This window comes from Pseudorca crassidens, chromosome 11 (assembly GCF_039906515.1).
Source record: "Pseudorca crassidens isolate mPseCra1 chromosome 11, mPseCra1.hap1, whole genome shotgun sequence".
NCBI classification, from domain to species: domain Eukaryota; kingdom Metazoa; phylum Chordata; class Mammalia; order Artiodactyla; family Delphinidae; genus Pseudorca; species Pseudorca crassidens.
The window spans coordinates 68,755,574-69,835,960 of NC_090306.1; the positions used below are offsets into that span (position 1 = coordinate 68,755,574).

A 1,080,387-nucleotide genomic window follows, 5' to 3' on the forward strand; every position below is an offset into this window, starting at 1 on the left:
ACGTAGCTCAGATCATAAATCATTTATTTACCTAGAAATATTTCCTTGTTAAATGTGTGTACATACATGTATTAAACTCTGATGCTTGGTCATTCAAATAGTTAAATTAAAGCATTGTACAAAATCAGAAAGAACTCTATTATTTTACTAGCTATTTTGATCACATTTTTCTTGTATCTAAATAAAGAGAAACTTATCTATTGCCAAAACTAACCAGTCTGGCTAGATTTACTTTTACTTTTTATTAATAAAAGGTAGAAAATAGTCATTTCATAAGATGAAATAAGAGGAGGATTAAATAATTAAATATTTCACAATATGACTTGATAAAATAGGTTTTAACTACTTTGTTGAATAATACATACCAAATCTGAAAGAAAGCATAAAAAATTTGCCTATGGGTTTTATCAAGTGTATCTTGAAGATCTCAGTAATCTCAAAAAATATTCCAATTACGTTAAAAGGATCTACTTCACTAACCTATACTGCTTCAACTCTTCAAAGTTTTTCTTTTTAGCTAATGACAGGTCCCAAGGATGAATCTTGAGAATAGCTTAAAAGAACTACTTATAATTAAATACATGAAAAAAGCTATTTTCGATATTTAACATTTCTTACCTACGTGTTATTTGCTTTGCTCTTATGGAGCTCCCTGAAAATTGATACATTCTTTGACAATGTGAAAAGCTGGAAGAGGTGAGATCTTTAAATAACAATTATCAATACCAATCCATTTTAAATGCCAGTTTTTCACTTTTAACAGAAATACCTGTAAGACGGAAAAAGACCCAAGTCCTGAGATGGTTTATATTTCCTTGGTTATCCATTGACACTGATTTGTTTTCTTAAGCCAATATTTTGAAGTCACTTTGACGTCCAGAGAGATTTTTGAGATGTGTGCCTTTCTTCTGCGAAGCAGGATAGAAGAGATAGGGAGAGGAAGGTAGAAGGGAGGAACCTGCTTTGAAGTCCCTTCTACAGATTTATTCTCAGCTAGATCCCTCTCAGGAAAGGACACATCCTTGCTCCATTATTCCTTTTAAATTCTTGGTGTTATATTGCTTTGCATACCGAGGTTTAGAAACTGCTCCAAAGAGTATTGTAAAGGCAGTAATTAAAGAAAACTAAAACTCTCTATTTATACCTAACCAAGTCCATACTCTTCAATACCTGAAAAACTAGATGGACAGATAGATAGATTTGCATGTATGTATACACATGTTTTAGATCATCTGATAGATTCTTTTATCATCATGCAACTGCGTTGTATTTTCTATGTAAATTTGTGTTTATGGTTTTATTAGACCAAGATATTACATAATGAAGTTTATGTGTGCTGAGTAGTAATTTTAAATGTGTTTAATATTTAATTATAGTATTTCTCAATCTAGGGTATATAGACCCTTAGGGATCCACAGATACATTCTCAACAGTCTGCATGATCTCAGGTCTGAGAAATTCTGGTTAATGGACTTAGTCATTAAGAGCTCAGGCCATAGAGCCAATCTCATCTGGTTCAAATTGCAGCACCCTCACTTACCAGCTGTGGATCCTTGGGGAAGTTACCTTCCTTCTCTGAATCTCAGTTTTCTCACCTATAAAATGACAGATATAATGCAATGTAAAATGCTCACTTCCTCTTAGGTTGAATTAATTAAGAGAAACATTTCATCCATCCATAAAATCAGTAAGTCAAAAATGTTATTTCAGAATAACAGAGACTCATTATTCTGATGTTTGGATTCTGGATATAATCAAGTGAAAATAGTGTACCCTACTTCAGAAATACTTGTACTACTTTTGTTAGCCATCATGATCAAACTTTTTCTGTGCATTTAAAGAATGAGAAACTTTATATTGCTAAAAATTAATCAATCTGGTAGCTAGCATACAATTTTGGTTTACTAATAGAAAATACATTCATCTTATAAGTTCAAATAACTTGAGGATTAACTCTAATTGGAATGAGCATTTCATTATATGATTTGATGAGTTTGAACTACCAATATAGCTTTTCATTATATCAGACTCCCTAGAATCCCAAATTGTTCTTTTTCCACTGATAGGAAATTGTCTAATAGAAATATCTTAGCAGAAAATATGACCCTTGTGGGAGAGGAAAATATCAGTAATCATTAACAAAATCATTTCAGTGTTTTATGGGACAAGGGAGAATATTTTGGCCCTATGGCAAGCACTGTATACTTCTAATTTAGACCCGTATTTCTTATTGTAGGAATGCTGGAAACAACTGATAGATTTTCTAGCAATATCCAGATCAAAGCCACCTTTATTTAGACCAATGGGTACATAATTAATGATACTTTAATATACAGCAAGGTTGAGGATGCTGAGAGGAAAGCATGAGACAAGGTTGGGGTTTTCCTCACACCCTCTGTATTATTCATGTTAGGCTACCTACTGTAACAGACTGTCCCTAAATCTCAACGGCTTAACACAATAGGGGTTTATTTTTCACTCACATTCCATCTCACCTAGGAAGTGACAGGGACATAGACTGTTCTTTATGATTTGTCAGGGACATAGATTCCTGTCAGGTAGTTCCACCATTTTCTAAGGTCTTGGAGTCTTCCACAGGGTTTTCTGCAGCCAGGCAGCAGAGAGGTAGGAAAAAGTACCTGGAGTATCTCATCCAAGGTTTGGGGCCCAGCTCAGACATTATACATCATTCAAAAACAAGACGAGAACATAGGTATTAGTCCCAACTGGCTGGGGTCTGGTAATCCTCTATAGAAATTCAGGATACTTGGTTTAAGTTCACAGATTCTTTTTTTTTTTTTTTTAATTTTATTTATTATTTATTTTTGTCTGTGTTGGGTCTTCGTTTCTGTGCGAGGGCTTTCTCTAGTTGCGGCAAGCAGGGACCACTCTTCATCGCGATGCGCGGGCCTCTCACTATCGCGGCCTCTCTTGTTGTGGAGCACAGGCTCCAGACATGCAGGCTCAGTAGTTGTGGCTCACGGGCCTAGTTGCTCTGCGGCATGTGGGATCTTCACAGACCAGTGTTTGAACCCGTGTCCCCTGCATTTGCAGGCAGATTCTCAACCACTGCGCCACCAGGGAAACCCAAAGTTCACAGATTCTTGCTGATATTGTAATGATATTATTTTTTACAGATGTTTCTGTTATATTCATACACTATTTTTATTTAATCATAAGTGATATTAATTCATTCATTTCTAATTCTGTGAGACTCTGAACAATCTTGTGTACATACTGACTTAATTCTATTGTAAAGAAATTGTGTCAGTGATAACAAGATCAATTAAGTAATTGCCAGCAGCTTAAATATGAACGATTTAAAATCTAATTTCCTAAAAAAAAAATCCACAAAGATTAAGTACAATTTTCCATAACACCCAAGTAAACAAGCATCAAAAGCTCAAGGTTAATAATAAAAATAACAATCATAAAACTAAAATCTCATAGATCTTCTTGCAAATAAATTACTACATTTATGGGTGATAGGATATAAATCTTATGATAGTAAGATCTAACAAGAAAGGAGCATCACCCAAACCTTGCTAATGTTATATTTTAGTGTCTTGATAGGTGACTGACTTATAAATATTCTTCAAACTTCTATTCTACTATTTACTTGATGTTAAAGCCTGGCCAATTGCTTTGTATTTTCAAAATACTCATATCAGGAACTTTAAGTTTCTTATTCTCTCAATATTCTAGTTATTCAAGCTTGGGGGTGTCATTTATAATTTATTTTAATTAATGTGCATTAAAGGTATTTGAGATTTAGATTTTTTTAAATTTCCACTCCTAATAATACGTTTACTCTGAGAAAAATTGTGCAAATGCTGCTGGTCAAAATGCTGATATTTGTTAATCAGCAGATCTAGGATATCTGGAGCTGGATTTCCAGCTCTCAGCTTTTGCATCGTGAATAAATCATGACCACATGACCCAAGAAGAAAAGTACATGCTTTACCCAAGATTCAAATACTAGTTAGACCACAATACTTTTACCCACATATTTTGAAGTTTTAAAAAAGTACAATTATTATATCATGTCCATAAAACTGTGGAACATCAAAGTTTATACTGGCATCAAAGGTGACCATATTTGTTTCACTGTAAATATCAATACAAGTGAGTCTACCCAGTAATCTATCTTTTTCTACAACTCCATAAAAATATTTTTGTGTTTACACTTTACTCTCTAACTCAAAATCTTACTATATCTAATTTTATTCTATTCCAAGCTCTTCTACATACTATCAGTTTAGTCTTCAGCAAGGCATTAATTTTTCTGAGGCTTAAATTCGATGGGCATTTAGGTTGCTTCCACGACCTGGCTACTGTAAATAGTGCCGCAATGAACATTGAGGTGCATGTGTCCTTTTGAATTATGGTTTTCTCTGGGTATATGCCCAGTGGCGGGATTGCTGGGTCATATGGTAGTTCTATTTTTAGTTTTTTAAGGAACCTCCATACTGTTCTCCATAGTGGCTATATCATTCCCACCAACGCTGCAAGAGGGTTCCTTTTTCTCCACACACTCTCCAGCATTTGTTGTTTGTAGATTTTCTGATGAGGCCCATTCTACGTAGTGTGAGGTGATACCACATTGTAGTTTTGATTTGCATTTCTCTAATAATTAGTGATGTTGAGCAGCTTTTCATGTGCCTCTTGACCATCTGTATGTCTTCTTTGGAGAAATGTCTATTTAGGTCTTCTGCCCATTTTTTGACTGGGTTCTTTGATTTTTTATTATTGAGCTGCATGAGCTGTTTATGTATTTTGGAGATTAATCCTTTGTCTGTTGATTCATTTGCAAATATTTTCTCCCATTCTGAGGGTTGTCTTTTTGTCTCGTTTATAGTTTTCTTTGCTGTGCAAAATCTTTGAAGTTTCATTAGGTCCCATTTGTATTTTTGTTGTTATTTCCATTACTCTAGGAGGTGGGTCAAAAAAGATCTTGCTGTGATTTATGTAAAAGAGTGTTCTTCCTATGTCTTCCTCTAAGAGTTTTATAGAGTCTGGCTTTACATTTAGGTTTTTAATGCATTTTGAGTTTATTTTTGTGTATGGTATTAAGGAGTGTTCTAATTTCATTCTTTTACATGTAGCTGTCCAGTTTTCCCAGCACCACTTATTGAAGAGACTGCCTTTTCTCCATTGTATATCCTTGCCTTCTTTGTCATAGATTAGTTGACGATAGGTGCATGGGTTTATCTCTGGGCTTTCTATCCTGTTCCATTGATCTATATTTCTGTTTTTGTGCCAGTACCATATTGTCTTAATTACTGTAGCTTTGTAGTATAGTCTGAAGTCAGGGAGTCTGATTCCTCCAGCTCTGCTTTTTTCCCTCAAGATTGCTTTGGTTATTCGAGGTCTTTTTTGTCTCCATACAAATTTTAATATTTTTTGTTCTAGTTCTGTAAAAAAATGCCATTGGTAATTTCATAGGGATTGCATTAAATCTGTAGATTGCTTTGAGTAGTATAGTCATTTTCACAATATTGATTCTTCCAATCCAATAACATAGTATATCTCTCCATCTGTTTGTGTCAGCTTTGATTTCTTTCATCTGTGTCTTACAGTTTTCTGAGTACAGGTCTTTTACCTCCTTAGGTAGGTTTATTCCTAGGTATTTTATTCTTCTGGTTGCAATGGTGAATGGGATTGTTTCCTTAATTTCTCTTTCTGATCTTTTGTTGTTAGTGTATAGGAATGCAAGAGATTTCTGTGCGTTAATTTCATATCCTGCAACTTTACCAAAATCATTGATTAGCTCTAGTAGTTTTCTGTTGGCATGTTTAGGATTATCTATGTCTAATATCATGTCATCTGCAAACAGTGACAGTTTTACTTCTTCTATTCCAATTTGGATTCCTTTTATTTCTTTTTCTTCTCTGATTGCCGTGGCTAGGACTTCCAAAACTATGTTGAATAACAATGGTGAGATGGACATCCTTGTCTTGTTCCTGATCTTAGAGGAAATGCATTCAGTTTTTCACCATTGAGAATGATGTTTGCTGTGGGCTTGTCATATATGGTCTTTACTATGTTGAGGTAGGTTCCCTCTATGCCCACTTTCTGGAGAGTGTTTATCATAAATCGGTGTTGAATTTTGTCAAAAGCTTTTTCTGCATCTATTGAGATGATCATATGGTTTTTATTCTTCAGTTTGTTAATATGGTGTATCACATTGATTGAATTGTGTATATTGAAGAATCCTTGCACCCCTGAGATAAATCCAACTTGATCATGGTGCATGATCCTTTTAATGTATTGTTGGATTCTGTTTGCTAATATTTTGTTGAGGATTTCTGCATCATATTCACCAATGATACTGGTCTGCAATTTTCTTTTTTTGTAGTATCTTTGGTTTTGGTATCAGGGTGACGGTGGCCTCGTAGAATGAGTTTGGGAGTGTTCCTTCCTCTGCAATTTTTTGGAAGAGTTTGAGGATGGGTATTAGCTCTTCTCTAAACATTTGATAAAATTCACCTGTGAAGCCATCTACAGGACCAGGACTTTTGTTTGTTGGAAGACTTTTAACCACAGTTTCAATTTCATTATTTGTGATTGGTCTGTTCATATGTTCTATTTCTTCCTGGTTCAGTCTTGGAAGGTTATACCTTCCAAGCATTTGTCCATTTCTTGCAGGCTACATTTTAATGGCATAGAATTGCTTGCAGTAGTCTCTTAGGATGCTTTGTATTCCTGTGGTGTCTGTTGTAAATTCTCTTTTTCATTTCTAGTTTTATTGATTTGAGTCCTCTCCCTCTTTTTCTTGATGAGTCTGGGTAAAGGTTTACCAATTTTGTTTATCTTCTCAAAGAACCAGCTTTTAGTTTTATTGATCTTTGCTATTACTTTGCTTGCTTCTATTTATTTCTGCTATGATCTTTATGATTTCTTTTCTTCTACTAAGTTTGGTTTTGTTTCTTCTTCTTTCGCTAGTTCCATTAGGTGTAAGGTTAGATTGTGTATGTGAGATTTTTCTTGTTTCTTAAGGTAGGATTGTATTGCTATAAACTTCTCTCTTACAACTGCTTTTTCTGCTTCCCATAGGTTTTGGATCATCGTGTTTTCATTGTCATTTGTCTCTAGGTAATTTTTGATTCCCTCTTTAATTTCTTCAGTTATCTCTTGGTTATTTAGTAATGTATTGTTTAGCCTCCATGCATTTGTACTTTTTACAATTTTTTCCCTGTAATTGATTTCTAATCTCATAGCACTGTGGTCACAAAAGATGCTTGATATGATTTCAATTTTCTTAAATTTACCAAGGCTTGATTTGTGACCCAAGATGTGATCTATCCTGGAGGATGTTCCATGTGCACTTGAGAAGACAGTGCAATCTGCTGTTTTTTGGATGGAATGTTCTATAAATATCAATTAAATCTATCTGGTATATTGTGTCATTTAAAACTTGTGTTTCCTTATTACTTTTCTGTCTGCATTACCTGTCCATTGTTGTAATTGAATCGTTAAAGTTCCCCACTATTATTGTGTAACTGTAGATTTCCTCTTTTATAGATGTTAGCATTTGTGTTATGTATTGATGTGCTCCTATGCCGGGTGCATATGTATTTATAATTGTTATATCTTCTGCTTGGATTGATCCCTTGATCATTATGTAGTGTCCTTCCTTGTCTCTTGAAACATTATTATAATGTCTATTTTATCTGAGTATTACTAGTCCAGCTTTCTGTTTTCCATTTGCATGGAATATCTTTTTCAATCCCCTCACTTTCACTCTGTATGCGTCCCTAGGTCTGAAGTGGGTCTCTTGTAGACAGCATATAGATGGGTCTTGTTTTTTATCCATTCAGTGAGCCTGTGTCTTTTGGTTGGAGCATTTAATTCATTCAGATTTAAGGTAATTATCAATATGTATGCTCCTATTACCATTTTCTTAATTGTTTTGGGTTTGTTTTTGTAGGTATTTTCTTCACTTGTGTTTCCCACTTAGAGAAGTTCTTTTAGCATTTGCTATAAAGCTGGTTCGGTGGTGCTGAATTCTCTTAGCTTTTTTTTTTTTTAAACATGTTTATTGGAGTATAACTGCTTTACAATGGTGTGACAGTTTCTGCTGTATAACAAAGTGAATCAGCTATACATATACATATATCCCCATATCTCCTCCCTCTTGCATCTCCTTGCCACCCTCCCTATCCCACCCCTCTAGGTGGTCACAAAGCACTGAGCTGATCTCCCTGTACTATGGGGCTGCTTGCCACTAGCTATCTATTTTACATTTGGTAGTGCATATATGTCCATGCCATTCTCTCAGTTCATCCCAGCTTACCCCTCCCCCTCCCTGTGTCCTCAAGTTTATTCTCTATGTCTGCGTTTTTATTCCTGTCCTGCCCATAGGTTCTTCAGAATCATTTAATTTAATAAATGTTTTTTAGATTCCATATATATGTGTTAGCGTACAGTATTTCTTTTTCTCTTTCCGACTTACTTCATTCTGTATGAGAGACTCTAGGTCCACCCACCTCACTACAAATAACTCAATTTCCTTTCTTTTTATGTCTGAGTAATATTCCATTGTATGTATGTGCCACATCTTTATCCATTCATCTGTCGATGGACATTTAGGTTGCTTCCACATCCTGGCTATTGTAAATAGAGCCGCAATGAACATTGTGATATATGACTCTTTTTGAATTATGGTTTTCTCAGGGTATATGCCCAGGAGTGGGATTGCTGGGTTGTATGGCAGTTCTATTTTTAGTTTTTTAAGGAACCTCCATACTGTTCTCCATAGTGACTATATCAATTTACATTTCCACCAACAGTGCAAGAGGGTTCCCTTTTCTCCACACCCTCTCCAGTATTTATTCTTTGTAGATTTTTTGATGGTGGCCATTCTGACTGGTGTGAGGTGATACCTCATTGTAGTTTTGATTTGCATTTCTCTAATGATTAATGATGTTGAGCATTCTTTCATGTGTTTGTTGGCAATCTGTATATCTTCTTTGGAGACATGTCTATTTAGGTCTTCTGCCCATTTTTGAATTGGGTTGTTTGTTATTTTGATATTGAGATGCATGAGCTGCCTGTAAATTTTGGGGAATAATCCTTTGTCATATGCTTCATTTGCAAATATTTTCTCTTATTCTGAGGGTTGTCTTTTTGTCTTGTTTATGGTTTCCTTCGCTGTGCAAAAGCTTTTAAGTTTCATTAGGTCCCATTTGTTTATTTTTGTTTTTATTTCCATTTCTCTAGGTAGTGGTTCAAAAAGGATCCTGCTGTGATTTATGTCATGGAGTGTTCTGCCTATGCTTTCCTCTAAGAGTTTTATAGTGTCTGGCCTTACATTTAGGTCTTTAATCTATTTTGAGTTGATTTTTGTGTATGGTGTTAGGGAGTGTTCTAATTTCATTCTTTTACATGTAGCTGTCTAGTTTTCCCAGCACCATTTATTGAAGAGGCAGTCTTTTCTCCATTGTATATTCTTGCCTCCTTTATCAAAGATAAGGTGACCATATGTATGTGGGTTTACCTCTGGGCTTTGTATTCTGTTCCACTGATCTATATTTCTGTTTTTGTGCCACCATACTGTCTTGATTACTGTAGCTTTGTAGCATAGTCTGAAGTCAGGGAGCCTGATTCCTCCAGCTGTTTTTCTTTCTCAGGATTGCTTTGGCTATTCGGAGTCTTTTGTGTTTCTGTACAAATTGTGAAATTTTTTGCTCTAGTTCTGTGAAAAATGCCATTGGTAGTTTGATAGGGATTGTACTGAATCTATAGATTGCTGTGGGTAGTATAGTCATTTTCATAATGTTGATTCTTCCAATCCAAGAACATGATACAAACATCTGTATCACTTTTAATTTCTTTCATCAGTGTCTTATAGTGTTCTCCATACAGGTCTTTTGCCTCCTTCCGTAGGTTTATTCCTAGCTATTTTACTCTTTTTGTTGCCATGGTAAGTGGGTGTGTTTCCTTAATTTCTCTTTCAGATTTTTCATCATTTGTGTATAGGAATGCAAGAGATTTCTGTGCATTAATTTTGAATCCTGCTACTTTACCAATTTCATTGATTAGCTCTAGTAGTTTTCTGGTAGCATCTTTAGGATTCTCTATGTATAGTATCGTGTCATCTGCAAAAAGTGACAATTTTACTTCTTCTTTTCTGGTTTGGATTCCTTTTATTTCTTTTTCTTCTCTGATTGCTGTGACTAAAACTTGCAAAACTACGTTGAATAATAGTGGTGAGAGTGGGAAACCTTGTCTTCTTCCTGATCTTACAGGAAATGATTTCAGTTTTTCACCATTGAGAATGATGTTTGCTATGGGTTTGTCATATATGGCCTTTAGTATGTTGAGGTTAGCTTCCCTCTATGCCTACTTTTTGGATGGTTTTTATCCTAACTGGGTGTTGAACTTTGTCAAAAGTTTTTCTGCATCTACTGAGATGATCATATGCTTTTTCTCCTGCAGTCTGTGAGTATCGTTTATCCCATTGACTGATTTGCGTATATTGAAGAATCCTTGCATTCCTGGGATAAACCCCACTAGATCATGGTGTATGATCCTTTTAATGTGCTGTTGGATTCTGTTTGTTAGTATTTTGTTGAGGATTTTTGCATCTATGTTCATCAGTGATATTGATCTGTAGTTTTCTTTTTTTGTGGCATCTTATTCTGGTTTTGGTATCAGGGTGATGGTGGCATCATAGAATGAGTTTGGGAGTCTTCCTCCCTCTGCTATACTTTGGAAGAGTTTGAGAAGGATAGGTGTTAGCTCTTCTCTAAATGTTTGATAGAATTTGCCTGTGAAGTCTTCTGGTCCTGGGCTTTTGTTTGTTGGAAGATTTTTAATCTCTCTCTCAATTTCAGTGCTTGTGTGTGGTCTGTTTATATTTTCTATTTCTTCCTAGTTCAGTCTCAGAACGTGGTGTTTTTCTAAAAATTTGTCCATTTCTTCCAGGTTGTTCATTTTATTGACATATAGTTGCTTGTAGTAATCTCTCATGATCTTTTGTATTTCTGCAGTGTCAGTTATTACTTCTCCTTTTTCATTTCTATTGATCTGAATCTTCACCCTGTTTTTCTTGATGAGTCTAGCTAATGGTTTATCAATTTTAACTATCTTCTCAGAGAACCAGCTTTTAGTTTTATTGATCTTTACCATCATTTTCTTCATTTCTTTTTATTTCTGATCTGTTCTTTATGATTTCTTTCCTTCTGCTAACTTTGGGGTTTTTTTGTTCTTCCTTCTCTAATTGCTTTAGGTGTAAGGTTAGGTTGTTTATTTGCGATGTTTTTTGTTTCTTGACGTAGGATTGTATTGCTATAAATTTCCCTCTTAGAACTGCTTTTGCTGCATCCCATAGGTTTTGTGTCGTCGTGTTTTCATTTTTTTCTAGGTATTTTCTGATTTCCTCTTTGATTTCTTCAGTGATATCTTGGTTATTTAGTAGTGTATTTAGTAGCCTCCTTGTGTTTGTATTTTCTACAGGTTTTTCCTGTAACTGATATAGTCTCACAGCATTGTGGTTGGAAAAGATACTTGATACAATTTCAATTTTCTTAAATTTACCAAGGCTTGATTTGTGACCCAAGATATGATCTATCCTGGAGAATGTTCCATGAGCACTTGAGAAGAAAGTGTAATCTGCTGTTTTGGGATGGAATGTCCTATAAATATCAATCAAGTCCATCTTGTTTATTGTATCATTGAAAGTTAGTGTTTATTTATTTATTTTCATTTTGGATGATCTGTCCATTGGTGAAAGAGGGGTGTTAAAGTCCCCTACTATGATTTTGTTACTGTCGATTTACCCTTTATGGCTGTTAGCATTTGCCTTATGTATTGAGGTGCTCCTATGTGTGGTGCATGAATATTTACAATTGTTATATCTTCTTCTTGGATTGATCCCTTGATCATTATGTAGTGTCCTTCTTTGTCTCTCGTAACACTCTTTATTTTAAAGTCTATTTTGTCTGATATAAGAATTGCTACTCCACCTTTCTTTTGATTTCCATTTGCATGGAATAACTTTTTCCATCCCCTCACTTTCAGTCTGTATGTGTCCCTAGGTCTGAAGTGGGTCTCTTGTAGACAGCATATATATGGGTCCTGTTTTTGTATCCACTCAGCATTCAGCCAGTCTATGTCTTTTGGTTGGAGCATTTAATCCATTTACGTTTAAGGTAGTTATCGATATGTATGTTCCTATTACCATTTTCTTAATTGTTTTGGGTTTGTTTTTATAGGTCTTTTTCTTCTCTTGTGTTGCCCACTTAGAGAAGTTCCTTTAGCATTTGCTATAGAGCTGGTTGGTGGTGCTGAATTCTCTTAGCTTTTGCTTGTCTGTAAAGCTCTTGATTTCTCCATCGAATCTGAATGAGATCCTTGCAGCGTAGAGTAATCTTGGTTGTAGGTTCTTCCCTTTCATCACTTTAAATACATCATGCCACTCCCTTCTGGTAGAAGTTTTGCTGAGAAATCAGCTGTTAACCTTATGGGAGTTCCCTTGTATGTTATTTGTCGTTTTTCCCTTGTTCCTTTTAATAATTTTTCTTTGTCTTTAATTTTTGTCAATTTGATTCCTATGTGTCTCAGCATGTTTCTCCTTGGGTTTATCGTGCCTGGCACTCTCTGCACTTCCTGGACTTGGGTGGCTATTTCCTTTCCCATGTTAGGGAAGTTTTCGACTATAACCTCTTCAAATATTTTCTCGGGTCCTTTCTCTCTCTCCTCTGCTGGGACCCCTATAATGCGAATGTTGGTGCGTTTAATGTTGTCCCAGAGTTCTCTTAGGCTGTCTTCATTTCTTTTCATTCTTTTTTCTTTATTCTTTCCGTGGCAGTGAATTCCATCATTCTGTCTTCCAGGTCACTTATCCGTTTTCTGTTTCAGTTATTCTTCTATAGATTCCTTGTAGCGTATTTTTCATTTCAGTTATTGTATTGTTCATCTCTGTTTGTTTGTTCCCTAATTCTTCTAGGTGTTTCTTTTTTACTTCTTATAGGTCTTTGTTAAACATTTCTTGCATCTTCTCGATCTTTGCCTCCATTATTTTTCCAAGGTCCTGGATCATCTTCACTATCATTATTCTGAATTCTTTTTCTGGGAGTTTGCCTATCTCCACTTCATTTCATTGTTTTTCTGGGGTTTTATCTTGTTCCTTCAACTGGGACATAGCCCTCGGTCTTTTCATTATGTCTCTCCTTCTGTGAATGTGTTTTTCGTTCCACAGGCTGCAGGACTGTAGTTATTCTTGCTTCTGCTGTCTGCCCTCTGGTGGATGAGGCTATTTAAGAGGCTTGTGCAAGCTTCCTGATGGGAGGGACTGTGTGTGTGTCTTTTATTACCTTATTCATTCACTCAATCTTTAAGTCAATTGGTCAATCAGATACAGTCTCCAGAAGACACCTATTAAATATCTACCATGTAACATTACCATGCTAGATATCAAGGATACCAAGATAAGCCTGATCCTTACCCTCAGAAGTTAGAGTTTACTGTGGCAGAGAGTGGATTGTGATAAGTGCTAAGACAGTGGAAACAGAGGCACCTACTATACTTAGAAAAGTCTTCCTGGAAGAGGCAATGTACAAGGAGGGATCTTCAGGCTGAGGAGGAATTATCTTAGGAAAAAAGAAAAGAATGGTCTAGCAAAATAAAACAATGTGTATTAGCAGAGGAGAGTGAGAACCAGTAATAAAGCAACTTAGAGACCTGGTAAGAGATGAGGAAGGGGAGGGAAAGAGAGGATAGTTCATGGAGGGCATTGTAAGTTAGGTTGAAGAATTTGGAGTTTATCTGGAGTACACTAGGCAAATCAAATTATTCCCCAGTTTCTCTTCTGTCTCTGACCTGAATGGCCCATTTCTTGGGTCATAATTTGGCATAAAGTCTTCTGTGAGTTTTCTCAGTGTACCGTCATGCTTCTGTTGTCATCACTGCCATTACTAAGTATTTTGAACTATATATTCTGCACATTTAAACATTTATATTCTGCTGGGTACAGTTTTCCTTTGTGATTTATATATCAAATAGTCTAGTATTTCAAGGTCCCTTGTAAAATATCTTCTGTTAATTTCTTTGAGTCCTTATGCCTCAGTTTTTTTTTTTTTTGAATAATAAATTGTCTGTGATTGTAAAAAAAAAAAAAAAGTCTAGGGCTTCCCTGGTGGTGCAGTGGTTGAGAGTCCGCCTGCCGATGCAGGGGACACAGGTTTGTGCCCCGGTCCGGGAAGATCCCACATGCCGCGGAGTGGCTGGGTCCGTGAGCCATGGCTGCTGAGCCTGCGCGTCCGGAGCCTGTGCTCCACAACGGGAGAGGCCACAACAGTCAGAGGCCCACATACCGCAAAAAAAAAAAAAAAAAGTCTAGTATCATGGCAGATACTGTTTGTATATTGACCATGAAACTATCTGAAACTTAAATTAATGCTATTACTTGATGCTTCTGGACTATTCCATGTACGGCCCTCTTTTCTCGGCAGCCCACAAAGATCCATTTCTCCTTTCTCCAAGGTAACTTGATGCTGCCCTAGTAAAATGCAATGGGGACTACAACCCTCCAGGAAACAACACTGTCTGATACCCACACCCACACACACTCATGTGCATGTACTTAAAAGCCTCCAATTTTCTGTGACCCTGAAGATAAATTCCATATTATTTTATGTGGCTTAAAAAGCACTAAGACGACATTACAAGTCCTGGCCATGTCTTCACTTGACCGTTAGTAACGGCTGTGTCTGGGTGAGGTGAGATGGGGCAGGGAGAATACAAAGAGGCTCAAGTGTGCTCCAGACAGAGGTTACAGCATGGCCAGAGATGAAGATGAGAAAGGCATATGTCTATCTGAACCTCTGAAAAAATTATAGCTATTTTCATAAGCTTTTTCCTCTGCTTGGAACACTCTTGTACTTGTTTCTTGCTCAACCCCTGTCTATTATTGCATTTCCACATTTAAAAATCATGTCCTTCAAGCAGCCTTCTCTGGCTTACCTCCTTCCCCCACTTTTTTCAAGAATGATCATGTACTCCCATACTCCCACAGCACTTTTCTTGTAATTGATTATTTAAGTTTCTTTCCTAACTAAACTATAAATTTGATGACAACAGAATTTTGCTCCTGTTATATTCCAATTAGCCAACAGAATGCTTGGCATATACCTGATGCCTAATAAATACATGCTGAATCAATGAATGGAAATAACCATTTGTTTAGTACCAATTATGAATTAGGCACTGCACCAAGTGCTTTATATGCATTATCTCACTTAAGCTCACCAGTATTATTCCCATTTTACACACGAGGAAACTGAGTCTTAGAATAAGAGACTTGCTCCAAATCACACAGCTAATAAGTGATAGAGCAAGGACTGAAAGCAAGGACTGTCTGATTCAGGAGCCTGAACTCCTAACCTCTCTATTATAACAATTTCTCCCTGGTTCTCCCTATTATATTTACTCATTTGCTTTTGTTGAACTGGGATTTACAACTTGTTTGGCCTATATCAAAGGTTATTTGAGTGAGTGGAAAAAAATCATAGTTTTTAAATGTTCTTAAGTTTCTCCATGTCTCTCTCCTCTTGCATAAATGTTAGCTACACATGTTCATTATCAATGCTTCCACTTGTATTTTGACCTGATGTATTTTCAAAGTGTACACCTCAAATTTTGTTAATTTGCCTCTACCATATGGTTAGACATCTTGGTTCTTTTTGTTAATAAGAGGGGAGGTTACAGGTAAGTTTAAAGTAGAGTTAAAATAGTTATGCTCTTTTGTTCTTAATAAATCTGTTTTGATTGCATGCCAATGGTATTACTGTTATTTAAAAAAATTTTTTTAACCTACGTTCCATTTCCAAAGAGAAATTTGAAGTGGGTTGTGTTTTTTCCTTGGGAAGCTTTCTGATTGTCATCTTTCTAACCTAAGCTGATTAAGTGTAGTTGTGAGAGACAGAGGAAGAATACTGCCTACAAACCCCAAATCTCTTAGATCTAGATCTTGCACAAAAACCTTGATCAAATTACCAAAAGTAAAATTGCAGCAGCTCAGTTAAACATTCACAGGATTATTTATTTTGAATTGATTTAAATGTATACTGCAATAAATCACTTAAATGTTATTTTCTAATACTATTTGTGGAGAAACAAGTCAACTCTGGGGTTATCATAACAATCACAAAAAAATCTGATTACCATTCAGTTATATACAACATAACTAAATCCCTAGTATAGATTTAATTTAGTTTTTACAGTAAAAGTCTTTGCTTTGCTCTACGTATTTTGTCTTTCATAGAAATTTAAGAATTTTGTTACATATCTTTTTTTTTTGTTACATATGTTAATTACAACTTAATTATAATAGTTTGGTCTTTTTAATTACCACAATGCATTTACAGTGTTGAGATTCAAATTTATTTGCCTTCTGTAGAGTCTTACAGAGTGCTACTACATGCAGCATTGTCAAAATCAACAGGCATTGCACATGAGGTAAGCAACACAGGAGTACACAGGGCAAAAGTCAGTCACTTTTCTATTATTGCTTATCTAATCCTGAAAAGAATAAATGTTCATGCTTAAGGAAACTGTGTGTTTTTTTAAGTTACATTTTTTGTGTGTGTGTGTGGTACGCGGGCCTCTCCCTGCTGTGGCCTCTCCCGTTGTGGAGCACAGGCTCCGGACATGCAGGCTCAGCGGCCATGGCTCACGGGCCTAGCCACTCCGCGGCATGTGGGATCTTCCCAGACCAGGACACGAATCCATGTCCCCTGCATCGGCAGGCAGACTCTCAACCACTGCGCCACCAGGGAAGCCCTTTAAGTTACATTTTTAATTCAAATATTGATTGTGGTCTAAGTGTCATTCAAAACAGTGTTGTTCAAAGACAAAATATTTAGTTCACTTCCTAAAGCATCTGATCCCAGGAAGACAAATTATAAATTACAAAGGAGGCGTCTACTTAACTGAGCTTCTGCCTCCTCTGTACTTGTTTATACCAAGTGACTCTTGCTTGTTTTTAATGTTTTCCCATCACAGAGAACATACATGGGAAAAGCATGGTCTTGATGATGTCAAGGAGAATGTTTTTGAGGAAAGGGGTGAGGAATATCTTTAAAATGACTGATCTTCTAAGGTTAGTAGGTTAAGAACTTTATTAAGCAGACTGGATGTTCTGGGTCTAGAATAGCCATTGAGTGTACTCTAATTTGGAAAATTACTATCAGTTATGACAGCGAATGAATAAGGGTATTTGGCACTATTTGGCAGTATTAAAATTGTATTTTTGGGGGGGGCGCTAATGCACTCAACTTTTCTTGAGTCTTATGAAGTCCAGAAGGGGATTTAAGATGTTGACGTTTGGGGGTTTTGTTTGGTTGGTTGTTTAGGTTTTGTTCTGTTAGTTTGTTGGTTGGTTGGTTGTTTGCAAGGGGAGAGGGTGAAATTTCCTTATAGCTCTCTAATACGGACCTGACAAGAGAATTAGCAAAGGCTAAGAATGATTGAAGAATTAAGTGCCTGTCTACATGACAGGTAAAACTGGAATACAGAATCTAGGAGAAAGGGCTTCCTGAACTTGAGTCAAGGTGGGATTCAGTATTAAAGTTCCATAAAATATAAACATCGTAGAAAAAAGGGACAGTGTGTCATTAGCAATCCCAAAGCCACCTCTTTGAAGGCCTTTTGTTACAGATGTCAGATTCAGGAGCTAATGGTTATGGTAAGGACCAGAATAGGAGGCTCAAAACCCCCAAACTCTATAAGCATAAATCAGATACACTTCTGTTTTTGAAATCCATCCAATAGCTCTCAACTGCATTTAGAGTAAAATCTAAATTCCTTTCTGTAGTCTATAAGATCCTTCAGGATCTAGCTCTTCCTGTCTCTAATACAGCAACTCTCAACCTTTAAACATGCTCCAACATCACCTGTTAACTTTCTAACTCCCATACCTATCAAGCTTGTTCCATCCACAGAGACCTTAAAAGTGTTCCGTCTGTCCCTCTCTCTAAAGTTCTCTTCCCCCATATATTCCCATTGGCAGTTCCTTCCTATAGATCAGGTCTTAGTTTAATATCACTTCCTAAGGGAATTTGCTCACTTGCCCTTTACTTTGTTTTATTTTTATCATAGCCCACATCCTTATCTCAAATATAGTTATATGTTGTGTTATAGTGTGCTAAGTTATTATTTTCTGTATCTGACTACTAGAACATATACATCATGCGATCTAACAAAAAGCATCTGTCTTCTTGGCCTCTGTATCCATGTATGCCTGACATATAGTTGATATTCAATAGCTCTTTGCTGAAAGGGCTACCTGAACAAATGAGCATACATCGAACTAGTCATGTCTCCAAGCAGAATAACAGAGGAGTTTTGGAGCAGGTGAAGGTCCAGGAAGTCACTCAACACCTGGAAGGTTTGGCAGAAGTCTGTCAGGGCACAATCATGACTGGGAGGCCGAATCTTTCATAAATACAAATTCATGAAACTGGACAATTCTGGAATCCAGCTCTAGGAGCAAAACTCCAAGCCCTAAGAGGCTCCCAAATTATTCCTAAACAGCATAGGTGCTTCAGTTAATAAACTACTCCTTAGGTAAATGCATTTGGATATTGCATTAGCTCTTTTAGAATAGTAAGCGTCAGTCTTCATAGCTTTAGATTTCTCTTGCCCATAACTTGGCTCATCTAATGCTTGTAATAACTCTCTTAGGATAGTAACCTTTTGTCCTATTACTGCAGATTCATTTTAATAAAGTCTATAGGCTGTAACACAGCACATTTAGAATTTATATTAACTCTTTGAGTTCAACAGTTAAACATCATTAAATGCACCGAAGCAGGATTATTCTTTCTTGATTTAGAGAGGATCTTAAACTCTTAAACATTTTCTGAAAAATAAGTGTATTAATCAGGTAGTGCCCCCTAAAATTTATAGACATGATCTATGAAAATATAACTTTCGGTTATCCTTTTGGCAAAGATATAAAACGTTTATTTCAAAAATAGATTATGGGATGTGAAGGCAAATTTGTACTTTAACGGGAAACAAATGGAACCAAGCAGTGTCTGGATTGAAACAGAGCAGATCAGTTGTTCTCAGGCTTTTACACTCTGCAATTCTCTCTTAAGTGGCACAATGCCAGTACACACAGGTACACAAACACAGACAACATGCCACTAATTTGGTCATTCATTCAACTAACTTGTATTAAGAAGTGTTTGCTGTGTGTGGGAACTGTGTAAGGTATGGGGACACTGAGGTTAAACTAACATTATAACACATATTTCTGCAGGGGCTCACAGTCTTCCAGGGGAGAAGGGTTGGTAAAGGTAATTACAGTAGTGTATGCTATAACAAATATATGAATAGGGCAGAGAAAAGCAAGGGCTCATCTGCTTAATGTGATCAGGGAATGCATCCAGAAGATGAAGAGATTTGTACTAAATCCTAAAGAGAGAGTTGGAAGCATTGCCAAGGTGAAGAAGGCACTGCAGTCAGAAGGAAGATTTCTGGAAGGTGAAGGACTAGGATTTTATAGGGAACTGTGAGAAGCCAGGTATGAATAGAGCCAGGTGTGTGCATGTAGGAAAAGGCAGTATATACAAAGTGTAGAAGAACTATTTGGCAACACTCTTGGCAGTTTGGTAAGGGGCTATAATTCTTTCCTGTACAAGATTTTAGTATCCTTGGTCTTTGCCCATGTTAATAAGTAAACTCCAGTCACTACGACAAAGCAAAAGTATTCTTACTTTTGGCAGCCAGCCTCCAAGATGGTCCCCAATCATCCAGACTCTTCCTATTCACACCCTTGTATAGTCTCCTCCCACATTGTACCGAAGTTTGTCTGTGTGACCAATAGCATAAAGGAGAAGTGATAAATTGCCCTTCTGAGATGAGATTGGGTCATAAAAGATTGTGGAGTCTGTCTTGGTCTCTCTCTCTCTCTCTCTCTCTCTCTCTCTCTCTCACACACACACACACACACACACACACATATATCACATCACTTAATCAATCCATCACTCAATCACTCATCTTGCTCAGGGGAAAGCCAGCTGCCATGTCCTCTGAACAGTCCCTTGAACTGAAGCTTCCTGCCAACAGCCACGTAAGTGAGCATGAACTCGATACCCCTGCCCATTGGCATGATCATAGTTCTGACCAACAGACCACCTGGCTACCACCTGATTAGAGCCAGAACCACTTAGCTAACTAACTCATTCTGATTCCAGATCCAGAGAAGCTCATATGAGATAATAAATATCTGTTGTTTTAAGCTGCTCAGTTAGGGAATAATTTATTAGACAGCAATAGATAATAGTACACTACTCATTTCCAAATGCCCTCTAGGGGAGCAGAATAGATCCCAAGTGAAACCGGCAGGTCTATGCCAAAGACTTTGGGCTTTGGACTTCTCACCATAGGCAGGTGGGAAGCCACTGACAGATTTTAGGCAAGATGGTGATACAACTGATTTATGTTTTAGAGTGATTACTTTAATCCTAGGGTCTTCCATTCCATTTTTGGGTCCTCCACTATTGCTTTTTCATCTGCCTCTAAAGGGCCTAACAAACCATATGGCACTTGCTGACGTGTTTTCTTCCTGACTAGACTGTGAGCTACTTAGGAACAGAGATGGATTTATTAGTACCTCTTAGTCATTTATAAACAATTCTTTGTGTTCCGAGAATCCTGCTGAGCATGGGGAGGGAGAGGCACTCAGTAAAGCCCTATGAATTAATTGAGTGATAGGAGATAGTTGAACCTGCAGAAAGGGAGTTGGGCTAGCAGGGTACTAGATTAGCTCACTGAAGGAGTGATGAAGGAATGGACTTTAGAAATGTCAAAGGAGAAGAAAGCAGAAATTAGTCATTTCACACACACATACATTTTTAGTTAGTTTTGCAGGTGCAATCGTCTATCAAAAAACCTAAATCTTTGTACTGTCTCCTGGGGTTGTCACAGCAGAGATGAAAGGGGGAGATTCCCAGAAACATTACTTGAAGTTCGTAGGTATGAAACAATGTTACTAAAAAAATGATAAAAAACAAAAAAAAATAACAGTTTTCTTACTCTTTCAAAACTGATAAGTTGGTTTATACTAGGCTAATAAAAGTTTCAGTGGGAAGAAGCAATATAATGTTATAGAGAAACTCTATATCCACATACAGTTATAAGTATATAGATATAAAGAGGCAAACTTTATATTCATACCAAGTTATAAGAGTATCTGGATTAAGCAAAAAAAAAAAAAAAGCAAGTGTAAGCAAATAACAAAGAGAAGTCCATTGAAATCCTTTTTATACACAAAATATCTCCACTGGGAATTCTGAACACACTCTAGAACTCTAAATATTCAGGTGTTCAATTCTAAAAACAGGTAGGGATTTGTATTAACAGGTAAAACAGAAAAGTATCACAAGAGTCATCTGAAGTCTCATCATTCAGAATGATGGTTGGAAAAAGTGTCCAAATACTTTATAATTTTCTTATGCATGTAAATGAGATATCTTTTTTCACTATCTACTTAAAGTAAGCAATTTCTTTGCCTCCATATTTTCTTCAATTTTAAAATAGCTTCATTTGAAAGACTCGTGTTGTCTTTAAAACCCCCAAATGATTACCCACTTCCTTGTTACATAAGAGTAGCTCTTGTTTTGGTTAACTGGACTTGTTTTTCATTTTCTAGTTTAATTTTATATCTTCTTAACACACACACACACACACACACACACATTGGTAACCCAAAGTAATGTTAGGTAATCAACTACACTTTATGAACTATTTTATTATAAAGGATATTTTTCCTTTTCATCATTTGTTCCCTGAAAATGAGATCATTTCTTATATATTTAAAGTATTATTACAAAAAATTGAGTAACAAGCAGTGGCTTTGGTTTAAGAATATAAAACAGAAACAGAATACTTTCTTAGGAATAATCTGTGAAGAAGAATTAAAATGACCTCTCAAGGATTTCGGTGATCTGATTAAAATATTAGCCATTTTTACTGGATTTTCCATCACAACTGCATTGATGAGATTTCCCCCCCTCAACTGGAAATTGCTATACAGATAAAAACAAAAACAAACAAAAAAATGAAAAAAATAAAAACCCTAAGAACTTGAAAAATATGATTGGAAATATTTGCCTAGGTCGTTCCTTTTCCAGTTTTTCTCAGATAAAGACAGCTACATTTTTATTACCTTTTACTAATTAACACTAAATTTTAGGATCTTTTTAAGAAATAAAAATAAGGCTGGTGGATGAATCCCATACCTTGTATTTGGTTGCTAGAATGAACTGAAGTTGTAGAGTTCTTCCCATCCACTGGAATGTTATTTGTTTTAAAACAATTCTTTCATCCGCCTTTTTCTCCTTGCCTTTATTGTAATTACTATGTGGGCAAAAAGAAGAAAGTTTCAAAATAGGAGTCTATAATTACATTACTATGAGTCATTTCACTTTAGAAGTTTTAAAAATATTTACTAAGCCATGAAAGTCAGCATATTTTCCAGAAATTCTCTGCTAAATCAGAATAAATTTGCAGTGTTTCTGCAGGCTCAAATTTCAGCTCAGCATGTACCTGCTGCAGAGATAAAGTAATTTTTGCAAATGATTCCATGTGTACTTGCCAAGTTTTCATTTCCAGGAAATTCAATATATGACATTTTTGCTTTTGTCATAAGTGAAAATCTTAGTAGTTCTAATACTTACCCAAAGTTAGACATTTAACTCTTAACAAATTTATGCAAAAAGTTGAATTGTGTGGTCAGCAGAATACATGACCAGGGTAGTCTACACTTACTTTTCAATTGTGTACTCTTTAATCCCTTTTACTCTCTGCGAAAAAAGTTAGTCTGTACTAAGAATGACTGATCCTAGGCAGAAATTGTAATCCTAAGAAAAATTAAGTTGTAGGATTCCTGTAGCTTTTTTCTCTTTTAATGCTAATTCCACTCTGCTCTTCTAATTTTCAGCAACGTTTTCTTAGGCATTAAGTATTTCAATTCCAATTTCCTCCCTTCCGCTCTTTCCTTCTTGAGCAGTCTTTCACACTTTTTGATTCTCTTCACTCTTTCCTTCATTATTATGCTTTTCCCATTTACTAGAAAGTTTCTCTCGGATAATCTGATCAATTAATCTTTGTTTAAGATTTCTTTAAAATGTCATCTTGAATAGCATATTAAATATACCGTTTATTGCCATACAATGAAATAAATATTGTACTTATAAAAAGCTGGAATTTTAGAGGGCTTGAACACTGAAAAGATTGCAACTACCTTGTCTCCAAATTAGTCAAAAATCTTATTTTATTTTTTGAAGCAGTATGGAATGTACATGCATGTTTCAATCAAAATAATTTCTTGCAAAAATTTCTAACTGTAAAATTTCAAGGGTGTTAATGAAGCTGGAGGTTTGGGGGTTGATTTTTTGGAGTGGCTGTTTGTTCACAGGCTTTAAATTACCTTCGTTTGCTACTGCCTTGGTGCTAAGCAATTTACACATATTTAAACCTTGCAACAATCCTGTGAGGTAAGGATCATCAGCCTCAAAATACAGATACTGAAATTACAGTGTAGGGAAATTAGCTCATTTTCCTAGTTTTCCCACCTAATTACAGGCAGTACTAGGATTCAAACTGGGTCTCAACGGCTAATGATTTTAAGCTTTTCACATGCTTGGCGATAGTCAACAGGTTTTTAGTGTCAAAGGTGAATGGTCTCAAACTCAGGTCCTGGCCTGCATTTGACGCTATTTTGCAGCTCTGCATCTGGCTCACGTTTCTAGTCTTACTGCCCACTCCTGTTCTGCCTCTCCACTACACTCCTCCTGTGCTGTACTGTATGCTCTTCCCTTGGCTTGAAATGGAACTTACATTCACAATCTGTTTCGTAAAATTACTTAAAACATGACAATGTACTGCAGGGTCCAGAGAAAATGGTTCCACCCAGCAGCGTGTGTGGGGGGGTTTAATTTCATCTCACACAATCTTTTAATTAGGCCTTTGGTTTTTAAGCCCTTAACCTTCATTCTGAACCTCCAGGGGAACCCAGGGCCTCCAAATCCTGAGGCATTTCAGGTGTGTGATGAGGAAATCCATTTTCTCCATTCACCTCCCCCTGCCCCCACCCCAGTCACATAACATGAATTCATTTTCTTTCCATTCTCTCACTTGTTTTCTTGTCCTCTCCTGTTCTCTTTGTTCTTCTGGGTGTTTACCATCACCACCACCGCCACCACCACCGTACTTTCTTTTTCAGTGAGGTTTCTAGAAGAAGAGGAATGGATGTGGGTATTCACCTTGTCATATTTTATTGGAAGTCTAAAATCTTTCTTCTTTTTAATAATCATCCTGGTATGAAAATTATGGACTTTGGAGTCAGATTCTCCACCTTTTTCAAGTCGGGGCACAGAGAGAAAATGGTCTTTGTATAGTATGCTGGGGTGGGTGGCAGGACTAACCTAAGGAGCCTGTGCACCTTGAATTACTGGTGTGCCAGGATATCCGTCACACAGCCTCAAGGTGGTAAACACTGGGATTATACTTCCCGTTTCTTAGTACTTGGGAAATACAGGAGCTAACATATTTGAAAGTGCCAGCACAATGTGGATACACAGTAAGAGCCAGTAGAGATCTGCCTGCTTCCTTCATATCCCCCACCCCCGCAACAAGTCACAACTTACACAATGCAGGGGCTCACATATCTGTTAAGCAAACGACTAAGATGGATGGACATCACTGTAATACAATAGGGGATGATTTGGAGTCAGAGGATCTTGTAGACCAGACAGCAGCATTAGACGGCTGGGCAGAGGAAAGAAGGAGGACAGGAGGTTATCGGGCTTCCTAACTCTCTCTGCATTCAAATAGTGACAAGTGCCTTTTGCTATTGGAAATCATTTGCTGTGAGGCCTTTGGTAGAGAGGTAGGCTGCAGGTGTTAGGGAAAAGTCTAGCGCCTTCTTAGTTGAAAGGGAATAGCTGAGGTGATTATTTAAAGAAATGTTCTTTGTTTTGCATTAGATTTATCTCTGTTCTGTTTAACCTTTATCTTCACATTATTCTTTTCCTGCAGAAAAAAAAAAATCTGTTTACAATCTTCCTAGGGTCGGGGCATTCATTATTTCCCACTTCAGATTTGGGAATACACATCTTTACATTTAAAACTGCAAACACCGTCACACCAAACAGCATATGTTTGGCGTAACAAAGGCAAACGCGACCGCATCTGTGATTCACTAACAGGTAGAAAAAACAGTGAAGGAATCTGAAGAATGTTAAACCCAGACGGTAATCTATACCGCCTTTCTCTTTTAATTTTCCTCAGCTTCCTCTTTTTCTCTTTAGATTCATCTTGACTTTGCTCTTCGTTTGGGCTTAAATTTTTTTTTGGGTGGGGGGAGCGTGGGGTCTCATCCAAAAAAAAGGGCAAAGAAACTCCAAAGAGGCAAATGGGCAGGGAGGAAAATCAACAAGTCACCCTGCTTTCTGCCTAGATCCTGCGGGGAGTCCAGTTGGCAAGTGAATCCCCATTCCAACGGCGTAACCTTCCCCAGCGGCAGTCACCCCCAAAGCACTTCCCAACTCGGTTGGGCAACCTCCCTCCACTTCTCCTCCTCTCACAGCTGTCGGGAAATCCTGGAGCAGCCCTTACCCAGGAGCCGCTTGTTTTCTAAATAGCCGAGGTTGGAGCTTGTTTTAAAGAGAAAGAAACAAAACTCGACGCTTCAGGGGCTGGGCCGCAGAGCCCAGCTTGGCGGATTCCCGCTGCGGGCCGAGGCGCGGCCGCTCCACCGGCTGGCTCTCCAGAGACCAACCCCGAGAAGCTGCGCACTGCTTGTTTGCTGGAAAACAATGAATTGGGTCCGTCGGCCTCACCTTAGGGGTACCTGTGCGTCGGAGAAGGGAGGCCGCTCTGCAGCCTGAGGGCGGTTTTCCAGGCGAAGTCGCGGAGCTGGAGACGCGCAGAGGCGTCGGGTTTCGCGCGGCGCCGCTCTCGCCCGGCGCGGGGACGCTGTGCGCCCCCCTCCGCGCCCCCGCTGCAGCCTGTGGCTTCCCCCGCCGCTCCAGGTCGGTTTTTCCCGGCGACTCCAGTGTGACTTCCAAACTCCCGGGCTCTGGGCACACCTCGGAATTTGCCCCCGCCTCCTGCCTGCTCCCCTCGGGCTCCAGGAAGTCGCGAGCGCCCCAGGGGTCGCCCGAGGAGTGGGCTCGGGACCGCGGGCAGCGCAGCCTGCAGGGGGGCGCCAACGGCAGCGATGAAGCCATCTTGGCTGCAGTGTCGCAAAGTCACCGGCGCCGGGGGACTCGGGGGGTCCCTGCCCGCGTCCTCTCCCGCCCGGGGAGCCGGCCCGGCCCGCAGGGCGTACGTGGCCCCCGGCCAACGGGGCGCTCTCGGGGGCCGGGGTTGCCGGGCGCTGTCCTCGGGCGGCTGCGAGTACAAGACCCACTTCGCGGCCTCGGTGGCCGACCCCGAGAGGTTCTGGGGCAAAGCCGCGGAGCAGATCAGCTGGTACAAGCCCTGGACCAAAACGCTGGAGAACAGACATTCGCCTTCCACCAGTTGGTAAGTGACGCCTTCGCCCACCCCCCTCTCTCTTGGGTGCCAAGGCTTGGCGTCCCCTGCACCGGAACCTGGAGTTCTTTTGGGAAAGACAATGCGACTGGAGATATGCTCAGACCTTTTAATTTGTGTTTAATTTCAATTTCGTAGTCAGCTCTTTTGCCTTGTCCTGAAGGATTAGGTTACCTATTGTGAGCCCCGCTTCCTATAGACCAGAAATTTACCTGTATGGCAGGGCTCTGCTTAGTTGAGCAAGAGCCAGCCCCCAGGGACAGCACAGTCTAGTATGGGAAGCAGCCACGGGGAAACAAGTGCAAGAAGAGGGATAAACTAGGGGAGTGTTACTAAGTATCCACACACTCGGAGGAAGAACGACTTCAATAAGATTACACCTAAGTAGGGTTTGGAAGGGTGGATATGTCTTCTCAAAGTCCACAAGGTCCTAATTATTAAAGTCCACGAGGTGGAACACAGGTTGAAATTTGACTGTTGATATAGTTGCAACTAATTGTGTTGGCTGGAGAGGTGGGAAAGGGGGCTGGTGAGTCAGGGGTTGGTTTGGGAAGGGATTTAGGTATCATGCCAAGTAGCTCGGATTAGGTCCACAGCCCTGTCCTGTATATGAAGCTGCAGTACCGGGTACCCAGAAAGAATTTGCATACAGGTAGGTGGTGCTAGAAATCATGGTAGGAATGAAGTTTTTTGTTTTTCGTTTTCCTCCTAGAGTTGCAGTTATAAGTAGTTATAAACATTGTTTTTATATTGTAACAAACAGATACATTTGTAGAATAAATCTCAAACTTGCCCGAGTATTAAGGGTGAGTCACACAGTCAGAACTCAAGAGTTGTGGCTGTTCTTTGGGCCATGGGCCTTAACAGTGTGGTTGCTTTCATCAGCAAGCCATTAGGGACAGATGTTTCCTGTAAAAGTTTGCAAAACACTGCAGTGGGGTTTCCCACTACCATTTCCAAGTTCCCAGCAGTGAGATGGGGGAATGACATGGTCAGGTTTGCATTTGACAAATGCCTTCTTTTTTTTTTTTAACATCTTTATTGGAGTATAATTGCTTTACAGTGGTGTGTTAAGTTTCTGCTTTATAACAAAGTGAATCAGCTATACATATATCCCCATATCTCCTCCCTCTTGTGTCTCCCTCCCATCCTCCCTATCCCACCCTTCTAGGTGGTCACAAAGCTCCCAGTTGATCTCCCTGTGCTATGCGGCTGCTTCCCACTAGCTATCTATTTTACATTTGGTGGTATAGGTAAGTCCATGCCACTCTCTCACTTCGTCCCAGCTTACCCTTCCCCCTCCCCATGTCCTCAAGTCCATTCTCTAGTAGGTCTGCGTCTTTATTCCTGTCCTGCCCCTAGGTTCTTCAGAACCATTTAGTTTTTTTGTTTGTTTTTTTTAGATTCCATATATATGTGTTAGCATACGGTATTTGTTTTTCTCTTTCTGACTTACTTCATTCTGTATGACAGACTCTAGGTCCATGCACCACACTACAAATAACTCAATTTCATTTCTTTTTATGGCTGAGTAATATTCCATTGTATATATGTGCCACATCTTCTTTATCCATTTATCTGTCAGTGGACACTTATGTTGCTTCCATGTCCAGGCTATTGTAAATAGAGCTGCAATGAACATTGTGGTACATGACTCTTTTTGAATTATGGTTTTCTCAGGGTATATGCCCAGTAGTGGGATTGCTGGGTCACCTGGTAGTTCTGTTTTTAGTTTTTTAAGGAACCTCCATACTGTTCTCCATAGTGGCTGTATCAATTTACGTTCCCACCAACAGCGCAAAAGGGTTCCCTTTTCTCCACACCCTCTCCAGCATTTATTGTTTGTAGATTTTTTGATGATGGTGACAAATGCCTTCTTGTTGAAAGTAGGAACCTGAAATGGAGAAAGACATCTTGACCAGAGACTGTTCTCTGTCACCACCATGCTCTGTCCTCTGTCGATTATTTGGAGCTGTTAAGGTGGTTTTATCTTTAGAATATGAGCATATTTCCCCAACCAGTCATTTTTTTTAGTAGTGTTTCAGAGGATTTTTCAGATCCTCTCTTATGTGCTGGACAGTGGCCCAATCACTCGGTATGCATGCGGCAAAGCGGTAGGGGTAGGAGTCATGATGGTCAACAGCATGGTATCTGGTGCTGGAATTTTGAGTTTGAGTTCTGGCCCTTACAGTTACTGGCTGTGTGTTCATAGGCAAGTTGCTTAATGTCTCTGTGCTTCAGTTTTCTCATATATAAATGTAGAACTAGTAAGAAGATTAATTTATTAAAGGGTTAAGACCAAGTCTTAATGAAATAGACCCTATAAATGTTAGAGGAAGAATAGTTGTCTTTGTACTTTCATACCACAATTATTTAAGAACAGGAAATCCTAGTGTTTCTCAGATCAAAACACAGAATTATTGTCTCGCCTAAGAATGTGTTCTCAAAAAGTTCTGTGTCCGTATATATGTCATAAAGTATGGAACTGAGATTATTTACGTGAGCATCCTTCGCATAAAACTGTGTGCAGAGAACCCAATTAAGAAGTCACTGGGATATTCCAAGTAAAAACCAATGAGGGCCAGACCTAAGGCAGTGGTCAGACCATTGCCAATGGTGGCAATGGAAAGGAAAGGACAGGTTTCTAGAGGATTAGTTGAAGTTGGTGAGGGCTCAAGGGAGTGCAGAGAATGTGGAAATCAAAGTGTCCATTAGATAGACATTTAAGATCTGGAGATTTTCTCTCTGATGTTTCTTTCTCTTTTTAATTTCTGGTTGCTTGCCTAAATTTTAAAAAATTGTATGCAGGCTTCCCTGGTGGTGCAGTGGTTGGGAGTCTGCCTGCCAATGAGGGGGACGTGGGTTTGGGCCCTGGTCTGGGGGGATACCACATGCCACGGAGCAACTGGGCCCCGTGTGCCACAACTACTGAGCCTGTGCTGTAGAGAGCCCATGAGCCACAGCTACTGAGGCTGCGTGCCACAACTGCTGGGGTCTGTGCGCCTGGAGCCTGTGCTCCACGATGGGAGAGGCCACAGCAGTGAGAAGCCCACGCACAGCAGCACCGAGTGGCCCCCCTCTAGCTGCAACTAGAGAAAGCCCGCATGCAGTGACAAAGACCCAACACAGCCCAAAATAAAAACAAATAAATTAATTTAAAAAATGTGTATGCCTAAAATGTTCCTTTTTTTTTTTTGCGGTACGCGGGCCTCTCACCGTTGTGGCCTCTCCTGCTGTGGAGCAGAGGCTCCAGACGCGCAGGCTCAGCGGCCATGGCTTACGGGCCCAGCCGCTCCGCGGCATGTGGGATCCTCCCGGACCGGGGCACGAACCCGTGTCCCGTGCATCGGCAGGCGGACTCTCAACCACTGAGCCACCAGGGAGACCCCCAAATGTTCCTTTTTTAATGAGGATTTTTGTCAAAGGGTCCTTGTAGGTATTTTCAAACATTCAGTACATTGTAGATCACTGATATTTGACAATATTGTATCTGAATTCTGTCTTTGTACTCTTGGAATCACGTGGCTGTACCTGTTTTATAGCAGCCCAACAGATCAAAGTGAATAACAGATAAGTCTTTGGGTCTGCATTTATTTTAGCAGTGTGATTCCGTCTTACTAAGGAGTTTGGTTGGCAGAGCAGAGTTGGGGAGGCAAGTAGACACAGCAGACCATACATCTAATCTGAAACTTCATTCAATATGTGGTTTCAATCTGAATCCTATTTGCAGATATTTCTCATTGGTTAACACTTTTCTGCAAAGGTAAACTCAAGGGCAGGACAAATGTCTTTCTTTTTTTTTTTAATTTATGTCCATAGATTCTAGGACAGAACAGACATATGAGTTTGAAAAGTGATAGTCAGATAACAGGATACATAGACCTGATGATTTTTGATTCTGTATGTCTTGGGAGGTGGTAAGTGGATGCAGGCACAATTTGATGTGAAGGTGCTTTGCTTACTTGTTTTTGAAGCTGGGATGGGGGAAGGGAGATGTTGACTGCCAAGTTCTTAAGTAAAATGAGGAGGGGTCGCTACAGCTAATTGTTCTCTTCTAGGTGGAGCTGGCATAGGTGTAGTCAAGATCTCTGATGCCCTTTGGCTTCCAAGAGGCAAGAGGGATTCTCTTTCCTCATTATAAGCTTGTCTGTTCATTTTTCATGAAAGTAAACGCCCCTCCGAATCTACAGGCCTACCAAAAGCCCCAATGCATAAATAGTAATGCATATTAGCTTTCATAATGGCGTACACTACCCAATAGTAGTTTACGAATGCAGTAGTGTGAGCATGGAATAGAAATCTTTAAGGGTGATATACTAGGGACTTTCTATTGTAGGCAATAGCCCTGTAAAATACATTTCTGGGACTGTAATCGCTGAGATCTTTGAAAGACAAATTACATGTAGGTGCTTTAGGAACATGTGAAGAACCACCTTTCCTCACAGTTTGTTGGTTAATTCACATTGTTGACACCTAGCTTTGGGCAGACTAAATTCTCTATTATAGAGACTTCAGTAGAGAACTGCAATATAAGGTGAAGCAATTAGAACTCCTAGTAATTTCTCTAATCCTGGAACAACAGAATGGATGTTTTGGTTATTTTCTCCTGATGAATTAGACATCCTGCTGCCTTTCCTGAAAATGAAATCCAGCTGCCACTCTGAAAAATTAGGCAATTCACTTTTGCGTGCATTGTGGTTAACTCTTCAGTCTGCGTCATCCCTTATCCCTTTCTTTGGAAGCGTTGCAATTCTATTTTTTTTAAATAACATTTTCTATTTATTTAAACAACATTCAATGATCAGACTCTCACATACTGTTTGGTTTAGAATTTAATATGCATTAACAATGACTATAACCTGAAAAGGAAAAGTCTCTGACTAAATGCAGATTATTAGAAAATGATTTCTGCTTGGTTAACATCTCTATGATGGAAATTGTTTAGGTTAACATGCAAGATCTCAGTTTCTTACTAGCTATGAGATAAAGGTTGTTTAATCCCTCTAGGTCTTAAAATGGCTCATAAGTGATAAAGACACCAATCATTCACTCACTGTGTGTATAGTACAGAGAAAATGATGAAAGAGATAGTGGAGAAACTCACTACACAGCGGTAGGGGAGACATACATTAAATTATTACAAACCTATTTATTTAGAGTTGCAGTAGATGCTATGAAATAATAGGGGGATTTAAAATAATCTTTTCTGGAAGGATCATGGTAGGAGTCTTGAAGAAATGATGGTTAAACTGAGATCACAATGAGTAGAGATTAGAATCAGAAGGAGAGAGGAACATTGCAGACAAAGAAAACAGCACATGCAAAGTCTGTGAGGTGTGAAGTAGCTCAGTAAATTCTAGAAACTGAAAGAAGGCTAATGAGGCAGGGAAATTATCAAGAAATAATAGAAGAAGAAGAGAGCCATATTGTAAATGGTCTGGTGAGTCTCGTTAAGCATTTGAAAATTTCCTGGCACAAAACACATGTCACATAGTAGATGATCAAAACTTGAATTTACTACTCTTCTTTCTGCACTGGAACAAGAAATGTTTGTGTTCAACCCCAGGTCCGCCGCTTGCTTTGGACAGGCTTCATTATCCTTATTGAGTAAGAATAAAATAAGAATGATGATAGTATCAATTTCTTAGGATTATAGTGGTGGTGGGGAGCATGTAAAACGTCTAGGACTGTGCCTGACACACAGTCCTAGGTACTAATGTCTTTGGAATATATAAGCTACTATGGTCCAGGAAGTTTTCAGGGAAATGATAGCATTTAAACTCAATCTTAAAGTAGGACTTAGAAAGAAAAACACTTCTGTATGCAGAACAAACATGACAGAGGGATAGCGGTGAGAAAGAACCAAATACACTTGTAGGATAGAATGAACAGTAGACCAGTTGGCTTCTCGTGGTTATTTTGAGTTACTGGTACTCGAATTCAGAAGGTAGTTTCAGGCTGGTTTTGGAAGGCTTGGAATAGAAGCTAAGGCATTTGCCTTCACTTCTTAGGCTGTAAGTCACAACCTGATTGTAATCCTGCAGATAGGTTTTGTGTGACCCAGGTGCTTTTTGTTTGTTTGCTTTTTAAAGTAGTTGTCAGTATTTAAACATTGGAAGATTTCATCTAAAATCTAAATTTCCTTTAATGATTCAGTTTTTGGGGGCTTCTCTTAAAAAAAAAAGCAGAATATCTGTCAGCAGTGAGTCAGCATTCCTGCATTGCAACACTTGGCCAGAACTGAGTGACTGCTGTTCCAAGCTAAATTAGACATAGTGACTTCCTGGCAGTGAGGTGTAGGGAAGTAAAGAAGTTATGGTGAACGTGACAATTTGACTCAGATATCCAAGTGGAGGAATTGATTGTGAAATTAAAGATAATGAGTTGAAAACTTGGCGAGGACTTGTATAATTATAGATTTGACTGAAATTTGTAAAGAGGTGAGAGCTGAAGCTTGGTGAATGCCAAGTGGGGAGAGAGGGAGAAAGAGGAGAGGGAGAGAGAGAGAAAAAAAATACTAAAAACTGAACTTGGAAGACAAGTGGAAGGGGAAAAAAAAAAAAACCTATGAGAGTGAATGAGACTTGTTCAAAGAAGTAGGAGAAGGAACAGCAGGATGTTTTTGTGCCATGGAGTAAGAGGGAGAGAAGAAATAAAAATAGGGCAAATCAATAGCGGTAAAGGGCTCCAGAGATGTTTTGAGGCTATTGAGGATTGAAAGACAGCAGTTTTGACTCAGGGATCCTCAGTGACTTTTTTTTTTTTTTTTTTTTTGCGGTACGCGGGCCCCGGATGCGCAGGCTCAGCGGCCATGGCTCACGGGCCCAGCCGCTCTGCGGCATGTGGGATCCTCCCGGACCGGGGCACGAACCCGCGTCCCCTGCATTGGCAGGCAGACTCTCAACCACTGCGCCACCAGGGAAGCCCTCCTCAGTGACTTTTAATAATGCGATGTCAATGGAGAGATGAAAGCCAAAGCCAGAATCCTGCATTACAGGGTGAACTGATGGTAGGGAAAAAGAGTCCATGGAGATGTTTGACAGTGACAGGAAGGGGAGACAAGATGATAGCATGTGGAGGTGTCTGGGTTACCAGAAAAATAGTTTCCTCACTATCTTTACTTTCCCCTCCTCCCCCTGTAGGAGAATCCTTTGTTTAAAGGCAGAAGTGAAGAAACCTGTGAAATAGGAATCAAGGGAATTTTGCTTATTTTGAAACCTGTTCCCCATCAACAGGACTCCGTGTTTTTACAAGTTGAACTTTGTGTGGTTTCTTTCTTTCTTTTTTTTTTCTTTAGATACCACAAGTTCATGGAAGGAACAAAATGGAAAAGTCTAAAAGATGGAGTAAAAAGCTACTCAGCAGATCTATATGTTCTTGTTGTATATTGCAGAGATTCTAGTGAGCTAGATATCTAAGCATTTGATTGTAAGTTTGACAGAGAAGATAAGGAGACAGTTAAAAAAGGTGAAAGATCTAAGATTTGTTGATTTGTTAAATTATTCTGGGGTTTCAGACATCATGTCAATAAGTGGTTCAGAGGGAAGGAAGTTCTTTATCTTGTACTTGCAACTTTTCTGAGTTTGACATTCTTTCAAAAGAAAACAAATAAGGAAAATATAATGCGGATTTTATATAACCAGAAAGTAATTTAATTCCTCTACTGAATTTTGATTCTTTGGCAAACAATTAGTCAGCCACGTTAAGCTGTTTCAGAAATTCAATCTCTCTCTCTTTCTTTCCTGTAAAATTTCCTTCGTATTTATCAGGTATTATTAAAATTATACTTAATTCTGGTTTGAAGGTGAGAGTTTTATCTAGAGATGAAAAATGTGTCCCCTTTTGACAAACACTAAATGAAATGTATTTATTCATAATATTGTACACAGTACAGGTATATTTAAAATTTAAATTATCATTTTTTATAAATAAAAAATATTTTATGAAGGTATCTGGTCAGCATGAAAAATGGCCTGTTAGAAATACTGTCCCTCAGATAACCTCATCAACAAAGACCAATTTCAAAAGATCGGCCTTATTTTATATTCTAAAGGTCAGCGGCTTGGTGCTGTTCTGTGTGTAATTTTCTCTGTCATGCTGCTGAACGTTCAGGACAGAACAGAGTGAACTACTGGAATGCTATGATTACATAAGCAAGGATGGATTGCCTGACAAATGGCACAATCAATGAACAATGGAAATTCAATCAGCTGTGACCAAGTGTGGGAGAAAGTCCAAACTCTTATCACCTCCTGGAAGGTGGCTTACTTTTCCTTTGTTCATGCTATATACTGTTAGTTGAGAAAAAAAAATCCAGTGGTTGAAATTATTTGTTTCTCCTTCTCCTCCTGCTTCTTCTTTTCCTTTTCTTTCTTCTTCCTTTTTTTTTTTTTTTTTTTAAAGAATTTCTGCTTAAGCAGCAACTCCATGAGGGAGATCATTGCTTTCCATTGTGGTGTGACATTTGTGAGAGAAATGTGTGGGAGGCTAATGAATCTTTGTGATAATATATATGAGTGTAATAACTTCTTTAAATTACAGTTTTAGGAAGCACATCTGAATGTAGAAATTATTTAAACCATGTGGTTAGAGAACTTGTAAAAAGTATGAATTATATAAACTTTTGCTGATATTATGACCAAATGAGGTAAGTGACAGTGCATAGAAAGGAGAAGTATTATTCTTATACTATCTAGGAAAATTGAAGTTTAAGAGTTTCCAGTATGAAATAGTCCAATTGAAAATCTTAGAAAAGCTGAAAACAGGTTTTTCAAATACATTGTTTGGATAGCGTTTGATTTATAACTTGTAGGTAAGTAGTGAATTTTACTGATTTAACATATAAGTTGCTCTCAGTGGAAGAAAGGCATCTGAAGTCTGTAGGTCTTTGATTTAAGAGATAAGTCTGGACAATAGGAATATGTTCTCCTTAGGTTTTGATGTTAGAATAACAACATTTCCCAAGTATAATTTTTAAGATGTCTCCCAAGAGACATCAGTTAAGTAAAAGAAATTTGGGAAGATTAAGGGAAAAGAAAGAATACTCAGTATCTGCTGTAGACATAATCAATGTAGATATTTGTGCCAAAAAAAAATTAGTACAATAAAGTGGTAAAAAAATTTAGTAGTCGAAGGGACGTAAAATCATTATTATTGACTGTTTGCTAAAATAACCATAGGCAAATGCAACGGAGCTTAGAAAAATCTACTTTTGCACTAATCTCACTTTGCTTTCTCTCCACACTTTTTTAAAGTTTTTGTAGAGTTTCATCAATTCTCAGTTGAGAATTTAGCGCTTTTCTAAACCACAAATGCCCTGACATTGCCTTCTTCCCAACTCTCCCTGCTTAATCAAGGCCGAATGAAGTTTGTCACTGTTACTAATGGGAATTTGTACGATAAGCCAGCGGTCCCCAACCTTCTGGCACCAGGGACCAGTTTTGTGGAAGACAGTTTTTCCACAGACGGTGAGGGCTGTGGGGGGATGGTTCCGGCGGTAACGCAAGCAATGGGGAGCGGCGGGGAGCGGCAGATGAGGCTGAGCTCACTAGCCCACTGCTCACCTCCTGCTCTGTGGCCCGGTTCCCAACAGGCAGTGGACCGCTACTGGTCCTTGGCCTGGGGCTTAGGGACCCCTGCGATAAGCTATCTTGGTGGGTAGGAGAAAAAAACTATTGAGGATCATTACTTTATTTTATTTTTTTTGGCGGTACGCGGACCTCTCACTGTTGTGGCCTCTTCCGTTGTGGAGCACAGGCTCCGGACGCTCAGGCTTAGCGGCCATGGCCATGGCTCACGGGCCCAGGCGCTCCGTGGCATGTGGGATCTTCCCGGACCAGGGCACGAACCTGCATCCCCTGCATCGGCAGGTGGACTCTCAACCACTGCGCCACCAGGGAAGCCCCGAGGATCATTATTAGTGGAGAAAAACAAACTGATCTGGGTTAAAACTTAGGCCCCACTCTTTGAACAATACATTGTCCCAAATAATTATAAAATGGGGACTGTGATGGGTATTATTGTTCAGCAATGTCTGTTCTCTACTTTTGAGCACACAGGAGGATTGGATTTCCCCACCCAGGCGTGGTTATGTGATTAGCTTTGGCTAATGCTACCAGACTGAGGCGTGTCACTTCCTGGTGAAACATTTAGTGGCCAGTGCTTCAATCCTTAGTCCCCTCTGGTCTGTCAGATCCATCGTGGAAGCACCTGTAGCCTGGATTGCTGAGCAAAAATGCATAGATAACAATGCTTCCAGGAGTCCACTTGAAGCCTGAGTAAAGTTGCATGAGTGAGAAGTAAATGTTTTTTCAAGTTGAGAGTTTGCCGTTGTTACTGTGTGTAATCCAGCCTATCTTTATTGATTGTGAAATCAACAATATATATATAATCTATAATAATTACTTCTAGGACTGTTAGAATGAGTAAGTTTGCTCATGTACATAAATAGTGAGTGTCCAGCATATAGTGAGAACAGCTAAGCTTTATGGTATCCACGCTATGAGCCAGGTACAATACTAAGTACTTAAATTTATTTAAGTGTTTGAATTTATTTAATATTTCTAACAACCCTGTGACGTAGGGTACCTTTTATTCTCGTTTAGTGGGTATGGAAATGGAGATACAGAGAGTTTAAGAAACTTGCCTAAACATATAAAACTAGTAAATAGCAGATCTAGGATTTGAACCCAGGCAGTCTGAATTTAGTGTCTGTACTCTATCTAAATATATACTACATTATATCGTTTCTATAATAATTGTCTTAGTTAATTTAAGGTTTTTTTTTTTTTTTTTTTTTTCTTTTCTTACCCCTTCTCCACTGAAACCACTAAAAGTAATTTAAAAAATCTGGATCGGGCTTCCCTGGTGGCGCAGTGGTTGAGAGTCCGCCTGCCGATGCAGGGGACACGGGTTCGTGCCCCGGTCCGGGAGGATCCCACATGCCGCGGAGCGGCTGGGCCCGTGAGCCATGGCCGCTGGGCCTGCGCGTCCGGAGCCTGTGCTCCGCAGTGGGAGAGGCCACAACAGTGAGAGGCCCATGTAACGCAAAAAAAAAAAAAAAAAAAAAAATCTGGATCTACATGTCAGAAACATTTGGAAAATATCCCTATTATATCTGGAATAATAGATTGATGTTCTTTGAAAAAATAAACTGTTTTTTTAATATAAAATATTTAAAATGTGTACAACAGTCCCAAAAGTGGTGGGAGAGGGGCTTTATATTAATTGTTACCTACTTTAGAAATGTTTCCTGGACAGTAGAAAACAATATTAAGCCCTTCTCTTAAAAATGCTGTGTTGGTTTTCTGGCTTAAGGAAAATCTATAATGACCACATTACTCATTGCTTGTAGTATGCTTTAACATTATTTTTATGAGAACATGGTAATAAGTAGCCTAATTAATCCATATAATTATGAATATTTGAAAATTTTCCTTTCCTCCAACTTCTCAGTAAAAGAAAATACTAGGACTTGTTGTATGTTTGTAATTATGGAAGTTGTTGATTTTGATTACTTTTTTAATGCATTCAAGTATAGTATTCTTTGCTGTTTTGCTTTCATTGCTTTTCATCTTGATCCTAGTGCAGGTGGACAGGCCTTGATAAATGGCGTATGTTAAGTGCAGAGATGAGTTTTTTTAGGAATCATATTGCATCTGTCTCTCTTGGTTCTAATATGAATATCTTATTTTTGAAATCCAGTACAAGGACCATGAGTTGTGGACTGTCTCACTTACCTGTGTTATACCATAGGTGTTGCAAAACTTTGGGGAACAAATGATCTAAAAATGTTAAATTTTCCTTTGAATGTTTAGGGGTGAAACACAATAATATTTGGAGAGTCTGTAATAGATTGAGAAGGAAACTCACATGTGATTATTCTCTAGCTCATGACTGAGCTATTCATTCCTTTCTTTAAAACTGAGGCATGCCTCTCAATAATGATAATAATAACAACAGTAATAACACCCATGGCAATACAACAGCCGTCACTAATTATGGGGCACTTGCTCTGGGTCAGATGCTATGCTAAGACTATGTATTTTTTGAATCCTTCTGACGCCTTGTGAGATAGGTTTAGTTATAATGCATTTTTATGACTGTGTAAACTAAAGGACAGAGAGATCAAGTGACTTGTAATATAGCGGTAGACTTAATTTTTCACACCCATTGGGTCACATGGTAAAAACCTAATTTTGGTAATGAGTTGTGACTACACTCTTTAACTTCTTCTGTCTGGCTGTCATATGACTGTACCTAGAAAGTACAAAGGAATGAAAACAGTGTTAAATTTTTTTTAAAAATTTAATCAGAGATGCAACTTCCTTTCTCCCATTTGTCTCCTAGGTTTCTATGTGTCTTCCACTCTCCTCTCATTTTAGTGGAATGTAAATCTTCACTGTTTTCCCAGAGTCAGCTTGCACATGTCTTCTTGACAAATGGTTCTTTCCTAAAAAGCCCATCACCTTGAATCTTATTTCCCTTTAAGCTAGTTTGGCAAAGAATGCTCAATTCCCATCTCCATTTAGTCACTATACACCCACTATATAAGCTCATACTCCACTGATACTTTTCTCTTACCAGTAATTAAAAAAATCACAACTAGGTGATGGAAGGGCAGGGGTCAGATCTCAGTCACCTTTGTTGTTATCTCTGCAGTGGAATGCACATAACCTTGTATATATCCATCAAACTGATTTTAAAACTTCACCACATAGAGATTAACCTTCTTAATCCATCTTCTAAATCTAGGTTCTTATATAAATTACAGGTAGATATTACCTGAATCATCCATCCCACCAAGACCCAAAGTGATCCATGAATCTTCTTTCTACCTAGGCATCAGAGGGTCTAAAATTTTCTTGTCTTCATGAGTTTAAGTTTTACTATGAGGCAGTTGGCTCCTTTTGCTTCTCTTCAACATATTCATCGAGTCCTCAAGCCAAAGACACACATACTGCAAGGAGGGAAATACTTTACTTTTATGGTACAGACCAAGTTCCCATGTGAGTATGGACTGGGAAAGTTGTCTCGGCACATATCAGGTTCCAAGAATTTCAGATTTAAGAGTTGTATCAGTATCATGTTACCAGATTATCATTTTTTAGTCTTTTTTTTTTTTTTAGTAAATATCTTAACCAGATAAACCAAATTTTATTTAACAAAGAAAGCCCACTGGTTAAAAGTAATAAAAGACAAATATTATATGATTTCACTTATATGTGGATTCTAAAAACCAAAACAAATAACAAAACAAAAGAAAAACTGAGCTCATAGATGCAGAGAACAGACTGGTGGTTGCCAAAGGGGAGGGGGTTGGGGGTAGGTGAAATGAGTGAAGGTGGTCAAAAGGTACAGACCTCCAGTTGCAAGATGAATAAGTCCTGGAATGTAATGGGCAGCGTGGTGACTACAGTTAATAACGCTGAATTGCATACTTGAAAGTTGCTAAGAGAGTAAATTTTAAAAGTCCTCATCATAAGAAAAAAGAAAAAAAATTTGTATACCGTGTACTCAAATATCGAATCATTATGTTATATACTGAAATTAATATAATGTTATATATGGATTATACCTCCATTTAAAAAACAAAACGAAAGAAAGAAAAAAAGTGACAGTTATGAGATAACATAAAAGTATTATTTCTCTAGGATACATTTATGGTATTGCCACAAATGATAAAAATGTTAATATTTACATTGTTGGGAATAAAAGCTGATCTCAATCTGATAAAAGCTTGAATTTTAGAAAAATGCAAAACTGATTTTATTATTATTTTAAAATGTTGAGTTCTGACTGCTCAAGATCTTCGACATATATCTACTCTAAACATCTCATTTCACCTGAATATTTCAAGAACTGTTTGAAATGTAATTTGTTGTTACAGCCTTAGATCTTACAGCCTAAGATCCAACTTAATGAAATTTCCTTTCCTTAGTTTAATTTATAAAAGGATTAATTTTAAAATTAGAAAAAAAAAATTTTAACATCTTTATTGGGGTATAATTGCTTTACAATGGTGTGTTAGTTTCTGCTTTATAACAAAGTGAATCAGTTATACATATACATATGTTCCCATATCTCTTCCCTCTTGTGTCTCCCTCCCTCCCACCCTCCGTATCCCACCCTCCCTATCCCACCCCTCCAGGCGGTCACAAAGCACCGAGCCGATATCCCTGTGCCATGCGGCTGCTTCCCACTAGCTATCTACCTTACGTTTGTTAGTGTATATATGTCCATGAGAAAAAATTTTTAATTAGGAAGATTTTCATTTTCTTATTAAATATCTAGTTATTTCAAATATTGTATTTGATGGAAATGATAATACTCAAATCAAAATCTCTTAAATCCTAAAAGATGATTTTACTCTGTACATGTGTACTTGTATGAGTGTGTGTGCATGCACATATGTGAGTGTGTTTGTGTGTGTTGAAGTGTTACACAATACAAAATATATTATCACAGTAAGAATAGCACCAGTAATACTCCTTACCATAGTTTTTTTAACTTCTCAAGAGAATACATTCTTAAAGAAGAATTTAGGGAAAGTTAAGTAACTAGCTCATGTTCACTTAGAATGCAGGTGGAAGATCTTGGATGAAAAACCAAATCTGTTAGACTTTAGAGTGTATCAGCTTCTCATTGTGTCATATTTCCTCTCCAGTTAGTCCTGTTTTATCCTCATACTACTGGTGTTAACAGATTTAAAAGCAAGTCAGATGCCCACACACAGACACACACACACACACACACACACACACACACGTTTGTTGACCTGTTAAAAGTGGAGTTTTTTGGTTCTAGAACTTATCCATTCCTAACTCAATTGTTCCTTCATTTATTCTCTCATTCTTTCTCTTGTTCACTCATCAAATGTTTGAATGCCTTCTACATGCCAGGCACTATTCCAGGTGCTGAATGAGAGTCCAGGTAAAGTATAACTTTGAGGTATGATTTCATACATCAAAGAAAAAAAGTGTTTTTGCTTGTAATGAGATAGCTTTCATTTTCCTGTTTAATAAAAGGAGAGTAATCATGAGTGATATTTAGTTATTATTTTCTGAAAATATGGGTAATAAAATTTGCTTTTATTTGACAATCTACTCTGAATTACCTTTGACTGTTGAGGTGTGAGTAACTAGAACACTCAGGCTCACATTTTGATGAACAGTGGTCATTTTGTAACCACTGAATCCTTTAATAGATAAAAGAGTCAACCAATTTTAATTTTATCCCTTTGTGCAGCCTCTCATTTTCTGCTAGAGGGGCTAACACACAGGAAGGTGAAGAAAAGACAAGTAACAAAAAAGAGAATAAAGAGACATAATGGGCTTGGTTAGCACCAGCTGGATAGTGAACTCTTGGATAATTGAGCAGGCTGCACTGTGTCCAAGTTTCAAATTATCGAAATGTGAGTGGAAAATGTTTTATCTATGATATGATATGTAGATAGTGGCAGAATTGGCAAGGATAGAGCAAAGATGTAGTTTGTGACCTTGTTCTTAGATTTTTTGATGATAAAACTAGGGAAAAAAGACAAAAAATGTGTCTACTTTTCTTTTTTTATTAGTTTTTATTGGAGTATAGCTGCTTTACAGTGTTGTGTTAATTTCTACTGTACAGCAAAGTGAATCAGCTATACGTATACATATATCCCCTCTTTTTTGAATTTCCTTCCCATTTAGGTCACCACAGAGCACTGAGTAGAGTTCCCTGTGCTACACAGTAGGTTACTTTTCTTAATGTTTTAACTTACACTCAGTGGTATCTGGTTAGTTAAGTTGGATTTAGTTTCTGTCTATGTGTAAAGTTGTTTTGGTGAGAGTGAAGGTGGGAAATTGGAGGGGATATAATCTGGCTTAAGTAAAGGAGCAGCGGTTTTATAATCATAAAGCCTAGGTTTGAGATCTAAGTTTTGAATTACTTTTCATTGACATTTGTTATTCAAAAGTAATTCTGATTGAAATTTAGGTTTATGCTTTTCCCCCACAAAGGTGCAGTATTACTTTAAGTTTTAATTAGATGAACTCAGGAAAGCCAAAATAGGTGGAATATCAATTATAGTTCAATATGTAAATAATTCTTAGTATATATCTTGGTATAGTCGGTATATTTCCCTTCAGTCTTTTATTTTCTTTTTAAATTTTTATTTTGGAATTATTGTAGACTCATAAGAAGTTGCAAAAATAGTAGAAAGAGGTCATTTGTACCCATCACTCAGCTTTCCCCAATGGTAACATCTTACATGGCTATAGTACATTATCAAAACCAAAACTGACATTTGTACGATAGTTAGTTAGATGGCAAACCTTATTCAGATTCACCACCAGTTTTTGTACACACACATTTTTGTATGTGTATGTGTTGTGCCTTTTAAAAATCTATTATATCTGTCTGTTTGTCAGTCTGTTTGACTCTCTGGGTCTCTATTTTTGTTCTTACAGAAAAATAGAATTATACTGTTCTTATTGTTTGATAACTCATTTTCCCACTTGGAATAAGTTGTGATGTTTCCATTCCTCTATTCTTCTATTTCATGATTTTTAGTGTATGCAGAATATTTAAACATATTGGGTGAATGTAAGATTATTTATTTCACAATCCCTTCCTGTTGATTTTTGGGTGGTTTCTCTTTACTTGCAGAAATACTTGCTTTTCTGGACGCAGCGTTCCAAAGATTTCTCTGTCCCTGTGTCTGACTGTCCATCTGTTTCTCTCTGTTTCTTTCTTTCCTTCCTTCTTGCTGATGAATTCTTAGAAGATTTCTGGGTCAAAGAGAAATTATACACTTTCTGATGTATATTGTCAAAATATTGACTCCACAGTCTTTTTCCTTATGAAACATTTAGAGAATAAATAAAGGTAATAATTTAGTGGACCCTGAACATTGGGCGTTGTAAACTCTTAACATTGTGCGTTGTAAACTCTTAACATTGTGTCACATTTGCTTCAGATCGTTTAATTTAAGCAATAAAACAAACAAAATTGATGCTCCCTGTGTATCTCCCTCAATTACATAGTCTTTGTAGAAACAATCTCAGAATAATTTACAAGGCTCAATGGGAAGAAAAAGTTCTTTTTAGACCTTCTAAAATGATTGATTGTATCCTTCCACTTTAATAAGAGCTTGTATAGGACATCTCTCTGTGGACATGAGCTAAGTGTGCAGAATGAGTTAATGAATGTGGTGTCTGCCTTCTGGGAGCATCAGCTGTAGAGGACAGTTTCATCAGAACATTGCAGCGTATCATTCTGCCTGAGTTATAGCCTTAAAGAGAGAGAAATGGATAGTTAAGATGAAGATGTAATATGAACACAGAAAAAATATGCAGTCCTAAAGTCCTAAGGTTTAGAGCACATTAGTTTCAATCCTTACCTATTTCTCCCCTTTCTTCCCATTCCTCCTTAACCAGAGCAAGATGACACTGTCAACAAATTGGCTTTCTCCTGCCCTGCATGGTGCTGGGGCTGCTCTCTCTTCTTTCTCCCTCTCCCCCTTTCCTTTTTGTTCCTTCTTCATCACGTTGTCATGGCTATCATTAGGATTAAATGCTAAAAGGCATCTTCTCTCCCTTCCAACAAATATCGGTTCACATTGGAGAGTGTACCTCCTCTTCTGCCCCCTCCTGATTCCCTGGATGGTTCTGAGGTTTCAGGGTTACCTGCTTAGGGTCCCCGTGGGCATCCTGGTCTCTGTCTGGTTTTCTAGGAACCTGCTCTGATTTGGAGTTTGGTTCCTTATGAGCTCATCATGACCTGTTTCCGAGTCGGCTGGTTGAGAACCACTGCTCCAAAGAGTGTCCTAAGTAGCTGTCTTGAATAGGGCTGACTGATGAAGTTTACTTTCCTTTCGAATGTACTTTTAAACATATATTTATTGGGGATTATATTTAAATTTTAATAAATTTATGCTTTGAAATTTAAACATGTCTATCTTCACTTTTACATTTGACCTTTAGTTTTAATTATAATTTTATCTTTTCCTCATTTGAATTGAGCTGAATCCCATTTCCTTTTGCTTCAATTCTTTGTTTTTCCTGCATTTCCTCTAGAATAAAAATAAAACAAGTGTCCTCATCTTCTGCTTTGAATTTAGCTGCCAAGCATGACTCACAACCTGGGGATCTTTAGGATCATTCATTCATGCCTTCTCTCTCTGTTGACAGTGGATCCAGTTCAGATAACAGGTATTGATTTCTTGAAAGCCTTTCTTTTTATTCTTTTTCCTGTTGGCTGCATTTCTCACTGGCAATTCACTCAGTTTTAATCCGAGATGATCTGGCAGAGGTGTAGATGCCTGGGCTGTCCTTTCATGCTGAGATGAGGGCAATCTGTGGCGAAAGCTAGTGGGATGGGGCCAGGTTCTGAGTGTACTCATGTGGAAAGTATCAGTAGGGCTAAAGAACAGATTTCTCTTTGCGTTATGTTTCCCTGTTAAAATATTGTCCTATAGAGAGATGTGCTTTCCAACTACTTTTACAAAAACAATATCCTAGTGGTTCAATTAACATGAGGTTATTATGCTGCCCCAAGTAAGCAGTTACCCAATTTGGAGGGTTTCCCGGAACAGTCAGTTCATACTGCCCAAGGCCAAGTACCTGTAATTTAGATGGGATGTCACAGTGTGAACAAAGCAATATGATGCTCTCTTAAAAATGCTTAAAGCCTTCTCTGTTCGTGTGCAATAGTAGTCTTTTGAGCGCGTCATTGTTTTTGCTGAGCAGTTACCTCATGAGACTCTTTTACTTATTTGTGTTAATGTGTCAGAAGAGTACTACTTCAATTCACATTCATTCACACTTGTAACATATATTTAAAAATAATTATTGAGGGACTTCCCTGGTGGCACAGTGGTTACGAATCCGCTGCCAATGCAGGGGACACAGGTTCGAGCCCTGGTCCAGGAGGATCCCACGTGCCGTGGAGCAACTAAGCCCGCGAGCCACAACTACTGAGCCCGCATGCCACAACTACTGAAGCCCGCGTGCGTAGGGCCCATGCTCTGCAACGAGAAGTCACTGCAATGAGAAACCCATACACCACAACGAAGAGTAGCCCCTGCTCACTGTAACTAGAGAAAGCCCACGTGCAGCAACGAAGACCCAACACAGCCAAAAATAAAATTAATTAATTAAAAAATGTTAAAAAAGATAAAAATAATTATTGAGAATTTGCTGTGTGCCATTAATGAGCTAGCACATGGTCTTTGCCCACAGGAAACAGTGTCTAGTGAGGATATAAGAATTACTCAAATTAGCACACAGACATGGAAAATTGGAAATTCATCATATTTTCCCTGGAGTGGGAAAGCACTGGGTTCCAGTGTGCCATGTGTTAGTTTGATAATTCTGGGAAGTTATTTGACCTCTCTAAGCCTCATTTCTCGTCTGTAAAATAGGAATAACACTGTCTTCCTGAAGGGGTAGTGCGTGGATTAAATGATTTACCAAACTCAGAACCTGGCACATTATCGGTAATTAACAAAATGTTACTCCCTCTCTTACTTCAAAATTATGTATTTTTCTTTCTTATTTCAGGTGTCCCTTAAAGAGAACATAAACCTGATACACAGAGATGATGTGACCTCAGTTTTCTTTGATGCACCCTTCTTCCTACTTCTAGCTCCTTTGATTTGTTTCTATACCTCCCCCACATTTTTTTTTTAATCCTGTTACTTTCTAGGCTAGTCAGTAGATCCTCACTGATTCTGTTTCCTCGTTTGCCTCCCAAGAGTGACCTGAAATCCCTTTCTGAAGAGGGCATTCCCCTTTAATGGCCTCCCCTTTCTTAACGAGGTATTCAGGGCTTTTAAGGTAAGGTTTGCAGGGCTCTTTCTTGCCTTAGCTCTTGTTATGCTCCCACCCCAAAACACACATCTCTTCTTTCAGTGGCACTGATGCACTTGGACTTCCAAAACAGAACCTGAACTTTGCCCTGTTTTTTACTTTCCCATTTGCCAATGCCATTAAAAAACAAACAGTATTTCCATTAGTTTTCAGTCCCTGTTCCCTCAGCTACCTTCATGTTTCACCCTTCTCTTTTAATAAAATTCAGTTGAAAGATTTGTACAAGATAAGAGGAGCTAGAACATTCCCCTTCTCTTTACATGCTAACTTCTTGGCCATGTTGTCTATTCTCCAGGTCCTCCTCTCCCTTACACTCTTGCATCCACTGAAAGGTGGCCTCAGGCCTTGTCACTCTACCCGAATTACTCTCCCAAAGTTCATCAGTGCCTATTTGTTGCTTAATTCTATGGACTGATTTGAAGTCCTTACCTTGCTTGGCCTCTCTGTAGTATTTAACTCTGGGGACCACATCTACCTCTTTGAAATTCCCCACAACTGTGTTGTTCAATATAGTAGTCAGTAAGCCATCTGTGGTTATTTAAATTTAAGTTTAATTTAATTAAAATTAAATAAAATTTAATTTATGTTAGCTAATGATGCTATTGAGTATTTGAAAGGTGGCTAGTGCAATTGAAGAACTAAATTTTAAATTTTATTTACTTTTAATTAGTTTGAATTTAAATTTAGCCAGCCACTTGTGGCTAGTGGCTACCCTGTTGAGCAGTGGAGATATGAAACACTTCCATCATCACAGAAATTTCTGTTGGACAGGGCTTCTCTGGAGCAAGGATTGGCAGAGTTTTTCTTTAAGGTGCAAAATGGTAAATATGTTTGGCTATGCAGGCCAGATAGCTTCCATTGCAACCGCTCTGTTCTGCTGTTGTCAAGCAAAAGCAGCCACAGAGAATATATAAACAACTGAGTGTGGCTGTGTTTCAATAAAACTTTATTTACACAAACAGGTGGTGGTCCAGATTTGGCGTGAGGCTAGGGTTGCTGACCCTTCTAGAGTCCCGGTTTCTTTGATAGATACTTTTTTCATTCTCTTCCTGTTTTTACTCTAAAAATTTTCTTTTCATTCTTCTGTATTTCTCAGATCTCTCCCTCATTTCCATCTTTATCATCACACTTGATTATTGCAAAATATCTCTATCAGTCCTCTCTCCTCTTGTCCTGCTCCAGCTCATTGTATCCATTGCCACAAAAGTGTTCTTTCATAATTCATCTAAGCCAGATGCTCGTTTGTAGATGTATGTAGTGATAGTAATCACCTCATAGCATTACTGAAAGGAGTCAATGAAATGTGTATAAAATTGTGCTCATGGTGGGTGTAGAGTTCTCTCACATTAACTCATCCACACAGAATAGTGGTTGTGACTCAGAGCCTGACAGCCTGACATCCAGTCCCAGCTTGTCACGCTCCAGTGTGGACCTCAGATAGGCCACTTAACTTCTCTATACCTCAGTTTCCTCATCTGTAAAATGAGGGTGATATTAGTATACACACAGAGTTGTTAAGAGAATTAAATGAATTAATTTGTATTAAATGCTCGTAGTATTGTCTTGGTAAGTGCTATGTAGTTGGTTTTTATTTTATTTTCCTAGTTTCACAGATGAGGGAAGAAAGGCCTAGACATGTTAATTTGCCTACAGTCATACAGCTAGTAAACAACATGTCTGAGATTTGAACTCTGGCCTTTTGACTTGAAAGCCCAAGCTGTTAGCTATTGATGCATTACTTACAACATCCAGCTCTCTCCTTACCACATATCTGCAGTTGGAATTAAACTCTTTTTTATTGCGCTTTCATCATACTTAGTTTGTACTTCTGTCAGGAAATTTGCCACGTTTTGCTTCTTCTTATAGTTATTGCAAATTAGTCTGCCTTTCAGAGTGGAGAACATGTACCCAGTTATATTTTTTCCCCTTCCTTCACAGTCTCAGTTCTAATCGACAACAAATTATTTACTGTTAAATTTGTTGAACAGAAAAATGTTTTAAAAGGGTTATTGACAGTTAATACTGGGGGTTATAATCTGCCATAGTCTTCTTATAAAATAATGAATTATCAATTATAAAGATTATATGTTCATCACTATTTTAGTATATAGATTTAGTGTTTTAGTATACAAATAACCAAATGTATTCATCATCTTTGAATTGTTCTCAGTATGTTGGCTTCAGGTTTATTTAACTTTTGAAAAAGAGCTTGGAGTTTGTTTTTGTTTTTTTCTGAAACTGTGATGAAATGAAGACCCACATAGGTCATCAAGGAAGGAAATTATAATCTGATCTGAAGGAAGTAAACTCATATCAGAAGGTAAATTATAAGTTAGACTTTCCAGTTATTTAATAATGAAAATTTGCAGAGTACAGAGCAGCTGAGAGTACAGAGAGGGTTACAACATTGTCACCACTAAATATGGTTGTGCTGGAGGAAGCTTTCAACAGTTATTTTATGCAAGTCAAAATATGACAGTTTGTGAAAGAGTTTCATAGGCTACACTGTTGAAAGTATATTAAATCAATTTTATTCTTGGCAAAGGAGGCAGTGGTGGAATTGAGAGGAACATTTTAGACTTTACCAATTTAACTTTACATTGCTGGGTAATCAAATCCACAGAGTAAATGCTATCAATTTTCCCCTCTGACACGAGGATTATTTATTTTTTTTGAGTGTCAGCATTTTATTTCCTTTTGTAATGTTTGAAAACTGACAATAAATACATGCTTAAAAAAGAAAATTTAGCCCTCAACAGAGGGGAAGTTGATGGTTATAGGAATTGATGGGAACAGAAGAATCATGTGAAAATTTGCCAGTAGCTTTTTCTGGCATCCAGAGATCAAGACCATGGCGCTTGTCAGGCTCCCTACCTCTTAAAAATCTTTTAGACATCCACCCACATTCACTGACTTAGCCCAATGTGTGGGTCAAGTACACACTCCAGTCTAACTCATTTGATGAAGAAAGCCAAAGTCAAATGCAGGGTAGGCTAGAATCAAATATTAGGAAAGACAGAGAAGACTTAGGTCAGCTAAAGTGAAGAACAGAAGAAATACAACTCGGCAGATTTTTTCCAAAGAGCTGAGTCCAAGGTTTTATGCTAGATGTAAGCTAGCAGGGCTTGATGAGAAAAAGGCAAAGGAAAATAGAAAATTATGTTCAGGACATCTAGAACGAATTTCAGAACCTTTCTTTTTTTTCTGAGCCCTTTCTGCATACCCTCAAGCCCCGCCTCTGTGAACTCAGACACTGATGATGATGGCTTGTCTCTGACTCCTTTTCAAGGAATCTAACATTACTGTAGTGACTATAGAATTACACTAGCTGAGATTCCTCCTGTTTCGTTTGTCCTGGAATGCATCCCTTTGCCTTTTAAATTATGAAATATGACAATTTTAAAGCTTGTTTGAATTTGTGAAAATTTATGGATCTTAAGACTTTTGTATCAGGATAGATTAAGTTATACTGTAGGAATAAACAACCCTCAAATCTCCCCGTTTTAAAATAGCCCAGGAGTATCTCACTTATACTACAGGTTTATCTTGGGTTACCCAAGAGATTTGCTCCATGTCATCCATCCTCACTCAAGGATATAAGCTAATAGTGCAGTTGCCATTTGGAGTATCCTTGTGGCAGGGAGAAGGAGAAGTTGTCAGCATGCATTTGCTCTTGAAGACTCCTTGCATTCCTTCTGTTGCCATTGCACGGGCCAGAGCAAGCCACATGGCCACACCTCATTTCAAGTGTATATGAAAGTGCAGTCTTACAAGTGCCTGGAATGAGGACAACCAAAATGATATGGACAGCAGGAATGATGACCACAGATTTATGACAGATCTCTCTATGTGATTTGAAGATTCTATCTAGCTATTTATTATTGACTGTTCAGCTGCTGCTTGAAGTTAATACCGGTGAGAACAATAAAAAGAAGGAAGTTTTTATGGTCCAAATTTTAGTTCTTAAAACTGAGTTTAGATGTTATCATAAGTGTAAGAAATGCTTCTTTTTACCAGAAGAATATTCAAGAAGGTGTTTTTATTAAATTAGAATGTTTTTCATTAATGGTAGTTATACTGATTATAGAGTTGATGATTGAGTCACATCAGGAGACAAGCCATCTAGACTGTTAAAGCTTTTAATGTTATTTAAATATATTTAAATCATGTATTCAATATATAAATACATGCTCATAAAAATTAAATAACAGAGGAAGTACGTGTCATATAAAAATATAGACCATCCCTTCTCCATACTGTCCCCTAACTTTCTCTTACCCAGAGTTTACTGTTAATATTTTCTTGTCCATTTTTCTAGACTCCTTCTTGTGCTTTTATGCAACAGAGATGAACATGTAAGCAACTTGCTTTGGTTAAGTTAAAAGTACATTTTGGAGATAAGTATATATATCCACTCCTAAATTGCTGAACTAATTTATTTGCTTACCAACTTTACTTGAGAATGCCAGTTTCTCTTTTCTTTCACCAACAGTGTGTATTATATTTTTATACCAATCCAGTTTAGAAAAATGGCATCTCATTATTGTTTTAATGTTCATTTTCCTGGTGTTTGTAAGACTGAGCACTGTTTTTATGTTTATTGGCCATTATCATTTTTTTTCTCTATGGGTAGTGTGCTGAAATTCTTTGCCTATTGGATTTAAATTTTTTTTCTTATTGACTTGTAGGAACACTTTAAATATTATTGAAGTTGCAAATATACCTTTCCCCTTGTTATTTATATTAAGAGTATGCCCTCCCCACACCTCAGCTTTATTTTGTCTTCTAACTCATATACACACACATAAATGCACACACATACACACACACACACACATATGCTCATCTGAGTGTCAAGATTCAGCAGGTAGCTGAGTACATTTCAAAACCCAAGTAAGGATCCTTGTTCACTTGTCAATGAATACAGGTTTTGATTGCTAGAGTCATTCTTCCTATAATTGTTTGAGGGAGAAGAGGGGATTTCCATGTGGCAACCGTATGTAGAGTTTCTAGGCCTCTTAGAAGTTGTACAGAGCCTTGTTCCTATTTTACAGGTCCTGAATCTTTGGGACGATCATCCATGCAGAAATTATACTTAGTTTAGAAAGACTTTAGACAGGTTAAGTATTGTATGATGTGTGTGTGTTTGATTATGTCTTAATTTTCCATCTAAACATCAATGCCCATTCTTTATTCCTACCTCCCTCTGATCTGGGAGTTATTTCAGAGTTTTATTGAGAGAGGTTTTTTTTTTTTTTTCCGGTACGCTGGCCTCTCACTGTTGTGGCCTCTGCCGTTGCGGAGCACAGGCTCCGGACGCGCAGGCTCAGCGGCCATGGCTCACGGACCCAGCCGCTCCGCGGCATGTGGGATCTTCCCGGACCGGGGCACGAACCCGTGTCCCCTGCATTGGCAGGTGGACTCTCAACCACTGTGCCACCAGGGAAGCCCGAGAGAGGTTTTTTGGTGAGCCTTTGTATTTCCTTCTTAGGGTTTATAGGTTCCTCATGAATGTAGAGTATTCTGTGGTATGGCTCTATAAATTTTTCTACACCTTCCTTTTCTTCCTTTTAACTTAGCAGTATATAAAATGTCACGGAAATCTTTCAGTATCATACCCTTGGATCTGTCATGTTTCTCATGATTTCTGGATTAAGCAGTCACTTTGCTCCTATCTGTTTTATATGTTAAAATTTTTTTCCACTGTTCTGATCTGGGGCTAGCACCATTGCTAGTGGCTCCATATTGCTTTCAATTTTATTTCAGGTTTATATTTTTTTCTGTTATTCAAGTAGGTTATGGGTTACATTCAGGTTGCTTCCAGTTTTCTGCAGAAGGAATTCAGGGCAGGGGTTGGGTAGGATAAAGAGTATGAAATTTTTCCTTTCTGCAACAGAATTAAATCTGACTGAGTTTAAAAAGAGAGCTAGTCAAAGACTCTATTGGTAGAATATTCCAGTAGTTCTATCTAGTAGCTATATAGCCCTGACAAAGTTGCTGATATATGTATATGTGTGTGTGTGTGTGTGTGTGTGTATGTGTGTGTGTGTATATATAAAATACTAATACGTATGGGAAGAATGCAGCATCACAGATGAATGAGGACAGTAAGGATTAGTCAAAAAATGATGCTTGGCAAATTGACTACTGATAAATAAATATAATTGTACTGCCACATCATAATATATATATATCTATATATAATATATATACACACATATCATAGTACATGTGTATAATATATAACAGATTTTACATACAGATTATATGCATATATGAATAAATTAATGGTACATTTAAGGTATCAATATAAAAAATTAAATCAGAAGAGAGTAGTATGAATTATCTTAGAGGGAAAAATTGTGAAGGAAAATTATGAGTTTATTTGACTACATACAAACTTAAAATATCTTTATATCAGGAAACACTATGAATTAAAATTAGTGAATAAACTGAGAATATAACTTGTAACAATGTCAGACTTAATTCAATGTCCTATATAAAGAACTTTTAAAAATTGGTAAGACAGGGCTTCCCTGGTGGTGCAGTGGTTGAGAGTCCGCCTGCCGATGCAGGGGACACGGGTTCGTGTCCCGGTCCAGGAAGATCCCACATGCCGTGGAACGGCTGGACCCGTGAGCCATGGCCGCTGAGCCTGTGCGTCCGGAGCCTGTGCTCCGCAACGGGAGAAGCCACAACAGTGAGAGGCCCACGTACAAAAAAAAAAAAATTGGTAAGACGTGTTTAATACTAGTAATCACATAAACCAAAATTAAAACTTCTAAAACTGCTGCTAAAATTGCAGAAGATTGAGAAGAATCTGTGTTTAGAGGAGTGTGATAAAATGAACTTTCAGGTAATGATGACGGTAATATAAATTGATTCAATATTTCCGGAAAGCAGTTTGGTTGTTTGATGTGTGAAAGTGTGTGTGTGCTTGATTGTAGGAATCTTGCTGGCATATGTAATAAAAAGCAGTGTGACCAATATTTCTCTACAAGAAACATCATCCTGGGATCATTTTAAATTACGAAAATATTGTGAAAAGGAATTTGCAACAATGCAGGGTAACTTTGTGCTTAAATAGTGCTGCGGAGGCTGTTACTGAACAGCAGTTGAATGGAATATTATGCCTTCATTAAACGCATTCTGAGAGTTGTTCAGATCATTGGAAAAAACCCATAATGTACTATTAAACATAGAGACAGAATATTTACATATAGAAAATATAAAATACTCCAAAGTATATTTTCTCAGTTTTCTGCAGTGAGCATTAGTTATTTTAATAATCTGGGGAGACAAACCATTTAAAACCTTCTCATAAATTTAGAAGGGGTACTGAAGAGACAGCACATAGAAGGCATTCAGTTGACATTTACTGAAATGATTTGATTTTAACTGAAATAAGAATCTTCTCACAGTAGAAAAATCAAATCTTTGAGCCAGGAGGCCCTTTGCAGGTCACTTGGTCCAGTCATCCGCAGTAAACCAGTCCTTAAATTTAGCCAGTTTATAGTGGTATATTCATTACCTATAACCATTTCTGGAGCCATGCCAATGTGTTACTTCCTCCAACAGTTCTTGCTTAACACTGCTTGCAGGCCTTTCCCTCTGCTTGAATTTCCTTCCTGTCTGTCCCAAAGGGTACCCTTAAAATTCTTTAAGTTTCTTTAACGGCATCCTTCAAAAAGAAAATGCTAGGGTACAAGTAATTTAAATATTAAACCACCCAAAATTTGCAAATAATTGGAAAGAAAATCTGAAGTTCTTTGAGTATTGCCTGTAGAGTTACTGCTGTTTGATGTTCATGGGGTTGGTTCCGTAAAAGCTGCCTTTAGCAAGTTGCTGTCAGATGAGTTTCCTCATACATAAAATGGGGTTTACAATAGTACCTACCTCATAGGGTAGGTTTTTTTTAAAGTTGAAGTACAGTTGATGTACAATATTGTGTCATTTTTCAGCTGTACAACAGAGTGATCTGACAATAAAATACATTATGAAATGATCATCATGATAAGTTTAGTAACTGTCTAGCTCCATACAAAGTTACTGCAGTATTATTGACTATATTACATCCTTATGTAGTATACTACATCCCTGTGACTTATTTATTCTATAACTGGAAGTTTGTATCTCTTAATTCCCCTTCACATATTTTGCCCAAACCCCTATCCACCTCCCCTCTGGCAGCTACCGATTTGTTCCCTGTATCTGTATGTCTGTTTCTCTTTTGTTTTGTTTGTTAATTTGTTTTGTTTTTTTATATTCCATATATAAGTGAGAATATATGGTATTTGTCTTTCTTTGATGTATTTCACTTAGCATAGTACCCTCTACGTCCAATAGCACAATTTCATTCTTTTTTATGGTTGAGTAATATTCCTGTGTGTGTGTGTGTGTGTGTGTGTGTGTGTATGTATGTATGTATATCTTCTTGATCAACTCAACACATCTATTGATGGACATTTAGGTCGCTTCTGCATTTTGACTATTGTAAATAGTTATAAGGGTGCATATATCATTTTGAATTAATGTTTTTATTTTCTTCAGGTAAACACCCAGAAATGGAATTGCTGGATTTTATGGTAGTTCTGTTTTTAAGTTTTTGAGGAACCTCCATACTGTTTTCCATAGTGGCTGCACCAATTTACATTCCCATCAACAGTGCACAAGGGTCCCTAGGGTTGTTTTTTGATTAGATGATTTCATACACATGAAATATTGATCTAGAATAAGGGATCAATAAATATTACTTAGAAACTTTCGGGACAAGTTGGACAAAATGCACTTTTTCCTATTCATCCTGTTAAATATAGCTAAAAACATAGGACATTATATATAAAATACACATAAGAAGACTCTGAAAGGAGGAGAGAAGAAACCAAATCAGCTAGGAACTTTGGGACATGAGAAATGACATGGCACTGCGTTCCTTGGGTTTTCTTTCTTGTCTTATATATCCTATACTGAGTGCTGGAGAAGGTGGCAACCTAGAAACACCAATGGGTGCAGAAAAAAAGTTCCAACAAAAACGTCTTTGGACCTTCCCCCTCAAAGATAAAAGGGGTGGAGAGGGACAGCCTGCCAAGACGACATTTTTGGCCAGTAACTTCCCTAATACAGTCAAACACTATGGAAGGCTCTGTGGCTCCCATCCCATCTTCACCAGTGAAAAGGTGATAGAGAACCTAGACTTCTACTCTTACCAGGCTGTGACAAGGTGTCCTAAACATCGCCACCTCCCCTGGTGGTGTTAGAGAAAGTTATATCAGGAATTGGAACTTTCATTATGGCTAAGATAAAGAGGTAAGAAGGATCTTGCCCCTGGCATTGTCAGTGGAGTCCATGTGGGGAGGCGAAATGAGGTGCCATTCCCCACTATCAGCCAGGATGATGTAATGGAAGCCTAGTGGGATCCTGAACTTTTACCCTAGCTCAGCAGTAATGAGGTACCCCTTACTCTCATGAGTGTCAGTGGAGGCCTAATGGGGGGCTGGAACTTACACCTGAACCTGGTGGTAATGAGTTGTCTCCCTCCCCCACTGACACAATATCAGAGGAGGCCTGATAAAACAGAAGATTTAAATACGATCTTTAAATAAGCTCCAGAATCTCCTAATAAAATACCTATAATGTCCAGGATACAAACAAAAATCACTTGTCATACCAAGAACCAGGAAAATATCAACTTGAATGAGAAAAGCAATCAGTAGATGCTAACACTGAGGTGACAGAGACTGGAATTATTGGACAAGGATTTTTAAAGCAGCCATCATAAAAAAATGCTTAAACGAGCAACTACGAACACATTGGAAACATTTTTTAAAAAGCCTCAATTAAATAGAAAAACTCAGCGAAGAAATAAAAGATGTAAAGAAAAAAACAAATGGAAATTTTAGAACTGAAAAATATGATAATGAAAATAAAAACTCACTGAATTGGTTCGACAGCAGAATGAAAACCACAAAGGAAAGGATCAGTGAACTCAAGGATAGAAAAAATATATATTTTTAAATGAATGAATTAATAGGATATTGTGGACTAGGACACCAGTCAGGATGTCCAGAGACTTGAGTTGCAGGTATGGCTTTTTCCAATTCTTAGCCAAATGTCCTGTGCATTATTCTTTTTAAGACTCCATTCACTCAACTTTAAAATAAAGTAGTAAAAACTACCCTGGCTACTGTACATGGATCCTAAATCCAAAGTGTCTTGAAGGTTTACTAATATTTTCATTCTTCATTTATCAAATATTTATTGGGTGCCTAATATATAGATCCTCAGACTATAAGGAAAATATAGTCTCTGCTGTCAGGTTATAGTAAAATGAGGGAAACATTTAAGTAAGTGGACTAATTGTTAATGTAATATGATAAGTAGTATTGTAGAGATATGTGCACAGGTCTTTGGAACTACCTGGGAGAGGGCGGTGGTAAAGGAGAAGGACAGCCACAGAAAGAACAGCCACAGAAATTCTTTGAATAATGTGAACTCTAGGAATTGCACATTTTGTAATTCAATATAGCTGGAGCATGGGAAGTTGCATGAGGGGAAATGAAGCTGAGTAGATGAAGGGTCTTTTATATCATCTAAAGATATATACTTTTTATCCTGAGCTTTATGGAAAGGTATTAAATGAGTTTGAGTGCCATTTGATGTGATAATATTTAATTTGAGGAAAGACATTCTAGTAGCAAAGGAAGATGACTTGAGAGGATGGGGTAAGACCTAGGGCAAGGAGATTAACTAAGAGAAAGGAATTGTAACCCAGGTTATCAATGAGAGAACTGAACAATTGCAAAGACAGATGTGACAGTACATACAATCGATAGAATGTGGAGAATGAGGGATCAAATTTAACTTTTGAGTTTCTATACCTTGCAGTGGGTGCAAGGTGGTTCCTTGAAATATGGAAAACAGGAGGAACAAGTTTGCAGTTGAGATGGGCTGTGAGTTGGAGGTGGGGTGAAAATGATTATCGTTTTGGACGTATTATTATTTCCAAGGAGAGATGTCCAGCAGGCTGTCGGCTATAAGGGAATGGAGTTCAGAAAGGGGATCAGAGCTGGAGCTAAAGATGGAAGTTGAAACCATAAAAGTATAGAGATCACCCAAGGAATGTACGTAGAGTGAGCAAAGGGATGGATACAGAATGTTAGAAATTTCTGTCAATTAAAGATTTGGCAAAGGAAGGAGATTTCATGAAAAATATTGTTGGTTCGCAAACTGGCCCCCATTCATGGAGGGCAAGGAGAGCCCAAAGAAAGGGGCAGGCCCCTCCAGAATGGTAGGTGGGTGGCAGATTTAATAAGCAAGGAAACTTGCATCTGAGGCGTGTCGTGGGTGGCCAGGAGATCAGTAGATCTCCGCACCCACCCACAAGAATCTTGAAAATAATGTCCTTATCTGGGTTCAGACACATATTCAGTCCAGATGGACTCAACAACACATTGCTTTCTCAAGACTATGTCCTTGAAACAGCTACTAGTATGGGAATAGTAGGTGGCACACATATTCCAAGGATGGGGGGGATCCTCTGATTGCCTGGGTCCAGCTGACAGGTCAACCTGGGGTCACATACTCTCTGTGAACTCCTTCAACAGAAATCTAGAAGGAACAAGTAAGAAGTAGATAAGGCAAATGACAAAGTGAGTCCTCCATGAATCTTTGGAATCGAGTGGGCTCCTTGTTTTGTGAAATGTTATGGGCATAATTCAATATTGAGCACAAAGAGTGGTAGAGTAGAAGTGGTAGATAGAGGATAATGACATCATCAAGAAGTGTTCCAGTGAGTCTGTCTTTCATGTGTCTGAAATGTATTCTTTTCAGAAATAAAAGCAGAAACACAAAAATATGAATAAGTATTTTGTGGGAAAATTCTATAAACTATCTTTCCTTATTTCTGCCAAAATATTGAGTAAATATTTTTTACTTTTTCTTGGTGCGTTAGTTAATTATAGCCACAGTTATGCTGCATATCACCATAAAAATCTCTGAGCCATAAGGTATTTATTCATCAGTTAATTTGTAGGTTGTCATGGGATCAACACAACTGGAAATGTTATTTTAAGACAGGGGTCCTCAACTCCTGGGCTGCGGACCAGTACCGGTCTGTGGCCTGTTAGGAACCGGGCCACACAGCAGGAGGTGAGCGGCGGGCAAGTGAGCGAAGCTTCATCTGCCGCTCCCCATCGCTCCCCATCACTCACATTACTGCCTGAACCATCCCCCCTGCACCCCCGCTCCCCCGGGTCCGTGGAAAAATTGTCTTCCATGAAACCGGTCCCTGGTGCTGAAAAGGTTGGGGGCCGCTGTTCTAAGACATGTGTCTGGCTGGGTTGGGCTCCTTGCTTCTTTTGGGCTCTGCTCCCATCTGCAAATACTCATTCTTGGCACCAGGCTGAGGAGGAGGCAGCAGTAATACCTGGAGGCTCTTCTCCTGGAGAGGGTGTAGGTGCAGGAGAGCAAGCCGTCGTGTCAGGCGCTTTCAAGCAAGTGCATGCTTCATGACTGCTTATTAGCCAGAGCTGACATCACATGGATGACCCCAAAGTCAAGGGAAGTTCTCTCCACTGATGAAGATGGAGGCAAGAGGAAGAGACAAAATATTTTTAATAGAAGTAAGGGTGAGGAGAAGAGACAATGTTTTTGAGCAAACATCAAATCTATTACACTTGGCAATTCAGAATCATTGTATTAATTACTCATTGTGCTGTACTGTAAGGTCATCATATTCACCATTACTGATGTATACAGGGTCACTTGATGCTGATTAAATGATTCCTCCTCCTACTGCCTTCTGTATCTGTTATTTCTTATTGCTGCCACTGTATCTATAGGCATTCTTAATTCCCTGCTTCATTTCACACAGGGCTCTTTGAGTGAAGACCTGACAGTGATACTCAGCTATTTAATGGGACTTTTTCTTGTTGCTTCAATATTTTCCTCTTGTTATTTTGCATTTTTATAATATTTGCTAGTCTGACATTGGAACAAATGGACCATTACTATACTTGTATTTTGTATCTAATACTCTCCTTCTAAAAAAGTGGCAAATTCCATGCTCAGGAAAATGAGCTATATTTTCTTAAAAATTTTCTCCATCTATCTACATTATGTCTTTATTTTCAAAGGAACGCACTCAGCAATTGAGATAAAGAGTGGTGAATTGAAAAGTTTTCAAAAAGCTATTAATGTTTTATGTGCATTTTGATTGTTTATTCAGATTATGAAGCATTTCACACATGCAGAAAAGAACTAACCTATTGTTTGTGAAATTGGGGGTATTGCATTTAATTGAAACAAACAAATATGTGTGTGTGTATATATACGCGCACACACACACACACACACATATATATATATATATATATACATCTTTCAAAGAAGAATTGATTTTTCCAGTAAGTCTGTCTTTTTACAGCAGGTACCCAAACTTCAGTCATGCATCTACTATTTGCCCTCTCAGCTTAATGCATCTGTGCTGCACTTATATACAATTCATTTCATCCATGTAAAGTAGATTATTTTGGTGCTGTGTACTCTAGTTTCATCCTAAGCAATAAAATCCACAAAATTGTCACCTTGAAGTGCGAGGTATATTTTCTTCTTGTGCACATGAAAATAAATACATATTTATTAAAAGTGTCACTTCTGTACCATCTTAAATAGTTTACAGCCATCATTACCTGACATAACATGCATGGGGAAACACTTTTAAGGGCAGCTCTGCCAAACTAGGACTATAGAAACCTAGTTAAGTAACAATATATATTTTGAAGTCATTCACTTTTACTTTCCAATTATTTTTCAGGTTTGTGGAAGGGATGCTTAACATTTGTTACAATGCCATCGATCGTCATATTGAAAATGGTAAAGGAGATAAGATTGCTATCATTTATGACAGTCCTGTTACAAATACTAAAGCCACTATTACCTATAAAGAAGTCCTGGAGCAGGTAATATTAAAAACTTTCTGTACATGTTATTTGGAAATCATACAGAAATTATTTAAATAGCATACATTCTCATTGCATAACTTTAATTCATTGACATGTTACTGTACTTTTGGTGCACACTGGAAATAGAGGTGTGTTAATGCATTTAAAGTATTTTTATTTAATTATACTTTAATTATACTTTACAGTACGGGAAGATACTTATTTTAAAGGAAGAGGTTAACAAATCTCTAAGAACATGCTTATAATCTCTCTGGCCTTCGTTTTCCATCCACATTGCCATCACCTTTGCTCAGCTGTTCTCTTCAGCTCTTGTACTATTGAAGTAGTCTCCTAACCTACTAACTTCTCTACTACCAGGCTCGGCTCCTGTCAGACTGTCACCTAAAGTGACACTAGGATTTTCTTCCTAAGAAACAACATATTTCTCTACCCCACTTAAAAATCTTTTCTTTAAAAATTATCATTATTCAGAGAGCAAAATCGGGACTTCTGTGATGTACAAGACACTTTGGAGTCTGATCACATCATCCCTCCAAGCTTCATTTCCCAACGTTCTTGGCCATGAACGCAACCGTTTTTCAACCCATATTTCCTGCCACTCCCTCAGGCTTCCTGGCCCTTTAAAGCTCTTTGCACATACTCATTACTTTCCCTTATTTGCTCTTTCTTTAGTTTTTTTCCCATTTGGGTAGTTCTCAGATGGATCATGATATTGACAGATAAGTTATGAGATTTTTTTTTTCTTTTAATATTGGGGTAGAAATGGGATTGAGTAAGTAATTATAAAAGTATTTGGGTATTATGAATTGTGGGAGAGTTATTCTAGCTTCTGGGGGAGGGCATTTATTTATTTATGATTTGAAGGGAGGTAGAGTGGAGGGCAGGGTTTCTCAGCCTTGACACTATTGACATTTTAGGCCAGATAATTCTTTATTGTGGGGAGCTGTTATGTACACTGTAGGATTTTTAGCAGCATTCCTGGTCTCCCCGTTAGATGCACCCCTTCCCCAGTTGTGATAACCAAAAATGTCTACAAACATTGCTGAAATGTCCCTGGAGTGGCACAATCACCACTAGTTGAGAACTTCTGGTTGAGCAGAGTCTGTCATGCTAGGTTTTGGAGGCCTTTGCTTTTTTTTTTGTGGTACGCGGGCCTTTCACTGTTGTGGCCTTTCCCATTGCGGAGCACAGGCTCCGGACGTACAGGCCCAGCGTCCACGGCTCATGGGCCCAGCCGCTCCGCGGCATGTGGGATCCTCGCAGACCGGTGCACGAACCCACGTCCCCCGCATCGGCAGGCGGACTCTCAACCACGGCGCCACCAGGGAAGCCCAGACTTTGCTTTTTTAATGGAAGCTTTTTGAATCACATTCTCTTACTTTGCCTTTTTTTTTTTTTTTAAGCCTCATTTAGAACTTTCATGCAATTTTTAGAGTATTCAGTCAACTCCCCCTGGCTCTCTGAAATAATATCCTTTTGCATCAGCAATATTTGTGTTTGGTTTTCTAAGAGATTTCAAGAAAGGCAACTGAGACAAAACAATTACTGCCCCAATCCTGAGTTGCTACAAACAATAAAGAGAGAAAAGGTGGTTTTGCACAGGCTAGGTATCAGCCTGGCTGCAGCAACAAATTCTACCTTCAGCTGATTTGAACATAAGAGGAATTTATGAAAAGTGAGGACTTAAGAACTAGGCTCAGAAAAATGGCACACCCCAAGGCAGAAGGGGCAGCAGTGAAAAGTTAAGAATCCACAAATTGTCTAGTAAGTAGACTTGCTGACCTGACTTCTAGATTGACAGAGTAGGTACATCTAGTTGGCCAAATTTAGGTTACATGCCCAAAGTCCTAGGCAGTTGGGAGGAACTGTCTTGTTGTCTTTTTATTTCTTAGTAGGAATGGGGCCCTGCCTCTCTCTAGAACTCATACTAGGGGAATTCCAATCTAATAAGAAGGGAGTTCAAATACTGGGCAACTGAATACAGAACAGAAGGAAATAATGCTGCAAATATACTGTTGGATATATTTCATTGGTCTGTAAGTGGGAACTGTGTATTTTCAGAATGAAGTGTACAGAGACAGAGCTCATGCTGGGGCTGAGGAGTTAAGGCATTCTGTTACCAAATGACCTTGTTTTTCATCTGAGGCTGTGTTTTATTATGAGATAACAGAAATTTCCTGATAACCTGTTATATTCTGTTTTATTTTAGGTTTGCATTTTCAGCTTTTAGATAAAGTTTAGTCTATGTTTAAAAACTTAATTCTGTGATTTGGGCATATTGCCATAGTCTCATTTTATTAAGACTTAGGTTAATATTAAGATACTGGTTAATCTTAATTGCTATACTGATTAGGAAACTTATTTATACATTATAAGTATATTATCTGTATCAGTATATTGAATTTGACACATGACCAAGCATCAAAGAAAAACTTTAGAAACATAAAATTGGAAGAGTTAAATAATGGTTATTTCTATTCGCATTTTCTGTTGTTTTCTTTTTAATCAATAAGTGTATATGATAAGTATACACACACATTTTGCTTAGAAGCCATTCTGTTAACTCATCTTGATTTTCTAATATTGAGTCTAGACTCTTAGACCCTTTTGAGATTTGTACTGGTTCATTGGTTTCAGTTTAGCCTGACATCAGAGTACTTAAAAGGCCTGTTTCTCTCACCTGCTGACAGCTTCTGATTCCCCAGGCTTTTCTTCTCTAAAGTACTAAAGGAAGGACTGTTAGGAAAGACGGAGGCATTGTGCTCCACTTTGATTACCTGTTCCTGGTTCTCTGTGGCTTTTATTTTATTAAGTAGAGAAGTTATTAAGTTCATGAATAGAACATTCAATAGTTCTACTTTCATTCAAAAAGTAAAAAAAAAAAAACTTTAATTCTTGTCTAAGAGAAATGATTATTTCCAACAATATCACTTGTCTCTTCCACACCGTAATTTTTTTTTACATTGGGAAATTTTAATTTTTTAATAGGATAAAAATCTTCTTTATTTAAATACATTGCCTGGCTGTGAAGGTTTATATCTTTCTGCATCCAAAGCTCTGCTTAAAACATTTACCTTACTTGGCCATTTTGGAAACCTGGAAGTCTGGTCTGTAGTAGTTTTTATTCTTACATTTGCTTAATGAATTTATTTATCATTCATTAGTAGGTTCTTATTAGATGAGTTGTCTTATCTTCAGGGTGGTTAAACTCTGACCTGTTTGAAAGTAAACTCAATAAAATCAGTAGGCAGTCTGCTTTGAATTTATTTTCTTGGATTGGAATGGTGATGGAGCCAAATTTATTTATTTATTCAAAACATACTTTTAGAAAACCTAATATATTTTTGGCACTTCTGTGGACACCGTGTATTACAGTAGTGAAAGATAAGTCTTTATCTACAGGAAAATTGCATTCTAATTGGGGAGATATGTTATGAATAAAAAGATAATACAATATAAGTGAAAAGATAGCACGATATAAGGGAAGAAAAGTATAAGGCTAGAGAGTAACTTGGGCTGCCCTTTTATATAGATTTGTCAGAGAAAACTACGTATCATTGAGGAGATGCCCCAGTGACATAGACTCAAATAAAGGCTGGGAGAAACCATGTGAACATTTGGAGGAAATTATATCAGGCAAAGACTTGAAGTAAGAATAGACTTGGAGAGCCAGAAGGCTGGTGATGAGAGGAGAGTGGTTGAAAGTGAGGATGGGGGAGAATCTAGGAGTCAGGGCATGTAGGACCTCGCAGGCCACGGTAAAGACTATATTTTATTCTGAGTATGACAGGAAGCTCCATATTGTTAAAGGAATCACTTTGGCATCTCTGAAGAAGCAGAGAACATAGTGGGCAAGATTGGAAACCAGGAGATGACAAATGATCCAGGAAAGAAATGAATGGACACCACTTGGGCTTAAATCCCCTTAACAATAGCAACATGTGCTTGCATGTGGGCAGTTAAAGAATAGGATATGGTTTGTGCCATGGGATTCTGGAAGCTGTTCCACATATGTATCTTATCTTGGATCTCTGGTTTCATCTAATGGGTTTGCAAAAAGTCTCATTAAATCTATTATAGGGCAGCCACCTATAGATGCCCTGCGGCTCTCCATCTTTTGAGGTGTTTTTGTGTAATGCCCCAAGGGAAAGTTCCTGTATAGTTTTCAAGCAGAATCCTAGGAAAAGAAGACTATTAGTTAGAAGCGCTTTAGTTTTCTTTCTTTCTGTTATATATATATATAATTTTTTTTTTAATGAGAGTCCTTTTTTAAAAAATTTTATTTATTTTTGGCAGTGTTGGGTCTTCGTTGCTGCACACGAGCTTTCTCTAGTTGCGGCGAGCGGGGGCTACTTCTCATTGCGGTGCGCAGGCTTCTCATTGTGGTGGCTTCTCTTGTTGCAGAGCACGAGCTTTAGGCATGCGGGCTTCAGTAGTTGCAGCATACAGGCTTAGTAGTTGCGGCACATGGGCTTAGTTGCTCTGCCACATGTGGGATCTTCCTGGACCAGGAATCGAACCCGTGTCCCCTGCATTGGCAGGCGAATTCTTAACTACTGTGCCACCAGGGAAGTCCCTCTTTCGGTTATATTACACAAAAAACTATTTGGATAATTACCATCATTAAAAATTTGCCTAATAATTGAGATAATGTTAAACAAAAGCTTTAAAATTTTAGGTTAAAGGTTAAGCTGCTAAAACAAATGTGCCAAATAATATAGTGACTTAAAATTTTTAAAATGCATTTCTTGTCAGATGATGAGGTTCAGTTTGGCATGACCCAGATTAAATCTTACTGTACCTTCATCCCCTAGTTCCTTGTTTTCATCTGCATCATTGAAGCTGAGGCAAAGGCATATGTGTCCCAACTCTCGGGATGGTGGAAGAGGATGTAGAGGATCAGACATGCTGTGTTTTAAACCCATAACCAGAAATGTCATAAATGACCTTCCTGTACATCTTATTTGGTGATCAGCTTCTAGGAAGGCTGGAAAATGTAGTGTAGCTGGATGGATTTTGATGGGCAATTAGGAGTTTGTTTTTGTTTTTGTTTTTTACCACAAATACTTTTCATTCCATAGGCAAATACCAGATTTTATATGTAAATAATTGTAACTTGTTAATGTTATAATTGACATTTTATTTGATAATAAAAAATTTTTCAGGGAGGTAAATAATAGCTGAAAATAAAGTCTCATAGGTGGTGTGCTGGAGGTAGAGAAGGAAAACATCTTCAGTGATGTTTTCCTCAGCATATAGAATGCTAATTGTATTAGGCAGTGGGCTCAGAAAGATGAATGGTTCCTGCCCTCAAGTTCTTAGTTTGCCTGGTGAGAAAAACACAAAAGCAACTGTGTGTAATATAACAATAACATTTTTAGCACAGAGGAAAAAGGGACCAGTCTGGTCCCAGTAGCTGAGAGAAGCCTTTGGCGTGGAAGTGATGCATTAATTGAGTCATGAAAGAAAGATAGAAATATGTGCCCCATACACAGGTGGCCTCCCTATAGGTGTCCCTGGTCTGCAGCAGATTTATCCAAGAGTTGGACCTGACATAGTTAATGATGAAGGTGTGCACTGTGAAGACAAAAAATGGTTGTCTTTGCTGGCCTAAATTAGGCCCACAAGATGAATTAAATGGGAAACCAAATAGAAAGATTGTTGAAGAATAAAGGAAGGAGACAGACAGTTACTAAAGTCAAGAAGGGGCAGAGGAGAAAAAGAAAAAAATATGTTCCTACGGGTGGAAGTGCAAGGAATTGGTAACAATTATTCGTTTTCTGTTGACAAGCACCTATACCTGTTGTATAGTCACCATCTTTAGGACAGCTGGGTACATCATCACCTTTCAGTTTCTGAGCTTTAGTAATAAATGTATGAAACTATGAAATTATTTGACCTGACATAATTTTCATAGCAAGCAGAGGATAAAGCTAATTAACATAAATTGAAGACACTGATTGTCTTAGTGATGCAAATAAAGATATGAGGATAGAATCATATTTCAAGTATATGAAGTGAAATATTTTCATATAAGACTTTTCAAAATCAATAAATATCTACACATGGGAAGTGATGCTGTTAACATTATTAATTCATTTGACAGTTTTATGCTAATATTTTTGCCATTTGTACTAGTTAAATAAGTGTTAGTAAACCAAAGCATATTGCATTCGGCAGAATTATTGTGAAGATTGGAGCTCTTGGGGAAATTGATTGTTCATTTTCTCATACCGTACTTGATTTAAGATCATTTTGTTTCTGTTATAAAGCTGAATTATGTTAGCGTTATCATATATGGTTTTTATGGGAAGTTTGATCTATTTATGGATATTTATGATATATTCTTGGCATGTGTGATGATCTATGTTGCTTTGTTTATTAGTTACTAGGGTATGCATTATATTTGTGAATTTTTCATTTTTTGAAGATATGTGTGCCTCCTTTTGATCTTAATGCTGTTGAGAACAGACCCAGCTATTGGAATGATCTCATGTCCTTGTACCACTCCTGGGATATTTAGCAACTTCTCAATATAAATTGAGCCAGTTATATATGTTGATTGACTTTTAGGATGTGTTGACCAACAAAACCATTAAAGGTTAACAGGAACACAGGCAAATACTGGGAAGTGTGGTTGGTGTACCCAGACTAGTTGTGCTGTTTTATGTACTGTTTGTAAAAATTCTGGGGGTGTTTGTTCAATTAAAGATTTGATTAAATAATCAGTGCAGAATTGTTCTAAATGATTCAAGGTTCCTGTTGACATCTCTTGCTTCTTTTATATTTGTCTTTCTTTATGAGAAGAAAAATCAAAGAAACCATTTTTCCCCCTCTCAAAATTGAGACATACAAACAGTTCATAAAGAAAAAACATTCTTACATACTTTTTGTATTGACTTAATTATTTTTAATGTGCAATTAAAACTAGGTTTTAATATCCTTTATTTATAGCTCAATACATATATAAAGCCATGTCTGATTTATAAGCAGGATAAAAACAAATGTACAAAGTCAGTCAATCTCAAATTGACAGTATTAATTTCATATAGTGAATGATATTGAGCTAGAATGGAATGACTGATTGCAAGGTGCTTGTGGTTTGGGTGCTGTGGCCCTGGGTCCTTTGAGTTTGGCAACACATTCCCTATGATGCCTTAATTCTCTTGTCACATAGTAGTACTTGAACTTTCATAAAGCCTTTTATTATACAATTTTATTATAAAAAAACGTGATATCATTTGGCTTTTAATTAATATACATGAGATTATAAAAAACAAATACAAATAAATACAGTGAAATTGCATGAGTGCTCATATAATCCAGAATATGCTTTGCCTTATTTTTAAAAATTGTCATCAAAAGTAAAACACAAAATTAAAAAATTCTCATAGAAGACTCATGGACAACTGTGAAAATATCTCCACAGAGAATATCTCCCAGGTTGAGAAACACAACATTAAACAATTTATTAGACCAAGAGAAAGGAATCTGGTTTTAATTCACTTCCTGCTACTTAAAAAGGTATTCTCCATTAGCCTTTTAATGTGGTGTTTATAGCAGCCACACTGTAACTGTTTTAAAATATTAACTTTGTTTTACATTTTGCATGCTTATTACTATATATACAAATATGTAGAGCAATAATTATTATCATGGCTTTTATGTTCATTGAAGAATATAGCCATATCTAGATGACTTACGTAAATTTGTATTGAATTGAATGTTCTTTATTAATAAAACACAGTAGATTCTGTACCTTTTTAAACATAAATTTGGAAAAATGTATATTTTAACCACACTTTTTTAGATTTTTTTAGAATGTCTATGTAAAGATATGTGAGTGTAAAATTGTGAAAAATGACTTCTCTAGTAGTTGAAATTTGTTTCATTTCAGTCCAGGTGGGTTATATTTTAAAAAATGTAATAAAACTTGCTTCAGGACTTGGAATATTTTCTTTAGAAATGCTCTAGGAAACATACAGAAAGTAATCAACTTTGACTTCAGCTATGCTTTAAAAATTCATTTGAGAACTCTTTAATTGGAATTTGTATGATATTTCTCCATATATCTCTGAATGGTACTTTTCTGAGTGGTGCTTGGGTTCCAATGTAGCTACCAAACTGCTTAACACATAATATAGCTGAAATACAGTGCATTAGCAGTGACAAATAATAAAGTCAATATTCTTGCAATATTCATAATTCAAGGGATTAAGGGAGGGAAATAAAATGAATACAAATGAAAAATTATTGGAAATATTGGTGCTAGAGAAAAGCAGGTTCAATTAGAGGAAAGTGTAGAGATAGATAGAGACCAGTGAGTTAGTTTTGAGAGGGCTTTCTGAGCATTTTAAAGAGCTACAGAGGTTGATGTAGTAAATGGAGGGATCTGTGAGAAGGAGATTTACCTGAGGTGGGATAAGCTGAGGGATGGGGTGAACAGTGGAGGGAAAGGGGGACGTCGTAGATGTCCCAAGGACAAAAGGAGGACTTGGCAAGGATCAGCTGGAAACAGATGCATGAGGCAACCCTAGAGTTTGGCTTTTTTGGTGGATAGAAGGTGGGAAAAGGGTCAAGATCATATGTAACTTGGGGCTTATAATTTTCAGAGTGTCTGTTTTAAACCTCTGGTATACAATGCAGCAAAACCACATTTTCAGACAGTCTGCATTTTTAGACACAATATCATTTGAATATCGTAGTTTTAAATGGTTCTGACTGTGTGTAGTCACTACCTAAGTTCTTCTGTTTCTATCTCTCAGCTATCCTGGTTAGCTTTAACAACACAGCTCTCTTGCTAATATGCTCACCTGTCTTACCTGTTGTTGTTCTACCTCACCTCTGTGGTGGAACTCCAGACCTGGATCAACCCAATTCTTTATTTTAAAAAATTTGTTTTTATTTTGCCTACTGTGTTTCCTTTTTTTTTTAAACATCTTTATTGGAGTATAATTGCTTTAAATTGTTGTGTTAGTTGCTGCTGTATAACAAAGTCAATCAGCTATACATATACGTATGTCCCCATATCCCCTCCCTCTTGCATCTCCCTCCCACCCTCCCTACCCCACCCCTCTAGGTGGACACAAAGCACCGAGCTGATCTCCCTGTGCTATGCGGCTGCTTCCCACTAGCTATCTAGTTTACATTTTGGATCAACCCAGTCCTTTGTTATCTTCATTCCTGTATCTTAATATGTTGAATCCTGTTGGAGGAAAATTAACTCACTAAAAATACGGGTTTACTACAAATTCATGGTCCCTGGTATCCACTGGGGCTTCAGTGCTGTATTTTTTTCTCCTTTAGCATTCCCTTAATAAGTTTTGTCTTCTGCCCTCCAAAGGCCATTTTTAAACTTTTGACCTTCCCATCTCCATGTCTCAAGCTTAACAGGGAACATTGATTCAAACCCAGGAACCAACTTCGTGAACAACATCACTTTCCAACCAGTTGCTAAAACCAAAAATCTGGGCCCATTTCATCCCTTCCTCCCATTATTCCCTGTATCCATCAATCATCAGTCCCTGTACAGTCTACATGAAGTATTTCTCAAATCATATTATTTATTTTTATCCCCAGTGTCACAACCCTAGATCTTGCAATAATCATTGCATTGCAAGAATAAGGAAAATGCCTACTTCTGCAGAGGATTTAACACTTTTGAATTATTACACATTGAACTTAGGATAAATCTAAACTTAACAGAGCTTAACAAGGCTCTAAAAGATACAGTATACGACACTATACCTTTCCAGGCCATCTCACAACCTTCTTCACCCTGAATTCTTGCTCTATCCATTCTGAACTGCCTTTACTTTCTCAGACAAATTCCTGATCCAAATAGCAAATTCCATGAGGATTAGTAAAATCAGGAGGAAGTCATTATTACTCGACCATTAACGCCTAGAATGGAAAGATGTTAAAATGGGAAAAAGTGGAGGCAATAATTAATTATTTCTTTTCTATATAATTCCTTTCCTTTTTATTACACATTCTGTAGTCATGTCATGAATAAATGGTGGGCATCAATTACATTTTCTGTTCTTTTAGACCTTGGACTTCTCCTTGATGTAAGATTATTTTCTCTGTCAACAATGGCCTGAATGTTACATAGAGGTACTATTTTAAAATGAACAAAGTGTCCTTTATAAGATGTGATAAATTTTGATGATGTACTTGTAAATCACAACATATGAATATTAAACAAACGGAAGAACATATTCCTTATCAAGTCTATGAGCACATATGCATAGAGAAATGTAGGATTGAACTAATTTTCTGTGAAATATAGTCTGAAATCACATTACTCTTGAAAGCTCACAGATTATTGAAATTGTGGTTAATTTGAGCCTGAACTAAATGGATTAAACAATCCTCCAGTTCATTCTGCTTGCAAATGTACAGTGTTAAGATGATGAAATATTGATTGAAACCCACTTGTGAAGAAAATGGGAATGAGAAAAATGATTATTCTGTGTAATGATATTTATTCCTTCATTTGGAGAAAATTATTTGAAAGGAAATGTGTTAGTAAATGTTTTCTAGCTCACTGTCAGATAACTGTTTTGAAAATTAGATACTACTTTATACTTTTTTAAAATAGAATTCTGTTTTAAAATATGAAATATATTCTGTTTTAGATAGTAATAATACATTTTACTCTTGAATATAAATGGTATACTTTTATCTTTTGAGGAAAGATTTCTCTTCTTTTAATAACATCACATCACCTCCACTTTCCTGCTATTGAAAGGAATATCTCACAATTGAATGGACTTAATACAGCATCATATTTAAATGAGAATTCTCTCAATTTCATCTCCAATAAATAGTCACTGTCTTAAAAAGTTACATTTCTGGAAGCTTCTTATGTTCGATGAAAATATTTTGCATTCCTGCAAGATTTCCTTTCAGAAAGATGGTTTTAGTATTATTTCAGATCTTAAGCAGCTTTAGTATAACTGATTCTTTTCACAGGTATTTATTTACCTGGATGCATGGCTGCTGCATGGCCAAAAGAAGAAACAATTCATTAGAGATAAAGTTTTACCTTTTCGGTGGCTCTCTCTGTGTGTTCAAGAAAAACCAAAAACGTGTGTATGATGTCTGTGTATGTACAAAATGTGTGATTAACTTACATGTTTAAAAGTAAAATGCAGGTATTTTAGGTGATTATCTCTTTCTGTGGGCAATTCTATATATTCTGAAGAACAGGTCATTCATCCCCAATTTTAGTAAACTGTTTCCTCAGATATTATAATTGATTTTTAAAGTGGTTACATTTTCTGATATTGATTCGACCAGGGTTTGCAGAGTAATATCATCGCCGCTGAAAAGCATGCTTTCTCTTGTCTTCTCTTCCATGTAATTTTCTTTGACATGGCCCTGAGGTTGCCTCTGATTGTTGTTTTTACTGTGATTTGGACACCAACGCTGTCTTTGTCATACAAACCTGATTTTCTTTAGATGGACACACTGGCAGTTTGTGAAGCAAGTGCTAATTTACTCTATAGAACATAGTCTTTGATCAGTTTTGACTAATGTTTATTTTTGTGTCATGGACTTTTGGTCATGAAATTCTACTAAGTCGCAGACCAATTTTTTTCCAATATGGTTTATTACAGGATATTGAATATAGTTCCCTGTGCTATACGATAGGACCTTGTTGTTTAAACATCCTATATATAATAGTTTGTATCTGCTAGTCGCAAACTCCCCATCCATCCCTCCCCCGCCTCCCCCCATGGTCTGTTTTCTATGTCAGTGAGTCTGTTTCCATTTCATAGATAGGTTCATTTATGTCATATTGTAGATTCCACATATAAGTGACATCATATGGTATTTGTCTTTCTTCACAGACTGCTTTGGAATGAAGATTTTCCAGAATGAGTACATAAAACTTTTACTGAAGTTATTTTCATTATTTATGCTTACATGTTTTTATTTTACCATTCTAAAATTTAAAGTTTTTATTTGCATCTAAACCAAATATATGTGTGTTATATATAAACCAAATATATGTGTATACCATCTTATATTACATAAATATTTTTTGTATTTTCTTATTTTATCATTACTATTTATGTATGATATTTTTTCCTGGACTGTGAATTTCTTTGCCTTAAGGAACATATCTTCCTCATTTTTGCACCTGCCGACCTGACCTCAGTATAGGACACATAGCAGATACTATATAACTTGAATCAATGGCAGGATACTTAGATATTAAAATAACTTTAAATTAGTACCAAAATAATAATTAGTTCATGTAATACATAACTAGTGGGAAAAAGCAAACACTGTTGTTCTAAATGAATATGTATATATACATTTGTTTCATTTCTTCAGGCTTCGTCCCCAGCTCAGTTATCCTCATGTTAGAGGAGTATCATGGCCTGACCATGATTGTATGGGTTATGTATTGTGCTTGATGTCAGAAAGAAAACCAATTTTAGTGATTTGTGCCTGTGTAAGACTATTAAATAGTTGATAAAATAGTTCTAAGAAGGTGCAAAGATTAATATGGATTGGGTGAGTGGCACATGATTTAATTTTTTCTTCAGTTGAAAAACTGTAGGTTATATGAAATACATGTTAAAATTTTTTCCTTTTGGATAATAATAAAAATTATAAATCTACACTCAGACACCTATGGTAGAATAAGAATATAACGTTGAATAAAAATAATATCTACCGTTTGATAATTTTCCATCAAAAAGCCAATGAAAACAAGGTGAACCCTGAAATAGCAATAATCAGATTGTCCTTTGTGTTGGTTTCATAGAACTTTATTTGAGTGATTATGAACTCTTAGGTGACTGAGATTTCTAGATATTTCCTCCAATTGCTCGCTGTTGCTTACACTTATCTTCAAAATGATTACTTTTGCATCTGAGTAAGACTATTAAGTATTCTGTTCTGGGGTTTCCAAATTAACCAACATGAGGTATAATATATTTTTTTAATAAATTTATTTATTTTTATTTTTGGCTGCATTGGGTCTTTGTTGCTGTATGCGGGCTTTCTCTAGTTGCGGCGAGCAGGGGCTACTCTTTGTTGTGGTGTGTGGGCTTCTCATTGCGGTGGCTTCTATTGTTGCGGAGCACAGGGTCTAGGCACACGGGCTTCAGTAGTTGTGGCATGTGGGCTCAGTAGTTGTGGCTCGTGGGCTCTAGAGCGCAATCTCAGTAGTTGTGGCACACGGGCTTAGTTGCTCCGCGGCATGTGGGATCTTCCCGGACCAGGGCTTGAACTCATGTCCCTGCATTGGCAGGGGTATTTTTAACCTCTGCACCACCAGGGAAGTCCCAACACTAGATATAATATTAATGAGGAATATTTTTTAATGAAACATTCTCAAATATTTTCATATTAAATCAATCCCATCTTTTGCTATGAGCTAAAATTTCATTTTTCATTCGCTTATTTGTTAGAAGTCTTACCTGAAACTTATTTACCCATTCATTTTCATATTTATAAAAATAAATATATATATTTTAAAATTTAGAAGTAACAATGGAAAATTTTACTGGAGTGACATTTAGCACCAGAAACTACTAAAAAAGATATTTTTCTCTATTGCTCATATAAAACTTTTGTCTTCAGAGCAACTTTGGTGTGGTTAGTATCGTATCTAAACATTGAGGAGTAGCTCCAAGAAGGGAGGTTAGCAAGGCCAAATGGGCACCATCTATTGGTGATATAGACACAGTACAGCTTAATTTGACTGAAGATTGTCTTCAAGGCAGTGGTTAACAGCTCAGATGCCTGCAGGAACCAGGCAGATAATATAAGTGGGAGACATGGATGAGAGAAAAATCAATTATCTGTATATATCACATCTCTGTGGTTATGGAACTATGGTGTAAGCACATGACAAAATAAACAGGATGTAGAAGAATATATTTTAAACCCAGAAGGAAAGAAAAATGCAAGCTCTGTTATAAATAGCCCTAGGGAATAGCAACTTCACGGCAAACCCAGCAGCTGATCATGGGGTTCAGTTGATTGTTGTCATTCAAGAACACAGACCCACTGTGGCTAGACCTTCCAGTTTTTCAAGAGAACCTGGAAATCTGAATTTGCATATGAAACCTTCTAAGTTTAATATGTTGGCTCATTTCTTTTTCTTTTAGGTGTGACATGACCCCACCTTAAATACATCTTGGGGCTACATTTAGCCATTGTGAGATCCTTCTTTTAAAGAAAGTCTTGAATTTATTGATTTCATTTCTTTCAGAGGACAGAAACATTTTGGACATCTTCCAGCAACGTTGTGAAGTAAGACAGGATTATAAAGTTACTGAATCATTGCTAGATTGGGTTTTGGTTGAAAATTCTTTTTATTCAGCACTATTTAAGATGCCAAGGCTATAGCTGTAAATAGGACAAACTCTTCTCGTTGGTCTCTCCCAGTGCTGTACCTTAAACAGGACACCAGTAATGCGATCCCAGAGCATGGCCACTTTCTGCAGGGTTTACACTGAGATATTTGGATATGACGTTCAGTGTTTGTCTTGGTTCTTGAGCTCCATATAATAGAATTTAAGTTCACGATTGATATTACTTTGATTTATCTTTCTTGTAACTTTCTACTGGGCAACTTGGGGCTCTTCAAAAGTTGCACTAAATTAGAGTTTGCAATATAGGGCAGGATAAAACACTGAGAGAGTTGTTTGTTACTGTCTGTCTTTCCCCAGAGCCCTTAACCTTGACCACATCTTTCCCCATCTGCACAGAGGAAGGGAATAGAGAGAAAAAGGAAGAATGATCAGGATTCAGAATCCTTTGAACTTGTTCAAAAAGTAGGAGAGGCAGAGTGAAAGGAAAGGAACCTCAAATAGCAGTGTGGCCTAATTCCTTCTCTCAGGCCTCCTCTGTTTACTAGCTTGAACAGTCACATTCAAAGCCAAGCCATAGTCCTCCCATTTGCCTGGTGGATCCCTACTGACCCTTTAGCTCTCTGACCTGATCTATGACCACTTTCTCACTTGCTCTTTCTGTTTCAGCTCCCCTGGTCTCCTCTACGTTCCTCAGTCACATCACCTATGATCCCCCTTACGTCACTGTACTGGTGCCCTTTCTGCCTGAAATAGTATGCTCACAGATATCCACTTAGTCTCAACCTCTTATGTGTCATTGCTAAAATGTCACTTTCTTAGGTCTGTCTTTTTTTGGGGGGGCTGTGCTGCGGCATGCGGGATCTTAGTTCCCCAACCAGGGATTGAATCCATGCCCCCTGCAGTGGACGTCATTGTGGAGTCTTAACCACTGGACCACCAGGGAATCCCTTTTGGGACTATTCTGATCGTCCCATTGAGAATTACATCCCCTGCACTCCCAATCCCCTCTATTTTGCTCTATTCCCCCATCAAATAGCACTCAATACCTTTTAACATAATACATAATTATTACATTTATTGCATATCCTCTGCTAAAACATAAGTACTCTGATAGAGATCTTTGTCTTGTTTGTTTACTGATGTATCGGAACACAGGGTGTGTGATGTATAGGAACTCAATATATATTTTTTAAATAAAAGAATGTTGAACTTCTTAGATCCTCACTTAGATCTGGCATACTTCCTACAGCTACTTGTAATTGCCCATGAAAAGGTTTCTTGCAACAAATTTTATCATGTGTAGGCTTTTGATCTTAACTGTTTCCTTCAACAGTTAACCTAACATATAACTAAATTTGTAATTATTTTATTTTTCTGCTCACTTGACAGATTCTCCCTTTAGCATAAAAGCTCCACAGGGACAAGTCTTTGTCTTTGTTTTTCAGTGTTGTGTTCCCAACCCTAAACACAATGTCTGGCGCATGATAGTTTCTTAGTAAAAATGTTGTTGAATGAGTAATTAAGCAAATTTAAGCCATGAAATTCATATGGGATAATAATAGTAAGTTGGTTTGTAGTCAGTTATTATAATCCAGATGTCTGTTATTATTGTCACCATCTAAACTTTTACCACCATCATCAAATATGTATTTCTCAGACTTCTATAATCCACTACAGGCGGGGGGGTGGGGGGTGCAGTGATCATCTTCTTGCATTACTGTCGTAACTGAGAAGTTCAGTGAATTACCACAGAGAACACGTTGCTGATCTGATGATGTTGTTATAGGTCTCTAAGCTGGCTGGTGTTTTGGTCAAGCATGATGTCAAGAAGGGTGACACCGTGGTTATCTACATGCCCATGATCCCCCAGGCGATATACACCATGCTGGCGTGTGCTAGGATAGGAGCCATCCATAGTCTCATATTTGGGGGATTTGCATCCAGAGAACTCAGCAGTCGCATTGATCATGCAAAGGTAAGTGCTTTATTTGGAGGAATCAAGTCGTAGCTGCATATAGTACAGCTGTATTTATCTGTGGAGGAACCATCGAAGAGTGATCTGTACTTATCAGATCCTCCTATCAACTGAGGTAAAGTTTACTTTTTATTTGGCATACACTATTAACCAAAATTTTATTTTCGAGTCAGTCCTATGTGGTAGACATCTTTCTAGATACTGTGAAGAATATAACATATAAGGTGCAAGCCTTTCAAGTTAACTTGTCATGTATTTGTGTAAGACATTTAAGAAAAATAATAACTAATTTACTCATTCCACATGTATTTATTAAGCTTCCACGCTATGCCTGGTACTGTCCTTGGAACTGGTTAAGAAATGATACTTATCAAATGGATGGGACATATGACTAGTTTTATAATCTATATATTTCCAGGAATGGTGATATAGCACAGTGGTTAAGAGGGTGTGTTAGGGACAGGTGAAGTAACACGTTTAGGTGGGGTACTAAGATCACAAACTTGAAAGGCTGTTGTGAAATATCGTTGAGATACTGAGTTTAAAGCACTAACACAGTGCCTGGCATATAATACTCATTTATAAAAAACAGGTTAGCTGTTATGATTCTATGAATTTAGAGCAGGAATCAGCAAACTTTTTTCTGTAAGTTACCAGATAGTAAATATTTTAGGCATTTCGGGTTACATGGTTTCTGTTGCAACTACTCAGCTGTGCTGTTGTAGCACAAAAACAGCCTTAGACACTGCAGGAACTAAGGGCAAAGCAGTGTTCCAACAACACTTTACAGAATGTAATTTGGGCAGAGTTTGGCTCTGAATCATAGTTTGCAGATCCCTGATTTAGAGGCAGGAATGATATCTTTTAGTTGGGGTGGCTGAAGGCAGCTTCCTGAAGGAGGTGAGATTTGAGTTACATCTAAGATTCAGCTAGTTGAAGAGAATGACAGTGGGATCCAAAAGGCTAGAAAAAGAATAAGAGTCTAGCATGGGAGGCAGGAAAGGGTAAAAATTCATTTAAAGGACAGCAAATAGACCAATGTGATTGGAGAGGGAGAGAAGGTGAGCTTGAAAAGGCAGTTATTGTCTGAATTGCATCCTGTAGACGCTGACCGGTCAAATTTTTGAGCAGGTGACTGTCATGTTTTAAGCAATGTTAAGAGGAGGTAAGTCTTGCAATATGATGTGAGTGGGAGAGAGGATAGAACGAGAACCTTTGGTAGGTGGTCTCTTTGTGAATCAGTGGCTAGTGGGCAATGTGCAGGAGAAGAACAGCAGTGGGAAGATTAAAGAAGGAAGGTCATTATGGGAGTAGGAGATGACTGACCTTTATAGAGTTTTATAAGGCCAGGATGAGAAACATTCTTAACAAAAAAAGGGAACTAATATATATTGAGGGTCCCCAGAGTACTAGGCATGAGGTGAGGTTTTACATATCTGACTTCATCTGGTAATAGATCAGTTATTAGAACTAGGAAGCTGGTTTGCACACTAACTGGCTGGATTCTCTTTTCTCTATCTTTTTAAAAACATGTTGAGTTAGTGCTTATGAAGGGAAATCTAGGGGGAAATATCAGTCACTGATCTGCAAATCAGTGGGCGGTTGGAGACTTCCCTGAGGAAGCTATAGACTCTGGCTTTTCAGCTACAGAAATCTTAAACACCATTTGGGGAAAGGTATGAGATATATTGTTTCTTTTTTAAAAGATTTTATACGATGTGGGAAAATTTATATCTATATCTATATCTATATATATAATAAGAATTTATAAAACTCATGCTGTATCACTGGAGGAGTTTTCATCCATAAGACACACACACATAGACACCTCCCCCACCCCCAAACTTGTTAAGGAGTTTAGGCAGTAAGTGCATATTCTTATGGGCGGGACCATTGAGCAAGTCAAATTAATGGCGAGGAGATGGAGGTAGAGATACATACCGTAGATATTTGGATGATAATTGAAACCAGGGATGATTTTGATGTCGTAATTTTCAACTAATTAGGCCGAAGAAAAAGTTTTATTTTAACAGATGAAGATGGGAAGAATGTAGTCCACTTGAGATGGAATAAAACCTCCAATAAAAGGCTCTTAATAGAAATGTGAAAGGGATTGTTTTCTAGAGGAAGAATCTAATTTTGACTTTAAATTATTCAATAATTATTTATAATATTAATATTATAAATATAAATTATTTATAAATTATTAATATAAATTATCAATAATTATTAAATTATTCAACTTTTGATATATTCTATATATGTTTTTAATTTGATGTGTAACTTTCATTTATTCAGAATTTAAAATTCTAACCTTAGGGAATGTTATCTGGAGTTATTTTTGTACATATTTCAGATATTAAAATGTGAATTATATTCAAATGTCTGACCTTTAAAAAAGGATACAAGATTTACTCTTTCATTTCTTTCCTTTTAAAAGGCAGCTTGAAATAGTGGAAAGAGGAAGATTCTGAAATCAGTCAGTACTGGCCCTCTTTCTGATTCTAACACTTCTAACCTGGAGCAAGCTATGCAACTGCACTGAGCCTCAGCTCCATGAATATTAAATGACATTAAAAACCAGAAAGTGCTATATATGCATATATTTGACATTATATAAACCTTCCCTAGATGAAATGTATTGTAACCAGAAATCAAAATTCAGGAATAGGTGCACTATGTTGGACTGATTATCTTTCTCCTGAGTAATTTATTATCTGTTTCCTTTGCTTTGGATTTCTTCGTGAAGAAACAGTGTACTTAAAAGAATAAAGATATGTTTGTTTTGCAGATTAACGAGAATTTTGGTTCAGTGCCACAAATATTTGTTGAGAGCTTATGGTATGGCAAGCATTGTAACAGGCATAGGAGACAGGGAGGTAACAGGGTCCAAATTTGGCCTGGGAGAGCTTCCTGTGCAGAGGTGGGGACAAAGGAACACTTTGACTATAGTTGGATATCTGAGGCCTGCTCAGAATCTACCAGGGAAGGAAGATTGATCCTAAGCCTTTTAGCTACACCTCTGCATATCTTGAAGCATGGCTAGCAAGTTGTCAGGTAAAGAAGAGTGCCAAGTGTGTCTTAATGACGGGGGCATGTTCAGGTTTTGTGGGGCTTGAAACTTAAATGAGGGCCCTTTTAAGAAAAATATGACAAAATGACAATATAAAATTTGGTGAAAAAGAGTATGTATTTGGAATGAGAAAAGAATCATAAAATAATTATTGGAGACTCAGGTCTCTTCCTTCTGAGTTCTCTCTAGGTGTTCAAGCAGAGATGCTTACATAAAAAACCTTAGAAATGCTTCCTAATAGCAGTCAGGCTGGGTCTTCCCCCGCTAAGAAATGCTACAACTTCAGCAACAACCAGCTGTTATGCAGGCCTCTGCAAGTGAGGGGGCCCTAGGCTTCCGTTTCACTGGTTCATGGCAAATTTACATCTACCTGATTTAATGAATTCTTTCGAAAGTATTTTTTAAAAGCTCATGTTTATTAGCCAGAAGCATCATTAAGTGTGGAATTCTGAACAGGTAAGTGAGATTTATGTGGAAGTGGTTAGGGCTATAACATTTAAAAATAGCTTATTGGTTTTCAGGCCTTTTATTTAATAGAGAACAGAATCATTCAAACGTTTCTTAAGAAATGTTGAATTGTCAGCCTGCATCTGAAATATTGTGGTTACCTTAATCAGGATGGTTAAGCTTTCTCATGTATTTATTTACTTATTTTTCATTGTAGCCCAAGGTCGTTGTTACAGCATCATTTGGCATTGAACCTGGAAGGAAGGTAGAATACATACCACTTCTAGAAGAAGCTCTGAGAATAGGACAACACAAGCCAGATAAAGTTCTCATTTATAATCGTCCAAATATGGTAATCTGAATATTGAATTTGGTCCTTGCTTATGGTGATGTGCTAAGGATGACTCTTTTTGACCATTTGAAAGGAACACTTGATCTATAAACTGTTGAATATACAATACTTCAGGAATGTCACTATTTTTGGCAAAAAAGAATGATATTTTCTGTCATTATAAAAAATGAGCTTAAAACAAAAAGAGTGGAACATAGGAGTATCTGTAATATTAATGAATTAGAATGAATGTATAGTCTATTGTGGTATCCTTTATTAATTTACATTATAACTATAATAATAATACAGTTGACCCAATGCGGGGGTTAGGGACGGTGGCCCACTGGGCAGTTGAAAATCTGCTTATAACTTTTGACTCCCCCATAAACTTACCTAATAGCCTATTGTTGACTGGAAGCCTTACCAATAACATAACCAGTTGATTAGCACGTTATATGTATTATATACTATATTCTCTTACAATAAAGTAAGCTAGAGAAAAGAAAATGTTATTAAAAAAATCATAAGGAAGAGAAAGTAGATTTATAACTATATTTACTCATACCATAAGTTTATGTCATCTGTTTACAAGCTGAATTGTCTATCAGTACCTGCATCAATATTGGCTTATATGATACAAAACACTGTAGATGTTCTATGTATTACAACACTAAACATCAAAAATGAAAAGATAATGTGAAAAAGAAATTCACAGAAAAGATAATGTGAAAAAGAAATATTTAGGTGTAATGATTCATGCATTGATAAAGAAGAGGCAGCAATATGATTGCTTCATGGTAGCCCAGCCTACACACTAATGAGTGAATAATTATACAGTTTTTATGGCATATGGCATTACAGTAATATTCATACTACAGTATTAGTGGTGGTAAACTTACTTTCACTGAGGAACTTACTTTCACAAGTCTTGCCTTGTGCCTACTAACAAGTTCGCCAACTGTAAACTTCCTGATGTGTCATCTTGAGCTTAGTCAGCATTTCATAAAATAACTAGATATGTACTGGATCATAACTAGAATTAAATAGCTATAACTCCCCACTAGAGTAATTTTTCCATAAGCCACTTCTTTTTTCTTCATCTATCTGGCTTATTTCATTGGCACCATTTTTAAAGAGGTCTGTCTAACTTAAGATTTGTCTGTCTAATTCATGGCTCTATTATTATAAAGTTTATAACACTAGAGCTTGGTTCTAGGAACATAAAAGAAAACAAACATTTCTACCATATTAGTCAATAACGTAGATGGAGGAAAACTTGGATAGCTTTTTGTGTATGTCTCATACTCTCATTAACTTCAAAACTGATTTTTGTTCTTGAAAAAGCAGAAGTAGATTACTCCTCCACCCCTGAAAGTTATTTAATATTCTCTCATTTGGAAAAATGGCCGCAGTATTACTCTTAAATGGCCCTGTATAAAGAGAAATTTTATTGGGTTAGTTGAGATTTCATTGTGAAGACAGTAGTTCCAAAGTAAAAGAAATAAGTTGTGAAAAATAGAAGTTAGGTCCATCCACGTCTCTACAAATGACCCAATTTCTTTCCTTTTTATGTCTGAGTAATATTCCATTGTATATATGTACCACATCTTCTTTATCCATTCATCTGTCAATGGACATTTAGGTTGCTTCCATGTCCTGGCTATTGTAAATAGTGCTTCAGTGAATATTGGGGTGCATGGATGGACCTAAAGTCTGTCATACAGAGTAAGTCAGAAAGAGAAAAATATTGTATATCAACACATATATGTGCAATCTAGAAAAATGGTACAGATGAACCTATTTGCAGGGCAGGAATAGAGACACAGAGGTAGAGAATGGACATGTGGACACGGGGCGGGGGAAGGGGGAGTGAGATGAATTGGGAGATTGGGAATGACATATATACACTAACATGTATAAAACAGATAGCTAGTGAGAACCTGCTGTATAGTGCAGGGAGCTCAGCTTGGTGCTCTGTGGTGACCTAGATGGGTGGGATGGGGGGATGGATTGGAGGGAGGTCCAAGAGGGAGGGGATATATATATATACATATAGCTGAGTCACTTCTTTGTACAGCAGAAACTAACACAACATTGTAAAGCAACTATACCCCAATTAAGAAAAATAAAGTGTGTGTTTCAGGTCAAAAAGAAAATAGAAGTTAGCTTATAAAGGTGTTAGTGTACATGCATTTATAGAAGCATGAACCTCTGTTAGTTAAGCTCTGACTGTTGATGAAATCATGCCTGCATCATATTGAATTTCTTAAGGATATCTCTAGGTTTGAATAAAACATTTTCTGTTGTAAGTTTAGTTGAAGCCAACATCAAACTGTTGGATTTTGTTATGAACATTTATCTTAACTCGTGACCCTGAAATACTGAGTCATAAATCTGATATTTAGTGCTCTATAGGCCTGGATTTCAGTCAGATGCTCAGACTAATGTAGATTAAGCTACTCTCCAGTGTTCTCCTGATATAATCTCCTTTGTTCAGTGCATATTCCTATATTTTTGCTTTGTAGGAGCCGGTTCCTTTGGCGCCAGGTCGTGACCTTGATTGGGATGAAGAGATGGCAAAAGCACAGTCACATGACTGTGTTCCTGTCCTTTCCGAACATCCGCTGTATATTCTTTACACATCTGGAACAACGGGGTTGCCAAAGGTATGCACTATCTTAGGGATAATTATAGTGGCAGATTGTTTTGCACTGGGAATATTTGACTACTGACTGAAAGTACTTTGTATCTTAAAGACATATTGTGTCTAAATATATAAAAATATTCATTATGTTTAATGTCAGATGCTTTGTCCTTATTTCTTTCAGAATCTTCACAATTATCAGCAATATTCAATTGCTTTAGTAAGCTGTTAAAATTAATATATATTTGATTGAATATCAGTTGGTTTAATAAAATTTGATAAAATATATCTTAAATGAAATATTTTTATTTTTTAACTTGAGGCATAACCTTCATACAGTATGAAAACTGATTTTTGATTTAGAGGAATTCAATTTATCGTTAAAAATGCAACTTTGAGAATTGGCCTAGACAGTCTGAACAACAGGGAATTTATCCAGGGGATTGAACTATTTGATTTGCAGCACTGAAGACGCTCAGGGGTTTTTTAAGTCTTTTACCCTGAAAGGTGTTTTCACAAAACAAAGTCAAAAGTGTCAATAATCCTGAATGTGTCAGATACCAAACAAATACCACTTTTGCCTAGTATCTCTAAATAATACTGTTTTTTCATATAAATTCATAAAGACTTGTGATATCATCTTCCTATTAATCTTTATTAAGGAGTTCAATATTCATTGAATCATAGCAGGCAAAGGGACTTTTACAATCACTTGAATCCTATAGGGCATTGGCCTCTTTATTGATATCGGACCTCTGTAGCATCAGAATTCTGAAAAATTACCTGCTAACACTCTTAAACTAGTGATTATGTTAGTTTAGATGTAAATAAAGGAAAATTAAGACTTAAGACGTTTTATATAAAATTCACTTGCTTGTGAAAAAGAGAACGTTTGGTAGAGGGATATATTTTCCCGGAGTACAGAGACCATGTTTTATTACATTTTGTTCTACCATCGTGTTTTATATGTAGTTGGTACTCAAATTTTTGTTGAGTGCATAAATAAATTAATGCATATACCTGAAGATATTTGTGTTGTTGTAAAATCAAAGCCCTATGATTATTTTAAGAACTCTGGTCATCTGAAAAATAAATATTTCTTATATTGCAGACTCTAAGATATGTTTGTATAAGCAGTCCAAAGGATCTGCTGGATGCAATCCTTACCCTTCACTTTTTGCAATCCTGCATTATGCACATAGAGTCCAAATGAACGTTTGGCTGTAAAATAAAAGGGGACTCAGCAAGTTATAATCTAATATAAAAGTATCAGCATGAGATGAAACCACTGACCCTGAAAACATAGTATAACCTAACCAAATAAAAAAAATCAATTTAGCTCCTTAAAAGCCGGAAGGAATCTTATAAAAACTTTTCTGCCACCTCAAGACTGAAACTCACTGTGGCCTGGATGGGGATCCTTATGAGAGGGCCGAAGAAGAGCTTGTCATCAACTCAAAGCTGACTCAGCTAGTGTAGTAGAAATAAAATAAAAGTAATATACAGGGCATTAACTCTGAAAAGTGGTGGTTCCAGATAAGGAAGAAACCTAGCTATTCCAGGTTTTCTCTGGGTCAAGGAGTTCTTTGTGGGATTCCTAGATGCCCAAACTGAAGATTGTTTGATGTTTTAATCATCCTCATTTTCCTTGTAATGTAGTCCCATCCTGAAGATAATCTATTTCTATAGATTGGAGAAGGATTTAATTGTTCGGAGATTTCTGTTCACATTGAATTTAGCTCAATTCAGTATGCATTATTGACTGTTCATTAGGTGCTAAAAGAGATAAAAATATGAGTAAACCACAGCCCCTTCAGCATAGTGGGATTTTAATATATATCAACACAGATAAGGTAAGATAGTCTGTGATCCTTGCCCTAAGAGGGCAACCCTACTTCTTGCTTTCTTGAAGAAAAGATGAGATTGGATGGTGTCTGAAGGATTAAATTCCATTAATGCAACAAAGATTACTGAGCACCCAAATATATATCTATCTTTTAGAAGTTTACATTCTATGGCTAGACACAGGAAGTAAACAAAGAACTATACAATCTGTGATGTGTTATGAAGAAAAATAAAGCAGGGTAAGGGTGATAGAAAGAGTGGGAGTGCTGTTTTATCAGGGAGATGTCAGGGAAAGCACTTGACAGGGTGACTTTTTTTTTTTTTTTTTTTTTGCGGTACGTGGGCCTCTCACTGTTGTGGCCTCTCCCGTTGCGGAGCACAGGCTCTGGACGCGCAGGCTCAGCGGCCATGGCTCACGGGCCCAGCCGCTCCGCGGCATGTGGGATTTTCCCGGACCGGGGCACGAACCCGTGTCACCTGCATCGGCAGGCGGACTCTCAACCACTGTGCCACCAGGGAAACCCGACAGGGTGACATTTGAAAGATGAATAGAACTTCTTCATCAGGTGACATAATAGGGAGGAGGGCATGCGAGGTAGATTGGGTCGACATAAGCAAAGGCAGGAGCGTGTAAGGAAGGTTCCAGGATGGCTAGTGCATTTGGTGCAGATAAAGAAGAGAAATGGCCAGATATATAGGCAGGGGCCAATTGCTTAAAACTGAGCCAAGAAATTTAGTTTATATACTGTATGTAAGGAATGGAGAGCACTAATGCTTCTTAAGAAAAAATATGAAGGAAGGTAACCCTTGCAACATTTTGTTGAGAAGATAGGCAAATACACATAATGGAAACTAGGAGATTGGTTTTCCAGGCTGTGTTTAGTTTAGGACCTTACTTAGGACAGCAAACTTATTAGGGAACAATCAGATTTGGTTCAAGGATAAGAGTAAGGCAGAGGAGGAGTCCAAGACCTTGAACCTGAGAACATAGAAGAGTGGTTTCGAACATTTACTAAAGTAGAAACAAAGGAAAATGGTTTGCGGCTGAGAAAACTGGGAGGTTTTGGACATATTGAGTATGATGTATCCTTGGGACATTAACATGGAGATGCCCAGCCAGTAGCTGGAAGTGAAAGTCTGGGTCCAAGAATACATCTGGATTTGCAGATAGACCCTTGGAACGTCATTGGTTGTAGAGGAATGGTGTTTAAATCATGGGAACGGGTAGGTTTTAACAGAGTAGGACATGCAGAATGGCAAGACAAAGTAGTCGTTTCTCAAGGTCTTTCAGAAACATTTCCTTTAACCCTCCAGTGGACTTTAGAATTTCAATTGCATTGAAATTATATGTTGCCAACAAATATTTATGCCACTTATTTTATTCTACTTTTTAATATATTACTTTTTATTTACTTATTTTCATAACATTGCATGTTCTCTGAGGTCTTAGAATATATTTCATACATCTTTGAATCCACTCTGGCACTAACCTTAGAATGGGGCCATGGTAGATCATCAGAATATTTGTTAAATAATCTCCTACTTTTCCAGTTAGCTCCCAGATGCCTTTTTTTTAAATTAAAATATAGCTGATTTACAATATTGTATTAGTTTCAGGTGTACAGCAAAGTGTTTCAGCTTTATATATATATATATATATATATGTATATATTCAGTTATGTAGATATATATTCTTTTTTTAGATTCTTTTCCATTATAGGTTATTACAAGATATTGAGTATCCAGATGCCTCTTTATTCATAAGATTCTCACTTCATTTTTGGTAGACATAATCAGAATTAATAGGATCTGAATTTTTAATATTGCGATTCCCAGAATAGAAGTACAGGAAAGATGAGCACGCAAGCATTTAAATATAAATTTCATGTCATCATATAATTTGTTTTCTTGATCTTTGATCTTCATGAGGAAAAATAATGTTGTGAGCCCATAAAAATATGCTGCTTAAAAATGCTCATTTCTAAAAAAAAAAAAAAGCTCATTTCTCATAGGCACATATAAGACACACACAATGCAGTCTGTTTTTTGGTTAGAATTTTCAGATATATCTAGGGCATATTTGCGTCTCTGCATCTGCCAACCCTGGATTTGTCAGGTTGTTATATGACAGGTTAATCTGTTAGCTGCTGCACATATTCTAGCAACCACAGCTGAGCTGCTTTGCATACATTTCTGTCCTGTTGTACACTTTTATCCTGTTTGGTTTAGGTACCTATATTCAAGTTACTTCAAGGAACTACACAATAGAAGAATCCCTCATCTGGATGGGGTGTCGTTTTGGGAGTGGGAGATTTAGTGATGGTCATATTTATCTTCTTCCGGCTTGCTGTCATGGAGGTATGGAGATAACCAAAAAAAAAAAAAAAAAAAAAATTAGTGCCAAAGGAGCACAGGGGAAAAGAAACCAAAAGCAAAGAATTAGAAAAGAAGGCATGACAGGAAAGTGGTAGATAAGTCCTTTGTCCTGATGTGAATTTATATAATTTATGTTAACTTTTATTCCTACGTGTTAGGTGACTTATTCATATTCTATACTGTAGAAAAAAGTAAGAGAAAGTCAAATAAAAAAACCTGTGAACTTTTTTTTTTTAATCTGTGGTACAATTCTTGCAGTTAAAATGCTGAATTTCCTACACCTTTGCCCCTTATCTCACAGTTGCTCAGACCAATAAAAAATTATACTGCTGCTAAAGTATCCTCCATAGAGGCAGCTTCAGAGTCATTGTCTTGTCTACAGCAAGAGATTTTATGTTTGACAAAATATACCAAATGGAATCATTCCATTTCTACTAATATGATTCATTAAATTCTGAAGGTTTCAAGGGTTTCTCTTGAACAAAGAAGAATGTTTTTTAAAAATTATAGTTTTCGTACATGTGCTTATTCATTTAACTGTTAACTCTTTTAATCAGTCAGAAAATGTATTAACTGCCTATTCTATGCTGAAGACACAAAAGCATTCTTAACTGCCCAGAGTGGTGGAGGAGACTTAGCAGTATGTGCATGTTGTTAGTGCTTAGAGGCTTAGAGAAGTTTGCAGGTCTTGGGGCCATGAAAGAGGAGAGAGAGGCTTTTAACACAAACCTAGTGGGTTTGGATGGCTTCCAGAAGAGGTGACACTTTCACAGTGTTGTTAAGTACTTGTGTGATCAAGTAGGAGCTAACCAGGTTCAGAAAAGGGGTGAGGGTGCATTCTAGGAAGAGGGGATATCACCTGTAAAACCACTATGAGAGCAAGAGTATTGTTGGTTTGTTGGAGTTTTTAAGTAAGCAGAACCATACCTCATACTTTTCAACTCACTGACTCCAACTGTTCTTTGGTGATAGATTTCTTTTCTTCAGGTAATATTTTTGTTTCCTCTTTCTTCTTGTTTTGTTTTTACTTAATTTGCCAGACTGAATTGAAATGTATATATCAACATACATACAAAGCATAGGCATATACACGTGTACATATAGACATATATGCATATGTATTTACATATGTATGTGTGAATGAATATCCATTTTATGTATGTAAATATGTATATTTGTCTTGTACAAGTCTTTACTACAGAGTAGGGTGATAGAGGGGCTCAACTTAGGAAGTATGAGGTTTTGTCGGTTACTCTATCTAGACTTCTCTTACCTGAATAGTTTGAGATTTGCCATTCAGATTTTTATAGATCTATTAAAAAACATTTTAAAGACTCGCAAACTCTTAATCTTACCACACATCTCAAACTTCCTTTCTCTTCTACTACAACTGATGTTATTTCAACTGTATTTTTTTTTTTAATTTTGGCAACCAAACAGTACACATTTGATACAGACATGTTTTCTGTTTTATGTTAATGGCCCCATTTATAATATTTTGTGGCTTTCCTTGTCTTCAAAGGCAGCTCATTAAACTGGAAATCATAAAGAACCATCTGTGATAACTGCCGTCCCATTCCTGGATGATGAATAATCAGCCTTTAGTTTCACTCATATGGACTGAATTTTTAAAATACCCATACATTAAAAGTGTTTTGTTTAAAGAGCACCTATCTATTCTGAGATAGAATTCACTTTCATGTCTTTATTAGGGACATGGAGTGTTAGTCCCACCTGGATGTTTTTCAGGTTCTCCAGAAGACTTGAAGTATTATGGCTGATCCTACAAAAACTAGAACAGTGTATTGGCAGGTTGCGGGGACTTTTCTGAAAATATATTAGATCATCTATCTTTATTTTGAAGGTAGATAGGGTATAAATACATAAAGTAACATATTCAAAAGAGTGAAATGCAGCATGCTTGTGTTTTAGGGGTAAGCACTGATGTTGAATATTTATATCTCATACTCAAGATTTCAAATATACTTTAAAATACCATTTTTTGTTTCTGATTAATTTTGCATACTAGAGTATAATAATTTGTAGGTTTTTCTGAGCATGGTTTATGTATTTTCGGAGGCTGAACAGTGTTTATCTTTTGCATTTTAATTATCATTACCTGGAAAATATGGTTACAAACAAGAAATGCTTTATCATCTTAATGTTAGTCACATATTAATATTATAATAAAGAAACTCTCTTTTTAAAACTAATCTTTCAGTTTTTTTACTCTTGAACTTCTTATAAAAGATCTACATGGAGAATATGAAATGATGCAGTTTTATTTTCTACGCCATACCAAATACCCAGTAAATTGAAAACTGTCATCTGATATTTCATATCGATAATCTATATTAATGAATAAAAAAAGACGTCTGAAGAAAATTTTTATACTAATTTTTTAAAAAAATAAAAATAAGTGGATATCAAAGACCAATTATAAACAGACATGACTTTTCTGTCTCCTGTAGCTCCACTTTAGTTGTTTTTAAGGAGAATGTTCAATGATAACCTCTAAATTTTTAACATTTCTGCCTTTTGTGTGGTATTAGCATAGGGAAAACTTTAAAAAAAAAAAACAGTAATTGCTAGAATTAAGGAAATAATTTTGTTAGGAGGACAGTAAATTCTAACCTGTATAATTTTATATACTTTTTCATGCATGGTCTCATTTTTAAGTCTAACTTTTTGGGGTCAAATGGATTTAGGTAGCCACCATTTTACAGACAAAGCAACATTGGTAAATAACCTTTAAAGAAGGGTTCACTTGAGAGGCAAACAGAAATTTGATAACCTATCCTTTAAAATATCTTCTGAGTTTTACAAATGAATTACTACTCATTTATTTTCTCCTTAGCCTTTTATTCCTTTCTGTAACTTCCAGTTGATTAATCTTACCCTCATTTAATATAAAAATTTACCCATTTATAATGATATTTAGAATTATTTATAAATATGACCTCTAAATGCAGGGACAGGCAGGTGAAGAGAAATTCTAAAACATCTTAAGTGAAATCATGACTGACATTAATTATCAAAGAATATGGATAGCATATTGTCTATGAAAAAACTTCACATTTTATCCTCTACCAAACGAATAAAAAGTTTTAGAAAAGAGTGTTTGCAAGTTGATTAATATCAAATTCATCAAGGTATTGAACTATAGGAAAAGACCTTCTCAATAGGACAAACAAATTAGCAAAATGCGTGGAAGACCATACAGCATATACTCGGTAAAGAGCTGCTCAGTTTATGTGGGAAAATGCATGTGTGAAATTTACTGGCAGGGGCTTAGGATTTCTAATACTCCCAAGGTGATCAAGAGAGCCAACTGCATGCTAACCATGTCATACAACCTAGAAAGTACCCATCAAATGCCAACAAAGTTGCCTGTGATGTTTGCCAAGAGACGAGATAAAATGTATTCCACAGCTTGGTACCTATGTTTTATTAGTGGTACCTGAGGAGAGCAGCAATTTTAGTAACAAACAGAAAGTCAATTTCTTTTTCATTTCCTGATTCATGTATGTGTGTTACAGTTACAGAACTGTGCCAAAAAATGTTCAACTAGTAGCACGTTCGTTAATTAGGACCATGTGTGCCCTTTCAGGTAAAATAATTATCTTCTTCACAAAGCAATTCTAGTTGCTCTACTGAGAGGTGCTTGAAAATACTTGTGAGTGAAATATAACATATTTCTTAGCAAGCATTCACCTTCTTGCTCTGAATATTCACATCATTAAGTCTTTTTGAGCCAATGATGATTAATGTTTATAGTGAAGCAATAAATGAAATTAATTATTAAATTTACTATCAGTTATTATTTATGATAACTCTTGTGCTCAGTTTTCAAAAATTAATCTTGTATTAACATTGAATATGTTCACTGTCAAGGATAGCTGCTAGAAACTATAGTACCGTGGTGTAACAATCCCTACTTTTGCCCAAATGTAATGTAAGGAAAATCTGTCAGCCTTAGATCCAACTCATCAGGATTGATTCCTCAGAGTTTGAGAATTCATCACTAAAGAACTGCTCAGCTCTGATACTGTGGTAGTGTGACCACAAGGGTAGCATTGTATGAAGGATCCAGTTAGAATATGACTCTTTCCTCTAAGCATCCTGTTATTATTTAATAATATTAAGGAATAAATATCCTTATAGTAGTCTGTTTCTTAGGCATACAGCTACCTTTGACATTTCTGTGCACTTAATTTTGAGAGTTTCCATTTTTGTTCCGGAAATATGTGTGAAAATGTAATTGTTGAAAATTTCATGCTAAGTCTTTGATTTTTTTTTTTTTTTTTGGCCGTGCACAGCGTGCAGGGTCTTAGTTCCCCGACCAGGGATCGAACCCATGCCCCCCACGGTGGAAGTGCAGAGTCCTAACCACTGGACTGCCAGGGAATTCCCTGTAATGTTGATAATTTATGTTACCACTGTAAATTTTTTTTATTGCATGTGATTCCATGAAATCATGTTTTCTTTAGAAGGTTCAGAATGGTCTGTGAGAATGGATTCTGCAAATGGACTAATATGGACAAATTATTCTGTTTTTATTATTGGAGGAGCCAAAGAAATAGTGATTCAGATACAATTATATGAAAGCCAGAGTTATTTATAGCTTATAGAATATGAAATACTCTAAACAGGAACTTTTTTTAAGTGGACAGTATGAAGAGAGAGAATCTTTTAACACACTATTGATTTTAATTTCACCTTTTCTCTTTAGGGTGTGGTGAGGCCCACTGGAGGATACGCTGTAATGCTTAACTGGTCAATGTCTTCTATATATGGACTTAAACCTGGAGAGGTAATCATGGTTTTAAATTCACATTACATGACATTTCTCTGGTTAAGATATATGTATTTTATTATCTTCTTTTTGTTTAGGTGTGGTGGGCAGCTTCTGACTTAGGCTGGGTTGTCGGACATTCCTATATCTGTTATGGACCTCTTCTACACGGAAACACAACAGTTTTATATGAGGTAATAAAATAAAATTAGTACTACATATACATAATATTAATTTTACTAAAAGTTTTAGAGAAGTAGTCCTAAGTAGGAAAAGAAAATTGAATGGGGGCAGGGGGCGTTTTTATATCTTCTTCCAGTTATTTCATAAGAGAAAGAAATATATATTTAGAAAAAAATAAACAACTATTTAAATTGTGTTGAACAAAGACATAAAAATTATATTCTGAAAAATATACACTCACAAGCTTGATGTCTATCACTTTCTAGAAAATATTACTAGACTGATACTGATTTAGAATCTTAGAAAACAGCCATCATAAAACAAGCAACAGAGATTCACCTCTTTGTGTTCTTGTAGGATTAATGGATTTCAAATACGTGGTTTCTTGATTTTAGCTAGACATTTTTGGTAGTTTCTGATGATCGCTATATGTATAAGGGAGAGAGTCATAGACTGATCAGATTCATAGCTGAATAAATGACTGCTTTAGATTCTGTTGCATGGACTAATGTTACCTAGGAATAATATTTTTGTGTGTATATTAGAAAATTCTGCTCTTATGCCTATTCTATTTAATTTTAGAAAATGCCTTATACAAATATTTAAAACACATACGTATCAGATATGTAGGAGATCAAAATTTGAGAGGGACAGCAAAATGGTGGTTTGCTAGATCAGTATACAAATGATCTTGGACTTTTGGGACAAAAAACACAAGATGGGAAAATATGGAAATCTTTACAATCTTATATTTATATTAAAAATAATTGCAAAAATGAAGTAAGGGAAACTTGAGTTGGTTGCAGTTTATGTGGTTAAATCCCTGTGTATTATGAGTTCAAACATGAGCGGTTGATAGGATTGTTTTAAAAAAATACTCACCATGTGCAATGTTATAATCTTATTTTTTCACACTTGGAAAACTGTGTTCAGTTTAATGAGGAGGAGAAAAAAATCATTAACTTATTAGAAAGAATTTGGATGAAAGGGACCAGGGTGAAAATGTCATACAAGAAAGAGATGAAGGAATTGTGAATGGTTAGTCTGATAAAAATAATATATTTAGTGTGCATATATGTTAAGTATCTTTTGACATTTAAAGAGTTGCCACATATAAAGGAAGTAGTGTAGTAATTGTAGTAATGTGGAGTTCCAGAGACCTATCTTTTGGAATAATCAGAGAAAATTTAACTGTCCGTTAATAGAATAGGGAAGTTCTCAAATAGGAGGCTCTCTTTCACTTAAAGTCTGTAACATCAAGAAAGAAATTTGAAGACGGGAATTTTATATGCAAGGTGTGGATAATAGTATTAGATGATGTCAAAGTTCTTTACAATCTTAAAATTCTTTAACTCAATGATTCTGAAAAAATTAGAGACTATTCTTGATCTTCATGGAAGTCTTCTAGTCCCAGTCACCATTTAAAGACATGAGTGTTTCTTCATTTTCAGCTGGCTGGTTTTCTGTCTCTGAATGCTCAGAGATACTAAGGCAGACTTTGACACAAGTATTAAACCATCATGCACTTCTCCACATATTTTATACTATGCCTTTGTCCTTTGTAGATTTAACATGCACTGTGGTGTTTGTAATAATTAAAACATAAAATAATCTTGACACATCTGTCCCATACCAAAATCCTTACAATAGAATAAATGTTTATTAAAATAATAATTCCCCTTGAAGTAAACAAAATAAGCCTCAACACTGAATACTTATAATGAATTATGAAATTGCTAACATAAAGTGACAAAGCCAAAGGTGCCATTATATTGAAAAGTATTTATATTTATAAGTATTAACCTGCCTTTAGAACTGAAGTACATGTAATTTTTGTGCATTTACCATTGGCCTTTTTTTATTTCTCAAGTTTATTTGAAACATGACTTTAACACCATGCAAGGGGCTCCGTTGTTTGTCTTTATCTTGGAATGATGTGCTTAAGAACATTGCAGATGCTCTAAAAGTATTTGTCGTACAAAAGAGTGATCCTTTTTTTAACCTTTTAAACCTTATCTCTGCACTCTGGTTTCTTTCCTGCGACTTGTAAACATCTTCAATTCTCTCTGATCACAAAACAAAGCCTTTTAGACTTTTGCACATTTCTAGCTATCCCATCTTTATATTCTTCTCCACTAAGTTCCTTGAAAAAATACACTTCCCATACTGTGTGAACTTTATATGCTTCCAATTATTGTTCATCTCACTGAAGTCTGGTTTCTCTCCACATTGCTTTATAAAGCTGCTGTATCAGAGGTCAACAGTGACTTCATAAATGACAAAGTCAAAGGGCCCCCTTCACTTTGATTTTTATTTTTTCTCTCAGTGGCATCAACCCTGCTGACTGAAGGTAATTCTCTCTGTTTTCTTGAGCCCCCTGCCCTTTTGCTATTGTCCAGGCTGTTTCTTTTGCCTGGCATGACTTTCCCTCTGTCTTTGCTTGTTTGGTTAATTCTACCTATCCTTGTAGACTCTGATTAGATGTAATCATCTCTTGGAAAATTTCCTCATAGTCTTTGGCTGTGCTCGGTTCCCCTTTTGTGGTTCCGTTGCCCCCCTGAGCATATGTCTGTTAGTGAGCTGACCACACTGTCCTGAATTTATACCTAGTAAAGTGTGGGGACCTCAAAAGCCAGTCTCAGCATAGTGCAGAGTACACAGTAAACACTTAACAAATGCTTATAGAACTAAATTGTATGCTACTCCTCTGTTCTCTTTCTACCTCTCTGACAGCTTGTCCTCCTTTTCCTTTCTTGGTTTCTTTTACTTTGATGCTAAACATTGGGGATTAATAGGGTCTTGTTCTTAGCCCTCTTTTCCCATTCTGCTTATATTTCCTGGATAATCCCCATGCAGTTGGATTTGAGTATTACTAATTAAACCAAGGCTCCCAACTCCTCCTTTCTATATCTGACCTTTCTGCTAAGCATCAGCTTATTATTCGGCACCTTCAGACGGCCCAGTCATCCCTTATGCTCAAGACAATGTGAAATGAACTCACTATCTCCTCTCTTCCCTGCAAAGACATTGCTTTCCATATACTCTACAGTGTTGTTAATGTTACCTGCATTCACTCAGTCATCCAAACTAAGAATCAAGAAGTGATTCTAACTTCATTCTCCTTACATATCATAACCTATTGCTCATTACATTCTACTGAATTTACATTTTAGTACCTATCAAAAGTGTCTTCTTGTTTCCATGTCTCCTGCCATATGTTCAAGGCTGATAATTTAGCTAGTATGTTGTTGACTGGTGTGTATTCTATGGTTGGCTTCTGATCTCACTTGTGTGGTGCCTATCCTTTCCAGTTGTATATTTCAGATAGCCACTCTAGAGAATGTTCTAACAAATACTTCTGCCTTCAGACGTCCTCCAGGCCATCTCTACCCAAACTTCAATTTCTGAGCTCTCCTCACTTACAGTTATCTATCTAAAATGCAAAGGCCAAGATTTTTCAAAGGGTTGAGTTCTGCCTCCAGGAAGATAGAGATGATATACTTTTCTCTATTCCTCCCGCTAAGTAGAACTAAACATTTTAGGTGTTATGTCTAAAACAAACATAAGACTGAAAGGTGGAGAGAAGACGGAAAACTGTCTTTAGGGACCTTGGGACTCAAAAAATAACATAATGATGAGAACTTGGGTTTTACTTTTCCTTCATGTGTCTTACATTTGTGTCTGAAGAAGCTGGCAATCCAGAAATGCCAACAACTGCAGACCAAAAAACAAAAAAAAAACCTCCAAGAAGAAAAAAATAAAGCCTGATCTCTCAAGCCAAAGAATTAGGAAGGAGCAGCCTAAGCAAGACTTAAAACTTTTAGATGGCTCTACTCCAGATAAACGCCACAGAAAAATCCATAATCCCACCCCCACCACCAAACAGCAAAGGCTAAGTGGGAAGCTTAGACTTCCAAAATTGTCAGGCTTTAAGGAGGAGCCGTAACCCTCCCTCTTCCCACAGGGTGGTGTCAAAGGAGTTTGACTAGGGAGCCAAGATTTTCATCCCTGTTAGGTTATAATGAGGACCCCTTGAACTTGCAATGACAGTAGAGACCAAATAAGGAGGCTGGACTTATCCCCCTCACCTATCAGTAATGAGGTACCCCTTCCATTCTCCATTGGGATGGATGGGGTCAGTGGAGGCCTAGTAGAAAGTCAGGACTTTCACCAGCAATAATAAGACCACTTGTCTCTTCCCTGTGGTGTCAGTGGACACCACGTTGGGAGCAGTAACAGGGAACTCTCACCTTGTCCAGCCAGGGAGGTGCCATTGGAAGCCTACCGTTAGAACTAGAAGCAACCCAGCAGTAATGAAGTGCATCTTCCCAATTGGGTATCAATGGAGGCCAAATGAGGGACCTGGATTTCTACCCTTACCTCTTCCTTCTTTGCTGGAGTGAAATCTAAGTAAGCCACTTTAAACAAGATTTAAATATGAGTCAGTCTCATAATATAGTACAAAAAAATGTCCAGGATTTGATGAAAAGATCGTTCCTCATACCAAGAACTAAAACGATCGCAAGCTGAATATGAAAAGACAGTTGATAGATACCAATACTGAGATGACGGAGATGTTAGAATTATCTGACAGAGATTTTAAAGCAGCTGTGGTAAAAATGCTTCAACAATTGATGATGGACATTCTTGAAACAATTGAAAAAATAGACAGTCACAGTAAAGAAATAAAAAGTTCCAGCAAAGATATAGATGCTATAACGAACAACCATATGGAAATTTTAGAACTGAAAAATACAATAACCAAGATAAAAACTCAATAGATGGGCTCAGTACCAGCATGGAAGGGACAGAGGAAACAATTAATGAACTGGAAGAAGGAACAATAGAAATTACCCAATCTAAACAACAGAAAGAAAATAGACTGAAAAGAAAAAACTAACAGAGCCTCAGGGATATGTGGAATGATGACAAAAGATCTAGCACTTGTGACTTCAGTCATGGAAGGAAAGGAGAAAGAGAGTGGGCCTGAAAAAAGTACTCAAAAAAATAATGGAAAACTTCTGAAAACTTCTCAACTTCTCAAATTTGGCCAAAGATATACATCTATAGATTTAAGAAACTGAGCAAACCCCCAAACAAGATTACTCTAAAGAAATCCACATTCACACAAAAAACACTTAACTTTCTGAAAATTGAAGGCAAAAGAAATAATCTTGAAAGTAGTGAAAGAGAAAGGATACCTTATCTGTAGGGGTAAAACCGTTTGAATGACAGGATTTTTTCAAATACTAGGGAAGTCAGAGGGAAGTGACAATGTTTTTCAAGTGTGGAAAGAAAAGAACTGTCAATCCAGAATTCTATATTCATCCAAAATATACTTTGAGAATAAAGGAGAAATAAAGACATTCTCAAGATGAAGAAAAATTTAGAGAATTTGTCACCACTAGGCCTCCCCAGAAAGGACAGCCAGTGGCCAGTAGTTAATGATAAAAGACTAAGTACTTCCCCTGATGTCTGAGAACAAAGCAAGGATGTCCACTCTTACCACTCTATTCAATATACTCCTGGAAGTTCTAGCCAATTTGATAAGGCAATATATGGAAACAAAAAGAGAAACATATCAGAAAGGAAGAAATCAAATTGTCTTTATTTGCAGATGGCATGATTGTCTATGTAGGAAATTATAAAACATGTTTTAAAACCCTAAATTAATAAGTGAGTTCAACCAGGTCTCAGGAGACAAGGTAAGCATACAAACATCAATTGTTTTTCTCCATAATAAACACCTTTGGCTACCAAAGAGCAACATGAGGAGTCCTTGTAGAGATGGAACTGTCCTTTATCTTGATTATATCAATATCCTGATTGTGATATTAAACGATAGTTTTGCAAGATGTTACTGATAGGGAAAATTGTATTAAGGGTGCACGACATATCTCTGTATTATCTCTTACAATTCCATGTGGATCTACAATTATCTCATATAAAAAATGTAACTAAAAAGTACAAAAAAGGCTTCAGGGAACTCCTGTCAAAGAACGTAATTCAAACTCATTTGCACGATACAAATGATCCATGGTCATCTGCCCTTTGCCTGCCTCTAAGGTCTGTCTCTTGTTTCCGGCCTCTAATTCAGCTTCCCACCCAACAATCCACTCCTACTGGCACGTACATGAACAGAACTGCCAGTGACTAAGTTGTTTCCTCTACTAAAATTCCACTTTTGTTCTGATCACGTAGCGGAGTGGTTCTTTTTCTTAAGGGATCAACTTAAATTACATCTTCTCTCTGATATTTTCTTTGCCTTCCTCAGGTGGATTGAAGTTCTTTATACTTCTGTTATACCATCTAGATTCCTTTGATCTTGTAAATACGGTGCTGTAATACTGTAAACTCCTTGAGGGCAGGGAATGTTTGTCATTTATGTACCCCCAAGGTCCAGCACAGTGCCTTTCAGGAAGTAGATAAAATTCGTTGTGAATGAACCATTTCTAAGCAGATTAATTGACAACTTGAACATGCAAAATGCTGGGAAAAAACTTACTTTCTTGATTAATTAACACCAAACAAAGGTATAGAAGAGTCCTGACTTGTCACTAGGCCAGCAAGTGAAAAAAATCTTTATTAACCTCCACCAAATAATAGTCCCACATGTGTCCCAATTTTAGTTGGATTACCAAATTAATATTAATATGATTTTATTTTAGTATTATTAGTATTTTTTATTTAGGAAACTAAAATCTCCCATTAAATAATAAAAATACATTCTTTACATAGTAAACAGAATAGTTTAGTAGATCATTCATATCTTCATAGGATTACCTTTTCTAAAGAGAAATAAAAGCATACAGTTGACCACAGTTTTATTTTCATTCTTAATGAATTATAGTATTTCAAAGCTATAAATGAGGTAGACAGTGAATTGGTATCTGTGATAATATTTTTCCTTAATGATATATTTTAATTTAACAAAAATTGATATTCTGAAGTATTAAGAGATTTGCAGTTCATTATGTGCCCAAATCATCTACAATACAGCAACCAGTTCATAAAACATTTCTCTTTTTATTAAATGCAAATGGTTCATGATATCTTATGAATAAATGATGAATGAATCCTTTTTTTCTCAGCAAAGTTAAAAAAGTTATATTCTGGATTTTAATACAAATCTATATTTACAGTGGCCGAAAGAAAATTGAAAATGGTTATAACTAAGTTGGATATTCAGTTTAACTTCTTTTTTTTGCGGTACGCGGGCCTCTCACTGTTCTGGCCTCTCCCGTTGCGGAGCACAGGCTCCGGATGTGCAGGCTCAGCGGCCATGGCTCACAGGCCCAGCCGCTCCACGGCATGTGGGATCTTCCCGGACCGGGGGATGAACCCGTGTCCCCTGCATCGGCAGGCGGACTCTCAACCACTGCGCCATCAGGGAAGCCCCAGTTTAACTTCGAAGTACATAAGAGTTACCCACTTGAAACAATCTGTTTCACCATAAAAGTTTACAGTGGATATTTAAATAAGATTTTCTTTTTTGCCATAGAGGACATATAGCCCAACATCTGCAGGTTAAAAACATGTTGGAAATCCTGGTTGTCTTCTTTGGTTTTAGCTTCCTGATAACTACCAAATTTTCAACACATCCCTGTTTCTCTCATTAAAGCAAACAAACAGCAACCAAAAACCCCACAAAAATCTTTGATTCTCTATCCCCTTGCAGTTACAATACTCTCTCTTCATCTTTAAAGGCTTGCCTATACCCAATAGCTTCATTTTCTAACCTAGAACTTAACTCTGCAATCCTCTCCAATTGGCCTCTGTCATCATCATTTCATAATAACAGCTTTTTGATAATTTCCTAGTGATCTTTATTTTTTCAGATGCCAATGGACATTTTCAGTCCTCTTCATACTTGACTTTTCAACATTTGAAAGGGTTGGCTTTCACTCTATCTTAGTCACTTTCTTCCCTTCTAAGGCACAACATGCTCCTATTTTTTTGAAGTTATTCTTATGCTCATTTCTGCTACAGTACTTTTCCTACTTGTTGCCTGAAATATATTCCTCTTATACTTTAGAGCACAGCCAGGTGTTACTTCCTGAGGGAAGCCCCCCTTGACCTCTCTGACTAGGTCAAATCTTTGTAGTCTCTCTTAAGCACCTTGAGTTTTTCCTTCCTGACTTGTGTCACAGTTGCCATTTCACATTAGTTTATAGGCTCCTTTGATTTATTTGCCCCTCTCTGTTCTGAACTCTGAGAGGGAAGGTTTCATTTTAGTGTTTGCTCCCCATCAAGTCTCAACTTTTAGCCTTGTTTTTGACACATTCTGAGTTCTCAATAAATATTTGTTAAATAAATGGCTGAATGAATATATCAGAAAAAGAAACACAACAACTTCATTTGTAAGTAAGGACTTTTTTCCCTGACAGAGGAAAAAGTAATTCTAATATTCTCTTTACTAGAGAACTTCATGAGCAACTTAAGTAATCTGTTATATTTTTTAATAAGCAAAGAGTTAATTTTGTTCATTGACCTGGACATATTTAATGTATGCAATTCTGGAAGCCATATTGGACTGACCAATTAAAATATGTAAAGCAATGTTGAATAATTCAGTCCTTGTTTTTGAGAGGAAGAAAACAAACAGTACCTTTCTATAAATTTATTTTATTAATGCATGCTGATTGAAACAGACCTATCCCCAGCAACATATGGACGAGGACGTACTTGGTACAGAGGTTTTGTCAAAGAGGAAGAATGTAACAAACAGTACTCTAATATAGAAACTTTCATATATAAACAAATTTAGCAACCTGCTGTGTGTATGTGTGTGTGTGTGTGTGTGTGTGTGTGTTTGTAAATGGTGTTTATACTCATATGTTTTCTGGCCTCTCTCTTCTATTTCCTATTTGCCCCCTTTTTCAAAAGGCCTGGCATCTGCTAAATCAAAACCCAACCCATCTTCTCAAGGGCAAGCAAATTCTCCTTGGTCCTGTCTTTCTCCTTATCTTTGCTTGGGTGTTAATGGACAAATATGTATCTTGTACACACATTTCAATTGCCTAGTACAATGGAACTCAGGCTTTCCACATGGTAGTGGTGGCTGAACAAGAAACCAGCTTAGCTGACAAACATCTCATAGTAGTCCCTTACGATTCTTTTAATATCTGAGGCATCCGTTATATTGTCTCCTCTTTCATTTCTGATTTTATTTATTTGGGTCTTTTCTCTTTTTTTCCTAGTTAGTCTAGCTAAGGGTTTGTCAATTTTATCTTCTAAAAAAGATCAACTTGTAATTTTAGTTTTTTCTATTGTTTTTCCATTCTCTGATTTATTTCTACTCTAGTCTTTACTATTTCCTTCCTTCTGCTAACTTTAGGCTTAATTATTATTCTTTTTCTAGCTCCTTGAGGTATAAAGTTATTTTATCTGAAACCTTTCTTTTTTTTATTGACAGCGTTTATCACTATAAATTTACCTCTTAGTATTGCTTTTGTTGTATCCCACGAGTTTGGTATGTTGTGTATTTCTTTTTGTATGTATTTCTTTTTATCTCAAGATACTTTTAAAACTCTCTTTTGACTTCCTTATGGACCCAGTGGTAGTTCAAGAGTGTGTTGTTTATTTTCCATGTATTTGTGAATTTTACTATTTTCTTACTGTTTTTGATTTCTAGTTTCATTCCACTGTGGTCAGAAAAGATACTTGGAATGATTTCTGTTTTCTTAAATTTGTAAAGGCTGTTTTGTGACCTAACATATGATCTATCCTAGAGAATGTTTTGTATGTACTTGGGAAGAACGTATATTTTTCTGCTATTGGGTAGAAAGATGTTGGGCAAGGGATACAAAGTTTTAGTTATTCATGATGATTAAGTTCTGGAGATCTAATGTACAGCAATGTGACTATAGTTAACAACACAGTTTTGCATACTTGAAATTTGCTAAGAGGGTAGATCATAAGTGTTCTTACCACACACACAAAGAAAAGAAAGAAAAAAGAAAATGGTAACTATGTGAGGTGATGAATATATTAATTAGTTTGTGGTGATTATTTGTTGATGTATACATGTATCAAAATATCAAGTTATACACCTTAAATACATATAAATTTTGTTAATTACACCTCAACAAAGGTGTAAATGGAGAAAAATGATAGTAAACTGCTTGTATATAAAAATAACACAAAATAAAATAGGTTGTACTTTAAATAAAAAAGAAGAAGAAATCAATTTGGATAAGTTATTACCTAGAGTGGATTATTAGTTATTAGTCACCATAAATCTATCTTGGCATTAAATTATAAACCAGTTGGTATAATTGACCTTGATGTGGCAATTGTCATTTTTATGTAATAACAGTCTCTTTGGAATCAAGGAATGAAAGCTTGCTTTCATTTTATATTTGTTTGCATTTCACAAATTGTCTATTTCATAGCAGCAAGCCATTTCAATAAACTCTTTAGTATCCTCACTAGATTAACCAGGGCAGATGGTTGTCTGTTAATAATTCAACAGTTATCTTTGAAGATACGTACTACATTCTGCCTTCTCAGGCAATACATTAGTTAGAAGAAGTAGAGGATTTAAGATTCTGAGTTGTGTTGTAGTAGCATGATCACAGGACTGGAAATATGAATATCCATGTTATTTATCTTGGTCTGCCTTCATCTACCTATATGACCCTGGACAAATGAATTCACCCTCTTTGGTAATTCTTCATCATTAAAGCTGGAGAATTGACACGTATTCTCCCAGCTCTGCACTTCTGTGAATCTTCTCCAAGTCAGTTGGTTGTTCTTTTTTTCCCTAGTATAAATATATTGTTTGATAACATTTTAATTTTTTAACTCTGGAATTAATTCCAATTTCTTTTCATAGTGAGTGATGCTCACCTTCCAAACGCATTTACTGAAGAAAGGTTTCATTCTAAAATAATGAAAATTTTTAATGTTCGAGAGGAGGCATGGAAGTTCAGACTTCCATAGCATGATTCCTGAAACTTCTACATATTAATTATTTGACCTCAGACAAGTTACTTAACTGTTCCTAGCCTCAGTTTTCTCATCTATAAATATCACTATTGGGCTTCCCTGGTGGCGCAGTGGTAGAGAGTCCGCCTGCCAATGCAGGGGACACGGGTTCGTGTCCCGGTCCGGGAAGATCCCACATGCCGCGGAGCGGCTGGGCCCGTGAGCCATGGCCGCTGAGCCTGCGCGTCCGGAGCCTGTGCTCCGCAACAGGAGAGGCCACAACAGTGAGAGGCCCGCGTACCGCAAAAAATAAATAAATAAATAAATAAATAAATAAATAAATATCACTATTAATAGTACCTTTCTTACATGGCATTACATTGATTAATCCATTGAAATCCCTTAGGAGAGTTACCAGGATATAATTGTACAATAAATATTAGATATTATAAGCTACTATTATTATTCAAAACTATGAATTTTTTCTTTCCCAGAATAAAATTCTATAATATAAACACTAACCATTCATTCCCATGGAATCCGGCCATTGTAATGCTTGAATTTTCAGGTACTCACATTTCTTCTTTCAAACTGTGTTTGTCCTCACAACTGTGAAGCGACCATCAGAACACTAGAGGCTACTCCCTTTGGAGCCCATTAGTTCCCTTCTAAGCACCAGGCAAAGGAATCAGCACACAGAGATGTGTTGATCCTGGTCCTACCAACTTTGAAGAATGAGCAGCAGTTGTGGAAAATAACCCAGGGGTCTCTCCCCTCAAGGATCTGTCCTTTCAGAGTAGAACTTGTGAATGAAATGAGAGTGGCCTGGAAGTCTTTAATCTGCAAATAATATAACACATTTCATGGTTCGTTATTATCCGAACATTTATAACCCTTCACTTCTATTTTTGATGGGCTTTATCATTACTGGCTTTTAAACTGCCTATATGTCTTTGAAAACTTCAGAGTATTCAACTTGATAATCTCTTACTGAATGTTCTTTTCCTGAATTCATAGGAGGATGGAAGAGTTTAGATACCGCTAGTTTTTTCTTTCTTTATAGAATGATTAGTGTAGAAATGAGCTCTTTACTTTCCTTTATTTGTATAAAAATCAAATAAGACTATGTGAAATTAGTTTGAAAGCTCCAAAGAAATATGATTGTATGTATTTGTATGTATAAAATGTATACAAAATATGACGGTATGTACAATATAAATTTGTGTAAAATGTGAGACATTATTATCACTGTATATACATGGATCAAAATGTTAAGCCATTTTCCAGTATGAAAGTCTCGTGTTTGAGAATATTGAGGATAATTCTTTGAACTACTTTCAAATTATTTTTGTATTGAACACTCTTGTTAAATCATCCCCAGTGTTTCTTCAATGTTATGTTGTCTGCTCTGTGCTGCACTGGATCTGTAACCTCCATGAAGACATCCTATGATGTATTTTTCCACACATGGATGTTCTGAATTCTTAGCCCCTCCCAGGCTTCTTTTCAACAATGTAACTGTCACTTGCATATATAGAGTTATCTTCTCTTTGCAAGAAATTTGTACTTCCACCTATATTAACGTGTTTTCTTTATTGATGATCCCCTTTTCAAGGACAGAGATTTGCTTCTTTCCAGCATAGAGTATGTTACTTCTTTAATACTAGTAGCCACAACTGTTGCTAACTAGTACACTCAATAGGCACACATCAGAGACTTTTCCCTTATTCCTCATATAATAGAAAATTATTTATTTCCTTTAAATCTAGTATAATGGCAATGAGCTTTTATGTATGTACAGAATGAGAAAAATGATGACTCAGTTATTACTTTGATCCCAGCTATATAATTTCATCATCTCAATTGGAAAAGATTGTAAAGCTGATGCCAGCATCTTTTAGGTTTCTCACATGACTAGTTGTTCAAAGATTTTTATTTCTGAGTGTATTTTTCTCTGTGTGTGCCTGTGTTTTACGTGAGAACAAGCAAGCGCAGCTATTGTCATAGCTCCATCAACAATATTTATTGGTGCCTATTGTGAGCTCTACATTTTGCTAGGGTTGATAGGGAAGCAGAGTGTATCAGATACACTCCTTGCACTGAAAGCACTGACAGTATAGTCAAATAATTAAGATTAAAGGACAGAAAGCAAACCAATTGAAGAGACACTACCTAAGAAATTTCTTACAGTGTATAGAAGATGTGAAAAAATTTCCAGAAACTATTACATTGAACCATTAATACGCTACAATAAATTCTTGAACCTGTTTTGATACAATTTTCTGATGATGGAACTAAATAAGGCTCAAAAAAATTAAATAAGTTGCCTTAGGTCACATAGCTTGTAAATGGCAGTGTTTGGATTCCACCTTGGCTCAAAAATCTGTCTACTAGTCCCTTAAGAGAAGTTTAGGACTAGAGTAGACAGGAAAAGCTTTGTGGATGAGACAGTACAAGTAATAATAATAGCTACTATGGATTGAGTGTTGGATGATAGGAACTCCTCTAAGAAGTTTACATGGTTTTAATTAATTCTGTCTCCAAACCATGGGGTAAATTTTTTGCATCCTGATTTACAGCTGTAGAAACTGAATAACTTTATCAGTGGCACAAGAGTGATGGAGCTGGGATTTGAAACAAGGTTTTCTGGCTCCAAAGGCAGTGTTCTCTAGTCATAATCTTAAGATGAACAATTGGGAAACTTGAGTATTGCAAACTAGATGGCCAGAGCCAGGGTGTCAGTGATCTGAACATTAAGGCAAAGGCAGGATGTTAGAGTGTCAAGTGGATATTGTAAGACAGAGGTAAAAAAGGAAGTTGAGAATAGTTTTGATGTCTTCAGCTAGGACAACTGATTAATGGCAGTTATCAACTGAAGTACGATAGTGTGGGAGCAACAGTTCTTGTGGAGGAGTTTTGGCAATGTAGAGTTTAAAGGGGCTGTGCAGACATTTGTATGATATTGGGAAGTCAGATTTGAAACTCAGAAGAACTTTCTGAATTAGAGATGTAGAAGAGTTAATAATTTAAGTCCCTAAGATGATCAAGATATGCAGAGAGGTGAAGACTGAGAAAAGAAAGCAATATAACTTAAGAGTGAGAAATTGGAGAGGTGATGGAAGAATCAGAAAAGTGTCCTGAAGACCAGTGGAGGGGAGGTTTTCCAGAAGATGGGGGATCAGCAGTGCCAAGTGCTACAGAGAGAGGTCTGGTAGGACAAATATTGAAGAGAGCTTTGGCAATTTGGATATGGTTAGTCACCCTGATCAGAGCAGTTTCGTGAGAAAATTTGTGTGTTCATTTTTTTTTTTAACGTGGGGAAATAGGAGCATGTTGAAGGTTGTACTGGTAAATTATTGGATGTACGGAGGAGTCAGGCTTTGTACAGCCTCAGGTTGAATAGCAGTATACATACGGAATAGCCACACTTTACTTTCTGGGCAGAAATCTGTTAGGGTGATAATGCAAGAAGCCATCTAATTTCTCTGCTTACAGCAAAGTCTCTCACTACTCACTGTGAGTAAAGAAAACCTGAATTTGTACCTCTAGTACAGGATAGCAGAGTGATTGCTCATCAGCCTGGAGGAATTCAGAGGTGAAAGCAGTCCTGCTAGAAGCCTTGAACTACCAGCTATCCTAGTGATAAATGCTCTCTGACTGCTGAGAACGGTAAATATGTCAGAGTCCCTAATTAGCTCAGCACTGGGTCTGCAGAATTACCAGTTCCATTGCTCTGCTTCATTTACTTGCCATTAATACTTTTGGGGGTAAGCATCTTTTTAGTATTTTTATGACCAAGGTGGAAGCAGTGGTTTATTCATTGGGGGTAGGATCTCCACAAGGCCCAGTATGGTCAACTCTAGAGATGGGAGAAGGCAGGGGAAGAACCAAACCAAAAGCAATAGATCTATTTTGATTTTTTCAACTCTACTGAGGTATAATTGACAAGTAAAATTGTAGGATAGTTGATATATGTGCACATTATGAAAGGATTCCTCCCATCTACTTAATTAAAACATCCATCACCTCCCATATTAATTTTTTTTTCTGTTGAGAATGTTTAAGGTCTACTCTCTTAGCAAATTTCAATTATATAATACAGTGTTATCAACTGTAGTTACTATGTTATACATTAGATTCTCAGACCTTATTCATCTTACAGGTGAAGGTTTGTACAAAAGGGATAGATCTAGATGGAGTTACAGATAAACATACACATCCTTAATATAGTCATGGAGAAGTCTTACTTTTTCAGGCTGGAAGCTAGAGCATGTCCTTCTTAACTGAAGAAAGGCAAGGACTCAAGCCTGAGGAATTGCATCCCTGTGGTATCTACCACAGGAGATAGTAAAGAGGGATTGTCAAAATAACAAGTTTAGGGGCTTCCCTGGTGGCGCAGTGGTTGAGAGTCCACCTGCCGATGCAGGGGACACGGGTACGTGCCCCGGCCTGGGAAGATCCCACATGCCGCGGAGCAGCTAGGACCGTGAGCCATGGCCGCTGAGCCTGCGCGTCCGGAGCCTGTGCTCCGCAACGGGAGGGGCCACAACAGTGAGAGGCCCATGTATCGCAAAAAAAATAAATAAATAACAAGTTTATAGAAAGCATTAATTTGAACCAGGTGAAATTGCTGATATTCGACTGGTTTTGACTTACACAAATGGCAAATTTTTATAATCAAAATAATAGGAGGGAAAAGAAGACAGGTGGACCTCAGGTAGACGACTAAGTTTGGTTTTTGAGACTATTCGTAGCCCTTTGATAAAAGTGGATTAAAAGGGTAGGACTAGGGAAACTTATTTACCCTGTGGAGAAGAAAGTGAACAAATGTTATGATATCTACCTGTTCATCTGCCCTCTCGCTTCATCCAAGCTGTTTCTCAGAGCAAAACAAAATCTTTGAAGAGATTTTGCCTAGAAACCTAGGGATATATGTAGAAACCTTTTGGTTATGGAAGGGATTTCAGAATCTGATAAAAGCAGTTGACTTCCCTCCCTAGGAAAATGAACATATACACATTAAAAAAAAAAAAAGAATATTTATGAACCCCCTGAAATTCAGGTGAGAAACCCCTCATTTAAAAGATAAAGATATATTGATCTCAAGCAGTGATACAACCAAAGTAAAATCCCAAACTAAGACTTAATTTTCAAAGGTCTCTGGAAAGCACGAAAGAGCAGCTGGGGTTAATCATTCCACCTTTGGAGATAAGGCATTTGTACTCAGCATGCTAAGTCTTACAAATCATATATATATATCTCCAGTCTGGAGTCTGGTTTATACATCAAGGCATAAAGAATTTGGAGCAATGAGGCATTTCTCTCCAATTATTTTCTCAGTAGATGGCTTCCTATTATCAGATTTCAGTTATCAGTATATTCTTCTACCAATACTTTGATTGGCTTATTTATTAATAACATATGGAAAAAAGCAGCAAAGGTTAGTGTTAAATTCTAGGCTCATCCAGTAGGGTAACCAGGCAGGTGGATATTGGAAGATAGCCTAGCCTTGGGTAATGCTTAATATCTAAGGACTAGGCGTTGGTTCTTAATCCTGGCTGTGGATTATAATTATTTTGTGAACACATAAAACATAACACTGTCCAGCCCCATCTCAGGGCAGATTAGATCATAATCTCAGGGAGTGGGGACCAGGCACTGGTACCTTTTAAAAGCATTCCAAGAAGTTCTAATGTACATTTAGGGTTGACAATCACTGGTTTAGAGTAAAATTAGATGGTGGTATGGATACGATGAAAGAAAGCAAGATAAAAGTATATTCTCATAGGTGAGGCCCATGGAATGATGGGAAATCTCTAGTAAATAATGAGTTAGTCAATATAAATTTTTAGTTATTAATTTGTATTTATAGGTAAGTTTTTACTGGAAACTAACACAGCATTGCGAGGCAATTATACTCCAATAAAGATCTACTTAAAAAAAAAAAAAAAAACTCCTTATAGAAGCTCTTTACCACTGGTTGTCAGTAGGGGGTAGTTGGCCTTTGGATAGGAGTCTGCCCTTCCCCCTCCCCCGTGGTTGCCAGCAGCCAAAATAAAGCAAACTTTCCTTTTCACAAAACAAAACAAAACAAAACAAACAAACAAAAAAACCAACAAAAAACAATACAAACGAACAAAAAGGAGTCTGCTATAGTAACATAGACTCTTAGGGCTGAGGGTCTTAAGGCATAGGGCAATTATCCCATCTGGCTTTAAAGCAACAGTAATATTTTCAAAATTGGCACAAGATAATGTGAGTTATCAAGAGAGGAACTTCAGGAAAGAAAAAGCCCATCTTTACAAAAGGTTATGCAGGCACTTGGTGCATATTTCAAAACTCACAAAAGGGTAAAGAGTGCAAATCTCATTGCCCTCTGTTCCCAGCTGTCCAATTTCTCTCACTTGGAAGCAATCAATCTCTTGTTTACAATAGTTCATTCATATATAAGCAGTGTCTTTTCTTTTTGTATACAAACAGCACTGTACAAATGGTATGCACACTATTCTACATTTTACTTTTTTCACTAAATAATATACCCTGGAAAATTGCTTATGTTTTAACAAGTCTCAGGTTTAGATGTTGCATGTCCAAACTTGCATCCCTTGATACCAGGCATGTAGTAGGAATTCAACAAATGCTATTGTCAATTTCATCACTCTTCCTAAATAAATAAACTGACACTGCTGCACCTGTATGCTGAAATGAAATTCAGAACTAGTCCATAAGGGATTTTTGCTGTCTTCACCTTAAAACTATAGTAAAAGCGTGCCTTCCATGACATTCTCAGAAGTAGTGTTCAAAAAGAGACCAAATATATTTCAAATCCTGCCACAAAAAGAGGCAAAAACTGTAGTTGACTCAAAAATTTTATGTCAAAATCTGAGAAATCACAAGTACCGTTGACCCCCAAGCCTTGAATAAACTGAAATCATAGGATTAATAATAAAGCCAATTTTTTTTTACTCAAAAATTTAATTCTGATGTTTACATATACCTTTGTTTTAAGTTGTATTTCACTACTTTCCTGTGTTGACAACTTAACCTCACTGGAACTTGTGTGGGAAGTCTAGGCATTACCTGGTTTTCTAACTCTGAACTTACATCTGTGGTCCATTAACATTAACACATTGAAGCAGTAAGTGGCAGACAATTACAAGTGAAGGTTAATTTTACGATATTTGGTATCTGAAGAGAACTGTCATGTTCTCTGTGCTTTGTACCTATGCTAAACCACAATATAAATATAAGCAGTTGATATTTTATAGATCTCTGATGTTAAAAAGTCATGATTTATAACAGCTGAAAGCTCATAATCTCTGCTTTGCCATTTAGGGATTGCTTTCTGCCTTTGTTTTCTGGGCAGCAATCAACACTGTAGACTTTAGTTTAGAGGCAGGGAATCAAAGCAACTGGTAATGACATCGATTGAGTTTTAAAGAGATGTTAAGTTACCTGCATTACTGCTTTGGGTGTATATGTTGTTTGTTAAAAATCCCTATAATCTTAGAATCTTCTTATTTTAAAATTGAATAGATTTGGGGCTATTGCCCCTTACTGAATATGCAAGTTCTGGAGTCAGTGTCATTTTTTCCAAGCAGCTCAGCATACTTAGTGTGTTACTGGTTACTTTTAAAAAGCATTATAAAGGAGTCATATTGCTTATGTGTGCATGCATGTCTGTGTGTGCACATGAGCCTATGATGTGCAGGAGGGCAGGAGAGAAGAGTGTTCGATCAAATCAATAAGGCATTGCGTCATCTGCATTTAGAGTTCATAATGAAAGAGGCTTACTGGCGTTGCTTCAGTTTTCTGAAGCTGCTAGTGGTGATAGATGCTGAGAACATATGGGTCCTACGTTTATCACTGTAGTCTCTCCCTTTATTAGACACAAAATAGTTTATAGCACCTGTTATGTAATTTTTAATAATATTACTACACACACACACACCCAATTACTAAAGTGTAAGTTCCCTTAGAGCAGGACCTTACCTGGCTTGTTCAAATAATTATTCCCAGAATTTAGAAAAGTGTCTAGACCATAGTAGATGACCAATAAGTATTTATTAAATTAATGAATATATTAGCACTGTTTAATGTATTATGATTGCATGCAAGCAATCATTTCTGATGAAAGATCTTATTCTGTGCTGTATTATACTTGCTGAGATGTTTATATCATTCAGAGCCTAATGTATGTGTTAATCAGCAGACTGTTTTGGGGAACAATAATTTCTTTGATGTATCATAACTTATATTTTAATCAAAATTTGAGATCAAATAGAAGTTTTAAGAAAATAAAAAATAAAATATATAAATATTAACGTAATTCCAAAATAAGGAAATATCACTCATTGCCTCAAATGGTCTTCTGGGGCATGGACAATAAAAGACAAAACAATTGAACCTTTCTTAATTCAACTGACTTACAAAAAACATTGTGAGCTTTTATGCATCACTTCCGTTAGTATCCTAATTGTAATGACATGTTATTTTGATTTTTTATGTTCAATAAATGTAATATTGCTGGAAATTTGGTGCAGGGTCAGAATTGCAACAGTAACAATTTTATATTATCTATAAAAAGTATAGTACAGTTGTTAACTATTATTTCTAATTAACTATTGTTTAATTATCATTAGATACAATTAATTTGAAGGCACTATAACATACATCAAATTGTGTCCTCCATGTAGGTAGTCATTATGGTATAGCATTTTCATTATGACACTAATAGCATTCTTTAGTGAGTATATTATCATTGTCCCATGACACTGGCATTGCAGTGGAATTCAACTCTATTTGGCTATAAAATATCTTTCTTCAGTAGAGGTCAAACCATCTTAAAATATTACCTCAGTGCTTTTAGCTTATCGGAATCATATTGGAAAAGTGATTTATTCTTATTTAGCAGTCAAGAAAATGGCAGCATTGACAGGGCAAGTCAATTGCGTAAGGTCAGTTGACAAATCATTTTTACGTGGGTGAGGTCAAGTTTCCAAAGACACAGTCTACTGCACAGGGTGATCAGTGCCTAAGACAGATTTGAAGAAATAAAAGTCAAATGTTTACCTCCCTTAGTTAGAAATAATACAGTTAGTGCTGGTATGCTCAAGGCTTCAAAATTTGTGCATTAAATTATATACATGAAAAAAAAAATTATATACATGAGTTGCCATACTGTATCTGGCAGCTTTTTATACTATGCCAATGTGTTGACCTGTATGGGATAGTAATGAAATAAATTGAAATCAAGTGTTTTGGGATAGTTGTGATAATAAAAATGAATTTCTAGTTGAAACAAATATCTTCTTTGGTATTAAAAGAGCATGAGAAGAAGCAACAGAATATAACAAAGAGGTAGTAAAAAAAGGAAAATATAACTACATTAAAGAATATTAAGGGTAACTATTAAAAAAATAAATGTAAAAACTAAATAGTTCTCTAGCAAAGATCCAATTAGAAGTGGATAGTGAATCAAAATTATTAAATGGCTATGGTTGGCCTCATATTGTCATCCACTCCTTTATTATTCTTTATTTGGGGAGACCTCTGAGTTGACTTCTAGCAAATTTTTTCTTTCCTGCCTTCTTCCCTCCCCTCCCCTCCCCTCCCCTCTCCCCTGACCCTCCCCTCTCCCCTCCCTGCCCCTGCCCTCCCCTCTCCCCTCCCCTCTCCCCTCCCTGCCCCTCCCCTCTCCCCTCCCCTCTCCCCTCCCCTCTCCCCTCCCCTCTCCCCTCCCCTCTCCCCTCCCCTCTCCCCTCCCTGCCCCTCCCCTCCCCTCCCCTCCCCTCCCCTCCCCTCTCCCCTCCCCTCCCCTCTCCCCTCCCCTCCCCTCTCCCCTCCCCTCCCCTCTCCCCTCCCCTCCCCTCCCCTCCCCTCTCCCCTCCCCTCCCCCTCCCCTCCCCCTCCCCTCCCCTCCCCTCCCCCCTCCCCTCCCCTCCCCTCCCCTCCCCTCTCCCCTCCCCTCCCCTCCCCTCCCCTCCCCCCTCCCCTCCCCTCCCCTCCCCTCCCCTCTCCCCTCCCCTCCCCTCCCCTCTCCCCTCCCCTCCCCTCCCCTCTCCCCTCCCCTCCTCTCTCCTCTCCCCTCCCCTCCCCTCTCCCCTCTCCCCTCCCCTCCCCTCTCCCCTCCCCTCCCCTCTCCCCTCTCCCCTCCCCTCCCCTCCCCTCTCCCCTCCCCTCCCCTCCCCTCTCCTCTCCTCTCTTCTCCCCTCCCCTTTCCTTTTGTTAGCATAGTTCAGTGTTTCCCAAGTGTGTTTTCCAGAATACAAGGTCCATGGGATGCTCAGATGGGGGATGTGGACAAAGTTTAGGAAATATTACATAGAGTCACTCATCTCTTAGAATTTCCTGATGTACTTTAACACTTTTTAGTCTCAAGAAATGGTCCAAAATAGGAAACCTGTTTACCCCAACCCCTTCCAAAATGATTTGACTGTGAAATATATATTTTATATATATATATATTAACATTCCAGACACCTGACTTTAGAAACAAAGGGAGAAGTACCAGTGATGAGAATGTATTGAGGAACGAGGGGATATGGTTGGGCCAACATAGATTTTATGGGACACTTTGCGTTTTTGCAGAATTACTGATTTATTTATGCCATGCTCATTATCCACTTTGCAGGAACATCAGTTAAAAAATGCTTTGTGTCATTTTGAACTGTATAGTCTATAAAAATTGTTAAATTTTTATGAATGGAACATACATAATGTCATTTTGAGGCTGTGGAAAACCTACATATTTTGAGATACCTTATTGGATTTTTTAAAAAATTCTTAGAAATTGCTTTTCTTGGAGTGAGACATTTAATTGAAAAGGTCATTGCTCAGAAATCACTGTGATTCCAGATTTTTCTGTCTTCTCATATATTTTGAGAATTGCTATTTTCACTTTTAATAGCTATCATGAAAAAGTTTAATATTAGAAATTCATAGCAACTACATTTCTCATATAATCTGCCAGACAAAACAATGTATTTAATTGCTTGGAAAATACAAGACTGTTTTATGTTATTAATTTGAATGTGATATATATATATATATATATATATATTTCCAGTCCTTTATCTTTCAAAACTTATGAAAGGAAAAGTGCAATTTGAAAAGCTTTTAGGATGCAGTATTGGAGCAAATGGGCTCTCTGATGCCTGGGCATTTGGTTTGTTTTATTTATGATAGAACATGGGAATATTTTAAAACTAAGATAAATAGCTTCAATGTTGAGAACCCCATTTTGTTAATATTGCTGTGTTAAATGTGTAGGTACTGAACAGTCAATGAAATATGAGACATTTTACCCAGTGACATTTTAAATGCATCTCCTTGTAGGGGAAGCCTGTGGGAACACCAGATGCTGGCGCTTACTTCCGTGTGCTCGCGGAGCATGGAGTAGCTGCCTTGTTTACAGCGCCAACTGCCATTAGAGCAATCCGTCAACAGGACCCTGGGGCAGCCTTGGGGAAGCAGTACTCTCTGACAAGGTGAACTCGGGATGCACAGGGCAAATTACATTAAAAACTGCAATCAGAATGAATAACTGAACATCCTATATATTTTTTCTATCACTGCAGTACCACTATGGAAAGAGCCAAAGGTTCTGAATGTTAAGAATGACTGTTCTAAACATATCTTTGAAATAGTTGGAAATTTAACTATACTGTGAATATTTTTTAATACCATATCATGTTTATTTCTGTTCAAATTTTATCAAAATAGTTCTTTTTTAAACTACTCAGCTTATATATTTTCCTTAAAATAAAATGCTAAGTGTAACTTAAAATGAGTATGTATATATATATACATACACATATATGTGTATGTATATATATACACACATATATATATAACATCTGTCTTTTGAAAATAGACTAATAGTCTAAATAGAGGGAAATATTATTTGATTTCACTTATAGAGATAAAACGTGGAAACTATAGTCCAAATTACTTATGTTGAAAGAGTGAAGGAAATTATTTTTCTATTGTTTTGTAATAATGTGCTCTGAATAGTTTAGGTATTTTTGTGCTGGTGTATTGCCATTCATTTTAGTTTAATGATATGTATCTTCAAAGGTAATTATAGCAATTTGTGTCTTCAAGGCAGTTTCCAACATCGAATCTTATTGAACCTTTTTGAAATAGGTCACTGCTATCATGAACTAAAAGTATTTTGTAGTTTCTTCAAGTCAAAAGTGGGTTTGAATTAAGTCAGTTTGAATATTTTAAATTAAATGCCAGATGTTATGAATTTTATGCTGCTATGGCCCAAGAAGGGGTTAAAACAGGTATCATACAGCAATTGCAGATATAATTAAGAAGATTTCAATTTGGGCAGGGTCAGTGGTTTTGTTTATTTTTCCTCTGTTTTTTTTTTTTTTTGTTTTATGAAAAAATGGATCCAGATTTACGTAAAATGTTCATAAAATGAGCATACAGTGTGTTCATAAAATGAGCATACAATGTGTTCATAAAATGAGCATACAATGTGTTCATAAAATGAATCTTCTATTATATTTCTATTCATTCTCTCTTTGTTCCTTTATTCACTACATTTCAACTTAGTTTTCTCCATTTCAGTCAAAAGCATAGAAACATAAATTTTGGTAAAAACATCTGAGGTTATGTATCGTCTCCACGTCTTAAGACAATTCAGGGGTTTTGAAGAAACAGTGACTGTTGTTCTTGCAGTGTCTCTTTTCTGACAAATGCATTCTGATTACAGGGCGTGTAGATGTGTGAGCAGCAAGCTAAGGTGTCTTGTTTGCTGCATCATCTTTTCCCATTTATACATGGGTTTTAGATGATAACCTTTACTGTAAAGGCAAGAACCATTTCTAATTTGCCTGAAATATAAAGCATCAAACAATACCGAATGAATACCTTTTTTTTTTGAATACCTATTAAAACATCACTCTTTCAAACTAATAGGTATAGACATGGAGTATGAGATTTTAGGGTAAGAGAAATTGCAATAAGTTCCCCCAATCATGCCCCTTTGTCTTTAGGCATCTAAGTTTTTCATGATGATGTGAACCTATGTTTTTAATAGATATTTAGGAATGCAGACTCTATAAACAGCCTCAATTATTCAAATGACTACTGTTAATAAATGCAGACACTTGCTGATCACCTACTATGTGCTAGGCATAGCAGTTAAAGTTTGTTATCTCATTTGGTTATAACAATAAATAGGAATTGTGATTATTCTCATTTTACAGATGGGTGAAGTTAGGGCCAGAGAGTTTAAGTAACTCTTTAGAAAGAAAGTAACTCGGGCGATCTGACTAGAGCCCACACTCCTAACTAAATTCCATGGACATACTCTTCCTATGAAAGGTAAATTAGGAAACTAACTTGACCCAGGGATTCTTGTCATTCATGGCATAAGTGTAGCTTTTCCTTTTCATATATTTGTAGTCTGTACAAATAATACCTTCACTGATCTACTTTGATAGATTCTCACTTGTGGACTAAAGAGAATGTTAGAAACAGAAGGGACCTCCAAAATCCAACTATCTCACTAGGCAACCAAGGCCCAAGAAAAGTTGTTTGGGTTAGAGACAAGAGAGAACCCAAGTTAGAGAACCCAAGTCTTCTCATACAGCTATACTTTTAAGTTTATATTTACGTTCAAGACATTTCATACTAACTTACTGAATGGATGTTCTCTTGATATTGTAATTGCAGGCTCATGATTGATTTGCAGTTTGCTTATCTCTCCTTCTATAGAACATTTTAAGTGATGAAGTTTTCTTTTTAAAATGTTACATAGCTCATTAAAGACTGTTTTAAAATAAATTTAAAGATGTTCCCCCCAATTTAAGAGGGTACTCTGAAATAGGTAACTAACCAGAACTGTAAGTTCATTTTATCAGACAACTAGAGTTTGGAAAAATAGATGAGAAATCATCTAGTGTAATGATTTCATTTCACAGTAGAGAAAACTTTGGTACAAAGAGGTGAAATAACATTCCCAGGATTACAAAGCTACTCTGGGGCAAAGCTGGGACTAGGCAGTATGGTATGGTAATTTAGATTCTGACTCTGGAGTTAGACTCCCTGGGTTCAAAACCTACCATTTACTGGCTGTGTGACCTTGAGAAAGTTATATAGCCTCTCTGTTCTTTTCTTTCTTTCTTTCTTTCTTTTTGTGGACTATAAGAGCAGTAATAGTACAAGAATATAATGAAAATAAAAGCTACATAATCCATGCAAAGCACTTGGAACTGTTCATAACATAGACTGCCTTAGCAGTTATTATCATCTTCTGCTTTCTAATTCACTGCTCTTTTTTGTCACATCATAGTGATTTATTTTCCCACGATCTTCTAGTTCAATTTTAGTAAAGTTAGAAAAAATTCTGTGCTGGGATTTCCACTCAAGATAACAGTACCTTGTACTTTGATGCAGCCTTTCTTTCCCCATTACACAGCAATGAGAGATAAGAAGCAGAGCATCAGAGCTGAGCTGAAAAATAAACTTTTCTGTGGACTGGAAATGGATTAGGTTTGCACAGCGGTAAGGGTGGCTGACGCCAGAGGCTTGCTAGGTGTACAAGCATGCATTGGCAGAGTAAAGGGACTCAGTGTTACCCTGCTTAGGTCATGGAGTCAGAGCTTGCTCAGTGATTGAGGATGGGCTGGGGTGTTCCTCCCCACTCAGGAAAGGAGGCTGATAATAATGACTGTCAGTTGTTTTCTGGGACTATGACATATAGCAAGCTTTGGTCTAGGGATCTGATTGAGACAAAGCAACCAGAGACTGAACCAAACTACCCATCTGTCATCCTAGAATAGGATCTGTGATATCCTGAGTATCACTGTGGATTAATAATTCTGAATCATCATTATGGCATTGGACCTCTAGAGGATAGTTATATCACTCACAAACCTATTGAACAGAGAAGGTGAGCGTAGGAGAGAGAGAAGGAGAAAAAAACAAAGACAAAGAACTTCTATTTTGAAAGAGTTTGGGAAATAAAATTCCAAACACACAAAGAACTCTAATGCTAATAAAATCAACAGAACATGGATTCATTCCAATTGAGATTATTTTTGTAATATAGCCAAATCAAACGTGAAAATAAGTATGTTAAGGATAATGAGAGTCATAAACTAATAACTCTTATGTAAAATTATTAAACTTGGGTATGAAAAAATTGAAAAGTACAATGGATAGTGTAAACTAAATAAATGAAACAAATATATGGGCACAAGGAAAGACTGTTAAAAATTACAGGATATTATTGAGGAAACTACCCAGCATGTAAAACAGAGAGACAAAGTAATAAATCTGAAAGAACTGTTAAAGAGACTTGGAGGGAAGAATAGGAAACTACAAATGTATCTAGTAAGAATTTCAGAAGAAAATGGAAGAATCGTTAAAAAAAATGAAAGTTGAAGAGCCAATAATTGAATATGTTACTGAATTGAAGAAAGATGTGGATCCTAGTTGGAAAGTGCCATCCAAGTACTAAGAAGGTTAAATATAAGTAAATTCTCATTGGACAGGTCATTTGAAAATTGCAAAACGTGAACTGAGGCTATAGATAAAATCCAAAAAACTACCAGAGGAATCAACAGAGCACCAAAGAGGAAAATCCAAACTGATGCCAATAGATGCTAGATGACAATAGTGAAAGATCTGCAAAGTTCTGAGGGAGAATTGTTAAACAAAAAACTTTTATTGAAGACTGAGGGCAAAATAGAAAAATGTGCATATGGACAAAGCTAAGAGAACTTAAAACCCAGAGACTTTCTTGACAGGAAAAATGCACACAGGGAAATGGTATGGGATATGAAAAAGCAGCAGCAAAAACTGATGAAATATGTTGTTGAATTTATATAGTTGTTACTGTACTAATTATAATTGGATATTATGTTTAAACAGAAGCCAAAATAAATGCAATAAATAACTGTAACAAAACGGTGGAGAGTTTTTTCAAAAGGTAATTTGAATTTTCTAGTGGAGAGTAATAGAAGAAAACAGAATGAAGGAAAGATGGAAATAACCACAGGGACGCTGATGGAAAAAAATAATGATGTTCTGTTGTGTGAACTAGAGTTGATGAGGCATCACTGAAATAATCTATTTTTATTTAACTTCTGTTGGCACAAGTGAAGAGTAATATTCTCTTGTTTGGTAGTTTATGGACCTTGAAAGAAATATTCATTTTAGTTTTCTTCTGCCCTAACTTTATTACCTCAGAATTCTTCACCATAATCTATCTTTGGCTTTTTATCCATTACTATGCAGCTTCCTGTGTATTTTGGAATAAAATTAATTTAACAACATAACCATTTTTCTGTTTCCCTTTTTGCTTAATTTTCAACTTAATTTGAGTCTTGAATTATACTCAATTTTATATAGAATTGAGGAAAGAGGTATAGGTCTCATTCACATTAATCTCTCTCCCCCTTTTTTCTACTCTGGGTATTGTATATTATCATTTTGTTTATCCTTTTAGTATTATTCATCTGGAAGTAGATTCATTTTTCCATGTGTTACCATTATCAGAGCATCTCCCATATATTGAATTAGTATATAACAATCTAGGGAAGCATTATCCAATAAAACTGATGTCTACAATATAGTAGGTACCAACCACATGTCACTACTGAACTCTTGACAAAAGGTTAATACTATGAAGAAATTGATATTTTTAATTTTTTTCAATTTTAACTAATTTAAATTTTAAATAGCCAGAGGTGGCTGGAAGCTACCATATTGTACAGTGCAGAGACAGGACATATATAATTAATATGGGTAAATTTACTCTCCGGAGAATCCAAATTACTGTGAAAAATGGCAAATTTTCACTTAAAACAATTTTTTTTAATTGTGGTAAAAGTCACATAATCTAAAACATACTATTTAAACCATATTTAACTGTACAGTTCAGTGACACTAAGTACATTCACACTGTTGTGCAACTCTCACCATCATCCATCTCCCAAATATTTCACCTTCTAAACTGAAACTCTGTCCGCATTAAACACTAGCTCCCCATTCACTTTTATGAAATGAATTTGTAAACAAAAATATATTTTTGAATTTTTTAATATGGAGCATTTATCTGTTTGTAGTATTAATAAAATAATGGCAAGGTCATTAATGAGAAATTTCACTGTTGAAAAATGTTTCAGTTCCTTTTTTGCAAGTCTAAAGGACCAAATGTTCTTTACAAAATAAGAATATAACTCTTGCTCTTAGGCATGAGTTTATCTTTAAACTATTTTATAATTTATCTTTCAATTATAGATTTATACTAAGAGTTTTTAAGTAATCATTTGGTTATAAAAATATAAAATTACATATCATGGTTTTGTTTGTTGTGAGGAATTAGGTGTTAAGTAATATTGGATTAAATATTTATTAGAAGATTTTAAATTGTCAGTCATGTCTTATTCCTGAATTTTATCTTTGTTTATAATGTATTTATACTCATTAATATTATACAATTTGAAGTCTGTAATTGAGAAAAATAATAACTTTGGGGCAGTTTTAGGAACTTTAATACAAAAGTAGAGTGATAGTTTCTAGTGTATTTAGGGAAAGGGGATCATCTATACTATTTGATGTTTTTCTAAATTACCAATGAGCCCCAGAATTTTCCTCTGCTTTTGGTAAATAGTAAAGTGATTTTAATGGAAATGGAGGGATTTTTTCTGACTTGCAGAGAAGGCAGACACCACTTTTACTATTCTTTATTGAATATCACACCTTTCTATTTTGCTTATTAGCGCCATTATGAAGATTGCTATCATGATGATACTAATGTAATTAAAAGATAAGAAGAAAGGCAATAGAAATGTAATGCAAAACAATAATAATACTACGTTTAAAGATATATAATGCTGAAATTTATCATGAAATAAGGAATCAGTGCTATGCATGGTTTTTCATTATTACAATCAATTATTTAAATTAATAGTTTACTTGGCTAGGGAAAAAAAGCCCAAAAATTAATTAAAACTTGTAAAAATGCTGGTAATATCAGGTATGAATTATCCCTGGATTAGCCAAATATTATTTTATATGGTGTGCTAACATTTTTTAAGTGACAATATTTTGCATTACATTTTCATTAATAAATATTTTTGAAATTCTAGGTATTAAGTTTCATATATAAACTAATCACATGACTCTATGGATCGTCCAGAGCTCTTTCAAGTAATCTGTGGCTTGGCAGATGATGGAAATGTGACCTCTGATATCCACAAAACTCTTCCTTTTGGTTGTTCTTTGCCTGTACTGTTAGAATCAGCCAAACCTAGCATTTTACAAATTTTAATACAAATCATCCAAATGCACAATATTCTTTTTTTTTCAGACAGCAAACTATTGGAAATTTACTTCTGCCCTTAAAGAAAAATTTGGGACTAATAAATTCTGTTATACATGTGCTATTACAAAGAAAGAAGGTGGAAAAGGTACAATATGCTCCAGAAAATGATTACACCTTCAATGAAATACAAAGAATAGCTCCTCTGTTGGTTAGTAAGAAAACCATGCTTGAAACCCCTTGTAGTCATAAATGGCAAAAATACAACAAAAATCCCAATATGTACATATAGGTGTGTGTGTTCTTTCTGTTCTTCAAATTTCCTGTGATATTATACAACAGCAATACGGTATTTTAAAGTTAATCTATTGATAAAGTGTGAAGCATGTATCAATGATCAGTCGTTAAAGGTATCTGTTTAGTACAGTTTGAGGCAGCACAAAAGCAAGCAATAGTGGACATTTTCAGTCTTTTTTGCTTCTACAATTTGTCATGGATAGCCGTGTTTTCCTCCTAATCATGTTTTCTTTAATGTTACTTTTATTTAGGGTCAGGTATTTGAGAGTTTGGGTTTTTGGCTTATTTATGTGTTGGTTTTTCTTCTTCCAGTGACATACAACATATTCCTAAAAGGCTTTTCAAGGAAACGGGAACTGTCAGTGGTAACAAGTCCCGTTGCTCAGACCTCCTAGATTATCCCCTGTCTCCACCTCCACTTTTTTTCCCCGGAGGTCCCCGGGGGCTGCCTGGGTTCAAGTCTCACCATCTCTGTGATGGCAGCAGCCTCCCAAAGCCAGGGCCCCTGTGCTCCTGTCCTGACCTTCCTTCTGTCCTCCCCACTACTGCCAGTGGCGTCTCCCTAAGGCAAAAATCTCACTGTGCCACTCTCCTGCTTAAAATCTTTAATTAGCTTTTTTTTTTTAACATCTTTATTGGAGTATAATTACTTTACAATGGTGTGTTAGTTTCTGCTTTATAACAAAGTGAATCAGTTATACATATACATGTGTTCCCATATCTCTTCCCTCTTGCGTCTCCCTCCCTCCCACCCTCCCTATCCTACCCCTCTAGGTGGTCACAAACCACCCAGCTGATCTCCCTGTGCTATGCGACTGCTTCCCACTAGCTATCTATTTTACATTTGGTAGTGTATGTATGTCCATGCCACTTTGTCACAGCTTACCCTTCCCCCTCCCCATATCCTCAGTCCATTCTCTAGTAGGTCTGTGTCTTTATTCCCATCTTACCCCTAGGTTCTTCATGACCTTTTTTTTTCCTTAGATTCCATATATATGTGTTAGCATACTCAGCCATAAAAAGAAATGAAATTGAGTTATTTGTAGTGAGGTGGATGGACCTAGAGTCTGTCATACAGAGTGAAGTAAGTCAGAAAGAGAAAAACAAATACCGTATGCTTTAATTGGCTTTAATTAGCTTCTCACCACCTTCATGGAGAAATCCAAATTCCTTAGAAAACTCTATAAGCTCCTTCATGACAAGGCCCAGGCCTGCGTCTCCAAATGGCATCACTTGTTCCTCATTTACCCTAGAAATGCATAATATTCTTAATCACAGAAGTTTAAAAAAAATCAGGAAGCTAATAGTTTGAATAAGATACAATTAAAATATGTTTATATTTTTCAGTCATAAGATTATCAACAATATGGCGTTTATATTTTTATTTTGTCTTGTTTTTATATAGCATCTAAAATCATAGATGTATCAACATCATTTTTTTTTTTTTTTTTGCTGTACGTGGGCCTCTCACTGTTGTGGCCTCTCCCGTTGCGGAGCACAGGCTCCGGACGCACAGGCCCAGCGGCCATGGCTCACGGGCCCAGCTGCTCCACGGTATGTGGGACCCTCCCAGACCGGGGCACGGACCCGTGTCCCCTGCATCGGCAGGCGGACTCTCAACCACTGCGCCACCAGGGAAGCCCTATCGACATCATTTTAAACTTTAAAACTTTACACTAGTTTTTCTTATACTTTAACTTACTTTTAATAGCTTAATGTGTTACTATTTATTTCATCCTGCTGTAACATTTCTGTCTGATGAGGTCATAATTGATAATCCAAATTTTAATTTCAAGCAAGTTATAAATGAATACATATTTGATTACCTGAATTTTAGCTTGAATTGCAAATATATATGTAGTTTGCTTAAAGTTTAAGTACCTAAAAATCCCAGGTATTTTGATTGCTATCGAAGTCATAAAGATGAACGATCCTAAGGGGCTCACTGTGCACTGTGAGAAATAGGCAAGAAGCAAACAACTATAGAAGGAGATATATGTTTGTAGCAGAGGCAGGAAATGCATGTTGTTGGAGCACAGAGTGAGAATATTTGAATCTTCATCAGATCATCATGAAATGATGTAAGTTAAGGGAAGGGTAAAAAATCTTCTGTGGCTATACTACATTGTTCAGGATGGGTAGGCAGGTTTTTATTTGATTAGTTTTTATTTATTTTTTTATTTTTTTGGTTTTTATTTTGATGATAATGAATTAACTCTTATACACACATTCTTTGTTTTTTTGTTTTGTTTTGAACATCTTTATTGGAGTATAATTGCTTTACATTGTTGTGTTAATTGCTGCTGTATAACGAAGTGAATCAGCTATACGTATACATGTATCTCCATATCCCCTCCCTTTTGTGTCTCCCTCCCTCACCGCTCTAGGTGGACACAAAGCACGGAGCTGATCTCCCTGTGCTATGCGGCTGCTTCCCACTAGCTATCTGTTTTACATTTGATAGTGTATATATGTCCATGCCAGTCTCTCACTTCATCTCAGTTTACCCTTTCCCCCTCCCCGTGTCAGCAGGTCCATTCTCTACACCTGCGTCTTTATTCCTGTCCTGCCCCTAGGTTCTTCAGACCCTATTTTTTCTTTAGATTCCATATGTATGTGTTAGCATATGGTATTTGTTTTCCTCTTTCTGACTTCACTCTGTATAACAGACTTTGACAGACAGGCCATGGGGGCATTGAGAATAGAAGAAAAAAATAGTCATTCTCTCAATGAACCACCAATAGTGTCAACTCAATTCTATTTTTCCTGTTTCATCCTTTCTACACTGTGGCATGATGTTCCCTGCAAAGGATTCTTCGTCTCTTAGTAATCATACATTCCTTTTGATAGGAGGCTTTTTAACCTAGAAGGCCACAATGGCATTTCTTTTTAAATCACTAATCTTTCTTAAATATGTCCTTGGCATAGGGGAAATATGTGTTGAAATCGTAATAATCTTTACCAAAGTAACTCATGAGAAGGAGCAAGTGCATCATATTTATGAGCATATTTGTTGCCTTAGCTGTTACTCCAGAGTGTATTTTTGTGTATAGACTTAAGTAGAATACAGCAATCACATTTGGAGCTAAAATTAGCAGAGATAATGTCAAGGAGGAAAAAGGTTTTTCATTTTTGATTATTAGGTGACTATGACATATATTACAAAGATCAACTCAGTTGCTCTTCTCAGAACTGAGAAGCTGTAGCTGTGAATTCTGCTTTTGAAGCATCTCTCTCCAGTGCTGTGCTATGCATTTAGTTATACCGCGTCCAAACAAATGATGCCTCTAACCATTCTGCAACCATTCTACAGTGTTTTCCTCGGACAGAATTAATGTGATTGGATTCTACAATGTTTAAAAGAAGGTAGATGAAATTGCTTCAGTTTATTTTCAAGGAATAATTTGAATTCACTCTCTCTCTAATATTCAGGTTCAAAACATTATTTGTGGCTGGAGAACGATGTGACGTGGAGACCCTGGAATGGTCCAAAAAGGTCTTCAGAGTACCTGTCCTAGACCATTGGTGGCAAACTGGTGAGCATTTTCCAAACACGTACCTAAATATTGCAGACATGCTCAGAGGCACTGCAAGGATAGGAGGAAATTCTGAATTATGACCATCAGGCACAAACTCAGAAATCAGGTGGTTCTGGTTTCGATAGAAATAAGCAATTCTTTGATTACCTTTTTGTTAAAAAGTCTCCTTAAATGACATTGATGCTACCATTCTCTTGGTCCCCGGGTATAAAGCCCTGAAGACCACTTTTGCTTCTCATCGTCTTTGCTTCATATATCCAGTGAGTCACTAAATCTCAGATTTCCCTTTGGATTCATCCCATCTTCAGTACTCCCATTGCCTCTAGCTGCAGCAGCCACACTGTCATCTACCCTGATTTAAATGATCCTCATCACTCTGTGCTCCCTGCTTTCCTATAAGCCTGCACACTGCTGCAGGAGTACTTCTTTAAAGCACTGTTTCTTTTATAGGATTTCCTGTGGTTCTCTGGCTCTTTTCTTATGATCAATCAAATCAAATCTCTTCTGCCTAGCACTCAACAGACAAATGTATTTTTCACCAAAACGCTTATCATTATATCTGTAATTTATTTATTTACTTATTTATTCTCTATTTTCCTCCCACTAATTGATCCTTGGGAAACAGCTTGTCATATTAAGTGGATAGAATAAAACTTTGGTGCAGATAAAAAAAGACTTTCTGCTGCTTCTTTTGAGGAATGATTGTGTACATATGTAATAGTAAGAAGTTTACCTGGAATCTGTTTTCCTTGTCACCGAATGTAGTGATTTTGTTGGCTTTTCCATTTGGCCCACTGAAAGGAGCTGTGAGTTATCAGAGCCTTTACAGACTTCCTATGTGTATATTTCAGTTCAGTCCTACTCAGTTCAACTACTTAGATCAACACTTGTATATTAGTATTTTCAGAATTTCCATCTTCTGAGCATTTTGGGCAGGGCATCAAATTTGGATTAAAAAATTAATAAAATTTCTAGCAAAAATTAGGTCTGATTTTAAAAATTCTAGCAAAAATTAGGTCTAATTTTAAGATCTAGAAGATCAAGTGAGAGACTAAAACTGAAGTTCAGTGTTTAATATTTTAGAACTCTTTGATTCTGATAAATTATACTTTTATATTTTCTTGGATATTGCTCTTTTGGAAAATGTGTTTTCTATATTCATTATAATATGAAACATAAAATGAATGATCAGAGCAGAATACATGTTCTTTAAATAAGATGCAAATCAGAAAGAAAGTTTCTGTTGTCTGTAATTTGATTTGCTAAGGGAGAAATTTCTTATCTAAATTCAGATTTGTAACTATTCGGGAAACAAAAAAAGGTAAGATTCAATTTGGAGAAAGAGCAGTGCTATGCGTAAAATACATAAAAAACAAGCGAAGAATTATTGCCTCTGCAAGGAAGAGTGTTTATAGACTTGATGAATTCCCTATTCATCCAGAAAGTTCTAACATTATTTTTCTGGGCGTAAGGAGGAAAATATTTTATCACCTTTAAGATGGTTTTCTAAGGTGGTTTTCCTTTCCTGGTCAACATACAACTTGTTTCCAATACACAGTGACCTCACACAAGTGCTTGCAGAAGAGTTCTGTTCCCCACCCCTGGCTCCCTTAAAGGTGACTATGCTAAAGCTTGTTGAAGGCAACCAACACATTAATAAATAAAATTATGATTTCTTTACTTTTGCTTATTGATATCGTTGCACATAATAGCCTGTGCAGATGTATGTAGTTAGTGCATCCAGCCTTACAAAAAAGCTCACTGAATCCTGAGAAACAAGCATAAGAGGTCTCTGGTGGGTACTGAGTTCCACATGAATTTGCAATTTTTCTTTGACGTATTGTTCAGAAGGAATTAGTAGACACATTATGTCAGTGTGCTTTGAATGGCTGCTCATTACTGTGGAAAACAGTGTATTTCTACTAATAATGACGGATTCTTTCCATCCCCCACATTTAATTTTACAGCATTTGATATTGTGTCCAACTAAAGTACACAAATACATACATAGGGATAGGTATGCAGGTAGGTAGGTAGCTAGCTAGCTAGGTTAGTGGTTTTGTCCTTTATAAAAGAAATTTATCCTACGTGGTGCAGGTGTCTGCTACTAACAGAAAATTTAGTTAGAATCTTTATTTATTTGCATAGAAGAAATCAGTTCAGTATTTTCAAAGTTGTATGTTGTGGTAAATAATTGCAAAGTGACACTGAAGTTTAATACTTGCAGCTGTTCACCTTTCTTAAGGTGATATCAGATTAATGGGGGAAAGGCAAGCACTTTATGGGTTATTATTAACTCTTAGAAAAAAGAAAGAAAAATTTGATATTTCTAGCACGTTTATGAATTTCCTAATATTTTACGTATCAAATAGATGGTCATGCACTTCCTCAAGAGGTAGATCAGCAAAAACCTGATCACATTTGAAGGAAGATTAAGCTTTGCCCAAAGGAATATTTTTCTTTATTTAAAATTTCAAGTCTTCTACAAGGTTGCTGTTCCTTGTTATTGACTTAGAAATTGATATTATTTTATACAATCACACACTTTTATGAGCCTTCCATGCAATGCATAATTTATGAATTTGCTCTCTGATTACATTAATATATGTGTACAAATGAGTTGTTAAGAAACTGTGATGTGTAATTTGGAATTAGTCAGGGGTATGTTAAGTGACTAAAATGTATGAGTGAAAATTGATTAGTTCCTGTGACTTGGGCTATAAGAAGGCACTCTGCAGTCATTCCATTTATATTACAATGTTGTTTTTGTTACGCAAGTGAAATTTGTATTAGCAACAGCAGATTTCTAGTGACTAACATCCTCTTTTGATCTGTTAATATCAACACTCTTTGATGTCTGATTTAAATAATACCTAAGATTCTAAATTGAGAACTAATCTGTGGAAAATCCGAGAACAGATCAACTCCTCGTAGGGGCATTTTAATAAAGAATTGTCTCTGTTCAACACCACTGAAGCATTAACCCCTTGTTTTGGATTGTAATAATGTAAACATTTAATGCTCTCATGAAGGAAATTGGTCTTGCTAAGTTTATATAGGAGAGTTGTATATATTTGATTCATAATTCTGGGTAATAGACAAATTGTCATTTACTCAGATGCTTTATCTTCATAGTAATTTATCCATAAGATGATTGGAAGCATCTGGATTATTGACTGAATTTTTCATTTTTTTAAATAGGGGTTAAGAAATAGAGGTGCTACAATCATAATTTGAAAAGGGGAAATTAAGAGAATTGATAATTGTTCCCTTAAGATATGATAATTTGTGTACAAAGAAATAAACAGCCAGAACTTCATTACCCTCAGTTGTACAATCACCAGATAAAACACTGCACTGCTATAGATCATTTTTAGTACTAAGATGAGCTTTTCCAGAAATCAAACAGCACAAAGAAAGAACTGTCAGTGCAGTGCATTGTGTCCTTTGCGAGAATTTTTTTTTCTTATTTAAGATGCCTATGAAGGAACTGTTTTCCTTTTGAGTGAATCACCTAGTACAAAAAATAAATAAATAAATAAACAACTAAGTACTAAAACCCAAAACATAGTAGACCTTATCCCTTTTTGAAGTTTCCTCCTTCCTTTTTCCCTTCCTTCTTTCCTTCCTGGCTTCCGGCCTTCCCTTCTCTTCCCTTTCTTTTTCCTTCCTTCTTTCTCTCTTTCCTTCCTGTTTACTATAAGATATGGCACTAGTTTAGAAATGACTGCAGCAAACGTTATTAACATTAATGTAAAATTAATGTTATTTAATTTTACGTAGAAAACCTTTATTCTTTTACTTGCTATCAGTCACTTAAATAAAGATAACCACTGCAAAGTTAGAACACTCAAGTTCCACAGTAGCTTTTATAAGGGACAACTTGGTGAAGGGTTTAGATCGAAAGAATCAATGATTCTTTCCACCTGCTAGCAGAACAAATCTGTGTGGTTTCCATCAGAAGATACATAGAAACCTTATGTTAAAGTGTTTTAAGTGATGCCCCCCTCCCCGTAGTGATGAAGTAATTGAAATGAGGTAATGACCACCAACTTGAGTAGCACTGGGTGATTTTGTTGTTTGTGTTGTTTCCATCACTTTAATGGAGGAGTAAAATTCTTCGTAGAGTTTTTATAACCCCTAGGAGGGATTTCAGTGAGAAAATGGTAATCTAATGGATTGAGACATTGGTGGCCATTGATCTTACTTTATCTGCCTTGAGCCACCTTTGCTGAGTTCTTATATCTTGAAGTAATCACAACATTTCTCTCCTGTTTGATTGAACTGCTGCAGTTTTAGTTGCAATTGCTAGTTCTGAAGTAACTATATTCTATATATAGCCTAAATGCTCCTCCTTTGAGGAAGAATCTGATAATTCTGGATTTTACTAAAATGGACCCACAGGCTCCAGCAAACTTCAGTCATACTGATTCTTAAATCAAAATCATTGATCCTAAAGGCACACACATCCTAATACCATATTATTAAAATGTGTCAAGGCTACTTGACCTGATAATCCTTATTTTTGCGCTGTTTGGTAGGATATACTTCCTGAGGATAGGTAACTGGGACAAGAGTTTTAACCCACAAAAATTGGTTAAGCTGACCAAATTCAGTCCTTATCCTTAGGTGTATCTGGAGAAGATCCATTAGCCCAGGATTTTTTAAAGGCAGCAATATCTTTTATTTACAAGAATCAAACCCACAAAATGGAATAATTCATTATAGTTTAATAACAGTTATCCTAACCAGAGATCTCTATGAGAAGTGATACAGGCTCAAATATAGTACTGTCTCATTCCTCCTGGGTAGACTAAATGTGATTTAAGACTTGATAGGTAGAGTGTCAAAATTTAAGCCACATTTTTTTCTGGATCGTCCTCTTCCTTGGTTACCCTTGCATTTTCACACTTTCCACTTTCAGGCATCTGAACTGATATACTTACTGAAGAGGAATTTCCATCTGTCAGTGTGTAGTTCTGAGTTTAGTCTGTGACAGGGTATTCTCTTCATCCCTGGAATTCCACATTGGGAGTTTTATGACTCTTGTTATTTCTGCCTTTCTTTAAACCTTGTTACACCCATGTGCTAGTGTGTGACTTTCTTCCATCTTAAACATACCTAGCTTGTGCCCCATGCAAAATCCTGTATGTTTTCCTGCAAAATGGCTTCCTAGGGCTAAGGGATAAGAAGCTCTGTATGGCTGACAATACAGCGAGGAAAGTATCTTCTTGGTGACTATCTTGATGACTCTATCTTTAATTATTCAAAAATCTGTTCTCTGTGGTTTGGGTCCCAATAGCCACTAGCATACATTCCTTTGGTTGCAGATCTTGAAGTAAAATATTTCTATGTACAACCAAATGCTGCCTTTCTAGGTTTTACTTTTCAACTGTCATTCCCTGCTTTCTGGGTTTTACTTAATATTTTCTGAGCCCATCAAATTCGGGCTGTGGTGGTAGGGTTTGGTTAAAGTATAGGCCTGCATTTTCAAAGACGGTGGATTGAAGTAGACTTTTGAAATACACACTGTGGAACTCAGGGTTAGACTGGATAGGCAGTGCCATTGCCCCATGAACTGGCTTGTCCAGAATATACCCTATGATGCGTTCAAATAGCAGAATGTAAAGAGTCTTTAGAAATATGAATGAATCACTATTGTCTGATGAATTTTGTTTTTCCCAGCAGAGTGGTCAAAAATAAATTCATCTCTCTTTTTCATTCACGGGAAAGAAATTGTGGATAGTTTGGCATGAGAAGTTGTGATTGGGAAAAGCAGTCATATAGACACAGTGTCATGTCAGCAGTGTTCAGCTAGTAAGACTGTGAAAGTATTCATCTGGTGAGGGAGGAAAAATGTCTTGATGTCATCTTTGTTGCCTGGCAACAGCATTTTTTTTTCTCATTTAGAGCAAGTCTTCGTTAGTTTAAAGTAGGTAATTGTTGCTGACAATTTGAGAAGCAGGAGCTTAGAGGTAAGCTGTGTGAGTTTGGTTTGTGGAAGGAATAATCTTTTGTCAAATGTTAGGCTTGGTGAGGCTTTCTCTTTTGAAGTGAATAACTGTTTACAAATTATTAATCCATCTGAAAATGAATATCCCAAGTCACATAGCAGCCACTGAATCAGACATTTTCATCTTTACAGCATTATAATGTGGGAAGAACACCAAGTTGGTGTTGTTTTCATATATGATTACTATACATGAAGTAGTTCAGATATGTATAATTGCTTTTTAGAAGCCCTGTTTATACTCATTATTATATTAGTGATAATTTTTGACAAGAAACTAAACACTAAGAAATTGATTAATAATATGAGGTTGGTTTGGTCTTTGAAATATCATTTATTTTAATTGTCCTACCCTTGCCAAGAATCTCATTTAATACACTCTAGAAAGGTGGAAATATGTCATGTTTTTGTAGATCTTTACGAGACGAAGAGTTCCTAAACCCTCCCTTAACAAACCTTATTGTCTGGAAATTTGATTTTCCCTTGTTGCATGTAATTCTCTGCACTGTGGGCCCTTTGGCCCCATGAAGTAGTAGTTGCCAATTCCTCTTTTGCTGTCCGTTCTAATTAGAAAACAACAGGTGACTATTCTCCTTGGAAAAGAAATGTGGGTAGTAAAAAGTGATACTGAATCCCAATAAGACTGTTTAAATCCTGGTTTAGCCACTTACTCTGTAGCCGCTGGCAAGTCTCTAATCTAGTGCACGTGTGTTTGCTGACAGGCTTGTAGGAAGCTTGAAATGAAGTGAAATGTATATGAACAATGCAGCAAGTTCCTGGCCTATAGTAACATTCAATAAACATTTTTCTTTTCCTTTCCTTTCCTTTCTGTGAATAATCTTTCATGAATATAAAGGCCATTTTTAGCATCCTGGTCTGTAGATAGTCCAGACTCAAGAAAACTTAGAACATAAGACTCAATTTATAAATGAAAATATTAATCATAGAGAATTTAATTTCCCAGTGTCAACTAGCTAGTTAACATTAGAACCAGAACTCTCATTGTTCTGTGTTGATCAGAGCCCTTTCTTCTTATGTTTTATCTTATGCTTTCATTAATACAGCATTTTTTATCTAATTCAACTACAGGTTATTTATGAGTTTCTCTTAAGGTTAGACGCAGTGTGCTGGTGAGAGAGTAGGATAAGACCAGTGTCTCTCAGGTTGAATTAATGGTTTGCTTCCAGTACCAAAAGGTAGGCTGCGTTGAATCAAGCATTTTAAAATGTAATTGTACCATCTCGTGAACACAAAAGATTAAATTGATTTTCCTTCACTGTTGTACATCTCACTGTTTCTACTTTCTTTCTGCTACCACCATGCAAGGTATTTATAGCACACAGTATAGATTTAGAGGTGTAGAGAATGGTTTCTTTACAAATTGCTTCTGTGCCCATCATGATGCTGTGATTAATATGACTCAAGGGCCCTGTGCCACTGAATCGATTTATTTCCAGGACTTCAGCTCTCTGCATGGGCCACCAACTTCTAAAATCCATACTGCTTAAATGTAGTGTTTCTAGAACCGCAGTGGGAGCACAATGGCAGATTTCCAGATGCAGCAGGAGCACCTATTTATAGAGCTGAACCTGCCATAATGTTCTTCCTCTTAGCCCTCACTCACATCTACTCCTCTTTCTGTGTTGTCTTTCATCTATAAGCCAAAACCCTGGGGGTTGTCCTGGATTTCTCCCTCTTGCCCTGTCCCTATATCCAAACCATCAGCAAGGCCTTTTGATTCTGAGTGTAACTCCAACTTGGTCTCATCTTCCACTGCCACTCACCTGCATCAGACCACCAACATCTAACTGATTTCTTGCTCTGGGTTGGGATTCTCAGTTTAGTGCCACAGTTTGCAACTGAAGAGCTTTTTCTAAAGTGCAAATCTGAACAAATCTCCTCTGCTACAACTCCCCGAGTCCCCCAGTGTTCCCGGAATAATATCCAAATTTCTTAACACTTCGCGATCTGCCTTTGCTCCCCCCTCTCATTTTGTTCCTTATTTCTCTTCTTTCACCCCTCGCCCATCCCCCACCCCAGCAGCCCTGCAAGCTTTGCTCTGGTAAATAACTTGCAGTCAGTCCTTGGTGGTCTAATGTCTCAACTTTGCACATAACTTCTATTTCTGTTAGGCGTGTCTTTCCATCTTTAACACTCTCTTCTCCCCAAAAGAAATGCATTACGTAGGTTGGATATGTTCAATAAATATTTGTTGAAGGACTGACCTTTGAATATCATTCTTGGAATAAGAAAAAGATTGTAACAGACTTGCAACAGTAACATACAGTTTTTTTCTCTTTCCTGAGTCCTCTATTTCTCTTGTTCTCTTGTTCATTTTGGGATTGCATTGTGTGATTTGCTACTTATTTTTTAAGAACACGGATCTTAATAATGGGAGTCAGAGCCTAAAATTATGTAAGTATGTGTTTACTAGTCAGAAAACATTTCCTGAGCACAAAATGTCAGGGAATAGGCTTTGGTCCTGCTGATACAAATGGTTCTCAAAGCACACAAGAAGAACCTGATTTCAACTGCAGGCTAGGAGAGTGTTTTCATATAATTACATGCACAATTCTTTTTTGAAAGATTTTGTAATATTCTTAATGTCAAGTGTTCCAAGTATCTGTTGCTATGTAAAAAATATTTACCCTAAAACCTAGTGGCTAAAAATAACCACCATATCTCATGATTTTATGGATCAAAGATATGAGTAGAGATCAGCTAGGGATTTTGTGCTCCAAGTACTGTTGATTGAGACAACACAGCGAGAATCGTGCGGTGAATGAGCTGCTCTGGAGGCTCCAAAGTGGCTTCACTCTCATGCCTGGGACTGCTGGAAGACTGGACTCAGCTAGGACTGTTGTCCAGAACGCGTGCAAGTGGCATTTTTAGCTTGGCGGACTCAGAGTAGTGGACCACCTTACGTGGCCCCTCACGGGTTCCTGAGACAGTGTTCTGAATCTCTTAAGGCCTGTGCCTATAAACTGACAAAACATCACTTTCACTCTTTTCTGTTACTCAAAGCCATCACAAGACAGTAGAAGAAGTATTAAACAAGTTGCACCCGCCTGTAATCCACGACTGTGGAGAGATTTCAAGGTTGTGGGTGTAGCCTTTGGACTCTTCAATGTAATTTCTCCTTTGCTCACCATTCAGAAATGGTGTTAAGAAATTCTGTTAATATTTTAATGTGTATCTTGCCAAGATGTATATTTTTGCCCAATGTATATTATTTATTAAAAAATTATATCACATTGTGCATTTTACAACATTTATCTAAACAATATTTTGTGAGAATTATTTCCTATCACTAGACATTTTCCTATGGTGTTTGGTTTTGCATTACTCCTTAATATGGAATAATTCCTATTTTTTTGGACAACCTTTTAAACTCTAGTATAAACAATACTGTGGTAAACATCCTTGATGCTTAATATTTGTGAGCTCTTACAAATATTTCCTTGTGTATATCCCTTAAAGTGGAACAACTGAGTTAGAGGCTATGCTCAACCTTTAAGAGTTTTTAGAAAAATTGCCATTTTTAAGGCTTTTTATAAGAATTGCCAACTCGCCTTTCAGAAATGCTGTATTGATTTGTAGAAACACTAACACTTATATAACAAAAGTGATTGTCTTTGGCTTGTGCGGGCAATCTGTCTCCCATCTACCACCTAACTGAGCTCTAGTCTTTCTGTCAATCTAGTGAATTGATTCTTGCTGTTCAGAAAGCCACAGGAATCTCTGTCGTTAACCAGCCATCCTAAAACAGCTCCCATCTGTCCATCATTTTCTCCCACGTCTCTCTCAAAGCCCCAAATTAAATAAACCTGATCATAAAACCTACATGGTGCTCAAATATTTAAGTAGATTCTATTTGCATTGTTGCGATTGGTTAACTTCTTTGTTTAAAGGTCCACGCTAGCTCACAACATCACTCAGACTAAAAACTTAAGGTTTTAAGAGGACTTTGAAGTAGTTTTACGTGAGCTGTCTCCTCACTACGTCTCTGACTTTATTTCCTGTTAATACTTTCCTCATTTGTTCTGCTTCAGTCCCAGTGGCTGCCTCACTGTTCCTCAAATACTCTAGGAATAAACCTACCTCGGTACCTTTGCACTTGCGGTTCCTTTCTCCTGGATTCTTTGTCCCTAGATATGTATAAGGCACACGTCCTCACTTCTTTCAAGTCTTTACTCAAATGTCACTTCTCAGGGAGTTTTTATCTGGCTACCCAGTTTAAAATTGCAATCCCTTCCCATCGCTTCTCATATCCTAGTCTCATATCCTATCTGTGCTTTCTTTATGTTCTTAGTGGTTATCACTCTTTGACATGCTGTATGTTAGACTTTTGAATGTTATTATTGTTTGTTTCCCCAATTAAAATGTGAGCTCCACAAAGGCAGGGATTTTGGTCACTTTTGTTTATTGCTCTATCCCCAGTTCTAATGACAGCACCTAGCACATAATAGCTGCTCAATAAATGTTTGCTAATAAGTGGTACGTACCACCATTACTTCCATTTGCAAGTATGAGAGACTGGACTCACTCCGTGTCACAAAGGTTTTTCTTCCTCTGCTGGGATGCAGTCTGGGTGAGCTCTATTTTCTTCTCTCCTCTGTATTCTACACGGGAACCTCATGAGTGGCACACTTATCTATGCCATTCTTCTGCTCTGAAAGAACTATGCGAACCAGGGCAAATGGTTTAAATTTTCTATGTTAGGCCTTAGTACTTTTCATCTGTTAAAATAATATTTCCTTTTCTCCCTATCAGCTTATAGTTGGATTAAATGCAATAATATAAACAAAAAGCACTTAGCACATGGTACATGGCATAACTCATGTTTGAAAAAATTATGTTTATTAGTTCTCTCTCCTTTTCTTCCTTTAGAATTTTTAAGGAAAATTCATTTAGGTAACAGCTCACTAATGCAATAAGGTGGAATGCGGCAGTAAAAACACTAAAATAATAATGAAATATCTGTATTAGCTTCTCATGCAGTGTGAATATAAAACATACCAAGGTAACTTTTTCTTCACAGCCTTCAATTTCCTGCCATCTTCTTCCTGGTTGTCTCTTATCTAAGGAAATTATGCTGGTGAATTGCTGAGCATTGTCTTTCTAAGGTTGGACCTCTTTGGAAAGATTTCTCCAAATGAAGTGTCCAATTCTTTTCTTCAAAGAGAATGTTCTGGTTTGTTCAATGTAGCCCTTTCCCAGTCAAAATGTGACATCTGGATTTCCTGTCTGCTTAGATAACTGCTAGCCAGTTAATTATAGCCTGGGCGGTGTGAAGCAGATGTTTTTAGAACGTCTTTGAAATGGGGCTTTGGGAGTCCTTTGGAGCTTGATTAAGGACTGCAGCGTGCCTGGGGTTTTCCCTAACTGGAAGCCTGTTCTGCACGTGGACCTGCTGGGAAGCCAGGGTGGTTATACAGTCTGTGTGCATGAATGTGTGAGCATGCATCTGTGTGCCTGCGGTGCACATTGATCAGTTCTTGGGTCTTGGGACGTTCAGGGGTATAAAGAGAGAAAACCAAAGTCTCTGTAACAACCATTATGGTCTTTCTCAACCCACTTTTGTCCTAACTGTGGCTGCTTATTATACTTAGATTCCTAGGAACTGTCATTTTGTCTGACTGTATCCTTTGCATGTCACTACCAACAGTTCATTTTTAATGCTCTAAATGAATATCAAAATAAAGTCAATAAGTGCTCACTTTGGCAGCACATATACTAAAATTGGAACGATATAGAGAAGATGAGCATGGCCCCTGCACAAAATAAAGACAACAAGATGCTCAGATTATTAATGTTCAAAGTATAAACTTACATTATCTTCTTGAAGTAACTGAATGAATAATACTTTTCATTGCCCTTAAAATTCAGTCAAAATAATCATATAGAAAAATATGCTTTTCATAGTTCCTTTACAATCATAAACTACAACAAAACAGCTGAAGGTTAAAGGTTATGAGTATGTAATCACTATGAAAAGATGCTTAAGAATCTCAGGAAGGATGTATAGTGTCAACTTAGGCAGTAGATATTGACAGCACTTGAGTTTCTTGTGTCTTTATTTAAGAGTAGGTTTTATTCTCCCTTCCTTTTCCCACACTCCCTTCCTCCCCGTTTTCAGAAGAACAGAGTGCCCATGTCTTTTATAAGAATCCACACTGAGATGAGATGAAGCAGGGTGCAGTTACAGTTTCATTGTTGCAGGGTTTTTTTTTTCTTTTAAGCAGCAGATACTAGAACCATTGATAGGTATTAGAGCCACTGGAAGGTACATTTGTACGTTCTAGAGCTATGTGGTGACAAGGGCTGAGAGGCCTTATGGTGTTGAGAAGTGTCAAGAGTTTGTACTTCAGGTGATCGGAGTGCCCCTACTGAGCACCTGAACTTGACAAGATATGCTTTAAAAATAGAAGATTGACTTCAGAAGCTGCTTCTCACCACGGTGGGAGGCAGAGCGGCAGCATCTTGAAGGGGACATCTCTTTTCCTAATGTGTCTTAGTACCTTCTGTTCTTCTTGTCACCTTGTTATGTCTGAGTACCTTCCTTTAAGCACCTCACTCTGCAGGGTTGCTTCCTGTCATCACCACTGCTCTCATCTCACTGCTCTTGCAGGGTAGCTGAGATAAATACTCAGACGTTTTCCAAAAGGCAAAGGGAAAAATGCTGCTAAATTTCCAAACCTGTGGATTTCCTCCCATGCTTTGATTGTGCTGTAGGGAGAATGCTCATAGCTGATAGAATGCCATGGTCATAAAATGCCTCCCGATTTTTTGTCATGATATGAAAGTGTTTGAGAATTCTTTGTCAAACACCAGCAATGTCTTCTCCGGTTACTCGCTGCTTCTCCTCAGCGGTGACCATCTGGCTTAGCACCTTAAGCACTGGACTGTCACTCAGGAACTGGGTTTTAAAGTTCGAGAGTTTATCTTCTGTTATTGATACCAGCTGAGCCGCCATCAAAACGTGAATAATAAACTGAACTACTCTGGAAGGTAAAGAACAGTAATAAATTCTTCCCATCATTCTAAAGTGATATAAACACATGATAAATCATGGTGGAAACCAGAATGGAAGAAATACATTCTGAGTCCTTAGGAAGATAGATGTTTTTAATATCTTGGATTACTTTGGATCTGAATGGCTTGGCAGTTAATCCCTTGGGTGTATGTAGGTGTACATTTATGTGTATAATATTAAGCCAGTAGTTCTGAAATTTTTACAGTCAATACCCTCTTATCTTACCCTCCATAGAGACAAATCTCATATTCAAAATATTCTGGTGACTCCAAACTTGTATTTGCCAATAATAACGAATGCATCCTTTTATAAAAAATTATCAGTTTCAGAACTTATGATTATTATGTAATAGCTGCTGTTATTCTGACTGTTACAACTTGAGACAGAGAAGACAAATTTAACATTTCTGTTAATCAATGAAGGCTAATTGTGAATAAGTCTCTGGTCTTGAGGAAATAATCAGCATAAGATAAATAGCTTCCTTCCTAGGTTTTGGGCCTTCAGAAGTCCAGGAGCAACAGATTTAAGAGAAATTTGATAAAGCATTGGTAAATTCAGTTTTAGATGCAAATGTAGTTCTTAAAAAATTAGAATATGATACTGTTCATATATTTTAAAAAATCTTCGTGTTACCTGTTCCAGAGACTAAACTATAAATAACAGAAATATTTTGCTCATTGCTGTTATTTACCCTGATAAAATAGCTTTAGGTGAGTTAAAAGAAAGCATCTTTTCTAGAGATTTTTCAGTTTTTAACATGTTTTGTAAAACTATCACAGTCGTGTAATTCTCCATCCTTCATCCTGCTGATCCACAACTGAAAACACTAAGAGAGGCCTTTCTTTTCTTTAAAAGAAGCACTACTATATATATTATTCTAAATTTGTGTCCTTAAATTTTTAAAATGTCAATGTCATATCAATTACTGGATCTGTTTCATTTTTAAATAGTTCATTTGGACCATTTATCTATTCCTCATGCAGTGAAATTCTGTGGAGGGAGGGGGCAGTGCAGGCACTGAAGAAACATCATGATCTCAAGTTGAAATATTAAATTATAAATAATATTTATTTCTCCAGAGACTGGTTCCCCAATTACAGCATCATGCATTGGATTAGGTAATTCTAAAACACCTCCTCCAGGGCAAGCAGGAAAAAGTGTTCCAGGATACAATGGTGAGAAATTACCCTGATTACTTGAAATATGTAATGTTAATAAATTTGGTATTTTTCTGTATTTAGTGTGAATCATATTGCTTGAAACATACTAGGTGCTTAATAAGTATTTGAGTGAATGCCTTGTATTAAAAATGTCTAACTTTTTGTGATAACTTTTGTTATCAGCCAATTTGATCAAAAGTAAGATTGTAGACTTCTAAGGACATATTCTAAATGACTGTCATAATATAAGGCAAGTTAAGCATATGTACGCGAGATTAACACTTATGGAATACATGCTAGGTGCCAAGTACTTTGCATACATCTTTTCAACAAATGCTGAGGTATATTTAATTTACCGATATTATTCACATTTTAGAGATGAGTTAGCTGGTGCCCAGAGACACTAAATAACTTTCCTAAGGTAACACATCTCATTAAGTCCTGAAGACAGTGCAAACCATTATGTTTTATTTTGTTTGTTTGTTTCTGTTACAATAGCTGCAGTTTTTCCCATTATATATGCTATCTTTTAATTTAGAAGTGATGATAAAGCTTTTGAATCTTGTTGGCTAAAAAAAATGAATATAAAGAGTAAGGATTCTAAAAAGAAAAATAATTTCATCCTTGCTGGCAGTATGTGACAATGAGAAACACTATCTTTTCCATATTTGTTTTTAACTTATTGGTAGTGATTATAATAGTTCAATAATCCCCTGGATTTCACCTCCTAGTTAGTTGTATGTCTTATACAAGGTGCCTTGTTTAAGTTATACATTGTTACACAAGTCAAACATTCAACTTCCTTATTTCTAAATGGGAATAATAGTGCTATATGCTTCATAGGGTTGCTGATGGAACACAATGAAGCACTAACATAGCACCTGCTGGTAGAAAGACTGAACTGAATCTTAGCTAGTAGTGTCATTAATATTTCAGAGAAGCCAGAGGGGCTGACTTGATTTAGTCTTACACATTCATTTTACAGACAAGGAAAATGAGGTATAGAAGTTACGTTGTTTGCGTAAAGTTGCACAATTTAGCTTAAACCCAGCATCTAGGAACAGAATATAATTCCTGCATACAGTTTGTATCTGCATGTAAATTACAAAATTTAGAGATGTGTTTTTGCTTCTCTAATGTAAAAATATTACATTTTCCTTCTAGGACAATGACTGGTTAAGGATCATTTGGTTTAACCTAGCAGATATATTTATAAAAAGACTTGTAAGATTTTTTTTTAAAGGCAAAAATAGATACTCTGTGAAGTCAGTGACTTCTCCAGGCATGGAAGGGTGAATGCAGCTTTATGAAATCTTCCCTTTGAACAGTTCTGTCATCCCTACTCCTTTTATTAGAAAAATTGCTTTTGTGTTGAACCATTTTTAGGGGCTGATGACTGTGGGAGATGTTAACTACGTTCCCTTTCAGTGTTTCAGTACCATTTTCATATCCAGCTGTAAGAAAGAGTTAAAGCTTTGATGCCTCATGGAATTTCAGTACAGATGTTTCTCATTGTCTGAAAGCCGTTGGCTTACAGACAGCACAGCTTAAACGCTACAACTAAAGTATAACCAAGGAAATAATGACCTTATGACGCATGATTTTTATGGTTATTCAGAGATTCAAAAGTATAATGTAACATTTAATATTATAATGTTAAAAAGCCATATCCTTTTGGGAAAGGAAAGAAAATCATTTTTGTGTGAAAAACATTCAACATAATGTAATACTTAATTTCACATTCATTGAGTATCTTATGCAAGGTTATCACTATATTTTTTTTCAAGTAATTATTGTACAACCCTATGAGAAGGGAATTTTTTCCACTTTTTAGATAGGGAAATGGGAGGGGTAATAGAGCAAGAATGTGTTCCAGGGCACATAGTAAATTGGCCACTGTACTGGGATTTGGGGAGACAAAGATGAATTATCATGGCTTCACCCTTAATGAGCTCACATCTAGTGAGGGACAGATACCTACACCGCTAATTATTGTCAGAATAGAATTTTGAAACAAAGTGCTCTGGGAACACACAGGAGCAATTAACTTTTTCTGGGGATAATGTTCTTCTTTTCTTATAGCATTTTTCAGTAGAGTAACCTGGATGGATGAAGCCACATAAAGGATCTATTAAAGCTTAAAACATGATGATATATCCTTACTCTAGTTTGTACTGAAGATTACTGCATGTGGATACAAGCTTTGGTCTCTTGAAATCCTTCAGGATTTTTACAGTGTAGCATAGAACACATTGGGATAATATTTGGGAAGGTTAAATTGACCTTAAAGCTCATAAGTGGATATTAAGCCTTAAATCAGAAAAAGGAGTTTGCCAGGCTTTTGAATTCTTTATTTTTATTGCTTGAAATATGTTTTGTCTGTGTTTTAACACTTTGTATCCTTTAATTTTTGAAAAGCCAAACATATTTTTAATATTTTTGACAGAATGGAGGGGTATTTTTGAATGGATATAAACATAGATTTAAAAATTACCAGTGTATTTACTATGTCTTTATTTAAGGGTGATTCTGAGCAAAAATTCATTATCTAATTAAAAATTAAAAACATATACACTTAAAATTTTCATTTTAGCTTATTTATGTATGCTTGTGGTCTCACAGGAATTAAAGGATGCCTTTTTAAAGCTAGAGTTTTGGGAAGCTGAATATAGAAATATTCGGAAACATTTAAGCCTTAAGTTTATGTGTTTTTATTCTATTATTTACTTATTTATTTTTAATATTTTACTTTCCAGTTATGATTTTGGATGACAATATGCAAAAACTGAAGGCTCGGTGTTTAGGAAACATTGTGGTAAAGTAAGCAAAATTTGCAGTGCTACTATTTAAAAGAGCAAGAATTGGTATGTAAAATTAAGAAAAAATAGAGTTGTTGCAATGATATTACTAGTGAAGATGTTCCAGAAAAAACTTGTAAATTGTTTGAGAATACTCAATGCCAGCTGTTGTAGTTTTAACATGGAAGCCCCATAAAGTGGAACCAATTTAGATAGGACTTGTAAAAACATAAATCTTGCATCTTTTAAAAAATATTTCTGATTATATGAGTAATGCATAGATGATAAAAGTAACTTAAGTACCAAAAATATAAAGAAGTAAATAAAGTTTCTGTACTCTGACCCTTCAGTAATACAGTGTTAATTTTGTAATATATATGACCTTCCACTTTTTGAAATGCGTTTTAGGTTGTTGGAACAACTTGGTTTATTCTCATGTATTCCTGTTTTTCCTTAACCCTGTCTCACAAGCATTTTAAATTTTACTCTGCCTTTTAAAAATGTTTATTCCCTTTCTAGGCCTCTTAGTCTTTTTTGAATATTTATGATTATAAATAATGCAGTATTGAACATCCTTTTTGTATTGTCTATTCTTCTTTTCTGATAATGACAATAGTATGAATAAATTTCTAAAAGTGTAATTACTGGGTTAGATAATAGTACAATATATAATCCCTGACTCATCAAGTACCACAATTTCCTGCTAGCAGTTTTTATCATTGTTCATTTGATAGACAAAGTGCTAAAATTTGTAGTAAAAATATTCAAACGTACTTTCATTAAATCAGTACTTTAAAATTGTTAAGCTAGCAGAAGCTGAATTGGAAGTTGATTAAGTTGGAGACACACAGTATGTGACATTTTAATAATTGATACAGGTAGCTTTATTGCTTCTGATTAGCATGATATTGGCATCTCTACTGATATGCCTTAAGTAGTAGAATTTGCCAGAATGAGCTCTTATGAATAAAGAACGTTGCATGTGGTTTTAAAAAAGTTTTATTTTCCTATTTATTTAAAAGAATTCTTATTACTTGGCATTCTCAGATTGGTATAAGATTTTTCTCAGATTAATGAAACATTTTAAGTTCTTTGAAAATTAAATGAAAAATAGTTATTTTAAAAAGAATGTATTTTTTCAAGTAGGGATACTTTAACCTTATAAAAGGCTAATAGAGGAGATGCACTATATGTATATTTCTTCTCAGATTTTTTATTGTTATCAGTAAACATGTGAACACTTTATTACTCTTTTTAATTTAAATTTTAAGACGTTGCTGGAAAATGGAAAAATGAATACTGAATATGCCATTTCTATTCATATTTTTCTGAATCAGAATCCATATTAACATAGAGCTGATTGAAATCTTCCCTGTGAGGGGGAAAACTGTTGGGGACAAGAGGAAGTCTTGCTAAATGATTAATCTGAACAAGATTGTGGATGGATGCTTGACTAGCTTAGGGAAGCACATGGTTTGTGAGAGCTTTTAAAAGCACTCTAGCAGCTTACATTTTTACATAACCCCTAACTCTAAGTGAGTCATCTATTTCATAAAGCAATGTTCGCAAGATCCCAAAGGTGGCGTTTGATGCCAGTAGTGTTTTAAACCCGTCATGCATCCTGTCACTCTAATTATCAGTGGCCTCACCCCACATCCATTCAGAAATAATAAAGCACATAAACTATAATTTTTTTTCTCATAGCCATTAGTGTTACTTCAAGTACTTGAAAATAACAGAACTGTTTATTGCCTTAAAACATTCTGTGCTTTAGGTTGTCACCAATTCAGAAAGATTTTCTTCCCTCTCTATTCCTAAACAGGGAATGTTATTGTACAGATTTCGGATTCTGAGATTTCATTATAAATTATTCGATGATACAATATATTATGACATGCAGTGGTCTTTGATTCATCCCTTAAGTTAATAGTGAAACTAGGTATTTGAAAATATTATATATATATAATTATATTCAAAAAGTAAGGTAGAAATAATGAGAAAAAAAGTTACCACCAAGATCTCTCTTTTTGTAATAGAACAGTCTTGAAACCTTATTTCGGGAACTCATTTTTATCTGTGAGAGTAAGGATTTCCTTTTGAAACCCTCATCTCCAGTAGCCATTCCAGTCTAACTCATTGACCTGAAAATTTTTCATGCGTCCCAATAGCTGCTTGCAGTATGCATAGGATGTTTTTGTATTTAATCAAGAAGACTTGCTTGTATCCATCTATAGCTATTCTGTATGCTTTGAAGGGACACACATCATTCATCCAGAATGGAAAATGGCTGATGAATGCTTTTTAAGAGTACATAATAGATATATGTTTAATTGAATTAAGGGAAGGGAAAAAGCACACCTTCTTGCCTTAATAAAAATTACCGTGGTTTAAAAAAGCAGTGTGTAATTTGAGAAGAGAATAATTTTTTCCATGTAGACCATATTCTAAAGGTCTGTGATCTGAAAAGCAGGGTACTTTCCAGGGACCAGCTACCTGAGTCCCCAGAACCACTTGGTGGACTTTTAAAGGTGTTTGATGAGAGATTATATATGGTTTCCAGGGTTCACAAAATATCTGAAATTCTAATGTTTAAGAAACTTGAAAAATTTATAATCAAAATGAATATATATTTAATTGAAAATCTATAAACTTTAACATCATAACAACTTCATTGTCAATTTAGTCTTCATAAATTTTTCATTTTATTTGCAAACAATTTTTAGGTTGTATTTTCTTACTTCCCATGATTCCTGAGTATGTACAGTGATTGCTAAGAAATAATAACCAGTGGTAAACTACAGGTGTGGCTTCTTGCCGTATGATTTCAAAAGCAAAAATATAACCTTTTCTTTTTCAGAAAAAGTTCTAGTTTATATGGTGTATTGCTATATTATACTATCTTTGCATGGATATGAGGTGAGGCCATCAATAATAAGAATGTCTCTGTCCCGGGCTTCCCTGGTGGCGCAGTGGTTGAGAGTCCGCCTGCCGATGCAGGGGACACAGGTTCGTGCCCCGGTCTGGAAAGATCCCACATGCCGCGGAGCGGCTGGGCCCATGAGCCATGGCCTCTGACCCTGTGCGCCCGGAGCCTGTGCTCCGCAATGGGAGAGACCACAACAGTGAGAGGCCCGCGTACCACAAAAAAAAAAAAAAAAAAAAAAAAAGACTCTGTCCCTAAGAGGCTTAAAACAGATATGGCATTAAAAGCTACTGTGGGGAGAGACCGCCAGCCAGAGATAGATGTCCATTCTTCTCCATTATTCATGCCCATGCTTTTCTTTATTACTTGTATAATAATTAAGTGGAATATTCTTTGAAAGAAAAATATTCCCTAATGCTACTTATGTTCACTAATTATACCTGTAGTGATTAGAAAGAATAGAGAGAAAAAGCTGCATAGAATATTTGAAATGTATGGGGTTCAAACTACATTAAAGTAAGTCAGTAAAAAATTACATCTCACTGTTTTAATCCCAAATTTTTATTTATTTATTTATATATTTTTTGCGGTACGCGGGCCTCTCACTGTTCTGGCCTCTCCCTTTGCGGGGCACAGGCTCCGGACGCGCAGGCCCAGCGGCCATAGCTCACGGGCGCAGCCGCTCCGCGGAATGTGGGATCTTCCCGGACCGGGGCACAAACCCGTGTCCCCTGCATCGGCAGGTGGACTCTCAACCACTGCGCCACCAGGGAAGCCCCCAAATTTATTTTTTGTAAATACAGTTATAGCTTCTTGTTTCACTGTAAAATCTGTTATAAATAGTGTATCATTTGAAATTATCTTTCTCTGGCAGTTTCTTTAAAATCTGAAGCTATAATCATATTTCTAAGTTTTGCAAGGTACTAAGCATAATGACTCATTTTATCATATTAAGATGACTCATCCCCAAACCAGAAATAATGATATGTGGTAATTTTGAAAAAACCTCTTGATCCATTTCAGCTCTTTTAACTCCTTTGTTAAGGCTTTCTAGAAATCTCTGTTTTGCTCCTCTGGGGATCCCTAAACTAGAAGGTAGACATTTAAGTGATTCCTAAACTACTGTAGACCCTAGGATGTAATAAACATGAATCTTGCAGTTCTTGTAGATTACTTGCTTTCAAAGGATTTATCTTTCTAGTACAAGAGCAAACTATATGCCTGCATGGTAGAAAATTCTTCTGATTTTGAAACTTAACTCCAGGCACTTAATTTTGTGGGAAAGTTATGATACCTGAATTGCTATGAATACAAAATGTTCATGAATTTTAGAAGGTGCTTCTGTAATTGCAACCAGAGCTTCAAAGTGCAGAAATATGAGTCAGTGATTTCCAGGCAACACCGTGCAGGGCATGAGAGAAAAGGTTAACTGCAATGCCTTCCTCAGTACCACAGTGCTCACTGTTATTAAAGCCATAGGTCTCTGACTCTTCCTGATTCGTGGGTACACATTTTTCTCTGACCAGACACGGTTGTTGCTATTGGAAGTGCAGCTTGTCTGCCTCCTGCTCTGTCCCACTGGCCTGTGCCCTGCAGGCAGTGATGGGATGCCAGGGAGCTGGATGGCCTTGTCTAAGTGGCTTTTACTCTGGTGCCTGCCGATTTCTCGGCCTCCAGATATTGAACACTTGGTCCTTAATGATGTTTGTTCACATCCTTATAGTTTTGCAGGAGTGATTTGGTCACTTACTGTGCTGCTGTTTGGGAGAGGATCAGTACGGCTTTCCTTCACCAGTGTATCCTTTGAATAAACCAAGGATGTCGTGTAATTGTAATCCCATTCCTTTCTAAATCTCCTCTGCAGATTTTAGTATGATCTTTTATTAGTCTTACAACAACACTGTGCGGTAGGCAGTGGGACAGATATTATCTCATTTTCGACATGGGAATCTGAACATCATTAGCAGTTACACAGCTAGAACTCAGATTTCTAACCCAGTTGTTTGTCTGCCCAGAGAGAAAGAAATTATGGCCTAATCAGTCTCTTCTGGGGAGATGAAAAGCAGCTTCATAGGAAAATCACAAGTAAAGCCTAAAGACCCTGTAGGAAATACTGGGAGTGCAAAGTTGGGGTCTAACTCCAGAATTCTCTAGGGAACAGGAGTTTTGTCTTCAATTTACAGTATTTGTGTTGCAAATGGCTATTCCTGATGGAGCAGTGAGTACAGACTGTCCTTTATCTGGGATTGGAGGCATCTAGGAGTTTTATTTATTTCAGATTGGTCAGGGATGTTTACCTTCTACAGTGATGGACATTCTCTTCCTTCATTAGCTATTTAAGGATTTCTCTATGATACCTCCCCCTCAACACACACACACACACACACACACACACACACATTACTGCTGCCTCAGTTATTTCTCTTACAGCTTAAGAATGTTCTCTTTGGAAAGGGTTTTCTCTAAGAGGAACTCCTCATTCACAATTGGATAGTTTGTAACAAAACTCACCTTTTCACTCTGGGAAGAGTTAGGAAAGGTATCACAGGGTGGTAACATTTGATCTTGCATTTGAAGGATGAGGATAGGCATTTCCCGACATATTTCTTAGTATTTTCAGAAAATTTCCTTCCTTCTGCCAGTCCAATTTTTATGTTATTTATGTTTTATGTGAATTTTTATGTTATTGTAACTACAGAAAAAAAAGTATTTTTTTCTAGAACTTTAGAAATAGAGCCCCAATGCACTCGCTATTCCAGAAGGAAAACCTGCATTTAATGTTGAATAATCATTATCATTAGGTTAGCAACAAGAAAAGCATTAATTTCAAATACTGCAAAAAAATTCTGCTCTATTTCATATACACTTAACTTCTTTCTGGAGATTATTGCTTCTCTTCTCACATGTTTTACTTCATATATATATGAAGTACATATGTGTGTGTGTGTGTGTGTGTATGTGTGTGTGTGTGTGTATATATATATATATATATAAAGCAATTATATATGTACACACTTCCAATTCTGGAACTCCGTTTTCTTTTCTGCTTTTCTTCAGGACCAATAAATGGCATTTTCCAAGGTACCTTCTTTAGAGTCTCTTTTCAATTTTGAAATAACATCTGAATTTTTAGACACCGGGCTTTATTAGTGAAGAATGGATAGCGTTCTCTTATTTTATACTACTAATTACCAATCGTAATTTCATATCTTGCTTTCCAGCCTGTTCCTCAGTTAGACTTGGGGATAATGAAGAAGTTTTCTAGGGGCATCTCTAAAATGACTTGGGACCAGACACATATGCCATTTGCAGCAGGTCCATACCTTGGCTGGTGATAAAAACTTCCCTTCCAAGAGTTCCTGTCAGTATAGGATTTAACCATCTGCTGTAAAACTTGCCTGACAAATATCTTAAATGTTTACATTTTGATGTTATGTCATTAATTTAATGGAATAGACATCATTCATTACAGTCTTTCTCCCTATATGTATTCTAAAAATTACTAAATTTCTTGTAAATACACAATATTCCAGGATCTCCACGCATCTCAGATAATAGTTTATATATTCTTTCCATTAATGTCTAACACAGTGATTTAGGAATACCAAGCACTCAACAAATACTTGACTGAATAAAGAAAATGCATGAGTTAATGCATGCATACATGAATGAATAAATAAATTAGATGATCAAATAATTCTTCTGGTGTTTTCTTCTCTAACTCTCAAATCTCCACCCTCTCTCCATTGGCTACTCTGCCCAACTTTTCCCCATCCTGAATCAGCCTGCCTCTCTGCATTAAACCCTGACTTACATCTCTCCTTCCAGTCACCTGCAAACTTTTAAAAAGTATAGTCTAACCTTACTGCCTGCACTTACTTTCCTGCTTACTCCTTGATCACTCCAGTTCTTTCAGCTCCACTCTGCAGAAATGGCGATCCTGGGGGAGATTCACAGCATCTCAGTCACTAAGTTCCATGACCTCTGTTGAATCCACTTTCAAACAGAATTTGCACTTCACTTCACCTTGTTGAACGCTCAGTCATTATTAAAACTCTGCTCTGGAGGCCCCTCACATACTATCCTGGTTCTCGTACAGTTGTGATTTGGTTATTTTTGTTCATGGTCTTTTTTTCCTTGGTCCCTCTTTAATACTGTGTTTGGCCTTGGATTTCTCCTTCCTATTCTGTAATCTCTTCCTGGATATATGCTTGCTATGTTATACTTAATTCCCAAGGTCTATAGGTATATCCAAACTTATGAAGACCTTTCTCACACATGATATAAATATCCCTACGGTCCCTGTTCTTCAGAAGATTTATGCAAATATTTAAAGTTTTGTGCAACAGCTGAGAAAGCTGGTATCCTTAAAGCTTATTATTTATTTGTTTATTTATTTTGGAGGATGGCTACCTCTACTTGTAATCCTCTAGGCTTTAATGAATTACAAGAATAGAATCTATATGTTACTAATTGCTAGTACCAAATTTTTTTCAGGAAGAGAAAACACAGGTTATCAGGCCATCTTCTTTTAAGAATGGAGATTGCAAACTTAACCAACTTCTGGGAAGTGTAAGATTTCCTTTTCTCTCCAGTAACACCCTTACCGGAAAATGCTAAACTCTTGGTCTCACGTGCACACACTGAATTAGATACATTCTAGGCCACCAGGAAACTCAGCTCACATTCAATACACTAAGTACTAACTCATTTGGATTATTATTGCAAACACCCAGAAGTCTCTGCTGTGAAGAGGCGGTACGTGGTTGCCGGTGAACCAAAGTCTTAGCTTTGGGGTAGATAAAACGGATGAGACACTGCTTTAACAATATGCCCTTCTATGTGCATTGTTCTTCGTATGGGCAGTGTTTTGTGTTTACGGATTTGGATCAGGATATCTGTGTGTTTGTGTATCTGTGGAGCTAAGGAACAACTGCTGCCACTCGACCTGGTGTGTACATTCAAACTTACCTCAGACCGCACCACTCTCTGTTGTCCCCAGTACAGCCTGAATGTTAGTTGCCATTTATTATCACAGTTGCCTTTTTATTCTCATTGTAGGGAGGTATTTTCTTATACCCAAGCGTCTGTTAAAAGAATATCCCCATGAAACACAGAAAGTACTATATATTGTGGTACATTTTTGGGGAACAACTGAAAATTATTTCTTACTTAATATGCAAGCGGAATGCATCTCTGTCAGGTTTATTGTTCTAGTTGTATATTTTGAGTATAGTAGGCTTCACTCATTAATGTTTCCTCTTGTGGCCCATGTTGGCTTTTGAGTTGTCATTTCTTCTTAACGTCCTCTTCATTTGTTTACCCTCAGCATCCTGTAAATGCTGCTAAATAAATGATTTTTAGTGGTTGCCATATTCACATTGTATTTCAATGTGTAATGATGATTTTTACACTTGTTATAAAAATATTAACAATTAAACAGGTAAAGTGAAATTATATACAAGGTTCATTCGAAAGGTTAACATAGAAAAATCAGGTAGAAGGACCTGAAGGGATCATCTGCTTCAGCTTGCTGCCTTCCTGCAGGTTTAGTGATGAACAGTAACAGTAACAACAGCAACAGCAACAATATAGCAGCATCTCTGTAGTTTTGGGGTTTTTTTTCAGGTTACAAAATGCTTTCGCATGCATTTTATGAAATTACGGGAGGTCCAGAAACGCTGATGTAGCCTTTTTTCCTCCATCTTAAAATATTACAAAAAGAAGACCTAGCAAGGGAGGACCTATGGGTAGGCCAGACATAGAGGCAATGGGCAATCCCAGCTGGGCAGCTGATCCCACTGGTAACAGCATTTTCTGCCTGACAGAATGTGAGAATACAGTTCAGTGTCTCAGAAGTCTAATGTTGGGGTAGAAGGCGTGTGATGTTGCCTCATGTTGGCAGTAACCATGTCTACTTCATTTTCCATTTTCTCACATCTGCACTGTGAAGTCACCACTTCACTTGGTGTTTTTTGTGAGTACAGGAGGGTAGGGTTTTGAAAATCTTTAAGTTTTACAGTATCTAAATTTCCAAACTATAAAGCATCTAAAAAGTTTCCTGAAAATACACTGAGCGGTTATTTTCGTTAGGTAATACTTCCTACAGGGAACCGATATGAGAATTCATTTGTTTACATAAAGATAGACAGACAGGGCTTCCCTGGTGGCGCAGTGGTTGAGAGTCCGCCTGCCGATGCATGGGACGCGGGTTCATGCCCCGGTCCGGGAAGATCCCACATGCCGCGGAGCGGCTGCGCCTGTGAGCCATGGCCGCTGAGCCTGCACGTCCGGAGCCTGTGCTCCGCGACGGGAGAGGCCACAGCGGTGAGAGGCCCGCATACCGCAAAAAAAAAAAAAAAAAAAAAAAAATAGACAGACAGATGGGTGATAGATAAAGATTAAGCCCTTATTGTGTGTATAACACCTGTTTCATACTATGGAGGAATGAAAGAAATATAAGAGGAAATTGATTGAAAAGAACAGATATACGCTACCTTCTACTTTATATGCTCACCTATCTTCATGTGTTCATAGGTGTGAGAAATCTCATAGGTCTGGATGCTCATGAAAAGAAAGAACAGAAGAGAGAAGAGTGAGAGGGAATTCTCAGAGTGGGGAGGCACATTGATTGTGAAGATAAAGACTGTTTGTGGGATGTTTAATTGGAATATCTTATCACAAAGAGACTGGCAAAGGTGGCAGTTAGCACCTTGATACTTCAAAAAAATAGATTTATTTGCCTATGGTGGAAGGATATTTCTCTCAAAAAGTAATGCATTCAGTGATGCATTTTTGGTTCCTTTTTGCAGATGTTATGCTTCTTACTGAAACAATGATTGATGCTAATAACTATTTGAATGCCAGATGTGTGTGCCTTTTGTGCCCTTCCCAGGAACCACAGTCATCCCTTCGTGACTTTGCTATGTCATGGTCAACCACTTCAGCCTCAGTTAGACATGATCTGTCCAGTGGATTTAGGGGTTACAATTCAATGTGGGATTTGAATTGTAATTGTCCATCACAGTGAAAAACTGTTAGTTCTAATCAATCTGTCTTTATTACCATTTTCATCATAATTCTCACTGCTCTGTTTTTATATAAGGTTGCCATTACCACCTGGAGCTTTTTCAGGACTCTGGAAGAATCAGGAGGCATTCAAGCATTTATACTTTGAAAAATTTCCTGTAAGAACTTTATTGTACTTTTTTTAAAAAATCATCTTACACACTTCTCTATAGTTCTTGCCTATTAAATTGAGTGGCTGGCTTTTAGAATCATGGATCACAAAGCAACTTTTAAAGGTTATTTGGACCAGTTTCCAGATCTCAGGGATAAGAATGCCCAAACCTCAAATGTCTAAATAAGTCATTTTAATATTTTTTATCAATCTCTGGACGTAGAAATTTCTCTGTTTCTCTTAGCAGCTTTTTCTGAAACGTAACAGCCTTTCATATCAAGAAAGGTTTTGTTAAATTAAAACTTCTGGGGACTTTCTGTATGATTTCTCACATTGGATTCCTCTGCACAGACTGAGAACATCTGATCAGAACTGGACACTGTCGTTAGAACCTCTTTACCTCCTCTCCCCCGGTTATGTGAGCAAAATTTGTTCTGTTTGCCAGAAGTTGTATTTTTTTAAATCCCTTTAGCTATTACTGACATTCTTTCCCGAGTGTCCTCTGAGTTCTTTATTTTATAATACAGATACAGGATAGAGACAGTGTTCTCAACGCCTAACCGCCAGTGCTCTGGATAACAAACAGTATCTTTCTGTGTTCTGTTTTATCATTTACCTATTACTCTGTGGTTTGTGTTTATAACAGCACATAATTGATAATACGCGAAAGGGTCCCACTATCATCTTTCTGCTGTTTCTTCGCTTCTATTTCTTTCCCTGAGAGAGATACCTGGTCCTCATTTTACACTGGGTAAAAAAGAATGAATGATTAGAATTTCATTTTTAAAAAAGGTGAGTCTATTTAGCATTCTATCTTTATTATTTGTGAAGGACAGCTAACCTAATCAACTAGACAAATGACAAGAATTAAAAAGCTTCCTTTAGAAAGACATCTCAGGGTTAAATGACCTCAGTAGCCAAGATTAAACATGCCCCAAGGGACTGTGGCAGAGAAGATTTGTCAGTAGAGTTGACTCCAATCAGCCCAATCTATCTGCCTGATGGGCCGCAGTCAAATCACCAGAGTACTGATGTGATTAATTACAACCTGAAAGTGGTTCATAATATGTGCATGTGGTTTTCAGCATGACCACCTTTAACACTGAAAGCTCCTTCAAAGCCCCATAAACCATAGTTTATGGTTAAACTATATGTAGTGAATCTATACTCTGTCTTGTTACCCTGACCTCAACCCTTTCATCTAAGGACTTAATAACAGCACAGAAGGGTTCTATAACTTGCTCCCAGTTTAGAAGTAACAGAGCTGACATTGGACCCATATATTCTGGCTCCAGAGCCCATGTCTTTACTTTACTCTCTGATAGTAATTGCAGTAAGAGCTGCCAGTTATTCAGGGCTCATGATGTGCCAGGGTCTGCCCTCCTTAGATGCCCCATCTCATGTATGCTTCTCACAGCCTTATAAGGTATGGTCCATTACCCTGTTTAATAGATGAGCATACTGAGTCTTAGGAAGATTTAGAAACACAAATAGTGACTCACCTGGATTTGTCCTGAAGCCCATGCTTGTAATACAGGTATTAATGTAACTCAGAAGCATTAGGGAAAATAATATTTATTTCTTTCTACTTCTTATTCTTCTTGATTTTTCATTCTATTGTGATATCTGGACCAGTGAAGATGTACTGCTACTCTTGAGTCGATAAAAAAAATAATAAATTTTATACTTACTATTTAACTATATTTCACTGGAGCTTCAGTGCAATCCAAATCTATGTTAACAAACTAGTGGTCTATTTTGTAATTATTCATAGAGAGCTTTAATGCTTTTAAAAATTAACACAATTCAAGAAGAAATCTATCAAAGAACTACTTTGCAATACCAAAGTATACTGGAAATATTGAGTTATTATTTCTCCATTAAAAGGAAGAAATTGGGTTCATGAGCTCTACAACTCTCAGTTCAAACACTTAACGTGAACATATATAAGAACACTTTTATTCCTGGCTGTTAGGGGAGCAGAGAGATTCTAGTAGGCTTTCAAAATCAAAAATAATTTAATTCCATAGGCTAGTTATGAAAATAATTCAAATGATTACAGTAAACCTATTTCTATCACATTTTATATTTTACCAAGCTTAAAAATGATTACATTACCTAATACTATATGCTAATCAGACATTATTTATTCTTATTTTCAGGGATACTATGACACCATGGATGCTGGTTACATGGATGAAGAAGGTTATATATATGTTATGTCTCGAGTTGATGACGTGATAAATGTTGCAGGTCACAGGATTTCTGCAGGTGCCATTGAAGAGGTATTGATGACTATTGGTCTTTTATTCCAGGTGGTGTTTAGGGACAGAACTGAGCTGAAGTCAATACTGAGGTTGTCCATATTGAGGTTAAGTCATTCCACTTGGAAAATTTCCAGACCCTTCCTTTGAAGCATAGGCTCGGTTGGTCACTCTGGTATTTCTCTCACCTCACTTTCTCTCCTGTGGATTTTCCTGTTCTCCAAATTCCCCTGATTCCTGCCTGAGTGGTAGAGAGGAATTTTAAGCACTTACATATATTTGTAATTTATGGGAGAGTCTATATACATTTGGTTCTTGATCCTTGCTACCTGATTGCTTCTAGCTTCTTGATTTGCGCCTGTTGATAACCAGGTTTACATATAGTCTTTACTGGGTGTGTGATTTAAACATTTTATCATACTCTTAAATCCTGAGAATTTTCTTCCAATGTAAATTACACAAAGTCCCCAGAAGAGTATTTTAAAATGTTTTCAATTTTTTTTACCTTAAAATAGAATAAAATCCTCCTTTTTATTGTATAATACTATGAGTTTTTTACTTATAGTATAGATTCTTGTAGCCATCACCAACAACCAGGATACAGAAAAATTTCAACACTGCCCAAGAATTTCCCCATAATGTCACCTTTTTATTCTGACCTTCCCCACTCCTAACCCCTGGGAACCACTAATTTTTTTTTTGTTCCTATGTTTTTTTGTTCCTATGTTCTAGAATCTCATATAAATGGAGTAATACAGTATGTAACCTTTGGAGACTGGGCTATTTCATTTAGGAAAGTGCGTTTGAGATCCATTCAAGTTGTGTGTATGTCGATTATTTGTCCTTTTATGTTGCTGTGCGGCATTCCACTGTGTGGATGTACTAACCCATTTATGTTTCCTTTACCCATTAGAGGATATTTTAAGTGCTTCTAGTTTGAGGCAGTTATAAATAATGCTGCCATATACATTCAAGTTCAGGTTTTTGTGCAAATGTTAGTTTTCATTTCTCTAGGATAAATGCCTGTAGTGAGTCTGCTGGGTTACATGTTAAGTGTATGTTTAGGCTTATAAGAAACTATCAAACTGTTCTCTAGAGCGGCTGTGCCATTTTATATTCCCACCCATAGTGTATGAGGGGGTCTGTTTCTTCCCATCTTCATTAGTACTCAGAATTGCCATTGTTCTTTATTTAAATCATTCTAATAGATGTGTAAAGGTATCTCATTGTGCTTTGAATTTGATTGTCTGTAATGACTAAAATGTTGGAAACCTTTTCTTGTGTTTATTTGCCATCAATGTTCTTCTCTGTCATTAAAATCTTCTGCCCATCTTTTTAAAAATTGGGTTGTTTTTCTTATTGTTCAGTTTTGAGAGTTTTTAAGGTATTCTGGACACAAGTCCTTTGTTTGATATGCAGTTTGAAGATATGTATTTTTTTCCTGTCTGTGACTGGTCTTTCTATGCTCTTAAAAGTGCTCTTAATAGAGCAAAAGTGTGTTTCATATTGATGAAGTCTAATTCAGCATTTTTTTCTTTTATAGATGATGATGTTTATCGAAGAACTCTTTCCTAACCCAAGGTCATACTTTCTTCTTTGTTTTCACCTAAAATTTTATAGTTTTACATTTTATATCAATTTACATTTACATTTTGAGGGTTTTTTTTGTATATAGTGCAAGATATAGGTTGAGGATTTTTTTTTTAATGTGTATGCCAATTCTTCCATGTGTTATATGTTGCAAAGACTGGACTTTCTCCATTGAATTGCCTTTGCACCTTTGTAAAAAATTAGCTGACAGTATTTGAGTGGGTCTATTTCTAGAGTATCTCTTGTTTTATTGATCTGTGTGTTTACCTTTTCACCAATACTATTCTGTCTTGATACTTTATAGAATGTCTTAGAGTTGAATAGTGTCCACTATTTTCGAAATCGCTCCACTTTTCAAAAATCGTTTGGGTATTCTGTTCCTTTACTTTTCCATGTATATTTTAGAATGAGCTTTTCTATAGTTAAAATAAATCCTGCATGGATTCTGACTGGGATTGTGTTAAATCTATAGATGGATTTGAGAAAAATTGATATCTGGACTCTACTGAATTGTCCAATTCATGAACTTTGTATGTCTTTCCATTTATTTAGGTCTTTTTTGATATGTTTCACTGACATTTTATACTTTTTAGTATGCAGATTCTGAACATATTTTCTTTTTTTTTAATTTATTTTTTTATACAGCAGGTTCTTATTAGTTATCCATTTTATACATATTAGTATATACATGTCAATCCCCATCTCCCAATTCATCTCACCACCACCACCCCACCCCACCCCCGCCGCCACTTTCCCCCCTTGGTGTCCATACGTTTGTTCTCTACATCTGTGTCTCTATTTCTGCTCTGCAAACCGGTTCATCTGTACCATTTTTCTAGGTTCCACATATATGAGTCAATATACGATATTTGTTTTTCTGTTTCTGACTTACTTCACTCTGTATGACAGTCTCTAGATTCATCCACGTCTCTACAAATGATCCAATTTTGAACATATTTTCTTAATTTATACCTAAGTATTTAGTTTTCTGAGCTATTGTAAGTAGAATTTTTTTTAGTTTTGGTTTCCAAATTTTCATTGCTAGTGGATATAGAACTGCTATTGACTTTTATGAACTGATATGTATCTTATGATCTTGTTAAATTCATTTATTAGTTCTAAGAGTTGTGTGTATATGTGTGTGTATGTGTGTGTTTGTATTTCTTGGGATTTCCTATGTGGACAATCGTGCTGTCTGTGAATAGAGGTAGTTTTATTGCTTGCTTTCCAATCTGAATATTTTTTATTTCTTTCTCTTGCCTTTTTGAACTGGTCAGAACCTCCACTATGATACTGAGTAAGAGTGATGAGAGCAGTTACCCTCGTCTTGTTCCTGATCTTAGGGTAAAAGCATTCAGTATCTTACCATTAAGAATGACGTTACCTGTAGATGTTTCTGTAGATGGCCTTTATCAGATGAGGAAGTTTCCTTCTATTACTAATTTGCTGGGGTTTTTTCTTTTTTTTTTTTTATCTTGAAAGAATGTTAAATTTTATCAAATGCTTTTTCTGCTTCTATTGATATGATTGTGTGGGTTTTCTTTTTAAGCCTGTTAATATGGTGAATCACATTAATTAATTTTCAACTGTTGAACCAGCTTTGCATTGCTTGGGATATACCTCACTTAGTTGCAATGTATTATTGTTTAATATATTGATTTTTTTTTTAATTTATAGTAATTTTTGCTGATCGGAAGTTGGCTTTGTGTGGTAATCATGTTTTTAATAGTGTTTGTATCATTTATCTTTTTTCATCCTTTCCTTTTTAATATATCTAGATCATTATGTTTCCTGTGGCCTTTTTGTAGATAACATAGTTGGGTCTTGTTCTTATTTTAATCCAGTTTTACAATTTCTATCTTTTAACTGGTGTTTTTAAGACCATTAACATTTAACTTAAGTATTGATATATTTATGTCTCCAAGTTTACTATTGGTTTCCTTCTTGCCTTTTCTCTTTTTTATTTCCCTCATGTTACATTTTCTCCCTTCTTTTAAGTCATTTGGTTCTTTTTTTGTAGCTTCTATTTCTTTGCTGAGAACTTCTCCATTCATTCCAAGGGTGCTTGCCCATACTTTCTGGGCCACAGTTACTGTGGAGTTGTTAATATTTATCTTTGTTAATTTTATCCTAAATGTGCAAATGAGGCATTCTTTGTCAAAGACAGATTTCTTAATAATAAGTGTGTCATTGCTTTCTTACTCCCGGTCTTATCCCTAGGGGACCCAACAAGAGCCGATGGGAAATTTCCCTACATAAGTAGCCAGCCACACCATAGATGAGATAAGGAAAATTATTTTTCTCTGCTTATAAAGAGGAAGGAGGCAGCTATCTTTCCCCCTCCTAAAGAGGTCTCCTTGGACACATAATAGCCTGAATCCAAACTCCAGTTCTTTGATATGTACATAACATCTCTTCAGGAGGCAGATAGCCCTGTGTGTCTCAACTTTTACAACCTAGAAATGTTTCCAACTTCTAAGCCTTCATCTTTTTGACATGTAAATACCAAGGAAGATAGTGAGTGGGCCAGTCTCCCCAGCACCTTATGAGTTTAACCTAGGGATCTAGTCTAGGATGTAAGCATTTTGCCCAGCAGGGAAATTAGAAAATTTTATTATCCTTTCATATCAGAGCAATTGACTAAACAAACAGCTATAGATCAAATTCTCAAGGTATTTGAAGAGCCTCAGGAGGCTAGGGTTTTTTATAGGGCCAATGAGGAAATCTGGAAAAGTTTTATTCCCCTACAGATAAAATAGCTACATTAAAATCTTTATCTGATATTTTTAATATTTGGATTGGGGTTTGGCATTTGTTGATTATCTTTTTTAAAGGAGTGTTTAGGTTTTCCTGATTCTTTTCATGTCCAGTAATTTTGCATTTTATATTTTGACTATTACTTTATGAGATTTTGGATCCTTTGAAAATCGTCTGGATTTTTGTTCTTGTGATTGTTTATTTTAGCAGATGGTCAAGCCATTTAAGATCATACCACACGTCCTTACCCACTTTCTGTGGATTGTGGTTCCAATGTCAATTTTGTTTTCAAAGCCTTTACAGTGCTATTCTAGTACATCTCACTGTGTCTCTCTCCCAGAGGCCAATCTGAAACTCAAGTTAAGTGCTCAAAATCTGTGCTATGCTGATTCTGGTTGGATTCATGCATATACAACTTTACAGTAGGCTCAGGACATCATACTCAGATTTAAAATATCCCTTTTTCTAGCTCCTTTCTCTCCACGAGCTACTCTTCACTTTTTGATTCCCAGGGCTCCCCCTTACTGCTCTTCTCGGTATGAAGTCAGGGCTTCAGCCTCCCCGTACTCCTGCTGGGGTTCAGTCCTGCAAGGTCTACCTACATAGCGTCCCTGGGGAGAGGAAGGGACTCTGTCTCTTTGTTAGCACTTGCCTGGTATAGGGCAGAGCTAGTCAACAGGGATCAACTCTCAGGAACTGGATGGCTGCTGGTGGGGAGGACAAGTGGTACTGAATCTTTCCTGGCTCTCTTGGTGTAAGATGGGGGAGTCCCCAGTGCTCCATCCCCAGGATCTGCTGCGCAGTGATAGTGGAGAAGGGAGAGGACACAGCTTTTTGGCTGCATTCACCTGGTGAAAGGTGTGAAGAGTCAACAAGGTGGTTACAGCTCTGTAGGAAGGAAGAGAGACACTGCTTCTTCATTGGTGTCCATCTGGAGTAGGGACAATAAAATCAAAATGATTCTGTTTCCCAGCTCCTCTGCTCCTTTTCCTGGACCTCTAGGTGGACACAGCAGGCATTTCTTAGGGCTTTTTCTGTCTGTACTTATTGACAGTTCCACATTTTTGACTGATATAGAACCCAGGCCAGAATATATAGGAGGCAAAATCATCAAACCAACAAACCATAACAACAATGAAAACCAAAAACTTCTAAACAAGCAAAAAACAAGGGACTCACCATCAGGTTGTCTCTCAAGTTCTGATAGAGTCTTCTGGTATGAATTTTTTTTTTTTTTTTTTTTTTGCGGTACGTGGGCCTCTCACTGTTGTGGCCTCTCCCGTTGCGGAGCACAGGCTCCGGACGCGCAGGCTCAGCGGCCATGGCTCACGGGCCCAGCCGCTCCATGGCACGTGGGATCTTCCCGGACCGGGGCACGAATCCATGTCCCCTGCATCGGCAGGCAGACTCTCAACCACTGCACCACCAGGGAAGCCCTTCTGGTATGAATTTTAGCCCAAAGTATTCCATCACAATTAGTGGAAGTGATAAGATGGAATGTATTTACTCCATCTTTTCCAGAACCAAACCCAGAATAGTTTTCGAATGGAATGGGGCAAACTGCAGTTTAAATTAAAGAAAATGCTTAAAGCAGTATGACTGATAATGCAGTAGGATGAGAGTATGCAGAATCATAGTTCCCCTTTCTCTAATTAAAAAAATGGTCACTTTCTCAAAAGGTTGTACTTAACTTCAGCCCAAAATTAACACTTAACACTTCTTGTCATGTAGGCTTTTCTTTCTTAGTGACAGTCAATGTGATATTATTTGAGTAAAAGGAAATAATTTTATAAAATATTTGGAACATGTGACTTTTATCTGCTGTTATAATGTTGTTTTTAACTGACTGTGAATTTTGTGATAACCTGAAATTGAAATTTATGCTTCATGTATTTTGGTGTGTTGACAAAAGATGGTTCTGGCTTCAGGAACTTTTAATTTCTTGCTTATAGGAGATTACGTCCATTTCTGGCAGACTCAGCTAATCAAAATACAGAGATTACATATGCATAGCTCTTATTATCAGTCAAAATTCTTAGTGCTCTCTTTTATTTTTAGAATGAAGAGTGCCAACCTATTCAAATATATATTGTGCTTTAATGTTTCTACTGACATGCTTCTCACTATATGTAACAGCAGAGCGAGGCAGGCAGAAGATAGGCAGTTAAAACAGAATCCACAGGGCTTCCCTGGTGGCGCAGTGGTTGAGAGTCCGCCTGCCGATGCAGGGGACACGGGTTCGTGCCCCGGTCCGGGAAGATCCCATATGCCGCGGAGCGGCTGGGCCTGTGAGCCATGGCCGCTGAGCCTGCGCGTCCGGAGCCTGTGCTCCGCAACGGGAGAGGCCACAACAGTGAAAGGCCCGCGTACCGCTAAGAAAGAAAGAAAAAAAAAAAAAAAAGAAAACAGAATCCATGACATCTAACAGGAATTTTGTCCCTGGGTCTTAGAGTGCTCATAGCATGTAACAGGACACCTCTCAGCCTTAAGCCTTCTTGAAGTGAATGTCTCCCTTTATATGAATTAAATGATTAACTCTTTATTGTATTTTTATGTCTAATAAGGAAATTAATATCTCAATTCTGGGTTGTCTTCTCCATGTTAGAATCTATTAGAGGGTTGAAAACCAACATTTTTACCGGCTTTTTCCCAGCTCCTTAGTAAAGTTGTTTAACAAATTGATAATATGTACATGAAATGTTCATATTAATGACAGCTTTTACTAAAGTGCCCAAACCTTATTTTATATTTAAATGCTTTTCTGGGAGTCTTAATAATGAATGCTGGATTCCACTTTGATTTTTTGAAATAGGACTTGAGGGTCTTAAATCCATTGGGAATATTATTTATAGAAAATAAAAATAGACTGAATGTCTGTTTATATACAGTGAAAATATCTGAGCTTTTTCAGTTTCCCAAAGTAACATTTGACAAATTTATCACCTTACATAAGACTAAATCAAACAGAAATTCTACTAAAATGACTACATCACAAACATTTCAGGAAACGCTATGTTCTTTTCTGTTCTCGACATAAGAAAATAGAGTCCTACAATGGCTTTTAGAAATTTAAGAGGACATTATCCTTGCATATCCCAATGCATGTGAGGGCCTTCTATAAATATAAAGTAATAACCAAATCTATTTGAACAGCTGATTAATCTTTGAAAGCCTACCGTCTAGCTGGACAATTGGGACACTTAGGTGGAAGTTCAAGGTATTCTTAAGAAAAATTTGTCCTAAATCTGCTAGTTCAGGTCATGCGAGCTCAAGTTACTAGGAGTCAATGTGGTCCTTCTGCTTAGTTCTCTTTCACTGTTGTGGGCAGATCTTTTCATGCAGAGACATCTCCAGGGAACAAATTGGGCTCCCTGATTTCATTCTTTCACTTGTAGCTTAAGATTTAGTTTGTTAAATAATCCTACGAGTATCCTTGGAAACTTGGAAACCTGGTGTTAAAATACTACATTTAAAGCCTAGGGCAGTGTTCGCATACAGTTTTCCCTTTCGAAGGTTATTCTGACCAAAGCATCACTGTTTGTTTTTCAAGCTAGCTATTTTGTTCACTATTTTAGGAATAATTTCTTCAAGATTGAATATATTTCCATAAAGTGCATATTCAACAAAGATGCCGTGCAATTTCATTTCTACCCAACATTAAATGACTACTGGATGTAAATAGTTGTAAAATTGCTGAATATTTTCCTGGGCACTGATATGAATATTGATGAAGATGTGGAATCTGGCAGTTTCCTAGGTGACTCCATTGTCAGAGGAGGTAAAACAATATTCCTCCTCTTCCCATAGCAAAGACAATCTCCCTCTGCAGAGTGTATTGTACGAGGGTGCTTGATTTAAACTAATTTTTTCTAAAATTAAAATACTTAAAACATAATTAAGAAACCTGTATAATTTAGCCCACTAAAACCAGAAAACCATTTAAATCAAATAAAATTTACACAAAAATGGCAGTACTGCAGAAACCAAGAATGACAGTTACTTGCCAGGCCTGTTACCATAACATTTATATGCTCACTTTGGGTGAAACAATTACCTTTTAAGTTGTGTCACTTTTTTTGGTACTTGAATGCCAGTTAACCACAGATACTTCATGAATTTTATATGGAGGGAATATACGAGTGGCTTTTGATTTCCGCCCCCCCATAGGACATTTGGTGGGCTTCTGTCCCAATATGTTGCCAAGATATATTTTGATGCTTTCCCTTTTCACAATTCGGTTGTTGAAATCATTATTTGGCATGCAAATACTGTTTGTGGAGCCAACACAGAAAGCTGGCTCTCTTCCTTTATGGCATCTTTTTAACACTGATAGAATAATATAATGTTTTATCCACTATAATGAACTTCATTTACAGATGGCACGGAATTCTGGAGAATGACATGTTTCTCACAGATTTTTAAGAATCGTATCTTCAGTTGGCAAAAAATGGGAAACTTTGATATTATAGGGAATTGTGTTATATCTTACTTCTGATTTTAAAATACTCTCTCTGCCCTTATAGAAAACCAGTCAGCGTTTTCCCATCCACTTCTAAAAACACTGAGACCAAGGATGGAAGTTAAAATAGCAAGGTGAAATCATGGCAGACTAGAAGTTTTGTTGTTCAATTTAGTTAAAATTATAGTCATACTGGTTAGGTGCAAAATATCTAGATGTATGATTTTTTTTTTTTTACAGTGATTTAAACTGTAAAACTTCAAAAACTCAGGTATAGAAGCACCAGTGAACACTTTAATAAATGGGCTTTTGACCATTAAAACTCTGGTTAGCCAGGTAGAAGTATTTTTCTCTATTCATTAAGGGAATACTAAATAGGATTTAAAGGACTGAACCTACCAAGTCTGTGTCCTACCTGCTCTAGAGAAGTTATTCTCTTCCACGGGCTGGTGACTGTCAAGACTAACTGCCCAAACAAAGCTCTGACAATAAAATGTGTCTCTACTCTCAACATACAGACTGAAAAGAAAATAAGAACTTAACAAATGGGAAACATTTTGAGAGTTCACACTGAAGCAGTGAGAGAAGGTGGTATTGTATGGTCTGTGTAGTATGTGTTTTGCAGAAGCTTTTGAGTCAGGACCAACTAAAGGAAAGAGGGCATAGACACCTTTACCTCAGCAATGAAGTTAATAAAACATATAGTACAAAAATCATTTATTTATCACGTACCATCCTGAGCACTGCAGGAGTCAAAAGCTATGTCGATGGCAGCCCTCACAACTGAATACTTCAAGGCTGATGCTAGGATAGGATACGGGGCAATGTTGATTTGCATGCTTAATTAGGGGCAGTGTGAGTTAGTCCACTGGCTTTGTACCAAACATTCTAGCAGTTCATTGAGTCTTCTAGGAGTTCAGAGAAGAGAAAGCTCATTTTCAGCTTGAATTACTTTTTTTTTCCATAGAAAGTTTGGGATTTTTAGTGGCATGTCCCAGATTTTGTTGGTTTTTCTCTTCCCTCTGACTGTACCTTTACAGTGCAGTTTGTCAGCTTTTCCTTTTTCATATGGTCCTTAGATGTTAAGAGTTCTTTAAGGCTTTCACCTTTTCTCCTCACTGCTTTCTCCCCAGATAATCTCATCCATGTGCATAGCTTTCATTGTCATCTATACATTAATGGCATTCAAATACACATTTTCAGATTAAGATTCTCCTCAGATCCAATTGCCTTGCCTTGGATGTCTGAAAGGTACTTCAAATGGAATATCTCCAAGATTTAATACATGATGTTTCCTCCCAAGCCTAGCCCTCACCAGCATTTTCTGGCTTAGAAAATGACACCACTATCCAACCAGCTACTCAAGCCAAAAACCACAGAATCATCTTTAACCCCTTTGACTTCTTACTTCATATCCTATTTATCATCAAATTCTGTCCATTTTACCTCTAAAAACTCTGGAATCTTTTTATACCCACTACTATAACTTTAGTCTACTATTGTAGCCTCTCTGGGTGTTTCCCTGGGTAAACTATGACACCCACCTTCAACAATCCTCTATTTATTCTTCACAATGAACCAAAGTAAGTTTTTGTTTTTCAAAATCCACTCTGAAGTGAAAGTAGCCAATCTGTAAAGGCTACATATGTAGGATTCCAACTATATTAACATTCTGGAAAAGAACTGTGGAGACAGTAAAAAAGATCCGTGGCTGCCAGGAGTTATTGGAAGGTGAGGGATGAATAGGCAGAGCACAGTGGATTTTTAGGGCAGTGAATCTACTCTGTAAAATACTGTAATCATGGATCCGTGCTGTAAAACCCATAGAGTGTACAACACCAAGAGTGAAGTCTAACGTGAACTGTGGAGTGGGGTGAGAGTGATGTGTCAGTGTTGGCTCAGCAGTTGTAACTCTGCTGCTCTGGTGAGGGATTTTGATGGTGCGGAGGCTGTGTGTGAATGGGAGCAGGGGTTATATGGGAACAACGTACTTTCTGCTGCTCCATTTTGCTGTGAATCTAAAACTATTCTGAAAAAATAAAGTCTGTTAAAAAACCCATTTTGATCTTGCATCGCCTCCTTACCTCCTGAAAGTGCTTTATTACCTTCCAATGCTACTAAAATAGTTGGAAGCCCTTCGCATTCACAGCCCTTGTCTATCTCTGTAGCTTCATTTCCTCTTACACCATTCTCACTTTTGCTCTCTGCTTTCCAGCCACGTTGGTCCCTTTTAGATTTGAATGGTACAAGCCCCGTGCTTCCACAGGGCTTTTGCCCCGCCCCTGTATGCAAGGGTCCTTGCATACAGACCCTTTAGACCTGAGCTCTTCCTGAGTCACTTCCTAAGGGGAGTCTTCTCTGAGATCCATATTCTTCTGCCACATTGGTTGCTTTGGTTCTATCTCTCATTTAGAAATCCATGTTATTTCCCCAAAGATTGTACCACTTTACATCTAGACATTCATAGTAATTAAATATTCATGATTATTTATTAACATCACCCTTTGCTACTAGACTGTAAGCACCATGAGACAGTACCCAGCTTATTTTTGCTCACCACCAAGTCTACTGCAATATAGGAGGTTGGAGGATAGGAGGTATTAGTAAATGTTTGTTGACTGAATGCATGGAGGAAAGAATGAGGACTGCCAAACTAGCCCTTGGTTACAAGTTTGCTCACTGTTTTCTCCAGCCATAGGGGTTTGGAGTCACTTGAAATATATATTAATCTCTCAGAAAAGAACTTTTTGAACATTCATTTTTAAAAGTCCCATCACAGCAGAATTTTTTTTTTTCTTAATCCTAAGCTTCTGTATTTCATGTGGTTACTCTATTCTCTGAGTTCTTGTGATTCCAGATAGAAATTTGCTTTGCTCTTTAAGGCATTTAGAGCTTAGGGTGAACAATATGAAAATGGTTGGTCAACAGTGGTGATTATCTGATGTCAGGGCTTCACTCCATGTCCAGCCTTTTCTCCACATCTTGGAAAATCCTCTCTGGATGGGTGGTCACTCAAGAAGAGAAGTGTGCTCTGTTCATTGCTCAGCAACAGAGGTGGAAATAAAATCACCATTTATTTTTTGTAATTTTATTTTATTTACTTATTGGCTGTGCCACGCGGCATGTGGGATCTTAGTTCCCCAACCAGGGATCACATCGGTGCCTCCTGCAGCGGAAGTGCAGAGTCTTAACCACTGGACCGCCAGGAAAGTCCCAAATCACTGTTTATTGATGGGGCTGCCTTGGGTTCCTCTGGAAGGTGTCCTCATGGTAGCCAGCACTGAAGCCAGAACACCATGAGGCCATCTGTTTTCCGAGGCTCATTGCAATTTGTTCCCAAGTGGTATCACTGCATAGTTTCCCAGACTTCATTAATAAACAATTGAGATGAAGAAATCATTCCCTTACTTTCCAGGTAAGCTAAGCAGTTTGTCTTAATTGCTTAGTCAGCTTTTACTGAGAGACTACCTGGGGATCCTAACCAGTCACCTCAGTACTAGTGATGTGAATGGTGAATTGGTAGTAATTTTCACAGAGGTAGCTATGGGTTTTTAAGTTATCTGATGTGTACTATTTTCCCCAATTGAAATTATAAATATTGCATATATATGTGTATAGATATTCTAAATGAATGCTTGTTTTAAATTACAGTCTGTCCTTTCCCATGGCACTGTGGCCGACTGCGCTGTTGTTGGCAAGGAAGACCCTTTGAAGGGTCATGTCCCGTTAGCTCTCTGCGTGCTGAAGAAAGGTGAGAGGTCTTTCTCCTCCCCGACTGCTGGGGCCCTGAATGATTAAAGTTAATTCAGAGCTTACCATCTGAACTTTCTCCCTAGATATAAATACAACAGAGGAACAAGTCTTAGAAGAAATTGTGAAACATGTTAGACAGAGCATTGGCCCCGTGGCTGCTTTTCGAAAAGCGGTGTTTGTGAAACAGTTACCCAAAACCAGATCTGGCAAAATTCCCCGCTCAGCTCTGTCTGCCCTTGTCAATGGCAAGCCATATAAGGTAAATTATCAAGGATGTTGAGTGCTTGGTTTTGAAATGTTTTCCCCCACTTCTTTGGTGTCAACTAAGATCTTTCAGTGGTTCTCAAGCATGAATTATATCCCTAGAAAACACGTAACAGTACTTTTTTTTTTAATATTATGGGGGAAAAATTGCATAGCCATTCTCTCTGTAGGAATGAGGGTTTTGGAGAGAAACACAGATTAATTAAGACCATATACTTTTGATTATAAGAACCAGTATGTGAAAATATTTTACTGTTAGTAAATATGTCAAATTCAAACTTGTGGAAACTCAATCTTATTAAATTAAGGATAAATTTTCCTTCATTGCCGTCATTAGTGACTAATAGTGAGTGAGAGGCTGGCTATAGATATTTTGAAAATTCTAATTGATATGTATGCTCATTATTTTTCCTGTTTTGAGTGAAAATTATTTTAGGTAATTTAGGCTGATTCAAGCATATGCATTCTTTTAATTTTGTGCATATTATACATGCACAAATATATGTATTTTTAATCATCAAGATCTAATAAAAAGTGATGCAACAGTAAGGAGTGGTTGTATGGGCAAATGCCAAAAAAAAAAATTCTTTCTATAGATGCTCATTGAAAGGCCCATAAAAGAAAGTACCATCTAGGACCAATAGTTTTGCTAACTGAACAGTTTATTTTACTATAGATGCATTTTAAAATATTGAGTTCAAAGTTCCCTGTTTTTGAACCTTTCCATATGAGTATGATAAGATAATGGGGAATACAAGATTGCATATAATTGTTTAATTGTATAGAATGGAAGGGTTCAATGAAGCACGTTCATCTGGCTCTAATTTTCTTTCCAGGTATCTCCTACAATTGAAGACCCCAGCATTTTTGGGCACATAGAAGAAATGCTGAAGCAGGCATTATGACTTTTTTTTTTCTTTTTTTGTCACTTTTCTAATTGGAGTTAGATTTTGGAATTATTTCCCAGAAATAAATATTTAAATAGAAATTACATGCAAACTGAAATGTAAATTGTAGAGCTTGGTCTAAAAACAATGTACGTGAAAACTAGTAAAAGGTCTTCTGTTTGATTAGCCCAATTAGCACTGTTACTGGTTACCTGTAACATTGCTCATTATAGATTTTCCAGAACTTTGATTTAAGAAAAATATATCTGACATACGATTTATAAAAATTGTATCCCCAAAAAAAACATTTTAATTGAAAGTGACACTAATATTGAGCCACTTGCTGAAATTAGGACTCTGCAGCTTTGACCCAAGACCTAAAACTCAAGTGAAGTCAGAAAACAATTATAATTTTCTTATAGAAATTCTGAATATTTTCTAATATTCTTGAGATGCCCACATGCATGGTTATTTTAAATGAAATGGATGAAATGGGAAGTTTTAGGTAATCATCTAGACATGATTTTCTAAGTAGGAGAATCTGTCTAGTCACATATTTCCTGAGGGAAGGCTGGGTACCAACCAAGGTACAGCTCTTTTCAATCCTTTGTTACTTAGTCAAGGGGAATCACAGGCTGGCAGAGAGCATAGAGGTCAATTAATCCAATCTCTTTGTCATGGAGATGAGGGCTCTTTAGCTGACTGTATACTCTTAATACTCTTTAGCTGACTGTATACTCTTAATGTAACTGGCAAGGAAAGCTCTTAAGGAAGAAATGTAAAAGTTTTTACATTAGCTAAAAACTGGGAGGAGTTTTAAGAGAAACCAAAAATCCAGATTTTATGTGAAATCTCTAATTTTTAAATAACTCACTAAAAAAAAAAAAATTGTCATATCCAAAGCACATCTTTCCATTTAAACTTCTGTAAAACTATTGAGCATTAAAAAAATAACTGAAAATTAGTCTTTGTTAATAAGCATATGATAATGTGCCAATTATCCAGAGTAGGTAGATATAGATAATTACTTATTTGGTTTACTTAGGGCTCTACATGAGATCAGTTATCAAAGAATATATTTAAACTCAAAAAATACCATACCCATGTCTTGACGGTTCTTAAAGTATTCCTCAGTCTTTCAGTCCATCAGGAACATTATTTTTAAGAGCAACTGTCTTAACATATAGTCTGGTAACATATCACAAAATATATATGAGATAATAGATAAGAGCTTATTGTTTGTTTCATAAAAATTGCTTACAACTTGTATAAAGACATTCTGAAAATGTTAGGATTTTTTGGACTGTAGCCTATAAGATAAATGGCTTCTCAAAGTAAATTGTTATTTGCTAAAATTGGCTTTTTGATTGTTACACCTGAAAAAATACATTCATCTAACTGTTCCTTTTAATTATTTTAGTAGACTGAGTTAAACTAATTAGATAGATATTCAACTTATAATTTGAAGTTGTTGGGTTCCTTAAACTGTCTCTTCTCTTGAGTACATTTTATCTTATCACAACTGTAATCTCACACTTTTTAATGTCTTAGAATTAAGATGTATTACCTTCTTTTTTCATATAAAATTCAGTTAATTTGAAATGGCAAATTCTTTAGCCGATTGTGTATCATAGTTCATCTGCAAGGTATAAACCCAGGCATATACAAGAATTGTGTTAACGATTACATCTTTGATCCTCTTGCACATTTTTCGTGGTAATCAATCTGAGAGACACTTCAGCAAGCGGGCTTGGGTTATTTTCCTGTTGAGTGGGATTGGAAAACAGTGCACAAGACCGGGGAAGTGGTGTTTTCTTGTATCTGGTTAAAGAAAGTGATCTCCTTTGCAGGGTCAGAGAAAGTACTGTTCCTCTCACAAGACTGAATGTGGGGCAAGAAAGATACAGTCATCAGATTGCTTAAATTTTGGAAGAAAAAAAAAAGGAATTTTCTATTTTAATACTTACCATAAGGTACTTTCACTCAATAGTACTTAAAATATTTTGAATTAAATGTCTTTAAAAATAACAATATAATGTTACTAAAAAATGTAATTTGCTGAAATAAATTCTGCATGATCTTCTTTTGGTAGTTGCATAGAATTTTTTTACTGTAAAGTATTAAAATTAAAATGTAAATATTTTATTTTAAAATCTATAGAAAAGTGCCAATTAATTGATCTATTTTGCCTGTGAAAATGTACTAAGTGTATACAAATGAGAACTGCTTTACATTTAAAATTAGTTTTATTTATAGAAAATTATATTTGTAAAGGTTCTGATTATTAAAAATATGAAAATTCATAACGTTGATAGTTAAAAGGAAGAAAACCAAGGTTCTAAGCTTAATCCATGAAATGGGTTTTAGAATCTGGCAAAATGATCTTATACATCGAAGAATATTTTATGGTTTTTGAGGCAAGTAACTGGATCTTTTATATCCCTGTATGTTAGTCTATTTTAAATGGTTAATGTCTCTTATTAGGTGATATCTTAAAGGGGAAGAACTGTTTATGCAATTAAGTTGTGCAGAACAGTAGATACAAATCTAGTTTGTATTATTATGATACCATAGTTTCTATATTATATTTCATTTCTGTAAGTCAAGATCCCCATATTCAGACGAACTTAAAAAGCTCTTTCCCATTGTTTCTAATCAGGCAACATTTTTAGAAAATTTAAAATCACTTTCATAAGCAAGTTTAGTGCTCCCTCTTGTGGCAGACTCACTTTTGAAGCTAAAAGATTGATCACTAAAAAGAATGATTTTCATTATAGTTTAAGTAAAATTTTAAACTATATGTGACTAGAAAACAAAGCTTAAACAGAGAACTGGAAGTATTTTTGTTTATTGACAATGGAGAGGGTTTCTGTTACCATTACCTTTTGAGTGAATCTGTTAAACAAAAATTGACATCAAAACAAATGTAATGTACGTGCAAACATAGCAAATTAAATACAAAAAAGGAATTACTAATGACAGGTCTTGCTGTTAATAAGATCAAGCAGCAGAAAATCAGCAGTTAGATAAATGGTATTCTTAAATAGATTTACTTTGAAATCTCCCATATAAACAAAGAATAAACAACAGTAACACCACCAAATAAAGCCACAGGGAAGAGAGAGATTATTCTTCTATACTTTTATACACTATATATGTTAATCATTCTGTCTTATTTCCTCTGATAAGACTGACTTCAGGGAAGTCGCAACAAGGCCTTCTCGGCTAAGAGCATATAACGTTAGTTAGACATGAGTCTGGCTAATGCCCTATTACATTGACAAAAGGGAAAGGTTTCTGGGGTTTTGCTTTTTCCAGTGGAAATGACCTCAGACTCTGCAGTGGTTGACATTCATTCACTGAACAGGGCTGGCTGGAGGTTCAAGGTATTTGGATGAACATGTGGTTCTTAGTAAAGAAGATTTTTTTTTTTTTTCCCTTGGTCCACAGGTAATAAGAAGAGATTTTTTTTTTCTTTATAAATTTTTTTAAATAATTGCTTTTGACTCTTGTAAACAGTTTGGCTTTGTTTTGTATTGAAAAGGAGATCGAGCCATCACAGTGCTATTTCTAAAGATATAGGACATCCCTGATTTCCTTTAAAGGTCTATTTTTGGCTCCAGTTCCAGGTTAAATCATTCTTTTTTACATGATCAGAGGCAGGTTTTCAGCTTTAAGGATTGACAGACTTGAAGGAGAAACATGTGGAAGCATGAAACATGCTTCCAGGAAACATATCAATTTGTTACAATGCAAAAACTGTAGAAATGGTGGAATGGTAAAATACAAACAGTACTTGGAATTGTCAAATGTTTGCACTCAAGACTCCATGAACCATATATTTTATTTTTAAAAAAATCATATTTATATCCATTTACATAAGACTTACACATTTAAAAAGAAATGCATACACAGTAATACATAAATGCCAAGTATATTACAATAAGACATGAAAAAACAAGTGGCTCTATTTCATAAAAGCATCTGTTGTACAGAATTTATGATGTGGATGATGCTTATTATTCAAATGACTTAAGCATTTTCTTACAATTGTAGTAAACTAATCAAACGTAATATCTGACTCCCCCCAAAATCACATTTTCAGCTTAATAAACCATTAGTTGTGATTATTTCCTTAGAATTCAGTCTTCACAAAGGTTTTCACTGCTTATCTTCTTAGATGGTAGTGCACTTTAGGTAGAGTAGACTGAAAAGACGACATCTAAAATATGTAATGGACAGCATTAGTTTACTGAAAGATCCCAGACTGGAAAATCTCCCTCTGCGACTCTTGGTGCACCTCCATGCATCCTGCCCACTTTTGTCGTAAGGGTAGGATATCATCTCAGGTCTAACCAATGGCTGTATGTAATTAATATTTGCTCCTCTCTAATTTTGTGCAGGCGAGGTTCATAGATAAGATTTGCTCAACTTTGTAGAAAGTATGGCAGTAATATAAACAGAGGTAGTCACAGAAAACCTCAGCAGTCCTTTTGAAAAGCGTACAGCTTGCTCATTAATAAATTGAGTTGAGTTGACCTATTCCATGGAATAGATCTGTATTCTAACTCATATATTTTAGAGCTCTTTAAAAGAGACCTTTGTTTAATTGTGACAAAAACATAATGATAATCAGTAACATATAAAGAATCTGGGTTAGTGATGTGGCATCACTGATTCTTTCCGGTCATAATATACTTAGGAAAAGATCACAATTACTATCCCGACACAAGAGATAAATGATATGTTCTGAATTGTGTTAATAACAAAAATGCTAATGTTTCCTCACAATAGAAATTGGTTGCCCCAGATTAACTTATTGGAAATAAATACCTTTATTCCATTTAATGGTAAAAACTAGGAAATATGAACGAGAATGCCAAGCACAAAATACAGATTATAAATAGTTAAAGAGTAATTCTACCCATCAGTCAAGAGCTAAGAAGCAAGCACTACTCAACATATTAAGTAATCATTTGTAAATTAGTGAAGTATTCTAATCCTAGTTCCTGGTAAATTATCATGTTATGTGTAGAAACTATTACAAACAGTATTTTGGAAAGCCTCTTATTTAACCAAATTATTACAAATTTTAGATCATGCCTAATAAGATGCCAAATTGTATACCATAATTAAAATTTTAATGTTAGGGTTTTACATTCTGAAATTAGATCTCTTATCTGAAAGCTTTTTGTTTTATCATCGGCAGCTTCAAATAGTGACCCAAATAAGGCAGCATATCAGCTCCTATATTAGGCCCCAAAGACCATCAGTAAATTGTGTGGAGCTTTTAGTTCAAGGCAATGAATAAACAGCACAAGATGAGCTGTTCCCCTCCCCAACCCTGTGCACATACTTGGTTCTAAATATTGCTCTAAAAAGTGTTTCTCCAAAATTTTAATTCATCGTAAATGGTAGAATATTTTGGTAAAGCACAGTTGTAGATTAAAAAATGTTTATGAGTTCTTGACATTTATTTTCTATGAAAACAGTTTTACTAAGACCGGTTTCCAATAAAATTCCATTTTCATATGGATTTGGAATTAGATTCCATCAACTAGTATTTCTCAAAGTACAAATGCCTTATAGCTTATGATTTTATAGGATGGTTTTCTGTCCTGTCCGCCATTGTTATAATGTTATTTCACTTGGTTTCTATCTGCTGTAAACCCCAGATACTTAAAATTCCTATACATTTTCAACAAGTATTAATCAGATTGATGAAAAACAACATACCAGAAGTTCAGATTTTTCAGTTATACTTTTGTTTTTAATGTGAAATCACCTCCAAATCATTTTCCTGATTCTGCCACTATTTGACTCTGGGTACTTACTAAAATACTATTTGCCTATTTCAACTTCCCCTATATAAAATACTCACTTAAAAGTGTGTTATTCTGTAAGTGCCAAACTCTCATCAGTAAAATGCTATATGCATCAATATAAAGTGCTACGAAAAAGTAGAAACCAGTGTAGTAGCAACCCATTGATGTGTAATAAGATAGTGACAGGCCTCCAACAGGTGGGCCTTAAACCATAGCAGACAGATGGTGATAGGAAATCCTAGATTAAGAGTTACAATATAAAGAACTTTCCACTCTCTAGCAATTCAAAGGGGTTCTCTCACTTCTCTCACTCTTCGCCACAACGAAGAGTATTGTGTATATTTACTAGTCTATGTAGGTTACATTTTTTTTGGCGGTTTGTTTTTTGTCAGCCAAGGAAAACTACTCACAGCAAGTCAGTGCTGCCTCCTTTGAGTGGCTTGTCAACATGAGTATGTGCGAACAGTGGAGTTGTCTAACCTCTGCAGTCTTGATGAAGGAACTGCAAATGGAGAAAAGGGCTTTAGAGGGACTTGGATGATTGAGTACAAAATTTCAGATGAGAAAGATTCATTTTCCCTGCATAAAGGGATCTGAACATATTAATAGACCTTCTTTCTCTCAGATAGAAGCCACTCATATTCCTTTTCTCAAGACAAGCTACTAAAGAAAATTTATTCCAGTGTGATTCACCTGAGCTTTCAAGTTGTGTATTCCTCCTTAGATGAAGTCTGTTAACAAGAACAGTTCCCCTGGGTGCTCCTGTTTTTGAAGCAAAGATTGCTCTTGGAGAATTCAGTATGATGGACTGTCTTCCCCTCCAATACTGAAAAGCTTCTATACTCATTTTAATCATGTTAAATTGCTCGTGAATTTTGCTAATGTGTTCCATAATAGTAACAACTTAGAAGAAATATAGATCAAAGATCATGGAATATAGATCAAAGATCATGGTTTATACTGGAACTTATTTTAAGGGCCATGATAACTATCACCTTGACAAGAAATAATAATTCTAGGTGATTGTCTCAATAAAGAGAGTGGGGCTTTTTTGTTTAATGCTTACCAGACAGACATAACTTTGTGACTACAACTTCAAATTTGTCTCTCCTCCAGAATGGCTGTTTTCCTTTGTGAAGTATATAACACAAGTCTAATGTCCACAGAAGGAAATACTAATTGGGAAATTACTGTCGGTTTTGTGTTTGTTTAATTCTCTTCTCATGGTTGTGCTTGTTTATTTAAGGCCTTCTGCCTTGGTCATAGGTGAGAATATCTGATGAGTCTGAGTTTTTAAGATGAAATAGAAAACTTGCAATATTCAAGCATGTAGGGTGACAGTGGAGTTAATTTCTGTTTATTAAGGACCTTTAGTCCAAATCCATCCTCTAAACAAATTATTTACTTGGTGAATAGAAGAGTAAAGAAACACAAATCATGCAGATGTTTTTCTTCCTAGATGTGGACATTAGCCAAAATAGTCCTTTTTAGGATATTTTAAATTATTTTTAAAATATGAATAAAGTGCCATGAGTTCATGCATTAGCAGCTTACAAAAGAGTATGGTCTGATGAAAGCAAAGTAAACGTCAAGCAGAGCAAACCAACTTAAGAAAAGAATCAATTCCAGAAAGCTGTGCAAGATCAGAGAATGACGGCATTTGCTAAACAAGCTTTTTACTTTATAAGCAGAAATGCAAAACTACTGTACCATCCGTTGTCATTTTCCTTGACTGCCCCGATGTTGTGGTTAACCTAAATCCAGCCGGTAACGTTTCTGAGGACCCAGGCATCATGCTGATTCCGTGTACTTCACGGGGAGGAAACTGCCTTCTCCAGGTCGACCCACGCCTGAAATTCTTGTCATCACTCTGCCAGTACAGAGATACAATTTTATGTAATGAAAACAAGTAAACTAGTCCAGGTGCTTAAAACATGTAACTCTGATTATTTACATTCAGTCTGTAAAGTATACATATGGAATACTATATTTCAAGGGTTATATTGATTCCAAAATGAGAATGCAGGATATGTGAAATAGAAATGTTTTTATTAAAAAGTTCATATGATTTCGAATCTAAAACATATATGAAAGTAAAATCTTTGAAAATTTAAAATAAAACCCCAAAGTTTTTCCAAAAAGAATTTTGGGTATACTTTGTTGCACTTCATGCCAACTGTTTTTATGTTATGAGATGATATACTTAGTTGAATAAGTATTGGGTAAACACTATTTGATTCACACACTTGATTATTTCATGGATTTTGCTTTTATGTATACAAGATATATGTTATGGGAAATCTATATTTGATACAGCCTGGCTCATATGGGATACGATAATTTATATTCTGTGTAAGAAACTAAATTTGTCATTTGCTAGATTTCAGCTGATACAGAATTAACTTGTAGTTTGTTGAAAAACCTATGCAAATGGTCACCTTCCTTTTAATAAATACATGTGCTCATTAGATGCCACTAAAAGCATAATGTAACTCTGGCTGCTGTTTTACAATGTAATTCTTGTTGCTGATTCTATTATATCTTAATTGCATAAAATCTTCCCTCTCTGTGCATACACATTGTACCTGCAGACAAACCATTATTTTCTCTGAATTGGTAAGCAACAATATGTAATTTACCATTTGACTGATTATATTCTTTGTTTCTAATGTAAGGAAAATATTAATCATTCTACACAGATCTTATCTTCTTATATCACTAAGTTTTTCATCTAAGGAAGGACTGTCTACTCCCTAAAATTATAGTTAAATATGTGTGGTTGACTCTGCTAGCTCAGGTGACTTCATTTGGGCATAGAGAATATAGATAGATATTCAACCTAAATTATTGTTATAAATAAGAAACACTATAAAGTATTCTTCATCATAGACTACTAATTTAAGTAGCATACAAGGTTAATCTGGGAAAAATAAAATCATTTATGTAATTACATTTATCCATTTTTCTTTTAGAATCCTTATTATTAATATATAAATTTTGTTTAGATTTGATAGCCATTTTACACTTTAAGAGATTTCTGCTACTCTTCTCAACTGCTGTATTTGACTTTGCCTTAGACTCCAAATGTTTGTTTATAAATGGAAAAAAGAAGCAGAATTTCACAGTTGTGGCCTCTCTGACTTCTTGTATCTTGGAGAAGTTGTTGCATGAACATAAATTTTCTTCAGTTCTATAAAACATTACATTACATTGTAGGAATGTACAGCTCCTATAATGTTTGAGATAAGGGCTCAAAAATATGCCAGTAAGTTGAGAATTTAAATCATGATTCCTTAACTTCTGTTCTTTCAACATAGTGTTACTGCAGAAAGTTAATGGGAACTATAAGCAACAACATCACAGGAAAAGGTTTCCATGAGAGGAGACTGAAAGATATGCTCTCAGCTGAGGATATCCTCTGTCTGTAGCAGCACATGAACACTTCTCAAATCATTTCAGTGGAATCTGAATGCGATCAGCCCCAGAAACAAGTCTATTCTGGCTCCAGCTAAGTTGTTTAGATATTTTTGTTCACACTCAAAAAACAAAACCAAAATCAAAGAAACAAACAAAAAACTGAGACAAAAGCGACTAGAGGGTTTGAATGATAAAATCATGTGCTTTTTTAGTAATAAAAAGAGGTAGCATATTTTAAAGGCAGATAATAACGTTCCATATAGGCCTTTCAACTTGTTCATTACTTTTAAGAAGCAACACTAGAACCCACATTGACTTGTGTCTCTGACTGGACCTCTACTTCAGCTCAGTCTGCATTTTAGAATCGTTATGATATGACAGATCTTTAATAATTTTTATTAAAATTATTTTTCCAACTTTTAAGTAAGGATAATAATTGTACTTAAAAGTGTGTATGGGGCTTCCTTGGTGGCGCAGTGATTGAGAGTCTGCCTGCCGATGCAGGGGACACGGGTTTGTGCCCCGGTCCGGGAAGATCCCACATGCCGCGGAGCGGCTGGGCCTGTGAGCCACGGCCGCTGAGCCTGCGCGTCCGGAGCCTGTGCTCCGCAATGGGAGAGGCCACAGCAGTGAGAGGCCCGCGTACCGCAAAAAAAAAAAAAAAAAAAAAAGTGTGTATGTGTTTATGCAGACTATCTTTTTGATTCAACAATTAAGAATAAGGATTAAAAGCAGATACAAACTACTATATGTAAAATACATAAACAACAAGGCCCTACTGTACAACACAGGAACCTATATTCAATATCCTGTAATAAACCATAACGGACATAAAAAGAAACGAAGTTGAGTTATTTGTAGGGCGGTGGATGGACCTAGAGTCTGTCATACAGAGTGAGGTAGGTCAGAAAGAGAAAAACAAATACTGTATGCTAAAACATATATGGAACCTAAAGAAAAAAAATGGTCATGAAGAACCTAGGGGCAAGGAGGGAATAAAGACACAGACCTACTAGACAATGGACTTGAGGATACGGGGAGGGGGAAGGGTAAGCCTGGACAAGGAGAGAGTGGCATGGACATATATATACTACCAAATGTAAAACAGATAGATAGTGTGAAGCAGCCACACAGCACAGGGAGATCAGCTCGGTGCTTTGTGACCACTTAGAGGGGTGGGATAGGGAGGGTGGGAGGGAGGGAGATGAAAGAGGGAAGAGATATGGGGATATGTGTATATGTATAACTGATTTACTTTCTTATAAAGCAGAAACTAACACACCATTGTAAAGCAATTATACTCCAATAAAGATGTTAAAAGAAAAAAGGAAATGGGCTTCCCTGGTGGCGCAGTGGTTGAGAGTCCGCCTGCCGATGCAGTGGACACGGGTTCGTGCCCCAGTCCGGGCGGATCCCACATGCCGCAGAGCGGCTGGGCCCGTGAGCCATGGCCGCTGAGCCTGCGCGTCCGGAGCCTGTGCTCCGCAACGGGAGAGGCCACAACAGTGAGAGGCCCACGTACCGCAAAGAAAAACAAAAAAAGACTCATCAAATAGAGGATATCAATAGAGAGACAGAAATTATATATGATATGTATTATATATATGATATATATATTATATATATACAGAGAGAGAGAGAGAATCTAATGGAAATTCTGGAATTGAAAAGTGAAACAACTGAAATTAAAAATTCACTAGACGGGGCTTCCCTGGTGGCGCAGTGGTCGAGAATCTGCCTGCCAATGCAGGGGACACGGGTTTGAGCCCTGGTCTGGGAAGATCCCACATGCTGCGAAGCAACTAGGCCCGTGAGCCACAACTACTGAGCCTGTGCATCTGGAGCCCGTGCTCCGCAACAAGAGAGGCCGCGATAGTGAGAAGCCCGCGCACTGGATGAAGAGCGGCCCCCACTCACCGCAACTAGAGAAAGCCCTCGCACAGAAACGAAGACCCAACACAGCCAAAAATAAATAAATAAAAGCCATTTCTAAAAAAAAATTCACTAGAGAGGTTCAGTAGCATCTTTGAACTGGAAGAATAAAGAATCAGCAAACTTGAAGATACAGCAATTGAGATTATTCAGTCTAAAGAACAAAGAAAAAAAGAATGAAGAAAAATGAACAGAGCCTCAGATACCCATGGAACACACAATATACACTTAATGGGAATTCCAGAAGAGGAGCGAATTAGGCAGAAAAACATATTTGAAGAAATAATAGTCCAAAAATTTGATGAAAAATATTAATCTACACATCCAAAGTCCAAGTAGACATCATAGTAAAACTGTTAAAAGGCAGCGAAAATCTCGAACACAAGAGAGAAACTGATGTATCATACAAGGGAACCACAATAAAATTAACAGCTAATTTTTTATCAGAAACAATGGAGGCCAGAAGGAATGAGATGGCATATTCAAAGTGCTGAAAGAAAAAAATCCTGTCAATCAAGAAGTCTTTGTCCAATAAAAGTATCCTTCAACAATGAAGGTGAAATAAAGACACTCCCAGACAAAGAATGAGAATTTGTTGCTAGCAGGCCTGCCTTATAAAAAATACTAAAGGAAGTCCTTCAGGGTAAAAGGAAATGACACCTGACAGTAAACTGAATCCACATGAATAAATAAAGAGCAAAAGGCAATTATATAGGTAAATACAAAGACACTACAAACATATTTTTCTCTTTTATTCCCTTAACTGAGTTAAAAAACAATTGTTGGGTTTATAACATAAAGAGGGAATAGAGTTATATTGGAGAAAGGAAAGGACACCAGACAGTAGCTTGAATCCACAGAAGAAAATGAAAAGAACCATAAATGATAAATATGTGGTTTAATATAAAAAAATTCTATAAATACATTTTTTCTCCTTTCCGCTCTTAAATTTTTAAAAAGACATATAAAGCAACTATTTATAACACTATTATTGGATTTATAACACATGGATGTAATATATATGACAATAATGGCACAAAGGGTAAGGAGGGAATTGAGCTATATTGGAGCAAAGTTTTGATAATTTATTAGAATTGAGTTAGTAGTAATCTGAAGTATATTGTGATAAATTACATATTATAATCTCTAGAACAAACTGAGACTAGTAACTCAAAAATATAATAAAGAAACCACAAAGGAATTAAAATGTACATTAGAAAAGTATTTAACACAAAAGAAGACAGTAAAGGAAGAACAGAAGCACAGCAAGAACAAAAGAAGACATGAAGCATATAGAAAAAAATAAAATTGCAGAGAGAAATCCAACCGTATCAATAATTACTCTAAATATAAATAACTTAAACATTCAGACTAAATGTGAATGACTTAAACATTATCAAACCAGATTAAAAAAACAAGATTCAATTATACACTCCCTACAAGAGACATTTTAGATGCATAGACACAAATAGGTTGAAAGCAAAAGAATGAAAAAATATACACCATGCAAACAGTAACCACAAGTGAGGTAAAATGTCTATACCAATATTAGATAAAATAGACTTTAAGACCAAGATATATACTAAAGACAGAGATACTTTATAATGATAAAAGGGTCAATTCATCAAAATGATATAATTATGTGCACCTAACAACAGAGTCCCAAAATACATGAAACAACGCCTGACAGAACTGAAGGGAGAAATAGAGCATTCCACAATAGTAGCTAGAAAGACAACATACTGAACAGGAGAAAACATTTGCAAATGATATGACTGATAAGGGGTTAATATCCAAAATATATAACTAGCTCATATAACTCGACAACAAAAAGAAACAACCCAATTAAAAAATGGGCAGAAGATGTGAATAGACATTTTCCCAAAGAGGACATTCAGATGGCCAGCAGACACATGAAAAGATGCTCAACATCATTAATCATCAGAGAAATGCAAATTAATACCAAAATGTGATATCACTTCACACCTGTCAGAATGGCTGTCATCAAAAAGAACACAAATAAGAAATGCTGGAGGGGATGTGGCAAAAAGGGAACCCTTGTACACTGCTGGTGGGAACGTAAATTGCTGCAGCCATTGTGGAAATCAGTATGGAGGTTTCTCAAAAAACTAAAAGTAGAACTACCACGTGACCCAGCAATTCCACTCCTGGGTATATATCTGAAAAAAATGAAAACACTAATTCGAAAAGATACATGCACCCCAATGTTCATAGCAGCATTATTTACAATTGCCAAGATATGGAAGCAACCTAAGTGTTCATCAGTAGATGAATGGATAAAAAAGATGTTGCATGTATATATACTATGGAATACTACTCAGCCATAAAAAAGAATGAAATTTTGCCATTTGCAGCAACATGGATGGACTCGGAGGGTATAAGTGAAATAAGTCAGACAGAGAAAGACAAATACTATATGATATCACTTATATGTGAAATCTAAAAAATAAAGCAAACTAGTGAATATAACAAAAAAAGAAACAGATTCACAGATATAGTGAACAAACTAGTGGTTACCAGTGGGGAGAGAGAAGGGCGGAGGGGTAAAATAGGGTTGGGGCTTAAGAGGTACAAACTATAATGTATAAAATAAGCTACAAGGATATGTTGTACAACACAGGGAATATAGCCAATATTTTATAATAATTATAAATGGAGTATAACCCTTAAAAATTGAGAATCACTATGTTGTACACCATAACATATAATATTGTACATCAACTATACTTCAATAACAAAATTTTAAAATTAAAAAAAAAATTAAATGGCTAAATAAAAACCAAAAGAAAAATTAAAAAAAATACAAACCATAATGGAAAAGAATGTGACAAAGAATATATATGTATATATACACACATATATATACATATATATATACATATATATATATATAGAGAGAGAGAGAACTGAATCACTTTGCTGTACGCAAGAAACTACCACAACATTGTAAATTAACTATACTTCAATAACAAATTTTAAAAAAAGAATAAGGATTGAAAAGATCATCAAAGTTATAAAATTAAAATCAGTTAAATATTAACTGTTTTTAAAATATATTAATAATTATCCTGATTGGACAGGAGTATGAATTTACAGGAAGTTAGCTGAGGTCAAGACTGTAGAGCTTATCTAACTTCCTCTGAAAAGGACAGCTTGGGTTTTATAAAACCAAGATCACCTGCCCTGCCCATTTGAATGTGGAATTATTGTCTCATTTTAGGAATTGCTGTGTTCATTCACAAAACTATTTTAATCAGCTTTTCTTTACAGCCAAGAAACACCTGCATTTTGCAACACAGAATCATGCATCACTGTATTTTCCACTTCATACTCAGGTTTCCTCCCCATTTCTTCCAGAAAGATCCTTGAAAACCTCAGAAGGAATATTAAAATGCATAGTTTATCAATGCACAGAGTGTGCTAATGTCCCTTGTATTCCTTCATCTTGGGAGACTACTTACATGTTTACTATTTTCCAAATCATTTAAACATGCATTTACTATGTGTAGAGATTCTTACACTCAATATAACCTTCAATTCCTGACTGTTAAAATGTTACTCATATATTTTTAAGGAAAACACAATATTGATATCTAAAATAATCAAAAACTTCCCATTTATTGAAAGCAAGTTTTTTCTTCCTTTTAATATCCTAAAATTTCCTGTGAAGATATACTGATATTTAAGAAATAAGCACATCCCTTATTAAAGAGCTGAATTTATTAGGGCTAGTGTTGCCATTACTTACAATTTAAAAAAATTTTTGCTCAACATTATTTTGCTGTCATAGCTCATGAAAAATGTCTGAATTTGAAATACTTCTTAGTGTTTCTAACTGCTGATATGATAATATATATGAATTTATAATGTTCTTTCCAAATCAAATTAGTAAAATTAAATATTTAAGAATAATAGTGGGGAAAATTCTAGATTCTATCCATAGAACAAGCATCTGATTAATTTTGAGCACTAGTCCTTGAAAGCCATTTTACTTGTACTGTCCCAGGTCCCTTTTGAATGACAATGACAGACAAAGACTTACTTCATCCAGTCGCCGTTCAGTTCCCAGAGCCAGGAGGTTATTGTATTCCCTTTCGAGAATCTGCCTTGCCTGTCGAGATCAGATTAGAGTTAACATCATTGAAGTCACCTTTTATTTGAAAAATCATAGTGATTATATTTACCTGAGAAAACATTCCAATACCCTGTTTTATTTACAGGGGTCTCATTTTTTTCATCCTCTATATCTATAAGCCATTGTAAATTTAAACTATAAACACAAGGAAGGGCAATTTTCTTCAGTCTGTGGACAGTAGAGACAGCCTCACATAAACGTCTGAGGTCAAAGGGTTTGACCTCACTTTGTTACTTTATTCCAATTGAATATTTTATGTAAACTTTGAAATATACAAAAATGAAATAAAAAGTAAAGTTAGACTGCCACATTTTTATCAAGTCTATGCAGGTAGTTCTGAAACCTGGCCAATCATCATCATTTGGGGAAACTTTAAATGATTAGGGTTCCTGTGCCCTATCTCTTGATATCTGATTTCTTAGGCTTGTGATGTAGATTGCACGTTTTATTTTAAGTTTTTAAGGAACTCCAGCAATTCAAATAATTATCCAGACTTGGGAAACAATGGCACACCCAGAGCTGAGTGTCTGTATAATTCAGAGATGTAAATAGAAATGACTGCCCCTCAGAGGGGCAGAGACTAAAGGCCATCTGTCAGGGATATTGATTGGGGGAATCTGGCATTCAGGTGGGAGGTTGGACCACATAACTTCTAAATCCCTTTCAACTTAATTTTATGATATTGTTTTGGCTAGAAATCCAGTAGCTTGAAATTAAAGTCCCAGTGACATATATCAAACGTTGAACTAACTCCCATTAGGAATCATGAATATACAGCCGACTTTTTTTTCCTAAAAGTTTACTTTGTCCTTACATAAACCAGGACACAGTGCAACTACAGCACAAAGGGGCTTGCCTGGGTGTTCTGTGTTGGAATCTGTAGTAATAAAGCTAAGCTGCTGTAGTCAAAGTTCTCATCCAGGGCTATAAGTGAGCCATGCACACCACTTTCAAGAATATTATTTGCATATTCTCGAAGTCCAATTGCTTGTATCCAGCGAATAACTCGATCATTGCTCCACACCAACACATCTAGAAAAAGAGGTGCATCATTTTAGGCTGCAGTATTTTGCATAGTAAATAAAAACTGCTGGCTGAAATGAGCCACAGGCGTCTGGCCAAGTTAGCATTTATGCTGGCTTCTTTATCCACTCCCTAGTGCAGCTGGCTCCTTGTGTTACATGTATTTACCTTTCTAATAACTAACCCTTTCTACTTTTAGCCCAGAAAAAAAATTGTGATTTTAAGAGTGTTTATTATCACTGAAATGAGAGCATTTCCATCACATGGAACATAATGTCTCAGAGTGTTTCTTGTTTTCATTCTGGAGCTCTAGGGGTCTGTCTGAAGTTCAATGCTTTTACCACCAGATGGGGACGTTTCTTATTTGTGTCCATATACAGCTCTTCAGTCAAGAGAGCAAGATGACAATCTAAAATGGTTCTTCATCAGAGTATTTTTAAACTACTACCTAACTATTGTGTATAGGCTAGAAGAAACTTTTTTTTTTCCCATCTGAAGCAATAAGTCAGAGAACAGAATAGTAAGAGAACAGGCACTCAATAGTTTGATACTTACCCTACTATTTTGTCAATCCATTATTTCTCAATCACATACTAATCCAAAAATCAACCACTCTCAAGTCATAAGTTGTTTTTCCTTTTAGGTTGAAACGCAATATTTTACTAAGGTACAAAACACTTTGAATTTTATTTTCTAAAACTAAAACCTTTAGAGAAAAATGTCATATATACCTTTTTAGAGCATAACATATCAAAGTATATTTTATCCTTTTTCCATTCCTTCTCATTATGAGTGGACATAATACTACATAATAGCCAGCAAAACAGTCAGAAGGACAAGAATGTTCCATTGAAAAGAAAGAATTTTGAGGAACTTAAGGGGAAATGAGAAAATAATTAAAACTTTTTTTCTAAAAAAAGAATCAAAACTTTTTTTCATTTCTAGAAAGGGAAATGAAACCCATAATTTACTAGTACAGTAAAAGTAAGTTTTCCTATTAATTTTTTTTTCTTTCAGAATGAAATATATACCTTATCCGGAAAAAGTATAAAGAATACTTTGGGAACTATTCTTCAACTTCAACTGTTCATTTCCCCAATTTAACTTATCTGCAAAAATCTTATTAGTATTTTCTTCTTTGTGTGTGTGTGTGGGGGGGGAGAGTATTTATATATTAAGTTTTTCAAAAGCATTACTAATTTGTCCTAATGCATTAATTTATAACCAATTCAGATTTTCTTGTGTATAACATCAAAGCAATAAAGTGATACTTCAGCACCACAGAGGTCCCCTCATATCCTTTCTCAATTATCCTCACCTCAACAATAACCAATATTCTGACTATGCTCACGCCAGATTAATTTTGCCTGATTTTTTAGTTTTTTATAAATGCTGTCGTACAATATGTATCTTCACTCAGTATAGGGTTCACCCATGCTATGACAAATAGCAGTAGCTTGTTTGTTTAGTATTCCATTGTATGATTATGTCACAATTTATCCCTTCTACTGTTGATGGAAATTTGGGTGGATTCTACTGTGGTTATTAAGAATAGTGCTGCTTTGGGGCTTCCCTGGTGGCACAGTGGTTGGGGGTCCGCCTGCTAATGCAGGGGATGCGGGTTCGTGCCCCGGTCTGGGAGGATCCCACATGCCGCGGAGCAGCTGGGCCCATGAGCCATGGCCGCTGAGCCTGCGCATCCGGAGCCTGTGCTCCGCAACAGGAGAGGCCACAACAGTGAGAGGCCCGCGTACCGCTAAAATATATATATATATATATATATATATATATATATATATATATATATCCACCAGTATCTTTTCAACTATTGCTTCTTCCTCATTCTCTCTTAACCTCTCTTTCTGGGATTCCAATTACACCTATACTAGACTCCTCCCTGTGTCCAGTGTCTCTAATGATCTGTTTTGTATCACTCATCCTTTTGTTTCTTTTCACGTTTCAGGCCAGATATTTTCAACTGATATATCTTTTATTTCATTATTAGTTTCAGTTTAAACTTTCTGCTTCTTAAAATTTCCATTTAATCATTTCTTAACATATTGATTCTAGCTCTTTATTAAAAATTTTCCATTTTGTCACCTATTTTCTTAACACATTAATCACAATTGTTTTAAAGTCCATGTCTGAAAAAAAATCATCCAGGGTCACTTGTGGATATATTTATATTTTCTGTTTTATTCCTTTTGGTTTTCCTCATTTTGCCCCATTATTTGACATGTTTTATATATATATACACATATATATATATGTATATATGTGTGTGTGTGTGTGTGTGTATATATATATATATATATATATATAAATCCCTGACTTTATGACTGAAAAATGCCTCAAGAGGAACTTTGCATAAAGTGTCAGGCTTACTTATTTCTTGTTTCTCCAGGTTCTTGGTTCCTCAAGACCTGGCAGCTTTGTCACCTCTAAATTACAATGTTCCCTCCCCTGTTCTGTAAGACAGGGAAAAGCAGCAGAGAATGAACAGGCTTACCTCTCAACACATTCCTCTTTTTCTCAAGATCATGGCCTCTCAAGGCTCGGGTGTCTTAATTGCTTTCTGCTGCCTTCAAACAGCTGTTTATTGATTGATCTAGTTTTTCTACTTGTTCTTGGTTGATTTAACGTATTCCATTATAGTCAGAAATGGAGATTCCTGAGATTAATTTGTACTCTTTTTGTCTCTACCAATCCATGGTGGTGGTAAAGCATTTGCATATGAATCTGGAAGGTATATATACCTCACATACCTCTACTTAACTCTTTTTGTGGCTTGAACAATTTTATTTCAAAAGAAAGGCCCTAAGTCTCTCTTTGGATTTGGTTTAATGAGAAACATGTGAGGAAAGACTCAAAATGCCCACTTTCCACAATCGCACTACTATATCCTGCTCCAGCCAAAGAATGAATTTCTTCAGGAAGTAGGATGTTTATCGTCTCCCTCTGAGTTTCAGCTCTTTCTTTCCCCATGTCTTCAGCAAAGCAAAGGACTTTGGTAATAATCCTTACTATCTATGGAAATTTTATATTATATATATATTCACTGGGTCTCCCTGGTCAGTCCTAAAGTATATGTTTTCCTCTGAGCATTCATTAGTTTTTCCATTGAGGCATTAGACCTCAGAAAACAGGATGTAAGTTGGTTGGCATTATATTTTGGTTACATTAGTCAGCTGCTGTTGATAGCAACCAATTAGTTCTAACTACTGGTTATACCACACTTGCACTTCAAAAGTTGGGTAGGTATGTATGGTATGTATGGCTGGCAGTATCAGTTCTCCAATTATTTTTACTAAATGCAACATTTAAAAAACTAATGGGGGCTTCCCTGGTGGCGCAGTGGTTGAGAATCTGCCTGCTAATGCAGGGGACACGAGTTCGAGCCCTGGTCTGGGAAGATCCCACATGCCACGGAGCAACTAGCCCCGTGAGCCACAACTACTGAGACTGCGCGTCTGGAGCCTGTGCTCCGCAACAAGAGAGGCCGCAATAGTGAGAGGCCCGCGCACTGCGATGAAGAGTGGCCCCCGCTTGCCACAACTAGAGAAAGCCCTCGCACAGAAATGAAGACCCAACACAGCCAAAAGTAAATAAGTAAATAAATAAATAAAAAGCCAAGCATTTGAAGCCCTTAAAAAAAAAAATAAAAAAAATAAAAAAATAATGGGACAATAGTTCAACAAAAATGTAGAGTTTTCTTTACACTAAATGGATTTGCAAATAGGAAGTATTTGTTCTTTTCTGGAGCTGGATTTGTATTTTGATAGCCTATGACATATTTTGTAGTTACCATATTTCTGTAAATATATGTCTACCAAAAATTCCATTGCCATATCTGTAGTTATTCATGAAATAATAAGTATAAAATAATCCATTTATTTACAGGGTAAAGGTAAATAAGACACTAATACCAAATTCTCTTCTTCAGAACAACACAGTTTTGTTTTTCTTTTCATTTTGTAAATCAGATCCCTTTCTATAAATCTGTTTCCAAGCAAATTTTATGCTCTGACTTTAAAGCTTTGTAAGGATCCTCTTGACCTAAACAATAAATGTCTAGAGATCAGTGTTGATTGTTTCCTAGCAACAAATTAAATGCTTATAGATTTTGATATTCACATGGTCTCTTCACTTCAGAAAGCTGTTTATTAAGGTCAAGGTTAATTAACACTTCAGATAACAACAGAGACCCCTAGGCACAGTCAAGAGTTATTCTTGTAAATGTCGTCAGATCAGTTACAGGAAATGGGCTATTTATGATCTCACTCACAGCTACATCACACATGGAGTTGCCTGTGTATAATCATAGTGAATCCTGGCAGCTTTTCTCAGAGCTACACTCTAACTAGCAATTGCCAAATACTAATATAATATTTGATATAGTGCCAAATCATCTGTCTACATAAGAAGCATTTCATGTGATGAGACCAAGCATAATAAAATCTAATTGGAAAAAATGCTTCAAAAAAGAAAACCAGAAACAGGTATCCCACGGGTAAAATCTATTTGTGTGCTAAAACATCTCTGTTAGGTCAAGCACAGACTTCCTTTTGCTGTCTTTATTTGGCCAATTAGTTCCCAAATTTCAATTCAACTGAACAGCAGTGCTCTAAAAACAACTTGCAATTTCCTGGGTCCCCAAAATAAAGTGAAATCAAATAACCCAATTTTGATAATGGAAGAACACTTTCTTGCTCCTAGGTAATGAGTCAAATGAAGTGTTACAAGAAATCCGTTGTGTGTCTGTCTACTCTCCAATGAACCATATATAGAAAAATACTTTTAATCAATCACCTTCACAGGCATTCAAACCCATTCCACTCTAACTAATGTACTGTCCAAGAACTGCCAAAGATAAAAGTGATTTCTGACAATATTTATCACAAATGAAAATTACAGAAGTCTAAGATAGGTGATCTGAAAGAATAAAACAGTGCTAAACTTTAATATGGGAAGGAAGGGTAACATGTAATATATACTATTTTCATGTCTAAGGTAAGCCCTAAAGGCAGTGAAGATGACAATAAACAGACTCGTGCCTAACTTTGAACAATTAATGTACAAACACTTATTGAATTTGATGAAATGCTTCCATGTATCAACTCCTGGGTAATGGTAAACAGAAATATAAGGAGTTTATTTTGCTTCTACTCAAAATTTTCTTCAAAAAATTTGAGACTTTTTTCCATTAAAAAGTATAAATAGACATAAAAGGGCTTATGATTTTTGCCCATAAAAGTCCCATAGATATTTATATCTTATACCTAATCATTAAATTTTCCTTCAACAACAACAATAATAAAAATAAAGTGGTCTCTAACAAGTATAAAGTCTAACATGTTGTTCTTTTTAAACAATTATTTCCCCTGTATATTAAGGTACTGCTCAACATTTAAAGAGTTAATTACTAAATACAGTACTTTTCTAAAGTCTGTTATAGGAAGTGTCTTATTGGTTTGTACAAACAATAGTTGCAGCAGTTAGTAATGTTTCTAAAATCATTCCTAGCTAAAATTATTAATGGACTAGTCTCATTTATAGGGGAAAATTCCCTCTGTAACTTCTATATAAAAATCCCTGTATAATTTCAACAACTATATTACAAAAATAAAATATCTGGTCACTGAAATAGAATTCAAATGATGCAAACCTGGGATAAACTGCTATAAATAAATTATATACCATGTTTCTCTGAATCATAATGAGAATGTTCTATTAAAAGTCTGACAAAACTATCTATGTGGAGGCATGTTTACAATAAACAGAATATGTAAGTAATAGGTTCAGAGGAATAAATCTCAATTCAGAAAATCAAGAATATTCCCCAAGTGGGATATCTATCTTATAAAGTGATGATATCCTTTTCTGAGTTTTAATCAGAAAAGTAATGAAAAAGAAATAATGATGACACTCTTCTAGCTGAATACTTACGGTACTTAATGACAATTGTAATGCATACAGCATTTTAGGTTCATAAAAGTGAAAGCTAAAAATCCCAGAAAAAAAAAGGCATTTGATATGAAAGAAAGACATATTACCTTTTATTTCATGTTGGCTTGCTTCTCGTCTTCTTTCTAGTTCTTTTCGGTCATAATTCAACCTCTTTAAGCACATAATTCCATATTGTAAACTTGTTCTGTTATTTTTTTTTAAAGGAGAAAACACATTTAGTTTACTCACTAGATGATTAAGCATAGTCAACACTATGCACTACTTCTTCAGGCAACAGGTTAATAAATTCCATTTGTAATTAAATCCTTTAGAATTGGAGGGAATTAAAATTATAGTTATTCTAAGCACACAGTGTTTCTAAGGGGTAAAAAAAAAATATTTTCAAAATAAAATAACCATAGTCTTAAAATTAATCTTGGATTATGCTGTTCATCCACATGTCTTTGTTTTCCATTAGGCTATTTCAACATTGTTTGAAGACAAAGGAACATTTTACTCCTTTGAAAAGAGTCACTATTATGGAGACAAGAAGGAAATTATAAGAAAGGGATACTCTTCTTTTTAGCTGATGAGAAAAATAATATAAAAACATGAATGAGGGCTTCTCTGGTGGCACAGTGGTTAAGAATGACACAGGTTTGAGTCCTGGTCCGGGAAGATCGCACATGCCACGGAACAACTAAGCCCATGCACCACAACTACTGAGCCTGCGCTCTAGAGCCTATGAGCCACAACTACTGAACCCACGTGCCACAACTAGAGCCCGCACACCTAGAGCCCGTGCTCTGCAATGAGAGAAGCCACCACAATAAGAAGCCCGCACACCGCAACAAAGAATAGCCCCCGCTCGTCACAACTAGAGAAAGCCTGAGCACAGCAACGAAGACACAACGCAGCCAAAAATAATAAATAAATAAATAAATTTATAAATAATTAATAAAAAGATGAATGAGTTAAGTGATAACATACAGAATCAAATATCAAAATGAATAGCCACCAACTCTAAGTGATACAGAAATATGTGAAAGGAACAAGTCAGCAGATATTGAAACTCTATGTGGAAAGGCTATTGTGGAAGAGCAGAAAACTGACTGATCCTTAAAGGATCAGGCAAAGGGAGGGTTAGTAAAGGATATGGAAAACCATGAACACAGGATGGCTGATGAAATGTTAAATGTGTGGTGATAGATCCTCTGTCCACAGTGAAGATCTATGCCAGGAAGTTAGGAGGAATAAGATTTTATATGGAGAATGGGGTTACATTAAGGAAAGTTTGCATTCAGAGTAAGTGTAGAACACATCAAGGTGATAAAAATTATTGGACAATTTTCACAGGAGGATAAAAATGACAATAAAAGGTTTTGGTTTAAGAGAGAATAATCTGGAAGTAACACAAGAGTTGGGGAAAATAGGTAATTCTAGGGGACAGGGAAATTAGTTGAAGAAGAAATGCTGTCAAAATAAAGGTCCCACTAAGGACAAAGAAAAGCATGAAAAGAAAATCTAGAAACCAGAGATGTTCAGAGAGAAGAAAGAAGACTTACTGATATTATATATAAAGGATGTGGAAGAGTATAATAGGTAAAAAAGAACCTCTAGGCCTCAAGAACAAACAGCACTGAATATTAGTGATTTCTTAAATGTTTAGAATTATAGACAAATTTAGACATACACATTGGCCAGGCTACTCTTAAGTGCTGGATTCATTTCTAAGCCCTGCATTTTAATAAGAACAATGCTGAGTTCAAATATTTCAGAATCAGAGGAAAATGGAAAGAAATCTGCATTAATTGCTGTTATGGGATAAACTGTGTTTCCCCAAATTCTTACAACGAAGCCCTAATGCCCAATACTTCAGAATGTGACTGTGATGGGAGACTGGGTCTTAAAAGAGGTAATTAAGTTAAAATCAGATCATCAGGGTATGCCTTAATCCAGTATGACTGGTGTCCTTATAAGAGGAAATTTGGACACACAGAGAAACCTGGGAAGTACACACACACAGGAAAGACGATGTGAGGACACAGTGAGAAGGCAGCTATCTGCAAGCCAAGGAGAAGAAACCAATAATGCTGACACCTTGATCTTTGTTTTCTAGATTCCAGAACTTTGAGAAAATAAATTTCTGTTGTTTAAGCCACCCATCTATGTTATTTTGTCATGCTAGCCCAAGCAAACTAATTCAGTGGAATACCAGATAATACTGATGTAAAAACCATCATAGACATTAGCCAGCTTGAGGTTAAACCACTGGGTCTTGCCTAACTTCTGCCCAATTTTTGTATGTAATGTAAAATTGTGCTATAAAAAGGATATATGTTGTTACAACAATGTCTTGTCAGATGGAAAACTGGGCTGTAAAGACAATGGGATGCCATATGCAGTAAAGTATTACTTGCTTTAAGTCAGAGCTAAGCATAGCATAAAGATGAAGCTTGTGTATTTCCCAGAACAAACAAGAACCCTGCCATTTGAGTAATTTTTATTTTTTAAAAAAGAAAACTTGATCTCTGGATGAATCATTTCTACTATAATAATAAAGCAATTAAAAGTTGATCCAGTGAAGAATAGAAAACAGGCACAAGTGTGTCATCAAAAATTCTAATATTTAAAAGTCTATTGCAACCACACAAAATTTGAGGCCCTAAATGTTCAGTGACAGGGAACTCACTACCTCACAACGTGTGTACTATAGAGCAATTGAGAGTGATACAAAGTTGTATTTTCTGTTGAACATAAATCACTCACCCTATTATCTATACCTATTTGTACTAGAAAAGCACATGTTCAAGACAGCAAATATTACTCTATCACATAATATTAAAACATAAGAAAACTTATCTAAAGTCTTCCCTCATCCAAGCTAAATTTCTTTAATTCCTTCCTTTCCCCCAGATTTTTACCACTTTATCAAAAACAATTTAATGTCCATAAATTAATACAGTTTCTTATTGTTATCTCACCACATGATAGGACTTTTATTGTGCCTGCCAATAAACACAGTCTAAATATGCCCTGTCAAGCCATTAACCAGAACTGAGATTTTTGTGTCAGCTATAAATCACATCTTTTTCACTTGAACTGCTTTTAAATCATGAATTCCCCATCCAGCATTTTAATGGTTTTTAAAAAGGATGTTATATTTATCTCTACTAAATTTAATCCAACAGTGTAAACAACTGTGTTAAGATTCAAAACATTTTGATAAATTTGACTGAAGAATCTCAATTATTATCTCTTTATCCTAACTTTAGTCATTAACCTATATGATTTTTATACCATTTTAATTTCCATCACTAATTAAATGTTGGACAGGATGTGAACACAGTTTCCCAAATTGTCTAGATTTATATTTATTAATTTATTATAATAACTAACTGTATATAAAATAATCATAATACAGATTCTGCAGATAACCTACAAAGAGATCAGGCTACAACATAACATTTATGACATGGCATTATAACAACCATTTTTTTACTCCCTAGATGATAAGCAACTTGAAAAACTAATTTTCATTTGCCTTTCATTTATCTGTGCTCTTACCAATGTCTCATAACCCATTCAGTATTTTTTTTCCTGAAAATTAATGTACAAATAAGCAAAAGCACTAAAAGGTTTACACAAAAACAAAAATTTTCTTCAGAAGGGAATTCCTTCTCAAATTTTTTTTCTAGTATATCCCTAAGTTATATAATTTATAACTCCATATATAGTTGAGACTGATGATTTTATTCTTAATAAATAATTTTCTAATATTAAAACATATATAGATACAAATCACAAACATGAAATTTCCTACAGATACAGGGGAAAAAAAGATCTATGCTGTATGAGAATTTTGTACTCTCCAGTTCCATAAACTTTGGGCATGTAATTTGCACCCAGCTCTACATTAGATAGTCCCTGCAATTTGTTGCATAAAGATACTTTGCCAAGTTGATGTACACAGATGTTTCAAAGAGCACATATTCTATATTTCTTAAATATCTTTATGTTCTAGTAATATACACAGTTATTTATTTTTCACTTTAATTACTTTTTGGAAAAAACGTACCGATGGAAACTATCCACCATTTTTAAATGGACACGGAGATCTTTTTTTGTTAGGTGATCTAACATTCTTGCATCTACCAAGCATTCCATAAAATAACTTCTGTATTGAGGTAATCCCAGGCTGGGAAGCCATTCGTTTCCAATCCACTCGTGGTTCATATCTCCATATGCCAGGGTCTGTAGGAAAACCGGACACTAGAATTGTTTTATAGCAGTCAAGTTTCTTAGCCAATAAAATGAGACGGTAATTGGAGGGTATGGGCTATCATTATAATTGATATTTAATTCCTATGGTATATTGAAACAAAGTAGAAATAATATTTAGCCTCTAAATATTTGATTTATTTTGGTACAAAGTGGAACTCTGGGTACATGTATCAAGGTCCTTGCCTAAAGAGAATGATTAGTTTCACTTTGTTTTGCTCAAAAGGAATTACATTTTATACAAATATGCATTTTAATTCAAAAGCTAAAATGAATGATATAATACAAATGCTGAGCTTAAAGATCCTTTCTTTGTATTGATAGATTTATTTAATTCAACTTATTTTATTTTTATCTGTTAGCCAATACGCCACCATTTCCTTCTCTTCAATGCTACTATTACCATTGCCATGGTGTAATGGCAAATCATGATGTCAAAATAGAAACCTCAGTAAATGAATAGAGAAAGGAGGCACAAGGCTAGAGAGATAGAATGCTGAAGCTTTATGTGGCCATTGTTGTTACCTAGGGAGGCATGCAGCCCGTATTCTATAAAAATTGATGCAGTCAGTCTTTCATAGATATCAATCAATACAGACTCTGCACTTAAAGAAGCAGAGCATGATCAAACTCTAAGACAATCTAATTCTTTAATATAACAATATGAACTGATCTTACCACTGTTCTTAAAAGCCAAAATGAAAACCAAAATCAACCATCATCTCTAAAGCAATTTTAAAAAAAAACTATTAATCTCTATTAATTTGACAATGTCTTCTATTTAGTTCCTTATCAAACAACAAATTCACAATTATAACATGTATTTCTAATGAAAATCTAGGTGTTCCCTTTATTTTGTGTGTTCTTAAAAAATGAAATTCTCACTAAAATAAAAACCTAATGCAACCCTAATTTACTCAATGTTTAAATGTAGGTCCTAGTAATAACTACAAAAATTTTTCTTACAGTCAAAGTTTGAATCACATTACCTATAACACACATTAATTCTTTTAGTAATAAACATGCAGAAATGTTGAAAAAGGAACAGCTTCCTTGCAAGCATATATGTTTGTTCAAAGTACAGATGCTTAGCTCATATGCCATCTCAATAAATGGGAGTGACTTCTGACGTGTAGTCGCAAGGCTAACACATGTCCCTCCAACTCCATTTCTCACACACTTTCCATTATACTTTAAAGAATAGGTGATTCCAAATAAGTTTTTTGAAATCTCCCCTCCCCGCTTACAACCAACATAAATGATTCCTGATTAAATATATTCAGGGGTGATTTCCAAGAAATTTAAGTTATAGTTCATTCTTTTAAAGGAGAAATGAAATTTTCCTTTCAAAAGAGGCCAGGTATAAAATGATGATCATCTTCTTTGCAAAATATGGTGATTTTAAAAGACCTTATAATATTCAACATAATAAAGTCAAATACATGATTAGCCTAATTTTAAGCTAAGTGAAGACTTATAATATTATGACATACAATTTTCTTACTTTATATCCTTATAGCCTACTAAATGATATTGTTTTAAAGCACATGAATTTCCTACCTGGGCCCAGCTTCCTTCCTCAGATTCTTTCTGTGTTAGCAGCAGGAAATGATTAATAAAGCAGATAAAGATAAATTAATCTCAAATTAATACAGTGAATTTTTTCTAGTAGAAGCAAAATTGCTTTGTTATTAAAAATGTTAATTAAGACACAGACAAATAAGTACACAGATCCTTATTCAGATCCACAGTAATCAATAGAGCAGTTCAAGGGCAACTAAAAAGGCACCTACACAGTTTCTAATTTATTCTAATTAAATGCACACACATACAACATATGGAATTTTCATGATACATTTGATCTGGTCATTCCAAACCTTTTCTAATTCTTGAAAGTGTGGAATTTTACAAATGTAATAAGTTATGACAAAAATTTCTGATTATATACATACAAATATACGATACATAAATGTGTATACATACATATGATGGATAAATCTTATATAAAGTAAATTAATGGAGTGGACAAAGTAACTGCATCCTTCTAACAAAACTTTGTGGTAATCGAATGGGTTTCAGTAAGAATCAACAACAAACAAAGCTAAACAAGAAAAGACCAAGCACAACAAACTAAAAATGTAATTAGCACACAACATTGGCATTTTTATTCATCAGAAACTAGATAATCAATTTTTCAAAGAGGAATAAAATTAAAAGGACATTAAATTAAAAATAAGTTGCTCATAATAAAATGCATGGCATGCCCAACTTTGTTACTTTAAATGAGAAATGATTATATGTAATATATTTTTAAAAGCTGACAATTACAATGAGTCACGATGAATTTTTTAAGTCTGTGCTTTTAATACTAAATGAACACTTTGCATGCGGGTGGGAGGAGGAAGCTCTGTATTTCAGAATGGTAAAGTACAAGAAACTAAATAATTATATTTAAAATGAGTATTCAATCTACACATTCTATTACAAATTTAATTGGGCTTGGTAACATGCATTACCTGTGAATATGTTCAATTTTAAGTGATATTTGTTATCAAAACTTTCCAATGTTGCAAAATGTATAAATAAGTGTCATTAAATTCTTGATTATTGTTTGCATGTTACAAACTCTTATATTAACCACATTATGCCAATCTAGTACGGCTTCATTTAAAAATGTCTAGGGTCAGTGAAATAAAACCATAATGAAAAATGTTAGTTATCATTGCATATTACTATGTAAACATACCCCATTTACTCTGATCTACACAAACAAAATAGCTTTTCCATCCAAATAGCAGCAAAATAACTTTCTTCATATTCAACAAAGCTGTAAAGACTAACCGTTTTTGCTGGAGCTGCAAGATTTTCCATTTCTTCATGGGTCACCCAAACGTTGCCTGAAGGCTAGTGAGGAGGCCCAGAGGGAAGCAGTGGGATCCATGGGAGGGAAGCAGTGGTAAAGAAGAAACGCAGCACCACTGTAAGTTAATGGTACCACAGTAACATGACCATGCTCTTGCTTCTATAGCATGCACAAGAGACAGCATTGCTAGTTTCTCATAGCTGTCTTTTTCTTCTACTTCAAAAGATTAAATAGAAAGAGGCATGCTGTGAAGCTCACATGTGATAGATTTAAAATGATACTTCTGTAATTATTAATCAGGAAAAAGGCTTAATCAAAATTTGCATTTCAGTGGTATGCAGCTATTGGATCCACTTTTTGTAATCATGGAGAACTGAATAAATTTGATCTGTAGAAGAATATTTTTATTTTTTTCTTCAGTAAACAAAGGCACATGTATTTTGTTGTGTTATTACCTATATTTTGTTCACAAAGTTTTAATTCTTCAAAGTCCTTGGAAAGAGAAAACTGGTTGTAAATACAAAGCTGAAAGCTCTATCATAAACTGTGTGGAAACCAATATCAGCTTTTCCCAAATGACCGCTTCCTTTTACAGTTCAGTAAATATGTTGTTTTCCTATATTCTTATAGAGAAAAAAGAAGAGAAATGCTATTTTGGAGTTAATAATAGGTATTTTTCCATTAAATATTGTCAGAAGTCACAAAACCTAGGTTTCCTAATTTTTTAGCAGTATCCTTCACTATTATAGATGTAAAAGGAAATTTTCCCTCTAGCAGGCATTATTCTATTATGAAGTCTCATGTGCCTTCTAAATAAAACAACCCATGATGTTTGTTTTATACACTGAAGTATTAATACATACAATTTCTAGACTAAAGTCCACTTAGTAACATACAGATCACTGGGAACCACCTCCCATCAAATTCCACCATTTTACTGGGAAATATTTATGAACATTTCAATGTTGTCCAAGCACATCAATTCTATAGTTACAGTGGAATTTAATCTTATGTATTGCTTGTTACTTGTTTTGGAAGGGGTCTAGTTTCAAAGAATTGGAAGTAGCAAAGTTGATACCCCGACGTAAGTCATCACCATAATTCTCTCTTGCCTTTTCTACCAACACATAGTACCATGTTGACTTATTTTCTATCATAAATAATGTAATTTAATATAATTTTTAAAATAACTACATATAAACTAAATTGATGAATATAATTTGACATAAGATAAATCTCATGTATAAGAGAGTTACTCATATATATAGTTGTGTAACAAAACAGATTTGAGTAGTAAATATTTATAATAAATCATATGGGCATAAAATCTCAAAGGATAAGCATCATATATATGTAAAGAATTCTCATTCTCCTACCATTTTGGAATTTTGAGCATATATGAATTTTTTCCTAAAAGATAAAACCATGCACATCTGTAAAATATACTGAGAATACAGCAGCCATCCATGTCATTAAATGCCCCTCCCTTCTATCCCTAGGTTCCAGGAATGGTGCTCATTATAAAGAGAAAGTTGTGTATGAATATATGAATCATTAAATCATTTGGCAGAAATTGCTTTTACTGAATTTTTGAGCCGTGTACTATGCTAAAAATAATTTTGCAATCATCTGTCACATTCCCTTTACACCCAGTGACAACAGTGTTTTGCCTGAGTGGCTATACTGTTTAACGTGAGCTTCAGTGATGGTTACCTGAGAGGAAATTCATTTAAGCCAGATTGTTTTACAATGATTTCTAAGGATTCGACCTTGATTGTGAATCCAAACAATGAAGATCTCCCTCCTTCTATAAGAAACTTGACCAGTATTATTTCATACTAGAATACATACATGTATAATCTCTTTCACAGGTTAAAGTCTATATTTGCCAGTCTATCACCATATTCTGGGGTGAGTAGGACTCTGCAAGCTATGGCTTTATCTGTATCTTTACATGCAACATGAGTATATATCCAGGGCAATTTTCTAAAATATGGTTACGAAACTTTCTGAAGTTGTAAGTTAGCTGTTCACTTATGCTCTGCAGTTTTACTTCTGAGAAGCACTGCCTGCTCTAGAGTCTTGTAAAGTAATCCATAAAATGACTTCTAAACAACCCAATCAGTTAGGCATTAGTTGAGGTTTTAACAAGTTTATTTTATAAGCAAACCCATGTGTAGTAAGTCAATTATTCAGATTTATTTCTTTTTACCACCAGTTTAAAAGATGGAACTTTCAACAGGGTAAGTCATAAAAGGGTGCTTTAGAGCATGAGTGTTTCAGAGCATGTGTGTGTCTGAGCACATCTTAGAGAATAGCTAGAGTGGGACGCTTTGAGCAACCAAGGGACTCTGGTGCCTTGGGTCCAAGGATAAAGACAATGCAAAAAGTAGCTTGGAAAAGCATAAAGGACAAGTATCATATAATTTGGTTGTGGTTTTCTGAGAGCCGCTGAAAATCATTTACATCAGTCCACGCTGCAACCCCCAGTATCTGAGCTGGAGAATGCAAACCAGTAGACTTTTTTTCTTCTTCTTCTCTTCTTTTTTTTTTGTGGCGAATACCATTTGAGTCTAGCAAGTGATTTCTAAAATTTTAACTATCTGGAAATTTACCAAATTATAATCAAGAGGCTTGAGTTCTAGCAGTGCCACTTCTCAGTAACTACCCAGGACATTTCCTAAACCTCTCTAAATTTTAGAATCTACATCCATTAAGTAGACTAAAAGTGCATACTCATACTAGAAAAAATACAAATAATTTAAAATTATGATGTAATATATTCTGATACAGGGCTGGGACTAGGATGAGGTAGGTGAGGTGTCAAGGGGGCTACATTTAAAGAAGCACTCACTTTCAGGATCATGCAAGTGCAAGGTCGGTACTGACAGTGAGTGCCTCATTCAATTTTATTTGAGGTGCCTTGCTGGCCTCACTTTAGTCCAGATGGAGTAGAGTATTCAGATAGTATTATCAAATGAGATCTAGTAGGAAAATTCCTAAAGGATGTTGAGAATTAAAGCACTTAACTAATTAAATCATTTAGGACAGAATTATGATATAAAAATTAATATTAAAATGAGTTTAAGGAAAAAATGAGTTTAAGGGATAACTCATGAAAATTAATTGGAGGAAAATAATTCTCTTGCTGTCAGAAATACAAAATAAGTAAACCAGCCAGACCTCAGAATAATCCTAAACTTTATCTAGCTAGAAGTAACTTCTGTTACTACATAAGTCATTTTGAAGAATTTTTTATTTTATAATTGAATTACAAACTAAATTAATTTGAAATTTACTTTTCACTTTCAAAATGGCCTAGATTCACATTTTTCCCTTATCTGAATTGATATGTCTCACCATAAGAAGAGAAATATTTCTCATTATAATAAGACTAGTTTTACACAATTATATTTCATCTTATTTATATTAAAGGTTGAGGCTTAGGAGGTTAGTAATAATGAAAAGTGGAACCAAAGTAGACTGGAAGAATGTTGCAAAGAAGAAGGAAAACTGGTAGAGTTCAAGAAGCAGGAGAGTACACTTGTTAGGAGCATAGACTATGGGGCAAAACAACCTGGGGTGTGACCTTAGACAAGTCATTTAACCTCTCTGTTCATCAGTTTTTCCCATTTGTAAAATAGATGTCAAAAAAGTACCCATCTCATAGCATTGTCCTGAGGCTCAAATGAGTTATTGCATGTAGAACACTTAGAACAGGGACTGACACTTAGTAAGTACTCCACTGATGTTGGCTGTTACTACAATTTCACTAGAATTTTCATTAAACAATCTCTACCCAAGTAAATCTTTAGTTTAATAAATGCTATTTTCCCCGTACATTGTGCTGAAGCCTATCTTATGCCTTACGTGTCTGCTCAAATTTGCTGAATTCTATGTTTACTAAAGATCATTTATATTTGTTCCCAAACCTGTCTACTTCCACTGCACTTTTTAAAAAATTAGGCAATTTAAATAAATATTACATAGAGCCAAAATTAAATAAACTTGGCTCATGTATGAACACTAAGTTGAATTATTTGGAAAGACCAGATAAAGGTAAATCTTAAAGCACATTGTCAGTGAGATACAACTTCAGCAAAGTCTGGGGAAGAATTTGTAAATTTCCAGGAGAATTCTGTGCTCACATAGCTTTTCAAGTATCTTCAAGTTATCACTTTAAAAAGAAACTCAAATTTTAAAAATTGAAGATGTTTAATGGATGAAGTTATCAAATAAACATAATGTGAAACTCCAGGCATTGGAATTATACTCAAAGAAAAGTCCTAGGGTTTCATCTAAATTTGCAAATGCCTGAACATTTATATATTTTTACTTAAGATAAAATATTTAAAGTATTTATTTATTCTTTATGACACACCTCTTTAACCAAATATTTCAATTACCTGATAGATATCTCCATCTCTATTCTATTTTGTAAGAGGCCTTCTACAGTAACTGTAGCTTAGGAAGAGGAAACAGAAAGCTGGAAGATTAGGGCTGGCCCAAAGATATAATAAATGTAAATAATATAATAATAATAAATGTAAACATTAGAATTTTCTAATGTTAGCCCATTTCGTCTAGACAGAAAAGGAGGGAGAGTTCTGTTCAGTTTAAAAAGAAAAAATCTAAGTATCTTGTTTTTTCCTCTTAGAACTTGAGTGAATGAACAATGATACATCTTTCTTAGAAACCAAACCCAAACCTAAACACATGGAAAATCTTGTAGGATCAGAACTATGTGCAGTGTTCTAGAAGACATGATAACATTTCTTAAAAAAAACAAAAAATAAAAAAAAACAAACCAACTCCTTTTGAATTTTCAAAGTGTGAATCCTAGTATATAATTTTAGGTGAAGACTTTAAAATGTTTTCAGCTTCACTTTATGCAGTGGATTAATTCCTAGAAATTCACATGTAGTTTTTTTGCAAAGCAAATCATATTTGAACTATATTAGAAACAAGTAAATGCTTCCATGTAGATGAAATAAAAGAAATAAAAAGCACTCAGTAGATTATTTTTAAAGCAAATAGAGACAACTTATCTCTTATGAAACTTGCATCAATATTTAGCAAAGGGCATATGTCTTCTGTGAATAAAGAGCTTTTACACATTAGTAAAAAAATGAATATTCCTATAATCCTATAGAAAAATGAAAAAGGTTATGAATAGGTAATTTATTTAAATGCTAAAATAAATAAGCATATGAAAAAATTTAACTTTACTAGTAATTTCTAAAATGTAAATTTAAGCAATGTAATCATTAACATTGACAAAGGAAAAAAAGGACTATACAATACAATTTGACAATTAAGGTTCAAAAGTAATAAGAATATAAATGCCCTGTATACAAATATTGCTATGGAAATTACTACAGTTCAGTTAATGCAATAATATAACTACTTGCTTATCCACTATGGTACTAAAAATACAAAGAAAATTGTTAAGTAAGCAAAACGTCCAATATTAGGGACTTGGTTAAATAAATTACAGCATTTCCATTAAGGAGCTATGCTGCAATTAAAAATATTACAATTGCATACTTAATAAAATGGAGGAAATATTCCTGCTATATTACTAAGTTTTAAAAGTACAAAATAAAATGTTATGTGAAAATAATTCAATTTTATAAAATGAGAAAGAAATAGAATGAAAAGGTCTCTATCAAAAAGTTAATAGTGAAAGTATTAATAATTTTAATAATTAATTAACAATATATTACCTGTCTTTCAAATGTTAATTCCTCTTTGAAGCCTTATTCAACCAGAAGTGATTTCTCCTTCCTTTGAATTCCACGGCACTCTGCTTCTATCTCACATTAAGGAATTAAACTATGTCATCTTCTACTAAACCTGCTGGTGAACATATCTTCCTTTTCTTAGTTTGATTGCCCTCTCTGTAATCAGGGCATACATATCTCATATCCTCTATAATGGTGAGTAGAGTGACTTGTACAATCATCATTTTAAGATGCATATTTACTGACTATTTACAATTTGCCAGGCACTGAGTGAAGGCCTGGGGACTATGGAAAACCTGATAATATACTTGCTTGGCCTAGTGTGGGATGAATCAAGAAGAGAAAATTATAAAATAGCTTTTATAAGTATACGGAGTAGTAACTCAGGAAGGGAAGAAAACACAGACTTTGGGGCTTAGTGAAAACTCTTTAGAGGAAGAACATGCAGGAATCATTAGATGAAGGATGAGTTGGAGAAGAATGGTGATCTTGGTCAAATGGTGATTGGTCAAATGGTGATTTGACCTTGTATTTCTAGCATTGGAATCTAGTGCACTGGGAAGGAATACAAGAATATATGTAATAAAAAGGGGGGGCTTCCCTGGTGGCGCAGTGGTTGAGAGTCCGCCTGCCGATGCAGGGGACACGGGTTCGTGCCCCAGTCTGGGAAGATCCCACATGCCGCGGAGCGGCTGGGCCCGTGAGCCATGGCCGCTGAGCCTGGGCGTCCGGAGCCTGTGCTCCGCAAAGGGAGAGGCCACAACAATGAGAGGCCCGCATACCGCAAAAAAAAAAAAAAAAATGAAGCAAATTTCTCTAATTTATGGTCTGTGTTTAAGACCATGTGTAAAAATTTATACTCAAGTTAGCTTTGTGCCTGAAAACTGAAATAAAGTAATATCACTTTTCTATCTTTTGCCCACTATTCAAACTTACCTCATTCTTCCATATTTTATTATTTTGCATAAGACATGGGACCAGAAAAATCCATTTAACAACAGAAACCATATCCTTTATCAGCAAAAGATATAATTTGGGAAAGGACTAAAGAAAGAATGAATATTATTTGGGAGTTTTTCCTCTGTTTGAATTTGTCATCTGGCATGCCTTTTTTTAGATATTTTGTTCTTTCCTAATATTAAGATAGGGATGAAATTATGAGAGAAATAGGGATTTATAAATAAAAGGCAAACAGGTTTTGAAGGAAGATAATCCACTTGATATTTATAAAACATTAAATACTAAGGTAATTTCATAATTATGAAAACTGCTTAAGAAGTAGTGAGTCTAGCATTACATCTTCAAAAAGTACTAATGCCCTATTGCTCATCTCCTGAGATGCTGGATTACATTAAAAAGAAAAATTCTGAAAAAGAGTAAACTCTTGGTCTTGTTGCTTGGGAGAAAAATCTAAACTTTAGTCTAGAGGCTAGCTCAAAAGTCTATCTTGGTTGCAGGCTTCAAGTCTGATAGGAATCACAGCTCCTCAGTTGAAAACCTATTAAAAGTAGCAGCAAGGTTAATGGAGAGCAAGCTAAATCTCCTCAGAATAATTCATGCTGACATTGAAATGTGTGCTGCCACAGTTTTGCTCTGTGGACTTGGAGGTGCTGCTATTCACCCAGCACTGGGAGAGGGAAGGAGCACAAATGGACTCACAGTTCTGGATGTTGGAGGAGCTGAAGGACTGGTTAGGGAAACCATCTCCTGGATTGCTAATCGGAGCTTTAAGCGATGCAGAGGATTGCTGATTCCAATTTCTCTCTGGATCTCAGTGTCTGATAAAGCAGACATAATGGCACCGCTCTTCACATTGGCTCGGCAGGCTGCCACATACCAAGCAGGCATTCCCAACCAGAGCTGTTAGATAGGGAAAAATACATACCCAGGTTATAATAATAGCTAACCATTAACAATGTCTATGCGCTAGACATTATTTTAAGTATCTTACTTGTATGAACTCATTTATTACCACACCCCATGAAAGAGATGCTATTATTTTTTCCCCAGAAGAGACAGATGCACAAAGACATTAAATAATTTATTCAAAAAAACCAGTTAGGCAGTAATGGAAACAAAGGTTGGAAATGTAGACTTCAGGGTCTGCAATTTAACAACTAATTTATATTATTAGGGATACATATAATGGCTGCACCTCACCAAATCTCCTCTTGAGTTTAAGGACAAGAACAGCTACAAGCTGCGTTTGGTAAAGGCTCAATTAACATTTGTTTAATAAACGACTTCAGTTTATAACTCTCCTTTGGAATTCTGAGTGCCTTTGATCAAAGGCTTTAATGTGGCTAATCCACATTTCCAATCTCTCTACCTATAGGTGTATGAACGCAATTAGATGCTAAATATGAAAATACTTTTTGGAGAATGAAATGCTGGGCTAATGGAAGAGGCTAACATTATAAACATCTGGAAAACATTAGCTAAAGAGAGTTACAAAATGAATATTGCTTTAGAAATTAGGGATTGTGATTCTTCAGCTTTGCTGTGAGGCTCTGGAAAGACAATTGAATTGGTAGTGCAATGAGCACAGCATAATGCCTGGCATATTATCTGCAGCACAGGGTGAATGCACTGTGTTGTAGCATCTGAATTACATACACTTAAATAAGGAATATTCTTTCCAATCCTGCCCACCCCTCCTCCATCATTAGCTATGAGTAAGAAACAGGCACATGCAAATGAGCAGTTTAAATCTTGGTTTTAAACAGCCAAAATACTGATTTTTTTTGTTGTTGTTGTTGATTTTATTTGTTGATATGAACAGATTGAGTAAAAGGAGAGAGCATGAGAGTGAGAAAAAGTGAGAGAGTAAGAGAAGAAAACCTATAAATCATCAGTATACAATGCCAAGAGCTCTGGATCAAGAATCAGAAGGCTTGGGCTCTCATTCCTTCCTTGTCATTGGCAAGTCAAGTCCTCTAAACCTCAGCCTTATTTTCCCCACTTGTAAAATGGAAGGGATTCGGCTTTATTATTTCTAAGGCTTGGTGTTACGCAGCTTCTAAGATGGCTCCCAATGATCTCACTTCCTGACATTCCTGCCCTTGTCCTCTTCCTCTGAGTTTGGGCTGGACCTCGTGACTTACTGTAATGAAAAGACTATGATAAAAGTGATGGGATCTGACTTTCCAGATTAGGTTATGAAAAGACTGTGGCTTCATTCCTGCCAGTCCTCTCCCCCTCTGTCTTCTCCGAGCTCTCGCTCTGGGGAAAGCCAGCTGCAGGGCTGTGAGTTGTCCTTTGAGATGCCCACATGGAAAGGAACAGATGTCTCTGGCCAACAGCTAGCAAGGAACTGAGTCAGCTTGGAATTGGATTTCCCCAAGTCAAGCCTTGAGATGACTGCTGTCCTGGCTGACACCTTGCTTGCAGCCTTGTGAGAGACTTTGAACAGAGGCGGTAGCTAAACCATGTCCAGATTCCTGACCTACAGAAGCCAGGAGGAAAATAAATGCTAAGTGTTGGGATAATTTGTTACATGATAATAGGTAACACTGATTTTTTTTTTTAATTAAAAAATTTTGCCATATTAAAGGGTTGCTTGCCTCTGTAGAGGAAACACAAAAAGTCAAATCTTTCAGTCAATGTGGCCTGACTGAGATAAGAGAAGGAGAGAGGGGATATAGGTACAGTGCATGACTGAATATAGTATCTCCTACAGGTTAGGCAAAGGAATTGACCTTGCCTTGACAGACATGATTAGCTATGACAGAAGATGGGACTTGACTTCATAGTTTGTAAACTCAAGTTGTTCAAAATAACTAAACATCTAAATATACCTTCACTGGACCCTAAAGATTGTCACCTCTTTTCATCTCCTCTATGCTAAGATATTTGGATTTCCACACTGGTTAACATTACCCAAATGCTTGCCAATACATGGTTACCAAGGTCATCCCTGATTAGACTTCTACAAAGTTTTTGGTGTCGATAAATGGTGTGTGAAGCATCAGACTTATTTGTTCACATCACTCTTAGCGGGCTGTGCACTGAAGGAGATACTAAAGGAGGTGAAAGTTAAGAGCCCTCATTCACTGGATCACCCACCTCATTCATCTTGTTTATTCCATTGTATAATTTCACTTATTATGCAACACTGGTTTCCTTGTTGTTCCCTGGAAACAGCCCAGGCCTTTTTCTGCCTCAGGACCTTTGCATCTGCTGCTCCCTCTATTTGAATGCTTGTCCCCTCTATCTTCACATGCCTTACTCTCTCACATACTTTAAATCTTTACTCAAATGTCTCCTTCCCTCTGAATGTCTCTTCCCCTCCTTCCCAGAACAGCAAGCAGACATTCTTTATCCCCATTCCTTGCCTTATTTTTTTTTCCATGGCACTTAGCTTCTAACATACAGTGTCATTTACTCCTCAATCTGTCATCGCATGAAAGAAAATAAGCTCAAGGAGGACCAATGTTTCATATACATACTCTGTTCAGAGGTGCATTTGAAGCATCTAGAACAAAGTCAGGTGCCAAAGAGGTGCTCTGTAAATAGTTGTGAAGTCACTGCATAAAGTCATTTTATAAAGTCACTTTACGGAGCACATTATGAGCAATTTCTGCATGCTCAGGATAGTTCTAATTAGCACAAACTTCACTGCCTGTCATTTCCTAGCCCCTTAATGTCAGTAAATCTGTTTTGTTTTTTTTTTTTTAATATATAAAGGATTTGTTCATCACTTGCCAAAACAGCAGTTAACTCTCTGTCAAACTGCAGCTCATTTTACTGGAGTGAAACTGAACAAAGAATTGCTCTCAGTTTTTTTTTTTTTTTTTTGCTCTCAGTTTTGAGGTGGGCTTTCTTAAGCATTTTGTCTTATAATTGACTTTTAAAATATAGTAAGTTGAAAGAAATATTTGGAAGAAGCAGCTCTGATCACTAATAAGCTAAAAATTCCCTGACTGATATAAAAGAATAAAATAAAGCAAGACACAGCCTTCTTTCACTCAGTCCAAGAAAAAAATGCAGCATGTTGTTATATTTATCTGTATATTATTATTTTTTACACTCAAGTGAGTTTTGATTGTTCCTTATTGATTAATTCATTAGCTCTGGATGTGATATGATAATGAAGGTGGACAACTTTATAATCCCAAACCTTTTAAAACAATGGGTTTTAATTGCCTCTGCCAAGCAAGAAAAGTTCATACAGTCAGTCCCTTGGTACCCTCAGGAAATTGGCTCCAGGACACCCCATACCAAAATCCGCAGATGCTCAAGTCCCTTACTGTTGGGCCTCGGTATACACAGGCTCATCATCCTCGGATTCTGTCTCGGATTGAACGTGTTTGGTTGAATCCATGATGGGGTACCCATGGATAGGGAGGGCTGACTGTATTCTTCTTTGCCTTGACATCAGCATATCCTAGCAGCTACCAACAGCCCGCACTAGAGAACTGAATGGAAGGGGCAGTGAAAACTATTGATAAGTGGTATGAAGGGGCCCTTCGTGGTCAAATATGTACTTCGTTCACTGTCCTGGTCTGCTCCTGCTGCCTCCAAGCTGATCAAGTATGAACTCACTTTTCCAGACCCTTGTGTTATGCAGGAAATGCTGAATGTAATTTTTGTTTCATTAAAACATTCAGTCTAGACACAGAAGGGAATAAGGGAATGCATCTTCTTCTGCATAGCTCCAAATGTCTAAATCTAGCTGGCCCCTAGTCTTAAAGAACTAGGTTCAGGAATTATACTACAAGCAAATGAACGGCAGCAATATCTTGGATAAGACAGAGTGTTAAATATATGGAGATGCCTCTTCTCTGTTAACCTGCTGATGAGGAAGGGCTCTGGACTGATGTACTGGGACACATGTTTTCTTGCAACAACAGAAGTATCACTCAAAAACCGTTTCTTGATTTACTCTAGATATGAAGAAGATAGAATTTACCAAAACTTTCTTTTATCTCACAGCCTGCTTCCTTCTGCCACAATCGCAAGAAAACATCAGAGTAAAATCACAAGAATGCCCATGGGTCCCTAGATGAAGCAAATATTCTCTTTATAAGTTATTCAAGACTATTGGAAAACTAGGATGTCAGGAACCGGTCTTTACTTGTCTCTAAAAATACTATCAAGTTAGCAGTGATTGGATTAAGAGCCTTCTGGTTTAACTCTCTTACCTCTAACCACGCGACTACAGTGGGCCCATCCCACTGCGCAAAAGGTAATCCCTTTCTCCGAGCTTCTTCTAGAAGTTCATGCCTGAAGTATACAGCAAAGATTATTAGTCAGGTAATATGGGAAAAGACGGCTGTGATTATTTTTAATCACAATACTTTTTAAAAACCCAATAGTCCTTTATAAGCTTTTTATGAGTTAATACAGAAATAACAGAAATCCTTCTTCCTTTGAATAACACATGCAAATCATCCATTGATTTTATTAGAAATGAAACACTGACATCTAAAAATAATTTTCCCCAACACTTATTCACTAAAATTCAAACATTAAATGTTAATGGACTAAGAAGCTGAATTTTATTATCAGCAAATATCATATTCCTTAAACAAGAAACTGGCCCACATATGCGTGTTCTGGCATGCACTACAGGATCTAAATGAGTTTTCTTCCACCTGTCTTGCCTGTTTCCCTTATTATTTCAGTAGTAGATAAATGCCTGTTTATAGAGGCAGAAGATCAAGTTGGTCATTTTAGCCCCATTCAAGTGAGATGCTTGATTTTAGTATGCTCTCTGGGTCCAGGTGGCTATCTTAGGAGTCAGCTTCTTGTATAGACTACAGAATTACTTCTCATTTGAAGAGAACTCCGAGGTAAATTGACTTCCATCACTACAAAGCAATGTAAGGTGTAAAATTCAATAGTACACTTGTTTCCATGTATAATCACTACTGGTTTTAATGAAAGCAAAACATCTCAATGACAACAAATGGTTGTTTCTGATAACAAAAAGTTGTAAAGAACCTTGACAAATGCATCTTCAATCACTATTTCTACTACTGACCCTTGACATCCATCTACAAAACCAATTTCAGATCGCTCATGATTGAAATAGCAAGTTTCTGTTTTCTTTGAAACTCAAATTGATATATACCTGGCCAGGACTAGATTGGAAAATATATTCTCTATTACTTAGATGCACTGATCCTACACACACATTTTTACACATATTGCTTTATGTTGACTGTGTGTCTTTCATGCTTAGGAACTCCAAAATGAAGCATTTAATTATTTCCTACTACCAACTGATTAATTGTTTATTGTGGTGGACTATAATATGTTAAAATATATGATAAAAATGTCTTTTAACACAAAAGCTTTCCGTGTCTGTGATGGATGCTACCAAAAAAAAATGCAGTGTGACAAAGAAACAGGGAGGCAAAACAAAAATTAAAGTTATAGTAGATGAAGAGACACATAAATCAACTGCTCTTTCATTTCATGGGATAGCAAAGAAGCATGTGTAAGCTATTCAGCACCTGGGAAAGGGAACAGCAACACTGGTGCCATGAATCCAAGGTGAAACTAGAGGGACTCCCTCACCTGGCTTGCTCTACCCTCACCCATTCCCTCAGGCTTCCCAGTGACATTCCTTCATTGAATACCAGATTTGAATAGCATAGTCTCACTGTGACAGATATATTGACAGAAATGGGTTGAAGGGTTAAACAACCAACCATCAGTTACTTATTGAGCACCTATTGTGAGCTTAGACCTGTGGAAATACAGACATGCACCCAGTTTTCCAGGAGATCCCTGGTTACATAGAAAAAGCAAACACATGAAATTGTTTAAAAACGTAGTACAATGCACAATTACATGCCAAAACTCAGTGAGGCATATTCTGAGGGTGAGGGTTTTGGAGAAGGGGTTAGTAGCAATGGAAATGATCAGTGAAGGCTTTATAGCAACTGAACTGACTTCGAAGGGCTGGTGGGAAGGAGTTACAGATGATGTTCCAATCTGGATGAGCAGTAAGGGTGGATGGGCAGAGGCAGGACTGAACACAGAATACGTGCAAGAAAATTTAGAGTAGGCTTCCACAGAGCCAAGAGCATTATTGAGAGTTGTAATATTATATCCATTAGGGAAAAAAATACTTCCAGTTATGTGACAGGTGAGTGGCATTAAAGGGGAAGAAACAAGTACACATTTACAACTGTTTTTTGCTACATTTAGCAAAAAAGCAAGTCAATATGCACTCAACACCTAGAAAGCACATAACATTTTCACAAGTGAATTACATGAACTGTACATATGCCATTTTTGAAAACTAGAACATTTTAATTCTGACTAGTTCCTTAATAAAAAAAATGTACCACATGAGCTGGAGTGATCCTATTAAAAGTTAAATTGGATAATGTAACTTCTCTGCTCATAACTTTCCAGTTACTACCTGTCTCACTGAGAATAAAAGCTCATGCAGCTGATAGGATCCACCCTACCCTCTTCATCTTTCTGACTCAATTCCCATCTCACTCCGCAACACCAGTTTCCTTGTTGCTCCCTGGAAACAGCCCAGGCCTTTTTCTGCCTCAGGACCTTTGCATCTGCTGTTCCCTCTATTTGAATGCTTGTCCCCTCTATCTTCACATGCCTTACTCCCTCACATACTTTAAATCTTTACTCAAATGTCTCCTTCTCTCTGAATATCTCTTCCCCTCCTTCCCATAACAGCAAACAGACATTCTTTATCCCCATTCCTTGTCTTATTTTTTTTCCATGGCACTTAGCTTCTAACATACAGTGTCATTTACTCCTCAATCTGTCATCGCATGAAAGAAAATAAGCTCAAGGAGGACCAATGTCTCATATACATACTCTGTTCAGAAGTGCATTTGAAGCATCTAGAACAAAGTCAGGCACCAAAGAGGTGCTCTGTAAATAGTTGTGAATGTTGAACATGTCAGCCAGTATTTACATTTAGCTGCTTCTTGTTTCAGCAACTTGCATCCCATAACGTATTTTTTAGTCCATTTTTTTAGCCACTTTGTCAGCATAGCACCCATTCCACACGATTCTAAGAGTCTGATCTGGTTTGCGACCCCTGATAGGAATCTGGTTGAGGTAATCCAGTGTGTTCAAATAATCCTATTCTCTTTTTGAACAGAAATTTATCATACAATTGTTTGAGAAGTCATTGGACAATGTAAACCTTGGAAAAGTTTTCCTTTTTTTTGCTTTGTTTATTGTGTTTAAATCACAAACTCTCATAGCACAATAACTTTAGTAAGAGTTTACAAAGATAATGAAATAAGGGGGCTCAAGTCCAGTGGATTCTGCCCTTTGGTCCTCAGCTTGCAGGGCTGAATCCCAAGTAGAGGCCTTTGAAATGACACACTTGAAACTGTGAGAAACAGGCCAGATTGGAGTGGATGGCTGGATTTTACTCTAGGACTGTGTGCTACATGATGTTAACTCCAGACCTGCTTTTCCTTAACCCAAGGGCAGTTTTTATTATGTAAAGAAATGCATTGAAATTCTCAAAGCAATATTACATTTAATTCTTCTCTATTATAAAAAAAAAGTCTGCATTATACAGAATTTATAAGAGACATATATCTGGGCATATTGGCTTGAGAGAGAGGCACTGTTAGAAAAATAAAGCAATATGGGTAATGCTCTAATTGTTGGAAATCACTGAGTTTAATACATGATGATTTCATAACATTATTAAGGGCATGTATAGCATTAATTTCATGGGGCCATGCTTGTTGTCATTAGATATTTTGAAGTCACTGTCAGAAAAATATTAGAAATACTAAATATAAAGCTGATTTGGCCCAAACAGGCATTTTGTATATACTGGTGTTCTCTGTTCGTCCAGTGCATGTGTAGAAATTTATGCATTCTCTCTGTAACCCAGATTCAACCTTTTCAAAGGTTCAGTGACAGTTCTTCCAGAGCGATGTCATGATCACATTCCCCAGTACACATCTGCGTCTGAAATTACTGTCTTTCTATTCAGGCCTGAAGAAACATTTTTGCCTCCCTTCCTTCCTTCCCTCCATCCTTCCTTCATCCCTTCTTTCCTTCTTTCTTCCCTCCCTTCTTTCCTTCCCTCCCTTTTTTCCTTTCTCCCTCCCTCCCTCCTCTCTTTCCTTCCTTCCTTTCTTTTAGACAATCTAATATTTAACCATCCTTTCCCCTCAAATCACTTATACATTACTATAGTTAAGGGCACCCATTTTTGTTTTAAGTTTTAGACCAGATTCAGTAGCACTTCCTTCTAGAGGAAGTTTCAGGTACAGGATTGTCATTTCCTGTGTGGAAACAAAAAAAGAAAAGTACTAATTGTAAGGGAAGGTCATTTTGAATCAGAAAAACTTGTGAGTCACTGAGTATTTTCAGGGAACACATTCTTGTCTGCAATAAAGAATACCATTAGATTCCCTCCAAAGGCCTCAGACTCTCTTGATAAGGGTGTCAGTGAGTTACTGTAAATGGAATGTGACACATTAAGAAGGCCCAGCATTTGGGGAATGCTCAGGTGTGTGAGTAATTGGCCAGTTCATACAGAAATGTGCAGAGGGCAGCCTGCACTTGCCTGTGCCTGCTCTGAAGACAGGAACGAAGTGTGGGCAGCCTAGTAATGTCTACACCCAAGGATTTCTAGATAAAGGATTGAGAATGTCTAAAAATGTAAATAAATGAAGGGTATTTTCCAGGCTTGTAGCTCCTAAATACTAATCCAGACTAATTTAAGCAAGTATGATTTTGCTTAAATGATTCCATCCAAATAGAAATGTCTGGCTCCTCCTTTTCAGGTTTTATGTCTTTCTCCAATTATTTCAGTCTTGACCTCATAGGTAGAGTATGCTTACATTTCTAAGCTCTGTTTCCTTCACACTAAACAACATCCACATACCTTCCTGTCTTGTCTTCCCACTCACTTTATCTTGATTTTCGAGACACAACAAAAATACTTCCTCTCAGAAGCCATCCTACCCTGGACCCAGGGGCAATATTTACTACTTATTTTTATAGGCCCCTTAGTACTAAACAATTTTCCCTAGAATATCTTTAACATTTTATTGAGTCAGAGATTTAGCCAGTTTTATTTTTTGTTTTGAGGACAAAAAACAGATACATGGTAGGTCTACAAAAATCTAATGACTGACTGCCAAACCTAGTCCGGGGGCATACAAAGTCCCTGTTCTTGTACCCTTACAGTTTGGGAGAACAACTTGTAAATCAACAAATTCAATAAGATGATAAAACTCTGAGAAATGAAATTCATTAGTTACTCAAAAATTCATAAACTATGGGGGCAGGAAAGTCTCCTTTTCCATATTTTTCCCAATGTGGGTGGTTCATTGCTGTCAGTGAAAAGAGACTTTATTGTCAGACCACTTAGCCTAGGATGCTATTTTGGGACTGCCAATTTTCAACATGACTGTCTAAATACCATACGGTACCATTTCCTTTGTCACTCAGACTGGTCATTTCAGTCACCCTCCATTTAATGCCTGTCAATTTCCCATTCATACTTTGCATTTTATCTTTTTTCACTTTCTATTTTCACTGCCATTATTCTTTTTTTCTGTCTTTTAACTGGCCCCACTCTCCAAGCTTCTTACCCTTGCAATTCACTGCCATGAAAAAAATCTGCTGTCATGGCAAAGTAGGTAATGCAGTGGGCTCTGAAGTGGGAATGCTTGGGCTGGATTCCTGGTGCCCTCCCTTCTTAGCTGTGCATCCAAAGACAAGTCACTTTACCTTTTTGTGCCTCAGTTTCCTCATCTGTAAAATGAAGTTGATAACAGTACCTACCTCAGAGGGTTGGTATGAGAGTTGAATAAGAAAATATATGTAATGTGATGACAACAGTGACTTGTACAAAGGAAATAGCCAATACGTGAGCTATTTATCATTGCACTATCCTCTGAAAACCCTTCAATGGTTCCTCGAATGCCTAAAGCATAATCCTTCACCTGGATTACAAAGACTGAAATCGGTTTAGTCTTGATTTTCCTTTCTAATCATCTTTCCTTATTTTTCACTAGAACTGAAAACCTACTTTGGCAAATAATACGAATAATTCCGTCTTTGCAAGTACCATTTTCCAGAGTTGGTAAGTTCTTTCTCTTCTTCCTCCACTATCAAAATCTTACTGTTTGCCTGAATCATGAAACTTCCTTTTATTTTTGATCATCCCAGATCCCACAATGACTTTTTTATCTTTCAAAATCTGGAAACTCATAGTGTCAGCATTGCTCATAAAGACTGTTGATGAGCAGCACACACATGGGCCTCATCTCCCACCCAAGACTAAAGTCCTGGAGATGAGAGTTTGCTCTTCTACTGTACCATGCATTTTTCTTTGCAGGATCTAGCCAAGAATATCTTTTGCAAGATTGCTATTTTGTAATCCATGAACTCTCAGTGCTGACAACCATCCAGGATCCTTGATCAAAGGGCAGCTTTTAAGTATTCTATGTCCTTGTTAATATCCAACTACTTATTACATCTTAAAAAGAAGTAAGAATTTTGCTTACCTGTTACACAGATTGGCTGCAGGAAGAAATAAAAGTGCCCTCTCTAACATTAAATATGACATTTTGTAAATTGATCAACTATTACCAAAGCTTTTGTTCAAATTCTCATTTGTAGATCATGGAAATGAACTCCCAGAGTCTGCCTCTCCTTTGGTATTCCCTACCTCATCCTTGTTCCAACTTCCAGAAAGACCTTTCTAAACACAAATATTTTTGTTAGAGTTGCCTGCTTAAAAATCTCCCCCTTGAGGTTTTTAAGCAGGCAACTGAAAATATAGGTCAAATATCTTAGTTCCACTAAAAAGACCCTTGGTGATCTGGCCCTTGGCTATCTCCCAGCTTCTTCTGCTCAAGCAATACTGAAATACTTGCCATTTTCCAAATACCTCATTCTGTTTTACCCTCTATGACTTTGTATATGCCTTCTTCTTCTGCCTAGAGCATCCTTCTTCGCATCATAATTGTGACAAACTCACACTTACCTTTCTGACAAAATTTATGCTTTATCCTTCCTGTTAAGATGCCAAGACCTTTCACAGGGAGAATTAATTTTCTCTTCTACAAAAATATTATAACTTGTATATACTCTAGTTATTGCACTTACTATACTTCTCATTTAAAATTGTATTTAAATGTAATTAAATAAGTTGTATTACAATTGAATACAGTGAGTACTATAATAGAACTTTATCTAATATGCTCTCTTATTCATATGAACCACCTCATATCTTTCTAAGATATAATATCATGGTTTGAAAGACCAAAGTTTCTATATGCAGGCAAATTAGGGTTTAGATCTCAGATAATAACAGCTAACATGCATATATCACTTACTATGTGTGAAGCACTATCCTCAGTGCTTTATATGTGTAAGTCATTTAATCTTCACAACAATCCAATAAGATACATATTGATACACATTTGCAGATGAGGACACTGAAGAAAAGAGGCCGCTTGGAGCACAGAGTCGGTGAGTGCAGAGCCAGAATTTGAGTGCCAGTCACCTGGTCACACAGTCAGCCTAACACCCCACACTATCCTTTAGCTAATTAACCTCTCTGAACTTTTCATAACCGTAAAAGGAAGAGAGTAACAACCACCTCTTTTTTAGAATTAAAGACAATGATAGTTTCCCACCTTTATTTCTCTCCTTTTTTTCATTCATATTTAGGCATACATTTATGTGACTTCCTGGCTAATATAGATAGTCTTTACCCCCTCACTATCACACATTTCAGTCCTCAACCCTGTAAGAGAAAAAAAGAGCTATGACTTTTCTTTTCTTGCTGTTCCCTACTACAAACAGGCTCTGAATCTTGGCCAGAGGAAGGAGGTTAGCCCCGTTTATACAATCAGGATGGAAAAGCTGAATTTGTTGTAATTTGTTTCAGTTCAATTAATTTTGTATTATTGTAATACAAAGTAATTCTCTGGTTGAATAATTTATCTTTAGGGCTTATTTACTTACTGAGGCACACAACAAGTACTCACTTACTGATACAACCGGGAGAAATAAGTATGTGGCTCGATAAGAACCAAGAATGAAATATAAGTCAAAATAATTTGACAATTGAATCTACTTCTTAAAAGTGTAGCACAGAGAATAAATCTTCCCTACATAATATAACATTAAATTTCATAGACTTCACACCATTATTAATTACAAAATGTATCTTATTCCAATAAACGTCAAGAGGGTAAATAGAACATGATCTCCTCAAATTTCAACCAGACAATGAGCTATAATCTCATCATTCAGAAATCTCTATCTGTTGATGAATTCCATGAAAATTAAAATTACATATTTGAGAAACTGTTTGAAATTCTGGTCAGCAAATATGAAGGAAATATGGTGCCACTTCAAATTTTTTAAATTCTGTAAGCTGAAAATGTATATATTAATTAACATAATTATCCTAAACAGAAATATATTACAAATCCCAATCAGCTGCTTCAGACATTGATTACCTAAGTAAACACAGTTAGCTCCATAAAATTAAGAGTTTCAGATCCGACATTAACAAGGTTGACTTGATTTTGAAAGCACCGCATGCTGCGATTTTGTATGTGTGTAAGTGCAAGTGTGTGTGTTTGTGTATCCTGTTATGGCACATTTTACATTTAAGTAGTGTTTTATTTAGGTTCTCAGAATACATGCTAGGTTGCTTGAAATTATTTAATTACATAAAACCAAAGTTCATTCATGTTGAAACCTTTTTTTCCCCTGCAAGCTACTTGAAATGGAGGGCACAGTCTCAGGAAAGAAATTTAATTTATTTGTGAATTTGAGTAGGGGTTTACATAATTTCACTCCTCATTTTATTTTGAATTTAATCACTTTCAAAACCATTGAAAAGGTATAAAAACACACATGCACGCACAAATGTGATGGAGCAATACGGTTACTCATGCTGTTATTAAAAACTAGAGGGGCTTGTATTACTTTCCAGTAAACAATTTCACTTTTGCAAGACACTGTGGTTTGTTCTTCCCAGTCCCTTCCTGACTGCAAATTGGGGACTTACTGGAGGAACATTGGTAATTTTTCAGGTTTATATGGATGCCATTTAGACTAGATGGCTTTAGTGCTTCATCTAATTTTGAGCCCTCTTTAACTCAGATTTGAAGTTTATAGTTTCTATGCTTCTGAGATTATTCATATCTTCTCATACTATTGTGAGTATTGGGAAGTTGACAGTAATTTTAGAAAGTACACAGAATATGAGTCAGTCACTCGAAAGTATGCAACAAACACATGGGAAAGTTGGGGCTTAAAGTCTTGTCTTCTGATTCCTAATTCAATATTCTTTCCACTTCAAATCTTCCCACGTCTTTACTATGTTTGTACTATCTTCTCCTGACATTTAACCTCCTAAGCTTTCTTTTAGCAACTGTACTAAGGGAATGATTTTGAGGTCTTAAAATGTTTAAATTCCAGGAGCATGTGCAAGACAAGAAATTGAATTTTCCAATTAAGGTAATTATATCAGTTTCTTAAAGTCCATAAATATTGATGCATTATGAATCTATTATTTTTCAATATTTCATTCAAAAAGGGATGGGGGAATGAAGTTCATTATTTCAATTTCCTCATGAAACTTAAAATCATTAGGCCAATAATTCATGATAACATGAAAATAATGCTTTAAAAATCCAATGTCAGAATATCGATTGTTTTTAAAAAGTAAGATCTTACAACTTGCATTTGGCCAGCATAGTTGAATAGTATTCTAATCACAGCTTACCTTGCATTTGCAAGAACACTTCCTAGAATTTAATATCATAAATTATCCTTACTTAAGTAAACATTGCATTGTTAAATAATTAGTAATAGTAACTATAACTTAAAATTAGAGTAGGAAAAATATAACAAATATAAACCATATTAATGAACAAAGCACATGACCTTTATTGGTATATAAAATATCCATATTGCCAATTAGTGACACTCTCCACAATTCCTGAATAATTGCATCTTACTGGAGCCATTTTACTTGTCCCCTCAAAATGTTTTGCTTTAAATGTAAAAGCAAAACCTCTTTCTATCTAAAGTGTTTTGTAGCTCACCATGTTACCAATGCAGACATTTACACGAAGGTAATATTTTATAATATTATGCATAATTTGTTTTACTTTGAAGCCCAGTTGGTTTTAGAAATAAGTAACAAATTCTAAGTTTAGTTCAAAAAGCAGGATTTGAAATTTGAAACAGTAATCTTAGTACTATACCTTTTCAAAGCTTTAAAAATTAACTAGTAGTATAGGAAACAAAAGAATACACAAAACCAAAGGGTTCAGCCAAAACCAAGGATTACTTTGGAATCTAAGTGTAAAAGTTCTTCCGGGGAAGAGCCAGCATTTAACCTTCTTCATGTACGTGTAGTTCTAGTAATCAACAAATAAACTTATCTCTTGAATATAATGCTGGTGGAAAACCACAAAGCACTAGGAAAAACACAGGCAGTCTCAGCCTTGCAGCACAGTCAAAAGTACTCAAGCGGCCTGCAGCTATTACTTAAGCCTCACTGAATGTCACACTAACTCCTAGAGAGTGACTTGAGAAACAGGGGAAATGTCATCTGGATTGCCTTTTGATATATGTGTAATAGAACCGAAGAAATTGAAGTGCCTGAAAGGACAACATGATTAATCTGAATGTGAACAACATTTCTCTGAACCAATGATTCCTTTTATGGTAAGGAAATGAATACACTTCACAACTTTCATTTTAGGTCAGAGGCAGTGCAGCTTGTGTTACAACTGAAAAGAGAAATACTAAAGATAAAAGAAAAAGAGGATGGTGCTGAAAATAAACATGTTCAGCAGCCATTGTGATTCAACTTACCCTGACGTGCTTTTCATGAGATGAAGAAGGACGGATGGAAAAGAAAAGCACACAAATGTTAATGGATACATTTCAATCCAAAGAAAGCCATGGAATAAAACAAGAGCATCATTTCAGATGTGTGGAAGCTCAGATACGAGAAAGACATGGTATTTTTTTTTTTTCACCATGACACACATACTCACTGCGTCCAAAAGCATAATCAGGCTGAGGGCAGTTCTAATAGTTGACCAGTAAGTCTGTCTCTTGAAAATGAGCCACTCTGAAACATGCATGACCACATTTTCCCAGCCTCTAGTAAACCCCTGGAGGAAGTCAGGCAGCTTGTTAAAGAATTTTTTTTGCCTCAGGCTACTGTTTACAAATAGAAGCAGTAACTTACTAAGTGGTGCTCAGATTCTCATACAGATTTATAAGCTTACTGTTAGAGCTTAAGAAAAATACAGCAGACTTTTGGAAAGGCAGCAACTTGAAGAAAGCAGTGGTTTGAGGGTCAGAGTGTCTGGATTCCAGTTCACATACATGGTTTGGTCAAAATCACTAGTAGGTTCTGATGTTCAATCTCCTGAACTTAATTTGAGGCAAGAAGAAATTTGTACATTCCAGATCCATAATTTTATAATTCTAACAAGTGCTGTAACAATAATAATTATGTGCCAGTAATCAGATCATGAGAAAGTATAAAAAAATTCTATCACTCTTCTTCCCCTGCCACATGGAATTCTGCCTCCTCTATTTGAACTGCCAAAATAAATGTTGAGCTGTGCTAACTGGGTGTCTTTCAGTAGAAGCATTTATTTATCTGGACAGATGTTCATAAATGTTGCTCTGAGGGAGAAAATGAACTAGATTGGTTCACCAATGCTACGAAAAATCCTCACAAAAACGTAGATTTAAATGTAGTGGTTGAAGTAGCCCACTTGTTCCCTGGATAGAATAGAGGCACTGGGAAAATATGGAATTTAAATAATCCAACAAAAGGCCATGAGAATATTATTTAAAATTTTCTGAGCAAGCATAATAGATTAATTCTTAGAAAAATAAAACTTACTATAGCTCATAAAATAGAGTCAATATAACAAAATATGAAGCAGAGATTCCTATCTAAGAAATGAGGCAAGTTAGAGAGCTCCCTTTTTTATTGCACAATCATTATAAAGAAAAGCTGGACGTGTGATGCCACACCCTGCACATGCCTCCTCCAAACACATTCATTCAGAGAAACTGTGTATTCTTTCATTAAATGTGCATTTTAGAGAAATGCATGTTCTTTGACCTTAGCTGCAGAACAGCTGTGGCAAGCTCTTTAAATTTTCACATAAACGAAAACATAATTGTCCATACAAATTGGCATCACAATGGCCTAAGAAATTTAAGGCATATTTCTTACATCATAAAGAAAATTAAGACCCAAAAGAGATACATTCCAGGCGGTTAAAGTGGTTTTCCTGTCAACATACCTGTGAACATTTTGATGAGTTCTGAGAAAAGGGCAATTTCTGTGCTCTTCATGAAAATTGCCAAAGTATTTGGGGCCAGTTATTACCATGGACAAAATAATCTTCCTCAGTCTACTAGCTACCTAGGAATTGCTCTCCAATAAAACAAGTTGAACAAATCTGCACACAGTGGAATATTAATATTTCTCACATATTTATCATTTTTAAAATAGGAAACTTGTACCTATAGAAATACCCTGAATATAAAACATAAGAGAAATGATGAAAATAAACAGGAAACACAAATATAAAGGCATCACTCAAGAAGTATTGCTTAAAGTTCTAATATATATATCGATGTATATAAGTTATCTGACTTTTCATAGTTTTTATGAACTTTCTTCTCCTCTATAGTCAATTAGTTTAAGAGCAATACTGAGCAGCTATTTCAATTTAGTAAGTATTTCAGCTCACGACCTTCAAAAAAATATGTTCTGCAAAGAATCGTAAATGACTCTAAGAGAGTTTGTGATAATATATTATAAATTCATATCAGAGGTAATATATATTTGCATAATTTTTTTGGTCTGGATAAACTGATTTTTCTTATAAAAATTGATATTCTTTTTTACATGCAGTTATTTACAGGAACATATAACCTCTTATTCTTTTTCTTTCTACTCCAGATTGTCAAGGTTACGAGACTAGCAAGAGAGATTCTGGTCAAGAATTAACATTTTTCAGTTAAAGACCACTGCAAGTAATAGGCAAATAACAATTTTTCATTGACCTAGAAAACAGGTTTTAAGGTACCCACTAATGAATAAGATCAATCCAGTTACTGGCACAATATTTTCCTTGGGAACATCAGCATACATCCAGACACAAACAAAAAGACATTATCAACTAACGTATATCTTATATTCCAAAACAGGATTCTTAAATGTTTAAGTTTCCTCACTTTAATCTTCTAGATCTCTTACTGAATGAATGGGCCTTCGGTTTATAAACTAGCTAACTTTGAATGTACAACTCCATATTAGAAATAATTTACTAAATGAACTCCATATGTGGAATATAGTTGCCTCTTGCTTCTTAAGGTTCAAGTTGGTGACTCAGAAATTTTAAAAATCAATTATTAACACCAGATTGGGAAGTGAACAGGTAGTAACTGAAGTGGAAAAGTGGAATGAAGAAAGGATTTCTTTCAATAGGTGAAACTTGATAATGTTTTAATGCTGATGGCCGCAACACCGAAGAGAGCAGAATTTGAACGTATAAGTACAAGTGGGAAACTGGCACAACGTGACAGACAAAATGGGAAAGGATGCTCTTAAGTAAGAAGAGATTAACCTAGTTTCTGTAATAAAGCAGGATGGGGGCAAGTGTTAGTGTGGATTTGGCAGCAAATAATTCAGAGGACTCAGATTGGTCTCTTTTTTTCTCTCCCTCTGAAGTAGAATGTGAACGCACCTGCAGAAGATGTGGGTTTGAGGACAGTGGAGGTCTCCAACAGAAGTTGCAGAGAGTAGAAAGAAGATTGGTGAGAGAAAAGTACTGGGATTACCTGGCAGTGTTGAATTCCCAAATGAAGCTGGTCCAAATTTCCCTGCATTAATTTTCTCCTGCAGCACAGAGGTGCCCTAATGTAGCCACGGAGAAAGAATATTCATTGGTGGCTGTAGTTATGAATGTGGATGTCAACAAATGAAAGAGGAGTGATGGGCTTTAGGAAGTTTTGAGTGTGGTGAAATTATGGACATAGAATTTAAGCTAAACAGGGAGAGAGAAGAGGACCAAATGGGGCTGATGCACTGGGAAAGGATAGAAGTTTTTAAAAAGACGATAGTAGAAGTTGATAAAGGGAGCTGAAGGGAGGAGATAGGAAGGAATGATATGCTTGAATTAGTAATTTTCAAACAGGAATGATTTGGGGATGATGACAAGACTCAGAATACAGCATGAGAGGTGTCTGACTTGGAGTAGAGAATGACATTGGAAGTAATGAAGCTGTGAACTTAAAGGTTAAGTTGTGAATGGTTGTTCTATGTGGATACAAGAGCACCCCGGGGTGATGGCAGAAATTGCTTTACATATAAAGACAGATGATGGGATACAGATAAAAATAAATAGCGAAGCACATTTCTAGTGATCCTTACAAATGAAAGAAAATGGTTCAAAAGTTTTAAGTATGGTTCATCATCATACTTCTTCAGAAATAATTTTTCTTTAAAGTTAATATTGATTCAAAATAGCTAAAATATTTGAGACTCTTTAAAAGAGGTTAAAAAATCTTTATTCTTCCAAGAATTTTTGTTATTCACTTGCCTAGCAATCATACCACAGTCAAGCCCCAAATTAAAATATTAAGTATATAAACTCTGAAATAAAGACATTTAATTGTATGTTCATATATATATATATGCATAAAATATAACATATATACACATACAGATTTTTGAATGAAAAGTCTTTTGTTATAGAACTATGTTTTATAAAATCCTAGCAATAGGATGTAATCAGTGGCCTTCTTAGAAATGTGGAAACAAGGTAGAGAAGCTTGCTTCCTGAAAGGCTAATTTTAAATAACTATGGGAAAAAAGCACATCTTCAAAGTCCTTATAAAAATTACCATACAGAGCTAATATAAGAGCCTAAATTTGTGGAAATATAGAGAATACTCTCCCAATTAAGATGTCAGTCAGCATTATATTTAAATTTACCTTAATTAGTCACTTTTTTTCTTTTAATAAAGGAACTTAATTATCCTTGCTATTAGGCACTAACTTTGAACGTTTTACTGGGATGAATAACATTAGATTGAGTCAAGCACACATTTAAATTTCTTACATAGCTTATTTATTAGTGATCATTACTATTTTTTTAACATCTTTATTGGAGTATAATTGCTTTACAATGTTGTGTTAGTTTCTGCTGTATAACAAAGTGAATCAGCTATATGCATACATATATCCCCATATCCCCTCTCTCTTGCGTCTCCCTCCCACCCTCCCTATCCCGCCCTTCTAGGTGGTCACAAAGCACGGAGCTGATCTCCCTGTGCTGTGCGGCTGCTTCCCACTAGCTATCTATTTTACATGTGGTAGTGCATATATGTCAGTTACTCTCTCACTTCGTCCCAGCTTATCCTTCCCCCTCCCCATGTCCTCAAGTCCATTCTTTATGTCTGCTTCTTTATTCCTGCCCTGACCCTAGGTTCATCAGAACCATTTTTATTTTCTTTTAGATTCCATATATATGTGTTAGCATACGATATTTGTTTTTCTCTTTCTGACTTACTTCACTCTGTATGACAGACTCTAGGTCCATCCACCTCACTACAACTAACTCAATTTCCTTTCTTTTTATGGCTGAGTAATATTCCATTGTATATATGTGCCACATCTTCTTTATCCATTCATCTGTCGATGGACACTTAGGTTGCTTCCATGTCCTGGCTATTATAAATAGTGCTGCAATGAACATTGTGGTACATGATTCTTTTTGAATTATGGTTTTCTCGGGTTATATGTCCAGCATTACTATTCTTATATCAAACTTTGGGATAATATGTGTGGCTAATTATATCAGAAAAAAATCAACTTTATAAAGCAACTACACCACTTTGAAATTACCTCCATTTCTCATTCTTAAAAAAAGGTGTTTAATTTGAATACATTTGTTGCTCATTTTGAAGGATGGGATGGGGTCAAATAAGAAACTAAATATTCTCTATGAAAAAAATTATGTTACTCTTTTCAGAGTATAAAGAGATAGATTTTTTTTGACTCCTCATGGAGACTATTTAAAATTAGATAGGGTACTCAAGGTCCAGCTGAAAGACTGGACTCCATACTCTTTAAATTGTGGTCTTATCCCGAATCCTAAATAATTCAGAGAAAACAGGGCTCAGGAAACCTGCACTTTTATATACCACAGTGCTTGGAAAGCTATGTTTCTTCATGTGTGGAGGAAATAGCAGTTTCTACCTCAAAATCTTTGTGAAAACTTAAAGAGAAAATACATGTAAAATGTGTAGAACAGTGCCTAGCATACTGCAACTACTCAGTATGATTATTAAATATTTATTACATATAAAGTAGATCATTATTACCATTACTACACAAAGGATGAGGATGAAGATGGAACAGGATATATGCACACAAGGAGACAGAAGAAGTTATAAACAAGAAATAGATATTAAGTATCCTAAGAACATAACATGTAAGATGGGAAGTAGAGACAGATAAAGCTGGTGAGATAAACAGGAACCAGATAATATAGGGATTTAGGGGCTATATCAAAGCATTTGGAATTTATCCTAGGGATGCTAGGAAATGATTGAGGGATTTTAGGCAAGTTCAGAAATATGATTTAGATAGATCTCTTTAGCTGAAGTGTGAAGAATGGATTAGAAGAAGGCAAGGCTGGAAGTATAGACATTGTTTTAGTATGATGGCCTGAGAAAGAAAAGAAGAAAATCAACATGCTTGAGAGATTTTAAAGACCTAGTATCTGGATTAATAGTACAGGGAGGCGACAGTGATCATGTATGCAGGTGCCTAGAGGAAGGGTAAGGACAAAGCAGAACAAGGGGTAAAGGCAAAGCCCAGATTTCTGGTTTGGTCATCTGGGTGAAAGTCACTGCCCTAGTTCCTGTACCATATTCTTAGTTTTTCGTCTTCTTTTTCCACCCAGCTTCTAGTCCTGTGTTCATTTATTCTGAACATATGTTTTGAGTACCTACACTATGCCAAGCATTGCAAATGTTTAAAAAAAGTGGAGATTCTCTGCATCTAGTTCTTTGAATTGTGTAGAGAATCACAGAATCCCAAGACAGGTGCAATTTAAAGAGCATGTAATCCAATCTCTCAGCTGAAATTTGAATCCCTCATTTAATAATTTTGCCACATCCATATGCTTGGCAGGTCTATGTTGGACATAATCATGAGGAACAACTCTCTTTCTAAGCGGTCAATTCTTCTCAGATCTGTGACTGTTAACAATTCTTAGACGCAGCTCAAATTTATTTGTAACAATCTCTCACTTTTGGCCCAAGATCCTATCGTGCAGTCGAAAGAATACACCTGATTGCTCTTTTTCTTCGCAGCATCTGGATCCTTGTTGTCTACACTCCACATGTCCCTAATTATTTCTAACACTGCTTGAAGACATGGTTTGGTGTCATCTTGTTATGCTGGTCAAGTTCCTCTGAATATATGTCTGAATACATCTACTTCAAGCCTATTTCCCAGAAATAACCGAATATCCAGCTATGATCTGGTCAGTGCATAGAGTTTTGGCCTTATCAATTGCTTTTGGATATTGGAAATCAATATCTTTATCAGGCATTGCTAATTTGTCTTTTTTTGGTAGAAACATTTTTCTTAGGAGCTGCAGTTAAATGATATATATCCCCCTATACACAAGTAATCAATATGTATGGTCATGAAGTTGGATGCAGATTTATGTAAATGACCCTATTAAATTTCATCTTGTTAGATTTGCATCTCTCTTTAAAGGTCTTCCTTAAACAAAATTATTTATCTAAAACTTAACTATGTCCTTTAGCTTCATGCTTTCACAAATCTCATATTCGTATTTAAATCAAATATGAAAAGGCTGAGTCCACCACCTTCTGTTTCACTCAGTCATCATCAATTCACTTATTCAGTCCCTGTGATTACAACGGTCCCACCAGTTATATTTCCATGTTGTTAGTCTCATTTCAATCTTATGTTCATTTAGAAAGTAATTGAAATACCTTGCTAAACGCAATATGTGGTATTTCAACAGCATTTTTCCTCATCTACATGTCTGGAAAATGTTTGAAAAGTTTAAGGACACAGCTTATTCTTAAGGAACTCCATTTACTCCTGGTGATCAATAATCCCCTTTCTTATTGTTCAAAAATAACCTAAGAGATGTTTCACATTTATTTTGGGAACTAACAGTGAGGTGACCAGTCTTTAGCTCAGAGAACATCCGTTAAATAAGAACATTAGGTGGCTTTAGGCTTATGACACTTTTCTCATTCTATTCAAAGACCAGAGAATTAGAGAAGGGATCATGGCCACTGAAATTCTTAAGTGCAATAATTTATTTTCATGACTGTGTCTCTATAAGCTCTTTGAAGAGTGGAACTGTATAATTCAAATATCAGTAGTTTCTAACACAGTTCTTGGGACATAATAGGCACTAAGTGAATGAGTGAAAAGTTATCATTTGCATGTTCCATTAATCCAGGATTTACTTCAATCAAGACAAACAATATGGATTTTAGTTTTTAGAAAAGGAGGTCATTCTTCTGGTACATGTAACTATCTTGAGTTTTCATTTACTATTATTAATTCTTATTTTATTCTTTTCATTTTCATGGACAGCAAATATGGAGACTATACAGGGCTTCTGGTTCTACGTACTCTGTAATCTATTAACATTGCACTGTAGGTTCATAAGAGCAGCCCTATTTCCTCCATGTTTTCTTCCTTCCTCCATATGTGTGTGTGTATATATATATATATATATATATAAAAAGAGCACATTGGTTTTCCTCAGATTCATTTTTCCTAACAAATTTCAATGGATTTTGGCCTTTAGCCTTTGGCTATTAGTATTTTTTAGGTTCAAGAAATTCTTAGAATTGTCCATGGCTGGAGCTTGGCGGGGCTATCCATGATCAGATGGCAATGATAGCTCTAGCTCCTCAGCAGAGCGGACAAACTTCTGGAATTCCAAGTAGGAAACTGACACATTTTCCCAGATAAATATTGAGAACATTGGGTTTAGGTTCTGAAATATTCTACTTTTATTAGAGCTTTTTGAGTTGGTTGCCCAAGAGTGTTCCCCTGTAACCATGTCTGTGCTAAATGAACTCCTGACTATAACTAATTGATCCAAGTACAAATATCTCTTCTACATTAGGCCAATCAGATTCTTTCACCTAAGAACTTAAAAATGTGAAATAGAAAAGATGAGTTCTTGACAACACTCTAGAGAAGTATTTCATAATCTGTCATAGTTGAAATTTTAGAGTTGTCCTGGCACTGTTGCTTCTGCAATCTCTGAGATACTCTAATATCCTACCAGTGAATTCCCCTTTTTGTTTTATTTAGCCAAATTTAGTGCCTATAACATTCTTACAAAATATATTTTTGTGGGGGAAGCAAAGACATTTACCTTCCATATATATGACCTTACTTACATGGGAAAATGTATTCAAAGCTTCTAACACATGTCTTACAAATTAACCTCTGGAATACGACTCATTTATAAGTTTAACTTGGCACATAGGCACTTAATAAATATTTATTGAATGAAAGAATGTTGTGGAGTTTCTGTGATACCTTTAATTATGAATCTTTTCAGTGACATTTATTTTGCTTAGAGATATGCAAACTCTGAAACTTACAAATGCCAAAGATTAAAAGTGCCAAGTCTCAAAACACATTGATGTCTATGCACTGAAGAAGACCCTTAGGATTGCAATGGAAATAAATTAACTAAATCTATAGAGCTTCACTTTTATGTCTTTGAAGTTCTAACATAAAGATTCATCGGTAGTGATTAACTGTGACTGTTATGCTCCAAGGATAAAACTACTTCTCTGGAGGATGCTGCCGATAGCTGAGTTGGAATGTTAATTTCATTTTAATGATGTTGAAAAATTGATTTCAAATACGAACTCCATATTCACTTAGCAGTGATATCCATTCAGGAGAACATAGCAAATCTAACATATAATAATATATTACCTATATTATAACTAAAGATTGAAAATGATATATTACTCAGTATATTAATATTCATATGGTATCTTTCAATTTAGTCTCAAGATACAGAAGATTTCAACATGCATATATGTTTTAATAAAAAATTACACAGTGTGAAAATGCAGGAGAAAAACATTAGCAGATAAAAAATGACACAGATATTTCAGGATTTGTATTTCTGGAGCGAAGTAACCATTCACTGGGTATTCTGTCGATTTTAATACATTTACTGCCTATCAAGGACTGTCGTGAGAGTTAGACAGGTGTATTACTACTGAAACAGACAACTTCATCTTTAATCTCATAAGTCTCTAAAAATAAGCTTCTTAGAATCAAAGTTAAGTCTAGAAATAAAAACCTTTTAAGTCAATACATGTAACACAGACTAGTCTAACAAGTCTTTAGATTGAAAGTATGAAATAGAAAAATGAAACATAAAAATCATTTGAATATAAACATACTTATGACATTTTTGAACCTCAAAGATAAAGGGAGAACTCAAACTTTCAGGAGAGAGAGAGAGAGAAAGGAAAAAGAAATCCTATATGTTACACATAAAAGAATGACAATCAATTGACATTAGACATAACTGGAAGCCAGAAGAGCACTATGTTTAAAGTTTTGAGGAAAAATTATTTTAAACCAATACTTTTACAATTTTCAATTCATTTTATGTATAAAATATATTTACAGATCTTAAGAAGTTTGTCATAAACCTTATCAACACACTTCCAGAGATGGTGATATGGGAAATTGGCAGCTAAATATGTTCCAGGAGAAAAAATAAGGTAAGAAATCTGAAGAGATATTAATACAAATATATTGATACTTCTAAAACTTTTTTAGGCAAAGATGCTAATGACATAAAATTTCATTTTCTTCCTTGTGAGTTCATAGTTATTGATTCTAGAGTAACATATTTATGGAACCATAATATTGTAGATGCTATTTTTAAGGAGAGATGGGGCTTATACTTTCACATCTTGGAAACCTATGACTACCCAGCTCTTTCTGTGTCAGGTAACTTTATCTAACTTGGGGGTTCAGTTTTAGGAACCTCCCTTTTTCCCATATACCTAAATCATGTTCTATCAGCTGTGTCAGTGATAAAGCTGACATTTTGATCTCTTATTGTCTGACTCCTTTGTCTATTACCAAATAAATTCTAAACTTTGGCAAAGAACACAGTTTCTATTTACTGGGTATTAAAATACCCACACCTAGATTCTAAGTGAAGTTCGGGGAGTTAGGGAGTTAAAGAACATTCATAAATTGAGGTTCTTGGTGGGCCAGACCATGTACTATTTTGACCTTGCAGTAGCTTCTATTATGCTGTGCAGTTATTTTTTGGAGTTGTGTGGTTGATTTTCATTGGCCATCCTGAGCAAGTAGCTTTAGGTCTTAGTGTAAAACATTTGCTGGAGAGCTAAGAAAGGGAAATAAGTTCTTGAAGATCAGGATGATAAGTGTGAAAGAGAAGAAGTGAAGTTCTCAGGTTTAGTCTTAGAAATGAGGAAGATACTCAGTTTGTGTTAAATCAGAAAAGATGCTTGCCATCCAATGAAATCAAACAAGGGATGATGGAAAAGATCTCAGAGAGTAGTGACACATTGAGAAAACTGTGGAGAATCATAAATTTAATACGGAGACACATATTGCAAATAATAAGTGACTCAATTCTTAAAGATTAGGAGAACTATACAACAAGACTGCAGAAAAACTGGTCCAATTTTAAAGGGGAAGGCTAGACAAATTAATATGAAGTACTCGAAGGATTACAAGATGAGTTTCAGTTTGATGCAATTATTGTAGGTATTGACTGTACTCTATATAAGCCTGGTGAAGAAATTTATGGAATTAAAGCTTTAAAGTAAAGTACAACAAAGATAAGATGTAGTAAAAATGAACCAGGTAGAACAACAATAGATTGACTTTAGACCCTAAGAGTAGATGTTGTTCTGATGGAAGAATAGCACCTGAGTGATAATACACAACTCAGGAAGATAATACTCAACTCAAGAAATTTTAGAACAGTAGGTGCTTTAACAGATCCAGTATTGTTGATTTCCTATTTATCATTATAGGACAGTAGCTAGAAATATAAGAAAAACAAATTTCTGCACCAGAAAGCAAAGTAGAAGTAGAACAAAGTAGGAACACAGACCAAGTAAAATGCTTTAATCTACACGTGGTTTAATTTGCTGGATGGTAAATGCACCTCAAATTAGACCTTTGTTTGGGACTGCTAACATTGTAATTTCTGAACTTTGCAAGAATTTGGAATGTCTTGAATGCTGCTTTCTGAAAGTATGTCCCCCATATGGTTTTTTAAAATGTGTCATAAGTAACTTATTTAAAGATTTCTTCCAATTAAATTTAAATTCACAGATTGTCAACTGTAGATACCTGATATCCTAGTAAAGTTAAAAAGAAGACTTTTTTCCAGCTCTGCTATTCCCAGAGGTAGACTAATGAATCTCTGATATGAACTTTGGTACAGTGATCATAGGTCTAAGTACTATGTCCTGGACACATCATTTGGCTTGGTCATTAGATAAAATGTAGAAAAACAACTGTTAAGAAACTATAGTCATTGCAACCATGCATGTACAGTCTATAGTGTTCAACATTTTGAAATAGTTTGCTCCATTTTTTTGTGTATTTTTTCAAAAAAAGTACTTGAATTTTTTTCTATCTTGAAAGTAGACAAGTACACATGAAATTTGAACACAGAAAAGAGTATGATTCCTTGAAGCACACTTAAAGAGGATATGGCGTCTTTTAAAAAAAGAATATTGGAATTGTTTAAATAAAATTGTAAATGCTTTAGAAAATTTGAGAACATGATCAATATTTAATCATAATTAATAATATATTTGATAGAAGTAAATTTTGAAACTATGTCATTTAAAAATAATTTACCTTTGCTTATCTTGTAAAACCCATTACATGAAGGCACTTCACTCTTTGGTAACCCAGAAACCCAGGCTTGGTGCCATGGAAGTCCTGAATAAGTGTTAGCACTTCCTTATATGTCTTACAAATACAGGTTGCATATTTGTGCTCATAGGGCTTTGCTATGAGATGATCAACAATAAGAGAGATATTTCTGTCCTTTCATTGATTAACAATGCTAGCCTTGTTGGATCCATTTTAACCCAAATATTATTCTATAGGAAATAGTTGTGCTAAGGAATGTTAACCTTTGTTGTATTATAGTTTGTTTTTAATATTCTTCTTAATATTCAAGACTAGTATTCTATTTACTACATTTAAAAATTATATTTTGCCAAAACATATTGCAAAATGAAACAATAAAGTCAAGCATAGTAAGATCTCAAACCAAGTCCAGAACTAAAATCATTTTCTGACTATGAGAATACTTAGGATTCAAGAAATAATTCCATAATTAATATCAAATCAATCCAACAGTGTGTAAACTTAACAATTGCTAAACTTTAATTCTAAATTTATGATATTGTCAAGTCATTGTATAATTGGAGTTTTTTAACTTTAGTAGCTGTTAAAATGGACACTTAACTTGGTCCATAAACAACAAATGAACTATGTGAGGCACTGCCTTATATGCAATATGAAAACTGGCCAGATTGCCATTATTTGTAAATATTCCATTGTGGGAAAAATGAGAATTAACTTTTAAGGGAAATAAACCATGTCCATTAGTCAGGCTAGGTTTTGATTATTCTTATTCATTTAGATTTAAAGCAATCTTAAATAAATACATTCAAAATCTTTAGACATCAAATAAATTTTAGAGTCAATCAAAGGAGAAAATTTTTTTTCTCAGTAAATAACCATAAAATGTAACACTTATTGATAGGAACAGATTGTGATAATATTTAAATACGCTTTTGAGTAATCAGTAATGAAAGAGGAAATACTTATTAGTGTGGAATGTGACTGAGCATTTAATTGTCTTCAAGAAATAATGCTCCCACGGTCACTTCTTTTTTCTGAACAGTATTTCTACTAAATTTAGGTATATAACTAATTTTAGTAAGTAGAAAATTAATGACACAATTAGACTAGTGGACTTTTCTACAACTTGTAACTACGTATTTCTTCATTATTAGCAAACATCTGCAAAGCAAGTGAGAAGGCAAAATATGAAATAAATTAATTAGCCTGACTAGTATAACCACGTGCACATTAGCATGACTAATATAACCATGTTACAATAATGATGCCTAAAGCAATGAACATTCTTTCATAGTAAAGAAGGTTAATATGAAAACTATAAACATAATGTAATATTTGAGAGGGAAGAAAAGAAGTAACCAACCAAACGACTCTGGAATATAGAGAAATTCTTTGGATTTTAAAGAACATGGTCTAAAGGTCCTATTTCATCAGTGAAAATGTTACTAAGCTTTTAAAAAATATGTTATATATGGACCCACTTGCTTTCTAACAGCTGCTGAGACTCCAAAATTGCCAGTTTTGCAAGTCATTTAAAGGTTCCATATTATACATGAATGAAAAAAATACACTATCAGTTTCCTGACAGATGCAAAACAATCTGCTGTGAGTCTAAAATAAGTTTATGTTCAGTCAGTCAGAGAAACATTCTCCTTTTAAATACTCCATTTTAAGAGGAGGGCCTTTAATTGTTGTGAGAGGAACACAAAGTTGGATACTCTCATTTTATCATACCAATTCAGTAGAATTTAACATCAAATGGAATATTACATTATTTGTAAGGCTACATTTAAATATTTTAAATATATTTGAGTTTTGAAATAAATGATCTCTAGAAAAAAACTTTACTTCTACTATGGGCCAAAGATTTTTATTTTAATAGTTAGCCCATTATAACCATGAAACTGGTGCACCAAATAGTTTTAGGGAAGACCAGGACACTACTGGCCTCTGTCTATTGCTTTGTTTCCAATTACTCTCTTTTCAATTCCCCACAAACAATGACACAAAGTAAGTAAAAGTTAGAAAAAAAAAAAATCTCCAAACCTACTTTTTCTTCAGTCTTCTATCCTTCTCAGCTTGAGTTCCAAGTTTGCCTAACCCCAGGGACTCCTGAGCTGCAGCTTCAGTCTCCATAAAGCCTCCTGTGAAGAAGTAACTATTCATATTAGGTTGGATATATCGTGTCAATTCTGAAATTAAATTTTTAAAAGTTTATTTGAGCAATTGTTTAGTATTACATTTATTTTTTTTGGCCTGCCTTTGTATTTCTAACACAATATGCATTCAATGGCATGGGTACATACATAAACATACGCTGAGACGATGAAAAAAATAAAAGGTACCTCCTGGTAGACCATTCAATTGCACCTAGTAGCAACATAATACATGTAGCCTGTACACTGACAAACACCTGAATATATAGTTTGAAAGCTATGAGGTCTACTTTTCCTTACGAAAAATGAAAAAACTGTGCAGTGTGTGAGGTTTTTTTCGATGTTTGAAACGTGTGAAATTTTTCATATATAATGAAATAAATGATAGCCCAATGAGCAGAAACTCAGGTGTATGTCTTCAATTCCAAGTTGAGAGAATGGAGAAACATTTGCTGAGTTACCAAAACTTTCTGTATCTTGTCCTGGAACCCTCTTCTGCTCACCTGGATGACTCCTATATCCTTCGGTACCAACGTAACTTCCAGAACTTCCTATGTTCTAGCAGGCTTTGTTTTGTTTTGTAATTTCTATAATAATACCTGAAAAAATTCGAAATCTTTCTTCAAAAGATCCTGGTAAGACTTGTTTTTACCTAGCGGGTCACAAATTATTTGATGTAGTGTCAGTTTTATTGGCTTTGGAATATATCCTATATATATATATATATATATATATATATATATATATAACCTTGGAATAAGAGAAGGAAGAAAGGAAAGTATGTTGGGCATCAAACAATTTTACAAAGCAATTATTTAGTATCTTTAAACATATCATTGTTCATAAATTATCTGTTGTAATTGAAAAATGAGAACTTAATCCTGGGCTCTGTTTTCTCTTTGCTATTTACTATGTGAAAAACATGAAGTCAAGGTAAATGAAAAATGCTCATTATTTTTAAGTCATTTTAATTGGAAGAGATTTAAATTTCCATTTAAGCTCAAGATTAAGTAGAAAGATTTAAGCTAATACTAATTCTTAAAAGTCTACACAAAAACATTCACCAATATATCAGTAAATAAGTACTATTAAGGATAATTTTGTTGTAATTATTTTTCATAATTCATTTAACAAATAATTTAAATACTCAGTATTATTAATTCTGGATCATTGATATAAATAAGTTAATCTCATAGCCTACTAACTCTGTTACTGAACTGGATAATTATAAGAAAGTCCTCTTTAATTGAAAACACATTGATTGCTGTCTAGATCTTATTCAGGGATTCAGAGTTTGAGGACTGAAATTTATTCAATTATGCACGTATGCAATTAATACTTAAAGAACTTTTTATTGTGAATGATTTTCGTTGATGGTATCATTAGGAAAGTCATCCACTAGTTGACTAAAGTACTCTTGGGAAACTTTTTTTTGCTGTACGCGGGCCTCTCACTGTTGTGGCCTCTCCTGTCGCGGAGCACAGGCTCCGGATGCGCAGGCTCAGCGGCCATGGCTCACGGGCCCAGCTGCTCCGCGGCATGTGGTATCCTCCCGGATCGGGGCACGAACCCATGTCCCCTGCATCGGCAGGCGGACTCTCAACCACTGCACCACCAGGGAAGCCCAGGAAACATTTTTAAATGTGGGAATTTCCATTATGCACAGTGAGTGAATATTTTCATTTTATTTCTCTCATTGGTATACTTGCCCTACTGTATGTCCATAAATTACTATTCACAATCTGCAATTAACAATAAAATTGTTCTCTTGAAACATAAATGGACATGAATATTGATTCACTTAAAAGTTTAAAATTCTTAAAAAAAAAAAAAAAAGTTAAAAATTCTTGATCAGTCCAGATGGGGACACAGAGATTGATGAGTAGACCCATTCTATAAACAATGAGACATTTTCAACCACTACACGGTTGAATGAACCAGGCTTTTTGCCCTTCTGAGCAAAGAACATATAAATTATGATTTAAATTTTTTTCAAGAACCCAACATTTTAATTAGAGAAAAGAACAGTTTTTTAAAAAATTAACACTCTGGAGGAGAAACAAAGAGAGCTCTAGAGGAATTTTGTGAGTCAAAACTAGACCCAGAAAAAGTAGATATTAGACTTTTCTTCTCATAAATAAAATTATAAAAATAATAAGCATGAGGAGCTTGGAAATACTCTGAGCACTTCAAAATCTAATATCCTTTGAAGAGAATTTAATAAAGAATTGTCGACACATCCTGTTTGAAAATGCCAATAGAAAATGACACTTAAGGCCAAAGTAGGCAAAATTATTTTTAAGCAGCATATGTAGAACCGTACCCTTAAGCAGGAGCAAAAGTCTAATTATGTGCATTTTTTAAGCCTAAATAAAACATTTCTAGATGAGAAAAACATTCTTTCATAGAACTGATCCATCTGCCCCATAAATCCCAGGTTTGTCTCTCCAACCACCTGACCAGCTAACTGGTAGGATGAGCTCAGTCAAACCAGCTTATGAACTCTTTTACTCTGTGGATGATTATCTAAATCTGGTGAGAGTCTGCTTCAGTTTTTCCTAGGCATCAGTGGGATCCCATGGCTGTGTGGACTTTAGGAATATCTACTCATCTAGACCAATGTATTCATTAATCACATATGGCATTGAGTACTTGAAATGTGGCTGGTCCAAATTAAGCGCTCTGAGTATAAAATATGCAAAAGATTTTGAAAACTTAGTACCCCAAAAAAAGAAAATAAGATATCTAATTAATAATTTTATATTGATTACATGTTGAAATAATAATTTTTTCTGTATTGGTTTAAATAAAATACATTATTAAAATTAATCGCCCGTCTCTTTTTACGTATCTTAATATGGCTACTAGAAAATTAAAAATTACATATGTAACTTATATTTGCGGCTTGCATTATATTCCTGTTCAGCAGTGCTATATAGTAGTGGTTCTATACTGGACACAGTAGCAGTTTCCAGAGGGAATGTAAATATTTGCATATGCTGATGGAGGAAGAGGGCCACATTTTTAGATGTCACAACGACTGCAAAGTGCAACCGATATATATTAGATAGGAGACAAGAAATCTAAACTTCCTTCAATGAGTAGAAAATTCTTTAGTTTGCCCATCTTGAAATGGCAAGAGAGTCCCCAGTGAGAAACACTGGCTGGTGGACGCTAAGGGTTACCTATTCTCCAGGAGACCCCTTAGGAATATGGAGAGAGCATCATTAACTCCATCCATCTCATGGCATAAAGTGCTCAGGCATAGAAGGCTCGAGTCCCATGAGCCAGTGTACATTCAGATAATAAATTGCTTATCACCTTGTCAGTGGCCCCCTAGTGCTTGCATATGCAAAAGCCCAAGCCAAACTCCATGTCCTCAGTGAAGTTCTCTGGGCACTCTATCACTCAGGCACACTCTCTTTTGTGAGGTTGTCAAGGACTTGGAAGTGTTTGAGACAGAATAACTTTCAGGGTGTGAGGGGCCTAGTCAAATATTTTTCCAACCCCTTTCTATACAAACATTTTGAGTAACCCAAAATTAGTGGGATGACAACCTAGTGTGGTCCAATCTCATATGATACCATTCTAACAGCAGGAGTGAGTGATTAAATTGTTAGACCATCCTTCTGAACCAGGCTCAGGCCACTGGTCCAGAACAACCCCATAGGCAAGTCTCTGGGCTTCCCAAGGCATCTGGTCAACCCCAGATACGAGGTAGGGAGTTAGGGAGAAACAGGGACACAGGTGCACATGGTTTGGTTGGATTAGGCACCCTGCCCAGATGGCACTGCCTTCCTGGCTAGTTACAGGGTCTGAAAGGTAAAAAAAAAAATTGAATGCTTCTAGAGACTCGACCTACACAGGTCCAGGTCTTGGGTGAGGGTGTTCTGCCCGGATGGCATTGCCAGCCCCAACCTCTCCCAGGCACCAGAAGGAAGGTTTTAGAGAATTTCAAGAGAGGTGCTACAGACTGTGAGGTTACCTAAGACCCAGGCTGAGGAATTTGAGGAAGGACCTTCATATGCCCAGATCTTTGGATGGTACTCGTTGGAGATATCTGTTCGTTTGGATTGTGAAGGCAAATATCTCTATGATGCCTGGGCCTCAGACTCCAATCAGAATAATATATTTCATGTTGACCCTTGAGGTACAAGTCTGTAGGAATTTCTGGCCAAAACCCACATTGCAAAAGCTCTGTATCTCCATTTTTCCCGCAGAGTTCCCTGTTATCGTATTAAAAAGGGAACTCTAATTCCAGGGAGATTAAGACTATAATCTGCTGCTGATCAGTAGTTTCATCTTTCTTCTACTTGACCTCACTTCGGTATTAATCCATACCACTCATTTTGATTTTAAATGCACTTGAATTTATAAGTGATTACTTAATTGTTTCATGACTCTTAGTCTGTTAGTTCTCTGGAGGATGCACCTAGGCACTGTGCCTGGCTCATAAATGGTATGTAATAAATGGATTCACAATTGAAGCTAAAAAATGCTTTCTTCAAAAGAAGACCTTTTCACTATGCAGAGCATGGCTCATCTCTAACTGATACTTCGGGAAATTATATTGTATTTTCTAGTTCCATAACATCCAGGAACAATCTGAATTTCGGGGTAAAGGCCAGCACAGGCACCCAAATTTTACATGTAGAAAGGTGCTTGCTAACTAATGCTGGTGCAATGTTGATGTTGTTTCTCTCAGTGTGAAATTATTTTCTTCATTATGCTGATTATAGCAAATCAAAGAATTCAGACCATAATTACATAATCTGACAGATGACAATAAAGGAAAGAAAACTGCAATTTATCAGGCAAAAAAGTCTCTTTGAAATATATTGCTTCTCATATACACTTAAAGAAAATTTGCAAGGGTAGTTTTTATTTTTTTTACTCAACAACATATGCATTTTATACATCTGTAATCAGAGATACTACCTGTATAATTTACATACATTTTTATGCTTTTACCATTTTTCCATAGCTTTGCTATATTTTGATCAATTCTCCATTCTTGAAAATCTCTGTCTTTGATTTCTGTTTCCTTCTTGTAATGCCTCTTTTCTTTATGCTTACCATTCACTGTTGACATCTGCTAGGGTAGTCACGTGTGATCTGTTCTTTTTTCTTTACAGTCATTATTATTAGGACTCTCTGAAGGCCTGGGAGGGCTGGTGTTTCCTAGGCAGTAAATGTGTTAAAATCATATGGAACAGATGACTCCCCCAGAAGTAGCAAATGTTTTTAACATCACTACCTCTTCACTCTCTATTACCGTTTTCCTAAGCTGGTAAACTGCCTCTAAAGCGTGGTACTTGATTGCTCTGACTCCTAACTCTCACTTCTGCTTGGATACTTGACCCTGGAACCTAGATCATTTCCTGTGTTGTGTCTGCTTCAATTTGCTGTCTCCTAATCTCTGCATTTCCAATCTCTCCACAGCTTGGTAACTTGACCCTCAATTTTCATCATTTCTTTAGCTTGATATTAATAATTTGGTTTTACACGCTGGACCCCAGACTGTACCCACTTCCCAACTAACCATAAAAAGAGCCAGGTTCCTTTCCATCATGTTTCCCTTGGAATTTGTCCTTTCATGTGGCTTCAGCACACTTTTTTTCAGAGATAGGTCCTATTTGAAACTCAAGCTTTAACCTTTTCAATTCTGAAGGAAAACGGCACTTAGATGTTCCTAGTAGAATCAAACATATCCAGGGAGAGAAAAACTAATAATCGGAACTCTTTACTGACATTATGTCTATATGTTTTATAAGAAAATTTATAATATATTCTGTGATCTTTTTTATTATTGCCTTGAATTATTCTTTATTTTTTATGCATTTGTGTGTAATATCCTCAAGAAGTTATAAACTTTCTGAAAAAAATAATCATGTCTTTAATTTCATTAAGTTCCCAAACATGCTCCACAGGACTAGGAGCTCAGTGAGGTAATTTTTGATGGAAACAGTCCCACGAGTATATTGTCTGGAGCACTAGACCAGGAAGTGACATCTGGGAACCACTGCTAATTCTCCTACCAAGCAGCTGCTTTGCCATGATGATTGTTAAAATCATCTCAGTTTCTGTATAATATAGAATGTGGCTCACTACATGATCTTTAGATATCTTCTAATTCTGAAAGTCTGTAATTTTAAAAATAATATGCATTTTCATAGTAAATAACTCATGGTATATATTTTGTAGAAGGAAGAGTTGCTGGGTCTAAGGCTTAAATGTTAGAGCTTCATAGATTCAGGATTACTGGGGTTGAAATAGATCTTAAAGACCATCCAGTCCAACTGCTTTCTAATTCTTGGACCCCTTCCACAACAGTTCTTACTCGTATTTACCTAGCTTCTGCTTGACCATCTCCAGTGACAAATAAGTCATTTTTTGACAAGCTAGCTTGTTTGTATACAATTATGACTCACCAGTGTTCTCTTTCTTACACTGAGATGAGGTTAATCTTTCTACAACTTTAACACTTTGGCTACAGTTTTGTACCCTCACTCAACAACAAAAAGACCAAAGATTCCGCCACATAACAGCTTTTCAGATATTCTTAATCAGCCATCCAGACAGGTCAGCAAGGAGAATAAACATACCCCTGTACTTAGCTACTCCTCACATAATTTCAATCCTCATCAGCTTAATCCTCTCCTCCAACCTTTTTCCGAGGTTATGATATGCCTCCGAAAGTGTAGTAAACAGAAATGGATACTATTCCTTGGCTCTTGTTTTACAACAGCAGAACAGAATGGAAAAGTCTTCTTTTATCGCAATGCTGTACATCTATTAACGTGGACTAAATTTACTGACTTATATATTGACTTTAGAGTTACCTGAAAATTCTAAATTTTTCTTGTAAAAAATGCTCCTGAGAGTTATACTTTTAAAGTGGGATATTTTTGGACCTTCCAAATCTCAGTTTTTTGAGGTAGTCTTTAAGGAAGAACACTGATTCTTTTTTTTTTCATTTGTGATTTCTTTCCCTATCAGTGATCCAAAAAATCAGATTACTGGGCTGTCGAAATATTCATGTCCAAGTGATTGGGGGATGTGAGGATCAAGAACAGGGTGAATCCTAATCTTGCCACTAGAAACCTGGATCCAAGGTGGCATCACTCCACTTATCATCACTAAAAAGGAGGCCTATGCAACCAGTAATAAATCTCACCAAAGTGTTCCATCACCCAGGCCCCATTCTGACATCTTGTCTACAGGGCTGTCATGAGTTACAGCTCACCCAAATGCCTTTCCTGTTCTGTTACCAAGTAACTTTGTCAAAGAAACAAACAAGCTTCATCTGATATGCCTATTTTAAACACAATTTAATTTGCTTTGTTTCAAAACAGGTTGATGCCTTCAGATAAAATTAAAAGTCAAGCCAGTCAAGATTCCAATTACTGATGCCTAATCATGGATCTCGAGGTTCAGAACTCCTGTTTGTGGTTGTCTTGACAGGACAGACAATGTAGCAGGTAAAAGTTTTCTGGGCCAGAAACATATTCAAGTTTTTGATTTGTTTTAAATGAATGGTTGTCCATGTTTATGTACTATCTGTCTCACTAAATTGAATGTTCTTTGATGCCAATGCCATGCTTTAACCATTTTCCTAAAGTACATGGTTGGTACTCTATACTTCACATTGGCTCAACATATGCTATTCACTCAAAGTAGGAATAAATAAATGACTTTGGATTATCAGCATTCCCCCTGTCCCACCCCTCAAGATATCAACTCTCTTGGGCTTCGGTGTCCTGTTGTTAGTGCCTCTTTTCTGGATGAAGTTTTGCTTTTCAAGTAAGCAGATAGAGGCAAAAATGTGAGTTTTGGAATAGGTCCACTTATTTGTATATCTTGTTCACATAAGGTACACCTTCAGTTTATTCATTTTCTTTAAACTTTAAAATTACTAAACAAAAATAATAAAAATAAGAATTTTATAATTCCCCTTTTGGTCTGGGCAGTTTTTCCAATAATCAGTTTATTTTGGTTGGTGGCTTTTTTGACATTGTTCTTACATGTCTATGCCATTCACTTATATCTATTATTTGTTAGATAACAGCTTTTGTACCAAAATTTTTTAGAATCTGTTTTTAGGAAGAGGTCACCTATTTCAGATCTACTACTTAAGTTTACATTATCATAAATATAGCTGTGAGTTTGTTACCATCCTCAAATTGCTTTGATACTATCTAGCCTTTCCTTCCATATTGGTTAAAACTGAACTTGTTTCTAGAATTTTATGTATGGAAGTCAGGATATGGAAAGTTGTAAAGTGATTGACAGATGAGGAAGTAAAAATAGCAGTTGTGGACAACTCACTTAAGCTTGGATTATAAGGGCAGGGAAAAGATAAGTCAATATTTTGGGAAGATGGCAGGATTAATGATGACTTTTAAAATATAGATTAGACATGAGCATGTTTAAAGATTAATGGAGGGCTTCCCTGGTGGCGCAGTGGTTGAGAGTCCGCCTGCCAATGCAGGGGACATGGGTTCGTGCCCCAGTCCGGGAAGATCCCACATGCCGCGGAGCGGCTGGGCCCGTGAGCCATGGCCGCTGAGCCTGCGCGTCCGGAGCCTGTGCTCCGCAACGGGAGAGACCACAACAGTGAGAGGCCCGTGTACCGCAAAAAAAAAAAAAAAAAAGGTTAATGGAAATATCAGAGATGCATTGCATCTGGATGCATTACTCAGGGGGGAAAAGTTGTGGTTATTCAGCTGCTAAGTCTTTAAAGGGTGTTATTGCATCCTGTATCTATTGTATGCTCTAGGAAGTAAGCAGAGGTATTTACTGGCCGTGCTGTCTCCGTGTCCCTCAATGCTCAATGAGATTGTTGAACCTGTTTTTGCATCTTTTCATATTGGTGCTTGTAATATATAAAGAAAATGAAAGAAGAAAGAAGAGAGAAAGAGAAACTAAAACCAGATCCCCAAGTCTGCTAGAAGGAATATTTCCTCTGCCAGGACACTCTCCCCAAATTCAACTGTGACTTTCAAGGAGGCATGGTTCATATATATGTTTTATCTTTTTAAATACTTTATCTTTAAAGTATTTTTAGCTTTATTCAAATGCTTTTCAATGTGTTGCTTCCTTTGACTTTTGGAGTTTCCACATTTATATTGCCTCTGCTATAACACATTTGTAAAAATAGATTATATGTATATTGAATTTGATTCTACATGGTTAGTGGTTATCAATGCAGTCACATTGACTGACTCATCATAACTGAAGTTCACTTTATTACCCTAGCTTTTCAGATTGTTATATAAGGAAAATAATGTCCCCTTTATAATTATTCTTCTCTGTGAATTACTAAGAATTCCTCCCTTTCTGTTTGTCATTCCTGATGGAATTGAGTGAACATTTTCATAGTTCTATTTAGAAAGTTTTCCTCTTCCACACCTCATTTCATTTAAAGGCATCTAGCACAGCTACTCTCAGGTTAACTTATGTTTCTTTGCATTTATGAGCTAAACTCTTTAAGAGTTCTAAATATTGGGACATGGTCCAAAATTTCAAATTTGGTTCTTTGACACCATCATCATTCTACCATGTTACTTTCCATGCCATCATTTCCTATCTTGTATTTCTATTTTCATTGGTAGAGGAAAGAACATTGACAGTGCTCCCATGTCAGAATTTTCTAGATCACGATATTAAAATCATGATCAGTAGAGATGTTTCCCTAATTTCTTCTGATGTGTGAATCAGCAGCATTAAGTGGTAGCCCCTGGGTTTGGTAAGTTTTCATGGTCCTCTCCTCACAACCTGGATGTACATCTTTCAGGACACAAGTAAACATGAGTCCATATCCCTCAACCAAAGCACTAGTGGTACCATGTACTATTTCTTCTGGAAAAAAATATGAATTCCTGAAACCTACTTGTGTCTGTGTTTTCTTCTTATTTTCTCAAGTATTATTTTCAATAAAGACCTTTATTTTTGGTTTCTCCAGGAGCTTTGATTCACCCTCAGTGTAGCTTCTGTATAGCTCCAGAGGTATAGATTTTTGTCTTTGTCTTCCTCATCAGCATTGTAGTCCTTACTATGCTGCTGACACTGGCTTTGTTTATACTCGGTTGTTCTATGGAGTAAAATAAAGTTGCTCAGAGCTCAGAAATCTTCTCAGGACTATAATGTGATCTTGAATAGCTATTGCTATTTTCTGACTTGGATGGAGTTGATAAGAACCTAATTGTAACTGATTCCCTTCTCATCTGTTCTGACATAGAGACACACAGTCATTGAAAATGGGTAAAAAGGCTAAGTTTCTAGAAGGTTCTATATTTTTCTAGACTTTAAATTATATCCTGGATACCTTGATTTTGACTATGAATAGTTGTCAAATAAAATAAAACAAATTTTATAACAATGTCTTGGCATGTACATTTTGTATCCCCCAAGTAATCACCTTTTCTTTTCTTTCCTTATGCAATAATACTTTTCTTTTTTTATATCCTAAGGGGTTCCTATCCTGAGAAAGAGAAACCCAAAGAGGCTTTAATTCTCCTGATGGTAACGCTCAATCACACAACTGGCTGCTCTTGTGTTATAAACATCGGTTTCCTATGGTTTCTGATGTTTTGTGTGGGTTTCATGCTGTGGAAGTGGGGAAAGATATTTTTGAATAATATCACGGTTGTAAATCTGCAAAAATGAATATTATTCTCAGAAATTCTTGCGGTGCCAGGGCAGGAAACTAAGTCTAGGGGTTGGGACATTACTTGTGAATAATAATTCCTTTATTTCAGAATCCAAAGGGAGTGCTAAGAACTTTGTATCATTCTGTTCATCACTTACTATTAGAGGTAGGAGTTAAATCCTTTTCCCTGTAACTTAACTCTAGTTCTAAATTAAATAGAAGGAGAAGAGCAGGGAAAAAGAAGAGGCAATCATAAATAACCAAGATGATGAAAAGAGATTTCAGAAAAAAAGTAAATATGTAGAAAGACACCAAAGAAAAAAAAGATCAAGTGTATATATCATCATTTTAGAAAATACATCTCACATATTCTTTTTGTTTCAGACTCTCCATCTATCCATCTATCTATCTATCCATCCATCTATTAACAAGGTATCTATGTATTTATATATTTACCTAAGGTCATTTCAAATGTACTGATCTATTTTATTCAATTAGTCACCAACAATAATTAATTCTAACACAATCTTTATTGCCAGATTCTTCCCTCTGTCTCTCCACCTACATGTTGTTGAGTTTGTTAGTGGAAAGTTGTGACAGTTTAAAACAAAGAAACCTTGTCTTTTTTTACATTTTATGCCCTTTATAATGTATTCTGACCTAAAAAGAATTCTTTTGGATTTTTTGTAGGCTTCTTAATTTTTTCAACAGAAAAGCTTTTAAATTCTCACAGCTAAGCTCTTATACACATCTATGCAGTATACTCAATGGTTTTAAGCTGGTTTTGAAACATGGCCCTAGGACAACTATCTCAGTTCTGCAAATTACTAATACGTTGTTTACTCATCAATAAATAAGGATGACAGTAATATCACTTGCCTCAGAGGGTCCTTGTGTCTATCACAGTGTTAACATTACATAAATTCTAGGTATTGTTATTAACAGAGAAATCAAAAGGACTGAAAGTTTTACAATATTCTTCCTTTGAAACTTTTGTCAAGCTTGATTCAGCTGTATTGGATTAAATACAGCTGATTAAAACAGAAAGTTTGTCAGGCAGGAAAAGAATAAAAATATGAGAAATGGAACGAAAGACAGATGGATGCTAAGAAGTGAGGAAAATGAGTGGCAGTGGAAAGTCAAACATGCGTACTTACGGAGCTGCCCAAGTCGAGCTTTTTCTTTTTTACCAAACAAACGACCTATTGAAGACTTGATTCCTTTCTTCTTGGGGGCTTTGTGAAGAGAGTCTTGGCTGCTGTTGGCACTGCCAAGCCCAAGGCTTTCAGCCTCGAGGGAGGCAGTTAAACTACTGTAAAACACGAAAGAGGACAAACTGCTTGCTTTGGTGTAGCATCCACAAGGTACACAAATTAAATTCCTTGATAAAAGTACGAAAGGAGGAACAAGTACACTGAATGTTATTTTCTCCTTTTTTCCCATGTTTTTTCTTAAGCATATTAAAGTGTGATTTCCTCAGGCTTAGGGCCCTGAGCCTCCAGGTTTTCTCTAGAAAAATTTCTTTTTCTCTCAAATATATTTTCCTTATTTTTCATACAATATCAAACTAATCAATGAACATAGGTTGGTTTATTAACTTATAAATTCTATAAATTGCCCTTGACTCTTTACCTATTTCCTTCTTGCAGAGTTTGATTTTTAGATCTTAAACATAATGACCTATGACAAGAAATTTAAATATAATAAAGTTTATGCTCTATTCTAGCCCATGGTTTTACTGGATTTTCCTCTAGCTATCTTTCTCTCTCTCAGTTTTGGAGACTAATTCATTGAATTTTAAATCACCTGTGAGATTTTGAAGTAACAAATCATATACCCGAGTGATCACTGTATATTTTTTCTTACAGTTCTCAGGTATTCTTTTAGGTACATGATAAACTGAAATTATTTCCAAGCAAGCTGATCTAGGTTCCATTCCTGGTCAATGTATTTGACACTGTATTAATAGGATAGGTTCAATGATACTGTTATCCTTCTTTACAGCTGTTAATTTGACAATATTGTGATGAGTTATTTAACTTTATTCATCCAAATTAATCTGGGTTCATATTCTCTAAACTCCAAAAGCTACTGCTTTTCATATGTTACAATATATTTCACTCTTTTTTTTTGAGAGTAAAGTAAGTATAAATTTTGAATCTGGAATAACTTTTTTCACATTAGAAATTAAAAATAAACAAAACGGAAAAAAAAAGTCGGCTGGCACAGAAAGCTCTGTTTTCAAAACCGTTTATTGTAAAACACATACTATTTAGAAGACAGATTCTTAAAGTATTAATCGTTAAGTCACTACATTCGGTTATATCAGTTAAGTGTTCAGAGATGCTGTAATTGATGACAGTGAAAGAACATACATTTAAGATGTAAATTGCATGCTTAGACTTATTTATGGCATTAATAGAGATCTGCTTCAGTTTTTTAGGCAGATGGAAAGGACAGTATGAAGAGTTGCTATGACAAATGGGGTATTTCCCCATGTAAACTTTTCTTTTAATATTTCGGCAAATGTGTTTTTTTTTCTCTTCTCTAAGGAGGAGCTGTTATAGCTGGCACTTGCAGCACCAATAGGGTGATTTACATACCTGTCTGTTAAAAGTAATTGGGGTACAAGCATGGACTTTTCAGACCTTAATTATCCTTATACTAGAAGCCAGATTTATAGTCTTGTATTAGAATCCTTTAGTTTTCTGTAACTATTCTAATAAGTCCTTCCTGTAGTCTGACTCTGTTTTAATAGGAAATATCCACTAAAAGTAGAAAATCTATTCTCATAAATATTGGCTAGTAATAAGACCATAAATATACAGTTAAATTTAAAACTGAAAATTTGATCTCAGAATGAAAATTTGTGTTTTTCACAAGTGACATTGTGGACAGGGAGCAGAATTATAGCTTAAATCAAAAATTTTATATAAATTTTTAAGTAGTCTGTTTGATACTGAAAGAAGGAGGAATATTTTTGGAAAGAGAACATATAATGTGCAGTGTGCTGGGAGAGTCATACCTTCGGGCATCATTGTGGTAGGAAGAAGGGAGGGTGTGAGTCATCCTGACGGCTCTAGGGGTAGGGGGAGGAGAAGTTTCACATTTAATTGTTGCTTTATCCTCCCGACCATCTTCTTCTACCACTGCAATCTAGAAGCAAAAATGATACATCAGATGAACTTTTTCTAAATTTCAACTGAAACTGATGAAAACGGAGAATCAATAAAGCAAGGCTATTTGAGTAATTCTGCAAAATATAACTGTATCAGATAAAGTGTTTTAAATTGGGCTATTTAAATGTGTTCCCAGATGTTTAAAAAAAGAGCTGCAGTTTATAAGAAAAAAGCTTTCTTTTTAAAGTGAGAATAATAAAAGGTAAGAACAGAATTTCTGCAAATTTTTTCATTTCATTACCTCTCATGGGAAAATTGACAAAGGCATACAGAGCACCATAAGCAGATGGGATGGAAGGGATTTCTTTAAAGAATTTAGTTCAGAGTCCAGAACAATTCAGGATACCATAAATTTTGTCAGAGATAGATATATAGAACTGTAAGAGTTTTCAAAAATCAACTTAATTGTACAATAAAGATATTTTTAAAAACAATGCTGCATTTTGTCATAGCACCATTGTGCATTAAAACATATATATATATAGAGAGAGAGAGACAGACAGACAGAGAGAGAGAGAGAGACAGAGAGACAGACAGAGAGAGAGAGAGAGAAGGATTGTAGAAAGCATAGCTAAAAGATATATGGTTCTAGAAGTTCTGACAAAGAAATTTCTCAATATGGCTATAACAAAATGTTTAAGCTGTGTTCTCATCTTTTGTCTATACCATGTCTTGCTATTTTCTACATTAAGCTATTATGCATAAGTGTGTTATATATGATAAAGACGTTATGTGTTGGAGAAACGTAATGAAATTTTTTGTCTGGGCTCTTGTCATTTAAGCCTAGGTTACTTTTAACAGCTTAGGCAGTCATCTTAATAAGATCTCCTCTCTCCATTTCAACGAGCACAGTGCCACCAGAAGAACTGTTTTCAGGAACTGCTTTCAGCATGATGTCAACACTATGGAAAACCCTTTCTAAACTCACATCTCATCTAAACTCATAAAGCATATTTCTAAACTCTTCCTAATACGTACTTAAGTTTTCACAATTCCATTATCTAACCATGATTGTTTTCCACAATTGTTTCTGTGAAGCCTGATTACTTCTGTTTCAGATGTTTTCCTGAAACACACTCATAAAATGCCCTCCTCTCTCCACATGGCGGGCCAAACTAGGCCAACTTTACCAAAATATCAGCTCTTAAAAACATCATACACAAACCATTTCTCTGAATAACACTTAGAGCTCACACTATATAAACAAAGTGGAGGAGAAAAGCTTCATAATCAGAGATGGATTTGAATCTTGGTTTCTCTTATTTGTTGAACGACATGTGCTAATTACTTCTCTACTCTAAGACTAAATTTCCTCATCAATAAAATAGAACTGATAATACTTAGTTTAATTTGTCCTTTTGATGTACAAATTAAATCATGCATATAACTCCTTACCCTGATATATATATATATATATATATATATATATATATATATATATATAAAAAACAAATTTTAACTTGTGGTTTTCTTTCTTATGACCTACCTTTCTTACCAATCATCTCTTTACTCCCTGAATTCCCTGAGGCTATATTTCTGCATGGGACCTTCCTTTATGATCTTTTTTTCCTTATACACACTGAAATTCTTTTACATCATCTGCTCAGATTTCTTCCTTTATTCCCAGTATAATCCTTTTAAGTGGTGGAAGAGGTCAAAGAAAAATAGTAATAACATTATGCATGGTAAATTTGACAGCTGAGAACTAACTGGTAGTGTCCAGGAGAAGATGCTAAAAGAAGATAGAAAATGGAAAATAAAAAGAAATTCAATCAATCTAAGGCCATGTAAGCATAGTATGGATTCCCTTAATTGAAAAAAAGTTCCCTGGTTCCAGAATTATTTGGGCATAGGCTGACCACCACATCTTGAAGATGCTGAAAATAGACTGATGTACTGGATAGTAGGTTGAACCTTTGAAATTTGTCCCATCTGATATCCTGTGAGTCTGAGCTCTGCCGTTCTCAGTCATCTAACAAGTTGTCATTTTGTGAATCAGAACTGTAGTGCATTTTGTTTCCTATACCCAATATTTATTCTCTTGACTTCATTCCAAGCAGTAAAGTAGTATATTAATTCTATTTTTATATTTTCTGTATTTGTGATGCTCTAGTATCTGAGACCATGCTGAGAATGCCCATCCCAGGGCTAGCTAATTCCTAGAGATAGGTAACCATGTTCCTGGAGTGTGTCTTCCATATGCAAACAAATCATCTTCATCAGTACCTCAGATCCTCTTCTCTATCTGGCTCTTACATTCCAGGAGGCACTATTCCTCTGTCTTAATCATCCCTGGCCAGGTATCTGACAACTAGAGAGAGCCCCTAGACCCTACAGCCCACTGAAATTGTTCAAACTAGCCAATCTTAAACCTGCTTACCCTGCCTTTCCATTCCTACAAAAACCACAATAAACATTCCTTCCCATGCTTTCCTCTCACTTTCTGACTGCTGACCTGGTGCTTCCCATTGACCCGGCATAGTGAAGCAGGTCCCTTGCTCTTGGGAAGTAGAAGCAAGAAGCTATCACTTATTGGCAATTGTTTCTTGATTTGTTGGTCTTATATATCTGAATAATGGTAAAACCTATATTTTAAAACAAGCATCATTGTTGTTCTACATATCGACAGTAAACTATCTAATTCTACCAAGAGAGATCTAAAAATTCTGTGGGAAATTGGGATATTTTAGTCCCCACAGTCTAATCATTACCCTAGAAAGCATAAACAATTTTATTTTGAGACATTTGCTCTTATGATCATATTTAAACAATTCAAAAACACTTAAATACTTTTAATATTTTTTATAAAATGCTTCAGTTAGAAGAAATATAATTTTAAATCTCAGAAAAAACAATGTTCAGTTAGTAATCAGATCAAAGAAATGTACAGTACCTTTCTCCGATGTTTCCTCAGATCACTTGGCTGTGATTGGCAGTAATAAAAGCGACATAAAACAGAACCAATTAATGATTACCATTTGACCATGTCACAAGTTAAATAGTATCTATAATTTAACTACCTTTTTTTTGTTTTCATTCCATTCTTTTCAAAATAAATGTCTTTTAACCATTATAAAAGCATTCCTCCAGGGAACTATTTTAGAGAGGAAACTTCCTATGTGGCATGTTGCAGGGGACAGGTCTTCATGATGGGATCATGTGTATATACGTAAAACATGAGACATGAGACATGGACCTTAGGGAATATGAAGCACATATGGAGTGAGCTAGCCAGAAGTAAATATGAGACTATATCCTCCCGAGAAAATATAGATGGGAGTGAAGAAGACTATGTGTAAATGAAGATCCAATGCACATATATGTAGTTTATAAACACTCCCTTTTGTCTCATCTACACAGGGCTTTGGACCTTCTCAGGGCGGATATGCTGTTCCTACGTGATCTCAAACTTCCTGGCATCCTAACAAACTCTCCATCTCCAAATACCAAAAGCTCTGGCCTCAGTATATCATATTTCTGGGGCTGCTGTTTTCTTGTCAGTGCTCTTTTAGAGAATTTTTAAAAAATAGTTATTTATTTATGATCCTAGATAAAACTTATTCACTTAATATTTGTTAAATTTTCTTATGTAAGTAAAACATTTTACTAAACTATTCCATTATACTTTACATTTTTGTTGCTATTGAAAAATGGGTTGATTTACCTCATTCAATATTCAAATTAGATATCGCTAACATGTTATTTATGCCTATGGATTTGTGGTGAGGTAAAAGTAAATACAAATAGGCTTTATTATCAGGACAAATAATAATGTTTGCAAAACATATAAACATATACAATATGAATGAATACAATGTCTTTTCAATCTCTGTCCCTAAAATTTCAAATTTTGCTCTGAATATTCAAACATGAATTATATGCAACAAAATTATTTTTTCTCCAATATTTTCTACAGGTAAAAGAAAACCTTCCCGTCTTTCACTATAACAATAATGAAATGACGACAAAGTTTTGTTAGGTGATAAAGACTTTCTGGGTTTTATTTTTTGTTTTTCTGAGTCAGATATTAAACATTTAAAATATTTTTTTTTACCCTCAGGAAATGCTCTAAATATCTGGTTTTTTTTTGAACTAGGTGTCTCTTATTTATTTATTTATTTATTTGGTTGCACCGTGTCTCTTAGTTGTGGCAGGCAGTCTCCTTAGTTGTGGGAGGCGGGCTCCCTAGTTGTGGCATGTGAACTCTTAGCTGCGGCATGCATGTGGGATCTAGTTCCCTGAGCAGGGATCGAACCCGGGGCCCCCTGCATTGGGAGCGTGGAGTCTTAACCACTGCACCACCAGGGAAGTCCCTCTAAATATTTTTTAAGTACTCTAATTATAGTATAATAATGCTGATTTACCACTGATTTATTTATAACTAACTGCTCAAGAAAATGCATGAAAGCAGTGGCAACCTATTCATACATACATAAACTTTATGTCTAAATGGCTATGAATATATTATTTTATTATTATAAAAATAATAACACTGTCAAGGGTTATAATGCTAATATATAATGAAAATATTTAAAAGGGCAAAATACTAGGTTGCAAAAATGTAAGGAAATAATAGCAATACAGAAATAACCAAAGTTTTCTTAATTTGAATGCCAACTAAATTATGCTCTGTGGGCCAATATTCTTACCGTAGCTTTGATAATAAATAGGTCATCAATTACATATGGATAAACTAAGCCAGAGACAATATCATTTTTAGTTAATAAAATCAGATGGACGGTTCCTAGATTTCTAAAATAAGCAGATCATAATGTAGATCAGTATATTGGGTTAGTTTATCTTAGTACCTTGGCTAAAAGTTTGTGCTGTATCTAGCTGGGATCAGCTCTGATTAGCTGGCCTTTGTTTGGACTTGCCATTGTCTGTGCTATCTACTTTAAAATATCTTTAATATCAAGTCCGGAAATAAGCAAAGAATAGTAAACTCAATGGCCTAAGGAGGTAAGTATTTCCTTTCAAAAATTTTTTTTTCATCATTTCTCGTTTATACAGATTTACTTGCAAGTTCCATATTTGTAAAGAGTTTGGATATGGGAAATATTGCCTCACCATATAAACAGTTTTCTGTATCAATTCTCAGTCACAAGGTTAAAGAAAAAGATATCTAAACTGACAGACATAATAGAAATTTTATGAAGATAAAATTTTAAAACTTATTTACTTATAAGGTAGTTTTCCCCTTGGGGTGAGAGTATCATATATATACATACACACATACATATGCACATATGTGTGCATTTATATAAATTAATTCTAATGAAAATAATCTTTACAGGTTTTTTTTTTTGCCACAATACACATTATTGCAACATAGTTATTTAAAGATACCACTTAGAAATTGAGTTAAACTTCTTTGTTCAGATATTATACACACCCATATACACAGAGAGATGCAGGCATTGTGACACTTTTTATAGAAGTTTCACAGCCTTCTGACCAGAAACACTATATACACTTAATATTCTTCTGTCATATTATTAATTTCTCCTCCATTTGTTACATTTGTGCTAGATTTTTGCAGTATACAAACTATTATTTGACCTATTTGCATTTTACTTAATCTCTATCCCCAAACTTTATTTATTTATTTTATTTTTTTATTTTAAGTTTTTTTTTTTTTGCGGTACGCGGGCCTCTCACTGTTGTGGCCTCTCCCGTTGCGGAGCACAGGCTCTGGACACACAAGCTCAGTGGCCATGGCTCACGGGCTTAGCTGCTCCGCGGCATGTGGGATCTTCCCGGACCAGGGCATGAACCCGTGTCCGCTGCATTGGCAGGCGGACTCTCAACCACTGCGCCACCAGGGAAGCCCCAAACTTTTATTTTTAATTGGAATTTTATTGTTTTAATAACACAGTTTTAATATTCATTATACAAAACATAGAATTTTACCTCCATAAAGAGTTCAGAATATTTAAATCTTCATTATTGTTGTCATTTCAACATATTCCCAGGTAATCACAGAAAAAAAAAAAAAAAAAGAAGAGTATATGCTTTTGAGTTAGCAAATCTGAAAAAAAATCCAGCCCCTCTTTACAAGCTGTGTTGAACAAGGACAATTTACCCATACTCTCAACATTTCAGTTACTTTCGCTCAAGATAATAACATTTTCAAATGTTATCACGAGAATCAAGTGACTAAACATCATGACATTCAGTAGTCATTCCACCTAACATTATTTTTAGCAAGGAGTACTTTGATTTTTTTCTCTCTTATGTGAAGGGTACTTCCTAATTTAGGTTTCCAACTTTTAATCCCAAAAGAAGATACATGAAATAAAGAATTAAAGAATAAAGAAGGGTGAAAATGTTGACATGAATTATAAAACTCAATTGGGAAATTGCTGCTATTGTTGATGGCTCTTCTTTTAAAATTATATTATGTATATTATAAAATTATAACATTCTATGTTGGTGTTTTGAAGTGATTATAATAAATAATTTTTGAAACTTATTGTGTTAAAAATAACCCACCCAGGTCTTCCCTGGTGGCACAGTGGTTGAGAGTCCGCCTGCCGATTCAGGGGACACGGGTTCGTGCCCCGGTCCGGGAGGATCCCACATGCCGCGGAGCGGCTGGGCCCGTGAGCCATGGCCGCTGAGCCTGCACGTCCGGAGCCTGTGCTCCGCAACAGGAGAGGCCACAACAGTGAGAGGCCCGTGTACCGCAAAAACAAAACAAAACAAAACAAAAAACCCACCCAGTCTCAATCATCAAGGTATCATCAGTAAAAATGAATTTAATGGTTTAAGTCATTCAGATTTCTGATGTGATATTTAGATTACTGCTCTTCCATTTACTTATTATGTGACCTTGGGAAAGTTACACCTGTGTAGGCGTGGTTTCCTCACTTCATAGTGGGATTAATATTTGTATCTACCACATAGGTTTGTTGAGAAAAAAAATAAAACACACAGAAAGTCTTTAGACTAGAATAGATTTCAGCTAATGCATCAGTAATTCTAATGGAAGCAAAGGTTCTCTGGACACATCATACCAGTGTCATGACTCCCATCCGATCCATTTCCCTGGCAGGACTTCGAGGGGTGAGCTTTGGTGTTGAGTGTCCACTGGGGGGAGATGAACTGGCCAGCGAAGAAGCTGTAACCGAGGCAGTGATGGAGGTACCTGCGTGGACCCTTGCTAAATTCAGGCCTTCCAGACTCACACTAGCCACTCTATTCTCAATTTCTTCAGCACGTAACTCTGTAGATTCTTTCTCTTCCTGAATTAGTCTGAAAGATACAGTTTATTTTTGATACATTTTATGCTGTTATAATGTTAATCGGAATTCACTAAATAAATAAATACTTCGTGAACATTTTATATCAAATCTAATATTTTCTTTTTTCCCTAGGCAATATAACTTTCAATAAATTCCAGAGATTTCCTGGCTGAAAATTAGAAAATCTTTCTTTTCAAATGATACATAATTCCTCCCAACTTTCATTTTGACCCCATTTCTATACTACCACCTGTTAAAACTCTTTTAAAACCTTGAGTGCCTAGTTAATTTCTGCCACTAATCCTAATCTTACATTTGTACTCAGGAACGAATATATGAGACTTTTAGAAACCCAAATCTCAACAAAGTCATTGAGTCTTACCTCCTATCCAATGAAAAAGTATAACTGATAGAATTCTCAATAAATGGTCATTCATAATTATAATTTGGCCAAATAAAACCCTGACTCAGCCAAGTTGCCTTTACATAAGCACCAAGCAATTTAATAATGTAGATATGAGAGACAGATAGTGAAAATTTTTTAAAAAAATACTGTTGCTATAAATGCTTTTGAGAAGACAAAACACTATTACTCTTTCTTTAAATAGGGAGAAGCTTCAAGAATATACATACGTTATTTATTACAAAGACACAAAGAATAAAGAACTTTAGCTGGGTTGCTTCAAGATCCTATTTAAGTTGAATCTACACACATTTTGCATATTGATATAATAAAACTGGGTACCAGTATAGTTTGTTTGAAAAATGGAGTTAGAAACCACCTCTCCTGAGATATTTTCCTCTTAACTACAAATGGCTTATTGTGATTTCCTATGATATAACCGTTAACTTCAAGGTTATGATCACTGCAAAGTTTTCTTTTTACGTATTTACTTTGGAAAAGTTTGGCAGTTTCTTACGAAACGTAACATACTTTTACCGTATAAGCCAGTAACTGTGTTCCTTCATGTTTACCCAAAGGATTTCAAAGCTTATGTCCACACAAAACCCTGCACACAGATGTTTAGAACTTTATCCATAACTGTCCAAACTTGGAATCAACGAAGATATCCTTCAGTAGGTGAATGGATAAATAAATTGGTACATATATACAGTGGAACAATATTCAGTGCTAAAATGCAATGAGCTAACAAGCCATGAAAAAACATGGAGGAACAATAAATGCATGTGACTAAATGAAATAAACCAATCTGAAGAGGCTACATATTGTATGATTCCAAATATATGACACTCTGGAAAAGGCAACTATGGAGACAGTAAAAAGATCAGTGTTTTCCGGGGGTTGGGTCGGGGAGAGGGATGAATAGGCAGAGCACAGCGAATTTTGGGGACAGTGAAAATACTATGTCTGTATGATATCATAACGATGGATACACATTATTATACATTTTCCGAACAACTAAGAGTGAACCACAATGTAAACTATGTATTTGAATAATATGATGTGTCAATGTAAGTTCATCAGTTGTAACAAATGTACCACTCTGGTTAAGGATGTTGATAATGGGGGAGGCTATGCATGTGTGAGGCTGGGGGTATATGGGAAACCATTGTACTTTTCCCTTGATTTTGCTGTGAATCTTAAACTTCTCTAAAAAATAAATCAATACAAATACTGAGGCAAATTTACTCTTAATTTTAATTTTTCACTTACACAAAGAATATGAATTCTGTTACTTTGAAGTTTATTTTCATGGTGCATGTTTTTTTAACATCTTTATTGGAGTATAATTGCTTTACAATGTTGTGTTAATTTCTGCTGTATAAGAAAGTGAATTCATGGTGCATTTTAACTTCACCCAAAGATCAGAATCCGAAAGGAAGGTTTAATCAAGTAACACAGTACATTATTAATGTTCAAACACATTCCAATGGAAAAACTGCCTCTTCTTCAAAAAAGAAAAAGAAAAAGAAATTTAGTACTTTCAAATGATTGGTGGTAAATGATTCCAGAAAAACCTTCTGGTGAGAGGCAATATGGTTCTGCTATACAAAAAATTGTAGTTTTAAACTCTAGGTATTCTATTAATTGTAAAGGAGAGTAAAACTTAGAGGAACTAGTTGAGTAAGAGATAGATTGTAGTTTAATCAAACAAAAAATCCAATGCTACCCAGATTTTCAGTTTATTTGGAAAACTCATCAAAGATTTCACCTTTACCTAATTCTTTTATATTGCTCTAATATCATCATTAATCTGTATATTTTTCATATATGTTTCTTACAAAAGCTGTCCTAATTTTATTCCGGGAATTTGTGAAAATGCACATTCTTATTCAGTAGGTGTGAAGCGAGGTCTGAGATACTGCAGTTCTAATAAGCTTTATTGGTGATGCCAATGTTTCTGATCTGATGATCACATTTTTAGAATCAAGGTCTTCTAATCACTTGAGACCATCAAAAATCATTGAACTCACCTGATTTCTTTGTTGATAGCATCCAATTGTTCCTGAAGCATCATGGCTAGGGTCTGGGCATCAGAATGACCACTTGGAGAGAGAAGATCCATTGAGCTAAAAATCGTTTCTCTATCATCATCATCAATGTCAGACATTTCTGTGTCACTTTCAAAAGGGTGGCTGCTTAGCACTCCAATTTGTTGAGTTCTATTCCATTCATGATCCCCAAGAGATTTCACCTAGATGGTAAAGGAACAATTACAGTATTTATCATGCTGCTCATTTTCAAAGCATTATTCTGAAAATAAAAACTAAAAACATACACGCTTTTATAGCTTACTTGACAAAGGTAGAACTGATTATTAATATTTTAATTTATCATTTCAATAAAATAGTTCCTTGGTACTTAAATAATGGTAGGTACTAATTTTCAGCATAAATATCAATATTTTAATAGGAATAAAAATGATAAACTTCTGCATGATTTTTAGTTCAACCCCAATTCAAGGCAGCAATTACTTTAAAGCATCTATGTTGGCAACATTTTAACTTGTTTTCAAATATAACAATCTCTATTCACTTGTACTTTAGCATTTTCTTCTCTTATACTAATTAGGCTGAGGGTACGAATATTACCACTCAATAAATTACACAAGAATTCTCTCTCCAACATTCTAAGAAAGTATTAATAAAAATATTGTGCAGAGGTTTAATTTCATCTACAGTGCTCTGGTCACTTAAATGCCTCACTGATTTTTTTAAACCCAAGGCATACTACAATAATTTACATGACTACGTTTTTAAAATGAATATAATAAATCCTCCATGTGAACAAAAGTCTTGAGTAACCAACAGACCAGTGCTTTTCAAGCTGTGGTCTGAAGGTAGGAGATGGTTGAAAGTAAGAGAGCAGTCCTAGATTTTCTGCTGTAAAAAAAATTGTTTTTCATTTTTGTGATGATGTAAAATGACTTCTGGGGGGACCACAAGATACTGCCCTGAGTAGTTACTTCAGATTTGAGGACCTGAGTAAGTACTTGTGTTACAAATTGTTTTGGTACCAAGTAGCACTAATTTATTTACCACATAAAACTGAGATGGATTTATTTATTCTTCGTTTGTTCATTTATTTATTTATCCATTCATTAGATATTGAATGCCTACTACAAGGGACTAACTTATACATGACATGTAGTTGCCAGCTAAAAAATCAAAGGATGTCAAGAGCCTTGTATAAATAAGGACAAGTAGGTTATATAGTATTTTGGACACATAAAAGAGGTTGAGGAAAACAAATTATACTTAGGGCACACAGGAACTATATATTACTTCTCTATAAAATGCAACTATATACTTACTCAACATATACAGCCTACAGATTTTAAGTTATTGACTGAATGAAAGACTGGCACTGCAGCTTATAATGAACAGTTTTCTATAAACACTTTCAATAGTGTGTGTACATTTTCCTCAAAGTGTTATTAAAACAGTAATTATTATTAAAATATGTAATTTTAATTAACAATATGAGTGCCATTGCTTAAATGCCCAAGCAAACTAAAAGCCCATTTGTTTGGCAATATGGCATAATAGATAAAAGTGTGGAATTTGAAATCACACGAATACAGGCTCAAGTTTTGACTCTATCACTTTAATGGCTGTGTAAGTCTGAACGCTTAAAATTTCTCAGCTTCAATATTTTCACATCTGAAATTAGTATAAAATAGTACTCAATTTACAATGTTATGTGGATAAATACTTGGGACATACTTGGTTCAACTTTTGGTACGTAGTAGGGGTTATACGTTAGTTATAGTTTTAAAAATATGTTATATATCACACCTGAAATTAATAACAATGAATTCTCTCAGTATTAAAATACTATCCAAAGTGGAAGAGTGCATTTACTTAAACCATCAAAGACTTGAAATAAAAAGTTTAACCTTTGGCTCATCTCTCCTCACACCCATGCGGCCTCTCCTTGGTCTTCTTATTACTTTAGTTGTTCTGTAATCAGACTGGCTGTCCACTAGGGATCCAACAGAATACCGCAGCTCAGCTGAGGTGTCTAGATGAGTTCTGGAAACAAGGAAAACATAAAATATGCTCAATCTCAAAACTTAAACTTTACCAGCAAATCACTATCCACTGCTTAATTGGCAGTAAAGCACAAATCCTCAAAGGAAGAAAAAAAAAACTTCAAGGAAGAAAATAAGTGTTGAAGTGTTGTAACTCTCAGAGGTCTCTTCGGAGGCTTATGTCAGAAACCCCAGTCTCAGTTTCATTCTGAAGGTCAAGTTCATTTTCTCTTTTTGGAATATTAAAAAACCTTTCTGTTTATTAATCATTATTTTCAAAAGCAGTAGTCCAATGGAACATGTTAAGATTGACAACCAAAATCCATTGGCTTACATTCCGACAACTCTTAGTTTGAGCTATTTAGTGGATATCCCAGTACATGCTATTTATCACTGTATTTGTTTTAAACATTCCTCATTAAGCTAAGAGAAAAATGTGTAAACTTTTGGGTCACAAAATTATCTATTTTCCAAAGTTTTATTTTTCAATTTAGAAAATCAACAAAATACTCAAAATCAGATTGGCCCAAGGTTAATAATCTTATTTTTTTAATAAAATAGGATATTTCACCAGAAGAGTTTTTCAGCTTTTGATAAGACATTGTTCCAAAAAGATTAAGAAAAATCTTCTAATAAGCACATTTAATTCTGAAATCTGCTTAGAGACGAAACAGTTGGAAAATTCTAACTGGAAAATATCGTCAGACTGGTTTTCAAAAAACATGATAATAAAGTACACTGTAATCAAAGTGCACTAAAGGTTTCTCCAAATATATTATTTATATAGAGATTTACAGCAAATTCAGTTTACTGCTACGATGATGATGATAATTACAAAGCAACATGCTGTCCTATAAAATGATCCATCATCGTTAGGAAATATGCTTAAAGCCGTGTTTTCTCATGAACCTGGGGCTCCTGCTGATCTACTATGCTTTCACTCTTAGCTCTCTTTGTGAACAAAGACAAACATCCCCAAATATTCGGCAAGATTATAAAAGGTTAGGTGAGGTCTGGGTTTTTGAAAAAGTAGAAGACACTGACCTAACTGATGCATGTCTTTGTTTTGCCAAATTGGACATTAAAGCAAATGAACTAAAGAATCATCCCCCAAATAGATGACAGCTATTGTTTTTATAGAAGTGAACTTGAGACTTAATCAAGCAAAATGGCTTTATTACGAATTAGTCATATATTAAAAACTAACCAACCAGGCCATAGTCATTAAGTGGAACAACTCTCAGTCTTTATTTATAGCAGAGGGTGTAAGTTTCATGAAGGCAAAGTTCAGAGTTTAGTCACTATTGTATGCTCAAGGAGGTATCCCTAGAATACAATAAGAACTTAATAAATATCTGGTAGGACAATGAATGGATGCAACTGATTATAATACAGTCCTAACTGTCTAGGTCAGAATATCCTAGCGACCTTTAGTCTGTGGCTGCTTAGGGTAATGTCTCTGTGGGTATCAGAGTAGAATTTCTAAAATTTTAACACCTCACACTAGGAGTATTGTTTTCTTGTTTTTTTTTTTTTTTCTTGTTGTTTTATCTCTCAACTCCAAGTCATTTATAAAAACATGAAACAAAACACAGATCTGGTCCCATCAAAGCCCTGCTCAAAACTCTTCAGTGTCTTACAAGGTCCTCTACCTGGGCCCCTCCTACTTTCCAGCTTCACTGCTAGTTACTCTCTGCCTTCTCTCTTCGTCTAGCTGTGCTGTCTGTCATTTTCCTCAAACTTATACTTTCTTTTGCTTCGAGCCTTTGAACATGCTATTCTTTCTGCCTGAAATCGTCTCTTCAAACATTTATGTGGTTACTATTCTTAAGGTCTCAGCTTAAAAGTCCCATCCTCATATACTATTCTAGCTCCTGGTATTCCCTCTATTATAACAGTCCTCAAATTCATATTCCTGCATTTTCCATCTGGAACATGTATTCTTCACTACCATCATCACTGTATCTCCAATGTCACAGGCTCACAAGTAGAAAGTACTTAATTGATCTTGAGAGAACAAAGATCTGAACCAACAACAATTGTAGAAGAGCCATTGCTTATACTTCATCTAAAGCAGTTACCCCTCACCTCTCTCTTTTTATTCAACTCTGTGATCTGTCAGAGGCAGTATATCCATATATCTCAGTTTTAAAATTATTCTTGGTGTACAATATTTTGAGAGGCACTTGCAGATGTAAGTTACAATACAGTCACTGGTTCCTTTAAACAAGGAACCAGGTAGTTTTCCCTCCTGAATCTCCTGTGACTCTTGAATATAATCTCACAAAGGAGCTTCAATAGATAAATCAAGCACGAATTTTCTTAGAGAAAAGCTGTTACCCATTTCTCTGCTTCCTGGGATGTCCTTCATTGTCCTTTCCAATTATCCAGATCCTACCCTTTCCCTTGAGTTGAGCCAAATCAGGCTTTCTCGGCCACTCTGGAACTCATTTTACTTTCATTTCAGATTCTAGTAGAGGATATTAGTCACTGATACTTTAGCTCAACTCTTCTTACCTCCCCACCTGTAAGATCAAAAACTAGTAGATGAAGTTCTCATGCACTTTCTGTCTTCTTTATTGTTTTTCTTTTCAATTATGTGCACTCAGAAATATGAATGTTCAAGAAATAATTGCTCTTTAATAAATATTCAGTTATCTCATTATAAATTAGCTATCTTAATAATTCCTATAATACTTTATATTTGTGAGTTGATTTACTGTTTACAAAACACTTTTCTCACTTGTCTCCTTTATCTGCAAAGTAATCTTGTGAGATAGTCATAAAATATTATTTTATAAAAAATATTTTTATATAATTCATGTAAATATACATATATATTTTATAAAAATTATTTTATATAATTATGTAAATATACATATATATATATTTGAACTTATTAAGGAAAAATGGGTTTTCCAAAATCAAACTGCTAGTTATTGTATGTTTAAGACCTAGGAATGTCAATTTTCTTATTTTTGGTCTAGTGTTGTTTCTATTACAATCCATTGTATCAAAGAATAGTTGCTCTGTATGTAGTTCCCAAGTTTCCCTGATGATCCTTCATTGTGGATTAATGTCACATTGCTAGGCTGCCAAGATGACTCACTAAGGTGATGAACTTTTAGACAACACTTCTAGAACTCTGTATTTCTGAGACTGAAGGTCAAAAAGACAATGAAATGGCCATTTGGTCTTATTAAAATATGTTTCATTTGTTGACTGAATAATGCTAGTTCTATGTATTTACTCTGTTGGTATTTTATCAGCTCTTTCTTTCTCCTTTACCGTCATCATCATCATCACCATGTATAAGACTGAATTAATAGCCTCAGATATATAAACCGTAATAAAACATTAGAAAAATAAACATTATTTTCAAAATTAAAGACCTACCTATTTAAAAGTTCCTTGGGTGTATTTATGCCTGCAGAACTGTGTTTCTTATACTAAACTGAATTCAAAATACTGAATTTTGTTCTTATTAATACTCACATTGAAGAGAATGTAAGCACCCTTAGGATTTTTTTTAATTTGGATTTTTCACCTGAATGTCCAAAAAATGCTTTACTAGATATTCATTTATTCAACAATATCTATTGAGAGTATACAATATACAAGGTTTCTTTTTTTAGGTGCTGAGATTATGGTACTCAAAACAGACAAAATATCCAACCTTTGTAGAGCTAACATTCTTAGGATAAGCATAAGACCAAGAAAAATGGACTTTTAGAAGTCTGTGGTGGTCAAAAGTTTCAAATAGCTGATACTGTGTTATCTATCAAATAAATGCTCAAATGGGTGAATCCCTCTATGGTTTTTTTTTATCAACTTTAAATAAAAGGCTCTAAGCACAAAGGCAAATTATACGTGAATTATTGAGCTTGATCTGCCTATCTAGAGAGTAAACAAGGATCTCTTTGCTTTTTTTTTTTTAAGATTAGGTATTGAGTCAAAGTAGATGAGTACAAACAAGTTTACTTGAAGTTTTTTTTTTTTTTTTAAACACATTTAATTTCTCCTTCCCTCTTTATTGTAATTAGTTTAACAAAATAGGCAGACACTAAGTGATCATACCAATGATGCTTCTTCAGCAAAATTAAACACTGAAAACATTTCTGCATGTAGAGAAAATGACTTTTCCTGGAAAGAGATGTAATTTCTGTATATATGGTTCCACTTCTTCATTTATAATTTATAATATATAAGAAGACATAGCTCTATATATATTTGATACAGAATACAAAAGGTAATAATTTATATTTTTATTGAATATTTAAGGGAAGAATTACTGAATTAGAGAATTATTTTTGAGTGTAGAAACTGTAAATCAGTAAGGGATCAAAATAGGGCAATGCCTGCTGAGAAACAGGAGGTACTTATTTATTTTACTTGAGGAGATATGAAACCATAAGGAAATTCATAATGATTATTGGTGAAAAAGCTTTTTATTTAATGTTACCTTGATATTGTGGGTTCAATTAAAGAGCCAGTTCTCATTTTCAACTGGTCAAGTTCAGATCTCAGCTTTTCAATTTCTTCTGCTAATCTTTCCTAAAAGTCAAAGAGGCGTTACTCAGATGATATGCATATGCCAATAGTACCAACACTCAACTATGATAAACCAAACAACGAAGCTTAATGACTTTTTAAAAATGGAAAAAATGATTAACATATTTTTATTATATATTGTTAGACATGACAGCAAAAAATGCCTGATTTTCTCCTTGAAATGAAAATATGACAGCAGAAATCAATAAAATTTTATCTACATTCCCTAACATTCACTAATGCTAAGTTTTTCTAAATATATGGGAAAACTAAGGTCATGACCAGCTATGTATACATCACTTCAAAATCTGAGTAGAACGTATAGCAGTTTAAAAAATAAAGAAAAGGTCTTATTTCTACAGTAAGTAAAGGATTTCAACCATCCTATAATGGTCGAAGGACACATGGGTGAAAGAGAAGGAAGATTAAATTAAAAGGATGAGAAAAAAATTATCACTTGATATGAGTTAAAATTATTAGCTCTATATTGGTACAATAATTTATGCATCTGATAATTTTCTCAGATTGGCATTAACAGTTTCAGTCTGCAAATTTATGAAGATGAGGGTGATCTTATAGCCCTTAATTAAATATTCATGTAAGGACTTAATTTTGTTTTTGTAATTATAAATTTTATAACATTATAAATGTGTCCTTCCAGATTTTCTATTGCTGTTATTTTTCCCCCTTTATGTGGCCAATGCTGGACATTTTACTTGACTCATACTTCTTTTCTCACCACAATTTTTTGTCAATGTGCCCTTTGCAATGTTTCTCTTATCTGATCTTTTAAAAATTCTTTCTACCACCATCTTACATTACACACGTTTTTACCTTTTTCCTGAATTATTTTACCAGCTTCCACGATGTATTGCTACCTTCAATCTCTTTCCCACACATTCCTCTGCTAGATGTATCATTTTATTTTATTTTATTTATTTATTTATTTTTTGCAGTACGCGGGCCTCTCACTGTTGTGGCCTCTCCCGTTGCGGAGCACAGGCTCCGGATGCGCAGGCTCAGCGGCCATGGCTCACGGGCCCAGCCGCTCTGCGGCATGTGGGATCTTCCTGGACCGGGGCACGAACCCGCGTCCCCTGCATCGGCAGGCGGACTCTCAACCACTGCGCCACCAGGGAAGCCCTACAAATTACTTTTAAAGCGTTTGACTTTTACTCTGAGTGAGACAGGAAATGATTGGAGGATTTCTGAGCAGAGAAGTGACCTGATCATTCTGATGGCTGTGAAATGGACTGATGAATGGGATTAGGAAGTAGAGAAGATAAAAAATTATTATGTTCTTCCAAAAACAGGCAAGAGAATTATGGCTTGGACAACAATAGTGTTAGAAAGAGAATGGCAAGGATATTGGTTGTATTTTGAAGATAGAATTAAGAGAATTTGCTTTTGGACTGGCTATGGGGTGTGTGATAAAGAAAGAGGTCAAGAACAGCTCCAAAGTTTTTAGCCTGCGTAGTTAAGAAAAAGAAGTTGTGATTTACTGACAAGACTGCTGCTGGTGGTGATTAGGTTAGGTGGTGGTGGTGTTTGGGGGGTTGGGGGATTACTTGTTAAGACTGAGATGACCATGTGTCCAAATAGAGATACTGGGTTGACTCTCGAATATATGTACTCCCTCAGGGAAGAGGAAGTATAGTAGGTGATCTAAATTTGCAAATTCTTAATTTACAGATGGTATTTAAATCCATGAACTCACCAGGGACCGAACATAGAGAAGAAATCCAAGGACAGTCCTAGGAACTTCAAATTTTAGAGATCAAAATAATGAAGAGAAACATGAAAAGAAGAGGTTGAGTATATGAAGGATATTTACTAATAATGGACTGTGAGTTAAATATAATCGAGTGAAAATTTGAGGAGTTATAGGAGATGTGGTTAGATGAGGAAATGTGCTCAGCTGTATGGAATGATATTCAGAAATGAGGTATGACCTGGGATTTGCTGCCTCTAGTGATTGACATGAAAAGGAATGCAAAGCATGGAATGATTAGTACTGCGGGTTGCCTGGGCAGACTTTTGGAGCTACAGGCTTGGGTAGGAGGTTGGGGACTGGGTTCTGGGGATCTTGCCAGAAGCACACAGAGCTTTGGATAACATAACATTCCATAACAGGATTAAGTCCCGAATTCACAATCTGTTTACACCCTAGTTCTTTAAACATAACCAGTCACAGCAAACTTCTGGTGATTCAGCAAATCAACCATCTTTGTTTTCTCTGTGCTATTGCATAGTTATCATCTTCTTCCCTACCATTCTTTATTTGTTAAGATCAAATGTGCCTTCAAGAGCCTGATGAAATGTTATCTTCTTCACTGTAGACTTTCTGAACTACTTTAGAAAGAATTAGATGCTATCTTCTAGGCACCATATTGTATTGCTCTAATACACCTATATTTTCTGGGTTTAAGGGTGTGTACATCCTGACCGTGGGACTAAATAGTTATTTTCTAAATTAACATCATAATATGTAGTATTCAATTCAGTTAAATGTACAATTGTTCTTTCTTATCTTTATTCTCTCATCTTTTCCAATACCTTCCAAATGACATACCGTTGCCAGATCTCCTTCCCTTTCCTCCTTCCTTCCCTCCCTTCCTCCCTCTCTTCCTCCCTTCCTTCCTTCCTTCTATTACTCCCTCTCTCCCTCCTTTCTCTGTTTCCATTCCTTCCATCTTTTGTTTAATATACATCTATAAGTCACTTCTTAAGTTAGTGATTTTATATTATTTCATTTACTGATGCTGAACAAAATGAAATAAGACAAAATTGCTAACAAGAATTTTACATGTTAAGGAAGGAGGAAAACACATTGGCAATTACCGCTTTTAACATTTTATAATCTGGTCCTTATCTGCCTAGTCTGTCACATATCCTACAATAAGAATAACTGATTCCAGCCAAACGGTTATGTCCATTATTATTTAAGATATCAAAGTCACTACTTACCTCCTCCCCACTCTAAGTACTTGCAATCATGGCACAGGCACTGTATTTGAAAGCCTTGCAAAACAGTCCTATCTTAAAGCATTCTGAAGCCTTCTTTATAGCAGCAATGTATATTGATCTATCCTACCTGTAGTTCTTACTATCTTTCATTCATTTGACACTTGGCATCTGTGACTCTAGAACTCATTGTTTTGTGTTTTCTCTCCTCAATTAGACTTTTCAGGTACTTTAGAACTAAGTTCATGTTTGCAAATATAACAGCACAATTTTATGCACAGTAGGTATTTAATACATTTCTGCTAAAATAATATCTCAAACTAGACACAAATCAGTGCATACATTTTTATCCCATTTATATAAAGCATGAAAAAAGTCAAAACCATTTTTTTTCTGTTAGAAGTTAAGCTAGTGATTATCCTTTAGGATAAGAGTAGTGATTATATGCTAAGTGGGGCTTCCAGGATGTTGACTTTCAGTGTGTTTGGTTTGTAAAAATTCATCAAGCTCTCCCTATATATGTACACTTTTCTGTATGTATAATATAAAAGTTAAAATATTTTTAAAAGATAACATCCTAAAATTATTTATTATCAAATTTATTTTATAACAAAATATTCACCAATGTGAAATAGAAAACTGGGCAAAATGTAAGCTTCCATAATACCTTGTCATGCAAAGATTCTTCCAGATTCTTTCTGAAAGTTTCTGATTCTTGAATTAAAACATTCTACAGAAAAGAAAAAAAAAACAGATAAATAATAAAACAGAAAATAATTAAATATGTAGATTAATTTTTTATCACTCAAGAATCTTCTTTGATTCCTTCCTTGGTGCATCTATTTTTTTGTTTCCATGGAAACCAAGTTTCAATGGAATCTTTAAACAAGACACCTTAACATTTTTAGAAATACATAATTTAAATAGGAAATGTCATTTTGTAACACTTGGATTGACAAATAAGATAAATAGTAACTTTTAAGCTATTTCTGACTGCCTCTTCCCAGTCTTTTTAAAATTTGAAATAATTAGGTTACTTTTCAAATGAGAAAAAGTGAATAAAAAGTAAAATATTAGCCAAAGCTATCATAGAGAAGAATTCAGATAAACTCATTTTTACTACCCGAAGAAAGAAGAAATTGTAAGATCAGATTTTTTTAAAAGTTCAATTTCTGGATCTTTATTTCAAATACATAATTAACAATTTCTAATAATGTTTAAATTATTAGATAAATAAAAACAAAATATTAGCTTTTTTAAAAACTAATGTTACATATCATGATGTGGAAATAACTTGCATCATAGATTTGAAAAAAATCCTTGCCATAAAAGTATTACTGTTGTAAAAGCTTTATGCTTTTCTTATAGTATTACAAAGCATGATTTAAAATAATGTATTCTTTTCACATTTATAGAGTTAAATTAAAACACGAGTGTGGTTATTGGCATGCATTTGGTGCTGAATGGGAAGAAGGCATGCCTTATGACTTCTTAATGGGTAAATTAATCAAACTACTTTAACATTTCATTGAAACATTTTTCCTATTTTGGTTTATTGTATGGAGCAGGGGAAAATGTCTAGCTTAGGTAGCGATTGGCATTCCATCTAAATTTCCAAAATGATTTCTCCACCTAGGTTTTAGTCCCTACCTTTTTTTATACTCTGGAATTGGCAACCAGCTCACTAGCTCTTGCTGGTCAGGTAGTCACCAACTATTAATCGGACATATTAACTGTGAATGAAGTTGTAGATTGTACAGAAACACTTTTTTGGAAACAATGCAGCTGAAAGTTTTGCATTTCTAAACTCTGTGGTGGGACTGACACTAGTGCTATTGGTGATATAAACTCACTCACATTTTGGCTTTTAGACTAGCAGTAGATTCAGTTACTTGAAACATTTGTATGGTTCAAAGCAAGCCTCCCCACACACTCCAAAATACTAATTTTTGTCTTACTCTTCGTCTTTGCATACCACATGAAAGACAAATGAAATATTTTCATCACAAAAGTGCAATATGTTTTAATACCTTTGTCTTATATGATCATGCTAATATGTAATATTTATATACCATGTAACATTTTTTATTCATTTAAAAATTGATCTTACATATTTTTACAGAAACTATTTGTTCACTTTTAAGAATATATCAGGCTTTTTTTAAATTAAGGAAAGTAAATGGATCATCTGAACAATGCAATGGTTGTAGCAGAGTGTAATACAAACATGATCGTAAGAACATAGCTGATAATCATGTGATTCTACTGGTCCTTTTACCTTCTCTTCTAGAGCAGCCATTCGTTCCTTTAAGTGTAGCTGTAAGCGTTCATTGGATTCAGTCAGAAGTCTATCCACAGTATCGGATAATCTTTTGTTGTGCTCCTCATTCATTTTCTCTCTTTGCCTAGCCTTACATTCAAAAAATAAATAAATAAATTTAACATAAAAATCACTTAAAAATATTTGGGTTTGTTTTTTCTAGTTTTAAAACTGGATTTAATTTTATGTCTGTTTTGATTAAATTGGCAGAAACTTCTTTTAATGCACAGGGCATATCCATATCATTTTAAATATAACCTATAATCAAGAAAGACATTCAGTTCTTATATGTAGAATATAAATCCATAAACTGATGCTTGAGAGGGATGGTCTTAAAATACATACTCTTTGAAGTTCTTGATTTTTCTCTTCAAGTTGACCTTCTAGATGCCTCATACGTTCTTCAATGTTTCCATGTCTTTCTTCAGCCTGTTAAGAAATATGAAGAATGCACCTGACATGTAAGATATGGTTAACACTTTTCCTCTAAATAAACTGAAATAAAATGTAAAGCAAGCTACTACCAACCGCAAATGTAGTTTTCAAAAAATAAACTTTTTTTAAACAGGCAGCTGAACAGCATTGCTTGAAATGTGTCAGCTACAAAGGCCTGTTACATCCAAGCATCAGCAAAACATCGGAGTTATTTATGAGCAATGAAATCAGCCAAATGTAACATGCAGACTGTGCATGGTTTGAACACAAACCTGCCATTGTCCAATCTTAAGCTCCTGAAGCACTGAACTGCACAGATGGTCGATTATCAATAAATAAAAGTAACATAATTTTTACAAATGAAAAGAAAAACTTAGATGAATTCTATTTAGCAATAGAAAGTAAAGTCCAGTAGGACTACCTTCCTACGTATGGAGATCATTTCTTGTAGCTTAGCTTCCATAACATATTGATAATCATCAGATGAGGTAGAAGAGGTTGGATCAGACTAACGAGTCAAGGAAAAGGAGAGGGACAAAATTGAAAAATCAGAACTAAAGGCACTGACACTGAACAGAACATAGCACAGAATGCTTAAAAGAAAAATGTGACAGCAAATTTAATACTTTAATAGAATTTTACGTGGAAAGAACTACACTGATATCTGGTGAACATGATGAAGTTGATGGTTATAAGTGAAAAATAATGATATGCTCAAATAAAAAGCTACCAACCTAAGGTATGGAAGGTTAGTGATGGCTGGCAATGAAAGACCACTACAGAATGAACTAAAGCAACTCTGAAAGAGTCATGTAATAATTGGAATTATGGGAAACCAAACACTAGAATATGTCTCTGATAGATTGTTAAAAGTTTTATATTTTGGGTTGTTTGTTTGTTTATCATATTACTTAAAAATAATGGAAACAAAGTACCTCAATATTGAGGAGTAGGCCAAGCCAATGACTCAGGTAAAATAAATTTGGAACAAAATTTATTATAAACCCAGCTCTGTAGAAATCAGAGAAAAAGCTAAGCCACGGGGTTAATTATTATGAGTATTCTCCAATTCAAGCAGGATTGTTTCCTCAGCAGCACTGGCAAACTTACAAAATGACTTCTGGTCTCTGAATACAAACTATGGCTGTAGGTGTAGAACCTCAGCGCCTATTCTTAGACATAGCCTTAATTCAACATTTTAAATGAAAATGATTAGAAGTCCTCAAATAAAGTGAAAATAATGCTGTGAGGACAAGAAAACTTATTGTGAATTCTCCTGAATGATACTAGGGACCACTCTAAAACTGATTCTGCATTGGTTTGTTGCTATGGAAACAAAATAGTGCCCTAAAGTGAATAGGCAGCACAGTGCCTTTTGTGAGCTAATGTTTGCCCAGTGCCAAGGTTAGTTACATGTCTTGGAGGTGAATGTCAGGTTACCACAGATGCAGAGTGTTCAACACATGTGACATTGCTGATAGCTGAATTGTATTAGTATGTTATGCACAGATTACATGTAAAGTTACATCAACATTTTAATCATAATTACAAGTTAAATAATCACAACAGCCAAAGTACCCTATGTCAGGATAACAAAATTTAACTCCAGAGCATATTCTATTACATTTTATAAGTTTATTCTAAAACAGTGAAATGTACTTTATGCAAATATAGGACTATATATAAATATATCATGCAGTACCTGAAAAGAAATAGTAACCTATTCATGTATTGCTTCATATACATATGTACTATTTTATGCAAGAAATTCCAACTTAATCTATAAAATAAACATTTAACGGCTGTGCTTATGCAAATAACTCAACGTTTACATTTTGAAAGATTTTCCTTCTGATATTCTTATTTCATAAATCAGGAAAATAATGAAGAAATAACAAATAACCAATTTCTCTCCTCAACCAGAAGCAACACAGAATGCTACCATAGTCTTCAAATGCCACAAAATGATTTTATAATATTTTTTAAAATTTATAATTCAATTAAGAATATAGTAAATGGTTCAAAATGTTGCTGAAATTATGTATTTTAAATTCTTAAAAATATCTGTAATCTCTCAAAAGTACATTTTAACAAGCAGTTAATGTTATGACAATTAATCTGGTGACTGACTCAAGGTAGTCAAGGTATGAACATTTCAATTTCCAAAACTGTTTATTCAAATATACAAGTAAGTCAGTAGGTCCTTAAAACTTCTAGCTGTTTCCATGTTAACTACTGAAAACACACCAAACATTGTGAAAATTCACTTCAGAGATTAAACGAGAATTCTGTCATGTTTAAATCACTGTTATTGTTGATACTTTTTATTGGTACTAAAAATGAATGAAATACCTTATGGGATTCAAGATGAATTATGTCCTTGCTGAGGAATATGCATTTTAATTAAAGAAGTAAACATCATAAATCATAAGAGTGGGATCCCAAAATGTTATTATTTAATTGTATATACACTCACCAAAGCCAAATTTTAAATTTTATCCCTAGCCATTATTCAATACCTCTTACTTTCTAAAAGCCTTAAATGAGCTTTAGCTACCTATTTTTACACACACACACCCCACACTGGCAAAAAAAAAGATATTCTTATCAACCAAAGAATAAATTCAGACATCATCTCTAAACAAACACTGGATCAATTTGCAACCACTATTGATTTATGTTCACCTTAACCTTATGAAGCCTGCAATTTAAGCAACTGGTGTAAATACTATAGTCACATAAGAACAATCTTCTATATTTTGACTCCTTGATGGGATAGAGGGCTTATCTTGGTTTCACTCTTTAATGTGACAAGGCAATTTCCAAACGAGCTAAAGTTTTAGAAGAAAACTTTACAGTTTTCTTTTATAGGCAGAAATAGTTTTGAGAAGAATGTGAATATATCTGGAAATGGAGAAGCAATCAAATTTAAAGAGAGGAGGGCCAAAGAGAAGAAAACAATAGTGGCAGATAATAAAAGCAGAAAAAATACTTATAGGCCAATTAAAATATATGAAGGATTGTTAACAATATCATTCAAAATATGGGAGAGGGAGCCTAAACTAAGCATAAATCATAAATTAGTGAGAAGTCAAAAACATTATGACGTAGAAAAGACTATGGAGATCAATAATAAGACATTGAAAACAAATTGGAATTGAAGTAATGAATAACTAAAACCGGTTTTAGAGACAGTCCCTAAAGGTCTTGAGAACAGAGATAAGAAAATGGTCAAAAATCTTTTTAGCCATAAAGCTTGGGAGAGCAAATGAAGACTGATCTTCAAATGTTATAAAAGGGTTACAAGCAGAGGGAGTACACTGAAACTAAAATCTCAGCACCAGAGGCGTGTGAATAATGAATTAAATATGGCGATAATCTACAAACTGTATATCTGAAATAATGTTGATACACAGCCAGTCAGGAGAGAAAGCAGTAAAAAGGACAAGGAGAGTGAATTCTAACATTTTCAGACTTTTTAAGAGAGGTAAAACTCCTGAAAAGTGAGGAAATCAAAGGGGTCTATTCCCTTTTAATTCCCTTTCTATTCTCTTTTAATTCCAGATGAAGTAGAATTTTAGCAATATATTATCAGGTAGGAGTGAACTGAGGAAGTTACTTTGGGTGCATAAGTGAATATATGTATCAAATATGACCTCAGTAAAATAAAATAGAGGGAAAAACAGACGAGACATCTATTTTAAGTTGTTTTGTTTTACATTCTAAATTAAGGATTCTTAGGAATTTTTAAAGCCTCATATGCCAAGTATTATATTTTAAATTATGTTTTATTCTCAATCCATCAGAGGTTAATTTGGGGCAATTTTTTGCTGAATTTTAAATTGTGTTTTTGGAGGAGAGATTCCAGACTTTCTTGTAGTTTACTTATGATACTATTGATTATTTTACACTAAAATATTACAAAAGTTACTTTTATTATTTAGCCTCTTGCCTAACTCCCCCTAAAATAGTTCAGTTCAATAAGATAACTCTTTATAAAATTTCTTTATATTCCTCAAATGAAAAGCCTAAGTATACATATCTTAATCCATATTATAGTAATTTTAAATGTGTTTGCAAGAAAAAATAGCATATTACTACTACTATGTTTGCACTTTTTATATAATTTCAATAATATTTCTAAAATTAAATAAGTTTATATTTATTTTAGAAATCACACATCTCTGAAATTTCCAGAGTGGTTTATGGCATGGTCTGTGACTATGGAAGGATCCAGATTGTATCACCCTAATCAGACTAAAGTTTCATTCAGCTAGTTAGTCCAATACTCTACAACAAACTATACCAATACTTTCTGCTTTGTCAACTGTTTGTCTTTTCACTACCTGTTTAACTACCCTATTTTAACTAATAGGCAACAGTTTACTATTCCTCTTTAATTATTTACTTTTCCAAAAGTAACTATATGTGGCTACTTTTATTTTGTTGCATCAATTGTTTTGGATAATCCCTAATGCCAGAATTTATAACTTGCAGTTCATGTATCTATCTGACCCGTTTACTGCAGTGGTGTGGAAAACAGCACATGGTAATGACTATGTGAACATCTAAAATGTGTGTAAATTTTTGAATTGATATTAAAAGTCAAACATGCTTTTAGTGACAAAATCTGTACTTTTATTCTAGTGACATGTGACTTTCAAGCAATGCCATTCCATTTGACTGTGAAAGGTAAGAATAATCGTTTTAGCATTATAATCGTTGCTAAGTTCTAAAATATGCATATAATTGCAGAATCTAATGTCCATAACAGTTAATTTTGAACATTCTTCAGAATATTATTGATTTTAATTGGTTCAGAAGAAATTACAACTATTAAAATCACTTTCTGACTATTTAATGGCTTTAGACTTCTACAAATCTAATGTCTAACTTCTAACAAAATTTTTTCATACCATAGTCAGAAAGGAATCAACTGCTTATGATATCTCCTACATTTCTAATACTGTACAATTTATGTTGAGCTTACTAAATTATTATGTCTCACGTATATCCATATGTGCAAATATAACCATGGAAAATTAACTCTACGGATGTGATATTTTGTTCGTTTTTGTTAATGTTTAAATAGGCAAAGGAATCATCATATCATATATATCAGTCATTCATTTCAACATAAATATGTGTAACATAAAAATTCATCTAAATAACAGACCAATAGAGTAAAGATTAAATAAACTTAATCTTCATAAAGCCTAAAGAAAATCTTCATATATTCCATTTTGATTACTAGTCATTTCTATAAGTATATCTAAGTTGACCAACTGTTTTATTGCAGTACCTTTGTCAGGGCTGCAATTCTCTGAGCCAGTTCAGCCTCTACTTCAGGTAAGGTCTCAGCTTTTCTCATAGTTTGCTGCAACTTTTGCTCAGCTAGCTCAAGACGCTCTTGTAACTGTCTATTCTTCTCTTCCATCTGAAATAGGGACGAAAAAAGAGACACTTAAATTGTCACAGTTAGGATAGCAAACACCAGTCACCAGGGGCTGTGGGCTTCAAGTCACTCTTCTAGAGTTAAAATAAGCTACTACTACCATACCTACTGTGCAAAGAGATTATTGTTCTCATGTTTTCATATATTACTTATCCATAATCCTTAATAAATTCAGCACATTAAAAAAAGAAAACCTTTTACTGACGGCAGCAAAAAGAAAAGAAGTTAATAGTGAGTATTAACCTGGACAAATGGAATACAACTTAGTACTAAGACTTCAGATACACCGTAATAGCAACATACTGAAAATCGTAACATTAGCTGGAGTAGGAGAGGGAATGTAGCATAATGATTGAGAGTCCAGGCTCTAGAGATGAAGTTGGAAGACTTTTCCTGTGAAGGCCAGATGGTAATTATTTTAGGCTTTGTGTATCATAAAGTCTCTGTTCCAACTATTCAATTTTACTGTTGTAGCACAAAAGCAGTCATAGACAATGATTAAATGAATGGGTATGTCTATGTTTCAATAAACCTTTATTTATAAAACAGAGCCATAGTTTTGGCACATGGGCCATAGTTTGCCCACTCCTTCTCTAGAGCCGAATAGACCTAGGTTTCCATTATTGACTCTGCAATTACCATATGTGTGACCTTAGGAGAGGATTCATGTCTCTGAACCTTAGTTTCCTCGGTATAATAATTGGACTTACTTTACTCCTCAGTATAATAATTGTATAATAATTATTTTACTTTACAGTATAATAATTGTACTTACAGGTGGTGGTTGGATTTAAGTGAGGTAATACATGTAAACTGTTTAGCACAGTTTCTGGTTCATGTCTAGATCCAAAGTAAATATTAGTCATTATTTTTATTATTATTAAGATAGATTTCTAGATTACACACTGAAAATCGCATCTGTTTAGTTAGCTTGGTTATAAATTTTAGAGAATGATTGATTACCAAAGAATACCATATTTTATTTACTCTATGTTTTGTGAGAATGGTGAGAACACACAGACCAGAACAAAACCAAGATAGAGATACTGAACCTGCCGTAGGATGGCCTCTTTATTTGCTAACTCATTTTCTAGTTTGTCATTCATGTCATGTATGGAGGTAGATTCTCTCTGAGCACTGAGGTAACGCTTCTCAAGGGTCGTGATTCTTTCTTCCATATCTTCCTTCTGTGCCATGGCCTACAATTAAAATAATTTAAAAAATCAGATTCTTAGTTTATATATTGTCTTATTATTTAAGTTGAATAGTGAGCTATAAAAGAAACTATTGCTTTCTTGAGGTAAATATTCATTCCTTTCTTTTCATTAAGGGGATGCAAGATTTCATGTGAGTTTTCTCAACTTATTTGTCAGAATTCTTCTTCCATCTTGGGTTAGCAAAAAGCTTTCTCTATCTGAGAATGCAATGGAGCACATTTTAAAACTCCTTACTGTAGACTTGGTATTCTTAGAAAAGAAGTGGCAGAAAAATTAGTTCATTACACAGTAGAAATAAGTATAATTATGGGTAGAGTTGCAAACCATAAAATTGGTAAAATGGTGGCTATAGTTCCAAATTGCAAAGGGTTTTTCAAAGAAGGATAATAAATATCATCAGTATCCTTATTGTCATGTATAAGTAAGAATAGCTCAGTGGTTAAAAGAGAAGGCAAAAATGAAAAAAAAAAGTAAATTTGAATCACACTCACAAATGAATTGACAAATTTACTTTGGAACTTAACCATTTCCCTTGTTTAATTGGAATATGATATATTCCAATGAAAAAGAATTTATAGAACTCAATGAATACAAATCTCTAGGGGAAAATCAGTTATTGGTGCAAATGAAGTGATAATTTTAAATACTATATTATTAATATAATATTAACTACATTAAGCAATAATTTTAAACCATATAATTCATAGATAACATGGAAATGATTTTATCTTCCTAATAGCTTACATGGGAATTTATTAGTAGGTAGATAACCTACTTTTTTGAGATATTGGGAAAAATCAGCTGCAGAAGTGAGCATCTTGGGCCTGGTGTGGTTTTCTGATAATTTGGGAAGCTCCTTTGCATAAGGAGCCTGACATTGAGGAGATGGTGGTGTTTTCCATTTATTACCATCCAGGTTTCTTTGACCACTTGTTCCTAAGCAGTCTCTTTGTTACTCTCCTACAAGATCCAGAGTCAATCCTGCCACATGCACAGAACAGATAAATTCCATTCTAATTTTCCAACAGAAATAGAAGCCCTTAAATGGACAGTCCTTCAGCTTCCTGATCTTCCCTAACCACCATCTGGAAATTTAACTACATCCACATAAATCCTTAACCTCTATCTTTTAGTTTAGAACAGGTGTCCCACCTTCCCTCAAAGTTCAGTCATTATCTGTATTCTGGGTTTTATGCCTTTTCTTTTCTTTTTTTTTTTTTTTTTTGCGGTACACGGGCCTCTCACTACTGTGGCCTCTCCCGTTGAGGAGCACAGGCTCCAGACGAGCAGGCTCAGTGGCCATGGCTCACGTGCCCAGCCACTCCGCGGCATGTGGGATCTTCCCGGACCGGGGCACGAACCCGTGTCCCTGGCATTGGCAGGCAGACTCTCAACCACTGCGCCACCAGGGAAACCCTATGCCTTTTCTAATTCAGGGATTTGGTCACTTTTTCTCCTGAATTTTCAAGGTGCTAGTAGAGGTAAATCCCATAACAATAGCAAGAAGAATGAAACAGGCTTATAAAAAATTTGGTACAGATCAGAGGTGGAGAGCAGAGGAAACAGAGATGATTCAAAGAAAATAAGAATGAGAATTCTTATTCTCATTCTTAAAAATAAGAAAGATAAATTATCCGATAAATTATGGACCATTGTCCATAATCTGAATTGAAATTATGAAACCAAACTGTTGGAGTGGGTGGAAAGACTTACCATAGCTTTAAAAATAAGTAAGCAAATTTATTTACCAGGTAATTAATAAAATCCTAGAAAAATAGAAAGCCATACAAAAGGAAATATTACCATTGAAAATGACTACTTGGATCATTTGTGGAATTATTTACATAGTCATAATAATGGTAACACTGAATGTGATTTTGAGATGATTATAGTGGAAGGATGGGTGTTAAGAGAAAGGAAGGGAAAGAAGAGAGTTAAAATCCTCATATAATATAACAGCAAGACATAGGATAAGTTTAAATAAGAGAAAATACCAGAAGTAATGGCTAAAAGGGTTGAAATTAAGAATTTCAGAGACTCTCCACACCTCTCCTTCCGGGAGCCTGTGCAGCCCGCCACTGCCAGAGTCCCGGGATCCAGGGACAACTTCCCCAGGAGAACGCACCACACGCATTAGGCTGGTGCAACGTCACGCTGGCCTCTGCCGCCGCAGGCTCGCCCCACATACCCTCCCTCCCCCCTGGCCTGAGTGAGCCAGAGCCCCCGAAGCAGCTGCTCCTTTAACCCCGTCCTGTCTGAGCGAAGACCAGATCCCTCAGGAGACCTACACGCAGAGGCGGGGCCAAATCCAAACCTGAACCCCAAGAGCTGTGCTAACAAAGAAGAGAAAGGGAAATTTCTCCCAGCAGCCTCAGGAGCAGCGGACTAAACTTCCACAATCAACTTGATGTACCCTGCATCTGTGGAATACCTGAATAGACAACAAATAATCCCAAATTGAGGAGGTGGACTTTGGGAGCAACTATATATATATATATTTTTTTTCCTTCCCTTTTTCTCTTTTTGTGAGTGTGTATGTGTATGCATCTGTGTGAGATTTTGTCTGTATAGCTTTGCTTTCACTATTTGTCCTGGGATTCTGTCTGTCTGTTCTTTTTTTTCCTTTTTTTTACTTTTTAATTTTTTTTCATAATAGTTATTTTTTATTTTAATGACTTTATTTTATCCTACTTTATTTTATTTTATCCCCTTTCATCCTTCCTTCCTCCCTCCCTCCCTCCCTCTCTCTCTCTCTCTCTCTCTCTTTCTTTCTTTCTTTCTATTTTTTTCTCCCTTTTATTCTGAGCCATGTGGATGAAAGGCTCTTGGTGCTCCAGCCAGGAGTCAGTGCTGTGCCTCTGAGGTGGGAGAGCCAACTTCAGCACACTGGTCCACAAGAGACCTCCCAGCTCCATGTAATATCAAATGGCAAAAGTCTCCCAGAGATCTCCATCTCAACACCAAGACCCAGCTTCACTCAACGACCAGCAAGCTACAGTGCTGGACACCCTATGCCAAACAACTAGCAAGACAGGAACACAGCCCCATCCATTAGCAGAGAGGCTGCCTAAAATCATAATAAGGCCACAGACACCCCCAAACACACCACCAGACATGAACCTGCCCACCAGAAAGACAAGATCCAGCCTCATCCACCAGAACACACACACTAGTCCCCTCCACCAGGAAGCCTACACAAGCCACTGAACTGACTTTAGCCACTGGGGACAGACACCAAAAGCAACGGGAACTATGAACCTGCAGCCTGCGAAAAGGAGACCCCAAACACAGTAAGATAGGCAAAATGAGAAGACAGAGAAACACACAGCAGATGAAGGAGCAAGGTAAACATCCACCAGACCTAACAAATGAAGAGGAAATAGGCAGTCTACCTGAAAAAGAATTCAGAGTAATGATAGTAAAGATGATCCAAAATCTTGGAAATAGAATACACAAAATGCAAGAAACATTTAACAAGGACCTAGAAGAACTAAAGAGGAAACAAGCAATGATGAACAACACAATAAATGAAATTAAAAATTCTCTAGAAGGGATGAATAGCAGAATAACTGAGGCAGAAGAACGGATAAGTGACCTGGAAGATAAAATAGTGGAAATAACTACTGCAGAGCAGAATAAAGAAAAAAGAATGAAAAGAACTGAGGACAGTCTCAGAGACCTCTGGGACAAATTAAATGCACCAACATTCAAATTATAGGGGTCCCAGAAGAAGAAGAGAAAAAGAAAGGGACTGAGAAAATATTTGAAGAGATTATAGTTGAAAACTTCCCTAATATGGGAAAGGAAATAGTTAATCAACTCCAGGAAGCAGAGAGAGTCCCATACAGGATAAATCCAAGGAGAAACATGCCAAGACACATATTAATCAAACTATCAAAAATTAAATGCAAAGAAAACATATTAAATCAGCAAGGGAAAAACAACAAATAATACACAAGGGAATCCCCATAAGGTTAACAGCTGATCTTTCAGCAGAAACTCTGCAAGCCAGAAGGGAGTGTCAGGACATATTTAAAGTGATGAAGGAGAAGAACCTACAACAAAGATTACTCTACCCAGCAAGGATCTCATTCAGATTTGATGGAGAGATTAAAACCTTTACAGACAAGCAAAAGCTGAGAGAGTTCAGCATCACCAAACCAGCTTTACAACAAATGTTAAAGGAACTTCTCTATGTAAGAAACACAAGAGAAGGAAAAGACCTACAATAACAAACCCAAAACAATTAAGAAAATGAGAATAGGAAATTACATATTGATAATTACCTTAAATACAAATGGATTAAATGCTCCCACCAAAAGACACAGACTGGCTGAATGGATACAAAAACAAGACCCGTATATATGCTGTCTACAAGAGACCCACTTCAGACCTAGGAACACATACAGACTGAAAGTGAGGGGATGGAGAAAGATATTCCATGCAAATGGCAATCAAAAGAAAGCTGGAGTAGCAATTCTCATATCAGACAAAATAGACTTTAAAATAGAGACTATTACAAGAGACAAAGAAGGATACTACATAATGATCAAGGGATTGATCCAAGAAGATATAACAATTGTAAATATTTATGCACCCAACATAGGAGCACCTCAATACATAAGGCAAATACTAACAGCCATAAAAGGGGAAATGGACAGTAACACAATCATAGTAGGGGACTTTAACACCCCACTTTCACCAATGGACAGATCATCCAAAATGAAAATAAATAAGGAAACACAAGCTTTAAATGATACATTAAACAAGATGGACTTAATTGATATTTATAGGACATTCCATCCAAAAACAAGAGAATACACATTTTTCTCAAGTGCTCATGGAACATTATCCAGGATAGATAATATCTTGGGTCACAAATCAAGCCTTGGTAAATTTAAGAAAATTGAAATCGTATCAAGTATCTTTTCTGACCACAATGCTATGAGACTAGATATCAATTACAGGAAAAGATCTGTAAAAAATACAAACACATGGAGGCGAAACAATACACTATTTAATAAGCAAGAGATCACTCAAGACATCAAAGAGGAAATCAAAAAATTCCTAGAAACAAAAGACAATGAAAACACGATGACCCAAAACCTATGGGATGCAGCAAAAGCAGTTCTAAGAGGGAAGTTTACAGCAATACAATCCTACCTTAAGAAACAGGAAACATCTCAAATAAACAACCTAACCTTGCACCTAAAGCAATTAGAGAAAGAAGAACAAAAAACCACCAAAGTTAACAGAAGGAAAGAAATCATAAATATCAGATCAGAAATAAATGAAAAAGAAATTAAGGAAACAATAGCAAAGATCAGTAAAACTAAAAGCTGGTTCTTTGAGAAGATAAACAAAATGGATAAACCATTAGCCAGACTCATCAAGGAAAAAAGGGAGAAGAGTCAAATCAATAGAATTAGGGGCTTCCCTGGTGGCACAGTGGTTGAGAGTCCATCTGCCGATACAGGGGACACAGGTTCGTGCCCCAGTCCGGGAAGATCCCACATGCTGCGGAGCGGCTGGGTGTGTGAGCCATGGCTGCTGAGCCTGCGTGTCCGGAGCCTGTGCTCCACAATGGGAGAGGCCACAACAGTGAGAGCAGTGAGAGGCCCGCGTACCGCAAAAAAAAAAAAAAAAAAAAAAAAAAAAAAAATCAATAGAATTAAAAATGAAAACGCAGAAGTAACAACTGACACTGCAGAAATACAAAGGATCATGAGAGATTACTACAAGCAACTCTATGCCAATAAAGTGGACAACCTGGAAGAAATGGACAAATTCTCAGAAATGCACAACCTGCCGAGACTAAACAAAGAAGAAACAGAGAATATGAACAGACCAATCACAAGCACTGAAATTGAAACTGTGATTAAAAATCTTCCAACAAACAAAAGCCCAGGACCAGTTGGCTTCACAGGCGAATTCTTTCAAACGTGTAGAGAAGAGCTAACACCTATCCTTCTCAAACTCTTCCAAAATATAGCAGAGAGAGGAACACTCCCAAACTCATTCTATGAGGCCACAATCACCCTGATATCAAAACCAGACAAAGATGTCACAAAGAAAGAAAACTGCAGGCCAATATCACTGATGAATATAGATGCAAAAATCCTCAACAAAATACTAGCAAACAGAATCCAACAGCACATTAAAAGGATCATACAACATGATCAAGTGGGTTTTTTTCCAGGAATGCAAGGATTCTTCATTATACGCAAATTAAACAGCGTGATTCACCATATTAACCAATTGAAGGAGAAAAACCATATGATCATCTCAATCGATGCAGAGAAAGCTTTTGACAAAATTCAACACCCATTTATGATAAAAAAAAAACCTACAGAAAGTAGGCATAGAGGGAACTTTCCTCAACATAATAAAGGCCATATATGACAAACCCACATCCAACATCGTCCTCAATGGTGAAAAACTGAAACCATTTCCACTAAGATCAGGAACAAGCCAAGGTTGCCCACTCTCACCACTCTTATTCAACATAGTTTTGGAAGTTTTAGCCACAGCAATCAGAGAAGAAAAAGAAATAAAAGGAATGCAAATCGGAAAAGAAGAACTAAAGCTGTCACTGTTTGCAGATGACATGATACTATACATAAAGAATTCTAAAGATGCTACCAGAAAACTGCTAGAGCTAATCAATGAATTTGGTCAAGTAGCAGGATAGAAAATTAATGCACAGAAATCTCTGGCATTCCTATATACTAATGATGAAAAATCTGAAAGTGACATTAAGAAAACACTCCCATTTACCATTGCAACAAAAAGAATAAAATATCTAGGAATAAACCTACCTAAGGAGACAAAAGACCTGTATGCAGAAAATTATAAGATACTGAAGAAAAAAATTAAAGATGATACAAATAGATGGAGAGATATACCATGTTCTTGGATTGGAAAAATCAACATTGTGAAAATGACTCTACTACCCAAAGCAATCTACAGATTCAATGCAATCCCTATCAAACCACAAGTGGCATTTTTCACAGAACTAGAACAAAAATTTTTGCAATTTGTATGGAAACACAAAAGACCCCGAATAGCCAAAGCAATCTTGAGAATGAAAAATGGAGCTAGAGGAATCAGGCTCCCTGACTTCAGACTATACTACAAAGCTTCAGTAATCAAGACAGTATGATACTGGCACAAAAACAGAAATACAGATCAACGGAACAGGATAGAAAGCCCAGAGATAAACCCACGCACAAATGGTCACCTTATTTTTGATAAAGGAGGCAAGAATATACAGTGGAGAAAAGACAACCTCTTCAGTAAGTGGTGTTGGGGAAACTGGACAGGTACATGTAAAAGTATGAAATTAGAACACTCCTTAACACCATACACAAAAATAAACTCAAAATGGATTAAAGACCTAAATGTAAGGCCAGAAACTATCAAACTCTTAGAGGAAAACATAGGCAGAACACTCTATGACATAAATCACAGCAAGATCCTTTTTGATCCACCTCCTAGAGAAATGGAAATAGACACAAAAATAAACAAATGGGACCTAAGAAACTTAAAAGCTTTTCCACAGCAAAGGAAACCATAAACAAGACCAAAAGACATCCCTCAGAATGGGAGAAAATATTTGCAAATGAAGCAACTGACAAAGGATTACTCTCTGATATTTACAAGTAGCTCATGTAGCTCAATAACAAAAAAACAAACAACCCAATCCAAAAATGGGCAGAAGACCTAAATAGACATTTCTCCAAAGAAGATATACAGATTGCCAACAAACACGTGAAAGAATGCTCAACATCATTAATCATTAGCGAAATGCAAATCAAAACTACAATGAGATATCATCTCACACCAGTCAGAATGGCCATCATCAAAAAATCTAGAAACAATAAATGCTGGAGAGGGTGTGGAGAAAAGGGAACACTCTTGCACTGCTGGTGAGAATGTAAATTGATACAGCCACTATGGAGAACAGTATGGAGCTTCCTTAAAAAACTAAAAATAGAATTACCATATGGCCCAGCAATCCCACCACTGGGCATATACCCTGAGAAAACCATAATTCAAAGAGTCATGTACAAAAATGTTCATTGCAACTCTATTTACAATAGCCAGGACATGGAAGCAACCTATGTGTCCATTAGCAGATGAATGGATAAAGAAGATGTGGCACATATATACAATGGAATATTACTCAGCCATAAATAGAAACGAAATTGAGTTATTTGTAGTGAGGTGGTTGGACCTAGAGCCTGTCACACAGAGTGAAGTAAGTCAGAAAGAGAAAAACAAATACCGTATGCTAACACATATATATGAAATCTAAGAAAAAAGAAAAGGTCATGAAGAATCTAGGGGTAAGATGGGAATAAAGACACAGACCTACTAGAGAATGGACTTGAGGATATGGGGAGGGGGAATGGTAAGCTGTGACAAAGCGAGAGAGTGGCATGGACATATATACACTACCAAACGTAAAATAGATAGCTAGTGGGAAGCAGCCTCATAGCACAGGGAGATCAGCTCGGTGCTTTGTGACCGCCTAGAGGGGTGGGATAGGGAGGGTGAGAGGGAGGGAGGGAGACGCAAGAGGGAAGATATATGGGAACATATGTATACGTATAACTGATTCACTTTGTTATAAAGCAGAAACTAACACACCATTGTAAAGCAATTATACTCCAATAAAGATGTTAAAAAAAAAAAAGAAATTTGGACACAGTGGGGGAGAAAAAAAAAGAATTTCAGGGAAGTGAGATGGGAGGTAAGTGGTGGCTTTTTGTATATGTATGTGTTTTGTGCACATGTGTGTTTAGATTTGTACTATCTTGATAGTATTTGACTTTGAAAATTATGTTTATATAAAAAAATTAAAATTAATTAAAAAATCGTATTCTATAAAGAAACTCATCATGTTTTCCTTAGTCTCCCTGCCTCCCCCTACCTAGTATTACTTGACTAGGGAATGACACCGTGCTGCATAGAAATTTAGGATCATCCTTGAAAACTCCTCTACCCTAACTCCCACTTAATAGCCTAATCTGTCATCTTGCCATTAGTCTTTTTTCCTGCTTACTTATTCCCAACCTGCTGACCAACTTGCTTCTTGACAATACCTTTGTATGCTCCCTCCATCTTCAATGTGAAATCTGAGCTACAAAGCCTTGCAAACACATAGCTTAATGTCCTGACACTTTCTTTATGTACAATATCTCTATGTACTGAGAGGAATAGTGAAAAATTCATGTTCACTTAGGACTTGGGAACGTGATATCCTTTGTAAATAAGGTTTTACAGATGTAATCAAGTTAAGATGAGATCATACAGGATAGGGTGGGCCTTAAATCCAGTGACTGGTGTTCTTATAGGGAAAGGAAGATTTGGGGACGAAGATATACAGAGAAAAGTGCAATGTGAAAAAGGAGACAGAGATTGTCTTTATACTGCCACCAGCCAAGAACACCAAGGATTGCTAGCAACCACCAGAAGCTAGAGGATGCAATAAAGAATACTTCACCAGAGCCTTCAGAGGGAATACTGTATGGCTCTGTTGATACCTTGATTTTGGACTTATAGTCTCCAGAACTATGAGAGAATAAATTACTGTTGTTTTAAGCCATCCCTTTTATTGTAATTTGTTATGGCAGCCCTAGGAAACTAACACACTCTGCAACATTTCTATCTGGAATGAGATTTTGTTGCCTTTTTGACTACCTTAGTCTTGCTGAACTTCAAGACCAAACTAAAGACTACTTGGTTAATTATGTTAATATTAATGTTCAAATGTATGCAATAATTAATCCATCAATTTGGCAAAAATTATCCAAGCTAATTTTTTTCAACATTATATATGCATCCCTAGATTTTAGCCATCCAAACAAAAGCTACTATTTAAAAAGCTTTTGCTTAAGATTTTGACTTTTTCTGTTTCCTATATTTTTTAGTCCAATGAGGGTAGAGTTTTCAATCTTAGACTATTCCTTCAAAGTGCTGCTTACAATTATTAATTCTGTATTGTTAATTTCATTTTCACACAGAACTCTAGGAATGTTATGTCAATTTTGTAGCCCAAGAAAAAATTCTAAATTTAGCCTACATATATAAACATCTTACAAAATTATAATAGCCATAAATTCAGTTAAAGGCATACACGTGTTTCTTTAGAACATGAGCACGAAGTAGTACATACTTGCTTTAAATTCTAGTTTTTGATACTTATTAACCCTGTTATGGGTAAACACTGCTTAGCTTTTCTAAACTTAATGTGCTTTCTTTTTTCTTATTTTTTTTTTTTCGGTTTTTGGTTGGGATGTTAATACATGACATTGTTGTGATATATTTTAAGTGCTTTGCATGATGTCTTATGTACAATATACACTCAGTAAATTCTAGCTTCTTTTTTATTACCATGTACAATACACACTAAATAAATAATAGCTTTTTATTATTATTTATGTATTATCTTTTTCTTACTATTATGCCTATAATTAGCTGATCTGACAATGGCGTATATTACATATAGGAGTCATTGGATGTGACTTTGGTATTTCATTTTTAATTCAGTGATTCATATGGGAGATTCAATTTATAACTGCAGGCTGTGTTGCCAAGAATAAATTTTGAATTTACATGTTGGAGAAGTATCTTTTCGCTGTGTGTTACTTGGAAATTTTAAAAAAGAAAGCTTTTTCTAGTTCCTGAAAACTGCTGCCTAAAAAAAGTTGAAAAACTGTATAAAGGATTAATTTTCTCTTAACTTGAAGTTTATGTTAAAACTGGATTTTATTATATCAAATAAATATAATTCTATAGTAACTTAGAGCTAGTAAAGTGAAAAATATAATTCCATGTTTCAGATAATAGAAAAGACAAAATTGATATGTATTCACTCATGTAATCACATAGTGAACGTTCAAAGAACTCTTAATAAGAAGTTGGAGTGATAAGCTGTATTCACAAAACAAAATATAACTGAAATACTTCACAGGAAATTCTAACTCTTTGAATATCAATATATTTAATGAGATATTAGTATCCAAATACCCAATTAGTAGCCTTCTTGATTAGAGTGGAACAAATATCGTATATTAACGCATATATGTGGAATCTAGAAAAATGTTACAGATGAACCTATTTGCAGGGCAGGAATAGAGATGCAGACGTGGAGAACAGACGTGTGGACATGGGGCAGGGGGAAAGGGGGGTCGGATGAATTGGGAGATTGGGATTGATATATATACCCTACCATGTGTAAAACAGACAGCTGGTGGGAACCTGCCATATAGCACAGGGAGCTCAGCTCAGTGCCCTGTGGTTACCTAGAGGGATGGGATGGGGGGGAGGTCCAAGAGGGAGAGGAATATATGTATACATATAGCTGATTCACTTCGTTGTACAGCAGAAACTAACACACCATTGTAAAGCAACTATACCCCAATTAAAAAAAAAAAAAAAAAGAGTGGAGAGGTAAACTAAGCCTCCATATGAGACTGACTATATTTTGTAGTCTGGGTACTGTGCCAAGCTTTAACCCTTACTCCAAGAAGTGACAGTCAATTTAAGGAGCGCTTAAGACAAAACTTCAAACAAAAGTAAACTTTGTAGATATACAAGACATTAAACAGATGTAATCATCACCCTGGCTTAAAAAGAAAAAAAAGAAAAGTAAACTTTACAAAAAGTAAATCTAGTAATCTAGTAAACTAGATTTATTTCTTGACAAAGAATAATTGCAAAAATATATTCTAAAACCATGAATGAAATATATTTACACAATTTGTTTCAGATATATTAGACTATGCACATGCACAGCAAAATGCATTTCAGTTTTTAATTATGTGGTCAGTTTTTTCCTATTCTCTATTCTTTTTCCTAATTAATTCAACAAATAGTTATTGCTTATATCATATATAAATCATACTGGGTTAGCAGTGCTATAGGGGTAGCAAGGAGAATCACCTTGTTTGTCTTTTCTACTTAAAATCATGCAATCTAGTAGACTTTGTTGTGACCACAGCTCAAGAATACATAAAAGCGAAGTATGGAGTTTTCAGTGTTATGTGATACCTTTTTAAAGTATGTGATTTTCACATTTTCTTGCTTATTGAAAAGATCAAAAGATTGATTATTTAGGAAGCAGTTATAGTGCAGCTGCATTTTTTATGATAGTTGCTATCACTGAGTAAATGATTGCATCTTGTTGATTTTGGAAGCTGCTCATAGTGGAAGAAGCACAGATTTTGAAGCTGGGGTAGTCCTCTATTCTTCCTGGTGCTGGGGGGTGGGGAAGGTAGTGTGTTGGGGAGAATAGTGGTTAGGCCTTGGACAAGTTACTTTACATCACCTGAGAAAAATGGCACAATTACAAGTACCTTCCCTAAAGGACAGAAGGAATTAAAGAAATTAAATATAAACCAGGCTCCCATGGCTTGCATCCTGAATCTTATGGGAAATATTTTATTTGGTCTTCACAGTGTGCTTAATACACACACACACACACACACACACACACACACACGTGATGCATCTAGAAAGGCAGACCGAGTATAGGCTCCTTGTTCAGGTCTCATTAACCCTATCACTTCCTACTGTTACACCTGGCACTTCACACATTTATATTGTTTACCTGGCTTTGAAGACATTTGTGTTTGCAAGCCCCCTCAAAGGTGAGTGATGAGAAATACTCCTTTCTTGTGAAACTCTTCTAAGATGTAACTACCCAGAACTCATAGAGCTGATAAGAATAGTTATATTGTAAAAGAGGGGCCTGGTGAGGGCCTGGTGAGGGGCTTCCCTGGTGACCTGGTGAGGGGCTTCCCTGGTGGCACAGTGGTTAAGAATCTGCCTGCCAATGCAGGGGACACAGGTTCCATCCCTGGTCCGGGAAGATCGCACATGCTGTGGAGCAACTAAGCTCATACGCCACAACTACTGAGCCTGTGCTCTAAAGCCCACGAGCCACAACTACTGAGGCTTGCATGCCACAACTACTGAAGCCCGCGTGCCTAGAGCCTGTGCTCCACAATGAGAGAAGCCACCGTAATGAGAAGCCCACGCACCACAACGAAGAGTAGCCCCTGCTCACCGCAACTAGAGAAAGCCCGCACACAGCAATGAAGACCCAACACAGCCAAAAATAAAAACAAATAAATAAATAAATTGAAAAAAACAAAGAATTCCTGGTGAAAGCAGAACACCTTACCTATGAGAAGGTATTCCTAATTATAAAAAAAAATTTGGCATCAGATAGATGATTGACATTTTAAATCTGACTTAGCTTTTTGTCACCTACATCCAAAGACTATTAGAATCAAAGGGTTATTTTTACTTAGATCATAAGAAAGGGAGAGCTGGAGATACTGGGCTCTATCTGCAAATGACACTGGATTAAACAAGCATTAATAGAATAGGTGAGTGTTAAGTGAAAGAAAAACAGCTAAAAACAGCTAAACAGAATGAAGAAATAGGAAATGAGCAAAAGCTCAAGAAATGGCCCTGGTGGTTTACTAGTCAAAAATCTTAGTGTTCCTTAACAGTAATATAGAAGAGGGGTTAAACTGCATGTACTTTATAAATTCTCTGAGTTTGGGTTGTGGGAGGAGTGAAGATGAGAGATGCATTCCCGAACTGTTAACTCATAAAAAGGTGTATCATTATCTGTGCGGTGACAGAACCACTTCATGGATTATCTTACTCTGAGATAGTAGGCATTGTTTGGGGACATAGTCTGATTTCATCCATGCCTTTTGATGTTTACACCTAACACCCATAAATATCCATCCTTTCAACAAGAGCTTTTGAGTGCCTAGTATATACTCAGTAGTTGTGTATGTGATTAAAATAGAGCAATGAACAAAACTAGACAAAACAAAAAACCCCAGCTCTTATGAATCTTTATATACAGTGGAGAGGAAAGCATATGACAAACAAGTAAATCAGCAAAGTACATACTGTGTCAGATGGCAGTAATTCTGTGAGATTTTTAAAAAATGAAAGAAGAAGGAGAGTGTATATGTGTAAATACCACGGTTAGGGAACACTTCACTAAGACATTTGAGTAAAAGGCAGAAGGAAAAGAAAATGCAACAGAATAGATCTGGCTTGCTTAAGAGGCCACAGTAACTGAACTGAGTGGATTAAAGTGAAAGAGTAGTAGGTGAGTTCCCAGAGGTCAGAGGGTGGGAGTAGAGATTGTACAGGGTTGTTGACCACTGCAAGGACTTTGATTTTACTGTAAGTAGAATAGGTAGCCATTGAAGAGTTTTAAGGAGAAAGTGACTTGAGCTGACTTACACTGCAAGAGGTCACTCAGGCTGCTGTGTTGAGTATAGACTATTAGAATAATCCAATGAGAGATGGTGGTTGTGTGAAATAAGGCAGAGCCATGAAGAGTGTGTGAAGAGGTCACAGGACGGATATATTTTGAAGTTGGAAGTAATAAGATTTATGGATGAAGCAAATGCAGTGTGTGAGTGAAAGAGAGGTACCAAGGACAGTTCCAAGGTTTTTGATCTAAGCACCAATAATGGAGTTGCCGTCAGCTGAGATATGTAAGACTGCAAGTAAGTCTGGCTTCTTGGGGGGAATATCAGGAAAACAGTCTTGAGAATGTTAATTTTGAGATACCCGTCAGAGATCTAGATACAGGCATCTGGAAATCAGGAGAGATGGATAATGTGGAGATATAAAGTGGGAATCATAAGACCACGAGTAGTTTTTGGAGCCATGAAACGGCATGAATTTACCAGGGGAGTTAAGGTAAATTGAGGAGGAAAGGCATTCCACGGTTGGGGATGAGAAGTAGAGCCAGTAAAGGAGGCTGAGATGGGGGTAGCAAGTAAAAATGAAGGAAAATCAGGAACAGTGTAGTGTACTATCAGCCAAGTGAAGAAATACACCAGGAAGTGGTAATTAGATCAAGTGCTTCCAAGGACTGAGAAGTGTCTCCTGGATTCAGCAACATGGAGGTCAAACTGGATAAGAACAGTTTTGATGGGACCGTGGAGGCAAAAGTATGATAAAATGGGCTCAAAGGAGAATTGGAAGAAAAGAATTGGATACATAGAGTCAACTCCAATAACAGCTAGTTAATGATGTACAAAAGATAAAAAAATAAAAATATGATTTAAAAGAACATGTAAAAATGGAAAAGGTGAAAAGTCACAAAATAAAATTTTCATAAATATAGATAATTTTCTTTTTAATTAAATAGAGTGATAACAGTGAAAAGATTCTAAACTTTTCACCTCAGCTGGTACGATGATTTGGCAATATCACAAATAAGACATCTCCTTGTAATTTTTGTCGTAACTTTAAAGTACCCACTTTTTCAAATAGATGAAGTGATGTTAAGTTTAGTAAGAACTGAACATATAGAGAAAGAAAGGTTCCCACTTTCACACATGTACTTTCACATTCACAGATAGAAAACCAAAATAAGAGGGATATTTTTAAAGTAATGTCTTTGAGTATTCCCATCTGCTAAGAGTATAGCAATTCATTATTCGTACCCGAATCTAGGGTTATTTAAAATTAACAGCTTAAAACATTTAAAAATTCATTTAAAAACCTGTAGTTTTTATTACTTCTGAGATTTGATACCAACATTTTCTTTCCATACATATTTATGGGGTGGGATAGGGAGGGTGGGAGGGAGGGAAACGCAAGATGGAAGAGATATGGGAACATATGTATATACATAACTGATTCATTTTGTTGTAAAGCAGAAAAAAAATAAAAAAGTAAAAATAAAGGGGTGATGAAGTAAACTATTTTTGCCTTAGTGAACAAGTTTCATAACTAATATAATGCATACTGATTTACGGTCTTTTGAGAAAAGGTAAAGAGTATATGCCATTAGGGGAAATTATGGAAAAAGCATCTCAGAGACAGCATTCAGGAAGCAAAGACTGAAAGTGTTGCGAATCACTTACCTCCCTAATGTCCCTTTGATACTTAGTGTTCATTTCTTCTGTTTTAATGAGATCCTTTCTTGCTGTCTCTGCTTCCTGTTCCACCTCTCCCACTCGGGAAGAAAGGGCTGCTAAACGTTCTTTCATTTGGGCCATTTCATAGTTTTGTTTTTCAAGCAATTCTTGTAGTTCAACTATTTGACTTGTTTCATCAGTTGAATCTATAGAACCATTGGACAAACGCTGCAGGAAAAGAGAAAGAAACTGCACTTAGAGTTTTCTTCATCATTAATTTAAAATTCATGAACTTAAAGATATGAGACTGATAAAGATTTCATACTGAGAAATAAGAACTCTAACAGAACTAGCTTTGGAGGAAAACTAAGTTTCTGAGAAAACTCTTAATTGACATTAAAATATAAAAGTAGATCAGTAATTTTCAAATAGGTTAATACATGCATTTGAACTGGAAACTATTATATATGCTACATTATACACAGTTTAGCACAAAACATGGATATAGCATAAACATTCAATAAGTGGCAGCTATTTTTAATCAATTACATATAAAATTTATTATAAATAAATATTTATGTAACACAGCATGTTATTATTAAATAATAAATAAGGGCACAGAAACTATGTAATATTTTCTATTTTTATTCAAGATCCTTTGTGAATTTGCAAGTCTTATTTTCAACGACTCTCAGTAAAAGAAAACTTACACTTTTCTTTTAAAGAAAGTTATTCCTGCTGTGAATCTGACCTAGCTGGAACAAAGGTATAGCATAGAAAAGTCTTGCTTTCTATATTGCTATCAACATAAAAGTAATGAGTGCACACAATCCACAGGAAAGAGGCTGAAGAGTTTAAATACTTTGAGATTGATTTTTCCTCTTTTTGAAGGGGCTGTCTGGAAACCAGGGTAACTCATGTCTTCAGAAGGATGACCTACAGCCTAGCTGCACTGGAGAAATTTTGTGGTGAAGACAGTGCAGGAACTAGGGAGAAATAAGTGCTAAGAGAAAAAGATCACAATAAACTAGAAATAGGAAAGTATGGAGAAAAAGAAAAAAAAGTACTATCAATTCTGTTAGAATGCTTGTTTGGAAAATATGAATTCATTCTAGCATGACAGATACATTAAGAAACAATTTGAAAAAAAAAAAAAGAAAGAATTTGAACATAATGTAACTTTTGTGTTTTCTTATGTACAATCTCATTCCTGATAATCACTGGCTGAACATAGAAAACCAGACCTAGCTGAATCAATCAGTGTAGGAATATACAAAATGTACACATGCACTTTCCTCAAACATCTAACACCAACCTCACACTTCATCAAGCGCTTTGAGTCAGCCCATCCATATCTGTGTTACACCTGTCTGATTTTAGATACTCCGCCTTCCAACACTTCACAATAGATCACAGCTATAACCCTTCTGACATCCACTGTGATCAGCAAACTTCGGATCTTTTTCAAAGTAAAGAGTTAAATTTATCACAGCAGTTATGCAATCCTTAACCATTTAACATGTGTAAAACTGTGCTACTATTTTTAGTATTAGAAATACTAGAAATAGTATTTAGAAATAGTATTCTATTTATTTTAAAAGTCATTGATAAAGGTTTTAGTGTTGTACTGCAAACCCCTTTCCCCCATAAGCCCTGTGATTTTTATTTTGAAATTTTGCATAACTCATGATATTTTGGAATGCAAATGTCCTATTAGACAAAACTGACTGTAGGATAAAAGGAGGAGTATAGAAAGCATCACAAAAGCAGCGAGAAAGATAAAATAGAGAGAATGGGAAAGCAAACAAATGGCAAGAGGTATTGGTAAGTCCAGTTGCCTAACACGTGGAGAAACAGTTGGACAAATCAATTAAAAGGGCAGAGAAAGATAGAGTCAGTCTTAAGATAGCATCTTAAGATACCAGTTGGATTTGCAGAATTAGTACTTTGAAAATATGACTGAACTTTTGTATTGTAAGTGCCAAACTTTTTCTTATCTAGTGAAAGGTGTAAGAGTGTTGGAAAGGATCAAAGGTCAGTTGACCAGTTGCTCCTTCAGAGTCCTGATTTCCCTAGCTGCTGGGACTGCTTGCTTGCGGAGGGATCAGAGCTGAGAACATGCCTAGCAATTGCTCTTAGTGGAAGGGAACTGCCTTTCCAAAGTTAAACCCCTCCGTTGGGGCGCGCAATACCACATACAATGCAGAGCAGTATTATTGTGAAGCTAATAAAAAAACAACATTTTAGACAGTTTTTATGAACACAAAACCCAAAAACATTGATAGTGACATTTATATAAGATACCATTATCTGTACATTGAACTGGGAAAAGCCTATTTATATTCATTAGACAGCAATTGAGCACTGGTTTAGGGAGAAAGGCTAGAGCGAACTGCCAATCAATTATGTCCAAATTTGGGATAACTGAGGTATGATATTACAGGATTTCTGTAATAACAGCAAATATCTTCGAACTCTGTACACTGCTTACAAGTAATGAGGCAACCTTCAGCTTTAATAGAATTTCTGCCTCCTCACATTGAGAATTTCCTCTAGTCAACTAAAAAATGGCAATTTTTAGAAACTACAAAAGTCATTAGAAAATACATTTTTGCAGTGAAAAATGTTTTTTGTCATTGAAAAATTACATTTAAGATTTGAGTCCTTAAGAACTTTGGAGAAACTGAGACTTATACGAAGTTGATTTGAATTAAAATGCAGAACTTTGAATTCCGAGGTCATTTCATCTACCCTTTACCATATTACTTTTAATCAGAACATAAAAATCAAAACGATAGAATAACACATGCTGGATGGTATTGACAAGTAACAAGAATGTAGTGTGTGTATGTATAGCTATATGAATATACATACAACAGTACACACACACACACACGTGTATAAATTCTACAAATATTTGTTCAGTGCAACTGAATGATGTTAATTTTCTAATTAGAAAAATGATTATTCCAAATCTGTGCACCTGAAGTCCATTAAAATCTTGTCTAAAAGTTGCAAATTTTTTAATGGGCTCAAGGTAAGAGAAATTTAAGTAAATATAAACAGTAATCAGACAACGAAAATAAAACACTTTCAAAACGTTAACCTCTTCAATTCCTTTAAGTAACAGATGTGTACTGCATAGTCTTTATGCTACTTTGGAATTTAGTACTACCCAAGGAAAATTTTTGAACAGTCAATTTTTCTCTGAAGTGCTTATTGACATTATATGTTTAAAAATGTGTGATATTTCATCTGTTCAAATCACCTTAAATATATTTTGTGCTGAGCTTAATATATGTTTTCATAATTTCAGAGTGGAAAGGTCATCTTAAACCTGTGGTGTATACCTTAGAAAAAGAATACACAACTTTGTTCCAAATCATTATTATCTTGGTCTACCTTTAAAATAAATTGTGGCACTTTAACATAAAGGGCAAATGAGAGAATTAAAGGAAAAATCAATGCTTATTTTAAATAGCTTTATCGAGATCTAATTTACATACCATAAAGTTCAACCATTTCAAGTGTAAATGTCAACGGTGTTTAGAATACTTAAAGAGTTGTGCAACTATCGATGTAATCTAATTTGAGAATATTCTCATTACCCCTAACAGAAACCTCATACCCATTAGCAGTCCCCTAAGAGCAGACCCCCACCCCCAGCCCGAGGCAGCCACTAATCTACTTTCTTTCAATACAGATTTGCATATTATGTACCTTTCACATAAATGGAATCACAGAATAGTCTTTTGTGATTGGCTTTATTCACTGAACATAATGTTTCTGAGAGTCATTCATGTTGTGGCATATTATCAGTATTTCATATCTTTTATTGCTGAGTAGTGTTTTACCATGTGAATATTCTACATGTAATTTATATATTCATCAGTTAATAGACATTTCAATGGTTTCCACCTTTTGACTACTGTGAATAATGTACCTGTGAACATTTGTGTACAAGCCTTTGTGTGGACATACGTTTACAGTTCTTGTGGAACTCCTAGGAGATTCCTAGGAGAAGAATTCTTCTCCTAGGAGAAGAATTGCTGGATCATATGATAATTCTATGTTTAACATTTTGAAGAAATATTTCCCAAAGTGGTTGCCTCATTTTACATTCCCACCAGCAATCACGAGAGTTCCAATTCCCCACATCCTCACCAAAACTTGTCTTTTTATTATAGTCATTCTGGTGGGTATGAAGTGGAATCTCCTTGTGGTTTTGATTTGCAATCCCTAATGACTAATTATGTTGAGCATCTTTTCTTATGCCTACTGACGTCTTGTGTATTTACTTTGGGGAAATGTCCATTCAAAGTATTTGCCCATTAACTAATTGGGTTATTTGGCTTTTATTATTGAGTTATAAGAATTGCTTATATATACTTTGGATACAAGTCCTTTGTCAGATATATGACTTATAAATAGTTCTTTCCAGTATTTCGATTATCTTTTTTACTTTCCTGATGGCACAGTTTGAAAGTGTTTTTAATTTTAATGAAGTCCAATTTATCATTTTTCTCCTTTATGTGCTTTTGGTGTTATACCAAGAAGTTATTTCTTAACATAAGTTTATAAAGACTTCAATTTTTTTTCTTTTAAAGTGTAGAAGTATACACTTAAATTACTAGTTTTCAAAGGCAATAAAGGCTCAGATGATAAAATGTTTTAAATATATATTTTGATTCAATCAATAATTATTTATTGAGCACCAACTATGTGCCAAATGGAAGAAATTAGCTTTTAGGATTTTTAAAAAATATGATGATACATTCCTGCCATTAAGGAAATTTTCATCTAGCAGAGAAGTGACACACAAACAAGCAGGTATTAAGTACTGCAATGAAATATTATCATAGAGTTATGTTTTGCTTACATATTTGTGTTATGGGAGCAGAAAGAAGATACCTTTTGTGACACTCTTTGAGTTGGGTTTTTAAAGGTAAGCAATTATATTTCAAGTAAAATAAGGGAGGGGGTAGTTATTCCAGGAAGGGGAAACAACATGAGCAAAGGCAGGGAGGCATTCTCTGCAGAGGGATTATGAGTAGCCCTGTGTGCAGAGCAAAAGATGTGCTGTGGGGAAATGGGAGGATATGAGACCTGAAAGGGAGGGCCAGCATACATTAAGATGTCCTTAGCTTCTCATATGAAATAGCATGAACTTTGGGTACTAAACAGAATGACAGAGAGTCATCAAAGGTTTTTGAACAGGGAAGTTACCTGTAAACATTTGCTGGCAACCTGCTCATCTCATGGTCCTGGTGGTCTGTGTAAAGCCTTTCTTAGCTGCCTGTAGTGGACAATTTTTGCTTGCCTGCTCAGCATCCATTTTTCCTTCCCACTTCCCCACAGTTAGAGTTGCCAGATGAAATACAGGGTACCCAGTTAAACATTTTTTTCCTTTGGAATGTACTTTATTATTTTCTTTTAATTAAAAGAAATTTACCATCATTGTGGTAAAAGTCACATAATATAAAACATACTACTTTAATCATATTTAACTGTACAGTTCAGTGGCACTAAGTATATTCACATTGTTGTGCTGCTCTCACCATCATCCATCTCCCGAATTTTTACCTACCCAGGTAAATTTGAATTTCAGAGAGACAATGAAAAATTATTCAGTATGTCTCATGCAGTATTTGGGTCAAGCATATACTAGGGGAATTGATTATGCAAAGAAAACATTGAGCCAAACCCAGAATGAAAGCATAAATTATGTGTTTACTTGACAAAGGAAACAGGAAAATCAAAAACTGGGAGACACAAGTGGGTATAGGATTTTTAAAGCCACCCGTTGTAGCTAGAATTGAATAGGCTACAGCAAGAAGATGGGAGGGGGTGTAGGTGGAAGGATGATATGAGTTCTTGAGATGATGTGGGTTCTTGAGATCATTGCAGGACTTTGACTTTTACTCTGGGTGAGATGGCGACCCTATGAAGGTGCTGAGCAGAGGAGTGGCATGATCTCACATTTTCAACGCATCCCTCTGCTTTCTTGTAAAAGCCAGACTGTAGGAGTAAAGGATAAAATTAAAGAGATGAATTATAGAGGCTTAAGTAATCCAGGTGGATGATAATGCTGGCTTGCACCAGGGTGTTAGCAGTGAAGGTTGGGAGAATTGGTCATATTCTTTCAATGGATTAGATGTGATATGAGACCAAAAGCATAGACTCAAGCAGGACTTTAAGAATTTTGGTCTTCAATTAGAAGAATGGTGTTGCTATTTATAGAAGAGGGGGAATCTTCAGAAGAAACAGATGTGGGATTAGGATGGGGTAAAATAAAGAACTGGGTTTTGGAAACAAAGTTTGAGGTAACTTGTGAGATGTCGAAGTTAAGTCTCTTAGGCTGCTGCAGGAGCCTGCAGTCAGGAGTAGTCAGTGCATGGATGTCTTCTATGAAAAATTATCACACTGGATGAGATCACCTGTGGAGTCAGAGGGGAGGATCATCAAAGGTGACTAAGAAGGTATCTTTAAAGATCTCTTCACATATCACTTTATCAGAGAGGTCTTTTATTCCTGCTATGTAATATGCATTTTGTTTGTTGTTTGTCTCACTCACTAAAATATATATTCCTAAATTTTCTCTCTATCCCAGGCTTAACCTGTATATTCTTGTATGTTCAACTACTACTCCATTTTCCTGCTTGAATATCAAATAGGCAGTCCAACCAAACTCAGAATGTTCAAAACCAAATTCCTGTGCCTCTTCCCCAAATCTGTTTCACCTTCAACCTTTACCAGCTCAGTTGGTAAAAACTCCATCCTTCCATATGCTTTCACAGGCTGAAAAACTTTGGTGTCACCAAGTCCTCTCTTTTTCTCCCATCTCCTATTGAGTCTATTAGAAAAACATGTTTGCCTTATCTTTGCAATAGAATAAATATGACTCATTTTCATGCTGTCTACTGCTGTCACCTGTTGGGGAAGCAGTCTTCATGCAAACTGCCAACCCTCTCCAGGATTGCCCAGTCAATGTCCTGCATCTGGAATATTCCCCTACATGGAAGCTAGGTGTCAAGCTATAACTTGGCCCCAGATTCTTCTTCCTTATTAGGAGAAACCATTTCCCTGTTCTAGGTATGCAGTGAACTTCCTTGTATTGCATGTGCTATATGTCACCTGGCCAGCCCCACCAGTGTATCTGCCCCTCATGGGAAGAGAATGGGTCTTCTCCTGCAGCATGAGAGGTGTGCGTGCAGTCCATTGTCCTGCCTCTGCTACCAGGAAGGACCAATTCCCTAGCCACGGGAGATTTGTGCAGCCCACAGATGCTGATCTTGCTGCCTCTCTTCACCTTTCTGTGAGTAGTGTTGTTCCAGTTGGAAAGATCAAAGGTTGGGAGACACAAGTGGGTTTAGAATTTTCAAGGGGACCCAGTGTGGCTAGGATGGAATGAACTACAGCAAGAGGATGGGAGTGGATATAAATGGGCAGATGATGTGGGTTCTTGAGATCACCGTAGAACTTTGACTTTTACTCTGGGTGAGATGGGAACTGGAGGAAGATTCTATGAGCAGAGCAGGGGCAATCTATTAGGAAAACATGTTTGCTTTATCTTTGCAGTACATGTGAATCTTCCCCATGTATGCTACCTCCTGTATGTCAAGGAGCTCCTTGTTGTCAGTCCTCTTTGCTGACTCTGAAACCTCAGAAGATGCAATAGGCTGAGATATGTGGGCTCTGACTTTTGGTGGTTGGTACTGTTATAATCTTTGCCATCCTCCATGCAAATCCTCACCTGGGATTGGTAGCTGGTTTTTCCTGCTCAACACCAGCCCTTGTCTGCATCATCTACTCTCACTAGAATCACTGTAATAACCTCCTAACTGGTCTCTTTGCTTCTAACTTTGTCCTTTTATGTTCATTCTTAAAACAACCAGAGTGATCCATGGTGATCTTGTTACATGATAGATAAAGTTATTCCTCTGCTCAAAACACTACAATGGTTTTTCATTCTACTCAGCACAAGAGCGAAAACTTACAGTGAGCAATAACCACTGCCCCATCCCCCTTCCCCTTCCCCACTCCCCTCCCCTTCCCCCATGCCTTTACCTCTCTGAACTCTCTCCTACTGTTCTCCCATTTGCTCTCTTGCTTCAGCCACACTGGCAAACTCATTGTTCCTCTAATAAAGTCAATCACTGTCCCAAGTTACAGTCTTTGCTTAGTTCTTCCTTCTGCTTGGCATGCTCTTCCCCTAGTAACCCACATGACTAAAAACCTCAACAATTTCAAGGACGCCAATCTTGACCACCTTATTTAAAAGTGCAAACTGTCTCCATCCCTATGTCTCCCTAGGACTCTTGATCCTTCTGTGTTTCTCTAATTTTTTTTTCTTCAATAGCATTTATCATCTTCTAACATGACAAATGATTTACTTATTTATATTTATTGTTTATTTTCTGCTAACCTCCTCCAACTTGCTGGATTATAAGCTTCAGGAGGTAAAGAGCCTTCATATGTTTACTCTTTGGTGTATCACAAGTGTCTAGAAAGATGCCTGGCACATGATGCAATAGACTTTTGTTGACTAAATAAATGTTTTGATTCCTTCTATGTCTCTAGTGACCAAAACAGCATCTTCCACAAAAATATATTTGTTGGATGAATGAATGAATGTTTCCATTAATGAATATGATGAGTTTTAGGAAAAACAGTAAGGATTCAAAAAGAAAAGAAATATAGAGACAATATACTTAGCTTTCATTGTATAAAGTTTATGACAGGGAATTTAGTCTTCTTTTATCCTGTTTTAAAAGCACTATATAGATGAATTATCTATAAGAGTGGAAAAATTTGAAGTAAAATTAGGAAAGCATTGTTATAAATTCACCTTAAAATAAATAATAGGGTCAAAATAGACAGCCTATGTGTAAAACCAAGTGGAATAAATGAAGCCCCAGAGGCCTCATCATGTCACAGTCACAGTGACTTCTCATGAGATGAAGCCAGGAATTTACACATGTTCTTCCATATTATACCAGGTAAAAAATGGAAATGGGTCTCTCTTTGAATTTGATAATCACTGGCAAAATGACCTAACCATTAATATTTTTTTCACTCTACTTCTACCTTTAGCATATATTAAAGAATACTCTATCATGTTTACAAAACAGTGGTACAATTAAATTACTAATGTGACCATTTTAATTCTGCATTTTTTGCTCCTTTAATGTTTATTACTTATTTTGGGCATATATTTGTGGCCATACATTGCTCTCCTGCCAAAGAATAGCAGTTTGTTAAACATAATAATATATAGTTTTTCACAGTGCTTTTAAGTGATGAGAGTGCCTCTTTAGTGTACAGAATAGAGGGCATTTAAATTGCTATATTAACATAACAATAATTGATTTCTCCCTTGGATAGATATTTCTTCACAAGCTATTCCAGAGGATTTAGGAACTATGTTAATTATAAATTTTTAGAGTTTGATGGTGCTGCCCATGCGGAATGAATATTTGGTTGACCTTTTTCATTTTCCTCAGGAGCTATTACACTTGGCAGTAGACAGTTTTTCCCCAGACTTACTGAGATATAGCTGACATATAACATTGTGCAAGTTTAAGGTATATAAAGTGATGATTTGATGTATATATACATTGTGAAATGATGACCACAGTAAGGTTAGTTAACACAGCCATCACCTCACATGGTTACCATTTTTACTTTGTAGTGAGAACATTTGAGATCTACTTTCTTAGCAACTTTCAAATACACAATACAGTATTGTTAACTACAGTCACTATGGCAGCTGATAATTTAAACTTTATTCTGAACATATTTCTGAACTTGACTTGTACATTTTTGACACCTCCCTGCCCATGTTTTTCATGACTAAAACATAAGTCTTGGATTCTCTCCTAATGAATTTCAAAAAGCTCTTTTTTCTTTTATGCATTTTACTTCTCATGGTTTATTAATCTTTCTAGAGAAAATAGAAAAAGATGCTAAAGAGTGGAAATTAGGAATTTATCCTACTATTAATTCAGATATTAGAAGCACAGATATACTTAAAATTCATCAGCATTTAAGGGGTAAACAATACGCAGTTCCATTTCATTTTTGAAAATAGTTCTATAAAATTTTATGGTTAGAGATGAATTATTGATTGTCTGCTCAAAGAAGTTACACTAAGATTTTCAATCATTAACGTAAATATCCAGCACCAATAATTCTTTAGCGGATATGAAGAAATCCTTAAAACAGGAAAGTAATAAAATATATTTCATTCTGTGAGGAAAAGAGAAATGTAGTACAAAAGAAATGTAGAACAAAGAATAAAGAAAAAAAACCCAAATCCATAAAAAGGAAGTGTTCATAGGCATAAAAATAATAAGTAACAAAAATTAGAGCTGATAGTTCATTGTAAATTCCATGCGAGTCATCAATGTATTAGGATGAAAGAAATATACATAACAGAATGAAAGACGGAACCAGTAAGGGATTCCATAGGCTGATAATGAAGTCTGTATGTGGACTATATGAGTAAATCTGAGACCAGGCCTTGACCAAAGAAGGGACTTGGAAGACTTCAGTCAATCTGATACCCTAGCAAATATTTCCTTTTATTCCAAGAGATCGTTGTACTCCCCATTTTACTTCAAATTCTCAAATTTGGATTTGCCTCCAAATCCCCATATAAGACTGTATCTTTCATTAGAATAATGACAAATTATAATAATAGCTAACATTTATTGAGTACTTACCCAAGAACTTATAGCTAAAAATTTTTCTGGCTCTAAGCTTTCATTTGTAACAATTACTCCATTTCCCTAACATTATTAAGTTCTAAGTGTCAGGTACTGCTCCACATGAATTATGTGCATAAACTCTTTAATCCCTGTAACAACCTATTGGATACAGAAATGGAAACTGATGCACAGAATATATTTTGCTTAAGGTCACACTACTAAAAAGTCATAAGATTAAGATTTGAATGAAGGCATTCCAGTTTCATATTCTTAGGAGTCTGTACTTTCTCTCTACCTACCCCTCTCCTTTCTTCCTTCTTTTGTCAATTTTCTCTCTCTTTTTTGTTCATTCTCTCTTGTTCATTTATCATTTCATTTATCCATTCATTAAACCTACTTATTGTTTCATTTATTCATTCAATCACCAAAACTCTGTTTAGCTTCTACCATATGCCAGACACTAGGTTGGGTGCTCAGAATATGAAGACTCCTGCTTAAATGCAGCATAATGTGGGGAAAAAGAATAAACCAAATAAAGCAACAAATTAACCAAATTTATAAGGACCAGATAGCAATTCAGCTCTGGGCATTTCTAATGCTTCAAGGCTATGGCTTTTGGGCATCTGCCTACACTGCTGTTGTTAATCTCCATATTGCTTTTAGCTCTCAAAAATCAGACCTGACTTCAGGTTTCAAATCTTGTCCAACAAATAACAACATTTTGTCTTTGATTTGAAATTCTACAGCACAGAATTCACAGCTGTTACTTCTAATTCCACAATGATTCCTTAAATCTGTTTCATTATATGTAAATCATTTATTTACAATCCCTGCAAACCTAGAGCCTATGACAAAGCAGAACTAATATTTGTATTCCACATCAGTTATTCTCAACCATTAGAATCCTTGGAAGAACTGAATAAAAATATAGAATGGAAACCACTCTAGACCATATCCAAGGGTGGGGTGCAGACATATAATTGTTTTTAAATCTCCCTAAGTAACTGCAATGTTTAGTTGAGGTTAAGAACCACAGATCTATATTATCCAGGTACTTGACTAATAACTGTATGTAATTTATTCATCAAACCTAAAAAACTGGCATAAAGAGGAAAAGCTTCAAAGTAATACAATAATAAAATTGTTGGTGAAATATATGTAATAAAAGATGTGATAATAGACCCAAGAATAGTAGACCCTAGAATCAACTAATTATTTTTTAATGTAATATTTCAAATGGAACGACTTGACTTTATCTCTTAATTCCGAATGATTAGAAGAAACAAACCTCTATAATAGAATTGACTAAATATTGCCCTGCTTGGAAGGTTTCTAGACCAGATGATTTTTTTTTTTTAATAAATGTATTTATTTATTAATTTTTGGCTGCATTGGGTCTTCATTGAGGTGCGCAGGCTTCTCATTGCAGTGGCTTCTCTTTTTGCGGAGCATGGGCCCTAGCCACGCAGGCTTCAGTAGTTGTGGCTCGCAGCCTCTAGAGTGCAGGCTCAGTAGTTGTGGCACACGGGCTTAGTTGCTCTGCAGCATGTGGGATCTTCCCGGATCAGGGCTCGAACCTGTGTCCCCTACATTGGCAGGCAGATTCTTAACCACTGAGCCACCAGGGAAGCCCCCCAGATGATTTCTTATAGTTACTTCTCCATTAATAATTTTACTGTTCAACACTGAGATCTGCAAACTCATTATGATTAAGTAAATTCCTGATAATTTTATTCAATTAAAATATCCAGCAATAGACCTTTGCTTGTCGGTTCTTAGTTTAATGTGATCAATAATGTTTTGTTAATAAGTATAAAACAGATTTATTATCTTTACAGAAATTCTAGGCCACTTTTTAATTTCCACTGAATTTAAGGATCTTTTCATCTGAGGAATCTCTTGTCATTCTGAAGTTCTTATAATGCTTAAACTAGAATACACATCATTCACTAGCTGATGTATGTGGCTTAATAGAAATATACTTCATTTTTATAGTGTCTTAAATCTAAATAAAAGATGAGAAATTTCTAATGTTGCCATGATCAATGTTAATAACACTCATAAATATAAAAAGTAGCTATTTCTCATATTACAACATGAAATAAAAATATTGAATTATTAATGTGGAAAAACACTCATCTGTAAAATTCTTAATCTATATAATTAGAAGATACGAGGAGATGAATTGTACATAAGGAGTTTTTTTGTTTGTTATTGTTTTTTATTTTTGTTTTCAATTGAAAGTCTTCAAATGTTTCTTTGTTCAGCTATAGAATAAAGAAGTAACACTGAAGAGGATCTTTCTAGCTGTAAGAATTACTAAGGAGTCCTTTTAGATATGTAAATATAAGAAAAGTATACACCCTGCCCCAGAGGAAGAATATTTAGTGGAGCCTTGATAAATGATTTCTTCCACAGTGTCTTGATGGGGTGGGGGTGGGGGGTTGCATAATTAGCATGAAACCTCTGGAGGGAGAGGAAAAGAGAGACTTTTTTTTTTTTAAAATCTTTATTGGAGTATAATTGCTTTACAATGGTGTGTTAGTTTCTGCTTTATAACAAAGTGAATCAGTTATACATACACATATATCCCCATATCCCCTCCCTCTTGCTTCTCCCTCCCACCCTCCCTATCCCACCCCTCTAGGTGGTCACAAAGCACCAAGCTGATCTCCCTGTGCTATGCGGCTGCTTCCCACTAGCTAACTCTTTTACGTTTGGTAGTGTATATATGTCCATGCCACTCTCTCACTTAGTCCCAGCTTACCCTTCCCCCTCTCCGTGTCCTCAAGGCCATTCTCTAGTAGGTCTGTGTCTTTATTCCCGTCTTGTCCCTTGGTTCTTCATGACCATTTTTCTTTCTTTTTTTTTTTTTTTAGATTCCATATATATGTGTTAGCATACGGTATTTGTTTTTCTCCTTCTGACTTACTTCACTTTGTATGACAGACTCTAGGTCTATCCACCTCACTACAAATAACTCAATTTCATTTCTTTTTAATAGCTTAGTAATATTCCATTGTATATATGTGCCACATCTTCTTTATCCATTCATCTGTTGATGGACACTTAGGTTGCTTCCACGTCCTGGCTACTGTAAATAGAGCTGCAATGAACATTGTGGTACATGACTCTTTTTGAATTATGGTTTTCTCAGGGTATATGCCCAGTGGTGGGATTGCTGGGTCGTGTGGTAGTTCTATTTTTAGTTTTTTAAGGAACCTCCATACTGTTCTCCATAGTGGCTGTATCAATTTACATTCCCACCAACAGTGCAAGAGTGATCCCTTTTCTCCACACCCTCTTCAGCATTTATTGTTTCTAGATTTTTTGATGATGGCCATTCTGACTGGTGTGAGATGATATATCATTGTAGTTTTGATTTGCATTTCTCTAATGATTCATGATGTTGAGAGACTCAATTGCTCTCCATTTAATTACGAAGTTCAGTGTTATTTCAAATTCTCTCACAGACTAAGACAATTGACTACATCAGAAAGGGCTCCAAGAGTTCACAAGGAGAACTTACCACGAGGGAAGTAAGAGTCTGGACTGAGACCTGAGTTCACTATCCAATGTCAGCAGGTTCCAGCTTGGTGTGTGGCTAAGACTGGAAAAACCTTCCTGGCTCAGTCATCTTGATGCATTTGGGAACTTAAGTGTAAAACTAAGCCTCAGTCTGGTATAACTTGGAGAAAGGAAAACCTCTGAAGAACCACTCAGTTAGGGAATGACACTACTGTTAGTGGAACTTGAAAACCAGGCCAGTGATTGGTATGGAATGGTTTCATTTAGCTCGTATGTCAGTGGGTTATTGCAATAGTACGTGGGTGGCATTTGATTTTGAGGGGCCACCGAATTTGAAGTGATACTTTGAAGACTATAAAGTCAAGCATACCATTCTGACCCATGCTATTCCACACTACACTGAACCAATATGTAAGAAACAAAATCTAACAATCTGCAATACTTCTATGTGAAAAATTAAACAATTTTATAGAAGAACATAAAACAATACATAAATAAATGAAGACTCAAACCATATTACAGATGGCAAGACAATATATCATAGAAGTGACTATTCTCCCCAAATTAATTAATTTATTTAAGCAATTTCAGTGAAAATATCAATAGGGTTTTAAAATGGGAATTTGAAAGCTGATATTATAATTAAACTCTATGGAGTTTATTCTTAGCTGGGGTGACAGACTATAAATTATAGACATTATAAATAAATGAATCATACTTTATATTAGAATGTCAGAATATATTGATGACATTTGAACAAAGGTTTGATGGAAGTGAGGATAGCCACGCAGATATCTGGAAGAAGGGCATTCTAGACAGAAGGAAGAGCAAGTCGGAAGTCAACAGGAGGCCAGTGTGGCTGGGGTGATGGTGGAGATGAAGTCATAGAATGAGGAAAGTCAAATCATGCAGAGCCTGTGTAAATGGGAAACACTCGCAGAGTTTTGAGCATATGATTGACACGTTCAGATTTATGTTTTAAAGCATCACTCTGATTCATGTCATGTTAAAAATAGACAATAAGGGCCCACAAGAGAAGCAGAGAGACTTGGAAGGAGGTGATTACAATAATCCAGGTGAGAGATGATAGTGGTTTAGAGTAGAGTGCTTAGTGGAAGTGGTGAGAAGTGGCAGATTCTGGATATATTTTGAAAGTAGAGCAAATAGAATTTCTTTACAGTTTGATGTGGGGTGTGAGACACAGGGAGGACTTAAGGATAACTCCAAATTCTTTAGATTGAACAACTGGAAAGGTGAGATTCCCATCATTTGAGATGGAGAAGATGCAGGGAATTTTGGAGGGGAATATCAAAAGGTAAGGTTTTTGACATTTTAAGGTTCAGTGACTTTTAGATACACATGTGGAGATGACAGATGTTCAATAGGCAGTTGGATATATATACTTGGTTGTAGGGTCTGTAGAGGTAAAGATTTGTAAGTCATTAGCATATGGACAGCATTTAAGGCTATGAGGCTGATTGAAATCACTGAGAGAAAAGATGGAGAACCGAGCCCTGGGTCACCTCAACATTAAGAATTCAAGAAGAAAACAGGCAATATAGCCAATATTTTATAGTAACTCTAAATGGAGTATAATCTATAAAAATACTGAACTACTATGTTGTACACCTAAAACTAATACAATATTGTAAATCAACTATACTTTAATAAACAAACAAACAAACAAATAAATATTAGAGCAAGGTCTGACCATGAGAATGTAAACTTTCTGGAATTTGAAAAAATCTTGGGAAGTATATAGGAGCTTCCATTGGATGGGGATAGGAGTTTAAAGCAAATTTAATGTAACTCTCAGGATAAAATAAACTCACTGGACATAAAGTACATATCTAGATGCTTAAAAAAAAGAAGTCAGGAAGAAGAATATGGTCCAAGAAAAGAATGAGCCACTGGTGAGGGAAGAGAAAAACAGAGTGAAGTTTCCTATACTGCAAGTGAAAAATAAAGGAGAATCTAATAATAAAAAAAAAAGAAGGTGAACAACTATGACATCAACTCAAGAAGGGCTGAGAATTGGCCACTGTATTTAGCAATATAAAATTAGTGATGATGGTAACAGGAGAGGTTTCTGTGTAGTGGTGGAGCAAAGACCTTCCTGGAATAGGTTTACAAAGAAAGCACAGAAAGCAACTGGGGACAGTGAGTAGATGACCCTTTCGAAGAGCTTTGCTGCACAGGGGAGTAGAAAATAGAGCAATAACTGATGGTATAAGTAGGACCAAAAGAAAATTTCTTTTAAGTTGGAAGAACTTTGTATGCTATAGGAATGGGATGGATGAAGAAAAAAACTGATGGCAAAGGAGAGCACAGTAAGAATTGCTGGAGCAGTACACTTGACTACATGATTGTGGAGACATCACATGGTTTAACTCACGGGTGTCACAAAGTTTTCTTTAAGGTTTTTTTTTTTTTTTTTTTTTTTTGATTTTTTGAAGACTCATGCTCAGCCTAATAAGCTCTTTCATGCTTTTAGACATCTGGACAGATTTAAGGCTTTGCTTAAAGTAAATACTCTTATATTTTGAAATCCATGAAACCAGGTAGTTTATATGCCACCTTTTTCACCCATGTTCACTTTTAATATTTGTATACTTGTTACACTGTTTATCTCGGCTCATCCTGCTCACAAGCTGTGTGACTTTGAGCCAGTAATCTTTGCTCTACAAACATCACAGGGTTATTACAGGAATCCAATGAAACAACTATGTAAAAGTACTTTTGGCAAATGTAAAGGGCTTTGTACAAGTTATTTATCTTGTTCTCATTGGCATGTAGCCCTTTTGTTAATGAGGTTTACAGACAGCTTTGAAGAACAGTCTGCCTGTCTTTGAAAGGCCAGAGCCAGCATTAAGGAATATTTTTCAGAGTACTCATTTTGGCATGTGCAATTCTCCTGCAAATAAAGGGAATTTCTGGTCATACAAGTTTAGGAAACACTGTGTACTATGTTTCCTCTTGGGCAATTTTAATAAATTTTAATAAATACTACAGTAAAGATAACAGTTCAAAATTGTATAGCATTATATATATTAATATTCTTGTCCTGAAAAATCTCTTTTTTTGTGGGAGTGGGTTCTGTAAAACATCCATTAAATTTCTGGGGAACTCGTGCTTCATGAGAAATGTTAAGATGGATAAACTCTACCAAAGTGAAAAATAAAATTAGGCCAATTGCAGAACATCTGAATGATAGACTTAAAAATTCTCCTGGATTGGCTTAAAGACCAGACAAAGCAATGAAGAGGGAAGGAAAGTATTTGTTCTTCTTTATATCCATATAAGAAAGCAGAGTCCCAGTCACAGACTAGACACTCAAATTATGCCAATAGGACAGAGATAAATGAACAAACTTTCTGTCAAACTCTTGTGAATCACTCAGCCTTTTAAAGTCTGAAACTATCCTACTTCAGCAAAAAAATTTTTTCTGCTTCTCTCGAATCTGGGCTAATAATATAAATGATACTAAATTTGTTACTAAAGATAGAGGAGTCAGGGCTTCCCTGGTGGTGCAGTGTTAAGAATCTGCCTGTCAATGCAGGGGACACAGGTTTGAGCCCTGGTTCGGGAAGATCCCACATGCCACGGAGCAACTAAGTCCGTGCGCTACAACTACTGAGCCTGTGCTCTAGAGCCTGCGAGCCACAACTACTGAGCCCATGTGCCACAACTACTGAAGCCCGGGTACCTAGAGCCCATGCTCCACAACAAGAGAAGCCACCACGATGAGAAGCCCGCGCGCCCCTGCTTGCTGAAACTAGAGAAAGCCCGCGCACAGCAACAAAACACCCAACGCAGCCAAAAATAAATTAGAAAAAAAAAAAGATAGAGGAGTCAATTCCACTTTCACTTCCCATCTATTAAAAGAATAGTGAAAGCATAAAAATCCAGTCACTGTATTCAGAGAGAGATTTGTTTTGAACTGAGTAAATTCCCATACAACATTAGAAGATTTTTACTTCTTATTTTTGCCATTGTATATAAAAGATGACTTTTGGTCATAATCTTCCTATCCTATAAAATTGATACTCAACTCCTATAAAATTGATACAGTCTAACTTCCTGTGCATATGGATGAACCATGAAACAGCCTAACCTTGCCTCTTCTGGGCCCTTTTCTAGCCAATCGTAGTCCTCTAGGCCACTCCTGCCTCGTATGTCGAGGGCTATACTTGGACCTTCTTTTTGCTAGGAGGTGTGCCAATCCCAAAATGGCAAATTCATAAACCCCATAGTTCTGTTTGGTTTCATTGCTTGAAAATTCAATTGATGAATTAAAAGAGAAGTATACACTTTATTATCATGTCATTATGAGAAATTAGATCACTATATAGGGGATCAACACACAGAAGAAAATATTCTGTTAGGGTTATTCAGATGTAAAAAAATTCAAATGATAATTGTCTTTGATACAGAGAAGAAATTGAGGCTTAATCAATAATGCATAAAATAAGCCACAATTAACAAAGAACTGAATTTTTGGATGAACAGTTACTGGCAGTAGTTGACGTGGAGTGAAGAAGGCATATAAAAATGGGTAAAATACAGTTAATAACTGGACACATCCCTATGGATGAGGGCTTTCAGCCGGAACATAGCAGAGATCTTGGAAAGAATAGCATTTGTGATAAATGGTATCTTATAGTATTTTTAAATAGATATGTGGTATGTTCATAAGCCAAACATTTAAATATACAGCTAACAGGTCTGTATGAGACTGTGTAGAATCTGTATATTATGGTATTTCATAATATGGCACAAGAGCATAAGGAAATAAAGGTCTTTTGTCATTACTGAGGTGCATATTGCTCACATAGTCATATTAACTTTCTCTAAGTGCCCATTTTTGTCCTTGGTGGTTCAGTCTAAAATAGCCTTGTATCACTAAAAATCCATAAAACCCTTAATTTTGGTAAAGGCACATCCCATGTTTCATCTTTTATAAAACTTCAGCTCAGTGTCCTTCATGCACAGAATGCAACCATTACACAATTACTAGATTTTCTGATCTCAGAATTATTCTTGCTACCGATTCTTCATTTTGTTTTACATGTTTTTGGCCAAGTTCTTCTGCCTATCTGGCATGAATTAAAGAACTGAAAAAATGCAAACAAAAATATATTTCTGATTTTACATTTATTCAGCCTGCACATTTACATATTACCCAATTATTATGTTGCATTTTATTAATTTAAAGAACAGTCACAAATTAACGTCAAATTCTAAGAGGAGAGAATAACGAGAGCAACACTTTTGAAAAGGGAAGCATCAGCTCGGTTCATTCAGAGTAGCTAAGTTCAAAGTGGGGTGACAAGCAGAGAAGCTTGAGAGGTGAGAAGAGGCCAGCCAGTTTGGAAAGGACGTCCCATGACGTGCCAAGGATGTGCTGTTGTGTGATCACTGGAAAGATCAGCCACCCTTAGCTCTGGGAAGAACTATGGTAATTCCTCAGTCACTAATGAACAAAAAATATCAAAATGTATTGCATATAGTAAAGTGTAACTATTCTTTTGTGAAACTTCAGCTTCAGTTTTACACCCTCATGCACACAGAGGTATACATACACGTGCACACATATGTGCGTGTGTGCGTGCGTAGTAAAATGTTGCAACTAAATCCTATTTCTTACAGTGGGTAGCAGACAGGTGGGTCCTTAGTGTTTGTGGAGCCCAAGGCAAACGAGCAAAGAGAGGCATACAAGCCATAACTCCAAATATGTAACAATTATAAATCAAGCTAACAAACTGTCAAATAAAAATATGTCCTACTATCTTCCTTGAAATAATACCTTCACACTGGCTTTTAGGCCAGAATGAGTAATTCTCAGACTCCTTGAAGTTCCACACCAGAACTTAGTTACCCAGATATGGCCCTGGACTGTAGCCTGCTTTCCTTCTCTTCTCAGCCTCAGCTCCTTCCAGAATACCGGTCTATTTTACCTGTATGTATGTGGATACCTAAGTCAGCACTTTCAAACTCCGTGGGACCCAAGAAACAGGTATCCCTTGGTCTCTTCTTAGGTCCAGGGATGGGTGCACTGGAGGGCGGGCAGGGACAGATGTTGCTCCTAGGAACAAGCTCATAAAGGCCCTGAAGGCTAAGGTCTGTTTGGTCAGAAAGTCTGGGCTGCCAGGAGCTTGGCATGTGGTCGCAAAGGGGTGCTGGTGTGGCTCACACCTGTGCAGTTTCCCCTGGTCCCATGGACTCAACATCCTTAGGGAGAGGCACAGAGGGCCAGAGATAGACCTGCTAAATTGTGGACCCCTCTTGCCCAGGTTTAAAAGCCATACTCATACTAGTTAAAATTTTTAAATGCTACTGCCTTGGAGCATCTGTTCAGAGTAAAAAAATATAATAGAGATTTTTGGGAAAAAAAAGTAAGGAATTAAAAAAAAATCATACTCAAGTAGAATAAAATAATCAACTCTAGACAAATAAATATGTGTAATTATGAAAGACTAAAAGATCAGAAAAAAATAAGGTTGAATTAGAATGAATTTTCAAAAATCAATAATAACACCTAGAGAAAGCATCCTGGCATGAAGGAACATGACAGTACAAAGGAGGTGAGAACACCGGGGTTCTCGTCCTGCTCTGGACAAATAAGTCATTTAGTTTTTCTAAGTAGGCATCAATTTCATTGTCTGTAAAATTAAGAAAAGGAAAAAAAGTCTCTAACTGCTTCAGAAGTATTATATGTGAAAAAATGATAAATGGACATAAAGTTGTAGTGCAAGTGATTTTTTTTAAAGTATCTAATCAAGATGCTTCCATGTTTAAAACACTTCTATGTTTTCCCATTGCTCTGAAGATAAAATTGGACTCCTTAATACAGCCGACAAGAACTTAAATGATTTGGTCCCTGCTCAGTGCCCCTGTGTGGCCTGTCTCCTGCTTCTCCCTCTCCTGACAGCTAGACTACATTACCCTGCCATCCTTTCTTCCCAAGAATGTACCAAGAAGCTCTTTCCCACTGTCGGTGCATTTGCACTTAGTGTTTCCTTTGTTTCAAAAACTCTAAGCTTTTCCATTAACTCTCTGTATTCTTTTGGGTTCCGGTTCAAACTCCACCTCCTGAAAAGCTCTTCAGTGCCATGTCTACCTATCCTCCCCACCCACCTCACACCTGCCCCTTGATCACACTCACTCCCTTTTACATGTATGTGCTTATTGTCTGTGCCCTCATCTGCCCTATTCATTAGCGTCCCAACCACCCAGAACAGGACAAATTTCCCAGCACTTCAGTAAGGTCACCGCTAAATATTTATTGAAAAATGAATGACCATGAGAACACAGTATTAATAAATATTATAACCATACTGTTTATTGTTTGTAATCAATGTGTCAAGAATTTTGTCATTCATAGTCAGTGTTTCTATTCTTTACAACGAAGCTACCAGTTAGGCATGACTATTTACCTGTAACTGATACTCAGGGAGGTTACAGAGTAAGGACACCCAGGTAGTTATTGGCAGAGATGGGATTTGAATCCAGGTCTACTGACTTCAAACAAGTCACCGTTCCACACTGTCTCTCTGACACTTCCTGTCACAATTAATGTATCTCTCCTTTAAACTCTAGTATCATTTTTGACACCACTTTATTCATCATGTTTTGCAATATTAATTTGGGCAGATTATTTTCACTGCATATTATTTTCACTCCTGCAAATTTTACAGGGAATGTCTTCTGAATCTCAACCACTGTCTAACATACTACTTACCCACATTACTTAGCAAACATTTGCAGCTGGAAAAAATAACTGGAAGTACAGAATATATGAGCCAGGAGCATTACTATCTCTTTTACAAGAGAAGCATGCTTATTAAAATTTATTTTTCACAAGTTAGCTCCTCTCTGGAAAGCAGCAGGAAGAAAGTTATGGATCCTAGCCCTGAACTTTTAATGAGGTAAAATTTAGTATTCTGAAAAATTTTTTATTATCCCGTGGATAATTACGTTCTTCTAGAACACCTGATTAAATCCATGGCACACAGAAACAAAATTGTTTCAGTTAAGCTTATTTTTTTCTTTTCATTTTTGTTTTCAAAATGTTCATAGTAATTACACAACTTTTCTATGAGTAGTAGGCCTGTTTCAGAGTGTGCTTTTATGAGACTATTTTTATCAACTATTTTGTCAACAGAGTTTTCAAGCCACTGCCATAAAACCTCTCCTGTTGGCTAATAACCCACCCTGACTATGTAATTTAAGTAACTTTACTGCCCTAAACAAAGGGCGATCCTTGTGACTAGGATTTGCAAGTCACTTTCTGACAGCTCCACAGCACCTGACAATAGTTTCATGTTTCCTCCCCAACAACCCCTTTGCAGTTTATACACTAATACTACAGTCATCCTACGCTGATAACCTTCGCTACATAGACACTCCAAAATAATATTCTCTTTTCCTTTGTTTTAATATACCTTTTAAACACTTGTTACTGAAAAATTAAGTGTTAGGATTTAAATTACAATCCTATAACACTTGTTATTCAATGGTATTAACATACCTTAAAGAATCCTGTTAAAGGGGATAATTTCAAAAAGATGATTTATAATGTTCAGGTGCATAATTTAGCAGTATTTATAAAGGCATGATAAAAATAATAATTAGGATATTATTTCAGCTTTTATCAAAAAATGTCAGCAGTTAGAAGATGAATAAATTCTGGGGATCTAATGTACAGCATGGTGACCATAGTTAATATTGTATACTTGAAAGTTGGTAAGAAAGTAAATCTTAAATGTTCTCACCACACACACACACACACACACACACGGTGATGAACTAATCTTATCATCATCATTTTACAATATATACTTATACAAAATCATCACACTGTATACCTTAACTTTACACAATTTGTAGAGCAAACCATCACATTGCACACCTGAAACTTATATAATCTTATATGTCAGTTATATCTCAATAAAGTTGAAAACAAAGGAAATATCAGGCAAAGAAATATGATATAAATAAAACTTTTAAAGTGCTTTCTTGAATCATCTAAGGAGTAATATGAATTAAAGCACAGTTTATTTTTAAAATTAAAAAAAATATATGACATATACTTTAGGATTACATTGCAGGATAGGGGCATGATATTTTAAAAAATACTAGTATATCATTATTTCAAAGCATTTGGAAATCACTCTTCCTACAATTCTGGGAAATTAAAAAAAAGTATGCCGATAATTACAATGTTTAAAAATCTTTAGTTACATCTATAAAAAAGTGTGAGTGAGTTAGCAATGGCACAGAATTTCTCTTCTACACTGGCTGAAATGCCTTCACCGAGAACTGGAAGGCAAAGAAAGTTAAAGACAAGTACTTTAAGTCTTCAAATACTCAGAAACCTCCACGTATATACCACTATCTGTTGAGTCCAATAGAGACAAGCATCATTTATTCACAGGTCCTCATCCTAATACTGTAATCAGTTTCTGAAAAGTAATCTGACATGAATTGTCTTATATTCTATAATGCCTAAATATTTAGGGGTTATATCTTAAAAAAAATAATATTTGAACAAAACTACATGTATGAGTACACCACTCCCCAGAAGTACTAGAGGAATGCTTTAAGCACCAAATGGTTTGTTATCGAATAGACAAGATCTTAAGTTCTTTATGCCTTTGAAAGCATATTTCTTTAATTTTCGTCCAGATAAGCATAATATGGCATCACTATATTTTGAAGACTTCTAAGAAAAAGACTAGATGACCATAAAGTCCATTTTCGTACTCAAATCAATGTCATTCTGTAATTCTCTGAGGAAAGGTATAGCACTGTATTACTGATGACATAATTAAAATGAAACAGTAATAGTAAAATGACATGTTAGTTTCCTAAGCTGAGGATTGTGTGCAAATGCCCTAAAGAGCTTGCTGGTTTATTTACCGAATTAATGCCAGTTTACTTATCTGAAGAAAAGAGAAATAAGTTTTATTCAAATTTGAAATATAGCTCATGAAATCTAGCTGTCAGATTGTAGCTTATTGTTAATACCTACCTTAAGATTTCTATAAAATACATTGATAAAGGCTAAAATAGTAAAGCCTTTAATGAAGAGTTGTTTGCTTCTCAGCCACCAGAATTGATGGCGGTCTCAGGAAATGTCTGGTTTACTTGGCTTCTTTTGCTTTTACAGTTGAAGGAGGAAACATACGAAGCCCCTCCATTTGTTTCAACTGGATGAATGAGGAAGGGCTCAATTTATTATGATAAGAAGTCTAGTGCTATTTGTTTTGTGGTACAGTCACTTGCTTCTTAGTCGCTATGTTTTAAAACCTCCTGATATTCACAATGACACCAATTTAGCTACCTGATTTATGAGATCTTGATGATTAAGGAGCTCAAGCATCCAGGGCTATAACTTGCAAATATCCAGGAGATGGTCTAAGTCTCATGCACAGGATGTGCAAATGCTTATGTAATCTTAATCTGATTCCAGACCTACCAGCAACTGCCCTTCTTTCTCTTGTGCTGGGAACAAGTGGTTCAGCACAGAAAAGCGCCAAACAGACTGTTGGTTTCCTTGGCCTGGGTCTATGCCCCACCCGAAAGGAAAATCAATTTCTTCTAAAAAACAGTAAAAGTCTAATGACTTCAGATATCTTTTAATGTAAATTTTCATCAACTGGAGTACTGCTGTAGTCTTATCAAACACATGGAAAATAAGTCAAATAAGATATTATAAAGAAGTTTTTGCAGTGATAAGCCACAGATTAGTCACGAATTGTACATAATATCACTTATAAATCAAAATTATTGTTACTGTATTTTAAACAGTCCTGGATATAGATTATTAATATATCTATAGAGATATATAGATATATTTAGATATTTATTCAATTTATAATTTATTCAATTATAGATATGTTCAAACAGATATGTAATTAAATTCTTTTTAAGAGAATCAAGTTAATAGCAAGTAATGGGAAATTCAAATATATATATGTGCATAAATCCACACATATATTATTTTTGAGAGAATCAAATTAGGAGCAATTAATGATAAAGGAAATAATAATGCACTTTTGATCAACAAGTCAAAACACAGTAATGTTTATTACACGAATTACACAAATACTTCATACTCCTGTCAAACGATATAGCAAGTAAACACTTCCACGTAAGAGCATGTCATATGTGTCATACCTTTTCATGGACTTTCTGGCCAGGTTCCATCCCTTCAAGATGTTCTGACTCTGTGGATCCCTCACTTGATGCCATTTTTCTTTGTATATGAACATTTTGTTCACGCAAGGCAACAATCTGCAAAATAAAAGCACTATGCCTTTAAAATCTAAAATAGAGCATGAAGTATAAGAAAACTGAGTTTACTTGAATGTGGCTAAGAACTAATGAATACAAACAAATAGTCAGAAAATAAACATTAAATTTTACTCATATTATTAGTTCAACAATATTTCTAAAATTTAAGCTAGCATTTCGAATAATATTTATAATATTTATAGGAACGTGAAATTAAGAAAATATTTTTTAATTGGAAAATGTATCTATCTAGCTTGAGATGTTTTTAAATCAGTGGCATGATCCATGTGTTATTAATTCAGAAATTACTTTTTAATTTAACTTATGAAATGTAGTAAAATTTGTATTAGTCTGAATTTTTAAAGTATGAAAGAAAGATAAATCAGAAAATTGACGACTAAAAACTAATTATGAGCACATTCATCTTCCCTAAGAGACAGCACATCTGCAATTTTAAAACAAGCAAATAAAGAAGCTAGACTTAAACAATTTGTGCTACTATCATGAGCATTTAAAATTAAATTGGTCTCATTGTCATTATTTTAACGGCCATTATTTTAGTACTTCTAGTCCAAATATAGTTAATTTACAGAAAAAAAATTCTCAGAAGGCAATTAATTCTTGCAAAATTTTAGCTCAGATTTATACACATGATACTTTGAACTAAGAAACAGATTCTCAGATAGTTGTAGTTTAAGTAATCTTAATAATATACAGAGTGGAAAATCACATTCTAGCATTTAAAAAATATATTTGCTATCTATACATATTATTTTGAAAATATTTTACATTATATTAATACCATAAATTATTTGTTTCTTGGCAAGTTTTATTATAGTATCAACTCAGATATTGAGTCAGTATTGGTTCTAGGGGAAATCAATGTCCATAGTATTTAGCACATATTAAGCATATAAGTTTAATATGATTCAATATTTATTGAATTTTATATTTATATTGAATATTTATATTAAATAAATATTGAATCATTAAAATTATATGTTGAAATTATGAGACCAACATGTCACACAGACAAAGAATTATCAAGTAAACAAAAGACATCGAGAGATTGGGTATGTGTCCTGCTGCCTGCCATTGCTGCCCACATGTCAATGATATATTCATGAGAAAAAGTGATTTTGCATATGACCTCCAGCAATTCAACACATAACTTATCATTTCTTAAGGGCATATCACCACATAATGAAGAACAACTCTGTAAAAGCCCTTCTCTCCTGTAGTACTGCAATCACCAAACAATTGGTTCCCTTACTCCCATCCTTGCCCATCTACAATTTATCATCCACAAAGCAGCTAGATTCATCTTTTAAACTTAAGTTATATTGTGTCACTCTTCAGCTTTCCAAAGAACCTCTCTGTTTTCCCAACTTGTTTAGCATAATTTTAAACTTCTTAACAAGGTCTGTAACACCCTACATGATCCCTTCTGCCACAATGGCCTCCTTTCTGTCCCTCAAACAGACCTGGCACTTTCTCACCCAGAACTGAGGAACTTGCTGATCTTCTTGCCTGAAGGATTTTTCCCCAGCTCAGACTACAGCTGACACAATCTCAGCTTTCAAAAGGCAGCTGAAAAACCTACTTCTCAGAGAAAGTGTACCTAGCCATTATACTTTTTACAATATATCTGTTTATTTTGGTGTGTATCTTACTCATTAAAAACTAATATTTTACTCCTTTATTTATTTACTCACTTTGCTTGTTTATTTAGCTAGCAGAAGTCCTAATGATATCTCATGGGAAAATAATTTTCAAAGGAATACATTATTGAAAACAACATTTTCATATGAAGCAGCACATCACATTAGTATGTGCAGGGATTTAATATAAATGTTAAATAATAAATGGATATAGAAAAACAAAGAATGTAAACCTAATTCATTCAGAAAAAACAAAAGATAAAGATTTACTGTGCTTGAGAATCATCAGACATTCCTCTCATGTTAGTTAGTGTAGAAATGAATTACATCAAAGGAAAAACAAGAATGAAACAGTCCCTGGATATATCATTTTCATATTACATTCTTAACATCTTTCTCTTGCATAAAGCAATAATATTATAATCAATACATAATAAAACTTTATTATGAATTTTTAAATTAAAGTATTGTATGCTGACATTTCACTAAGATAACATCCATGACTTAAATATGTTAAGACAACAGTAACAATAAATTTTAAAATTCGATGCTTTTTCTTTCATTATTGAATTAGAAGTGAAGAGAGACCTTTTTAAAAAATATTTAAACATCAAACTTAACTCTCAGTTTACAGAATAACTTCAATTTGTTTAGTAGTTCAGACAAATATCAAATACACCATGGTGCCTAAAATAAAGCAGGCCATCTATAAAGATTTACTGAATGACTCAGTGAAATGATAAATTAATGACCTTAATTAGAAAAGTCAAAACACCAAATTCACATGGAAAACCTTATGCAAATATGGTTGTGCCACCATATTAAAAAATTACAAACTTCCAGTTTTTCATAAAATATATACATGACAATTAATTCCAAGACAAACTTTTCAACCACTAACATGCAAACTCTACTTTTTCTAAAAAATCAATCCTGCACATTAGATTTTTGAAACTGGAGAATTGATGCAGGATCCTCTACATTCTCTATCATTCTAATATGATTATATTCTGTTCTATTTTTGCTCACTAACAAATTATCCTGGGTAGTTATGAAAGCAAAGCTTCAGCATCTGATTTTATTGTAGGTGTTAATAAGCTTGATTCTTCTTCCTTTCACACTGGGGAAAGTGAGAGGTTCTCTCCTGCGAATACAACTTTGGGGGTTGGGTCTGCTCTTCTGTGTGTTCAAAAGCACAGTGAAGGTCACCTAGAAATCTGTAGCTGAAGGTAGCACAGGCCTCTTTAGGAAATTCTCCCAGCTGGCTTGACAAAGGAATGCAGTAGGTGGCTTCAGAAGTGGTTTACAAATATAGCAAGCAGAATGAAAGTGGCTGATAGCCTTAAAACATTCTCTGGGCTCTACTGACAGAAAACGCTGTTAAAGGGAGGGCTCAAGTGACTTGTCTAGAATAGTTAAGTAGGACTGGATCCCTCACTGTTAAACAGCATGACCTATTACAAATAGGATGGCGTGGTGGTTAGGACAAATCACTTCTGGGGAGTCTCTGTTGCTTACTCAGTTGTGACATAAATGCAACAATGCACTGGAAACCCACTATGTGCCAAGAACTGTGTTGAACTATTTTAACCTGCAAATTAGGTCTTATGATCCACATTTAACAAGTGATTAAACTGAGATAAAGAGAATTTAATGAGAACTAAGGAATCAAACAAAAGTCCTTATCTTTATACCTTGTACTATGTCACATTGTCTCACATGGCTTTGCATTTGGGCTCTATTAAGTCAGGGGAAGTTAATGGTGGGTGAGGATGGGAAGGAAGCATTTCCTTTCCAAGCACTGCTACCCTCCCACCTTGGAATCCTTTGTACTTCATTGAAGTATGGACCCCTCCCTGGACAGATTCACATATAGGCAGAATTTTGCATGCATTTCCACACATACCAATCCACTGAGGCCCATGGAACACTGGTCAAGAGAAACTTTCTACAGTCATTTTAACTGATCAACCATGATTTGTCAAGTGTTTGTCGACATTTGTTTTAAAATGTCCAGAATTCATTCATATTCCTTTTGGTGACAACATCTTACATTTTCACTGGGGAATTTTCCTTCCCCACTCTAATCTTAGAGAGACTGTCAATCAGGGGGCCAGACTCATGGCCAATGGGTGGGCACATGATCTAAGCCAGGGCAGTTAGAACATTCCTTGAGAGAAATTTCTGGCAGAGATATGGGGGAAGAGTCTCCTTTCTACTATGGAACGTAAGCTGGTGGGATATGATCAGAGTTCTGTTTGCCATCAGTTCCTCCTCATAGAGAAGCAGGTAGAAAAGCTGGAGCCTTGACAAATTACTTCTGCTGCTGATTTTAGCCATAAATCAACTCTATCCCTGGCATTTCAGTAAAATAAGCCCAAAATTTCCCCTCTGTGCTCAAACTTGTTTGGATTCGTTTTCTGTCATTTGCAACTAAAAGTGTCTTTGCACTTATTTGGGAGGTGGAAATGTGCCCTTCTGGCCAACCCGAGCCAGGTACTTCCCAGACACCCCTCCTGATCCTGGAGGTCCATATGTTACAGAGATTTGGGGTGTGTTTATTTAAAAAAAGACACATACAACCCATGGAGGTGGGGTGGAATTTGGGGATCAACCGTTAACAAGTTCACATCTGATATTACTCAGCCATAAAAGAAGAATGAAATAATGCCATTTGCAGCAACATGGATGGACCTAGAGATTGTCATACTGAGTGAAGTTAGTCAGACAGAGAAAGAGAAATATCGTATGATATCGCTTATCTGAGGACTCTAAAAAGAAACGATGCAAATGAATGTATTTACAAAACAGAAACAGACTCACAGATTTAGAGACCGAACTTATGGTTGCCGGGCGTGGGGGGGTGAAGGGTGGAAGGGATAGTTAGGGAGTCTGGGATGGATATGTACACACTACTATATTTAAAAAGGATAACCAAAAGAACCTACTGTATAGCACAGGGACCTCTGCTGAATGTTATGTGGCAGTCTGGATGGGAGGGGAGTCTGGGGGAGAATGGATACATGTATATATATGGCTGAGTAGCTTGGCTGTGCGCCTGAAACTATCAGAACATTGCTTATCGGCTATACTCCAATACAAAGTAAAAAGTTAATTTTTTTTTTTTTAATCTGGGGCAAAAAAAAAAAAAAAAGAGTTCTTTAGAAAAAAAGAATACATGAGGGTGTACCAGTACTCATTCAGGCTAGTCAAGGTGACAAGGAGGAGGAAAAAAAAAAAAGGAAGAAGATAAAAGAATGACAGGTGACTCAAAAAGCTAACGTACTTCAGCTAAAACTCTGGCATCTGTGTGATTCTTGCTCTCTGGCTTATTGCTTTGCCTGGACCCTTCTTCGTGTTTCCTGATAGCTCATTAAGCTTCTGACAGCCTGACTCACTGCTTCTAGGCACTCCCAAACCCATTATATTCCCAAGGCAGCCTTCCAAGTTTTTTTCTTTAAACCTTTGCCTCTGTCAGGTTGTTTTTGGCTCTTATCAATCTCTGACAAGCTCTGAGCTCACACAGTGGACTACTGGTGGTCTTGGTGGCCAGTCTTCTAGTCAGGAAAATTCCCCAGCCGCCATCCCTTTTTCTACCAGACTATTTCAGGGTTCCTAGTATGTCCTGCAACAGACTCTCTTCTATCCTCTTTCTTTGAAAAACAGTTTTCCTTGATGACCTGGAAAGATTCATTCATTTCACATACATTCATTGATATTTCACTGATGATATATCAGGTATTAGGAAAATTAATAGGGGGAAAAGGCAAAGTTCTTTAATTCATTCTTGTTGGGTGAGACAAACTACAAACAAAAATAAGTGGAATACATTTTTAAATGGCGATAATTGCAAAGGGAAAATTAAAGCAAGGGAGGGATGCTATGAGGTGCAGTTTAATTAGGAATTAGGTGATTTCTGAGTATAGACCTGAAGATGAGAGGCAGGAAGCAATGTGGCTATCTGGGAGAAAAACTTTCCAGGCAGAGAGTTCAGAAAATGAAATTCATTATTGAAAACAAAAGTTTGAGATTCATAAAAATGTTTTAGTGAGTTCTTCATATGCTGTAAGATGTCCTCTTCAAAAGACAGCTAAAACATCACTGAAAGTTGACATCTTGGAAACTTCAGGTGTCAGGAAATGCACAGAAACATGTGATTCTTAAGAGAAATGTGATTTGGGAGAAAATAATAGAGTCTATTTCATATCTCTATATTCTCACATTTATCAAGTGTTTAAAATGTATTTTTTTTCATATTTTGTTGCTCCTTGTTTATTCCTAAACTTCCAAGTTTATCTGTGGGGTCATATCCCTTCAGCCTGAAGAACTTCCTTTGACTTTCTTTTACAGCAGGCCCACAGATGATAAATTCTCTTAGCCTTCATTGAGAATGTCTTTATTTTACTTTCATTCCTGAAGGATATTTTTTGCCAGATGTAGAGTTGTTGACAGTTCTTTTCTTGAAGCACTTTATTTTTTTATTATTATTGTTATTTATTTATTTATTTTGGCTGTGTCACGTGGCATGCGGGATCTTAGCTCCCTGACCAGGGATCGAACCCATGCCCTCTGCTGTGGAAGCACAGAGTCCTAACCGCTGGACTGCCAGGGAAGTCCTTTGCAGCACTTTATTTTTTTAAATTAATTAATTAATTAATTTCATTTTTGGCTGCATTGGGTCTTTGTTGCTGAGCGCAGGCTTTCTCTAGTTGTGGCGAGTGGGGGCTACTCTTCATTGTGGTGTGCGGGCTTCTCATTTGGGTGGCTTCTCTTGTCGTGGAGCACGGGCTCTAGGCACGTGGGCTCAGTAGTTGTGGCTTGCAGGCTCTAGAGCACAGGTTCAGTAGTTGTGGTGCACGGGCTTAGTTGCTCCACGGCATGTGGGATCTTCCCGGACCAGGGCTCGAACCCGTGTCCCCTGCGTTGGCAGGCGGATTCTTAACTACTGTGCCACCAGAGAAGTCCCTAAAATGTATTAATCTATTTATTCAACAAATATTCATTGATCATTGTTCTAAATATGAGACACCACTGGGGAAAAAAGCCCTTCTCTCAAAAAGCTTACATTCTAGTAAATGAAGGAAACAAAGAAAGAAGCAGTAAGGCAACAACAACAAAATAACAATCATTTAATGAGCTCTTACAATGTGCCAAAAACTGTGCTCAGCACATTATATAAATTTTTCTTCTTTACATCATTTCATCTATACTATCTTTTCTTCCAAGTTTAAGATTTCTTGAGAGCGGACCCTGAGACAAATAATTTCACACAGTAGTTTATTTGGGAAGGTGATTCCGAGAAGCATAGCATTCTTAAATATTCTTAAAAGGCCTAGGATGAGTCCTGGCCCTTCTAGGTGTTACTGGTTGTATGATTTTATACAAGTTTCTTAACCTCAAGTTCATGTTCCTATGCTATAAAATGAGGGATAATAATACCTATGTTTCAGTGTGTTTGGACTGTAAAATACTTAATTGTATATGATGTACTGTAAGCATTTATAATGTAACAATGATCACCTTTATCTTCTTATTCATACTTCATGTTCTAGCTTATTGAAGGACTTGCAGTTACACACACCCAAAATGCCATCTTGGCTGTGAGTGTTTATATTCATTTGGAATGCTCACGCACAGAGCTCCTAAAACCCTTGTAAATTCCTGACAACAGCACTCAGGGCATCTTTTTTTCTAATGGGGGATTCTGGGTGGGCTCCTGGATGGGGGCTCATCGCCAGAAGGACCAAGCTGTGATTTCAAGCTTGGAATTTTTAGCTCCATCCACCATTCTCCAGAGAGCAAACAGGGGCTGGAAATGAACTTAATGACTGATATGCCTATGTAATGAAGCCTTCATAAAACTCCCAAAAGTACAGGGGTTGGGGAGCTTCCAGGTTGGTGAACATATCCACATACTGGAGAGTGATATATCCCAACTCCACAGGGACAGAAGGTCCTGAACTCGAGACACTCCTAGACCTCACTCTATGTATCTTTTCATCTGGTTGTTCATCTGTATCCTTTATCATACCCTTTAATAAACTGGTAAACGTAGGTTAGGTAAATGTTTTCCTGAGTTCTATGAGCTGCTCTAGCAAATTAATCAAACCCAAGGAGGGGTTAGTGGGAGTCTCTGATTTATACCCATTCAGTCAGAAGCACAGATGACAAATTGGACTTGCAATTGGCATCTGAAGTAGGGTGGGAGTGGGACTGAGCCCTTAACCTGTAGGATCTGGTGCTACCTCCAGGTAGATAGTGTCAGAATTGACAGAACAGGACACTCTGTTGGTGTTGCAGTGAATTGTTTGGTAGGGGAAAAACTCCCGTACAACTGGTGTTGGAAGTGCTGCGAGTGTAGCAGCAGTGTGAGCGGAAAGGAGAATCACAGAAGGTAGGACAGAGTTTTTCCTTACACACCCTTCCTCCTCCTAAACTCTTCTCAGTTATCTTTCAGGTCTTAGCTTATATGTCATGCACTGTGGGATGGGTGGCATCCCAGCGATTTAAGTTACATACTTCCTTAGCATTCTCCAATAACTCATATCATACAAATTATCACTCGTTAGTACAATTGGCTGTTAGTTTTCTGACTGCCCATTTTGACGCTGAGTGCCTTGAGACCAGAAACTATATCTGATTATTTATTCCCAGTTCTTAGTAAACTCTCTGACAAGTAGAAAGCACTCTAGAAATATTTATGGAGTATTGAATGACAGCAGACGGTATGAATGGAAAAGTCCTATAGGGAGCTGGAAAAATTGGATGGAAAAATACTTGAGAATGTATACATGGAGAAGCAAATTAGTTATCCACATAAAAGACCATATGAACTTGAAGTCTTTCCTAAAGTTCATATTACATGATTCAAGGTTAAAAAGGAGCCCTGGGCATGGAAGAGCTCACTGGGGAAATACAGAAAGAAAAGAACAAGAAATATTGACATAGCCTTGTAGGATATTCACAACTCTCAGTGTGAGGAGGTGATGTAGAAGGCACAGACAACTGTAAAGGAGGATAGGGATAGGACCACGGAAGGGCAGCTTAAAGAAAGTCTACAAGAGATACTCTATAAATATAAAGTAATAGGCAATTTCATTGTGTCTTAAAATATTAAAAAAAATTTTTACAAGTGTATTGTAGCCTAGATAATATGATTGAGGTGCACTGAAGTACACACTGTGTTTATATGCTTTAGACTTAGGACAGATTGACATTAGATGGAAAGTGGAATTCCAAGGGTATCCAGAAACTTGTTTCTGCCAACAAAATTCTTAAAGTGGAAACAGAAAAGCAATGTAAATTAATTTAACTTTCACTTTTTTTCCTCTTCCTCATCTTTTTGAAAATGTCAATGTACGAGATATTTCCCTGAAGTTGGATAAGGAAGGAAGACAAATAAGGAATAGGAGTTTAGAAATTAAATGTATAATTAAGAACTGCTAGCAATAATAATAGTTGCTCTATGTTGAACATCAATTATATGCCACATACACGCAAAGCAATTTACATACATTATTTCATTTAATCTTCCCAGTAACCTTATAAACTGGGTATTATTATTTTTATTTTATAAGTAAGGGAACTAACATAAAGGGCATAAATAATATACTTGAGGTCATACAGAAAAAGATACGACAAAGGTTTCCAACCCAGGTATGATACCTTCAAAATGGATGGTTTTTAAGCATTATGCTATAATGCCTTTTGAAAATTAATGAAATGATTCACTGCATACACAATCCAATCCAATATTTATCAGGACTACAGTTCTGTGGTCTGATAGCAGAAGAATTTATCTGCCCTGATTTGGCAAAACAATTTAGACACATAAGATGTCTTCAATTATTTTTAGGAATAGAAATCATGCTGTTTACATTATTTATCATTTTTATTTATAATTCTTTTGTGGCACAGCCATTCCAGTTTACCTTGAAAATTTCCCAGCTACTTTTTAAAATAAATCATGTCTACCATACTCATGCCAATTCTCAGATCTTCATTCTGATGTTTTTAAATTCATAGTTGCCTTTACGTATTTAACAACAACTTCCAGACAGTGCCCACATCTAATTAACAAAGATTCTTTTCATCTATTTTTACCCCAAACTCAATTAACAATTCCAAGAGTGAGACTTACAGAATTCTCACTACACCAACACATAGTTTGCTTCTACACAGATAACTTATTCTAATTTAGCTGAATTCCAGGCTTAGATTACACTGAGGTTGCAACATGATAAAAACAAAGACAAAGCAACTAGTAGAACAGAAAGGATTTACAATTTACACTTAAGCAACTCAACTCTCCAGACACAATAGTTTGGATTTGTGTTGTTATATATTAATTGGGAAACCAAAAAGATTGAGACACTTATTCAAACAGAACTAAGGATACTAAGACAATAGCAATTTCACTTTCCAGCTCTGGCTTTTGGACGTAAGATTTATGAGCATCACTGAAGCATATTAAAGCCAGTGAAAAGCAACTTCATGTATTCCAATGCAGTTTGATCAGCTCATGTGTAACATTAACTTTCATTGTTTTTCAGTGAGAATGGATAGACTGAAAATTTGTGAAACGTAACTGATCCAATAAACAATCAAATTGTCTTGACATGGGAATCAGAGGTTTGTATTGTGAGGATTAACCTCTTGTCAAGTTTAAAAAATAGTTATTTAATTAATGATTTAAAGAATGAATCCATTTATCCAAATGAATGACCAGGTAGCTTGGAGGTGGGAAGTATAGTTTAATTTGGTGGTTGCTTAGAATTTTTACCACTATACTATTCAGTCAATAAATAATTACTGAATTAATTAGAACATACTGCATACTTTTATTTTTAACCTACTCCACTCTGGCTGACCAGCCTTTCCAATTCCCATTAGATGAACTGACTGGATATTAAAATTTAAAAGCACATCACCAGTAAGTTTCTGGTGACACTTTGATGAAAAAGATAGTACACAAACAGTACATGCAATTTGGCTATTTCCAAATTTTACATCTGCTTATATCTAAAAACATAAAGATACCTTGTATGACTACGGAATCTAAGCTTATTTAGTTTTTAATGATGAAAAAATTCTTTTAAGATAATATTAAAGATTTTTAAGACCATTCTTAAAACAGTAACTGTCATGCAAAACTGTTATTTTTAGTTTTAAGTTTAAGACAATGGTTGAAAGAACAATAACATTTCAAATGTTTCCTTAGATTTGTTTTTACAGTGAATGATTAAGATTTCTATTTCCAACGTTAACTATAACATTCAACAATAGCTGTATTTTAGTATAGTTATTGATATGTAATTCTGATCTAAATTACAACTCTCTATCAAACTATCTCTATCCTTTTCATCTAATTGGTATTTCAGTCATTACATTTTTCTGATACTTGGTTACTCTTTATTTTTATTTATTTCCACTATTCAAATAATTCTTTAATATTTAAAACGATAATAAAATCAAATGCTGGCATCATTAGGAGCATATAAATGCATTAGAAGCATATAAACAAAACAACTTAAATTGGACAGTATTAGTGGACTTTGTTAAGGCACAGTACTGCTATTGTAGTAGAGTAGCAGCTAAGAATGACATTAGATGAAAGAATAGTAATAAAAATGGCCAAGGAGGCTGTTAGTGTGGTAAAGTACAGGAATTAATCCAGAGAACAAAAGCAAAAGAGAAGTCTTAAAGAGTTTTCCCAAAGTGTCAATAATAGAAAAACACATACTGAACAAATTTTATTTTTCACTGCAAGAAAGCAAGCCTCAGTTGAAAATATAAATAAGCAAATAAATAAATGAGGAGGGGTGGAAAATATTCATTGATGTAAACAAATGACACTGAGAAGTGCAACACCACATGTAAACAACTGCAATAATTCAGTGTTGAGTGCTGAGAATGGTGGCAGCAATTTAGTTGAAAGTTTTGAATGTCATGGAAAAAGTATATTGCAATCTCCATCACCCTGGAAGATGCCATTGCTAATAACTTCCCTCCCTAAAGAAGACAGCAGAATCCTACTTAAAAAATAGTTTAATTAAAAAAGGAGGCCATTAGATTGCGGTGGCTCTAATGCCAAAGCGACCTACAGAAGCAAACCAAAATCTAAGCCTGTGACGCCTCAAGATTACACAACCAAACACTTAGGATAACCGATCACAAACAGCCAGTTAGGATTTAAGCTACAGCCAATCAAATAATTTCTCTTCTTTGCTCCCGCACTATTTCTGAGGGTTTCCCCATGCCCCTATGGTGGAGCACTCCTGACCACTTCTGGTTTGGCATTGCTCGATTTGATTTTTTTTCCAATAAACTCTTACAAATTTTTAATATGCCTCAGTTTATCTTTTAACACTTGTCTCAGAATGAGAAAAGCAAATAGAACTTACTATAGGTATTGATTATGATAAAGTACTTCTTGACATGGAACAAAGGCTTACTTCTTCGTTTTCCCCATAGTCACTACCACTAGGTCCCTTACTCTCTAAAGTCAGAAGTATCAAAATATGCTAATTTGGTTTGGGCTTCAGCTAAAGGCAGAGGGACAACTGACTACATATATCCCTTCTCCTCCAAATAAACAAAAAAGAAAAGCAAAATGAGGAGACCGAGTTATGCTGAGAAGAGGGTCACAGCAAACTAAATAGTCCATTGAGAACTTACGTTTATAGAGTAGCAGGTACGCTCTGTGACTAAGAGTCTGTCTTCAAAAGTCTCAATATTTACTCTTTTATGAATTATGCTGACATGAATAAAAGTTTCTTCTTTAGTTATTTCATGTATACAAGGTAGTATTAAATTCATCAAGCAAATACTGATTATTAAATTAATAAAGGTAGGTCTAGATAATATTAATCACATCTCTGTCATCTGTTTATTCAACTGCAGTCCATCTGCTGTCAGGAAATTTGGGATGTTTTAGAATGAACCTTCTGTTTTAGTAATCCAAAGGTGCTATATTTCCATCAACATATATTTGAATCCTTTAAAACATCACATTAAAATTCATCTCTGTGATCTGAGTACTAACCAGGCTTGGACCCTGCTTAGCTGCAGAGATCAGAAAAGATATCCGGTGCATTCTGGGGGTTGGGGGCAGGGGAGAATGGGGAGTTGTTGCTCAATGGATATAAAGTTTCAGTTATGCAAGATGAATCAGTTCTAGAGATCTGCTGTACAACATAGTGCCTATAGTTAACAATATGGTATTGTGCACTTTAACATATGTTAGGAGGTGTTGAAATAACTTTCTAGGTCCGAGATGGACCCACATCAGCAAACCAGACCTTAGGTAACTTAGGTAACTCTGTCCTTGTAAATGCTCTTCATGACCAGAAAAGCAGCATATCCAGTCAGTCAACTCCAAACACCAAGCCAACTCTGGGTCTTCCCACCCGTAACAAGGTGGGCCCAGACAATCAGATATTTTCTATTTTTCTCTTCCTTGTTCTTTATTCTCTATCTTATAAAAGCTTCTTGCCCTCCATCCCATTTTGTAGTTTTCTGAAAAGAGACTGTCCACTTCACAACGTGTTAAATAAAGCTGGTTTGTATCACCTAAATTGTTTTCTTTCAATATATATATATATCTTTTTTTTGTGGTACGCGGGCCTCTCACTGTTGTGGCCTCTCCCGTTGTGGAGCACAGGCTCCGGACGCGCAGGCTCAGCGGCCATGGCTCACGGGCCCAGCCACTCCGCAGCATGTGGGATCTTCCCGGACCGGGGCACGAACCCGTGTCCCCTGCATCGGCAGGCGGACTCTCAACCACTGCGCCACCAGGGAAGCCCTCAATAATTTTTTTTTTTTTTTTGCGGTACTCGGGCCTCTCACTGTTGTGGCCTCTCCCGTTGCGGGGCAACAGGCTCCAGACGCGCAGGCTCAGCGGCCATAGCTCACGGGCGCAGCTGCTCCGCGGCATGTGGGATCTTCCCGGACCGGGGCACGAACCCGTGTCCCCTGCATCGGCAGGCGGACTCTCAACCACTGCGCCACCAGGGAAGCCCCCTCAATAATTTTTTAATGGAGGATAGATCTAATCTAAGTGTTCTTATGACAAAAACAAAAACAAAAGCAAAACAAAACCAACAAAAGAACACAAGGACCTTTTTTGGAGGTGATATATGTGTTTATTACTTTGACTGTGGTGATGGCATCATGAATGTATGCATATGTCCAAACTCATCAAAATGTATACTTGTACAAAATGTACATTTTTTGTATATTAATTATACCTCAATAATGCTTAAAAAATCAAAATGGCCAACAAGCCTATGAAAAAAATAAAATAAATCTCTTTGGAGATGGACTATACTATTCTTTCAGCACCATGAAATTTGACCTCCTCAGCCAGGCAGGGCTAATACTGTAAGTACATAGTTGAGGTTTGTTGTTGTTGTTTTCCTCCAATCAGGGCAGAAGTGACAAAATTATAGGCTGTGTCCTGAAACAATTCCTTTTATCTCTGTTATGCTAAGGAAAAGAGTCTTAAGGGAAAGAAAAGCATTTCAAAGTGCTTGAAAGTACTTGAGAAATTGTAGAAGGCAGAAACAATATCCATTAGTCATCCTTGCTTATAAAAAAGCAAGCCAGGGCAATAAAAAGGCTTTATCCATTTAGTTCCTTCCTTAGAAATCACAAAAGCAGCATACTAAACCCATTATTCTGAACAATTCTTTTTAAAGTAATCCATTTGCTTGGGTTCTAAAGGTAGTAATCTTGCGTTATATTCGTTTGCACGCATTTCAATTTTATTTTTATGTGATTTTTAAATGTGTACATATTATAAAATGCCAGAATGGGAAGGGTCCACAGCTTATGTGGTCTTTATACCTTATTTTTATGGGTGAAGAAAATGAAGTTTACAGAGAATGAATGGTAAGCCTCTTCCCATCCCCAGTAAATTGTCACCTGGTCAGTCCCACGGTGGACACACACTCCACCTCTCCAGATCTCAGTTCAATCATCTTATTAAAAAGGAGTCGAACAGTATCATGGCTAAAAAGATCAACGTCAACATCAATAACAATAATATTTACTGAAAGATACTTCGTGCCAAGCACTTTTAAGCACTCTACATGTGTCACCGACAAATTGACACTTGCCATTGACACTTGCCATCTACCTCTACGAAGATTAAATTATGAACCACTGCAGCTGCTGACCTTCAACACCCTGTGAAAGGAGTTCAGGGTGGAGATCAAGAATGAGGCACTCTGTGCTCTGGGAAAAACTGGCAGAACAGGTCTTCAGATCGTTAGATATTTTCAGGAGAAGATTTTATGAGCCCAATTCTTGTACCTCCTCATATTTAGAAAAGCACTAAAATCCTTCATGGTGATATCTACTCCTCGTGACTAGCAGTAACCTTCATGAAACTAGCAGAAAACTTCTGTAAAAAATATGTACTTGATTGCAGGTACTCCCCCTTCACCAAAATCACATATATATTGACCTTCCCGCCTACCTCGTCGGAGCAGTTTCTTAGAGCTATCGAAATGCCATCTCCTGGGCTATAGTCCTCATTTTGCCTCAACTAAAACCTAACTCACAACTCTCACATTGTGCATTTTTTTCAGTCGACAGTGTATTAACTCATTTAACCCTTACAACAACCTGATGAGGTAAATTCTATTAGAGTTGAGGTAATTGACGCAAAGAGGTTATAAGGAAATTGCCTGTAGTCACAGAGCTAGCGAAGAGCAGAACCATTTAGGGGGAAAGTAAATACCCAGGTGCGGTGGTTACAGCTCCTGTTTGGAGTATGCTTACTCCTTTCCTTTCTTGTCATCAGCCAGGGCAGAATATATTCACAGCACCCAACTGAATAGTCTAGATAGAATGATGGTTTTGTACTGGCCACTTTCTCTCCACTTGCCCACACTAACTTCTAACTGCTTCTTACTATCCACTTCTCATAGAACATTTCATATTTTTGTCTCTTTCTTTCTATTGTGATACATATCTCACTGTGTTGTAATCTGCAGTTTACGGATTCTATGTCCTATATTTATGTTATATTTAGATCAAGATACTTATTAGCAGTTCAACATCATCGTGATGCTTCCTTAAAATGCAGATTTCATTAAAATGGAATCTGCATTTTAATATTCTTCCAGGTGACCATTATACACCCTTCAGTTTGAGGACCAACGCATGTGAAGTCTTCAAGTACAGAGAAGTTTTTCTTGCTATTGCTGTATCGCAGGTAGAGGCAGCAGCCCCGTGAAAGGCTGCTGAAGGCTGTGACAGAGTAAGCCTCTAGGACATGACCTAAGTGATCATGTAGTGCAGGGGTGGCCAACTACATCCTCCAGGCTGCCTATTTTTGTCAGGCCCACAAGATAAAAAAGGTTTTCACATTTTGAAAGGTTGAAAAAAATCAAAAGAGGATAATACTTTGTGATACATAAAAGTTAAAAGAAATTCAATTTCCATTGCTCATAAATAGGTTTTTACTGGAACAGGGCCAAGCTCGTTTATTTACATAATTGTCTGATTGCTTTTGCTCTATAATGGTAGAGTAGTTGTGGTAAAGAGCTTCTAGCCCACAGAGCCTAAAGTATTTACTAGCTGGCCCTTTAAAGAAGTCTGCTGATCCCTGGTATAGTGGCCCACGTCCATCTTTTTCTTTATAAACTGTTCAAATGGACTCAGTGAAAGTCAGAATTATAACTCTACTTCCTGATTTTTAGACTTATTCTCTATATTCACTTTCATACATTACTTCCAATTTCACTTAAATAAGTAGAAACATAGAATAAATTATCCCTGAAATGCAATTACCTGATGAAGTGGATACGTTTTTTTCACATGCTCTTTGCTAAACTCATGTCTAAATAAGAATGTTTTAGATGGCATTGGTTAATATTACAAAAGTAAGAACTGAGAGAACACAGAAAAAACCTAAAAATAAGTGTGGATTATATTTGCAGTGCTTTCTATCCATAGCTCTGTGTAATTTGTTTTATAGAATTTTTCTCTACCTAAAATTAATTTTAAATCAAAAATTTCTAACATAAGCTCTTTGAGGGCAGGGAGTTACTTCTTACTTGGTTACTGGTATATCCTCAAGACCCAAAAAGTAGTTGGTACATGTCCAGTAGATTTTACAGAGTACTGATTAAGATCATGAACTATGACGTAGAATTCTGGTTCTACCACTTTCTGACAGTACGAACTTAAGTTATTTACCTTCTCTGTGCCTTTTTCCTTTTCCATAAAATGATACTATTTGTAAAAGTCACGTAGCTTGTAAATGGCAGACTGAGTCGAACCTATGTTTGTCTGCTTCAAAGCCCACGATTTTTCTCTACTATAGTTCTCAACTATAGGCTCAAATCAGAATCATACTATGTAATTTTTTTAAGTGCAGATGGCCAGGACTCATGCTAACAATGGATCAGAATTTCTGGATACATTTGTATTTTTCAGATGCTCTACAGGTGAGGCAGGTGTACAGCCAGGATGGAGAACTAGTACACTAGGGTGGACAACCTTTCTATTTCTCCTCTTTATGAGAGGCTTCTGTGTATCGGAAAGAATAATTTTTTTAAAAGGATATCAGTAGATTTCTCTTTTTCTAATATTGAAATATTAACTTATTTTCCTTCCCTGTCCTTTTGTTCTTGATACAACAGAAACATCAGTGAGAGTGTAAATCCATCCAATTCCTTGGGTAGAAAATAGCTATACGTCTGCGAATCAGTGGGAAATAATCAATACCTTGTGAAGAGTTTTTAAAAGTAGGGATCTGAAGAAATGGATAGACTCAACAAAAGAGCAGTTGCTCAATTATTTACTAGCTGTGTATTTCAGGTGAGTTACTTCAAGCTTTAGAACCATGTTTTCTGCATCTTTAAAATAGTGACAGTACATTCTGCCTATAAGGTGATGAGACGTTAGCAGGATCTCAATAAACTCTCTCTGTTAATAACAGCAAATATCTCATAATGTGGGGATCCATAAACCTGAAGGTGAAGAGAGGTAAATGACTGAAACTTCCTGGAAGCCTGTGAAAACACAGCACTTAAGTGCTTGACCCGGCCCAGTGCCTCAAAACAGTAGGTGCCCCCCAAATATTTCTGACACTATAACTGTATTGCAATTTTCTCTTAAGAAAACTATATTTTTCTTTCTCCCACTCCCTTCCACACGTCTCTCCCTCTCTCCCTTTCTCACTTTCTCTCTTGTTAATTGATCTTTTAAAGCTTCCTCAACACATATTCTGATTCCACCTATAGGTTTTCTTCCTCCTTATCTCCCAATTACAGTGTTTTCTGAGTGGAAAATAACATATTGGCTTTATCAGCATGTTATTAAATAAGGAGATATTATTAACACTAAGTGTTCATTAAAAAATCTTCAGTTAGGATAGCCAGTTAAGATGATCTCTAGCTGTGTAGTAAAGAATTTGGCTTTGCCTGAAGAGAGGTCAGGCCTTTGCCTTCAGCTTTTGGAGGTAATCTGCATCATACCTGATATGAATGTTTTCGTTTAGGGTGAGGTCTAATTACGGTGGATCTTAGGATGGGCCTGGTCACACTTAATAGTCTTAAATTGGGACTGGTAATGTCAGAAAGACCAACCATATGATTTAGGAGTCTTTGCGTCTCGATCTAGAGGCTGAGATCAACCACATGGACAATCAAACAATCAATTATGCTTATGTAATGAATAAAATAAAACTCAATAAAAACTCTGGACAGTCAAAGCTTGAGTGAACTTCCCAGGTTGGAGAATTATCTCACATCAATTCAAGGAAGGTAATGCATCCTGTGGACAATGGAAATTTAGCATTTGGAACCCTCCCAGACTCTGCCCTGTGTGTTTCTTTCCTTGGCTAATCTTGATCTGTATCATTGCCCTGTAATAAGCCATAACTGTAAATGCAATAGCTTTCAGTGAGTTCTGTCTTTCTAGTGAATTATCAAAACTAAGAATGGATCTGGGAGCCCCATGAACTTGCAGCTGGTATCAGAAGTGAGGCCAGTCTTGCGAATGACTGTGCCCCGGAGCTTCGCAGTTTGGCTAAATGCTGGTAATGGTGTTATGGATTGAATGTTTATGTCCCCCTCTGCCAAATTCATATCTTAAATCATAATCCCCAATGTGATAGTTGTAGGAGGTGGGGTCTCTGGGAGATGACTAGGTCATGAGGGTGGAGTCCATATTTAATGGGTTTTAGTGCCCTTATAAAAGAGATCCCAGAGGTCTCTCTCATTCATTCTGCCATGTGAGGACACAGTAAGAAGGCACCATCGATGAACCAGGAAGTAAGTTCTTATCAGACACTAAATTTGCCAGTTCCTTGATCTTTGACTACCCAGCCTCCAGAACCGTGACAAATAAATGTTGGTTGTTTAAGTCACCCAGTCTATAATAGTTTGTTTTAGCAGCCCCAAAGACTAAGACAAATAAATAGTATATGGTAAATACAAGCTGATCAAATTTATGATGTTTTCTGCTATCAACTTTTTAAAAAGTAAAATCATGAGCAGTCAAGTTACTAATTACACACACACTCACATACACAAAACAAGATTAAAGCAATTTGTGCATTCTTTTTGTCCATACATTTCCTTTTAGCATCCCCAAAGCTCACCTATTTGGAACTTCCAAATTTCTCAACATTTGAGATCCATTGTTCTTCCCTGCCAAAATGAAATGGGAACAGAGAAGTGCTACCGAAATACTCTGATATTGTTTAGTAGAACTTGAGGTCTCACATTTTCTACACTGAAAGTATAGGGACTAATACAATGCTATCACGCTGTTTATTTCAGGACTTCAGGCAGCATCACCCTGAAGTGTACACCAAGGGAAAACATTTAGATGCAAAGTTTAAAATCCAGTAATTGAATTTATCCAAATAACTGCAAATAGCATCTAGATGTTTTAATGTATCTTTTCTGTAGAGTTAAATGTTTAATTTCAACCCAATATATGGCAGTTGAAATGCAGGTTAATTTAACTAATTGATTTAATGCGTGTCATTAATTAATCCCTATTTTATCTTTCTGTCAATATAGTGAAGCTATGATCCTTGAAGTAATCCACAGAAATACAACAAATATAAAGATGTCATGATGAATTTAAATAACTGGTAAAAGTTAAACTGTTGATTTGGAAACACAGTTTCCACATATAAAGAAAGTCTGCTATTAAGAGAAAGGCCAGGCAGCCTTGTGCCTACTGTTAAACACTCAAATTTGGAGTCTGATATCCTGGACTTGGATTGCTACTGACTAGTGATAACATGCAAAACAATTCACCTAGTTCTTTGAAGCCTCAGTTTCAAAATGCTAGTAATAATTACAATTCTCTCAGATGTTCATTGTGATGATTAACTGAAAAGTGTGTGTGTGTGTGTTGGGGGATATGTACAGTGCTTAGCCAGGCACACAATAGTCTCCCTCAAATTTGTAGATGCTATTATTTTTACAAGCTGCATAAAGGAGTGAATTGCAAAGTCATTTATAAAGTGCATGTGCTACAGAATCATCCTATGAATAATAAGGTTTTTGTTCCTTTAATAAAAGGAGATTTTGTTCTGAGTATAAAATAAAGTACTGTTATTTTATCAGCATGTTCGAATTGTCAACAGAAGAGAGTTTTCATCTACTTAACTAATAACTACCTGATATTCACCTTTTGAACGTAATAATAGCAATACAACTTTAGTACTTCAAGTTTACACAGTGTTTCCTTGTATATTATTTTATCTAAACATCATGACTTCTTTGAAAGATAGGCTAGTCCAAAATTTATTTATATTCCATTTCACAGATGAAAAAGCTGAGGTGCAGAGAGGTTAAATAAATTGCCAGGGATTATAGAATCAGTAGGTGATAGATATAGGAGTCAACTCAAACTGAAATCTTTTGACTTGAATTTATTATTCTTTTTTATTTTTACTTTGTACCTTGTATCTCACTAAATTTCAGTACTCTACTTACATTTTTAAAAAGATAAGTAATCTCTCAAATATTTAGCTTTAAAATTAATAAGACTACTCTAATAAACACATGTGTAAAATAATTGTGATGCTTATGATCAAAGTATTAATATCAAGCATGATCTTGCTATTAATAAAAAGAGAAAAAAACAGTTCATGATCTCCATGTGCAAAGATAAAACAACCAAGTCTGCCATCACAAGAAAAACAAACCTTATACTTTCGTTAAAGAAAAGATTCTAACCAAAACAGGAGAGTTTGAAAAGACTTACAAACAGACTTCAAAAGTCTCATAAACAACAGGAGACAATTTTAAACTATATTTTAAACAACTGCTTCATAGAGGTCTTGGAAATAGTAAAAACAGTGGAAGTAGCAAACAGCAATTTCTTTAGCTCTCTTTTCACTGTTGGGTTTTAACATACATTGTCATAAGATGTCTTGATTTCTTTCAATTTGGGAAAGATTCTTTGTACTGGAATAGTACAATTATCAACAGCAAAGAAGACATTTTTCTATTGATGATAATAATTTGGGTAATTTACAGTTTCTACACTTATTTTTATAATGCAGTATAGTAAAGAAACATCTAGAGGTATAATGAGGAACCTTAAGCCTTTGTAAATAACTATGGGTTTGACAATGTTGAAACTTCGAGTTTATCAATATAAAGCAAAAAAGGACATCATTCAACTATGATTAAACTCTTCCATTAAACAAAATCAATTAAGAACTATACAATTTTCTAACCCCAGATGATACAACTCCAACAGGAAGAGTAGGTTCCCAATAAGTGGCTTTATTGGAGACTCGTAACATTTTGGAGACTCCTAACTCATAACTTTATTGGAGACTCGTAACATTTGGCTTTATTGGAGACTGGTAAAGAATTTTTCATTGTCTTCAAGGGATGTAAGTTTGGAGCTGCAAGGATGCCCTTACCTTCTGCAAACACTGTTGTCATTTAAAAAAATACTATTTTTTGTTAAATTGAGCCATGGTGACTTGCTTCAATGTTAATAAAGCACAAAACTTATATTTGACTTTCTGTTAGAATGTTAATTCACAGTTGGTCATGGAATTTACTAATAATGAAAACAGTTTCATACAGTTACTAATGATGAAACTAAATTAATCAGCTGAATTAGGATGTGTGGTATACATAAACATGCAGGAAATTAGAAAGCTGTTGTAAGATTAATCATTTTTTAAAGGCAGTGAGAGACATAAAGTATTAAATCTGCTTTTATCTCATAGAACAGGAAAGAAACAGAATTAAGAGAACCAAAGAAATGAGTAACTGGCAAAGGGTCTATCAAGATAAATAATTATCAATTTTAGGGTTCTGAAATAATTTAACTTAATTTTTTCAGTGGTGTCTTTTTCTACATCTGGAATTTTCCACTGACAGATATGGCAGTTTTAATTTGAAGAAAAAAATTACTTGGTCATTTCATTAATTCTGCAAATAAGTGATTCTATAAATTTAGGTGAGTATTGCTATCAGCTCCCCCAAGGCAAATTTTTCTAATAATTACTGCTCAACAACTTTTCCACTTTCCGTATGTTTTTCTGGATCATCTTTATCAAATATCTTTCTAACTATTTAAATATAGAGCTGCTAATGGATTTCAGAAGCTTCCTGATTTTTACCCCTGTCAAGTTTAGGGAAACATTTTACCTCTGGACCAAAGTCATCTGAGACAACATTAGTTTCATATTTGTATCTCTTCCTTTCAAATTATGATGAATAACAGAACTTCATAGATTAGATAAGGAAATACCATGGTGAATCCATGTTGCTTCAGTTCATAAGTTCTGTGGAAACTGGCTTTATTTAATTTGCCAGGGTAATGTAATGAGAACTTCCTCTGGGTCTACCATCCCACCCTAAAATATCCTTGCTTAGTCTTATTGACTCTTTGCCATATTCTACATTGTCGTATTCTTAGTCTCCTTAAACTCATTAAAGTAACTGTTTCCACTTCCCTTAGCAGATAACCCATTTCCTTGGCAAGCCTCTCTGATAAAATTGCTATGTCTTCTTTCCTCTCCAAATCAAAATCTTCATTCATCTCTCTACTACACATTCTGTTCTCCTTCCTGCATTTTTCAGAGGAAGGAGTTCCGCTACTTGCCATTGATCTCCAAATCACGCTTATCCTCTTCCGTGTTGTCCATCAATAATCCCTTCTCCTTTGTCTCTTCTTCCTTTGCATTGGCTGTAAGCATTTTCAACAGGCCGTCTTTCAATATTGCCTAATTATTTAGCTTTTAGCCTCCTCTCTCCTTCATTGCCAAACTTCTCAAATGAGTATTCCTCACTGTCTCCCATTTTTAGACTTCTAATTGACTCAAATTCTTTTCATCACAGCTATTTTCCTTCCACTATAGTTTACTAAAACTGTCTTTGCAAACATTTTCAGTGACCTAATTGTAAATCTAATCACCTCATAGTAGACATATTCCTACATGCCTTCATGCAACATTTAATACTGTCGACCACATCCAATCCCTACACTTAAAACTCTTTCTCTCCCTCACTCTCTCTCTCTCTCTCTCTCCCTCTTTCTATCATTTCTTTGCTTCAGGGACTCTTGACTCACTTGAGTCTCACATAACATCTCTCGTTGCTCCTTCCCTGCCTTTTATTTGCTTTTGGGGGTAGGTTCCACCTTTGCTTGTATCTATTTACCTTTTCCATATTTCCATTCATTTCCATGGATTCAACAGAGTACTGGTTCTTAACTCAACTCAAAAGACTGTTGTGATGATTAAATGCATAATGTATTTAAAACAATGGCTGTATTCCGTGGTCCTATAAACCCCCAAAATGTGAATCTGCTGCCTCTAGCTCCCCTCACCATCTTGATCCAATATTCTTCTGAATATGAATGATACCTGGTTTGCCCATAAAGTTCTTTAATTTTTCCTTAGGAAATTAGACTTCAGGAATAAGGCTGGTTGTAGATGAGGTAACATGAAATGCTAATTTCCTTAAGAAAATTCAAATTGAAAGTTGGTAAATTCAGTGGTTGGAATAAAAAAAAAACAAAGAATGAAAGCAACATAAAAATATAGTTCAGTCTACAATTAAATGTGCCAGTTCTTTTTTATATATAATACAATCATGCAGAAAAGATTTTAAAATATGTACAGCTGTGTATTCACTGAAAATTAGTCTGTCAATTGAATATTTACTGTAGCTTCTGAATAATTCATTTTGTCTGGTTTAATTAAATAATTAAAAAAGCATATGGGCTTCTGCTAAAGGAGAACACATTGTTAGAAGGTAATCTATTTTTTCCTCTTTATTTCCTTTTACTGTACATTTTTTGTAGTTTTCTAATTTTAAGCAGTAACAAAAATATTCTGCAAGAAATAAAGACTTGATTGTATTTTCTCTGTCTAAATAATCTGGACTCACTTTTTAGGACAATAGCCTGGAAAACGTATTCAGTGTTAACAATACAATCTGCCCTTGCAGGGCTATTCAAAGAGGCATAAAATGACAGCAAATTTTCATTATGTATATATATTTATTTACAATATTGTTTTGATTCTTTCATTTATATCTATATTTCCCACTACTAAAAGAACATAAGAAATGCCAGACTGTTCAAGTTCAAGTTCTCTGTGCAAGTTCTGTATTTTGCAACACTAGCCCTTTCTTTCAAGAAACAGTAGTGATTTTTACAAATCTGAACTATAAACACAGTACCTTGATTAGGATATATATTTTTTCACCTTTAAATTTTATACACTGGTCTGCAAACTTAAAAATCTGGTTATATTTCTTCCCTTTTAAAAACGCTTCACTGACCCATCATTGTCTACAGGACGAAGCCCAGGCTCTAGGCATCCCTAACTCAGATTTGCCTTTCTCTGCAGCCTCATCCCCATCTCTACCACTGCCTGCTTCCCTTTTCTTCCTCCACCTCCAGCTAACAAGCTCTTTGTAGTCACCCTTCAAATTCTAGGTAAATTTTTTGCTCTAGGAAGATTTAAAAAATTTTTTCCAGCTTTATTGAGATATAATTGACAAATAATATGTGTAAGTTTAAAGTATACAATGTGAATATTTGATATATGTATATATTATGAAATGATTACCACTATAAGGTTAACTAACATACCTATTACCTCACATAGTTACCATTAGTTTTTTTTTAATTTAATTTAATTTTTTTATACAGCAGGTTCTTATTAGTTATCTATTTTATACATATTAGTGTATATATGTCAATCCCAATCTCCCAATTCATCCCCATCCCCATGGTTACTATTTGTGTGTGTGTGTGGTGAGAACATTCATGACCTACTGTCTTAGTAAATTTCAAGTATACTATACAGTGTTGTTAACTATAGTGCACATACTGTACATCAGATCCCCTAATTTTATTCATTTTATAACAGAAAGTTTATATTCTTTGACAAACATCTCCCCATTTCCCCCACACCCCAGCCTCTGGCAACCAATCTACTCTGTTTCTTTGTGTTTGACATTTTTAGAATCTGTATATAAATAAGATCATACAGTATTTGTCTTTCTTTGTCTAACTTATTTCACTTAGTCTAATGCCCTCAAAGTTCATCCTCATCCATGTTCTTGCAAATTGCAGGAATTTTCTAGGAAGATTTTTGTAACACCATCTGCTTTTCCTCATTCATGCCCATACAATTAATTACTCTCCTTTGTAATACTACTAAAGCTTGTACTTTCATTTTCACTTTAGTCTTATTGTATTGTAATTACTTTTTATTGTGATAAAAGGTATATAATAAAAAATTTACCATTTTAACCATTTTAAGTGTACAGCTAAGAGGCAATAAGTACGTTCACATTGTTATGCAACCATCACTGCCATTCAACTTCAGAAATTTTCACATCTTCCCAAACTGAAATTCTGTATCCTTTAAATAATAACTCCTTATTATAGTTACTTTTTACCATGTTTATCTTCCATAACAGACTTGAGAGAATTGTTGCTTTATTAATATCTTAGTTTATCAATATATTTATACCCAGTACTTAATGCAATGACTGGCAAACAGAAAATGCTCAATAAATGTCTGTTTAATTGATGCATCATTATCAAAATCACATATCAGATGACTATGTCAGCTAGCCATATCAGATTGTCAACTTTCCAGCTCTACTCCACCCAAACCCACAGTTCACAAAAAGAAAAAAAAAAAGAACATACTTTCAGTGGATTTCACTTTACCAAAACCAAAACCAAAACCAAAACCAAAAAACAAAACACTACAAAACAAAAACAAAACTACACCTTCAGCGCTTTCTCATTTCATAAAGTATAAATTCCAAATTCTGAGCTTTGCATTCAGAGTTCTCTAGGATCTGCAACCTATCAACTCTCTACACTCCTATATCTTTTCATACCCTAATTCTTACCAATACAATATCATCCATTATCCCTAAAACAGGCAATTTTAGGTTTCCTTAATCATACTGTTTGCTCAGCTTGAAATGTTTCTCCACAGTTTTGAAGCCAAATCATTGTTTTCCTTCAAGGGTGAAGCCTTCTTTGATACTTTGGTTTAGAATGAATACCTTTCTCTCTGCTCTTTTGCACTTTGTTTGGGTCTCTATTTTATGTTAATTTAGTTCTGTACTAAATTACATCTTACTTATATGTTGGTCTCCATCACTGGAGTGCAAATTATATAAACATTTGCATAATGCTTTATTAATTATTTTATTTTTTTCTATTTCTTCCTGTCAGGAACTCACAGAATTTTCTGCACATAGTAGTTACTCGATAATTATATTTTGAAATAACAAACAACTTAATTTAATAATATGATCAGTGTATTGCTGTTTATTGAGCATGCCTCAGGTTGTTCAAACTATCTATTAAGGGGATAGCCAAGGAATAATGTGAAAACACCAGGTAGAATGAACTCTATACAATGCAATCTGACAAATATATATTGATCACAAGGTTTATATCACTGTACCGAGTGAAATAAGCACAAATGAGCAAGACATAGCCCTCTTTCTCAGGGAACTAGGCTTAGACAGGTATATAATTAACTCTAATACTTGTTGAACAGTCATAATAAATGCTGAAGCAATGAGATTAAGCAATTTAAACTAAGAAGCAATGACTGTTGGCAAGAAATCATAAAAGATTTCATTGAAAAGGTGATGTCTGAACTTGAGTTTAAATGGGAAAGTATGATTTCAGTGGGTGAATTGGGGTTGTGGAGACATTCCAAGAGAGACATTAGCATAAGTAAGATTTAGAGTCACGAAGAATGTTGGCTGCTTTCAAAAACAGTGAATACTATAACTTAACAAGAACTTAGATGACTCAGAGTAGTAGGGGTAATAGGAATTAAGGGTGATTTTTAGGTTAGGACCACTGAAGAGGTGCTCAATAGTATATTACAGGTCTAGTAGTAGATACCATTATATTTTAACATATATAAATATGTAAATTATATTATTATGTTAGTAGTATATTAATATGGCATATGTTACATTATATTACATGTCTGAAAATATTATGAAAAATAATCAATATGATTGGAGCTTTGCTTAGCTGTTTTAACCCTGAAGAATTATATAGCAGAAAACATACTGTAATATCCCAGTTGAGAATAATGAAGATCTGAACTACAGTAGTTTTAATGTATATAGAAAAAGCTGAGAGTAAATGGATGTAGGGTAGACTGTGGACATAGTTAAATGCATGGATTGGAATCACCTGAATACATAGAGCTAAGATAAATTCAAAGATAACCACATTTTCAAGTAGGAGAGAACAGTGGTACATTAAGAGAAATAACCTCTCTGGGCTCACTTGTAAAACAATAGTAGTACCTAACTTCCAGTATCATTTTGCTGATATATGTGCACTTAGACTAGAGCCAAGAGATTTAAAGCACTTGGTAAATATTAGCTATCGTTATTATTAATTTATCAATAGAATAATCTAATATGGAAAATGGCATCTGACTAAAATATCTTTATTATTTCATTTCTTTATAAGCATAATGAAAATTTATTAAAAAATCAAACACTACAGAAATATATAGTACATATTTGCAAATACCAAAGACAACTAATAATAACAGTTTGGTATTTATATCCAAAATTTATTTTTCCTAGTCCTATAATAATGTATTATTATTACTTGTAATTGTGCAAAATTGGGAGCATTCTCTGCAGCTTCTTCCTTTGTGTATAGTAGAACATTTTGGATCTTTTCAGAACAGAACATATAGTTATCTCATATTCTTTTTAAGAAGACTGATTATTTCACTGCATTAATGTACCATAGAGAACCTAAGGGGACACAAGGAAAAATTAAGTGGAGATCCAGGCCCATTAGCACATATGGTGCCTTTGTGTAAACTAGAAAAATTGGTCCCTATAAGTGGTTACAGTCCCTTTAGTGCATGTCTTCATTATCAAACCCTAAGCTGGTTTTTAATCCTTGATTAACCCCTGCTGAACACGTGTGTCAGAGAACAATTTATACAAACATTAGCAAAGCAAAGTCCTGTGGAGATGCCAAACCAATGTTTACAATCTTTTGTGGAGCTCAGAAAAGAGCATGGACTTTGAGCTATAGATTTGGTTTCTTTTTCACCAGAGTCATCATTGAAACCTTGGATGGATGAGAAATGGGTGAAGTCTTCATGGGAGAGATTATATAAAGAAAAGTGTTAAAGGGTGGTAACTCCAAAACCATCTGTGAGAATGGGAAATTCATTGCTGAAGTTTAAATTGTTGAACCTAGGACAAACAAAAGCCTATAGAAGCTCATTTAATTGGCCTAGCTTATTTTAAAAAACTAGGGAGTTTGTAACAACAAGATTTTTAGCATGGTTGAAAATGTGTATTTGTTTATGTGTGAAATGTAAATGTAAATATTACTTTGTTAAGAATCTCTTGGTAAGACTTATAATTAATGACACTGGCCTCCCACTTCCTTAATTATTTAAAAGTAGGAAGTTATTACTAAATAGTTTTAGTAACAATAATACCTCCATTTGCATTCCTGGAATAAACTCCTGAAAAAGGTAGCCTTGTAAATTATCTGAGAGAGGGAGAGAGAGACAGAGGCAGAGAGACAGAGAGAGAGAGATGGGGCTATTTTAGTGCCCTATATACATTTAATTTGAGATCTATTTATCTATCACCTATTAACCTATCTATATCTTATCTAATGACCCAAGTTCATTTGTAGACAAATAACCAAAGAAGTAAAATATTCTAAGGAAAAAACAACTCTTTAAATCCCATGGATGATTATAAAATACTTTCTTAGAGTTATGAATGAGAGCAAAAGAGTGGATTCAATGATGCCACTAAACATGGGAACAATGCTTCATTTGTAACATTTTCTAAATTTAACAGATATTTGACATGTTTTCCAGTTTTGGAGCTGTGTTTTACTTCTCAAAAGGCCCGGCGTTCTGACTGCAGTCTTTCTAAATCCCCACCTCACTAGCTCTCATATCACTAGCTCATGATAATTCTCCTTTCATCTCTTAGTGACAGATCTGAATCACCAGAAATCAGAAAGCATGACTCTGGCAACTAGTTTTAACAGGTCTTGTTCAGTGGCATATACCAAATGTAATTTATTTTTTGTGACAGTTTTAATAAAAGTGACGTGAAACACAAGGGATATAAGGTTAGCGATATTGCACCTCAAAAGAGGAGAAAGTTTGGTATGTTACCTCCTGATTAGCAGCAGCTAGTTCTTCTTCCAGTGCAGAGACTCTTTCTAAAGAAACCCTCAGTCGCTCCCTTACCTAGAAGAAAAACCAAAATATGTGCAGTAATGTACATCCCATACATATTAAACTGTGCTGAATCCATTAACATTATCAGAGACAGTCACATTTGAAAAAGTATTAAAGTATATATAGCCTTAAGTGCTCAGGAATACTATGACTACATTGTCACCTCATAGTATGACTGTATTAAGGGATTTTCTTGTAAGCAAGTCCTTCTAGTGTTTCGTGACAGAGTTTACAATGGGGTTGAAGAGCAACCCCTCTTGTTCTGAATTCTGATTCATAGTAAGTGGAGGCAAAGTTCAAAAGTTTATTATGAATTCATCTGAAAAACAGTCAATGATTAAGCATAAGATATAGGCAAAAAACTTTCTACTTCTTTAAAATAATAACTGTGTTTTCCTTTGACATTTAGTACAAAATAATTTGTCTAAAAGCAAAGGATTCTTAGAAGCTGAAAAATGTTGTCCATTGCTCATGAAATTAATTTTGTATTAGTTTGAGGTCTACATTGTTATTGAGGGATTGGAAAGTATATATCTACTCTGGAATTCCTAAATACTTTTCAGATACCAAAGGTTAAACCATTATATTTTATAGAACCAAAGACTGCACATTTAGTTTGAAAGTAATGATTTCCAAATGTTTCATACACAAATGAAACTCAGAGAAGTGTTTCTTTGATCCTTGCTTTCTTAGAACTTCTAAGATTGTTTTAGTTATTATATGTTCAGATCTATAGATATGCTCCATATTAAATTTGTCAAAAGTAGAAAAGTTCAGAGAAAGAAATTTGGTTAAACTAAAATAAATGACTACAGCAATTTAATTTTCCTTAAAAAAAAACACCAAAGTTTATAGCTTCAATTCAATATGGAATTCATGGTGAGTTTTAGATTATTTATGAATTAACATTGATTTACCATGGGAATATAACAGTGTGCATTTTAATTATAGAAATAAATTATTTAAATGAACATTCATTTTAGTAATTTATTAATGGTATATTTTAATTAATGGTCTTTTTCTTTTTTTAGCAAGATTTAACTGGGAATATAAGTTAAATACACAAAATATCTAAAAACCTAGATACATAGTAATTTTAAAGTTGAAGTTACAAAATTATTTTCTAGTTAGCAAACAAACAAAAAACAAGTGATATCCTATGAATCTAGAATCTAATTAGAAATTTTTAAAAATCTTAATTATTTTAGTAATGTATAATGATGACTGAAATATATTCAGGTGACTGGGTGCACTTAACTCCTGAAATACATCTTGAATAAGAAAGAATTAATGCCTGACTGGAATTTTAATATTAATTTTACTTAGGTTCAAATTCTCTGAAAATTAGTAATACATATATAAATGGACATTTCATATCAAAGATAATCACAGAGGATCCTTCATGATATTTAAGTATGCCAGATGGGCTGCCAGGTACCAGTGCTGTTAGACAAATATCCAATTGTTCATAAAAATGCATAAAACTAATGCTGATTCATAACTGAACAAGAGCTTCTTAGAAGGAAATCTTTAATGATTTGACTTGGGAAATACTTTTTTCATGAGTGCTTGGATAGATGCAAACAAAGCAAACATCCCAAAGGCATGAAAATGAGGAGGACTGCTGATATGTGGAATACAGATATCAACAAATATCTTAGTAGATGTCCTTGTTATTTAATAGGGATGATTGTAAAGTTTTATGTCCACTTCCTAAAATAGCAGGTATAAAATATGGGTATTCTGATAAAAATCTAAGAATCCTAGTTGATGAGAACAGCAATATGAAACAGTCTAAATATAAATTAATCTCAACGTATGCAACATAATCAGATCACATTTAGACTGCAATAAAGAGGTTAAGGCACTATATTTAAAGACATACTGATGCATTGGGATGTTCCTAAAAGAGTCATGCAAGCCACATAAGGAGCAGTTGAAACCAGGCTATACTGCGGGTTAAATGTCTTCCTTTCTTTGTTAAACTGAAAATCACAGAAACTGTTCCAAACTGTTTCAAATTTACCACAAGTTAAGCATGTATATTCTTATTATATTGAGCCTTCGAGCAGTAAAAATTATCAAGCTTTTCAAACAATATGAAAAATCACCCCTCAATACATTTATAACAGCATTTGCAACTTGAAATTATATTATATACAAAGTAATGAACCTAAAACTCTCTTCACAAGAAAATAAAAACAATTGCTGAATATATTTTGAATTCATGTTATAAATGTAAAAATTGATGTTACAAATATTAATACATTTATGATATGAATGCTTTATTCACATTTATATGAGAATGAAGTATTCTCTCTGTATTTATTTCTTGGGTAAGACTCAAATGAATGAAACATATTTGCTTCCTCTTGCACTAATCTCTGCTAAACTTGGTAAAGAAAAAACAAAGGGAGGATCCAAAGGAGTAACCTTTCTAGAGTATAAAGGAATCTAACGTTTTATCTTGTCTATATAACTGGAACTCCACTGGTAATAAGAAAAAATAGTATTTCTGACAAGGCTTGCAGCTTTTTGCACTGCTCTGAGCACAGCACTAGCAGAATGCCATAATATCCTTATTTTTCTTGTTGAATTTGGTGTTCTTTTGAAGTTATCTAGACAAGAAAAAACTATAGTTTTAATTTTTTCCTAAATATAAGTACACAGTTGATGGTCTTGGCTATATACTTTACTTTTTCTAGTTTTTTGCTACTTAATTACATTCAATTAATCTATTGTCCACATAGTCTTTAAGATATATTGATTGCTTATTTATAGAGCTATAGTATAACCTCCTAAATATATTTATGTACATCTAGAATTTTTGATTTCTAATTTCATCTGTTACACTTATTTTCTTCATAGTGGTATGAAAAAATAAAGAGAAAAAAATTTTCCTCAAAAAAAGATGTTTCAAGAGAAATGTTATCCCTGAGGATTAAAATAAGTCCCTAAGAATGACGAGTATGTTGCAGGATAAAGAAGGACTTGGGTGGAAAAGCATACATTTCAAATTTAAATTAAGGTATGGCAGGGGTTTATTTTGGAATTATCAATCCTGCAACAGAAAGCATCGTGAGGGAATCTTAGACCAGACATTTAAATCCAGTTTGGGCACTGTGATATTAGATCACAGGAATATATGTGGAGTATATGTAACATGTGTTTTGGTTACATTTCCCATGCATACCCAGTATATCTTTTTAAAAAATACTCAGTGATATCTGAGTGATTGAAAAACACATGTATACTTCTCATTTCCTCCAGCCCACAGAATTGATAAACATGTTGGAGACTTATGTCAAAATCACTGCTGGTCTTAGATAATTGTGTAAATTCTACCCTACAACTCAGTGGATATGTAAATAAGGACATCAATAATGAAGACTGCCAGTCATTGTAACTGTCCACAGCTATGCTCAATCTTTTGTATTTTATTTATCTCTTCCTGTGTTCTAAACCTTCTGTGGTAAAGTTGGTAGTTTCTTGCCCTCGATATGATTAATTGCATCTTCTTCTGATATTCCACATATGTTTTATATATATATATATATATATATATTTTTTTTTTTTTTTTTTTTTTTTGCGGTACGCGGACCTCTCACTGTTGTGGCCTCTCCCGTTGCGGAGCACAGGCTCCGGACGCGCAGGCTCAGCGGCCATGGCTCACGGGCCCAGCCACTCCGCAGCATATGGGATCCTCCCGGAACGGGGCACGAACCCGCGTCCCCTGCATCGGCAGGCGGACTCTCAACCACTGCGCCACCAGGGAAGCCCTCCACATATGTTTTAACATAATATCCATAGCACTTAAAATAGAATATTGTAATTACTTGTTCATATGTCTGTCTCCTTACCTCTCCTGATCTACACAAGAAGCTGTGAGCTATTCTTAGGGGAATTGTTTATGAAGGTGCTTAGGCACATATTAACCCCTTAAGAACTAAATGAATGTTAATTTAAATAAGCATGTGAATCAACTGTGATACCAATATCTTCACTTAGTTTGAAATTTTTGTCAAATGCTGAAATTTATCATTAACAATAACATTCATTAACATTTACTGAGCATTTGCCATATGCTAAGTACTGGCTAGGAGCTTTGCATGTCAGACAATGCTATTAGGTAGGTATTATTATTCTCTTCATTCAAAAGAAGAGAAAACAGACTAAGAGAAATTAAGGTACTTGTCCAAGTCTGTCTAACTCCAAAGCCCAAGATCATAATATTTTTCCTTCAGGCTGTTAGGTATTACTTAGTCGATAATCAGTTCTGTTGCCCCGAACTCACCAATGTCCAGGGCACATTTGGTGAGTTACTAAACCCTATTACAATTCCTAGGGTCACAGTATGAAATACTTCATTTAGTCATGCTAAGTTCACTGAACATCTATATACTAAATTACTTTTAGATCCTAAATTGTACTACAACCATTTTCTTCTTAAATGTACTCACACTCATTACGTTATTTGTCCTAAATGCTGTTTATTGCCTTCTATTCATTTTTTCATAAAAGCATCCCTCACCTAAGTGATGTGGGAGCACATCTAGGGAACATCTCAAATCACTCATTCTCAAGTCCCTCATTCAAGTCACTCAAAACTGTTACGTTTTCTCTGAGCAGGCCATGTTCTTTTCAAAGCTCTGGGTTAGTTCACATATTGATCATATTGCTTACAGTATGTTTACTTGTCTGCTTAAAAAATCCTTACACAGTCTAATACCCAGACCAAATTTCACCCCCTCTGTGAAGACATTCTTGACTTTCTCATCACTTCTTCAGGAAAAATTAGTCACAACTTTTCCTGAGACTCCATATCACATCGTATATATCTCTTCTTACCACTCCCTCTTATTGACATGTGAACTCCAGAACTATGAACTCCTCATTTGTAAAGAAAATATCTTATTTATCTTTGTGTGCTAAATATATGCCAAGGAGTCTGACGCATAATAGATATTCTATAAATGTAAAGTCTTGCAAATTCTTAATAATGCAGTTTTGTAATAAGAAATATAATATGAAAGTAAACATTAAATATATTAAATTATTATTTGACATTTGATATTAGTTGATATTATATTCATCAGGGATTTTTATATAATATCCATTTCTGTTTTACTCAAAATTATTCATAAACTAGTTGCCTCTCATACTAAAATTAAAAATAAGATACAATTTCTTCTTAATAATCTAGAAGACAGAATTATAGATATGCTATGCACACACTCCACATAAATCCCCTGCTCTAAGAACATCTGAAAGACTGATGATAAAAATATATATGTATATAAATATTAAATAGAGCAAAAAGTGTCTGTATGCTCAAAACCTATATATAACTGAGTAATAATCCTTAGTTTGGATTTTAATGCTCAGAACTTGTCAGATACTTTACAATGAAGTGCCCCAATTCCCACTGTACAAAATCCTAAAGCCTCATTAATTTAAAAAAATTCATTCTTTGAAATTTTACAGAATTGAAATGATGTCATAAGCCTTACTAATATCCAAAGAATATTATCATCATATTGGCTTATTAATGTCCATAGAGCTTATTTGAGTAACAGCTGAGAAACTTACAGTTACTTTAAAAAAGACCTAAAGCAGATTTTTCTACTAATACCTTATGCTGTTACCCGCAGAAACTCTTAAAAATGTGTGTTCAGAACTAAGATATTAGAAACCCCCAAAATAAAATTGTATGATTCTAATATGAATCTCTAAAGGTTAAAGTATTTCCAATTTACACTTCAAGATATGTTTTATTGTCAGTTAATAGTCTCCTATGTTGGCATCTATAGCCACGCACTTCAGAGGGGGTAGGGAGGATAGAGACTGTGGGGTGGGGAGAGAATGAGAGAGAGAGAGGGAGAAACAGAAAGGTTAAATGACAATATTAAATTTCAAATGGCCATCTGGACTAGGACTCTCATGTGCCGTAATAGAAGTCTTGATAAACCATAGATTCAGATGTATTAAAAAAAGAAAATGGTTATGAATAATATAATGAATGATGAATAATGAATAATGAATGAATAATGAATAATACCAGTATACATGTAATAGTCAGGGTGCGTTTTTTTTTTTTTAGTGATTTTTCCTGTAGTTCAGACGTGTTCCTCTGAACTGACTGACTTCAGCAGCCAGTAAGAGTCATGGATGAAGACAAGGAGCTTGATGCTGATGACAAAAGCACAGTTAAGCCTGAAATCTTCTGTCAATACTATACCTTTTTTTCCAGTAGTTTTAAAAAAAAAAAATTCAGCTTTATTGAAGTATAATTGACATAAAATTGTAACAATCCTTTCACAATACTATACCTTTTCATCCAAGGCCTTGTGGTGCTCAAATAAAGATTTCAGCGCCTTGAGAACCTCAACTTCGCTGGACACTCCCGAGGGGGACTGGGCTTGTCGCTTCACCACCGTCATTCTTAGTGACCTTTCATGTCGTGACACAAGGCACTCCAAATGCTCCAGTAACAGCTATTGGGTTTAACAGAAAATGTAATTATCTTATGGATACAAGTCACTAATACATACAGATGATTTCCATTTTAGATTTCAGATTTATATAGTATCTAATGATAACCTCAGATTATACTACAGATAGCATCAATGAAGCACAAATCTGAGTTCATAAACCAGGGTTCATAAAGTATATTAAAAGTAAATTGCATTTCTATCAAGTAACAATTTACTGAATTTAAAATATAATGTGAATTATATGCATTCTTTTAGAAGATTTAACAATTTCAGTTTAAATTGAGGAGAACTAGAACACACCATAATATGTTCCAATAGGATAATGACTGAAGAACATTGAACAAAGCATGATGATTTTGTTAGAGAATAGAACTGAAAGTCAAAATTAATTTCACTTATATCTGATCATTTAAATTTTTTAAATTGAAGGAAATGAGTATAATCACCATGTTGCTTTAAATGTGATTATAGTTATAATCATAGGTTGTTATAGCAATTATAGTGGTAACACTAATGATTTTATTCACAATTAAATTCTTAGATTACATAATAGAAAAATATATGCAGCCAACTGGAATATAGTAACTGAGACCAGCAATAGTCATTTTGAGAAAAGAGGTTAAAGGACATAATTTTTAAACTGTCTACTCTGGAACCTACATTCACCAGTCAGTGTCTGGTACCATGATAGAGACTAGGGGAAAGTCCAGTGAACAATGTTTCATTCTGGTTCCAGACTCTATGCTCTAACTCTTCCCAGATAAATTTTGCTTTTAAATGTTCTGTGAATTGGAGTTTCACCTTCATTTTATTTTATAAGTCAGTTCTGCAACTAAAAGCAAAGATATATGAAAAGAAAATAAAAAACTGTTATCAGTTATTAAAATTTTACTAGTGAAGAATAATATATGACTAGTAAGGAGGAGAGATTTTCAGAAGGCTAGTGAAAAGCATAGGCTAACAAATGATGTCTAGGCAAAATAAGCAGGAGTTACTGAAACAATAAAGTAAAAAGCAGATATAAGATACTGAGGTGGAAAGAAGTAAAGAAAAACTATTTTCTTTCAAGATTTTTCCTAAAGCTTATACTGTAAAGAAAATTTTTGTTTTTAACAATGCTACTGTTAATTTCAGTGTCACATATTAGTATCACATTTCTTAGTTCTTTATGGGTTAATTTTGCTATATTCACTGTCACTAATTATGGTTCAATGTGTCAGAAAATTTTGCCTGTTATTAACAGAAAAAACCCCAGACATATCTGAGATCTTAAAGGTATATAGATCAGTCGGCCAGAGTCATATGTAAGCATCAAAGTAATATTAAAAGTTCTTCAATATGAAGATGATACAATTAATATTTTCAAAGAGCTTTTCTTTTATTTACCAATCTCTGATTATATTCATGGTATTCTACTCTCTTGATTTCTATAGATACATGTGTGCATTGGTTAAATCCAAGCTGTTTCACATAGGTTATAGAGATTTGCCTATTTCTCCAACTTTATCTGCTGTTAGTCTTTCTCTGGCAAACTCTGCTCTAACCATGCCAGCCTACTTTCAGTTCCTCAGTCTTCCAAGCCTTTGCACATGCTGTACCCTCTGCCTGAAATACTGTCCTTTGGCTCCTTAGTTGGTCAGCTCTTTCTCACCTTTAAGTCTCAGTTTAAATATCACCCTCTCAATAAAGCATTTGCCCACTACTCTAGGTAAAGCATTTGTAGGTCTCTCTCTTCCAAGTCTTCATAACTCTCTATTTCATTCTCTTGCTTCATTTCTTCATATAATGTGTGTAATTTCTTAAAAATAGTTTTACTAAATTTCATTCTATTTCCTCATTGAAATATAAGTTCCATGAGGATAGGCACCATGTCTGTCTTGATCTTTTCTGTATTTGAGTATTGGCTCAGTTCCTGGCATTTATGCATATGTAAAAATATTTATTGAATGAATAGAAAAAAATGATAAATTAGGTAAATTTCCCAGTGTACATTCTGGCCTATATCAAAGCTAAATCTGCAGCCATGGTTAATTGGCATTATTTCCTAAAAGCTTAAGCTAATTAACACAGTTTATATATATATATATATATATATATATGTATGTATGTTTTAGGTAGATGATATACTTACAAAGAAATAAGACATAATACAAGAAAACTGGTTTCTCTGTAAATTAGAGATGTCTTCATCTATACAGTAATTTAATAACTATTTGAGCTTCTAATATTGCATGGGAGTAGGTAGGATACAAAATTGTATAAGATATAATCTGTACCCTCTAGGCAAGAAACACAATATGAGTATTATATTGAAGCTATAAAGAACATCTGTTATTGGAGATTATCTAAATCTTTCAATCACACTCTTTACATTTGGCAAATTTCTCACAATGTTAATCCCACCTTCTCAACATAGAGTGCAAAAAACTACAATTCTCAGTGTTTGGTGCCACAGAGGTTCTATTAATTACACACATGCAAGAAATGAGTGGTATAAATAAGTTATAAGCCATATAAATAAGTTGGTGAAGGTATCTAGTTTGCTCAATGGGAGGTGGAATCATGATTTTGCACAGAAAAGGAGAAAAAATCTGTTTACCAGCTTTGCAGTGAAGTTCTAAAATTTTTTCCTGAAAGGTTAGGCTACAGATTGTTTTGGGTAAGAATTTCTTAATTACTGTTAAAAATCACTGTCGTCTACTTAAACTAGCTAGAGAGTGAATTCTGTTATATGCAAGTAAGAATGCTATGACAGTACATCAGGTCATACTGACTGCTACCTTTCATTGTAACAGTCATCTGCCATACCCTGGTCATTGTTCCTTGAATGTCTTAGCAACTAGATTATTGTCATTTTTCCAGTGTTACCCCGGTTGTAATTCTTGGTGATTTTTATAACTCATTTAAATATATGAGTGATAACTCATTTAAATATATGAGTGATAACTCATTTAAATATATGAGTTATAACTCATTTAAATATATGAGTTAAATATGCTGATTTCTCCAGCATATTGGCATCTAAATTTCTAGACTTTGTGTACTCCAATGGTCTCAATTTCCCCCCTATTTCAGTAACTCACAATTATGGTTTCATGATAGATTCTACTGTTATCAATAAATGCGACTAATTTCAGTTTTTATTATACAACTCACAAATCATTAGTTTAGTTCAGTTATTTAAATGCTCAAACTCTAAAAATACTTGCACCTTCAATCTCTTTATCGTAGGAATTTATTACTACTTCTCACCATACTCTTGCCTTTACTTTCTCTTACCCATCTTAAAATTTATAGTTCAGTCTTTAAAATCAATCTTTTCCATGTTCCTACAACTTCCAGAATCTAACCACTTGCCACTGCACCCACTTGCCACCTGGGCCCAATACCCATTATCTCCCACAAATTATTATAGTAGCTTCTTAACTGGTCCTCCTGCTTTCATCCTTCCATCAGGTTATTCTCAAAACACTATTTAAGTTAAAATGGAAGCCAGGTCATTCATACCTCTGCTCAAATCCTCACGGTCTTCTCATCTGGCTCAAGTAAAAGCCAAAGTCCTTAAAAGTACCAAAGGGATCTCAATTCTCTGAACTCATCTCCTATTCTTCTTGCTCACTCCAGTCTAGCTGATTTGGTTTCCTTGTAGCGTTGTTTTGTTTTGTTGTTTTAACATTATCAGACATCCATGCTATTACATCAGGGCCCTTGTCCTTGCTGTTTTTTTTCTGCCTAAAACACTCTCTTTCAGACATATGCATGCCCATCTCATTCCACTGTCTCTTTCGTGGTTTTTGTCAAATCTCACCTTTCAACAAGGCTTTCCCTAGTCACCCTCTGTACGAAATATCTCCTTTCCAGTTTGTTTTTCCCCCTTGGCATTTGTCTATATGTAATTCACTATTTACTTTATACACTTATCTTGTTTAAGTCTGTCTCCCAAAACATAATGTAAGGCCCATGAGGAAATGAAGTGTTTTTATTTACTTTTTTCCTATTTTGTCCATTGCTGTATCTCTCAGTGCCTAGAAGATTGGCATAGTAGATGCTTATAAATTTTTGGTTGAATGAATAAATGAACCCTGATTAAAACAGCAGTTTTTAACAGCTATGGCTATAAGTAACAACTCTTCAGACAAATGGGAATATGGGATATCTGACCCAGACAGATTTGACAAAGTAATAAGTAGATTAACGTCAAAAAAGGGGCATTGTCTCCCGTGGTTCATGGATAGCTGCTGAAGTGACCACCTGAGTTATCCTGAAATGGGCTGTCTCTGACAGTAAGGCTTTGATGGACTGAGTCATATGTACAAAAGACCATTTTGAAGGGCAGGAAGAATATAAGGACAATGAGGTGAGCTGGGTGCTTTGAGTTGCATTGAAGAGTTTAAAGAAAGAAAATGACAAGCATAAGGTTTTAAATTTTAGGTCAAGGCTCAGAGAACTCAACAGTTGCTACGGCTGCTCATAACAGCCTCTTATTGAGGTCCCAAGACATAACGGAAAAAAGATAAAGAGCCTGATCTAGGAGAGGTCATTGAACTACAATGTATGATGAATCCAGAGCCTTGCCAGGTGTCTTATTTGGAAATGTTGGCACTACTATGAAAATAAAAAGGTACCACCAAGAATTAGAGAAAGGAAATTTAGAAAGTTTCAGATGAATCTGATTTACTTTATCCACCAAATTCCAATGGGTCGCCCTGCTTCACTGATAAGTGTCATCTTATTTGTCTTAACAACCATGCATGACTCAATCATTAAGTAGGTGCCTGGCAAAACATAGCCTATGTTCCCCCCTCTTGAATCTGGTTGGGCCTGTGACTCTTTTGATCAACCTGTGTTGTATGGTGACAGTGACAATTTGTGACTTTTGAGTCTAGGTCCTAAGAGGCAATGCAGTTTCCATCTAGTTCACTGGAGTACTTGTTCTTAGGTCCCAGAGCCACCACACAAAAACTCACTAGTCTGAGACCACTGTGCCACAGAGGTCATATGGAGGTTCTCAGATATAAAGTCCCAGTTAAATCTGTCTGTCCTTCAGTCACTCCAGCCCAGGTGCTAGACACAAGAGCAAAGGAGTTATCTCACAAGTAGATCTTTCAGCCTCCAGATATTTGAGTCACCACCTGAAAATCATATGCTAAAGCTGGTCCATACTATCTTGTGAGAGAGGATAATTTTCAGAAATCTTGTGAGCTGGTAGTTAAGCACAGTTATTGTTGAAGCTTACATTATGTAAGCTTTGATTTAATAAAATGTTTTTAAAAGATAGTGAATGCTCAAAATATATCACTTCCTAATTATCTTACTATATTATACTATTACTCATGCCTATAGGGTTGTTTACTTCAATGGTATTTGATAGTAGAAAATACTATATAATGGTTCACTACTGTGCATCTTTTCCCAACTCTGCATTTAGTGACATGTTGGAAGTTTGAAAACAGCCACCATGGGAGTATTAACACCACAGAAATTAACAAACAGTATATATCAGTGCTTTTTGCTTTTTCTGATAAAAATAAATCATCTACCAGTCACTAGCCATCAAGTCATCCCAGCTGAGAGCCCAAACCTTATGGAGAAAAGAAGGGCTGTCACCACTGTGTCCTTTCTGAATCCCTGACCCATAGAACTGTGTGTATAGTAAAATATTGTTTGTGCCATTAAATTTGGGGGTAGTTTATTATAAAGCAATAGATAATCAGAAAATCTCCCCTAAAGGGACCTGTGCCCATGTAGCATGGTAACAGCTAAGGAAAATAGAATACAAAACAGTTTTGGCTATTAGCTCTAAACTACGACTATATCTTTGGTACCCACTGGTATAAACGCGTTCAATAATCTGGTAGACAAAATGATTCATCCTCTGGGTATTGACTTATTTCTTTGGCCACCACAGCATTTGCTCAATGGGCATAAAATAGTGACCATGGTTTCTGGGATAGAAGTTATTCATTGAGACAAAATGGGCCTCTCATCATTAAGGTTGATAGGGTTACCACCCCAGCTGAATAGCCAATTTACTTGCTGTAGCCATCAACCTTGAAGTCCTGACATGGTGCAATATACCTAGAAACAAACTACTCATCTTGAATCAAGCAGATTACATCAAACCCCTTCCATCAGGGAGGCAGCTGTCTTTTGCTACTATAATAAAAACTTTTTCTGGATATGGATTTGCCTTATCTAATGGCTCTGCCTCTACCAGCAACACCATCTTATTAGATTTTTGCTTAAAATCCTGTTATCATACACAATATTACTTCTGCCCAAAAAAACTCATCTTACAGTGAAAGGGCTAATGCAATTGACTGATGCTCCCAGCCCTGTTTTTACCATGCTCTCACATTGTTCAGAAGCAGATGATCCTAAAGAAAGGTTAAGTGACCCAAGGAAGACTCTATTTTAATTTAAATTGAGAGGTAACACATTGATAGGTTGGGATGCTATCATCCTGGAATTAGTATACACTCAGAATTAGTGATGGAAGTAAGGTTCAGTTTCTCTCAGTTTCAGACCCGATATATATGGGTATAGACCCAGGTCCAGGAATCAAGGTTTAGAATTGGAATTTATATTTGCCAATAGGACTTTGTAACCAGTTGGAGAAAATAGGATCTTTCTATTTTTATTGTATCATACACATAGTATATATTATTTTCCCATTTTCTTGTTATATTTTTACCCTTTTACTCTATTTTATATTGGTTATGTTGATTCTGATGAACATTTAAAGTAGTCCATAGGTTACAGAATATTAAGATAAGATTGTGATTTAATGAGAGTAAGACTGTACACACTGAAGAACCCCATGAAGCTGGATGAAGCTGGATGCAGTTAACTAGAGGTTATGAACCTTCTTTTTTGATAAAGGGTGATTTTATTTTTGTTTAAGAAGTCTATTTGTATTGTTGGGTAGAGACATATCAGTATTGCTGCTATTTAGAATTTTAATATGAAAAAAGGGTATGATAAAATCTGGGTGGTAGTGCAGACTGCCATTTCAGGTTGCCCCAAATCTTTTGAATATACCCTCCATGTTTGCTAGGTCTCCACGTTCTGAATGCCATCTTCCCACAGTAGGATTCAAGGAACACTTCTCAGGCATGTTTACCACCAGGTGGCAGACATGTGACTTAAGAGCCGGCCAGCCAGAGCTCCCTGCACAGGACAGATTCTGAGGGGATCCAGATGAGGAAACATTCTGGGCATGGGGCATCGATTTTGCTGGCACAGGTATTAGCAGATGCTGCATGTTTCTGGGACTTGGGGTGTAAAATAAACTTACAAAGCTAAGAAACATGGTCCTAGAAATTGTGCCTGGAAGTTCAGTTTAGAGATTTCTTATATGCTTTAATTAATGCCTTCTTGATTAAAATAGCAAACTGTGTTGTTTTGTGCAATTAGGAACTCTCATCCATATAACAATAAAACCAATTGTGTTTTTATTCATATAAAACAGACTCCTTAAGGGCTTAAAAATTTATTCTGAATACTCCTCGATGCCTAGGAAAATATTCTATATAATATATGCTTAGTACTTGTTGAATTGAACTAATAATGAATGTACATTATGTATATTGGAGAATGTGGCCAAAAATGTCCTAATCTAGCATGTTTCTATAGCTTTAAACTTCAAGTGAAAATAAAAATAAAAAGGAACTTACCTAAGATGACACTAACAGTCTACTACTTTGTACACCTTCGCTGGGAGCCAAACTTTAATCGAATGTTTCATAAATCTTGCAGAAGGCACTCTCTTTGGTACACTCAAAGGACTGCAGGGACCATGTGAGTGGCCATTCATCTATGTTGGAATTCACTTTAAATGACCACAGCCTATATATGTATACACACAAACATATAATATTGTATATGCATATACACATACTGCCTCACTGGGAATTTTTAAGCTAAATTTCTAAAACTATAAATCTTTCCATTAGATATGAATTCAACATAACCTTGTGTGCAATTATTTTCAAACACACACGGCTTTCAAGTAGAAATGCATTCTGCCCTGTAAATTAATTTGGCCTCTGTAATATGGTCACATAACACAATACTAACATCTGAAAATGAAAACCTTCAAATTGATTGCTTTCATGATCAGTCCACTCAGCATCCTTTACTCTCAAGTATGGTTTAGATAACCTATGTGTCTTCTTATGTATGTGTTTGAGTCCCACATTGAAATAGCTGTTGGGAGGGTATATGTCCTATCTTATTCACTCTTGTATCAGTCATATCTTGTTGTAGCACTTTCAAAAATATATATACATGAATCCATACACGCATGCACATATCTTCACCTGCTTTCAACTTCCTTTCTCAACTGGATTGTATGTTCTACTCATCGAGGAAATAAGTTTGGAGGGAATCTGTTAACTTGTATAAACAGGTTTGTCAAGAACGGGAAGCTTTTCTTTATTAATGGCAGGTGTCTGATTGTATTTGAACATTTATTTAACATAATTATTTTGGATCAAAACAAAAAGGCATAGTAAGGAATGTTTCAAATTCAGTCTTTCATTTGAACTAAAGATAACTGTCTTTTTTTTAGTTTATAACCTATGAGATGAAATTACAGTGTAATGATTCATAACTGACATTAAGACTAGCTCTTGAAACCCTAACTTCTCTTTCAAAGTCATACAATAGTTGCATTCTGAAACACTGTTAATAATATAAACCATCCTTTGAGATCTTCAGGCACAAAAACAGTTGAAACAACAAAACAACAACAAAACTTGTCTACTCTGATATTAAGAAATAATTATATTAATATTTCTAGTTTTCCTTTACTTTTTAATTAATTCAGGTAATTCTGCCAAAACATAAGTTTTAGTAGTCAATTTGAGGATGTTGAAATAATGGCAGGAATGCTGTTTTCTGTAAGTATAACTTGCCTAGGTATGGTCAGAGAAGTTTTAGGAATAATAAAATTTGTTTCATCATTTTTTCTACATTTTTGGTAGTATGGAAACATTAAACAATAAAGCTTGGTTGAATGTTTCTGTAAATACCCACTACAATTTATGAAGTTTTTATTTTTGTATAATCATGAATAACATTAGGATGATTTTATTTGGATGTTCTCAATTTAATAGGGCATTATGGAGGAAGAAAGAAAGTGGCCTGATTTTCAGCCCTGGGTATTTCTGGGGTGGTGGGGGAGGGTGAGAGGTGGTTATGTAACTTAAGAAGTTATTATATAATCAATATTTTGCACAAGGAAGGTTTCATAAATCTATTTTCCTTGACATAATGAACAACAAAAATCCTCCACATCATTGCTTTAGGAAAGGTAGAAAAATGTTTTCCAGCTTGATTCATGTTTTCAAAGTAGTTATGGTTCACGTTTAAAAATCAATGGCTTCATTTTCTATTACCCTATTGGAACTTAATATTTGTACTTCTCTCACTTTGATTCCTGAATGGGTATTTCAAGTACAGCTTGCCTTGCTTTCTTTGTTGCCCCAAATTCCTTTGCAGATGCAATAACGACAGGTAGTTCCAAGCTTCATGGGGTGTAATGTGATGAAAGCTGTGAGGATGCTGTTGCCAAACCTCCCAGTCTCTGGAATTAGTCACAATCAAGAAGGCATAACGCACTCCATACTACAGTGGTCAACTCTTAGGCAATGTTTCCCCTAAACTGTAGTAAATCTTTGAGTTTCTTCCTCATGGCTAAGGGCACAGGCTCTGGAGTTAGTTTGTCTTAGCTTTCAAATCCCTTCCCTGCTATTTACTAAATGTGTGATTTCTGGTAAGCGATTTGCCCTTTTCTGAGCTCAGCTGCCTCACCTGTAAAAAGGGGATAATTATAATATTTCCCTCATAGGGCTGTAGAAAGGGTTAAAGGGCTGTATAAAGGAGAAATACATACATGGCTAATAAAAGAGTTTCTTGTGCATTTTAAATAAGATTAGTTGGAAGTCTACTGGGAAGTTTGCATTTCCCTCCATTTTTAGCTTCCTGTTCCTGCTTTTACATTTGGCTATATTGAGTTACACTTGGGAATGTTGCCTAAAGCATTAAAATAGAAAATAGTGAAATAGGGCAGAATAAATCTCATGGCAGAAATACATTTTAAATTTGTATGGAAAATACATTTTAAATTTGTATGATTTAAAAATCAAGGGTGGGAAAAATATATAGAGGGAGAAAGAAACAGAAAAAAATAATCTGACACCTGATAACACGATCTAAATTGCTCTTGTTATGTTCTATAAGAGGCAGTCCATGTGACTGGCTCATCAAAGTCTCAATGAAAACCAATTCCTTACGTACATAACCTGTGAATTCTCTTTACCATAAAGTAAGACCCTGAAAAATAAGAAACTGAGTTTGATCATATAACTATTATGCATGCAATGGTATCTCTCATTCCATGGTCACAAGCTCATTCCAGGGGCACAAGCTGACTGTTTGTGGAGCTGTCATTTTTATATTACTCTCTAAGACCAAGCATGCAATGAATATACAGTTAACTGTAACTTACCTTCTCAGCATGAATCTGCCATAGCTCTAACACTTAAAATATTTTCACCTACTTCACATTGAGATTGAACTATAATCACACCAAAGTGGTTTTTCTTTACATTCTTTTACTAGAGGAACTTCTCTTATTTATGGGTAATATGGCGATTTATATATTTTATGAAATTTAGTGAATTTTTCTTCTGAACTAGAAAATATAGCATCTTTGATGAAATTTTAAACTTTAATGTTACATGGCATGTTATGAGATTAAACAAATACATGGGTTTCCAAGAACAGAATACTGTAAATTCCATCAGGTTCATAAAATCACAATATCAGAACTGGAAGTCTCCTTAATGATCCTCTAAAACAGAAAAGGTATGCCTCTTTTAATTAGGAGAGTCCTGTTCCAGTGGTTTTATGTTTTTAAACACCTTTTAAAAAATTGTTATTTTTCTGGGGTGAGGTGAGGGTGAATGTTAGGTCATGCCCTCATAGCACCCCAAAGTCAAAACTCATGCTCCCCTCTCAAACCCATTGCCCTCCCCCATCACCCACCACCAGCTTCTGAAGTATCATTGCCCACCTATTCCAATGCAACAGTTTGAAACTCACTATTGAAATACAACTCTTCTTTTTAAAGTCGAATAAAGCAAAGACCAGAAGAAATACTAACTTTTTTTAAGGCAACATAATGATTTAGTAGCCGAGACTGTAATTTAGGTTTCCTGTCTTCCTGTTTTGACTTTTGTAGTACAGTAAATTCTTCTTTAATTTAAGTAACAGACCATGAGTTGGCGTCTGCTTAAAGTCTTGCTCAAGTTTTTAAAGGCTTATATTTCTATGAGTATACTAGAGATAAGGCACTGAGCTATACATGGAATTAATTCCAAGCAAAGGCAGTTTTATACTTACTCTTGTATTGTTTCTTTCAGCTTTAAGTTCAGAAATTTCTTCTTCCTTTTCTAGAAGTTGTTCTCTGCAGGCATTTAATTCTTTTGTCAGTGCAGCAAATTCCTGAAAGAGGAATAAAAAATTTTGAAGACATATTCCAGATTAAAAAAATGTATTCCAGCAGGAAGAAAAAAAAATCAAAATATAAACTTTTGAGTGTAGAGAATAGAAAACATGGCCTAGATGACTATACATTGCTGTTATTTATATGTACATTGCTGTTATTAAATTAACTTGGTTCCAACTTTAAAAAAATGCTAGTACACGGTATTTAACAAATACATATTATAATACGCTGCTCAGATGAGTGCATAAAATATATTTCAAAATGTATCAGATACATCATATTGAATTTAACATTAGTATGATAGCATATTGATAATATAGAATAATTTAAATATGGCTAATTTTGTGAACAACTCCAAAGATCTCATACTCTCGTTCCAGATAGCAATGTTTAGACTGAGCATACTACATCATAAGAAAAAAACAACAACCACCACCAACAATCAAAAAAAAAATTCTTAAATAAACTATTTAGAGATTAAGAAGTTTACTTATTTAATAGGCGGAAGAAAGAGAATGCACTTGTATCTTACAAAATAATAAACGTATCTAAGACTTGATAACATTATCTAAGATTCTCTTATTAATTTATGCATTTAGACACAATAAAGTTTGCTTAAAAAGAAGGGTAAGACACTTAATTCAACTATTCAGTTACTCCAACTTACAAACAAATATTTTTAAATAATTTTGAAAAATAGTAAATAGTAATAGATCCATATTAACATTAAATTCTTTACAGTGATTCTCAGTAATAAAATTGATGCTTGTCAAATGCATGTAAATATTTGGGAAAATTTGGCACCAGGCTGGGAAAGCACTGTCAGAAGATCAAAAAGAAAAGCAAAATGAGGAGACAGGTTTGGTTAACCTAATCTCCACAAAGGCAAATTTAGCAAAAAGTAAATGAATATGATGATTATGCAAAGCTGGGAAAGGTTTAGGGTTTATATTTTTGTTTGCTTCAAACCACTTATTGTGCTAAGTTTCTCTGAGTGACTTCAAACCAAGTGGGTACTTCAAAGACCTCAGAGTAGACTTAGTGTAGAATCAAGATGAAAGAGTTCATTGTTACATTTGGCTGGCATTACAGATAAATGTTTTCTCCTCTGATTGGTGCCTGCTTAAATGTTGATATTCTCTGAGTATATTATTTAAGTGGAGAATGGAAATAAGCAACAAGTAGAAAACAATAAACACTTCCATAAAAAATTTTTCTTCATATAAATGGCATAGTTTTGATGGAGAAAAGAAGAAAGTAACAAAGATTCTGCATTGTATATTATTAACATATATATTTAAAATTAATCCTATACTCATGAATATTATAAGGCAAAATATTAATCAAATATGTACATTTAACATCATACCATTTTTAAACAAAACATGTATCTGGTTTATCTTTCTAGAGATTTAGCTTGCTATCTACAGAAAGAAATAAAAAGATCAGAAGGAAATATTTCAGAATATTAACATTACATATTTCCAGGTGGTAAAATTATCAGTGAATTTTGTTTTTAGCTTTCTGCTATGTATTTGTCATCAAAACTTTCTATAATAGAGAAACATGCTTTTATGCTTAGTGAAAAAAGAAAATATAAATCTGTAAGTGCACTGAAACAATCATGTGTTCATAACCAACGACAGAAATTAGTCAAGATGTTATTGGTGACAGAGACTTTGCATTTTTAATTCACTATCATGGCACTGATTCTGAGCAAACTATTTAGTGACTCCATGTATTAAGATTAGTCTTACATTTATTAACTTTCTAGCAAATTTCAGGCACTATCTTCACATCCATTATTTCATCTTGCTCTCTAAATAAATAGTGAGGGAGTCTCATTCCCATTTTATGGCTGAGGAAACTGAATTATCAAGATATAAGTTGAAGTTCATGAAGCTCACAACCCATAGAGAGTGAATTATGCTGTGAACACAGTTCTCCAGACTGTGTGTCCAGTGCTTCTGCACTATACCATTTTGACCTGTTAATCAGGTTTTTTCTTTTTTTTTTTTTATACAGCAGGTTCTTATTAGTTATCAATTTCATACATATTAGTGTATATATGTCAATCCCAATCTCCCAAATCATCCCACCACCAAACCCCCTGCTCCCGCCAGCCACTTTCCCCTCTTGGTGTCCATACATTTGTTCTCAACATCTGTGTCTCTATTTCTGCCTTGCAAACTGGTTCATCTGTAACATTTTTCTAGATTCCACATATATGCATTAATATATGATATTTATTTTTCTCTTTCTGACTTACTTCACTCTGTATGACAGTCTCTAGGTCCATGCATGTCTCTACAAATAACCCAACTTTGTTCCTTTTTATGGCTGAGTAATATTCCATTGTATATATATGTACCCCATCTTCTTTATCCATTCGTCTGTCGATGGGCATTTAGGTTGCTTCCATGTCCTGGCTATTGTAAACAGTGCTGCAATGAACATTGGGGGTGCCTGTGTCTTTTTGAACTATGGTTTTCTCTGGGTATATGCCCAGTAGTGGGATTGCTGAGTCATATGGTAATTCTATTTTTAGTTTTTTTTTTTTTTAATGGCTGTGTTGGGTCTTCGTTTCTGTGCGAGGGCTTTCTCTAGTTGTGGCAAGCGGGGGCCACCCTTCATCGCGGTGCGCGGGCTTCTCACTATCGCGGCCTCTCTTGTTGCGGAGCGCAGGCTCAGTAGTTGTGGCTCACGGGCTTAGTCGCTCCGCGGCATGTGGGATCTTCCCAGACCAGGGCTCGAACCCGTGTCCCCTGCATCGGCAGGCAGACTCTCAACCACAGCGCCACCAGGGAAGCCCCTATTTTTAGTTTTTTAAGGAACCTCCATACTGTTCTCCATAGTGGCTGTATCAATTTACATTCCCACCAACAGTGCAAGAGGGTTCCCTTTACTCCATACCCTCTCCAGCATTTACTCTTTGTAGATTTTCTGATGATGCCCATTCTAGCTGGTGAGAGGCGATACCTCATTGTAGTCTTGATTTGCATTTCTCTAATAATTAGTGATGCTGAGCAGCTTTTCATGTGCTTCTTGGCCATCGGTATGTATTCTTTGGAGAAATGTCTATTTAGGTCTTCTGCTCATTTTTGGATTGGGTTGTTTGTTAAATATTGAGATGCATGAGCTGTTTATATATTTTGGAGATTAATCCTTTCTCCGTTGATTCATTTGTAAATAGTTTCTCCCATTCTGAAGGTTGTCTTTTTGTCTTGTTTATGGTTTCCTTTGCTGTGCAAAAGCTTTTAAGTTTCATTAGGTCCCATTTGTTTATTTTTGTTTTTATTTCCATTACTCTAGGAGGTGGATCAAAAAAGATCTTGCTGTGATTTATGTCAAAGAGTGCTCTGCCTATATTTTCCGCTAAGAGTTTTATAGTGTCCAGTCTTAGATTTAGGTCTCTAATCCATTTTGAGTTTATTTACGTGTATGGTGTCAGGGATTGTTCTAATTTCATTCTTTTACATGTAGCTGTCCAGTTTTCCCAGCACCACTTATTGAAGAGACTGTCTTTTCTCCATTGTATATCCTTGCCTCCTTTCTCATAGATTAGTTGACCATAGGTGCGTGAGTTTATCTCTGGGCTTTCTATCCTGTTCCATTGATCTATATTTCTGTTTTTGTGCCAGTACTCTATTGTCTTGATTACTGTAACTTTGTAGTAGAGTCTGAAGTCAGGGAGTGTGATTCCTCCAGCTCCGTTTTTTTCCCTCAAGACTGCTTTGGCTATTCAGGGGTCTTTTGTGTCTCCATACAAATTTTAAGCTTTCTTGTTCTAGTTCTGTAAAAAATGCCATTGGTAATTTGATAGGGATCGCATTGAATCTGTAGATTGTTTTGGGTAGTATAGTCATTTTCACAATATTGATTCTTCCAATCCAAGAACATGGCATATCTCTCCATCTGTTGGTATCACCTATAATTTCTTTCATCAGTGTCTTACAGCTTTCTGCATACAGGTCTTTTGTCTCCCTAGGTAGGTTTATTCCTAGGTATTTTATTCTTTTTCTTGCAATGGTAAATGGGAATGTTTCCTTAATTTTTCTTTCAAGTTTTTCATCATTAGTGTATAGGAATGCAAGAGATTTCTGTGCATTAATTTTGTATCCTGCAACTTTACCAGATTCATTGATTAGCTTTATTAGTTTCATGGTGGCATCTTTAGGATTCTCTATGTATACTCTTATGTCATCTGCAAACAGGGACAGTTTTACTTCTTCATTTCCAATTTGTACCCCTTTTATTTCTTTGTCTTCTCTGATTGCCATGGCTAGGACTTCCAAAGCTATGTTAAATAATAGTGGTGAGAGTGGATATCCTTGTGTTGCTCTTAATCTTAGAGGAAATGCTTAGTTTTTCACCATTGAGAATGATGTTTGCTGTGGGTTTGTCGTATATGGCCTTTATTATGTTGAGGTAGGTTCCCTCTATGCCCACTTTCTGGAGAGTATTTTTTATCATAAATCGGTCTTGAATTTTGTCAAAAGGTTTTTCTGCATCTATTGAGATGATCATATGGTTTTTATCTTTTAATTTGTTAATATGGTGTATCACATTGATTGATTTGCATATATTGAAGAATCCTTGCATCCCTGGGATAAATCCCACTTGATCATGGTGTATGAGCCTTTTAATGTGCTGTTGGATTCTGTTTGCTAGGATTTTGTTGAGGATATTTGCATCTATATTCATCAGTGATAATGGTCTGTAATTTTCTTTTTTTGTAGTATCTTTGTCTGGGTTGGGTATCAGGGTGATGGTGGCATCATAGAATGAGTTTGGGAATGTTCCTACCTCTGCAACTTTTTGGAAGAGTTTGAGAAGGATGGGTGTTAGCTCTTTTCTAAGTGTTTGATAGAATTCACCTGTGAAGCCATCTGGTCCTGGACTCTTCTTTGTTGGAAGATTTTTAATCAGTTTCAATTTCATTACTTGTGATTGGTCTGTGCATATTTTCTATTTCTTCCTGGTTCAGTCTTGGAAGGTTATACCTTTCTAAGAATTTGTCCATTTCTTCCAGGTTGTCCATTTTATTGGCATAGAGTTGCTTGTAGTAGTGTCTTAGAATGCTTTGTATTTCTGCAGTGGCTGTTGTAACTTCTCCTTTTTCATTTCTAATTGTATTGAGTCCTTTCCCTGTTTTTCTTGATGAGTCTGGCTAATGGTTTATCAATTTTGTTTATCTTCTCTAGAACCAGCTTTTAGATTTATTGATCTTTGCTAATGTTTTCTTTGTTTGTATTTCATTTATTTCTGCTCCGATATTTATGATTTCTTTTGTTCTACTAACTTTGGGTTTTGTTTGTTCTTCTTTCTCTAGTTCCTTTAGGTGTAACATTAGATTGTTTATTTGAGATTTTTCTTGTTTATTGAGGTAGGCATGTATAGCTACAAACTTCCCTCTTAGAACTGCTTTTGCTGCATCCCATAGGTTTTGAATCATCATGTTTTCATTGTAATTTGTCTGTGGTATTTTTTGATTTCCTCTTTGATTTCTTCAGTGATCTCTTGGTTATTTAGTAACGTATTGTTTAGCCTCCTTGTGTTTGTGTTTTTTACGGTTTTTCCCTGTAATTGATTTCTAATCTCATAGTGTTGTGGTCAGAAAAGATGCTTGATATGATTTCAATTTTCTTAAATTTATTCAGGCTTGATTTGTGACCCAAGGTGTGATCTATCCTGGAGAATGTTCCGTGTGCACTTGAGAAGAACGTGTAATCTGCTGTTTTTGGATGGAATGTCCTATAAGTATCAATTAAATCTATCTGGTCTACTGTGTCATTTAAAGCTTGTGCTTCCTTATTAATGTTCCCTTTGGATGATCTGTCCATTGCTGTAAGTGAGGTGTTAAAGTCTCCTACTATTATTGTGTTACTGTCAATTTCCTCTTTTATAGCTGTTAGCAGTTGCCTTATGTATTGAGGGGCTGCTATGTTGGGTGCATATATTTTCATAATTGCTATATCTTCTTCTTGGATTGCTCCCTTGATCATTATGTAGTGTCCTTCCTTGTCTCTTGTAACACTCTTTATTTTAAAGTCTATTTTATCTGATATGAGTGTTGCTACTCCAGCTTTCTCTTGATTTCCAATTTGCATGGAATATCTTTTTCCATCCCCTCACTTTCAGTCTGTATATGTCCCTAGGTGAAGTGCATCTCTTGTAGACAGAATATAGATGGGTCTTGTTTTTGTATCCATTCAGCAAGCCTGTGTCTTTTGGTTGGAGCATTTAATCCATTCATGTTTAAGGTAATTATCGATATGTATGTCCCTATTACCATTTTCTTAATTGTTTTGGGTTTGTTTTGGTAGGTCCTTTTCTTCTCGTGTTTCCCACTTAGTAAAGTTCCTTTATCATTTGTTGTAGAGCTGGTTTGGTGGTGCTGAATTCTCTTCACTTTTGCTTGTCTGTAAAGCTTTTGATTTCTCTGTCGAATCTGAATCAGATCCTTGCCGGGTAGAGTAATCTTGGTTGTAGGTTCTTCCCTTTCATCACTTTAAATATATCATGTCACTCTCTTCTTGCTTGTAGAGTTTCTGCTGAGAAATCAGCTGTTAACCTTATGGGAGTTCCCTTGTATGTTATTTGTTGTTTTTCCCTTGTTGCTTTCAATAATTTGTCTTTGTCTTTAATTTTTGCCAATTTGATTACTATGTGTCTCAGCGTGTTTCTCCTTGGGTTTATCCTGCCTGGGACTCTCTGCACTTCCTGGACTTGGGTGGCTATTTCCTTTCCCATGTCAGGGAAGTTTTTGACTATAATCTCTTCAAATATTTTCTCAGGTACTTTCTCTCTCTCTTCTCCTTCTGGGACCCCTATTATGTCAATGTCGCTGCATTTAATGTTGTTCCAGAGGTCTTAGGCTGTCTTCATTTCTTTTCATTCTTTTTTCTTTGTTCTGTTCCATGGCAGTGAATTCCAGCATTCTGTTTTCCAGGTCACTTATCCTTTCTTCTGCCTCAGTTATTCTGCTATTGATTCCTTCTAGTGTATTTTTCATTTCATTTATTGTATTGTTTGTCTCTGTTTGTTTGTTCTTTAATATTTCTAGGTCTTTGTTAAACATTTCTTGCATCTTCTCGATCTTTGCCTCCATTCTTTTTCTGAGGCCCTGGATCATCTTCACTATCATTATTCTGAATTCTTTTTCTGGAAGGTTTCCTATCTCCACTTCATTTAGTTGTTTTTCTGGGGTTTTATCTTGTTCCTTAATCTGGTACATAGCCCTCTGCCTTTTCATCTTGTCTATGTTTCTGTGAATGTGGTTTTTGTTCCACAGGCTTTTGTTCCACAGGCTGCAGGATCGTAGTTCTTTCTTCTTGCCTCTGCTGTCTGCTCTCTGGTGGATGAGGCTATGTCCATCAGGTTTATATGGTTCAGATTTGGAGTGCATTTAGCAATCCTTTTTCTTTTAACTGGAGAATTATATAATCATTACTTGTAATTACCGTTTAGGATTCTTCTTCATTAGTCCAAAGGGAATGTGGAGAACTAGGAAATGGGGTACTCCTTCCATTCAGAGCAACAAGTGTTAGACAAGAACATCCTGCATATCTAGGACTGCAACAGGTGCAGATGCCTCGTTTGGAGTTAATCGTCAAATGTTTTTACAGTTTTTCACTGACATCTCTCTCTCTGGTACCTACTCCTCCATCCATGCTATCACATGAACTGAGCATTTTTTAAATCAACTTTTCCTAGATACTAGTAACAGTAAAGGTAGTTATCATTGACTGAGCCCTTACAATATGCCAGGCACTCTGCCAAGCAATTTATATTAATTATCTCATTAATCGTAATGAAACTCTGTAACACAATACTAAAATCTCACTAAACAAAACTAAACACTCTTACAATACAATTCTGCAATCTCACTCCATGGTATTTCATTCCAAAGTAATGCCACTCCAAAGAAAGCTGAGAACTACATCTGCACAAAAAACCTGCACGTGACATTTATAGCAGTTTCACTCATAACTGCTAAAACTTGGAAGCAATTGAGATGCCCTCCAGTAGGTGAAGGGATAAATAAACTGTAGCACATGCAGACAATGGAATATTATCTAGCGCTAAAAAGAAACAAACTATCAAGCCAGGAAAAAACATGGAGAGACCTTAAATGCATATTAGTAAGTGAAAGAAGCCAATCTGAAACAGGCTACTACTGTATGATTTTAACCATATGGCATTCTTGAAAAAAAAATTATGGGGACAAAAAAAAATTATGGGGACAGTAAAAAGATGAATGGTTGCCACAGGTGTTGGGGGTGTGGAGGGATGAATAGAGCACAGAAGATTTTCAGGGCTGTGAAAATGCTCTGTATGATATTTGATGAAGATACATGTAACTAAACATTTGTCCAAACGTATAAACATACAACACCCAAAGTGAACCATAATGTAAACTATGGACTTTGGGTGATAATGATGTGTCAATATAGTTTCATCAATTGTAGCTGATGTACCACCCTGAAGGGGGATGTAGATAATGGTGGAGACTATTTATCCGTAGGGGCAGAGGGTACATGGGAAATCTCTGCACCTTCCCTTCAATTTTGCTATGAACCTAAAACTGTTCTATGAATATAAAATCTTTTTAAAAAAATCACTGAAGCCTAGAGAAGTAAATAAAATTTCAAAAGTCAGACACTTTGTCAATGGTATAGCTGGGTTTTGAATCCAGACATCTGTTTCATAGTGGATGACTGAAATAGATTGTTGGGTTTTTTTCCTCTCCTGATTACAGTCTTTCCCCTTCTAATTTGTCCTTCCTCAGTCTTTAAAAAATTATATTTTCCTCAAGCTCACAAAACTTTTCAGAGCTTCCTACTTTTAAGCACATCAAATTTAAACAGGTTTTAACTTTTAAAATCCAAACCATCTAAAACATGGCCCTTTCACAATGAATTAGCTTTATTTCTCATTGAAAAATAGCAACTACCATTGTGAGCAGGAGCCACTTTGCTCTGCCCTGAACTTAGTATTTTATATGAATTACTTCATCTCTTTCCTATTTTTCAGATGAGAATACTGAAGCTTAGCATGGATGAATAACTTGCTCATGGTCACACAGCTAAAAATAATCCTCCTTGATTCCAAAACTCTTTAATTTCTGCAACACTGCTTTCTTCTCACTGAAAATGGAAAATCATCAAATTTTTCAACAGTAACAATTAATACAAACATATCATCTCTCTAACTATCCATCCATACATACAACATTTATTGTGCATCTATACATACCAGACCCTATGTTAAGTGCTATAGATATGGAGGTAACTTAGGCATGGTTGTTGCACTTGACCTCATAGATCTTTCAGAATTCACATTTGAGGCATATCAGGAATTTTCATCACTAATAAGCACTCAAAACCCAGCACCAAAGTGCCACACAGGAAGAAATATTAGTTTATGTGCTTAGAGGCACTGTTGACTTACAGGTAACTCTTCCTCTCTAATACTTTCTTCTTAGTATGTCTATTGCATCTGACACAGATTACTTCTTCCTGTTTCTATCTCCACCTTTCCATTTTCTCATCTCTCTTATTTTCTATTTCCTTCACATACTATTTCCTTTACCAGGAATACTCTTCCCTATCCTATCTGCCTGACTTATTTTTAAAGCACTGCCTTGTTAATGATCTATAATACCTTGTTCAAGGTCTATCAATGCACTTACTGCATTTTTTCATAATAACTGAATTATGTACTCATCTCCAAAAAAACAGCATGATCCTTTAAGACAATTTTGTTACCTTTGTTTATTTATTTATTTATTTTTGCATTACGCGGGGCTCTTCACTGCTGTGGCCTCTCCCGTTGCTGAGCACAGGCTCCGGATGCGAAGGCACAGCGTCCATGGCTCACAGGCCCAGCCGCTCTGCGGCATGTGGGATCTTCCCAGACCTGGGCACGAACCCGTGTCCCCTGCATCGGCAGGCAGACTCTCAACCACTGCGCCACCAGGGAAGCCCCCTTGTTTATTTCTATAGCCTCAGGACTTAGCAGAGTTTCTGACAAATCGAGGATATTCAATAAATCTTTGTTGTAACAATATGTGAATGGTTCACTTTCCCTAAACTTTAACTTTAATACCAAAAACATTTTTAAAAGGTATAATTAATTAGAATTATTTATTTTTCTGAGTGAGATTGTTAGAATTTGCTCAATATATAACATGCCCGATGTTCTTTTTGCTTTGTAGCTGTTGTTTTTGCCTATATCTGAAATTATACCATATTATATTTGCCTATATCTGAAATTATATCGTACTATATTCTACACAGAAGTGGCATTATTGTCTGCTATATTTTATTGCACATATATGAAGTAATACTATTGTTCCTAAATAATTCACACATTCAGATTTATCATTTGTTCATGGGACATTATTTTTGTCCCACGAACAAAGTTCATTCTCAAAGTAAAAATGCATGTTTAACTCATATGTTACTTTTCTAATCTAGAGTTTCTCAAACTATATTCCATAGAACAGTATTTCCACAAGCTCCCCAGAAACAAAGCATGGCCAAATGGATTTGGGAAATGATGCAAAGTTCGTAATTTGCTCTTGAAAATATACTATAGACATCAGAATATAAGAGATTCTGACGAAAGCCGGTTTTGTGGCCAAGAATTGGAAACAACCCAGGTTTCCATCTATAGGAAAATGGATGAATCAAATATAGTAAAAACACATGATGGAATATTGTGTAAAAGGCAAAATAAGTTGGCTAGATCTTTATATAACAACATGGAAAGAATTCAAAAATATGATTTTGCATTAAAAAAGGTGAGAAACAGAACATCATGTGTAACACAGAGTATTGTCAGAAGCTGAAGGCAGTGAAGGATAAATATTAGAGGAAAATTTCATTCATGCCTCACCATGTCTGAATTCAAAGGCGTCTATAAGAAGAACTGAGTTTGCTTTGAATCACTGAGACAGAATTAGTAGATCAGTTGCCAATCATAAACCATATTCAACAATTTTCAGACCATTTTGTTCCACAAACACAGCCTGCCAAAATTCTTACTTTCCCAATAACCAAAATGACTTTCCCCACTCTGTATTTTTTTTCCTGGAATTTTAAAGAGTGGTCAGGACACACAGTGCCTAGAAATAGCCTCAGACAGAAGAGAGTGCCCTTTTCTTTCTTAGCATGTGTTCATGAACACCACACACACAAACCTTCACATGAGCACTCCCTATGTGCTAGGGAGATGACAGTGAAGGAAGCAAGTTAAAGTCCCTACTCTCAAAATGTTTATACACTTTCAGGCATTTAGCACTCAATGTACTTTACTCAGAGTGAAACATTTCTAGCTACATTAATCCCCCTCAGTACTAATTCAACTCATGATATAGAGCAGCAGTTCCTTTAAAAAGAGAGCAAATTAAAATAAATTTCTTCCTGTTAGTAGTTTTTAAAAAATTGAAGGTATCATTTCTTTTTTTCTTGCCTTCTTGTTTTCCTTCTTTTTAAAAAAAATTTTATCAGATTATATTGATTTACAATGTTGTGTTAGTTTCAGTAGTACAGCAAAGGAAAGCATCATTTCTTAAAAACGAACACGAGTCGTCTAATTTCTGTGTCCTCCTAATTCTAAGTTACAAGTCTTATAAATTGCATAAAATTCAAAGTTTCTTTATGGTCAATTTTTAACTCTTAAGTTCTTAGTGTTACCTCTTTTCTCTCCTACCCACCGCATCCTCTTCTTAAGCTATCGTTTCTTGAGCACTTATTATAGGTTAGGGATATTGTTAGGAATTTTACATGTTATATCATTTATTCATCATGACAGCCTTATTCTCCCCAGATAAGAAAACTTGAATGAAAGAGATTAAGTAACTCTAGCAAGGCCCAGGCTAGTATACAACAATGTCAGTGCTGGCAAGTGAGCTAAGGGTGAACTTGAATAATTCAAGTGCCTGAGCTGCTAGTATTTCAGTTAACAGCCCTTAAGTTAGTGGGTTGTTCTCAATCAGTTTAGTGGAAAGAAACTTCTCTTGTTTTGGGCCCTCCATGTGTATTCTCAAAGTGGAAGATATACTGGCAAAGTACACATTGATTCAGTTCTTGTGCCTACTTACACTCTACAGAGACATCCTGGTCAGGCAAACATTGTATAGATTCAGAGATTCCTCAGGCAATGCTTCCTTTTTCCACCCTGTAAATCACCACAACCTACCAGGCTGCCCATCTTCACACAGATATGGAAAATTCTATTCTTATACACGTTCATCTTTAAGTGCATTTTCTGGTATCTAATATTAAACATGGAAGGACGGAAAGAGACTAACTTCCTGGCCTCACTTCAGGATGGTGTGCTTACTTGAGGAGGTTTATTTGAAGAAAAAGGATATATTTTCTCATTAACCATAAGCTTGAAAGGCCTTGACTTAATAGATGAGTCCTCACCTCATAAAAGCAAGTCAGCAGAAGCTGCATGACAGAAGGGGAATTCAACCTTTTAATTTCAAGACATTGACACCAGGCAGTAGTCTCCAGAGTAATCTATGACAATCCATTCATCATAATTACAATTTTAACACTCTTTATCTTTCAATTAAACTTGCGTTCTGTGGGCCACTTAATTAATGAACTGACAATGGCCTTATTTCTGCAACCATATATCTGAGTAAGCACTGGCTGAAAAACCATGAGTGTAAATCAGTCAGAAAGAGAAGAGAAAAAATAAAGGATGAGCTGGAATTCAGCTTTCCTAAGCACCACCAACACACTCACCAACCACAAAAAAGCATCTTTTAAGTTTATTCTCCAACCATCTAACATTTGTGCAATTCAAAAATAGCTCTGAGGAAAGCATATGGCAGGAAAGCATGCTGACTTGACCATCTAGCATTTAAATTAGACAAATTAATTACTTCAACATGTTTTTATAATGACTTCCTTAGGCTGTGTCCCCAGTCTACTATATTTTGGTGTCTCATCTTTTGAAAATTGAAAATTCTTCTAGCAATTCCATTTGTATTACTTGGTGGAAAGCTTTGGATTTTAAATTTATTTATTTGGATATAAATAGTCATAAATTTACATGTATAAAGATACTCATCTCCTTCTCCACACCATAGAACATACTTTCTAGAATTAATAACAGAAGTATTACATTGGAGAGATGAAAACAAAGCAGCTAATAGACTTAATATATTCCCTAACTTTTGTATGTATACATATCTCAGAATATTTGTTGTTATAAATTCACAAGAGTCTCTATAAATTTAGTTTGGAAATCATTTAGGTTGGAAGCAAAAAAGCATTTGTTTCATAGAATCAATACCCTATCCCTCCCTCTCTACATATATTTTTTCCTATTTTCTCATGTTATATAATCAAATGCGGTATTAATGACCTCTGGTCTTATAATTGCCTCCTAGACTTGCATGAGCTCAGGGAAAGCTGTCATCCAAAATTACTGTGTGAAACCGCTGTGCCTCATGGTCAGCACTGGGCTAGACAGCTCGAAGGTAGAGATGCCTGCATAATAATACAATTTGACAGGCACAACAGGACTTTTAGAGTTTTCACAGAAATTGTTGAGTAAGGCTGCCCAATTTAAAAGGAAAATGAGATTTAAACGTTATGCAAATACTATTTTGTGTCCCCTTGATTTTTTAAGTATCCATATTCCAATAAGACAACTGTTTTGTCTTTTTGCTAAAACTGCATAATAGAAGATTATGTTAATGTAAGAAGATTATGTTAATAATGACCTGAGAGATGCAAGTCTGTTTAAAATCAAACATGCTACAAGAGACACTTCATGGTATAGATGTGGCCATAGGTACTGGGTAACTTTGTTTTCCAAAAATCTTCCAATCAAGGTAACTGGCATCATACAAAAAGTATATGCTTGTTGAGTCAAATACAGGTGCTGTCAGGCAGCCTCAGGCTGTCTGGCCATCAAGTCGTGTTCCTATCATGCCTCGCTTGCTACACACCCACTGAAATGTGCCCGTTTTATATCTTATCCCTCCTCTGCTTTCCAGACTTTAATTTGTCAGTGTGTGTATAGAGCTGCCCCAGGTATCATGTGCTCTTTAACAACATTTGTTTGACATAATTTGGCTTTGTGGTTGAATTTTGGAGAGCAGGCAATGTTATCATAGATTGTCAGCAAACACATTTAGAGGCACTTAGTTTTTCAGAACCCCAAAATTGACGACTCTGCCAGCACTGCATTATGTCTTCTGTGGGCCCTATGTAATTTTGCCTTTGTGGGCCCCTCTGTTCATAAAAAAATATTAAAATCTTTATTTTATGGCTGTGCTGATATAAAGATTAATATAATACAGACTGAAATATATTCATTTATTTTCTTTTAATTTTAAAAGTAATCGAAACTTTTCCAAGGGTTCCTAAAAGTATCATGAGGTCTAAGTGGTGCTTTCATTGTGGCTAATGGGTAAATTGGCCTTATACTCTACCTACGTGGAAGTCACGTGTGGCTTGGTCCAAACAGTACCGATTTCAGAGTGAAACGCAGCAAGGTTAATATCTAGGCCAATAGCAGTGAACTTTTTAAGCCTCAGTTTTATATCTAGGAAATGTAGGTGGCAGTGCCTTCTTATTGGGTTAGTGTGGGTAAAAATGAAATCATTAGTCCGTATGATCCAGTAATCATGCTCTTTGGTATTTCCCAAATGAACTGAAAACTCATATCCACAAAAATCACTGAACATGGATGTTCACAGCAGTTTCATTCATAATTGCCAAAACTGGGAAACAACCAAAATGTCCTTCAATAGGTAAAAGGATAAATAAACTGTGGTACATCCATACAATGGAATATTATTTAGTGCTAAAAGGAAATGAACTATCGAGCTATGAAAAGACATAGAGAAACCTGAAATGCACATTACTAAGTGAAAGAAGCTATCTAAAAAGACTACATACTGTATGATTCCAACTACATGACATTCTGGAAAGGTTAAAACTATGGAGACAGTAATTTTTACTGTCAGTGGTTACCAGGGATTGAGTTGGAGGGGGTTGGGATGAAAAAACAAAGTACAGAGGATTTTTAGGGCAGTGAAAATGCTCTGTTATGATACTATGATGACAGATACATGTCATTATACATTTTTCCAAACCCACAGAATGTACAATACCAAGAATAAACCCTAATGTAAACTATGGACTTCTAAGTGATAATGCGTGAATGTAGGCTCATCAGTTGTAGGAACTGTACCATCTGATGGGGGCTATATTGATAACATGGGAGGCTGTGTGTGCATGGGGGGCAGGGGTATATGGTAAATCTGTGTACCCACCAATCAATTTTGTTGTGAATTTAATACTGCTCTAAAAAATAAAGTCTTAGAGTAAAACAAAAAAATGAGACATTAGTAAAAATGTGACTAGCATAGGTCCTGGTTACAATAGATGTCCATAAATTATATATACTCAGTAATTTTTGAGCTACATGTAGTTATTTGACATACAATTTTTTTTTTCTTCCAAGACCAAATTTTCCATATTAGGATGGGATACTTCATTAGATGCTTCAGGAAATAAAAAAAAAAATTGTGTAGTTTTTTTATTTTTTATTTATGTTAACTGAAATGTAACTGGAGAGTCACATAACTGACAAATATATCACTTACATAAATCTCATTGCTAATCAACCATCCCCTCTTTTTTGGGAAGATCCTAATATCACTCCTAATGATAAATCAGGGACAGCAGGATTGTTCTCAAGAGTAACAATAAAGAGGAGAGGGTCACTGTGTCATTAGTGGACTAGAATGCTAAAAAATTATCAAAAGTATTGTGATAGAGTAAAATCAGCACTTTTTTTTTTTTTTTTTTTGCGGTACGCGGGCCTCTTACTGTTGTGGCCTCTCCCGTTGCGGAGCACAGGCTCCGGACGCGCAGGCTCAGTGGCCATGGCTCACAGGCCCAGCTGCTCTGGGGCATGTGGGATCTTCCCGGACCGGGGCACGAACCTGTGTCCCCTGCATCGGCAGGCGGACTCTCAACCACTGCGCCACCAGGGAAGCCCAGCACATTTTTATAAGAGAAAATGACTTGTCTTACCTCTTTGTTCCTTTGCACTTAGTAAATTCTTGCTGATCAGTTAATTGGGTTATTATTACCTAAACCACATCAAATAACACTCTATGTTCTCTTATTAAACTAAGCCATAATATTAATGGCTATAAAGATAGAAACTATGAGGAAATTCTCTGGACATCGTAAAACTGTTCTTTAAAGTGCCCTAGAACACATGTCTCTGATCTTATCTGCTATTATTCTCTCCTCACTTCTCTGATTGCATCTATAACCATTACCCTGGGGCTTACACAACTCTCAAGATATTGTCTATCATCAGATATGAAATGACAGGATAAAACATATTTGAGGAGCTTTCAGTGAATCCTTGTGTTGGCTGCTATGAGATGCTGTTTGTGAGGAGCCCAGCTGCCTGTAAGAATTCTGGCCAGAATCCAGGTTTTCAGCCTAAAGCCTTTTATAGATTTCCTAACCCAGGTGATTAGGATGAACCATGTTGAATGAAGAGTCCTCCCCCTTGGCCTCTGAATAAGTTTGAGTAGCTTCTGTAACTCCCAGATTCTGCCCTCTGCCTATTATTACTGGAATGAGAAACACAAAATCAATGGCCTAGAACCAAGACTAAAGTTACCCACTTCAAGTGTCCTTTCCCTTTAACCTCCTCCAGTTCCCAGTGTATTTTTAGCCAAAAAAGAAAAAGCCCTTAGGCCTGATCTTATTGTATCAGATGTATGGAAGAAGAGAGAAGGTCACCAGAGGGAAATCCTAACAGAGAACTAAGGCTTTTAATTCTATAACCCAATTAATGATCTTGTCCTTGATCTTGACTCAGCTTTATGGAAAGAAAGGGAAAGAATCTTTTATCTCTACCAATGTCCAAAAGATATCTTTGCTTATTTGGTGCGTGAAAAATTTGGAAATTTATTAAAACTCAACATTCTAAATACATTAGTAAAATCACCTGGCCCAATACGCATTGTAGCTAAAGCATGTCAGGGCTGAGTCACTGCCAACCGAAAACCCTGTTGGCAGGAAAAGCGAATTTTCAACAGCTCTGACAGTGTAAAGCAGGAGGCATGTTTGACAAGATGCCGCGTATTAAATTAAAAGGCTTTAGCATCTGGTTAGGTAACACCTGCTGTGGCGAACACTCCCAGGCACACAAAATAGCATTCAAGCTGAATATTTAAATCTCCCAACATAACCCAACAAAGCTCTAACTCTAAATAAAACAAACTAAATCATGTCTCTCTAGCCATCAACAGAGTTATAATTATATAACCAAAAATATTCGGGCTATGGCATTGTTTGCTATCCACCGAGTTAAAATGTGGTAGTGGGTGCTATAGAAAGTTATAAAGTTACAAAGTATATTAAAACGTGTTGCCCTGCCTTGGAGAATTTTACTGTGTGCAGTATTTAGAAGAGGAACAGAGCTCAGAGAATAACATTTTGTGTCCTATTATGTTGTATTGATATATAATTAAAGCAGAAATTGTCAGTGAGAAGGGGGAGATGATGGTACCAAATAACAGAGAAAAACAAGCCATAGGAAAAGAAGAGCTGGCAGGGCTCTTCTAAGGACTTTGTCTTTGAATGGGAGTCAAGGCTCAAGGATTAGAGTCATCAGGGATGGGGGAGAGGCAAGTGTATGTGTGTTCTGGAATTGTCAGGACACACTACCATGACATAGTACTGTTAAAAGTTCAGTAACATGTTCTGAGTCTATGGATACCAAGAAATATTCTTAGAATAATTGAATTTTCTGTGTAGTTTCCTGCAGTGAGGAGATTTGTCAGCTCAGTTTGGACCAGGTTATTTGACAATTCTATTTCTCACTGTAAATTAATAAATTGACACTTAGATGATTCCTTTATTGACTCCACAAAATATTATTGAATGTCCAACATGCAGGAGATCCTGTAATTTTTTTCAGATATTACAACATGTACAATGGTGGAAAAAACATAGTAAACAAAGGTAACTGAAGCAATTACAGTACAATGTGGGAAATGCTATAATGGAGCTATAACCAGCGTGTTGAGCATGCACAGGCACAGTTCAACTAACCCCTGTAGTGGGTATGTGTATGGAGGGAGCATCATATGAAAAATGAGTAAGAGTTAGCCAGACAAAATATCTGTTGAGTAAAAACACTTCCAGATTAGGGAACAGCATAAACAGTTTCCTAACGTCCAAAAAACCATGAGTACGTTAAAATTATAACACTCTCAGAGAAAACCTCAGGGGTAAAATGTAATCTTGGATTAGGCAATGGCTTCTTAGAGACGACACTAAAAGCTCAAGCAACACAAGAAAAAACAGATAAACTGGACACCATCTGCTATGGCCTGAATTGTGTCCACCCAAATTCATGACCCCCAATGTGATGGTATTTGGAGATGGGGCCTTTGAGAGATGACTAAATTTAGATGAAGTCATAGCAGTTGGATTATTGCCCTTTAGAAGAAAACAAAGGGGCAGCAGAGGTTTCTCTCTCTGCCATTTGAGGAGAAGCAAGAAAGCAGCCATGTTTAAGGCAGGAAGAGGACGTGGCCATGCTGGCACCCTGAATTCAGATTTTTCAGCCTCCAGAACTGTGAGGAAATAAATGTTTAAGCCACCAAGTCTATGGTATTTTGTTAAGGCAGGCTGAGCTCACTAATACGCTATCAAAACTAATAAATTGTGCACTTCAAGTGAAATCGTCCAGAAAAGACAACTGATAGAATGAGAGAACATTTTTGAAAATCATGTATCTTATTATAAGTACTTGTTTCTCGAATATATGAATAACTATAACAACTCAAGAATAAAAAAATAACCCAGTTTAGGAGCTTCCCTGGTGGCGCTGTGGTTAAGAATCTGCCTGCCAATGCAAGGGACACAGGTTTAAGCCCTGGCCTGGGAAGATCCCACATGCCGCAGAGCGACAAAACCCGTGCACCACAACTACTGAGCCTGAGCTCTAGAGCCCACAAGCCACAACTACTGAGCCCACGTTCCACAACTACTGAAGCCTGCTTGCCTAGAGCCTGTGCTCTGCAACAAGAGAAGCCATGACAATGAGAAGCCTGTGCACCACAAAGAAGAGTAGCCCCTGCTCACCCCAACTAGAGAAAGCCCGAGCACAGCAACAAAGACCCAACAGCCAAAATAAATAAATAAATAAATAAATTTACTAAAAAAACAAAACAAAACCCAGTTTAAAAGTGAGCAAAGAATCTGAATAGACAGTTCTCCAAAGATGTACGAATGGCCAATAAGCAAAAGAAAAGATGTTCAACATCATTAACTATCAGAGAAATGCAAATCAAAACCACGAGATACCACTTCACATACACTAGGATGGCTATAATCAAAAAGATAAATAATAAATGTTAACAAGGATGTAGAGAAGCCACATCCTTGATGTGGAGATGTAAAATGGCACAACTGATGGAGATGTAAAATGGCACAACTGCTTTGAAAAGCAGTCTGGCCGTGTCTCCAATGGTAAAATAGAGTTATCATATGATCCAGCAATTCCATTACAAGGAATATACCCAAGAATATGGAAAACATATGTCCACACAGAAATTTGAACATGAATGTTCAGAGCAGCATTATTCATTATAGCTAACAGATGGAAACAACTGAAATGTCCAACAATTGAAGAATGGATGGAAAAATGTAGTATCTACATAAAATGGAATATTATGCAGAAATAAAAGAAACAAAGTCCCGATACTTGCTGTATCATGGATGAGCCTTGAAAATGTTATGCTAAGTTAAAGAAGCTAGTCACAAAGGACAATGTATTGTATAATTCCATTCATATCAAATGTCCAGAATAAACAAATATATAGAAACAGAAAGGAAATTGGTGGTTGCTAGCACTAGGGGAGATGGGGAGATTGGGGGAGGTGATAGCTAAGGAGTGCGGGAGTGCTTTGGGGTTAATAAAATGTTCTCAAATTGATTGTGGTGATGGATGCACAGCTCTGTGAATCTACTGAAAGCCAATGAATTGCATTTGAAGTGGGTAAATTAGATGGCATGGGAATGATGCTTCAACAAAACTGTTTAAAAAAGGCAGTTCAGTATGGATTCAGTGTAGTGTAAGCTGTGTTAATCATTTTGGTCTTTGGTGAAGGGCAATGGGAGCCATGGAAGGGATTTAAGCAGGTGAATGACATTATTAACATTATCTTCCTTCTTATGAATTTAACAACCACTCAGAGACACTGAAAGCAACAAAATTCTGGACTTGCCAAACTAAGGGTAGGATTCTGGGCCTTATTAAATTTATCAAGGCAATAACACCCTGGCATACTCCTTTTAATAACCATTCAGTCTTCTTGTAGACATCCAATTCTTTTAATTTCAACAGCATTCATTTATTGTTGCCATTAGAAATTTTTCCATTCCTTTTTGACAATCTTGATATCCCTTCCCCAGTAACAAAACAAAAGATGTTAAACCAACACTGTACATAAGAAATATGTCATTTTCCCTTTTCCTTCCAGGAAACTTCCCCTAACATCTGAGTATCTTTTGGTCAATAGAAGCATGAAGAATCTCAGAAGACTCTACTTTCTTGGGAAGTACCCTTCAAGATAAATTTTTCAAGAAGGAAATATATGGAAAATAACTCACATATATTCTTAATCTCTTCAATTGCTCATAAGAAATCTGCAAAGACTTAGCCAAAGTTAGGAAAAACTCTTGAGTTCCCTCTATCCTACAGATATTTATTCATTTATAGAACAAGTCTTGGCAATACTGAACTGCTACATAAACATACATGTGCATAAAATTACATATAGAGAGTGAAATGTATAATCATGTACATAATACATTGATTTTTACTGCCATATACTGTCTTTCTACAGCTTCATCAAATAAATCACGTGTTGGCACTCTTATCTTCCCTCACCTGAGACAACGTGAAATAATCACTTATTTCTTGAAGTAGCCTTGTAAAATTCCTCCATCTGAACTTTAAGTAGCAACTACTTAGTAACCCAAACTGGCACAGGAGATGAACCCTATTTGCCATCCTGTTCTGAAATTGTATTTTTTTTCACATCTTCTTCAAAAATTAATGCTTTGCAAATAGTCCAAGTTATAAACTTCTGTAGAAATTTTTTTCAACTGCAGAATCATGTTTTAGATTATTATCTTTTGTTTACATGCATAAATTGCATTAGAATGATTGACTCTTGTCCACATTATGCAGATAAAGCAACACAGGAAAGTCACTGTATTTGACTGAGAGATCATAGCACTCCTTACCTGTTTTTAAGCTAATGTTTCTTGGGAGAATGGAAAATAGCTATGAGTCAAAGTATATATTCAGATGTTCTTTTTTCCCAATTTTATCTTTCGTTGTTGAAATAATTTGTTTAATAATGTACATCAAGAAGAAGAACATATTTTATGAGTAAGAATTTTATACAGGAAGAAGTAAAAGGAGATTATTTTTCAGGGAAGAAAACATTTTCAACACTTCCTTCGTGCTGAGTTTTTACATTCTCTTTAACAGCCCCACACTATTAAATACATACTAGCACCCAGTCTCATTGTGCAATAACTTAGTTACTCTGAAATTTATTATTGCCTTTTGCTTGTGTTCTTTAAAAACCCTTTATCTATACTTCACAAGTAAGCAAAAATCAAATTAGCTTTTCTAAATCTCTGCTTTTAATGCATTAAAGAAGGTTCAGTCCTCTTCTAATTAGCCATGAGTTTGCTAATTTTGCTCTGTTGCTTTGAAAAAAAAATCACTCTTAGAATCATTTGAGTGGTGAAGTCAATGGTACACACAAAAGGAGGACCCTGATTGGTTGAAGAATCTTGACAGATGTTGAACTATGAATTGTTTAGAACACAATAATACATAAAACATTAAAATTAATGAGATGTTTAGGTGAGATATCTCTCATTTTAAATTACTCTTTCCACTCTCCCTTTGATTTTTGTTCATCAAGCTTAGTAAATCTTCAGATCCCAGTAAGACAGAAGACTAAAAGCTTTTTGTTCTAATCCAATATAAATAACTCTGCATCTAGATGGTAAATTCTGTGAGGGCCAGAACTAAGCCTTTCTTGCCTCTGTTATACTGCCAGCTCCTCACTCTAGGTTTGTCAAAGAGATTACATTTGTTAAATAAAGACAATGTTAAACTGTTCACATTTAGTAATGAAAACTTTAATGCAGATGGATTAGCATTAGAAAAAACATAACTAAAATATTGTTCCTGATAAAGCTATTGAGGTATGAATTTTAAAACATGCCATACCAGGTTCATTCTTTTAGAAGCACTATTCTTTTTTTTTTTTATTTTATTTATTTTTGCATGCATTGGGCCTTTGCTGCCACATGCAGGCTTTCTCTAGTTGCGGCGAGTGGGGGCTACTCTTCGTTGCGGAGCACGGGCTCTAGGCGTGCGAGCTTCAGTAGTTGTGGCACGTGGACTCTAAGAACACAGGCTCAGTAGTTGTGGCGCACGGGCTTAGTTGCTCCGTGGCATGTGGGATCTTACCGGACCAGGGCTCAAACCCGTGTCCTCTGCATGGGCAGGAGGATTCTTAACCACTGTGCCACCAGGGAAGTCCCTAGAAGCGCTCTTCTTTAAACATTTTAAACTTATATTACGTGTATTATAATCCTAAAATTTGATATCCTTGGAAATAAAATTTGCTACTTATTGTGTCTTCTGATTCTAGCACAAGGCAACTTAGTTCTTCTTGTGATTTAAAATAGAAATTGCAAGCTCATGTTTGGTTATCTTAATGTGTGGAAATTCTGTGAGGTCTGGCTGAAAGAACTTCCTTCAGAGAGAATATATTTTTCCTTCTGTTAGGCACTGTGAAGCAGGGACTAGTAATTTAAAAATTTGAACTCAAATCCTTTTCAAGGGCAGTATGGTGGTAATAACTTTTTTTTTTCTAAACCTTAACTCAGGTTCATACTGATAGTCTGACATCTTTTTGCTGATGGTAGAATTCTTCAAGGCAATCCTGTCTCTGGGAGTGTAGTCCTTCAGTGGTTCTGGATTTATACAGGGGTTTTAGTTATTCTCTTTCTTCCTAGATTCAAGGCCCTGTCTCCTCCCCTGCTCCCAGCATACCCCATTGACATTAAACCCCGAGTTTTTAGTTCTTGGGCTCAGCAAATGTCACCAGGCTGCTCAAGTCTTCAGAAAACACTGCACTGGTTTTTCAACAGCCTATTTGTTGCATTTTACCAAGGCTTTTGTACTGTGAAGGTCTTTCAGACTTTCATATTTGCCACATGAGCAGAAAGTGGAAGTTGAATATGATAAAATATTTAGAGATGTTGATTTCCTATACTGAATTAACATTAAACATGATTCAGGCTATCATGGAATTATCCTTGGAATTTTTTTCTCTGCGAGTTACCAAGTTTGTGAGACACATGATTAAATGTGACATAAAAAAATTAATAAGTTCATAAAAGAAAAACACAAGAAATCTAGGTTTATATCATATAAAATATGAACTGTATTTAAAATAATTCAGTCAACTAAAAAATTCACATTTCATCAGTGAAAGTGCTTTCTGTTAAAGATGTTTGGTCTGAAGAAGAAAAGCAAAACCTCAGGATTGAGAGGACAGAGGATGAGAGCTACCTTCTAGCTAGCTACCTACCTAGATAGCCTTTGAAAGGCTTTCACTTGGAAGAATTACTTCACAGATGGAATTATTATAAGGAAGTCAGAAAAATGTTTTTATTAAATTATAAATTCACATCACCATTTATTAATTCAACATTTTTTATGTGATTGTCATGTGTCAGAATTGTGCTGGCATCACAAAGATGGATGAAATAGGTTTCAGCTCTAAAGTTCTGCTTACAGTCTAAGGAGGTGACAGACATGTTCCAGGTATACTGTGATATATATTACATTGTGATAAAAATTGAAATTCATTCTAAAAAGTGGAGACAATTTTTCTGCAACTCAACTGTGCATCATGAAAAGTTATATAGAGCATTTATCATTGTTGGTGGGACTGCAAAATGGTGCAGTTACTTTGGAAGTTTGTCACTCCCTCAGAATGTTAAGCATAGAGTTACCAAATAACCTAGAAATTCCATTCCTAGTTATATACCCAAGAGAAATGAAAACACATCTCTACTCAAAAACTTGTATATGAGTGTTCATAGCAGCATTTTTCATAATAGCCAAAAAGTGGAAACAACCCAAATGCCCATCAGTTGATGAAAGGATAAACAAAGTTTTATCTGTTGGATGGTAGATCCATACAGTGGAATATTATTTAGCAATAAAAAGAAATGAACTATACTGATACATGCTATAACATGGATGAACCTTGAAAATGTGATAAGTGAAAGCAGTCACAAAAACCACATATTGTGTGATTCCAATTATATGGAACATACATGAAATGCACAGAATAGACAAATCCATAGACTAAGAAAACTAGTGTAGTAGTTTCCAGGAGCTTGGAGGAGAAGGGGAATGGAGAATTAACGCTAATAGGGACAAGTATTTTTTTCTTGGTGGGGATTATAGAAATGTTCTAAAATTAGATAGTGGTAAAGGTTGCACAACTCTGTGCATATGCTAAAAATCACCGAGGAGTACACTTCAAAAGAGTGAATTTTAAAGTTAGTAAATTTTATCTTAATAAAGCTATTATAAAAAACTATAAGGGAAAGAAAGCTACATAGAGCTTTTAAAAATCAAAATGGAAAATGACTTTCATAGAAGACAGCTTTTCCATTTTTGAGATCTAATATTTTCAATTCTATAGGATATAGATTTCAAGTTTAATTAAATACCTTGCTGAACACTTGGGAATTTATAACATTATAAATGTAATAATTTCAAAGTACTTGATAGAATCACCCCCATCCCCTTTTTTTTGGTTTGATGAACATATAAAGGTAAATTGGTTCTTGTCTTCATGCAGAAACTTGAAGGGTCTTTGGGGTAGGAATCACTTTTAAAATGCCGTACTGCTTCATCTGTGGTAATATATTCTTAGAGGACACTGAAAAAAATTAAATGCCGGGTGCCTGGGTAAAAGTCATTTCCTTATTAATAACTCCATTGTTTTCTAGTAATTCTTGTTTCATTTTACTGCCCTATATAAGACCAAATAAATAGCCTAAAACCACCAGGGTAAGAGTCAAAAGCTCTTGAGGTACGCATAATGCACAAATTCAAAAAATTAGTCCACACTATTTTAAGCCCGGCTCTCTGCTAGACACTTTTGAATAAGATGTAGTTTCAATCACATTGATGCTGATTATCTAGTGGGGAAAACAAAGCATATAGTTATATACAGTGGGACAGGACCTTATGATTAAAAGTGTGCAAAGTGCTATAGGAACACTCCAGAGGAGTGGGATTAATGGTAAGTGTGGGAGCCAAGGTTGGCTTTAAAAGATATTGTTTTCATATTGTTGAATATATTCAAACATTTAACAGGCTTTTGTTTGCCATCATGCTTCCATACTATTTAAATTCATACTTTCTGGGGCTTCCCTGGTGGCGCGGTGGTTGAGAGTCCGCCTGCCGATGCAGGGGACACGGGTTCGTGCCCTGGTCTGGGAAGATCCCACATGCCGCGAAGCGGCTGGGTCCGTGAGCCATGGCTGCTGAGCCTGCGTGTCCAGAGCCTGTGCTCCGCAATGGGAGAGGCCACAACAGTGAGAGGCCTGTGTACCGCAAAAAAAAAAAAAAAAAAATTCATAATTTCTAATTTATTTATATTTCACTATCTTTCAATACCAAGTTTCTACTGAAGGAAATTAAACATTCTGAAAGAACATTTCCTCTTTAGGCTGTACATTTCAGTCAGTTCATTGTAGATAATTTCTGTTATATTATCATACATTTTCAGGGGTAGAAATTAAATTAGTTTCTAGATAAAACACAATTCATATGATCAATAATAATAGCCCCAAACAATAATTTTCACTATATTTCAAGCACTGTTCTAGACCGTTACATGTGTTGACTTATTTAATATTCAGGATAATTATTTGATCTTGCTACTATGCACATCTCATTTTGTATGAGGGGAAATGGAAGCACAGAGAATTTAAGTAATTTCTCCAGTGTCTTACATGTCTTAATGTCTTATATGGAAAGGTTAGTACTTGAAGCCAGTTGTCTGGTGTCAATGTTCTGTTTTTAAAGCACTACACAGTACTGCCACTCTCATTCATTATTACATGGACACTGTAACACAATCTCATATATAGTACAAAGCAGAAACTTTAGGATATAAGCTCAGAGAAAGGATAAATAACCACTGTATTTCTAAAAAATGCTATTACCAACGCATATTCAAGCACAAACTACTTAAGAAATATTCTGTTTATTATAAACATATTAATATTTTAACATTGCAGATTCCTAATGATAACTCTATTCAATAAATGTACACAAATATTTTCAAATTTGGTTGCTTAATCCTTAAATCCGTTAGTGATTACATCTTAAAACTAGTAAGTATGCCATGTTTAATTCATGTAACTCTTTCTAGTAACAACAAGAAATAAACTATACATCTTCAGTTTAGAAGAGTTATACATTCACTCTTGGCTAATAGTAACCATTATAACAATAATAAATAACATTTTTAGTCTGTCTAAATGTATTGTTTTTACATAACTGTCAATTCCAATTTGTTGATGAGAAAGTGCAAGTGAAATTAAAGAGAAATATGTCATCTTTTAGCTACATATTAATGTTTAAGTAAACCTGAAAACATGTGCCAGTCAACTCCATGTTCTTATAGTCAAATGATGAATCATGTAAAACCCTGGGACTAGATTTCTTTATAAAAATTGTATATATTGATTCCTTTATTCAATGGATATTCATATTTTGTAAAACTTAATGTGATTTCTGACCTTAGGGAGCTTCCCTTAGGGATGAAAAACATGTGAACACGCACAGCACCGTGTGTTAAGCTTGAAGCATCTGTAACATCCAATGGCCATGACTGCGCTGATCTAGAATGTCTGTTGGGGGTGAGTCTGTCATTAGTTTATTCACATGAGAAAGAAAGGTGACTTCTGGGAAGGTAAATTAGGTAAGTGGTTTAAGTGTCCAGTTCTGGACACAACTGCTTTTGTTAGAATCCCAGCTCCATTCTTTTAGCAGCTGTGTATCCTTGGGAAATTTACTTTACCTTTTTGTGTCTCATATGATTCATCTGTAAAATAGGGAGGAATCACAGAACTAATCTCGCAGCCTCATTAGGTTGCTGTGAGACTTTACTAAATTATTCATGTAAAGTGCTTAGCAAGTATAAGTACTTGCTGATTAACATTACTATTATTAATTTTTAAAATCATTATTGGAACACACAGCTCATATCTTTAAGGACAGGAAGCTCATGTCACAGGTGATTCTAGGAGTAAGCCATTTATCCCCAAGCCCCACCTATCTATAAGGACTGGCACTGTCACATTAGTCATCAGCTTCCATGGATGATATTTCATATCCAGGCTCCCAAGTTCCCCCTCAGAATTCTATGATAGTCAATTCCAGTTATTTCTATTATGGAGAGAAAAGTGTCATTTGGGCCTAATATCATAATAATGACAGTTGTTTGATGGCCAGCCTGATGTTTAAAGGATCTGGACAGAACTGGTCCGAAAAAGCAATTAATATAAATGACCATAGAAGACAAAAGGTAAAAAATATATCAGACTCACAAATAATTTGGAATGTGTGTGAGGGTAATGAGTCCCATGAGTTTTTGATTAGCATTTGCATTTTGTTTAAATTTTTATTCATTTTCACATTTAAATTAGCAATTTAAAATACATGTTACATTGTAAAATACTTTGTGAATATATTAATCATTGCTGAGAATTCCAGCACTTGTCCAAAGAAAAGTTCTGTTATGTAACAATACTACACAAAATAAATTAGAAAGTTGATCTTTCATTGTCTTTTCCTATCATTTTATTATTCCAGGTTTTTAAAAATATTTGCATTTTGAGAATAGGATCAGACAAATGTGAAACATTTGTCACATACAGAGGGTATGACCATATTGAACCAGAATCCACTCCAATTTTTATCCGCAAATGAGTAAAATGCACTACTTTGTCATCTGTTTCCTCCCACCAGCACTACTAACGATTGTCATCACCTGCCATTTTGACATTTCAGGATTTTTAAAAATTAAGGTAGAGTTAACATATAACATTATACTAGTTTCAGGTGTATAACATAATGATTCGATATTTGTATATACTGTGAAATAATCACCATAAGAAGTCTAGTCTAGTCTACCATCTTAGCAACTTTCAAATATGCAATACAGTATTGTTAACTATTGTCACCATGCTGTACATTACATCCCCATGACTTATTTATTTTATAACTGGAAGTTTGTACCTTTTCACCCCCTTCATCCATTTTGCCTATCTCTTACCCTGTGTCTGGCAACCACCAATCTGTTCTCTGTATCTATAAGCTCTTTTTTTTTTTAAGAGTCCATCTGTAAGTGAGATCATACAGTATTTGTCTTTCTCTATCTGATTTATTTCACTTAGCATTGTGAAAATCACTTGCAAGTTCCATTATGACAAATGGCAAGATTTCCTTCTTTCTTATGGCTGAGTAATAGTCCATTGTATATATATATATATATATATATATATATATATATATATATATATACCACATTTTCTTTGTCTAGTCATCCGTCAGTGGACACTTAGGTTGTTTCCATATCTTGACTATCGTAAATAATGCCACAGTGAACACAGGGGTGTACATGTCTTTTTGCAGGATTGGTTCTTAAAGATCACATGCTATCCCTCCCTGTTCCATCATAACTGGGAGCAGTTACCACCAACACACACATGTACAAACACACAAATTAAAAGAGACAGAGACAAATAACACAAAGATTTCTCCTTGTCTTTCTGTCACAATTTCCAACTGATTATCACGTTTTGTCATTCTGCTTTTTTGATATCTCCTGTATCTATCCATCGTCTCCTTTTCCAGTACCATTGTCTTTTATTTTTAAAATTTTTAATTGAAGTATAGCTGATTTACAATATTATATTGGTTTCAGGTATAATATTTTTATTGATTATAATTCATTTAAAGTTATTACAAAATAATGCCTACATTTCCCTGTGTTGTACAATATATCCTTGTTGGCTATTTATTTTATACATAGTAGTACCCCTATCTCATGCCTTACCACTCCCCACTAGTAACCACTAGTTTTTTCTCTATAACTGTGACTCTGTTTCTTTATTACTATACTCACTCATTTGTTGTATTTTTTAGATTCCACATATAAGTGATCCCATAGAGTATTTGTCTCTGTCTGACTTATTTCACTAAGTGTAATACTCTCTTCTTTCTTTTTTATGGCTGAGTAACACTTCATTGTATATATATACAATGTATATATATATATATATACACACACATACACACCACATTTTCTTTACCCATTCATCCATCAATGGACACTTATACGTTTTTTCCATAACTTGGCAATTGTAAACAATGCTGCTATGAACATTGGGGTGCACATATCTTTTCAAATTACTGTTTGTGTTTTCTTCAGATTTACACCCAGCAGTGGATTTGCTGGATCATATGGTAATTCTATTTTTAGTTTTCTTGAGGACCTCCATACTGTTTTCCATAGTAGCTACACTAATTTACAAACCCACCAACAGTGCACAACAGTTCCCTTTTCTCCACCTCCTCACCAACTTCTGTTACTTGTAGACTTTTTAATGACAGCCATTTTGAAAGGTGTAAGGTGGTATCTCATCGTGGTTTTTGCATTGCTCTGATGATTAGCAATGCTGAACTTTTTTTTTTTTTCATATGCCTGTTGGCAATTTGTATACCTTCTTTGGAAAAATATCTATTTAGGTCTTCTGTCCATTTTTTTTTTTTTTTTGCGGTATGTGGGCCTCTCACCGCTGTGGCCTCTCCCGCTGCGGAGTACAGGCTCCGGACGCGCAGGCTCAGCGGCCATGGCTCACACGCCCAGCTGCTCCGCGTCATGTGGGATCTTCCCGGACCGGGGCACGAACCCGCGTCCCCTGCATTAGCAGGTGGACTCTCAACCACTGCGCCACCAGGGAAGCCCTTCTGTCCATTTTTAATTGGGTTCTTTGTTTTTTAATATTGAGTTGTTTGAGTTGTTTATAAATTTTGGATATTAACCCCTTATTGGTCGTACCATTTGCAAATACTTTCTTGCATTCAGTAGGTTATCTTTTTGTTTTGTCCATAGTTTCCTTTGCTGTACAAAAGCTTTCACATCTAACATGTCCCATTTGCTTGTTTTTGCTTTTCTTTCTTTTGCCTTAGAAGACAGATGCAAAACGAAATTGCTATGATTTATGTCACAGAGTGTTCTGCCTATGTTTTCCTCTAGGAGTTGTATGGTTTATATTTAGGTCTTTAATCCATTTTGAGTTTATTTTTGTTTATGGTGTGAGGGAATGTTCTAATATCATTGTTTTACATGAAGCTGTCCAGTTTTCCCAGCATCTCTTTATTTGGGCGGGGGGGCATGCCATGGAGCTTGTGGGATCTTAGTTCCCCGATCAGGAATTGAACTCAGGCCCACAGCAGTGAAACTACCGAGTCCTAACCACCGGACGACCAGGGAACTCCTCAGCATCTCTTAACTGAAGAGACTGTCTTTCCTCAGGATTGCATATTCTTGCCTCCTTTGTTGTAGGTTAATCAACCATAAGTACATGGGTTTATTTATGCATAATTTCCTATTGATATACTACCCATCTTTCAAGATCCATTTTGTATTCTACTACTATAGAGAAGGTTAGTCAAATATTGCCCCAGTTAGAAATAAATGGTCCTTATATTTCTCTCTCATCCATCTATCTATCTATCTATTATCTTATATCATTTGTTCTTACTATTAGTCTTTATTTTGAATATATGTCCAGTTTCCCCATTACAAGATCTTCCCCATTATAAGACATAACATTCGTCTTGGTATTATGAACAAACATCTTAGCAGTGTTGAGCATATGGTAGATGCTTAATAAATTCATATTGAATAAAACAAATTAATTGGTTTGGAAATACACAACTCAAACTTATAATGTCTGTTGATTCACAGATAGGTCTACCCAGGGAATTTTAGGAGCTATGAGGTCACCTTTCAAAAAATTCTGATTTTTTTGTTTGTTTATTTTGCTTTGTAGGATATTTCTAGAAAGGCAGCCCACTGAAAATTGCAAACGCAAACATTAGAAACTCAGCATAAACATAAACACCTACCTTGATGGAAGCTCATAATTGTCAAAGAGAGAGAAATGCATCTGGGCTATCAACATCAATCTTTTCCATGGTTCTCTCTATCACAATTTTGCCACCACTAATGTTCCTAAATAAGCAACATACTATTTATTCTAAATTGGATGTTTATGTTTAAGAAAATGCAAAAGTAAGAGCACTAAATGCAATTAGAGGTTTGCTGAAGTTTGTATACTTAGATCCTATACGAAATCTGGGTGTCAGATTCACATTCATCAGACGTAAGTAATTTTTCTTAAGTAGCTCTGTGCAATGGAAAAAGCAACAAAAACTTCTTCAGACTTCTTAGACTTCCAGACTCTCAGACTGTCTATCACAGAACCCCCCTCTGCATTTCCAATGTGCATTTTCCTTCAGTCTCACCAGTCTTTTCCTGCTTTGTTCTCATTTTATGCTGCTGCTATTGGCACTTAGGCATTTACTTATACATGTTCCATTGATTTCACTCATGTTTAACACCCTCAATTCATTCCACTTTCTTCGATGCATAACTCCTCTATTAAGAATCTTTCAATGAAAGGAAATGACAGCCTAGCTTGCCAACTGTAAGCAGTTATCTGACTTCATTTCTTCAAGGCCTCTGACAATTTCTGGCTTCATCTCCTGCCATTTCCCACTTGAGCATAATGCTACTTTTACCCATTCCTCGATTACATCAGACTCTTGCCTGAAGATGGACTTCTAATTTGCTTTTCTTTAGGCCTGGAAGGCTCTCCTCTCTTCAATGCCATCTTCTGAGAGAGGGCTTCCCTTTTCACCCACTCTAAGTTAGGTTTCTGCAACCCTTTCTTACCAGTTACTATCTCTCTCTCTCTATTCTTTCATGCTTTTGGAAAATTACCTTCTGATATTTTCACTCAATTCAGCATTAATATTTTTTTGCTTTATCCCCACTCTACTAAAACCCAATTTGGGTTCTCTACCTTCAATCTTTTATGTTTAATTCATCTTACAGCTAGAATGCACTGAAACCAACACCTTGTTTGGCCATTTCATTCCCCCATTCTGCAATCAAAATATGCCAACCCAGTATTTGATAAACACCCCATGCCTAGAGGATAAAAGTCCTTAGCCTTTTGTTCAAGGTCACCCTGTAGAGCCTCTACCTACAGCCCTAAACCATAACTTCTACTACTCCTTTAAAAGGAATGCTCTGCCCCAGGGAATAAAAAATCATCTTTACATACATTCCTGCCTGGTCAGTTCAGTTTCACATCATTTCTCTTGCCTATTTCATTCTCTCACTCACCCTTCTACATTTCTGAATCTTTGTTCTTTATTTCGGGCCTAGGTCAAGTTCTAGCACTTCAGTGAACACTTCTCCAGCTGCTACAGAATTTAATGACCATTCCCTTTTTTTCCATACTTACTCAGATCTAAGCAGGAAGAGTTTTATGTTAAATGCTTCAGAATTTAAGGACCATTCCCTTTTTCTTCATACTTACTCAGATCTAAGCAGGAAGAGTTTTATGTTCCTGACTATGAAGATAATTTAAAATAGTCTTACAAACTGTTGTATGAAAGAAGCATCTTATAAGTACTATACGGTTTATGTTTGATACAATGAAGTTGCAAAATAAAAAGCCAGAAAATCTCTCAATTATCATTGTTTTCAAAAATTCATTACACTCCTCCATGCATGCATTCACTCAGAAACACTGAAAGGCTTTCTGGTTGAGGATCCAGCGCTCTGTCAGAAAATGGAAACATAGTAGGAGACCATATTCAGTCAAAACAGACAAAACTCCTTGCCATTAGGGAGCTTACATCCTTGCAGGGCTGGTGGTGAGGGCTGAGAAGACAGAAAATAAAGAAGACAAATAGGCAAATATAGAGAATAGTAGATGGTGGTGAGTGCTAAGGAGTAAACCAAAACAGGGAGGGATGGGGTTGCAATGTAGATAGGGAGGGCAGAAAGCACTCAGGGAGAGTGTGACATTTGAGCAAAGGCAGGAGATGATGAAGGAATAAGACGTGAATATCTAAGGGGTGGGTGCAGTGCTTCTGGTATGATGGAAGGACAAGTATAAAGGACGGAGTATTCTGAGCAGAGTGAACAAGGAAGAGAAGGAGACCAAGTCCCAGTAGTAACTTGGGCCTCAGGCATGTAGGACTTTATAGGCCATTGTGAGGACTTGGCTTTGGGGAAGCAACTGGAAGATTTTGAGCAGGGAAGTGGCATGATGGGATTTCTGTGTTAATGTAATTCTTTGGGTAGCTGCTGGAGAGACAGATTGAAGTGTGGCAAGAAAGGAAGCAGAGAGATCAATGAGATGGCTCTTGCAAGAATCCAGAGAGAGGCAGTGGTGACTTGGACCAGACTGAAGCAGCCAGTTTCAGTAGCCAGTGTATATATGAATGTGCTTTAAATATGTTGTAAAATTATATGAGGGTGTGACATAAAGAGGAAAGTCAAGGATGATGGCTGATGATTTGGAGAATTTTGGCCAAAGCGTCTGGAAAACAGAATAGAGATCTGGAAAATTATGAGAAGGGCAGGTTTGGAGCAAGGGGCAGGGAGTTAGGAACTAAGTTTTTGATGTGTTAAATTGAGATGCCATTTAGAAAATGAAGATGTATTATTTTGAGGTCTGGAGTTTACCAGAGGAATCCACCTTGAAGATGCTAATGTGGGAGTCATTAATTATAAAATGTACTCAAATCTATAATTCAGCCAAGATTTATGCGATAAAATGAATAAAAAGTGAAGAGGTTCACAGACGGAGTCTGGTGTGCTTCTCAGTGTTTGGATGTTGGGGAGATGAGGAGGGAGCCAATAAAAGAAACTAGGAGAGAGTGGTCTGAGAGGGAGGGGAAAAAAACATAGAAATGTTATTACTACAAGGCTGGAAGATGTTGCAAGCAGAGAGTAATCAACTCTGCCAAATACCCCTGGAGACTAGAAACTAATCACTGGATTTGGCAACACAGAGATCACTGATGTCCTTGATACTATCAGTTTCACTGGAGAGCTGGGGGCAAGAGCCTGAGAGAATTAGAAGAAACTGGAGACAACGAGCATTCACAATTTTCTGAGTCATTTTGCTGTAAAGGAAATGAGAGAAACTGGGGTGGGGAGTGTAATTAAAGCCACAAGTGGAGTCAAGAGAACTTGTAAAAATGTTATTATTAATATTGGAAAATAACAGAGTTTTGAACATTGATGGAAAAGAAAAGCATAGAGAGAGAGGAAGATTATAGAAATCGTCTGAGTAAGCAAGAGGGAGCTGAGGAAGGGATTGGTCTTTGCCAGGAACAGGGCAGGTTTTTCCACAGTAACAACAGGGAAGAAAGACCATAGCAGCATGAGATGCAAGGGGGTGGGGAGATGTGGTGATAGGAATTTCTGTTTTCTCTGAGTAAGAGGCAGTCAGCGACTGAGAATGAGGATGGGAAAGGTGGTGTTGCAAACGTGAGAGAAAGTGAAGGTGTGAAAGTATTGTTTAGGACACAAGTCTTCAAATGTATTTGTTCAACTATCCCCTAAAAGAAATTTAGAGAACACACCTCCTCACACATCTTTAGTGACATATAAAATTTGTTACTCTATGTTAAATTGGGAGCAAAGTATGCAGTTTCTGATATATTGTAAATTTTGGCCTATTAAAAATTTCTGCAATAAATATATTTAAATAAATTGAATCAAAAATGTGCAACATCATAAGGCTCCAATTTTTAAATCTTCCTTCTGGCTTGAGTTCTCATGAACTGCTGTTAGTCAAAATTATTAGTCAAATTATTTTTAGTCAAAATTACTGACTAATTATTATTAGTCAAATTCCTATTCAAAGAAAAGCAACATACATATAATAGAATGTTTAATTATAAAATACAGGAAGTAAATTTTATTCGCAGTGCGTAGCATAATAAAAAAGATAGGGAGGAAATATTGTAACTTGATTAAGGAGAACTTCACAGATGCCAATGCATGTTTTGTCTTATTGTTTTGTGTCTCAGAAGTTTTTCTAATTTAGAGCAATGTACCATGAAAAATTTGGGACGGATGAAAGTGATGTATTGCCTCTCTCCCCTTCCCCCTCCCTTCTACCCTCTCTCCCTTCTTTTCTTCCTTCCTTCCTTCTTTCCTTTCTTTCTCCTTTCATATTTCTTTCTTTTATAGAGAGGGAGGTAGGTATTTGAGAAATGGGATGTGAGAAAGGAGAATCAGCTTGATTCTTCAATAGGCAAATCAGTTTGAGGAAAGGGAGCTCATGGAAGATCCAATCATGGATCAATGTGTGATCCTTGATTAAATTCTGGACTGAATTTAAAAGCTACAAAAAATAAGAATATTTGGGGGAGAACTGGAGAAGACTGAATATGGATTATTTCTTCAATAGCATTGTATCATGTGAAATTTCCTTGGTGTGATAATAGTACAGCAGTTATAACGGGAGAAAGACATGCTAAGCCTTTAGGGGTGAGGCACCATGTTATTTGCCACTTAATTTATAATGTCTCAGAAAAAAGTCAGAGAAAGAAACAGGTGAAACAAATGTGCAAAGTAATCAAATCTAGAGGGTGAAGGGAAAAAAACTGATAACAATAAACTTTGACTCTACACACTGTGTCAGCTTTAATACACATGACCAGAGTTCAATGTTTCTAGCACCCAACCCTGTGGGATAATTCAACAGCCAGAAATGAAACAGAAGGGATATGCTGAGTATATGTGTATCATGGGATGCTGATGATGATATGTTTATATGAGTAAGACTAGAAGGATGGTTTAGTACGATAGAAAAGGAGACAGATTGGAGGCATAAAAATAAACCCGAGAAGGTGGTATATTATGCAACGTACCACAGCTTGCTCTTCTTCTTGACTATGACATGCCTCAGAGCAAATAGAGCTGACTTAATAGACTTTAAAATGGCTTTAGTCCTACTGGAGCACCATTTCCCTGGAGAGTGGGGTTACAGACTGTTCTTAAAAATTCAACAATCAGTAATGAAAATCTGCCATAATGAATAGTCCCAAATCATAAAGGTCAAAATATATGTTCTAACCCATGCTTAGTTCCTCATGCATATGAGTTGTCTGGCAGCAGTCCCACTTCCCTAGAGACAACCAAATGCTTTATTCACCAATGACAGTTGTGACTACAGAAATAATCCTCTTAGAGATTGTTCTTTGTGATTAATAAAAATGAAAACAGAAGCCCTTGCACCCAGGCTACATTTTCAGGTAATTTCATGATTATTTTTGGCTCAACAATATTGAAAATTAAGTATCAAAAAAAATGAGATGCCTTTGAATTCCTAGATGAGACTGGTGACAATATCTTTTCTTACCAAGATTATTTGTAAATTAATCTTCTTTATATTAATTTTCTTTTTAAGAACACAGGTTTCCCTATATGTTTTTGGCATATGGGTTACATAAGAAAACATAATAGGGATGAACTATAAAAAGGCCTCCTCTCTGCTCTGATTATGGTCATGATGGTCTTGTGTCTAAATACATCCCCATAACTCATAGTTAGGACCTTTTTTTATCCTCTTAAACACACCTAAAGTTCTAGTTCTAAAGCATTTCCTTCACATTTCATGGGCATTGCTCAATTTCTTTTTTCCATAATTTGTCCTTTCACAGGCTCTTCAATAAAATTGATTTGGAGGAGGGGGACACAGTATCCCAAATGCTGACAATATAAACAAAAAACCTAATAGCTGCTTTTCTCATAAATTTACATATAGTTAGTTTGGCTGGTGAGAGCACACTGTAGTATATGCCATAGAGGTTTTTTTATATGTAACCTGAAAAAATTTTAAATTTACAGTAGAGTTACAAAGACAGTGCAGAGAGTTCCTATATATCCTTTACCCAACTTCACCTACTGTTAACATCTTATATAATCATGGAACATTTATCAAAGCTAAAAAAAATTAACATTGGTGCAAGACTATTAACTAAACCATTCAGGTTTCCTAAATTTCTCCACTAATATTCTTAGTCTGTCCCAGGATCTAATCCAAGATACCACGCTGTATTAAGTCATCAAGTCTTCTTAGCCTCCTCTAATCTGTGACAGTTTCTCAGTCTTTCTGTGTCTTCAATGATCTTTATGTTTTTGAAAAGGACTGGTCACATATTTTGTATAATGACCCTTAATTGGGGTTTATCTGATAGTTTCTCATGATTACACTGAGGTTATGAACTTTTGTGCCCCTCTTATTGCATCATCTCAGGGTGTACAATTATAGGGTTTTAAAAAATGCATATTTCCCTCTGGGAAAGAAAAGCATTATGCACCAAGTAATGGAAGAGAAAAATTATTATGATATTCTCTCTGGTAGCTGTTTTGGCCTGCTGGCCATAAACCAACACTATAAGTTAGCAAGTAGGGTGTTGTAAGGACTCCAGTACTTCTGCCACATTCATCTTTGTAGGCCCTGCCAACCCTGCAGTGAGCGCATGGAACATTCTCCCTGCCAGGACATACATCCTGTCTCTGTTCCAAGTCTCTGCAAAGCCTCTTCGAAGGGTGAACCATTCCACATCTGCTCTCCATCTTCTACTGTCAAAAACTATAACAACTAAAGGGAGTCCCTGACTGTTATTTGTTGTTGTTGTTCCAGCTAAGAAAATTGCTGATAACTTCAAAAAAAGGGCTATTAACTTTCCTTCTCTCTTTTATTTTCTCAATCCTCTCTTTTAATCTACATCAGAGCAGAGAGGCACAGTCAAAAGCAATGCCCCATGGGAGTCCACGTTCTTCCCTGAGTTAATTCTCACCCTGGAGATATTGGCTCAGCTAATAATTATTATATTGTTGAAGAACAGGGAAAGGGGGAGAAGGGAAGATGAGTCACCATGTATGTACCATGCTCAGCACCTTCCATCAGACCCCATTTAAATCTGAGTACCTATGAGGTAAATATTATTTTTCCCTATTTTACAGATGAGGAGAGTGGAGTTCAGTGGGATTAAAAAAATTCTTCAAAGACAGCCAGGTAGTAAGGGGTAAAGACCAAAGGTCCCTCCCTTTCTCACCTGGAGGTATAAATCATGCACACTCTCTGAGTCCAAGGTTAAAAGGCATACATTTTCACGATATCACCAATCAAATCCAATCCTGATCCCATTCTTCTGGAGGGTGGGTACTCCAATCATTACCCTGAGATATTTGGTAATGGCTATTTCTGTGGCTCTGATCCCTTTTAAAAGGCAGAGATGATGTAAACAGTGATATCCATAACGCACAAGGATTTCACAAAGTTCTTATTCGATTATATATAGACTGGACCCTGTTAGAGGTCTGAGAAGGATTTTGTTTATCTCCCTTAAAGAGTTTAGTGCCTCCCCTTTCATATGGCTAGTCCTACTCTAATACAAATGAGTATTAGAAATCCTGGAATCCTAAAGTACAAACAAAAATGATTTCCCTGTTTCTGATGGCTCCCTGTGTCACACTCAACAATAACTAAGAATTCCTTGTAGGAATGTGGCAAAATGAGAAACTAAACACAAAGATTCTGACCTTTACACTTGGCTTTAACATTATTTATCTGTAAAGATCCTGAATTTACAGAACAAATTTCTTCATGCCCAAGGTCTTAGGACTCTCTATTAAAAATGAGAAGTCCGGCTGATCACATAACTCTCATGGCAGCATGGGCTGCCCAGCACTTCCTGGAAACTTTTCATCTCTTGTGAGATCCCGCGTCTGGGTCTCTGATTATTCCTCATGCCTAAGTGCCTACTTGATAATCCCTCCAGAACACTACGCTTCCAATACTCTGCATTGCTATTTCCAGCCCTTACCAGGAAACCTTAAACCTAAGGACATGATCCTCCTGCACTGTCTTACTTCAGCCAACACAACACTGACCAGTTCCTCAGAGAAGGGAGCCATCTGTGGTTGTCATTAGAGATGCTCACAAATGTTCCAGGTCTTCTTTTCTTTTGGGCACATGGCAACATGCACTTCCCTCCCCTCTACGAAGTTAGCTGTGGTCATCTTCAAATCCTAATTCTTCCCTTTGCTGGTTAAGTGACCTGGACAAGATAGTTAAAATCCCTGAACCTTAGTTTCATCTGTGACATGAGGAACACATACTTAATTCAGAGGGTTGTTGTAAGGGTTAAGTGAGTGTGTAAAGCACCTAGAATGGATATTGCAGGATTTCCCCTTTCTCATTACTGTAAACAGAATCAACCTTTACCTTCTTTCCACTCTACTCTCAGGGCATGTAACTTACAGGCAGCTTTAGGAAATACACATTCACATAGTTTAACAGTTGATTTTTACAAGTTGCTCTTTCTCATCATAGTGGAAAAGGGTTGGCAAAGATTATTTCTTATAAAGTTTTGCAGTTCCAGCACAGTTCCAGGATATAGCATACACACAATAAATGCATATTAATTAACTGACTGACAATGAATGAATGACGACCTCCACCTGGAAACTCAAATGCATTCTTCAAAATCCGGCTTATTGGCTCCCTCTTGACATCTTTTTTGATTCCTCCAGATACCTTTAGTACTTTCTTCCTTGCGATTACATTGAACCGTCTATCTATCTATATACTATCCAATCTATTTTATAACACATAACATTATGAAATGTAGAGTTTGATATCGTAACTTGTGAACTCTTAAACTCAGACAAAAAGCAGCAACAGAGCAACTAGCATCATTAAATGAGTCATTATTATATGCTTGACTCTCTGCGAAGTACTTTATACAATCATTTAATTTAATCTTCCATCAGACCTATAATATAAAGCAGATATGCAATCACCATTCACATTTGAGGAAACTGAGGTTTAGAAAGATTAAATTACTTACTCAATGTCATAAAGCTACCAAGTATCAGGGTTGGAATTCTAGTCTCTTTGGCCCAAAGCCTGACCTCATAACCACTGCAGTATATGCCCTCTCTATCCTATTCATCCCTGTGACAGCCACCTCTGCCCAGCCCCTGCTTGTAGTAAGGTGCTTGGAATACAATGAGCATTCCATAAACTTCATTGCATTAATTAATTTCCATAAGCTTTTATTTATTTTGAGTTCATTTATACATTTTACCCCAAATTTTAGCCATTTCAGACTGGAAAGCTTCCAGATCAAAGAGGACACTCCACATACAACACTACTTTTGGCAAATAGATTCCAACATCTTGTCAAGCTAACAACCTGCCGCCACTGACACACAATAGAAACTGCTCAATTTCTATTTCCAAAAAAATACAGTAAATTATTTGTTTTAAAAATATAACTTAAATTAACATAATCAGATTTTTGTCTTACCTGGGTATTATATTAAGTAGCATTTAAGATGCTATTTATAAAAGTAGCATTTAGGGTGTCAAATGGTCACTCATTCATTTGTGCTAATGATGTTCAAGTCCCGACCTGCTATATGACCCGTATCTTTGAACTGTGGGCTTTTCTGAATTTTATCTGTTAATTTGAGCCTGATTTCTCAGCTGCTGTTTCTGTTTGTCCATGGACTTAACTCTTGTACTCCTGACTTCTCCTCTTCATAATCAGATAAATTCAGATAAAGCTGCTTCAGGGAAGAAGTCAAAACCATTGCCAATAATAGCAGTTGCCCTACTTCAGTCTATTTTCAACACAAGCTGGGAGATTCTGTTCACACCAAAGTCAGACCAGCACCACCACCCACTGCTCACAATCCTCGAGGGGCCTCTTACCTCGCTCAGAGTAAAAGAAAGCCAAAGTCACCGCTATTGCCTACAATGTCCTACACGATCTGCATGCCTCTACTCTGATTTTATCACTGATTATTTTTTTTCCTAATCTATTCTCTTATAGCAGAATTGTCCTTTTTGCTCAAACATGCCAGGAATGCTTTCACCTCAGAGCCTTTGCACTTGCTACTCCCTTTGCCTTTTCCCAGAGAATTTCTCCCTCATGTCATCAAGGCATTCTCTGCCACCTTACTTAAATTTGCAGCACCCTTCTTTGCTTTATTTTCAACCAGGATATTTATAGCTATCTAACATACTATATATTTGCTTAAATTGTTGCATTTATTGTCTAGTCCCCCTGAACACTATGTAAGCTCCATGACACAGGCACATTTCTCTATTTTGACCATGTTATATTATGGAGCCTAGAGAAATATTTGGCACACAACAGATGCTCAAAACACATTTATCAAATGAGTAAATAAATGGACATGTCATTATCAGCTTTTGCAAATGTTTGAGGCATGGATTATTATAACTAAATAATAGTTACTAAACTAATAATAGTAATTAGTTTTTAGTAATAGTTACTAAACTAATAATAGTAATTATTATTACTAAATAATATTACTAAACTAGCCAGTTTACAGAAGCTAATATACGGTCTTGTTTTACTAAATCTTTATGTTTATCATTAATATTTTTATTTTTAATGAAAATTTTTAAAGAATATGCTAAAGACAATATTATTTCCAAGATGAAGACTGACTCAAGTAGATTTAGTGCTTCTAATATTCCTATTGTCAATTTGCTGCTAAGGTAGATCAAAGAAAAAGAAACTGAAAGCCAAGGATGCATAGAGCTAGACATTAGTATGGCTTTGAAGAGAAAGAGATCTGAGCCCTGGCACTGAGAGGAAGTTGCATAATAAGGAACATTTTCTCTCAGAAAAAGGGATGTGCATTTTGGGGGCACTGCTTTGTTTCCCAGGGGAATACCATGTTTTCATCGAATCCATGCCTTGACCTGATTTATAATTTTAAGAAAATAGATCAAATGACCCTTTCTCATTATAAGCAAACCTTTCAATCTTTCTTTCTTAGCCTCAGCCTTAGACAATCTGAACTCAAGTTAATCTAAATTTATTTTTCATCATTTATCTAAACTATATCTACAATTAATAAAAGTAGGCCATCATCTATTATCTAATACCACTTATACTGCTCCCTTTACTTGGAAAGTCTCCTCTAGGAGAAAGCCCAGCCTCCATCAAAAGCCATCTACCTACAGAAATTTTAAAAGAGGAAATAAAGAGAGAGTGCAACAGAGGCAGACACAGAGAGACAAAGAGAGACAGAGAGAGAATATTTAATTTCACTTTGACACCAAACAAGAGCTCTTCAATTATTTTGAAATCCTATGTGTGGTTTTTATTCTCCAGTGTTTTATTAAACATTCCCACCTCCCATAACCACTTCTCTCTAGTGAGTCCTTTTCTCTCATTTTCTCCCTTTCACTGCCACAGCCCTGGTCCACATCAGTTCTTCTGGTAAGGATTATGGTAACAGCCTTCTAACTAGTTTCCTTTGTAGAATCTTTACACTCCAGACAAAACTTCAGATCTCAAAAAAAATCCCTGAAATTCAGATCTGCTCATCACACTGTTAAAAAAAAAAAAAGCCTGACAAAGTCCCACTGTCCACATGATAAAGTTCCAAGATCAAGTGGTTTAGCACGGCATACAAAGTTTTCCATAACCTGACTCTGACCAAATTTTCTTGTGCAACTCTAGCTAGCCAAGTCTAGATACATAGGACTATTCACTCTTTTGTTGTTTTGTAAAAAGAATAACCTTTACTAACTGAAAATATAAAACAAAAAAATGCAAACAGTTTCCTTGTCATTTATGCAGTTTCTGACAACCTTTTGGTAGAACAGGAACTGAAATCTACAATCTTTATACAGAAATTGATTTTCCTGGGTCCCTGGAGATTGTTCATTTTTTCCTATTTATAAATCTTACATTTTTAAAATTGACCTCAAAGTCTAAGTAGTCATGCAAATGCTTATGCCTAAACACACAAAGAAGTTATTTTAAGCCGAATCTACAACGTATAGAAAACTGGGGCAGACTGCTAAGTAATGCTTAGTTCAAAAACTCATTTAAAAGAAAACCTTTTGGATTGTTATAGTTTATGAAAAAAATACAAAGAAGGCAATTTGAGCAAAATAATACTACATTTAAAGTAAGACAATTAAAGATAGACTGATATTCTGGAGGCAGATTATTATTATTTGTTGTCAGATACTTTTACATGCAGTTTCATATTAAATAATTTAATTATAAACTAATTACACATAGATTAGGTATTTCCCAAGTATTTAAAAGTCTTAATGAACACAGAATCTTCTTTCTCATAGATTTTTGAGGCTCAGAAGAAGGTTGACTATGGAAAGGAAACAGAAGAAAGTGCCAAACTATTAAAATGCTGAAAAGAAGCTGCACCTGAATGTATTCAGAGTAATAAGACTAACTGTTACAAGGCATCTTTGGAAAGAGATAGAAAATCTTGTCAATCAATCAAAAGGACAGGATCTGGCATTCTATTCTTTTTACCCAAGTATTTTCCCCATGACAGTTTTTATTTGATGTCTTTGTTGAGCTCTTGCTCTCTATGCAAGTGGGTTTGATCTGTATCTAGAACTACAGTGATGGCCAGCAGGTCTGATCTGTACCCAGAGCTACAGTGAGTACTGGTCCTAGCAGTTAGTACTTGTTTTCTGGCATCTGGCTACAGGTTTGCCCATAACATTTGCAGGGCTTATGACAAGAGTACAAAAGGAGGTTGAGTGCTGTCCGCCTTCCTTTCCCACCCAAAACAGCTCTGTCCCACACAGTGAAGAGGCTCAAACACATGTGTGCACATGTACATTCTGGCCCACAGGTTTGAGCTCCTCCACTACAAACAGCATCTCTTTGGCTCAATGGTTCTATGGGTGCACATGTCAGAGTTGAGGTCTATAGACAAAGGAAGAGGTCCCTTCAGGCCTTGGGAGCAGGCTCAGGTTATTGGATCAGGGCATTTCAGGGTTCCTGGTACATAGAGATGACCTAAAAGGGGTAGTAGAGGACCTAGTTGAGCATATCCTCTTGACCTGAAGAACACCTGTTCTGGTGGGATGAATGAGATCAAAGGAGGACCAGAGCAGGGCTCATTAAAGCACAGAACACAGAACAGAGCTACCCAGACTTTGTCAGGTTCTGGATGAAGAGTGAGGATGGAGTACCAATAAGTATTTCAGCAGCTGCTAATACCATGAGAATGCTGCCATGCAGGCGTAAGGAACAAGGTTGAGGAAACTGGAGGTCATATATAATGCTCAGTTAAACTGGGTTTATAAGATATTCCCTAGGCTTACTTTTTATCAGAGACCCTGCTATACACTGAATGTTTGTGTTCCCTCCAAATTCATATGTTGAAAGCGTCTCCAATGTGATGGTATCTGCAGGTAGGGTCTTTGGGAGGTGATTAGGTCATGAGAATAAAGCCCTCATGAATTGGATTAGTGCCTTTATAAAAGAGGCCCCAGAGTGTTCACTGAGCACATGGATTGTGGCTCATTCTTTACTCCAAACAAAATACATTACTGATATATACTAAGGATACTATTTGTTGATAAATTGAATTAAACACATATATTAGGTTTTCTATTCCTATATTATTCTGTTAATCTTTATCTTGAAGCTAATGTTTATCGATGTCTTTTGTGAAAAATGTGACATAATATTCAGATATTATATAACCAGGAAGGTCTACAGTAGATATATTATCTTCATTGATCAGGACTATCAGTTGGATAGCAAAGGGCCAGAAAGAAAATATTTTAGGATTTGCAGACCATACAGTCTCTTTCCTACCACTCAACTCTACTGTTGCAACACAAAAAAAGCATAGATAAGATGCAAATGAATGGGTATGGCTGTGTTCCAATAAAAGTTTATTTAGAAAAATAGGTGATGGGACAGATGTGGCTCTCATCTAGACCAGTCTTCCTCTACCATGACTATACAAAAAATAAGGCATTTTAAAGAATAAGAGGAACAAGACCACTTCACTGGGGTCTGAACTAAAGCAGAACCACCTGTCCATTAATTCCCAGTGAAGTATGGATATACGGATGCTGGAAATCGGGTAGTACCACTCCATAGCGGTTCAAGGACTTCAGATATTACACAGGAATTAGAAAATGGTAAGGGAAAGAAGGTTTTTAACACTAGCCCTCCTGTTGATGAGAGAAGACCTTCAAATTATATTACTAGAGTGCCTATCCCATCATCCTCTTCTCCTATCTTTGATCTGAGATGATATATCTGGGCCAAATCCCAGGTATAGAGCTGAGGTGAACAAGCTGTTAATTACAGTGACTTACATAAAGTCATCTCTGTCCCAAGGATCTTAGGGCCCTTGATAGCTCCCTCTTAACCATGTCCTCTTGCTTCAGGGACTACTTTCAGTCCTTGCTTTCTGAACCTGCTCACTCTACCCAGCCCCATTTGAGGACCCTTCATTTCAATTTTAGCTCTTGATTCCTAACTTTCTCTTTAAACTTGAAATTGCATGATGTCTTCTCGTGTGAAATTCAGTCTTTGGTTTCTCTCTGCCCCAAGCTCAAAGCTCCAGGTCACCTCCACTCAATTCCACAATCAAATGAGGCTTCTGTGGATCCAGGACAGGTCAGAGTTCTGAAAACAGAACTTGAACAAAAGAGGAAGCCAGACACCACCTTTAAAGAAAATATTCTCCCTTTTCCTTGACAATAAAGAACTCAAGATCATTTCTGTGAGAACCCAAACTTGTCTTTCTTCATCAGAAGTAACGAACATTTTAAAAAGTTCAGAACCATTATATTCTATCTGTTAGATGTTAAGGAAGACTAGAAGAGGTAAAAAGAAAGGAACATATTCCACAGATAAAGAGCAACCCAACTATTCCAACCACCTAATTGCCTATGCCTTATATTTTGGTTTCTTCACTTGGCAGATTCCAAATTATCTTCACACACATTCCAAATTTCAGCTGAACCCCCAAGAACTGAATATTTTTCAAACAGCTATTTTATATATATATATATATATATATATATATATATTCCCATAATAATAGATATACAAACATGAGATAGATGTGTATGTGTGTATGTGTACATATTGTATGTATAATAACTTCCCTCAGAAATATACATCTCTCATGAGCTTTGGGTAATTTGAACCTCAAGCTTGTCTACATGTTAGTTTTTCCAATTTTCATGGATAAATTCACATTTGTTTTTAAGTTTGAATTTGATACTTGTGTAACTTTAATCTATCAGTACAGCCACAATAAAATCATTGACTACTGAACAGAATTTTAAAAGAAAAATATATAAATATATTTATAATCATATTCTATATTTAAAATTTATTTATCACCTCTTAGGTACAAGATACTATTCAAAGCTCTTCACAGATTTTAATGTGTTTAAAAACAACACTATGAGATAAGTTTCATGAGTATACCAATTTTAGTGAAAACAAAAGAGGTACAGAAAGTCACAAATATGTGTGGCAGAGCAGGGATTTAAACACAGGGTATACCCCAGAGTCTTCACGCATAACTACTTCTGTTTTTTTTTTTTTTTTCCAAACCAATGTTATGATGTACTAATTTTGTATAGTCATCATAAAAGAAAAGCCTTCAAAGAAATTGCTATTGTAAATAAAATATTCATGACAAGAAAGAATAAAAAGAAGGCCAAGTCTGAAAACATACCCACCTACACAAAACTAACTGAGCTTCACCTAGGGAAGTTTATGTGCCTATTAAAATATTCTAATTAGCTGTCTTTTATTTTTATCTTATTTTCCATCTTCATCTCTTCCATAACCTTCAAATGGAAATGGGATAGATGTGTAGTTGTTAAATCCACAACAATTTACTAGGAAAAGCTAAAGCCACATATTATAAGCTTTTCATTGCAGAATAAATGACAGATTTTCCGAAAGTAGTCATTGTGAGCAACAGAAAATTCTGAAAAATTTTCAAGCAAAACAGTGAAAGCTGAAAAACTCCTTGGCATACAAAGAGGATCCTTAAAAATTCTGGTTCAATCTTGTGATCACTTTTGACCCATCTCTGAACATTTTCCAACAATACATCAAGAGATAATGTTTACATTTAAAAAAACCCCTTTCATCATTGCTATTGAACACTTTTCTGGTGGGAGTGTTAACTGGTATAACCTTGTACAAAGTTAGTATATACTCCAGGATATCATTATAAGGAAATAATCAGAAATGCAAATCAGGATTTATATACAATGATATTCATAATTAAACTTACTAAAATACATTTACAATCATGCCAGTTTAAATGGTATACTCTGGAATACTTGGATGAGTGAAGAAGTACTTTAATTCTGCAGGGAATAAAACCAAAAAACAAGAAAAAAAAATGGTATAGAAAAATAGTCCTAAATAGTATTGTTTCATAAAGCACTGGACAAGAATATATGTCATATATATATATATATATATATAATTTGATTTCAAATATATAAAATTATGCTGGAGGGTCTATGAGGGAAAAAAATTGTGTTGTTCACTTTCATGTTTCAGGCACCTAATTCAATATCAGGAACATAATTCATGCTCAATGCAAAAAATAAAATTAACAAATGAATTAATATTTATAGTTGGATACCTGGTCAGGAGTCCTTTGAAGACCTCACCATTTCCAACTCCTGAGCTGATTGCTTATCTTGAAAGACCAAGAACAGCTACACAAGCAGACATCCTCTATTCAAAGGAAGGGTCATTTGCATTCTCTTTTAGCATCGCAAAATTAAGCAGTAGAGTGTTTTTATTTGTCCATGAAAAAAAAGATAATAGCCTAGTTACAATCTCATAGGATTCTTGTGTAATTTAGATGACTCAAGGCATGGAAAGCGTTTCACACATAAACATATAGCACTAAAGAAATACGTGCTACAATTACTGTAGTACATTTGTTCCTTGGTATCTGAGGAGAGTTGGTTCCAGGACCCCCACAGATACCAAAATCTGAGGATGCTCAAGTCCCTTGTATAAAATGGCATAGTATTTGAGTATAACCTAGGCACATCCTCCTGTATACTGTAAAGCATTTCTAGATTACTTACAATACCTAATAAAATGTAAATACTATGTAAATAGTTGTAAATACAATGTAAATGCTATGTAAATTGCTGCCAGCCTGTGGCAAATTCAAGTTCTGCTTTTTGGAACTTTCTTGATTATTTTTCCCACGAACATTTTTGATCTGCCCTTAATTGAATCCTTGGAAGAAGAACCTGGGGATACGAAGGGCTGACTGTAAATTGAATCCCTTAGGGCCTATTGAGATGCACAATGTGATTTTTTGTCTTCTGCCTGCTTTTAGTTCTATTTTCCGTACTGTCCATCAATGTCAGTGTGTTAGCTAACAGTGTGTCTAATACTTAGTAGATCTTGCCTTATCATCCTTCAGTTAAAATCCCGTAACATCTCCCCTGTGTTTGTATGACAAAATCTAAACTCCTCATACTGACACAAGAGACACCAGATGGCCTGGCACACCTCTACCTCTCCTGTCCCATCTTCCACGAGTAGGTGCCCTCAGCCAAACCACATTTCTTATATTCCCTCAATTCTCTACTTTGTGGACTTTGCAATGCTGTACCCCAGTTTGAAATACAATTTTCCGTTGATCTGACTTTTAATCTTCCTTTAAAATCACAACTGTCACCTTCTCTCTCTTCCAGCTGGATCTGGGGTCCCTCTTCCATACATGCCTCAGTGGCCTCTGATGTCATTGCAGCTTTCCTTGACTGACCTCCACTTAGACTGGCACATGTTCAAGGTCAAGTACTGTGTCTTAGTTATCTTTTCCAGTACCCAACACAAAGCTTAGCCCCAGATAGAGGCTCAAGACATAATTATGGGATGAATAAATTGCCTAGCATAGTGTTTTCAGCTGGCTTAGTATGGACACAAGAACAGAGCTTTATGAAATCATTTTATTGATGTGCGACTACACTGAATTAGTTAAAATTTACAGTATTCAGTTTCAAAACCAAAAAGGCTTGATTTTTCATAGAACATTTTAATAATTTAAGGCAGGTTTACCAAAGAGGCCAATTAAGCATAAAAGCACATTTAGTATGGACCTAGCTTTCCAAGGTACCTTGCAAATTAGAAATAAACCACTTTATGTTCATAGGCATCTCATTGGCATGCCTCATCTTCTAATACAGCACTTTATTGTTATAGGCTTTGAACATCTGCCTTGTTTTTTTCATCATTAGCATATGTGTAACCTTATGTGTAATAAAGGCATTTATGATATTTCAAATACCATTAAGACTCCTTTCCTAAAATAGTCTAACAGTTAATGGGAAGGATTTAATATTTCTTTCTAACAAAACAGAAAATGATATTTTTCATTTTCAAACAGTGACAGTGTTTATCAATGAAAAATAAGAGCTTAGTAAGATTAACTCAAAACAATGAAAATTTATAAATAAATTTTTAAAAACATGAATATCTTGTATTAAAAAAAAACTAAACCAGAAAAAGGCAGAAAAGGTAAAAGGCAGAAAAAGAGGGTTTACCAAGTAACACAATAGGCCAATAAACATAAAAAGTAAATATCTTAAGTGACTAGAAATATACTTTCTTCATTTGTAAAAGGAAGCCAGTGTTTCCACATAGTATTATAGTTGTCATATATAAGATAATTAATGTCACAAATGTCATTTATAAGGTGATTTAGGCAGAGTAGGCACACATTCAACTAGGGAAATGTAAAGTCACACATTTCTTTGGAAGGCAATTTGGTAATATTTATCAAAATTGAAAATTCAGGTATTCTTTGACTTAACTCTGCTTCTAAAAATTTATCCTGCCATATACTATTAAAATGATTTTAAAGGTATGTAAATGTATGTTCATTGCACTACTTTCTGTGTCAGCAAAAAAACTAGAAACTTAATGCCTATTAATTCACGTATAATTACATACAGTGTTATATCTCCAAACAATGGAATACTATACAACCATTAAAATAAATAGATTGTTTTAGTTTTTACTGAACTTCCTTTTATAATTTTAGTTTTTTTTCAAAAGTGTTTACTTTCTTAACTGTTTATTATAAAATACTTTTAGATTTATAGAAGGCCTCTTTCCATCAACATGAAATATTTCTCCATTGGTTTAGTTATTTAATTTCATTCATCAGTTTGTATTTTTTCTCATATAGATCTGTATATATTTTATTAGATTAATACCTAAATATTTCACTTGTTCGGGTGCTAATGTGAATGGTGTTGTGTTTTTAATTTCAAATTCCACTTGTTCATTGTTGGTATATAGGAAAGCGATTGACTTTAGTATGTTAGCCTTGTATCCTACCACCTCACTTATTAGTTCCAGGAGTTTTTTTGATGATTCTTTTGGATTTTCTACAGAGACTATTATGTTATCTGTGAACAAAGACAGTTTTATCTTCTTTTCAAAGAGCTCTAAAGATATAGTTCCCATAAAGCCTTCATCCTGATTTTCTTAATATCAACATCTTACATAGTCCCAGTGTATTTATCAAACTAAGAAATTAACACTTTTATTTTTTAAAATTATTTATGTATTTTTAAAAAGCTATGTCATTTGAAATAGATCAATAACATATAGTAACTGTAGAATAATCAAGCATAGATAGGTAGGTGACCTCTTAAGATCAGTTTTCTAATAGCAATTTATCAAATGAATCTAGATTTACTTCTCGTTTGTGACATTTAAATAGCAATAAATTAGCAGCCTGTCTTATATATGATTCTTTTCCCCTCAGTGCCACAACTGAACCCCATTGTTCTATAAAAATAAACAAATGAAAAATAAAAATAAAAGTGATATGCAAGTATTTGTGTTTCATCCTCTCATTTATTTATATGATTATTTCTTAAAGACACACTGAATCAGTACTACATGAGCAGATTGAATTGGAATTGTGAGGATAGATAGAAAATCTTTTTAAGTCTGTTTCAATAGAACTAGAAGAATCTAAGGAAAGACTGTATTTGTTAATTGGTCCTGCCCTTCTCTGTTCCAGCCCAGATTCCTCCCCTGAACCCTTCCATACAAACTCTGTACGTAGAGTCAGTCCAATAAGCAGACCTGCTCAGAAATGTTCTTCTTTTCTTTAAGCCCTACCCACATGTACACTCCTACTGATGCTATCATTCAGAATACTTTACCTTACCTTTTACACTGGGAGTAGACTAATTTAAGTAATATGCAATGGGCAGAATGAAGGCCTTGACTTTTACATTGTATGATAGTAATTCACGTACTGAGTTGCTAAATAATAACAAATGCCTGTAACTTCTTTTTGCAATCATTTGAGGAAATGGATTAATTGTAAGTGAGGATACTTTATTTTAACCCTTTTAGAAGTTATTTTTTAAATGAGCATTTTCACCCGCACAAAGTTAGGATCTTTTTGGAGGGATGCACTCTCTCATAACTTATTCACGTATAGATAAATACTTTATTAAGACCAGGAAATTAGGAAAAAAAAACTTTAGGAAGTTATAGTATTCTGATACAAATAAATGACACATTACTGACAAAGTTGGAAATTCAAAATAATTACCTTTATAGAATAATAGATTTGATTTCTATTTCTTATAGTAAACTTACTAAACTATCCTGCATGGTTTAGTCTTTTCCTTTCTGCAATCTACTGTCCTTTCCTTGATAACGTATTGTAGAAATAAATTAACTCATTTATTACTCTATGACATTTTAGTATTTAAGCTGTCATTTATGCTTTTATTTTAAAGAATAATCACTTGTGGATTCTCAGTGTTTTTCTTCTTATGTATTTTTTGGCATTCCTTCAGTGTTCTTTCCTGCTATTAACTTTAATCTGTGAGATCATATACATGAAAACTAAGAGGAATTTAATGAGAGAGAAAGTATAGTATGTTCCTATTACTGACATCTCCATGAATTTTATAACACTCATTTTCTTTTTAGTAATTTTAAATCACTTATAAAAAATGGACTGACAAAGTTATACTTTATTTGTAATGAGCAGTATTTGGCACTTGAAAAATAGCAGATAATGCTAACTTAACAGTAATGTAATCTACGACAGTGCTACACTCCTCTTTCCTGCCAACTCCATGTACTGAATCATTGGCAAGTGTAAATCAAAAGGAAACTTACATGTAGGACAAAACCTGTTTTTTTTCAAAAATCCTGAGGATTAACTAACATGTATAAACACACTCTAATAACTGCAAATAATATACAAATCCAAATGCATATTATTTATATTGTACAACATACTGGGCGTATATAATTAAATTAATAAAAATGTAATTAGTGAAAAAATTCTAAGTACTGTGCCACAATTATTTCAGCTTCATCTGTTTTCTGATTTATGACTCATATTTGGAATTGGCTGCTCTTGAACATTTACTCTGATGTTCAGTCCAGGTCTCTGAAGACTATCATTGGCTTCTCCCATTGGCTCAGATTCTCATATTTGAACTTAGTGCACGTCACCTGAATGTTTCAAAGTCACCTCAAACTCAATGTCCTCAAAATTTACTTTCTCTATGTCTTCTCCTTTTGAATACGGTTCTATATACACGTGGATTCTTTTATGACATTATTTTATGACATTATTTTCAAATCAGAAATCTGGGAGTCATTCTAAACTCCTTTTTTCTCATTGCTACACATCCAATAAATCATCAAGACTTATAAACTCTACCCTGGACACATTTCTCCTCCTCTCCTTCCCCGCAGTCCTTATCACCTCTTACCGAAACTCTTACCAAAAGTTTCCACCATAGCAGTATCACATACCAGGAAGGACCTTAAATTCTCAGCATACCAACTTTTCTGTTCCTCATGTTTGAAATAGTTCTTACAATATGATCTTTTTCCATGAAGATTGTGAAAATCAAGGAAAGGATGTTTCTAGATTTATAATTCTCATATAAATTTCTATTTGGGGAAAACAGTACAGAAGAGTAGAAAAGTGCATTAGATTTGTTTCAAATAGATTAGTTTTAGAACTTCAGAGAACAAATACTGTTTTTTGTTTAAATTTGGCTGAATGATGCAAATACCCAGAATATCAACATCTTACATAGTCCTGGTATATTTATCAAACTAAGAAATAAGAAATATCATGACAGTCTAGTCATTAGTGAAATGAGGATGATATTTCCTGATAGAGTTCTTACTGAGATTAAATTAGTGAATTAGATATAACATACAAACTTCTTGTCTCTTTATCAACTCTACTATGCACTTACCTTTCAGTTACCAGACATTTATATATATTTTTTGGTTTCTGTTATGGGTTGAATTGTGTTCCACCAAAAGATGTTGAAGTACTAACCCCCAGTATCTATGAATGTGACCTTATTTGGAAATAAGATCTTTACAGATGATCACACTAAGATAAGGTCATTTGGTTGGGTCCTAATCCAATATGATTGTGTTCTTATAAATAGGGGGAATTTGGGTAGAGAGACAGACACTTACAGAGGGATGACAATGTGAAGACACAGGGAGAAGACTATCTAAAGCCAAGGAATCCCTGAGACAACCAGAAGCATGGGTCAGATTCTCCCATACAGCTCTCAGAAGAAATTAACCCTGCCAACAGCTTGATTTCAGACTTTGAGCATCCAGAACTGTGAAACAATAAATTTCTATTGTCTAAGCCACCCAGTTTGTAATACCTTGTTAAAGAAACCTCAGCAAAGTAATGCAGCTGTTTTATTTGTTTTATATAAATGTGTCCGTTCTTGTGTTAATTGTTTTCGAAGGTTAATTAAGAAAAAAGACTCACTTGGAATACATAGATCACTTGTCATGGCACTTAGTAAAGTTTTCAGGTAACTAGATAATTAATGAAAGATATTTATAATGCCAGACATGAAATTCTATCAGACTCAGAGGAAAACATGTTCAAATAATTACCCTTACATTCTACAGAGCCAAAGGGAAGGCCTCGTGATCAAAAGAGAAGCTGAAAAAAAGTCATTCATGTAACATTTTTCCTTAATTTCTCTCTGTATGACTATCACATGGTATTCTGTGTAGCTCTTTCTAACTGCTGAATACTGTTCTATTAAAGAGGATGCTATTAGAGACCAGAATCCACTCTAGCTAGTGGGGGATTCATCATAGCATATTAAGTTACTGAATCACTGGGAGGGCTAAATAAACTGACTTTAGGTTAAATATTTAGTAATGAATCCTAAAGCTACCCCACATGACAAGTATCAAGGGGAACTGCTATCCTTTCCCAATCAGGAAGTCTCTAGCTTTCAGGCACCACACAGTGATCAGGAAAACAACAGCAGTGGCAGCTCCAGAAGCCCAGCATACCTGCTACAGCTGGCAGCAATAAGATCTCTGCCACATTCCCTGCCTCTCAGCATCCGCAAAGTGGCTAACAAGATGCTGAGACCTCTGTTAACTCTTCCACAGAAGCCCTAAATACCTCTCTGTTGTGTTTTCCAGCTGATAGGATGGAAGCCACAGAAAGAGAGCTTTCTGAGAGGTCATGAGTTGGACTGAACCTGAATCAAATCATATCAGGAGCTCCGGCTGCAAGAGAATCTTGAAAATGTAGGTTCTAGCTTTCCATATTCTGCTATTCATCAAGACCCATTAGAAGTGGGATGGTGTTGAGCATCAATCTACCACACCCACCAGATAAACTAGCAATGTTTGTTTGATATGGAAGTAGCTGAGTGCCCAATGAAATTTCTTGTATAGGAGCTCTTACTCTTCACTGTCACTGTCAGACTATTTCCTTCTGGAAAATCTCCAGTTTTGAAGACCAAACTCTTGGGCTACACTGCCTGCTACCTTTCTTTGTTGTAGTAATTTAAAGATGTAATTTAATTACTTTCCCTCATACCTTAAATATTTTAACATCTGGCTCAAAGCCACTTTCTTTTTTCCAGTCAGAATTCTTGATGATTCAACATTCATGCAAAAGAATCTTGACCTTCTTGTTTTCAATGATTTGATCCTCAATCACATCTTAGCCACCCACTTTCAAGGTCATGCTATGTCCTGCTAACATCAATAGCTACACCCTAATTACCAGAATCTAAATTCTAAATATCTCATTTCTATATATCATTTTCTGTACTTCTAACTATTCCCTCAAATACCCAAAATTCAGTTATTCTCCAAAGCTAGGAGTACCCACATCCACTGCATATCATCTCTTCATTCTGCCTCATGTCCTCACATCCCTAGATACCCATCTTAGATACTGTAACCCATCACTATAATCTTACAGACATCTTCACCTTTCCAAGCATCTCCTTGTCTTCTCCAGCACTTTCTAAATCATTTTTCTTGTCTTATAATTTTCCCTAACACCTTTCTATCCATCCATCTATCTGCTTCTTTTTTCACTTGACAATAATTTCCACAAGGCCAAAGACTGTTTTGCTCACTGCTGTTGCCTCAGAATGTACCATACTGTCTGGCATGTATTAAGAACTCAAAAAATATCAACTGAGTAAATAAATGACATAGTTATCCTGTAATAATTCCTTAATTTAACTAGAACACTGGTTGTCACGTTATAGGTACTCAAATATTTTGTTGAATAAATGAGTCATAAAGAATTGCCATTCTAAGCTGAAGCAAGCCCTTACAATTCTATTTGGTCTACCCATTTAAAGCTAAATGGAAAAGTCCATTTTGTAAAGTCAGTGATACACAAGAAATACAAAGGTATCCTATTCTTTCAGTTATATGAAATTTGAATATATATATTTGAAATGTTTCCTCTTTTTTATTTTCCCTCATAAAAGTTCCCACCTTTTTAATGATAATTTCTTCAATTAAAGTAACCATATAATTTCTAAAGATTAAAAATATATGAGATAACTAATTGAATGAATTCTCAAACTGGTCAATTAAAATAACTATAAGTTTTATTAATATTGTACTGAAACTCTTATTCTCTTCAAACTGATTCTATCCTCTTCAATTTGTCTTTAAGAAAGGAAATTAAAGGGGCTGGTGGTGCAGTGGTTGAGAGTCTGCTGCCGATGCAGGGGACATGGGTTCCTGCCCCGGTCTGGGAAGATCCCACATGCCGTGGAGCGGCTGGGCCCGTAAGCCATGGGCCGCTGAGCCTGCGCGTCCGGAGCCTGTGCTCCGCAATTGGAGAGGCCACAACAGTGAGAGGCCCGCGTACCGCAAAAAAAGAAAGAAAATTAAATAGCTTGAAAATATTTAAAGATTCATTTTAATGATGCCTTTCAGCAGTCATAATGTAGTTCCCAAGCTATTAATTACATCAGGTAAGTCAACCATGACAATCTATTAATAGGAAATGGAGAAGAAAATTAAATTAGAAAAATTATTTGAACTGATTAGCTAATTATAGAGAGATCTACATTACATAAGCATGCAATAGGAGAGCCTATATCCGTACACTTACATGCATGTAACTTTGATTGTTTACAGTGATGTTGCTTTCATTACTATAATGAGCCATCCAGAGATCTACAGTATGCCAAATTACATGAAATAGTATATTTAAAAAAAATGTTTCAAGTCCTGTGTAATTAACATGCTGCTAAAACCTGCACAATCTTTAGCTGTAGAGGCATATTACACAGAATGCTATTTAGAGCTTATCATAATATTTATGATGGATTATTTTAAAAATGGAATTATCTGGGTTTATTCATTTGTAACCTCTCACAATGCAAAAGACAACTGTTGTTTTCTTCCCTTTTTCCTTTCTGCTTTCTTTCTTTCCTTCCTTCAACAAATATTTTTTGGTGACCTACTATGTGTCAGGTACTTTGACAGGTTTGGCAGAATAACAAATAACAAGACAGACAAGGTGTCTGAGATCTGAAGGTTAAGAAGCAGTCAGTCAAGGGAATACTTGTGAGGGAGGGGTCAGGATGCTTTCCTGAGAGCATACACACAACTTTTCTGGTGGGAAAAGCATAGTATATTCTAAGAGCTAGTGTGTTGGGAACAGAATGGATGACTGTAAGTGTGTGAAAAGAGAGTAGGTAGGCAGCACTCATACCATGTAGTGTCTGGTAGCCCAGGGAGGGAGTGTGGATTCTATTGTAAGTGCAATGGGAAGCCAGTATAGTGCTTTTTGGGAGGGAGGAAAAATGGGGTAGTGTCAAATTATCAAAGTATCATAAAAGATAATAGTTAAAACTTCTTTTTATTATATGCTGTCCTAGTTTGTATTTAATGTTAGAGAATCACATAAATCCAGAAACTACAGAACATTTTTTTTTGAAAAAAGAGTGGTGTTGAATATTCATAGACAGATTGCTAGAGTATAACTAAATGACTAGAGTTAATGGAAAACAACCTGTTCTTGACACTTACAGATCTAAGGATTCACACGAAAGAAAATGTGTGGCCTAATGATCACTAACAAAAGATCAGAGTGAGTTTTGAGCCTTCTACACACCCTAGATAACAGTCCTTAATAAATACTGCTCAATACAGTAACTCTGGTGAGTGGTAATCTGACATATTAATCATCTAATTGAGGTTTTTATTCTAATCTTTAATCATGAATTCTTGGGAAAGAGCCAATATATTGCAAGCTTCTGCAATGTATGATCCACAATAGCAAGAGCAGTTTATGTATAAGTACTCAATATGGCTGTTTTCTTAATTGAAGTATGATTTTTAGTAGTGATAAGGCATCCAAATGGAAAGATTTTGAAATGTTAATAGACTTTTGTTAAAACCATTGCACATTTTTATATACAAATCAATTTTTTTATCTTATGAAGAAGTTAAATTATCAATACATTCAGAACTGCTTGACTTTGTATTATAAAGTTTACACTCTAGGTTGTTATGTAAAGATAAGAGCAAGAATTGATTTTTGCAATTGTTTTTATTCCAACCAAACATAATCAGAGAATACATTTATCTAGGGGAATAAATTACGATGCATTAAGGAAAATACTTAAAATATAGCTTTTTATGTATATTTGATCCATCATGACTTTTTGAAAATATTAAATCTGTAGATTGAATATGGAAAAAATGTAAACTGGACTGCAAACATGCACTATTCAAGATATTTAAAGCTAGCTATTTAACTGCTTCAAAATAATCTGTTGCAGGTTATATTTTTCCTTTGATTCTACTGCCTATACTTCCCCCCAAAATGAATAAGTATTCTCATATGTACACATATACCTTCTTTTTAGAAATATGCATTGACCCTCTAGTGTGGATTCTATATATAAAATACAATATAGGCAAAATTCAATGTAACTCTATGTGTCTCTATGTTCAGAAGATATGATACATTAAAATAGACTATCATTCCTATCTGAAAAAAATGTTTTAAAAGTTCTCATACAGAAAGCTTTAGATATAAAAACTTGAATCAATCATTCTACATCGCTTTAAGTACATAATAGAAATATTTCTGACTAGGAAATGACACAAGTTTTCTGCCCCCAAGCTCCTTCTAGCTCAGTAGTAAATCCATCCTACATATTACTGCAAAAGTTACATCACTTCTTCATTTTATCCCACTTTGTTTCCCTCCCATCCAAATTTTTCCTTAGAAGCCCTTTTCCATGAAAATAACTCTCTTATTTAATTCTTCACAGAATTCTTTCCAACTGCCTGCCCTGACTGAAACCAAGCTTTCTTTGGAATGCATCACTCTCCTATCCCCTTACTCATGGGGACAATATTCTGTATTAGTTAAGGTAATGGTAGCTTCTACAACAGAAAAAGTCTTAAACCTCAATGGAATTGTTTTCTAATCAGTGGGCCAGGGAACTCTGCTCCACACACTCTATCAAGGACCCAGGATGATGGAAGTTCTGTGGTTTTTAACATGTTGCTTCTAGTTTGTTTGGGGAATCAACACCCACCTGTCAAAAGATTACATGGGATTTTACAGGCCAGAAACTTGTGCTTGCTTTTGTGGCCACTAATTCATTGGCCATAAATCTGTCAGATGGCTGCTCTTAAGAGCAAGGGAAGAAGGGACATATCCTGTAGCCCAGTGCCTGGAAGGAAAGGAAACCGGTTTTGCTAAACAGCTAACCAGTCTCTCTCAGTCTCCTGTGCTTCACGTACAACAGGCATAAGGCTTACTGGCATTTTTCTATTTAGTAAATAGTTCTTTATTCATTGAGACCCGTATAGAAATCACACCTTCTTAGAATTGACCACCTTCTATATTCTCATCAATGTGAGAAGTTTTAGTCTTCATGTGGTTGACCCATTCCAAAACCTAGCTTCCAGTTTTGTTTTGTCTTTTAAATTTATTTAAACATAAAAAAATATTCTTCGCCTTCCACCTCTTCTGCTACATATTCATGGATGCTTGTGTGCACTGCTTTACACATTCTGGTCATTTGAACATTTGAATTATTTCAATTCTTGAATACTGTGTCCTTTTCCTCATCTGCATGCCTCTTGAAAATGCTATTTGTTTTGGCAAAGCTCTATTTATAAGGGATTTTTTTCCTGCCCTTTCCTTCCCCAGTCTGAGGGTGGTATCTGTACTCTGTGTTGTCCGAGAAGCTACAGCTTACATCCATAATGTGAAGGATACTGAAAAATGAAAATTTTCTACTAACTTCAGCAAGAGCTTTGACTGAATTTTTCTACCCAAACCTCTTGCCTTGCTAAACCCATACTGACTCATGAATAGCAGCTAAACCATGGCCCCAGTGCCGCTCTGTCTACATCCAATTTAAGTTGCTATGTTTGTGGTAATTTATTATTTAGCACTAGGAAACTAATCCAGATCATTTATATATGTTTTCCTAGCACTGTGTACTAACTTGGTTACAACACTCAACATACTATAAATGTGGTTCACTCACATCTTTCTTCCTGGTGAGACTCTGAGTTCCTTGAAGGCAAGAAGCATATCTCATCTATAAAATTTAATAAATCAGTAAATATTTTATTGCTGAATTGAATAATATACTTACACAATAAAATTCCTATAAATTTCTCCACTATGCTTGTCTAAGAAATCTAGTCATTAGTAAAAGAGATAAAATTTAAAAATCAAGACATTCTAATAAAATCTAGGTCTCAGCAGTGGACATTGTTGGCTTCTTTTCTCCTTTCTAAATATCCAGATTTTAGAACAATTGTTTACCCCTCCTACATGCATCCCAGGTAGTCTGGGAAAAGCTAATTAATCTCCTAATTTCAGAGTACTTTTTTGACTTGAGAAAATCAGCATTTTTACTTCTTTGTCCTCAGGACACTATCTTAGGGATGCACCCTCAGTGAATCTCTTACTTGGAATCCTGAAATAGAAAGTGTTCTGTCTTCTACTAGATGTGAATAAAGATTCATGTGGCCCTGGTTACTAATGGAAGATAATTTGTGGCTGTGAGTTTTGCCTCTTTGGGGATGGAGATGACATTTCTGGAGGGCAGAGCAGAGAAACAGATGAAATTGTGTTCTTGATGACACAGTTGAAGTACTGTACCATCTAGTACTGAGTCCTACCTTATTTTTGGATTTTGAGTTACTGGTAAATCTCTTCATGGTTCAAAACTAGTTTTAGATGGGATTTTGTTGCTTTAACATAAGACACAATTTCTAAAATGGATACAGTTTCTAAAACTATGTTCTTAAGGCATTACTAGGACTTGATATAAAGTAAACATTTAGTCACTCAACTAGTTGTCTATAGAATGTCAAATAACTGAATTGATAATTTTGACATGTTAATACATTCCTCATATGATAATGTAAACAGAAACTAATGTATTTTTCAGCTTAATGTTAAGTTACAAAACTAGAAGTAACAAATATCAGATATTTAAAAATATTTAACATACTTGATTTCTTAATGATATTTATCTCTAGCTCCTCATAGTCAAATGGTTCTGCATAGGTTTAGTCTACATATGATTTATATCTGTTTTAATAGATATAGTTATTCATATTTTTGAATCCTAATAACAGAATTATACTTATGCTTCTAGATAGGAATATGACCTAATGGTTAAAATAAAGAATTTCTCTCCATGAGAATTTAAATTAGACTTTGATCAGAACCAAGGCAATGGCATAATAACAAAACTGATGGGAAATTCAGTTAATTTTGTAAGAAAATCCATGCCAATTATATGGTCAAAATATTTGTGTCTTGATCTATTTTTTTGAATCATAATGTTTTCTTTGCCTGTAGGAAGTGGGATAATCAATATCTAATTTTAATAGGTGTCAGTACTACATAAGCAAGACATAAAAACAGACTAAGAAACCAGAAATGGGCATCTGATGCATCATTACTTTTCTCTTTCCACTGGACCATTCCCATCAGCATACAAACATGCTGCAATTTCAACTATCCTAAAAAATGCATTTTTAATCCTTCCATCTCCTACCTACCACCATCCCATTTTTCTGCTTTTCTTTAGAATAAAATTATTTTTAAAAGTTGTCTCCACGATATAGAGATGTATGGATACTGAGGGGAAAGCGGGGGATGGGATGAATTGGGACATTGGGGTTGACATATATACACTACTATGTATAAAATAGATAACTAATGAGAACCTACTGTATCGCACAGGGAACTCTAGTCAGTGCTCTGTGGTGACCTAAATGGGAAGGAAATCCAAACAAGAGGGGATATATGTATAAGTATAGCTGATTCACTTTGCTGTACAGCAGAAACTAATACAACATTGTAAAGCAACTATACTCCAATAAAAATTAATTAACAAAAAGAAATGTATGCCTATAAAAGTTATTAGTAACAATGTAATTTCAATTATAAATCATTTTATCTGGAACTCTATGAGGTGCTAAATAATTTTTAACAAACATGCAAAGTAAGAGTAGATTATACTTTCTTAATCTCATTCTAAAATTATATTTAAATTTAGCACCAGCTCACATTCCACAGACAGAAGAAAACTAATATAGGGACAACCTCTGATAGGAGCAGTCTATTAAACAAAATTATATTTTTATTTTAAACCTGCTTTGTAAGAACAGGGGTTACAATTTCTGGAAGGAGCCATATACAAATTAAAAATGAGCCATAATTCATGCAAAAAAAAACAGAAGTCGTCTCTACTCATGGTATTTACCTCCACTCTTTCTATTCCCTTCCAAACCCTCCTGACTAAAACTCATTTTGACAAGGGTATACAGTGACACCACACACACACTCTCAAATATCTGCACAGTTCATTTCTCACCTCCTTTGAGTTCTTGCCCAAATGTAATACTCAGATTAGCCTTTCCTAATACCTCCAGAATTACTGTTCTCTTTAGTGCTTAATGATTATCTGATATACTCTATATTTTATTTATATATTTATCATCATCATCAGTCACTCCCACTAGAATGTAGGCTCCACAAGGGAGAGTCTTCTATTTATTTTTTTAACTTCAGTATCCCGGTTCCTAGAATAATGCCTGGCCATTAGTAGACACACAATAATTTTTATTGAATGAATGAGAGAGCACCATTGATCCAATAAGCAAGAATTAGGGCAGCCATCATTAATAGGCAGAGGATGTCAGGGTACAGTCTTAAAGCATACAGGTTGATTGAAAAGGATCAAGAACCCCAAAAATGTTATAGGTAACAGGAAATCAGACTCAAGAAAAGAGTAGGTAAAATGCATAGGACTCCACCTTTCAGAATAGAAGTAGATAAAGCATCAGCTTCCTACTGAAAATAATATTCATACATACTGCATATATTCTAGAGACAGAACTTGTTTTGAACAGAGCGTTTTTATAAGTGGAAGCAGACAAATATAACTTCTATGGAATGAAATAAAATGAGTTCCTGACAATGAGAGGGAATCTACATTCCATTCAAATTACTGGGTACTTATGTGTTCAGCCCTAAGCAGTAGTGACTTATCATTGTCTATGCCCACAAAATATAATTTAACTTTACAAATTTGTAAATAAGTAAACAAACAGAAATACTAAACCAGCAACACAAGCTACAAAACACATCATTAAAAGTATTTCCACAGAAACATCAGAATAATTATCTCTATAATCAGCAGCAGAGGAAATGTGCTAAAGGCAAGTTTTATTTTTCTCAGAATCATGGGACTGCGGTGCTCACCCACACAACAGAATCAGCAGCATGAACAAAAGAAAATTATATTTTACACATAAAACAGTCATGTGCACTCTACAATTAGACATAAGCCAATGAGTGTAAAAGACATATTTTATAATAATGGCTATGAAAAGAAACACTTGTGGTATTTTTCAATATCAGTAAAATGTATCATATTCTAATTTTGGATTATTTCTAAAATTAAAGCATTGCACCAAGAGTTACAATTTTAGAAGATGAGATGCAAGAAATCAAACATCTTCATATATAACTCATTAGTGAAACTGTTTTCTTTTCAACACAAAGAAGAACTCATCTGAAAGCAAAGAAGGCATCGGCTATCAGAGTCAATGTGTCAGAGGAATAAAAAACTGACTGCCAAAATGAGAATTATTTTTATTTTAATGGATTTCATTAGCAAAGAAGACATTTCTCTATATTAAATAAAGATTTAAGAAACAAAATATAAAAATGAGGTTGTTATAGATTTTTATAGCCAATCAAAAAAGAGTCCTGAGCCTAATGCTAATATCTCATTTTCCTTTCCAGCATCAAATGATGAAGTAACATCTTAATTTCCTCAAAATTGTATTTTCCTATTTTCAATCTAATATTCTTAACCTTTTATTTTACGTTGCACCATTCTAAAATCATGAGTAATGCATTAAAAAACAAACACAAAAAAAATTGTGGGGAAGAGAGAGAAAAAAATGAGAGGTCCAATGAGAGAACTAAAGCCCAATCCAATAGTCCAGCATGAAGGAATAACCTCCGGGAAAAATATAAACTTTATATTTATTCCAATTATAGATATAGATATATAGATGGAGATAGGAGAAGGAGATAGAGAGACAGAGATAAATTATCTATGCATCAAGATTGTTCTAGGTACAATGGTGACCAAGGCTATTTCTTGTTCTGTGTCAGCTTAGTTAGAACTGTTATTTTAAGTAAAAAAATTTACTAAGTTTACAATATTGAAATATTTAAGGGAATTTAGACTTGAATATATTATATTTATTAAAGTGCAATTTAAAATGATGTTATCTGCCAAACAATTTAAACCATTAAAGGGAAATCAAGGTATTAACTATATGAATGCAGACCAAAATATAAAAAGGTATTAATTAAGTTTGTAAATGACAACATATAAATTTAACAAAGCTCTGTAAAGGTGAATGTTAAAATTTGTTAGAATTAAGAGTAGAAAAATATGAGTCACAATTTAAAATTTAAGGCTAATAAATGAGAGAATAGAGACTAATAACTTTAAACCAATGAATATTAATTCTTAAAACTAAAGTAATCATCTAATAAAATTTTTCTACATGTTAAAATAGACCTCATAGATATATGTGAAAGGTGGGAAGGAAACCCCTAAAATAAATAACCATAAATGTACATTATTTTACATAGTAATATACATCAAAAGAAAGTGGATCATAGTATGCTGAAAGAAACATGAATTGAACTCTTGACCAGGGCAGACTTCAGTAAGAAGGTGACATTTTAGAGTGAGTCAGGAGATTGGTTCAAGATGGTAGAGTAGAAGGATGTGTGCTCACTCCCTCCTGCAAGAGTACCGGAATCACAACTAACTGTTGAACAATCATAGACAGGAAGACACTGGAACTCATCAAAAAGATATCCCATATCCAAAGAAAAATGAGAAGCTGCAATGAGACGGTAGGAGGGGCACAATCACAATAAAATTAAATACCATAACCACTGGGTGGGTGACTCACAAACTGGAGAAGAATTATACCACAGAAGTCCACCCACTGGAGTGAACGTTCTGAGCCCCACATCAGGTTTTCCAACATGGGAGACCGGCGATGGGAGGGGGAATTCCTAAATTCCTAGAGAATCAGACTTTGAAGGCTAGTGGAATTTGACTGCAGGATTTCAACAGGACTGAGGGAAACAGTGACTCCACTCTTGGAGGGCACAGAGTAATGTGCACATCAGGACCCAGGAGGAAGGAGCAATGACCCCATATGAGGCTGAACCAGACTTACCTGCTAGTGTTGGAGGGTCTCCTGCAAAGGCATGGGGTGGCTGTGGCTCACTGTGGGGACAAGGACACTGGCAGCAGAAGTTCAGGGAAGTACTCCTTGGTGTCAGCCCTCCCAGAGTCTGCCATTAGCCCCACCAAAGAGCCGGATAGGCTCCAGTGCTGGGTCACCTCAGGCCAAACAACAGGGAGGGAACCCAGCCCCACTCATCAGCACACAATCAGATTACAGTTTTACTGAGCTCTGCCCACCAGAGCAACACCCAACTCTACACATCACCAGTCCCTCCCATCAAGAAGCTTGCACAACCCTCTTAGATAGCCTCATCCACCAGAGGGCAGACAACAGAAGCAAGAAGAACTACAATTCTGCAGCCTATGGAATGAAAACCACATTCATATAAAGACAGACAAAATGAAAAGGCAGAGGACTATGTACCAGATGAAGGAACAAGATTAGACCACAGAAAAACAACTAAATGAAGTGGAGATAGGCAACCTTCCAGAAAAAGAATTCAGAATGATAGTGAAGATGATCCAGGACCTTGAAAAAAGAATGAAGGCAAAGATCGAGAAGATGCAAGAAATGTTTAAAAAACACCTAGAATAATTAAAGAACAAACAAACAGAGATGAACAATATAATAACTGAAATGAAAAATACACTAGAAGGAATCAATAGCAGAATAACTGAGGCAGAAGAAAGGATAAGTGACCTGAAAGACAGAATGGTGGAATTCACTGCCATGGAACAGAATAAAGAAAAAAAGAATGAAAAGAAATGAAGATAGCCTAAGAGACCTCTGGGACAACATTAAACACAATAACATTCGCATTACAGGGGTCCCAGAAGAAGAGACAGAGGAAGGACCTGAGAAAATATTTGAAGAGATCAGAGTCAAAAACTTCCCTGACATGGGAAAGGAAATAGCCATCCAAGTCTGGGAAGCACAGAGAGTCCCAGGCAGGATAAACCGAAGGAGAAACACACCAAGACACATAGTAATCAAACTGACAAAAATTAAGACAAAGAAAAATTATTAAAAGCAATGAGGGAAAAATGACAAATAACATACAAGGGAACTCCCATAGGGTTAACAGCTGATTTTTCAGCAGAAATTCTACAAGCCACAAGGGAGTGACATGATATATTTAAAGTGATGAAAGGGAAGAACCCACAACCAAGATTACTCTACCCGGGAAGGATCTCATTCAGATTCAGTGGAGAAATCAAAAGACAAGCAAAAGCTAAGAGAATTCAGCATCACCAAACCAGCTCTACAACAAATGCTAAAGGAACTTCTCTAAGTGGGAAACACAAGAGAAGAAAAGGACCTACAAAAACAAACCCAAAACAATTAAGCAAGTGGTAATAGGAATATACATATCGATAATCACCTTAAATGTGAATGGATTAAATACTCCAACCAAAATTATCTTATGTGAGTGTTTTATTTTGAAAGGTATTACGTAGATCCTATATTTAACATTAAGGCAGAAAATGTAACCAAAATTAGTATTCTTTCTCTACACATATTGGTACTTGAAGATTCCTTTCAGAAGAAACCCCAGCCTTTTCCTAAGTTCAATCCTCGTTTTAACTAAAGTCATCTTTCTAATTCAAAGGCTGTGTTCTTTTTGAATACCATACATGGGGGTTAAGCTGATGTTAAAACAGTTTGCAATAAAAAAAATATCAGCTTAAGTCATTTAATCATTTCAAGTGCATTCTGCATCCTATAAATATAAGTTTGAGAATTTTAAGAGAATTGTGTTTCATTAAGTTTTGCATATCTTTTGTTATGCCATGTAAATTCCCTTCTTTTTAATATGATTAAAGGCTTGCTGAATGCATACAAAAATGAGACCCATCTATATGCTGTCTACAAGAGACCCACTACAGACCTACACATACAGACTGAGAGTAAGGGGATGGAAAAAGATATTCCATGCAAATGGAAATCAAAGAAAGCTGGAGTAGCAATACTCATATCAGATAAAACAGACTTTAAAATAAAGAGTGTTACAAGAGATGAGGAAGGACACTACAAAATGATCAAGGGATCAATCCAAGAAGAAGATATAACAATTATAAATATATATGCACCCAACATAGAAGCACCTCAATACATAAGGCAAATGCTAAGAGCTCTGAAAGAGGAAATCGACAGTAACACAAAAAGAGTGGGAGACTTTAACACCTCACTTACACCAATGGACATATTATCCAGACAGAAAATTAATAAGGAAACACAAGCTTTAAATGACACAATAGACCAGATTGATTTAATTGATATTTACAGGACATTCCATCCAAAAACAGCAGATTACATTTTCTTCTCAAGTGCACATGGAATATTCTCCAGGATAGATCACGTCTTGAGTCACAAATAAAGCCTCAGTAAATTTACTAATATTGAAATAATATCAAGCATCTTTTCCAACGACAATGCTATGAGATTAGAAATCAGTTACAAGGAAAAAAACGTAGAAAACACAAGCACATGGAGGCTAAACAATACGTCACTAAATAACCAAGAGATCACTGAAGAAATCAAAGAGGAAATCAAAAAATATCTAGAGACAAATGACAATGAAAACACGATGATCCAAAACCTACGGGATGCAGCAAAAGCAGTTCTAAGAGGGAAGTTTATAGCAATACAAACCTACATCAAGAAACAAGAAACATTGCAAATAAACAAGCTAACCTTAAACCTAAAGCAATTAGAGAAAGAAGAACAAAAATACCGCAAAGTTAGCAGAAGGAAAGAAATCATAAAGATCAGATCAGAAATAAATGAAAAAGAAATGAAGAAAACAACAGCAAAGATCAATAAAACTAAAAGCTTGTTCTTTGAGAAGATAAAATTGATAAAACTAAAAGCTGGTTCCTTGAGAAGATAAACAAAATTGGTAAACCATTAGCCAGACTCATAAAGAAAAAGAGGGAGAGGACTCAAATCAATAAAATTAAAAATGAAAAAGGAGAAGTTAAACGGACACCACAGAAATACAAAGCATTATAAGAGACTACTACAAGCAACTCTATGCCAATAAAATAGACAGCCTGGAAGAAAAGGACAAATTTTTAGAAAGGTATAAGCTTCCAAGACAGACCCAGGAAGAAATAGAAAATATGAACAGACCAATCACGAGTAATGAAATTGAAACTGTGATTTAAAATCTTCCAATAAAGAAAAGTCCAGGACCAGATGGCTTCATAGGTGAATTCTATCAAATATTTAGAGGAGAGCTAACACCCATCCTTCTCAAACTCTTCCAAAAACATGCAGAGGAAGGAACACTCCCAAACTCATTCTACAAGGCCACCATCACCCTGATACCAAAACCAGACAGAGATACTACAAAAAAAGAAAATTACAGACCAACTGCACTGATGAATATAGATGCAAAAATCCTCAACAAAATACTAGCAAACAGAATCCAACAATACATTAAAAGGATCATACACCATGATCAAGTGGGATTTTCCCCAGGGATGCAAGGATTCTTCAGTATATGCAAATCAATCAATGCGATATACCATTGTTAATATAAATTGAAGAACAAAAACCATATGATCATCTCAATAGATGCAGCAAAAGCTTTTGACAAAATTCAACACCCATATGATAAAAACTTTCCTGAAAATGCGATAGTGGGAACTGAACTTAACATAATAAAGGCCATATACGACAAACCCACAGCAAACATCATTCTCAATGGTGAAAAACTGAAAGCATTTCCTCTAAGATCGGGAGCAAGACAAGGATGTCCACTCTCACCACTATTATTCAACATCGTTTTGGAAGTCCTAGCCATGGCAATCAGAGAAGAAAAAGAAATAAAAGGAATACAAATTGAAAAAGAAGTAAAACTGTCACTGTTTGCAGATGACATGATACTATACATAGAGAATCCTAAAGATGCCACCAGAAAACTACTAGACCTAATCAATGAATTTGGTAAAGGTGCAGGATACAAAATTAGTGCACAGAAAACTCTTGCATTCCTATACACTAAAAATGAAAGATCAGAAAGAGAAATTAAGGAAACAATCCCATTCAACATTGCAACAAAAAGAATAAAATACCTAGGAATAACCCTACCTAAGGAGGTAAAACACCTGTACTCAGAAAACTATAATACACTGATGAAAGAAATCAAAGATGACACAAACATATGGAGAGATATACCATGTTCTTGGATTGGAAGAATCAATATTGTGAAAATGACTATACTACTCAAAGCAATCTACAGATTCAATGCAATCTCTATCAAATTACCAATGGCATTTTTTTACGGAACTAGAACCAAAAATTTCACAATATGTATGGAAACACAAAAGACCCTGAATAGCCAAAGCAATCTTGAAGGGAAAAAACGGAGCTGGAGGAATCACACTCCATGACTTCAGACTATATTACAAAGCTACAGTAATCAAGACAATATGGCACTGGCACAAAAACAGAAATATAGATCAATGGAAAAGGATAGAAAGCTCAGAGACAAACCCAAGCACCTACGGTCAACTAATCTATGACAAAAGAGGCAAGGATATACAATGGAGAAAAGACAGTCTCTTCAATAAGTGGTGCTGGGAAAACTGGACAGCTATATGGAAAAGAATGAAATTAAAACACTCCCTAACACCATACACAAAAGTAAACTCAAAATGGATTAAAGACCTAAATGTAAGACCGGACACTATAAAACTCTTAGAGGAAAACAAAGGAAGAACACTTTTTGACTAAATCACAGGAAGATCTGTTTTAACCCACCTCCTAGAGTAATGGAAATAAAAACAAAAATAAACAAATGGGACCTAATGAAACTTCAAAGCTTTTGCACAGCAAAGGAAACTATAAAAAAGATGAAAAGACAACCCTCAGAGTGGGAGAAATTCTTTGCAAATGAATCAAAGGACAAAGAATTAATCTCCAAAATATATAAACAGCTCAATATTACAAAAACAAACAACCCAATCCAAAAATGGGCAGAAGCCCTAAATAGACATTTCTCCAAAGAAGACATACAGATGGCCAAGAGGCACATGAAAAGCTGCTCAACATCACTAATTATTAGAGAAATGCAAATTAAAACTACAATTAGGTATCACCTCACACTGGTTAGAATGGGCCTCATCAGAAAATCTACAAACAACAAATGCTGGAGAGGGTGTGGAGAAAAGGGAACCCTCTTGCAGTGTTGGTGTGGTAGGAATGTAAATTGGAGAAGAGTACGGAGGTTCCTTAAAAAACTAAAAATAGAATTACCAGCAATCCCACTACTGGGCATATACCCAGAGAAAACCATAATTCAACAAGACACATGCACCCCAATGTTTATTGCAGCATTATTTACAATGACCAGGTCATGGAAGCAACCTAAATGCCCATCAGCAGACGAATGGAGAGAGAAGATGTGACACATATATACAATGGAATACTACTCAGCCATAAAAAGGAACAAAACTGGGTCATTTGTAGAGACGTGGATGGACCTAGAGACTGTCATACAGAGTGAAGTAAATCAGAAAGAGAAAAACAAATATCTTATATTAACGCATATATGTGGAATCTAGAAAAATGGTACAGATGAACCGGTTTGCAAGGCAGAGATAGAGACACAGATGTAGAGAACAAATGTATGGACACCAAGGGGGGAAAGTGGGGGTGGTGGTGGTAGTGGGATGAATTGGGAGATTGGGATTGACATATATAAACTAATATGTGTAAAATAGATAACTAATAAGAACCTGCTGTATAAAAAATAAATTAATTAAAAAATAAATAAAAGTAACAGAAAACGCCCCACGAAAAAGAGTGAGTCAAAGATCTTGGTCAGAGCACTCCAGGCAGGCATGAGCATAGTAGAGGAGGGTTATGAAGGGCAGAGTCAGGATTTGAACCATTCTTTTTTCCAAGTACACTGGAAACCCTTAGAGGGTTTAAGTATGGAAGACATGAGACACGATCAGTACTTTTTTTTTTGGTCACGCAGCATGTGGGATGTGAGTTCCCTGACAAGGTATTAAACCCATGCCCCCTGCAGTGGAAGTGTGGAGTCTTAACCACTGGATTGCTAGGGAAGTCCCTCGGTAGCTATTTTATTTATTTATTTTTTTGCGGTACGCGGGCCTCTCACTGTTGTGGCCTCTCCCGTTGCGGAGCACAGGCTTCGGACGCGCAGGCTCAGCGGCCATGGCTCACGGGCCCAGCCGCTCCGCGGCATGTGGGATCTTCCCAGACCGGGGCACGAACCCATGTCCCCTGCATCAGCAGGCGGACTCTCAACCACTGCACCACCAGGGAAGCCCTCGATAGCTATTTTAAAGGATCACTTTGGTTTCTATGGTGGGGAGACATATGGAAGCACGGGGCCCAGTTAAAAGGCTACTGTTATATTTCAGTTAAGAGTTGACATCATCTAACACTGGAAGGAAATTAGGATATTTGGATGCATGACATCAGGTAAAGCTGATAGAATTTGCTGATTTACATTGAGAACTGGGGGATGAGGTATATATAAGGAAAAGGGAGAGATCAAGAATGAATCCTAAAAATAAAAAAGAAAGAAAGAAAAAGCAATCTGAATAGATGGTGCTGCTATTTATTGAGATGGAGAAGATTGGAGAGATGCAAGATCTGAGAGTGGAAAATCCTCTTTTGAGGGTATCTGAGGTGTCTGTTAGACATCCCAGGGGAGATGTGAAGTATGCAGCTGTATATACACTTTAGGGCTCTGTGGAAGTCAGGGCAGCAGAAATACATTTGAGACTTACACCTGTTTATCTGTTTTTTTGTTATGTTTTAATATACTTCAAATTCATTTATATCAGTTTAGTGATAAGCTTGGAGTACAATTATCAACACATAATTTTGATTTACCATAGCAATATTTATGAGTAAAAAAAACCTGATGTTACTACTAAACACTAAGAAGTCAATATTTTTCTATAATATTAGTGTTTTAGTATTGAAGAATTATTAGAGATCATTTATTCCTTGCTCTTTATTTTATTAGTAAGAAACCTAAGGTGCAAAAAGTTATAATTCTTTGGAATTATATTCAAAAAATAACTTGAATTATTTTCCTACTATATCATTCACCTTTCTCAAGGGAAATTTTTCAGTTTTATTATATCCAGAAAATGGAAACCACACCAGCAAATGAAACTGTCATAAATAGTATGGTATTTATTCATTAAAAAAATGCCTGTTGAGTAATTAGTTACAATGTGCCTAGGACTCAACAAGGCCCTACACATTCACAGATAAAAGATAATGCCCCTGCCCTTCAGAAAACTTTAGTAGAGCATAAGAGACAGATAATTAAGTAACAACACTACCTGTACAGAAGAAATATGATGATAGTGTAAGTAGAGTATACCATGAAATCACAGAAAAGGGAAACAAAATGCAGCATCAAAGGATCAGAGACTTTCAGGGTTAATATTTGGATGGAATTTTTGGATGAGTTAATATTTGGATGGAATTTTGAATAATGAAGAGTTCCCTAGGCTAAGGCTGGATCAAAGTACAGCAAAACAAAACAAAACAAACAAATGATGAAGAAGAAGATAATAATTGGCAACCAGTAAGTGATCAGATGATTGACATATTGGCATGTGAAGATGTGGCAAGATATGAGATAGAAAGGAAGAAGGTCTTCATTCCCACAAACCTTGTAGGATATGAAAGGGAAGATTTCCTCGTAAGGGCACTGGGGAGGTTTTGAAGATTATTATTATTATTTTTGCTTAAGGAGAATGACTCAGGAGGGTACACTGAAATGGAGTAAGACTGGAGTCAAGGAGGTGAATTTAAGGGCTAAAATAATAACAAAATTGGTAAGAAAAAATGGGAACAACAGAATCTGAAAATTAGAAAGAAACTCAGAGGTCAGTTCCCAGGTTTATGATATCAATTCTGGAAATAACAAAATAAACTAAGTAGATGTTAATTAAGAAAATAAATGTAATGGACACACTTTCTGAGAACTCGTGCTGCTCAGTTTTCTAAAAGGTCAGCATTATCTTTAATGTAAGCCTGTCTCCCCACCCACAACTTCAGTCACAGTTGGATCAAAAATAGTCTTCTAAAATAAATGCAGCCATGACATTTGCTAGACAGAAACTTATGACTTGGGTGGTCTGGCTTTAACAGATGAGTTAATCCAATCAAATTAGAGATTTAGAGATTGTTACTAGTGAGCTGTTGACTTCATAGCTGGAAGATTATGTACCCTTAGGTTCTGGGGTGGATATTTTCAGGCTTGTGCAAACTGATGACTAAGCCAATTTGTAGAGAAAGGAGGATAGAGCAGACATAAAAAAAGAAAGTGAGATAATAATCATGCAGTCCCTGAGAGCCTGTTCATACAGCTCAGCTGGCAGCCTAAGACTGGCTCAGCCTGCCAGTTTTCATAAAGTCAGATAATCCTTTCACTCCCATCCTTGGATTCTGTGAGGTCCTTTAAACCTTTATAATTAATACTCCCTGTTATCGATCTAGTTCACATGCATCTGTTGCTTTCAGCCAAAGGAGAACTGGGTGAAAAATGCAAGAAATCAATAATCAAACGAACACATAAGATATTATGCAGTTAGGATTTTCCTTTACTCTATGTGTAAAAGAAAATCCAGCTTCTCTGTGAATATCTAGTTAACAGAAGCACAACTTTTTTGGATACAGTCTATTCCATTTTCAGAATTTTAGGTATTAAGTATTAGAAAGTTCTTGATATTATGATGGAATTATCAAAGCATGAACTTTGCCTATTGCTTGTTTTTTCCCCCATCCCATAACCACCTACTCTTTAGCAGCGTGCCTAGGAAAGTTTTAAAATTTGTTATTTGCATCTTCCTCTCTCTCAACGTATTAACAGAAGTAGCTTCTCACTGATAAAAGTAAAAGCCCCTTTATCTCAATTAAGAAGTTGTCTCCATTTATCAAATTTCCCTTAAGAGTTTTCTATTAATAATGTGTCTCTCATGTAACTGGTTTTTGGCCAAAATTTAGCTGACATTCCAACTTGTATCATAACACTGGTATGAAATACTGTGAAGGGGCACTTAGCCGTCTGAGCAAAGTAGGGTTTAGTTTCATATCCAATGTCACCAATACCTTGGCTGAAGAAAGGGATGAATAAAATGCAGTGGGTAACTAGATGAAAAGGACACTGGTTAAAATGTTCAAAATGCTTATAGGTATTCAATATGGTACTGTTACAAATAATGCTGAAACATTTTAATATAAAAGAATATTCTATAAAATGTACTAATTTTCTCCAAAGATCATTTATGATTCTAGGGTCTATCAAATATATACATATATTCTTTAAATGGTGTATGTCTCTAATACCCTTTTTATCCTATTCTTCAGGCCCAGGTTATTAAAAAACAAACAAACAAAAGAGTACAATGGAGCAGACCTCAAAATCTATAGCAATAAGGGCTGGTAGATTATACTCAGTTGCAGAATTTCTATAGTGATTTTCACTACTTATGAGTTTTTAAAACTTGTAAAAGTTTTGAGTGGGAATGAAATTGGGTGCAAAAATTGTTCTGAATTAGAATAGGGAAAATGTGTGAAATATAAATTACAACTTATCAGTGTTATGACAAAGATCATCTTCAATTATAATGGTTTCTAAATTCATATTTCCTTGCTTCAAGTCATTGTGCTATCCTGTTTCCTAGTGACCTTGAATAATATAATATTTATCTTTCAATCATCACTTCCTTGCTGGATATTTTACCAAGTAAAAGAAGGAGTGCAATTAAGGAGGCCAAAGTTTTGAAATATTTCCAATGTATTTTCCTTTCTTGGAAATTAAATTACTTTCTTGTTACTTTTCATTCTTTTAGAATTATTTTAGAGAAGACCATGAGGGAACCTCCAGGACTAAAAGTTTATTACTGAACTTTGAGTTTCAAACTTAACTAAAAAATTCATAGCAAAGCAGACTTTCAAAAGAGAGAGTACAAGTTTTTCTAGAAACAACCAAAGGAGAGTTTATATCTGTTAAGAACCAAAGCCGAGATGATAGACCATAATGTCAGAAGAGCAGATAAAGTAACAGACACATAAAGAGATTTAGGAAGATTGAATCAATTCAGGTTGATTGGAGAACTGATCATCTTGGAAATTTCCTGCTTCCCCCTGTGTAGTCTTGGCAAACTCCAAAGCCCTCAGAGAAACCCCAGTGTTACCAGTTGCTATGGTCTCCATGACACAACAAAGTAATGACAGGAGAAGTTGTCTAGATGAATAAACATGAGAGTAGCCTCAGCAGATATGGCACACTCCAGCCTGAATTATGAAATATGTGGTTGAAATCTTCCGGACAATGGACACCAAGGGATACACAGAAGTTCTGAGAATGATGGTGGATTTCAAGAGGCCTGGGATAAATATAAGAGCATCCCAGAGTTTGGGAACTCTTGACTACAGGCAAAGGCCAGGTATACAGCTATCAGCAGTGGGTTCCAGAACAATACTTGAAAGATCAGATGGGACCAGCCACACATCAATGGATACCAGGTCATGATGCCCAATTTCCTGGAAGGTAAAATTTCACTGCAGCAGATGCTATGAGATCATGGTGAGACACCTAAAACTAAGAAAATCTACTTCAATGTCAAAAAAATACCTAATATTTCCTCTCTATCCAGATACAATCTGGGCAAGGAGGGAAGGAAGATAGTTCATGGACATGGATAGAACCCCTCCCCAACCTTATCCTCCCCCCCAAAACTGAATAATTATGTAAAAGCTATTCATTTTGGTCTCTTTTATGATGCTATCACATGTTTCTTCATATGAGGAAATGAAGGCTGAAGAACAAGAAGATATTCATTATTAGGAAATAAGGATATTTATAGGACTTTTTTCATATTTAGGAATTGTATGAAAATTTAAGTTCTATTATAAGACTTAAACAACTTGAAAAACTCACTCATGTGGCCTTTGTTGTAGCTCAGTACAGATCTATCCTTTATGTATGAAACGAGAATAAAATACAAGGTAACAACTAGGAGAAAAGCATTAGCAAACTGTGCTGTTAGTCACTTCACTAAATCAGGCAAGTCATAAAAGACGAGCAAAGCCAGATTTTCAAATTTATTCTACAAATTCATTTTCACACATCATCAAAGCTAAGTCCTCAGTGAAAATACAAGTATTATAAATATAGTCAGCATCTCAGCATGGGTAGAATACACTATAAGAATTAATTATCAAAGCACTTAAAATTATTCAATAATCACAGCAAAGCCAACAGCTATTACTTACTTCCATATCAGATTAGCTGAAGATAAACAGGAAACAAGATAAATGTATCATCCATTCTGAATTATCAACATAGCAATCCTCACTGGCTCAGTATAATTTCCAATTTTACTCTAATATATTCAGATATTTAATATTACATCAAAACTGTAATTTTTATCTCAGACTCTTATTGTGCTTTACAAATAAAGTGTCTAATTGTATATTCCAAACTACTCAAGTACCAGCCTTATTTTAGATACCAGCTAAAGATATCTTGTTTCCCGCTCCCCAATGACTTTATTAGAGAAAATAAAAAATAGAAATATTTTTAAAAAGCCATGAATGGTTCCCTGCCAGTGCCTGACAAGTTTGTTTTTTCATATCAGTTAATATTAATTTATATAGCACATACTGTTTGTACAATATAGCCCTAAAACCTAGGTGGAAAGCAGAAGGTGAAAGAATTAAAAATAAGTCTCTTCCAATGAAGCACTTAAATATGTACATAAGTATTCTATAGATGAAACAAAAAGTTTAATCTGAAACAGTCATAGAGAAACCAGAAACAGAGGATAATTATTTGATGTGATATAAGGTTTAAAAAAATCTCTTCTGGGACAATTATGTAGTAGAGGAAATTCAGCATCTAAACATTTGACTGACTTTTCCCATTTTTTTCACAAATCCTCCCCATTGGCCATCCAGACACTGTCTCCAAATCCTTTACTCCCTAACTTCGAAGAAAAAAGAGAGAAATAAAGGAAGTACAAGAGATAAGGGAAGGAGAGAGAGAAAAGTACAGAGTGGCCCCAACTAGAACTGAAGACATCCAAGAATACATCAGTTTTCTCAGTGCCTTAGTCTCGACCAACACTTTGTGGAAAATTTACTTATTTAACCCAGATCCCTGAGATGCCTCCTTATACCTCCTGAAATGTAGATGCTCTTGATAGACAATTTATTCTACTGTCAACATACCTCTACTAGAGCGCAGATCACAAAATACTTTAAAAATCCCTTCTTGGGGGACCTTCAAGATGGCGGAGAAGTAAGACGTGGAGATCACCTTCCTCCCCACAAATACATCAAAAATACATCTACATGTAGAACAGCTCCTACAGAACACCTACTGAACGCTGGAAGAAGACCGCAGACCTCCCAAAAGGCAAGAAACTCCCCACGTACCTGGGTAGGGCAAAAGAAAAAAGAAAAAACAGAGACAAAAGAATAGGGATGGGACTTGCACCTCTGGGAGGGAGCTGTGAAGGAGGAAAGGCTTCCACACACTAGGAAGCCCCTTCAGTGGTGGAAACGGGGGGTGGGGAGGGGGAAGCTTCAAAGCGACAGAGGAGAGCACAGCAATAGGCGCACAGAGGGCAAAGTGGAAAGGTTCCTGCACAGAGGATCCCTGCTGACCAGCACTCAACAGCCTGAGAGGCTTGTCTGCTCACTCACAGGGATGGGTGGCGGCTGGGAGCTGAGGCTCGTGCTTCGGAGGTCAGATTCCAGGGAGAGGACTGGGGTTGGCTGTGTGAACACAGCCTGAAGGGGGCTAGTGAGCCACAGCTAGCCAGGAGGGAGTCTGGGGAAAAGTCTGGACCTGCCTAAGAGGCAAGAGACCATTGTTTCGGGGTGTGCGAGGAGAGGGGATTCAGAGCAACGACTTAAACGAGCTTCAGAGACGAGTGCGAGCCGTGGCTATCAGCGCGGACACCAGAGACGGGCATGAAACGCTAAAGCTGCTGCTGCAGCCACCAAGAAGCCTGTGTGCGAGCACAGGTCACTATCCACAACTCCCCTCCCAGGAGCCTGTGCAGCCCACCACTGCCACAGTCCCGTGATCCAGGGACAACTTCCCTGGGAGAACACACGGCGCACCTCAGGCTGTTGCAACAACACGCCAGCCTCTGCCACTGCAGGCTCACCCTGCATTCCACATTCCATGCCCCTCCCTCCGCCCAGCCTGAGTGAGCCAGAGTCCCCTAATCAGCTGCTATTTTAACCTCATTCTGTCTGAGCAAAGAACAGATGCCCTCAGGCGGCGTAAACGCAGAAGCGAGGCCAAATCCAAAGCTGAACTCCAGGAGCTGTGCGAACAAAGAGAAAGGGAATCTCTCCTAGCAGCCTCAGGAGCAGCGGATTAAATCTCCACAATCAACTTGATGTGCCCTTCATCTGTGGAATACCTGAAGAGACAAAGAATCATACCAAAATTGGCTTTGGGAGCAGCTGTAGACTTGGGATTTGCTTTCTGCATCTAATTTGTTTCCGGGTTTATGTTTATCTTACTTTAGCATTTAGAGCTTATTATCATTGGTAGATTTGTTTATTGATTTGGTTGTTCTCTCCCTTTTTTGTTTTTACTATATATATAATTTTCCTTTTTCTCTTTTTGTGTGATTTTCTGCATAGCTTTGCTTTTACCATTTGTCCTAGGGTTCTGTGTGTCCATTTTTTTTTCCAGTATAGTTTTTAGTGCTTGCTATCATTGGTGGATTTGTTTTTGATTTGGTTGCTCACGTCTTTCTTTCCTTTTTTTATTATTTTTAAATTTTTTTATTGTTAATAATTTAAAAAAATTATTTTAATAACTTCCTTTTCTTTAATCTCTCCCTTTCTTTCCTTTCTTTCTTTCTTTCTTTTTCTTTTTTTCCTTCCTTCCTTCCTCCCTCTCTCGCTCCCTCCTTTCTTTCTTTCCTCCTTCCTTCCTCCTTCCCTTCCTCCCTCCCTCCCTACCCCCCTCTTTCTCTCTCTTTCTTTCTTTTCCTCCCTCCCTCCCTCCCTCCCTCCCTCTCTCTCTCTCTCTCTCGTCCTTTCTTTCTTTCTTTCTTTCCCTTTCTCTCTTTCTCTCTTTCTCTCTTCCTTCCTTTCTTTCTTTCTTTCTTCCTTTCTTTCTTTCTTTCTTTCTTTCTTTCTTTCTTTCCTTCCTTCCTTCCTTTTTTCACCCTTTTCTTCTGAGCCATGTGTCTAACAGGGTCTTGGTGCTCCAGCCAGGAGTGAGGGCTGAGCCTATGAGGTGGGAGAGCCGAGCTCAGGACATTGGTCCACCAGAGACCTTCCAGCCCCACATAATATGAGATCTCCATCTCAACGCTAAGACCCAGCTCCACTCAATGACCAGCAAGCTACAGTGCTGGACACCCTATACCAAACAGCTAGTAAGACAGGACCACAACCCCACCCATTGAGGCTGCCTAAAATCATAAGTTCACAGACACCCCAAAACACACCACCAGATGTGGTCCTTCCCAACAGAAAGACAAGATACAGCCTCATACACCAGAACACAGGCACCAGTCCCCTCCACTAGGAAGCCTACATAACCCACTAAACCAACCTTAGCCGCTGGGGACAGACACCAAAAACAAAGGGAACTATGAACCTGCAGCCTGAGAAAAGGAGACCCCCAAACACAGTAAGTAAAGCAAAATGAGAAGACAGAAAAACACACAGCAGATGAAGGAGCAAGGCAAAAACCTACCAGACCTAACAAATGAAGAGGAAATAGGCAGTCTACCTGAAAAAGAATTCAGAATAATGATAGTAAAGATGATCCAAAATATTGGAAATAGAATGGAGAAAATACAAGAAACGTTTAACAAGGACCTAGAAGAACTAAAGAGCAAACAAACCACTAAACCAACCTTACCCACTGCAGGCAGATACCAAAAACAATGAGAATGACAAACCCGCAGCCTGCAAAAAGGAGACTGCAAACACAGTAAGTTAAGCAAAATAAGAAGACAGAAACACACAGCAGATGAAGAAGCAATGTAAAAACCCATCACACCAAACAAGTGAAGAGGAAATAGGCAGTCTACCTTTAAAAGAATTCAAAGTTGTTATAGTAAAGATGATCCAAAATCTTGGAAATAGAATGGAGAAAATATAAGAAACGTTTAACAAGGACCTAGAAGAACTAAAGAGCAAACAAACAATGATGAAAAACACAATAAATGAAATTACAAATACTCTAGAAGGGATGAATAGCAGAATAACTGAGGCAGAAGAACGGATAAGTGACCTGGAAGATAAAATAGTGGAAATAACTACTGAAGAGCAGAAAAAAGATAAAAGAATGAAGGACAGTCTCAGAGACCACTGGGACAACATTAAACGCACCAACATTCGAATTATAGGGGTCCCAGAAGAAGAAGAGAAAAAAAAAAGGGACTGAGAAAATATATGAAGAGATTATAGTTGAAAACTTCCTTAATATAGGAAAGGAAATAGTTAATCAAGTCCAGGAAGCAGAGAGAGTCCCATACAGTATAAATGCAAGGAGAAACACACCAAGACACATATTAATCAAACTATCAAAAATTAAATACATGTTAAAAAATGTTAAAAGAAAAAATGTTAAAAGCAGCAAGGGAAAAGCAACAAATAACATACAAGGGAATCCCCATAAAGATAAGAGCTGATCTTTCAGCAGAAACTCTGCAAGCCAGAAGGGAGTGGCAGGACATATTTAAAGTAATGAAAGGGAAAAACATACAACCAAGATTACTCTAACCAGCAAGGATCTCATTCAGATTGGATGGAGAAATTAAAACCTTTACAAACAAGCAAAAGCTAAGAGAATTCAGCACCACCAAACCAGCTTGACAACAAATGCTAAAGGAACTTCTCTAGGCAGGAAACACAAGAGAAGGAAAAGACCTACAAAAACAAACCCAAAACAATTAAGAAAATGGTAATAGGAACATACATATCGATAACAAACTTCAATGTAAAGGGATTAAATTCTCCAACCAAAAGTCATAGAATGGCTGAATGGATACGAAAACAAGACCCATATATATGCTGTGTACAAGAGACCCACTTCAGATCTAGGGACACGTACAGACTGCAAGTGAGGGGATAGAAAAAGATATTCCATGCAAATGGAAATCAAAAGACAGCTGGAGTAGCAATTCTCATATCAGACAAAATAGACTTGAAAATAAAGACTATTACAAGAGACAAAGAAGGACACTACATAATGATCAAGGGATCGATCCAAGAAGAAGATATAACAATTATAAATATTTATGCACCCAACAAAGGAGCACCTCAATACTTAAGGCAAATGCTAACAGCCATAAAAGAGGAAATTGACAGTAACACAATAGTAGTAGGGGACTTTAACATCCCACTTTCACCAATGGACAGATCATCCAAAATTAAAATAAATAAGAAAACACAAGGTTTAAATGATATATTAAAGAAGATGGACTTAATTGATATTTATAGGACATTCCATCCCAAAACAACAGAATACACTTTCTTCTCAAGTGCTCATGGAACATTCTCAAGGATAGATCATACCTTGGGTCGCAAATCAAGCACTGGTAAATTTAAGAAAATTGAAATCATATCAAGTATCTTTTCCAACCACAATGATATGAGACTAGATATCAATTACAGGAAAAAAATCTGTAAAAAATACAAACACATGGAGGTGAAACAATACACTACTAAATAAGCAAGAGACCACTGAAGAAATCAAATAGGAAATCAAAAAATACCTAGAAACAAATGACAATGAAAACACAATGACCAAAAACCTTTGGGATGCAGCAAAAGCAGTTCTAAGAGGAAAGTTCACAGCAATACAGTCCTACCTCAAGAAACAAGAAACATCTCAAATAAACAAACTAACCTCACATCTAAAGCAATTAGAGGAAGAACAAGAAAAGCCCAAAGTTAGCAGAAGGAAAGAAATCATAAAGATCAGACCAGAAATAAATGAAGGAAATGATAGCAAAGATCAATAAAACTAAAAGCTGGTTCATTGAGAAGATAAATAAAATTGATAATTCTTTAGCTAGACTCATCAAGAAAAAAGGGAGAAGACTCAAATCAATAGTATTAGAAATGAAAAAGGAGAAGTAACAACTGACACTGCAGAAATACAAAGGATCATGAGAGATTACTACAAGCAACTATATGCCAATAAAATGGACAACCTGGAAGAAATGGAGAAATTCTTAGAAAAGCACAACTTTCCAAGACTGCACCAGGAAGAAACACAAAATATAATCAGAGCAATCACAAGCACTGAAACAGAGACTGTGATTAAAAATCTTCCAACAAACAAAAGCCCAGGACCAGATGGCTTCACAGGCAAATTCTTTTAAACATTTAGAAAAGAGCTAACACCTATTCTTCTCAAACTCTTCCAAAATATAGCACAGGGAGGAACACTCCCAAACTCATTCTACGAGGCCACCATCACCCTGATACCAAAACTAGACAAAGGTGTCACAAAAAAGAAAACTACAGGCCAATATCTCTGATCAACATAGATGCAAAAATCCTCAACAAAATACTAACAAACAGAATACAACAGCACATTAAAAGGATCATACACCATGATCAAGTGGGGTTTATCCCGGGAATACAAGGATTCTTCAATATACGCAAATCAATCAGTGTGATACACCATATTACCAAATTGAAGGAGAAAACCAGATGATTATCTCAAGGCAATATATGACAAACCCACAGCCAACATCATTCTCAACAGTGAAAAACTGAAACCATTTCCACTAAGATCAGGCACAAGACAATGTTGCCCACTCTCACCACTATTATTCAACATAGTTTTGGAAGTTTTAGGTACAGCAATCAGAGAAGAAAAAGAAATAAAAGGAATCCAAATTGGAAAAGAAGAAGTAAAACTGTCACTGTTTGCAGATGACATGATAGTATACATAGAGAATCCTAAAGATGCCACCAGAAAACTACTAGACCTAATCAATGAATTTGGTAAAGTAGCAGGATACAAAATTAATGCACAGAAATCTCTTGCATTCCTATACGCTAATAATGAAAAATCTGAAAGAGAAATTAAGGAAACACTCCTATTTACCATTGCGACAAAAAGAATGATACCTAGGAATAAAACTACCTAAGGAGACAAAAGACCTGTATGCAGAAAACTATAAGACACAGATGAAAGAAATTAAAGATGATACAAACAGATGGAGAGATATACTGTGTTCTTGGAATGGAAGAATCAACATTGTGAAAATGACTACACTACCCAAAGCAATCTACAGATTCAATCCAATCCCTATCAAACTACCAATGGTATTCTTCACAGAACTAAAACAAAAAATTTCACAATTTGTATGGAAACACAAAAGACCCCGAATAGCCAAAGCAATCTTGAGAAAGAAAAATGGAGCTGGAAGAATCAGGCTCCCAGACTTCAGACGATACTACAAAGCTACAGTAATCAAGACAGTATGGTAATGGCACAAAAACAGAAATATAGATCAATGGAACAGGATAGACAACCTAGAGATAAACCCATGCTCATATGGTCACCTTATTTTTGATAAAGGAGGCAGGAATATACAATGGAGAAAAGACAGCCTCTTCAATAAGTGGTGCTGGGAAAACTGGACAGGTACATGTAAAAGAATGAAATTAGAACACTCCCTGACACCATACACATAAATAAACTCAAAATGTATTAAAAACTTAAATGTAAGGCCAGACACTATAAAACCCTTAGAGTAAAACATAGGCAGAATACTCTATGACATAAATCACAGCAAGATCCTTTTTGACTCACCTCCTTGAGAAATGGAAATAAAAACAAAAATAAACAAATGGGACCTAATGAAACTTCAAAGCTTTTGCACAGCAAAGGAAACCATAAACAAGACAAAAAGACAACCCTCAGAATGGGAGAAAATATTTGCAAATGAAGCAACTGACAAAGGATTAACCTCTAAAATTTACAAGCAGCTCATGCAGCTCAATATCAAAAAAACAAACAACCCAATCCAAAAATGGGCAGAAGACCTAAATAGACATTTCTCCAAAGATATACAGATTGCCAACAAACACATGAAAGAATGCTCAATATCACTAATCATTAGAGAAATGCAAATCAAAACTACAGTGAGGTGTCAGCTCATACTGTTCAGAATGGCCATCATCAAAATATCTAGAAACAATAAATGCTGCAGACGGTGTGGAGAAAAGGGAACCCTCTTGCACTGTTGGTGGGAATGTAAATTGATACAGCCACTATGGAGAACAGTATGGAGGTTCCTTAAAAAACTAAAAATAGAACTACCATATGACCCAGCAATCCCACTACTGGGCATATACCCTGAGAAAACTATAATTCAAAAAGAGTCAGGTACCACAATGCTCATTGTGGCTCTATTTACAATAGCCAGAACATGGAAGCAACCTAATTGTCCATCGACAGATGAATGGATAAAGAAGATATGGCACATATATACAATGGAATATTACTCAGCCTTAGAAAGAAATGAAAGTGAGTTATTTGTAGTGAGGTGGATGGACCTAGAGACTGTCATACAGAGTGAAGTAAGTCAGAAAGAGAAAAACAAATACCGTATGCTTACATATATATATATATGGAATGTAAAAAAAGAAAAAATGGTTCTGATGAACTTAGGGGAATGACAGGAATAAAGACACAGATGGAGAGAATGGACTTGAGGACGTGGGGAGGGGGAAGGGTAAGCTGGGACGAAGTGAGAGAGTGGCATGGACATATATACACTACCAAATATAAAATAGATAGCTAGTGGGAAGCAGCCGCATGGCACAGGAAGATCAGCTTGGTGCTTTGTGTCCACCTAGAGGGGTGGGATAGGGAGGGTGTGAGGGAGATGTAAGAGGGAGGAGATATGGTGATATATGTATATATGTAGCTGATTCACTTTGTTATAAAGCAGAAACTAACACACCATTGTAAAGCAATTATACTACAATAAAGATGTTAAAAAAAAACACAAAACAACGAATCCCTTCTTCCTCTTAGTGAGTTCTTTGTTTCACCAGTGTTTTCCAGGGTTTGACACAGTACTTATGTTAATGCTTTTACTTATTTTCATATTCCTTATTGTTTCATTTTCCACTTCTTTTAGGCATGATTGCTTGGAGCACATTTTATCCTCCCAAGTTGATTTCTGTAACTTCAATGTCTTTCTATTAAATCTGATTAAAGCAATGAAAACTTAACTAAGGTTTTACCCAACCAGGGATAATCAGCATTCCAAAATAGGACTCTGTTTACTGAAATGAATTCCCAAAGTGTGAGGGAGAGGAGAGAGCGAGAACAAGTGAACCAGTAGAAGTTTGTGTAAATTGCCTCTTTTAGGCAGATTCTGTATGTCTCATCAACTACCACTCCTACCTTATCAAAGCAAGAGAATAAACACACAAATCACCTGACAGACCTTTTGAAGTTCTCTTTAATACTTAAGGAAGGTAGAAAGATTTACTGTAAGATTAATTAAGAATGGAAAAAACTGTGTTTGATACCAGCTGAACAACTAATTTGGGGAAAGTGATTTATCGTCTCAGAACCTCCTCACTTTCAACAATAAATACGTATACAACTAGAAAACCTTCCCTGCAAACTCACCATGAGGGTTGAAATGAATCTCTCATATGAGACAATGCCTTGCCGAGCCAACTCAGCAAAGGTTAAGTTGTCATGAAAATAGATGGAAGAAATTATTTCTCGTTAAGGAAGGAAACTTTGAAATGGGGAATTTATCAACCATTTAGTATTAAATATAGTTCTTTAGGGCTTTAAAAATATTTTTAAGGACATAATGCATATGTCTTTGTGTTCCTTTGTGTTATTATTGATAAAAACAGGGACTATTGCAAACAAAAATTTACATACTGCAATAATTATCTATATTAAAAAATTATTACATTTTAGAATTCTAAGATATTTTGGTGCATTTCAATGAAAGTAACATATAGAAAAGTATAGTAATAATATGACAGACAACCTACACCTATCAAGATTTTAGAGATATTTCATATTTCCATATTAACTTTAGGTCTCTCTTTAGGAAAAAAAAATTACATATCATAAATACAATTAAAGCCTGTACCTCCTCAGCTAGTCCACCTTTATCTCTTTCTCCAGGGGTATCCACTATCCTGAGGTTGGAGTATATTATTCCCATAAGGATTCTTGCATATTATACATATATGTATTTATAAGCAACGTGTAGTATTCTGTGTTTAAAATTTGTATAAATAACTTAGTTTTTTTTACTTAACATTAAGTTTTTGAAAGTTGTCCATATGGATACATGTAGCTGTAGTTCCTTTGTTTTAATTGCTAAACAGTCTTCTATTATAAGAACAGAACAGTTTATTCTTTTATAGAGAAATCCAGTCATTTCTACCTTTTTTCTTGTTGCATTACACACTGTTCATTGGCAGGCATTTTCTTTTTTTAATGAGTGCTATTCAAATGAATCCAGCTGTAGGAAATTATCCACAGCATGGTCAAGTCTGACTACCCTGTCCATAAGTGCCTTCTCAACAGCTGTCCATACTAATGCAAGATAATTTTATGTAAAAATTAATGTTTCTATAAGAAGTTCTCATGAGAGGAGTTGTCTTTTGTGGTGGGAAGTCAAGTGCCAAAGGAAAATCATAACCTCCAAGAAGAAATATACAACAGAGTAAATTTGTTTTGGTGGCTCCCCATGTGATCTTTACAGTACCTATGATAATTTGAAAAAGTCTTTATTTTCTTTTGTGGAAAATAAAAGTCTTGTGAAAAAACTGTTATTGCTCAACAAAATAGTTCCTTTTTTTTTTTAGTATTAATCAGATTGATTATGCCTTTAAAGTGGTCAATAAACAAAAGACTAGCAGTTTCTTGAGTATTTAGGATAACCGTGATCAGGCTTCTGATAAAAAGACACTTTCTTGAGTTCACTTGCTCAGGAGTTGACTTGCTCCAGGCTACAACTTAACAGTTTTGAAATCACTATAGATATATAATGGAATTGAACAATTAAGTAAATGGATGGTTGATGGTGACAGCCAGGTCTCTCTCTTGGAGTCATAGGTTATAGAGAAGCAAGGGAAGAAGACTAGAATAATCAATATGATACCAAATTAGGGTTAGAGACATTTCATGAATTCATGCTTAGCTTAATAGAGATATAGAGGAATACTGTAGTGCGATAATTAATGAGCCCTAAAAAGATGTGTTTGTCCTAATCCCTGGAACCTATGAATATTACCTTACTTGGCAAAAGATGTGATTAAGTTAAGAATCTAGAGAGGAGCTTAATCTAGTTTATCCTGTGGCCCTAAATGCAATCACGTGTATCCTTATAAGAGAGAGCCGAGGAAGTTTTGAGACAAAAGAGGAGCAGGCAATGAGACCACAGAAGCAGAGACTGGAGAAATGTGGTCAAAAGCCAAAGAATGCCTAGACCCACCAAAAGCTGGAAGAGGCAAGGAAGGAATTCTCCTCTAGAGCCTTGGAATGGAGTGTGGCTCTGCCTCAAAGCCTCAATTTTGGGCTTCTAGCTTCCAGACTGTGAGAGAATATATTTCTGTTTTTAAAAAAAGTTTTTAATGCCATCCAGTTTGTGGCAATTTGTTACAGCAGCTGCAGGAAACAAATATAGATCTATATATCTACATTATCTATCTATCTAATTTATCTAGATAGCTATCTAGATACATATCTTTGTGGTCAGATAGATAGATTAACATGCATATATTTAATTGCTCTTTCAGCTGAGAGGGCCTAGAAGTAATGATACCCCAACAGCAAAGGGAATACTAACCAGACCCTGTTTTATTTGAAAACATTTTGGAAAGTCTAACTATCAGTGACTCAAGTCACCAATATAATACCTCATCTGTCATATTCACAAAGATCCTACACATAAGTAAAGGCATCTAATACGCTCATTATGTCTGAACATGTCTAAACATTTACATATTAAAATACATGCCATTTACTATGCATTAACTTTCTTTTACACTTCTTTTATACTTCAGTTAGAGTGTTACACTGACTTTTTAAAAATTATATATTTAGATGAATTATATTAATATTTTGTATGAATTTCACTTGAGGATGTAAAAAAGAGCATCACATTGGAAAGCAACGGACTTATTATAAGTCAGGGTTTTAGGGTCTAGGAAGTTTGAACACCACTGATCTAGGCGCTTCTGATCCTGTGATTGTTTTCTTCTGCAGTATGGAAAGAGTTAGCATGTTGTGACTTCTCAGTTCCTAATCATGCCCTAAGCCTGGCAGTGAGAAGTGTGGCAGAGGCTGGGGGTGGGAGTGCTGGAAGGGAAAAGAAAATAATATTTTCCAATACCTAGATTCTGGTGTTGGCAGTAAAATTATTTGTCCATGACAAAATGATTTATCTTCTGTGGAAATCGTGCTCAATTTATGGAACTATGCTCACTTTAACTACAAACCTAAGTTATAGTGTATAAGTTTCATTTACATTTTATTTTATTACCAAAAAATGTACTGATCAATTATACATTTTGCATGATTTCAAATCCAGGTATCAAAAGTCTACTTCTGAGCCTCAGTCTAATACAAAATTATATACTCTTCACTTTATGGTAACTGTTAACTTACTGACTAACTTGTAAATGGTTCAGTGATATATTTAACTGAAGAGGCAACAAAATTAAAGAACAAAGAGAATTGCAGATTTGAGCTAAATTCCACCATGATTTGCTGTAAAGTTCTCTGACAAATGATGTAAATTCCATGTGACTAATATTTTAATAAGGAAAATGATCTCTAATTATAGGAACAATAAAAGTATCTAGGATAAATGTAATAAGGAAATGAAGAAGAACTGTATTGTGTTTTTCCAGCTAAGGACTATTATTACCTTAAAAAAAGTGAGAAGAGAATTAGAATATTTATTTTCCTTTAAACAATAACAACATTAATTCATGACTCCTGTAGCTTCAGTTAGGAATTCTGAGATCAGTCATTAAACTAACATTACAATAGATACTATGATTTTACATGAAGAGACTGCAGGTGCTTCTTATAGAACTATAATAATACATTTGCAAAGAAAATATTTGTGTCATTCCAAAGCTTTAGTTGGTAAGCTTTTTATCAGCAAAAGTATAAGGAAGCTTACTTTCCCACAAGAGAAATAAATAGCAGAAATCAATGTCTTTGAGCCGTAGCTTGCCTCCACACAAGTAGTGAATCATACTCTCCCATCTGTCCCAACCCGACTGCATCCTTTAGACACACATGCCTCTTTGGAAAGAGCATTGCCACATATATTTATTATTGCTTTCATTTATGTATAGTTCTAGCTTTGCCACTATCTTCCTAGAACTTTCTGTTCTTTAATGATGTTGAGTAAGCTTTATTGGAAAGATACCAGTCACAACCATTCATAATTGGAGATTGTATTTGAATTGACAAGTGAAGAATTAATGTATTCTAAGAAAAAAATCCACTTTTAAGATACCTAATGATATACAATAGACACTAGAGAAACTGATAGACATTTTAGCTTCTACAAAAATATGACCTAGATGTCAACTGAGGCCTTTTTCATTTTGAGATTTAAACATTATTGGTTACCTCCATATCATGTCCTATGGGAAGTCCAACTCATTCCTTAATGTTTTTAAAAATATGGGCATGTTTGTTCTCACAACAACTTCTTCACTTCAAAGTTTTCGTCTCACTGAATTCTTGAATATGGCCTTTTTTCCTAAACAGTCTCAAAACATCATTCACATATGGCACTTGCATGTTTAATGAATAATAGTAATCTCAGAATAAATAATAATAATGCATAGTAACAACAGAATAAATGATAGTAATCTGAATATGAGTTATTCTTATTCTGAAATGTTATTTTAGCCACTCCTTCTCCACATCACTGTGAATCTGTTGCTGTCCAACTGACCATTTTTCCTGCTGGGGGCTCTATTATTTTCTCTCCATATCCACAGATCCCAATTAACTTATTATGTGAAGCAGTGTACTTGTCTCTGTCTATCCCAAAGCAGCCTCAGACCATTTTATCTTAAGTAAAAAACCAAGCCATTAAGATACATTCTGAAGCAAAGAGTTTTCTTGCTGAGATTGAGTTTGTGAACTTCATGGTAAAACAAATAATTTAGTATAAAAACACTTCTAATCTTTAATCCCAAGTAAATGGACCAATTAATTAGCACTAGACACAGGAGATACAGAGTAAATGACAAATTTTTGCCCTTTCAAAATTCACAGCCTGGCCAGGAAGATAGACAAGTGAAAAAGGTTATATACAATGCATTAAGTGCTATAATAGGGCTGTATGGGATGTTTAAGAAGCAGGGAAAATCCAGAGATTATAGAGCTCATGGCCTAGGGGAGGATTCACATAGAGGAAACATATGATCTGAGCTAAGTCTTCAGAGATGGATAAGAATTTGCTAGGCATTTGTGAAGTTAAGGCATTCCAGACCGAGGGAAGAGCACCTGTAAAATCATGGAAGTAATTTATTTGGAAAAATAGTAAAGGGATATCTTTGATAGGGTTAAATATACAAAACGATGTGATGCTATTAGCCAGAAGGTAGGGGATTAATGTGATATATTTTGACGATCTAAGTAAGGCAGATAGTGGAAGTAAACAGGTCTTAGAGGACTTGAACAGAAACAAGTTTCCTGTTCAGATTCTGGTTTCAATGGACTCTGAGGATTCTGGCTGAGGTAGCTCCACAGAGCAGTGTAAGAGTACTATTTAATGGGGGTTTTATTTGGCATTTGAGTTGAACTAATCTTGATATGCATATGGGATAATTCTTTAGTAGAACTAAAAGTTACAAATAAAGTCAAGATGCCTTTGCTATAATGTCATTAGTACATAAGAGGGAGTGAAGGCAAATATATGATAAAAATGTGAAGAAAGAGCACTTAAGTGAAAAGACCAGTGGACTAAGAAGTGAACTCTGGGGAAAATCAATATTTAATGGCTAAAGAGAGGAAGAGTCTGAGATAGGGAGAAATTTGAGAACGAAATTGGAAGAACCCTATGATTGAGCTGTCTTAGAATCCCGTTGAGAGAACTCAAGAAGGAAGGAGTTAACAGTGATAAATGATACACTGAGATCAATGAAAAATATTCATTGACTTTGGCAAGTAGAAGGACAAAGAACATGGTGAAAGCAATCTAGTTGGCACAGCTAGGGTGAACACAGATTACAGGGAGTGGGAAATGATCAAGCTAGAAATACACACTCAGAAGTTGGTGGCAATGTCAACATATCAAGACCAAGACAACAGCACTTAGCATTTAGCAGATGGGCAATAAAAGTTTGTGGGGTAACTGAATGAAGAGATGAATGACAAATAAAATGCTGGGTTTATCCATATCCAAATGAAATAGTGATAATGTACTTATTATTGGGTACTGCATTATTAAATTTAGTAAACTTCAATACATTACTATAATATTCAGAGGAAGATACTGTCATAAGAAAGTGATCTATTTTTGAAAGGTTTTATATATATATATTTTGTTGTTGTTTTGTTGTTGTTGTTGTTTTTCGGTACGCAGGCCTTTCACTGTTGTGGCCTCTCCCGTTGCAGAACACAGGCTCCGGGCGCGCAGGCTCAGCGGCCATGACTTACGGACCCAGCTGCTCCATGGCATGTGGGATCTTCCCGGACCGCGGCACGAACCTGTGTCCCCTGCATCGGCAGGAGGACTCTCAACCACTGCGCCACCAGGGAAGCCCGGAAGGTTATATTTTTATAGTTACTTATTTCTGTATTATAAAAATTTACTTCTCAGAGTTATCTTTGTGAAATGCTTATTTTACCAATAGCTTTTAGTTGTATACATAAATACCTTTTCAAGCAAGGGTATTCATGTATTTTTTGCCACATCCTTAATTACAGTCTCAGTTTTATCTCCCCAAAACCTTTCTCAGAAAGAATAAGATCATACTCTGAAACTATGGGTTTTTTAATAAAAATAACCTAATTAATAATTTGATCCCTCTCTTAATCAACATGCTCTTTTCTATATGACCACACTGAGGTCTGGATGAATATGCTGAGGACAAAAATTCTAAGAAATCATTTCAGTACAGCCAACTTAATTTTAAAGAATTGAAATATCTGTTTTATCATTACTATAATAGCACAATGGTATATAACTAAAATTATTATTGTACTTTAAAATAATTAAACAGTAAAATTGCTTAATAAGATTAATCAGCCTCTCAAAAATTACAGATTGAAGAATGAACAGTTTCATATATATAAGCCTTGGAACTCTACACTGGGGATAGGGGGTGGGGAAGAAAACCTGATCAAGTAAACGCTTAATATATTACATTGTGTATCCCATCCCTGAATGCTCTTCTGAAGTGCTATCTTACCCTGCCATCATCAAGAGGTGGACTGGATTCCATCTCTCTACCTTCTTGAATCTTGAAAGGCCCTGTGAATGCTTTGACCCATACAATGTGGCAAAAGTGATAGTGTGCCAGCTCCAAGCATAGCCCTTAAATGACCTAACAACTTCTGCCTCCTGCTTCTTGCAGGCCTTCATGCAAGAAGTTCTGGCACTGCTAAGAGGCAAGACGCAGAGGAGCGCTGAGCTGCTAGACATAGAGTGAAGAGGCCATCTTTGATATCCAGCCCAGTTGAGATTTCACATGACTCCAGCCCCAACTGCTTTCCAACTGCAAATTCATGAGAGACTCCAAGTGAGAATCATCCAGTCAACTACCAGGTAATGAAAAATAGTGATCAATTGTTGATTTAAGCCAGTGTGTTTTGGAGTTTTTGTTCAGCAACAGTAGGTAACTGAAATATAGAGTGTATGTTTTGGTGGTAATGATGGGCTAGGTGGTAAGAGATAGATCTGGAAAAGTAGCTGGGAACCAGATTAAGAATTATCTTTATGGAATTTTAAGATTTGGGTTTTTTTTTTTTTTTTTTTTTTTTTTGTGGCACTGCACGGCTTGTGGGATCTTAGTTCCCCGACCAGGGACTGAACCCGGGCCCTTGGTAGTGAGAGCATGGAGTCCTAACCACTGAACTGCCAGGGAATTCCCTTGGGTTTTATCTTAAAGGCAGTGGTTAGACAGAAACATTCTAATTGAGTTGATACAATTTTGTTGTTGTTGTTGTTGTTAGAAATTGATCTTCTACAAGTAACGTGTTAGATATTGCAACTTAAATTGAAAGATGCTAACACTAGAATCAGGGGAGCAGGTAGAAGGGTGCTTCAATAATTGAAGTGAAAATAATGAGCCTGAACTAAAATGCCAGCAGTAAGGAAGGAAGGCTACAAATGGTGTCAAGATCTATATAGGAAAAAAACATTGTAGAACTCAATTGTTGGGAGATACAGTTTTGGGCAGTCAACTACAAAAATGACAGCAACCCAAATTAAATTTCTTAAGCCAAAGTAGGACATATATCCAGGATAGTGAGGTTTGTCCTGGAACTCAAAGCCTGGGATGTGTCTGGGTCTCTGGGGCAACTGGAACTAGGAACTCTAATGTCTCCACATCTCTTTCTTCCTTTCTTCTCTATTTCTTCCTAAATCTTTTTTTTTTTCTTAATTAAAAAGAAATTTTTTTTAATACAGCAGGTTCTTATTAGTTAACCATTTTACACATATTAGTGTATACATGTCAATCCCAATCTCCCAATTCATTACACCACCATCACCCCACCACTTTCCCCCTTTGGTGTCCATACGTTTGTTCTCTACATTTGTGTCTCTATTTCTGCCCTGCAAAGCAGTTAATCTGTACCATTTTTCTAGGTTCCACATGTATGCGTTAATATATGATGCTTGTTTTTCTCTTTCTGACTTACTTCATACTCTATGACAGTCTCTAGGTCCATCCACATCTCTACAAATAACCCAATTTCATTCCTTTTTATGGCTGAGTAATATTCCATTGTATATATGTACCACATCTTCTTTACCCATTCGTCTGTTGATGGGCATTTAGGTTGCTTCCATGACCTGGCTATTGTAAATAGTGCTGCAATGAACATTGGGGTGCATGTGTCTTGTTGAATTATGGTTTTCTCTGGGTATATGCCCAGTAGTGGGATTGCTGGGTCATACGGCGGTTCTATTTTCAGTTTTTTAAGGAACCTCCATACTGTACTGCATAGTGGCCGTATCAATTTACAGTCCCATCAACAGTGCAAAAGGGTTCCCCTAAATCTTTTTTATTTACTTTTTCTTTTTCTGTACAATGGCTTCTTCCAATTTTTTCAACGTAATGGAGGAAAACATGGCCTCCAAATTGGCTAAGATTTACACTTAATAGTCCCTAATCCAAGAGAAAGCCTATTTTCTCTTCCTCAGATCTAGGAACAAAATGTTTAAGAAATTTTCTGGGCAGATATTTGAGACAAAGGGAGTTTTGTCTGAGGTGTGGTGAATAATCTCACAGAAGAAAATGTTTCTGTACAGGTGAAAGGGCAACAGATCAAGTAGAAGTTCTTAGTTCTGAGAGTTGAAACAGAAATGTTTTCTGAGCTAATTAAAAATCTATACAATATTTTCAGCACAATAACTGAAGGTTGTGTGAAATGTATGCCAGGGTTTTTCTTGTTTAGTACCATATTAATTCATTTTCAATTCTCAGTGACAAGGCTGGGTGGATATTTGAATAACTAAGGTTTTTCTCCTGTCTTTAAAAAAGGTAGAAGTTCTTTGCTGAATAGGATGAAAGGCTATGGTTTGTAAGCAAATCTTAAGGCAGTGAATTGGTTTTAGAACAGCATTTCCCAAAGAGAGCTCCTCTAAATACTTTAAAAACACAGGCTTTTGTGATCATGTAAATTCTGGAAGTGGTACATTTTGTGCCTGCCTTTTAGACATTCATTATATAGAAGATTAAAAGCTCTGAAAACATATCTTTCTCTCTTTCATATATGTATGTATATACATATATACATATATATGGTACTTTCTAATGTAGTTGACAAAGTTTTTTCAATAACCTTTCTAATATTCTATACTGCATGTTGTGAGAAATGCATATAAGATAATGTTAATTTAAAAACTTATTTCCATGATTTCAAAATGGTAAGTATTCAAACTATAATTCCAATTTAGATTATATGGTATGTAATATAGTGTTATAACATATAATAATGTGTATAAAATCATTATCACATGTTATTCATTAAATGAAATCTCATTAAATATGATAACTATAACTAAAGAATAACATTGGCATTCTTTTCCTATTTTTCCCAAAAGAGATTATATCTCATTAATATGAGATTCTTTGAATTGATAATCTGTAAATCTTAACAGGCATAATTTTCAAACAGTGACAGACTTTCATTAGGAGAAAATAAGTAGTTCTTTAGTCATGGGTTTCTGTTAACCTTTTCACTGATACTTTGGTAAAACACAAAACATTATAATTCATTTCATAAAGGACAAGAATAAGATTAGAGCACAAATCAGCAAATCAGTAACTTGATAGAGCTGAGATCATTTGCAAAATAAACAATAGCACTTTAAATGTAAATGAAGAGCAAAAAAATATCCAGACTCTCAACCCATGTCGGAAGAACAAAAAGCCTAAGGCTCAGAGACATACATACTACAGTTACACTTCTTCTGGGTGTTTGAATATGGCACCGATAACATATAAGAGGACACAGTCAAATTCAGTGGCTCCTGCACCTTGCTGCCTATCAGGATACTTCAAATAGTTTTTAGAAATAGAGACTCCCAGGGGTTAACCCTAAATAAACTGAATAAAAAGTTGTCGGCAAGGAACTAATAAATGTTTATGCTCAGAAGCACCCTTGGTGATTCTGATACCACTAGTCTATGATTAGCCATGATATGAAGAATCACTGGATTGGGTGCATCCAGGTCACTTGCCAACTGTTTCCAAATACTTTAAATAATGTACACTATATTTTCACACTTTCTAGTTATCATAACTTATTCATCGTAATGAAAACTTACTGATTAGGCCAAATACTTTGGGGTGAAGATCGTCCAATAATTATTCATTGGTAAATGTGTGATGGTTATTTTACCAAAATTAACCCAATGAATAAACAAAACCCTACGGCTATCGAGTGAATAATACATCTTATTATGAATAATTGGATGGGTTTATTGACATTCTAACATTTTAAACAGGCTCCTTGTTGAACTTGATTGACTTTGGTTTTGTGATTATTTATAGAATATTTCTTACAATTTTCCACGCATTTTAAAAGATGCAAAATTCTGAACTGTTTTTCACCAACTAAATGTAAAATGTGTTGATAGGTCATTCTATGAGTGAACGCTTGTTGCGTAAGATGAGATTAGGTAGGCAGTGAAGTGGGATTTGTCATCAAACGGAAGTGGGGAAATTTGAGCCAGCTTTTAATGAATGCTTACTAGGTTGTTTAGATTCAATTTATCTACCCCCTAAACTAACTTTTGTGGCTGGTAAGACATCAAGCAAAAACCTTATCAATGGCAATCAACCAATTTAAGAGAGAAATTCCACGTATAGCATGAAACCTGAGAGCTACCCATTGTTGGGGTCCTTATTACTGAAATTCATGATAGATCTAAGAGAAGCTAAAATGTAAGGTATACATCAGGAGTATACATCTTGCACTTCTTAATTTATATTTTCATTTTTCATTTATTAGCAAGAATGTGTCAGATTATCTAATTTTCAGATTCAACATAATTTTGAGTAGCAACTCAATTTCTTAAACTGCTGAAAAAAAATTTATATTTATATAAATGACCTAAGTTATCTTGATGGCCCCTACTTTTATTTTTTAAAAAGAAAAAGAAGGTATTAAATAAAAAGTGGTTTATCAGGTCTCTTCGATTCCAAAACTTACACACATACACACACAAATAGTCTTTTTCATAAAATGAAGTTAAGATTATCCAACCATTTCAATGTAAATCCTACCAAGCATTCTTGCAATCTTGGTTATTCTGATTGATAAAGTTCCCATGCCTGTTCACATTTAGATTTGAATAATTGGTAAAACCAACTCAATTTACCATTAAATTATGATTACAGAGACTGCTAGAGAATTATGAGACACTAGATTTGAAGTAAAAAGAAATATAATTATGTTCATCTATGGGAGCCTTTTCTATTCCCTCTCCAAGTTAAAGGAAAGTTATTTTTACATATTTTTAGAGAACTGAATATTCTTCCTTGATTTACAGCTATACACTATTTAGAGTGATTACTGTCTGCCAACAGGACTGAAAGAAAGCTCCATGTGTGGAGGAATCAGGTCTACTTTCATTCATTGGGATATTCCCAGATCAGCAGTTTCTCGTACAGGATAGACTCAAAATCCCCAAATACCAAAACCTTAAAGGAATACTTAAAATCCTTTCTGTCAGACTCACTCTGGTTAGCATTCTTGCATATTTTCTTTTCTGCTTACGAGAGTAGAGAAGGTTCTTTAAAATTGATCAACTATATAATTGTTATAATTAATGATTTCTTATTCAAAGATCTTATCACAAAGCCTATCAATTATTCTGGGAAGCAGCATTATTTCAGCAATTTCCACCAGCTATCATTAAAGTTAGTCTTTGCATAGGTGAATAGCTATCACCTTTTCTATCTTATTAGCCAAAAGGTGGCATAGAAATGTTCCACCTTCATTCTCTAAAATCTGAAGGGTAGAAATATGGAATTGTACCTGGGTCAAATTTCATGACAGCCATTACAATAGCTCTCTTTGAAGAACTTGTTATGTTAATGTATTTATAATTCAATTTTCTTAAAGTGTTAATATATAGAAATATAATACCACAAGATTTTCATTTATTTTTCTTACTGGAGTAAGAAAATATATTTATTTAATTATCTGACACATCTAAATTTATCTAGATTTGCAAATATTAGTATTATAATAAAATTATATTGCATATTTTATTGATGCTATCTTACATAGAATGCAAATAAACAATATTTTCATATAAATCCACATGCATTTTGGAAACAGAACAGAATAAGTTTTAAATCTATATGTCATAGAAATACATTGTAGAATGCAGGAAAAAAAGTTGTAGAACGGAGAAAAAAAGTTGTAGATGCTAACTTACTCTCACTGACAAGAAATGTACATATTTTGGTAAACTAAAGCACTTCTCAAATAAGAGCCATAGGATGGCACAACTAAAGGGTTTTCCCTGGAATGAAGTGGTCCTTGCTGAAATCTGCCATTATAGAAGGCCATTATTTGAATAATGTCCAAAACGTTTTTGAGTCATTATCTTGTTATTCTAAAGATATCCCATGAAACAAAATCACCCTAAAAAAGATGATATTCTACTGGGTTTACCAAGTATAGTTTCTTGGGATCCCAGATGTTGGCTCATTTCTCAGAGGAGACATCGATGATTTACTCTGCCTTATAAGTAAGAAATACTATTGTATCACGCCTGATTTTTCTCACAACTAAATTGAAATACGCAGAGAATTATATTCATGGTTTTCCAAATGTTCTCTAGACTTCTCAATTTGTGATGCTTGGACTTAAATCAGTATTTAAAACAAATGGAGGATTGATGCATAGTTAATATGATCTATATTTCTTTACCCTAATGTGAATATATTTTCTTATAATTTATAACTTGAGATAAGCTCACTGACAATAATCAGGAAATCCAGATAAGTAAAATACAAATAAGTCGCCAATAATTGGACCACCCAGAGAGAGGATTCCCATGCTTCTGCATGGAACACATCATGGCCCTGGCATATTGGTGATAGTGGAGACAAGCCCATCTGAGTGTGATCACAGAGCTATAGAGCAATGTGCATCAAAGAGTCCAGGACAGTCAATGAAGATAACAGTAGCTCAAAGAATTTATTTAGGAGAACTCCTGAGATATCTCTGGAGACTTTTAAAACAGTTGAAGCTGTGGCTGGCCCTATGCTAAGGATTTAAAGACCTGTAATGGCAAGTGAGGGCACAGATAGTAAAATATGGGTTACTACCTGCCAATTTACACTCTGGCTGGAGTTGCCTGGGGAAACATGCACTGCAATGCATGTTATGAACATATGTATGTTTCCATTCTATTTTACACAATGGCATTAGTGCCATGTCTAGGTGAGTATGTTTTGTATTAAAAAGGCTGAAATTTAGTCCTTTTTGTAATAGAAAAGCATAAAACTTGTTTTCATAAGTTCTTGAAATACAATATAGGGCTATTTGGCTAGCTTAATCTATTTTTAAAAATTCATCCCAAAGTTAAGAAATTTTGAACCTTTTAAAAAAATGCTATACAACACGAAATAGTTGAAACAATTTTAAAACACAGGGAGAAAATGTCATCCTCCATTTCTCTAAAGGAATCAAGAATTGCTTCAGGATACTCTAACTGGTACAAAACTCAGATAATAATAGCTAGCTACATTTCAAAAATAAGTGTTAAAGAGCATTGTTTTTCTTTTTAAAAATGGAATGTGGGTGTGGTGACAGCAGTATGTGTGTGTGCGCGTGCACGTATGTGCACACACATGCGTACACATATTTTAGGTGGTAAGACAATTAAAGGACAAGAAAAGATGATGCAAAATTGGACTTTCATGGAGCTGTCTGTTATGGGTTTCCATAGTTTTATTCATTTGAAAGGAAAATAATTTTTATCCCAAAGTTAAACTAGTGTTTTCTTTCTTGCATGACCAAAAGTATGACTTCAAGCTAAAGAAATTTTATAAATATATGGAAAATTATACCCAAGATGCCCTTAAAAGACTCTTTGCTTTTAGGGCTCAGTAATTCTAGACTTAAGAATGAATTCAAGTTCTACTATATCAAAGAGTTCACAAAAACATCAAAAGAAAACATTTTCATATTTAAATGGGATATTCTCTTTAAAATTGCAAAGTAAAAATATTTACTAAATGATTTTACATTTTTTTCTCTCATCCGGTGCTTTTTCCATGGTGCTAAGTTCTTTTGCAGTCTTTTTGCTCATTTATTTCCCTAGAGTGATGTTGACATACATCTGCTCAAATTAATTAACATCCTATCTCAGTAGACTCATTTAGCCTGAATAAAAAGTTCAAATGCTAATTTGTGGCTGACCTATGTGGCCTCCTCCAACCAAAGTATAACACCTTATTCTGTTTCACACTAACAGGCAGAAGAGCTGTGCACCTCCTTTCTTGTTTTTGTCTTTTTCAATGACATTTATTGGCTATACTTATGATCCTGAGGAATACACGTATCAGAGGCTAAAATGCAAGAATGCTAAAATATGATTGAAATGATATAGAAACCAGAGGTAGTATAGGTAAGATGTTTAAAATATTATCAGAAGTACTGGCATCTCTTTTTTTTAAGAAACATAACTCTGCATGTGTGTATGAGAGAGAGAAAGAGAGAAAATCCTTTAGCACTGGAAGAAGAATTATTTGTGAAAAGCAATATGTACTAATATATTAGTTACAAGTATTGATATGACCTCAAAATTTGATTGTTCTTATAAAATATTAACAGAATCATATGTATTTTGAAAAGAACTTAGATTTATCAGGTGTCTTATTTATGTTTTAAATAAAAACTGAACTGACTTATTTAATAAATGTCCATAAATATCCATTACGAGCCTACTATTTGTCAGGCAGAAAACTGGGCTCTCTCTCAGTTTTTCAAAAAAGACTTTTTCAGATCTTAAATTTGTAGCTCTAAATATTTTAATTTAGCTTAAATATGTCAACAATTTGCCTTTACTATTTTTAAACATCATAGAACCTTATGTGTGTAAGCAAGAGAAAGCATAGGATAGTAGAAAGAGGCCATATTTGGAATCACAGAGACCTAAGTTAAGTTTCAGCTCTAGTATAGGTACCTCAGATTCTATCATTATAGGAATGATATCTTGGTGACTATAGAGGATTTAGTTTAGAAAATTTAACAAAATATATCTATCTAAAAACAGCCGATAAATTTAATCTATTGAGACTTCTGATCAGGAAGAATAGACATCAACAAACCATCTTTTATGCAAAAGACATTCTGCACAAATTATAATAAATGAGCTTTGATTCTAAAATGAAAAGCTAATTGCTGATTTCTACTTATATTTTACAAATACACAACTAAACTCGTACTTTATTACAACTTTCAGAGGAGGTTTACCCATGGTATGAGGATGCGCATAGGAAAGATATGGCTTCATGAAGTGTGGCTCAGGAGAAAACCGCAGTGTGTACAGACATTGCTGTAGGCACCCCAGGGGTTCCTAAACCTATGTAGATAAAAGGTTTGTCTTCTCTTGGTGAATATTTTTTGTATTCTCCGGATCATTTACTGAGACAGTTTCACAAACCACTTTGTCCTAATCATAACACAGAGTTCTGGTGGAATTAGTATCAGATGCAAGCAATTAACTTCTGTTTTTGTAAAAGCCATCACTTTCCAAAGATCCTTCACTTTCTTTTCAAAATATATATGTGTATATATTTATGTAATTAAAATATTATGAAACATCACCCATTTGGTGCTTGGTTTGGTTAATGTCAAGTCAAAATTTCTGTCTAGATACTTATGTACTTCATCAAAGGGAGAGTTTGTATACACTGAGCACCTAAAATATATCAATCATTGTAGAGATGCCATCTAATTTCATGTTTGCATTAACTCTTTTGAGATAGTTATTAGAAGATTACACATGGAGTTCAAGGAAAGGAGAATAGAGTGTGGGGAGATAATCAAGGATGTTTCATGGAGGAGGTAAGAGAAGAAAGACATAGAGTTCAGGTAAATGGGATGATGTAAGAGGGAACCAGGGGGTTCGAGTATAGAGAAGTATAACACACAGAGCTTGGAATAGGCACTAGTGTTGAAAAGTGTGAAGTCACCTGTCTGATAGAAATGAAGTTCCACATGGGTACTTTTCAATAAATAAAAAGGAATAAATATGGTCGTACATTATAGTTTAAAGAAAAACAATTTAAAAAATATCTACTCTTCTTCCAATCATATGTATAAATTAAAAAGCAATAATATTTTGATAAAAATAATTGTGATAATAATTCAGGAATTGTGAGTATAATTCAGCATCTCTTGTAAAAACTATCTGTTATATATCTACAATTAAGAAGATATAAAAAGCACAAATACATTTTAATATCAACAATTATCCAACTTAAAATTCTGCTATCTGTATTATTCTTAAATAATACTTATAAGTTGGGATAAATATTTTGAAAAGCTTTTCAAGAAGAGGCCCCTAAATCCAGAAATGTTATAGTGTGAAGGTTAATTGAGAATTTTAATATGCTGAACAGAAAAACTCACTACTTGAATCCTGGAAGAATTTTAGATCCTTTGTAGTGTGAATGTAGACACTAAAGTATTTTCAAAAGAAATACACTCAGGTAAGCAAGTAATTTGTTGAAATGGAAATAACCTATTGTTTGTTAAGTTTAAACGCTGAAGTACTAATTCTGTCTCTAAGCAAAAAAAATAGGCTTTTGCAAGGGTATAATTTCTTTGTTTTTTTCTCCTTTTTAATAGGATTTTTATATTATACCAACCTATATGACATTATTTATGTAGAACCTAGTTCATAATTTTAAAAGTTTATAAATATCAAACACTATATAAATGACTATCTCATCTACATCAAATTTCACCATACTTTATCAAATTTTAATTGACCTACAAATAAGGAATGTACTTACAGCAACCATAGTTAACAGATAAACAGCTCGAATTAGTTTAAGAAAGATAAATTATTATAAGAATAATGGGTGTCATAAAATTCAGGGATAGAAATAAAACTGAGTCTCAGGAATGAAGAAAAGAAAGAGTACTTGAATGTCAACAGACTCACTCTTTTTATCTGTACCCCTCTCTTTAATCTTTTTTCTTTTCTATTTTACCCTCTGAAAGTCTGCTTTCTCTCTTTAGGTTCCCTAGTCTTAAAAAGATGGGACTCCATACTGCTCCCAAACTTTATGTGTACAAGTACAGAGCTTCCTCTTTTCCTGTTTCTCTTAAAATTCTCTAGAATGATTTCATTGACGAGTTCAGACAAGGTGGTCACCACTTGAACTAAGTATAGTCATCCTTCGGTATCCATGGGGGATTGGTTCCAGGACAATGCATGGATACCAAAATCCGCTAATGCTCAAGTCCCTTATATAAAATGGCTAGTCCAGTCGGCCTCTCCGTATCCGCGGGTTCCCTATCCAAAATTTTTGAATCCGCACATGCGGAACCCGCGGATACAGAGGGCCTAGACTGTGACTGAGTTGGGAGAGAGAGAGGTAGAGGGATGGATGCATGTGTCTTGATGGAAGGAAAGGTCTGCATTTCACTGCCAAAAGCCAGATGCTTACCCTGATCCTTAACGACCAGAGCACCAGTACATTCAGCCATTTGGATGCTTCTACCTGCAGTTTATAATCTGAGACATGTGATAGGCAGCAACATGGACAGAGCCAATTCATTCCACCAAAATGGAGGCAGTAATATTCCGAGTCCAGTGACAGCCTTTTATGTCCAGTGAATTCTGGCTAGACTTTCTTTTAACTGTAACAAATACTCTGTGTTCACATTTTTTTTTTTTTTGCTAGTGACATAAAACAGAGATATCATCAAAGATAAAAAATCATTTAATAAGTTAATATTGACAGAACTTCCTTAATTCTAGTTTTCTTATCTCACGAGAAGAGGATGGTCCTGCATGTTTTTCAGACCCAGTTTTAGAGCAGTTATCTGTTGCCAAGCATTGCAGAAAAATAAATATAACTTAGGAGACAGGAGGAGAAAATTACGAAAACCCAGTAGAAGAAAACAAATTGAATGAATCTAAAAGTGGTAAGTTACTACGAAGAATACAGTAAACTAATCTAAACCAATGGTTAATTGCAAATGTTCTCTGATCATAAAATTATAACTTAAGTAAAAAATGATTAAGCCAGCATATAAAATGAAAATAATTCAGAGAAAGTGTACTGTTTTTATTGTCCACAGATAATTTGCTTTTATTCTACAGATAATTACAGAAACAATACTATTAGAGAAAAACATTGAAAACTCTTGTGTTGTTAGGACTAAAGATGATAGCTAAAAATGGTTCACTGATGAATATTTCAAAGTGTATAGCCATTTTATAAGAGAGTTTATGTTGACTGAACAATAACCACTTGCTCTGGAGAATTCTAATATGGTAATATGAATACTCCTTCAGGGCATTAGGCAAGGAGAGAGATTCTTACAAGTCATTATTCATTGCAATGGACAATGAACATTGTCTACCCAGAGAAGTTATGGCCTCCATCTTTAGTCTTTCTTATTTACGTATGAATCTCTTTATCTTGCCCTCTTTTCTACACATGCATTCATTTTCTTTTTAAAGTATCTTTTCCAAAGAACTCAGTCATCTATTCCTTTCCAAATATATCAATTTGTTTATGAATTACTTTTATTTTCCTCTACCTCCTCCGATGTGTCATTCCGCTACTCACCCTGGGTACCTTTCTCTCCCAGCATCTCCACTGGATCCTTCAGCATGACCTTCACACATTATACACCATTGACATATTTAAAAATTAAAAACAATGCCTTTAACATATTTACAACCTCTACTCTACTGCCTTAGATTTCTCCTTTTCATAACTATGCTTCTTAAGTGGTCTAACTTCACTGCTTCCACTTGGTTTAATTTGTTCATTGCAATCTGGCTTCATTTCTAAGGAATTGAATCCAGTGATCCTTTTAATCCACTTCTAATAATCGGTTTGATACAAATTATTTCTTCTTTCTTTAAAACTGTCTCCACTCTTGGCTTCTATAATGACACATTCTTTGGTCACTATTAATTTTTTCATTTAACAGATATTAAACCATTATCACTTGGCAGGCATCATTGTAGATGCTAAAGTATAAACCTCAGTAAGATGTGGTCTTTGAACTTTTGAGGGGAAAAACATACACAAATAATTATTATAAAACGTGATAAATGCTGTAATAGAGATATTTACATTACAGTATGGTATCATGGAAGAGGACTCATTTTTAAAATCTTTAATACAAATCATTGTTTCAATTCAAGTATATAAAATCAACAAAACTTACTTTATATAAATCTCTTCCTTTAGACAGAAATAAAAATAGCTTCTAAAGAGTTCTGTGTGAATGACATAAATTCACAGAATGAATGACTCATTCATTTTGTAAAATAGACTTAAGAAGAATGAAGAATAATTATTTTGAATGATATTAGTTCTGATTAACATTGTAAATAGAAAACATTCATCTTCATTGAATACTTATGAAATTAATCATTATTCAAATGACACTTCAGAGGCTTATATTTGAACTGAAAAAAACTTATAAAAATATAGTCTTTTAAAGCTGAAGGGGTCTTAGAGATCATTTAGTCCAAACCTATTATTTTATAAAGAAAGAAGTGGTTCTCTGGAAGATACTTGCTCCACATCATGCAAATTTGTAGGGGCATAATTGAATCAGAACCCAGGATGCTCTGTTCCAAATGATCTTTCTAAAACAGGCAAATTGAGCACAATAGTAAGTCTATATAGTGAAATACACATACCTCTTTCTGAAAGTATTGACAATAGGCTAAAGAAAAATATTTTAATGAGTATCACATGTGTTCCCCCCATTTACTCCAGTTATAAAATGATAGACCAACTCCTAAACACAGTGTTAAACTCCCAGGAATGCTCAAATGGATGTTACTTAACATAACTGAAACTGTGTTGCCCTAAGAAACAAGAATGAGAAAATTAGATTCCTAACAATGTCTTTCATGTAAAAAATTACAAGCTGTGCCTCAAAAAATGTCACAGATAATGCAACAAATATTTCTTTTACCTGTCATCTGGTCACTCTATTTTAGGGCAAATCTACAACTATTCACTTTTGTTTTTTAAAAAATTAGTTGCCAAAGGCTAACCTGAATATGGTGTCTTCAAACCTGTCACATATACATGTTTACAGGGAAATCACATCTTTTCTGTGGAGAGGGTTAGGTTTTAAAGTCAGCTCATAAGGCAAAAACCAATTTATTCAAAACCACTCCAGAAAATCCCTCAGGGAGGCATCACTCTGGAGAGCGACATCCTGCATCACACTAAGTCCATTCCAGGCAGTTCTCCTCCCAAGTTAGAACATATCACTCCCACTGAGGAAGAGCACCAGATGCATGACCTTCCCCGCCATGGAGCTTCTTTGTATGAAAAGTACAATGTGTACTTTTTAATGGATGAGAAGTATCTTTTAAAACAGGGGTTGCATTCAGCCTCACAAGGTGCTCACACCATGAGAAGCACAGGATCTACTACAGATATTGTTTAGGTTTCCCATATCACATTCACTTGGGGAATATGTTCATTGCATGGAATCTTCTGTAACATTTAAATGGTTATTTGTCTCCCCTTTTGTTGTTGCAGTACATGAATAGTTGAATTTACATAATATACGTGTGCAAATGGTGCCATCCCGCTTAATACATACTCTTTTCTCATATATATGAGACATACCTGTATATACTCTGATATATATACTATGCATACTATGTATACACTATGTATATACTATGTATATGCATACTCAACTATACACATATATGTAGTACAAGAAATGTTTTGATGGTATAAAAGTTTGTTTCAGAAAACTATTGAATTTTGTTAAAATTCTAACAATAATACAATTTCTAAAATATGTAAACTGTTATATAATAACACATTTGTTTGGTCTTTTGTCGCAGGTTCCTAGGAGGAAGCTTCTGAAACTTTGGAATGCCCCCAGTGATGAGTATCTTTATTATTCATGGTGGGTTCCTTAGGCCATACTTGAGTTTATGCTAATGAGGTGACTCATGATAGGCCCTCAGATAGTTTCAGGATAGGGTCAGAGCAATCCAGAAAGATCAACCATGTGATTAGAGGATTGGAGCTTTGAGCCAGGTGATATTAGCCTGACCTTATGACCTCCAATGAGAGGATAGGATTGTAGATCAAGTTCTATTACTTGGGCAGTGATTCAATTAATCATACCTGCATAATAAAACCCCGACAAAAACTCTGGACACCTGCAGCCTGAGGAACTTCCTGATTGGTGATACACATCAATGTACCAGGAGGGTGATGCATCCTGAGAACACGGAAGCTTTACAGCTGGGACCCTCCCAGATCTCACTCAAGTGTCTCTACATTTGGCTGGTCCTGAGTTGTATCCTTTGTAGTGAAACTTTAATTGTAAGTATAGCGGCTTCCTGAGTTCTTTGATTTGTCCTAGTTAATTATTGAACCTGAGGGAGTAGTACAGACCCTCAAATTTAGAGCCAGTTGGTCAGAAGTATGGGTAGCTTGGGAACCCCAGAGCTTGCCACTGGTGTCTGAAGTATGAAGAGTCTTACAAAGGATTGTGCCCTCAACTATGAAGTCTGTGCTAACTATAGGTAACCAGTGTCAGAACTGCACTACAGTAACCATGTCATAAATGTAACTAGCACTATGTTTGAAGGTAGAGTGAGTTGTTTGTTTGTTTACTATGTAATTCACCTAATTCTCCTGAAGAAGCTACATACATTGGGTGGTGGATAAGAAATGAACTTAATCCAGTCTGACAATTTAAACAGTCCCTTCAGGTAAAGCTCTGATTCCCCAGGACTTCCATATTTTGTACTCTGGCTACTCTCTGAGATGACAGCTCAGGGTGGTAAGGCTTCTATAAGCTCACAAAAGAAGAACAAGAGTAGGGGCCTCAAAGGATGCTATCCCTACCTCCTTTGTTCCTTGTCTGTCCAGTGGTGCATCTCCCATCTTATATTCTTATATTCACAAACGGTCTTAATGTAGCTTGTTAATGTAGCTTGGGATGTCTGTTGGAGCTGGTCAACATTGCCAGCCAGCTTATCCTCACCTAAGCCTCAAAGTCCATTGATTTTCCTTGGATGGGTGTCCCCCCTTCCCACACACACCTTTACTGCTGGGTCAAATTGCTTTTTCTCACACCTAGCCCAAAGGCAGCCCACAGATTCTCAAATCAGCTCCTTTCAGTGTGTCCTTTCAGGAAGATTTGGTCTGGGAACTCACAGGTTTATATGTCCCTACAGGGGAAATAGGCATGCTAAGGAAACCAAATTCCTTTCTGCCCCTAGCTGAGGGAATCTCAACAGGAAGTCCATTATGGTCAAATCTTCTCTCTGCCTTATATGCCTCTCTCTCTTTTACCTACTATATCTTGACTGCTCAATTCCTGTCTGTCATTCCTCTTATTTCCCCTCTGGCTAGAGAGGGTCAGGCTTTAACCCATTCTCTACATTATTACTCAGTGTCAGAGGTTAAAAGCTACCAATGAAACTATGGCTTGATGGGAAAATTATTTCAGTTTAACTTTTTTCAAAACATTATCCTTTGTTAAATAAGGATATAGATTTTTTATTACTTATGTAAAATAATAAAAATGTGTAGCCAAAAATAGAAAACCACTGTTTAAAGTAAAACTAAATTAGATATTTTTCTACTTTTCTTCATAATGATATTCAAATAGAATTGTTTAAAACAAACCAAAATTTGAACTATTTAATTTAGTCACCAATATGCACTTATCTTGAATCATGATTTTTCATTAATATTGCTAAAAATTTACCTACATGGTATCACGATTTGTATAAATCATGTCATCTTTCTATGCTTCAGTTTTTCAGGTTTACTCAGGGCAGAGCCAAATGATAAACAAGCTCACAACAATTTTATTTAGATCAAAGGCATGCACTGGTGATAATGGAGCTGTTATATTCTTTTATCGTTAATAAACAAAATATATGATAAATACCTAGAAGGCTTTCCATGATTTGAAAGAACTTTGTACCTTATTTATTAGCTCTGATGTACAAGTGAAAAATTAAAATATTTTAAGATTAGCATTGTATGTAACTTTTATCTCTCAGCAAAAAAGTAAAGTACATTTACTCTACAACAATTTGAATGTACAAGTAAGCAAAAACAAAATAAAATCACCTAAATTCTGCAAATCTAACAACAACAAAAAAAACCTTTAGTATTTTGTGACATGTAAAATCACTTTAAATCCTACTGTTCTGGAAAGAAAAATCTGGTTGTAGTATCTTTCAGGGTATACTTCCAGAATTTTAAAAATACATTCATTCAAAAACATTTATAACAATAGGATTACACTGTACATTGAACATTGTGCCCTGTATTTTTAATTTAACATCAAATAATATAAATTTAGAATATTAAAAAATTTCAGAACACTTTCATTGTGGAATTAAGGAGCTATTAAATAATATCACCAATCAATAGCTTCACTACCCTTAATGAAAATAAGAATTGTACAAAACTATATATTCTATTTTACTTAATATGCAACACATGATATGAGCACTATCATTATCCCTTGTATCGATTTTTTAGTAGGTTAGAAGTGGTTAAGTCAACTACTCAAGGTTACAGAGCTGCTAATAGTTTGTGAAGGTATTTGAAGTCAGGCATATCTAAAATTTAAACTCCAAGTTTAAAGTTGGAGTTTAAATTTACTACTGAAAAACAATCCTGAGAGAATGAGCCATATCTACCAGCTCTTTCACAAAGTCTCTAAATCTAGACACAGGTTGGCCCATTATCTCCAATTACCTCAAAGCTCAGCAATTCTTTGTCCCCTCCTCTTTGTTTCCAATCTATGCTCATCACCTCTACTTTCTATTTCTCAAATACATGATAATTTTCTGTATGGTTAACATCAGGAGCCAAAAATAACCTATCAAAGAACAAGTCTGTTGTGACTAAACCCAGTAAAAATAGGACAAAAGATGCTCTATTTTAACTTTACAATTGCATTTAACATTAGTCTGTATATTTTTCCCTAAATGTTGATAAAATTTTAAATTAAGACTTTCAAAACTCATAGGCCCTACTGATAACTTGCCAAGTCCATACGAAAGTTTATTGGGTGTTTTCAGGGTTTTTTTGCCCTTCACGTCTTGCAACTTAAATTTAGAGAAAGACAACTGCTGTGTTGTCAAATCATGAAATGTGTTTAGGCGGAGTGATAGGAGTTGAATTATGAGCAATAAGAGACACTGCTATTTTTGACAAGACAAATACAGAATGCATGACTCATTAAAAATAATCTATTATATACCTTTTATGCTATCTTGTTTATTTTCAAAAATTGATGCATTCATTAACATTCATGAATGATAGACACTTTTGTTAAAAAGGGGGAGAAATTTTGTCCCATTCACTGTAAAAAAAAATGTCTGTATCTATTGATGAAACTTAAAGTTACAATTTTATATGTTAATTGCAACATAATAAACTGTAATGCAGTTCATAAAAATAGTTCCACAGTGTCTACCAGGTGATATTATCCCATCATAGAAAGCCAGTTTGAAACTAACTGAAGATAAATTTGTCTTGCTGGTTTTGACTGACCTATAAATCTAGATTCACAATTTTTTTTTAATTTACATGGCTTATTTTATTTTATTTATTTATTTTTTAAAATAAATTTATTTATTTTTGGCTGCATTGGGTCTTTGTTGCTGTGCGCGGGCTTTCTCTAGTTGCGGTGAGTGGGGTCTACTCTTCGTTGAGGTGTGTGGTCTTCTCGTTGTGGTGGCATCTCTTGCTGTGGAGCACGGGCTCTAGGCGTGTGGGCTTCACTAGTTGTGGCTCGCAGGCTCTAGAGCACAGGCTCAGTAGTTGTGGTGCATGGGCTTAGTTGCTCCATGGCACGTGGGATCTTCCCGGACCAGGACTCGAACCTGTGTCCGCTGTATTGGCAGGGGGATTCTTAACCACTGTGCCACCAGGGAAGCCCTACATGGCCTATTTTAAATTGCATCTTCTAGTAAAAGAATTCTTCTAGAACATTTCCTGTAATCAACAGAGAACTAACTCGTTTAATCTTTTTTTCATATTGAGGATTTTTTTTCCATTTTGCTATGCTATGATTACGCCAACCAGTTATGGCATCAACATTTGCAGAACCTAATTAGAATGTGACTACGTTGAGGATGTTTTAGGATTGAAAATTCCTTGGGAAAAGAGCTGTAGAATATTCTTCCATATCATCCAGATTTGGAGTTCCATGTAGTGATTAGTTACTGCTATTAACGTTTCTGAACTATATTCTGAGCACTGAACTCGGCATTGGAGATAGAGAAAAATAAAGGAAAAAATGTCTAACAACTTAATAGAGACATAAAGGCAGAATATTAGGAGAAAAAATATCTGTATATACTACCAACTCTCCCTCTCTCTGTTTTACCTTTCTACTAGCAACGTGGCAGCATGTTGATACTTAGAGGAACTCTATAATATTGGTTCAAAGACTCGGGAGCAGACTGCTTGGGCTGAGATCTGGGCTCTGCCACTTACTAGTTGTGTGACCCTGAGCAAGTTATTCATTTGAAAATGAGATAATAGCAGTACTACCACACTGAATTATTATAAAGTTAAACTAGCTAATATGTGAGTAAACTGCTTAGGACAGAGCACATGGTGTGTACTCTAAATGTTGGTAGGAGAAAAAAAAAACAACCCTGGTTCCTTCTATTTTATAACCTTATGATAATTAAATCCATTCAATAATCTTTTCATTCACTTATTCCAAAATTATATACAGAATACTGTAACTGTTTCTCTTTCCTTTTATGGGCCTAGAATATTTTTGTCCAAGATGATGAGAAACAATATTTCTTGATACGTTATAGGAATTAAGAACTTAATAGAAGAGAAAGCCAATGTGTTCTTTCCAATTTCATATGTAGAGGTGGCCTTCCATGTAAAATATTCCCTAATCCTGTTAATAAGCCAAACCGGTAAATTTAATACTAGAGTATGAATATTGATACCTAGGGAAGCTAAAGAGAGAACTGCTTTAGGGTATCCCTCAGAACATGCCAGATATGCAGCTCTACCTGACCATATCTGATCACTCTGGCTCCAGCCACACTGGTCCCCTTGCTTTCTTAGGACACATCAAGTTATTTTCCACTTCAGATTTATATTTGCTGCTCCTTCAGTTTAAGTACTAGCCTTCCTCCCAGCCCTACCATTCCCCCAGCCTATAACCTGCTTGGTTCACACGCTCAGCTCCTTCAGGTCTCTGCTCAAAAGTCACAATTTCAGCAAGTCCCCCCACTTGGACTCCTTTATAAAATAGCCACCACACCTTTACTCTGTCTCCTTTACTCTGCCCCCTAACTTGTCCTGCTTTGTTTTCCCCCACATCACTTATCACCATATAACATACTAAATATTTATTTGCTTATTTATTATTTTCAATCTCCTTTCCACAGAGTGTAAGCACCATCACAACAGTAAACTTTCTTTGTAGCCTCAGTGACAGTGACTATCTTGGGGATACAATTTGTATCCTCAAGAACAGTGACTACCACATAGCACATACTCAAATATTTAATGAATAGAAGAATAAATGCAGTTACTTTCTCAATTTGAATGCATCTTGAGCTATTTGCTTTCCTGAGTACAATCTAAATAGATTATGACAATCTGGAGTTGTGTTCAATTACTAAAAATTAGTAATGAGCTCTTCTTGTGCTCAGATCCTGGATTCTAAAGACATTTTACCATTAAAAGAAACCAAGATCCTTTGGATAACTGACTGATTTTATGTCTGGAGAAGGGAAAGGAAGGTGAGTCTGAAATACAACTTTTCTGTGACAGAAAATAAATAAGCATTCAAAGACTAACAGAGGCGTGTCAAAGGACACAAGGGTCAGCTCGAAGGAGCTCCCACTGACTAAATCTGGGATAACTTGAGTATAAAAACAAATGTCTACAATTGATTAACTGATCTTAATGTACTGAAAATATAAAAATGCATGAGTCCATAATAAGATTTGTGTGTGTGTGTGTGTGTGTGTTTGAGAGAGAGAGAAGGGGATAAGGGGAGACACTAATTTGCCACACTGAAAGATTCATTAACAAAATGTAGGATAAAAATCATATGATCATCTCAACAGATGCAGAGGAAGCATTTGTCAAAATTAAACATGAATTTATGATAAAAAACCCTCTCAATAAAGGGGGCATAGAAGAAATGTATCCCAACATAATAAAGGCCATATATTGTAAACTCATAGCTAACATTATACTCAATGGTCAAAAGCTGAAAGCTTCCCACTAAGATCAGGAACAAGACAAGGATGCCCACTCTCTCCACTTTTATTCAACATAGTATTGAAAGTCCTAGCCACAACAACTGGGCAAGAAAAAGAAATAAAAGGCATCCAAATTGGAAAGAAAGAAGTAAAATTGTCACTATTTGCAGACGACAAGATACTATATAGAGAGAACCGTAAAGAGTCCACCAAAAAAAATTAGAACCAATAAATGGGTTCAGTAAAGTCACAGGATACAGCATCAAAATACAAAAATCTGTAGCTTTTATATAATACTTTAATGACAAACTATCATAAAGACAAATTAAGAAAACAATCCCATTTACAATCGCCTCAAAAAAATATCTAGGAATAAATTTAAACAAGGAGCTGAAAATACCTATATATTGAAAACTATAAGATGCTGATAAAAGAAATGGAAGAAGACACAAATAAAGGAGAAATATTCCATGTTCATGGATTGGAAGAATTAATACTGTTAAAACCCAGGCAATCTACAGATTCGATGCAATAAAGATTCCAATGGCATACTTCACAGAACTAGAACAAATTTCTAAAATTTGAATTCGAGACCACAAAAGATCTCAAATATCCTAAACAATTCTGAGAAAGAAAAACAGAGCTAGAGGTATCACACGCCTTGATTTCAAACTATACTACAAAGCTACAGTAGTCAAAACAATATGGTACTAGCACAAAAAACAGACACACAGATCAATGGAACAGAACTGAAGGCCCCCAAATAAATGCATACTTATATGGACAATTAATTTACGACAAAGGAGCAAAGAACATACAATGGAGAAAGGATAGTCTCTTCAATAAATGGTGTTGGGAAAACTAGACAGCCACACGCAAAAGAATGAAACTAGACCACTATGTTGCACCACACACAAAAATTAACTCAAAAATGAATTAAAGACTTGAATGTAAGACCTAAGTGATAAACTTCTTAGAAGAAAACATAGATAGTACCCTCATTGACATTGGATTTAGTGATGTTTTTGTGGATCTGACTCCAAAGGAAAACAAATGCAAAAATAAACAAATGGGACTATATCAAACTAAAAAGATTCTGCACAACAAAGAAAACCATAATCAAAATGAGAAGGAAACTTACTGAATGAAAAAGATATTTGTAAATCATATATCCAAATTTTGTGAGACAATTCAAAGTTGTCAATACTGTGTAACAACTGCTGTATTGATTGTACTGTGTCTAAAATGATTCTTGTGCTATTTTAATGTGAGAATTTTCACCTATAAAATCTCTATGCACGCAACACACACAAAATAAGAAAGTTTCTATAGCATCAGTTCTTTACTCTATTGGTAATTCAGAGTTGCTCTGTTATTTTAGGTGGAACTATAGCTCATCCACAGCTAATAAGACAATGCTCTTCTTTACAGTAGTATCCCAGCTAATAAATAGAAGGGATAATAGGATGATAAAGTTACTGTTTCACAATTCCCAAAGGAAAATATGATAGTCAAGGACCACAGATCCTTGAATGCTAAAAATGTTGGGTAACTATTCTAGAATAAAAGAGACTAAAGAGACAAAAAACAAATACAATGTGTGATCCTTAATTTGATCCTCTTCAAAAGAAAAATAAAGTCATAAAACATATTTCTGGAACAATTGGAAAAATTGGAATATGAGGTGTGTATTAGATGATATATACTGGGGTATTATTGTTAATATTCTTACATGTGACGTGATTGTAGTTATAGAAGAGAATATTTTACTCTTAGGAGTTCATGATGAATTGCAATGATCTACACAACTTACTTTGAGATTGTTCAGAAAAAAGAAAAAATAGACATAATATAACCAAATATTGGAAAACATTAACAGTTGTGCATCAAGATACGGTGATTCAAATCTTCATTGTACTATTCTTTCAGTTTCACTGTATTTTGAAAATTTTCATAACAAAAAGTTGAAATACAAGTGTCAAAACTTGGATGCTTGAAATTGGCATAATGATAATAAATAATATAGTCTTTGTATATAAATTAGAAAATGTTGATAAAAATTAATTGCTAACATTTCTGGAATACAACACCCTATTCAAGGTTTCTTTATCTTGGCACTAGTGACATTTTAGATAGTTATTTGTTGCGAGGGACAGCCCTGTGCATTGTAGAATGTTTAACAATATTCCAGCTTATATCCACTAGATGCTAGGATATTGTCCCCTCACCCCCCCAAAAAAAAAACCCCCGTAAAATGTCTATAAACATTGTCATATGTCCCCTGGAGGAACAAAATCTTCTCTGGTTGGGAAGCACTGCTTTACATGTTGATTTTTTTTTAATTTTGTGGGCATTCCTCCAAATTGCTACTTTTCAGATATTTAGAAAATAAAAATTAATTGATCATTAATATAAACTACATTTGTTAAAATCCAACTCTTCCCATTAAACACAAAGTATATGTCTCTATTCTGATACTTGGGGATAAAAATGGTTGAAAGGATTGCCAATAAAAGAACATTTTTAAACATGTAATTTTAAAATGCTTTTATGATAAAGCCTCTACCAAATTTTAAAAATAAAATCTTGCCTTTTCCCACACTATTATTGTGAATAGAGATCAAATAAAAATTGTTTTGGCCTGGTAGTTTAAGGCTTGCTGTTTCTAGTAAGAGATATTAAAATTGTAATTTGGTCGATGGCATATTTACTAGGAAAAAGATATAGGCATTTGGAATAAAAATTACCTCCAGAACTATGTATAAGAAGCTTTTAAAAACATACATGTTATTAATACATACAACTGCTTGGATGAATCTCTAAATGTATTAGGTTGAGTGAAAGTAGCTAGTCTCAAGAGGTTAAATTATGTATGATTCCATTTGTATGACATCCTTGAAAGATAAAAGTAGAACTATAATGATGGAGAAGAGATCAAATTTCCAGGGGATAGAGATAGAGGGAGAGTGATGGCATAGTGATAGCAGGAGGGAAGTTTTTGGGGTAATGGAACAGCTCTGTACCTGAATTGTGGTGGTGGTTACACGAATCTATATATGTGTTAAAATTCATCAAACTGTATAAAAAACATCAGTTTTACTGTTTATTTATAAAACAGAATAAAATAAGGATTTTCTTATAATTCTAATTATAATCATGTAAAAAAGGTCAGTGCTTAATAAAGTTCTTTTTCTAGAAAAGCCTTTTTTGTTGTTTAGTAATAAGGGTGAGTTATTAACATATCATATGTAAAGAAAATGCTTAAAGAAAATTAATAAAAATTCATAACCTAAACTCGAAAGTACTTATAAAATACATAATAGGAACTAATATACCTTGGTTGATATCATTAAGAAGGCAATAAGAAGTTTGATTAATTAAATTAATAATAAGTTTAATTAAATATCATGCTCCAAATGTCAAATATGAGTATCTTCAGATTATCAGATTTTGTCGCATATTGGTGGGAAGAAACCGCACAGATGTATTCATGTGCTATAAGTTCCCAATTAAATGGTGACAGTCACAGACCTTAAGAAAAGAAGGGGTACCAGCCAAAGCAGTAGCATATCTTGGCTTGTCTCTTCCTTATCATTTGACTCCCTAAAGGGTGGCTACACAACTGCTATCACATTCTCTGTAGTAGTGAGAAAATAGCCAATTTCTTTCTAATAACAACATAATGTTCTACACTTAGACCTTATGTCATCATTTTGGAATGCCAACAATCTATGCATGTCCGTTTAAAAAATGTTCACAGACACCCATTCTTGTGATTCTTGACCCACACTTGGCTTTAGCAAGACTGCATCCTCAAAGGGGAAACAGCAGAGTCAATACCTAGGTTTCACAAGCTGTCTCTACTTCTAGGTTCTTTCTGGTGAACTTGAATCCCCACATTCCACTCTGCCTCTAATTTCAGAGCTTTCACCTCGTGATTCTGATCCTGGGTTTGGTCTGATAACCACAATCACAAGTCTTTCTTCACTTTCCCAGCTAAGAATTTATAAACCCCTTAAGGAACACAGAAAAAGAGCAGCACAGTTTCAATCACTGTTGCTAGAAGCTTCAAAACTGTTAATTACAATGCTCCTGTAGAACAGAAATTAATTACAGTCCTTAAATGTATTAAATTATTTTTGAAATATCTACTGCTGTTAAAGAAGCTTTAGTTGACCCCAAGTTCCTAGAGCGAACAATATTTCTTTCTAACTTAAAAGCACTCTAATATCTCAACTGAAAGAAAAAATAAATCCAATCTGTACACTGTTCTAGTCTGGAAACATTCTCAGTAGGAATTGTACCTCTGACTTTCACCCTCTCATTAGAGCTTTACTTAATATGTCTGATCAGTGATCATGATTCTGGCTTACAACTATACAGATGGTATTCAATTGCACTTTTAATGTTAAATTTTCTAATATCTCAATACAAAAACAATTATCATGGGCTGCATATCCATTTTCTGTAGACACCCAGGAAAAATAACTTTCACATTTCCTCTTTTATCATCTACTTCTGTACAACCAGCAGGTTGCATGTCACGCCTTACCATCTGTTGATGTATTGCTTGTTAATATATTTTTGTTTTAATCAGGGAATTAATGGAGGATTCTAGATAATATAAAATTCTATTTAATAGCAATTGATTATCTTTTTTAAGCAATTAGAATATATCTAAGACTAAAACTTCATGAACCATTACTGACTCTTTTGATGTTTCAGAAGGCCCATCAGAATTTTAAAATTTCTTGTATTAAAGAAAAAAAAACTTAGAGAAATCCCATTAAATAAAAAATGGTCAGAATTAGAGGAAGATTATTCTTATTTCTATGCCACTGCGCTCAGCTTTCCAAGCATAAATGTTTACATCCTTTTATTAAGACTAAATGAATGCAATGGTAACAATTTGCACAACCCAACAATTACCTATTTAGTAATATGATCCTTAGAATAGCCCTTGACTTTCCAGTTCCCATGAGCAAAATACATACGAATGCTTTTCTACCTGTAGTTACCATGGTGCCTCTATAGACTTTCTCTTTTTCTTGGGGAAAAAAACCCTCCACTCCCCTGAGAAGGCTAACATTCATGTCCATTTATGGAAACAATTTAATTGATTAAACAAGGATCAATTAAACAATTTAATTGATTCTTTTGTGCTTCTTGCTGCTCTTACATTTGCCAAGTTTAATTGCTCGGTAAGGCTTTGTGTTCCTGAGGTAAGATGACATGCAACCCAAATTCTTTTGATATTCTCTCCTGCTTTCATGGAATTGTATCAAAACTAATTTGAATGCTAAATAAACTGAAACAAGATTGTGGGGTTTTTTGGTTCTGAAAACTGGCAGAATTCTCATAATGAAGCAAAAAATCATATATATATATATATATATATAAATTTTTTCAAAGCATGTAAGAGAGTGAAGAATATCCTCTAAGTTTAAAGATGCAATATTTGTGAGATTTTAAAATCACCTTAAGATTGTTAAATTTCTATCTTACTGTAGACTTGTGAACAAATGCTTAATAACTATTTTTCAGTACCCCCATCTCCATAATGGAAATAGTTCCTAAAAGTAAAGATAAATGTAATTAAGAAATCTGGAAACTGAATTTCATCAGAGTGATGAGGACAGTGGATTTCATCATCCCACCAAAACAGAGAGTATTTCTCACACTACTTTTCTCACCAGCTAAGTCTTATGACAAAGAGATAGTCTTAAATCCACTACTACTGCTGGACAGATAAACAGAGGCCTCTGTGCTTTATGAGAAATTTAAAGTTCCACTTAAGCTTATCAATCTCAGCTCATACATATTGACCTTATGATCATTCCTTATAGAACAGATATTTATGAAAATATTGACTTTGTGGTCAGCATCAAGACAGGCTTCAGTGGAAAGAAGTGAGCAAAACCATACATGGGCTCTGCTGTCTGGAGTTTTCATTTTAAAAATCCATATATATATATATATAATTATATAATGAGATAACTAGAAAAGAGTATGGTGCTTATAAACCTGTAAAACAGAGGAACTTGAAGTTATCTAATGCGTTAGCAATAGCTGTTATATTAGTTAGGATAAGGTTCAGTTGATATAAAAATCACAAAATAAAAGTGACAGAAGCAAGAGAGAAGTTTACTGCTGTCTCATATAAAAGACTGATAGATGTATGTGGTCCAAGGCTATTTATGGAAGTTCCAATTTAACAGAGGCCCATATTCCTTCTCTTTTGTTTCTGCCAATTTGAGAATGTGCTTCTACCTCATCATCAAAGATACCTTCTTGAGTTCCAACAATCAGCTTTTCATTCCAACTATCAATAAGGAATAAAGTGGGGAATGGTGCCTTTCATCTCTTTTCAAGAGCTTCCTAGAAGTATTACACAACTAGTCCTACTACATTAGTGGGTGAGAACTTAGTCATATAGCCATACCTAGCTGTAAGGGAAGATGATATAGCCATATTAAATGTGCCTAATTAAGAACTGAGTCACTTTTAATAGAGAAGAATAAAATAATAGATATTTGGAGACAAGTATCAGTATCTACCATAGTTTGCCTGAGAAAATGACTTTAGGTCTGAGGTTTGAAGAATGAATAAGTGTTAGGGAAGAGGGGAAGAGTGAAGAGAATTCCTGGCTAAAGCACAATCCACATGGCTATACCAGCCTCCAACACAGCTGGACATGGACTACTCGTATTCAGTATTCTTTTATGTAGTACAGAAAAGAACTTCTCTCTTGTTGTAGTCAATTCTATTTTGAGAATTTTAAAATATTCAATTCAACTGAATCCTAACTAATTTTATGTAACATAATAGCCTTTGCTAACTCCTTAGATAAGGTCCAGTTTCTCTATACTACTATTTTTCTTGAGCCTGGTATATGATTAATGTTTTTGTTTTGTTTATTAATTATAATAGGTTTACTTTTATGAGCTTATATAAGCTTTTAATATTATCAGAGACACACAGTCAAGATCATATAAATGTCATCAGAATATATATATATATATACATTCTATAAGAGCTGCTTGAAGCACTTTTTGCTGAGCTAAAGCAAAGATTTTGAAAATGTTTAGATAATAAAATCTCATATTTTAGGAAATATTTCAATGAAAACACATGTTAAAATAAGTCAATTTAACTGTTTATGTTTTCATCTGATATATACATACTCTGAAAATATCCTGTGACCATTTATTTTTTGAGGAAAGGGGTTTAGAAATTTATCTAAAACAATTTCAAATACTTTTAGATCAATCATTTATTTGTTGACAAACCCAGAGCTGACAGGAACAGTTTTAAAGTACAACCGAAGATATTAAAATTTCACATAAACTTTATCACACTTCAAATATTAGAATCAATGTTATGCTGAATTTTGTTAAGATAATAAAATACATTACTAACCAAGCTACTCTAATCTGTATATTTACTTAATAGGGGTTCAAAGTCTTTCAAAGCAAAATGCTATTTTACTCAAGGAAGATGAACATTCGTGTATCTTTCTTTCATAAAATAATTATTTTAACTATCCAGATTACTAAAATTAACATTATTCTGCTTATAAGAAAACTGTAAATTACAGTAAAATGTTCCACTTAAAAAATCCTATGAGGGGTTTCTTCTTTTATTTTTTCTTCCAAATATTCTCTTTGGACTGGTTATCCCCTGCCTGAAAAACTCCTGTCCTGTGCACAATCTTAGCAAGTAGACGTGACCTTCAATCATGTGATTTTCTTACCAAGAAAAAGCCTTTGGCAAGTACCAGAGAGCACATATATGTTTATGTAACCACCATAAAGTAATGTTAAACCAGATGAGCTGCCAAAAGAATCCAAAGAGAAGTGACGTTACCTGCTGATAAAGCAACTTATACGTTTATTTTGTAAACATCTTAGAAAGGACTTTCAGGAAGAAAGGCCCATGAAATAGTTTTCATGTGAAGGATATTGATGCTCGAAGATTGAAGAACTTATGAAGTAAAAGCAGGGAGGTAAAGTGGGGAGCAAAGATAAATCAGGTGGCAAAAGAGCAAGTTGGTTTGGCTAGGAAAGCTATATGAGGGGTAATGTAATATAAATGGACAGACTAGGTTACCGTGAACTTGTTTAGAGATGACAAGGTTGCCATGACAGTCGTGTTAATTATCTATTGCTATATCAAATCCCAAAATTCAGTGGCTTAAAACAACAGTGATTATTTATTATCTCATTATTATTGTGAGTCAGAAATTAGGGGATGGCTCAATTGGGTAGTTCTACCTTGGAACTTCTCAGAAGGTTGCAGTTAGAGATTGATTTGGGCAGCACTCATGTAAAGCCTTGACTATACTACTAGAGGATCCATTTCCAAAGTATTTCACTTGCATGACTGGCAAGTTAGTGCTGGCTATTGGCTGGGGGCCTCAGTTCTGTTTCATGTGGGCATCTCTATAGGGCTTCTGGGGCATTTCAGAAGGCATGCACTTCCACTTACACCATATTTTGTTATTCACACGGGGGCAGTTCTAATTTAATGAAGGAGAGGTCTACACAAAGGCATGAACTTCAGGAGGTGAGAACCATTGGTGGTTACCCTGGAAGTTAGAAACCAAGTCATGTATCATTAATATTATTATTATTATCATCATTATAAAAGCTTACTCTGTACTTGGTAGTTTACCCATTTTTAATCTTCATAAAATTCCTGTGAGATAGGTTTTATTGTGTTCATTTTATAGTGAGAGAACTGAAACTGAAAAGTTAAATAACTTGCCCAAAGTCACACAGGTGGTAACTGGCCGGATATCTGTTGATCTGATTTCTAATGTTACACTCCTTCAACCATGCCACGAAGACTCAGAAAATATTGTCTGTTCTAAGGATGATCCTGCTGGATGTTAAAAAAATGTCTGCATAGTGACTGTTGTACTTTTTAAAAATAGCACAAAGGGCAGGAGACCGAGGCATTAACAAACACTAATAATTCAAGTATTTTAAAAGCATTTTTTCTTAAAATATATCTAATGATGATGCTTATTTTGTAAGATTAGAATAAGATTGCTGACTATCTTCTCATTGAAGCTAAATTCAAAAAAATCTTGAGACAGCTATTAATGAACTTATAACCAATAATAAACTAGTGCTTTCTTCACGACTGTTTCAACATTAGAATTTTCCTATGAACTTGTGATTTTGAACTTGCAAATACATCTTGACATAAGGGCAGATACTTTATGAAAGCAAAGTGACACTTCATAGGCCTTATTATTGAAATTCAGCTGAAGGCATAAAGATAATTATCAAACACACAAGAGGGCTTATTCTTGTTATTTAAGAATTATGTAGTCCAGGAATAGCAACCACATAACACCACTTTTCTAATGAACACTTATTACTTTAATCAGGCTCTAATTTAATTTAAAAATCAGAATTTTTAAAACAGAACTGGTCACATTTACTATAGTAGATAATTTAAAGGTTTTATTTCATTTTACATAATTTCTGGGTGACAGATAAATCATTAATTAACAACAGATGAGTATCATTCTTGACACAGCAATATATTAAATCTGAATTTGGAAATTCCCTGACAAACACATCCCCTAAAGGAGGGATAAGTTAAAGGTCATCATTACTGAGGGCTGGTCCTTGATTTAATTAGCTTATTTTAATGCAAAGAAATGGTTTGGAATTCTCATAATTCATACATCAATTGGAGTTAAAAATTGGCCCATGAAAGATATAACTAAATGAATTCATCACAACAAATCAAAATCATGTCTTTCTAAAACAGAATAACTATTTATAACTAGAAGAAGGCCTTGTGGATATTTAACCTTCTTCCCACCGGTTATCCTTCAAATAGAAAGTACCTTTTATAGTCATAAAAGAACTCCATCTCCTGTCCACTGTTTCCCCATTTGTGACATTTCTGCATAGACAACACTTGGGATTCTGTTTAAAAATGAAGTTCCTTGGCCCTTACCAGATTTTCTGAATCATCTCTGGGGGTGGTATATGGTAGCTTACATTTCTGGATAATTATGTATTCTAAAGTTTGACAATCCATATAACCGTTCTAAGAATCTTTTATTCTGATCCATGAGAGAGGAAGGATAAAATAAACTATAGTCAATAATGTAAAATCTGAAAGCCCAATATCAATTCCCAGAGAGAATTTCCATTGATAGTTAGTAGGAAGTAATTATAGTCTTGAGAAACAAAGTATTCCATTCAAATATTTGATACTTTAATAATAATATTAATAAAAATTATGCTTTAAGTACTTCTGTTTTACATTTGTGTATGTTGAGCCCCACGGTAAACATCTCACTTGACCTTAATGACAATCCTTTGAGGGCAATATTTCTATCTACTTCATTTATAGATGAAGAAAATGAACTTAGAGAGATTATGCCCAGTAGGTGGCAGAGATACTCAGGTCTGTCTGCCTTCAAACTGCTATACTATATAGCACTATAGATTAATGAAGATTTAATATTCAAACCTGATAGCTTTCGGAAGATATTAGATAGGGAAAGAAAATTGAAGCTGATGTACAGCATGGTAATGTAGAGCATCAAACAGATTGAAATGGAACATCTAAGTGTTATATGGAGTTCACATGAAGTGCATAGATCCTGATATCATTTAGTGAACATTAAATAAGAATGAATATATTTATTTAAAATTTAGGAATGTTTAAAATTTTTTTCTTTCAAAATTTTTACAAAAAATTATTTTGTTAATTACATCTCCTCTCCACCAAATAAACAAAGAAAACAACATCAACAATAATGCACACATGCGTGCATGCGTGCACACACACACACACAGAGGCAGGATAACTATCTTCTGTTGGATAATTCATATTTTGTAGTCACAATGTCAAGTTTAATTGACATAGTCTCAACGTAAAGCTTGGTATAAAAGGCACCTTGAGACTTTTTGGGAAAATGACATGCATCCTTTATATATCCAGACATTTATTGAGCACTCATAATTCGTTCAGCTAACAAATATATATTGTGTCTTTAAAGAACTCACAGTATAATGGGGAAACAGACATGCCTACTTAAAGTAGATTGGTGTTAATTATTATGATAGAGGTAAGCACAACATTTTATGGGATCTCAACAAGGAGGGTAGTGAACAGCTGGGAACTGACATGTCCACAAAAGACACATATTGTAAACAGTTTGAAAGAATGAGTGAGTTGGGGGCAAACAAGTAGAAAATGGGGAAAGGAAGTTCTAGGAGGAGTGAGGAATATAGACATGTAATGGATACTTTCTTTTCTTAAAGAAAGGCTAAAATCTGTTTGAGCACTGTATTCTCTCTGTAGTGTACCTCATTATAGTAAATGGAAAAGTGTTGGGACAGAGGTTGAGCAAGCCAGGCAGAAGGCAAGTAGATGACGGCACGTTTATGATTAAGTGAGGTCCAGGTTGGACCAACCAGACTTCTCTCTCTTGAATTTAAATCTTGAATGGAAGGAATGTAGGTAGAGTTAACCTATCTGGTGGTAGCACTGTGAAGAGTACACCCTTCAGTTCATTCTTGTACTGAGATCCAAAGCTGTTCTGATTCCTCCAGGTCTTTACTCACATGTCCTCTTCTCCACAACGCCTCCACTGCCCAAAGTTTAAGCTGTGCACTTCGATGCTCCCTATCCACTGTCTATGCTCTATATTTCTCCTTAGCGTTTATCACCATCTAACATACTATACATTGTCCTATCTATTTTACTATCTGTTTCATCCAATTAGAATATAAGCTTCATGGTTCACTTGCTCATTGCTATATATTATCCTATTTATTATGTTTTGTCCCACCAGAATAAAAGCCTCATTTTTCACTTACTCACTAATTATCCAATGCATAGAATAGAACCAGGCACACAGTTTACTGTATGAGTCAATAAAAGTGTTTCCCATATCATTCAAATACATTTTTCTTTTGACTAACATACCATAATCAGTTTCTGTTGCTTGTAAAAGAGCATTAACTGAACTGTTTTTAAATGTATAAAATGCTTTCAAGTACATTTTCTCACATCAACCCTGAGAAATGTATTATTCTCATTACTTAAAAGTGAAGAAATTGAATCTTAGTGAAGTTTAATACTTTTTGCATATGCACATGTTTTAAGTTGCAGATATGAGACTCAAATCTATCTCACCTGCACCTTGCCTTTTGTACTCTGCCTCCTCTTGAAAATCCCCAATATAAAGGTTTCATTGAGCTATCACTGACAACTACCCACTTTCATGTTTTATCACCCCAATAGTCATAAACTCATTTTCTATATCCAACTGAAACTTCTTCTATTTTTATTCAGACTCATGTGTTCCTGCAGTTTTCTCACCACATATGTTGAACAATTACAGTGTATCAAATCAAAAGAACATTTCTTTTGAGTGGAAGAGATTATGTCTTTCTTCCATATTCCTTTCCCTGGGCTACGTAATGTCCACAATTTTTTCCATTTTTTCTTCAAAGATCTATTTTTCATTTAATAAATTATGTAGACAGCATTCCATATTAAAGATTTATCTTAAAATATGGTACCCTAACAGGCTATATTAAATGAAATTATATTAATGTAATGTGAAGAGTAAGGGCAATTTTCTAGATAATCTAGCCTGTGGCATGCTATATATATGACTGTATGTAGAGCTTTCCCCACAAAGGCACAAACTCCGCTAACTTTTGTTTAGCTTATAAGTTATGACTGTACTCTTATCATTACTTACAATGTTTTATCTACTCATATTTCCCTAAATACATGTTGTATATTGCTATTTAATCTTTAATATTACATATAGGCAAAATATTTAAATAACTTTGATAATTACCTAATAGAGTAAACTATATTAATTTTTTTTCAGTTATAATATTTCATGAGGTTAAAAAATCTTTAAATTTATATTGTTAAAGAACATCTATTCATTCCACATATATTTTTGGAGAGCTTACTATGTGCCAGGCATGATGGAATGTTCTGGGAATCACTGTTAAATAAAATACATTTTCTTGGAACTTATGTCTATAACATCATATTATAGAAGCATTGAGTAAAGCGTAATTTTTCAGTGAGCTTTTATCCCCCTTTTAAAAAAAAAAGTGAAATATAATTTCAATCAAAAATATTACTTCCTATGCAGTATTAGACTGAAGACTGACCCATGTTCAGACAGTTTAACCTTAATCTTGTTAGCACTTTGATTCTTTGTTTACTTGATTTTTTTTTTGCCACATTTACCAATATTTATTCCCATTCCAATTTCCATTTAGGGCGATGAACACAGAAACTCACTTTTTAAGACTGATCCAAAACTATGCTTCCATTCTTGGCTCCACTCTCATTGCCACTTGATGTCTATTATCCCAGACACAGCCTCTATCCCTTGATCCATTTTCACCTTTTATGTTTTATTTCTTGGAAAGCGAAGCATTCTTCTTTCCAAGGCCAATGTTGCAGCTCCTCCTTTAGCCTCACCCTTCTTGATTTCCCTAGCTTTCTCTACCCTCTATCAATACGTATGTTCAGGGTCAAAGAAAATATATAGCTTATTTCTTGCTATGCAAATGGTTTTTTGCTTTAAAAAAGAATAAATGTTGAATGTTTAAGATTTAGTAAAACAAATCAGTCATTGCTCTTTTCAGAATACCATGCTAGTTCAGGAACGATTCTATTCATGAAAGCCTCTTAGAAGAAGAAGTATTTCCTCTTCATGATCACCATCATCATAAGGTTGTATTTTTTTTAATTTTATTATTTTTCTTTATACAGCAAGTTCTTATTAGTTATCTATTTTATACATATTAGTGTATATATGTCAATCCCAATCTCCCAATTCATCACACCACCACCCCCACCCCACCCCACTTTCCCCCCTTGGCATCCATACGTTTGTTCTCTACATCTGTGTCTCAATTTCTGCCCTGCAAACCGGTTCATCTGTACCATTTTTCTAGATTCCACATATATGCGTTAATATACGATATTTGTTTTTCACTTTCTGACTTACTTCACTCTGTATGACAGTCTCTAGGTCCATCCACGTCTCTACAAATGACCCAATTTAATTCCTTTTTATGGCTGAGTAATATTCCATTGTATATATGTACCACATCCTCTTTATCCATTCATCTGTCGATGGGCGTTTAGGCTGATGCCATGACCTGGCTATTGTAAATAGTGCTGCAATGAACATTGGGATGCATGTGCCTTTTTGAATTATGGTTTTCTCTGGGTATATGCCCAGTAGTGGGATTGCTGGATCATATGGTAATTCTATTTTTAGTTTTTTAAGGAACTTCCATACTGTTCTCCATAGTGGCTGTATCAATTTACATTCCCACCAGCAGTGCAAGAGGGTTCCCTCTTCTCCACACCCTCTCCAGCATTTGTTGTTTGTAGATTTTCTGATGATGCCCATTCTAACTGGTGTGAGGTGATACCTCATTGTAGTTTTGATTTGCATTTCTCTAATAAGTAGTGATGTTGAGCAGCTTTTCATGTGCCCCTTGGCCATCTGTATGTCTTCTTTGGAGAGATGTCTGTTTAGGTCTTCTGCCCATTTTTTGATTGGGTTGTTTGTTTTTTTGATATTGAGCTGCATGAGCTGTTTATATATTTTGGAGATTAAGTCTTTGTCCTTTGATTTGTTTACAAATAGTTTCTCCCATTCTGAGGGTTGTCTTTTCATCTTGTTTACGGTTTCCTTTGCTGTGCAAAAGCTTTGAAGTTTCATTAGGTCCCATTTGTTTATGTTTGTTTTTATTTCCATTTCTCTAGGAGGTGGGTCAAAAAAGATCTTCCTGTGATTTATGTCAATGAGTGTTCTGTCTATGTTTTCCTCTAAGAGTTTTATAGTGTCTGGTCTTACATTTAGGTCTTTAATCCATTTTGAGTTTATTTTTGTGTATGGTGTTAGGGATTGTTCTAATTGGATTCTTTTACATGTAGCTGTCTAGTTTTCCCAGCACCACTTATTGAAGAGATTGTCTTTTCTCCATTGTATATCCTTGCCTCCTTTGTCATAGATTAGCTGACCATAGGTGCATGGGTTCATCTCTGGGCTTTCTATCCTGTTCCATTGATCTATATTTCTGTTTTTTTTTTAAGGTTAATTAATTTATTATTTATTTTTGGCTGCATTGGGTCTTTGTTGTGGTGCACGGGCTTCTCATTGCGGTGGCTTCTCTTGTTGCGGAGCACGGGCTCCAGGCACACAGGCTTCAGTAGTTGTGGCTTGCAGGCTTAGTTGCTACGCAGCATGTGGGATCCTCCCGGATCAGGGCTCAAACCCATGTCCCCTGCATTGGCAGGCGAGTTCTTAACCACTGCGCCACCAGGGAAGCCCCTATATTTCTGTTTTTGTGCCAGTGCCATATTGTCTTGATTACTTAGCTTTGTAGTATAATCTGAAGTCAGGGACATAAGGTTGTATTGAATGAGTGTCTCTACATGTACATGACACAACACGGACACAGAGAAAGTATAAGTAAAGACACAGAGGCCTGGTGTCTATACTATGTTTTGGAACTGCAAGAAGATACACGACACTGAATATCTGGGGAAAGCCCTGCAGGGGCAGAGGTCTGTCTAGGATGGTCCCACAGATCATGGCCCCTTGGCCAGTCATAGAACATGGCTGGTATAGGATGGCCAAAAAATTTTTTTCATTTATATTTCTGTGATATAGTTATTTTGAAATTCTTTACTATTTTTTAAAGTAAATTCTTTACTATTTTTTAAAAATTTTTTTCATTTATATTTCTGTGATATAGTTATTTTGAAATTCTTTACTATTTTTTAAAGTAAATTCTTTACTATTTTTTAAAAATTTTTTTCATTTATATTTCTGTGATATAGTTATTTTGAAATTCTTTACTATTTTTTAATATTTTTACTATTCTTTATTATTTTTTAAATTCTTACTTGAAGTCTTTCTCAAAGACACACTTGAAATTAACTGATTCTTTTAGCACATCACTGTATTTTGCATGATTCTCTGTTCTAATATTTATTTTTACTTATTATGTATTGTAACATTTGCTCCTTGAAAATGTAGACCACGTCTAAAGCAATTTCTCTGAGTGTTTCTTGAATGAAAGAAATGTGTATGCAAATGTTTGAATTGCCTTGTATTATTGTTAAAATATTTGATTTTTTATGCATTAAATATTTTAACATCTAAACAAAATGATATTACAACATGATATACTTTAACAATGATTAAGTATAACTTTTCAAATATAGTGAGTTTATAATATTTTATGATAGCTTTTTTGTTTTAGGAGTTCAAAGAATGCTTTTTTTTTAGCATCTCGTAGGCCTACTGTAATTTCAAAGATGGATTATTTGAGAAAGAGAAGATTAATGATGTGCTTAATGAGAAAAACAAAAATACAAAATAAAAGGAAACAGTATGCTATGTAACAGTGTAACATTACATTGTAGTTCACAACTGTTGCTTTTGCATTGATTTTATTTGATAGAAAACAACAAATAAGTATGTCTTTTTTTGTGTATCTTCTGTATTTTTTCACCAACATAATTAAAATTGAGAATATTTAAGCTGTAAAAACTAGATTATGTTCATTTCTTCCTAATGACATTGCTCAGTTGTCCGTGTAACTTTGCCAACTTCTGTTTTGTGATATAACTTAGAGAATAATTTTGTGATGCTGTTTAAAAATGTTATACACTCCTTAGCATTGTTAACATACTCAGCAATTCTTTGACCGTTCTGCTGCCAATAATAGTATCAAATCTGGTTGGCTCTAAATAAATTTAGTAATTACTCTAAATCTTTACATATTGTGTGGAACACCCAGCATACAAAGTGAGCCACTCTCTTTTAATCTGTAGATATTTTGAATTATATCCTAAGTTAGCCAATTTCACAAACTGGTCATTTTAAATTTGCATCTGTATCTGTGCGAAACTTGAGATGGTAATAAAAGTCATAATGAAGATACAAGGTAAACATCAAAATGACTTTACCAAATACAATTGAAAAATACCAAAAATGTATTTATAAAAGGAATCCAAGTATACTTTCAAAGGGATACTTAAATCAATTCTCTGAAAGCTTATATTCTATAAGCACAAAAATATTTAATATAAAATTAAGATCTTGAAAAATTAATAAATATATTTTAATAAGATCCCTTAGCATATATATGAAGCACTTAAAGTATTTAAAGTGGTGAATATGTTTTCTTAGCACTAATTTTTTCCTAAATTTAAAATAAGCAAAAGGAAAAAAGATCATTTGTGGAATAAATTATGCTATTATTTAGAAAGTACATTAATCATTAAAACAACACTAGCTAATCTTGATTGAATGCCATCTTTATTGGAAGTAAATACTTTATATATTATTCTATAAATAATCAATTTAACATCATGATAACCTCATGACATGCTCTACTGTTTTCCAATAGACAGTCAAGGAAAGTGAAAAGAAAGAAATAATTTCACGTGCTTATAGCCAGACTCTAGTGAACGGTGGAAACTAGTTTTGGACCATGTGTTTAATTTCAAAAGGCATGCTCCAAACTATCATGCAATTTTATTTTTTGAGAATAATTCTTATTCTTTGTAAAATATTTTGAAAATATAAAAGAAAGAACCAACAGTGGAAAAGTTAACTGTGAACCAGAATTAAAAACAGATTTGGAATTAGAATTATTTAATTGGAATTGCATAAATTATAATAGTAATATCTATATGAACCTTTAAAGTCAAAGTATTTTCAGAGAACCAAATACTGTGCTATTATGACTGTTGGATAATATTCCAAGAGGCGACTAATACTTTTGAGCACAGAAAACTGGTATTTTGCTCACCATAGTTAAAGTCTGGCATAATGGGGATATTCAACAAGGTGTGTCAAATGATTTCAGAAATTAATATAAGAGGATTAATTTTAGCTAGCCTTCAATTTACACATGAATTCATTCATTCAAAAAACAGATTCTGTCTATATGACAAGTATTAGTCTAGGTGTCAATAAACAAATATGAGTAGTTAAGTAAAACAAATTTCATGCTTTTCAGGAGTTCACAGACTAGTGGTGAAGAGAGATAAGTAAAAAATTAAATATGGTATAATAAATAATACAATAGACATATATCAAGTTACTTTGTGAAGGTGTTAAGGACAGGAGGATTTAACTTGAATTAAAGTTCAGGGACAATATTTGAGGGGGTTAAAAGGAAATGCTAGCTACCAAAACGCATTTACAGAATAAAGCAAAGACACACACAAAGAGGCAGGAGCACCTAAACTGAATTAGGTTCAGAGGTGATATTCAAGGAGAGGTGATTAGGAAAAAGCTTCCAAACTGTGTTTGCAAAATAAACCAAGCACACACACTCCAAGTGATAATAATTCTGGGTAAGTCAGCGGGTCCAAGGATTCCACGCCCAGCCCCACCCCCACCCCCACCCCATTCTCCTCATTCTTTGCCAAGGTCATTTCATCCATTTCCATAGTTTTCCCTACTCTGTAAGCAGATGCCTCCCACATTTACATCTACTATTCAGGCAGACCTGCCTCCTCAGAGCCAAACCCGTTATTTCCAACTGTCTACTCAATCTGTCCAAACCCAAACTCAGTATATTGTTTAGCAAAGCTGCTCCTCCTCCATATTTCTCTCTCCCTCACTAGAGGTAATCTTGCCTTTTTCTCTCGTCTCCTATATTCAGTAAGTTAATGGATTCCTTTGAATCTATCTCTTAATGACTTTTCCTTTGTCCTTTATGCTCATACCCTTGCCTTCTCTAGTACGTTTTGCAGACCCCACTTTTGGTCGCTGCTGTTGTGACTGCTGCTCATTGAGCTCTTACTAACCACCAGGCACTGTGCTCTGTGCATTAAAAGCTTTATCTTAAGAGCCTCCTAATTAATTTCCCTACTTCCAATTTCCTTCCCCTGCAGACAATACTTGAAATATAAAGCTATGTTAGCTAGGTATAAGTGAAATATATTTGTGCACGCTATGCTGGGTATCTTACAACCATTTATGTATTCCTATGGAGAGGTCATTCTAGATCAGAATACATACCCCTTTTCAATTTGTAATTCAATTCAACACCTACTTACTAAATCAAGGCTGTGTGTTGGACACCGCTTGGTGCTAGTGATTTAACAATGAAAAAAAAGTACACAGTGCCTGTCCTCTTAGAATATATTGCCTAGCCAAATTCTATCAAGCACAAACCTCTGCAGATGGAAGACATATGATTTCCTATGGGGAGCTCAGGAGCTACTCATTGTTTTCTACAGTTGGTCTCACTGATATACAGAGCATTCTTATATTAATAAAAGTGCGTGTTTAGGGAAGATTTCCCCCCTCTATTTCCCTTTTTGCCTTTCAGCACAATTTGATTAGCAATTTGATTACTATAAAAACATATTTCCAACTAGAAGAAAACTGTGTTAATAAGGATTAAATGAGGAGATGTAACTGAATAAGAACCTCAAGTTTAAAAACCCAATGAGGCTGTAGTACAATGTTTTGAAGAAGTAGAGTTAAATTTCTATAAGTTTCTGAATTAATAGGTCAACAGGATTAGAAATTATATAGCTTGGAATACTTTTGCTGATGTATGTAATCATCAGCAATTTCAGAAGAAGACTATACAGAAAAGACTGTGGAATTTTGGGTTCCATAACCCCAGATTCAGACAGAAACTACGTTACGTATAACCTGCATTATTAACAACTACTTAAGTGCCTGTTTTGAGCATCAATTTTTTTCATCTGTAAAGCAGGGAAATCATGACAATTCATCTAGATATTCATCTAGAAAACTACTGAATAGTTTTCTCTGTCCTATCAACCAGCCAAGGCACAATCCAATATTCTAACTAAACAGTAAATCGAAGCTTGCCATACTTTGCTGAAAATCCTTGAATCCTAAATTCAAGTTCCTGAGGATCTGGACTTGACATTCAAACCTATTTTTTATATTCTGGAGTTTGCACATTGACTTTTAGCCATTTCCTTCTCCAGCTTACGTTCCAGTTATACTAAACTCTGCCTTTCCCAGACACCAATATGTACCTTTAAACATGTCAGTCAGCTTGCTTGAAATACCTCTTGTGTTAGCTCCACCAATCATAATCATAATCATGACTGCATACAGTTGGGCAACAGAGAAAAACCTCAGTTCTCTCACTAAGCTGGGGAAGTCTGCTTATATTACTCTGTAACCTTGGAGCCAAAGGGTCTGTCTTTCTTATCTCTATGAGGCTACTTTGCTTTCATTCTTCTTTTTTTTAAAAATACATAACATGTTCCAAGCATTCTGATAGATATTTCCAGTGCGTTTAAAAAATATCAACAGTGGGGCTTCCCTGGTGGCGCAGTGGTTGAGAATCTGCCTGCTAATGCAGGGGACACGGGTTCAAGCCCTGGTCTGGGAGGATCCCACATGCCGCAGAGCAACTAGGCCCGTGAGCCACAACTACTGAGCCTGCGCGTCTGGAGCCGCGTGATCCGCAACAAGAGAGGCTGCGATAGTGAGAGGCCCGTGCACTGCGATGAAGAGTGGCTCCCGCTTGCCAAAACTAGAGAAAGCCCTCGCACAGAAATGAAGATCCAACACAGCAAAAATAAATTAATTAATAAACTCCTACCCCAAACATCTTCAAAAAAAGAAAACCACAGCTTTAAAAATATATATATATATCAACAGTAAGAAGTTATAATATGCTCCAAATAATAGAAAAATAATGGTATATTCCCAGGGAGAAAAAAATGATAGAATATAAAAAAAATCTGTTTTTTTTCCCTGAAAAGCCAGAATTACCTCAACCTCATATGATCACAAAGATATGGTGCCCCATCCTAATTATTAAGAATTTGAGTGAAATTCTTCATGCAATTGAGATTTCCAACTTGCCTATTAGTCTTCTATATATTTCAAGTAATAGTATCTGCTAAATGAAAAATTATATATTAATCAATTTTAAAGTTCTCTTGATAAAATATGAAATGCCCCAATTAATAAGGAATGGTAAAGTGGTATAAAGAAAAAAATCTCAAAAAGGTTTTGTCTAGCTGTAACAGAAATCTATTTTAAAAACAATAAAATTAAAGCTTTCCTGAGATCACTAATGTAACTCTTATCTATTTTGAAGACCCCAACACTGGTACACAAAGCTTAGTATTAAACACATTTACCTTTATATATCTTTAGATATTTCTCTAATAATATATGTCTCACCAACTGCTTATATAGTTAACACAAAAATAAGTTGTTGCTTATTGTGTTGAATTTTCATATTTTAATCACCTTCCAAATATATGTCTCTGCTTATTATACAGAGATATTTGCAGTATCCATTTGCTAGGGACACAGATTAATAAAATGCTCTCGGGGATTAAAACAAAGCATAATAAGGGAGGGATAACTTGGGAGATTGGGACTGACATATATACACTATATATAAAATAGACAACTAATAAGAACCTGCTGTATAGCACAGGGAACTCTACTCAATACTCTATAATCGCTTATAAGGGAAAAGAATCTAAAAAAAAAAAAGAGTGGATATATGTGTATGTATAACTGATTCACTTCGCTGTACACCTGAAACTAACACAACATTGTAAATCAACTATACTCCAATAAAAAAAAAGCATAATAACTGCTTCAGTAGTGGTATAAACAGGCAAATGATCAAAGGAAATATACTTAATACATCTTAATACATCATGCATGAAGCAGGTGAATGAGTGAAGGCTTCACGGGTAGGTGGCATTTGAGATGAGTCTTTAAGCAAAAACAATTTTCCAATGGGCAGGTTCAGTGAAGAGGCAAAGAACAGAAGCATACAGACAAATTTCTGGGAAAGCAGGTAAATAAAGTAGTATGTTGCATGAGCTCCAGACCAGGAAGAGCTTTTATATGACAAGCTAAAGAAGTGAATTTTATCCTTTAAGGACAGGGGATACACAAAGTATTTTTTATTTTATTTTATTTTTTTTTGCGGTATGCGGGCCTCTCACTCCTGTGGCCTCTCCCGTTGCGGAGCACAGGCTCCGGACGCGCAGGCTCAGCGGCCATGGCTCACGGGCCCAGCTGCTCCGCGGCATGTGGGATCTTCCCAGACCGGGGCACGAACCCGTGTCCCCTGCATCGGCAGGCGGACTCTCAATCACTGCGCCACCAGGGAAGCCCCCATAAAGTATTTTAAACATGGAAATGGCAGATTAATGTGTTTCCATATTTTGTGACAAAGTGTCTTTCTCTTGTCTTCAGTGGATACCAGGGGGCAACAGTCAAAGACTTTTACACACGTTCTTGGCAGTTAATGTTATTAATACTAGGATGAAATGGCAAAGAAATGTATTCTAAGCAGAAATAATTGCTCTGTGGATTCAATAGATCAAAACTGCTCCCATCAGAAATATATTCCTTTGGTTTGAGGAAGTGGTTTACAAACCACTTTTGCTTTGTTTTTGATAGTAGTATACTGTTTGTTATTGTTGTAGTTCATGAAAGCTTGCATAAAGCTCCAATGAATAAAATAGGTAAATGTAGAATAAGAAAACATTAAGAACCTCAAAAGAATGTATTCCTCTTCCCTACTGTCTCTAGCAACTTCTGACAAACTCCCATGAAATCTTAGGACTGGGCAGACTTTGAAAATGTCTAGGTGAAGATACTTAATCTCTAGGAAATGAGGGGGTAGCGTGTTGCTCATCAATACCTCTGGGAGAATTAACAAATTAAGTCATGATTAGCTAATCTAGAAGTTTAGTAAAGCATTATTAAATGGTTTTGCTTGCAAAAATAGAGCTAAATGTGAAATGATGTTGGGACATCATTTTTTTTTTAACCTCTTTATTGGAGTATAATTGCTTTACAATCGTGTGTTAGTTTCTGCTTTATAACAAAGTGAATCAGTTATACATATACATATATCTCCATATCTCTTCCCTCTTGCGTCTCCCTCCCTCCCACCCTCCCTATCCCACCCCTCTAGGTGGTCACAAAGCACCGAGCTGTGGGACATCATTTTTATAGACATAAAATTTAAAAGAATTTTTACTGCATTCACATATATATATATATATATATATAAAATATAATTTTGTTTGAAGGTAGGTTTCCCATTTGTACATATTTGAGCCCCATAAATTGACAGCTCTAATACATACAAATATTATAATTAATTTTAATTTTCGTCAATCAAAAATCATTCTAGGCAACTATACTCTAAAATTTGATTTTGGGTGATAAGTTATGCACAAAATATATAGTGCAAATTGGGTGTTGGCATCACCCAGGGTCTAAGAACCTCTGAATAGAAACATGCAGACACAATTATCTTCACGGAATATTGAAGTGAGGTCTCATTTATAAGGAAATTAATTTAAATCAAGTGTTAGTCTATACAAAATAGTATTTGCATGTGTGTGTAGAAGTATGAATGTATTTGGCTAAATTAAAATACAATGAAAAAGAAAGGCTTGTAATTAGAATATCCTTCAGCTTCTTATTTGTTGTCTTTTTACCTTTGAACCCTTCAGGTCAAATACATTCTGTATCTTACTTTTAAAATTTAATATTGTACAATTTCAGCAAAAATGACAAGCTAGTTTAAACATTTGATGAGAAGATGGAACTGAAACTCAGTATCATTCATGCTAAGCTATCTTAAATGTTTTTGCATATGTTAACTCTTGTGCAAGAATAATTTTAAGAAAGTAAGCATTAAAATCTCAATTCCTTGATGCAGAATCATTTCAGAAATGCATTTATGCCATTCTATAATGAGAACCACTTTTGAAAATTTAACTAATCATTTCCACAAGATACATTTTTTGACGAACGGTTTGTTACTTTTACAGCATCTCATTTCTCATGACAGTATTTCAACCAAAGAAAGTATACCGCATTAAACAGGTTAATATATATATATATATAAGAAAAATAATTCTGTTTAATTCAGTCCTTCGAAAATAAAAGCAAAGAGTCAACTTTTAAAAACCTTTATATTCATGCTTTAAAAACCATCCTTCTTTCTTCCTTCTCTTCCACCAAAAGCAAAAACAAACAATAGCAACAAAAAGTTAAACACACATTGCCTGTTATCATGAATGTCAGGATCAAATACCATTTTCTGATTTTAAAACTGTAGGAGAACAGAGTTCATATTTGCCAACATTTCTATTTTATCTGAAATCCTAGTGTTTTTACATGAATTGTTATAACATCAACAAAAAAATAAGTGGTTAAAAATCATTCTAGTGTGTTTTCAAAGAAAAGCACCTGCCAGGAAATGTGTCAGCAAGATCTACTGAAAGAATTGTAAAAAGCCTGTGTCATGACTGAGCTATGGAATTCACTGACCCTTAAACTTTAAGAGACTGAAGCAGAATACCCAATGTCAAAAGCTGCCCCTAAGAGGCAGCTATGGGATATATTGTAAGGAGTGTTTATATCTCAGTGTATGGAGAAGAAAAAAGTAATAATTCTGTAGAGCAGCCCTGGGGCAATTGCATTCTGAGTCACTGCCACAATAAGCTGATCGCCACTGGGAAGTAAATATATTCTGTAACAGCACAGACTTGCGCTACCAGTAGACATCAGTGTAAGGCAGGAGAGGCGACAGAATTAAAAACAGAAGTATAAGAAGGGGGGGAGAGAGTAATTATAGCTACTGCTATAGTTTGCAAAGGCAAGAGACTTTAATCAATCAGATGTGCATTTATTCAGAGCCCCCTTTCAAAAGAATTCATGCTGCTTATACTATATTAATTCTCTAGGTCTTTACACTTATTTTTTCAGTGCATTATAACTATATAGCTAAAATAATTAAATGTTAGGCTGTTTATATTCCCATAGTGTAAAATATACGAAGAGAAGAGTTTCATTTTTCCTTTTAATCTAATGATGATATGACTGAATTGCAAAGTAATCCTTAGTACTGAAAAATGCAATTTGAGGATAAAAATGAAGTAGAATATGATTTACTTTAGACAACCATTTTCTAGACTGATGACTGATTTATTCACAGTCAGTTGAAATATATTTAGTAGGTAACAGCTTTGTAACTCATATTTACATTTATATTGTAAATTATTTTGACTTTTTGATAACACAAAATCTTCCATCTTAATGAGTTTCTACTTTATCTCAAATTGAAAAGCATACTAAACCTGGTACTTAAGCTACTGTATTATTGACTGTATATTGCACACATAACAAAATTAAATAACAGGAGTTATGTTAAGCTATGTATATGAAATACAAAACATTTTTCTAAGCCCAGAGAACATAGTTTGCAAAGTTCCCTAAAATGTCTTTTAATTCTGCCCTTTCTGTGATATATCAGGGAAGTAACTCTGTAATTTTCACCATATTACATCCATAAATAACAACTTCAGGAGAATAACTCATAAACTCTCAAAAGATGATACTGTAGCAGATTTAAGAATCCTTGTGAAAATTAAGGGTTCACTATTATTTTGCTTGAACTCACAGAGAATCCTAACGCCATCTCATCTCCATATAAGAAAAAACAGATTAAACTGACATGCACATTATCTATCTCTTACATCCCCTTTAATACTTTCACACTTTGCAGTTTTCCTTCCCTTACTTTTCTCTTTATTAAAAGTTTGACTATATATTAACTTCCTAAGTAGTGAAGCCATTTAAAGCACACTTACTTGAAAAGTGTAAAACCGGGTCCCATTAGGAGGATGCACTTTAGGGGAGCCAGAAACGGTGTTCATATCCGAGAAAATCATTTCTGATCAGAGAGACAATATAATCCACAAGGAGCTAGAGATGCAGAGCAGAGAGCTTAGCGTACAGATAAATCCGTGCATGCATTGAGGGAGGCTAGAGGGTAAAATGAAATCTGCCCCATCCTTCTTAGATACACAGTGATAGCATTTTGAATCTTTCTCCTACATTTGAAATCTAAGCTGAAAGGTCATCGGCTACTGACCTTTTGTGCAGCTAGTTCTTTAGAACATACAATGTTTAAAAAAAAAATTTAAACACCGAAGGAAAAAAAGCAAGAACCAACAATAAATGGAGCTTGTGCAGAATCTGGCAGTGCTGTGGACCTGCCCATCTGTTCTCAGTGATAATCACCTCCCTCCACCACAGTCTAGCAGAGTGATTATGCTAAATATCCTGGTTAACCAATAACATACAGTTTCATTTCAGGGAAGCATGCACAGTGTAATTCAGAGGACCTCTTCTGACTAACCTGAAGCATGCTTCCTATACTGTTTAAAACTGTATCTAGTAACAAATTATTATTTCATCATGATTATTTCTGTTTGTTTCTAAATCTCTTTGTTAATCCCAGTCTGTTCAACGAGATTTTAAATTTTAAAGCCTTTTTTTTTTTTTTTAATGAACAGTTCTTTTTAAAATGTATAGATCAAGTCATATTTTAGCTGGCTAGGACAGGGGCAAGGCATATAATTCAGTAAGGCTATATAATACTAGGCACTTTATCAAATAAAATGCTTCAATTATTTTTACTTTTCTAAACTCTTAAAGAACATCATGAATATGAATGTAATCATTGTTTTCTTATTTCCCCCACATTAACTCAAAAAATTGTTTCACAATTAATGCTTTAAAAAGTATCATACATGTGTTTTAAATAATTACAACTTTAACTCATGTATATAGAAAGCAATTAATAAAACATATTTTAGATACATGAAAATTTTTGACCCAAGATCTAAAAATATTGATTACAAATATTTAGGCTGTGTTGCAATGCATGTTCATTTTTCTATGTCTTTTCACACAGATTATTCAGTCTGTATAAAAGATCATATTCAGATGACTTTACACTTTTTAGAGGTAAAAATAAATGTTCCATTTACACATCATTCAAAGGCGGAGACTTCAGGAGGACAGAGACTAGAATGAACCAAAAGTGGTGTCTTTGTGAACGTATCTAAGATGACATAGTTATTTACAATCAAGAACCAGGAACCACCTCCTTTGAACCTGAAGACTATAAAAGTAATATGATGGTGATGAGCTCTTAAAACTTAAATTATTATTCATTTTTACTTTTGATTGTCTAGTCATGATTCAAATTTATAATATCAATGGGGAAGAAGTAGAAAAAATTTTCATTTCCTTAGATGGGATTCCTATATTATGGTAAATTATGTAAGTAGGTAATTTTTTACTTAGCAAGCTGCTAAATAAATCAGAAGATAACTTGTTAAATAAGTGTTCAATTGGGGGATAATTTTAGATTTATAGAAAAGTTGCAAAGATAGTATGAAGAGTTCCCATATATCCCTTACCCAATTTATGTAATTGTTAACATCTTACATTTCTATGGTACATTTGTTAAAACTAATAAACTGATAAGGTACATTACTATTCACTAAACTAGGCTTTGCTTGGATTTCACTAGTCTTTTCATTAATGTCCCTTTTCTATCCTAGGTTCTAATCTACGGTACCACATTTATTTAGTTTCTATGGTTCCCTAGTTTCCTCTGGGCTGTGACAGCTTCTTAGCTTTTCCTTGTTTTTCATGATCTTGATAGTCTCTAGAAGACTATCAAGAATTTCTGGTCAAGTATTCTGTAGGATATCTCCTGATCTGATGCTTATATTATTTTGTCTGATGTTTTCCTCAAGATTAAACTAGGGTTATGGGTTTTGGAAAAGAATACCACAGGGGTGAAGTGACTTTCTCATCACCTCATATTAATGAAGTGACCTCATCACATCATACTGGGTGTACATGATATCCACATATTACTAGCGATGTTAACCTTCATCACTTGGTTAAAGTAATATTTGTTAGGTTTTTCAACTGTAAAGTTACTATTTTTCCCTTTCCATACTCTGTTCTTTGGAAGTTAGTCATTAGCATGCTCTCAAAGAAGTGATAGGGAGGGGTGAAATTGAGCTTTACCTCCTGGAGGTGGGAGTAGGTACATATGTTACACGGAATTCTTCTGTACAGAAGATTTGCTTCTCTCATCCGATTATTTTTTCGATCATTTATTTATATTGGCATGGACTCAGGTATATTTATTTTATACTTTGGGTTATAATACCATTTATTTGATGCTTAAATTGTCCCAGCATTGGCCACTGGGAGATCCTTCAGGGTGGATCCTGTTACCCTTTGATGTGCTCCCATCCTTTTTTTCTTTAAGCACAAATAATTATTTTTAAAAAATGTTTTTTCCTGTATAAAGTATGTATTATTTGCTAAAATGATTAGTCTCCTTAACTATAACTCTAATTATCACTGCAAGTTTACTTGAAAAGTCATGTTTTCCATTATTATTTTAATTGGCCATATTATTTTGTTTTTCAAATTAATCATTTTTACCCTTCTGATTTCTTAGCCCACATGGGGTTTATTCCATTGATTCTCAAATAAAGTAACTATATACACATATTAGCTGTGGTTATCAGTGATGTATATATAAATTTTTGGTTCTTCCCCCTTGAAATTAATGTTGGGATCATAATTCCTCTTATGGTGGGTGGGACCATGTAACTCATACTCTCAAGAGTTGTGAGTGGAAAAAATGTCTCAAAAACAAACCTGAAGCTTCTTGGGAACCCAGGATTTAAAGGAAAAATTTGTTTGCCAAGTAGATTATTATGGTACAACTATAACCCCCATTTACTTTTATGCTTACGTGTAAGTTGGTTCTGGTATAATTTAGATCAAATGACTCACTATATTTCTTATTATTATTGTAGAATAGACAATAAATCAAATATTTCTGGTATAATATCACATATTCCTGGAATAATCTCATATATTTGCTGAATTTGCATAATCCAGCAAACTATATAAGCTAGGAAATCTGAAGTATTTGGTCAATAAGAATATATGTTCTTTCTTTTTCATATTTCTTTTGTGGAGAGGGGAGGAAAGCAGTATGAATTAATGTTGAAAGAATGAGGAAGGAGAAATAGTGTTAATACATAATTATTTTAAGCATACTGCTTTATTCTAAATGTCACTGAAATTGCCAAAGTATATATTCTTCCCCAAACTTTTCTTTTTTCTATGTAGGCTATTTATGATAATAACATTATTTCATTGTTCTGAAGGTCTATTTGGAGACAACTCAACTTTCTCTCTCTGCCTAGTAGCAATAATAAAAGTGGTGCCCAGTTCTGAAAATTGCTAGGATACAGAATCCTACCTTATCCATTTTGGTTATAGATGCCTGGTACTGTTTCCAGATGCTAGGGGCATACCTATAAAAGACACAATATCTGTGCTCAAGGAACTTTAAATTTGGTGGGAGAAACATCATTTAGTAAGAGACAGTTAACTAGCAAGACAACTGAAATGCAGTTTAATTAATACGACTGACTTAACCTAAAGGAGAGTAAGTGAGGTCATTTGAAAAGCATCTAATTCAAGGGATGTATCAGAGTGACCCTCGCCAAAATAGGAGGTTGAAGTCTTTCCAAAGAGAAGTATCCATGTGTGAAAAGATATGAGATGGCATAGAAATAGAACAGTTGGGAAAATATGGCTGAAAACATTTCAGGGCATAAGAAGTAAGTCCGCTAGGTGTGTGTTTGTTTTCATATAGAAACATTTGCTCAAGTGAAATTAGTAAAGAGACAGTCTATGAACACCCTATTCCTATGAAATCAAGTAAAATTAGAACATACTTGTCTTCTAAAATTATATGAGGGCTTCCCTGGTGGCGCAGTGGTTACGAATCCGCCTGCCAATGGAAGGGACACAGATTCGAGTCCTGGTCCAGGAAGATCCCACATGCCGTGCAGCTACTAAGCCCCTGAACCACAACTACTGAGCCTGCGCTCTAGAGCCTGTGAGCCACAACTACTGAGCCCACATGCCACAACTACTGAAGCCCGCATGCCTACAGCCTGTGCTCTGCAACAAGAGAAGCCACCACAATGAGAAGCCTGCGCACCGCAACGAAGAGTAGCCCCTGCTTGCCGCAACTAGAGAAAAGCCTGCGCACAGCAACGAAGACCCAAAGCAGCCAAAAATAAAATAAATTAAAAAATAAAATAAAAAATAAAAACTTATGAAATGTAGAGGCATATTCTCATACTTTTGGTTAGCTTTCCAAATAGCTTTCCAGGATGGCTGTGGCTTGTCAAGAAATTTCATACTTAGTTTAATTGTCTCTGATTTAAAATAAGATTATTTTAATTATTAACTTAAAAGTAAAGAAAGTACAGTATTACTATGTAAAACAAAATGTAACGTGCTGATGGTAGCAACTGGTTTTCAGCCAATGTTTGACACATGATGGGTAAATAACATGTCTGTTTCAATTGTTACACACAAACCACTCCCTAAAATCTCTCAAGATATATCTTTCACCAACAGAAGTAAATTAACGATATTAACTCTAGAAGGTTTAATGCCAGCTATCTCAAGCACTTGAATTTTTACAGAAAATAATTGAAAATGAAAAAGCAAAAGGATAACTAAATTACACTTTTTAAAAAAGTGGGTAAAATAAAAGTCTTCAAGCCAGACACTTGTTTTTAATAGACTTACAGAGAAGATTCCCAGAAGTCATATAATATACCCTTCTGCTTCCGGGAATAATTACTCTTAAGCCTTCTGAAACGTATGTTATCAGTTTGGTTTTATAAAAAGTTCAAAAATACTTTATTTTTTTCTTAAATTCCATATATATGTGTCAGCATACGGTATTTGTCTTTCTCTTTCTGACTTACTTCACTCTGTATGACAGACTCTAGGTCTATCCACCTCATTACAAATAGCTCAATTTCGTTTCTTTTTATGACTGAGTAATATTCCATTGTGTATATGTGCCACATCTTCTGTATCCATTCATCCGATGATGGACACTTAGGTTGTTTCCATCTCCTGGCTATTGTAAATAGAGCTGCAATGAACATTGTGGTATATGACTCTTTTTGAATTATGGTTTTCTCAGGGTATATGCCCAGTAGTGGGATTGCTAGGTCATATGGTAGTTCTATTTGTAGTTTTTTAAGGAACCTCCATACTGTTCTCCCTAGTGGCTGTACCAATTCACATTCCCACCAGCAGTGTAAGAGTGTTCCCTTTTCTCCACACCCTCTCCAGCAATTATTGTTTCTAGATTTTTTGATGATGGCCATTCTGACTGGTGTGAGATGATACCTCATTGTAGTTTTGATTGACCACCTAGAGGGGTGGGATAGGGAGGGTGGGAGGGAGGGAGACGCAAGAGGGAAGAGATATGGGAACATATGTATATGTATAACTGATTCACTTTGTTATAAAGCAGAAACTAACACACCATTGTAAAGCAATTATACTCCAGTAAAGATGTAAAAAAAAAAATACGTTAGAGCTACTATTTCATATCCTGTCAGGAAGATTAAGCACAAACATTTTTATATCCCTTCAACATAATTTTTTTTCAACAAATAACTGTTAGACATATTCTGCTTCAAGACAAGCAATTCAATATAGCTTTTCTTTCATTCATTTATAGGTATTGGATAACAAGCTGAAAAATTTGCTACAATCATAAGAATTTGGGGAGTTAAAGGAATACACTGAAAAGGGCTTCTCATTTGCTGTTAGTTTCCAATAAATGCTCAGGGGGAAAGTGCCATACTGGATGAAGAACAGGAGAGAGAGTGCAGAAGAAGGAAGAAGAGGAAGAAAGACGGGGAGGAGGTGGAAGAGGAAAGGAGAAAGGAGAGATATCAATACAATTTTCATCACAGCATTATAACAAAGAATTTTATAGCCAAGCATCCAGTTAGAAGTCATGCCAGATGGAGTGAAATTTACAGCCCAGATGGGAAATACATCCTAGTGAATCCATATGGATGACATATGGAAGATAATTAAGTATATATTGCTATCTATCTATCTACCTATCTATCTATCATGTATCTATCAATCATCTATTTATCTATCTAAATATATATTCATAATTATGCACCTTTATCTATATCTGTATCCTTGTATTTATATCATGAAGTTTTCAGGACGCAGCAAAGATGACCCTGTACAGATAGCCAAAACTTTTACATCCTGCTTCTGAGTTTCCTACTTTCTGATACAGCTGGCTGTGCACAAGTTTGTAAGGTTGGTTCATTCATTCACTCACTCATTGATTCAACAAATCTTTATTGAAGGGAGAGGATGTACCAGACCCCTATTACAGTTAGAACAGAAATGAAAGGCAGGTGAACTGAGGGGAAACAGCATTTTGTACCATGCCAATGAGATGCTCAACGTAACAGGTGTCATCAAGTCTAGCAATGAGATCTTGCATTAAAGTATTTCAATTAAAAAAAATCTTCTAATGCCTCAGAGACTTTTTGCCAAGTTCAAGAATTTTTTTTAGCTAGTTAACCATTCACTGAGGGTGTCCCAAATAAAGACAATTCTTAGTATCCCTCAAGATTTGTGACCATGTAGACCAAGAAAAAAAAATCAAGCATATGGAAATTGAAATTGACAAGCTTCCACTTATAGCAAAACAAAAATATTAAATTTGGCTTGAATCCATATCTTGATAATAATGTGTTATATTTTTACATTATCTCATAAAGTTTTATATATGTATCTATATATGTATGTATATACATATATTGTGTAAATTATACACATGTACATATATACACACAGATATGTGTATATACATTACACCTGTGTACACATACATATACATACCTGCACGTATACTGTCTTCAGAACTCAACTTAGAAAAATTTTAAATGCTATCTTGTTTTCATATTTTTTGTTCTCTTTCACTCTGGTTTCTCTTGAACCACATTATTTTTTTTTTTTTGCGGTACGCGGGCCTCTCACTGCTGTGGCCTCTCCCATTGCGGAGCACAGGCTCCGGACGCGCAGGCTCAGTGGCCACGGCTCACGGGCCTAGCCGCTCCGCGGCATGATGGGATCTTCCCGGACCAGGGCACGAACCCGTGTCTCCTGCATCGGCAGGCGGACTCTCAACCACTGTGCCACCAGGGAAGCCCTCTTGAACCACATTTTTCACAAATGTTTACATGTATTATGATGGTAGCCTATGAATATTTTTATGCTTAAATTACAAATATTAATTGTATGAAATTCAGCATTGAGTTTTTTTGTTTTGTTTGGCCCTTTAGCAGAAAAAATATTAATTGATTAGAACTCTAAATTCTACAAGTCAATAATTTCATTACATTATGTTAAGTTTATTACATGTTCTGAAATATATGTCATTAGTCTGATTTTACAGAAATCACATTAAAGTTTTATGATAGGATGCTATTTCCTCATCTACCACTCTGGATACCAGATGCCCACATAGCTCAGGTTTTTATAATGATATCTGAAAAAGTTTCAGAGCTCTGACTTTATACACATGAAAAGAGTTAGTAGAGAAGTAGGAGGTCCATTCTATGGCATGATAACTACATATATAGTATTATATGTTGAACTTGAACCAGAATATGCCCTACATGTTGTACTATATGGTACAGTTTTTACATTAAGTTTCAATTTTCCTTACAAATTGACAAAATTCTTAGCCATTTGTTACCAAACAGAATACCTCCACTCTGGACAAATCTTATATACTGTCCAGTTTCCATATATGTTCTCAGATACTCTGCACTAGAACTATTGCATCAGAATACAGAGAATTCTCAGTTGCTCATAAAGAATTTGAATTTTACTTTTTAAATCAGGAAGCATAATTCCTAGCTAAAGTTTGAGGTAAAAGAAGCTTCCTTAGTGTGCAAAAGTTGTGGCTTATATGGAACTTCTTGTCTGTCCCTAACAAAAACCAGTACCATGCATGCCATAGAATAGGCATCCAATAAATATTTGGGAAATGCTTTAAAGATTCTCTCCTGGGGCTTCCCTGGTGGCGCAGTGGTTGAGAGTCCGCCTGCTGATGCAGGGGACATGGGTTCGTGCCCCGGTCTGGGAAGATCCCATATGCCGTGGAGCGGCTAGGCCCGTGAGCCATGGCCGCTGAACCTGCCCGTCTGGAGCCTGTGCTCCGCAACGGGAGAGGCCACAACAGTGAGAGGTCCGCATACCGCAAAAAAAAAAAAAAAAAAAAGATTCTCTTCTGGCTGGTTTGCTTCTCTTTTCTCATGGATTGCATTTTAATATTAACTATCTCTTTTTGACTTGCTGACTAGTCCTGATAATTCAAAAATCTTTATTCTCATTCCCAGATTCTTACAGTTAATATGTTGTATATTTAGCAGTCCAACTTTGGGCTGAGTGCACTGTTTGGTACATAATAGGCAAGTCTTTGCTGAATGAAATGTACAAAAAGAAGAATGAACAAATCCAGATATTCTAACTACCAACCCATATTGTTTTTATTAAATAATGCCATGTAGCGGTTTAGGAAATAGATGTTAAATATATATGTTGAGACAGCTCACTTTGCACACATATGTATCCACTCACCCAAATGTACACATAAATTCTCCATGCACACATTCCCAGAGCTTTGAAATACCATATTAAAGAAAATAAAGGTATATTCCAAGCAAACAAGACAGATGTTCTGATGCTTGTCATCCGGTTCACTTTACGTTAAACACTTTATACCACCCCAGAAGAAACAGATTTAACTGATAGGATGAGAGAAATCATGATGGTAACCAATTCTATGCAAGGACCTTTAGGATAACATTACCATGGTTAGCTTGGAATAATAAAACAATTAAAACAATTAACTTATATGGATGGACACTCCATTCATAATCCCATGTTTAAGATTAGAAAGATTGCAATAACACAGGAACAAGGGCAATATTACGCAAAACTGTGGAGTGAACTAATCTTTAGACTATTTCTTTCTTTTTAAAATCTCTACTGCCAAATTGTCATGGTAGCAAGTACATTATTTCCTCCTTAATTATACTTTTTCCAAGAATTTTCTTTGGAAGCTAAAGCCAATCACTATCCTGTTTTATTTTCTGTTAAGAGCAAAAACAATGGTTCAATAGTTACCATTTATTGAATGATATTCTATGCCAGTCATAGTGCTGACTTTTACAAAACCTTCTAAAGGAGGTGTTTTATTCCTCAGTTATATATAAAGAATCTGAGTCTTAGAAAAATTATAACTTGTCTGGGTCACACAGCTGGTAAGTGAGAAAGTCACTTAACTTGAAATCAGGTTTATCTGATTGCAAAACCATACTGTAACTCAAAATTATATCTTGGCACTGCTTTATCCACCACTGATTTTAATTCAGTACAGAATATGAAAAGGGGATTTACACATGATTGATTGATTGATTTCATACATCCAAAAATTTTTAGGTGACTGTATATCTGACGAACTATTTATTTTAAAATTATTGAAGTGTTCAGATTCTCCTAATGGATCAGTTGTGGGTTGTGAAAGACAGAAAATAATCCAGTACAACTGCAAGTCCTTTGATCTGAGCAGTTGCTCAAGTTTTTGGCTTGATCAATGGAAGAATGAGATTGCCACCAACTAAGATGGAGAAGACTGCCACAGAAGCAGGTTTGGGAAAATTCAGTTGCTCAGTTTTACACATGTTAAGTTTGAGGTTTCTATTAGTCATCTAAATAGGGACGTTACAAAGGAAGTTGAATATACAAATCTGGAGCCCAAATTAGCATACAGACTAAAACCCAAAAGACTAGAATGAAGTCATCAGGAAGTGAATGTAAATAGAGAGAAGAGGTAAGAGCCCAAGCCCTAATGCACTCCAACAGTAAGCATCCTGGGAGACCAGCAAAGGAGAATAAGTAGAAACAATCAGCAAAGTAGGGGGAAGACCAAGACAGTAATGCATCCTGAAAGGCCACTGATAAACCTGAATCCAAGGGTTGAGAGTGATCATCGTATCAGATGCTGGGAGATCAATTAAGATGAAGATTGGCCCTCGGATTTAACAATGTGAAGGTTGGCTTGGTGGAGGGTTGGAAGAAAAGCTGATCGAAGTTAAACTTAAGATAAAATGGGAGGAGAGAAATTGGAGACTGTTTCTACAACACTTTAAAGCATATTGTTGCAAAAGGAATTAAAGAAGTGGGACAGTGGCTGGCAAAGAAAGGAAGGAGAGAAATAAGTACATGATGTGCTGAGGGAAAGGCTCTAGTAGAATATGAAAAACTGATGATGCAGAATGAAAAGAGGCAAATTTCTGGAGCAAGGCCCTTGAGTAGCTGAGAGGAAACAGAATCTATGAGAACAGAGACTGGCTTTACAGAGGAAGAGGACCCCATATTTGATAACAGGTGGAAGGCAGAGTATGTGAGTCCCTATGCTGGTAACTGTGGTGGTACGAGTTTGTGCAAATCCTTGGGAACTTAAGAAGCAAGGCCATCAGCTGAGGGTAGGTTGGGGAAGGGTGTTTTGAATGTTTGAGAAGTGAGAGAATGGTATGAATTAATCATGTAGGGGAGAGAGAGAATATTGAAAAATAACCATATTAAAGAACATAGCTTAGATATGTGAGCAAATCAGTGGACTTTACCTCCTTAAATTAAAGGCTTTGGCTATAGATGTGTGGGTTAAGAGAAGCTACAAAGTTTACAGTGTGGCAAAAAGCAGTTTAGAATGCCTGCGCCCCTGAGGCAGGCAGTTCCACAAACTGATAAAATGAGGGACCGAAAAAGTAAGCCATGCATCCCAGTTCATTCTCTCAGACTGGCTTACCCAGGAAATCATTTCTCCTTGGAAGAGTACAAGTCAGGCCAGAAGTATTACTTTAATGGGATCCCTGCCACATGGTAGAGAGGGTATTTCCCAGAACAATCAATCCTCATTCTCTCATTCCCATATTCTTATATTTCCACTATATTTTTTTCTTGGACAGCATGAAAATAGACATCATTTAATCCAGTTTTCTCCCAATTTATCAGCCAATTCTTATTTCCACTCTCTCCACACCTAACCAAGAATCCATGGTCTATTATGACTTCCATTTTCTTGCTGATATCATCATCCTATTTTCCTAACATAATTTTATTTGATTCATTCAGTAAAGAATTGTTTTAATCCAATTGTCCATCTTCTCTGCTACAACCTGAGTTGATGTGTGCTGCTGGAGCACATCATACAACCAATGCACTTTCAAGCTTGCCAGGCTCCACCTCAACAGTGCTCCCTAAGCTGCCTGTCCCTCATTATTTCCCTCTTTCTCCTTTCACAGCAGCTGAATAAACTTTTCTCCAATCTATTTAAGGCCTTTATCCCCTGCTTGCTCACTCACCCTCCACAGATTAACAGTAGTTTTATAGTGAAATCCCTTTCTTTATACGCTTACATGTATTTGCACCTATGCTTATCTTTTTCTCTCATCTCAAAGTCTGAGACTGATACTTCTATTTCATTTTGTCACAACGAGAAAGAGAAGCTTCCTGGCAATTTCAGGGCTACAAGGGATCTTCTTAAGCATCATTGCCAATGGCTTGCAATCTCTTTTCTAGGACTGTCTCTTTTACAGATTTCCCTTGATTGTCCCTTTAATGCAACCACATATTCACTCGCCTCTAAACTTAGGCTGCTATATACTATCTCCAAACATTATTTAAAATCTCAGATAGTTAGAGACATAAAAGACCCTAGCAATCATCTAGCAATATTAGAATCTTCCAACATTAGAATTCTCTAGGGTGCTTTAAAAAATACCAATATTTAGGCCTCACTTCTAGTAATCTTGGTTTAATTAGTTTAAGGATGCCAAATTAGTATTTTTCTAATCTTGTTTGTTTTTCAACGTACAAACAAGATTAAGGGATCACTGACATAGTGCAATTCTTTTATTTTATAGTCAAGCTGAATATAAGAGAGATAACAATATCCTGCTCTTCTTGGTCACACCATGAATCTTTCTGAGCTAACTAGGGCAGAGCATCTCAACTAGTGTGCTGCAAATAGGTTACAGGTGTGCTGCAACACCAGTTTCTCAGTTTCAGGGTGACTCCTCAAAGTCTGGGACTTGCAGAGCTCCTGAGGTGCTCAATTGTAGGCTTGAGTATGCTCCTCTGTCTACATTACTGTGATGTAGAAATCTCATGATTTTCTCTTTGTGCCATTATGTGAACCAGGTTGAGAAACACTCATCTAGTGTACCCTTGTCCTCAAAATTTGCTGGCTAATATTTCCTCTCTGAGAAGTTTATCTTTTCACCTTGTTCTCCATTAAATTCCATTTTTTATGTTTACCCTCTCTTCTAAATCCAGGTCATGTGACCAGTTTTGTGTTATTAGTACATTCTTCAGTGCAATAACTAAATAAGGAATGAATGATTAACCACCACTTAGGGAATGACCTCAGCAAAACTTCATTTTGAACACATTGACAGTGAATTATTATTACTGAATTACACCTTCTTAGCTATAAATGTACACAGACTCCTAAATGACTCTGGTCAAGTCAGTTTTGCAGCTTGTTGATTAGGAGGCCATGCGGACATAGAATTAAGAGTTTATTATGTCACGATAAATTGTGGGCATTTATTAATTCCTTCAATTTATCTGCCTTGTAATTAACATTCACCACACATAAATAAATGAAAGGAACATAAATATTAACATTTCATAACAAAGGCAGAAATCTGTATTATAAATGCTTTGATTTAATTATCAAAAGGACACATAATTAGTAATATGATTACAGTGTCTTGGACAGCATTATATACACTGGAAACCCCAGTCATGCAAAAAATGTTAATTTGGTTGAACTGATTAGATGCAAGGAATAGGATATGTCTTTGAGTTATGATTGTATTATCATTAAATCATCAACTCAGTACATGGGCTCTCGTGTCAAACAGATCCAAATTCAAATCCCCGTGCCTCTACTTTCTTGACCAATAAAACTTTGAGTTAGTCTCTCTGAGTGTCAGTTTTCTTTCTCTGAGAAGTGGAGATTAAAATAGGTTTTAACTCATTGGTGGTGGTGTGAAAGTCAAGTGAGATAATGTATGTAAAGCCCTTAGTGTCATCATTACCCTCTCACTCAGAATCAAATCTACTTTCTAAATTTCTTTTTTTTCACCAATAGATTGTATTGCCTTTCTTGATTGCCTTCTGTTACCCAGAATTCCCTTTTTACTGAAATTCAGGATCCAGATCCAGTGCCCCCTCTGCTATGAAGTCTCACCAGTCCAGAATCTTTTTTATGTTCACTCCACTAGTCTGCACCTCAGTTGTAGCCCTTAACAAGGTCTGCAATAGGTGAGTTATTAGCATATTGGTGCACCTGTCCACTCAACTAGGAGCTCCTAGAAAATGTGAATTGTGTTCTTCATACAGCAGCCTATAAGATCTGTAAATATGTGAATCAGACTATTCCATTCTCTTTCTCTCAACTCTTTAATACTTTCCTATCACACTTCAGAGAAAATCCAAAGTCCTTTCCAAGCCTACAAAGCCATGCAATATTTGATCATGGCCCTGCCTGTTTACTTCATGCCATTATGCCCCTGCACACTATCCAGTGGCCACACAGTCTCCTTGCAGGCCCCAAAATATAATGTCAACTGATACAGTGAAGATCTACTTAGCACAAGCTATGAGTCATATGCTATTCTAGGCATTTAGGGTACATTGGTGAATACAGTAAACAAATACCCTTCTTTGTAGAGCTTCCACTATAGTGGGAAAGAAGTGCAGAAACCACCAACATAATAAGTAAATTATACTGTACCCCAAAAAGGAATAAGTGTAATGGAAAGAAGTAGAGCAGGGGAGGAGGACAGGAACTAGAGCAAGGGAAGAAGAGATTAGTTAGTTGTGATTTCAAATCCCATATTAAGCATATCCTCCCCTTAGTATTTGCAAATGCTATTCCTTTTGCCTGGCTCTCCCCCAAGCCCACCCAATATTCATATAGTTCCTTCTATGAATTATTTAAGTGTCTGCCCAAATGTCAACACTTCCAGAAGTCCCTATCTGAAGAGAGTGTAAAAAGTATACTCCCAATCCCCACTGCAGCTCTCTATTCCCTTAATCAGCTTTATTTTCTTCACTTCATTATATATCTATATATTTGTTCATTTTATGATTAATATATTTTTTCTGTTTTATTAACTGTTGTATTTCCAGTGCTTAGGACAATATTTGCCATAAAGTTATAATAAATATTTATTAAATAAATGAATGCAGGTAATAATTAGCTTCAGCTAATGGTTATTAAATGTAAAAGGTAGAGCCAAGAAAACTGACATTTAATCACCAATATATTATTTCTCAATAATTGGGAAAACATTTTATATTAAAAAGTTCTGCTTTTTATGCCCATGGCACTTTTATAGATAACAATAACCTGCCAAACTTCTCTAAATGAGATCCCTCACTCATTAATTCAACAATTGTTAATTGAGTGCTTATAACATTCTAACTTTTGCACTAAGCACTGAGGATACAACAATTCAGAAGACGGATATAATTTTTTTTAAAAAAGCATCTTTAATTATTAACAAACTTGCATATATATATATAATTATAAAAATCAAAACACAAAGATTGTTTGTGAACATCATCACACTGCTTCTTTTGAGTTAAGTCACCATTCAGAACTGGTTGGTTGAGAAAACAGCATGGAGAGGGGTGGTTAGAGTGGAACAAGGAAAACAAGCTAGGAGGCTGAGCAAGTAAATGCAGATGGTGGCTCAGACCAACGTGGTAGTGGGGAAGTTGGTGAGACCTAGCTGGACTCTAAAAATATTTTGAAGGTAGATTTGGATGTGAAGGAAATAGGAGACAAGCAAAATTTCAAGAATTTTACCTACCACAAATGGAAGGATGGAGTGGCCATAAACTGAGATGGGAAGATTACGGTTGGATCAGGTTTGTAAGGACCATCGAGAGCACAGTTTTCAACATGTTGAGTTTTAGATATCTATTAGACATTCATGAGGATATGTCAAGGAGGTAGTTGGACAAGGAGCTTGGATTTCAATGGCGAATCCTGGAAAGAACTATAAATTTGGGAGTCTTCAGTGTATAGGCTTAAGTGTATAGGAGTAAATGTAGAGAGAGAATCTTCCAGCACCCCAATATTACAGAATCCAGTGAAATGAGGAAGGACCAGCAAAAGACGCTAAAAGGCTAAAAGCTAAAGGGAGCTAAAAGGAGGCGCCAGTAAGCATCACACTAGGATTGGTATTTCACTGGTGGAGCAGCCCACTCTTATGCTCCTGCTTGAAGCAAGAGCCTCCTATCTAGAGTGGGGAGGCTTTTGTCCAAGCTGATAACTTGGACAACAAGCCAGGTGGATTGAAAAAGGAGGTGGCCTTTTCCTGGCCAACCAGGTCACATAAACCCACAGTGGTGACCAACGAAGTGACAAATTATCACATAAATATTATCCTATTCTGACTTTAATGGAAGGCCAGGATGGGAATATACCAATAAACAACATGTGTTTGCAATTTGATATAGAGTTCAACACCAACACCAAAATAATCTGGAGGGCTAGATGTCAGTGTTAAGGGGTATAATATAGATTCTTTGAGTAAAATGTTGATATAATCCAGTAACTAGTAATTTGAACTTTTTTCTAAATGGAAGAATGTATGTTAAATAAAATTAAATGTGGAAACCCACAATATAAGATATACAAGAGTGGGATTTCTTTGTTTGAGGCAGAGTAGCAGAATCAGAGACCTGCCTGTTCAGAGTCCCTGTTGGACTGTCCTTGGGGCATCTTGACACAGTCCTAGAGTCCTGGTAAACATGGGTTAAAAGCACTGGCAGAAGCTTAAAAAGAAAGCAGGTCAGAGATGAAAAAAATTGACATTTGAAGCAGTCAGGGAAGGTCTGGGAAAAATGGACCGGATAGAATAGACTGAGCCCAGGTTGTCAATACTTTGGATTTTCCCCCAGAATTATGACATATCAGTTACAAAACCTCCAAAACTAAAGAAAACATACTGGGGACAACCAGGGTCATCTAGCAATAATGTTAAGTAAATTATAATTTAAAGAAAGAGAGAAGATTTATAGTCTAGAAGAAAATAAAACTGATGTGAATAAGAATACACATATACAGTGAAGATTATCCATTTCAGGAATATATTAACTCTAAGGTAAAGGGGTAAAAATGCATTTAAAAGTTTTTTAAAACAAGACAGTGAATATGCTCTTCCACAACTAATTCGGGAAAGACAGAAGTTGCAATGAAGAGCACGCTTGATAATGAACCTCCAATTGCATCCAATATCAATCTATTTTAATCAAATGGGAGATTAGCCTTCCTGCAAGCACTAAGTGGAAGTGTGAATAGAAAAGCAATCTTGTAGGGTCCCTCAAGAGGAATATTCCAACTTATTTAGAGATAAAAGACTTTCAGGCAGTATTCAAAACAGTGAAAATAGAGACTCAAAATGCACGAACTAATTTCAAAGAGTAGATAAAAAGGAATAAGTGTCATGAGAGATACAAACTGGAAATTATAAATGCTCATTAAAGTGATGAGGAACTTAGGCAATTTTAATGGCTCAAAATGATATAGCATTAACTTCATCCATCTACTACATAGAATTGGGACATTATTTTTTCTGTCTAAGGCTGAAAGATATATCACTAGTTTACAAATGTGAGCAGTGAAATGATCTGCCAAAGATATCAGAGTAACTTACATTTACAATATAAGACTCCCACCACCACCTGCTTTCAGATTGTATATCCAGTATATCCCCAATTGTATCCGGTGGGTATATGGGTACAGTTCCTAAAACCAGACATTTGAACGAAGAACAGACGTCCTGATGATTAAGATATGTATGTGGACATTTTCTTATATAAATTTGATACAAAAACACATGACAAGGAATGAAACTCACTCATTTTCTCCTCCTACTAGAATTATGTAAATTATATAATGGGAGGGAATTTTGTTTTGCTCATTGCTGTAACCTGAAGGCTTAGAACAGTGCCTCACATAAAGTTACAACTCAATGACTATTTATTGAATGAATGAAGACCAGTCAATATACACAAACCAAAGTGACAACACTAGTCCCTGGAAGTCAGTAAAATGTCCATTTTAAACAAGCTACTTTGCATAGTAGAATTGTAGACTTGCACAGGTAGGAGGCCCCAAAATATATATTCACTCTTTAGAAAAAAAAAAGACATTAGTTATTCCCAATATATAAATAATACACTGAGTTTTTGGTGAAAATAAGAAGATAACAGTATTTGGTAATCAAAACAAACCATAAAAATTAAGGAACTAATTTTTCATTTTTTTCTTTTTTTTTCAGTTTTAATATTTTTTATTGAAGTATAATTGATTTACAGTGTTGTGTTAATTTCTGCTGTACAGCAAAGTGATTCAGTTATACATATATATATATACAAGTTTTTTAAAAAATGTTTTTTCCATTATGGTTTATCACAGGATATTGAATACAATTCTCTGTGCTATACAGTAGGACATTTTTGTTTATCCATTATATATATAAAAGCTTACATCTGCTAACCCCAATCTCCCACTCCATCCCTCCCCCTCCCCTGTCCCCCTTGGCAACTACCAGTCTGTTCTCTATGTCCCTGATTCTGAAGAAACTGATTTTTCTAATTTTACCTAAGCCAGTAATCATCAGGGGTGATTCAGGAAGGAGCAAAGCTTTAAAACATGGTTAGGTGGCATAAGGTTTTTCCACTCAGACTAAAAGTAGGCCAAAGTAGTTAAAACCAAACAAAACCAAAAAGTATACAAGCATAAAGAACCACAGGGTTGGTTAAAATTCAGCTTGCAGGTGATCCAAAAGAGAAATGAGTATTCAACTTTGATTTCTTAAAAGGACTCTGTGTGTGTGTGTGTGTGTGTGTGTGTGTGTGTGTGTGTAAAATGGGAAAGAGAAAAGGAAAATCTTACATCCTAAATAAGTTTATCACAGGTGCAATCATCCTTGTGTGATTACTATGTTGTAATTATTCATTTGATATAAAATATAAATGTTCATATAGTAATTATTCATTATTGTATACAAACCTCCAGCCACAGTGGTATAATTTCTTCCTCACATATACTCCCAGATGATTCTGTTTATAGTTTTATTAGAAGGCTTGTAACTATTTCTTACATTAGACTTATTTGTATATTCATTACCCTCAATTCACTGTCAGTTCTTTTAAACAGCATGTATAATGGCTTACTAACCTTTAGCATTAATATATTGACAGTTGAATCATAAAATGTGACAGACAAATCTGTATTTTTGTATTTTCACCTATAAATTAAGACTGTAAGCCTCATGAAAGTAAAGATCCTTATTCACCACTATATTTTCTATGCCTCAATGTTTAAAACAATATCTATTGAATGGTTAATTTAAAAGATTTCTAATTTTTGTATTGTTATGAAGAACAATAGACATCAGGATAAATAGCCTGTGTTATTATGATACATGTTAGTTTAAAAAACTTATACAAGAATACTTTAAAAAGTAGAATTCAAGTTAGATAAATCAGGACACCAAGAAAGTTTTTGTGGAAATGGAAATTATTATGTGCTAGCTAAAGATATCATGTTTTTGAGTTTGGAGTCTATTTTGAATAGAGAAGTGTTAACCACATCATTTTCCACCTAAGATGTGATGAAAGTAAGACTGTGATATTAGGGTTAAAAAAGGCAAATTTTACTTAGTACTCTTTTATCTCCTGTAAACAAGTCAGCTAAATTTGGGGCACTACTCAAATAGCTGCATAAAAAGAATAATAAAAAACACACAGACATACAACCTAAAACAATGTTCCCTATTTTCTTGATCAGAACACCAATAATCCTTTATATTGAATCACCTATTATTTTGCACTAATTGGTTATTGTGATTAATATATCTTCCCCTTGCCAAGGGAAAAGATTCCATGTGAAACAGTGAATAGGAAGGAACAGGTTCAATGGAAGAGACAGGTAGGTTGAAAAATGGATCTTCATCTCTACAAACACTAAATGTCAAAATACACTCTTCCTAGTAGTTGACAATCACATGCCAACTTGCAAATCCAAAAAATATAGAGTAGATATATGACCGTTACTTTCTGTATACCCTATTTTTTAATTATTAATTTCTTAGGTTCTGAGCCAGGCCAATCCTATAATCTGCACGTTGCTTAGCACTTGTCCCAAGTCACAATTTTATATACAATATCTAATCAGGATAAGGATGATGATGAAATATCTTAAAGGCTTCCCCCTCAAATTCTACCAGAGACAACAATGAGAATTTAGACAATGACATACCCTTTACTGGTTTTGGCCTTTCACAAAATTTTGATAGAAGTAACAACTTCTAAGATACAGGTTATATAAATTTTAAAGTCTTTTCATATGTTAAATATGACATCAACTTGCAAAAGTGAGGGAGATTAAGCCATCTTGCAATGGCTTATTAACTTAAATATTCAGTTAAAATGTGAATAATTGGGCAAATTTCATGTAGAATGACATTAACTCTGTTAAAGCATATGGGTAATGATGCTATGATGTTGTTCACATAAATTAATCACTGTCTGAAGTGGTACTAGAATTTACCCCATGCTCACCACCGTCTTGCAAAGAGTTGTCCTGTGTCATAGAGAAACTTGGCTCAAAACTATGGTCATTTAAATAAAAGTTCATGACAGTGTGGGACATGTCACTACTGTGTACTTATACACTTTAACTAGGGGTTATGGTTGGGGCCTAATCTCATCAATCTCCATAACTGTGATACGTCAAGGTTGTCTGTAATATGTCCAATTTGCATGGACATGTCCTAAACACTTGGAAAGAGCTGTGAATGAGGAATTCAAAGCCTATATTTACATCTTGAAACAAGAAATTTAGCAAGAAAAATTATGCTTGCCCTCAGATTCATTACTGAAATTTGAACTCCCTTCGGATGGCACCCCACGAACGCAGGAAAACTCAGTGTGATAGGAAAGAGCTGAAGGCTGTGTATTAAAAACCTTAGCTGGTATCATAGATACATTAATGTCACGACATGATATTCCTTGCAAGGTTCCTCGGTCAGACTTAGCAAAAATTTCCCAGCTTAAAAAACAAAACAAAACAAAACAAAAACCCTGAAAAAAAGCCCCAAAGAGCTTTCAAAATTCAGCCAAAGTTGACTGACATATCTGTAATATCTGAGAGGAAGCCTTATCACATTTGGTGAGAGGGTGATACACAGCTTATGCACAGACCACGAGAGCTGACAACACATGCGTAGAGCAGGGTTCAGGATGGGATGCAGGTGAGTAGGAGCATATGTGTAGAGAAGTGGCTTCTATCTCTCCACTATGCTCTGGTGCCTTTCAGATACAGAGCCCAACATTCTGCATCTCCAGTCCTGGCAAACTTTTCCTCTTTTTTGCTCTTCCTCTATTTTTCCTCCTTTTATATCCTTTCTCTCTCAACTTCTTCTATTAGGCCAGGAAATTTGTTGATCTCTAGTGTTCTGGTAATTCAGTAATGGTCATTAAAAATTTTCACAAGAGCCAAAAAAAAAAATCACCTGGCTTGGATTCAGATGGCATGAGTTGAATCCTGGCTCTGATACTTTGCATAGCGGCTATTTTGTGTCCCTGGGCAAGATTCTTGGCTTTGAAAGTCATGGTTTCTAAGGCTGTAAACTGGCTACAATAACACATACCTGAGAGAGTTCTTGAGAAGATTGTATTTGAACATCTTATTTGAAAATAACTAGCATTATAGGTAGTAAAATAAAAGATCTATTGATTTCATTTATATTTCTATTATTCTCCAGTATTTTTCTAAGTATTATTGCTATTTCCTGATTCTTTCTCTCTTTTATTTTTACTCCCCATAATCCTTTTATGTGCTATCGTTAGCTGTTTGTGATAGAGAGAAATGTGATGCACAAGTCACAGAAAGAGGGAGGACTAATTCTCAATAGCAAGCATTCTCAGATTTCATTAAAAACCCAAACATAGAGCCTTACTTAATTGAGAGAAATGTCCAGTTCCCATAGCAGGATATTTAACACTAGATTTTGTTACTCCTTTTCTAAGTTAGATTATAAACTCATGCTGATACCATTTATAGCAAGTTTGTAAATGTAATGTACACATCTTACCTACTACAGGAACATTAAAGCACGTGGAGAGGACTTATTCTAGGTCAAAAAGGACTTTAAAGCTACCTGAAAGAATTCTTCTCTGTAAATTGAAAAAGAAGCTATTTTCAAGCTTTTTCCATTGCATATCAAAGGGATGTTTTCTACTAATGTAGCCTTTTTCAACTTACAAAATCTCAAATTTACATGGTGTGAGGGACCACAAAAATATAATTCCAGAAAATATTTAATCCAGTATTATTATTACAACTTTATTAAATTAAAAAAACCACATACTCTTAAAAATTAAGGCATGTAACCAAATAGACACAATGTTGGATATAAATAGAAATTCTGCCAAGCTGTTTGAGTCGCCCTGCAGTATGTCTGGTAGAATGGGCAGAGTACTGCAAACAATAATGAAATAAATAAAACTGGAATTGTGTTCTGAACATTATGTTCTTGGCAGGAATTAAGGTGATGCTATCATAAGGGACACCTGCTTCCAGAAATTCAATTGGGAAACTCTGTTGCATTATTTCCCTGGGAACAAAAGCATACATTTTGAATGATGTGTGTTATTTTGGGAATTTGTTGGGTGGGAGGTTAGCATGGGCAGAGATTTTTGAAGTACTCAGTATACCAAATCTTTCTTTAATCTCTAAACCCTTTTTTCCTCTTTGATCCTAGTAAAGAAAGTACCCATTTTATGCTACGTTACCTTGAGTCATAGGGATACAGACAATACTAATCAATCCACTTTTACCTCTCAAAATAGATCTTAATCTATAAGGGATCCTTTTTTGCCTTAGGTGTGCTCTATGATGTGCTTGAAAACAGATTATCAGTGATTAGGCAAGGGTCACCAAAATCCTTGACAATCTTTAAAAATTAGTCATTTTGATCACTGAAAGACGGTCACTCTCCTAGGACGGTACTGGCTGTTCATTACAACTGTTTTTCCACTATATCATTACGAGAACGGTGTAATCTTATTCTGGTGTCACACATGGGATGTATCAATTGCATATCTGTAAACATCACAACCTAAAGGAAAATATGTAGCTTAATTTGTCTTCATTTCCAAGTTTGAAACAAAATTAAATACTATATAGTTAAAATGGTACCCTTTTATATATTCTGACAATAATACTAAATTCATAATCAAGGATAACTTACAACATCCACACATTAAATGCTGTTGAGGTGGTCCTTGGAATTTCAATTATTTTCATAGATTGCCCTCTTGTGGCCATATATAATGCTACGAACAATAAAACGAAAATGCTACATATATTTTGTTTCGTTCTATCTGGTAAATGCCTTGAGGTTTTATTAATATCTGAATATTCATTTTATAACATTTAATGATAAAATACCCATGAATATTCTTCAATTTGAATTATAAGCAAAATATTGATTTCTGAAAATTCACTATTGGCTGCAATAAAATTATTCAAGAAATATAATAAGTAAAAGAAGGTTTGATATGGTTATTTATTAGTTTTAAACCATGAAAATTCATTGATCCATAAAGCTAATGGTTTAATTTCATAAAATAAAGTTTTAGTTCTATCTTTAATATAATTTTCAGAAGGAAGAAATTTTAGAATATAATAGTAATATCTAAGATTAGTATTAGAAAAGTACTACTACTGGTATTAAAAAGAATTTCTTCTTGGTTATCTAACATACTTAGTAAAGCACTTTTATTCTCAAAGACAGCTTAAAATAATACCACTAAGCTATCAGGCACTTAAGCTGTTAAATACGTATTGATCCTGGGCTGGCTATTTAAGCTTTCTCGGCCTCAGTTTCCTGATTGGTAAAGAGAGAAATTTGAGCCAGATAATCTTGACTAACACCTATTTCAGATGTGACTATATCCCATTAACAAGAAGAAACTAGCAATCAACAGTTCTGTTCTTGTTCTTACTTTCTCCACCTGACTTCTAGAATGCAAGGCAAAATATCTATTGAGTTCTCATTTTTTGAAGCTGCTGCCTCCTGATCCCATTTGCAGGCTTCAGAGATAGTTCTTTTCAGAGCAAAGGGATTCAATGACACACAGTGTTTACAGTCTCCTGTTGTTCTCAGTGCTAGAATAGCAAGGTGTGGCCCAGAGCCAACAGAATGGAGGAAAAGGACCACAGGCAAAGGGAGGCTGAGCAGGCTCCCCTGGGTAAACTAAATTAGTTGACCTTTCTACCTCTTCCAGAAGGGATATATGCCAAGAAGAAAGGTAAAACAAGCTCTGTGGCTAATATCAGGATCAGAAATGGACATAAATTAGATCATATAAGCTTTGTAAATATTTATATAACATAGATCTGAGGAGATATATTTATATATAGTGATTTTATAACGTATCGATTACACCAATAAAATGTATATTCATTGAATGAGCTTTAATATATGATTTAACGATAGATTTTAAACCTATGCATCATTAAAAAAATTTTTTTTAGATGTAAAGATTTAAAAAAAAAGCTGATTAATCTCTAGTACGTTTAAAGCTCCTAGAAAAGAACATAAGCAGAACACTCTTTGACGTAAATCATAGCAATGTTTTTTTGGATCTGTCTCCTAAGACAAAAGAAATAAAAGTAAAAATAAACAAATGGGACCTAATTAAACTTAAAAGCTTTTGCACAGCAAAGGAAACCATGGACAATACAAAAAGACAACCTACTGAATGGGAGAAAATATTTACAAATAATATAACCCATAAGGGGTAAATATCCAAAATATATCAACAGCTCATACAATTCAATATCAAAAAAAAGATATGGACACAAACTAAGTGTCCATCAACAGGTAAATGGATAAAGAAGATGTGGTGTGTGTGTGTGTGTGTGTGTGTGTATGCATGTATGCATACACACACACACACAATAAAATAATCCTCTACCTCACCCAATCCAAAGGTCAATGGTATGTTAAAATGAAGGGAAAACAAATGATAATGTTGTATGAAATTATAAAATTGTTATATAAAAAGACAGAAGCAAAAGGCAAAATTCAAAATTGTTTTTCAGGGGCTTCCCTGGTGGCGCAGTGGTTGAGAGTCTGCCTGCCGATGCAGGGGACACGGGTTCATGCCCCGGTCTGGGAAGAGCCTACATCCCACATGCCACAGAGCAGCTGGGCCCGTGAGCCATGGCCGCTGAGCCTGCGCATCCGGAGCTTGTGCTCTGCAACGGGAGAGGCCACAGCAGTGAGAGGCCCTCGTAACGCAAAAATAAAAAAATTTTAAAAAAAATTGTTTTTCATTCTTTTTCAACATTTTTCTGGTGATAAGTACAGAATATCTACCTCGTGAATTGTTGAATTTTAATTTGAAAGATATCATCTCAGCCAAGTTACAACATAATTACCACAATGTCTACTATTCAGTGTTTACGCTTCCACAAACACTTTCATTCCAATACTGCATTACGACGGCTCCTAAACATTTAAGCAGTGTAGAAGTGTGTTCAGTGGCAAAGACTTCATTCCTGACAGATCTGATATCCATTTCTGGCTCTCACCTGTTCTAGTTACAATGTTCCAACAACCCTCTTCACATGTAAAACCGTAGTAATCATAGTACTTAACTCATAAGTTAGAAACATGACTTAATGACATGACATAATGCCTTAGGGATTTGGCACATTATCCGGTACAGGATAACTAACTACTCAGTACATTTTAATTATAAATATCAGCAATGTTGGGCTTCCCTGGTGGCGCAGTGGTTGACAGTCCGCCTGCCGATGCAGGGGACACGGGTTCGTGCCCCGGTCCGGGAAGATCCCACATGCCGCGGAGCGGGTGGGCCCGTGAGCCATAGCCGCTGAGCCTGCGCGTCCGGAGCCTGTGCTCCGCAACGGGAGAGGCCACGACAGTGAGAGGCCCGCGTACCGCAAAAAAAAATAATAATTAAAAAATATGTATCAGCAATGTTAAGTCAAGGATGAGTCAAATATATACTGAGTGAATAATAGTTGTGTCCATTATTAGGGACACACACTATGTTCATTTAGGCCATATGTTTCTAGTGTTGTAAACCATTAAAATGTACGAGAAGTAGGTGTTCTATAATATATTTCTTTTTCTCCTAGAAAATACCTTTAATACATGTGCCTTTACATAATATACTGCATACGCCAGTGTGGTGAGCACATTTTTCTTCAATGAAATAACACAGTCCTTACTCACATATATATGACTAGCATTCTTAGAATCATTTTTACATGTTTTTTTTAAAAATTGAAGTATAGTTGATTTACAGTGTTGAGTTAGTTTTAGGTGTACAGCACAGTGATTCAGCTATATATATATACATATATATATGTATATATATATATATTCTTTTTCAGATTCTTTGTAGTAACCTTAGAGGTTACTACAAAATATTGAGTATAGTTCCTTGTGCTATATAGTAGGTTCTTGTTATCTGTTTTATATATAGTAGTGTGTATATGTGAATCCCAAACTCCTCATTTATCCCTCCCCCACATGTCCCCTTTGGTAACCATAAGTTTGTTTTCTGTCTGTGGGTCTATTTCTGTTTTGTAAATAGGTTCATTTGTATCTTTTTTTTTAGATTCCACATATAAGCGATATCATATATTTGTCTACAGGTGTTTTACATGGTGCTAATGTAGACTTCTTATCAAAATACAACTCTCGAAAGTATTCATTAACAGAAAATACAGGAAATATTTACTAAACCAGACAATGGAGTCCTGTGCTGGGTACTGGGCCAGGTACAGGAGATTTGGTGAAAAGTTTCTCATTGGCCTCACCTTCCAGTTTTTGACAACCTTGTGGAAAGCAGATATGCAAACAATTCTAATACAATGTGATGCACGGTCACCTAGGTACTCAGCTAAAAGAACTAGTGCTGTAGTCATGGTTAGGTTAGGATGGGTTTTTTTTCTTCTTCTTCTTCTTCTTCTTCATTTTTTTTTTTTCTTGAAGGACAGCAAGAAAATACTTGCAGAGATTTCCCAGAGGAGGTGACTTTTGAATTTGTTCTTGAAAGCTAAAAAGGAACTGGCCAATAGAGAAGAGTACGGTAGATATAGTAATACAGCATTTCAGGCAGGAGGAATTTTATGATCAAAGGAAAGAAATCTTAATAAACTAAAGGTCACACATTTATACAGATCAAAACTGTATAATTAAATAGAAAAAGATAATGAGACAATGGAAACTATTAAACAAGATAGGAGAGTGTAAAATTAGCCATAATCCCTTATTATGATGATATGTAAGGTAATTTTATTTTTGTTTTGTGGCTGTGTGTTTTTTGGGGGGTAATAGAGGGATTGTTTCTATTTTTACTGGGATCTCAGGAAAATATATGCCAAAAATGAGAGAACCAGGTACTTAAAACTCTGTTGGACTCTTTAGCAAAACTTGGAAGTAAAAAATCTATTTATAGGTACTCTCTGTGGTAAGCTGGTATTCACTTTGGAATGGCTTGGAATATAAGTAAAATGTTACCATTTGTTTTTTTCAGTAAAGCAGTTTTTGTGCCCTGCCATACCAAGTATGAATGCAAGTAGAAGTTGGAGCTTTTTTCATTTCTAGAAATGTCTGTAATCTTTTTAATAGTGGGTTTTGTTCTCATGAGCTGCTCTACATAAATTGTTGGTTTGAAGGTTGGCATCGTTTTGTAGCTTGCAATATGAATTTTATAGTTAAGGGTTTAAAATTATGTATAAGGCAAAAAGTCTCTATTCTTTCTTTGAATGTTCCTGCTGCAGCTAACTATTCCCATTTTTCATAGCCAGAATGATTTCTATAAGCTTCTTTCATGGAATGAAAAAATGTTTAAGCTTTCATTTTGTATTCTTTAGAGCAAAGGGAATATTTCTGGTCTTCAGGTGACTTGATGAAGTGGTCCAATCCAAATGTAACTTGGCTGTTCCCTAGAGCAGGGAAAGCTGTTTAATAACTTTTTGAAATTGAGTCATTTTCATGTCTTACACGTTAATTCTCCACAGTTAAAACAAGAGCCCCCAGAGGCTCTTGCACTGCCCTCTTATGGAGAAAAGTGAAGTATTTTTCCTTTAAGGAACTTGCTGTACATTATAATACAATTTTCATAAACATTACCCGTCATCATAATTAGTTTTGAGAACATTAGACAGTGTAATAATTTTATTCCATCCATCAAACATAATTTTGAAAACTCAAGAGATGAAGGAAAGGATATTTATACGCCTTCCATGTTTTTTCTTCTTTCCTGATGTTCCAAGTTTCCTTCTTTTATTATTTCCTTTCTGTTTAGAGAATTTCCTTTAGACATTCTTTTAGAGTAGGTCTATGGGTGCCAAATTCTCTTACTTTGCTCTCATCTGAGAATTGCTTGATTATCCCTTGCATTTTTAAAGGGTATTTTCACTGGATATAAGATTGTGTTGACAGATCTTATCTTTCAGCATTCAAAAAAAAATACTACACCACTTTCTTCTGACATCTAAGGTTTTTGATGAAATTCCACTATCATCTGAATTGATTTTTTCCTATAGATAACATGTCATTTCTCTCTGGCTGCTTTCAAGATTTTTTCTTTGTATTTGTTTTCAGAAATTTGACTAGAATGGGAAAATGGGGAATTTTCAGCTAATATTTCTTAGAAGACGTTTCCAGCCCACCTTCTTTCTCTTTTCTTTTTTAGACTTCATTGACATGAATGATAGAGATTTGGTTTCAGTTCCATATGTGTGTGAGACTATGTTGTTTTTCAATTTATTCTTTTTTTCAGATTAGGTGATTTCTATTTCTTTTAAATCTCCAAATTCTGTGATTCTTTCCTCTGCCTTCTCCATTCTGCTGTTGAGCCCAGCCATTGAGTTTTTATTTTTGTTATTGTACTTTTCAAGTCTAAAATTTCCATTTGGTTCCATTTATATCCTCTACTACTTTGAAGAAACTTTGTATTTCTTTGCTGAGACTTTATTTTTTTCAAGCATGTTTATAGTTTCTCATTGAAGCATTTTAACGATGGCTGCTTTAAAATCCTTTACAGATAATTCTAACAATTGTGCCATCTTAGGATTGATGTCTGTTGATTGTCATTTCTCATTCAGTTTGAACTCTGCCTCATTCTTGCTATGCTAGTAATTTCCTATTGAAACCTGGACATTTTGGGTATTATGTTATGAATCCTGAATCTTATTTAAATTTTATGTTTTAGCAAGCCTCCATTGACTACTCCAGTGGGTGAAGTGCTTGCTGTCTCATTAATTCCAGGTAGGGGCAGAAGTCCAGGTTCTCAACCTATTCCTATTGCCATTCTTAATGGCTTGAAAAATGACAGGAAATTCATTCAACAACCTGATTTTTTAGGCTTTTCAGTGTCCTTGCCTCCGTTAGTTTGTCTCTGACACCCATGCTCATACGGCAAGGCTTGATCTTTCATCGTCAGTGACTGCCTGATTTTCTAAAGCCCAGCTATAAGAATTTAAGTATTTGACTACCATCTCCAGTGATCCACCTCACTTCTTCCTGTATTCCATTGCCGCTATGCTGTGATCAGATTTACATGTCACAGAGCCACTTACTATAGAAGTTAGAGAACAATTTGAGGGAGTGAAGCTGTGTGTAAGGAATCTAATTAGGAGGCTGTTGCAGAGGTCCAGTTGAGAGATAGCAGTGATTGGGACCAGGGTTCTAACAGTGAAAAGGGAATGTTTGGGTTTGAGATGTATTTTAAAGATTTAATTGATGGAAATTGGAGAGTACATTGGTGGAAGTTGGTGATGAAAGAGTAGTTCAGGAAAAAGAAAGATTCAAGAATGATATTTAAGTGTTGGACTGAAGCACTTGACTTGGTGGTAGAACCATTTACTGAAATATAAAATATAGGAGGAAAAAATGATGGCAATACTGGATTTGTACTTGAGGTGTTTGTGACATGCAAGTTGTAAAGTGGATCTAGAACTCAGGAAAAACACAAGTAATCAATAATAAGTAGTAAATAGCACATGTTGAGAGAAATTTATCTTTATAGAGATAGATAATTTTTAAAGCTATACTTGGAGTCACAAGTTTGGATGATTTTATGGGGAGAGACAAGTAGAGAGCTGAGGATGGGTCTTGGAGCAATGTTTGTCTAATTGATTCCACCCACATATGATCTATCCAGGATGATAATCATTTTATAAATGTGGGGTCTCTATGCAAAGATTTCTTAGAGCTCCATATTTAATATGGTGAGATGAAAACTGCTGCAGTTCCAATTCTTCCTTTTTATTGTCTTAAATTTTCTTCCCCACTTCAATATATTTTGGAGACTCCTTCCCATATTTCTTCCCTAGTTTCCTGTGGCTTTTCTCTTCTCTCTTTTGAAGGAAGTACTTATTAGCAAGGGAATTGTCAAAGCCCTTAGTGTGTCAAATAGGAAAGCCAACAATCTTGTTCATCACTATGTGCCTCATGAGGAAACAAAATAAAACTACAAAAGCAATAACAACTACCAGATGAGTAGTGTAGGAGTAGGTTTGACTGGTATCAATTTTCCCCCACTTTTTGTCTCTTAAAACATGTTTTTCTGGATCAAATTTCCAAATACCACCTGCAACAAAAACAACATTCAGCAGATCTCTGACAAAAGAAAATAGAAACTACAATAGAACATTCACTCCTGAGTCTTGAAATATCTCCGACATATCAACATACCGCCTACAGCCTAGAAAAAAAAAACACAACCACCTACATCCCTTCCCACATCTAGCACGACTCAAACACACACTTTCCCCCTAACCACACTTATAAAGAATGTCTACTCAGTTGAAAAATTTAGTTTTCCTAAAGTCAGCAATAAAATATAATACATTATGCAGTCACAACAGGTTTTACTAATGCTGGAAAATATTTCTGGATTTAAACTAAGAAAGTTAAAGTATATGTGTTTCACACAAAGGTTATAAATGTTTTCTTAATTGATAAAGAAGAACATTCTTCACATCATCCTGAGAATATATGCTCAGTAAATGTCTATTATATAGAACTGGAAGCTGTCATAATATTTCACTAAAGAGTTCATACTTGTAATAACATATAATGGAAAAGAATCTGAAAAATAATATATATATGTATAACTGAATCACTTTGCTGTACACCTGAACTAACACAACATTGTAAATCAACTAGATTTCAATTAAAAAAAGAGTTCACACTAAGATTATAATAGCTATATAGGAGTCCAAAATTGTTCATAATCTGGACAATATTCTGCCCTATGTTGAGCCATTAATAAAATGAATGTAAGGTTGTTTTTGAAAGAACCAGATGATTCCATGTTTTCCTATATCAACTGCAATTAGTTACTACCATTTGTACCTGGTACTGTTAATTTTATACTCAACTACCAGGAATAACTTTTTTTTTTTTTTTTAATAAATACTTGAGTTTTGAGTTTAGGGGAAACTTAGATATGATAGATGATCCTTGAATGTGAACATGATTACATACAAATATATATGGTTAGATACATTTAAATTGAATGTTTATGCAATATGAAGGACTACATAACATTTGTGGAATCTTATTTATATTATGAACCTTACGTCTTCTCTTTTATTAAATTAAAATATTTCTTGAGCTATTATTATTCACCTACACTATGCTTCAGGCTGAGATCATTAAGCATGGAAAGCTGGGGATGTATGAAATGTCCTTACAGAGGAAAAGGATTCTAACAGTTGGTGACAATGCCAATGATTGGAAACATGATGAGCAAAAATTAGTGCCAGGAAAGCAAACGACAACAAAAATACCATCTTATCCTATATATTTGATCGAACTTGCCAAATTAATCATAATCTAATCTTCTAAATTCCTAAATATTTAGTTTTGGCTGCCTGTTCTTTTTCTTGTACAGATCTCTGCTCCAAATTTCCTTCATTGCCAAGGTTTCAAATGTCATCTCTATATGGACATTTCTATCTGTGATTTCCGTCTAAAACCCCAGTTTTAAATTTTCAACGCCTCAGCAACTATTTCCATTGACAATACAATCACACCTTGTCCAAAACAGATTACTTTCAAATGAGTTTTCTTTGTGATATGTGTTTTGTTGTAATCAGGACACTATTCATAATACTACTAAGGAAATTATTAATTCTACAAATAATATACTAATGACATTTTTTGAGCCCTTACTCTACCAAGCATAGTTATGCACTTTATTTTCATGATTTCATTTAATCCAACCAATCACCTAATGAAGTAGCTATTATCATTTCCAGTTTTTTGCAAATGAAGAAACAAATCAGAACTTACAGAAAATAAATGACATGTCTAGGTCAGTTTTTAGGGAAGGGAATTAGTGAGAAAATTGAACAGACTTTTAATCCAAGTCAACTTTACTGTAAATCTTTAAGCACGTAAATTATGTTGCTTCTCATTTACAAAGTCTCTTAAGTCAAATGATTTAATTTGACTTTTCTCCCTTCTTCAATTGTTTCTCTGATTCCAGGTCCCATTGATTATTGTCTCACAGTGTGTATGGTGATACTGTGAAAAAAAAAAAAATATATATATATATTTGGTCATTCAGATGACCAAATTATATTACTCATATACATTTGGTCTTTGTGTGATTCCTCGCTCACAGCTCCCAACACCCATGTAATTTCCTAAGTGTGGAGAGTGATAAAGTGTTATGTTAATGAGGTGACTTTTGGATAGCTCCTAAGAAAGGGGGTTGGCTGCCAGTGGAACCAACCAAGTAATTAGAGGATCTGAATTTTCAATCCCACCCACTGACCTCCAGGGAGGGGTGAGGGGATTGGACATTGAGTTCAGTCACCAATGGCCAAGCAGTTAATCAATCATGACTATGTAATAAAGCCTCCATGAAAACCCAAAAGGACAGAGTTTGGAGAGCTCCCCAGTTGGTGAACAAGTGGAGATTCAGGGAAAGTGGTGTACCTGGAGAGGGCATGGAAACTCTGCACCATTTCTTCACGCTTTGCCCTATGCATCTATTCCATGTGGTTGTTCCTGAGTTATAGCTTTTTATAATAAATAGTAATCTAGTGAGTAAACAGGTTTGCTGAGCCACTCTATCAAATTAATTAAACTCAAAGAGGGAGCTGTTGGAACCTCCAATCTATAGCCTATTGGTCAGAAGCACAGGTTATTTAGCCAGAGCTTACAACTGACTGGTGTCTGAAAATGTGTAAGAGTGTGTGTGTGTGTGTGTGTGTGTGTGTGTGTGTGTATCTGGTGTGGGGGGTGGGGGCTTATGTGACTGAGCCCTCAACCTGTGGAATCTGATGCTATCTCTGGATAGATAGTGTCAGAACTGAATTAAATTATCAGACATTCCCCCCACACACACATGCACATTGGAATGTGGTCCAGGAACCCAAAAAGAGTACCTTTTCCAATTCCATGGCTACAAGTCTGGTTGTGGTAGATTACAAAAGTGACCACAATTTTTTTGCAGATCCACCCACTAACAAGTGGAGTTACAGTTACCTCCTCCTTGAATCTGGACTGGCACGCGATATACTAAGGACCACAGAATGCTCCAGAAATGAGGTTGTATGAGTTCTGAATCAAAGTCTCAAGAGACTTCTCATGCTCTGCTCTCTATCTTGAAACATCTGCCACTGCTGTCTATTGAACACACCTGGCTCATGTAAACACTAAAAGAAAAACACCAAAGACCTCTCAACTACGAAAATACCTTTACAGACTCCTGTCCTAAAGCTACCATGCATTACCCTGTATAATGATGTCTGAAATCATGCAAAATCCAATAAATCTGTGACTAGTAGTTCTTCAGAGTCATACTTTAATTAGATGTAATAAATTATGAATGAAAACAGCTACAAGTAAAATTATTTATTTGAATTACAATTGGTTATAAGAATAGAGAGAGAAATATTGCTATAGTCCAATAATCCTGGTGGGTTTGATTGTCTGAGTTGAGGCTTTTGGAGAAAAGATAAGGGCATGTAGGCTAGACGATATGATGGTGAGATGGTTTCTTATCAGAATGAATAACTGGATTGTGAGTCACCTGAATGTTGGTCACCATTAGCAAGACTCAAGTTTTTGTAACTGAACCTTTATAGTTCGCTGTTGCTGTATATGAAGACACAAAGGCACATTTACAGATTATATTTATCACTCAAAGTTACAGAAATAAGGAGCAAAGAACAGAATCAGGATATATAAAGATTCTAACAAACTGAAAGAATGAAAGTCAGATGCTTAGTTTCATTAGAAATAATTGCCCAACTCAAACATGTTAGAACAGGGTGGGGAAAACCTGGCTTAAGAAAATCCCATGTTTGAAAAATAAACCATTAAAAGAACAAAAACCAGAATGGATTTTATTCTTCCACAGTTTCAGCATAGAAGAGTGATATGACTTGTTATCAAAAAGTAGTAAGGTGATTTGGAATCCCAAAGCATAAGTACAATGTTTGATTTTGTAAGATGATGAAACCTGTGTTCTTTTTATATTTGGGAGGAGGAAATACTTTCCAGCTCTGGGCTCCCTATTGCAAGAGGAATATTACCAAACTTTAGTCCAACCTTTGAAAGTAAGTTGAGATGAAATAATGTCAAACGTGGAAGCTCTAAAAGAACCAGTATCAATCTAATCCATAATATATGTTAAGTTTTTTACAACTTAAATTCCATTAAATACTAGATGCATTAATTATCTATTGTTAGAAAAACAGGGATAATGTGCCACAGAAAGATTCTAGAAAAATGAGTACTATTTTTAAGTAGACAATAGTATATTATATGGTATGTATTTTTAAAATTATGATAACAAAATTCGCTTTTGTTAAGTAATCTATTTCCCGGTACAGATCAATGAAGGATTCCCCAGTACTGGTCAATGAACTATTACTATATTCTAATGTCTGACAATTGATCAAAACCAGTCAGGCAAACAGGAATGATGTTTTCGTGACCACGTCTAGCCCTCTACTGGTTATACATAAGTTTGTGGACACACTAAATTCACTCCCTCAATTCTGGTTTCCCTACTTTTAATGAAAGGCTTTTTGGGGGTCAGGTCATCTTAATAGTTCCTTATAATGCTATTTATTATGTTATGCTAAAAACTAGTTCTAAAATAATGTTCCTATGAAAGGAATCATTAGTAGTTATAATTTTACAGAAGATTTTTATTGATTCATTAAATATGAAAAAAATTGATGTATGATTGCATAATAAAATTTTTCTAATTCCATCTTTCCATCTTTTAATTTTCCTTAGGAAAAAGCATGAGGTTTTATTTCTATGCTAATAATTTAGTATAGTATAAATTATAAGCACTATTTTTTAAATGACTTATTATTCCTGTCTTCCATTACATATAAGCATATATTCCCACAAGGTGGTGCTCTTTATTTAAAAATTCCAACAGAAAGTAGTTTTGTTCTATATTTGTATACTGCGCAAAGATATAGTACAGGCTTCAGCATATTGTAAATGATCAAATGAGCAGTGAAAATGCATTTGTTACTTAAAATTTATTTTTACTGATCATTTTATTTCACATTGGATTAAAGTCAGATTTTTATTTGAAAAATGTTAAATGTACAAATAAGTTGTGGTGGTAGCAATTCAGTTACTGAGAATTTAGATGTTTTAAAAATTAAGAGTTAGGACATGAATGGGAAAATGCATTTTATACATAAGCAAAAACATGGAGGGAAAGATAATAAGAATATAAGTTTGTCTGGAACAGAAGTTCTTCTCTGGATATAGAGGGAAGCTACAATATAGCATGGAAACAGTGTCTAGAAAATCTTAAATATCAAGCCAAGTACAAAGAAGTCATACATTAAGCACATTTTATTAACTAGAATTCAGCTATTGGGGAAGGTGGGGGGAAAGCAAAAAGGGGGGGGAGAAAAAATAGAAAAAGAGAAAAAGAAGGAAAGATATAAAGCAGAGAATGAATAATGACTGTGGTTTTTTTTTATTCACCATTTCTTTCAAGAATCTCATTTCTTGAGTATGAGGTAGGAAGTTTGAATTTGCTATTTCTTCAGTGCCCTTAGTTCCCTCAAGTCTCTCAGAGTATTACTTCTCACCTTCTAAGGCCCATGATAATGTTCAAAATTTTATATTATTTGGTCACATCACTCATCAGTACTAGGTAAAGAGCTTACCTAGTAACCAACCAAAGGAAGAATAATAAATTCTAATAGTGGATAAAAAAAAATTGGGTGAGAGACTTCCCTGGCAGTCCAGTGGTTAAGACTCCGAGATTCCACTGCAGGGGGCACGGGTTCGATCCCTGGTCGGGGAACTAAGATCCCGCATGCCGCACTAAGATCCCACATACCGCACAGCGTGGACAAAATAAAATAAAATAAAATAAAATAATATTTAAATTTAAAAATAAAAAAATAAAATAAATCAGGTGAGGAGTTCTACTTCCACTTAGGATAACAGAAAGTGTTAAGAGAACATTGCTCCTATGCTAACAATGAGAAAAAAAAAAGGTGATCTAAAAACATCATAATTTTTCCTTTAAAAATCAGAGAGCTGAGGATGCAAGGCAACCAGATAAATCAAATACTCAAGGTTGGCAAGACCCTCTGAGGAAACACAGGATGCTCAAACTGTTGAGACAAGTAAAAGCAGTCATAGAAGTAGGTGAGAAGAAATAAACTCACATTTTAACAAATTCTTAAAAGCCTAGTGTGGGCTATCATGAGAGATCAGAATTCCTGCACCAGCTCCACCATCGGTTTTTTATAAGATGGGCTCAACTGCTGTTTGGGGATAGGCATAAAAACAGAAAAAGGTGTCTGCCACTGAGGAAAGGGCGAGAACCCTTTTAGCATCTAACATCTTTCTTGTCCTGCTTTGATAAGAAGAGTCATCTGTCTGCAAAAGAAAGGAAGGGAAATCCTGCCCTAAGTCCCAGGCAGAAGTTGGCTGCCACTAGGGAGGGCACAGAGAATCCTCTCACTCCTTGTTCCCAGGACAAGGTCAGCTGCCACTGGGAGTGGAATAGAAATCCACCTCCTCTAACCATCATGGCCAGTAGGAAAAAAAACATCTGCCATTGGGAGAGGAGGAAGAAACCGACCTAATTCTAGGACTTTGCAATGATATAAAAAAGAGGTCCATTGCCATGGGGGAAGGGCAGGAGACTAGCTTGTGGAAACACTTACTGATTTGAGACAGAGGTCAGCTGCCTTGGAGGGAGGGTAGAAAACTCTAGACCACTAGGGAAGGTCCAGGGAAGTAGAGAAAGACCCTGTCCTGAGGCTTGATGCACAGAACCAGCTTAACACTAAGGCTGGAGGAGTCGAACTATGAACTCCCAGTCTCCCTTTTCCTGGCTCTTCACAATGTATAACAAGCTACAGTAGTCTATTGCTAGGGAGGGCCCAAGAATGCAAAGAGAAATTTCCCCCCCACCTATTTTGTAGCACAGGCATGCAGAGTCTTCTGAAAGTTGAGGGTGTTACAGGAATACTTAGACAAATCTCCCAGCATGTACACGATACAATGTCAATGTATCAATGTTGTATGTACATGACTAAAACGTAAAAATGCTATTTTTTCTCTCTTTTTTCATTATTTTCTCCCTCTTCCCTCTACTTGACTCTTCCTATCAAGGCCAGCTTCCAAGGTGATGATTCAAAATTGTGTTACTTTAATGGTGTTATGTCTGAAGGCTACAAGAGGCTCAGAATCTTAATTATAGTTACTAAAGGATTATGATAAATCCTCACAAAACAATGAAATGCGGGTTTAGTTTTACAGATGAGAAAACTGATGCTCTGTGAGAATAAGTAGCTGGTCTAAAATCAAAGCACTTATTAAAGTGATAAAATTGGGATTAAACCCTAGGGTCATTTCTTAAGACTTTATTTCTATCTCATATAATCACAGTATTTAATAAATATTCTCTCTTTTGTTCTTTCCCTCAATGAAACTAAAACCTAATATTGCCTTTTAAAGACAGCATCCCCTTGTGATTAATTCCAAAGAGGGGTTTCCACAGTTGCAGCTTTGACCAGCCAAAAGAAAACCAGTGATCTTAGTTCCACTTCTGCCACTAACAAGATATGACCACCACCGGAAGGTTATTTGTCTTTCTGAATCTTGATTCCCTTATTTGTAAAGGTATACAGCCATACAGTTTGTAAGGTCAATTCCAGTTCTACAGTATATAAGTGTAAAAATGGACTGACTGTAAAAGACCAGTTCTACCATATTGATGAACCAAACTTTGGATGGGCTATATGTTTGCATCCACCTTTCTTTTCAGTTGGATTTTACATATAAACATTTTAAAGTTTACTATTTGAACTGGCTGTGAAGTTAAGGACAAAATGCTATTGAAGTTTATTACTCGTAGAAGCTATCAAAAGCAATGTGAATTAGATTTGTGGATTTACAAAAATGTCATTGGCAATTTGCTTCAGTAATTCCTTATCCTGTCTTAAATAGTAAAAAGTAGCATAAAGACTAAAAACACAGAAATTCCAGAGACTTACTCTGAATGTATTGCTGAGGAAAATTCCTACTTACCTGTTTCTTTCTATAACATAGCATTCATTAACATTCATATATTTTCCAGCAGGAAGCTTCTTATTTAATGTCCTATATTGCATATTTTCCTCTAATTAGCTTCAGTGTTGGCTTGGACTTCTCTCTTTCTACACTCTCTCCCTAGATGACCTTAACTATTCCCATGCCTTTAAATATTATTTACATACTGGAGTCCCTGAAATTTAAATCTCAATCCATGTAAAGAACTCACATATGTCAAGCTAAATAACATCCTCCTGATATACACCCAGGAGTGGGACTTCAGGGTCATATGGTAGCTCTATTTTTAGTTTTCTAAGGAACCTCCATACTGTTCTCCATAGTGGCTGTACCGATTTACATTCCCACCAACAGTGCAGTGTAGGAAGGTTCCCTTCTCTCCACACCCTCTCCAGCATTTATTGTTTGTGGATTTTTTGATGATAGCCATTTCGACTGGTGTGAGGTGATATCTCATTACAGTTTTGATTTGCATTTCTCTAATAATTAGCAATGTTGAACATCTTTTCATGTGCCTCTTGGCCATCTACATATCTTGTTTGGAGAAACGTCTATTTAGGTCTCTTCTGCCCATTTTTTGGGGGAGGGTTGGTTATTATTTTGATATTTACCTGTATGAGCTGTTTGTATATTTTGGAGATTAATCCCTTGTCAGTCACATTGTTTGCAAATATTTTCTCCCATTCTGTGGGTTGTCTTTCCATTTTGTTTATGGCACTCCTGGGCATATATCTGGAGAAAAACATGGTCCGAAAGAATACATGCACCCCAATGTTCATTGCAGCACTGTTTGCAATAGCCAAGACATGGAAGTCACCTAAGTGTCCATCGACAGAGGAATGGATAAAGAAGATGTGGTACATATATACAATGGAATATTACTCAGCCACTAAAAAGAATGAAATAATGCCATTTGCAGCAACATGGATGGACATAGAGATTGTCATACTGAATGAAGTAAGTCAGACAGAGAAAGAGAAGTATCGTATGATATCCCTTATATGCGGAATCTAAAAAGAAATGATGCAAATAAACTTATTTACAAAACAGAAACAGACTCACAGACTTAAAGAATGAACTTATGGTTACTGGGTGGGGGGGAAGGGAAAATTAGGCAGTTTGGGATCGACATGTACTCACTGCTATATTTAAAATGGATAACCAACAAGGACCTACTGTACAGCACAGGAACCTCTGCTCAATGTTACGTGGCAGTCTGGATGGGAGGGGAGTTTGGGGGAGAGTGGATACATGTATATGTATGGCTGAGTCACTTTGCTGTGCACCTGAAACTACCACAACATCGTTAATCAGCTATACTCCAATATAAAATAAAAAGTTTAAAAATATCCTCCTTTCTCACTCCTCCCCAGTTTTTATCTTCCTTGTGTTCTCTGTTTTGGTAAATTTCATGAACATCTACCCAGTAGCTCAGCTCAAAACTTAGGAAGGCATTTAACATTTTTCCTCATCATGCACTTTCAATCCATCAGCAAGTCATCAGTTCTAACTTCAAAATAGATCTCAGCCTGCTTTACTTCTCTGTTGCCATGACTCTACACCAAACTCCCGCCATCTCTTACCTGGACTTCTACAGTAGCCGACCCGCTTACCAGGTTCTCCTTGCTTCAATTCTTGTCCTATTCTACTCAGTTCTTAAGAGCATCCAGCATATTATTTTAACACATAAATCCTATGTAATTTTCTCACATAAACTCTCCTATGACTTCCTATAGCACTTGAAATAAAATCCACACTTCTGTAAGACACGACATGATCTGGCTATTTTCTCTTACTCCAATCAAATGTAATACTCCAAGAAAATGCACTTTGTCCTTAGCTTACTAAACTTTAGTCACTCTTAATTCCTGTCTTAGTTTCCTAAGGGTGCTATAATACATTACCGGAGGGGCCACAGCAGTGAGAGGCCCACGTACCGCAAAAAAAAAAAAAAAAAAAAAAAAAAAAAAAAGATAAAAAAATACATTACCAAAAACTTGGTAGCTTAAAACAGAACTGGATAGTTCTGGGTGCCAGAAGTCTGAAATCAAGTAGTTGGGCAGGTTCGGTTCTTTCTGGAAACTCTGAGGGAGGATCTATTCCATGACTCTCTCCCAGTTTCTGGTGATTGTTAGCAACCCTTGTCATTCTTTGATACATAGGTGCATGATTCCAATCCCTGTCTCCATTTTTACATGACATTCTCCTTTACATGTCTCTCTGTGTGCTCTCCTCTTATAAGAACACTAGTCATTGGATTTAGAGCCCACCTTAAATCCAGTATGATTTCATCTCAAGATCCTAAACTAATTACACCTATAAAGACTATATTTCCAAATAAGGTCACATTCCAAGGTTCTGGGTAAACATGAATTTGGGGGGAACACTATTTAACCCACTACTCTCCTTATGTTATTACATTCTCCCAGATCATTCATCATCTACTCGTCAGGTAATTCATCTTTTTGAAGTCACTTCCTCAGAGAGAACTTCTTTGACCTTGTCTTCCATTCTTAATTATAGCCCCCTGTTGTTTCCTTCACAACACCAGCCAAACATGTATAATTTCAGTGGAGTATTTAAGTTTACATATATGTGTATGTATACATATATACATACTAAATATAAATGTATAAATGTAAGAAAAAACATTATATAGTAACGTGTTTATGTGTATGTGTGTACACACACATGCTCTGTATGATCAGTTAAGAACATAGGATATTTCTCTTTTTTTTGGAGTATTTCTTAATTTAACTTTGTCATCATGCATACTCAAAGGAAGCTAGCAAGAAACAGCTGGAGTATTTAAGAAATGGAGAAGAGTAACAAAATTACTTGAGGAGTAAAGAGTACAAGTGAGGAAGAAAATAAAATGAACAAAAACACCTGTAAATCTAAACGGGTGTTAATGATAAAATATGAGAAAATAATGGAAAGGAAAAGGGAAGACATAAGGCAATAACACTTTGTATTATATGAGCTGTTGAGAAAAAACATCTAAAGTTCAAGAAAACTAAATATAAAACTTGTAGTCTGTTAATCTGAGAGTAAGGATTATAGAGTTCTCTGATAGATCTGCAAAAGGAAATTTTTTTTGTTGCTTCCATAAAAACTAGCTTGCCGAAGGCAATAACATCTTAAGAAAAGGAAAGAAAGTTGCCTTCTCAGTCATTCATATTAAATCTAACCTTGATAGAAAATAATAAAAGAGTTAGATGAGTGGCTATGGATACTCTGCTTGATATGATAGTTAAATAAAAGCTTTATATACTTCAGCAAAATCTGCATTTTTAGAGTTACACTTTGGCAATACATTTCAATTCTTGACACATCTTCAACATTAATATAAATGAAACTTCGTTTTGAGTATCTACAGCAACCTTTCTTACTACAATATCTTGAAAATGGAATTGCTTTATGTCCAAATAAATATTTAAAATTGTTTGAATAGCACTGAAAATGTGAACGTAAGTTAATTCCTTGACGACTTTAGAACTACATTTCTTAAGGACTAGGACACAGCATTCTTCCTGTGTTGTTTATGGCATCCAACATCATTTAGTTTAGATAAGCAAATCAAGACTGATTGCCATGTAATCCAATGTAAAGAGTTGATTAGTGCTTTGAAAGAAATAGATCCATAAGTAAAAATTTTAAAGGGGGGAAGGAAGGAGGGAAGGAAGGAAGGGAGTCTTACCATATGATCCAAGATATCAACTGTACTCTTTAGCTTAATACTAGTTACATCCTCTAAAAACAATACCAGGTAAAGACTATTTTATACTGGAAACTTTTTTAGGCTGCGATATATTAAGTCCCAATGTTAACAACCATAAAATAAACATAATTCCAGACATTTATCAGTAGTTTAAAAGAATATTAATATAAACCTCTACCTAATTATCATTTACTATGTATGCATTTTGGTGGTTGGTTTGTAGAATTAAAGTTCTGCACAGAGTAGTGAAACAAAAATAATATAACTTTTTAAATCTTCATTCTGGTGCTGGTTATCTTTCTATACAATGAGTGTAACTATTACAGGTTACAAAATTTTCATGCTCCAAATTATCTGGGAAGTATATCACACAATTTATTTCTATCTTCTATAATCTGGAAAGTATATCACATAATTTATTTCTATCTTCTATAATCTATCTTCTTTACACTTTAAAAAAAATCAAACTAGGGTGAAAGTCACATTTCCTCAAAGATTTTTTATTTCATTAATTTCGTACGGTTGGCCAAGAAGTAAGTTTGTGTGATCTAGCCATTAAAAGGGAGTAATTATATTAAATGAATTTTGAAAGTTAGACATCTCCAGCTGTTAAATATAGAAAGATCTGGAAGATCTACTGTTTGGTTAAATAAAAAGGAAGGAAATAAACATAGAAGGGTGGGAGAAAAATATTTATTATTAAATAGAAATAAACCCAGCTATACATTATGGTAAGTGTAGAGTACTTTGTGTGTACTTTTGATGTGTAAGTACTTTGATAAGTAGAGTAATCTTCTCTGTATAGTGAATGTGCATGGAGAGCTGTCAGTATTTTAAAGGAAGACATTCTCATGAGTGTATATAAACAGGGAAAACAGCTGAGTTCCTGGCAAATATTAGTTGCTCAATAAACATTTGAATAAAATAATGACATTCAATAATTAATAAGAAAGTTCATTCTATTTCTAGAATGTTGAAATTTTACCATGATAAATAATCATTATATCATTAATATGTAATGATATTAAGTCATTACATGGTCATTATATGATATAAAAATATCATTATAAACAAATGCTGAATTTTTATCTACATTTAGTTTGCATCTGTGTAGATGATCATAAGAATTCTTTTCTCTATTAATTAACACAGAGAATTACATTCACTGAATTGTGAAAGTTAAAATAACTTTGCATTTCTGGAACCCAACTAGGTCCTGATGTCATATACTCATGTATTGCTTCATTTAATTAACTAACATTTTGGTAATACTTCAGGTCTTGCTTTAAGACTTTTTGGCCTCATGTAGCAGACAGACCTAAGAGTGGCCCTCATGTTCATCCATTCTATAAACCCCTCCCTTTGAGCATGGGCAGGGGGTTTATAGAAGGGATGAATATGGGGCGTACCTTTGAGCATCACAGGGCTTGTGATTTGCTTCTAACTAAAGAGAATATGAATGACAAAGGTAATGGAGATCATAACCATCATTACAGACATGTGTGTATATGTGCATATACACACAAGCACTCACACACATACATGTATATATAGACATATATACAAATAATCACATGATCTCAGAAGGAGACCCGGAGCTCCAGATCAGAATGCCGCCTAGCCCACACCTTGATTGCAACCAGTTAAAACTCTGAGCACAGGACCTACCTAAGCTATCCTCAGACTTCTGACCCATAGAAACTGAGATAATAAGTGTGTTGCTTTAAGCATCTTAGGTTGTGGTAATTTGTTACACAGCAATAGAAAAATAATACATCTCATAAAATGACTTGGGAAGTGCTTCTTCATTTTAATTGTCTTTTAGAAATTTTAATAGTATAATTCCTCCCTTAAACGATAACAGAATTCACAGGTGAAGCCATCTGGCCCTGGATTTTTCTTTGTGAAAAGATTTTTTAATTGATGATTCCATTTCTTTCATGTGAAGTATTATTGGCACTTTTTAATTTCTTGGGTTAACATGGTTTAAGACGTGTTTTCCTAGGAATTTTCTCATTTCATCTACAGTTTCAAATTCATCAGCATAAATTGTGCTCAAAATAGCCTCATTATTTTGAACTTTACCAACCCACCAAAGAATTATCAGTTAATTTTTAAAAAAAACCCAACGTTTAGCTTTGTTCATACTCTATTTAAATATATATATTTTTATTTTATATTCCATTTTATTTATTTATTTTATTTTTTTAACATCTTTATTGGGGTATAATTGCTTTACAATGGTGTGTTTATTTAAATATTTTTACCTTATTAATTTTTGCTGCTAGCTTCATTTTTGCCTTCTTTCTATATACCCTAGGTTTTATTTGCTCTTTTATTTCCTAGCTTCTTGAGATAATGCTTAGATCATTGATTTTTGGCCTTTATTTTTTCTAACATATAATAATGATATAAATTTCTAAGTGGGGCTTTACCTCCTAATACGTTTCAATATGTAGTACTCTAATATCACTAAATTCAACATTTTTTTCCTATTTTTAGTTTGAATTCTCTGACCAACGAGTTAATTAGAAGCACAGAGCATACTTTCCAAAAACTTAAGTACTTTCTATTTATCATTTTTTAATTTCATTTTTTGTATCAATTTCTAGCTGAATTCTGCTATTGTAAGAGAACATATTCTGTATGATTTCAATTCTTTGAAATTTGTTGAGTTTTCCTGTATGATCCACATTTGGTCAATTTTGGGAAATAAAATGCAAGATTCTCTATATATCACTGAAGACAATCTTGTTTATCATATTGCTCATATTATCATTATCTTTACAGATTTTATTTTCTTGTTCAGTCAGGTACTGAAAGAAGTGTTATAATATTCCACCATGACAAAGGGCATTTTAATTCTCTTTTTATTTCTGCTAACTTTTGTTCTCTATATTTTGAGTGTTTGTTATTAGGTACATAAGCATATAAAATTTCTACTTTCCTGGTATACTTTTTTTTTTTTTTTTTTTGCGGTACGCGGGCCTCTCCCGTTGTGGAGCACAGCCTCCGGACGCACAGGGTCAGCGGCCATGGCTCACGGGCCCAGCCGCTCCGTGGCATGTGGGATCTTCCCGGACCGGGGCACGAACCCGTGTCCCCTGCATCGGCAGGCAAACTCTCAACCACTGCACCACCAGGGAAGCCCCCTGGTATACCATTTTTTATATTTAAGTATCTCTCTTTTTATATTTACTATTTTTTATGAAAGACTGCACTTTCTGATATTAATATAGCTGCATCTGCTTTATTTTGTTACCTAGTATTATATGGTATATCTTTTCTGTCATTTTAGTTTCAACCTTTATTACCGTAGTTTAGATTTCTTTTATAAACTACACGTAGTTTAAAAAAATTCATTCAGGGCTTCCCTGGTGGCACAGTGGTTGAGAGTCCGCCTGCCGATGCAGGGGACACGGGTTTGTGCCCCGGTCCGGGAAGATCCCACACGCCGCGGAGCGGCTGGGCCCGTGAGCCATGGCCGCTGAGCCTCCGCGTCCAGAGCCTGTGCTCTGCAACGGGAGAGGCCACAACAGTGAGAGGCCCGCGTACCGCAAAAAAAAAAAAAAAAAAAATGCATTCAGACAGTCTTTATTTCACATTGACTATTTTTTCCACTTATATTTAATGCAATTACTTCCACTTATATTTAATACAATTACTTATATACACTTATTTAAAAGTTAAAATAATGATGTTGGTTGTAATATCAAATTTTAGTGAATTTCCTGGCCTTTTAGAGAATGGTAATGTAAATTAAATGAAACCCAGTGTTTCTGGATATGAATACCAAGATTTTTAAATTTTTTTTTCAAAAAGCTTGTCCATAGAAGAAAAATAGTCACTCATGTGGATTACTCATTTTAATCTATGATGAAGAAAAGGAAAAATAGAAAAAATAACTAGCATTACCACAAAACTTTCCACCATACTCCAATAAAAATATAAATTGTTCCTATGAGTAAAATATAAGATATCTGGAGAATTTGCTATATAGCCAAAAGATGATTTTGCAACTTTCCAGGGACTTTGATGAACATTTTTAGCCAAATATTAAATTTTTAATATTATAACTCTTCTACTTTTCCTATAACATTTATTATAATTTTATAAGTATATTTCCTATAACACTTATAATTTTATAAGTATATATATAAGTAGAGGCTATTAAATTATTTTTCAAAACATATTTGAATTCAAATATCTTTTGAATAATATCTTTTGAAAACTAATTTAATAGCCTATACTTATAAATAAGTATATTCAAATATCTTTTGAAAAATAATTTAATAGCCTATCATAAGGCATATTCCTATTATGTGGTGTTCTTGAAACAACACAGATTTCAACTGAAAATAATAATTTTGCAAAATAATAACTTTGTTATGAATATATAATCAGATTCCTTTTTAAAGTGCCTGTAGTGGTTATAATTAATGTTAAGTGAAAAAAGAGAATATGCATGTAATTTCAGCATTCACATTTTGCTGATTCATGTTTCCCTGAGTGTGCATTTGAAAAAGACAATGTAGTTACTGAAAGGTAGTTAGAATAAGTTGTTTTCCTTCCAGGTAAGTTCCTTCACATGGCAACACAAGTTCCTAGGCAGGGCTAGAAGGACAAGTAAGCCTCAATGCTGCCTCCTCTGGAAGCCTAATGAGGAAATAGGGGAGCCACAGAAGTGTGCAGTTTCTCCAGCCAACATTTGATGAATACCAGTGGTAGAATGGGGCAAATCATCAGAAAACTAGCTCCTTTCTCATTTTGCCAAACGAGGTAGTGCATCACCTCACTGGGATCCCTGGAAAAGCAATAGCAGCAGCCCTAAATCTGTGCAAATTCTACTGCCTCAGGCTATGCAGGAGTGGCTCATCAGACCCTCCTTCTTAGAGGGCCAGCTGGGTGCAATCATGACTCTTTTCTGGAATGGCCAAATAAGAATTGGCCCATAGTCTAATCTCATTGAGGCTGAACAGGTGTTTAGCCATTAAGCTGCAGAGGCCCCTGGAGGGTGTCTGGGCCTTCCTAGAAAAAAATAACTCACATATACTTTTAAAAAAGTACCCCAAGACCAGGTTTAATTTTATACTCTAAACTTCAGCAATTAAATTTAAACTGATGTACTATAAATAAGTTGCAATAGCCAGTTTTATGAGTTGCTAAAGTCTATAGAGTTGAACTACTTTTGGATACGAAAGACCCTTAATTCCTTCCATCCAAAATAAAGATTTTAGCTTAATGCAAATTAGATCTTCAACATCTGGTTCAACATTCACCTCTCAAAACAAGTCTTCCAAAAAATCCCCCCTAAACACACTTACTGTGATTATTTCCATATAACACAAAAGTATTTATCTATGTACCATTGTTTTACACTTATCAATCATGTTTTTAAAAGAAACAATTGGTAACCAGTTAGAGTGCAAAAATCTATAGCACTGAATTGATATCTTTCATTTTTTCTAAAGTCCCAGAATAGTACTGCATACACAGTAGCATTACAAATATGTTTCCTAAATAAACTTTTATTCTTACTTTATATTTTTCACATTTTAATGAGCAATTACATGTATAAAGCTGTATTCATCCATCTGTCTTTCAAATAAACATCCAAAATTATAAGCATCTTTGAATAAGATGAATAAGATGAATATCAAGAATAAAAATAGTCCCACTTTATTATGTTGGATAAGAGCAGTCTAATTAGAAACCAGCCTCTTGTTTAGTCAAGAAACTAAAAAAAATCCCATTTTTTGTAGGAGAAAATACATATTAAAATTAAAAAAAAGAAATATATATAAATATGTATGTTTATATATATTATATATATTTATATATATACTTAAATGTGCTTATATATGCTATATATAAATACACACATATGTACAAATAAATTTATGTACAATAAAAATAAAGAGAAATAGAAAAGATAGGAAAAGAATAAAATACAAGTATTTACAATGTCTGTAATTGAAATAATATTACTATTTTGGACAGAACTGCAATAGGGATTTTGAGGAACAAAGATAGGTAAATTAAAATGATTCATATTAAACTTTATATGATCAGAAAACTGAGTATATATTAATATATAGTTTATTGTTTTATTATTATTAACAAAAATAATATATCTTTGCAATAATGCAAGTTCCTAATTTATTTTACTTATTATGTCCTTTTTCATTAATATATTGCTTTTCCCTCAAAAAAATTTCAAGTACCTTTATTCTTATAGATTGATGAGAAATTAATAGTAAGTAACAACTAAGACCCTTATTTCTAACAAGAAGTTGTTTTAAGCTTCCCAAATAACTTCTCCTATTCTGGAAAAAATCATTTCTAAAATGTTTCTTAACACATTAATCACCAGTGAAACAATATGCTGAGAGATCTCAAAAGTGCTTCCTCATTCAGTGTTATTCTAACCCAACTTTTAGATGTTAGTCTATAATTCATATCTCTTTGCTCACTTTCATATTAAACATGATATAAATGTTTGAATATAGGAAACCATGTTCAAATGTGCCCTCTAAATAAGTAGCTTGTGTTGAAATACAGATGCTTAAATAGGTCTAATCAGTAATGCATTAATGAATAGGAAATTACCTAACACAGAAATCTTTTGGTATCATATATACAAAGCATTACATTTCTCTCACGACAAAATTCCTGCATACGAACTATCTTTCATTATTTTGGCTACATATTCATGACTTCAATATTTTAAGTACCTATTCTGACTAGCTGACTAGTTAAAAATATTGATAAGTTAAATAATTAAAATGAAGTTATTGATTCGTTTCTTCCCTATCCCCTAGCCACACCGGCACATAGGAAGCAAACATTTGATTCAGTTGTTATGTGTATATCTTCAAACTCTAAGGGATACACATTAATTTCCTTCTCCCCTTGCCTTACATATATTCCATGGAATTGCCCGCTGAGATAGCTGTTGAATAAAATCTAAACACAGAGATAACACTGCCTTCTTCTATGAGTCATTCCTTTGGGTCCACTCCCATTTGGCTTAGGAGAAGGACACCTTTCTCTTCGTCATGAGAGTAAAAACCCTGCATTACTTCTTACCAGCTGAAATTCTGCGAATGAGTCCTTTCTGGTTTTCACTTAGAGAGGCTAAAGGTGGTGATTCACAGTGGCAGGACTGATACTACTGTAATTATTAACTAGTAAGTCTGTGGGTATGTTTAGCACTTCTTCATGAAATGCGGAGATGCTTATCACCAATGGTACTATGCTTTGAGGCTCTAAGTAAAATTTTGAATCCACAATGGAAGTTCCACTTCACATCTTTTACTTTCTTATTTATTGAAATTTTCAATACTTGGTTTCCATTTGTTCCATCTGAAGACCTATTAAATTCCTCTTCTTCATTCATTTGTTTGTTGGAGTGTAGTTATAAACCAGGCAGAAATTTCTGCTTTCAAAGGGATTATATTTAATGATATCAAACAAGATAAATAAATAAGATATTCAGTATCCAAATATATCCTTATGATTTTTGCACTGCTGTTATTTTTCCCAGTGGCCAATATTTGTAGTTATCCTTGAGTCCTATTTCTTTTCCCACCGGAAGATTCTATTAATACTGCCTTTGTAAGGTTTTTATTCTCTGCTATTTTAATTCTTGCTACCACTACCATAATCTGAAGTACACTCGTGTAATCTCATTCCAGAATTATTATAACAGCCTCAATCCCTTTCTCCATAAGGTATTCTGCTAGAGTTCTTATCAATATATTAAGTACACAAATATGATCATATAAATCATGTGTTTGACAGTATTTGTTCTTACTCATTCAGCAAATATACACTGAGGAACTCACATAACAGTATTATTCTAGACCTTTGGAATATAATAGTGAACAAAAGAGACAATGCCTCTGACTATATGGAGTTTATATTATAGTAGAAGAAAACAAACAATAAACACATAGGGCCAGAGAAAAGAATATTGGATGATCTTTCTGATAAATTAGCATTTGAACAAAAGACCCAAGGAAAGTGAGAGAGTAGATTTAGGGGCTATCTGTGGAGACAGTATGGTAAGCAGAAGGAATAATAGCAACAGCATACCCAGGTAAAGGGATATCAAGTTGGAATGAACTATGGGAAGGAAGGTATGAGATGAGTTCTTAGAGGAATTGTAAGGTGAGAAGTCATGAAGCATCTTAGAAACCACTCCATGGGCTTTGGGGATTTTATTCTGATGGGAAGCCAATGATGATTTAAGCCTTGATGTGACATGATCTGACTCATATTTTAAGAAATTTATCCTGCTTGGTTCACTGAAAAAGGACATATGAAAAGGATGGTGGTTCTGATCAAGGTGGTAATTTTGTACGGGTGTTTCTGAAAATTGGTTAAATTATCAACAAATTATGAAGACAGAACTCATAGGATGACTCTAAGGCTTTAACTTTGTAAATAGTGCATGAAATTGCCATTAATTGATAGGTGGGAAACTGCAGGAGGTTTGTGGAGAGTGACAAAGACCAGAAGCTCTGTTTTTAATTTGTTATGCTTTAAATTCATATTGGATATACAAGTAGACATGTCAAATATTTAGTTGGATATACAAGTCTGAAGTTCAGGGGAGTGATCCAGTCTAGAGATGTAAATTATTCAGTTATCAGTGTCTAGATGGCACTTAAGCTGTAAAACAGGCTAGGATTATCAAGGGAGTAAATATAGGTAGAAAAGACTGCAGGGTCCACATAGATAATCCATCCAACTGGCCTCTCAGTTCCTTGATGTCATCAGTTCCAATGAGCTTCATTCCCTCTGTACTTCATCCATTTCCATGACCACAACTTGGGTCTTACCAGCACCTGGGAATGTTTTGGTCCTAAAATGCTTAAATCAAGCATTTTACCCTCTCACCACAATTCTGTATCCCTCTTCCTACACCCTGTTTTTCAAATTTATTGAGACCCTGAATACTCTGCTTCATCAATCCCTTCCTACCTTCACTGAAATTCTTATTCAGCTTAGACTTTATGACATTCTTGCTAATATTCTCAATTATCTTGCTCCATTGGCCTTCCACAGTAATTGACTGGCAGAACCACAGCCTGAAATTAAAATGACTGTAGGCATCCCCCCCCACCCCCGCCCATACCTGGGCTACAGAGCACTGTTGGAGGAAAAGAAAACACACCTTTGAGTTTATTTATAACCACTACAAATTCACTGCCTACAAGTGTACCCCAACACTTTCCACTAATCCATCTATGGTCTACCTAATTCTCCCACAATCCATAATGGCTAGATGCATCTTCTCTATATTCCTGAAATATCTTAACCCATCATCTCCCCACTAGTGCCAGCTAATTAGGTCTTTTTAACTTTGTGGGGAAAACAGAAACGATTAAATGGAAACTCTTGCAACTTTTTAAGATCCCCACCTACAAAAATGTTTGCATCAGTTTCCATTCTTTTTTCCTACTTCCATTTCACATCTGAAGCGACATTTCTCTTTCTGTGTAACATGCTCTGGAGTCCATCTTTTTCTGCTTCATCCAATGACCTATTAATTAACTTCTCTTTCCTCAGTAAATTCTTTTCCCTCTCTATGTGCTTTCCGTATGTTTCAACACACTCAAATTTTCTCTCCTTAAAATAATTGTCTCTCAGCCTCATCGCTTATATTGGCTATTATTTCTTTTCACTTCCTTCATAATTAAACACTTAGAAATTGTTTCCTTAGCCACTGAATCCAATTCTTACCTTCCATTTAATTTCTTAGGCCACTGGAAACTTGATTCTACCTGAATTACTCCACTAAAATTATTCTCACCTAGACCACCCTTTATCCTCTTGTTGCTAAATTTCAGTGGGGCACTCTGTTGTTGAACTCTTAACATCCTGAAACTGCTAATAACCCTTTTCACCACCCTCTCTTGACCTTGGCATTTGTGATTACAAACTTTCCTGGTATTCTTTCCTGTAACCAACCTGTTTTATCTTTTTTGAGAAATACTCTTCCTCTTAATTTTCCCTTTCCCTTTCCTCTGACCTTTAAATGCTTTTCTTCCTCAGGGGTTTATTCTGAACTCTTATCTTCTCATTCAGAATACATTTTTTTGGAATGATTTCATCAGCTCCAACAGTGTCAATTAACTATTCTACATGTTCAAATTAATGGCTATAAATGATATCTAACCTTTAAATTCCAAAATCATTCATATATTCCAAACTCTGTCACCTCAATTTAATGTGTCCAAAACTGAACTCAATATCCCCCCTCCAGAAATGCTCTACCTCATGGGATTCTTGTCTCTATGTATGGTACCTTTATCCATTCAATTGCCAAATTAGAAAGTTCAAAATCATCCTTGACTCTTCAATAAGTTTTATTCTCCTTCCTCCAAACAACCACTTATTCTTGTGTGTTCACTAAGTCCTTAATAGCTCATGAATCAGTTTATTCCTCTCCATTCTCACTGTCACTTGATAGGCTCATACTAAAAATTTATTGTTTTAAACAAAATAAAATGTTGACTTTCCCCTGAGACATTGCCTCAATTAGTTTTATAATATAGTAGGACAGACAAAAAAAAAATCACCATTATCATTTTTGTCATCCCTCCTTTGGATGACTGCAAGAGCCTTTTTCAATGGTTTTCCTGCTTAGTCGTTTCTCTAAATCACTCTCCACTAGAGTCAGAAAAATGTTTCTAGAGGACAGAGCTGATAAAGTGACTCTCCTGTTTAAAGACTTTAATGGGTCCTCATGTTCTTTAGTATAGAGTACATTTTTTTTCCATGAAATTACTTCTTGCCCTGGATTAATCTTTTACCTTCTATCTCACCACTACCTCCCATCCTTCAGCTTATTTCATACTCTAGCCACTGTAAGTTATTTTCTAATTTTTAACTTATGCATATAGTATTTCCTTACTTAAAATTCCATGTTCCATGTTTCTCAGTTGGCAAACTTCAACTCATTCTACAATTAGATATTATTTTCTTTTATTTGCCCTCCTTGATCCTCCAGCCCCTTTTTACTCCCATCAATTGGATTACGTGATCCTCTTATTTTCATTTCATCCTGTGCTTACATTATATTGTAATTAGTTTTTACCAACCTGTCTACTCCACTATATTGTAAGATTCTGAAATAAGAAACTGTGAATTGTTTACGACTGTATTCCCAAAACCTAAACAAATGTCTAGCAAACAGCATACACTCAAATATACACTGAATTCTGACTAAACAAATACGAGAATGAAAGTTAGTAATATAGCAATATAACATTCAGGCTGAAAGAAATGAAATTAGATAAAAATTCAGACTCACATATTTTATTCCCTTATCTTTTGAAGCAAGTGAGTAGAACATTGGCATTTTTTGAATAATCAAATTAAGATCAGTTTTGGAGACTTTAAAATTTTAATGCTATCTACAATATGAAAAATATATAACCTGGTCTAAATAGCACCCTCAGGAAATTGAATTTGTTTTAAATTCTGTGGAGTGTTTACTCAAATTGCTAAGAACCATCAGGAAGACCATTAAAATGAGAACAGAAAGTACAAAAACATGGAATGTACAATTCTGGTTCCTCAGTGGGGAAAGAATTAATAGAGCTGGAGAATGTTCAGGACAGTGTGCATATCAAGCCCAAGGATACCAATTAGATGCATACTCACTTATTCATCACACTCTAGAAATAAAGAGAACCATTAGCATTTGAATAACGGAAACTTAGAACAATTAAAATACTAAGTTGTGTAGGAAGCAAATTTATAGAGCTTCTCACTCCGGGGTAACAAATAGAAAGAAAAACAAGGGAGGAACTGAATAGCCCCAGTGGCATTCTTGCTGTAAGTCCTGGATGAGGCAATGAGGTGGACTTGATTCAAACACTGATAATAGAACTGTGAACTATCAGGACACTTCGACACTTGACCAGTGTGTTCAGTAATTTGTTTCATATAGTCTAGGGTTTGTCCCACATTACTCTTTATTAGATTTTGTCCATAGTAACCCTCAAAAAGAATCAGAAATAATAGGAAAGTAACTAGCTAGTTTATATCAGTTTATAAACAATCAGAAAGTTTCTTAAACCAAATGACAAAGAGAAACTCCCCTCATTGTATACATTAGTCTGTTTAGATCTATATCACGAAACTTAACTTTTGTGGCCAAGCCAGCTGAGCTACTAAAACCCACCTGCAGACTTAGACCTAGCTCGCAGTCTGGGACAAATCCTGGCTCCAGGCTGAGGTTCCAAATCCTCTATGTCACCAGCTCATGGGCTCAAAACAGGACAGTGATCTGTCACACTACTGGTACCACATGGACCTGCATATCCACAGCTCTCCAGATACCAGGTTCAGCTGGTATAGCAGTATAACTATTCATGCTTTATACCTGTTTTTCAGCATGTAAAATCCCCTTGGCTATCAGAAACTGAGTTACCTAGACCTTACCCTGGCCTTCCTAATGGCCGGCCTGATGACCTGACAACTTGATAATGAGGGATATCCCTGACACCTATACATTTCACAAGCTCTTCATTTTTAATAATGGTAATATTTTAAATTTAAAACACTATAGAAAAATGGTATATTAAAATAGCACTTAATAATGATATTTTACCCTTTAGATTTTAATTATTTATTTCCTTTTTATTTTTATATGTAAATATATGCTATGTTTTTACACTGGAGGTTAATCTGTGATCTAATTTTTATGAATGAAAAATATATGCAGAATGTAGAATATCTTTGATACAAATTTTCAAAGACAATTTTAAGTTAACATAATGGGCCATATTTTTCTTAATGATAGAAGGGTTTATTTTCTAAGATAACTATGTGATTTAGAAAAATCTGCAAGTTCTATTTGTAGCAGCAACTGATTTCCAGTTTACAAATTTAAAAACATACTTTTTGAAATTCTTTTCAGAAGAAAGCCATTATAAAACTTCCTGAATTGCCCCTGAAAATAATGAATGAGTGATTCTGTGTTATTATTAGCATTAAAACTGAGACTTCTTGAATTTTCAAAAAATGTACTTAACATATTGTTAAAAATATTAAATAATAAAAATATTAATGCAAACTATATTCCTGGAGTCACTCAAATTTATTCTTACCAGATATGCAAATTTATTTATAATGACATTTGCAAATTTGACATTTGCAAGTTTTTATACATGCTTACTATTTGAAAAAATGCAAAATTCACTTTTTCCTAATGCTTCAGAAATAATATTTATATCCACCCACAGAAAATTTTTCAATTTTTAAATATGCCATTTATATTTAAAGATGTATCTGATATTTCTATTATACTGGTAAAGAAATTACTCCACAGCTACATATCCTTGTGAGAGACCATTCATTCAACACTTTATATATTCTGTTCAATGAGGAAAAATTATAGGAACTTGAATTTCTTACCAATGAAAATTTCATCATAGAATGGGTTTAGTAATACGCTGTCAACATTTATAAAAAAGACACAACTTTAGAAATGGATAATGGATAACAGTATTCAGATAATCTATTAGAAAGGCCTTTTTTTAAAGAAGGAAAAAGTAATATGAAACTTCAAATGGACTTAGGTTATATATAATTTAATCTGACTTTCAGTTTTCTAACGGGGGCAAAAACAATAGCTTAATTCAAAGCCTTATTCTTAAATGACTGAAGCAACTCTAGACACCATTACCATTTTACCTTCATACTTAGACTACTTTATATAAGCTTTATAAAGGATTAAAAAGTGATTTTATTACCTAGCTCTTGGTAATATCCTCTCAATATCTCTTTAACAGTGGGAAACACTAAATGTATGTATACTGTTAACACCCTAGATTGTCTTAGCTCTTATGTACTCTGACATTTGTGTGATGTTTTCCACTCTACAAAAAGTTATAAAGTAAGCACTACCATTGAATTTCAGAAAATGTAGGTAGCAGTATAAAATACCCATCATCATGGTAAGGGATGGCCAAGAGAGAACCTATATCTTCGTAATATTATAAATTATGTCCAAAGAAAAAAGACATACACACATGTAGTATAAAAATACAGACAAATATACAGTTCACTTTTAGCTTTTGGGAATTAAGTTGATTAAGTTCGCCTTTAGGTCACCATCTTTCCTTTCTGTGACCTTTTTCCCCTGTAAGGGGCTTCTTTCAGTAACTAGGATTTATGCTGACTCAATCTTTCATGTTTAGAAACTTGCTTTCTTGAAAGGATATGATAAACTAATTTATTTTAATATGTAAATAGCAGGTAAGAGTTTTATGGTCACATGCAGAAGAGAGGTGTTTAGTTTAGTTTAGTTTTGAACAAGGGACAAATCCTCTTAAAACCAACTTATCTCTAATCGCAGGATTCTTTCAGGAATCAGTGAACACTGAGGGAAGTATTTTAAAGGAAATGAATTTTTTCTTCTAATAAAAGTTGAATGCTATGCACAAACGTAACACAAAGCAGCAGGATGAAATTACATCACATAAGCAGTCACCTACACTACTACACTGACTTACATTTCATCTTGTCTTATGCTGCAGTATAATAGGTTCAGGGACTAAATATAAGCAGCTATCTGAAGACAGTACATTTTTTTTCCTGCATAAATTTAGACAATGAAAACAAAAGGAAGGGAAAGGACTAAAACATGTTGTTTAGCCTACTTTAGGAGCATTATGAAGATTAGACAACATCATGAGACACATGAGAGTGAGACAGGAGAGAAAGAGCTACAATTGAAAGTTATCTTTTTAACACTTCAGTGGTGTCTTAAAGTAGTTATATACTTCAGCTAGATGCCTAGATGAAGTATAGCTAAAAACTGACAACACAGGATTCTGTGTGTTCCACATTAAACCTCACAGTGCTAAGTGAAAAGCAAGCAGTGATACAAATTTATGCATTGGCTGTTTGTTGAAATAAATTGAATTTTATTACTTTAGATATACACCATGAACTCATGTTTGTGCCTCAAGCATGAAATCACAGGAATGTTGTTTTACTCAATGTTTTCTGAAATCAGACATCACAGAAAGGACTACAATGTTCCAATACTAGACTATCAATCTCTTGCTATTGCCTAAAAATGATAATCTTTTAAAACTTTCAAGCACTTTCTCCAATTTTCTAGAAGCTTCCTGGGTAAAGCAGGAAAGAAACAGCAATATCAAGAATCAATACTGTGAAAAAAATGGGCTGATAAAATAATTTTTTCTCAGTAACTAGAAAGTATATTGCAACTGAAATCATACACTTATTTACAATGGTAAACTCTCAAGTTCCAAAAAGCTTTAACTTTTTTTGTAGCCCGTTAGTAGGACATAAGGTGTTTACACATACTAATGAAGCTTTTATTCTTATTTTTAGAATCAACGTATGGAGATGAATTTTATGAGTATTAAAACTTTTTAAAACACTAAATGACACCTCAGAGCAAGTTCACATTTTTGTATTAGTTACTGCAATAGCTATAAAGTTTTGAAAGAAACTATTTCAAAAAGTTACCTGTATGACAATTTGTATACAAGTAACTCTGATGATCTGGTATGTACATAATTCATTTCGTCAATAGTTAAATTTAAGGAAGAATCTAACTTACCGGTGGATCAGCCCCCTTAGAACCAGTCAGCCCTCCTGTTAGGGATTCGATATCCTGAAAAGGGGAGAGGTGTTGATTGTAAAATGCCACTCAACAGCATGGAGAATTTCCCAGTCCCACAGTGTAATATTTTCTTTAGCTACAAAGTTAGGGCAGTCAGCTATATTTTTGTTTTGTTTTGAGACAATTTTACACACTGTAATGCTATACCAACTGTCATATCTAAAAATCTAGATATTTTCTCCAACTCTGTATAATCTGTAAATAGAAAAAAAATACAAACAGACTAATTATTTTTGAAATATGTAAAGAAAATGGCTCTAGGTGGGAAAGCAGATGTTTCATTCTCTAAGAAGCTGAAGTGAGGGCAGAACAGAAAAAAGAAAATTTAATGAAACTGCAATTTAATATATTATTTGCAAATACTGAACCCATGGAAAATGCTTAAACTACAAAAAAATCTAATTATCTACAGTTCACTCTATTACTATACATAGAAGATGAAAATATTAACAGATATGGACAGATTAGCTATTCTTTTATAAGGATTGATTTCTAATCTTAAATCGGTAACCACAGTAGATCATGCCTGAGAAATGATTACAATTGACAAAGGTATCACAAATGAAGAAATGGGTGATGCTGTGACAAACTCGAGAGCAAGTGCGCTGTTTTAGGAACTAGAGCTCAGCCTTATCAGTTGTACGGCTTTGGTCCCAGGGTTACTAATCATATAGCTTTTTCAAAAGAAGCTAGAATTTTAGGTTTTTAAGTAAAATCTCTCAGGACTTTAATGTTTGCAACTGTTTTAATTTTTAAACCATCCCCCCACTCCTCCCAAATGAAAAAACAAAACAACAACAACAACAAAACCTGTCTGCTCACAGGTAGATGAATAGGAGTTTGGGGCTAAATTGATAAGTTACAGTTTTTGCTAAAAAGTTTCTTTATTGTGACCCTGGTCACTTCTTATCTGTTTGCATCTAGTTGAATGGATAGGTTTGAGGAACCTGGGGAAATGTATTTCAGTAAGAAATCAAAGATGAAAGAAAGATAATTGAGTAAAGATAGAAGGAAAAGAAATTTAAATATCTATGATCAGAGAAACAGCCAACACCTGGATATCATTAAGAAGATATGCTACTAATTCACTTGGGACTCAATTACATCATTTCACCGGTATCTCAAAAATGGGGAATCTTAACAATAAATATGGGACTCAAATGAGCACGTGCAGGAAACATTAAAGGCAGGGCAGGGAAGAAGGAAGGGATGGTGTGGTGAAAGTTTCCATCTGAAGGAGCTGACTTGATGAGTGATGAATTTCTGCATGCATATTTTATTAAGGGCCATGAATGATAAGGCAACCACAAGAATGCTTGCCAAGAAACTTACTGTCTTCTTCGTAATGCATATATTGTATATAATATTTTTTCCTACCCAGCATCCCTTTGAAGAACTTCTTCCCTCTCCATTCTAGTTCTAAAAGAGGCTTATAAAAATTGTTTCAAATGTTGTAGGGGCCTGCCAGAGAATTAAGGCAATGTGGATTCTATAAGATATAATGGGAGTGTCTTAAGTCCTTGATAATATCATTTGAGCAATGTTTGAAACTGTATGTTCTCCCTGCCTGCAATTTTAAGATAAGTTTCTGGCTCCCAAACACTAAAAGATCCTAATTAATATGTCTGCAATATTAAGTCTATTTTGAAAAGGCCCTCCCTCTCCATCCTATTGAAATTCTTTATTCCAACACCACGCATACCATAAACAATCAAATCATCTAAATTATTTGATCTTATGTGATCTTTAACATTTCTATTGTTATCTAAGTAAATCATGTCAGTATACAATAAAATTAAGCATGAAACATATTTATAAATCGGCAAACAAAATTAGCATTCCTTTTGAATCCAAAGATTAAAATATAATCTAAAAATTGTTTTAGAATTTCATGGAGTGAAATAAAATGGTAATGAAATGGCTAAAGTATTAGATTAACAAAATAAAACACACAGACCTTTGCATTTTTTGATAATACTCCTGTTATGACCATGACAAAAAACAAAGTTCTATTCACATGAAAGGTTTCTTCCAAGCACATTTTAAATGAAAAGAACAAAAAAAAGGTGTTAAGTATATTTTGAGTTAATACCTTCGTTATTCATAGAAAGGCATATAAATTATATTAACAATAGAATTTCTGATGACATTATCAGAGAGATAATAGGGAAATTAATTCAGAGAAAAAATATTTTAGCAATTTAGTTGAGGCATTTTGTCATCTTGTTAATTAAAAGTTCTACCATGATTTCTTGCCATCGTAGAAAAGTTGGGCCAATGCTCAGATCTGTAAAATTTTAAACTTTTCATGATAGTCATGGTCTTGAAAAAAAAATAAAGCAACAATAGAATTTTGAAGATGAATGGAAAAGGCATTGGTATTTCTGTCTTTTAACATGTTGAATTAAAGCAAATTATGAACTCATGGCTCTAAAGAGAATACAGATATATTCTTTTATTCTGTTTATTCTTTTAATTAAAAAATCTTTTTTTATCTTATTTTCTATTTTGAGTGTAAGTTGAGAGAGAGTGTCCTACTTGGATAGATGCCCAAATTAAACATGGCTTATCTATCACTTGATGCAAAAAAAATTTTCAGGTGTGAATAACAAGCATAAGTGTGCATGAATGCATTTATGTTGTAAAATTAATAGGTGAAATAAATCCCTTGAGAAACTCTGAAAATAGTTGAAAGTGAGTCAGTCTTTCTGATGGTTGCTGAATATCTTATCTACAAAATATAACTTAAATCTTTGACAAATTTGTCTATCTTGTTATTTACATGTATTTTTATAGAGATAACAAAAAGGGAGACACTAAAAAGTAAAAACATTGATTTCCTAGATGGTTTTTAAACTTACTACTGTAATAATGTTGTTTGATTAAAACATTCAAAACAAACTTTGATTTTTTACTACGTTATGGAATTTTTTAAAACTATGTTGCTTACCATATTCATTTAGATTTAATAGCTAATAAAATAACTACTTACTGAACATTTACTACATGCAGGCACTCTTTAAATGCTTTATATACATTATAAACAGTTTTATAGGGTAGTTATAAGAGCCTTACAACGTAGTTATTTCTTTTCTCACTTAGGCTAAAAGGTTTATATAATTTACCCAATATCACACAGCTATTAAGAAGTGGGGTTACAAAATATATTTGTTTGACTCCAAACCTACGTTTTTAATACCAGTTGTAGGAGAACAGCTTTATCCTGGCGTCCTGGTGACCTTGCACATATCCACATGGGCCACGTAGGCAAAGCTAACCTTAGGATGGCCCATGCCTTGGTGGAATATCCTGTGGACCTCCAGGTAAGCAAGTCATGAAGACCTTACATATGGCTGTTTCTCATTCTCCTCCCTGGCACCAATGAGGCATGGACTTTCCACTGCACTCATCTCCCCCATCCCCAGATCCATCTGCAGGCTATAAAACTGCTAAGGTGCAATATGGAGTGGGCTCCTCCCCAGCAGAGCAGCCTGTCACTCTTGTTGTCTGTCATCTGGCTCATCCAATTTAGTGTTGTCCTGTGGGCCTAGCGACCAAGTACAGAATTGGATTTAGGCTACTGATGTGACTAAGGTGCAAAATTCAAGGAGGCACTCATTTTGAAGGTCATACAGGTGCTGATCCTGCCCCTGCAGGATCCTGACAGTGAGTGCCTCCTTAAATGTTATACCCTAGGCACCTCATTCTTAGACATCTGCAAAAACAAGCTGACACTTGTACAATCCTGAGAGTGAATGACTCCTTAAACTTTGTGCCCTAAGTACCTTACTTGTCTCACCCTAGTCCTGGCCCTTTTAGGGGTGTGGAAAGCTGACACCACGGAGACTTTGTTTATGCTGTATATGTAATATATTCTTTCAATCCATTTGGAATCACTGTCTCCTTCCCAGTCAAATCTACAGAAGTGTGGCAAGCCAACCTGACACCTGTCCCTGCTCAGGGACAGCTTGCTGCTTAATATCAGCATTATATAGCCTCCTTTATACGGGCTGCTGTTATCTACACAGAACCAAATAAACTAGGATCTATTAATTATGGAATCCAATTCACTTCTTAAAAAGAAAATTCAGGTAATGAAAGTTTCACTTCCCTCTCCAAGGTTCAAATACCTGAGTGAGGTTATTAGCAGTCCTTGACACAAGCCGTATACAGTCAGTCTCTTTTAATATGGGAAAACCCTGCTTCTGAGATGGAAACCTGGTAATTCAAGGCTGACCCATGAATCAGAAGTCTTAAGGCTTGGGAACGGCGAGCCACAGATACAGTGGAGCAGTCAGTGTCAGAGCTCTAAGCAGAGTGAAATTTGAGGGCAGCCTGGAGCATGGGTATCACCTCCGCCCAGGTTTAAAATAAACTCCACTTTGTGCTGCACTGATGCTGTTGGTTGCCCATCTGCAACTTTTTCCCTTGCTCTAAAAGTTGACATATTTTTCCCTTGACAGACAATTTGAATGATGGAGCTATAGGGATTAATCATGTGGTTTGCCCTGCAGATCATTAAGTTCAGATGTTGTAAATCTTGCTTCCTCTGTGTGGAGGTAGGAAAAAGGAGGATATTAGAAGTTGAGGTTTCACTCAGGGCTATTGCTGGATCCTTATTTTTATCCCTGAAAAGTACGATCAGCCAGTTACGGTCAAGGGAAAGATGTTAAGGTAGCTTGGGTATCAAATACATTAAAAATGAAGAATAGAAAATTCTAAACAGTCAGTTGAATCTAACATTGCACATGCCATCAGACCCAGAATATCTTAAAACCTAATAGTTACATTTAAAGTTAATATCAAGTTTTCAAGTACTACTCTTCTAAAGAATCACTTTACATAGTATGAAAATACTTAAAGCATTACAATATTGTTACCAGCTATGAGTATTTTGAAATTTGATTTATGCATATTTGTAATTTGCAATTATTTTAGAATATCTTTAGAGGAAAGTGATTATATTTCAATATAGAGTACATTTTCATGCACTAAACAATCTATCAAAAATATATTAGTATAGTGAAATCAATAGGAAAACATCAACCATATTTACTGAATTATTATATTTAAAATTTGTTTCAAGGTCTTTAAAAATATGATGAGACATTTTATGTTTGTAGAGAAGTTTACAAAATTCATATATTCAAAATATCAAAATTAAGCATTTCTCTCATCCGTTTTATGGAAAAATTCCCCCCGAATATCCCTCACGTTCCGTTCTCTCTCGATGCAGGCTTTTGTCCCCGCTACATCACTGCTACCCCTCTTATCAAGGCTGCCAATGACAACCAATTAGCTGAATCAACTGTCAATGTTCATCATCATTTTTCTTGTCTCTAAGTCACATTTGACACAGTTAACCACTCCATCCTTCCTGAAATACTTTTTGTCTTAGTATCCATTGAGTTTCACCTTCTGTGTAATTTTATTTAGTACCATGGCTCCTAAGTACCATGTATGCTAATGAATTCTGGATTCCTTTTATCCTCAGAGATTTACACTGCCTACAACCTCCACTTGGGTGTATTACAGTTATCTAAAACTTAATGCAAAATCAAACTTGATTTTCACCTGAAAACCTCCCCCAAATTAGGTTTCTGTCCCAGTACTGTCCATCCTGACATCACCACGTACCCAGTTTCTTAGGTCCAAATCCATCAGCAAATCCTGCCAATTCTATCTTTAAAATATGGCTTGAATTAGACTATTTCTTACCACCTGCATTACTACCAACCTGATCCCTTGGACCAAATCAACAATATTCTCCCTTGGGCTAAAGAATGATCTTCCTAACTGTTGTCCCTGCATCTGTTCTTGTATCTTCATTCCTCATATATTCTCCACACTGCAGTCAGAGCTATCTATTTAAAATGCACATTAAATCAGATTACTCCCATGATCCAAACCCCTCCATGGTTTCCCACTAATCTTAGAACAAAATACAAACTTATTACTATGTCATGCAAGCCCTGTGATGATCTGGCTTTGCCCACTTCACTGATCTTGTCTTTTGCCATATCCTTCTTTCTCATGCCACCCAGCCACACTGGCTCCATTGCTGTGTGAAAAACAAGCCAAATATAACTAACTGTCTAAATCAGTGAAGGTTCTACCCGGTAACAAAAGGCAAACTCGAAAACAATGTAAAAGAGCATTTAATCAGAGGATATTTTATAGAGGTATGGAGGGTTTAATGGATCCAGCGGAATGTGAAGCATGGAGACTGACGGAAAATCATAATAACCACTCCAAGCCCAAAGGAGTAAAGGTAAAAGAACAATGTTGTCACGAGTTCAGCAAGGGATGAGCACCACTCATCAGCCTCTAGAGCAGTTTGCCACACATGGAGCTCAACAAGTACTTTTTGAATGGATGACTGACTGACTGAATGAGTGAAGCAGGTAATATAATTTTATACCTAAAACAGCCAAGTCTCAGAGTATACAAATGATGAAGGATTTCTAATTGTTGTATAAATGTATCACTTCGAAAGCATGGCTCAAGGTAATAGTGTCTGTACACCAAATCTTTTTCGAATGCCTGAATGAACAAGTTAATGAATGACTTGCCCAAGATCACACAGCCGGTAAATGCTCCAAAGAAGCTTTGAAATCCTGGGTGTTATAACCCCAAGCACAGTGTACATTTTTTTCCATTATACATCACTAATGAGATATCCTCCTTAAAAAAGACACTCAACTCTATATTATCTTGAGGCAATACATTTCTATATATCCCAGAGTTTCTAGTTCATAAGAAGGAAAATACACAAGATGATTTAATAGATAATAAACAATACATTAAGTTTATCTTCTGGTGAAATACTGTCAATACTTCAAATTAAAGACCTGATACCCTAATTATTGCACAATAAATAAATCAGTGCTTGATAACTTTATATAACATATGTGCTGAGCATTAATAAATAGTTCAAATACATTAAACTAAAAATCAATAATGTTTATTTTTATGTAACATTTCATAGTGTGTAGGTACATAGCACTGGCAATGAGTAACAGTCAGAAAACAAAATTTCTTTTAAAAAATCATTCAGTTTTTTACATAAGGCTTAATGGAAACAATCTTTCATCCCAGAACACCAGCTCCTTGAGGCAAGCATCCAAATAATGAAGCTGAGTTTATTAATGAGGCATCTTCCTCCTCTACCAGGCTTAAGCTGTTAGTGTTTTCTTGGCAACTTTACAGGGTAAATTTCCGGGGAGGCAGAGAAGAAGCAAGAAACACACACAACCAATAAATCGTCTTTCTTACGGAAGCCAGAAAGAGTCCTATTTAGTCATTCTTTAAATTTTTTTAATAAAGGAAAATATCTACACTCTTACTGCAAGCATAGTCCAGCCCAAATCCGAATTTTCCCTGAGCCACACAATTAATTCCTTCAAATGAGAATGACTGAGCATCTGTTATGACTGAGGCACTGTGCTGGACACAGAGAGCATGATGATGAATAAGTCAAGGTCACAGCTTTCAAAGAGTTCACAGTCTCGTAGGGCATGAGAATGACAAAGACAATTTAGTCAACAAATGCATGTTGCACACAAAATAAGCACAAGGCACCACACTGAATCTGGTGTATGGAATCCAGACGCTATGACATCCTCTCTGACTTCAAGGATTTTTCAGAATGTCAATCTGAAGAATAACATGAGGAAGAATTCAGAGAAATAAGGTGCTGAATTTATAACATATAGGGGTTGTAAAGGGAAATTTTATAAAGTGACAGTAAGTCTGAGTATTTCACGTTGCTGGAATTGTATTTGTTTTTGAACGCACACTGGGTAAGTCTGCCCTAAGACCTTGGTTGGGTAACATAATAATTAACATTTATTAAGCATTTACTGTACCAGATGACATGCTGAGAGTTCTATTGCCTCATTAAAAAGCATCCCAGCTCTTTTAGCTGATTATTTTCACCATTTTTAAGATGATGGAACTGAGTCTTCAAGAGTTTAAATGACTTGACAAAGGTTACATTAACTACTAAGTGTTCAAAGCTAAACAGGCTAACTTCAGAGGCAATGATTTTTAACTATTATGCTGTCTTGAGTAAGTGGAGGTGTGGAAAAAAATGTGGAGGACATCTTGGCATGCCATATAGTGACTTGGCAGAAAACATACTTATTCAATATTTGTAGAAGAAATGAATAAAACTGCAAGCAGAATTTTTCTGAGGTGAGGTGGATATTCTCTGATGGAAAAACGAATATCCTTGTCTGACCTACAGATAAGAGCGTTAATGCCACTGGATTTAGCAAAAAAGTAAAATTCCAAAGATTTTTGTTATATATTTCTAAGTTCAAAGTATCCTTTTCAAACTCAAACCTAGACAGGAAATCTAATATGTATCAAAAACATAATTGTGTCAGTGTTGCATGGAATAGGGTTTTCTGAAGAAAGTACCAAAGAGATTTAAGGTTCTGCCTTTTCCATGGAGTGCCCTCTTTGAAGCACTTTCCATTATGATTTTTTTGTGCTGCTTTTTTCCTTGTCTATTCCCTTCCATATGGCTGAGGTGATAAAGGGAACCTTTTGCTAAATCCTGACTCAGACTCAGCTCCTTTTTGCCAACTTTTACACATTGATGGGTACTTGTTATCTCAGATTTAATATGGTCACATCAGACCTCATCTCCTCTCCTCCTCTGCCATTATTCTGGGCAACTGCCTCCATCCAATTTCTTCTCCCAGCATTTATCTCTTTTGGCATTTCCAATAAACAGTCAATTGAGATTTCTGGAGGTCAATAGAGTGTTCCCTCACTCTGGTATTCAAATACCAAGCCAGTCAATTTTTCCTTCTAGATATCTGCTTAGTTCAATCTACTACCTCCTTTCATCATCCACTCCATTCACTACCTTAGTTCAAAGCCTCATTTTATTTTTCCCCTATTCCTGGATTTCTCCAAAATAGTGTCTTTTTGAGTTCTTTTTTTCTACTCTCATCCTTATACAATCTCTTCTCCAGAGAAGTGTTTCTCACAATGTGACCTGGAAACTAGTAGCATCAGTGTCACCTACGAACTTACAAATGCATTTTCTTGGGGTTTACTCCAGTCCTGCTGAATCAGAAACTCTTAACAAGCCCTCCAAGTGAGTCTGAGGCAGGCTAAACTTTAAGAACCACTACTTCAGAATGATGTGTTTTAAATGGAAATATGTATATGTCACTCCTATACTCAAAATCCTTAATAAGATCCTATTCTTTTTAGGATGAAAAACATATCAAGCATATTTATGCATGAAGTCATTCATTATATAGTTCTAGACTTTTCTTATTTCACTTTTTACCACTTCCTCAAAAGAAACCTTATACTCTCTATCATAATGAACCCTGTACTTCCCTTTTGTGTCAAGTGTTTTCTTACTTCTATGCTTCTGCTCCACAGATCCTTCTGCCTAGAAAGACACCCCTCACTCCTCTGGTTAAATCTTACCCTTTGAGACTCAGCCCAGGCATCACCTCCTCTCAGGAGACTTTCCTGAGTCCCTCAAGCTGGGGTAATGGTTCTTCCACAGCATCTTCCACTTAACCCACTCACAACTCTACCACATCATTTTATAATTGTCATTCTACTCATCTGTCTTTGCCATCCATTTGAGGGCTAAATTAGCTCAGTGAGGCACTTACCATCTCTGTATCTTCGGTAGTTATCACAAAGCATGACCAATAAATGTTAAAGGAATTTCATAAATTTACGTTGAATCCTCCCATGAACTCCTATAAGGAAAGGGCAAGCTGACTGGCTGACAGTAGTACTTGAGATCACTTTGAAATGTTCATTATCCTATATTAGTACATTTTCATTCTGGATATATATCAGTTTGGTTAGTGTATACCAGCCATTGAGAAGCTGATTATCTTTGAGTTTACTGCAGAATTTAAATTTCTGGATGGCAAGACTGATGATCAGATATTTTTTTTTAACACAATAGAGGACCAATCATCCCAAGAGAACCTGGCTGAGGAGTAGCCAACAGCCCTTTAATTCTACCTCAAGCCTACAAGATGTAACACACATGCAAGAAGAAATATCTTAGTGATCAAGAGAACAGGTTCAAGCCTAGCTTCACTACTTACTAGCTATGTGACCTTGGGCAAATTGTTTTATATACCTCATGTAAAATAAGTCAACCTATGTCTTACTACTTATCTTAGGAGGACCTTGGACTATTAATTACAATTATTCATGGAAAGTTAAGTTGATAATCTATAGTAAATTATCAATTAAAAGTAGCTATTATTAAGCATGGAATAATGTACAGGTACAGATTAGATTATACATGTACAAAATAAAGATAGTCCTTGGACACATTACATAATGATATACATTGAAACAGATAAGCATTAGCATGCATGTAGATGAGACCAACATACAGATTAATTTTAGGTACGAATCTCCATTAAATTTCTAGAATGTATTTTCCCTGAAAGGCAAGATATCCTAAGTTTCATACTTTACCTCCTCAATTATCCCTATAATTTTCATGCATTTCTATGACTTTGGTTCTTATAAATTTTTCACCAATAGTATTTTTTAAATACGTAATTTTTATTCTCCCTACTAAAGTTTGAGGAATCTTTTTGCTGTAGAGTAAGAATTATTTTTTGTATAAAAGTTATGAATGTATACACAATTTACTCCTCTTTCAGTGTTGTGTTATCTGATGTCACATATTTATATACCATGGTGGGCAGCTTTAAGCCTGTTTGAAATGTGCTATAGCAATTTAGAGGAAGGATCCAACATTTAAAAGAGGATATCAGTGTTATGATCCTAGGTACACAAAATTTGTGGAAATTTATCTATCAGTCTTTATTGTTTGAGAGTCAGACTCAATTACTATGATCTTAATTTATAATTAAACCTTCAATTATATGATGCTTGATCTTTCCCTGACACAAAACACAAGTAGATATCTAGGAAAAAATACAATACCCCATGCTTTTTAAAAAATCAGGTTTTATGTTTAACTCAGTAAATAATAGCCTAAAACTTTTACTGGGTTAAAAAAAAAAACTGGATATTATCCTGAGGTGACTTTTTTAGAGGAAAGAATAAAATATATCTCTTTTCCAACTATTATCAGCAATTCCACTGACTGCAGTACCTTAAAGACATGTATCATTCTGATTTATAAATAACTACAAGGAAGAATTGATTGTGAACTGAAAACAAAAATAGGGCAAGTAGTCTATTTAAAAATAAATATGTATATTACAGATATTTCTAACAAATATCTAACCATATCTGTCTAAATTTTATGTATTAGACCAATTAACATATATAGTTTTTCAAGGTAATCATGAGAAATTGGCAAGAAAGCAGATTAAATATTTTCAAATCCATTAAGTTCACACTTACAGACAAGTCTGGTACAGGATTTTCAGCTAAATGTTAAGTATTTCATGATAATACCTTAATTTTGGAAATAACAGTCATGTAGGAATCAGGTAGAGAGATTAGAACTAGATAAAACAGTAATAAGTAGCATTATCTAAAATAAGATATGCAAAATTTTCAGAAAGAAGTCTAATTTGAATCTAAGGGATATGCAGACAACTTCCCTCTATATTGCTATTTTCTTTTAAGAAAAAAACTTATCAAGTTCTAAACCATAGGAAATAGATTTTAAATTCATTTCCTATCTCTTCTGTTTTTGAAGTAAAGAATGATGACTATAATGGTAACCAGAAATAGCAAGAGGACTATAATTTCTCTATTTTTTCTTCTGAGCAGCTCCATTTCAATCGATGCTACCAGGATTCTGATATGAATCAATGTTTGCAATATCAATATCACATTCTCAAAATACTATTAAATAAAAGCAAATGAAACTGACTGAAATCAGAGCATAACATATACTGATATTATGCAATTAAACTAATTGAGATTATATCATAGTGTGAGAGACTTCCAACCTGGAGATTTAGTCAATGACAGAATGCTCTACAGTCGGTGTATGTTCTATAGACAGTCTTGTTTTCTTCTATTCAACTGAACAGGTACCCAAAAAACCCAACCAATATCAAAGTTTATAATAAATATGCTTTGATTTATAAGATATAGTAAATCAAATATAATTGGAATATTTTATATTCAGATCTCTCCTTTCTTTAATATTTCTGAAACTTGTTTTTCCTTATTTATTATTCCTCCCAGATGTAAAGGAGAGCATTCAACTGAGCCACACAGCCAGATAAGAATTCCAAAGTGCACAGAATTCTAAGTCTCTTGAGATTAGTGCGGTGGCAAAGAAATTTGGCTATTTCTCTTAAATGAAGCCCTCCAGACAATAAATGCAGATAGTCCTCACTTTGCACGATACAGTGTTAACCAAATCTGGTGAATATAAGAACTATGTCCTGGTTTTGCATGGCTCTGTGGCAATTCAGTTGCTGTGTAAAGCAAGGCCACAGCTCCTCTGGTTCCAACATGCACTGGTTTCAGTTAACACAGTAGCATGCAAAGTAAGAACTGCCTGCAGTTACTTTTAGATGGTAGATTAGTCTTTATTCCTTTGCCTCCAGCATCCCCAAAACTAGATTGTGAATCCTGAATACCTAATGCAGTAGCTATGTATAACCCAATATTAAAATTGGAATCCTTCTCAATTTTAGCTTGGCCCAAAGGCTAAGAACAATGCTATGGTGACAAGCATCCCCACATCCTCAAGCAAGGAGTTGCACCAGGTCTTGCTAAAATACTGTAAAGAAATGTTCTGCCAGAATTGAAAAGCATCTTCTCTTAATGGGGCACTATTGACATATTGGGTAGAAAAAAATATATATCGTTTTATATACATTAAGCACATTTAATATGGGATCTATCCTCTTAACAAAATTTTAAGTGCACAATGCAGTACTATTAACTGTAGCCGCAATATTGTACAGCAGGTCTCTAGAACTTACACATTTTACATAACTGACACATTACACCTGTTGGTTATCAACTCCTCATTTCCCACTCTCCATAACCCCTTGAAACCACTACTCTCTAATTCTATGACTTTGACTATTTTAGATACTTCATATAAGTAGAATCATGCAGAATTTGTTCTTCTGTGACTGCCTTATTTTACTTAACATAATATCTTCAAGGTTTATCCATCTTGTTGCATTTGGCAGGATTTCCTTCTTTTTAATGGCTGTATAATATTCCATTGTGTGTATACATGTCTGTGTGTGTGTGTGTACACATATCACATTTTCTTTATCCATTCATCCATGTAGATCTTTTGCACATCTCAGCTGCTGTGAATAGTGCCCCAGTGAAAAATATTTTTGAGACTGTGATTTAAATTATTGTGCATAAATACCCAGAAGTGAGGTTGCTGGATTACATGGTACTTCTATTTTTAATTTTTTGAGGAATCTCTATACTGTTTTTCACACTGGCTACACCATTTTGCATTCCCACCAACAGTGTACAAGGGTTCCAATTTCTCTACATCTTCACCAACATTTGTTATCTTCTTTGTGTATAGTACAGTATCTTTGTTTTTCAGGATGTTTGGCATCTTCAGACATGGGCACCAAAGTCTGTCCCTGTTTCTCACTCCTTAACCCCAAAGCACACCCCCCCCACCCACATACAGACACATACACACACATTTCTGAGGACTAGATGGGGGCTGCACAGGAAGGAGTGCATCTTGAAATGTAGTTGACCCAAAAGGACTACCTAGAAGGATTAAGCAAACTAGCCTGGTGGTGGATGAGTGGAATCCCCGGGGATAAGGAGTGTATTAACTTCTTATTGATGCTTTAACAGATTACTATAAATTTAGTGCCTTAAAACAATACAAATTTATTCTCTTACAGTTTTGGAGACCAGAAACCTGAAAATTAAGGTGTTGGCAGGGCTGTGTTCCTTCTGGAGACTTCAGTGGAGAATCTACTTTCTTGCGTTTTCCAGCTTCTAGAGGCCACCTACTTTCCTTGGCTCATAGTGCCACTCTCCATCTTCAAAGAGCACCAGTTTAATTTCCGATTCTACCTTCACATCTTCTTTTTCTGATTCTAACCCTCTTGCCTCCCTCTTAGAAGGACCCTTATGATAAGATTGGATCACCCAAGTAACTCAGAACAATCTCCCCATCTCAAGATCCTTTAAATGTACCTACAAAGTCCCATTTACCATGTTAGGTAACATATTTTCAAGTTCTGGGAATTAAGACGTGGACATCTTTGGGGGACCATTATTCAACCTACCACAAGGGGATATTAAAAATGCAAGCCAGAGTAGGCTTGGCCTGAATCACAGGATGTATGAGGATACTTCAGATTCAAAACAAATAACACTTTCTTGACCATCCCAGCCAGCAGTTTGTTTGCTTGTTTTTGTTTTTGCACCCTAAAATAAAAATGTCAAATATAATTTTAAAAAAATCCATCCACTGAATTTTCATTATATTTATTTTCATATATATTGGGTTCACCAAAATTTTGTTCGGGTTTTTCTCTAAGATCTTACGAAGAATCCGAACAAACTTTTTGGCCAACCCAATATATTGTCTTACATTATCATTCTATGTGTTTTCTTTCCACATAAATTCTGACTCCTTTAGCAGAGATTTATCTAACTATGTTCTGTGGGTTCTCAAAAAATACATTCATTCATAAAACCCCAAAGCCATGGAAGGAGGCTTGGAGTAGACAGTTGCCTATATGGTGGTAGCAAGGCCTTCTTAAGGTCTCTGCCAAAAAGTAACTCCTTTCAGGTCCCAGTACCTGATAGTCTCCCATGATACATTATTTTTCTATTCTAAGTTATTGAAACCTAAGGCATAATTAAAAGATAACACATTATTATAATAGTCACTAACACTAAGTGAATCATTTCCACAGATTCTATCCAATCTTAAGCACCTCAAGTGCAAACTCAATGGGAAGAAGTACATTAAGTTACTCATTCTTTCATTGTCCACAATGCATTTGCCAAATGTCTTGCACATAAAATAAGATTACTTCAACAAGTACCTATTGAGGGATAATAGCTCAAAGCAAATTTTAATCAGTCATGGGAAGGAGATGCATCATTTTGCACCAGAGGTAACACCCAGGGAGAGAATTCCATAAAGAAGAAAATTATCAAAAAGGGAAAGGGAAGAAAAGATACATCTCACTTATTTTGCAGTATTGTTTATGATATCTTTGGAAACTGTGGTAGGAAGTCTCTAAAATGGATCTCAACGATCCCATTTCCTAAATTTCATGTCTGTGTAATCCTCTCCCCTTGAGTATGAGCTGAAACTAGTGAAAATGTAGTAAAAGTGATGAGATGTCACTTCTGAGACTAGGTTACAAAACCTGTGATCTCTCTCTCTCTGTCTCTCTCAGTCTCTGTCTCTCTCAACCCTCTGGAGAGGCTGCCACATTACAAGTATTGCTATGGGGAGGTCCATGTGGCAAGAAACTAATGTCTCATGCCAATAAGCAGCCAGGAAATAAAGCCATGTAAGTGAACTCAGAAGCCACTCCTCCCCTACTTGAGATTAAGATGACTGCAGCCCGGCTGATACTTAGATTGCAGGCTTATGAGAGACTTTGAGTCTGAGGACCCAGGCAAACCACACCAAATCCCTACCTACAGAGACTGTAAGATAATAAATGCTGTTGTTTTGAGTCAGTTGGTTTTGAGTTTTACACAACTGCATAATTGTTTATTACTCAGGGATAGATAACTAATACAGCAACTAAACAGGAATAGATAACTAATACAGCAACTAAACTCAATATTCACACAGTTCTAATAATATTCACCATATAAGGGCTCATGAATAAAATAAAAATATTTCACAGAATTAAATTTTTTGTACCAGTGAATCAATAAAAGAAATAAGCATTTTTCTTGTTCTGGTTTTTATGCATTTGTACAACTCTAATTATATTTCTAAAAGTAAAGGAATGTTGGGGAAAAAACATTAAGTGATCAACCGATTGACTGCACTGTTATTAACAATTCTCAGTATGAATTATAAAAAGTATGCAAAACTCACAATGTATCTTCTTCCATATACATTTCTGTTGTCTTGGCCATTTCTGAATATTTAAGAATTCTTAAATTTCTAAGAAAAATATTTTTTTGTGGTGACTACTACTAGATTGAACTTTGATACCTTAAAGGCACATGTAACTATCAGGTATGATATGGAATCTTATAAAGAAAAAGCAATTTCTTTTCAATTATGTACGAATGACTCAGTCAAACTGACATAAAAGAATGTTTAAAAAGCACTGTGATTTTTAGCTGCTGAATATACCATCATGGCAGATGACTCATGCTTTATTTTTAGCCTGAGATATTTTACAACATAGATTAAAATACTCCTCATTCAATATCTGACCACATAGTAAAAATACGAACATATGCATCCAATTTATTTCTACCTAGTGCTTTAGTAATAAATAAGGCAATTTAAAAGCATGCTTTCAAGGAGGCACTAGAAAGTATATGACATTCTTAAAACTCCATGTAAAGAATTCCCCCCATAGGAGCATTTACAGATGACCTAGCCTCACTCTGTGCACACACACACACTAGTCAAAAAAATAAGAATACGTTTTCCTTAGAAAACATATCTTTCTGCTCAACTGATCACCACTACACATCAATTGACTTCTGTTTCTTCCAATGGTTTTGCATTTTATATTCCTCAACCTTAATTTCCTTAGGCAGCTCCCTAACCTCATTCCTAATTTCCAGTGTTACGTAATTGTCTGAACAAGTAGGCCCCCCCAAAATGACAAAAGAATTTATCCAGAACTGTGCAATCATAAAATCAACATGTAAGCTAATTTAATTTTAACATATTGTGGTTTTGTCATGTAGTTTCGTGTTCGTGTTAATACATGGGGCTGTATAGCTTGCTTAGAAGTATGAGCTTTAGAGCCAGGATACCAAGGTTCAAATCTTGACTTTGACACTGGTTAGATATGTAACCGTGGGCTACTTACTTAACATTTATGTGTTTTACTGTCTCATATATGAAACTTATCTAATAATAGTACCTGTCTCACATGATTGTTGGGGGAGTAAATGATTGCACATGGCAAGTGCAAATAAGGTTTAGCTGGTAGTAGCATAAGTAGCAACAACAATAGTCATTGCAATATTGTTTGGATGTGTTTTGTTTTATACAGGTAGGGGTGGAAAAAAAGCTGGCTTTTCAATTCTTCTACCAGGTATGTGGCCTGCAGGCTCTCCACTCTCATAATCCAGTAATAAAGAATGTGGCACCATAATTTCATCAGGAGACATTGCGACTGAATAAAATGTTTAGGGAAAAACACTTAAAAAATGCATATTTACACATTTAAACCTTGCATATTTGACTTACAAAACCATGAAGCAACCAGGCTTATCTTATGAAGCAGAGACATAAACCAAGGTGAACAGATCTCAGTACTTTTGCAGGTTTAATTGGGACCTATAATTAAGTATGGTCTCTGAAGTCTTCTTGTATATAATGGCTTCAGCAAAACTTTTTGTCTACAATACATATTACTGCATTTTTATTTCTTCAGAATTCATTATTGATAAGGAATTTCTCAAGCTATATCATGAATTCTTCTCTCAGGGAAGGAATTAAAGGGTTTTTTTGACAGTTTTTTTGAAAATAGACAAAAAAAAAAATTAACCTACTAAAATGGGATCCAATTAGTCCTGACCTATTTGATCTCCTGCTATGTTTTTTCTCCATTAGATGAAAAGATACTCTTTCATCCTTAAACCTCATACACTTAAAAGGATATAGAGTTCTACCTTTTGACCTTGATTTTTTTCTCTTAAGGAACAAGATTTTTTTTGCATGTGAAAGAAAATAATTTTAATCTTAAATCTGTGTTTATTATGAATCTAGAATCATTTTTTGTTGTTGAAATAAATCACAGATAGACATTACTTAATGAGAGAAGTGGAAGGCTTACATAGAAAATGTAGATTTTCCTCTGAATTTCTAAATTTTATGTAATGAACATGTTTAATTGTGTAATAAATTAAACATAAAAAGGAAGATATCTTCCCCCTCCCTCTCAACTGAGAGGTCTTACTGGAAAGTATACACTCCAAATGAGATAATTTCTCAGTAATTTTTAAGATCTTAAGGCTATTCTGATTCACTAAGTGTTATGCTATATGATAAATTATTTAAAACTGATTTACAAAATATAGTTACAGTTCTCTTCCCTTACGACAACTCTGAGCTCAGACTTAGGGAGATACATCCAATTAGTTTGGGGAAGGAAGGGAAAAGAAAAACAGATAAATTAAATAAGTCACATTTATAATTATGAAGAGTTTTATAGGACACTTGAGCTGAAAAATCTATACATAACTATATCATACTATTGGATTTACATTTACATATTCAGAAGAGGGCAATTTATACTTTTTAGTAATAACATTAACCTAGAAACTGCAAGAGAACATGGGTTCTCTTTAGTAAAATGAAAATCAATCAATAAAAACTTCTAAAATGTTACAAATGCTCTTAAGTTCTCTCCCCTTCACTATTCAGCATGTTTCCGCAAGGCCAACACTTTGTTTTGTTCACCGCTCAATTTCCAGCACCTTGTGGCCTCTCCCGTTGCAGAGCACAGGCTCCGGGCGCGCAGGCCCAGCGGCCATGGCTCACGGGCCCAGCCACTCCGCGGCATGTGGGATCCTCCCGAACCGGGGCACGGATCCGTGTCCCCTGCATTGGCAGGCGGACTCTCAACCACTTCGCCACCAGGGAAGCCATGACATTAATTTTTTTAAACAAATTTATATATGGGGTTTGGAATCTGCAATATAGAATACCATAACCAATGTGATAAGAATAATCCTATTCAGATAAATTTGTTGAGGGACATTTTAAAATAAGCCACATAACATATATTTACATGAATGTCACCATGGGTATCACTATTCCAGGAGAGAAACATGAAGATGACAAAAATACAGATCCCATATCTTACTCTGAGAGTTTCTGATTTAGTAGACCAAGAGTTGAAAATATTTGTTTCTAAGAAATTAGATTTGTTTATGTAGGATTGTTGTGGATAAAGAGTCAGAAGAAGGAAAATGAAGATATAGGACCCTGAGGAAAAAACAGATTTTTTTTATAATTTGAGGCAAATCCTTTGTGGCAAATTAATTTGCATAACTTTTGGCATTTCCTGTGCCTGTGGAGGGGTGGTGTGTGGAATGTGTGGTTTAGAGGTGTTATTAATTTAACCTACCTAATCCTTTTCATATATATATATATATACATACACAGTTATACATACACATACACACACACACACACACACACACACGCACACTGTTATGGAAAGAGATTCATTCCTTTTCTTCTTTAAAGTAGTGACTTTGAGTAGACTGGATGCAAGTTATCTACTGCATGTTCCATGACAATTACCATGTACGGTAATAAAATATATTTGAGCACAGAAGACTGTATTGCAAATATTGTTAGAGCTAAGATATTTGCTATCTTTGAGTAACTTTGAAAAGCAGTTATTTCTTCTAACTCAGAAAAGCCTTTAGATCTGATATTCTACTATCAAACGATACTCAAAATCAAAACCACAGAAATAAAACATTGTAGGATTCAAGAAATTATAAGAAGTTACTAAAGGTGGCATATAGTATATAAATCTTTATTAATGGGCAAATTTATCCTCAAAGATAAAACTGGACCAATTGACTACTGACTTGAATCTGATTTGTTTCAATACCAGTTTAAAAATGTGATAGGGTTAAGCAGACCTTGCTCTGTTATATATTCTTTTTTAAAAAAATAAATACAATACATAAAATTATTTCAAATTTTTATGATTTTATAATTGTGTAAATGACTTTTTGCAGACATATTTTCTTGATTTAAAGGTTTTTTTCAGTATTTATCATGAATATTTGATGTAACAAAAATTGTGTAGTGGTCAAATTACTTTATTCATATTAGTAATATAAGCTTTTGTCAAGAATATGTGAATTAAAAATTATGAAATATACCCTAAAACAAAAGTGAGCTTCTACCTTGATTATTAGAGTTAGGTATAGGTTAGTTAAGTGTAATCACAATGAAAGGAAAAACAAATTATTGGATTCTAAGATGGTTCTATAAATATGAAAGTTTGCTTTTAGTGTTTATCACCATGCTGATTCTCCATCTTATAATATTAAGCAATATTAATTATTGTCTCTGAATATACATTTCTTAGCCCTAAATCATCCCCCAGGTATCTCTCTCTCTCTCCTTCTCTTTTTAGTTCAACTTTTAGGTGTAGTATACATTTTTCTCTCTCCATATCTTTACTAATCATTCAATTCCAAACTTATCTCCATTTCCACATTTGTACTGAATCTTATCTTGTCAAGGGCACAATAATCTCAATGTTGCCAAATAAAATTCTTATTAGATGTCAGTACTACTATAGCATGGGTAAATCTTCACTCCTTAAAATCTTAATCCATGAAACTTGTCTTCCATAAAAATATTGGATTTTCTTTTAGTTCCACTCTTAACCTCATGATCACTCCTTCTCAGATTCCTCATGGATGCTTCTTCACCTGAGCTCCCCTGAAACTGGTATTCCACAGAATTCTATCCTTGACCCATCTGTCTTCTTGATCTGTGATTCCCTCAGATGATCTCGTTCATTCATAGAGTCATAACCACCAGCGATAATATATACTGATGATTCCTAAATCATTACCTGTCCTGGTGCCTAATGTCACCAAGAAATCTCAAATATAGTATACCCAAACTGAAGTTTTTATCTTTTCAACTGTCCCTCATATCTCAATTAATAATACCAACGTTCATCACCTAGATCAAACTTTGAGAAACCCCTGTATGATTCCTTTCTCTGTCACATATAATTGATCACTCAGTCCTGCTACTTTTACCTTGTAAGTCAGTCTCAAATTTCTTTGCACACAGAGTAAACTGGAAAGCTGATAAAAAGGCATATCCTACACCTCATCCAAAAGTTTCTGATTCAGAGGATCTGGGGATGAAAATCTGCATTTCTAGTATAGGAAGTTTGTTTTTTTTAGGATGGCAAGATCTGAACATGTTTACAGGCTGCATATTGGCTGTGGATAAGGAATCACCAAAGAAGAAAAGAGGGAACTAATAATGTTGTTAGGCATGTAGGCACCCCCTTTGTTGTGACATCCGTCCTATAACGTTTGGTAATGCACAGTACTTTGAAAGTAGTGGAGGGGTGGGCGATGTATAAAGGTAAAGATCCTATTATTTTTACCCGACCTTGTCTTTTCTTAAATGTATAAGTCAGTAAGACTTTTTTTCTGCTTCTTTTTCAAGTCTTACTGTTCTATTTTATACTGCATTAGAAAAGATTATATTCTTTTTTTAAAACAAGAAGCCCAAAATGGAGTTGCTTACGCTAAGCCCCTCACCAAACTGAGACAATTTACAGCGTTGGCTCTCCCAGAAATGGCATCTTAAACCAGTCAGGAATCGCCAGATCAGCCTTAGTTAAGGAATCTGCCTGATAGACGCCTGCCATCCCTTAAAGGAAAGTAACTTTGCTGTAACCAACGTGCTTTTTTGCCTAGTTTATTTTCCTCGTTCCTACTCCCTTCTGCCTAAGAAAGTCTTTCATTTTGAACAGCTCCTTGGAGCTCCTCTCCATTTGCTAGAATGGATGCTTCTCGATTGAATCGGCTTTTTCTCATATATAACTCCTAAACTTTTTTTTTTTTTTTGCGGTAGGCGGGCCTCTCACTGCTGTGGCCTCTCCCGTTGCGGAGCACAGGCTCCGGATGCGCAGGCTCGAGCGGCCATGGCTCACGGGCCTAGCCGCTCCGCGGCACGTGGGATCCTCCCATACCGGGCACCAGGCTCCGGACGCGCAGGCTCAGCGGCCATGGCTCACGGGCCTAGCCGCTCCGCGGCACGTGGGATCCTCCCATACCGGGCACAAACCCGCGTCCCCTGCATCGGCCGGAGGACTCTCAACCACTGCGCCACCAGGGAAGCCCACTCCTAAACTTTTTAAAATGCCTCAGTTTAGTTTTTAAGAGCTCTTAGTGTGAAAAGAGGGAACCGCAGGAGACCCCCGACCGCCGCAGGAGCGACGAGCACCCCAACGTGGTACCTGCTGAGCCCTGAGCCCGAGTCCTTCTCGCCGCCTCAGGAGGTGCTGGGTCGGTCGCTCGAGGAGCCTCCGCGGCTTCTGCCTGAGGAGCTTTCAGACTGTGTTTGAACTTATCTTTTAACAGGCTCGCTGCCGGAAACCTCGGACTGGGTCCCACTTAGAAACGGACCGACTTGCGGTCAGATGTGGGTCCGACTTAGAAACGGGACCGGATTTGGGGTCGGACAGCGGACAAGTTAGAAAAGGGACTGGTTCCGGGTCAGACTGGGCTGGACTGAAGCTGGACTGGGCCTAGCGTGAGGCGTCAGGGGAATAAATTCTGTTTTAAGGCCGAACAAGCGGGGTAACCTTACCCAAGATAAACCGTGAATTACAGCGGCCACAGCAAGAACTTTTAACCTGGATAAGCTTTTCCACCTACGAGGTGCCCTAGAAAATAGGGGGTTCTCGGCCAAGAACTCACTAAAAAGAGTTGAGGGAAAACTATTTTTCCGCCGCCTCCTGCGCTTCTGGTGGACAGGATGAGACCCGCTTGGACATCCCACTCGCTCCAGAGCCTGTAGAATCCTGGGGAAAACTGGCAGAAGAAAGCAAAGGGTAAGAATTCTTATCAAAGTCAGCGCTCCCAGATTTCTATTTGTGGTGCCTGGTTGAGAGGAAAGTAAAATTTCAGGTTGCCCCTTCCTTCCCAAATTCAGACTGGCAGGCAAAAAGCACTTGTAAGAATTAGATCGTTGACCTGACTTGTGAATTTGCTTTTGGATACCCGTTGGTTGTTGATTCTTTCCCAGGGAAAGCTACTGCCTTCTTGATTGTCTCGTTGGCTTGCCAACAGTCAGGTGGCTGGGAGTCCCCCAAATATGGCTGGACAGAAATGTGGGTTGCACTCTGTTTGCGGCTGGGTTCCTACTGACTGTTGCAGCTCTCAGGGGAATTGTCTGAGTTTTTTTTCTTTTGGTTGTCTTTAGGAGTGGTGCTGGGTCTTGGGAGGGTAGTATCTTTTGACTGTCTTTGGGGGCACCTCTTGCGTCCATGGGGTTGTTCCCTGAGTAGGGGCCGAAATGACAAAAAAAAAAAAAGGTAGGGGGGGATATTCCATCTTTGCCATCTAGCTAATTCCGGGCTTGCCTGTATTTAAAATTATTTGGCTCTCTGAGGCTAGCCTCTGAGGACCACCATTGCCTCATTTGAAAAGCAAAGATAAACCTATGTAACTGTAAAAGTAATAACAAAGATCACACTGGATATGTAAATGAAAATGTTTTGAAACATTACAGTTGTTCATCAAAGGCAAAGTTGTACTAACTGTGTCTATCACTTTCAAATTTTAAAAATAAGTTATAATTCCTGTTCTTAGGCTTTTTAAAGATGTTTTCTTCTGCCAAATGTAAAATCTGTCATAGCGTGTGAAAAAAAATAATGAAGAGCTTATTCTTATAAGGAATAAAGATTCTTATTCTTTATAAGAATAAAACATGGAACCTGAAAATTTGCTCTGTCCAAAGTTTTGGGTTTTTTTCACATTCCAAAGCATATGGTATCAGAACATGTATTGCAAAATAGTTTTATATCATTATATAAAAGATTACTAGTGCCACTTCTGGCATTGTGCACTATGTTTGAATTTACATTTCAAATGCATACAGTGTTGAGAAATATAAAAAGTAAAGTGATGGCTAAAAATTACCACAGAAATATTTCAGAGGACAATTACCAGTAAAAGCAACAAAGAAGAAAACAAACAAACATGAAATCTAAGTAGATTAGTTGATTATAAAAATTGAGTAAAAAGAAACATTTTGAATGGAAATAAACTTCCCTGAGAATGCTCAAAGTACGGACTTCCTATATTTTATATACTTTAAAAAACAACAAAATGTCACCTACAAGTGACTCCCAAATTGAGATTAAAAGGTTTAGAAAATAGAGATGGACTATGGAGAAATGGCTAAACTCAGTAAGAATTCTGAACAAGTAAAAGTATGCAAGATTTTGAGATTGACAACTTAGACTTTGGAGTCATGTTGCCTCCTCCAACACTTAGTGGTTAGGTTGCAAATGACCCAACCACTGTGAATCTCATTTCCCTCATCTGTGAGATAAAGATCATCAAGGGCCCCCTGAACAACATTATTGGGAAGATTAAATGAAAATGTCACAAGTAAAATGGTTGGGACAGCGCCTGGCACTTAGGCACCATTCAGCAAAGGGCAGCTCATGAAGTGTGGGTGTTGTAGCTGCTGCTTATAAGTGTTTGACAGAGACATGGTTCCCTCCTTTTGGGGCTTGGGTCAAACTGATCCATTCATTTAGAGGGCACCATCTTTGAGGAACCACATGATTCTGGAACTCTGCTTGGGCATCCATCCATTTCTGGTGCCTCAGGCAGTAGAATTTAAGGGTTAGAGCTTAGACTTTGTGTCAGACTACTTGAGTGAACTCCTGGCTCCAAGACTTCGGAAATGCATGATCTTAATTAAGTCACTTAACCTCTTTATTTATCTATACAATGAGGATGAAAATAATAGTTGACTAAATGGGTTATTGTGAAATTTAAATAACATGTTTCACATAAAGCACTTAAAACAGCATATGAAACATAGTACTCAATAAATAAATATCAATCACTGCCTAATCTACCATTTTATCCTTCAGTGTGTTGTAAAAATAGTAATGAGGCTATCCACTAAGACTATCTAAATAGAGGCTTATTACTTATGCTTCATTTCACCACATAACTGTTCTGATAAACCCTGAACTGAACTCTTTTTCTGATTTAAATTAACCTCAGAAGAGTAAGCTATATATATTCTGGGAAGGTAAAAAGAGTAAAAAAGGAAGTGGCTGAAAGCTTAGAATTATGAGTTGAGTAAGGAAAGAGAGTGAGAAAGAGAAAGAACAGCAGACTGGTAACTAGAGAAAGTGAGAGAAAACATGGGATGTAAGCAGGAATTTCCTGTCACTCGCTCCTAGCAGCTGGTTGTTGGATAGGAATAAGAAAAGTAGGGCAGCTGGCAAACACCCAGCTCTAGCTTCTCTTTCTGAGACCCTCCCCCACTACCAATGGCACTGTGACTACTCTTGTCTAGCGCGACGCTCTAGCCCAGATTTTGCAAGCTGATGTAGCTCTGCACACACACCCCTTCAATACAGAAAGGTGCTGTAGCATGTCCCTGTCTAAATGTATCTCTTCTCTGTCCATTTTCTTTCCCCATTACTATGTTTCTCTCTTGCCATTGACAGCCACAATTATAACTGTTGTCTCCACTAGTTCCTTCCACTATGAATATTGCCTATTTCACTTCAGTCTGGCTTCAAATACACCATTCCAGGGAAGCCAGTCTTGTTGACATCATCAAATTATTTAAGTCCATTTTACTATGTGTCAGTACAATTTCCTGGAGTTGTTCGTATCCTTTTTCAAAACCCTGGGATTTATAGATCACAATAAGGATTTTGAGGTTTTATCCAAAGTGCACTAGAAAACCACAAAAAGATGTTTTGGGAGGGAAACCTCCAGTGACACTACACTCTCTGGGTTTTGCACCTACTTCTCTAGTGTATCCTCCTCAAACAAAATTCTAAATGCCAGTTGTTATCAACTGAATGTTTGCATCTCCTCCAGATTTACATGTTGAAGCCTAATCCCCATAACGATGGTATTAGGAGGTAGAGCTTTTGGGAAGTGCTTAGCTTTAGGAGGGTGCTTAGCTTTAGGTCAGGAGGGTGAAGCTCTCAGGCTGGGATTAGTGCCCTTTATAAACACAGGAAGAACACCAAAGTTCTCACTCTCTCCTCCATTTGAGGACAGAGAGAAAAAGCAGAGGTCTGCAAGTCAGAGGGAGGGCGCTCACCAAGAACCAAATCTGCTGGCACAGTGATCTTGGACTTCCCAGCCTCCAGAACTGTAAGAAATAAATGCTGTTGTTTAAGTCACCGAGTCTGTAGTATTTATTATGGCAGCCTGAGCTCATACACAGGTGTTCCCCAGGGTTCAGTTTGGAGACCTCCTCCTTCTTTCTCTACACTTTTTCTCCAGGGGGTTTCATCCAGTTCCATAAGTTTTCAAGACTATCTAAATGTGTCAGTGAATTCCAAATTTGTACTTTTTGGCTCCCCAAATTTCCTTTGAGCTCCAGATTTTTATAACAATATGCTTATCCTACATTTTATTGGGCATCTCACAGATACCTCAAACTTAAGTTTAAAAATTGTTTTTTATAGCCTCCTAATTATATTTTTCTTAGTCCTGCCCATCTTTTTTATTTATTTTTTAACATCTTTATTGGAGTATAATTGCTTTACAATGTGTGTTAGTTTCTGCTTTATAACAAAGTGAATCAGCCATTCATATACATATATCCCCATATCCCCTCCCTCTTGCATCTCCCTCCCACCCTCCCTATCCCACCCCTCTAGGTGGACACAAAGCACCAAGCTGATCTCCCTGTGCCATGCAGCTGCTTCCCACTAGCTATCTATGTTACATTTGGTAGTGTATATATGTTCATGCCACTCTCTAACTTCGTCCCAGCTTCCCCTTCCCCCTCCCCATGTCCTCAAGTCCATTCTCTATGTCTGTGATTCCATATATATGTGTTAGCATACGGTATTTGTTTTTCTCTTTCTGACTTACTTCACTCTGTATGACAGACTCTAGGTCCATCCACCTCACTACAAATAACTCAATTTTGTTTCTTTTTATGGCTGAGTAATATTCCATTGTATATATGTGCCACATCTTCTTTATCCATTCATCTATCGATGGACACTTAGGTTGCTTCCATGTCCTGGTTATTGTAAATAGAGCTGCAGTGAACATTGTGGTACATGACTCTTTTTGAATTATGGTTTTCTCAGGGTATATGCCCAGTAGTGGGATTGCTGGGTCATACGGTAGTTCTATTTTTAGTTTTTTGAGGAACCTCCATGCTGTTCTCCATAGTCTGCCCATCTTTTTTAAAAAAAGAAGTTTTAACACCCACAAGTTGCAAAGCATAAGCACTGTTAGTCATTCTTGCTTCTTCATCCTTCCTTAATCCTCCCATGCTATCCCTTAAGTCTTCTCCAAATCAATCCAAAATATCTTTTCTTTTCCTCACCACTGCTACGACTCTGGCCCAAGTCACCATCTTCTATCCTAGGAACTCCTACAGTGTGCGTCTTATTCTTATTCTATTTGCCCTCTTGCCCTCCTCCACTTGCTTCTGCAGATTCATCTGTTAAAATATTAATGATGCCCTCATTACTCAAAATCTTTTAAGTAAAACCCAATTCTGCTGTTGCCTACAGATCTCAGCTTAATCCTGTGTCTTGCCTACCCATCCACCTTCATTTCATGCCCCTGGGTCCTAGGTGCAGTGGCCATCTCTTAAATCTCAGCAGGGACCATGCTCTGTCTTACTCATGCTGTTCCCTCTCCTGTGAATGCTGTTTCTGCTGATCTTCATATAGCGATTCTTTATTAATCCTTCAAATCCCAGTTTAAATGTCCCCTGCTCATGGAGGGCCTACCCACTTCATCTATGTGGATTCCCTTTCTTATTCTTTCTTTCTCAACCATTTGTTCCTGATTGAATTAAGAGTATTTTATATGTATTGTTGCTTATATATTTGCTATCTTTATTTCTCATTACACTGTAAAATACCAAAGGGCAGGATCTTGTTCCTTGTATTCATTAATGCATGCTCAGTATCCAGCACATTTGCTGGATTCGTAGCACACAATATGCTGAATGAATGAACTCAAGTATGAAACAGGCACTCAACATGCACCTAAATAATTAGAGTTTATTATAAATTACACCATATAAACATGTTTAACTATATTACTATTTAGTAATGCTTAAATATTACACATAATTGTTATGCAGAAATATTTTGAGTTCACCAACACATTTTTATTGAACCCGGTACCTACTTTATGCCCAGAATACTGTGTGGTATTATGGGGAGAGTTGATTAAAAATAAAGATAATCATTACTCTTAAAAAAAGGTTACAATCTAGAGGAGCTAATGTTTAAATACACAAAAAACATGGAAAGGATGTATAAAATGATTTTGTGATGTGAAAAATAGCTGTAAAATATTTAATGAAACTTAATGATAATGAGGATCTATTTGATGAAGAGTCATGGCCCTCCAAAAAGTGAGCACCTATGAGATGAGATAAAATAAATAACAACAGCAGGTCCCACTAAAGTTGCAGAATCATATTACATATATGTGTGCACATGCAAAGTTCATGTGCCTTGGGAATTTTTAATACCTGCAGATAATTTATAAGAAGAATTCAGAATTGTAGTTTATCTAAGAAAAGTCAAAGTACATAATACTTTGGGGTAGCAAAATATAATATATAAACAATAGTAACCTACCTTGCGTTTATCCTCTGACTGGTGTCAGACTGGCAAAAATGAATAATGTATATACCTACTAACAGTGTGTCCACAGTACGGTTGGAGGGAGAGGGAAGTAAAATAATCATATAAAAGCCAAATCAATTTACAGTTCAACAGGTGGTATAGAAAATACATACACACAAAGATGCTATGGAAGCCCCATGATTGAGGAGTCAACTAATTTGCTTGTGGGAGTCTAAGGTGGATTTACACAGGGTGTGTCATTTGAGCCAAGCCTTGAATATAAGTAGAGTTTTGACTGCTCATAAAGTGAGAGAAGCTTATTCTAGATAGAAGGAATGACTTGTTCAAAGTCATAGGCCTGAGAGGAAACGAGTTGTCTGTGGAATATAGAATGCAAAGCAGTCTCAGTGAATTAATACAATAGGTTCTTGGAGCATACAAGACTTTTTCTACCCAGGCCAAAACATTCTACTTAAAGGAAAAATGCAAAAACGCAAGCCAAATATGGTGATACAGCTGGTTATTTTGTCATGATGCAAAACTGCCTAATCAGTCCTTTAACTTCTTTCTGCTGTGTTAACCATCTTTGTTAAATGAAAAATAGTTTATCTTTTGGAGAAACTTTAGGGACTCTTAAATCACAGATCAATGCATGTTCTAAAGCTTTACTGCCCAATTTGGAGCTGCAAGCCACAGGTGGCCACAGAGCACTGGAAACGTGGCTGTTATCACATGTTGAAATGATAATATTTTGGATACATTGGTTTAAATAAAACACATTATCAATATTATTTCACCTACAGGCATACCTTGGAGATATTGCTGGTTTGGTTCCAGACCACTGCAGTAAAGCAAATATCACAATAAAGCGAATCATACAAATATTTTGGTTTCCCAGTGCATGTAAAAGTTAAGTTTACACTGAACTGTAGTCTGTTAAGTGTGCAATAGCATTATGTCTAAAAAACAATGTACATACCTTAATTTAAAAATACCGTGTTGCTAAAAAATGCTAACCATCATCTGAGCCTGCAGGAAGTCTTAGTCTTTTTGCTATAGTAATATCAAAGATCACTGATCACGAATCACCACAACAAATATAATAGTAATGAAAAAGTTAGAAATTTTGTGAGAATTACCAAAATGTGACACAGAGTCACAAAGTGAGCAAATGCTGTTGGAAATGGCACCGATAGGCTTGCTTGAGGTAGGGTTGCCACAAACCTTAAATTTGTAAAAAAAAACACAACAGCTGCAAAGCACAAAAAACAAAGTGCAATAAAATGAGGGATGCCTGTATTTATTTTTCCTGTTTTTAAATGACTTCTAGAAAATTTTAAACTACATGTGCAGCTATTTCTGTTAAAGAGTACTGTTCTAAAGGGTTTATAAAACAAATTAATACTATTCTCTAGGAATGGACAACACCAATTTAGAAGATTAGGGATTATTCAACACTGAGCCCATAAAATCCTCTCTAAAATTTATGTGATTAAAATGAAAACCATAAAAGTTTAGCATTGTATGACACATAAGTATTCTCTCATACATGTGGGAAAGCATTGAGCATTTTTTTAAAATGTGGTTTTACCTAGAGAAACTGTATTTTATAATTTTAATTAAACCTGGAAAGCTTCTACAGTACTGTGTTGCCTTAGTGGAGAATTTCATGACCACCTTTATTTTTTAAATGAGGCTATTTATTGTGTTACTTTTGTTATTTCCACAATCTTAGAAAATTAACATACAAAAATACTTTTCTGATCCACATGTGATACCCTTCCTTTGACTCTCTTCATTTTTAATAGCACTTTGCATGTATTAAAGCTAAAGATACAATTAAAATGAAATCAGGTAGAAATGTATAGCAATTATTTTTATTGTGATTAGTTTTTTTTTAATTTTGAGAAATATAAAAGTAAAGAAGATGACAACATAATTTAGAATCAAATTGAAAATGGCTTAAAATGGTCAATATTTATTGGTCAAAACTAGACATTTTGGGACCCATCTACCATTACTATAAAATTAAGGAAATGCATTTAGAAATTATTTGTAAGTCAATAAACCTCAAATAAAAAGTTTTCCAAGGTTATTTTGGTAAAATTATTACCTGTACAAAAATTACAACTAATATTTATTTAGCTGAGTTAACATGAAGCAATAGTGACATTCAATAACATTAAACTAATTACATACAGCCACTAATTTCTGCGTAGTGCCTTAAAATAAAATGGATTGTTACTATCCACTGTGTTTAGGGAATTTCTGCTAATATAAGAGACTCAGTTTATAGGCTTCTTGGAATGATTGGGAATAACACAGCTGTTAAAATGCATGAGATTACACTGTAATAGCATCTTTTACCTACTAACAAATCAGGCCAGAAATACTAATAAACATAATCACTGGGCCCTTAATGGAAGATTTCTGCTAATTTTGAAAGCTTTACAATTAGCTGTGATTCAATGAACCTGATTCCCTGTTAAACTGTTAGGGAAGGCAAAACAGTGTTGTTTTAGGAAGGCAATGCTAAAGATTCTATGTGAATTTTTACTTTATAAGGCAAGGTAATTTTAAAAATAAAATTGTTTCATTATTTTTTGTAACTATAAAAAATTCATACATTGCACTAAGATTAAAGTACACTTTTAAATACTCACAACCCACCAGGGCCATTGTACTACCAGCATCTCAGGCTTGCTCTCACACACTTCTCATTGTGCAAGAGACCTTCTTCCTCCTCCAGCCCTGCAAGCCTATTCTGGCCTGAGAATCCTTGTCCTTGCTGTTCCCTTTTCCAGAAAGGCAGTGTTCCTCAGTTCTCTCATAACTAGCTCCTTCTTTTCATTTAAATCTCAGTCAAACATTACTACTTCAAAGTCCTCTTTCCAGAGTTCCCTTTTTAAGTGCTCATCATTTCGCCTAATGCAAGAATTATTCCTTTCTTTTCCTCAGAACAATCATCAAATTTGAATTTATCTTGTTAATGTGTGTGCATAGTTGTTGTTAGACTTTCCTCTGTAGGACATACACTCCATGGAAGCAGAAACATTGTTTGGCTTGTCCACCTCTGCTAACAAACTAATTAATGAAGTAATGGTATACATACACACATGCCCCCCACACACACACATATTTATAAATATATAATATATTTATTGTCATATTGCTCCTGATATTTGGTAGTTTTTTTTTTTTTTTCATTAAAAATTTATTGAGAGGGCTTCCCTGGTGGCACAGTGGTTAAGAATCCGCCTGCCAATGCAGGGGACACGGATTCGAGCCCTGGTCTGGGAAGATCCCACATGCCACGGAGCAACTAAGCCCGTGTGCCACAACTACTGAGCCTGCGCACCTAGAGCCCGTGCTCTGCAACAAGAGAAGCCACCGCGGTGAGAAGCCCATGAACTGCAGCAAAGAGTAGTCACTGCTCGCTGCAACTAGAGAAAGCCCGCGTGCAGCAACAAAGACCCAACACAGCCAAAAATAAATAATTAAAAAAAAAAAATCTATTGAGAGCTTTCAAAGTCCATAAGCATATCTCTGTAGCATATGTTTTAATGATTACAGGGCTTCCACCATTTCAATACACTAGACTTTGTTATCAAATCCTCTATTGTTGGATACTTAGGTTCCTACCATTTTTGCATATTATAAACAATATTTTGACTTACATCCTTGTAGGTACATATTTGAACACTTGCCTGATTATTTCCTCCAGATAAATTCTAAGTTAAACTGCTAAGTAAATAAAAATATACAAATTTAAAATTTTGACTCATATAATCATACTTTTCTACAAAAAGTTTTACCAGTTTCTACTTACATCAACATTGTGTATAAGTGACTATTTCTCCATAGTCTTGGCAATATGGAAATTATCAATACTTGCCGATTCAGTAGGGAAGAATATATCACATCTTTTTTTTTTGGCTGTGTTGGGTCTTCGTTGCTGCACGTGAGCTTTCTCTAGTTGCGGTGAGCGGGGGCTACTCTTTGTTGCAGTGCATGGGCTTCTCACTGCGGTGGCTTTTCTTGTTGTGGAGCATGGGCTCTAGGCGCATGGGCTTCAGCATTTGTGGCTCGCAGGCTCTAGAGCACAGGCTCAGTAGTTGTGGTGCACGAGCTTAGTTGCTCCATGGCATGTGGGATCTTCCCGGACCAGGGATAGAACTCGTGTCCCCTGCATTGGCAGGCGGATTCTTAACCACTGCACCACCCGGGGAAGTCCCTATCATTTCTTTTTTGAATGAATTGTTCATGGCCTTTGGAACATTGGCAAGTTTATCTTGTTCAATGATTTCTAAGATCTATTTACATATTAAGATTATTTAATATATGTGGTCAAATAACTCTGTTACATATAATTTTTTCTAATTTTTATATGTATTTTATCTTTTTCATGTATGTTTAGCTGTTTTATAGTAAAATCTGTTTTCCCTTCAAGTTTTTTATTTTTAGTATCAAGTTTTACAGGGTGCCACTTTATCTCAAGACTATGAAAATTACACACACACACACAAAACATACATAATATGCATATATTATAATATATATCACATATGTACATTCTATATATTGGTCTCATTTTCATCTTTAATATTCAACAAAAATCTATAAGTATTAGAGAAATCACTTTGCAAGTTTGAAAGTGTTGAGGCTTCTATCAGTGTACCATCCTGATAGTTTGATACAAAGTCCTTAATATTTTCTATTGATCTCAAAGAGAACCTCACAAATAATATTGTTCCTGTATAGGACAAAAATGCTAAAATCCCTTAATTGCAAATGTGTCTTTCTCAATTGACTTTAATTTTGTTTCATAAGGATGTGCCTTAAAAGGGGCTGCCTAAACTTCTAAACAGACTTAGAAACTTAGAGTAAGAGTTTAATAGTAAGTACCAGTAATAGAGATTACATGTCTTTAGGTTGCATTTTGGTACCATATAATGTTTTCAGTTATGACTAAAAAACAGCCCACTCTCAAATATATTCTGAAGGTAGATACAGTTTGAAACATCGTGATTTAACAGGTGGCTTAGTGGGTGACTCAGTCCTTTCACTCTGGCTCTAACAATAACATAAAAGGATTTTTTAGTGTGACATCACTTTTCTTTTTTCTTTGATATCAACCACACACAAAAAAAGACTGGGTTATACTTCCAATTGTGCTGTCTTTAACTTGGATAATGAAGTTACCATCCTATCAGTACCTAAGACTTCCTTAAATGTTCTGTTATATTCAACCACATCTCCAAGAGAAGTGATGATGGGGCTAAAGTCCCACTGAGTAAGTAAAGTTTGCTTTTATCATAAACTCATTATTCTCAAGGCAAGGGCTGGAACCTATTTTTGGAAGCCTGAAATATTAAATTTTTCATTTTCATGTTAACTTTTTTCATCTTCTTGCTCTTTTTGTGCATAATAGAAATTAATAATAAGACAAATTGTCACCTGTGTGATACATAGCCATGATTAGTATTTCTGTGGTTCCCTTTAATATTTCAGTGCAAATTTGTTAGAAAATACCATAAATAATAATAACAAAGCTGTTGTAAGGACTGACTATATGCTAAGAGCTTTAAGAATATTAATTCATTTAATCTTCATAGCAAACTCATGAGATTAGTACTATCTATATTCCTACTTGACAGGCAAAACCTGACTGACCAGAAACTTAAGACACTTGTCCAAAGTCACACAGCTAGGAATGGCAGAGATAAGACACAAAGGTAGGCAGACTGCTTCTACAGCCCCTCTCAAAGAGTATACTCTCTACTGCTTCACAAAACTTACAGTTTCCTCCAGCTTCCGTAATCTGAAGTTATGGCAGGGTTATAATGAAAGTAATAGACAACATTTCACTGATCCAGCAAGGCCAACTTCTACAGTTCTAAGGCAACCCGATTTCAATTACTCCTAAGAAGTTCTGGAAATCCTAATGTGTTAGGGGTGTATCATGGGTTTGCCAGTGTACTCTGTCTATAGCATACTTCCCGCGTCATTGCTGAGAAGTTTCCTGCTGTCTAATTTAACTCCCACGTCAGCCTGATTCATTTATTCATTGACATTTATTGAATACTTACTATGTGTCCATTACTGTTCTAGCCACTGGGAAAACAGCAGAGAAGGAAACAAAATCCTTGCTCTTATGAAGCCTATATTCTAGATAACAGTGACGAGTGATAAATAATTTGTCTACTAGCAATAAGTGCTGTGGATGAAAAAGTCAAAGATGGGAAAAGTCACTTTATATGAGATGGTGACATTATATATAAATGTCATCTCAACAATAAGATGACATTTGATTAAAGATCCAAATGAAGTAAAGGAATGATCCATGTAGATTTCTGGGAGAAGGCCACTCCAGGAAGAGTTCTGAAGAATATCCAGAGTACCAGTGTGATTGGAGGGAAGGAAACAGAGGAGAGTAGTATGGTCAAAGAGACAGAGGGGCAGATGAAATGGGAAATGTGTGTGTGTGTGTGTGTGTGTGTGTGTAGTACATGTATATATGCAGACATGCACACATTTCTATGTATTTAAAGTAGAGCCAAAAAGATTAAATGCTGGTTTTCGTGTGTGTATGAGAGAAAGAAAATTAAATATGACTTCAAATGTTTGGCCTAAGCACCTGGAAGAATGGAAGCTATTACAGAAAGATTGAAGGCAATTGGGTGAGCAATTCTGGCAGGGAGCTAGATGTTCAAGTTATAGATATGTTAAATTTGAGATTCCTATTCACTTTCAAAATGGAGCTATTGAACAACCAGTTGCAGTTGTGAGTCCTCCTTGAGGAAGCGTTACTAGCCAGAGGTGAAATCTGGGAGTTGTCATGTTATGAATTGTATTTAATGCCATGAGACTGGGTGAGTTCACCTTCAGAATTCATGTAAAATGAGAAGACAGATGACCAATTTTGATATCGGTTGACATTTAGAGGCTATGAATATGAGAGAGAAATTACATTGTTTGACTGAAGAAAAAGAAATAGAATATAAAATCTGAAGGAATAGAGGATCTTAACATCCTTCAGACAATATTTTATGACAATATTATGTTTTACAACTACACTTTCATAAAAGATACACGGTAGAGTTCATGGAGATAATGTACTTGAATAAGGGAAGAGCCTTTGGCTTTACCAATGAACCAAGAAGAATATAAAGTTGATATTATTTTATGAAAATAAAGGCAATGACAGGGATACATATGTTAATTCTTGGCATGTAATTGGGTCAAGAGCACATGCCAACACATCATTTTCAAGAGGTAAAGATGGAGAATTTGTTATAAATATCCTTAAATGGTCAATGGGTATTAATGAAAAGCAAAGTCTGTTTACAAATTTCCCTGAGTCATTCTTCTTCTTATTAATCTTGCAAGCAATAGGAGGTCAAGTTGTTGAAGAAATGAAAGTGTTCCTTGGCTCTAATCTCACAAAACAGCACAAGAACCCTGGTATATATACGCAGATAATTTCCTAATATACACAGCAGACCATAGTAATAACACAATTTTTTTACATAGAGTGCTAATCCTGGGAACACTTCCTATGCATTTATAAGACAGAATTATTTTTATCTTCATTCATCTATTTCCCCTGTTTACTAATATTAAGAGAATTTCATTATATTAAAGCTGAATTTAGTACTTGTTAATAGCAACATACTAATAGCTGAATCTGGTACATGTTCTTAAATTCGTGCTTGTGTTCTAAGTTTTATATAAGTAACATTTTAAATTTTTTAAAAATAGGGAATGATAAATAAGTATACATTTTCTCAGATGATTTCATGTTGAATGCTCAAGTGAAAAAAAGCTATTGGGTGTGGGCAGATTAGATAATGATCAAATGTTATGTGCTTTTCCTCAGCTTTTTTTTTTTTTTTCATAACATTCATGTCAGGGCCATAACATTAATGAGAGGAATGCAGCATTTGCTGTCAGACTTTATGAACATAAACCTCAATGCTAGGGTGAATAACGAAAACTCGTTAGTAATTTAAGTAATGCTCTGCAAGCTGGATGTACAAAACTTAGGCAAAGAAATCTAAATTATAAATCAAATGAACTACCATTGGCAAAAGTATATATTTCACATGAATTTAAGAGAAGCTAATGGCTTATACACCTTTGATCTCATTTTACCTTGTATATTTTACCATTTAGGACTAATTTAAAGGGTGCAAACTTACAGTTATTAAATAAACAAGTCATGGGGATATAATGTACAACATGGTGACTATAGTTAATAATACTGTATTGTACATCTGAAAGTTGCTAAGAGAGTAGATCTTAAAATTTCTCATCAAAAGAAAAAATTTGTAATTATTTATGGTGATGGATGTTAACTAGATTTATTGTGATCACTTCCCAGTGTAATATACAAATATCGAATCATTATGTTGTATACCTGAATCTAGTAAAAAGTTATATGTCAATTATATTCTCTATGAAATAATTTAAAACAAAATTGACCGTATTATTAGCAACATAATTATAGCTCAATACATACGATTGACCTTTATATATAGACAATTTTTTCCAGCCTTATTGAGATATAATTGACAAATAACACTGTGCAAGTTTAAGGTATACAGTGTGATGATTTGATAATCATATGCATTGTGAAATGATTACCACAATAATATGAGATCTACTCTCTTAGCAAATTTTAAGTACACAATACAGTATCAGTAACTGTATTCACTATTCTGATGTCAATTCTCCCATTATACAAATTTCTGATCCTAATAGTGCTTCCTGACTATTTGCCATTAAAAACTTCTTAGTGTGGTGATTACCCCTTAATGAGGAGATGTCCTTGAAATAGAAGCCTAATTTTCATCTCTGTGTCCCACTTCTTCTGCTTCTTTTTTTTAAACATGTTGAGATACCAATGATATCAAAGAGAAATTTAAGTCAAACTGATGCATTTGGAGGAGTTAAACTTTTTACCTGAACACCTGTATCTATCTTAGTTTAATTAAATCAGTATTTAAAACAGCATTCAACCATAGATCTTAAAAGGATCATTGAATAAAAATTCATTACCTTCCTGCAATTATATATATTTTAATACCTTGGTGGGACAGACTCATTTCAAAATAGTGTGTATGTCCACTGACTTTTAAAATAGGGTATGTCTGATAAATAACATCATGACATACTTTGCTTAATTTATTTAAAACTCCTTGTTTTAAATATAAAGAATATTTGAGTGTGAAAGAGCATTATTTAATTTTCTTACAGTTAAAGATGATGTTTGATTTATTACCAAATTGTAACCATTCTAAATGTATTGAAAGTTAGTAAGCCTCAAGAAAACGTAATGCAATTTAAACATAGGCTGGCATTCTCTACTTTATTTATCTATTTGATATTTAATACAAACTTTATTTATTTAAACATCTTTATTGGAATATAATTGCTTTACAATGTTGTGTTAGTTTCTGCTGTGTAACAAAGTGAATCAGCTATATGTATACATATATCCCCATATCCCCTCCCTCTTGTGTCTCCCTCCCAACCTCCCTATCCCACCCCTCTAGGTGGTCACAAAGCACAGAGCTGATCTCCCTGTGCTACGTAGCTGCTCCCCACTAGCTATTTTACATTTGGTAGTGTATATATGTCAATGCTACTCTCTCACTTCGTCCCAGTTTACCCTTCCCCCTCCCCATGTCCTCAAGTCCATTCTCTCCACCTGCATCTTTATTCCTGTCCTGCCCCTAGGTTCATCAGAACCATTTTGTTTTTAGATTCCATATATATGTGTTAGCATATGGTATTTGTTTTTCTCCTTCTGACTTACTTCACTCTGTATGATAGACTCTAGGTCCATCCACCTCACTACAAATAAATCAATTTTGTTTCTTTTTATGGACGAGTAATATTCCACTGTATATATGTGCTACTTCTTCTTTATCCATTCATCTGTCGATGGATACCTAGGTTGCTTCCATGTCCTGACTATTTTAAATAGTTCTGCAATAAACATTGTGGTACATGACTCTTTTTGAATTGGCATTCTCTACTTTAAGAAGTCAAGTATGATTCTTGTGAGCTAACCTGTGATATAATCGGTGAGAAAGCATGGCCTACATATGCCCACATCTTAAATTTCAAATAGAATCAAATCCCTAATTGTTACTTTCTTCTGTGAAGACAGTTGCTCTCAACAGGATTCTTTAATTAGGAAGAGAAATGGTTCTGGAAAAAGCTCTAACTGATTTTAAAATGTTTTTTAGAAGAAAAATTGGTTGAAATTACTGGCATTAATACATTTGGGTCTGCATGTCAAATGCATATACAGACTTCATTCTTGAATGGCTAAGAGCTACGTACATATAAATAGAACTAAAATGATAGAATTTAAGACTCCAACAGAAGTGTCATCTATGGTTTTCTTAGCACAGCATTTATTCCCTTTTTCTGTTAATGAGAATTCAACTTCTTTGGAACACTGCCCCTCTCTGTCACATACTCTTGGACCATCAATTAAAGTATAGACCCCTTGTGGCCACGATGTGAGCTTGTGACTCAACTTTGGCTGTTTCAGTTCTTTCACCTGGGTATGTGAATTTTGAACAGAGTGCCGTATAGCGTGAAAAGAACTGGAGATGATACAGCTCATATGCAAACACCCCCTTGACTGTTCTTTTGTTCCTGTTCACATCGCTGGATTTTCCTTGGTCCCTCTTTCTGAGACCTAACTATTAGGTTTTCTTTCTGAGATTCCACACTGCCTTGTATACGTCTAATAAATTCTTTTTTGGCTCTAGCTAGGCAGAATCAACTTCTGTTACTTACAAGCAAAAATCTCTGGCCAATGAAAGCTCACAAAAATGATAAAATATTATATGTTAAGAAAAAAATAAATGTTTCTGTGGGGAAGTAATACTAAATAAATTAGAATCGGCACATAAAATGTGCCATAAATCTTAAGTTGGAAAGTACAACAGGCAGGCAAGTGATTAATGAATAAACTGTAACAACCTAGCAGGAAAAAAAATTGACAGTTTTTATTGCTTAGCTGCAGCTATTAGAAATTACATTAGTTCTACAACAAAGATAAAAGTGAAATGGAGATACAGGTGTAGATGAGGTCAAGCTTGGATATTCTTTCACATTGATCCCAGAGATTTTCTTAGAAAAATTCCCCTGATCAACTTTGTTGCCCCTCAGTAGGACTATATATTTTGTTTTGCATATGTTCTAAGCTCTTTTGCATTCTTTAATGCATTTTTAAGCTGAAATTGGGCAGAGCTTGTGGTTACTATGTTTTCTATATCTGGTAGAGTGAATCCTGCAGAATTATTATTCTGTTAACACATATTGACTTCATTCCAGTTAGTAAGCACACACACATACACACACACACACACACACACACATTTATTGGCAATTTGATCTCTAAGACTGCTCTCAATGATTAGGTAGCTGCTGTTGAGACATAATTTCAAATGAATTGGGGGTCTCACAAAGCATATTCTACACAATTTTACCATTAAAAAATATTATTTTACTACAAGTCTTTTCTAAAAGCAACTCTACCTCTTTCTTCATAATCTCATGATATAGCGCTGGTACTATACCATCCACATATTTTTTTTAGTTACATAAACTTCATAAGCCTAAGGACAACATGGCAGAACTATAGTAGCTCTAATACGCTTCAATGCCAATCTATGTAAATTCTTTAAGACAAAATTTATGTCTGTTTAAAACCCAAGGTCTTTATACAATTACAGAAGAGATTTTAGCACACTAGTCAAATAAAGCATTATACGAAAACTTTGACATGCCTGAAAATAAATGCACACAAAAATTTAGTGAACTATGGGAGACTGCTGAGCTCAGGCTCTGGCATGACCTCAGAACTGGGTTCAACTCTCAGAGAGTGTCAGAGCCAAATGACACAACCAAGGCAAAGAGCAGGACAAGGAGGGCTTTATTACTTGCATTTCCCCAGCACCAGTTATTGAAGAGGCAACTAACTGCAGAACAACCATGTGGAAAAGACTGAAACCTACCAGAAAAGATCTCTACAACTAAAGATATAAAGAAGTAACGCCAATGAGACAGAGTCAGCTTTACCCATCACCAGTCCCTCCCATCAAGCCTCTTAGATACCCTCATCCACCAGAGGGCAGACAGCAGAAGCAAGAAGAACTACAGTCCTGCAGCCTGTGGAACAAAAACCACATTCACAGAAAGATAGATAAGATGAAACGGCAGACGGCTATATATCAGATGAAGGAAGAAGATAAAACCCCAGAAAAACAACTAAATGAAGTGGAGATAGGCAAACATCCAGAAAAAGAATTCAGAATAATGATAGTGAAGATGCTCCAGGACCTCGGAAAAAGAATGGAGGCAAAGATCAAGAAGATGCAAGAAATGTTTAACAAAGACCTAGAAGAATTAAAGAACAAACAAACAGAGATGAACAATACAACAAATGAAATGAAAACTACACTAAAAGGAATCAATAGCAGAATAACTGAGGCAGAAGAATGGATAAGTGACATGGAAGACAGAATGGTGGAATTCACTGCAAGGAAAGAATAAAGAAAAAAGAATGAAAAGAAGACATCCTAAGAGACCTCTGGGACAACATTAAACGCAACAACATTCGCATTATACGGGTCCCAGAAGGAGAAGAGAGACAGAAAGGACCAGAGAAAATATTTGAAGAGATTATAGTCGAAAATTTCCATAACATGGGAAAGGAAATAGCCACCCAAGTCCAGGAAGCACAGCGAGTCCCACACAGGATAAACCCAAGGCGAAACATGCTGAGACACATAGTAATCAAATTGGCAAAAATTAAAGACAAAGACAAATTCTTGAAAGCAGCAAGGGAAAAATGACAAATAACATACAAGGGAACTCCCATAAGGTTAACAGCTGATTTCTCAGCAGAAACTCTACAAGCCAGAAGGCAGTGGTATGATATACTTAAAGTGATGAAAGGGAAGAACCTACAGCCAAGATTATTCTATCCGACAAGGATCTCATTCAGATTCGATGGGGAAATCAAAAGCTTTACAGACAAGCAAAAGCTAAGAGAATTCAGCACCACCAAACCAGCTCTACAACAAATGCTAAAGGAACTTCTCAAAGTGGGAAACACAAGAGAAGCGAAGGACCTACAAAAACAAACATAAAACAATTAAGAAAATGGACATAGGAACATACATATCGATAATTACCTTAAATGTGAATGGATTAAATGCTCCAATCAAAAGACACAGGCTTGCTGAATGGATACAAAAACAAGACCCATATATATGCTGTCTACAAGAGACCCACTTCAGACCTAGGGACACATACAGACTGAAAGTGATGGGACGGAAAAAGATATTCCATGCAAATGGAAATCCAAAGAAAGCTGGACTAGCAATACTCATATCAGATAAAATAGACTTTAAAATAAAGAATATTACAAGAGACAAGGAAGGACACTACATAATGATCAAGGGATCAATCCAAGAAGAAGATATAACAATTATAAATATATATGCACCCAACATGGGAGCACCTCAATACATAAGGCAACTGCTAACAGCTACGAAAGAGGAAATCGACAGTAACACAATAATAGTGGGGGACTTTAACACCTCACTTACACCAATGGACAGATCATCCAAAATAAAAATAAATAAGGAAACAGAAGCTTTAAATGACACAATAGACAAGATAGATTTAACTGATATTTGTAGGACATTCCGTCCAAAAATAGCAGATTACACTTGCTTCTCAAGTGTGCATGGAACATTCTCCACAATAGATCACATCTTGGGTCACAAATCAAGCCTCAGTAAATTTAAGAAAATTGAAATCATATCAAGCATCTTTTCTGACCACACACTATGAGATTAGAAATGAATTACAGGGAAAAAAATGAAAGTAACACAAACACATGGAGGCTAAACAATACGTTACTAAATAACCAAGAGATCACTGAAGAAATCAAAGAGGAAATCAAAAAATACCTAGAAACAAATGACAATGAAAACACGATGATCCAAAACCTATGGGATGCAGCAAAAGCAGTTCTAAGAGGGAATTTTATAGCTATACAAGCCTACCTCAAGAAACAAGAAAAATCTCAAGTAAACAATCTAACCTTACACCTAAAAGAACTAGAGAAAGAAGAACAAAAAACACCAAAGTTAGCAGAAGGAAAGAAATCATAAAGATCAGAGCAGAAATAAGTGAAATAGACACAAAGAAAACAATAGCGGGCTTCCCTGGTGGCGCAGTGATTGGGAGTCCGCCTGCCGATGCAGGGGACATGGGTTCGCACCCCGGTCCGGGAGGATCCCACGTGCTGCGGAGCGGCTGGGCCCATGAGCCATGGCTGCTGAGCCTGTGTGTCCGGAGCCTGTGCTCTGCAGCGGGAGAGGCCACAACAGTGAGAGGCCCGCATACCACACACACACAAAAAAACAAAACAATAGCAAAGATCAATAAAACTAAAAGCTGGTTCTTTGAGAAGATAAACAAAATTGATAAACCATTAGCCAAACTCATTAAGAAAAACAGGGAGAGAATTCAAGTCCATAAAATTAGAAATGAAAACGGAGAAGTTACAACAGATACCGCAGAAACACAAAGCATCCTAAGAGACTACTACAGGCAACTCTATGCCAATAAAATGGACAACCTGGAAGAAATGGACAAATTCTTAGAAAGGTATAACCTTCCAAGACTGAACCAGGAGGAAATAGAAAATATGAACAGACCAATCACAAGTAATGAAATTGAAACTGTGATTAAAAATCTTCCAACAAACAAAAGTCCAGGACCAGATGGCTTCACAGGTGAATTCTATCAAACATTTAGAGAAGAGTTAACACCCATCCTTCTCAAACTCTTCTAAAAAACTGCAGAGGCCAACACCACCCTGATACCAAAGCCAGACAAAGATACTACAAATAAAGAAAATTACAGACCAATTGCACTGATGAATATAGATGCAAAAATCCTCAACAAAATACTAGCAAACAGAATCCAACAAAACATTAAAAGGATCATACAGCATGATCAAGTGGGATTTATCCCAGGGATGCAAGGATTCTTCAATATATGCAAATCAATCAGTGTGATACACCATATTAACAAATTGAGGAATAAAAACCATATGATCATCTCAGTAGAAGAAAAAGCTTTTGACAAAATTCAACACCAATTGATGATAAAAGCTCTCCAGAAAGTGGGCATAGAGGGAACGTACCTCAACATAATAAAGGCCATATACGACAAACCCACAGCAAACATCATTCTCAATGGTGAAAAAGTGAAAACATTTCCTCTAAGATCAGGAACAAGACAAGGATGTCCAGTCTCACGACTATTATTCAACATAGTTTTGAAAGTCCTAGCCGTGGCAATCAGAGAAGAAAAAGAAAAGAATACAAATTGGAAAAAAAGAAGTACAACTGTCACTGTTTGCAGATGGCATGATACTATACATACAGAATCCTAAAGATGCCACCAGAAAACCACTAGAGGTAATCAATGAATTTCTTAAAGTTGCAGGATACAAAATTAATGCACAGAAATCTCTTGCATTCCTATACACTAATGATGAAAAACCTGAAAGAGAAATTATGGAAACACTCCCATTTACCATTGCACCAAAAAGAATAAAATACCTAGGAATAAACCTACCAAGGGAGACAAAAGACCTGTATGTAGAATACTATAAGATACTGTTGAAAGAAATTAAAGGTGATGCCAACAGATGAGGAGATATACCATGTTCTTGGATTGGAAGAATCAATATTGTGAAAATGACTATACTACCCAAATCAATCTACAGATTCAATGTGATCCCTATCAAATTACCAATGGCATTTTTTATAGAACTAGAACAAGAAAGCTTAAAATTTGTATGGAGACACAAAAGACCCTGAATAGCCAAAGCAGCCTTGAGGGAAAAAAATGGAGCTGGAGGAGACTCTCTGACTTCAGACTCTACTACAAAGCTACAGTGATCAAGATAATATGGTACTGGCACAAAAACAGAAATATAGATCAATGGAACAGGATAGAAAGCCCAGAGATAAACCCACACACCTATGGTCAACTAATCTATGACAAAGGAGACAAAGATACACAGTGGAGAAAAGACAGTCTCTTCAGTAAGTGGTGCTCGGAAAACTGGACACCTACATGTAAAAGAATGAAATTAGAACATTCCCTAACACCATACACAAAAATAAACTCAAAATGGATTAAAGACCTAAATGTAAGCCTGGACACTATAAAACTCTTAGAGGAAAACATAGGAAGAACACTCTTTGACATAAATCACAGCAAGATCTTTTTTGATCCACCTCCTAGAGTAATGGAAATAAAAACAAAAATAAACAAATGGGACCTAATGAAACTTCAAAGCTTTTGCACAGCAAAGGAAACTATAAACAAAACGAAAAAACAACCCTCAGAATGGGAGAAAATATTTGCAAATGAATCAACAGACAAAGGATTAATCTCCACAATATATAAACAGCTCATGCAGCTCAATATTAAAGAAACAAACAACCCAATCCAAAAATGGGCAGAAGCCCTAAATAGACATTTCTCCAAAGAAGACATACAAATGGCCAACAGGCACTTGAAAAGCTGCTCAATATCACTACTTTTTAGAGAAATGCAAATCAAAACTACAATGAGGTATCACCTCACACCAGTTAGAATGGGCATCATCAAAAAATCTACAAACAACAAATGATGGAGAGGGTGTGGAGAAACGGGAACCCTCTTGCACTGTTGGTGGGAATGTAAATTGATACAGCCACTATGGAGAACAGTATGGAGGTTCCTTAAAAAAGTAAAAATAGCATTACCATATGATCCAGCAATCCCAGTACTGGGCATATACCCTGAGAAAACCATAATTCAAAAAGACACATGCACCCCAATGTTCATTGCAGCAGTATATTACAATAGCCAGGTCATGGAAGCAACCTAAATGCCAATGGATAGATGAATGGATAAAGAGGATGTGGTACATATATATATAATGGAATATTACTCAGCCGTAAAAAGGAACGAAATTGAGTCATTTGTTGAGACATGGATGGACCTGGAGACTGTCACACAGAGTGAAGTAAGTCAGAAAGAGTAAAACAAATGTATATTAACGCATGCATGTGGAACCTAAAGAAATGGTACAGATGAACCGGTTTGCAGGCACAAGTTGAGACACAGATGTAGAGAATAAACGTATGGACACCAAGAGGGGAAAACCGTGGTGGGGTGGGGATGGTGGTGTGCTAAATTGGGCGATTGGGATTGACATGTATACACTGATATGTATAAAATTGATGACTAATAAAAAAAAATTAGTGAACTATGAAGATTAAAAATCAATACCAAAGAGAAAAAATTTACTACTTGGTCACAAACAGCATTCTGAATATCTTGGCAATCCAGACAAAGAGCAGAACATGATCACTTTTGCCATTCAGGGTCTCAACCCCTGTGAGCATAAGCAATTGTGAGAGCCCTGCAGAAATGTGTCTAAAGGGCCAGTTGCTGCTCAGCTCACACTTACTGGTCCCATGAAGAAATGCAAACTCTAGTAACCAGATTACCCAAGTTTTTAGAGAGATTAGAATTTCAGACTTTATGTGAAATCTCCCAAGTTTGAAGTTTAGAAATTAATCCATAGTTAGTAGATTAAAACCAAAAAGTAGCTCTGGGATCAGACTGCTGGAGCTTATGCCTTGGCTTCATCATTTACTGTTGCTTTTCCATGGACACGACAATCACTCTCGCTATACCTCATCTGGAAAAACAATGATAATATCAGCTTCATAGAGGTTTTGTAAGGACTTCAAGGAGATAAAGGAGTTTCTGATAAATTATAAGAATTTAATACATTAGCCATTTTTGCTATTTAAAACAATATGTAGTAGAACCAAAATATGTCTGTAGTGATAGATATAGGTCACTAGTTTAGATATGTGATTTATAATTGTTACTACTGTCCAGAAGGGAAAACATATCTATTTTTCAGAGAAAACTTTATCTATAGCATTTATCTCTAAAATAATATTTTTTCATGCAAAACTTCACATAGATGTTGCAATACATAAAATAGGTATAACCTAGACAGAGTTCTGTTTTATGACACACCTTCACTCTCTCCCCCAACTCCTACTTTCCAGCAAAGTTTAATCTTAACCAAAAAATCAAGTGGTATCTTGAGCCTTGCAATAATACTAAAATACGCTATACAGCATTCAACAATAAGAACTTGATTTCATGTATGTCAATCTGTTTCTAATATAGACTTTTCTCTAAACAAGATTCACTGTCCATCAAGTCATATGAGAATTCTCATAATGTACATATAACATATACCTTACTCCCAAATCTAAACTGGCTAGATCTGGGATTAAACTATCAAATATATTTTAAGATAAAAGGCAACAATGCTTCTGTAGTTTGCCTCAAAAATTTTTTTTTAATTCTTCATTTATCAGCAAAGGATTATCTAACATCACAGAACCCCAGGAGAGAAAGCGCACCTATCTCACTTCTTTATGAAACTTCAACTTCCCACAGCAATATCCCTTAAGAAATAGTTACTGTTTTTTCTTCTCCTTGCCTTCCCAAAGACAAATCAGGACACCACCTCAGGCAAGCTCTGGTTCTACAGAGGAACTTTTTATTATTCAAAATTTAGGTCTTGATATAGATGTTATAGGCTGCTTCATTCCAACCTGCATTAGGAAGATTTCCATTCTGAAAAACCAGCCCACTTGATACTTATCTAAACTGGTCTCGCTGCTTTGTCATGACATGATTTATTTCCAAATTTCTCTTCTGATAGTTCACAAAGTGCTTCATGTCAAGCATAAAGGATTACTAATTACCTCTTCAACTTGTCAGGTCTCTGAAATACATGAATTACATGTCCACTGGCATTATATAACATCAACCAACAGAACCTAGCCTGAGGATATAACCTTCTATCATCTGTGCCTAGCCTCAATTAAAAATTTAGTTGCCCATGTGTACAGGTTAAAGCATATAGGCAAACATGTTCAGGAACACAAAGGTTATGAATATGCTGTGCCTTTCCTTGGCTGCCTCATATTTCACTGCTCCACTAACTCTACACAACCTCTTTGAAACCTGTAATTAACACTTTGAAATACTGACGAGTTCACTGTACCCTTTCTGCCTACAGCTGAAAACATAAGAAGGACATGCATTGTCAGTTTACAGAAAATATATGGCCAAGATTGCACAAGCCACCTCAGTTTATAGTGATAATTAGTTGAAATGATATATGGCACATTTACAATTTGTTTTAAATATATAAAGTTAAAAGAATGTTAATAAATAAAATGTTAATAATTTGAATTTACTTTCATGAAAACAATGACCAAAGTGTATCACTCTGTAGAAATCTGTCCATACTGAGGTACTTAGGAGAATCAATGAGACACAATCTCATCTATCAATATAGTCACCTATTCTTTCCTTGGTATTTTAATTCTAACACATTCTCCAGGTTTCCAAGAAAATAATTACTCTTCTTCATAAAAATAATCATGTCGTCACTTAATAGAATACAATTCCCTATACACACTGAAAAGCTTCCAGTTGAGTGCATTAAGTTTTGCAAAAACATCTATTGTAATTTAAATTATGAAATATAAAGCCACTCTAGAATTTCTGTCTATAAAAGCAACTCATTGAGAAAATTCTTCATATTACAATGGGATAATTCCCCCCCCTTAAGGTGCTTTATATCTGAAAGCACAAATTAGAGGATAAAATTAAAAGACACTTCTCAATGAGATAAATTGTAAATGATATTTTCTGTTAATTTTATCTAAAATGTCTAAGATTGAAGCACATTTTAGGGAATTTCAAATTATTATTACTTTGCTTATTTTAAATATTGGAGCTATCTGAAAATATTAGGAAAAAAAAAGAAAAATATCACTGTTTCATATGAGTATTTCCAGTCATCTTTTGGCTTGGCTACAACTGTTTATCTCTAAATTTGAATAATCTTAAAAATAACACTAAAGATTTATACAATATCTTCTTTTAAAAGATTGTATTTGACATTGTTAACAGTGATTGTTAATTGCTGTACTTATTAGTTTCAAAATGACATTGTGTTATACCTGGCTGATAACTTGAAAGCTCTGTAGTTATAAGAAATGACAAAATGTTATTAAATTTCCTATATAATTAATTCAGCCTTTTCTCAGTTCATGTGAGATCAACTGTACCAAAATTAAATAACAATTTAGAAGAACTGCATAAGATAGGTCTAGATAATGTATACATTAATTTCTACCTTGAAAAACAATAGAATAAAGTTTTTTCCCAAATTGCCTTAGAAAGTTTACAAATTTTACCATATTAGAATATTTTAAAAAATCAATAAGTTGAAAGTTGGCACTAGTAAAGACCACAGTTTCTGATCAGAATGTATTAAAGATAGAAACACTAATAAACTTAGAAAAATAAGCCAAAAATGTTTCTTCATCTGAAAAGTTCAAAACTATTTACTCAATTATATAATTTTTAAAAACTGCAGAATATTTTAAACACTACATATCAGAACCTATTGATGAGAAACTAAACAGTTCTCAGAAGAAAAAAATCCTTAATATTCATAATAATGAAGAAGAAAAATGGAAAATAAGTGAATTAAACATCCAACATATAAAGTTAGAAAAAGAACAAGATGATAAACCTACAGAAGAGAGAATAAAGTATTTGAAAATGATAAAAAAATATAAATTGATGAATAAGGAAACAAATATAAAGCTGATAAGCCAAATAAATTCAGTAAGGTAAAAAAAAACAACAAAAGCTAACCTTTTAAGTATTCTAATCAAGAAAAAAAGGGAGGAGAATGCATAAATACACAAAGTGAATAAGAAAAAATAGCAAGTAAACAATAGGTACTATAACAAACCTTAAGAGGATCCTTAAATGCTTTTTAGCAATCATACTCTACATCCTAATTCATTTTTCTTTCATTCTCTCAGAAAACTATTTCATATATTTTCTTCTTTCCCCAGCTTATCACCCATATTCATTCTCAATTTATTCTTTTGCTCCCTACTGCACTAAGAATACTGAAACAACCATCAGAGAACTTTCACAGGCTCTCTAGCACCTCTACTGACATACTTTAACATCTCATTTACTATCACAGAAAAAAAGAAAAAAACTGTGTATTCTCCTATGTAAAAAGCTATACATTCTCCCATTCCCAAAATCTCCTCAAAAATGTAACTCCAGAAAGTTCCCCCCATCCTTCATACATCACAAATTTAAGGAGATTATTTCCACCAGCACCGACAGTGTAAAAATATCCTGTTATTCTATCTGGAAGAAAAGAAAACATTTCTTTCTTTTGATTCCACTTTACCCATCAGCTACCACCCATTTGTATCTTCCTATTTATAGCAAAGTTTCTTGAAACATTTCTTTCCACCTAAAATCTCTAATTCTACTCAATTCATTTTCTCTGAAACTCACTGAAACTGCCTTTTGCCCACCCTGCTTCACCAAAAATTTGCAGGAAATTTACAATATGCTAGATAATGTACAGTGCTGGGAATACCCAAAGTTTAATGAGATACAGGCTTTGCTTCTGAGAAATTTCTAATGTAAAACAGTCATTACTTTCCCTAGGATTATAAATATTTAAGATAAAAAACAGACACCATCAACTAAAACAGTCTTTTTTTTTTAAAGTACAATAAAATTGTTACATTGTAAATCCAGACATCCTGGCACTGCTAACTCTGATTGCAACTACCACCACTTCCATTGGCTAACATCACTGCCACCACTGCTATAAAGCTCAGTAAAATTCAGTTTTTACCTTCAGAAGTCCTCCTTTGGATGCTAATCTGATGGCCTGGTGCTGGCTGCTCAAAAAATGCTGTCTTTTTCATCTCCCTTTCTATTTTTCTTATTTGAAATCAGCAGTTAAAAGAAAACTATCTCTGGTCTGTCTGGGAGAACTAAGACTAGAACTGGAACTTTCCAGTGTGTCTGCATTTCTCCACATGACATTGTGAAATACTTGAATTTGAAGGCTCAGTCCCTTTTGCTGGTTTTTCTTGGCTATGGATGTGAACCTCATTAACTCTTCAAAAATGAAGAATCTGCAGCACAGAGAGGTTGAATAGGTTGATGTAACTTGAAATCTACACTTCAAATTTCAGAGGCAATGCTTTTTCTTTGTATATCAAGGTCTAGAGTCAGTAGACCTAAGTGTCTCAGGTTTACAAAAGGGCTTTATTTTGCTAATATCTTAACAGGAAAAACAAAAACAACCTTTCCTTTTAGGACATTTCAGTTAAGTAAAAGATATATAAGTTTGAAATAATACCAAAAGTTGTATACCAGTATATAAGTATACCCATGTAGACTGATAGTGTGAGAGTTCAGAAGTCAGACTTTCTTAGTTAGAATTGAAACTCTGACATATACTACTTTGCAACCTGGAGAAGGTGAGTTAAACCCTCTCCATATGAGTTTCCTCACCTGTAAAAGAGGAATAACAGTACTTCTAGTCCATAGGGTAGTGGTTCAGATTGATTGTTTTATATGTAAAGTCCTAGAACTGTGTCTGGAACACAAGCTCTTAAACAGTAGCTATCATTTCTGTTTCTGATTCTAGTCACTAATCTGAAGAGTTAATAGTGCAGGGGTGCATGAAGAGCAGTTATAAAAGATTTCAATTATTAAAACCTAGGTCACAACATGATATGAGGAATATAAGTGAATATAACATGGAATTTGACCATATAAAAAGTTAATAGAAACTGTCATATTTGTAAGGGCTCAGAAAATATACCACCACTCAAATATCTTTCCTAGAAAGTTTAGTTAAGATTACATTCTGGGCTTCCCTGGTGGCGCAGTGGTTGAGAATCTGCCTGCTAATGCAGGGGACACATGTTCGAGCCCTGGTCTGGGAGGATCCCACATGCCGCGGAGCAGCTGGGCCCGTGAGCCACAACTACTGAGTCTGCGCATCTGGAGCCTGTGCTCCGCAACAAGAAAGGCTGTGATAGTGAGATGCCCGTGCACCGCGATGAAGAGTGGCACCCACTTGCCACAACTAGAGAAAGCCCTCACACAGAAATGAAGACCCAACACAGCAAAAATAAAAAAAAAGATTGCATTCCATCTAGCCAAGAGATGAACCCAAAGGTAAAAAATATAAAAATGGGTAAATGATGTATACAGGAATGATACAAACATTCAAACATTAAACACGAGTGGCATTTAATAGCTGCTGAACACTTAATTGCAGCCCTGAATGCAAGTATAGACAATATACGTTGGAGTAAAAGTATTATATAAAAGTTTCTATATGGATTTATGCTAACACAGATGGGGAAGTTCAGTATGGGAAAAGAGCAAGAACAGAGAAATATCCAGTTCTTCTACTTTATACCATGTGCAAAAGTGATACAGTTACTCTCCTAATCTTGCTAAATAAAGAAATATAGGTGATTTTTTCTCCAAAGAAAAACAGTGTTCACTAGTTTAATTACAAATAATTTGTTTTTCTTATATATACTGCAGAGAATAAAGCAAGGAAACCCAGTTCAACAGCCAAAGCAAAAAAACAAAGGCAGCATCAAAGAAAAAGGAAAGAAAATTTAATGACAGGCAAAATTGCTCATAATATGTTAGACGAGAAAAGTAGCATATAAAATTACATATAGTATGATTCTAATTTTGAGAAAAGCATCTCTCTACTAGTGTAAGAGATGATAAAGGTCTACTTAAACTGAACTTTAAATAATTGTAGGTGTAGATACCTGAACATTTTCTGCAAAGCACAAAGAAAGCAATACACAAGAAGACAACTTCCAAGAACAGACCAAAGATGGACAAGGTCACTATGGGACTCAGAATGGAAAATCAGCAAAATATGTGTCACAAACTCTGTTGAAAATCAGCTCAGAGCATCAGAAAAAAATTCTCTTAGTTATATCTGATCTTGTGTTTTTGACAAATCTCTTACTGAAGAGATATTACAAATTAATATAGCAATCCCTTTGAGGCCTCTGTATGTTAGGATTATATACATTATATTTAAGTTTATGATGATGAAATAGAAAAAAATTCTGGTTCTAAAGTATGTCATCATTCTAAAGAATCATTTTTTTATTTAATAAAGTTTCAAGTTAAATGATTACTCCAGAAATGTAAAACAACTAGTATCAAGTGTTTAATATTGTTCTTGACTATCTTTGACTCTAAAACCTTAAGTGCTTTAAAAGAGATTGCAGTCAAGATGGTGGAGTACAACGACGTACTCTCACTCCCTCTTGTAAGAGCACCGGAATCACAGCTAACTGCTGAACCATCATCGACAGGAAGACACTGGAACTCACCAAAAAAGATACCCCACATCCAAAGATGAAGGAGAAGCCACAATGAGATGGTAGGAGGGGCACAATCACAATAAAATCAAATCCCATAACTGCTGGGTGGATGACTCACAAACTGGAGAGCAATTATACCACAGAAGTTCACCCACTGGAGTGAGGGTTTGGAGCCTCCCATCAGGCTTCCCAACCTGTGGGTCCAGAAATGGGAGGAGGTATTCCCAGAGAATCAGACTTTGAAGGCTAGTGGGATTTGACTGCAGAACTTTGACAGGGCTGGGGGAAACAGACACTCCACTCTTGGAGGGCACACACAAAGTAATGTGTGCATCAGGACCCAAGAGGAAGGAGCAGTGACCCCATGGGAGACTGAACCAGACCTACCTGCTGGTGTTGGAGGGTCTCCTGCAGAGGCAGGGGGTGGCTGTGGCTCACCACAGGGACAAGGACACTGGCAACAGAAGTTCTGGGAAGTAATCCTTGGCATGAGCCCTCACAAAGTCTGCCATTGGCCTCACCAAAGAACCTCTAGGCTCCATGCTGGGTCGCCTCAGGCCAACAACCAACAGGGAAGGAACTCAGCCCCACCCATTAGCAGACAACCAGATTAAAGTTTTACTGAACTATACCCATCAAAGGAACACTCAGCTCTACCCACTACCAGTCCCTCCCATCAGGAAGCTTGCACAACCTCTTAAATAGCCTCACCCACCAGACAGACAGCAGAAGCAAGAAGAATTACAATCCTGCAGCCTGTGGAATGAAAACCACATTCACAGAAAGATAGACAAAATTAAAAGGCAGAGGACTATGTACCAGATGAAGGAACAAGATGAAATTCCAGATAAACAACTAAATGAAGTGGAGATAGGCAACCTTCCAGAAAAAGAATTCAGAATAATGACAGTGAGGATGATCCAGGACCTCAGAAAAAGAATGGAGGCAAAGATCAAGAAGATGCAAGAAATGTTTAACAAACACCCAGAATAATTAAAGAACAAACAGAGATGAACAGTACAATAACTGAAGTGAAAAGTGCACTAGAAAGAATCACTAGCAGAATAACTGAGGCAGAAGAATGAATAAGTGACCTGGAAGACAAAATGGTGGAATTCACTGCAAGGAAAGAATAAAGAAAAAAGAATGAAAAGAAATAAGGACAGCCTAAGACACCTCTGGGACAACATTAAACACAAGTTTCGAATTATATGGGTCCCAGAAGGAGAAGAGAGAGAGAAAGGACCCAAGAAACTATTTGAAGAGATTATAGTTGAAAACTTCCCTAACATGGGAAAGGAAATAGCCATCCAAGTCCAGGAAGCACAGAGAGTCCCATACAGGATAAACCCAAGGAGAAACACGCCGAGACCCATAGTAATCAAACTGACAAAAATTAAAGAAAAACTATTAAAAGCAACAAGGGAAAAACGACAAATAACATACAAGGGAACTCCCATAAGGTTAACAGCTGATTTCTCAGCAGAAACTCTCAAGCCAGAAGGGAGTGGCACAATATATTTAGAGTGATGAAAGGGAAGAACCCACAACCAAGATTACTCTACCCAGCAAGGATCTCATTCAGATTTGATGGAGAAATCAAAAGCTTTACAGACAAGCAAAAGCTAAGAGAATTCAGCACCACCAAACCAGCTCCACAACAAATGCTAAAGGAATTTCTCTAAGTGGGCAACAAGGGAAGAAAAGGACCTACAAAAACAAACCCAAAACAACTAAGAAAATGGTAATAGGAACATACATATCGATAATTACCTTAAATGTGAATGGATTAAATGCTCCAACCAAAAGACACAGGCTCACTGAATGGAAACAAAAACAAGACCCATCTATATGCTGTATACAAGAGACCCACTTCAGACCTAGGGACACATACAGTCTGAGAGTGAGGGGATGGAAAAAGATATATTCCATGCAAATGGAAATCAAGAGAAAGCTGGAGTAGCAACACTCATATCAGATAAAATAGACTTTAAAATAAAGAATGTTACAAGAGACAAGGAAGGACACTACATAATGATCAAGGGATTAATCCAAGAAAAATATATAACAATTATAAATATATATGCACCCAACATAGGAGCACCTCAATACATAAGGCATATGCTAACAGCTATAAAAGAGGAAATTGACAATAACTCAATAATAGTGGGGGACTTCAACATCTCACACCAATGGACAGATCATCCAGACAGAATTAATTAGGAAACAGAAGCTTTAAATGACACAATAGACCAGATAGATTTAATTGATATTTATAGGACATTCCATCCACAAACATCAGATTACACTTTCTTCTCAAGTGCACATGGAACATTCTCCAGGATAGATCACATCTTGGGTCACAAATCAAGCCTCAGTAAATTTAAGAAAATTGAAATCATATCAAGCATCTCTACTGACCACAAGGCTATGAGATTAGAAATCAGTTACAGGGACAAAAACATTAAAAAACAGAAACACATGGAGGCTAAACAATACATTACTCAATAACCAAGAGATCACTGAAGAAATCAAAGAGGAAATCAAAAAATACCTAGAGAGAAATGACAACGAAAACACGATGGTTCAAAACCTATGGGATGCAGCAAAAGCAGTTTTAAGAGGGAACTTTATAGCAATACAGTCATACATCAAGAAATGAGAAAAATCTCAAATGAACAATCTAACCTTACACCTGAAGGAACTAGAGAAAGAAGAACAAACAAAACCCAAAGTTAGAAGAAGGAAAGAAATCATTATGATCAGAGCAGAAATAAACAGAAACAAAGAAAATAATAGCAAAGATCAGTGAAAGTAAAAGCTGGTTCTTTGAGAAGCTAAACAAAATTGATGAACCTTTAGCCAGACCCATCAAGAAAAAGAGGGAGAGGACTCAAATCAATAAAATTAGAAATGAAAAAGGGGAAGTTACAACGGACACTGCAGAAATATAAAGCATCATGAGAGACTACTACAAGCAACTCTATGCCAATAAAATGGAGAACCTGGAAGAAATGGACAAATTCTTAGAAAGGTATCACCTTCTAAGACTGTACCAGGAAGAAATAGAAAATATGAACAGACCAATCACGAGTAATGAAATGGAAACTGTGATTAAAAATCTTCCAACAAACAAAAGTCCAGGACCAGATGGCTTCACAGGTGAATTCTATCAAACATTTAGAGAAGAGCTAACACCTAACCTTCTCAAACTCTTCCAAAAAATTGCAGAAGGAGCACTCCCAAACTCATTCTATGAGGCCACCATCACCTGATACCAAAACCAGACAAAGATACTACAAGAAAAAGAAAATTACAGACCAATATGACTGATGAATATAGATGCAAAAATCCTCAACAACATACTAGCAAACAGAATCCAACAGCACATTAAAAGGATCATACACCATGATCAAGTGGGATTTATCCCAGGGATGCAATGATTCTTCAATATATGCAAATCAATCAATGTGATACACCATATTAAAAAATTTAATAGTAAAATCCATATGATCATCTCAACAGATGGAGAAAAAGCTTTTGACAAAATTCAACACTCATTTATCATAAAAACTCTCCCGAAAGTGGGCATAGAGGGAACCTACTTCAACATAATGAAGGCCATATACAACAAACCCACAGCAAACACCATTCTCAATGGTGAAAAACTGAAAGCATTTCTTCTAACATCAGGAACAAGACAAGGATGTCCACTATCATTTAACATATTTTTGGAAGTCCTAGCCATGGCAGTCAGAGAATAAAAAGAAATAAAAGGAATACAAACTGGAAAAGAAGTAAAACTGTCACTGTTTGCAGATGACTTGATACTATACATAGAGAATCCTAAAGATGCCACCAGAAAACTACTAGAGCTAATCAATGAATTTGGTAAAGTTGCCGGATGCAAAATTAATGCACAGAAATCTCTGCATTCCTGTAAGCTAACAACGAATGATCAGAAAGAGGAATTAAAGAAACAATCCCATTCATCATTGCAACAAAAAGAATAAAATACCTAGGAATAAACCTACCTAAAGAGGTAAAAGACCTGTACTCAGAAAACTATAAGACAATGATGAAAGAAAGCAAAGATGACACAAACAGATCGAGAGATATACCATATTCTTGGATTGGAAGAATCAATATTGTGAAAATGACTATACTGCCCAAAGCAATCTACAGATTCAATGCATTCCTATCAAATTACCAATGGCATTTTTTACAGAAGTAGAACAAAAAATCTTAAAATTTGTTTGGAGACACAAAAGACCCCAAATAGCCAAAGCAATCGTGAGGGAGAAAAACGGAGCTGGAGGAATCAGACTCCCTGACTTCTGACTCTTCTACAAAGCTACAGTAATCAAGACAATAGGGTACTGGCACAAAAACGGAAATATAGATCAATGGAACAGGATAGAAAGCCCAGAGATAAACTCATGCACCTATATTCAACTAATCTATGAAAAAAGAGGCAAGGATATACAATGGAGAAAAGACAGTCTCTTCAATACGTGGTGCTCGGAAAACTGGACACCTACATGGAAAAGAATGAAATTAGAACATTCCCTAACACCATACACAAAAATAAACTCAAAATGGATTAAAGACCTAAATGTAAGACTGTACACTATAAAACTCTTAGAGGAAAACATAGGAAGAATACTCTTTGACATAAATCACAGCAAGATCTTTTTTGAGCCACCTCCTAGAGTAATGGAAATAAAAACAAGAATAAACAAATGGGACCTAATGAAACTTCAAAGCTTTTGCACAGCAAAGAAAACTATAAACGACGAAAAGACAACCTTCAGAATGGGAGAAAATATTTGCAAACGAATCAGCAGACAAAGGATTAATCTCCAAAATATATAAACAGCTCATGCAGCTCAATATTAAAAAAACAACCCAATCCAAAAATGGGCAGAAGCCCTAAATAGACATTTCTCCAAAGAAGACATACAGATGGCCAAGAGGCACATGAAAAGCTGCTCAACATCACTAATTGTTACAGAAATGCAAATCAAAACTGCAGTGAGGTATCACCTCACACTGGTTAGAATGGGCATCATCAGAAAATCTACAAACAACAAATGCTAGAGAGGGTGTGGAGAAAAGGGAACCCTCTTGCACTGTTGGTGGGAATGTAAATTGATACAGCTAACATGGAGAACAGCATAGAGGTTCCTTAAAAAACTAAAAATAGAACTACCATACGACCCAACAATCCCACCACTTGCCATATACCCAGAGAAAACCATAATTCAAAAAGACACATGCACCCCAATGTTCATTGCAGCACTATTTACAATAGCCAGGTCATGGAAACAACCTAAATGCCCATGGACAGATGAATGGATAAAGAGGATGTGGTACATATATACAATGGAGTATTAGTAGTCAGCCATAAAATGGACCGAAACTGGGTCATTTGTGGAGACATGGATGGATGTAGAGACCATCATACTGAGTGAAGTCAGAAAGAGAAAAACAAATATCGTATATTAACATATATGTGGAATCTAGAAAAATGGTACATATGAACCGGTTTGCAAGGCAGAAATAGAGACACAGATGTGGAGAACAAACATATGGACACCAAGGGGGGAAGTGGTGTTGGGGGGTGGTGGGATGAATTGGGAGATTGGGATTGACATATATACACTAATATGTATATAAGAACTTGCTGTATAAAAATAAATAAATAAAATTCAAAAAAGATTGCATTTTAAAGGTGCGATAGTATAAAATTTAGGTTATGCAAAATGAGTAACTCTAGAGATTTGCTATGCAACATTGTGTTGTAGTTGACAATCCTGTATTGTGCACATAAAAAAAATTAAGATGGTAAATCTCATGTTAAGTGCCCTTACCATAAGTAAAGAAATTTTTAAATGAATAAATATATATAAAATAAAATAATTAGGTAAACCTGTATTTAAATCCTGCTTCTGATACTTTCCAGTAGTGTGAGAGAGAAAACATACTTCTCTGAGATTTTTATCTTACTATACATAAAACAGAATTAAAGGGACTACTTTCAGTACGCTTTCTTTCTTTCCTTTTTTGATGAGCTTGTTTTTAATTCATAATGTTTCTTTTTTTCCCCTCAACATCATACTCTTTATTTATTTTTAAATGTTTTTAATTAAAAGAAGTTTTATTTTATATTGGACTCTCATGAGAACAAAATAAAACAGTTGAATGAGTCAGTTAATATAGTACTTGGGAATTTGTGATCAACATGCTTCTTCTCTTCCCCTATTCCACTACTCTGAGATTTTTGCTCATGTTCATTATTTCCATACTTCCATCATTGTCAAATTTCTATCATATATAATCATAAATATAGGTTTAATCATCAGTCACCTCAAATAAGCTAAGCATTCCTTAAGGCAAATGCATCTTTCATTTACCTTTTTCATTTCTATAAGTGAAGTACAATAACACCCCAGGATAACCTACATGCCTGCCCTTTGTGTTCCCGTACTACTAGTCACATGCCTCTCTATAACATAGACATTTTATTATAATGTTTTGATTAGGAATCTGTGACTTCTGAAAATATGTAAAATCACTGAGGGCAGGAATACAGTGTCTCTCAGCTTGAAAATGATCGATATTTGTCCTAGATAAAACCATGGTCTCATGTTACCACTGTTTTCTATTTAAGGTACATATAGCACTCACATCTGAGAATACTGTGGTGAAAATGATAGGTGCTCTTCCTGTGCCTCTGGTGCTCACAGTTTGATTTTCTCTTTAACCCCAAGTGAAACTCTTCAAACATCTAACAATCGTTAACTGCAGATAAAGCCAGGCTCAGCACTGCATTAGTAGTTTGGGGAGATATGGAGATATAAGATAAAATCTCTATATTATCAGAGAATGCATTTGGAGAAAAAAAAATACATGAAATGACACTGAGCAAGACAGCATTAATAAGTTTAGGCTTGTATTTTAAGTTATGAGGCACACAGTGGAATATTAGGAGGAAGAGAGGCAGATTTGAAATCAGATTTTGAAATATAGTAAGAAGATTAATAATTTATTTTCCAGATTAGTGTTTTCCAAATCTAATTATATGAGTTATCTGAGGTGATTATTAAAAATATGAAATGGAAGTATCCAGAGAAGATGATGTCATTGTCAACAAGCACTGTGATTTCTTATTTTCTGTGAAGTTTTTGAAAACTGTTCTAGAGGACGAGGAGCCATGAAAAAAATATTTTTCTAACACCTTCATTGAGAAATAATTTAAATACCACAAAATTCATCTGCTTTAAGTGTGCAATGCCATGATTTTAATGGATAGAGTTATATAATCATCACCACAATACAATTTTAGAATATTCCCATTACCCCAAGATCCCTAGTGCTCACTTGCAGTTACTTCATTTTCCCACCTCTATCCCTAGGAAACTATTAGTCTACTCTCCATCTCTATAGCTTTGCCTTTTCTAGATATTTCATATACACGGAATCATACTTTATGTGATCTTCTGTGATTGGCTTCTTCCCCTTAGCATAATGCTTTTTAGTTTCACTTATGCTGTAGTATCAGTAGTTTGCTATTGGTATTGCTGAATAGCATTTCATTATATGGATATACAGTATTTTGTCCATTTGCCAATTGAGGGATGTTTTTTCCACCTCCATTTTTGGCTATTATGAATAATTCCGTTATGAACATTTGTAAACAGACTATATGTGGACATGTTTTCATTTCTCTTGGGTAGATTTCTAAGAATGGAATTTATGTTTAACTTTTTTAGGAGTTTTTGATAGTGGCTGTACTATATTAGATGCCAATCAGCAATTTATGGAAGTTCTAGGTTCTCTACAACATCATTAACACTTGATATTGGCTGTCTTTTTGATTATAACATTCTCGGATGTGAACTGCAATCTCATTTTGGTTTCAGTTTGGAATTCCTAATGACTAAAGGTGTTGAGTATATTTACATGTGTTTATTGATATCCACTTATCATCATTAGTGAAACGTCTATTCAAGTTGTTTGCCCACTTTTTTAATGTTCCGATATCTTATTTTTTTCCAGCTTTATTGAGATATAATTAACATATAACATTGTGTAGGTTTAACGTCCACAATATGATTGATTACATTTAAACATCATAAAATGATTACCACAGCAGGATTAGTTAACACCTCCATCACATCAAGTAATTACTGTTTCTTCCTTGTGCTGAGAGCATTTAAGTTCTACTCTCTCAGCAATTTTCAGGTATGTAATACAGTATTATTAACTACGGTCACAATGCTGTACGTTAGATCCCCAGAAAGTATTCATCTTATAACTTGAAGTTTGTATCCTTTGACCAACATTTCCTTATTCTCCCTCCACATACTACGTCTCCACTCCTGCTCCCAGTCCCTGGCAACCACCATTCTACAATCTGTTTCTATGATTTCGGCTTTTTTAGATTCCACATATAAGTGATATCACACAGTATTTGTCTTTATCTGACTCATTTCACTTAGCATAATGCCCTCAAGGTCCATCCATGTTGTTGCAAATGGCAGGATTTCCTTCTTTCTCATGACTGAACAGTATTCCTTCATGTATATATCACATCTTCTTTATCCATTCATTTGCTAACAGACACTTAGGTTGTTTCCATATCTTGGCTATTGTGAGTAATGCTGCAATGAACATGGGAATGCAGATATCTCTTTTTGAGGTCCTGATTTCATTTCCTTTGGATATATATCCAGGAGTGGATTGCTGGATTATATGATAATTCTGTTTTTACTTTTTAGAGGAACCTCCATACTCTTTTCCATAGTGAGTGTACCAATTTTGTTGGTGCTGCAACTTGTCCACTGGAAACCTGGACTTCCATAAAGGCTCTCTTGATTATTGGTGATTGTCTAAGACATTGTTCTCCAGTGTCTTCTGGACCCCAGCCAAGAGGGGCTGGAGACAGTTCACAGGCCACTGCAGGGTCCACAGCTGGGACCAGGGTCTATATGTCTATTACTCAATACATAGTGGGTGAGACTCCTCCCAGATCTCTTGGCATATAGTGCTGAATCCCACAGCTTCCACAAAGGCACTTTAATCCATGAATGGAATGCCAAATTGTTGTTGTTGAGGGGGCAGTTTGAGTGAGGGACTATTATTAGACTATGTTGTTGACATCACTTTCTGTTTAGGAATATTTTAATTATCTTATTATTGAATTGTGAGAGTTCCTATTATATCCTGAGTACAAGTCCTTTATCAGATAAATAATTTGGGAATGTTTTCTTCTAGTTGTCTTTGTCTTTTTATTTTTCTTTATGGTGGCTTATAAAGTATCCATTTTAAAATTTTGATGAAGTCCAATATATCAGTTTTAATGGATTATGTTTATAGTGCCATGTATCTTTGCCTAATCCAAGGTCTCAAAGATTCTCTCCAATTTTTCTTCTTCTAAAATGCATACTGTTTTGCTCTAACATTTAGGTCTCTGGGCCATTTTGAGTTAAGTTTTGTGTATGGTATGGGGTAAGAATCTAAATTAATATTTTTATGTGAATATCCAATTATCCCAGCATTTTTTGTTGAAAAGTCTATATTTTCCACATTAAACTGTCTTGGTATATTTGTTAAAAATCAATTGACCATAAATCTAAGAATTTTGTTTGGTACTTTCTCTTGTCTTCCATTGTTCTATCCATATGTCTGTGCTTAATCTATTTTAAGGATATGTTTATCCTTAAGCTATCTTTTTTGTGGTACGCGGGCCTCTCACTGTTGTGGCCTCTCCCGTTGCGGAGCACAGGCTCTGGACGCACAGGCTTAGCGGCCGTGGTTCACGGGCCCAGCCGCTCCACGGCATGTGGGATCCTCCCGTACCGGAGCACGAACCCGTGTTCCCTGCATCGGCAGGCGGACTCTCCACCACTGCGCCACCAGGGAAGCCCAAGCTATCTTGATTACAGCACTTTTAGACTAAGTTGTGAAATCAATAAGTGTAAGTCCTTCAATTTGTTATTATGTTTCAAGATTGTTTGGGCTATTCAGTGTTCTTTGCCTTTTCATGTAAAATTTAGAATCACCTTCTCCCTTCCTGCAAAATAGGCTGCTGACATTTTTGATAGGAATTGTGCTCAGTATATAGATCAATGTGTGCATATGTGTTGTATTAATTTTGAGTCTTCCAAAACATGAACATAGAATGTCTCTCCCTGTTTAGATCTCTTTAATTTTTATTAGCAATATTTTATAATTTTCAGTGTGTGTTTTCAGTATTCAGTTTCAGTACATATAAAGTTATGTATTTTGTTAAATTTATTCTCAATTATTTTGACTTTATTGTGGATGGAACTGTTTTCTTAATTTATTTTTTTACTTTTTGATACTAGATAGAAACAGTCAATGTTTGCATATTCATCTTTTATTCTGTGACCTTGCTGAACTAGTTTATTGGTTCTAGTAGTTTTGGAGGTTTTTTGTTTGTTTTTTGTTTTCTTTTTGTGGACATGGAAGCATTTTAAGAAAGGGAGTAGCATACTCATATTAGAATTTTAAATAGATAATTTTGCAGCTGTGTGGAGGACGTATTAGAAGGAGGAAATGCTGGAGGAAAAGAGATGATTTTTCAACACTGTTGCAATAGTTACTGACAACCAGAATCCAGCAGGAATATGTAACAAAACTAGGAATACATCAGAAAATGAATTAAGAAAGATAATTGATTACTATTTTTCACAGTACTGGGCATGTTTATTTTAAGAAAATTGCTTTAAGCTGTCTTTTCAATTAAGTACATTATTGAGCTCATTAAAGCTTATAGCCTTCTGCTTCTAATAATGGCATCTGCAAGTTGAATGAGCTTTGCTGATAAGAAAAACTACAAATATTACACATTAAAAAAAATTGGTTTACTTATGATCTAATACAATAAGATCAAATAAATAAATAAATAAAGGTACAAATAAGATTCCTGATAAATCATAAAGAGACAAAGGGATAGAAAATAAAGAAAGGGTATATGAGGCATAGAATACAAAATGAGAATAAGCATACAGGAAGTAGAATTCAAGAATTAAAGGAAAAACAGAATTTGACGGTAGCAATGATTTCTAAAAATGAATAAGAATTTTCCCAAAATAATAAAAGGCATTAAGTTACAGTGTCAGTAATACCTATGAACACAAAACAGGAAAAAATAAATACATTTTATTGTAAGATCATCATAGTAAAACTTCTTAAAAAAAAGAAACATTCTTTAAAGCAGCCAAAAGGAAAAACAAAAAAAAGTACAATTTATTCTCAAGGAGGCAACAATTAAATTGGCTACTGCCTTTTCAATAGCAACAATGAAGTTCAAAATAAAATGATATGTTAAAAGTGCCAAAAGAAAATACCACTAACCTAAAATTCTATATCTAGCAAAAACATCCTTGAAGAATAAAGGTGAAATAAAGGCATCTTCAGAAAGTCCTAAGCTGAGAAATTACTTATCTTTAGATCTACACTAAAGAAAATATCGAAGGCTGCTTTTCAGGTAGAATAAAAATGACCTCAGATGTAAGATCTGAGATCCAGAAAGAGTGATTAGTAACACAAATGGTAAATGTATAAATAATCTAAGGGAAATATTGCCTCTAGACAGCTACAAAATAATATCTTCACATCATACACATGGAAATATAAGGCAGGAAAAGTACACATTAACATTACACTTTGGAAATGGGAGGGAAGTCCAAAAGGGAGGGGATATCTGTATGTTTATGGCTGATTCATTTTGTTGTGCAGTGGAGACTAACACAACATTGTAAAGCAACCATACTCCAATAAAAATTCATTAAAAACAAACAAAACAAAACATTACACTTTGGTACACTGAAAATGGATGTTGTAATTTATACATTAACTATTAGAAGAAAAGCAAGAGTGTAAAAGTGCCAGAGTAATAGAGGGAGGAAATTGAATGATAAAAAATACATAGTTAATCAATTCAAAAGGAGACATGAAATGTTAATAACAGAAATGCAAAACATATAGAGAAAATAAAAAGCCCTTAGTAAGATAGTAGATTAAGTACAAATATACAGGTAATCACAGTAAATATAGAGAGACCAAATAATTTAAAAAGAAAGATTGACAGACTGCATAAAAATAAAATCCAGAAACTATTTGCTATTTGTGATACATGTACAGACAGACACATTGAAAGTAAAAGGATAGAAAAAGATGCACAGTGCAAACACTAACAAAAAAGAAATCTGCTATAATACTATTAAAATCAGACACAATAGAATTTATGAGAAAATGCCTGTCTAGGACACTTCATGATGACATAAGGTTAAATTGGCCATGAAGTTAACAATGATTCAGCTGAATGCAACTAATAAAAGCCTCAAAACATATGCAAAAATTAATAGAATTGTAAAGAGAAATAGGAACTCTATAATCATAGTGGGAGTCATTAAAACTTGTGATTTATACCAACATAGAACTTTAGACTTGGAATTGTAAAATGAAATTACCTTTTTAAAAGAAAAGTTACATTTACTTAGCAATGTTACTTAAAAAAATGTGATTTTAGAAATCACATCTTTTCTATGAAAAAGATGCTAGTAGATAAGTTTCTTCTGTCTCTAGCAGTGTAAACTGCCATGGAATATTTTGTACAGACTGAATATAGTTCATAGGACCACATTCTGATGACAGAGTATATCAGGCAATAAAATCTTTAGATGACATTTTAAATAAGAATTGTTAAATAATATTTCCCGTATATAAAATTAACAATGATAAAATAATATGGCCATTATTTGGAATTAATTGATCATTAGGTGAGAACTTCATCATGAAAAACTTTCAAATTAATAACCAGTATTTTTTTAACTTAGTCAATTAAAAATCTATAAGTCATCAAAACATGAGTGAATTTTCTAAACTCTTAACAGGAATAGAAAAAAATTTGAGCCAAAATATATATCTTAAAGCAGCTTACCGTAAAAGTGGGCATAAAAAGAATCATAGGTAAAAATAACCAGAAAAATTAGTTTACTGTAGAACATTGTGATGTCAAATTCTAATCATTCCCATTCTTCAGCAATTTCCTCTAACATCAAAATTAACATGGGCTTGCAGTCAAAGAAACATTTCAAAGCGGAAATTTTCTTCTGCCAAGGTACTTGAGGAATAACTGTTAATTCTTATACCTGCCTTTGAAAGGGACCTGAGATCTGATCTCTTGAACACCTCCTGGGAGGGGTGGGAGGAGGGGATAAGAGCCAAGAGAGATGAGATTTACTTTGTTCCCATAGCACCCATTCCAAGTTCCAGGATAAGGGATCTCACTTTATGGGAGGCAAAAAAGAGTTTAAAAATTTCATTTTGGGAGAAATGTGTCATAATTCAAGGATCAAGAAAGAAATTACCTATTATTCAGAATCTCACTCAATAAATTCTGTCATGTTTGGGGGAAATTAGTAGACTTTTATGTAAAAAAATCACTAGAACCACAAATAAAACTTGGATTAGAATACAAAGTATAATTTAAAATTCAAGTCCTATGTACCTTTGGCCTGCTATTCTTCAATAAGATTAAATCACATAATCTTTAAGACTGTTAAGTAATCAGACAAGAAATTTTAAGGGCTTACTAAGGGCCATGCAGCATAAGCTAACACAGAGCTACTATTTTGTAAACTAATTAAATTGCAGAGGTCAATACAAAGATGTATGATATAATTAGCTAGTGTGTGATAGTCATGTTTTAAAAGAATTCCACAACTGTAGTTCTAAACTCTCTCTCTTTTCCCAAACTACAGCATTTTTATGGCTGCTACCTAGCTTTGAGCCATAAGGCTCTGAAGAGAAATATCCAGTAAAAAGTAAATAGTGTGAATTTCAACACCTTTGTTACTGAATCTAGATTTTCTCTTCAAAGATTAACAAAAAACAAACGAATCATATGCATGCTAATATTAAGTATACCAAAGTAGACTATAAAATTTATTGGAAAACTCAGGTTAGAAATTCATCTTGAGAATACTAATGGCTTTTTTCTCTTAATATTTATTTTTAGAGAATGAGAATGAGAGCAAGCAAAACAATAAATAAATAAACTGCTTCAAAGATAAAAACTAACCCAAACATTCTACTTTTATCTTTGTTTTTCCATGAAATGAAAGTCAGATATAGATGTCAAACAGTGGTAGTAGTTTTGTAACATCACAAAACTATTTATACTATTTCTTTTATGAAAGCTGGCTTAATTTAGGAAGTAAACTCCTTAGTAAAAGAGCATGAAAAATGTGAAAAGAAATGAAGTTTGAAGTCAAAAGAACTTGGAGTAATATCCTTATTCATACCTTCAAAGCAAGTCATTTACATTCTAAGCTCCCATGCTCTGATTTGTAAAATATTCAAAATGCCACCACCTCTTGATATAAAACTCACTTCATTCTGGAAGGGGCTTTGAGGTGTAATATTAACACCAGACTCATATATACTATGACTTTAACATTATAAACACTTCAGCCATAAGGCTTTATAAATTGTATTTGTTTTATCAAGATATTTAATATATGCTAACATGTTTATGACTATATGACTTGCCATATAAGTACAAAATATAGAGAATGTGTTCAAAAAGCAAAGGAATACTTTTTGCTTTCATTTTATTATTTGGTTTTTTTGAACAACAACTAAATGCCAGATACTGTTGTAGGCAGAAAACACAGCTGTGAACCGGTAAAAAAGAATCCCCTGGCTTCACGGAATAGAATCTAGTGAGGGAGAAGGAGATAATAAACAAGACAAAGAAATAAAATATGCACTGTGTTGGATGGTTATAAGTGCTATGGAGTAAAAGCAGAGAAGAAGGACTGGGAGTATTAAGGAGGGGGCTATTATAATTTTAAATGAGTGATCAGTCATGGCCTCACTGAGAAGGTGATATCTGAGTAAAGCCCAGAATGAGTTGAGGGAGCAAGTCACATGGTTTTATGGGGAGGCAACTTTCCCAGGCCTAGGGAAGAGCCAGGGCAAAGTCCCTAAGGCAGTTGAATGCCTGACTTGTTGAAAAACAAGAACATCAGGATGGTAGGAGTAGAGTAAGTGAGCTAGACAATAGCAGGAGATGATATCAGACGGATAAAGAGGAGGAGGCAGAGATGTTAGACCTTTGAACCAGTTTAAAGACCTGGGATTTTACACTGAGATGGAAAAGCATTTCAGAGAATTGAGCAGATGTGAAACAAAATCTGACCTACCTTTTATCAGAATCAGGATCTCTCTTGCTGTTGTTTTTGCAGTAAACTGATAAGGTACGTGGATACAAGCAAGGAGACTAGTTAGCAAAATCCTAATCTCTTGGAAAAGATGGTGACTCTTAAGATGTAGTTGTAGAGGTGATTATAGTGGTTCAAGTCTACACATACTTTGAAGATAGAACTGAGAGGCTTAACTGCTAAACTGAATACAGAATGTGAAAGAAATAAGACACCAAGGTTTTGGCTTAAGCCCACATAAGATTGACATTGCTATTAACTGAGATGCAGAAGACTAAATGAAGATCATGAACGCAGTTTTGGACATGTTAAATTTCTGCATTTGACAGCATGAGTCTGAAGGTCAGAGGAAATGTCTGGATTAAAAACGTAAATTCCGGAGTCACCAACATTTAGATGGTATTTAAAACCAGGAGATGGAAGGGATCATCAGTGGTGTCAATAGAGATAGAAAGAGAAAAGGTACAGGTATTGAGACCTGGAGTAATCAAGTATTAATGAGTCAGGAGTATGAGAAGTAACTAACAATAAAGACTGAGGAATGACCAGTGAGGTAGGAGAACAACCAGGCAAGTGAGCTGTCCTAGAGCCAAACGAAGAAAGTACAAGAAAAGTGTCTAATGATAAACAAGAATGGAGACTGAGAATTGATCACTGCATTTACCAATATGGAAGCTATAGATAATGTTTGCAAGAGCATTTTAGATGAAGTTGATGTGGTGAATGCCTGAGTGGCATAGATTCAAGAGAAGTGAGAGGAGAGAAATTAGAACAAGTATAGGAAAAGAAATTTTTAACTTTCTCTGTAAAGGGAAAGATAAATGGGGTGGTAGCTTGGTAGAGCATGGTTGTTAATAGATTTTTTAAATGGGAGAAATATAAGCATATTTAATATTATTTGTTATAATCCATTACAGATGGAAACATTGATGATGTAGGAAAAAGAGGGAAAACGTTTTGTCCTAGAATAGCAAGGGGGGGGGGGAGATCTAGAACACAAAAGAGGGAACTGGCCTATTCTAGGAACATGGACCGTTCATCACAGTAGAGAATAAAAGGCAATAAAATAACTAGAAACAATAGTTTCAGAGAATTTACAAATAAATATAATATTCAGTGGATTATAGGCATTGTATTCTTATTACCACAGCATATTCCTAGAAACCATAATTGGCCAAGGTCTTAAAATAAAAAATATATATATGTATACTGTAAACACAGAACCTGACACAGAGCAGGCCCTAAAATATTTGTTGAATAAATAATAATTGTGTATTAAATGACTATGAATAAATTAATAAAGCTAAGGTGCATACCCTTTATAATCATTTGAAATTGGCAAAAGTATACAACATATTAAGCAGTACTAGAATTCCATCTTTTATATGTAAGTAAACAGAAGCCTGAGAAGTTCAATCATTTTCTGTTGTCACAGAGTTTGGCAAAATTGAAACTGAAATCCAGGTATTGTAATTTCTAGTTAAATACTCTTCCCTGAAGCCTATACTGTCTTGCTTATTAACTTAAAAAAAGGCACATAAAAAGGCAAATTCATGGTATCATAAATATGAGGATTGGGATCCTTGAATAATTATATTCAGTATAATTATACCAACTCTAATAATCATTTCACATTTCATTAATGATAATTTTATTTTAATAAAATTTTCCTTATTAGAACTTAGGAGTAGTCCTGATAAGTGCTTTCAGTGGCCCATGTCTCTTAAAGGTTTCTACAGAAGTTTAATACTTCTTTAAATCTAGATGAACATAATGAAGTAAAGAAGATGGCTTAGAATAAAACAAAAGTAAGCCATGAATGGAATCCTGTTTGAATAGGTTACTTAACCTAGTAAGTTTCAGTTTTTATCATCTCTAAAATGAGAATAATAATAACCACCACAATTGGAATGTTTTGAGGATTAACTGAGATAATACATCTAACCAGTTTAATGAAAGAGCTGGTTTCAGAAATGAATATTATTACATCTCCTCTGATTCCCTCAGGTGAAGAAATTAACCCCAAATGAAATTTCAGCCAGATGTCTTAGCTTTTCTGCTCATGTTTAGAAAATAAACCATCTGTCCTTTTGTTATGAAATTATGCAGTCTAACAATTTCATAGTTCTGGTTCAATACAGGGCTGCATAATATACTAGTTCTGAGCTCCTATCCAACCTAAAGATGTGCTATCCCCCACCCCTCACACATACTTCAAAGCTTGAAACGAGCCTGAACTAGGTCTGAATTAGAGGATGAGGGCATGGTGGTCTCTCTTTACTCTGACATCCCCCACCCATAGCAACAGTTTCTGACCCTTCTAAGAATCAGGGCCAGGGAAGGAGAAATTGGGGAGACAGATCACAGTGGTATGGGCTGACCTAGTTGTCATCTATGATCAGGGCTTTCTGAATGGCAAATACACAATCAATGAGCCTTCTTCTGGGGCGTGTTCCTGGCTTTCTCAAAGAACCCCTCTGTAGGTTCTTCCCCGGTTTTACTTGACTTGCTCTCAGTCTCTTCTCTGAAATCAGTCTCCCAATTTGTTACTCATTGTTCACCATTTAGAAACCTGGGCTTCTAACAGTCTACTAAGTCTGTGGGTTTACACAAAGATAACCCTAAGTAATATCCCCTTTTGAGGGAACCATTTGCTCTTCAAAAAATTAACCTTTGTGTTGATATTGGAGGAGTTGCAGTTTATCTGAGAAATGACTCTTCAATCTGCTGTAGAGGCAGGGGCATCTCCAGCCATGGCTGTGACTTTTAGACTTCAGCCTCTATATCCTTCAGCTTCTGGAGGAAACACATCAAGCTCAGAATGTTTCCCCTGAAGCCCTTCTCACTTGGCTAAGTTGAATAGGAATCACCCCATGCCTCATACATGGAGTAGGAGATTATGCACAGCAGACCAACAGCTATGCGAAACAGTTCTGTCTCTCTTTTAGCTTTATCAACCTTTGTAGAGTCTTAAAATAGAGTTTTACCTAATACTGGATTTATTAGTTGGATTATATGTTAGCACATCCTGCAAATAAAGTCTTGTACCTCACTTATTTAGCCTCCCCTCAAACAGAAAGACTTCATTTTAATATCTGGATGCTTAAATAAAAACATTGCCTGGTATAGGCAGAGTGTTCAGAAATGTTAGCTATTACTATCATTCATCTTCTATTTATTATTTAACATTTAAAAAGTGGCAGATGAGGAATTGCTCACAGAAAAAAATTATGAGAAAAAAGTCAAAAAGACTTAAGAATGAAGACAATGTGGTGTCATAAAAGTTAAGAGGGTAAAATAGTTTTTTGGGTTTTTTTTTGTTTGGGGAGGTAATTTTTGAGAAGGGAGTTAATCACAGTGTCAAATTTTGCAGTGAATTTTAATAAAACAAACCTATTGCATTCATCAATTGGTTACCGGTAGTATAATTTTTAGCAAGGTATTAGAGGAAAAGCCCAACTGCAGTTGCTCAAAAAGTGAATAGAAGATGAAGATATTGAGACAGTGAAAACAGACAAGTTGGGAAATAAAGGAAAATAAAAGAGATTGGTAGCTAAGTGGAGACACAGTGTTAAGGAACTCTTTTATTGGTGTTGTACTTGCTATCATTTACTTTTAAGGAACAGATTTGAATATGTTACCAAAAAGCCAGCTGAGAGGGAGAGGGAGAAATTGAAGATGCTGGAGACAAAAAAAATCAAAGGAGGAGATGAAAAGGAGGGGATCAAGGATTTGGAGGGAAGTATTGCTCTTAAACAAGAAAGGCAATGCTTAAGATTGGAGAATATAGGTAAATAAAGACGAGTATGGGTATAAATAAGTGTATGGGGGTATGTGGGAAAAGAGTGAGTACTGAAGAACAACATACCTTGTAGCCTATGAGGGGAATGGTTATGAAGAATTAAGGACATGGGAATTTCAAGATGAAATAATTAATAGAATAACTTGGCACAAAGATGCCAAGGAACATGAAGAATGAAAGAGGATCACTAGATTTGCAAAATGTGTACCCATTGGTGGCATACAGGAGTGTAGTTTTAGGAGAATGGTGATGAGAGAAGCCTGATTATAAGGGTTAAAAAAGAAAAGAGAGGGACTTCTCTGGCAGTCCAGTGGTTAGGACTCCACACTTCCACTGCAGGAGGCATGGGTTCGATCCCTGGTGAGGGAACTAAGATCCTGCATGCTGCACGACATGACCACACCAAAAAAAAGAGATATAAAGAAAGACAAATAAAGGGTTATAAATAACAGGAAATAAAGGCTGCAGATAAATACCATTTCATTTGGCCAGGGGAAAAATACCTAACTGGAAAAAAGAGAAACACATTAAGAATAGAATAACTATAATCAGAGGTAGCAAAATATGCAGCATCTTTCTTTTTGACAGGAGCGAGGGATATAACTCTTGTGTATGTGGTGGTGGCATTAGGTTTCATTGAAAAGGAAGGAGCTCAATCCAGATGTTATCTTCTTAGCACAACAGGAAGTGAGGAAGTGAAGAATTGGGGAAAACCATTTAAGAGAGTGTAGTTAGGATTTTTTTTTTTCCTTAAAGAATGATCAATCAAAGAACTTACAAAATTTGATAAAGATTGTGGAGAGTAAGGATTTTTAGTGCTTTCAACTTGTGCTAGTGTTCATTATTACCCAGTAAAACTTCGCAGTTAAGTTTGGCTAAGGATAATGATGATATTATCTATGGTAATAATAACAGCATCAATAGCTGCATGTAACATTTATTGAGCATGTACTATCTGTGAGGCACTGAATTGATCATTTGCCATGTTCCAGCTCATTTATTTCTCATAATGATCCTATGAGGCAGGTTCTATCATTATTTGAACTAAGTACTTTGACCAAGGTTATTAAGCTAGTAAGTAGCAAGCCCAAAAGATACCTAGGTAGAGCGCCTCTAGAATAAAAGTGACTTCTGTAACTCTCTGTAAGTTTCACTTAAATATTTGGTATTTTAAGATGTTAAAATATAAATGTATCCCTCTTCTCCACAAGTAGCCTCTTTTAACTTAATTCCTCATCAGAATATATACTGGCACATCCCAGTTTATGAAAAATACCAGGTGACATTTTATAATGTTTAGGGTTTCTGAAGCACATACACACACCTCCTTTTAACTACTCCTAGGGTAGATATCATCCCCTCCTTCTAATTAAGGAAACAGAGTTTCAGAGAAGTCAAGTTACTTACCAGTGGTATCTCAGCTAATAAGTGGAAGAACTCCAATTCAAATTCAGATCTTCTAACTCAAGTCCAAAGTCATGGCCATTTAGTTCATTATCTGGCTATGTCCATTCTTTCCCCTCAACATTCTTTACATTAACATGTCTTTCTTAATTTCAAGGTTCACAATCCTATTTCAAATTCCCACACCTCACCAGAACTATTACATTATCACAATAAGCTCTCCTAACATAAATAATGACCAAAATGATGTTAACTGTGTTTCATCTGTCTTTGTAATTTTTCCACGTGATGCTGCATTGCTTCGCACTCTGTCTCTGGGCTTGGTCAAGGGGTATTACAAAAAAAAAGAAAAAAAGACCCAAGCAGAAGCTTAAAAGTACTTGCTTGTTTCTGCTTTGCTCTTACTCCTTTGCCATCACCATGAAAACATGCAAAGACTAGCCTATTGAAGGATTAGACACATGAATAGAGTTGAGGGGCCCCTGTTGGTGCAGCTAAGGCCATCCTAGATCAGAAAGCCAGTTAACATACAGTTGACTGAGCCAACTTTCAGCCAACCAGTGGCATAGTGAGCCCAGCCAAGATCAGTCCAAGTCAAGGTCAGCTGAATTCCATAAACCCAATATTTTGCATGACAATGAGGTTTTGTGTCGTTTGTTACATAGCATTATTTTAGCCATAGATAACTGATACATGAGTATTATATAACCTATCCTAAATCAAAATGGCAGAACATTATTCCTTCATTATTGCCTTATCATGTCACTAGTTCACTCAAACTTCTACTGCTTACCAAGTATACAAATGTCTGTCCTTAGCTTCCACCACACATATGAACAGGTTGCAATCCTCCACTGTCACTATACAAAACCTCATTCCTACCCTACAGCCCTTCAACAAACAATCTGTTAGTTACTCTCCTTATTTAATTCCTATTTACTCTTCTCTTTTTAACTAGGTATACTGCTAGATCAACTGTCTCCTTTACGCAAATTAGGAACACCAAGCCTAGCCTGGAAAGCAGAACACAGGCTGAATTTTTTTTTTTTTTTTTTTTTGCGGTACGCGGGCTTCTCACTGCTGTGGCCTCTCCTGTTGCGGAGCACAGGCTCCGGATGCGCAGGCTCAGCGGCCATGGCTCATGGGCCCAGCCGCTCCGCGGCATGTAGGATCCTCCCGGACCGGGGCATGAACCCGTGTCCCCTACATCGGCAGGCGGACTCTCAACCACTGCGCCACCAGGGAAGCCACCACAGGCTGACTTTTAATCCCCCACATGTCCTTAAGCAGGGTCCTCTATGCACAACTGTACTGCCTGACGTGAAATACCCTCTAGCCCTTTCTAACCTTTTCTTAAAAATACGTCTTTAATATCACTTTCCACATGAAACTTTCTGTAGTTAATAACATATCAGTATTATGGTGCAAATACTTTCAGTACTTCTATAATCTTCTGGTACTGTATTAATTTGGATCCATTTATATCTATTTCCTAAGTTCTGTGGGAACCAAACTATGTTCCTTTTTTTCTATCCCCTTTACAACATATGTAATCATTTAATAATACACAGAAGACCCTTAATATATGCTAAATCAGATGCTGAAAAGAAATTTTAAACTTTTATATCTAATGACTTTTTGCAATGGAAGTTTCACTCCCCTTACCTCTCCTTTAAGTATTCTTAGTGAACATATTAGTAATTGGTAAATATTTGCTCTGTTTTCAAAAATGTTAAAGACTGTTTATTTTATCAGTATTCCTAGCAAATTGTTCTAATACTCATTGACATACATATGCAGAAATTAGTTCATCTTTAGCATTCTGGATAAAACAAATGCAAGCATTTACATATTTAATGCCTTGTAAATAAATGCCTCAATTACTTATATTACTTTCTTTAATCATCACAAACTACCTTGTGATGTATTAATATTAACCACTTTTTGTAGCATGTCAGTTTGAAGTCCTGACTCAAGCTGATAATGTATGATAGAAACACATTACAAACCAGATCTTCCTATGTCAATTTTTTTCCTCTTTCTACATCAAAATGCATATACATTTAATTTAGTTTTACTTTAAAAGCCCTCACTATGGACCTGGTACTCTGCTGATCCAGAGGGTTGTAGGTGATTGAGATATACTCCTGTTCTCAAGGAGCTTATAGTCTAGGGTGGGAAACAGACACATAAACAGATAATGTAATGATAAAATGATAAGGGTAAGAAACACAGAAGACATGTATTTGGGGATTCAGAAAAGACTTCCTAGAACAGACAAAGTCTTGGCTAGGATGAGAAATGAACCAGACAGAGATATTGAGGAAGAACTTATGGGCAGAAAGGAATATGCTTGAAGGAAAAAGACTGGAATAGCATGATGTTTGTCAGCACACAGCAAGCAGTGTGCTATTATTCAAGCAAACAATGTGACACATTTACAAAAGTGGGAATGTTAGGACATAGAGCGAAAAAGAAATTAAGGGTCAGGTGCCAAAGAACAGAAAAGAATAGAGAGATCTGAGGATTATTTAAGAGAAAAAAAACAGTATGGCCCAATTCAGAGATGGTGAAGAAAGCAATCAGCTATGAGGACTCTCAGGTGTCTGGGTGAGGAGTTAGAGCAGATTTGGTCCAGTGGGAGGCAGATGATAACTGAGTTTGGACATGTTGAATCTCAGGTTCCATGGAACATTAAATGGATCTGTGCATTAGAAAGGTAGAAAATCGGTGTATAGCTTAGAAACATCAGGCCTAGAATGTGGAATGATGTGGAATTATCAGTCCTTGTTAAACAGTTACACTCCATCACATAATGAAAAAGTAAACAATATGGCTACAAAATATTTACATGGTTAGGATTACTAAAATCACTGCTGCATGTGTTCATAAAAAATGTTATAGGAGAGAAATGACTAAAGCAAAGCACTAAATCATCAACAGCTAAAAAATATTGTATAGGCAGTTGAAAACATGATATGTCATAAAGTTTGACTCTGCTTTGAATTCTGTCCCATGTTTGCTAAAACAAATTTTACTTTTATGTTATTGTAGTAGTAGTTTTCAATTTTACATACTTTATTTCTGCCTCAAAACTCACATTTATGGGAGTCATTTTCTCCTTCCAGGTAAATGTCAAATGAAATGCCACCAAACAGCGCAGGTACATTGCTCACAAACTATTTTAAAAGATTCAAAGATACCAATTGAAGAAGAATTTTATATTCCTCTATTACTTGCAAAAAACTTATAGCCCTAAAGTTACAGATGAGGTTATTAAATACTTGCTTTAACAAATGACAGGACCATCACTATCTTTGAGGACCTGTGGATTGCTAGGGGTATTAAATATTTCTAATAGTAGAATACAAATAAATATTGAAAAAATGTGTCAAAGTATTTATAAAAGAGATTGGAACTATAACCATCTAAATGTACAGGCTCATAATCCCTAATCTTTAATTCCAAAACTCAAATACTCTGAAAACTGATATTTATTTGTAAGTATATTGCAAACTTGATTGGTGGCAAAACCAGACCTTACTAACATGAGGTCATTTATAGTCTTTATATTTTCCACACAGTAGGAATATTCATAGAATTCTCTTCAGAAATATGAAAGTGTATAATTATAGGGTGCTTCCCAGAATCTGGCTAGTGGAGTGTTCCATAGGATACATTGTACACATACAAAAATTGGGGAAACTCTAAACTTTAAAACACAAGGGGTTTAGATAAGAGATTGTGCACCAGTATAATTAAAATTCAAGGGGCTTCCCTGGTGGCACAGTGGTTGAGAGTCCGCCTGCCGATGCAGGGGACATGGGTTCGTGCCCCAGTCCGGGAAGATCACACATGCCGCGGAGCGGCTGGGCCCGTGAGCCATGGCCGCTGAGCCTGCGCTTCCGGAGCCTGTGCTCCACAATGGGAGAGGCCGCGGCAGTGAGAGGCCCGCGTACCACAAAAAAAAAAAGTTATTTTTTATAATATTACTACATATAATAGTAATATTATTATTACATATACATAATGCATATAACATGTTATTACATAGTACATATAAAATAATTATTTTATAAATATTTACTTATAAAATAAAATTGTTAAAATCTAACAATTTTAAGTTTGTGAGAATAAAGCTGAACTTTTGCCTTTTCTCCTATTTCCAAAATATATTTTTTTTAAAAAAGAAACTGGTCAAAATGTTGTTTTCAGAAGAGAGGGTAATACATCAATAAGTTCAAGAATTTTAAGCAGGTGTCAGGCATTATTAAAGAAAGACAAATAAAAAATATTGGACAGCAGACTTCCAGAGTACTATTATTTCCAAAGACAGACTACATAACTGAAAATGTAAAATACATATTTCCAAATGTCATAATAGTGTTTAAAAAGTAAGAAGGAGAAAGCTATTCCCACATTCTTGTAATTAAAAGCTGATCAACAGGTAATTTTCTACCTCCACCAAAAAAAACAGATAAAATTTTCAAGAGAAAGACCAGATGGGAACTCATGTTTCAAATCCCCCACCACCGAAGTACCACAATTTTGTTTGAGGCAAGGTTGCACGTGAATTAATTATGTATTCTTAAGTTTTTCTCACCAAAATTTGCATATCATATCTACTAAGGGCAAAAGTAATTTTAAGAATGGGAATAAAGCAAAGCTTATTTAAGTCTTATCACATTTTCAGTTGCAGTAGGAAGGACAGAAGCTCCCAGGAGGCATACCTGTGGCAGGGCTGAATTGAGCTGTCTCTGGAGCGAATCTCTGTCATAGATGACATCCTGCAGTCTTTGCTGGGCAAGTGAGAGGCTTTCTTGGGTTTCCCGAAGGGTGTCTAGAAGACGATCCCTTTCATCTAGCATATTCACCATCAGCTGCTCAAAATGGGAGTCTGAGTCCGAGCCACTGCTTTGGGACCCCCTTTGGCTCATTGGGGTGTCCTCATTAATTGTGGGCATCACTTCACACATCATTGCTTAAAGAAAGTAAAAGGGAGGGAAGTCTTAGTAAAAAAATGATTTCCAGTAATCCCACCTGACCCTCAACTCTCCAAACTCTTTGCAACTCATCAACCTAATTGTCTATTTCTCCTCTACCCACTTCCCCAATTCCAATGATGCTAAAAGTTTTGACCTCAATGAAATATGGTTCACTGACTTCCTCCATCTAACATGCTTTCTCTTTTCATGACAGTCTAAATATCTCCTACCTACAAAACGCAGCTTGATTTAACCTACTTCTCAAAGTTTTTTCATGATTAACCCCACCTAATTCAGTTTATAATAAGATGTTACTAAGCTTATTAATTGATCACCTTTCTTTCCCTGCAAGTTTACAAATCACTTATAGCTAATACCTCCATCTTACCCTTATTCGTTATTATGTTGTTAACAGCAAGCATAGTGTTTGGCATTTAACAGGTGGGAAGTAAATGATGTTTGTATTAAATAATTGAATGAATTAATGTTCATTCTGTCATTTAGAAAATCCCCAAATAATTGAGTATTCTTTTTATATAAAAATTAGCTTTTACTTTTTAATTTTATTAATTTTTTTCATACAACTAACTTAAAGCTTCTTGACTTTACACCTCCCATTTTATTATTGGATTGGCCAAAAAGTTTCTTTAGTTGTTAAGTAAAAATAAAAGACACATTTTTCATTTTCAACAAGAACTTTATTGAACGTATTTACCCTTTTGTACCACTACCTTCTGCCATTTTTCAGGCAACTTCATAATTCCATCTTCCCAAAACATTTTATCTTTTTGAGCAAAGAACTGTTCCAGGTGTGTTTTACAGTCTTCCAGGGAATTGAAATTTTTTCCATTAAGAGAATTTTGTAAAGACCTAAGTAAATCGAAATCTGAAGGTGCAATGTCTGGTGAATACGGCGGATGAATCAGAACTTCCCAGCCAAGCTGTAACAGTTTTTGCCTGGTCATCAAAGAAATATGCAGTCTTGCATTATCCTGATGGAAGATTATGCGTTGTCTGTTGACTAATTCTGGACTCTTTTCGTCAAGTGCTGCTTTCAGTTGGTCTAATTGGGAGCAGTACTTGTTGGAATTAATCATTTGGTTTTCTGGAAGAAGCTCATAATAGAGGACTCCCTTCCAATCCCACCAGATACACAACATCACCTTCTTTGGATGAAGACTGGACTTTGGTGTGGTTGGTGGTGGTTCATTTCACTTACCCCACAGTCTCTTCTGCTCCACATTATTGTACAGTATCCACTTTTCATCGCCTGTCATAATTTGTTTTAAAAACGGAACATTTTCATTACGTTTAAGTAGAGAATCGCATGCAGTCAAGAAGGTTTTCTTAACTTATGTGGAACCCAAACATCAAAGTGATTAACATAACCAAGCTGGTGAAAATGATTTTCGATGCTTGATTTGGATATTTTGAGTATGTCGGCTATCTCCTGCATGGTATAACGTTGATTGTTCTCAATTAATGACTCGATTTGATCGCTATCAACTTCAACTGGTCTACCAGACCGTGGTGCATCGTCCAGTGAGAAACCTCCAGCACAAAACTTTGCAAACCACTTTTGACACGTTCAGTCAGTCACAGCACCTTCTCCATACACTGCACAAATCTTTTTTTTTTTTGCATATCGGTTGCGTTTTTACCTTTCTTGAAATAATAAAGCATAATATGCCAAAAATGTTGCTTTTTTTCCTTCCATCTTCAATATTAAAATGACTACACAGAAATTCACCAATTTTGATAAGGTTTTTTTTAAATGCACACTAATATGACAGCTGCCACATACAGTCTAACAAAATTGTTTTGAATGAAGTCAAAGATAACTAATCGCTACTAGAGCCAGCTTATGGAAAAAACGAACGAACATTTTGGCCAACCCATTAATTTTATATACTCTCTTCCTGAATTCCTACAGTAGTCTACACAGAGTAGACAAGTGATTCTGACTGAATTAGACATATGCTTTATGAAATAGACTGAGATGCATAAATTTGTTTAGGTTATTATACTACCAATTACACTTATTCCTTTGTTTCCTGTGAGCTGCTTTGTCTGGTTTCCATCCAAACAATACAAACTAACACTCTTTCAAATATTCCACAGAACAGATGCCATAAATTACATTAGCTAATGTAGCAACTTCACATCCTAACTGCTAATCAGGAGTCAGTCATAAAATAAATGAACTGTTCAGAATATTTTTAAATTATTTATTTAAAATAGAAAACACAGACATTAAGATGTAACATTGACCTGTTGTGTAGCATTTTAAAAATCAGAAATTATCTTATTTTCTCTTTTCTATCTTATGTTTTTTAAAAAAATCAAATCCATCTCAATTTTAGTTGTTGTACTGAGGCCAGGAGCTGTTAATTAGAGAGCTTGGTTTTGCAGAAGTCTGATGTGGAGAAAGGCTGGTTTGGCTGTTGATCCTGGAGCATTCTTTGGTTTTATAATACATTGTCAATTCATTTTTCTGCCTACATATTCCTGTCCTTGGGGAAAGTATTTCTGGTGATATTTTCAAATAAAATATCAAGATTTAACAGCTCAATAGTTAATTATTTTTTATGATTCTTGATATAAATTGGGTTACTGAGGAGAGAATTCAATTATCTGTGAATAATTTGGTCAGGGCCCACTGAAAACCAGGAGAAACTTTTTAAAAGATAAAGGAAAGTATTTTGTATATAGCCTATACAAAAGAATTAAGGCGGTGGTAAATTTTAGAACAATTTGAGGTAATGCTTTGAATTATTGCTCATCATTCAAAACACTGGGCTCCCTGAAGACCAGAACTTGAATTGTTCAATTTCTTATTCACCCTAAAATGTAGAGCAGAGTAGATATATAGGATGTATTTAAACACAGACTCACAACACACACATGTACACACTCACACTCAAACATTTGATATTATTGTTAACCACTTAATGGATGAAAATATATTTTTTGATTTTTTTTTAACCTGAATTTCATTCAGACAATATCACAAAGGTGGAAAAGATGAGACTCTTTTCTAACTGTTACAAATTTTCTTTACATTAATTAAAAAGGAATTGGAAAACAAAAAAAAAATGTTCCAACACATTTAAATATTTAAAGCAATTAGTTCACATACCATGCATAAAATCCACACACTGAACAGCTGTGTCATTCTGAGAAATCATTATAAGAAGCCAATGTTTCTTTTTGACATTTAAGGTTAAAACAAAATACTGGGAGAGGAAATGGTAGCACAGTGACAACCTGTGCCAAAACACTTGTAAGGTTTAAATTTAAGGTTAAACATTTTCAAAACTGTATTTTAAATCATATCCTTCCTGAAGAAAGCTATTAGCCTGCCTCTACTCTGAATTACTTATAACAACTTTAAATTCCAAGGAAAAACATAACTGTAGTGATTACCTCAGCTACAGTTTTCTTCTGAATATTCTACCCTAATTCTAACAAACGTCATCACCGTGAGACATTAGACATTCACAAACTTCAGGATCTTAGATCAGTATAAAAGTTGCTCTTTGATTTAGTTAGTTGAAAGATGCTATGATGGAATTTAGAAAATCTACACTCAAAAGAACTTGATTCAATTTTACTCCCAAGGCATGTGAACCAGAGCAAGTCGCTTCATGTCTCCAAACTTCAGTTTTCTCCTCTGTAAAGTAGGAATAATAATGCAAGCATTTATTTTAGCAAGCCCATTGTAGGGGTCCAATAGGATACCTGACTGAGAACAGATTGTTAATTAATAAAGGACTATTGCAAATTCAAGTATTTCTTTCTATTATAAAATGACCAACATTCACCTTTGCAGAAAGAGTATTTTACCTTTATGATTCATTCTGCTTCCATGCCTAAAGGTTTAATTCCAATGGGTGCTCTAAACTTTTCAAATTTAATTGAAAAAAAAATCAAGCTATGCAAAAGTTACTTAGGAAATAAGATGAATACATGCTTCTTTTTCCTCACAGTCAACCCAAATAAGTAAATCTAAAGTCTTCTTATCAAAATTAGAAGGAAAAAATTTGTCTGCAAAAAATAAGGCCACTTTCATGAGCTAGCTTAGTTTCTTGTAATAAAACAGAATCTTGAGATTCTGTCTAATATAAATTACAAAATAGTTGTATATTCCTTAAAATATAGTACAACTTATTTCCTAAATGCACATTTTTAGGTATTAAAAGCAATTAAAAATCTGTATTCAATGTAAGAGTCAAACACCCTCTTACAGAATGGATGAAATCTGAAGCAACTTGCATAGTACAGAAGGCTATGGTCATTCAACCTCTAGTCTATTTCATATACCGCTTTTAACTTTTAGAATCATTTTCAATATTAAAAACTGCAGTGTACCACATAATTCCTGAAAAACCAGAAAGGGCATACTAACAATTTGCTTTGATATTTGTCTTTTTGTCATCCCCTCCCCAGTCAATTGATATATGGATTATGTTATACTCTTCTAGATGTTGATGCCCCTTTTCATTAAATTACTGAAAGTTTCAAGGTCTAGTTAGAGACATTATTTTGTTGTGAAAAGAAACAAAACAAAACAAAACACCTAGCTGGTTTAATTATCTCAGTGCTTAAATTTAGCTTGAAGAATTTTATACCAGGAAAACCAACTCCCTTTTTCTTAGCACATAACCTTGACTGTCTTCTAAATCCCTCAGATTTCAAAATAAAAGTTTTGAATGCCCACTGGAGTCATTACCCAAGGGCTTTCAAGATCCAGTGTGTTTCTTAGCAATATGTGCTGTTCAAACAGTACCTATTCAGATATGACAGTGCTACAAAAGGCTTTTTTTCTGTCAATGAATCACTTTATTCAAACAGATCTTTAGGATTTAGATCCTACTAGAGAAAAAGATGTAATTATTCTCTGTAGTCAGTTTCTTCTGCAAAGATTTAGTCTTAAGAACTGACCTATCTCCACCTCAGTTAACCCACAAGGAATAATTCGGTGAGAGAAATCCTAGCCATTGTCTGATTACATTACATGAATATTCCTCCTCCTAGTTAACTCTTTGAAGTACCCTGTCCTCAGGAAATATTATTAACCCCTTTAATGGAAGCATTTTGCACTTTCTTTACCCCAGTTAATTTAGAGCTGGCCAAAGACCCTGCACACACCATACGGCGGGCTGGACAGTTCTCTCTCAGCCACACCCCCCCCCACCCCCGCCACCACCCTGAAGAAGTTGACTTCATGATTTCTGCACCAAAACTGTTCATCCTGCCCAACAGGAGACATCCAAGTAGGGAGAAGGTAGAGAAACAGGAGAAGGGAGAGGTTGGGGGTGGAAAGCAAGAGGTACGGAACAGTGATTGACAAGGAGGGAATCTGCATCTCATCTTCCCTGGGGGCGGGGTGGGGCCGGGGTGGTGGTGGTGGTGGGTGGGGGAAGGGGTAAAAAAAATAAAGCCGGGGCCGGGGGCGGGGGGGAACCGTGTAACTCAAATACAGTTTCTGTACCTAATGTCTGTAATTTCGGGTCCTGCTTCTTCAATTGATCACTGACAACCGCAGTCTCCGGCTTGACGAGCGGGGAGGCTCACACCCGGCACTCGTGGACCATTTCCCTAGCAACGCGAGGAGAAAGGTAGCTTAGACAGTCGGGTGCCCCGGCGTCCTCTGGAACGTGCCCCGGCTGGGTGGCGTGGCAGCAGCTCGGCATCTTTCCGTGGCTCCGTCAGCAGCCAAAAGGAGAAGCGTCCATCGGAAAAATGGCATATTACAAATTTTGCTTTGGGAAGCAGAGCTCGGTTCAGACCATTGTCAAAGGGAGGAGAGGGGGAGGCGGCTCTTAAAGCAGCAGCGGCCCGATTGCCCGAACAGCCGCAGCTCCCCGCGTGCTGCTGGAGACCCGGGAAGCCGGCAAGTGGGGACTGGGTTTGACTTGTAGAAACTGAACCAAGCGACGCTGCTCTCCCTCCGCCACCGGGCCACCCAGAGTGTGGCCCCGAAACCTGAGCTTTGGGGAAAGGTGTGAGGACTATCTGGAAGGGAATTTCTCCACCCAGTCACCCACCCGGAGCCCCTCTGGAGTTTATGGCTACCACCAGGAGTTGGAAAGCTAAAGGGAAGCGAGTCCCCAGGGACGCGAGAAGCAGGGCAGGTCCCCTCCTGGCCCCCTGCCTATTTCCAAGCTAGGGTGTCTTATTTCACCTAAAAGAGGTGTTTCTTCTGCAGAAAGGCAAGCAGCCAGCCCCCCTACACCCAGCTTCGCCTCCTAGCCTCTTTGTAAGCCTCTTTGCTGGCATCAGCTGGCCCGTAGAAGCAACCTGCTGGGCGCCGGTGCGGATGCTGTAGCATCTTCTCTCCTTACTAGTCTTGTGCTGTTGTCGCTGCCGCTCCTCCTCCTCTGTCCCTCCACCCCCCGCCCCCCCACCCACTCCTTGGCAGCCACCACCTCCTCTTCCTCTGAAACTAGGGCTTCCCCTGGAAGCTGCTGCAGTGGTTTCCACCGGCCCTTAAATAAATTCTGAAGTAATCACGTCTTTGCTCTCCTCCTCACGCACACGCGCTCGCGGATACACACGACTCCCCCAAAGCCGCTGCCGGCTGGCGCTGGTCCCAGTGCCCCCGGTGAAAGCAAGAACTGGGGATGGGCAGGTGTGAGAAGGGGGTATGTTCTTCCTCGTCCGGGCTTCCCACACACAAAGGTCTCTACAGGAAGGCGTGTGTTGGCCCGCACTGCTGGGGACGGCAACAGGCTTGGGGATCTTTTGGCTGTCTGGCCTTCCGTGCTTGTCATTTCTTGAAGCGGCTTCCTTCTCCCAGGACCAGGGCATGGAAGTCTTGGTTGTAGAGACCTGAGTCAATCTAGGGTGTGGCGGAATCTGTCACTTCTCATTACCTCTCCAGCTCTTTTCCATCCATTGCTTTGGCAATGAGAACTGTATGTTAAGTACTCCTTGCCCGAGTAAATTTCAGCTTTGAGCAAAGTCTGCTCCCTTGATCTTTTCCAGTTCCCCCATTCCTATACACCACTTGAGGTATTCTCCTTTCTTTCTGCCTCTGCTGCCCATTCATATAGACCCATCAGGAATAGGGAAGAAGCAGAAGACAAAACAACTACCTACTCTAAGCAAAAAGGAAAGGTTTCAGTAAGGGAAATTAAGACATCCTAGTTTTAGTGAAAAGGAAGATGGTATGCAAGAAGGAATTGGGAGAAGAGTTCAACATTGAGTATAATTTGGAAGTTAGTACAAATATCCTCATGAGGTAGTGCAATAAACCCAAAAGGTATGTTTCACTTTTGTGTAAAACAAATAGTTCAAAGCTAACTATAGAAATAGTATTCAAACACCAGCTCACTTACATTAAGTTCAGTATTCAGGAAACAGACTATTTTATTTTGGGGGCAGCATTTAATTAAGTTAATGACCTCACAGTAGAATGTGAGCTCAAGCTCACATATTTACCCCCATCTCTTCTAGACTGTTATTCAAATTCTGCATCACAACATAAACATATTTAAATTAAGTATAAGAGTAATATAAAGATTCATTAGATGTCAACTGGAGCACTATCTCTCAAACATAATGTGCATATAGATCACCCATGGATCTTGTTATATTGTTGATTTTGATTCACTAGGACTGGGGTGGACCCTGAGATTCTGCACCTATAACAACTACCAAATGAAACCACACTTTGCATAACAAGTATCTAGATCACCCAAGTAAGCTACCATTTGATGTTGACTTAAATACTCTTTTTTTTTTTTTTCCGGTACGCGGGCCTCTCACTGTTGTGGCCTCTCCCATTGAGGAGCACAGGCTCCAGACGTGCAGGCTTAGTGTCCATGGCTCACGGGCCCAGTCGCTCCACGGCATGTGGGATCCTCCCGGACCGGGGCAGGAACCCGCATACCCTACGTCAGCAGGCGGACTCTCAACCACTGCGCCACCAGGGAAGCCCGACTTAAATACTTTTAACCACAGGAAAACTCGTTAAGTCACGAGGCATCCCAGTCCATTTTCATATAGATCTAATTTAATAATAGCTTTATCATACTAATCATATATCAGTACTCATAACTTTCACTCTCTGGAATTCCCCAGAAGACATAAAATGTTCTTTAAACCTCAGAAACCTTATTTTTAAAGACAGTTGAAATATCTCTTTGTACAAGATTTCCTTCCTTATTAAACCTTGGTTCTAATTTCCTTGGTAATCAACATTTGCCAAGTACAGCCTCAAATGTTGTTAGTATTTCCAAGGAAAGTCTTGATTTGCCTGACTCCTATTCATATATCAAATAGAAATATTAATTCTAAATATAATACCCACATATAATTGACACACAGAGTTAAAAGCTACCTGAGAGTTGATATCACAGAAAGGAACAGTTTGATAATGGATGGCAGGAAACAGTCATGGAGTAAAGAGTATTTTAGTAAGAAGAAATATTCTTAATGGTCATTCTCTGCTTAGAAACTATGTGTTCTCACATTCTCACCCTTAACACCACTGCAAAGAGTGTAAGTAATGTTTAGGCAATGTAGTCATCCCCTACACCAGTTCTTCTAGTTTAGTGGATCTCAAGTTTAGTAAGCAAGAGAATCTCTAGAGGGCTTGTTACAGCACAGATTTCTGGGCCCCATGCCTAGAGTTTCAGATTCAGTAAGTCTGTGATATGGCCAGAGAATTTGCATTTCTAGTAAGTTCCCAGGTAATAGGATACTGTTAGGTCAGGAATCCCACTTTGAGAACACTAAATAAATAAATCTGAAGAAATTTGGGAACAAAATAAGTACAGAACAAGAAAACAACTGATATTTTGCAGTTAAGGCAAAAAGGTCTCCCAAACAAATATAAAACGAATTATTATGCTGAGGTTATCTTCTACTGCTAATGATTTTTGATAGCCAAGGATCAATGATTAAGATGAAATATGCTAGAACAGACTGTATAGCACAGAGAACTCTACTCACTGCTCTATGGTGACCTAAATGGGAAGGAAATCCAGGAAGAGGGGATACATGTATACGTGTGGCTGATTCACTTTGCTGTACAGCAGAAACTAACACAACATTGTAAAGCAGCTATACTCCCATTAAAAAAAAAAGATGAAATATGCTTATCTTCTAAAAAGTCATCTAGGTTTAGGCAGAGGTAGTGGAACCCACCTCTTTTATTAGTTTTAGTGCCTAACATCAATGAAAAAATTTAATCCATAGAGGTATCAGTAGGCACACCTACTAATTCTTTTTATATTTGAAATAAATATATTTCCATGCAGTAAATAAATAAATAAATAAATAAATTTGAAATAAAATGTGCACATTTTATTTCAAATGTGGTCTTTTTGTCTATATGCTCTTTTAAGGGGAGCATGTCATACAACTACTCTCATTTTTACTATGGTGGCCAGCCCTTCCATCTCTTTAGATATTCTGAATATCACATGGTATATTAGTAACATAATACAGTAATAATAATAAAAAGCACTGTTCTATTTAAACCAAGGACGATTTTTTATGTCAAGGTAAAGTGTACTAAGATCAGATGCCAAAGAAACTGAGTAATTAAGTATGGACCATGACAGTAATAAAGATTCAGTAAGTGTCAGTAAGTTGCCTTTTAAGTGCAAGTATAATTTTGAAGCAAAATAAAGCAAATATTTATAGTTGTAATAGACATTTTACTTTCAATGTCACCTCATTTCAGCTATAGAGTTAACCGTTTATGAAAATATTTTGCCTATATTCACAACAGTTTTATTAACTGTTATGAGGATTATTCATATTCTGTTATTAATGGTAACATTATTGAAACAAATTACATTTTCTTATTATGCTTACTGACATTGTGCTTACTGTTGAATTTAAAATTTAAGATGGGTTTGAATAGATAATTTAATAACTCCCATCATAATTTTATCTACCTATAGTTTTGTGGGAACATGAAATTTATTTTATTTCCATTAAAAAATTAGGCCATGTGGGGCTTCCCTGGTGGCGCAGTGGTTGAGAGTCCGCCTACCGATGTAGGGGACATGGGTTCGTGCCCCGGTCCGGGAGGATCCCACATGCCGCGGAGCGGCTGGGCCTGTGAGCCATGGCCGCCGAGCCTGCGCCTCCGGAGCCTGCGCGTCCGGAGCCTGTGCTCCGCAACGGGAGAGGCCACAGCAGTGAGAGGCCCGCGTACCACAAAAAAAAAAAAATTAGGCCATGTAATATTATTACACTGTATTATTTAGAGCAGGCAACAAAACAATCCCACATAAATAATCGGTCACAAAGCCAACTGAAATTTATTTTTTACTTTTTCAATATTCCAAGATGAGAATTGGTGAGTGGGCTGCTTTTTTCCATGCAGTAATTTAGAGTCCTTTCTTGTCTGATTTCTACCATTTCCTTGGGTTTTGAACCCAGATGGTGGGAGAAGCAGCATACCCACTTCTAAAATCCTTGGTTCAGAAGTGAAACATACTTTTCTCATATGCCACTGGTGAGAATAACTCACGTGGCAGCATTCCAATTACAAGAGAGCCTAGGAAAGTAGTCTAGCCTTAAGGCCAGAAGAAGAATAAAGAGGATGTTGGTAAAAACTCATCCAGTTTCTGTCACATACTGTTTGTGAAAGTGATAGTGGAAATAAAAAGTATGTAGACAATATGTTTAAACTTTCTGTTATGTGTACGTTTAAAAAAATAAATGCAATTAATTGGAATCAATGGTCATACAATTAGTACCCAATTCTGTCACAGATAGTAAGCATTGTTTATTATATAGGTTTCATGTAACTTGTTGCATTTATGCTACACATTATTCTTTTTACCTGTCTAAAAAAGCAGACTGTAGAATATGAAAGTTATATAAGCACATAGTTGCTGATTCTTGTGCTTCCACACAAATGTATAAGTATCATTTCTCACAAGATAAATTTTGTAAAAGGCTACATTAATCAGCCTTTATCTATGCATTTATATGAGATTACTGTAATATGTAGCAATTTGACAAGTAGTCGCAGGGATTTCAATTTATAACTAAGGAATCTTAGTGTTCTAGAGGAGCAAAAACTTAGTTATTTTTTGAAGTCAAAGTGTAATAAGAGAAGACAAGTTTCAGAGAATTTTATTATGCATCATTCAGTGTCTAACATCAAATCTAAGAGCAATATGAGGGCACTGAAAACAAAATTAGAACAGTGATGCCTTATGAAGTAACTTTTTCTCCTTTTTAAGGGAAAAATAATATTTCATGGGAAAAATCTATATTCCTCTTTAGACTACTATGAGGTAAAATATTAAAGAAATATTCTAAATATATTTAGCAGTTGTTTTTATCTAGAGAGGAGATTTATTCTAACACGAAGCCCCATAATAAAGATTTTAATTTTTGCTTCTACTCCAATTCAGAGAGCTATGCTTTGGAATTAAAGAATCATGGAATTTTATGCTGGGAGTTTTAATATAACTCCAATCTTACAGATGAGTACTCAGTAATACTAATTCCTGGGTTTTCTAGCTCAAGTACCTGAAGAAACTAGGCAGGTACAGCTTGACTTTTGATATCTACTTTTTGACTTTTCCTATTAAATATAAATCTTCCAGAACTTGATTCAGACTTATTTATGATTACCTATCTACTTTGATCATTGGTATCAATGATACTAATCCAATTATTTCTTTGAATCAATTGGTAACACAAATAAACTGCATGAAGTTGAGATCAGTGATCACTGCTGTTCTTTGGATGAGAAATCATGGGAAAAAATAATCACCAATGTGAAAATGAGCTTTTCCTTAGTGTTCACCATTTAAAGACATGTGCAAGCAGTTATGGATAGTAAATTAAATGATGAAAATAACTGATATGGGTAATCCTCATTTTAGATAGTTTAAAGATTCACAGAGCAATGAAGAATACAAATGTATGCTTTAGAAAGAATATGAATAGAAGGCAGCGTCTTCAATACTATGAATAATTTAATAATAAGTCCTAGATAGTTGAAGTCATGTAGAAAATGCTCTTCAAAATGACAGTTATGTGTAATGTCTTTAGCAATTGAGTCTTATATTCTGCTCAGTCTTAAATCGGGTGGACTCAAGTTCATAGCCCATGAATATGGAGGGTGAGATGTGGAAGGGAGTTCAAGACCATGTGGGGAAATGGCAAGTGTTTTGGTATTTATTACTGAGTGAAAAATTATTCCACCACTTAGTAACTTAAAACAACAGTCATTTTCTTATTTATTGTGGTATCAGTTGGTCAGGAATTTGGAAAGTGCTCACATGGGTAGTTCTGGCTTGGAATTCCTCATGTGGTTGTAGTGTGATGGTGGCTAGATCTGGAAGAGGGGAGGTGTAGGCAGCTAAAGCAGCTGGGGCTGACAGGGGAGATCTCTTTTTCTCTCTCTAATCCCATGGCTTCTTTTTGTAATATTGCTAAATAGAATGATTTGGGCTTCCTCACAACATGGCAGCCTAAGGGCAGTCAGATATCACACCAAAGTCAAAAGAAGTAGTGAACAAGGCAGAAGCTCCTTCACTTTTTATGACCTAGCTTTTAAGGTCACATAGTGTCAATTCCACCATAACTCTATTATTGGATGACAGTCACAAGCCAACTTGGTTTCATGGGGAAGAAATATAGACCCCCACCTCTCAATGGGAGAAGCATCAAAATCACATGGTAAGAAGAGTATTCTTGAAGCCATTTTTGGCAAATACAGTCAACCACACCATCTACCTTTGTGAGATGTACAGTTGCTATTAAAACTATTCAGTTATATTAGATGAATAAATTTGTGGTTTGCAATATGTAGGCAGATGTTTTACATATAAAATGTTTTAAGAATAGATTAGTAACTGGTAAGTAAAATGTTTGTTAGACATGGGCAGAATTCATGGGAATTGCTAAGTATAAAATAAACAATAGACAGAATAAGATGGAAAGATCAGAGATACTTAATGCTCATGAAACATCTGGGTACCATATATTTATAATATGTAAATATATGTAAGAACAAATATACAAGAGTCTCTAAGTATTCAGGATACACAAGATACACATGAAAATTATCATTCATGAAGTCTTTATTTGGCCACCCATTGGTGACTTCAGTTATCACCCTATATGCCTTCTGCCCAAGTAACACATATAAAATCCATAGCTAATAGGAGAGCTAGAATATTGGCCAGGTGTATTTGTCCCTGCATCTCTCTAGTAGAACAAGTGTGTGTCATTTACCCAGAGCATCTTCTGCCTTTTTACCCCCAGCTCAAACTTTAACTCTGGCCTTTGTAACCACATCATCAGTGAGGACGGTTGATATGGCAGAAAGAGGAACAGGACATTTGAACATACATTGCCCCATCATTCAGATAGTGTGATCCTTCCCCACTGCACCTTATCCCATCAGTGTTAACATATCTTATCTCTTTTCCCTTGTTTCTTTGTGTTTTTAACAGACTTGATAAAATGAGTGATTTGACTATTTTCATTTGTTTTGTGAGCTTTTCAATTCCATGACCTCTGATATACATTGCTGGTAATGTACTTTGAGGCTCCCATTGCCTCAAGGTGATGTTCCATATGACACTTTATCTTGGGAAGGGAAATTTTGGGTCCATTATAACCCCAAGTATTTTTTCTGGTGTTATCTCTCTGGATTCGGCTCACAAAAAAAACAAAGAAACAAAAAACAGCAACAACAACAAAAAACCCTGATACTAACCAAGTGCCAGCCTACTGGATGTTCTCTGAAATCTTATTCAGCCACAGAATGCAAAATCATCTCACAGATATGTATGGTGTGGCAGACAACTATCATCAAATAATGCCAAACTGTAACTGGGTCCAGGTTAGGTTTGTATAGGGAAACCATAACTGGACTCCTGGCAAGCTGGTATTAAAGTCCCATTAGGATCCTTTGAGTAATCTTCAAATTATGTAAACTGGCACATTATATAATTAAATTTATTTTAGTAATCATTTTAACATGGTTAGTAAATATTTGTTGTGGTGTATATCAGTGTTTTATTTTCATTTAATTTCCCAGTGAATTTTAGAGTTTTGGAGTTGTAAAATGGGTCTTTGGGTATTGAAACTTATTTTATAATATTATACATTTGTAAATAAGTGTTTTATTCATAATTTTAGGTGTCCGTGCATCATCTAGGAACCAGCTGTGTAGGGAGTCAGAAGTCACACAATATGACAAGAGATATAATGGAGGTGATATAGGAGCACAGAAAAGAACCATCTAATCTACTTATGGGAGATCAGAGCTGAGGATGAGAAGTGTTTTCTAAATAAGTCTGTGAAAAAATAGTGTGAAAATGTAACAGCAAGGGCAAATAACCAGAGGCAGATAGTCTATAGCTTGCATAGGAAAGAGGGAAAAGTGCCCATTTGGCTACTGTGTAGAGATAGACTGAAAGAAAAGAATGAAAATCTAAGCACCATATGTGAAAGAACATGTAAATCTTGTTAGAGCTTAAAATTTATTGAGGCGAATAGGAAGCCTAGGAAAGTTTTAAATCAAGAAAAGTTAAGGCATATTTTGGAAAGGACAGGATAAAAAATTGGGAACTAAGAAAGAAAGCAATAGGTAAGATATGAAGATTGAACCATCCTTCAGTGGGATACGAAGCAGGCAGGAGTGCATTTCAGTGAAAACAGAATGAATTCACTTTTGATCATGTTTTTGTTTTGTTTTGTTTTGTTTTTTGTTTTTGTTTTTGTTTTTTTACATCTTATTGGAGTATAATTGCTTTACAATGGTGTGTTAGTTTCTGCTTTATAATAAAGTGAATCAGTTATACATATACATATGTTCCCATATCTCTTCCCTCTTGCATCTCCCTCCCCCCCACCCTCCCTATCCCACCCCTCCAGGCGGTCACAAAGCACCGAGCTGATCTCTCTGTGCTATGCAGCTGCTTCCCACTAGCTATCTACCTTACGTTTGGTAGTGTATACATGTCCATGCCTCTCTCTCACTTTGTCACAGCTTACCCTTCCCCCTCCCCATATCCTCAAGTCCATTCTCTAGTAGGTCTGTGTCTTTATTCCTGTCTTACCCCTAGGTTCTTCATGACATTTTTTTTTCTTAAATTCCATATACATGTGTTAACATACAGTATTTGTCTTTCTCTTTCTGACTTACTTCATTCTGTATGACAGACTCTAGGTCTATCCACCTCATTACAAATAGCTCAATTTCGTTTCTTTTTATGGCTGAGTAATATTCCATTGTATATATGTGCCACATCTTCTTTATCCATTCATCTGATGATGGACACTTAGGTTGTTTCCATGTCCTGGCTATTGTAAATAGAGCTGCAATGAACATTTTGGTACATGACTCTTTTTGAATTATGGTTTTCTCAGAGTATATGCCCAGTAGTGGGATTGCTGGGTCATATGGTAGTTCTATTTGTAGTTTTTTAAGGAACCTCCATACTGTTCTCCACAGTGGCTGTAGCAATTTACATTCCCACCAACAGTGCAAGAGAGTTCCCTTTTCTCCACACCTTCTCCAGCATTTATTGTTTCTAGATTTTATGATGATGGCCATTCTGACCGGTGTGAGATGATACCTCATTGTAGTTTTGATTTGCATTTCTCTAATGATTAATGAAGTTGAGCATTCTTTCATGTGTTTGTTGACAGTCTGTATATCTTCTTTGGAGAAATGTCTATTTAGGTCTTCTGCCCATTTTTGGATTGGGTTGTTTGTTTTTTTGTTATTGAGCTGCATGAGCTGCTTATAAATTTTGGAGATTAATCCTTTGTCAGTGGCTTCATTTGCAAATATTTTCTCCCATTCTGAGGGTTGTCTTTTGGTCTTGTTTATGGTTTCCTTTGCTGTGCAAAAGATTTTAAGTTTCATTAGGGCCCATTTGTTTATTTTTGTTTTTATTTCCATTTCTCTAGGAGGTGGGTCAAAAAGGATCTTGCTGTGATTTATGTCATAGAGTATTCTGCTTACGTTTTCCTCTAAGAGTTTGATAGTTTCTGGCCTGGTGTTAGGGAGTGATCTAATCTCATACTTTTACATGTACCTGTCCCATTCTCCCAGCACCACTTATTGAAGAGACTGTCCTTTCTCCACTGTACATTTCTGCCTCCTTTATCAAAGATAAGGTGACCATATATGCGTGGATTTATCTCTGGGCTTTCTATCCTGTTCCATTGAGCTATCTTTTTGTTTTTGTGCCAGTACCATACTGTCTTGATTACTGTAGCTTTGTAGTATAGTCTGAAGTCAGGGAGCCTGATTCCTCCAGCTCCATTTTTCTTTCTCAAGATTGCTTTGGCTATTCGGGGTCTTTTGTGTTTCCATACAAATTGTGAAATGTTTTGTTCTAGTTCTGTGAAAAATACCAGTGGTACTTTGATAGGGATTGCATTGAATCTGTAGATTGCTTTGGGTAGTAGAGTCATTTTCCCAATGTTGATTCTTCCAATTCAAGAACATGGTATATCTCTCCATCTATTTGTATCATCTTTAATTTCTTTTTGTTATCTGATGGTGAGCCATCCAATTAGAGATATTCAAAAGGAGTTGGAAATGCTAATCTATCAAATGAGAAATCTGGGCCTATGATAAATGTTTGCAAATCATTAGTGACATTTGAAACAATGGAAGTGAACAATATTGACAATGAAGAGAGTATAGAATTAGACAAGATGGGGGTAGGGTCACAGAACCTCAATTAACACAAATATTTAAGAAATAATTCTAACAAGAAATATGCAGAGACAAGAGAGGAACATAGGAGGGTATATGTCACGGATACCAGGGAAAGAGAACAAGCATTTGAAGGAAGAGGTGAGTGGTCACCAGTGTCAGATATTCCTGGAAATCAAGTATGATGAAAATTGGAAAACATTTTGTAGATTTAGCAATAGACATTACTAGGATATTTAGCAAGGGAAGTTTCACTGAAATGATAATTGCAGAAAACAAATCACAATGGCTTAAGATTACAGGTAGAAATAGTAGCTATCCATGAAATGTGGCTACTAATGGTGTGAAAGAGATGGAAGCAAGCTGAAAAGATATAATAAGAGCTCTTGTTTTGGGAGTCAGTAGTGCTCTAGGTGGTCATTAGGTGGGCATTAGAAAATTCCAGAATCCCCCAAAATTGTATGCAAACTTTGAAGTATATGCATAAGTGCATTTCTTTGAGGTGAATATTTATAGCATGAGATTCTTAAGGCAATCAGAGATCAAAATATTAGTAATCAGAGCTGTATATGATGTATTAGATACCCATTAGTTTTATACACTATTTGTATAATCTTTATAACTTGTATAGACCTGAGTTTATATACAATGACAATATATTATTGTGACTGGTTTTGTTTGGGGCACGAAAACAAATCTCGTTACTTTATTATAATGCATGTTGTGGTATATTTTATTACTGTTTGCTATTATTCACAATATTCCCTGAAGAAGATTATAAATCGCCACCTACTGCAATGCTTATTTTACTGCCCTTTGTGGGAGGAGTATGTGTCCCTTCCATATTGACATAGACCTTATATTACTTGTTTCTGTTCATGGAATGTGAGCAGAAGTGGCCATGCCAAGACCTAACAGAAATGTGAAGAATCATCACAATTTGCTGTGGCTTTTTTCCCTCTGCCACAGATCCACAATAGTTGCTATTCCTTCAGGCTGACTAGTACATAAGTATACTCTTCAAAACAGTATCTTTTCTAATATGCTCACATATCACTATTCTTCGGATATTGTTGCCATTTTCAGGTTTTTCCCCCTTTTCCATTCTATATAAGCAATGAAAAAGAAGGACTGCATCAAGAATTTTTTTTTTCCACAGAACAAGTATATATTGAATGATGACAGTATATTGCTTAATATTAACTATGCAGGAAGAAAACTGAGGCCTCAATCCTTGGGCCCCTAAGGGGGAAATAAGACAAAATCACAATGGACTTAAACATGGAAAAGTAAAATTATAAGCCAGTGAAATTTTATGCAAATCAAACGAGTAATGTCTCAAATTAAGTGAATATGAATTTGGTTTTAAATGTTCTTTGTGAGTTACATTAGGAGGGAAAAGTATGAGTAAATGGCTTGAACAAATATACAGACTTAGTTGGGGCATGAGAGAAGCAGAGAAAAAGGGTTAAATGATGAGAAGGATCATCTGACTGAGAGTCGACCTGCATACAGAGGAATGAGAAATCTAAATTATCAGACATGAGATTATTAGCTTGCTCAAATAGATGACCCTAAAATTTTAGTGATTAAGAAACCAAAGGACATTTGGAGTAAAGATCTTTTGGCATTATGTTCATTTTATATGGAAATAAATAACAGGGAGAGGAAGAACAAGAAGTAAAATTAGAAATGCAAGATGATACTTGATGCTTGGTTGGGAATTAAGATTATAGGGATTGGCAGTGTTAATCCAAGTAGCCAGGAACATTTTTCTGCTCAAATAATTTTTCGCTGCTCCTATTAATTTTATTTATAAATTTCATTTCTTTCTTACTACATATGCTTTATTAAGCATCTATGATATGCCAGACAATGTTATAGATGCTGAGAATGTAGCAGTGAATAAACAAAACAAAACACACCTGTGCTCATGGAATTTACATTCTAGTATTCATTCCAGAATATTTATTACAGGTCGTCTTTTCATCAGACAATTCATCAGTATTATGGTTACAAATATCAGTTATTGTATGGTACTTTTCAAACCATAGACCCATAGTGTGTGTGCGTGTTTGTGTGTGGAGAGAGAGAGGGAGAAACTTTTGACCCTAGAAGCATGACACAAATATCTTACTTTTAAAATGCAGAAGACCTGAATAGGTATTTTTCAAAAGAAGACAGACAGATGGCCAATAGGCACATGGAAAGATGTTCAACATCTCTAATCACCAGGGAAATGCAAATCAAAACCACGAGATATTACCTCACATCTGTCTGAATGGCTTTCATCAAAAATACAACAAATAATAAGTGTTGGCAAGGATGTGGAGAAAAGGGAACCTAGTGCACTGTTGATGGGAATGTAAATTGTTGCAGCCATTATGCAAAACAGTATGGAGGTTCCTCAAAAAATTAAAAATAAAACTACCAGGTGATCCAGAAATTCCTCTCCTGGGTTCATATCTAAAGAAAAATAAAACACTAATTTAAAAAGATATATGAATCCCAGTGTTTATTGCAGCATTATTTATAATAACCAAGATATGGAAGCAACCTAAGTGTCCATCAAGAGATGAAAGAATAAAGAAGAAGCCATATACATATATACAATGAAATACTACTCAGCCATAAAAAAGAATGAAATTTTGCCATTTGCAACAACATGGATGGGCCTGGAGGGTGTTATGCTTAGTGAAATAGGTCACATAAAGAAAGCCAAATAGCATATGTTTTCACTTATATGTGGAATGTGAAAAATAAAGCAAACAAATGAATATAACAAAACAGAAACAGACTCACAGATACAGTGAGAGAGGAAAGCAGGGAGGGGCAAGATAAGTGTAGGGGATTAAGAGTTACAAACTACTATGTATAAAAAAAATAAGAAACAAGGGTGTAATGTGCAGCACAGGGAATATAGCCAACATTTTATAACTTCATATGCAGTATAATATATATTGAATCACTATATTATTCAAGTGAAACTAATATAATATTGTAAATCAACACTTCAATTAAAATATACACTTCACTTCTATATTCCTATTAAGTTACAGAGAAGCTTAAATACAAAATGTACTTCTTCACAAAACTGTTCTTTATTTTCTCATTGCATTTGTTTTTTATCATGTGTGGTTTTTATGACTATAAAGATACTTCCAGGTTACAATAAAGTTGACAAATTTGGAATAATGTTTGAAAATTTTAAAAAACACAAAACTGTATTAGTGATTTCTAAACCCCTTCAGAACCTAAGGGCAATCAGTTTTAAAGATATAGCAAAAAATATAATTCTCCTTTAATTAATTTCTGTTGAATTGGGTTTCATTTTTCTAATTAAATAAGTCAAAAAAAAAAAAGAGAGAAACAGAAAAAGTCAAAGAAAACAGAAAAAAATATTCTTTGCTTTCTAAATATAAATACATTACTTCATTGAATATTTTAAATATTGTAAGTAATAATTATATAAATTTGCCTAATCAAATTACCAGGAATAAATCTTATAATCTCCTCCTTCAGACCTCTGTTTCTTTATAATGTAGAATTCTGTAATAAGATACTTATTAAAACACCTTAAAAATTACCTGCAATGAAAACTTAAGCATCGTTAATCAGAAATTTTTAGACTGATTTTTTATTTCACTTTAAAGTTATTAAGGTCACAAATAAAAATTATTAAGAGTATTTTCAAATTTAACACTGAAATTTTTTGAGATTAATTGAATATATCTGTAAAGCAGATTCTGCCTTAGTGAGATCATTTGATATTTTTTTAAAATTTATTATCAATTAAGTATAGCACATTCAATTTGAAATGAATTGGCCTTGAAAATGGCAAATTTAGATATCAATCTATGCCTTCATCTAATAATTACAATTAAATTTACAATGAAATTACTGAAGATTATGTGCCTCTTAGTGCAACTTACTGAGCTCCTACATCTCACTATGAGATATTTAAAAAGTAAAAAAAAAAAACCATGATATTATGCAAAGTGATTGAATAAACATGTGAACATCATGTCAAGATACTCTTCATATGTTTCTCCTTTGCCTCAAACTTAATGTAGCCAAAACCAAATTTCTTTCTTTTCTTTTTTATTCCTAACTCGTCTCGGTATCCCTTTTCTCTGTATGACACATCCATCCTCCCAATAACTGAGGTTCATAATTTTGGAATCTCCATTTAATTCTAAATTTTGATCCCATACCTAATATGATACTAAGATTTGTTGAGTTTTAACTACAAAACATTCCCGTTTTTCTTTCTCTTTTTACCATTGTGACTCAATATTCCACTCCACATTATTGTAGAAGTCGTCTGAGTTGTTTTTAATAATCTTGAAGGAGTTCAGCAAGTGTAGGAGGAAGTCAGGAAATAAAGAGTCTTGGAACTAAAAACAGGCAGGGAGATGTACCACTGAGATATACTGATAAATTATACACAAGTATTTAAGCAGGCAGAGCATCTGAATCATTATGTCTATACATAATAGGTCACAATCCAGCGGTCAAGTAGGGGCAAGTAGAATGAATGTCTGGCAGCATGTGGGCTTTACTCATATATAGATAGAAGCAGAATTTCAGCCCATGAGAGGCTGAAAGAGCAAGGGAGGACATCGGCCCTAAGTAAGGAAATAAAATATAGTACTAAAAGCATCATCTAAGCAGACTGCCTGGTTTCAAGTCCTCTCATATGACAGCTGACCTTAGGCAAATTATTTAGATTTTCTTGTTTCCCGTTTCATTACGTATAAAATTGGGATAAAATAGTATCTATATCATAGGATAAAGGAGATCATTTATATACAGAACTAAATAAATGCCAGCTATTCTTAGCACCAGTAATTCCAGACCTGAGAAATCAGGCAAAACCTAGTATTTGCAGCTGAGATAAGAATTAGAGGTCACAAACAGTAGAGCAAATTTGTACAAGCAGGTAAAAGTCAGGGGTGGTCTTGATAGATAAACATACCTTGGTTTACCCTCTCAATTTTGAGGTTTCATCTAAAAAATACATAACTAAATTATATAGAATTTATGTTATCATTTAAGCCACCAATATACCATTTAGTTTATTAATGAATTTATAAAATGCTTTGTAATGTAGTTATTATCTTTGTATCAGAATATAAGCATTTGAACAGTATGGAGGTTTCTTAAGAAACTAAAAATAGAGTTACCATGTGATCCCACTCCTGGGCATATATCCAGAAAAGATGAAAACCTTAACTTGAAAATATACATGCACCCCAATGTTCATAGCAGCACTCTTTACAATAGCTAAGACATGGAAGCAAACTAAGCGTTCATCAACAAATGAATGGATAAAGAAAATGTGGTATATAGTATATGCCATGGAATACTACTCAGCTATAAAAAGAATGAAATAATGCTATTTGCACAACATGGATGGACTTAGAGATTGTCATACTAAATGAAGTAAGTCAGACAGAGAAAGACAAATAACATATGACATCTTATATGTGGAATCTGAAAAAATGATACAAAGGAACTTATTTACGTAACAGAAGTAGACTCACAGACATAGAAAACACTTACGGTTACCAAAGGGGAAGGGGCAGAGAAGGGATAAATTAGGAGTCTGGAATTAACAGATGCACACTACTATATATAAAATAGATAAACAAGGACCTACTGTATAGCACAGGGAACTATATTCAATATCTTATAATAACCTATAATGGAAAAGAATCTGAAAAAATATGTATATGTATATAATATATATAACTGAATCAACTTTGCTGTATACCTGAAACTAACACAACATTGTAAATCAACTATACTTCAATTTTTAAAAAGCAAGCAACATCTAATTAAACTATCCTAAGGTATTATTTTTGCTTTGAAAGGGTAAAAACTTGTATGTGCTTAAATATCACTCTAATAATGCAGAAAGTGGCTGACAAACTGAACTTTAAAAAAAAAGTGACATTTTAGAATTTTAAACTGAAATATGCAAAGATAGATTGTTCACTTGAATAACTTTGCATAATTGCTTTACTCTAGGTCAAACTCAGGTTTATTTGTTTGTTTATTCCTCCTACTTCACCAAGATGTCACTTATTTGATGGAGCATTTTCAAAATCTTATGTAAAATGTGGGCTACTAAAAATAATTACCTCACAGATACTACTTTTCCAAACAGGAGGCATATTATAGGAAAATCTCTTAAGTACTTTAAGATAATTTGAATATTTGGGTTCTTATTATCAAAAACTAAATATTAAAATTATATTGAGATTGAAACTGGGAGTTAGTTTTCCTGATATGGGAAAATATAATTTAATTTAATTTCTCCATTTTACTCCAAGAATAAACTCAATATTCCTGTCAGTCAGTGTTTAAGAATTTCATTATATCCTGTTATGTTTACTGCCATAAACATTACATTTTAAGAATTTAAATGTCGGACTTCCCTGGTGGCGCAGTGGTTGAGAGTCCACCTGCCGATGCAGGGGACACGGGTTCGTGCCCCGGTCCGGGAGGATCCCACATGCCACAGAGCGGCTGGGCCCGTGAGCCATGGCTGCTGAGCCTGCGCATCCGGAGCCTGTGTTCCGCAACGGGAGAGGCCACAACAGTGAGAGGCCCGTGTACCGCAAAAAAAAAAAAAAAAGAATTTAAATGTGTAATTTATGTTTTGGTTCATTTTTGGAAAGACATTACATTATACTTATATCAAAAGCTCTAATTTTAATAAATAAATTATAATATTCCATATGAATGTACTCTAAATGTAAATTGAAACTGCACTTAAGGCATTATGCACATTTAAAATTGGCCAAATAGTTGAAGATATGACTAATAAAATAGGTACTGTCATAACATTGTAAAATGAGCCTACAACTAAGGAATATTACTATCATTTATCACTTGCTATCAATTACTATCATTTATCATTTATCAATTACTGTCTCCATGAAATGTTTTATACCCAGTCTCTTCATATTATTTATAGTTATTTCCTACATGCATACTTATATTAAGTATTTATCTTGCTTTATATTATCTTACATACCCACATTACATTACTTGAAACATTTCTGAAATAATATTTGTACAAAATAATATTTGTACTTATTTATTTTCTTGTCTTTTACTGGAATAATGTATTTACCATGTAATTTGAAGACAGTGTTTCTGCCTGAAAGGCCTTCAGATGACTGGATTAATTGCTTTTCTGTAACCTCGAGATTTGTTTAACTTATTCTCGTGAGAAAACTATTCAAGACTCCAGGGTTGCAGTGATGTCATCTTCATGAAAAACTTTAGAAAAACCTTTATTTGATGAAGGAAGGACACATTTTAGAAAGGACTAACCACACTGGCCAATCTGGCTAAGATTAATAAAACACCACAAGCTTAATAGGCTGCATACGTTTATTGGGCAGGCACCATGCAGGCATCAACAAGAGTAATCCAATATTCCCTTCCTTTGTCATTTACCTATTATAGGACAAAGGAACTCTACAGATGGACAAGGTGATTTAGTTTAGACTAATTTACAATGATTATTTTGTGATCACTTAGACAGTGGATGTTAGATGAAGTAGTTTGTCCTTTAGAAATTAGATCAAGGTATTGAGGATAACCTTTAGATGGTGACCTTTATTCCTTTCAACTTTGGATAATTTTAGATCTTGGTTTCAAGGTTAATGATGTTATATCCATTATACTGTCAGTTTTCTAAGATAAATCAATTTTAAATGATATGACTGTAGTGCGAAGTTTTCACATCAGGAGCTATTCTGGCCATGCACTTCACAATTTAACCACTGTAAAAGGAAAACATGCTAAAATGTAGTCATTATATTGACACCTTTAAACAGAGTGCTGCCAGTACACTTTCATTTAGATCTCTGAAAATGAGTAAAGTTACTTTAAAAAACTTTAACTTAAAAATGCATAAAACACACAGAATAAAACAAATTGCTTGCTTATCTTTGTATCATAGATTAAAAACATTTACCTAGATTATATATATATAAACACACATACATTTTATATTTGTGGAAGATAAGAAAGCTAATTATATTGCATTTCTTCAAAGAATTTCAAGTATGATCAGATAAAATGCTCAGTAGTAGGTATAGTATGGGAGGCTTGAAATACATTTGTAAGTTTCTAACTCCTCCATGTGCAAACGATTTATTCACATGTAAGGAATTTGAGAATAATATATGATTTCCATAGTAAGACCAATTCTTGCCTACCACGATAAATGACACCATTTCATGATCCCATTGTGAACTAAAAAAAACACTAATCCTTGACAGTAATACTAACACAAATAATAATAAAACCTGTCCTATAAGGTAATCAGGCCATAGGTATTAAATTACTCTTTTCATTTTATACAGTGCTTTAGAATCAAAGCTAGAGCTAAAATAAAATGTTTACTCCTGTAATCTGCATCTCTAATTAGTTAGGAAATGTTTTCCAATACTAGACAATTAAAAAAATGGATATGGAAAGTCTGTAGTAGCTCAAAATAAGTCATGGAAATTTAAAAATGCCATGCTGAGATCTTTTTCAAGAAGTTATTGAACTGTCAGTTATTAGATCATCATTATTATATCTCAGTTTAAAGAATGTATACATGTTTTTAAAAATCTGCCAAAACCTAACTAGGAACTCTAATACAATATTCTAAAGGATAAGGTAGGAGGGTTTTGTTTAGTTGAATGTAATTTGATGAGGGTAAGGGCAAAATTATCGAAAAAGGAGTATCCTTTCCTGTGTCCATCAATGTTTGGCTGACAGGTCAAAGAAAACAATTTATTAGCTTTGAATATTTTGCTCTGGGAGCTTTTAAAATTAAACTTCACATTACAACTATTAATTTAATCAATTATGTCACAGATCTGTCCATCAATATAAATGATGTACAATTTAACTTCACTATCACATAGTATTGTTTAATATTATTTACCAAAGAAGCTAATGTTTATTTTACGTATTTTTAGAACATTTACTCTGTTCCAGTTAACATTTTGAAGCTGGTATATGCCTGAAAATTTCCCTGCCACTGAGTGAATTAATAGCATAATCTGTAATTTGCATCTTCAACATTTTTCCCACAGGTTTGCCATCTTTATTTCTTTTTATACACAGCAACTTAACAATGAAAATATCTACAACAGATATGTAAATCACAAGTCTACTGATTGTAGCTATCCATTTTATACCACATTTTAGGGACCATATTATTTGAACAATAAATTTACCAGCAACTAATTCAAGCAAAATGATCTCTACCCTCAAATAGCAACTGTAATCACAACATTTAAGCATCAGTACTGACAGTTTGCCTTAATGTTTCATCATGTACTTCATTCTTCACAATAAATTGTAGTTTAAATTAGAGGCATTGCTTTGGCATAGGAATCCATTTTACCTTTTGGAAATTAAGATTTTATATTTAAATCCATACTCACATAAATCTCAGCTATCTTCCTTTTGTATTTTATTCTGTCATTTTACATTCAGATTATCCTGATATCAAAAAGTCCTGCTGTTTTGCCCTTCTCCATTAGAATAGGGAACTAACAATAGAAATGTTCAATGATGAAACCATGGTTACATTAGAAGTTCTGCATTAGTAAGAGATTCTATTAATTTGTGTTATGTCCATCATATGAGGCATATTTCAGTATTTTGAAGCAGCCTCTATTCATGAGGGAGATACAATAAGAGACAGGGTTTTAAAAGATTAACTACTTATATTAAACAATATCAGAGGCTTCTAAATAAAACAGAAATGAACAAAGTATACTCTTTCATTAACATGTGAAATAGCATTCTGCAGATAAAAATAATCATCTTATAAGGTTGGCGATAGCACAAAAACAAAAGTACCGCTCATACCTCTCATATATGAAGAAGATATTCTTCTTCATATCCATAGAAAACAAACACTATTTTCTCTAATATATTATAACTGTACATTTTTAACTCATAACATATATTTAGCAATTTTATTCAGTGAAACAAGTTTCAAACTTTTGACTGTTGTTCATTAGCTACAAGAAAAAATTATGTTCTTTATATTAGGAACTACAAGCAAAATAATCAAATGCACGTGCTAATTTTTGTTATACATATATAAGTTGTTACATTTTAATGTGATATATATGTACACATAGGCAGATACTTCATATGTATACAGGTAGACAGTATACAAATATACACACAGATATAGATATACTTACATAATTTGTTTTTAATTCATATATCTGTATTTTTAAATTAATGGCTTGATGCATAATCTTCCTTGACATACTCTGTGAACATACAAATATTCATATTTACATGAATCAAATAATTTAACAGTAACAATCATAGGTATTGTTTACCTAATGAGTGCACATAAAATAAAGATTGTGTTCTAAAGCCACACTTCCAAATTCACATTCAAGGTAAATTCCTTGATAGATAAACTAACCTTTATTTTTTTTATTTTATTTTTTGTGGTACGCCGGCCTCTCACTGTTGTGGCCTCTCCCGTTGCGGAGCACAGGCTCCGGACACGCAGGCTCAGCGGCCGTGGCTCACAGGCCCAGCCGCTCCGCGGCATGTGGGATCTTCCCGTACCGGGGCACGAACCCGTGTCCCCTGCATCGGCAGGCGGACTCTCAACCACTGCACCACCAGGGAAGCCCGATAAACTAACCTTTAATATTTAAACTCTCAGTTCCCTTATCTTTAAATTTTGGAAATTAGGATGACAATGACAATAATACAAACATCTACATAATATTTTCTATGTTCTGGACACTATATACGATATAAATATATACATATCAACTTACGTAGTAGTCTCCATTCATAGAGCTATTGAAGACTAAAATAGTTCATACATAGTTCTTAGAATATGTGGTACATGGTGAACAATCAGTACATGTTGCCTTTCATTACTAATGACCCAAGTCTTTTTGGCTGGTATGTTACATTCATCCTCTCATTTAATTCCCATGATAGCCCAGTGGAACAGACAATACCTGCTTAATTTAGAGATGTGGAATTAAGGCTTAAAGAAGTTAAGCCATTTTCCCATAGCCATTCTTGTCAATGGTATAGCTGGGACTCAAGCTCAGACTCCAGAATCTGTAACACTAACTGTTTGATAATTTCTGTTTTACATAGCAGATATGAGCACTGCTGTTTATCAACTGTTTATATTTTTACAAATCTGATAGTAGTTTTATTAATACATCCATATATTCATAGATATAGTGGCCTTTGGTATGTTATTTTCTTATATTTATTCATTATTAATGTAATTTTATAAACTTTTTTCCATTTTATTTTCTTTTTATATTACAAACACATTTATTTATTATAATTTTTACAAATGTAGGATTATACTATATTAATATTCTGCAATTTTGTTTTATTTCCAAAATAATCTGTCCTATTCTCTTCATATCAGGATATAGAGATTTCCCTTGTTCTTTCTATATGCTAAATAATATTTCATTTTGTGAGTGTACCAAAATATATTTAACCACATTTTTCTTGCTAGAATATAGAAAAAAAAAATTTTAATTACAAATGACCCTGCAATAATCACCCTTCCACATACTCTGCACCTTTACAGTGTTTTTCATTTTCCATTTGACTATTAATCTTTTCCTTAACTAATTATGAGTTGTTTTGCATATTAAGGAAAACTGGCTCTCATCTGTTCCATTTATTGCATACATTTTTATCTATCATTGTCTTTTAACTTTTTTGATGTAGAGTATTCTCAGCTACTATGTAAAGAAATTCACTAATCTACTACTTTAGGGGTCCTGTATTTCATGTCATGCTTATAAACAACATCCCCATCCTTTAGGGCGTTTCTTTCCTCAGCCTGCAGGAGTTTTCTCACAGTCATGCACTTATCAGTATTCTCTTCAATACTCAGGGAATCCACGGCAGATCTCTGTGCAGCTCTCTTTTCAGGTGTTGGGATTTGCAGAATTCTTTCCACCTTGGTTTCTCCAGACCTCAGCTCAGACTCCTTAACTCAGGGACCATGGCAGTCTCCACCTAGGCACCCCCTCTCTGTGCCACACAGCATGGAAGCTCTCTCAAGGCAAAAAGCTGGGAAGAGCTCACCTCATTTTTGCCATGTCTCTTAGGGATCACTGTCTTTCCTTGCTTTATGTCCACTGTTTTGAATACCTTTGATTTACAGATCTTGTCCATTTATTTTTTCATTGTTTTTAGGTAGTAGGGTAAATTGAGTCTCTGTCACTTCATCTTGGCCAGAAGCAGAAGTCCACACGTAGGTTTTTGGCTTTTATTATTATTTCCTAGAGACTCAGCAATTTTTAAAAAATTTTTATTGAAGTATAGTTGATTTACAATGTTGTTGCAACCTCTACAGCAAAGTGGCTCAGTTATACACAGAGACATTCTTTTTTTTCATATTCTTTTCCATTATGGTTCATCATAGGATATTGAATATATCTCCCTGTGCTGTACAGTAGGACCTTGTTGTTTATCCATCCTCTATGTAATAGTTTACATCTGTTAATCCCACACTCCCAGTCCTGCCCTCTCCCACTCCCCTCCCCCTTGGCAACCACAAGTCTGTTCTCCATGTCAAGACTCAGCAATTTTGAAATGGATTTCCTTTCTGAACCAACAGATCCCAACTATCTATCATTATTTTGTGTATCTCATTTTACATGATTATATTTTTATATATTTATTTATTGTATTTTATATATATATATATATATATATATATATATATATATATTTTTTTTTTTTGGTGGTACGTGGGCCTCTCACTGTTGTGGCCTCTCCCGCTGCGGAGCACAGGCTCCAGACGTGCAGGCTCAGCGGCCGTGGCTCACGGTCCCAGCCGCTCTGCGGAATGTGGGATCCTCCCGGAGCTGGGCACGAACCTGTGTCCCCTGCACCAGCAGGCGGACTCTCAACCACTGTGCCACCAGGGAAGCCCCTATGTATATTTTTTTAATACATCTTTATTAGAGTATAATTGCTTCACAATACCATGTTAGTTTCTGTTGCACAGCAAAGCGAATTAGACATATGCATACACATGTCCCCATATCCCCTCCCTCTTGAGCCTCCCTCCCATCCTCCCTATCCCACCACTCTAGGTCATTGCAAAGCACTGAGCCAATCTCCCTGTGCTATGTGGCTGCTTCCCACCATATTTTACATTTGGTAGTGTATATGCGTCAATGCTACTCTCACTTTGCCCCAGCTTCACCCTCCCACCCCATGTCATCAAGTCCATTCTCTATGTCTACCTCTTTATTCCTGCCCTGCAACTAGGTTCATCACTACTATTTTCTTTTTCTTTTTTTTTTTTTAAGATCCATATATATGTGTTAACATACAGTATTTGTTTTTCTCTTTCTGACTTACTTCACTCTGTATGACAGACTCTGGGTCCAACCACCTCACTACACATACAGTCCGGCCAGAGTATGTGCTCTGTACAATTTCTAGTGTTTTGAAGTTATTGAGAATTTTTCATGGTTCAGCTACAGTCACTGATGCCTCCATTATATTTTACTTATTCCATTGAAATGTGTCGAAGTCAGCAGTATGATTCTGGAATCAGCCTCCTCAAGACATGTTTTGGTGATACAGTTTAGAAGAGATTGCTGAATACCTTAGGGCCCTGTGAGCTGCATCTTCCCCCTACTTCTGTTATATTTGCATAGTCTGATGATTCTACTGTAGTTCCCCGGATGTCTCCAATTCCCTTCATAGGGTTGGAGTTTTCCTCTGAACCTCTGTCCATGTAGCTGGTGACACTCTGCCTAGTACTTCTAATTTCCACCCTCCTGAGAGTGGCTCCTTCTCCCGGACACCAGCTTCTCTTCATGTGCTCCAGGGAGCTAGATGACCTCTAGGAATCAGAAAATGACCCTTTCCTGCCATGAAGCAATGCTATGGGCTAAGAGTTCCTGTTGACAAGCTCTGTCCTTTGGATATCATCACCATTTCCAGTTACTTCTTGTTCACAATCACCCTTCATTCCTCATCCCCATTTTAGGATAAATGCCCTCCTCTACACTAAATTCTCTGCATTTCTCATTCCCAAGTTCACTTGAGATAGGACATTTCCCTTAATGTGGTATAATGTGGAAGAATTAATTATTCCACTTCACATGCCATAGTGAATTATCTTTCCGTTTATTTTTTTTTCCGTTTTTTTCCGGTTTTTTTTCCATTTTTTTTCCGTTTTTTTTCCATTTTTTTCCGTTTACCTTTACATTGTATGGCTAAAGTTCACAGTGAAGAACAAAAAGATGCCTTAAGAAAGGCTGTTTCAGTAATACAGGAAAAATTTTCTTTAATTCTATGCTAAGTCACTGAATCATTTTGTAATTAGGATTTTCAAAACCTAATTAAGTGCATGTGACTTAAATGATGGGCTACATTTTATATTTTATATAGCACCTAGTCTATAATAAAAATAATAAAAATATCAAATTAGTTAATTAACAATGTATTAATTAAATAATGAATATGCAGAGTATGCTACTTCAAAAGGGTTTGGGGCCAGGATGTGTGGGTATATAATTATCAAACTTTATGGCAAATGAAAATAAAATTTCAGTTTCATAAACCCCATCCTTAATGTTTACTCTCCTGATACCACAAGTTTTGATTAAAAGAATCAATCTATTAATAATTACCAGAATAGGAATACACTAATAAGAAAATCTTTGTATATGGCTTTACAGTTTACAAAGGGTTTTCACATATGGATAACCAATATAATAAAAAAGAGAGTAAAACTAGTCAAAATTTATGCTTCTTTGTTTTACATTACTCTACCTTTTCTTGGAATAATTTAAAAAATTAAACTGAAGTCACACACTAAAACATTTTTTAATTTCAATTAAAAGGCATGTTTAATTTTGAAATCCATATCTTATTCTCAAAGTGTCTGCAAATATGGTGTCTTTCATGTGCGTTCTTTCACTGCATGAGAAAAATATTAGTTTCTTACCCACATTGTAAGTTTTTCACCACTACAAGTAAAAATCAGTTAAGATATGTTGACTCACCCCGATGGCAGGTGAAACTGTTCCATTAAAAAATATTTGAACACATTGGATAAAATAAATAGTAACATTAACAATAGACTATATCATTAATAGTCATAGTATTGTTAAAATGCTATGGAGGATAGGATGGCTATATCTTTGTAGAAAAGAAATGTTATCTCATTCAGTTCCACTTGCAGCAGTGAAATATCAAAAAAGATAGACTGATGTTTGTATTGTTACCCAGTGAGAAAGTCACAATCTTATAATACAATATAGTGTTTCTCATTTTTAAATTTTTACTAGAGTCACTGTATCATGTACCTTAATAATGAAGAAACCTTAATTTTATCAGCTATAGCATATAAACAGATACTGATTTCTTTCCAGTAGTGGCATAAATAATAAAAGGATGGAATGACACAGCCAAATGTAGGCAATAAACTCAACCTTTATTGAGTTACATTGTTATGTGAGAAGTGAAGTAATGACTGAATTGAACCAAAGTTTTAAACAGATGAATTCTATAATTATATCTCATTATAGCAGCAGTTTCACTGGTTTTCAACTCTTTAAAAACATTTTTTTAAATCCTGTAAGGGTTTCAGAAGTTCTCATCCAGAAACTGTAAAAACCATAAGACAGAATTTTACTTTCCATAAAAACATTTGGAGGCAAATTTTATTGAAAGTTAAGATGATAAATGAAAGCTTATTATTTTGAGCCAGAATTATATTTATCTGAGCACTTTAATAACATCCTTGTTATAAGTTTCAGGAATATTTTTCATCTCTCAATTTCCACTTGAAAGTTCTGACCTAGTTATCACAGCATTTCATGAAACTTAAAACCCATTACTACCATGATCAGTCTTCTTAATATTTTCTCATTTATTTAATGTATTTTATAAGGAAATTCATTTCAAACTACTGAAGCCTTGTCTTCATAGCTTATTATTTTATCCCTTCTTAGTAAGAGTAATTTTTCTGTTATTTCTGTTGGTTCTAATTCACTTTAGGTTTGTTTCACACAAGTAAAACTGAACTTTGTATAGAATGTTCAAAATTCATTTAAATTGGTTTCAAATATATGCCAGTGCTCTGGAGCACTCACCATGTTTTGTTCTACTGATCTTCTTTCTCTTTTTTGTTATCAACCTCTTGCTTTCTTTTGACTCCTTATTTCAAACATATAAACCTGCTCAAGTCTCATCCATCTTTTAAATCCCTCCTAGGACCCATCTACTCTCCCAGTTACTACTCTAGATCTCTTCGCATTTACAGCCAATCCCCTGATATATTCATCTGTAATCTCTCCATTTCATTAGCTCCCACTCATTCTACAACCCACACCAATATTCTCTAGCTAATGTCAACTTTGAGCTTCATGTTGCTAAACCAAATGGGCATTTGACACTCTTTTTTATTTATTTATTTATTTGTTTGTTTGTTTGTTTATTGGCTGAGGTGGGTCTTTGTTGCTGTGCGTGGGCTTTCTCTAGTTGCAGCGAGCAGGGGCTACTCTTCGTTGCAGTGTGCGGGATTCTCATTGCGGTGGCTTGTTGCGGAGCACGGGCTCTAGGCATGTGAGCTTCAGTAGTTGTGGCTCGCAGGCTCTAGAGTGCAGGCTCAGTAGTTATGGCACACGGGCTTAGTTGATCCGCGGCATGTGGGATCTTCCCAGACCATAGCTCGAACCTGTGTCCCTTGCATTAGCAGGCGGATTCTTAACCCCTGCACCACCAGGGAAGCCCTGACACTCTTTATATAACCAGAATGACAGTATTTCTTGTTTTGCTCAGGAGACACTTGAATTATGCTTGCTGTTGTTATGGTGTCACATCCAGTTTTATATTTGTCCAAGACTTTTCATTTTTTAGTAAAATCTAACTTTTAACTCTTGCATTAAGTATGGCCAGTTGTATTCAGTAAACTGCTGTTTTGAAATGTCTACCTTCTGCTGTGACCTTACCTAGCAAGTGAAAAACATAAGCAATGCCCAAACTTCTCATTTTAATAATACTTTAAACATTATTATTATGATATTGTCATATTAAAATATCCCTGGACAGAGTCTCATATTGGCTGTAGATTAAATTTATATTCACAACATATTTGAACAGACCAAAAGATAGAGATAGCATGATTAAGTCTCATTATTTCTGCACCCTCCCCAAATAGGATGTTTAAACTCTTGGAAAACATAGTATTAACGGAAACCTCAGAAGCATTGCTTTGAAATACTCAATGTTTTATAGCACTTAAAAAATCATTTCCAATGTTTTTTTTAACCTCAACTTTTTACCTATACTAGATGCTTTTCTTTCCCGTACACACACACACACACACCACACAGAGTAAAAGGCTCTCTATTTGACTTGTTTTGGGCTTTTTATGCTTTACTACTGATTTCCTGTAGTTGAAGAGCTGAATCATCCACTCATCCACTAAGGGCAATACTTCTTAAAAATATTCATTTCCTTGTCAGAAACGCTGGTAGATACATTGCAACTTGCCCAGCTCATCTTTATTAGACTTGATGATGAGCAAGACATGCTTGTCGACTCGGGTATTTGTCCTTGAGCGTGCTGTGTTTAAGAGTCACTTTCAATACTCAGAGAATACTTGTTATTCTCAGTGTCTATGTTTACAGTTCTGGAAACTCCAATCTCTTTCTCTAAAGACTTATAAAACCATATTAATGCTACACAGATTCATTAAAGAAGCTGAACTGAGATATAGGGGGAAATGTTACTGTTTTCTCTTTTGCCCAGAATCTTCAAGGCCCCATTTCAAACATCTCATTTTGATTTCTTAAGCAAAATCCAGATTCTTCACACTTCCATTTCCTTTCCTACCGAGAAACATAATTATTCTGATTAAACGTCTTATATTTCCATTCATCTAATATGTCTAAAGTTATTTGAAAATAGGGACATCTTAAATGATTTTTTAATTTAATTCTCAGAAAAGCCTCCAATAATATGTGAATATTATACAACTTTTGAAAAAATAAAGTATTTTTTAAAAATGTCTTTAGAAATTTAGGAAACACAAACAATAAAAACTACTGAAAATATATGTGACTGCACTTTGACAACTGTAAGGTACTAAGCAAATGGAGACTAATACAGTTATTATTATTACTCTATTAGGCACTAGGATATGAATCTTTTCTACATCTGTATGTAGGAGGCCAAGAGTAAGGGGAGGACTAAGAATTTAGAGGGGAGCAAATCCTGAGGTACATTCTGTGGATATTACATATCTTTGGGAAATGGTCAAGATAAAGCCCTGTGTGGCCTCCCTCAGCTCTGCAGCTAAGCTTCATGCTTCAATTGCCACAGCTTCTTTGGCCCTGTTTTATTAAATTCAACACTAACACCAGGGTGTAAAGTTGCTAGGGAAAAAATTTGGAAAGGTACTTATTCACAGCCCCAGTTGGTTTTCTATGGATTAGTAAGTAGCTCGGTGCAATTTAATTCATTTCAAATCAATGATGCTACCAATCTATCTGCAGAAGAAAATTATGCTCATCTCTATTTAACGTTGGTGAGTGAATTACCTATTTGTACTGCTTATTCCCCTCAGTACTTAAATGTTTTTAATTTTAGCGTAAACAGAATTATCTGTCTGTACAATTCTGGCCTTTAGCACATTGTTAAATTTGTGCAGTAGCTTTCTAACTTTCCACAGCCACATCTGGTCTGTCAAAAGAACCTGCCTAAGACAATGATTTCACTGTGGTGCTTTTGTCTCAGAAAAGGTCACTAGCTTATGAATGTCACAGAATATTTTTCTTGGGCTTCTAAAATTCCCTAGTAATCATCCCTGTCAATCATCTGGCAAAATTATATACTATATTGTAATACTGATTGTGTGTGTGTGTGTGTGTGTGTGTGTGTGTGTGTGTGTGAGATGTATTTCCAATTATATTCCAAGCTGCTTACAGACAGAGAAATTGAATTTTACTTCTGACTTCTGGCTATTATTTAAATCACGCCTGCTGTGTTATAAGAACATTATATATCTCATATATCTAATTACATAGCACCTCCTGCTAGGTGTTGTTTTCACCATCTTATATTAAGGAAACTAAGTCACAGAAGATGTGTAACTTGACTAAGTCCCCACTCCTGAGTAGATGATAAAGCCACTTTTAAACTGAAAACCCTTGGCTCCAAAGCCCTCTCTTCATACGACAACATACTGCCTTTAGTAATTTGTTTTTGCTTTTAATGATATTTGGCCTCAAGAAAACAAAATTATCAACAGGGTGATACATACTGGATGAAAGAAAAACCAATGAGGTGGATGCTACCTTCTCTGTTTGCTTGTTAGAGCTAGGTGAGAGAAGCAAAGTGAAGAATTCTGAAACCGATGGCAGGGAAAACATTCAGCAGGACTGGGGACACTCTATATTGCTCTTGTATGACACATGTCCCGTGATTCAGTAAAATATACATAGAGTAATAGCCTGCCTTATTTAGATACCAGTTTTAAGGCAACTTAGGAGAAAAAAAAGCCACAAGGAGAATTGGCACCTGTGCAGTAACATTCTCTCCAGACTAATGAAAGAAGTAAAAGAATCTTTAGGACACCTTCCTTGAGTGTTGAAACTCATGCAGAGTAACTTTTCCAACAGGAGGTGCCACTGGCTGCTGCGAATTTTTGATGGTCACTGTCCATAGACACGTGGAAGGCAGAATGTACAGAAATACTACTTTCCTATGTCCAGACTCTAAAAAGGAGGAGGCACTTCAACAAATATTCCCTTTGTGTCTATTGAATGTTTTGCCTGATTTCACGTGCACTCCATTAGCAAAAAAAATCTCTTCATCCCAGTGGCAAAAGAGTAGAAATCTTCTTCATTCTGGAAGGTTGTAGACATGAATTCCTTAATTTAAAAAAGGAATCTTTTAGTAATCAGTTTCTGTGCTACCTAATCAGCTGTTGACAACCAGACAAAGATAAAAAATTAACTTTTGTGGGTAGAAGATATAACACAAAATGAGTTATCTGTCGTTTTTAAAATGTTGGAATTAACAACATTTAAAGTTCATGACTTTGAAAATCTCTGTCGAAAGTCTAAACAAAGCATTCCATCAAGACTCTCGTTTTGACACTCAGGTTCTTTGTAGAAGTCATCTTCTCCCTTTTTCACCTGCCAGGGCATTGGCACCCCTCCCCATTATATCAGTTCTCGCCAATGATAATTTTAGCAATAAATGTACATGCCTTTGTGAATGTACATGTTACAAGAATTTTACATGCATACAAAATTGTAGACATCTTGAAATTCTTTTGATAGTAATCTTAGGTGAAAGTCTTTCTTTTGTGGGAAGGAGGGCAGGAGTTATCATCTGTCAGGGAGTAGTTCAGTTAATTTTATCAATTTCTAATGCTATAGAAGAGAAAACATTAGAGAATCAAGTGGAAGAGGAAAGATTAGTGGTATACCATAATAAAATATGGTTTTTAAACATAATAGTACTGATAGTACCCTCTGAAGGTACAACATTCATTTTTTTTCAAAAAGAAATGTCAATATAAAAGACAGGCAATTATTACTTTTACTGTTCATTCTTATCAGTATTCTTTTTTTCTGGACACAATAAAACCACACTTCCTCTTAAATTATGTAATTGAGAGGGAAGAACAAGGACATGGCTAAAGTACATCAAATAAGATAAAACCTACTTTGTAAATACAAAATAGCAAGTGACCTTCTATATTACCAATGTAAATTAATTAACAGTATGAATATGATGTAGCAAAAAAAAGACTAATTTTCAAAGGTAAGCCCAAGTCAAATATATTGTGGTATAATTCTCACATGTCTACATTTCAGAGAAGTATAGCGGATTGCAAAAATATGATATAATTTTATTTGTTGTAATAAATACATTGCTGTAGGGCTATAAATCATTTTTCTATTGTTAACTGAAAATGCAACTGAAAAATAGCATATTTACACTGTGCAAATATTAAGTTAGAATTGCAGGTAACCCAAGTGTGATGGGGTTCCCATGGTCAGCATCTTATTTATTTTTCCCATCCTGAGTAAGAAACTTTTTGCACACCCTTCCCCAAAGTACAATTCTAAAAAGCAACAACTTGCAATGTAGATTTTACTGAAAATGGAGATTTACTGCAACCACATAGCAGAACTTCAGAAAAATCTAAGCACCTTCTATTCCTTCCTCCTCTTGTAGCTCTCTCTTTCCACACAGGCCTCTCTAGCCTCAGGACTACAGCTTTTCAACCTCTGGAATCTGCCCTCAGGGTTCTTCTTCAGCAGAATGCAGTTATCCCTCAGCCTCTCAGGTCTTGCAAATTTCTTCATTCTTATCACCCAGCTCAGCAAGCAACACATGTTCCTTATAAAGCTTTGGGGGCTTGAAATATTTAATATTTTCCTGTCACAAATGTATTTTTATTCACAAGTAAAATAAATATCTGAAAAAAAGATATTTAAGGATTGGAACAGGAGAGTAAAGGGAATTATAGCACAGATTTACAGGAACTTATGGGCACAAATTGATTAAATAGACCATCAAAAAAAGGTGGGGGGGAAGGAAATACTGATGAATAAGACAGAGTCCTATAGCAATTTTTATTAAGTTCTGCTGCGTGGTACCAATATCTCTCCAGTTGCAATACATTTTTATTAAAACTTATTTATCAAAAGGCCCTATATAAAGCCAAGCTTCAGAGAGATGATATTTGTAATACTTATATCTAAAGAGAACTTTCATTCAGAATATTTCACATTCAAAAAATCCAACAAGAAAAAGAAGATAGATGACCCTTTCCAAAAAAAAAAAAAAAAAAGATAAACAAATGACTTGATCAAGCTCTTCACAAAAGAGGAAATCCAAATTGCCTTTAGGTATAGTGTTGCCAACAAATTTTGGCTCCCTTTGCACCGATGCTGAATAGAAATAAGGAGACAGATTTGGAGGATAAGAAATAGAGAGGTTTTTTATTTTCTTTGCAAAGGCAAAGGGAAGACACAGCAGGCCAGTGCCTCAAAAACTGCCCCCCTGTCCAGGGGAATTACAGGGGGTCTTATAGGTGGAACTCACAATCCAGGGTAAGTGATAAAGATCAAAGCAGTGAAGGTATTGCATTCTTCTTCTTCTTGCAATATTTTAAAACAGTCACTGCTGGCAACAGGCAGCCTGGTAAATGGGTCCCTTCATCTCTGGGTTATCTGTCTGTGACCTCCTTTTTGAAATGCAAACAGCTACAAAGTGTGATTTGCTACAAGAGAAATTACCTAAATTACATAGGATTAGGGGTGACAGGTTAGCTTTGTAAAGGACAAATCTAACTACAGACACTACAGATTAGCAACAGTTAAAATAAAACTAGGAGTGATTAACTCTTTCAGGCCAGGTTATGTTTCTTTTCTAGCCTGTTTATTGTTCGCTTTGTTTTCTTTGCTTTTAGTAGAGGGAAAACTTCATTTCTATTTTCACTTCAACATTGTGAAGAAGTGTTTCACATCCTTAATCATCAGGGAAAAGTAAAATGAAAACCAACAATGAGATACCACACTACACCCAAAAGAAAGCCTTAAAAAATAGCTGGCATAGCTGGCAATGCCAAGTGTCAGTGAGGATGAGGAACAATTTGAACTCTCATGTAGAGCTGCTGGGGCAGAAATTGGTACAATCTCCTTGGAAAACGGTTTTATAGCTTCTAACAAATCAGACTCTAATCATCTCTTCAATTCTACCCCCAGGTAGATACAATATACAATGTACAGTAGAATTGTGAACAGAAACATGTAATATGAACACAGTGCTACATATTCATTACAGTACTCTTTATAATAACACTAAACTGGAAAAAAAACCAAATAACCATCAGCAGTAGAATAAGTAAATAATGTTACGTTCTTAAAATGGAGTACAGAACAGCAATGATAAACAAAATCACTGCTGGGGGATTGGTTCAAGATGGTAGAGTAGAAGGACATGTGCTCACTCCCTCTTGTGAGAGCACTGGAATCATAACTAACTGCTGAACAATCATTGACAGGAAGACACTGGAACTCACCAAAAAAAGGTACCCCACATCCAAAGACAAAGGAGACGCCTCAATGAGATGGTACAAGAGGTGCAATCACAATAATATCAAATCCCATAACTGCCAGGTGGGTGACTGGCAAACTGGAGAGCACTTATACTACAGAAGTTCACCCACTGGAGTGAGGGTTCTGAGCCCTCTGTCAGGCTTCCCAACCTGGAGGTCCAGCAACGGGAAGAGGAATTCCCACAGAATCAGACTTTGAAGGCTAGCAGGATTTGATTGTAGGATTTTGACAGAGACTCCACTGTTGGAGGGCACACACAAAGTAGTGTGCACATCAGGACCCAAGGGGAAAGAGCAGTGACCCCATGGGAGACTGAACCAGACCTACCTGCTAGTGTTGGAGGGTCTCCTGCAGAGGCAGGGGGTGGCTGTGGCTCACCACAGGGACAAAGACACTGGCAGCAGAAGTTCTGGGAAATACTCCTTGGCATGAGCCCTCCTGGAGTCTGCCATTAGCCCCATCGAAGAGCTTATAGCTTCCCATGCTGGGTTGCCTCAGACCAAACAACCAACAGGGTGGGAACCCAGCCCCACTCATCAGCAGACAATCAGATTACACTTTTACTGAGCTCTGCCCACCAGAGCAACATCCAGCTCTACCTACCACCAGTCTCTCCCATCTGGAAGCTTGCACAAGCCTCTTAGTTAGCCTCATCCACCAGAAGACAGACAGCAGAAGCAAGAAGAACTACAGCCCTGCAGGCTGTGGAATGAAAACCACATTCACAGAAAGATAGACAAAATGAAAAGGCAGAGGACTATGTACCAGATGAGGAAACAAGATAAAACCCCAGAAAACAACAAAATGAAGTGGAGATAGGCAACCTTCCAGAAAAAAAAATTCAGAATAATGATAGTGAAGATGATCCAGGACCTTGGAAAAAGAATGGAGGCAAAGATTGAGAAGATGCAAGAAATGTTTAACAAAGACCTAGAAGAATTAAAGAACAAACACCTAGAAGAATTAAAGAACAAAGAGATGAACAATACAATAAATGAAATGAAGAATACACTAGAAGGAACCAATAGAAGAATAACTGAGGCAGAAAAATGGATAAGTGACCTGGAAGACAGAATGGTGGAATTCACTGCCATGGAAAAAATAAAGAAAAAAGAATGAAAAGAAATGAAGACAGCCCAAGAGACCTCTGGAACAACATTAAATACACCAGCATTTGCATTATAGGGGTCCCAGAAGGAGAAGAGAGAGAGAGAAAGGACCCAAGAAAATATTTGAAGAGATTATAGTTGAAAACTTCCCTAACATGAGAAAGGAAATAGCCACCCAAGTCCAGGAAGTGCAGAGAGTCCCAGGCACGATAAACCCAAGGAGAAACAGGCAGAGACACATAGTAATCAAACTGACAAAAATTAAAGACAAAGAAAAATTATTAAAAGCAACAAGGGAGAAATAACAAACAAGGGAACACCCATAGGGTTAACAGCTGATTTCTCAGCAGAAACGGTACAAGCCAGAAGGGAGTGGCACAATATATTTAAAGTGATGAAAGGGAAGAACCTACAACCAAGATTACTGTTCCCGGCAAGGATCTCATTCAGATTCTACGGAGAAATCAAAAGCATTACAGACAAGCAAAATCTAGGAGAATTCAGCAGAACCAAACCAGCTCTACAACAAATGTTAAAGGAACTTTTGTAAGTGGGAAACACAAGAGAAGAAAAGGACCTACGAAAACAAACCCAAAACAATTAAGGAAATGGTAATAGGAACATACATATCGATAATTACCTTAAATGTGAATGGATTAAATGCTCCAGCCAAAAGACACAGGCTCAGGGCCTTCCCAGGTGGCGCAGTGGTTGAGAGTCCGCCTACCGATGCAGGGGACGTGGGTTCGTGCCCCGGTCCGGGAGGATCCCACATGCTGCGGAGCAGCTGGGCCCGTGGGCCATGGCCGCTGGGCCTGTGCGTCCGGAGCCTGTGCTCCTCAGCGGGAGGCCACAACGGTGAGAGGCCCGCGTACCGCAAAAAAAAAAAAAAAAAAAAGAAAGACACAGGCTCACTGAATAGACACCACCATCTATATGGTGTCTACAAGAGACCCTCTTCAGACCTACAGACACATACAGTCTGAGAGTGAGGGGATGGAAAAAGATATTCCATGCAAATGGAAATCAAAAGAAAGCTGGACTAGCAATACTCATTTCAGATAAAATAGACTTTAAAATAAAGAATGTTACAAGAGACAAGGAAGGACACTACATAACGATCAAGGGATTAATCCAAGAATAAGATATAACAATTATAAATATATATGCACCCAACATGGGAGCACCTCAATACATAAGGCAACTGCTAACAGCTCTAGAAGAGGAAATCGAGAGTAGCACAATAATAGTGGGGTACTTTTAACACCTCACTTACACCAATGGACAGATCACCCAGACAGAAAATAAATAAGGAAACACAAGTTTTAAACAACACAGTAGACCAGATAGATTTAACTGATATTTATAGGTATTCCATCCAAAAACAGCAGATTACACTTTCTTCTCAAGTGCACATGGAACATTCTCCAGAATAGATCACATCTTGGGTCACAAATCAAGCCTCAGTAAATTTAAGAATATTTAAATCATATTAAACATCTTTTCCGACAACAATACTTGGAGATTAGAAATCAGTTACAGGGAAAAACACGTAAAAAACACAAACTCATGGAGGGTAAACAATACGTTGCTAAGTAACCAAGAGATCACTGAAGAAATCAAAGAGGAAATCAAAAAATACCTAGAGACAAATGACAATGAAAACATGATAATCCAAAACCTATGGGATGCAGCAAAAGCAGTTCTAAGCTGGAAGTCTACAGGAATACAAGCCTACCTCAAGAAATGAGAAAAATCTCAAACAATCTAACCTTACACCTAAAGGAACTAGAGAAAGAAGAACAAACAATACCCAAAGTTAGTAGAAGGAAAGAAATCATAAAAATCAGAGCAGAAATAAATGAAATAGAAACAAAGAAAACAATAGCAAAGATCAATAAAACTAAAAGCTAGGTCTTTGAGAAGATTAACAAAATTGATAAACCATTAGCCAGACTCATCAAGAAAAAGAGGGAGAGGATTCAAATCAATAAAATTAGAAATGAAAAAAGAGAAGTTACCATGGACACAGCAGAAGTACAAAGCATCATGAGACACCACTACAAACAACTCTATGCCAATAAAATGGACAACCTGGAAGAAATAGACAAATTATTAGAAAGTTATCACCTTCCAAGACTGAACCAGGAAGAAATAGAAGATACGAACAGACCAATCACAAGTAATGGAATTGAAACTGTGGTTAAAAATCTTCCAACAGGGCTTCACTGGTGGTGCAGTGGTTGAGAGTCCGCCTGCCGATGCAGGGGAAACGGGTTTGTGCCCCGGTCCAGGAAGATCCCACATGCCACAGAGCGGCAGGGCCCGTGAGCCATGGCCACTGAGCCTGCGTGTCTGGAGCCTGTGCTCCACAACGGGAGAGGCCACAACAGTGAGAGGCGTGCATACCGAAGGAAAAAAAAAAAAAATCTTCCAACAAACAAAAGCCCAGGACCAGATGGCTTCACAGGTGAATTCTATCAAACATTTAGAGAAGAGCTAACACCTACCCTTCTCAAACTCTTCCAAAAATTTGCAGAGGAAGGAACGCTCCCTAACTCATTCTATGAGGCCACCATCACCTTGATACCCAAACCAGACAAAGATACTACAAAAAAGAAAATTACAGACCAATATGACTGATGAATATAGATGCAAAAATTCTCTACAAAATACTAGCAAACAGAATCCAACAGCACATTAAAAGGATCATACACCATGATCAAGTGGGATATATCCCAGGCATGCAAGGATTCAATATATGCAAATCAATCAATGTGATACACCATATTAACAAATTGAAGAATAAAAACCATATGATCATCTCAGTAGACAGAGAAAAAGCTTTTGACAAAATTCAACACCCATTTATGATAAAAACTCTCCAGAAAGTAGGCATAGAGGGAACCTCCCTTAACATAATAACGGCCATATATGACAAAACCACAGCCAGCATTGTTCTCAGTGGTGAAGAACTGAAAGCATTTCCTCTAAGATCAGGAACAAGACAAGGATGTTCACTATTATTCAACATCGTTTTGGAAGTTCTAGCCACAGCAATCAGAGAAGAAAAATAAATAAAAGGAATACAAATTGGAAAAGAAGAAGTAAAATTGTTACTGTTTGCAGATGACATGATACTTACTATACATAGAGAATCCTAAAGATGCCACCAGAAAACTATTAGAGCTGATCAGTGAATTTGGTAAAGTTGCAGGTTGCAAAATTAATGCACAGAAATCTCTGGCATTTCTATACACTAATGATGAGAAATCTGAAAGAGAAATTAAAGAAACAATCCCACTCATCATTGCAAAAAAAGAATAAAATACCTAGAAATAAACCTACCTCAGGAGGTAAAAGACCTGTACTCAGAAAACTCTAAGACACTGATGAAAGAAATCAAAGATGACACAAACAGATGGAGAGATATACCATGTTTTTGGATTGGAAGAATCAATATTGTGAAAATGACTATACTGCCCAAAGCAATCTACAGATTCAGTGCAATCCCTGTCAAAGTACCAATGACATTGTTTACAAAACTAGAACCAAAAATCTTAAAATTTGTATGGAGACCCAAAAGACCCCGAATAGTCAAAGCAATCTTAAGGGAAAAAAACGGAGCTGGAGGAATGAGACTCCCTGACTTCAGACTATACCACAAAGCTATAGTAATCAAGACAATATGGTACTGGCACAAAAACAGAAATATAGATCAATGGAACAGGATAGAAAGTCCAGAGATAAACCCACACACCTATGGTCAACTAATCTCTGATAAATGAGGCAAGGATATGCAATAGAGAAAAGGCAGTCTCTTCGATAAGTGATGCTGGGAAAACTGGACAGTTACATATAAAAGAATGAAATTAGAACATTCCCTAACACCAAACACAAAAATAAAGTCACCATAGATTAAATACCTAAATGTGTGACTGGACACTCTAAAACTCTTAGAGGAAAACATAGGAAGAATACTCTTTGACATAAATCACAACAAGATCTGTTTTGATACACCTCCTAGAGTAATGGGAAAAAAAACAAAATAAACAAATGGGACCTAATGAAACTTAAAGCTTTTGCAGCAAAGGAACTAAAAAGACAAAAGGCAACCCTCAGGATCAGAGAAAATGTTTGCAAACGAATCAATGGACAAAGGATTAATCTCCAAAATATATAAACAGCTCAGCAGCTCAATATCAAGAGAACAAATAACCCAATCAAAAAATGAGCAGAAGACCTAAATAGACATATCTCCATAGAAGACATACAGATGTCCAAGAAGCACATGAAAAGCTGCTCAACATCACTAATCATTAGAGAAATGCAAATCAAAACTACAATGAGGTATCACCTCACACCAATTAGAATGGGCATCATCAGAAAATCTACAAACAACAAATGCTGAGAGGGTGTGGAGAAAAGGCAACCCTCTTACACTGCTGGTGGGAATGTAAATTGATACGGACACTATGGAGAACAGTATGGAGGTTCCTTAAAAAACTAAAACTAGAACTACCATACGACCCAGCAATCCCACTACTGGCCATATACCCAGAGAAAACCATAATACAAAAAGACGCATGCAACCCAATGTTCATTGCAGCACTATTTCCAAAAGCCAGGTCATGGAAACAACCTAAATGCCCGCCGACAGACGAATGGGTAAAGAAGATGTGGTACATAAATACAATGGAATAATACTCAGCCATAAAAAGGAACAAAGCTAGGTTATTTTTAGAGACTTGGATGGACCTAGAGACAGTCATTCAGAGTGAAGTCAGAAAGAGAAAAACAAATATCATATATTAATGCGTACATATTGAATCTAGAAGAATGATACAGATGAACCAGTTTGCAAGGCAAAAATAGAGACACAGATGTAGAGAACAAACATATGGACACCAAGGGGGGAAAGTAGGGGTGGGTTGGTGGTGGGATGAGTTGGCAGATTGGGATTGACATATATACATCCATATGTATAAAATAGATAACTAATAAGAACCTGCTGTATAAAAAATAAATAAATAAATAAATCACTGCTACACACAACAACGTGGGTAATCTCAGATGTATTATGTTGGACAAAAGAGTCCATGAAAAAAAGAATATACAGTGTATGATTCCACTCCTGTAAAATGCAAAAAAGGCAACAAAAATAGTTTTTTTGTGATTCAAGTCAGAATAGCAGTTATCTGTGGAGAGAGCACTGGAGAGTGACATGAAGGAGCTTTCTCAAAGTGCAGGGTCTTTATTACATGATGATATATGTAGTGGTTACAGAGGTGTGTTTATTTTAGTACTTAAGCAATACAGTTATGATTTGTGCACTTTTATGTATGTACCGTATAATTTAGTTTTAAGAGTTTAAAACAGTGAATTCAGTGACCTTTTGAATTTCTTTACCATCTTGTCATTCCAACAAAAGCAAATGTAAAATCTCTACTACTTCAATTTTCACATGTTTGAGACGTAAATGCTTCAATTTATTCACTTGTTGCTATTGGTTGCGTTTATCTATGCCCTAGTATCCATTTGAAATTGTAAGTATAAGGGAGAGAGCAGAGTCCCCTCTGTTATTTCCTTTCCTTCTTTTCTTTACTTAGAAGAGTGCCAAGCACAACAACATGTAGAAGTTTGTCAATGCTATAGAATAAGATGCTGCATTTTGAGGAATATTAAATATTTTAAATTATTACATAAACCACACAGCTACAGAGACAAAATGAAGGGTCATTTCTGTTTTTAATATTTGTGACTAATATGCAGCTTTCAGGATGAAGTTGCTAAGGAATGATGATGTATCAAAATCCCATTTTTTAATTGAAAATTTTGGAATGTGGGGGCACAGTCAGGAAAATTATAGACAGTTGATCCACTGTTGGTCACTTTTTCTACAAAATCATAGCTCTTCCCTACTGAGACCAGCCTTCGGTGGGACCATGCATGTGGTACATTAAGCCTGTGTCCATGCTGGTGAAGGGAACAGCATTATTAAAACTCTAAGAGGGAGCAAATAGCATTGTCGAGGAATATGAGTCATCAGATTTGTTCAAAGTAGAAGCTTAGGAAAAGACATAGAGGGTCCTAAAATCATGATCAAGGAAGTTGATTGGGCTCAGGTCCTGGAAGATCTATAATGGTCATTAAAGAAATCGTACTTTTTAAGAAAGTTAATGTGATTGGAATAAAGAAAGACAAGCCATTCCAAAAAATCACTTATTTTGCAGGAAAGGAAAAAGGTATCATTCTCCCCACAAACACACACAAAAATGCTACCTTAGAAAAGACCTTCTACAGGACTTTCAAAACAAAGGCGCCTGTAAATGCACAGTCACATCCTGTGTAAATGAGAGTAATCATTTGATGGCAGAAGAATTAGATTGATGCTTTCTTTCCATCACCATATTATTTGGAAATCCAAAATCTAATTTCTAATTTTAAGAAGATGGTATATAAAGTTTAAAGGGCATTTTAAGGGAGATGATTAGTATCACGAGTTATACTTAGTAGTCACTGAGGCTTATCTGAGGAACTGCAGAAAGCTTTGGTTCCCACACAAGCCCAAACAACCAAAATCTTTTCAACTCTCACCATGGTGGAGAGTTCGTTATTTCCTGACATCCTGAAGACTTATCAGTTCTTTACAGCCTCCTACAAAAATGAAAAATCTACTAATAAAGGAAGTACTATGTATATTTTATATAGATAGATAGATAGATAAATAGATATTTAAAAAATAATTAACTAAAATCCTCCTAATAGCAGAAGAGGAAGAATAAGGATCCCCAAAGTTTATGGATGTATATATTAAAGTGGTCATGCCAAAGGACATTTCTTTGTATTATCAAGCTCTATCTAAAAAGCCGTGATAACTTTATATTCTACTATACAGTATATCATATTCATCTTTCTTTTAATGTGCACTTTAATATTCTAAATTACTTAAAATTTGCTTATCAAAAATTTAAAGCAAATATTTTAAATTTTTTAAAGTTGAGTAAAATTGATGCTGTAAAGGAGGTATCCCATGAGTTTCAAACTCTGATGTTGCCCACTCAATTTTGATTCTTTCTTTCTGTCTTACATCACAACTCTGACTTTGTTTGTAGTAGCAAGGTGTCAATAGAAATATCCATCACCCTATACCTTCTCACAGTCAGGGGAAGCCATATGACCCATTTCAGTTCCATGTGCTATAAAGAGCCTAGTAGCTGGAGATTCTGGAAAAGTTATTATTTTTCTGGAAAAAATAATTGAGAAGAGAATCAGCTGTTATCAGCTTGTTGGCTCTTAACTCTTTCCCTTTTTCTTGCCTGGAGCATTGAGCTTGGACTCACGGACAAGTATACACAATGAACAACCTAGTAAGAATCTAGAAGGAGGCTGAATGTCACCAGTGCTGTGACTGCCATTGTCCAGTGGAAATTTTTGTGTTGTTATGTGCTGCCCAATACAGTAGCCACTGTCCTCACAAAGTTATAGAGCATTTGAAATGCAGCTAGTAAGACTGAAGAATGAATTTTTAATTTAATGTATTTTAAAATTTAACTAAGAGCCATGTATGGCTAGTGGCCACTATATTTGATAGCACAACTAGATTATATCTCTATTTAGTTGAGTATGTAGGCAGGTTTCTTTAACATGCAATTGACTGCACTCTTAACTAAATATACTGTGTTTATTCCAGACCTTCGAATTCCCTCTTTTACCTCTTGGCACACACACACATACACACATCTAGTCTGAAAACCTTTCCCTTAAATTACTCTCAGATCAATACTTTAGTGGGATTGACCTACAGATGACTGAGATTTTCTTTAGACTTGGACACAGGATAGAGCAAAGAATGGAAACATGGAATAATGAAAAGAGAGAGATTTACCATGAGCAAACTCCAATACCTGGGTGTGCCTCTTTCCGAATGTAATCAAGCTTCTTCATCTGAATTTCTCAATGCAAGCAACTAAACAATGCGAAAGGATATGTGTTCCTGGCAGGTTCGGCCTTTCCTTCTCAAAGAAAACTGGGGCTCTGCTTCTCCACAAGGGATATGTCACATCCTACATGTTATGCTGCTCTGATTTATCTCACTTCATATTCAGACACGGTACCTCTGCTGACATGGGTTTGTTTTATATTGGGGCAAAAGAGGATAATGCATAGGCAGAAAGCCCTGACTAATGGTAAGCAATACACATATGTTCAGTTTCTTCTTGTTTCTGAATCATTCACACAGACCAGAGGAAGAATAGAGATCAGTGTCACAACCACCAGAAGGAACAGAAGGTTAACTTTGGACAATTGAAAGAGCAAGAAACAATGTATAAAAAGATCTTGTCTTTGAAGACTGTGAAAATAGAAGGATCTGAGTCTTGGAATCCCAATCATAACCATAAATATACCTTCTGTGAAAAGGAGGTATTAAGGACATTGCTGTGGTGGTCATTTTCATCCTAGGTTGCTAATGGAAATACTGCCTGATAGTGTTTCATACAGAGAAGTTGTTAGGCACCCTTTGTAAAAAAAAATGCCTTTGTGTATTTATGAAATAAATTATTACACACTTTAATTTTAAACATTAGAGATTTAGAAACTACCCTTACCTAACTATGGCCTTAATGTGTATCTGGTACTAACTGAAGCCATGTTATTACATTGCATTTGCTTATTTTCAGTCACAAGGTTTCATTTGATATACTCATTATGTAAGAAATATTAGAGCATAAAAACATCTTAAAGATTTTTAATAATTTTTTTCAAACAGAAACTATGACAAATAGTCATAACTGGACTTATGAGAGTGTGTTTCTTTCCAACAAACACAATTCTGGACCTGGCTGGCTCATTACAACATGCAACTAAAGGAACTTAAATAAATGAAGAAAACATACCACTCTCTGACACGTAAATTCTGAATCACTTAATGATATACTGAGATTTCAATTATACTGGAAATGATAGTGGGTAGATATAATAAACCCAAGGAAAATGTCAAAGCCCAAAAAGAAATCCAGAACAATTAAATAATTTGCTTTAAAGGCTTCCTTAGCTATAGAGTGAATAGCAGCTTACTTGACATCTATTAGCCACTTAATAAATAATGATAGCAAACACTTATTGAGTACTATGTTCCAGACCCTGTGCTAACCACTTATATTTATTGTCTCATTTACTCCCTTTAATCAATTGTTATAAAATCAAATATGATCAAGGCAATATTTTTTTAGCTTTATGAAGGATTCACATTATGTCATAGTGTATCAAAAATATATTTCATATTAGTTTGTAATCATTAGCTATAATATGAATTATAACCTCCAATGAGGTAATGAGTATATTAGAAAGAATTTTAAACTGTAAATCTACAAGATTAACATCCTTGCATCCACTTTGGGCTCTACCACTGATTTATCAGGTATATGACTATGAGAAAGCCACTGAAAATACTCCTAACAATTTGTCTTATAAGTTTTGAAAAATTGTTTCAAGTAAGTACAAAATAATAACTGAGTGAGGAGGTGGAAAAAAAATAGAAGATACTCTTGAACCAAAAATTGTTGATCCAAGAGAACAGGAACAGGACTTCATTACGTGTGCCTCTTAAAGATAAGTGAAGTAGAGAAGGAATGGAAAATGATTCAGATGGTTTTCAGGGCCAGTGTAACTTTTATCTGGATTTTCATGAAGAAAAGCGTAGCAACTATGTAGGGGCAGTTGGAAACAATAGAGCAAAATGGTAAGAGAGGGAAACCTGTCAGAGTCAACTTACAACCACTTATCATGTCTCACAAAGACATCACACAGCTGGGTTCCATGAAAAGGAATAGATAGGAAAAAGTACAAAGCATGGGCAAGAAGCAGGCAGAACTTTTGCATTAGCTTGCCTGAAATCATGGACTGCAAGAGCAGTTCTCAGGGAAATGGATTGAAATGAGGTGTCACAAGTATTTAAATCTTTGTAGTTTGTGTAATATTAGAATTCTTAAACAAGTATGGCTTTTGTCTTATGTTGGTGACTAATACTTCTCAATGATTGACTCATCCACCTCCTCTGCTTTCTCTTCAAATTACCCATGAAATCACAAGTGTCCAAGTCTGCATGGCCGTAGAAGGGAGAGTACTAATTCTGATTTGCCAAACTGTGGGAGGTATTTCCTCTGCTACACAGCAGATGTGCCACATTCTGCAAATACTCAGACCTGCTCTATATTTTGGTGGGTGAAACAAACACCACCACACAGGGAAGTCATGAGTTTGAGATTCAGGTAAAATCACATGGATGGTGCCCTTGAAACAACAGCATCTGTACCAAAACTGAACCTGCTTTCTTCAGTTTTATGTCATTACTATCCCTCTCTATAAGCATTTGCCCTGGACACTATGCACCCACGATGTAGTTTGGCCAACTGAGAAAATTTCCAAACGGGGATGTCAGTCCTGGGACATGAATGGCACTGTATGTTGGGGCAGCCATTCTGAGGTTAGCAAAACAAATACCATTTATTTCAAAATATCCAGGGGGGGGAAATACCATCTTTCAGTGTTGGAAGAACAGGCAAAATGAGAAGGACAAGATAATTCCTTAATCTTGCAGAACCACACTGGCTAAAGACTGCCAGACAGGAGAAATTTGTACATTGAACTGTACTCAAGCAGAAGATCTGAGAGGAGTATTCTAGCAGCATCCAGGTGGACCTGAAGATTCCAAGAAGAAAATGCATATCTTATCTGTGCTGAACAGCAAACTACTAAGATATAGTATTCATTATTCAAAAAAAGGAAACTAGAGGAAGTGTTAAGGGAAGGAAGGGGCCTTAAGCTAATGAAAAGACTATTGCAGGGTGTAATGGGGATATTGCCTTAAAAATGTAGCACAGAGTTGACTCTTGAAATGTAGTCCCACAAGAAATGTAAGAAAATGTTAGACTGCATTTACTGTGTGTTATCACTAAAATATAAGAACAATACATGCTATCTGAAATAAGAAGAAAAAAAGGAGGACAAATATAATGGGGACAGACTGGCAGGATGACAGCTACATGGCATTTAGAGTTTGAAAATTTGCATTCAAATCCAGGCTTGGCCACATCACTTATTAATGCTATGATTTAACTTTGTTATTTAGCGTTACAGAATCATAAGCATCCTTGTAGATAATAAAGGAAAACTAAAATGATGCAAAAATTTACAAAGATAGTACAAAAATGCAAAAAGTAGAGGATAATATCTGTAATATAGGCTTAATTAAAAACTTTAATAAGAACTACTGAGGATACATCAACATATGATATAGCTACAAATTTTTAGCTATTTGAGAAAAAATAAACTCATATTTTAACCTTACACCATATAATATAATAATGCCAAACAGTTTGAAGAATTATATGTGAAACATACAACTACAAAGGAACAAGATGGAAATACAGGGGAACATGTGTGTATGATCTAGGGGAGAGAGATAATAAAGTTTTCTAAGCACAAACTCATGAAATAAATCATACAGGAAAAATTAATCTGAATATATTATTATTAGATATAATTATCTGTTAAAACAAGACCACCATAAAGAAAATCTAAGCATAGAAATTTAAGCAAACTACCATACATAAATAAACAACAAGGCTTTACTGTATAGCACAGGGAATTATATACATAAAAAAGATATGTGTAGACAACTCATAGAAGGAATATGAAGGGCTAATAAACATACAAAAATTTTCATCCTCATCATGAATTGCTTAAATTAATATTCCGTATTACCTGTCAAATTCACAAAGAATAAAGAACAATAGTGTGGGTGGAAGTGTACAAATTAAGCACTCTTACATCTGCTGGGAGTAAGGTCCAGAATAACCCTTCTGAGAAACAATCTCGGGTATTAAAAAGTAATCTTTAAAAATATTACACACCCTTTGACCTTGTGTGTTACTTCCTGCTATTCTATCTAGAGGCAATAAAAATTCTGACAAAGATTAATGTGCATGTATATTCATTGTGGCATTACTTTTACTAGCAAGATATTGGAAACAACCTACATGTTCAGTGTTTGGAAAATGATTAAAAGCACATTGTCACATCTATCTGCTGTTGGGAGAATGGGTAGGCATAGATTTAAATCCTGATTCTCTCCTTTATCTGTGACTTTTTCTGAGTTACCTAACTTATCTTAATCTTTGTTTCTTCAAATGCAAAATGGGGTTAATAGTATCTATTCCAGAGTATTTTTTCAAGAGTAAATATGATGATGCTCTGCACATGTGCAATATAAGAATGTTGTGCTTAAGAAAATTTATCAATATAGTGTTTGTGGCATCAAATTATACGAATTTGTATGAACATTTTTGAAGAAAGACTCATCCATAAAATTCAGGGTATTATTTTGTTTGTTCCCTTCTGACCTTGATTCTGGTATGTTTGTGCAGGGTGCTTTGCTCCCTCCCCATGCCTAACCTGAATTTAGAGCCTAGATTCCATGTAAGCTGAGCTCCATTAAGTATTTGCCTGGGAGTTATCATGGCAAAAAAGGCTCCTTTCCCAAAAGTAGCAACAAATTTGCACCCTAGTGGCAGGCCTGAGGATGTTGCCCCCAAGGAAGCTTTTGGAATTGCAGAAGCCTCTTTATCACCAAGCAGTGTGTAAGTGGGTTGAGTAAAGGGGCCACCTAATAGGGGATTTTCCCCACTGGTTTGTGGGATCCAGGCAACACTGTTTGGTACACAGAGTGTTGTGACAAAAGCTATGTGACAGGCTGGGAGACACAGAAACACAACAGCAGATTACTCAGGTTTTCTCCACTGCCAACTGAAAGGGGAATGCACAACTTAAAAGTTGCAAGTTAAGTTTTATTCAGGGACCTAACTTAGGGCTATAGCCTGGGAAACAGCCTCTCCGATAGCTCTGAAGCTACTCCAAAGAGGTAAGGGAGAAGCCAGGATATTCATGAGTTTTTTTGCTGGAAAAAAAAAAAAAATGTAGTCCAACATCAAATGATTACTGCTAATCACAAAGAACAAACATCTCAAGATAATGATTTTAGTGCTTTATTGTGTGTGGGAAGATGCTAGAATCTGGGTTCATAGAAATTATTCCTTAGATATGCATCTTAAGTATCTAGGGCTAGTACCCATAGCACAGAATGCTTCCTGTTTTTCTCCACCCTGAATTCCCCTCAGGTGCACCGTTGCAGGACATTAGCAGTGGCTAATGGCTTGATCCATGTAGAACTAGAATGGCGGCCAACATTCTTTGTTTACAGTACCCACATACAAACAAATAAGACTCTACAGACAGAAAAGGTGAGACCCTCAGATGTGGTAAGGTAGGGAATTTAAAGTAATTCTTCAATAAATAATATGAAGTATTAAAATTTACCAAGCCTCTAGGTGCTACGCATGACTCTTCACACATCCATTCATGAATTCATCCAGTAATTACAACATCTCTGTGAGTTGGTTCTGTTATTAAAACCATTTTATAAAGATGGAAACTGAGGGCTTCCCTGGTGGCGCAGTGGTTGAGAGTCCGTCTGCCGGTGCAGGGAGCGCGGGTTCGTGCCCCGGTCCGGGAGGATCCCACGTGCCGCGGAGCGGCTGGGCCCGTGGGCCATGGCCGCTGGGTCTGCGTGTCCGGAGCCTGTGCTCCGCGATGGGAGAGGCCGCAGCAGTGAGAGGCCCGCGTACAGCAAAAAAAAAAAAAAAAAAGATGGAAACTGAGACAGAGATGATAAATGACCTATCCAGGGTAATACACCTAATACCTAGCTGAGCCAGGACCCAGATCCTGGGAGTCTGACTTCAGAATCTGAGCTCTTTGTCAATGTGCAACTGTCACTCATTGATAACTTCATTGATAATAATAATAAACAATAATAATGGCCACTTTTGAATGTTTACTATACACTAGGCTCTGTAATAAGTACTTTATAAAGCTTATCTCCTTCATTCTTCACATAATGAGCTCTGATATACATGCATTGCATCTTCTAGCACAATTTGTAATCAAATCCCAAAGCCTGAGTTTGCAAACCTCTCAGCTATACCTCCTTCTACTGGAGCCAAAGAAAGTCAAGATAATACCTCTAGTGATCATAGATTTGGGAGTAAAGAAAAAAATTAAGAATAAATATACATTCTTACTTACATATTGAGTTGGTAGAACATAGAATTTGTTCCCTAGAATCCTGTATGTTATTTATACAAAGGTTAAAGATCTTTGTGTATTTCCCAATTACAGAAGTTTAAGAATAAACTACCATGTAGAATCTGTGGTGATGAGACACCAAAAATTTGTTTACCCTCAAATACTCCTAGGATTACCTACTCCATATATGATATTACCATTAGAATTATTCCTCCTAAGAAGACATAGAGATGGCCAAGAGGCATATGAAAAGCTGCTCAACATCACTAAACATTAGAGAAATGCAAATCAAAACCACAATGAGGTATCACCTCACACCAGTAAGAATGGGCATCATCAGAAAATCTGCAAACAACAAATGCTGGAGAGGGTGTGGAGAAAAGGGAACCCTCTTGCACTGTTGGTGGGAATGTAAATTGATATGGCCACTATGGAGAACAGTATGGAGGTTCCTTAAAAAACTATAAATAGAATTATCATATGACCCAGCAATCCCACTACTGGGCATATACCCAGAGAAAACCATAATTCAAAAAGACACATGCACCCCAGTGTTCATTGTGACACTATTATAATAGGCAGGTCATGGAAGCAACCTAAATGCCCATCAACAGACGAATGGATAAAGAAGATGTGGTAATATATACAATGGAATATTACTCAGCTATAAAAAGGAATGAAATTGGGTCATTTGTAGTGATGTGGATGGACCTAGAGACTGTCATACAGAGTGAAGTAAGTCAGAGAAAAACAAATATCGTATATTAATGCATACATGTGGAATCTAGAAAAATGGTACAGATGAACTGGTTTGCAAGGCAGAAATAGAGACACACATGTAGAGAACAAATGTATGGACACCAAGGTGGGAAAGTGGGGGTGGGGGTGGGGGTGTAATGAATTGGGAGATTGGGATTGACATGTATAATATGTATAAAATTGATAACTAATAAGAACCTGCTGTATAAAAAATAAATAAAATTTAAGAAAATTAAATTAAAAAAAAAGAATTATTCCTATAAGGTAAGACAGTACAGGTCCCCTAAGAATCCTATTAAAATGTGAATGTATTACCTAATCTATTAATTTTCTATGGCTGCTGTAACAAATTACCACAAATTTGCTGGCTTAAAACAACACACGTTTATTTTCTTAGAGTTCTGGAGGTCAGAAGTCTGAAATCAGTTTCACTAGGTCAAAATCAAGATGTTGCCATTGCTGTGCTTCTTCCAGAGGTGCTAGGAAAGAATCCATTTCCTTGACTTATTTAGCTTCTAGATGTGTATTCCTTGAATTTTTTGGCCCGTGGCCCCTTTCTCTATCTTCAAAGCCAGCAGTGTAGCATCTTGCTACAGTGGTCACATTGCTTTCTTCTGTGTCAAATCTACCTTTGCCTTCCAATTTGGGGTTTCATTTAGAGCCCATTTGGACGATCTAGGATAATTTCTCCATCTCAAGATCTTTAATTTAATTACATCTGCAAAGTCTATTCTGCTACACAATGTCACAAAGGTCTCAGGGATTAATACTTAGTTATCTTTGGGGTCCATAATTCAGCCTACCACACCTGAGAAATGTGAGAAATGTGACCACTTTCAGTGAATAGCAGATGATGAAATAAGAGCCTAAAAGAATGAGAAGCAAAATAAATGCACACTATTTAGTAGTTACAGTAGGTGATAAAACTGCTTGGGTCCATTCAGAGAGTCACAATAAAATGAAGGTTTGAGGTTACTAAGTACAAACTTGGGGGGCTATGATCTGCTATTCTATCCTAAGATTAACTTTTGAATTTTAAAAGCTTACCTTTAAATGTTTATCCTGTAGAAAATTGGAACCCTCATACACTACTTGTAGAATGTAAAATGTTACATCAACCTTGGAAAACAGTCTGGTAGTTCCTCAAAATGTTAAACATAGAGTTATCATATGACCCAGTAATTCCACTCCTAGATATATGCCCAGGAGAAAATAAAACATAAGTCCACACAAAAACATGATCACAATTGCTCATGGCAGCATTTGATTTATAGTAGGCAAGAGTAAGAAAACGTAAAATGTAAATCAACTGATGAATGGATAAATAAAATGTGGTATATCCATACAATGGAATATTATTATATGGCAATGAAGGAAATGAGGTAGTGATAAATGGTATAACATGGATGAACCTTGAAAGCATTATGCTAAGTGAAAGAAACCAGTCACAAAGGATCACATACTGTATTGTATGATTGCATTTCTAGTAAATATTCAGAGTAAGCAAATCCATAGAGATAGAAACTTGATTGATGATTGCTTAGGACTGGTGGAATACTTTGGGAGGAAGTGATGAGAGGTTGCTCATAGGTACAGGGCTTCTTTTGGGGGTGGATAAAAATTGTGGTGATGGTTGCATGACTCTGTAAATCAACTGAAAATGATTGAATTGTACCCCCATAAATGCATGAGTTGTAAGTTATGTGAATTATATCACAGTGAAGCTCTTATAAAAAAATACTTGTCTTGACTTTCACTTATATCAAAGCCTACAATGTCAATTAGTCCTAGACTATTTAGAATAAGAATCGCTTAAATTTTAGAGTTGAAAGAGACATTAGGTATTTTACATTCCAATCTCAGTTTATGTATCATAAACTACAAAATAGTCACTCTCTCTCCCCAGATGACATAGCTAGATGTTCAAACTGTTCTTTAATACTGAGGATTATTTTCTCCCGCCTCGCACTCATTTTGTATCGTTAGCAGACACTTAGCTCCAACAACCTTGGTTTATGTACAGTTTAGGGAGAAGAGCTCCAAAGTCCTGATGATACCTGAAAAAAAAAAAAAAAAAAAAAAACTATGTGATGTAATTTTTTTAAAAGAACTTGCTTCTGTCCATTTCATTCAGCTCTTGGCTCAACCACTTACTCAAAGGCATTCTGTGAATACTCAGTAAAGTAGTTTAATATGTAGTGTTGTTACCAAGCTCAGGTCCAGTTGCTTGCCACTCAAAAGCCAATACTCAAGCGGCAAGTGTTGGTGGAAAGGAAAGGTTATTTTATTCAGGAAGCCAGCAACCTGGGGAGAAGGTAGACTCATGTCCAAAGGCCAACACCCCCTGTTGATCAGGGGGAAAGAGCTTTTAAATGGGAATTTCAGGGCTGTATAGGCGGAGAAAGAAAGCTACATGCAGAACAGCATAGTCAGCTCTGACAGTTATCTTGAAATTAGTCATATGGTGGTCTGATCAGCATCATCTTGATTGTTTTAAGTATAGTTAATCTGCAGTTCCAGAGTTGGTTTGTTCCCATTTCTCTGAGGCCGGTTCTCAGAACTGTGGCAGCTTATGTCATGGCTACAGTCAGGTCATCATGTAGTTAACTTCTTCCACCTGTGAAGGTTTCAATATCTACAAAACAGCTCAAAAGATATGGCTCAGAATATTACCTATAGCCCTTGAGACGAACTAAATGTCCTTGACTTTGCTTAATTACTACACTATTATTACTTTGCCCTGTTTGACTGCATTTTGTTTGTTTGTTTCTGCATTTCCTCACTTCTCTGATTAAATTTGTTCTTTGACTAAAGTTTTTCTGCAGACAAAAGGCATGCTGAGGACATGGGAGGGGGAGTCTGTCCTGGGAATACCCCATAGGGCCTTGTACCATTTTACTATATTTATTTATGTATTGTTCATTTCTCTTACCAGAATATAAGCTCTGTAGGGTAGGATCTTTTTCGTTGTAATACAACCTAAGTTGATTTGGTCATGCACAATTTTTAAATTTTTATTTTTTTAGTTTTATATTTGCAGATTACAGCAATTGGCAAAGAGGTCTGGGGTGGCCTGGCCCTTCTCCTCTGTATTCCTTTTCTTCTCCCAGCCCTCTGTCCTTTCAGGGACACCAACCACACTTTGCACAAAGGGCAGATAAAACAATGTTCTGTCATAATTACCGTCATCTTCAGGCAGCAAGCTATCACCCTGCCTGAGGCTGACGGTAGGACACAAGATTCATGATTTGCTATCTTTTAATGCTCTATTGTGTAAAGGAAGGAAGTAGTTCTAAGACATTTTAATGAATGGATATTTCTTGAATATTGTTAAGTTCTCCACTAATCCCCAAGTGTAGTATTCATCATAATAGGCAAGAGCCACACTTTTCACTAATATAAATCCACTTCTGGAGTCCAGCATGCCAACTAGAAAACTATTTGTTTTTCAACACACTGATATCTGAAGCCCTTATTGTAACCACCACTAAAGCGTTGGTCCTCTAAAACAATGGAGATTGACCACCCTAGACTGTAACTCTTGATTACACCAGCTAATGGCCTCTAGTTTTTGGCTCTTAAACTAATATCATGTTCTGTAGGCTGAACATTATAAAGTATGGTTCAAACATCTTTACATCTCTCTCATTTGCTATTGTGTTCTCATCATTTAGAACTTTGCCTTAGCGTAGAATAGATGCTCTGTAAGTATTTCCTGAATGGATAATGTCTGCATATTTATCTAAAAGTTCTCAAAACTGTCCATCATGAGTCTTATTTTAGGATATTTATTTTCTTATGAGACCTTGGTTTCAGAAGTTGGTTTTAGGCATTTTCTGCCATAGAAATTGTGTGAATTACATATATCCCTCCATTTATACAAATTCCTTTCCTTATTTATTAAACATATACCAGGTGTCTATCATTGTACAGTAAATTGTTTCATACAAACTCAAGATGCCATCTGACCCTTATCCTCAAACTTCTCATTCTGCCATAGTTATAGTGCATAATCAGATATAATAACTTAAACTGCAGCAATGATAAAGAACTTTACCTAAAGAAAATAAAAGAGCTAAATATGATGTTCTTGTGAATAAATTCATCCTCATTCATGAATTTTGCCTTTTCCTTTTTATTTTTGTATGCCTTTGGATGTGGTGACCAAAGGATTTTTTCACCGAGGCTCAAGTAGAATTTCAATTGAAAATCAGTTGCTTTTGTTTCCTGGGGAAAAATTAACATTGAACACCTTGACTTTTTATTATAACTTAAAATATTGTCAGCTTACTTTGTTTTTGACTAAGAATTGTTGTCTCAGTCATGAAGAAACTTTGCCATGATAGATCAGAATTAGTTTTTAATTATACTAGATGCTACATAGCATGTAAAATGGTATAGTTACTAGTTAATGGACTCTTTATCCCAAATCATAAACATTTACTATAAATAAAGCTTTATCATAGAAATGTAATTTTTAATCATGAATGTAAATAGGGAATGATATTTTCAAAGTTCCTTTAAGTTTGAACTCATGCCAAAAGACAGCCTTATGTCAGTGTGGCAGATGCTGGCAGTTGGCTCACTCATGACTCACTGGAAACCTCTCTTTCTTTTCTGTAGAGACTGGGAAGCAAAATACTCATTACTCCAGTCTCTTTACAACCTCCTTACAGGATTCGTCAGGATATAGAGTTTCGGCCAGTAGAATGTAGAAGGATGCCCCAGGTTTTACCTCATGAATGAAATGTCAAAATCTCTTGAAAATTAGGCTTTGCCTTTGACATTCTCTTATCACCTTCCTCATCTCTAGAACATGAACATGATAATCAGAAGTTCAGAGCCTTCGTAAGTCAGGGAAGAAAATGTATGTTAAGGGTGGAAGAGAAGGATAGAAGAAGCAGGGTTCCCTGAAGACATTCTTGAGTATCTCTGCTAGACCTGGACTATGTAACCTCCAGATTTTTGATCATGAAGAAAATTAACAGCCTCATTATCCTAATACAGCAAATATCTAATATAAATAGTTGCAGTGATTGAAAAAGGTAGTTTTAAAAGTGATTTTAAAGACAAGACTGAATTCTTCCCTTTCTTCCTATCACAGAAAATATGAAAAACTGGAGGATGTTTTTATTATATTACCTTTAGGCATCAGAATAACAGAATTTTCTGTTAAGTTTGGATTCTGTGTTACCATTTGGTAGTATAGCCTACATAATTTAACTCTTTTTATTAAATATGTATTTAAAACAAATCAGGTATGTGATTGAGAGTTATGCTGTAAGTTATGACAGAGTGCTGATAAAAATGTAACCTCACATTACTTTTATTAATATGCATAAAAGTTTCAATACTCATATAGGAATTGCTTCTTGAACTTTGGTCATGAAAGTTTTTTTATCCCAGGAAAATAAAATTCATAGTTTCAAAGGGTACTAACAAGGGGTGGAGCAGAACTTTTCTTTTAAGTTAAAAATATCAATTTTCTATACTTTTAAAGTGCTTCAGGATCTGTTTTCATCATTTTTCTGTATTCCATTCTGAAAAGAAGGGTTATGACCAAGATAAGGGAAAAAGAAAAGCTGCCAAAAGATACAGGCTTGTGTATCATGATTAATATTTTGCACATGATGACCCACATGCATTTTAATTTCCCCTTTAAATCATGTTTGAGTTTTCCATCTCCCACCTCCAGAACTAAGCCAGGAAGTTTATAGCTCCTGGGAAGGAAAGTGTAGGATTTTGTTCTTTTTAGCAAGAACATTGGACGAGAAGAACCAGCTCTATGGAGAGAAAAAAAAATTACCAGTTTGTTTCATCTCTCACTTAACATTTTGAAGAGTAGTAATAAAGTACACAGCCATAGCAAAGAGAACATGCCTCTTCCTCCTGTGACAGCTAGGCTTTAAGGCTCTTTGTTCTTAGTAGAAAGAAATTAGGACATAGAGAATGGGGATAAGCCAGTCCTTCTCTGTCCTGTGGGATTGTGGAAGCAGGGAGAGAGAAGAAAATGAAATCGGCAAAACTCCTCCTCTGATTTTTCTTTCCAGTCTTTGACATGGAAAGAAGAGTCAGATAATGAGAAAGAGAGAGGATGTCCTGGTTCATTTCCTTTTGGATTATGGAATAAAACTATCTCCCAGGTGTTATCTTCTCCCATAGATAACACCTGGGATTCCCATAGCAGAGTAAGTGGTCATATGACATAGTTAGGCATTAATGGTAGGGTTTGACTCCCCAGAATTCTTGCATAAATTGATGTGGGACCTGGAAGATAGTGAGGGTGCTGGCTGCTAGATTCTGAGAGTTGTTTCAAGGTTACTTAGGCAGGTGAACTACCCAAGTGGGGAGTCACAGAAAGTGCTGTGATGAGACTGTCAGGAAGCACCATCATGATTTAACCAAACTGAAAGGAAATGGATTATGGGTGTTACTGGTCTCAGATTTCAGACCTAACTCTCAGTCATATTGCTACAGGTTTGTGCCCTACAAAACTGAACTGTGATTAATTCTATGTCAAGCAATGCCCATCATACATATTGAGAGAGAAAGACAGAGATAAAGAAAGGCAGACAGAGAGAGAGGAGGACGGAGACAGAGAGACTCCCTGGGCAATTTTATAATTTGATAATTGGAAGAATTTGTTTACAGATTAATTTCTGGCTCCATACATTTCATGCATTTTAGACTTTTTTTTTCTCCATCACTACTCACATACTTCTGGTCTCTGATGCCATAAAACATGTTCATATGATATTAAATCCTCTTGCTCTGCATTCTCATGTCATGAAGTAGGGTGAGTTATCAGAGTAGACAGTAGTAGGAGTAGTTCTGGGAAGCCATTGCTACACTGAGATAGCTAGCATAACAGAACTCTACATGACAGTACTCGGTGACCTTCAAAAATATGTCACCCTTGGGCTTCCCTGGTGGCGCAGTGGTTGGGAGTCCGTGGCCAGGCCCGTGAGCCATGGCCGCTGAGCCTGCGCGTCCGGAGCCTGTGCTCCGCAACAGGAGAGGCCACAACAGTGAGAGGCCCGCGTACCGCAAAAAAAAAAAAAAAAAAAAATGTCACCCCTGACCCACACTAAACACAGTCCTAACATTTTCAGTGGAACCCCAAAATACCAGCAGCCACTCTCCTTTCACTCAAGATGAGGAAAGGTGCACTGTACATATTGTTGGAGTGAAAAATATAGCCGTCTTAACTAATTAGAATTAAATATAGTATTACTCTTAAAATTCTTATAAAAAATCAACAATGCTAAAACATTGCAAATAGTGCACAGTAAATACTCTTCTGAATGGAAGACTAAAAATATATGAGAGACTAAACATTTTGTTTTATTTTGTATGTCTCTTGATTAAATTATCTTCATGGAAGAGGGTTAAAACTGGATAAAACTAAAATGTGAAATTTTCCCCACTGAATGGTGAATTAAAGGTCAATAAAAAAAGAGAAACAGATTTGTGATAAAAAACTACGTTTTAATCTACATTCAAACTTTAATGTGAATTTTTTTACATTAAATATATACACATTTTGAATAAGCTTCCTGCCCTACATCTTATCTCTATTGAAATCTTCCTCTTTCTTTAAGATCTGACGTAACTGCCACCTCTGCTTTGAAGCCTTCCCTGATCACTAGGGAGAACTGAACTCACCCAATTATGAATTCCAGTGGTACTTGCTTTGTACATTTCTTATTTCCAGATACTAATTACTTACCACTTTATATTTTAGTTATTGGTTTATATACATTATCTCTAGGGTGATCACATGATTTATTGACTTAACAAGGCCACCTTTGAAAATGAAAGGGGCATCTTATTAATTAAGCCAGGAACACAGGTATAAATTCAGACTGCCCTGAGGAAACTGGGAAGGACGATTATTCTTTATCTCTCTTATTTGAATGAAAGCTTTTGAAGCACATAGATTGGAGATTTGAATTATTTTTCCTTTAAGGAACTTAGTAATTTTCATTAAAATCACTAGAGAGGAGTTTAATAGAATTTGTTAGATGATTGTTTTAGTTGTTAATTTTAGAAATTTCCCTTTATTGAATTATAGTTTATCTTTCTGTTTTATGGACAATTAAGTCATGACATGGACACGGTTCGTATGAACAATTTCTTAGAGGGTATAAATTAATAAAAATTGTTCAATAGCTGGTTCAATAAACACACACATATATGAGGTGTGTAGACATACATCATTATGAACAGAGGTCACTCTGAATCATAGAACAGGTATTTCTCCTTTTTAATTTGATGGGCCACAATGCAAATTTGAAAGATGTAGTTCTCCAAAAAGGCCTAAGTCAACAAAATTAATTAGACTACAAGGAGGAAAATCGAAGTGGTTCATTTCCCATTCTGGAAAATTGTGAGTATTAATTTAAATATCTGGATCATTCATTATTTTAATTGATAGAGTTGACTAGAATGATTTCGTATTTTTGTTATTAAAATAATGGTAACTTTTTTCTGTTTTATATCTCTAAAAGATTATATAAAAGAAATTCAAGAATTGTGAACAATGTCACATTGAATGCATTTTCCTGTTATTTTGACTTCAGCTTAGATTTTACATAAGACTCTTAGAATTTTTATGGGATATTTTTGGTAGTTTTTTTTTTTTAAAAAACTAGGTTTTGTTCATTCAATAAATATTGATAGTTTATTGTAATTCATGAAAAGTAGGTTATTCACTGTGCTATACCCTGGGGACAAAACAGGGAAGATGATACATTTAATCCATTTAATCAGAAACGAACATCATCTTAATTACATTTAAAAAATACTTGAATTTACCTCTAGTTTTACACTTGGGGTTGTAAATTTTATAAATAGAAGTGTTAGTTTTTAAAAATAATCACATACTAAGCTAAATACAGTTAAGACACATTAAGTGTATACATGATTTTTACCTGCATATGAGCACAAAAAAAATGCAAATATAGAGAATAATTCAATTAGGTTTCTTGCCTGTCAGTAGAATAGTTTGTAAATTACCATACAGTCTTCTGAAAAAAAACTTGGTTTTCACTGGAATGATGTTACACTCTGTTATAGTTGAATTTATCAGGTCAGATTGTTTTCTATTTTTTCCACAGTAGCAATTAATTTTACAGGTTTCAAGATTCAGATTACTTCCTTTGGCAAAAAATACTCCTCCAGTTTAGTTTCTTATTGAATATCATGTTATAGGTAATATGACTAACATAAGTATATAATCTTGGAATTAGGCTCATATAAACAAAAATATATCAGAAGTAATGTGTAAGTCAGGGTCTCAGCAAGATAAAGATGGTATATTCAATTAGGATAAATTGAGGAGGGTTTATTAAAGAGGTTATTTTTAAAGTTAGTAGTGTGGCAACCCTTGAAGAATTCCATAGGGAAATGGCTGGTGCGCTAAATAGCCAGTTTATCTGTCTTCCTTCTGATCATCTGTCTGAGATTCTTTATTGGCCAAATTCAATTGGAAGAGGACAGGAGAACCTGATGAGATGGTCAATATAGGTGTACTTTTCAGGAAGGAGAGTAGAGTGAAGAGTGAATCTAAAAAGAAAGAAGATATATGGCACTGTTCATCCTTTTGTTTCTCAGCATACACTGTTGTCTTTGGCCTGAATGTGTTCCCAATACAGGAGACACATAGAGACCCACAGCATGTTCATTCAGTCATACTCCTATCTGACATCTAAAATATTAACCACGACCAGTTTTCATATAAGAAAGTGGGAGAAAAAGAGGGATAAAGAGTTAAATAATGTTAAATATGGCTAAGTCACCACTTCTTTAGCTGGTCAAAAGACCTTGGTTGATGATTATAACTACCTTAATCCACAATACATTCCGTATTCTCCTTACCCTTAGCCAGTAAGTTTCTGGACAGGGTTCCTTAGTGTGGTAAACCAAATCATCTTTCCTACAGAATCTGACACCTTGCATTGCCACGGTATTCCACTGATCAGGACTATTAACAAGCACAAAGAAGTAAAAAGAGGTGCCCAGTGAACCTCCTGGATTCCAATAATAGTCTTCTTTTTGCCCAATACATTCCAGCTAATGGGATCAATAATGCCAGTTAGTTCTGTTCTTGTTGATTTTGAGACATGAGAAGCCCCAAATGGCCAGGAGTAGATTTAGCCTCCAATTTGTTGGAACCATGAATGTATTTTTTTGAGCAAATATTCCTTCTTTGGGTACTAGAACCCCCATACCTACCAAGTTCAAGGTTGCAGTGATAAGAAGAAAAATTCCTCAAAATATTACTATATGTAATATTGAGAGGAACCACCTTCATTCACTGTCATCTCTTGGTTCCCACATCTATCCATTCTGGGCATATATGAGCTGAGATTTAAGGCATATATCACATCTCCTGTAAGCCTATTATGTCGTATTTCTTCCCCAAAATTGAGGTCCTTGATGGTATGAGTATGCAGCCCTAAATCCCATTAGGCTACTTGTTCTTTTATCAGTTTTCCATGCATTCTCAACAGGGGTACCCCCAAGTGGGGGATATTGGGTTTTGAGTGTAAAAAATCTGGAATATTATAATAGTATTTAATAGAAGGAGAAGGACAAGATGGGGGGTGGGCGCGATTAGAAAAGCAATGTCTAAAAAGATTCTATAGGAGATAGGCAGCAAAAAAACGTTGAGAAACACTGAATTACTATGAAAAAAATATTGAGAAACACTGCATTACTATATACTTTCATTTAAAACACTATTTACAAAAGTATGGGTAGGATCTTGGAAAACCACAAAGGAAAGTGTGATACCCTGAGGGTAGGTACCACCTGTATGTCAAAAGAGACAAGAAGGAGGAACAGTTAAAAGAACTTGGAAGCACATACTCACATACTCATATTTAAATGACCAATTTGAGAGGAGATGTGACCTTTTGTTGAGAAAAACAGCCAGTTTAAAGAACCCCTTTGGGAAAGACTTCAGGGTAACAAGTTTCCTAACCTTACTTTCCTACTTTTTTCTGATCTCTTGCCACAGTTTCCAATTTTCTATACTGGAAGCTATACAGAAAGGGTACCCATTGATACAGGCTATCCAGGTCAGCCTCCTAGGTCAGAGAGCAGAGTGTAAAAAGGTGGAGGGGTAAACAGATGCTATTCAACACAATAACATTTAAGGATAACCAACAAAAGGGAGATATTTTCTAAAATTTGTCTGTTGCTTTATTGAAAGTGAAAACATATGGGTTAATCATTATCTTTGAAATATGTTTCTAAATAAAATATTCTTGAATCAATCTCAGTCTAAATTAAGATGGGAAGAAACTGATGAAAAAATACTGAGAATGGTATGATAGTGGATAAAATTTTCATAATTTCTAACAAAGGTATTACAGAGTTATTAACACCTTGGGTTCAAGGTAACCTTCATTATCACTTTTATATAGGATAGTGTATTCAGAAGTCTGTGGAGAAAGTCTATAGAGAAGACCAATTTTGTCTAAAATTAAGAAGAGTTAGTTTGTTTTTTAGCCTAAGTATAATGTATCAACATTGAGTTAATTAACCAATACTAAGTAAAAAAAATTCCTTTCCAAAACACCCCCTCTGTATGGTCTGGACACTTGATAGTCATACCTTTCTCAGTGTAGTGCATGTGTCTATCCACAGTTACCAGGGGACCAGGGAATATCAGGAGGACCCCCAAGTGGATCATATGGGTTTCACATGCATTATTCCCTGCTCTCATTGTGTAAAACTGCCTTACAGCCTTCTGCTGATTAGGGTCATAGCCTGATGGTTCTCAAGGAATAGCCTCATATGGTGGGCTCAGTACTGGCTTCTGTTCCTTAAAGTTACACATTCAGAGGTAGCTGTAGCTAGATATACATTGGTAAAATACTTCATGAAATTGGGCCCATAAATAGCCGCCATGTCTGCCATTTTGGCCACTTTTTTATTCTGCTCTTCATCCCATTTTGGGGGTGGTCACTGAAGAAAGTTGGCTAAGTCATTTTGTCTACTTCATTGTTCAGAGCCTCTTCCATGATGGATGCTTTTTGGTGTAAAGTAAATACAAAATTTTCACTTTGTGTCCTGTGCCATATGTCTATTTGCACACCTCTATTAGGGATTTTGTCTCTGACCTTTCAGTCTTTTTTCATCCAAGCCTCTGACCAGTTGACCAATACAATGGTCAGTAACATGGATCTATATATATATTCTTAACTCAGGTCACTTTTTGCTCACTGTGTCACATTGGCATTACGTCCATCAGTGTGGTTCAATATGGTTTATATGGGATTTCTCTATAGCCCAAATCTTTTTGACTTTAGTTTGGTACAGGGCAGGAGAGTTGACATAGTCCTGAGACAAAACTGTAAGTTAATTTTGTCCATCCCACATGAATGCAAACTGTTTCTGACATTTTATAATTGGAATGTTAAAAAATGCATGTGTGAAATTAAAAATCACATACCATGTGCCAGAGGTATTATTAATCTGCTCTAGCAGTGACACAACAGCTACTGTTGGAGTTACTACTTGGTAGAGACTGAAATAGACTATGGGTAATTCTCTAATTTCTGCAACGACCCCAACAGCAAATTAAATGGATATGTGATAGGACCCCATTACCTCTGCATCTCTTACGTGTTTAATGGTTGCACTGATCTTCATCATACTCTTCAGGAAAAAATATTGTTTTCTTGGTTGGAGTTGAAGTTGGGGAAGTAGTTTCAAAGTATTCCATTTGGCTTTCCAAAGTACATTAGCTCTTATGCCATAGACCAGGGACTCATTGTAGAGTCACCCCTATTGCCAAGTACACCAATTCCATTTATGTGGTCAGGAATTGAGAAAGTGAGCACTGAATGGGTGTGCAGACCCAGTGGATTCACTATGGGCTAGACTTTCACCAAAACTCACTTTATTACCTGGCTCCCATAGGTTCTCATTTGAACAAGAGAGAAAGAAGGAGAGCAAGACAATGCTTTGGGTCTCTGGGTGTTGATGCCAACTCAGATTCTGTTTGCCATAGTCCTTGAAATGTTTGTGTATAAAGAAATAGAGAAGGAGCTACGGAAGGGTGGGAAAGTTGTCAGACTATGTTGAAAATCAGTGAAAGAGAGGGAGAACTTTGGGTGGAGACAAGGAGGTTCAGCAAAGCCATTTGTGCGCTTGAACCAAAGTTGGTCAAGAATCCTGTGTTTCCTAGAAGGGATCGAACTTAGCATTCCTACACATTTAGTCACTCAACAATCCTCTCACCTTTTGTTTAGAGAAGTTGAGTTCAATCTCCCTCTCCTACTACGATAGTCTTGAAGAAAGTCTTCCTTGTTTCTTTAACCTGTCTCATGCAATTTTCTTTACACATAGGCAACTACTAATCTACTTTCTATCTCTATGTATTTGCCTATTCTGGACATTTCATATTAGTGGAATCATATAATACTGAAGTGACTGACCTCTTTCATTTGGCATGATGCTTTCAAGTTCCATCATGTTGTAGCATGTTTCAGTACTTAATTTCTTTTTACTGCCAAATAATATTCCATTGTGATGGCTATAGCATGTTTAGTTTATTCATTCAGCAGTTGATAGGCATTTGGGTTCTTTCCATTTTCTATTATGAATAAGGCTGCTATAAGCATTCATGTACAAGTTTTGTGTGGATATTTTTTTCATTTTTCTTGGGTATATACCTAGGAGTGAAGTTGCTGGATAACTTCTTATGTAATATTTAGAATAACTGCCAAACTGTTTCCCAAAGTGGCTGTACCATTTTGCCTTCCCACCAACAAAGTATGAGGGTTCAAATTTCACCTTACCCTTGCCAACCCTTGTTACTATCTATTTTATCACAGCAAGTCTAGTGGTTGTAAAATGGTATTTCATTGAGGTTTTGATTTCATTTCCTAATGATTAATGAAATTGAGCATCTTTTAATGTGCTTATCATCTTTGGAGAAATATCTGTTCAAATCTTTCACATAGATCTAAACTTTAAATGATCTTGTCTTGATTTTTCAAGTTTGAGAAGATTTTCAAAGGGACATTTCAGTTGTCATTTTTGTGCAGTTATATATGTAGAAAAAAAATCTTATGTGGATCATGAGGAAATAGAAACTTTTTTTTTCTTTATTAGTCATGCTATTTATTTTTGGATCTCAACCAGTGTTGACTTAAACCATGAACCACGTCTTCAAAGCTTGAACTTGTTCCCTAAAATATACATAGAGTTGAAATGCAGACATTCAAATTCTTGGTTATTGAGTGTTATTTAATGTTCCTTTTTATAAATCCAAGTATGCCCCACTCTAACAAATACTGGAATAAAAGACTCTACATTTACAAAACTAATAAATTAGGGTAGGGCTTCCCTGGTGGCGCAGTGGTTGAGAGTCCACCTGCCGATGCAGGGGACACGGGTTCGTGCCCCGGTCCAGGAAGATCCCACATGCCGCGGAGCGGCTGGGCCCGTGAGCCATGGCCGCTGAGCCTGCGTGTCCGGAGCCTGTGCTCCGCAACGGGAGAGGCCACAACAGTGAGAGGCCTGCGTAACGCAAAAAAAAAATAAAATAAGTAAATAAATTAGGGTAAAATTATATATACACTATAAAGTATTCTTTTGCCTAGAAAAGTAAGAAAGAAATGATTACAAGATTCTTTTAAAACATTTGTCCACTGGATTTAATCATCATCTGACTAATTAATAGTGAGTTTGTACGAGATATTTATGAAACATAAAAGGAGAAGATCATGTATTTGAATAGTCATGTTCAAATAAAAACATATGCAGAAATATATACAAGTCATACCTCCCAGTACAATTAAATCAGTTTAGCTAAAAGTGTATTACTATTCCTCCTGTAGTATAGTGGAAACAGAACTAGAGTTAGATTCAGAAGAATTGCGTTTGTGGCCAAATGTGTAGCATAATGGTTGAGTGAACTTGGGCAAGAAAGGAGAAAATACTCGGCAAGCTTTAAAGTTTTATGGAAATATAAGGTGTTAATAGTTGTAAGCCTGACAATTAAAAGGAATATAAAGAACAGAAGATAGCAGGGAAACTCATCTAAGGTGGGGGGGGAGCTATCTATCTGTATCTGTATCTATATCTATCTATATAACATAACCTGACCTTATAATGACTTTTAAGTAGCTGATGATCAATCATACACGTAATGGTTGACAGTTATTTTCCTTCTTTACCACAGACAGAACAAGAAATTTTGTAATCTAGGGAAATTAAAATAAAGACTTTCTCAAAACTTCCAAGCATAATAACTAACATTCTGTATCAAAGAATGTTTCCCAATGAAGTCAGAATATCTAGACTTGTATTGAAATAAACCTCTGTGAGATAACATATTTTGAAAAGATTTTAGAAACACAATAGCTTGTGGTGACACAAGAGGACAATTTTACACTTAACTTCTGGAAAGAATTCTACAATAAGCAAATTTATGATAACAAAACTAACATTAACCTTCAGTCCCACCCAACAGCTGACCTGCTAAGTTTCTCTGGTCAGATTGCTTTCTCACTCTATAAATTATTTGAAAATTTCTCCACTCCTTGCATCCTATCCTCTGTGCCCCTCCCTGTCAGCAAATGATCTCCCTTGCTATTTGACAGAAGAAAGAGGAAGTCATTCAGCTTCCTTCCACCAACCTTGCAAGCCTATATGTATACTCATTCTCCTCTCTGTTCTTTCCCTTTCAATAGAGGTGTCCCTCATCACATCCAAGCCCAATTTTTCTATCTGAGCTTCTAACCTACACCTTCCTGCCCTCTCAAGAACCTCAACTCACACCACTGGTTATTATTTCTTTTTCCTTTACATTCAAATTTTCCCTTTCAAGTGTTTGTATTAAAGCATTATCAAGCCTATAATACAACAAACAACAGGCACAAAACCTTCCTAAATCAAACAGACTTTTCTAGCTAACAAACCATCTCCTTCCTGCTTTTGCTAAGAAGATATGGAGGAGTTTTGAAATTTAAAAAAATATGTTGTTGAATCTTAAAATTGACATAAAGGATCTTTTCAAACTACATTAAAAAAAATCACAATCCTATCACAGTATTTTTCTAAAAGTTTCAACTGCTAAACTATAAATTTCCTAGATAATTGTTTGGAATTTTAACTCGAAATTTTTTCAATATGTGGTCAGATATACTGTGAATTTCCCATTCTTGCATATCGTTTGATGAGTCTAGATATTCTGAAAATTTCCAGCGGCACATTAAAAAATCTGTAATTGCCCATTATAAAAATTGCATCTCGCTGTTGCTTTCTCCAGTTTTACTGTGGAAGAATTTCTGCTAATGAAAGAACAGTAAAATAATATTATAATAAAATAACAAAGCCTTGCTTACTGTAATAAAGATTTATAGACTAAAACATGAACTGGTCTTTCTCTAACACAATTAGAGTTCCCGAACAAAATTTATTGAAAATCCAAAGGACTCTGAATATCAAAGACAATTTTTTAAAAAGAAATTTTATAGGACTTACACCATCAGATTACAAGGATTACTATAAAGCTATAATAGTTAAGACAGTGTGATGCTGGCATAAAACTATTCAAATAAACCAATGACTAGAATAGAGAGTCAAGAAGTAAATTTATATATACTGAGTCATTTTATTTATAAATAAACATGCCAGTGCCAGTCAGTGGAGAATGGGTAGCCTTTTCAATAAATGGTACTAGAAAATTAAATAAAATTAGAAAGCAATAAATCTGTACTCATGTTTACCATAATAAAGAAGAAATTCAATTATGACTATTGATGCAAAAGAGAAAGATAAAAAAAAAATACTTATAGAAGGAAACATAAGAGTATATATCTTCATGACCTTAAAGTAGGCAAAGGTTTCTTTAGTAAGACATACAAAAAATTCACTGAAAATTTCTAACTGTACATTAAAATTATCTGTTCATCAAAAATTATTATTAAGAGAGTTAATAAATATGACATACTTGAAGAAATTATTCACAATAAATATACTGGACAAAGGATTCATACTGAGAATATAAAGGACTCTACTAAGCAAATATTTTAAAAATCTCGATCTGAAAAAAAAAGTCTATTTAAATGAAAATGGCCAAAAGACTGACCAAGCATTTAACAAGAGGATGCTAGTCAATAAGCATATGAAAAGTTTCACATCATTAATCAAAGAAATGCAAATTAAAACCACTGAATACCCACCACAGTGGCTAAAATTAAAATGAGAGAACATTCCAAGTGGTAGAACAGAGAGTGAGTAAGGAAAACCCTCATACATTGTTGATTTTAGTGTAAATTGGTACAACCACTTTGGCAAACTTTTAGGTAGTATTTAAGAAAATTAAACCTACATTTACCTTAGACCTACTATTTATACTCTTTGATATTCCTAAGAGTGCATATCAGTTACAAATCATTTATTCATAGGAGCTTTCTTCCCCCCCCCCCCCCACCCGGTACGTGGGCCTCCCACTGCTGTGGCCTCTCCCGTTGCAGAGCACAGGCTCCAGACGCTCAGGCTCAGCGGCCATGGCTCACAGGCCTAGACGCTCTGCGGCAGATGGGATCTTCCCAGACCGGGACACGTCCCTGCACTGGCAGGCGGACTCTCAACCACTGCGCCACCAGGGAAGCCCATAGGAGCTTTCTTTACAGTACCTAAGTACTTGAAAAAACTTAAATGGCCATAAACAATAAAATAGATATATAGATTATGTATTATGCATACTTAGAGGAATACTACACAGCAATAAAAAAGAACAAATTAGCGATAACCACACATAAATAGATCTCACAAATGTTGATTGAAAGAACTCATGCATAGTATATGACTCTATTTATACTAGCTTCAAGGATAAGTGAAACAAATCTATGGTGATAAATATGATAAATAGCAGAATATTGGTTATCTCTAGAGGAAGGACCCTAGGATGGAACACAGAATGAGGGAATCTTCTAGAATTCAATGTCTTGGTCTGAGTAGTGGTTATATAAGTGTATTAATATTGAAGAATCATATATTAACATTTCTCCAGCCATACACTTAAAATTAGAGCAATTAACTGTATAGATGTAGACTTCAGTTATAAAATAAACACACACACACTCACACTTAGACTCACACAAGAATAGGTATGATCAAATGCTCTGAAAATGTAGAGGAGAAAGTCATTACTTTTACTAGTGATACGTTCAGCTGAAGAGGTGCCCAGCCATCCTGTCACATGCTTCATGCCCATGACTAAGCATAAGCAAGTCTGAAAAACACTTGGTCTGGTTAAATTTTTTTAGACTGATACATAATGATGCCCTTCTGTTTTCTTCATGCTTTGTGGGACTTTGCTGACAAGATCCTGAATCTTTTACAATTAATATTCTGACATAATGAATCACATTTGAAGATGGAAGGGTTTTTAAGGAAAATGTGTTTCTTTCTTCATAATGATTAATAACTTTATCCTGTTAATACTAGTATTCTTAAGTTGTTACCTCCTTTTTCCTTCAAAATATGAGGCTATAGTTAATCTGGATGTGGTTTTCAAATAGGAATGTAGGGTAGAGCTTGTCTTTTCAGTAACCTATAGTTTCCAGGATGCCTACCATTCTCCCACCTGCTCCCATATTTTTGACATCTCTTGAAAATGCTTACATAAGTTTATTTTGTTGCATATTTAATTTTGTAGTACTAATAGGCTCCTAATTAAGTGATATAAATGAATGAATTGAACATATTTCCCATAATACTTGATGTTAAAATTAGAGAGCATCTATGTACAAAAAAAGAAATAAAAATAATTTATTAACCTGATTACATTTGTACTTATTTTTCTGTATTGTGTAAGAAAAACTTTTAGAACCATGAGTGTCAATTATCATGTGAAATATGTTGAATTTCCTAGATTTATATAAAATCTATATGTTCTATCTCACATAAAATGTATGGCTTAATAAATCTTTTTCTTTGATACAATCAAAGCAAAACGTTTTGCATAATAAAACAATTTTAAGAAAATAATTAAAACTATAAACGTAATTTAAAGGATAATTATTATTTTCTTTTAAAACATTTTATTTGGTCATAATGTACATGAGATGAGTCGAAAGTAAGCAATACATTTTTAATTTGCAAGTTACTTCAAAAGTGATGATAAATTTCATTTGAATATCAAATATAATCTGAGTTTAGCAAAAATAATTAATCAACTCAAATATGATTTATCTTCAGCTTTGTGAGCCAACACAAAAATTCATGCATCCAAAATATCATTCAGGATTAAGTATTATCATTTTAGAACAATTTTTCTTACTATTTGTCCTATTTGTCTCCTTACCTCTTCAGACTGTTTTCTCCTTCAGTCAAAAGTTTAAAATACGGTATTAGGATAGTATTAATTCCTAACATTTATCATACTTGTTTATTACATAGCCAACAATCTTGCCAAGAAATAGAAATTAAGTAAAATTGATTTGAGCAGTGATTTTTAAGACTCTGGGCTTTCAAACATTCACTGACTACCACCATTGCATTCATATTCCATGCTCCCTTTGGTTATGCTCCTGCCTGTAAGTGATTCCTGTTCCCCTACACTGAGAGTCTGCTTCTTGATTATTTCTCTTTTGATGTTTGGTCTTGATGAGTGTTACTTTCATAAGAACTAGAGAGTGATTCAGGATTCTCTGCTTAAAATGGGAGAGCAGGCAAGGAAGGAGATCTATAATCAAAATGAGGGGAAAGTAGTAAGCTGAACCTTTATACTGACCTTCAGCTCACTATTTTTCCCTCCATCCAATCTATTCCCCCAAAATCGTGTTTAAATGCAAATAGGATCATGTCACTTGAAAGGTCCTCAATGTCTTTCTTTTGATTCTAGGATCTAATTCAAAATCCTCAACATGGCCTTCATCATTTAGTGCATCCCTAACAAAGCCAATGTTCTACAGGCTATATAGTTTTTTTCAGAAATATACATTCAGCTAATTACTTGAGTGAAGCAAACTAATTGGAGTAAAATGCCAGATGCTTTCCATATTCCAAACAATACCAAATAAAGTGCTTTGAAATGGGATATGAGCCTGACCAACTCCTCCTTCCTTTCATGCAAGCTGTTACTATGCCTAATCCTGGTGGGCTTTTGGAATTAAAAAGTATTTAGCTAAAACTTCCAAAACTATGTTGAATAATAGTGGTGAGGGTGGCCAACCTTGTCTTGTTCCTGATCTTAATGGAAATGATTTCAGTTTTTTACCATTGAGGATGATATTGGCTGTGAGTTTGTCATATATGGCCTTATTATGTTCAGGAAAGTTCCCTCTATGCCTACTTTCTGCAGCGTTTTTATCATAAATGGGTGTTGAATTTTGTCGAAAGCTTTCTCTACATCTATTGAGACGATCATATGGTTTTTCTCCTTCAATTTGTTAATATGGTGTATCACGTTGATTGATTTGCGTATAATGAAGAAACCTTGCATTCCTGGAATAAGCCCCACTTGATCACGGTGTATGATCCTTTTAATGTGCTGTTGGATTCTGTTTGCTAGTATTTTGTTGAGGATTTTTGCATCTATGTTCATCAGTGATATTGGCCTGTAGTTTTCTTTCTTTGTGACATCTTTGTCTGGTTTTGGTATCAGGGTGATGGTGGCCTTGTAGAATGAGTTTGGGAGTGTTCCACCCTCTGCAGTCAGAGAAGAAAAAGAAATAAAAGGAATCCAAATTGGAAAAGAATAAGTAAAGCTGTCACTGTTTGCAGATGACATAATACTATACATAGAGAATCCTAAAGATGCTACCAGAAAACTACTAGAGCTAATCAATGAATTTGGTAAAGTAGCAGGATACAAAATTAATGCACAGATATCTCTGGCATTCCTATACACTAATGATGAGAAATCTGAAAGTGAAATTAAGAAAACACTGCCATTTACCACTGCAACAAAAAGAATAAAATATCTAGGAATAAACCTACCTAAGGAGACAAAAGACCTGTGTGCAGAAAATTATAAGACACTGATGAAAGGAATTAAAGATGATACAAATAGATGGAGAGATATACCATGTTCTTGGATTGGAAGAATCAACATTGTGAAAATGACTCTACTACTAAAGCAATGTACAAATTCAATGCAATCCCTATCAAACTACCACTGGCATTTTTCACAGAACTAGAACAAAAATTTCACAATTTGTATGGAAACACAAAAGACCCCGAATAGCCAAAGCAATCTTGAGAACGAAAAATGGAGCTGGAGGAATCAGGCTCCCTGACTTCAGACTATAGTACAAAGCTACAGTAATCAAGACAGTATGGTACTGGCACAAAAACTGAAATATAGATCAATGGAACAGGATAGAAAGCCCAGAGATAAACCCACACACATATGGTCACCTTATCTTTGGTAAAGGAGGCAATAATATACAGTGGAGAAAAGACAGCCTCTTCAATAAGTGCTGCTGGGGAAACTGGACAGGTACATGTAAAAGTATGAAATTAGAACACTCCCTAATACCATGCAAAAAAATAAACTCAAAATGGATTAAAGACCTAAATGTAAGGCCAGACACTATTAAACTCTTAGAGTAAAACATAGGCAGAACACTCTATGACATAAATCACAGCAAGATCCTTTTTGACCCACCTCCTGGAGAAATGGAAATAAAAACAAAAATAAACAAATGGGACCTAATGAAACTTCAAAGCTTTTGCACAGCAAAGGAAACCATAAACAAGACCAAAAGACAGCCCTCAGAATGGGAGAAAATATTTGCAAATGAAGCAACTGACAAAGGATTAATCTCCAAAATTTACAAGCAGCTCAATTTAAAAAAAAAAAAAAAACCCAATCCAAAAATGGGCAGAAGACCTAAATAGACATTTCTCCAAAGAAGGTATACAGATTGCCAACAAACACATGAAAGAATGCTCAACATCATTAATCATTAGAGAAATGCAAATCAAAACTACAATGAGATATCATCTCACAGCGGTCAGAATGTCCCTCCTCAAGAAATCGAGAAACAATAAATGCTGCAGAAGGTGTGGAGAAAACGGAACACTCTTGCAGTGTTGGTGGGAATGTAAATTGATACAGCCACTACAGAGAACAGTGTGGAGGTTCCTTTAAAAGCTAAAAATAGAACTACCATATGACCTAGCAATCCCACTACTGGGTATATACCCTGAGAAAACCATAATTCAAAAAGAGTCATGTACCAAAATGTTCATTGCAGCTCTATTTACAATAGCTAGGACATGGAAGCAACCTAAGTGTCCATCAACAGATGAATGGATAAAGAAGATGTGGTACAGATATACAATGGAATATTACTCAGCCATAAAATTAAACGAAATTGAGTTATTTGTAGTGAGGTGGATGGACCTAGAGTCTGTCATACAGAGTGAAGTAAGTCAGAAAGAGAAACACAAATACCGTATGCTAACACATATATATGGAATCTAAGAAAGAAAAGAAAAAAGGTCATGAAGAACCTAGGGGCAAGACAGGAATAAAGACACAGACCTACTAGAGAATGGACTTGAGGATATGGGGAGGGGGAAGGGTAAGCTGTGACAAAGTGAGAGAGTGGCATGGGCATATATATACTACCAAATGTAAAATAGATAGCTAGTGGGAAGCAGCCTCATAGCACAGGGAGATCATCTCGGTGGGTTGTGACCACCTAGAGGGGTGGGATAGGAAGGGTGGGAGGGAGGAAGATGCAAGATGGAAGAGATATGGGAACATATGTATATGTATAACTGATTCACTTTGTTATAAAACAGAAACTAACATACCATTGTAAAGCAATTATATTCCAATAAAGATGTTAAAAAAAAGTATTTAACATAGCAAGGGTGTTATGGCTGTGGAACTCTCTTCATAAATGGATGCTAAACAAGGAAATTCTTTAAACCTATTTTAAAACAAAATATATTTAAATAAATTAATAACTCCATGATATTCTGTCATAAAATATTCAATTTTCAACTACTAATTTATTTGAATGGAAAGCTAAGTACATACATATCAAATATGTATATATTTATTGAATATATATGTTTAAAGAATTGTTTCTCGGGCCACCTTTCCTTGCAGGTATTCATAGAAGTTTTCAAGACATAAAAGCTAAATATAGAACTAAATTATATTTGTTCATGTCACCTATCAATAAATATCAATGATTTAAATCCTTAAGAATTCATCTGAGATTAAGCAATCCTTTTTTTTTTCCTTCTAGATATAGTTTGAAGTGTACCTTTAGCTATTCTCCTGTGACTAAAATTTTCAAATCTCTTTTTAGTGTTTGGTGATATAGACATATTTCCAACACGGCTCAAAATGCATTTCATGCACTAAAAGCTTTCTATGGATTTTAGTAGGTGCTTTATGAAAAAAAAATCAAATATCAATATCATACTAGGAAAATTTGGGGTTAAATAAAATGAAATAACTTTCTCTACTGCAGGACTTCTTAGACACTTTAATAGGCTAATATGCATTGAGATTCAATAATAGTAAAATAAAGTGTGCTGTAATTTCCAAAATTATTTAATCAAATACCTACTGAAAAAAAGAGAGCACTACTTCATGAAACTTTGAAAGGGCTGGCAGAAATGCACATTGGTAGGTAATTTGCTTATTGTGTTCTAACTTTCATAACTAAAGCTAAATATTGTTTCTTCTGATGCTTTATTTAGCATCTGAATAGAATTATCTTGTAACATCTTTTCTCATTGAAATAACTTGAGAAATTGAAAGCATCTTTTGGTTCACCTGCTGTATTTTGGAAAGTCTTGTCTTAAACATTATTTCTTTTGTAAGACTTTCTCTCACCATACAGTAACTACATAGTATATCTTCTCTCACATCACCATTTTAATTTCCTCATGATATATGTATCCTCCCATCTGCTTCCTCTCACTAGAATTATCTACTTCATTACTATAGTCCCAAAGCCTAGGCAGTGGTTGACACATAGGAAGTTCTCAATTAGTATTTGTTAAATAAATGAATGAATTCTTTAGGGCTTTATGGCTTGTAGAAATTTAAACAAAATAGTTACATACAGAAAAGCAGTATAAATCAGGATTAAAGGCCACATGCCCTACTAAAGGATATTATTTCAGTTAGTTAAAGTTTTACCAATATTTTAGTGAAAAGCATCAAGCCAATAGTCATAATATCGAAAGACATGTGCCTCTGTGGAAAAATCATGAACTTGTAGCAACCCTAGCAGGTTGTTGTACGGGAACATAATGTTTCTCAGTGCAGTAGTTCACTCTTCTTTGAACAGTTCATCATTTCCTTTAAAGCCAGTTAACACTGAAAACTATGATATAACTGGACAATGCTGTATTTGCCATTTTTGGAATGCCTTGACAATCAAAATTTAAAACATGCATTTAAAATACACAACCGCAAAGCATTTCACTTCATAAGAAGTGAGAAGCTTAGAACTTAGATATTTCCAATATACTTAGCTATATAATGATTATCTCAAAAGATTTTTATTTATTTACTAAAGGAAAGAAAGTTTTTAAATATAAAAAAATAATTACAAATGTTTGTAAGAATAGTTAGCAAAAAACCTCAAATAGAAGTCTTTCATTCTACAGTACTGTTAGGTAAAGTTTTTTTTTTTTTTTAACATCTTTATTGGAGTATAATTGCTTTACAATGTTGTGTTGGTTTCTGCTGTATAACAAAGTGTATCAGCTATATGTATACATATATCCCCATATCCCCTCCCTCTTGCATCTCCCTCCCTCCCACTCTCCCTATCCCATCCCTCTAGGTGGACACAAAGCACCGAGCTGATCTCCCTGTGCAATACAGCTGCTTCCCTCTAGCTATCTGTTTTACATTTGGTAGTGTATATATGTGAATGCCACTCTCTCACTTTGTCCCAACTTACCCTTCCCCCTCCCCATGTCCTCAAGTCCATTCTCTGCGTTTGCATCTTTATTCCTGTCCTGCCCCTAGATTCTTCAGAACCATTGGGTTTTTTTTTGATTCCATATATATGTGTTAGCATACGGTACTTGTTTTCCTGTTTGTGACTTACTTCACTCTGTATGACAGACCCTAGGTCCATCCACCTCACTACAAATACATGAATTTCGTTTCTTTTTATTCCTGAGTAATATTCCATACATATATGTGCCACATCTTCTTTATCCATTCATCTGTTAAGGGACATTTAGGTGGCTCCCATGTCCTGGCTATTGGAAATAGTGCTGCAATGAACACTGGTACATGACTCATTTTGAATTATGTTTTTCTCAGAGTATATGCCCAGTAGTGGGATTGCTGTGTCATACAGTAGTTCTATTTTTAGTTTTTTGACGAACCTCCGTAGTGTTCTCCATAGTGGCTGTATCAATTGATGTTCCCACCAACAGTGCAAGAGGGTTCCCTTTAATAACACAATGTTAAATTATACTTGTCACAATAGTATTTTAAGATGTAGTTTCAAGTATGGAAAATTTTAGTGTTCAAAATATTGAATTATGTTATTTCTTTTTCAATATTATCATTTGCCCATTAAATAAAATGGATTTTAAAAGTGAATCATTTTAGTTTTTAAATTATTTTTTGTGCTTCTAATTACTCACTTGAAATTGGATTTTGTCACTATTTGAAAAAAATTTTTAGTAATGGCAAGGAACATTTTACTTTCTGTTAATGCTCCATCTTGAACTGTATTCAACTTGAATTACAGTCAAAGCAAATTGAAAATTGCATAAATGTTTTATTCATAGTAAATAATTGTGTCCTTTTTTTTGGGGAACAAAAAGCACACACAAAATAGTTTCTTATTTGCAGCCTGATAAAATAAAGTAGAACATGTTATTATTAATGTGGTCATTTATTTTATTGTTCAAACTGGGACAGTTTTGAGAGGTTAAGTGGACCTAAAATTAAATCACATAATTTAAAATATTTATATATTGACTTTAAAAATTGTTTTTTTATTTGAGGTGGATATATAAAATAGTTATAATCATAACTATAATCATATGACCTTATGACTAAAATACACTAAAACATACACTAAAATATTCATAAAGCACTTTTTTCCAATAGCCCAAATTGGAAATTACCAAAATGTCTATCAAAATTAGAATGTGTAAGTAAATTTGGTATGTTCACATAATGGAAATCTACAAAGTAATGAGAATGTGTTAACCAGAACTATAAATATTAGGGAATATGGAAACATTATTATCAATATTTTGAGATAAGAAGCCAAATAAAGAAGACTACATAGTATATGAGTCCATTTATATAAAATTTGAAACTGGCAAAACAGATCTATAGCTTAATAGCAAGTAGAGAGAGGCATGAGAGGGGTTTATGTGTTCTTGGTAGTGTTCTGTTTCTTGATTACATCATTGGGTTCAATTAGTGAAACTCTTTGGAGATGTACACATATTATTTGTGAACTTGTACACATATGCTTCAATTAATAGTTTTTTTAAATCACTGATATACTCTGTAAGCAAAATTATTCTTGGTAAGCATGCATAAACTTTACTGAAATCTATAAACGTATCTTATTCTAATGTAATGTCTTCTATCTTTCTGAAGAATAAATCATCTCTTTTTCATAAAGTGGTCTGCAAATTATCTTCAAAATTGCATTTATGGTTGGTACACTTGAAATGGTTGACGTGTTTAATTAAACCTCTTCTAGAGACCGTAATCTTCTTTGAGGAAATAATCTCCCGATAGGTACTGAGGTAAAGGAAACTCAGAGAAGATTCTGGTAAATGGAGGATACTCTCACTGCTATTTTTTTATACTGAAATAGATAATTATTTCAACCCACATATTTTCAAATGTATTTGTCTTTTTTGCCTTAACTCAGAGAAACTTTTTCTTACAGTTTACAGCAAACTAAAAAATAAATTAACTCTATATTTACTTTTCCAAATGTCACAAAATTTAGATGCTGCAAAATCATTAGGCTTCTCGAGTCAATTTAGTTTTGGCATAGAAAGTAAGTTTATTCAATTAAGTATACAAATTCCTTTAGTCTTAAGACAAATCAATATATAATAATAATTACCCTATTTCAAAGCTATATCTCATATACTATTTATGTTTCCATCATCTAATTTGTTTACTTCCTCCCTTGTTTTTGTAGGAAACAAATGAATTCCTGTTTGCAAGTATCATTTTCAGTAATTGTAACTTACTAAGAGTTCTAAAAGCTGTAGATTGTTATTTCATTCTTTATTGGTTTTAGGCTTCCAAATGATTTTGGCCAAATGCAACCAATTTAGAATACAAATTCATAAAATAAACTCAATATTAATCTAAGGCACTTAATTTACAAGGTAGTTTCATCAAAGGCTCAACATTTTAAAAATCCAGTTGCTGATGGGCAACGAAGAAAGAAAGCACATAATGCTATGCTGTAGTATCGGTATTTAATATCAGCTTCACTGTAAAATAGTTTAATTAGGTAACAGTGTATAATAAAAAAATACTTGTGAACATGGACAATTTTATTTTGATTGGTAGAATATCACAGCTTGTTTCTACACAATTATAAATTTGTGTGTGCACCACAATCAAAATCAAACCACATTACTCCTCTGACGGTTCTGAATTTGGTAAGAAAACAGGTTTTCCATGACATTGTGCTCCATCAAAATTTGTGTTTGAATTTTCACTACAAAACCACAAATTTTCTGTTCAATGTTGAATTTTTAAACTGAATTTACAGTAGTATTCATAACAATGTCAGGTATTTCACTTTGTACAAAATGAACTTCCCAGTGCTTTACTTTGAATTCATGAAATGAAAGCAGTAGATTAATTCAACAACTGATTTTCTGTCTGAAGCATCAGATAACACTGACGAAAATGTCATCGTTGATATGAAACAATTATCCTTTACTTGTTCCCAGAGTTCTGCTAACGGAGCAACACATTAAAAGTGACTGACTGTTTTACCTTTTGTACATGTAAAAAAAATTAGGGGAAAAATGTGAAATTAATTTAGAAGAATAGTTATTTGCTCTAAATAAAAGTCATGTTTCAAGAGAAATACATAACACATTTTCTACAGCTACGTGAGTTAATTATTCATCTTGTGGGGCACCATCTTCTTAAAATGAAGACTTACATTTGAAGTAGATGCTGATGCCTCTTAAGCAGATTTTATGACTTTTTACTTTCATGGGCCATTGATATCATCATGAGGCCCATGGCAGATGTTAAATGTAAGCAAACAAAATTTCAAAATGTTAACAAAGATAAAATAAATGCATATTTTAATACTATGTATTTATATCAAATAATAAATGGCAAAACTGTAGAAGCAAGAACATTCAGAATCTCTATGCTCTCTAAACCATGGGGCTCAGGCTCTTTTTCTTGCTCACATTTTGTACAGCTAACCTATAATTTCCCACTGTTAATGCTAACTGTTCTCACACAGCTTCACATATCTTACAGGCTGTGAATGGGCCATGACACAGCTGATGGTCACATCAGTGCCCTGCAGAGGCCCAGAAGGTCTTGTTCTTCATGCTGCCCATGAAGAGAGTTGTTTGTTAACTTGTGCCTGGAAAAAGCAGTGGAAAAGAGATAGATTGATAATGGTTGTTTTTCCATTTTGAGTGCACTTTCAAGTGAAAACTCTGTGCACTGCACATGTATTTCAGATGCTACTAGAAAATATGACGGTAAAAAATGGGCAGAGTGGAGTCAACCAATTGCATGTCAGTTTATTTTAATGCACTACTGGTAATAATTAAAAAGTGAAAACTCGGACATATGCTAAACCAGGTGAGATTCTAGGTCATTAGTCATAAACCCAGAAGTAAAGTTTTGCTGACTGTGATCATGAAAGAATTCTTAGAAGAGGTGGCACTAAATTTGGGATTTAAAAGATGAAGAAGTGTTTAACAGGCAGAAATGGGAGTGAAGATACTTGAGGCAGAGAGAATCGCTGTAGCAAAAATTCACGACCTATTTTACTGTCAATAAGTAAGCCAATTTTCTTATTCTTTGTAGGAGTAACACAAAAGCTCAAGACACAGTCAAATCCCCTTAGAAACACTAATGCTTTTCATACCAATAAAATATTCAGTACATTTTCTTGATACATCCCAATTGTGGATCATACCACTGATGGTAAAAGATGATTTCATTTATGTGAGCACAATGTTAAAAGAATTAAATCAAATACTGAGACAAATATTCTCTTCAATGTTTCTAATTATTTCAAAAGGAAAATCTCACTTTATTGCTTATTTGTCTTTATTTAACACCTTTCTAGATTTGATAATATATGTTTTTCAAGTAATAATTATCTGGAAAATATTTGCATACTTGTTAAAGTAAAAATTTAATAAATTTTATTTTAATTAATTAAACTGTTTTATTTTTATTATTAATTTTTATATTTTATTTGTAAAATTGATGCTTTTTTATTTAAAGTCACAATATAAAGTTTTCCTTTAAAATAAATTTCTTTAAGTGAAAAAGAAATTTGATTTAAATATAGTATTTAGTAAATAATAGTTAATGCAGTTTACAAAATGGTAAAAATTTCAAAGGTCAAAGTACCTAAATTTGGGGAAATAGTGTGTTCAAGATTTGAAAGCAATCTATAAAGAAAATTCTAAATTCACCAACGTAGTGACCAGGCATTTCAATGTGTCAAAATAAGGACCACTTAAATTTGTCTTTTACAAAGACATTGCTTTTCCAGATGTTCTATATAAAATCCAACATTCATTTAATTCCAAGGTTTATCTTTATCTTTCAACATGTAGTCAACCTGGAAAATTTTAGAGTGGCTCATATAATTTTTCTTGAATATTTCCCATGAATTCTACAATTGTGATATGATCATGTCTGGAATCTGACCTCTCCCTTCCAAAAGAACATATACAATACATTTGCCTATTTAAGTCTAGATTTAAAATATTCTACAGAAATTGGCAGGGAAACGTTATATAAAATATTTTTAAAGATTATTCAGTAAGTTAACAATTATGCCTGGCCATCAGAGTACTTTTAACTATGGTGTGTTTTTATTACTACCTGCATAATAAATTTGATTCCTTTGGGTTGGAAAAATGTTTCTATTGTTTCTGAAAAAATTTGTCATAAATGTATGGCTTTTATTCATTTAGTCAGACCTTGATGCATTTAAAAATAAGCTTAAGCATTGTATAGCAACCATTCCTTTATTTACCATACAACATTAACAGCTTATTTAGAAAGGACCTTTTCAAATGATACCAAAAGAAAAAAACTGTTTAGTTATAGTTTACGTCACATGCATCATTTCCTTGGTTAGATCAGAGATTGTGCTAGTGGTTTAACTTTACATTGTAATTTATTTCTGAAAATTTGCCAAGACGCTGAACTCAGCCATTACTTCCATTCCTTTCTTACATCAGTTCCTACATCATGCCCTATGTTTCTAAATTAGGTTAAACATTAATCTGTAATCTGACATTCAGATAAGATTTACTGAACATTAATTATGAGTTGAAGTGATCTCAGAGCCTCAAAAATATTAGAGTGTTACAAAAACAGAAAGAAGCAGAGTCTCTGCTATTAAGTATAAATGCTAGTTAGGGAAAAACAAAATATAAACATGAGAAAATTAAGGGAATTTAAAAAGCAACTTGCAATTTACTATAAATTAATTAAAATAGTAGTTGAGAATTAAGAGATGGGAAATGAAAGGCAGCACATTCTCAGTGAAATTCCCAAATATACCACTTATTAGCTGTGTAATCTTGAGCAAGTTTCTCAACAGTTCTATGACTCAATTTCCTCATCAGTAAAACGTGGATCACATTAACACGTTAGGCAGGTAGATTAGCTGTTCAACTCTCTCTCCTTCTATGTTAGTCAGGTTTTGCTGGGCAAGATTTGCCCATCTATAGACTCCATTTCTCAGCTATCATTGTAGCCAGGTGTGGCCATGTTACTAGTTCTTACTGAAGGAATCTGAACAGAAGTAATGTTTATCTCTTCTGGACCAAGATTATTAAGAAGAGAGTGTTTTTCCTTCATGCTTTCTTTCTGATTCCACCAGCTGATGGCAGGTGAATGTGGGCATACCTCTGCCCATCTACCAGGAATGATCCCCTTTGACTATTTAACTGAACCATTGGGCTGAGCCATTTGTTAAAGTAGATTACCCTACTCTGATACAACTGACCTAAGGTTGTTGTGAGGAATGATTTAACAACCTTACGGTGTTAAATAGCATCACCCGTGGTGAAAGCTCAATAAATGTTATCAGTAGTGCTTTAACTGTGAAATATTTCTGGATATTTTCTTAGTTGCCTTATCAATTAGTTCTTTCTATAAGATAGATGAAAAATGTCAATCAACTCTAACTTGAGAGAATTAAACAACAAACCCAACTTTTTAAGCCCATGTTACCAGTATGCCATTTGATCCAAAAAGTATTTCATATTATCCAAAGAAAACAAGTTATTCTGTCAATAGTGAATCTCCAGGGTTTTGCACAATAAATGCCTGCTCTTTTATGTTTATTATTATAATTATTTGATAAATGAACAAATGCATGATGCAAATTGATAATCATCTCCAAAACTAGCATGTAGCAATTCTATAGATTGGTCTCAGATAACGCACTAAAAATGACTGGATGGGGGGTTCAACAATTGTTTTTCAGCCTTCATGTATGTAGAAGAGAGTCAATATCTAATTTAATCCAATGGTTAATTTGACAAAGCGGTAGCACTACATTTTTCCTGGTTGCTCTTTCAATGGAGTCTAATCAAATCTTCAGTAATTCATTTCACAATCAACAATCTATCAGTTTTGCTGGATGTATTGTATTGGCCAAAAAGTTCGTTCGGGGTTTTCCGTAAGATGTTTATATTGGCTAACCCAATACAAATCCAACCTCATGTAGAAGTTACTATTTGACAGCTTATATCAGACATGTTATTTCTTAGGAGTTCTCTTTGCCTTGGCTGTCATTTTCTTAGTCACTTTCAGAATATCTGTCATCAATTTCTTGTTTTTCACAGTAGCATCCTTTTATGATAAGCCATCATCCTCCAGTTCCTTACAATCATATAGGATTTCTGTCATCCACAAACCAGGTAATTTTCCACTGGTTCAGAGTATTTCACAACCAATTAATTGGCAAATGATCTCTACTTTTTGTTTTATTCTATAGGAAATATTATAAATCCAAGCCACTGATGACTGATTGTAAATTCATATTAAGGATCTATTTTTGCACTGTAATGAACAATTTAAGTGCACTATATTTGTCACTTTGACACTTTTTATAAATTAAAAACATAAAATTAAAACATTTCCCACAAATACAATAGTCTGAGCAAGGAAGACAATAGTCTGAGGAAATGTGGACTAAAAGTCAGCATTGAATATGCTTTGTCCTGAGACAAAACTTGGGAGTAGAAGAACCAGCTGTTCTCTATCAATGATCAAGATGGTTTTACCTGTAGATTTCCCAAAAAGATCTGCTTAAGGAAGAATATATTTAGAATTGGATAACAATGTAAACTAAGGACCAGTGAATATAAAAAGACAAATATAAGTCAGCAATTTTTCCAAAATCCTCTTGTAATTAATTTATAAATGAAGAAGAATTATAAATACCATGGTAACTTAGCATTCTGAAATAAATAATGAACTTTCACACAGACATATTCAAGAGTGAAGATCTCCTGACCAATTTTGTTTCTGCTACTAGAGATGTTTCCTGAGAAATTTATGTAAACTGATTCATATTTATTAGGATTGAATTCTCCATGCATAAATTGAACGACAGAAATTGTGTTTCCTTTAAAGAAAAACAAAAGAGTTATATTTCTTAAATTTTGCTTCTTGAAGATTCTAAAAGAGGAATCCCCAAATCCTTTTTTATTATAAAACACAGGACCTGAACACACGAATAGTACAGCCCTCTGGTGTTGGCCGTGAGCGTAATACATATACTTTCATTTCAGTTGTGAGTCTATTCCATCTGATAGTGATTTATCTAAGGTAAATAAATGAATGCTGTTCTAAAACAAGAGGCCTAGAAGAGCTATATTAACTAATGCACTATACCTCTATTCAAACAGATTACCTCAGTCTTCCAGTTCTTACACAATCCAAAGTCCAATTCCTTCCCCACATAAAAAAATTGTATTACTATATTCCTAACCAAATAATGTCCATATGTTATATTGTTTCAAACTCTTTTGTTCAGCATAACCTGTTCCTACTGAAGTCAAACACCAGGAAAATCTACCTACAAGGGAAGCAATCATTTTAAAGGACTGCAGGTGATCTGAGTGGTTATTTGGCTTCCATTTACATTAAAAAATCAGGTGAAAAATTGAACACAACTAAATAGGAAAAGATATCTGTGAAGGGCCAGTGCTTCTGGATCCACTAAATGCTGTCATTCTGCCTAACTGGGCAGCTTTTGCTCGTCCATCCTTTCCAACAGAACTAGATAATAATGGCTAACATTTATTCACATGCATCATATGCCAGGTACTTTTCTAAGCACATTACATGCACTAAATTCTTTAATCCATATAGCAACCTATAAAAGTAGAGACTATTATTATCCTTCCTCACCGTTTGACAAATAATGCTACCAAAGCTAAATATTACCCATAGTTATAGTTAGTATATAAGTTAACATCCTTTTTGAGACACTTTGAGAATAAAAGTATAAATAATAAAGATAAGACAGCAAACATAAACTAGGACTATCTCAGGCACACCAAAACATATGGTCATCCCACCCATATTTCATAATGCACTTTAAAAAATAGAAGTTATGCTACATGTTAATCATTATTTTTCTAGCACTTAAATATCTACAATTCCAAATTTTTATTTCACTACTTCCAAATATTTGGGACTGACTGTATGGTACCTACTAAGTAGCAATTTTGAGAAACAATTTTCAGCAATATTTGTTTTATACTTCAAATAAGCAGAAAAACAACTTGGCAGAGGAGTTAGGAAAAATACAGAGAATTTTATGTTCCCTTTAGATATATAGAAATTTCAAACTTTTAAGCAAAATTGCTTAAGTCATGTCTTTAAAAGGGGTAATTGAAAAACAAATTAGGGTACTGTATGTAAACCTAAATCCATCTGAAAAGGTTAATTGTTCATCTCAGAAATGTCAACATGAAACAATACTAAAAGACATCATCCATTCCTTTAACACATTTGTTCAGGACACACATGGAAGCTAATATTTTAGACTTAGTCTAAATACTGTACTATACATAGTCTCAATTATTTAGAGAAACTGATTTAACTGACATTTGTTGACTACCTACTGTGTGCCAAGCAGATAGGAATGGTGAGAAGAAAACAGTCAAATTCTGTTTAAGGGTGTGTGGGGTGGGGGGAGAGAGAAAATGACTAATAATGTAAATAATCATATAATCACAGTGTATCAGATATTAATAATTGCTATAAAAATACATTATTGAAATAGTGGCTGGAGGGTAGCAGAGTACTTTTGATTGGGTTATTAAGGAATTCTTTTCTCAGGGGTAAACATTTGAGCTGAGATTTTTATTCTAGGAAGGAATCAATCATGATAAGGTTGGAAGAAGCGTATAATGCAGAGGAAAGAGCAGATTCAAAGTCCTGAGATAGGAAAAAATTGGGGAGGTGAAGAGGATGAAGAAGCCTGTGGGTTAGAGCTTAGGCACAGCAGGAAAGAGGGTATAAGGTGAGGCTGGGAAGTCAGTCCTGGCCAGAGCACCAGTCTTCTGGACGCTGGTACTTGCTGTGGGTTTAATCAAAGTGCAATAAAATGCCTTTTGAGTTTTAATCAGCGGTACCATGAGTTGGTATGCCTTTTAGACAGATCATTCTGGCTGCAGTGCAGAGTACAGATAGATTATAGGAAGGCAAAATGGAAACAGTGATACCAACTAAGAGGTCTTCTAGGTAGCCAAACAGTGGTTTAGGTCTGGGAGAGGGCTTTGGAAGTGAGAAAAGGTGGATTGATTTGGAATGTATTTCAGAATTAGAACAAGCAAGATTTACTGGTAGACTTTCTGGTAAAGAAATTACAACTTCTTTTTTTCTGACATAATTTTTGCTTAATTAATGAGATTAGTTTTTGCTGCTTTATTTTGTTTTGTTTTTCACTTGTCACAGGATTCAGAGTTAGTTAATAGATTTTGGGTGCTCAATGACCTATCTAAAATTGTATGCAAAATAATCAAGTGCATTTATTAATATATACAATTTTGAAAGGAAGTCAGTTAATTACTTTTGTTGGGTAATCAGAGGTCCATGGCCCAGAGCAAGAGAGGAACTAGTGAGCTTATTTCCCTAAATATTTCACATATGCTTTTCGATGACCTATCTCCTTGTTTTCCTCTCTTGCTACTCCTGTCTGGTAATTTACATTATAATAATACCAAACTACCTCTTCTATGATATTTTTTTCTATGATATCTCTGCTTATGCTGTATTATCTTCCTCTTAGCATTTTTGGTTTATCAAACATTCCTCATCCTTCAAAATTTGCCTAAGACATAAATTCCTCCACAATGTGTTTTCTAAACTCAACTGTTTTTCCCTAAATGTGCCTCAGACTTATTGAAAGGACATTCTATGTTTAAATCTTTTAAATTTTTATCCCCTGTGTGGAGCATAATGCCTGATTTGTGATAGACAATAAAGGAATGTAGGTATTATTTTTATTTACAGAGTTCCCAAAGACTAAAACCTTCTTTTATATTGTTTACGGTTCATATATGAAATAATATATGTTGTGCTGTTCTTGTCTAGTCTTTCTACTTTTAACTCATATGGAGACCTGGTATTTCTTCTTAATGTTTTCAATTTATAAATTTTTATACCTAAATATAGGCAAAGAAACCGTGCTTTTTATTTGTGGTTGTTTTGAGGCTTTAAAAATTACTTCTCAGACAATTTTGATATATTTCCTCTTTGGACTACCACCATAGTTTCTTAATATAACTTTCCAATGTAGACAATGTAAATAATCACAAATTTATTTAATATCATTTGTATTATAATATGTATTTTAAAATTATAAAAGTATTGTAACCATATTACAGAATATGGAAAGAGGCAAGAAAAAAGTCACTCAGAATGCTACCAATTTAATACAACTACTGTGACGTGATGTTGTATCTCAAGCTAGGATTTCTTTTATCTTTTTTACATACTTACAATTTCTACTCTCTTTTTCACTTAAAACTCCAAGGATTTTCCTTTTTGCTGCAGATTCTTCATAATGTTTATTTTTAATACTATGTAATATTCTTATATAAACTATTATTTATGTAAGAGTCCCTTATCAGAGTATATTTATGTATTTATTTTTATATCAGGGTTACTTCATTAGATAAGATCCACAGTACAGATATTACTGGATCAGAGATTATTAACATAAAGATTCCTTTTAATACATATTATCTAATATATTTCTAATACAGTTGTATAATTATGTCACCATCAATGATAAAACTACTTTTATATCACACTCTCCAGTATAAATATTATTTATTATATTATGCTTAATGAGTACAACAAGAAATGCTTTTTCATTTTGCCTTACTTTGCATTAGTTTGATAATGACCAAGGTTGAATTTTTTAAAATGACTATTTATGTACTAATTATATTTCCTCTTTTGTTTGCCTACTTCTATTTTAGTTATAATTTATTTTATTTTTTCTCATTAATTTGTAAGAATTATTTATAAAACAAGCAATTATTTCTGCCATATTTGCAATTTTATTTTAAAACTAGTTAACATTTATTGAACACTAATTGAACTAGTCTATGTCACAACCACTGTGCCTAGGGGTTTACATACACTAGCTCATTAAATTTGCAAAGCTAATTATGAGATAGGTGCTATTGTTAGTAAGGAAAAACAGAATCTAGATTAAAACAGACTCCATAACTCTTACTATTGATACTTCCCTAGAAAAATCTAACCTGTTACAGTTGACATATTGCTTTTGGTCTGTCTCTGAACATACTTAAGGCTTTGACTATGTAAGTTTATATTGTTCTTAATTTGTATTTTAGTTCCTTGATTAGAAGAGGGTAAATACTAATTCCTAGTTATTTTCTGCTTAGTGAAATACGTAGAAAAGGTATGTGTTCCAGTGTTAGCTCTTTGAAATCAAAAGTCTGAAAAGTATTGGAAGTATGTGTACAGAAGTTGGATACTTCCAGTGCATCATCTCAGCTACATAGTCTGCAACATGAATAGTGCTCACTAGAGCTGTGGGTGTACAACACCGCAATTGTACATTGTAACCCTGAATTGCTATAGCTTGGTATCTAACTACTAACTTATAAGATCAAATAAAATAAATATTTTAACTTATCTACTGGGTACTTCTAGCTCTGTCTTCTGGAATACTGTGCTCTTAAATGTTCATGGTACTAGATTGTGGCTACTATGCTATGTGCCAATATAAAGAGTTGTTTTGTTTCTCTTGAAAACATTTCTTAAACCAAATATGTGATCTATATACTAATTCCTCAGCGTAAATAGTGGTTTAATAATGAGCACATAGGAAGTCAGCATCACAGGGGCAAAAAAATCTCAGGGTCTGAATCAGAAAGACTGTAGAAATTCATGTTCTGTCATTTACTATGTGACCTTGGGCAAGTGAATAAATTTGTTTCCTTACATTTAAAATAGGGATCATAATAGCATCAACCTTCTTTCAAGTATATTTTGGTGCTTAAATGTGATATTTACTGTACTAGAAAAGCAAGTTAAAGTGTTTAATAATGTTAGCTATTTATATAAAGTAAGGTCAGAAATGAGTATTAATCTAAAAATAGTGCCTTTAAGTAATACCTGGCGATTGTCAATATAGAGCTTTTTGAGTTTTATTCTTGGACCTCTGCATTAAGGCCCTCTGAGGTGGCCTTCACTTCAGTGGATAGGCAACCCAATAAATTAGGCCACTGTAAAAAACACACTCTTGACCTGGCTGTCAGTGAACTACAGCTTTTTTCAGTTGGGAGAATGTTTTTTCCCCTCCCAATAACTGTTTTTCAGTTAAATCAAAATTGAAAACATAATTATTTCAGTTTATTTTCCAGATTGCTGAAAGTGATGACTTCATTTATTATTAAGAGCAGCAGCTGGTAACATAGAGCATGCAAATCAGTTAACCCACTATGATTTGGTTTTCTTCTCTCTTTTCCAGTGGGCTACAGCTTTCTTATTGATCCAAAATGTAGCTATGTTTAATATAAGAAATAATCAGCAAGTTGTTTATCAATATCAAGCAGATTATGCACTGTGAAGATATAGGGAGTTTTGAGCTGATAGAGTAAGAACTTCTAGTATATTATAATAACTCAGGTATCCTATATTTAATTTAAACATGAGAAAATACTTCTTTAATATGATAAATGATTTTAATGCTGCTTTGCTGACCACTGTCATCTGAATTAATTATATTATAATAATGGTCAATGCTAATTTTGGCTAACATCTCTAGGAAAAAAAAATGAACAAACCCACTTTATTTTGGGGCATTGACTCCATGTGAAATGTAAGAGTATTTTTTTAAATATTAAAATATAAACCCACTTTAATTTAACTAATACTTTAAAATAAAGATAGAAATTATTGCATAAAATTAACATACTTAATAAAATCATAAACCATTTCTTCATTAGAAATTTTTACTAAGTCTTTAGTATGGCATTTATATTTTTATCACTAGAGACAATTTTTCATGTTCATTTTATCTAGTCCTTTTACAGTGTAAAGAACCAGGAGAGTGATAGAGTAAACTTTCTATCCCCTTATGGAAAGAATAAAATATTTCCCAGCCAAAAACTTGGCTTTTCCTATTTATCATCTACCCTTTGATTCTAAAATAATTATAACTGTTTTTACACAATTTGCAGCATATTATTCATGTATTGCTAAGCATGTTTTGAAACATTAAACTATTATTCTCCTGGAACTATTATGAATATTAGAGGTATATTTCATAAGTCTCTTCCAGTAAGAAAAATATGACTAATAATGAAGACTAAAACTCTAGGCTTTTTCCTAAGTTATGCCAGTTATTTGATCTGGATTTTATTTTTCATTGGTTTTCTTTTTTTTTTTTTTTTTTTCTGCGGTACGTGGGCCTCTCACTGTTGTGGCCTCTCCCATTGTGGAGCACAGTCTCCAGACGCACAGGCTCAGCAGCTATGGCTCATGGGCCCAGCCACTCCGCGGCATGTGGGATCTTCCAGGACCGGGGCACGAACTTGTGCCCCCTGCATCGGCAGGCGGACTCTCAACCACTGCACCACCAGGGAAGCCCTTTCATTGGTTTTCTAGTACATGCATTCATGATAATATTTTTTAATTATTATTTTCAGAAAGTGTCATAGCTAAACAGTATATTATCTTCACCAGCATCATCACATTTGCTGTATTATGTCTATAGGATAAAATAAAATTCATAAACCAAGATACTGCTGAATTTTAAAATACACATAAATATTTTAAAAGCAATAAAATGAACATTTGCATTTAGAGAGCCAAATGAGAGTTCTTAGTGGCCAAAACATCCCAAATTAAATTTGACAATATTTCAAAGAAATTGATTTTTAAATATTATTTCATCATGTTGGTAGCTGTTTTCATTTTAATTCATCCATGTAGTTAATTACTCATATTTCTACTTTTTTTTCTAAATTAGTTCAAAAACCAGAGTATCTGGTGTCATTAAAATTAAACTACTTTTGCTTTTGACTACTTTTAAGGAGAGTACATTGCTGAACCAAATTCCCCTACCTATGTGCTGAGAATACATTTCCACTTTTTGAAACCACACAAATAGGGTGGTATTTTGAACTTTTGGTATTCTGGATCACACTTAAAGATTTGTTAATTCTATGACACAGATACAACTTTATTCAAATAGCTTATTGAGCATGCTCCTATAAGAACTGAGACACCCAGGACAGGGAAGTAAAAGATAATTGCCCTGAAGAGTCCTAGGCCTTCTAATGAGACGAGAATAAGATGCCAACCTTGGGTGGCAAAGGGAAGTATAAACAATTTCTCCCCAAATTCCAATTGGAACTTAAGTGCAGAGAATTAGATCCATGGCTTATTATAAAATATCGTACAGTTCATGATATACTATTAGCATTGGTTCATATATAGTCTTCTTTCTGTCTTATTTTCTTTCTTTATAAAAACAAACAGTACCATAAATCCAACACCAACTAAAAACTATAACATTAACCTTAATTTATATTTACTATGCATTCCTTTCCTAATCAAATTTGTATTCTGAGTTTTATATTTATCATCACCATATGTAGTTTGTTTGAACCTGCATTTTTCACTCAACATTTTTACTAAGATTCATTGCATATTTTCCTATAGTTGACCATTTCCTTCTATTCCTATTTCTTGACTTTTTTAGACACCTTACATAAGTAGAATCATGCAGTATTTTTCCTTCTGTGACCAGTTTATTTCACTTAGCATAATGTCCTCCAGGTTAATCCACGTTGTTGCAAATGGCAAGATTTCCTTCTTTTTAAGGTTGAATAATATTCCATTGTATGTATATACCATATTTTCTTTATCCATTCATCTGTTAATGGATATTTGAGTTGTTTCCATATCTTGGCTATTGTAAATAGTGCTGTAATGAACATGGGAGGGCAGATATGTCTTTTAGATTCTGATTCCAATTTCTTGGATATATACCGAAAAGTGCTATTATGGGATTATACAGTAGTTCTATTTTTAATTTTTTGAGTAATCTCCATTTTGTTTTCCATAGTGGCTGTACCATTTAACAGCCCCACCAATAGCCTACAAAGGTTCCATTTCTCTACAATCTAGCCAACACTTGTAATCTTTTGTTTTTTTGATAATAGCCATCTTAAAAGATGTAAGGTGATAACTCATTGTGGTTTGATTTGCATGTTCCTGATGATTAGTGATGTTGAACTTCTTTTCATATACTTATTGGCCATTTAGATGACTTCTTTGGAGAAACATCTATTCAAGTCCTTTGCCCATTTTTAAAATTGGGTTATTTGCTTTTTTGCTATTGAGTTATAGGAGTCCCATATGTATTTTGGATTGTATATATCTCCTAGTGCAAATATGCTATAATTTCTTTTGGGTATATGTAATTTGAAGCGGAATTATTGGAGAGTATGTGAATGTTCTATATCACAACACAATGTTAAAATGATTTGTGAAATGGTTTATTCATTCAGCAAGTATTTATTGCAAAAATATTGTGAGAAGCATCATTTCATATCCATAATATATTAATGAATGAAAACAAAGGATACTCCCTTCATAGAGTTTACATTCAGGTGTAGACTACAGATGATACATATAATAAGTAAATTACAGAGTTTGCTAGAAGGTGATAAGCATTATGGGGAAAAAAGTATAATAAGTTTAGAAGTATTGGAAGGACTGTTGAGCAGGAACAGGGAAGAATTTCATTCCATTGAAAATTCAGTTGAGTAAGAATTTAGTACCTGTTTTCATTAGCCAAAAGAAATTCTAAGAGGATTTTTGCTTTTATGGAAAAAGCCAATACGTACTAATGCAGGTGTTTCACGAAAGTGAGATGGACTAATGTGAAATTTCAGAAAGTGGAGGATACCTGCACTTGAAGGTTAAGTACAAAAGGATTTTCTAAGAGAATTTATATGGTGTGTAAAGATATCTAGAAGTCAAATATAACCCCAAGACTTTTAGCGTGAGCAACCAGAAGTTTGAGTTGCCATCACCTAAAATCACAAGTCTAGCAAGAAAAGTTTGTTGAAGAAAGACCAAGAGTGTAGTTTTGGGTGTGTTCATACATGTTTAAAATATCTATTTGGGGGCTTTCCTGGTGGCTCAGTGGTTGAGAGTCTGCCTGCCGATGCAGGGGACACGGGTTCGTGCCCCGGTCCGGGAAGATCCCACATGCCGCAGAATGGCTAGGCCCGTGAGCCATGGCCACTGAGCCTGCGTGTCCGGAGCCTGTGCTCTTCAACGGGAGAGGCCACAACAGTGAGAGGCCCGCGTACCTCAAAAAAAAAAATATATATATATATATATATATATATATATATATATAAAATATATATTTGGCATCCAAGTAAAGATGTCAAATATACAGATTTTTTAATATTCTTTTCCATTATGTTTTTTTTAAAATATTTATTTATTTGGTTGTGTCAGGTCCTAGTTGTGGCATGCAGGCTCTTCGTTGCAGCAGGCGAGCTTCTCTCTAGTTGTGGCACGTGGGATCAGTAGTTGCGGTGCACAGGCTTAGTTGCCCCGTGGCATGTGGGATCTTAGCTCCCCGACCAGGGATTGAACCTGCATCCCCTGCATTGGAAGGCAGATTCTTAACCACTGGACGACCAGGGAAGTCCCTCCCTTATGGTTTATTATAGGATATTGAATATATCAGTAGTTCCCTGGGCTATACAATAGGATCTTGTTGTTTTCCATTCTATATATAATAGTTTGCATCTGCTAGTTCCAAACTCCCAATTCAACCCTCCCCACACCCTTCCCCCTTGGCAACCAAAAGTCTGTCTCTATGTCTGTGAGTCTGTTTCTGTTTTGTAGATATGTTCATTTGTGTCATATTTTACATTCCCCATATAAGTGATATCATATGGTATTTTTCTTTCTCTTTCTGACTTATTTGGCTTACTGTGATGATCTTTAGATCCATCCATGTTACTGCAAAAGGCATGATTTCATTCTTTTGTATGGTTGAATAATATTCATCTTCTTATCCTTTCATCTGTTGATGGACGTTTAGATTGTTTCCATGTTTTGGCTATTGTAAATAGTGCTACTATGAACGTAGGGATGCATGTATCTTTTTGAATTATAGTTTTGTCCAGATATATGCCCAGGAGCAGGATTGCTGAATCACACAACAACTCCATTTTTAGTATTTTGAGGAACCTCTATACTGTTTTCCATAGTGGCTGCACCAACTTACATTCCCACCAACAGTGTAGGAGGGTTCCCTTTTCTCCACACCTTCTCCAGCATTTGTTATTTGTAGACTTTTTAATGATGGCCATTCTGACCAGTGTGAGGTGGTGCCTCATTGTAGTTTTGATTTTCATTTCTCTAGTAATTAACAATGATGAGAATCTTTTCATGTGCCTATAGGCCATCTGTATGTCTTCTTTGAAGAAATGTGTATTTAGGTCTTCAGCCCATTTTTTGATTGGGTTGTTTTTTGTTTTTTTTTGTTATTGAGTTGTATGAGCTATTTCTGTATTAAAGAAAGTTTTATACTCTGTTTGAGAGAGAGGAGTTTGGAGTTTGAGAGTGAGTTCTTAGCAGGAGATATAAATTTGAGAAAAGTTAAGAGTACCCTGGATAAGACTATAAGGAAGTGATTGTATGTAGAGAAGAAAATAGAACCAAGAGCTGACCCTTGGGACATTCAAACATTAAAAGTTCACAAGAAGATGGACTGTGAAAAATAGAGTGATTAGAGAGGAAAGAAAAAGATCAAGAGTTTAGTGTCCAGAAAACCAGTGACAAAAGTATATTAAGGAATACATAGTGACCAACTTTGTCAAATGCTGCTAAGGCGTCACATAAAATGAGAACAGAATTGACCATCTGGGTATAGCAGCACACAAGTCATCAGTGTCCTTTCCAAGAGCACTTTCACTGGAGTAGTGGAAGTGAAGACCTAATTAAAATGGTATAAGAGAGAATGGGAGGAAAGAAATACCAGTTTATAACCCCACCAGCGATATATGAGATCCTACATAGAATGACAGAAATAGTCATGTCATTTGCCAAGCTTTGCTCAAGTTACAACCATCCTCAACTTTTCTATTTATATTATCTTCCACATTTACTCAGCAACTCTTCTATTAATATCATCTTCTGCATTTGGTGACTAATTTTTAAATCTCTTCCCTACACTCTATCCTCATTCACTTAACTTCTCTTATTCATGCTATTGAAATAGCATCCTCTGTGGTCTTCCTGCCTCATCCGCATCCAACCTCCACATGATTTTCTAAACCAAATCTGATGTTTAATAGATTCTTTGGCCCCCATAGACACACAATTTTAAATGGAAATCTTTGTTCCCCCTCATCAACTTACTTAAGATTGAGCAACTTTATGTAGAAATTTGCCAGCAGCCTTGAAAAGAATAAATAACAAGAACATTTCTTGGAATAAGTTGTTCCTGACTTTGACAAAAGGGAGTAAGAAAAATTGCATAATACATTATACAGGATAGTAAAGTTCCTGAGACTTCTTCTCAGAAATGAGAACAACATACAAATCGAGTTAAGGTAAGATATCAGGGGCATGCCAATTAGTACTTTTGAGATAGTAGAACAAAGAAAAAATAATGATAATAGCAAAGTGGGCTAAGAATGGAGGCTCATAAATGTTTGTGTGAGGAGTCTGAAGGTATTTTTGAGAGAAGACTAATATTGTTAAGGCTTCTTCCCAGTGTCTTGTCCCATCTGGGTTAAATATACCTTAAAGCAATCAATAAACTGATGTAAGCAAGCTATTTGTTAATTTTTTTTTTTATTAAACCACAGGATCTGAATGTGCTCAATACTGAAATTTCAGAATCTCTTGATGTATTGGGTTGCCATGACCTTGGGTTATTACTACTAGGAGAATCATGGAAATTTAAAAATACCATTCTTCTGCTTAAAACTCTGATTATAGGATAAAGTTATTACTCCTTTAGTGAAATGAAAATCCTTCACACACAGTAGCTTCCTTCTCTTTTTAGGTACTATCCTTTATACTTTGTATCAGCGAGTGTCCATCAGGAAATCGTACACTCACACAGCTGATTATAGAGAGTTTAATAGAAGTGTCAAATATATGTTAAGTATCATAGTGAAAACAATTCAGTAGAAACACTATCATAAAAGCACTGATAAAAGTTTGTAGTTGGTTTTTGAGGTTTTTTATGTTTAAAAAAATTTGCCCAATTGAGACGCAAATCCAGTTCGGGACAAGGCATAAATATCCAATTCAAACACAAATCAAAGCTGACAAAGCACAACGCAAATTAAAAATGAATAATCAAATTAATAAAATTGTCCAGATCTGTTATTAGGCTCAACGTTTTAATAGACATAACTATACTCCTGTCCTTGGCAACCTCCTTAATTTTACTGGATAATTGGTTCTATAGAAAAGGATATCAGTTAATATTTGAGGACATAGTTTATTTTGTTTTTGATGAGAAAGGAAGTGGGAATAGGACTTTATTTTGCCACCCAAGGTTGGCCTTGGAAAATCTGGGCTCTATAATTTAGTATCAGCTGGTAAAGGAGAGCTCCTGCCTGATTAGAAAGGAAGCAATGCTTTTGTGGTAAACCAACACACTTTTATTCATATTATTGTACTAAATAGACCTTTGAGGTCAGCAGGGCAGAACATGTTATGATCCCTATTTCACAGCTGAGGAATCAGAGACTCAAAGTGTTTGCAACTAGTTCAGTAATCCACAGATTATTTACAGAAGAGCTAGAATGTGAATTTAAGTCTCCTAAAATCAGACTCCAGAAGTCTTTCATGCAATTCAATTTAATCCAGTCAAGCAGCCGTGAGTACCAGGTACTGATTGGTTTTCATTCAAAGTTAGATGAAAAGGAATTCTATCCTTTAGGAATGTATAATCTGGTTTGAGAAAAGAAATCTACAAATTTGAGAACATAATTTAGAAACTCATTCTGAGACAGTTTTTAAAATATAAAGCCCTATATATAGAAACAATGGAAAACTACTGTGATTATTGTGTGCAGATAGGGATTGAATGCAGTAAACAATGTGTGGTAAACTCTTTCTAAACTGGTTTTCTCCGATTGACTGTCAAGCTTTTCCCCAAATAGTTTATAAAACACTGATTAAAACATTCTGCATTTTGTAAGCATTTCCTCTGATATGTTAAAGTCATATAGTGCATACATGAAAATGGTTTTATACAAATTTAGAGGAGCATATAATTATTCATGTTACTTGGTGTAAGTACTTACTTGAAAATTAGATGGAATTCAGGAATATTCCTACAGTGTAGTAAAATTACCTTTGATATTTTAATCCTTAAATATCTGTCATTATGCTTTTCAGGGCATTTTATGGCCTAAATATACACTACTATGTCTTAAATATATATGCATTCAGGATGTGCAAATATTTTAAATACTAAGGTACTCAAGGAAATTGTAGTCACTTTGTTCCCTCCTCCACCTCTTAAAAAATTACTTAAATATGATACTAGAACAAAAACTGATTATTTGGTATATTATAGTATTCCTTGGAAAAAGTATAAATATATCAATATATTTTTTATCTTTTTCTAATGATTATTAAAATTTGAGGGAAATGTAGAAATGGCGTTGAAAACCATATTTTTCCTGAAGCTTCACCACTAGCTTTACCTTGATCAACAGTGAGTTAACCATACAAGGGGAGTAGAAATATGAAGTAAATGTATTTTAATTATGTTGAGTATAACACTGTATGCTGAGAGAAAAATATATGTAAGTGTAATGATAACATTTATTGATTGTTTACCATCAACAACACACAGTGTTTGCTAAAGGTGTCACACATATAATCTCATATTTTACCTACAGTTGTTCACTATTTTCTCCTTTTTATAGTTGAGGAAACTGGGTCTTACAGAAGTTAAGTAATATGTCCAATATATATGCAGTGGATATGGGATGAAAACTCAGAACTTTCTAATTCTGGCACCTAATTTTCATGCTTTGATTTCACCACCTTAATATCAGGGTAGTTATCTTTAACATTGGAAAAATAAATAAATTTTAAGAAAAGAGTTTTTCTTTCCTTAGAATGCTAGAACTAACATGAACTAATTGATGACACACAAAACATTTTTTTCTTGCCATCTGTTTCTTGGATAATTTTTGGCTGATAGACATCATTTTATTTCATCTTACTATTTAAAAATAATAATAATAAAATGTCCACTCCTGGGCTTCCCTGGTGGCGCAGTGGTTGAGAAGCTCCCAGTCCTATTTTTAAAATATTATTTTCTTATGAATGCCAGCAGTTCTTTTCTCTGGTAGGATTTAAGTTTTTCTTCTGATCATACCTTCTAACTCTGTCTTCTCAAAGAAAACATGTGCTATCCATTAAATATTGCTAGAACAAATGAGGAAAATAGTTAATTCACGAAAATTACATTTAAAAATTAAGTTCTGATTCCAAATTATCATAAAAAATTTTATGGAGCCATTTAATAAGAAATACTTATGTCTGTTCCATTACTCCATAAAAAATTCCTGAAACGCTCACTGATAAATGACTAACCCTGAAAGACATTAGGATGTAAGGAGGATTTCAGCTAAAGTTTTCAAGCTCTTTAAACAGAAAAATAAAACAATATAAAGGGGCTTCCCTGGTGGCGCAGTGGCTGGGAGTCTGCCTGCCAATGCAGGGGACGCGGGTTCATGCCCCACGTGCGGCGGAGCGGCTGGGCCCGGGAGCCATGGCCGCTGGGCCTGCACGTCTGGAGCCTGTGCTCCGTGGCGGGAGAGGCCACAACAGTGAGAAAAGAAAAAATAAACTTTTTTTCTTTTACTATTCTAGGAAATACAACGACATAGAAGCAAAACAATATGGACGGGATTCTTAAATGTAAGTAATGAATCATGTCAGCACTAATAAGACAAAGGATCTCAGAATCTGTTTGCATCTTTTTATCGATGAAACCAATTACTTTGCTTTGCCATGCGTGGTTTGCTCATTTAAAAAAAAAAAAAAGCAGGACTTTAAAACTCTTCCTTAATTTCAAAATTATGCCTTCAGTGAAAACACTCTTCTGTAAATTTCTGTGGCAAAGTAGGATTTATAAAATCTTATGAAACTTGAACACAGTGGGCAAAAGAAAGAAACCAAAGATTATTGGCACTGTGCTAGAATCCTTAAAATCGTTTCTCCATTTTCAGTATGCATTATTTTCACCATCCTGAAAATGAAGATGAGGAAACGAAGGCCAGAGAAAGACCATCTAGACCAATAGAGCAAATATGCTGCTTTCTCAAAAAAGAAGAGAAAGCATCATGGTGTCCACTAGTAGTATGCACACGTGTAATTTTTGGAATTTGCTTTCAAGCCTTGAGTGTGTCTTTGAAGTCTTTGGCTGGCATTCTTCTTAACTTTTATACTTGGATTCTTGACCTCAAGCTCCTGACTTAATTTTTTTTAATAATCTAGCGGTCTCTGCCATTATTAGGTAAATACAAACATGATTATGTATTAATTTGACTAAACTAACTTTCAAACTGTATCAGAAAATGTCTTAGATTCAAATTGCATTCATTATATTGTGAAAAAACTAAATATTTAAACGTTTTTGCAGTTGACCTTTTGTTTCCAATGTCAGAAGGTCTGCAACATAGAGACAGGTATTCCTTCAGGAATTTTACCATAAGAGCTACATATTTCCAGGATGCATTACTCACTTATGTCAGTCACTGTTTCCCTCATTTAGCTACCCTTATGCTTCAGTGGCTTGCATACTTTCATGGGAACAACAAGAAAAAATAATTTTACTGGATGATTTGAACTTAACAGATGATCTGATCAGTGAAGAGAAACCGTCTTCTCTTTTGTAGAAGGTGCATTAAACATTTGTTTCCATCTAACACATAAGCTTTTAAAAGGTATCTCTATTTTCTGTTTTTCTATATACATTTTCTGCAGTTTCTCACACATGAAACATTCAACTAATTGTTAATACAATTCAATTTAATATCAGTAACTAATGGTCAGGATACTTTGAAAGTGATTTACCATCTTTAAAGATGCTTTTTATGTTATTCTGAATAAATAATGGCAGTTTTATTAGTTACTATAGCAACCTGAAATTCTATTTAAAAATGCGACATTCCATTTTCTCAGAAGGCATTTTAATTAGAACATACTCAAGTGTTTACTGAAATGAATATCTAATCTCACCATCATAGCAGGAGAGCATATAATACATATGTATTGCTGTCTGATAATACACGGAGTACATATCACTAAAAATGAATTGAATTTGGAAAAATGTCTTTTTCTATCTGATTAACTTTCTTGTTAATTAGGTTTGCTTAGTGCTACCACTACTACCTATAATTTAATAATCTTACACTTTTGACTTACTGACTATATTGAACTTGCTGTTACTTGAATACCAGATACTATTTCGTATTTCTTCTCCTTCACCCTGTCTTACAAGTCCATAAGTTAAACAAACATCTTTTATCTTCAAAACTCAACTAAGATATTCTTCTTTAGGGTTTTTAAACCAATTTCCCCCTTAGGAAGAATTGCCCACTCCTCTAAGTACCCCCAGTGTTTTTTATATAGGTCATGAATATGTTTTATATGTATTTAATTCTGTTTCCTCTTCACTGAGTTGGTATGTCTCAAAGGCAGAGCTACATTTGTTTCCCAGCATCTAGTTCTTGCACTCAAAATAATGGACTCCCAATAGTGAAATTAATGCCTAATGTATACATGCATGCAAGAATGAATGGAAACGAACCAAATCACAGATGGCAATGATTTATAAAGGCACATATTTGAAAGATCTCATGAAAAGATGAGAATAAATGTTATATATCTAAGCTTTCACTGTCTCAATTAAACTATTCTCTTGAGCTGTATCCTTATTGCAATTTTTCTTAAAAGTTGTTCCTGTGCAGTTTAGAACATACTATTAAGAGAAAAGGGTAGTTATAGAACAGCATGTATAACATGATATTACATAATATGCTATATATGGAAATCGTGTGTGTGTGTGGGTATACTTAGAGATCTTGATAGGGTTTATTAAAGTATTAGAGTGTTACATTAGGGTGTTAAAATTTTATGCCATATTTTGTTTCAATTTTTAAAGTTTATTTGAACTTCTAGATTGATCATATAAATTTATTTTTAAAAAAATCTATTCCTGGGCTTCCCTCGTGGCGCAGTGATTGAGAGTCCACCTGCCGATGCAGGGGACACGGGTTCATGCCCTGGTCCAGGAAGATCCCACATGCTGCGGAGCGGCTGGGCCCATGAGCCATAACCGCTGAGCCTGCGCGTCCGGAGCCTGTGCTCTGCAATGGGAGAGGCCACAACAGTGGGAGGCCCACGTACAGCAAAAAAAAAAAAAAAAAAAATCTATTCCCTAAATGAAAATATGTTATCAATTTTCATATTAAATGAAAATATATTAGTAAAAATGCATATGTATACTAGAATTGAATAATTCAAAATGATAATGCTATTTTTCTATATGAAGGAATTACAGTTGTCATTTTTCCTCTTTTTAAAATACAATTTTTCAAATAATTAAAGTATAAATTTTTTTCAAAATGAGAATACCATTAACTTTAAGATTAACAACAACAAAAACCCCAAAAATAAAGTGCCTTACCACGTTTGAAAACTCTCCGTCTGGTGACTTCCAAGATTTTTTAAAAAAGGCAAAGAGTAATATCAGGTAAAAGAGGAAGCATAGCACACCAGTATTTCAGATTATTTTGTAGATTCTAACAACAAAAACTCCAGAAGATAATGAGGACAAATGTCTGTATATAGTTAATGTTACTTCTGCTTCACACATTATGTTTACAAGTGGCTAAGTGTATTGATAGACCATTGTTACAACAGTCCAACTATATCCTAAATAGAACACTTCCCAGTGTTCTAACATAGTTAGTTTCACAAGATATAAGATAGTCTTTAATTATCTTCTCATAGTATAAAAAAAAGAAAAGAAAAAAATGATCCACTGCTAGAACGGTACATGGCCCTGAAATTGGTTGTTCTGAGGACATTTTCCAACAATAACACTGCCGTGAGGATATTCAGTCTTAGATGGAATGAAATTGAGACTCAGAGTCAGTGATTTCCCCACTGACTACGATCATCAGGAGGCTGAAACGATCTCAGCTTGGATACTAGTAAATGTAGAAGTAAATTGTCTTAGGAAAAAAGATTTCCCAATTTGTGTTATGCTAGATTCTCAATGGATAAGATGAAGCTATAAAGTCTATCAAAGATCACCAAATGTGAAAGAAGTGAAGCCACTATAAGTCAAAGTCAGATGAAACAATGAACAAAAAGATTTAGATGTTCAACCATAAAGATACTGAATTGCAGATATTAGAACAGCTACATATCAATTATTTTCAAACAGTTAGTCTGCAGAAAGTCCCACAAGCAGAATTTTGTTTTTGCTTTTTGTCTTAGTACTCAATACAGTATGACTATGAGATAATTCAGTAACCTTTTGCAATACATAAAAATATTCTCTCCCTCTATACCACTGGCTGTTAAAATCATGAGACACCATCCCTTCTTACCTATGTAACTTATATTTATGTATATTAGGTTATTAGTATTACCCTATTTTGCCACCTTCTAGTTTTAAAGAGAATGACTTCAGCACCATAACACTCATTCCACTATTTCCCCAATCTCCAGTTATTTTTGAAGGTCACCAATGTCTATTTTATATGATTCCAAAGACATTCTCTCAAGTTTTTCTGCTCATTTCCATCTACATGTGAAGTTCTCCTGGACATTAATAATGTTTCAGTTCTCATGGTGTCAGAGCTGCAGTATGATCCTCATGGATATTGAAAAAAACTACCAACCACTCAAGATCACACTTTGTCTCCTAAGCCCTGAGATGACACTGTATATTCTCTGTATTCCGAAATCACTTTGAAAACATTAACCTTCACTTTTTAATTATAGGACTCTTTTTAGAGATTTCAAAACTAGTAAATGGAAGCAAGTTTGAGCATAAACCATCTTGTGCTCTCCTTCTCCACATCCAATTTTTCACTTCCTCTAGACACTTCTCACAAAACTTCTTCTCTCTCCCCCACATTAAGTAACATCTTGTTCCTGATCATGTATCACTTTAAAATAAGAAAGTTAGCTCTAAACAATGATAAAGTTCAATATTGTTATCAACTTGTATGTCATAAGAACTGCCTGAAAAATCAAAACACCCAGGTGGTATGTCACACTGGTATATACCTGCTGAATCATACAATAGCAGTAGTATAAGCTCTAGTAAATTTAGGTTTCATCTTAGGGTGGCTTGAGCAGGTTGTCAATATCTTATCCTCCATAGTTTTCTTCTCGTCATTGTTGATGGTTCAATATCTATCCTCCAGTGCGCTGTCAAAAATAAGCACTCAGAAATTTTTGATACTTTGATGGTAAGTGAGTTATAGTTCTAGTAAAAAAAAAAAAATTACAACTTTATAGTATCTGCAGAAGTGGAAGCATTTATTAGTTGGATCGATTTTATAGTTTTATATATTCTGTAGAAACAAAAGTCTAACACTCAAAATGGCCACTGGCCTTTTATTCATTGCCAGACTAATGTGTGATAAAATAACTTTTTCAATTCCAAGCATCATGGTGGCTGATAGAGTTATTTAATGACCGGACATCAGCTGGCATGAAAAGTCTGACATGGGCTATTGCCATTGTCACATTGATTTATGTTATAAGTAATTGCACAAAGTAGACATTTAAGATTCAAATATCACCCTAAACACAGAAGAAGAATAGAGAGACAATACATCCATGTCCTTTATTTCTAAGACAATTTCATCATATCTTTTTTGGACTAAAACTGTATCTTTTGCTACAAAGGCGTAATTGCAAATGGCAAAGGGTTGTGTGTGTGTGTGTGTGTGAGTGAACATATGTACATACAGATACTTGCATACAGTAAGAGTTTGAAACAGCCCTTGGAAACTAACACATTTCTGTATATATGCAAACTGATTGGGAGGAAGGCAAGAAATAGGAACAAGTTTCTCATATTTCAGCATTACAAATGTCCTAATACAAGCTCAGGATACCGTTACCCTTGTTGCCTCCATTTTTTCTTCCTCTTTACTAAGCTAAATTAACTCCATCATCACCCAAATGTATCCAGTACCACAATTAAACAAGCATGTAGAAAAAGACGACATAACACATTTTCCATTTACACTTCTTGCTCATTTATATCTCAACAACCAAAAATTGGCTTAAGCCTAGAATCCAGTATAAAATTTTAATATGAGGGTTAGGAAAATGAGTATGAGAATTAATGAAAGAGATTGCAAGTGGTAGCTGGAAAATGTATGGAGACATATTATCCTAGCACCTCTGCTATAATTTTCAAAGTATAAATACTGGGACAGAAGAGAATTCTTTTTGCCTTTGGATAGAACATAAATCTTTAAGAGTTGAAAATGTCATCACCTCTTTTACCCAACTCCAAACCAACAGCAGTAGGATTATTATTAAATTATGTTCCTCTGCAAAATTCTGCTCATATCAAATATTATAGGACAAACTTAAAACTTGATCCCTAATATACAGAGATTGGGCTACTTATATTCCATCAGTAGATCATGCACACTGAGTTCTCCATTCAGAAGCCCAGAGAAATTTGCACTGATTAATACAGCATTTCATATTGCTTTTGCAAGTGACATTCTCTATAGCATTTAAAAATTTACAAGTATATTAATATATATTTAAATTCTTGAATTCTCAGTAGGAGATAAATAAAATACTTTGCTCTGTTGAACCAATTAAGAAAACAGAGATGCAGAAGACCTAAATAACTTGCAAATTGCATGTAGATAGTAAGTGGGAACTATAATTCAGATTCTCTAGTTTCAAGTTGCATAGTTTTTCTATATGCAATGTTATAATTACAGAATAGTTTTTAACCATGAAGATAAAATGACTAACAAGGCCATATGAGCACTGAAACTAATTCATTCTAAGAGAGAAACTACAGAGAAAACCAGACTGAGCTTAGAAGCTTAAATTTTTCCCCCAGAAGATGCATTAAAAAAAAAAATAGAGGAAAGTTAAATGCAGACAGATATTAGAAGATATTTATTTATTATTATTAATTTTTAAATTAATACATAGTGAATTATTCAGAGAAAAATTTATATGATTTATTGGATTTGTTTTAAAATATTTGTGCCAAAAAAAGTGTGTCAGGAAGATAGATGAAATTAAACAGTAGAATGTTTATATAATTATATATAATTGATGTTGGCAAATGGGTACGGGGAGTTTATTTTATTAACCTATTTGATGAATGTTTGGAAATTTTTCATAATAAAATGTCTTAAAACTCAAAGTAATACAAATCTATGCCAATAAACTTGAAGACTTAGGTAAAAGGAGCAATTTTTCCTAGAGCATATCTTATCAAATCTCATTTTTAAGAAATAAAAATCTCAAAAGATATAGAACCATTAAAGAAATGGAATCAATAGTTTAAAATCTGCAGACATACATACTTAAACCTACTGAGCTCAGATGTTTTTGCAGGTGAAGCCTATTTTCAAGAAACAGATAATTTCAATTACATGCCAATCCTTTCAAATAATCATAAAGTGAGTATACTCTCCATTTCACTTTATGAAGCTAATATAGCGTTGTTACCAAAACCAGAAAAGGGCAATATGAGAAAGGAAATTTATGGATTAATCTTATATATTATCATAGATGAAAAATTCTAAGTAAAATAGCAGCAAATCTTATTCAGCAAAGCTTAATACAAGTAATCAAAAAAGTTTAACATGAGAAAATATCTTCATATGCTTTGCTTTAGTCATAAGGGGAAAATAAAATAATTTTAATTTAAAAGAAGAAAAATAATTTAAAATGATTAAATATGCATTTATAATAAAATAATAATAATAATAGTAATAAACTCTCAGGAAACTAGGAATAGAAGACAGTCCCTTAAGCTGACAAATGTTCCAATACAAGCCCATAACAAATACCATACCCAATGGTGAAATATTATGATGGTCCCCTTTATACAAAAAACAAGAGTATAACACGATCAACACACTTTTACTAAATATTTTTCTGGAAGTCCTAACCAAATACAGTAAAAAAAGAAGTAATTTTATGATGATTAGAAAGAAAAGTATAAATACTCCACATCCTAGACAATATGATTGCCTAACTAGAACATTCACACAAATCTACAAGTTATTACACTTAACAAGAGAATTTGGTAAGTGTGCCACAGTTTAGTAAAGGGATTGGCAAACTACACAGCCTGTAAACCACATCCATTTTGCTGCCTGTTTTTCTAAGACCCGTGAGCTAAAAATGATTTTAAATGTAAAAAATTTCTTAGCTTTTTGGTGAGAACAGTTGCTGGATTTTGCTCCTTGGTCTACAAAGCTGAAAATATTCACTAACTAGACTTTTATAGAAAGATTTGCTAACCCTTGACCTAGATCCCCAAATAAAATCCATTTACAAACACAAACAATTAGAAAATGTAATTTATAAACATCATTTTAAAAAGTTAATATATAGGGTAAGACTAATATATCAAAAGAAGTGTTGACTTTGGTAGAGAAAATTATAAAACTTTGTTTAAAGGCATTAAGATTAGCATGCAAAAAAATATAAAGAACTCCCACCAATCAGTTTTAAAAAGTCAAATATTCCAGTACAAAAAATAGAGAAAAGCACAGGAAACACAAATGGCCTATGAACTTTAAAAAAATTTTATATCTATAGTAATTAGGGAATTGCATATTAAGACTGTAACGAGAAACTATTTTACAACTATCAGGTTGGTGAAATTTATGTTTGACAATGTCAAGTATTAATGAGGATGTAGATCAAATAACATTCTAATATTCTGGTATAATCATTGTGGAGGAAAATTTGACAGTTTCTACTGATGTTAAAGATATGTATAACCAATGCCCCAGCAATTTCATCACTGGAAATTTACTCTAGATAAACTCATGTTTGTTTGTAAAAGAGGTTGGATTTGTACTAGATTTGTAAAAGAGGTTGGATTTGTACTAGAACTAGATTTGTACTACTAGAATTTGAACTAGAATAAGCCTCAGGAGGATGGGTAATTCATTTTCCTCGTGTATGTTTGATGTGTAATAAATATTTCTTTAATGAATGATAAATGAATGGAATAAAATCAGATGCCAACTAAATGTCCACCAACAGGATAATGGATTCATTTTGATATAGTCACAATAAAAATCCATACAAAAGGAAAAATAAGTGAACTAGAGCTACATGAATCAATAGGATGAGTCCCAAGGGCATAATTTGGAGTAAAAAACAAGTTGTAGAGGGATACATACAGCATAAATATAAAATACTAAATGTAAAAATAATACTATATTTTTAAAAGGTAGAAACATAGTACAAATATAAAGACATTTATGAACCTGGTTTTCTCTGAAGTTTAAGAAAGAAGGTTATGTTGGGGAAGAGCACATAATGAACCTCTGAGGATATTTTTTTAAGGCTATGTAGTTTATTCTGGGTAATTAGTAAATAAGTATTCACCATATTATCTTATAAACTTTTTCCCAAGTCTGACATAGTTATTAAAAATAAAATAATAGCAGTGAAGTATTCTGGGAACAAAGAAGACAGTTTATTAAAAAATTTAGCCATAATATTTGTTTGGCAGAAGATGAAATGCAAAAACAGGAGGCTTTTTTTGCTATGCTGTCTGCCCTGGGCATACCTGCTAAATGGAAATCAACTTCCTGAGTGTGGAATATGAGTTTGGGAAATTAAATGTTAGTCTAATCATAAAAGGTCTTGAATGTCAAGTTAAAGAATTTAAACCAGTTTCTGAAAACACTGTACATTTTCTAGCAAGGCGACGACATGCTCAGAAAGACATTTCAGGATAATGTGCTGAGCAGCAGAGTTTATATACAGGGAAACAATATGGAGACCATTAACATAGTCTAAATGTTATGTTATGAAAACCTGAACATACACCAAAAAGAAAATAAGATTTTGCGACCAATCATGAAGGAAATAGAAGAGCTAAAAATGAGTTGAAGTTTTTGCATCAAATTGAAGGGGTAAAAAAAGAAAAAGATGGCAGCATTCTTTGGATATGAATGGCAGTCTGGATGAAGGGTTCACACTGAAATTGTTTTTTAAGTGGTGAGTTGGTTATTTAAGTGCTAAGTTTTAGTTTACCCGACTTACAGAGAGCAGACTAGATCTAGGTAGCTGTCGTAATTGAGGAGTACCACAAAGAACAACTGTACCCAGACTTTTATTTCTCTTTTAGTTGATGGCTAAAAATGTTAGCTTATTATGTGAGAAGGATCATTCTATAAGCTTTACATTTCATTCTCTCAAATGTACCATGAGGTAGTATATCAGTTTGTTAGGGCTGCCTTAACAAAGTACCGCAAACCGGGTGGTTTAAACAACAAAAATATATTGTCTCACAGTTCTGGAGGGTAGAAGTCTAGAGCCAAAAAATCTCAGGTTTGGTTTCTTCTGATGGCTATTAGGGAGAATCTGTTCCATGCCTCTCTCCTGGCTTCTGGTGTTTGTTGGCACTCTTTGGTATTCCTTGGCCTGTAGACTCTGCTTCCATCTTCCCGTAGCATTCTTCCTTTGTCCATGTCTGTGTCCAGATTTACCCTTTTGATGAGGACACCAGTCCCATTGGATTGGGGGCCCACTCTACTCCCATATGACATCCTTTAAGTAATTATATGTTCAATGACCCTATTTCCAAATAGGGTGATATTCTGAGATACTGGGGTTTATGATGTCAATATTTAAATATTTGAGGGACACAATTCAAGCCATAACAGGTAAGTTTTAATTTATTCCAAATTTTTACAGATGATTAAACTGAGGAAGAGAAGGGTTAAGTTTATTGCCAAAGATCACTCAGGTAGAAAATGGTGGAGGCAGACTTCCCTGGTGGCACAGTGGTTAAGAATCTGCCTGCCGGTGCAAGGGACACGGGTTTGAGCCCTGGTCCGGGAAGATCCCACATGCCGCGGAGCAACTAAGCCCGTGTGCCACAACTACCGAGCCTGCGCTCTGGAGCCTGCGAGCCACAACTACTGAAGCCCGCGCACCTAGAGCCCGTGCTCTGCAACAAGAGAAGCCACCGCGATGAGAAGCCGGCGCACTTCAACAAAGAGTAGCCCCCGCTCACCGCAACTAGAGAAAGCCCGCGCACAGCAACGAAGACCCAACACAGCCAAAAATAAATAAATAAATAATTCAGAAAAAGAAAAGGAAAATGGTGGAGGCAAAATTTGCAGTCAAGCTGTCTGCCTTCATGTGCCATTCTTTAATTTAGAAGTTAAATAAGATGCGGATGGACCTAGAGACTGTCATACAGAGTGAAGTAAGTCAGAAAGAGAAAAACAAATATCGTATATTAACGTATATATGTGGAATCTAGAAAAATGGTACAGATGAACCAGTTTGCAAGGCAGAAATAGAGACACAGATGTAGAGAATAAACGTATGGATACCAAGGGGGGAAGACGGGGGTGGTGGTGGGATGAATTAGGAGATTGGGATCGACATATATACGCTAATATGTATAAAATAGATAACTAATAAGAACCTGCTGTATAAAAGATAAATAATTTAGGAAGTAAAAAAAAAATTAGAAGTTAGAATGAATAAAAATCTGCCTTTGATAAGAGGTTGTCTTAGTATATACTGGACATATTAAATCACATTTTAGGGAAAAGCGATAATTTGTCCCGAAAAAGTGTAAATGAAACATGTGAACAATAGGTACCAAAGGGTGAGGGTGAATAAATGGATACAATGCAGAAACCTGGCTCTCTCTCCATCAGACTCACTTTGCCAAACAGCCATTTCCCCCAGGCCTCCTCTGAATCTATTAACTTCTTCGCAAGTCGTTAAAGTCAATGGGAATATTGCAGATGGGGATGTGAGAAATAGTTCAAGTCTTGAAAGAATTAGAGATGTTGGAAGTTGATCTTTGTATAACTCAGTTTGCTTTAACTATAAAATCTTATCCTTAAATATCAAAATGTAGGTAATTCTAAAGATCTATTCTGAAGCTCTACCCCTAATTCAGGGCCCTATTTTTGCCTATTTATTAAGATACTTCCAAATTTTTGTATTCTAGATATTGCTGTGAGGAGCATCCCTACTACTATATCATAGTCTATTTCACGTTATTTTTTTAGAAAAAACTGCTATACATGAAATTGTTCAAGGTATATATAACTTCCAAGACTCTTGGTATATATTTTGCAGTTGTCCTCAATTTTCCTTGGAAAATGTCTCAGTATGAAACATGCCATCTGGTCTCAATACCCTTTCGCAGTCTTATCTCTCATCAAAGTTATTTTTCAATCATGAGTTTACTTATGGCTCCCTGAACCTACCATGTGCTTTTTCTGTATCCCTTTGCTATGTGATAATATCATATCCTAAGTCCAATTCACAGTTATTGCTTTTTTGGGGGGAACTCTCCTATTCTCATAGCAATATTAATCTATCCTCCTGTGCTCCCTCTGCAGTTGCCTCAGATCATTAAACAGTTATCACATTGTACTAGTTATTGTCTTTCTGTCAATAGCTGTCTTTCTGCCTGGCTAAGGTGGTAGCTCCTTATGAACAGGAACCTCCTCAGCAAGGACTAGTGTTAAGTAACATGTAATCAGATTTTAGTAACTGTTTTTGAATGAGTAAAAAGAGCATATACTCTGTTTCCTCAAATTAGACCTATATTCTCTGACCCAGTTTTTATCATCCCTTACGGCAGCAAATAATTCTGATAATGGCTGACTGTGGTAAATCTCAGTTCCAAAATTACGTGAGACAAAATTCAAAAAGTTGAATAGATTTACAGAAAGAACTACATGGGAATTCTAAGTATGGATTTATTACACATTTTATTAATGGCTGTATGAATGGCTCATTACCATTTTAATCATGTTTACTCTTAGAGCAATGTCAAACAAAACTAATTGCATGTGTCTTGAAGAGAAAACAACAGATTTCAAAATTGTTTTTCATGAAAAGCAAGAAAAGCATGACAATTAAAAAGCACTTCTGAGATTAAGGACCATAGAATATTAAACATATGTTGGTCTTCTTCTTTTAAAAATATGTATATTTAACCACATATTTCAAAATCTGCAACTTATTCAAAATAGTTCAAAAGCCAATGTGAGCATCTTTTTAACCTGCTATTTGTGTTCATCACAGGTCAGGGAATTTTTACCCATTAACTTCAAAAGTAAATTAACTCTCTTGTTTTTTATGAACTGTCATTTTAACTCTCCTCTCCACAGCCTGATCACTCAGACTTTTATAGACATTTGGTACTCATTGCTTATTGCATCCCTCATGAACATTTACATATCCTATATATGACCTTCACTTAGAACTCTCCTTCCCACTTGGGCATTAACAAACCAATCTTTGTTAACAGGAGAATGAAATTATTAATCTTTCCCATGATACACGTCTGCTGTCTGCCTGGAAATTTTGTAGAGTTTCATAAACCAAAAAATGTCTTTATTTTTGGGAATTTGATGACATAGCAAGCACTTTGGGAAATCATTTTCTGTCAGGCAAGACTTTGGACATAGCCTAAAGAAGTGGTCATAAATTCAACTTCTATAAAGTAGTTGGACAAGTAAGACAATGAGCAGTGCAGATATTGTGTGGCAAACTTAAGTGTGAAAGCCCCATCCTGGTAGCCCCACAGCTGCTTTATTCCAGAAGATTTTTATCATGCAGGGTAGCAATAATGGAGCCCAGAATCCCAAATTTCAGTTTGCTATGAAATGAAACATTTTAAAATTGTTGTTAAATAATTTAACATTTTTGAAACATCATGTAAGCCAAGGAAAACATTACCTCAAGCAGGATGTGAAAAGTGGGCATCCGGTTTGCAACCTCTATGACATAAATTGTGTCAAAAATATTCTGCCTTTGGGACTAGAGGCTGTACCTCCTAATCCAACATGCCTTTTGGAGTTCAGAAAAGTTCCAAGTGAAGCATTCAAGTTAGGAATCCATTGTAGCTCCAGATCAGATTATTCGTAACTATCAAGAAATAGGAAGTTTGAATCTTTTGGAAATGTTCTAAGTTTGTTTTAATGGAAAAATCCAAGAAAAAAAAAAGCTTTTGCTACAGAAATTTTTAAACAGTAGGTAAGAAACATTTTTCCAAAAAATTGGTGAGGCACATTTAGCATGATTTAAATTATCAATTTTCCCAGCCCCTGCTTAAATTGTTATAAGTAATTTTCATCTTTCCCAAATTATATGGCTATATTTTAATTGGAAATAAAAGAAATTTAATAAGTGTTATGTAATATTCTAGGAGTTCATACCAGTTTAATCATTAGTGCATTATTTCTTTTTCTTTATTTTTATTGAAGTATAGTTGATTTACAATGTTGTATTAATTTCTGCGGTACAGCAAAGTGATTCAGTTATACATATATATACATTCTTTTTTGTATTCTTTTCGTTATGGTTTATCACAGGATATTGAATATAGCTCCTTGTGCTATACAATAGGACCTTGTTGTTTATCCATTCTATATGTAATAGTTTGCATCTGCTAACCTTAAACTCCCATGCCATCTACCCACCACCCCCCTCTCCCTTGGAAACCACAGGTCATCTGTTCTCTATGTCCATGTGTCTGTTTCTGTTTCATAGATAAGTTTATTTGTGTCATATTTTAGATTCCACGTATAAGTGATATCAAATGGTCTTTGTATTCATCTTTCTGACTTACTTCACTTAGTTTGATAATCACTATGTCCATCCATGTCAGTGCAAATGGCATTATTTCATTCTTATGTATGGCTGAGTAGTATTCCATTGTATGTAGGTACCACATCTTTTTTATCCAGTCAACTGTTGATAGACATTTAGGTTGTTTCTATGTCTTAGCCACTGTAAATAGTGCTACTATGAACATAGGGGTGCATGTATCTTTTTGAATTATAATTTTGTCCAGATATATGCCTAGGAGTGGGATTGCTAGATCATATGGCAAACTCTATTTTAAGTTTTTTGAGGAACCTCTATACTGTTTTCTATAGTGGCTGCACCAACTTACATTCCCACCAACAATGCAGGAGGATTCCCTTTTCTCCACAGCCTCTCCAGCATTTGATATCTGTAGACTTTTTAATGATGGCCATTCTGACCAGTGTGAGGTGGTACCTCATTGTAGTTTTGATTTGCATTTCTCTAATACTTAGCAGTGTTGAACATCTGTTCATTTGCCTGTTGGTCATTTGTATGTCTTCTTCGGAGAAATGTCTATTTGGGTCTTCTGCCAATTTTTTGTTGTTGTTCGTTTTTTCTTTTGCCAGTTTTTTGATTGGGTTGTTTGTTTTTTTGTTGTTGAGTTGTAAGAGCTGTTTGTATATTTTGGAAATTAAGCCCTTGTCAGTCATATCATTTGCAAATATTTTTTCCCATTCTGTAGGTTGACTTTTCATTTTGTTTATGGTTTCCTTTGCTGTACAAAAGCTTGTAAGTTTGATTAGGTCCCATTTGTTTATTTTTGCTTTTATTTCTCTTGCCTTGGGAGACTGAACTAAGAAGACATTGGGACAATTTAAGTGACATTATTTCTTAACACTAATAAATACAGTTCTTACAAATTACCCTTTATCTTTCATTAAATTTCATTTTTTTCTGTTATGATAATGAATAAAACCTCACTGCAGAAAATATGTAAATGGAAAAATTAATTTTAAAAGTTTAAAAAGTAATTATGAATACTCTCTATATAGAAACTTCCAGGTTGAATATAGGTATACACATACAAATATGGACATTGTTTTTGGTCAATAAATATGGATACACAGTTGACTCTCGAAAAATGTGAGGGTTAGGGACACCAACACCCTATGCAGTTGAAAATTTGCATATAACTTTTGACTCCCCCAGAGCTTGACTACCAATAGACTACTGTTGGCCAGAAGTCTTACTGATAAGATAAAGTGTTAATTAGCACATATTTTGTATGTTATGTGCATTATGTGCTATATTCTTCCAATAAATTAAGCTAGAGAAAAAAATGTTATAAGAAAGTCATAAGACAGAGAAAAATCATTTACAGTGCTTTTTTTTTTTAATTTTAATCTCTTTGTTTTAGTCCTCTTTGCCAAGGGTGGAGTTAATTATGACAAGTTTTTCATCATTGGTCTTTTCTTTTTTATAAAATGTTTATTTATTTTCTTATTAGTCATCCATTTTATACACATCAGTGAATACATGTCAATCCCAGTCTCCCAATTCATCTCACCACAACCCCCATCCCCGACGCTTCCCCCCTTTGTGTCCATGTTTGTTCTCTACATCTGTGTCTCAATTTCTGCTCTGCAAACCGGTTCATCTGTACCATTTTCTAGATTCCACATATATGCGTTAATATACGATATTTGTTTCTCTCTTTCTGACTTACTTCACTCTGTATGATAGTCTCTAGATGCATCCTCATCTCTACAAATGACCCAATTTCGTTCCTTTTTATGGCTGAGAAATATTCCATTGTATATATGTATCACATCTTCTTTATCCATTCATCTGTTGATGGGCATTTAGGTTGCCTCCATGACCTAGCTATTGTAAATAGTGCTGCAACGAACATTGGGGTGCATGTGTCTTTTTCTATTATAGTTATCTATGGGTATATGCCCAGTAGTGGGATTGCTGAGTCATATGGTAATTCTATTTTTAGTTCTTTTTTTTTTTTTTTTTTTTTGCCGTACGCGGGCCTCTCACTGTTGTGGCCTCTCCCATTGCGGAGCACAGGCTCCAGATGCACAGGCTCAGCGGCCATGGCTTACGTACCAGCTACTGCACGGCGTGTGGGATCTTCCCAGACCGGGGCATGAACCCGTGTTCCCTGCATCGGCAGGTGGACTCTCAACCACTGCACCACCAGGGAAGCCCTATTTTTAGTTCTTTAAGGAACCTCCATACTGTTCTCAATAGTGGCTGTATCAATTTATATTCCCACCAAGAGTGCAAGAGGGTTCCCTTTTCTCCACACCCTCTCCAGCATTTGTTGTTGTTAGATTTTCTGATAATGCCCATTCTAACTGGTGTGAGGTGATACCTCATTGTAGTTTTGATTTGCATTTCTCTAATAATTAGTGATGTTGAGCAGATTTTCATGTGCTTCTTGGCCATGTGTGTGTCTTCTTTGGAGAAATGTCTATTTAGGTCTTCTGCCCATTTTTGGATTGGGCTGTTTGTTTTTTTAATATTGAGCTGCATGACCTGTTTATATATTTTGGAGATTAATCCTTTGTCCAATGATTTATTTGCAGATATTTTCTCCCATTCTGAGGGTTGTCTTTTCATCTTCTTTATGGTTTCCTTTGCTGTGCAAAAGCTTTTAAGTTTCATTAGGTCCCATTTGTTTATTTTTGGTTTTATTTCCATTACTCTAGGAGGTGGATCAAAAAGATCTTGCTGTGATTAATATCAAAGAGTGTTCTTCCTATGTTTTCTTCTAAGAGTTTTATAGTTCCTGGTCTTACATTTAGGTCTGGAATCCATTTTGAGTTTATTTTTTTGTATGGTGTTAGGGGGTGTTCTAATTTCATTCTTTTACATGTAGCTGTCCAGTTTTCCCAGCACCACTTATTGAAGAGACTGTCTTTTCTCCATTGTGTATCTTTGCATCCATTGTCATAGATTAGTTGACCACAGGTGCGTGGGTTTATCTTTGGCTTTCTATCCTTTTCCATTGATCTATATTTCTGCTTTTGTGCCAGTACCATATTGTCTTGATTACTGTAACTTTGTAGTATAGTCTGAGGTCAGGGAGCCTGATTCCTCTGGCTCCATTTTTTTCCCTCAAGACTGCTTTGGCTATTCGGGGTCTTTTGTGTCTCCGTACAAACTTTAAGATATTTTGCTCTAGTTCTGTAAAAAATGCCATTGGTAATTTGATAGGGATTGCATTGAATGTGTAGATTGCTTTGGGTAGTATAGTCATCTTCACAATATTGATTCTTCCATCCAAGAATATGGTATATATCTCTCCATCTGTTTGTATCATCTTTAATTACTTTCATCAGTGTCTTATAGTTTTCTGCATACAGGTCTTTCGTCTCCCTAGGTTGGTTTATTCCTAGGTACTTTATTCTTTTTGTTGCAGTGGTAAATGGGAGTGTTTCCTTAATTTCCCTTTCAGATTTTTTCATCGTTAGTGTTTAGGAATGCAAGAGATTCCTGTGCATTAATTTTCTTTCCTGCAACTTTACCAAATTCATTGATTAGCTCTAGTAGTTTTCCGGTGGCATCTTTATGATTCTCTATGTATAGTATCATGTCATCTGCAAACAGTGACAGTTTTACTTCTTTTCCAATTTGTATTCCTTTTATTTCTTTTTCTTCCCTGAACACCGTGGTTAGGACTTCCAAAACTATGTTGAATAATGGTGAGAGTGGACATTCTGTCTCGTTCCTGATCTTAGAGGAAATGCTTTCAGTTTTTTACCTTTGAGAATGATGTTTGCTGTGGGTTTGTCATATATGGCCTTTATTATGTTGAAGTAGGTTCCCTCTATGCCCACTTTCTGGAGAGTTTTTATCATAAATGGCTGTTGAATTTTGTCAAAAGCTTTTTCTGCATCTATTGAGATGATCATATGGTTTTTATTCTTCAATTTGTTAATATGGTGTATCACATTGATTGATTTATGTATATTGAAGAATCCTTGCATCCCTGGGATAAATCCCAGTTGATCGTGGTGTATGATCCTTTTAATGTGTTGTTGGATTCTGTTTGCTAGTATTTTGTTGAGGATTTTTGCATCTATATTCATCAGTGCAGTTGGTCTGTAATTTTCTTTTTTTGTAGTATCTTTGTCTGGTTTTGGTATCAGGGTGATGTCGGCCTCATAGAATGAGTTTGGGAGTTTTCCTTCCTCTGTAATTTTTCGGAAGACTTTGACAAGGATGGATGTTAGCTCTTTTCTAAGTGTTTGATAGAATTAACCTGTGAAGCCGTCTGGTCCTGGACTTTTCTTTGTTGGAAGATTTTCCATCACAGTTTCAATTTCATTGCTTTTGATTGTTTTGATCATATTTTCTACTTCTTCCTGGTTCAATCTTGGAAGGTTATACCTTTCTAAGAATTTGTCCATTTCTTCCACGTTGTACATTTTATTGGCATAGAGTTGCTTGTAGTAGTCTCTTAGGATCTTTTGTATTTCTGCCATGTGTGTTGTAACTTCTCCTTTTTCACTTCTAATTTTATTGATTTGAGTCCTCTCCCTTGTTTTCTTGATGAGTCTGACTAATGGTTTATCAATTTTGTTTATCTTCTCAAAGAACCAGCTTTTAGTTTTATTGATCTTTGTTATTGTTTTCTTTGTTTGTATTTCATTTATTTCTGCTCTGATCTTTATGATTTCTTTCCTTCTGCTAACTTTGGGTTTTGTTTGTTCTTCTTTCTCCGCTTCCTTTATGTGTAAAGTTAGATGGTTTATTTGAGATTCTTGTTTCTTGAAGTAGGCTTGTATAGCTATAAACTTCCTTTTTAGAACTGCTTTTTCTGCATCCCATAGCTTTTGGATCATCACGTTTTCATTGTCATTTGTCTCTAGGTAGTTTTTGATTTCCTCTCTGATTTCTTCAGTGATCTCTTGGTTATTTAGTAAAGTATTGTTTAGCCTCCATGTGTTTGTGTTTTTTACGGTTTTTTTCCCTGTAATTGCTTTCTAATCTCATAGTGTTGTCGTGAGAAAAGATGCTTGATATGATTTCAATTTTCTTAAATTTATTTAGGCTTGATTTGTGACCCAAAATGTGATCTATTGTGGAGAATGTTCCGTGCGCACTTGAGAAGCAAGTGTAATCTGCTGTTTTTGGATGGAATGTTCTATAAATATCAATTAAATCTATCTAGTCTATTCTGTCACTTAAAGCTTGTGTTTCCTTATTAATTTTCTGTTTGGACGATCTGGTCATTGGTGTAAGTGAGGTGTTAATGTCCCCCACTATTATTGTGCTACTGTCGATTTCCTCTTCTAGAGCTGTTATCAGTTGCCTTATGTATTGAGGTGTTCCTATGTTGGGTGCATATATATTTATAATTGTTATACCTTCTTCTTGGAGTGATCCCTTGATCATTACGTAGTGTCCTTCCTTGTTTCCTGTAACATTCTTTATTTTAAAGTGCATTTTATCTGGTATGAGTATTGCTACTCCAGCTTTCTTTTGATTTCCATTTGCATGGAATATCTTTTTCCATCCCCTCACTTTCAGTGTTTATGTGTCCCTAGGTCTGAAGTGGGTCTCTTGTAGACAGCATATATATGGGTCTTGTTTTTGTAACCATTCAGCAAGCCTGTGTCTTTTGGTTGGAGCAATTAATCCATTCACGTTTCAGGTAATTATCGATATGTATGTTCCTATTACCATTTCCTTAATTGTTTTGGGTTTGTTTTTGTAGGTCCTTTTCTTCTCTTGTGTTTCCCGCTTAGAGAAGTTCCTTTAGCATTTGTTGTAGGACTGGTTTGGTGGTGCTGAATTCTCTTAGCTTTTGCTTGTCTGTAAAGCTTTTGATTTCTTCATTGACTTTGAATGAGATCTTTGCTGGGTAGAGTAATCTTGGCTGTAGGTTCTTCCCTTTCATCACTTTAAGTATATCATGCCACTGCCTTCTGGCTTGTAGAGTTTCTGCTGAGAAATCAGCTGTTAATCTTATGGGAGTTCCCTTGTAATGTTGTTTGTCATTTTTCCCTTGCTGCTTTCAAGAATTTTTCTTTGTCTTTAATTTTTGCCAATTTGATTACTATGTGTCTCAGTGTGTTTCTCCTTGGGTTTATCCTGTATGGGACTCTCTGCGCTTCCTGGACTTGGGTGGCTGTTTCCTTTCCCATGTTAGGGACGTTTTCGGCTATAATCTGCTCAGATATTTTCTCTGGCCCTTTCTCTCTCTCTTCTCCTCTGGGACCCCTATAATGCGAATGTTGTTGTGTTTAATGTTGTCCCAGAGGTCACTTAGGCTGTCTTCATTTCTTTTCATTCTTTTTTCTTTAGTCTGTTCCACAGCAATGAATTCCACCATTCTGTCTTCCATGTCACTTATCCATTCTTCTGCCTCAGTTATTCTGCTCTTGATTCCTTCTAGTGTATTTTTCATTTCAGTTATTGTATTGTTCATCTCTGTTTGTTTGTTCTTTAATTTTTCTAGATCTTTTTTAAACGTTTCTTGCATCTTCTCGATCTTTGCCTCCATTTTTTTTCCGAGGTCCTGGATCATCTTCACTATCTTTATTCTGAATTCTTTTTCTGGAAGATTGCCTATCTCCATTTCATTTAGTTGTTTTTCTGGGCTTTTATCTTGTTCCTTCATCTGGTACATAGCCCACTGCCTTTTCATCTTGTGTATCTTTCTGTGAATGTGGTTTTTGTTCCACAGGCCGCAGGATTTTCTACAGTCTGTTTTTTGATACCATAAGTTTACATTCTCTGTTTTCAAATTGAATCATCTGTCAGTACGTATATCAATATTGTCTTATATGGTACAAAACACTGTAGTTCTACATATTACTAATACTAGACATCAAAAATGAAAAGATAATATGAAGTGAAATTTCTGTTTATTTACAAGTATAATTATTCATACATTGATAAGGAAGAAGCAGTAGTATGATTTCTTTATGATAGCCTAGTGTAATTGATATAATTGCTTCAAGGTAGCCTAGCCTATACACTAAAGTATGAATTGTTATAGAACTTTTTGACATACAGTATTATAGTCAAATTCATAGTACAGTATTGGATACATTGTTACATTTTAAAAAAGACGTTTACCTGTGATGGTAGGCTGACACACAATTTCTAAATTAAGAAAGAGAGAGGGACTTCCCTGGTGGTGCATTGGTTAAGAATCTGCCTGCCAATTCAGGGGACATGGATTTGGTCCCTGGTCTGAGAAGATCCCACATGCCGTGGAGCACCTAATCCCATGTGCCACAACTATTCAGCCTGTGCTCTAGAGCCCACGAGCCACAACTACTGAAGCCCATGCACCTAGAGCCCGTGCTCCACAACAAGAAAAACCACCACAATGAGAACTCCACACACCATGACGAAGAGTAGCCCCTGCTCGCTGCAACTAGAGAAAGCCTGCACACAGCAATGAAGACCCAACACAGCCATAAATAAATAAATAAAATTTAAAAAAAGAAAAGAGAGAGAGAGACTACCTGAGAGAGAGAGAGATACCGTATAGTTATGTAATTCTTTGAAAGCGAAGTTATAAAACTGTAAGAAAACTAATACATATTAATTTTATATTAATTCTCTCTCACCTTATAGCTATGTAAGATAGACTGGTATATACATGTATTTTATGCATTCATGACATATCTAAATTTTTCTTAATTTTCTTCCAGTAATTCTAGGTGATCCATCTATGATTCTTTTCAAATTGTTGTAAATCTCCAAAACTTTTTCCAAAATATTTATTGAAAAAATCTGCATGTAAGTTTGAACCCATGCAGTTCAAACCCATGTTGTTCAAAAGTCTACTGTGTATTATTTTTGGAAAGGGCGAATATCTAGATGTACCCTTATTTTTAAATGAAGCTCCTAATTCATATACATTTAGAAATTTTCTGATTTTCTTACTATTATAAATAGTACCTCAATGTATATAAACTTGTATATATAACATGTTTTGTTATTTATTTAGGATAAAATATGGTAAACTGAATTTCTGGGCATTTTGTATGGACATTTTGAAGACTTTTTTGATAGGTAACAAATTTTCCTACAGAAAATTCTTTGAATTTAAATTTCCAATAGCAGTGTACTAGGAGGGCTTATTTACCTATGCTGATATTACTCTTTTAATCATTGTCTATGTAATTTGTGAAAAACAGGATCTTGATATTGTTTTAGTGCTTATGTCTTTGATTTTGTAACAACAAGACTTTTCCTGATATCTCTTGGCCATTATCTTTCTCGTTTTGTAAGTCTTTTCTTTTTAGACTTGTCATCAAGTATTAAATCAAATCAAATATTTATTTATAGAACTTTATATGTTTAGATTGTTCATCTTGTGCATATCATACTTGATGCAACTATTTTCCTGAGATTAACATTTGTGTTTTATTGTTTATGTACTTTTTTATATGTTTGTTAGTTTTTACCATACGTGTCCTCTATGTGCATGTAATCTAATTTACCAAACCACATTGAATTACAGTCTTTGCAGAATTATCAGAAAAGATTTCTCCATCCCCAAAACACAAAAATGTTTGGCTGTATTTTTATAAAAACTTTTATGGTTTTCTTTATATTTACAGCTAAATCATCATCTTTCTGTAATTAATTTTCTTGGAAATTGTGAGGTAAAGTATATTTTTACAAACTGTTAACCAGTTACCATCATTTTATTTACTTTTTCTAATACTTTTATTTCATTTTAAATTTAATTCTTTCATTAAAATAGAATTTAGATGCTTTTAAAACATATAACCAGTTTTCACATCAACATTATAGATAAATTTATCCATTTCTTACTGTTTTAAAACACTTTATCATAAAAAATACGCTTCTACAGTCATTAAACTATATCCAGGTTGTGTGACTATATGGCTTGATTCTTTATCTGCAGAGTTCTTCACAGGAGTGTTATAAAGATTTTTAGTTAAGGCATGTTACAGACTTAAGAGAGTTCTTGCCATATAGTAAGTGTTCAATAAATGCTAGCTATGCTGATGATGATGACGATGATGAAAGTGATGTGCCAATTTCTGCGCTTTCTATTCTATTCCATTAAACTCTCTATTCATGTGCATTGTAAAATATGACATGCGAAGTTCACCATTGTTATTGTTATCAACCCATATTTTTTTTTGCTTATCTTACTCCTTTATTTGTCCAGAGGAAATTAAGTATCACTATATTAAGTTACATGGTTAATGGTTTCCTCAGGTGTTCCATACATATCTTCTACTGGGCACATTGTTATAACTTACATTTCTGTAGAAAATTATCCATTACATAAAATATTTATAATTCATGAAAATGCTATTGAACATAGTAATCTCTTATAATTTCAAAATATTTTATGTGATTGTATTTCATTCTGAGTTTAAATTTTGTGCATCTGTTTTCTCTCTTTAACATACTTATTTCTTCATTCAATATTCTGAGTATTTAAATCCTGTATAATTTATTTAATAATTGTAAACAAAATTATTTATTTTAACATTATTCTGTATGCTAATTAATTGTTGTGGGCAGTTTAGATAGTGCAAAAGTAACAGTGGGTAAAATTATTGGTGCCTTAGCATGGATCAAGGCTGTATCACCAAACTGTACTACTAATCATTGCTTTCTTCACTGCCCTGTACTTGCAGAAAAAAGTCAGTTTCCCTTAAGAATGTCTTCAATGAAACAGTAAAAATTATTAATTTTATTAAAACCTGACCATTATTTTAATAGTCTGTGCGGTAAACTGGGAAGTATGCATCAAGCACTTTTGCTGCCTGCCTAAACTACCATGGTAGTCTCAAGGAAAAGAACTTGCACAAATTGTTTGCTTTGAAAGCTGAAACTAGCTGCCTTTTTCATGAAACAACATTTTTACTTGAAAGAACAACTGGCAAATAAACTATGGTTATTCAGTCTTGGGTAATTGGCAGACACTTATTTGAAAACGAACAGAGTAAGCCTGTCACTTCAAGAAAACAATTAACAGTATATGTTGCTAAAGATCAAATTTGATCCTCTGAGTAAAACTTAAAACATTGGAAAACTGCTATTTTTTTTAAGAATTTAATTGAGGCCAAATATTTGCTGCTTTTAACATGCCTAATAATTTCCATCTTTGTCTTACTTGAATAATCATTAAGTATTAGCACTTTATTTTTCTGCTTTCCACTCATTTTTATAAAATAGGTTTAAGTAAAATATTCAAATCATTGCATAAATCAACAATGCTATACAGATAATAAAACAATCCAGACAAAACAGAACTAATGACTGAAAATGACTTCCTGGAAAGTGTGGAGTAGACTTGTAGGTTCGATAAGTTTTTCTTTATTCTTAAGATGAGTACTTTATCATTTTAATTCTACTTTCCTGACTGTTATACCCAGGCTATTTTAAATATCTGGACTCAAGCCTTTCCAGGTTCCCAACACAAAGATGAAAATATTTGGTACAAACACAATTTTTGTCCATTCCTTGTCATGTGCTAGAGGTCACATGTGAGAACAAGATAATTAGTAGTTAGGTTTTCCTTCAAGTAACCTCTTTGGAAATATTTTTCAAGACATTTAGTGAGAGATTTCAAATGTGGCAATTTGAAGTTTAAAAACAATCCAAGATAAATAAATGCAAGACTACAGGACCAAGTCTTATCAACACTACTAATGTATTCACTAGTTGAATGTTTCTTTTATTATTTTTTTCTGTGAATTTTATTTTTAAAAAATATTTTATTCAGGTATAATTGATTTACAATATTATATAAATTTCAGGTGTACAACATAGTGTCACAATTTTTAAATGTTAGACTTCATTTATAGTTAGTATAGAAAAATATATCCCCTGTGTTGTACAACATATCCTTGTAGTATATTTATTTTATACATAGTAGTTTGTACCTCTTAATCCCCTACCCCAGTCTTGCTCCTCCACACTTCCCACCCTCCACTGGTAACCACAAATTTGCTCTCTACGTCTATGAGCCTGTTTCTTTTTTGTTTCATTCACTAGTTTGTTTTATATTTTTAGATTCTATATATAAGTGATAACATTCAGTTTTGGCTTTCTCTATCTGACATTTCACTATGTCTAATACCCTCCAAGTCCATCCATGTTATTGCAAATTGCAAAATTTCATTATTTTTTATGGCTATATTGTACATATGTACCACATCTTCTTTATCCATTCATCTGTTGTTAGACACTTAGGTTGCTTCCATGTCTTGGCTATTGTAAATAGTGCTGCTATGAACATTGGGGTGAATGTTTCTTTTCAAATTAGTGTGGAAAAATGCTATTTTAGGTGGCGTGGTCAAGGAGGTGCCCTTGGAAGAGTGACACTTGAGCAGATGCCTGAATGAAGCATAAAAACAAGTTATGTGACTCTCTAGGAGGAAAGCTTTCTAGCCATATGAGGGGACCAAATAAGTATATTCATAATATGTATTCTCAGTTGTAGAAAATATAAATTATACACATCTCTTGAAGATTGAAAGCACATCTCTGGGTTTGTGGTACCCAGTGAACCATGACTGTAACTGAAAAACATTTTGATATGATAAAAACTATTTTCTCTTTTGTATGTATTATGACCATACCTAATGCTATATCGACGGGTCTCAGAATAGCTGGTAAGTTAGGTGTTCAGTACATCTGCAAGATGTCTGCTTCCACTTGATACGAGGTGTTCATTTATATCCTGATGTTGCTGGACTCAGAGCTGTCACAGGTTGATTGACAAGCTATTACCTGATCTCAAACTTCTTATACTTCTCAGCAATTAAACCATGTATAAATCATCTTGAGCTATGGGCTCAAATATGATATAAACTTGCATAATTTCCATTTCATATCTTTTGATAGCTTCAATATAAACATATGTGAATAAGGGAAGGACTATGTACTAGCAAATTACAAAATTCCTATTAAATATCAAGTATTCAATAGGTACTTTACATATTTTATTCCATTTGTTTATCTTAACTCATGAAGTATTATTAGCTCCATTTTGCAAATGAGAAACTAGGATAGATGGAATTTAAGGAACTTGTACCAGACCATTCAGATTGTGACAGACAAAAAATAATGTGAATCCAGAAAAGATTAACTCTAAATCCTATCTGCTTTCTAGCTTGCTTTCTTCATAAAACTGAGAGCTGCTTCTAAAGAAAATAATCTGCTTATGCTACCTCCATGTTTAAGAATTTTGAATGTCTTTTCTACTGTCCTTGGGACTAAAACTAAACTTCTTAATATGTTTCACATACGCCTTCAGAACCTAGCCCTTCACCTGCCCCTGACAGGCTAGCACTTTTCCTCGTGTGCCATATTCCCAAATATGAAGCACATTGCTTTTCCTCTAATATGTCATGTTCTTTCTCATGTTTTGGCCTTTATTATCAATTGAGTCATAGGCTGAGTTATAAAAACCAAGAAATCCTAATGGAATGTTTTAAAGGTAAGATTTCTTTTAGGTTTTATTAGTTTTGGATTTCAAGCATCTTTTATTAATTGTAAAAAGAAGCAGCCTTTGTAAGCCCAACTCATGCTTCAGTGTTCTCACAAGACAGGCAGTGCTGTTCAATAGACCATTTCATGGTAATATGAATGTTCTCTATATATGCACTGTGCAGTAGAGTAACCACATGTGGCCATTGAACACTTGAAGTGTGGTAAGTGTGACCAAGTAAATGAATTTTTAACTGTATTTAATTTTAATTAATTTAAATTTAAAGAAGCATATGTGGCTAGTGGCTCCCACATTGTAGAGCACAGGTCTAGGGAAGTATGAGAGACAATTTAAAAAAAAAGAACAGAGAGACAGCAGCATAAGTATTAAAAAATTATAGTTTATTTCTTTCTCTCTGCTTCAATTCTAGTCACTGAAAACTCATGTTCTCTCTTTATTTGACCTTTTGTATCCCCAGGGGATGCAACAAAGCCAACTACTATTTCAAATACATAATCATGTAGGGAGGAGATCATATTTTTTCTCAAAATTTTCCTAAGATATGCATATTGGGAGGAAAACCTGATTATGTTGGGATATAATTTTAAATAAAGTCATGGATGTGATGTTTACTTTTATGTATCAACTTGGAGAGTGGTTTTGGATGAGATTGACTTTTAAGTCAGTAAAGTGTAAGTAAACAGATTGCCCTCCACAGTGTGAGTGCGCCTCATCTAATCAGTTGAAGGCCTAAATAGAACAAAAAGAATGGCCTCCCTGAGCAGGAGCAAATTCTCCAGCAGACTATTTTTGGAGTTTATCTGTATCTGTTACTTTCCTAAGTCTTCATCTATTGGCCTTCAGATTGGAACTTCACTGTCAGCTTTCCTGGGGCTTGAGCCTGCGGGTCCACATTATACATCTGGACTTGCCAGTCTCCATAATTGTGTAAGCCAGCTCCTTATAATCTCTCTCGATAGATAGATAGAAAAATAGATAGCTAGATAGAGATAGATATACATGTTTACATATATACACACATCCTATTTGTTCTCTTTCTCTGCAAAACTCTACTAATATGATGAACTTTTGGCATTTTAAATTTTCCATTGGTGTGTCTTCTTCAACATTTTACCCTTTCATATTTTATCATCTTTGTGATTATAGGCTTTCACCAGAGAAGTCAAAAACAATAACAAATTTATGAAAAAATTAAAAAGTTATTAACTTTATAAAAAGATATTCAAGAAAGGAAATATAAATCACAATATACTCAACAATGAATAACATTTACATAGCCATATAATCTAAGCACTGAATAATGATTAAGCTAAAACTTATGATTTCCATATTGAGTGCAAGAAAGGGAATAGCAAGAACACAAGGAAACAAAATCTTTACCTGCCATAAAAGGAAGTCAATATATTTTATACAAAGATACAAATTAGTAAGTAATGACATTAACATGTTACTTAGAAATTTGTAGGTAAATATCATAAGAGACAATGAATGAGAAATGATTACTGCTGAAGATTAGCAGTGGAGAGTGTGATTTGCAGTATTATGTATTTTTAAACTGTATGTCCAAATTACTTTGATAAATATTTTTATATGAAAGCAAAAACGGAGGAGGGGGTAGTTAATGGAGAGAAAAATGCAACATTCTATGAATTCAGTAAAAACCCCTGGAATGAAATGTTATAATATGCCTGATGCAGCAATTATCTCAAAACTTAATCTTATTATAATTGCCAAATGTAATTGCTAAATGTAAAGAGTACTGTCTAAGCAGAAATGGAGTTAAATGAGTAATTTAGTATATAATCTCAGGCCCCAGACTCTTCAAGCCAAAAGGCACCATAGAGGTCATCTATGCATTTCTCATTGCTCTTCCCAGTCCATCTACTTTTCCCTTTATATCACAAAGAGGCATAGGCATGAAGCTCAGCAAAGGGATGTGCCATAGCTGTTGCCTCTCACTAGCTTGCAATGGTCAAGTGGGAGTAGTCAAAGTTGGGAGTCTTAATTCCATGAGGAAAAAAGTCACATGATCTGATTAATAAAGTATTAATAAAGTTACTGAATTAATGAAGTTATTGAATTAAAAACAGTTATTGATCTTCTTATTGACTACATTTTAAGCTATTTTAATATCAACAAATTTAAATTAACTTTGTTTAAAAATCTTCCATAGATTTTCATTGAACTTAAAATTTTTAGATCTTTAAAAATGTAGCTATATTAGACAAATTAAGATGAACACTCACAACAGTTAGGATAGCAGTCTTTATTTTACTGTGGAGTGGGAAATGTTCAGAATTAGACTCTCTGGAGCATGATAAGGCATTTCCTTATCCTAAGTGATCTGTGAACAAACTGAACTTTTGGCCATTTTTATCATTAGACTGAGGAACTGGAAGAGCCTTTAATTCCCAGAAGCAATTTTTGCATGGTGTGATATTATGGGTACCTACATTTGTAGTTGTACTAATTCTATTATGACATTAGGGGCATACTTAGCAAATGTTTTTGTAGGATTTTAAGCTTGTTTCTCTTGCCTATCCACAGAGAAATCCTACTTCCCACACTGCACAACTCCAGGGGAACCCTAAGCAGACCCTACAATTAATTGTAAAATGTGGCTATGGGTCTGTCCACATCCTCAAACAGTTAGCATAGGCAGAAATTCGGCATTGGGTGGAAATTGGTCAAGGACACTGTATACTCCAGAGCTGAGAATAAGTGACAATTAGAAAGAATGGCATTACTAGCTCCAAGAGATAAGAATATAGATAACAAAGTTTCCAAACAGCGTGGGAAAAAAAAAAGATGCGTTGTTGCAGAAGATACAAATCAATCTGGAAGGTAATATGAATAAAATATGATTTTCAACAATTGTTGTATATAGAGAATATTGAAATTTCCAAAGGAATTTCTTATTCATCATCTTATCCCAAGACATCAATGACTTTTTTTTTGAGGTGAGATATTGTCACTGAGCCAAAAGGCTTGGAAAGGATAAAAATTGAAAACAGCTGGTTGGGTTCTAGGTACCAGGAGTGAAGAGATTTCTGACAAATTGCTTAACTATAAATTGTGGAAGACAAATGTCATATGTAGTTGACACAGAAGAATTTGAATTAAATGAATTTGTGGAAAGTAGGGGAATATGAAGCTTTTTTTGCCTTTTGTAGTCATAGTGGATGTGAATGACAGAAATATAGATTCCACATGGATTTATTTGAAATATCTCAAAGGACATTTGGCCTTAAACAACATCAGATTTATTTAGAATCATGTATTTTGTACTGTTGATAAAAGTAAATGACTAGATTAAATGACTAAAACTAAAATTGCTAATTATGTAGTTTAAAAATTATAATTACAGTATGAAATAAATTACATAGTGTGGCTATAGAAATAAAATTGTATAATTTTCTTTTTAAGTTTATATCTTGACCAAAGACTCTGGTCCTCCCTCTTTTGAATTTTATCTTCTTGGCAAAGAAGAACTTGTAGGACTCCCTGTAGACATCAGTGTAATTCTTATCTCAGCTCATTAAAGATCTTCTGGGGTCCCATGCAATGTCTTAGAGATTACGTTTTGCTCAGGTGTGAGCTTAAGAGGAATTCCATACAGAAGGCTGCAGTGTTGATTTCTTCACTAGGGAGAATTTTTAAAAGTCATAAGTAGCATCATGTAGATTTACCTTCCTAAAAAAAATTATGCACAACGTTAAGTAGAACACAGAATTCGAAACATACCTTTAAATTAATTGTTGAATTCCCCATAGCTTTATATTTGGCCATTTGGATTTTGTGACTACTGTCTCAAGTGAAGTGAGTTGCTTTGTACAGCAGTCTGAAGCTCAGATTGCTGACAGGTAATCACCGGCTATTTTTAGAATCCTTGTTCTATGATTTATCTTCTTCTTGCATCATAAATTAAGCTGTATTTGAACTACATTATTGTACACAGAGGAGTCACCCAGCAACATAAAACAAAGTAAATATATTTTTGCTACTGCAGCAGTTTTAGAGAACGCACTTGAATTTTTATAAAATGACAACAAATTAATCATGAAAACCCATGTCTTAATAAAGTTATTACTATATTACTTTCTGGTTATTGATGACATATTTTAACCCGGGAAAGGGCAGATGGATTTAGTAAAATGCTATACTGTGTGCTGTAGTAAATGCTAAAATGCTATACTGTATACAAAATGCTATACAGAATTTATTGATGCCAATATTGAGAATAAATTTTGGTCTAATAATTAGTACATATTTATTGAGCATTAACAGTGTACTTAGAAATATACCATGTTTTACACATCTTATTTTCCTAGAAATAATTTTATTAACACTATTTTTTTGGTCTCATTGTTAAATGCTTACTTTATCAGTCTGCGTACCTGCAGGAAATAGATGGCACACTCAAGTGGGTAACTGAGATTCAATGAAGGATAAGTTACAAGGGTGTAGGAAGGGTTGAAGGAACAAAAGAAACAGGACAAAAGCCTAGCAATTAAAACAGAAGACTTGTCCCCTGAGGGGCAAGGACAGCTAGCAGTTACCAGACCTAGGGATCCTAGAACCTTTGGAAAGGTGTTATGGGACAGCTGTGACCTTAAATAGGCAAACATAGCCACTATTGGGGTGCTTCAATGGGAATAAATATAAACCCTAAATTTCCTTTCTCCTCTGAGTCTCTGAAAGTATTTCCCACTGGCAAACTTCTGCAAGTATAAAGCCAGAGGGCAAACGAGTCCAAATTGGTAATCTGTAGAGGCCAGCTTCCCATAGCACAGAACATGCAGGGAAAGAACTTGAAGCAGACCTGGTAAAGCAAATGGAGAATATGCAGAACTGTGTTCTTGGTACTCTTTTAAGCTCTTTGGTATTACCAGTTCACAGAGAAAAACACCTTCAGGCAGGGAGATTACATTCTAATGGGATGGTGCATAAAATAAACAAAATAAGTAAAATATATAGTATACAACAAGTTGCTAATAGCCATGGAGAAAAACTAGGGCATTGAAAGAATAGAGGGAACAATAGGAAGTGTAGAAGTTGGGGTAAAAGTTTTAAATTTTAAATAGGATGGTCACGGAAGATCTCGCTGAGGAAGCAGTATTTGAGCAAAAACCTTAAAGAAGAACCTATACAGCCGTTTGAGGAGAAAACATTTCAAGCAGAGGGACTAGCAAGCATAAATCTCTAGTTGAGGACAGGATACACAGGCATACTTCATTTTATTGCACTTCGCAGATACTACATTTTTTTTTTAATAAATTGAAGCTTCAAGGCAATCTTGTATTGAGCAAGTCTATTGACACAATTTTTCCAATAGCATTTGCTCACTTTATGTCTTTTTGTCACATTTTGGTAATTCTCCCAATATTTCAAAATTTTTTATTAATATTATACTTGTTATGGTGATCTGTGACCACTGATCTTTGATGTTACTATTGTAATTGTTTTGGAACACCATAAATAATGCCCATATAAGATGGCCAACATAATTGATAAATGTTGTGTGTGTTCTAACTGCTCCATTGACCGACTAGCAGTTACTTCATCTCTCTTCCTCTTCTCAAAATCCCTATTCTGAGACACAACAATTTTGAAATTAGGCCAATTAACAACCCTGCAATGGCTTCTAAGTATTTAAGTGAGAGGAAGAATCACATGTCTTTCACTTTAAATCAAAAGCTAGAAATGATTAAGCTTAGTGAGGAAGGGAAGTTGAAAGCTGAGACAGGCCATATGTTAGCCCTCTTGCACTGAACAGTTATCCAGGTTGTGAATGCAAAGGAAAAGTTCTTGAAGGAAATTAAAAGTGCTACTCCAGTGAACACACAAATGGTAAGAAAGCTAAACAGCATTCTTGGTGATATGGAGACAGTTTCAGTGGTCTGGATAGAAGATCAAACCAACAATAACATTCTCTTGAGCCAAAGCCTAATCCAGAGCAAGGCCTGAATTCTCTTCAATTCTGTGAAGGCTGAGAGAGGTAAAGAGCTGCAGAAGAAAAGTTTGAAGCTAGCAGAGGTGGGTTCATGAGGTTTAAAGAAAGAAGCCATCTTCATAATATCAAAATGCAAGGTGTAGCAGCAAGAACTGATGTAGAAGCTGCAACAAGTTATCCAGAAGATCTAGCTAAGATCATTAATGAAGGTGGCTACACTAAACAACAGATTTTTAACATAGATGAAATAGCCTTATATTGAAAGAAGATGCCATCTAGCAATTTCATAGCTAGAGAGAAGAAGTCAATGCCTGGCTTCAAAGCTTCAAAGGACAGGTTAAGTAACTCTCTTGTTAGGAGCTAATGCAGCTGGTGACTTTAAGTTGAAGCCAATGCTCATCTACCATTCCCAAATAAGGCCCTTAAAATTTACGCTAAATCTACTCTGCCTGTGCTCTCTAAATGGAACAACAAATCCTGGGTGACAGCACATCTATTTACAACATGGTTTACTAAATATTTTCAGCACACTGTTGAGACCTATTGCTCGGAAAAAGATTCCTTTCAAAATATTACTGCTCACTGACAATGCATCTGGTCACCTAAGAGCTCTGATGGAGACGTACAAAGAGATTAATGTTTTCTTCATGCTGCTAATACAATATCCGCCAGAAGCCCATGGATCAAGGAGTAATTTCAACTTTCAAGTCTTATTATTTAAAAAATGCATTTCTTAAGGTTACAGATGCCATAGATATTGATTCCTCTGATGGATTTTGGCAAAGTAAATTGAAAACCTCTGGAAAGGATACACCATTCTAGATGCCGTTAAGAACATTCATGATTCATGGGAAAAGGACAAAATATCAATGTTAACAGGAGATTGGAAGAAGTTTATACCAAGCCTGATGGATGACTTTGAGGAGTTCAAGACTTCAGTGGAGGAAGTAACTGCAGAGGTGGTGGGTATAGTGAGAGAACTAGGATTAGAAGTGGAACCTGAAGATGGGACTGAATTGCTACAATAATTCATAATAAAACTTGAAAAGATAAGGAGTTACTTCTTATGGATAAGCAAAGACAGTAGTTTCTTGAGATGGAAACTTCACAGTGCGAAGATGCTGTGAAGATTGTTGAAATGACAATCAGCCAACAAATTGGCTGCTTACTCAGTCTAAGATAGAGTCCTCACATCATTTTACTGGGATATGGAAGCCTTAGTTTTATGAAAGGATTTAGAATATTACATAAACTTAGTTAATAAAGCAGAGGCAGGGTTTGAGAGGATTGACTCCAATTTTGAAAGAAGTCTACTGTGGGTAAAATGCTATCAAACAGCATTGCCTGCTACAGAGAAATTGTTCGTGAAAGAAAAAGTCCATTGATTCAGCAAACTTCAATGTTGTCTTATTTTAAGGAATTGCCACTGCCACCCTAGCCTTCAGCAACCAGCATCCTGGTCGTCACCAACCATTAAAGTGGAGGCAAGACCCTCCACCAGCAAAAAGATTACGACTCACTGAAGGCTGAGGTGATGGTTAGCATTTTTAGCAGTAGAGTTTTTAAGTAAGGTATGTGCATTGTTTGCTTAGACATGATGTCATTGCACACTACAATATAGTGTAAAAGTGAATTTTATAGGCACTGGGAAACCAAAAAAATCCATATAAAGTGAATATTGCAATATTCACTTTATTGCAGTAGACTGGAACCAAGCTTGCAATATCTCCAAGGTATGCCTGTATGTAGTATGTTAGTGAAGTGGTAAAAGAGCAAAAGAAAGCCAGTGTGGTTGCTGAGAAACAGCAAGGGAAAGCCTAGGGTGAGATAAGGCTGGCAAGGTAGGACTCTTGAAAGTCATATAAAATAATTCTGTTTTATTTTAAAAGCAAAGGGAAGCCATTAAAAAATTGGAAGAGGATGTTAATGTGGTGGTTAGCTCTACACTCGAGAAAGCTCACTCTAGTTGAAGTGAAGAGTGACAGAAATGTGTTGGTGTAGGTGAGGAAAGGGTAAGGAAGAAAGATGTAGATGGTCCAGGCTGTTGCAATTATGTAGATGTCAAAGGATGCTAGCTTGGATGAAGTTGGTGGCAGTACAAATGGAGAGAAGCAAAAAGGTTCAAAAGACATTTAAGATGTAAAAGTCACAAGTCATGGGAAAGCACTGGATAAGGAGGGTGGTGAGGGAAAGGGAAGTGAGCAGGGTGCTGCCTTTCACAGGATTGCGTTTGGGTTTAATTCAACTTCGGATATGTTGAGGTGCTTTCAGACACCCAGGAGAAGATGCCAGGTAAACTGTTGGTATTTTCTTTGGAGCTTAGATTACAGTCCTAGATCAGATAAACAAGCTGTGACTCATCTAGCTATCTTCCTTCAGGTGCGTAAACAAACAAACAACAAAAAAACACAGTCATAGATGTAATTGATAGGGAGAGCTTTGGTGGTGAGCTTTGCTTTGAATAACTTCAAATTTATTAGCAGATAGAGAAGAATGAGCTTGAAAAGGAAAAAACATATATACATATAAATATATTTTTAAGTGTGTGACCTCATACAAAAATGAGCTATACTTTATGTTCTAATGATTAATTTAAGCATGAGTAGCTACAAAACTACAAATAGAATAAGGCTATATCTATAAACTGGTTCTAATATTAATGTTCAGTTTCTCATTGAGATGTAAACTGGACATCAGTATTTTCAGAAAATGGCCTCTTTTCCCCACTTCCACAACTTTTCATCATAATCCTTTGTTGATTTTTTTCTTTCTTGTTTTTTTCCTCAAACATTTGCAAATATTCTTTCTGTACCTAAATAAATCATTCTTTTGTTTTATAAAAACATATTTATTCCAAATGTCTTCAATTCCAGCATTTTGGTCATATCTAAGAGAAGGTAACCTTAGATTTGTCTTTGTTCAAAAATACAACTTATTTTTCCTTGCTTACATTTTCCAAGGGATTTTATAGAATTATTCTCCCTTAAATATTCTACCAACATATTCCCCTGTGTACTTTCACCCAGCTTAAAAAACAAGACAGCTTAAGGAGCAGCAGATATAAAGTTTTAAGCCAAAAGAGACTAGAGCCTTTTGGAACATAAATTGCATATCAATTAGAAAAGAGAGAAGAGAACAACTTTCTGGTGGATTTTCTTCATTGAATTGCCTGAAAGAATTTTTTGTCATGCAATGGTTGTTTATGCTTTGATTTACAATTTATGGTTATGCCAACCCTCCCACAAAGGATCCCTGGTAAATAGAATTCCTTTCAGTAGTTAACAGGCAGGTTTATTACTTTTTTCAACAGTTGGGCTGCTCCTGTCCCCTCATTATCTATGACAACAAATTGGCTGCTTACTCAGTCTAAGATAGAGTCCTCACATCATTTTACTGGTGTATGGAAGCCTTAGTTTTATGAAAGTGTAACTCTTTGAAGTAAAACAAAATGTACAATTAACCAGATTCTCTAGAGATTAAATGTAGGATTAACTTTGAATAGTAATATATTCCTAAATGCCTTGAAAACATCAAATACAAAATACATTGTTTTATGACATCTTCATTTCAATCCAATAATTTGAATATTGATGTAGCTGACCAAGACGGACTTTCCTTAATGTTCCCCTCAGCTTTACTAAACTTCAACCAAGTTTCTTGTTTAGTATATGCCCCTGATCTCCCTTCTTAGAACATTTACTTTAGAAAACTTGCAATTGTAAATTATTTCTATGCCCTTTGGAGATGTAAATCTTCTACAACCCAGGAATGTCTTTCTCAAGGACCTGGGATTCATTTCTCTGAAATGTAATCATCAAGAAACATATCACCCCTATCTCCCAGTTTCTGTGGGAGGGTAGGAACCTAACTTCTATAAGCATCAATTAGCCTATTCGCATTGATTGAGCCTCCCCTCCCACACCCCCATGTCCTTCAGTACTTTTCCACTTTTCGTTTCAGTGGAGTTGAGTTCAATACTTCTGCCCTATTACAACAGTCTCTCTTTTCTGTTGTGATAGTCTTGAAAAAAGTTTTCATTGCCTGTTTAACTGACCTGGTGTCATTTCTCTTTTACTGAAAACTATATGAATATGTGGATCAAATGGACAGAGATTGAATCCTAACTTGTAACGTAGCTTTTATTCACTCAGTTATACAATGCATACACAATTGAATGGGACTGTGGTGCTCAAAATCTCTTGACTAAATTCATTCTTTTCTTGCCAGTTTAGTACAGTTTTGAAATTCAAAGAAATAGCATGGTCTTGGTCCACGCAGTTTTTCAAATATAGTTTCCAACACATCTTTTATTTAAATTCTTGTGTTTAAATTCTTGCCACATTCATGACACAGCTTTTAAAATTATTGGATGCCATTTTTTCATGGATACCTTCATTTTAGAATTCTGTAAATTATCATTTGAATTGAAGATTAATAGTAATTTTAACTTCAGGTTGTCTTTCAAGTGACCATATTTATTAAAAACAGAGGTTAAAATATTATTAAAAAGTTTGGCAAGTGAAAGAGAAAGTATAGCATTGGGAAAAAGGACGTTTTAGTATACTCTAAAATATAAATATAGTGATCAAATATTATTAAAATTTAACATGTTAGTATTTCCACTTAAGGCAATGAATGATTTTTTTCACATTTATCGAGTTATAATTGACAAAATTGTAAGATATTTAAAGTTTACATCATAATGATTAGATACACATATACATGTGAAATAATTCCTCCCATCTAGGGAGGAATCATTTAACATGTTTATCTCTTTTTTTTGGTGAGAATATTTAAGTTCTATTCTCTTAGTAATTTAAATTATACAATACTGTGTTATCAATTATAGTCACCATGTTATTCAGTAGAACCTTAGACCTCAGACATCTTTTAGCTGACAGTTTGTACCAAACTCTCCCTATTTCTCAAACATCCCATTCCCTGGCAACCACTTTTCTACTCTCTGTTTCTATGAGTTTGACTTTTTATTTAGATTCCACATATAAGTGATACCATGTAGTATTTGTCTTTCTCTTTCTGGCTTATTTCACTTAGCATAATACCCTTAAGCTCCATCCATGTTGTCTCAGAAAAGCCAAGATATGGAAGCAATTGGCAACTTAAGAATTACAAAAACACCAATTTGACAGATATTGTACATACTATGAAACTTCTGAAAACCTTGTAAAACTTTACCTTACATTACGAAATTATTTCGAATCAGAACCAGATTTATAGTGGAATAAACACTTAGATTAGTACTTTTCTCCATTGCACTTTTCCTCACCTCCCCCATCTACCATCAATTCTCTGCCCACCTCTGCCCTACTGTGTGCTCCTGTAGTCTGCCCTCTGTGGACTGCAGCCTCTGATTTCTAGCTGGACTACGGAGATGGAAGACACCAGCAGGGGAATAGAAGATGATGCTTTTCCTGCGCATGTCTTGTCTCCACAGCTCTAGCTCCTTTCCTGTGGCGCATTCCCAGGGCTCCAGCTCTCAAAAATTACAGTAACACTGTTTCATTCCCTGCCCTTGTTGTTTCAGGCCTAGGATAATACTGGCTTCCATAAATCCCTTAGGATTCACCATCCCTTGGTTTCCTTCACTCTGAATTCATCTCTAAAAATAATTCAGCCATTAAACTTCTGTCAGTTAACTCCTTTGAGGGTGCCATCTGTTTCCTGCTGGGTATATGTATCATACTGATGCTACATATGAACTGAGTTCAAGTTCCTGTCTAGGACAATTGAGGAAATTAACATCACATTTTAAAATAAGGCCGGTTTTAAACATTTCTCTTCAAAGACAGTAAAATACAACTTCACAGTTATCTTTATTATCTTGTTATAAATTTGCATTAATCAAATTTCCAAACATACACAGCAGTAGAGTAAAATAAGCTCCTGTGACTCCCATCACCCAGTTTCAAAAATTCTGTATATTTTACTGTACTTGTTTCAATCTATCTTCCTTGCCCTTTTTTGGGGGAAAGACAAATGGTGAGGGTGGGGATAGGGCTGAAGTATTTTAAAGCTAATCCCAGACAGCATATCATTTCATGCAATTTTAGTATACATCAAAAGCAAAGAAAGTAATTTTCTTAAAAATTCATAATGTCATTATTACTATGAACAATTAACAAAATTAACAATTTCTTAGTATCAGCTAAAATGCCTTTAATTGTCTGAAAAATATCCTTTTATATTTGCTTTTTTAAAAATTAGAATCCAATCCAAAGGGTCCCTTCTTTGTATTGGGTACCGTATTTCCTAAATCATTCTCTCTCTGTCTCTTTTATTTTTTTAATATAGAAAAGTCTCCCCTCCTCCCACTCTATTTTTCTTGTCATAGCTTTTTTGAGGAAATTAGGTTAGTTATAGATGATCCACAGTCTGGTTTGGGTGATTATTTCCTGTGGCATTTTACACTGCATTCTGTTAGACTGGATATAAGTCCTCAAAAACTTGATTCAATTCAAGTACTTTGTTTTCTTTTTTTGTAAAAATATTTTATAGATGATGCTTTCTTCATCATATTGCATCTCTTTGGAGGCACATATTGTCCAATTGTCTCAGTTCAGTGATACTGATTGATATGTAGTTTCATATGGTTGCAGTCTGTTTCCTTCGTTGCAAAATTCTCCATCAAGTTTCACCTAATGGTTTTAGCATCCATTATTGACCATTGTCCAAATCAGTTCTTTTGTTAATAGTAGCAAAAGAGTGTTTTCTAATTATGTCATTTCTTCTGCATTTATTACGTGGAATTCTTCTCTTATAAAAGACAGTTTTCTCCATCTACTAGGGTCTTTTTGTTACATAGAATTATAGTTTATATTGGGAAGGTAGAATAATTGATTAATTCTTTTTTTTTTTAAGTATCATACTTTAAATTCAATTAGAATAATTGCTATGCTATCTATTTCCTGTGGTGTGGAGTGAATTTTCTTTCTCTCTCCTTTCTTTTAAATACTGTGATAAACTCATGACCTTTAGTACTCACTGTGTATTAAACAAAGTCAGTCTTTTTTTTTTTTGAGACTCACACTCTCTCATCTTTAGTAGGTGACACTTCCTGTGAACTTTGATGTCAACTCATTTATTTTCTATAACTTACTTTCCAGCACAATGGGATGTCAGACTTCTCTTGTACATTTCCTGACCCAGACTTGAAATCAGTCATGTTTTCAAGAAGCCTACTTTTTCTACTGGGAAAAGAAATTTAGAGACCAATATGTGAAAGCTAGAAGAGCTCAATATTAGTATGTTTTCATTGCCTCTAGGCCTTTTCAATTAACAGAGCTGGGGAATGTGTAAAGTTTTAAAAAGGAAAAACTAAAGTGGTCACACTGCTTTTTCCCATGAACTGCACAGTTAACAGTGTTTTCACTTTCTTTCTTTCTTTGATTTAATACCTGCATAATTTTACTTTATGCTAGAAAGCTCAGTTAACAACAAATAGCATAAGTTACAAAAGGTAATATTGGCTTACTCCCTCCTACAATATACATAGAATACCTGTGACTTTAAAATTGATTCAATACATACCCTTCAGGAAAGAGTTTTTAGGAGAAAAAACAAAACAAAACCCTCATTCTGTTTGGGTTAATAATTTATCTATATAACTTTCACTTCCAGCTACAGTGGAGTAATTGGTATTGGACCTATTCTGTACCATAAATAATTACAAAACTAGACAGAGAATATGAGCCATGGTTTCCCTGAACTAAAGATCACAGATTGAAGTTAAGGCTAATGAAGTGGCTGCTAATTGCAAAGGCTAATGATGATGATCCAGAAGCCTATGTGGGGTTCCTTATGAGTCTTTGATCAATAGCTGCACTGCAGATGCAAAGGGCAAGACCTAATGCTGCATGGCTGAATCATGGTCACACCATGATATTTCAGCTTGATCAAAGTGAAGAGAACTTCTTTGCAAGGCCATCACTCACTCAATTTCAGGTAAAATCCTTGAAAGCCAAATCTTAAGAGTAAGAATCATGCATACCACAACCAAGTAAGACCGCACCCTAGGAGTAAAAATATAACTAAAATAAACTGCCCAAAGTATAAAAGCTTCATGGGATCAAAAGGATCCACCTAACTGCCTTCCAGAAGCTCAATACTCGTTTTTTTTAAGAAGTCAGCATAATCCAGACTCTCTATACTATACCATCCAGAGTGTTCATCATAAAATAATTTATCTAAATATTTCTAAATTGTTATAACTTGTATTTCTAAAAACAACAGACTTGTCTCCTATATCCCTATATATTGTATAACGCTTTTCCTGAAAATTTGCATTTTGAGCAACCTTAACATTTTTAACATTTTCTAAGACCTGTTCTGTCTTGGTTATTTGTTTCCATCATTAAAAAGGATGAGGGGAGGGGAGTGGAATTACATATAATATTAGTATGCTTCTTTGTGCAGCAGTTTGTTTTGACTTCCAACAAAATTATTTTGTATTCTACTAACTTTATATATAACTCTTTTGATGATGTACATCTTTCTGAGATTTTTTAATATTAATAATAATTAGAGAAAGCAGAATAAGAGTTTCTTTTCTCCAGTTTATAAAGATTTCTCAAGTATTATCAAATCTCCCATGCACAGACAACATCAGATATTTACCTGCTAACAATGCAAAATTTTTGTTAAAGTTAAGCTGTTGATTTATAAATGACCATGCACACTAATAAAATAGCAGAATACACAACTGATTTTCCTACTGTAGACAGATGAAAAAGAATTACTGATATTCATCACCATGTGGACAGTTACTTTCTGACACTGCACTATTTTCAAAATACAAGATATTTTACCTGAAATTCAAGACTGTGAAAATAGTGCTGGATTTTCTACATTAAACATACGGTGTGTTTTCATTTTCAAAAAAAAATATGAGTAGTTATTGGGCATCAAAATTATATAACAAAATGGATGAATTAGCAAATTAAGACATATTTTGAACTATAAAAAATACATATTAGTTTCTAAGTGCCCTCCTTAGGGATTGTCTGTTAAGTACCACAAGAGTGCCAATGTAGTCTTAAGTCCTTGAAAACTGAAAATAAAGAAAGCTTATAATAATTGTTTCAAACAATTATCATAATATTTGCACCCTAGGAAAGATTTTAAAAACATATTAGTATTAATTTTTCATTAAAATGAATTTGAATGGAGTTTCTTGCGTGTGGTTTTCAATTATTTAGGCAATGATGAGTTATGGAAAGAACAAGGAGTCTAAGGTCAGCCAGACCTTTGTTCTAAATCCTGACTTTGTCATTTCAGTGTATCATATTGGGCAAAGAGCTTAATCTCTCTGTTTCTCAGTTTTCATATCAATACAATAGTCACACTAATGCCTTTATTTCAGGAGTTTTATGAGTATAAAATGTGATAACACAAGTAAAGTTTCTTTAGAGTGTGTGGAATGTAGTACGTATTCTGTAAATGTTGGTATCCTTCTTGTTCTTTTTCTATTTCTCTCTCATGAAATAAGAAAATTCAAAAATCAAACTTTTTCAGAATTTTCAGGGACTAGGCAGTTGAGACATATATTCATAGGTTATTAGAACACTTTCGTTCTCTCACCATGATATGCCTCAATCTACTGCACTGTACTCGTATTCTCTGCCTCACCTCCATCATAAGGAATGAACTACTTGCATTTTTATCATAGATTTATCTGTCACTTATGACTACATTCTACCTGCTTTATCATAGTCTGGAGTTTTGCTCCCATTGTATCCCTCTCTGTCCCTCTCCTATATTTCCCTTTCCTCCTGAATTATCTTTCTTAACATATAATCATGCTGTATTTTCTTCTTTCTTAAAAAACAAAAACAAATTTCTCTTGCCCCACATTCTCTTTCTGCACTCTTTGTTTTCCTGTAAGCAAAACCAAAAATCTGCTATACTTGCTATACTCTAATCCCAGACCTCATCTAATTCAGGAATTGTTTTTATATCATACCTTCATATATCCAGTATAACATAATTATTCATTTTAATTCCAAGGTTGGATTGCTGGTTATTAAAAAGGGTTTCTACAAAGTAACCTAAAATGTTTTCTCATAATCTACACTAATTTCTCTTTCAAAAGAAAACTGAAAGTTCTTAAATCTTTGATGACTGTCATTATGTCTACTTTTATTAATTTCTTCTTCAGGCTGAACATCTTCTTTTCTAACATTTTTCTTATAAAATATAGCCTCCAAATTTTTCCATATCCTAACACTAATTTTCTACATCTAGTGATATTTTTCAAGGCCTCTAATAATTTTTATTTTAGCTAAACTTATTTAAGAATAATGTTTTTTTAAAATTTTTTCAAAATTTTTATGAAAAATTTCAAACATCAATAAAGTTGAAAGAATTTTATAGCAAACATTCATATATCTACCATTAAATTCTGTCATTAAAATGTTTTATACTTATTTTACTACATATTTATCCATCTATTTATCTATCTATCCATCAATCCATCTTATTTTTTGATGTAATTCAAAATAAATTTCAGACATCAGTACATTTCTCCCCAAATAGTTCGGCATGCATATATAACTAGAATTCAATATTTTGCTCATACTTTTTTTCTTTTGATATAAAACACACATAAAAATGCACAAATCTTAAGTGTTTTTTAACAAACTTTTGACAGATGCAAACAGACCTGTGTAACAAAACTGTGATCAAGGTACAGAACACTGGCATCGCCAGCGTGCTTTATCCCAGTCATTCCCCAATCCAAAAGTAAACCGCTGTTCTGATATTTTTTCCTGCATAGTTTAATTTTGCCTGTTTAGAAGTTCTTATAGATGGAGTCAAAGAGTATGCACTTTTTCCTCTAAGGCTTCTTCTACTCAGCATAATTATTTTGAGAACTGTTCATGTCATTTATGTATTAGTACATTTTCCCTTTTTATCGTTGAATAGTATTTCATCCTATCATTATTATACCCTAGTCAGTTTATTTATTCTTCTATTAATGGACACCTAGGCTGTTTGCAGTTTAAGGCTATTGTGAATAAAGCTTCCATGAACATTATTGTACAAATCTTTTTATGAATATCTGTTCTTATCTTATTTGTGTAAATACCTAGGAATGGAATTGCTGTGAGACATTCCTCCAAGTGACTGTACCGTTTTCTATATGAACAATATATGTCAGTTGCAACTGCTTCACATCCTTATCAACGATGGTGTGCTCAAACTTTAATATTATTCAGTCTGGTAGGGTTTGTAGTAATTCTAATTATTATTTCCTGGAGACTAATGATCTTCAGCACTTTTTATGTGCTTACTGGCCAGTATTTATCTTTTTTTATGAAAGGTTTGTTCAAATATTTTGCACACTTAAGAATTGGATTGTTGGAATTTTATTATTAAACTATAGAATTATATATGTCCTGGATACATGTTCTTTACATTTCACAGATATTTTCTCCCATTCTGTGACTTGCCTATTTATTTATTTATTTATTTTAACATCTTTATTGGAGTATAATTGCTTTACAACGGTGTGTTAGTTTCAGCTTTATAACAAACTGAATCAGCTATACATAAACATATATCCCCATATCTCCTCCCTCTTGCATCTCCCGCCTACCCTCCCTATCCCAGCCCTCTAGGTGGACACAAAGGACCGAGCTGATCTCCCTGTGCCATGTGGCTGCTTCCCACTAGCCATCTGTTTTACATTTGGTAGTGTATATATGTCCATGCCACTCTCTCACTTCATCTCAGCTTACCCTTCCCCATCCCCGTGTCCTCAAGTCCATTCTCTACGTCTGCGTTTTTATTCCTGTCCTGGCCCTGGGTTCTTCAGAACCATTTTTTTTTAGATTCCATATATATGTGTTAGCAAACGGTATTTGTTTTTCTCTTTCTGACTTACTTCACTCTGTATGACAGTCTCTAGGTCCACCCACCTCACTACAAATAACTCAATTTTATTTCTTTCTATGGCTGAGTAATATTCCATTGTATATATGTGCCACATCTTCTTTATCCATTCATCTATCGATGGACACTTAGGTTGCTTCCATGTCCCGGCTATTGTAAATAGAGCTGCAATGAACATTGTGGTACATGACTCTTTTTGAATTATGGTTTTCTAAGGGTATATGCCCAGTAGTGGGATTGCTGGGTCGTATGGTAGTTCTATTTGTAGTTTTTTAAGGAACCACCATACTGTTCTCCATAGTAGCTGTATCAATTTACATTCCCACCAACAGTGTATGAGGGTTCCCTTTTCTCCACACCCTCTCCAGCATTTATTATTGGCAGATTTTTTGATGATGGCCATTCTGACCGGTGTGAGATGATATCGCATTGTAGTTTTGAATTGCATTTCTCTAATGATTAATGATGTTGAGCATTCTTTCATGTGTTTGTTGGCAATATGTATATCTTCTTTGGAGAAATGTCTATTTAGGTCTTCTGCCCGTTTTTGGATTGGGTTGTTCATTTTTTTGATATTGAGCTGCATGAGCTGCTTGTAAATTTTGGAAGTTAAGCCTTTGTCAGTTACTTCATTTGCAAATATGTTCTCCCATTCTGAGGGTTCTCTTTTCGTCTTGTTTATGGTTTCCTTTGCTGTGCAAAAGCTTTGAAGTTTCATTAGGTCCCATTTGTTTGTTTTTGTTTTTATTTCCATTTCTCTAGGAGGTGGGTCAAAAAGGATCTTGCTGTGATGTAGGTCATAGAGTGTTCTGCTTATGTTTTCCTCTATGAGTTTGATAGTATCTGGCCTTACATTTAGGTCTTTAATCCATTTTTAGTTTATTTTTGTGTATGGTGTTAGGGAGTGTTCTAATTTCATTCTTTTCCATGTAACTGTCCAGTTTTCACAGCAGCACTTACTGAAGAGGCTGTCTTTTCTCCATTGTATATTCTTGCCTCCTTTATCAAAAATAAGGTGACCTTATTTGCGTGAGTTTATCTCTGGGCTTTCTATCCTTTTCCATTTATCTATATTTCTGTTTTTCTTTTGCCAGTACCACATTTTCTTGATTACTGTAGCTTTTTAGTATAGTCTGAAGTCCGGAAGCCTGATTCCTCCAGCTCCATTTTTCTTTGTCAAGATTGCTTTGGCTCTTCGGGGTCTTTTGTATTTCCATACAAATTGTGAAAATTTTTGTTCTTGTTCTGTGAGAAATGCCATTGGTAGTTTGATAGGGATTGCATTGAATCTGTAGATTGTTTTGGGTAGTATAGGCATTTTCACAATGTTGATTCTTCCAATCCAAGAACATGGTATATCTCTCCATCTGTTTGTATCATCTTTAATTTCTTTCATCAGTGTCTTATAGTTTTCTGTATACAGGTCTTTTGTCTCCTCAGGTAGGTTTATTCCTAGGTATTTTATTCTTTTTGTTGCAATGATAAATGGAACTCGTTCCTTAATTTCTCTTTCAGATTTTTCATCATTAGTGTATAGGAATGCAAGAGATTTCTGTGCATTAATTCTGTATCCTCCTACTTTACCAAATGCATTGATTAGCCCTAGTAGTTCTCTGGTAGCATCCTTAGGATTCTCTATGTATAGTATCATGTCATCTGCAAGCAGTGACTGTTTTACTTCTTTTCCAATTTGGATTCCTCTTATTTCTTTCTTCTCTGATTGCCGTGGCTAAAACTTCCAAAACGATGTTGAATTATAGTGCTGAGAGTGGGCAACCTTGCCTTTTTCTTGATCTTAGTGGAAATGGTTTCAGTTTTTCACCATTGAGAACCATGTTGGCTGTGGGTATGTCATATAAGGCCTTTATTATGTTGAGGTAAGTTTCCTGTATGCCTACTTTCTGGAGAGTTTTTTCATAAATGGGTGCTGAATTTTGTCAAAAAATTTTCTGCATCTATTGAGAGGATCATATTGTTTTTCTCCATCAGTTTGTTAATATGGTTTATCACATGGATTGTTTTGCATATATTGAAGAATCCTTGCACTCCTGGGGTAAACCCCACTTGATCATGGTGTATGGTCCTTTTAATGTGCTGCTGGATTCTGTTTGCTGGTATTTTGTTGAGGATTTTTGCATCTATGTTCATCCATGATAATGGCCTGTAGTTTTCTTTTTTTGTGATATCTTTGTCTGGTTTTGGTATCAGGATGATGGCGGCCTCATAGAATGAGTTTGAGAGTGTTCCTCCCCCTGCTATGTTTTGGAAGAGTTTGAGAAGGATAGGTATTAGCTCTTCTCTAAATTTTTGATAGAATTCGCCTGTGAAGCCATCTGGTCCTAGGCTTTTGTTTGTTGACAGAATTTTAATCACAGTTTCAATTTCAGTGTTTGTGATTGATCTGTTTATATTTTCTATTTCTTCCTGGTTCAGTCTCAGGAGGTTGTGCTTTTCTAAAAATTTGTCCATTTCTTTCAAGTTGTCCATTTTATTGGCATATAGTTGCTTGTGGTAATCTCTCATGATCATTTGTATTTCTGCAGTGTCAGTTGTTACTTCTTTTTCATTTCTAATTCTATTGATTTGAGTCTTCTCCCTTTTTTTCTTGATGAGTCTGGCTAATGGTTTAGCAATTTTGTTTATCTTCTCAAAGAACCAGCTTTTAGTTTTATTGATCTTTCCTGTCATTTTCTTCGCTTCTTTTTAATTTATTTGTGATCTGGTCTTTATGATTTCTTTCCTTCTTCTAACTTTGGGTTTTTTTTTTTTTTCTTTTTCTCCAATTGCTTTAGGTGTAAGGTTAGGTTGTTTATTTGAGGTGTTTCTTGTTTCTTTAGGTAAGAGTGTATTGCTATAAACTTCCTGCTTAGAACTGCTTTGCTGTATCCCATTGGTTTTCAGTCGTCATGTTTTCATTCTCATTTGCTTCCAGATATTTTTTGATTTCCTCTTTGATTTCTTCAGTGATCTCTTGGTTATTTAGTAGTATGTTGTTTAGCCTCCATGTGTTTCTATTTTTTACAGATTTTTTCCTGTAATTGATATCTAGTCTCATAGCATTGAGGTTGGAAAAGATACATGATACGATTTCAATTTTCTTAAATTTACCAGGGCTTGATTTGTGACCCAAGATATGATCTATCCTGGAGAATGTTCCATGAGCACTTGAGAAAAATGTGTATTCTGTTGTTTTTGGATAGAATGCCCTATAAATATCAATTAAGTCCATCTTTTTTAATGTATCGTTTAAGGCTTGTGTTTCCTTATTTATTTTCATTTTTGATGATCTGTCCATTGGTGAAAGTGGGGTGTTAAAGTCCCCTACTGATTTTGTTACTGTCGATTTCCCTTTTTATCTCTGTTAGCATTTGCCTTATGTATTGAGGTGCTCCTATATTAGGTGCACAAATATTTACAATTGTTATATCTTCCTCCTGGGTTGATCCCTTGATCATTATTTAGTGTCCTTCTTTATCTCTTGTAATAGTCTTTATTTTAAAGTCTATTTTGTCTGATATGAGAATTGCTACTCCAGCTTTCTTTTGATTTCCATTTGCATGGAATAACTTTTTCCATCCCCTCAGTTTCAGTCTGTATGTGTCCCTAGGTCTGAAGTGGGTCTCTTGTAGACAGCATACATATGGGTCTTGTTTTCCTATCCATTCAGCCAGTCTGTGTGTTTTGGTTGGAGCATTTAATCCATTTACATTTAAGGTTGTTATAGATCTATATGTTCCTATTACCATTTTCTAATTTTTTTGTGTTTATTACTGTAGGTCTTTTCCTTCTCCTGTGTTTCCCACTTAGAGAAGTTCCTTTAGCATTTGTTGTAAAGTTGGTTTGACGGTGCTGAATTCTTTTAGCTTTTGCTTTTCTGTAAAGGTTTTAATTTCTCAGTCGAATCTGAGATCCTTGCTGGGTAGAGTAATCTTCGTTGTAGGTTCTTCCCTTTCATCACTTTACATATATCCTGCCACTCCCTTCTGGCTTGCAGAGTTCCTTCTGAAAGATCAGCTGTTAACCTTATGGGGATTCCCTTGTATGTTATTTGTTGCCTTTCCCTTGCTGCTTTTAATATTTTTTCTTTGTGTTTAATTTTTGTTAGTTTGATTAATATATGTGTTGGTTGTTTCTCCTTGGATTTATCCTGTATGGGACTCTCTGTGCTTCCTGGACGTGCTTGACTATATCCTTTCCCATCTTAGGGAAGTTTTCAACTATAATCTCTTCAAATATCTTCCCAGTCCCTTTTTTTCCCCTTTTCTTCTGGCACCCCTATAATTCAACTGTTCATGCACTTAATGTTGTCCCAGATATCTCTGAGACTGTCCTCAATTCGTTTCATTCTTTTTTCTTTATTCTGCTCTGTGGTAGTTATTTCCACTATTTTATCTTCCAGGTCACTTATCCGTTCTTCTGCTCAGTTATTCTGCTATTGATTCCTTCTATAGAATATGTAATTTCATTTATTGTGTTGTTCATCATTGTTTCCTCTTTAGCTCTTCTAGTTCCTTGTTAAACGTTTCTTGTATTTTTTTGCATTCAATTTCCAAGATTTTGGATCATGCTTTGTCTCATTACTCTGGATTATTTTTCAGGTAGACTGCCTATTTCCTCTTCATTTGTTTGGTCTGGTGGGTTTTTACCTTGCTCCTTCATCTGCTGTGTATTTCTCTGTCTTCTCATTTTGCTTAACTTTCTGTGGTTGGCGTCTGCTTTTTGCAGGCTGCAGGTTTGTAGTTCCCATTGTTTTTTGGTGTCTGACCCCAGTGGCTAACTTTGGTTCAGTGGGGTGTGTCAGCTTCCTGGTGGAGGGGACTGGTGCCTGTGTTCTGGTGGATGAGGCTGGATCTTGTCTTTCTGGTGCGCAGGACCGTGTCTGGTGGTGTTTTGGGGTGTCTGTGAACTTATTATGATTTTATGCAGCCTCTCTGCTAATGGGTGGGGTTGTGTTCCTGTCTTGCTGGTTGTTTGGCATAAGGTGTCCAGCACTGTAGCTTGCTGGTCGTTGAGTGGAGCTGGGTCTTAGCATTGAGATGGAGATCTCTGGGAGAGCTTTCGCCATTTCATATTACGTGGAGCCAGGAGGTCTCTGGTCGACCAATGTCCTGAACTCAGCTCTCCCACCTCAGGGGCTCAGGCCTTACACCCAGCCAGAGCACCAAGACCCTGTCAGCTCATGGCACAGAAGAAAATGGAGGAAAAAAGAAAGAAAGAAAAATAAATAAATAAAATAAAGTTATTAAAATAAAAAATAACAATATATTATTAAAAATTTTAAAAAGTAATTAAAAAAAGAAGAAAGAAAGAAGAGAGTAACCAAACCAAAAAACAAATCCACCAAAGATAACAAGTGCTAAAAACTATACTAAAAAAAAAAAAAAAGGACAGACAGAACCCTAGGACAAATTGTAAAAGTAAAGCTATACAGACAAAATCCCACAAAGAAGCATAAACATACACACTCACAAAAAGAGAAAAAGGAAATAAAAATATATATATATAAAAAGAAGGGAGCATCAAATCAATAAACAAATCTACCAATGATAATAAGCTCCAAATACTAAACTAAGATAAACAGAAAATCAGAAACAAATTAGATGCAGAAAGCAAACCCCAAGTCTACTGTTGCTCCCAAAGTCCACCACCTCAATTTTGGAATGATTTTTTGTCTATTCAGGTATTCCACAGATGCAGGGTACGTCAAGTTGATTGTGGGGATTTAATCAACTGCTCCTGAGGCTGCTGGGAAAAATTTCCCTGTCTCTTCTTTGTTTGCACAGCTCCTAGGGGTTCCACCTTGGATTTGGCCCCGCCTCTGCGTGTAGGTTGCCTGAGGGCATCTGTTCCCTGCCCAGACAGGGCAGGTGTTAAAGGAGTGGCTGATTATGGGGCTCTGGCTCACTCAGGCTGAGGTGAGGGAGGGGTACTGAATGCAGGGCGTGCCTATGGCAGCAGAGGCCAGCATGACATTGCACCAGCCTGAGGTGTGCTGTGTGTTCTCCCAGGGAAGTTGTCCCTGGATCACGGGACACAGGCTCCTGGGAGGGGAGGTGTGGATAGTGACCTGTGTTTGCACACAGGATTTTTGGTGGTTGCAGCAGCAGCCTTAGCATTTCATGCCCATCTCTGGGGTCCGTGCTGATAGCCACGGCTCACGCCCATCTGTGGAGATCGTTTAGGCAGTGCTCTGCATCCCCTCACCTCACGCACCCGGAAACAATGGTCTCTTGCCTCTTAGGCAGGTCCAGACTTTTTCCCAGACTCCCTTCTGGCTAGCTGTGGTGCCCTAGCCCCCTTCAAGCTGTGTTCATACAGCCAACCCCAGTTCTCTCCCTGGGATCTGACCTAGGAAGCCCGAGCCTCAGCTCCCAGCCCCCACCTTCCCTGGCGGGTGAGCAGACAAGCCTCTCGAGCTGGTGAGTGCTGGTCTGCATGGATCCTCTGTGTGGGAATCTCTCTGCTTTGCCTTCTGCACCCCCGTTGCTGCACTCTCCTCTGTCACTCCGAAGCTTCCCCCTGCCCCGTCCCCACCAGTGAAGGGACTCCCTAGTGTGTGGAAACTTTCCTCTTTCAAAGGTCCCTCCCAGAGGTGCAGGTCCCATCCCTATTCTTTTGTCTCTGTTTTTTCTTTTTTCTTTTGCCCTACCCAGGTACGTGGGGATTGTCTTGCCTTTTGGGAAGTCTGGGGTCTTCTACCAGCATTCAGTAGGTGTCTGTAGGAGTTGTTCCACATGTAGATGTAGATGTATTTCTGATGTATTCTGATGTATTCTCCACATCTTACTCCTCCACCATCTTGAAGGTCCCTATGAATAATGTTTTAAATTTAATTAAAATTAAGTATTTTATGATTATCTTTAAAGACAGGAATAAATTACACACTATTATAATTTTGTATGATAGGCTAAACCTAGGGTAGGAGAAAATCTTACTCAAAGTTTTGGTAGGTAGAATTCATTTTACCTATCCCCCCCAAAACTAATTTTGAAGTGTTTAAGTAATGAAGGTCAAATAAACATTGAAGAATTCATGTAGACTTTTCAGGGTAAGGAAAATAGAAATATAAATCCAGTACAATGGTTTATTATTAATCAAATTCCTTTTATATAAAATTTTAACCAAAGTATTTGTCAAAAACAAATATAAGACACAAGAGGGAAGAGATACAGGAACATATGTATATGTATAACTGATTCCCTTTGTTATAAAGCAGAAACTAACACACCATTGTAAAGCAATTATACCCCAATAAAGATGTTAAAAGAAATTATAAAATACACATCATTCATCCTTTTAAAAATAGTTTATCATGAAGAGTGAAAGTAGAACAAAACAAAGAAATGGAATAAGAAAAGAAGACAGCTAAGGTTGTTCATATTGCCCATCAGAATGTATTCTGTGGGGTGAATCAGTCCATTTACCAGACTGACAAGTTGATCAAAGGCTGTAGATATAGACAGACTTCCAGGAAGAGTTAGGAATTCAAATAGGCCAAATTCCTTTGAAGTAATAAATATCTTTTCTAGCCAGCAACCTCAGGTTGCTTTTGTACTTCCAGATGATCTAAGGATTTGTTGAAAAAGATGAACTTGGTTTCAATTTACTTCCTTAAGTATATAGAGGTAACTTTTATAACTTCCATAGCAACATATTTAAAAGTTTACAGAAGATTTGAGATAATATTTACTTTTACTTTCTGAATCAGATTTCTTATTATAAAAATATGAAAGAGAAACCAAAATAAGCCAACACATATTATAGAGGGAATATAAAACTTTTAGAAGTCAAAGCCGCATTCTAAGTTTAATGTAACATGAAAAGATAATAATAAATAATTTATTCCTATTTTTAAAGAAAATCATAAAATGCTTATCTCAATTCATATTAAAACATACAATTTCTTGGGCTTCCCTGGTGGTGCAGTGGTTGAGAGTCCGCCTGCCGATGCAGGGGACACGGGTTCGTGCCCCGGTCCGGGAAGATCCCACATGCCGCGGAGCGGCTGGGCCCGTGAGCCATGGCCGCTGAGCCTGCGCGTCCGGAGCCTGTGCTCCGCAATGGGAGAGGCCACAACAGTGAGAGGCCCACGTACTGCAAAAAAAAAACCAAAAAACATACAATTTCTTCAACAGGGTCAGCTAAAATACACATATATGACTAGCATACAGTTCTAAATTTTATCACTTTAAAGATATTATTCCACTGTCTAATGACTCCTATTAGTGATATAGAGAAAACTGTTGACAAAAAGATTGATGTTAGTTTTCCTGTTTTTTTCTTCCATCTTCACTTATGATCTTGTCTTTGTTTTTGGTGTTCTGAATTTTCACTCAGATGTGTCAGCAAATGTATTTCTTTTTGTTTTCCCTACTTAAGTTATGTTGAGCTTCTGGAATATGAGGTAGTGTTGTTTCAGTTCAGAAGAATTCATAGCTACTATCTCAGGGACTATATTTGCTTCTTGAACCTGGGAGCTGCCAATGGTTTAACAACTTGCTCTTCCGAGTCAGGATGAGCTGGCTCCAACACACCACTGAATAGACTTTTAGGTGGACACTATTTTTCTCTCTTTACATTGAAGCTAATAGTATACTTTCTTTTGATTTTAAGAAGAAAAGTCTACTGTTCAAAAATGACCATTGATCTGTACCTGATCTGACTTTTGCCTTCACCTTCTTTTGGTACAGTTTTCACTATAATGTGTTGAGGTATGGCTCCATTGTTTGTTTATTCTTCTCAGGAGTGGACTGTGCTTCTTGAACATGAGGATTTAGGTCTTTTATCAATTCTAGGAAATGTTAAGCCTTTATCCGTTCAAATATTGCTGTTTCTCATTCCATTTCGTTTGTATTTATAGAATTCCTATTCAATACATGTTGAATCTCCCTCTATATTAATTTTTCAAATATTCTCTCTTCAATTTGAAGTGCTGCATTTTAAGTAATTTTCTTCAGTCTATTTTTTATATTACTAATCTCATTTTATGTTGTGACTAAATGGCAATTTAACCCATCTACTGGGCTTTTAATTTCACTAACTATATACTTTAATTCTGTACGTTTTATTTTATTCTTTTTAAAATCCATAGATTTTTATAAAATATTGTCCTTTCTTATCTTTGATTTTTTATTTTATACTTTTATATGTTAAACATACCTATTTAATGAGTACTTACATATCAATTATATAATAATGCTTATTTAATAATAATAGATTATTTTTCTTCCCAGAGTCCAGGCTGAGAAAGACAACCTTCCTTGTCATCTTCTTATTCTGCAGTGGATTTTTAAAAAATCTTTATAATGATTGTTCCCAGCTATAGAAAGGTATCTCACTATCACCTCCTTGTCAGTGTTCCAGCTCCTTTCCTTTCATGAAACTTAAAAACCTCCATCTCCAGTGGTAGGCTAGTGACCCAGACTTTGTTATTCAATCAGCATATTTTATCTTCCTTGCTCATAGTGATTGGTTAAGTGTTACTCATCATTCAAATACGAGAAATAAAACTTAATACTAGTTCTAAAATCAGAATGCTTGATATGCAGATTTTTTTTCTTAGTTTGTTTGCATCAGACTTCCTTGTGTGAGGTTTATGAAATCCTAAGCAGTGGAGGAAGCCAAGAAATGGTGAGAATGTTTTTAATGCAGATGAAAGCAGATGTGAAAGATAAAGGATGGGAATCCAAAAATATATAACTTGTTTTGAATCCCTGGGTTCAGCAGCACCTGAAGCTAGCATTGCCTCCAGATTTTCAATTTATGTCGTTCAAGACTGCTTGAATTGGATGTATGCTTCCTGAATATGAATCACCTTTAGTACAATAGCATAATAGCTCTTCCCAGTCTTCTCTTATTTTTCTCTGCCTGGCATGTGGTAGGAAGTATGAATTTGAATGTGAAAGGTAGAGAACAAGGAATAATTTAACTACTCCATAGTGAACACTGTGAAGTCCATCTCAGATACCCCTTAAGGACTGACGGGTTAATCAACCAGCTACTGGGCATTCTGTTACTAGACAGTTTTTAGCTGTCAGCTTGTATCAGTCAGGGTTCAGAGAAACAAAACCAGTAGAAGGTATATATGAAGAAAATTACTGCAAGAAATTGACTTACCCAATTATAGGGACTGGCAAGATAAGTCTGGAATCTGTAGAGCAGGATATCAGGAAGGGCAAGCTTGACCTTTTGGGCTCAAGCTAAAGCTGCTATTCACATGTAGAATTTCTTCTTCCTCAAGGAAGTCACAGCTCTTTTCTTAAGGCCTTTCAACTTATTGAATTAGGGCCAACCATGGTATCTAGGACAATCTCCCTTATTTAACATCAACCAAAATTACCTTCACAGCCACACCTATATAAGTAGTTGACTGCCTAACTGGGGACTATAACCTAGTCAAGGTAATACATAAAACTTACCATCAAGTAGCCTTCTTTGAGAATCACCATAGTTGAAGAGAGTCTCCTCAACCAAGGCCATGGCTCCTGCCCAGAGTACCCTGCATTTCATGATTGGTCACTGCAAGACTACTAAATGTGGCACTCTTGCCCAAACTAAGGAAAACTCTGAAGGGTCATATCACATTCAGGATTTCTTTTGGAATTCGCTGAAGACTGCTGAGACTGCATCACAGCCCAACTTCTCCCTTTGGCCAACCTCCTTTCTTGCATACCTTCCACAGGCATGGAAATACTCCTTAATAAATTTCACATGCAAATCTCTTCTCAGAATCCCCCTCTTGGGGAGCTCCATCTATGACATGCTTCAACATTTCCTTTATTTATCTTTCTAAAACACACATGAAAAATACTTTAAATTTTCTTCTAAAACCTATCACAAAATAGTAAGACTAACTCTCCAAAACATTCTAATGCTGAGACTTTATCCATGTAGTTTACTACTTTATTTCGAGGACACAGACAGCATCTGGAATATAATGTGCTTAATAAAGCAATATAAAGCATTACAGTTGGTTACCATGAATAGTGAAAATCTCTATGCATAAACTTGGAATGAAAGATTGTTTTGATCAACACTTAAATTTATTAGAATTGTACCATTGTTTTACAAAACAGAAAACATGATGTTCATTTTAAACTGAGAGAAGACTACTGAATGAATTTCTTGCCACATTAGAAGTAACCAATATCCTATATCAAGATTCCACAAATTAGCTTGTGATGCCTTGTTTTAATCAATTTATTTATTTTTTTAACATCTTTATTGGAGTATAATTGCTTTACAGTACTGTGTTAGTAGCTACTGTATAACAAGGTGAATAAGCTGTATGTACACATATATACCCATATCCAATCCCTCTTGCACCTCCCCACCACCCTCCATATCCCAACCCTCTAGGTGGTCACAAAGGACCGAGCTGATCTCCCTATGCTATGCGGCTGCTTCCCACTAGCTATCTGTTTTATGTTTGGTAGTGTATATATGTCCATGCCACTCTCTCACTTTGCCCCAGCTTACCCTTCCCCCTCCCTATGTCCTCAAGTCCATTCTCTACGTCTGCATCTTTATTCCTGTCCTGCCCCTAGGTTCTTCAAAACCATTTTTTTTTAGATTCTTTTGTCTCCTTAGGAAGGTTTATTCCTATGTATTTTATTCTTTTTGTTGCAGTGGTAAATGGGAGTGTTTCCTTAATTTCTCTTTCAGATTTTTCATCATTAGTGTATAGGAATGCAAGAGATTTCTGTGCATTAATTTTGTATCCTACTAGTTTACCAAATTCATTGATTAGCTCTAGTTGTTCTCTGGTAGCATCTTTAGGATTCTCTATGTATTGTATCATGTCATCTGCAAACAGTGACAGTATTACTTCTTATATTCCAGTTTGGATTCCTTTTATTTCTTTCTCTTCTCTGATTGCCATGGCTAAAACTTCCAAAATAATGTTGAATAATAGTGGTGAGAGTGGGCAACCTTGTCCTGTTCCTGATCTTACAGAAAATGGTTTCAGTTTATCACCATTTAGAATGATGTTGGTTGTGGGTTTGTCATATATGGCCTTTATTATGTTGAGGTAGGTTCACTCTTTGCCTAATTTCTGGAGAGTTTTTATCATAAATTGGTGTTGAATTTTGTCAAAAGCTTTTTCTGCATCTATTGAGATTATCATATGGTTTTTATCCTTCAGTTTGTTAATATGGTTTATCACATTGATTGATTTGCATATATTGAAGAATCCTTGCATTCCTAGGATAAACCCCACTTGATCATGGTGTATGATCCTTTTAATGTGCTGTTGGATTCTGTTTGCTAGTATTTTGTTGAGGATTTTTGCATCTATGTTCATCAGTGATATTGGCCTGTAGTTTTCTATTTTTGTGATATCTTTGTCTGGTTTTGGTATCAGGATGATGGTGGCCTCATAGAATGAGTTTGGGAGTGTTCCTCCCTGTGCTATATTTTGGAAGAGTTTGAGAAGGATAGGTGTTAGCTCTTCTATAAATGTTTGATAGAATTCGCCTGTGAAGCCATCTGGTCCTGGGCTTTTGTTTGTTGGAAGATTTTCAATCACAGTTTCAATTTCAGTGCTTGTGATTGGTCTGTTTCTATTTTCTATTTCTTCCTGGTTCCATGTTGGAAGGTTATACTTTTCTAAGAATTTGTCCATTTCTTCCAAGTTGTCCATTTTATTGGCATATAGCTGCTTGTAGTAGTCTCTCACGATCCTTAATATTTCTGCAGTGTCAGTTGTTACTTCTCCTTTTTCATTTCTAATTCTGTTGATTTGAGTCTTCTCCCTTTTTTTCTTGATGAGTCTTGCTTATGGTTTTTCAATATTGTTTATCTTCTCAAAGAACCACCTTTGCTATGTTTTATTGATCTTTGCTATTGTTTCCTTTATTTCTTTTTCATTTATTTCTGATATGTTCTTTATGATTTCTTTCCTTCTGCTAACTTTGGTGTTTCTTTGTCCTTCTTTCTCTAATTGCTTTAGGTGTAAGATTAGGTTGTTTATTTGAGATGTTTCTTGTTTCTTGAGGTACGATTGTATTGCTATAAACTTCACTCTTAGAACTGCTTTTGCTGCATCCCATAGGTTTTGAGTCATTGTGTTTTCATTGTCATTTGTTTCTAGGTACTGTTTGATTTCCTCTTTGATTTCTTCAGTGAGCTCTTGGTTATTTAGTAGTGTATTGTTTAGCCTCCATGTGTTTGTATTTTTTACAGATTTTATCCTGTAATTGATATCTAGTCTCATAGGGTTGTGGTTGGAAAAGGTACTTGATATGATTTCAATTTTCTTAAATTTACCAAGGCTTGATTTGTGACCCAAGATATGATCTATCCTGGAGAATGTTCCACGAGCACTTGAGAAGAAAGTGTATTCTGTTGTTTTGGGATGGAATGTCCTATAAATATCAATTAAGTCCATCTCGTTTAATGTATCATTTAAAGGTTGTGTTTCCTTATTTATTTTCATTTTGGATGATCTGTCCATTTGTGAAAGTGGGGTGTTAAATTCACCTACTATGACTGTGTTACTGTCAATTGTCCCTTTTATGGCTGTTAGCATTTGCCTTATGCATTGAGGTGCTCCTATGTTGGGTGCATAAATATTTACAATTGTTATATCTTCATGGATTGATCCCTTGATCATTATGTAGTGTCCTTCTTTATCTCTTGTAATAGTGTTAAGTTTAAAGTCTATTTTGTCTGTTATAAGACTTGCTACTCCAGCTTTCTTTTGAATTCCATTGCATGGAATATCTTTTTCTATCCCTTCACTTTCAGTCTGTATGTGTCCCTAGGTCTGAAGTGGGTCTCTTGTAGACAGCATATATATGGGTCTTGTTTTTGTATCCATTCAGCCAGTCTGTGTCTTCTGATTGAAGCATTTAACCCTGTACATTTAAGGTAATTATCGATATGTGTATTCCTATTACCATTTTCTTAATTGTTTTGGGTTTGTTATTCTAAGTCTTTTCCTTCTCTTGTGTTTCCTGCCTAGAGAAGTTCCTTTAGCATTTGTTGTCAAGCTGGTTTGGTGGTGCTGAATTCTCTTAGCTTTTGCTTGTCTTTAAAGGTTTTAATTTCTCCGTTGAATCTGAACGAGATCCTTGTTGGGTAATGTAATGTTGGTTGTAGGTTTTTCCCTTTCATCACTTTAAATATGTCCTGCCACTCCCTTCCGGCTTGCAGAGTTCCTGCTGAAAGATCAGCAGTTAACCTTTTGCGGATTCCCTTGTATGTTATTTGTTGCTTTTCCCTTGCTGCTTTTTTTTTTTGAATATAATTTTTGATAGTTTGATTAATATATGTCTTGGCATATTTCTTCTTGGATTTATTCTGTGTGGGACTCTCTGTGCTTCCTGGACTTGATTGACTATTTCCTTTCCCATGTTAGGGAAATTTTCAACTATAATCTCTTCAAATATTTTTTCAGACCCTTTCTTTTTCTCTTCTTCTTCTGACACCCCTATAATTCAAATGTTCATGCACTCAATGTTGTCCCAGATGTCTCTGAGACTGTCCTCAATTCTTTTCATTGTTTTTTCTTTATTCTGTTCTATGGCAGTTATTTCCACTATTTTATCTTCCAGCTCACTTATCCGTTCTTCTGCCTCAGTTATTCTGCTATTGATTCCTTCTAGCGTATTTTTAAGCTCATTTACTGTGTTGTTCATCACTGTTTGTTTGCTCTTTAGTTCTTCTAGGTCCTTGTTAAATGGTTCTTGTATTTTCTCCATTCTATTTCCGAGATTTTGGATCATCTTTACTCTCAGTACTCTGAATTCTTTTTCAGGCAGACTTCCTATTTCCTGGTCATTTGTTTGGTCTGGTGGGTTTTTACCTTGCTCCTTCACCTGCTGCATATTTCTCTGTCTTCTCATTTTGTTTAACTTCCTTTGTTTGGGGTCTCCTTTTCACAAGCTGCAGGTTCATAGTTCCCATTATTTTTGGTGTCTGCCCTCAGTGGGTGAAGTTGGTTCAGTGACTTGTGGCGGTTTCCTGGTGGAGGGGACTGGTGCCTGTGTTCTAGTAGGTGGAGCTTTATCTTGTCCTTCTGGTGGGCAGGGCTGCATCCGGTGGTGTGTTTTGGAGTGTCTGTGAACTTAGTATGACTTTAGGCAGCCTCTCTGATAATGGGTGGGGTTGTGTTCCTGTCTTGCTAGTTGTTTGGCATGGAGCATCAAGCACTGGACCTTGCTGACCATTGGGTGGAGCTGGGTCTTAGTGTTGAGAAAAAAATCTCTGGAACAGCTCTCACCAATTGATATTACATTGGACTGGGAGTTTTCTCGTGTTCCAAATTCCTGGACTCTGCTCTTCCACCTCAGAGGGTCAGACCCATCATCCGGCCGGAGCACCAAGACCCTGCCAGCCACACGGCTCAGAAGAAAAGGAAGAAAGAAAAAAAACAATGAATAGACAGAATCCTAGGACAAACGGTAAAAGCAGACCTAATTACAAAATCACACAAAGAAGCATATATATACACACTAACAAAAAGAGAAAAATGAAAATAAATTTTAATTAAAAACTATATATATAAATTAAAAATATAAATAAAAAATTTAAAAAATAAAAAATACATATAAAAAATAAATAAAAATTTAAAAAAAGGAAAAGAGCAACAAAACTAATAAACAATCCACCAATGATAAGAAGCACTAACATCTAAACTAAGATAATCATAAAACCAGAAACAAATTAGATGCAGAAAGCAAACCCCAAGTCTACAGTTCCTCCCAAAGTCCACTGTCTCAATTTTGGGAACATTCACTGTCTATTCAGGGATTCTTCAGTTGCAGAGTTTATCAAGTTGATTGTGGGGATGTAATCTGCTGCTCCTGAGGCTGCATGGAGAAATTTCCCTTTCTCTTTTTTGTTTGAACAGCTCCTAGGGTTCAGCTTTGGCTTTGGCCCTGTCTCTGAGAGTATGCCACCCTCAAGAGTTTGTTCCCTACACAGAGAGGAGGGGGTTAAAGCAGCGGCTGATTAGGACTCTTGCTCACTCAGGCTGGAGAGAGGGAGGGTTATGGTAGTCATAATTGGAATGTGGGGCAAGCCTGCAGTGGCGGGAGCCGGTGTGACATTGCAACAGACTGAGGCATGCCATGCGTTCTCCCAGGGAAGTTGTCCCTGGATCACGGGACCCTGGCAGTGGTATGCTGCACAGGCTTCCGGGGGCGTGTGTGTAGTGACCTGCACTTGCCCACAGTATTCTTGGTGGCAGTGGCAGCAGCATTAGCGGTTCATGCCCATCTCTGGGGACTGAGCTGATAGCTGTGGCTTGTGCCTGTCTCTGGAGCTTGCTTAGGTGGTGCTCTGCCTTCTGTGGGCACATGGGGAAGGAATCCCCTCTCTTTGTGCACCCTGAAACAATGGTCTCTTGCCTGTTTGGCAGGTCCAAACTTTTTCCCAGACTCCCTCCCAGCTAGCTGTAACACACTAGCCCCCCTTCAGGCTGTCTTCACACAGCCAGCCAACCCCAGTCCTCTCCCTGGGGTCTGACCTCCAAAGCCAAAACATCAGCTCCCAGGCCCCACCCGTCCCAGCAGGTGAGCAGACAAGTGTCTCAGGTTGGTGAGTTGCTGGTCAGCACCAATCCTTTGTGTGGGAATCTCTCTGCTTTGCCCTCTGCACCCCTGTTCCTGTGCTCTCCTTTGTGGTTCCAAAGCTTCCCCCCACCCACCCCCATCCCCGCCAGTGAAGGAGCTCCCTAGTGTGTGGAAACTTCTCCTACTTCCCAGCACCCTCCCAGAGGTGCAGGTACCATCCCTATTCTCTTGTCTCTGTCTTTTCTTTTTTCTTTTGCCCTACCCAGGTATGTGGGGATTTTCTTGCCTTTTGGGAAGTCTGAGATCTTCTGCCAGTGTTCAGTAGGTGTTCTGTAGGAGTTGGTCCATATGTAGATGTGTTTCGGATGTATTTGTGGGAAGGAAGGTGATATCCACGTCTTACTCCTCTCCCATCTTGAAGGTCTCCTGTTTCAATCAATTTAAGTTCTGGTCTGCTGGAGTAGAAATGACCTTAATTTAGTGTTGCCATTTTATTCAAATCTCTCAGTGCCTTTACTATAAATATAGTAGCTTTATTATTGTTTCTATTTTTCATTTTCTAGAATGAAAGAAGAGAATTACTATTACTTTAAAAAATGAGCTTGCACATTGTTTCATCTTAGAGGTGATCATGCATGAACACTGTTCCAGTGATGCTGATAAAATGGCAGACATATTTACATGTTCCTAAAAAAAGGCTAGAAAAAAATTCTGGGTAAGTGACAACTTTTAGGCAGATGCTCTTAACTCTCCTGGTCATAATCACTATTAAATTGAACAAAACAATGAAAATTGGGGGGAGGGAGTATTTATACCATAAAAATTGGCCAATGCTATAAATCAGGGCTTTTCCCCAGATTGCTGGTTGTTCAAATTTATGCGCACAAATCCTAATACTCTCCCAATTACTCAAGGACTTTATTCTAGCAATTTTCTCTCTTTCTCCTTATTATTCAATTTTAATCAAATAAAAAATACACAAAAAAGGAATTTAAAGAAAAATGAAAAATGACTAACTATACCAAGTTTACATTATTCTGTTCAAGACAGCAAAACAGTTTTCAAATGTGGTGATTATATAACAAAAATATAACATATGTTCAGACATTAGATTGCATGTGAAGGGTAAAGTTGTTTTTGCTAAGGAGTTTGTAACTTGTGGAAAAAGTACCATATATCATTTATTTGGAGAATTACAACCAGAAAGGTGACCTAATTTCTATTTGCTTATCCTATCATGCAAAGAGTTTATTTTGTTTATGACAGGATACATTATGTGAATCCTTTTTCATATTCTTCTCCCATATACCTCCCTTGTGTTCAAAACCCTCCAAAGGCTAGTTTTCTTTCCAAGGAAAAGCCTTCAATGGGCTTATAGAATGCAGCCTCTATGAGAAAAAGGGACTTTGTATGCTTTGCTTACTGCTATTTAATCAGTCTGTAGAACAGACCCTGGCACATAGTAGGTGTTCATTAAATATTTTTACCAAAAGCCAGCCTTTAGCCCCAAATGACCAAAGCCTTGTTGGGGAAGATGTTGATCTCTTGTCATTTTCTTCTTTGATCATAGATTTTCTGTGGACATTATCTAAGCAATAATCTTAATTGCACAATGGTTTCAGAGACTTCAGGTGTGTGTTCAGCCAACCTGAGAAAATTGAGTTAGTCAATGAATATGCTGTCAAAAAGAACTGGTCTTTTTAATACCTAGAAAGTTTAATCATTTCCTGGAGTCTGCTAGAGAAAAAGTAAAGTGAAATTATTACATTAAAATAGGTTGAGATAAAGATACAGCTAAAAAAAAGAAGTTCATATCTGGAATACTTTTTCTTTGTAAATCAGAGTAATAGTAAAAGAGTGGAAGCTAGTATTTATCAAGTACTTATGATTTGTCTGATACTTTTCTAAGTAATTTGATTGCATTCTCTCAGTTTTTACTCATAACAACTTTATAATATAGGTAGTTTTATTCGCCCATGTAAGAGCTAAGCTGAGAATTTTAGAAACTTGCTGTGTCAGGGTTCTCCTGAAAATAGAACCAACTGGATATACACATACATATATATTAAGAGTTTATTTTAAGAAACCGGCTCATGTGATTGTGGGAGCTGGCAAATCTGAAATCTGTAGGGCAGGTCAGCCAGCTAAAAGCTCAGATACAAGTTGATATTGTAGTCTTGAGTCTGAAATCTAGAGGGCAGAAGGAAACTCAGGCATAAGTTAATGCTTCCGTCTTAAGAGAGATTTCTTTTTCTCCAGGAAACCTCAGTTTTCATGGTTCTTTCCCTGGTGGATAACCTAAACATTTACTCCTGAAGGACCTGGGTGATTAATTCTCCTGCCAAAATTGGGTTATCATGGTTTTCCATTGACTTTAATCAAAGGTCATGGTAGTAATAAGAGAAATCCTTAAGGGATATCTTGTATTCCAGACATACTTTTCCTTACCTTCATTGTGTAGTAGCCGTCCAATTTCTCTTGGTAATCAGGATCAATCACCCCAGCCAGAATAGTAACTTCCTTCCTTGCCTGTTGATTCAGAGGCATGAGGAGCCCCAAATTTTGCAACTAGAGGTAACTGTGAGTGGTGTGACTTCCATTTCCACCTCTTGATTTCTAGACTCATGAATTATGGCTATGGGGAAAATAAACCATATATCGGATGCTGATTCAGAGCATATATAGCCTTCTGGAGAGCATTGCTGCCAACCTGCACAATATTGCTACCTAACTAGCACTATAACTAAGTCCTCAAAAGGCTACTCTGCTGTTCTATCAAGCCAGTTGTTTCAAGAGGATGGGGAACATGGTAAGACCAATGAATTCCATGGGCATAAGACCACTGCCACACTTAGTTTGTTGTAAAGTGAGTTCCTTGATCACAGTGTGTGTGGGATACCATGACAGTGGATAAGGCATGCTGTAAATTCTTGGATGATAGTTATGACAGAAGCATCGTGTGCAGGGAAGGTAAGTTCATATCCAGAGTAAGTATTTATTCTAATAAGACTAAAGCACAGTTTCTTCCATGATGGAAGCAATACACTGTAATAAACCTGTCACCAGGTAGCTGGTTGATCACCCTGAGGAATGGTGCCATATTGGGGACTCAGTGTTGGTCTCTGCTAGGGGCAGATTAGATACTTAGCGGTGGCTGTGTGGTAGTTCTATTTTCAGTGTTTTGAGGAACCTCCCCAGTGGTTTTCATAGTGACTGCACCATTTTACGTTCCTACCAACAGTGTACAAACGTTCTAATTTCTTTACAAATTCACCAACCGTTGGTTTCTTTCAGATTTTTTGATAATAGCCATCCTAACATGTGTGAGGTAATATATCATTGTGGTTTTGATTTGCATTTCCCTGATGATTAGTGATATTCAACACCTTTTCATGCATCTGTTGGCCATTTGTACATCTTCTTTTGAGAAATGTGTGTCTGAATGTAACTTCACTGAGAAATTCCTATTATAATTTTTGCATCTATGTATCGATTTTATCTCTCTTTCAAAATGTACCTAAAAGTTAATGGTAGTTATTCCTGGGTCATAGAATTATGGGTAACTTAGTTTCTTCTTTATATGTGCCTATATTATAAATATTATATACAGTTAATATGTTTTACATTTTTATACAAAACACCAAAAGACAGTAAATATTGTGACTAGTTTACAATTGTAATACATATGATATAAGATAGTTGGCCAACTGTTGGGAAAATCATAATAAACAGATACAATTGTAAGCACAAACTAAACAACAATAATAACTTCACATAAAAATAATATACTAAGCTGATGAGAGAAAAATCCAGTGACAATCTAAGCAAACTTTATGTAAGCTTTGTGTGAAAGGCAACGAATATGTCACACAGCATTTTGTAGAAAATTAATGTGACTGTCAAACAACTCTACCCCAAGAGAACAAAAAGGAGATACCAACAAAATTTTATAGCAATGTTAATAGGTAATGTTAACTAACAGTAGAAGCAAAACAAACATATAAAACTGATAAAATAACTTACTTGTGATGTAGAATATCAGTAACTATTTCCTCAATCCATATATACTCACTTACCTTTGAAGATGTCTCATTAAAGATTATAGAAATTAAAGCCATTCATAAAGTATTCAAGCACAGTAAGAATAAATTATGATAATTCTTTTACTGACCTTGGTAATGTTCCAATAAATGTTTGACAGACAAGCAAATTAGTCATTATTAATGATTAATAATGTGCAGCCTGCTGTATTTCAATATTATATAGTATAATAATAAAATTGTATTGTAAATACAAGTCATATTATATCCAGCACAAAAATTATAATCTAAACAAATTTAAATTTATTAAAATGAAAAATTACCAGATTCTCTTTTTGATAATACAATACAATCTAATTCCACCACCCTGCCTGCTGAAGTCAACTTGTGAATTTTGAACACAATGCTTACCAGAAAATACATATGAAAGTAGGAGGAATTCTTAATGGGTAAAAATTTTTGTGAAAACAAATGTTATAAAAGAAATAGTGATCTCAAGAATTTATTTCTGAACTTACAAGGTAAAAATCCAAGTAAAAAATTTAGTTAGTATTCCATAAAAAGATTTACACATCTTCATCTTTTTCCCTCTCTCCAACTTGAGGGTCCAGCCTTACTCTTGATCCATACAGAAATCTTTGTGAATCTGGTAGAGCAGACATGATCTAAGCGAATAATTTGACTTTAACCTCTCTAACCTTATAGTTTACTACCCCTCTTCAAAAAAATACCCAAGAAGTGTCATGCTATATTAGAATCTTGTGAGTCAGAATTTAGCTGGTAAACCCACTTCTGTGCCTGCTGGCTGTAAGAGCTTGGACAAATTTCTTGGTGGAGTAATTTTCAATGTCTTCATCTTCATTCTCCATGTCTCTCCCCCCACACACACACCATCCATCTGTTTGTATGCAAAAACTGTATCAGGCCCTATCTATATATTGTGATATATGTAGATAGTGCCTGAAACATAGTAAACACTCAACATCAGTCACTTACTCCTCTCTCATGTTCTATTCCACATACTCATTTATTTAAGCCATTTTCCTCTTTTAAGACCCAGATAAAATCCTTCATTTTCCACTTGAATTTTGCCAACACTCCCACATCATAGTAATCTTGCCTCACTTGCCAATTAGCATTCACTCTTTGACAATGTTTGCTATGTTTGTCTTGGATATATAAATAATCACTCTCTGAACTCCATTCTAAGCATCTTGAAGAAAAGGTTTATATATTTTAAAATTCATATACCTTAGTCTAATATAGGACTTAAAGTACTTGCTCAGTAAATATTTGAGACTGAATTTAAAGAAAAGTTTACTTATTTGTACAAAAGGATCTATATGAAGCTTAGACCAAGATCTCTATGGTGCCCGGACCAAGGTCGTGTCTCTCTAGGTTTACTTTCTTATTTTACTCACTATTTATTCAACGATTTCTAAATATCAGCATAATGAAACTAGTTAACATTTACTGAGCTTCTACTATGAGCCAAGCCCTTTGCATGTATCATCTCATTTAATGATCACAGTGATCCTATGGGGATCATTAATCCCACTTGCAAATCAAAACTCATAGAGGTTAACAAAATTTCTCAAGGGCCCAAACAGTAAAGCCTGAATTAGATCTCAGTTTGCCTGACCTCCAAGCCCAGGTTCTTCTCACCATACTGCAGTACTGCAATGTCTACTTATACTCTGGTGACCCAAGTCTGTTTTCCTTCCAGGTTTCTTATAAGTGGGATTTGCACAGACTTCTTAATTTTACAGTTGTGCAGCTCTGAGTTAATGCACTTAAGTACACACACACACACACACACACACACAATACACATTCCAAAAGGTAACTATTCTCAAAAACAATAGAGTAATAAGAAGGTAAATATTTACCTGAAGATCCCCAAAGTTTACATAGAATTAGAACTCATAAGTATGCAAATTATTTGTACCAAACCCTTAGATTCTCATTCACATTTCAGCTAGTATTTCCTTTGCCATGCTGAGAATGAAAACTAAGCCAGTTGCTGAACCTCATCCTTCTTCAGTGCTACTCAAATATCAACAGAAAATTCCAGTCAAAATGAAATAATTGCTTGTGCTGTTTCCACATGTTAGTATCCAGCCTACTTTCGGGTGTGTGTAGGGGAAGTGGGGTTCACTGACCCTAAAAACCATTGTTTTTTTACCGTCTCCATAGTTTTGCTTTATCCAGAATGTTGTATAGTTGGAATCATACAGTATCTAGCCTTTTTAGACTGCCTTCGTTCACTTAGGAAAATACATCTAAGGTTTCTCTGTGTCTTTTTCTGGCTTAACAGTTCATTTCTTTTTATCATTGAATAATACCTCATTGTATGGATGTACCACAGTTTGTTCATCCACTCACCTATTGATGGACATCTTTTTTTCCAGTTTTACTGAGAAATAATTGACATACATCATTGTACAAGTTTAAGGTGTATATCTGAAGGACATCTTGGTTGCTTCCAACTTTTGGCAATTATGAGAAAACTGCCATAAATATTCATGTGCAGGTTTTTGTGTGAACATAAGGTTTCATCTCCTTTTGGTACGTACATACATAGGAGCAGAATTGATGAATCATATGGTAAGACTAATTTAAGAAATTGTCAAACTGTCTCCCAAAGTGGCCGTACCATTTTGCATTCCCACCGGAAATGAATGAGAGTTTCTGTTACTCCATATGCTCACCAGCATTTGATGTTGTCAGTGTTTTGGACTTTAGCCATCTGACACATGTGGTAAGATGGAGTTTATATATATATATATAAAAAATCTTTGTTGCTTAAAGCATTTTTCAATGCTATCTTCACTGTTTAGGGTCTAAAAATACCTGTCTCTGCCAATATTTTAAAGCTCTGAGTTTCTGGGATATCTAGTCCTGTTATTTATTACTTGCAGAGCCAACAAATTCTTTTTTGAGCTCATGTCTTTCTGCAATTCCTGGGCAAATGCAGTCAACAACAACCAATATATACATTGGCATTCTGTTTTCTGACTTCATCGCCTCAAGCTAAGAGGTCTATATATACATGATTTGCCTCCCAGGTTTCCTCAGGAGACAGATTTACCAAATATTTTCCCACAGGATAACATGAATTGTCACCACATAACATCGATTGCCTTCTTAACCACCAGCTGCTAAACCAACATCATATATTGCTTTTTCGTTTTTATGGAAGACCCTACTACTCGTGATCAACTCCTATATTAGTAAAAATAGCTAGTTTCTTCTTTTTTAAATGAATCTCCAAATCAGTGTGATTTAAAACAAAGTTTATTTCACTCATGCTGCTTGTCTGTCTTGGGTGAGCGGGGGGGGCTTTGCTCTACTTCATCCTCTTTTAGGGTTGTGGGCTGCTGGAGATTCCACCTCCTGAAATGTTGTAGTTTGCCACAACAGGAAGGAAAGAACACAACAAACGATATCTCAGTCCTCACAGGCTTCTACTGTCAGGTGACACGTCACTGCTGCTCACACTTCATTTGCCAAAGGAAGTCATGTGTCCATGCCTGTCATCAAGAAGGCTAGGACATAAAAGCCTACCCTGTGTCTGGAAGGAGAACCAGAAACATTGGTGGACAGCACCAATTATAATCACAGCAACACAGGCTGAATTTAGGGCAAGAGAAAAGCCCCACTTCAAATTTTATTAAATACTATTAAAATTTTTTTAACATCTTTATTGGAGTATAATTGCTACACAATGGTGTGTTAATTTCTGCTTTATAACAAAGTGAATCAGTTATATATATACATACGTTCCCACATCTCTTGCGTCACCCTCCCTATCCCACCCCTCTAGGTGGTCACAAAGCACCGAGCTGATCTCCCTGTGCTATGCAGCTGCTTCCCAATAGCTATCTATTTTACATTTGGTAGTGTATATATGTCATGTATATATGTCCATGCCATTCTCTCACTTTGTCACAGCTTACCCTTGCCCCTCCCCATATCCTTAAGTCCATTCTCTAGTAGGTCTGTATCTTTATTCCTGTCTTGCCCCTAGGTTCTTCATGACCATTTTTTTCCCCTTAGATTCCATATATATGTGTTAGCATACGGTATTTGTTTTTCTCTTTCTGACTTACTTCACTTTGTGTGACAGACTCTAGGTCCATCCACCTCACTACAAATAACTCAATTTCGTTTCTTTTTATGGCTGCATAATATTCCATTGTATATATGTGCAACATCTTCTTTATCCATTCATCTGTTGATGGACACTTAGGTTGCTTCCATGTCCTGGCTATTGTAAACAGAGCTGCAGTGAACATTGTGGTGCATGATTCTTTTTGAATTATGGTTTTCTCAGGGTATATGCCCAGTAGTGGGATTGCTGGGTCATATGGTAGTTCTATTTTTAGTTTTTTAAGGAACCTCCATACTGTTCTCCACAGTGGCTGTATCAATTTACATTCCCACCAACAGTACAAGAGGGTTCCCTTTTCTCCATACCCTCTCCAGCATTTATTGTTTGTAGATTTTTTGATGATGGCCATTCTGACTGGTGTGAGATGATATCTCTGTAGTTTTGATTTGCATTTCTCTAATGATTAGTGATTTGAGCATTCTTTCATGTGTTTGTTGGCAATCTGTATATCTTCTTTGGAGAAATGTCTGTTTAGGTCTTCTGCCCATTTTTGGATTGGGTTGGGTTTTTTTTTTTGATATTGAACTGCATGAGCTGCTTATAAATTTTGGAGATTAATCCTTTCTCAGTTGCTTCATTTACAGATATTTTCTCCCATTCTGAGGGTTGTCTTTTGGTCTTGTTTATGGTTTCCTTTGCTGTGCAAAAGCTTTGAAGTTTCATTAGGTCCCATTTTTTAATTTTTGTTTTTATTTCCATTTCTCTAGGAGTTGGGTCAAAAAGGATCTTGCTGTGATATATGTCATAGAGTCTTCTGTCAATGTTTTCCTCTAAGAGTTTGATAGTGTCTGGCCTTACATTTAGGTCTTTAATTCATTTGGAGTTTATTTTTGTGTATGGTGTTAGGAAGTGTTCTAATCTCATACTTTTACATGTACCTGTCCAGTTTCCCCAGCACCACTTATTGAAGAGGCTATCTTTTCTCCACTGTATATTCTTGCCTCCTTTATCAAAGATAAGGTGACCATATGTGCGTGGGTTTATCTCTGGGCTTTCTATCCTGTTCCATTGATCTATATTTCTGTTTTTGTGCCAGTACCATACTGTCTTGATTACTGTAGCTTTGTAGTATAGTCTGAAGTCAGGGAGCCTGATTCCTCCAACTCTGTTTTTTGTTCTCAAGATTGCTTTGGCTCTTCGGGGTCTTTTGTGTTTCCATGCAAATTGTGAAATTTTTTGTTCTAGTTCTGTGAAAAATGCCATAATACTATTAATTTTTAAAATTACAAATGTCTTTCCTTATCTCAATCGTGTTTCTCTAAGATAAATGTAAATGTATTGGGGTGAAACAGAACCAATGGGATATATATATATATATGTATATACATATGAGATTATTATATATAATAATATATTATAATTATTATTTTATTAATTATAATTATCTCTTATATGTATATAGGAGATTTATTATAGGATGGCTTAGGCTTCTATGGAGGCCAAAAAGCCCCACAATCTGCCGACCACAAGCTGGAGAACAAGGAGAGCTGGTGGTGTAATTCAGTCTTAGTCTAAAGGGCCAGGAACCCAGCAGAGTAAATAGTGTAACTCTTAGTCTGAGACCATAAGCTTAAGTAAAAGGAGCTCCGACGTCTGAGGGGAGCTCAAGAAGAGAGGAAAGAGAATTTGCCTTTCTTCCACCTTGCCCTTGCATTTTTTAGACCCACAAGGAATTGATGATTCTCTCCCATATGGGTGAGGAGGACCTTCTTGCTAATCTATTCCAGAATAGATTTCTAATCTGTTCTGGAAACACCCTCACAAACATAACTAGAAATAATGTTTTACCAGCTATATGGACATAGCTTAGCTCGGTCAAGTTGGCACAGAATCAACCATCGCTGTAAACTATCCTTGACAGGTGCCCCACAGAAACTGTATTACCCACTATAACTTTGGTTTCTGCTCTAAGCGAAGGCCAAGTGCAATTACAGTAACAAAATTATACTTATTTTTATCTACTTCCCTATATTGTAAAGGATCTCCAACGCTTTGCAATTTGAAAAGAGATCTTTAAGGAGTTTGCTTTTTTATTCATCAGAAAGGGACTATCAGACAGATACAGTGCTGCAGGATGGTTTAATAGTAACAGGAATTAAACCAGACAGTATGAAAACATTCAGACCAGGGTAACCTATTAGACATATGATAAAATAAAGCCCATTCTAGATAGTTGCTTCTGCCTGGCTTAGATTAATTTTCCAAGAGAATTAGGGAATAAGAATTGTTCTCTGCCCGATTTAAAGAAGAAAGGTGCAGAAAGTGAACACTAGCATTTTAAAAGCGTGTGTATACGTATTTTTTCTAAAAAAGAAAAACAAACCCAAAGGTGTTGATCAAACAGAGCCACATTTTAATTCTAGCAATGTAAATAAGCCACTTCATTTTCAAACCCAAGATTATTGCTTTAATAGTCATGCTTAGTTTAAAACTTGCAGCTGTTAAAATCATAACTTATTTTAATAATGTTGGTTGTTCCAAAATAAGAAAATTGTGTCAGACTATTTCAATTAATTCACTTGGAAATGAAAATTAGAAGTAAACATTGAAAGATATTCCCAATTATTGTAATTCTTTATTCACACAGAACACTATTCTTAGAATTTAAAAGAACATCAAATACCTATTATCTGATTTTCTGTAGTGTGTGAGGCAGAATCCATATTGTTCCTTTCCCTGCAGAATAGAAAGGTTTCAGCAGAAAAAACAAGTTCCTCTTCCTGAAAATGTATCCTTCCTCTTGTACTCTGGATCCTGCCCTCTCCCAAACTGGCATTTATCCATTCTTTCACATATTCTGCAAAATTGTATTGAGATCCTACTATGTACTGAGCCCTGTGCTTGGCATTGAGAATACAATAATCCTAGAGAATATGCTTGAGAAAACAGCAGAAACTTGCCATACAGTGCAACCTGGCAGTCGGCTCCTGTCCTCCATCCAGCTCCCCTTCTCAAACTGAAGCAGATCAAAGCTTTTGTTTCCTGGGGGGAAGAGAAGTATATGGAAGGTGGTTGGAGTCAGGCAGGGAAAATGCAGGCACTGCTGATTTTTATGTTTTCAGTATTTTTCAGTCCCAGTCTCTCAAGGGCCAGATGACTAGGAATATTGGAATTGCAAGTGCTGTCCTGAAGTCACAGCCATATTCAGGTCCTAGAATCATCTTCATGCGTACTTAAGCCAGAGTAGAGAGCAGCTATAAGATGGTACCAAACAATAGCCAGAACAAATTGGATTTGGACCTTGCAGACAGACCCCTGGAATTTAGGGTGGTTGCTGTGCAGGCTTGGACTTCGTTTCATTAATCTTGCTATAAAGTGACCCCCACATACTAGGTTATTTAATTTGGGGATCTGCTTATAATATTAGAGTGGGGTAAATTACCGAACAGGCACCTTTTTCCTTTGTGACACAATGCAAACAAGAACAAAGGAATGAACGAAGATGCTGATAGTTCCAGCATTGGTGACAAGGAATTGAGGAATTTTCTATCTACTGAGTTCTATTTTCTCTGTGATTCAGGAAGCAAGTTCATCTGATGAGAATGGGGAAGCAAATATATTAAAACATACTCAAGTCTTTCACAACTTAAAAACAAAACAAAACAAAAACTTTCCCAGTCCCTATGCTTTTCCTTCCTCAACCTTCTTCAACAGATGCTTCTTTCCCTGCTGAGACTCTTTAAACTCTTCTACTTCCTGACTTGTCCCTGGCTTTACTTTTACTTAATTTGTTTTACTTGTTTTCTTTGACCCAGCATGGCATAAGTGGTATCTTTGTCTCTCAGTTCTAAATTTCAGTTTATTGGAAACAAGAACCTGACAGGGCCAGCTTGGCTCAATTGGACCCACTAAAGCATTCAGCTGTGGCCAGAAGTCAAGTTATATAATCCTGGTGGCCATACCCTGAGTATAGAGACTATTTCTGGAAATAAAAGAAATTGTTGTAAATCAAATAGCCGGAAAATGTATATCTGTGGCACATTCAACCTTTCCCATGGCCTCTGTGTTCCTAGTATTATTTATTTTCAGGAGATTCTTTCTCAGTCTTTTTATTGGGCTCTTTTGCCTCATCCTGAAATGCTAGTATTTTCCAGGATTCTCTTCAAGGTCCTCTTCTCTTCTCACTCTGCGACCCTCTCCTGGGTGATTTCATCCTCTCTCAGGGATACAATCAACACTGATCCAGTGATGACGCCTAAATCTATACCTCTTTTACAGATCTCACTCCTAAGTGGCAGGCTGTAAAACACCACCAAGAACAGAGCTGAGAGGTTGTAGCGCAAAATCTTGATGACATCAGAAGGGTCAAAACCCTGGATTTAGCTGGCCTGAAACTAGATCTGTCCCTAGGATGTTTTGTAATAAGAATTATTCTTGCTTAAGCCAGATTGAACTGGGTTTCTGTTACTTACAACCAAATATTATTTGACTGATTCAGTGATATTGTTTTAAGCTGGTTTCTTCCTCAGTGCTTCCTCTTGCCATTTGTCCAGAGATCCTTTCTTGGTCATTTCTTTCTTTTTCTCCCAAGGTCAGGCTGATAGCAATCACAGAAAACACTCTTAATGCCCTTCCAGAAACATTCTCACTTTCTTATTATCACGATCTTCCTTTCCCAAATCAACACACACATTCATACACACACTCAAAATGCTAGTTATCGTTTCACTCTTAATTAATAAACAGTTCATTTGAGAATGTGTAGCTATCAAAGTTAATCTAAACACAGTTCTCTGTTTTCACTAGAGATAGAGATAAGGTTTTAGCATGACCTGTAGTAAAACAAAAACTCAGGAAACCTGAGACTCCTCCCACTTATTTTGACAATAAAACTAGATGGGAAAATACATGTTTTTTAAAGTATTTCTGCCTTTTTAGTTCTTCCCTAATAAAAATTATAATACCTACTCCTCATAGTGTTGTTACAAAAGTCTAACTAGTAAGAGCAGAGAAATGCTTTGAACCATGAGAAATTGCTCTTCCACAATGACATCTTAAAAGAGGTAGATACACATTTAAAAGTAAAATTAGGTGATATTAAATGAACAAGATCTTAAAATAAATACACATATAAATACTTACCTATATGCCCTTTTTATCTTGAAATATACAAGAATATTTGCATTCTTGTTCATCTAGACCATAATTTTTTTTTTTTTTTTTTTTTGCTGTACGCGGGCCTCTCAACTGTTGTGGCCTCTCCCGTTGCGGAGCACAGGCTCTGGACGCGCAGGCTCAGCGGCCATGGCTCACGGGCCCAGCCGCTCCGCGGCATGTGAGATCTTCCCGGACCGGGGCACGAAACCATGTCCCCTGCATCGGCAGGCGGACTGTCAACCACTGTGCCACCAGGGAAGCCCTAGACCATAATTTTGTAAATAAAACTTTGCAGATTCTTTTCATGTATTTACAAATATAGGAAACTGCAAACTGTATGGAATTCATATACATTATAGCACTGCAACATGTGTACAAATGATTTAATTTAAAAGGAAAGGAACTCAGCCATTATTTAATACTATACAGACATATTTGTATCTTGACTGCATGAATATTGATCTAGCCAGAACTGCAAAGTTGGATTGATCATAAATATATCTGGTTTCAGTATATAGATTATTTTGTTTTAGATACTGAGTGCAACATAATAAGAAGTTGTAAGCAGGTCCAGAACAATGCTTTAGAATACTCCCAAGCGATTCCTAATGCATCAAGTAAAAATAAAATTCAGTACAAATTAAAAATAGATAATACATTTTACTTCCAAAATATGTCTTACCTATAGAGTATATCCCAAAATAACCTCTCAGTAAGAGTTACAATCTTCATAGCAACCTTAATTATTAATTTCTTTTTTATTTATGTAAAATAGTGTCAAAAAGGGAGCTTTTTAAAATTAGGACTGGATAATAATTGTCTTGCATTATAAACAAATCCTTCTTAAAACTAATTTCATTAAGCTAAATTTCTCATTGCTTTTAAACTGTATAGCTGCCTTTAAAATAATTTATTAATAAGAATTCAGAAGGATAACACCAAAAGAACAAGTAGAATAAAAAATATATTGATGTAGTGGAAAGAATAGAAAGAGACTGAAGTCTTAGTACCTGGTTTAGTTCTTGAATTAGCTAGCTTTGTTGACTGAAAAAAAAAAAAGTACAACCCAAAGGTTGAGAATTATATTTTATTTTGCAGACTTACTGAGGACTTTAGCCCAGGATACTGCCTCTCAGATAGCTGTGAGGCATTGTTCCAAAGAGGTACAAAGAAGCCAGGATACATAGGTGTTTTTGATGGAAAAAAAGAAAGTAGTCAAACATCAAAAGATTACTATTAATCACAGAAACAGACATTTAAAATTAATGATTTCAGTACTTTTCTATGTATGGGAAGATGCAAGATTCTAAGCTTGAAATTATTCCCTTGATATGTACCTTAACTATCTAGGACCAGTATCCTGCTTTTCTCCATCCTGAATTTCCCTCAGCGTACATCATCAGGGGCAACTGCAGTGGCTGATGGCCTTATGGCTGCAACATCCTTTTTTTACTGAAATGACAGGTGACATTCTTTGTCCACAGTTGTATGACCTTGTCCTAGTCACATGCTTTCCTTGGGCCTCAGTTTTCTCACCTGAATAAAGAGGATGTGAGTTTTCATCAAGAAAACCTCTACTCATCCTAAGTTGCATTTTAAGTATGTCAGTTATTATTGAGTGCAGTAAGGAGAGGAATTAATACACGATGAAAGCACATGCTCAATCTTAGGCAACATTACAAAGAAAAATAAAAGATAAAAATGTTCCCAAAAGAAGTTCTCTCATCTTTTGAAATTGTCAAGTGTATTTATGAAAGGATTAGCTCTCGTTTAATCTTAAGAAATGGGGAAATGTGCTTACTCACATATTGTGGATTATTTTTCATGTTCTGCTGTATTTTTCTTTACTAAATTATGTGCTTTTTATTATTCTTCCTCTAAATAGTTAAGAATTTAGAAATTTGGCCTATAGCTGGGAAAAATGAAAAAGCCCTAGGTGACCTAAAATTGTTTAGCATGCATTTGTATTCCACTTTAAGAAAGACAGTAAATCAAAGAAGAGTAAGTAAAAAGTGGCCTGGGGCAACTTTAACTGATGCACCAATGGCACACAGGATTCACGAGCTGCTTTGTACAACTATCATTTTTCTTTCTATTGAAAAGCAAATGCTGCAGGATCCACTTAAACATTAGTCTTGTCAAATCTATGCTGGATTTCTCTTTTTTCCTGGAGGCACTTATACTAACAAAATATCATTATTATTTTTGAAGGAGCTGAGACTGGCTCTGTGCTCAAGATGCCAAAGTAATTTAGTCACTACCAAATGAATCGTTTGGCATCATACAAACATAGATTCATTTGGGGTAGTCTAAGTCTTTTGAAATTGTTCAGGAATAAAACATAATCCACCAGTCAAAAAGAAATAAAGTCAGGCTTTAGTGCAAAAAAAGGTTAGGACAATAGTCATTTGGGAATAGAGTAACACCAAGCTTACTAAGAAGAGTTATTTTAACAGCAAAGAAAGGCAATTTAGTCCATTTAGTGGGGGAAAACTCTAATGAGACTTTAATAATAGAAGAAATATACATCTCCAGGCTTAAGTGGGATACCCCATCAAATCCCTGGCAATGAATTTTAAAGCTACACTTCCTCCATACCTGCTATCCTGCCTGTGTTCATTCACATAGTAATTATGAAACATCTACTATATGCTAGATGCTTGCAGCTTATATGGAGATGAAAAAGGTAGCATCTGATTTGTAGGTTGATAATTGTTGTGACATGGTTATGCACAGTATGCTAAGAGATAAAAAGAGTGACATTTGGCTAATGTTGGAACTTCATAGAGGATGACCTAGAGAAGGAAATTACTGACCTAAGCCTTAAAGACAGATAGGAGTTTCTCCAGTTAAATAAGGGACATCTGACTATTCCAAGGGAAAAGGACATCTTTCAGTAAATAATAATTGAGTCAGAAAACTCCTGGAAGATAGGTTACATGTACCAGAAGAGTGATAGATGAAGTTTCAGAGGCAGGGGTCAGATCATGGAGAGCCTTGTAGATTAAACTAAGAAACTTTTATTTTGAACACTGTGGGGAGCCATTGGAGGAATATAAAAAACAGAGTAACAAGATTTTGATTTTTCTAAGACTTTATTTGTATGCAGAGTTTAACCTTCTATTCATACACTCAGCAAATATTTGTGGAACATCTGTGAGAATGTACTGTATCAGGAAATAAATATGCAACTATAAATCAGAAAGTCAGGGTCCCTGCCCTCATGGAGTTTATAGTTCCTCAAAAGAGATAGATAGCTAGTTGCTTATTATTTAAGAGGTTATTTCAATAAAAATGGTGAGAAGTGATGTGGGGGGGGGTCACAATTCAGTCAGTAGCAACAGGCACTGTTGAGAAGATAGAGAAGAAGAAGTGCAAAATAGGAATAGAAGTAACAGAATTTGGTTATCCTGATGACCTAAACACAGGTAAGATCTTTAACAATAACTATGAAGCTGATAAAGAGATATCTATTGAGTGGCTACTCTTTTCAGGCACTGAAACAGGCACTGTATTTTACTCAATGCTCATGAAAACTCTGTAAGGTATATATCATATGCTAATTTTATCAAAAATTAAGGATGGTATAGATTTCAAAAATAACCTCAATACTTCACAGCTCCTCCCCTTAAGAGATGAAGCCTATTTCTCCACAAGGCTTGGTCCTGTGGCTTTCTTTGACCCCTAGAAGGCAATGGGAGTGATGTCATACCAGTTCAGAGCCTGGACCTCTGTTTTGTGTGCCCCCCTTCATCCATATGCCCATGACTCAAAGTAAACATTAAAGATAACAGGATGAATGAACAAAACCGGGAATGGACACCAACCATGAAGCGTTCCTAAATCTGGATTTGGTGGACTTACTTTCAGATTCTCAGAAAAGATCCTACTCTTTGCACAAGTTTCAAATCTCATATCTTTTGTTTCTGGGCACACATGTCACTCCCCACCTTTACCACCATAGCATTTCATTCTTCAGGCAAATTCAGAGACCATTTGGATCCCGAGCAAATGTTCATGCTTGTGAATAAATCAAGATTTACTAGCATTTTTTAGGATTCTCTGCGAAGTTCTTGTGGTACAAGTGTCTCTCATTGACAGTGAACCTCTGATGGTGTTTCACAGACATTTTAAAATGTAATTCTCTGGTCATGTAATTGTTTACCATAATAACTGTGAAACAAGAATCATGCCACAGAGCCATACATAGAAGAGTATATCAGAGCTAGAAGGGTAATTAAAGAAAATATATTGTAACTCCTTTCACAGATGAGAAAACTGAGGAGTTTCAGAAAACAGATGAGGTTCAGAAATACCATCACCAACCCAAAGTCATACAGTTCATTAGTCAGAGAGGTAGAATCAAATACAGGTCTTTCGAAGTTCTGTCCAGTGCTTTTTCAACTATAAAAAGTACTGCTTCTAATCAGTGATTCATAAATAAAAGGGGAAACCAAAACAGGCACTTTCATTTCCCTAGGCAATTTTCAAGCCCTACAACATTAAAGTACAACTAAATGAAAAGAATCAAACAATGCAAGAGCATATGGGGAAGGAAACAAAATGAAACAGTCCTTTCTTAACAAGCCACATTTTCAACCCTTTTCTTGAAAAGCAAAAATCAATTTTTATATAGTTCATGAGAGAGATAAAATTCAGTCGAGACTATTTTTAAACAAAATCAAATATTCAGGAGTGCAGTTGATACACACTTTAAAGAATTTTTTTTTAAATAAGTGTTATAGAACAATAATTAGTGCCTAAAAAATAATCATTACTGAAATAAAATGATTGTGATTATCTTTCCCAAGGTAGTATTACCTGCAATAATCATTCTATGTTTTTAAAAATAGTAACAACTTTTGAAGTTTATACAACTACTCCTATTTCACCTGAATTTTCTGAATTGTACTACCTAAAAATACAATGAAATGAGCTTTTCCTAAAATTCTCAAAATGGTGCATACAATTATCTCATTTATTTTTTACAATGAGAATTTTTGTAGTTTTGCAATTGTGGGATGAGAAGTTTCAATGGCTTTTTGAAGGTTACTTAGAAGACCTGGAATAAATATAGAAATAGAAGAAAGCTGGTGATTCTGTAGGTATACTATGGGGTGCCTTCCCAGCCAACACTCCTCTGAGAAGCATCCCCAGACCCAGGCTCTGATAAAGGGTTGAACTGCCCTCTTATGCACCTGTGACTTCCCTGCAAACACAATTGATGGGAACAAAAATGGGCATATATTCCAAAATAACCTAATCTTATTGTTTCTCTTGGAAATTTATGTTTTCTGATTCAGGGCCTTAGTTTGTGGGTATTGATTCTTTGAGTTACAAGGTATTGTTCAGTTGGTGTTTAAACTGGTGTCATAGAAACCTAGAGTCACCATGAGCTACAAAGAGACTCATCGACAAGCTTGTCTATCTAAAGAGAAAGAATGAAGCCAATATGCAGTACACAGCCTGAGAGAAATAACTAGGAGAGAGAATTCAAGTGTAAGAAAGAGAGAATAACAAAAGAACAGGAGAGAGGCTACTTATAAACCTAGCACATATGAAATTAGCTGTATTCTTTGCAACTGGGTTCTTTGAGTCCTCTGGTTCCTAAGTGCTTCACAGACATATCAGTTAGGATTGTACAGAGCTAATAAATTGGGTCCCTAGTTTGGAACCAATGGAGAGACAAACTTGGAAGCATAACAGAAATCAAATTGTCAGCTTTAATTAGTGATCAAATCTAAGTTGGAGAAGGGCAACCTTCTAATAACGTATCCTAAATTTGTCAGATTTACATACCCAGTCGCAAACCTAAAAGGAATTCTGCAGGTCTCTCCCATGAGTACCTGATCCTGAAGAAGAAGGCATAGATAATATAGTTCTCTGTACTCAGAGGGCAGGAAGCAGTGGGTGATCTGCATACATTCAATGTGTTCTTCCAAATTCACTAAATAATGTCATGTCTACTTCTCTGTGATGTTAGGTCTCATCCAAGATATTCTTCTTTAATTAGCCTGGGTGTTACCAAGGCACTGGTACTATCTAAAGCTCCCCAGGTGATTCTAATGTACAGCTCATCCTAGGAACCTCCTTTCTAGGGAAGACTTGCTAAAGAAAGGAGTGGCCACTCTCAGCTATAGGACTTGATCATTTGACTTATGATCTACCTAGGATGTGATTTTCCCTCTCAGGTGAGCACATCAGCATTTTCCTCAGAGTTATCCCACTACTATAACCAAAAGGCTCCAACCAAAATACCAATGGCTTCTTTTTGGACTATCTTTGATCTGATGATGGGTAAGATATATCCCACAAAAAGCTGCACAACCCATCCTATAACTATTTTAATATATCAGTCAAATTAACTCCAAGTGTTGCTCAATCCAATGTAATACCCTTTACTATTTCCCAACCCAGAGTATGTCAGTTCATGTCATTATAGTTCATCAGTTTCTGCAATAAGATTAAATGGGTTTAAGTTTACTAGTGATAAAATAACAACTAAGATATGCTCCATATTTGAATATAAATCCCTTCCATTATTAATTCACAGGAAGGTATGAGAAAAGCAGTCCAAAGAAATCTTACGTTTAAAATTGAAATAATTTATTCATATGAAAGAATTTAAAGCCTGATGAATTTAAAGTCCTACCCAATTTCTTATTCCATTTAATCTCTGCAAGAAGAGGTCTGGATACTTGCAGCTATAGTATCAGTTTTTGTCTACTGAGAAAACTATAAATCCCGTAGCACCAATAAAGTTGAGCTTATCTCTGCCAAAGTCTCCAATGTGCCTTATTTAAAAAAATGATAGGTATCCACCATTATAGTATTATACAGAGTAGTTTCACTCCCTTAAAAGTCTCCTGTGTTCCACCTACTCATCCCTTCTTTCCTCCAACCACCCCCTGGAGACTGCCGATTTTTCTACTGTCTCCACGGGTTTGCCTTTTCACATGAATACCCTAGTTGGATCATCAGAGCATAGCCTTAACAGATTGGCTTCTTTCACTTACCACTATGCATTTGAGATTCTTCCATGTCTTTTCACGGAGCTCATTTATTTTTATTGAAGAATAAAATTTCAACATATAGATATATCACAGTTTGTTTATCCATTTACCTATTGAAGGACATCTTGGCTCAGAGTATTTTAATGTCCAGTCAGAGTTAAAAATCACTGCTGTAGACCACAGCAGAAATTCAATGGTTTTTGAAGGAAGGAGAACAAATGGGGAAAATATTTATTTTAGCTATGGTGGGAAGTCAGACACTCAATGTCAGTGTATATTTAAACATACTTTTAAGAAACACAATCAGGAGAAAGTTCTCATTGAGGAGTTAATATTTTTCACTAAATGTTTTTCATTTAGAGCTGGGAAAGCCACCTACTCATACTGTTTTCTCATGCAACATTTGAGCTATTGTTGCCTTCTTACTAAGTCTAGAAGTGCACTGCTACCAGTTCCAGTCACCATATGCTGTTTTACTGTCTCCCCATCTAGACTTTAAATTTGATTCAATCCTTTCTAATTTATTTCTCTTTGGGGCTCTATGCTTTCACACTATTATGTAAGCAAGCATTTTAGTCCTGTGCTTTAGGTCATTTAATAAGGGTAGAGACTTTTGAAATCTGTGGCATAAGAAAGGCTTCCTCTAGTCTTCTCATTTGTTTCAACTGGAGAATCACCGTCAGCATATTTCTAAGGTAAAACATCTCTGTTTTTTTCTGTACCTTGTGACCCCAGAGGCTTAGGATGGACCAACTTCTGTCAGGTGATCTTGAATACATTATCCTGTACAGCTTCAGAAAGTCCCTGGCCTTGTATGTCATTGCTCTTTTTGTTGTTGTTTTTGTTTTCAAACAGCTTTATTGGGATATAATTCGCATACTGTATGATTTATCCGTTTAAAGTATACAATTCAACATTTTTAAGTATATTCACTAAGTTCTGCAACCATCGTGAAAATCTAATTTAGAACATCTTCAATCCCCCTGCTATATAATGCTGTTATGAACATTCATATACAAGTTTTTGTGTGGTATATATTTTCATTTCATTTGAGTGTATATCTAGGAGTTGAATTTCAGGTCATATGGTAATACTGTGTTTAAATTTCTGAAGAACCGCCATTCTGTTTTGCAAAATGGCTGCACCATTATACACTATCCCTAATGATGTATGAGTTCCAATTTCTCCACATCCTCGCCAAATTTGTTATTGTCTGTCTCTTTTATTATAGCCATCTTAACGAGTGTAAAGTAGTATATCAGTGTGCTTTTGATTTGATTTGCATTAATGATGTTGAACATCTTTATATGTGCTTATTGGTCATAAGTATATCTTCCTTGGAGAAAATGGCTGTTTAAATTATTTGCCCATTTTAATTGCATTATATGTCTTTTATTATTGAAAAATAAGTCCTTTTTAAATATCTGGATACAAGTCCTTTGTCAGATATACGATATGCAAATGTATTTGCCTGTCTATGAAACTTATTTTACTTTATTTTCTTGATGGTGTCATTTGAAGCACAAAAGTTTTAACTGATGTAGTCCATTTTTTTTCTTTTAGCATTTGTGCTTTTGGTGTAGTACCTAAGAAACCATTGCCTAACTCATGGTTGTTAAGATTTACTCCTATGTTTTCTTCCAGGAGTTTTATATTCATAGTCCTTACATTTAGGTCTATGATCAATTTTGAGTTATTTTCATTTTATTGTACTGTGTTGTGTTATATTGTGTTTTTTTGCATGTGATTTGAGGTAGGGTCCCACTACACTCATTTGCACGTGGTCATCCAATTTTCATAGCAACATTTGTTGAAATGACTATTATTTCACCATTTAATTTTCTTGGCACACTTTTCAAAAATAAATTGACCATATGTTTATAATTATGTCAGTACCACTGGAATAACTAACTGTCTTGATTACTATAATTTGCAGTAGGGTTGAAATCAGAAAGTTTAAGCCCTCCAACTTTGTTCTTCTTTAAAGAGTTTTTTGGGTGTACACACATGCACGCACACGTGCGTACACACACACACATCTTCTTTATCCATTCATCTGTTGCTGGGCACTTGAGTTGCTTCTATTTCTTAGCTATTATGAATAGTGCTGCAATGAACATAGGGGTACATATACATTTTTGAATTAATGTTTTCATTTTCTTTGGATAAATTCCCAAGAGTAGAATTGCTGGATTGTATGGTAATTCTATTTTTAATTTTTTGAGTAACTGCTCTACTGTTTTCCATAGTGGCTGCACCAACTTATATTCCCAGCAATAGTACACAAGGATTCTCTTTTCTTCACATCCTTGTCAACACTTATTTGTTATCTTTTCGATAAAACCCATTCTGACATGTGTGAGGTGATATCTCATTGTGGTTTTGATTTGGATTTCCCTGATGATAAGTGATGTTGAGCATCATTTCATGTGCCTGTTGGCTGTCTGTATGTCTTCATTGAAAAAATGTCTATTCTGGTTGTCTACCCTTTTTTAAATTGAGTTGTTTGGTTTTTGATATTAAGTTGTATGAGTTTTGTGTATATTTTGGATATTAACCCCTTATCAGATATATCATTTGCAAACATATTCTCCCAGTTAGTAGGCAGACTTTTCATTTTGTTGACTTTTTTTGCTGTGCAAAAGCTTTTTAGTTTGATATAGTTCCATTTGTTTGCTTTTGTTTCCCTTGCCTGAAGAGACATACCCCCTGAAATATTGCTAAGACTAATTTAAAAGCGCATACTGCCTATTTTCTTGTAGAAGTTTTGTGGTTTTAGGTCTTAAATTTAAGTATTTTATCCGTATTGAATTTATTTTTGTAAATGGTGTGAAAAAGTAGTCCAGTTTGATTTTTTTACATGTAGCTGTCCAGTTTTCCCAACACATATATTAAAGAGGATGTCTTTTCCCCATTGTATATTCTTTCCTTCTTTGTCATAGATTAATTGACCATATAAGTGTGGGTTCATTTCTAGGCTCTCTATTCTGTTCCATTGAACTATCTTTCTGTTTTTGTACCAGTACCATATTGTTTTGATTACTGTAGCTTCGTAGTATACTTTGATATGTCCGTTGATGTAAGTGGGGTGTTAAAGTCCTCCAGCTTTTTCTTCTTTCTCAAGATTATTTTAGCTATTTGGGGGTCTTCTGTATTTTCATACAAATTTTATATTTGTTCTAGTTCTGTGAAAAATGCCATGGGTATTTTGATAGGGATTGCATTGAATCTATAGATTGCCTTTTGTAGTAGTATGGTATAATTACCTACATAATTACCTTTAGTGGCACTCTGTTCTTTCTTATGATTTTGCAGTACTCTCTGTCACTTGCTTTCAGTCTCTTAATATTTCTTTTAAGGTTGATCTACTCACAACAAATTCTCAGTTTTTGTTTATCTGGGAATGGCTTTATCTCACCCTCATTTTTGAAAAATAGTTTTACTAGACATAGCACTCTATGTTTTACAGTTGCTGCTTTTGTACTTTGAATGTCATCCCACTGCCTTCTGACCTCTATTGTTTCTGATGAGCAGTCAGCTTGATGTTATGATTCCTTTTTCTCTTGTAGTTTGTTGAAGTTCTTGACTGTCGTGTATGCATATTTTTCATCAAATTTGGGAAGGTTTCAGCCTTTATTTCCTTAATTGTTTTTTCTCTCTTGCTTTCCTCTCCTTCTGGTAATACTATTATATACATTGGTGTGTTTAATGGTGTTTCACATTTCTCTTGAGACTCTGTTAATTTTTTTTTGTTTTTTTCACATCTTTTAAAAAAATTTTATTGAAGTATAGTTGATTTACAATGTTGTGTTAATTTCTGCTTTGCAGTAAAGTGATACAGTTATGCATATATATATTCTTTTTCATATTCTTTTCCATTATGGTTTATTACAGGATATTGAATATAGTTCCCTGTGCTATACAGTAGGAACTTGTTGTTTATCCATCCTATATATAATTGTTTGCATCTGCCAGTCCCAAACTCCCAATCAAACCCTCACAGACCACTCCCCCTTGACAACCACCAGTCTGTTCTTTATATCTGTGAGTCTGTTTCTATTTTGTAGATAAGTTCATTTGTGCCATATTTTAGATTCCATATATAAGTGATATCATATTGTATTTGTCTTTCTCTTTCTGACTTACTTCACTTAGTATGATAATTTCTAGGTACATTTATGTTGCTGCAAATGGCATTATTTCATTCTTTTTGATGACTGGGTAATATTCCATTGTGTGTGTATATATATATACATATATATATATATATATACACATATATATACACCACATCTTGTTTATCCATTCATCTTTTGATGGACATTTAGGTTTTTTCATGTCTTGGCTATTGCAAATAGTGCTGCTATGAACATAAGGGTGCAGGTATCTTTTCAAATTATAGCTTTGTCTATGTATATTGAGTGGGATATCTGGATCATATGGCAACTCTATTTTTGTTTTCTGAGGAACCTCCATGCTGTTTTCCATAGTGGCTGCACCAATTTACATTTTCACCAACAGTGTAGGAGGGTTTCCTCTTCTCCACACTGCCTCAAGCATTTGTTATTTGTAGACTTTTTAATGATGGCCATTCTGACTGGTGTGAGGTGGTCCCTCACTGTAGTTTTGATTTGCACTTCTCTAATAATTAACGATGATGAGCATCTTTTCATGTGTCTATTGGCCATCTGTATGTCCTCCTTGGATAAATATCTATTTAGGTCTTCTGTGAATTTTTTGATCGGGTTGTTTGTTTTTTTGTTGAGTTGTATGAGCTATTTGTATATTTTGGAAATTAAACCCTTGTGGGTTGCATTATTTGCAAATACTTTCTCGCTGTCTGTAGGTCGCTTTTTATTTTGTTTATGGTTTTCTTTGCTGTGCAATAAGCCATTTTGTGTTTATTTTTGTTTATGGTGTGAGGGTGTGTTCTAACTCATTGATTTGCATGTGGCTGTCCAACTTTCCCAACATCACTTGCTAAGAAACTGTCTTTACCCCATTTTATATTCTTGCATCCTTTGTCGAAGATTAATTGACCGTAGGTGTGTGGGTTTATTTTTGGACTCTCTATTTTCTTCCATTGATCCATATACCTGTTTTTAATGCCAATACCACACTGTTTTGATTACTGTAGCTTTGTAGTATTGTCTGAAGTCTGGGAGGGCTATGCCTCCTACTTTGTTCTTTTTCCTCAGGATTGCTTTGGCAATTCTTGGTCTTTTATGGTTCCGTATAAATTTTAAGATTATTTGTTCTAGTTCTGTGAAAAGTGTCATGGGTAATTTGATAGGGATTGAATTAAATCAGTAGACTGCTTTGGGTAGTATGGCCATTTTAACAATATTAATTCTTCCAGTCTGTAAATGCACTTCTATAAGTGCATGGGATATCTTTCCATTTCTCTGAATCACCTTCAGTTTCCTTTATTAATGTTTTATAGTTCTCAGCAAATAAGTCTTTCACCTCCTTGGTGAGGTTTATTCTTAAGTTTTTTTTTTTTTTTTGATGCAGTTTTAAAAAGGATTGTTTGTCTACATTCCCTTTCTGATATATCATTGTTAGTCTAAAGAAATGCAACTGATTTCTGTATGTTAATCATGTTTACTGCTACCTTCCTGAATTCATTTATCAGTTCTAGCAGTTTTTGTGTGGGAGCCTCTGTTAATTTTTCTTAATTCCTTATTCTCTCTTTTAGATTACGTAACTCTATTGCTCTTTCTTCAAGTTCTTTGATTTTTTTTAAGTTCTGTCATCTCAAATCTATTGTTGAGCCATTCTAGTGAAGTTTTCATTTCAGTTATTGTATTTTTCAACTATAGAACTTTAATTTGGTTCCTTTTAAAAATTTCTATTCCATTATTGATGTTCAATATTTTATGAGATATAAAAGAGATACCATGTTTTAATTCTTTAAGCTTTGCTTCCTTTAGTTCTTTGAATATATTTGCAATATCTGCTTTGAAGTTTTTCTTCTGCTTAGTCCACTCTCTGGTCAATTTCAAAAACCTATTCTACTGCTAATTTTTTCCTTATGTATAAGTCACACTTTCCTGTTTGTTATCATGTTCCATTATTTTTGTTGAAAACTGGACATTTTTTGATAATATATTGTACAAGTTCTAGATACTTATCACCTCTGGGAATTGTTACTTGCTAGGTCATTAGTTTATTTGTTTAGTGACTTGGAAAAAATGATTCTATAAAATGTATTTCCCCTGCAGTATGCAGACTCATGTTTGTTGCTCATGTCCCCCAACCCTTTATTTTCTTAAGCCTGGCCACTTGGGTCAGCACAACCACTTATTGGTCAAAGGTTACACATGAGCCTCCTTAGCCAGTTAGGTTTTTGTTGAATGGGTTTGTGTGGTTTGGAGACTATCACATTTCAGGGATTTTATATTTCTTCCCATGTTCAGCCAGGAATGATAGCTTGAAGTTTCTTTCTCTGATCACTACGAAGAGAATGCAGCCTTGGGCATGCACATGGTCTTTGCGATTTCCAGGGATGACTGTGGTATTATTTAAAAACTTGGCTTTTGAGGAGTCACCCCTGGTTAGAGTCACTTATTCTGTCAGTGTTCAGTCAGAAGTTGTGTTTTAGCCCCTGTGAAACTTCAGACAGACACTGTTGATCTGTGTGAGGCTTGGGGTATGCTTTCAATTCTTGCCCTGACTGTTCTTGAGTGGGCTCAGCCTAGTATATGTGCTTTCCAAATCCTAGTGTTGTCTATGATCCCAGGAGGGCTTTTATTGACTGTCTCTTTCCCTAGTTCTCTTTACTAAGCTTCTGGCTACCCTGCCATTTTGTTTGTATGAGAGCTACTGGTGTCTTATCCTTGAAGCTTGCAATAATGTCATTGTGTTTTTTTCCACTACTACAGCCCTGAAAGATGGATTTTTTTTTGTAATAGGAAATTATTTCCTTTTATTTGTTTACAAATAATATCTATCACTTCATTGTGAGTGAAATGACATTGAGGCTCCGATATCTAAAGCTATATTCAAAATTCAGTAATTACAATTCCAGAGCAGGTTGGTTGAAGGTTACTCTTGACTTTGAGGCATGTATGCCCGGCATGAACAATCGTAGTTTAAAATGTCATCAGAGCTCTATAGCACTACATGGAACTCAATTCTCTTTATGAATAAAAACTTAGGCCTCAGTTTGTAGATTCAACTGAGAAAAAATTTAAGAAGCTGAACAATTATTTCTCACCTTAATGTCTAAAGACCTATTTAGGAGAGATTCTCTGAAGTAAGCAGAATTGATAAGATGGCCTCTCCCTGACTCCAAGATTTCTGGCCCCTAATGTATACAACTTCTCTCAGTTATTCAAACACTAATATAAGTGCTACTGTGAACGGATTTAGCAGATAATTAAAATCCCTAATCAACTGGCTTTAAATTGGGGAGATTATCCTAGGTGAGTCTGACCTGATCAGGTAAGACCTTTAGTAAAGTGAAGTGATAAAATTTCCTTTTTATTTAAAGGCTGAATAACATTCCATTAATGTATATGTCAGATTTTCTTTATCCATTCATCTGTTGACAGACATTTAGGTGGTTTCCATATCTTAGCTATTGTGAATAATGCTGTAATGAACATAAAAGTGTACATATCTCTTCAACATCCTGATTTCAGTTCTTTAGGACATATATTCAGAAACAGGATTGCTGGCTCGTATAATAGTGCCTTTTTTAAATTTTTTGAGGATCTTCCACATAGTTCCCATAGCACCTGCACCATTTAATGTTTCCACTAATAGCATTTAAGGATTCCAGTTTCTTCATAAACTTACGAATACCTGTCTTTTTTATATATATATAATTACTATCCTAACAGATTTGAGATGATTTCACACTGTGGTTTTGATTTGCATTTCCCTGAAGATTAGTGATGTTGAGCACCTTTTCATACACCTGTTGGCCATATGTATGTCTTCTTTGAAGAAATATTTATTCAAGGCCTTTACCTGTTTTTCAGTCAAGTCATTTCTTTTTTTTTACTATTGAGTTTAAGAGTTCAATTTTATATGTTTTGAAAATTAACCCCTTACCGTGTACATGGTTAGCAAATATTTTCTCTCATTCTGCAGGTTGCCTTTTCACTTTGTTGATTGTTTTCTTTGCTATGCAGCAGATTTTTAGTTTGATGTGGTCGTACTTGTCTATTTTTTCTTTTGTTGTCTTTGCCTTTGGTGTTATATCCAAACCATTGTCATAAGGCTTTTCCCCTGTTTTCTTCTAGGGGTTTTACAGTTTCAGATCTTACGTTTAAGTATTTAATCCATTTTTAGGTGATATTGTGTATGTTATAAGACAAGGGTTCAATTTAATTCTTGTGCATGTGAATATTCAGTATTCCCAACACTATTCACCAAATGGGTGAACCTGGCGGACATTATGCTGAGTGAAATAAGGCAGTCACAGAAGGATAAATACTGCCACTTATATGAATATCTAAAAAAGCCAAGTTTAGAGAAACAAAAAGTAGAATGGTATTTGCCAGGGGTGAGGAGAAGGGGGAAAGAGTGAGTTGCCAGTCAATGGCTGTAAAGTTTCAATTATTCAGTACGTTGTAGAGGTCAGCTATACAGCACTATGTCTGCCATTAACAATACTGTATTGTGCACTTCAAAATTTGTCAAGAGGGTAGAACTCATGTTAAATATTCTTACCACAATAATAAATAGGTCATAGATAGATATATACGTAGATAGCAAAACAGATAGCTGGATGGATAGATTGATATATGATAGATAGATAGATAGATAGACAGACAGACAAAATAAGGTGAGGTGTGAGAGAGACATTCTTCTGGGTTGGTCTAAAAGAAAAATGGAATCTGCCATGAGTTCTGCCAACAAACTGAATGATTTTGGTAGAAGTCCTCAAGCCTCAGATACGAACACAGTCCCTGCTCCCACCTGACTGCAGCAGTGGGAGACCTGAGCAAAAAATCCAGCCAAGGGCTTCCCTGGTGGCGCAGTGGTTGAGAGTTCGCCTGCCGATGCAGGGGACACGGGTTCATGCCCCGATCCGGGAAGATCCCACATGCCACGGAGCGGCTGGGCCCGTGAGCCATGGCCGCTGAGCCTGCGTGTCCGGAGCCTGTGCTCCACAATGGGAGAGGCCACAACAGTGAGAGGCCCGCGTACCGCAAAAAAATAAAAAATAAATAATCCAGCCAACACTTGCCTGGACTCCTTACCATGGAAACAATGAAATAGTATTTGTATTGTTTTAAGCCATTAAGGTTATGGAAATGTGTTACACGGCCACAGAAATCTAATACACTTTTTCTCTATAACCAAATCCTTTGCCTCTGCCGTTCATGATTGCTAAAGGCAGTACTGTCCACCTACATTTGCTAAGGCTGCTGCTGTAGTCCTACTGATTTAAAAATAGCCAATTGCCTGCATAAAACTTGCTCACCTAAATAAAAATTGCTACAAGCCTGTGAATAAAGCTTTCATAAAGGGTAGTAACCTGGCAAGTTCGTAAATTCATGTGGCCAACCCTTACAAAAGGCCAAGATAAGCAACCTTCCCAGCCTACATGGTAAATAGTCAACTGCAAAACAGGAAACACTGACTTCAAGAACCACATAGTCTTCTGAATACTATCAAGGTCAAAAACTACCACAACTCCCACTTACTAACCTAAGGCTTAAAACTGCAATCAAGGCTCAACCAGAAGATGTCCAGACCTTGGGAAATGTACATATCTTAAACCTAATAATACAATAAAAATACAGATCTGTACAATTCTTAACGACTGAGTTATCATTTCTAAGCATGATTACATTCATAGGTGTGTATATATACGTATGTGTATATGTGTGCATCAGCAAATTTGTTGGGAAGGAAGTAACCACTGCATATGTAAATAGGCAATAATTCCTAACCTTGAGATCAGATATCTTATTTACCATTCCAGAAGAGTATCCATTAGATTTTTAAATGACCTCTGAAGAAGCCCATTTTACTCAGGTTACACATTAAAAAAGCATTTGGCAGATGAATCCTTTGAACATCCCTATAATGTGAAAATATACACAGTTTATTTTGAGGAAATAGTCCAATTTTAGTATTAAAAAGTGTTTTCCATACATTATCAAACTTCAGAAAAATTAAAATATATGAAACAAACTTGTCTTCTATACCTCTTTAGAAATTTGTGATACCCACTTTCCCTTAATAATCCTGATGTTATTAATTAGAGCACAAGCTAAACTACTATAACAAAGAAATCCAAAGTTATAGAAACAAAGAAACAAAGAAAATAGATGGTTCTTATATCTCTCATAAATCCTTACCTCTTTGGAGGTAAGGAGCCTGAGATGAGAAGGCAATCTGTAGTCCTGAATACATGACTTCCATCCTTGGAGCAAAAGATGCTGTTCCAGTACTTGCCATCTGCCACAAGCAGGAAATATGAAGGCAAGGGATCACAAGTACATTTCATTTTATGAGCATGACTACAAATGTCATTCTTTATTTCTAGTTACACCCTATTTGCCAGAACTTAGTCACACAGATACACCAGCTGTGGAGAAAGCCGGGAATGTAGCCTGTAGTTGATAACCATATAGTCTGTACATGATAGCCATAAGCTCTGCTAAAACTTGGGGGCTCTAATATTAAAGAATTAGGTAATGGATATTGTTGGACTTTTAGTATTTGTCCTTAGCTCTTTCCTACATAGGTTACACATAGTAACCTACTGTGTTCGTCTTCTCCTATTTTTAGTGGTTATATTCCAAAATTACTTTTCCAGAATCTGCAAGCCACTTATTATTTCAAAAATAAATTAGCACGCAAAGTTTAAAACTTCTACTCTTCAAAGGAAGCTATAAAGAGAATGAAAATTCAAGCCACAGACTGATTGAAAATACGTATAATTCATATATCTGATAAATAATTTATATCCATAATATGTAAAGAATTCTCAAGACTTAGCAATAAGAAAACAAAAAACCCAAATTTATAAAAATGGGCAAAAGATTTTAGCAGACACATTACAAGGGCTACACAAATCTCTATCGTATGCACACAAAAAAAATGCTCAGCATCATTAATCATTAAAGAAATGCAAATTTACCACAATGATATACAATCACACCTATTAAAATGGCTAAAACTAAAATGAGTGACCATAATGCTGATTAAGATGTTGAGGAGCTAGAACTCTCATACACAGCTAGTAGGAATGTAAATGGTATAACTGCTTTGAAAAAGTATAGCAGTTTCTTAAAAATGTAAACATATACCAACCATATAATTCAATTATTCTGCTCCCAGGTATTTACCCAATAATAAATGAAAATTTATGTCCATATAAGTCATATACGCAAATGTTCACAGTAGCTTTACTTTGCATTAGTGAAATACTTGAAGCAAACGGAAGTCCACCAATAGTGGAAAGGATTAACAAACTGTGGTATATTCATACAATAAAATATAACCAAGAATAAAAGTTAATGATCTATTTATACTTATAACAAGATGAATAAATATCAAAATAATCATTCAGTACAAAAAGCCAGACCTCCACCTCCTCCCAAAATAGTATCTCCTCATTCCCTGATTTCATTTGTTTAAAATTTTAGAAAATTCACACTAATCTCTAGTGATAGAAACCAGATCAGTAGTAGCCTGAAGATGGAATCATATTATGGAGAAGTAGAAAAGAGGAATTACAAGGAAGCACAAGGAAATTGTTGGAATTGATGGATATGTTCATTATATTGATTGTGATAATTGTAAAGGTGTATACATATGCTGACACATTAAATTGTACACTTTTTTTTTTTTTTTTTTTTTTGCGGTACGCGGGCCTCTCACTGTTGTGGCCTCTCCCGTTGCGGAGCACAGGCTCCGGACGCGCAGGCTCAGCGGCCATGGCTCACGGGCCCAGCCGCTCCGCGGCATGTGGGATCTTCCCTGACCGGGGCACAAACCCGTGTCCCCTGCATCGGCAGGCGAACTCTCAACCACTGCGCCACCAGGGAAGCCCTAAATTGTACACTTTAAATATGTGAAGTTTATTTAAAGTTTATCAGTTATTATTGAATAAAGATTTTTAAATACATGAAGAACAGCAGGTTCAAGAGTATCATTGGATTTCAGTATGACAGAGAAGGATGTAAGTTACCATTTGGACATGGAATAGCTCATAATCCTATGTACCCCTTTGAGTAGGTGTTATGAATGTGAAGGTCATCTGTCATTTGTGTCTCAGTAGGAAAAAACTGGAACTTCTGTTTGGGGCTTATGCTTGGACTAAGGACCATAGAGCAGTAAGACATGGTCCCTATGCTACAGAACTCTTAAAAGAATTGCAGCCAATGCCACTCTTCTCATTTCACATCTCAATTAAATTGTGAATTCCTTAAGGAGCACAGTAGACTCATAAAATGTTAGAAATAAAAGCAATTTAAGTTTATGTAGTCAAGCCTAACTATTTTCAGAAGATGGAATTGAATTTACACAATAGTACACAGAAATATATAGGCATAGCTGGGACTAAAAGCTACCTCTTCTGGCTCCCTTCACAGGTTTTCTCCATTATATCATTTTGCTTTTACTGAACACTATACTCTGAACAAAGTCAGTTATCAATAAATTTGCTTAGCAACTGATGATCAGAATTGACAGAATGCACAGAAAGCATCCCTTCACAGTTATAGTCTGTTTAAAGGGTTGAGGGACAAACAGTTCACAAGAACAAGACAGGGTGGAATATTCTGAATCTTCACGTTTATTTCTTCTTTTTCTCTTTCTTTAAGAGTAGATATTTTAACATGTAAGTGCTGTAAAATAAACAAACAATAAATGATTAAGAGCCAATCCCTACAAACAATAAAAACTAATTGGCACTTTGATGGGAAAAAAATTTAGAAAGGATTGCTAAAATGTCAATTTATGAATTAAGACTATTAGTAGAGATTAATCTGGTGAACAGTTAGTGGGAGACCTTTGAGAAATTCCATGCTGTTTATAGTAAAGGCTCTGAAGCTATGCTGTTCATTTTTATTAGGTAACAAAATTACTACTGCAGCAGAAGCACTTTGTAAGGTCTATGGCACTTGGCAGGAAGAGACCATTGATTCCAGGCCAAGGAGATGACAGCACAGTATACGTACTGCTGGATTGAAGGAAGCAAAAAAAAAAAAAACAAGAATAGATAATAATAGATGCATATGGGCAGTAAAAAGAAGTGCCATCAGCTCAGATTAAGTACAAGCCCAATAAGTATGCGGAGACAAATTTTGAAGGAACCCAAGATAAAAGGGAGTAAGCAGGTAGGGTGGCTGTAGGGAATTGACATTCAGACAAAAAAGAAAACTCGAATTCACATCAGCTAAGATAAAGGACCTGTCACAAAAGGGACACCATGAATGACTCTGTAAGCAGGACGAGGTAATCACAGGCCCTGGCACACGGAGACACATTTAATCTGCTCAAGGGAGTTACTCTTAGTTCTTGTCAGTATGTGATGTTCATTTTTCTTAGGCCATTTTGGGAAATGTATCATGGTGAACAGGAGTACTGATGACTTAATAGGAAAACAAATGCTGAAAAATGTTAATAAAAACAAACTTTAACTTCTAATTAAGTCACACTATCATATCCCAAAATCACATATGCAATATATTCACCATTATAGGTTGTAGTCCATAGTTACAAATATGAAGAAAACAAAACCAACAAAATCGCTTTGTCCAAAATGGATATCACAAAATCCATGCCTTCTGATCATATGAGACACCCTCATTTTCAGTATGACTCTTGGTTTAGATTTGATTTCAATAAGGTTGTGTTTTCCAATAGCAAATATATAGCAGAAAGTTGTAGAGGGAAGGAACTGCTATAAATAGGTTATCAGCAGAGAAAATGTATGTAAAACCATACACACTAAGGGTGATTCATAAAAATTATGAGACAAAGTAAATCTTAATCAAAGGTCAATCTATGTAGAAACATACATTTCTACACCTCAACTGATCATGATACCAACACATTATATGATGGAAGATGTTTAGAGTGATGAATCGAAAATCACTGAAACAATGAAAAATTAACTTCAGTACACTCTACAACAAAGACATGAAAGTGAAAAGTACATTATAGAAATGCCTCCATGCAAAAGTATTAAAATTTAAAGAAGTTACTGCCTTGAATACAGAAGCCATCTGGAAGATTCCCTTCTGTGAAACATTTCATTGGTCATGAGGCATTTTCTAGACAGGACACAGTAAACTCACTGGCAAAGAAAAGAAATATATATTTGGCATATGGCTTTTGCTTGGAAATGAGAGAAATCCGGCTAAAATGATTAAAGAATTTTTCAGTTTATGTACCTGAAAAGCCTAGTGTGTGGAAATATAGCTGGATAGAGGTATATAAAGTGCCAGGAATCTATTGTTCTTTATCTCTTGACTCCATTTCTTTCTTTGTTTTTTTTAACTTTTGATTTTGAAAGTTTTACACTTACAGAAAATTCGGAAGACTATCACAAAGTGTTCACATGTATTCTTTATTCAGTTTTCCCTAATGTTAACTATTTAGATAGCCAAAATACAATTTTATGACTGGGAAATTAATGTTAGAACAATAATATTAGGTAAACGGTAGACCTTATTTGAATTTCACTAGGGTTTTTTTTTTTTCTCCTAAAGTCTTTTTTTCCTTTCCCAAGATCCAATCCAGACAGCTATCATGCATTTAGTTGTTTTGTCACTTCAGCCTCTTCCTATTGTGAAAATTCCATTCTTTCCTTGTGTTCATTACCTTGATACTTTCGATGAGTACTGGTCACTTATTTTGTAGATGGGTGTCAATTTGAGTTTGTCTGGTATTTCTTCTTGTCTAATGATTAGATTGAAGTTAGGCAATTTTGGCAAGAATACGACAGAAGTAATGAGTTTTTTTCTTCTCTAAATGCATAATATTGAAGGAACATAATGCCAATAAATCTTATTTCTGGAGATGTTAACCTTGATAAGTTAAGGTTTCTCTGCCAGGTTTCTCCATTATAAAGTTAACATTTCTTCCTTTGTAACTGATAACTTGGAAGAGACACTTTTGAGACTATGCGAACAAATTGTTTCTCCTCAAACTTTCACCCAATGATTTTATCACCCATCTGTGGATATTGTCTTGAACGATTATTCTGTGATGTGTGCCTTGGCACTGTTTCTTCTTCATTAGCTTCAGTCTCACAGGGACACTGCTAAAGAAATAGTGACTACAAGTAGCTCTAGATTAAGTTCAACCAGCTCAGCAATCCCATTGAAAGGGGAAGTTCCGCCAGTTACAACAAAACATCTAGTGCTACCAGTTGTTTCCTTTGTTTGGGTCATATAGTCATTGCTGAATTGATTACCAACAGGGATAACCAAAGGGAAGACCACTGTCATAGACCAGGCCTGGATCATGTTCCCACACCTGCAGCTGGAGGATGGACTATCCCACTGTAATCACATCAACTGAGACTGGAAGGTAGGAGGTGCCCCAAGAAAAAAACAGAATGTTGTTACCAGAAGAGGCAATAGGTGGTGCACAGGCTAAATCAACAGATACCTGCTACACTAAGATATAAACAATTATTCTTGCTGTGTTTTGAGATCTAAGTTTGTGAAAAACAATAGCTAAACCCATCAATCTTAAGAGTATAAGCATTTAAATTTACCTTATTTATCACAATATGGAAGACTGCAATTCTTGGTCTTCTACTTCAGTGTTTCCCAATCCTTACAGTTGCTATAATGTAAGATTTCTTTCTCCTCTGTCCTTGATATAAACAGGAAAAATAACCATACTTGCCTCTACAGTTAAAAGAGAGTACTTGGTATAATACATGACACATAGATAACTACTCAAAAATATCATGGTTGTTATTATGATTATTACTATTATTAAATATTCAATTCGACACATTTATGGAGTGTCTGTTGTATACAAGATATATTAGATTTAGGAACTCAAAGATGAATAAGAAAGGGTTGTGATTTTAAGGAACACGGAGACTAGTATGGAGGGTAAAATATGCACAAAACTCTAATACCAGGGAGAATGTTACAAGTTTCTACAATACAAGTAAGTACTATGCATATAATACATGTTTATGTGTTTTAAATATTAAGTCCCTACTTAAGCCCTTCCTCAGGCAATACAAAAACAGAAAATAAAAGAGCACATTTTCATATAGCTTTTTCTTAAAAGATTAGGCTCTCCACACACACTTGACTTTTTGGATATAAATTGGATGTCACATTAACCAGCAACTGAACAGAGTGAAGAACAGTTGACTTCATTGTTATTAATGTCTTAGATAAAAAGACTTAAAATAAAGATCACAACAAATAATCTAGTCAGAATGTTATTTTTCAGCATTTCATACTATAGCCCTTTATATATAACAATAGACTTCTGCTTTCTTTCCTGTACATGAAATAAAACAGACTATTTGATTTCTGTTTGACAAAAGACTTTGTGATTTAGAGATCATTTTTGAACTAAATGACCAGACTGTTGCTAAGCAACCATGTAAAACAATTCTTAAATACAAAGACACGTCTAAAATATGAGCGTAAAAGGTCTATGGTAATATGTCTGACATTTTTGTATAATCAAGTCTATTATTTTAAAATAAATATTTTCAATATTCTCTTTCAAAAATGAATTGTATGTGTGAGTGTGTGTATTCAGAGAAAGTGGATAGATTGAATGTGAAATAGAAAGCAAAATCTCAACCCTATTGTGTTAATTTTGAATAATAATTTTTCAGGTCTGCATCGGCCCTGTTGGCCTGCCAGGGCCCAGAATTTTTCTAAATACTTTTGGTTTCTTTGTTGTAACTCTTGAAGCTTCTAAACAGACAATTATGCAGATGTTCTGGATCAATGACTCTGCTCTGGAAATAGATTTTATATTTTACAGATATTATTTCTGGGCAAATAGCAAGACAAGAAGGTATTACCTGATTTGATAACACATATTCAAATTTAGAAATTATTACATAATTAATATAATTTTATTATGAGGGTAGATACTAAAAATTTAGCAGTTTATTACTTAATAAATGTAGGTTTTCATTACTAATACTGCAAATGTCTGGAATATACTTGTCACACAAAAAGAGAAGACTCACTTTCCTTATAATGCTGTGATAGGTGGTAAGTCTGGTCCTTTGAAACCAGAGAAAGAAGCCCTTGAATTATTTTCCTATGAAAATACTGCTTTACTTTTACAGAAGTAGCTCTACCATAGGGCAAACTTGGTGACTGATGAAGCTACCACTCTGTGAGGAGCTAAGTTAACCAACCATCTCAAGACGCCCCCTGTTGTCCTAACTAGAGATTGTCAAACCCTCAGCTATTACAAGTGAACCATTTCTGCTTCATTCACATAAGAACATTGCATTCACAAAAGTCATATGGACAAAGCAAAAACAAGAACTTACCCTGGGAGGGAAAGGTCTTTGAGTAATTTCCCTGCTAACCTACTTTCTGTAGAGGTTGAGTCCTATGGACGTTAGTATCAGGAAAAACCAAGATCCAATGTGACTAAACTTTTGTATTAAGAGACAAGGATAGGCATTTGTTTTGCTCTTGAGAGGGAAGTGTGTGGAGACAAAGAAAGAATAGAGAGAGAGTCGGAAGAACCAGAGAGATGTGTGTGGCAGGAATACCTGTGAGAAGTATCCAGTGGAAATTATTTACTTTCTAGTTATTTCTCTTGCTTCAATATACAGCTTCTCCTCTCCCAACTCTAGTACCTCATCATAATATGCTTTCCAATCAGTATTTGATGGACCACCTCAGTTACGAGTGATTTTTTGTAGGATATTTTCCCCAAAACATTGTGAATGGAAATAAGCTTCACTTCTGTGTTGTATGAGGTAAAACAGCATGTACAAAAGCATAAGCCCGAAAGCAGAGACCATAACAACAGAAGCTCCAATAAATTCACACAATGTTAGAGAAAGGGCTTAGGTTTCCAAAGGTTATGTTTGGAAGTTTGAGCCTATCTTAAGTGATTTCAAAGGGGTGGGAGATTCCACCCAGAAGATATCTGGCTTATAGATATAATGTAAATGAGTATGGTGTTTTGGGTTATTTCATGTGCAGAATTTGTTGAACTGCCATTTAAAAAAATTATATAGAACAAATATAAGTTGTCACATATCATCTTAAATGTAAAACTCAGGCAGTATTACATTTGCTGCAGGAATATTTTATGCTCCTGCATCTTTGAGATGTGGATCACTGCCTGTCCAAATCAAATAAAACCAATCAGACCTCTATGCAATTACATAATTCTCTAATTACATTAAGGTCACATACAGATTGCTTTTTACACCAGTAATCTTGGTACAAGTTAATAGGATACTTTGTGTAAAATGTAAACTGATTGAAGTAGTATTTAGCGACTAATAATAAAATAATAAAATTAGACCCATAGCAAAAAACTCAATAAGCAAGAAAGAATAGGACATTTATTTATATTTTTCAAAAAGACAAAAGCAGAACACTTTTGAATAGCACAGCTTTCTCTAGCCATGCATTTCCTAACACTGGGCACTGGTTTGGAGTAAAACTCTTTCCAGGCCCCAATGTTTCCTCACCCAGAAAGCAAAATGATATAGCAAATATATTTTTATTTATAAACCTTTTGCCACTGGAATCATATTCAAAATTGAAGATAAATTATAGGAGAAATAATTAACTGAAACGTCCTGTCAGAGTACTAAGGGAGTACTCACACCTTCACAGATTAAACATCATTAACCATGTAGTCTAGCAACCAAGTCATATGAGAAAAGATGTGGCAATTTTTAGTTTTTTAGCAAATATGACTAATTATAAGCTACACTTTTTCTATTTAATTCAGAAGCAAATTTATCACCACATCTCAGGGTATGATTTTTCAAAGGAGTTTAGTGTAAACTGTATTCATAAAGCAAAATTTTGTACTTGGTTCAATTCTACTGCTACAAATTCACTGTGACTCTTGGAAGCATTTTCAAATACAATGTGTACCTAGGTAACTGCAACAAAAAGGTTACGTACATTTAATATTATAGAGTGCTATAAAGCTGGCCCAGGAATATTATCCTTGAGTTTGATGATATGAAAAATAATGCATGCTCTTATTTGGGCATATTTATGGAATATAGCTAAAGGTCTTGGGAATAAACCTTTGTATGACTATATTAAATCTATTTAGAGAAAGAAGAGATATTTCCTCATGAGGATTTTCAATTTAATACAGAACAGTAGTTTAGCAGAAAACCTAGAATGCATATAGTATAAGACAGGGAATCAAATGATATAGGGAAAAATATAAGGGTTATATGCAACAATGCACACATGGGCACACACACACAGGCACACATGCACAGGCATACACACACACACACACACACACACACACATACTACACCAGTGGTTTTCCACAAAAAGTTTTTGGTCAGTGCAAAAATAATGATACCTTAAAGTATTAAAACATCTTTGGTAAGCAATGGAGAATAGAATTTCATCACTGGGGATTATTATTTTGTAAATATCTTCCCACATTAGAACACATTTTAGAAATAGTCTATAGCATGTAATTGAAGAGAATAATAACATGAAGCAGTTTAAAAATTTTACCCAGGTCCCATTTCTGTAGACCTTGAATTCACTTTGAACTGGATTTGTTGCATGAACTGGGTTTCCTTTGTTTGCTTTTATGTTTGTATTTCCAGCTTGCTATACACAGTATGACAATGCTCATTCTTGCTTACCCTATTAGTAAGATTTATCTTCACAATGTGTATCAATTGAATCAAATGACAGATACTTTGAACAGTTTTTCCTTTCATTATGCTATTCTTCTTGACTGTCCAGATGGTAATGGAGTAGAAGCAGATACACAGACCTCAAAACTCATCAAAAGGTGTGACAAATATTTAAGCTTGACACTTCAGTGAAGCTCTGACAAGGAACCCATTAGTCTATAATATCCTTAAGGGTGGAACTAGCATCTGTCTTTTTCATTGTTTTATCGCCACCATGTACTAGAGTAAACTCACAGTAGGTGCAAAATAAAACTTGCTGAATTATTTAGGAATTTATCTCCTGGTTCAGAGATGTCACCTCCAAATAAGTAGAAAATTGTTTTCTTATGTATTTAATTCGAGATTTAAAAAACATCAGATTCACATTTATTTACACTGGATGTTTAATAAATGAACCATAAGAAAAGATATTCAAGACCATTCAACTTTCCATTTTGGTCAATCTCAACAAAATACCTTTTGGAAGGCAAAAGATACCTTCTTGCAGAAATACCATATTAATGGAAAACAAACAGGAAGTAAGTAAACTAATAAAAAACAAACGAATTAGTGTAATCTGTGTAAAATAAACAAAAGAATGACGTGATGACGTGGGGACACAGGGAAGTAGTCTATTATAAATATTATAGACTATTATTCATAAAAGTCCGCTATTTAGGTTTACTTATAAGGAGAAAGACCCAGCCATTTCAAGATTCTAGGGGGAATTTCCATGAAAAGGGAGGAGTGAGTGCAAAAGCTTGAGAGGAAACCCATATTGGTTATTAGAGGAATAAAAGAAGACTTGTATTACTGTACTCAGAAAATGAAAGGGAGAATGGTAGGAGGTGAGGTCAGAGGAGTTAGGCATACATCACACTAGGGGAGAATTACAAGTCGTGGTACAGATTTTAGATTCATTCTAAATTCAGTGGGAAGCTTTTGAAGGGTCCTAGGCAGTGGAGATGTGATGTCCACCATTTTGAAACAGTGAATTTTCCTATGACTCTTTAACCTGTTAGTAGTCTAATTAAATGTAGGCTACATGAATGGCATTTTAAATTGTAATACATGAAATAGCAAGAGTAAGTTCATCCACACTGCAATAAAACAGTATAGAGTTTTCGGAGAAAAAACTGGAGGAATGAACAATCATTACATTACATGCAAAAAAATAATTTTTAAAGACAATATCAACTAAGGTCTGAGTTTTTTTATGAGAGGTTATTGATCTAAGACAGAGTTGAAGCCTCAGAAATTTAATGAAACCCTAGCCTGCTTATGATGTTCTTCTCTTTATCCCTATCTAAATGGAAGAGCAGCAAATTATTCTCTACAAATGTCTAGGTTTAGAAGGTCAAATTATTTCTTCAGGAAGTCACATCTCACAGGACTCTCTTGACACTGGTGAGAAGCAGGGATTGAAGAATGTCAGCCTCTATGTAGAGCCACACTTCACAAGTTTTCTGCTGGTAGACATAACCGAATTTCACTCTGTGCATTCGTTCTGCAATGTGCTTTCAATAAATGTCGCCATGTACTCAGGAAACAACTCTAAAATTAATCCCACCTGAGGTAATATGTCCGAATTGGGCAGGCTAAAGGCTCTCATAAAACCTTACATGATATTTAAGCCTCAGATGTGGCCATTCAGTGTAATTAGGAACTTGTTAGTTGGAGGAGTGTTTTGACTTTATGTGCAATGTATTTATATGTTGCTTTGGTCCAGAAAAGACTTTTAAGAAGATATACAATGAAAGACGTTATGCCATATAACAAGGTAATATTAAATTCTAAAAAGAGAAGAAATACAAGGCAGAGAGAAAATAAGCATGGAAGTAAAATGGAGCCAGCATGAGCTTAATACAAAATAAATACCATTAACCTTTTGAAGGGTTCACAGGTTGGCTCCAAGCTTTCCAGAAGAATGGCATTTATTCAGTTACATTCTCAGTGTGTTAAGATAAAAACAACTAGTTTCTCAAGGAAAGCAATAACTCTTCCTGGTTCTGAGATCAGAGTGAAATTTATTCCACGGACCCTTTCAAAAGACCCTCTTTAATGCACTGAACGACATCCTCAATAACATTCTTACAGGAAATGTAAGCTTTGTGGCATTGTTTTTATAAGGAAATGGATGAATGAGACTTCTATATCTACACATGCTAAAATAATAACATTTCATATTTCTCAGTTTAAACTGCTTTTAGCATTGAGAATAAGCAATTGAGTAGTTTAGATTGAGGTTACTAGGGGTTGAAAATAATGTCTGTGAATGGGACTCAGTCTCTCTAAATGCTCTTTCTTTGGATGAACACTTAAGGAAAGAAAGGTGGAATGATGCAATCAAGTATTTCTTGAGTGGGACTAATTCTAAGGGAGGAACGGTTGGAGTGTGGAGGAGTGTGCAGGAGAGAACATTTACTTCTCTAAATTTCTATTATTGGTGGATGAGAAAGTCATGGATTTGAAACAGAGAACACAGAAAAGTGCCCTAAGGGTGCTTGAGGCCAACTACATTTCCCTCATAAAAGAGGTTCTGAATCAGAAAAAAACACAAATTTTCATATATATTTTCTGGGTCAAGGACTCCTTTAAGATTCAGATGAAAACTATGTATCTTCTCACTGGGGAAAAAAAACACATTCTAATGTAGCAAACATCAGCTCTCAGCCCATTCTAACCTTAGAAAAATTTTGATGATGAGGTTCTCCAACAAGGGGAAAAAAATTCCAGGCACTTGTATTTTCTCGGTTTGCCCATCTGCATTAAGAAGAGAGCTGGCAAGTTACAGGTACATACATGTGGAAAGTATTTTGTCTAAAGAAAAGAGTGTAATAGTGTAAAAGTGACTATTAGTTTTAGAGTTGAAATGGTAACAGATATACAATGGTGGCAATAAGCCCGGGAAAGATCATTGGCAAAGGCCAGAGGAAAACAGAGTGTATCAATGGAAAGGCGGAAGGCATCCTTGGCAGTGACCATGACAGTGGTGCAGCACAAGAGGGCAGAATTTTCCTCACCTGGTTGTCTTAAAACTGCCTTTGTGCAGCATTGCCAGGAATTCAAGTACTAGAAGGCACAGAGAATAAAGAGTCGGTGATGGAGTTATCCCATCTCACATTTGGGACTGCAGAATGAGCTAGAGCATTCTCCCTGTAGTATGTAAATAGAAAGGAAGGTGAGAAGAATGAATCCTCTACTAAGATTAGTTAAATGGAAGAGTGCAAACTTGAAGTCTTTAAACCAAAATCAACTTGTTAATGCCATCTATTGTGCTAGCCCAATAGGTTTTTGTAAAATTAGTTTTCAGTATATAAAACTAATATCTATATAAATATGTACATTTCTGGCTTCTTAAAAAATATATATCAGATGACTTGACAATGGTGGACTCCAATTTCTCCATGCAACAGTCATTCCCTCACAGGCACCAAACTTTGTTTTTCCAACACTGAGGCTCTTATCTTCAAGCTTGATAATTGTTTCTTTCCAGTAGCCAGGTTGCCTACTTTGTTAATTTATATTACCTGCCTCACCTCTGTAGCTTTTGTAATGCACTCCTCTCCACTCCTGAACTAATGTGTTCTATTTTATTCATCTAATGTGGCAGCCATGAGGATGCACCTACAAACCTCCAACTCTAGGGAGCTTAATTGTCCACAGGTATCAACTGCTGCACTCTGAATCCACCACCATATCTTCACCAAGGCCATACTCCTTATTGGCTGCTCCCCACCAATGATTGAACACACCAGGAATCCTAAAATAGCTCCAGGACTCTCTAGTGATTTCGCTGAAGCTTCTGAACCTTCAGGGCAGAGTAAGATACTTTCCCCTAACTTTCCTTTACTATGGATCAGACTCACCTCACCTAGCTTTCTCCAGCTCCCTCTCATTTTCTGTCTTAGAGGCATTTTCTCTAGTAAAACCCTTGCTTACTTAACGCATCTCAATGTCTGCTTCTTGGTGAACCTAGACTAATATAAGTGGTATCAGAAGTAGGGTGATGTAAGAAAGCAGGCAATAAGATTAGGATTGGGGATTGGCTCACCCACCACCCAAAAGGTGAAGAGAGTGTCATTGTGTCTGATAAATGGGACATGGCTAGTCACTGGCACAAAGTGTCAGTGTACTTGCTAGCAATTTTACCTGTAATGACTTGAAAATTAAAAAAGAAGAAAGAAAACAGTCCCAGTGGAGACTTTCACTTGGCAGGTGAAATGATGTAGGCATTTAAAAAATTGGGGGATTGGAGGATACCTAGAAAGGCAGTGGAGTTTACTGGATACTGCTAAATTGTATCGATACCTTATGGAATGATAATGAGAGATTGAGGGCTATTTTTTTTTTTTTTTTTTTGCAGTACGCAGGTACGTTGTGGCCTCTCCTGTTGTGGAGCACAGGCTCCGGACGCGCAGGCCCAGCGGCCATGGCTCACGGGCCCAGCCACTCCGTGGCATGTGGGATCCTCCCAGACTGGGGCACGAACCCATGTCCCCTGCATCGGCAGGCGGACTCTCAACCACTATGCCACCAAGGAAGCCCCTTGAGGGCTATTTTTAAATTAATTTTTATTGGAGTATAGTTGATTTACAATTTTGTGTTAGTTTCTGCTGTACAACAAAGTGAATCAGTTACTATTCATATACATATATCCACTCTCTTTTAGATTTTATTCCCATATAGGTCATTACAGAGTATTGAATAGAGTTCCCTGTGCTATACAGTAGGTTCTTATTAGTTGGAGAGATTGAGGGCTATTGAAAAAGTAGTCAATGGCTAAATACTTGGGACAGAGAGCCACTGTGATAGAGCTTCTTATTACCTGCAGTAGAAGGACAGACATAGTAGACCATCTGGTTGAAGACGGTTGAAGTCATAAAGCCTCAGAGATATCTGAATGCTCAGTCAAGCCAAGTATGTTATACAAGGTTTAGGGCCTGGTAGAGAAAACCTGAGATGCTAAACTATGATTTGGGGACATTTGGATTGAGACTCCTGACCTTCTCAGACTCTCTGGTCTAGCAGAGAGGTGATCCACTCTTCCCTGGTAAGAGCTCACATTTCACTCTGCTGGAATATGCTGCAGGAGCCTCTCTCTCATGAAGCATCAAGTGTTCTTCCACCTCCTCTCCTGGACACCAAGCTGATGACAAATGTTACATCCCAACATAATCCAACTGAGGATGTGCTCAGCCTGATAAGGAAGGATAGAAACTATATACATTAAGGAATTGCAAGATTTAACAGGCATTTACCAGCAGGAGCCGGGGGTGCTCCCGGGATTGCATTTTAAGAGTGCTTGGTCAAGAGTGCCAGAATGTAAGAGTGCATAAGGAAGAATTCATTGACTTGAGGAGGTAGGGCATTTTCTCAGGACATGAATTTAATACTCTACCAAGAACACCATCAGGTGGAGTAAAGTATTTGCTGGAGTGGCTGTTAGAGGCCTGGAAAAAATAATAGTTGAGTCTAAGTGAAGTAAAAATGCCTGAATTACCCTGGAAGATGATTGGGAAAGGAATTACGAGGCTGAGAGAAGTGGGCACACTGAAATGGCTATATTACGTAGGGCAAAAAATCCACCAGAGGATTAAGATCCATGAGAAGATCCAAAGAACACACCATTCAGCAAGTCCTTCAGGAACGTGTGGTGAGAGGGGTATCATCACTAAGAAGTACCTTGGTGGATATACTCTGTAGTCCAGGGAAGATGTAAGAGAGGAGGTCAGAGAGCTGGTGTTGCTAATGTTCATGGAATGATGGGGACCTGGAAATAATAGATGCTAGAGGTAGTACTTAATTGCCAGAAACCAAGAGGCAGTAATTACTGTAACTACTAGTAAGGTCAGGGAGCAAATTAGCTACATGATCCGCCTTCCATCCTGGAAAGGCCAGGGATTTTTCCTCACAGGGTGAGATACTTATTGTGGATTGGGTTTGCTTTTCCTCCCTGCAGAGCCTCAGCCAACCCTACTGTGAGGGGCTTATGAAATGTCTAATTCATAGGCATGTAATCCTACACAGCATAGCATCTGACCAGGGGACCCCCTTGACAGTGAAGGAGGTATAAGAATGAGACCATGGGCTTCCCTGGTGGCGCAGTGGTTGAGAGTCCGCCTGCCAATGCAGGGGACACGGGTTTGTGCCCTGGTCTGAGAAGATCCCACATGCCGTGGAGCGGCTGGGCCCATGAGCCATGGCCGCTGAGCCTGTGCATCCGGAGCCTGTGCTCCGCAACGGGAGAGGCCACAACAGTGAGAGGCCCGCGTACCACAAAAAAAAAAAAAAAGAGAGAGAAGAATAAGACCATGACCATAGAATCCACTGGTCAAATCTTGTGCCATGCCATCCAGAAGCAGCTATTCCCATAGAAGCCTGCAACAGTCTTCTAAAGGTGTAACTGAAGGAAGCACTCTGAAAAGATGATGTGTTAGCCTCTCAGGGCATAATGTATTCATTAAATCAGAGATCATAGTATAGTGTTATATTCTCAATAGGAAAGATACACAGGTCCTTCCAGGAAGCAGGAGTTATCCTACTTATCATGCCTTCCAACGACACACTGGAGGATTTTGTGCTTCCTGGACCCATGACTCTGGTCTTGTCAGTTCTAGAGGCCTGAGTGCCCAAAAGAGGCACACTCTTGTCAGGAGATCCCACAAGGGCCTACTGAATTTTAAGCTATGGCTTAAAATTTTAAGCTATGGCTGTTGTCAGAGCTTTAGACTTCCTGTGTCAAGGGAGCAACAGGCAAAAAGAGGCATTCACCATCTTCCCTGGAATACTGACTCCATTCAGCAGGAAGTAGAGATGCTTTTACACAATGAGGACAGGGAAGGATCTGTGTGGAAATCAAATGATCCACTTGGGTGCCTTCTGCTGCTCTCTTGTCCATTGTTTCTGTAAACAGACACATACAGAAATCCTAATCTGAAAAGATATGATGATCAAGGGCTCAAAACCTCCACTGCCTTGAAGAAAAGTGAAGTATGGTAATGACCTGTATCACAGTGGAACTGATCTGTAGCAATATCCTGAGTCCTATAACCCTCTGACTTTATTCTGATCATCACACTTAGTAAGCATTACCCTGTACCTGAAATGATCTTTCCTAGGAAACTGACACAGTGTTTTCTAACCTCTTTTTGTCTTTGTTCAAATATCAACTTCTTAGTAGGAGCTCCATGACTGCCCTATTTAAAACTTCATCATTGCTTCCTATTTATCTTTCCTTCATTCCTCTTTATTTTTCTCCATGGCACTTATCATCACCTAAAATACAATATAATATGTTTTTTATTTTCATATTATCTATTGCCCCTCAACCCTAATGTAAGCTTCAAAAAGACTAGGATTTTTGTCTCTTCATATATTGCTGTATCTCCATGCACTAGAACAGTGCCTGGTTCATGTTAGAAGATCTTATTGAATGTGATGAATGCTTATCATTATAGGCAGCAATTGTTATATATGTGAAGCAATGTAGTTAGAAGCTGGGTTGCAAAGGTGTTGCAGTGTAAATGCACATTGAGAAAATATTGAGCATCGTCATCATCATTGACCTCATCATTATTCCAACAACTGACATTTTTTGAATGCTAATGTGCTAGATACTTTGCAGTCTGTTTTACATGCATTTTATTATTTAATCTTCCCAACTTTATGACATGGATTCTAGTATTCTTATTTTCTCTACAGCTTAGAAATGTAAAATATCTTATTCAAGATAGAAATAATTGGCAGAGATGTTATTCTAACTGGATTTGGCACTAAAGCTTCAATTCATAATGTGAACTCTCTGGGGAACACAGAAATCACAGAGAACAGTTTTAGAACTTTGTAGTAAACGAAAGAAATGGAAAAGGCCAGAGAAATATTAAAGTAACTCAGCAATAAGAAATGTAAACATTTCTTATTTTTATTTTTTTATTTCTTTTTTACATTTCTTATTTTTAAAGTGTGATTTAATAAAAATGTGGATAATTTTTTAAAGAGATCAGAAAAAATAACACAAATTAAGAAAATTGTGTTTTATGCCATATCTTAAGCATACATAATCGCCTTTATTTAAAAAGTAGACAATGACTTTGTTCCTCCATCAGTCTTTATAATCAGTTTTAACGGAAGCTTAATTAAGAGTTGATACAATAATAGAGCAGAATCATCACAAAGACAGGCAATAGCAATATTCTAAGTTCAGCAAAGAAAAATAAAGGTTTTTATGGAGGCCTAGGTAATAATATGTGTTCTAGAATGCTACACTGAATTTTTAGGTCACTAGCTTTAGTCCACACTATTTAAACATACACACACACAGACACACACACACACACACACACACATTCATACACAGAATTAAAGTTTATTGTGCTTTTTTGACTTTGTCTTTTGAGGTGTAATTGAGACCCAGGTGCAGGATATCATAGAAAAGTCTGCTATCTCAGAAACAGACAGCTAAAGAGCTCAGTTACTTTAAAAACATTGAGATTTCAAGGACAGTTTTGTTGTTTAAATGAAAAGCAGGTGAAAACGCTACAGAAAAGTAGCAAATCATAAAAGAACCACAGATATGAAAGGCACTTGGGTCAAGGCTAAGGAACAATGGTAGATACATGTACAGACTAATCTCTGCTAATATGGAAATAAAGGAACCATTTCCTTTGAAAACTCTCACTGTATTTTTTGTTTCTCTGTATACTTTCACATTTGTTGAAACCAATCTCCACTACATGAAAAATTATAGGAAACATTTACCATGCTTTGATGTGCACATATTTGAATTTTAATTTTACCACACTGCTACCTCACTCATTCATTTCTACACACACACACACACACACACACACACACACACACAATTAATTGAAAATCTCTTGATTAATAGATATTGTTAGGTTTTGCTGCAAATATGAACAAGAATTTTCCTTGTCCTGGAAGCCAAGTTCCAGAAACATACACAGGCACTGAAAATTACAATACAGTGTGAGAAGTGTATGGATCTAGGTAGAATCAGGATGAAAAACAGTTGATTTTAAAAGAAGGATTTACATCCTATGTAAATTTTCAGGAGTGAGGGATATTAAAAGATGGATGTTAGTCCTGAAAAATCTTGAGGGAATGAAAGAGCTCAGTGAGACATTCATGTGTCTAGAGCATGGGCTGCTGCAGTGAGGCCAGCGGCAGAGGATGGTATTGGAAAGTGAAGTGTTTGCATGAAGTAAAAAGGAAAACTAAGGACATTTTCAACAGGAAATGATGTAATCAGTTTGGTTATTTAGCCGACTAGTGTAGAGGCGTGCAGAGTGTACTTGAGTTATTGGAGGTGGAAAGCAGAGACAATAGTTGCTAAAGCTTAGACAAAGTGAGGATACAGTCTAAACAAAGTTGTTAAAACTAGTCTCAACCAAGGTGTGACCTGTTTGAGCTGTTTGTTATAAGCAGCAGTGAAATTAGGCAGATGCCATGCATTGGATTCATAAACACATTTATTGTCTGTTATTCTACCCTCTTTACCCATTTACGTTCCAGTTCTCTCAGGCATTTATGTTTGTGAGACCTGGACTAAATTTAGGAGTAACAGAGAATTAGAGAGAAGGGGCCAGAAGTCTTTTCTTTGCTGTCTCAGATAAAGCTGATTTTCCAACAGGATATTTGTGATGTTCTCATTCATCATTAATATACACATTAATTTCTTCCATAGTTTAGATAACAGTATTTGAGCAATATTAAAATTATGATTGTCTGTGACTATAAGCCCTTTTTAATTATAAGGTTTTCAATGGAATTTGCTAGTTTCAGTGTTATTTATGTCATGAAAGTTATCAGTATTTCATTATATACCATACATTTTATTCTTGGGTCATCATGGATATTGGCCAATCCTACACAAGCTGTTTAGCATTTAATGTGTAAGCTACATTTTCTGGCAAACAATTACTAGAAGAAGCACAGAGATGTATCCTAATCAATGAGCCAATTTCAGGTCAGGCAGTAAAATCCAAATATAAGAAATCAGTGTACAATTTGAAGAAAACAATGGACAGCCTGATGCAAGTTCATTTTACGGTAGCTACTTTGTACTTCACAGTAAGAAATAGTTGAGAAATGTGGAGGTCATCACTAAAGGCATAAAACTTCATCCATCATGCACACATTTCTAGAGATATTGATTTTGATGGAAAAAAATCCATTGCACATTTTGAAACCAAAATCGTCCCCAAATAGTTTACACTATCAATTCAAGACACGCAGTGAAATGACGCAAATGCTATAATTCTGTGTATGATCTCTAAATTGACAAAACAATTACCCAGTTATTTTCTGCTCTGAGACCCTCTGTAATTGCAAATGCCAATTAAACTTTTTTTTTCCAGTCTTTTTTTGCTTTTCTATTGGAAGAGAAAATGGACCCATATTTCCATTAATATTAGCATATTTAGCAAATATTTACTGACAGGTAGGGAGAGAATTAAGATGTTTTAGAAAAGGAAAAAGTTGTGTCTTTTTACCAAGCACAACATGAAAACATTATTTCAACCTAAATTAAGTTACTAATTGTATACATGCTTTGTTCTTACTGCAAAATCCATAATGTGAGGGAGACAATAAAAAATATAATAATTTGGAAGAAAAAGGTGAGGTAATTGGGAGCTAAGACAATTTAGCATACAATATAACTACATCTGTGGCATATCTAAATGCTTTAAAAAGGAGGTTTAATGAGATGGACTTCTTACAGTTAAAAAATGAGTAATTTTTCAGTGGGTCATTAATATAAAACTGGTCCTTACAATTTGTTCATAAACCTTGATTATAGAGTGGCTCTTTTCTCTGTTCACTGAATAACTGACTAAATGTCTACTTCAGTTTACATTGACATGACCTAAAATAACAGAAATGTAACATTTTGAGGTTATAAAGGACTTTAAATTTTACAGTTGAATAAGCTAACATGTAGTTTTCTGAATATCAAAACATAGCATTTATTGAAGGCTTTCTCTGTCACCAGCATTTTACATTCTATCTCATTTAAACATCACATCAACCTCTGATCAAGTACCATTATTATCCCCACTTTACATGGGGGAAAACAGAAGGTCAGAGATAATCGACTAAAGGCCACGAAATTTAACAGTGGCACATTTAACATTTGAATATCTATAGTTTAACTAAAAAGCCTAAATTCTTTTTTTTTTGTGAAGTGTGCTACTAAGGAATGTCCTTTTTTTTAATGTGTTAATTATTTTTTATTTATTGAGGTAACATTGGTTTATAACACTGTATAAATTTCACATGTGCATGGGGCTTCCCTGGTGGCTCAGTGGTTAAATATCTTCCTGCCAATGCAGGGGACATGGATTCGAGCCCTGGTCCAGGAAGATCCCACATGCCATGGAGCACCTAAGCCCATGCACCACAACTACTGAACCCCGCACACCTAGAGCCCATGTCCACAACAAGGGAAGTCACTGTAATGAGAGGACTGTGCACCACAACAAAGAGTAGCCCCCACTCGCCACAACTAGAGAAAGCCCACATGCAGCAACGAAGAGCCAGTGCACCCAAAAATAAAATTAATTAATTAATAAAAAATTAAATAAATAAATAAATTTCACCTGTACAACATTATATTTGATTTCTGTATATACTACAGGGCACTCGCCACCAAAAGTTTAGTTTCCTTCCATCCATCACCATATAGTTGACCCCCTTTACCCATTTTACCCTTCCTCCTACCCTTCTCCTCTGGTAACAATTAATCTGTTCTCTGTGTCTACCTGTTTGTTTTTATTTGGTTTGGTTTGTTCATTTATTTTTTGAAGCCTAAATTCTTAACTATTATATCATACTACCTCCCAGCTCACAATGAAAATCACAAACAGAATTCTGTAGCATGAGAAAAGTATTAAAAAAGTTGATATTTGAAATCTCTGTCAAAAGAATTTTTAAATTCTTTACCAGGCACTCATGAAAAGACTTGTGAATGAATGACAACATTTTTACTTAAAATTGATTAATATTTAACCAGTCATTTAGCTACCCCATGAGCGAATTTACTAGTTGGAAGTTAGTGTTTTTCATGGATCTGTCTGTCATACCTCATTGCAAGATCACTGCATAAAAAGCAAAGCAGGAGGAGACCTTAAGGATGGTGGAGGAGTAAGACGTGCAGATCACCTTCCTCTGCACAAATGCATCAGAAACACATCTACATGTGGAACAACTCCTAGAGAACACCTACTGAACGCTGGTAGAAGACGTCAGACTTCCCAAAAGGAAAGAAAATCCCCACATACCTGGGTAGGGCAAAAGAAAAATCAGAGACAAAAGAATAGGTATGGGACCTGCACCTCTGGGAGGGAGCTGTGAAGGATGAAAAGTTTCCACACACTAGGAAGACCCTTCACTGGTGGAGATGGAGGGTGGGCGTGGGGAAGCTTTGGAGCCACGAAGGAGAGTGCAGCATCGGGTACAGCAGGCAAAGTGGAGAGATTCCCGCACAGAGGATCACTGCCGACCAGCACTCACCAGCAAGCTACAGTGCCGGATACCCTATGCCAAACTAGCAAGACAGGAACACAACCCCATCCATTAGCAGAGAGGCTGCCTAAAATCATAATAAGTTCACAGACACCCCGAAACAACGCTGGACGTGGTACGTCCCACAAGAAAGACAAGATTCAGCCTCATTCACCAGAACACAGGCACCAGTTCCCTCCACCAGGAAACCTACACAACACACTGAACCAGCCTTACCCACCTTGGGCAGACACCAAAAACAACGGGAACTATGAACCTGAAGCCTGCGAAAAGGAGAATGCAAACACAGAAAGTTAAGCAAAATGAGAGGACAGAGAAACACACAGCAGATGAAGGAGCAAAGTAAAAACCCACCAGACCAAACAAATGAAGAGGAAATAGGCAGTCTTCTGGAAAAAGAATTCAGAGCCATGATACTAAAGATGATCCAAAATCTAGGATACAGAATGGAGAAAATACAATAAATGTTTAACAAGGACCTAGAAGAACTAAAGAGCAAACAATGATGAATAACACAATAAATGAAATTACAAATTCACTAGAAGGAATCAATAGCAGAATAACTGAGGCAGAAAAATGGATAAGTGACCTGGAAGATAAAATAGTGGAAATAACTACAGCAGAGCAGAATAAAGAAAGAAGAATGAAAGAATTGAGGACAGTCTCAGAGACCTCTGGGAACATTAAACGCACCAACATTTGAATTATAGGGGTCCCAGAAGAATAAAAGAAAATGACTGAGAAAATATTTGAAGAGATTATAGTTGAAAACTTTGCAAATATGGGAAAGGAAATAGTCAATCAAGCCCAGGAAGTGCAGAGTGTCCCATACAGGATAAATCCAAGGAGAAACACGCCAAGACATATATGAATCAAACTGTCAAAAATTAAATACAAAGAAAAAATATTAAAGCAGCAAGGGAAAAGCAACAAATAACATACAAGGGAATCCCCATAAGGTTAACAGCTGATCTTTCAGCAGAAACTCTGAAAGCCAGAAGGGAGTGGCAGGACATAATTAAAGTGATGAAAGGGGAAAACCTAAAACCAATATTACTCTACCAAGCAAGGATCTCACTCAGATTTGACAGAGAAGTTAAAACCTTTATAGACAAGCAAAAGCTAAGAGAATTCAGCACCACCAAACCAGCGTTACAACAAATGCTAAGGGAACTTCTCTAGGCAGGAAACACAAGAGAAGGAAAAGACCTGCAATAACAACCCAAAACAATTAAGAAAATGGTAATAGGAACATATATATCGATAATTACCTTAAATGTAAATGGATAAAATGCTACAACCAAAAGACAAGACTGGCTGAATGGATACAAAAACAAGACCCTTATATATGCTGTCTACAAGAGACCCACATCAGACCTAGGGACACATACAGACTGAAAGTGAGGGGATGGAAAAAGATATTCCATGCAAAAGGAAATCAAAAGAAAGCTGGAGTAGCAAAATAGATTTTAAAATAAAGACTATTTCAAGAGACAAAGAAGGACTCTACATAATGATCAAGGGTTCAATCCATGAAGAAGATATAACTATTGTAAATATTTATGCACCCAACATAGGAGCACCTCAATAAATAAGGCAAATGCTAACAGCCATAAAAAGGGAAATCAGCAGTAACACAATCATAGTAGGAGACTTTAACACCCCACTTTCACCAATGGACAGATCATCAAAAATAAAAATAAATAAGGAAACACAAGCAATAAATGATACATTAAACAAGATGGACTTAATTGATACTTATAGGACATTCCATCCAAAAACAACAGAATACACTTTCTTCTCAAGTGCTCATGGAACATTCTCCAGGATAGATCACATCTTGGGTCACAAAGCAAGCCCTGGTAAATTTAAGAAAATTGAAATTGTATCAGGTATCTTTTCCAACCAAAACGCTATGAGACTAGATATCAATTACAGGAAAATGTAAAAAATACAAACACGTGGAGGCTAAATAATACACTACTAAATAACCAAGAAATCACTGAAGAAATCAAAGAGGAAATCAAACAATACCTAGAAACAAATGACAATGAAAACACAACGACCCAAAGCATATGGGATGCAGCAAAAGCAGATCTAAGAGAGAAGTTTATAGGAATACGTTCTACCTCAAGAAAACATCTCAATTAAAAAACCTAACCTTACACCTAAAGCAATTAGAGACAGAAAAACAAAAATCCCCCAAAGTTAGCAGAAGGAAAGAAACCATAAAGATCAGATCAGAAATAAATGAAAAATAAATGAAGGAAACAAAGCTGGTTCTTTGAGAAGATAAACAAAATTTTAAAACCATTAGTCAGACTCAAGAAAAAAAGGGAGAAGACTCAAATCAATAGAACTAGAAATGAAAAAGGAGAAGTAACAGCTGACACTGCAGAAATACAAAGGATCATGAGAGATTACTACAAGCAACTCTATGCCAATAAAATGGACAAATTCTTAGAAAAGCACAACCTGCCAAGACTGAACCAGGAAGAAATAGAAAAGATAAACAGACCCATCACACGCACTGAAATTGAGACTGTGATTAAAAATCTTCCAACAAACAAAAGCCCAGGACCAGATGGCTTCACAGGTGAATTCTATCAAACATTTAGAGTAGAGCTAACACCTGCCCTTCTCAAACTCTTCCAAAATTGAGCAAAGGGAGGAACACTCCCAAACTCATTCTACAAGGCCACAATCACCCTGATACCAAAGGCAGAAAAAGATGTCACAAGAAAGAACACTACAAGCCAATATCACTGATGAACATAGATGAAAAATCCTCAGCAAAGTACTAGAAAACAGAATCCAAAAGCACATTAAAAGGATCATACACCATGATCAAGTGGGGTTTAACCCAGGAATGCAAAGATTCTTCAGTATATGCAAATCAATCAATGTGATGAACCATATTAACAAACTGAAGGAAAAAAACCATATGATCATCTCAATAGATGCAGAAAAACCTTTTGACAAAATTCAACATCCATTTATGATAAAAGCCCTCCAGAGTGTAGGCATAGGGGGAACTTGCCTCAACATAATAAAGGCCTTATATGAAAAACCCACAGCCAACATCATTCTCAATGGTGAAAAACTGAAACCATTTCCTCTAAGATCAGGAACAAGACAAGGTTGTCCACTCTCACCGCTATTATTCAACGTAGTTTTGGAAGGGTTAGCCTCAGCAATCAGAGAATAAAACGAAATAAAAGGAATCCAAATCGGAAGAGAAAAAGTAAGGCTGTCACTGTTTGCAGATGACATGTTACTATACATAGAGAATCCTAAAAATGCTACCAAAAATCTACTAGAACTAATCAGTGAATCTGGTATAGCAGCAGGATACAAAATTAATGCACAGAAATCTCTTGTATTCTTATACACTAATGATGAAAAATCTGAAAAAGAAATTAAGGAAACACTCCCATTTACCATTGCAACAAAAAGAGTAAAATACCTACGAATAAACCTACCTAAGGAGACAAAAGACCTGTATGCAGAAAATTATAAGACACTGATGAAAGAAATTAAAGATGATACAAACAGATGGAGAGATATACCGTGTTCCTGGATTGGAAGAATCAACATTGTGAAAATGATTCTACTACCCAAAGCAATCTACAAATTCAATGCATTCCCTATAAAACTACCAATGGCATTTTTACAGAACTATAACAAAAAATTTCACAATTTGTATGTAAACACAAAAGACCCCGAATAGCCAAAGCAATCTTGAGAACGAAAAATGGAGCTGGAGGAATCAGGCTCCCTGACTTCAGACTATAGTACAAAGCTACAGTAATCAAGACAGTATGGTACTGGCACAAAAACAGAAATATAGATCAATGGAACAGGATAGAAAGCCCAGAGATAAACCCATGCACCTATGATCACCTTATTTTTGATAAAGGAAGCAAGAATATACAGTGGAGAAAAGACAGCCTCTTCAATATGTGGTGCTGGGAAAACTGGACAGCTACCTATAAAAGAATGAAATTAGAACACTTCCTAACACCATACACAAAAATAAACTCAAAATGGATTAAAGACCTAAATGTAAGCCCAGACACTATAAAGTCTTAGAGTCATAAGTCTTAGGCATAACACTCTATGATATAAATCACAGCAAGATCCCTTTTGACCCACCTCTTATAGAAATGGAAATAAAAACAAAAATAAACAAATGGGACCTAATGAAATTTAAAAGTTTTTGCACAGCAAAGGAAACCATAAAGAAGATGAAAAGACAACCCTCAGAATGGGAGAAAATATTTGTAAATGAAGCAACTGAGAAAGGATTAACCTCTAAAATTTACAAGCAGCTCAGGCAGTTCAATATCAAAAAAAAATAAACAACCCAAACCAAAAATGGGCAGAAGACCTAAATAGACATTTCTCCAAAGAAGATATACAGATTGCCAACAAACACATGAAAGGATGCTCAACATCACTAATCATTAGAGAAATGCAAATCAAAACTACAATGAGGTATCACCTCACACCAGTCATAATGGCCATCATCAAAAAGTCTACAAACAATAAATGCTGGAGAGGGTGTGGAGAAAAGGGAACCCTCTTGTACTGTTGGTGGGAATGTAAATTGATACAGCCACTATAGAGAGCAGTATGGAGGTTCCTTAAAAAACTAAAAATAGAACTACCATATGACCCAGCAATCCCACTACTGTTCATATACCCTGAGAAAACCATAATTCAAAAAGAGTCATGTACCACAATGTTCATTGCAGCTCTATTTACAATAGCCAGGACATGGAAGCAACCTAAGTGTCCATCGACAGGTGAATGGATAAAGAAGATGTGGCACATATATACAATGGAATATTACTCATCCATGAAAGAAACAAAATTGATTTATTTGTAGTGAGGTGGATGGACCTAGAGTCTGTCATACAGAGTGAAGTAAGGCAGAAGGAGAAAAACAAATACCGTATGCAAACACACACATATATATATATAATCTAAAAAAGTGTTCTGAAGAATCTAGGGGCAGGACAGGAATAAAGATGCACACATAGAGAATGGACTTGTGGACACGGGAGGGGGAAGGGTAAGCTGGGACGAAGTGAGAGAGTGACATGGACGTATATACACTACCGAATGTAAAATAGATAGCTAGTGGGAAGCAGCCGCATAGCACAGGGAGATCAACTCGGTGCTTTGTGGACACCTATTGGAGTGGGATAAGGAGGGTTGGAGCGAGATGCAAGAGGGAGGACATATGGGGATATATGTATATGTATAGCTGATTCACTTTGTTATAAACAGAAACTAACACATCATTGTAAAGCAATTATACTCCAATAAAGATATTTAAAAAAATAGCAAGCAAACGTACTTCTAGTTTTATCCTTTTTATTGTACACTCAACTGACATTTTCGTTGTTTATTTATGCCTTTTTAAAAAGTTTAAGCTATCTTACATGGTTACATAAATGCAAGATACAAAAATTTTATAAATGAGGCGATTTATAAAATCTGGTACAGCTATTCAGTTATTATTGCATCTTCTGAGTTCAGTAGGGGATCCAGATAAGGGGCAGGATGGTGGGCACCACTACATACACTCTCCACAGAATCCACTTCTGATAGATTCCACCCAAAGCTCATGGGTTATTCAGTGAGTGAAATGTCGCCTCTGATATCACCAACATCCAGAGAAGCTCAGCAGGTATTGTGCCTCTTTGTTCATGGGTGAGTTGTGTAAGGTATAGAAATTTGTCTTTTTCTTTAAAAAGAGTACCCTGACATGCTGCAGACTTCTGAGTCCCTGGGATCAACACATATATGGCAAGCTTCCAAGGTTTATGGAGTTTATCTCTTATTCTCTGGGACTCATAGTTTTTACTAATCATTTAGGTACTTCCTACTTCCTTCTTACCACATCCGATGAATCTAGGGGTGGAGAGAAAAGAGAGAAAAATCCAGCACACTCTTTAGGACTCCTCTCATGGAGACAAAATAAAAATATGAGAAAAAAATGAAAGGGGGAATGTCATGGTATTGACTTTGCTACAACAGAAAGAGATCAAAATTGATTTGATATCTTACTTTAATCGGTTTTCTAAACAAAGCAGGATGCATATTGTGCAGTTGTCAGAAAAGTAACTTCGATGTTGGTGTACTGGCTCAACTGAAATATTTTACTTTCTTTCTAGACAATGGAAATCAATATATCATGCCTGTAGGTAATTCCTGTCTTTTAGACCATTGGTAGGTTGAAAAGAACCACTGAAATGGTACAACTGATGAGTGGATTCTGATCTGGGTTACATTTATATTATAATGTCAGGTATCTTTTACATGTGTGACTGTGTTCCCTAATCAGTTTTCCCCATTATCCCTTAAGGAAATGTATAACACAGATTAGTAGAATTTGGTGGGAACTTTAATTCAGTATATGAAATGAAACATTTTTTCTTTTTTGATGTTTGAAGTTTTCTTTGTTTGAACTTATATGTAGCCCAAGGTTACCAGGCTAAAATTTCAGACTGCTGTTTTGACTCTAAAAATGTGGGTGTGATTTCAACTACATTTCCATTATATATGAAGTCTAACACTGAGCTAATTATTTTATCACTCATAAATCTGACTCAAAAATAATTTCAAAAGCATGCTCTAAAATATTTTAAACATGACGTAAATATATAGTCACCAACGGTGATTATTTTCTAAGTGAAAACTCACTTAATACAACTATTTTAATTCCATTTTTAGAAGTCTCATGTCTTCACCTTCTCACCTTGTCTACTTCCTCAGAAAAAAAAATCAGAATCACAAATAAAACTATGTGATTGTTGAAGAAGTCTGATGGTGTTTTTAATTAGTTGCGTGAATCATAAGAATTTGCTACATATATACATACGTATGTACATATTTATACATAGAGGTACTCTATGCATGGTTTTCCAAATGCACATAAAAATGTAAAAACCAGTGAAGTGGAGTGATTCACAATTAAATTTCATCAGTCTAGTTCTTTTATTGCTCATAAACTTGACTTTAAAAAATATATCAAAATATTTTACATGATAACACCTTTTACATGAATATATAGGAAACAATTTACAATTTCATAAATTATAACCTAATAAAATCTAAGAATCTTAGAGCATTTTCCAGGTAAATAAATATACCTCTATTAACTAGAAGCAACAATTATTATAAGTGTGGTACCATTTTTGTAAATTAAATATTGTAAAGATCCCATCCAAAATATGTAGAATATAATCCATAAAGAAAATAAGTCAAAAAATTCAAATAAACTTTTCAATAATCTGCCATTAAAATTGTGCGACTAGAATTGCCCATATTGTTATTTTCTTACAAGTTCCACATTTAGTTTGTGAGTTAGCAGGACTCTATTTTGAGCTGGCCAAAGATATCTGTGAATTATTTATGGAATAAGCAGGCATATGACTTAAATGAGATATTTCCTCCCTATAGAATAATGTGTACCATTTATAGTACTTAAGATCAACTTCCTTTTCATATTTAACAGAATTCTTAAACAAATATACTGATGAATCTGAAACACAGCATTATGTCCTCTTTCTATAAAGGACATGTGAGGACAGAAATAACAATTGGAATAAAATCTGTTTACAGGATCTTGACAAATAAATTCTTGGAAGAGTGTATTTCCTATTGGGTAAATTTGCAACATCAGGTTTACCAATTATTTTATGGAATAGTATTTAGTTTTCCATTATGAAATCAAGGCATAAATAGATTTTTCATAAGGAAACTGTGTACAACTTAAGAAAAATGATTAGAAGCCAAAATATGTAAATGTGTGGCTGAGTCTGGGACAAATCATATTCTACTCTAAAAAGAACTAATTTGAAATACTGAGTTTCCCCCAGCTTTATTGAGGTATGATTGACAGGTAAAATTTTATATACTTAAAGTTTAAAACCTGATGTTTTGATATACGTATACATTGTGAAATGATTACCACAATCAAGTTCATTAACACATTCATCACCTTACATGGTTACTTTGTGTGTATGATGAGAACACTTAAGATCTACTCTCAGCAAATTTCTAGTGTATAATACAGTATTATTAATTATTATCACCATGCTGTACTATAAAATTCCTCAGAACTTATAACTGTAATTTTGTACCCTTTGACTAATATCTTCCCATGTCCTTCACCACCCAGCTGCTGGTAACCACCATTCTATTCTCTGTTTCTATTAGTTTGACTTTTCTTGGTCTAGATTCCACGTATAGGTGATACCATACAGTATTTGTCTTTTTATGTCTGTATACTTCACTTAGTATAATGCCCTCCAGTTTCATCCATGTTGTCACAGATGGCAGGATTTCCTTCTTTTTTTCACACTGAATAATATTCCATTGGGCATATATATCATGTTTTCTTTATCCATTCATCTGTCAAAAGACACTCAGGTTGTTTCCATATCTTGACTATTGTGAATAATTCTGCAGTGAACATGGAAGTGCGTGTCTCTTTGAGATAGTGATTTTGTTTCCTTTGGATACATTACTAGAAGTGGGATTGCTAGATCATATGGTAGTTCAATTTTAATTTTTTAAGGAACCTTCATATTATTTTCCATAATGTCTGTACCAATTTCTATTCCCACCAACAAAGTACAAGTGCTCCATTTTCTCCACATCCTCACCAACATTTATCTCTTGCCTTTTTGATAATAACCATCCTGACAGGTGTGAGGTGATATCTCACTGTGGTTTTTACTTGCATTTTCCTGATGATCAATAATGTTGAACACCTTTGCATGTTCCTACTGGTTATTTGTATATCTTCTTTGGAAAAACGTCATTAAGGCTAATGGGGAAAGAAATATTTTCAGACAGAAGAAATAACAATATATTTGTATACAATCCACTAGCAAGTAAAAAATCATATTGGAGATGAGAGGATTTCTGGAACAAAGGCAATGAGTATGTGACAGTAGATGGCATCTTGTGCATAAGCAGAGGGGTAGTCTTTAAATAGAAACACTATGAATACACATATGGCGACAGGCAGGAAGACTGGAGTATGAACGTGCTTATATTGGTAGATTGTTAGATGTAGTAGTGGCTTTCTGTGAAAATTCACTGATACTTGCTACAATTCTCTCAGTGAAGTAGTAAGGTGAGGTTGAAGAGGTGTTGAGAGTTTGAGGAGGAGGGAAAATAAATAGTCATCTGGAAGAGGAAATATGAAATGACTAGGGATACAGAGTAAGATTGCTGGGCATAATGAAGGATCCATCTGTGATTCAAAGTCATGAATTTAAAGTGAGACAAGTTAGCATAGTTGTGCTTTTTTCCCCGCCTTATGTTGCACAGGTGGAAGCCTGGTATATAAGAGAATAGTTTAATTAGACAAGACTTATGTTTTGCTAAGGAAGTAAAATAAAGCAAGAATAACATAAAGTAAGGGAGTAGAGAGTATACACAAGGAATTAAAATCAGAGATCACAATTTTAAGCTGAGTGGAAGAAAAAGATATGAGGAGGGTGAAGAACAGTGAAATAATGGCCATATGAATGCAGTGAGGGTACTGGTTAGATTGAAGGAGGTGTGAGGTCTAGTTACTCGAGGTAAATAATAAAAAGAGGATGTGGTTAGAGAGTGAAATACAACAAAATTGAAATCTGGAGTGGCTGTAACTGTGGTAAGGACAGGGCCTTAGGGGTATTTCCATGGAAATATATGACTGAGGTAGGATAGAAGACAAGGTAGATGAATGAGAGGTCAAAGTCAGAGAGCATCAGTTGTGGAAAGATTATCTATTTTTATTTTTTTTAATTTTTTAAATAGTTACCCATTCTTTTTTTTGATGTTTATTTATTTGGTTGCGTGGAGTCTTAGTTGTGGCAGGCAGACTGCAAATTAAGTCACAAGAGAGTGACTGCAAAAGAAAAAATAAAATTCTTGAGAAATGAATGTCATATGTAACATTATAGGTTCTAACGATTGATGCAAAATTTGTGTTCTCCAATATCCATCTTAATTTAAAACTTTGTTGTTGGATGAAAAGCTAATTTAGTTACATTATTTTAGACCTTATTTTTAAATGTTATTAAATAAAACTTTATGACTTTGTGGAATCAATCCCCCAAAGAACTTGCTATATTTATAGTCAGTGTTGCCAATTGAAATGAAACAAAGTCTTCCTCCATGTTATAAACGGAGGGAGGGAAAAACTTCTTTTCCTAGTATGTGAGATCAGAGCAACTTCTCAGAATGCGATACATCCCTGTATTATAAGCAGTGGCATGAGTGGCATGAGTAGGTATCAGGTGCACCAATTTATGCAAGACGTTTATTAATTTTAAGAGTCAAACATATGGTCAGTGGAGGCTCTCCTTAATGTTAACTGCTAAGGTTGTATGACATGACAACTAAGACAATAAAATCAGAGAAGATATGAGTATGATCTGAACAAGTGGTGGCATGGAGAACCAGGTACAAATTCTCTTAGAAGTAGAAACAAGGATGAGAATTTTGAGGAATATAATTTAATGCTGTAACACCATATGACGATTGGAATAACAAAACTAATGTGTTCCAGTGAGATATTTTGATAGAAATTTTAACAAATTAGAAATCATTCAGCAACCATGGGAATATATTTGGAAGAGAAAAATCATGAGTATTAGGATAATCAAGGCCAGCTAAGTTACACTGCAGTAACAAACAATCCCCAAATCTCTCTGGTTTCAGACAATAAAGGTCTGTTTCTCCCTCATGCTACATGTCCAATGCAGGTCAGCAGAGAGGCTGTTCATGGAGGTCACTTAACAGACCTATGCTGATAGAGTTTGCATCCCACAGTGGTATGTTAACACCTGGAAGTTATGCACACAGTATCTGCTCACAATTTCTCAATCAAAGCAACAAAGGCAGAGAAACGAAAGATTTGTGAATAGCCCTAATGACCACAAAATTATAATAAAATAATCCAGCTAAATAACAAATTTTCTCAAAAACTAATATACATATATATACATATATAGTGTGTGTGTATATGTGTATATATATACATATATATATATATATATATATATACACATATGTATATGTGTGTGTGTGTGTATATCTTTGAGAAAGGGAAAGATGTACTTCAACTAAGCAGGTAAAATCTCTAGTTCCTAACAAATCTATAATACTATCTTATGACTTGCACCCTCTGAAAAATCTAGAAATTGACACCAAGTAGTCCTACCCCTCTAGCTCATCATTATCAAGTGATTAAAATTGTCCCTTGCATAAAATTGAACGTAAAATACCGTATATAGTATCTCCCCAGTCAGGTGAGAAGGACTAAATCAGGCTACTAGACCAATATTCTTCTTAGAATAATTTTAAGAACATCTTCCTGTGGCACCCCTCCCTTCTCTTTTCTTTTCTTTTTCTTTCAGGTGACTCTTAATTCCTTATTAGACATAATCTGAGGGTTTGATTTCAAAAAGAAGCTGAGATCTTCTAAAAAACTTTCAAAATCTTAGTTAGTTTTCTTTTCAGCAACACTGTTTAGCTTCTGCTATGTAAGGACACCTGGAAACTGTATATAGAAGTATTTTGGTCAAGCACAGCTGTACTCACACACAGTTAGCAAAACGTTGCTATTGGGGAAGATAATGTGGGTCAACACTTCCACAACACTGATGAAGACTTTTTAGTAAAATCATGATTACTCTTTTAAAGGAAGGTTTGGTCCCAGAAGAGTTAACATATCGCTAAAAGATTCTTGATTTTAATGGGAAGGTAGGAGAGAAGCCAGGAAGAAGAGCCCAATAGCTATCCAAATGTCAGTGAGCTGAGGCACACAATGCTGAGACAAGAAGTCAATTTCCAGATGGATCTGCATGAGGCCGGAAGCTTGATGTTATAACTTTATTTTTTCAATGCAATTTCTAGGAAAGTTGTGAAATGGCCTTCTTTTTATAGTGTTGAAACTGTTGACTGTGTATATTAAAGGAACACTTCTTTTCCATCTTTTATTTTTAACATCTTTGCATCAACCATTATCTAATTTTAAACTTGTCACGCAAAATTTCTTCAAGGATAGCTATTTTAAATCATTAGAGTTAACCCTAATATTTGGGGGTATTTTTACTTTTACCTATGTCCTATAAAAAGTATCTTAAGAGATATAAATTGCTATTTTGATGGATTCATTAGCCAAAACATTTGTGGAAACCATGTGCAGAATTAATTGCTTTATCTCTCTCAGAACATTCAAGCCATGTATGTTCATGAAAAACCTAATGAAGTTATTTTAGTAATTTTATAATCATGCCAATTATGGAAAAAGACATTTTCTGACTCTATAGAAATTTCAATGATCTAATTCATATTTTTCTATATTTATAAGGAAATGGAATTTACTGTGAAATAAACTACATTTTAGTAAGTACAACTTAATGGTTGAACTGTAATAAATCTTTGTCTTTTTTAAAAGATTTTGTTTTTTTAGAGCATTTTTAGGTTTATAGCAAAATTGAGAATGTAGAGAGATTTCCTATATACCCCTGCCTCCACACATACATAGCCCCTCCCATTATCAACATCCCCCACCAGAGTAATGAATTTGTTACAATTGATGAACCTACACTGACACATCATAGTCACCCAAAGTTCATAGTTTGCCTTAGGGTTCATTCTATGAGTTTGGACAAATATTTAATGACATGTATCCATCATACAATGTATTTTCACTGCCCTAATGTAATAATATTTTGCATCCTCTGAAAAGTTTAGTCACAAAAACACTTACATCTGACAATACTATTTGAAATACAAATTCCAAACTATTATTTATTTAATTAGTATCGTTCTCTAGCATAGTAATATATAGGTTGAATATAATTCCCTGTACTATATAGTAGGTCCTTGTTGTTTATCTGCTTTATATATAGTAGTGTGTATCTGTTAATCCTAAACTCCTAATTTATCCCTCCCCGCTCCTCTTTCTCCTTTGGTAGCCATAAATTTGTTTTCTGTGTCTGTGAGTCTATTTCTGTTTTGTAAATAAGTTCATTTGTATCAATTTTAGATTCCACACATATAAGTTATCAGATGCTATTTGTCTTTCTCTGTCTGACTTACTTCACTTAGTGTGATAATCTCTAGTTCCATCCATGTTGCTGCAAATGGCATTATTTCATTCTTTTTTATGTCTGAGTAGTATTCCATTGTGTATATTTACTGCATCTTCTTTAGCCATTCATCTGTTTATGAATACTTAGGTGCTTCCATGTCTTGGCTATTGTAAATAATGCTGCTGTGAACATTGGGGTGCATGTATCTTTTCAAATTAGAGTTTTTGTCTTTTCCAGATATATGCCCAGGAGTGAAATTGCTGAATCATATGGAAAATCTATTTTTAGTTTTTTAAGGAACTTCCATACTGTTCTCCATAGTTGATGCACCAATTTACATTCCCACCAACAGTGTAGGAGGGTTCCCTTTTCTCCACACCCTCTCCAGCACTTATTATTTATTAGTTGATTATGGCCATTCTGACTGGTATGAGGTGATACCTCGTTGTGGTTTTGATTTGCATTTCTCCAATAATTAGAGATGTTGAGCATCTTTTCATGTGCCTGTTGGTCATCTGTATGTCTTCTTTGGAGAAATGTCTATTTAGATCTTCTGCCCATTTTTTGATTGTGTTGTTTGTTTTTTTGGATATTGAGCTGTATGAGCTGTTTGTATCTTTTGGAAATCAAGCCCTTGTCAGTCGTATCATTTGCAGATATTTTCTCCCACTCCATAGGTTGTATTTTCATTTTGTTTATGGTTTCCTTTGCTGTGCAAAAGCTTTTAAGTTTAATTAGGTCCCATTTGTTTATTTTTGCTTTTATTTCCATTACTCTTGGAAACAGATCCAAAAAAATATTGCCATCATTTATGTCAAAGAATGTTCTGCCTATGTTTTTCTCTAGGAGTTTTATAGTATCCAGTCTTACATTTCATCCTTTAATCCATTTTGAGTTTATTTTTATATATGATGTTAGAGAATCTTCTAATTTCATTCTTTTACATGTAGCTGTCCAGTTTTCCCAGCACCACTTATTGAAAAGGCTGTCTTCTTTCCATTGTATATTCTTGCCTCCTTTGTTGTAGATTAACTGACCATAAGTGTGTGAGCTTATTTCTAGGCTTTCTATCCTCTTCCATTCATCTGTATGTCTGTGTCAGTACCATATTGGTTTTTTTTTTTTTTTTGCGGTACGCGGCCCTCTCACTGTTGTGGCCTCTCCCGTTGCAGAGCACAGGCTCCGGACGCGCAGGCTAAGCAGCCATGGCTCATGGGCCCAGCTGCTCCGCGTCATGTGGGATCTTCCCAGACTGGGGCAGGAACCCGTGTCCCCTGCATCAGCAGGCGGACTCTCAACCACTGCGCCACCAGAGAAGCCCCAGTACCATATTGTTTTGATTACTGCAGCTTTGTAGTATAGTCTGAGGTCAGGGAGCATGATTCCTCCAGCTCTGTTCTTCTTTCTTAAGATTGTTTTGGCTCTTTTCTGTTCCCTTACAAATTAAAAAATGTTTTGTTCTAGTTATGTGAAAAATGCCACTGGTAATTTGACAGGAATTGCATTGAATCTGTAGATTGCTTTGGGTAGTATGATCATTTTAACAGTATTGATTCTTCCGATCCAAGCAAGGTATATCTTTCCATCTTTTTGTGTCATCTTCAATTTCTTTCACCAGTGTCTTACAGTTTTGGAGTATAGGTCTTTTGCCTCCTTAGGTAGGTTTATTCCTAGGTATTTTATTAATTTTGATGTGATGATAAATGGGATTGTTTCCTTAATTTCTCTTTCTGATATTTTGTTGTTAGCATATAGAAATGCCACAAATTTCTGTATATTAGTTTTGTATCCTGTAACTTTATGGAATTCATTGATAAAACTATCACTGTTTGCAGATGAGATACTATACATAGAAAATCCTAACAATGCCATCAAGAAATTACTATAGCATAGTAATAATATAATAATATCAAAAGAAATGATTAAATATTAAAGGCTTTGAACAAATTGCTTCTGGAAGAAAATTATTGGTGTTACACAAGAAACCTCATGGCACTGTGCAGCCTAAGTCCATATTTAATTCAGACTTGAAGCAGAAAATTACTCTTCCTTCCAAAAGAGGTTTAAGTAACCCTTTAATTACCAGCATGTACATAATGCTAATTATGCAGGAGAAAACAATTATTAGGTCAGAGGTGAAAATCAGTTACTAAGTGCACTTATAAGAAAGATGCTAATATATATATTTTTTGATGCTAATATATTTATTGTGTAGCCATTTGTGATAACAAGTAAAACAGACCATTACTATTTTTACATAGACTCCTGGAGCATGTCACACTTCTGCAAAGTCTGTGAACTTTGAGCATTTGCTGTAACAAAATCAGGTACAGTGTTAACTCTAGGGGAATAACTGCCATGAAGTCCTGGTTACCTTGCACAATCCAAGTAGGTAGAGGTTTGAATCACAGCTTATCTGAGTCTTGGCAGGATGCCTTATGATTCTCTTGGAGTACAAGAGGATAGGATGCCTCTAAGGAGCTGTTATGAGGCCATTTCCTACTCACCTTTTTTCCTCTGGGAGGCAATCTACAAAACAGTTTCTCATGGTCTCTGGGTTTTGATGAAGTATGGGGCTTTCTACCCCATCCCCCTCAGTATAGTGTCAGAATATAAACCCACATAGCTACAGTCTGTCTTTGGTTCCTCAGCAATGGTGTCTCCAACAGATCTCATTGCCATCATCCAGCCCCTTTTGTTTCAATATTATCCTTCTTAGTGTGTGGAACAAGAATCACAGGGAACTGGCACCTTTGGTTTAATCTTCTTTCCATTGTCTATGTAAGTAATAAATGGTCTAAATCTGTAAGTGGCTCATTGTATCTTTACCAGTTGGATCAATCAAGCCTTGGGCTTGGCCTTGCCAATCTTATGTGTTAGCTTGATAGTAACAAGACCTCCAAGTTGACTATGTCACATTTAAGGACAGAACATGAGATGTCATGAGGAATATGGAAGGAGTCCAGGAGAACTGAAACAATAAAATGATAAAGATATTTTGGATGGAGATCCTGTAGTGGCCATGTAATATATTCTAGTTGATTATAACCATCACTTTTAAATAATTAAATAGAAACAAAACGAGGGAAAAATAAAAATAGCATAATTATAGAAAAAATCAGAGTGCATAGCATTTAATAACGTTAAGCTAGCATACAAAAAGAGTTGTTATGTGAAACTTATGTTTCAGTTATTTATGTAAGTATTCCTCTATATCTGTTAACTATGGCCACAATAATTCTACATTTTAAAAAAAAGCAACTAAATTTCATCAGCATACAATAAATTCTTTTTTAGCCCACAAATTGTGGGTTGGCTAGAGTTTGTCTGTTCTAGTCTAGGCTTCACTGAGTGCCTCTGCTGGTCTCAACAGGGCTCATTCACTGGAGAGGGTGGGGGTTGGCTGATCTGGGGTCAACCTGGTTTGGTTGGCTCTGCTCCATGTATCTGTCATCCTCCTCCTGGGACCAGAGTGCTGACCTGGCATGTTCTTCCCATGACAGTGGAAAAGGAGGCACAATCACACATATGTTTTTCATGGTTCTTTTTATTATATCTGCCAATATCTGGCCAAAGCAAGTCACTTGCTGAACCCAGATAAGGGACAGGGGAGGACAGCCTTCCCAGAGTTGGAGGGCACTGTAAAGTTGCATGGTAAAGGGTATGGATGTATAATCCTGTTACAGGAGAGAGAGTGAAGAGCTGGAACAAAAATCCAGTTAGCTACATTCTCTGTAGCTGAAGTTTCTCTATCTGAATATATGCTTCCATGGAGTACTGTCATGTAGATTCAATTTTCTGTATCCAAATCAAAAAGCTTTACAGTGAATCTATATGCATGTGTTAACAAAAACATAAATTGCCTGTGAGTCTGAAAAGAAAATATAAGATTAACTTGTCATCATATCTCAGCTTTTCTTCCAACAGGATCATGTTTTGTACTTCTGTCATTTAAATGTGTTCTGTATTTTGGCTATAATCTCCCCCACATTATTAAGTTAAAAAAAGTCTTCAAAAACAGGTAAAAGGCTTTAAGGAAACTAACTGAATTAAGAGCCCTAGAAAAGCTCATGTGCTAGAATAAAAACTTATATTTGAAGGTTAATAAAGTTATAAAGATAGAGGAAAGCACATGAAAGGGGTAAACTTGGACCTACATATGAGTAAGAAAGTTAGCAAAAATTGTAGAAATATATTTGATTCTAGAAAGCTTTACCATGATACCAGGGTACAATATAATCTTTTTGCAGTAACTAGGGAACATTGTGTGCTGTGTATCAATGGCCACAATTAGCATAGAATGTCTTCAAGCATCATGTTCAGACAGCAGAATATGTTGAACATACTCAAAAATCTGAGGAAGGAGGAAATGGAGGAGGGAGTTGCTTTAGTGAAGGAGTTGGGTTTCAAAGGAAAATTTGGATGAATCAAGGGACCTAAGAAATTTTCTAAACATGCATCCCATGAAGAAGCCTGTAGCTTAATTGACCCTGTGCAGAATGACGATTACCTCACCTTTTTCTTATCTCCAATCATCTTTCCCCACGCCTCAGACCACCCTGCTTCTTAAACTCATATATAATCTTTAGCCCCTCTCCTTTGGGGAGGCAAATTTGAGACTTGTTCTCCCATTTCCTCACTTGGTTGCCTGGTGAATAAACTCTTTCCTGCAAACCTCTGCATCTCAGTTTGGCTTGCTGAGTGTCTGGCAGACAAACCTGTTTGGCAGCACTATCAGTGTTCCCTCAGACATAGCCCCCTTACAAACCAAACGCAGGCAGTCTCCTCAGCTGCCATCAGCAGCACTAGATAACATTTTCCCCACTCGCAAATGCTTTCAAATCTTCCATCAGCCCAATACAGGGCATTTATAAGCATTTAAAGATAGGGTAAATTCACTGGTACTTTCCAGGGCTACATTCTTTAAAAATTCTTTAATAAGTACAGAGAATCTGCTCAGGTTATAAAACTGGAGCTCCTTATCTTAGTTCAATAATTTGGGATTTGTATGGTAGTTTCCTGAAGCTTGTTTATGCTTCAGAGACCTCATGCTCAGACAGAAAGAAAGGTTTTCAATATCCTTTAAGCTTTAAATCGGTTCCAGTGGAATTTCAACAGCAAATAGCACTAACTAAAAACTAGGCTTCCAAAGATCAACAAGCAGTTTTTTCCTCTCTCTCTGGCTATGAAAAGAAGTAAACTGGAAAAAGAATGCTATGAATAAAAATCTCAAGCATATTAAAATGTTCACATTCCCCAAGATAATTTCATTCAGAGCATTATAATTTGTATTTGACTATTTACCTATGAGGATTTCTACTTAAAGTCTATTAACCTAATAATCAACTTGCTGCAAACTGGGAGCAATGCTTGCTCTATCAGCAATCATTTCATTTTTAGTAAATTCCTAATAAATCAATATTTGTAATTGAAAACATTATCTAAACTCACCCAAGACTCAAGCTGATATAACGGAGGAAATATATATATATATATATATATATATTTTTTTTTTACCTGAGTCGGATCTTAGTTGCAGCACGCGGGATCTTTGTTGCAGCATATGAGATCTTTTGTTGCAGTGTGCAGGCTTCTCTCTAGTTGTGGCGCACGGACTCCAGAGCGTGCAGGCTCAGTAGTTGCGGCTCGCAGGCTTAGTTGCCCCATGGCATGTGGGATCTTAGTTCCCCGATCAGGGATCGAACCCCTGTCCCCTGCATTGTAAGGCAGATTCTTAAGCACTGGACCACCAGGGAAGTCCCAACGGGGAAAATTTTTTAATGCAAGAAATTTAGATTTAATGTTGAACTCCAATGAAAGAAAGTAGTTCTAACATTATTCTTCCTTTTAAGACTACTTTTGAAGGACAAAAACAATAAGTCCCATTTCTAGTTCAAAAATAAGCTTCTCCCCAAACTATATGGAAGCCTGTTAGAAATATGTATTTGTTTCTTTTTATTTGTGAAAAGCTACTTAGAGTTCATCTCTCAAACCACTGAAAAAGATAGGTCCTCTTTGTTTAAAAAGAGGTTACTTTAAATGTGGCACTTGGAATAGTCCACTAGTTCCTGTGATCTAGGGCAATGAGGTGTGCCAAGTTGTTTGGCTGAATAAAGCTGTGCAAAATCTGACAAATGGCAGAGGACCATACTTGGGTTCTTATGCTTATTGGATTCACTGAACCCTTTTCTTTAGTACCACAGCGAGGCAGGGTAGGGAAACCTTTGTTCACAGTTGAGTTGCCAATATAGACTGTCACCTCCTATCTTACCACCGGAATCTAATGAAAACAATCTGAATTGTAATTCGATTCTTCACATTTTTCACAGTGGATGGCATTTCTTTTGCATTTTCAGAGAATATACTAACTCAACAAAAATGTAAATTAAAAGGTATATATCAAAATGTATTGAAGTTACCTGTATCTGAGACTAGATCTGCTGTTAGCCTCCGCAACTGGAGTGGTGTAGCACGTAACTAACATTCAGCACCTAATTAGGCGTTTAATGAATGTCAGTGGAATTGAAAATGAGCCGCTACATTTCATCATTTTTTTAAGCATAATGATGATATAGGAAAAAAAATAGGATTTAGAGTCAGAACATCTAAGCTGAAGTGCCAGCTCTGATAGTTACCAGCTTGATGTTGTCAGAAAAGTCACTAAACCTCACCAAGTCTCAATTTTTCTCTTACATAACATGATGATAAAAATAATTTTCTAACAGTATTATTAGTAGGATCAAAAAAGGTAAAGAATATGAAAGTGTTTATCAAATGAGATATCCAAATACTCTCAAAGGTAGCTAGAATATAAATAAAACATCAAAAACAAATTTAACTCACCAATATGATGAAAAAATTCTAATTAGTGTTATTATACCACTGGTGTTTGCCTTCGATTCTACCCTGAAATAAGCATTACTTCAAATGACAGTAACTTGGATTAAATAACTGAGTAATACTGGCACCAAAAGAGTACACCAAAATTAAATAACATAACAATATTCATAATCATTTGTCCTCTCATTGCAATTAGTTTATTCATTTCCCCTTTTCTTTATTGGCAATTTTTCTATGTAATTTACTTTCATTCTTAGGACATTAGTGTATAAGGAGACAAAATATTTCCGTTCATTAAAGAATATGTGCTGAGGTTTGATGAAATCATGTTTGATTATGTTTAATTTTAGTTTAATTTTCATCTTGTACATTTCACCTATAGGGATAATGGAATAATCTGAGGGGAAAAAAACAAAATGTTAATGCAATAATTTGTAAAGATTTGAGGTTTGATAGCAATGAGGAAATGAATAGCAAATAAGAAAGAAGGATTTCTGGGTAGTACTAATGTCTCATAGCAACAAGAACATGTAATAGCAATGAAATACATATATCTAAAAACACCATATCACATTCTACATTGTCAGAAAGATGTTAATATAGCAGTTAGTTAGGTTTGAACTAGCCAAATCCACTGTGTATAAGAAAGAATCACTGTCTTCCTGAGTATCTTTGGCTAAGTAAATATTGTTTGTAAATAAAACCAGGAATGGAGCAAATGGCACTTCAAAAATCTCAAACAGCCTTTACATGTTGATCACATCTGAAGGCCATTTTAACATTTGATGTGTTGCCTAGAAATTATTTTTAAATACTGTTTATAAAATATTTCATTTCCACTGTGTAACTTATCAGGAAATAACACATAATTATAATCATGTTTGCATTTATTATGCTTTAATATTTTCTTCAAAAATTGTAGCTTCAGGTTGCATATGGCTGGTCTACTGTTTCTAGTGTGTGGTACTCCTGAATCTCTGCATTCATTCAATCACAAAGTCCTGCCGGTTCCACCTCCAGTATCTTTTTAACTTGTCCACTTGACTGGGCTATCTGCTTTTAATCTTAACACCTTCTGCAACCCAATGCATCCTCCAAAGTTCAGCCAGAGTAAAATAATCTTTCTCCTACCATGCTCTGCGTATCATACTCCTCTTGAAGTATCCTAGCATTTCACTGACTTTGCAACTGAGTCCAGTCTTTTCAAAAGCTGGATAACCATTCCCCTCCACACAACTCAGGTCTTTTCTCTACCCATTTCCTATCACAGGCTCCCACGTCCCACTCCATACCAATGCATGTATTCTGCTTCAATAATTCTCCATGCTCTCCTAGACCACTGAACTTCTACACATACTTTTTCCATTGTTTAAAGTGCTCTTCCTCTATTTTGTCTAGCTAATCCTTATCCATCAGATCTCAGGTTAGGTGTCACATTCTCTGGGAATACTGCAAACTAGAATGGGTTTCCTGCCTGTGTGCCCTCATCTTACCCTCACTTAGTTGCCACCATATCCCCAGTCTAGAAAAAAGATAATAAATTAGGCATTTAACAAAAAGACACTGAAAAAAATGAACAATGAAGGAAATGAATATTTCAGACAAAATTGTCATGTATAGTCAATCAAAATGTGACTCTCATTACATTTTAAAGTAGAATATTTATGAATCACTTTCTAAACTCACTATTTTATAGGATCACTTAGTGATAAAGTAGAAAGGTGTGTACTGAAAAATTCTCAAGGTTAAAGCAGAGATTTTGAGGGGGCACCTTCAAGATGGCAGAGGTGTAAGAAGTGGAGATCACCTTCCTCTCCACAAATACATAAAAAATATGTCTACATATGGAATAACTCCTAAAGAACACCTACTGAACAGTGGCAGAAGACCTCAGACTTCCCAAAAGGCAAGAAAATCCACACATACCTGGGTAGGGCAAAAGAAAAAAGAAAAAACAGAGACAGAAGAATAGGGATGGGACCTGCACCCCTGGGAGGGAGCTGTGAAGGAGGAAAAGTTTCCACACACTAGGAAGACCCTTCACTGGTGGAGACAGGGGGTGGGCGGGGGGAAGCTTCAGAACCACGAAGGAGAGTGCAGCATCAGGGGTGCAGAGGGCAAAGTGGAGAGATTCCCGCACAGAGGATCACTGCCGACCAGCTCTCACCAGCCTGAGAGGCTTGTCTGCTCACCCACCGGGGCAGGTGGGTGCTGGGAGCTGAGGCTAGGGCTTCGGAGGTCAGATCCCAGGGAGAGGACTGGGGTTGGCTGCGTGAACATAGCCTGAAGGGGGCTACTGTGCCACAGCTAGCTGCGAGGGAGTCTGGGAAAAAGTCTGGAACTACCAAAGAGGCAAGAGACCATTGTTTGGGTTGCACAAGGAGAGGGGATTCCTTCCCCCTTCTGCCCACAGAAGGCAGAGCACGGCCTAAAAGAGCTCCAGAGATGGGACAAGCCACAGCTATCAGTTTGGACTCCAGAGATGGGCATGAAACGCTAACACTGCTGCTACAGCCACCAAAACTCCTGTGTACAAACACAGGTCACTATCTACACCCACAACTTCCCCCAGGAGCCTGTGAAGCCCGCCACTGCCAGGGTCCCATGATCCAGGGAAAAGTTCCCCAGGAGAATACACGGTGCACCTCAGACTGTTGCAACATCACGCCGGCTTCTGCCGCCGCAGACTCACCCTGCATTCCAATTATAAATACCATACCCCTGCCTCCCCCCGGCCTGAGTGAGCAAGAGCCTGCTAATCAACCGCTGCTTTAACCCCATTCTGTCTGGGTGGGAACAGAAGCCTGAGGGTGACCTACACACAGAGGTGCGGCCAAAACCAAAGCTGAACATCAAAAGCTGTGCGAACAAAGAAGAGAAAGGGAAGTATCTCAGTGCAGGCTCAGGAGCAGTGGATTAAATCCCCACAGTCAACTTGATGTACCCTGCATCTGTGGAATACCTGAATAGAAAATGAATTATCTCCAAATTGAGGCAGTAGACTTTAGGAGCAACTGTAGACTTGGGGTTTGCTGTCTACCGCTGATTTGTTTTTGATTTTTATGTTTGTCTTAGTATAGTTTTTAGTACTTGTTATTGCTGGATTTTTTTATTCGTTTCGTTTCTCTCTTCTTTTTTTAATTATTATTTTATTTTAATAATATTTTTATTTATTATTATTTTTTTCTTTCTTTTTTTTCTTACTTTTCTTCTGAGCCATGTGGCTGACAGGGTCTTGCTGGTCCGTCCTGGTGACAGGCCTAAGACTCCAAGGTGGGAGAGCCAGGTTCAGGACATTGGACCACCAGAGACTGCCCAGCCCCATGTAATGTCAGTTGGTGAGAGCTCTCCCAGAGCTCTCTGTCTCAACGCTAAGACCCAGCTCCACCCAATGGCCAGAAAACTCCAGTGCTGGATGCCCCATGCCAAACAACAAGGAAGACAGGAACACAACCACATCCATTAGCAGAGAGGGTGCCTAACATCACTAAGTTCATAGACACCCCAAAACATGCCACCAGATGTGGCCCTGCCCACCAGGAAGACAAGATCCAGCCCCACCCACCAGAACACAGGCACCAGTCCCCTCCACCAGGAAGCCTACACAAGCCAATGAACCAACCTCACCCACAGGGGGCAGACACCAAAAACAAAAGGAAATATGAACCTGCAGCCTGCAAAAGGAGACCTCAAACACAGTACGTTAAACAAAATGAGAAGACAGAGAACTATGCAGCAGATGAAGGAACAAGATAAAGACCCACCAGACCAAACAAAAGAAGAGAAAATAGGCAGTCTACCTGGAAAAGAATTCAGAGTAATGATAGTAAAGAGGATACAAAATCTTGGAAGTAGAATGGAGAAAATACAAGAAACATTTAACAAGGACCTAGAAGAACTAAAGAGCAAACAAACAATGATGAAAAACACAATTAATAAAATTACAAATTCTCTACAAGTACTCAATAGCAGAATAACTGAGGAAGAAGAACGGATAAGTGACCTGGAAGATAAAATAGTAGAAATAACTACCGCAGAGCAGAATAAAGAAAATAGAATGAAAAGAATTGAGAACAGTTTCAGACACCTCTGGGACAACATTAAACACACCGACATTCGAATTATAGGGGTCCCAGAAGAAGAAAAAAAAAGAAAGGGTCTGAGAAAATATTTGAACTGATTATAGTCGAAAACTTCCCTAACATGGGAAAGGAAGTAGTCAATCAAATCTAGGAAGCACAGAGAGTCCCATACAGGATAAATCCAAGGAAAAACATGCCAAGACACATATTAATCAAACTATCAAAAATTAAATACAAAGAAAAAATATTAAAAGCAGCAAAGGAAAAGCAACAAATAGCATACAAGGGATTCCCCATAAGGTTAACAGCTGATCTTTAAGCAGAAACTCTGCAAGCCAGAAGGGACTGGCGGAACATATTTAAAGTGATGTAAGGGAAAAACCTACAACTAAGATTACTCTACCCAGCAAGGATCTTATTCAGATTTAATGGAGAAATTAAAACCTTTACAGACAAGCAAAAATTAAGACAATTCAGCACCACCAAACCACCTTTACAACAAATGCTAAAGGAACTTCTCTAGGCAGGAAACACAAGAGAAGGAAAAGACCTACAACAAACCCAAAACAATTAAGAAAATGGTAGTAGGAACCTACGTATCTTTAAATGTAAATGGATTAAAAGCTCCAACCAAAAGACACAGATTGGCTGAATGGATACAAAAACAAGACCCATATTTATGCTGTCTACAAGAGACCCACTTCAGACATAGGGACACATACAGACTGAAAGTGAGGGGATGGAAAATGATATTTCATGCAAATGGATATCAAAAGAAAGCTGGAGTAGCAATTCTCATATCAGACAAAGTAGACTTTAAAATAAAGACTATTACAAGAGACAAAGAAGGACACTACATAATGATCAAGGGATCAATCCAAGAAGAAGATATAACAATTGTAAATATTTATGCACCCAACATAGGAGTACCTCAGTACATAAGGCAAATGCTAAGAGCCATAAAAGGGGAAATCGACAGTAACACAGTCATAGTAGGGGAATTTAACACCCCACTTTCACCAATGGACAGATCATCCAAAATGAAAATAAATAAGGAAACACAAGCTTTAAAAGACACATTAGACCAGATAGACTTAATTGATATTTATAGGACATTCCATCCAAAAACAACAGAATACACTTTCTTCTCAAGTGCTCATGGAACATTCTCCAGGATAGATCATATCTTGGGTCACAAAGCAAGGCTTGGTAAATTTAAGAAAATTAAAATCGTATCAAATATCTTTTCCGACCACAATGCTATGAGACTAGATATCCATTACAGGAAAAAAACTGTAAAAAATACAAACACATGGAGGCTAAACAATACACTACTAAATAACCAAGAGATCACTGAAGAAATCAAAGAGGAAATCAAACAATACCTAGAAACAAATGACAATGAAAACACAACGACCCAAAGCATATGGGATGCAGCAAAAGCAGTTCTGAGAGGTTTATAGCAATACAGTCCTACCTCAAGAAATAAGAAACATCTCAAGTAAACAACCTAACTTTACACCTAAAGCAAACAGAGAAAGAAGAACAAAGAAAACCCAGAGTTAGCAGAAGGAAAGAAATCATAAAGATGAGAACAGAAATAAATGTAAAATAAATGAAGGAAATAGTAGCAAAGATCAATAAAACTAAAAGCTGGTTCTTTGAGAAGATAAACAAAATTTAAAAACCATTAACCAGACTCATCAAGAAAAAAAGGGAGAAGCCTCAAATCAATAGAATTGGAAATGAAAAAGGAGAAGTAACAACTGACACTGCAGAAATACAAAGGATCATGAGAGATTACTACAAGCAAGTATATGCCAATAAGATGGACAACCTGGAAGAAATAGACAAATTCTTAGAAAAGCAGAACCTTCTGTGACTGAACAAACATATCCAACAGCATATTAAAAGGATCATACACCATGATCAAGTTGGGTTTATCCCAGGAATGCAATGATTCTTCAATATTCACAAATCAATCAATGCGATACACCATATTAACAAATTGAAGGGTGAAAACCATATGATCATCTCAATAAATGCAGAAAAAGCTTTCAACAAACCTCAACACCAATTTATGATAAAAACTCTCCAGAAAGTGGGCACAGAGGGAACCTACGTCAACATAATAAAGGCCTTATATGACAAACCCACAGCCAACATCGTTCTCAGTGGTGAAAAACTGAAACTATTTCCACTAAGATCAGGAAGAAGACAAGGTTGCTCACTCTCACTGCTATTATTCAACATAGTTTTGAAAGTTTTAGCCACAGCAATCAGAGAAGAAAAACAAAAGGAATCCAAGTTGGAAAAGAAGTAAACATATCACTGTTTGCAGATGACATGATAGTATACATAGAGAATCCTAAAGATGCTACCAGAAAACTACTAGACCTAATCAGTGAATCTGGTAAAGCAGCAGGATACAAAATTAATGCCTAGAAATCTCTTGTATTTCTATACACTAATGATGAAAAATCTGAAAGAGAAATTAAGGAAACACTCTCATTTACCATTGCAACAAAAAGAATAAAATACCTAGGAATAAACCTACCTAAGGAGAAAAAAGACCTGTATGTAGAAAACTATAGGACACTGATGAAAGAAATTAAAGATGATACAAACAGATGGAGAGATATACCAGTTTCTTGGATTGGAAGAATGAACATTGTGAAAATGACTATACTACCCAAAGCAATCTACAGGTTCAATGCAGTCCCTATGATACTACCAATGGCATTTTTCACAGAACTATAAAAAAACTTCCACAATTTGTATGTAAACACAAAAGGCCCCAAATAGCCAAAGCAATCTTGAGAAAGAAAAATGGAGCTGGAGGATTCAGGCTCCCTGACTTCAGACTATACTACAAAGTAATAGTAATTAAGACAGTATGGTACTGGCACAAAAATAGAAATATAGATAAATGGAACAGGATAGACAGCCCAGAGATAAACCCATCCATATATGTCACCTTATCTTTGATAAAGGAGCCAAGAATATACAATGGAGAAAAGACAGTCTCTTCAATAAGTGATGCTGGGAAAACTGGATAGCTACATGTAAAAGAATGAAATTAGAACACTCCCTAACACCGTATACAAAAATAAACTCAAAATGGATTAAAGACCTTAATGTAAGGCTGGACACTATAAAACTCTTAGAGGAAATGATAGGCAGTACACTCTATGACATAAATCACAGCAAGATCCTTTTTGACCCACCTCCTAGAGAAATGGAAATAAAAACAAAAATAAACAAATGGGACCTAATGAAACTTCAAAGCTTTTGCACAGCAAAGGAAACCATAAACAAGACCAAAAGACAGCCCTCAGAATGGGAGAAAATATTTGCAAATGAAGCAACTGACAAAGGATTAATCTCCAAAATTTACAAGCAGCTCATGCAGCTCAATAACAAAAAAACAAACAACCCAATCCAAAAATGGGCAGAAGACCTAAATAGACATTTCTCCAAAGAAAATATACAGATTGTCAACAAACACATGAAAGGATGCTCAACATCACTAATCACTAGAGAAATGCAAATCAAAACTACCGTGAAGTATCACCTCACACCAGTCAGAATGGACATCATCAAAAAATCTACAAACAATAAATGCTGGAGTGGTTGTGGAGAAAAAGGAACCCCTTGCACTGTTGGTGGGAATGTAAAGTGATACAACCACTATGGAGAACAGTATGGAGGTTCCTTAAAAAACTAAAACTAGAACTGCCATATGACCCAGCAATCCCACTACTGGGCATATACCCTGAACCAGAATTCAAAAGGAGTACTGTACCACAATGTTCATTGCAGCTCTATTTAAAATAGCCTGGACATGGAAGCAACCTAAGCGTCCATTGACAGATGAATGGATAAAGAAGATGTGACACATATATACAATGGAATATTACTCAGCCATAAAAAGAAACAAAATTGAGTTATTTGTAGTGCGGTGGTTGGACCTAGAGTCTGTCATACAGAGTGAAGTAAGTCAGAAAGAGAAAAACAAATACCGTATGCCAACACATATATATGGAATCTAAAAAAAAAAAAAGGTTCTGATGAACCTAGGGGCATGACAGGAATAAAGACGCAGACGTAGAGTATGGACTTGAGGACACAGGGATGGGGAAGGGTAAGGTAGGACGAAGTTAGAGAGTAGCACTGATGTATATACGCTACCAAATGTAAAATAGATAGCTAGTGAGAAGTGGCTGCATCGCACAGGGAGATCAGCTCGGTGCTTTATGACATCTTAGATGGGTGGGATAGGATGGATGGGAGCTAGATGCAAGAGTGAGGGGATATGGGGATATATGTATACGTATAGCTGATTCACTTTGTTATACAGCCGAAAGTAACACAACATTGTAAAGCAATTATACTCCAACAAAAATGTTAATAAATAAATAAATGAGGAAAAAAGGAGTTTTTTTAAGGGAGAAATGGACCTCAAAATTTGTTGAATGTATAAAATAATTGTTTATAATGCTTATAATGTTTATATAATGTTTATAATAAGCTTAGCCAACATGTTGATAGAATTTTAGTGACAAATGGCCCTTGAGGGAATAAAATAATATACATGGCTCAATGGGAAGGTAAAAAAAACTGACAAACATATGACTATTAAATTAGTGTTAATCTGAGTAAAGAGAAAATAAGTTGGCAAATGTCTGAACCTTGAAGCCAAACAAATATAGGATCAAATTCTAACTCTACCAGTTTTTAATTGAGTGACTTTGGAGTATGAAAATTCTTCAAGCCTCAATTCTTTCATAAATAAAATGAGAATGATTGTAATGCATCCTCCCATATAAGATTTGGAGAATAAACTTTTCTAAAGAACTACTACAATATCTAGCACAAAGTGGAAATGCATTCAGTGTTAGTTATATAGTTAATATTATGAAATATAGTGGAATGAATGAGATCACTGTGAAGTATAGTCATGATAGAAGACCTCATGTAGAAATTATTTTCATCTTGGCTTTGAAGATGGGTAACACTGAGAAAGTGATGGAGAGAGTATGGGCAGGCTGGGTCCATAATTCATTCACACTTTTATTATGGAACATATATTACAGATTAGCTTGTGCCATTGTTACTCATGAATAACAAATATTCTCTACTACATTGCAAATTATTAGAGAAAAGGGAGCATATTTGACCAACTCTGTGAACTTCTTGGCAACTAGCATATAGTACGTTCAAAATATTTTATTGCTGTTATTAATTTAAATAGCTGTGTGAGTTACTCTAAGGAAAAGAGTCTGATTGATCACTGAGGCAAAGTTAAATAGTTTGAGTGAGGTACTATTATAGAGGACCTTCAAAACCAGGCAAAATATATACTCAGTTCTAATAAAAGTCTTAAAATAGGCCCTGAGTAACTGAGTTAAACAATAGAACTACCTAGTTTTACTAAATTAATATAAAAGATCACGTAGAAGAAGAAATATGCAAGTATTGGCAGTAATATTTTTAAAGAAAAATGCTGAAAGGAAGTATATACTAATATTTATTAAAATTGCCATGAAGTAAATATAATCAAAACCACATGACATAGACCAATAGATAGAAGATGTCTAAAGCCCAGACACAGATCCAAAAGTGGACTATTTTAGCCACATTCTGAAAGACTGAAGGTCAGAGACTAAAGAAAATTCTTTCAGCCGGTGGAATATTAGCCATATATCTCATTGTCCACTTTGTCTGCAAAGATAGATGGCTTGAGGGAAGGAGCTGTACCAATTATTATTGGGCTGTGGCTAATGATTAGGGACTTGTAAGAAACAAGATTAAAGACTTGTGACTAGAACATTAGGGAAGAAATACTCAACAAAACACTTTCACAGTGAAGCAGACCATTAATAATCTGATGCACCTGTTCAACTACTCTGGAAGTAGGTTAACCTCCTTCCCAGCAAACTAGAACTTTCTCAGTGGACTCATAACAAGGTGGGTGACCAGGCTGGCATGGATATAGAACACACGTGGACATAGCACCATGGAGTTCTCTTCATGAAGACTTATCTCTCTTCCACCACTGTCACCTAGTTTTTTAGATGTGGTGACTAAATCTAGAACCTCATCATGCTATCAAGCCTTAATAAAATCAGCCAGCTAGAAGACGACAGATTGACTACACTGGATCTCTTCCATCATGAAGGAAGCAGTAAATAATCTTTGTGGAAATAGACACATTATGCTTTTGAATTTGCTTTCCTTACCCATCATGCTTCTATCTGAGCCACCATCTGTGGACTTACTAATGCATCAACATTTTGTCCCACACAACACTACTTCTAATCACCAGACAAATGACAAAAGACATAGACAAAGGGCTAATATCCATGGGATTTATTGGTCTTATCACCCGTAAAATAGTAGAAAGGCCTAGTGAAGACTTGATTATGTCCTCAGCTAGAGGACATAATATCAAGACATTGCTGTCCACCAACTCTTAGTAATTACTCACTCTATACTTCTAACAGAATTAGATTCTGGATAGAAGTTCCTTAGATAGGAGATTTATTCAGGCTTAACTCAGACACTGAATCTATATTTCTCAGTGTAGAGCGAACCCTAAGAATAATGGGAGTAAATGGAAATAGCATCTATTGAGTACCTATTTAATAATATGTGCTGGGCATAGTGTTAGGTCTGTATTGCAGGTGAGGAGATAAGCTTATGAAAGTTAAGTCACAAATATGATGTGTGCTTGAGTGTAGATAGGAACCCAGGTGTTTTTTATTCCAAAGCCCACAGTTTTCTAATGTGCAATGCCGGAAGAAGGCTAGATAATTCCCTTACTAAAGAAATTTCTACAAACTTTAAAAATATTGAAGAATAGGGGATTTTTCATGTACTTCAAAGAATGAGTAAGATCTCTCAGAGTTGGAAAATTAAAGGTTTTAAGAATGAACATATCCAGGTAAATACATTTCTTGTTTATTCTTTTGTCTGCTTAATCCTTACTTATCTTCTCTACATGCAAATGCTAAGAGAAGAATTTTATATCTTGTACATTATTATAACCCCAGCGCCTCAATACATGGCACTTGACAAGTACTCATGTATATCTGTTTTATGAATGAATGAATGAGGCAAACCTCAAATGATTTCCAGTCAACTATCTCCCACCCTGCCACAGATTCCACCCTTCTACAAATTGAGGTTCAAAGAGTAACTACGTAAGGGGCTCTTTGGTGCATAATAGACCAACACCATCTGTCTGATGTTAGTGTACAGTTGAAGGATTTCCTGTTTTGAGCAATGACTATATCTGTACATTTAGGAATATGCATTTGGGATCATGAGAAAACACTGAATATTGGGAGCCTGTGACCCTAGTACTGACTGTTGCTAATAAGCTGTGAGATCTTGAACAGGTAACTCAATGACCTGAGCTATGTATTTCTTTATCTGAGAAATGAATAGGTTTAAGCAATTGATCTCTCAAACCATCTCTGTAATCTAAAATTCAATGACTCTAAGAATTACATTGTCAATTGTTTTGTTTTTCTGATGAGTAAGATATTTTTATTTTGCCTATATTCTAACATGTAAGCACATTTGTGGAATAGGACATATTTATTTGCATCTTAGTTTTTATTTATAGTACATAACAATAAAAATATATCATATGTAAATATAAAATATGAAAATAGAAAACATAATAGAAAATAGTACAAGACATGACATACATTTAATTTCATTGGCTAAGATTATTAGCTTTTCTTTTTTTCTGATTATATATTTTAGTCGCATAGTTTTTAGTTTCTATCCAAAAAATTACTCTGTAACAAAACTGCTTAAGATATTCAATTCTCCCTTAAAGATAAATTGAGAAGCAAGCTCTTTTCACTACCTCTTAGGGAATCACATAATACCTTCACTTCAACAGACAAAGAGCTTGATTACTGTTATTCAGTTACTAAATTGATAACATTTAAAGGTCCAAGGCATTTAATTTTTTTAAATGAATTAAAAATACATGGGAGATATTTTGTTTTTACTGACTTTACAAAAATCCCTGATTAACACGCCAGATGCCACAGTTCTTCAAGCCTGATGAAGGCTCCCTGGAGTTAATATCCTTTCAGCCGTTGTTGCCAAAGAACTGAAGCAGATTGTGAAGGCTGCATAATCATATGATTTTTCTCCTATTGAGGAACTACTGACACGAGAAAAATCAACTGCCTTGATGAAAAAAGTTTAAAATAATAGAATTCTGAATAATGAAAAATTTTAAATGCAGGTCAGTAGTATGGTATCCTTTGACATTCTAGTTCTGAAGCCTGTATTTCAATTCCTTCTCATTGAAATGAAAATCATACATTTTATCGTCATGGAACCAAAAATGTCTATGACAGTCTGGCTAAAGAGAGAGATGCTTTAGTTGGTACAGGTTGTGGGTATGGATGATATAAATAAAAATGGGAGATAAGGAAGATTAAATTGCTTGAGAAACTTTCTTTTTTAATTGAATTTTCACATCCATTTAGGTTATATATTCACTAATTAAGGCTATCACAAACAATCATGGACATGAATCAGCCAATGAAGCAGCACATTTACACCTAAATACAGAGAGAGTCACAGAAACCTATTTCACTGTGCCACTGTGGTCAAAATGGCTAACTGTGGAAGACACTGTTAATTCTCCCTTCTTCTTTACTAACATCATGATTTTAATTAGGGAAGCAATATGTCCCCCTAGTGATGGATCATGATAATAAATCATGACCATATTTTTCCCTGATTTCCCAACCTCCCGTCAAGCTAGGATGGCTATGGGATCTAGCTCTGGCCAAAAAGACTTAAAAGGAAGTCTGCTGAAGGAGTTTCTGGGAAAGCTTTTCCTTTCATGATAAAAAGGGATATATGTACCTAGCAGAACACTTTTCTCTTCAGCCATTATCCCACATCACTTTTGTATTCAAGAGAAAACAAACATGAGATTTTTCCAAAGAACTACAAAGACACTGGTCCTTATATCACTGAGATCCTGAGCCAACATTAGCCACCATCTACTTTTAGGAGTCTGTTAAAAAATAAACTAGATATTTACCACTGCAAGATAGGTTTTCTACTACTTGCAGCCAAACATTGGCATATTACTTTATTTATATTACTTTCTAGTTAATATACCAACTGTTCAGAATTGCATCCCACTCTAACGATTCTTATTAACAAACCGGCATCTCTTGCCCGGATCAGCCATATGATCAGACTTCTTGCCTCTAGTTTAATCCATTTGCCATCAGATGATCTTTCTATAATCTAAAATCTGTTCACCTCCTCTTTAAGACCCTTCAGTGGTTCCCCAGTTCTATTAGGATAAAATTCAAAACCTTGTCATAACCTGAAAGACTGGCACATGATTGCTTCTCCAGTTTCATTAATTCATTTATTTTTTATTAATTATTTTATTTTAAAATAAAAAATATAAAAAATTTTATATTGCTTTAAATTTATCATATATATATATATTTTTTTAAGAATCTAATAAGTAAGGGGCCAACACAAGCCTATCACCATGTAGTTTCCTTTTTAATCACAATTTCCCATTCTTTGGCCCAAAGTATGTACCTTGCCCCAGATCCCATGTTAGAAGCCTTAACCAGTCAGCTGCGTGGGCTCTAGTCTTAACTCATTATGTGTAGATACAAAATTAATTTCTGGTCTTCTATGTCATGGAACTCAAAATAATTTCAAAAAGAATTTAACAAACATTTCTGTAACATATAAGGATACTGAGATCTAATCTGTGGCTCATCAGTATTACAAAGCAATCATTGAGGGCCAGCCAAACCTCCATTTTCAGGTTTTTTTCACTTGATTCTTCATTTCCCTTTGAGAAACCAATAGCTTGCACATAGAATTATCCAGTTGTTCCCTTATTTAACTAGCTATAACCATAAGTTAGTAATCTTTGTTAGTAAATATGGCTGCTTTTAGAATTGACATTAGTAAAGCAGTAAAACAAAAGTATAAACATGCCACCAACAAATTAAGTTGAAAGGAACAATTGCAAATCTATTTTGGTGTTAATCGAAACAGATCACTCCTAGAAATGCACATTGGTAATGCCTCAGCTAACATTAAGCAGTCACAAAATGATATACATATCTAAAACCAATTGGCAAATATAAGATAAAGTAACCAAAACTGACATTAACACATATATTTTTAGCAATTTAAAACTATTCCATCTACACTCTTGCACTTCAGACAATGTAGAGTGGTAACATTCTATACACTCAACTTGAAGATTATTTTTCTCTCACAAATTTTATATACATAGAAATATTTCAAAAATAGATTCTCAATGCAAGAAATAAATACATATTGGGTACATGTATAGGAAAAAATTTAAATCTATGTAGTCATGTAGAAACATGCAGATTATCAAGCTAATGTGTATTAAAAACTCATTTTACATACAAAATGATAAAATCTACTTCTGTTCACAACTTTATCTATGAACAGATCATCCATCACAAGACCTATAAAAATCATACCAGGTCTTATATTGCCTTGTGCTTTGCAGTGGTGAAAGCTTTGTTTGCACTTGCTTTATCATTTTATCCTTACAACAAATCTGTCAAGACAGATATTTTTCTCAATACAGATATTTAGAGTGGATTCCCCAAATATTTTAACTGAACTGGACAGAATAGCATTCACACATTATGGACTTAAGTCTTTGATGTTTTTATTTAGTAGCTTTGTATAATGTAAAATCAGTCATTGGACTCAAGCATAGTCATGTTTGAATTCTGGTTGTGAAGTGTTTTAGCTGCATGATGTCATCTAACTTTTCTAAGTAAAAAGGGTGTTGGCAAGATTTGTTGACATTGTTGACAAGATTAGATAGGTTGCCTAGCAGAGTCCTGAAATATAGCAAGCACTCAAGATGCTGCCCCACTGTCCCTCTTTCATGTCCTCTCTCCTTCTTTTCCTTCCTTAAAGACATGTCCATAGGTTTAAGAAAAGGAAGCCTGAAAAAATAAAATGACAAGCATTTCTACTTCATGGAAAAAATGGCAAGTCTCTATAAATTTTCCTGAGTTTTCCTAAGAATAGATTTCAATTATTGAAAATTCATTGTGCTGAACCCATAGCCTAGTCTGTAAAACCAAAAGACAAAAATAATTTACAGGTGTTTTAGTTATCTATTACTGTGTAACAAAATACCCCCCAAATTATCAGCTTACGTTGACCAACATGTATTATCTCAACTCTATTTAAGAGGGTCAGGAATTCAGGCAGGGATTAGCTGCATGGTTCTGGCTCAGAATCTCTTATGAGATTGTAGTCAAGTCAACCAAAGTTGCTATCCTCTTAAGGGGCTGAAAATCCATTTCCAAGTTCACTCATGTGACCTCTGATGGAGGTTTCAATTCTTTACCACATGGACCTCTCTGCAGAGGCCTCTCCTGCTCACACAACATTATGACTTTCCCTAAAGCAAGTGGTGATTGAGAGAAAAAGACAGAAGCTCCAGTCTTTTACACCTAACCTTGTGACATACCATCATTTCTTCTAATTGCTATTGATCACAGAGACAACCCTGGTGCAATCATAAAGGTATAGATACAAAGAGGCAGAAATCGTTGGGCACCATCTTAGAGGCTGGCTACCAAACTGCTATGATGCACCTTGTAAGCTGAGCCCTACTTGTCCCAATGGCCCAGACAAGGTGTGCTGAGCAAGCAGGAAACTTTAGAGGCATAGGTTTTGGTTTTTTAAATAGATCTTTATTGGGGTATAATTGCTTCACAATACTGTGTTACTTTGTGTTGTACAACAAAGTGAATCAGCCATATGTATACACATGTCCCCACATCCCCTCCCTTGTGAGCCTCCCTCCCATCTTCCCTATTCCACCCCTCTAGGTCATGGCAAAGCACCGAGCTGATCTCCCTGCGCTGTGCTGCTGTAAGGCAGACAGAGGCATAGGTTTTATTCTAACCTAAGAGTATAATGCAAAACCAGCAGAGATATCTGAAAGCTTCACTGTTGCAAAGTTGAAAGAGTAGAATAGCACAAAATGTCAGTTTAGCACTACACCTCTCAGTTGTTACCAAGTAAGTAAATATTAAAGCAAACTTTTTATACTGTCTCATGTCCATTTAATTCTAGATACTCTTGGGGGTTCTCCAGTTTAGTCATGTTTATCCTCTGGAAGAAACATCCTTTGCCTCTCTGCTCTTTAAATCTCTGAGCTACAGAATCCATCTAAGTTGTACAGAAGGATTTCCAAACAATGTTAGAATTTTTTTTCAATGAGATAGCTTGATGAGACTCTAGCTGATACTTTTTAATAATGTTATAGTTATATTCTGATTTTAATAATTGAGAGTAAAGAGCACACAGTAATTGGCACACATTAGGCATTCTAAATATTTATTGATTAAATAAATACACCCTTCTACTCCTTTTTATATAAAATAACAAAATAAAATATGGTGATATGTTAGATATTTTTGTTAATATTGCAAAGGAAAGTGGACTTTCTAAAAAAAACTATACATCAATAAATATGTACATAAATTTTAAAAGAAACACATACACAAGAAGCAAATATTGCTGTCAAACTAAAAACTTATATTTCCAAATACCTATAATTTAAAGAAATGGAAATTTTTTTGTATCTTTTTGAAAGGTCAACATTCATAAAAATAACAACAAAAACCTCTTTCCTTTATGATAGCATATGTATCTAGTTTCAATGAAAATTATATCAGGACTCAAAAGCTGAAATTACGGTAATTTAAAACCACTTCAAAGATGTTATGAACTACCTCTTTTTTAGTCTTGTCTCATAGATATTTCTATACTATAATTTATAATTCATGATTCTGGAAAGAAAATGAAAAAGTCACTTTGAGATATCATTTTAAAGGCAATTTTAAAGTGACAACTTGTTCAAGGATATGATTGAGGAATTTAAATATTCATAAATAATCTCTAGGATTTATTATTTTAAGTTATAATAACCTATACTTTAATAATAATCTGAACTATTCAAACACAATGAATAAAAGGCTAAGAAGATGGCTAACAGATTCTTAGAAATATTACTTCACAATGTTATTGCTTTAAAAATGTAGACTTGGAGGGAGGTTTAAGAGAAATGTTGGGAGGTGATGATTAAACAATGCTCTTCCAACTACTGAACATTTATTTTTAAAAGTAAAGCATTTTCTTTAGAAAATAACTGTCAGGGACAGTTTAAATGTGTAAAAAATTAATAATCAGAAACCTCAAGTAGTCAGGAGACCAGAAGGGGGAGCTCTCACTCCCTTTAACAATAGCAGAGCCCAACAGCAAGAAGAAAGACTCTTCTTTCCAGCCAATGAAAAGCCATGGATTCTGTTTGCTACAGCCCTCCCAACTTCCTTTTCCCCTCTATAAAAGTGTTCTCCTCCCTTTGCCGTGGGGTTACTTACACATAGCTGGCCATGGTTGCATACCATAAACTGCAATTTTCTGCTGATCCCAAATGAACCCATCTTTGCTGGAGAAATATCTGGCAATCTATTTTAGGTCAACAGTGACCAGAACAATTAAGTTTCTTAAATTAGCATAATAAACATATACCATAATAAACATAAAACAAAAGCCCAACTTCTTGAAGTTTATTCATTCATTTGCTCTGATTTATTCATTTGCACAGCAATTATCACCACCTAACCTATTATATATTTATTGTTTTGTTGGGGTATTTTTCATATCGACCCACTAGAATATAAACTGTATGAGAAGAGGAGTCATTAACCTCACTAACGCACTAACTTCTAAACCCAGATCTTAATATAAGATCTGTAATATACACAGTTCTAAATCCAGATCTTAGAAGACTCCCAGGTTTATATTAGGTACTTTATAAATATTTACTGAGTGAATGAATAAATGTTTATCACGTGCCATGCACTGAACCAGGTGCCAAAGATGCAGTAATGAACCATATAGACATGATCCCTATCATGAAAACACTTAATTTTACTGAAGGTACAGACAAGTCTATAATTACAGGAACCAATATCACAAATATTGTGGGAGAGGAGAACAAAACAGCGGTACCAACTCTGATATTGGAGGAAGGCTTTCTGAAATCAAAACTCAGACCTAAAAATGTTTGGAGATTAGCCAAGTTTTTAAAAGGTGAACATAAAAGAGAGAAAACTCTTCAACAGCGGCGAGCTATATGTGCAATGACCCAGAAAGGAGAGAAGGAGTGACCTGAATGAAATTCTATACAATTCTATTGTAGAGATTAAATTAAGGGTAAGAGGTATCAGTTAAGATGCTTTCAGCACCAAGTAACAGAAAAATCACCTCTAAATCATCAGCTGGGTGGGCAGACAATTAAAGTAGGACCCATTTTATTCTTTCCTCTCCTCAGATCCAATACTTCGCCACTGATTCACTTTTGGCAACCCAATACCGGTACTGATAGTCTTAAAGTAACTGTAAGCAGCTCTGCAAATCTACTTGCTTCCTCTTCACAGCCAGCATTAAAAAAAAAGAAAAGGGGGGGAAGGTGAGTCCTATTTACAGAAAAATCCTGAAATTCACTTTGGTTGGGTCAATTTAGGTCATATGAAAGCTAGGTATTAGAAGGGACTGATTTGTCTCACCCATGTCTCCTGCTCAATGCTTGGAGCCTGGTTGGAATCAATATCACTAAAACCATAGGGAACCAATAGAACCAAGGGTTTTGGGATATGGGAAAAGGAAAATTGAATGCATGAGCAGCTAAGCTGTTGTATTCACCATGTAACATTAGATTGTATCATAAAAGCAACTAAGAACCATTGAATTGAGTAAAGGAAGAAGCCACTTAGATTTTCATGTTAAAAATATTCCTCTTTCAATGTGAAGAATAGAATGAACAAAATCAAGACTAGAAACAGGGAAGCCAGTTAGCAGGTTGTTGCAAGGTGTTATCAGTAGGGATAGACTGACAATAAAAGGTTCAAGTGATATTCAACAGTTAGAATAGGCAGACACTGGAGAAGATTTGGATTTAAGAAGTGAAGGAGAAACCAAAGTCAAGGATGAACCCATGTGTTACAGTTGGTCAAGGGAACATGTATGGTAGTACCATAGAAACCAAGGAGGAAAAGCAACTTGTAGTAGGAATGATGAGTTGGGTTTTGGATATGAGTTTGACATGTCTACAGGTTATAACCTTGAAGTTGTTTGAGTTCTCAGGGTCTTGCCATTTTCAGAAGATGTTAAAGATGTTATGTAATTCTATAATAGACATAAAACTATAAAATTAGATATAACATTTACTAATTATTAGCAAAGGACCCATTTCCTTTTTGTATTTAAGTTCTTGCTCCATAATTACTAAATCTTGATGCTATTTGCCAAAGCCAAAGGTTAGGAGATAAAATTAAGAGACCAGAAGCATATAATAAGTCATCTGTGTTTTCCTCTAACAAGAAACATAAATGCCTATCAAATACCACCTGCTGTAATGGTGTGGAAATCAAGTAGAATAAGAATTAGAAATATCCTGATTCAGTAAACAGAGGAGCAAGCAGTGGATTAGATAATATCAAGGTCAAGTAATGACACATACAAAGAGAAAGTAAAGCAAGATTTTTAAAATTCAAGATGGAAAAACATTATTATTGCAACATGGATGCCCTAGATGCTTGTAAAAAAAGGGGGGCATCTTTGTGTAGGTCAATATCTACCTGAAACATCACTTGGAGGAAGAGGGCTAGGCAGTAAGATTAGCAGCTGCAGCATGGAACTGATTCAGCAGCAGATGTGAAGCAAAACTCCTTGTTTCCAAATTTGGTAGAGGGATGTAACCTCATTAGGTAGGAAGCTGAATCTAGGTTATACAATAATGAAGTAGACAAAAGCCATAGCTAAACTGAACTTCATAATAAATCGATGAGAATTTCAAGGTAAAAGAACAGAGAAGAAAGAAGAAAGGGGGAGGACCAGGGTGAGAAGGAGGAGGAAGATAAGGTGGGGGAGGAGGAGAATGAGACGGGAGATTGGTGGGGGGAATGGTGCAGAGAGGGGAGGGAAGAGATGAGAGTGAGAGAGAATGAGAATGCAACAGAGTAACCAGAGGAGAACTTTCTTGTGGCTAAAGGGAATGTTTTAGAACAAAGCGTATTTAATATTCAATTATAAGCTATTTTCATTGGTATAGTATTAAATCCCACATCTTCAGAAAAGCCTAATACACTGAAATGTCCATATGTGGTGATACTGAGGAGAATAAGAACAGGAACAATAGCAGGAAATGTGGTCAACCTAACAATGACTCCTTCTACCGATTCCTGGATAGATGATCACCATCTTCTCAAGAAGAAAGACAGGTGTTCCAGGTTCCATATGTCATGGCAGCTTCCCTTCAATTAGCTTTAGGTTTTATTCTAAAGGAATTCAAATTGAAATTATGTTTACATAACATCATTCATGTATTCAAAAATACAATCAATGGACTTGAGGACACGGGGAGGGGGAAGGATAAGCTGGGACGAAATGAGAGAGTGGCATTGACATATATACACTACCAAATGCAAAATAGATAGCTAGTGGGAAGAAGCCACATAGCGCAGGGAGATCAGCTCAGTGCTTTGTGACCACCTAGAGAAGTGGGATAGGGAGGTGCAAGAGGGAGGGGATATGGGGATATATGTGTACATATAGATGATTCACTTTGTTATAAAGCAGAAACTAACAGAACACTGTAAAGCAATTATACTCCAATAAAGATGTTTAAAATAAATAAATAAATAAAAGGAAGGTAACCTTTATAGAACAAAAAAAAGAAAGTACAATCAAGAGCAAACTGACTGCACATAGCATAAATGAGTGTTTTGACAAAGAAGCTACAGTGCAGAACTGAGAGTGACTGTGATACAAATACACATACCAGTAGGTGAATTAATTACATTAATGGCAAGTGAGCCTAAATGAGGCAAGTCTAACATATTTGTTATAGTAGAATAAATCTGTACAAGGTACACAAAATTTTAAGGACCATTTTTCTCAACATCCATTAATATTATATTTTTTAAGGACATAGAACCAAGTTCCTAAACCTAGCTCTGACGCTATATGTGTGATTTTGAGCAAGGCACATGGCATAGTCAGAGCTCAGTTTCCTCATTTTATCTTGAGAGCTTTGATTGGATCATCACTCAAGTCCATTCTCAGCCCAAATAGACTATGGTTCTGATGCCAATTATAGTATCACCTTTTTCTAATATGTGACATTTCTACTATAGTTGTTTTTCTTAAAAGATTTCTACTGTCATTTTTTAAAATAAGACAAAATTAAATTTGAGGTGTGCCATCCCATGAATGACCTTTTTTTAAAAGCTATGCAACTTTTTTCCAGAAAAAAAGATAGTCCCAATATGACCTCTACTGAAAACAATGATCTTTTCTGGTCAGTGTCTTTTGCTTTCATCCTTCTTATTCATGGGCTTTCTACACCTTCTCAAATATGACTGTTCTGTTAGAAAAGTAAAAAAATACAATTCTCTTTATTTGCCATGACAGATCCCATGTGATAAAACTTTGTTATAAAATCACTTTCAGGAAATTTATTAATTTACTTATTAAAAAAATATATAGTATGTAATTATCAGGAGTAAGAGCTGGTTTTAGCATGATGCAAAACATAACATATTTTCATTGTCCAGAAAGCTTATAAATAATATCTGAACATCCAAATAATAGAAGATATTTTACAAGAAAACAGTAAGTAGCAAAGTGTAGAAATAATGGCAGGGTCTACTCTGGTTGGATCACAACACTTCTGTAAATGAAACAAGAATAATAATAACTAACACAGAGAGTTGTTATGGTTATCAAATAAGATAATGTTTGTAGAGCACTTGGCACATGTAATTGATTAGTAAATTATTTCACTGCATCTTCTCCATAGGTCCAAATATGCCAGTTTTACAGATGAGAAAACCGAGGCTAAAATCATTAGGCTAGTAAATGGTGGAGCTGATCCTCAGACCCATCAATATGACGCCAGAGGTGATAGACTTAACTCATGTACTATAACACCTTCTAAACATATTATTACCATGCCCACAACTTCGAGCATAGGGCAACAAAGAGTTTTATTGACAGCTAACTATTGGATGAGACACTGAGAGACGGTAGAGCCTTGAAGACATACATTGCTGAGTAATTGGAGTAAACTAATTTTATCAGTCCAGTGAACATGATCACCTACTGGTTATTTGTGTTTACACAGAGATAGCAAAATTCTTTGCAGCAGATGGTGAATCTTAAGGGCTCATGCCTTATTCCAGTATGGGATGTCAGCACTAGAATGACCAAACCAGGTGAGGAATTAGACATATTCAATGGAGTAGGGCAAACCTATTACAGGCAGTAGTCAGAAGCAAAAGCAGGCTGGTATAGTGTTCACAGAGTAACAGTTAGGTGGCAATTCAGGAAGGTGATACCTACATAAAAGGTAATAACAGATGTTATCAAGGCAAATATAGAAACAGAAGCAGGAATCCCGGTGTCAGGAAAAAATGAAACCGTAATAAGAGTTAAAATATAGCAAGTACAGTGAAACTCCATCATAATACCATATGTGAGATCCAAAAAATATAACCTGTACAATGTGAAGTTAAAATACTTGAAGTTAATGAAATGACTGGGCTAAGGCTGCTGCAGAGGATGGGAACTGATTGCCAATCACATTTTATCCAAAATTGCATTACTGTAGGATGCACTAATCTTATTGTTTCTCTGTGCCTACCACACACCCAGTAGAACTAAGAACTTTACTTGTACTAACGCATTTAACCATCAACAACAACTCTATAGGTAATATTATTTCTTCTTTCACACAGATGAGAAAACTGAAATACAATGAGGTTAGTAACTTTCCCAAGATCAATCAACCAATAAAGGGCAGATCTATAATTAAAATTCATGCTGTCCAGCTCTAAAGTCCACACTTATAACTACTAGGCAATCCTGTCTCTACGAAGTCAAGTATCAACCAGCTAACATCAGAGACTCTGGCAGAGGGTAACAAGACTCATGTCACAAGGTTGGCGATCTAAAGTGTGGGATCAGAGCTCTAGTCTTTATGGCACAGTAGAAGTGAAGCAGTTAGAATAGTGTCTGGTCTCTAATAAGCGCTCAATGAATGTTAGCTATGAAAATCATAACTGTTGTTGCTGTTGTAAAAGGAGAAGAAAGGATTGGAACTTTTATAGGCTGAATTATAGCCCTCCTCCAAATTTATATGTTGAAATCCTAACCCCAGTACCTCAGAATGTAACTGTATCTGGAGATAGGGTCTTTAAAGAGGTAATTAAGTTAAAATGAAGTCACTAGGGTGATCTCTAATCCAATATAACTGGTATCCTTATAAGAGGGGAAAATTTCAACACAGACATGTACAGAACACAATATAGAGGAAGGACCATGTGAAGACACAGGGAAGTGACAGCCATCTATAAGTGAAGGAGAGAGGCCTCAGAAGAAACCAACCCTGCTGACACTTTAATCTTAGACTTACAGCCTCCAGAACTGTGAGAAAATAAATTTCAGTTGTTTAGGCCACCCGGTCTGTGGTGCTTTGTTATGGCAGCCCCAGCAAGCTAATACAGGGACCAAAAGGTGGGAAATACAAGATAACCAGAAAATATAGTAAAAGGTCAGTGTTAAATTCAACATGAAAGAGATTGGCACAAAACTGTGGCAGGGACCCACCTAGGAGAGATGGACTTCAGGCAAGAGCTCAGATGTATATAGGCTTTGAGGCAAAGATTAGAGCATGACTAATAGCAAAAGTAGTTAGATGCCAAGCTGCTGCTTTAAAGCTACTTGAATATCCTCTGCTAAGGATATTGAAGGAGCTTGGGGATGGAGCAATCTTAATTCTAAATTTTTCCAAATTAATTTTAAGCCTAAATTTCCAATATATGTTAAGCCTAAAGTAGGTTACTACAGCTGCATTTTGTCTGTAATCTTGCTTATTTCAGTGATGAATGGCCTGGAATAATGGTGACATTTTTCTAAAAATAAGATCCAGAAATCTGTAAGACATGTAGGGAGCAAATACCTGCTTAGAACTTGCTTTTCATCTATTAATCTGCTTTAAATAGACACTAATTTTTCTGCTGTTCACTTAGATGTTATTACTTTTTTGTAAATACCCATATATCTTTAACATTAGGCATGTCTACATGTGGGTAATATGCATTGGGTTGAATTGATGACATTGTTCCAGAAGAATGGTATCAATAATGGTAGCTTTCTTTCCTATTTGACCCCACACATACACACACCTACTGCATTTAATAGCAATAGAATTTAAAAAGCAAGATCTAATTAGTTAGTTAGTGAGATCATTGCTTTGAATTCTTCATTTATAATTCATATTGCGTGCACACAACATCGGAATAGCTCAAATGAACACAAGTGAACTAAAAGTCAGTTATTGATGTTATAACCAGTTACAATTTCAAGAAAGAATAAAAAGCATACAGTGTAGAGCATTTGTCATTTGAAGACATTTTGAATGTAGAGGCTTTCAGTTATCAAAATTCAATTACAACAAGAAAAGCAGCTAAAAGACACCCTCCCTCAATCTTTGAGCATATTCCACCTTAACAGGTGATTCAATGCATGGTGTACTGATATATTTCACGGGTCTGATGCTGAGACTCAATAGAAACGAATGCCATTTGCCAAAAAGTGCTCTCCATTTCAGATTAATTAAGCCTAAAAGTGATGATCATTATAACAATCAAAAGCATAGAGACCATTGCCACTGTTTCAGGATTTCTAAATAAGAAAGTATTTAGGGAATTATTTTAAGCTATACTGTTCAAACAGTGATTTTAAATTAGTTGATGGGAAATTCCTATGCCTATTAGTCATCAGCAATCAAGGGAACAATAGCTGTTGTCCAGCTATGCATTCTTCATGGTGCAACTCATCTATTTATTTTCCTTTATTCCTTAGAAAAGGAAACAAAGTAAACTCTCTAATATCAACTTCACGTTGCCAGTTAGCATGATATTAATGTTCAGATTGAATCTTTGTGATAAAGAGGATCATGACATGCTCGGGGGAAGACAGTTTTGTACTTATTATTGAAGTTGACACCATCTTCATGGGTATCTGGGACTTTATGGGTAGCTGGGACTACAGTGGAAAAGAGCAGACTCCTCAATTTATGTCAGATCATACTGACAGCTGTTATCTTAATGCAGTCCAATGTAAGGTGAGAAACATGTAACCAAAGTTTTAAGATACTAGTTGTGTGTCATTATATACTAATGACACTTTAAATACAAAAACAGTAAAAAGATTTTTTAATTTAAAGGAGTACATATTTTGGTTATTTTAATCTCAAATTCAAATAAAATTACAGACTTTCTTTTATTCTCCTCCGGAATATGCCAGACCTCTGCAGAGATATATCTAGCTTTTAGCTACAAAGGAATTATACATTTTTTTCAGACGGTGGTTGTTATTTTAAGATAAAATACACCAGAGAATGAGGGTTTTATGTATGTATAAAAGAATAATCTTAGCCCTCAAAGACTTTCCAAGGAAAGGTATGATATGAACAACTCTCAGCATATTTTTTTTTTTTTTTTTTTTTTTTTTGCGGTACGCGGGCCTCTCACCGCTGTGGCCTCTCCCGTCGCGGAGCACAGGCTCCGGACGCGCAGGCTCAGCGGCCATGGCTCACAGGCGCAGCCGCTCCGCGGCATGTGGGATCTTCCCGGACCGGGGCACGAACCCGCGTCCCCTGCATTGGCAGGCGGACTCTCAACCACTGCGCCACCAGGGAAGCCCTCAGCATATTTTTTATTAATATGAGTTAGAGTCCTACAGATAAATTAAATATCCAACATTTATCTGTTTGTTATACAATGTACATAACTTAAGAATAAAAGAAAAATTAGCATTATTCTACATGCTTCAAATATTTAAGTTATGTTTCCTGTAATCTTTGAGCCTTTGAGAGTGCAATTTTTAATATGAAAAAAATGGAAATACTCCAAGGAAATTAACCCCTCTAAGTTCACTTCTAGCTTTTCTAGTGCGAAGTCTCTAAACCTAGACCCAGATTTTTCTCAGAATCTTCAAGGCCTCTACACAAATAGGGCAGATAAGAAAATCCTAGGAACTTCTATACAGACCCTGGCAGATTCTAAGACCAGAGCAACATCAATATAACCAATCAATTTTATTTCAGTAAAATCAACTAAGTTCTACAAAAACTTATTAAGCCCCTACTGTATTTAAACACTAAGCTAAATACTGGTGCCTGGCACCCCAGAGGTTCCTTTCTTTGATAAAGAAAAAATTAAAAAGGACAGGAGACGAAGTCTACGTATTCTCCAGCAAAGTCTACATTCTCTCCAGGTAAAGGCTGGGCCTTTACCCAAGCAGGGTAAATCAGGGCCAGGACCTACCTTTCTGAAATTAATTTTTTAAGTCACATTAGAGTCAGAAGTCATGAATTAAATGACGAATTAAATCTCTACAAGCAGAAAATCTAAAAAACTTTCGTTTTCATTCATGGATTAAATAATTTATATGTTCAATTAATATGTATTAATTATACATTTCTGCCAGTAACTCTTCTAAGTACTTTACATGAATTATCACAGTAATATTTTTTAAATCTTATGAGAAAGGTATTATGATATATACTTTACATTTAAGGGCTAGGACCCTAAGTTAAAATTTTGTCATGATTAATTAATCTTTCATGTGTGTGGCAATCAAGTTCCAGTCCATTCCTTCTCTGAATATTTATCAAGTGTTTGGTACTGAGGAAACAGTGAAGAAAACATTCTCTTTCCTGCCCTCTTGGAGTTCATAATGGAGACCAGTAACTCCTTTAGCTCCAGGCAAGTGGGGACCCTGCCTCAGGCTCTGCTCTTCAAGGGGCCCTAGATATTAAAGAATCTTTCTCAAAATTGTCAAACTCCTCCTCCTGTGCCTGTGCCAGCTGAAGTCTGCAGTGATATACAGATAGAAAGTCTCAGGCCTAGATTAGGACCTGTATGGCCCCTGGTCCCCATGTCTCCTTTCCAGGCACTTTCCAAATTTCAATCCTATGCATGGGTTCAACCAGAGGCCCCAAGGAGCTCCAGGCCTCATGCCTATGAAGTCATTTCAGGGCCCACTGGGCTGGGGCTTATTTCCTAGAGGGTGGCCTAAAAAGACAATTGCTCCCTGCAAGCCAGTGTATTATTTCTTTCACAGGATTATTTATATAAGATTAAGCTTCCAGAATGGCCTTGACAAGCTGATTGTGTGTGATGCTCACTGACATGGGGCACATGGTGAGTTCAGGGCTTTGAGCTACCAACAGTATACTGCTGACCAACCCTTTGGCTTGAGCTCATGTGTTGGATTTATGTTGGAATCATGTGTCATATCTCATACATCTGTGTTCTGGCCACTGTGCTGCAGCATCTGAGGGTGATGACAGGCACACTTTCCTCTGTATGTTGCTCACTACTGGCACCCAGAGAATCACTACCCCCTCCATAGGCTCTATGCCATGTATGAGGGAGTCCTCTGGGATAGTCACACTTAATCAATCCATCTCCATTCTTTTCTTAGGTATAATAATTTAGATTTTTCATGATGTTTCTGCTCTCTAATTTTTATGTTCACTGGGTATATCTGTTCATGTGCTGATACCATCAATTGTCCAATATGATTTGCTAAATAAGCCTAGTATTTGGGAACTGAGAGCTAACAGTCAACTTACATTACACCAAAAAATAGTTTCCAGTCTCTCAAAATTATTATTATTCCTTCCTTAATTTTCTACCTACCTAAAGAGCAGGTCCTCTAAAATCCATTTCATATGATGTGAACATGCTTTCAGACCATATGAATTGACCCAATATGCCCTTTTTCAATAATTCATAATGAGAGAAAAGAAGGAGACAGACAGACAGACAGGTGAGCTGGGTTTTATCTATCCACCAGTAACTAACTCTATGGATTTTCTGTAACTCATCTGTCCCCACTAAACCCCACTTTCCTGCATAAGCCAGCTTGGGTTCTTACATTCATATCCAAAAAATCACTAATTCCTAACAAATAAAACATTGTCCAGTCTAGAATCCTGGTAGTAACAAATAAGTTTCCCCCTAAAAATTTCCAGTCCTGCCATCATATAATTTCAGGGTATGAATTTCATATATATATAAAATTCCATAGGTGCCTAACAGAAGCAAATATTCAATTGAGTCCCGTAGGATTTCCATAGATAAAGCTCTCATGAAAATAAACACAAATATGCAAATTTCCATAACATAGGAGGAAACAAACATTGTGAGTGAGAGTCAGTAGAAGCAACACATATGGTAATTACTCTCATGAATTTCAGATTATGTAATTATTAGTTTAAATATTGTCAAATGGATGTTTTAAATAATTATACAGATAAAATTGAAAATATGAGAAAGAAATCTATAGAAAACAAAACCAGGCAACTTTGGAAGAGAAGCCAAAGGACTTATAAAAATTGAAAATGTAGTCATTGAAATAAAAATAAACTTTAATGACTTGGTCAAATAGTAGACCAATTGCTCAAGAGATAATTAGTTGTATAGAAATAACGAATCACTATGTTGTGTAACAGGAGCTAACATAGTGTTGCAGGTCAATTGTAATTCAAAAACAAACAAGCAAACAAACTCATAGAAAAAGAGATCAGATTTTTCATCACCAGAGGTGAGGGATGGGAAAGAAGGAGAATCGGATGAAGGTAGTTAAAAAGTATAAACTTCCAGTTATAAGATAAATAAGTACTAAGGATGTAATGTACAACATGATAAATATAATTAACACTGCTCTATGTTATATATGATAGTTGTTAAGAGAATAAATCCTGAGTTCTCATCACGAGAAAGAAACATTTTTCCATTTCTTTAATTTTGTATCTATATGAGAGAATCGATGTTCACTAAACTTATTGTGATAATCACTTCATGATGTATGTAAATCAAATCATTATGCTGTATACCTTAAACTTATACAGTGTTGTGTGTCAACTATCTCTCAATAAAACTGGAAGAAATAAAAGAGATAATTAGTAAAATGGAAGTTAGAACTGGAGAAATTATCTGAAATGTAGTAGGCAGAGATGAAGAGAAAAGTTTTCTATAAAAAGATTAAGGACTCTAAAAGACAAATTGTAAAGGTATACAATGTAAAAAGTAGAGAGAGTGGGGGATAGGCAAATTTTCAAGGAAAAAATAGCTAACAAATATACAGAATTGATAAAGGATATCAAAAATCAGCAATCAAGAAGTATAAAAACAATTTAGGAAAAATGAAACAAAACCAAATCCATACTTTGATACTTCAAAATGAAATTGCAGAATGCTAAAGACAAGGAGAAGCAACCAAAGAGAGAAAACAGATTATCAAGAAAACAATAACAATTAATAGATGACAGAACTCTCAACAGCAACAAAAAAATTCATGACAAAGGAATTATACCTTTCAATATCTGAAATAAATTAAGAGAATTTTATTTATAATAAAATTATATTGTTTTATACCCAGCTAAACTATCATCTAAGTGTGCTTGTGAAATAGAGGTGTTTTCAGACATATAAGAATTGAGGAAGTTTACCTTCAACAGACCTTCACTGGGGGAAATTATCCTAGTAATGCATTTCAGGAATAAGAAAACTGATCCCACAAACAAGCAGAGATTCAAGAAAGAGTACAACTCTGCCTGGAGCCAACTCTGATCTATAACAGGTATTCAAAAATCACTTGCTAAAAAATGAACACATTATTTTAATTTTCAATTTGAAATAAAAAATGGTTACTAAATACAAATTGTTCAGGACAAGAGGAGCATGACACAATCTTTTTTTAATTACCAAATTCTGGAAAAAAAAACTACAGGTCAGACCAGAGAAAATTTATTTTCTCCATTCTGGTTAAAAGTTTTTGGTTCCTTAATGTGGAAAAACTAGTGATTGATATGAGAACTTGTTATATATCATCTTTATATTTCTGTTTCACACACATAAAAAACGAGTCTGCAGGCACTGTCAATCCTCCCTTATCTTTTTAAGAATATTATCTGGCCACCATTTGTGTCCACATCAGTTTATAACATCTGAATGAGTATTCATTGTTAGTTTCCAATAATAAACATTCAAATCAGAGTTTTGGGAAGGTTTAATGTGTGTTAACTTTCCCCTTCCTAACTAAAGAACAAGATAATTCTAAGCAAACCTTTCTGTATTCTTGTGTAAGTCCTTGTCTAACATACTAAACAGAACAAGACAGAGTCAGTGTTTTCATGCTTTGTATTTCTTGAATCTCTCCCATTCAATATGATTTCTCCAAGATTACGTTTGGTGTTTTTTTTCTTAAATCCTCTCACTGCCCTAGCATATAATTCAGCTAGAGTAGATCGAGATGCAACTCCTTTGAACAGCTAAAACAATTATTTCATATACTTCCTGAATGAATTGTTTTCCAGTGTGAAGACAATTTATTTTAAAGGAAAATTCCCTCATCTCTTGGATATTCATTAATACTTTTCTTTCAGCTGACTCCAAGCCTAAAATTCTCTACCTTCTTAATGAAAATATAAATGTAATTGTCCTTTTGGTATTTATTAAACATTTTCAGATGCATAGCTCATTTAGGGTATTAGTCTTCCTGACACTGTTCTTAAAATGTAAGTTTCTAAAAACTTTGTACACATATTCTTTAAAATTTTTAGCTCAAGGGAAATTTTATCTGCACTTTCCATGCCTTACTTTGATCCTATGTATTGTTTAGATCTTATCAAGAAAATTCTCATTTAATGTGCAGAATGGCTGCCCTGAAGATATCCATGCACTAATCCCTCCCCTTTTACATGAAAAAGGGACTTTGCAGACATAATTAAAGTTACAGACCTGAAGAAAGGGTGATTACTCTGGGTGATCCATGTGTACCCAATCTAATCACATGAGCCCTTAAAAGCAGAGAATTTTCTCCAGATGGAGTCAGAAAGATGCAGCAGAAGTCAGAGGACTCAATCTGGTGTTACTGAAAGGAGCCACATAAAAAGCAGGAGAAGGAACACAGGCAACCTCTAAAAGCAAAGGCTAGCCCTTGGCTGACAGCCAGCAAGGAAATAGAAACGTTAGTCCTATAACCTCAAAGAAATGAATTTGGTCAACAACCTGAATGAGCTGGGAAGTGAAATTTTCACCAGAGCTTTCAGGTAAGACTTCAGCCCAAACAACATGTTAATTTTGACCTTCCAATGACTTGAGCAGAGAATCCTGTTTAGCCACACTGTGCCCAGACTTCTAACCCACAAACCTGTGAGGTAATAAATGGACATTGCTTTAAGCCATCAATTATGCAGTAATTTTGTTATAGCGGCAATAGAAAACCAATACACTCACAACTCTCTTCCCTTGTAGAGCTCTATCTCATGGAAGTGAGCCTATTTTCCCCTGACTTTTATGGAGCTGGCCTTCACAATATCTAGATTATAGGTCAGTTTAGGCCCAGTCTTCCCTTCATGGCACAGTAACTTACAAAATAATATTGTTTCTTTTCCTCAAGGCTTTCCATCTCTTCTATTCCACCAATTCTTTTGAAGAGAGGGTCAAAATTGGAATAGCAGTTTCTGTTCTTACTCTCTTTACCCTTTGGGAGATGAAGTCACCAGCAAAGCAGGTCGAGAACTTGTCAGATACTCTGATTTTAGCCAACTGAGACTTCCAGCAGATGTTCAGTAAGTCCCTCAGTTTACCTCTGTGCCAGTTCTGTAGTTTGTGTCAGGAATGCATCATGCATTCCTTCCATCTGTTAGTCTGTCACCTTCAAATGTAAGGATTGTAGAGAAGCAGCATTTATGTACTTGGCTCTGAAATGATAATGATATTTCTTCAGCACTTCTCTCCTTTTACCTTCTCATAAATGCTGCCTAGTTTGAAGTCACTTTAACACTAAATCATAGAGACTTAGATTTTGCTAGCCCATTTATCCCACATACCTGGCTATGGGGCCTCAGTTCATCTTTAGTTCAAGTAATAGCACTGCCCTCCTCCAAAGGGCACAATTCTCAATCAGACTCACACAGAATAAGTCTTATCCAGCACTGAGCTTTACTCCTAGTCCACAAAGGTCACAAGAGAGGAGCCACAATCAACGCCAAATCAAAATTTGGGATGCACTAACCCCATCAGATTCACCTTCCTAAAATCACTTTCACTCTGAAGTGTGTTTTAGGTTAGAGTAACCAGCACTGACAAAGACTGTTACAAATTTTACAGAGAAGGTACTTAGCTTGGGGTTCTCTCAGGCTTTATATACTATTAATCATGCAACTGCAAAGATTATGTGACTAACTTCTGTTCTCCAAGACAGTCATGTCTCATAAATCCATTGTAGGTTTATTTATAATAAACAGCCCTAAAAAAACAGAAATCGTCTGCTAAAAGGATACCTGGTCAGTACACAGCAGCTCCTGGAAGACCTTCATTTATCTTCCAGCTGGCAAATTTCACCAGAATATTCACAAGGAGATCTGGTCCAGTCAAAATTGCCTGCCTTGGGGGAAATGGGAGGAAGTGAGTTACAGATTCACTTTTCTTCCAGTTCCCAATTATAGTTTAAGCCACTGCTGTCCTTTGATGATCAGAAATTTTCTTTCCTTTAAAAGAATTCTTTCTCAGGTGCCAAACATTCCACTCCCAGCCCCCTACTCCTTTACAGTTTGTCTTCTGATGCCTCCTGATGCCTCAATTCACCAGTAGTGCTTACCTAGCTGACACTCTAAGTACTGAAAAAGTCAAGCCTTGTTTGGTTTTTAATTTGTTTCATTTTTCTATAGTTGATATTGTTTTCTCCAAGAAGGTCCTAACCCCATGAAGATGAATGGATGTAAAAGTATATATACTGCCATTAGGAAGAGAATGTACTCACATCTATGTATCAGTAACAGCCCTAATCCACTCTACAATCCAACACATTAGCATATGTCTTCCTGATGTTAGTTACTGCTGGTTCTCCTCTCCTGATTTGTATTTGCTTTTTAACTAGCTCCAGTTACTTATTTCCTTTGTGAATCCACTCCAACAACTCTTATGACATCACTGAGGTTAAACATTACACCTTAAGCAATAATCTCATGTTTAGTTTTTTTATTATCCATATGCTAAAAATTGGTATATTATAGACATTTGAGACCATAAAGTTTATTTTTTAGCCTCTTCTAAATAATTATTTATGTTTATTAATAGCCAGTATTTCTATTCTGCACAGTTTTGTTCCTTTATCTTAGAATTTGAATCTCTCCTCCCTATTCAGCTCAGTGCATTCTTGGACAAGCCATGCAGTCTGCAGGCAAAAAACAAACACATTCTCTGACTCCTGTGAGGTGAGCTAATTTCTACGCCAAGGATTCTGACATTATGATTTAGACTCCAAATGCCCTTTTTCAGTACCTCTTGTAATACCTGAATTCACTTAAAAACATCACTGTTCTTTGAAGTACTTCAGTTTTCTGTTCAAAGTCACTTTGCACAGTTCTTTAAGATTTTGGGAGCCCTTCTCTGGAAATATCATTCACCTCCTTGTAAATTAGCAGGGACAACTAGCATCCAGCAGATTAGATTAAGGAGGGGCAGGCTGTCTGTTACATCCTATTGTCAACGAGCACAACTCCCAGTGGCTCATGTTAGGTCTACAACCCTCAGTCGAGAGTCAATAATCAACCATAGGTACCTTCCAGGAACTATACTGAATTCTTGGAATCAATGGCACTCAGGGGATTTATTACATTGTTACATTGTTTTTCCCAGAAATCTAGATTTCCTATAATAGAACATGCTTATTGATTTTTAGAGCTCCAGTAGAACAGTTTGTTTCTCTACTCTCCTACTTACATCACTTTTTAAAATTCTTTATCTGTGTGGCTTTGTTTTGATTTCCAAATATTTTCTCATCCTATTTTACAAAGCACATTTTCTCCTGAGTGTCTCCCTTGATGCAACAAGTAGCATAGGTACTAGTTAGAAACGTACACAGTTGTTCTCTTCATTCCTGAGTCATCAGTCTCCATTCTCTGAATGCTTGCTATGGATTTTTATATACTCAATTTCCTTAGACTTTTGTACTATTTCTTCTTTTCTCTAGTGGTTACTCCATTGTATGAATCATGTTTGGCAAAATGAACATTTATCCTAGGATCAAAACTCCACAGACCTGATGTTTTCTACAGATATGGCCCTGGGCAGGTCAAATCTATTTTGAGCACCAATTTCCTCAAAAAATGGGAATAATGATCTCTGTACCTCAGAGTCATTGTGAAGTAAAATAAGACAATACATGTGATTTTTTAAATAATAACACATTATAGAAATCCTTGTTATTCATAGTTTGGTAACCATTCATTCATCCATTCTTGTATTCAAAAATATATATCAAACTTTATATAATGTCCTTTTCACTTCGGTCCAAGTCCTTGATACTTCCTTGTCTTAGAGATTTTTGATCACCAAAACAGGAACTATTGGAAAACAGTGCTTTTTCCTATTTTAATTAGCAACGTATTTCATTAAAAATATTATATCTTCAAAGAGCATGAAAATAAAAGGAGATATTTCCCACAGACTAAAATAAATTTGGAGGGCAGAAGGTACGTTCCACCCCTAGGTACTTTAGGGCAGTAGCTGGGGAGGTTGGTAAGACTCTAAAGAAATACTTGTGATATGCACCCAAAGAATAGGCACCCAGGAGCACCAATGAGTGCAGTAATGGTTAATTTTATGTGTGGACTTGGCAGGCCTAAGGGATGCCCAGATAGCTGGTAAAACATTATTTCCAGGTGTTTCTGTGAGGGTATTTCCGGGAGAGATTAGAATTTAATTCAGTAAACTGGGTAAAGAAGATCCCCCCTCACCAATGTGGGTGTCATCGTTCAATCCACTGGGAACCCTAATGGAAAACAGACAAAGGAAGGGCAAATTGACGCTCTTATTGAGCTGGGACATCCATCTTCTCCTGCCCTCAGGTATCAAAGTTCCTGGCTCTCGGACGTTAGATAGGACTGAATTATTCCACAGCTTTTTGGGTTCTCCAGCTTGCAGATGACATATTGTGGGACTTCTCAGCTTTCATAACCACATAAGCCAATTCCTATGATAAATCTCCTCACATTTATCTCTATGGATTCTATTAGTTCTACTTCTCTGAGGAGCCCTGACTAATACAAGTACCAATCTTTCAGAGTAATTTTTAAGCATCGGAGGAGCTCCTGTAGGCTGGACAAGCGAGCATTATACCTCAATCAGCACTTACACGTAGAAAATATCTTGATATTGCATTGGACTATGGAAACACTGTATACCTGGGAGAAAGGGAATTCCTAATAATGACTGAATTTATTTATAACTCAGAAAGATAGATCTAGGTGAGACTCAGATCTAGTTACTAAAAAATAAAGAAATTCTCATTTCCTCAAGTCTGGGTTTTTGACTGATTAATATATACAGTAAAAACGTAACGTATGTCCCACAACACTAGACTTGTTTCTTTGGCTGCATAGGCCCTCCTTAGGCTAAAGTATATCAAGTGAAATAACATTATCTGACTGCTTTGAGAATCACTCCTCCTGGATTCTACAAAGAATTTCAGGATAAATTGCCAGTTTGATTACCTTTTTGCTCCTGGTTTATACTCCACAACCATATAATAGAATATTGTAGTGCCATGAAAAATAATTCTTCTGAAAACTAAAGATGGAAAATGCTGAGGATTGATTTTTAAATAGAAAAAAAGTAGAATTCAGAACTGGAAAAACAGAACGATACTAAATTTTTAGTAGAAGTGGTAGTAGTGATGGTGGTGGTATGTACGTACATATCAGGATGTGTAAGGAAAGATGATGGAGAGATGAGAAATTCACTAAAATTATGCAAAACTTATGCTTTTCTCTGAATAAAAGGATTGTGTTTAAATTCTTACTTTTTCCTTTTATTTTCCATGTTTTTAAAACTTTCAACTGTAAGAATGTATCACTTTTTATAATCAAGCAAAAGCAATAAATGTTATTTTGCAGTTCCCGTCTGACACTTTCTTATGTTATCTCCCTCCAGTTGTCAAGGAGCAATTGGTTGCCAAATACCAGGAAATTAACAGCAATTATCACCAGCTGGCTAGCTGCTAGGAGTAGTCACTGGACTATAATCCACCCAGCATGAGATAGAAAACCTTGAAAGAATAAAGTCGATGATTAATCAAACTTGAAAAATTAACTTCCCGGGATAGCATATATCAAGAAGTCTTGCTCACTGAGCACTAGACATCATTCCCAAAAGTCCCATCCTAATGATTTCAGCAGCATTAGCTCTTCAAAACAGGTTGCTAATAGTTCACTCTACAGAAAAAGAGTTTCATGTGTTTGAGATAACTTCTAAAATTCTAGCTAACAATGAAATATTTCATTGTCTGGGAGGTGACAATAATATTTATCTGTAAGATTTTCTTTAATCAGCATTGGGTTCAAGTGCACAAAGGGCATTACTGGATTGCATACTGACTTTACAAAGATAGAGAACTATCATCTTTCTACATTTCCTAAAATACAGGCAGGTAGACTACATGAGGGCATAGATATTAATTTTGAGATTTTGAGGAGAGGCAGCAATAGCACCCTTCTTTCCTACTCAAATTCTGATCAAGTTAAAATATAGACAAAATGTTAAGACAGCTAGAAAATCAAAATCAGGGAGAGCACTTCCATTTGGGACAAAGGAGGCATTCGTATATTGAGCCAGGATTGGCCAGACACCAACCTTGTTGGAGGTAATCCTAGTGCTGAGCCTACCACAGGGACAGAAGCTGCCTTTGCATAACTGTTAGTGGTGGAGGAGCAGAGCAGAATGTGCACTTTCTTTGGGCAGAGTTGTATTTCAGCAGTGGTTCTCAAAGTGGTGTTCCTGGACTGGCAGCATCAGCACCACCTGGGAATTTGTTAAAAATGCAAAATCATGGGCCCACCTTAGACCTACTGAATTAAATCTCTGGAAAGGGGGACCAGAAATTTTTAAAGAGCATCTTTAAGTAATTTTAAAATCACCTGAATTAGAGAGAAAGAGAGAGAAGGGAACTAAAATACACATGCACACTACCTTTTTCCAAGCTCTCCAGTAAAATAACTCACTCCACATTTGTGGGAAGAAGTGAGTGAGGGGGATTAGGAGAGAGGCTAGGAAGGTTACACTTTTGGAACTCCCTCCAGATAGAAGGAAATATCAGGGGTAGGGAAGAAGCATCCCCCTACTAATCTTCTTTAACCATTAATTCTCCTAACCTATTGAGTTTAAACCTTAAGCTTATGATTAAATGGGGATTTACCTGTCCCCTTTGATGGAGATTACAGGAGGATCCTGACAGTTTTCCTATTTCATGAGGCGACTTCTCCCTTTACCAAACTTTACTTCTTTTAGTACCTTCCTGGAATCATTGGTGGACAGTGTAGATTTTGCTCCTCAAGATTTCTGAAATGATTTAAAATACCAATTAATTAAATAGGTTGAGAAAAATTTTAGAATTATGACTAATCCCTCCAAAATGAAAAGTTTAAGGCTAATCTAATTATTATGAAATAGGGATATTTACAGACTGCTTTTGATGACGAGAAAGAAAAATCTTTATTCTTAGGCCCAGAAATTTTTAAAAACTTAACTCAGATTTATCTAGAAGTCTTACAGCCGAACTTGCAAATCAAACTTGAAGAAACTACTCGCAAAATTTCAGCTAATGACCCACTTAGCCAGGCAACTACTCTTTTTTATTTAATCAGAGAAATGATCTATGGTGCAAAATACTTTTAGTAGTCCAATCATTCCTGTGATAAGTAAAATTATATAACTGTATAAAACTGAACAGTGTCCAAACTGAAGGCACAGTACCATCACAAGTTGAACTTGATGATTTTCTCCTTGTGTACAACTAATTGCAGTGGAGGATTGCTCATTTCCTGTTCCACTAGGAATTAACTCCAAGGCCATTTTGTACTTAAATCCAACAGGACCCTCTCATTTCTACTTCCCATCTCAAATTAAACCCACTCGTATTGTCCAACATAAACTATCTAAGATTCTACAAATAGAATCAAATTAGGATATTCCAATAATAGTAGCCAGTAGATATTCCCAAATGTGAAATAAATTTTCTCTCAATTTTATATTCCAAGGAAGAAATTAAGAGACAAAAATTAAAGACATCAAAATCCAAATGAATTAAAGCCTCAAATTGAGCCATCTTGTTTTGTTTTGTTTTGTTATTTATTTTATTATTATTATTATTTTTTTGCAGTACGTGGGCCTCTATTGTGGCCTCCAAAGGAAATATGTTTTCCCTCCAAAGGGAACACCGGTAATCCACAGGCTTATTAGATAAACCCAGTAGACTAATAGAACAAGAGTAGCTGGATGTTAGGGGAATTGAACTCTTTTTCACACTCTTGATATTTATTTATGTGTAGCAGGAGCTCCACTATCATTGCATCTCTTCACTCATTCCACCCCACCAATGATCCATGAGTGGGTGAAAAGAAATTGGGCATGTTTAGCCCAGCCATTTGCTGTCCTTTCTCCCTACAGAAAAAATGTGTTCCACTCTGCTCCCCCATTCTACAAGTTGTATACAGAACTAGATGGGAATGAGTTTTTGTTTTGTTGAAATAGGCAATGCTGAGGTAACAAAATCTCAGTGACTTCAGCAGCTCTCCAAGAGCTATTCACTTCCAAGCAATGAGTCAGAAATCCAGTCAGCTTATGTCTTGCCATTGTACCACTTGAGCATATGACTTTCTGGTAATGTTGCTAAGGTGAAGACAAAACATTGCACAGCAGCTTTTAGATGCTTTAACCTGGAAGTGACATACCATATATGTCATAGGGCATTGTCTAGAACTCATCACATTATTCAGTTTAACGGCAAGGGAGCTAGGGGAATATTGAAAGCATGTGCAGATTTGGTAAGCAGCTGATATCTCTGCTGCAGTAGATTTATAATATTCTGGTGAGCACTGTCAGTAAACTTGTTTGCCTCTAAGATATAAGACACATTTACCTATATCAAGTCTATCAGTAATGAAGATGATATTTTTTATCCCCTGTCTGCCCCATTTGTCTTGTTTTTTAATTGCTTCAGAATTTGGGTGGGGTAGAGATGTGATTTCTATTGCCACCTCCAGTGGCCTCAACAATGAGTACTAAACAATTAGTAAAGATAATTGACCTTTACAATTATCTGAGGATCTCAACAAAGAAAGATTACTGTAAATCAGACAAAGATTTGGGAAGTAGGTAGAACTTAACCTCAGATTTGAAAGATAAATGAGACTTAGAGTTATAAACATTTTTAGTATCTCTTCTAAGTAAAATCAGCAAAAAATTTTCTGAAACTGTATCTTCTTAATAAAATAAAGACAAAAAAGATATGGAAAAGTCAATGAGCTAACCGAGAGATTTTGACAGTCACGAAATGTTAAGTCCTGAAATGTAACGTTCCTTGCTTCCCTGTAACACGAAACCATTATTTTTCTTGATGGCTTAACAAGGATGTGTTGAACATATGCCAGATCCATGCACATACAGACATATTCCATTAAACAATGTGGCAGTGAAGAGACCTTGAGTGAGATCCAATATGGCATTATGTGCTAGCAACATTTTAAGGTACTCAATCTGATCCATTGTAAGCCTTCTTCTTCTAAGTCCTTTTTCTTGCAAGCGCACAAAGAAAAGTGAACTTTGTCAGTTACTTTGAATGTCATGTTCTGCATTCACTGCCATAGTAATCATCCTAGTAGGTTTTCCACGAATCTTGGTAAATGCCAAGATATCTTCTTTGAAAACTGTTATCAGATAATTACCTCACTCCATCTGGCTGTTGTGAGTCTATAAGTATGTCATGTATTTTTAATCATAAGTCCAAGCCTACAAGATTCCAAACTTGGTATACTTTACCTTTGTAAATATTAATCTGATGCTTATGGGGGAAAATCAATGACTTTTTCTTCAGTGATTGATTCTCATCTAAACAAGAGGCTACAATTTACTGAAATTCAATTAATGACATTCAACTTCAATATGTATAATACACAAGAGTGAATTCTTTGAATAAATGTTTATCACATAATGATTTCCTTCATAATAAGCAGAAATAAGTTGAAGAAGCAAGATAAATTTCATTATATAAGCAGGCAATGTTTAGGGTGATTTTTGTCCTATAAATAATATTTATTAAGCAATATGCCCTACTGTTTCACAAGACTGATTCAATATTATGTAAAAAAAACCCAATTACCTCAGATTCCAGTGCTGTGTCTGCACTGCATTAGTCCCCATTCAAATCTTTTAAATCTATATTAAAATTATTATTATTATAATTTCTTCATTATATATTGGTCAAATGGCAAGTGATAGAAAACCAATTTAAACCAGCATAAATAAAAGAAGAGAGGAAAAAGAAAAGTAAAAGGAAGAAGGGAGAAAGGGAGGTAGAAAGAGAGGGAGGGAAGGAAGGAGGGAAGACAGGAGGGTAGAAAAGTAATGGCCTACTAACTAAGTGGTCTAGGAGTACATTGTCCTCCCTTCTGGTATAAATGGATTTAGATATTCAAATATTATCAGATTCTCTCTTTCCCCACCGAGACCCTCTCTCCTTGCTCTCCTTGGAAGATGGATACTAGTGGTACAATCCCTAAGCTTGAATCTCAGTTTAAGAAAAATAAAGTTGAGAAATAAAATAAGTCCACAGGAGACTCTGATTGGTCCATTTCAGATCATATTTTCAAACAAACCCATGAGTGCAACAAGAAGAATGGAATATTCTGATTGTTCAGGGTCGGAATTACCGACCTACCTCTGTTACCAGATTTAACAGAGAAGTCAGTAAAGAAAACATGGTTAATAAGCTAACAATAATATGTAACACTACTGTTTTATTTAGCGTCAGGCAGGCTGCTTGGTATAATCTCAAGGACTGATTAATATAATAAGCCTAACACAGAAGTACTATTGTTATTCCTCTTTTACAGGTGAGGACACCAAGGGCAGAAGGACTGAGAAAGTGACAGAGCAATGAGGAGCAAATTCAAGACACAATTCAGGTAGTCTGACCTTACAGTACAATCATTAAATATACATGGTCGACAGATAAATATATATATATTTAGATCCTTCTACAAACAGCTTTGTCCAAAAATAATGATTCTGGAAAAATCTAAAACTCTGCCTTTACTGTATGTTCATCTTTACTGGTGAGATTTTCCATTTTGTAATTTTCTTGTTTCTAAATGTGGCCTTTTCTTTTCTGCCTAGGGAAATTCCTTTAGCATTTGTTGTAGAGCTGGTTTGGTGGTGCTGAATTCTTTTAGCTTTTGCTTGTCTGTGAAACTTTTGATTTCTCTGTCAAATCTGGACAACAGCCTTGCTGGGTAGAGTATTCTTGGTTGTAGGTTTTTCCCTTTCATCACTTTAAGTACATTGTGCCTCTGCTTTCTGGCCTGCAGAGATTCTGCTGAAAAATCAGCTGATAACCATACTGGAGTTCCACTGTATGTTATTTGTTGCTTTTCCCTTGTTGCTTTTAATATTTTCTCTTCATCTTTAATTTTTGTCATTTGACTAAAATGTGTCATGATATATTCCTCTGTGGGTTAATCCTGTATGGGACTCTGCACTTCCTGTACTTGGGTGACACTTTCCTTTCCCAGGTTAGGGAAATTTTCAGCTATTATCTCTTCAAACATTTTCTCAGGCACTTTCTCTCTCTCTCCTCCTTCTGGGACCCCTACAATGCAAATGTTATTGTGCTTGATGTTGTTCCAGAGGTCTGCTCTGCAGTAGTGATTTCCACCACTCTGTCTTCCAGCCCACTGATCCATTCTTCTGCTTCATTTATTTTACTATTGATTTCTTCTAGTGTGTTTTTCATTTCACTTATTGTAGTCTTCAATGATACATTGGATATGTTTGGTTGTTCTTTATATTTTCTAACTCTTTGTAATAACTTCTAATTTCTCTCTCTGTGCATCCATTCTTCTCCCAAGTTCTTGGATCATCTTTATGATCATTACTCGAACTCTTTCTCAAGTAGATTGCCTATCTCCACATCACTTAGTTCTTCTGGGATTTTATCTTGTTCCCTCATCTGAAACATATTCCTCTGCCACCTCATTTTGTCTGAATCACTTCACACCCATCAAAATGGCCATCAACAAAATGTCTACGAATAATAAATGCTGGAGAGGGTGTGGAGAAAAAGGAATCCTCCTACACTGTTGGTGGGAATGTTGGTGCAGTTACTGTGGAGAACAGTATGGAGGTTCCTTAAAAAACTAAAAATAGAGTTACCACATGATCTAGCAATCCCACTTCCGGGCATATATCCAGAGAAAACTATAATTTGAAAAGATACATGCACCCCAATGTTCATAGCAGCAATATTTACAATAGCCAAGACATGGAAGCAACCTAAGGGTCCATCAACAGATGAATGAATAAAGAAGATGTGGTACATATATACAGTGAAATATTACTCAGCCATAAAAAAAGAATGAAATGATGCCACTTGCAGCAACATGGATGGTCCTAGAGATTATCATACTAAGGGAAGTGAGTCGGACAGAGAAAGACAAAATCACATGATACCACTTATATGTGGAATCTAAAAAGATGATACAAATGAATTTATTTACAAATCAGAAATAGATTCACAGACATAGAAAACTAACTTATGGGTACCAAAGGCAAGTGAGAGAAAGGGATAAATGAGGAGTTTGGGATTAAAATATACACACTACTATATATAAAATAAACAACAAGGACCTACTGTATAGTACAGGGAACTCAACATCTTGTAATAACCTGTATTGGAAAAGAATCAAAAAAAGAATATCTATATAGATAGATAGATAGAGAGAGAGAGAGATCTGAAACTAACACAACATTGTAAATCAACTATATTTCAATAAACATTTTAAAAATAAAAAACTCTAGACTTTAGACCTCCAGCTATCACCCATATTTCTTCTCTCTAATGTATGGCGTACGTTACTTCGTACTTTTCCACTGTGCCCATGGGAGGAAATACTTTATATTAATCTCCTGATTTTAACCATAAAAACCACATGGAGAAAAAATCCAGTACCCCAAAGAATAAGAAATATTATTTTAAAAAATTTAGGAATGGAAGTTAATTTTATGATACATTCACTGTTGGGTTAACAGCATCCATACGCAGAAATGTTCTAAACACATCAAGCAGCTCAGCTCGACTGGCACCCCTTTGGAGTCCTATCAGATATAAAACAGAGGTGTTAGGACAGTTTTGAAATCATTTTGAAAAAACTACTTTATTTGACCCCAAATACACATGCTGGGTGATTATTTGCTTTCATCATCCACCACAAACTGCTTTTATTTCCTTTCTCAGCATTCACCAGGAAGAGAATGACCATCTATTTTTGAGATTATTTTTGAAGTTGGAAGTATATGAGCATATGGTTTTTTATGAAAAAATTAGTAGCATATAGAACAATTCTTCACCAGTGTGTTGTCATTTATAGCAACCTGCTATGTTGGTGAAAAAAGTGGGGGAAAAAAGAGAAAAAAATAAGAAGAGGAAATGGTGTGTGAATCATCTAGCCTTGTATAAACATTATAGGCATTCCAATAGCATCTTTTATGGCATCCTTTAAAAATCAGTCATTGTAGTTTTTTCTTTTGTATCGTGGAGTATAATTGCTTTACAATGTTGTGTTAGTTTCTGCTGTGCAACAAAGTGAATCAACTATATGTATATATATCATTGTAGATAAATAGATGCAAAAAATCTAGTTTTCATTGTAGAAATAATTATATTTCTATAAGAAATATTTATTACTTTATATATTAAATACAAATATAAACAAAACTATATACAAATGTATATTATATATTTATTTCTATAAGGAATATTTATATATTTTGTATATATATACATATATTCATATTATATGCATATGACTCCTTCCATAAAATAAATATAATTGATAGATATTTTATAAATATGTTCATATGGACTAAACTGTATTCCCCCAAAATTCACATGTCATAGCCCTAACCCCCAATGTAACTGAATCTGGCAGCAAGGTCTCTAGGAGGTAATTAAGGTTAAATGAAGTCATAAGGGTGGGGCCCTGATCAGACAAGACTGTGGCCTTAAAGGAAGAGGAAGAGAGAGAGAGAGTTCTCTTTGTCTCTACTATGTGAGGACACAGTGAGGAGTCAGCCAACTGTAAGCCAAGAAGACCTCTTTCACCAGAAACCAAATCAGTTGCACCTTGATCTTGGACTTCTTAGCCTCTAGAAGAGTGAGAAATAAATTTCTATTTTTCAAACCACTCAGTCTATAATAAACTAACTAGTCTATAAAATAAACAGTCTATAATAATATTTTGTTATGTCAGCTCAAGCAGACTAAGACATATGTATGCATATATAATACTGGTAACAATGATTGACATTTATTTAATGCCCAGGTGCTATTTTAAGCTAGTTACATGAATAATTTCATTTGCTTTCCACCACAATTTTGTGAGTTATGCATTATTATTATATCAGTGTCATATGTTAATCAATTGTTCACATTCACATAGCTGATGCTCAGTGGAACCAGGATTTGAACTTGTACAAGATAAATAAATAATTTCAAGATAAACTAATAATAGCAAAAAAGAAGAAAGCAGGAAAAAATGGGTGTAAATAAACTTCACCATAAAATATATTTTTTTAAAAACTGAAAGAAAGGCATTGTGGAAATTGAGACATAGAGAAAAGATATTTTATGTATATTTTTTAAATCAGCCATAGGTATCACCTTATAAATTAAAAACTGGTGGTTAGATAAATTTTTAAAGGATAGAATTTTAAGTGTTTCCTTTTGAAATGTATTTTATTAACTTACTACCAACCTCCTTCAGTGCTTTACTTAAAGGCATCTTAGTGCTTTTATAAGTAAGTGCCTCCCATTTCAGCACAAATGCAAGTGTTGTATGTAAATCAATGTAAAATATTATCCTGCTCAATATCATGTCTTCTATTTTTAGCATGTAAGCAGATTTCTTCTGCATAATGTTACTGAGCACAACTTTCTTATCATTTGCTTTTCTTATCTAATGAACATATTCTTAGACTGAGTTATTTTTTTCCATTGTATAAAAATATAGTACTCATTTTAAAATCTTTAGTGGATTTTTCCACTTCAAATGCACACATTTCAAATACACACACACACTCACACACACACACACACCATTATCAGAAAATTTATAATGTTGAAAATTTATTTAGCATTTATAATATAGGGAAAGACTAATAATATAATAAGTATGTCAAACATAAACATTTCTAAAATATTGACTATATACTCAGTCCTCAAATATTTACACTAGTAGTAGAATACATTGTTTAGTTAATTAAATATGCTATATAAATTTTATGAGGTTTAAAAATCTGTTTTTCTTTTCTGATATGATGAAATATGCTTAAATATGAATTCACATCTACCAGTTATCAACTGAGACCTAAAATGGTTAAGAAAAATTAAAGAAATTCACACTTAAGGAACATATATATTTGTTTTAAACTAGAAATTGAAATATTTAAATTTTATTTTGTTACTATGAAAAAGCATATCAGCTAGGACAAATTTTAGCTTCTTATGAAGAGAACTCAAAATATATATGGCTTTTAAAAAGACACAGAGAGCACCAATTATAAAAGGAAAAATTGATAATTTTGACACCAACAAAATTTTTAAACTTCTCTTCATCAAAATCCATCATTAAGAAAATGTACAGGTGAATTACAGATTGGGAGAAAATATACACAACACATGTATATGACAAATGACATATCGTATATTTATAATGTATATCTTATATACATCATATGTATGTTTATCTTTTGCCTGTTTCAAAAATAAGTAGAAGATTTGAGCAAACACTTCACAAAAAAACATATACAAATGGTCAATAAGTACATGAAAAGTGTTCAACATTATTAGATATCAGGGATATACAAATTAAAACCACAACAAGACATCAGTATATTTTCACCAGTGTAGTTAAAATGAAAAATATTGACAGTACCAAATGTTGGAGAGGACGTACAGCCACCAGAACCTCCAACCTTGCTGATGGGAATACAAAATAGTACAACTACTTTGGAAAACTAACAGTTTCTTTAAAAAATAAAACATATTTAACCTATGGGCCAGCACTTTTCCATTACTACATATTTGTCCAATGGGAATGAAAACATGCACCTACATAAGTCTATGGATAAAATATTCCTAGTAATTTTACTCATGAGAGCCCCAAGTGGGAAACATCCATTAAGAGGAGAATGATTAACTAGCTGTGATTCAATGGAATAATAACTCAGCAATAACAAGTCTAATATTGATACTGTTAATAACATGGACGGATCTCAAAAGCCTTAATCTGAATAAAAGAAGCCAGATACAAAATAATACATAGTTCATGACTATTTATATTAAATTTGAGAATCAATGAAGCTGATCTACAGTGATAGAAATCAAATCAGTGGTTGCTTCTTGTGGAGGTCAGGGAAATGATCGGGAAGATACAAAAGGAAACTTTCTTGGTTGATGGAAATGTTCTGTATCTTGATGGCGGTGTGGGTTACATGAGTGTATGTTTGTCAAAACTAATTGAACTTTACACCTACAATCTCTGAATTTTAATGCAAATAAATTATATCTCAATAAAAAATTACTTAAGGAAAGACAGGTATTTTTTCTGTCTCTTATACAAGGAAGTCCAGGGGAATAGAATGTAGCAGTTCACTTCCAGCAGAAAGCAGATTCTGAGACAGAGTTTGGTGTGTGAAGGATGTTTATTTGGGAGTTCCTTTGGGATCGACACCTGTGGAAAGGAGAAGGGGGAAGCAGGATTCAGCAGCAGAACTATTTGAATGTAGCAGAGGCCCAACAGCACCAGCTGACCCCACCAGGACCTCTCAAGCTGAAGTGTCCTATCAGAGTTGTGCCCATTGGGTAAAAGTGGCCAGACTTTTATCTATCTGCTCCGGTGAGTGATGGGATGTGAGACATTCCTGGACGGGTGTGAGCTCAGTTGAGCTGAAGTCTCTGTATCTGAGGCAATCTCTAAAAGGGCCAACAGCTGAAGGCATCTGCTGACAGCATTCCCAGCACCGGGGACAAGTCTTTTGATGAGACATCTGGGAGGCACACAGGCATACCCCATGTCCATCAGAGGTAGGATTACCATTTTCAGCAAGTGAAAAACAGAATACCTAATAATTTTTGTATAAGTATTGCATAAAGCATGCTTGTAATAATACTAAAAAAAAAGGTTTGCTGTTTATTTGGAATTCAAATTGTACTGCAGCTGGTCTCACACAGTAACTGAAACTTATCTCTCATCACCATCCATTCTAGATTCCCCTTACTACCTTTGCTGGTTTATATGGTGGCACAACCCAGACCTTACCTTCATCCTAAGAGGGCTGAGCCCCTAGTCACCAAGATCTTCTCAGGTTGGGGATGCTGAACTTAGCTATTTACCCTCACAACAGACAGGAGAGTAAAAAGAGGCACCTAAGCAGATTGCCTGGGTGCCAAACATGTTCTCCCCACTTCCACTGAGTAACAGCAGCCCTAACTCTTCCTGATAATTGGGACAAATAACCCCTGCAAGATGGTAACTCCTCCTCTTGCCTACTGGTCCCTGGACACAAACATCCTGAAGTGCCGTGGCAGTCATAGCTTAGAGTTCAATGCTTCTCTCATGTGTCCCCTGGTGAAAGTGTTCCCTAACATGCAGAGCTCATAGTTGTTGGTACAGGCAGCACACATCCCCAAGTGGGCCATTGGGAGTTAGAGTAAGCATGGCTGGTGCCATAGAAAGGTCTTTGATTCATGACATGCACTGTGCCATGGAGTATGGTGTCCCATCATTGTAAGATATCAACTCCAAGCTGGTGCCTCAGGTATGCCTCCAGCAGGACATTCCAGTTCTCAGAAAGGTGCTGCATGGTGCAGTATGTGATACAGCTAGTGGATCCCATGATCACAGTCCTCATTTGCAATAAACTGGGTCCCCTGGTTTGATGCAATGTTATGTGAGATCCTAGGACAGAAATTAAATACTCCATAAACCCTCAGATAGTGAGATTGGATTGGTTGAGGATCTGCAGGTAAGAAAGGCAAATCATACTCAGAAAAGGTATTTTTCCTGCCAGATCAAATTGCTGGCCTTTCCTAGAAGAAGCCTCATGTAGAATGGTATCATATCAGAGGCTCAAGAATGGTCTCTGCTGCTGTAAATTTGGACATTCATTAGCTAAATCAGACCTCATGTTGTTGGGCTCAAAAATAGCCTACAAGGGCTTCCCTGGTGGTGCAGTGGTTGAGAGTCTGCCTGCCGATGCAGGGGACATGGGTTCGTGCGCCGGTCCGGGAAGATCCCACATGCTGTGGAGCGGCTGGGCCTGTGAGCCATGGCCGCTGTGCCTGCGCGTCCAGAGCCTGTGCTCTGCAACGAGAGAGGCCACAACAGTGAGAGGCCCGCGTACCATAAAAAAAAAAAAGTTTGATAGATAGTAATTATTGAGTTCTTTGTTTTTAAAAGAAGAAGCATATCAGGCCTTTGGAAAATAAATCTCAAAAATTATTAATGAAATTCATCAAGATTCACTAAGAAAATCTTGCTGCAAAGATTGGCCACTTGAAAGAAGATAGGATATTATAAACATAACATGAACGTGTCATGAAGATATTTTACAAGTCGTGTGGATGAAAGGCTCTTGGTGCTCCAGCCAGGAGTCACTACTGTGCCTCTGAGGTGGGAAGGCCAACTTCAGGACACTGGTCCACAAGAGACCTCCCAGCTCCACGTAATATCAAATGGCAAAAATCTCCCAGAGTTCTCCATCTCAACACCAACACCCAGCTTCACTCAATGACCAGCAAGCTACAGTGTGGACACCCTATGCCAAACAACTAGCAAGACAGGAACACAACCCCACCCATTAGCAGAGAGGCTGCCTAAAATCATAATAAGGCCACAGACACACCAAAACACACCACCAGGCGTGGACCTGCCCACCAGAAAGACAAGATCCAGCTTCATCCACCAGACACAGGCACTAGTCCCTTCCACCAGGAAGCCTACACAACCCACTGAACCAACTTTAGCGACTGGGGACAGACATGAAAAACAACAGGAGTACAAACCTGCAGCCTGCAAAATGGAGACCCCAAACACAATGAGATAAGCAAAATGAGAAGACAGAAAAACACACAGCAGATGAAGGAGCAGGATAAAAACCCACAAGACCTAACAAATGAAGAGGAAACAGGCAGTCTACCTGAAAAAGAATTCAGAATAATTATAGTAAAGATGATCCAAAATCTTGGAATAGAATAGACAAAATGCAAGAAACATTTAACAAGGACCTAGAAGAACTAAAGATGAATCAAGCAATGATGAACAACACAATAAATGAAATTAAAAATACTCTAGAAGGGGTCAATAGCAGAATAACTGAGGCAGAAGAACGGATAAGTGACCTGGAAGATAAAATAGTGGAAATAACTACTGCAGAGCAGAATAAAGAAAAAAGAATGAAAAGAACTGAGGACAGTCTCAGAGACCTCTGGGACAACATTAAATGCAATAACATTCGAATTATAGGGGTTCCAGAAGAAGAAGAGAAAAAGAAAGCGATGGAGAAAATATTTGAAGAGATTACAGTTGAAAACTTCCCTAATATGGGGAAGGAAATAGTTAATCAAGTCCAGGAAGCACAGAGAGTCTCATACAGGATAAATCCAAGGAGAAACACACCAAGACACATATTAATCAAACTGTCAAAAATTAAATACAAAGAAAACATACTAAAATCAGCAACGGAAAGACAACAAATAACACACAAGGGAATCCCCATAAGGTTAACAGCTGATCTTTCAGCAGAAACTCTGCAAGCCAGAAGGGACTGGCAGGACATATTTAAAGTGATGACGGAGAAAAACCTACAACCAAGATTACTCTACCCATCAAGGATCTCATTCAGATTTGATGGAGAAATTAAAACCTATACAGACAAGCAAAAGCTGAGAGAGTTCAGCACCACCAAAGCACCTTTACAACAAATGCTAAAGGATCTTCTCTAAGCAAGAAACACAAGAGAAGGAAAAGACCTATAATAACAAACCCAAAACAATTAAGAAAATGGGAATAGAAACATACATATCGATAATTACCTTAAATGTAAATGGATTAAATGCTCCCATCAAAAGACACAGACTGGCTGAATGGATACAAAAACAAGACCCATATATATGCTGTCTACAAGAGACCCACTTCAGACCTAGAGACAGATACAGAATGAAAGTGAGGGGATGTTAAAAGATATTCCATGCAAATGGAAACCAAAAGAAGGCTGGAGTAGCAATTCTCATATCAGACAAAATAGACTTTAAAATAAAGACTATTAGAAGAGACAAAGAAGGACACTGCATAATGATCAAGGGATTGATCCATGAAGAAGAAGATATAACAATTGTAAATATTTATGCACCCAACATAGGAGTACCTCAATACATAAGGCAAATACTTACAGCCATAAGAGGGGAAATCGACAGTAACACATTCATAGTAGGGGACTTTAACACCCCACTTTCACCAATGGACAGATCATCCAAAATGAAAATAAATAAGGAAACACAAGCTTTAAATGATACATTAAACGAGATGGACTTAATTGATATTTATAGGACATTCCATCCAAAAACAACAGAATACACATTTTTCTCAAGTGCTCATGGAACATTATCCAGGATAGATCATATCTTTGGTCACAAATCAAGCCTTGGTAAATTTAAGAAAATTGAAATTGTATCAAGTAACTTTTCCGACCACAACGCTTATGAGACTGGATATCAATTACAGAAAAAGATCTGTTAAAAATACGAACAGGGCTTCCCTGGTGGCGCAGTGGTTGAGGGTCCGCCTGCCAATGCAGGGTACGCAGGTTCGTGCCCCAGTCCAAGAGGATCCCGCATGCTGCGGAGCAGCTGGGCCCGTGGGCCATGGCCGCTGAGCCTGCGCTTCTGGAGCCTGTGCTCCGCAGCGGGAGAGGCCACGGCGGTGAGAGGCCCACGTACCGCAAAAAAAAAGAAAAAAAATAATATGAACACATGGAGGCTAAACAATACACTACTTAATAACAAAGTGATCACTGAAGAAATCGAAGAGGAAATCAAAAAATACCTAGAAACAAATGACAATGGAGAAACGACGACCCAAAACCTATGGGATGCAGCAAAAGCAGCTCTGAGAGGGAAGTTTCTAGCAATACAATCCTACCTTAAGAAACAGGAAACATCTAGAATAAACAACCTAACCTTGCACCTAAAGCAATTAGAGAAAGAAGAACAAAAAAACCCCAAAGTTAGCAGAAGGAAAGAAATCATCAAGATCAGATCAGAAATAAATGAAAAAGAAATGAAGGAAATGATAGCAAAGATCAACAAAACTAAAAGCTGGTTATTTGAGAACATAAACAAAATTGATAAACCATTAGCCAGACTCATCAAGAAAAAAAGGGAGAAGACTCAAATCAATAGAATTAGAAATGAAATAGGAGAAGTAACAATTGACACTGCAGAAATACAGAAGATCATGAGAGATTACTACAAGCAACTCTACGCCCATAAAATGGACAATCTGTAAGAAATGGACAAATTGTTATAAATGCACAACCTGCCAAGACAGAATCAGGAAGAAATAGAAAAGATAAACAGACCAATCAAAAGCACTGAAATTGAAACTGTGATTAAAAATCTTCCAACAAACAAAAGCCCAGGACCAGATGGCTTCACAGGCAAATTCTATCAAACATTTAGAGAAGAGCTAACACCTATCCTTCTCAAACTCTTCCAAAATATACCAGAGGGAGGGCCACTCCCAAACTCATTCTACGAGGCCACAATCACCCTGATACCAAAACCAGACAAGGATGTCACAAAAAAGAAAACTACAGGCCAATATCACTGATGAACGTAGATGCAAAAATCCTCAACAAAATACTAGCAAGCAGAATCCAACAGCATATTAAAAGGATCATACACCATGATCAAGTGGAGTTTATCCCAGGAATGCAAGGATTCTTTAATATACGCAAATCAATCAGTGTGATACACCATATTAACAAATGGAAGGAGAAAAACCATATGGTCATCTCAATACATGCAGAGAAAGCTTTCAACAAAATTCAACACCCATTTATGATAAAAACCCTGCAGAAAGTAGGCATAGAGGGAACCTTCCTCAACATAATAAAGGCCATATATGACAAACCCACAGCCAACATCGTCCTCAATAGTGAAAAACTGAAAGCATTTCCTCTAAGATCAGGAACAAGACAAGGTTGCCCATTCTCACCACTCTTATTCAACCGTTTTGGAAGTTTTAGCCATAGCAATCAGAGAAGAAAAGGAAATAAAAGGAATCCAAATCGGAAAAGAAGAAGTAAAGCTGTCACTGTTTGCAGATGACATGATACTATACATAGAGAGTCCTAAAGATGCTACCAGAAAACTACTACAGCTAATCAATGAATTTGGTAAAGTAGCAGGATACAAAATTAATGCACAGAAATCTCTGGCATTCTTATACACTAATGATGAAAAATCTGAAAGTGAAATCAAGAAAACACTCCCATTTACCATTGCAGCAAAAAGAATAAAATATCTAGGAATAAACCTACCTAAGGAGACAAGAGTCCTGTGTGCAGAAAATAATAAGACACTGATGAAAGAAAGTAAAGATGGTACAAATAGATGGAGAGATATACCATGTTCTTGGGTTGGAAGAATCAACATTGTGAAAATTACTACCCAAAGCAATCTACTGATTCAATGCAATCCCTATCAAACTACCACTGGCATTTTTCACGGAACTAGAACAAAAAATATCACAATTTGTATGGAAACACAAAAGACCCCGAGTAGCCAAAGCAATCTTGAGAACGAAAAATGGAGCTGGAGGAATCAGGCTCCCTGACTTCAGACGATACTACAAAGCTACAGTAATCAAGACAGTATGGTACTGGCAGAAAAACAGAAATATAGATCAATGGAACAGGATAGAAAGCCCAGAGATAAACCCACACACATACGGTCACCTTATCTTTGATAAAGGAGGCAGGAATGTACAGTGGAGAAAGGACAGCCTCTTCAATAAGTGGTGCTGGGAAAACTGGACAGGTACATGTAAAAGTATGAGATTAGATCACTCCCTAACACCATACACAAGAATAAGCTCAAAATGGATTAAAGACCTAAATGTAAGGCCAGAAAGTATCAAACTCTTAGAGGAAAACATAGGCAGAGCACTCTATGACATAAATCACAGCAAGATCCTTTTTGACCCACCTCCTAGAGAAATGGAAATAAAAATAAACAAATGGGACCTAATGAAACTTCAAAGCTTTTGCACAGCAAAGGAAGCCATAAACAAGACCAAAAGACAACCCTCAGAATGGGAGAATATATTTGCAAATGAAGCAACTGACAAAGGATTAATCTCCAAAGTTATAGAGCAGCTCATGCAGCTCAATAACAAAAAACCAAACAACCCACTCCAAAAATGGTCAGAAGACCTAAATAGACATTTCTCCAAAGAAGATATACAGACTGCCAACAAACACATGAAAGAATGCTCAACATCACTAATCATTAGAGAAATGTAAATCAAAACTACAATGAGATATCATCTCACACCAGTCAGAATGGCCATCATCAAAAAATCTAGAAACAATAAATGCTGGAGAGGGTGTGGAGAAAAGGGAACCCTCCTGCACTGCTGGTGGGAATGTGAATTGGTACAGCCATTATGGAGAACAGTTTGGAGGTTCCTTAAAAAACTACAAATAGAACTACCATATGACCCAGGAATCCCACTACTGGGCATATACCCTGAGAAAACCATAATTCAAAAAGAGTCATGTACCAAAATGTTCATTGCAGCTCTGTTTACAATAGCCAGTAGATGGAAACAACCTAAGTGTCCATCATCGGATGAATGGATAAAGAAGATGTTGCACATATATACAATGGAATATTACTCACCCATAAAAAGAAACGAAATTGAGCTATTTGTATTGAGGTGAATGGACTTAGAGTCTGTCGTACAGAGTGAAGTAAGTCAGAAAGAGAAAGACAAATACCGTATGCTAACACATATATATGGAAATTTAGAAGAAAAAAATGTCATGAAGAACTTAGGGGTAAGACAGGAATAAAGACACAGACCTACTAGAGAATGGACTTAAGGATATGGGGAGGGGGAAGGGTAAGCTGTGACCAAGTGAGAGAGTGGCATGGACATATATACACTACCAAATGTAAAACAGATAGCTAGTGGGAAGCAGCCACATAGCACAGGGAGATCAGCTCGGTGCTTTGTGACCACCTAGAGGGGTGCGATATGGAGGGTGGGAGGGAGGGAGATGCAAGAGGGAAGAGATATGGGAACATATGTATATGTATAACTGATTCACTTTGTTATAAAGCAGAAACTAACACACAGTTGTAAAGCAATTATACTCCAGTAAAGATGTAAAAAAAAACCAATAAATAAAAAAAGAGGAAGCATAACATGAAATGTCAAGTAAAGTTTGGGGGTATTTTTTGGAATTCAAAAAGAGCGTCTTTTTGGAAGTTCAGTTTTGAATAAGTAAATTGACCAGGAGTTAGTAATAACATCCTAGCTACTATGTTTCTTTAATCAGTTTTTGACACTAAACCATGACCTATATTTCAGAATAAATACTTTATGTCCTAGGGTGTCCAAGACAATCCAATTTAATCCTCCATTAAATTATGTTTCTTTCAAACAAAGGATATTTAGCTACCAAATGTTTTGATACTTTAAAAATATTTTTATAGATAAATTCACCATTTAGAAAAAACACATCTTTTATCAAGTCATGATCCCTATTTTGAATCAGAAACAATTATTACCTGAAATTATTTTAATATACTTGCCAAGTTCTATAAAAAGACATCACAACATTTGCTAACATTACCTGTTAGCAAAAGATGTTCTTAACTTGAATGATTGCTTAAAATTGCCAACATTTTTACAGTGCCTGTCATATATCATGATTTTCTCAGATAATCTCCAATTTTCAGATGAAGGAAGTAAAATTAATAAAGGTTAAATAACTTGCCCAAGAACACATACTTAATAAGTAAAGGGATTGTGATTGCTACCTAGTTCTGTCTGATTCTAATGTATAAATCATTGTATTAAACAAATATCGTGACAACAAGCATATTAGTTAGATTCTTTGTTCTCACCCTATAGGGATGGAACAATATCCAATAAAATGAAAGTTTTAATAGAGAGGTTCCAAAACCCTCGGGAACCACTTGCTGTAGTGAATATTTGCCAACTGACTTCCCAGCATCCATTCTTCCATTCCACATTCTCAAAAGCTACTAATTGCTTTTGGGGAAGTATATTAGTTTCTAATTGTTGCATTTTAAAAATGAACACAGGAGAAGCTCTTTCAGAATGTCAGAGAAAAAAAACCTTTCAAAATTCATTACTCCATAAAGGCAATGAGAACACTATCAGAAATTGTCAGAATCTAAATTTCAGAACTTCTGAAATTAAACAGAAGGCTTATAATAATCCAAGGAGCGTGTATTCAAGAAAAAGAGCTGAATCTCAGAAAGAACAGTGAGTTTCACAGCCTCTTAACTTGCTTTATTCCCATGACCCTCTTTTTAGTTCCACCATAGCCTTGAAACTAGCAGACTCACACCATGGTAGGTATGCAAGCCAAAAGACTAGCAGACACTGAAGGGGGAAGAATTGTTTTGAAGCTTCCTCAAAAGTCTAATTCCCAGAGAATTGTCACTATTTGACATGTCTATCATCTCTTTTGAAAAGCCCCATTCACAGGACTCATCTGTATTTTACCTAAGCTTGCTCAGTGGAAAGAGCCCTATCCTCAGGGCGTTTGTTAAAAACAATCAAATGACAATAGATAGTAACTCAAATCCACGTGAAGAAATAAAGAACGCCACTAAAGGTAACTACATAGGTAATATAAAATACAGTATAGGACTTCCCTGGTGGCGCAGTGGTTGAGAGTCCGCCCGCCAATGCAGGAGACACGGGTTCATGCCCCAGTCCGGGAAGATCCCACGTGCCGCGGAGCGGCTGGGCCCGTGAGCCATGGCCGCTGAGCCTCCACGTCCGGAGCCTGTGCTCCGCAACGGGAGAGGCCACAACAGTGAGAGGCCCGCCTACTGCAAAAAAACAAACAAACAAAAAAACAGTATATATGTATTTTTGTTTGCACTCTTTACTCCTGCTATCTGATTTAAAAGATAACATAAAGCCATAATTATAAAATTTTGTTAATAGGCTTATAATATATAAGAAGTATTTTGCATGACAAGAATAGCACAAAGAAGGTTGGGAAAGGCACTATTTAGGAGCAAAGTTTTAGTATAGTATTAAAATTAAGTTGTTATTAATGTGAAGCAGATTAAGATGCTAATTATAATCCCCAGGGCAACTACTAAGAAAATAACTTTAAAAATATATAGTAACAGAAATAAGCGAACTAAAATAGAACACTAAAAGTTATCTGTTTAATGGAAAAGTATATGATGACTTTTTAGATATGTTCTCTTCTACAGGTTTTACAGTTTTACATTTTACATTTAGATTTATGATTCATTTTGAGTTAATTTTTGTACAGTGTAAGGTCTAGGTCAAGGTTAATTTTTCTGCCAATCAGTGTCCAATTGTTCCAGTGGCATTTGTTGAAAAGGTTATTCTTCCTTAAATGCTTTTGCTCCTTTGTCAGAGTGAAATTGGTCATGTTTTTGTGGGTATATTTATGTTTTCTATTCTATTCTATTAGTACATGAGTTTATTCCTCCACTAATACTACACAGTCTTAATTACTGTAGCTACATGGTAAGTCTTAAAATTGAGTAATAGGGGGCTTCCCTGGTGGTGCAGTGGTTGAGAGTCCGCCTGCCGATGCAGGGGACACGGGTTTGTGCCCCGGTCCGGGAGGATCCCACATGCCGCGGAGCGGCTGCGCCCGTGAACCATGGCCGCTGAGCCTGCGCGTCCAGAGCCTGTGCTCCGCAACGGGAGAGGCCACAATAGTGACAGGCCCGCATACCGAAAAAAAAAAAAATTGAGTAATAGGATTCCTCCAACTTTATTCTTGTTTTTCAAAATGGTTCCAGCTATTTTAATTCCTTTGAACTCCATAAAATTTTAAAATAAGCTTGTATTTATCTACAAATAGTGACATTTTTTAAGACTTTTCCTTAAATAATGAAGAGGGAGTATAATATACATGAGTTTCAACATCTTGATATAGAAAGTAGTGTTGTACATTAGAAAGCGCTTTAACAAAGAGCTAGTCAACTAAAGATTAAGATCTAGTTTTGTCACTTATTAGCTACCTGACTTTGGGCATATAATTTACTTTCTCTGATTTTCAGTTTCTTTATCTGGAAAGTGAGTAGGTGGGTAGTAGGCTTATAAAAAAAACTGAGCTCCTTATATAATGGAATCAGTTTAAATACTATCTGTAGATTGATGGTAATCAACAAGCCCTCACAGTTGCAGCTGAGGTCTGCAAGAAGATACATTAAGCTTGTATCAAAATGTTTATGAAAATAACGTGAAAGTAAGTAAAATTCTGAATAAAATAGATTGTGATTAGAAAATAAAGAATAGCAAGCTAGGCATGGAGAGAGGCAGATTATTCACTATTAGTGTGGTAATATTTGCATAAGGTGACCTGCTACCTCAATTTATTGAATTGAAAATGCCAGTGATTGCAACAGCACTATCAATTTTATGTTCGACCAAGAAAGACAAAAATGCTATTGATTGTAATTATAAAACATCGTCTAATTTTTTTAGGTATTAAAATATGGAAACAATGTGCAACTTAAAATCAGTGAAAGAATACAATTCCTTCAAGCCTTCAAACCTGTCCTTGTGGTAAATCGGACAAATTGAAATCGTGGCTCTGCCACATATAAGTTGTATGACCTCTGGAAAGTTATTTGATCTCTCCAAGCCTCAGTTTGTTCATCTTAAAAAAATGAGGATAATAAGAGTAAACTGCTTCAAAAAACTTTACAGATCAAAAAGTCAGTGCCTTCAAAATGCTTAATGTTGTACAGAGCTGTAACAAACAATAGCTAATTCACTGGTACTTTAAGGGTTATTATTAGAAAGAACTACTAGTATTGGGCCCTGGTACAGATGAGTAGTTTTTCTTACTAGAAGCTGGGCACGTTTTTCCTGTTCCCTTATCTCTGTCAGAGCTCAGGACCTCAAGCATTCTTACTTCATCAAATTTTTTGTTTTCCAGTATCTCCTAGAAATCTAGCTCTAGCCTTTAAAATCTCCAGGTAAATACCTTAACAACTTTATATCTCCTTTCAATCTTTATTTGGAGTAACATTTAGCCTTCAGTGAGTACTCAGTGTACTCTTATATGTTTTCTTTATTGTACTTACTTAAAACCTTCATACTAAACAGGAAGTAGCTATACAAGTATTTCATAGGAGATTGTTTATGCTAGCATTTCCTAAACCTTGCTCTTTCAACAGTTCTTGCTGTAAATACAAATACAGATTCTGGGAGCACACTGCCGTAGCTGATTGGGATGGAACCCTAATATCTTCCTTTTCTGGAAGCTGGCCAATTGACCTTGCTAAATAGTCATGTCTGGTAACCCTTGGTTTAGGCCTCCCAGGATCTTCCCTGTGAAGTCCCCAGACCACCTGAAACAGATTCACCTAGATTGATAAGAACATTTCCAGGTCAGAGTGTTGGCTTCAGAGCATGTACTGTATTTTTATGATTGTACATGTATTAGTTTTTGCTTACATATTGTTTGTATCCCCACTGGACTGTAAGCTCCATGAGGATAGGGACTATAATTGTTTTTTTCACTACTTTTCTAGCACCTTTGCTCTAACAAGGAAAAGGTGTGGAAGGGGGGGTTAGAGATAGTGGCACAGATTACTCAGGAAATGTTTGTTCATAGGAATCATCTTTTGTTTGCGTACAAAGAAATCTGTAACTTATCACCATGTAACTTATACAATGAGATACAATTTAATAATGTTAAGTGAGATAAGTCTGAAGGATACTTTTCTAAAAGAGAAGCCAAAATTTATTTACTATTTACTAATTAGTCCTTATGATAATAGAGCTTAGGAGTTAAGGCAGTTAGCTTAAAATTAGAATTGAGTACATTTTGGTCACTACCAATTACCAGCTGTGACCTTCAGTATTTTATTTAAGCTAGCTAAACCTGAGTTTGTATAGTCTTTTAAAAAGACCTATAGGATAAATATCACATGATCATCTTAATAGATGCAGGAAAAGCATTTGACAAAATTTGACACCAGTTCATGATAAAAACTCTTGACAAAGCTGGTGTAGAAGGAACACATCTCAACATAATAAAGTTCATTTATGACAAACTCATAGCTAACATTATACTCAATGGTGAAAAACTGAAAGCTTTTCCTCTAAAATCAGGAAAATGACAAGGACGCCCCCTCTCGCCATTTCTATTTGACATAGTATTGGCCATAGTCCTAGCAATAGCAGTCAGCAAAAATAATAATAATAAATGGCATTAAAATTGGAAAGGAAAAGGTAGAACTGTCCCTGTTTGCAGATGGCATGATACTATATATAGAAAACCCTGAAGTTTCTACTAAAAATCTATTAGCGCTAATAAGTGAATTCAGCAAGGATATTACTCAGCCATAACAAAGAATGGGATTTTGCCATTTGCAACAACATGAATGAACCTGGAGGCTATTATGCTTAGTGAAGTAAGTCAAACAGAGAAAGACAAATACCATATATTTTTATTTATATGTGGAATCTAAAAAATAAAATGAATGAATATAACAAAACAGAAACAGACTCCTAGATACAGAGAACAAACTAATGGTTACCAGTAGGGAGAGGAATCGGGGGAGGAGCAAGATAGGGGAAAGAGATTAAGAGATACAAACTACTAGGTATAAAATAAATAAGGTACAAGAATGTAATGTACAGCACAGGGAATATAACCAATTATTTATAATAACTTTAAATGGAGTATAATCTATAAAAACATCAAATCACTATGTTGTACACCTGAAACTAATGACGTTGTAAATCACTATATTCAATTTTTTTAAGTAAAACAAACAATAAAAACTGTAAATGATAACTCATAGGCCTGTTTTTAAGAATCAAATAAAATAATGTATATAAAGAACTAAACATAGTATCTGGCACATGGTAAGCTCTCAAATGTTGTCTTTTATGATTATTCATCTTGGAAATTAATATATTTAACCATGCTGAAATTAAGCATTTTGGCCTTTATCTTATTTTAATTATCAGCATTATTCATTCTAATTGCCATCACAAATATAATTGAGTGGTGGTGAAATTTCTGGGAAAAGAGTTAAAAATGCCAAGGCAATTTGAGATCACTTTTTTCATAGCTTATTTTTGAACTGTTTTTCTTTATGTACATATTATTAACTGTAGAAAATTTGAAATCACTAACAACTTTTTTTTTGCCTGGGAAATAAGAAAATTAGCCAATCTGATAATTATTGCTATTATAAATAATTTTGTTCCCATATGTATATCTGTGCTACTGTGTAAAGAAAAAGAGAAAAATGAAGAAAAACGAAGAAGGAAAGAAAGAAATGAGGAAAACCAGTTAAGGATACCAATGACTCACTAGTGTCAGAATATATTATGAGATATTGTGGATCTGTTGTTGGGAAAATGTACTCCATTTGCAGAAGACACTTTCTAGCATGACCACTGCAGAGGAGATAATAACAGAAGCTTTGCATTCTCATTTTACAATATACTAAGTGGAATGAAACTCAAATAAGTGACCCAAAATTCTACTCCTTCCACTATAAAATAATGTTTCTTAAATTCAAGAGCTTGTGTTTTGGGAGTCAGCCACTGTAGAATATTTTACCAGAGTCACTTAGTATTGATAAAATTCTCCAAAGAAGATTCATTGCTACTAAACTGTTTACAATTTATCAGATATGATGGATCCAACTATTCACCAGCTCTCTTATTTTGATTAACCTTATATTCTCCAACTAGGAATAATTTTAAGAAATTGAAACTAGTTGGCTATGTAGTTATATAAAAGCAGCAGCTCAGCTTCTATCTCATTGTGGTAGATTGTTAACACTAACCACTCCCAGTGAATCACACTTTCCAATATTCATAATCTTGTGTGGTCCCCACATTGACTCTGGGTTTAGCCATCGGACTTGCTTTGGCCAATGGATATCAGCAAATATGACACAAGCAGAGGCTTAAGTACTTATGCATGGAGCTTCCCCTCTTGGAATGCTACCTCTACCATGTGAGACAGAGAGCAGCCTCCAGTCAGTCCTTGAGGCGAGTACATCTACATGAGTGAACCACAAGAAACCAGCTGAAGAACAACCCACCCAAACCACAGAATCATGAAGAATGATTAAATTACTATATTAAGTCACTAAGTTATGGAGTTATTTGTTTGCAGCAATACATTACTAATACAGAATTTGGTAGTTTGCAGCAATACATTACTGATACAGAATTTGGTACTAGAATTGGGGAACGAAACTTGGAACGTGTGACATTACTTTTGAGACTGGGCAGTGGGCAGAGGCTGCAAAGGCAGCAAAAAAATGGTATAGTTGAATGAGTCATAAGAAATCCAATGCTAGAGACTGAAAGCATGGTGAGCTGTACTTTTGTAGTAGCAAAACAATTGGTAAATTTTGTTATCCACAGTAACTTTAAAATATAAAATATTCCTAGTGAACTTGAGGATTTAGGCTGACCAGTTTCCAAGCTGAATGTTGGAATTGTCCATTAGCTTCTTTTAGCAACATATGATAAAGGAAGAGAAGAAGAGCCCCAAGAAATAACTGCTTAGTGTGTGAACAGAATTTGGTGTGCCATTTTAACTAAATTTTAAGCATGGGGTGAAACGAATGCATTTAATTCTGGCCCCAAATCCTCCTGAGGTCAGGCTTGAGGTTAGGAATTCTTAAGAAGTACTTTTTTGCACTCCACCAGAACAAATCCCAAACAGACAACTATCATCAGTGTACCTTTTTGTAGTGTGTTTTTGGTTTGGGGAGTTTTATTTGTTTGTATGTTTATTTGTTTGTTTTGGGTTTACCCAATGAAGATATCGCCTTTAGGGATCCTGATTTTGTGAAGGGATTTTCCTATCTAACTTCCATCCAAAGTGTGCTGTGTCTCTCCCACCAGGGCCACAGAGGTTGCATAGATGTTTCCAGGATGAGTTCTGTTTTAATGATATTCACCTTTCTGAATTCACACCTTGTCCATGTATGTTACCTCTGAGATATTTTTCTTACGTTCTCATTCACTTATCGATGAATAGATACAGGCAAGAATCACTTTGGTAGGACCTGAATATTGTATAATTTGGAGGAGACTTTTTAAGATAAAGGATACCGAAGAATAAATACAAATTTGCTAGGACTTTAGAAGGGGCCCTGAAACTTAAGCTTCAATAAACTTCATGGTAAATATCGCTGTGGCTTATATTTTTAAAATATTTTATTTATAAATTTTAGGTTGCATATGAAAAGGATTTCTCTAGGCTTCTGATGTATTATGTTACTGGAAAATGAAGTATAGTTACTGTTCAGTATGTATTTTCCCTGTTTGATTGTATCTCTGTGAATATAGCAGCTGGGACTGTCTAGTTGACTGATATGTCCTCAACACTGGATGCTCAGTAAATGTTTGATGAATGAATGTCTGAATTGACAATAAATTGAACTTACTTTATTGGTAAGATATCTCTATACAAAAAAATGAAATGGAACATAGGAGTACAGAATTAAATAAGTAAAGGTAAAAATTCATTCAATAACCCAACAGTAGATTATGCCAGCTAGAAAGCTGGCAGATTTGAGTCAAGAGGCAAATCTTTTGAAATCAGATTGTTCTAAAGAGGCCACCCTTAAATTCTTGGAACTATGAAGTCGGTCAATATACACTCCCTCAACATTTCCCATCCAAATTTTCTTCCATGTTATAAGATTAGGAACTCTTGAGAGTTAGTGAGAATATGCTGTTCTTTTGCAGAGGAAAATAGGCCTCTGTAGACGTGCCTCCTACCCACATCCATAACAAAGTAAGTGAGCCCTTTGTTCAGGTAAGAATATTAATTCAGGTTTTAGAATCATAGAAGAATGAGAACTTTGCCCCTTCACATCTGATGGTTAAAGTTGTCAAGAGCACTTGTTAAAGACTATCTTAAAATATAGATATATGAGAATGACAGTTTCATAAGATGGTAAGTCACCATTCATCTGGACTTGGTCAATCCTGTCTCTGTAATAAATTAGACATGGGTCACATGAAGTACCTGAACCAAAATAGCTTAGTGTCCCATAGAAATGCCTTGCCTGAGTTATTTGCTGTTCCTTCCTCTGACTTAATACTCTGCTCTAAACCTTTATAAGAGGTCAAACAAAAACTCTTTATCTGACAGTGTTTTTATTCCTTTGATACGACCAAAAACGAAGATATTATCAAATCTACAGGCTGCCCATTGTGCATAAACCTCCATGATATACGTCTCACTAAATTTATTTCCAAGAAATAAGTTGCCCCTGCAGAGGAATTTTTATGCCTTTGTTATCAGACATGAATATTACTTAGCCCAGTATGTTTCCTTTTTTGCCTTAGCTGCCAGGAAACTAAGCCAGATTTTGTGCCCAGCAGTAGTAATGAGGTCATCTGAGAAATCTGGTGACATAAACCCCTTATGCTTCTCTAAGCTTGTCTCTCTTCTTTTTTTATTCTGTTATTGAATTTGACATAATTTAAAACTGTATATTTCATGTCTAAATCATTTGAAGGTAGGTGAGGTTCAGATAAGAAAGCAAATAATATACATTTTAAAGAGCTGTATTAGCCATTATGTCTTCCGTTAACATAAAATACAGATGGAATGTGACCTATCAGTTAAAATTTTCCTAATGTAATTCAGTTATACATCTGAGATCTTTATATTAATATTATTCATCAATCCATTCTTTCAAAAATAATGAGTACCTACAACAGGCCTATTTAAAGAAGATTGTGCCAAATACTGTGGTGGGAAAATTATAAAGGTACTATTCAATCCCTTAAACTAAAAATCTAGTCAGAGAGATGGCAGTCTAAAATTTAAGTAACACCAAAGGCATATAACTATCAGCCAAAGGTCCAACATGTTCCAGGAAATGAGCTCAGTAATTCAATCAGATCTATATGGGGTCATTATTTCCTAGTCCCCAGGGAGATGTATACCTGACACTGGAATTTATCCTCCAATCAACAAATTACACCTTTACTGGCTTATGGTTTTATCTTTTCAGTATATTTTAGAGTTGTTCTAACGATAGAGCCCGTTAGACCTAGAGTACTAGCCTTATTAACCCAGCTTGAATTAAAAGCTTGTCTGAAAGAAAATAAGATATTAGTTGTAAAAAGAAAGACCCTAGCAGAATAAACAAACCAAATTGATTGGCAAGTGGCCTCTCAAACTGAGGAAAGCATGATATGAGTCATTGACTCTCAATGAGGGAGAATCCAGATGGACCAGTGTTTATTCTACCATACAGTGCTTTGATCAGGGTTATAACAAATCAGCTCAATACAAGGCAGCATATAATGCAATATGCCTATGTATGACAGTATATGCTGACATTTTATTGTCGTTTACTAGTTTGCATCTCTGTCTCCCCCCCACTAGATAAGGAGGGAAGAACTTTCCCCAGTCTTGCTCAGCATAGTATCCCTAATGCTTAGAACAGTGAAAGACACATAGTTGATAAATGCTGTTGATGAAAAGAATTACATGCTAAATGATTGATACAAAGAGTAAACAATGCAGCAGTCTGGAAGAAAAGAGGATTCTACTATCCTGGAGTGTCATCTTAGGTTAGAGTCCCCCCACATAGACAAGGATTTGAGAGTAAATAGTGCCTTGGGGAGGTAATCACAAGAAACACTGGTAAGGAGGAAGAAACATGAGATGGGGAAGAGAGGGAAGCCAAGAAGGGGTATGTTATCTAGTGGGTTCCCATAGCCAGTTCCCACTGTGATCAACTGGGGAACTCTAAGAGACGCTAGACTATAACTCAGAATTATTCCTCCTGAGAGGGGAGAAAAATGGAGTGTTTATCCTCTAACTGCCATCCAACCTTGGCTAAGTGTGGGTGCTGGGAATATTAACCACCACCTCCTCCAGGATGTGATTTCTACCCTGTGTGAACTGAGAGAGAGAGAACCAATGGTTCTTGCACTAGGATGCAGTAGGGATGCATTGAAATAATGAGTGCAAAGGAGACATGAGTGGGGTACCAACAGTGTGTACTAAAAATGTTAACAAAATAGAGGAGTTAAAAGTAACAGTGTAAATTAGCTATTTAACTCGATGCAGCTGAAAAATGAATGGGATTCAAATCGACAAAAGAAGAGGAAAGCAAGAGACAGAACAAGCAGGGCATATTTGGGAAACCAAAGAGAAAACCAAACCTAATGTACTGGAGGATTGGTGAGAGTTAGTTTTAAAGATCCATTGGTTCCAAATCACGTGGGTCTTAAAGTTGACCACGGACTTTGGACTTTATTTATCCTGTGAACAAAGGAAACCCTGGAAGATTTTCAAATATAAGAATAAAATGAAGAAACAGAATAACAAGGATTAATTTGTCAGCTATAAATAGGAAGAAATGGAATATTGTGATCTTGAAGTGTTGATCAAATGATATTATAATTCAGGTTTGAGGAGCCTGGATTGGAGTGGTGGAATTAAGGCAGGAAACAACAAAAAGGTGAATAAGACATAACGGATTAACCAAAAAAAGAGCAGGAAAGAATGAGGAGCCCAAGATTGTCAGAGTTCAAATTAGTTAGTCATGGCAATTGTGCTTTCTTGAATTCGTCCTAAATTATAGGACTAATTAAAACCTAAATTTTACATTGGATGTTTTTTAGAAATTTTACTAAATTTGTATAAATTGTCTCGTTTTGATATCAATTCAAAAAGTTAAAGTGTGGTTTTCACAAATCTAACAATATGACTCTGGTAATTAATTCACAATAATGACATAATGATTAAGAAAGTTGGTTCTGAAATATTTTTCTATATGTATTTATTTATTTTTCTATATTTTAAAATTCAGTTATCGTGGAATTCTTGAATAAGATTATAAAACTCCTTGTATTTACCTTTTTTTTAAATTGAGAAAACTTTTTCTTTGCAATGATATTAAGAAACATTAAATACCTACACTGTGGCAAGCTCTATGCTAAGCTATAGGGTCACAAATGGATTGCTTGATTGGTTGATTAGAAAGCTAATTGTTAAACATTTAAACACCCTTACTGAATAATTGGAAGCAACTATTTAGAAATTGCAGCTAAACATTCTCAGATGCAAAACTATGAATGGCAAATGCACTATTGAATTTTTCAAATGTTATTTGGGATTGAGCAAAACAAATTGTTCTGGCTTTCCAAAATGCTCTTTAAAAACCACCTGTTGTATGCATCTGTTATAATATGTGTATATTTGTACATTTTACAAGTAAATATGTACATGTAATACTTGTACATGTTATCCTTTTTCCCATTTTTCCAGGTGTGCCAAGAAGTGAAACTAATAGTTTTTGCTAAACTTACGTCATCTACCTCAGAATATCTAGGGATTGTCATTTGGCTATGGTCTTTCTTTTCAGTATTATTGAAAATTTTAATTTTTCATTTCTGTCTTTATAAGTTTTTATAGAGAGGTGGGGAGAAGTTGCACTGGGGGCTTCTAGCCAGATACCATTTCAAATGTCATATAACTAGCAAGTCTTTTTCATCTGTTTTAAATCTAAGGAAAATTTTCAAATAAGGCAAACATATTAAATTTTAATTGAGGTTCATATTTGGCGTTGGTGAGTTTAGTCTGTGTGTGCACAGAATTATTTGGTGCCAATCTGTTGTATCATAAAAATGAATATTTTAGGTCAAATAAAAGACTGTTTTACTGTGCTGTAAAACCCCTTTACATGGTGAAGGTAAGTTATTGAGTGATCCTACTGTGCTATATTATTACATTATGGACTGTTAGCCAGCAACCTAAACTATAACGTTGAGGTATTGTAACATTTTGTCTGCATGCAGGGTACAGAGCTGACACATTCATACCTCTCCCTTAACTCTATAGCTAGTTTTTCAGGTAGTAACAGATAGCATGTCTTGAAGAGACACTATTCTATACTTTATATGTATTAGTACATTTAATCCTCCAAATAACCTATCAGGAAGTTGCTAGTGTCTTAATTTTATAGATAAGAAAATTGAAACAAATAAATAAAAATAGGTTTTCCCAAAGTCACACAAAGAAGAAATGGCAGAATTAAAAGTAGATGACAGGCAGTCTCTTTCCAGAACCACATTTTCAACCCCTCTGCCTGAGCAAATGAGGTCTAACCCAGAGATTAGTAATTAGTGAAACTCATATTTGATATCCTAATATGGCTGACTCCTCCATTTATAATGGTAAAAATGTTGAAATTATGGATTCTATGAAACTTTTATTGAGGAAGAAGCAAACATTGACATATGAATCCCTCCTTTTTCTTGTAAATAATTTTGAGCTTTGTCAGGTTTACATTGTTTAGATATTCCTAGAGTTTGCTTCTTTTTCATCTTTCCTCTTTGAATCTTCCAAAGTATAGGCACACATTTGAAAAACTCAAGATTTAATTAATCTAAGCACTAAAGTCACCACTGTAATTTCCTTCAGCACATACATTTTGAGATCCCCGAATAAACACAAAGAAATCTTTTCCCTTTCCCTAAGGTCTACAGGGGTAAGTGTGTTGAACCTGGCAGAGTGACAGAGGAAAAGATCCTTAAAGACCACAACAAGTAACTTTTAAATATAAAATCTATTTCCTTAATCATTTTTTCCCCTCTTTAAAGGTTAGGAAATTACTTTTGTTGGATTACCTATTTAGTAGTTATAATAACCTAAGCATATATTGATTTTCTTTCTAAAATGATGTTATGGAATGCTTCCCAGAGTTTGCAACATTTAATTTCCGTTCATCTATTCTATAAATCTGAACTTAAAAAAAAACTTTTTAAAAAGACATTTGAAATGAAACTAGAATAAAGTCACACTTGTTACAAGACTACATATATCTAACACCTCCGTTGGCAAGTCTTACAGTGCCATTTACTGATTTTACACCTTTTGTTTTTCTTTACAAGATAACACTTCAAATTGTTACTCAACAACAACTTATTGACAAATACTATGGCCAGGTATTTTGCTTGGGACTGAGATGAGAAGATGAGTAGAACCCACACCATGCTTCCAAAGACTTCATGTTCTCATAAAACATACAGACAAGTAAATATATGATTATAATACCCAATTGTGGTAACAGAATAATGGCTCCCCAAAGCCATCCATGTCCTAATCCCAGAACCTGTGAATATATTGTCACATGGCAAAGAGGAATTAAGGTTGCAAATGAATTAAGATTGCTAATTAATAAACTGACCTTCAAGTAGGGAGATTATCCTGAATTACCCAGATGGGTCCAATGTAATCACAAGGCACCTTGAAAGTGGGAGAGGAAGGCAAAAAAGAGAGCCAATCATAAAGAGTGACTGCAGAAGAAAGATAGGGAGAGATTCAAAGATGGAGAAGAAAGCCTCAATCCAAAAAAATTGGGTGGCCTTTAGAAACTGGAAAGGACCAGGAAACAGATATTCCCCTAGAGCCTCTGGAAAGGAACACAGCTCTGCAAACACCTTGATTTTCACCCAGTGAGATCGGTATTGAACTTCTATCCTGTAGAACTATAAGACATTAAATCTGTGTTGTTTAAGCCACTAAATTTGTGGTAATTTGTTGTAGCAGCAATAGGAAACTATACACCAATGAGAAGTACTGAAACAAGAAAACCTTATATAATGCTAAAGGAAGCCTGGGGGAGAGCTCAGTCTGGAATGAAAAACATGAGTGCCTCCCAAAAGAAATACGGTAAAGACCAGAGTCTTCACATGTTCCTCTCCCTGGTCTTCAAAATGCCTACACAGTCAAGGCCACAGAAGGAAAAACTTGCAACTTTTATGAAGGCCCTTGTTGGATTGTTACACATTTAAGAACAAGCAGGAGAGCCAAAGCCAAGCAACTTGAGAAGCCATACTCCCTTCTTTTGGGATCCCATTATGGGAGATAATGGCAGAGTATGTCAGGAAATTAGACTATGATGGTGGAAAGTGGTTTCAGTAGTAAAAGAATGGATGAGGTATTTTTCTTTCAGTTCAGTTAAACATGGAGAACTAGGGTCTCTTTTGGACATTTTAATTTTCCATATAGGGGTAGATATTTGACTTTGTATAATTTTTGAGTATACATCCTTTGGGCCTTAGACAAATACTAATTCAAAGCATGTAGGTACTTATGTGCCAATTCAAAGCACAGAGGTAGAGGTACACATGGCACAAATTTAATGACTCCTCAAAAGATTAAAAATAAGAGAAATAGCATGTGACTGGCCTATAGCCATACATATACCCAGTGAGTTAAAGATTATGCAGAGAAAGTGAAATGCAATCGTGTCTATTATTGGTGCATGTCACAGTAATGCAGTAACATTTTTGTATTTGAAGAAGTCACATCTATGGGAGATCAACTACATGCCAGGTCTAGGTAGAGTAAATTTTTTTATAACTAGATGGTAAATAATGGTAAAGCAGGGGAAGATTCTCTCTCTCTCTCTCTCTTTCTCAGAACTTAAATACAAGACACTGTTTTAAGGAACAAAGGGAGTAATTCCTGTAGCATGGCCCCCTCAGCAACTCAAAGGAAACACCCAAGAACAAGCTATAGAGAGAACTGTAAAATGGCTTCCAGATGTTTTAGTCTGTAAAATTCAGCTAGGCCATGATTCAGGTGTCTACTCTAGGAAAACTATGAGAGGCTTACTGTGAATAAAAGGCAAAGAAGCTAAGAGACTGCCAGTGAATTAACGGTGACAGCTATATTTTTATAAGCACCTGAGGTCCCCTCTCAAAAAGAGCTATTTAGGAGGTCCTGTGACTAAAGATCTAAAGATTTCTCAATTAATTGCCAGTTAAATTCCTATCTCTTCCATTAGATGAACATACCTCTGAAAGCAGGGACCTCAGGTACTTTTCACCAGTGGACCTTCAGCATCAAACATATAATACCTGGCATATAATAGATGCTTAATCCATGTTTGTTGAATAAATCAAGTAATTATTTTTTTAATTTGGAAAAATATTGGAAGAAATGGAAAATTCCTTTTAGTAAAATAATAGGTGAAAAAAGTCAGGATTCAGATACTCTCTGATCCCAAATGGGTTAACACACATACATAGCAAAGAAATTCAAAATGTTAGCTGCAAATATTTCTGAGTGGTGGGCTAATGAGTGTTTTGTATTGCCTCTTTTATACTTTTTCTTTGTTTTCCAAAATTTTGAAGATGAGCATGCATTACTTTTATAACCAGAATTTCTAAAGACATGTGAGTGACAAGGAGGTTCCCTCATAAGAAACGTATGCCTTGACCTTAGAGTCTCATATTATTATTTTGGGTTCTTTCATCCTACATAATTTCCAGTCATGTTCTGCATAGGGAACTGGAAACCACTAGTTTATATAGAATAAAATAAGCAACCTCTTTCCAATCCTGCTTTTTTTTTTCCTATCCAAGGTTCTGAACTGATACCAAAAACAAAGATTCTTATAGATTGAAGGCATTCTTTGTATGGTTCTATCATTAAGCAAGAAATCTCCCCTGTGATCTGAAGCAATTTAAAGAGCAATCATCCTGAGAAGGTATTCATTCAGTCATTTACTCACTCATTCAATCATTCATTTACGGATGTAAAATAATGCACCTTCAGTCTGTAATGTAATGACTCTGTGACTGAAAGAATCTTCCATTCTATTACTACTCTAGGGTCCCATTTATATTTGGTCCAGGATCTCCACATTTCTGGCCTAAATAATTCAATTAATTTCCTAATTGGTCTCCCTATCTCCTGACTTTCATTCTAATCTATCATTCATTATGTTTCTTAAAGCTTCTAGAAACACAAATCCATTACATGGCATGTTATAGGGATATTATGACCTTGGGGGTCCGAGAAACCTGGATTGGAGCCTGATTCTTCTACTTACTATATTGGTCATGAGTATTATCTTTGGAGTTATATAATCTCTGTTTTTCAAATCCTGTCTCTGATTCTTGCTAGCTCTGTGCCCTTGGGGAAGTTATTCAGTCACTCTAACTCTCACTTCCCTTCTTTGTAAAATGGGGCTAATCACACATACCTCATAGTGTTCACGGACGTAATGCGTTAAAAGTCTTAGCTCGTTGCTTAGCATCTGTATTTCCTATTGCTGCTATAACAAACTACCACAGAATTAATAGCTTAAAACAACAGAAATTTATTCTCTCACAGATCTGGAGACCAGAAGTCCAAAGTCAGTTTCACTGGGCCAAAATCAATGTTTCAGCAGGACTGTGTTCCCTCTGGAGGCTGTATGGGAGAATATGTTCCTTCCCCCTTCCAGATACTGGTGGCTACTATTTCTTGGCTTGTGGCTGCAGCATTCCAATCTCTACCTCCTGGGTCACATTATGTTCTCTTCTGTCTGAAATATCCCTCTGCCTCTTTTTTACAAGGGCACTTGTGATTGAATGCATTTAGGGGCCACCATCATATTATGCAAGATAATCTCCCCATCTCAAGATCCTTAATTTAATTGCATCTGCAAAGTCTTTGCCATATGTGATAACATTTACAGGTTTCAGGGATTCGGACATGTACATCTTAAGGGGCATTATTCTGCCAACTATAGACCCTAGCTCATAATTAGTTCCAAGAAATGTTAATTATTATCCACATTATAAGACTTTGTACTACCCTCTTAGTTTTGATGAGTTTCCTTATTAGTAACATGAGAATAACAATGTACTGATACCTACCCCACTACCCCAATAATGACATAAAATATCATAATAATTATTTAATAAATGCATTTCCCCTTCCTTAAACATCTTTAGTGTGTATTATTGAGGGTGTAAAGCAACAGGAGTTCTTATGGAATCTAAATTGATACAAACATCAGCCATTCCATTCATAGATACACACTCAACAGAAATGCATACATATTCACCAGACGACAGGTACTAGAATGCTCAGAGAAATACTTCAAAACAGCCCCAAACTGAAAACAAGCTAAATGTCCAATAACAGTAGAGTTGATAAAATATGGTATATGTATACAATAGAATAACCTACAGAGATGGAAATAATCTACAACCATCTATAGCAATGTGAATGAGTCTTTCAAACATTAGCAAGAGAAGGCAGACATGCAAAAAGTACATATGGTGATTTCATATCTAAAAGATATAATCAAATTAATCAATGATGTTAGATGTCATGATAGTAGTTACCCTTGGAGTACTGATTGGAATGGGAGGCAAGCAGGGGCTTATGGGGTGCTTGAATGCTCTGTCTTTTGATTTTGATAGTTGTGTTGAGCTTGTAAAAATTCATCAAGCCATGCACTTATTGTATATGATCTTTACTGTAGTATATTGTACTTTAATTAAATGTTAAAATTGAAAAAATATTTTTCAAGAGTTCCCTGCCCCAAAAACATTGTCTAAATTGTTTAGGTTGGCACACAAGGCCGTTCTCAATCTCACCGCTCTCCATTCTGTTTTCCCAGCCTCGTTGCCTGCCATTTTCCCCCATCCTACAATCACAGGCTTCTAGGTACCAGTCCCTAAAATAATGCACACCCCCTTGCACTTGTACTTTCTGTTCCCTCTTCTTAGATGCCATTTTCCCTTCTCTTGATGAATACTACTCATTTTTAGGGCCCAGCTTAACTTCTGTCTTGTCTCCTGTCTGACTCTATGCATACTGTTCATAAATCTACCATATAACACTTATCTCATGATTTTTAAATTCTTTACGAGTTTACACATCTATATAGGAAGCTGTCATTAACATTCCAGATCCGTTAGGCAATCTACTCTCTTCCATCTGTCAAAACCCCCTTATGGATTTTTTCTATTGTAACACATTCTGTACTATAGCCATTTCTTTATGCATTCGTCTTGGCCCTTATAGGGTATAGGTTGCTTAAGGACAGAGACTTTCTTATCTTCGTGTCACCTAGCAGTAAGTGTTCAACACATTTTTATTAGACTAAAATAAATGTTCTACTGCATTGGGAAATATTGTACAAAGGAACTGGATTATTCATTCTTGAGTCTCTGGCACTTGTCTCAATGCCTGAAACATACTAGGCTCTCAACACATTTTTTGTTGCATAATGAAGTCTATGCTATTTCAAATTTTGGATTATAAAATTTCTGAATGAATTCTGTTTAGTGATCATTATGTGACTTTTGAATTGTAGCTTGCTTTGCAGAGCTTCATCGGTGGAAATTTAAGCAAGGGTGATGAGACATAACTTCATAGATTGCATTACTTATGAACTTAAAAATATTACCATGTCTTTGGAGAAACCTAAAATGGAAAAGTCACTCAAATCAATACAATTAATTTACCTCAATAAGCATTTGCTGAGAAACTATTTAAAGTATTCTGCTAGACATGGTGGGGGTATACCATATACAAAAAATACTGTCCCTGCCCTCGCGGGATTCACTGTCCTGGGAGATAGATAAGAGAGCCAGCCTACACAATTCTAACCTTGAGCATCTAAAACATGGCATCCTGTGGTATAAGAGATAAAGCATAGCTACAGGAGAGAGCAGTTCTCATGAGGCAGATCATTTGAGCTCATTGTTGAAAGATACATAGATTTTTAACATGTGTAGCAAAGATCCTGTAGTCCAAGAGAGTAAATTATTTTCACTGTTCTGCAAGGTAACCAGAAAAACTGTTAGTCACTGGGGGGACAAGAAATGGAGAGGTGAGGGTGAGAAACAATATTAAAAATTCCAATCGAGTTCAAATTTTTAAGGTTTTTAAATGACACTGAGGTATTTGGACTCTATTCTGTATGAAATTATAAATGTTAAACATTGGTTATCTTTAGTAGGAATACCACTCGATGACTGTGTGTTAGAGACTGAAGAAGGGAGACATTGGGTGCAGGGAGATACCTGAGGAGTTTGCTGCAGAAACACAAACAAGAGGTAAAGAGTTTGAACTACAGCAAAGACTGTGGTAGCAGGAAAAAAATTGAACTCTATTGAAAAATTAGAATTGGTAGTAATAGACAACTAACTGGTAGTGAGTGGTAATAACTGGTTAGGAAGGAAATATAAAAGTGACATCAGAAACTAACACAACATTGTAAATCAACTATGCTTCGACAAAAAATAAAAATTAAAAAAGTGAAATTTTAGGATGACTCACATTTTTCTGACATCATTATATTGTCAGAATTCTCTTAAGAAATCGTTTTTTATTGAAATATAGTTGATTTACAATGTTGTGTTAGTTTCAGGTATACAGCAAGATGATTCTGTTAAACATACATATATATATATATATTCTATATATATATATTCTTTTTCAGATCCTTTTCCCTTATAGGTTATTACATAATATTGAGTATAGTTCCCTGTGCTATACAGTAGGTCCTGATTGGTTATCTATTTTATATATAGCAACGTGTATGTGTTAATCCCAAACTCCTAATTTATCCCTCCCCCCACCTTCCCCTTTGGTAACCATAAGTTTGTTTTCTATGCCTGTGAGTTTCTGTTTTTAAATAAGTTCATTTGTACCATATTTTAGATTCCACATATAAGTGATATCATATGATATTTTTCTTTCTCTGTCTGACTTCACTTAGTATGATAATCTCTAGGTCCATCCATGTTGCTGCAAATGACATTGTTTCATTCATCTTTACGGCTGAGTAATATTCCATTGTATATATGTACCACATTTTGTTTATCCATTGCTCTGTCGATGGACATTTAGGTTGATTCCATGTCTTAGCTATTGTAAACAGTGCTGCAATGAACATTGGGGTGCATTCATCTTTTCTAATTAGAGTTTTCTTTAGATGTATGCCCAGGAGTGAGACTGCAGGATCATATGGTAGCTCTATTTTTAGATTTTTAAGGAACCTCCATCCTGTTCTCCATAATAGCTGCACCAATTTACATTCCCACCAACAGTGTACGAGGGTTCCTTTTTCTCCACACCCTTTCCAGCGAAATAGTTATTTTTCATTTCACTAAAGAAGAAAAGAAAATGGTTGCTGAACATGCAACAATTTCTTGGCCAGTAAGGAGGTACAAGTCAAGCAAAATTACAGGAAGGCAGGATATGTGTAATTTCAAGCTTAGCTTATCAAACCATTGGGCCAGAAACCAAGGTCCTGGACCCCTTAGTCAAAGTTACACCTTCCTGCAACTTTATACCATGGAGTTATTATCAAATCATAATCAAGCACATGAGAGAAAGAAATCCCACCCCAAGAGGCTTCAAATATTAACAATGCTTTAAAGAAATTATCCAAGTGAAATGCCAACTAAGTTATAAGGTTTCTCCTCCTAGTGGTTAGGCCTCTAAAAGCCATTGTAAGCCATGGTATTGTTGAACACCAAAATGAAAAATATTCTTCAAATCCTGGGTTAAACATACATAATATTTGACCTTCAAATCTCCATATTAACCTCATGACAAATTCCAAAGGTCTATGGAAATAATGTATGAAGATGTGGGGATCTGAGGTCCTTGAAAATAAGGCAATTCACACTAAAGAAACAAGGAGGACTTCAGAAATGCCTTACAGAGACTGTGGAGTACTTGAGAGAAAGAAAGAAAGTCAACTTAGTTCCTCCAAACTGCCTTCAGGTAGTGGCAACAGTCTATTTTAATTATAATCCTCATAAGCCAAACCACCTCATCATGAGAGTAAAAATCAACACCACCACAAATACAGGATCACAATAGTAGTCACAAAGAAACACAGTGTTTTCCTGCCTGCATCCATACCTATCCTTCTGGACTGTTACTAACTCCCCCACTACTACCACCATCACCACCACTGCCACTGGCATTAACATGCCTCCCATGTATTCTCAGAATCCCCACAGGATAGCTCTTCTATGCTCCATGGACTAGTCCTCTTAGGAAGCCTGAAGCATTTTATATTCTTCTTCCTTTCTACTCTGACCCACTGTGGTGACATCTCCTGTCACTGTCAAAACTGCAGAAACCTCTACTGCTGCTGCCTGCTGATGCCTCTACAATGGCTCTCAATGCCCCATGTCTAGAGAACTAATAACTCTAAATCTTGTCTTATTCAAAGCATTGCTAATCACTGAGGGAAACCCTAGGTCAGTCTCCTATAGCTCCATAACCTCCAAGCACCACTTCCTTGACCTAGAGCCACCTTTACAATAGCCTCAATCCTTTGGGACTGAACTGAAGTACAAGTTAAGTGGCAGATTCTCTACTTACAATCATTCTTCTTCATTCTTAGCCTCTAGTACATATAATAATACTCAGCCATTGTTGCACTTTTGCTATGAACCAAGCATTATGTAAGAGACTTTAAATAGATTCTCTCATTTAACCTTCATGACAATCCTATAAACTAGATATTGTTATCTTCATCTTACAGATGGAAATAACTGAGGGTTTTAGAATTATTACAGGTATTGACCAGTGGCTTAATATCCATGTAGTCTCATGCTAGATTACGCTAAACTGCCTCTCATTTCTTAGGATAAACGGATCTGTTTCCTTTTTTCTACAACACGATGACCATGCAGGCAAAGAATATATCAGTCTAGAGCAGGTCCTACTTGACTATTGCAGCACGTGTAGAAAATTATGCCTTCACTGATCAATTGCATGGTTTGGCTTTTCTGGAAGTGCTTAGTTCCTATAACTATGACCAAAATGGCAGGTTTCCCTCTTTCCTGGACGGTAAGAGATTAGGTTTTTCTTTGTAAAAAAAAGAATCAATGCATCCCAGCACATTCCACAAGTAGGAGGCAAATTTCTGTTATCTCTCCTTTGACCCTTCTACCCTCTAGTGGATAGACAGTGTGTCTGATCATAGTGCTTCTATAAGTCTAGCAACCCCTTGCCAGTATGTCTTGCCTTCAGTACTACAGGCTAGTTTCTGGGTTTAAAATAGAAAGTAAGTATCAGTGAGCCTGGTATATGTGGAGCTTCTGTCTTCTGGAGAAAAGTCTCTGCCAGAGAGTTGACCTGCTGAATATACAACAAAAGGTGATGTCAAACTGCTCAAAATAGGTGCTTCTCCTTGCTTTATACAAACTGAGTTGTTATGTGGGTCTCAATAGCAGTTGTCTGAAAGAAAAAATCAAAATAAACACAAGGAAAAACATGAAAGAGTAGAGACAATATAAAAAACAGAAGACGATTTACCAAACAAAACCTAATATTCTCAGATAACAGAAAATAGAGTATCCTTAAAGAAACAGCAGGATGGTAGACGAAGAAACAAATTATGGGAAAAAACTCCAATTATATATGTATTTGTATATATGTCTACCTGAGATTTCAAAATATCAAGACAATGGCTTGAAAATCATGCTAAGAATATTTCCCAAAAAGCAAAGTGAAGGAAAATAGAAGAAGAAAAGATGAGAAAATTAAAGGATCATAGTGGTTCAACATTAGATAAAAGATACATCAGAGGGCTTCCCAGGTGGCGCAGTGGTTGAGAGTCCGCCTGCCAATGCAGGGCACACGGGTTCGTGCCCCGGTCCGGAAAGATCCCACATGCCGCGGAGCGGCTGGGCCCGTGGGCCATGGCCACTGGGGCTGCGCACCCGGAGCCTGTGCTCCACAACGGGAGAGGCCACAATAGTGAAAGGCCCGCGTACCGCAACAACAACAACAAAAAAAAGATACATCAGAAAAGAAGAAAAGAAAGAAAAACTTAAGAGTAACTTATAAAAAAAACCCAAAGTACTAACATAAATTTACCCAGAACTACCTGAATCTCCTAATTAAATGAACTCACAGAATATCCCGCAGAAAAAGAGAGAGATAGAGAGAGAGGGAGAGAAATAATAAAAAATTATCTATGCCAAAATGCAACATTATAACATTTCAGAATATCAGGGATTAAAAAAAGACACTAAAAACTCTTTAAAAGTTAAGACAGGTACTCAAGAAGGCATAAAAATAAGTTTTTCGTTGGACTTGAATGACACTAGAAAGATATTGTAGCACAGCTTTCAGTACGCTGAGAGAAAATAATTTTTAATCTAGAAATCCAGATGCCTCTAATTATCAATCAAGTGTAAAAGAATGATTTCTCCATCATTACCCCTTCTTAGGAACTTGCTAGAGGATGTGCCCTCCAGGAAAGAGAGAAATTAACAAGGGAAAGAGGAAGAGAGAATTTCCATGATGAGGTCAAAGAGGTTCCCAAAGGCAGCTGTGCATCTAACCTCCTGATTAACCAGTCCAGTTGGGAGTGAAGGACTGAGTTCTCTGGGAAGATGGCCACCATGAAAACAGCAAGCTGATAGTGATTTGATATGTTGACATTTTGGAAAATACTGTCAATATGTTTATAACGGCTCCAGTGAAGCATAGCAACAAAACTTAAATACATAGAAAACCAGGCAAATAAGAAAAGTATTAATTCTAAGAAAATCAAAAAGTTGCATGAGAAAGTATATATAACCACTTCTTGACTCTGCATGAAAGTCCTTACTTTGTTTTTAAATGTAAACAGTAATGAATGATGTAACCAAAACTATGATATAGCCATATTAAGAAGATGAGAAAGGAGATAAGTGTATGGAGAAGAGTTATGCAACAGAGAGCTGATTTTTGTGTAACCAGAGGGTGTTAATAAATATGTAAAATTGATTTAGAGCAGTATAAGAATCTTTGGAGAGAGCAAAAAGATGAATACCTAGGGAAACAAAAACACATAAAAGAGTTGTAAGTGTCTGTGTCTGGGAAGCAAAATTGAGTGATAAGAAGCGATACAGGACATAATTTTTCCCTAAAAACCTCTGAGAATTGCTTAATTCAACTAAGTACCTCCTTTATTTGAAAAAAAAAAACAAGTTTGCAAATCTGTAGGCTGCTATGAAGACTAATTTTACTTTTTATAACAGATAAGTCCAATTTTTTTTATTCACTTAAAAAAATTTTTGAGGCCTTTACAAATGAGTGGTATATTTAATGTTGCCTTAATTTTTTCTTACTTCCAAGATTATTTTTGACCCTCAAGAAATTTAAAATTGTAAACAAAAGATACTAAATGCTTCATAATAAGAGTTTATCAGGAATGGGAAAGCATCATTTGGAAGATGGCTAACTGGGGGCAGGGGCAACAAGAGGCCAAAGAATGAATACAACAATTACATAATATTCAAATGTAGTGTTAAATTAATTAAACAAGAAAGCCATTACACTGACATGGCCTAATGCCTTAGTAGCCTATGTAAGCAAACCAAAATCTAAGCCTGAAATGCCTCAAGGTTAAGAAATTGAAACCTAAGGACGACCAATCACAAATAGGAAACTAGGCCTTACCAATCAATACAGCCACCTAAGCTGTAGTCAATCAAATAATTTCCTAGGCTTTCTAACGCTTCTTCTGTATAAAAGTTCTTCCTCTGCCTACTGTGGGTGGAGTGCTCCTAACCACCTGTAGTTTGGCACTGCCAGATTCAAATCAATTTTTATTCAAATAAACTCTTAAAAATTTTAATATGCCTCAGTTTATCTTTTAACAATAGGCGCTACCATAATGCATTACTCTGTCATTATCATTATCATTTTTTCTATTTGAGTACTTACCGTACACCAGGCATCATACAAAACCTTTTACATACATAATTCCCACAGTAGCCCGAGACAAGATACCTTACAAGATACCTTACAACAGGGGTCCCCAACCCCTGGGCCATGGACAGGTACCGGTCCGAGGCCTGTTAGTAACCGGGCCACACAGCAGGAGGTGAGCGGCGGGCGAGCCAGCAAAGCTCTATCTGCCGCTCCCCATCGCTCGCATTACCGCCTGAACCACCCCTCCTTAACCCCTCCATGCAGCTGGTCCTTGGTGCCAAAAAGGTTGGGGACCACTGCCTCACAACTCCCCTCTCCCACTAGTGACCCTTTACCACACTTGTCTCCTTTTATTGTCTTCGTAGCAATTTCAACTCTATGAGTTGATATCATCTTTTCATTGGAGATGTCTTTTACTTGTTTCTTATCTGTCTACAATGTAAGCTTCATGAGAACAGAGACTTTGTGTTATTCATTACCTGGAACATAGTAGGTGCTAAGTAAATTTTGCACGAAAAATGAATAAGGTTGACAAAATCAGTCTGGAGAGAGGTTAAATACCTACTTAAGATGAATATTTAAAACAGAAATATGTTCAGGTATGGAAAGATATTTAAGAAAACTGAAAAAAAATGTTATGAAATCATATAAAATATTGTGTGGTGTGTGTGTGTATGTATATGAAATTTGGGGAGTATATAATACAAAACAGAAACATTACATATCTCACAGTGAAAGTTAAAATTTTTCTCTTTGCTTCTCCGCTTATTATAATTTTTTACATTAAATATAACTTGTATAATAAACATAGTAAAATGTTTGAAAAAACCACATGTGACAAGTTACATACTCAAGATACTAAAATAATGTACTCAACTAAGTCCAAGGACTAAGCTCTTTTTAATGATTCTTTTTAAGGAATCCTGAGGTGTCCAATGCTGAATTTAACTCTTATGTGATCAAAATCACCTGTGAAGTTTACAACCATATGTATTATCTGGACTCAGAGGTCACAAATAGCTATGGACAATATTTGTCAACAGACCTTGAAATACCCAGAGGCATTCCCTGTTCATATTCCATTTTCTCCTTCAAGTCTAAATCCATTTGCTCTAAGCTTTCTTTTTCGGTTTCATTTCAGTCCTTTTAGTAGTTTGGTTTCTTTTTCCTGCTCTTCCTTATTCTCTCCACATCTCTTCTCATATATGAAACTGCCATCTCTTGGGGCATAAGTGAACTGGTTAGTGTGGTCATGAAATTCCCTTATATCCTTCCTGTATGAATCAATCTGTTTCTTTCTAAAGCTATTTTTGATGGCCCAAACTCAGTTCACCGTACACTAATGGACCAAAACATAATAAAAAGTTTTCTCCTCACCTCATTTGCTCTACAAGTAAGCTTTCATTTTCAGCTTTTACTTATTTCTATTGCTTTTTTTTTTGGCTTGTAATAATACAAATCTGGTTATGACTAGCTGGTGTGTCACATCCTGTTAATCTATCCCATCTCTTAACAGATGTTTTTAGATAATTAAAGCAGTAGGAAACATTTACCTAATGTTATGTATTATTGCTTAATTGATAAAATTAAGTGTTTGAATGATAGAAATATGTATATAACTCGGGTAGGTGTGGGGAACACTACTATGAATTATGTTCAATTAAGAACCAAGTGTCATATAAAAACGTAACAGATGTATTTTCACAATTCACTGAAGCTTATTTTCTGATAGATACATACAACATCATATAAAAATGTAATATTCCTGAGAAAGCTGGGTGAGATGGCATAAAAATAATGTAGCAGCCTCTACTGTTATCCATGTAGAGCAGCTGTGTGATCAACTCCCCACCTGCCTTTTGGGAATGAAGCCCACTCTGGGACCAGGCATACCAGGCAATAATCAAACAGATGCAGCAGGACTCCCTCACCATGCTGAAACACAGACAGCATCACTTAAAACCAAATAAAATAGCAGCCTGGGTGAAGAGAATACTATTAAACAAGCAAAATAGAAATGACCATCAGGTACCCTTTAGGAAGTCAGTCTTCCAGAGGCCTACCAAATAAAAAGATATAGCAAACTGAACATTTTCCTCTTTTTGGTTTCACTAAAGTAGCCGCCTCTTCTCTTCTCATTATACTCTAAGCAATTCGATCAAATACTATGTATTGAGCAACCTATGTGCATCATGCCACATATGGAGATTTGCTTTCCTTGTTAAATATTATTTGAGAGAAAATTAAGCGGCTTGAGGAGAGGAGAATACAAATAACATGTGCATTAAGAGATACAACTACTGTGTATAAAATAAGCAATGAGAATATATTGTACAACACAATGGAAATATAGCCATTATTTTGTAATAACTTTAAATGGAGTATAATCTATAAAAATACTGAATCACTATGTTGTATACCTGAAACTCATAATATTATAAATCAATTATACATCAATAAAAAAGTAAAAATTTTAAAAATTAAAAAATTTAAAAAGTGCGTAAAAAAAACAAATAACATGCGAGTGTAGTAAATCTGAGGTAGACCACTAAAAGCCCCAAATAGAAAAACAAAGTCCAAATGACATTACTTCCTTCTTAGGAGCCAGAGCACATACCAGAGTTTTTTTTTTTTCCTGCTCAGACATTGATTCTCAGAATGGCCTACAGCATGTAATAACCTTTCTACTTTAGTATCCTTTTGCAGAAAACTGGTATCATATATTTTATTACTTTGAGTGCATCACTACAACGGTGAGAGGATTAATTAATTTATTCATACATATTAAATACATTTTGTAAAAGTCTTTTTGAAATTCTGCCAAGGACCAGCCTTCTCATCTTTGATAATCAGTTGTTGTTTTTCAAATGGTTGTATAATATTTTAAAATTTGTTTTTTCATTGATAAACAAAACTTCTGTAGGAAGATCTTGAATGCAGCTTGATTAAATCAATGCTAATTTCTACAAACAACAAATTTACTTAAATGCCTATTTTAATTTTTATTACAATAACATGTAAATTTTAGCAACTACAAATCAAGCAGTCCAGAAATTAGGTCTGATAGATTCAGTGCATTAACGGGTTTGATGCGCTGTTCAGCATATTTCTTGCAGAAGGCTAATCTTTTTTCTGGTATCTCACACAGGCATACAGCTAGTGCTAAAACGAATGTGCAGTTTTCTGAGGCTTTCCCAAAGGAACAAGGCGTATCACATAGCAACATCTGCCAAGGAGAAAACAACACAGCCAGCTTCAGTTTTTCCCTCTTGTAAAGATGATTTCATCCAATTGCAGGAAATGTATGTAACATCAGTACCATTTTAAACATACTTTACTATGCAAGTCTATGGTTATTTTATTGGGTTCAATAACCATTATCACACCTTAAATCTTGCATTTCCAAAGAGTTTTCACATCTGCTTAACAACCCTGTCAGGGAAGTGTTGATCATTCCAGTTTTACATATAGAAAAGCTTATATTTAAAGGAGGTGGGTATCTTGCTCAAGGTCATAAGACTGCCCTTATATAGAATGAGGACTGGATTCGCTACTGAGTTCCGTTCTCATTATGCCTGCCATAGCTCATACATTTGTGCACAAAAAATAATGAATAATACAAGTATATAGCTGTGCACTAACAGCCTATTTTATAATCTACCGGGTTATATGTATTGTGAAGGGAAACACTATGTCTATTGATTGCTCTAATTTCTATGTAATCATAGTGCAGTTTGGTTTTTGTTTTATAAATGATGGTGGTTTGGAACAGCTGCAAATTGCTAATGTTCCTGGATACGTTTGGCAGCAGCCTGAGGCAAGCAAATTCATAACAAGGAAATTAAATCCTTATAATTTATCCTAAGCACTTAACAGTATGAATAACAAAGGGATCGTGGACCCCAAACAATTTAAATAGAAATACAAGTGGTTATTTATTTATTTATATAAAGGGACCAAGAAGTTTAGAGCATATAATACAAAGGACAATAACCAGGAGAGTCAACCTCTTGCTATAGCTGAAAAATCATGATCTTTGAAGTTAAAAAAAAGAAAGAAAGAAAGAAAAAGAACCACTTGAATTTGAAAGATTTTAAATTTGATATCAAGGTAAAAGATTGATAATTGGGCCAGAAGGGCATTCCAGGCAGAAAGCATGGTATGGGAGATGGAACAGAGGCAGATGTGAGATTAATGGATCAAGGAGTTTAGTTTACTCAGAAGCTGCACCCCTCTTGTTAAAAGAAACAGAAATAATGACCAGGCAAGTAGGAGATACCATTATTCTCTGATGTGCAGCTCTAGAGTACAGTGAGCTGCTTGGCATTTCACTTTTTCCTTCATTCATTGGTCTATGCCATGCCTACCCTCTACTCAAGGCCAACTTTACCCATATACTTAGTTATTTCTACCTCATGGTTCTAAGCTGTTGGTGATGAGCCATGCATAAGGTAGAGAGCTGAGGAACTAGCACAAAAAGAAATATTTAAACTGTTAAAGAAGAATTATTCATGACACTTGTTAAAGATAGTAAGGTGGACTTTATTCAGGGGGACTATCATGATAGGCATATGGACCACCACGTTTGGGTTTTGCAGTAAGGGAGAGATATTGGGCTTAACTCTGAACAGAACAAGGGAAAATGGCAATTTATAACCAAAAAGCAGGAGGTGCGTATCAGTGGATGGAAAATTACTAAAAGGAAATATCAAGGATTGGGGAGGATTCTGGCTATAACAACCCAACTAGACTCTTGCTGAAGGCAAGTCAGGGTGATCAGGCATCACCTGGGGAATGGTAGAGGATGAGGAACTCGATCAGATATTGAGGGTAGGAGATTCTGGCTAAACTGACTTAGCAAGATTCTTGCTAAAACTGGACAATGCAGATATGAACACAGAAGCTCAAAAAATCAGGGCCTAGTTGAGAAGAGAGTTCAGAGGAGCCTGACTAGAGTTTGGTCAAGAAGAGAATCTTTGTCAACACACATACACACACAGCTTCTATTCATTCGGTCCACAGACACCTTCCAGTGTCATCAAGTGCTAGTGCCTCCATCTTGTCACGTTCACTATCCCCCATCCCACTGCCATACCTGTATGTACTTTTGCCTGTTTTAAGATTGTTCAAGGGAGCTTTTCCTCACCGTTCCAGACTAGATAACAAACCCTTCTCAATGCTTTCTTCATCCCATATTTGTCTCTCACAGCAGATAGTCATTATGTAATTGTGCAATTGTAGATAGTAATTGTGTGTCAATGTGATTCTTTAATAGATATCTGCCATAGTTCAATAAAATTCCTGAGTTTTTAAAAATTTATTTTATTTAAGTAATTGAAGTATAGTTGATTTACAATGTCATGCTAGTTTCTGCTGAACAATAAAGGGATTCAGTTATAGACATATATATACTTTTTCATATTCTTTTTCATTATGGTTTATTAGAGGATATTGAATATAGTTCCCTGTGCTATATAATAGGACCTTGTTGTTTATCCATTTTATATATAAGTTTGTATCTGCTAATCCCAAACTCCCAATCCATCCCTCGCCTACCTTCTTCCCCCTTGGCAACCACAAGTCTGTTCTCTATGTCTGTGAGTCTGTTTCTGTTTCTTGGATAAGTTCATTTATGTCATATTTTAGATTCCACATATTAAGTGCTATATGGTATTTGTCTTTCTCTGTCTGACTTACTTCACTTAGAATGATAATCTCTACTACTGAGATATGATAGGACCTATATGATAGGTCCATCCATATTGCTGAAAATGGCACTATTTCATTCTTTATCCATTCATCTCTCGATGGACATTTAAATTGCTTCCATGATTTGGCTATTGTAAATAGTGCTGCTATGAACATAAAAGTGCATGTATATTTCCCAATTATAGTTTTGTCTGGATATATGCCCAGGAGTAGGATTGCTGGATCATATGACAATTCTAATTTTAGTGTTTGAAGACCCTCCATACAAAATTTCTGAGTTTTCATTGACTGTAAATTCCATGAGGGACAATGAAGGGTATGTTTTGCTCAACAGTGTAATCTAGCACCTTGCACAGAGTGGATTAATAAATACTTATTGAATAATTGAGCCCTTTCCAAGAATAATTCTCAAGTAGAGAGAAGAGTGGAAGTGTGGAGAAGAGATAAGAACAATTAAAACAGATGTACAAGAAAACCAGATTTATTCACCCACTCATACATGTAAAACTGTCCATTCAATAGCTAGTACACTGGTTTTAAATCTAGCAAATTTTAATAGTGAGTCCCTTTACCTATTTGCTTATTTACTTAAGTTCATTTATAGGGCTTGGAACATAATTTCTCTACTTTGCATGATTATAAAGTTTACAGTTGCTGTATGTTAATGGGTTACTTGTTATATGTGTTGTTTAGCCCTTAGTTAAAAATAGAACCCCAAATTATGACATTGCTTCTCTGAAAAGCATGATCTGTGATCTTCATAACTGTGATCTATATGAAAATGTGGCATCCATGTATACTCTGAAAAGAACAGCAAGAACTTGCCTATTGGAAAAAATGCAGATGATCACTATAAGACAGTGCAAAATCCTTCAGAAGACTAAACTAGGGAAAAGATAGGTAGAAAAGATAATTTTGGAAATTAAGGGAGAGGTGTGAGACTTGGGTAACATAGCTCAAAAACATGAAAGTTTTTTGAGAAAGTTCTATAAATGAGTTTAAGTGTAAAAACTTTAGAAAAATAAAACTAAGAAACTAATCCAAAGGAAGTATTAAGTTCTTTTATATGCATGCTGAATTTGCATCTTCTTAACCTAAATCACTAGTGCAAATTTGTTTAATACATGTAAGGCTTATCCTCTGAAATGGATCAAACATGCTACCCCAAAATATGTCACTTTAGCATAAGAATTACTTTGAGCTGAGGACAGTTAAGAAACAACAGACACAAGAGCAAATCTCTGCACTCTGCCTTTCTGCCTAAAAGTAGGAAGTGAATTTATCTTAGTAAATGTGTTCCCCCTCCCCTCTTCCATACAAGGAAGAGGACGATGACCCTTAAACACTGAAGACAACTCATCAACCAGAGATGGCACCAACTCTAGTCTGTGTAACAGACCTTACTAAACAACACATCTTCCATTGGCTTTCTTCGTATATTTACCTTCCCACAGTTTGCTGCCCTTAGAAGCCCAAACCCCTTTCTCTCTATCTTGTCACCTCTCCACAATTTATTGACTTTGTTAAAATGATATATAAGCTCTCAAGCCTAACCACATCTTTTCACTGTTTTTTTTTCTTTTTGGAGGCCCCATGTGAATGCATAATAAACCTTTTTCTGTTAATCTGTCAGTTGCCATTTTAATTTGCAGACTCCAGCTACTGAACCTAAGAAGGCAGAGCAAAAGTTTTTTTTTCCCAACCGTACACCTCCCATCTCTAGTTTTTCAAGAAAAGAAATGGGTAGTTTATAAGCTGCCATCAAGTAGGGAATCCCTTAAACTGTAGACAATATTGTTTGGAAAGCATTCTAAAGAGGACTATGTCATTCATTGCATCATTCATTCATTGAAAACATATTTATTAGGCACCCACTATATACTATATATAGACATAAAGGTTTGACTAAGATAGACATAGTGATTATCTTCATGGATCTTATATTCTAGCAGGGAGAGATAGGAATTAAGCAAAGAATTATGCAATTAATCATTTAATAACAATAGTGTTAATGCTATGGAAAGTAAGTAGAGGGTTTTGTGAAAGTGTAACTACTAAGAGACCTGACCTGGAATGGGAGGAGGGGGTGACCCCTAGGAACATCCTCAAGAGAGTTATACTTCAGCTGAGTGCTGAAGAATGAGTAGGAATTAACTAATATTGTTATTTGGCCAGACAGCATCTAAATCCCTTTATTTGAAAATTTATCATTTAATGAGTTTTTGTAGGGGCAGAGTCCATGCCAGTGAAAAGAAGTTAAAAATGCCAGACACTCATTTTTGCAGCATCCTTTGCGGTTAAAGTGCAGCCACATTCACATACATATATGAAAGACTGAATTGAGAACGAGTGACACAAGATGAATGGGAAATGGAAGGGATGTTTTCTGTAGGTATCAGCTGATGCAGCAATAATGAGTTGCTTGGGCAACAGACTTGGCAGAGTAAATAGCCACATATGGGGCTTGGCGTTGAGGACCGTGATGTCTGCACTGCACCAGGTCTGGAGTGATCTGGGATGTGGTTCTGGCAGCATGGCCACAAGCTTTGTTCTCTAGAGCCCTCCCAATAATTCTGTGAGCCTCCAAACATCTTTTAATATCGTTTTCCCTTCTTAAATTAGTCAGAGTTGGGTTTTGTGGGTTACAACCAAGCAAAGGAGTGGGAGAGAATGAAAAAGAGCTCCCTGGTGGAGGCGAGAGTGAATGTGAACCGTCTGAATTGCTGGGAGGGAGGATGTGACAGAGAAGGCTAGTGCAGTGGACAGCAACCGCTGACACAGGGCACTGAGGCCATGAGAGGGATTCTTTACTTTATTCTAAGAGCAATGAGAATCAGTAAAGAGCTTTAAGCAGGCAGGAGACATGATAAAATTTGCATTTTTAAAGGTCACTCAGTGATCAGAGACTTTATGCCAGAAATTATTGCAGCTAGATAAAGACTACGGCTGTGGAAATGCAGACAAGAGTTGGATTTTTGAAATTCTATGAAGTAAAATAAATAGGCTTTGGCAAGAGGTCAGATGTGTAAGAGTGGAACATTTTACTTGCACAACAACCTGTTACTTGTTCAACAAAAGCAGATAACACATGGAGTAATTCCAACATATGTGCATTCTCTGGCTGGGCTGATTTGCATATGTCCTACTAAACCAAATATAGTGAGTAGAAGCACATAGTTAACACACACGGCTGAGATTTCTTTCCCCGTTCTCTTAACCGAAAATGATTAAATTCAGTTCTTCTGCATTTCATGTTCTTCGGTCGTTTATAACATTGTCATCTCTTCAATATCAACTTCATCTTTTTTCTTGCATTTTGAAAGGGAATGAAAGCATAAATTTGTTCTAGAAATGTAGAAAAGAAATTCAGAAGCTAGATAAATAGAAGTGTTGAGATTTAGTTTGCTTGATGTGTCGCTAAACAATAAAATCCAATTATTAGTAATGAAAGAAGACAGAAATTACTTATTCATACTATCCAGTAAAAATAAGCAAAATATCCTAATACTTGAAAATCCCTTCATTGTCTTCTAGTGATAATGCTGCAGAACTCAGCATCTCTGTTCAGTAGGTATTTGTGACTGTAATGGAGTCCAGTGCTTCATCACTTTCTGTCGCTGGGACACTTTTTTTTTTTTTTTTTTTTGATTTAACTCTGTGCCCTCCTCTGTGTTCCCACAGAACTCCAAGCAAAACTCTAACACACATTTGCATAGGCCATGACAGGGCTGGGTTAACGCGGTCTACCTCTAGTGCAGAAATCATGGGTCCTAGCAGTTACGATGCAGCTTTTCCAACACTCATGGGTTCGACAGCCTTAATCATTGCACTGCATGGTTCATATGTGTGTACTCTGGGCCCACATTTTTAACCCTCTATCATCCACCCTTGTTTAAAATTGATGCCCTCCCTGTGCCTTATGACTTCTCACCCACTATCTCTGAGTCTGACCAATGGCCTGCTTGTGCTTGTTGTTTGAGAGCATGCTTGCCTCTGCCAACACAGTCTTGATCTGTGGCGCAATTCTCTGGTACCAGTTTGTGAAGTTTCCATGCAATTATTGTTATAAGCCTTAGGAATTAAAATTTTTAATTATTATTGTTAATTAAGTTATATATACCCAGGCCTCAAAGGTTAAAATGGACCAAAAACATACACTGTAAAAAGTAACATTCCATTCAGAGACAGGGAGGGATGAACAGGTGGAGCAGAGAGGATTTCTAGGGCAGTGAAACTACTTGTAGGAAACTGAATGGTAGATACATGTCATACATTTGTCAAAACCCATAGAATGTACAATGCAAAGGGTGAACCCTAATGTAAACTATGGACTTTAGTTAGTAGTCATGTATAAATATTGGCTCATCAATTGTAACAACTGTACCACACTAATGCCAGTTGTTAATAATAAGGGAAACTGTTGATGGGAAAGGGGAGACATGCCATATGGGGACTCTGTATACATTCTGCTCAATTTTTTCTGTAAACCTAAAACTTCTCTAAAAAATAAAGTCTCATAGTTTTCCTCCCATTCATGCCCCTGCCACCTAATTCCTTTCCCTGTAGGCAATATATGTACAGAATGTTTTATATACTATCCATACATTAAAATATGTAATGACAATTAGTACCAATTATAGGTGCTGTTTTTAAACTGAAAACATGGTTCACTATAAGGAAACCAAAATGACCTTTGCCACTGTTCCTACTTCAGTTCCATCTTACTTCAGCTCCAAGTTCCTCTCTGACCCAGAGGGTTTGCTTATGTTTTGCTTCCACATGGATAAGTTTTTCCAGGCTAGAGAAGAATCCATTATTCACTTTCACTTTTCACAATTTATTTTGGTAGTACACATTATAGTTAATTACATCTCAGTTTGCATAATTACTTTGATTAATGTCTGCCTATCTTCCTAGTTTGACAAACTCGTCCTTGATGATAAAGTTTTGTTCAAGTCAATGTTTTAAAAGGCATGTACTAGGCAAATATAAATGTTGTTCTTAATCATAATACAAGCAGTTTTTTATACCTGTTGCACAATAACCAATCTGCTTTCCCATTTATGTTACTGTCTGGTGTCCTCTTACAGACATTTGATCTGTGACCCCTAGATGCTAAAGTCAGCACAGCGTGGACCAGGAGTTGCATCCGTAGGATTCTAGAACTGTCTTTCCTCAGTTCTTTGTACATCATGAGGCAGGGCAACTGTGTGGCATAGTCTCAGGGGGCTCCATTCACATAGCAGCCTAGAGCACAGCTGGCCCTACATTATGAAGCAGTCCTGGAAGTAGGTTTTCAGTAAATATCTATTACGTGAAATAAAAACTATATAGTCATTGTACAAACGGAAAGAAATTATTAAATGTATTCATGTTAGCTTTTTTTTAAAAAGAATAACATAAAGCTTATTTGATTCATTGTGTGGTTGAGTCAATATAGCTTCTTTGTATAATGTGGTATATTGGGTCTTTGTTCCCAATTCTTCATTACTGCCCTCCAGCAGAGTCACATCCATACCCTTTGGCATTTGATTTTGTGGTACCTTCCTTTGACATGGTACATATGTCCCCACCCCAATAACATTTGGTCTAGGTATTTTGCCTGCCTTTGCAGATGCGGTATAAGTGAAGATATACACACCACATACCATGGAGTGTGGTAAAGGTGATTGTGTCACTTGACTTGGCCTCCTAGAATTTTCAGACTCTGCCAGAAAAATGTGCCCAATGTAGCCCTTTCCCCCCTGAATCCTGGAATAGAGCACGTGGAGTAGAATTGAATCCAAACCAAAGCTGGGAGTTTAGCCTACACTAGCTCAAGCAGAGGACCCCAGCCAAGATCAGCCAAACAGCAGTTGACCCGGAGACCCATGAGAGAGAAAAATCAATGTTTATTGTTGGAACCTGTTGTGATCCTTGTGGTTGCTTGTTACCAGCATTACCTCAGTGGAAACGAAGCAAAACAATACAAAACGGAGTAATGCCAATTTGTGTTTCAAAATTATTAGTAATAAGTAAAACATCCATGCATCCTTTCAGTGCTACCTGAAATGTTAAATAGCTGAACATTTATCTTTAATTTCAGTGAATTAAATTTTTAAGAATCTGCACATTCATTTTTAAAAGCAAGTCACTATCTCCCTGTTAATAAACTTCCTCTCCACAGTACAATTATTCCAAACCATATCATTTTGAAGAATAAGAAACATTTTGAATGATCACACAATGTCCATCTTTTAAACTACTTAGTTTTATCACCAGTGAGTAAAGCGTCACATAGAGCCCCAAATTTAGTGTAAACAGCAGTTTGAATCTTTCTAAATTCACATTAAATGTATTTGGTCAATACATACAAAACAAAAGAATAAAATCCAAATATAGTTGGAAGTTGTTTATCATTGAAGGTAATTACCAGGCTTGGTGTATGTATAGAGGTGAAAGCCAAAATAACAATGACTTCCATTTACTGTGACAGGTAGTATCATAAAACATGTACAGATATTATTTCTAATGTTCTTGATACCTCTGCAGGGTAGGCACTATTACCTCCATCTTAGAGATGAGGATACTGAAGCTCAAGGAAGTGAAGCGATCTGCCTGAGAGCACACAGCCACTAAAGCAGGCTTCAGACAAAAGATTTGTCTGATACCATAACCACAGTGCTACTCACACAGTGTCTTCATCTTTTAATACTCCAGATACCTAGATACTCATAAAAATGTTTGCTGAGTTGAACTGAGAAGAAATAGATATTCAGTTCTACAAGAGATAATTCAGCAAAAGCAGCCACTGTATCTCTTTGTCTAACTTTCCCCTATGCAAGAGTAAAATTATCCCTGAGAGTATCAAGCTGTGACGAATTTTGTTTTGATTTTGTGTTCAATTTGTCTATTTTTTTGGTAACAACTATAGGAAACTTACTAGATCTTCAGCATCCATACATGAATGGCTCCTGCATTGGCCTAACCTCTTAACCTAGACATTCTGCTTAATAAGAATAGTTCTGCAACCCAGCATGGAATTATGATTTTCCAGGAGCAATCCCTTTAGACATTTAGAAGGATATTCTTTATGATTTTTTCTCATATTACATGCTGCCATATGGCAACAAGAATCTACCCAGCAGAGCATATGGAAAACTTGCCATGCATGGGAAAACATTAGAGGAAAAATATGGAAACAAGAGATGCTGCCATTGCTCATACCACTGCATAAGAAATTTGCTTGCCACTCGTGCCAAAGCATAAGTAGTTGAACATATCTCTTATGTGTGATTTCTATTTTACGTTTAAGTCTGGCTTACCAAGCAGTACCCTGACAGTGTTAATCCCTGTTTGGATGCCAGTTGGATAAAAATGTTTTCCTATAGAAGCAGTGATCTAGCACAGCTAATCCAGAATGTTCTCTGCCACCCACCTGGAATTATTAATCTTCATTTATATCATCATTGAATCCATTTCTCAGAATGAATACTTCCAAACCAGTCTCAATTACTTCTTCTCCCTCACCTCCCATATCCAACTAGACACAAATCCCATGAATTTTATTTAAGAAATACATTTGAATCTGGTTTCTATTTTTCATCCTCACTACCTTTATGTTTAAGCACTTATTTCCTCCTTGGAGAATTCTGATAACTATCTCTGTTTCCTCCCTCCTAGACCTAGTTTTTCTTCCCACCAGTCTATCTTTCAACTACTGCTGGAGTTAACATTCTAGAACATAATTCAGATCAAGTCACTTCTGTAGTTCAGAATATCTGTTGGTTTGACAGAGTAAAGAATGAGACCCATACTTCTTAGCTCAACATCTGAGGGGCTTCACGGTCCATGCCAGTGAACCTCATTTTGGTGATTGCTAGACTCTGGCCACATGACTTTTTTCTCACCATTTCCTCAACCACATTAGACCCTTTTATATCTCCATGTCTCTTGCAAACTAATCCTCCTGGTGGAAGGTCCTTCCCCCACCATCTTTACCTTGCCAATTGCAACTCATATGTGAAAATATCTCCTCCAAAGAAGGTTAGTTGCTTCTTTGATGCTTCCAGAGCTCTTAGTGTATACTGTTATGTTTCTAAGTTTTAATCCCCCTCTTTGCCAACAAGTTTTATAATGTCTGACCCTTAAAAAGACACTTAATAAATAATTGCTGAGTAAATGAATGAATGAATGAATGGTTCAGTGTATCTATTTTAGGATGATCCAATTTTCAACACATACAGAGTTCTATAATATAGACTTTCGAAATTGTAAAAGGGATTAGTTTAAGGGGGAAAAAAACAGCGATATAAGGGGAAATGTTTACATATGCGATATCACACAATAATTTGTCACAAATAAACTTAATTTCTTAAGGGGATTCCCCAAATGAAATTTAATATCAAAACATTCTCAGGGTATTCTAAGTCTTCGTCTAGGTAGTTGTGACTGGAAACGAAGTCTCTTTCCTGATCCTTTAGGATTATCACATATTTTCTCACTGTCCTCATTTAATATGACAGTAGTCTCTATAAGTTGGCTGCTACAGATTGCTGGAATCCTTCTGAATTTCAGATTCAACTTCAAATATTATTTATTGAATGCTTACCATATATCCTACACTACCTTTACGTATATGTTTATCTTTAAGGGGCTAATTTTTTTCATTATTAGTCCTTACTAGTAATTTTTTGACATTCCAGGTCTTATTATTGCTACTATTTCTGCTGCTTCTGTGTTGCTCTTGCAACACTCTATTATTACCTGACACTACCTTATGTTGGATGTAGTTTCCCTCAAACTCCCACCTTTCTGTTTCATTCTGCAAGCAGTCTCAAGGCTAAATGCTTTCTCTTTGGGCTGTCTGCCCCCCGAACATTAGTCTCAATCCTCTCAATCCTCTAGAAACTCAGGCCTGGCCACATCCCCACATGGTTCATGATGTTATCGATCATTTCATCCTTTCTGGTCTTGCTAACAACTCTGGCTGTACTAGCTTAACTTGCTGCTCACTAACCATCTAGCTCAATCTATGCTTATCTGTCCCACAGGCTGCTCTGACAGCATCCCCATCTCAAACATCAAAGGCTAGCTGAAATGATAAATAAGCCTCAAAGCCCTTTTTAAATCTTTTAACTGCCTCCTTAATTTATATTAATCTCCCTTAGTACAGAAATTGCATATGTTTCTACTAAGTTTCTAATTTTCTTAGCCCATTTTCAGATAATCAACATTGATTATCAGCCCTTAATAATTGATGAAAGTAATTGTCCCAAAGGAAGAAATTATAAACACCTCCTACATGTATTATTCATTCTTTATAGTTCTGTGTGAGCCTCAAGAAAGAGAAATATATTGAGTCATACATAGAGGAATGAAAAAAAATACCTCCAGGGCTATATCAACCTTGAGGCTGCTAAAACAACTATCACAATAAATAAATGTCATTGTCTTCTTTACCTACTGAATAAAAGTGTCTGACAAGGCTGAAAGAAGATGCTCATGGTTTATATTTAGACATTTCACTGTTGTTCAAGATACATTCTTTATTCTGAGAAAGATACCAAACAAGTATGTTTATCAAAATTTAATATTTTCTTGACAAATATATGCAGCCCACCATTTGTGAGTACAAGTATTTTCCAAAAGTTTGCTTATAACCTGCCTATTTGGAACTTTTTTTCCCTAGAGATCTAATGTTTGTCTCCACCTGAAAAAAGTCAGTTTCACCACAATGTGGCTAAAACAAATACTAATAGCATTGATTCAACTCTCTGAAGCTCTGGTTCATATTTTTGTCATGTAAGTATATATTTCAGGTTAAAATTCAGGTGACAGAAATATGTCTCCCCCTACTAAAATACTGGTGGCAGCTAATGTCAGGGAGGATAAGGTAGCAAGCAGGTGGTCCTGGACTCCACAACATCTGACCTCTCAGAATATGCGGGACGAAGGGAACCTTATAGGTCACTCATGCCCCCAGGATTTATAAATTAAGCAACAAATTCTAGGAGTAAAAAGGCTTTCCTGATAGCACTGTGATTCTACTGAAACACCCATACATTTGAGGAGAGAGAAGAGAGGCTTGTCTATTTGTCATTTCAAGCCAGTATTTTTTTAATATTCAGAAAATCAAATTGAAGTTCCAAATCCAGACAGTCCAACTTTGGAAATAGTAGATAGATAGATAGATGATAGATATATAAAGAAAAAGTGAACGATAGTTCAAGTAACCATCTTTTCATTTATCTTTATGCTTCTAAGTCCTACTTGATTTTCAAAGCCCAACTCAACTGCTAACTCCCATCTAATTGTAAGGGGAAAGAATTATATCTGCTTTCCCTAGCATAGAGTAAGTGCATAGTAAATATTTGATTAATTATTAATTAATCTCCTCCTCCAAAATCTCTTCCAATCTGTAATAATTTCTTATTCCTCTAAATTTCCACAGTGTTTCATCAATACCCTCTTCCGTTTTTTTCTGCCTTCTATGTATTAATATGTTAGTTATTTATGTGCATGCCCTATGTTCCTCACATTATGATTTCTTTCAAACAGGGTTTATGTATGATTAATTTTCACTTACACTAATCAGTTAATAAATAGTTTTGAAAAGAATGAGTATCTGGAAAATGTATAAGCAAATCAAGTTTTTGTTTTTAAATACTGGTGCATGATGGAAACATGGTAATAAGGAGAATTTTCCACCCATGTTGCACTCTTTTCAGATTACAAAAAAATCACTGTTACAAAAGAAAGTTTTAAAAATAAAATTCTACTTCCTAAGGACAAATAAGTTCTAAAGCAGCAATTTAACCCTCCAGAGATGCTTTGATAAACATATTATCAAGACTTTTCTAAGAACTATAGAGTTTATATGTTTGCTTTCATTTTGCAATCATAGAAATGACACCTTCAGGAGTGATAATAAATCTCTGTTTCTAAAGAATTGGAAAAAGAATAAAATAAGAATTTTCCTCAGCCATTATGTGTATGAGACTGGGCTTATTACCTGTTTGTTATATCTAGTATTAAATATAAAATCAGAAAGATGCAAGAGGAAATAACTCAATGTTGGACCCTCAACTCACAGAGAAGCCAGGTGTAACTATTGGAACCGTAACAAAACATGATACGTGAACTTAGTAACCAAACTGCAATATAAAGTCACAATTCTATTTGTTCTTTGATAATATAAGAACATTAAGGATGTTTCATCCAGATAAAAATTTAAGAGCAAAAAAATGTTATGAGTGTTAGGTCATTAAATTGTAGCATTACCATGTCATACTAATCACTGTCAACTCCTCACACACATGCACACGCACACACACACACACACACCAAATTGATGAGCATGAAATGTGTAACATAAAAAACACAGTTCATGATGAGAAAATATATAATTACAATAAAATACTGTGTGGTGCACATATCTTTTGGTGTAGAAAATTTAACTTATTCTCAAACTAGGCCATTCAGAAGTTGATTATCCAATTTGGGAATTATCCAGAAAACTCCCTCCTTGTATTCTTTGGCACTTCTAGTAGAAACTGAAAAAGGAAAGGAATGACAGTGGGAAAAGGAAATAATTCCACTTAGTTTCTTTGCAGCAAATTTGTTAAATATTGTTAGGAGGGGAAACTGAAACTCGTAATTAAATTAGTGTTTTTGATTACCAGTGGATTTCATTTTTTCTGACTCTGAACTTAATTATCATGGATAATTGAGATCCATCTTTATGGCATTAAGAAAAAATGCTTCTCATTGGATAGTCACTTGGAGGAGGGAGAAAACTGAGGAAATTGAAAGTCAGGCAATCCATCTCCAGTCCTCCCATTTCCTTCTCTGGCCCAGCGCCACCACCTTTGCTCTTCGTAGGCTGCACAGAGCTTCCTCCTGTACACAAAGTGAGAAATAGAGCATGATAAATATCATCTGTGCACTTCAGAATTATGGGTTACCATAGTAGCAAAGCACTTCAGGTGTACTGATGTAATGTGTCTGGAATTGGAATATTAACCTAAAGAACCTAATACTGTTTTTCTCAGATTTTTTTTTTTTAAAAAAAGCTTGCCAGTAGATATATAGCTGCCAGGGGCTTAGCTTAAAGTGAGAGTGTTTAGATTGACTGCCATGAAAACAATTGACAGGAAAACCTATGCACTGACAACACCCATACTAAGAGATCTATAAGAATTTAGTTAGTTGAAGAAAATCTAAAACTGTCAAGAAAGCAACTTTATGACTATAGTCCCTGTCTTGCTGAGAAATCCTGCAATGCTTTCATCAAGGACATCATGTTTTCTCAGATGGTCTATGAACCATCGCACTCTGGTAATTATCTGCTGCTGAGTAAGGCCTTTGCATTTTATTCAAGGATGTCCCCTTAAAACTCAACCAAGATGGCTAAAACAGATTATCTTCTCATCAGTATGCTTTGAAAGTAATACATAACAAATTCCACTTACTCACTAAGTTTTTTTTCTAGGGAGATTATACCTAAATCTAGAAATTACTGTGGCATCTCCAAGGTCAAATAGCATTTGTAAAATAAGTCAGTTTTTCCAGGAAAGGATAAAGATTTTGGTTTCTCTGGAATTTGGTTAAAAGTAGTCTCTCTAGTTGGTGACATTGCTCTGAAAGATATTTATAATATGACTCACTTCAAGAATTTCAGGGTTTTCTTTATTGTAAAACAAAGTTATTTTTTTAAAAAAAGAGTATTTTATTTTATCTTAGTACTTTAAAATTACGGAGGATCATATGATTTATAACGTAACCAGAATACTTGACTAGCAAAAGCATTTCATTTCCAACCATGATAGATAATACAATTTACTGAAATTGATTGTTATTACCTCTGTATATTAGTCATTGATGAGTTGATTAACAGCTAAATTCATAACCATTATGATTCAGATCTGTTCAAAACATTTATTAAATGCCTTTTTTTATGCCTGCTCTAATATAGTAGATGGTTAACTAAACTGAACTAAACATTATGTATTGAACATTATGCTAGGACTTCTACCTGATAAGGTGAAATTCTGTTGGGGATATATTATTTCTTCTGTTTTTCCTTCTTTCCTTCCTTTTCCCCTCCCGCCCTCACTCCCATTCTCTCTTTCTATCTGGCTTTCATTTGCACATTCAAGGTAAGAAATTCGGTGTAAAATCTATTTGTCAAGCTTTGGTAAAGGATGCAAAAAATGAATGAAATCTGCCCTTAAATTTTGAGGTGTCCATGGCTGAATCCCTGTGACCTGTGAATATGGTACCTAACATGGCAAAAGAAAAAAAAAACAAACTTTGCAAATACAATTAACATTATAAACCTTGAGATGAGGAGACTACCTTGGATTATTTGGGTGGACCCAATCTAATCACATGAGTTTTCAAAAGTTTTCAAGAAACTTGGCTACAGTTAGAGAGAAATGTGATGACATCAAAGAAATGGCAGTGAGAAGGATTCACCACTCTGTTGCTAGTTCTGCGATGCAGGGAGTGTTTAGGAACCAAGGGTAGTCTCCAGCTAACAGACAGCAAAGAAAAGAGATCTCAGTCCTACAACTACATGGAAATGAATTCTGAATGAGCAAGGAAATGGAACATCCCCTAGAGCCTTCAGAAGTCTCCAGCTAACAGACAGCAAAGAAAAGAGATCTCAGTCCTACAACTACATGGAAATGAATTCTGAATGAGCAAGGAAATGGAACATCCCCTAGAGCCTTCAGAAATATCCTGATCCCTTGAATTTAGCTCTGTGAGATTGGTACTGGCCCTCTAAAATAATAAATGAGTGTTGTTTTAAGGCACTAACTTTGTGGCACTTTGTTATAACAACAATAGAAAACTAATACAGAGGTGTTATAATCTACTGGATAACAAGAAATACAAGCACATTAAAATGTGATGTGGCAAATGTTTCGGGGCGATATGAACAAAGCACCGTGGTGTCTTGTTTCCTGGGACTCTGCCATAGCAAAGTGCCACAGACTGTGTAGCCTAAACAATAGGAATTTATTACTTAGTTCTAGAGGCTAGAAGTCTAAGATCAAGGTGGTGGCAGATGTAGTTTCCTCTGAAGCCTCTCTCCTTGACTTGTGGGTGGCTGCCTTCTCACTGTGCCCTCACGTGGTATTTCCCCTATGTGCACACATGTCTGTCCTAAACTAAGGAACCCAGTCATATTAGATTAGGGTCCACCCATATAACCTCATTTTACCTTAATTACCTCTTTAAAGGTCCCATCTCCAAATAGTGTCACATTCTAAGGGTTAAGACTTCCACATAGGAATTTGGGAGGGACACAGTTCAGCCCACAATAGTGGGGTTACTGAGTGAGGAAAAACTTGGAGAAATTTTCATAACGAAGATTAGATACTTGAGCAGGCTGCTATTTCTCAGGCAAAGAAGAGGTAGAAGAGCATTAAGCTTAGGTGGACTACCATAAGCAAAGGCACAGATGTTTAAAAATATTACTCTTTCTTTGATACAAACAGTTGATGGAAGAGTTTTGGAAGAATTTAAATTCCAAAGTCAAATTCCTTCCACAGACTCTACCATCTGACTTCAGCCAAGGATATAACCACTGTTAACATATTATTGTATTTTCTTCCGTATGATTTTAATTCATATGCAAGTATGTGTTATTTATAAAAAATGCACATTGCTGGGCTACTTAATTTTTACCATTTGAAAATACTTCTGAGATATGTTTTTATGTAATTACAGTGACTATGTAATATTCCATTTTAGGGATATACCATAATTTTCCAGTCCCATATTTATGGGTATGTTTTGCTCCTCCAAATAAAGTTGCAATAAACATTTCTTATACACCCATCTTTGTCTATAAACTGGTTTAGGAAATAGACTGAACTTCATGGATACAAACAGAAAGATTGTTTTGTTATTGTTGTTTTGAATTGTTTTACTACTGCCTTTAACAGTGGTTCTCATAGTAGGTCTCTGAACTATCAATATTAATATCAATATCACCTGTGTCAATGAAAATAATCAATAACAATCAATAATAAGAATAGAAAAGAGTTTTGTTTGAGCCAAACTGACGACGATAGCTTGGCAGCCAATTTCCCAGATTACTCTAAGAAACTGCTCTGGAGAAGCATGGTTTTCAGCACAGTTTTATATCTTGTCAGAATAAAGAATATTAAACAAGTCAGGGCTTCCCTGGTGGCGCAGTGGTTGAGAGTCTGCCTGCCGATGCAGGGGACACGGGTTCGTGCCCCGGTCCGGGAAGATCCCACGTGCTGCGGAGCGGCTGGGCCCGTGAGCCATGGCCGCTGAGCCTGCGCGTCCGGAGCCTGTGCTCCACAGCAGGAGAGGCCACAACAGTGAGAGGCCCGCGTACCGCAAAAAAAAAAAAAAAAAAAAATTTGTTAAACAAGTGAGGGATACATTTCTTCAAGGTTCCAAGAACAGTAGACCAGCACGTACACAGCGAGTCAGTGTGGCCTTGGCACCAGGGAAGGGAGCCTTATCATCAAGGGAGTACCAGCATTGGCGTCCCAGGAAGAGAGGCATTGAATCTTTATTTTTAACATGGACAATCTTTACTTCTGGTCAGTGTGCTCTTTTCTTTAATAATTAAAGCATATGTACAACATATGTTCGATAGGCCAAAAACAGTCTGTTCTAATTAGCATAACATTCAGGTTAACTCACATAAAAGGCAGAATGACTTCCCCATACCTCAATAAGGGAAAATTTCTTTTATCACCTGGAAATTTAGAAATGTAAATTCTCAGGCCCCAGAGACCCTCCCAAACCTACTGAATTAAAAACTGGAGATGGGACCTGCAATTTGTACTTTATTTTTATTTATTTATTTTACAGTACACGGGCCTCTCACTGCTGTGGCCTCTCCCATTGTATTTTAAGAAGCTCTCCAAGTGCTTCTGATGCAGGGTAACATTTAATAATCCCTGCTGTAATACGTCTCCCATTCCTACTCCTTGAGGACTCCTCAGACAGGTCTCTTGCTTTCTCATATCATTCCATTTCACTATGTGTTTTCAGGCGTTAAAATATCTCGTAGAGGTTCACCAGAAAATTTGATTTCACAATCAATTCAAGGCCTGAACCATGACTTAGTACGCAGGGAAGGAGGAGATTGTCTATTGCACTTTTCTTGTTTGTCATTCTCACCTCACTCTGCTACTTCTGTATCTCTCTTTCTTCTCTGAAAACGTAAGACCTGGAGAATAGTTGGGGAAAAGGAAAAATCATCTCTTAAATGATTAGTATTGTTGTAATCCAGCCATTAGGATTCTTGATGAGACAGGCATTCAAATGCAGATTTTCTGGAAGACCTCCACAGGCGTCTCTAATTTGCACGGTTCCATGGGAGGGGTCGAGCACTCTCTGACTGACCTCCTGTGGCTTCCCACTCCATCAAACTCCCTCTTCTGCCTCTCCAGCCCCTGCCCTTGACGGTCTACTGTTCAGCCTCTTTTTGCTAGAATCCTCTTGGCCCCAGACTCTACCCTCTTGATTGATATTAGGTTGGGATGGCTCAAACCTGGTTATGTTCCATGACAATCAATTAATACACAGTTAACTCATGCATCTGTGTCATGTTGATCGTCAGGATACAGACAGTTGCTCTGCAATCCCTTCTCTCTTCCAGCTGTTAAGAGTTTGAGAGGTCCTAATATAAAGGAGAATTTTCCCTATCTGAGATAAAATCAAACTACATGATAGATACAGGAATCCAAAAAAAAAAAAAATGGAGATGAGATCAGATATGTGTTATTATTTTTAAAAACTTGTTTATAGGAAATGGCTTAGAACTCTGCTGGTAGAACCTGCTAATACATCACCTCAAATGAGATGGAATTACCTACCCAGTCATAGGCACAGCTGGAAAACTGTAGTATTCTCCTCCCCAGGAGCAGGTTCCTTAATCCTTGGCAGAAAAGCAGATGATAAGGCATGCTTCTGATGGACAGGCTGCCTCCCAAAGAATGGAGAGAGGGAAGGACTGAGTCTGGCTAGTCAGCTCCTTTTCCCAGACTTAACAGTTAAATTATCCTCTTTCCAAATAAAAAAATGAATGAGTAATGAATAGAGAAGCAAGACTTTAGGCTAGCTCAACGGTATCCAATAGAAATACAATATGAACCACAAATGCTAGTCACATATACAATTTTAAATTTTTCAGTAACAATATTAAAAAGAAAATTTTAAAAAACAGTGAAGTTAATTTCATTAATGTATTTTTATTTAATCCAGTATTCCAAAATATTACCCTTTAATCATGTAATCAATATTTTAAACTGATATATAGCACTCTTTTTAAATACTAAATCTTCAAAATCCTATTTGTATTTAGCACTTTTAGCACATATGGCATTAGGACCAGCCATATTTCAAATGCTCAGTAAAGGCATGTGAGTACAGGCTACCATATTGGACAGTGCAAGTCTAGTTTAACACTTTCAACATTTAAACATAACTTGAAAGGATTGTAAGCCTTCCCTACCATCAGCCTACTTTGAGATTTCAGAATTCTCCAGGCATAAAGGAGACTGGTTTCTATGATCCTAACACTTCTCACCACTACCCTTAACTCCAAACACCACAAGTCATGAGTTATTAACTCCCCCAATTTTTTTCTATAAGAACTAGGATAAGCCTACAAATTTCTGCAGCTCAGCAGCATGCTGCTAGGAAGTATGATCTCAGTTTCCTATCATTTGAATTCACCCTGATCACTACAAGCAGATACACATACTGTCTACATACTGTGTCCTAAAGCTATCAACCCCTGCTAGGATATATCATTAGTCAAAAACAATTTTTGAAATACTTTAAATTATCCTGATATAAATTTATAAGCTGTAATAATAATTATATTTATAACCTAATGCTGTATATATATATATACATATATATGCTGTATATATGTATGCTGTATAATGCTAATGCTGTATATATATATATATACTATATATATATATACTATATATATAGTCTATATAATAGGTATAATATATATAAAAGTATCAGAGCAGCCCATTTTAACACAAATACTGTATATATGACTTGTCTTAGACAATCGGAAAACATGTGATTTAAAGTCAATGTATAAACTTTGCCTGTAAAAGTTCCCTAAATTTTCAAGGAATTTAGGACTCTACATACCTTGAGGATTTAACTTCTCTTGATCTTGCTCAAACAGAAAAGACTCCTAAGTTAGTATTATTTGGTGCACCGTGTTATCATTGCCAAGATTTAAAGCTCCTACAGGTTAAAAGTGGAACATTTTCTTGTTGCACAGCAACTTCTTTTTATCTAATTGGATCATGAGAAAAGTCTCTTTAAGGATCTTTATCTCACTTTTCTTTCATTTGCTACAGTTATATATGAACTGAAACTATATTCAACAAATTACAATTGATTTATATGCTCTGAGGCCAGAAAATAAACTTTTACACAACTAGTTATACATATTCAATTTACCCACATTCAAAGAGTCAGCATTCATATCAAATCTATTTTCTACCATACCCTATAAATATACACAATGATTTATTAGGGGTATTACTGTTTTCTTAGAATTTTACATTATCATTTATTAACAACATAATGCATAAATTTGAGATGTTTGGAATAAGATATGATTATTTTGAAAGTGTGATAAGATTCTCTTAGCGATGTCATAATTATCACAATCAGAACCTCATCCCAGCTGATTGTGATGAGCATGCAATCAGCAACAACAATGTAGAAACTGCCTGCTGCATCAACAAATATTGAACCTAGGTAATAAGTGGCAGTTCCTCTGGAATGTCTCTGTGAGGAACTTGGCCCATCTATATGAGCCCCTCCTGCGTGGGCTTTTGTTATTTCAGAACTTCCCTCAACTCTTGTCCCCTAGATGACTGGTACCTTGAGCAGGGACATCCCTGAAGGATACATCAGATTACTGAATGGTGCATATTCTCTTTCCTTTTTCCTCTTAGTCCTTTAGCTCAGGGACTAGACTTGCCCCCACTCTTTCCTAAATAGTTTTCAAAATAAATATCTCTGGATGGAACTCTTTCCAGTAGTGTGCTTCCACAACCTTCATAGTGTACTGCAGAAGCAGAGTCCCCAAAGTTCTCCATCGTTTTAAAACTCCTCTGTGATCGTTACGTTTGCCAGAAATAGTCTAAATTTGACACGTCCCTATTTAAACCAAATAACTTATTTTTAGCCCCTTCACTGGAATTACTGCTTTTGCCCTATTGTGTCCTATACTGTGTTAATTCCCAATCCCCCCTGCACCTTTATTAATTATAAAACGTAGTATGGTATAGTAGTAAGGAGTGCCTGGGTTCAAATTCTGACTTGGATATTTATTATCCGTGTGGCTATGGAAACATTGCTTAAACCATAAGTAACTGTTTTCTCATCTGTAAAATGAGGATAATAACAGTATCTACTTCATAGGGTTTTTTGAAGGAGTAAAGGAGTTGATACTTGTAAAGCCCATAGAAAATATTTGGCATGTAGAAAGTGCTCAAAAATGTTGCTTACTAATAATCTAATACAATATGAAGACAATCTAATATACTATGAAAACCGCAGGATGTTAAAATAATAAAAATTATTTGGATGAAATGATGCCATAGAACTAACTGGAGAAGAAGAAGGAAGAGAAAAGAGATAAGTGATCTAGGTATCCAAGACAAGAAGGATAAGAAGCAAGAGGAGATGCAATAGGTTAAAACTCTTGAAATTGTTGTTTCTGTAGCTCAAATATTGATAATTTCTTATGGGTCAACCACGTAGGAAAAAACATTAAGCAAAAGACAAGTGGAGAGATTGCTGGATAAGAATGAACACCACATTATGTTGAGACCGTACACCTGAGTGAAATAAAGAGGCAAACACCTGAAGGAAGGGATTATTCAGACAAAGAATAAAGAAAAGAACTTTCAAACACCTTAAATCCAATAAGCCAAATAGGGAAAGGAGGGAAAATGGTGAACTGAATTCAGGTGTGGATACCACATTTTGACTAAGTGTATGAAAGTTCTTTGCCAGACGGCAAAGCCATTGTATAAGATTAAAATTAATCTTCACCAAAAGATGTTGGCAGTTCAACGTTGTGATAAACTAAACTCATAAAATACAATAAGCTTTCAGGAAAAACTTATTCTTCCTAAAATTATGTGATTCTACAACCAATTAACAGTTGGAAGACATCACGATTATCATATTATTTTCATGTTAAAAATAGAAACTTACGGTGTAATAGACTATTCAAGGCATAGGGTAAATCAATTTTAGCTCAATTTCCTGCACCTTAAATGTGTGACAGAAATAATTCTTTCCTTGTCTGTCTCTCCCATGGAATCCAAACTCCTTACCCTCACCTTCAGTGTCCTTCATAATTTGACCCCTGCCTCCCTTTTTAACTTTATTTCCTACCATTTCTCTTTTATTTACCCCATGAGCTGGAGAGACCATATCATCTCCTATCCAAACTGAAAGCATTTTAAGAGTGAATATAGGTCACTAAAATAATTATACTAATATAAATATTTGAAATATTATTTGCTTGCCTAAAGTTTGGTTTTATTATGCTGGTGGATGTATAAAATTCTATTGAAAGATATTTTCAAAATTAAAATTCTATTTAGAAAGTAAAGATAACACAAGAGTTCAATAAAGGGGGAAACTATCTTGATTATCAGAATACTAAAAAATAGTGTAAACAGCAGAAATACTACTGGTACATAGGCAAATGCTTTTAATCAGTTCCTTAGTTGTAACTGTCCCAACACCATATCACTGGTATTTTCTAAAAAATGCATTTTTAATTGTTTCATTATTTAATACTTTTATAAAATTCTCTGCAATCTTCTTCAAAACCAAATAGAGGGTTAATAAATTTGATGTTGATATCTTCAATAGAATCTTTTCTGTAATCGCAATACTTTTCAGTAAGAAAATATTCTCTCTACAGAACTGGGATAACCGATAAGCTCAAAGCAAATTCTGCTAAAAAGAGGATATTCTCAATTCTAATATTATTTAAATGAGTAAATATTTCATGGTAAATATTTGCATAAGTACATCATTTTTACCTGCAGTCAGAAAATTTATCTCTGACAAAGATTTACATGAAAAACTTATCAAGTAAGTTATCTCTATTTATAATTGCTTTAGATGTTTTGCCAAATTCAGATCTTGCAAAATTATAAACCTTCTTGGCATTCTTGTACAGAATCTAAATTAACCAATGAAAAATGAGATCTCTATCAAAATCAACTTTTTCCAAATGCAATTCTATAATTTCAAACTAAATCTTATATACTGTTTAAATCCCTATCATTTAATTTGTTCTCTTCTTCATTTGCTTTTTATGGATAAATTTCTAGGTCTTTCTGTTTGTAAACTTTGTTTTCAATAACTGCAAGTCTCCAAAAGCTTCAAAAAATAGACTTTTGGCATTCTGTTTGTTGAATATTTAAAGATTCTTCATTGATTTTCAGTGAAGTGCAACCAAGATTTAGAGAAATCACTTATTTAAAAGTTCAGTGTCATGGTAAGATACATTCAATTACAGATAGTTCTTCAAAGGTTCCAACATTTCTAAACTCTGAATGACACTGGGCATTAAAAAAAAGGTACTCACTGCCATGCTGAAGTATTTACTTCTACTTGACATCAGTTTTGTCACAGACAATTGGTTTCTCAGTTACTCTAAGTATGTATATATTTATAAAGTCATAAATTTGGACATTTGTCCATAACATATCCCAAGTACATTTCCACGTTGTAGGTTTCTTAATTTAGTTAATAGCCATCTTCTTATAACAACACTGTACTCTACCCAAAAACTTTTAGTTGCATTATCAACCCAAAAATCTTTAAATTTATTTCTTAACTTTTAAACTAAATTTACAACAGCAATTTAATAATGCTAAATATATCTCCTTTTCCAGGATGAGCTTCCAAAACACTTACTTTGATTTCATGGAATGAGTATTTTGTTTAAACACAAGCCATTATAAAAATTTAACTTATTTCCTATTTTAAGCATCTAATGACATTTTTGTGGAACTGGTATAATTTAACTATTTGCTAAATTCTGCTGCTGCTAATGGATCCAATTAATTAAACCTAACATATCATTTTTCTTGTATATGAAAAAGAAAATCTGGGATTAAGAACAAGCAAAACTAACTTCATTTAATCTAAATGTGCCTTCCACAGTCTCAAGTATCTGATAAGTTTTGAAGTAGGTAATGATTTACGCTTTTTTGGAAGATTTAGGGTTTCTGGTCAATATATCATTATGGCCTCCATAGTGGATAATAAATGTTGACCAACACTTTGTATAGTTTACATATTCCTCATCAACCTTTTGAATAAGAGAGAATCAGACTGTAAGTTTTCATTATACATACACTTTTTTATCTCATTGCTACTGATATGATTTATTCCAAAATAAAAAATGACTTACCAAATAGAATAAATGGTTAGATAGATATATACCATCGGCCAAATGACAAAAGGGTTATTGAGAGAAATCTAGATGCACATTACAGGAGGATAATCTCTAGTGCTTCCAAGATGATCCCTTGGTGGTTGCAGAGGTCTTCAAGTGTAAATTTGCAAGTATTTTACACGAAATTAACCCACAACATTGAAGACAAAATAGGCTTTGTACTCAGCCAACACTTGGGGGTGGGAGAATTTTACTAAAATTTCTGAGTATGTCTCCAGTGCCTATCATTTCTGTCACCAGTATAAGCGTGAGACATGGTCAAGAAGAACCCAAGCCTCCTGGTCCCATTGAACACTTCCAAATAGATTTCACATATGCTATGAGTTTATAGCATATCCAGAACATTGCTTATTCTCAGCATGAGCCTTGCTAAAGAGACATGGCTCTGAAGTAGCAAAAAGTTACTTAATTTCATGTTTTCAGTGTGGGGAATTCCAACCTACTTCTCCAGTGATAAAGGTACTCATTTTCCTGGGACTCTTACTATAGAACTTTGAAAGGCTTGTTGTGTAATTAGAAACTTTATTGTTCAGATTACACTCAATCCTTAACAAAGCAGAGAGGCAATGGCACATTTAAATTCAAGTGGGCAAAATTATCTGTCACTCTTAGATTTCACTAAGAATGTTCTCATAACAATGAGATCCATACTTTCTGAGACCCATCAACTGTCACCATATAAAGTTATTACATGTCACTATATGAGGGTGGGTATTTCTCCTCTGATGTTCTAGTCTAACTTACATAGTCAGACATCAGCACATGGCAGACTACTTCAAAGAACTCATGCAATAATTTATTTTTATCACCAACATGGACAAGCTGCCTTTCCTTCACAACCTCTCAAACTTTACATGATAGAACTCAGAGATTTTATCTTCTGAAAAAGAAATAAGATGGAAAATGTCTTGGAATTACTTTGGAAACAACTGTATTATGTACTTCTAACCACTAACATAGCAATTAAAATCTGTGGTGTAGATCCTCAGATTCATGGATCTCAGCTAAAGAGATGCAAAGCTTCATACTTCAACACTTGGACTGCCATTCTTTTGAGAGATTTAAAATAAAGGATTCTTAAGAATACTTCAGAAGCAGATAGTCATCAGAAGGAGACTTCATCACCAAGGGCTTCATATCAAGAGGATAACTGTAGGATGAACACAGCATGCACCCAAAACCTGCAGGACAAGATCTAGTTCACCAGAGCTACAGATTGTCTTGCTTTAATCTTCATGCCTCTGTTCTTTTTTTTTTTCCTACATTTTAATTGGAGTATAATTGCTTTACAATGGTGTGTTAGTTGCTGCTTTATAACAAAGTAAATCAGTTATACATATACATACGTTCCCATATCTCTTCCCTCTTGCATCTCCCTCCCTCCCACCCTCCCTATCCCACCCCTCTAGGTGGTCACAAAGCACCGAGCCGATCTCCCTGTGCTATGCGGCTGCTTCACACTAGCTATCAATTTTATGTTTGGTAGCGTATATATGTCCATGCCACTCTCTCACTTTGTCACAGCTTACCCTTCCCCCTCCCCATATCCTCAAGTCTATTCTCTAGTAGGTTTGTGTCTTTATTCCTGTCTTACCCCTAGGTTCTTCATGACCTTTTTTTTTCTTAGATTCCATATATATGTGTTAGCATACGGTATTTGTCTTTCTCGTTCTGACTTACTTCACTCTGTATGACAGACTCTAGGTCTATCCACCTCATTACAAATAGCTCAATTTCGTTTCTTTTTATGGCTGAGTAATATTCCATTGTATATATGTGCCACATCTTCTTTATCCATTCATCCGATGATGGACACTTAGGTTGTTTCCATCTCCGGGCTATTGTAAATAGAGCTGCAATGAACATTTTAGTACATGACTCTTTCTGAATTATGGTTTTCTCAGGGTATATGCCCAGTAGTGGGATTGCTGGGTCGTATGGTAGTTCTACTGGTAGTTTTTTAAGGAACCTCCATACTGTTCTCCACAGTGGCTGTATCAATTTACATTCCCACCAACAGTGCAAGAGGGTTCCCTTTTCTCCACACCCTCTCCAACATTTATTATTTCTAGATTTTTTGATGTTGGCCATTCTGACTGGTGTGAGATGATATCTCATTGTAGTTTTCATTTACATTTCTCTAATGATTAATGATATTGAGAATTTTTTCATGTGTTTGTTGGCAGTCTGTATATCTTCTTTGGAGAAATGTCTATTTAGGTCTTTGACCATTTTTGGATTCAGTTGTTTGCTTTTTCTTATTGAGCTGCATGAGCTGCTCTATAACTTTGGAGATTAATCCTTTGTCAGTTGCTTCATTTGCAAATATATTCTCCCATTCTGAGGGTTGTCTTTTGGTCTTGTTTATGGTTTCCTCTTTTAAGTTTCATTAGGTCCCATTTGTTTATTTTTGTTTTTATTTCCATTTCTCTAGGAGGTGGGTCAAAAAGGATCTTGCTGTGATTTATGTCCTAGAGTGTTCTGCCTATGTTTTCCTCTAAGAGTTTGATAGTTTCTGGCCTTACATTTAGGTCTTTAATCCATTTTGAGCTTATTTTTGTGTATGGTGTTAGGGAGTGATCTAATCTCATACTTTTACATGTACCTGTCCAGTTTTCCCAGCACCACCTATTGAAGAGGCTGTCCTTTCTCCACTGTACATTCCTGCCTCCTTTATCAAAGATAAGGTGACCATATGTGCGTGGGTTTATCTCTGGGCTTTCTATCCTGTTCCATTGATCTATATTTCTGTTTTTGTGCCAGCACCATACTGTCTTGATTACTGTAGCTTTGTAGTATCGTCTGAAGTCAGGGAGCCTGATTGCTCCAGCTCTGTTTTTCGTTCTCAAGATTGCTTCAGCTATTCGGGGTCTTTTGTGTTTCCATACAAATTGTGAAATGTTTTGTTCTAGTTCTGTGAAAAATGACAGTGGTAGTTTGATAGGGTTTGCACTGAATCTGTAGATTGTTTTGAGTAGTAGAGTCATTTTCACAATGTTGATTCTTCCAATCGAAGAACATGGTATATCTCTCCATCTATTTGTATCATCTTTACTTTTTTTCACCAGTGTCTTATAATTTTCTGCATACAGGTCTTTTGTCTCCTTAGGTAGGTTTATTCCTAGGTATTTTATTCTTTTTGTTGCAATGGTAAATGGGAGTGCTTTCTTGATTTCACTTTCAGATTTTTCATCATTAGTGCATAAGAATGCCAGAGATTTCTGTGCATTAATTTTGTATCCTGCTACTTTACCAAATTCATTGATTAGCTCTAGTAGTTTTCTGGTAGCATCTTTAGGATTCGCTATGTATTGTATCATGTCATCTGCAAACAGTGACAGCTTTACTTCTTCTTTTCCGATTTGGATTCCTTTTATTTCCTTTTCTTCTCTGATTGCTGTGGCTAAAACTTCCAAAACTATGTTGAATAAGAGTGGAGAGAGTGGGCAACCTTGTCTTGTTCCTGATCTTATTGGAAATGCTTTCAGTTTTTCACTATTGAGGACGATGTTGGCTGTGCGTTTGTCATATATGGCCTTTATTATGTTGAGGAAAGTTCCCTCTATGCCTACTTTCTGCAGAGTTTTTATAATAACTGGGTGTTGAATTTTGTCGAAAGCTTTCTCTGCATCTATTGAGATGATCATATGGTTTTTCAACTTCAATTTGTTAATATGGTGTATCACGTTGATTGATTTGCGTATGTTGAAGAATCCTTGCATTCCTGGAATAAACCCCACTTGATCATGGTGTATGATCCGTTTAATGTGCTGCTGGATTCTGTTTGCTAGTATTTTGTTGAGGACGTTTGCATCTCTATTCATCAGTGATATTGGCCTATAATTTTCTTTTTTTGTGACATCCTTGTCTGGTTTTGGTATCAGGGTGATGGTGGCCTCGTAGAATGAATTTGGGAGTGTTCCTCCCTCTGCTATATTTTGGAAGAGTTTGAGAAGGATAGGGATTAGCTCTTCTCTAAATATTTGATAGAATTCGCCTGTGAAGCCATCTGGTCCTGGGCTTTTGTTTGTTGGAGATTTTTAATCACAGTTTCAATTTCAGTGCTTGTGATTGGTCTGTTCATATTTTCTATTTCTTCCTGATTCAGTCTTGGCAGGTTGTGCATTTCTAAGAATTTGTCCATTGCTTCCAGGTTGTCCATTTTATGGGCATAGAGTTGCTTGTAGTAATCTCCCATGATCTTTTGTATTTCTGCAGTGTCAGTTGTTACTTCTCCTTTTTCATTTTTAATACTATTGATTTGAGTCTTCTCCCTTTTTTTCTTGATGAGTCTGGCTAATGGTTTATCAATTTTGTTTATGTTCTCAAAGAACCAGCTTTCAATTTTATTGATCTTTGCTATCGTTTCCTTCATTTCTTTTTCATTTATTTCTGATCTGATTTTTATGACTTCTTTCCTTCTGCTAACTTTGGGGTTTTTTTGTTCTTCTTTCTCTAATTGCTTTAGGTGCAAGGTTAGGTTGTTTATTCGAGATGTTTCCTGTTTCTTAAGGTAGGATTGTATTGCTATAAACTTCTCTCTTAGAACTGCTTTTGCTGTATCCCATAGAGTTTGGGTCGTCCAGTCTCCATTGTCATTTGTTTCTAGGTATTCTTTTATTTCCTCTTTGATTTCTTCAGTGATCACTTCGTTATTAAGTGTTGTATTGTTTAGCCTCCATGTGTTTGTATTTTTTACAGATCTTTTCCTGTAATTGATATCTAGTCTCATAGTGTTGTGGTCAGAAAACATACTTGATATGATTTGAATTTTCTTAAATTTACCAAGGCTTGATTTGTGACCCAAGATTTGATCTATCCTGAAGAATTCCATGAGCACTTGAGAAAAATGTGTATTCTGTTGTTTTTGGATGGAATGTCCTATAAATATCAATTAAGTCCATCTTGTTTAATGTATCATTTAAAGCTTGTGTTTCCTTATTTATTTTCATTTTGGATGATCTGTCCATTGGTGAAAGTGGGGTGTTAAAGTCCCCTACTATGAATGTGTTACTGTCGATTTCCCCTTTTATGGCTGTTAGTATTTGCCTTATGTATTGAGGTGCTCCTATGTTGGGTGCATAAATATTTACAATTGTTATATCTTCTTCGTGGATCGATCCCTTGATCATTACGTAGTGCCCTTCTTTGTCTCCTCTAATAGTCTTTATTTTAAAGTCTATTTTGTCTGATATGAGAATTGCTACTCCAGCTTTCTTTTGGTTTCCATTTGCAAGGAATATCTTTTTCCATGCCCTTACTTTCAGTCTGTATGTGTCTCTAGGTCTGAAGTGGGTCTCTTGTAGACAGCAAATATATGGGTCTTGTTTTTGTATCCATTCAGCCAATCTGTGTCTTTTGGTGGGAGCATTTAGTCCATTTACATTTAAGGTAATTATCGAAATGTATGTACCTATTCCCATTTTCTTAATTGTTTTGGGTTCATTATTGTAGGTCTTTTCCTTCTCTTGTGTTTCTTGCCTAGAGAAGTTCCTTTAGCAGTTGTTGTAAAGCTGGTTTGGTGATGCTGAACTCTCTCAGCTTTTGCTTGTCTGTAAAGGTTTTAATTTCTCCATCAAATCTGAATGAGATCCTTGCTGGGTAGAGGAGTCTTTGTTGTAGGTTTTTCTCCTTCATCACTTTAAATATGTCCTGCCAGTCCCTTCTGGCTTGCAGAGTTTCTGCTGAAAGATCAGCTGTTAACCTTATGGGGATTCCCTTGTGCATTATTTGTTTTTTTTCCCTTGCTGCTTTTAATATGTTTTCTTTGTATTTAATTTTTGACAGTTTGATTAATATGTGTATTGGTGTATTTCTCCTTGAATTTATCCTGTATGGGACTCTCTGTGCTTCCTGGACTTGATTAACTATTTCCTTTCCCATAATAGGGAAGTTTTCAACTGTAACTTCTTCGAATATTTTCTCAGTCCCTTTCTTTTTCTCTTCTTCTTCTGGAACCCCTATAATTCGAATGTTGGTGTGTTTAATGTTGTCCCACAGGTCTCTAAGACTGTCCTCAGTTCTTTTCATTCTTTTTTCTTTATTCTGCTCTGCAGTAGTTATTTTCACTATTGTATCTTGAGCTCACTTATCCGTTCTTCTGCCTCAGTTATTCTGCTATTGATCCCATCCAGAGTACTTTTAATTTCATTTATTGTGTTGTTCATCATTGTTTGTTTCATCTTTAGTTCTTCTAGGTCCTTGTTAAATGTTTCTTGCATTTTCTCTATTCTATTTCCAAGATTTTGGATCATCTTTACTATCATTATTCTGAATGCTTTTTCAGGTAGACTGCCTATTTCCTCTTCATTTGTTAGGTCTGGTGGGTTTTTATCTTGCTCCTTCATCTGCTGTGTGTTTTTCTGTCTTCTCATTTTGCTTATCTTACTGCGTTTGGGGTCTCCTTTTTGCAGGCTGCAGGTTCGTAGTTCCCGTTGTTTTCGGTGTCTGTCCCCAGTGGCTAAGATTGGTTCAGTGGGTTGTGTAGGCTTCCTGGTGGAGGGGACTAGTGCCTGTGTTCTGGTGGATGAGGCTGGATCTTGTCTTTCTGGCTGGCAGGTCCACATCTTGTGGTGTGTTTTGGGGTGTCTGTGGCCTTATTATGATTTTAGGCAGCCTCTCTGCTAATGGGTGGGGTTGTGTTCCTGTCTTGCTAGTTGTTTGGCATAGGGTGTCCACACTGTAGCTTGCTGGTCGTTGAGTGAAGCTGGGTGCTGGTGTTGAGATGGAGTTCTCTGGGAGATTTTTGCCATTTGATATTATGTGGAGCTGGGAGGTCTCTTGTGGACCAGTGTCCTGAAGTTGGCCATCTCACCTCAGAGGCACAGCACTGACTCCTGGCTGGAGCACCAAGAGCCTTTCATCCACACGGCTCAGAAGAAAAGGGAGAAAAAGTAGAAAGAAAGAATTAGTAGAAGTAGAAAGAAGGAAAGAAAAGGAAGAAAGAAAGAAAGGAGGGAGGGAGAGAGGAAGGAAGGAGGGAAGGAAGGAAAAATAAGAAAGAAGATAAAGTAAAATAAAATAAGATAAAATATAATAAAGTTATTAAAGTAAAAAATAATTATTAAAAGAAAAAAAAGAAACAAAAACAGACAGAACCCTAGGACAAATGGTGGAAGCAAAGCTATACAGACAAAATCTCCCACAGAGGCATACACATACACACTCAAAAAAAGAGGAAAAGGGGAAAAAATCATAAATCTTGCTCTCAAAGTCCACCTCCTTAATTTGGGATGATTCGTTGTCTATTCATGTATTCCACTGATGCAGTGTACATCAAGTTGATTGCGGACCTTTAATCCGCTGCTTCTGAGGCTGCTGGGAGAGATTTCCCTTTGTCTTCTTTGTTCTCACAGCTCCCAGGGGCTCAGCTTTGGATTTGGCCCCGCCTCTGCGTGCAGGTCGTCGGAGGGCCTCTTTTCTTCGCTCAGACAGGACGGGGTTAAAGGAGCCGCTGATTCGGGGGCTCTGTCTCACTCAGGCCCGGGGGAGGGAGGGACACGGAGTGCGGGGCGGGCCTACGGCGGCAGAGGCGGACGTGACGTTGCACCAGCCTGAGGCGCGCGTGCGTTCTCCTGGGAAAGTTGTCACTGGATCCCGGGACCCTGGCAGTGGCGGGCTGCACAGGCTCCCCGGTAGGGCGGTGTGGCTAGTGACCTGTGCTCGCACACAGGCTTCTTGGTGGCGGCAGCAGCAGCCTTAGCGTCTCATGCCCGTCTCTGTGGTCCGCGCTTTTAGCCGCGGCTCGCGCCCGTCTCTGGAGCTCCTTTAAGCAGCGCTCTTAATCCCCTCTCCTCGCGCACCAGGAAACAAAGAGGGAAGAAAAAGTCTCTTGCCTCTTCGGCAGCTCCAGGCTTTTCCCCAGACTCCCTCCTGGCTAGCCGTGGCGCACTAACCCCCTGCAGGCTGTGTTCACGCCGCCAACCCACGTCCTCTCCCTGCGCTCAGACCAAAGCCCGAGCCTCAACTCCCAGCCCCGCCCGAAGCCCGGCGGGTGAACCGACAAGCCTCTCCGGCTGGTGAGTACTGGTTGGCCCTGATCCTCTGTGCGGGAATCTCTCTGCTTTGCCCTCCACACCCCTGTTGCTGTGCTCTCCTCCGCGGCTCCGAAGCTCCCCGCCTCTGCCACCTTCAGTCTCCGCCCGCGAAGGGGCTTCTAGTGTGTGCAAACTTTTCCTCCTTCACAGCTCCCTCCCACTGGTGCAGGTCCTGTCCCTATCCTTTTGTCTCTGTTTATTCTTTTTTCTTTTGCCCTACCCAGGTACGTGGGGGGTTTCTTGACTTTTGGGAGGTCTGAGGTCTTCTGCCAGCGTTCAGTAGGTGTTCTGTAGGAGTTGTCCCACGTGTAGATGTATTTCTGGTGTATCTGTGGGGAGGAAGGTGATCTCCGCGTCTTACTCTTCCGCCATCTTCCCGGAAGCCCTGGGACAGGATCATGCCTCTGTTCTTTATTTTCCTGAATGATTTCTGTCCTCTGCTGGATTAAGGTTTTGAATTTTTACAAAAATATGTTTTTTCTTAACCGTAATACTTACAAATTTTACACTTCACGTTGCTTTCTGAATCCTCATATACTCCTTGGTATGAGTCCAATCCCTGGTTGCAATCTTTTCATGATTCAAACAGAATGTACAATTGAACTGTTTGGTTTGAGTACATTTACCTCTGAGTGCCAACCAATTTCTTTAAGTATAAATTCCTTGTAAAAACACATTTGCTCTCATCAATAACTGGACTCAAACATGACATGACTTTTTAATCTGGTAGATAACATAATAGTCCAGGTAAACAAAAATGTAAAAACCCCTATCATAAAATATCTATAATGGAAGGTTTCTGCTTCCACTGAAACAACAGCCAAGGTCCATTTGTAATAAATAGACTCTATAACCAAACTTTCACAGAGTTAATTCTCAGAAAGAAAATAGGAAATAAATGGCTTGCATTTTACCTCTGTTACATTTACAGACCTTACAAAGAAGGCTTAATATGTAAGCATCTGATTCCCTATCAGATCTAACCATTTATCTGTTTAATCATGTCTCCACTTTATAATCTCCTGCCTAGCACCTAACTACTTCTGAATGGGGCTGAAATCATGCAATGAAACTGAGATACCCCATAGGGATATTATAGCCAAGACCACATCATTAGATAGACTCCAAAGCCTAGTATTGAATTTATGGCAATAATAATAATGATAATAATGTATTGGATACTCTCAAAAAGCTGGACAGGATCTAGTTATCTAAGTAAAGTGATGTCTGTCTTCAGGATGATATCTGATATCACACAGGATCCATTTTGGCCCCCTATTTCTCCTTCTTTGAAAAAGAGCTCACTTTATAACTTGATACAAGAAGGAAAAAAACTGGGCCTCAATTTGAGGTTCAAAGCCTTAGTCACTCAATGGAAATTCTAGATAGCTTTGTTCTGTCCTCAGGGCTTTTCATATTATGCTTTAAAGGAGACACAGAAAGTGAGGAAGCTCCTACCTGACATGGTTCAATGACAGACAGAGGAGCTAGACAATCTCACTAAGAACTGCATGAGATTGGAAATATGATGATTTGAAACAGAGGAGCCCTCGACAGAATACTGGCATCTTGAGGTTGTCAATATGCCATTTGAGAGGAAAAATTGTTGTACCTTCACCTCTACAAAATTTATGAGACCTTTAAAATTACTAAGAAGATCTGAAAAACCAATGAAGAAATTATGCAATTAATTGATTTGGCTAATACCTCCAAATCTGGTTCTGTAGACTCTTCAGAATGAAGATAGGATCTGTTTTCCTTGTTTAATTTAGGTACTCTCGGATTTAGGCTTAGAAGTCTATAAACTCTGATTATAATTATGCTCCTCATATTTGTCTGAATGGCACAGTTCAAATGTGTGATCTCCAACATCGTATACTGAAACGGAGCAGGACCCTATGGTCTATGCCCCCCCCCATGTCCTCTGCCTGCCTTTTTTTGTCTAGGAAAAACCTTAGCCAAAGAATAAGTTTAATCAGAGAAGTGAGAGGATGCAGAAACAAAGGAAAACAGTCACAGGAGACCAAATAATAATAGTTTAGTCAGTAAGCATAGTCAAGGACTTTAGTTCCTCCTCAAGGGCTATAGATAATATTCTGAGCCATATCCTGTGGGCTGTCTTGTAGATACTGAAACCCCCAGCAGGTGGAAGAAGTTAACTACATGGTGGCCAGACTGTAGCCATGATTTAAGCTGCCACAACTCCGAGAATGGGCCTCAAGGAAATGGGAACAAACCGACCCTGGAACTGAAGATTAACTGTACTTAAAACAATCAAGATGACGCTGATCAGACCATCGCATGACCAATTTCAAGATGACTGTCAGAGCTGACTGTGCTGTTTCTGCATGTAGCCCCCTCCCTTCAGCAATAAAAGCTCTTGCCCACTGGTTGTAGGAGGGGAGTCGGCCTTTGGACAGGCATCCGCCCTCCCCACCCCGTTGCCAGCAACCAAAATAAAGCAAACTTTCCTGTCCACCAAACTTGCCTCCTTATTGGCTTTTGAGCGGCGAGCAGCCAGACCCCAATTTTGGTTACAATACCCTACTCTACAGTCACCGTCCTATCAAGTGATCCCCCAAAATGATCATATTACAAAAAGAACAAGAAAACCTGATATGTGTAGCAGTTGAAATAACACCACCAGCAACTTGCTATGCAATCATGACTTTACAAAATGTGGTATAGATCTAGACTGATTGTTTCCCCAGATAACAATGATCTATCCTCCAGCCTGAGAGGAAGAATGACAGCAAATAAGAACTGAGAATTAAAGGCATCTGTGTCACTATGACAGAAGAGACTGTAGATCACCTGTTAACCTGACTTAGTTCCAAGAAATTTTGCCGAGAGAAAAATAAAGCTGTAAACCAATAAATAACTTCACTCTTTGCTTCCTACGTACTTGCCCCAGTCCCCAGCTAATGATTGTTCTAGCTTTAGATCAGCACATCTCCACTATGATAGCTTATCATAGGGGCGGTGAGGGGCGTGCCCCTCTACTAGTTTCCCTGGTAAGGGATGAGCCAACCTGATGTCAATTTCCACTAAAACAGGTAACCGCCCCTCTCCCGGGAGTGAAGACTGCTGCCATGTCTTGTTCGCCATCCACACACGGTGAGGTGTTGCTCCAGGACCTTGCTTCAGACAAGTAAGCTGCCCCTATCCATTAAACCATTGATGTCTCTGTGGCTGACTCCGGGCTTTTTCTTCAGTCTTGAAGCTGGGCAAGTACAGGGCTTGCAGCGAGGTGCAGCCCAACAATTGGCGGAGCCAGCCGGGATACTGAGGAAACTCCCGTGAGCGCCGAGATGTCGGGAAATACGTGTTGCAAGAAAACGGGGTGTGAGAGAATGGTCACATCCCAGGTCCCGGGTGAGTCCCTGGGACAGCCCGCCAAGTGAGGGTCCTTGGCTTCGGGCAGGAAAGAATTCAAGAGTGAGCCACAGTAAAGTGAAAGCAGGTTTATTTAGAAAGACACATTATCCATAGGCAGAATGCAGTCTGTCTCAGAAGGTGAGAGCGGCCCTGGGCCTTGGGAGTTTAGTTTTTATGGGCTGGGCAATCTTATACGCTAATGGATAGGAGGAATATTCTAACTATTTTGGAGAAGGGGAAGGGATTTCCAGGAATTGGGCCGGCCTCGGAGCTGTCATGGTGCTCATGGGTGTGTCATTTAGTATGCTAATATATTACAGTGAGCTTATATGGAGGCTCAAGGTCTTCTGGAAGTCATATCTTCTGCCACCTTGAGCCTAATGAGTTCTAACCAGTTTTTGTCATATCCTGTTATTCTTAATGGCTGTGTCATTCTTTTAATGTTTGTGCCCTGCCCCCCAAGGTGGGTACAAGCCCACCTTGAAATTCCTGTCTCATAAGGACAGGGAATGGAAAATTGCAGGGGCCATGCACTAGCCCGTCGCCTGAAAGGTGCGGGGGTAATCCCCAAAGTTATAGGGGTAATCCTGTTGTGGCTGTCCACTAGTATGTAGGGCCCAGTGATGGCTGTCCTTGAGGAATGGGGCTTGCAAGAGCATACAGAGAACTCATAGACACCCGTAAGACTGTTGCGGAGATACTGGACACAATTACAGTGGGAAAAAGGAAGTTAGACAATAAGGTGATGGCTATGGCTGTGGGCTGGCTATTGCTTTCTATGTTAAGAAAGACCACAGATGCTGAGCTAATAGCTGAGGTGGAGGTTAGGCGCCCCAGCACTGGGATGACATTGTGTTAACTGGCCAGGAAATGTTAAAGATGGCCTCTGTGACTAGCCACCCAGCCCTGCGACAGTGCTTATATGGGGCCATCAATGAGGATGAAGTGATTTCCCTGCTCTCCTGGATAATGGCCACCTGTCGTGTCACCTGGCCTAACAAAGGGGATGTACGTACTACTCCTCTCTCTTGGTAAACCATGGGAGACCTACAGGGTGTATGAAGAGAGCTAGGCATGAAACACGCTGTGTATACTCAGCCGTATCTGGGCACATACAATGAATTATTTATAGCAGGAATGAAGGACACGATACTACATACACTCCTGGAGGATGGTTTGGGGCTTTAGTTTCCATCCTCAGTCCCTTAGTAGGTCATTCAGTTGCTCAGGCTGCATAAGTCATAGTAGACTTGGGAGAAACAGAAGAAATACGGTGCTGGGGTGATCAGAGCTCTGTTCTATCTTGTAGTTCACCTAGGGTATATTTTGCAAAACTGTGAGACCTTCAGGTATGCCCTCATAAATGAAAGAAAATGATATTTTTATTGTAAGGCTATTTGGCTTCAGTACTCCTTGAGACCTGGAGAACAATGCCTCTAATGGCTCCACTGTTGTGTCAAAGTGAACCTTTTGTAATTGGTTTGGCTTTTATCTGGAGTGTGTGCAAGAGTACCTTGAGTTCAAATCCTATTCTCTCTCCCTGGTTTTGACCTTCATTAGGGAGTTCTAGTAACTTGAATGCTGATTCATGTTCCTCTGAAAGTGAGGCATGTGAATGTGAGTGAATGATGTGTATTATTGTCTAATACTGTTATTTGTTTAAACCGAATTGGCTATTTAGAAACTGAAAAAAAAAAAAAATCCCTGAAGATGTCCAAGATGGGACTCTTTTGACATTCTAAAACTGGTTTTTGTATATGTTGTTGAGGAAGTTAGCTTTCTAGAAGGAATTGTTATTTCTCTTCGTGTGCCTTTGAGATGTAAATGGTCTATCTGGGAATCTCAGGAACTTGCATCTAATTCCTGAGCTTGAAGGAAAAAACAGAAGAGAGAGAGCTGCCTTTTTAAACTCTAGCAGGAAAACTGTGAGATCTCTGTGTCTATATGGATATATGTGCGTATATGTGTACCTTGTAAATATGGCATGCCTCTGCCTCCAGATGGCTTGCCAAGACTGGTTTGTGATGAGCTCTTTAGAGTCATCAGTGTTAAGTATAATAATTCTGTTGTTTCTTGGTTTATTAAGGGCAAGTAAGACCTTATTATATCTGTTGCAAATTTTTAGCAAGTAAAGTGACTTGATATGATGAAACTTTAAGTTACTGTAAATAAGAACTTTTGGGTAAACTCTATACAAATAATTATCTTTTGGGAATGTCTGTCTATAATAGTTGCTCCAGATTTTGTTAACTTGACACTGAACCAAGTTAAATGAAGAGAATTCATTGACTATCTGGGTCATTTCAAATAGGATAAAATATTGGAACATTAATTGCTGGGTAGGTCTAAGTTTACCTACCTTTGCCTTCTCAAGAGAGGAAGATGAAAACATAAGTGTCCCAATCAAGAAATGCTGTTATGACAAACAGTTCACAATTACTTACTTCTTGGTTTTTGCCAGAGATTAAGGTTTTTAAGGGTTAATATCATAATCAGTCATAAAACTGGTTATCGTAAACAAGTTTCTTTATCGATTACATTGTAATCAGGTATTTAACCGTGCCTTTTAAAGTCTGTTGTCATTCAAGAAAAAGAAATAAAAGGTATCCAAATTAGAAGGGAAGAGGTAAAATAGGCAGATGGCATGATACTGTATATAGAAAACCCTAAAGACTCTGCACAAAAATTACTAGAACTGATAAACAAATTCTTCAAGGTAGCAGGATACAAGATTAACATATAAAACTCAGTTGCATTTCTTTACACTAACAATGAAATATCAGAAAGGGAAAGTAAAAAACAGTCCCTTTTAAAATCGCATTAAAAAAAAAACAAAAACTTAGGAATAAACCTGACCAAGGGGGTGAAAGACCTATATGCTGAGAACTATAAAACATTGATAAAAGAAATGGAAGATGATTCAAAGAAATGGAAAGATATTCCATGCTCTTGGACTGGAAGAATTAATATTGATAAAATGTCCATTCTACCCAAAGCAGTCTACAGATTTAATGGGATCCCTATCAAATTACCCATGACATTTTTCACAGAACTAGAACAAGTAATCCTCAAATTTATATGGAACCGTAAAAGACCCAGAATTGCCAAACCCATACTGAGGAAAAAGAACAAAGCTGGAGGCATAACTCTTCCAGACTTCAAACAATTCTACAAAGCTACAGTAATCAAAACAGTATGATATTGGCACAAAAACAGACATATGGATCAGTGGAACAGAATACAGAGCCCAGAAATAAACCCACATGCCTGTAGTCAATTAATCTTCAACAAAGGAGGCAAGAATATAAATGGAGAAAAGACAGTCTCTTCAGCAAGTGGTATTGGGAATGCTAGACAGCCACATGTAGATCAATGAAGTCACAACATTCCCTCACACCCTATACAAAAATAAACTCAAAATGGCTTAAAGACGTAAATATAAGACATGATACCATAAAACTCCTAGAAGAGAACATAGGCAAAATGTTCTCTGACATAAATCATAGCAATGTTTTCTTAGGTCAGTCTCTCAAGGCAAGAGAAATAAAAGTAAAAATAAACAAATGGGACCTAATCAAACTTATAAGCTTTTCCACAGCAAAGGAAACCATAAACAAACAATAAAAAGATAACTGATGGATTGGGAAAAAATATTTGCAAACAATGTGACCCACAAGGGATTAATTTCTGAAATATGCAAACAGCTCATACAACTCAATAACAAAAAAAACAAACAACCCAATCAAAAAATGGGCAGAAGACCAAAATAGACATTTCTCCAAAGAAGACACACAGATGGCCAAAAAGCATATGAAAAGATGCTCAACTTCGCTAATTATTAGAGAAATGCAAATCAAAACTACAATGAGGTACCACCTTACACAAGTCAGAATGGCCATCATTAAAAAGTCTACAAATAGTAAATGCTGGAGAGGGTGTGGGGGAAAGGGAACCCTCCTACATTGTTAGTGGGAATGTAGATTGGTGCAGCCACTATGGAAAACAGTATAGAGGTTCCTAAAAAAACTAAAAGTAGAGTCACCATATGATGACCCAGCTCTACTCCTGGGCATATATCCAGAGAATACTCTAATTAGACGTAGAGAATGGACTTGAGGACACAGGGAGGGAGAAGGGTAAGCTGGGATGAAGTGAGAGAGTGACATGGACATATACACACTATCAAATATAAAATAAATAGCTAGTGGGAAGCAGCCACATAGAACAGGGAGATCAGCTCTGTGCTTTGTGACCACCTAGAGGGGTGGGATAGGGAGGGTGGGAGGGAGATGCAAGAAGGATGAGATATGGGGATGTATATATATGTATAGCTGATTCACTTTTTTATAAAGCACACCATTCTGAAGCAATTATACTCCAATAAAGATGTTAAAATAAATAAATTTATTTATTTATTAAAAAAGATACATGCGCCCCCGTGTTCATAGCAGTGCTATTTACAATAGCCAAGACATGGAAGTAACCTAAGTGTCCATCAACAGATGAGGATAAAGAAGATGTGGTACATATATACAACGGAATATTACACAGCCATAAAAAAGAATGAAATAATGCCATTTGCAGCAACATGGATGGACCTAGAGACAATCATACTAAGTGAAGTAAGCCAGAAAGAGAAAGACACATATCATATGATATCACTTATATGTGGAATCTAAAATATGGTACAAATGAACTTATTTACAAAACAGAAATAGACACACAGACATAGAAAACAAACTATGGTTACCAATGGGAAAGGTAGACAGAGGGATAAAGTAGGAGTTTGGGATTAGCAGATACAAACTACTATATATAAAATAGATAAACAACAAGGACCTACGGTATAGCACAGGGAACTATATTAAATATCTTGTGATATACCATAATGGAAAAGAATATGAAAAAGAATACATATATATATATATATATATATATGAATCACTTTGCTGTAAACCAGAAACTAACAACCTTGCAAATCACCTGTATTTCAATAAAAAATAAATAAAGTCTTTTGTCATTTATAGACAGTTATTGTTGTCCTCTGATGCTTTTGTAAAAGTGCTTCATCTTCAAGAAGATTCATAGCAAGGACCTTTTGACAGCTACAGGTCTCTGATAAATTTCAGACCATACCACAGAACTGGGTAAGAAATTAAAGAATCCTAGTGGAAAACCTAATGGCTTCATTAAAAGTCAACAAAAGGTTGTTTACTGAGTGAACTGGTGAGTATAGTTATAATTTTTATGGGTTTTGTCTAGAATATTATTGGTTTTGATCTGTGTTTTCCAGATATAGGGAAGCCCTTCTCCTCAAGTTAGTTATGACTTAAGAGCAATTTGGTAAACTATACTGTGGGTAGAATTGAAATATTTTTCTTTTCTCTCTGCCTGGTCTTCTCACTAATCTAATCTGTCTTTGATGAATTTTTTTAGGGACATTTAGCTGGTAAATGGCAGAGCCATGATTTTTAACTCAAGGTGAAATTCAAAGTCCAGAGGCCTTCCATGATTTCATACTCTACTCCTCTCTGACCACATTCTCTTACAACTCTCTTGCTCATTGTCCTGCAGTTTTACTGGCCTTCTAGTTGCTCCTCAAACATCCCAAGCAAGCTCCTGACTTAGGATTTTACAGTTGCTCTTGCCTCAGCCTAGTACCTTCTTCCTCAGAATCCTGCAGGGTTTGCTCCCTCCACTCTTAAGTTCTCTGCTCAAATGTTACCTTAGCATAGAGGCCATCTCTAACCATTCTATGAAAAAAATGGCACTTTCCTGCTGTTATTCTCTATATACTAAACATGTTTTATTTTTACTCATAGCATTAACTACCGCTGGACATATTATACAACTGTCTGTCTACTTATTTACTAGCTTTCTCCTTCCATTAGAATATGGCACCATGAGAGCAAGGCTTTTGTCTGCTGGTCATTTCTGTGTCCCCCATATCTAGAACTGTGCTTGGTACACAACAGATAACAATAAACATGAGTAGATGAATGATGCAGTTAAGACATATTTTGCACAATAATTCTCATTTCTGTTGTGTATTTTTATAAACAGTATTTCTGACAATTCATTTTTAAAAGTGTCAGAGCAGAAATTTACTATTACAATAATAATTGTCCCCATTTATTTCATAATAGTTTCCATTACTTCTTCCACAAACACTCCATTCTGTAAAAAAAAAATATAACAAAGAATATGTTTATTAAACTTTGAACAAATGGGGCATTTTTCATCTGACTAATAACATTTGTTTACCTAAATAAAAACGTTATGATCTAGCCACAACAATCATCATATAATGAATTAGCAACCATTCACTTACTAACAGAGTTACAGAATCTTTTTCTTTTTTTCCATCTCTCTTTCAGGACGAAAATAGAGAGAAATTATTTTCTAATTATTTTAAAGACTCTGAGATTGTGACTTTTACTGGCCTGAAATTTACCCTATTTTCTAGCTAACAAGTTTGCCTGCCAGTTTCATAGATGCTGACATAATACACGAGATTACTGTTCAGAGACAAATAATTTTATTACTACAGAAATGGCAGTAATGAAAGCAACAGCATTTGAGCCAGTTCTCTGATCCTGGGTTCCCAAAGAGGGATGTGAAAGGGGCCATGTGATGTCTACCCATCCAGTGCATTTCACTACAGAAGAGAAACCCTAAGCTTAGGGACCTTGACTCTTTGATAATGGGCAGTAAGTGAGCCTGACTTTTGTTCAGAAGGAAATATTACTATAGTGGACAATAAACAAACCTGTCCTTTGCTCCAGGAAGAAAACACTACTTCCATCTTGCAAAGCTGTTTACTGTACATACATTCTTGAAAAGATAGTCTAGAAAAATAGCAGTTAATGTCTGCTCACAAGATGTACAGAAATGTGAAAGACCTGTGGAGAACTGTCTCTCCACAGGCACAATTTGGCGTTAACTCCAATACAGCAATAAAGTTGTTAATGCACCTTTAGAGCTCTTCAACGAAGTGCTTCCCTTTTCCAACATGCCTCCATTGACACCATTTGCCTTTTTCCTAATTATATTTTAGAGATCAGATTATAAATTGCCTCCTCTGGGGAACCTCCCCTGTCTCTTGAGGTTGAAACAGGTGCCCCTTGCTCCCACAGAATTCTACACATCCCCTAATTTCTATATCACACCTCATTCTGTATATTAATGGCCCATTGAATTGTCTTTTACCCCCTTAAGCCATAAGCTTCTTGAGGGCAAGAGCTGTGATTTATTAATCAGTGTGCTCCTAGAAACTTAAATCAGGATTTGACCCATTGTTAATACTCACTAAATATATCATCTTGAGAGTTTGGGATAGTTAAGAGATTTTCATAAAGTACAGAATTTTTGAACTCTTTATTAACATTAGGCATTGTGCAGCTGTTTCCTGAGATGTGTCTTCATGAAGAGGTGACATTTTAGTTAATTCAGGAAAAAAGAAAAGTAAAATTTTCAATTGCAAAGAATTAAACCTGATGAAAATTTGATGCCACTAAAATTAATTATTCATGTTAGCTTAAGAAAATGTATTTTAATAGTCTGTCACAATGCTCCATTAGTTAGATGGAAATCTTTGACAGGCAGATGCAGATTTTGAGATCTTGTACCTTTCAACACTAGACAAAATTCTGTGATTATTTTCAAATTAAAGAATGATCTGTTCTTAAACCAACAGTCTAGGGCAGTCTTACATTTTCTAGGAGGCATAAAAAGAAAAAAAAATTTGTCTCATATGCTTTGATAGTTTTAGTTATCTCTAGGCAATTATTCTTTCTTTTTTTTTTCTGGTTTCTTGTCTGCAGATAGAAATCTGAGAGTGTCCGCCCTATGGAATTAAGCGTGTTGTATTAAAGACAAGTACTTTCCATACTAAGCACTGTAGGAGATATAATTTTCATAATAAAAGCATACTCAAAACTTACAGCACATTTTATTTTCTTTATTTTTTAAAACTGAAGCTACCATAACAACAAAGTAACCTGATGGATCCTGTAGCTCATTACTTCAATTAGGTTTATATTTTTCCTAAGAAAACAGATTATTTTGTTCTCCTTCAAGAATTTGTAACGTACTGGGCAAAATCAGCTATAAAATCAGTTAAAATGAAAATATACAATTGGAACAATGCATCTTTTAGAAATAACATCTGCCAGAAATTTCAAAATCCTACAGAGTATTGAAATTATTCGTTCCTCTACTTAATCCCCAGGCATCTTGAATTTCAATACTTCTAAATAATTTCTCTGACAATGCCAAATAGAACTAAGGGTGAAATGGCAACAATTAGCTATGAATTGGCATTTTGAATGACAATGCAAAACTCAGCATTAGTTGGGATTTGGCCAAAAGATCATAGGGTAGAGAAATGACATTCTTTCCTTATTAATTAAGTAGTTCTAATACTGCACACTATTTTAGAAATTTGAATAATTATTTTTATTAAAAATGTTAATGCAGGTGCTGGTTTTCAAAGAGTTTCCCCACCAATATTGCTTCCAGGGCATGATCATTCTAAAATCCCACAGTGCTAAAAATTACATTTAAAGAGTTTAAAATATAATAGATTTTAGCCCACTCATTTGCATTCCCAACAAAAGATAACGTGAAGGTCATTCAATGTGAAAGTGACTATACTACCCAAAGCAATCCACAGATTCAATGCAATCCCTATCAAATTACCAGTGGCATTTTTTACAGAACTAGAACAAAAAATCTTAAAATTTGTATGGAGACACAAAAGACCCCGAATAGCTAAAGCAGTGTTGAGGGAAAAAACGGAGCTGGAGGAATCAGACTCCCTGACTTCAGGCTATACTACAAGCTACAGTAATCAAGACAATATGGTACTGGCACAAAAACAGAAATATAAATCAATGGAACAGGTTAGAAAGCCCAGAGATAAACCCACACACCTATGGTCAACTAATCTATAACAAAGGAGGCAAGGATATACAATAAGTGGTGCTGGGAAAACTGGACAGCTACATGTAAAAGAATGAAATTAGAACACTCCCTAACACCATACACAAAAATAAACTCAAAATGGATTAAAGACTTAAATGTAAGACCAGACACTATAAAACTCTTAGAGGAAAACATAGGAAGAACACTCTTTGACATAAATCACAAGAAGATATTTTTTGATCCACCTCCTAGAGAAATGGAAATAAAAACAAAAATAAACAAATGGGACCTAATGAAACGTAAAAACTTTTGCAAAGCAAAGGAAACTACAAACAAGATGAAAAGACAACCCTCAGAATGGGAGAAAATATTTGCAAACGAATCAACGGACAAAGGATTAATCTCCAAAATATATAAATAGCTCATGCAGCTCAATATTAAACAAACAAACAACCCAATCCAAAAATGGGCAGAAGACCTAAATAGACATTTCTCCAAAGGAGACATACAGATGGCCAAGAAGCACATGAAAAGCAGCTCAACATCACTAACTATTAGAGAAATGCAAATCAAAACTACAATGAGGTATCACCTCACACCAGTTAGAATGGGCATCATCAGAAAATCTACAAACAACAAATGCTGGAGAGGGCGTGGAGAAAAGGGAACCCTCTTGCACTGTTGGTGGGAATGTAAATTGATACGGCCACTATGGAGAACAGTATGGAGGTTCCTTCAAAAACTAAAAATAGAATTACCATATGACCCAGTAATTCCACTACTGGGCATATACCCAGAGAAAACCATAATTCAAAAAGACACATGCACCCCAATGTTCATTGCAGCACTATTTACAATAGCCTGGACATGGAAGCAATCTAAATGCCCATCGACAGATGAATGGATAAAGATGTGGTACATGTATACAATGGAATATTACTCAGCCATAAAAAGGAACAAAATTGGGTCATTTGTAGAGACGTGGATGGATCTAAAGACTCATACAGAGTGAAGTAAGTCAGAAAGAGAAAAACAAATATCGTATATTAACGCATATATGTGGAACCTAGAAAAATGGTACAGATGAACCAGTTTGCAGGGCAGAAATAGAGACACAGATGTAGAGAACAAATGTATGGACACCAAGGAGGGAAAGTGGCAGGAGGTGGTGGTGGTGTAATGAATTGGGAGATTGGGATTGACATGTATACACTAATATGTATAAAATGGATAACTAATAAGAACCTGCTGTGTAAAAAATAAAATAAAATTCAAAAAAAGAAAATATTGAGAAAAATATTTTATGCATTTGTGTAACTCTCATTTATCTGGTTAAATACGTTGGTTTCTGCATCGTTTTTGCTGAATACACTCGTTCTATGCCCAGGATTTTTGGAATTGGTTCCCTTCATAATCCTTTTTGAGAATGTATATATCAAATATAGTTTAAAACAGCAATAATAATGAACCCCAATGGAAAAAACTAAATTGAGCCCAATTTACTACCTTTCCACATCTAATTAGAATCACTAAGACACACTAAGAGTTTCTTATCATGTTAACAGTTATCAGTCTAAAGGAGAAACCATTAGAATATGAATAAGGAGTTAATATAAACAATTTTAATTTACTGAATTTCATTTGTTTATAAATATGAGACTTCATATAGCTAGATAAATATTAACTTAATAGTTAAATCAGTGACTATTACACATAGATATGATTTAAAATCTGATGGCTAAGCAGAAATACAAAGTGTGCAAGCAGCATCGAAGCTAACCTTTCAACTCTGAGCAGAATACATTGTTCTAAGTTTCTGTCTCACAGAGTTTATGTAAAGCTGTTACTGGAAAGTAGTCATTGGGTAACAGTCAATGATACACTGTGTGCCAGGCACTGTATTTTATAGACATAATTAATCCTCGCAGAAACACTGAAAGTAATAGTACCATCCGCATTTTACAAGGTGATGAAACTGAATCTCTCAGAGAGACAGGGGCATGACTAAGGATGCACAGAGAGTGGAATTCTGAGCAATGATTCTGACCCAGCCCTGACTGACCCCATGGCCTGGACTCTGAGCCACATGTTACAACCCATTGGTTTAGTTTTCTCTTTACATTTGTTTTTGGTTGGCATTTTAATTGTATGGCAATCTAGTCCTAAGATGGCTACTCTGCTCAGAGCTTGACATTTAGCAGCTTTGAGGTGTCCTAAGATACATTGGTCATATGATCTGAGACAGCACTGGGAAAGGGACAAGAGGGAGAAAGGTTGTTGACACTCCCTCCCATTTAGGGTTGTCAGGTTTAGCAAATAAGAATACAGGAAACCCAGTTACATTTGCATTTCAGATAAACAACAAATAATTCTTTAGTCTAAGTATGTTCCAGGCAATATTTGAAATTCAAATTTTATCTGAAATTCAAATTAAACTGAGTGTCCTATATTTGACCTGGCAACCTATTCCCATCTACCCCAAACACAGCTGTGAATAGTAACTATAGCTCAAATTCCAAATGAGACTTTTGAAAATACATTAATATTAATTTTTTAAAACCATAATAGGAGATATCAGGGTTGAGGAGCCCAAAATCTATATAGAAAAATATTGTTAAATGGAAAAAGTTTATGAGTAAACATATAAAAGACATGAACTCATTTTACATGTACTAAAACAAAAGTACAAAAATACATTTTAAAAAGTACAAAAATGTACAAAAAATAAACTAAGAAAATAGCAATAGGACGTTAAATATCTTGACTTTGTAACAATACATGTTAGAAAGTTGCTTTCCATTCATGTTTGTTCTCGAGATTTTTAAGAGAGAAAGAGGACAGATGCTATTATAATAGTATTTATAAGAGACAAGAATCATATAAACTAGATTCACAAAGTACATTTCTGAGTTTGTGGCTTTAGCAGGCTTCTAACTATTGGCTTTTCTTAAGTTAATATATGGTGGTTTGAGTTATTCAGAAAACATCCCTACATTCCACGCTTTCACTCATATTGCTTTATTTTTGAGAAAACATGAAATTTGAGCTAAGTACCTTTTCTAAAGGTCTTTTTATCCTCTTTATAAAGTTGTAGCAAAATAAACATCTCTTCTGTAGGTTTATCCCTAGAATATGATTACACACATGCTCAAGATACAAACTTTTTGTACTAAATCTTTTTTTCAGTTGATTTCAAAGAAAGTCCTTTCTTTCTTTCATAATAGTCTCCAAAACCACATCTGGCTTCTTTTGTAAAGCTGCAGTCCACTTATTCTTTAATCTGAAATACTCTGTGACTGTATGTTTTTTAGAAGCTGAGTTTCCTGGCAATTACCAGCATTCTGCACACTTTAGGAGAGGAAGAGGGTTTTTTTTTCCTTTTTTTCTTTCTTTCTTTCTTTTTTCTTTTTTTAATGTTTTTACCACAATGAGTCACCTCCTACTTGGTGTCCAAGAAAACATTATCTGGACCCATGATACTTCCTGTCTACCACCATTAACCACAAGCGATGGAACTTCATTTTCATTACTAATTATTCATTTAATGTCCAACAGCATATATACTCCACAGGCACTAATTATTCATTGAGATTTGCAGTCCATTCATTCCTCTTCAATTCCATTATCTGTTACCTCATTCTCCCTTTCATTCCTTACTAAGCTTATGTTCCTTGATCATGATTATAATCTCTTCTTGAAGGCATCCTCCACTCCTCATCCTTCCCTCCCACTGACATACACATCTGGCAAAACTCCAAGTTTGATTGAGCTGAGGTATCTGCCTTCTCCAAACCTGCAGTCAAGAAGCTGAATGTTGCTGACAAAGGTACATACCTGGGCTGAATGGTTTCACTTTAAATTCATGATCCTAAACCTGAAATAAACATACAACTCTGCCTAGTCATCCTACCCTTTTTTCCTAGTAAGTTTGCTTCCCCATTCTGAAAATGGCAATTGTGTCCTTTACCCTCTCTCCTCAGATCTCATACATTACATTATTGCCCCACTTTCAACCAACAGACTCACTTCATACCTCTTTCATAGCCTTCAAATGAGAACTCCCCCATCTTCCCACTCTTCAATCCGCCAGCCTACCGCAGCAACACTTACAACATAAGCAGTACTTACATTGACTTCCTTTCCTTTGTTACAAAAGTCCATCCTTTTACCAAAGGCCAATTCTTCACCCTAGACTTTCAACCATACGACCTCTAACGTTCTCACGTATTTGCTTCTGAGCTTATCTTCTCTCCTTCTTCTTATTGCTCTCTACACTAATCGTTGCCTTCAACATACATGCTGTACTATCGCCTGTCTTCAAACAAACATTCCTTGATATACATCCACTTACAGCTACCACCTCACTTTTTAGATCCATTGCCGTAAAAAGAAGTCTGAAAAAATATTTACATTCACCATTTCCACTTCCTTACTTTCTGCTCATTCTTAACCCCCTTTCAGTCAAGCTTTAAATTGCAAGGTCACAACAAACTTCCATGTTGTAACTTTAAAGGACACCTTTCAACATATACCTATCTTACACAATTTGAGAATATCCGGCTTAATTGATCATTGGTCCTCCTTGAAAATTTTCTTTGTTTCTGTATTAGTCTCTTTTGGCTGCATTATACTATATAAATTGCGTTGCAGAATTATACTGACTTAAGAAAATGAATAACTATTTCTGATTCTAGTTACATGCCAGCTTCTGTTCTTTGCAAGCCAGAGCTCTGCTCCAAGGTGTACTTTGAGTTCGTATCTGCTACATGTATCTTCTCACTCTGGGACCCAGATCAAATGGGCAGCTTCTCTCTGGGACATACCCTTCCCTTGGCAGAGGAGTCAAGAACAAAAGACCTGGTAGAAACTTGCATTGCCTCTAAATCTTCTCCTCGGACATGGTGTACATCATGTCTATTCACATTTCATTTGCCCATACAAGTCATATGACCGAGTCCAAAGTAGTGCAGTGTGAAAGTATCCTTCTCTAAGACTTGTATGGCAACAGGCAGGGTTGACTAATCTTCTTAGAAGACAGAGAGTGGATAGCTAGGCACAATGATACCATCTACTAGTTTCTGAGATACCACACTCTTCAGATTTTGCTCCCATTTCATCGACTCCCTTCTCTTAGTCTCTTTTCAGTTCCTCATCCTCTTCCTGTTTAATGTTGAAGAATTCCTAAGATTATTTCTGGGAAAACTTTTCTTCTATATATATACTATCTTCGTACTTTATCTCTACCATTCCAATGGCATTTAAATATTAACTGTAATTTAGTGACTCCCAAATGTACATTTCATCCCTGATCAACTGCTCCCTTAATATCTACAAAACAGAGCTTTTGATTCACACACACACACATACACACACAAATGCAGTATCCCTTATGCTTCCACATCTTACTAAATAGTTCCAGTTGTCCGAGACAAAAACGAAGGATTTATCTTGATATATTTCTCTCATCTGTTACATCTAATCCATCAGCAATTTCCAAAGTTTTGCCTTTAATATATATTCAAAATAGTTTACTTCTCTTCATTTCTACTACCTCTACCTCATTTCATCTCCAAGGAACCAGGATCATGGCAGGTTTGGGGGCCATATTTTTTTAAAAAAATAGACACAATCTCATTTCTCAAAGAGCTCTCAATTTAACAACATGGAACAATACATGCATTTTTTAAACTGTGAAAGATCACATAGTACATGCTAAATTTAAGGAAAGTACTTTAGTGCTAAGGAACACTAAAGAAATAAATTAATTCTGGTTTTGGTAGTAAGAGAAATTAACCATGAGAAAAATATCTCATCATTTTCTTACAAGGATTGGTAGAATTTTATCAGCTACACTCTGATAATGGCTATATATGTGCTGGTGGAGAATATTTAGGGGAAAGTAATATTAAAACAAAGGCTGGTAGAGAGAAGAAAAAATAAGCTAGATAACTGGTTAGGAAGAAGATGAGCAATTCTGAAAACCTGAACTCGGGTACTGAATGTGGAGACTGAGAAGACAGAAATTCTGTAGATAGGTGTTTACCTCTTTTGAACAACTCAGTTTTAATGATGAGAGGAGATAAATGCCTTTACAGCAAGATATAATAAGAGAGAAATCCCTCAAGATATTTATAAATCTTGGTGGTTTCCTCTATACTTAAATTTTAGAATGTATTTCAACGTCAGAACAAAACAATTAAAAAGATATAGACCTACTGCTATTATAAAAATATTTTATTCCCTGTATACATTTTTAGAATGTACCAGAAATTTCAGAAAATGGAAGAACATCACTAGATATCACAGCTATTTACTAATTTAAGCAATAGCTTAGTCTCTAAAACTCGGGTTTGTTTCAAGTTGAAGATTAATGAAAACATTATTGAACTAACATCTGAATATGAAATGTACCTTCACCCAAGCTATAAGTTCAGAACTCAGATTATGACTGCCCTATCAGCCCAAAGCCCAAGACTGTTGTAGGAATCTGAAAATAAAATTTAAGGTAGACAGACATCCAAGATATGACTTTTCATGCTTTTATATTTTTAGTATCAGCACTGAAGCTGAAATTTTCACTATTTTGTTGGATTTATCTTGGATGTACTTTAAGCATCAAGAATAAAATGACAAATCCCATCAGTTATTTCAAAACTTTAATCTATAAAATGCCCTGTGAGGTTCCACATATGTCCATAGAAAGATAGTAATGTGTTCTGATAAATATAGGTAACAGAGTATTCCCTTTTGTCTTCTGCCAGTCCACTACACAGATGCATCCTTGGCCTCGAGGGGCATATGTGAGGTGACATGTTTATGTATGCCTAGAAATCCCTGTTTGGCAATCCATCCTCTACACCTCCTAGGCTGAGAACAAGTTGGGTAACTGGAAGGAGGAAAACTGTGCTGAGATCAAAGTAAATAGAAATAAATCCCACAAGAGCTCTTTTGATAAAATCCAGTTTTCTTTCCTAACTCTCCACTGCATTTCTGAAACTTTGCTTAAAAACTACCCATTTTGATGACAGAGCCATATGTTTTTGTTTGGACTTTTAACATAAATGTTTACAGAGCCCTTACCATATGTTAAGGTATTGTGCTAAATGGTTTAAATGGATTATCTCACACTAATTTAAAAAGATATATGCACCCATATGTTCATTGCAGCATTATTTGTAGTAGTCAAGATATGGAAATAATGTAAATATCCATCAGTGGATGAATGGATAAAGAAAATGTGATCCACACAGAAACACACACACACACACACACACGCGCGCGCGTGCTGGAGTACTATTCAGCCATAAACAAGAATGGAATTTGTAACAACATGCATGGACATTGAGGTCGTTATGCTAAGTGAAATAAGTCAAAGAAAGACAAATACTGTATGATGTCACTTATGTGTGGAATCTAAAAAACAAGACAGAAAAACAAAACAAAACAAAAACCAAGTTCATATATAGAGAACAGATTGGTGGTTGCCAGAGGCGAAGGGACGGGGTGAGTAAAATGCGTGAAGGGAGCCAAAAGATACAAACTTATAAAATAGATAAGTCATGAGGATGTAATGGAATAATGTTATATGTCAATTATACCACAATTTTTAGAAAAGACAGTTCATTCACAATGTAATTTAACAAAGACTATATAGTCATTCCATATTTTATTAACTATTTTATTCATATATTTAGACCCTATCTCATCCCACAAAGGAATTGAGTTGTTCAGACAATAATAATTATGAAATCCAAATACATTGTATTACATCTAGGTTTAAACATCTGGAGTGAGGAGAAACTCAGCATATACAGAGGCAGATCATTCCTTCAGCTAGGAATTTATTTAGATAGCTTTTTCTCATATATTGAGCCAAAATCTGTTTTCCTGTATCTTCTACTTCTTTATCCTAATTTGGGGGCCATTTTTTCTAGCAGCTGTATTGAGATTCACATACCATATGATTCACCCATTTAAAGCGTACTATTCAGTCCTTTCAAGTATATTCACGGAGCTGTGCAGCCATCCCTACAGTACATCTTAGAATACTTTAATCATCACAAAAAGAAAACTTGTACCATTCAGCAATCACTCCCCATCTCTCTGTTCCAATATCCTGAGCCCAGGCAACCAGTAATCCATTTTCTGTCTCTGTAAATGACTTAGTCTGAACATTTAATAAATATGGAATTATACAATCTGTGGTCTTTTTTTTTTTTTGGACTGGCTTATTTTCCTTAGCATAATGTTCTCAAGATATATCCAAATTATAGCATATATCAGTACTTCATTTATTTCTATTGCTGAATAATATTCCATTGTATGAATATACCACATTTATCCTTTAATCAGTTGATCAATATTTGAATTGTTTCTACATTTTCGCTATTTTGAATAATGCTACTGTAAATATTGGTGTGTAAGTTTTTTTGTGGACATATATTCTCATTTCTCTTGGGTATATGCCTAGGAGTAGAATTTCTGGGTCATGTGTTAACTCTACATTTAACATTTTGAGTCACTGCCAAACTTTTGGTTTGTTATTTTTCTGAACATAGCTCTATGAGATATATATTTAAAATTATATAAAGTATACTTGTATAGTTTAAGGTATATTAATAAAACAGATACCTAATTTAATCAGTTGAAGAAATAGGACATTGACAACATCCTGGGAAGTCTGAAATTATGCCTTCCTCTATCATGTCCTTCCCCCTCCTGCCTGGAGATATCCAATGTTCTTACTTTAAAAAAAATAACCCTTGCTTTTAACAATGTAATTAGTTTCTGTTTTTTACTTTAATTGAAATAATATTGTACATACTATTAAATTAGTTCTCTTATCATATTTGTCAGATTCATTCATTCATTATTACATCTAACTGTACATCCAATTTCATCGCTATATGACACCCATTCTATGGGTATACCACACTTTTTTTAATTCATTTTCCTGTTGATGAACATTTGTGTTGCTCTCAATTTGGAGTTATTTTTAAAACCTGTCAGTGTAAAAATTTTTACAGTTATCTCCTGATACAAACATGCAGGAGATTCTCTAGGGAATATATTTGGAAAGGAATAACTAATTTTCGTATCTTCAGCTTTTCTAGATAATGTCATACTATTTCCCAAAATATTTACCAAAAAAACCTATACTTCACATTCTTGCCCCACAAATTTGTTTTAAATTTCATGTCCTCCTCTGGTGAGTAATGATGTCTAGTTATGACTTTACTTTGTATTTTTTAAATAATAAATGAGATTGACCAGCTTTTTATTTGTCCATTGACCGCTTAGATTTCCTGTTGTGTGAAGTCTCTGTACAAGCCTCTTACCCATTTGTCTATTGAAGTGTCTGGCTTTCCTCATTAGTTTGTAGGAATCTGTATACATTATGAATATGAGTATTTTATTGGTTATATACACTGCAACTTCTACTCAGTAATTGTCTTTATTCTTTTTATGTAAAGAAATTTTAATGTAGTGAGACTAATGGTTAGGGGTTTCCACATCTAAACAAAGAAATATTTCTGTATATCAAGTATTACATAAATATATTCATTGGATATTCTAAAATCTTAACTTTAGTCACCTGCATTTGACTTTTGTACAAATGCAGAAAATGGTATGAGCAACTGGTTATCATTTCTGTTCATTTCTTGACAAACATTCAATTACCCCACTACCATAAGTTGAAAAGGCCATCATTTTTTTTTCCTAACTGCAGTTAGGCACACCTCTGATATATATGCCTGGATCTGTTTCTGGACTCTGTTCTATTTCTTTGGTCTATGTATTTAAACTTGTTCCAATACAACACTTTATTTTATAGCTTTATAAGGAGACTTAATATCTGTTAGAGGAAGTTCACCAACAATCATATTCTTTTTCTTCAAGAAAGTCTTGCTTCTTTGCATTTCATGAAAACATTAGAATTAACTCCTCAAATTCAACAACAGCAGCAGCAACAAATCTATAGTGACCTCAGTGAGAATTGCATCAAACCCACAGATTAATTTGGGAGGAACTGATATCTTTACAATACTGTTTTCCAGTCCATGATCATAATATACCGGTTTATTTAAATATATAATGACCTTCAAAAAATGTCATAATTTTATCCATAGAGAGCTTGCACACTTTTGTTAAACTTGTTCCTAAGTACTTGATATTTTTGTTGCTATTGTGATGTTATATTCAAAACTTATATTTTCTGTTTGTGGCTGATATAGCATTGTATAGTGATTTATTGTTGGGTATTAATTTTGTATCCAGAAACTTTGCTGAATCTTTTCATTATTTGCATAATTTATGTGTATAATGTCAAACAGAATTAGTAGTATTTGGCATCCAGATTGCAGATCTCAAGAGAAAGCTTTCAATATCTCATGAAAAATTGGTATTTGGTAATAAAATTTCATGAGCCTTATTAAATGAACTAGAATGTTTCCTCCAATTCTAGCCTCTCCAAGAGTTTGCATAAGACAAGAATTTCTTCTTATTTAATCTGATGAAAGCCATCTGGGTCTGAGGTTTTCTTTGTCAAAAGATCGTTAATCAACTCATTTTATGTTTATAGAACAATTCCTGTTTTCTCTTGCATTGACTCACTTTGAAAAGCTATATTTTCCTAGGAATTTGAACATTTTTTCCATATTTTCAAATTTATTGGCATAAATTTATCATAATACCATCTTTCTGTTTACTGTCTGTAGCACCTATGCTTATGTTCCTTTTTGCATTCTTTATAGAGATTATTTATGCCTCCTCTCCTTTTTTCATGATCAAACTTACCAGAAGTTTGTCAATTTTATTGATCTTTTCTCTTCAAAAGAGCCAACTTTTGGTTTGGTTGATACCTCCTCTTTTATATTTGTTTTCTAGATCATTAATCTCTGCTCTTATATTTATTATATTCTGTCATATAGTTTTGGGGCTTATTTTGCTGTACCTTTCTAACTTTTGGAGACATGTAGTTCACATTAACACTCAGCCTTGTTAGCTAAGGTAATATTTACAGCTCCAAATTTATAATTATTACATTAGCTATGTCCCCTTAGATTTTCTATTTAGTATTGTTTAATTAAATTTAAAATAGCCTCTAATTTCCTCTCATTTCTAATCAAAATTTCCACTTATGATTTTTTTCTTTGAACCGTGAATTACTTAAAACCATGTTTCCTAATTTTCCATTTTATGGAGATTTTCTTGTTAACTTTAAAAAAAATTACTTTCAATACTTAAATGCACTTTGGTGAGATAACATGTTGCACATCATTTCAGTCCTTTTAAATTTTTTGAAACTTTACTTAGGGAACAGTCGATTTTTAAGAATTTTCTCACATATGCTTTAAAAGTATGTATATTCTTGAGTTTCAGAGTCTACTAGGTCAACAATATGCCAATCATATTGCTCATATCACACTTATTGTTTGGTCTGTTTGTTCTATCAACTAATGAGAGATGTCTGCTAAAATCTACTACCATGACTGGAGATATATGTATTTATTGTGGTAGTTCTAAAAATTATTCCTTCATATATTTTGTATATATGCCTATATGGGTACTTGATGCCCATATATGTATAATTTTTATAACTTCCTTGAGAATTGAATTTTTTACCTCTATGAAGTGGCTGGCTCTATTGCTAGCAATCCTGTTATACACAGTTTCATCTGATAGTAATAGAGCTGCACCTGTTTGCTTTTGGTTACTATAGGCATGGTAAACTATTCATGGTTGGAGGATTATTTTGTTGTTGTTGTCTTTACTCCCCAAGTGATGAGAATTTTTACTACAACTCAATTCAAAATTCCACATGTGACCATAATTTCTGAAGGACTTGTTTTTCTTTTCTCCTGCTCTGCTAAGTGGCAGAGAAACTTTTTTTGTAAGATCTGGGGATGAGAGTGTGGGTAGAGGCAGCTTTAGCTCCTTGTTCACACTTACCCTGAAGCTATAGGCCTTTGGGGCCTCAGAATTCCTGCATTAATCCACACACCGCCCCTACCCCACACCACCATGTTTTATAGTATCCTCAGCTTTGACTCCACATATAGTTCCTCACAAGGTCATCAGGTCTGAAACTAAAGATAGCCTAGCCCAGGAAAAGCCCTCAGGGAAAAATCACCTTCAGCGCAGCCTACCTTTCAAAGTTCTTGGGATCTTAATTTGCCACTCAACACATTTGTTATTCCTCTAAAAACTTTATAATTATTCTTTCTATATCTTAACCGGAAAGACTGTATGTTATAATAGCTAAGAATGCAAATGCTAAAGTCAAAGTGACCTGATAAAACCCAGTCTCAACTGTCACAGTAGGGAAATTTTACTTCACCCATATGTCTGAAGGTCAGTTTATTCAGTGGTTCAAGGACATCGTCAATGATTGGGGTCTTTTTATCTTTCTTCCCTGCTATAGTTCAGTACGTTGGCTTCTTCCCACCATGGTCTCTAGATGGACATTGGCAACTTCAGCCATCTTTTCTTCATGGTAAGGTCCAAAGACCTTAAGAAACATTCTCTTTGTCATGTTTCTAAGAAACTTTCCCACCCACCTCTCCTTACAGGTCAAAATATTCTCTTATGCCCATTTCCAAACCAATCATTGGTAAAATGGTATGGAGGCACAATGATTGTCTTAAATCAGTCATGATTCTGGGGCTGGGGGTGAGGTTTTTACCCTTGAGCACATGGCTGCTATAAAGATAGTTAATAGCTGAAGAAAACCAGGGTCTTATTAAAAGGATAAGGAGGGAGTTGGCTGTGGGTAGAAATAAATAATCTTGTTTTTCTTTTCATTATTATCATTATTATTATAATTATTCAATATATTAATTGATAAAATGTATTTCATAGAGGACAGCCAAAGCTGAACCCTGAAACACTGTTAGAAATTCTCTTATATGTTTATACTACTTCAGTAATCTGGACCCTTTAAATAGTGCTCCCTGATCGATTATTTTTCTAATTAACTGTTCAAGCATCTGTCTTTTTTTTTTTCCTTTATCTTGTTCACAAGTATAAGATAAAAGAGCTTGTCTATTGACTTACTAAAGTTCAGAAACACTATACCTAATGATATTGGAGGGGAGGGTGTGAGGTTGATTATCAGTCTAGTATTTCTGTCATATTTCTGTCAAAAAAATTTTATTTGGACTGATACGATTCATTTGAAATGACTCCATCTTGGCTCCTGATGTCCACTTTCTTTCCTTTTTTTTTCTTTTGGTCAAGAATCAATATCAAGTCATAAGGTCTCAAGGCTATAGTTATGGATTCTACTTTCTTCTCTTCGATATATCAGTAACTTCCTTCAGCCTTCTAGATCCTCTCCACGATTCCTCACAGGTTATAAATATTAATACTGGCGGCAGCTGTAACAGTGCGGGAAACATTTTGGAGCAACTTGCTATGTGGCTAGGCTTGCGCTAGGATCTTTAAATATACTAAAGTCGTCTAATCCTCAGAGCAACCCTGTAGGTTTGGTTTTGAGTTACAGAGAAGACAAGTTACTTGCCCCAGACGAAAGCATCTTAAATCTGGAGCCCACACTCTGGGCTATTGTGCAGTAATGTAATATAGCAGGCAGTCCCTTCAGTTATACCCTAGTCCTATAAGGAATAATTCAAAATATGGTCATTTTTAATCTTAGTTCTCACCAAGATCACACCAGGTTCTACCATACTAAGTTTGATTATTTTCTTTATCCACCTAGCATCTCAACCTTACTTAAATTGCTAAATAAATTCTTAGTCACTATCTTATTAATATAATTTGCTTCTATTGATGCCATAATTTCATGTTTGAGATCCCCTTAGGGCTGTAATTTATACTACTCCCACTGTTTCCTAATGCTAAACCAGTGTATTGAACCTTATTTGTGAAAAAATTCATAAAACCTTCACATCAAAAAAAACTGACAAATGCCAACAAAGTATGTGTGAAAACTTACAATAACCGTACTATAAATCACCTGTATGATGTAGTAACAAAAGTGAACATTTTCAACCTTATTTTTAGAACATGTCTGTATGTAAAACAGGAAATATTTGATTATGTTCACCCTAAGTAATGTCTGGATGTTAGCTGGCTTTAAGGGAACAAAAGTTTAATATCAACAAATAAAATTCTCTGTTAAATTCACACACATTTTGTGAATTTAGAATATTTTTATAGGAATTACAAATATAGCTATATACAATTAAGTGAAATGATCCCATTCCATCACTTTTTCTAAAATGTAAAACCTTGTCCATGTATAATGTATTGCATCACTGTAGTCACTTTTTAGCACAGCTTTGGTTTTCATCATAAAATGGCAGTCAGTGAGTTACATCATATGTCCAAGGCATCATTTGTATTCTGCCTGTAGCTTTTTCTAAGTCCAGAACATTTTTCTATCCCCACCCAAATGTCAGTACACAGCTGTACTTCCTCCCAGTTTTCTCAGTGTATATGATTGCTTCTTGGTTCATCATAATAAAATATACTGTATCAATATCCATATATAGCAATGTTAGCAAATCCAGACTGAGCCTCAGATTTCATAGGCAGTAATGTAAATACCTTTAGGAGGGGATGAGTAACATACACAGCACTCTCAAGTTTTCCCTTTCCAATTGTTCTCTCTGTTTATCTTTCCCCTCTTTTACTGGATTTCTTTGGTTTTCTGACCCTGACTAGATAAGGCAATGTCTTATTCTTAAAAGTGTGGTTTGATGTATAGACAGCTTTGAGAAATTAGTAAACTATGCATCATCTCACTTAAAAAAATGCCATATGTACACATGTACATATACTCACACGCAGAGGCAAAGTAAATGTAACAAATCACCTTGTTATTTTGATATCGTGCATTCACAATTCAAGTGTATTTTCTCACCTGCTAATGAAGAATTCCGATTAGATGACCTCTAGTCTGGCAAGCTGTGAAAAGAAAAAAGAAACAACTTCTCATTACATAAATTTCCCACACTTGGCTGTATGAAGCACTGTAATCATCTCTTTTATCAGGGACTTTGAGGAAATTGATGAAGAAACTATTTACATCTGAGGGGATAACAATTGATGCCACTGGTAATTAAACCACAGACTTTATTTTCCTTTTCTCACTGTTTCCACCCAATTAAGGCACAATGACCCTCTCCTAGGTGTCATTTGGGTCTCAGATGGTGGCCTTATTACTAAGAAAAAAAAGTGCTAAACATTAATTAGGGAGAATTTTTTTTCACTTTTTTGGGTACCAGTCTTAACACTTTATTCTGTTTGTATTTATTTTAAAATAGACAACTACAGGAAATTCAGCATAGAAGTCTTGTGTCACATGCACAGTCCAAAATGTGGCTTGCAAATTTTCAACTGCTCTGGTTTTCTTGGTTTGGAGTAGGATTTTCTTCTACATTTATTTTCTTGTCCTCTGATGAGTTCGTGAAAAGCTATGCCTTTTGCACCCATAGCTAACAAGTTCCTTTCAAATGCCACCTCACTTTTCTTGGTGGTAGAATATCTCTCAGGGTTTGATGCATAGCCCCAATCTCTGGTTGTATGCTGAAGGAGAGGAACTGGTATGGTGCAGAGTATTATGATAATCTCAAAGTCAGTATTCAAAAATAGGCAGTATATAATGAAGGGGTGAGAAAGGGAGTGGGGTCACAGACAAAATACTAGATCTGTGAGTATAATAATGACCAAAATCTGACTCAGTCCTTGCCCACCTGAAGCTCACAGTCAAGTTAGGTAAAACACATTAATCAAATAATCATACAGCAAAGAAAACGTACATGATGTCTTGAGAGTTTGCAACTGGGGAGCTGAACCAACCTGAAAGGCCAAAAAAGCTTCCCTGAGAAAGTGATACTTTGATAGATGAATGGGAGTTCAGTGGGCAAGGGAACTCTGACCTTCCCAGGCTACCAAGCAGCTGGAAGAGCTTGTAGCTGGAAGAGATATGGCTCATTTGAACAAATAAAATAAGTTCACTGTTAATGGAACAGAGGGAAAAGAGAGGGTGATTGAAATAGAGACTGGAAAAGAAGGTGGTATAAGACCAGAAAGAGCCTTATAGACCCAGAATAAAGATTTTGGTCTTGAACCTGAAAGCAATACAAAGAGATGAAGGTTTGTGTCTCTGTAAAAATACAAAGTCATGACATTAACAGATTTATGTTTTCAAAGATCACTCTGGCTACAATTTTGAGCTCTGTCCTCAACTGTCTGCCTTTTTTGGAGCTCGGAGTTGTTGCTGCAGAGGATTAAAGCAACTTACTCTTCCATCACACTGAATACATCAGAGTACATAATGACTTGTTTTTCACATCTATATTGAATTTAAGGTATTTATTCCCATCTCTCATGCCTAAAGCTGTTTAAATTACCATGGAGATGGTCTGTCTACAGTCATAGCATCACAGCAACTAATCTTAAGTGGCAAGCTTCTCTTGGTGGTGTCTCCCTCTGGAATTTATTAAATGAAATCTACATTTTGCTTTCTAAGAAAAATGCAAACTCATATATTTATTCTGACACCTATCTGATGATTGCATTTAATTACATGTAAGAGTCCCAGTCAATAGACAGGCATTTATATGTATAACAATTTTAAATTGTATTGCTAAGACATTTGCACTGTTTTTGAGATATATCTTAATACATGGAAATAGGAAATAACTAAATATTATGCCATGCTCAGTAACACACTTAAGATATTTTTTCTGAGATAAACGTGATTGTCTGCTTAAGGCATCAATTCAAAGCAATACATCATACTTTTAATATGAACATTACCCAGTTTCTAACCCCTTTGAGCTATTTTATTTCAGTAATTCATGATCACTTTTTCTCAAATCTTGATGAAAGAAAAGCTGAAATTGCATAATTTATGTGACTAGGAAATTAATAAATAAGCTAAGGAAATACATCATCAAAGCACAGTTAATTCTAGAATACTTTCTTCACTGGTCCTCTTCTTATGAGCTGAAGACTTTTACAGTGAAATAAAGCACCAACTGTCCTGTCTGGACAAGTCTTGACAATCTGTCATGTATCTACATCCCCTGATGCCATTTGTCATTTCTCCTCTCAATTTGTAGAAATTCTAAAAATACAAAAAGACTTTCTAAGACTAGTAGCATTAATATCATGAAACAGGCATGCTATTTTTTTTTTTTTTTTTGCGGTACGCGGGCCTCTCACTGTTGTGGCCTCTCTCGTTGCGGAGCACAGGTTCCGGACGCGCAGGCTCAGCAGCCATGGCTCACGGGCCCAGCTGCTCCGCAGCATATGGGATCTTCCCGGACCGGGGCACGAACCCGTGTCCCCTGCATTGGCAGGCGGACTCTCAACCACTGCACCACCAGGGAAGCCCAGCCATGCTATTTTTAAGTTTTGTTTTCTGTTGCTCTTTTCTGGTAAAACTAGCTCCATGCTTCCACCCAGTGAGGTTTCTTCACAAAAGGACTAAAGAAAGAAGAGGAGAAAGAGAAGGAAGGGGAAAAAGAAGAATAAGAAGAGAGCAAGGAGAACAAAGAACAAGGAGGAGGACAAGGAAGATGAAGGGGGAGAAAAAGAAAAAAAGCACTTTTTTCTTTCAAATCTTAGTTGGAAAACCTGAGTGTCTGCCTTTGACCCCAGGGCCATTTCCCCAAGGACAGCAACTGCTGAGCTGTACCCAAAAGTGTCTGACCTCTGTTTAACAGACTGTGATCTTGCTATGGGCAGGAATCCTAGTAATACAAATGTCTGATTAGCAATACCAATCTAATATTGCATTTGACAATATTTCATTCTAATGCAGCAATCTAGAAAGACATGTATTTGAAGCTCCAATTTAATACTGTTTGAAAATACGTTCCGAATGAGGGCATTTTAGTGCCTTCATATTTTAAAATTTCTTTCAGAGGTATTATTTTAGATGGATACAGAAGTATTTTATATAGAAAGATATCTAAAGAAATATAATTTGCATAATTTTCCCCAATAGATGCAGTTTAAGTGAATTTCCAGAACTGGCAAATATGTAAATACCATTGATTCATTTATTCGATAAACATGTATTGAGCATATAACAGTGGTGGGAACTGGAAATATAAGGATGATGAAAAAAATTTGCTGCCCTCACAGAGTTTCCTTTATTGTGAGGAGACAGCATACAAATAAACAAAGAATATAATGTCAGACAGTGGAAAGAGTTGAAGAAAGTTAAAACATGTTAAAGGAATATTATAAATAATTTGGCCAGGGAATGTCTCTGAGCAAGTGACATCTGAGCAAGGAACAAAATGATACAGAGGAATAAGATGTTGTTGAAGAGCATTCCAGAATGAGGCTATACAGTGGGAAATGGCTGTGAGGTGGGCATGTATTCAAATAACATCACAACAGTAAATTGTACTTTTGCCAAGTAAGTATATAAGACCGAAAATTATAAAACATTTTGAAGGCAGTCACTGATTTCTTATAAAACATAGTTCCAATTTAACCAAGCACTTTGAGAACCATCCATATTCTCCTAATTAAAGTAAATAGCAAGAGCTTATTAATAGTTTTATTTCAATTACTTTGAGGTGGTTATGAATTTTCAAGGCCATGTCCCTGGATACACAGACTAAAGTTTTTGTTTTTCTATAACTCACCTTCATCTTCATTTTGAATCAACACTTTTCTTGATGGAAAAGCATAATCTTATTCAATTCCAAGTCAGTTATTTCAGACCCTCTCCCTGAATGACATAAATTCAAGAAGGCTTACACAACACCATGACACAGAGGTAGGAGGTTGGAGGGAGAGGTAGGAAGTAGGAATGTTTTATTTTCTCATCTGTTGAAGTTCAAATTCCTGCTTGGTCTTTTGATATGTTCCTTTTATGACACTGGCAACTGCGGAAGAATTCTGCCTTCTCATTAAGTCAACAGCTGCATAACCCATGGTTGTTTCCTGCTCTGTATCATTGTTATCACTTTAAAGATCCTTTAGGTCCTCATCATTCTCAGATGCAAAAGAAAACAATGGTTGCTTCCCCTGTCCTTTGAGAGTATGTGATGATAAAAGATGCATCCCCAAATCTTGTTTCAGAGGAGGGTTTGGGGCCCAGATGTAGGGAATATGGTCAGCAGACAGTCTCTAGCTGTCAACCCCTTCTCAGTCAGTCTCAGACTCAGTGAGCTGTCCTGCCTGAGGTCACACATATTGCTGGATGGTTTATACCCAGTGAAGAGCAAGGTGGGGAGATAGAGACCCAGCCATTTCAGCCAGTCTAGGAAACTGACTGGCAATTCTTGTTCCAAAGCTTCCCATGAGGTTGGCCAAGGCTGTAACACAGACTTATCCTATCCTATCCTGTTTCTTCCCTCCTTCCTTTCAAAGATTTTAAACCCCTAATAAACATCTTGCACCCCAAACTCTGTCTTACTATCTGCTTCTGGAGCACCTCACTTGTAAAAGGGTTTACATCAATTTGTTGAGCCTACCACACCCTCTTCTGCCCAGGCATCTGATACAATTGTTCCAGTTCTATTTTCCCACACCATGGTTATCAGATGGATGTGCCATTCTGCCACCCAGGCAACCAGGGGGAATGTCTGCTTTAATCTCCCAAACTCAGAGAGGGGGATGATTTTTACCACTCAGCTTAGAACTAACACCAGAATGGGAGGCAAAGCATGAGGGTCCTTCCCAGTGAAATCATTCATTCTCAGCAATTTCTTTCTTCTGCAGCCCTTCTCTCGTGAGACCTCAGAACTGCAACTATAAAAATTGGTTTAGCAAGAATTCTCCCACACATGCATTCAGATTCTGGATCATGGCTTTTTATCTAACTTTAAAAGTAAAAATGTGTACTTTTTCTCTGTTCCAGGACAACTCACCCCCCACCCTCAAATGATGGGTGAATCATGTTTAGCAGCCGGAGTTAAAGGGAAGGGAGAAGGTCACAGAGTAAAAGTAAATTCACAATAAAAGAAACATACGTTTCCAGTGAGATCCAACCTCCATCTCTCTGGGGCAGTCACAGGACACACACCTAACCAGTCTAAGCCCTTCCCTGGGCTTCTTAATAACTGGAACAGAATGTGGGACAGAGTTTTAATACCTAATGACTAAGCTGCAAGAAGTCCTAGATACTGCTAGGCGTCATGTACACCCCTCCCCTGCTCCTGGGCATAGAAAACTCACCTGCATGCCAAAACGCAGAGGAAAGGCAAGATAAAAGATCTAGGAGATCAGACAAAACCATCCTGATGACATTCAATCCCCTGAATCAGTACCTATGGACCCCAGAATTATCCTATTCCTGCTTTCCTGAAGCTGATGTTTGGCTACACCTTGGACTCTAAAACCTCTCTCAGAATCCTTCCAATATTTTTTTCCATAAGTTGGTATAAGCTGGGGTTCATTATATGGAAACAAAATAATACATCTTACAAAAATCATTGGAACATTTGAATGTCCAGTGGTGACTTTTGGCCTGTGAAATGTACCCACTTACACACACACATACACACATACACACATACACACACACACACACACACACACACACAGAAGATTCTAGGCCAAGGAATAACCTGATCTCTGAATGACAACTTAACTTAATACACTCACATACTCCCAACTCAAAAAATTTATTTCCACCTGTTAATCCTGGGCTATTTGTGTCAGTATCGTTTGCTTATAAGAGCTGAGAAAGATGTACTTGATTTTTCTAGTGTTGAGTGTCATATGTATTGATACTTCCTTAAGGGAGTCCAAACATTTCTGGAAAAAATTAGTTTTCTAGTAATGCACTTACCAATGAGAGCATTCAATGATTGCAAAAATCGTTGGTTCTTAATATTGGTTCTTATTTTCCATCTTTGACATCACCTAGTCATTTTCACACATCCCCTGAAGAAGAATTCATCATTTCAATGATTCCTGATAGCATAATATATTCTCCAGTGTCTGTAATTCAAATTTCACTTTGAAAACTTTCTCAGCTGCTTGTGCTTGAGATTGACAGACCTAAATGACCGTGGCTGCTGTAGAAGCCCAGAAGAGCTCTAAATTTTGGCTCTTATTCCTATGCATGCGATTCTTAAAGGAGCTCTGTCCAACAGAACACAACTGTTCACTCCTTGTGGATCACAAAACCTCAAGAACCACATTTAAGGTGAGATGTCTTTACTAAGAGAGTGGGTATGTCACAATATAACAAATGCAACCAACTGCCACAACTTAACATTCCATGAATTGTGTAGTTAAGTGGTGACAAAGATGGTATTTGCTGTTCTTTGTGTATCTCAACTGCAAGACTATTGATAAACCTAGACATCTAACCTAAAACCTAGATATTTAAGCCAGGTATCTAACCTAAAAATAAGAATACCTGACTGTGCTGGAACTGTCAGTCCCTAAAAATAGACTTTGCCCTATTTTTGAATGAGGAATTCACCATCACTCAGCCTACCTTGAACCTCATCTTCCTCACCTGCCAGCAACACAGACTGATCTAGTTGCCTAATTGATTCGCTGATATCCGCATGAACTCCTATTTGCACCCATAAACATATTCCATTACTGGTATTCTTCAGTATGTGCATTCTGTCTATAGGTCCTTTCCATGAAGGTCCATGGACACCTTTTCTGATGATGCCACAGCCTTACCTGGAGCCATAACACACTCCACAGTATCTGTCTGGACTTTCCTTCACCCATATTTGCCATCTGGTAATTCAATAAGTACTAATGGTGATGTCCATACCTGGGGGAAAGACTACCCTGAAAAATTCCAAAGCTTTTCCTACTCTTCATGCCAACATACATGGCTCAACCACAGGGGAATACATTAGTGAACTTAATTGCCTTTGTGCCAGCATCATCATCAAGGACTCTTTCCACAAAATGACCCATTTGATATCCTGCTTGAAATCAGTCACCATAGTCAAAATGTTCTCTAGTTGGTATGATAGATCTGAATACACAGCCTCACAAAGTAGATATTTAGGATTACAGGAATGGTCATTTTCTATTTGTGACATGCTCTCATAAATAAAACCAAATTAAAGCTTCCTTATAACACCATAATGCCAATAATTTCTACCCAGGACTAGGCACATAAATAATAGCTATTGAAAATGATAATAACCATGACAGTTATAGTTTGAAATATTCAGCATATATTTCCTAATTGCCTACAATATATCATGCTAGAATATAGAGAATCAATAATGACGAAATAATTTGGATGTCTACTGTCATGGAATTTAGAGACTAGCAAAAATGACCAATGAACAGTCAAGTACAAATAAATGTTTTTTAGTGACATAATAGAGGAAATAAGAAGTACAGGATGCTATAAGAGCACGTAATGGAAATGAATTGTGGGGAGGGAGGGTCAAGAGAAGCTCCTTGGAGGAAGTGGTACTTAAATTCAATCCTGAAAAATTAGACAATTATCAGAGGAGTTGAGGTGAAGGGGAGAGAAGAGAAAGAATCTGTGTTCCAAGCAGAGGGATCAGTGTGATAAAAAGGCTGGATGTGAAAAACAAAACAACAAACTTGGAGAACTTAAGGAAATTCATTCTAGTGGCACAAAAAAAAATGCACTAGAAGGAAAGAACTGGATGGGCAAGTACAGGGCAGATAATGAAATTCATTTAGTAAAAGACATGCTCAGAGAATTAGAATTTATGCCAAGAGCAATGGGAAATCACTAAAGAGTTTTTATACAATGGTATAATAAGATTTGTGATTTAGAAAGGATGGCATGGATACAATGTGGAAAATGTCCTATAAGGACACAGAACTATCCTCATCACTGCCATAATAAACTCTACTGCTTTTTGAATCCACTTTCTACTGCCCATTAATGTAAATGCATTTCTTGCAATATGGTAAAGTAGAAAATCTAAAAGCCCTCAAACTACAAAACCCATAAGACATTGAATAGATATAAAAAACATTTTTAAATACATAGTAGGTCAGAAGAAAATATCAACATTTCAAGGAAATTTGAAAAAATGAGTAATTCAAACATGAAGAGTAAACTAAAATTCAAAACTATAAACACCAAGTTGGTACTGTGCATGGGTAGAATGTACTGCTGCTCTAACCAAGAGCCTTATGGATTACCTGCCTTGAGCCCTTGCCCCTCCCCTATAAAACTAGTATCCTCACAGGGGGCACCTTCATGCAAAATGAAAAGCTATAAAAATGCTCCCATGAGAGGAAAATGAAAAGGTAGCATATCTGTTCTCCTAGTCTGGTTCTGTAAGAGAGAGGAAAAGAAATCTGTGCTAAGAATTTGTGATCACAGGCCTGACCTCAGTCCAAGTTTGGTGTTTGAATACCCAACACTCGCTGAATCCAAATCTCCAAAGCTTGAAATTAATATAAAATTTTGCCCAGTGGCTGATAAATTTTTAAGACTCTTGGTAGAATTAAATGCAAAAGTCATTCTTAAAGGATACACCCCAAGGCCGGGCAATAGACGATTGCCTGCGAAGGATGAGCAGTCCAAAATTAGAAAGCACACAAGGAAACTATCCATTGAGAGCAAAAATCAGCAGATACTATAAACAGCAGGTAAGACCCCCAAGACTTCAGATAATAGAACAATCTTATATAAAATACTAAGTGTATTTAAATGATTAAGTGTATATAGAAGGGAATAGAAAACCTAAATAAAAATTACATACAATCAGAAAAATCCAAGCAGATATGGAAAAGAGCCAAATATACGTTTTATTTATTTATTTTATTCAAACAAAGTTACAAAAATATAATCATCCTTATCAGTTCACTCAGTCCCATATAATTAATTTTTTTTCACCTTGATCTTTTGTTAGCACTTTTATGAATTCATAAGTTTTCCATTAGAGTTCTGAAAATGCTTATTCATTCAGTTCAGCAATATAGTCAGTTACCAGAAACCTGTACTTGTCAGAGTCTTTTCCATGAATTCCTTGAAGATGAAACCCTTTTATAGGAACATTATTGCAAAAGCATCAGAGTACACCCAGAACTGTCTGTAAATGACAAAAGACATAAAAATGACCACGGTTAAAGATTTGATGAAAGTTCATAATAATGCAATTGACAAAGAAATTTAGTTATTTCTGAGATATACATTTTAAAATAATAACTAGAATTATGACTTATTATAACAGAACATACAAGATTTTTAGGAATTTCATGTAATGTCTGAAACATTTATATTAACATATTTCCATACAACTAACCCAAAGAAAGTTTAGTATTAGTTTTTAATTTTTTAATTTTTTAATTTAATTTTATTTATTTTTTTATAAGCAGGTTCTTATTAGTCACCAATTTTATACACTTCAGTGTATACATGTCAATCCCAATTCATCACACCACCATCCCCACCCCTACTTTCCCCCCTTGGTGTCCATATGTTTGTTCTCTACATCTGTGTCTCAACTTCTGCCCTGCAAACCAGTTCATCTGTACCATTTTTCTAGATTCCACATACATGCGTTAATATACGATATTTGTTTTTCTCTTTCTGACTTACTTCATTCTGTGTGACAGTCTCTAGATCCATCCACATCTCAACAAATGACCCAATTTCCTTCCTCTTTATGGCTGAGTAATATTCCATCGTATATATGTACCACAACTTCTTTATACATTAGTCTGTCAGTGGGCATTTAGGTTGCTTCCATGACCTGGCTATTGTAAATAGTGCTGCAATGAACATTGGGGTGCATGTGTCTTTTTGAATTATGGTTTTCTCTGGGTATATGCCCAGTAGTGGGATTGCTGGGTCATATGGTAATTCTATTTTTAGTTTTTGAAGGAACCTCTATACTGTTCTCCATAGTGGCTGTATCAATTTACAGTCCCACCAACAGTGCAAGAGGGTTCCCTTTTCTCCACACCCTCTCCAGCATTCCTTTTTGGTAGATTTTCTGATGATGCCCATTCTAACTGGTGTGAGGTGATGCCTCACTGTAGTTTTGATTTGCATTTCTCTAATAGTTAGTGATGTTGAGCTGCTTTTCATGTGCTTCTTGGCCATCTGTATGTCTTCTTTGGAGAAATGTCTATTTAGGTCTTCTGCCCATTTTTGGATTGGGTTGTTTGTTTGTTTAATATTGAGCTGCATGAGCTGTTTATATATTTTGGAGATTAATCCTTTGTCTGTTGATTCATTTGCAAATATTTTCTCCCATTATGAGGGTTGCCTTTTCGTCTTGTTTATGGTTTCCTTTGCTGTGCAAAAGCTTTTAAGTTTCAATAAGTCCCATTTGTTTATTTTTGTTTTTATTTCCATTACTGTAGGAGGTGGATCAAAAAAGATCTTCGCGTACTTCCAAAAAAAAAAAAAAAAAGACCTTGCTGTGATTTATGTCAAAGAGTGTTCTTCCTATGTTTTCCTCTAAGAGTTTTATAGTGTCCAGTCTTACTTTTAGGTCTCCCACCTCCATTTTTTTCCCTCAAGACTGCTTTGGCTATTCAGGGGTCTTTTGTGTCTCCATACAAATTTTAAGATATTTTGTTCTAGTTCTGTAAAAAGTGCCATTGGTAAGTTGATAGGGATTGCATTGAATCTGTAGATTGCTTTGGGTAGTACAGTCATTTTCACAATACTGATTCTTCCAATCCAAGAACATGGTATATCTCTCCATCTGTTGGTATCATGTTTAATTACTTTCATCAGTGTCTTATAGTTTTCTGCATACAGGTCTTTTGTCTCCCTAGGTAGGTTTATTCCTAGGTATTTTATTCTTTTTGTTGCAATGGTAAATGGGAGTGTTTCCTTAATTTCTCTTTCAGATTTTTCATCATTAGTGTATAGGAGTGCAAGAGATTTCTGTGCATTAATTTTGTATCCTGAAACGTTACCAAATTCATTGATTAGCTCTAGTAGTTTTCTGCTAGCATGTTCAGGATTCTCTATGTATAGTATCATGTCATCTGCAAACAGTGACAGTTTTAATTCTTCTTTTCCAATTTGGATTCCTTTTATCTCTTTTTCTTCTCTGATTGCCGTGGCTAGGACTTCCAAAACAATGTTGAATAATAGTGGTGAGTGGACATCCTTATCTTGTTCCTGATCTTAGAGGAAATGCTTTCAGTTTTTCACCATTGAGAATGATGTTTGCTGTGGGTTTGTTGTATATGGCCTTTATTATGTTGAGGTATGTTCCGTCTATGCCCACTTTCTAGAGAGTTTCTATCATAAACGGGTGTTGAATTTTGTCAAAAGCTTTTTCTGCATCTATTGAGATGATCATATGGTTTTTATTCTTCAATTTGTTAATATGGTGTATCATATTGATTGATTTGTGTATCTTGCGTATCTTGAAGAATTTTTGCATCCCTTGATCATGGTGTATGACCTTTTAATGTGTTGTTGGATTCTGTTTGCTAGTATTTTGTTGAGGATTTTTGCATCTATATTCATCAGTGATATTGGTCTGTAATTTTCTTTTTTGTAGTATCTTTGTCTGGTTTTCGTATCAGGGTAATGGTGACCTCATAGAATGAGTTTGGGAGTGTTCCTTCCTCTGCAATTTTTTGGAAGAGTTTGAGAAGGATGGGTGTTAGCTCTTCTCTAAATGTTTGATAGAATTGACCTGTGAAGCCATCTGGTCCCGGATTTCTGTTTGTTGGAAGATTTTTAATCACAGTTTCATTTTCATTACTTGTGATTTGTCTGTTCATATTTTCTGTTTCTTCCTGGTTCAGTCTTGGAAGGTTATACCTTTCTAAGAATTTGTCCATTTCTTCCACGTTGTCCATTTTATTGGCATAGAGTTGCTTGTAGTAGTCTCTTAGGATGCTTTGTATTTTTGTGGTGTCTGTTGTAACTTCTCCTTTTTCATTTCTAATTTTATTGATTTGAGTCCTCTCCCTCTTTTTCTTGATGAGTCTGCCTAATGGTTTATCAATTTTGTTTATCTTCTCAAAAAAACAGCTTTTAGTTTTATTGATCTTTGCTATCATTTTCTTTGTTTCAATTTCATTTATTTCTGCTCTGATCTTTATGATTTCTTTCCTTCTGCTAACTTTGGGTTTTTTTTGTTCTTCTTTCTGTAGTTCCTTTAGGTGTAAGGTTAGATTGTTTATTTGAGATTTTTCTTGTTTCTTGAGGTAGGGTTGTATAGCTCTAAACTTCCCTCTTGGAACTGCTTTTGCTGCATCCCATAGGTTTTGGATCGTCGTGTTTTCATTGTCATTTGTCTCTAGGTATTTTTTGATTTCCTCTTTGATTTCTTCAGTGATCTCTTGGTTATTTAGTAACGTATTGTTTAGCTTCCATATATTCTGTTTTTTACGTTTTTTTTCCCTGTAATTCATTTCTAATCTCATAGTGTTGTGGTCAGAAAAGATGCTTGATATGATTTCAATTTTCTTAAATTTACTGAGGCTTGATTTGTGACCCAAGATGTGATCTATCCTGGAGAATGTTCCATGCACACTTGAGAAGAAAGTGTAATCTGCTGTTTTTGGATGGAATGTCCTATTAATACCAATTAAATCTATTTGGTCTATTATGTCATTTAAAGCTTGTGTTTCCTTATTAATGTTCTCTTTGGATGATCTGTCCATTGCTGTAAGTGAGGTGTTAAAGTCCCCCACTATTATTGTGTTACTGTTGATTTCCTCTTTTGTAGCTGTCATGTTATGTATACATATGCCTTATGTATTGAGGTGCTCCTATGTTGGGTGCATATATATTTATAATTGTTATATCTTCTTCTTGGATTGATCCCTTGATCATTATGTAGTGTCCTTTCTTGTCTCTTGTAACATTCTTTATTTTAAAGTCTGTTTTATCTGATATGAGTATTGCTACTCCAGCTTTCTTTTGATTTCCATTTGCATGGAATATCTTTTTCCATCCCCTCACTTTCAGTCTGTATGTGTCCCTAGGTCTGAAGTGGGTCTCTTGTAGACAGCATATATATGGGTCTTGTTTTTGTATCCATTCAGCAAGCCTGTGTCTTTTGATTGGAGCATTTAATCCATTCACGTTTAAGGTAATTATCAATATGTATTTTCCTATGACCATTTTCTTAATTGTTTTGGGTTTGTTTTTGTAGGTCCTTTTCTTCCCTTGTGTTTCCCACTTAGAGAAGTTCCTTTAGCATTTGTTGTAGAGCTGGTTTGGTGGTGCTGAATTCTCTTAGCTTTTGCTTGTCTGTAAAGCTTTTGATTTCTCCATCGAATCTGAATGAGTTCCTTGCTGGGTAGAGTAATCTTGGTTGTAGGTTCTTCCCTTTCATCACTTTAAGTATATCATGCCACTCCCTTCTGGCTTGTAGAGTTTCTGCTGAGAATTCAGCTATTAACCTTATGGGAGTTCCCTTGTATATTATTTGTTGTTTTTCCCTTGCTGCTTTCAATAATTTTTCTTTGTCTTCAATTTTTGCCAGTTTGATTACTATGTGTCTCTGTGTGTTTCTCCTTGGGTTTATCTTGTATGAGACTCTCTGCATTTCCTGGACTTGGGTGGGTATTTCCTTTCCCATGTTAGGGAAGTTTTCGACTATAATCTCTTCAAATATTTTCTCAGGTCCTTTCTCTCTTCTACTTCTGGGACCTCTATAATGCGAATGTTGTTGCGTTTAAAGTTGTCCCAGAATTCTCTTAGGCTGTCTTCATTTCTTTTCATTCTTTTTTCTTTATTCTGTACCACAGCAATGAATTCCACCATTCTGTCTTCCAGGTTACTTACCTGTTCTACTGCCTCAGTTATTCTGCTATTTATTCCTTCTAGTGTAGTTTTCATTTCAGTTATTGTATTGTTCATCTCTGTTTGTTTGTCTTTTAATTCTTCTAGGTCTTTGTTAAACATTTCTTGCATCTTCTCGATCTTTGCCTCCATTCTTTTTCCGATGTTCTGGATCATCTTCACTACCATTATTCTGAATTCTTGTTCTGTAAAGTTACCTATCTCCACTTCATTTAGTTGTTTTTATGGGGTTTTATCTTGTTCCTTCAACTGGTACATAGCCCTCTGCCTTTTCATCTTGTCAGTCTTTCTGTGAATGTGGTTTTTGTTCCACAGGCTGCAGGATTGTAGTTCTTCTTGCTTCTGCTGTCTGCCCTCTCCATATATAAGCTTTAGAAATTCAAATTTTAATCGAGAGTAAAAATGAAAGTTAAATGAAGCTGAAAACATGATTAATGAATTGTTAATGCTGAGAAAATTACCAAGAAAGCAATGATTATAAATAAGAATAATGTTAATTTAGGGGATATAAAGTCAGGGTGGAAGTAAAAACATTTGATCACAATAACATGAAAGACATGATGGGAGTTAATAAAGAGAAAACATTCTAAATCAGTTACATTCTTTGGGGAAATGCAGAAATTTGGATCTCTTTAAGCTTGTTTAAATATATATGTTAACGTTTTAAGGGTAACATTTAAACGAAATAAATAATCTCATTTCACTGGAAGTACATAATTTTCAAATGAATAGGAAGATTAAAAGACTTAAGGCAATCTCTGTCAATCCAATAGAACACATAAGGAAAATGTAAGCACAGGAAAAAATAACATAAAATAAAATGGTCAAAATAAATGAAAATAACAATTACAATACACATAAATGTAATTTTTATTTATTTATTTATTTTTTGCGGTACATGGGCCTCTCACTGCTGTGGCCTCTCCCGTTGCAGAGCACAGGCTCTGGACGCGCAGGCTCAGCAGCCCTGGCTCACGGGCCCAGCCGCTCCGCGGCATGTGGAATCTTCCCGGACAGGGGCATGAACCCATGTCCCCTGCATCGGTAGGCGGACTCTCAACCACTGCACCACCAGGGAAGCCCATAAATGTAATTTTTAAATCTCTAAAACATATGGGCCCCCCAAAAATGCAGATGAAAGGATAAAGGAAAAAAGGACAGCAGATGCTGTCAAATAAAAATAAGAAATACTAATAAAAAGAAAAATAGCATAAAACAGAACAGAATTTATGGACAAAAGAAAAAATATGTAGAAGTGTTATCAGGCATAAGGAGTGATTGAATGATAAAAAGAAGGATTTTGACAGGAAGATGTTACAGTTATAAACTAAACTATATGTGTGTACCTAATAACATAACTTCAAAGCATTCTCAGTTCTTATTTAATTGACATAGCAAACTCATAAACTGGCTATTGTTAGTGTGTACATTTTACAGACGGAGAAACTTAGACACAAAGAGGTAAATAATTTGCCCAGACTCACACATCTAGTACACGATAGAGCTGGGACATACCCATTTGTACCACAGTCATTCGAGATTCAAAAGGTCATAAAAAAAAAATAGAGTGGAAAGCAACTCTCACAATTTATGATAAAAACAACAAATTCTTCTTTGATATTTTAGACAAAAAGTAGAAAATGAACATATGTTTCCTGGTTATCAAGCTACAGACTGACCTGAGCGTTTTCATGGAGTCCTTCCTCTCAGCTCCTATAGCACTATGTCCACTCCTCTGGCACCTTACTGTTGCCTCATACGGTTAATCGCCTTAAATATATTACAAGGTCTTTGAGTTTAGAAGCCATGGCTTAGAGTTCTTTGTTGCATCCAGAGTACCTTATAGAATATATTATACATAAACTATATATACATCTTTCAGCCAGTGTCTGACAAACAGCAGGTAATCAATAAATGTTAGCTCTCTGCACCTCAAAATGGGGTGGCATGAATGAGTTTCATAAGTCAGGCAGACAGGTTTGAATACCACCTCTGCTACTACTTAGCTCTGTGACATAGGTCAGTTTTCTCAATTTCTTTGAAATGTGGTTATCTCATCCGTTAAGAGTCACACAGTATATCCACCTTAGTGCTATAAGCATTAGTGAGAATAGTGTGTGAATAGACACTGATACATTGTAGGAGCTCAGTAAATATTACTTATACTCTCCCTCCATTAGAAAACTGATTTTATACGGTCTCCATCCTAGAGGTTTGTATTAGGCTTCTCCAGAGAAACAGAACCAATAGAGGCTGAGAAGTCCCACAATCTGCCCTGCAAACTGGAGAGCCAGGAGGCCAGTGGCATAATTCAGTGGCCTGAGAGCCAGAGAGCTGATTGTATAGATTCCAGGTCTAAAGCCTTGAGAATCCAGAGCACTAAGGGCAGGAGAAGATCAATGTTCCAGGCAGACAAAAACTGAATTCAACCTTCCTCTGCCTCTTTTTTTTTTTTTTTTTGCGGTATGCGGGCCTCTCACTGTTGTGGCCTTTCCCATTGCGGAGCACAGGCTCTGGACATGCAGGCTCAGCAGCCCTGGCTCACGGGCCCAGCCACTCCGTGACATGTGGAATCTTCCCGGACCGGGGCACGAACCCGTGTCCCCTGCATCTGCAGACTGACTCTCAACCATTGCGCCACCAGGGAAGCCCTCTTTTTTTTTTTTTTTTAAGTTAATTAATTAGGTTGCTCCAGGTCTTAGTTGTGGCTCACAGGCTCCTTAGTTGCTGCTTGCCAGCTCCTTACTTGTGGCACATGGGCTCCTTAGTTGTGGCATGCGAACTCTTAGTTGCAGCATGCATGTGGGATCTAGTTCCCTGACCAGGGATCGAACCTGGGCCCCCTTCATTGGGAGCATGGAGTCTTAACCACTGCACTACCGGGGAAGTCCCAGAATTCAATTCAAGCCCTCAGTGGATTGGAGGATGCCCACCCCCATTGGGAAGGGCCATCTGCTTTACTCAGTTCACCAATTCAAACGCTAATCTCTTCCAGCAACGTCCTCACAGACACACCCAGAAATAAGGTTTAACCAGCTATCTGGACATCCCATGGCCCAGTCATGTTGACACGTAAAATTAATCATCACACTTTATTACAGACATTAGGTCCAGAGTCAACAAGAGAATTGCTCTTGTATCTTCCTGAGTATGAAATGTGAAACACAGATCTCATCAACAGCGCAATCTCAAAATATCAGCAGTAGTCCATTAACACCAAACGATTTTTTGAAACACAATTTTAATGGACAGGATCTAAATTCAGAATGGATGAACATAGTTATTGTGACCACTACCTTTTAGCAAACTGAAGCTACTTAGACAATAATAAGCAGCTCACACAGAAAAGAAGTGCTTCAGAAACATTAGAGGAATGAGATGACAGAGAATGACTAAAAGGTAGAGAATAATGCAGCCAGATGAAAAGTCCAGCACCAGCAAGTTCACCCTAGTGTGCTGCAATCAGGAACAGAGTTTTCTGTGTGAGGTGAGTGTATTTTAATTAGGTACATTTAGGCAGATAGTGCATATAAAGTTGGGTTGTTGACACTACGAATTCTACAAATAGCAACCTGTTTGAATAATAAGGAAAAAATGTGCATATTTTCAAACTGCATTTCTCTAGATTGGACCTCCCACAGCAAGACCACAGATTTACAGGTTTTATTCTGAAAGAATGAACTATCCTTATAATAAAAGAGAAGGGTCCTCAGGCCCTGAGCCTTCTGACCTCTACCTTCAGTCAGATCCAAGGAGTAAACCAAAATTGGGGGAAGCTTATCAACTGTTATGAAACATAGAACTTAATCTATTTTATGAAATTTCTTTGTACTAGTGTTTGTGTCTGATACATCTTTACTGCCAGCACCTGGCATCATATGTAGTAGGATTTTTACTTCAGTATATTACTGAATTAGCCTAATTATGTTAAAAATAAACATCTATACTCAAACCATTTGAAACTCAAGTCAAACGTTGAAACTCATGCTCAACAAAGGATAAAAAATTTTGAACCCATCAAGCCAGTTGGTAATCAGCCTGTCTCAACATTTCTCTTTGGTGTCTGTAAATTCTATTTTTCTCTGATTGATCACAGATTCCAATCCTCCCTCTTTAAATATACTTCCACCAAAGTATAAGAAAAATATATTTACTCATGGAACTCCTGGCTTGACGGTACTTGGAAATCTCTCTCCTAGAACCCAATAATAAGGCATTTTGTTGTTCACAACTTGCAAATGTTGCTATGCAACCACATCGAGGGAAAGCGGGGTTTCAAGCCATAGGATATAGGCACACGAATTGAGGTGTTAGAATAAAATTAGTTGAATGTGTATATGTGTGTGCAGGCAAATACTGCACCAGGGCTTCCCTGGTGGCGCAGAGGTTGAGAGTCCGCCTGCCGATGCAGGGGACACGGGTTCGTGCCCCGGTCCGGGAGGATCCCACATGCCGCGGAGTGGCTGGGCCTGTGAGCCATGGCCGCTGAGCCTGCGCATCCGGAGCCTGTGCTCCGCCACAGGAGGTGCCACAGCAGTGAGAGGCCCGCGTACAGCAAAAAAAAAAAAAAAAAAAAATTATCAAACAGTAATAAGCTGTAAGTATAAAGCGGTTTTTCTGTGAGGAAACAAAATGAGCCAGAAGAAGCAGATTTTCTAGTTAGAAGCTTATAAAGTTCTTACAGTTAATTAGGCCTATCTTTTAATTTGATCACTCAAAGTGCAGCATAGGCGTAAGGCGAAAAAGAAAAGAACAGTGGGTGGACACTTAGCAACTAAATTGGGCAGGCAGCACACACCAATATAACTCTTTTTTTTCTTCTTCCATTGTGGGTAGGAAGAGTGTAAGAATATATAGAACCAGAATTTTTACTAAACCATGTGTGACAGTCATTGTAACAAGATGGAATTCATGATATTCAGAACCTCACACTTTTAGGCAAGCAAAATTTAAGGATACACTTAGAAATATGTGTGAACAGGGCCTACATGATCTGTAAAGGCAAAAGCAAAACGGAGGAGTTCAAATGCAAGTTTTCTTCTCCTACCGAAATAGATTCCCCCAAACACCCCAAAGCTTTATGTGCTGAAAAAGTTCTTTTAAAATTTTTCTCACTTGGGAAAATAGTAGTATAAATGAAATTGTTTTCCTAGAATCTGGTTGAGCAATTGCACTGCCTTTATCCTTGCCCTTCAGCTAAAGACCACCAGAAACACATCTATAATTGAACAAGTTGGGTTGATTATTCACTGAAGCAAAGAAGGAAGCTTCATGGGGAACTGTGGATCACCTCAGTAAGGGGGTGTTAGAATGTATTAGAGGGTTTGGGCTTTGGCTGGGAGCTTTTGAGGAGAGTCTAAGAAAGCAGGGCTTCACTCTAGATGCTATCAGAAAGCAGGGATGTTTCTGTGGTTGGGTACCGCAATAAAGCTCATCTATATGGACAGCCCACCAAAGTAAGGCTAAAGCTGTAATTGGTAATGAAGTAGCAGCCCTCATGTTAGCAAGGAGAGGGGGATGCTTGCCATTTTGTGGATAGCACAGTGACCTTGTTTTCGTATGTGCTTAAAAAGTTATGAGGTGTCCTTGTTTTGTCTCACTCTGTCATGGTCTCAGAGTGGCCTTGTCTGATGTTGGTGTTTTATTGTTTCTGTGCAACGGGAGAACCACTAGCTGTAAGTACCAGGCCAGCACCAAATAACTCTGAAGCCTAGAGCTGTGTCACAACAGTTCCCCAATGTCAAGGGCTACTTTTTTCTTTCTCACCTCTGAATGCTTTTGGAATAATAAATCTTTTACTTATTGTGAAATTAGAATGTACATATGAACTAGGCTTGAGATCTTTGGGTACCATGTTGGATTTACCATATGAAGCAAAAGATTTACCACCACACATTATATGATCTTCTTTCGTTCACATTATCATAGATCTGTTTTCTCTGGAAATCAACACAATCCCCTCTGCTCAGTAACTAGGCTGCCTATAAATATAAGTGACAAGCATACCCCTACTGATTAAATTACTACAACAGTCAACATTTATGTAGTCCTTATTTACAGAAGAGCTTTATATCATCTTTTCTGTTATTCCTCACAAAAAGAAGACTATGGATGACCTAAAGAGAGCAGATGGCTTTCCAAAAGGCACAGATTAGTGGGACTGAAACATGAAGTCGTATTCTGAACTGAGAATCCATTCTTAGTATGTTCACCCTTAAATTTGTATAAACTAATGTTATACAGCATGGTGGCTGAGAGAGCAGCTCTGAGACCAGGCCACCTCCATGTGTTTTCTTTTCTGCCACTCACTACCTTTGTGACCTTGAGAAAGTTGTTCCACCTCTCGGTGCCTCAGTTTTCATGTAGTATGAGCTAGATACTAAGAAAAGAGAATTTTTATAGTATCTAGCTCACAGGTTTGTTTCAAAGATTAAATAAGTCAGTATGTGAAATGAGTTGAGAACAGTGCAGACTCATCATTGGCATTTATTAAGTGTTAGCTATGGTTCCAGTACCTCAGCATGTGACTTTATTGAAGATTTGGCCATTAAAGAGTTAATTAAGTTAAAATGAGGCCATTAGGGTGAACCCTAATCCAATCTGAATGGAGCCCTTATAAGAAGAGGAAATTTGGACACATAGAGAAACACCAGGGCTGCATGTGCCCAGAGAAAAAACTATGTGAGGATACAGCCAGAAGGTGGCCATCTGCAAGGCAAGCAGTGAGGTCTCAGAAGACACCAAACCTGCTGACACCTTGGTCTTGGGCTCCCAGCCTCTAGAACTTGAGAAAATAAATTTCTGTTGTTTAAGCCACCCAGGCTGTGGTATTTTGCTATGGCAGCCCTAGCAAACTAATGCAGACACATTTGTAAATGTTAGCCATTACTAATGGTTGAACAATCCCAACAAATCTGTTTCCAGCTCTTAAAATTTGTACATAAAGATATTGATGAGATACTGAAAGAGAACACAAAATTACTCTTTCCAATTTTTAAGAGCTGATATCTTCTCTTAGATTTTTTAACTGTTGATTTCTTTCAAGCTTCTCATAAAGATCTCTTTCCTCCTGTCCTCACAGATTCCACCTTATATATACCTGTATATAAAAGTATACATTTATTGCTTCATGCATTTACATTAGTATATGATATAATCCACATAGTGAAGATAAAAGGAGAGCAGTTAAAGAGGAATAGAAGGATGATAAAGCCATAAATAAGTCTGTAACTAAGCTATAAATGAAAGGTAGACCATGACCAGTCACCAGGAAAAGATTCCTTCTGTTAGCGCTTTTGTTTTGGAAATTAGCAAGACCCAGTAAAGAGATTTTTACAATCCACAGCCACATACCTTCCAGCCTCTGCTGGAAGAGACACTTACGTCTACTCTGGACATAGAAAGTTAATCCATGCAGATACTGGGAATGCTCAACCAGTTCTGACAATCAAAATGTTCTTCCAGTATTGGCATATCTGAGAACAGTTACTTCCAATGAAGCCTCTCAGCCAGGCAATCCTAGGTCACCTAAAACAAGGCCAGCTTCTTCACATGTCTGCAAATCTCTCTTTATCCCTTATTTTTCTTTGCTAATCTTCTGTTCCTTCTTCCCTCAAGCTGTTGACTCCACTATTTCCACTGTACATTCTAGCACCTCGCTCCATTACTATTTAGCGGGAAAAAAAGAACTTGGAGTCAGAAGAACCAAGTTTGAGAACTGGCAGCTGTGTGAAATCACCTAAGCTAATTATTCCTTCTATTTCTCTGCTTATTCCTCTGTAAACTCAGGGAGCACTGGCCAGGAAATAAATTAAGAAAAGAAGTATATTGTATGGAAAAAATATAAAAATAATAAATATTGTATAGAAAAACATACATTAAATATATTGTATACAAAAATGTAAATGTTATATATAGTACAAATATATATATATGTTTAGGAAAATATAAATTGTATATATTACATTAAAAAGGCATCAAGTCATTAATTTCATATTTTCATCAGAATCTATGTAAATTATCAGAGATAGAAAAGAGAAAACAAAGAAAGAATATGGATAGACCATGGAATACTGTGGATTCTTTTACTTACGAGAGTAAGGGTAGCCAAAAACAACAAGGAAACCAATCAAGTTGAGTTAAATGTCTCTTGCAAAATTGCAACGTACAAAAAAGCCTCTCCTGGTTGTCCTGGCAATAGACACCAACCCCACTCCTACTTATGGCAATAGCATTAAAATAAGAAAAAGCACAAGTAAATAGAGCAAGCATTAATTAGAAGTAGATCCATAAAAGGATAATGAAAGAACTGGGGAGGAGTGTGAGAAAGATTGTATCACCAAGACTGATGTCATTATGGGGGAGAATATGACCCATGTATAAATGGACTAACTTGAACCTGTGAACTTGAGAAACCATCTGGACCTATTCCTTCTCTCACTGTTATTTAGGCTAGGCTGCTGAAATAAAGAGAATTAACAATAATTGAGTAGCTTTAAGAAGACAAAAGTGTATTTCTCTCATCTGATAGTCTGAAAGGAGCAGTCCAGGTCAAAAGGCTGCTTTGCTCCATATGGTCATTCAGAAACCCAGGATCCTTCCTTCATGTTCGTCCACCATTCCTCAGTGCCTGGTCTTGAGCTTGGGAGGGAGACGAGATGGCAGAGTAGAAGGATCTTGAGCTCACCTCCTCTCATGAGCACACCAAAATCACAACTAACTGCTCAACAAACATGGATTAAAAAAAGACTGGAATCTACCAAAAAAAGATACTCTACATCCAAAGACATAAAGAAGAAACCTTCGTGCCTGGTCTTTATCATATGATTAAAGTCAGGTCACTGTCACATTAAGATTACATTTGGCTAATAGGCAGAAGAGATTGTAGTGGGACATACCCTAGACTAGGTCCAGAAGTGACACACATCACTTCCATTCACATATTTTTAGAGAAAATTTAGTCACATGACCATACCTAACTTGGAAATAGAACTAGCTGTGGGGTTTGGGGGGTCTAGGGGAGTTGAGAATGGAATCTGCCTCAATATCAAGGCAACAAAATCATGCTAAAATAACTAGAAAGAAAGATAAATGGGAATTAAAGATGTGCATCTATCTAACTTGGATTTTTTTGTGTCTTTTTCTCACTGAATAAAAGTAGGTATAATAGAAAAATGTCTACCAATAGCTAATTCACATAAAAATTCTCAGAATTTTCTAAAAACAGTATAAAGCATATTCAAATTCTTTAGGGGAAAATGTGTTATAAAGTGTAAATCATCACCACATGTTGTTTGGGATATTTAATTGAAACAAATTTTGTAATTATTTTATCTTTTCTAATCATGTAAAAATGTAATTCAAAATCTGTTTTATGCAATTCCAAATCACTTTAAATCGTGTTCTCATTTTACATATTACAATAGCAGGAACCCAAAAGAAAACTTTTCATTTAATAAATGCAATTCAATATTATATGTTTTTGTGGTTACCTAGGTAATAGTTGCCATAGCTCTGGACTGCATAATCAGTTTAACATTTTATTCATAATTGGTGCTACACTATAGCTTCAGATCACTATTTTAAATACAGTCATAAACAAGTGTATTAACCTTCATGTTATCTTTCAGTACCAAATATGCCTATTTATTCCATCAGGGTCAATATTTCAAGTGCCAATTTATAATCTGTTCTTCTCTGCCTATTCCCCTCAAGATCAAGAATTTTATAAAATTTCATAATTGTATATCTATATGTGTATTGGTCTTAAAGATGCTAATAGCTATACAACTGAATCTATATAAAAAAGAGATAACAAGTGCATTTCTATTCTAAGAATATATATAGAACATATAAACCCCCAACATATTTTTAATATAAGATTTATTTCTACTAATTAGGTCAACTGTCATAATTAATTTAGCCAACCACTCTCTATCTAGGAAAAACAAAAAATTTGACCTTAATTTACATGTATAATTCCTAGATCTTTAATTATTGGGTTGTAATTCATTCTGAAGAACTTAAAAGTTTTGATTGGTGTCATACCAGGCATAAATGATTACCTCTTTTAAGCTGTTTGGTAATTTTAAATCAAGAAGTAGCATTGCATACCAGAGTAAGCAAGAGCCTAACGTCAGACTTGCAATCAAATTCTATGTCTGAAACTAGCTATGTGATTTTGAGCAAGTTACCTGAAACTCAGAGCCTCACTTTTCTCATCTATAAAGGAGTTTTTCAGGATCATTTTTAGTATTAAATGAGATAATGTATGTGGAAACTATCTAATAATAATGGCATGTGTGAGTCCATAGCAATTACTATAACTTAACTACCAATTAATTTTTCCTCTACTTGGTTAATTATAGATGCAGAAATGTAAATTGTATGCTGTCTCAAACAAAAAAGTTTATATAATTTATATTGATACATTTAGCTCTTGGCATCTAAGGTAGAAACTTTTGAATTAATAAAATTTATCCAACTCTTTTTATCAAACACAGTATTTATAAAGAGTTTAGCACTACCTGTATTCTAAAGCTGTAACAGTAGAACTTGACTGCCTTCATCGACTCACTAACTTATTTCAGATCTCTCATCTGTAAGAGAAAATAAAAAATGTAGCCCAAAGAGCACAATGTATGATGCCTTTGAAAAAATAATCTCTTCTAGGGATAAAATGTAAACGCGCACACACATCTATACTCAAATGGCTCCCAAATTTAATCTCCACTCTACTTCTCTCAGCTTCATGGTAATCTTTTCAAATTAATTGTTTACATGTCAACTAGAAATCTAACATACACTTACACTTAATATATCTGAAACAACTCTTTTTCTCCCCACTAGGACCATGAACCTGTTCCTCTCCCGTTCTTTCCCCCATGTTTCCTCAGGCCACCAGCCCAGAAGTCATCCTTGACTTCTCTCTTTTTTCATCACCTGCATTCAACTCATCAGAAAGCCATGGTGTGAAAATACACAAGAATCCCACCTCTTCTCACTGCAGCACCACTAATACCCTCGTGCAAACCACAGTTCTCCAATGTGACTTTTATCAAAATGTAAATCAGATCATGACACCCACCTGTTCAAAACGTTCCATGTTACTCAGAAAATATCCTAACCATGGTCTTAATGTTCCTATTTATTTTCATAGCCTATCTTCACAATCCCACCCCCTAACTCTTTCTGTGAATGTTCTTCATTTCAGCCACACTGGCTCATTCCCATGTTCAGATCTTCTCACTGCTATCCCCTCTCCTGGAATATCCTTACCCGAGATCACCAAAATGATTGAAGTTAACTTCCAAATTTCTGCTCCATTATTATCTTATCAATGGCCTTCCTCACTAACCTATTCAAAATAAACTTCCCACTTTTTCTTCTTATCCTATTTTAATCTACAAAAAAAAATGAAATGAATTAAAAGATGCTCCTCTCAGACCTCCCTTCAAGAAAGGATCCATTGCCCAAAAGTGAGGAGTGGGCTTAACCAACAGCCCCACTATTAACTCCTTCAGAACCTGCCTCAGCTTTGAGTACAGGTGATATGCTTCTCTGGGTGACATCAGCCAAAAACATGTCAATACAAAGACCCAGCCATTTCTAATGAGAATCCTTTGCTCTAGAGTGCCTCAATTGACTGGTAGGAATATTGTCAGGGGCAGCATCATAGCTGACCTCTGCCCAACCCCGATTCCTTCCTTTTCTGTTCACTAATGTTAGTCCCCAATAAACCTTTTCACTCCTGTGTCCATTTCAGTGTTTACTTTCTAGAGCACCCAAGAGACACAGCAAATTATATCATATACTTGTTTATTGTATCTCTCTCTCAATAGAATGTAAGTTCTGTAAAAGCAGTGAGTTTGTCTTTTCAACTATGTATGAAAAGACATACATAGTTCCTAATGCCCAAAACAGAATCTAGGATAAGATAGGTAATCAACAATTAATTATGACTAAATAAAGAATGACTTTGAATAAGAGAATTTACTAATACATAAACAATATTATAGCACCATTAATAAAATGTAAATAAAATAGGAAAAATACCAACCACAATTTTGCCATCCCAATAAATCATCTTTAAATTATCTTTTTTTTTCTTTAGCTACATCCTTACAAAATTATTTAGTTATATACTTTTAGTCACAACATCACAAATACAATTTTTATTCTATTGGTTAATTTTAACTTAACACAAAATTTTTCTAGATTATCATAGAATGTTAAGATTATACATTTCTAGTGGTATTTATGTTTCACGAGCGAGATATAGGATAATTTATTAAATTGTTGAGGTTTCTCTAAATGAAATTTTTCAGTATTAGAAGTAACAGCACAGTAAATATCCCTTAAATGTCTGAATATTTTAGCAGTGAACAGAGCTAGGTTGGATATTATATCAGTAATATTAGGTTGGGAATAAGGAATTTTTTTTATTATTATATGACCCCAGTTTGTTGCAATTTGCCAAAAACAATGCTATGGATGTTAGAAAAGACCTCCTCATTTTGGATGGGCTTGGCAGAAATAATATAAATTAAAGGGAGAATAAGAGTTTATCATGACCTCTAGAAGTGTCTTTGAATTGTCTTTGTATGAACTCTAGAATTGCCTTCTAAATGGACATGGAGACTTAGAATTATGTTCTCAAGCTCTGTGCATACATGCTACAGATGCTAATAAGATATTGTAACTAGGTAATGCAAGGTTCATATCAAGGCAGTTTAACATGCCTGGTCATTAGAGCACAAGTTATTTAATTTTAATAGCAAGAGACTTTCTCTAAGTTTAATAATCTAATAATGGTCTCAGAAAATTGACAATGTAAAAAAATTATATTTTATCACATTTTAGTAATACACTGAGTAAAGCATGATTTGAAAATGTATAATCCACTGGTACTTCCTAGCCCTTGACAGAGACGAGTAGAAGCTTCATGACATATGAGGTGATAGAGTAAGATCATTTGAGAATCCTTAAGTATCTGCCATACACTATAAGATCATTTACTGAAATTATTAAATACAGTTTCACAAAAACTCTTAAATACTCTCTTGTTCTAGTGCTCCAATTAATTCCTTGACCTATTTGCAACAAAGCTTCGTAAGGACTTTAGTCTTAACCTGCAGTACAATTGAAATTATTATATTCAATGTAATCCCATTACGAGAGCAATACATGTATTTCATTGTATTTAGTTAAGTTAGGCTAAGCTATGGTAACAAATTCCAAAATTTCAGAGGCTTAACACACCAGAAGTTTTATTGCCCATGAATCAGTGTGGCTCTTCTTCATGCAATCATCCAAGACCAAGTTTCTTTCCATCCTAAGGTTTTATCATTCTCATCAGCCTCTGCAAGTAGTCAAAACAAGAGGAAAGAAAGCATGGAAGAGGCCAACCTACTATTGCAAAAGCCTCAAGGGGCTTCCCTGGTGGCACAGCGGTTAAGAATCCACCTGCCAATGCAGGGGACGTGGGTCCGAGCCCTGGTCCGGGAAGATCCCGCATGCCAGAGAGCAACTAAGCCTGTGCTCCACAACTACTGAGCCTGCGCTCAGAGTCCGCGAGCCACAACTACTGAGCCTGCGTGCCACAACTACTGAAGCCCGCGCGCCTAGAGCCCCTGCTCTGTAACAAGAGAAGCCCGCGCACCACAACAGAGAGTAGCCCCCACTCGCCACAACTAGAGTAAGCCTGTGCGCAGCATCGAAGACCCAACACAGCCAAAAATAAATAAATAAAATAAATTTTTTAAAAAACCTTCAGACGAGAATGACACATATTATTTCACATATTTATAAATTTCACATATTTAGCCATATAACTACACTCTAATCACGAGGGAACTAACACAATCTAAATATGTTCATTACTACAGTCTTACTAATATAAAAGGAGAGAATGATTTTGGAAGAGTCTCTTAAATATTTATACAAAATTTAAACACTATAAACTATACTTAAAAATTGTACTTAAGACCACTCCTTAGAGATAACTACTGTAAAGGGTTGTTACATATTCCAACTTATTGTATTCATATGTTTAAATATATTTTAAATGAGTCCATAGTGCGCCTAACATTTTTCAACTTTAGGATAAAATTTAAAATTCTTAATATGGCTAGCAAAATGCTAAATAGACAACTTCTTGGCTTCCTCTTCCCATCCGTCACTGAACCCAGCCACATAATCCTTTCTTCTGTTCTTAGAACATTCCCATTTACATCTGCAGTTTCTCTGTCTGGAACCTTCCAGTTTTTTCAGGACTAGAGCCTTTCCTTTCTTCAGATCTCAACTCAAAAGTCATCTTCTTAGAGAAGACTTCCTTCAGCACTGACCTAGGATAGTATCTTCAATACATTGACTCTATCTCATCAACCTATTTAATTCCTCTTTAGCATTTATCACAGTCTGAAATTATCTTATTTATCTTCATTAGGAGATAAGTTCCAAAAGAAAAGGATGTTTCTGTCAAGTTTGGTTTGTCTGGTGTATAGAATGGTACCTCGTATACAATAGGTGCTCAGTAAATGAAAGAGTAAACAAATGAATGAGTGGTTCTATGACTTTGTAACAAACCAACTGAGAATTTAGTGGTTTAAAACAACAATGATTTGTTATTTCTCACCACTCTGTGGATCGGGAACTCAGGCAATACCCATCTCAGAGGTTCTTCTACCCTAGATGATATTGACTAGTTTCATTCAGAAGCAGTTGCAGTCAACTGGAAGCTCATCTAAGAGCTTCTCAACCTTCAGAATGTCTCTCCATGTGCTGCTAATCATTCAGTCATCTAGCCTGGATTTCTTTACATCACGTCTGCTGAGATCCAAGAAGGGGAAATGGAAGCTGCAGTATCTCTTAAAGTTTAGTGTAAAAATCCCAGAATTGCACTTCCACCGCAGTCTGTTGGTCTAAGTAAGTCACAGTGTAGCTCACATTCAAGGAGAGAGAAAATAAACCCCGTTTCTTAGATTCTGTGCATGTACAGTGAAGGGAGAAAGTATTGACAGTCATATTTGGAAGCCATATACCATATACCCCAGTATATGGAAATGCTGGCATAAAAGATATCAACATTGTTTAAATCAATATTGCCAAACGGTCTACAAACAGGCTAAAAATACTGTTTTGGAACCTGCCCTAATTTGCTCAGCAACCCTCTCCTGGATGGATCATACTTTGATTCTTATAGATCAATGAAAAGGAAATTTCAAGTCACAGAAAAACCAAGCTAAATCAAATGTCTTCAACCTGTCTTTAGTCCAAATTAAGCATAATGTACCTAAATTATTTGAACATGACCACTCTGATTTGGGATTTCTGACTGAAGGTGGGAGTCCACCCCTCGGAAGCTTCCTGAGCTCCAGAGATATTAGAAGGTAAATGAGGAAAAAGGAGAAGAGGTGCTCAGATCCATTATCATTTTCCCTGGACAGAGAGTGATGCTGCCGATGAAATCTAGCCACGGTCCCCAACCTTATTCCCTTTAGCCATCTGCTCAAGCAAAATCTCATTAGAGGAGCTTAGCTAAGAGATAAATGCTTTTCTCTCCTTTAAGTAAGGTAGGTGGGCAATTTTCCTGAACAGTAGAGACTCGAGAATGGGCTATAGATTTGTTATTCACTCTCCCTATTAGGAGAGGTGAAGATATATACTTATAAAAGAGCTCTCAACCTAGTATATATTAGATTCCGCTGAGAAAAATGTTTTAATTAGTAGTGTCTATGCTCCACTCCCAGAGATTTTTACTTGATTGGTTGGGGGTATTTTCTGAAAGTTACCAAGGAGTTTCTCACATGTAGCCTGAGTGAGACCTCTACCTTAGAGTAAAGAGTTTGGTAACAATTGGAAAACTTCACTTATAAACAATGTCTATAGTATTGTTTTTCTCCAGACCCATTAAAAGAAAAAAAAATTTACACAGCTGACATTAATTAGAGATTCTCCTGAAAAATTCCCCCATAGCAAATATTTGTTACTCCTACCCACTGTGTTTAAAAGTGTCTATTTCCTCACACCCTGCCAACATTAGATATTATTAGTATTTATTTTTGCTGCCTTTTGTTAAACTAAGTAGAGACAACCACTTAAACATTGTTTCAATCTGTGAATATGTATAGAAAATAAATATACACAATAACATTTTTACTCCTTTAATTCTTTAGGTTAAAACTGATGCTACAAATCTTTTGCTTGTAATAAAGCAACATGACCTTTGCAAGTCACTTAAATTCTCTGTCTCAAATTCCCTATGTCTAAAATAAAGGTAATAATACAGATTTCAAAGTGTTGTTGCAAACATTTAGTGAAATAATATATGAAAAGTGCTTAGCAGAATGCCATACATAAAGCCAACACCCATTAAGTGATAGGTGTTTTCATTCTATTATTGTTGTTACCTTCTGCTATATATATTATGAGGCACATGTTATCATTTGATAATTCATTTCATGTTTTCATAGGTAAATGCACCCTAGTCAGGCTTTGTCTCCATCATTTCACAAATACTGTTTATGTCAAAGTCACCGATGTCTTACATTAAACCAAATCCTGTCTGCTCTTTTCTGATCTTATCAAAGAACAAAGCCTAGTATTCAATAAGAATTTGTTCAGTGTATGCACAAACTTATTAACTCTCTTTATGACAGAAAAACTAAAACTTGAAGAGCTAGTGCAAAATATCTCTGGGCAAAAAAATAAGAGTAATCACTTTCCCTGAAACTTTGCATACATTCTTTAATTACTTCCAAGTAAATTTGTCCATCAATTAATGTTTATTCAATTGCAAATTAAGTGCTGTCTGGAAATAAACAACAAAACATTAGGCATGATCCCTAATATCAAGGTGTTTTAAATTTAGATGAGACGAATAACTATACATAAAAAGTTAACTACCAGGCAGCAAACATTAAATGCTGAAGAATGACACAAATATGAATAAGGAGAAATAGGTTAAGATTCAAATGCATGTACTTCACAGGATAATAATCAGGAGCAGTTATTTTTGTTTTCTTCATTGTTGAAATGTAATTGCATTTTTTAAAGATTTTGATGCCCAACCGAATATGTAATCTGGTAACAAAATTTTGAGAAACCCTTAGAAAACTATTTCAGACAATTCAGGAAAAATAAAAACAAAAATTTTAATGATGCTTATTAAGAAAAATAACTAAATTGAAGTCATCTTCAGGAGGATTAAGTGTTTGGGAGAGGGAAAAGAAACGTGTGCTGTTTTGGGCAGAAATTGACACATTTGGTTGTTCTGCCTCATATACATATTTGAGGAATTATTTGAAAGCTAATTATGTATTTCATAGTTGTAATTTTAAAATAAAGAGTTAATTGCATATTCCTAACTGCAGAGATTTCTACCACATATGTGTGTTTCCCAAAAAAATAAATTTTTTTTCTTCAGAGTAACTGTCTCTGAAGTCATGACTCTTGAGGTGAGTCTATATAATGCAAATCAAAAAAAGTGATATGATTTTTTAAAAAAATCATAGTGTGGCTAAGCTTATCAGATTAGTTTATTGTTTGTTAGGAAGATCTGAGGTAATATAAGCTCATCAAATGCCTAGAGAAAATGAAGGATGCTGTTACTGGGGAAAAGGTCACAGAAAAGGGAAATGTAAAAATAAATGTTACCTACTTTACACTTTTGAAAACAGCTGGCCTGGTCATCCACCAACAGCAGAGTTCTTTAATTATTCTTGAAAGAAATGGCAGGGAGGGTCAAGTTTAAGTATAACCTATCAGCAAAAGACAACAGTCCTCAATTTTCCATGAAAACAATTCAGTAAGATGTAGTCTTGAAGTCATCCTGTATGGCCATATCACCATGGTAACCTCCAGCTCAGTCTGGATGACGTCTGCAGAGCATAAGAACATTCCTTTAAAGAGAGAAGAATGCATGCAGGTCACACACATACAAGCACGATGCAAGAGAATAAAAGATTCATTTACAGGGAAGTGCAAGCTGCATGTTGTAGGCGCGCAAAGTTTGGATAATAAAACCTTTCTGAGTCTCTTTTCTTATATGAGGCATGCAAAAATTTAACCCCAACTACTGAAGCTGGGAGCATCTCCGATATGGCAAGAAGAAAATACCTATAAAATAAAATGTGAGTAATAGGGGGATATTTTTCCTGGCTACATAATCCAGAAAGTTAGTTTCCCCACCCAAAAACAAGGTGGGAGAAATCTGATTTCTCCTCTGGAGATACAAAACACCTTTTTTTGGAAGCCATGTACCTCTATTCCCAGGCATTACTGTGTAAGGCATTAGTGAAATATATTTGCACATAAGGAAAGCTGCATTTAATTCAATGTTAACGATAATACATTTATCCATGCGAGAAATAAGCACAGACAAAAATAGTTAGAAATAATAACAAACACTTTTATAATGCTTATTATTTAATAGACACTTTACATATATTTACTTTCTTAATTCTTCCATCAACCCTGTAGTATAGGTGCTATTATTTTCCCTCTTTATAGACAAAGAACTAAAAACACAAATAGGTTAAGTAATTTTCTCAAGGCCACGCAGCTAATAAATGACTGATCCAGAATTCAACCTGAGACAGTTTGGCTCCAGAGTCTGTATTCTTAATCACTATGATAAGCCTATATTACCACACAGAATTCTTTTTTCTTTAGATTCAAATGATAAAATGCCTCAAGTCTGCTGTTATGTTAGTTACCTATTGTTGCATAAAAAATGGTTTAAAACAATAAGTAGTTATTATTTCAAAGTTTTTGTGAGTCAGGAATTCCGGAGTAGCTGGGCTGAATGTTCTGGCTGAGGGTTTCTTATGAGCTCGCAGTTAAAATCCTAATGAGGCAGTCACTTGAAGCCTTGGCTGGTGCTAAAAAATCTGCTTCCAAAATGGCTCATTCTCATGACTGTTGGTAGAAGGTCTCAGTTCCTTACCACCTGAACTTCTCCCTCTAGCAGTTTGGTTAGCCTTACCACATGGCAGCTGGCTTCTCCCAGAGTGAGAGTTTCCCCCAGAAGAGAGAGCAAAACAGTAGCCAAATTGTCCCATAACATCACTTCAGGCATAATCTATTGGTCACACAGAATGCCGTATATTTATGAAAGCCATACACAAAGGTATGGGTATCAGGAGCAGAGGATCACAGGGAACCACCTGGGAGACTGCTGATCATAACTGTAATTTGAATTTATTTGATTAATGCAAGGCAGGGCTGGGACAAAAGAAAGGCAAGTGAGGTGTCTATGGGGTAAAATTTAAGGAGGCACCAGGGGCCTACCCTGCACTTGTGTGACCCAGAGAAGGAGTACTTCTGTATGTTTTGTTCCCTAGGCACCTTTCTTGCTTCACCCTAGTACCAGCCTTGGTACAAAGGATAACAGGTTTCCATGTTTTAATTTACTATTTTTCCAATTATTTAGTACTGTTGGTTTGCACATTCAGGGGCTTCCCAGATGAAATCCAAAATGGGCCCTCGTACAGAGAGAGCATGGAGAGCGGAAGAAAGAGGCAGACACTCCAGATTGGTAGGTGGCGGATTTATTAAGCAAAGGAACACGAGGATTGACTTGGGCACTGCAGAATGAGCAGATCTCTGCTCCATCTGCCAGAATCTTAAGAGTTTATACAGAGGCCTTAATGTGGTTCAGATAGACACTTGGTCACGTGTTCTCAACAACACATTGTTCTCTCAAGGTTTGCTCCATAAACACTCTAATATTGTGATATTTGAGTTACATTTATTCCAGTTTTTCTGGGGCAGTGGTTTATGATCTTACCCTAAAAAAGTTAAAATTACTTCTTCATCATGAATTACAGCATAATTTATTCAGACTTTGCAGTATTTGCTCCTTTGTCCTACAAAACTCTGTCATCATTTTTAAGTGCAAGAATGTGACCTTCATTACTAATTGTAATCTGGCAATAAGAACAAGGACTAAATTTCATTTTTTGAATTTAATTTTGTTTCATTGAACTTTATGAAAAAGGGATAACAAAAAATTTATGAAGTAAACAATAGTATAAAGTAGTGACAACAACAAAAGAAATAGTTTATCCCTACTCTGACATATAAACTTCTTTTTTAACCCATTTTCTCCTAGTCATGGTCTAGTTGCATACAATAAATCCCAGCAGAGATATACTTGTTTTGTTTTTCACTTATATTCTAAATATTTATCTATGTATTATGCACTAACCTTCTCTATATGCACTATTGCCACATAATTCTTATATCATTTCACATCTTGTTTTTAAAAGTGTCTTATTTCAGAAAATTTCAATCACATAGGAATGTAAAGATATTGGTCTAGTAAACCCTTTTACTATAACCCAGCTTTGACAATCATCAGTCACCTAATCAATTCTAAATCAGAAACTATTCAAACCTCACAAAATTAAATTAGATATTTAACTTGAAAATTAAGTTTTTAAAGCATTTCTCAACTCCATGAGAGACTTTCACTATTTTACTGGTACATATAAGTAGCCTACCTCACCTTGAAAGGATACTTTCCATGGACTGAACTGACAACTAGACAAGAATGAACCAAATGTCTTTGAGTTGCCCAAAAGGCTAGACTGCATTAGAAAATTCCAGACTGTGTTATATATATTTTAATAGATGCAAAATCATATTAGAAGAAATTGAAAGTCACCCCAAATTGAAAAATAGCAAAGCCTCTAGAATCGTCAATTAATGGTGACTTGTTTATCTTTTTCAATTGCTTCAATCATTGTAAAAAAAAATAATTTTTAAAGAAAAATAAGTTTGAGAAATGATAAATCTGGAGAAAAAAACAAAATGTATTTTGTTATCTGAGACCTGGGGAGAGGAGCTATTGACTGCCGAGTTCAATTAAGTTTCAGAGAAGAAAGTCAGAATTAGCAAATCCTTAACAAGCCACTCTGGCAGGAAGTTAATTTTTGATTAAATAACATGATTATAGAGTGAGGGAGCTTAATTCATAGGGAGATATTGGATGATATCCAAATATATTACTTATTTCTGAGAATTAAAAAACAACTTGAAATAGCATGAAATGATCTTTTAAATAGCATTAAGATAACAACTTAAGAATTGATAGCAACTAGTGATATCTACCTAATACTTAAATATTAACTATTAGCATGGGTTTGGCAATGTAATTCATACTAATATATTTTTAAACTTTTGTTTAAAATATGGGAAAGAAGTTTCCGTTGTTGATTTGAACACACATAAAATAGGTAACAATGAAACCTACACTCCAGAGAGTTGATAGCAGCTGTAAAAGGAAAACTGGACTAGGTACCAAAAGATTTAGATTTTAGCTTTAACTCTTTCTCTAAATTCTTATATATTTGGACCTCAAAATAGTTTGTGTAAAAAGTATTGACCTGAACTAAGTTAAATAGATGATTAAGCTAAAATTAAAAAAAAGATTCTCTAACATATGCAATATAAAAGGATAATAATTAAATGTACATGGTAGTTCTGTTTAAGGTTCTATTTTCAAATCAGAAATTATAGAAAAGCTCCAAATGATCTGTCTGTGTTGAACTTATATTCAGACAGGGGGAAAAAAGTATATGTTACTGTATGATAATGTTACTATATAATATCAACCAGACAGGCTTTCTTCCAAAGCATAAAAATAAAAATACATACTCAACATAACATAGCCATTCTAATATACATTACTAATTATCAGATACGTATTAACACTGCTTGATATACATTTCGTTGTAAATCCAATTTATATTCTCCGTTTGTGATGCAGCACTTATTGAGTCCAATTATTGAACTTTTGAGCAACGATTGTAACTAGCCTGGATTATTTGATACACTCTGGGACAAGGCCTATTTCACTACAGATTCTGAGTAGGAAACAGAAAATACTCTAGATCTCAAAGCGTAGTCTCTGGTTCGGCAATCCGGCAACTTCTTATATATTGATATTCTTGGATCCTACCCCCATGCCTAATAAATCAGAAATTCTGAGAGTGCAGCCAGGTAATCTATGTTTTAACAAGTCCACCAGGTCACTCTGAGTCACACTAAAGTTTAAGAACCACTGCTCAAGATATTTTATGTAAGAGTGAATGAAATACAGGTTAGGTGCTTACAGAATCATTGAGAAGGCTACAAGAGCAAGCTCTGAACAGGGTCTCCAGAAATAAAGAACAGAACAGAACTGACTCATTAGGGAATGACCACCTCTGGGTCCACTTCTGGAACAACTGATCTCAAGAACATATGCTGTACCTTCAGGATGCTGAAACTCAGAAACCACTGTTACTGTGCCTCTCGGTACCAGAAGCTGTGGAGTGGAGCCTGAGACGCAGCAGCACCTCACATCTCCATGACTTTATTTCTCACAGAATAACAGTCAAAGCGGACAGGAAGATTGCCTCTGCCTCCCAAATCTGACACCAGTGCACATGGAGAGATCCCCTGTGCAACTAGAAACATGGCTACATGGGAATAACTTAGTGCCGACACTGGCATCCAGTAGGCATCATAGTTCAATCACTACCTGGACATGATCTATACTGTTTTGAAGTACGTAACTAGCATTATCATTTGGTTTCATCACGGTCTTAAAGCATAATTTAAGAGCTACTGAGGAAACAAAGGTTTAGAGGCAATTTAAAAGAATTTTAAAAGAATCACAACTAATTTGCTACGCGTCATTATCATCATTTATGAATTTGTACACTTGCATTTTCATTGGCTAACTTGAACAAGTAAAACAATGCCCAGCTTTACCTTGGGAAAACACACCTAAGCAATTTACATAAAGATGACAAATAGATAATTGATTGATAGATAGCAATAACTTACATTTGTATAATATAGTACTTTACTCTCTATACACTATAATTGAGGTAAGTAGAGTATAATATATGCATTTTCATGTGAAGAAACCAAGTCTCAAAATTATAGATTGCCACACGATCGTAGCTGAATAATAAGTAAAAGAATGCATGTCTGGGCTTCCCTGGTGGCGCAGTGGTTGAGAGTCCGCCTGCCGATGCGGGGGACACGGGTTCGAGCCCCGGTCCGGGAGGATCCCACGTGCCGCGGAGCGGCTGGGCCCGTGAGCCGTGGCCGCTGAGCCTGCGCGTCCAGAGCCTGTGCTCCACAACGGGAGAGGCCACAGCAGTGAGAGGCCCGCGTCCCGCAAAAAAAAAAAAAAAAAAAAAGAATATATGTCTTCTAACTCCTAGGCCAGTGTTTATTCCAACACACTTTAATGCCTGACTATATGTCCTCTGAGAATTCTTACAACACACAGCATTATAGAAGAAAATGGGTACTGAGCCAGGGACAGGAAAATAGTGTGAGTGCAGGGCAAACAGGAACAAAGCAGGGGCCTAAGGCTGAGTTTTAAATAACGATCAAATTCAAATGAAACCGTTGCAAATCTAATACAATTCTAGGTATATTTGTATATCCGTCAAGATAGGCTTAGCTATGCTGAGATAACAAACAACCTCAACATCTGAGTGGTTTAAAACTATGAAGGTTTATTTCTTGCTCCATTGAGGGATACATGGGAACCCTAATCTGGCATATCTTCATTCAGGAACTCAAGCCAATGAAGTAGCCATTAACTGTAACACTGTAGATCATCCAGCCAGAGGAAGAGAACACTCTAGAGAATTTCTTACTAGTAGTTAAATGATGCACTTCACTAGATCACACGTCACTGACCAGGAGACAGCACATGGTCTAACCCAACTACAGCGGAACTAGGAAGTGCAATCCTGTTACATGCTTGCAAGGTGGAAAGAAAGCTGTAAATACTTGGGAAATAGAATGAATGTCTACCATAATGTCAAAGGCAAATTAATAAAGGAAGTTTTTATCAAGAACTTGGAACTGAAGGTCAGAGATAGCCAATTAAGATAGATGAAGCAATGTTGATATAAACTTGGTATCTGTGAGTAACCATTTTTCCATTATGGTCATAGGGAAGTAGGAGAAGCCAGTCTACAAAGGAAAAAAAATGTGAGGCAAGTGTTTAGAGCAAAACAGAGAAAAGTGACAAATTATAGATCAGGGTCCTGATGGCTTTCTTGATCTTGACTATAAGTGATTTGAGACCCCTTAGCTGCTCTTGAGTTCCGCTGGGTAACTCAATATATATCATTACAGTTCCTGTTTTTCCTAAATTCACTCAAGTTGGTTTCTGTTTGCAATCAATAGGATATTAATTAAAGCAATCATACTAATTATTTCCATAGTATTTCTCTATCAAGTAAAATGCAATATAGAGTCCAACCAATATGCTAGTTTCTCACATTAATGGGCCTTACTTTATTTTCCCTGCCCGCAACATACTGATACAGAAAATTATTTTAATCTGGAATTGCTATCACAAAATTAAAGAAAGGAAGATAATGGTATTAAAGAATTTGGATATTTTTCTCAAAGTTAAAAAATTGAATTCCATTAATCTATATGAACTCCAATGAAAATAAATTGTAAATTTTTTAAAGTTTTTTGCCAAAACAGAAACAAACAATGACGAGATTTTTTTAAGAACTGACAAAGTGCCAAATGACCAATCAAGTCATCTAAAATTTTAAATATTAAAATAAAATTCATATCAGCCAGAGAACAAACTATTAGAATGTATAATGATATTCAGAGAAATGGAACACTGTTCAACTCAAGGAAACAAAATGTTCAAATTCAGAATGACATGTAAATTACTCCTACCAGCGAAAGTAGAATATATAAGAGAAAATTCCTAAAGTTCCTAAAATTCTTATGATTCTTCCAGGAACATTTCGTAACAGCTACATATGTCATGTCCTTGAGTGCAGCTGTGATCTTCCATATATTCTCAAGTTGCAAAGTGACAATTGTGGGACACAACCCTTTTTTTGTTAACTTTATATGCAAGAAAATCATTTGGTTCATATTGTGAAAAAATTAGACAGTCATGAGTAAAGGCTGTCAGATAGTCCAAGCTGTCAACTTGGTCTAAACATTTCTGAAAAGACAAAGTAATTTGACCAGAACTGCCAAAAATGTGCAACTGCTTTAAGTGCATGCTTGAATAAATATGAAACAATATTTGGATTTACTGATCAAAGATAAGATTTTGTGTTACATTTATAAAATTTCATTCAAAAATGTTTTCTCTTAGTAAGATAGCCAACAGTGCTTTTAAATATCAAACACTGGAATCTATTTCTTCAAAAATGCAGCATAAATAAATGTATGATATTAATCACACAAAGGTTAAGTTTGATGATCTGAAGTAAAACACATACTGCCTATGATAAGGTTGTGATTCAGTCGTTATATCTTCCTGCATAATCCCCCTAATTTGTAGCAGCAAATCATACGTGTCTAAGCACAGTATTTTACAATATTTTTCTTTTCTATTTACATGGGTTATAAAAATTGTGATTTTCCTATCATTCATAATCTGTAGTCTCAAGTAGATTCAAAATACTGACCAGCCATAAACATTAGCAGACAGAGACCCAGTGGTGAGTGGCTGTCTGCAACATGGTGGTATTGATTTATTTTAAAAATAGTTGAGTGTCTGCTCAGTGCCAGACATTGTTTTAAATGCTTGGGATTCAGCTAGGAAGATGACAGGCAAGGTCTCTACTTTAGTAAATGTTAATAACTTGTTAGAAAGATATTTTAAAACAAACAAAAATATGGGATATAAGTGCTATGAAGAAAAGTTAAAGAGAGTAAAATTACAGACATATAATGCACCAATGCCACTGCTCAGGACTCAAATTGGATATTCCAACAGCCTCTTTTAACCTCACTTCATAACCTCAACATTAGAGTATTTGTTTATCTATAACATGTGTACACAGTAATAACTAGTTTTCCATGTAAAACCATAGCTTAAAAAATATATTTATTAACATTAGCTTGGTTTTTCCTCAAAATGGAGCAACAGAAACTTTTTTATACCCATTTTAAAATAGAGAAAATGAGCCTCAGGGACCTTAAATGGCTGGCCCAGGTCTATGTGACATGCAGGGACTTGAACTCAAGTGTACTGAAGAAAATTTTATTGCAATTCTTTGCTATGTCAGGCACATGATGGATATTATAACAATGACTATGGCATATCCCTGACTTGAGTGTTTTATCCAGGATATGGTTCACTGTTCTTAATCCCTGGGTACAAACACTAAAATTAACCTGGAAAAAAATCTAACCCATAGAAAACATAGGATCCTCTGAAATAAGTCAGAGGCTTAGTTTCTGTCGGTCTTCCTTCTGGTAGATGACTGTATCACCTCCAAACCATCAGAGATTGCATGCAGAAAATTCAGGTTTTCCATCTTAAGATTGAACCTTCCTTTTTACAATTTATAAATATCACCAAAGATAAATAGAAGAACCAGAGAGCAAGCTCGAGAGAGAACATTAGCAGAGACATCCTTGTTTTCCGCACGCATGACTGACATAGTCACACTGGAAGACTGAGGTGGGGGTTCCCACAGCCCTAGTGGTCATCAGCAGAGTTGTACTCAGCGTCCTGTGCAGGACGACGGAAGTGGCTCTTCTTACCATCTTAAATGTGATTTGATACAAATAGCTTCTCGGGATCATTGATGTGCTAAATGGCTTTTGGAGAAATGGACTTAGAAAGCTAATTGAGAGGCAGTCCAATAGATTTCCCTAGAGGTACACTAGTAGATTTTCATGATGAACAGTGTTGCTACAAATGGAAGTGTTCATGTTGGTGATAAAAGGCCTAATATTGGCTAATGTCCACAGTAGTACAGAACAATCAGCAAATTTTAAACAAATGCTTTCATTTATGCCTCCAATAATATAGGTGAGGTTTGCAAATCAAGTCTTCCTTGACTCAATGAATTCATGTTATTAATAAACATGAAAGTATCTTTTTAAAAGTATATTTGACTTTATTGTACTCTATATCGCAGGGAAATCTCTTACATATATATCACTTGTCAAAACATTACAAATTGCATAAAACAGCATTTAAACATTAGAATTAAAATAGTAAAAGGGGAATAATTCACTATATTTAAATTCAATTCTCTATCTTTATCTCCTCTCAGAATTATCTAATGGATATGGCTAATTACCTTGGAGAATATGCTTCTGTACAGTTTTCTTGCACTAGGACCCTGGTTGTTGGAGGTCATTGAGAGGATGTGACCACTGCTTGACCCCAAGCTGGCTCTAGGCAACTGTAGACTCCCCAACCCCTTCCCTGTTTTTAAAATGTCCATTCTGCATACCGTTCCCAGAGCAGTTTTCAAGAACAACGCCTTGAGAGAACAATGTGTTGAGACCATCTGGACCGTGTACCTGACTGAATCCAGTTAAGGCTTCTATAGAAACTTTTAAGATTCTGGTGTGTGGGTGTGGAGATCTACTCATCTTGCAGATACCCAAGATAAGCCTCATATGTAATTTCCCTTGCTTATTAAAACTGCCACCTACCAGGACTTCCCTAGTGGCACAGTGGTTAAGACTCCATGCTCCCAATACAGGGGGCCCGGGTTCTATCCCTGGTCAGGGAACTAGATCCCACATGCATGCCGCAACTAAGAGTTCACATGCCACAACTAAGGAGCCGGCAAGCCACAACTAAGGAGCCTGTGAGCTGCAACTAAGACCCAGCACCACTAAATAAATAAATATTTAAAAAAGAAAAAGAAAATACAGATCTCTCTCAGGATAGCCACAGCTTTATTAAAAAAAAAAATGCCACCTACCAACCTAAGTGCTCATAAAAGGATGAATAGATAAAGATGTGGTATATATATACATATATACGTGTACAATGGAATACTAGTCAGCCATAAAGAAAGATGAAATCTTGCCATTTGCAACAATATGGATGGACCTGAGGGGTATTATACTAAGTGAAATAAGTCAGATGGAGAAAGACAAATGCCATGTGACTTCACTCACGTGTAGAACATGAAAAACGAGCAAACAAAATAAATGAACAAACCAAACAAAAACAAACACATAGATACAGAAAGCGGAGTAGTGGTTATCAGAGGGGAAGGGGATGGAAGGCAAAATAAGTAAGGGGATCAACTGTGTGGTGACAGGTGGAAACGAAATTTTTGGTGATGAGCACTCTGTAGTGTATACCGAAGTAGAAATACAATATTGTACACATATATAATACATAATGTTATAAACCAATGTTACCTAAATAAAAAGTAAATTTAAAAAAGAGAGAAAAGAAAGCTGCCTCCTTTTGTGTGTGTTGGGGCAGGGAGCATTCAGATTTCACCTGGGAAGCTTCCAAGGTCACAAACCAATGCCAGTCAGTCAAGGTACAAGTAAATGAGGACAAGACCCCAGGAATCTGTATAACAATTTTATTCTCAACAATTCCTGTCAAGGCTCCCATGCAATCCTGACACAGGCCAGACCCTTGTGTGGAGCTTATTGTGCTCAGGGGACATGGCCATGCATGTGCTGTGAGCCTGGTGCATAGAGGATGCTGGTTCTCAGGCAGCCCAAACACAAGCCCCCGGCGTGAGCACCTGTGCCCAAACAGCAAGGATAATCTCCCAAATTCAAACTCATGGCTTAACAGAGCTTGGCACTGTTGGAGCACTCCATGAATACCTATTTAATTAATTAACTAATGGTAAGGGAAAGTGGCAGAATCGAAAAAGTGAGCATAATACTGTCAAATTTTAAAAACAGCGAAGCAAGAAGAGTCAAGAAAAGATGATGAGACTTTCCTATTTAATTAGTATGCCTTTGATGAATCATAAAATGTGCAATATGCTGAAATCATGTCAGTTTAGACTGACTAAAGGGAGTCTACAGTACATAAGGCCCACTCCCTTGTTCTCAGATAGGTGAATTTCTCAACTTTCCAACAGAATGGTTCTCTCATCTTTTTTCGAAACCTCCAGGGACAAATGATTCCACATCATCCTGAGCAGATTGACATGAAAATTTCATGAGAATAAACCTAATAGTGTTAGATATAAAATTGGTGATTAATCACTGTGCCATCTTGAAACTTAATTTTTCTTACTCTCCTAGTAAATCCTTTATAAGGACTGTTTCTATTTTTTTTTATGAGTATGTTGAAGAATTCACACAAAAGGTAGAATTCTCACTTCCCTTTAATTTTTACAAATAATCTTAGAACAATTCAGGTAACTAAGGTTTTGGGGGGAAACAGTTCTTACTTGTACATAAAGAACTATTACATGCTCCATTTTTCTGTAAATAATTTCCATTGGCTGGATTAACAAACACTGTCACAAAAACACAGAATTTTTTTAAAGCCATAGATCACTGCATATATATTGACAAAAAGCCATAAACAAACATGCATTTCTCCTTATTAGAACTTAAATAGATGTTTGAACATTAAGGCAGTGATGATTCTAAAACATAATGAAATTCTAAGTTAAGCCTTTATGTTTGTTTTGAAACCAATATTCATAGGCAACTGTGACCAAAGCAAACTTTTATCTACCACGTTGAGTTCATCTGCCCAGGATGTGTTATTTATCCACTACCAATAATTCTTCTACAGAACAGGAATTAGTAGCAACACCATTGATTTACTTTAATGAATTCTTAGGAGTGCTTCTATTTAATTTTTATTTATTTTTCTGATAATAATAGAATTGTAAATATAAAAATTAATATATATTTTATTTGTAGAAATTTTGGAAAACTGAAAATTATGAAGAGAAAAATAAACCACTTGTATTCCTGACAACCAGCATTCCAGCGCTAAATTCTCCTTATATTTTTGGTATATTTCCTCCTGGACATTTTTAATTCACAAATGTAAGTAAAATTAGGGTTATTTACTGAGGGTATGTGTGTCAGTAGCTATATGTCTATACACAAATACACAACATATGTTTAAACAGTTTTGCATCATCATTCTTAATTAGACATTAAGTCATTTACACAGCACACAATATATACTGACAACAAACAGGAAAAAAATGTGGAGCAAAAATGAAATGGATATATCAAACTCAGAGTAACAGAGTTACCCTGATAGAGCTTTAAACTTAACACTAAGCTTCCTGGCTTAAAAAATATTTGATACAACAAAATCAGGTCTACCTCTGCTATCACATAACAAGTGGCCCACAGGGCTTTTGTAACCTTTGCTTGATTGAATTACTGCTACTGAGAGATTCAGTGAAGCATTTTCTACTTCACAGCAGTCTCCATCATTCTGATATTTACAAATATCAACGAGCAGCAGCCTGCAGACAAAATCTTTCATTGGAATAACAAAGCTTTTTCAAAATATCCAATATAAACTAGCCCCTTTATAAGTTCCTACTAAATCAACCCCCTTTTATCTTACACGTTTGCAGTGTTTTCTAATTTCTTACACTTTAAGGGAAGAAGCACATCAGAAATGTTTAGAAACGTTATTCATTCAAGACTTTCCTGTGTTTATCTGTATGTTCTAGAATTTTTTTTTTTTTTTTTTTTTTTTTTTTTTTTTGCGGTATGGGACGCGGGCCTCTCACTGTTGTGGCCTCTCCCGCTCTGGAGCGCAGGCTCCGGACGCACAGGCCCAGCGGCCATGGCTCACGGGCCCAGCCGCTCCGCGGCACGTGGGATCCTCCCGGACCGGGACACGAACCCGTGTCCCCTGCATCGGCAGGCGGACTCAATCACTGCGCCACCAGGGAAGCCCCGCTCTAGCATTTTAAATGAGTGCTCATGTGATCAAAAATAAGTGACAAAATACTAAGGTTATTAACTATTCTACAGTCACTTTCTCTGAATTTTTCGTGAGTTTGATTTTCAAAAATAAGTTGGAATTACATTTACTCCATACATTATTTCAGTTTTGTATTATCTGCATTGTATGTATAAATTTATGCCAAAAATTATCCTTGTTCAAAAGAAAATTTAGGTTCTTCTCTAAACTATGTGACTTCGGCTGAAAAATAATAATAAAAATAATAATAATTTAAAAGTGGGAATTCCCTGGTGGTCCAGTGGTTAGGACTTCGTGCTTTCACTGCCGAGGGCCTGGGTTCAACCCCTGGTTGGGGAACCAAGACCCCACAAGCTGCGTGGTGTGGCCAAAATAATAATAATAATAATAATAACAATAATAAAATTATGTGACGTATGGTGGGCCAACAAATATTTAGGCAAGTTTTGATTATATAGGCATAAACTTCTAATCATAAAGATATTTGATGGAATAAATATTTTGAATTCTTAAATTTATTCCCTAAATCAGTAAAAGAACACGTTTAAATAATTTTTAATTCCTCACTAGTAAAACAGTACCTTGTACACCCTCTGCTGGCTTGAAGAAATAGTTTAACTATAAAAAGACATTCATATATTTGTATAGTAATCTAGCATAGAAAAAACAGAAACACTTTAAAGGTTACATAAAGACTTCAACTATAATAATAATTCAAGTAAAAATAAGCATATTTATTCTATTTCAGGCTAAAAAATTACAGTTTAGTATCATAAGAAGTGAGTGTTGAAAGAATATTAACATAAGATCACAGTAATCAAAACAATTTGAGGCAGGCACAAGAAAAGACAAAAAGTGTAGAGTAGAGCATCCAAAAGAGTGTATTAGGAATTTAATAAATGACAGACATGACAGTTTAATCAAGTGGGGAATGAGGACTTTGATAACAATGAATGGTGACATAATTAGTCACATTTCTGGAAGAAAGCAAAGATTAAACCTTTACCTCTGTACAAAGGCAAGTTCCAGATGAAATTTTAAAACTTTAAATATAAACTCTAAACCCATATAAACACTAGAATAACATTTTGGAAAATTTCATAGCTCTCGATGGGAAAAGTCTTCCTCAACAAGACAGGAGATTCAGAAGTTATTAGGGAAAAGGTAGTCATATTTAACTACACATACATTGTCATAAGAGGAAAACACCATAAACAAAGTCGAAGGCAAGTGATTTGGGGCAAATATGGCAACAGATATGATAGGTAAAGACATACATTCCCTCAGACACAAAAAGGGTTTATAAGTTGGTAAGAAAAATACAAGGAACCTAATAGAAAAAAGAAACCAAAGTCTTACTCTAAGGAAATTCATAAAAGAAGAAATCCAGATAGTCAATAAGCATACAAAAAGCTGCTCATCCTCCCAGGTAGTTGAGAAAAGTGAAAGTGAAATGCAACCTAACAGCTGTTAGAATTCCTATTATCGAAAGGATGAGGAATAACACGTGTTGGAGAGGATGTGGAAAAAAGGGAACCCGCCTACATTGCTGGTAGGAATGTAAATTGGTGTTGCCACAGTGGAAAATAGTATGGAGATTCCTCAAAAAATTAAGAATAGAACTGTTATACGACCCAGCTATTCCACTTCTGGGCATTTATCTGAAGAACAAGAAAATACTAATTCGAAAAGATATATGCACCCCTATATTCATTGCAGCGTTATTTACAATAGCCAATATAAGAAAACAACTTAAGTCTTCATTGATGGATAAAAGGATAAAGATGTGGTATATATACGCAAGGAAATACTACTCAGCCAAAGAAAGAATGAAATTCTGCCATTTGCAACAACATGGATGGAACCTGACAGCGTTTTGCTAAATGAAAAATGTCAGACAGAGAAAGACAAATACCATATGATTTCACTCATATGTGGAATCTAAAAAAAAAAAAAGAGGAACAAACAAAATAAAACAAAAACAAACTCATAGATACCGAGAAAAGACTAATGGCTGCCAGAGAGGAAGAGGGTTGGTGGGTAGGTGAAATGAGTGAAGGGTGTCAATGTATGGTGGTGGATGGTGACTAGACTTGTGGTGGTGATCACTCTGTAGTGTATACAGTTGTTGAACCATAATGCTGTACACCTGAAACATAAAAAATGACAATGAAATGCACAGGGAGGGTTACAAGTCATTAATATAATTATCTTCAGCCTCGTGCTAATTAGCAAAATTTTAAAATACAGTAACATACAGTGCAAGCTGCTTCAGTCTTTTAAAAAATATTTGGCAATATCTATAAATCAAACACACACACACACACACACAACTTTTGATGAAGTAATCCTACTTGGGGGAGTCTATCCAATAAAAATAAAAGTGCCACAGTACAAACATGTCAGACCGTGTATTTAGTGACATTTAAGGTGATATATTTGTAATGGCAAAAAATAGGGAGCGTTCAAATATCCATCAAAACACTTTGGTACAGTCGTTCTCTTATGCAATTATTTAAAGGAAGATGTAATTATATGCATATATATTGATCAGAAAGAGATATGTATTGATCATAATGACTCATTAAGATGAATTTAAGAAAAGCCATAACAGCAATAGGCTTTTTATATACAATTTTTTATGTTTGTGTGAGCATAAAAGACATCGAGGAAGAAAAAGAACTAGGCCCTTTAGAGTAGCTACCAAGTGGTAGGAATGAAGAGGGTGGGAGCGAATTTTAACTTCATTTATATATCTTTGAATTTTTAATTAGTTAAAATGATTACCAATACATTCATAATTTGAAATTTTAATAAGATAAAATGGAAAAGAAAGAATTAATACGAAGTATTTATCTTTCAGGACATAAAGTACATTCTGTACATATTTAAGTTATAGGCTCTATCTTAATTCCTCTTTGTTTTTCTCCCCTTCCCTCCTCCCGCCCCTCAAAAAAGTAAAAGAATTCTATCCACCCAGCAGTGTGTGTCCATGAAATATGGGTGGAGAGAAGTGAAAAATGGCAGGGGAATTTCCAGTATGAAGTAGGGGAACAATGACACTCCAAGCACACATATTTGAGAAAACTCCCCAAGGGGTATTGAACCCCAATCCCGTGCTGAGAACTACAGTTTTACGGATTAGGTAGGGAAAACCTTCTCCTCAGTTGCTTACCATGAGTTTCACTGCGGGGGGGGAACTGGCTGTGATCACAGGTGCCAGCAATACTGACTCCCAAATAGCTTCAAAATTTTTCTAGAAAAATAATGTAGTATTTTTTTCTCATCTTTGGCTGCACATTAGAATCAACTGGGGGGGGCAAACAAACAAAAGAATAGTGTGCGCATGCTGGTTGCATCAAAATTTTGGAATTGAGGATTGTTTCTCCTCTGCTAGTACATTTTAAAAGCTCTCCAGATGATTCTGAAGCACAGGGGGTTTGAGACCATTAACAGGGTTAAGCGCCTTAAACCTAGTGCTGAGACAGTTAACTAGAATCCGCTGCATGCCTCGGCCAGACTGCCTGAAGGAGGTAAGAAGATGGTTGTTGCCAGATAGAAGAGAATTTGAAACCAGGAACTTTAGACACACTGCTGTATTTTTTTTTCTTTCCATTAATTTTTAGAAACAGTTTTACTGAGGTATAATTTGGGGGCTATCATGAATAATGATTCTTCTATAAACTTTCATATCCAAGTCTCTGTATGGATATATTGTATATTTTTTCTCTGCTTTTTAAGTAGATACCTTGGAATAGACTCACCAAATTGTATAGTAAGTGTATGTTTAACTTTTAAAACAACTGCCAAATATTTCCAAAATGTCTGTACCATTTTACATTCTCACCATTAATGTTTGAGGATACTGAGACAATTTTCATGTATCTTTCATGTTTCTGCACATTTTGTGAGCAGAGCAATTGACTGATTTCTTGTCTCAGGCTGTCTCTTTTTAAGTATCTTCGTATAGTGAACAGCCTTGAAAAAGCCAGGAGCACGTTTGCTTACTACCTAGCATAATAAGATAATGTCTTCCTCTGAGGCAAAGATCAGCAGATTTGAAGATTCAATTTCAGAAGATTCATATTCCCTAAGCTTAGGGCTCTTGAGCTGTGATAAATATCCACTGCACTCACAAGCATCCCCTTGGCCCTTACTGCCATCACCCTGTGGGAATTAGGGCTCAGGGACCTGATGCAGGAAAATAATACTCTGGCTGCCGCTATTGTTTTAAGTGATAAGCTGTCCTTTGTCTCAGAGTCAAGGGTCTCGTGTCTTCTGCCAGCATCCACAAAATGTGGAAGGCTGCTTTGTTAGCTTTCATGTAGGGTAAAATCTCAGCCCTTTCATGGTTTTTGGCAGAGAGTTCTAGTTTCTCCACATCATCATCAACCCTTGGCATTTTCCCTTTTGGATTTTAGCCATTCTAATAGGCGTGATTTTAATTTGAACTTTCCTATTGACTAATTAAACTGGGCATCTTTTCATGTACCTATTGCCATCCTTATGTCTACTCTGGTGATGTCTTTATTCAAATCCTTGCCCCTTTTTTAATTGGGTTGTTTGTTATTATTAAGTTGTGGACGTTCTTTATGTATTCTGGATGCAAGTCCTTTATCAGATATATGATCTGCAAATACTTTCTGTGGCTTGTGTTTTCATTTTCTTAACGATGTCTTCCAAAGAACAAAATTTTTTATTTGATGAAGTTTAATTTATCATGCTTTCTTTTTTGGATCATGCTTTTGTTGTCATGTCCAAGTAACCTTTGCCTAAGCCAAGGTCACAAAGATTCTCCTGTGTTTTCCTCTAGAAGTTTTATAGTTTTAGCTTTTACATTTAGACCTATGAGCCATTTCAAGTTTTATATAGGTCAAGGTTTTTTCTTTCTTTTTCTTTTCTTTGTGTGTGTATATGTGTGTTTGTGTGTGCATATGGTTATCCTATTGGTCCAGCACCATTTATTGAAAAGATAATCCTTTCCCCATTGAATTATCTTGTCACTTATGCAAAAAAAAAAAAAAAAAAAAGCAAAACCTGATCATTTCTACATAGGTCTGTTTCTGGGCTCCATGCTATTCCATTCATCTTTATGTCTATTCTTACGCAATTTGCAGCATCAATAAGTGGGAATCTGGTTTTATGGTCTATTTGATAATCTCTCCTCATTCTGATATTTTTGGTTGTTCTAATAATTAACTACTTCCATTCATCAGTCTTATCATCAAATGATAATTTCTTATTTCCTTTCATATTTTCTTGAGGGCTCTGCTATACACTACATACAAAAAATTGAGACAGTCTCAGAGACTCATTGAAAGGGACTATACCAGGTAATCTTTTTAGAGACAGACTCATGGTTACAGCCTTTGGAGTTTAAGTGAATATTGCTCAGACAATTTTTAGGCAGCCCGGAGGACTGGATTATGATTTTCAGGAATCGTTCTCATTCAGAAGCAGAAGATTTCAAGAAAACAGATCCAGAAGAACAGGAATTAATTACATAGAATCAAATACACTAATGAGGCATATTTACTTGTGGTTATTTCTTTGGGCATACTGTTATTATTATTTCTAAATATCTATTTTCTGATGTGTTTATGAAGATGCCTTTCCTTTTCTTATTAATCCATTTCTAGCCCTCAATTTAGTAGACTATGCTCTTGTAAATTGAAATAAAACCTTTAGAAAATGATATCTGAGTCTCACTGACCTCTACAATTTAGAAAGAGATGCTTTCATTGAGTCTTACTATTCATGACAATTCATTTATTTCATAGGTTCAATAAAAATCCATCTTTCATTTTACCTGGACACATTTGACAAATTGACAGTGCAACCAAGGTCATAATAGAGTATTATATTTGATAATATGTCGCAGAAGCTCACCATTAAGGAATAAGTGTTTCACTTCACATGTGGAACCAATGTCCACAACATACTCACACCAAACTGAACTGGCATCTATTATATGAATTACAAGATCCCAGTCCCAAACTGATAAGAAAAGTCACTTCCTGGTAGGCCAGGGCTCTTAGACTATTTGGGTGATTTCAGAAAGAGAGTTCACCCAAATTCATAGGGACTGCAAGAAATCTTATACAAAGAGACTTTTGTGCTTGGTTTTCTAGATTCAAAACAAAAGAGCAAATAAAGATTTTAAAAGTCCAATCCTATATTCCTTATGAAATTTCTAGATAAAGTTAATTTTCTAAGGGCTTCCCTGGTGGTGCAGTGGTTGAGAGTCCACCTGCCGATGCAGGGGACACAGGTTCGTGCCCCGGTCCGGGAGGATCCCACATGCTGCGGAGCGTCTGGGCCCGTGAGCCATGGCCGCTGAGCCTGCGCGTCCGGAGCCTGTGCTCCGCAATGGGAGAGGCCACAACGGTGAGAGGCCCAAGTACCACAAAAAAAAAAAAAAAGTTAATTTTCTAGCCTAAATTTGCTCAACCCTGTATTTTCTATGAGCCTTTATTAATTAGCACTTCTCAGTACAGTAAGCCTATGTAAATAATTAGGTCAAAACACAATGACACCAACCATTTTTGTGGTTAGGCATAGTCTTTGGAGATGACTTATGATCATACAAGGACAATGCTTGAGAAAAACTGTCTGAAATTTGGAAATAAGATGATGGGAGAGCAATATATCCTTTCAATGTCATATTGGAATATTGTTTAACAGAGAAATCCAAAGAATATTTTATTACCCAGAGAAATCAATAATTCTGTTGTTTGTTTGTCATTATCACCTATCAATTAAAGACCCAGACCGTATGATTTTACACGGTAACTTGTGTATGTTTGTCTTTATTTTCTTTCAGTAGAAAATATAATCCCCCAAATTATGGTTTTATTGCTCTGTAGGGTATTAACCAGTTTTGTATCTAACCAGAAAGCTTATTTGGTATTATTTTTCCAATGACAACCCAACATCTGTTCCTTTGAATAAACTTAACCTTCTTGCTAGTTACCTCATTAATGAATTGACTACATTTTTACAAGTGTTCATTCGATATTTTATGATAATATTCTTAAACTTTAGAAAAATATACTCTGACATGTCCATGGCACAAAACTAGAACTCTTGCTCTAGCTGATTAGGGAAGTCAGAGAAGTCTGTCCATAGAATTGATAACTGAAATTCATTTATTCATTCAACAAAATATTTATTCAAAAGACAATATATATTTTAAAAATATTTATTAAACATTTACCACATACAAGGCTCTCTTCTAGACATTATAGATACAGTGGTAAATATGGCATACCATTTCCCTGCCTTGAGGAAACTTATAATATTCACCTGAAGAGACACACAGTAAATAAAATAAATAAGATACATGTAAGTTAGTGATAAGTTTTAAAAAATAAGGCAAAGGAGGGAGATAGGAGATATGTATTCGGAGGAAAAGATTGCAGTTTTACTTCTGATAGTCATTGTAGGTGATCTTTAATAAAGACCTAAGGAAAGATGATTTAAACTCTTAAGATTTATTAAGGAAAGAAGTCTTTTACTATACATGGACACATACACGTATATCTCACCATTCACTATATTATAAGTTAAAATCACACAATTTCAAAATATTTATTTATTTAAAATTAATGAATAAGATAGAGAGGCTTACATGCTAACATAAGTAATGCAGTTTGTGAAAAATAACTATTTTTTTAAAAATAACTATTTTCTAAAATAAAAAACAATAAGAAAAATGGCATTACTCCATATTTTTGCAAATCTCTTATTTTTTTCAGACTTAATAAAAGGCAGTTGGGGTCCCATATATGTTTCTGTATCCAATTTGTTGCAATATGTTGTTTTGGTTGAAGTATATGAAGGAGTTCCTGCTTCACATATATATATAGTTGGGGAAAGAAGAATTATTTTAATAAAGGCTTTGGGGATAATTAATTTAATTTTTAATAATGGCTGTGGTTAGCAGCCAGTTAAAATTCCACACCTACCAGGCTGGCAGCCTCCTCAGTAATAAATACATTTCTTAGAGCTTTGATGAAGGAAGTATTCTCAAGTATCCATGTTTGGGATATGGTTGGAAGGGGCTGAGTGGATTCATTCCAACGTTTCTGTCTTTCTGAGCCTTCGGACTTCTTCCTTTAGAGTATACCAGCAAAGGTCAGGCATTTCCACATGTAAAATGTGGGTTATTGATGAGTCCAGGCTTCAATGAGCCAATTCATCAGATTATTAACAACTTTTCACATGCTTAGGCCAATATATCAAATTTCATATTCTGGCTGAATGCATCCATGACAGTGATTCAGCCTGATTATGACTTATATTTTATCCTCCTTGGTCTAATCCCTTAAAATCCACTCCCACACCCATTCTTTAGTTTCTTGCCAATAAAGATTGGAGAGGTCCTGAACTCCTTTGGGTGTGTGGGCCATCTCCTCATAGAGCAATCCTTGTCCAGAAGCAGTGATGGGTGTGTTGTGAGGGGAGTTAGTTTGTGATGCAAGTGCAGTCATTGAAAGGCTTTTATGCAGAAGAGGGTTTTTTTTTTCCCCTCTATGTCTTGTATTTGAGTGAATTGATGGTGGGAGCGGGGAGAACATCAAAGTTCCCAACTTCATCCTTGCTACTCAAATGACCCTTTCTCATGGTTTAAAACTCCACCCCTTCTGCCACCAATACTTTTCTATCAGTGTAAGAGACCTGGCCCACTTGAGAATTTATTTGAATTCTGAAATCCTCAGAATTGGACCTTGGACTTGGTTCTCACCCTCTGGCCATAGGAAATGAGGAACTCCTTCAAGACTTCTTTTTAAACTTTCTAATCATCTATGCCAGATATTTTTAGTTTTCAACTGTTCATTTGCCACGTATATACTCTCTAGGGCCATCAGAAAGAGCCAGGTGACACCACAACTTTTATTATTATTATTTTTTGCGGTACGCGGGCCTCTCACTGTTGTGGCCTCTCCCGTTGCGGAGCACAGGCTCCGGACGCGCAGGCTCAGCGGCCATGGCTCACGGGCCCAGCCGCTCCGCGGCATGAGGGATCTTCCCGGACCGGGGCACGAACCCGTGTCCCCTGCATCTGCAGGCGGACTCTCAACCACTGCGCCACCAGGGAAGCCCACCACAACTTTTATAATCACTGTTTTTGCTATAACAACTGAGTTTTACATCCACTTGAATTCCCAATACTGTTGCCTGCCCATATACTTCATCACATGCTAAAATAAGTGATCATGTGAGTAATCATAATGTCACTGCATGTCATGGATTACCCATGTCCATTCCCAGCACTCCTCAAATATGTGAGCAATCTATTTCCAAAATTTGAAGTTCTGCTTCCTGAGACCAATTTGGGTACCAGTTATTATACCAGTCAAGGTCCTGGCAGGAAACAGGTGACATAAACTGGAGAAGAGATTCGTAAGAAAACTATGTACACAGGTACAGGCAAGGTGTAGAGAAACCACAGGATATGATTTGATGTCATTTCCAAATTCTTACCCTCCCACCCTGCCCTTAGGACTTCATTTCAGTATGTCACACAAAATACAAATTTGGAAGTCATCCAAGATTATCCCTTTTCTATTACATCCCACTTTCAATTAATTAAGTACATCTAAAATAACTGCTCTTCCCTACAACATTGTTCCTACCTAGTGTGGCATCACGGTTCAATTCTTACTGAATCATGAGAATTTTAGTACAACATATATTGCATATACAGGAGCATCAGGAGAGGATGTTAAAGAAATAAGAAAGTAGTAGGTCATGGAGAAATCCATTGTCATAATGAGGTCATTTTCTTTAATTCATAGCAAAAGGAAGAAAACGGGGTTAGCAGAGCCCTTTATATTTTTATATTATTTGTGTTGTCACAGTTGAACACTCAACTTGAGAAAATGCATTAATACAACATCAGCACAAAATATGTGAATTTTAATATGTAGCACATCCAATTACAGCACTACAAAGAGAATTAGGAGAAAAGCAGCTATAAACATCCAGCTGCAGAGTTTAAGCAGTCTCATGCTGTGACTTTAGATAATGCAAATTTTATGTTCTCATCTCATTTTAGAAAACAAAATGCATTATATTAAAGGTCAATCTGTATTATAACCGGGGAATTATAAACTGTAACACAATTCAGAGAACATATAGACTTTGTTCTTTATTTTGATCAGTATTACTGGGGAAATGTTCAATTGCATTACATGAAATGAAGAAGGCCAACCTGTCTAAAGGTCTCCCTATCTCAAATATAGTACCATTTATTAACTATAAAGTATCGGGGTGAAACATGTCCACAGCTCTCCCTGCCTATGCTGTATTGCCTGTTTATTTATGTTAACTATTATATATATAACTACGTTAACTACAAAATGTGAGGGTAAAGAATAACGATTGGTCGCCTACCTGTGTTGTAGTAACATTTGTTAATATATAAGTGTGGATTGTTACATTACTTACAAATTAAATGTAAGCTAAATTCAAGTTTTTTACTTAGTCCATAAGGGATTCTTCAGGCCAGACAGCCTTTGTACAATTGTCTAGCTTTGGTTCAAAGAGGACTTATCTGTTAGAAGGAAAGAACAAATGTCATGTGTTCCAGAAAAGGGCTCATTAAATCTCAGGATGATAGCTGGACATTTTTGTTATTCTGAAATTAATCATTACATTGTTAATGGTTCTTTATATGCACAGGAGGGGAATAAATCAGACTTAAGAAATACATGGTCCGGATCCCCATTCTTCCTGTAACCTATGCCCATCAAACCCACATTCTTGGGTTCCTAAATTTGGATATCCATTCTTTTTTTTTTTTTAATTTAAGGAACTTATAATTCCAGAATGTCATTTTGAGACCTAATGTTAATTGCTTTCAACAAAAACAAACAAAAAAACATATTTAATGAAAGCATATTTCCTCTCTAGAATATCTGTATAAGATTGAATCTTCTAGAGAACCGAAAGTTTCTAGAAACATACTACAATATATCAGGATATTATTGAAAAGGAATGTGGTCATTATTTTGCTTCTTTTTTTTTTTTTTTTACTGAAGTATAGTTGATTTATAATGTGTTAGTTTCAGGTATACAGCAAAGTGATTCATATATATATATATATATTCTTTTTCAGATTCTTTTCCATTATAGGTTATTATATGATACTGAATATAGTTCCCTGTGCTATACAGTAGGTCCTTGTTGTTTATCTATTTTATGTATAGTAGTGTGTATTTTTTAATCCCCAAAGCCTGATTTATGTCTCCCCACCTTTCCCCTTTGGTAACCGTAAGTTTGTTTTCAATGTCTGCGAGTCTATTTCTGTCTTGTAAATAAGTTTATTTGTATTATTATTATTTTTTAGATTCCACATGTAAGTGATATAATATGATATTTACCTTTCTCTGTCTGACTTACTTCACTTAGTATGATAATCTCTAAGTCCATCCGTGTTGCTGCAAATGGCGTTATTTCATTCTTTTTTATGGCTGAGTAGTATTCCATTGTATATATATATACCACATCTCCTTTATCCATTCATCTGTTGATGGACACTTAGGTTGCTTCCATGTCTTGGCTATTGTAAATAGTGCTACTATGAACATTAGTGGCTGCACCAATTTACATTCCCTCCAGCAGGACAGGAGGGTTCCCTGTTCCCCACATCCTCTCCAGCGTTTATTATTTGTAGACATTTTGATGATGGCCATTCTGACTGGTGTAAAGTGATACTTCAGTGCAGTTTTGATTTGCATTTCTCTAATTATTAGCAATGTTGAGCATCTTTTCATGTACCTGTTGGCCATCTATATGTCTTCTATGGAAAAATGTCTATTTAGGTCTTCTGCCCATTTTTTATTGCATTGTTTGTTTTTTTGATACTAAGCTGTATGAGATTAATATCAAAATTAATCCCTTGTTGGGATTTTAGAAATTAATCCCTTGTCGTCCTCATTGTTTGCAATATTTTCTCCCATTCCATAGGTTGTCTTCTTATTTTGTTTATGGTTTCCTTTCTTGAGCAAAAGCTTTTAAGTTTAATTAGGTCCCATTTGTTTATTTTTGCTTTTATCTCCATTATTCTAGGAGATGGATCCAAAACAATATTGCTGCGACTTATGTCAAAGAATGTTCTGCCTATGTTTTCCTCTAGGAGTTTTATAGTATCTGGTCCTATGTTTAGGTCTTTTAATACATCTTGAGTATATTTTTGTATGTGGTATTAGAGAATCTTCTAACTTCATGCTTTTACATGTAGCTGTCCAGTGTTCCCAGCACCATTTATTGAAGAGACTTTCCTTTATCAATTATATATTCTTGCCTCCTTTGTTATGGATTAATTTACTATGAGTGTGTGGATTTATTTCTGGGCTTTCTGTCCTGTTCCACTGATCTATATGTCTGTTTTGGTGCCAGTACCATACTGTTTTGATTACTGTAGCTTTGTAGTATAGTCTGAAGTCAGGGCGTCTGATTCCTCCAGCTCTGTTCTTCTTTCTCAAGATTATTTTGGCTATTCCGGGCATTTTGTGTTTCCATACAAATTGTGAAATTATTTATTCTAGTTCTGTGAAAAATGCAATTGGTAATTTGATAGGGGTTGCATTGAATCTGTAGATTGCCTTGGGTAGTATGGTCATTTTAACAGTATTGACTCTTACAATCCAAGAACATGGTATATCTTTCCATCTGTTTGTTTGTCATCTTTAATTTCTTTCATCAGTGTCTTAAAGTTTTTGGAGTACAGGTCTTTTGCCTCCTAGGAATAAATTCCTAGGTATTTTATTCTTTTTGATGCACTGGTAAATGGGATTGTTTCCTTAATTTCCCTTTCTGATATTTCGTTGTTAGTGAATAGAAATGCAACAGATTTCTGTGTATTAATTTTGTATCCTGCAACTTTACCAAATTCATTGATGAGCTCTAATTGTTTTCTGGTGGCATCTTTAGGATTTTTCTATGTATAGTATCATGTCATCTGAATCCAGGTGTTGGAGCTTCATGTTTTTTGGAGCCAGTTACACAAAGTGATTTTTTTTTTCTATCTCCCATTTGTACAAAGTACCATTTCAAATTAATTAAAACAAAATATCCTTTCTTTAAAAACGGTGGTAATTATCATAGCTTTATGATAAAACAATATAATTAGGAGCTTTCATCTTTCAATAAGCCTATGTAAGAAGGAGTTGGAAAAAATAATCATATTTTTTTCACTCTCTTTCAGATCTGAAAGATATACAGTACTCTTTTTCTATATTTTCTTTCCATTAAAATTGAATATTTGTGTGATCCAAAAGAGTTTTTTTAATTTTTTAAATTTTATTCTATTTATTTATTTATTTTTTTTGCGGTACATGGGCCTCTCACTGTTGTGGCCTCTCCCGTTGCGGAGCACAGGCTCCAGACACACAGGCTCAGCAGCCATGGCTCATGGGCCTAGGTGCTCCACGGCATGTGGGATCTTCCTGGACCAGGGCACGAACCCGTGTCCCCTGCATCGGCAGGCAGACTCTCAACCACTGCGCCACCAGGGAAGTCCAAGAGTTTTTTTTAAAGCACAAAAAGGAATACTTTGTAACATCCACCTGATACACATTATGGCTTAGTTTAACATAAAATGTGTTATGAATTTTTGTATAGATATTTTATGTAAGACAGAAATGTAAAGAAAATTTTATTCAAAAAGTGGTTAAAGGTTTTTATACACAAATTTCATTACATTGTTTTTCATTTTAGGATAGTCATAATCTAAAAGTCAATAATTTGCAATTAATTAGAAAATTATGGCTCAACATTATTAAATATTATTTACCTATAAATAATTAATATAAGGATTTATCAGACTATTTAATGATATAAAAATATGTTTGTAATACAGTAAGTGGAATATAAGACACTATACAGGGAAGATGTATACCAATGCATTAGTAGTTCATAATTTTACATAGTTTTCCTTTATAAAAAATCTGCATTTTCATCTGACTCTAATATTATTTAAGGAAAATCTATAATATTCATTTACTTATACATTTTTTTAAATGTACTGCTGCTTGGCTTATTCTTTAGCATAATTCATACTGTACAAAAATTTGTTGGCCACCAGATAGCTAAGAGAACCCTTTTGTGTATACATCTGATACTGGAAAATAAGAAAAGACAAGTATAGATAGTTCTTAACTATAATTTTTTTAGAA

At 35.6% G+C, this 1,080,387-nt stretch overlaps 2 protein-coding genes and 1 non-coding gene across 26 annotated transcripts; 2 read left to right on the forward strand and 1 right to left on the reverse strand.

Moving 5' to 3' along the window:
- The first annotated feature begins 26,105 nt into the window (after window positions 1-26,105).
- ACSS3 (acyl-CoA synthetase short chain family member 3) lies at window positions 26,106-170,593 on the forward strand. 6 transcript variants are annotated; one of them, XM_067697462.1, is made up of 19 exons: window positions 26,412-26,547; window positions 27,728-27,809; window positions 60,217-60,361; window positions 76,493-76,681; window positions 80,419-80,553; window positions 83,058-83,198; window positions 92,130-92,210; window positions 92,291-92,386; window positions 114,642-114,793; window positions 125,323-125,426; window positions 139,555-139,650; window positions 142,392-142,455; window positions 152,462-152,543; window positions 154,699-154,821; window positions 156,344-156,381; window positions 157,668-157,734; window positions 167,258-167,357; window positions 167,443-167,618; window positions 170,361-170,593. In XM_067697462.1, exons 2-19 carry the CDS (start codon window positions 27,763-27,765, stop codon window positions 170,505-170,507), a joined length of 1,983 nt encoding a protein of 660 aa, XP_067553563.1. In that variant the 5' UTR covers window positions 26,412-26,547; window positions 27,728-27,762; the 3' UTR covers window positions 170,508-170,593. The 6 variants fall into 6 exon arrangements, with proteins under 6 accessions (XP_067553559.1, XP_067553564.1, XP_067553560.1 ...); XM_067697458.1 differs by lacking the exon at window positions 27,728-27,809 and having other exon boundaries at window positions 26,106-26,547; XM_067697459.1 differs by lacking the exon at window positions 27,728-27,809 and having other exon boundaries at window positions 26,108-26,547; window positions 168,460-170,593.
- On the forward strand, window positions 137,152-137,253 carry LOC137203030 (U6 spliceosomal RNA). The gene has a single exon (XR_010932864.1). It is a non-coding gene; the product is annotated as a U6 spliceosomal RNA (small nuclear RNA).
- A 749-nt stretch (window positions 170,594-171,342) lies between the features above and the next one.
- PPFIA2 (PTPRF interacting protein alpha 2) lies at window positions 171,343-647,424 on the reverse strand. 19 transcript variants are annotated; one of them, XM_067697440.1, is made up of 33 exons: window positions 646,563-647,420; window positions 640,814-641,064; window positions 562,631-562,684; window positions 366,114-366,215; window positions 354,540-354,704; window positions 348,145-348,219; window positions 318,679-318,795; window positions 293,267-293,488; window positions 277,179-277,325; window positions 275,974-276,108; window positions 271,093-271,179; window positions 270,582-270,665; window positions 270,195-270,326; window positions 268,584-268,646; window positions 264,864-264,955; window positions 260,267-260,402; window positions 258,342-258,562; window positions 255,678-255,915; window positions 251,552-251,581; window positions 248,505-248,635; window positions 246,637-246,791; window positions 234,723-234,816; window positions 209,841-209,922; window positions 205,357-205,557; window positions 197,932-197,994; window positions 196,651-196,680; window positions 194,888-195,063; window positions 190,917-191,014; window positions 184,697-184,872; window positions 183,748-183,816; window positions 176,046-176,205; window positions 174,746-174,837; window positions 171,343-172,732 (listed from the first exon to the last, which is right to left on the reverse strand). In XM_067697440.1, exons 2-32 carry the CDS (start codon window positions 641,060-641,062, stop codon window positions 174,779-174,781), a joined length of 3,843 nt encoding a protein of 1,280 aa, XP_067553541.1. In that variant the 5' UTR covers window positions 641,063-641,064; window positions 646,563-647,420; the 3' UTR covers window positions 171,343-172,732; window positions 174,746-174,778. The 19 variants fall into 19 exon arrangements, with proteins under 19 accessions (XP_067553541.1, XP_067553540.1, XP_067553557.1 ...); XM_067697439.1 differs by having other exon boundaries at window positions 194,888-195,081; window positions 646,563-647,419; XM_067697456.1 differs by lacking the exon at window positions 562,631-562,684.
- Window positions 647,425-1,080,387: the final 432,963 nt, after the last annotated feature.

Excerpts from the sequence above, each read along its gene's own strand:
- ACSS3 (XM_067697458.1), top strand. The coding sequence starts at position 26,240 with ATGAAGCCATCTTGGCTGCAGTGTCGCAAAGTCACCGGCGCCGGGGGA. Across the intron at positions 92,387-114,641 it reads ACACAACAGTTTTATATGAG|GGGAAGCCTGTGGGAACACC; the intron begins GTAATAAAATAA and ends ATCTCCTTGTAG. Across the intron at positions 125,427-139,554 it reads AGACCATTGGTGGCAAACTG|AGACTGGTTCCCCAATTACA; the intron begins GTGAGCATTTTC and ends TTATTTCTCCAG.
- PPFIA2 (XM_067697439.1), bottom strand. The coding sequence starts at position 641,062 with ATGATGTGTGAAGTGATGCCCACAATTAATGAGGACACCCCAATGAGC. Across the intron at positions 293,489-318,678 it reads GCCAGAAAGTCCATGAAAAG|CGTTTGTCCAATGGTTCTAT; the intron begins GTATGACACATA and ends CTTTTCCTGCAG. Across the intron at positions 184,873-190,916 it reads AAGCCAACATGAAATAAAAG|ATGTGTTGGTGTGGAGCAAT; the intron begins GTAATATGTCTT and ends CTCTTTTTCTAG.